At 38.1% G+C, this 1,153,433-nt stretch overlaps 1 protein-coding gene and 1 long non-coding RNA gene across 2 annotated transcripts; one reads left to right on the forward strand and one right to left on the reverse strand.

Moving 5' to 3' along the window:
• Positions 1 to 956: 956 nt before the first annotated feature.
• Positions 957 to 972,799, reverse strand: LOC104565350 (contactin-associated protein-like 2). The gene is made up of 24 exons (XM_088520855.1): positions 972,455 to 972,799; positions 672,343 to 672,453; positions 648,838 to 649,031; positions 555,352 to 555,499; positions 519,194 to 519,397; positions 516,463 to 516,647; positions 513,504 to 513,647; positions 507,324 to 507,588; positions 440,463 to 440,612; positions 389,590 to 389,761; positions 336,211 to 336,317; positions 310,588 to 310,707; positions 288,666 to 288,866; positions 177,609 to 177,765; positions 152,486 to 152,613; positions 103,025 to 103,195; positions 83,612 to 83,830; positions 81,171 to 81,407; positions 69,137 to 69,382; positions 67,697 to 67,830; positions 53,794 to 53,887; positions 14,918 to 15,148; positions 3,039 to 3,110; positions 957 to 1,609 (listed from the first exon to the last, which is right to left on the reverse strand). Exons 1-24 carry the CDS (start codon positions 972,549 to 972,551, stop codon positions 1,410 to 1,412), a joined length of 3,987 nt encoding a protein of 1,328 aa, XP_088376981.1. The 5' UTR covers positions 972,552 to 972,799; the 3' UTR covers positions 957 to 1,409.
• LOC148595409 (uncharacterized) lies at positions 574,449 to 726,761 on the forward strand. The gene is made up of 2 exons (XR_015913163.1): positions 574,449 to 574,510; positions 726,662 to 726,761. It is a non-coding gene; the product is annotated as an uncharacterized LOC148595409 (long non-coding RNA).
• Positions 972,800 to 1,153,433: the final 180,634 nt, after the last annotated feature.

A 1,153,433-nucleotide genomic window follows, 5' to 3' on the forward strand; every position in this document is an offset into this window, starting at 1 on the left:
TTCTTGCAAGCAAAAATGGACTAAATCTGTGCATACTAAATCCCTCAATATTAAAGAGTAAGTAAACCTAAAACTCTCACAAGCATAAGTACTTTTAAAGAGAAACTCTTGGAGTTGTGCTTCTAGTGCACTGGAGATGATGTCTTGTAATACATTCTGTTCTTTATTCGGTTCTGCTGCACAAACTACGTATAAGGACCAACCCTGATATCTGCTGCACTTGGTACTGTCTGTCCTTTACTTCTAAGAGACTATGTTGATTCAGGCAATTTGGTGCATTGAAAATTAACTCTTTTCCAGCACTATATGTTTCTCATATTCTCTTTGTGTTTTCAAACTCCGTTTGTTGGAGCACTGTTAACAGTGGCTTTCCAAAAGGGCTTGAAATGAAACACTTAAGAACAAACTGTTATGCCAAAGCTGGGAAAAAACATATTATGTGAAGCCTGCTGGCTCGAATGCACCCAATAGAGCTGTACCAGCATTTCTGCAATGGCCTATAAGAAAGAAACAGAAGCAAACGAGGTCTGGCCCTAACTCCCTACTGCAGTTGTGCCTCAGTACAGGGCCGAGGCACAGCCAAGTTAGGATGTGGAAAAGGACTACGTCTACAGACTTGCACAGCATTGTTGTCCTCAAGAGCCCAACCAAGGAACAGAAAACTCAAGTGTCCTGTGCTTTTTCCTCCTCCTCCTCTCTGGTGGTGGTGGTGGTGATGGTGGTAAGAACGTCGGTTTTACATTGCCGATAAGTCACGTACACAAAGTGCCTGGGTCACGAGGCTGGCGCCCACCCATGGCAAACAGGGTTTGCATTAAGCACCGACCTGCTTCTCCTGCTCCCCACTCCCCAAAGCCCACCCTTAGTCCCCATGGTTCAAACCACACCAAAATGAAACGCAGAACGACGAAGACTGGGGATGATGACAACCTGCCCGGAAGGGAGGACAAGACGCCGAGAGCAACGCGCCGTCCCTTGCTCTCCAGACAGGACTATCCACATCTTAAGCAGCTTTTAAAAAATGGTAAAAAAGGGGCCCTGCTCCTCAGCACAGGCATCCAGACCCCCTCGAACCATACACAGAAACAGACAGGTATTACTCGAAACTTTCACCAGCGCCAAAGCCGTAAAGCCGCTCTTTGTTGTAGGTGTTGGGATACAGAAGAGGCAATTTGCTGCAAATAAATATTAAAAAGTATTTCTCTTAAATGCTTGTGATATTCTTGATTTTTTTTTCCTTTTTCTCCAGTCTCAATGTTTTTTTTTTGTTTCCATGTTGCTTTCTCCTCCTGTTGTGCTGATCTTTTTCCCATACATGTGCTCTAGAGTCCGAAGCCGTGTCCTCTCCTCAGCCCAGTGTCCCCCCACACGCCCCCGGCCGAGCTGGTGCCCACCGCGCGCCACTGGGCTCAGATGAGCCATTCCTTTTTGCTCTCGTCGATGGTCTCCGTGAAGTTGGGGTCGTTGTTCATGATGGCTGCATCGGCGCTCTCGGCTGACTCTGCGCCCTTGGCCTCGTTGGTGTGATAGGTGCCCTTGTGGCGGAACATGTAGCGGATGAGGAAGACCAGGGTGCACAGGATGGTGAAGATCACCACGGCGATGATGCCTGGGCCGGGGAAAGGGGAAAGAGACAAGAGTAGGACAGAGAAATGCCACGCGTGCCAGAGATGGAGGCATCTTTGCACACTTTCCAAGCGGGGGTCGCATGCATCTAGCGAGGCCCCATAGCAGCCCCCATGACATGCGTTCCATAGAGGCACGTTTGGGTCTCCGTGCAACACTCAGCTTGGCGCTCAACTCTCTTTTGTAGGGGCATCATGAATTTTACCCTCTTACGCGTAGGTAAGGATGTGCTAGAACAGCACTTCTCCCTTGTTCTAAGCCCTTCTCTCCAAATGCACATCTCCCAGGTGAAGATCTTACCAAGTTCTCAGCCAATAAATAAATAAATAAAATCTCACAATCAGCCAGAAATATTTAATACTGCTCTTATTAGCTGAAGCATTTAGGTATGGCCTGAATTTTGTAAGGAGTGCAATTCTATTCTTGTGGTACTGTAAGGTGTCAAGGTAATAGGGAAAAGTTGTAAGTAGTAACAAAAAGACTATAAAAAAAAGCACACCCCTGAAACTAGAGTTAAAAACCTGGGTATGGTATAAATCTAGGTATGGAAACATAGACCTTTGAGAGGGCCAAGGGGAAGAAAAAGGAATTTCAAATAGACTGCACATACAACTGTACTCGGTGTTATTTTGCACAACAACAGTAAAAAAACAAAAACAAACACCAGCGTGTCATTTTATCTGCATATAGAGCTGATCAAAAAATACTAGGCTGACTTTGAAAAACAATTTCTGCATCTTTTCAGAATATGATGCAGTGATATATAATTCTGTTCTGAGAGTTATCGTGCAACTCTGATACTGCGGAAGAGGGCACTGAACACTGCATGTGTGCATAAATTTAATCAGGGCCTTTATTTCCGAAGATTGTTGGCCAGCAAGTCTTCATTTAAATGCTAATTCAAGGACAATTTTAGAATTACTTAACCTGGAGAGCTATTTCACTGAATGGGATTACAAGGTGTACAAATTACAGAAGTTGGCCCCTAGAAAACAAGGTGGGATCACAAATGATTTTTGTCAAGAGTGCAACCGAGTGTGTCTGAAATAGTCACATTGAAATGCTATAGTTGGGAAAGCATCCCACCTTCTCATATAAATTAGCTATTCTGTAACTTACATAATTATACCAGAGTAGCTCTCTGCATGGATGCGTAAAATGTGGACTATCAACAAATCTAATATTTAGATTTGGTTAAAGCTACATCGGAGGGGACAAACTAAATGTGAACAAACCATTTTTTTTTTCAGAACAATGTGCCTGAATGGAATGACATAAACTTCTATTTAACTTTGTTCTGGTGCCATTTTCCCACAGAGTTCTTAGCATATATCCTGAACATATTAGGAGCTACAATTCAACCTTCACAATCATATTGAAAAGTATCTTGCAAAAGTAGACATATTTCCTACCTCCAATAATGGCAGAGTTTCTGTTAACCCCATCTCCTATAGCTTGACCGTTGTACGGGAAATCAGCACTGGCTGTAAAGAGGAAATTAAAGATTCACATTGTGAGAGCAGTGAAACTTTATACAGTAGCTCAGAAGTATATCCAACATCCTCAGATAAAACTTAAAGAAAATTGTGATATGTATTTATCTAAAGAAATAAGAAAAAAAATCTTCCACAGCTGAGCTGCATGAAGGAAGCAGGACAGGGCTAGAGCAGTGCCTGGACGGAAGTTTTGCTTTTAACCTCCAGAACCATCACAGACAATTTCCAAAGGAAATCTCCCCTACTAAACCTCTCACCTACGTTTTCTTTGTAGTGAGCCATAGCAACAAGACACTGCACAGACTAAGCAAACCCAAGGAGCTACACGAGTGATTGTAATCACCCTCTTTTGGCACGTGAAACATGACATTGATCTTGAAATAGAAAAAGTGCTAAAGACATTTGAATGGAGATCATTAAAAATAATCAACAAAATAAATAGCGACCTAAGAATAATTCAAGACAGCTATATTTTCATTTTTCATGCATTTGGTGACATTGTAATACTTCTCCTTGACAGGCCGTCGATACGTTCACTTCATCCCAAAACCGGCTACCAATTCAACCGGCTTTGTTAGAATGTAGGAAAAACCTTAATAGAGTTTCTCTGCATCTCAAAACAGCTGTACAGAAGAATGAATGGTCCAACAGGAATTTGTGAGCTAGAGTAACCTCCTATGTGTATACTCTGGAAAGAGTAAGGAAAAAAAAAAAAAAGATAAATAAATACCTGGTTCAGTATCAGTGTTTTTTTCTCCCAAAGAACCTTACTGTTCAGGATTATTAATGTTTCCTATAGAGAGATTTTGGCAAAGGGTCCTTAGTATTATCCTGACAACACTGAGGGGGAAAGGCTGGCAGCAGGAGATTAAACACTGCTTTTAAACCTAGCCCGCCTGTTCCTTCGGCAAAAATCATAAAGCCAAATGACTCCTTTAAGAAAAGCCTCAGGTGTGCAAAATTGTAAGGAAATTGCTCTCTCCAATTGTAGCCCCAAACAGGGTCCCTTACCACAGAAGCATGACCACATGAAGTACCAAATCCTATTCCTTGCTTGTATGGTTTTGAGTTGCCCGTGTTTCTCTGCAGAGAAAAATCTTCGGCTCCACAACAATTACAGTTCTGCCTTCCGTTATGATGGTATAGGGAACCCTCTCTTGTTTTTTAAAGATTGTTTTGAGGACAACAGCATGAATGGAGTGTGAAGAAATACCTGCATTGTGCATATAAGTTGTGTAATTCAGACACACTGATTTCTTTCTGACCATACTACAGTTCATTCCTGTGCAATATGAGGTAACTTTGTCTAGAAGACAAACAACAAGATTGTTTTCTTCCTTTGCTGTTAAAATTATGTAATAAAATGAGAAGAGAATGGGTTAAGACAAGCTCACAAAGGGGCACCAGTAAGCCTGATGCTCTAGTAAAAGCACAGAAAAATCTAGAGTGCCCGCCACAGGTTTAAAAAATGAACACCCTAAGATATTTCAAAGTGACTGATCAGATAAAAAGAATATCATTATACTGACTCTCACTTTTCATAGGAGTCTGAATTGCAGTGAGTGGTATAATAACTAGCTCACATGGCTATGATATGCGCTGGAAGTACTTGAGGAGTTGCTAATGGGCAAGTGTGTTCCCTCATTTCTCTATCATCACAGCTGGTAACACCTTTTTCCTGTTCAAATCCTTTCATTAACACGTTGACATTAATTTTAACTACACGTCTCAGCAAGACCTTTCTCACTGCTTTATACCTCAGTAACTTAAAATGATGGCTTGCCCAGAGCAAATAGGTGTTATGGAGCTGCAGTTATTTTATGTAGCTACTCTGCAAAGCCAAAGCAAATTTATTGCTCACAGGGACAGCAAGTGAATTGTGGATGTAATATAGGTGGGAGTTGGAAAGGTATTGGAAGGGTTGGAAGCTGTTTTTTTATATCCTTTCTTCCCACAGTAGTCCCTTGAACTTACTTGATCATACTGTGATCATCCTGAACTTGACCATGTTAAAGGACACATCATGCTTTGCTGTCTCTTCTTTTCACGGACTGCTGTTGATAAGGTGATAGCTTCAATAATTGCTACAGAGTAAAACTATAGAGACTATAAACTAAAGTTTTGCACTCTTTTACTTGCTATTATTAGCTAAATAGAATTAAAGGGACTTTGCATGACCTATAAGGGTGATAAAGGATCAACTACAGAAAAAAAAAACTGTATTGACCATCATTTTAATGATATTTGAAATTTCAGACTACTACAAAGGTACAGTAGGAGATCTAATATCATCCTGCACATTAAACTCAGTCACTGCTGCAGCCATTGGCGATAATGCAGGACTCACTGGATGGAAAGGGGAGGTAGGACTGGACAAACACACCTGAGTAAGACGAGAAAATTCATGGTGACAGGTATGCTTTATTTACCTGACTGAATGATAGTTTTTGTTCTTTAGAGTAGATAAAATTTTGCAGCATCATTTTTAGAGGGAGAATTTTTACTACAGGTCTCACATAAGTCTTTCACAAATTCACAAAAGGTTTCTGTTAAAGTAGAAATGTAGTCCACAAAGTTGGTGTGGGGAGAGAAACCAACACAACACTATACAGTAAAGGTACTTTGCAGGGAAAGAACAAACTGGGATCTTTCCAGCTAGCAAGCAGTACTGATATCCTGACTATGAACCACCAATGCTGAAGGAAATACACTGAGCACTCGTGAGACAATTCAATTTACCTAATTTTGAATGCATGAATTAGAAACCTTTGACACATCATTTTTAGACTTCTTCTAAGGACAGAAGTCTGTTTCTTTCCACAAATTATATAGAAAAAAAGCTTCCTAAATTAGACAATACATGAATATTAGTTAAGACTAATTATGATTTCACATAAATGTGAACTAGAGAATATAGACCTGGTAATCACAAGGTATGTGAAGCCCCCAGGTATCAAGACATTGATTAAAAATAGAACGACAAGAGAATAAAATAGAAACAAGCATTAGGTATCATTCATTCTTCCTAATTCTCTTTTTAAGCCATACATCCAAGAGGAAAAGCTCTGTGATTCATCCATACGGAGCCTATAAAGACAGCAAGCATTCACAGACACATTAGGATTTTGAGAAAAACCTTGAAACTAATCAGTTCATTAATCTATTTCTCCATGGACTGTAACACAGAGGAAAACAACGACCAGCTCTCTGTCAAGTTATATCAACTCCACCTGCCACATGGGGCTGTACCACTATGGCTACAAAGTACAGACTGCTCCTTATTAACTGCTGTGAATACAGAAACATCATTAACAGCTTGACTCTTGCTAATGAAAACAAATGGGTAGTCACTGGCACATTCCCTATCCTTCAGAGGCCAGATAAGAAAAGAAATTCAAAGCATACAAATGACTAAGTGGGAGCAAACAACTCCACTACACGCTGGTCTGCATCAAAGGTGACCATTGCAACCCGTAAACCCCAGGCCCTTTCTCTAGCTTGTCACCCTGCCTATCTCTACCTCTTCCACTCAACTTTTGCTCCCAACTTGGCCTTGCTCCCTCTCAGCAGAGAAACACAGGACAGCCCATGGCCTTGCTCCGGCCATGCATGTCCTCACTGTGCCAAAGACCCTTCTCAAAACACCCATCCTCTATCACCCAAAAATAAATAAATAAATAAAATAAAATAAAATAAAATAAAATCTATTTACATTCCTAATTCTCCAAGCTGAAAATAAGAAAGAAGGAAATCTGCCCCCTGCTTTTTGAGGGATTTAAGAGCAAATCTTATTGGAGGAATGTACTTAGAACCTATCTGAAGTTCCTCTGATATCAGCCTTTCACTTTAAGAACACCATTTCCTATTCTGTCTCCAACAATGCAACATATGGGGGACATGAAATTCACACCATTGGATCAAAATCCACTAATTTCTTCCACCTTTTGCAACCTTCTCAGGGAGAGATTGGGAGAGGGATAGGGGACCAGAAAAATCTTCATAAACCACAAAAAAAGTCTTCTAAAACATTAGTGCTACTTGGGCCAATTACTTAAACTAAGTAGTCAGATATGTTCGATTAGGTCATAACCACTTTGAGCAGTGGTATTTTTGTCTAAGTATTTTTCATTGAACCTCAGGTGTTTTTACTCCCAATTATACTGGTCAGTTTTGATGAGAGAAAGCAGAAACACACAGAGATTATGAAAAATATTAGTTTTTTTTTACTCAGAACAAGTGTTCTTACATATTTATTTTCTGAAATCTTTCCAATTGTATCTTTTTTTTTCCTAATTTGAAATATGTATAAGTTAGTAAAGCCACTGGAATTATGGCTTAATAGAGCTATTGTCCTCTGAACAGCCCTTCTGCACCCAAACATCTGGAATACTGTGGGAAACTAATCAGGGACTACAGAAGAAACAGCAGCTGGATATTTCTGTTAAAGAAGAAAAAAACCACGGGATGAACAATGAAAATGCAAGTAACGAACCAACAAGGACAAGGCTGAGAGGAAATCCAATGTATATTCTATGTGCAATGCACAAGGATGGTGCAAATTTTCACCATTAGACTCCAAAGGGAACAAGCTATGCAGTCAAGATAGTTGTTTCTGAATAGCAGCTCCATTAGCCCTTTCATTTCCTACTGTAGGCAAACTTTTCTGTATGTACTCTTAGATGGAGGAGAAAATGGAATTTTATGAAATTTATGGCTGAGAAGAAAGCAAAATTTTCTTTCTTTTGGCCTTAACACATAATTTTCCTAGGAAACAGGCAAAACCTGTATTTTATTAGGAGACTCATCCTTGCATCTTAAGCTCCCCCAAATTTATACTGAGTGAAATACGAATCAGGGAACACACCCCTGCAGTGACAGCTTGGCCTAGATGATTTTCTCTTGATTTCCCCTTTGTACAGTAACTTCCCATTAGCTTTTACACTTGCTTTGCACAACAAGCAATTGTGCAAGGCATGCAGGCAAGACCAAAGCACCTTTTATATTTATTTACTAATGCAGGTACACTGCATAATTTTCTTCAATATTTCAAAATAAGGGAGCAGATATTTAGACTCAACTTGGGTTCTTGCTTATCAGCAGCTTTAAATTCATCACTTTCTAACTGAGAGCTAGTATTTTGAACATTTGCTCAAGTGACAAAACTCCAATTAATTTGCAGCACATTAGAATGCCTACATCCATGAAAAATTAAACTCATCTGTTTTATAATTCCTTGCTGTAATGTCTGAATGACACTGTCTCCCCTTATGATTCCAGACAAAAACTGATAGTATTAGTCATGCTGGCCTAAGCCATCACTTTCATGAAAGTTTTATGAGCAGTGCTTATATTTCACCTGTTAAGGAAGACAAACACTTCCTTTTATAATTAATGTAGAAGATGAAACGCTTTGGTGCTCTCAAAGGAACAGTAGAGTTAAGTGCTGATCAAAGCCTAGCTGCATACAGCTAAACACTGATAATGGACCCACAGGGAATACATGAAAGAAGCAAAACCACAAAAAAATCCAGCCCAATGAACAAGAGACCAACCAACCTTAAGTAACAAATTAGTCTTCATAATGAAATTACTATGTAATGAAGAAGTTCTTCTCCAGTTCTCCATTCCTGGAAGTTTTTGACAGCTACAACCTATAAGAAAAACCACTGAACTCTACTCAGGTTATTGGAAGAAAGGATTCAGAAAGCAAGACCAGGTTCTGCACTTCTAGTATTTATTTTCTTCCTGAACAGGAAAGACTTGAGTTGGAGATGAAGATGGAGTTAGACTAGAGAACTTAATTAAAAGAACTTAATTAAAAAAAAACTATAATGACCCAACTGTAACCCAGAATAACCACTTACATCTGGAATCTAAGAAGTTTTTGGTCTAAGAAGAGGAAAAAGATAGTAGTCACATGAAACCTTCTGACATCCAAATGCTTCCTTCTCTATTTAAAATTATTTTTCTAATTTACACTATCCTGATGATCCCAGGTAAAGTAAGTTATATAGGGAAAAAATACAGTCTTCACAGATAATGACAATTATTCAGATACAAGTTAATATTTCCCGCTTCTTGTCTTTGTGTTAGGTAGCAGCATTAATATTCAAATCACTGCTTATGAAGCAGCTATAAGGCAGGTCTCTCAATCAATACCAGAGGAATTTATGAGTTTGGCAGCTTGTCAGCTGCCTAATATAATGCATACAGTTTCAGAAGCTTCACAGTGAAATTATATATTTTTAAAAGACAAGAGAAAGCTGTGCTTGATTGTGTGAAGGAACTAGATAGGACCAAGGGAGTCATTTTATTCCCCATCAAAGCGAACTTACAGTAATTCAAGTACCATCACTAAGTCATTGAAGGAAGAAGCACTGATTATGCCAAATTTCAGACAGATGCTCTTCCTAGTTAGCTGCTTGACTGAAGCAGAAGAACAGAAACTTAAATTTTTATCACTTACACTTTTGCCTGCAAAAAACACTCAGGGCTTAGAAATCAAGCTGTGGGGTTTTGCTAGACTTAAACCCTGTCTGTCTGATAAAAATGCCGCTTTGAGAAGAAAGCAGATCCTAAGGCATCCTATGGCTCCTAAGGCATTATTTATTTTTAATTTTGCTAGTCCCTAGAAGATGACATTTAGAAACAGAAGCCCACATCATGAACAGAACTTCTTGTGTTCCTTTCCCCTCTGAAATCATTTGCTGCTCAAGGAAGCCTGAAGCAGAGGAGCTTGCTGTTCCTGGGATGAGAGAACCAGCACCAATTCATACAGTAGCACTGATTTTAATCCTTCTTTTGTCAGATTCACCAATGCAAACAGGATATTAAGCTCAATGCGTGCTAATACACACTACTCCAAGTGTCTGTGGTCCAAGTGTCTGGTACTTAAGGAAGGCCTTTTGTTCTTGCATGCGTAACCTGAGATGGTTTTGAGGTCTAAATCTCCCTGGCATAGCCAGTAATGCCTTGGATCCTTCCTGGCCACTGCTCCTTTCTTAAACTCCATGGCATGGAGAATGTTTATTTTTGTGCCCAAATGGACATATCTATAGAAGTGAACCCCCAAAACAGCTTATCTCAAATATCATCACTCTGCCTTCTAATGCACAGGTACCCAAGGGTTAGACCGAAGCATGTGCACCTAACTTTTAGTGTCTAAAAAGCAGCATGATCTCCAACAGTGTATTGCGTATACACTAGTGATACCATCTCCTAGCTGAGATATTGACTTCTCTTTTGGTTTCCAAAGATAACGGTTGAGCAATTAGGGGAGCATGAACCTTATGGCCCATATTCAGCCCTCCCATGCTCTTCTCCTGTCAACACTTGTTAAAGGAAGAATGATGAATTTGTAAGAAAAAAAATCCTTTAGGCAGCTGTCTTGATCTTGAAGACAACATTGCATGCCTTTATACAGTGTTTTTTGCCAGACATGTTCAATGTATTATTCACAGTAAGTTACTGATTCTTAAAAAGCAAGACCTACAAAAATAGAGAAGAGCTTTTAGGGCTTATATTTGTTAAGCCAGACAAAACTCGCATGACCAGAACAAACACTGCAGAACTATAGCATTTAATCCTGCTCTATTTAATTCTTAACACAACATTGGAGATACTAGTGCCTTAATTAAATCCTGTGTTAAACACTAGATTCTGTTTAAACTTAGAATAAATGTGTTTTACATCTACATAGTGACATGGCAGGTTAGAAGGATTTGCTAAAGCAGTGTTTGCAGGTTTGTATGTACCTTGCTTTTAGTGGCATCTCTTGTGATTTTATCAAATTCAGGATCTGGTAGTTTTGAAAGTTGGAATATATTTTACCTGAAATGGAGAGATACACACATGTAGAAGGTTTCTTTTATTTCTTTATTTAATTGAGAAACTTTTGGAAGTGAAACTGCAATAATAAGCTGAAGAACCTTTACCTTGGAAGAAAAAAAACACATAAAGACTGAACACTCTCTTCAGTAATTAGTATGGCCTATTTTGAGTACAAGGTTTTTTAGGTTTGAAGGTTTAACTACTACAAAAACTATTCATCTTTTTTATTACTTTATCTTTTGTTTCCTTCCCTAAATCAAGCACAATGTCAGTTATCCATGACATACATCCCCGCTAATCTAAATTTAGAGATATATTAAAAAACCTTTAATGGTTAAGACATGTAATTGTAATTTATTTTGAAGTATATGCCAGACAGGTAATCCACTGCGTTTAAGCAACATGTAAAGGCAGGACAAGTCATTTTTATGTAACAATGTCACCGAACATACTCTTTTTTGCCTGGTTGCTGCATTTCTTTTGATATAACCAAGGCAAATTGGATGGTTTCACGTGAGCTGAGATAATGGATTTGGGAGAAAAACACAGGAAGGGCTGGGAACTATGTTGTTGATCTGCTTGTTTTCAGGTATTGTTTTTTTTTTTTTTTCCTCCCCCAAACCATCAAAAAGTCACCTTCTGGAAAAGAATGACTTGTTGAATTCTCGTGCTTCACCACTACCAAGAAAGCATAACCATGGCAACAGGAAAAGACTACACATTATCAAAATACTTTCAAGCAGAACAAGGGACTGGTTTAAGGTAAAGTGCAGCAACACAGCAGAATGCCAGCCGTGGAGGAGGAAAGCAGGCAGCTTTCTAACAATGAGAGAAACAATTTAGAGAACTGAGAAATCCCAATACTGTAAATTTGAAATATATGCTATTTCCAAGCAAAAAAGTAGAAGGAGCGGAACAATGAACTGAGAGTTCATTCATGCTGGGAATTCATCAGCAAGCTTCTCCTCACTGAAATTCTGAGCTTGTGTGTAAGGGTCACTGGCAAATGACTGACTGATGTATATCTTTATGGTTTATCTCTTAGTCTCTCTATAGGCATCCAAAATTTTTTGCAGCTACCAAGAAGTGTCCGTATGGTAACCACAGAAGAGCATTTAAGGCAAATATTTCATGTAGGTTACCTGTCAGGCAGAACCTGCTTAGCATCTCCTGGTAATTACTCATAAGATCTGATCCAGTGTTGCAGTTTAGAGGTGAAAGGGTTATTATATTTGTCTTCTAGTGTAATTGTCCTAGTTAGCCACTGATCTTTGATCCTCTCCTACAACATTTTTCAATCCTCAAAGTTCAGTGTGACAGGATTTGAGAAACAAAGCTATAAATCTACACTTAAACCCAAACATGAATCAGGAGAAGGTCAGAGTATGTGACAGAATGAAACTTAAACCATATGATACTTGCCAGACAAAGTTCACAGAGGATTCATAGAGGATATTTTTTCTCTTCATTTTCCCCCTCAATTCTTATGTTTTGTTAAAACCTATTTAAAATTAAACCAGTGTTATGCTAATAAATATGCTAATAAAAATTACAGAAAAGTGCATATATGAAGTGACGAACACTTAGTAACTGCTATTTTCATAGCCATGTTCTTTGTAAACATTTCTTTGTGAAAGAATGAGTGTGAATGTTTTGTGGGTTTTGCTTTAGCAGAACCACAAGCATTTCTGCGAGTTACAACAGAGCTCACTGTCTTTGCTCCTCTGGCCAGCTCAGTAGAGGAGGAAAATCACAGTAAGAGCACTGTGAATACGCCAGTTCTAGAGCCACTGGGACTTCTATTTATTAGTCCAGTTTTTCATTTTCTCTTTTCACACACTTTATGTTAGAAAGCCTCTTAATAAGGTTTGGGAAACATATAAAAAGAACGTTGAGTGCAAAATACCAACTTGCTGGTGTGAAATGACACTAAAATAAACACTGTCATTCACCAGTCATCAAGATCGTCTGTGTGCGAGTCCAAGGTTATGCCATCTACGGTATATACTTTTTCTGAGACTGAAACAGAGCCAGCTGTGTCTGATCGCCAGATATACTTGTACGAAGACTGAGTTGTTCTTAGTTGGTAGATGGAAGGAGTTGCTGTGACCACCTTGTTCTTTATATTGTGGAAATATAACTGCAGACTTGTGAATTAAAGTTTTGACCTGGCCTGAAAGTCTTGAAGTCCCTTAGTAGAAAATCATGAAGCAGTATGAGCTACTTGACTCAGCACAGCTTCCAGAAGGAGACTGAGCAACCTAAGGACAAGAGTAGCACCACGAGGCTGGGGCAAACAGGAGCTCCCTTCTCAACACCTGGAGCTATCAGGAACAGCTTGACTGTCTCATGTAAATCCAGCTGTAGTCTGTAGTCAGAAGCATGAGATATAACCTCCAGGTACAAACTGATTTGAAAATTCCAGATAGGAAAAAAACAAAAGGATAGAAAGATTTGTGATGAAAAATTCAAGTGGGAGATTGCATGTTACAAACGAGGAGGAGATGCACTGAAATCTTACAAAGAGATAGCTGCAAGGAGGTAATGGAAGCTTTTACAACATGGTATTGCTTGTACATCATCAGTACAGAGTTTGGGACTCTCAGCCCTCCAACATCTCCACTCTCATTATAAAACTCTGACCCAATTAAAGAGCTGGAAGGAAACTCTATAAGGAATTGCTTGGTATTGCTTGACTTTGGGAAGAAAAAAATGTATGACTTCAGCACATGTTTTAAAGACACACATAGATCTGTGTCCTGCTGTCTTACCAAGATTGATGGATAGATACATCCCCAAATACCCTGAGCAAAAAATAATTGGAAGCAAGCCATCACAGACCCAGTTTTCCTTTTAATTTACACCAGCAAAAATGAAATCAGAATCTGGCCACAACATGATACACTTCACTATATAAGCCTGAAGGGAAGAGAGATTTTTTTTTTTGATCTATCGGAAGCAGCAAGATTAAAAAAGAAAAAAAAAACCACATTCTAAAGTAAGGAGTAATGTATACTATCAAAGACTGTCAGCCACAAAGTCGGATCAGATTGCTAGGATCAGCACATCATTTTTGCTTTTCATTTTCAGAATGAGTTGAATGTGCTTGTTCTTAATGGCATTTCTCATTAAACATGGCCTAAGGAAAGCAGGCATTTCAAGCATGGAAAAACAAATCAGCAGTTTATAAATACTACATATTATAATATACGTATAAATACTACTATAAATACGCCTAAAATTAGAATGCATATATATTTTTGGATGAGGCTGACTAGAATATTTTCACTTATTAGCAATCCAAAATAAGAAATGCTACCATAAGCAACATTTTCATCCATACCAGTAGCCCCTCACTTGCACTGCTACAGTAGCTAGCTAGCTATCACAATAGCTAGGTCCAAAATGAAGATTCAGTTATCACAAAGCTAAAACAAATTATAAACAAATGAGAATGTTGAAACTCCCTCATACTGAATTAAACTCTGCTAAGATTTAACGCCTTCTTAATGCCTCAAGCCTGGAAGCTTGTTCTGATAGGTAAGAATGTGCCAGAGAAGCAGGATACAAGGCACTATGAACCTGAAAGTTTGCTGTCCGTCCTATTCTATAATGTGGAGGCAGCAAACAAACTTGCACATATTTTTTTGAAAAGAATACGTGTAAAATGCAGATACATCATGAACGCGGGACATAAATGAACTAAACTCTAATGTGAAGGTGCTGGGGAGAGCTAAACAAGTCAGTGCTGCCTCTTGCTACCACAAGGTAACATTGCTCCACAAACTTAATTGTGATTAAAAAAGTGCACTTAGAACTAGCAGAAATTCTCCTGTATTCCAGCTTTGTATTTCATGCTGCAATAATTGCCCTACAATAGTCAATAAACTGCTTCACTGAAATCATTTTTCCTTTGAGGGGAGGGTGGATATATTCCTTCCCTGCATTCTGGTCAAGTGACTCACCCGAATCTAAATGCCACGGGTCTGTAGCGGCCGACATGGGTGGGATTGTCAACGGAGATGCGCCGCAGTTGGACTCTACTAGTTCTCCTTGGATGTGGACGTGAGAGGAGATGTTGGTAGGTCTCAGAGCTGCTTTGAGTGGAGCGATCTGGTTGAACTGTACTCTTGAGAGGCAGCCAGTGAACCCCGGTGTGTTGTATTTATAGATATCTTGATCGATCTTCCCAATTTCTGTTGAAGAATTAGAAAGAAAAGATTAACCAATAAAATTCACTGTGCACAGCACATAATTCCCTGAGCTGAATTCCAAAATCTCTTTCAAGGGTCTGAACCCATTTCAGAGCTTGCCAGATTTCTTCACATTTCATTTCAGATTAAAGCTGGAAACCTTCAGGCCTTGATGGGACCTGGTTTCACTGCTATACTGTCATTACAAAGCAAGGCTTGGGAGGAAGAAGAAGCAGAGTGTGAAAGATCGGAAAAATCTCTTCTGCAAGAAGTGACAAAGGAGAAATTATAGGGGTAATCCTTGTCAATTTACCTATTTCCCACATGAAACAACTGCTACTCCTTCATTCCTTCATTCAGTCCCTTCTCCCTGCAGCTCCCTTCTCTTCTTCCCTATCTCCTCACTAAAACATGAAGCCCATGATGGAAAAATAGCCTCTCTCTCTCTCCCTCCAGTTTGCTTCCACGGGGAATCCAGCAGAGTGGCACAAAAACATACGCCAGGAGATGTCAAAGGCTCTTCATGAGCATTTTGGATGCGGGGCATATCACAAGTTCTTGTTGCCAGTTAATACGCAAACTGGTAGTTAGAATATTAATAGAACATAGGACTGACCAGACCTTTGTTTTCACCATAAGCAAGCAAACAAACAAACAAATAAATAAGACTCTCCACCAAACCCAAGGAGCTTGCTTTTCTTTAAAAAAAAAAAAAAAAAATAGTTAAAGCAATCTCCAGAAGAATAACCAGAAAAGTGCAGCACACAGCCTCACTACAAAGGAATTTGCAGATCATTCACAGCTGTTTTACTCCTCCAGGGACATGAGATAGCATTAAATACTCTTCCCGGCATACACCGGCATACACCGATGCAGAGGCAAAATCTTTGTTCATTCAGCACCAGCTGCCTGCAGCAGGGAGTAGCATTTCAAAGCAGCACTACAGTCAAACTGAATATTCACATTGCAGTGAGGAATTCAAGTTCATTTCCTCTGTGACAGTAAATGCAAATGAATCACAGCAGCATCACATTCATGCTGGACTGCAGCATCTGACTCCGGAGCCTCGGAGAGCACTGCGTGCTTCTGCTCAGTTTTCCTTTCCCTGGATTCTCCCAAGAGAGGTGGGAGGAGGAAGTGGAGAAGAGATTTATTTTAAGAGTTGGGCAAGTGCTGGCAGCCAAAGCACACTTGGGTTTTAGTTTTACTATGCAAAATTCAAATAGGAGTTATTAGCAAGTGTGTTAGTGTGCATTAGCAAAGCACACTAAATCATTTGGACAAGCCTGTGGTCAGTTCTAACTGACCTGGGATCAGTTATTTACAGGCAATGCGGTTTGGCCTTCTGAGAGAGCTTCCTAAAATCTGCCATGGTTCCCAATACCCTAAGGGTAATAATCCCTAAGAACAATAATGGTTCTACCTCAGACATATGTACATGGAGTTTCAAGGCTCTAAACTAGGCAGAGCATTTCAAATGAGGTTTGTATTTGGGGTTTACATAGTAAACACGAGCATGTGTGGGCATGACAGGAGGAATTAACACGATGAGAGCTGGAAAAAAGGAAGGTGCATAATCTGAAAGTTTATGAAATCCTAATGAAATCCTTATGTGAGCTGCTCTATGAGATTTGTTCCATCCTCCCCAGTGTCCCTTCTCCTGGCAATGTACTCTTCCTCTGCTCATGTTGCCTTTATCAGCATGGCAGCCCCATTTCACAGGCTGTCAGTGAGCAGTGACTGTCACCTGCGACAAAGTGCAAACATGCTCTGGAATTGTCTGGAGATAGATTAAATTCATTTAAACCATGGCATTAGTCACACGGTCTTTCATTCAGCCCGTTCCCTCTCAGAAAAGTTGCCTGACTGAACAATCCCCTTCCTAAATTCAATACTGAAATAAGTATACTCATCTATATACACACATTTTCCTTATTTAGTGTACAGAAGCTGTAAAGAAGCTTTTGTGTATTTGAATGCTGCTTGTAAACCATAAGACTCAGGGATGGACAAGATTCATACCTGACTGCAATACTCACTGTCCCCTACTCCAATACAATATTCATGGTACATACAAATGAACCCATGCAACATTTAGAAATGTTCATCAACTAACTAATAAAAAAAAAAAAAAGAACTAATCACTTTAATTAACAGTTTAGGGATAGCCTTTTATTCATCTTTACTTAGATTTGGTGGAACTTCACCCAGTAATGCTAATAGCTTTCCACCAATTCCTCAGTGACAATAACAAATATCCTGAGTACAACTGTGCTACTTCGGCACTACTCGTCTGTAACTCAGTGAACAGTAAGAGATGGATATTAGCTCCTGTAAGAAAGGAAGGAAATAACAAAAATAATGAGCTTTATTCAAGGTGTCTTACTTTTTTTAAAAAACACTCCACAAATGATAGCTATGAAATGTCACCTCAAGTAATTTTGTGATTGGCTCACAATGCATCAACAGTATCACAAGATGGATCAAGTGAATGTTTCGTGTTGCAGCTGTGAACAAGCCCCTTTCCCTGCAAGTCCCGTGGGTCTCTGCACACTACTATTCTCTCATGTTAGTCCATTACACTTTGTCTCCCTGTGTACTTGAGCCTGCTATAAACTCGTCCTTGGGGATCACAATGATTGCATAATGAAATATGCCTTTGGTGCCAGGGCTAAAATTCGATTTTCCCTCTATAGCAATGGGGAAAAAGATGAATGTCATATTATGTAAAATACAGGGAAATGTACACTGCAGCTGTTTTCCTTTGTTTTAATTTTTAGCACATAAGCTAGTGCAAAGCCATGTAAATTAATATTACTAGTGTTATTACAGCATCAGAAGCGATCAGTTCGGATGCAGCAGTGTTTTTTTTGGCATTCTACCTACCCACAAGCATCTCTGCATCCAATGAAAAGACTTCTTAAAAAAACCCACCATACTCAAAGGCTAAGTTTCACTTCTGTTTTTAACTGTTTACTCCCTTGACCGCATAATCAACCAACTTGAGAGGAAGACCATGAATATAAACCAAAGGCCATTCTATTAAATCCATTTTAGCACAGACTGTCTTTAATATACAAACATTTAACACTGAACATTTTCAGAATAGCTACACAACTGCCTACTCAGATTAAGATTTTAAAAATGGATATAACTAACACATATAACACTAAGAACTTCAGTGCTGTTGCCACATTTTTTGTGTGCTATAATTCACTGAAATTAGATTTAACACCAATTATTTGTTATTTATGCTTTTTTAGGCCAAAAAAAGCTATTGGAATTGAATTCTCAGTTTTTATTTCAGTGCTTATTTTCCACAGCTATGACAGAAATATGCCACATATTGATGAACAGCATTACTTCTCAATTGAAAATTATGCCCTATTAGTTTTTTTTCAACCTGGGTAAAAAGATGCAAAGAACAGTTTTTCCTGAGCATGCTAATGACATGGGTGTTGCAGATAGTTAGGGAACGGCGGCCGGAAGATATCGTGCTGTACGGAAAGATAGGGCCCCTAGTAGCCAATAGTGTTTAGTCTATGGTGTAAGCAGACGGATGTGACGTTGTAAACCTAGATATATAACACCTTGTTTCCCATCAATAAAGGCCATTTGCCGTCCACCACATTGCTGTCAACTAGCTGATAGCCCGAGTGGTTTGGGGGTGGTCGCCGTGCCGTCCCTGAACCAGGTCGCTGCAGCCATTTGAACTGCAACACATGGGGCACCATTAACTAATGAGTGTACAACAAGTTGAAATTCATTATCCTAGGGATCCGGAAAAAAAAATTAAAAAAGCAAAAATACATTGCATATTAGAAAAGAAATAACTGGATGTAAGTATCACAGAATGGTTGAGGTTAGAAGGGATCTCTAAAGATCATCTAGTCCAACCCCCCTGCTCCAACAGGGGGGCACACCTAGAGCATGTGGCACAGGGTGGCATCCAGGCAGGTCTGGAAGATCTCAAGAGAAGGAGACCCCACAACCTCTCTGGGCAGCCTGTTCCAGTAATAATCATAATAATCATATAAGTAAAAGCAATAATCGTATAAGCAGCATACAGAAATCCTGGTGAGTCTATACTCATCACTTAGGTTAGCTGTTTTTTAGGAGCTTTTAACTTTGCTATGATACCTGAAGATGCAGAATTGTGACTCATGCCCAGGTACTACTGCAAGACAAACAATTTGGTTCAGATTATCACCAAAACCGACCCAGTCAGTGCTCAGTTGACGTGTACAAGCAGACGTGTGTCAAAAAGAGGAACCATTTCAGGCCATTTCTTCCCTCTCCTCTCTACTTTACATGTTTACCTCTGACACATCTATCTACAGGGTAGCTGAAAGGGCTGCAGGACCTCTGTGGACAAAAAAGTAGTGTGTTTTTCATAGCACTGCTCTGCTCAATTCTAGCACTTGCATTTGGGATGGGTTTCTAGCATCACTGAAAAAGACTAGAGAAAAATGGCAGCCTGATTTAACAGAAACAAGTAACACATGCTTGATCCACTGCACTGAACAGGTTTTTCATAGACAAAACAGCAATGCTTTCTATTTATGTAAAATTCCCTGCATGAAGATCATAGAAGGAATCACATATACAGTGAGCTGCAGCAAACAAATAAAATCCAGGAGAATATTGTGCCAGACCACTATAACCTTTCCACGTGTCGAAAGACAGCCGTGGCTGTCCCTAAATTCAGAAAGAGAGAGAGGAGAAAGATTCGGGTGTTATGAAGGAGGGAAATACCCTCTCTGCAGGAAAATACTCTTTGTAAACTACTATGTTTTATGAAGCATATACACTGAACATCTATCCAAGTTGCTCTGTCATTGCATTTTTTTTTTCTTTCAAAGGACTCTGAAATGTAGATCAATACAGGAAGTTATAACAAATTCTGAACCTTGCATAGTATTCAATACATTCAGAGGGGGATCAAGTCACCCATTCATCATGACTTACATTCCATTAGGAACTAGAACTTGAAGTAGTTTTTGCATATGTGCAACCATTTTATGTAATAAATATTCTGTTAAAAATTTCCTTAGAGTTTGTTGTGATGCCCTTCACAGCCAAAAGCAGCCCTATCTAAGGCGTATCTAAGTAAGTATAGCAAGATTCTCTGTAAATTTTACAGACATCTAGTATTCTTTCTTTTTCGTGGTTGTAAAAGCTCTGTCCAAAGTAGCACATAGTGAGAAAAGGACAAGAAAAGCAATGTATACTGGACTGATTTTGGTTGCGATAGAGGATGCCTTTTAAGCAGAAGTCCCAGCAGCATAATCACAGCTCTTTCAGTTCAATTTCACTAAATGCTCCATCTTATACATTTAAAACAAGACAGTATTTGAATTTTCCTTTCAAAAATAGTGAAAAATCCTGTTGTTAGGTTTGAATTCAATAATCAATCTAAATGTGCCCAGTTACAAGAAGAAACTTGAGTGCTTAACAATCCTGGAAATACAGTAGCCATATCAATAATATCATTCTGTGGCAAAACCATATATCTCCTATTCCTGGCTAGAAATTTCCAGGATGCTCTTCTATTTCATTTAAGAAAGCCTCCACTCAGTAGGTAGAAAGAGGTAATCCATTATAAATCTTTATAACCTTCAGCTAGCTGTACTAAATTGAGCCTAAATCATCTCTCTGGAACACTATAATAGACTGCATAGGTGAATTCATTGATTCAATTAAATGAACCACTAATTGCTTTCAGGTCAGCCCTAGCAATAGATTTTCCTCTGCAAAATAAAGCATCCTGTGTTCCCTTGTCCCAGGTACTCTGAGAGATATCTCATTACATTGCCCCCTGCTCAAAGATCAGCCCAACAGGCATCTTAAGTGGTTCCACGTTACTGTATCAGGCTTGGCATAATAGAAAGCAGCTTAAAGGCCCCTGGGAGGAAGCTATTGATTTCCAGAAGTCCCAGTCCCCCAAGACAGCTAAAGTGTCTTCTCGCACGCACAGTATCTGACGCCTTGCTGGAGCGGTCCAGCACAGCAGCAAACCCTGGCACATGCACTCGAGGACTGTCAGGGTGTAAAAAAAAGAGAGGAAAGAAAAAAAAAAAAAAAAAAAAAAGGCTTTGATCACCTACAGCATGCGGTCAGAGGGAGAACATACCTGGGGAGGCGGATGTCTGCTGGAGCAAAGCCGCAGGGCTCAAAAGCGCATATTGAATCATAGAATCATAGAATCGTTAAGGTTGGAAGGGACCTCTAGAGATCATCTAGTCCAACCCCCTGCACACGCAGGGTCACCCAGAGCACGTGGCACAGGACTGCATCCAAGCAGGGTTGTTAAGCACCCAGCTGGGGGTAAGCAGAGGGTAAACTAAATCCTGATGCTTCACCTAGTTCTTCCAACAAGTGTCCTGAAGTACCTGTACCTCAAGTACCTGTTCAAATACCTGTTTTATACACTGGTGATTCTTCTCACTGCATCAGAGCAGTGCTTCTAGAAAACATATCCAAAAATTACATAATACTAAACTGTGCAAATAATTTGTGCTATATGAGCTATTCTGAATACCCACAATGTGAAACAGACAAGCTAAAATCCCAGGAGGGTGTTTAATGAAGTTGCAGCAGTGAAAAGGCAGGAATCTTTGGGCAGGTATGAGCCCTGAGCTAAATTACAGTGAAGACCTGCCACACCATCCTCAAAATTCCCTTGGCTGTTATTTCAACTTCTGATTAAACTTCAACCAGCAGTACAGACCAAATATAAAACAAAAGGAACTTATTTGGGCCATTCCTGAAAGCAGAGCTAGCGCATCCTGCTCTTGAAACACACACAGGACAAGATGCTTCTCTGGGAGGACAGGGCTATGGGAAGGTGGCTGCAAGCAAGCACCATGGCGAGAATCTCTTCCTTTTTACAAAGAGGGACAGCTTGGACAGAAGAATTTTGCTTCGACAGTGTCTGTACAGCCAGACAAACTCACTGACTGTGGGTGAAATACTGAGAGGACCTACTTGTGGTGCATTGAAATCCTGTCCCAGAAACCCAAGTAAATGATATTAGCAGGGCAGTCCCAACCAAACTGGTTGGGCAGCAGCAGTATATAGTGCAACGTACTAGGAGTATTAACTGATGATACAAAGTTTTTAATAACTGGAAGCCTGAGAAATGAAGCCTGGCAATAACAGTGAACACGACTTCTTCAAATGAACAAATATTTTATTCACATTTTGCTACTGTCTCACTGCAGAACTTCTAGCCAGTCACACCAGCTATTCAAATACTTGCAACAAACTCATCCCTCTCTATTGGCAGCACATGGAGAATTCCCCCAGCATCTACCTGGGATGGCATTACGCCTAATTCACTTTAAGTGTTTTGAGATATACATAAAAAAAAAAAAAAACAACAACAATGGTGGGCATAACTTTTAAACAATTAAAAAAATCCAATGGATACCTTGGGCTTTGGAAAGGTCACTGAGCATCACCAAGTGATGTGGGGAGTCTTCTACAGCCGACCATGGATGGTACTACCATCTCTTCATAAATTTGCGATGCATTTTAATTCTCTTGTCTAACCATTCTCCTCTGGCACCAGAGACAAAGAAAACCTCAGCCTGCAGTTTAAAGCAGGAAACCTAGGTATATGGAAAACTAAAAAGAAACGCGAACCACCTAGATGGTGGTCTGAAGTGACAGCAAGGGGCACTCATATCATTCAGCCAGGTTCTAGCCCTTACCTTAAGCACAATCCCTCTGAAAGGATATTGAAAATCCTTTGACTGATAAAAGTAATGCTCAGTATCTTGTGATTTACCCCAAGATGCAAAAATCAGCACTTTTAAGGTTAAAAAAAAAAAGTCTAAGCATCTGACAAAAGAATCTTTTTTTTCCTACCCTATACTTTCTTCACTTAATAAAAGAGCAAACCTGGAGGGCAAAAGGAGAGCAACCCCCACCACAAAGAGCTAAACATTTCAGCTACTTTCCCTTTGTAGGTAGATCCCCGATTGGAGGGAGGGGAGGGGGATGATGAAGAAAGGGAATTAGCAGATTTTCTGTTCAAACCGAAAACAACTGACAAAGCACCCGAGTCTTTAGCACCACAGCTATTGCTGTCAAAAAATAAGAGTTGTTGCTATAGACAAAGGAGCCTCAGAACTGGGAGGGATAGTGCGTTTCAGCAGGATTTATAAGTTCCCCGTAAAATAAAGCTCATGATAGATAATCTACACAGGGTTTCATAAGCCTCAGGGCAGAACATAAACACAACATATAGGAAGAGCGTTACTGTGCAAAACGAATATGCAGCCTCATTCATACGGTTTGTCTAAAATAAAGCACAAGAGCATAATGCTTTTATGCTTTATGGAGGCTGGCTGTAATGGAACTCAGAAAATGCTTTTCAGGCCAGGAAATAAATAAATAAATCAAACAAGATTCTTGCAATGTGTCTTGGACAAGTTCCAATCCATTTAGTTAATAATATTTGTTAAAAACTGACTATATTAACTAATTATATTAAAATAATACAATTTTAGGCTGAATACCACTTCTGTCATTTAACTCGTGCCCCTGTATGGCCATTTGCAAATGCCTCTCATATTATGCTGTATGTTGTACACCACCAGCCTCTAACACCTTAATAAAAGTTGCCGTCTCATCATAAAAGTAGATAGGTTGAAATTGCTTTTCTTTCCTCCTTCTTCCTTTGCTTATTTTATTGACTCACTTGAAAACAGGGACAAAGTTAGAGTAGCCATTTGAATCAGGTATTTGATACAAATCAAAACCGAAAAAAAAAATCATCTTTTTTTTTTTTTAGTTATATATTATGTATGCCTTTTATTTCCCTTCTGTATTCTTAAATAGGTTTTAAAGATAAAATATCTGAAAACTGTTCACCAAGACACCACTTTTAGGAGTGTTTGTACCATCAAGATACAACTTTCCCATCAGTCCCACAGGGCTTATCTTTAAATTAAAAAGAAATCCACAGCTCTCACACCTACCACGTCTGATTTCTACTCAACTTGATTCGCAAACAAAATTTCTTTTGGAACTGACATTTTTTCCAAGGAGACAGACACTGGCAAGGTGTGCAAAACCTAATTCCCAAGCACTGGAAACTGAAGTCAGTCATCAAAAGCCTGAAGCAGCAAGAAAATGAGAAGCCAAATCCCAGCAAAGATGAGAACACTGAGACTTGGCTGATGCAGAAAAAAAACGCAAGACTTTTGATTTTTTTTTTCTTTGTCACATATATGCAAAGTTTAACAGATAAACTGGGGATCAAAGGAAAGCAAAGTGGGCTTGATGTGCTGCGGGGAGAGGGGAAAAATGTAGGAGTGGACCTGAGACTTAACCTTTGCACCCTGTTGGACGGGGCGTGCCAGCCTGAAGCCTTCTCCTGGCCTCAAGCAAAACGCCTCCTATGAAAAGGGGCAAAACAGCCCGTTTTAACCACCCTGACCTCCGAGCGCCGGTCACGGGCGGCGAGGGCACCTCGCTCCTCACGGCACTCCGGCTCCTCAAGGCTTCGTGAGCAGCAAGGACCCCCCACACCGGGCTGCCTCATGAAAAACCGCACGGGGTTGTTTTGAGGAGAGGGGGACCAGGCTGCAACAATAACTCTACGTGCATGAGGCATCTATACAATAAATGAATAAAAGATCGGCATTATAGGATATCATGCCACCTATAGGATAGAGATATATTGAAATAGTACGTTAAGCCAGTTCAAGACTGCTAGAGACAAGAAATACTGCAATTTTTTCCTTTTTTTTTTTTTTTTGTCCTTACGTTTTTCTTTAGATAAGACTTCAAACGTTCAGTTTCACACCAACTGGATCAGAAAACGGGCATGCCCAGCAATAAATAAATAAATAAATAAAATATAGAGATATTTAAAACAAACAAACAGAAAACCCAACAGCCTTACAGGTGGGTCGAAGCACCGGCGCGGGAGGACGATGGGGACCGGCTCGTGCCTTCCTCCCGCTGCAGCCGCCCTGCCGCACCAGCCAGGCGCCCGAGCCGCCCGCACGCAGCCCGCTCCGTGACCGCTTTGTGCGGGGTGGCGGGGTCCCCTGCCCGGCCCCCTCTCCTCGGCCCCGTGTCTGTGCCTGTCCCTGTCCCTGTCCCCCGACCCCGTGCCCGTGCCCGTGCCCGTGCCCATGCCCACGCCGCGGGGAGAGTTCACCTCTGCGCAGAGAACGGGCGCCGGCTCGTCACAGCAGTGGGATCTACGCCAACTCCGAGCGACTCTCCCTCCTCCCGCCTGCCTCACCTGCCCTTTTTTATCGTGTCTTTTTTTCTTTCCTTCTCCCCTTTCCTTCCTCCCCTTCCGGCCCTCCCCTGCGAGCCGGGGGCGTCGCTGCCGCGCAGCTCCCTCCTGCAGCGAGGGAGGGGGCGGAGAAGCAAATCCTCGGCGCGGACTTGGGGGGGGTCTGGCTGCTTTCTGGAGATTTGGAAGGAGAGCAGCGTCACTTTTTACATCCTCACCTGCCGCCTCGGCTCTGTGTGAGCAGGCGCCGGGAACGGCTGCCAGAGGCAGGAAAGGAGAAGAGCTGAAGGGACAGACACAAGCCGGGCGTTGGAATAGAGACGTAGTGATCCATAATAGGGGATTGCAGAACAGTTGAGGGATGCTTGCTCAAGCAGGGTCATGTTGCCCAGGTGGCTATTGAATATGTCCTAGTATGGTAACCCCTCCCCCCCAGGTCACCCCTCCAGGCTGGGCAGGTCCAGCTCCTCGAGCCTTTCCTTGTAGGAGAGAAGCTCCAGTCTCCTGGTCATCTCTGTAGCTCTGCACTGGACTCTCTCCACGTGCCTCTTGGACGAGGGAGCCCAGCACTGGACGCAGATCCCCAGATGTGGCCTCTCCAGGGCTGATTAGAGGGGCAGGATCATCTCCCTTGACCTGCCACCCATGGGTCCCCAAGGGATGCATCCCAGGATGGCTAGACCTTGTCACTGTCATCTCCTATTGCCTTGTCCCACTCCTACTTCCACATTGTGGTGGAGCCCATGTGGATACAGGCACTGCCTGGCTTCAAAAGAGGGAGGCTGCCAACTCTGACTCACACAAAAACCATCACTAGAGTCAGCAAAATGTGCTGGCCAGGGCACAAATTATTTGGGCCTGCTTGGCTTTCTCTCCAGTGAGAAGGCACCAGAAGTGCATGAGGGAGGCTAGCAAATTTAGCACTTTACCAGAGACGTGCTCGGGTCTAATTGCCATAATGGAAGGAATTGATCTTGGATGGGCCGGGATGGAGAAACACGGAACCAGATTCATAGCTTCCTTAGAGGCTCTATAGCATACAGCACTACCAAAATCAAGCAGGAGACGCTGATACTACTGAGCTGAGCTAAAGTTCCATTTATCTTTCAGGACACCATGTTTTTGGAAGGTCAATTTGCCTCACAATTTCGGTCTTCCATGCCCATCCTGGAGCACAGCAGATCTCACTGTAGGTTTTTATGTTGTACAGAATAGTAAAACTTTCAAATAAGCACTACTGACAGCTTCAGGTATTACTGACACAGTCATGGTTACCATTTCTGCAATAGTATATAGACAATAATATTTTTAGATATATTCAGGAAGAAAAGTGCTTTCTCCTCTCTGTATTTTTAGAAAAATAATACTAGTTTTCTTACACTTCACATATCCTTAGATTACTTTTCATTCAATCTTTTGTGTGTTCAAAAGAGACAACCTATTGGAAACAGTTGAAAGTATGAATTATAAGTTTTTTTTTTAATTGCATATTTTATTTTCATTCTTTTTGTGTGTGTGTGTATGCTATGTCAGTAAGGAAATGCCTTGAAGAGTATTTACTATAGCTTTTAAACTACACCACCACATGTTATTGGCTGTTTAGGCATATTTAAGGCTACTGTATACTTTCTTCACCAAATCACTACAAAATGGTCACATGATTAAAATTCTGTGATGCTTGCCTTTTCACTAAAAACTCAGCAAGGCTGTTTTTTTTTTTTTTTTCTGAGACAGAATAAAAGCAACCAAAAATATTTGACTGAAGGGCCTTTCACATTTGGATTTCTTTTAATACATATGTAAAATGGAGGACTTCACGGAACAAAACTGTCATTCACAGAGTGCTTAGATCTGAACAAAATATCTCTATTTCTGAATAGGCTGTAATTTGTCTAAATCAGCTGCCATCATAATTTTACTGAGGTCTGATATCTCTGGTTGTTCTGAAAGAAACTGGCTTTGATTTAATAAAAGTGAGTACCTCTCTGTGCAGGCACATGCATGTCCTGGGCTGTGTGGTTTTTTGGCATGGCAAACTCACGCATCCTTAGAGAGCTGCCTCAGTCCTGTAAGTGAGGCATGAACCTGCTCATTTAAATAATAATAATAATAATAAAAAACCAGTAAAACAAAAATCTTGAACTGGTGAATGGGAACCTATAATAATTCTAACAGAGATAAAAGATTTTTTGCAAGCAGTGGTTCAGCAGTAGGTATTGCAAGACACTCAGAATTTCACAGGAGGCTGAAAGGTCTCTCAGCATTGCAGTGTGCAATTTAGAGACACTCAAACTAAATTTAAATGAGTTGGCCCAAGTTCCGGAAGCAGTTTAGCTGCAGAAGAGCTCTGTGCAGCATTTTTATTCCACCTCTTGGAAGTCTAAAATAATAATTTAGTAGGAAAAGACATCAAATTTTAATTGCCTGTATTCATAAGCTCTGAGCCTGAGATATAAACAGAGGGAACAGAAAATTCTCACTTATAATTACATTCTTGAAAGGCAGTTTACTTGACAGGAATGTTAATTTCTGGCTACAGTGTGTTTAGAGTAGCTTGGGATATATGGTAAGGAACACTATTTGAAAAAATATCATTAGTGGATTTTTGTTTATACATAACTCAAAACAGCATGATCTTTATATGTCTCAACATGCAAGCTAATAAACACCAGGAAAAGATGATGAGTTACTTCTTATGTGTGTTGTGTATGGAAAAAAACCCTCATTCTTGTTTCCTAGAGACTTCCATTTGGTTTGCATATGCTAGGATCCCACAAAGCCAGTATTAAAACGTCATACTATTTTTTAGTCCTAAAATGTTACTGGCTATGACATTAGATAATTAGTTTGAACTTCATTATGATGGATAAATATGAATTAATCACTGGACTGGAAGATGGCGGTTGCCTAGGGACCAGCAATCATAACCTGATTACATTCAATATGTGATGTACATGCTGTAAAAAGGCTAGCTGTCCAAAGCCCGGGCAAATAATGAACAGAGCTGAATGGGAGGCAAGAAAGAAAACCACCGCTTGAAGTGGCTATTTAAGAATAGCTTATATTTTAAATTGCAAGGTTCCACTGTTTTGTGACATGATGCTTGTATCATATAAGAACGTGAATTTCTGTTTGTTTCTATTCAGAAGAGGAAAAAAAAAGAACCAAACAAAATCTGAGATAAATGTTTTTATTGGGATCTATTCATGAGTGTGCTCTGAGAACTCTGGGAAGTAAATTGAAGAGATTACTGCCCCTACAGTGTTACACATACCTTTGAGAACTGGAGATATTACAGAAGACAAGAAGGGTCCTTCTGTTGTGTTTTTTTTTTTTTTTTTTAAAAAGAAAGAAAACTGTTAAAAATTAGTTGGATGAGATGGTTAGCTGCTAAATAACTAGCCCAATATCCATTTTCATACAAGCAGTAGAGATTATATAGAATTTTATTACTAACAATTTAGCTAATGCCGACAGTTTTCTTTCTTAGAAAAAAGCTTCTTAAAAGCCTTTCAGATTTGACCTTGAGTGAAGGTTTGGTCAAGCTCAGTAACTGTGTAGATGCTCTATATTTCTGAAAGGGCTGTTTGCCTGAATATCATGATTGTTTAATGAAATTAGAATTATGCAAGATCAATATAGCACAGGCTCAGTGAAAACAAATCATGGATTATAAGCTTTTGTGAGGTTCTGCAGAGATTAGTATCATGTTATTCAGCATATTCATGGATGACCCCAAGTGTAAAAACTGCGTGTGGTTGCACTAGTTGGCCACACAGGAGGTCAGACCTCACATACCCTACAGAACACTTTGGGTTGCTTAGTAAGCTGGGGCTAGTCCAAAAAAAAAAAAAAAAAAAAAGGAGGGCATTTTCAGCATAGTCAAATACAGAGTTGCACTGAAGCTCAAAGAAGACTGGACAAGTGTGCAGTGGGGTGGAGGGGCTGTTCCTTCCAATGTGATTTCTCACCCATTTGACATGAGACCTTGGTCTGATGCTCTAGCAAAAGAGAGGTCACACAGTCCTTCGATGTGTATGTGGGAAAAAGGAAGATATCAAGTCACTTTATCTAGTTTGTGAAGAAAAGAGTGTTTTAATTCCGAGAATGCACAAGAAGCTAAAGAGCTCTTTAATGTAGCCAAGAAAGGCATAACAAAAGTGTGTCAGTCAGCAAAAGCCAGACACATAAGGGAAATAAAGTAGGCAGTTTTTGAAAGTGAGGCAGATTAGCTGTTGCAACAAGCTACCTAAGAGGGGATGTTTGTGAATGAAAGATGTGTGCCTTTTCTGCAAGATGCGTTCTTACACAAACAGCGAGGCTTCATGAGCTGAAAATTCACCTGGATATACAGGTTAGACTGAACAAGCAGTCCTTTAAGGCCCTGAGTTACAAGCAATGGACATTTTCTACTCAGTTTGTCCTACTGAAGAGACATGACATTTCGCTATAATGCTCCAGAAGGGTGAGAAGCTGGATAACGCAGACAAAATTAAGGTGGCTTCTTCTGCTCATAATTGCAATTATTTCTTAATTAAGTATCTTCTTTTTTACCATCCTATTGGGACTGTTCTCTAATATCAGTAAGCAAACAAAGCTTATCCCATTGGAGTCACAGTCTCAGATTGGGACCTTACACACTAATCATGCACTACAGCAGTCGTTCTCCATCACTGTCTAGGTTAGTGCAAGGCCCTGCATATCACCCTTTCCTCATCTGAAAGATCCTATGAATACTAACTACAAAAAAAAGAGAAATATATGCAATCTACAGAGAGAACATTGATCTTATAATGAAAAAGAAACCAAACTTGCTGTCTCAGTAAATCATTCTTTTAAGAAATCTGTGCTGCCAAATCCAGTTTTTGAGGACATCGGCTTTAAGCAGTCTCTCTTTTGTCTTAATCACACAGGGACTTAATGCTGGTTCTACTTAAGTGACTGGACATATTATTTTAAAAAGTTGAGGTTCAAGATTACACAGCATCCTTTTATTTCTCACTCTAATTCTGAATAATTCTGCTAAGCAATGCCTTAGCATGAGTATTAGTTTTCATAATATTTAGTTAGGTTCCCTCTCACTGCCTCTGGATGGCCACCGTAATTGAAGGGAGTGTAATTATTTCCAGGACAGACAGCAAGTGCTTGCTCCTTTTCTGTCATTACAAGCTGATGAGCACCTAGCCATCACCTCATGTTTTGTTTTGCTTCTAGATGCATGTTTGGCTTTTCCATTAAATATTTGAATGTGAGCAATACTGCCTCACTTTCAATATTATTTTAGCAACTCCTTCATGCTACAAGAATGTCAAGTCTTGTCTCTGACTGACCCCTTATACCAGCCTCTTTATTACTACTTGGCTGCAGTTCAAGAAAATGTATGCAAGTTTTATACTGTCATGCATGAGGTGAAATGAGGATACCTATCAAAGGGGGGATGCCTATCAAAGACATGGTCAGAAGATACCTGCAGAGAAACATTTCAAATAGTAGAGCTCCCTTCCAAAAAACCTCTGCACACACACCTGAAGAGCTTGGACATAAAGATCCTGGATGCAAATTCCACGGAAAGCAAAGGACAAAGTGCCGACTGGCTTCAGTTTTAAAGGTGAAATCCTGACCCAGAATTGAAGACACCTCCAGATTGCTCCCTCTGGTACTCTACAGAGTCACTGCCATCTGTTTACTAGAGTTGGAACTGTCATTTTCAACTTTCTTCTAGGCAATTAGTTTGTAGCAAGACGCATCACTTGAACTAGTCATCCGTAAATGGACATAATAATATTTACTTGGCAAATTTGCTCTTATTTAATGAGATATAATCATGGGATGAAATTCTAGAGCATTGCCACTACCTTTGCTGTTACGAGTACAGAAAGCTGGAAAAATTAAGAACATCTGTTTAAAACTGGCAACAGAAAATCTGCAAGATGAGTCCAATTGATTGCCCAAATTTGAGACCTAAGTTTGGTCATTATCTGTTGTGAGAAGAAGAAAGGGGAAGATGAAAAATGTCATCTTTGTTTCACAGAATGAAAACAATGATATTTTACTCTAGTTCATTAAGTTGTATGGGAATCACGGAATAGTTAGAAGTTAATAGCGAATAATTAAAAGTTAAAGCATAAGGTTATAATACAGGATGCTGAGTTGAAAGTCTTGTCCAGTTCTTGCCTGAGATACCAGGAGCAGCCTGAGATACCAGGAGCAATCTCAGCATATTTAACAAACATTCATCTTTAATAAAGCTTGCAACTCAGCTTCCTGGTTGCAAGCAAGTTAAATAAGCCCTTTCTCAGCAGTGTAACTTCACAAGGCTTAATGAGAGCCTGTAACAGCCCAGCTAAGGCTCTCCTCAAAGGGCTGTCCCTGAAAGTAGGATGTTCTTGGGCTTCTGGGCTTTAAGCTTTCCTAAGAATCAAAACTCCTGTTGGTTCTGCAATAAATTATCTTAGCAAATGCAACCTAAGTATGGAGTTTGAGACAATATTAAGACAGCTAACCCTAAACAATAAGCTCACATTCAGAAAGATGGCTCTTGGAAGTCATGTGGAAAACGCTTACACTCACTGGTATTTTCAGCATTTTTTTTTTCTTTCTGCATATGCTTTTTTTCAAAAGTCATAAGAGCAAAAAGCTTGTTTTGTGAAAGAGTTGTGACAATACACATGGCAAGATGATGTTGCTTTTGACATGCTGAGGACAGGTTTGGCACTAAATTAGACCTGCTTAACAGAAGAGAAAATATTATAAAAAAACTCTGATTTACAACATCTAGAAAATCTAAATTGTATATAACTGGACAGTGATATAGCCAAAACATTTTGACTGACAGATTCATATCATTTTCATTAGAGAACTTCAGAATTTCAAAGCACTTCATCAACAAGACTTAACAGCAAATTAGAAGAAAGCAGAAGTTCATCATCTCTTCAAGCTTGCTAGCTCTAACTTTTAGGTATTAAGTTAAACAGCAGCATTTAAAATAGTGTAGAATACAACTCATATATTCACTTAAATCTGTATGCCAGTCTGTGAAGGAGCTGTTAAAACTTAAATTTCAGCCAACAAGGGAAAAGGTAACACTCTCTTCCTGTTTAACGCGTATACCTCGAAAACAAGGTTGGCACAATAGCTAAGATACTGTGTCTTTTGTCTGGGAAAGCTATGTACAAGCCTGCTCTTGGCTCAACTTGCTTTTTTTTTTTTGCCAGCTTTCCGGGGGTATAGTGGGGTGAATGACATTTCCTTATTTTCTGGTTCATTATGAAGATAAATACATTGACTGGTCCTTTGTAGGATGGAAAGGTGCAGAAGGGGCACATCATTCTGATGACAGCCGCCAGCAGAAGGTCTGAACAAAACACCCAGAGGCTGTGAGGTGTCACTGCTAAGAAGCAAGAGGCAATTTGCCTCCATTCCATCATGTCAACTAAAACCACAAGACTGTTCTCATTAAGTACAAATAGTTGTGAAACACATGGCAGAAGAGTTGGTATAGATCGTGCTGATATACTCTTTCTCTGTGTTAGAAGACAAGGCTATACAGAAGCTAACACTAAGATTGTCCTTGAGTAACACAACCGCTTTTACAATTTTAGTCTCCCAAATAACATGCCTTAATTCTTGACTCCAAAGACTATGAATCGCAGTCCTGAAATCAGGTCATAGACTTCCACAAACTTAAATGACACATTCAACCAGTGCCCTTTCAAATACATTGTCCACGGTTGTCCACAGTGAGTCCTGCACTCACACTGCTCTTCCAGAGGTTGCATTTCAGTTTAGGTAATAAATGGATATGATTTTCCTGCTAGCAAAATTTCCTGGCACCATTCAAAAGTCAAGAATAACTTGATCCTTCATAGACAAAATAAGCCCATTACAGGTTATTTTAGTTTTATTTTAGGCCTTTTGAATTTTCTGACTCATTCCTAGGCCAGTAGCCTTTACCATGCTGATTCAGCTTTCTTTCAGTCATATCCAAATATGAGAGCTTCGTTTGAGCTGTTCATGCACTTATTAGAACTCTAAAATTGAATTATTGTCTTGGCTGAAATTCACTGTATTATTTATGATCTAATCATAACCAGCTATAATTGAAAACAACAGTTATCAATGTAAACAAATACCATAAAGACATCATGTTTTGGATACATTTTGCCCCACTACAATATTGTTGACAGTCATTGACAGCAACAGAACAAATGTCAAAGACATAGATCAAATTAAGAAGAAAATTCACTTCTTAATTACTGAGACATGATGATCCAAACAGCAATGATTAGTTACCAAAAATGAATTTCCAGAAGACTGCTCTAAGAATAGAAAGTCACTTGTTCATTGCCTGAGAGAATCCCACCTGCTCTTTCTCTGCAATACCCACTTGATTCACTGTTCTGCAACTCACTGAATCTAAGACAATCAGTTAACAATCAGGCTATTATTTATCATCTATTATTTATCAATTCTTATTTATCCATCTTACTCATCTGATTACTGATTCATTTTCTCTTCATAAACAGTATTTCCTTTATATGGGTTACAATTATGCCAGAGAACAGATTTTTCAAGAGATATAAGCATCCATTTTCTATAAAAGAGACTAACAGAACATGTCTAATAAACATTCACTGCTCAGTTTTATCTGTGTGAAAATAACTTTCAGGAGCTAAAATAAATCAGTGTAACTCTTCAACACTAATATTTTTTTTGCTCTTCCTTGCCACTGTGCTGTAGCATTGTACAGAGGCAAATCTCTTGTTATCTGGGGCTTCCAATAGCAGAGTAGCAGAGCAGTGAATCTTGCTGAGTTCATAACTACTAGCAGAAAGAAATGCATAATTATCTATTCAGGAAGTGGAGCCTGTGTGCAAAGGTTAACACTGACCAAATAACTTGCACGACAGCTATGCTTCTTAGTTTAAAAATGATTTTAATTTTAAACACTGTCCAAAGCTGTAACCTGAAGGTGCTTCTGTGCCTTCTCTTGTTTTAGAAAGACACTATCACCAAAATCTATCAGCCATTAGTTCGACTTATTTCCAAACTCTACTGTTCCTCACTGAATTTGTTTTTATTGTTTAAATATGCCAATATTCCCTTCCTTTTTTTTTAGTTTTTTTTTAGTACATCATCATTTACTACTGCCTACATGAATGTAAATTCCCTATAAATGAGTTCAGATGAGCTTCAAGGACATGCTGTGATCATTAAAACACACCACACTCCTGTTGGAATAATAGTCACATTTCTCTGAAGTAACATATGAAGTTAGTTCTTTAAAGTGGCTACCATCAGAACTTGACAGTCAAGAGCAAAGCAAGAACTATCCTTCTATGTAGAAACTATTTGATAACATTTGAACAGTCAGATATTTCCATTATTATATCCCTCAACTTGAACTTTGAATGACTGTAAGATTCAAGTAAAATTGCAACATAGTTTGGCTCTATTTAGATTGCATTATGGTCAAACATTAGAAGAGAAGAAAGAAGGAAATGATAAAATTGAAGTTACTACAGTTTTGATTTGAAGTCAACTCTATTTTGACAAAGCATCAACTTGACATTTAAGGAAGGTCCAAATTATAGAGAAAAAGAAAGAACAATCCTGGGACTGCTTGGCGCAAAAACTACTATTTGCAACATGGGTAGGCTCCGATCATCATAAGACCATTTTGAACTGCGATGAAATTATTAAGCATTATCTCAACATGAAAAACAGATTAGAAATAACAGCTTAGAAATAAGAGATACTTTTATATTCACTTAAAGAATGAAATCAGATAATTTTATTAAGTGGATTTACAAATCTGTGTCTTTATTGTACAGAGCACTAGTCTGGATCACTAATCTCTCCAGTGTGTGTAATATGATGCTCCTGTAAACCAAGAGCTGTTTCAAGCCTGATGTTCCCCAGAGTACTACACAAAGCAGGTCCTCTCTATAAAAAAGAAGAGAGCCAAGAGAAATCTGCAATGCGTATTATAGCTCCTAATGAGACAGACATTTGGCAGTCAGAGAAAAGTTTGCTTTACGTCTTTGCTGTCTTGAATGAGAAAAACTCAAATTCCAGGAATCTCTGGCTATGTTGAAAAGAACATAATTAAAATGTTTTTTCAGATTAGAAGCTTAAAAAATGATGGAGTTTATTTTGTGATATTGAGGAACTCAATTTTATATCCTGCTTAGGTAAAATTTATCTCCAAGACACTGACAATAAAAATTTAATCTGAACTGTACGAGGTTTACAAACCTGCTCCTGGGCTTCCCAGCTCAGACCACTTTTCTTTGGTCATCCAGAGGGCTACCCCTGCCATCGTTTTTTTGTTACTACAGGTTTTGCATCTTACAAAGACCGATGGCATGCTGCCATTTGAAGCCATTTCTGATATTCTGGACCTCAACTACAAGGCTGGCAAAATAGCCTGCTTTTCTGCTACATCGTTCCAGCAAATGCTAAAAATGTACTTCAAAACTGGGCTCGAATTCTGCCGGAACAGTCTCGAGCACTGTCTCTCTCCATACTATTTAACACATACCCCTCTATAACATGCAGTAGAGGATATGCTCCAGTATCACAATAGGAAATTAGGAAAGGGAAGAAGTGTAAAGGATTATTGTTCTTGTAGGATATAAAACTGAGATACAATCACTATTTTTATGTCAAATGCTTATGTTCAGGCTGTGAACTGCTACCAAATAGCAATGATAGGATGCCTCAGAACATAATAGAAGAGCTAAATTTTGACAGATCTCAAATTCAGGCCTGTTCTATAGCAACGCATAATTTAGTGCAAGCACAAGCAACTTTTACTAGGACATGTCACAAAATATTGTGTAGTTGATGAAGAAAAAATATATCTGTTTTCCAACCTCAGAAACAATTGGAAAGGTAATAAAACATCAACCCTAGAAGTACAAGCATTTTTTTCAACCATTTCCTCACTCCATAGAAAAAATCCATAGAGCAGAAATGCCTCTTGTTGGTATATCACAGCATGAAGATTGAATTTAATCTAATAATAATTGGGTATTGCAGTTCATTTGGAGAGTCTGAAGTCTCTTGACAAAAACGTGAATGCTGCATCTCCATGTGATGAAGAGATTTATTTCCTGCTGATTTGAGGCTTTTCTTGCCCTTGAATGAGTGCCCTTTCAATATCTACAGCAATGCAGCAAGGATAAAAAAGGATAAAGCATTAATTAGGACAAGACACCAAAGATAGGGAAATTGGATAATTAAAATATAATTTTCTTGTGAAAAACGAACATTTAAGACATTACTCTCTTAATTAAGGAATGAATATAATCATTCCAGCCAAAAGGATAATCTTCAAGAAGATGGCAAAACACTAGATCCAAGGCAGAGATCCAACTAGAACATTAGATATTTAATTAATACACACAGACAAGCAAGAGATGTAAAAGCTCCAGAATGGAAGAATATTCAGATAAGATTTCACTATAATATTCAAAATGCTGCTTGAACTGATGAAGAAACCACAGTCTTTAATACATCTCTAGCATGTACACATTCTAGGAGGAAATCAGCTTTCTTCTACCTGTGCATTTGCTAATGCATCCACCACAATTTTCAATTTATGGTTTGAGGAGAGCAGAGTTTAACTTCATAGGCACTGGGTTATCCAAGATTTTTGAATGGTAAGCAACCTACTTAGCAATTGCTGGGTTGCATGATGCTTGTGAGTGAGCAGAAAAACTTTAAAATAGTGGACAAAAGGATGGACTGGAAAAAAAGTCAACACCAAACTATTTAAAAGGAACTGAATGCTGGCACAAGAAATGTACAATACGTGCCTTATTTTGATTTTTTTTTTCATTTTAATACCTGGGATTTTTAAGAATGACGTCTTTTGAGAGCTCCCAGATTTTAAATTATTATTGTCTTGATTCTTTCCTTCCCACTTTCATTTCATTATTAACTGAAGAAGTTTGATTCAGGCAGCAATCTACAGAATAACAGTGAACATTACCTTGAGCTTTCAGGCGTTTTTTTTTTTTTATATTTTTTTGTAGAGGACTTGCTCATTTGCCTGAATAGCAAGGAAATGGACAGCTGGTTAATAAGTCTGACAGGTCCTTAAAAGGCTGGTGGATGTGCTTGTTAACTAGCTAAATATCAAAGCAGCAAGGTTAGTGGTTAGAGCAGAGGACTTGCAGGCAGATGGTCAAATTCTATATCTGACTGTAAATGTAACATGGAAAAAATCACTCAGTCCTGGGCACCAGCTTTTCCTTGTGTAAAAGAGTGGATAAAAATGCACCACTATCTTTGTTCATTATACTGAAGTCCTGAGATGGGAGGTGCAACAGGATGGAAAAGCGCCAGCACGAAACTTCACGCCTTCAGCTTAACATGTGTGAAACCAGCACAAAGAAAAGCCAAAATGTCACACGATCCACTGGGACTGTTGCCACACATTTTCAAGGGAAATCTGAGTTTATTTGTGAACAGACGCATCCCAGTGTCTGATATTTTTTGCTCTTCATGCTGTGGGCAGTTTATATTACATTATGCTTAGATGCCAACCCACAATAATTAAGAAGGAACAGATGGGAGGGGTAAAGACATATTGTCTCTCAGCCAGCAAACAAGAACTGATAGTTTCCAAGGACTACCCTCCAAGGACTAATACGTCTGGTATCAGTAGACAAAAATATAGATAATCCTAGAATATTTCCAAATTTTCTCTAAAAGCCAAACTTGAACCTCCATCAAGTCCTCTCCTACTTCTGCAGAAGGCTGCAGTAGTTTCCCAAACTGTACATTGGCCCAAACTGGAAACACAAAAGCAGAGTTAATCGACAGACGCATATTTGATCTACAAGTCTGTCTATCTGTCACTACCCAACTTTCTAGCTTATCAGTTCTGCTGCTTTGTCACCAGAGTTCTGTGCCTCATATTTGTGTTTTTCATGGCTTCCGCCACCCCTTGCCTCAGCGCCTTCTGCTCTTTCCCTTCTTCCCCTGCACCGGCCATACTCACCCTTGTCTGGACCCATCAGTCTTTGAGAAATTTGAATGCTCCTGAATCATTACAGCTTCATGGCACTTGGGCAAGCATTTGTCACTGGATGTCTTGGTGCGATAAGAAGCAGATCTTGCTGGTAAACATGCTGATGAATATTTACAGCTGTATCGAATAGCAGATATCACAGTCCAGATACATATTGGTGTTCCATTGCTCAACACCCATTGGATGCTACTTTAATTCACTTAAATTTCCTTATTTCCTTACTTAGGGCACAAATTGCCACTTCAAAAGCTTTGTAACAGTGTTGCTGGGGTACTTGTCTTTTCCTTTGCTATGTTGCTTTCAGTACTGCCTACCTTCTGTCTGACACACCTCATTGGTTGCTTAGAAATAACTGCTTGCAATCTACTTGCATATGTGCCTCAGACTGATCAGTGTGAAGACAATTTGGGGAAAAATAATAATAAAATGTGATTTGAAGGAGAGAAATTTGTGGGCTCTGGCAAGCTTGCAGGGACTTCTTGGAGAATGGCAGAATCTACAAGGCAGAATTTATCTATCAATTAATAAAAGCAAAGAAAGGCTCAGAATATAAGTTGTCATAAAAATATCATTTACACTGTGTTTATCAGCTCTTAAACCACCACCAAAAATTTATTGAGAAAGAATGACTATACCAGAGAAAAAATTGCATCTAGTGCTAGAGAATAACTGATTAGCATCATTTTCTGGCTGCAAGGGCCCCAGCTTGCCTGTAGATGAATGGGTATAGGTAGTAATTTCAAGGAGGGAGAAAATTATCTGGAAGATAATTAAAAAAGCATTAGCTGTTAAGAGTCATATTAAATTCTTTTTATGATAGCAATATTTGGAAAAAATCACTCCTTGTATTTTTTGGACACCAATTTTGCCAAACAAAACAGGAACAATGATGACCCCAAAAATAAACCATGTATGAGGTAGTTACAATGCATGAAATCTGCCCTGTACTGATCCAGGAATGTTGCTTATTTTATATAATTGTATATTGCTGCTGAATGCATCAGCTAGGACAGTAGTGCAACTGTGAGAAGCATACCATTTTTTTTTTTCTCCCCAGCTGTGTCCCAGGTGGTATAATGGCCATTTCCAGGTTTCCTTCAAGATGGAATTTGGGTTCAGGAAGACAGGGAGCGACAGTGACTCGGCAGCCACACCTGGAAGATGCCATGGGACAGGGAGCTCTCTGTACCTGTTTTGCTCACCACCAGCGTGGAGCTGCTTCCACATCTCGCCTCCTGCTGTCTTCTTCCATCACTGTTCCTGGTTGTAGTCTCTTCTGCTAATATCCTCCTTCTTACATCATCATATTTTCTTCCTCGAAGCATTTTACATTGTGTGCATGAAGGCAGAAATCCTCGGGAATTATTTAGTGCAATTTAAAACCTAGAATTTTTGCTGGCATATGGCACCTGCTCCTTTTCTGTGCACCCCTGGAACACATGGCATGCCTTCTAGTAATCTAGACAATTTTCCTTGCTTTGTAGACCCCCCCAAAAGCAAGCAGCCAGCCAAAGCAAAACTGCCCAGCAGTGAGAACAGTCAGTTTGATCCTGATGAATGTTCAAGTGGAGAATATACTAAAATTTGTGGTAGGAAAAAGAAAATTAAAACTGTCTCCATTTATCATCCTTGTAACTTGATGTGGGATATATGTTTTTCAAGTAGAATGATTAACCTGATATAAGTTAATCTTCTAGATTCTCTCATGAATAAAACTAAGAATCTTGCTTCATATGTTTGAAAATCCTTTCCTTTTACATAGTTTAGTCTTTATTATATGAATCGCTTACTAAAATATAGAATGCATTCAAGTCAAGTCCTTAAAATGGGAAGAGGCAGGTATTTACAGAATCTTGGCAAACTCAATTGATATACACAAACATTTCCTATTTTCCTTTCTCAATGTGTACAATACGTTTCTTACTGAACTCTCACTTAAATTAACACACTAGAGCCTCAATAAAAACTTTAAAATGAAAACAACTTGAAAACTAATTTTAAGCTAAAATTAATATAGATTCAGTAACAAAAAGCTGACAAGCATAAGACACCTCTGAGAAATGATATATCCACTTTAGGAGTGAAACAGCTGAAGCAGAATAAAATAATCTACCTATAATCTATAAAAGCCATTTGAGAAATAAACCTGAGATTTGTTTAAGAATGCTTTGTAATTCTTTAATTACATGCCAGAAGTGTAAGACTGTTATTTGGAATAAGAGGCAGGGACCAGTGCACACAGTTCCTTTCCTCTCATCCTCTTCTGTGACACAAAGAAAACCTTATTAAAAATGTTTTGTCCAAAAACCAGAGGTGTTCTCTAAAATACATCTCTGGTTTTTGGACAAAACATTTTTAATAAGGTTTTCTTTGTGTCACAGAAGAGGATGAGAGGAAAAGGCAATGTGTTCACTGGTCCCTAGCTCTTATTCAAATAACAGTTTAATTCTGGCATGTAATTAAAGAATTACAAAGCATTCTTAAAACACAGACTCTCAGGTTTATTGGTGTTTTTATTTGTTCATATCTAAAGCAAGAGAGTAAAAAAAGAAAAATGCTTCTGACTTGAATAATACTAGAGATAGCTCAGAGTCTTTGAGCAAAATATAATATTCCAGTCTACTAGTTGGTCTTTTTGCATTTCACACAGATGAATCACATCTCCAAATCCCAGCACTTAATTAATGCTCATACTTGTACTACTATAGCATGTAGAATATGAGAGAAATACATCCTATTTGCTATAGGTGTGTTTTGGTGACAAAATGCTGACATTGTCCCATCCTGCTGATCCAACAATTTTGTGGCTTATTTTAATATTTTTAGCTATTTTTCTTCATTCGTATTTCATTGCCGAATAGAAAAGTGTTCAACTGGTGCAGTAATCTTACTAAGAGGTAAAAAAATATTAGAGTTTGGGTGTGCGTAAGACTAATTAAAATCATTTGAGAAGCTGCATTTGACATTCATACCTTTCCATTTCTCCCACAGCCTTTGCAATGCCTCACTCTATGTGAGACTTGGGTCAGCTCTGGACAACTGACACACTTTTGGGGCTTCTGTTCGGCACCACATTCCTTCCCGCAAGCTCTATTTACTCTTCTCATAACTAAGAGCTCAGTCATCAGAGAGTTAATTAGTCTTTGTACATCCTTTATAATCTCTGATCCTCATGTTGTAATGCCAAGAAGCTTAATTGGGCTTCTATCTCATTAAATGTATCGTTTAGTCCATCTTTAAATTACAGGGAAACATAAGATGTTACTTATGCAAAATGTAAAAGAAGTCTCTAATTCCTGGTACAATCAAGGCATGCATATTGAAGTAGCCTCATCTTAATTTTGTCACATTGTTGAGTGTTTTGCAAAAAATCCCTTGAGAATATAGAACTAAAAGAACAACTAAAGGTTGCCATTTGCCAAAGGATCTTGCGAATTATGCTAATTTTATGCTAAATGAGTACTGAGTGAAGAAGGTATTTATTTGCAAGGTGGTGAACTGAAATCACCTTATATTTGGCTGAAGGAGAAAGATCTAAGTAGTTCAACGGTTTCTATGAATTGTAATCGTGGTTGTCTCAAGATGTCTTAGAATATGAGTATTTCTATGGTGTTTCATCATCAACAGTTTAAGACTTCCTTTGTATGGAATTTTGGAAGACAAGTTTTTTTTCTGACCATTCTAGCTGAATTATTTTGTATTATGCTATTTTTCTGACACGTGACAGTGAATCTGTTTCCACTGTTAAAAATTTTTGAAAATCCATATATCTTACAGTGAAAATTTCATACAGTTTGGATCCTCCAGTTGGGAAGAAGGATCAAAAGACCATTGTGTTGAGGAATACACTTTTTCATGAAACCATGAGGCAGCTGGCAATCTCTCCAGCTCAGCAAAGAGGACTAGAAAAATACCGAACAATCCCCGAGGAAAGCAAAAAGTAGGAAGGCCCAATGAAATAGTAACAGTATGTTGTCTTGTTATCAATCAGACTGATGAAGCTAAAAATGTTCCCTTATAATGGAAGGTTGGCTGTAACTTTACTCAACCGCTTCATCTGCCAGCAGAGAACCACCCTGATATTTCAGTAGCTGAAAAAGCACTGACATGATAGATTCATAAGCTTATGTAGTCAAAAAGGAGATATTTCTGGTGGTGAACATTTATAGGAAAGGAATAGACATCTAAAAATAAAGATATTATTTCAATAACATTCTGTATTTTCAGATTAAAAATTGAAGTGTATCACTTTGACAGAACCTGAAGCTTCCAACTAGTAATGCACCCAACACAGAAGTTTTCCACCAGAGAGCCCTTTCAGCATCTCTCACTGTACATGCATTTGCAGATGAGTTAGATCATATCTGGATCCTAGTCAAAAAAAAAAAAAACCCTCTTCCCCACACTGAAGACTTGCAGGGGTGCAAGCCACTGTCATCTTTCATTCCAAAAGTCATTCTATTATTCTCTTATCCTCAAGACAATCTAAATTATTGAATCCAAATATGTTTGCACTTCCTTATATATGTAAAGGTGTACTTGTTAGAACAGACCTCCAGTGTTTTACTGTCTAGAAAGCAAATTCTCGCTTCAACAGTGGAGCCGCCTTCCCCATCTTGTTGAATTATTACCATGGGTAAACTTGAAATTGTGCCCATCTGAAATTTATGTATAATATGTTTTATCATGTATGAAGATGCATATTTAAAACATATGTGACATATAAATCTAAATAAAGAATATATATCTAGCTCATTATTGTTGACTGACTGAAACATGACAAGCAGGAACAGTGGTTTGGGGATGACTGATTCCCTGGGTTTTCCTCCTAAGAATACTTTAAGCCAGGCAGAGAAACAGAGACAACAAATCAATATGGAGTGGCATCACAGCTGTATTATTTCTGAGAAGTTTTAAGCCATTTCACTTATGTCTGTGATATACTACTATGCATGTTGTTGATGTATGACCATAGCTGAAGCCATTTAAAATGAAATAGGCAACTTTTTGAATGAGTTCATCTTCAGTGGCAACAAAAAGTATTTTAACTGCTTCCTGAAATAAGTGGATGGGTAATAACTTGCTGTACCCATCAGAAAGAGATAATGAGTGTTTATAGAGCTTGAAAAGTTGCTGGGCCGAAGCACTTAAAAATAGGACATCGGTCAAGTATTTTAAATAATGAGGACATTTCTTTTACAGAAATGCAAAATAATCTACCTTCAAAGGACTAGCTTAAAAGTAAAATGTGAAATCTTCCCATAATTTGTTTACTTCCCTTTTGTTTCTGATAATGGGAACTGAGCAAATAATTTACAACAAATCATTTAATCCATGAACTTATAGTTCTGCATGAAGTACCTGTAAAAAGATTATCTTCTCTTCACATTTATACATTTCTTAACATTGTTTGAGGAATATGCTCAACGTTATTTTCCGTGACATCATGTTATGTTACATTACGTTATTTTACTCTGTCTTGATTATCATACACAGCAGAGAGAATTTGTCTTGTGCAGAGAACAGCAATGAACTGTAGACTTGTGTGTTAAATGTTCCCTTTCTCAGGCCTGGTCATGAGGAACAACCCAAAGCCTGGGCTTGGCTGGAATAATCTCAGCTGTTGATCATGCATCTAGACTGCTTGACATCTTAGTGGAAGTAACATGACCTTTAACAATTGTCATTGCTTTGACAGCTGGCTCCCTACCAAAAAGTAGTCAAATTCTTACTTTTTCCCAGCTTCCCAGGCATTGAGTTTAGGGTTAGGCATTGAGGTAGGACAGTAAAAGGGATCCATAAAATCATAGGAAATTTTGTTCTTGTTCACACCCTAGAGATTCTCACATCTGTTGCCTTTCTCAGATCCTCCAACAATCTGAACAACCTTCTCCTGAGCTCTAGGAATCCTCCAGAGCTTCTAGTATAAGGGGTCATTGCAGATTAGAAGTGGGCAAAAGCATTTTCAAATTATTACCAATAGGAGTGAAAATTTAGACACCTGCTGAGGGAGAGGGTTAACTTGATTCTAGTGTTCTAAATGAGGAGGCACACGGGATTTTGCTTTTTTATCTGAAAGCCTCTCAGAAGAGCCAGCAGGGTGCCAGCAGGTGGCCAAGAAGGCCAACAGCCTCCCGGCTTGTATCCCAGCTTGAACAGGGTAGCCAGCAGGATCAGGGAAATGATCATCCCCCTGCATTTGGCACTGGTGAGGCTGCACCTTGAATACTGTGTTCACTTTTGGGCCCCTCACTACAAGAAGGACATTGAGGTGCTGGAGCATGTACAGAGAAGGGCAACGAAGTTGGTGAAAGGGCTGAAGGTCAGACCTTATCAGGAGCAGCTGGGGGAGCTGGGGCTGGAGCAGTCTGGAGGAGGCTCAGGGGAGACGTTATCACTTTCTACAGCTCCCTGAAAGGAGGTTGTAGTGAGGCAAGGGATGATCTCTTCTCTAGAATAACTACAGACAAGAGGAAATGGCCTCAAGCTGAACCAGTGGAGGTTCAGGTTAGACATTAAGAAGAATGAGAGTGGTGAAGCATTGGAACAGGCTGTCCAGGGCAGTGGTGGAGTCACCATCCCTGGCAGTGTTCAAGAAACTTGTAGATGAGGCACTTACGGATATGGATTAGCAGGCAGGGTGTTGCAGGGTTTACGGTTGGATTCGATGATCTTAAAGGTCTTTTCCAACCATAATGATTCCATGATTCTATGATCTTAGCAAGGCTGAGGAGAATTTAGTTCTTTTTTAACTTAATATTTTTTAGGCTATGTGATGTCCTGTTCTGATTTTTCCGCACTGCCTTTCCTAAGTGAAACATGCATCGATGATTTAGGTGTTTTTAAACTGTCAATCAATGATATGCTGAATGAGTTTTAAATTGGACATAATTTGTTGATGTATCCTTACAAGGAATGGCGTGTAGATAAGATGAACCATCAGTAAAAACAATCTGGCCAGAATGATTATTTAAACATCTGTTTCTGGTCAAAATATAGCTGTGTATCCATGTTACTTTTTAATGTTTTTATTTGGTGTCAAGGTCAGAGTTTGACCTTCTTTGACAAGTCAAGTAAAGACCTTTTTTTTTGTCAGTTCTGTCTTCCTATTGCTTTGAGGAAGATATATTTTCATTTTCTTTTTGTCCTCCAAACATATTTGTTTCAAAATTAAAACATGCCCTCACTTTCCAGTTTAGACCTTTGTATACCTTTGGCTCTTTATATAGTACTACATTTTATGATTTACAAGCCATGAAGGTGCTCCTGGTTCCCTCCCTTCTTACTGTCTCCCATTATAGTTTAATAGAGCCAGCAGTGCATTTTACTGATGCTCCTGGTGATCTTGTCACCTCTGACTCTTTGAAGCAGCTGCACTTGAAATAAAATAGCACTAGATAGGACATGGTATGGGTGAAACGGATCCTCTCTTCCTGTGGTAAGGACAACTTGTACATTTAATATATGTCAACTTATGAAAATACAGAAGTTAGGAAAAAGTTAGTTGTTGCAGTTTAAGGTGGCTTTTATTCTGTTACTTTTAAATGGTGTTATCATGTGCTTTTTAGTATCAGGTAAGACTGGTGAAAATAATCTGTTCAAAATGGCACAAACTGAATCAAAGGTCTCTATAACCTCATAATTTACTTTTTCAGACCTGGATGATTAGTTTAGAAAGAAGAGTAGAACAACGGGATTATTCTCTGCAAAATTTTGTAGAGCAACTTATCCAAAATGATTTTTGTAGAAAGAGTATAAACGAACAGAATGATGTAATTTAGCACCTGTGAGACTGCTCTTGCATGTTACTGCAGCCAGGGAGAGTGCTAGAAGAATATGGGTGAAAAAAAAGGTAGTGTCCTTTTCAAGCATAGATACCTTTTCAAAGATACCAGGCCACCAAAATAACAAGCAATTCTTTGGAGCTGCTCAATGCCCAGAAGGGTGGCACTGGAAATCAGTGAGGTTGTTTTAAACAGAAGACATAATAAGCAAGAAAAAGGGCAGTCACCAAGTACAGGGTAGGGGCTAAGAGCTGAACAATGACCTGAAGAGCATCACTGAAAAGTTAGTAGAAAACGACAACTCCAGGTGTTGCACTAGTGAGTTTTTATTTTCTGAAGAGCATGGTTGGCCATGCACATAACTACCATGATTACCAGAGTATCCAATTTAGTCCAGCTTGCCTGGAGTCTACCTACTGCCTCTATGGAGCTTCCAACTGGCCAGTGCAGCAAAAGCTGAATTGCCCAGTATCTGGGAAAATGGTCAGAAGGTGCAGCACAAATGTGCTGAATGGTACCAATGAATATTGTTGGCTTCTCTTCTTTGGTCCAGTTCTCAAACAAGATAAAAGACATTTAGGCTACTCTGATTTCTGCCCAAAAAAGTTTTTTTATGGTGGAACTGGCAGCTGAGAATTCTTTTGCTCTCCCCTCTGATGGGGGGACTGTAGCAGGGAAGTGTTCATTTCTGAATAGGGTACACAGGCAGGGTCTCCCAGAGAAACATACACGTCAAAAGCTTAGATGTCTGACCAAACTTGAAAAAAGTTTTCTACTTTTGCTTTTTTTTTTTTGCTGGTTTGTTTGTTTTAATGAGAAGGGCTGAAGAGCATTTCCACCTTTACTGGTACTGCTAACAGTGAGAGATGAAAAGACAGACAGATCTGAGATCAGAAAGATGAGTGATATGAAACCCTTGATACAGGGGTGTTGTGGAAGGACTTTCTGGAGGAAAAGAAAAACTATCCAGATATTATATTTTTGTACAATAATTCTTGTTTGAATCATGCAGGGAAAGCCCATCTCCACTATTCTGCTGCTCCTGTAGCAGAAGGGCATACTATGCGATATGACAATATACATAGCCATTCTTCCTGCTTTTACAGTACTGAATGTCAGCACAGACACTGAGAAGGTAGAAAACAGAGGTACTTAAAAGTAAGCTAGTGGATGAATTTACTGTATCCTACCTATTTTCTGTGAAAGTAGGATAAGCTCTCCTGCACTCAGATAATACACCTACACTGCAAAGTAAAGGACAGCCAGAGAGCAAATTCGAGCAGTGGATCTTTCACTGTCCATGCTACTCCTCTATGACAGGAGGTAACTGCCAAACTATTAGAAGTAAATGAGTAACAAGGAATTCCAGTTCATCTGCTTCTTAGAAGAACTACCATTGCACATGGTGCTTGTGAATTTTGAAATGTTGTCTCATATTATTCATAGAATCATAGAATTATAGAATCACAGAATGCTTAAGGTTGGAAGAGACCTCTAGAGGATATCTAGTCCAAACCCCCTGCACATGCAGGGTCACTTAGAGCACGTGGCACAGGACTGCATCCAAGCGGGTGTTGAAGATCTCCAGAGAAGGAGACTCCACAACCTCTCTGGGCAGCCTGTTCCAGAGGTCTGTCACCCTCACTGTTTTTTTTCCTTAAGTTCCTGTGGAACTTTTGGTGCTTCAGTTTCTGGCCATTACCTCTAGTTCTGTCGGTGGCCACCAGTGAAAAGAGGCCAGCACCATCCTCTGCACTCCCTTCCTTGAGGTACTTGTAGACACTGATTAGATCCCTTCTCAGCCTTCTCTTCTCCAGGCTGAACAGGCCCAGTTCCCTCAGCCTCTTCTCAGAGGGCAGATGTTCCAGGCCCCTGATCATCCTTGTAGCCCTGTGCTGGACTCTCTCCAGCAGCTCCACATCCCTCTTGTACTGTGGAGCCCAGAACTGGACACAATACTCCAGATGCGGCCTCATCAGGGCTGAGTAGAGGGGCAGGATCACCTCCCTCGACCTGCTGGAGACGCTCTTCTTAATATACCCCAGGATCCCATTGGCCTTCTTGGCCACAAGAGCACACTGCTGTCTCATGGTCAACTTATCATCCACCATGACACCCAGGTCCCTCTCTGCAGATCTGCTCTCCAGAAGGTCAGTCCCCAGCCTGTCCTGGTGTCTAGGGTTATTCCTCCCCAGGTGCAGAACCCTGCACTTGGCCTTGTTGAATTGCACGAGGTTTTTCACCGCCCAGTTGTCCAGTCTGTCCAGGTCCCTCTGGATGGCAGCGCAGCCCTCTGGGGTATCAGCTACTCCTCCCCGTTTGGCATCATCAGCAAACTTGCTGAGGGAGCACTCTGTGCCTTCATCCAGGTCATTGATGAATAAATTGAACAGGACTGGACCGAGGACTGACCCCTGGGGGACACCACTAGCGACAGGCCTCCAACTAGACTCGGCACCGCTGATCACCACCCTCTGAGCTCTGCCATCCACCTCACTGTGCACTCATCTATCCCACACTTCCGGAGCTTGCCCAGGAGGATGTTGTGAGGGACGATGTCAGTATTCAATATCTATTTAGGGAAATATGGTATGCAGCTCCCATTTCTACCACTTACCTAAGCCAGATGCAAACAATGATGTCATTTATCTCCTACTTTGTACCTCTCTCCTATCAATCCTACTATCAATCTCTTCTTTTTGAGGAATTTCTCTTTTGAAAAGAATCCCTGCCCCTAGGCTGTTTTCCAGGATCTCTGGATAGTTGCAAAGCAATGATGGCTGCTTCCGTAGGAAGGAAGGTAGATATTTAAAGTCCTTTCTTTTTGCTCCTTTTGTATTAGAAATACTAATGCTGATTAGAAAATAGAAATACTAAAACTAATTTCTAATACTTTTGTATTAGAAATACACTGGGGTAAGGTAGAGACATAAACAGTCTATACAGCATGTCATTTAAAAACACCATATCTGTATAGCTATTTCTTTAGTGATGCACATAAAACACCAAAGAAATACCTCACTTTTATGTGAGGAATGAAATGCAGACTATGACATCCATTCTATAGAGTCTGGATAACTGAAATTGCTGGAGCCCTCCAGAAGGATGTGAAGACAACCACAAGCATTTCATCCCAAACCACTTGGAGGGAAGACAGAAATGAACTTCTCTGCTCAACTCTGCTTCACTAATGGGTCTCAAACTGCAGCCTAAATGCAAATTTGGATTCAGATTTTAACTGTGCCATATAACACTTACTGTCATATATTGCAGTTTTGGCTTCTTCTCTTTATAGCTGGCCATCCTGATAGCCAGCTTTTAGCTATTTACCTTGTTTGTGTTAACTGCCAAAGCATAAGAATGCTTGAATATCATCATACAGATCTTCCTTGCAACATTTCCAGTGACCTTCTAAGCTGTTTATGAACTTCGTATATTCCTCTATTATTTTTACTATTATTTTTATTATTGCACACCCATATAAAATGACATTTGCTGCCTTCTTTGCTTTTGTTCCTCGTCTCAAATCATAATTAATTTTGTTTGCATAAGAACTATATACTGAAAGCCTTTATTTACAGTTTCCCAGAACACTACGCATATTTTCTATTGCTGGTTTTGAAACCAATGCACAACAGCACTTCCTGAAAATCACTTCAAGAAAGCAGAAAACACCTCAACTTAAAGTACAAGAAATGCTCCCTGATTACAATGGCAGTTCAATCATTGCTTTTTGTTTCTGATTTGACCTTCCTGATTTATAGAAAATATTATGAACAATTCTGAGGCATGGAGACAACTCCCCACCATTTTATTAATCAGGCATATTGTTGTCACACCTACAGAAGGAATTGGTGTCACATTGTGGTAGGTGTTGCGCAAGTGATGATGTCCGATTGACAGCAGATTAGCTATTACAGCAAGCACAGCTGCAGCAGAATCTGCTCTTCCTATGCAAATAACTCTAATAAAAATGAAAATAAGAACAGTTCTGAAGAAGAATTGTTTCAAAGTGCTCTTCAAAAACCCATCTGTCTTCAAAAATAAGGCCTTGCATACATTTTTTGATGAAAATAAGACTTGTATAGTATGGGAATAATAGAAACTGAATATAACTGATGAGAGACTAACAGCAAAATATGAGGCTACTCCCATATTGCCTATTTAAAGAATGTAATTGTAGGCGGGGGAAAATTGTAACTTGATATATGTATCCAGATTTTCAGCTTGTGCAAATCCCTCTGGTCCACTGAAATATGTCTAGCCAATATGATGTGACAATTAGGAGCTTTAAAAATACTGAATTCTGCATCTACTTTGCCCTTCAAACTGCTGAACCCATGTAAGAAGATTAACCTTGTTTTTCTCTCAGTCAGCATTCCCCTGTGAGTTACACAGTAAAGCTGATTGATGTGATGGACATTCATGAAACAATTTTACACCAATAAATCAGTGTGTCTGTGTCTCTATAAATAGGTGTTTTGTTTGTTTCTTTAGAGCCAATTAAGCTTTTACGTAAGAAAATATAATATTTTGTAAAGACAAAAATAAAGGAGAGGAAGCAAAAGCAGCCTATTTCCCACTATTCTAAACTAATCAGATGCAGTTAAAAAAAGGAAATAATAGGATGTACAGTATATAATAAATGCACAGTGCAGTTTATAATGATGGGTGCCAGATGGCATCTTAAGAAAAAAGAAAGTGGTTGTCTGAGGCTTAAAATCATGAAGTAGCAGAGGTAAACAGAAGCAAAATCTATCCACAAATCATTCCCTTGGGATATTCTAAGAATTTGGCCCAGTTTGGGTAAGCTAGCAAAAGAAATGAAAATGGGAACCAGTTTGCTGTGACTTCTTTATGCCTTCTGGTGATGATCTTTAACTATACCATATGTACTTGTGGGATAGATAATATTTTTCATCTATTTTTCATTCAGATTCAAATTCTGGCTTAAGAATTTGCTTTCAATCCATATTTTCAGCTTGCCATTTTTATAAAGAGTGTGAGGAACTAGAAACTCCCAGGTGTTTAAAACTTTCCTTGTTACATAATAAAAATCAGCTTAGATTCAATGATCTCTGCTACTTTTTCCTTCTCGTTTTTATACTTCTTTATTCTGAAAAAGACCAGTGAATCCTCTAATCCTTTACTGGTGCTGGCAGAACAGTTAAACTTCATTTCTCATTTGGTAGGATCAATTGAGACAGCTGGAGCATACTTAAAAACTATTTTCAACCAGATCTGCAACTTTTGCAAATAAGTCAAATGTGAGGTATTGTGGGTTTAGATTTGCAAGAACTGAGTTTAACTCATTTCATTTGGATCAAAATGCTTGACAGATGGTTATCATGCCTTTCAATCACTGCCAAAATTTAAACAAGTAACATAGATATGAAAGGATGCATTGTGAACTCTCTGAGGTGCCCGGATCTTGCAGCCCATTTATTCTTCAAGAATGCCTAATAAAAACTTCAGAATGGATAAACACAGCCAAGAAACCCATACTTTGGCACGGAGTTGTAGTGGAGACAATTTGATGGACTTTGCCTATGTAGTGCTTCAAAATTCAGCTCAGAAATAATCAATCCAAAGACTAAATCTCCTGTCTATCTTCAGTCTGTGTTCATGGTTATCTAACTCTCTCCCTAGATTCACCTGTCACCTCAGCAATTTAAAGGAGTAAGAAATTGTTCTGCTTGAAGAATTCTATCCAATTTCTATTCAGTACAAGAGAATATATCATATTTATTATTTCTTGCTTTCTGTTTCATTTTTTCTTGCTTTTTAAATTTTATTTACACACAGCAGTGTGCAGTGCATGATTTTCTTTTATGTTTTAGGAGTTACCCTTTTCTTCTCTTCATCCTTTCAAATATCATTTCTGCCACCATATTTTCTCTATTCTCTTCCTATCTCTATATTATCCCTCTCACATGCCCTGCTCAGCCCAAAAGGCTGCCTAATTATAAAAGCAGGGAAACACTCCAGTTTCATAAGGGATCAAAAAAAAAAAAAAAAGTCAAAACAGTCGAGTTTATTTAGAAGACCAAAGTGAGGAGGCAATGCTGCCATACTCTGGTATTTCTTTGGAAAACACCTGAAACTTTACAGAGAACTGTCAGTTCAGAGATGACAGAAGTACTTTCGCAACAAGTGTGGTGCATGAGATGAGCACTGTAACTCCCTTCAGCAAGCAGTAGCTTTTTAGCTGCATATTTTTGCTAACATATATAGGACAGGAAAGAATCAAGCCTCATTCCTTGCTTGCAGAGATTCCAGCTACTTAATGCTCTGCCCCAAGTCCTTCATCTCCTTGCTTTGAATGTAATGATGAGTCTGGCCAGCAATTTGCCCAAGAATAAGAATCAGTACTAGTCTATAATTCAGGGCAGTGAGTTGAAAACACACCCAATTTCCAGAGCTGCCAAAATGAGATTTCACATTCTTTTGTACCATCTACTGAGCGGACTTTGAGAATACCAGAATTCAAGTCTCGCTTGCTAATCAACCATTTTAGAGGCTTTGGATTTCCTGTTTCACAGAGGTTTAACAAGTTAAATTTCAGAAACAAATGGAAAACTGTATCTTTGGAAAGCTACATTAGCAATTCTACTTCAAAAATGAGTGCTTGCAGTTCACAAGTTACTACCTTATCCACTGAACAAAGAGAAGCTTATAATTTTCTGAATTTAATGCTTCATTGTAGTTTAAACAGCCATGGCCTTGTAGAAAGCACCTCCCAAAGAGGGGGAAAAAACCCTCATTAGAAGGTGTAAATTTCCGGAGAATAATTGCTTCCTGAAATGAATAACCTTGAAAGTTTGTTCAGGATGCCAGGACTGGAGAAATTAAGCAATGGAAACTAGGATATCCTAAAAGCAAGCCCAAGACAATTTAAGACGTCTCTGCTTCCCCTTTTGATGTCAGCTGGGGAGGTGGCCAAGAAGTTGCTACACTGGAAAGTAAAATGGAGATGTCCTTAGAAGGGACAGAAAATGTATGGAGCATGAAGGTATCATCAGGTGCTACAGACCTCCAAAGGGTCTGGTGGGTGTCACGGTGAGAGTGACACTATTGCCAGAGTGACGAGGAATAGCCATGCCACAAGAGCACATAAGGGGATAAGAAGCCTGAAAGCATGGATAAAGGCATCTTACAAAGCATGCAATAACTTACACAGTGAATGATACTATTCAAAATAAATTCAGTAACTTCTCAGAGAAACAGTGGTCTCTCTGATCTCATATTCTCAACACCTGACACCTAAAAGATGATGAAACTGCACAACTAAGATGTCACCTATGTCCCTCTACCTCATATTTTCTCCATGGATTAGCCAGATTATCACCTATCTGTGTGTATCTCAGCCTATAGGTCCATATGAACATAGCTCTTTCTTAGAATTAGAGAGATAATTCCAGTATCACCACTTTCTAAACAAAAGTGAGATGTCCAGCAAGTACTGCAAACACTACACAAAACATAATCATCACAGTTGCTTATGGTTTTGTATTCTCTATAAATACCTAATAAAATAACCAAGTATAAAATGGAATCTTACCTATAACTTTTCCTAGGAAGAGTGCCTTTGGGGAATTGAACTGTGTGTCAGATGTTGCCGGCAGGCTGTAACTTGCTGGAGGATAGTGATCAAGCTGAAGAAAGAGAAAAATAAGTATAAAATAAGTATTTTGAACAGATATGCCCTCTTATAGTGTTGCTGAATCACATCTATAATTTAAGAAAAAACCCTATAATTACTGAAGAAGGGTGCTTCTGTCTTGATTAGACTACCCTATAACATTCCAACATGAGAAGTGCCTATACCTAATAGGAAAAATCGTCACTGCAGATGCCAAAAGAGCTCTAGCAGATAAATTCAGATCTTATTTTTAACTGATCGTAACTAATTGGCACACTGATGATCTAGAACTTAGCCATTTGTGTTTCTCTGAATGACAACTGTTAATATCCCAACTTGAAACTGTGGACTTGAGTAAAACATATGGAAAAACATAGTAAATTTTCTTACTTGGAAACAAATCTGAGTTTGTTCACAGTTTCTCGTATACTCAGAAATAACCAGTCAGGTTTCCTCAAATTTTTAATGAAGAGCAGAAATACATATTTGAAACGAAATTAAGGTTATATATTTTCAAATTGAAAGATTTTTTTTTTAAAGGTTGCAATCAATTGAATACAAGGAGTTAAAATACAAAAAGGCTACCAGTCTTAATCACTGCAGGTCCTACTGAGCACAAATTCTATTTAATTGCTCACTACTGGTTTCCCTAGCAAAAGGGAACCAGCACTTTAACATACAGCATCACATGCATCAGACCCACTGTTAATAAAAGCTGCAGGCATACAAAGTGACAAAAATATTCCCTTCTTTTTTCAGGCAGCAAATAGTAATGGCTCAGATCTCAGAACTACCATGTATGTTCATTAAACTAAGGTATAGATGTAGACGAGGTATATGGGAAAAAGAGTGGGGAAAAGCCTGATGCACAAAAACCTGATTCTCTTGTCTCTCATATCCCAATATTTTATCCTCACATAACTTCATTGGCGACAATGGAATTACTTCTCAGGCATTCTGATTGCATAGGATTCCTTTGCTAGGTTCTCCTTTGACATATAAGGATGCTGTATGCCAGGTTCTCCTTAACATATACATAAAATACGCCAAAGTAAAATAAATTATCTATCAATGTATTGTGGTGATGTTCTAGAGCCCTAGTCATAGTCCAGGTGTCCATTATGAGAGAGTATAGCAGATGCAATAAAAAGGTCATCCTTGCCTAATGCAAAGGATGTCCCCACAGAAAATTCTAATTGTGTCAGTAAGACATAACCAGAAATCAAAACTCACTTTAAACTGATGCATCTTAAATTTGTGGGCATTTGGATTCATGGTCTGGTCATTGAAAGTGGACAAACATTTCTGATTAGAGATGGAGCCAGCACCCCTGCCATCGGCAGCTTTGGAATCTCTTGGAGCAGTGGGGAAGCTTTGTTTGCTTTTCACATCCGAACTGTATGAGAAATACCCTTCTCTGATGCTGGGACTTGAAACAAAACAGTTCGCCATGAGATAAAAGTGAGCGAACAGTGAGATTTCTGCCCTCCTATTTTTATTGCTCCTCTTTGTTCTGAACCGACATTATCTAATAAAAGAAGCACATTTTTCAGAGGAGCTTAATCTAGGCTTTTTTTAGGTCAGTGAGGTGAAGGACCACACACTGAGTTATTCCCAACGTTGTATTTTACTGCCATCCAGTGGGTGCTCAAGTGTAAGCAGCTAGACCATAAACAGCCTGCAAGCTTCATATGAAATACTAGACCACATCAGACTTGTATAAGACACACAATAAAAATGGAATTGTGAGTATCAAATGACATTTGAAAAGAAGATATTGCATTATTTAACAAAAATAAAATGGAATCTTTGCATATGCACAGTTTGATGTCATGAGTTTGTGTTAAATTGCAGTTTTAAGATTATATTCTAGATTTTCATTACAGGTACTTTTTTCTAAAAATGCATTCATTTCATCTGAGCCGAAGAAAAAGCCCCAGTGCAGCTCTGAGCACCTCACAGATGGATGTCCCAGGGAATGTGTGGTTTCAGTTTGTCTGGTTCAGGGCACCAGACTGCCCTGAGCTGAAGTTGCTGAGATTTGAAACAGAGGTTCAGTAAAATGCAATTTCTATTGAATTACTGTTCATTTTGATGATACAACAAATCTTAACTGAGATCAACAGATATATCAGCATGAAGGCAGATACAATGTCCACATCACCTTTTTTTTTTCTAGGACAATAAACCAACACATAAGACAAATTATATGAACACTCCATTTCTTGGTAAAGTTAAGTTTATCCAGGGTTTTCTTATATGTATATGCATACATTTAAAGGATATCTATATATACATTGGGAAGTACTGAGTGTGTGTATATATATCTATATCTGTATCACTGTCAATCCAGTCTGTGTATTAAATATTTTTATGCTGAAGACATTTTATGCAGAAGATTTTCAAAATCTTATGCAACAATAATAATAATGCTGTACCTCATCAGAAGTCAATAGAGCTTTCTACTCACTTCAGTAATAGCAGAATCAAGAACTGAATGTGACATCATCATGACCAATGTAATATTCCTATTCTGCATTATTATAATGATTTATTACTTGTATTAAAAGTATTAAAACAAGAAACACATATTTTTAACACAATAGAAAAGGAGGTAAGGGGTAAGATTAGGGCATGGAGGCACCGATATGTAGACTGGACCCCTCATCCAGAGAGGTCTGCTGCTTGCCAGGGGCCAAAATAAAGGATGTTACAGAAAGGCTCCCAAGGATTGTTCAGGATTTGGACTATTATCCTCTAGTATTGTTTCATGTGGGCGCTAATGATGTCATGGGGAAAATGAGGGATATCAAGCAAGACTTCAGAGCCCTAGGGATGGCCATCAAAGGTACGGGAGCCCAGGTTGTGTTCTCCTCTATTCTGTCAATGAGGGGAATGGAATCAAGGAGGAGAAGGCGGATATGGCAGATTAACAACTGGCTGCGCCGCTGGGCTTGGCAACAGGGTTTTGGCTTCTATGACCATGGGACTCTGTTTGATGACCACCAGCTAGTGGGGAATGATGGGACCCATCTCAGCAAGAGGGGCACACGTCTCTTTGCCAAAAGGCTGGCCAACCTGGTTAGGAGGGCTTTAAACTAGGCAAGAAGAGGGAAGGGGAGGGTCACACAGACACGGCAAGCAGTACCGCACAGCCTAGGTCAGATGGCGTCCAGTGGGAGTATGCTAGTGGGGAAGTGAGGATAGGAAATGATCACGGAGGGTCCTCTTTCACCCCTCCTGGGAAACCTGTGGCCTCTGTTGCTTCCCTGAAATGCCTGTACACCAATGCGCGAAGCATGGGGAATAAGCAGGATGAACTGGAGATGTGTGTGCGGTCCCAGCGTCATGGTCTCATTGGAATCACAGAGACGTGGTGGGATAGCTCGCACGACTGGAGCGCTGCCATGGAAGGCTATGTGCTTTTTAGGAAGGACAGGCTGGGAAGGCGAGGTGGTGGAGTTGCTCTTTATGTGAGAGAGCAACTGGAATGTGTGGAGCTCAACCTGGGAGTGGAGGATGAGCGAGTTGAGAGCTTGTGGGTAAGGATTAGAGGACAGGCTAATGTGGGAGACACTGTGGTGGGTGTCTGCTACAGGCCACCTGACCAAGACGAGGAGGTTGATGAGGCCTTCTATAGGCAGCTGGATATTGCCTCATGGTCACAGGCCCTAGTTCTCATGGGGGACTTCAACTACCCCGACATCAACTGGAAGGACAACACAGCCAGGCACAAGCAGTCCTGGAGGTTCCTGCAGAGCGTCGACGATAACTTTTTGACACAGGTTGTGGAGGAGCCGACGAGGACAGGTGGGCTACTGGACCTCGTGCTATCAAATAGGGAGGGCCTAGTAGGGGATGTTAAGGTGGGGGGTAGCCTTGGCTGCAGTGACCATGAGTTGGTGGAGTTCAGGATTCAACGAGGAGGAGGCAGGGCTGTAAGTAGCCTTGCAACCATGGACTTCAGGAGGGCCAACTTTAGCCTCTTCAGAGACCTCCTCAGTAGAATCCCATGGGCTAGAGCTCTAGAAGGCAGGGGGGCCCAAGAGAGCTGGTTAGTTTTCAAGCGGCACTTCCTCCACGCCCAGCAGCAGTGCATCCCTGTGTGTAGGAAGGCAGGCAGAGGGGGCAGGAGACCTGCATGGATGAGCAGGGAGCTTGTGGCAATGCTCAAGCAGAAGGCGACGGTATACAGAATGTGGAAAAAAGGACAGGTGCCCTGGGAGAAATACAGGAACGTAGTCAGGGAATGCAGAGATGCGGCAAGGAAAGCTAAGGCACGGTTGGAACACAATCTGGCAAGGGACGTTAAAAATAACAAGAAAAATTTCTTTAAATACATTAACAGCAAAAGGAAAATCAGGGAAAACGTGGGTCCGCTGGCGGACAAGATGGGCACCCTGGTTACAAATAACACAGAAAAAGCAGAGTTGCTCAATGCCTTTTTGCTTCGGTGTTTACCAAGGGCAGCCCATTAGAGCCCCAGGCCCTAGGGACAAGAGAAGAAGCTGGCGGAGAGGAAGACCTGCCCTGGGTAGAGGAAGATTGGGTCAGAGAGAACCTAAGGAACCTCGATACCCACAGATCCATGGGCCCTGATGGGATGCACCCCAGAGTGCTGCGTGAGCTGGCAGATGCCATAGCTAAGCCGCTCTCCATCATCTTTGAAAGATCCTGGAGAACAGGGGAGATGCCGGAAGACTGGAAGAAGGCCAATGTCATGCCAGTCTTCAAAAAAGGCAAGAAGGAGGACCCAGGCAACTACAGGCCAGTGAGCCTCGCCTCAATCCCCGGAAAAGTGATGGAACGGCTCATACTGGCCATTATCTTCAGGCACATGGAGGACAAGAAGGTGCTCATGGAGGACAAGAAGGTGCTCAAGAGTAGTCAGCATGGATTCACCAAGGGAAAATCTTGTTTGACTAACCTGATAGCCTTCTATGATGAAATGACCGGCTGGATAGATGAAGGGAGAGTGGTGGATGTCATCTATCTCGACTTCACCAAGGCTTTTGACACCGTCCCTCACAACATCCTCCTGGGCAAGCTCCGGAAGTGTGGGATAGATGAGTGGACAGTGAGGTGGATTAGGAACTGGCTGGATGGCAGGGCCCAGAGAGTGGTGATCAGCGGTGCAGAGTCTAGTTGGAGGCCTGTAGCTAGCGGGGTCCCCCAGGGGTCAGTCCTTGGTCCAGTCCTGTTCAATTTATTCATCAATGACCTGGATGAAGGCACGGAGTGCTCCCTCAGCAAGTTTGCTGATGATACCAAACTGGGAGGAGTAGCCGATACCCCAGAGGGTTGCGCTGCCATCCAGAGGGACCGGGACAGACTGGACAACTGAGTGGTGAAAAACCTCATGCAATTCAACAAGGCCAAGTGCAGGGTTCTGCACCTGGGGAGGAATAACCCTAGACACCAGTACAGGCTGGGGACTGACCTTCTGGAGAGCAGCTCTGCGGAGAAAGACCTGGGTGTCATGGTGGATGATAAGTTGACCATGAGGCAGCAGTGTGCTCTTGTGGCCAAGAAGGCCAATGGGATCCTGGGGTGAATTAAGAAGAGCGTCTCCAGCAGATCGAGGGAGGTGATCCTGCCCCTCTACTCAGCCCTGGTGAGGCCACAACTGCAGTATTGTGTCCAGTTCTGGGCTCCACAGTACAAGAGGGATGTGGAGCTGCTGGAGAGAGTCCAGCACAGGGCTACAAGGATGATCAGGGGCCTGGAACATCTGCCCTCTGAGGAGAGGCTGAGGGAGCTGGGCCTGTTCAGCCTGGAGAAGAGAAGGCTGAGAGGGGATCTAATCAGTGTATATAAGTACCTCAAGGGAGGGAGTGCAGAGGATGGTGCTGGTCTCTTTTCAGTGGTGGCCACTGATAGGACTAGAGGAAATGGCCGGAAACTGAAGCACCAAAAGTTCCACAGGAATTTAAGGAAAAAATTCTTAACAGTGAGGGTGACAGAGCACTGGAACAGGCTGCCCAGAGAGGTTGTGGAGTCTCCTTCTCTGGAGATCTTCAAAACCTGCTTGGATGCAGTCCTGTGCCACGTGCTCTAGGTGACCCTGCGTATGCAGGGGGGTTGGACTAGATGATCTCTAGAGGTCCCTTCCAACCCTAAGCATTCTATGATTCCATGATTCTATGTAAGTCCCAAACCGCTTGGGGTGATCACAGCCCAAGTCACCCTGACTCACTTCCCTCCTTAGTGTGGCACTGGTGCTTCACTGAGCTTTTATAAAGTCAGTTTTCTGCCGGATTAAGGTCCTTGACCCAGCTTATCATGGAGCAGACTGGGAACAGGGCTGGGGCAAGACACAGCATGTAAATGAGGATAGAAATTTGGACTGACTTAGACTGCTGTGGACTTGCAGCCTCACTTTACCCATCTGGACCACATATATATCATGGGCATAGTGTAAAGCTAACTTTAGGTTGGCATTGAACTCTTCAAATGAAATTTCTGCAGTGGTATAGTTAATATAATTTAGGAAGAACTCCAATGCTGTTTTGCCAGATTAACACTGATTCATCTACTGCAGCTTTTATGAAAATCAACTGCAGTCTTTTGTAATATCTTTTGTTTTTTTTTCTCCCCACTCAGGGATTTAAATTAGAAACCTAAAGAGCACAGGTTACGTTGCAGAAAAAAAAAAAAAAAGTTGTTTTCTCATTAAAGCTTAAGCATATTTGCTATAAATCCTGCATTTTCTTAAAGCCACTGTTGCTCTAATAAAAAATATCACGGGATAATTTGGTCCAATATAAAAAAAATATGAAAACTTGGATAAAATTTAAATGGAAACTTGGATACACATCTCAAAATGTAACAGTGGCACTGATAAGGAAAAGGACACTATTTTGTATGGCTGCTTTCAATTTAAACAGTTCTCTGATATTTCTTTCTCATATCTGTGGACTTTGTATTGCTCTTTTTAATAGATGAATTACATCAAATGTTAACAGATGCAATAGCAGCTTATAAAATGCCAAGTTATTAAAATGAAAAATATCTACTCCATGTGCCTAAAGATGACTTTCACAGGACATTAATTTGCCCAATATGTTCTGCCATATAATGAAAAGCACCTATTTCATGCTAAGTTTTGACTTTTTCTTCAGGCTTAGTGTTAAACAGAAAATATTTAATGTTTCATTTGTTTTCTTTGTTTCTATGATTCCAGTAAACTGGACTGCAGGGTGCAGAAGGAATTTCACTTACTGGTCTCCTCATGCTACATTGCTTAGATATAGCCAAAGCTTGGGCCAAAAAGACAAAAAAATCCTCTCAATCCAGTAATACGGACTTTGCTGAAAAAAATGCAAGAAAAAGGGTGGATCTGCTGGAGAACTCTTCTCTTCTTGCATGTTTTTACTGACAGAAAGTGGACAAAAATATTCTTCCGAAAAGCTTCAAGCTTTGAAACTCTTTGAACTTTGAAGCTGATGCGCAGAGAGGGAAAAGCTCCTGCAATGACAGATACTTCAGCCTCTGCATCTGCCCCTAAGCAGCAGGTACAAGGAAATAAACAACTTCAGGTCTTGCAACCATGAAACCAGAAGGCGAGATGCACACGATGCACATGAGGAGCTCAACTGATTGCATTTTTCCCACTGGTTTCAGTGGGAGCTGCATATTTGCCAATTAGAGGAAAATATGTCTCCAGAGTCCTGATCTTTAGGGTAATGATGTTTTACTCTCTCATTTATTGATGAGTGAAAAAGATTCTTGTTTATGAGAAATCTTTCATCTGACTTTCAACAGGGAAATGTGCTCATTTATCATGGCAGATGCCACTTACCAACTCCAGCTCCAAGAACAAGATGTAGAAATGGTTCATTTACGAGCTTCCTGCCTACCTATATTGCTGTCTTTCTCTGAAAGATTGTAAGTTCTGCTGTAAAATAAAAAAAAGTTGAATAAGTTCAATGATGGATAAAATCAAGGAAACTGCTAGTAGCTCATGGATATTCTGTGAGCACAAAAGAACAGGTAAGGAAATTATTAAGTTGTGAATTATTCATTCACTTCTGATTCTGATTAATAGAATTTAAATTCTACTCTGCTGTTTCTTGCAGTTATTTAGAGAATCATTTAAGAACTGAGCATCCAATCCTCTAAAATTTTCATAACATCATTTCGCTTGGACGAAATTTTGAGTAAACAAAGATCAGGTTCTGTATTTCTTCATATCTAGGAACATATATGGTGTTTAGGGTTTTAGGAATGAAATCTCTATACAAGCGTTCTTATATTTTTAAAACTTCTATTATTAATAGCTTTTTATTATTCTATGTAGTCACTTATGAAAAAATGTACATTTGAAACTTGAGTAAAAGACATTTTCTTACGATTTCTCATTCACAACAAATGCTTAGTAGCTATGTCTAAACTGAGCACTAATGCATTAATCATGCAGATGTAATGTATGTTCAGCTCTAGAAAATGGTCTGAGTTTGCCTTTCTATTGCTTTCTGAGTAATACATTGTCATTGAAGAATGGCAATACACTGCAGAAATAAAGTATCTCCAGGGATTTAAAATAATTCATTTCAGTAGGAAGGCCTCTGCTATTAATGGAAAAAAAGATTTTTCTTTCTTTAAAGTAAAAACTCCCTGGATATTTATTAAATATCCTCTTAGTGTAATAGATGTAACTGACTAGGTTAAAAGTGGTTTGTTTGGATGGAAAAGCTTTCAGTTAAATAGCTTATGTGTTTTCACCCATGGTTAATGTCCTGAGCATTTAAACCAGGAAAGACAAAAAGATATTTTAATTACCATCTCTGAGAAAGCATGGAAGGCAATGACATCTGATACCAAACAATTCTTTCATCTACCTTGCATGCATATAAAGATGCTGGAGTTAGATGCTGAAGTCTGCAGAATTAAAACTGTAAATTAGGTGCACATTCTCAACAGGAACGATATTTACTTATTGGGAGAGATGGCCAAAGAATATGCTAAATTTTCTATCATTCGAAATCTTTAAAACCAGATAGAATGCCTTTCTACAGAATGTGTTATAGTGCTATCATTACTTTCTGGGTTAGCTGCAGAAAATCATTTGGTTGAATTTTATGGCCTTGGTTAAGCAGAAGATCAAACAGAGTGATCATACTCTGTTCAGGCTTAAAAATATATGAAACAGGAGAATAGGTATAATTCTATAGCAACACTAATCATAGTAGTTGAAGCTGTAGCCTCACTGAAGTCTATGAGAAAGCTGCCATTCCTTGTAATGAAACAAAGATTCAACCTATAATTACAAAATCTTTGATATATTCATCACATTTAAGCTTAGGGCTATACGCAGATTGCTTTGCTCTACTTCACCTATTTTATTTTATTGCTGTTGTGTTTAACATTTTATTTTGTATTTCGGCTTAGTTTTGAATTAACTTTGTATGACATATTATTTAAGCATCTAAACATTTGCAAATGTTACTTCTATAGCAGAGAGTTCAAAATGGCAATAAAAAATGCACTTGCGAAAAACTCTGTTTCTTCTAGATGTTAGTTGGATCAAGGGCAAATCTTTCAATGATTTCATTTTTAACAGGAGCTGATTATTTCCACTGCTTATCTTTGATGGTTCTGGAAAAAAAAGGCCCATGCAAATGATTTTTTCTGGACTTTACTTATGAGCAGGTGAAAATTTCCAGAAAGCCTCAAACTCATATTGATTGTGAATGGACTTGATATTGTGACTATGGTCTCCTGAGCATGGGCATGGGCTACTGCTAGTTGTCCTGAAACTATATGGGTGAGCTTGGGAAAGCAGAGTCCTGTGGAAATCACTATGCTCTTAAGTCTTTTCAGGGGGAGACGCCTAACAGTTCACCAAGTTAAACACCATGTAAAAACTTTGTAGAAAGACAGGTCTCAGGTGAGTCTGGAACTTGTCTATCTGTGTCCCCAAGATGAGAATACACTTTGTTTCCCTGTGAAGAGAGTAATTTCCCTGTGAACAAAATGGAGTTGGTAGAAGAACACTACCTTGTAAAGTGGGTTTCAGTCCAGAGATTGCTTGATTTCAGAAGCATTTTTTAATAAGGGAGCTATTTATAAAGGGATCTCTTCCTTACTCTATGTGTCTAGAAAATTTAAACTAAGAATCTGGGTTCAGGAGAAGAAAAATGCATTAGTATGAGCAACTGACTTCAAAAACATTCTGATGTTACAACTGTGAAATAGATTTGACTGGATTCATCCAATTCAGACATATTGCCATTGCTTTGAAATTGCTTTCATTTAAGCTTTATGAAGTGCTCTGGGTGGTACTTCTGCAGAAACGGTTGAGCTAAAGGACATTGGAAGCTGTGATTCACAATCCAATTCTAGAAAGGGCTTTAAAGGAAGTATGAAAAACTGGAGGCTTGCTGACCTTGTACAAGAACACCTAAGGAAGCTGAGAGGCCCACATCTAAGTGTGTTGACTTTGTTCTGTTGAAAATTAAAGCACATCACATTTTTATTTTTGTAAAATGCTGATATGGGTTTTGTGCAATGGTATAGAAACAGAAACAGAAATAGCAAAGGAAGGCAGAACAAGATAGCTTGTGATCCAGACTCCATCCTTATTTTACTATGGGGACTTGTACAGGAGCAGGAGGAGCAAATCTTGCACTAAGTATGTAACTGTCACCGTTCTTTAAGGCGTTAACTTGAATGGTAGTCCTTCCATTTGCTTCAGTGGATTTTAGATCAGAATCTCTTCTAGGGAGATTTTTATCCTTGGCTTTCTTAAAAGAATATTTTATTGATGTGGGAATAGTTTTAATCAGCCATGAAAACTTGGTAAAGCGTGCTGTTTTTTATGATATGGAAAATACCCTGCTGAAGCATGCAACCTTTTAATGAAGTCAAACCAAATAAAACTTGCCCTACATGACCTAAAGCTCAGCTCTTGAAATGTCATTTACTAGGATAATACATTCCCATCTGCCAGATTGTATTTTTTTTTTTTTATCCACAGGTGAACTAATACAGCCTTGGAGGTGTGCCACAGCTACTAGTATTTGGTATTTCAAAAGAGGTGAGAGAGAGGAAATCTAACTAGCAAATTTTTGCCCCTCTCACTGAAACATCAGAAGATAAGATACTTGTTTCTGAATTAACATCATTTTGTTTTCCTGGAGCCTAAAGCAACTGTATATCCTTAATCTTATCATTGAGAAACTACTGATCTCACACACGGGAGCTTGTTATTTAATGTAGAACTAATTACTGAGTTGCCTGCAGTCAGTGAACAAAAAAAATCTGAACTACAACACCTTTCAATGGTCCTTGCTTTCAACAGTCTTTGGTCTTGACTTAGCATGTTAGGAATAGGGATATATTTCTAAGGAAAATAATTCATACCAAATATTTGTTCTTGAGATTATGTTGCTGTATTGTGAATAAATTAGGAATTTTAATATATTTTTATATTTATTTTAAACCCTGACTCAAGTTCTGGTTGATTGGACAGACTTTATGCAGGCAGTCAATTGTCTCCTGTCCTACAACACTGGTGAGGTCTCACAGAGTCCCCATAATGAATCTTTTACTGCATTTCAGAAGTGAAACACCTGAGAATTGTGATAAACATCAGATTCACACAGTTCATATGGTAGCAATTTATTGCCTGACTGCAGATTTTTTAAATCTCTCTGGCCCTACAGGGTTATTACAGTAAGTTAGAGAGACAGGTATTCTAGGTATGAGCTAGCTCTTAACACCACAGAAATACTGAGTGCTCTTGAACAGAAGCTTTGATGAGAATTAAACCCTTCTTGTGACATTTTTATGCCACGTGGAGATGTGGAAGTGCAAGCAACAGCACCTGGCAAGCAAGCTGTCTTACTTAAAAGCAAGCAAACCAGATGCTCATCAGGTTGGAGAAAAAGTTAGTAGGAAATAAAAGTCTATACAAATGTTCATTACTCAGATGTTCAAGAGGAAACTCATACTTTTTGAGTTGTCCTCTGATACTGAGTAAAATTATATTTCTAACATATCAGCTGTTTCTTCAAACATCACAAAGTGTTTACTTTTGAAAGCAGGACTAAATTTCAAGCAAACAATCTACAGAACAGATCCATCCCTGTTCCTCTCAGCTCTCCTATTTACAAAATACAACCATGTAAGTTACAAAATCAACTTCCTCTTGGAGAATAGAAAGCATTTCATAGAAATCCTTTTTTTTTTTTTTTTTTTTCCCTTGGTACAGCAATAGTAGGACTTAAGGATTTTCCTCACCTATCTACTTTCCCTACCCTTGTATGTACATCAGAGACCCTCTAGTTTAATAAGCCTAAAATGCATGCTTTCTGTCTACCTAAACTAGTTGTGTTCTGAATGAAGCAATTTTTACCCTCTCTGAGAAACACTAACCCAAAAGCCTCTGGCTTTTCAATGCCTTAGATAGGCAGCTGACTCTGGTAGCTTCCCAACACGGGAGGAAAAAAAAAAGAGAAAAAAAAGGTCTGTCACTGAGTGTTGGTAAGTTGACACAAGACTGTTGGTATTTTCCAACTGGGTGAGATATCCGACCTAATCCCTTTGACAAATAATTTATGCAGTTAACAGCTGTCTAAATATGCCACATATGAGCCTATAGGACTCATATGAGAGAAGTATGTCCAAATGTTACATAGAAAATGCATATATCAAAATACAATACCCTTCCTGCCAGAAGGCATGAATCGCCTATCTATATATTTTTAAGAATTTTTGAAAACATTTTCAGACATTTTGAAAACTTAATTCTGAAATCTGAAATTCTCAGTTAGACACTGTAATCCATGGATAAAGTTTCCTTTTGGAAGGAAAAAACAACTGCCTGGCATCCATTTTAGTCTTGAAGTAGGTAATACTGTGACAGATACTATCCTTAACCTTTTGGCTTTTTTCCCAAGGACATTTCTGCTTTTTATACTTCGTTTGTTATTGGGTTTGGTTTGCTTCTTATGACCAGATCCAGATCAATCCATCCAAATCCACCTGTCTCTCTCACCAACAAAACTCACTCACATGCTGCCACAATCTCCATGTTTGCAGACGTGACAAACAGGGAACAGAAACAGAGCACTGAAGTGATCGCAGAGAGATGCTGTCTGGAAACACTGATTGCTTCTTGCAGAGACCCTCTTCATCACATAGATAGTATTATGTTATTTCAAAGGTTTGTAAACTGAGATAGAGAGATGGAGTTTCTGCCAGTGCTGTACCAAAAACGAAGTAGGACAGAACTGTCTTCCTTCAGAAGTACTCCTTCTCTTAAGCCTCCTGTCACACAAACACTTAAGCATCTGCTCAACTTAGCAGGCTTGAGCAGCAATTCTAATTTCTTCTAATTATGCTGGACTGCAGGGTAGATTCAAATTTGAAGATATGCTATTTGCAGACTCCAGACCTGCAGCATGGCAGTTAGTTGTCTATACACTGGGGTCTAGGGCCATTTAAGATGCTGTAGGGTATCCCAGCTGCTGCTCCAGTGACGGCGGCTGAGCCTAAGTAAGTCCCTTGTCACCTACCTCTACCAGCCCACATGTCTCTGATGCCCTGAGGCATCTACAACAGCACCTGTGTTAGTCCTGGCTTCCACCTCAGCTCTGGTCACACAAGACTGAAGTTTTCAGAACAAGGCAGCCTGAAAGCACAGGGAGAGACGACAGCCTGTACTAGGAATATGATCTGCAAGCAGCATCCCAGCTATCTTCTTGCTTCTAAAACTGCACTGATCCCTTCAGGGGAAGAAGGTCATCAAAATACAAGGCACTGCAAGCTGCTACTAATAACACAGGTGGCACCAGAAAAGCCCTGGGTATCCGCTTACCTGGAGCACTATGTCCCTTCCATTCCGCGTGATGTTAACAGTGTGAGGCTGCCCGTTCGCCATGTTTCTGTGGTCAACATCAATGTTATATGGGTCTTTGGTGCCTCCTAGGCTGTACCGAATTTGTAAAGTCCCTAGTGAAAGAAATGTGAAAAGTACCCTTAGGATAACTGCATCTTTTTTTTAACAGATATCTTCCCTCTTGATTTTCACATACGGCTGCTATTGTTCTATATTTAAATCAACCTTGGATGTGGCCTCTGCAATAGGAGAATTTAGTGAAGAAGAGATTTGTGTGAGAAGTTTCATCTAAGAAGTTACACATTTTAGTACATCCAGAAGCACTGAGTGGTTGAGATTATTACTCTTGCTTCAACAAAATTCTTCAAAATTAAAAGTGACACAAGACATGAGCTTTTTTAAACTATTGGTAAGTATACAATAAAGTTAGAATTACAACAAATTAGCAGTGACATTACAATCCACACATGAGATTTTCTTCCTGTCAAAACTAATTGTTTTTGATGGGTGATTGTCTGGATTTTTATAAAAATGTGATAATATACAATGAAAAGAAAATCACAGCTTATATTGTTAGAGAAGTTTAGTCAGAAGTGGCTAACCAATATTCATGACAGTCTTTCAGGCATTTGTTTTTATAAACAAAACTGTGTCTGTTTTCCCAAAGTGTCTGTTTTTCATAGCAAAATTCAATATTGCCTTTAAAGCACACTTTTTGAAATGAGAAATGCAAACCCAGTTATTGTTCAAAATCTGGAATACTCTGACCAAAAGACACTCCAAGACCTGTAAAATTGTAGTTTGGATGTCTGATGTAGAATTTCTTTCATATACCCCCTTTCTCCCCCATGAAGGGAGAACATTATGTGGCATGAGGAATACTCACACTAGCCTGTCCCATAGAACACAGTGGGAGTGGAAATTATCTAAACTTTGATTTTCATGAGACAGTAACTCACCATTTGGAATTTTGGGGTTTTGATGCTCAGAAAGCCAAAAACAACCTTCAGTCATCATGACCATTTGGGGATCTTAAACACAATGCCACCCCAATATTTTGAACATCTCATTAATTAGGCAGAGTTTTGGAAGAGCTAAACACTGAACACTTCCCACTGATTACTGTGATATTGCCACAAGACCTGTAATTTTGAACTATTTATTTCAGATGCCTCTCTATATATATACACCCACTTGTTCTCTCCATAGTACTAGTTCATTCTGTGGATCTGATTACTACACCAGAATTTCTGTTTTGTCAACTGCACTGAACTGAATGGTTCAAAAAATGCAGTAAAACAGAATGCATTTTTGCTTTCACATCTCCAGGGTGAAGAGATTTTCTCTTTAGCCCATAGCTTTGCTGAATGTTATTACCAGCAAAGCCTTTAACAGAAAAAGTCCAGAGCAGTAGCTTACCAGATGGCTTGACAAGCACTGCCATGTAGTCCTGGGTGTAGGAGCTGACGTACAGTAGGACACAAGGGGACTTGGTGGTGCTGAAGCTGAAGCTGAGCTCTTCCTTATTCAAGCTGAGATCTGGCACTGTGGTCTCATGGTCTGCAGAACTCAATAGTGTCCGGCTAACTAAGTCTTTCATGCTGGTCCCTGGGGAGTGGAAGTTGTAACGAAGCCATATTCCCTCTTCAAAAAATGCCCCAACATCTTCAAAATAAAGAGAGAAAAAAAATAGAAATTGAACTTGCTTGAATGTCTTCTGGATAAAACATATTACTACTGGACTTGAGCAGTACTAATCTGTATGTGTTTCTACTGCTACATTATTCAAGTATTTTGCTAATACTTAGGTCTGGAGCCTCACAATTTTTCCAGGGAGGATGAAAAGCAGTATCTCCATTTTATTGATGGGTAACTGAATCCATAGAGCAATGGAGAGAGCTCCCTTTGGGTCACACAGAAATCTCCCCTTTTGTCTTATACCAACATGGCAGACTATAAATCAGTGCTTCCTTTGTTGTCTTCTGTGAAAAATTTGAGATAGGACTGGATGCAACACTAAAAAATTATCCATTGCTAGTACAACACTTCAAGTGACTTGCATAAAAGTCGGATGGCTTTTCAGAGGTAAACAGGGAGGTTGACTCATGGTGGAAAATAAGGCAAGCAATAGCTCAACTATAACTCCCTAGAGCTGTTAAAGAGTCTAAATTTTTCAAGTCATTCTGAGATAAAATGTCATGTTTCAATACTCTCGATGGAAAATAAAACAACTTTTGACAGAATTAATACTTTCAATCAAAAAAGCATTGCTATTACTTCTAATAATGCAGTCCTTCCTACTTCTTAACATTGAACACATAATACGAAATTGATTTTCTTGCAGTGAAAGGTGACTGTTACATCTTCCTAAGGCCATCACAAACAAAGCTGCACACCATTAGTGGCATACGGCCTTCTAAGCGATCAGTGGCCTGCTTTTCCTAAGACAGTAATTATTTAGTAATACTGGAATGCTGTATAGGCTTTTCTTTCATTAAAGAAAATTTTAAATTACATGTGAGTGTAAATAAGAAGGCATGTTTAAAGAATATTTCATAATCCAGAACAATGAATAAATAGTACGAATATAGCAAGTCAGTAATATCTATAAAATGGTTATAACCAATGTTCCTAGAGTCGACAATCATTTTAAAAAAAATCCTTTGTCATTTAGTACCTCCTTATAAGTGATTTATAAATGCAAAGCCAACACAGACTACTACCAAATTATTCATCTAAACCTGAAAAGACATCACATGGTCTTTATTAGAACAGAAATCTCATTTTTGCTCCTTCTGCATTGTGGTTCTTCATGTGCCTTACACAATTCTGAGAAAGGGTTCCTCACAAATCATATGAAGCAAAATGTTGATTTTATGATCTGTATAGTAATACAGGCAAGTCAGAAACGAGTCTTCAGACTTTATTCAGAGTTGTCGGGCAGACAAAATATAAGAAGATCGGTAGTATTATCATAGACTTTACTGATGCTCCTTTTCAGAATTTTGCCAACTCTAGTGTTGGAAAATTTGTATGGTTTCCTGTTACAGAAAAGTTCTCCAAAACTCAAAATATAATAGTCATTGTCACTGCACAGCCACATAAAATAACTACTCGTGTTGTAGACCCAGGGTTCGATAAATAATTTGATCGTTCTGATAGATTTATCACTGTCATTTTATAGGAGGTATCTTAAATCACCTTGAAAGAGTTATGGGACAGGTAATTCAGTTTAACAGCTGTATTTTGCAGTAGACCCACTTCAGTATTCCTGGATTAAAAGTTAAGGGTTCTCTCCTGAAAATATTTCTTCAAAACTTTGATGCTTTCTGCTATTAGGAGCAGCGTTGAAGGTAAGCAGTAACACTAAAAAATGCAGCTCTAAATATTTGCAAGATTGGCTTAAAAATATTTATGACCATTAACAACTTCTTCTTCAACCTCTGCTTATAGCTTTATTTTGAAAAAAAAAAAAAAAAAACAGACACATAAAAGCAGATGCTCTGGCAGATATAGTATAGTATAGTGTTGCTGAACCAGTAGAGGAGGTCCAGGAAGTGCCTGACACTGCAGGCCACTTATGACCAAAGCCAAATTACATTTGAATCCTTCCCCCTCCAGCTTATTCTCTGTGCCTTGCATTTTAGGAAGCGATCTATGGGACTGATGGCTGTTACACTCGCTCATTGCCTCTCATGCTGAAACTACTGGAAATTTCAGCGCCTACCTGAGCTCTGCTCTGGGGCTGAGTGAGCAAGAGTGGGACACATTTCCCACAGCTATAGATGTTATTAATCACTACTTAAATGTTTATTACTACAAAGAAAGCTTTAAGTAAATAGCCCTGTCTGAAGTAGTGAGATTTGTTTTTTTTCCATAAAGATTTCACAGCAGAGCAAAGAATGTTCTGTAAGTTTAACTTGATTTATGTCAAGAAAGTAATTTCCGGAAGAGCTGTGCTATTACAAGTGTACAAGCTATTGCAATGAGCCTTAAAATCTTCCTCATGTGTGCTTCACTTCTTTTAAGAACAAGGACACAGTTCACTTTGGTTGGGTGAATATATGAGGCTTTCATCAGCAAGATACTGAATCCCCTCAAGTTTCAGCTCAGCAAAGTTGTTAAGTTCATGCTTAACTTCCTCCTGGAGCAGGACTATATGGTATTCAGCAGCACACAAAGAGTGGACTCTGGTAAATATTAGAAATATTAGAAAATTTTAGAAATAGCTAAAAGATAATCTTTTCTATTCTGAACTGAGGGGTGATCAGTGAAGAAATTACCCACTTGGAGGCCAAAAAATATCATCTTTGTGAAACTGCTAGATGGAATATCAAAATCCTTCATTCAGCAAACCATTCAAGCTGCTGAAAACATTTGTACAAAATGAATGCTAAAATGAAGCAGAAGTGCTGTTGCTGATATGAGGAGCAGGTTTCCACATACCACCCTCTGCTTTCTTTGGGAGTATTTCAAATAAGATATGTGAAGAGAAGAGATTAAGGAGATGAGGCATAGTAAAGGGTTCCTCTGCAAAGTGCGCTTTTGAGACAAAAGCCTTGAAGAAATGAATGTGAGGGTAGCAAATTTGTTTTCTTTGGATGGCAGCACATATTTCTAAACCAATATGCAGGGTGGTCATACTCTGTTGACAGCCTTTGCAAGTACAAAAAGGTTAGATTAGCTTTGTAGAGAAACCCAGAATAGGATTTGTGGATCATTAGAACAATTTTTGCAAGCAAGATATATCCCCAGTATGAACTGTACATATTTTACAAATCTATCTGGTTTCAATTTGATGAGTGATGAATCAAAAGCAGATCCAAAACTTAACATACACATAACAAAATGCACCTACAACTGAAAAAATCGATTTGGAGAGTTAGATTGCATCAGTCAGCTCTTCAATCTCCCTTTCCCACTCTGCTACTTTTATACACTCTCATTATGTCTTGGACTAGGAGTGTTGAATGGCTGGAGGAAAAAGTCAAATAGCAACAAAACCCACTTTTTCCAAAAACTCCACTGGAGGCAAAGTATAAGAAATTAAACAATACCATGACATTTCTGCAGGAGTGTTGTAGACTTAAGAAAATACAAGTAGGTGCCTGAATCTCCTTTGCTGCTGCTTGACATCAGCGAAATGTCAGTGTCTCTTCTCCTTGGGTAGCTATAATGACTCTGCTAGCCTGCACTCAGTCACATGCATAACTGATTTCTCCATTACTTTTTTTTTTTCACCTGTGAAAAACATTGCCAGGAGTGACAAGGCAGAGGTTTGGCTGAATGTGGTTTTGTAAAAATTTTCTGTCCGGAGACACACATAAAAGACGTAGAAGTCAGTGCTCTCTACTAGGACTGAATAGGCTCTGTGCTGTTAATGAGGAGAGGAAAAACTGCACCCTTCTGTTGTCGTGACACAGTACAGGATATGACTCCTAAAAAATAAAGAAGCAGTAGGTCTGTGGAGCTACAGGAAGAAGCCATTTCAACATAGCAACTTTTCAAGAACGGCACTTCAAAAGGTGGAATTTGTCTTCCGTGCTAGCATGGTCATCACTGTCTGACAATCATTCATTGTACATTTTTCCAAGCAAATTCAAGATCTGGCCTGTGTCTCCTTTCATCTGGGGAAGAAGGAAAACACAATGCTTGTTACTTCCAAGGTATTACTGTATTGGACAAATGAAGGCCTACAGGCTAGGCCTTCAAACCAGTCTCATTAATGGTAGATAACATTGTGCTGGGATAAAATCCCTCTCAGGAGTTGGTAACAAAATTCTGAAGACTGTGAGGCCTGGCCAGGACACAAATGAAAAGTGCAGCAGAGAAAGATTCTTTCTTCATTTCACAAATCTGACTGAAATGATTGCTTAGGGCCTTTCTGGAGGCTCTGACCTTAGACATAGTTCGATATAGTGAATTAAAAATCCTACTCTTTGATCCTATGTACCTGTGCTTAATGCTCTGTTTTGCCTGCACAGAGTTCTGAACATAAACAGCAACAGCCTTCAAATCCTAACCAAGGACATTCACTGGAGGTATTCACACAGTGGATGCCTGTCCAGAGACTACTAGGGCAATTTAGACAGCCCAGGCAACAAAACCTCTGCCCCCATTCATCATTGTTCTTTTCTTTTTTGATTTCTTATATGGCCATAAATATTGAATATAGACTGGCTTGTCTGGCCTGTGCCTAAGAAATTTGCTGGAAATTGCAGCTACTTCCAGGATGTGGTCACAAAGATTCAGACTATTTGCTGAGATACATCCTGACCATAGGACATCAGTCAAGTGACAGAATCCCACAGCTGCTGAGAATTTACTCAATTTATTTATTATTGAGTGATCTGAAGACAGTAATGTATATTGCTTAGATGATCAACTCACTGAACATTTATTCTGCTCTCAAACTTACAATATTTAGTTTCTGAAACTGAGGAGTTATGATTTAAAGGTCTTGTGCATCATCAAGTCTATTACTTGGGCTGTCATCACTATAATAGTTTTTGATGCATATTCCATTTTTGAGGTAGAGTAGAAGAGCAAAATGCAGTAACTGCTTGTTGAAACTAATAGCACCTGAACACGCTGAAGAACTGAACGCTTCAGAAGAACTGGATGAGTGCCATGGATAATGGGATTACACCATATGAATCACTGAACCTATGACCAACCTACTCAATGCCAAAATCATAGAATCATAGAATCATAGAATGCTTAGGGTTGGAAGGGACCTCTAGAGATCATCTAGTCCAACCCCCCTGCATACGCAGGGACACCTAGAGCACGTGGCACAGGACTGCATCCAAGCGGGTTTTGAAGATCTCCAGAGAAGGAGACTCCACAACCTCTCTGGGCAGCCTGTTCCAGTGCTCTGTCACCCTCACTGTCAAGAAATTTTTCCTTAAGTTCCTATGGAATTTTTGGTGTTTCAGTTTCCAGCCATTTCCTCTAGTCCTATCAGTGGCCGATCTGCCGAAAGGCAGATTTGTCCAGGAAGCAATTCATTGTACCTAGGTGAGGCTAAGCTTTGAGTCTCTTCTGCAGGAACCAGTATTTGTACCTCCATTGCCTATATAGGGAGCCTAGGGAGATAACCTCCTATAATAGCCTTTTATAAATATATATATGTTTACATGCATATAGAAGTGTCTTTTATCCTGCCTTGTTCTATCCATATACTAGTGAAAAGCCTAGCAATGTCTTTCAAATCTTAGTTGTGGCTCATTCTGCACTGATGTGAAGTCACTATGGATATATGTAATTTATAGCTACAGCAGTATGAACTGATGTATGAGCAGCAGGCTTAGAGAAAGGGCACAGCAGCCTGTTCTGTGTATTCTTTGCTGAATCTAAATGAAAATTCAGTTCCCTTTTAATGACAATATCCATAATGGTTAAAACACCCCATCACAGAAATTATATGGATGAAGAAAACTGTAATGTCAAAAATGCATCAGACCAGGTTTCATGGTTTCCAACAGGTCCTTGGAGGTGCTTTCCAGATAAACCCTGAGGAAAATTCACAGTTTTGCAAGACTCTTTTGAGAAATATTGGAGACTGGCATTCAGTGATTGCACAGTATTCTGAGTAACAATTTTGAGTGGGGAGACCTGTCTTCAACACCTTCCTGTACCACAGGCATCCACTCCAAAAGTGAGCAGTTCCCTCTATCTCGTTCGCTTTCTATATTACCATAATGGCAACATTTTATTGTACCACAGACTTATTGTGAGGAAAAATACCTTGCCAACTTGCAAGATTCCAACACTATTTCAATAGCGCACCAGAGTATAAATATTCCATGCAGGTATCCTTGTACAAACTTTGTATCTGGCATTTCCTTGTGCACTTCCCTTAGGCATTCAGCAGCCAGCAGTTTTGATGGGATTATCTGTTCATCTTTCAAAAAACATCTGTATTCAGTGCATATGACATGAGAGCAGGCCTATTATAGTTAGCTAACAAAGAAATTGAAAGCTTATCACATTTTCTGAGCCAAGTTTTTTTAAAGTTATTTTTTGCATTTCTGTATACAGAGTAAGAAAACTCTGCACTTTATTAGAACTGTATTATGGATTGATGATAGACCAGGAAGTTCAGTTTACAATATGGTTCTTTCTCTTTGAGATCTGTAAATAGTGTAGGGAAGGTGTTTTTTAGTATAAAAGCAAAATGAAAATTATTTTTCCAATAAAAAAAACCACTTGCAACTTAAGTGAAATGCCATTTTCAAAGTAGTGAAGCACAAGCAGTGCATATTTAATAAGGCAGTATTGACAGGACAGAAGAACGGGATAGTTCTGTAGAATATTTTTTTTTTCAGTGTGTAAATATCTATGCTTAGTAGATATCAAGTAGTTGTTTATTTTCAGCAGAGGCTGGGATCCCAGTCCTGAAGCCTGATCCACAGGTAGAAAAGCTTGACCCTCTGCAGGGTTCAGTCTAGGGAGTATTAGACTCCCTAACCTGGGATTCCAACTTTCCTAACCCAAATAAAATTTCTTATACAGCCTTTGATTATCAGACCATGATCATGTTGTGTACAGCATTTTTTCTTTCAGTCCAGAGGCAGAGGGAAGATGGTTCTTGGGGTGTGAGCAATGAAAAATGAGATTGATTACCTTAAATCACCTCCACTTACTTAGAGCAAAGAAATGAAATGTTTTTGCAATCAGTAAATTAAAGGGAATTGAATGGGGGTAACCAGAGCAGAATTTGAAGATGATCAAGTGGCAGGCTGTGAGATTCTGTGGAAGGGTTCAGAGAAGGCACACCTGGTCATCGTTTTAGTAGGCATTCAGCCAAATTAAAGGCTCATTTCCCTCTTTAAGGTTGTGATGGTAGGGAGAGAGAATGGAAATTTGTCTGTGACAAGGTTATTTGAAGTGCTTTCAGGGTTCAAGCAAATATAAATACAGACATTGAAGGCGTTCAGTTTGGGCATAGCATAAGGTTTGCATAAGGAGCTAGTGAAAAAAGTGTATATATGCTGTGCTCTTCCACTCCACGTCTGCTCACAAAAATCGAGCAACTGCTTAGAAACTGAGAAACTTCAAATGTACCCTTTCAGAACACCTAAAGGCATTTGAGTCAAACACCAACTACTTAATGTTTTCTTCTTTTTTTCTTTTTTTGCTAAGCTGTCTTGATGGTGGGCATTTCCCATTCCTAAAGCTGATCCTTAATGCCCAAAGGAGGAATTCTATCTCCCCAGGGAAGCCCCCACATTACAGTGCTGCCTCTTGCTTGGCATAACCCATGCCTCCATTTGAGCCTTACTATTTTTTGTGTAAAGTAAAGAGAAGGTTTGTTTTCTAAAAGAAAAGAAAATTAATTATTTTCTCCAAAATGCTTTTATGGTGATAGGAGGACAGATGTGGGGAAAAAAAGAGAGAGAATATATGATTAAGCAAAGGACAGGGAAAGGTCAGAAAGCAATCTGCAGGGCTGCAGAAAGATTGCTCCATTCCTCATAACAATTTCTCAGAACAGTGAAAGGAGAATTGAAGTCAATTGCATATGCCCCAAACACAAAACAAAAACAAAATAAAAATACATGCCAGGCTGCATTCTCTCACTTTGTCCTTGCAAAAAAATAGTGCAATTTTCTGGCTACCACATTAATCAAGTCTCTCCTGCTAATCAGGCTGGAGACAACACAGTTTCTTGTCAATTCAGGTTCTTGTCATTCATCAATTCATTCTAAGGATAGGTGTTATTAGAAAAAAAAATCCACATTATGCAAGTTCTGTTTTTATTCTGAGACGTGTTGATTATTTACAAAAGATTGTAGGCTGATTTCCTGATAGCAATGATAATTGCTTAGATTTTTCCTATCGCTTTTTCTGTTAGCACTTAACTCTATGTTACCTCTGTGGAATCAACCTCCAAACGTTGATCATGCCATGCACGGAACTAGTCATGTGACAACTATTCTCAGAAAATTTTTGGCTATAAAAAGCTTTCTATGGCAAATTAAATGCAACAGGAGGACAAGACTGTGGTACAATCAGAGGCGATATTTTATACCACCCTTCCTTCCTGCTGAATATTGTATTTGTCTTGAAACATCTCATTGATTGCAGTGTGATAATTTACAAAGTCTGGTTCTATTGACCATCAAACAAACACACCCACTCAGGATAGAAATTTACTCAGAAGAATAAAAGTAACAAACCCAAATCCTAGTGCAAAGCATTAATCATGTTATTCCGTGACAGCTGAAGTGAATTTCGAGCACAGGCAACAAAGCAAAATAGTCCTGTTTATTGTGAATTAGACTCCACCTGCATTCCCTCAAGAGGTCCCTGAGAGCCCCATGATCTGTGAGGTCTGCCCTAAGGAGGCCTGGCCACCCAGGAGGCATCTCCCTGCAACACCCTGCTGCTTTGCAGTCACTGCTGGAGCCTGCCTCTTTATTTTCACAAATACAAAAAAAAACTGCACTGGACATGAGTGGTGCCCTGTAATGCCAACTGGGGATTCTGGGACCTGATATGGATATCACAAAACATCACTAGCTATGGAAAACATATTTGCAATCACCATTCCACTCAGTAAACATCACAGTATCCAAAGGCATATGTGATATGAGTAAAAAACAAATGACACAGTAATATTCATCTATGCTCCTTCTTTAAGGAATAGAATTGCTTGAAAATAGAGAACATATTCTTCAAAAATACTTTATCTCAATACTTTTTGAATGGGGAAAAATATCAAAGCATTAATAAAAAAATAAAAATAACAAATTTGGGATACTTTCATGCACATGTGAAAAAATATCATTTAGGAAAATTTGATATACAGCTACACCTATATTTGAAGTGGTATGTGATGTGAAAGATATAACAAATTTCTTTGCCAACAAATTTTGTAAAATAAATTCTTCAGTTTTGTCAGTATTTATTGTGACTGTCAATTACTAATCCATATTTTCTCTTGGTGTCTAATAAAGATATTCAGTCTTGCCTTATGGACTAGGGGCTTATGCTGTAAGATTCCAGGAACTATTATGCAAAATAAAAGGTAAGATCCTCTTCATCAACAATTTCAGAAGTTCAGCAACATTTGCAAGATGTTTCAGTGGTTTACTGAATTTAAAAGGCTAAATGCGAGTTAAATTTAAAATATAAAATTTAATGGGCTTGAAAAGGAATTGTTTTAAAGATCTAATTATCAGCACCATTTATTTCAGAGGTTCTTACAATTACTTTGATCATGGAATGCTCCAAACACTGCCTTTTTTGTGTTTAATTTATCCTTTTACTTTTATTCTGTTGCCACCTGGTTATTTTTCCAGAGATGCCCCATGAAGTCACCCACAGAAAACTGACATGGGGGTTCTTGGGCATTCACCTCATGGTGCTTTTAATCCTGTCATATTCACAACCTGAAAAAATAAAACATTTAGCTTACAGCTATTTTTGTTTAGGGGATTAGTTTGGGGTTTTCCTATTCTTATGAAAATCAGAAAAACATAAGAAAAAAACATATGGTCAATTTCAATAACACAGACTAAAATATAAAAAATAAAGCCACTGAGTATTGTAGCATTTTTTTTTCTTTTGAGCCAATACACATCATATGTAAGAGACTGACACAGTTTCTGCCCAAATGGATTTCCCCTAGATGTAACTGCACTGGAGAACAGTAACACTAAACGTGTACTACCACTCTTCCCCAGCTCGTAACAAAGTCTTTAGAGCATTTGCTAAATTAACCAAGATTACTATATTCAAATTCCCAAGAGTTACAGTTACGGAGGCGATGGACACGTTCTACGTTTGTCTTCGAATCAACATAGCATATTGAAACTTGATGAAATTCTCACATGCAAGCACAGTGGAAGTCACTAAGCAGAGCAGGAGTCACACCCTTCAGCTACACTCAAAACATATCACATTTATTGGCATTTATAAAATATAATTCATCAGAATATCTAGGGATGTGAAAAAAAAGACTTTTTAGCTTTCAGAAGAAGCTGTTCCTATGTAAGAAAAGAGGCATTTCTGATGTATGAGCTATTTACACCATGGGCAAAGCTGATGATAGAATGAAATGAAGGTGGATATAGGCTGAAGCACAGGAGGAGACATGACTGGTTCTTAGTTTCTTCTAAGTATGGCTGGAAGGGAGCAGTGTGTGGGTATTTTCAAACTAACCCTCCAAACATGTCTTTGAAAAGACGAGAAGTTGTAAAGTTGCTGGGAAGCAGAATGCCAAAGGAGAGGAGCTTTTCCCTACTGGCATGATGAATTGATTAAGAGTATTTGGTCACTGATGACTCAAGTTGCCAGCAGGAGACCTGGTATGGTGGGTAGCTTAAAAACAGAAGAAGAGCAGTTCATGAAACTAGAAGTTCCTTTAATGTCACAAGTATTTATGACAGAAATATTCACTTTTTTTTTTTTTTTTTTTTCCTGAAACTGTAGGATTATAACCCTGCAAGACAGCTTTTGGAAATGCCTAGGAAAAGCAAGAGACTGGATGATTTTATATGTCAATAAGAACACAGTGAAAGAAAGCTAGGGAGAAATACTAGCACCTCAGAAAAATAGGATGAATTCCTTTGAAGTGCTGAAAAGAAAATTAGGAGAATATAATGGGAATATCCCATGAAATGCAAAGGAAACAAATGGCTGCAAAATCTTCAAACTGTGCAAGCATTTGGGAAATTGTATTTCCCATTATTACTTATTCTGTTACAATCTTTTCAGTCAAAATAAACAAAACCACACAGAAATAAAAAAGCATCTTAATCCATACTTTTTTCTAGCATGTAAGAGCTCTCTGTCCTTCCTGTCTCTCTCCCTCACATAGGCATATGTGTCAATAATAAAACAGCTTCTTAACAATCATTGCTTTTGACAATTCAGTGCACGATTTTGTCATTTCCCAAGGACTAAGCATGGATGTGAGAGCTCTATACCTACTCTTAACCTGCCAAGTTCAGTCTCTAGCCCAGTCTGAACCACTGAAGGACATTGTCTGGCTACGAATAGAAAAAAATCTGAATCCAAATGCTGCGTCCCCACCCATTTATGAAGTATTCAACCCAAATTTCATACTTATTTATCTCTGAGTACATTTCTAAATCACATTAGATAGCTTTTGTTTAAATTCATATTTGACTAAAGGAATAAACATCATGTTATGCTAGTAGGAATTTATTATTCCATAGCTCAGAACTGTGGGATACAACACTTATGAGTACAGGCATTCCTGATTAATTTTGTTGTGTTCTTTGATTTAAATAGGTAACACACATTATCACTAATGAGACGTGGTTTTAAATCATCACATATAAATCCCTGGGAGTATAATTTGATTTGCCTGTAAGAAGTATTAAACAGGATTTACTCGTTTAATTAATAAGCTCTGAAGCACTGATTCTACTGTGCTTTTTCTCCTCTCATACTATGTCCCCTGCACAGAGGCATTTACCTTTGATGCAAAACGGCCCATCGTAGGCCGTTCCAGAGCAGTCACAAGAGTAGCCGTTGTACTTCTCGACGCACTTGCCGCCATTTGCACAGTACATCCCATAGCTTGTGCAATGGCCAGAACATCCAGGCTTCACCCCCAGCGTGATTTTTGCTCTCTCTTCCAGGTCCAGCGTCACCCCATTCATCCTCAGTGAACGGATGCACCCCAGAAAGCCTCGCTGGCCCCCGGCAGCACCTGAAAGGTAATGCAAAGCACTGGGACAACGCTGCACAGATTTTATTGTTCTTGCTCTATGGGGACGATCCTGCCAAGCTTCTGATGACAGCTGGAAAGAAGTGGCTTCTCTGAAAAGCCAAGGAATTGCCATGTCTTAATGAAACTGCAAGCAAGCAAACAAGCAAGCAAACAAAAATGTAAGCTTTCGGACCATACCAAAACAAGTATATGTGGTAGGTGCCTTGGTGATTACATCAGAAGACTCCAGTCCTTTGCTGGAAGACTTAATTTCTTTTCAATTGCAAGATTTTCAAAAGAAACAACGAAAGCAAAAGACTCGCATACATAGCTAAGATATAGTCTTATGTTCCATATGGTTACAGTAGTGATAATGGATGCTAATAATAGTGTCATGATACCTTAGGTAATGCTAAATATCTCAAGTTAAGATGGAGAAATGGGTAAAAGATTTCAATCCTCACTCTCAAGATGCAATAGGAAATATGTATGCTCATTTCCAAACAGCATCAGGTATAGTGTTCAGTGGGACAAAGGAAATAACACTGAAGAACTGTATTTGAAAATTTGGGTTGAGGTGGCATTTCTTAGCACTCACTAATAACTGCCTTTTTTATTTTTTTTTAATTTATTCCCTGGTTAATACCTGCTGAAAATGTAGTTTCGGATAGCAAATAACTGTTTGGGGCTCGATTAAAAACCAAAAAACTAAAAAAATACGAGCAAATGACAGTGAGTCATTCTTCTCCTCCTCCTCCTCCTCTCATCCCTATGGTTACTGCACTACTGCAGATGCTGCAGAGTTGACCCCCCTTTTCCTGAGGAGATCTGAAAAATCACCTCAGCATAACTGGTATTTAACTGGTGGGGAATTGGACTATAGACACACAGAGCAGGATGCTCCAAAGCAAATGGTGGTAAATGCACAATCTAGGCTTAAATGGACAATCTGGGGTAAGGGGATGCTATACTCAGCAGAGGGCTTTCTGGAACATTTCTACTCTACATAGACTAATGTACACAGTGGAGAGGAACTAAATCCTAGACGATCAAAACCTCTTCTTTCCCTTCCTGATGAGTGTCCTAGTCCATCAGACGTGAAGTTATCATCCCTCATGAACTCTCTTTGGCCCAAGGAATAGATAACTGTCCTACCAAGAGTAGAACAGGAGGCACCAAAATAACTCTCCTTCAGTCTGATACTCAGCATGTTCATCTGGGGCACTCTAACTCAAATCAATTCTCTGTCTGACTCAGGGCAAGAATTTAAATCAGTCCCTGTTTTTTGAGATGTGTGCCCAATCAGCAAGTTATATGAAAAGGATATGATTCAGAAAGAATATCTGGTGCGAATTCAGACATTCAGGTTTTGGCAAGGCAAACATTAAGTATTTCTGAACATTGTTGGAGTACCGGTTAATTCAAAGCTACCTGTAACAATTAACAATTATAAGCAATTCCCCAAGAACTGTGCAGCTCCTTCTGTTTACATCAAAACCCTTTGTTTCCTTTAAAAGGTTAAGACTTTCTGAAAAGGTTTTCTAAACAAACATCTTATTTCAGCTGTTTGGAAACTGCCTTTCACAGAGATCATGGTCAGCAGTAAAGGTTAATCTGAGCTTGTTAATAATGACGGCACATCTGGTGACAATACACAGTTTGCAGTGACAGTTTGCTATTTACCAGAGAAATGATTTTATCTGTTGAACCCTGGCTAACAAGGAAAAAAATGAGATAACGTTCTTTCCTGTTCCCTGCTCACCTCTTCACCTCTGGACAGATATCTAGAGAAGTAAAAAAAGTGCTTCTTTGTTTATAATTTAATACAAATATGGTTCCAGCTAATGATACGCAGCATGTCTGCACTTCACAGCACCAGCGCTAACAGAGGGGGAAACACAAGTGCTGCTGGAATAATATATCCAAAATGCAGTGGAGAGTAGCAGCTCCGAAAGCAGCTGGACTAAATTGATCCATTTGTGTGTTATGATTGTATGTCAAGTTAGCAGCATCGATTTTTTTTTCCTTTGAGTTGATCTTATTTCTATAATCATGGAGATGCTTTCCTTCTTTGTGAGTGTGCTGTCAAGCAAGTGCTTCAGGAGGGAAACTTCACGTGCTGCACTCACAGCTGCTGACACGACACAAGGCAATGAGAATTCAGTACCTGAGAGTGAAACCTGTTTCCCACCCCTGCATCTTACCAACGTAGAGCTGGCTGTACAGTTCCAGGCGCGTATGTCCTTCTGTGGGTGCTTTCCGCACCTCCACGGGCAACTGGTCTACCTGCAAGCTGGCCTGCTTGACGTTCCTCTCAGCATTGACCCGATGCCACTGGTCATCGTTGAGCTGGCTGGGAGACCGGACAACAATTTCCACAGGTCCATTTCCAACATCAAATGAGAAGGAAACCTCTGTAGCAGCTGAAACACCGAGCAAAACAAAATACATCTTATATTGCTGCCATACTCATTTATTCTTCCTAAATAGAAATGAATTAGTTTGTGCTAAAAATACACATTGCTCAGCTTTCTAAATTTATATGCACATTCAGTTCCATCTGGAACAGAATTTATAGTTTTAAGTATTTAAGTTTCAAAATATAACCAAGCAAACAATATCTTTGAATAAGATTTTTTTTTTCACAGATCCCTTCATCTCTATTGGAAAAACACATTTACTACCATTTAGAAGAAAACATCAACAGTGAGTGAAACAATGAATTTCATTTCTGATTTTTCCATTTTCAAATTTACATAGCTTTTTTTTTTTTTTTAAGACACATGTATTTTGATAAAAAAATGTGATGCAGAAAAAGTCTACTTTTTGGGAGGGAGTAAATTTTTTACAATGAACACATATATGAAACAGCAGCAATCACTGAAAAAGAATGAAAATCTTAGGCAGCGCTAGAGTGCTCAATTGATGACTTACAGTAATTCAGAAATGCTCAGAAACTTTATAAACGTCTGCTATACTCTTAACAGATATCCCTACACGTCCTACTTTTCAAATTATATAATTGGTAATATTGGTAACAATGGAGCATGATTAATAACACATGATTTATAACATGTAATTTTGGGCTAAATACATAGTTTTTATAATTTCCTATTGAAATCTAGGCTATGTAATTTGGGCTACTGCAATTATTTTATGATAAAAGGGTTGCCAGTGGTGGCATTCACTATTCACTGACATACCAGCCGGAAGTAAAGACAACTGACAGCTCCATTCAGTTTGTTTTTCTTACATATAAGAAAGAGAAACCATAGCTCCCTTTTTATTCATCTGTAAAAATCTCATTCCCAACTGTGTTTTCTGTACAGGTGTGGCTTTTCATTTGACTGACTGAATTAATAAACCAATCTTGCAAAATCTTACTCTATCAGGCTGGTAGTTTGTGGTGGAATGGACACTCCATAATCATTATTGCTAACAATACTGATAAGTAGTGGGATATACTTTCTGTGCATGGCCTAGTAGATTTTCACACTGCTTTTGTCAGACTGTATAAACTGTCAACATTTTTATTAAATCTGCAAGGATAAGAATCTCTTTTCACAGAGAATCTTCTTTCAAACAGAATATATGATACAAATGACATTTATTCTTTTGTATTCTGCAGAAGTAGTTACTGCTAAAAGGAAAATAAAAAGCCAGTTTAATTACTGAATTACTCTGTTCTCCGCTGACGGAGATAGTTTCACTTCTTGAATGAACTGCATTTCATAAACTGTGACTTTAGTCTGTCTGGCTTTTTGCACTTTACTAGATGGAAAATCTGTAGGACCCAGGGCTGACATTAAAGAATAAAGAGGTTTTGTTTCAATGTTATCATGTCTTATAAATTGAGGGGTTCTGACAATGAACTTGGGCAAATTAGAAATTAGAGTAAAGGCCTCTCTCTTATTTAAGTTATAACTTACGTCAAAGTCTATTTTCAAGAGTGTGCGAGTATTACTCCATTGCTTTTGCTTTGAAGAAAGCCTTTGAATCTCTTCACTTTTGGACTTGAATTGTTTCTCAAAAGTTGTCTCTCTATTAGGCTGTAAGAATGAGAACTCCTCAGCAGAGTTTTCCTCTTAGGCTAAGGCAACTGATAGCACTGCTGACATCCCCAGTGGGTGCCTTGAGTGTAAAGGTATTTGCCATCCAGCATTTTGAAAATTTCTGCAAAAGTAATTCTGGATTTGCAAGCTCTTGGTCTTCTGGGCAGATAATATCTTCTGCATGAATTCCTATTAGATTTTTATATTTAATCCTACAATTTGGGGAGGACTTGTTCTCAGTGTATGTACCTAGTGACCTCCTGGAAGTTGGAGAAATACAAGGGAAGCACAAAAACTATAGGCTGTCTTGACATATCCCCAAGCAATCTAAAAACATGACTCACATAAAACAACTTTTTTTTTTTTTTTTTTTAATTAAACACTTGTTTACTGGGCTGCTGGTCTCAAAAAAACATGAAGTAGTATGTCTATATAAAAAGCTTTAGCAGATGAGTGAAGGCTGCATGTTGGTATGTCCTACAGGTGACATATCACATACCACTTTTGACCTTAATTCTCAATTTCTACTTGGATGAATTTTTTGAGTCTACATCTTACATGCCTTCCCCAGACAGGGCAGTTAGTACTGGTACCGTAATAGAACAAGAACATTAAATTTATTCAGAAGTTCAATATCACTCATTATATAGACAAATAGCAACTTTTTTTCTAAGTACTTCGTAGAATGTGGCATCTTTGCCTCAAATGCCTTCTTGGTCATGGTGTTATTAGATTAGAATACATTTATCTTATATGCTCACAAGTTAGCATTTATTTACAGTGACCAACTGGGCCAGAGTAGGACTTTTCAAAAGCAAATCAGCAGTACAGGTAGCAGGAATTTATACTGGGTAGTCACTTGGTAGCTCATGATGTGAGCTAACCTAATGACCACTTTATTCCCTGTTCAACCAAGTACCATAAAACTCAAGCCAAATACCTGAACAAACATCTGTTGCTTAGTTAAGAAATGGACAGAGAAAATAAATGTGTTTGTTAGTGTGGCTAGTCTGTACAAACTTTTTTCGTGACAGAAATTCCATAAAACTGAACAAGGTGAATATTTTTATGCGCTCCTGCAACACACATTCACTTAATAAAGTGAGACTTGCGGATACACCTAGTTTTACCCTTTCTGCACCTTGAACAATTGCATGTAATTAACTCGGAACATGATCCTTTTACCAATTCAATTTCCTAAAGTCTTAGGTCATTTGCAGCCATCTGCTCAGAAGGCAAAACTGTAGAAAAGTGCAGCTTTTGCAAATAAAACGCCCTTCTCACTGTTCTTACTAGGTAGCAGTAATTTGTTTTCAGTTCTGTTCAGGTCCCACAATTTTGCTATCTGAGATCTAAAAGTTTCCATTTGACTCTCCTAATATGTTTATATACCTTTCTATGGGACTCACCAATGTTTTGGTTGATTTATATCAAAGGCCAAAGCGTCTAACTTCTTTAGGATCCTTTTGAATCTCCCCTCTTATGACACAAATTCCTTGTTAATGTATATGGCTAGATTCTCAATTCACCTACTTGGCTGTAAACCAAGGGTACAACAAAAAGATATAAACCATAGACTACTGCCAGACAGATTTTTCCTTTCCTTTCCATTTTGCTTGCTTGTTCCATAAAATCAACATCTTGAAAATATTCTGTATCTGGAAGAGTAACATCTGCCAAACTTTTTGGGCAGCATGTTTTTAAATATAACCTCTGACTAACAGCTCAGTGACTAAACTAGGTGATAGAATTCAGTGACATGATTGAAAATGAATGAAAACCCGATCAACTGTTCGCTGCTAAATGCTACTGAAGTCTGTGGTTTATGTATGTATACATGGAATCTGTCACCATCTTGAAGCCCAGGTCTCATATCTGTAGGAACTGGAATTCATACCACAGACTTCAGTAGACTTTAGATAAAAGAAAAAAAAAAAAAACAAACAAAAAGCTTTCTAGGTTATTAAGGTTGTGTAAGTAGATGTATAGCTTGCCCATCATTTCCACAAGCACTCTGACAGCTGACTTTTAGGGCAGTCTTACAAAATCACCTCTGAAGTACCTGCCCTGCTGCCCTCATCCACACAAGTATGAGATGACCATGCCAACATGCAAAGTGTTGAGAGCTCACTCCTGGCTGCTCAAAATATGCAAAAGGAAATTCAGATGCTTTCCTGAAGTGCTGACTTGGAACCCAAGAGCTGCTTTGAGAAGTCAGCTTCACTGTGAAAAAAAACAATAGAAAAAAGAACAATATTTTATAGGGAAATTGTTGATTTGAGTTCCTTGACTGCAACACAGGAATTACTCTGCAGCTTAACTGACTGTTAATAATCAGGTAGCTGTCAAAACTCATGACCACATTTTCAGTAATTGCATGAAGCATCTGGAAGTTTTCATCCTTTATCAAATTCCCAAATGAAACGGTCATTTGAACTAATGAACTATGAGCTTTGCTCGTTTGACCAGATGACTTAGTGTACATCCCCACCACAGACTGCAGCTCTCCAAGCTGCATGGCTGCATCAGCATGATGCTGTGCCAAGAATAATTAGTTTAATGAGACTATACAGCGCCCAGCATCAAACCCAGCATAGCTTGGAGCTGAGCTATGCAGACGTACTATCTTTTCCAGAATTAGCTCAGGTGTCTAACGTGGGGTTTAATTGTGCAGACTGGACACAGTCTACATTTGTCTGTAGGTTAAAAAGACAAACAAAAAGGGAGGCGCAGCTTTACACTCCCTTGGGTCTTCTGCAGTCATTTATAAAAGTAACAAGAAAGAAAAATAGGATGGCTAAAGCTATCATTTTGATTTAACATCATTTAACACTACTCGCTTTTCACGGTATAAATCAGTCACCACGTGTAATAAAATAGTAATGGGTCAGGGACAGTAAAACAAACTAAGATTAGAATCAACCTAAGAATAAGCAAACCATAAGACTAAATTTATTGATAAAGCATTGCTTCTTTGTGAAAAAGGAAGTACAGTACTTCATAACTGACATTTTTAGTGATTTTGCTGTAAACTTAGTTTTTAAATATCAGTGATTTATTTTTAAATACCAGTGATTCCAGACATTCTGTAACAATATTACTGATTTCTTCTCACTGAAATTACTGTTGCCCGAAGAAAAGATTTTTAAAAGCCATTTTGTCTGCAGTAGTAAGAATGCTAGGAACATTTATTGAAGAAGAAAATAAATTAGCTTCCTGATGAAAGGTAAACATATGAAAACATGTATAAATGGATGGTTTTAACCATTAAGGGTTTGGAATAAATTATATCATAATATTTAGAGAAGGTACTGATATAAATGCAAAGGCATTTTTTGCCAAGATTAAAAAAAACCCACATTTCTGATAAATAGGATTTATTAAACTCTCCTAAAAAAATTCTTTGTGGATTCAGAAGTCTTTAGAATATCTGAAACTTCTGATGATATTGTCAGTGTGTTTTGCTTCATTTTCTACTTTGTATTTTCATATATCTGGTTACCTAATGAATAGCTGACCACTTGTTTGTTCCATCTTCATTGCCTATATTGGATGACTCCGTCTACTTCAGCAATCTTTGCCTGCTGTGCTGTTTCCATGCTGAGCCTTTGAAATTTAGTAACCTCTCCTATGCTTTTAATCTTCAATATTCAGTATATACCATATCCCTCAGAAGTGCTCTAATACATTACAGTAGAGTACTAGGAAGTTCATGGGAGAGCAGATGGCAGAAAAGATTTTACAGAAAAGGCATGAGAAGGGAAAAAAGAAGCTGAAGGTTGGAAAGGTTTGGTATTGAGGCATATTTGTTTCCTGACATGAAAGTCAAAGGAAAGCATCGTATTTTCTCTATAGGGTGATAGTTTAAGCCCACTATAATATTTTTTTTTCAACAACTTCAGTGGAAAAAAAGGCTGATGGACTGTAGCACTAGCGGTTTGCTGATTATAAGCAATTTGTTATCTCTGTTTCCCTTGATTAGCTATAAAGTTGAACACTTGCCTCTGTGTTGTCTAATTCCTCTGTGTGGAATTAGACATAACTGTGAGATTGCTGAAGCTCATGCTAGGTAAAGCAAAATAATGCTTGGAGGTAAAAGAAAGAAACTAAAACAATCCAGCAATTACCAATGCTACATCATTTATAGTAAAGGGGTGATTCTGCACTGTGGCACCTGGAGGGGTTTCCACTGCTTTCAGGTGTCTAGCAATTTCTCACTGTTCTTATCAAATACAGACTTTGCTAGTGATCCACATTTCTGCCATCTACAGTGTGCATTATTGCTGTGTCCTGCTTGATTCAGTTTCAGAAAGTAAATCACAGAGTCCTGCATTTTACATTTTTCTCCACTGCATGACTACTCATCTTGGGTCCCATTAGGAAAGGCAGAGAAATTACAGTATGTTATTTAGAAATAAATAAACAGGCATCAAACTTTATTTTGTTGCACACATGCTGCCTATACCAATATCCATCCCTGCCCATATATATTCCAAAGTATTTGCAGGCATATTTCAGCGATTCCTGATTGCCATTTTATACAGAGTTCAGTTAGGAGCAGTTTTTTTCCCCTCTGTTTTTTAGCATTTAAGGGAATAATAGAATGGGATACTATGTACAGTCATTTCCTCAAGTGCCCATTTCCAGCTGCGCTGTTTCAGCAGCTATTCATGACTGTTGCCTGCCCTCAGAAGGGTAAGAAGTTACATTTAGAAAATGGCATATCCATTAGATGCAGCACTTTTTTTTTCTCTGTTACAGCTTGTTTCTGGTTGGAAGCCATTAGGTCAGCAAGCTGAAGCTCAGTATGAAGGAGAGAAAGAATTGAATACAACATCTCCATCATTGCAAGTGACCATTTCTGACCAAATAAGGAGAGATTTGATTTGGATAATGACTAAGAATTAATTATTTCCATTTAATTTTAAAATACACTCAACAATCAATTAAAAAGCTGAACAAAAATGTCAGCCTTCCTAGCCTTCCTACACAGTGGATTAGCTTCATATTCAAGTTGGGATTTATCATTGCTTCAGGAGATACAAAATATTTAAATACATTTAAATGAAAGTACCAAATTTTTCCACAATCTTACTTTGTAAAGGCTAAGCATGCCCTCAGAAGATAATTATTTATTGTCAGTTATTTACTAATTACTTCATTTATGCTAAGTGCATTCTAGCTGTTTTGTAGGTAAGCATTTAGAAATAACTCATCCTTTCATAATTGCATTTTAGTTTATGTAGCAATTTTTAGCCAGTGACGTAAAAAATCCACTGTTATCATCCCTATATAACACAGAAGCAAAGCAAAGGCAAGTGAAATGACTTATTTAAGGCCAAACATTAGATAGTCAACACAGAGTTTGAAAAAACACCTACTTGCTTTATTTCTAAGCCAATACAACTGCAAGCAGACAATGTTACCTCCCATTCAGCCCTCTTCCAGCAAGTACTTAGCTGCTTGGAAGAAAGAAATGTGATTCAGTTGAAGCTCCTGTTGTTTCATTTCTTGAAAGGTACTAAGCCTTAAAAATATAGGAGCAATATCTTTTAGTCTTTTAGTATGAGACGATTCACACAAAGGGAATGGCAGTCAGTGTACTGAGTGGAAAGGGAGAGGAGGAGCATGCTTTCTAATCTGTAGTGGCTTCTCATACACTTCATTATATCCTCTTAACTGAAAGACTCTACCGTGGAACTGAGCAGGTCCCATGCAACAGAAGATACCACCATAACTGAGATGCTGCAAGGCAGTGAGCAGGCACGGCAGTTTCGGCAGCAGTCTCTGATCTCTGCTCAGAACTCCTGAGGACCCTACTGGAAGCTGAGGGGGTTTTCTGGGGACTCTCCAAGACCTGCAGTGCATCCCAACAAGCAACATCTGGAGCAAAAGGGTCAGGAGACCTTCAAGGATGAACAAAGTGCTCCTGGAAAAACTCAAACAGAAGGAAGTGCATAAAAGATGAAAGGAGGGACAGGCCACTTGAGAGGAATATAAAAATGTTGCCCAAGTATGTAGGGATGTGGCTAGGAATTTGGAATTCTGCCAAGATTCGGAAATCTGACAAGTTATACCAAGAACAGCCAAGAAGGGCTTCTTTGAATTCATCAGCAACAAAAGGAAGACTAGGGAAAATGAGGGCCTGCTACTCAATGGGACAAAGGGCTCTGGTCTGAATGGTACAAGGACTCTGGTTTGAAAAACTTCCATGAGGGTGATAGAGCATTGGAACAGGTTGTCTAGAGCAGTTGTGCAGTGTTCTTCCTTGGTAATGTTCAAAACACAATCCTTGGCCATGTGCTCTAGGTGACACTGCTTGAGGGGGACGTTGGGGTAGGTCATCTCCAAAGGTCCCTACCCACCTCAGCCCTTCTGTGAACTCTCTCATGCATTCTACTAATGGTTTGCTGTAATTTGGTAGCTACTCTTTGGTGGATGAAAGGCAAACTTTGAGAGGAGAAAGAGATCCCTTTTTAAAAAAAAAATATGATGCAAAGTTGGCACAGAGCTAAAAAAAAAATATACCCACAATAGAACTGGATACTTACAAGTAAATGCAGAGGATATGCAATAATTCCTTGAATGTTTAGCATTTGAATGTCATAACAATCAGCCAGTATTGTAAAGAATGCATTTTACTATGCATATGCTGTGATTTTGAGAGACAGTACATCGCCCATGTGCTTTTCTTCCCCTTTTCTACCATTTTTTTTCCTATTCTGGGGCTTGTGAATTTAATGTAGCATCTGCTGTAAATTGCAGGTAAGATTTCTAAAGGTATCTAGATGCCTGGGAAGCAGTCACCAAAATACTTTCAAAATTTGGGAAGATGTGTATGCTGACATGAATGTTTCTCTCTCCTTCTTCCTTGTCATGTAAGTCTTCTGTAGTGACTGTTTTATAAGCAATTTGTCATTGTTTATTTCTCTACGACTGTCCAGAAGTCACTGTCAAGGTAAGGACCCTATTGTGCTGCACTTAGCATGGTCCTGACACAGCACGTACATCTAAAAACCTAAATCTCTTACTTTCAGTTTAATGAGTCTGTATATGAAAAGTGCATTACAGGGTGGATAGATTACGCTAACTCTGGCTTTCCTTTTTTTGGAAACCTTTAAAGAGAGTTTTCTGTGAAAACCATACTTTTGGTTTACTATTGCAAACAGATAGGACAAAATGCCCTAAAGAAAATGAATGTTGATGTATTTGATATCGTTTACCTTTTTTTACTCTGCAGCAGGGCAGAAAAATATCCACAAAAATACAAAAAGTACCACAGAGCAGTATACAAGAACAGGAGAAAGAACTGACATATTGGAGGTAAAAAAAATGCACTTTGACTTCATAGCAATTAGAGGTAGAAAACACTTGTAATGCTGACAGAGGACAAAAGGTAAAGTCTTATATGTCAGTGAGGGACCTCCTTAGATCAGAGAATTTCCCCTAACTAGTTTTCTGCATTGTACGTATGATTCTCATAAAAGATAAAGCCAACAGGAGACCCATTCCTACATGCTGCTATAGCAACTGAAAACATAAAAGGATGAGTGAAAAGATTTATGATTGTATAAAATATTTTTTGTTAAGTATCCATTTAAATATAAAGCTATCATCTGCAGTGCACTGAGAAAAGTCCAAAACACACTACAGTGAGCCAGGCTCTATTTTAGAAAGATGTTCAGATCTAAGTGATGTAAAAAAGACTAAATTATAGAAGCTAGTGCAATGGCAGTCTTATGGTAGTAACTGCTCTCATGCCACTCTTCAGAAATATTGTGTCATGGTTTTATCAATCTTTTAAATTTTTACATGACATTTCTTTCTTTTTTAAATATATATAAAAAAAAATGTGTGAAAGGTTCCTGACTGAGAACTCTGGAGAAGGAACATTAGTTACCTTGTCCTTGAAACAACCTGTAGCAAGGCAAGGTAGAGAGAGGGTAAATCAAGGATGATTTAAAAATTAATTGATTTTCAGCATGATTTAAATCACCTTTTTTAAAGGTAGTATTTAAACCATGATGAAATCCTGTAAAAGTGATAGGAAAATTTATGGCAGAAACTTTATATTAATATTTTTAGCTTTAACCACACCATAATGTTCTTGCAAATACTTAATCAGAAAATAATTAATTCACATGAATAAACCTATTGAAATAATTTGAATTAATCATGTGCATAAATATTTGTGGCATCAACGCTACAATTTTATTATTAAAAACACTACTGCTTTCATTAAATCTTTTTTTAGCAGCATAAAATCTTTCCTACTTCAAAACAGAATTGCATTGGTGAAAGCAATGAAAAATAATTAAGGCTTTTAATAAGCTAAGTGATTACCAACACTTCATATACAAAAGCTAACTTAGAAATGTTTACAAAGTACTAAGACTCTGGCTAATCACTCAGGACAGACTCTCAGAAGTATCTAAAGCAATTAGAAACAGACATCCCATTGCATTCAGGCTGTATAAGCTGAGGTAGCAATGCAGCTTCACTGGGCCATTTCAAATTTCCTCACCTGTACTGCTTCAGTGTATGGGGTTAGGATTGCAGTCTGCATGGGCTCTATACTTAATGAACTAGCACTTGAGATTTACGCTGTTTCCAAAGCAGGTTGTTAAAAAATCACTTATTTGCTGAGATGAGTGTTCTTAGATATTAAAATTTGGCAGAAGAAACACAACTAGTGCACTGTCTCTTCTCAGGGAGCGGGGTCTTGCTAGGCTTATTCTTTCCTACAGTGAGAATACCATCACTTTGGCAAAGGGCAAAGAAAAGCTTAGGATATTCCAAAATGTTGTTTCTTACTAATCCGGCAGCCACAGCATGCACAGATGCAGTGAGAGCAAGAGCCTGCAACTCCTGAGGGAGAGGAGAGAGCATCCACCAGGCCTAGCCAGGTGAGAGAGGCAGCGCAGCGTCTCCTCTGCATTAACCAGAGCCCTTCAGGTGCTTCTGCATGTTACACAGACACAGGCACATCTAGGCATGCCAGAAGCTGCATCTTTAGGAAATTCTCTTGGAAAATTTAGGCTGGTAGAGGCTTGAAATGTTTCCTGCTGGGTGGCAGCTAAGCAGATGTTTTGAGTATCATTTTGTACTATACTTAAGTCTTCTGGTGGATCTAACCTCTGCAACCTTGGTTTGTAGGAGACACATCCTGTCATGAAGTAAACCAAAAGAAGGGAAGAAAAGCTTGGCCTTACAATTTGTTTTGGAATATGTTACTGTTACTTCTGTTAAAGAAGAAAATTCAGTGACTAGGTTGGGCTGGAGAAGTTAACCAAGTGTCCTTGAAGTGGTATCCTGATCATTACTATATAAAGTGATGCAAGAAGTCACTTGCAGGAGAAACATGCTTTCACCTTTTAAGTTGTTAAGTTTATGTAAACTTGAGTTTGCATAAACTCCAAGTTTATGTAAAACCTCTCTTCCAATTACAGGAAACTACAAACATAATCTAAAATAATGGATTTAATGTAATGTAGTAAGTTACTGTCCATATTTAGGCCAATGGGATCCTGGGCTGCATTAAGAAGAGCGTCTCCAGCAGGTCGAGGGAGGTGATCCTGCCCCTCTACTCAGCCCTGGTGAGGCCGCATCTGGAGTACTGTGTCCAGTTCTGGGCTCCACAGTACAAGAGGGATGTGGAGCTGCTGGAGAGAGTCCAGCGCAGGGCCACAAGGATGATCAGGGGCCTGGAACATCTGCCCTATGAGGAGAGGCTGAGGGAGCTGGGCCTGTTCAGCCTGGAGAAGAGAAGGCTGAGAGGGGATCTAATTAGTGTATATAAATACCTCAAGGGAGGGAGTGCAGAGGACGGTCATGGTCTCTTTTCAGTGGTGGCCACTGATAGGACTAGAGGAAATGGCCGGAAACTGAAACATCAAAAGTTCCATAGGAACTTAAGGAAAAATTTCTTAACAGTGAGGGTGACAGAGCACTGGAACAGGCTACCCAGAGAGGTTGTGGAGTCTCCTTCTCTGGAGATCTTCAAAACCCGCTTGGACGCAGTCCTGCGCCACGTGCTTTAGGTGTCCCTGCGTATGCAGGGGGGTTGGACTAGATGATCTCTAGAGGTCCCTTCCAACCCTAAGCATTCTATGATTCTATGATTCTATGATATTTTGTCTTGCAATTGAGCAAGGCAGAAGCACACACAAAGCCACAAAGTAAAGCCAACATCACTTTTGAATGGGTAGCCAAGAAAAGAAGGCTGAGAGGAGAATATATCAACATATGCAAGTCACCTGAGGGGTGATTGTAGGGAAGATGGGGCCAGGCTCTTCTCTGTGGTGACCGATGACAGGACAAGGGGTAACAGGTTTAAGTTGAAACAGAACTGTTTCTGTTGAAACAGAAATTCCACCTTCAGGAAGAACTTCTTTACTGTGAGGGTGACAGAGCCCTGGAACAGGCTGCCCAGAGAGGCTGTGGAGTCTCCTTCTCTGGAGATCTTCAAACCCCTCCTGGATGCCACCCTGTGCCACGTGCTCTAGGTGTCCCTGCTGGAGCAGGGGGGTTGGACTAGATGATCTCTAGAGGTCCCTTCCAACCTTAAGCATTCTGTGATTCTGTGAATATGAAAGTGTATGAAGGATTTAACAAGATCAGTGTAATGGATGTCCTTCTTTGAGTTAAAAACCTCAGATTTTTGGAGCAAAAGAATTGTTACAGACCTAGCATGTCTGATTTTCTCCTAAAAGCGGGGCAGAGAATAGAACTGTATAGATAGTCAAGAAAACAGATGAAATAGGAGTCTTGAGGAAATCTTCTAACTTCTAATTTGTTTTGGGACAGATCTTATTGTTATAAAGCACGCCTTTGCATAAGACGTGAAATTAAGGAGAAGCAAACTGCTAATAACATGAAATTGAAAGCTGTGAAAATACTGCATAACACAGTTACTAACTCGTGATTAGCCAGAAATTCCTAGGGCACACTGGGCAGGGTATGTATTAACGCCAAGGTACTGGTAAGCCATTATCAGAATTAATGTGGATAGCTTTGTTGAGGATGATGAATTTGAAGTGAAATGAGAGAAGTCTATTACCGTAACAAGAGATACTATCTTATGAGACAAGATGATGCGAGCTTGTCTTGCTTAACATAGCAATTAAAAATTGAGAGAAAGTATGACTGCTCCATATATACACGAGAGGGGCAGTAAAATAAATGCTAGGTAGGGAAAGCAATTAGCCCAGCTAAAGAACAATACTGAAACAAGAATGAATGGCTATAACCATATAATGCAAATATTCAGAAATTATGAGTTTCCTAAAAAACAGAGGGAGTGAAATATTGGTTCCTCAGGCCAAAAAAACCCAAACCAAACCAAACCAAAAAAACCCAAGCTATTTTTAGCTAGGGATCTCCACATGGATTAAGCATTGTGGCTTTCTGTGGTAGTAAGGAACTAAATTCAAGGACCCAAAAGTGCCTTTTGTTACCTGCCTAAGATATATCATAATTCTGCACAGTATAGCAAATATTTACTTATTGTAGGGGAAAAGATCAGCATACTTGAAGAAGGTAACAAAGTGTATGAAGTTTCAGCAGCTAAGACAAATAAGACTGGAAATGAGGGAGAATAGCTGTGATGAGTTAGTGGGCGATGGGGCTAGAAATTGTATGCCATGTGTTGAATATACTCAGTGCAGTATAAAATGCTGTTAGGCAGAGATGTGCTTTTTATTGCCAGTCAGCTCCCCCTTTGTACTTCCTTTTGCGAATTGCAACTGATTTGTAAGACATTGTGGCATAAACTGATTATTGAAGAGACTTTTAAGGCAAGGAGAAAAATCAAGCCAGCAGCACCTATGAAAGGCAAGAGGCAGTGCTGAGGAGATGCTGTATGGTGCAGCACAGGTCCAGGAATGCCATACTGAAACTGAAGCAGATCAGCTTGTACCCAACAATATGTACCTCTCCAACCTCACTAAAGAGGCGCCTACTGACCAAATTTTTATGGTCTAGAGTTCTCCACTGTCACGTGTCTAGGATTTTCTATTGGTCTGTTTCAGCCATTTGCTCATTTGGGACTTTTAATTCTTGCCTTTGTCTTGCTCCCCACATGAACTGAATGCTGCTAATTAGGAACAAGGAAGCAGGTGAAACTGGGCTTCTAAGATGGGCCATAAGCTACACCTCCTTGAAAACTACTTTTCTGTATCACCTACCTCATCCTATCTTTAAAAGCATGGTGCCCACAGTTCTTCAGATATTTACTTGTTTTGTTTCTCTCGTTGTCCTCGAATAGGACAAGAGTTGGTAAGTGATGCTGTTAGAACATTTGGCTTAAGAAAATTCCCCAAAGAAATTTTTACATCTAATTTGATGGTTTCCTATTGGCTCCGTGGACCAAGAATTTCCTCAGTGTCCTATGCACCATCTGGTGTGTGGCTAATGCAACATGTTCTCCTAGGGGGTTGGTTTTCAACATAGTGGCCTTCTGCTAGGAAGGCAAAATAGCAACTCAATTAAGAAATACAATGAAGGTCACCCCAGTTTTCCTATCCTGCTACAGAGATAAAGCAGCAGAAAATGCAAGCTGCATTTGCATTAACATATGGGAAATTAAAGAACATCACAAGGAAAACTCATTGATAGGGTAGAGTTCCAATTTAGGATGCCTCTGGAGAAAGAAGTGATGAAGTTAATAAACATTAGTAAGAAAAGATATTAATCAGTCATGTGCTAAAGCATTGAGTGTAGGATAATGAATGCTGCCTAGGCAGAAGGAAACAGCAATGGGGATAACTGTCCCAGGTCAGTCACTGAGTGTTGTCTGATTTTGGAGGAGTTATGTTTCACCTAAGTAGCCTAGAAGCAGACAAGCACAAGAAGCAGTAAAGGACTGCTCCAAGTGCCCCCTTCAAGCACAAACTTTAAGTATTAGTGATCTTTCAACATCCCTCACCCATGGAGGGAGCAGATCAATCTGGAGTCATATTGCTGCTCTCATTAGAGGGATGCTCCATGCAATTCCGCTCGCAGCAGCTAACTTCATCACTCACTCCTTGGGGAGATTCCTAGGGTGGCTCACATTGCAGGGGTGATCAGCTGCGTGATGCATCTCTGACAGCTGAGGTTGTAAGTGTTCCTAGCTTTCCAACTAGAAATTAATAAGAAGCTTCTGCCTCTCTTAAATGTTCATGCCAGGACCAAACACAAGCTGACCTTTATCTCCCTAAGCCTCCAATTTTTTGTTCCCTTGTAAATTTGACTTACTGTTTACTTAATGCAGAAAAATAACAGTGAGGCACAATTGATGAGCGTTTGTAAATTGCTTGGAAATTCTGGCATGAAAGGAACTCCAGAAGCATGCAGAAAACCTTCTTTGTTAGAATAACATGCCTGTGCCAGTAGGTTTAATTCACAATAAGCTTTCTAGAGCAATGGTATTGGGAAACTGACTATAAAATACCGAGAGCAGATACTTCTTCAAAAATTTACATTTTTTTTTTCAGGAGTATGTCTCTTCCAAAGTTTTGTATTTTTTTAAATCAGAAAATTTAAGTTTGGCATACTTGACAGACACCTCCTAGGCACAGGCAGTTTTACTTTCATACTCATGACTTCTTACTGTCTTCAATCCAAGTTTCATGAATTTTTGAAAGTGCACTCTTGCTAACTTGACTAGTCAAATATATTGATATCAAGTTGATATTCAGACAGACTTTAGATAGCATCCTGCCTGCAGTATAGTTTAGTGCTGGATCCTAAAAAACAAACAAGCAAAAAACCGCACAACAGTAGAAGCAGTAAATGACTTCTCCAAGTGCACCCTTCAAGCAGAAACTTTAGGTATTAGTGATCTTTCAATATCCCTCACCCATGGAGGGAGCAGACCAACCTGAAGTCATACTGCTGCTCTCATTAACGGGATGCTCCATGCAATTCCTACGTGCAGGAGCTGTACTGCTGCCGGGTGATATGCAGATTGCTACTTCATCTGTTTTACAAGTGATAGCTCTGCTCCTTACTACCAAGGAAGAACTAAAGGCAAAAAATGAATTAGGGCAATGACCAATTGAATCTGGTTAGTAGTGAGATTGAACTGAATCTGTAGCAGTAAGATCCGTAATGACAGATCCATTTAGCTGATGGCACGCAGCGTCAGTTCACAGAGGTACCAAGCACTGCAGCTGACTCCCTCTCACACAACAGAGCAAGGGACAACCTTGTTGCACGTAACTGTAAAGTTATATGAGGAATGCACAGTAAATTTTTGTGCTTTTGTGCCTACATAGTGGCAAAGCAAATGAGGGGCTCTGACAGAGCTGGGTTGCTGCCCAAGCAATTTCTCAACTCAGTTCAACCTTTTTGCACCAGGGGATTGCTTTTACGAAAGACACCGAAAAGAAATCGTCTGAGATCATTACCCAAGCAGGCTTTGCAGACTGCAGGTTACATATCTCTGCAACCTAAATGGCGGAGCAAAGTTAAAGGAGGAGAAAAGGACCTTGGTAGCTGAGCATAAGTGAAAAAAATGAAAAAATAAAAATGAAAAAAGTGTTTTCACAGGAGGACTGGGTTTTAAATTAAACTTGCCTAAAAAATGTGTAAGAATGTTCCAAAAAAAAAAAAAATCTCTCATTTTCTCCTCAACATTTTTAAATTCGAGAAGTTCTAGAAATTTTGATCTGCATGTATGACTACTGGAAGCACTGCATTACAGAAAAAGTTACACTTTACTGAATTACCTCCTTTCTAAGCCTAGTTTTTGCTACCTGACCAGCCAGCTCTAAAAATCATGTGGTTCTGTAGATTTCTAATCTCTGCCAGCTGTTTCATGAACCATGGCAAGCAAGAGCCTGCAAGAGCAATAGCATGATAAATAGGCTAACCAAAAACTTCAGTCAAATTCATTGCAATGTTTTATCACTGCATTCTTCACGACAGTCCTTGTCAATAGCTATTTTTTAAAATCAGAGGCATGTTTTTTTCCCTTCCTTCTTGTTTTTCCCCTCTCCTCAAAGATGGCAGTCCGGGGCTTTCTTCAAGGACCATGAAGGCACTGGTTGAATGTATCCATATGGCTGGGCATAGCCCAGGCACTAGGGCAAGATTCCTCCTCATTTTCTTAAAAATCTACAGCTTAGAAAATAATCTGTGGAGCTTCTGGACTGTAAGAAGCTCCAGGACAGCACACCAATAAAGTATTTTAATGCACATTCCCAGTAACAACTCCTGTGCTTCAAATAAACAACGCATTAGCAAACTGCTTTCCAAAGAAAAATCCTTGGGAGAAAAGATTTTTGAATTTAAGAATCTTCATAGGAACAGAGGAACAATGATTTGTTCTCTGATTTATTCACCAAGTACAGCAAGCCAACTAAAATACTGAATATTTTAAAATCTCTCAATTTCTGGTCTGTCGTGCTAGACTCCTGCTTCACTAACCATGCATTACAGGCACGTACAGGTATTTCACAGGCAAAGAAAACAGAAAAAAAAAGAATTTGAACTGTCTCTAGGACAAATTTCATCATTTTCCCTTTGTAATTGTAAAAATTAAACAAATCAAGTAAAGCTTTTGTAAGAAATCACTCTTCAATAGGAATTCTACACATACAACGTGGCAATGAACACACACCACCACCATACCCACTGCTGAAAACAAGTCTGAGACATCTTGCAGTAAGGATAATAACTGTCATTGTGCAAATACCTTTAATACAAAATTGGCATAGTGGTCCTGCTATAGAATTTGATGGGTTAGCAGGAAAGCATTTGCCAAAGGAAACCTTTGTCAGGTTTTAAGGGTAATTCTGCAATTACCATACTGACTTTATTTATGTTTTCATTAAGAAACAAAATCGCATATTAGTTTTATGGCACTTTTGCAAAGGGAAGCAGGTGTTTTTAGTAAGCAGAAGAGTCTAAAGTAAGCAATTTAAGTAACTTCTGATATCCAGAAATTTGGCTTTTCATTCAAGTGAGTTCCAACAAAACATAAATGCAGATTAGGGGAGGAAAAAAAAAGTGCAGCTATTTAGTGACTCACCTGAGCATGAGTATTATTTAAAGTTCAAAAGATAGTCACCTTTGAGTCACCTTTATTCACTCCTATTATGACCTTTATCACCTCTTAAGTTAAACACACGGCTGGGCTGATATCTGAAGTGATTAAGAACATTTTCCATTCAGGAGAAGAATAAGGAGCTCTGGAGATGTCTCCTTCAATCGAGTTAAGCACTGCTTAAATTTACGTTGACATTAAAAAAAAGTATAATAGCCACTTTAATAATGAGGACCCTGCCCATTTATAAGTGGGCAAACATATTACCAAACATACTACCTCTAATACAATATTAAGTATTTGGATTTGGATCCACCTATGGATTACAGGAAACTGGGATTAAGCAACATCATCTTTTGGAAGGATTAAAAGAAGCTGCTACTCACTTAAACTTTGTACTTAATTTTACCTGGAGGGCAAATTTCTTTGTTTCAAAGGAGCTTGTTAATGTTTTTTAAATTCCAACACTCTACATAAAGTGTTCAGATTCCAGAAAGCATTGAAAAGACATTTTGTTTTAAATGGGCATATAAACTGCACTGCATCTACCTGAACAAAAAATAGATTATTTGGGATATGCAAAGAATGTCTTCTCTTTCAGTGTTGGTGACATTGGACGCCTGCTCTTGTGCATAAATATATTGAGGTACGTCCTTGTGCTCCATGCAGCCAACAGAGCCCCCGCTTCCGTCAATGGCGCTGGCGCGTGGGGCGGGAGCACGCAGTGTGCGTGCGGTCGGGGGGTGTAACGGGTTGCTGGAGTGCTGTAAGGACATCTGGACAGATTACAGCCGCCTCGTCACCACCGTCATTTATGTCATGGCAAATTGGATGGAGGGAGAGCAGAGGAGAGGTAAAATATTTCCCCTGCTTAGTGTAACTGCTTTGACTTTGCTCAGCAGAATTCTGCTGCTGCCGAGGATTTTGCCACCTTTTTACCAACGTTTGCCCTTGGGCTACTCAAAATAGTTTAAATAATAAAACAATCTTGCCTCCTGATAGCATTATAACTTCTTTTTTTTTTTTTTTTTTTGGATCAGCAATTTCATTAACAGATAAAACTTTATTTGCATTTCTATGACATTTCAGGCAATTTAAGCATCATGTACATGTTTTGAACTCTCTGGCTCCTTTCAGAACCATTAGGATGGCCTCCCTTCCTTCCTGACCCCCCTCCCACATTGAGGGAACAACTGTGGAATAAGACACAAAAGGCAAACAGCTGCAGACACACACATCAAAGAAATAAATTTGGCATACAATTTTGACAAATATTTTGATATTTGTGTTGCTTTGCACCCAATGTTTCTTCTTGTTTCTTCCCTTCTGTGCCCTTGTACCATAATACACTTCAAGTGCTCTCCCACACAAAGGAGCTTGAAAACAGTTCAAATGACTTTACTGGGAGGCTTTTTTATCCCCCAGAATTTACCAAGCTTTTGCACTTTGCTCAATGATCCACATTCTTTCAAATCTATTATCTGACAAGAACCTGCTCCAGGTGGCAAGAGAAGTACTGGAAAACACAGACTTACATTTCAGCTCCAGTTTGATGAAGTCCGTGTTGCCCAGGTTCTCAAGAAACACTCCGTCCGAGGCCGACGTCTTGAAATAGAAGGAGATGTCAGCGCTGGTCTCCCCTTGAAAGGTGGAGAAGTGCAGGTAGGAGGAGGAAGTAAAGAACGAAGCAGCATTCCAATAGTTCCCTATGGAGATGGGATAGACAGAAAATATACATATTTCCGTGCTCCCTAGAGGCTATCAGAAAATTTGAAGCTTTTAATGTCAAGGCATGTTCCAGTGTGGTGTACAGTGAAAAAACAAACAAAGAAATGCCTTTGATTCTGCTATCCATTCTTTGTTTCACTGGAGATGGCATGTCAGTTTTGGAACACTTTAGATAGTTAAGGTTTATATATTTTCAAGTTCTTAATTTATGATATTAAGTCACACACAAAAATGTTGAGAAAAGGCTTCTAGCCAGTAACGTTACTCCCTAACTCTAAGCATGCGGGAGTGACACTGAAGACATGGGAGCTCAACCATGCGGGCAAAACACTAACTTGGTGGCTATGCCACCTCAGGCACAGGTTTCACATTCATACATTGCCTCATGTATAATTTATCTGCCTTCAAATTTACTTTGTACAACTGCTTCTGTTTCTTCTGAAAACTCAGCTAAGTTTGTTGCATGTCTATTAACGTGTATCACCAAAAAAAAAGATAAATGAAGTTAGCCAATATAGACAGAATGAATATATATCACGCAGCCCCCTAGTACATTTCCAGTGGAGAAACTCAATTATTAATAATATTCAAGCATTATAGCAATGCTTTTGCAGTCAACATTCTGTGCAAGGCAGCATCCTGTGACAAATAAAAAAAAAAAAGTATTGATGATATAGTATTGATGATATAGTAAGTCCAATGGGAGAGTGAAACAGCTTATTGTACTTTCACCAGGACACATATATAACCAGAAATATATTAAAGTATCACTCCTTAACTCACCATAGCTGAGTACTTAGTATTCCAGCTAACACACACAGTCAGACACTACTTCCCATTCCAGCCCAAACTCCATAAGACCAGATTTCTGTTATTTGATTACCAAACTAGACGATAACAATTATTTCTTCAGTCTGTACTGGCTGAATACAAATGAACACAATGAAGCTTAGTAGTGATTATATAACAACACTGGCCCACACCCCAGCAGTCAGAAGTGCTAGTATTTGTATAATCTATTAAAGTCTATTCAAATTGAAATTGAATATCTGAAGTAATAAAAGAAAGCTTTAGGTTGCAACACATAAATATTATCTCCTTCCGTATTTCTCTTCCCTCTTCTTTGCTTAATTTTGCCTCTCTCAAGAATGCAGATTGAGTGGGTTTGAAAAAAAAGAAACTGCTTTCCATTTTATTTTAATGAATCCCAGGAGGAAAGCTGTAACTGAGAGTGTCTGTGTGGTTGCACACACATGGGTGGTGAGGAGGGGCCCCACAAAGGTTTGGTGCAATAGAAATGCATGTAACACACTGAGATATAAAACTTTGAATTTATAAGGCTCTGTCAAATGGTTTCCAATTAAAATATCATCTGGCATGTATTACTATTAACAGTATTTAGACGAACTGGCAATATCTGGATTGAATATTAGTAATGATTTCTAAAAAATGGCAAATAATCTTAGTATCACAAAAGTGCTGGGGCAACAAAGTCTTTCTCTGAAAACACACTCAGTGGTTTGGCAACAAAGGTGGATATACCTAGAATTCTCACATATTAGGGTGCTTACGGTGTCAATGCATGTGCGATTTGGCTGTTATCTCCTTTGGAGCATGGGATCCAGATCGAATCTGGCTTAACATGCCTCATACTAATAGAAATCCTGTATATACTGAAGTAGGTAATACTACAGCACTATACTATGCTAAAATCTGCTGTTGATATTAATGCAATACAATAAATGAGAGAGGTAGCTGCTGTATGAAGCACTCTGTTTATTTTATAATATTTTATTCATAACTTATTACTTTGCAAACACGCCAGCATTATATGTAGCTTAACACACGGTCTCAGTCTGCAGTGCTGGCAGTCTCTGTGTTAAATCCTTAACTACAAAGCAGAACGGCCAAAGCATGGGTTTTTCTTTCATATTAAATGCATCGCCTTGAGATCTGCAGTTGTACCTGACCCCTCTTAATATAAGTATAGGAAAAAAGTCACTTTCATAGCTTTTCTAAGGTAAAACATAGTTTGCAAGAGCCTTGAGAACCAGTATTGCTTGTAGGTTTATCCAGCAGGGTCCTGGTATAGGGCTAAGCCTTCTACATTTGCAAGGAGGACTAACTGCTGTTACCACTTACAACTACAGCACCGCAGAGGCTGATGGGATTCGTATTAACATTCATGTCTCTATTTTGTTGAAACAAAGCCAATCAATTTTTATTTAGTGCCATGTCTAGCCTACTGAAGAGGTTCGTCATTAAGGAAAGATTTAATATTTCTTTCAAAACACTGTGATTTGACTCTCTGCAGAAAGACTTGGCTGCAGATGCTACTTGTGAGAGGATAAATACAAACAGTGCACATTGAATGGGAAAACTTGCAGCTTGAGAGGAACATTTTCGAAAGCTATGCAGAACAAACTCCTACAAAAATAAAAATCTCTTGCCCCCCACCCCCTCTTCTCTTCTCTCTTCTCTTCTCTTCTCTTCTCTTCTCTTCTCTTCTCTTCTCTTCTCTTCTCTTCTCTTCTCTTCTCTTCTCTTCTCTTCTCTTCTCTTCTCTTCTCTTCTCTTCTCTCCTCTCCTCTCCTCTCCTCTCCTCTCCTCTCCTCTCCTCTCCTCTCCTCTCCTCTCCTCTCCTCTCCTCTCCTCTCCTCTCCTCTCCTTCCCTCCCCTCCCCTCCCCTCTCCTCTCTTTTTCTTTCTCCGCTTTTAAATACCATACACATCCCAAATCATTTTGACAGAAGAAAAAATACATTATTTTAAGACTACCATGGGAATGTTCTGCTAAACACATATAATGATTTTTAGCATAAAATGGTATCGCCTTATAAGAAAGGGACTGCCTAAGGAGAATGCTGTTTATATGCAAGACTGCTGTTGTTGCTTGCCAGGAATCTCAGTTGTATGGGAATGCCTCAAAGTGTATGTCAATAATGTAAGAATAAGGAGGGTTTTATATTGCAAGCACATGTTTCCTTGGCACATTGTCACATTTCTTTCCTCAAATGGTTTCAACACATGGATCATATAGGCATTTTTCTCTTGGCTTAGGCTGAACAAGGACTAGATGGGATAAACTGGAAAGAGGATTTGAAATACAGGGTAGCTGCTATGACAGAAGGTCTACAAACTAATAAGACATATGGAGTTCACTTAGAAGGAAGATGCTAAATGCTAAGTTATTAATCCATCCTATTAGTAATTATCATGTAAGAATTAATGTCTACAAATTGTTGGACATTACAAAGCTATGTTTATGGGACATGATTAAGAAAGTCTTGCAAGAGTCTGGGAAAATATTCTGGTTTGCAATAAGGATGCTCAGCCTAGCAGGGGTAGGCTTATTAACAGATGCCACAGGCTTGGAGACATTAAGTTAGGGAAGGAAGAAAGCTTCTATTTTGAAGGCATGAGAGGAAAGGAAGTGCTCAGACATACACCATCCTCTCCTTTCCCCTTTCCCTCTCCAGCTACCCCAGAAGCTAAAGGAGACTTTAATTGTGCAGTGTAGTCTGAAAAACAACCTTCTAATTTTATTTTCTTCTTTGTAACCTCATTTATAATTTTCTGATTAGAGATCACAAGTCTGTTGTACCAAGTCTATCTTTGTTTTAAGCCTGCTTAGTGCTTAAATTTGACTTAAACAGACTGAACAGGTACAGGGCATGCTGCTGTCATAGAAGCACAAATCTAAATAAATCATGATTCCAGGCAAGCCTTTTCAGTTGTTGGCAACCCAAGACAGATGTGCAGATCCTCCAAATTGGACTGTGCTTCTCACTAAGTTGCAAGGGTGGCAATTGATGACAGAAAGGCTTAGGATACATGGTGTGCAAACAGAGGCAACAAAAACTGCCCATGACTCCAAGGGAAATTCCCTCATGGATGTCTGTCTGCATCCAGACAGGGGTCAGAGCAGTAGTTGTGTTGGAGCTGCTTCAAGGGACCACCTAACTCTTTTGTGATTCTATTTTCCACTTGTGTCAAGGATGCTTACACCCCTGGTGAAGTGCTGTGAAAATCAAAATCTAACTCTAATCCCCTGCAAAACAGCCTCCCCTCTCTCTCGTTAGCTTTTCTAACCCTGAGTTACTCTGTTCTTTCCAATTTTTATGGTACAAAGCATCTCTTCTGCTGCTCCATAAAGTCTCCATTGCAGACAGAATGCTGCAATGTAATTACAAAGGTATGATTTTTACAAGCAAGATATTCCATAGCCACAAGAAATCACTGAGACTATGAACAGAGACTAATGAGAAGGAATAACTTAAATTCCCTGTAAAAAGCTGAATAAAGATTTCAAGATATTTCCCATGAAGTCCACCTCAGGGAGGAAGAAGGAGATGGTTACCATAGTGCTGAAAGGGAAAAAATGCACCTCTTGCTGAGTTACGCAACATCAAGAGACATGTTTTTACGTCAGGCAGCTCCATAACCTGATAACACAGAGTCACGGGGCTTATAGCAATCAGCCTTTCAGCCTCTCCCTTGCAGTATTTTTGACCAGAATTCCCTTGCTAGCTTCCATCAATATCTTCTTTCTTAGTATGATTGAAATTCATATTTTTAACACCATAAATCTCCCTTTTACATTTAAACCCCATTGAAATGGATAATGACAATAGCAGAACTGTAAAAGACATCAGTCCTTTTAGCCCTGCTAGGCAATAGCACTAGAGAAGGAATGCTGCAGTATCAGACAGCTCTTATGTATTACGATAGACCAAAAACCTCCAGGGCCCTCATCTGCAGCAAAACAGATTTTCTACCAAAACCATTATGTGAATAAAATGTAAGAATAGTCTCCTATTTCAGAGAAGATAGATGTGTGAATGGAATACTGCTCTGTGCCACAAAGTAATGGATTGAGATTATCCATACAATTACACTCAACAAATCAAGTTTCTTCTGCATCCCCCATCCCTTTCTGTCTTCTTTTTTCATGCTAGGAAAGAGAAATCTACACAGGTACCATTCAGAGCAGCTTGTGTGTCTGTGCAGCAACAACCATGGCTTTGAGACCAGGCTTTAGATCTGCATCTGCAGTGGAACTTGCCCCCCATGAAACTTAAATTCTCTGTTGGGTTTCTAAACCCTAGTGTCTTAGAAACCGTGAAACTAAATCTGTCAAAGAAACAAGAGGAGAAAAGAAGGAAAGATATTCCAATCCAAAAATAACACCACAAGTCAACTAGAATAGAAAACAAACAGTGATTCCCACAGAGTTGTAAGCTTATTTTCAAAGGTCTAACCAGAACCTCAAAGGCAGCAGGTCCTGTCCTGTTACACTGAAATGCCTCTTATAAGCAAAATGGAAATACACCCGAAATGTAAACCAAGAACTTATTGTTAGTATCAACACAATCTTAACAGACTAATCACAGAATTATTATTAGGAGAAAAAATGATGAATCTAACTATTACTCTATAATATTAACAGCACAGTTGGAATTGTTCTTCACGCTTGCTTTCAATTACCCTGTGCTCACCCTGGGTCCCAAGGTCAAAGGCACCAACCTGCATGGGATTAGGAGCAACCCAATTCCAACAGCTTCCAACCGAGCCAGTTCAAGCGGCTGGGGAGTCCTCAGCATCCCAAGTACTTTGCCAGGAGAAATATGATGTTGATGGAAGAAGACTTCATCATACTTGACATCATTTTTAGGCTTTCTAACATGCATTTACATCTCTACTCTGTCTGCATTGGTCTGTAACTCCACATCTCATCCAGATTTACCATATATGGTGATCTTTACGTTTGTTAGTTGTTCTTTTTGGTACTCCTGAAGATAGTTTTGCCCAGCCCCAGGTTCACATTTCTTCTTTAACTAACCCCTGGGAGCTGTTTATAACCACAGAGTTCCCAGTGACAGCATGTGTCCCAGCTCTTCTCATCCTCTAGCTATACTCCTCTACATGTCCCCCCACATTTCAAAGCACCTCCTTATCATACCAGACCTATATACCTCCACACCGTGTTCTTAAGTTACAGTTACCAATATCTGATACAGCACAGACTAACTGCTTGTTACTATTACTTCTACAAAAATTATGGCTATACCATATGAAGATAAGCTAAAGCAAAGGTAAAACAAAACAGGCTGTCAGCTCATTAGAGTTACAGTTAAACTAAATAAAAACAAAGCTTGAGCCACATCAAGATAAACTGTAACAGAGCAAGCCTGAGGTGCCTCAGTCCTGTGGCCTTGCAAACGCAGTACAACATCGGTGGCCTGATACTAGCAATGACAATGTTATTTGCTAAGCTACAGGGTACCAATTTGTCATCATAACATGGCATATTTCCTTTTGAAAGGAAACATGTAAATTACTGCTTAATTTAAAATTACGATGGTAGCATCTTGATTTACTTAGTCGAGGCATGAATCAAGAAAAATAAAGTGAATTGCTACAGAAGATGTGGGTTTAATACCAGAAAAACCTTTTGACAACACACAAGAAAAATAATCCCCAAGTCAACAGATGAAGAGTGCATTAACACTGGATAACAGCAAAGCTGAATTACACACTTCCAGGCAGAGTAAAAGTATAGGTTAGATTTCAAATTGAAAGATAAAACTCGCTCTAAATCTTCCAACAAAGTAACAAATGGCTGCAAGTACAGAATAAAACCAGCTGAGAATATCAACATAGCTGAAGATGGGTTCAGATTAAACAAACAGAAAAATTATCTCTGCTCTGGTGACTGTGATATTAAAGACAATTCACATTTTACAAGATAAACACTAGGCAAAACCTAGGTTTTAGAGAAAAGCAATCCTTAAAATAGGCTGGTTCGGATCTATAATGTTGTAAAATAATGCATTTTGGTCTCTTCTAACTCTAACTAGAACAAAAGCATTAAAAATTTAGAGAGATGGGTGGAAAATGCTAGAACTGATAAGAGCCCACCTTTGTTGTTGGAATTTTTAGGAAAACTCACAGATATCCAGTTTCAAAACCAGGAAGATATTCAGTTTCAAAACCAGGAAGATATTAGTATGTCCAAATGTAGGCAAACATGAAATTCCACTGAACTGAAAAGCCATGCTTACAATTCCTGACCTCTTCAAGTCTGGTCCTACACCTTAGCCTCGAAGGAATCCCTTCCGGCTTCTCTCCTGGAACTTCATTTAATGCATTTTTGGTGAAAGTCAAATGTTAGAACTCTCCATGCATGTCTGCATAGTGATCTTCCCTTGATATCCTTGTCTACTACAGTTGTGGGAAGTTTCCACTCCAAGTTAACACTTTACAACTCTTCTGCTACTGCGTGTGCCAACAAGAATTACACACCTACCACAGCTGTCACAAGGATTTCTCTGATTACAGAATTTCTCACCCTGTGACACGGCTTCAAGCGCAAAGCCTCTTATACAAAACACCACTTGGAGGAGATTGTAAGAGTGTTTCAGGAATTACAAATACAGCCTACTCTTAAATTTCTTATTTAGAAATGAAAGATACTCTATCCTATTATCCTGGATCATCTGCTATCTTGAGCATTATGGTCAGTAATGAAGGGCATATAAACTCTTACATTAAGATGCCAGTAAGATGGATAGCAGTTTAACACATTGTCTTTATAAATTACCTATTTTCATATAGGTTCTCAAGTGACATAATACTTAGAAGACATAGATCAATCGCTCTAAACTCAGATGCTAAAGTTTGCTTTACTCTGCCAGTCACCATATTTGCTGAGTGAGGAAAAAGTGCAGCCACTTGAGGAAAAGTGCAATCACATTTATCAGTGCAGCATTGGAGTCAATGAAACAGACTTGGTCATGTGGAAAAGTTTTCAGCACCTGCTGTGTTACTGGCAATCATCTTTGGAAGATCATTTTTCGAAAGTCTTACCTCCTGGTCACAATGCCTAATCACAATGTGTGCCCTGACACTGTTAGCATCATTACATTCATCCATCTAAAGAGTGAGAGGTCCTGATCTGGCAGGGTTTACAACCTGGAGCTGTGTAATGTGCTGATAGAGCTTTAATGATGCATGTAAACTGGTGTTCTTCCAAGGGATTTTATTTTCCTAAACAATAACTGACCTACAAACATCAGCTTGATCACCTCAGTGCCACAGTCAACACTGTGCAGGAACCCTGCCATGAAGCCAGGATGGTAAACATTAAATGCGGAAATACAGAAACATTAAATACAGAAACCACTCAGGATATTACAGAACTAGGAGCATCTGATTATTCATTGTCTTATTAATAATAAGCGGGTGTTTATGGCTTGGCAAAGTGGGTGTAAGCGTCTAGTATTCTCACCGGATAATAGTACATAACCACTCACCGCATTACTGTGCAAGACATAAGGCAAAGACACAAGGACGAAAAGCGAAAAGACATTGACCTTTCCCAGCTGCTCAGTTCCCAGGAGGTACTAAATCTGCACCCTGCGCTGTGGAGATGAACTGCAGGAAAGAGTAGCGCTCAGGCCCCTCTCTGCACTCCGTGTTTGGGGCTCGATCTGCAGACAATGACACAGCTTTAGAGCTCAGCAAAGGCACAGAGCCATGTGCCCTGTCCCACTGTCCCAGTGCCATTTGCACAATATTATCCATCAACCATTTGCACTTCTGCCATTCCCATTTGCTCTTCCTGGTATGATTGTTTTATAAGGAGGATGTGTTGAGTAACCTCTTTGCAGAAATATGTCCCTACGATTTCTTTTTTTTTTTTTTTTTTCTGTAGGAAATGTTTCTTCAGGGCAGCATTTGTGGTCCTGCAGGTGGCGTCAAAGCTGTGTCCAGTGTTTGGACATGCATCTGGCCTCAACATTACACCAGGGGTCCTGGCTTTTTGACTTGCTGTCTTGTGCTCCCTTTGAACACCTGCATTTTCGCAATGGCCAAATGTTTTCCAAAGTTCAAAATATAAAATATGATCTAGTCTTGCAGAAGCACATATATTATTCTTCATATCATTGATTCCACAATTACTATTATCCTGAGATCATCAAATTATTTTGCTTAATCTTCTATTACTAGACGGATCTCAAACAATTCTGAAGTATAAGTGAGAAAATTAAAGTCATGAGATCTGATGGGGTCCTTTCATGAGCCATAGTCCTCTGAGCTTTGATGAACCTTATTACTAAAACTTCGCTAGAAATTGCTTGAAAAATTAATTTTGTTCATCAGGTACAATAGCACTAAACTGTAGTGTTTTACTGCTTACTCACAGAAATCTACTTTTAATGTCTCCTTTGATACACAGATATCATTTCTTGTTGACTGCTGCTGCCGGAAAAGCTCTCACTGTTGGACTTGAATTGTATACATGGACAATTTCTTGAGACATTTCAGCACTTGTGCAACTTTGGCTTTTGCTGAATTGCTGCTTAAGGAGCAGGTACAATAGTTATGTAGCCCCTGGATCGCAGAGTAAAGTTACATGGCAAAATTGACAGTCAAGCTCTTTGTAGACCTGGAGTTGCCACTTCAAGCATTCTCATCCACACGTTGCAAGCAAATCTATGTAGTGTGACAGAGAACCTAATATAGAATCATAACTATCTAATGCAGAATCATAACTTTAGGCTAAATAGATTATCATATTGAGTGCAGGGAAGGGATTTATTGTAGTCCTCGTGCAGCTAGTAGTGGAATTTTTAGAGACTTCAATGATACTTCAGGATGTAGATGCAGAATCTTAAATAGATACATGCATAGAAAAGGTTGTTAAGAATTTAATGATTATTAAGCTAGAGTTTACAAATACATATATAAAAAAAGACACCTATATAGCACTTACAGATAGGAAATTACAGCTTTGGCATTTCACAAAATCAAAAAAACCACAAAGCTAGTACAGATAAACCTGTGTTAAAGATTTATCTTCTTTGGAAGCCCTTTTCAGCCTCAACTGTTCTGTGATTCTGTGGAAGTATGTAAAATGATTGAGAAAAAAAATCTATACAAATTGATAAGTTCTGATTTGTATAAAAATGGTAAGGGAGTCAATCTCATCCCAAAACGGCAAAGACATTAGTATTTCAGAGGCATGAAACGAGTAGTGAAAGCAAAATACTTTTCTGATTCTGACTGCTTTCATACCGTTCCAGCATATTGGACCTGTGCTACTCATGGCATTCCACTGAATTGGCACAAATCTGAGAAAACATTTACTCACTGCTTACTTCCTAAATCTTTTTCCATCTCACCAAAATAATATGCAATAAAGGAGAAAATAAATGTGAACAAGGTCTCCCAAAAGAGACACAGAAATCTTCCTCCCTCCTTCCCTCCCTCCCTCCCTCCCTCCCTCCCTCCCTCCCTCCCTCCCTTCCTTCCTTCCTTCCTTCCTTCCTTCCTTCCTTCCTTCCTTCCTTCCTTCCTTCCTTCCTTCCTTCCTTCCTTCCTTCCTTCCTTCCTTCCTTCCTTCCTTCCTTCCTTCCTTCCTTCCTTCCTTCCTTCCTTCCTTCCTTCCTTCCTTGTAACCTTGTAAAGGAATGTTTCAGTTGGTATTTAACAACAGAAGAGTGAGGAGTAAACCTGCCTTAAAGATTTATTACAAAACATGCCCCGAAGCAAGAGAAGCATCCATATCTAAAGCCAAATTTCCAGAACAGAAGTCCCTTGCAAGGAAGATTTTTATCTGAAATGGAAGAATAACCTGGGGTAAAGGCGCTGCACCATAATTCAGTCATTCTAAATTCAATTTCTTGGCTCTGCCATTCTTATCAAACATGACTCTGGGGAAGCCGCGTATGGCTTAGGGCTCAAGAGTCCAAGGTCTCTGAAATGAAAACATCTCTTCTCTCCTTTCTTTTACAGTATTGTCTTTTTGAATCTCGATCTTGTAGGACAGTCAACATATATAGTAAACTTCAGATTTTTATAGTCTTAGTCTGCAGGAAATATTGTTTCCTCCACCCCAAGTTTTACTGAAAGCACAGTAAAACTCTGAACTTGGCTGAGATTTGAATACATGATACAAGTGTCCATAATAAAACTTCATAAATACACTCCCTAGCTTTGACATTAGCCAAATGCATTCTTGTGAGTTCATGTGAACTCACTAAATATGTCAAAATATACTGAAAAATGAGAACCTAGTTATTAACAATTAATTATGATCTGGCTGGTCAAATAGAAAACATATGAATTCAGCAACATTTTTTATGGATTAAAATAGATATATATATTAATAAAGATCTTATTATCAACACTTAAGCAACAGGATGACAAATATTTAGTTATGTGGGAAGAACTAAATATTTCTTCACAATGTTTTGTAAACCTGCAGAAGCGTAATTATCTCATGATGACGAAGGTTACATCACATTAATTCTCATGACATTTCTTTCCACTCTAGATAGAAATTCAATAAATTACTTTGATCATTGAAGATTGCTAGCTAATTTCACACTTTTGAGTCCTAAACCCCATTCTATCCTTTGTAATCTCATACAGCCCAAAGCAGAAGGCTCTTCAGGACTCCATTTATCAGAGAAAGAAAGATACACCACAGCTGTTCTGAACTTTTGGAAAGGGAACACCACAGTCATACTTGCTAGCATGGGCACCAGATCAGAAATTCTGTATTGAGAAAGAATTCAGGCTATACAGAAAAATAGGAGCTTCGCTCTCTATTTAGTCTAAATAAGAACTCACAAACAGCAAGATGGCTGAACTGCTTGAGACCACAGGAGGACTTGGCTTTGAACTGTAGAGTCTTTTTTCTTGTGCCGGAGGGAAGAACTGTGCTGTGATACTGGATTTTACAGTTTTCCTCACCAGGAAAAGATAAACTTTGTGAGTGGAATTCTTTGTTCTTGTTTTGGGAGAAACAGGCAAAGATTTGCTCACAGTGGATTGAAGGACACTTAAATTACACCATTAAAGACAGTCATGGAGCAAGTGTCTGCCTGTACAGAAACTGACGGGAATCAAGATCTGACTGAAAGAAACCACCTTATTTCACAAACGCAAATAAATACAGCATAAAATAGAAAAATTGATGAAGAACAAAATGGAACTGTTTTGGGCAATGAAGGAAAAATTGCCATTCCTGTAATATTGTCTCAGTGTAAGTAAACAATTTAAACATATGTTGTTATTTATGTACATCAATATTCGTCGGCAAAGCAGGGTCTTCTTGTTTTCCTCTTGAGACAGTACTTATTTTTGTATCTCTTCAGGGACAGCCCTGTCAAAGGTCAGTCATGTAATATCACATAAATATAACCATCTTCTCCTCACATTCCCTCTTCCTCTGCTCTCCTGCCTTGAAAAGCAGGACAGAGAAGAATAAAGCATCAGTTAATGACAGACTTAAATTTGCTTCTTCTGGGAATCTGAATGACAGGAAAGGGTTTGCCAAAAATCAGATCAGAGGTTGGTCTCTGCTGAGCTCACCCTGTCATTTCTGATTGCGTTGCCGATTTTCCAGCAGAACAGTTGAACCTGCAAAATGTCCTTCCTCTCCCCTTTGCTAAGTGGAGAGAGCAGCTGTTGTGGGCTCCAAGGAATCAGGGAGCAGCAAAGAGTATCCCTCCAGCTGCATCTAAAAACATGCATGCTCTGTAGCAAGGGAGCAACCCGTCCTGCCTCAGAATGGGGCTGTTATAAAAGGGGGGTCATGACTCAGTGGTAAACTCAAGCACTCATAGGAAGGAAAGAAACACATCCATAGCCTTCATGTAAGTAGACCAAGAGTATCTGTCCCTAACTATCACCAGAAGTATATGAATTGCAGAGACAGAAAGCATATTTTGCAGACGAAACTCTTCCTATCAGGGTTTTTTTTTTCCCCCCCCAGAATGATGAATAACTAGGCGATTTCTTCAGCTTTCATTTAGATTTATTATTTGGGTTATATTTTTATTGAGCAAAAGTAGCCTCTTCTACTATGTGTGGAATCTGTGTTATTTCTTTAAAGTCAAACCATGGTGCTGAGGCATATTCTCTAGCCTCAGTGGCAGTTGGTGCTGGTTGACCTGTTTGTCCCCTTGGCACAGAGGAACTTAGAAAGATCATGCCAACATTGAGTGCTATCTACTTTTTCACTGACTATGCAATGATACTAGCAGCCTTTCCCTGCAGGGAGAGAAAAACTGCCTGTTACCAAATTGGTAGTTTGTCTATTCTATTCTATTCTATTCTATTCTATTCTATTCTATTCTATTCTATTCTATTCTATTCTATTCTATTCTATTCCCCTTTACCAGTTCCATCCAGTCCAGCCCATTCCTCTTCTTTTCTCTTTATTCTCATTCTCCTCCCAGTGACATCTAAATCAATTGCTCAAAGGAGCAATCTACTGAACCAACAGATGACTTTATGTTTAAAAGATCATCGTTTTCCAGGTCATTTGTTTTTTGCCCTGCCTAAAGCAAGATGACGAACCCAAATCTAGCCTCCACCCTTGTAAATTTTTAACTCCACATTTTCCACTTTTCTTAGCACTTTTTTAGATTATAAAAAGAATGCCAGTTGGAATTTTTGTCTCTCCTCCCCTTTCCTTCCAGTATCCATGCATCTATAAACTTGCGTTTAAAACAAAATGAGACTTTTGCTTCATCTAATCTGATTATGTGATAACACCAGAGGAAGATGAGTCTAACTACCAGATTGCACTAGTCTATGGATAAATAATCAGTTGATTAGATTAAGCAAAAGTCTCATTTTGCTTTAATCACATAAATAGGATACACATAAAAATAAACATTACAGGAGAATTGCAGAACACTGCAAAAGGTTACTCTTTAAAATGGATAGGACCATATTCTGGATAGGACAATATTAATGATAGATGTAAATCAGGAATTGACATACCTACATTTACAGCAGTTAATCCTGCTACCATTTGAATACATCACTGCTATAACATCTCCTCAGGTCATCCAAACTTCTTTGACTTTATCAACAATTTTTCTCTGACATTACCCCAGATGAAGAGATGGATGATTAGAATTAAAGGTTTGGAAAAAAGAATCTGTACAAACACAAAGCTTTGAAGGAACTTGTATGCAGATTGCCCTGTTTAGGCTTTATCATAATAAGGACAGCCTTTCCTCCTGGTCACAACAAATTTTCTTTTTGCATTCAGACCTACAAGTATTGCTGCTAAGCAGCTTTAAGAGACCAGCCTCTCAAAGAAAAGGATTAAACCCTTCCTCCTGTCCTCATGGGTTTTAATCTTGTGTGAAAGGCAAATCAAAATGATTGAAAAGGCAACACAAAGAGTCATGTCAAGTCATAGAAAGAGTCACATTAAGTCACAAAGGGTAATAAGAAAGCATAAAAAGTTTTAAATATTTACATGATCTGATGCTACTTCTCTTGGAAGGTAGCTGAACCTCAGGCTTCGGCGCAAAAAAAAGAAGCCGGACTTTGCATTAAGTTTTCTGGGTTGCTGCCAGCAATCTCACACCTGAGTGCTGCTACCAGCCTGTCAAGAAAGGTAAAAGCAGGCAAAATGCAAAAAAAGAAAGTTCTTCCCTGTCCTTCTTAAAATTTAGTATGTGGAAATGCTTGTGTGTGAGAGAGATCCACTCCAAATCCTGAATTTTATCTTAATGAATATAAATACCTTGGCCTTGGTTCAGGGCGGTGCTTAAATGCAGCCCTGTCTGCCTAAAGGTTAAGCACTACTAGCTAAATAGGACAGTATTTTGATAGATTGTGTTTTCTAGGAAAAAAAAAATACAAACTTGAGGAAGAAAATGTGGCGCCTGCATTAATGACCAGTTTGACCCTCCAGTCATGCCTGCCAGTTACCAAAAAGAGGGGCAGGATGGGAGACAAACTCGGGAGGAATTAGTCTAGAGCAGGAAAAACAAAGGGCCACATAAATATTAAAACACAAAACAAAACCACCACCAACAAAAACCAAAACAAACAAACAGGCAGAGAACATTAACTCTTGCAGGGAGAATTCTGGTCAGCAAATGCCAACTCTAAAGCAAAGCTGATGACCCACTCTTGACACCTCTTTTTCTCCCTTTCTTGCTCCCAGTTTTCTCTTGCTGTGAAGCTATCTGCTGTCAACAGAATTAAAAAACCGGAACTCATTTCTTTTCATTCTATTCATAAGTAATGATTGCTGTGCCCCCTTTTCTTCAGCCTCAGTGATAACTACCTCCTGCTTTAAAAGTTGTCAAATGACACTTAATCACATAAAAACTCTATTTTTTTTTACAGATATAGAAGTGCAGTCTTCAAGAGTAGCAGAAAATGAACACATTTTCATGTGGCTAAACAAAATTCAATCCATCGCTTTATTCGCTGCTCAGAAAGGCTGCTGAAAGTTAACTGGCTGTTGCTATCTTCCCAGCAATGTTCTGCTCACTGTGAGCTGCTACTGGTTTCTCCAACCTGCCACAGGATACTAAAATCCTAGGTAAATGAAGAACAGCAAATTGCTGGAAACCAATGCTTTGCAACAGCATTTATGTGGAACTTAGGTTATCTGCAATGCTTTTGTTATAGGCCTGTAATTTTCAGTTCATATGTGACCAATCCAGCTTCTTATGCAACTGAAGAGGAAAGTGCTTCTCTCTGCACCATCTCCATTGCTGACTCTATACCTATTCCTCTGATCTCTATCATGCAAGAAGTGTGAACATTTGGCTCTGGACAGACAAACTGACTGTATCTGCTATGAGCATCATTGCTAGTTTGCTTTGCTTGTTGGCTCTTTTTTTATAGACTTGCTTCTTCTTACTTCTCATGCTTCTGCTAGATGGCTGCATATCTGCAGAAGTGTCATCTTATCTTCTTGCTCTGCAGAACTGCTATTAGGTAGTTGTACAGGGAGTTAGGGAACTATGTTACTTTTCTGAACAGCATGACCCAACTTGCTCGCTCTGTGAGCAGGAGCTCATACTGGGCTGTGATCAGTATACTTGGCAACAGTATTCCTGTGTAGATTAATTCAGTATAAGGTAGCCTGAAGAGCATAAGAGAGCCCTAATAATGTGCTGTTTCAAATAGGTGAAGCAGTTTTTCATGTCCTGAGTACGAAAGCATAGGCTAATAGTGACCTCTGTGTATTACAGTAATGAAAGGAAAATGGTATGAGAGAAGAGTCCGTGAGGACATTAGCCCATCTGCACGACACCCAAAGCAATCACGCAAAGGTAACTTAGGCCTTGGCCCTGTGCTGTGTCAGACACTCTCAGCGCCATCGTTGTGTGACCTCGCAAGTCTGCTCAGTTACTAGGAGCGTCACCTCATCAAGCATCTCCTTCTCATGCCGCAGATATCACAGTTTCGCCACCAAAAGGATAAGCACATACAAACATTACCTCAGTGTCCACAGTGCAGCGAAGGATTGACTGAAACACCATCCTGATTTTGTTCACGAGAGATGCAAAGAGATACTACTCAACACTTTGAGGCCAAATTCATATGTTCAGCCACACCTCTCCATCTAGTTCTCCATAAGTGTTTGCAATAAATAATCCCATCTTAATTAGCATAGGATATGATACCTCTTACTAAATCCAAATTGAATGCATGTTAGGGAGCTTAAATTTCTAGTATTGCCCAATACAAAATGCCAGAAGCAGCAGCTTCCATCCCATTACTCAAAGTTTTATCACCACACTCAAACTGATCTGCTAAATGACTGTCTTGGGTAACATATGATGCCATAAAATTAAATACTGATTTATTACTTAAATAAAAGACATGAGAGATCATCAGGGTGTTAAACATTAGGGATGACTTGTTTTGCAAACCATATTTAATAGCAGACCCAGCTGGTATGCCTTAAGTGGATCTCAAACAAACAACCAACCTGCTTTATTTTCTTTTCCTAAATAAAGGCAGACAAAGGCTAAGGGGAATACAGGCTGTTTAGAGGATTTTCAATTTTTTTTTCCACGACATGGATGGCATGATAATAGAGTGAATATATCCACTGCTGTCATTGGTGACTGAAAACATCATATCTGCAGTAAACAAAACCATTAGTTATACAGATCACCTCCTGAGACCGGTCGTTTAAGAAGATGTCCTGTCTGTTGTCTTCCTACTTTCAGTTCACTGTCTGCTGTTCTTTATCACTTTTGATTTGTGCCAGCTTTCCTAGCAGACTCAAGACTGATAATACCCTTTCTAAAGCCAAGTGCAATGCTCCTGCTGACACCGGGCAGCATCCAAGTAGGATCTAACACCGCTTTCCGTTTCGCTGCTGCTTTGCTTTTCTTCCCTCCTCCTCATCTTCATGGAGAACTGTGGCAGACCCAAGCATCAATCCTCCATTTGCTCCATGCTTGAACAGCAAGACAGATACACGCAGTCATGGGGTTGTTGCCAGGTAATCCATTTTTCTCTGAGCACTGGAAGTTAATGATACTCTTAACCCGTCAGGCTGGGCTGCAAGGGCCAGGTAAGTGGCCCTGGAACTGTCTCCCTGCTGAACTGCTATTTTGTTGCATGACTGCAAACTTCAGCGTCTTGCAGCCTTCGTGTTCCTTTGCTCTGACATCATCTATAAACCTGATGTGGTCCAGCAATTCTTTCTTTTAGAAAAAACGCCAGATGGCAGCAAAGTACAAGTTTTAGTAAAGAGAGTAAAAGGCAGGATAGCAGTTTTGGCTTTGCATCTAAGGCAACATATAGTTTATCTTTTTGAATCAATTATTTCTTATCTGTTGGCTTAGCAGAAAAATGGCCAATATACATATAGCTGCTATACGAGGTTTACCAACTATGTGTGCCATTCCTGGTGAACCTTCTCCAAGTGTCCCATGGGTGAACTGCTCTGTGATGACGGCGAGGACACAGACAACCAGCGGGGTCCGCAGCAACCATGTCCACCTTGTGTAATACGGAGACCTAAGGGAATAGCCAGGCAGCTTCCCGAGAAGGCCCAGCCTCGGCCTCCTGGGGGGTTGTCCCTTGGCTGCTTGTCCCTCTCCTCAGGCTGTGGGCGGTAGCTCTGCAGCATGTCTGTATGCCCCAAGCGCTGCGGCCCTCCGAGGAGCCACTCATCAGTTTCTCTTTTTTGTGCTTTGGCAAGGAAAGTACTAACAAGGAAAATCTTTCCACCTCAGAGACAGAAGTGTGAAAACATCTCAAAGATCCACAAACCAGAAGTGCATATAAATAAACTTCCAAAATACTTAAAATCTGATAACCTTGGAGGTGTTAGATGTGTGCTTTAGAGCATGCCGTTGATTAACTTCCTTTAAGCTCCAGTTCAACCAAGAGCCTTGGCCACTGAATTTGTCCTTATGCTGTGCTTTTCTTTGGAAAAAATATTCTGTTCCCAATCTGCAGTGGGGCTTGCAATGGCAGCACGAGTTTGTCTTTATTGCCAGCTTTTCTCATACACAATAGTTTCAGTGGACAGAAATATATTTCTTCAGTTCTTAAGAAAACTTTCTGCATTTACACAACACCGAGACAAGGATTAGCCATTTCCCAAAAGAAGCACAGTTCTGTTAATTTTAACCAAATACCCATAGTGATCAAAAGTGGGAAAGAGAGCACTTTGGATTAGTAAACAAAATCCATTATTAATACCTACAACCAGTAGTTTGCACCTCCTGACCATCCCTAATGTGAGAAGAGCAGCTCCTCTGAGCATTGCTTATTATGAGCAAAATCAGCACACACTGTTTTCTAAGTACCATGGAAAGCATTTTTATCTTTCAAATAATACTTAAATTAGGGAATTAGCAAGCCAAGTCATTTCATTAAAGTGAAAGGGCAGAAGGAAAAAAAAATCTAGATAGATGTTTCGAGAGCTTTCAGGGTGAAAGGAATCCATAGCCTGCAGAAATAAATATTCATGTGAATCTACAAGACAAAAAAAAAAAAAACCCAAAAAACAACCCTCAACATTGTAAATGGGAGAGGAGATTCCATGCTGCCCCTATTTTCCCTATAGGGTTAGAAAAAATCTTTTTCATCCATTTTTTATTCTTTAGCTCCCACAAACCTTCTTGATGTCACCCATGGTGGGGCTGCTGACATTTGAATATTGGAGACAAAACTGATGAAAAAAAGGATGTGTACAGAAAATATGCATATGACAGCAGTAGAAACATGCAGCATATCTAACTCAAAGGCATTAAATTGCATGGGTACCCTAATTTTGCTGATAGCTCTATCTTTTTGCAACGTCAGAGTGGCCAGAGTGCCAGTTACAGGATTCCGTACACTTAATTTTGAAATAGCTGTAATATTCCTCCTCTCCGATTTTCAAAGAAATAAACCTCAGTCATCACTATTTTACCTCTCATTTGAACATCTACAGTCTTTGGACTGAGCAAGCAGTAATCTAGGTGGTACAGAAGGTGGAATTCTCTCTTGGACTGGAGAGTAACCCAGTAATACTGAGAGATATTTAGGCACCTAATTCCTATGTAAGCACTTCAGCTCCTTTTCACTTCAGTGAAATGCTCTAAATCAGAACTCTCCCCACTGCCCTAGCTAGATAACAGCCCATGAATTGCTACTCTTTTGGATGCCTAAGTGCTTAAACAGGAATAAATTATCTAAGGACCTTTGTGAATGTGAGCATTGGAGCAGTTTGAAGATGCTGAGTGCTCACAGGAAAGCAGGACGATCCTAGTGAACATGGGTATCGATATGGAGTAGTTTTGCTCTTCATCTGCTCTCATATCTGGTTCATTCCCCATCAGAAGTCAGCTCCCAGCCTCAGGCCGTGTTCTCTTTTCTCCAAAATCTCTCTTGACCTGCCTGGCCCGGCATTTCTGTACCATGTCCTCCTTTGATTGATTTCCTATCATTTACACATCGCTTTCAAGCTCCCATTTCCAGCACCCGATCTTTGCTTTTAAAAGCAAGAAACCATTCGCTCACTGGCCATATGCTTCCCATGCTCATTAAGCAGTTCTGGGAGCGTGGCCAGGAAGGGGAGTGTGGGACATGCTGAGAGGAGGGAATGTCCCCACCACCTGCCCCAGAGGCGTTCACAGCCACATGTGGGGCTTGAACGAGGATGGAGAGCTTCAGGGAGGACTTAAAAGCTGCAAGGAGATGACCTGATTTTATATCAGCCTTCTGGGGAGCTGACCATGATTTTAATAGCTGGCTTTACCGCGTTGGACTGAATTATTTCCAGCTTGCGTTGTTGATTTTTCCCCCACCACCTATTCTCCTAATGTTATTTTCCAGACTGTAGTGCATTCTTAGCCTATTTTCATTTATTCATTTCATTCTCTTCTCAGTATTACACTTCTCGCAGTGTGGCTACCGTCTTTGCAAAGTCAGGGAGTATATAACAGCCCCACATTTGAACTCAGACTGTCCCTAGCCAGTCTATTACAGAAGAAGAGAGCACTGACTCCAAACATTTACAAGATTGATACATACACAAAAAGGGTAAAAATGAATGATAGGGGAAAAGCAATCTGAGTGAGAGATAGTTAAAAGGAAGGCAGTTAAAGACATTTAATTACTTCTTTATTGTCTGAATTAACATGATGGCAATGGTTCCAACCTATTTTTCTTTAGCTGGGAGAGAGTTTGTTATGTGCTATGCCTCCATGAATCTCTCCAGCGTGTAAATAGAAAGCCTTGCAATCGCAAAGGGTAATTACTCCTGTAACATACGCACAACAAATTTTGACTGCATTATTGTTCCATCCTTAATAAGACCAGTTTACATTTTTTGCAATTTGTGATGCACCTTTTTTTTCTCCCTTTAAGAAGATATTGATTTGCATGGTGCTATTTTTTTTAGAAAAGGAGAGGGAAACAAAAGGAAGAATGGTGCAGGTCAATCAGTCAAAAATATACTCAGGATCAAACTACCGCATTACTAATTACCTGAGGACAAAAAGGAAGAAAGCATGCATATGACGACATGGCTGCCTCTCTAAGTCATCAAGGAGACCCCCTCAATAAGTGGCCATTATGTCTCTGGAGAATGGGATGACATCAGATGGCGCTGAAGGAACTCCAAGCTCTTTCACATGTTATTGGGACTGCATGTCAGAAAAGGTCTATGCCTGATAACCTCCCTGCACTACACTCGTGCCCTGAGAGATATGATAGTGTATGGCATGTAGAAATATATACAAAAGTTTTTAAGAACACAGACATATGTCTGAGCCTGTGATGATTACATTTCTTCCACTGCACTAGACTGTAATTTTGTTGAGTTTCTTTTGCTGAACAGGATGAGCAAATATGCTTGAGACACCGGGCCTGCTTCAGTGGCTCCGGTGTCTCTGAAGCAGCATGGGCTCATGCCCATGCTTTTCAGCAAGTTGAGTGGGAGAAATGGATATTCTGACAGGATTGTAGATGGACTGAAAGTGAGTAATTCCTGAATATCTCCAGACAGAAGTGAGCACATTAGTTAAAATAGCGCACTTCTGTTTGATCACAAAGAATTACAATTATGCAGAAAAATACATTTAATGTAGGTAATTAGCAAACTGTCTTTACAGACTTAGTTTTAAACAGATTGCTAGGTGATGGTTTAACAAAAGCTTCAGTCCCAACAGCTAATTCTCATTGTTGCACTGAGGCACATTGAGCTCTTGTTTCAGTGTGTCAGAATGATGGAACATAGAGTCCATCAAGCTGTCAAAAATGTGAAGTGTGGAATACAAAGGGGTGTTTTTAGTATCACAGGTGCTGCTGAATTGTCTGGAGACATATTATTCAAATTTGCAGATAATACTCCATCCAAACTATCCAGAGATCACATTTTCCATTTTTTCTGACATGCACTGTCCTGGAAATTGTTAATATTACTGGGCTCACATGGGAGAAGGAAAAATTGAGCAATTTGAGACTGGTCTCTTTCAAAGTTGTTACCCACCTGTAACCAAACATAAGATATCTTGTGCTATAAAATCAAGCTTTTCACATTGCAGGTTTTATTTCTCCCACTGTTGGGTCCTTTCAAAGATAAAACAGATTCTTTCTTCTGCGTTATGCTCATATTTACACCACGGTGGTATGTGGTCCTTTTTCAGGTGTGATTGAAAATATGGGTTGGGATAGACACTAGCTTGTGCCTATGAGATTGGAAAATATTTCTGCTAAGAGATCATTCTACTCTACAATTCTCTACATGTCAAGCACCAAAGTAACCCCTAAAAATCATTCTGGCAATGTGAAAAGGTTCCTCCATTCCCAGATTTAAGTCTTCTTCACTACACTCCCAAAGAATTTTGGCACAGAAACCTAAAACAGATCTGAAGTCCCCATTTAGGCCAATTAAACATTATCATCTCCATTCCATATTGAACATGGGAGGCACATGGCACAGAAAGCACAGTCTAACTCTGCAGCAAAGCTGGGAGCAGGATTCCCTGAGACCTTGTCCCCCCAATACCTTCTTTCCACCAGCCATAGCGAATAGACAATAATCAGTAAAAAATGAGGCTTAGTCTATAAAATTTTATAATCCTTCCCATACCCACCATATGAAGTCCAGAAATCCCAAGTCAAAGACATGCTGACATACTAGCCCTGAGTTTTAAACTTTTAGCTTTCATTCTAGCAGCTCTTCAATTAACATGTTAGTAAATCAAATAAAAGGAGCAACTGACATCCTCAAAAGTCTTAATGAGAGAGCCCGTGTGAAATGCGAACAGACCAAACAGGGATTAAGCAACAACAACAACAAAAAACCCCCCAAAACTCCAACATGGTTATTATTCTCATTATATTGCAATTATTAAAATTATACTGCTTTTAAAACATCTGTTTGTTTTAAGTCTGAAAAATCAATGCTATAGTAACATCTGAAATCAGAAAGTAGAACTGCCTGAGAGAGTCTGTTCTGTATTGCTATTATTTATAAAGAATGAAATCAAAGAATAAATAAATGGTGAATGGTGGAAAACACATTGCTTTCTTAAAGCTGACATCGTAATAATGAGTGCTATCAATAACAAAAGGAAAAAAAAAAAACAAAAACAAAATAAAAAACAAATCACATCCCTTGTTCAAAATGCAGCCAGCCCAGGCAGTGGTTTGCACCCGCAAGGACCCTGCCGAAGCCTGGATTGCTACAGCACCAAGGAGAGGACACAGTTCAAGTTGTGACCATTTTCCATCCTGCTCACATATTTCCTCCACGTTTTGTTAGTGCCTTTGGACTCCAGCACTTCCACATCACTCTTCCAGTGCATGTGGTGGCAGTCCCTATTGAAATCTTTGAGAACGGCTGTAATATCAACGATTGCTGCTACTAAATAACTTTGAATGATGTTTATGTTGCAACAATGACTTGTGCCTGTGTATCTAAGTACCATTACATGAGTCATTTTCAGGGCCTAATATTACATAAACTTCCTTTGCAATAACTCTAGCCCACGGTTATACAACCCAAAAGCCCCAAATGCTAAGCAAATAAATAAGGCTTTTACAACATTTTTTAAAGATAGTTCCTTCTAAAGTTGCCTCAGTGTTTTAGATTTTAAACCCTTTTTTTCAAGGGTCTAACTTAAACTTTCTTCTCACAAATTTTGAATGTAACTTGAGTGACATTGTGGAGATACACAGTACTCCTACAAGTTGTCCAGATTAGGTATGATTCAGGTAGCCACAGTCTGACCTTTACCAAGCTACAATGTTTTAACCTCAAATGAAAACATATTTTACGATTCCTCTGGGAGGTCAACTGCTGTGTACCCTGCACATGCTCTCACTTAAATGCTAATAAAGACTCTAGATTACACGAGCATTCAAGGGTTCAAGGCCTTCAGCTTCTCAGGGCATTTGATTAAAAGAAAGAGGAGGAGATAAAATAACATGTAAGTCCCAGACATTGGTCTGGTATCTGTATGTCATCCATCTTTCAATTAAAAAAATAAAGAAATCATACTTTAGATCCAGAATGTTGCTCAATGATTTATTTTGTCTTATAAATATTAATGACTGTTCATTTATTTTTCCCATAGGTTTCTTTGAAGTGCATTTCCATTCTTAAAATGGACTTACAAAAATACGTATTTTAACACAAACAAACAAAAAAAACCACCAACAAAAAACCTTTTTTCCCCCTCTCTTTTACCAGTTCTACATACCCAACCAAAGCCAAATATATTCTAACCACCTCCAGCTCCGTAACCCTCCCTGGCATGTGTGGCTGTCTAAGTGCTTATCGCGCTTACATCTGTGCGGCCTTGCCTGTGTTCGTGGAGTTGCCGAGGTGTAATTAAGGACCCGTCCGTAATTACAGAGCAGCTCCTTGCCCATGCAGAATAGGGTGCACAGATGGATGCTGTAATGGAAATTCGTTAGCGACCTGTCAATGATGGATGAGGTAGTGAGGGGACCAGCTCTTTCCCTCACTGGAGTATAGGTGCTGTTGGATCAATGCCACAGAAAAGAGGACAGGCAGCAGTTAAAAGCTCATGTTAGCAGGTGCATCTGATCAAGTAAACCTCCCGAGTGGGAGATGACTTTCCTACAATAATCAGTTTTCAGACTAGCGTGGCATTTAAGTGGAAATTCTTTCTGTTTCAGAGACAGAAAGACGCAGCAAGAAGCACTGACTATTGCTTTCAGCCTCAGCAAGCCATATGCGCTTGAGAAAAATGCACGTCCCGATGCTCAAAGGCAGCAGTCCTGTATTTACTTGCCTCTCATTAATAAACATAATGTGAAGGCAGGGTCTTCCCATGTTCATGAGTAGTGGTCAGACTCAGCACAGGGTGCTGAGACTCCCACTAACTCTGCACAAAAACAAGATCCATCCTGATCAGAGGTCTGGTGAGATGCTCTCCAGGCTCTCTGAGGAAGTGCTAAGCAAGCCTCACGGTTTCCTAAAAGCTTATTTCTGAACTGTGACCCGGCACAAGGAGTGCATACTAAGCATCCGTGCCAGGGGACATGGGGACGCTGGTATTAATGACCCTATGCAGGGATCCATTTTATTTAAACAGGGAAGAGAAAGGAAGGTGTGAAAACGAGTGCTGGAAAGGAGAGGCAAAGAGAAAAATATGCTTACCTCAGCCCCAGCAAGAACAAGAAGTAAGAAAAGCAATGTTTGTTTAGCCTAAGGGAGAATCCAAAGGCATTTTGCCTTTGCCTTTCTGTACATATAAAACAGTAATGTTGAGTGTAATCAGTATGAGCTGCAGTTCATTAATGTCTAAAGCAACGTATATGAAGTGCACTTGAGTTCTGCTGCACATGAGCTTGGGAATGAAGCTTCTGACAAATGCAGGATTATTTCTGCTGTGTTTGAGGAAGACTTTCACTACCTGTAACCATCGGTTTTCATTTCCTCAGGGAGAAAGAATAAACTTGCACACTTTCCAGCTCTCAGGACTTTCTGAGATTTTTGTGTAAATGATTCAGCTTTTGGTGATACAAATACATGTAGGAATTTTAGCTTCCTTGAAAAAGAGCAAAAAAATAAGATAATAGAAAATGGTCCCACCTTTAATTGCATAGGAATATTTTTGAAAACATGACATTCATACTCAGAAACCAGGAGGCAATTAAAGGAATGTATCTTAAAAAAAAAACCTCATGATACATATGGCACTCATGATTTATTTTACATAACTGGAGTTACAATATTGCAATATACTAATCTCAATGGAAGTCAAAAGAGTTTATAGAATATGTGCACAGAAGCAAGTGTAGCCAGCAGACCCTTATTATGCAACTGTGTATCACATACTGTAATACAATATCAACTGTTTGCTCTATGTGAACTTTTCACAGCTTTTCCTAAAGCTCATGCCTTTCCCAAATGCAATTTAAATCTTCCTATATATTGGAACTGTAATAAGGCATATTTATACTTACTGTTGTGAAACTGCCACCAGCAAATGAAAGACAAAAGAAAACAAAAAAACAAAAGAAAAACAAAAGAAAAACAAAAAACAAATCTATAACTAATATGCTGTTTAATGCAATAAAGAGTAAATTAGAATGTCTTTACTAGGGCTGTTACTCAAGCTACTTAGGATGAATTTATAACTGATATTAAATATAAAATGGCGCAAATTTGGAAACTGCCCACAGGGCTGCTTTGCTCAGAGTTCACTGTTACCAGCCTAGAATAATTGAAAAAGAAAACTCACAAAGGCTGCAGAATCCACTGAATTAACATTTCCTATCTGCTACTGAAAAGGATGTTCAAATCCCTTTGTACTGCCCAAATTCTTTCAAATGAGCGTGTGATAAAAAGCTGAAACTTTTTAATGAATCCAAATGTAACACATCAAGTGAAGAACTATGCCCAGTCATTGCATTAGCTGACTCAATCCATAAAAAACAGATGTCCTAGATTGCTTGGTCAATATTACTTACTCATACTTGCAATCACATTGCAAATTTCAAGGAAGAGGTATTATTTATTTGCATTATTTCAGCAAAGACCAGGCAAATCTGTTCTTATTCTGAGAGGTGCCCTGTGATGAGCAAAAGAGAGAAGGCCAACAGGTCTGTATATCTGCCTGTCTCCTGAATATTGCAGTGCTGGAGAGGCTTGTGTGCTCAGTATCATAAATTAAAGTCGTTCCAGGGCCTGCTGTTCATATCTCCCTATGAAGCTATTCCGAAGCCCCAGTTAAATCCCCTACAAGTTCTCCTCTGCCAGGCTCATTTGCAGGCTTCAGAGAGAGCAGCAAGGAAGCAATACCAACCTCCTGAGATTGTCCTCCTAATATCGCTGTCCTATAGGCTTTCCCTCAAAGCACTGCCCAAAACTAAAGATGCTCTTCCTAGGAGAAAGCTCTAGTTCCTCATATCAAGAAAGTTAACAAAATAATACTTCTGGGTAGAAGACAACTTCCAGCAAGCACTGCAGGGAATATGACCTACAAGTTACATTAGGACTTGATCCATATGATCCATATGATTAATGGGGATTCAAAGTATTTGCCCCCCAAATAGGACTTTATAAAATGGCAGTATGGAGATTATTGTCTCCAAAATTTCCATATCAAATGTATTATGCTATATAAGAGCAAAATAAAAATACATATTACTTTTCCAAACAATGAAATCAATCCAAAATACGACTGTCTACCCTTCTTTCCATCAATAGGAGTAAGAAAGAACTAGAAATTCAGCACATATTTACACCTCTACGTTCCTACTGTTTTCCACTTACACTTTAATTGCCACTGCCATAAAAACAGTTTTTCACTAATTTAGTGTACACTCTACCTCACTTGTTTGCAATTGTGCCCATTCTTAGTGCTTTGCTGGGACACACATGCGTTAATTCCTATATGAGCATGCATTCCTCTCGCTACTGGGATTTAGAAATGAAAACTGCTATGTTCAGCAACAGAAAGGAAAGGAAGGAAACAAGGAAAGAAAAAGGGTGGATCTCTGAAATGCAAAAGACATGGAGTGACCATGGTGGAAAAGGAGAATGCATTGCCTGTACTGCAGCATTCTAGCAGTCTATTGGTGTTCAATTACATCAGGCGCAAACAAAGCTGACATCTAAGGCAAACCTGCTGAGCTCTTCCCATGGAAGACAGAGCCATAAAATGCTCTGAAACAAGGCGGTCAACAAGGTGGGGCACAGTGAGGAAAGCATGCCAGCAGTGTAGCTCTACCCACAAATACACCCATGTTTCTACCCAACAACGTTTCAGAGGCAGACCTGATGGCAGCAGCTTTGAAGATGCAGCATCACTGATCACTTTTACCACTGCTCAATGTATGCTGGCTTTGCCAATATGTTGCTTCACAAGAAAGAAGAACAGTCTGTCTTCCCTTGTCACCCTCCTTCTCAGCCCAATTCCCTTCAGTTTTGCCAGAGGGCAAGGGGGAAGAAAAAGCCTATAAAATCAAAGGTACTGGATTCCGAATGACTGTCAGTTTTTGGGCCTATGTAATATTTATTTATTCCAAATCAGTTAACTGTAAAACTTAACTAGAAATTGAATTTATAGTATTAATACTTGAGCAATTTTAAATGTCTTCTGGAATAAGCAGAAAAGCTCTAGTTGTTAGAATATATCACTCTCTAATGCCTTGCCAAAGGAGCTTGAGTTGCATATAGAACTAAATGATACACTCTATCTTGTAAATCAAAGCCACATTAAAACAGTCAAATGCTTCTGAAGTGTTGTGGTCTGATGTGATATTGCCAGAACTGAGCAAAGGAAAAGCTGGCTCAGGATTCGGGAGAGGGAACTTTCCATAGAAATGTCTCCTGCTTTGGGTGTTTGGTGTGTGGCACTGTGATAGTCACAGCAGCAGTGAACAAATCCTTGAGGGCAATATTAGAAGGCAATGCTGGAGTTGCTGCCTTTAAAATATGTTTTAAAACAAAGGCTTTTGACCATTGTAATTATCAAGGCTTGAGAAAAAAATGATCATCGTGTAACCCTGTAATTAAGCCTAATTAATTCTAGATAAGGATGGGCCAAAGCACACAGTTTACTGCTTTGATGAACTAGCCTCTAAAAGTTTTACAGCATGTTTGTCTAAGGAAGGACGTTAGTTCTCCCATCTAAATGAGACACTTGAATGAGGAACCTCTATTCTTTCTCTTTAGTTCCTCCTTCAATTCGTAACTTAATTACTGTGTGCCACTGTTACAACTGAGTGTTAGAAGGCTGAGGATTTTCAGACCAAACTTGAATTAAAAATAATGTCTTTCTTCCTCTTCTATTACCTACCTTTCTCTCATGTAAATTAAGTCAGGAATTCTTAAGCTTTTCACAGGGAAGACTTCACTTTCTCTAGACAGCATGAATCATAATCTACTTCTCCTTTTCACTGTTTGAAGCTGAAGGAAGTAAAACACACACTTCCTGTGAAGTTGTTTGCAATACAGTAGATGGGTTCCCAATTATATTTGATTTCATAAACTCACATAGACATCTTGCTATAATTTCCCAAACTGTGTTTTCCCAAGAGCCCTTGATGATGAGTACTACTCTTTTCACTCATTATGGGGAATGATAAATCTTTCTAAATTGGTGTGTGTGGCCATTCTTTGCAATGCATGCATTTAAATTACGATGACAACAATATCAAATTGTCTACTGCTGAGGATGGCGATTATGCATATGCACAAAAGCAATAACATTTAAGCATGTTAACAACTTTAATAATAGCAGCTTCATAACCTGTGTTCTGATCTATTAAGATTCAAATTGTATTCCAATTTTAAATTTAATTCTCTGATTACGCCTAGTTTGTTATTAACAGAAGCAAAATGAGGTGCTCAGTATTTGGGAGGTTTTGATTCAACCCATTCACGTGTTAATGTCAATGCTTAACCCCAAAGGCCTTGCTGAGAATGAATTACAGGATTAATTCATTCTTATTATTCTTACACTGCTCCCATTATCCACCTGTAATTCTTGTAACCAAGATATGTGTTCTGTGTTGTTGGTGGCCACTTCATTTTCCTCTACTGTGCAACTATCTCCTAATTATTTAGGGAAAAAGCTCTTAAAACAGAAAGAAAAAGAGAGAAAACTCCTCAACATCATCATACTACAAAAGAGATGAATTCTTCACTGTTAGCACCAGAGACACATAAACTTTAATCACTGACTGGGTAAGCAGATAACACCATATAGGTTAGTTGGCTAAAATCTCCCAAGGTATATCTCGTTTCACTCACATGAAGTAATAAGCTTTTCTTAAAAGGACAGTTGATTCCATGACACTTTTGAAAGGATGGTGGCATGTCACAGAGGCTCTACAGTGCTTCAGGCAGTAAACATTTGGGTTCTCACCTTGAAATGGCTGATTCCTGGCCGAATGTGCAAACTTTTGTTCTCCAGAATATCACAGGAAGCCAAGGGTATGCAGCCCTTGGCAGCCAGTCTGCTGCATTTCAGTTGCAAATCTAATCTATACCCAGGTTATGACATGATCATAGAATCACAGAATCATTACATTTGGAAATTACCTTTGAGATCATCAAGTCCAACCACAAGCCCCCCTACACCCTGCCTGCCTGCTAAACCACATCCCTTAATGCGTCACCTACACATTTCTTGAATGCTGACAGGGATGGTGACTCCACCACTGCCCTGGATAGCGTGCTAGTGTTCCAATGCTTCACCACTCTGTGTGGAAATTCTTCCTAATATCTAACCTGAACCTCCACGGGGGCAACTTGAGGCCATTTCCTCTGTAGTCTGTAGTTATTCTGGAGAAGAGACCATCCCCTGCCTGAAAGGGAAGACCTCCTTTCAGGTAGTTGTAGAGAGTAATAAGGTCTCTCCTGAGCCTCCTCCAGACTAAATAGCCCCAGCTCCCCCAGCTGTTCCTGATAAGCTCTGGGTTTCAGCCCCTTCACCAGCTTCGTTGTCCTTCTCTGGACATGCTCCAGCACCTCAATGTCCTTCTTGAAGTGAGGGGCCCAAAAGTGAGCACGGTATTCCAGTCCTCACCAGCACGAGTATTTGGAAGATTCAGCACAATTCACTGAATGTGAAAGTCTACATTAAGTCTTCAACTGAAACAGACATTAAATATCTTCCTAGATCTGGCCTTCCTTGCACACCGGAGATGCCAGGAGGAGAGAGTGAGGAGAGTAAAAGCTATACAATCCCATATTCAGTTACATTTTTTTTTTGTGCAATATATTCATAATAAATGAGATACATATATATTACGCACCATAATGTGATGCTGCTCATTTTGCTTAGAGTAAAATGAGCTGGGACGCAAACACTGTGTTCTCCTAGGGGACACTAATGTGCAGCAACTTTCTAAAGAAAACCTGCAGGGAACACTACTTGTCACAAACCTGAATTCCAATTATTATTCTTAGAATTAGAAATGCTGTCATAGTACCACAGGTTTTTGACTCCTTATCAGACTCAATTAACAAATTTCACTGGCTATTTAGTAATGATCCTTGCCTCATTCTTAAATAAAAGACAAAACAACTGTTGTGGCCTGGGGAGGAATAAAGATCTCTCTTTGATATGCCTGCTCCTTAAAGGTGGGGTGAACAGAAATAATATATATACTTTAAATATATTAATTTTCTTAAATATTATTCATTACTACTCATAGAAAGTGAATTGTTAAATGTTGTTATAATAATAATAGTTAAATGTTGTTATGTACTATCAGATTATCTTTACAGATATGGTGCATGATTTAAAATGATAAATCTTTCAAATTAAATTAAGAAAAAGGGTGCTTTTCCTTGTTTAGGAGTAGTACAGTTAGCTGTCACTGTCTTTGAATTAAACAAAGAAAAATAGCATTGTCAGCAGCAGCAGCAGAGAAAGGTAGCCTGGTGCTTGATTTGGATCAAATATTCACAGTAAGATTACTAATTAAATTGCTCATTTAAAGCCATTGCACAAGGAAGAAACATATTTCTGATAGTCACTAGAAACTGAAATATAGGTCGAGTTGTTTTCTTCTTCCAAACTAAAACAGCAGTGAGCTCCAAGACCTAGCTCATATGACAGATTTAATAAGAACTGAATTCATCATTTCCTTTGGAATTAAATAAAAAGATATTGCTGGTTTGCAAAGATTCTACTTCTAAGTTCATTAAAACTAGTTGAACCTAGGAAAAGTTACAGGCACACGGGCCAAGAACTCTATTTTTATTATTAAAACAGTACTAGTACTTCACAAAGAAATAATTATAATAATATGAATCCTATCAGTTTGCTAAATCATTATATTCTAATTTAGATAATACCATTTAAGCTTGCTTAATGTTAAAAATGGCCATTAAATATCCTGCTGTAGTAGTTACAATATCGTTACTTCTCTGGTACTCAATTTAAGATGACCTCTCCTGTTAGAGTTTGGATATAAAAACTGGTAAGAATGGCTGCAGGAGGCCAAGAGAGAAGGTCCAGGTAGCTTCACTTCCTGCTTCTGCCAGGGCCTAGGAAAGAGCACAAGGCCAGGACAAGAGGATACTAATACTCACTATGAGTATTTTAATAACCCTGGGTATGGTTTTCTTCTGTGAATTAGTTGATCTCTGCATGAACAGTGAAAGCTCTCAGCGTCCCTAGTGTCCTGTGGGAAGAAGCTCCGGTGCTGACTGAGTGCTGCCTGAGGAAATATTTTTATTGCAGTTATCTCTGCCAGGGGTCATTCTAAATCAAAAGATACTTTCAGGAAGCCTAGGGTTCTTCTGTAATAAAATTCTAGCTCACGGTTATAATCTGTCTCCCAAAGATTACCTCCATGCAGCTCATCTGACTTAAAGTCCTCTGTATGCTGATGAATTCTGTAAAACACAGCATTGTATGTCAGCAGCAATTAAAACTTGTTTGTATTTAAAAAATAGCTTCTGAGTGCTTTGGAATGAAAGCTGCAGCTTAAAAGTACAAAACTATGGCTATTATTTTACTAATAGTCTAAAAATCTCATGTACCATTATGGAGAGCATGACTTATGTTTCCATTTTATAATTCATATTGAATTTTGTAATTCTGGCAGCTTTTGTTATGTTTCAGGGAGCTTTTGTGAGCAAGAAAATAAAAAAAAAACATTAATCTATACTTGGACAAAATGTGATTAAGTTAATATACTACTCTGGAAGCTCCTTCACAGCAGAAATGGTATTTTTAAAAAAATTTAAATTATTTCCACATTGAAATAAAAATTGTCAATTTACACTCTTATAATTCAAAAGACTGCCAATGATTTTTTTTCACGCATTCACCAGTCCTAAACAAAAAGAAAAACAGCAGCTTGGAACTGAGTGATTTTCATTTCCTCTTGACATTTGAATCCTAACCAGCTTCAGTTTGAAGTTGTATTTGAAATGTATTAAAAACATCAGCAACTGAACAAATTATTCCAAAAGTTCTGCTCAAAGCGGAGCTGTCTCGATGATGTGCCTCTGAAGCCTTATGAACTGAAAGTAGATTTGATGAGAAAACAGGATGGCTATACTTTGCCTCTCTATCTGAATTTGTTAAAAATATAGATATTTTTACTACTGGAAAGTCAACAATATGAACTCTAAATTTACATGGTAGACCTATCTGTCGAGGGGAGTCTGAAAGAATTTCCATTAATTGCTAATCTGCATCAGTTTACTGCTGAACACCATAGCTATTTACACCTATCTTTCATTAATACAGAGGTGCAAGGAGTAAGATGGTGCTTTTTAGCAGGCAGCATGGAAGCAATGGGCTCTGCTATCACATGTTGTACAAGATTACTAAATGAAACGACAGGCTTAGAGACACGTGGTACCTGTAAGCCATGCTGATAGTTAGCAGTGCTATCAGCCCTACCGACTGGAGTTTCTACCTGCCCAACTCTTGAAGCTTGCACAGGTGACTTAACAGCAAAAGTAAAATTCTAAATCCTTCAGAGTACAGAAATAGAGTCAGGTAGACTAGAAAATATAACTCACTGACTTGCTCCCTGACCTCTCCATAAAAATCAGGAGTATGTAAGCTGAATTTTTCCTATACAAGCCATCCCCATGTCATGGAATATGGCTGTATATAATGGAAATATTTAGCAGTGGCTAGGATGGTACGAATCATTATTGCACCGAATAGCATCCCATGCCATTAATAATTGCAGTGAAGTAAGGCACAATTCCCTAGATTTGATTCTCAGAATGATTTCACTGGCACGCAGAGCATTAGTGAGCTGGCATCACTGTGAGTACAGACAGCAATATTAAGAGTTTCTTGCAGAAAAGTGAAGTGACTTATTCTTTCTACAAAAGAACCGTGACCCTTTCTGCCTGCTATGGGGGCAGAACAACACAGCTCAACTCCTCCTTTAGGATACATCGTAAAATTATGTCCAAAGACATAATTCTAATCACTAGTCTAACCAGGGATGTATTTAAACTGGGAAACCTTCATGGTGCCTATTAGAGGCAACCTTGTGACGCCGGATGCAGGGAAGGCTCTAACTGTGAAAAAGAACTCTTTTGTGAACTAAATCTTCCTCATCTGATTTTCAATCAGTCACTTAGGTTCTCTTTACAGCATCCCCATAAAATTCATCAGGCTTCCTAACACCTGCGATTTTTAAAAGTGTGAATTCAACTTTTAGCTTGGTGGTATTAGCAATCTTAACTTGTGCTTAATGGTGTTTTTCCTCTAGTAATGGCTATTTGAGGTTCCCTGGGAACTCTATCTGTATTTTCAAAGCTCCAATCTCTTCCGGCTGCCTTCATGCCATGAACAGTGTTTTCTCTGTTCATTTACAGCCTGCTGTGCAAAAAGTAGCCTCCGGAAAGAGGGGCAGTTGGCTGGTGTGTTGCATATAGTAGTCTACAAATCTGATACAAAAAGATACCACTAAACCTTTGAAAAGCTGCAAGAGACCTGCTATTTGCATCTGTTGCTGGCAAAAGCAATCTGATGTTCTTCAAGCTGAGAAGTTAAATTTCCCTGGTGTTACTAGATGTTCATGGGCATATATTTCTGATCAGCAGCGTAAAATAATATTTCTAACCGAGCACTAACTGGCAGGCCTATTGCTCCTGTATGTTTTATTAGTTATCAGTTGTAGAACTGCTACTGTAGAACTGGTGACTCTGCCCACAAAAATATTAGCAGGGAGGAGGTACAGCAAGGTGGCAGGTAAAGGAAAGGGGTGCAGAAAGAAAACTTGTAAAATCTCTCATCTACAGGAATGAGCTGTGGCAGGTCTCTGTTCTTGTTCAGAAACGAAGGGAGGACTCAGATGGTTTTGGCCCTATTGCACAGCAAGAGTGACTCACGGCTTTGCGAGAGCTGGATGCCCAATGACGGAGTCAGGGCACAGCCCGAAGGCTGAAAAGCCTCAAGGAAAGGCTGAACCTGAAAGCTGCATGAGAGCTTGTATTGGTCACTTTATTTCAGTACACGTGATAATTCAATTTCCTGCCCTTGACTGCAGGGCGTTTGTCCTCCCTATTCTGTCCACAATGTGTGTTTACTCATTACCCACTCAGCTATCTGTCTTTAATTAGCTCCTCAACTGAGTACCTCAAGCTGTGCTGTGCACGTCTGGAATGATTTTTGTTCTACTAATGAATTTAATTTTGGGAAATTCCTTGATCATAGCTCAGTCACTATGAACTATTGACTCTCCATGCGTAAATAAAAGGGAGGGATGTGGAGGGCCCCAGGCTTGCTTTCTGTGATAAGTGATGGTGTTTACTTGCCCAACTCTTTTCAAGAGAGAGAGTACAACCAGGAGACAGGAGACGAGGAACAAAGCAGAGAGGTAAATCTACAGCATAAGCCACCATTCCTCTAAAGATCTCGAGGGAAGGATATAGTTTAATCATTCTTCCTACACTGCATATTTAATAAAGTCAGCAGAGTTCAGAATTCCTGGAGCCCAGAAAATAAATTTTTCAGGTGGACTCCAAAAAAGCCTGATGTTATGTATTACTAATTTTGCTTTTTTGCATGTTGAACCCAGAGAAAAACATTACTATGTGGTAAATAATGGAGTATTTTTTCTCTTTTTATGCATAATATTGCATAGAATAAGTCCAATACAAATTGAGCCTTACATGTTATATTCAGCATCAAAAAAGATTTGTAGGATGTAGGAGTTTCTTTTGATACATTCTGATAAATTAGTGATCACACATGCATTTTTTTAAAAATTTTTCTGGGTTTGGCGCTTTGTTTATTTTGGATATGAGTGGAGATTACTAGCCTGGTTCTCTAGATCTCCAGCAGTAGCTTGGTTCTTAATTAAAAAGTAATAGAAATGCTTGAGATGATGCTCTAGGTCAATTCTAACCTTGTTCATGTAGAAGCACAATGATTATCTTCGTACAGTATGTGAATGACCTGAATACTGGATAGCTCTGGATAACTCTGGTCAGATTTCTATGTAAGAGTGGCATTGGTAAAGTTTAGCAGGAGAGTCAGAGAAAGGAACATGTCTTTTGTGAAAATTAGTTAAAGGATTTTGTCTAGTTAGCCTAGAGAGAGGAAACAATGAGAAGAGACATGACACTTCACGAATACATTCTGGAGGCAGTGATTAGGAAGGAAGGAATGGTTCGCATGAACACATGTTGATTGCAAATTAGAAATTCTTTGTTAATCACCTGAGGAGTGAAGTTCTGAAATAATTCTACAGAGTGGAAGCTTTTGTCATAGCAATAACCTTGGTAACAGTAATGCCCTAGGCACTTTCTTCTGCATTCATCATATCACACTTCTTAGGATTTGGATTTTTATATTTAGATGGTTCCTAACTTTGTTATAGGTGAAGAGGGAATGTTTCACGGCCCATAGTACTTGGGGACAGTTTGCACTCAAGTTCTATGGATTCTTTGGAATATCTATTACCTACGTCTCTTCCAGTCAAGGATCAGAACTGTGTCCACCACATAAGCAGTTCCAGATCTAGCAAAGAAAAGTTGTAGAAATAAATAATAATAATAATAATAACAATAAAAAGAGCCTTCCTTATCTGACTTCTTTTCAGCAAGGAAGTACATTTCCTTGGGCATACTGAGTCAAGAAGAGACAGTGTGAAAGCCACACTCCCCTGACTCTTAAGAATTTTTTGATCTTTGATTTGAACTCATATGAAATAGATTTATTATTCAAAGAAATTATATACAAATGTGGTAGCTATACTGGAAAGAAAGTGGACTGCCGCAAGACAAATTAAGGAGTGGCAGGCAGTAAAAAACAGAGCCTGAATTGCTATTTCAAAACAGAAGAAATCTTTCAGGAAATTCTCATTTCCTCTATATTGTTAATTTAATAGAACTATTCTGCTCAGGTTCTCATATTGTATTCATGAATGCATTAGTAACTTCACTACCATATGTTAGGTAGTCCTATTTTTTTTCTCAGCCATTTCCATGTGGGAGAGACAAGTGAATGCTTTCATTTTCTTAGTGGTATATATTCAGACTGAGGAACAAAGGACCAAAAAGCACTCCTTGTAGAAAAGAGATTAGTGAAGTTTTTAGAGATGCTTCACTCCTTGGGTTGCTCAGCCCAATCAGCCCCAGTCTGGTCTCATTTTGTTAAAATCTATATCTCTGTCTTAGAGACAAACTTTCCTGCATGGATTTGGAGTAATCTGGGGGATGTGGTCAGATTCCTTCAATCCTGCCCATTTGGCTATCTTGAAAACAAGGATTAAGACCAGGAACTTGCCTCTGAGGGAAGTGAGTTCACAGTGGAAGGCACATCCCTTTTGTCCCACTCCAAGTTGTACTCCTTTGAAAAATGACTGCAAGCTTTTTATACCAGCTTCAATTGCCTAAGCTGTAGGATTCGGGCTCAAGAATTCTACATTGTTGCAATACAACAAGAAATGGAGAAAGCATAAATATTTAAGATATACACACCTTCTAAGTGATGCTGGACAGAATCATTTACATTTAACACCAATGTAACAAAAAAAAATCTGAAATAGTCATACAATACAGATATAATTTCCTAATTAAAGGGTGAAACTTTAAGTCCAGTACTGGGACTGGAAGCTCTTGACAATATTTATCTTCAGCTAACAGTCCTCTGGCTATAAGCAGCTGTGCAAAACAGTGGCCACTCAGCTATGCTGATTTTTGATTTGCAGGGAAGAACACAATATTAATACATGTAAGTATCATTCGCCTTTTGCTAGAATTTGCATCTTTGCCACTTGGCCTCTGGCTACAATACAGGAGGTAAAAAAGATGAGATTCTTTTATACTCTACAATGGGGTAAAGGAAATGCTTCCCTTCACTACTCAGAGGCTGTATTCACCCAAGAATGAATCCAACTGTTAAAAAGCATCTTCTGGGATCTTGACAACATTTGCCAATAAAATAGCAGTACCGCAGTCAATTGCATTGACTGCTGATGAGGAGTCTGTTCTCCCTAGTGAGAGCATGAAATGTGTCAAGGCTAGGTAGGATATTAGCTCGGTTGAACTTGCAGCTGACCTCTTTGCTAACTCCTCTCTTGTCTTGCATAGAAACAGAAAACTTGATGGTTGGCAGTAGCTAGAGAGAACTGCCATACGTGAAAAGGATTCTTTAGTGTTGGCTGGACTGCTGCACACTGGAAAGAGGAAAAGGTTTATTCTCGGACTAGTACCAGCCATTGGCAATTGTCTTCCACAAACCAGGAAAAGCAAGGGCTTGACTTGCAAAGCCTAACAACAAACAGCGTGTGATCTCTTCACAGTGCTTGCTCCTGAGTCACGAGGTATTAAATATTTAACAAGCATTAGGGGACTTACACATGTAAAATACGAACGCAGTTTGAGGAAACTTGGTCATACTGAGAAAGGCTCGGGGGAATATAACTGCTGCCTTCTCTGGCTTGTGCATAGTTCTCAAGAAGATCTATCCAGATCCTCATCAGATTTGCACAGCAGAAGACTGAGAGATAACATTCAGAAATGTTCCTTTTTTTTTCTCTATCATTGTCCTATAGATTTTCCATCAAAGAGGTGGCATATTCTCTGCTTTTGAAATATTGCTTTACTGTTGTGCTTGAAACTGTTGGCTTCTATATACCTTCTTTGGACCACTGGCAAGGTTTAATTTTCTCTTCTTTGTATTTTCCCCTTCAGAAAATATATTCAGTAAAATCAAAAAGAATTTGCTAAAGAATTTTATCAACTACGAGCCAGAAAGAGGAAGAACACAACATGAATAACAAAAAGGCTAACATAATGATTACTTAAAAGGTTCAAATAGTTCATGGATTAAAGCAAAACCTCATTGAAACACAATTTCATTCTAGCTGCCATGAAAAAGCTTTTATTGTTACTAACGATGATGCTCATATCTGTTGAACTTATGGTTTCAGATGTTGATTTCCATTTTTTTTTCTCAAATCCTTTCTATTACTTTAAACTTCCTGATTTTATTTGCTTGTATCTTGGACTATGATGGATTCTTTGAGACTGGGACAGATGCAATTCACTGGATGATAATAATGTCTTTATTTAATAGCTGGCTGTCCTGAAGGGATCCCAAAGTTACCTTACGATATGGAGAACAGTCAGATTAGTCACCTGAAATACAGTGTGTGTACAGAGAACAGAACTAGACCTCAGTATCTTGCCAAATATGGGTTGGGTCTTCCTCTGCTTGTATATGAAATATGAAGATAGAATAACAGTCTATAATGATAGTTTGTTTTATATTTTACCTTATCATAGCAAATCTAAAATAAATGGTAGATTAGGGAACTGGGCATAGACACATAAATAGTGTTCTATGGCTTAAAAACTGACTTTTAGTTCCCTGTTTTTCAAAAGCTAAAGGCTGAAAACTAAAATTATAGGGCAAAATGTTTCTGTCTCCAGGAGTTCATAAAGCTAAGGTTAAGTGATAAAAAGAAATATGACGTGCATTTTTGAAAACTGAGTAGTAAAAGAAAATGCTGAAAAGAGGATTTTGAAAAAATCAGTCGCCTCTCTTTCCATAGCTATTCCCTTGAAAACTACTCTAATGAAAAAATTTGTTCCTCTGAATTAGTCCAGATCAACTGTACAAATGATCCTTTAGAAATCTAAGTTTAAGCTCATAAAAACGCTAGAATTTGCTGCTTAATATTGTAAAGCTGAGAGCTTTGTGACTCTGCAAGTTTAGTTAAGATCTTCCACTGTAGATTACTGTAAGCTCCTAAGAGTAAATGGCTAGAACTAGCTTGAATTGTTTTAATGAGGAAAAAAGTGCGTAAAGCAAAGGATTTTCCACTCATGTCCTTTCAGTTCTATCTAAACTAACTAAAAATTCAAAACTTTGACTAAAACTATCAGAATTTTCCAATATCTTCCTTTTTTGGCCTATAGGAACCTAGTAGGCATCCTACAAAATACAATTTTCAACTTTTTAGTACAGAAAAGTAGAAGAAGGAAGAAACCGCAAACTCTCCTCTGAAACTTGCTAAGTATCGAATATATGGCACTTTACCATTTGCAGCTTGAATCTGGAAGCCAGCATAGTCATAAACATAAATTTTATAATAGAGGTTCTCTAAGATATGATCAGTGGGAAAGGGACTAAGTAGTGCATGCTTCTTCATATTTCTCTTGCAGCTTTCTAACTACTTTTTAAATGTTTTGAAGTTTTCCAATACAAGACAAAGGTAGAAGAAAACATTATAAAATGAAACAGAGCAAAGAAGTGTGGGGTTAATTTTTACATTACATACAGCTCCATCTACTTTTCTCAAATTACCGTCATACTCATTTTCCCCAATTCAGGCTGCCCTCTATTCAGCTGCTCAAATTCACTGTTTTGTGCTAGCACTAGTGCTCTGCTAGCACTAAATATTTTGGGCACTGTCTCATAAAGCTATGTAAAAAACCTAAAATGACCTGTCCTTTGGGTTAGAAGGGTCACTCAGAAATTTCTGCCAAACTGTAATGGATAGCCCAAATACTGTGCATATATGCACAGTATGACTTGATGATGCTGTGATTTCAACAAAAGCTGTCTGAATTCACCTCTAAAATTCAATTATGGGCAGAAAAGCCTGTGAGATGGAGAAACTTTAAAAAGTGCAGCTGAGGTTATGGAATACACCGTGGAGTTTCTGTTTTATCCAACCATTGGATAGAAAAAGTTTATCTATTTTAAAGTCTCTTGCATTAAGACATAATTAAAGCTAACTTGGTTCCCTTAGTACAGAGATCATACGTGCAAGTTTAATGAACAGCATGGGCCCTTAACCTCTTTTCTTCTACTTTATTAGTGACTCCATTTTGGTGGCTGGGCATTTCAGAGGGTGAGTGAGTTCCTGTGTGGTGAGCCAGGTGTGGGGCGCAGCAAGCCCATGTGAGCTCCTTGAGAGCGGGATTTCCTCAGCACTGCTGCCACTCACTTAGCTATGTCTAAATAAGACTGAATTTGCATAACTCATACATAGTTATGAGTTAAGAAAGAGCCTGCCCTCCCTCTACTTCACCTTCAATCATTTTTTTTCTTTTTTCTGCTCTTTCTGCTCTCTAAATATCAGTCAGTGCTGCAGGAATACACTGGACAAAAGTATTAAAATGAGAAGAGTTATACCAGAGAAATGAATACAAATGACTTCTATTTTAGACCTAATTTCTGGGATTACTCAGATTTATGGCGTGAAATATAAAGGTGACTTGCCATTCAGTGGACAAGATCACAGCCACTTCTCAGTCACTGGTTTGGTGGAAGTTTCCCTTAGTCTCTTATCCTCCTCCTCATCACATCTCTACGTCGTTTCATCTTCACATTTTTAGATTTTGTACCCTGTACAATTTCTTTTCTTGGCTATTGGGAAGTGGTAAGATATTAATAGACGTTATAATCACATAGATGGTAAAATGTTTGAAATTATAATTAAAGCATAACTTTAACAGGATCTGAGTTTAATATGAACAGTTAGTTCATGTCATCTATCAGACTAACGAGTCTTTACTTAAATTCCCTAGGAATTCAGAAGCAATACGTCATGTAAAATGCTTCAGATGCTTCTTTTTTTGCATTAAAAAAGGCAGAAATTACCTGTAATATAATCACAATGAAGAGAGGAATTTGAATAAAATCAAAATTTGAATTCTATACCTTTGAAACATAAAGCTCATAATTTCTCTATGAAGTTTCACGTTTCTTATTTTACTATTGGTGGGAGGATTGATAGCGGGCATTTATTGCCAAATGTTCTTATTTCTTTGGCAAATATACAAAGAGGGTATGCATTAAAATTATTAGAACTTTGAAGTTCAAACCACCTTCTTCCTGTACACATATATGCATACGTAAGTATACCAGCACATATATTTAGCTGGAGCTGAAGGCATGTGAGAACCACTGCCTGATTTAAATTCCGTGAAGAATCTGTATGAGTAATAAGAGATGTAAACGGTCAAACTTCCTCCCACCGGTATTCAATACACATGCAAAACACATGTGGCTTACATCCTTACAGCCAGTGAAGGGTGTACATAAAAAGAAATTGGGAGGAAAGCATATGGTAAAGATGTCAAAAATTAAATTCTCCCTCTTATGATAAATACTCCAAGCTTAAATCCTTCTGTCCTTATAACAGGTCTGCAGCAGTGTAAATTGAATTAATAATGAAAATACACAATAAGTGCCATCTTAATTGATAATGCTTTCATACACCACTAGGTACCACCAAATGTGTTAGAAGAGCCTAAGTTGTACACTTCTGAATCAACCACCTAGGCTCTACCAGATTCTGGCACAGCTTGACCAGGATAGAAGAAAACACTGTTGTTTCAACTACAACACGATACAAGGCTGACAGTTTATAATGTGTGCATGAGCACAGAAATTTTAGCGGTTCCTTGTTGAGTTTTCAAGATCATACAAAAAGGACCTTACAGTCATGGTGATATGTAGAAATTCTCAATGTTCTCAATGAACCTCACAGTGCTCTAAAAACTATTTCCTCCCAATCTTCCAGGCCAAAATACCTACAGTTAAACTAACATAAAGTAATACAAGCAAAGGTCTAGAATGATTAAGTCAGATTAAGAAGAACTGAATCACAAAGGTAGAAATTTTGAGGGGGAACATAAACAGTTCCATCCGTGTAAGTTCAAATGATTTCCTAAAAAAACCCAACAAGCAAACAAACCAAACCTCAGTAGAATTACAAGCTTATCTGGACAGAGGCATATAAGTCTCATCTTTTTTTTCTATTACTGTCCTCCATGGATCATATACGGTACAGTTTATCTTATTGAAAACTTATATAATGGTAAATTATAAGTGAAACTCAAAGGTTTCAGATTTATGACAGCAGAGAATCCCATTTGAATGTCATTATAGAACTTCCCAGCATCTGTTGCAAATGAAAAAGGACAACTGAACTACCAGCCAAAATTCCAGGATTTGGAGCACGTTGCTGCCTAGGAAGGATATAATAACACCTGTAAGAGAAGCCGAGTCCTTGGTCTTGTTTTATTATTTTTCTATGTTTATCATGCATATTGATTTTCACTTGATAATGTGTTTTCACTGTAAGGCAAACCACAATACTGCTGGAACACTGTCTGAGATACAATAGGAGTAATTCCCTGCTACCGTAATTCAGCTGGGATACTCACCGGTATACCTTTCTGATATATTTAATAACAGCATCACTGCCAGTCTGATTAGTCAACACATTGCATAGCCTTCTTCATAAATCTAAACACATAGCTGAAAATTGCAAGCTCATGATAGGGTAGAGTTATTTTTTTCTGAACTTCAGGTAGTGTCATGGAAAAACAAGTTCAAGGTATTGAAAGAACACAAATGTGATGATGAAAAGAAAACTTTTTCAGCAAATCATTAGGTCATCCATGCTAAATAGACTCCTTTTGATATAATGGATGCTTCTGGGCAGCATCTGCCTCATGGGTTTTCTGTGACAAAGACTTACAGTACTTGCTGCCAAATAAAACAAGCGGTGATAGAGAATGACAGTGAAAAGGAGGTTATCAAATTTATTATGAGAGTTTTTTTAATCAATCTAAAGCCCAGCTGAAACTAACATGAATGGATTCCCTGTTCCCAGAACAATCTGAGTTTTGTTCTGCAGTGCTCTGCTAGAAAACACCTCCTCAGCTGGAATGTAATGAAAATGGACAAAGCAGGCATACGAAACACTGCGTTTCCTCACAGCTGCTAATCCTCAGTTTCCAACCTGTACATGCGAAGTGTACCTGTACATGGGAAGTTCTTCATTTACAGAGCGCAAGAACAAATTTCAGCAAGGATACGGGCTTGTGAGCACTGCCCCCTGCAGAGGCTGCTTTTCTTAGATATATCTCTAAAGAGCACTTCTGAAACAGACCCATGGTCAACAAAATGCTCATGTTCAAACCATGGTCTGAGTTATACAGCCAGCACGGTAAGAATGTTTCAAGAGGAAAGAGAAGAGTAACACAAAAAGAGTGATATTTAGAAGTGAAAAAAAACACAAAGTATTAAGTCATGAAAAGAGTAAGGATGGGCCACAGCCAAAAATCAATGACTGAAAGAGCTCAAGGTATATTTCCCTAGAGAACACACACATGTGCACGTGCACACAAAGACAAAATCAATGGACTGATGGAAGAACAAAGTTTTGATTAGTTTTTGAAATTCTGTCATCGGTTAAAGAGATTTTTTTTCTCTGTCACTACGGATTCTCCATGAACAGTGCTGATATTGGACTACATGAAACCCTAGCTTAGAAAGAATCACAGTAAATGCAGCTCCTCCTTCCTCCCTTTTTTGAAGATGAAAGATAATAGCAGTAAAACACAAGAAGTGATTCATGGCTCAGAAATCAAAGTCTCACTGAGAAAGTAAAAACTGTACACCAAAGCAAATGGAAAAAATATAAATCTGAGATGTGTAAAAAAAATACACCTCTCCTTTAAATTCTGCCTTTCCTCCAGTAGAACTAGGACAAAAGGAAAGTAGACTCAAGGAGAAAGGCAAATCCAGAGCAGCATAGTTGGTCTGTTCCCCTTGGGGATTAGAAAGAACACACATCAAATCCTTGAGGGAAAAAAATTGCCTTGGATATTCTTAGCTGGTTACAAACAGATAAACTTGGGAACACCAAGGATTTTCCTAAAGGGACTGAAAAGAAACTTTTGAAAAGGTGTCAAATGTCACAAAAGGAATTTTGATTCAATATGATTAATGATAAAGCCTCTGTGGCAATATCCCAAAGTTTTGTAATTGAAGCTCTCTTGGTTTCACAGAGGTGAGACAGCAGATCCATTTTAGCAGCCTTCGGCTATCATCTCGGGTGGGTCTTAGACTCCAAAACATTTTTTTTTGTCCTTATCAGAGCCTCTTCTAAATGGAAATTTTTTAACAATAAGTGCTTTGCACCTTGATAAGCTAGGACCATACTACAATTCTGAGAACACCGAGTCTAACATATTCCTATAAACTTTTGAAGACTAATTAAAAAGTACAATGCAACTCTAATGAAACTTCCATTGTAAGAAACATCCTTGAATTGGTGTTTTTGAGGACACCAAATTGTACATGAAAACAAAAATCTAACTTCCCCTATTAGGTAAGGCTATTAACAGAATCAAATTCATAAAAGCAAAAATATAGACTCTGTCCAAATAAAAATGTCTGATGATATTGCTCAATAACTGCTTTTAGACTTTGGTGAACTTCCTCTGCTCTCACAGCTATTAGTCCTGGGGCTGCTGATGTAATGAAATTGTAGTGCTGACACTGAACAGCATCTTGTTCTCTACCTTGTTTTTAGTGTATATTTGCTTGAGAGAGTATTTACTAATGCAGAAACTCTGTGCAGAAACTTGTGTAGTGGCTGTCACATTCTCTGCCTCTGAAAAGACCTGCCCAGATTAGTCATGGACAAACTGATCTGTGATTTTCTTTATTTAAAGGTCCTAGGAAAAATAATCAGATATGATGTCAGATTTTTTCCTCATTAACAAATTCATCTCTTTAACAAAGAGATCATCTAGTCCCAAATGGGCTGTGTGTGCCATCTGATCACGCTGAATCTATTATGACATAGAGCAATTAGGCTGAGGAGTTGTAGTAGAAATGGTGTGGGCCAAAGAAAAAAAGAGATGGGCAAAGTCTTTCTGTTACTGGCTTGGACAATGCCAAATGCAGTGGAGTTGAGGACTCTGTGCACTATTGTATTAATACAACTGCAATATGCATGTAAAGTGGCTGTAATCAGTGATGCAAAGACGTTTGAAGAGTAAAGATGATATATAGTAGCTTTTCATTAGCCAGTTTCACATCTTGCACAGAACACCCTCTCTTGAGCCAAACTTAGCAGTCTCCATTTCCAATACAACTACGCAGTCAAAGAACTGGGAAATGCCAAAGTTACATAGACACTTTGTCTTCCCTGTTTCTATTTTTGATTACAGCTCAGCTTAGATGAACTCGAGAATCTCTGTTAATGATCTGTCTTTGCTATTTTCTAAGTACAAGACTCATAGAGCACTGACAGGAAGGAAACTTTTTAGGTCTGGATAGTTTTGACATTTGCTGAAAACCCTTGCTTGATCCTTAGATGCAATACACTGCCAAAATAACACTTTGCAGAATATTGTGGTTATGTACCTGCTCTCCATAATATTGGATAAATCTATCTGGCTGTTAGGACTCCACTTAGAAAAACTCAAGGGATATTTAGGAAGTGCTTCTCAACACTGAGTTAACAAATGGAAAGCGGAGACCCTGGATATTTTATCCAAAGTACAAGACAGGCCCCAGGCAAGAGTCACAGGCTTTTTGCCACAATGACCAGATGGATATATTAGAGCCATCATTCTGGTGGAACAGTGTACCTGAAGCAGATCTTCAGAGGGGTACAGAAGGCTCTTTTTGTTGACTGTTTTTTATAATGTAGATACTGGTTTGTGACTCACAGTCAAAAGCAAAAAACACTTTTGCAACACAAAGATGACTAATCATGCATGGCTAGGTTTTCTGATTTTAGTTCCAACAATTGCCACAGTCCAAGCTTGTTCAAAGCAGCCGTAATCAGGTCATAAATCAGGAGAATAGAGTAATGAAATTGTCATTTGTGGGACCACAATAAAATCTATATCTCTGAGGGAAGAATCTCAATCTAGTTGTTTCTGCAATAGCAGAACAATTATAATTCAGCAGTAAGTGCACTACATTCCTAATGCTTCATGGTCTGTGTCAGGAAAATGGCACTGGGATGAATGATTTTCAGATTTATTTTAGTAAATCAATAATGTACAGATGGTTAATTAGTGTGGCCCAAATTGATAAATTGATTCTTTAAGAATTTGTGTTTTTCAAAGCTCTTATACTGCTGCTGAAAAGTCAGTTAGTCTGAGCATAGGTGGAAGCAAACCACCATGAAGCAACACACAACATTTTTGCTTTGTTTAATTCTTCTTGCCCTCCATGCTTTCAGCTTCCAGTGTTTAGAGACTGCAAAGGACAGCAGCTCTGTAGCTGGTACTCTTAGAGCTCTCAGGTACAGTTGCGCCTGAGCCTAGATCAGTGTCTCCAGATGTGACACAGAAGTAGTGGTGAACTAGATGGCAAATGACGCCGTCATTCTGAAGTGAGAATGGGGCCCCTCATAGGCTGCGAACTATTTCTGGACTTGATACATCCACATGCCACAGACAAACCTCAGGAAATGTCTTCACAGGACTGCCAGGCTTCACTACCTTACCGAGAAATTCTCCTAAATAGAGGAGTTTTTTTTTTTTTTTTTCCTGGTAAGACGTTCTTACCTTTTCCACTGTCTTTCCAACCAGACTAAAAATCTCTACTTCCCTGTCTTCACATCTCTAACTGAATTTCATTTATCACTCTCTATAAATGATACAATGATAGCTACATACAAAACACGTGTGATTGAGCTTTAGCTTCTTTTGCAAGAGTCAAAATCTTTAGTGTTAATAATGCCATGTTTGATGCATGCAATACATGAAGAAATGGATTATTTCTGTTTTCTGAAATTCCTTTATAAATTCAACATTTTTGCTCTTCATTCCCTTTGAAACAAAATACATTTTGAATTTTTTGGAATTTCCTTCAGGAAATTCTTCCAGAAAGCTCTAATCTGTAGTGAGATAGTACTGGCCTGAGGTAGAGCAGATGTCAAGAAAGCACCAAGGAGAATGTGTAGGGATTGATATGGGATTACAGAGTTGGGCAATGACAAAGAATTCAGGCTGAGCAGCCAACACTCATAACTGTTATTAAACTGTAGTCAATTGGGGAGTTATCTTTCCTCCGAGAAAACTTAAACAGGTTCTTGACAATAACATATTGTCATGGAAGTAAATACAAATATTCATTGGCAAAGCTTTTTTTAGACTATAAGTCATATCTATGAAGTTCAAATGGAAAATTCAATTAGTTGGGGTGTTAAGAACACACTCGTTCAGGTTCCCAAATGGCTCTTTACTCAGTACATTCTAAAAAAGACTTCTGTTAGCTCTAATGAGGTTTTGTTCCAACTGATACTTAGAAATGGCTCACATGCTGGAGATTTGTATATATAGTAGCACTCATGTTCTGCATATGGGGAATACAGGTGCAAGAAAGATGCCATTTGTCATTTCTTAGTCACTGGTTGTAACAGTCTATTATGAAAACAAGTAAGAAACAAGCAAGCAAAAAAGTGAACTGTGATTAGTCAAACACCAGAAACAACAAGCATCAAATAGGAGATGTAAAAGTTTGCAAATATCCCATGGAATTTGTGCCTGCTCATTATGTATCAGATTCATTAAGAAAAGCTAGAGGGAATATTTGTGCTACCCACAATGGCCTACTGTTCCAAGCATTGGATTGGGACCCAGAAAATTCTCCTTTATACAGCCAGGATGACTTTGAGTACACTATTTCCTCTCAGTTCAGATTAATTACTTTAGCTTAAAGCAGGGATAATGATGCTGGCCTCCTTTATAAAGCACCTAGAAACATGCAAATGGAAAGCATGCAGCTGTAACCAGGCACAGAAAGGAGGACAGGCCAAGCCATGTTGGATGCAGTTTAGATCCATGTTGTTCAACTAAAATATATTACGCTCATCCATCCAATATTTTTACATCACTGCAATCTTCTCACAGGCAAGCTTATAATACTCTTTACCTATATCTTAGCACAGACTATGTAAATAGTATTACTCTAAATGAAATCAGGCAACCTTTCCTCATTGCACCTCTTACAACAGTATCTCATTCAAAACCACAAAATGAGTATGAGCGCACCAATGGCATATAGTCTAAGTTTCTCAAGTATGGCAGAAAAAGCCCTTAAACATTGCTCTGAGCTCAGCAGTGAATTTCACCCTGTGATATATAAAATAGATCAAAGGAAGAACACAATTCTCTTAACTGCATCCCTACATTTTTTGCCTCTTGAAGTGGAAATTTCATCCATTATACTGATTTACTCTATCATCTGTTGCTCAAACTGGAGGATGCAAACTTCCAGTTCAGCACTCAACCTGGAAACAAGAGATTGCTGCAGAAAATATCCCGTTTTGCATGGAGACGTCTAGCCCTGATATGGATAGCACTCGATAACAATTTTGTCAAACTTTATACAGCTGTAATCAAAGTTTACTATGATATGCTTTGCCATCCTGCTACTATTTATGTATCTATAAACATTGTTTACAGTGATATACAATGTTAATGGCCCTGACAACACCACTCAACAGAAGCACAGATGTTGAGAGCTGTGCTTATGCAATCTGTATTACCGTTTTATATCTACAGAAACTTAGTTGAATAACTAAAGTTGCCATATTTACCACAGAACAAATATCCGCATGTTAAATGCATGCCACTTTATATAAAAATTTCTCAAATCACGTGTCTGAGCAGACAGCTACTTCTCCAAATCTACTTGTGGAGTCTACACAGTCAGCAATTCACCACTGCATTTGCTTTCCAAGCAGAAAGAAGGGGAAGAAAAACAGCCAACTTACGATCTCCTTGACAACGCACAGGACCCACAGATATCTTGGCTTCGGAGCCAGGTCGGTCAATGTCTCCCACCACTACTTGGCTCACTGGGAGGTGCTCCTTGTATGACAACATCCCAGTGTCTTTTCTCCTGAATGACAGAGAAAGAGAGAGAAAAAAACAAAAAAGGAAATTACTTGTGAAATATATAAGAATACATTAAAATGTTTTCCTCCATTATGATAATAGTCCAGTGGCTGAATCACTGGAAGAATATAAACACAACCACAATACAATTTTATCCTCTAAAAATGGGTCTCAAATGGCATCTGCTTATCTACTATACCAATAATGGTGTTTACTGAAAAGCAGTTGGACACCAGCTATTGTCACGTAGGAACAAAAGATGATTAACAGCTTTCATTACGGCCAGTCCTGAGCTGAGCTTGAATTCCGTGTGTCTTATGGCTTTCTGGACTGACCTGCTCCATATTAGCTGGGCAACAGGTTGCTGTTATTTCTTTGCTGGTGTGTTGTGAGAGCAAAACAAGAACTGCTAACACTTTCTAGAGGTCTGTCTAGTTTCTTCAATCTGTAGCCAGTTACTGTCCTAAAGACACAGCCTCACATACCAAGAAAATAGCACTTCCATTGCATGCAGTTTTTAGTATTATACTAATAAAATAGAGAAAATGAGGAATAATTACATGGTAAGACTTATCATCTTAGTCCTTGCATTTCCACCATTAAATATCTAGATCTAAAAATCTGAATTCATGAATCTAACATGAGTATGTGCCTGCGGCTCAATCCTTGAGTCCAACATTTTAATTAGCAAGATTCCTAAAATTCCATTTACAGTCATGTCTAGAAGCAACTCAACTGCACCGAGCAACCTGATACCTTTTTCATGCGTAGACCAAATCGCTACGCACAGATATGTAATTTTTTCTTTATCATTTCAGAGGCTGATTCCAGCTGGCATATTGAAGGCTGTTCCTTCCAAACAGAAAATAAAACAAAACAAATTTAATTAGCTACCTCTCAGTCAGGTGCCTTGTTTGTTTGTTTTACACACATTTACATGGGAAGTCAGAAACAGCCAAACAGGAAAAGGCACCCTAAGTACGAAGACGATCCTTGTTGAAGTAGAAGAAAGTAAGAGGAAGCAAATGAGTCCTATTCTTTTCTCTTTTTATTTCTTTTTTTTTTTTTTCAGTTGTGCCTAGCCATATTATTTAGTGTATAAAGTAGTCAACTTTTGAATCTAGAAATTAATTCCCTTGTTCAACAATAATAGAAGAAGAGGGATGAATTCGGGTTTCATAAAAGATACTAAAATGCATAAGATGAATATAACCAGGCTTTGGAAAGGATTTCAGGAACCCGGAAGTCTTCACTGTCTCTGAAATGGACGACTCAATGATCTGTATCATTAGCTTACCATTAACTGGGAAGCACAGCGGGTATTTGCATGATCTGCAATAGTGCCCAGAGATTTCCACTAGTCTAGAGATGCTGTCTTCAATCACTAGCCCCACTGAGCCCTTCTAAAGAGATGCAAGATAAATCACTCTTTTTAAAGGAAAAACAACAGAGCTAATTAAGAAAATAATGTCATTTTTAGAATGACATCTCACTGAACTGGTGTCTGTTCTCCGGGATGGAGAGAGTAAACAGAGATTTAATTAGTACAGTTTTGAAAAAGTCAAGGAGAAAACAGGAGAGGACTATTTTCTTAAATCTGTATATTTTTCCCCTTCAGAGCACTTGCCTAGCTTCCTGGACCCTTGGTATTGCTAATATCACTGACTGTCTATGACCACAGACAGCAGCTATGCTAGATGCCACAAACGGAGGCTGTCACAACTGCTAAAAAAGAAGGAAAAAGAAGAGCAGTAGACAGGTTTCTGCTAGGTTGTAGTCTTATCACTTTTTATCTATAGTTTGCAATGCTCTTTGCAAAGGTATCATTATCTTCATCTTGCAGACAGGGGATTTAAGAACAGGGAGATTAAAGTCTTTCTCTTTAAGAAAAAAAAAAAGGAAAAAAAAAAATCAGAATGAATAACCCGGCCAGGTTGTATCCCATTCCTGCTGAACATATGTATCCATGGGACCCACTCCCTTCTAATAGAGGATAGATGTAGGTCATCACTTCACTCTTCCTGAGATTTCCTCTGAGATCGGCTTTCTCTGCTGATTGCTATTCTTTCAAAGAAAGCTTTAAGGATGGAGACATCTATTTAAAATAATGAATCCGCCAAAGAATGTTAAAAAGAAAACTACTAGTATTCTACTTCTTTCCTTCCCTTCTCACAAAATGAGCCAATATTTCAGCTATATATAAGAATGCCGAAGGGCAATCCTCTTCCTGTCATCAGTAACTTTCACTGCTTTGAAGGAAATAAAAAGGAGTAGTTCCCCTCCCTCCTTCCTTTAATGAGCATTTTTATACTCGTATTAATGGCTTATTTATGTATTTAATGATATGATTACTGCAAAGCTATTGTCACAGCAATAAAACTAAGCATTATGGTTATTTCCAAGAATAGCCTTATTTTCTTATAATTGGTTACTTGTCTCATGCTTGTAGGAAAGACTTCCTCCTCTGCAGAGGCGCCACTGAATGGTGAGAGTACTAAACTGTGAGCTGGGGGAATGGAGCTGGCTTTTCTCTTACAGGATCCAAACAGTTCCATTACTCTCAACAGAAAAGGTTAATGACAGCTTGTGCCCCACATGTGCACTAACAAGACGAATACACTTGAGAAACTGAGCGGCTATATCAAGCTTTTCTCAAGTACTTGTAGTTCCTCTGGACATACTGATCAGTGCTGACAAAGCCAAAAAAAGTTATAAGCCAAAGACTGATTAAAATGTTTGACTTCTTTGTACTACAAACTCAGACATAATCCCAGCTGGAACACTCAGTTCTTAGAAATGATAATGCTTCTGTTGGTATTTAAAGACTTTGCACATTAAGAGGGTGGAGAAAGTCTCTGAAGTTTTTCCTCACCAAAAAAAAATCCCCTTAAGAGAATAAAGATTGAATTCAGAGTGTATCATATTCCTATTAATAGCCAAATGGGAGATGAATGAATCTGATCAAATCCTGTAATTATTACCACAGGATATTGATGAAATCTCAGGGTAATTTTCTATTTCTAATTTCTGTTCCTATATATAAAAGTCTGCAAAGTGCTTCAGGGTCCCTTTGAACGAAAGCAGCAGATATTAGTGTAAGATTTATCATTGTTTTCATTAAGACCAACTACTTACTCTTTATAAGCATTCTGTGGTATTTAAAAAAATGCATTATGCATATGTCAGCAAATGACTTATTCAAAGTAAAGATAATATTTTGCACTGCTATTAATTTGTTTGCATAATGATTTTATATAAATAGACTTCTGATGCAGGAGTCATTAATCTTCTCCTTTTTTACTAGACATCAGTAAAGGCACTACACTTAATTATCAGTTCTGCCCTACACAGAAGAACACATAAAGAATGTGTAATTAGGAATAGATTTACTTTTAAAGATATGCTTATATGACCTGAGGAACTAGAGCTGTTTTGAAAATACAAACTGGACACCTATTTTATCGAACCTGCAGTATTAAGCAGATATTATTTAATTATTAATCGTGATTTGAAGAATGTAAACTCCTGAGTATTTCCATTCTAAGGGTACATCACAAGACCCAACCTTTTAATATGGAAACACCTTTGCTGTAATCCCTGAATTTCCACAATCTGAGAGAGGTATAAAGCGGTTTAGTCCAGCTAATGCCTGCAAATGATCAACCATTAAATAAAATTGTTTTGTGGAGGGTACAGATGCACTAAGTATTAGTGGTTTTTTCTTCCAAAAATATTTGGCAAGAATTTTATTTAAATTAGTACTGCTAAGAAGAGCTAATATTACAGAGACTTTAATGAACTATGCAATTGGCAGCAGTCTCGATAATCTGGAAGCTAGTTACTTGCAAATAGGTAGACTGTAATCAACAGGATTAAAAACAAGACAAACAAAAGCCAAGATTAAAGCAGAGCTAGCTAACTTTTGAAAGGTTCTGATAAAAGGTAGTTCATTTTTTTTTTAATGTACATACTATGCAGCAGCCAAAACGTACTTTTGGATTCTGCCTGTTCCTAGGGCTCTGCCCTTACAGATTGAGAAGTGCCAATCATAAACAGCCAGCGGAGAAATTTCCTTCTTGCTTGAGTTGCTCTTCGCAGGGATTCAGACACATCTACTGCATGTCCCGCATGTCTCGTCACCTCACATCCTCTCACACAGTAAGTTGGAGCTAATGGCTCACCCTTGATCTGGCTGCCAAGGGGTGTTATGGAAAATTTCTCCTTACTACAGAGGATCATAAAAACGACAGGGAATCATAACTCATTTCTAGGTTTTTACCACACTGGCATTAGAAGGGCTGAGGCTGTGTTAAATATGTTCTTCTTATATACCTAGCAAAAAAAAAGAAGGGAAGTTTGAACTCTTACCGGGAAAATTGTTCTTATTTCCTACATTGTTCTATTGTCAAAGAGGAACAATCAGACAGTTCACCCTTTCTTCCACCATAATATAAATCTATTTTATGGTTTTATTGGGTGGTGAGCTTCTTTCCAGTATTGTTTATGATTTAATCTTACAAGACACTAAGGTCCTGGGTCTCAAAATGGAAGCCTAACGAGCCACATACTCAAGAACTTTTCTGCCTTGGGTGCTCAGTGAAACCCAGCGAGTGGATTCAGTTTACAAGCATTGCTCTTCTTTAGTGCAGTAGCCTCCAGCACCCAAATTACCAATTTAAACAAGTCCATCCTTTGACGTGTTTTAGTAAAGAGAAATTATATCAAAGACCTGATGCCAACTGTGTAGCAGACATAAGTAATCCTTGTTAGAAAATTAAAAAGATTGTGGAGATTAAAAGATCTTGACACATAAGCATCATGTTCACCAGTAGTCCCACTACAAGTACAAAGAACAAAGTTAAGATTCCATTAATGACAATGAGCTATGTGAAAAATTATTGAGATTTGCATTTAGTACAAGTTACTCTTATACTTCCATGTGAATGTCAATGTTTCGTCTTTCCAAATTGGCCTGTTTAAGTTGCACGCAGAGACAGGTTTAATTCACGTTTTATCTCTGGGCTAAAGACTTAGATCTCCTTCTTCCACTTGAAGAAGTAGTGGAAGTGAAGATGAAGTAGTGATCAGAAAATGAATACTTGATGAGGTGCAAAGTATATAATTCACAAACTTGGTAATAAAATTCATAATAATACTTTCTAAAGATAACAAAGTCTAGATTTTGTTTTTAAGAATCTTGGACATCATGAGCTTTTTAAAAACAGTGCAGCCCAACAACACTTTCCAGAATGATCAGGCATGGGGGACTGAACAGAACAGTTTCCAATACCTGGTGATAAAACTCTGTATCACTGTGGAGTTTCTGAAAGATTCTGTGAAAGTTTTGCAGTAAAGAAGTTGTCAGGTCCCTTCCAATCCTAAGCATTCTACGATTCTATGATTCTACGAAGCCTGCTCTGTTTTTTTCCTTTTCTCTGCTTGTCAAGAGATGGGACACAGAATCCACGGGAATCCAGAAGGAACCTCAAAGTCCAGAAAATAGTCCAGTGATCTCACATATCAGAAAGGAGATTAAGGTCATTTAGATTGCTCCTAAAGGACTCTTGCTTGAAAGAACTGCTTGGACTTTCCTCTCAAATGAGAATCTCTGAGCAACTGAATAACCATTGCAGAATGTAAACTGGAGATGCCTAACTGAGACATCTTTGGAAGAATAGAGCTAAACTACAGGGAAAATTGGCCTTTCCAAAGGATTTAGTCACATTTTCCTTCCAATGAAATGGTGGAGATGGGGGTTTCTCCCTAAAATGGAGCAGTTGATCTCAAAGATTTCAATTCTTTGGAGTTCCTACTGAAAAAAAAAACAAAAACAACAATAGAATTTGGCCTCTTCTTCATTTAAAGTCCAACTACTCTTCTGACTTCACTTATTTCCATACCTAGACATTTTAAGAATGAAATCTAAGAAGCCTATCATAGAGTAATTGATTTCCAGCACCTTTAGATCATTGCAAATGTCAATGTTTTAATTTTATTTTTGTCTGTTTCAGAGTCTGTCACGTAGGACAGGAAAATATATCTTATCAAAGTGATATCTCCTTTGGGAGAAATGCTAAAGCCTGTACTGTGCTTCCACGCTGGGTGATCATGAAAGCAAGATCATTTGAAATTCATTTGAAGCCAAGAAAATTACATCTTTTCTCTGGAAGTAGGGCCAAATGGACATTTACTAGAATTTTACAAACAAACTTAAGTTGGACCTAGCAAACAGCTTGCCCAGAAACCTCTATTTTAAAAATTAACTAAAATTTTCCTCTGATATTTTCAAAACAGTTTATTCTTACATCTAAAAGTATTTTAAAATTAAAAAGATCTCTTGAAAAATAAAGCAATCTCTCTCCCCAAATCCACAATGTTAGAAAAAATCCAGTCCATCTTTAAGAAATTTTAAATGCTTTATTTTATGATGGAAACTTACATCCTTTAAATGTTTTAAAAATACATGTTTTAAATGGGTGTGATCAGATAAAAGATACAAATTAAATGCCTCATTCCATTATTCAGATGTCTTAACCTGTTCTTAGAAAGTAAAATACCTACTTCCTTATCAATGTGATAGAGCAACCTGCACACATTCCATTGCCCATTCACAAATCCTGAAACTTCTGATAAAACAGCAAATCACTCCGCTCAGAGGGAAAACAAACAAACAAACAAAAACAAAAAGCAAAACAGGAAGAATCCTACTAAGCATTACCAGCTGTTTCAAATATTCTCTAATTTTATATCCCCAAGCATTTTTAGTTCTATTTTTTGTACATCTGCATGACTGCCACTAACAGAAAGTTATTATCTTACTGTGCGCATACCAAAAGTGGTTATCTAATGAAATGTATATTTTTAACATCTGCATTATCATATGTATTCCTGCAAGATTGATGCAGATATAAATGATGAATTCCTATGAATTCCAAGTCATCCAAATTACTAATTATCCCAAACATTTGGATCATGTATCAAGCCATCACACAAAATGTGCTTCTGGCAGGATTTTTTAAGGCACAGGCATCTGTACTGGAAGAAATATTAAAAATCTGAGAGCAGCAGCTCAGAGGTTTCATTTCTTGGAGCTTTTGACAACTTTGACAGTTTTATTTCGTATGACTGAAAGAACTAAACAAAAATAATTGAGCATGGCACAGCAAAATAACAGATGGTTATATTTAAGTCTGACTTAAACCCATCTACACCTATTATTTCAATATAATAATTTCAATAGTAATTTCAATAATAGGGTACTAACGTGCACAAGCTAGTTTAGCATATGGGCCACAACATTTAATGAAGTATGTGACTTCCTGCACTTACGAAATTTCAGAAAAAAAAAAAAGATTCTTTAGATATTGACTATTCCTCCAACCCTTTCACTGGAAAATCAACAACTTACCTGGATTGCTTCTGCACTAGGGAACAAGAGTTACCTAAGTCTCTCTTGTAGCTACTGCAAGAGAATGCTGTCTACATCGCACAGCATGTTCTATCTTTTGTACTCATTTGCCTCAAAATCTCTCAGAAAGCTCATTTCAGCCCTTCTCCCTCCACTTTTTTTCCTTCTAACTCTCCCAAGCATTTCATTGGAGAGTTCATCCTTATGCATCACATCCATGGATATTCCTCCAACAAGACTGAAATCTACAATGCAGTTCAACTGTTTCCTTCCTTCTCGCACTCTACTCTTGCCTCCTTAATCTTCATCTCTTGATTGCCCCATCTGCCATGTGCGTGGTTGCTAACTTTATGTAGAATCTGATTTACCTAATGTCTATAGACCAATTTAACATGTAATTGGTCTTCTCGTGGGGAAATCTAGTGCACATGACAATTAAATGAAGTCCATGAGGAAATGCTGCTAATGACAACAGGGCTACGGATCCTTTTCTTATAGCCAGAATTACTTCACCCCAAAACACCAAGATGAACGTGACTGCTGTAATACAGTCCACTTCTTCAGCAGATTCTATACCAGCCTATACTGTAGGGAAAATGTAGGTTGCAACTTGGGGCAGGATATCTGAGTAGATAACCTCACAAAATCTCCTTCATCCATATGATAAGTAGGTCTTCCAAATTTATATCTCTTGGCATGCATTTTTCATGCATACTTTCTCCTTTGTCTTTATGTTTAAACTATTGTTTCAGCTGTACTTGTTTAGTCTTAATATAGAGGATATTGGAGCCCTTTTAGCCTTTCTTTTGGGCTTCTTTCAAGATAGAGCTTGTTAGTAAGCACAGGGCTGTCTCACATGAGAATGTTCAACTCTGGTGTGCTGGGTTCTATTTTCTGTAAAAAAATTGCACTTTCTTACTTCTGTATCATGGATGACATTATGAGAAACAGAAAAATGACATTACTTGCTAACCATCACATGGGACAAAACTATACAAAATGTCAGTATCCCTGCTCTAAACAATAAACTAAGGAATTCATAAAAAGACAAAAGGTGGGAAAAAGTGATGTTATATACTATTATATGTAAAAATCAAAGAGAATTCAGCTATTCCTTTCCTTTCTGTAAAGGCCCCAGCCCATCCTGGACTGAACTTTAAGAAAAATGTAGGTATTTGATTCCATTTTTCAGTAGGCTCTTTCTGTTCTGCCTGAACTCAAGCTTTAAATATAAAAACACAACATCTTATTTTCTGTAACTACAAAATGCTCCCGTTCTCATTCTTGAAATATTCTGTTTTTACAGTATTACATACTACCTAATTGTCTCCCCTCAGAAGAGCCAAGCCACCCATTAGTTCTTATTCAGAGATAACTATCACATTGTACTTCAATTTTCTCTCCTGTCCCATCCTTTAGTCACAGGACAGTGTTTCCTATTTTCCTCCTGTGGGTGAGGGGAAGGACGGAAAACTCACAAGAGCGACAACTCTCTCAAATGGTCGCTTATGACAGCAGGATGGGGAGTCAGCTTTACCAACTCCCTATTACGTGTTACTCAGCTAGCACGTATGTTTGGGGCTTCTCACTCAGCATGAAGACTTCTTAATCTACTGTTGCCCAGAGTTGGAAATGGTCAAATCCTTACTTTTTCTCTTCAAACCTACCTAATAATTAGATTATTTTTAACTATAAAATAAATGCTGCCTTTTCCTAACTGCTTAAAAACATTTATTCATAATATAAATATAAGCTAAGTTAATTCTGCCTTTTTTTTGAACCTTTTAAGCTAACCTATAACTTTCAAGAAGATGGGGGAACTGATTTTTTAAACATCAAGCTATGCCAAAGTCTAATGGAAGAAAAAAATTATAACAGCCATGGCTAAAAAGCACAAACCTCAAAAGAAAATTCAACAAAAGACCTTGGGGGATTATCTACAAATTGTTCTATATACATAATGTGTAACGCTGTTACATCTACTGAGGAAGGAAAGTGGCACCAATTATCATGAAAGCTCTTTAGTTAGAAGAAGAATTAAATATCCATCTATACAACATTTTAAACACATCCTCATTCATCACAAATAATTATTTGGAACTGTCTGCTCCAAGATGTACAAGTACATTTAAAGCAATGGTGCAGCATAGAGGTAATTAACAGATGTCATTTTTCTTGTTTCGTTATGTGCTATAACACACAAGCAAAAGATGGGTATTGTTTTGCCTCTGCTTGCATATTCAGGCTTATGTCAGTGAGAATTAATTTCACTTCAATCAGTCTGTTTTTAGTGCTTTTGCACATGATCCTGTTCTGGAATTAACTGCTACCTGATCCATGGGTTAAACTTTTTATGGCCTTTTCATGTTTTTAAGATACCCTTACTTCTCGTTTGTGTGTGTATAAACCCACATATAGATTGTGTTCGTAACAGGGGAAATCAGACAGGGTACTAAAGCACAGGCCTTGGTGAAGTTTTAAAAAATTGCATTCTTGCAAGACATGTGACTGGGTCAGATCTGGAGGTTGACAGCTTCTGCGGTGTTTTATTTAGGGAGTCTTCTTTCCAGGCCTTGAATTTACCAGCACTTTGAGACAAGGAAGTCCTTGAGATCAGGACTTGGGCTATAGGGAAAGTATGACCGTTTACACTAACTTGGCATTACATATTAGGTCAACTTCAGAAGCCCTTGTCTAGAAAAGTCTTAGAGTGTTTTGCTGCAAAACAACTGACTGTAGAATAGCAATTATTTCTCTGGCATTTTTTGGCTATCCTTAGACAACATTAATGTCCTATCCATGAGCCACAATATTTTATTGCTTTAATGGATTTCCGCTATTCATTTTAGCCTTTAAACTCTTTTCTTCTTGTATTACACATAACCACTCTTTTAGCCACTGAAATAAAGTTAGCAGAATTCACCATTCATTTCCTAACTCAATACCCCCTGAGCTGAGCCCTCCTTTCCTTAGCACAATCCTGAAGATGGATGAAGACTCCTCAAATAAAGAAATCTCCCTGTAAAACTTCTTGCATTTGCTGCATGCTGCCATGTTAGTGCAGGTGCCTCACATGGCCCTGAGCACTTGGGCTGCAAAGTTAATGTATTTTTTCTTTCGTGATGGCTTAAATGTTGTTAATGCCAATGCTTCTTACCATAAAATTAAATAGAAAAATGAAATAGAATTATGAAATAAAAGTTACCGCATGGACATAGTTATTTATATGCAGAAATCTGTTGCTTCTACCAGTGAGTGAAGACTGCACAGACAACATTTGGAGAGGCTGCAGTAACTGAGGTCAGCTCTGTAGTACTGCAGATTGCCACACTGCCTGATCTTCAGAAACTCATCACATTTAGATTTGGAAAGCCTTTGTCTGCGCTGCCCCAATACTCACCTGAAATCTGTTGCGGAACTGCTACACTGGCTAGACATCCTGATTTCTAGGTTTAATACATTCATAAATAATTGACTCACAGGCTATTTCTTTTAGTGCTTGCCAATGTCAGTCAGCATAAACAGTTTTTTGCTCATGTTTACAGAACACATTTTCAGAGAAAATGATATCATCACCTTTTAGCATGGGAGGATGGAATACGGCACAGCTGCAACTAGCCTATCTACCCAGCGCTGTGCAAACAGCGGCCCTGAGAAGCAGCCTGGCTGTGCTGGCAAGGATCGTGAGTGAGCAGAGACGCGTTGCTAAAAGCCTTCTGGAAAATGCAAGAATCAAAGGGATGTCCCATGGAATCACATCAATGTTCCATCCACCATCAAGGGCTGATGCTGAAGATAGAAGCAGTTATTCAGGCCACCTTCTGTCATCCATTCACCTTTCATTCCCCAACAGGCACCAGTGCTGTGGTAAAAATGATAAAGGGCTCATTCCTGCCCAGTAGAAGGTTCTATAGAAAGCTTTAAGGAAAGCTAGGTATGAATGACCATCTGATTTACTGAACTCCATAAGAATTGAACCACTTAGTCTAACCTTCACTAATCATTAGAGACATGTAGTAACTCCTAAAGAACTAATGTTAACAGAAAGCAATGTTATCAGAAAGCATAACACACTAATGTTTCTTGAATTACTGGGTAACATTCATATTTCTTAAAAAAAAATATATCCCAGACATGTAAAATATCATCTTAGGGAGTTGGTTTAGTTTCCTACAAAGAAAGAAAACATGTTTGATGCAACCTTAAAATACTCTGCTGTTCTGCTTACACAGGCAATGTGCTATTTCCATCACTCAATTTATGCCGTGACAAAACTCTGGCAATTGACTGCATCTCCCCATTTCTCTTTCTTGCTCCCTTCCTTGATTGCAGGTGAAGAAAACTAGCTTCAGCAGAGTAGAAGATTAGATGCTAAGAAACAGAAACTTTTAATGCTTCCATAAGACTTGCATTTTCTTGAGGTGAAATCTTTTCTAGTGAGTTGCAATTATAAGCAGTATGTATGCTTTGTTAGGCATTATTTGAAAAAACAAAAAAAAGGGTAGGGGGAGAGGATGAAGGAGAAAGGGACAGGGGGGCCATCTCAGTTTCCAGCAAATCCTGAATAGCAGCAATAAAGGGCTTCCAATTGTTTTTCATTCAATTGCCCTCACAAATACACAATAGAGATAAAATAAGTGCTGGCCCACAACTGATTGCTTACAAAAAATAAACTACCATTTATGACAGGCCTTAATGTCAAAGCAGATCTTTTTGGCAAGGAAAAGTTGAGGGTATTTATGTGTACAGATTACAAGAACACCTGCCCCAGCAGCTAAAAATCACATTGTGAGTCTAGTTGACAGAAAAGATAAATCTGACATCACAAATAAAAAGCTGATATAGCTCTCCAGCAAAGATGGAAATACAATGACGAGTCCATTCGCATTTTTCACAGTTTTAGTGGCCATGTCTTTTTCTACACAAATAATAGCATGCCACAGTGGTCATAAAATGTCGCACAGAAAATCCAGCCCCAAATGCTCTCTCTCCAAAAGGTCCCCAACTGTGGGAAATGCACTCGTCAGAACTTCAACTGCAGCAAAGCCTCAGTCTCACGCTACTCTGTTAAGGGATTAACCAGAAAACACCTTTCCTCAGAGGAAAATCTGAAACAACAGTAACAGGAACATTGCCCCTTACTAGCTTGCATTTCCTTTTGAACATCCAATGACTTGGGTATTTCCAAGTACAGGTGATTTGCACAAGTATTTCTGTCAACAGCTATCAATCAAGGGTGTTTTACGGACTGCCTAACAAATGTTTTTATCTAGTGCAGAACATTTGCATTACATGCTTCCCAGTGAATACAGTAATCCCTCTATTTGAATCAATCTCTGACTTTAAAATATTTGGAGCTACAGTTGGGAACTTTGTACTTTTAGGTCTAAAAACCCCCAAAGCTATTGACATGCTATTGACATCTCTTTGACTGAAGCCACAAACACATTTGGTTTAAAAATAAATAAATAAAAATAATTGTAGCAGACTTTTTAGAAAAATAACAGGAATGGCAAATATCCAACAATGCAACTACAGAGCATTTCTTTGCAAGATATTGTTTGCATTCTTCTGAAACAGAGTTGATGAATTGTGAAAGATACTTGCCCCTCCCTCAGGACACTTCTGCAAACAATATATATTTGTCCTGAGACTTCTCCATGAAACATTACTTTTGCATAACAAAAAATTGCTAGAAATAAATTACTTTTATAACCAAGATTTATTTTATGATGTATTGTCATTATAACTGTTGCTCTTCTGAGGCAAAGAAAGTGTGAGTATATTCACTATTATTAATTATTTTCATTTAATGAAATACAGCCCAGGCACCCAGCAAGGATCAATGCTCTATTATATTTGGTGATTCATGAACAGAAGTCAGTACTTTCTCTAAAAGATTATGAAACTAAATTGCCTGCTTCCGCTTGTCTGCTTTTCCAGGGTTTGTCTATATAATACGATGCAATGACATACAGAAACCATCAAACTAATGCTGAATGTGGCAGTTAAGTATCAGTAACAGTCATTTTAGGATGAGTTTCTGCCAAGAGCTGATCTTCCTGTGAATGAATTCCCACATATCATCCCGAGCTTCTTGCTCCAGCTCTCCTACTTTCTCCTGAGCCCCATTTTCTTTTCCCTCTTCAGCTCTTCCACTTTTTATCAATCCCCTAACTAAATCACGCCACATTTTCTTTATTTATCTCATTTCATTTTGTTGTTCTCCATTATAAAAAGGAAATTAAAACAAACTGTTTCTCAGTTCTTTTCATAAGGAGAGTTTAAAAAGATACCTCGGATCAGCTGTTGTGGTCTTTAAGAGGAGTCTCAGATCCTTTTTCACAGATTTTAGGGCTTTGTTGCCTCCTTGCTGGGTCCTGCCTGACTGCAACAGATCAGCCGTTCACCTTGGCTGCAGATGCAAAATGACAGTGGATGACAAGGCCAGTTTTAAGAACATGAGCTGATAAGGTTGTTGTGCCAATTAGGAGTTTGGATTTGCTTCCTAAATCTTTTAAAAACCCTCTTAGCATTTCTGATACCATTTTCACTGAGGAACATTCGATACACAGCCTGTATTTGGCATGAGATACTTGATCACTGCGGACCGTTACCACATTTTATGCCATACCCACTAAGTACTGGATAGGAGATTACATTTAGTGACAGCATTTTTAACAGTCCTATTTCATGGGAACAGCAGCTAAAAATAAATACATGCTTTTTCAATGTACTTGAACATTTTTAATCATAGACCTATTTTTTTATATTTATTTTTTTCCCCTCATCACATCCTCTACAATGGCCTGCAGATTTTGTCTTATAATTTTCTTTATAATATTTATCTAATTGCTGGGAATTCAGCTTTTTCTTTGCTTCTTCTAAATTTTCATTTGGTTCTACTTTAATGACATAAATAAATAGGTACCTCAGACACTTAGGGTATTTCCATATAGGCAACCATATAATTTATGCACCAACCTCAGCTCATAGCTCAAGACAGATTTTTTTTTCTTCAGTCTACATTTAATATAATCTTACAAACATTTTCAACTACATAATTCCTTGTTTCAGTCGACCAAAAGCAGAGCAAAATATAGCATTTGCGATAAAGCAAATGAATACACAATATTAGCTCTTTTAAGATAGTGGTTTAGGTAGAATGATTTCTTCTCAGTAATACATTTCAGTAAAATATGAGAAAAACAACATCTGAATTCCATTAGTAAGCTTTCTCATTTCTGTTGTGTAATGATATGTCTAAAAGTTGCATGCAAAATGATTTTCAGGGTAAATGCAGAGGATTAATTTATATGTGTATATCCACATAGCTATCCTTAAAGCATACAGGACCCATATAGGATTCTAATGCTATTTTAAAGACTAGCTTGAAAAGAGATGACAAATATAAGTAATGAATGATTTATAGGACCTGATTTATAAAGTTTTCATTGCACTCTCAGACAATTCTTAAAAATTTCAAGGGAGCTCCATGGATCATATTTTTTCAGATTTACTAATTTTCGCCACCATAGTAGGCTGGGAGCAAACAAAAAGAAAAAGCAAGAGTATTCCTTTTCTGGCGGGAGGTGAGATAAAATTGTCAAGCCATGACTACTGACAACATGACTAGAAATCTAGAGGCAGTCACAGACTATGCAGCACAAACACAAAACAAAATGGGGGAATGGAGGTGTGGTATGAACTGGTCAAACAAGCGCCTAGTTCCTGAAATTAATGCACGTTGCATATTTTAAACTATTTTTATAAGTCTGGATAAAACGAAAAGCAGTTTTGGTTTCTTCTCTTGGTGTTAGAGCCATTGCCTTTATTACCAAATTTGCAGAGTTTATGAGAGGTTTGCTTTGGATTGCTCTGACTGCTTACCCTAGAAGTCATCCTGTATTCCACCCTATTCCACAAGCAACCTTCCTCTTTAAAATAAAGTAATGCATTAGACATATAATAATAGTTCCCAAGGAAACAGGAATATTGGAGAAGACTTGTTTTTTTTTTTTTTAATCAGATCTTCTGCAGTGCTAATCATCAGCTGAGAAAAATAAGAAAAGAACAAAGAATGATTCTTTTTCTAAAAAAATGGAAGTTTTGCAGCTGTCTGAGTAATGAACCAATAAAACAGTTTTTGCACATGGCTCTGAAGAAAACATCCCCATCAACTATGGAACCTGATGCAAAAACATATGTAAAACCTTCCTGAGATTTTTTTAAGAGAGGATATATGATTATTTACTCTTCTCCCCCACGTCATATCTTATATAGAGAACATACATATTATACGTATATAAAATATCCTAACACACTAAAAAATGAACAATGAAAGCAGATATATCTTTTGTTTACCCTGTAGGCTTAACCCCTTCAGCTTGATGGACTCATCTGTGATTTTGTTGCAGCTAAAAATATGGCAGCTAATAGCAACAACAGCCAAGCAAGCACTGCGGGTCTTCGGCTACCTGTCACCAAGGGATGTCAAATATTTCACCTTTTCTACACGGGATCACACTGGCTCTGAAGAAGTCATTGCACCCCTACAATTCAAGAAGAAAAGAAAACCAGTGTATTTTCTTTAAGTGCTAAGCAGTGTCAAGCACCGAGTGAAATACACTTTGCTGATCTCATCTTCATTGCACTTTGGTGAGGACAGAGTCATTACTCCTTCAGTTAGCACACAAATAAAAGGAGGGGGAGGAGAAGGGGAAAATAATTGGGAGCTGAAAAGTTCAGTAGCGAACAATGCTCAGCACACTCTGCCCTTACCTGACAAGCTTGGACAGTAAGGTCATTTTCTTTAAAGTTGAGACCATAAGCTCTTCCTTTGGACTAAAATTCAGTGTCTTCTAGGCAAGTCATAGCATGTGGTTCTATTCTTGGTCATTTGATATTTCATTCAAGCAATAACCATTAAATTTAATAATAAAATGAACACAAATGCCCTAGGAAGGACATTTTAAATCATCTAAATGGTGGAAAAACTTAGTGTAACTGTGTTTTTGCCTGCTAATTCATAAGCCTATCACAAACTACTTAGAATACTCCAAAAACCACCAGGCATTCCTTATAATTTTAATAATATCCCCAAAAGTAATAACTACAGATAAATAATTATGAAAGAATCATTCAGTGCCACATTTCTAGCTTAAAAGCCATTCTGCAACTTAAAGAGATCTGGATGAGAGCAGCTGCCTGTGACTGCATGGAAATCAGGTCAGCTGAGCACAGCAAAACTGAACAGTAAGTCTGAGAAGGGAGGTTGGCAGCAGGACAAACACACGCTTTTTGTCTCTCAGTGATTTACTGAGCAAATTAATAAACATGGATAACATCTTGCCATCACTCTCTCCTCCTCCCTAATGCTAGTGTTAAATGATGGATGAATGTGAAGCCAAACAGGAATGTTTTCCATCCTTAGCACGTGGCTGGACCTCAACTATTTTTATCTATGGAGCAAGGGAAAAGCTTCTGCTCACAATGCATGACGCAGTGCAGCCTCCTGCACCCTCATCCTGAATTTTGTAGTGCTAGTGGGACAAATATCATCATGCAAAACAAATACATAGGACTGAATATATAACAGCAAAAAAAAGTGCTTTTTTATCAAAGATAAGGCAGACAGCTGAGTAGTCGCTTCATGTCATGTCAATGCCCATGTTTTCTTATGTTTTAGGTTTGGACAAGCTAAAGTTTGGTTCCTCAGCCACTTGCCTGTTGCCGTGGGCCACAAGCATGCAGGGAAATGCTCCCTTTAACATCAATAGGTGGGATGAGAGCTAAAAGTCAAATGGTTTCATCTTGTATAAGGCCACAAGCCTAGTCCTAAAGGTGAATAACACAGAAGGGAGAACAGTGACAACAGCAGGAATATTTGCAAGTCCACATGATTAATTTAATTTTCAAACTCCCAGTGCTCTGAAACTGTATTATTTCAGGCTTTCCATCTGACAGGCTGCATGATCTAAATATATATGGTTGCTGTCAGTATTTAAACGGAACACTTCTAAAGGAGAGGGAATAACGTGGGTGATCCAGGGTTAACCACTGGATTAGGGCTGCCTGTTGTGCTTTATGATTTAGCAGTAAAATAAAAATTTTAGGGATAATTCTGGGCAGCAGATATTGTCCTTAAAAACCTATGTAAAACAAGTGGCCTGAACACTTACTGTGAAGTATTGGCTAAAGTTGATCTCTCCACTTCACAGCATCCATGTCCCAAACTCTTAACCTGTGATTATCAAAAATGAATTCAACCTCCTCTTCTGGAGTAGCAGAAAAGGGAAACACAGAATGACCATATGCAAGATATCAAGTAAAAGAAAACAGGGAATGGTTTATAAGGAAAGAGGGTGGAATACAGGATGACTTCTTCACTTTTGTCAGACAAATTCTGTCTCTGTAGTGCACACCAGTTACTGCTGATGAGCCCCGTGCAGCCGGTTCAATACCCAGTCACTTGACCCTTCTTCTTACTGGAGCAGTTTTAATGGTGAAATTATAACTGGCTGGACTGTACTTCCTGGCTCTTGGCTATTTGCTTTTCTGTTGCTGAAAGTTCTTCTGTTTTCTTCTTTCCAGTTTCATTTAATGTTAAACAGGAAGTGTTCCTGTCAAATCCCTCCCTATTTTATTAAAAATGACTGTTTTTAAAGATATTGCTTAAATGTATGGCTGTGTCATATAAATACTTGATTTTGTATACAGCCAGTCTGCCTGGATAAATTGAAAGTTTGCTCATATATATTGGATGTTTGAAGTCACGCATAGTCTGTATGGCAACTTTCACCATCCTTCAGGTTCTTTTAGGTGTATATATGCTCGATCCCTTTTAATTCATTAAGCTTCTCTATCTACTGTTATAAATAACAACAAAATAGCATGCAAATTTAATTAATTACAGACAATGTTAAGTTCTCAGTCTTTTTTTCACCTTGTACAATGTTTAGTCTAGTCTCTTCTGATCACCCCTCCAGTTTTTGCCTACACAGAAAAGTATAAGAAATAAATGAATTATCTTATATTATTAACATCTTTGAATGAAGGACAGGAGAGGCCAGTGTAATGTAACTACCCAGTTCTCTCTGTCACTGGGATCTCATGTTAACATACAGATGGATTTTCAAAATTGCCTAAGGGAGACAGAAATACCATTTTCAATGGGAATTAGCATATTCTATAGTATAGTATTAAGTCTGGGTGCCTTTCCACGTCCCCAAGATTCTTCAATATCTTGTTTTATCTGGTTACAAATGACCTGTCCAGCATCAGGTACACTGTATTGTCAAATCTATGGGCCAACATTTAAATACCCTCCACTATTCCAGCCACTAAAACATCTCAGGTCAGACCCTGTTTAATTATCTTTTTCACCACCTGAAACTTCCTTCTGAAACCTTCATGACAGGAGAAGAGTTTGAAGTGAAGGAGTGATGCATCCCGTGGAGCGTTCTGTCAAATAGTTCACAAAAATAAAAGGGAATTTTGCAGATTCTAGAGGAAGAAACTTTAATTTCTAAACTGCGACAGAGGATAAACAAGAAAATTAGGCTGCCTGCAGCCATTTGATTTACTCCTGAAGTCAAGACCCCTGATGATAAAGTGGTTCTGAATTGCTTCATCAACAATTTAGTTTTGCCTTAGTGACATTTAGTGTTATTTTCTTTGCCTTACTCTCCATTCATCTGACAACTGTCTGATTCATGGTTGGCTTTGAAACCACTGTTATTCACACAGATGTTATCTGCACCTCTGGAATTTTTGACCTTGCTTTTCCTTCACTTCTCCCTGCTTTTGTTTCCACTGCTCATTTCTTCCCTTTGTCCAAATCCACAGGACCTCTAAACTTTCCTTCAATTCCTCTTGATCATCTTCAGGGCCATCAAATATTTCTTGAAAGTTTAACAAGCACATCAGTAGTCATAAGCACTGAGTAAGTAACCGTCAGGAAAGCAGGACACCCAGCACTTCTTGTATTTTCTAGGCCGTAATTTAAACGGCAAGAGACAGAGCTGCAATACACACTGAGCGTTGCACAGCAATGACGTCCCTGCTCTGTTCTCCAATCTAATGTGCACCCTCTCTGTAGGTGCTAAAGGAAAAATCTCCTTACATCACCTTTTCCCAGAAAATCCACTCGCAGAATCATTTCATGTATCCTCACATATTATGGATGCTACATGAGAAAAGACTGCAGAGTAGAATCTTTAACCGAGATTCCCAAAGGAATCTAGGCACTCAACTCACTGTAGGATCAAAGGAGATTGGGAACATAAATTTCTTTCAGATCATCATATTTGTTACTTAATTGGAATAGCTTATCTTTTTCTCCAATGCTATCGATTTTTTAATAAAGCTAAGAACAGCCTAAATGGTAATAATGTGTAATTTTAAAAAATTTATTTAAAAAGTCTTACCTAAATTTGTTAGGTCTTTTACCTAAATGATTCATCTGAAGAAAATTTTGTTTAACAGCTTCCTGGGGAACTCCCTGTTGCTCACACCAATCTCAGTTTATTCTCTCAAGGTTGAGGCAATCTGATTTTGAGAACTGACAACATCCTCTCCAAAAATCTTTGCTTGCTTAGCAAGTAAAATTAACCTTTTTATATAATTTGGTTTGTTTCTGCTATGATTTCATATTGGCTATGAATAATGGATAATTTCAGCACTAGGTTTTGCCCTGGTGGGAATGCTCTAGGTGAAGATCTTCCACCTGTGCTTTTTTTTTTCCCCCCATAAAACTTTATCATGGCAATTACTAATACTTAATATTTACATTGCAGCAACATCAAGGACCTCTTCTAAGAATCAAGTTTCAGTCTGCAAGCAATGTGCAAATGCGCACACATTTGAATTTCATACTTTGTAGGGACTGCATGTCAATATGTACCCTTTGGCTCAGGTACCATCAAGGTGATCTAAACATTAGACATATAGTAAATACCCACTAAACTTCCAGAATGCTCTCCTTCCCATTTTATTCAGAGAGAGAGAGAACATAAAGGTGCTCAGTGAAGGAGAAAACAAATGTTGTAGAAGGGATGAGCTGGACTGTAATTTGGGGAAAAGAACTGCAAACCACTCTCACTTCACCTGAAGCTCCTGCAAACTAGAGTCAGCTGTCATGAAGGGCTCACTTAATCTTTTCTCCTTATCCTCCCAGCAGGCCTTTTGAAGACATTTTACTCAATCACCTCAACTTTTAAATAAGAAACAACTATTAAACTATAGTTTACAACTGGAATTTACAAAAAGCTCTCTTTGGTTAAGTGAATCATGCAGTTATCCAGATTAGTAAAGCTAGTCACTACAACTTCACTGCGGCTCCAAAAGGCTATTTATATATGTCAGTGACTTCTTACATGACTTGTAGTAAGGTGATATGTAATTTTTTGCCAGCTTTTCTTCCCTTTGTGGATATTTTGAGGTCCTTATTTTACATATACAGTTTAAACTGCTTAATTCCATTCCACTTAAGTATTTTGTTAAAATTAGCATTTGGGCTTTTGGGCTTTTAAGAAGCATCAAAGATCAATCTAACCCAGACTTGGGCTACAATCAGTCTATGGCTTAAGGTAGGTCCTGAGAAAAGTTGCATTACGATTGACTCTTTGCATCTACAAAAAGAATATAGTCACACAACTGAAACAAAGAAATCAAATCAAACACAAAATTTAGAACAAAACAAATATTTTGCAGCTGTGCATAGCACTACAACCTGTGCCTTGTACCAAAGCACCACGGCACAGAGTTTGATTGGTCACTATTATTTTTTGTCAAAGGACTCCTGTATCATTCAGGGAAGGCAGACAACATTCACTGAATAAAACATAACTCTCTATTCTGATTTACTTCTATGGTTCAATATGTGGACCCCAGCTTACATTTAATGTGTATTTCAAGTCTTTCTATAATGACAACATTTTCTCATTGGCTTTGTTATAGGGCTTATTACCGTAGGAAATGATTGTTCCACAAATCTATCTATCTTTGCAGTATCCCCACGAGATGAACGACTGACATCATTCTCATTCTACAGATTGGATGTTAAGAACAGGATATATAAGTTTAAAGGCACGCATTCCCTTTTAGTGCGTGGTGTGAGCTGCTTACAGTCTGTTTTTTTTTTTTTTTTTGCTCTTCTTTCAGAGTACATAGCATTAGGTAAGTTCAGACAAAACACAGCTAATCTCACCGGTGCCAGTTGCAGCTGTGAATGTTCAGTACTTCCACAAATTGTACCTCTGGGTCTCCAGTTAGGTACACAGAAAATTAGGATCAAACAACCAGTGTGATCCACCTCTGAAAAAAAAGCCTTGCAAAACTTGGTCAGCATCACGTGGGCGTTTTGTTTGAGAAGCAGTGATTGAACCTGGTTCTCAAGGGGAACATTCTCCTGCCTTCACTATGAGATCCTTTATCACACTGCAATTCCGTCCTTCATTTCTAATACAATTTCCAACTTTGGCAATAAAAATTTGCAGACAATATTCTACTGCATCATCATGACTCACTCAGTCTGACCCATTCTGCAATGGATCCCCAACCTCCTCTTTTAAACAGAGTGCTCTGCAATTCCAAATCTGAAGCTCTTGGCTGAATCTCTTCCTTCTTCACCTTTCACTCCCCCAGTTTGCACCCAGCAGATTTCTTTTCCCATTTTACTTCTCTGCTTCTGGAAATACAACCTCCAAAAGTCCCACCTGGCCTCTTAAACCAGTTTGGCATACACTCAGTCCTTCTGTTCTAGGGGATAATAAGTTCTTCTAAAATAAGTTATGATGATGATTTACAGAGAGATTATGTGGCAAACTGCTTGTTTATTTTATGCCTCAAGACTTGTCTGCTCAGTGTATGCTGCAAATCCCTGTACTAGAGGGAATTTCCCCACTCTGCAGGGATACCCACATATCTTTACTACAAGGCTTTACTAGCTTGTGCATCTTTTTTGGGGGCGGGTTTTGAAATTATCTTGGCTAGTCCCTTCTTGAAGATCCTTGCATCATGTTTGCGTCTCTACTGTAGTAATACCATTACTATTCTTAGTTTTTATTTATTTATTTCCCTCTAAGAATGAGAAGACACACAACAGTTTATGAAACATTCGGAATATACAAGGAAAAGCAAGATTCAAACTGATGTGAAACGTGCTTTCACACCAACCCAGCGCCTCTCTGAGCTTCTTGATAGTCTGCTCTATCCCACCTAGACTCCGAACACTGTAACTAGTTCTGTCCACTGATACCAATACCCCAAAAGTGCTGTTACAGATGCAGAGGTGCAAACCAGGAGCTGTTTTGCTGTCACCAGACCTGTGTCCTGCAGTGCTGCTGGGGCCCTGTTAAATGTTCTGCCCCTGCTAAGGAAAGTCTGCAAGATCTCTGCAACTCTGGAGCCCACTTGCTTTCTAGGCGTCACTCAATCATCTTTGCCAGAGAAAATTCATAACTAGATGTCCTCCAAATAATATTCAAGAACAATAGGTGAGACTTTGGAATGGGCTAGATTCTGGCAAAACTAAGCTAAAAAAAGAATCTTCATTAAAGTGTCTTTTCAATTACAATAAAGCTTTCATTTCTACTGCTGATTGTACACATTGCAAATTAAAATGTAATGTTCAGTCCTATAACCTTTTTCATGAAATGCCTTATAATATCCAGTATAGTTTTTATGAAAAGAAACTGAAACGTATCCATAAAAAAGTACAGCTTTATAAATGTCTTTCTTAAATGAAAATGCCTTCTTGCTTAAAGTTTTGAGTAAACAGTTATGTTTAAGAAGGAAGCACTAATAGATGCCATAAAATCTCCAGGTATACCAGGGTCAGAGAGGCTATAAGAAAAGATTATCGAGAGAAGGCTGCTTATTAAAATATCATCTGTGACACTCAGAGAAGCCACAAGAAGAGGTCAAAAGTCAATGTTTTCTCCCCCATGAATTTCCTTCAGCATAAAAAGAGAACAGTCAAAATATGGTACACAGAGACTATTATTCATGGCTACACATCCAGTGCCTCAAGCAACAAAAAACATAAGTGCTCCTGATTACTATTGCAATATCTTCTTTTTATCATAATCATTTGGGCACAAAATCAAACCTACCTCCTGCCACCCCGCTCTATTGCCTGATATTTGAATCAGATTCCTGTGACTTAATATTTTTTACCCTCTGCCTAATTCTAGCTTGAAGCTTCGCACCATGTCCAGGTCCCCTGCCTCTAATACTGACTTGCTCTCCGCGGTGCTCTGGAGTGGATCCTTTTATCATAGCTCATAGTGTTTTATTCTAGCAGCGACAAAGCTTACTATGGCAAAATACTTCCCTGCTTGATTTTTATGCATCCTCATCTATTATTTTGAAGGTCTGGGAAAATTTCCTTTATTACTCTTATTTGACTTTTTATACCTCATTTTTCCTACTTTTTTTTTTTTTTTTTAATCTTTGACATATCATGCAATTGCTGTAGCTCTACAGGAATTCATACAACTATTAATGACTAAATTAGTTCAAGACGGTTTACGGGCCAGTATTGATTCAAATGTCCACAAGATGCTGTAAACGGAAAAAGTGCTCATATGAATATCAATCCAAGTGGTCACTGAGCACTGTATACCATGTATAAGCTGATACCGCCTATCAGGATAAAAGGGACGCAAGAGGTTAAAACCCATAAACCCAACATTTGCAGAGCACAGACAGGGGCTCATACAAAATGATGATGTGCCTCACACAGTAAGGTCATTCTTAGAGCATTTATGAGCGACATCAGAGATGCAGGTTTAATTCTCTTTTCTGTCTGAAGGGATTTAAGCCCATATCAGTTGCCTCACAGTAGGATGCCCCTGTTGCCAGGCTGTAAAGTATTTTTGGGTAGGACTAGTCCCTCTGTTAAAACTGTTCCACCTGGGATGAATCAATAATTATTTATTACACTAGAATCACTGTCTCTCACTGTCCCAAATGGGCTAGAGGTTTGTAGTTGCAACCAAGAGGGCAATGAATTTTCAATTATCTCAGGCCAAGTGTAATAGCGTTATCTGAACTAAGGGAGAGATCCTCACTCCATAATACTCTCTAAACCTTGTCCTTAACACTTTTTTCTCATGTGAGATGGATAATGAGGGCAGAAGTCACTAGGTAAGATCTTGAACTCCTATCTCTCCTAGCCTACAGTCAGTCAAAACATAAAGCAGAAAATCTGGGAAAAATCTAAGATGCGGGGATAAAATTGAATGCCATACCATAATAAATCTGCACTGGGGAGACAAAGTAGCATCTGCAGCCAAAATCCTGGTCACTCCTATTAGTATTTGTTTTTGCAGCTTAAAGCTGCAAATTCTTCTCTACAGTTCATTTGAATTCAAAATATACATACGTTTCTGGAATCTGAAAATAACTGATACTATGGATAAAATGGTAATGAACATACAGGCAGATGTTTTGCAGTAGGAGGGATCACAGAAATAACACTTTTGTCTTCATTCTTTGGCAAAAAAATGGCTTTCAAGATAGAGGCAGCAGATATCCAAGTTAACGGTTCTGGTAACTCTCATGCTGCCTGCTTACAAACTACTCACCACTGCTTGTAGTCAGCATCACAGTTGCAGTAGTACTTGGGATCGGTACAGTTGCGCTCGATGCCGCAGGCACATTTCTGAATGCCAGGTCCTGATCCGCCCCAGTAGTAGTGCTTCTCATTGGCTTTTCCAACCCACCAGGTATACGGATTCCCTTCTGCCAGGAAGAAGAATGCAAGGTTACCACGCATCAAAGAGGCAGAGCTTTGAAAGACATTAACTGGGCTCAGGTGTTCAATATGCAAACAGCATTAACAACATATAACTGGACAGCCATCCTACCTAGCTGGCAAACAAATGGAGCCTTATACTGAGCAATTCAAAGGGCATCTTTCAAAAGGTGAGCGAAACAGATTTCACTTTTCTGTGTATAGCTATTGAATTAATCAACTCTGTTTTTTTTTTATCTTGTATGCTCCTTGTTTTACTTTAAATTGATCTCTCTTTATGTAATGAAAATATGTGACCAGGTTCCATAACTATTCCAAATTAATTTTGAGTTCACATAGTTATCAGATGGATTATGCAACATTTGACTACAAATGCTGCACAGAGACAGGCATTTATTTTCATTCTGGAATTTCATTGGGAATTAATCTGTTTTCACTGAAAAGTAAACAAGTTCATCATGCTCTCCAGCTGGTCCAAAGCAGTCTTAAACAGATAATAATAGGCTCCAAAAGAAATGTAGCATTTTTTTACAATTAAAAAAGTGATGGTTTTAGTGCTTGAGGAAAGGTTAACTTATCTTTGTTGTAATCATATTCCTTGGTGCTAGGTTTGTAACTTGGTATTTTAATATGCTGCTATAAATTTCTATACATGTATTTCTAATGTTTTGGGATTAACTAAGCCTTTTATACTACACATAAAAAATATAAGACTAGTATAATTTCAATTTTATAAATAACCTTATTATAAAAGCTTATTTTCATATGCCCAGTTCAGTAAGGCACTTAAATAAGAGCTTAATTTGAAGCCCATGTGAAAAACTCAGTCAATTCCAATATAGTTATCTTAAGTGGGGGGCTCACAATTAAAAAACACAATGGAACTCAGTTTATAAACATTTCTTTACGTGTATAGCTGTAAAGAAATGAAAAAAACCTGTACACAGCATTCTGTCAGCAAAGCAAATGCAGTCATTTGCTTATTAACACATTTTACATGCAAAATCCTCCATTACAGACAATGCATTTTTCTCTCTTTGTAGTAAGACTGAAATATTTTGATAATTTCCATCTGTGCACCCCACTCACACATGTCAAAAAACGTGCATCCACAATCATCTCCCAAAGTAACCACCTCCCAATTAAATTTCGTCATCCTGGTCATAAATCCACTTCCTCTAGATGATAAATCTACTTCTATCGCAGAGATATGTTGCAAGTAATCCACACAAATCTTCAAAGAAAATTAAATCCTAGAGAGATGGAGAGGGCAGACAAATACCTAAAACCATACGAAAAAAAAAAAAAAGAACCACTCTGAAAACACTTATTTTGTTTTACGCTTTTGAATTGTAAAACCTAGTATAAAAATATGGCTATTGAAAACACAGTGATGTGAGTAATATGTGGTCGTTGGGGGGTTTTATTAGTTCTATTAGTTGTTACTGCTGCTGTGCGGAAGGGCTGTTCAAGCCCAATGCTAATGCCCTGGACATGGTGATAGGATGACTCGAGTCAAGTCGTGGTTCCTAATTAGACATTTTGGCCCCTGTGCCTTGATTATAAAGGTAGGGAGGGCTGTGAGTTAGGAGAGCTGCAGCAGTATTTCCAAGCAGTAATAAAACATATCAGATATGGCACTCCAGGCTTACCAAAGACTACTCAATGAGAGCCATGTAAAGGGAAGTGCTGTCACTGCTACGCTTAATGACTGAATATTTTAATCCACAGAGGATCCAGGTATAGTATTAGTGATATTTGGAGCTGCTATCAGATTTCTTTTTGTCATCTTTTAGCTTAGTTTATGTGTGAGAGTGGAAAAACTATGGTTTCAGTCAAAATTCTGTTTGTTTATCCATTTCCTATCAAGCAAAGAATCGCAGGGTTCAGTCAGCAAGTACTTTGTTAAGAAGCAAAATTGTTGACTGGAGTGCTAGAGAGAAGTAAAATTACTTAGACTTGTCAGAAAGAGGATTAGGAATTCAGAAACAGGTAGAAATGATTAAAGTAGGTGAAAGCAAAAGCATAATTACACACCACGGTGACGAGTGCCGCAAAGCACCACGACAGACACCCAGTGTGTTTTCATTCACTGAAATGATGACTGACATACAGGTTTAAACCCAGCATGCTTTAAACCCATGCAGCTATTTTTCACATCTGTTGTTTTCAGTGTGGATATTTCGTTTACCCCAGCTACGGATCTGGACCCACTAAGACACCTCTGTTATTAAGGAAAACCTCGCGATCGGACTGAGGAACACAAAAGGCTTTAGGGAGACACTAACACACAGGATTAATTTCCAGAAAGTCAAGGAGGTAAGCTCTGGTTTTAGGGGTTTTGCCTTCAGCATTTATTCTGGGAGCCAGCCCCACCATCAAGAAGGCCCACACGGATACACAGACACCTAGACGCCCTTGTGGACACTGCGCCGGGAATGTTCTGATAGGCAGATCCACACACCAAGCACAGCAGCATTATGGGGCAGGCCAAAGAAAAGCAGAAAAAAGGTTGAAATAAAGATCAGTCAGGAAGGCAACAAATCATGTAGAAATATGGATCACACTCTCCCTTCTCCTGTTTTGCCCCATTTTTCACAGCTATCATCTCCTTTTGAAAGTGTGAATGCTCCTGTTTCACAGCAATTTGTTCATTACAAATGAAGTAATGCACTCCAGAGTAAAGACTGATCGCTAACATATGTATACACACATGCATATATATTTAAGTGTATTGCAATGACAAGTTAACACAAGAAGCCATTTTTTGTTTGTTCGCTTTTGAAGCGATCTTGGCATGGAAGAAAATTTTGAGTCACTGGAGTACATTTTTTTTTTTTAAGGATTTGTGGAGAAACAGCATCAAGACACAAAGGAGCAGGAGATGAACTTTCTGCCTGCCCTGGGGTTTTGATTAAAATCCAGTCTTGATGCAGAACTACTCTCTGGGAAGGAAACAACTCTCCTTTGAGTACGGCTGTAGGAAGCTTTTTCAAAAGTACATGTTTACTAAGTGGATAATCAGGAGACATCATCATTTTCCTTCTTGAATAGAAGACCCTTACAAGGCTTCAGGTGCTTTTTATTCAGTCACTTGGAAGAAAAGTAATCATGCTATTGGAGCATAGAGTAATCCATGCATGGATACCAAAAAAATGGACAAACACATCCAGCCCTTGAGGAGGCCTATTAACCTTGCAGACAAAGTTAATGTCTGAGATGTGAAAGCAATCTCAGTGAATGCTGCTGTGAGGGCAAAGCAGATCATCTTATTTACATGGGGTATGATATGGACATAGAAATTTGCCAGAACATCAGCTTCAAACCATATGGTTAGTGATTCAAATCTCACTCTGTCTAGAAAAAGCCTTTAACATTTACCTGTAATAGAGGCAATAGTCGCTGCAGTGGCTTTGCACTGATGCACTTTAGTGAAAATTAATGAAAAATATTAGTTCTTATTTAAATCTATGTGCCAGGTTATCTCAAGTTTGTAAAAATTGCAATAATTTGTGATCCCTTTTTTTAACAAATCTGGTCATCAGTGTTTTCTATTAAGAAATGCTCCCTCTCCACAGCAAATTCAGAAAATAGAAAAAGAAGAAAAAGACTAGGGGCCCTCTTTGTATTCTCACAGATCTCAAGTGTCATAAAAAAACCATTCCATTTTCATTTCATAAATATATCTTCTTGTGAATCATTCCATTTAATATAAAAACGTACCCAGACAAAGTTAATGTAGTATGAACAGAACTCTTAACAGTCAATAATATATTTATTTCTAACATCATCGAACCGTCTCAGAATACATAACTTTTGCAAGAACATTTTATATTCTATTAAGAAGTTAATAAAACACATTATTTTCAAATGCATCTGATGATTAATAAAAAATGGGATAACTTCAACATTGTGGGGCTCTTGTTTCAAAGCTGCTCAGTACCTATAACCGAAGCAGTAGTATTTAGATAACTCAGATTAAGCAGTTGAATAAAGTGGACAGATACTGCAGTATTCAGATATTTCCACAATACAGCCCTTGCATTTGTTATTTGTAAACTACCTGAAGGAAAATGTTGATCTTTCATTCATTTTCTCTTCCCAATAAAAAGGTTTCTCCAGTCTCCCCTTCATTCTTCCCTCAACAGAAAATACTACCTTTTGCAACAATAACCTCTACATGCCAGGAACTTTTCTTCACCTCTTTCTAGCTTTAAAATCAAAGAGAATGGTTTAAAAAGAAAGTCTAGGCATATTTTCAAATCAAAGTGAAAGGCTCATAATCTCTGAAAAAGAAAAGGTTATTAAAAACTGCTCACTGGAGCAGTTTGCTTTAACAAATGCGTGCAGTTGATCCCCTACACACAATTAAGAGTTAATCTATTGGACTAGATGACTTTGAATTAAAGTACACAGAAAGATGGAAAAAGGTATTTGGATGATTGTCTTTTATTTTTCTTTTTGTAACAGGATCATTCCAGTTATCAATTAACATCAAAGATTCTAAGGCCTGTCAACTATTATGTGCAAAATCGTTAACATTTTTCTGTAAACCTTCTTTTGTTCACTTTTTGCTAACTAAACACATCAAAACAGCAGGAGCTGAATTGATTGCCCAGTCCTTCCTCTTTGGAAGGACAGGCCCAAAGATATCTTTACAAATGGTTAACTACAGCTTTGGAATGCTAAATTAATGATAGCAAGAAATGAAAGTATGATATTACGGATAATATACAACTATGGCATTAAAAAGAGAAAACTTAAAAAAAAAATGCTAATCTGCCCATGTGGAAGGCAGTTAGAGTTTTTCTATGCTTGAATGAAATGTATTCTTTACATTTGCATTTTGAATTAAGTCACACTAAAACATAAAGTAATTTTAGACTCACATAAGGGCAACTTGGCTTTAAGTCACACTTCAGTGCAGTGTCAGGAACTCACACTGACACTGCACTGAAGAAAGGGGCATGGAAGAACAATTTTATGACGTTCAGCATGCTAACAGGGCTCTGTGTTGCATAGTTCACTCTCACCTTGTATCCTCTTGTCATCTTTTTCCCTTGCACCACCACTAGCATCTGTTCCACACAGGTCAAACCATCCTCATGAAGGAGTGTGACTCGCTCAGCTTCTTAAAGGCAGGAAAGCCAAAGCTGGGCAGGCTCAGTTGATTTTGTGTTTATTTTATTTTGCTCATCACTTTTCCTCTCTGTCACTGATGGGTGTAAGTACTGGTCTCAAGCTGATTAGACGCTTTGCAGATTTGCTGCCTCTGCCTCGTGCCAAAGTGCTTGCCAGCACTGACCCAAACTGAATGTTTTTTCTTTTACTATGTCTATTCTGAAGCACTTCCTTTCTTTGTAAGTTCGCTGAGGAACTTGGGACTATTTGACAGAACTATCAATTTTAAAAAACTGTATAAATTATGTGAAAATTTAGGATTTAAAGTCTGTTTAGAAACAGAACCATGAAATAAGTAATCTCCCAATAAGCTTGTTAATACAAAAATTGATATGATTCAATGCATTAACCCATTGTCTGGGCAAAAATGTTCATATTATAGTAAAAAACAAAGATTAATATTGGAAGTTAGTTGGGAAGAGCATACAAAGCACCCTGGATGATTTTATTTTAAAATATTCATAAGAACATTTTTAGTTATGCCATTTTTGCTAGAGAACCATTGAGGAGCCATGTTTATAACATACGATGGGGACCAATACCACTTAGGAACTAATTTTTGCCCTTTTCCTCCAGTGCCCATCTCTGACCTCCAGGATCACAACTTGGAGAGAGTGCATTGTATACACGCCCAGGAACCTGGGTTCAGGTGTTACCATGCCCCATAAGCCTCTGTCACGTTTTGGTGCATCAAGATTGAAGGAACTAAGAAGAGTTTAAATTTTATATCTGTATCTGCTAAAGGCAAGCAGAAGGGAACCAATGGAAGCATCTGAGCAACTAACATTAGAGCTTCCTTGCTGGCACACATGCCTCAAGTTGATGATCACGCATTGCAACACATGAAAGTGTTTCCATAAAATGCCCCATTATATTTGCCTGCTAATCCTTCAAAGAATATTTAACAGGTATTTATATATTGGTTTCAAAACATAAAGCAGTAGATAGAAAATCTTATTCTGGCCATTGCGCATTTGGTTAAATGCAGAACCATATCTTTTCTTTAAAATTCCCTTCCCTGACCAACTAAAGTGTAGGTAAAAAAAAACTAAACAAACTTTTTTTTTCCCCAAAAATTATCAGGCTACAAGAGGAGGATTAGGAGGCAGAATTACAGTGTTGGTCCAATGGCATCTTATGGCAAAGCTTTTTGACAGCTTTATTTTGTCATTGGAGAGGTTTGCTCTTTGACCCAGCTCATGAAAAGCTAGTACAGTACAAATGATTTTTCCCTTGTCAGGACTCATATTCCAAGCTGAAGCACTACTAACCAAGCCTGCATTTTTATTTTTCTTGGAATCAAGTCTCAGTGGTGAGATTTAGCTGGGGAAAGCAGCTGTTAGGTGCCCTTGTATGGTCCTATTTGATGCTTTTTAAAGCGAATTCACTACAAAATCACCACAGCCTCTATCACACCCAGCAATGTAAGGAGCTACACTTGCAGGTGTTATCATAAATAACTGTGTCCTGTAAACTTACTGAAGCATTTGAGGCCAGAGGACAGTGTCTCTGCTCAAGCTCATACTAAGCAGAAAAGGAACAGTAAGCACTTTTAGCTAGCAAAATGCCATTTAGAAAGAATGTACACATACATAAGTATTTTTCAAGAAGGCTTCATTAAATTTTTGCACACGTGATTCTGAAGCAATGGGGATAACCGAACTTGTTCTGGGAGGACCTGCAGGATGTCAGGTGCCAGCAATGGCAAAGCCAGAAAAGTCTTGGTAGCCAAAACACAGGCTACAACTCACACTTAATTTTACTCAGCAAGTTCATGAAGACACACTCTTACAAGTATGATTATTATGTCAGACAGTGTAAAGGATCATTTAAGGGCAAGTGCAAATGCAGAAAAAAAGTTCTGTAAAAAGTTCAGTAAATTATATTTGTATCAGCAGTCACATGCTGCGATCATATTTTCAGATCAACTCCCTTGCTGTTTCTAGATAATGACAACAGTCAAAACGTTCCTTAAAATAAATTTAAAATAGTCAAATAATTTTTGTGATCTTGCTTGGCACACCTACACAGAGGTGCTTTTAACCTATACAAAAAAGAAAACAGATAGCACTGTAACCTGTTACAGTGTTATCAGATTAACACTCTTATCTTAGATACACATACATGATTCACTCTTCTGGTCTCAATGTTCTTCCTGTTGCTCCTTGTGATCTGATTTGCAGTAATAGCAGTGTACCTGCAACTAAATATTGCAACGCCTTAAGAGCTGATGCCATTATTTTGCTAACAAACCACACACAGAATCACAGAGTGCTTGAGGCTGGAAGGGACCTCTAGAGATAATCTTGTCCAACCCCCCTGTTCAAGCAGGGACACCTAGAGCACAACATGCTGTGCTGAAAGCTGTAAATTCTTGCTAGTTACAATGATATTCCTATGTCACATCTCGTCATCTCCTCTTTTTCCTCTTTTTTTTTTTTGCTTGTAATTACACCATGTGCATGCATAATTTTGAAAACACAGTTGGCACAAACATATGACAACAGACATTAGCCTCTTTGCATGGTAGCCCCGCTGCTTCCCAACTGCCTGCCATTTCCAAGCTGGAAAGTATCCGATCCTTCCGAAACGGAAATGAAACAAAACCTGTATTACTATGACTTGTGTGCTCTGTTCCATACAATAAAAATGTACCCAAAATGGATTGCAAATGAGGAAGAAACGACGAGATGATCCTCAGCACTGAGGCTTACAGCAGCCTGACTACTGAGCACATTCGGCTGCAAATAAAGGAATCCACACTACACAAAAAATAGGATGTTGGGACCAATAAAAATTAAAGCCAGAGGTCCAAAACCAAACCATCTGTTAAGCAATGGCTATTTGACACACAAATGGAACATGTTAAAGAATAACACTCCCAAGCAGACTCTCACAGCAGAATGAATTTGCATCCCTCTCAAGTTTCTATAGCCCCAAACCTTTCATTTTACAGGATCCTTGCTGCCTTTGAGATTGATCTGTAAAGTGTTACGGATTATTATATCCATTTATTAAAAAACAGACAAATGTATGAATAATCTTTTAAAGGATATTCTTAGTACATGCTATTTTAGAAGCTGCATGAGATTATTAATAATGCTGATGCTGCTACAGAGAAATCTCATCAAATGTGAATTTCACTGGGAATGGAGAGAAGCGGGGAAATGAGGTAACTAATTTCAGATGTGTTACTTCCAAACAGTGTAATATAGGCCAAATTGTCCTTGAATCCAATGTTGGGACATGATCTAAAATGATAGGAACCCTTTTCCAGGGATCATTTATCAAGCTTGATGATGGCCTTGTGCTTTTGCTATTTAGATGATATCTCTTGTAGGCCGACTCATGTCTCATGGCTACTGCAAGACCCACTTCTCTATTGATTTTGGGGAAACAGACATATGTATTGATCGAGACTAACAACCTGAAAGGTTAGGTGACGTGTTTTACCTTGTCAAACCACCACCTCCAGCAGTCTGAGTTCAAGGCACTCTTTTTCCTCATTGAAGCACACAGCTTGTTTCGCTGGTGCAGCCATACACATTAATTCTTACATGGGGGTTTCAGATTTCTCCATGGGAAAATAGAAATTGGCTAATGACACACTTTATTGAGGACCTAATAAGATATTATAATAATCTCTTGCTCTACAGAGTTGAAATGTCATTTCTTAACTATCGTTATATACTCAGAGGGCACAGGAGGGCCCTGATAGAGTGTATGAAGTACTCATTGCTATATTAACAGTAGAAAAAGATCTCCAATTTCATCAGCTGCTGTAATACCTGATTTTAAAATCTTACACCACAGCACTGACATAAAGAGCAATTTCCCCTGCTTGGTGTGATAGAACTTGCTGTAGCCCCACACTCTAGAGAGAGAATAACTGACACATTAGTGAAGGTACCAAAATCAAAAGTATTTCCTTCAGTCAATTCTTTGCTCTGGCTACGCTTATCTCTTGTCAGGGCCCAAGGCACCCTAGAAACCACCACGGAGCGGGGTGCCCTCCCTGCACTCAAGGCTAGTAAGAGAGAGCTGTGTGAGAAACCTCAGCTGCCTTTGGAGCCCCTCTAAAAGAGCTGGGAAAAGCTTTAGCAGAGGCTCCCCCCAAAACAGACCTGCTAGGCAACACTTTCTTCAAATAGTGATATTAATGAGAATAAACAGGATGACCATAAGGTTGGAGAGTTTTTACACTGTTCTCTGCATCAAATGAATCTTTTTTCTACCTGCTTCTATGATAACACTGCTCGGGCATCTATATAACTACTGTTATCTTCTAAACAGTGACTTACGAACATGAGTTTAAGGAAACCAGATCACAACAAACCCAACATTTCAATGCAACTCTGAATTTAGTTGAGAAACATAATACTTGATACAAAGTGAGGTCCTAATTAACAGACTCATACAACACAAAACTGACACAGTTACTCACTAAATTGATCTAAAAAACAATAGATACATCTCAAAATAAATCTGCAAACAGAAAATTGTCATTGCTCAAGCTTAAAACAACCCAAAGTAAGGGATAATGGCAAACTACTGATACAGAGAGACCAAGATCAACCACTTCCTAAGCCCAGTATTAAACAAACAATGGGCCCAAACACAAAGACAAAAGTTAGGAAACAAAGAATTCAAACCATATTTTTAAAGTGGGGACAGCAGATCTCTTCCAGAAAGCAGAAAGTAATGACTGATCCTCATTAGGATTTTTACACAGACTTACACCATGGTACTGAAAAAGTTTTGTATTTTTTTTTAACTTCCACAGATAATCCATTCTTTATTCAAGAAAGAAACATAAAAATCCACACATCCAAACAGACTAGGATCAACTAGAGACAGAAACAGTGTATTGCACTATTCTTATGTTTGGCATATGATGTGACTGTTAATGAAACAGCAGGTCCACCATTTATGGCCAAGAAGAAAGATGAGAAATGGAGGGAGATTCAGAATAATGGATTTTTAAAAACTGCTATAAAATGAGCATAATGAAGAGCCTACAATCTTCAGTTTACTCTACAGAGTTTTCAACTCACAAGCCAAAACCACTTTGCAAGTAACGCTGTCATGCTAAATCCCAGGTAACATATTCTGCAGGTTCACCTCCAGTGACCAGAGTCTACAGGGCACCAAACTGCTAATTTTGGCAGTGAGATGTGGTTTGAAAGTTCAAAAGCCCTGGAATAAAATGTTCAAGAGCAACTCAGTTACACTCTATACACACCTACAGGGAAAGCAGAAATTTCAGAGGTCATTATGAAATTTTTCACTGCAGCAGACAAAACATAATAGCAACTCAACAGTGGAAGAGGTAGCCAGGCAATTTACAACTAGAAATAAAGTTCAGGGAAGTTCACAAAGCTTTGGCACAATTCAAAGAACTAAGATAGATTTTTCACCACTAAAAATCTGTATAGTGAAAAATGAGATCTTTTCTAAGACATATCCTCCAGTTCTACATAAAAAGAAAATGCTATGTGTGTTTTATATAAGAGATCAGATTAAATGATTTTTAAAATCTCTTCTGGTTTTATAATCTACATTGTGAATAAAACAAAAGATACTGGCTACAGTTGAAAAGTAGGGAGCTTTGGTGATGCAGGATCTGACTGATTTTTCACTTTTACTTCCTATGTAGTCTACAAAATGTCTCTTCATTGCAAAAGTCTCTTCACTGCTTTGTTGCAAACAGGGCTGGATTGTTGTTTGCTTTTGAAAACGAATCCATCCAGCTGATTGGATGTTAGTTTTCCAGCTGGAAAGTTGGAAGTTGATTTTTGTGTAGTGCCAGATTGCTACAGTTCTGCCTCTGAAAAGTCACCCTTCTTGTTATGGCTCCTTATCATAATTTTACCTCTGGTCAGTGGACACACATGCTCCAACATGACATGGCCAACCGTACGGTTGCACCAAGTCTTATCCTCAGCCTGCTTAGGTTGCATCTACCCATCAACTCATGGTCAAAACTTGCTTCTCTTCTTAGTCCCAAAGAATCATTGAATAATTCAGAGTGGTGGTGGTGGTTGGTAATGAGGGTGGTGGCACGAGAACATTTGGAGGTCATCTCGTCCAACCGTCTGCTTAGGATGATCTTTGAACTGGATGCTCTTGCAATTGCATCCACTGAGTTGTGGTCTATCCTCAAATTAAGCCAAAGCATATCATATTATCAAGGATACATTTTTAGAGAAATTTAGTATCTCAGACTGACTACCAATGATTCACTGGTGGTTTGTAGACTGACTGACCATGAGACAGAACCTGGCAGGAAAAAAAAATGCGGGGACAGGGAAGGGGTGATGGCTACAGTATATATATTTCCAGAGGGAAACACTAAAAATCAGCTCTATTCTGTGAACTTGCTGCGTAAAGTCCAAGAAGAACTGCAAGCTGTGAACCTGCTAATGACTAACTTATGAATTTGATTCTGTATCTTCTATATCACATGTACCTTTTGTTTAGGACTTACCCTGGTAAGATAAAGAGGCAAATGATTTTGCCTCTAGCTCCTGCCTCTTTTCCACATCTTTAATTCTGCCTGCAGAGGTATTGCACTATTTGACCTAAAGCTGCCTGAAATGGCAGCTGAGTGTCTAATTTATTGATGGTTGATATGGACAAAGTACTACATGTCTCTCATCAGCTTCATAGACATTCAGAAGTGAACAGCTTTCACTGCTTTGATGAACTACATATACAAAAGACATCTTTTGGTATAGGTATCCCTCTGTCAGCTTCTAGGATGTCTAAAAGTAGGGACAGACATTGAAAAACAAATCCTGCTGAAGTATTACAGTACTTCCGAAACTGTGTCATTCATAAAGGAAGTTGTTTTACAGTATATTTAATTTCCTGGCCTGCTGCAGACTTTCTGCATGACTTAGACAAAATGTTAAATCTCTCCATGTCTTACTTCACCCTTTAAAGTGGTTTTGTAGCCATAGTCATAAAATACTGCATCGTTGCCCAGATAAAGTCAGTAAAGCCTGGGTGGTCCTTGATGTAGTAAGTCCTCCATCCCAGTCAAATAAACAGCAAGGAAGGCCCAGTTGCTGGCAAAGACCTTTAAAAAGAACCACTGGTACAAATAACCCTCATTCCTAAGATCATCTGACTCGATGAGAAGCCTACATTAAAAGAATATGTTAAAAACACCCACAGAAATACTAGGATTTTTTTTTTATCAAATTGATCAACCACTTCTCTGCTTACTAACTGTCCCCTCATCCTTACCAAAAGATTAAAAATAGTGTGACCATACTTTTTAAGAGCAAGATTAACCACTAATTAACCAGTTTATGTTCATAGTAAGCTGGCAACCCAACTCTGAAATGAAACACAATTAATATCTTAGTCTGCTTTACTAAACATGTAAGAACCTTATCCGACCTGAACATCATGATATGAACTTCCTTTAGAATACCTGGTACCTCATGGAACCCTAAAAACTACCTTTTGTCCCCTCAGTATAAAAAAGAACTCCTAGACAAGAGGTCCTCTTGGCTACAATCTAACTGTCCCTGCAAAACAAAGAGAAAAGTCTTCCTTGTGAGGAGCAAAATATCTCTTCTCTGAATGCATGCCACTGAGATTCATCACAGCTTCATGTACCTAGAATGAATTACTAGTTAATTATTAATTATTCTGTCTTAGCCTTCAAAATAATTGTAGGGGAGAAAAAGGGTAAATCTGTAAAAATAAATTTCACAGCAAATTCCCCATTCTTCTCCCCATTCTGGTAATTTATATCTTTCACTTCACATTTGTACATGCACAAGGTAAAATGGAACAGACATCTGTTAAATAGAGAGAAAAAGGCAGGAATTGCTTGCCACTTTTAGAAAAAGTTACAACTATCTGAAATGAAACCTCCTTGATGAGATGAAGGTTACCTAAACCTACGGCTTCCCATTTACTTCACTTTAACTTGGGGAAGATGCTGATTGCTCTACCCATATCCATCGGTTTTGCTGGTGCTGGAGGAAGCTGCCCCATGGAGCATCCAAGGACTCAAGGGAGGTGGTGAGATGAGGAGCTCCCTTCACGCCTCCCTTGCCCTCTGCACAGAGATGGGCCTCCCTGGAGCACACAGCAGAAGGGATTCAAAGACACAATACAAATAGCAATGGACATGCCTGGGAGAGTTTATTTCAAAAGAAGAAACATTTCAGAAGGAGAAACAGACTTGGCAATGTACAAGACTGAGCAAAGTAAAAAAGTAGTTTGCATCATAATGCAGAATTTTTTAAGTATTCCCAAGAAATAACTGATTGCTCTAGCAGTCCACTGCAGTGCCTCTTGAGCTGCAAATCAAGCACTCTTCTGGAGATATTTGGCACTGTACATGAAGCAGAATGCACTCTGATCTACGAGCTATCCTGTGATGAGTTATGAAGAGGCAGTAATCAACTGTGAGCGAGCTGTGAGTCAAATTCATCCAGAGGAATTTTCTTTGCCATTTTGTACATACTACAGAACAAACTCTACCATACGGTAAGTCTAGCTGTAGCAGACCTAGTACCAGATCAGAAACACTGCAAACACATGATTCAAAAGATGCTGATTTGGTATGAACTCAAGCTACCAGTGCAAATTTGTTCCAAAGACCATTACAGATTAACTTTGTACTCATTTTGGATTAACTTTGTGCTGCCAGGCTTTGTGCTATATCAAGTATCGTCTGCCTATGCCACTCCAACCCTGTGCCAGCTCACGTATCATCTGACATCTGCTCTCCTGCAGGTGACAACAAACCAGCATAAGCCCATGAAGCTCTTGTCGACTTCATTATTACGGTCTCCAAAAAATTAAATGCAGGTTCAAACATCTTCAAATATGCATTGCTGGATAATCCAGTATGACATTAATGACAGGGGACCATCCACAGAGCTACTCTTGGCCAAGTTTCCAAAACTGCATTTCTTGATTAGGAACAGTCAGCAGCATCAAAGAAGGCAGACTAGCAGGTTTGATAAATGATCAAAGACACAAAACGTACTTAAAGCTCATGTCTACACTTCCAGAAACATGCCAGATGTTCCTTGAAACTTTTGACTGAAAGCACAATAAAAAGAGTGAGAAGCCTTTTTAAGGCAATGCTTTTCTAGGAAGATGCTATGGCACATTACCTTCATCATGCAAGCTGGCAGCCAGTAATTATTCACCATAATATCACATCCTTCTGTTTTGCTTTTGTGAGCTAACAGCCTTGGAAGAAATATTCAGGTTTTTGGAATGCAGCATATTCTTAGGCTCCTGTAACAAGCAGCGAAGAAATTTGCTCTTTGCCTTAATCTTTCAATACAATATTCATCTTGGCCCCCAATGAACATTGTCATTTCAATTAATGAGAAATAGGACCAATACCTGGGGAGGAAATTCCACAGAGTAAAAATCAAGATTTTCTGTCTGGGAAAGGGTTAGGAGGAGAATACACATGAGCAAACTCAGGTGTCTTTTCTGCAGGGGGACCAGCATTATTATTACCTGTGATCCCTACAGCCAGCCATTTATAATGTGTCTTTTCCAAATGGAGCTGCAAGACTTTTCAGGTGAGGCACTAGGTCTCTCTGTGCATTGAGGGAGATGACACAAACATCTGCACAAAGAATTATGGTGTTTCTGATGTCTGATGAGTTCCATCAGCCTGAGCAAACCTCTGCATCACTGAAGCATTTGAGGTAGGCAATAGCAAAAGATCAAATTCTTTGGATGAGATAATATTTTCTTCTCTGTGCTACTGTGTAGAATGAAAATAGAATATATTTTTCTGCACAATTCAAGTGCAGTGTATTGCCAAAATCATAACATTTAAGCTTTACATCATTATTTATAAAAAGAGCAGGAAATAAAATTTCTAATTAATAGACACATTAGTGAAACATGCCAACAAGCATTTAAGTCTATAACTATAAAAATACAGTGGCTTGAATGATAACTGTAATTAATATATGGATAATTGCTGAGTTAATGCCTGCTGAACATTTATTACTGTAGCAGCTTAGTGCTATGGTCATTGAAATTTAGGATTTACTATCATTTATGGCAATGGAAGATCTAAATAAACAAAAGCTGTTACTACTATTGTCACCAATTTCTGTAATTCAAGGTAAGGAGCACTGTAACATGTTCAGACCAAAGAATCAAATGAAAACATTTGGCTGAAATAAAATGAAGATCCCTATGCTGAAGAAAATGAACTCTAGGCCTCTAGGAATGTTGGGGAATAAACTAAGGATGCCTTGTGTATGTGTACAACTGTCAGTGAATATTCCATTACATTTTTAGTATGCTGTTTAGATAAAACTTTTTCCTTCCAGAAAAGGTACAATAAACACACCCCTATTTATATATGCGTTTTTACAGTTGCCATAGGGTTTAGCATTTACAGTGCTGAGTCACTTTAACTGCCTCTGAAATTATGGCAATCCTCAAGCCTGCAACTACGCTGGGCGCTTTTATTCAGCAAGGCCTTGGGCAGACCCACTGCAGACTGAGGGGCTCCCGCTGGCTTTGATGAGCTTTGAATCACACCCCAGTGCTGGCAGCCTCACAAAGAGGGAATGTGGCTGGCAGCAGTGACTGTGGGGATCTCACCTGCATTCCCAGCTCTGCGATGAGCTGCTCTGGGGGCTCCTTTAGTGACCCCCCTCACCTCACTTTCTGGTTCACCCTTCTATTAAGAACAGGGCCCAAGCTATCTACTAAGAAGACAAGGCATTCAGATCTGAAGTATTCTTAACAGGGCATCTTTACAGCACTGGCAGGCCATGTATATGCAAAACAAGCTATAATTCCTAACTGGGTGGCAGATTGGATCTCCTGAGGTCCCTTCCAACCTGAACCATCCTACAATCTTACAATAGCAAAACTGACCTTTACACATTTTGTTGGAATATTGTAACACTATTCACTGCAAATTTCTGTAGTATATTCCTCACTGTTCATCAGTAAGGTTTATAATTACTAACATGATTAGCATAGACTAATGCCACATGCTCTTTGTTTCATTTCTGTATTATTAGAGAGTCGTGCCTAAAACATCATATATTATTTCACTAAAGACAACCCATTAAGGATCTATTCTTTATCAATAAATTCCTAGGCTACTTTCTTCTCGTATTAATTACCACATTTAATTATTACATTTCTGAACTCAGCACAGGATTTCACGCTCCTGAAGTCTTGTCAATATCTTTTTAAATTAATGATTTAAATGATAGGCCAGCAGAATATTTAACTCTTAACAGGGCAAAATCTACCAGAGTTTTAGTTTTTATAATCTGTATTTAAAATAAATGATCAGGATGGTCAGGATGACAGGACTATGCAGTTAGCTGTGTCCTCAGGAGAGAAAATTCCACTGCAAAAAATCAGTGAGCATGATATGAACAAACTAGATATTGCAAAGGGACCACAAAGAACAATAAAATACAACTGCCATGCCCTCCACAAAATGTTGTTATGAAATTTCATACGAATGAAATTAATACAGTTAGTTGTAATAAAGGATTTAAATAAAACAACTAGTCAAAGCCCAAGATAAAATCAAAGGCAGAGAAACAAGCAAGGTTTACATGGCAGGCATTGACAGGGCTACAGGTTGAAATATGAGGAGCTGCACACAAAAATCCAACTGAGCAATGATAGAAGTGCCATTATAAAATCTGACCTGTAAAGATGTTCAACATCAACCTTGAGCTAACTCCAGTGTTCTTGATTCTGCATCTCTCCTTCATGGAGGAATAGATTATATCACCTGGTTAATGGTGGTCAGAGTCTGGAATGGTTTTGAGAAAGCATCTTTCTACACTGACAGACACTGAGAGTACGCGACTTGTTCCAGTCCTTACGCCCAATTTAGAGGAGAGTTTTAGTTGATAACCTTGAACACTCTTTGTCCTTAATGCACTGTGGATTAGATTCCCTTTTTTTGTATTTTTGTTGTTGTTGTTTTGGAATAGGACCACCACAAGTGTACTACATTTTAAAAAAAGCTCCATTCAAATCCTTTTCTAGGTAAGATGATTCACAGTTGTTCCTAAAGGATGAATTTCACCATGATACCTGAAATGTTCCTTATGAGTTTCTGCCTTGGCAGAGAAAGCCTGGAAAACTAAATGAAACACTGGTCCATAATGAGACAACAGTCCTTGTGCAAATAATATTTTTCTTTGTGTCTCCAGTTCCCCAGGCAGGAACTGTATAAAGTTACTATGCAGGATTACAGAATAAACAACAACTACAAAGTGTGTAGAGTTCTTTGAGCAAAAGGTAACTAATATAGAATATTCAAAGTATTGTTAATTGAATATGCAAATGTTTTTTGATGAAAAACAGTGTATATTGTTCTCACAATATTCAACTTTTTTTGTTTGAAATGTCTACAGAATTTCTACGAGCATGAAGATAATTTTTCTCTATGTCATTTTGAAAAAATATAAAAGATTTGCTACATTTATAAATATTTCATTTCTTTTACTGTCTTTATTGTCATGCTTCTTAAAATACGGACAGACTCTATTACGCTCTTTTCCCCCTTTTCAGTTCAGTAACTACATCTGGCATTTTTAGTGATCAGTCTAGCATGTCCAATCAACAATGGACACTTGCAATGTTTTGATCTATGGATCTTTGAATATATCAACATATATTGCACATAACTAAATTGTTTTCTGGTATTTTTTGTTTCAGTGGCTGGAGATTTTATTGCTCAGCTTAGATGAATGCTGAGATGTAGGTAAAATGACACAGATTCTGCTATACACTTACACCAGTATTAATATGGAATAACTCTTCAGAATATCTGAAGTAGCTGAACTGCAGACTATTCTCAGGTAACTGATAACTTATGACAGACCTGCTCTATGGACCTGGTCTATGGAGCAGGTGCTCCTGAAAGAGCAATAAATCTCATAATCCTGAAGAATCAATAGTAAAATCTCTAAATAGGTCACATGCCATTAGCTTTGTACTTCTCATTTGTCACATTTGGTTCCAAAATATTATCGTGACTATTACTGAAATTACTTATCAGACACAATATATCATCGTAGTGCTTACATTTTATAAGTATAGTTGAACCACTGATTAATTCATTTTTTCTTCCTCTGGGGCTAGTCTTCCCCAACACTATGAAACACCTTCAGTTCTTTTAGTGGTTACATTTACAATCTCTTTGCCTCTCTTTCTCTTGGTTGCAATTACTTTAACAAGTATCATGCTGTTCTTCTCACTCAAAGGTTTTGTATTTCATGACACTCAGTTAGAAGTTTCACTTTGCTCCATACAATTGCTATTAGCAGTACTACAGGGATACAATCTAATTCTTGGTCTGATCTTTGCAAAAAAGTTTGCTTCATAAATATGAACTACTTTTAAAGGAACTTTATTTAGAAATAATGTCATGCCTAGCACAATCTTTTTCTTTTCTGTCATCTGACTCCTTTCTAGATCTAGTTATCAACCCAAATACTTTGCAACTCATCAGCAAACAAAGTTTTAAAAGGCTGTTAGTGAAAACTTAGCAAGTGAATGGAGATACAAATTAATGTCTTTATTGGCAATATTCTGTTACATTTTCTACTGGATAACAACCAACCTACCCACCAGTAGAAGCTCAGGAGCATACTAACAGCACCATGCTTGCTTCTAGACTACTGGCTTTGTCACAGGAAAGCAGTGAGGAGGAAGGCTTATACAAGTGAGAAGCATATAACACAATGCTGTTCATTAATGCCATTGCTTGCAGAATTATGTGTTAGTTACTATTAGTCTTCTATGGATTCATTCATTTTTTTCACTTTCTGGAATCCAGACCAATACTGACTCCAGCCTAGCTATCTAGTTACCCCAGCTTGATTGTAGACAAGTTTTTCAGCTAGGATGTCACACAAGATGAATGGATTGGGATGCAATTTGGAAGTATTATAGCCTACATAATGGATCCATGCTTTCTTATAATATGGAGTGTAATAAAGTGTACAACACTTTAAAACAATTATTTAGCATAGCAATTATCTGGACAGTAATATTAGAAAGATATTAGGGAAAAATATTAGAAAGAAAGCTCCTGAAATAGAATACTACAGCATGTAAAAACAATACTTTAGGTCTTTGAACGACAATCTGCATAGTAACCTTTAGTAAGCATCTTATAGGTATTAAAACACAAATGTTGACTGCCACTATTGGAAAGAACTATTTCACCTTGGCTTCTAAAACTATGTCTTACATTATTACTCATGGAACACACTTATTCAGAGGAAGATACTTTTGCTTGAAATACTCCATGATATGCTCCGAAGAATAATTTCTCCCATCTGCTTCTCTTTATGAAGCCCAGAAATGTGAATTCTTTGTTGGGGGAGCTGTTGGGCAACTTTCAACCTTTAGCTGAGATGTGAGGAGAAAGAAGAGCTGGGAAGACAGGAGAAAACAAATGGGCTGATGTTTTGGGAGCCCTAAACATCATGCTCCCAAGAAGGACTTGGACACTGATGGCTCACCAGGGTCCCTTCTCCCTCCACTCCTGCTCCCAACTTTGGGAGCATTGAAATGGTGAAAGGAAGAAAAGACAACAGAAGTTTTCTTACAGAATAATTCTAACTATATTGTCAATGAGGATTAGTTAATTTGTACTAGTAGTTAGTTTGTATTGTAGTCAGTATTGTAGTTGTATTGTAGTTAAACATGCATTAGTTAATTTGAGTTACTAGATTGCTACGACTGCTAATTGTGCCAACAACAGATCCTGGCGTCCATGTATAATATAGATTTCCCTCTGTACAAAGCCAGATTTTGAGCGTTAACACGCAGGTCTTGCAGCAGAGCAGTTCACTTCTGTCACCAGGGCACCAGCTCACCTACTCTAGACTGCAATTGGGTTGGGTGCACATGCATTTTATTTCCCTCACTGTGGCTTAACTTCAAAATGGGATTTTACATAGGCAGGCAGGGTGAGGCTGCTTCTTCCCTCGAACAGCATGTAGCCTTAGCTAGCATAGACTTCTTATAGACTTGTCCATTCTCCCTACAATAAGGGAACCGCAGACATGCAGCTGAAACCAAAGTCATTATTCAGGTAAGCTTTCTTCCATTCCCTGGATCAAATGTCAAGCTTTTTCAAATTCTCTTTTATTTTTCATTTTTATTCTTTAATTACAGCTGTTGCTATTTCCTTGCTCGATAAAATTATCAGCTTTATTGTAGCAGTTGACTTCCTACTCTGTGATCTGCTGATGAGATACTTTTTTCCACTTTATTCTTCATTTTCTTCTTCCTGCCTGTACAAGGACTAGCCCTTTTACAATCTCAGTTTTAAAGACTAATTTAGATCTAACATGTTCTCTTTTGATTTAACCTTTCCCTTTCTGTTCACCTCTGTCTTTTCTCCCCACGTAACCTTTTCCCCTTTCCGTCTTACTTTTCAAGGAAGATTATGTGATCAAACTATAACTTTTCATCTCCCTTTATTTCTGATATGCTATTTAATAGTCTTGTTTCCCCTTTGAAACCTACGTGCTGACACAGAACTTATCTTCCAATATAGCGTATAAATATTAAATTTTCATGAGATTACTTTTGTAGAAATAATTGTTAAAAGCTTTGCTTATTTTCACTGCCATCTAGCTGTTCATCTGGACATATGATGGGACCCACTAGAGCAACAAGATTAGTGAATAGTGGAAGATTTGAAGGGTTTGAAAGCACCCCTTCAAATTAAACATAAAGCATTTAGAGAGAAGGTTTTCTTCATTGCTCATAGCTAGAAACATCATGAATCTACCAGTTTTCATTCTCATATCACCATGATATGTATTTGAGATCCATTAGTGATTAGAGCCTGAGTAACAGTTTATTTTGAAGAAGGATGTTCAGTATTGCTGTATTCACTGCTGGTGACAAGTTCACAAAGGGAAGAATCCCTCAATCCGCTGCATAGGCCCAGGGACTACAATTGCCTACAAATTTGTTAACAGTCAGCTGAATAGTGGGATTTCATATGGGAATAGGCACATTTCCTAGGGTGAGGAGGCACAGTCCAATCAAGAGAAGAAATAATTCAGAGATAGCCTTCTGCTTCCATTTTTCCATTTCTTCAGATATAACTGCCAAAGAAAGCTAGCACCTAGTGTCCCCCAGGAAGGAGGTCCTGTTTGGGGAAACCTCCTTTTTGCAGGGTTCAGAGTTCCTCTTCCCACAGCACACAGCAATACTGCGTTACCTTGCTTTACAGTGGTCCGGGATGGCAAACTTGCTTCACGCTACAGGCAGTTGTTGGGAGGGAGCTGTTTCATGGGCAGTTAACATTTCTTATTAATGGTAGATGTTTCATAGCTCCTTGGAAGGTAGGAAAGGTTTAAGTTGTCCCAGGAGACGAGTACAAGAGCAATAGCAAGGGCAGGGTCACCACCCCATACTAGAGGGCATATTTCGAAGGCTTAATTAAACTATATAAACATGGGCTTTTAATGCTGAAATTAGGTGATACACAAATCTGACTTCCCCAACTCTCAGCTTTTTAACAGCTTCTTCTCATGCTCTCGTATGCTTTCCTCCCACATAGCAGGGGGGCATGTTCTGAGAGCAAAACCAAGAGCATTTCAGCCTTCTCCCAGAGTCTGAAGTATTTCCTGATAGGCCTTTCTCTTGCAATCTAACAGATTCTAGAGCCATTTCATTTTAACAGAAGAGGGTTTTTTGGAGAGGAAAGCAAAAGGGAAAGGGCTGGTTATGTTGTTGTTCTTCTTCATATGTACTATCTAGCCAGGTGGGCTCTTAAAAGCTATTTAGAATCAAATCTTGATGCTTAAAGCAACGTGCCAGGAAAACACGTGCAAAGCCTTACTAGGTCTGAACTCATACGGTTGCAGGCTCAAGCATGGCTTGGGAGGACGACACAGACACCTACTTCTGCAACCTTGGCTTGCAGTCATGCAGCGATTCAAGGAGGGAAGGAAGCTGGGCCAGAGTTTTACACTCTGGTTTCTACACCAGCCACCTTGTAACGTTAAAAAGCATGTCTCCATGCTGCTATGAAAAATAAAAAGGCCCAAACTCCTTCCAAGTTTTACAACATACTTGCTGGGTTGGATAAAGGGTCAGTGGATAAAGGAGATGCTGTGCAGTTGTCCTTCACCAGATGTCCTTATCAAGCAGAAGCTACTGCCAACTTAGTACTTAGCCCCGGTAGCCCCAGACACAGGAAATTTTTGCTCTTTCCAAACTCTGCCCCCTTCTTCTTATGTCTTTAGTCTACTTCTTTTTTTGGTCTACACCTGCTCATGGATCTTCCCAAAGCAGTACTAATAAGATGTTAAGCTAAATGGCTAGGTGAAGTTCAGTGTGCAATTTCAACGCAGTTTTCTCTCTTCTTGCTCTCATGAGACCACAAATTACCGTGTAAAATAACTGACGACTAAGACTTGGCAGGTACAATATTCTAATACTTTCCGAACTTCCACAGAGATGCTATCAGTTCGTAACAGCATTATAAGCAGATGGTTAATTGTTACAAAGCTGCATACTGTTAATTTTGAAACTTGCATATGTTACCTTTTTTCAGGGTAACATATGGCTGAGAGAAATCATACTTATAATAATGCAAGGGCAGGAGCAGCAAACACAAATTCACAAACTGTGGAGAGCTACGGTGAGTGGCATTTCTGCTTTTTGTGGCACGGTTTTTCAAAGATGATAAAAGAGAAACAATCTTTCCAGTGAATGGATGCACTCCTGCTGGCCAGTACGAGGTGCTTTGGAATATTTAAAGAGCTGGTATTAGCTCTCTCTTGCTAGGAACGTGTCATATTCTGTTCTGAAGAACCGAGCAACTGATATGTAACTTACCATTTCTTCCTTTAAGGTCCTTCCTTTAAAAACAAAACAATAGCCAAAAAAAAAAGTGTATACCCCCAAATTCAGGTTATCTAGTACCATCATTTAACATCCTAAGAGAGATCATCAAAAGAGTATGACAGGTTACTCACGGCATATTGAAAACATGTACTTGCAAGTCCTCCCAAATCTCTGATGATATTTCTGGAGGAATTGAATATTGTTTTCCATATTTCCACTGATGTTTTTACTAATTAAATACTAAACATGAATGGCTTGATAAACCAAAGGAATAAGGAATTGGCCCAATATTTACAATACTACAATTCATAGATTTTATTTAGCTCTCAGCTTGGTGATTCAATCTACCAGTTTCATTCTAATATCTCACACTACAACAAATTACATCAATAAAATCATTACTGAAGTATTTCAGGAATAGTGAAAGCTCTCCACTTTGGTTTGCAAGGAATAATTTGGTGCTGTAATTTTAAATTCAAAATTCAAGCAGCACACAAACATACGCATTCATGACACAAACATACACATTCACGTATTTGTTTTACAGCTGAAGTTATGAGTGCTTCCCAGGATGAAATCAAGTTGATGGCAAACAAATTACACTAGAGAATTATGGCATTAAGATAAAATAAATAAATAAATCAAGACACAGTCCTATACAAATGTGTACTATATATTACTCTGATAAAATGCTCTAGAAGTATCAGAGAAGCAGCACAGAAACAGACTTTTGAAGCATTTTTGTCTTCTACTTGATGTTATGTTTAGCCTCCTGGCAAGACATGCTGAAGACTGCTTGAATACCATGTGAGTTATAGCAAGTGGTTTTCTTTTCACGTAATTATAATCTCCCATGCTGAGCTGACACCACATACCACTCATCATTATTTTCTTTGCAAGATCCTGTAACTATATCAGTATGTGTTAGAGACTGGTTATATAGAAAACAACAGTATTTACCTATAATAAGATTATTTATTGTAGGACTTTGGCTTTCAAATGGGCTATTTCTCCTCAAGGAATGTAAACAAACCAAGCCTCATAAACGGTGTACTTCCCGATTTTGAGTTCTCCCAGACTGTATGGAACTTTGGCTTGTATTGCTTTGATATGGTAGTATAAAATAATCCCACAGAGCTTGTTTTATTTCATTTTTTTTCTCTTTGCCCCTTGACTGGCCACAGGTATAAAGAGATACATATCTTAGAGAAAGGAAAGCACCAACAATGCAGCTTAATTTCTAAACAGAAATATCTACTGTATAAAATAAGTACACAAAAAGATGACTCATCTGATCTCATTGAGCCTGGAAAAGGACATGGGAGATGGTGAAAAAAAAAGGCTCCTTTTAAACAAAACACTTTTTTTAAAGAAAAAAAAAAATTGCAACTAGCAAAATAGCCAAAGAACAGAAAATATCAGATGATAAAGTGGGTTTGTTTGGGAAAGGCTCCATTGGAGGGGTGGAAGAACTAGCCTGTACTGAAAAAGGAAAAATGAATGTGTCTCTCCAATAAGAAATTGAATGAAAGCAAAGTTATTTATGTAAAAGAAGAAATTATTCTCAAAGGTACCTGCAACTGAATAGAAAAGAGTGAATAATGTTCCAACTTCACTCAGACAACTATGTTACTGAAACATTTGCTCAATATAGATACAGCTTGCAATACTTAGAAAAGACACTGCAAGATGACTAAGGGGCTTGCTTGTGTTTTTCTTCTATGTATGTGCCTACCGTCCTTCTGTCCTTGCTGGATTTGTATTTCCATCTCTTTAGAATAACTGCTTGGACTTTTTACATATAGAATCGAAGCCATATGATGGTATCTATTCCCAGGTCCTTGGATTCCAGAGTATTCATTAGGAATGTGATGGAAATCTTCCTTGAATGATGAACTTAAGAGATCTGCTTCTGAAGCATCATTAATCTTTCCAGGCATAGAAATCAGTGTACTATCACCATCCATTCACTATGACAAGTAAAATGAGTTTTTCCCCCAGACTTCTGGAAAACAAAAATGGTTTTAGAAAATGTACTCTGGTCATGATTCTGATCAAGGGAGGGATCATGATTCATAGGCTGTCGAAAGAAGGGCTCAGCAAACTCTATCTTGTTCAGACTTTATTCTGCGTTCATCATCATGAGCATCTGCCCTGTTCTCAGGACACATAAAAGAGCTAAATTCTTGGGTGAAAAAGCCACTGGTGTGTGCTTCCCAGCAATACAATCTCAAATAATGACCAGTGGGATTTGGAGACTGTTGACAGGACTATGAAGATAAGAATAAGTGAAGAGAGTTCCTCAAAAATTTAAATCAAGATTGATGTTAGGCAGAATATTTCAGAAACGATTTTCCTCCCTCCTCATTACAATGACTGTCAGAAAAACCTACTGATATACTGATATTGACCCAAGATAGGAAAAAAAGTTTCAAAGAAAGTGCCCTTTTGATTAGCTACAGCTACCATTAATCTAAATTTACCTGGTTTTAGTCGATTTATCTGCTTTTCTTTAAAAGAAAACAGAAAAGATGCATATGTGTCATAAAGGTAAACGGTAAAGCGAGAGGGTCGAGTCAAGGATCATTCTCTTTGTGCTTCTAGCAGCATTTTTACCAATCCAGGCAGTTTACCTATTGTTAAGCGAACTAGGAAGAAAAAAAAAAAAAAAAAAGGAAAACAAATATGGAAAAATGATAATAAAAAATAATGAAAAGGATATATAACTATTTTATTCACTGTAGCAAAAAAAAAAAAAAAAAAAAAAAAAAAAAAAAAAAAAGCCTGAGCAGATTGACCTAAGGCAACAGCCATAACCTCATCTGCTATCTAATCCTGCATGGTTGACTTGCATGGTGCAGTCCTAGAGCAACTATCCTTAGTTAAGAGGTCCAGGCCATGGAAAATGACCTTAATTACAGAAAATCTCAAGCACGCTTTTTGCTTGTAGAATACAGTTGCTGTGAGGGATGCCAATGAGACACAACAAAGCTAGTTACCGAGTAACTGATTCGAAAAATGCATATACGATGTGAAAATACATCCTAAAATCTTATCTAACTCTTTGCGTTTGTCCACACTGGTGGGCCCCATACTAATGACTACTTCAAATAAAATGAGCTAATCTCCTAATGAGTTTCCATCACTTGAAAATAGAACAATTTGCACCAAAATGTATAGCTGAATGAGGAAAATAGGCATGCTCAACATATTTAGCATATATAAAAACATATGTCAGCTGTTAGAGCTATTTCTTCCCACTTTCTTACTCTGAAAATGCTCTTTGAAACAAGCAAATTAAATATCTCGAGTTAGCACTACCCCAAAATAGTCCTAACAGTGCAAGGAAGAGACAGTCATACATGCCAGCTGGTGGACACGCAGTGCGAAAGACCTTTTCGGACTACCTTCATTTTAATGTGTGATGCAGGGACAGATTTGTGCAAAATAAATGGCCCAGAAAAGAGGCCAGAACATACACCAGTTCGACTGGGAAGTAGGAAGCAGAGTTACAGACTATATCCTCCACAATAAGAGAGGCGTTGCAGATAGCGTTCGTTGATAAATGAGAAGGAGAGAACATCACAATTGAATGCCACAACTACTTTTCTTTTCATCAATAAATGTGTGTTTTTTTATTTTATTTTTATTTGCAAAACTAACTTCTCTAATCCAGGAATTTAAAAATGCAAAATATTAAAGGCTCTCCTGATAGGACATTTAATTAAAACAAACAAACAAACAACATTTTGCAAACACTCATACTTCCATATCTCCCCAGAATCCTACACTACTCGAGTAGTGACATTTTTAATACTTTACAAATGAAAACCAATCATACAAAACTTTGTAATGACTTGTAAAAACAAGCTAAGAATGCAATTTTCATCATGTTCTTAACTATTTCTAGCTGTATGCAGAATAAATGAACGTAGATACTACTAAAGGAGCTATATCTACTACTCTCAAGTCTAGTGCAAAGCAACATTTTAAAATAAGCTGACATCCATTTTAAGGATGTATTAGATTCAAAGTTAAGCACATAACATTCAATAATATTCAATAATAATGAATATAAAGTCAAATATTTTAATGGATGACAGACTCTTGCTAAGAAAAAATTACGCCATATAATAACATCTGCCATTAGTATATGTATGTATGTGTGTATATATGTATATATACAAAAAACATAAAATTTCCAGCACTCAGAGCTTCTCATTACGTTTTTATAAAAAAAGTGCACAAGATAAGCTAGGTACATTTATTACCACAGAAATCCAGATAGCTAGGGTTAAACTGAAATAAAATAAAAATGTTAAAAAAAGTAAACTTTATGCCAGACAGGAGCATAGATTCAGAGAATATGAAAGAATTCACTACTCCGTAGATGCACTGTTAGTCTATGTCTATATAAGAGAAAGAAATAAATGATGTAGTTAAATCCCAGTCTTGTTTAAACTTCATGAGACTATCTCGTATGGATCCCAAAAAGTGATAAAATGAATAAAAATGTAAATGCTAAGTTAGAAAATGACTTGAGAAAGAATATATAGATATTGCTCAGGATAAAGACAGGAAATAATGCGCAGTGTAGCAGAGCAAAAATGAACCCATAGAACAACAGCACTATCAGCTGTAGTTATAATATCAGACTTAAAAAGAATATGCAATAGTTCAGAATATCCTCAAATCATATGGCACTGCGGCATTTCATTTAGCTATACCTCAGACAACCGCTTCAGTGGTTTTAAGGTCTTGCTTTTTGAACTATATTAGCTGTGTGTAAAGATTTTAAGGTGCTAAAATATAACTTTAACATTACTGAAAAATGACTTTATGATGCTAAACCTGATGCACGGAATCAATGCAACTAAATGCAACTAAACACTTGAACAAAAAATAAATGATGCATTCAGTACTTCTTGTACAAAGACCATTTTTTTATTAGGCAAAATTATTTATGAAGAGTTAAAAAAGATTTTAGTTTTGATCAAAGACATTGGAAAAAATTTTGATATAGACAGCTTTCATTATGTTTAAACCAGAAGCATTATTTTTTCATATAACTGAACAGCAAAATTGTTGCACGTTTAGCAGCTGAAGTGAAACCTTATACAAGTTTCAAGCTTAGAGTGACATGGTTCACAAAAAATATTACTTTGATGTTTTGGGAGATATTTTTGCCTCTGACGTTATCAGATTTTTCTGTAAAGAAACCTCAAGAAAGAATGACAGAACCCAAGAATCTCTAAGAATGAAGAAAGTTTTTTATTCATTATTAACAATAATTTTTAATTAAGACATGATTTAGGGAAAAATAAACTTACAAGAGCAGCTGCATCACAACAGATTACAAAAAGATTACAAAAAGCAACATGCTGAAATTGATGATGAACTAGTATAGTCTGATTTTGTCCTCATCATCACTCAATATTTAACCGTCATCAGCTTCAAAACAGAACTATGTGGATTTGAGGCAATTAGATTTGACTATCTTTTAGGGAAAAAAATTAAATGCAATATTCATATTTGCTTCACATTCAAAGATGGAGAAATGTTTTAACATTTTTTTTTTCTCCACAGAGAGACTCATTATGAATTTGGGAAAGGAACAGTGATTAAACATATAAAACACTCTGGTTTCTTCCAAATGCATGACTGAAGCTTTAAATCTTCTTTTCTTTAAACTTCTTTTATTTTCTCCAAAGAAAATAAATAGAATTAAAGTTCCAAAAGACCTGTTTGTGGATTTTTTGTTTGTAATCTGCCTTTAAAATTTATTTATGAGGACTAGCTTTCATTGACTTCTTGTGCACACGTAGAAATGATCTTTCTGTGCACAGAATACTTAACTACAAAGGAAGCAGAGAGCTGTCTGCAGCCACCACAACTGCTTTAAATCACACTATTTTATGCCACTAGGATCCACTTAAGGTCCACAGACATAACATACAGCATCTTCTTCTCAAAGAGTTATGACAAAGCACCATAAATAAACTTAATTTGGGTGTTCATTTTGAGCGTTCAGTTTGGGGCTCTGTACTTCAAGAGGACACTACAACAAGGGCAGAGTAAACCACAGACAGTGACCAGAAATCCAGAAAATATTAGATATAAAACAGATTGAAAGAACTGGGACCATTCATCCTTAAACAAACAAATAAATAAATAAAAAGTTTTGATGGAGGGGACAGAGCCATCAAACGCTTACAAAGCTGTTCAAAAGAAGAGAGCAATGCTGACCAGAACAACTGGCAATGTACCTAAACTTCAAAAAGGAAGCTTTGGGCTGGATAAAGCCTGGCAGTACAGATGGTGCAACGCTAGAATATATGGCCTGGAAAGGCCATGGAGGGCTATGGAAATCTTCCTTTAAATAAAAAAGAAGTGCAAAAGGTACATTTTTTTTCAGGCATGACACAGGCCTAGTCAGTCTGCTGTATTTCACAGAAGTAGGCATTGACTGAATTCTTAACCTCCCTTCTAAGCCTCTGCAATGTCATATACCCAGATGACAGCTACAAACACCTGAACCGTAGAAAAAATGCCTCAAAAGGAACAAACGAGAGAAAACTGTGGATGGATATATAGATATAGCAATATGGCTTCGTACTTGACATAAGCTGACTTGGCCAAACTTAGGCTTAGGGCCTGGCGCTCAGAAGATCTTGCGATGTCTTACTCTGAAGAATCAGTACATAGCCATATAAGGTAACATTGTTGCTAACTGGTGGCAGAGCAAGCTTCTGCATTCGAAAGGAGTATAACTGTGGTGAGCAGCAAGCAATAAGCGGCACTCCACTTCAACCATATTGGTGTTACGTGGTTTGTCCCCTAGGTAGGATGGGGTAGGATGGCCCCGGAGAACCCGACCTCCGGGTGAACATGTTACGTTGCCAAGAGCTTAGACCGGAGACCGCGCGGCTGGAGACAGAGAACGGCAACAGGTGGTGACCCCGACGTGATACTGGAGGTGGAGGAGAACGCTGCAGGCAGCATGGAGACCGCGGTGAAGGTGATAAAGACCCTAGGCAAAGAATATAAGACTTGTATCAAGTCGGCAGCCATAAAAGGGTGCCTGGATACTTTAATAAGATGGGGAGTGCTTGGCTCCACTCACAGATGTTTAGGGAGGAGAATTGGGATAAAATCAAAACAGAACTAACGCAGCGGGCTATGGCTGGAAAGGCGAAAGAGCTAGTCGTATTTGGAAATACACGCTATTTGGAAATTTGGAAACACGCTATATTGGAAATTTGGAAAACATGCTATTTTAGCTGGATATTCATTATCACAAGTAACCTTGCTGCTGCAGAGAGCAACACTACTGCAATGGGAGCCAGCAACAGGCTTTTGATCCAAGCCCCCCCACAAACATGCCCCCATGACAATGGTGGAGCATCGGTGCAACCCGTGGCGAGGCTGGAGAGGACGTACAGCTGCTCCCCGGGCCCTGCTCCTCCGCAGGAGCTGCTCATCCGACTGGTCCCTTTCTCCCAGGGTTCTCTCCAGGGGAAAGGTGCCAACCCAAGGGGGCCTGTGCCAAGCCAGCAGGTGCCTCAGAGCAGGAGGCACCACCAGAGCCGCGTGCTGTGTGGGATTGAACCTCTGCCTCCTGCCACTGTATTGGGGCCTAAGCCATAAACCACACATCAAGAGAGAAGAAAGAAAGGTTGTCTCCCTTGCCTAATGCAAGGACATGAATTGTAACATGAACCACCTGCCTGTGTAAGTGGAGACATTTGAGATGACGTTGCACCTTAAAATGGATGCATCTTTGCAAGCAGTGAAAGCTCCCCAGCTAACACTGAGGGTGGAGAGGAGGAGGTAAATTTCTTCCAGCTGGGGCACTGAGGTGCTAAAAGCAAAATACTGTCATGAAGGAGGAGAGCAGGCAGGGAGCAGAAGGGTCTGCTGTTTTATGTAGATAAGACTATCTGTAAAGCAACCAAATTCCTGCTTGTTTACCAGAGAGACAAAGACAAACATTATTCACCCAAGGGAGCTGGATTTTTGAGAGCTATACCCGTTATTCAAGCAGTTACATCCATTTTCCTTTTGTTTTCAGTCAACATTATCTTTTGTTGCAGGGTGTCACAAATTACTAGTAAAATTTTTAAAAGATCACAAAAAAAGGATGTTTTCTTGAAAGAGGCAGAAGCTATTTTGGGAGCTTTCCAATAGTTTTAAATTGCAAGTGAATTCCTATATTTAAACCTCCCCTCTGCCTACCTTCTGCTTTTGCCAGTGCCAGGCTATGCTCTCCTCTCACCCCAAGGCTTGCCAGGTCCCATCTCCCACATGTTTGTGGCACATTTCTCATTTCACGCTCATGTATCTGCAGATGGCAGTGAACCCACATAAGCAGGATTGGGACTTCAGGAGATAGACCTGAAGTCTCTTCAGCTCAAACAGAGAGAAACCACTGGTACCTCCACCAAATGGTCAGCCCCAGCAGTTAGGTCTCATGGGAAGAACGGTCAAGAAGACAGTTCTCACATCATTGCTTTAGTCAAAACACTAAGCTATAGTCCTATACTACTACATTATTCAGAAATAATGGAAGAAATTCAGAGTTTTTTAAATATATATCGAAGGAAGCCGCCAGCATTTTGCAGATACAACCCTCAGGAGAAGCTGAGAGCAGTCTTCCTCCACTAAATCAGCACATCCAACCAGATCAGTAATTAGCAATATTGTCATTAATAACCTTCCGCAGCCTGGTGACCTGCTGATACCAGTCGGGATCCTCACAATCATTATTGCAGAAGGAAGGAAGGAGCACTGGAATTTGCACAGATGGAGGAAATGGAGGAAATGAGGGGAAATAAGTGTTTTTGAGAGAGAAAAATAAAGTTTATGGGCTATAAAAAGTGGCAGGTTTTGAACTAGAGTAGCTGAAGTTTTAAGCTACGGTTCCAAACGTACTGCTTGTCAAGCATGTCACTATTTAAAAAGGGAAAGCAAAATGTGGTTTGATTCAGTAGCTGGGAAATAACTGACCATTTTAAAGCAGAAGGAAATTATTGCATATAATCAGCAAGCATTTTTAAATCTAAAAAGCAGCTGGGGCATAGATGAAGTAGGTCCTGGGATATTCAGATTATTCATTTGCAATTAACCCAAATGGCTACTTTCTGTATTGAGTATAATAATCCTTCTGGTTGCTCATAAGAGAAAAATGATTATGTATTAAGTGTGAAGTGTCTGTGGCTGAGAAAATGTGTTATATACAAGAGCCCATTCCACCTCCAACAGAAGACTCCGGGAAGACTGGATGGTTGGTGATTGACTGCCGTAAAACTTTGTATACAACTTCCCAGTGACATTTTTTGGAGAGCTAACCCAAGGGCTTTTCCATAGCACCTTCTCTTAAGCACTGCTGAAACAGTGCTTATTACACCAGAAACACCACCCAACAGAATGTATTAGAAATAGGCTTTTGTAGATGCCTTGAGACTAGGGAAGAGATCTCACAGATGAAATTACAGTTTAATTAAGTTGTGATTACAGCTCGATTCCTGCTATTCAGTATTGTTCAGGACAGGCAAAGTCTACCTGCTCTTTAAAATTGTCACTGTAGAGCTATAGGAGAGCTGACATAATTCCCAGCTGTACTGTCACAAGAGACATTAATTCAGGGTACAACAGTTATTTCAGCACTTTCTTCTATTTTTTCAGACTTGCAGAACAGCGATCCATTAGCCCAATTCACATAGATTGCTGATTTGTTGAACTAAATTTTACTCAAAGGCACTTTTAAAGGATGTTTCTGCCAATTTGTAGACATTTTTCAGACATGTGCTATCGGCATCCTCACCTCTGAGCAAGGTGAAACTTTTGTGCTACTGCTAAGTTATATGAGTTAGTAGAAATTAATGCTGATTCAGAAGCACTGCAAAGGCATCTTATGAAGCTGAACAGCTGGGAAATAAAATGAAATCAAATATTGATAAATACAAAGCTATGCTCATGGAGATAAAAATCTTCATTTTACATGCACAATAATAGCCTTTGAACAAACTTAAACCACCCAGAAAAGTGATAATTGGTGTTTGAAGAGGGAGGTCCATGAAAAATTTCATGTGTTGAGTACTAAGAACTGTTCAGAAAAATGCAGAGAGCAAAACTTAAGATGTCTTTTACATACAGCACATACTTACTGGGAAGCTCGTTATATGACGACATTATTGATACTCAGAGTTTAGCTGAGCTAAAAAGAAAATGGCATGGCCTTAGACCCATAAGAAATGACCCACTAAAAGATTACCAGTACAAAGATATGGTCTGTGGTTCAGCAAGCATTTCAGACACGTTTCAGAGGAATGTATGAAATCATCTGAAGAGTTTCTTATTCCTGGTCCCTACCTGCATTCAGCCTTTCAAGCTTTGCACATAAATAATTAGCACAGACTAGTCTACCCATTTCCACTACAAGATTCAGAATAGTATTTAAAATAAAATGCAGCCCTTGAATGACAATTTACAGATAGAAATATAGAGTATCTTTTCTTATTAAGATCAAGTTAAAAATAGAAATTGTCACCAAGAGGAAATAAAGATATACTAAGAGAAATAAGATTTTCAGTTACTTTTGCAAGTCCTTTGTTAATTGCTCTCCCCTGCAAGGTCATACTTCTTTATTTTGACCTTGTGAGGTAAATCTCTTTATAATGAATATATAAATTCACCTAATATGGCTATGGCAATAGGGATACTTTGTGCTCATCTGAAAGCATCTTAACCCTTATAGGTGGGATTTTCAGTAGCCTCTCAAAGTCAATAGGAATTGGTCAAATAACTCTTTGGGTCTCCCTCTAAGCCTTTAGGTACAAATTATTTCTGTTTAGTTAGATGACATAAGGAAATCACCACAGCAATCAAACTATAAATTTTGATAATCTGAGCAGTTTCTCCCATTTCATGATAATCAGTTATTCCACAGAAGCTCTCATTATGATCCAAGTATACTCAAAGGACTGGAAAGTTAAAGGTCATCTCACATACAACTAGTTACCAATATAATAAATAAGTATTATTTTGAGAGTGCTTAAAGATTCATGGAGTACTTTAAATTCTTACTCTGCAGTTTGAAAGCATATTGACATATTTACACAAAACCATACCAACATGTTTACAGATGGGCAATGAAATTAATTATTTATGGATGCATTCAAAATACATGCACAGTGAATATTTACCCTACTTTCCAACAAATGCAATGGGCATGCAATCAAGAAATTATTATTATTAGGTAATTATTTTAATAACCCACAACATTTTTCAAATTGAACACTGAGCCTTAAAACTGTTGCACTTTTGATTCTAAAAAAAAGAAAAAAAAAAGTATGACTTGTATCATGATGAATAAATCTAAAGTATTTGCAGTATTGGGTTGTTTAAACTGGGTGCCTTAAACTTCATCAAAAGGAGGGTCACTTAGGAAATGCCCCTGCCTTGCCATGGGATATGCTTTTGAATCCAATAAGCAACCAAGGCCCACACTAACTGACCTCCCAGGAAGGCTGGCAAAAGCCAAACAAAGTTGTGTGCGACTAGAGGGGCTGCACGCAGGCAGGACTGCTGCGCTGCTTGCCGGTGCAGTGAGCACAGCATCATACCCAGACTTGCCGAGCATCACACTAGGAAAAAGAAAAATTGAATGCTAACGCCAATAAGCAGGTGCTTTGGGCTTGTTTCTGATCTCATGTACCTGGTTTCTCAGTGGTGTTTTTCACTTACTTTCATAATTTACTCTTTAATTACAGAAGCATATGCAGAAGCAAATTAGGAGGACAAATTATTCTCGCAGAGTATGTCCCTGAATACTTCACCACAGCAAAGGAGATCTGGTAACTAAAATATTGAAAATGGTTCACATTAAGAAGCAGTAAACTATATTTTAGGGCTTATCCTCTAGCACAAACTCAAAATTTCTCATGATAAGTAGTGGGTCATTCTGTCCACACCAAGACAGCTAAGCAAGGCTTAAATTATCACAGAAATAAGAATCAATTCTATAGGGAGCAAAAAAACCCACACCAAAACAGACCAATAGTCTATCTGCAGAAAATGAATATTAAAGATGCAGTTTAACACTCATTATTCATCACATTTTAAATGTTAAAAAAAATATTTTAGGTATGAATACAAAAACATAATTACAAAAAATCAGCATTTAAGAAAATGAGACCCTGGAACACATTCATGGTTGTGATTAAAAGTTTGAGAATTACACATTCTGATTCATAGTAATCGCCTCTCTTTCTCTTCAAAGGTTGCTGATAAAGTGTTCAAGAATTGCCTTTTTTTTTTTTTAAGGCAGAACCGTACAATTAATAGCACGTACGTTATTCAAGCACTGTTCCTGCCCAGTGGGGACCAGATAACTGAATTTTGCTCGACAGTTTGTATGCATATGTGACAACATGTTTTTGAGCTAACAAATAAAGAAAGAGGAACAGCAAATAGAAAAGACAAGGAGGTGAAAGCAGGCTATTGAAAAAGAAATAAATATGATTTTGGTAGCCAACTATCAAAAATGTTTATCATATTCGAGTTCCAAAGATATTCAACGTTAGCAATTTTTTCTCAAAGTCATGGAAAAGCATTTATTTACTGCTCTATCATTCCATAAAGTTTAATATTTCTGTTAGCTATATCCTTATATTTCACTTATGTTCTTTTCTAAGAAATGGGGAACCCTTAGGTATAAGAAAAATAGGAATAAAAAGAATGGATGGCAATTATATTAAAATAAATGTTCCTGCATTTTAACATGGTGATGCTACTACACACTTTATATCTAAAACCTGCCCTATTTTTATATAGATATTAAATTCAGTTATCAGTCATTCTATCAGCATTCAGAGTAATCCCCTACTGTGTGCTTACCAGCAAATTTTGCAGCCCCAGGATAGATGAATATCTTCTCTTGAGGTGTGTAAAGTAATCCCAAAAGTGTGCATCAGAAAAGACTGATAGCCAAGAAATAGCCACAGCAATCAGAGAAGCCCTGGACATTCTTAGCTCCTGTCCTTCTCACAAACTATTGCCTTAAGTACCTGCTCCTGTCCCTGTGAAGGGCAGCTGTGGAGAAACAGCCTGCAGAGGAAGAGCTCACCAGGTCTAACCCCTGATGAGCAAAATCACCTCTGCTCACCTGCATGAGCAAGGGAAATTTCCATTGCTTCCCAGTTCCTCAAACTCCACTAAATCAGCAGTGGAAGAGAGGAGGAAGCTGCATTCAGTTTTAGTGCATTACAGAACCCTGTTTATTATCCCCATTTACCAGCATCAAGGACACACAAGCATCCTGGGAGCCAGAATCTGGAGTGGACTGAGCTGGACAAGTGTCGAACCTGGTGTGAGTTGGTCAACAGAGCTTTCCTAGGAGTGATGGGCTTGAAAAGGAAAAACACTCCAATTTCGTACTTCGTGTTTAACTGGCAAGATTTTTAGCTACCAGAGCAGAATCAACCTTCAACACCTTCTTCCCTGTGAAACAAGCCCTCAACAACTTGCTCTTTGGAAACAAGACCACATACCCTCATATTCCATAGCACAGCATGCTCTGGGTGTCCCTGCTTGAGCACAGGGGTTGGACTAGATGATCTCTCGAGGTCCTTTCCAACCTCAACCATTCTGTGATATCAGGTACAGCTGCTCATGACCCACACTCTTCTTTTTGAGCATGTTCTCCTATTGTATCAGCTCATAAGTAACCTTTGTCAAAGCCTGCTTTGGAGTGGAGTCATCTAGCCATTTTTTAACATTTCAGATCTATTTAATGAAGTAGTCCCCATTTAAATTTATGGGTTTTGTTTTTAACATTCAAAAATTGCCACAATGCAATAGCACTAATTCAGCTGGTACTGTTGTGCAGCACACAACCATATAGATTCAGTAGCTGCTCGTGCTTGGAATAGACTAGCTGCAGTATCAGATTTTATGAGTATAAAGAAAGGAAAATGAATAAACATGACCATCTTGCTGAATTTTGCCAATCTCAGTTGAATGACCAATGCTTGCTGAGCAAAATTTTTAATACTGCTTTCAAGTACAACTGAAGAAAAAGATGTTTTCATACCTGCATGAATAGAAGTATTTTAATTTAATCAGATGGGCAAATCACTTTTATGGAATTTTCATTTGCACTTAAATGATGAATTTTGCAGTTTGCCATATTTTATAAAGAGCATTTATATGGTATTACGAAGTACATGAGCAACATGCATTTTTCATTCAGGGACTCTACTGCTACAAGGATTTCCTTAAAGAAAGAAAGTGCAAACTTGGGATTGTGAAAGGCTGTAATGTTATCAGAGCCAAAATTTAGGAGTTTCAAATCTGCATGTTCAAGCTTTATTAAGAAATAGCAAGGTTATATTCTGTCTCTTCTTGACTCTGTAAACTTCAGCAAAAAAAAAAAAAAAAAAAAGCACTTTGTTTTAGTATTATAGCAGAAACAGAATGCAGAAAAGGATAAGCAATAAACACTACTTGGATCACTGGGGGCCTTTATAATCACAGACAGCACAGAGATTTTCCTAACTAACCGTAAAGCTCCTCCATCTTCTGCTCAACACAGATAATGTCAGCTGAACTGGACCAATGCTGTTAAAATCACAGCAAAAGCAGAGATTGGGAGAAGGAATTTACATCTCTGATTTTGTAGCAATATCTCTAAAAAACGTACATTGAAGATATTTTACCATTCAGGGCTGTTCAGTCACCAAAGTAGGAAAGATGATTTAGAAGATTTACTTTTAGAATGGATTAGACAATCTATTCTGGTAATTTCAGATTCTGCATTCATTAAATGTATTGTAATAATCTTTGAGAAGAATCTTAGCGGCATTCAGAACTGCAGAGGTAAGTGAATTACTAGTATTCTTTAAACTTGTAAAGGCTTAATTTAAATCATTCCTGAGACATCATGTCAAATGAGTGAAGGGAAATGAGTCGAGGCTTAGATCTACTGAAGCCAATGCTCAAGCTGTACTGCAGAATACTCAAAACACCTCTCTGAAAACCTTTGCAACCCTTCACATCTCTGGCCACGATTTGACCTAACTAGCTCTGCCCTTTGCTTGGTGAGAGCTCTAATGATGTCATTGAGGTGCTATTCTGCTTGTTTGTAAGTTAACACGAATTCCAGTGCTTCTAAGACTAACCACAGGTTGCCTAGAATAATTTTTACGCCTGTGGAAGAGTAGGGTACCAGGGAATAACTGACAGTCGCTGCTTAAAAATGCTAATATTTTTCTTTTATGGTATGTTAGTTAATGGGGGGAAAAGGACTAAAGTGGGTGAGTGTGCCTGGAAGAACCACCAGAAAGAAAGGAGTTCAAAGTAAGGCACTCTTCAATGTTACTAAAGGACAGCAGCTGATCTATTTATCGCAGGACCAGCCTTCAGCTCCAGCTAGCCTTCCCTCCAGCTAGAAACGTGGTTGTCACTAGAGCTGATGATGGAAGGGAAGAGAAGAAACTCCATAATGGAGCTTTAAAATGATCTTCCCAACAAGAGCCTCGAGTAGAAGTCAGGGAAAAACAGACAGTCCTCAGTTAGACCTGGTTGAGGAATGGGGGGAATTAAGTGGTTTGCCCTAGAAAACACAGATATTTGGATTTTTTTTTTACTTTTTTTTTGTGCTTTTATTTCAAAAGCTTTTCCCTTATTTCTTTTAAGAAAGCTATTACTGTACCATTATCTTGATTGAAGGGCTGGAGAAGCCTTTTGGTTGCCTCCAGACTAGCTAAAGGCCTGAGTGCTGCTATCCTGAATAACGATCACAACTGAAAAAGCTCTGCCATTAGACCCAACTTCAATATAGGTTCAAGGTAGCTGAAGCAGGATAATACAGAGGTTTGGGTCCCACTTTTTGCAAGAGGTAATGTGCTGTATATGCTGCATGTGTGTAGTTTGAAAAAGCATTTACTGGAATTATTGTTTTGGGCCAAACAAAAATATGCTTGATAACTTCTGCCACAGACACACCAGCACTACTCTGTATTTAATGGTTAAACCCCAGCTGTGCTCACAGATTCTTTTCTGGAGAGCCACAGTTTCTCTAGGTGTCAACATGGGCTGTCCTAACCAGCCTGGGGACTTAGGCTTTTGAAGAAGTGCAGTAGCTACAACTGCAATTCCCTCTGGGAAATTCTGGGGCCACAGTTTTGAGTTGCTAAATGCCTCCAAAATTCCTTTCCATTGGAGGCTCAAGCAATTCTCTAGTCTGAATTTATAAAGAATCAGGGATCCTGTGAGATGAAAGGTGGTCAAGTAACATCTCAGCTGCATGTATTTTCCCTTTCCTGCTCTAAATGCTTTGCCTGCCATCATTTCCAAACAGTGAGCTCATTCACCTACACAGGTTCTGGGGAGGAGCTGATCATCACAGTGCCACTGCCATCAGTTTCCATCGTGCTTCATCATCATTTTCAAGACACTGAATTATTCCAATGAAACTAACTGCTTAAGTTATTTCTAGGCACCCTGATGCTAAAACATCCATAGTGCCTCGTACACAACATGGCATTTAGTTCTAGACAGAAAAAGGAGGTTGCAACTTTGCCCTTACGCTTTAGTGACTTTGTGTGTGTGTGTGTGTGTGATTTCCTTTCTGTGATTTTTTTGTTTATTAGTGTTCTTCATTCTGGCTTCTCAGAGACAATGCATTAAAAATGTAGATCAAAGCTCTAGTGCTTTATCAAAACCAATCAGTATTTTATTTCATTATTCCACCTACCAAATGGAGTCCTTTGGGGAGGCCCACAGTGTACTGATACAAGATATGAGCACAAGGGAAGAAGTAGGGAAAGAAATGCTCTATGCAAGTTCATGCATAACTGCCAAGATACAGTAATTATCTTTGGTTTGCAGAGTACATTTATTTTTGTGCAGAAGGAACTTTTACCTTCTACATATTCATTAAGCTATTGGCATTAAATGCTATTTAAAAATGAGTCCAGTTTAATTTCACTGACAAAAAATGATTACTGGCTCCCATTCTTGTCTAATGTGGTTAGCTAATTATTTAGACTAAAACTGCTACCACTAATATTCTGATAATAGCCAGCACTCTGGGCTGAGTTTTTGGAAATAAATCTATGTTTATGTACCTATGTTATGTATGTGTCTCTGTGCAAGATCTGCCTTCTGAGGATTCTGGAAGAATTTTTGTTATGGTAAGCCTGGCCTTCCTTGTTAAATATTTTCAAAAAAGGAAAATCTATACTTACACTGTGCACTTCATGGTAAGCCTCAGAGTTGTCCGTGAACCCACCTGTGCTGCATAGGGACCAGCAAATATTTAGAAGAGCTGACTGTACAGGGTATATATTCACTTCATACACGGTTTAGAGCAGGGAGTTACCACATTAGATGTTCTGAAAGAGCAAGAATTTGGTCATCTTCCAGAGAGAGTCGATTTTAAAAAGCATCTCCATTTTTGTGAAAATACCGAGGTGTACACAGTAGGTGAAAGCATTGTGCCTTCACCACAGAGACCTTACATAAATGATAGTTTTTCTTATTAATTATTTTCTTATTAATCTCTAATATAAATATTAGCAGTGTAGGTTATTCATAAAAACATGCTTGGAAAAGGAACTCCATATCCTAATCACTCTCTAATTTTTTAACAGGCTTTAAGACCAGAAACCATTGGATAGCACAGAAGTGATCCATATGCTAAGAAGAATTTGTTTTACATAATGCAATACACAACTTGTAATAGATAATTTTGTTTTACATAATGCAATACTAAATTTTTAATAGATAATAGAACTTTTTAATAGAACTTTTAATAGTGATCTGGCCAGCACAGTTACTCTCAGTTTTAACCAACGCTGAGACACTTAATACAAACTTCAGGAGAGTGGAAATTCAGACTCATGATTTAACAATAAATAAATAATGATAAAAAAAGAACTACTCATATATACTATTACATTTAGTCTTGCTTTCTTAAAGGTGTAAGTATGCATGATAAATGAACCCGATGTCTGAAATACAAAATTCTATAGTTGGCTATACCTTTCCTAGAAAGAATAAGTTACCAAAGAAATGCAAACACATTTTCATGGGGTGGGAAGGACCCCAGGGGACTTCTCTCTCAAGTAGACAACATAATACAATAAAACATCTGCTGTTGGACATTTTGGTTTCGTTTATTAATGCTCATGTGAACTTACATATCAGGTATCGAAATTCATTATTTTCCCTTCAAAACAAGAGCCTGATGCTAAGCTCCTCAGTCAAGATATAGAAATAGGAATGAAATTACAAGATTATCTAATTTGCACTTCCTTGGGGCTCAGTACTTTTGACTGTTAGGCTAGTGTGTTGCTTTAGAACATGAAGAACCTGAAAATCTTAGCTGTGTGCAGACTGCTGCCATTTCCCTGCAAGTGTATTTTTTTCACTGTGCTAAGGGAGCACTTCAGTACTCTAAAGAAAAACACAAGCACTTGGAAACCTCACCATAAATTACATGTATGTCTCAGATGGATGTCAAGTAGTCAACCTATCAGTGTAATTGAAACACAAACAGAAAGCTACTCAGTGTAATTTTAGAAGCTCCTGGTTAATATAAAACTAACTGATGTTAATAAGAATAAATGTTAGTTGCACGGCAACTGAGGCTAATTTTCCTCAACATCTCTCGCTACTGACAGTTCTCTTCGGTTTTGGATAGCAACTCTAGGCTTCAAGAGCAGGAAGAAATATTTCTAAAAAGGGTATTTTGCTCCTTAGCAAACTTTAGTTTCACTTAGTGATTTGCCATGTTGTTTTGCTTTTTGTGAACTCTCCACATTGTTCTTTTCCCTTGGTCTGTCTTTAAAAATATGTTACTATAAATGAGTACATGTTTCTAGCCATCAGTGAATTGCAGTAAACTATGTCCAGGATAAAGCCATAAAACACGATTTGACCAAAAAGTCACTCCAGACATAATTTTTCATTTTCTTTCTTTCTTTTTTTTTAAGATACAGGGCGAAAGAAATTTCTTCATCAGCATAAAATTTATCTCTTAAATTCAGATAGAATATTATTTTACAGTAGCATGAAAAACAGATTTCAGGGTTTATGTTGCTAGCAAAACAGTCTGTAATTTAGATGCAATGTTAAACAGCCATATAAATTCACTAAAGCTGCATGACACGGGTGTGCTGTGGGTATCTATCACTTAGCGCAAAGGTCATATAGTGAATCCTCGCTACCACTACCCACCACTTGGACAGAGGAAAAATGTACTTTTAAAAATCTATTTTTAGAGGAAAAGCAGTAATACGTATTTTTTTCGATTCACAAAATAAATAAGTGAAGTTGAGAAATTGCTCATAGAAAAATATTTGCAGTGCTGTACCAATAACAAATGTTAGCTAAATGTGAATTAACTCACGGCGTGCGGCTGGAAGACCTCTATAGAGAAACGGTGCCTGCCCCTCTAACAACAAAATGAACAGTATCACTGAATACACCCAGGTGCATTGCTAAATCTACACAGCTAAACAATGTGAATAGTCTGTGGCATCTCTTTAGCTTGGGCTAACTACTGTTCTTCCAAACAATTTGGGAGCATGACTGAGGAGGGAGGCAGGCAGGCTTAGTAGTATGGGTATTACTTGGCATCGGTACCAAAGAACACAGCTATATTTAATTTGCTATTTATTTGCTTCCATACAGCAAAATTCAAATCTAATTACTTTCAGAGCAGTGGAGTTAAACAGGTATAAATGCAAAGTCAAGAGTGGGTGAGAATCTCCTGTTCTCCAAAATAGCCTACTATGACATCAAGAAGATGTTGTGACAGTCTCTCTTAATTCATCATGCAAATGGATCTTGTCACGCTGCCTCAAAAAGAAAATGAAAATAACCAGATGGGCAAAGTTGCGGTCCCAACTTATTGCTGGTGGAATAGAGTTTATTAGAAGTAACAAAAGGACATGTTACACAAGAGACTAATCTAATGCCCTGGAAAAAAGCTAGGTTAAAAAACAAACTGAAAAAAAAGTGGTAGTTTTACTAGTAGTTTTTCAAAGCCCAAGTATATGTATATATATATATATATATATATATATATATATAAAAGCTATAATTGACTATAGGTTCAGGGCAAGTACACATATGATTGTGCAGTAGCATTCATAGGTTAATTTGCACCGCTAAACTCAATAAATTATTTCTTCAGAGACCATTTAGAGAGTGTTATTCTTATCCTGCACTTTACTGGTCTAATTACAGCTAGTAAAGTCTTTTTAATTATAGTTTGGCTATTGCCGAGCTGTTCGATACATTAGAAAGTTACCTGTCCAGTGTTCCTAAAGAACTGTATTATTGACTATAGAAAACACAAAAGATCCATCATTTGGTGACAGACTGACTCCTCAAACATCATGTATAAAGGCTGGAGACTGAAAAAAACACTGGGAAGATAAAAGGTGGGTTGTATATTTTCTCCTTATCAAGGGCTGGCCATTCATTATTTGAGTGTGTGATCTGCATGTACTTTTGGAAATTTGTCTGTTGTTAGCTGATCACATAACAGCTGTTTGTAGAAACATTTGTTTTCTCAATTTTCTCTCCATCTGGCCTGGAAAATGTGTCTTTTGAGGTGGGGGATGTGGACCTTGTTCATGTAATTTACGCTGCTGTCAACTCAGGATTAGATCACTGCAATACAATCTACATGAATAAAATCTTAAATTAGCTTGTAAGCACTGCTGTTCAGAGCAACACCCTTCTGCTAATTAGCATCTCATAATGTGCAGTGCCTCAAGATTTACAGTTGGTTTTGCTGATGGTAGTTAAAATGCAGGCAGGGCAGCAAGAGTAAACCCGTGGCTTATGTGGCTACCCGGAACATTGCGATTCCTTCTTATAGAGAATTGGAGATATCCTGTGTTTTCCATACAGTACTGCCAGCTCATCGGTGGTCCTGTGCTCCTAGGATACCTTAGAGTTGCTCTCCAAGTGTGTCTTTCAGCTTATTTTCATACAGAAGGAAATTAAACGTGTCCTCGTGTGCTCTGGGACTGTTCCATGATGTTAACCAGACTGCAAGAAAGGGATGACTGGAGGATTCACTTCGGAAGTGCACTGTCCTGATCTAAACTGTAGCACTAACCTAGATGCATCCATTGTCTCAGATATCCTTTTGACTGAAAGGAAAATAATTACACATCACCTTTGAGGCACCTCCAGGTCCACTACTGTGGAAGACACCATGGTAAATGCAGGATGCTTTTATTTAGAGCATATCTTCATTGGTACAAATTCGTGAGTTGAACACAGTTTGGAGAGGATGTCCATGGGACAACCTTAGAACAGTATTTCATCCCATGCAAGTGACTGAGGGGCCAGATACGCCAGCAATGCACCCCAGCTGCTTTGCAATATTCCAGTGGCCCAAAGAGGCCCTAAACCCAATGGAACTGGTCAGTTAAGTCAGGTTCATGGCTGCTGTGTCGTACCAGACTGGCTCAGAGCTGCTAAAATACACTGGTAAATCTGTCTCATTTTCAGTCTACGAAAGAGTAGATAAACTTTAAGAGACACATCCAAAGCGGTATATTCTTGTATATGCCAAAATAACAAGCTAACTGGAAAATTTGTTACAAAGTAGAAACACAAATAAAAGTTACTCATTCACTTAAAGGAAGGAAAATACTGCAAAGGGAGGGGCTCGTTCTCTACTTGCATTTCACTCCACTGTTGGCGAACAAGAAACAACATTTCCACTTGTCACAAAGGCATCTGCAGGCAGCGGCATCTAAGCCAGAGGTATTTCAGTCAGCCAGGAAGCCCTTACTGAAGCTATTACATATCAAAAACGCTCTGAGGGGCAGCGAGCCATCTTAGGCCACTCCAGTTATGTACATAAATTTGGTTATTTATATACATAAAGAGAAGAGATAAAAATGACTTTTATCTTTAAAATATTGTGACTGGAGAAATATGCTGGTAGATTTAAGTAGAACGATATTGTTCAGTCTGTGACTAGGACAATACAAAACTTCTCCTCAACAATTAGGGAATATTCCAAAGGCCACCTATTCAAAGCACGTGGCTTCCCACTGTATTTCACAGCAGCTGATGACTGATATGTATGGATAAATGTGACACGATCCACAAACCATAGCCCTGTGGATTTGTAATGTAAAATGAAACTACCTTCGTATCTTATTCTTCTAATATTTTTCTGCCTAATGGAAAATCATTAAGCAAGCACACAACTTATTATGTGCAAGCCTTCCATAGCCAATAATGATTTTTTTCTATTGCTGAAAACTATCTTCTGATAAAGAAAGAGGCTCAAAGCTCAAAGATTTTATTTAATTTGGTTCCCAAGCACACTGTACTGTATCGAGGCAGGAGTTCCTAAGTAAAACTGTTACATGACAGCTTAAGTTTCAGAAAGGTGAATAATGGAGAGTGTTTAAAGCAGAAAGTAGGACGGTTGCAGACAAAAGGTTATATACAATCTTTAGATGAAATCCCCAAACTCAGAGTTGTGGGAACAGCTGCCTAAGCCATGTCTCATTTTCAATTAGAAGTGATGAATACATAAAATTACCATGTGTGCTCTAAACAGAAAAAAGTATGTTTATGTTGTTATAATGAAAAAAAAAAAGATACCTGTCCTTTCTATATTAGCCAATAGGTAACCTGCTTATTTGAGATGACTGTAGACAAAAGTATTTATTGGACTTAGGACACAGAAAGGCTGCAAAAGATGTAATAACTTAACATGAGAGACTTGGAAAAAATCTCCTGTGATCCTTTAGGCCTGAATATTTAGCTCATCAGTCCAATGGATCTCTGAATGAAGTCATATGTCCTTAGCTGTAGTGAAGTCATTATGTAACTATGCTAAAAAGAAGAAGCCTCAAAATCAACCCTCTCCGAAACTGCACAGACACAATCAACTCTCCCCTAAGAGTGAAATGATTAAAACTGTCCTCCATTATCTGATCTCAAAATACAGAAAATGAGAGCGGCAGAAACTGAGGCATAAGGTTGTTTATGTATTAAAGTGATTGTAGACTTCGCTACTAAATGAAAGAATATGTTATCCGCCCCTTTCTCTAATTTTCCGATTCCTTTGTGCCATCCTGGTTCCTACCTTTCTATATGCATTCAATTTACTTTCACCGTCTTAGATTTGGTATTAATAGAACTAAACCAGTTTGGGAGCAGCACAAATTTGGTTACTCCTCCAGTTAACACATAACTACTTCCTTACTGCTTCCTCTCCAGCTTTAAATCTTGATTTCCCATTTCTCTACTTCCTTCATAACCAAGGGGCTGTTCTTCAAATTTGTTTGATCCATGCATTTATAATTCCATCTCAATATATTGCCATGAATATTTTATTTGAGAGATGGGAACACACTTTTTTTAAGATGTGATGCTTAGATAAGGGTTGTTTTGGAAATGAAGATAACATTTTCGTGTGGAAACAAAATAATAGGTTTGTATATCTCAAGACACTAGAATAATCACATCCAAGTTAGCTCTATTTTTTAAGTAGAATTACTAATGATCTTGACAAAATAAGAACTGATAGTCTTCAGATGAAGAACTTGTTGTCAAGCCATGAAGAATTAAGTTAAAATTCCTCCATATTTAAAATGGATACATCATCATAATAGAATGATGGAAGAAAATAATGGAACTATTTAAGCCAGCCACTAAATCTGAAGGCATCCAGGCTTTTATTTTATAGCTTGGGACATCTTTCTGAGTTTTTTTTTTTTTTTTTGTAATATTTTGAATAGTTAATCTTCCAAAACAATGTGATACAATAACTAATAATATGGCTATGTAGACTTCAGGATAAATTTGAAGAATACCAGCTATAGCTTCAATCCCTCAATAGTGACAGGTCTAACAAGAAATGTAAAGAAATTCTGTGGGGAGCATGACCTGAACTAATCTGAATTAAAATAGAAAATGTTATTTTTTTTACATTATTCTTCAGGCCTCTCAAAAACAAAATAAAAAGGAAAAGTTTTTATGTTTGACTGAAGGATAACATCTGTAATGCAAACTTAGCTAGTAGTAAATTGTTAAGATTTCAGTGGTCAAAAAGATTCTAGAGCCAAAGCTTAATATGTTGCTGCACCACAGGCTTCCTACACGCTCCTGATTAAATTGTTTGTCCTAGGTCTTTACAGATGATATCTCATACCCCTTCCATCATTTATGGATATTGCAAGCAATAAGAATGAGGTCACTAACTAGTCTTGACAATCTGAACCTTCTTTTTTTCCTGTTTCTGTTCTTGTATCTGTATGAAGGTGCAGTCACCACGGTAGAGTACTCAGATACAGCAATAACTGGTTGCCAAATAAACACATACAATGCAGACAGAAAAATTTTGAAAACCTATCCAAAAGTAATTGGAAAGACATCTCTTTTGTGGTAGTTATTATTTTTAGACTTATGTGACGGATATGCTCCTTCCCCAGCTCATCCTGACTTCTCACACATAGCCCTGCTCAGGTGTTAACTACCACATTATCTAATCCTGGTAGTTGCCTCCCTGATTTCTTCCCCCACCCAGATATAAACTATCAATTACAGTCCTGATGGCCCTATCCTGATGGGGTGATAAGGCTACCTGGGAGTACACCAGCCAACAGTCATTTCTGAAATTGAAAGAATGACTATCAGTCAATCATCTTAGCCTATAAATACGGGGACAGCCCAAGAGCCCATTTTCCTCTCCTTGCATGGCAGCGGGCTGGGAATCTCTCCTTGAGCAGGGACGCCTCTCAAGGACATTCCTCGAGGTTAAGAGATCCTTCCCACTACAGATTCGTGGTAAGTGACTATAGCACGCCTTTCTCTTTTTGAATTTGTAAACCTTACTTTGTAATTGTGCACAAATCCCTTAGTCATAAACCATTGACCAGGTCTGGGACTAGGACTGGATCCAGCCACACCCAGACTCCTCTCAGAAGGAGTTCGGAAAGCAAAGGGGTCCAATCTGAACCTCGTGACCCAACAGGAGGGTGTCCTTGACAATTCTGTGTGTATCTTGAACCTCCATGCAGTAACTAATAAGTGACCTTGCCATAGAATCTCATGAAACCATTGTCATTACCAGTAAAACCTATTCCTTTTTCTTTCCCACGAGTGAAGTGCATTGTGTCATTCACCCCCACCACCACTCCTTCCGTGACAACTTATTAGACAGATGTGGAAATCAACACTGAGAAATCATACGGCCTGCCTGATAAAAGAGAAAACACCCTGGGCAGTGTCTGCAGTTTTACTGTATGCCACCACTCATGAAGGACCAAGTCATGATGAAGCCAACCACAAGCACATAGCTGACGCACAAAAACATGTTTTACACTGAGTAAGATGACTTATGACAAGACCCTGTCTCAGTTCAGGTTAACTTTGACCAACAAAGCCTGTCTATACTCATCACAAAATCCTGCTCAGCGTCACCTTAGCTAACTTGGCTTTTTAGAGGCCTGTCCTAGCATGATAACACTTTGCACTGGAGATAAGGTCAAAAGATTCTGGAAGAGAGAGTTAATTAATCCACCGATTAGGCTGTCATCCACAAGGAAATGCTTCCTTGAAATCCTCTCCTGATAAAACGAGTGCAAACAGGATCAGAGACAGAGCAAGTTAACACAGCAACTTCTTAGAGATCCTGAGAGGCAGTCAGGTTTTCTGTGTAGCTCTGAGTTCATAATAAGTTTTGTGTGCTTTCAGCCTAACCCTTGAGGACTGTAATAAAGTGCTACTAGAGGTTAGCATGAAGGTGAAAATGGAATTTAAGTCCCCAGGCTTATAAAACCTGTGCTATTAGGCTCCTTTTTTACTTTTTTCTTTTTTTTTTTTTTTTCATATTCTCAAATAAAATTGCCGAAGTCTGTTAAATCAAGGCTAAACAAGGATTAGAAATGGACTGTATTCATCTGTAGCCATCAGTATAGGGAAATAAAAACAAAATTGATCTATGAAGAGAAAAAGTGAGTCAGGTATTTAGTTGGCTCTGTTAACAACAGTTATCTATGTAGTGCAACACAGTATGACCTGGCATCATGATTGGTGGAAATTTCCTTGGTAAATACACAGAAATTACTGTGTTTCCAGTTTAGTTGCCTCATAATACAAATATCAAGAAATGCCTGCTACAAATCACTAAATATAGTTTCCAACAGTGATAATCCCTTCAAAAAATCTTTCATTACTGCATTTAATGACTAACATATTATGGGCTTTCCACATCAGACAGGTTCATTAGCTGTCAAATCAGCCGTCGGTGCTGGCACTGACCAGCCCTAAAATGATCATTAGTTATCTTTTTTACATTACCCTCAAAGAAGCCATTATTATAAAGAATTAGGTTAACATAAGCTGGACATATACATTTAAAGTATATACTTGAAGCTTAATCAAATCTCTATTGCACTCCAACAAGAGAAATTTGCAGTTGCGTAAAGATGACGAAGTTTTTTTGTCAATTTAAAATGTTTTTGATTAATGAATGAAGCATATATACCTCAGTTATTAGGTATCAAGGAAAAGAGTGGGATTGTAGTCTTTTACATAGTATAGTGATTTTTCTTCACGGCAACTTTCAGCAAAACAAAAAAAACCCTTTTAATTCATACAGTTATTCAAGATAAAATAAGCCTATTACATAAAATAAATATTGCAAAGCTTTGTGTTGAGAAATCAACTATTAACAAAGAAGGCTGGAGAAGCTAGTGTGCTAAGCCATGGATCCATAGATTTGCACCTATTTCTCTAGGAAATTTCTGCATGTCTCATGCTAAAGATATGAGAATTTCATAGAATCATAGAATGCTTAGGGTTGGAAGGGACCTCTAGAGATCATCTAGTCCAACCCCCCTGCACATGCAGGGTCACCTAGAGCACGTGGCACAGGACTGCATCCAAGCGGGTTTTGAAGATCTCCAGAGGAGACTCCACAACCTCTCTGGGCAGCCTGTTCCAGTGCTCTGTCACCCTCACTGTCAAGAAATTTTTCCTTAAGTTCCTGTGGAACTTTTGGTGCTTCAGTTTCCGGCCATTTCCTCTAGTCCTATCAGTGGCCACCACTGAAAAGATACCAGCACCATCCTCTGCACTCCCTCCCTTGAGGTACTTATATACACCGATTAGATCCCCTCTCAGCCTTCTCTTCTCCAGGCTGAACAGGCCCAGCTCCCTCAGCCTCTCCTCATAGGGCAGATGTTCCAGGGCCCTGATCATCCTTGTGGCCCTGCGCTGGACTCTCTCCAGCAGCTCCACATCCCTCTTGTACTGTGGAGCCCAGAACTGGACACAATACTCCAGATGTGGCCTCACCAGGGCTGAGTAAAGGGGCAGGATCACCTCCCTCGACCTGCTGGAGACGCTCTTCTTAATGCACCCCAGGATCCCATTGGCCTTCTTTGCCACAAGAGCACACTGCTGCCTCATGGTCAACTTATCATCCACCACGACACCCAGGTCTTTCTCTGCAGAGCTGCTCTCCAGAAGGTCAGTCCCCAGCCTGTACTGGTGTCTAGGGTTATTCCTCCCCAGGTGCAGAACCCTGCACTTGGCCTTGTTGAATTGCATGAGGTTTTTCACCGCCCAGTTGTCCAGTCTGTCCAGGTCCCTCTGGATGGCAGCGCAGCCCTCTGGGGGCTGCACCACTGATCACCACTCTCTGGGCCCTGCCATCCAGCCAATTCCTAACCCACCTCACTGTCCACTCATCTATCCCACACTTCCGGAGCTTGCCCAGGAGGATGTTGTGAGGGACGGTGTCAAAAGCCTTGGTGAAGTCGAGATAGACGACATCCACCGCTCTCCCCTCGTCTATCCAGCTGGTCATTTCATCATAGAAGGCTATCAGGTTAGTCAAGCAGGATTTCCCCTTGGTGAATCCATGCTGACTACTCTTGAGCACCTTCTTGTCCTCCATATGCCTGGAGACAATGGCCAGTATGAGCCATTCCATCACTTTTCCAGGGACAGAAATGAGGCTCACTGGCCTGTAGTTGCCTGGGTCCTCCCTCTTGCCTTTTTTGATGACTGGCATGATATTGGCCTTCTTCCAGTCTTCCGGCACCTCCCCCGTTCTCCAGGATCTTTCAAAGATGATGGAGAGCAGCTTAGCTATGACCTCTGCCAGCTCACGCAGCACTCTGGGGTGCATCCCATCAGGGCCCATGGATCTGTGGGTATCGAGGTTCCTTGGGTGCTCTCTGACCCAATCTTCCTCTACCCAGGGCAGGTCTTCCTCTCCACCAGCTTCTTCTCTTGTCCCTAGGGCCTGGGGCTCTAATGGGCTGCCCTTGGTAAACACTGAAGCAAAGAAGGCATTCAGCAACTCTGCTTTTTCTGTGTTATTCGTAACCAGGGTGCCCATCCCGTCCGCCAGCGGACCCACGTTTTCCCTGATTTTCCTTTTGCTGTTAATGTGTTTGAAGAAATTTTTCTTGTTATTTTTAACATCCCTTACCAGATTGTGTTCCAACCGTGCCTTAGCTTTCCTTGTTGCATCTCTGCATTCCCTGACTACGTTCCTGTATTTCTCCCAGGGCACCTGTCCTTTTTTCCACATTCTGTATACCGCTGCCTTCTGCTTGAGCATTGCCACAAGCTCCCGGCTCATCCATGCAGGTCTCCTGCCCCCTCTGCCTGCCTTCCTACACACAGGGATGCACTGTTGCTGGGCGTGGAGGAAGTGCCACTTGAAAACTAACCAGCTCTCTTGGGCCCCCCTTCCTTCTAGAGCTCTAGCCCATGGCTTTCTACTGAGGAGGTCTCTGAAGAGGCTAAAGTTGGCCCTCCTGAAGTCCATGGTTGCAAGGCTACTTACAGCCCTGCCTCCTCCTCGTTGAATCCTGAACTCCACCAACTCATGGTCACTGCAGCCAAGGCTACCCCCCCACCTTCACATCTCCTACTAGGCCCTCCGTATTTGATAGCACAAGGTCCAGTAGCCCACCTCTCCTCGTCGGCTCCTCCACAACCTGCGTCAAAAAGTTATCGTCGACGCTCTGCAGGAACCTCCAGGACTGCTTGTGCCTGGCTGTGTTGTCCTTCCAGTTGATGTCAGGGTAGTTGAAGTCCCCCATGAGAACAAGGGCCTGTGACCATGAGGCAATATCCAGCTGCCTATAGAAGGCCTCATCAACCTCCTCGTCTTGGTCAGGTGGCCTGTAGCAGACACCCACCACAGTGTCTCCCACATTAGCCTGCCCTCTAATCCTTACCCACAAACTCTCAACTCACTCATCCTCCACTCCCAGGTTGAGCTCCATGCATTCCAGTTGCTCTCTCACATAAAGAGCAACTCCACCACCTCGCCTTCCCAGCCTGTCCTTCCTAAAGAGCACATAGCCTTCCATGGCAGCGCTCCAGTCGTGCGAGCTATCCCACCATGTCTCTGTGATACCAATTAGATCATGACGCTGGGACCGCACACACATCTCCAGTTCATCCTGCTTATTCCCCATGCTTCGCGCATTGGTTCGCTCTCCATCTGTTCCAGCCCATCACATATTCACTGGAAAGATGCAAAACGAAACTGTTTGCTACTACTCACTCATTTTTCTGAATCCAGTAGGACTTACTAAAATAGCAGCCTACCTAGTAACTCATGTAGTATACCTTGTAACCCTAATTACTCAGAGCTGTCAAAGCTTTCTACAATTTTTCAACGATTTTTGCAATTTTTAAGTAAAGTTAACTGTTAAGGTGAAGGTCTACTGGGAACTCTGTCTCCACCACTTGGTTCTTGAGAGTAGAGAAAGGTTTTCCCAATCAGAGTAGCATGTTATTGGATACTGTATTTTTCTTCAGGCATCAGACATGAGCAAAAGTTAACAAGATTTTTCTTTAAATAAATTCAGACCAGGCATTAGGCTGAATTCCTTTGTAAAAAGTTTTTATAGGGCCATAAATCAGGATTTATAGAAACACATAGGGCAGAATTTCTCCTCTACCGAAAAAATCTTGATGATCTCAACATTGGTGAACTTGATAGAAAGAAAATACTTGACCTAAAGACAAAGGGTATTTGATTCATTCATTCCTAGGAAAAAAATAGGAAAAGCACACTTGCTACATGCCGCTAAAACGACTTCCTTGTAGCCTCTTTAATATAGTATCACTTAAAAATGGAGAGTTTGATAAGAGTATAAATATAATTCTGGCAGAAGATAGTTACTATAATTGTATCCCTAAGGACAGGGGATGGGACGTAGAAAAATTGTTTTTTTAAAAAAAAGCAGGAGAGAGAATGATAGGTGACTGTCTCATTAAATCCATAACCTCTATTATTTAATTATTCTTATCACTTCAGAAGCAGGACCTCAAGAAATTACACATATTATAATAATTCTATAGTAATTATCTCAAAATCGCCTCAGAGCTGCCAGTAGTTGAACACAATCATCTTATCTCAAAGTGTTAAGCAAGAATCTCCCATCTACAAATTAAAGAGAAAACAGTAATTTACTTGACACTTGTTGTCATTAGTTTGGGAAATAAACATTAGCAATACATACAAGAAAAATTTAATTTTAACATTTATATTACTTGCATTCCTATGGCAATTCCCACTTTGCTAACAAAGGATTTTATACCTTTGTCAAGGTGTTAAAAACAAGACTGCAGTGATTACTCTGTGTAACAGAATAATTCAGAACAGGAAAATTTAAACAAATGTTTCTTCTAAAGTCACCTGCTGTTTCTAATGTGTCTTTGGGGATCCTGATTTTCGAGACAGCCAATCTTAAGGGTTCTGCATGGCCTCAAGTTGGCCAGCTGAGAACTGGATAATCAAACATATCTCTGAAAACACAAGCCAAGTAGAACAAGGGAAGGTCATGCAAGAAGCTTGTTAGGGACAGGGAAGGAAAACTCAGGGCCAGGTCACCTTTAGGTGTCTCAGGTATCTCACTAATTTATGAATGCAAATTGTTCTTAGGCATCTGAAAACCTTAAGAGGACTTCCAGATTTGGCAAATAACTAAAATTCCTGTTTGCTTTAATAAAATAAATAGCCAGTAAATTGTATGGAAAATGAGCGCACTTCAGTTACTTCCTTAAAGGCTGGCTAGGAGCCTAACTCTACATAAGGAAGCTTTTTTTTTTTTTTTTTTTTTTGAAATACTTCAGCCCAGGGATCCCACCTTCCTTGGTTCTTTTCAGCCACTTTCCATAATGGATTGCAACGAAATATGTTTTGACACATTTTGTTTGCTGTCCCCCATGACAGTTCACATAGCTAAAGCTGTTGGTTATCTTCGATCCTCAGCTGCAGCTCACAGTGACCCCAGACCTATCTCTGACACTTACACCAGGCTGTGGGTCCCCAACAGGTTCTTGACTAGTCTCCAGCCTGGTGACATTTGTCTGTTGTCAGTTTGGCCAGGCACAACCTACAGCAGGGAAGATTCACCTGAGTGGCTTCACCCAAGAGACAGCTGCAAAACTCCGAGGGCTTTTTGTAGCTCAGGAAATATCAGAGCACACTGGGTTGTCTCAGGTGGCAGGAGCAGCGAACTACAGGAAAGGTCAGGCGACAGCCATGTGGGATGGAATGCCAATAACGTTAAAGTAAGGAAGCTTTTAAAAGTTCATCCTTACTTTTTGGTATGTTAGAAAAACAGACTTTTTTTTTTTTTAAGCTTATTCTTCAATATAAACCAATTTTATTTTCATAACCCAGAGCCCACCGCAGCCCATTTCAGTTTTCAGAATTAATTTCTCACTGATCTTTTCCAGAACATTTGTAAATTAAAAAAAAAAAAAAAACTGTGATCTAAGGGACTGGAGCATCTATTGTATGAGGAAACACTAAGCGAGCTGGGCCTGCTTAGCCTGCAGAAGAGAAGACTGAGAGGGGACTTATTAACCTGTACAAATACCTGAGGGGAAAATGTAAAGATGGGGCCAAACTCTTCTTCGTGGTGGCCAGTGACAGGACAAGGGGTAATGGGCACAAGTTGAAACACATGAAGTTCCATCTGCATGTGAGGAAGAACTTCTTTACTGGGAGGGTGACAGAGCCCTGGAACAGACTGCCCAGAGAGGGTGGGGAGTCTCCTTCTCTGGAGATCTTCAAACCGTGCCTCAATGCGACCCCATGCCATGTGTCTGGGTGACTCTGCCTGAACAGGAGGGTGAGACTAGATGATCTCTAGAGGTCTCTTCCAACCTCAGCCATTCTGTGATTCTGTGAAGCGTAAATAGAGCAAATAGAGGGTGTAAGACACTATCTGAACATGAAATCATAGGGCAAAAGGAGACTCTATACCGTCTCAGGCCCAGATACAGAAGTTAGGTCAGGCAATGTGCCCAATCATAACATTGAGTCTGGCACAGCCTAGCATCTAGGTGACTAAAACACGTAAACAGGTGACCCTCCTTAAAACATTACGCACCATGACAACGTACGATTTAAGAAGAAAAATTATACCGGTTGAGTAAGGCTAAAAGACACTTAAAATACAATAAGTATGATTAATGGCTCAGGGCTTCCGTGGCTACAGCCTGCACTCTCAATCTGGTAGAACAAGCTGCTTTCTTACAGCAAGGAAGGGAAGAAAAACTCTGTAGCTAACTGAAAGAGAAAGAGGAATACAAGTCATCAGAAAATAACATTTACCCAATGGTAATTTCAAGATAGTTTTGATCAAGGAGATGTAGCTACCCTGGATCAAAATTAATTGACTGCAAACAATGCAAAATGCACAAGAACTGCATTTTGGGGCAGTTTTTACCAGTCCTGACATAAAACATATGAGAGAGTTATAATCCAAGTTTAAAGTAACACACTGTACTTGCACGCACACTGTTTTTTATTATACTAGTATGCATTTTGAACATTTATTTTTCATTACACTGTGAAGGAAGCAAAAGAATTGTGATCTTTCAGATATCTGCTGGGTATTTTTGTATGCACTTAAAAGAATTACTTTGAAATTCAAGTATTAGTTAAAAAAAAAACTCTCTTAGTGGAATTATTCTGCTGAAACACATTAATTACTACTAATTACATATGCCAATGTCTGTCTTTTTCCCTTCAGAAGTGTACCTGATTTTGATCGTGTTATGAAGTAAGAAATATTATCATAGAATCATAGAATGCTTAAGGTTGGAAGGGACCTCTAGAGATCATCTAGTCCAACCCCCCTGCACACGCAGGGTCACCTAGAGCATGTGGCACAGGACTGCATCCAGGCGGGTTTTGAAGATCTCCAGAGAAGGAGACTCCACAACCTCTCTGGGCAGCCTGTTCCAGAGGTCTGTCACCCTCACTGTTAAAAAAAATTTCCTTAAGTTCATGCAGAACTTTTGGTGCTTCAGTTTGTGGCCATTACCTCTAGTTCTGTCGGTGGCCACCAGTGAAAAGAGGCCAGCACCATCCTCCTCACTGCCTCCCTTGAGGTACTTAGAGACACTGATCAGATCCCCTCTCAGCCTTCTCTTCTTCTCCAGGCTGAACAGGCCCAGCTCCCTCAGCCCTTCCTCATAGGGCAGATGTTCCAGGCCCCTGATCATCCTTGTAGCCCTGCGCTGGACTCTCTCCAGCAGCTCCACATCCCTCTTGTACTGTGGAGCCCAGAACTGGACACAATACTCCAGATGTGGCCTCACTAGGGCTGAGTAGAGGGGCAGGATCACCTCCCTCGATCTGCTGGAGACGCTCTTCTTAATGTACCCCTGGATCCCATTGCCCTTCTTGGCCACGAGGGCACACTGCTGCCTCATGGTCAACTTGTCGTCCACCATGACAAATATTTAGGAAAAATTCTCATTTATTTAAAGAAAATACATTAAAATCAGTATAACTTCGGGAAAAAAAACATGATTTATGCCACGACAAAGAGGGCAATATGGCCCTAGTGAACTTGAACTTATTTATTTTCCAATTTCCTGGTTATTTCTCACATATCTCCTAAATTTAAGTCACCACAAACATACAACCTCTACAAGGACAGTATTTTGCTAACTTTCTTACAGAAAGCTTTCTTACATCAGTATTCTGCAAAAGGGCAACTCTATAATCCTGCTCTATACTGGTCTGCTTTTATCTATACCACATTATCAGGCACGGGTACATGGCATCTGTTTTCATATCAGGTGTTTGATTGTACAGTTATTTTGAAGTGCTTACCTCTGGGACTTTAAGTTAGGTAGATGCTTAAATCTTTATGGAAACAAAACCTTATTTTTATCCACTCATTAAAATTTTATTTTAGAAGAGGGTCTTCTAAGAAATATTCCTGCTGGACATAGAGGGAAGCCTCTCATGAATTTCTCTATAACCCATCCTGCCACCCAACTAAAGAAATAACAAAAAGATAGAAACTTTTTTTTTCTTTTTTAATTACTTCCCCCAGCTTAAAACTGTTTCCAAAAGCAATACATGAAATGCTTTCCAAGCACACACACTAGGGTTCAGAATAACTATTTTTGGCTACTTATGGAAGCTCTCTTTGTAGTGTAGAAGCCATGCTTCCAGCACCACTGCAGCCCTGAAGTAGTAAATGATAGAAAATCAGGCCTGAACAGGCTTAATAATAAATATCCTTTCCTAATATGCTCTATTGGCAAATAGCCCTTGCCGCCTTCTTAAATCTTGGACACATCTTATTTCTTTGTCTTTTCCTCTCCTTCTCAGGAGAAGGGGTGACAACCTCATGCAAACTTTTAAAATCTGCAGAGACTGAAAAGGACATTTACTGTCCCCTAAGTTCATATGACATGCCTTTTGAGTCAAACTTGGAAACCTAAACTCTCCAAATCAAAGATTTTAGCTTTCTCTACAAAGACCCCCTCCTTTTCTGCTCTGTTTTTGTGCTCTAAAATTCTTGCAGCAAATGCTCAATGCTCTGCCACTTCGGAAAGTTGGGTGTTTTCCTGACTGTTTGGTGTTTTCATTGACCCACAAACTGAATCATAACACTTAACTGAGGAAAGGAGACCTTTCCTATAGCTGTTTTGTCTGCTTTATGTCCTTCAACTTTCACAAAGTTTTGACTGATAGTCTTTGCCCAGGTAGACAGGAACGTGGACTCCATAAAGAGTGAAAAATTCAACAGCAGTTCAAGTGAACCCTGCAGCTTGTTTGCTCCTTCGAACTCCAGTGACCTGCTTTTAGTGGCAGGCAGAGCTTAGGAGCAAGCACACTGTGAATCACACATGACACGTTTCACCCTGGATGGTCCCATCTACATTGCTGCTTACCAGTGAAAAAAAGTAGACTGGGAGTGTCTACTACATCCTCTTGACTAAAAATTGTCTGTGAAAAAATTACGGGAAAAAAAAATATATCCCTAAACTCTGCTGGCCCTTGGGAAATCACATTCAAGCCACAAATAAGACATTGCTTAAGACAGTTCCTATTTAATATTTGAGGGTTTATAAATTATTTGAAACATCTATTTTTTTCCCCAAGACATGCCCTTCAAGTTTCTTTTTTAAATCTATTTTTAATGGAGATTAATTCCTTTATTCCTTGTCTTTTTTTTTTTTTTTAAATTATGTCCTTGAAATTCTGATTTCAGCTGGCATGGTATTAAGAACTTGATCATCAAAATCTTCACTAAGGAAGAGTCAATGGCTGGCTGCATAGCAATAAGTGTATTTTTAAGTAGCATTATTCTGAATTTTTGGAGAACTGAATCACTGAACGACTTAGGCCATAACAGAGTGATCTCAGGACTTCTCCAGTCTGTACTCCAATCAGAGATAACTGCAGCTAGGTTTGATCAATATCATCCAGAACTCAGCAGACAATATAGTATTCTATGCAGACCGTATTCTTTCAACACCTGAATATTACTTTTAGTGAAAACAGGCTGCATTTCTCCTACAGAGCACTGCATTAACACAATCATACATGTCTTTCCTGGGAACCGGATTCGTGAGGCTGGTGGAGCAGAAGGTCTACAGTGACTTCAGGTTGACTTTGCTTCATACTGTGCAAGGTGACACTGGCTGCCAGGAGAAGAGGCTTGACTGCCTAGTCTCGTGTTCACTTAACATTTACATGAGCATTCAACAGTTACATGAACATTTACATATATTTATGAATGAAAAAATGTTAAAAATATTGAGTACTTCAAAACAAATTTAAACCATCTTTGCTGTATATGTCTTTGCCAAAACTTTTTTAGTATTTCCTAAATTACTACTATATTATTAAAGATCCTCACTGAATTAGTGGTGGGGGGGGGGGCGAAAGAAAAAAAAAAAACATAAATGAATATGCAGTTCCTATTTCAAGAATTAGTGAAGTACAAGAGTTTTTCAAAGCAAGTACTGTGAAAAACAAGCCTCTCTTCCTAAGGTCCAGAATTATTTGCTGTAATTACAAAAAACTACCTACAACAAGCAAATCATTCCTTTAAATAAACATAGTTACCAGCAACACCCCTCTAAACATCTCAAAAAGGCAGGTCTAAATTGCCTCAATTTTAAGAAACATGAATAAAGTCTCATAAAACAGTTTAGGTCATTCCAGTTCATCTCTCTCTCTTCCAATATAAGACACTGAAGCTACATCAAAATATCATTAAAAGATCAAAAGCCAAATTCATGATTTTTGCTATGCATAAAAGACTATTACTTGCAAGAACATCAGAAGTTCCAAGACATCCACTTTCTCTATTACAAAATTTTCTTGTTAATATTAATTTACTTAAACAAGCAGTTATCCAATTACCTTCACATTTAAATTACCTAAACATCCAGGTTATAGTTGCATTCATTAGTTACTAAAATTGCACCTGCAAATGCTGTATCACAAATATAGCTATGAAACATTTATGTTGTTTTTCAGTAATGGATATTTAATAATTTAACTTCATTATTAATATTTCCTAACATGTCGTAAGCAGCCCTGTAAAAATACTCATTGCTAGAGGGAGTAATTTTATTTGGGAAGGAAAGCAATGAAGGAAAATATCATTAGTTTTATTTTTCCCCTTTTAATTTCAATGGCAAAGGTGATTATTTGGCAAGCTGATATTGCCAGGAGGCTGCTCCTGTTCTGTGATTAATTTGAGCAACTGGCAGTAACTAACTTAAATAGAAATTATGAGGTGAGTTTTAATGCTCTCAGCATAGAATGTGAATTTATTCTGACTTGCTGGCTACTCCAGTTTGAAGACAGTTTTTTGAATCCGCTGTTTGAAATTTTCACATTACTACTACTCTCACACTGAGAAAAAATTTAGGTTAGGAAAGAAACTGGATACATAAAAGAAAAATCTGTTATTTTAAAGAAATGCTAGCAGAGATACCTAGAGATACCTTTGTTGCTTGTATAAAACTCTCTTGAAAGTCAAAAGTTCTCACTGACTTGTTGTTGTTGTTTTTGCTTTTGTGCCTAAAACTCACCAAATTATTTCTAAGAGTAAACTACCAAAATATCTGTATCTAATTATGAAGATGTATTACATGGGAATTAAATTATATTGTAGATGTATGTTCCAAAGCTCCCCATGCAGAATTTTTTAGAAGACGACTGCTATTAAAAAATAAAACACAAAGAAAAAAAATGCATCCTCTTCCCCAAAGCAAACACTGTTTTTTTGAGTCCAGTTTAGAAATAAGTGAAGTCCAAGGCACAGGTTTGCACACCGGGGCTAGTTATTGAGACACTGCTTTCCTAATGACTTGCCTAATGACTTGCCTCCTCTGCCTTTTGGGTGGCCACTTTGCAGAACCACCACCAACGGGCTAACACAAAATGAAAACATGAGACACCTCCTGAAAAAGTGTTGACAAGCTCCCCCTGTTGGAGATTCACGACATTTTGCAGAAGCTTTTCATCACACCGTAGTGAACGCATCTGGAATTGAACTGCTAAGAGGACTGACACTGACAACCTATTTAATGACACAGTGGGCTGCAGCATCTTGAAACATCTACTTTTCAAAACCCAGATGGACATTTAGAGCCTATTTTCACTCTTATTCTCGATATTGCAAGATAATTGGCTGCCTGCTACAATTATCTGCAGGTCTGTACCGTGTGAGCACTGTACACATCACACCATGCAGAAGGCCCTGATTGAAGCTGGCTTCTGGTGACGGAGCGACTCCTTCATTTCTATAGAGAAAATGGGAATGAGAATGTACATTTGCTGGTGCAATTAAATGGGCTCCACTGTCATAAAAACTTGCAGCAGGAGCACTTCATCAGTCATTCCAGTCATTCTGCAGTTTTTGGAGCTTACAGAGGGCCAACGGCTCAAGGAAAACAGGCCCTAAGTTCAGGGCTTAAAAACATGACTGTTTTCCTTCTCCACCATGCTCACTGCTACCTCATTTCACACCTTTTGGCTTGTTTTAGTTCTGCAGCCACCACCAGTATAAAACTTAATTTTATTTCCACACGTTTAAGATTTCATTCCAAGATTTCATTTCCAGCTTTGTGCTTCCAAATTAAGAGGATGGCTAGTCAAAGATGCAGAACTGGAGAAACATGTTTCAAGAAGATGAGGATATTTATCAGACTTGAGATTCTAGAACTTAACTCACTCTTCTCAGTGGGATGGAGATAGTCCCAATTTATTTCCAGATGGCAGCTGTGCCAGACAAGGTCTCTGAGTGTTTAGTAAAACTTACCCTTCGAGGGGTTCATTCTGTGGGTACATTTTGGAAGAGTAGCGAAATAGGCATCATTTTTCCCCCCCACCGTGCTTCTTCTCAATACCCCAAAGTAAAGAATTTCCACAAACCAGAAGTTTAACATATTTCTATTGGCTATTTAAGGAATTCAGGGGGAATTCAGGATTAGTCAGGTCAAACTTTTAACCATTGTGTTTCTAACAAAGTAACTGACACATCTGTAGACATGCCGACCCTACGTGTAGCTAAGCACTTACTGCTTGGGTCATGAGAAGAGGTATCACCAAGGAGGCTGGTAAGTTGATATTGCCCAGAGCAGGTCCTACTTCCTCATGCTAGCACAACAGAAAAAGCAGGTCCCGCAGCACTTCAGATTTGGCATTTAAGCACCTCCGAGGCCTGGAAATGGGATAACGTCAAATACAGACTGTCCCTAGACTTCCAGTAAAGTCTGTACTGGATGAGCCTGCGTGGTTCATGTTTATGGAGCTGGCTTTTTTTTCTCCACTAAAATCCTTTTCTCACTATAGGGTAGCCATGCTCTTAGCCTCCTTGTTGCTCTACTAAGTTTAGCCAGAAATCGATAAATTAATCAATAAATCCCCCAAATGAGGGAGGATAAGAGCATTTAGGAAAGTGATACTTAGCTCCATCCAACCTGGAATTGTTTATTTTTCTCAGATGCAAGCCTAGTATTCAGAGCAATCAAACACTTTGTGGGGTGTCTGAACAAATTTCAGGAGACTAATGTGGCCAATTCCCAAGCCGCACATACAAGTTAAAGAAACAAAGGAATTGCAGCAAGGTGACCAGCTTTGCCTGTTAGGACTGGGTTGTAAAAACACCGACTCTCAATCCAGCAAGGATATTCACACATTTTGTTGCAATAAAACCACAGGTTCATGCTTAAGAAAGTCCAGATTAGTCATAGAGACTCCTAGGAAACACAATGACAAACAGGAAAAAATCTCAGTTTGCATCCCTGTGAGTCTGGCAGCGGCTCTGTGCCCTGCTGGCATGTTGTTTTCTATCAGCACAACAGGCCTCCAAGTGTCAAAAGAAGGTAACACGTTTCTGGCTATAAGCCTAATTTCATATCCAAGTGTGATATCAGAACCTCAAAATGGAAAGGTTCCTTGCTGGGAATGAAAGAGGTGTGGTCCTTAAGAAGCCTCAGCAGGAGTAATAAAACCAAGCAAGAAAAAAGCAATTCTCCTGTTTTCAAAAAAACCACAATTTCTGCCCAGAGTAGAGCCACATGAGATGCTCACTCAAACAGGAGAGAGAAAAGGTGGCTGTTTTGTGCTCACAGCTTTTGGGCACCTGCTCGCAGCTCACCTCAGGGAGCCAGGTGTCTGCTCCTTCTTCCTCGCCATCCCACAGCAGCCACAGCCTTTCTTAAATATAGATTTAAAGATGAACTTTAAGAAAAAGTCAAGTTCAGTGAGACTATTTTGAGAGCTGAAAGAATTCTTATTTAATAGCTGATATGTCACCTGGCACATGAAGGCTTAGACGGAGGGAAAGATCACAGTTCCCATTAAAATGTGGTGAAGCTAAAAGTACATCTAAGAAAAAAGATTGAGTACTGAACACAGCTCAAAATCAAAACGTTCCTGACGTGGAGAATTTTTTTTGTAAGAACAAAGATGACTAGAATTCAGCTGTATATGCATCGAAAATATAGCTATTTCTGTCCTAAAGATGTCAGATCTTAGCCTTTGAAAGTACTATAGTGGCAATATCCCTAGGTGAGAATTGAAAGAGGGCTATCGCCCCCATTGTGTGAAGAAAATCTGGGGACTATATGATTTCCAGTCTGAGACAGAAAGCAGAGGTAGAGGTGGTTCATATTCCCATATCACCCCATATCTTCATGCAAAAAACCCAACAAGATACTGAGACAACAACTCTGATGCTGCACAGTTTCTGCAAAGTGAAATCATCAGTACTTTCACAATGAAACTAGTAGGCAGTGAGGCATTTATTATTATTATTACTATGAATATAGCACATTATTACTATAATTATACATTACTATATTATTATTATGATGCTATTACTATAATTAAAATAGACTAAGACTCACACAGACATATATAATTTATTTGCAACTTCTCTAATAGCATACCAGATTTTCTCAAGAGGGAAAAAAAATCTAAGCAAAAAAAATCTAAGCAAGTCTTAGAGCAGGTGACAAAACGACAGGCCAAATTGACTACTGATGCCTTTAAAATGATACATATACAGAAACCCTGCATGGTTTTACGCTAAGAGCAAAGCGATGTCACAGCAAAACAGCAGCAAAAACAAACAAAAAAACCCCTTGAAGCTCTAATTGAAAATTTTTGAAAATATCGGCTTATTAGTGGACACAAAAAGCTACCTGATTCATAGCAATTATAGTGAAATAAGCACCTAAGACAAAAAAAGTGTTTTGTCAGTATATAAACAGTTAGGGCACCCATATCTGAAATACCATATGCAGTTCTGCCCCAAAGCTCAACATGTCAAAAAAAAATGGTAAAACTGCAAAGGCACTGGACAATGACAGGATGATTAAAAATAGAGGATGATTTTCTCCAAGGTAAATGCCTTCTAGTCTCCTATTCTTTAGCCTAGAAATTAGATTACTGAGAGCAGATAAAATGAAAGTATATAAAAAATGAGTATTATTAGGTGTTAATTAAGTAAATTAACTGATAGAAAAAACTTCCAGTTTTGCATAATACAAGAGCTAACTGGTTCATCAATGAAATTATTAGGTGGCAGGTTCAGTACAAAGAAAAAGATGTACTTTCATACACAGCAAGTCACTGCCCAGCATTGCTGTGGACTGCAGAAGTTGATACCTTCAAAAAGCATTTTTTTACAGAGGAAAGACCTACCAAGGGCCTGGATACACCTGAATACATCACTTCTGCCTCAGCAAGTCTATGTACTCCAAACTGCAGAAAAAAATTATTATGACAAAATCCCTCCGCAGGATCCTAATTCATGATATTATCAAACTATTCAAAGCCTTCGATAACTTCTGAATCCTGAAAATCTTCTAAGTCGTTTCTTCTCCATCTATGTTGGCTAAAACCTATGTTCATCTCATTGATACTGTCTACAATGCTTCATGCAGAAAAAGACAAATGGGGAAGACTTTATTTTTCCCTCCATTTTATAAAGAGCACAGGATGCTTCCTGACTGGCAAACGAGTACAAAACTAACTGAGCCTTCGTGTAAAATGAGTTTGACAACATCAGTCCTGTCTCTCAGGTAAACTAGTCTTTGCTATAATGCCATGACTTGGCAGAGGATGACTCCATTTAGCAATGACTGAGGATAAGCCATGTCAGGAAAATGAATGATCTTGCTCTCATAAATTGTGTGGATGTTTAAAGATGGATTCAATCACTTGGCAATACAATATGGCAGAGGTTATAGCATGGCTGCTGCTGCAGTCTGTTACATCTGATCTGAAACTCCAAAATTCCAGCAAGTCCCAGGCAGAAAGAAATTCAGGATGAAATTCAGACCCAAATCAAATCTGTGGCAGTATTTCCATCGACATCTTCAGTGCTGGGATTCTGTTCCACAAGTCAGCATCACCTGGCTGGGCTCTGCTGACACCCAAGGTCTTGTCTCTCTAGAGCCTTCACAGAAGTCTCTCCAATATCCTACAATACATCATTATGATCAGTAGCTTCCTTTGCAACAAAAATCAGATTACAAGGACTGAGAATGGTCATAAAATGGCAAATACCTTCTCATTTCAAGGAGAGCAAGTCTATAGATAGCCAACAGGAGGGAACGCTGCTTTACCAGTAGTTGTTTATGTGTAAAAACGTTCTTTTTTAAAAAAAATAAAATTCTGCAATACCAGTGAACAATTTTCCCCAGGTAAATGATAGAATGAGAGACTGGTAGAGAGATGGTAAACTAGTATTTTTTGTTTTGTTTTTGTTGAATACCAGAATGAGAAAAAAATTGCTATATAATGCTAAGCCCCACAACCAACAAATGGCACCAGTTCGAGCAAGAATTACGCTAACCAGGTACTTACCAAGCAGAAAATTAATGAGATAGGGCAAACAGCACTTGCCACGTAAGTATACATTGATATAATGTTATAACAGGAAGAAGCAGAGGCTTCCATCAATGACTGTTTCAGCTTGGGGCCACGCTGCCCAAGACTCACAGCTGCAGCACTCACATAGACACCCTAACTTTTTACCGTAGCTAATGATTTTAAGCTAGCAATTTGTATAAAGCCCCCCTAGAAACATCGAGCTTCCATGAAATTAGCACATAACAGTGAACACCAAGCCTACTTCAGACAAAAAGTAGTAAGTCACATATATAAAGACTCTTTATCTACAAAAATCTCCACCCAGAAAGATAACTGAGCAACAAGGCTCCACATTTTGCATCAAAAAAACAGTATCTGGCCAGTGACATGTTCTGACCCAGGTGAGTGAGCAGATGATGCCATCAACAATGCTTCTACCACAACACACACAGTATCTAAAAGTTATTTCAACTACATGAGGTCTAAATTACCAGGTGCATTTATCAACTTCCCAAAGCAGATCAATAACTAAGTAGGACTGAGCTACAAGCCTGTGACATTTCATGAATGAGTTCCCAGAGTTGCAAATTTCAGTTGTATTTCCCTTTTCTAGATGAGTTTGCCTCAAAAGTCAATGTCTCTTGATAGTAAGAACAAGTGGTCATCCAGAGGACCAAGGTCCAAATGCTCTATGCCTAAAAATACCAAAAGGCTCTACCTTCCGTTAAATTAATATCTTCACTTATGTTACAAGCCTTCACTTTATGACTCTTCTGTCTATCGCTATTCCTTAACTGTCAGTAACCCAAATAGATCATTGTTATCAGGAGCACTGCTATGAACAAATGGGTTGCTAAAGTATCTCTGTTAAAATATTTAGAAAGAAATATTTACTATTTTTATTTCAAGTATTTAAATAAGTTATTTTCTATATTGATTAAAAATACCTAATTAAACATGAAAATCGAACAGTGGGTGCAATATGTTTAAAATATCTCTTTAGAAGAAGTGGCTACTATATAAAATCTAATTTCTTGTTGCTTGCAAATATCTTCATCAAGTTTGCAGTTCTTATGATACAAGCAGCTGGACTAAAAACACAAGACAAAATTTATCAACAAAAATTTTACAGTGTTAGAGAAACTTGTGTTAGAGAAAATATTATTTTAACCTGTACACAGATACCTGGATCTTCAGTACTTAAAAAATAACAATAAGAAATTAATTGAAAAAGGTCACAAAACACCACTATGCCACTGATTAAATCTACTATCAACCACATGTTGAATAGTGTGCATAGTTCTGGTCATTTCGGCCCCCACGATATGGTTGAATGAGACTAAAAATGGCACATATAAGGTCGAAAAGAATGGCCAAAGGCATGGTATAAAAGCATGCACGTGTTTATGACTCTTCCACTTCAAAGAGCGGTACCTGCAAAGATGACGTGATCGATTTTCACATGTAGATGGTGAATCATACGAATGAGAAAATAGGAAACAAAAAAGTCACTTTCTTCACAGTGCAAGGGCTGAATGAATGAAATCATACAGCAGAAGTTTAAAGCTAATAAAATGAAATAATTTCTTATCAAATGAACAATTTGGTTGTGGACTTTCTTGTTGCAGGCTAGCACTTCCCTCTTGGGCTAGTGTCCCTATATAAAGTAATCTAGGGTTCATCGACAGCTTTATTCTTTCACCCTAAAATTCTCTAACCTCTCCTTAAATAGAAGACAGCCTGAGAACGTTTTTAATTATTAGAAAGGCTGTTTCTCTTCCTCAGGTCAAAACGCCTTTTCGTTGTACTGTGTGTCACCAGCTATGTGGAGGCCAGTAGCGGGTATCTGGTACTCTTCAGAAAGACAGCAGCCTTCCTACTTACTTATCACCTACTTACTAAAACAGACACAAAATTTTAATACAGATATAAATGCTATTTGTATGTAGCTCATCTCTTGACTGAGATCAGAAAAAATATATTAATTAACTATTCAGGAAGGCTGGGTTAACTGCTAACTCGTTGCTTCTAGTTATAGCACAACACAAAGACCAGATCTTCTTACATTCTTATTTTAACTTTTGCAAGATCAATCTCTTTAGGATTTTGCTAGAAAATCTTGAAATCTTCCTAAGCAGAGTGATAACACACTGGCTAGCTCTAAGGAAATCAGCATTATCCTACTGTAAACCCACTGTAAGGAGTGAAAAAAAAACAGATATACACCATATAAATGCATGCCTCACTGTAAAAAGCTGCTGCTTAAATAATTTTTTTTTAATTAATTGAAATAATTATGGCCTTTGATTCATTCATTTCTTTCTTCTTTGATCAATCTCCTCATATTATTACTTCTGTATTCTTATACTACTAGTAAGATTATATAATTCACAACTTATAGTAGGGTGACTACACATGACCACTCATAATAAAATGGCTAAAAATATTTACATATTGCCAGTAGATTTCCTTCTTAACTACAGCTAGTGCTCTACAACCATATTCAACAAAACTCACAATATTCCATCTTTCCATGGTTTTCCATAGTTAAAAGAGCCCGCAAAATGAAAAAAGAAGAAGAAGAAAAAAAGAGGTAATAAAATGGGTCTGATAGTCTGTTTGATAATGAAGACAGCTATACTGCCCTCCAGAGCCTAGCTGGCTATTAAATACTTTCCAATCTCTTGCTAAATAATGTGATTTATGAATTGAATGTATAGAGATTACACACTATAAATATTTTATCAGGATTTCATTTGCATCTAGTGCTCTAAATCATCAGGGCCTGCAACTGGCATCAACTGGTACCAACTGGCATCATTTAAACTGGGCCCTGATAAAGCTGCCACCAAACACTGCTCTGCAGGTGGCTGCTGCCACCCAAGGGGAAGCCTGGTTGAACATGAAGCATGAGACTGAGCCGGGGTTGAAAAGAGCCCAGCAGTCCCCAAAGCATGAGGAGCTCAAGGTGACTTAACGTCGCTTTGCATTTTCAAGAGAAAAAAAAAATATGGAAGAAGAGAATATATAGACTGAGTAGGTGTTGGCTATTCTGCTAATAGGGTTGATATACAATACAAGCTGCAGGACCAGGGAGTTTCACAAAATCATAGAATCATTATGGTTGGAAAAGACCTTTAAGATCATCAAGTCTTAAACCCTTAAACCATAAACCCTTCACCACCCTGCCTGTCAAATCATGTCCCTAAGCACCTAACCCCATCTACAAGTTTCTTGAACACTGCCAGGGATGGTGACTCCACCACTTCCCTGGACAGCCTGGCAGTGCTTCACCACTCTTTCCATGTAGAAGTTCTTCCTAATGTCTAACCTGAACCTCCCCTGGCACAACCAGAGGCCATTTCGTCTGGTCCTATCAGTAGTTATTCAGGAGAAGAGACCGACCCCTGACAGACTACAGCCTCCTTTCAGGTAGTTGTAGAGAGTGATGAGGTCTCCCCTGAGCTTCCTCTTCTCCACGCAAAATAGTCCCATAGCTGCTCCTCATAAGGTCTGTGCTCCAGCCCCTTCACCAGCTTCACTGCCCTTCTCTGGACACACTCCAGCACCTCAGTGTCTCTCTTGTAGTGAGAGGCCCAAAACTGCACACACCATTCGAGGTGCAGTCTCACCAGTGCCGAGTACAGGGAGTGATCACTCCCCTGCTCCTGCTGGCTACACTGTTCTTGGTACCAGCCAGGAGGTTGTTGGCCTTCTTGGCCACCTGGGCACACTGCTGGCTCATGTTCAGCCAGCTGTCAACCGGCACCGCCAGATCCTTCTCTGCTGCGCAGCTCTCCAGCCGCTCTGCCGCAAGCCTGTAGCCCTGCATGGAGTGGTTGTGACCGAAGTGCAGGACCTGGCACTTGGCCTTGTAGAACCTCATACGGTTGGTCTCAGTCCATCGATCCAGCCTGTCCAGTCTCAAGCAGATCAACTCTTCCTCCCAGCTTGGTGTCATCTGCAAATTTGCTGAGGGTGCCCTCAATCCCCTCATCCAGTCCATTGATAAAGATATTAAAGAGGACTGATTCCAACACTGACCCCTGGGGAACACCACTCGCGACCAGTCATCAGCTGGATTTAATTCCATTCACCACCACTCCCTGGGCCCGGCCATCCAGCCAGTTTTTCACTCAATGAAGAGTCTACCTGTCTAGGCCATGAGCTGCCAGCTTCTCCAGGAAAAGGCAGTGGGAGACTGCACCAACGGCCTTACTGAAGTCTAAGCAAACCACATCCACAGCCTTACCCTCATCCACTAGGTGGGTCACCTAGTCATGGAAGGAGATCAGGTTAATCAGGCAGCCTTTCATGTACCCCTATTGTCTGGGCCTGATCCCCTGGTTGTCCCAGACCTTCTGGCATCTGTCTCCTGATCAAGAATAAAAAGGAACTTAAGCAGTTTTTAAACTTGGGCAATATTCCCAACACTTTAAAGAATGAAGCCTGAAAATTGTATACTCGTATATACAGTTCTTAAATTTCCAGTAGTGATATATGAATTTAATATTGAATAATATTAATAATTAAAGGTTTTAAGAGTTGCTTGCCTTTTTAAAAAATAAGCAAAGAGTTGAGGATGAATTGCCTTAGGAAACCCATTCGGCTCTTCATAACTTAAAAAGAAGTAATCTGTTTTTAAGTCCACATATTTTCTTTAAGGAAATCGCTCAAAATTTATACACGCCGAAGACCCAAAAGATGAGTCTACATCTGTTTTTAATAAGAAATACTGAACATTGAGGACATGCTTGAATGACTGTAAATGAGGAGAAGGCTATGAAAACATACTGAAAATGGAAATAAGATCATCAAGGTTCCATGTTAGACTGATTGTGTATGATTCAGATGAATAAGGTGAGAGAGTGTATTTGGAGAGGGAAAAATACGGTGTCATTAGTGGCTTGCAGCATAATACTCTAAATAAAAATGGACATATGCAAATGAACAATTAAAGTCTATGCAGCAAACACAGAAGCTGAAGAATCCCAATTTGTACACAGACAATGGGAGCATAAAGGATGGGGATGTCTCAAGTAAACCATGGGAAACAGAAATAGGGAAGATGAAGGGTCTTAGCTAGAGCATCTGTGATGAGATTAATGCATCCTTCAGAATTTGTGGCTTTCCCTCTGGCCCCAGTGGCCCTCAGCTGCCCTGTTAATGCAGGGCGAGAGGAATTATCTCACAGCCTGTTTTTAATTGATATTTCACACAGAAGCAGCTACCTGCTCCTGGAGATGCTTTGCACAGCATTCCTGAGCAAATGCACAGAACTGTGAACACTCCCACTCAACAGTACAAGAGTGCGTTTTTTCTCAATTGAATTAAATACCAGAAATTGTATAGAAAGATGGAAGTGTAAAGAAAAAGCTAAGTGCAAATATTCCTGCACAGCTAACAAGGAAGACGCCTGAAGAATGGTGCTTAGTATAGTTATTTCAGTGCAGAAATGTCACAGTAACAGATAGCTTTAAATTGATTTTCTGATCTCTGAGGTAACATTAGGAAAAGACCTGGGGACAGGTTCTCTTGGTGTACATGCATATGGGGCTACACTTTAGCAGTGGACGTTTTTGTTTTTAAAATTTTGTCTCTTTCAGGGTGGATATTAGTGTATGTTACATGGCATCACATGCAGCTTCCTGTTTCCTCCCTGGTTGTCATTTAAAATACCTAAGCATTTGATTTTTCATTTCAAGACTTAGGAGCCCTCCAGCCTCTTCCTTGACAAAAGGTCCTTGTTTGACAGTCACTTAGTTTCTTAGTTTACAGGAAAAAAAAAAAAAAAAAAGGGACTTGGAAGAAACCAAATAAATAACTTACAGGAATTTTGCCTCCGGGATAACTACTTGTGAGGTTCTTTTCAAGCACAGATGTACCTTAATATTTCTCTATCAATAGCTCAGATTTGTGTTTAATTGGGCCGCATCAACATTAAGAGCAATGTTGTATTGCAACATCTCTGCCTTCAGCATGTTCCTGCAACCCAATCTTACGCAGCTGACGTTGTCATTATTTATTCATGTAATAAGCCCTGTAGGTCCACTGTGAGATGAGTGTTAATGTATATTGACTGTAGGTCTTCATACATAGATAAAGTGAAAAAAAGAGTTCCTGAACTCAGAACTCAAACTTCAAGCAGCACAGGTAAAAGGTGGTATTTCCGCAAATAATTTCTACATACCAGCAGGTCTCCAAAAAAAGAACTACAATTCATTTAAGTCACTGCCTGCTTCAAACAAACAGAAATGCTTTTAGACACACTTCACTAGATCTGGGGGCAGTATGAATGCTGTTTGTAATGTATTTCAAGGCAATATATAAGTTAACTATTGAAAAGCCCAGACAATAAATACATCTGCTTACTCCCATATCACTTTTTCTGTGTCTCCAGACTTCTTTACAGCTACCCCACTGAATTCTGCTCTAAGTAAGTAAGTACTGAGGTAAGTAAGTAAGTAAGACTGAAGAAAGGGAATAAAAGGAAAGGAGCTGGCATGAGCTGGTGGATGTTTCTGTGTGAGCTGGTGGATGTCACAGCTAAGACACTCTCCATCATCTTTGAAAGATTCTGGAGAACAGGGGAGGTGCAAGAGGACTGGAAGAAAGCCAATGCCATGCCAGTCTTCAAAAAAGGCAAGAAGGAGGACCCAGGCAACTACAGGCCAGTCAGCCTCACCTCCGTCCCCGGAAAAGTGATGGAACAGCTCATACTGGCCGTTGTCTCCAGGCACATGGAGGACAAGGTGCTCAAGAGTAGTCAGCATGGATTCACCAAGGGGAAATCATGCTTGACTAACCTGATAGCCTTCTATGATGGAATGACCTGCTGGGTAGATGAGGGGAGAGCAGTGGATGTCATCTATCTCGACTTCACCAAGGCTTTTGACACCGTCCCTCACAACATCCTCCTGGGAAAGCTCTGGAAGTGTGGGATAGATGAGTGCACAGTGAGGTGGATTAGGAACTGGCTGGATGGCAGAGCTCAGAGGGTGGTCATCAGCGGTGCCGAGTCTAGTTGGAGGCCTGTAGCTAGCGGGGTCCCCCAGGGGTCAGTCCTTGGTCCAGTCCTGTTCAATTTATTCATCAATGACCTGGATGAAGGCACGGAGTGCTCCCTCAGCAAGTTTGCTGATGACACGAAACTGGGAGGAGTAGCCGATACCCCAGAGGGCTGCGCTGCCATCCAGAGGGACCTGGACAGACTGGACAACTGGGCGGTGAAAAACCTCATGCAATTCAACAAGGCCAAGTGCAAGGTTCTGCACCTGGGGAGGAATAACCCTAGACACCAGGACAGGCTGGGGACTGACCTTCTGGAGAGCAGCTCTGCAGAGAAAGACCTGGGTGTTGTGGTGGACAAGTTGACCATGAGAGAGCAGCGTGCCCTCGTGGCCGAGAAGGCCAATGGGATCCCTGGGTACATTAAGAAAAGCATCTCCAGCAGGTCAAGGGAGGTGATCCCGCCCCTCTACTCAGCCCTGGTGAGGTCGCATCTGGAGTATTGTGTCCAGTTCTGGGCTCCACAGTACAAGAGGGATGTGGAGCTGCTGGAGAGAGTCCAGTGCAGGGCTACAAGGATGATCAGGGCCCTGGAACATCTGTCCTATGAGGAGAGGCTGAGGTAGCTGGGCCTGTTCAGCCTGGAGAAGAGAAGGCTGGGAGAGGATCTAATCAGTGTCTCTAAGTACCTCAAGGGAGGGAGTGAGGAGTATGGGGCTGGCCTCTTTTCACTGGTGGCCACCAAAAGAACTAGAGGAAATGGCTGGAAACTGAAGCATCAAAAGTTCCACAGGAACTTAAGGAAAAAATTTTAACAGTGAGGGTGACAGAGCACTGGAACAGGCTGCCCAGAGAGGTTGTGGAGTCTCCTTCTCTGGAGATCTTCAAAACCTGCTTGGATGCAGTCCTGTGCCACGTGCTCTAGGTGACCCTGTGTGTGCAGAGGGGTTGGACTAGATGATCTCTAGAGGTCCCTTCCAACCTTAACCATTCTATGATTCTATGAATAAAAGGAATAAAAACTGGAATAAAAACTAACCTGTATCATATCAGCTCAAACTAGTTTTGTAAAAGAACAGTGAAAGAGCATTAAAGTAACAAGCAATATTATACAATAATATCTACAAAAGCAAGGCTATTATCATGGTAGGCTAATGAGATTTGCCTGAAGCATGAGACCCCAGACCCATTTAATTTCCTACTTAAATCTAAGCTATTTTTGTCAGGGATCTCTTCTTGCTTTCAGAATTTGAGGGAAGCTACTACATTTTGAGATTAATTTTGTCCCTGTTCAGCATGTTGTTTCCTGAAGCACTCTCTGGGAAGAAGCTATGTTATATAACCAGCAGCACATGTCCCACTCCTAAACACTCCTCCTGCCTTGCTACACCTCTAATGACACCAAACTTACCAGGAGCGCCAGGGTCCTGCAGAGTTTACAACCATCATACCTTTAAAAACAAGCCAGCCTAATTGATGAAAGTTTTGAGTGGAGGTGACTGCTGCGTGAAACCTTAACTTGGACATGCATAACTCAGGGTCTATTTTATTGCACCGCTACCAGTATTTCACTATGAAATATCTGCGTTGCACACAAAAGACCAAACCATGCCTTCAATAGCAAAAATGCAATGGGACCTGCCCTGGGAACATGCAAGGCAGAACCGAGCTCATGATGCTACAGACCACACCAGTGCAATTGCTGCTCTCACATGACATGCTTCTGTTCAATAGGAAGAGCGCCCTACATTGCAACCTGATGCAGCAATTTACCATGAAGGCAAGAATCTATTTATAACCTGTTTTCCTGAATCCCAAAATTCTTTTAAACTATGCAGACTTCTTCAACAGCAGGTATATACATCTTTGCTAATACAAATGCACACAGTGCCTCCCTGATATTGGCAACAGTCCTCCTGAGACCAAAGTAAGACAAATAAGCTCATTTTGTCTGTGACAGCAACGTTGGACTTATAAGGGAACACTCCATTGAGGCAAAGTCAGTATATGTTAATCATATACAACAACTCGTTTCCCCTTCCTTCTAAAATCAATTCATGAGTTCTTAATGTTTCACTCTATACAAAGAGAACAAAAAGTAATTTTTATTTTAACGATGGATTCTTTTTTTCTCCAACTTAAGTAAGTCCTGTACTTAAGGCCAGGCTCTCCTGTAATCTGTTGCTGAGGAATAAAATTGATTGTCACTCCTGGTTTATTCATATATCATCATGGCATGACATCATAAATAGGATTTGTCACTCCTGAGCTTGCTTCTCCCAGTAGTTGCCCTTAATGCTCAAGCAGCTCAAGGTCTTCATGAATAATGAATGCCCAGAAACCCACTAAAGAGCTGCAAGATAACCACTTTTTGGCCTTTGATTGGAAATAAGTCTTAACACTTTTGTTCAATGAAGAAACTACAAGGAACTTTATGCCCCTAAAATCGTGCAAGCGTATCCAGTATATATATAGCACAGGAGAGACTTAAGATGACACAAAAGGACCAGGACTACCTGGACAACTTCTTAGCTTGTCCTGAATAAAAATGAAGGAAGCAAAAGACGTTTTTTCTAAACAGCCTGAGAAAATAAAATTTATCTAAATCAACAGAAAAAACATCTGTAAAAGATGTTAGACAATTACAAAATATTAATATTTACTTGAAAAGAGCTGCGTATTTATTTAGGTCACAGTGGAATCCATTGGAGCGAAGTTTAAGGCAGACTTATTAGAATACATTCTGCTCCAAAGGTATTTCGTTGGAGGGATCTGCTCTTTGGAATATACCATTAGTTATCATCTGCACTACGCGGAACTCAGAATCGCTGGTGAAGGATCCCCATTGTGCTAGGTAATTACTGAAACCCTGACACAGCCGATAAAATCCTGCAGAGCGCTAATTAGAAAAGAAACAGCTCAAAAAGAAATGTGAGCAGAACAGGAGATGTGCAATTAGGAAATAACAGAGACTTCAGACAAAAAAACACTTTTCAAATTTGCGGCTGGGACCTCACAAGTTTCAAAAAACAACCTCTTTGTAGATTGGCATCAGCAATCCAGAGTGGAGCAGCCCAGGCACTAGCACTGCATGGAATGGGTCTCACTGATATCCTCGAGGGAAACATGCAGTAAGAATGAATTAACTAAACCAAACCAAAACAAAAAAGAAATAAAGTTGCAACAGGAAAAAAAGTATTTCAGTTCTGATGTGCAAAGCTCCAAAGAGCACATTTAATTATTCATAAAGGCTGGCACGCCTGTGATTTTACATACTGAGTTAACGTGGGGTTCAAAACATACCTGTTTTGAATCCCGGATCACCGGAGAGCAGCCCAGAGCGGCATGGGAGTGGAGAGCACCCCTGCTTCACTAACTAGACAACATGTGTTTGGAGCTTTTCATTTTGGACGTGGTTCTGAAGTAGCATCTCTTTCTAATAAATTAACAAATGACTTTGAATACATGATCACTTATTGCCCTCATGAGGGAGGTGCCTTTTCATGCTCCATATGCCAAGCTGATCAAAATTTCTTCTTTAAATATTACTCTGTCAATTTGGCTCTTCAAGAGGTGCTGGTATACTTACTTAAAAAAAAGTAAAATAATTACAAAAAATAATAATTTGCAGGCCTATAATATTAATCTCCTGTCCAAGACGGTGATCTTGGGTGAAATCCACTGCCTTGGCAACATAAACCAAAGGTAACTGACACCAAGTGAAGCTCTGCCCTTATTGATAAGTCTATAGACACATTGCAGGCCATGCAGAGAGAACCTTAAAGACTCAAAGTATATACAATACATAGCAATATATAGCTATCTTTTTGACAGAAAATATTCTTAGGCTGAGCTTGGAGCTAATGCCTTGCTTGTACATACCCCCAAAAAACAAAGCTAATACAACAACAACCCCACAGCATATTCAATTATTGTTGTACAGAGCCATAAAATCTGACCTGGACATAAGTCTTGACACTTTTGTTCGGTGAAGAAACTACAAGCAAATTTACACCCTTAAAACTGTACAAACACCTCCAGTATGAATATGGCAGAAGAGATGCTTAAGATCTCAGGTACAATTTCCTTGCAAGTACAGACAATTTTCTTAGGAACTGGCTGTTATTTTCTTCTCTCTAGTATATGCAAATACTTGAGAACTGTCAGAGCTGTGATATGAAAGACTGTTTCAGTTAAAGTGATAATATTTGTTCCAGAATTTGACAGATAATGAGGAACATTCTTAATTTGTAATATTATAGAAATTTTTCATGATGGAGTCAGTGTTTTCATACCTCATTACACACTGTACAATAAATCAGAGTGAAGCGAATGGCCAAAAAGAAATGAAAAGCTTAAGGAGATAAGTAAAAGTGCGTACGTGCTTTCTTGATTTATTTTTGTTCCACCATTCTACTCAAGGTTAAAAAGCTCCCTTTGTTTCAGCTTGGATTGTGGTCCCGATTTTAAGCTTCATAAAGCCATGAATTTAAGCTGTAGGTTCGTAGTCCAGTAAATGCAGTTTTGCCATGGCCACAGCCATGGTACTGAGTTGAGGTGACCTCAGACTGTCAGACTTGACCTGATGTTGCCTTGACCTAAGGCACCAGTAACGGCAGTTTTTCTAATGCCAAGGTGGCTATGCCTAAATTAGTTTACTTCTGTTATAAACGTGATTTTATATAGACAACAAAAACGTTTGATAGCATCTAGTATGAGTGAAATACATTTCATGAGGACATTAAGAAAAAGAAAAAGATCTGATGAAGATTCAAAATGTGCATACAGGGTAAGAAAGAGTGGAGATCCGGACTGGCTGGATAAAAAGGTCACAGAGCTAAAATAATTAGTCCAGCAGGGAGACTGGTACTGACAGAAAGTTGAAGCAGAGAACTAAAAACCCAACGAAACTGTTGATGAATGTAAACTACACATAAGGGCAAGAGGGGATAGAAATGAATCGGTTAGGCAAGAAATCAAGGGACAAATCAGAGGAGTTAATGGGGAAATGTCACAAAGGTCAAAGAAAAAGGGAGAGGGCATAGAAACTGAAAGCAAACCCCAAAAGAAGACAAAGAAACTTGAGGAATCAATAAAATTAGAGTGGAAAACACGAGGAGTTGAAACTAGCTGTGTGAGAATAAACACCATGCTACTTGAGAATCAGTGTGTGATGCAGCTTTTGGTGAGCATGTTGGCCAGCGCTCAGCAATTCCCTCCTTCATCGTTCCTCCCCTGTTCACCAATACTGAGGTTGGTGCTCATACATTATGCTATAAAATAATTACCACTTTCTGTAGCTTTGGTAGTCATGTTGCAATGTTATCTTTTTTGATGCCTTATTTTCCAACTTTTGGATTAAGCCAATTTCCATTAAACCCATTTCCTACAAAAGAATGATATATACATCAAATGAGCAATCTTTATGATGTGTGAGAATGCTTATGTTTTTTCTAAAATCAAACATTTTTTTGGAAGGGCTTTTGGAAGGGCTGTGCTTTGAGTGCACAAAGCTAGCACTCAAATAAGTGAGCAAATCCAACAAATACCAGCATATTTTAAACACTGTGTTGTTATCACAGAATGGTTGAGGTTGGAAGGGACCTCTAGAGATCATCTAGTTCAACCGCTAAGCAGAGATTACGTAGTAACTTATGATCTTTTTAACCCAACTACTGACATTAAAAGTGGCAAAAACATTTTTTTTTAAATTATTGTTTAGTGTCTCTGCAACTCTCCAACATTTAATCTCCTTTTAGGAATATGCTGGACACAGTTTCTTCCATTTTCTATAGCTAATACTTGCATGGTAGTCGTGTGCCAACACAGAGTACCCAGCACATTGCAATCAATATGATATAGGGAGCTGTGTGGCACAAGAGGCACAAGACGGTCACCACAGCAGATGTGCTATACTGCCAAAGAATGATATTCAAAGATATCAGGAGTTCTGGGAGTTTTTAACTACATTAAAGAAAAACCAGGTATTACATACCAGGTAATTTTCTTCTTTGCTGTTTGATATATCATAATTACTACTTTGGCTTCCAAGTCCATGCAATGCTATGGCAGCACTGGAATGTTTAAGAGTTTCCAGTTCCTCTCATTTATCTATCTGGTCTCTAACTTCTGAACTGTAAGGCAATAATATTTTCTGATGTCTTTTGCTTAGGAGCAAAATTAACCAGTATAGAGAGCAACAAACGCCTGTCATAATATCCTATATACCATAAAGACTTGAAACATGACTAAAAATGTTGCTTTCCTTTCTCCTATAACTCCCAAATGTTGTCAGTGGCGTGAGATGGTGAGATGATGATGGAATACTTTTTTCTCAGTTACTAAGACTAATCATTGATGGGTCAGTTTCTGATGTATTCTGAGCACTGAACTTCTGCCTTTTCTAATAACACCTCCCAAAACATCACACAATGCAAAGAGTTTCTCCAGACGTTTCTCTACCTTACCTGAACAGAGCCAGTGGTACAACTTGGAAATCAGAGTACAACAGAGCCAGCACAGGACAGTATTTATCATCTCATTGCTGCTTAGAAGGGCCTGTTTGTATCTTCAAAGAGTGTCAACAGTACTCAGCTTTGAATGATTTGAAGCTGCCCTAACCCTAGCTGCAATATTTCCTTACATAGCCTGCAGGAACAGAAACTCTAGCTCCAGGTTGGAACTACCTTGTTTAAAACTGCCATCCTTATTCTGGTGCGAAATAGAGAAAACTTAAGGATTCTGATTGTCCAAATGCAGACTTTCTTATTGAATAGGATAAACAGACTCAGGGTCTTCATTGTTAGGTCTGTTTTGACAGAATAGTTCCAAAGAAGTTGCAAACACAGATAGGGTTTCATGCCTCAAATGGCAAAGGCTGACGTATCTCAGGTGGTCTATTCCAGCCACCAGCGTTCTTGCCCTCCCATGTCAGTTCTGCGAACCAAATTACACATTTGGTGCTTTGCTTTGAAAACACAAAACAAAGAAAAACATCTATCAGACTTACTTCTGGAAGAGGGGTAAACTCCCAAATAAACATGTACATCTATGTTACATACTAATAGAAAAGAATGCTAATGAGTTCTTAAAATACAAATATGCTAACTTGTTGATGTATATTTATCAATTGAATGAAGAGGTATGCTGGTCCCATTTTACTTAGACTTCGAGGGTTCAAAAGTGCTGGTAGTGAAGCTGTTGAATGTTCTGCCAAAGAGAAGAAGTCTCTTTAGAGAAACTTCTTAACTTCTCTAAGAGATGAGGATGAGTAGCATTTACTAGAAGGAGAAAAGTTCTAGATGATGCCCGGTAATAATTAGGATTAGAGAGGATAATCATACCAAAAATGTGCAAAATGTTCAAAAGGGGATTCTTTTTTATTTTTTTTATTTTCTTAAGCAAAACTAATACTTAATACCTATATTTTGTAGCAAACCTCTTTCCCTTCTTCTTTCATACAGTCACATAGATGAGTTTCTACATAAAGCCTCTTAATAGATGAGAGATAAGCTCTCTGAGGACAAGAACAATAGGTATTACACATCTCCACGCCACATTCACTGCTGTGTATGTAACCAGGGGTTAACAGCAGCACCAATTCCATTTCAAGTAGAAGATGGCCACCGTGCTTAGTCTTTCAGAAAGGAGCTAATTTGTTGATAAATTGCTCCTGTCACATTCTTTAGAGAGGTTGGTAATCTGAAGTAATAGAATGATCTTATTATTCTTCCAGTGATTTTACACTTAGGGTCCAAAGGGCAATACATCTTAGATATATAAAAGAAATAGTCAGGTATGTGCCCAAGTAACTCAGCCTAGCAACTACCAAAAGGTTTTATGATTTTTTGAAAATACTGAAGCATAAATGCTCTGCCTGCTAAATTTAAGATATATTTAAAACTTACAAGAGATACTTTTAATGAGTTAGGAGAGTTTGATTTAACCTGATAAATATAAATTGTGCTAAAATATATCCAAAATTTCCAAATGGTTTTGAAAATATTAGCCAGTTAACTAGTATTCATCTTCCTCCTGTGTCTTTCTAGCCTCTCATTTCAGAAAGGACACGGCTTTGTTAGTGCCTGGATAACCTCTCCTTGCCACAGTGTGGTCTTCCACTAGTTTCTAACATTAGCGTGATCCTCCATTAGTTGTGGAGCAGGAATGGCTGGTACCAGCAAAAACGACACTGTTGATCCTTGCAGACAGGAGGAATTGAGCTGAGCCCTGGCTTCCTTCTTCATGAAGATTTAAGACAGAAGGCTGTAACTTTGCAATTCTATAGTCATGTTGCTTCTAAGTAGCCTAATATAAAGACGTTCCAGAGGAGGAGATAACAAAGCCATGGGGATTTGCTAAATGAAGTTACTGTTACCCTCAACAAAAGAGCGAAAACTGTGAGTTTCAGTTGAAATACGTAGGAAAAAAATTGCACGGAATCCTTCATTTCCTCTCTTCATGTGCAATTGGCAGCAAGAGCGTGCGTGCTCTCAGTTGGTGTTTGTTGTGAACTTTTGGACAGGAGGTGACTGAAAATGATTTTATCATTTGTAACCACCATCAATCTGACTTACAGTTCAACCTTTTTACAGAATACTAAATTGAAGATAATTAATGTTTAATTCTCTCAATTCATGGGTTAAAAAATACAGGTCAAACTGTGTGCAAAGGCAGCTCCCAAACGCTGTTTTCTCTCATAAAGTGAAATATGTAATGTGCCAAATCAGATATATCATCATTGTCCATACACAAATACTCCGATACGCAAGGCAGAATACCGCAGCCTTGAAAGGGGAGCTTCTCATTCAAAGGAGTTACAGCAATGCAATAAATGCCACGTTTTCAAAATCTGTCTGCATAGTTTGGGTGAATATAAACTAACCTGTTCATGAAAAGAGAGAAGGAGAATTTACCCAACGGCTAAGTGCCTTACAGAATGAGACTACCCACAACCACAGATAAAGTTTGCACTTCTCCTACTCACACAGTGCTTTGGTCCTAGTAACTTCCTAACCACTTAAGCTTTCTGCTTCCCCACTAGACCCTATTCAAGGGTTACTTGGCCAAAAAAGATGTGAAAACTTTTCAAAATGGTAAAACTTGCAATAAAGACCTGCTGGTGTTTCCAGGAAGCAAAGAGGCACCAGGATTGTTGGCAGAACCTCACTCCTCTCTCCCCTTTCCATGGTCACATAACTGCTGGCCATGGGAGGCCGCTGAACATTACATTTCATTTTGTTTGTACTTTTTTTTTTTTTTTATCTTGCTATCCTCTGTGTAAGACTAGCTATCCTTCTAGAATAGTTCATTACTGGTGGGCTTAGCCCCTGGAATTCAGAAATCTGAAAAATGCAATATTTTAAGAGTTTTAGGAGATTATTTCATGAGAATATGTTGGAATTTCTACATTATTCTCAAATTACTCAAATTATCTCAAACCCATAACAGTTTCCTTAAGATTGGCTTCAGTTTTCTTTCATCTTACTAAAGCAAATACATGGTATAATTAGTTTCCTCTTACTTGCATATTAGGTTCATAATGCTATATTACAAAATTCCGCATACATGTAAATTAGAGTTAATTGGACTGGCTCATCAATCTGTTCGCCAATTACATAAAAAAATACATTAACTGAATGTGATTTATGGATAAGGTACTCAAGAATGTTTGTGATGGAATTCATAAAGTCCTCATTTGCATATCCTAATTAGCAGTTTATTAATCTTAAATGCATACAGAAATTAACAACATTTTAATCTCCTAAAATGCAGCTCTTTTTATCCTTTCATTAACAACCTTCAGTGTTAATGTGAGACAATTTTTAATAGCTTATAGATTGTGTGTGCATCTATAAAAATGAACATGCATAAATGTGAGCAATTTTGCCTTCTCTTTACTCTGGAGAATTGCCATGGAGGACAGCATGGCTTTGTGGAGTACTAAATTCAGGGAAAATAAGTGATGGAGCCTTTCCAAATACATATATATATATAGGCTTTCTAAAGTGCTATCCTGTTTTAGAGTATCACAGGTTAATTCTTTCAGAACTTAATTTTAAAACTTTTTTTTAAAAAAATTTGCATCTTTTATTTATATTGTGAATGCTTTATAAGCATCAAATATTTAACTTACCAGAGATGGTCAGATCATTAACATTCCTAAAAGCGAAATTTCAAATGCAATATATATTTCATAACAGTGAAATTTTAAACAACATCAAGAAATAATTTTATCCCCTTTACTCCGAATTCCAGGTGAACAGTGACTGATAAGAGCTCTGCACAGCAAAAATGTGCTTTCTAACTTTATCTTCAGCAACAGGTCACTGCTGATCATTAGGCAATCCTGATTCACAACTTTACAAAGGTGCAAAAGTTGCAATTTGTTTCTGTAAACACACTATTTGGAACTCGATATTTTATATCAAGAGGATTTAATGCTTGCACCCCCATTTCTTCTTTCCTCTTCTTTAAACTCAAGTGCAGACCAATAAACTATTTAATTTACTTCCACACTGAGCAGTACCCACTTGCAAATTACCAACAACATATATTGAGAAAGATATATACATACGTATGTGTATATATAAACGCACACACACACATATATATTTTGGCTTTGACAAGAGGCTGTGTAATGGGCATTCATTGATTGATGGATAAGAAAACAATAGTGAGATTTTCAAACCTTAGGTAGGATTTTGAACAGCTGCTGCCTTGGGTAGTGCACGTGCATGGTCATAGGACAGTGGGAAGGAAACTGAATTTTCAGAAGCTGCTCACCTTTTACTCTGCAAATCAGTTTCTTTTAAAGGAATCTCAAAACTAGAGGCGCTTAAAAATAATCACGAGGCATTTTACCTATTTATCATGGAACTCTAAGTGGTCTGAAGTTGCGAACCTTGGACTTGCGACTTCCAGGCCAGCAGAGCTAAGCTGAGAGAATATAATGCAGTACAACACAGGACGAACCAGGAGAAAACAGAAAACGGTGTGCTGTCCTTGACGCAAGAATATCTCTCTTTTGCCAGTGTTTCAGAAAGGGATGCTCCACAAAGTATATTTAAATGCAGTTATTAAGATAGTCTGCATAGTGTTATTCTTTCTCCTTTAAAATACACCGTGCTATCGTAAGGAATATTTATTTGCATGTATATGCATATGTTCAGCATTTACATTGGAAATGCCTCAAAACAAAGGAATCTAACTTAAAGTATGCATTAATTCGATATCTACAGTTGAAAATAGTGGTTCTGTTATTCGAAGGTAAATAAATACTGGTTAGGAGAGATACAAATAGAGAAAACTATTGAATTTTAGTCTGAAGAATATTTTAAAAAGGAAAAAAAGGAAGAAAAAAACCCAAGAAAATCAAACTGAGCTTGTAAATTAATTCCCATTTACCAAGTATGGCTGTCCTGACAAAGTAAAAATGTTACTCCGTGCAAAATATATCACACTGCCTACAATCTCCTACATTTCATGCAGATATGATTAACTGTATTTGCCCAGTGTATGTGCGCACTAACTTCTAATCCATTTTATCACTTTTCCTGCATTTGTCTTCTACTGTCTGGACAGCCGAGAATTAAATCAAAATTTCACTGTCTAATGCAATTTTAGTTTGACTAAGTGTTTTCCTTGTCTAATGTTTGGTACTGTAACATATAACAGAACAAAAGAATGTAATTCAGTAAATTAAGAAATTGCTAGAACTATACATGAAGTTCAGCATCATCTATTAGACTGAAATTAATTATTTCCAGCACATACTCACTTGGTGGTAGCAACCCAGAACTACATCACTTGACAGGTATCAATCAATGAAAAATTGGCAAGGTAAGATTGTTGCAGTGCAATCATACCTAATTTTTAATGTGTTTTAGCAACCACACAAGCATGTAGTGCTCATTAAATGGAATATACCACAGACAAGTGAAAAGACGTCACAGAGCCAGCCTGCGTCATCCATCTTCCTCAGATAATTTGTGAGCAATGCCATGAAAAGTGCCTTGCTTGATTTGTAAAAATCTATGTCAACCTTCTATTAAGCAGTTCCACATGAAGCATGTCTAGGCTGGCTTCAAAAGAGGCACATTATCTTTCTCTTAATTTTTGATCGGCACAGGTTTGCAGTCACATGACTTTTCCTTGAGACAGCTTGGGCTGAATGTATCCTCAAAAATCTTACCTGATTTTGTTTTCATTATTTTTCATTTCATGAACCTGAATCCATGAAAGGACACAAAACAAGCTCTATGTAGAACGCATTTTATAACGTAAAAAAGCAAAAACAAACAGACAAACAAATCATCTCTGTCAATAACCACGACAACTGAATTTTAGCCTTTAGGCTGGATCAGAACAGTTATTTTAAAAAAAGTTAGAAAAAAAAAAGCCCATTAAGCCCATTCCAAATTAAGATTTGTCCAAATTTGTATAAAACTGAAGCAGAGAAAAATGAAACGATAGAATTCAGATCCTCAAAGTAATGGTTTTCATAGGATACCACCTGTTTGGCTAAAGTATTTCTCCTTCCAATAAAAGGGGATCACTGCCTTTTGGAAGGTGAGCAGAAATGATGATGATGATGATTTGGGGTTTCTGAGTTAAATGTGTCTGAGTTAAACATTACTGCACCTATCTTTGCAGGATATCACAAAGCAAAGAGCTGAGTACAGATGGGATTCTTTTGACCCGAGTGCATTTGCTATGTGAATTGAAGATTTTTCATCTCCCGCATCATTCACCATCAGCCAAAGTGATTCCCAGAAGCTCATTCATTAATTACCCTTGAAAACACAACAAAACAACTAAAAGATGGAAAAAAAATATTTTGTTGATTTTTAATGCCTATAAAAAAGACCAAGATTTTCCCTTAACATTTTAAGATGTGTTGACAGGCATATTTACCTCCTCTCATCAATCAAGAATAGGAAAACACTTAATTTCTGTTTCTTTGGAAACATCAGGACCACAGTAAAATTCTACCAGTTCCTGATTTTCTTCCATATCTCTTAGGGCATTTCGAGCTGCACAAACCACAAAACATTTACTGCAGATTTAACCTCAAAGCCTCCTCCACCTCTCCCCCTTGACTCCAAATAAACAGCTCCCCTGTTTGCAAAGTGCAGAACGCTTGTATGCAAGACAGAGTAAGTGCAAAAAGGAGCATCTTTAAAACCCCATCACGTGTGTAGCCTACTGCCTCTGGGCTCCACAAGTACCAGAAGAGCATTTCAGCAGCAGCAAACGTGCAGCTGCTCTTACTCCACTGTCCATCAGAGCCCAGTAGAGCGAGATGGCTACAAGACTGGACATCCACTAGAGTGTCTTCTACAGCACTGAAGACCAGGGGCTGCAGGCCAGACTAAATGGCCTCCAAAGGTCCCTTCCTAACCTAAGGGACTTGTCTGATTCTAACTACAACTATTAAAGCAGAGAAAGTGTTGATATTAATTAGATACTGGAATAAAAAATGAAGTTGTTTCATGGTTTAAGTTTTCTTTGGAAACAAACACTAATAAGTCAAGAATCTTTCAGAACCTTCATTTCAATGTGAACTACACATATTACACTACTGTCATATTGGATTGGAAAGACCCAAACCCTTAGAGATTCAGGAAGAAAAAAAATCCTTCACATGAACATCCCTGAATTGTATGATTCTATATCTAATTCAGAAATAGATATAAATTTTCACAGAATGTTTGAGGTTGGAAGGGACCTCTGGAGATCACCTAGTCTGGTTTTGGTAGAGCGATGAAAATGTTAAGGTCATTACATGACAACTTGGGGTGACTCTTAACGTTAGTGAATCCCAGTTTCCTTTCTGAATGAACTGCCATATGCCAAAACATTGACCACTCCAACATATAGGCTGTTAGGGACATAGGTTCAAATGGGAATCCATCTGGTATGTAGGGATTGCTACCAAATGTGAGGCTCGACTGCTCACAGGGGTGAAAAGCTTTGCAGCAGTCCTCAGGTATTCCCATATAGAAATAGAAGTGGAAAATGATTGCCCCTTTCAGTTGTAAGCAAGAATAAAATCTGACTCAGGGTAGGCATTTGTGAGGTTTTCAGCACTGCAGCATTCATAAAAGGAAACACCAGACTATCTTGCAGGCAATTTCTCATTTCCTCTCTATTTTTCAAAACTAACTTAGGAATGGACATAGCTGAAGATAATAAAAATGCACATATATTACAGGTGGGTGTTTATTCCTTTTTCCTGCAAGTAATAAAATCTTTGTCATTCTAATCACCCTTTAAATTTAATAAAAATGGCAACATACAGCTGTTTACAAAGATCTAATTAGCACATTTCCCTAAATATGCATTCACACTTCAAAATATTAAAATTAACATGCAAATTATAACATGCATATGAGAATTTCAGATAAATTATTTTTTACCTAACTGCCTAAAGACAGCTGAATCCTCCTCCTGACTATCTTTCACCCTTCCCTTTGGCTTAACTGAAAGGTGCATTGACTAAAGATGACATGACTGTCAAACACCCTCTTTGTTTTCCTCTGAAATCTTCTCTGCGTACATACTCCATCATCAAAACAACAGCTACCTAGGACATTCCTAACAATGGAAGTGGGTGAAAATGAATTGCTGTGTGTACAGCCCAACAGTTCACCTGCTCGGGCTCTGGAAGGAACCCAGTCCCACACACGAAACGTTTTTCCTGCACATTTGCAACAATAAGGTTGCCAATGTTTAAATCCCTTATACGTGGCTCACCGCGCCCCACAGCGTATTATTTTCTATAGTATGTAAGTTGCTACGTCAGACTACACAGTGGTCTCCTATGGTTTTATAATGGCTTCATAATCGTTATGATAAGAAATAGTGGAAAGCGATAAAAATGACCATGCAATTCTATACCACAGTGGGACACTTAGGCATAACAGCAGATGATGTTTCCACTATGTTAAAACATATGTATTACCCTTTCATTTCTACTCCAGCTAGTAAAAATATTGACATAGTTTTTATTCACACAATTTAAATGACTGAATTATTGTGCAAGTGGGCTTCTCCTGCATGAACTTAAGGACCATTTCCCCACAGGGCTGTAATATATTTTCTGATAAATAACATAGTTGCAAATTATTATGATGCATACATTCTATAATGTGTGTGTGTGTATATATATATGTATATAAATAAAAAGCTCATATGAAGCAATTAAAAATTAACTGAGATGTCCACAATAATCGACTCAATCTTTAACCTATTAAAGCAAGTAGTCATATTTAGGACAACAAAAGCCTGGCAAGGTGGAGGAAGACAATATCCAAGCTGAATACATCCCATTTTAAACAAATATGTAATGAAATAATTGAAGGCATCAATTCACGCATATAGCCAAAGAAAGAATCCACTATGAATTGCTCACAGCCCCCACAAAAACCACTGCAATGTTAGCAGCTTCTCTCCTGCCTGAAGAGAAATAGCTGCTGTCACAGAGGGGTAACGAAGTCCCCAAGATTCACTGGTCTGGGAGATGTCAATACAGATATGGACAGTACCTCCAATCCATTCATTTAACTCACGTCCATCAGGAGACTCACAGGACTGTCAAGGTCTGACTTGTGCTGTTAATCTGGTTTATACGCAGATACCATGGATTTAATGATTAGATTTTTATTATACTTTCCAAAGGAGGTTAGGGCTCTTGCATTTTCATCCACAAGGTGAAGTCTCAGGACCTGTAATATAGACCCAGTGTGTTGCCAAAATGCTTTGCCCGAAAATTCCACTGCTAGGTGACAGATTGGAGGGAAGACAAATTACTCTTCCAAAGCTGTTTCTGCAAATCCTTGCACACTAGATCTTCATCACCACTCTACCATGGATGCATCTTTTGGCGTTTGAGCTGTACACAGCTTCCCACTATGCAACTGACTTCTGCACGCCGATGCTAGGTAGACAGGGTACCCAAAAGGCTAGCCCTCTTACTTCTAGATAACACCCAAAATCTCAAATGCAGAGGCATTACAAACTGTCCCAGTTTTTAATCACACTCCTTCCCTGTTCAAGAACCAAGATCTCAGAGAACACACACCTAAAATCCCTTTTAACTGCAAAGAAAAAAATAGAGAGCTCTGCAAGAAAGGACTCCTGTACCATGAAATAATATTTTTGCCTTGTGATAAGACAAGGGATGTAAGGTAGGATGTCTCTAGGTGCTGTATGGCACTTTCTGAGACACTAGCTTTGGGTCAGCAAGGCACAACCATCTACTAAAATACAAGCAAAGAAGGATTCCCTTTAAAGGCAATGATAGGGAATCCAGCCTTAGTGCACTGGAAATTTCTTGCTTGATAAACAAATACAAGTAACAGAAAATGCAGCAGGATCATGTTGGAGAGACCAAAGCTAATACGTGGGACTTGCATGGTCTTGTGCAGATACCCAAATGCCTTTCTAAGGGGTACCATTCCCAGCTTTGTAGCTGAGAACAAGCAGTATAGAAACATGATGAGTACCCAGTACCATACAGTGAATCAGAGGCAGGGTTGAGAGCAGAAGTCCCATTTGTTTAATTCCTGTTTCTGTTCTATAATCACTATATGCATCAAATTCCCTAGATAGGATGAGAAGCATCCTTTAAGTGACAGAAAAAAAAAAAAAAGGAAGATACATTTACAACAGAAACTTCAATATCCTATCTTTTCTTTAATGAAAGACTTACTTTCACAGACAAATTATGACAGCAGTTTGCAAATAAAACTGTGGTCTTTATTTAAACTGTAATTTCCTTTAAACAACCAAACAAAACACACTTTCAAAGGAGAAACTAAACAGCATAAAGATTCCCGATAAATATGGAAATACTGTTATCTTCAGCTACTAATAGATCCTCTAAGGAGGAGCTTCCACTTGAACATCAAGCATGTCTAATTTTAGTACTTGATTTATTTAGGATTAAGGTATGAAGGAGTTATTTTCTTGTTGGCCATGTAAAGCAAAAAACTTGCACCCATAGTTATCAGCGAACTTCACAAGCTTCATCAAACTAGGTATGGTGATGTTAGCAATACATTCAGATGTATTCTAAATACATCTATTACTAGATGTATTCTAGTAAAGTCTATTCTACTGACTTATATCTCCAGCACTGTCCTCCCAAAGAAGCACTGTCCTCTATAGATGGACGATCTAGTCTTAAAGAAGTTATACGGATAGCAATAAGCATAAGGAGTCTGAACATATTAAAGCAATTTGTATTATAACATAGAGGTTTGGCTACATACTTGGCTATGTACACATACTTGGGTATGTACAAACCTAATTATATGCAGCATTAAAGTTTTCAAAATGCATAAAGCAAAGTGACAGTTCATTTATCAAAGGAATTTAGACCACATGCAGGTTTTTACATTCATAAAAGAATACAGGAATTAAAAAGGAATCTATGCTATTGATGTCTCTGTATGATGCAGCTGTACCACTCCTATATTGTTATCTATCACTATTATAGGTTTTCAAGCTAAACGTCAAACACTTTTTATACGTCACGTCAAAACGTGACGTTAACACGTCAAAAACTTTTTATAATGTCAACTCTGTAATTATGCATGTTACATACCTGACAATTTGCTTGTGTTTTGACATGAAAATTATTAAATAACCCCCACTGTATCCCCTTTACAGTTCACAGAGTGATAGGTATTTTGTTTAAAAAAAATTAGCCAGCTGGAAGGTAAAGTATGGGCAGTGAACTACATGTGAAATAATTATTGATTTTGAAGCACTTTTTATAAAAACTACATCTATTGAATTTGCTTTTCTTCTATTTTTTTTTTAAAAAAGAACAGGGAAATAATACCATCATAACCTACTATCCGCACAGCAATGGCAAAGGACAGGATGCTAGATACAAAGAATCACCTTCGACATTTTATTGAGAGCTCTAAGATCAGATAAAGTAACAAAGCTAATATTTTCTCATTTTGCTGCAAGTATCACTATAAATTCCTAGTCTTTTTATAGATAACTGCTACTACATGTTGCGCATGTGGAACTGAAGGACTTCAGAGGTTGAGACCAAACCTTTCAGAGCCATCTATAGCTTCAGGGGCCCAGGTCTGTGCACTCAAGCTATAGCTGGTAACGAGCTTCTGAAAAACAAGTCCAAAGCACCTCAGTAGCACTCTGTATCACTCAATCATAAGTAGTACTGGACATCCCACTCAACAAATTTAAAGAGCAACTTATAAACAGTATTTTATACAAATAGGGAAATAAACTTCTCGCAGTACAGTTGTGTACAGATACAAGCGTTAACAGAAAGATACCACAGAAGCAAAGAATTTAAGAGAATTCATTAAAAGAGTAGATTTTTTTTATACCATTCCACTCTTCTATTTAGTTGGCATATGGTAACTTAAAGCTAATGAACTTGCAAAATGTACTTTCTTCCTTGGCAAGCTAATCCTTTGGGTCATTTCTTTTATTGTCTCAAAATAATTTGCTATTAATCAAGGTTAGAGAAGTGGTAGTGAATTTGATCTGGGTGAACCGTTTTCAAGGAACATATTTCTCACTGAAAAATATGGCAGTCATCTGAAATTACTCCATGCTTTGACTGAATGATCATGGGCAGCGAGAGCAAATGCTTCAACAAGTCAATAGAGGCTTTGTGCTTTGAAGCACTTGCCTTGATGCTCCAGTCCCCTCCTGCCCAAGTTTGCCACCAGCATGGGAAGTGCTCCTGCATCTTGGGTGCTACGTGCCTGCAAGGAAAGGGCCACACACAGGAAAAGTTGCCTGTGGGCTCTGGAAATGCAGCTGTGACAGGAGATCCATCACACTTCCTACAGAGGATGGGCAGGTCACTCGTTCTCCATTTCTGATGTTGCTCTTTAGAGCAGGGTCTGGATCCTGCCTGTTTCGCCTCCAGATGCCTGTACTAACTACCAGGCCACTCATTAAGGCCATTATCATCTCTGTGACTATTTGACACAAGATGTTATATACCCTGGAGAACCTCTAAGACAAAACTCTGACACAGGCTTAGCCAGTGTTGCCTTGAACTGGGGAATCTTGCAATACTTGGTTTTCTCTTTCCCAAGTCTTCTTAAACTTCGGGCAGTAGGATATTTAGTGAAAGCTTATCTTACTTATCTACCTTTATCTACCTTTTCTGTTTATCTTTTGGAATTGGCTCTAGGAGCTTAGTGAGGACTTGAGTGGGAGACAAAACCCAGTGGACGCTTAAACATTTAACATTAAATGGAATGTGAAACATTAAGAACATTTCCCTCTACAATGTATCTTTCAAGAGCTCCCTCTAGTCTTTAAAACACCTTTCAGCAACACATAAAAATCAGGTTCCCCAGACACCTGAAGGACCTTGTGCCTCTGGCTGGATGCCTCAATTTCTTCTATTAAATGAAACAAGGATGTTTCATTTAGATGAAACATCATTTAGATCATTTAGTTAGATGTCCTGTCTCCTTTTCTCATTTCTTCCATTGCTTTTAGGTTATGGCATTTCTTAATACACTAACCCAAACCCAAAATGTATCATTCCACATTCAAATATTTTGCAAGGAAAAATATGAACAGGGAAGCATTTCAGGTGAATCTAAATTGCTTTGTTCTTGATACTTAAATTTAGCTGTTAAGCTAAAAACAAATAATTTTTTAAATAAAAATCAATATGGAACTAGTTACCAACTTTCAGACCTGTAAGAAGGAAGGAAGCACTTGGATTATTTATCTGGTAGATGTATAATTTTTTATCTCAACTTTTATATTTTCTATTAATTCATACAGTATTCATAATCTCTGTTAATATTCCCACTGCCTGAAAAAATTGCATAGAAATCCCAGGAAGAAGATAAAGTTCCAGTCCTTTCAGAGTAACAAATAACCAATTATTTCTTAGAACAGAGTATATTTCTGTTTTATCTACTCCTTGAGTTCTGGTTGAGTCCTTGGTGGGAAATACCAGAATACTTAAAGGATATAGTAATTCTGGTGAAAAAAATGCTCTCCTTGTTATGAATCTTTGGCTCTAGGTCCTTCCCGTTTTTATTGGAGTTTCTCCCCTCTCTCTATCTTAATCCTTGAGATCAATAAAAACAAACCTTGCCTAAACAAGAAAGCATTTAGGATTCTCTCCTGTTCTCCTAGCATGGGGATTTTAAGCCCCTTGAAGAACATGCTTTAGCATTATTGCATTTACAGTTGTTTCAAGAATAGATTTATTAAACAAACTGTCCATATGGAAATGGCAAGGCAACCTCTAATCATCACTACAGAAACTGAAAAATTTAAGTGCATGGGCTTAATTAGAGTAGATAGTGTATCTGAAGAGTTTTTTTTTTCAAAATATATTGGCAAGTTATTAAAATATGGAAACAAGCTGAGAATATGAATTTTTGTTAGGTTACAGGGTTGGCTAACCATTGTTAATAATTTCTTGACTAGCATCCTGCTGCACTAAAGTAATAAAAGTGATAGATGAGGCTGCTGCACTGCTTCCTATTCTGCTTTGTAGTTGGTTTGGACCAAATGCCATCGCCAATAATTTGGTATCTGACTGAATACTGCGATTAGACATTTGGCACATCCCTAATAATTACACTCCTGCAGTTCATATTTGTGTGTGGGGGGAAAATCTGATTTTTACAACTAATGTCTTAATTTACAGCACAGGACCATGCTTAAACTATTTTCCAGGGCAATATTATTTGTCAAATCTTGCTATGCACAAAAAACTGGTGGAAAACATGCCTAAGAAAAATACATTTAAGACAGGAAAACATTCAGACTTGTCCACATGAAAAACATGCATGACAGCTTAGACTTATAGGAAACATAAATCACATCTGTCGAATGTGACTACAGAGAGAAGACAACTGACTGAGATCACACATTTATAGACCTGATGTCATTGTGAGATTAGCAAAGCCTTCTGCTGGTGGTCACCTTCTTGTCAAGTAAAGTTATGGATCTCTTCCTCTGTTATTTGCTGTTTTTAAAACATCACCACTTTCCTTGTACTGAGATATATGGAGATGTATTCCTTTGGTTTACACCTCCTAATATTAGTTATGAATTGATTTCAAATTGCCTAGATACAAAGACGAGTCCCTACCCTCTGCTGCACCCCTGTAACTGAACTGATGGCTGCATCTTGCATATACGTTTGGTAGCACGGTCGAGAAGCAAAGGTGGAATTAACAACACTCCTCTCTTGAAAAATAAGCAGAGTGTCTTTTCAGGTCTGTATATCCTTCCTAACTTCAATGACACCTGTTGGGACTATAACAAGAAACATTTTTTCCATCAAAGAAAATATTTTTCCCCACTGTGTGTTTTGTAATTGGTTTCATTCCTTGATTGACTTATTTTAATGAATACACCTTAAAGAAGGACTAAAAATACTGTATTTATGGAAAGGTATTCTATTACATGACTTGATATTGCACCATATTTCTAAGCTTGTCATCTTTTTTTTTTTTTTTTAATATGCTTTTTTTTTCCTGCTTAGCCATGAACACAGTTCTCAAAATATGCACTGATCTGAGGCAATGACATTGCCTGCTGATCACTGCCCCATTTAGTATTTCCTATCTTGTCATTTCCCTATAAATTACCTGCGGATGCACTCTGGGTTAAAGCACCCTTCAGCAGCAATCAACCATTTGCACGAACCCATATAAAGAACATCATTCCAACGCTTCTGGCACTATCATTAACATAAATTGCAACCTTTCTAATATCAGTTCATATTTACAGCTAACAGGATGGAGGAATTAGCCATATGTAGAGTCATTCCTGATGTAAATCTCCATACTTAATGTTATTTAAAAATCGTTTTCCAGCCATAGCATGCTGACCCATGGCTCTGGCCCAACAACAAATCCAAACAGCAATCTAGGACATTGCTATAAAATAAACTGGAAGGAAAGCCTCTATAATACAAATACTGAAATGCCAGAATGCATCAATGAATCATCTTGACTATCAAGCATTTAATATTTCACTGACAGATGGAAAAATATTAAATATGTAGACTAGATGATTCTAAGGGTAGCTGCTGTTGCAATGCTGTGGTTTTGTAGCTTCTAAAGCAGAGCGATGGTGGGAGGGGGGGAGGGGGAAATCACACCTGAATTCGCAGTCAGACAGCTGTTCTTTCACACATGGTATTACCGCTGGGATCTTTCCTCATGCCTTATAGCACTCTTTATACATTTTAGCAATCACAGGCCTTCCTAAATTGAAGCAATACCATTTTTGCTGTGTGAAGGCAGATGATCACAAAGACGACACAAAGGAAAAACAAGCAAACAAGCTCTGCAGAACTATTTCCCATGGATGCCTGTTCCCAGATTCAGTATAAGCGGGAACTGAGATTGAACAGTACACTGTGTCTAGGAACAAATAAAGGAAAATTTGTGTGATGTAAACTAAAATATAAATGCCGGCTTCTCAAGGCCAGCAGCCTCATTCTGGGATTTGGTTAACAGTCTTTCCAGACCTAAACTCATTTTCAACTGTGAAAACTCTTCAAGCACCTTAAATTCTTATGGGAGGGGTCAGAAAAATGTGTTTTTTTTTCTCTCCTCTTCATAGCAGTGATTTCAAAGCTCATATGACCCAAGTTTTCTTGCAATTATTACAAGAAAAAGGAGCTAATTATCACGGACGTCAGGCTACAACTCCTCAAAATGGGCTTACTGATAACCTTGCTAGCAAAGTGACCATGCTATGGACTCTCCGTCTTCAGATGAGCAGAGCCTCTTCGAGAAGGCCTTCACTCCACCAGAAACCTTCCAAGGATACAAAAGTTTACTTAAAAATGCCTTCTTGTTGCCAAATGCTGCAAAGCTTGAATATGAGCAGTCTCAGTGCTTCCTTCATCTTCTTTTCTTTCAGGCTCTTTGGCACTATATTTTCTGTAGTGAGGCCACCCTCTAGCCTCTCTTCAGGAAGAAGGGAAAAATAGGAGGATGACACCTGTACTGATGTTGGCAGTCCACTGATGTAGGAGGTTGTTTCACACTCCCACTGACAAGGGGATAAGAGAATTTTCACAATAAAGTGGCCCAGTTTGGTACTGGGAAAAGTGATTTGAAGATCAAAGCAACACCTTTTAAATGGACCACCCTAAATAGTGCAGCTACCTTTTCTGCACAACATCTAGCATTCACTGTGTGTGTGTATATATATTTATACTCACATATCTACACATATATGCACATAACTACACAAAGACACTTCACCATATCTCACACTCATCAGGGTGTGAATATTATTAGTTTCATGAAAGCTATTAACCTATTCCATTAGATCAGAGCGCCAATACAACACAGTCATTCTTCAAAGTGAACGTAAGAACCTTAATACTTTTGACCATTCATTTCAAAATGAGCAAATTCATTTACCCCTTTCCTGAGGGACCCCCTCACACACCATGTGCTGGGACCCTGGGAAGCGACGGTGGTAACCTCAGAGAAATCGTATTTGTGACTTAATATGCATGAGATAGGACACGCTTTCCAAAACTGCTGAAGAAAACAAATGCTTCATTAATAGGAAAAGCATTTTTATACAACTGCTAAACCCTGTAGTAATTTAAAGAACAAGCTTCCTCTCATCCCTGCTCTTATGTACATTAATATATGAAGACACTTCCTTCCCCAAACTTGAAAAATAAGCCCTAAGCTAAAAACAATAATAATAATAATAATAATAATAATAATAATAACCACCTCATCAATAAGACTTAAGTTTTGTCACAGCTCGCCATAGATGATTTCCTATATTAAAAAATATACCACTGCAATTCAATAATGAAAAATAACTCTGATAACACACACTGGAAAACAAATTACCTTACATTTTCCTTTTGAAGTTAGCACTCTAAATAAGGGTATCTTATTTCCAGTGATTTTTTGTAAGCATAAATGAAGACAGTTCCAGAAAATCTACTTCATCCAACTGTTTCTTGTATCCAAGTTCAATAATGCTCCAGCTAGAAAATGTTTTCCTCTTCATCATTGTTTCTCTTTCCCCTGCTGCATTATTGCTTGCTAAGTAGAGTCAAACAAATTACTGTCCTTCAGTCTTCAGTTCTAGACTTTCATGCAACTTACTTCACCGTTTGGGAATTTAAAATACACCTTAAAAGTTTTGGTCAGATTCTGCTCCTTTATGCATGCACAAGATAATCACTGCAGTTACTGTGGGGCACACAACATTTTAGTGGATGTATGATGTTTATAGTGATTTCAAAGCAGCTGCAAATCTGGCAGGAATTGCTCCAAAGATACTTTGGTCTCACTGAGAAGTAGAGTCTGTTCATGGTGTTTTTTCCCCCTGCATGACTACACTAAATTCATCTCCCAGACACAGTGTGAATATCACATCCTTTATTTCTGCTAGGGGCAAAATTTGTGTGTGGCTCAGCCATTGCACCTTGACTTTGATTTCTGCCCTGTCTGTCCTCTGCCCAAGCAAGATTACTTCATTTCTTGTCTTAGGTCCACGTGCCGCAGAGGGAAGCCACAGAATCGCTCTGGCCACAAGGGGCCTCACGGGGTCTCTCCTCCTCCTGCTCAAAGCAAGGTCACCACTGACTTTAGAGCAGGTTGCTCAGCACTGTGCCCAGTCAAGTCTTTAAAGGCTTCAAGGAGGGGGGTTCCACACATAGGTTCCAATGGCAGCATGCAGATCCCGTGCCTTGCATTCCTCCTCACGTTTATGAAGGTAGGTGCTACCACAGGGATGCCACATTTGGTGGGAGATAGAGTTTATACTCTGAACTCAACTGCAAAGGCTTCAGAGGGTAAGAAAGGGAACATGGAATAGCTTATTTTTCAAAACATTAAAATTGAAATGCAACTTGGTGCATAAACCAAGACCCTATGTCTCACAGGTATCCAAACATATAGGATTATTATTATTTATTTATTTATTTTTCAAAGGCATATTTGCTGCAAAGAGCAGGGAAAAATTTTCACGTCTGAACACTACTACTTCCCTTAGCACAAGACCCAGAGAAACCTATTCGTGTCCAAGCGAGAAAGTTAAGAGCAAATTTGGTGTGAAAATGCACCAAAGAGTTTAATGCAGTACCCATGCTAAAAGAGAATGGCAGTTCCTGTGAAGGAAGCCAAGAAAGACAGCCTTGACATCAGATTTATGGTATGCATTATTACCACGGATTCTCACACTTGTGCTCTTCCCCATCCAGGTTCACTTCCCTAACAGCCTCCTGATGTCCTGCAAGTATCAGAGAGCACAGTTTAGCCCCTGCACCTTAGAAGCCCACCAAGCTCACACTAGAGATGATGCAAAGATGGTTAATTCACCAGCAAACTAGGCCTGTGATTCGTTGCTTGGTACCGAAAGTCTAATGCTGTCCGACGCTGGCGGCACCTCCGTACGTGCCGGGCTCATGGGGGAGACGTTTCTGCAACATCCAATGCACCCTTCACACTGAAGCACGTCCTGTCCCAGGGTATAACGGCAACCATTTCACTTATTATTGGTATTTCTTCTTAATAACATCATTAAGAAGCGCTAGATTCATTAACAATTTTGGTAACTCGTGTCCAGCTTACTTGCAAATAAATACAAATCAAGAAGCAATGATGCAAATGCTTGAACTCAGCACAAATCTGACCACTGCCAACATTCTGCAACTTGGAACTAATCAGTACTTGTGTCAAAACATTTTCCCCTTGATAAAGCATGGACTTTGGTTGAAAAAAATACTCATTGTCAAATGCAGCACACTGTTTAAACCAAAAGCAACAGTGGTGGGGAAATCATAGCAAATGGAATCAATTGTTTCACAATCTGTAAACAAAACAATTGATTACTTATAACAATTAACAGTAAAAGGTAAAATGCATCATATAATTTGAACTGAAGTCCACTTTTTGAAAAAATAAACACATATATGTGTGAGTATATATATACACACATATTTTAAAGGATTGTTTTCCTTTTCCTGTCTTTTTTCCTTCCAACATTCAGCGTACCGAAAGCAAATGGTCCATGCAGCCATGTATCAGCTGTTGTTTTAGGAGGCTAGCAGGTTGGTCTGCTGGCAATCTCAGCTACGACAGCTGAGAAAGGTGCCAGAATTGATGATGATTGTATTACATGCAGCATTTGCCCAGTAGGAACTACACTGAGACTACCAATTCATCTTAGCTTGATAGCTGAACAGCCACACAGTAAAATAATTTTCAGACACTACTACTATTTTTTTTTTTTTCGGGGATCTGAAGTGGTTAGGTCTCGGTGAAGAACTCAGTATCACATTATTTTCAAAATTTCTTTCACATGCTACTTTTCAATTATTGAAAACAACTGCCCTACAAACCTCAAAAAAAAGATTGTTTTTTTTTTTCTTAAACCTCTTCAGTCCCAGACTGTGAATTAAATCTGTACATTCATTTAAATTAAAGTTAATACCTAAATTAATTAGCTGTCCTCAGCAGAACCCCCTAGGGAAGCTGCCAGGTGCATGTCTGAAACTATTTCACTTGGTAATTTCACATTAGGGAGTGAAGAAAAAGAATCCAATTCAAGAGCCTATAAAGAGATTTCATGTAGGGCACCCCAAAGCCAAACTCAAGGATCCATAGCCTTTTAAGGGAGCTAATCCAATTCCAAAGACCCTTTAGACAAGGATGTCTTATCCTGCCCCTTTAGATGTCTGCAGGAGTGAAACATGGCAGCGTGAAGAACTTTATCAAGTCCTTCATTGATCAAAAGATGTCGGGGTTTCAGGTACCCTAGAAGTTGTACGGCTTTTTCTATGAAATTTCTTCCTCTAAATTTCTCCCACGTGAAAGCAACTTCATATCTTTATTCCTTGAGTTGAGGGCATGCTCAGACACGCAATGCTATTTTGTCCCTTTTTCCAACCTATAATTTGTTTTGTATTTTCAAAACTTCAAACTTCAAAACTTCAAACTTCATTTTTAAAAACACAGAATGACATATTAAAGCTAATCAAAAACTGAAAGTTATTTAAGTGGCAAAGCAGCTTTTCATTATTCTACCGACTTCATTGAAGTTGCGCTAGTTGTAGTTTTAAACAAAGTTTAACGCTGAAGTACTGTGCAGTTTTCCCAACTGCCTAAAGCTATTCAGCTATTCAATATCTAAGACCTTACACATTTTTCTGCATGTCTGTACTTTCTAGAAAGCTTCCAGAGCACAGTGGTCTTTTTTTTAACTTCTGAATACCCAGCTAATATTATCACATTAGCTGCAATTAAACCAACTCCAGGTTGAGACCAAAGTGAATAAACTCAAAACAATCCCATCAGTACATTTTCATTGGCTGGCATGGGTCTTTCAGTTACTGTATAAACAGTGATCTGCATTCCCCACATTCCACATATTGCGCTGCTACCCCTTCCCCGGGCAGCTTTCAGATTCCACAGTCTCTCCACAGTACCACAGCTGCACCGCCTGATCTTCACCTGCTAAACGATGATCCTCTCTCATTGCCACTTATGTCCACTAAAACTTTGACCCTCTTCTAAAGGATTTGAAAGAGGTTTCAAAAATAGTGAACAAACAAACCCACACAGGTATAAGGAACCTCAGTATTATTGAGTGAATCTTGTGGGAAATAAAGCAAGTTCGTTAGGATGCAGCATGTACACATCTGGCAAGGCTTCCAGGGCAGTCTCAGATGAAATGTTTACTTTTGCATTGGGATTTAGATTTCACCAAGAACGGTACTTACAGGTCACACTGCAGTGCACTTGAGGAAACTTGTTTCACAGGGAAGTTTTTCAATAGAAATGATTTTCATTTTCTGATCAAAGTTCCACTCAAAACTATGGTCATAAAACTACGAAACCCAAAATGAAAACTGCCTCTCTCTAAGAATATATGACATTTCAAGAAACAAGTTTCACTGCCAATTTTATATATATATATATACACACATACACACACACATATAAAACTAAAAAAAAAAAATAGAAAAGATAGTCAGATCTGTTTGAAAACCCTAATAATAGGAAAACATGAAAGTATGAGGAGAAAAATATGAAATAAATTTGTTAGATGAATATTATTTATAGAAAGAACTCTGCATAATGAAGCAAGAGACAAGGCATTTCCGTTAAATGTTAAAATGACCGATTTGTGTAAATATTATATCCTCTGGGCAATGAAGCTGAGGTCTCCTGGGGTACTCCACAGCCCTGATCTTCAGAACCCTGACTGCAAGGAAAGGCTGCTCTCCGAGTCCTTTCTGGACCTTCTCCATTCCCATTAGGGAAACCTATCCCATTCACCACAGCTCCCTCCTGTCCACATCCACTCAAGACAGGCCCCGGCTGTAGTTGGAGATAAGGACTCTGAGAAGCAATGCCTGCCCTGCTCTGAAAACTCACTCTATCTGTCCCTGAATTTCCAACCATTGAGTATTGGTATGTGAGAAGTATTCATTTTGATTAAAATCAGATTTTATAAAGCGTATCTTAAAATGACAAAGAGTTCAGGGCGGCTGTATGCAGGGAAACTAGGATAGGGGAGGGAATTATGAAGCTGGAAAATGACAACTTTAAGATACACCAACCCCCCCCTTCTTTTTTTTTAACTGACAAAAGACAGTGTGTTATAAAAGAGCAGCTAAAAAACTGCTCACCCCTATTCTCTGTGAAGGATATTGACTATCAGCCTGATTACAGGGGATAGGAAGCAGTTCAGACCTCAGCCAGACCCAACTACCCATGCTGCAGTGCAGCTAACCTGGGGGAAGCCCCAGAGAATATCCTGCAGCAGGACAGGAGAAGTTGTTTTTAGATTTGTCCTGATCACCCTTGTCTACTGGAGATTTTGTCAGTCGGAAGCATTGCTATTTTCCAGCAGCTGGCAAAGAGGAGGATCTACTCTATCATCATTCCTCAGTCACAGCTCTGAGCCGAGGTTGCAAAGTGTGGCAGAAAGAAAGAGCAAGAAACCTTTAACAGCCTGAACTGACAGGCTTTGTTCTTGTTGTTGCTGTGAGAATCCAGAGGGGCAGTGAATTCTTAATGAAAAGGTATATAATAAAAGGATTACCGGACTTTTCATGACGTTCAAAAAAACCCAAACCCACAAACCTGTTTTCTTTCTCTAAGCATTCGTTCAAAAGCTAGTTGCACTACTTCGAATAAAAATGAAGTCTTGACAACAGTAGCATTATAAACATCATCGACTTTGGAACTGCTCATTATTGTACTTGTGTTAGACCCAGCTTACTTATGTATTTACAAAAGGCTAACAGCCAGCCCACAGATGGCACGCTGCTCTACACCAAATGTTCCGGCATGATGGGTGGCTGGATGATCTTCCTGCTATCCAAATGCCACTGTACAATAAGGAATCTGCATGTGAATCCAATAAACCTGGACATGGTGATGCTGAATGCAAACACAGCGCAATTACCTACACACTTCACAGTGAAGTATCTGGGAGCATTCACTTGTGCTGCTTGAATAAGGAACCAAGCAGATGGTGGAGGACAAGCCGCTATGAGAGTGAAACCTCAGCTTGATCACAGCACAGAAAAGATTTGGTTTTTGACGCAGACTTGCCCAGTTTCCACACATCACTTTGGGCTTCCTCTGTGCTCACAAAGTCTGGCTGCCATCACAGCTCTTTCCTACTTGCACGTTGTTTTGAACAACAGAGGCGGTTGTTGGGATGATGGCTGCAGATGAAGGTGCAGAGCTAATCAGAGCCCAGACTCCTCTGGGTCAGTGAGATTAAGCCAGCTCAGCAAAGGTGTTTTTGGTTTGGTGAGATCAAGCTTAGCACAAATAAGTTTGATCTGCATCGATCACTAGATTGCGGTCAGCAATTCTCTGAATTCCTCGAGACCGTTATGTTCAAACAGACTCTATGGAGAAATCCTTTAAAAAACAAACAAACAAAAGCCTCAACAAAAACAAGAAAATATCCAAAGAAAGCAAAAATCAAACAGCAAAACTCTCATTATGTCCCACTCCCTCGTATGTGGAGATTTTGTTAAGCTATTTTTGGCTCTGTGGGTGTAAAGCAGCACTGTGCTGCAGAGTATTACCACAGATGAATTATCTTATATATCTGTCAATTCTGGGGGGCTGCTTGCAATTTCAGATTTTCTGGGAAATAAATTGGTATCTCTTCCAAACAGTCCTGCTACTTGATGTAGTGCTTTCAAAAACTGATGAAAACAGAATCCATGCCACAGGGGAGAGAGCATTAAGGGGAGCTTTGATCTGTTACTTCTACATCATTCAAGAGTAACACCACTGTAAATATTATTTAGATTTTGTAAATATTATTTTAGATTTTACAAACACATACAGGAAGTCAGAATGACACAAATACAGACACAATTCAACAAAGAGAAATGACTAATGGGGAAAGACAAAAAATAGCTTGTGAGATAGACTGACACCAGCAGAAAGCTTCATGTGCTGGGAAAAAATATTCCATTTAGCAGCACATCATGTTCCAAAATTCAGACATTCTTCTTAAACTTGCAATAGCTTCATTACAGGTATTCATCAGCTACACCAATGCTTTGATAGATCCGACTTTCTAAAACTAGCTTGGCAGATACTAAACATGTCATGAAATGGGGAGGTGGTAAGAGACATCTTAAAAGTTACAAGCAGCTATTGCACACCTGCAGCTTAAAAAAAAAAAAATCATCGTTGTCGCCGTAGGCGCTGTTGCAATGCACAGCATCCTAAGCTGCCTCTAAAACCCCACTTTACTTATGGAGCACATGTTTTGTGGAGGCCCTGCTGACTACCAAAGCATGCCAGGGTAGGCTTGCATTAGAAAGCAGGATAAATCTTCTCTAGTGTAACTGAGATAGAAGCGTGTACTAACCAGCTGCCACTTTGTGAAATGCATTACACTTTAGCGGCTAAGCTGGTAGCTGATTTGAAATCTTTAGCTCCTGCTTGCAAAATGCTTGTCTGCATTTCAGCCTTCTGCAGCTCGCTAGAGGCTCTGTCTTTGTAGAATCATGGAAGCATAGAATGCTTAAGGTTGGAAGGGACCTCTAGAGGTCATCTAGTCCAATCCCCCTCATCACACCTGCCGACAAATGCCAAGATCTGAACGTTAATTTCCTCCAGTACATGCAGTAAGCATCTTACGGTGCTTTTTGGGTTTCATTTTTTATCTGCAAAACCACTTTTTTTTTTTTTTTCAGAAAACATATTTATCAATTTTTCTATTCCTACTAATCAAGAAAAAAAAAATTTCCCACTTGATATTGCAAAAATTAAAGATCCCATCATTCATTTCTTTCTGATAACATCAAATTCCATAAAATAGTAATTATTGTCCAAATACCTTTTCAGTAAATTATGCCCATCTTAAAAATGTTCACCTTTTCATACTAAGTAGGCAATACGATCTCATAAAACACAGCATTTCAAAAGATGCATCCAAAAATGATTTTGTTCAAGTAATTCTTTCTAAATAAGTGAGTGGAGGTCATCTCCTTTTACACAAATTCTCAAATTCTTGTATTTCTCACAACATATCTCTCGGACATATTTCCACAAGGAAATCTCAAGGTACCTACAGTTTATGCCATAAATACACAAGTACACAATAACAAACTCCTCTCTTCCAAACTGTAACAACAGCAAGATTAATCTGGATTTAAAACGTGCTGCATTTTTGTACATTCATTTTAGCCTTTAGTAAAATTCCCTTATCATACACATTCCTAGGAAGCATTGGCTGATCTAAGTTAGACACTCTTTTAACATTAATAAATGTATTCACCTACATATCTCATCTAATGATTCAGCTCTTAGGTTTGAAAAGCAAGCAGACAAAATGTGAAATTATAGAAGAGGATTCATGGAGAAAAGAATCTATATTACAAGGAAGAGGGAGAAAAAGCAGGCAAAAATGAATGTGAAATTATTCACAAGGTGAAAAGGGGAAAAGAGGTTAGTGTTTCAGGCTCTCAACTTGAGAGACAATGCAGAAGAAAAGAAACATTTAAATAGACTAATTTTACAAAAGGGATAGAACACAGACAATGAAGCATATTGAGAAAAAAAAACACATGTTCCTAGGAATAGAGATAATTTGCGTTGTTCATACCTCAAATTGCCACACTTCTGTGTCACCCATATCTGCTCTTGAGCCTGTATGCATTTGGCATCGTTCCCAAAGTTCACCTCATGGAACATGTATGACAGGGCGGGATCCGATGATGTTAATAGCAACAGAAAGCAGCGATTACAAAGTGGTTCCAGTATTTTCAAAGATCAAACCTTAACTGAAGGCTGGCTAAAACTTTACGAGAGGTAGGGGAGGCTTTTCAAAGGTAAAACGGTAAACAAGACAGCTCAGTGGCCCAGCCAGGTGGGCTGGGAAAGCTCAGGTTACAATTTAAGAGACCCTAACTTTGACCTTCTGGTAGTCTGTACAAGGTGCTGCCTCGAGAAATGAAGCAGTGCCATCTCATCCATAAGAGCAGGGCAAGCAGTCCTGTAGCTCACTGTTTTCCAGTTCAGTCTTATAAAGCAACACAGGGCAATAAAGGGGTATTAGAGCCCAATCTCTTGACTCTCATATTTGCTCCATTGGACAGCACTCCTTTCTCTTAATTATATACATTTATTCATATTGCTTATGCAATTGTGACATTTATTCATGACAGAGATCTATTTAAGGAAAAGGCAAAGAAAAAAAAGGTATTTTCACTATATATTTTTTAGAAAAGAAAAAAAAGAATGCAAGCACATTAGTATATGAGTGAAAAATTCTTGTTCATGAAATTCTTCATACACATGACAATATACTGTCTTGCTACATTGTTCTTTGAGAAATTAATATACTAAGCTGATTCTGTCCTTCACCAAGCAGGATGATTTTCCCCAGAAGGAACAGGGTTCATGAAGCAACAATGTCTGTGGACTCACCTCTGTGAAAGCAGCAAGTTTTGAATGACTTTGAAGATAGATTTTATACAGTAGGCTTCAGTATAAATAGTGTGGTAATGATTATTTCTTAAAAGAAAAGGGAGGACAGCAAATATAGTGAATCTCTTCGCATAACAAGCAGAGAACATTTATAGAGAGAATGAGTATGAGCAACAGCTCTTGGAACTGTCTGCTGTAACTGCGAAGTTACAACTTAAGCATCCCACTTTTTCTTAAAAAGAAATTAGCACTCACAGCAGCACAGTTAGGCTCTCCATAATGGGTTTCTAAAATTCACAGAACTGCTAGCAGCTACAATTATGTCTAACAAAAAAAGCAAAACACAAGGTAGGCTCTTTCACTCTATGCTAGTGGATCACATCTAATTCCTAGACAACAGTGAAGATTGACTTCAGAAATTAGCAAAATGAACTCGCTAGCTGAAAGCATTAAGCATGAAGGGCAAGTGAAGAAGGTGAAGGGTCTTAGTATTTAAAAACCTAAATGGAAGAACTAAGGGATGAGCAAAGGGGCAGAGTGAAATGAAGACAAGAGAGAAGGGCATATGAAAAACAGACTGTAAAGGAGGACCTCTTTATGAATGAGGAAAGTCCAGAAGCCCATTCATATTTCACCAGAAATGAGTCAGTCTGCTTTGGTTCTATAGCAGCTGTTTCATTTCTATAGCAATATGACAAGAATTACACAATTAAAGTCTCCAAAAGTCATTGATTTCCACTTACAGAGTAAGAGAATGTAGATCACAGTAGCTGATAAGGACATGGGTCCCAGCTTGTGCTTGAAAAAAAAATCACTGGAAAGTAAAATCCGTTTTACTAGAACAATGATAGAAGAGCTGGTCAAATGATAAGATTCTTAAGGGTGGAGAGGATGGGTGAAACATGGGGGCTTTATTTCTGAAAGCGTATAAATAGTTGAAGGCGGAGGTCTGAGCTAGTTTAGGAGCAGCTCCAATTTATCATCGCAGGACAGCAAAAATCCCACTCCTCTGTTGGACTCCTCCTGACAAGCTCTTGTTAAGCAGGAGTTATATCTGTAACTAGCATTCCAGTTCAGTTAGCTTCTAAAGGTGAGCAGATTTAGGTACAAAATTCTTATTTGGATGCCTTATATATATATATAGCATATATATATATATATATAGCATATATATATATATATATACACACATGCATATAGCAATACTTAACTTGTTTTTTGTCTCAGTCTACCATAAATCTTACTTAATACTTTATTACAATTCCCTTATTGTAACTGAAACAAATTAAATTTCTGTTCTATCTATTAGAAAAAGATACTCCTGAATTCTTGAAGCTACTGTCTCTTTTCCCTCAAATAAAACAGGTATGAAGCTGTAATTCATGTACTGCCATAACTCTGCTTTATGCTGTTCGTATGCTGCCTGCAGGCATCGCTTTTTTTTCCTGCATAGTGAACAGGAACAGCACTGGAACACAACACCAGCGGATTTTGCTCTGTTTGCTGCGCCTGTGCTTTCAGTTCCTACACTCTGGCTCTGAGGAATGACAGACTCGCAGATGACCTGATCACGGCAGCCCTCTTCCCTTTGTACTCTTTGCCCCAGGATGAAGGAAGGGGTTCTCCAACCATCACGCTCTTCCCTCTGCCTCAGTGGCCCATGGAAAACCTCACACCGAAGAAGCCACAGGCAGGTGGTTTTGGGAAGTCAAAAGGCAACAGTGGATGAAGATATCTAATTTTATTAAACTACATTCTGCATTATATTAGTATACTGCATTGCTGTTCTGCATATTACTATGCTTCTTATAGCAAAGGAACAAAGTTTCCCCTTACAGAGTACATCAGCGATTCCATACCCTGCTTTGCCTACTTCTCCAATGTGAACAAGAACATGCTTCCACCTCCAGGCTGCCGTTTGGAAGAGAGGGAATGTCCCGCACAACTGAGCAGTGCATGTGCATCAAGCACTTGAGAAACACTCGCTTTCTGTACATCCTCACAGACAAAGGTATCGTCATCTATTCAAAATCAAAATCTCTAAGGAAACGAGAAGATATGATATCAGAAATGTAAATTTAAAAGAGCAAAACAAACCAAAACAATCTGGTGTTTATTTTATTGCAAATTTACATATACATACACACTACTATTAAACTGGAATTATAGTCCATGAGCTTACGATTTCATTCACATATTTACAATAGTAGTTACTTGTAATGCCAAGATCAAGCCTCTATGATGCTAATAACTGTCTATTCACAAAGCGGTTTGCATTCTAAAAACCTTATCTAAATAGGCAACACAAAGAAAAATAAGTATCATCTCCACATTAACTGAACTGAAAAAAGAAGGAAAAACAAAAGAAAAAATGGAAAAAAAGTCCGTAAAGTCACAGAGAAATTTGTATCAGAGTTGGGAACTGAACACACTTGTCAATATTTAGTTACTTCATGGCATGCAGTGAATGCAGCATGAATTGTACCCACTGTGGGCTCTCTGAAAACAGCTCCTCCAGAAGTACATAGTGTACCTGTAGTTTTATTGCTTGCTATCTGTAATAAGAGCTTGGTTCATTTTCAGCACCAATGTTTGGTTTCATGCTCTCTTCAGGTAGAAAGCTACCTGGATATTTTACTGGGTTAAAAAAACAAAAACAAAGCAACCTGGACACGAAGGAATAGATAGCCGAGCCTAAAGCCACAAGTGCTCTGTTTGGGGAGGCTGCTGACTCTGTGCTGCTCTCAAAGCACTTGACAATGAGAAATCTTTGACCGCTCTGCTCACAGCCAAAAACGCTCCACAACAAAACATTTCAATAATATGAAGGCTTTTCTAAACTACAGCATTGTGCTGCAGTCTCCCCCTAAATGTAGCAAACCATCTAGTTATTATTAGCAGCAAAGCATACCTTATTCCAATTGCATATACCCTTACTAGCTTGTCAGGAAACGCAGGCTCAAAGCAGCACGGGTTCACTGATGGTCAGGTAATTACACGTCATTTATAAATCAACAAACTGTTTCAGTCTTGATTTGGTTTAAATTGTGTTAACTGAGCTTGTTTCTCCTAGAGAAGGAATCACGTTGTATGTGTCAAGCTCAAAGAGCAAAATGGTGAAAGCACTGGATTCTTGTACTGCCTTCTCAGCTTTCTTTATCTCTTTGAAGCAACTTAAAAGCACTGGAGAACCAACCTCTTCTCAGTGGTTATCTACTCTGAAAGCTGGAAAGAAAAAAGTTCTTTCCTAGAGAAGCATCTGTAGTCAAGGCCACAAATGCTGTCCTGCTTCCCTAAAGTCTATAGGGGTTTGCTACTGGCTTCAACAAATGCAGGATCCCACCACCTGAGCAATGCAAAACACCTGTTTTTGGGGGCTCTTCCCCCCCCCCCCCACCTTTTCTTCCTATAGGTCCCATACTGCAGGGATCTGCAGAGAAAGCTCTCTGTCAGGAGAAGCCACACAAGTGCTTGGACCTGTGCCCCAGGATGAGTATGATGTCAAAACCTATTTAGCAAATAAAGCAGTACACCGGTAGGAGACAGAGAGAGAGAAAAGATGAAGGAAAAGGTAGTTTCTTAGCTTAGAAATCACCAATTAAAGCCAAAAAGGGAAAACTGAGAAGATAAAACACACCAGCCTTTCTCCTACTTTAAAAATAAATCACTGCTGTATTGTAGGTAGAAACCACTGCTAGTGTTATTCAAACAATGCATCTATTTTATGAGGATAAAAAGACACACCGAAATGTACCTTTGGTCCTGAAATGACAATGTTACACGTTTAAAGAGGGAGAATCTAACCCTGTAATCCACATTTTTTTTTTCTGAATGAATATTATGTACATTATGCTCTGAAAGAACATGAATGAACATTATTTTCAGCTCATGTGCCCAGGTCCAAGTAAACTTCTGAAGCACGTGTGAACTTGTATCATCAGGAGAACATACTCACAACACTCCTGGTTATGAACATGGTTCAGGATCCTATATATTAAGGCCCAAGAAAGAAGAGATTACTTTCCTCTCTGCACAGTTTCTTTGCCTATGCTAAATTAAGCAAAATAATAACAACAGAGACAAACCATGCATTAGAAGTAGTTCAAAAACAGCAGGGAGGAGGGAGAGGAATAAAGAGCAATACAACATCTATTAACTAACGGAATACTTATGGAAATCAGGATAAGATGCACATGCATGCCAAATGAACTCTTATCTACTCCACCATAAGAAATATACCAAAATGAATTCATGAGGGCAAGCAGCTTCAAGTACAGGATACCACTCTTAAGTATCCAGCCACTAGGTTCCTCTAAAATGTGTTTTAATTGTGCCAATCAAAATGAATTCATTTTGCAATCACACTGTTAGAGACTTCCACTTATACTTCAGTCTTAGTCAAGTACTATTGAAGAGTTATTTAACACTGAATGTTATCACACAATTAGCATACATAAAATATTTTAACTGCATATTAAAAGGATCTCTAAAATGAATTCCTTTCTTATATGTGAGTGATTCTGTAGACAATCCTTAGCAACAACTGATACTTTTGTTCTTATTACTTATAAGTCAGACTTGTCAAGAAAGCACAGTCAGCATAGCTAGAACAGAGCTACACAACAACACAAGAAACGTGCAGTGAATCTGCCTGTAGCCCCTGGCATATCATCTTTCTGACGTAACCACGCTGTAGACCATGCCGACTTCTGCAGCACAGAAGGCATCAGATGACCCACAAATGCTCCATGTTGAAGCAACTGTTCCAGAAATACTGTAAGGACAAAGTTTTCAATCCTCCTCCAGGGCTCCAAATGATTATAACATCATGACACACAGACACACACGGGATCCAGGCCAAAGCAGCTTTTCATAATCTCTATCAATCAAACTTTCAAAGACATCCTGTTTACCAAAACCCTTCTGCTTTAAAGAGCATCACATCTGAGAGAAAAATCCATGGACCTGTCACATTACTCCATAACTTGCAAAATGGCAACATTTCCTAATAAGATATTTTCCTCTTTATTTTCATGTATTTACCTCTTCCTGAGCTTTAATGAAGCAGGATTAGAAAATGCATTCACTGAGTGGTCTAATGGCAATACCTGCCAACTAGTTTAGATCATTAGCTCATTAAAAACACATATTTAATTTATGTCCAATCTCTTCCTACCTGGTGTGTTCAGCAGCCGGGACATCTTGCAAGAGTAGGAGATAAACTGCTCACAGTACTCAGCGCTACTGGTGATGGCAGAAATCTGGTCCATAGTTGCGCTGTAGTTGAGCTGCAGCACAGATAATTTCTCTGGGCTGTTGCCTCCCACAGATGTCTGCATTTGCAGGTCATGATATACAGTTGTCCATACTTTATCCTCTAAAAGGAAGAGGGGAAAAAAGACAAGACAAAAATAACTAGACAACAGTGAAAGGAAATTAAAATAAAATTTGACCCTTGACAAATGGTGAAAAAGATCTGCAATGGAATTTGTGAGTGAGAGGTGGGGAAGAAGGGCTTGCATGCATACAGTCATCAGAGGACATTCTTGACCAAAAATATTCCAACAACTTGCCACAGACTGATAAAAAGATGAAACTTTAGTTGTCTTTGTGGTCTTGATAACCAAAATGCTGCTTGCTTTTTAAAGGATGCTATCCTTTGCTTCTGTAAGGAGACTTCCTTAAATGACCAATAATAACAATAACTTGTGGAACTAATAAGGATTAGCTTGGATCAGAAATCAATTAAGAAGACAACAAGGCAGATGCTATAAAGGCTTAAGGACTTCCTTTGAGGAAAATCCAGCATGTAGTATGACGCTGGGAGCTGGAGGGCAGCAGTGCTTTGTGATATTGCAATATTAGATACTCCAAATTCTAATGTGTTTATATCATTTACCGCTTAATACTAATGTATTTTATTAATATACACACCAGTAAAGGTTTTTCACATTTTTGATCATTGCACCAATCATTGCAACTTAATATTTTACAGTAGAAGGGCTAAACAACCCAAGTTGATGGCCAACTTCTGGTTAGAGTATGGATCTTAAGGCACAACTTAATAGGAGACAATGGAAATATAAAAGCTTCAGTACAGGTGTGAAAAAGAGATAAGGAGGGAGAAAGCTGTTCTAGTTTTTGGTATTGAGAAATAAAGCACGATAGGCTGAATCTCACAGCCTTTGCACAGCTTATTGCACATACAAAAGGAGCACAAACACCCACCATAAAACAGGGACTGTATTTGTTATTTTGCTTTAAACTACTAAGTAGCGTGTCCCTAGAAAAAGCCTTACTATGACCCCTTCGTTGGTATTTACCGGAAGAGATTTACAGTGAGAGACCATAATAACGAATCAATGCATCCCTCTGGCTGGAAGATTTGTGGAAGCTGAAATGCAGTTTAGAAAGGAAATAAAGAAAAGGAACACAGAAATTTTCCCGTGCTAGACCATTCATTATCTTTCCTCAGATGGATGTTTCACAGAACTAAAATATAAAAATAATTACTTAAAAGAGACATAGGCTTTTAGAATCAAACTATGCAGATTCAGTCATTGTTAACGATGTTGCCTTTCTCTGTGAACACTATTCTCTGGCTTGGGTATAATGAATGTGTCATTTAACTCAAGCTGATCAGTTAACAGTGTAAAAGCACTATCCCAGCTGATACTGGCTAGTTCATAGGGTGCATCTCAAATAGCCAAAGAGCTCAAACTTCCTCCATACTAGTTTTAGGGGCTGAGAGTAAATAAAAACTGAGAATATTCTCTTCTGTTGTACAGATTGTGTCCCTTAGCACATTAGCTTAGAGCTTCCTAGAAATGTATAACATATTGTCAGCAATATTTATTGTGTATAATCCTCCCACATTTTTAAAGGTATTTTTTAATTATTTAATTCTCTTTCTGCTGTTTTATATACCTTTCCTACTTAAAGTCAAACTTTTATTTGATCTGTACTTTAAGGCAAAACCTTAGAAATGTGTCAGAGTCTATTGCAGGGCCCTGCACTGGCTTGCACAGCACCTCACTTTATTGGCTCAGCCACCCTCACCTCCGCCCCGGGTACCTCACTGGCTTCTGGAAAGCAGCACTGCTGACCACAGTTGTCCTTTCAGAGGCACACAGAGGAAAACTTGTCATGCTGCTACCTTTGCCGCATCCATCACAGACACTGACTTTATTCTCCAGGGAGATCAGTTGGCACTTTCAAAGAATACTAATTCACCTAACAGATGTGCTTTACAGTAGTGAGAGACCTGTGAGGGGGTGCAGAGCAGTATGTTCTCAACTCATCTATGTAAATCTCACCCCTCTTAATGGGAGTCTCTGCCTAATCCCAAAATTTACAGCCAAATCCTGCACTTCAATATGCTAACTCTATGAAAACACTTTGACAAATCAGGCACACTCAAAAGTACTTCAGTATTTTTTCACCAAAATTCACAGAAATAATTTTACACGCATGAAAGCTTTCAGTATGTTTCACAGCCAAGTTATCTTTCCTTGTCATGATTACTCTTATAGTCAGGACTCTGCTCTCTTAATTTTTTTCCAGTCTTAATTTTCAGCACCTCGTGTCAGTCTATTTTCGATTACATGGAATCATGTGGACCCATGTGTTTGTAACTGATATGGTGCAAGCCTTGCTAATCAAACGCTCAGAGATAAGGTAAGCAGAGCAGGCGGATCCTCCACAGGGAGTGCACATCACTAGCCAAATAAGATGGAATTCAGCAGGTGGTGCAAGATGGTTATTATTTTAATATTCATAACTTTCATCCAAAGCTCTGTATGAAACAATGCTATTCTTCTACTTAAGAAAAATAAATAAAGGAAAAAGGAAAAAGGAAAAAGGAAAAAGGAAAAAGGAAAAAGGAAAAGAAAAAGAAAAAGAAAAGGGGCAGTGGCAGGGGAAGAAAAAGAATCTTTATTTCTCCACTGCTTTAATCCCACTCCAAAGCACTAAGATTTCAGCTCTCACCTACCAAGCTGCATACAGAATTCAACAGGGTTTTGTTGAAAGCCAGAGATGGATTCTTTTACAGCTTTATTCTGAGGAAAGTAGAGAACTAGGTTATACATTCGCTGACAAGAATGTCTCATTTTTGGCAGGAAGTACCTTGCATGTAAGAACTCTAAGTGTCCTAATACACGCCTTACAGACACAGGAGGCACCTCAATTTAGCTTTCTGAGCCTGCAGAGGCTCCTACAGGAGTGAGGAGAAAGCTGCAGCAGCAGCTGCGCAGGACACTACGTCCCCGAAGGGAGCTCCTTTCTCACACCCACTCCCAGATGACATTAGCACCACAAAGACAGAACGTGGTATGTGCATGTACGTATACACAAAGATCCTGATCCCCTAAAAAAAAAAGAAAAACTTTAAAATTAAGTCAGTTCAGCCAAATGCATCCTCTGAACCATCTGAGCACCTTTGTGCTGCAGTACAAGTATTACTGTGATACAAGTTTGGTGCCTCTTTTTAGGAATAATTATATGCTTATATTTATAGTAAAGCTATTGCATAGAAAAGCTATTCAATCTCTCCTTGCTCTCCAGAAAATGATAGAAGATCAATCAGAGTATTTCTCAGTAATGTAAGCCAACATTTGCTGCTTCCAAAACTCAGTACAACAACTTATTTAGGACTACAATAAAAGAGTTCATGAAGCCAAGTAAAGTTGTCAGCACAAAACCAACCAACCAAAGAAAGCTTCTTCTGACAAACGATTTGTTAGTAACAAACATTAGTGTTGTACAGCAACCTCAAGCACAGGATGGAGAAGAATTGCACCCAGCTTTCTCAGGGAGAACAACATATTTAACAGAATAATCCCTGACCTCATCCTATATTTGATAGTTGGCACTGGGCAACAATTCCTGTTTAAGAGAAGTCTAGATTTTATCTGCTTCACACATTTTTCTCATTTAGCTAGAAAGCTGTGCCTTGAGGCAAGGACTGAGCAGAGACTGGTGGATTGACAGGTCTTTCCTCAGCAGCTGAATGTTTCTTTCTTCCTCACATTGGCATGTACTGGGAGAGGTTGAGAACATCTTGGGTAAGATAATGCTAAGGATCCAGATGCAACATGTGATGACTCTTGCCCGGAGTTGCACAAAAATCTGTTGCACAAAAATCAAGAAGAGTTCAAGAAGGATGCGACCCTGTGCTACATGCTCTAGGTGTTCCTGCTTGAGCAGGAAATTGGACTACATGATCTGTAGAGCTCCCTTCCAACCTCAACCATTCTGTGAAGATTCTATGATGGACATAGACAAAAGTCCTTCTCCCTCCATTCCCAGCAGCCAACTCCTGCTTGCAGGGTAGTTGCGTTCTTGGTGCTGACCAAGCTGGGAAGGCTTAAGGGACAAAACTGCCTGGAAAGAACTCCGAACTTAGATATTTTACATAAAATACAGACATTCTCCCTATGCTTAGCAATTTCCAATTCTTTTTCCTTTCTAGTTTGGTCTATTTGTTCCTTGTATCCCTTGGTGTAATACTTTGAGGAAATGGGCTACATACTTGTAGTTTGACAATAATGCCAACTTTCTGTTTTACAATGCCAGTTTCTGCAAATCTGCTTACTTACTCAAGAACGGAGTCAGCTAAAGCCAAACACTAATCTGCTCCAGAATTGCTGCCAGTTTCCATTACTGAAACGATAATGCAAATAACTAGCACTACCTTAAATTCTCACACCATGGCCACTTACGGGGTTACTCCCATGCAACTGACAATACAGTATGGCAGCTGAAGTCATTATATGTAAATCTAAAAGAAAAGGTAGCCTGTGATTTCTGGCAATAGCACCCAAAAATGTCATTTGAGGTTGATCTAAGTTTAAAAAAAAAAAAAAAAACCTATCCTTGTTAACTGTAATTAGATATATATTCCTGGCAATTGCAGTTACAGTAATACCAGCACAAGAATTCCTCTGATACACCAGAAATTACTTTAAGAAAGTATAACGTGGTGATTTCTAACCACAAGCCTTTAGAGATACTTTGTTGGACAGTATAACAAGAAGTTGCAGAGCCAAATGTAACTTCTATATAGCTGAAAACCCCTTGAAAAGGCAGAGATCACTTAAGAAAATGATTCTAAGACTATTACATAGCACCATTTGCAAAATATTCTAGGAGCTTATGACCTTTGTTATTCAAATTTAAAAATTATCTTAAAATGAATTAATATTGAGCATAGTTATTAGTAATTCAATGATAATTATACTATTCCCATAATATATCATTATCTCAAATATTACAAACACAGGAAGCTAAAAGCTAACAGTTGTAAGAAATCCAAGCATATTTAAAAATATAAAAACCCAGTAACATTACAATAAAGGATCAAATAATAATTTAAGGCAAAAGACAGTAAGCTTTTTTGTGGTAACTGTCATGTAATTGCATGAGAGAGTTACTTTTTCCTGGGGGCCTTGACAATGAATTTCTGCACCATAACCCTTTTAGAAGCATTATTTTTCTTTTTCTTGAAATAAGTCAAAGAAAAGGCTGAGCAGTCAGTAGTAAGGGCTAGGCCTGGTCTTAATTTGGAAACTCATAAATAGCCAGAGAATTTTCCCAAAAGACAAGGCAGTTGAGTAAAAATCCTCTTGGTGTTTATGCACAATTCATATTTATGTACAATTCGAGTCGTTAGTTTATAAAAATCAAAAAACGTAGAGGTGTCACATAGTTTAAAGAGATAAGGTGGGTTATGACACGCTTTCCTTAGGTAACAGCGGTGTTTCACGTGGAAAATGGAACTCAGTATACACCTGCAACAGACTGCTTTTACAGGGAGATGAACAAAAACCTGAAATTGGCATGGAAAACAGTACCGGTTCCATCCAGTGCTCTCTGTGTCCCCCTCTAACTGTCCATATTTGCAGTCAAAATGATTTTTGCTTGCAGCAGAAGAGACTGGATGCTTCCCAAAGATGCTGACATGTAACAGTTGTAACTGCATTCACTGTGCTAGCAGGCCAGCTGAAGGAGAGTGCCAGCACATGCCAAACCAGAGAGAGAACCCTCTTCTAGGTGGCCACTTCTTCATTCAAAACATGTTCCTTCATACTTCTCATTTGGTGCCCAACAGAGGGTACCATTCAAAAAGAAAAGAGCTATGAAAAAAATGCTTTTGCCCTGGTTTTTAGCAGAGAAGAAAGAGGGAGAATGAGGGAGGAGTCTTATCTTCCTTGAACAGAATACAGAAAACATGCAGCCACAGGTTAATGATACCCAATTAGTAAATTTGTTATGCAGATCTGGAAATTATTAATAGACTTCCTGACAGTTTTCAATAGGAAAAAAAAATCTCATTAGGTAAAAACCACTTCAACTTTTGACACAATCATAGAGAAAACAAGCTCCCTGTAAGTTCGTACACTGCTCTGGGTTGAAGTAATTCCTCCCCCATTGATAGATATCTTGCAAAATTCAGTGAAGATTAACTTTAAGCTGTAAAACAAAACAAAACCACTCTCACCCAAACCAATCCTACTAACCCTCTGTTCCCTCCAAAGGAAGTCAAAGTGACACGACCTTGCTGAGGACGACAGGACAACTGAAGCTCAACTACAATGATTTATTGTCCATCCTGCCCTGTTAGATTCACTAATAAAAAATGAAAGGGATTTTAACATTTCCCTGATTCCAAGCTCTTCAATCAAATACTAATTTCTCCCACTTCATTCTTAACATATTTTTTTTTATGAGATTGATAGCATTTACCTCTGTTCTGGATTTTTTCCAAGAAGTCCATTTCTCCTATTATTGACTTTTCTGTCTTCATTTTCCCTGTGCTCATTCAAAGAAGGTAACTGGCTTCTGCCACTAGGCAAGCCTTGGCAATGATCATTCACTCGTCAAAACTTTAGAAAACAGACTTTGGAAAACATAATAAATACCCTCTATGGGGTATGTATTTTTGTTTGTTTAGTTTAATCTTCACAGTTACGGCTATTGGGTCTTACCCATTAGTGTGCTTCACTCCTGTTAAGGTATTGTTTTACTAAAATTTGTCTCAAGAAATCAGAAACCAAGTTTCCTTTCTCACAAATCATTTTTCTCTAGGGTTAAATGGATCACTGGCTTTTTTGATGGACACATTTTCAAGATCCAGAATTTGTCTGACAGTGTCAATAAATTCCATCCAGTGCAATGACATTTCTCATACTCAACTGCATCTCAATTCATGGTTGAAAACCTTAGAGAAGATGGTTTTGAAAAAAAAAACAAGATTATGAAATATTTCACATTCCTTTGGAAACTGTCATTAAGGTTATAAGGCTTTATTTCAACTCTTGATGCTTTCTTCCCACCAGGCATAGGTGAAATTTTAACCCTCAACTGACAGTGTTTCTTCCAAGTGGCTGTTTGCTTCTTTATTACTAGATGAACGGTGCTTAACTGCCTTTCACCCAAGATTTGCTGCTTGCCAAGAGTTTTATTCATCTCTTCTCTTTTTTTCTAGCACAGGTCCATTTGCAGGATGACTAATGAGGATATGTGGTTTATGTTGATGACCATTACTGTGCTGCTGATAATCCCCACCTGCATCTTGTTTAAAACAGCAATGCATATGCAGCACTGGGGTAAGAAGGAAGGATGGGATTTGCCAGCTGGAAGCTCAGTGAATATAAATGTAAAGCACCACCTACAACATAGACAGGGCAGGCCACTTCAAGATGCAATGAAAATTCTATCCATCTTCATCTGCCACAGGGTGCTTTCCATTTGTTGTTAAGAATTGATGCCTGCAAGTCCTATTAGATTCCTAACTACTATTAGACAACTTTTAGGAATCCCTTTCCATCCCACATGTCAGCCTGGGGATAGCTGCCTCTCTACTAGACAGTGATTTTTACACCATTGTCAGTGTATTTGTCACTTCAAATTAGATTACTACAATGTGCTTTACAATAAGCTACACTACAAATCATTCAGGAACCTATACAAGACAGAGCACTTAGAAAAGCATTGCCTTCTAGGGAGGATAACCATTACGATGGTAATCATCTGCTCTGAGGACAGAGCAATGTGGGATCTCTGATTTTGCAGTAAGAACATATTTGATATTCCAATTCCAGTCAAACGGTGTGGGATAATACCACAATAGCCATTTGCAATGTCATCAAAATAAGGCTTATTAAAAAAAAAAAAAAGTCAGTGTAGTATACATTAGACAAGTCTTTGTCATACACTGCTCTCTCCTCTCTCCCTCCTGCCTTTTTTCCATCTCTCTCTCTCATATATATCATAATATATGCTTAAAGCTATGCAAAGCAGTTTAAAACTAACTCAGCCACAGATTAGAAAGGAGCTACAGTTGGTTTATAAAAATTACACATGTAAACTTCAATCAAGTAGAGTGGTTTGACAATCTTGTCCAAGATGTGCAAACATCAATTCTGCAGTAAAATGTCTGTGACAATATGAATTAAACTGCTCTCATTTTCCTGATGTAGCAAATAGGTTTTAGATTCAGAAAACTCCACAATCCAGAAGCAAGAAGAGTAAATAATGCTCTTGTGGATCAAATTCTACTGGAATGAGTGGGTTTCTTAATATATTTAGATGGGAATGGAATCTATTCCAAAACATGCTTCAACCATTCCTGCAGTTATTTTCTCCTTCTATTGTTCCTTTCATGATTTCTTCATCAAAATAATAAATCTTGAAGTTTAATTAACAACTACCTACTGGATATTTTCCTTTTAATTTCTTATACTCAAGGGAAAATAAAGACTATGCACTTTCCTTTGCAATTATATAGACTCTTTTGTAAAAGTTTGGCAAGAGAAAAAGCCCTACTAATTTTGTTATGGTAATGTTGGATGATATTATGGCTATTATCTTTTAAATCCATATGCAGTAAATAAATCGCTTAATGAGATACTGTGGAAAGAAAGGATCAATACTTTAAGGGACATTATTGAAATGGTAGACAAGGGATATCTTATTTGGATCACTAAAGATGGTATTTCAAGCCATTTGAAACAGTTGCATATATAAAGATGATGTCAAGAATATCCCGAGGAAACAGAATAAAGATGGCTCATCACTTAGGGGAAGAGAGAGAGAGAGAAGAGAGACTGACATAAAATGAAACTTCAGTCTCCTGAAAAACAGTGCCTATAAGAGCAAAACTTAAATCATCTATGGGACACAATGCAGAAGATGACCTTATATGGGTGAAATAGAGACAATATTTCAAAAGTGATCATACATTGAAAAGAACAATAAATAATGATACATAGTACAGTCATATGAAGGAGGACTTCAATCATTTAAGTGCCTAGCCTAACAGATGGTAATTGCAGCTCAGTTTAGATTAAGGAACATTAAAGTCAAAAACAGACATGGAAGTATTAACAGTGGGATTGTTTTCAGCACAGTGAACAAAAATACAGGCAAGGGCAGGATTTTGTAAGTTCAAATCTCAGAGAGGTGACAGGTGCTTCTACCTTCTGGAGAGTGGTCTTAGAAATAACCTGATTAAAAAAAAAAAAAAAAAAAGCATCTCCCTGAAAGAGTCTTTTAGTTCATTTTGGTTCAGCTTAAAAAGATTATTCCTAAGGATATCTTGAAAATAAAGGGTCTAGATATTTTGTTTTATTAGCATGAACTCCAAGAAACCATATCCTGGACTTTGTGGACCAGCAGCCTGAGACCACAGGCTTCATTTCTACACAGTTGAAGAAGAAAAATAAATTCAGACTCCTGGGGCTCTTCATCTAAATGTTCTTCATCTTTCTCCCTCCTATCAACTTCTGAGTGCTTGAATTCTCAATATACTCTTCACAGATGCAACTTAATCCTCAAGAAGAGTGTCCTCCATATCCCCTCTCATATGCAGCCAAATCTTCGAACTCTCATTGGACTCTTCTCATTTCCTCAGAAAAGGCATATAATGCAGTGAAAGTGGCCTCTTCAACTGCAGTGTCAAAAGCTGGATGTTAAGCAACTTCCCAAAGTGATTACAGTGAGCAATTCAAAAAGAGACAATCTTACAAAAATACTGGGTTCCACTTTCAGGAACACAGTAGCCTCCTCTGGATAGCAGTTATCTTGTCTGTTTACAACTATACACCAGGAAAAAAAATCAGGCCTGTGAAAGCTGGGTTGTTGACCAATAGCCTTCCCTCTCTCATGTTGACAAAGGGTTTCAGAAACAGAAAAATTACAGTCCAAAGATTCAATGCACATTCATGTCAGTATGTGATTAATTTCCTTATTATTATGAAACACAGTTTAACTGAGTTAAACTTGACCAAAGAACCCAATTTGAAAAGGGATAAATTTGGCTGCTTAGAGTTAAGGGTGCATTTGCTTGAACAAGTGTCTAAATGCCTAACAAGTACTGCCATGGTACGTATTAGCATAGCAACATGATTCTTGGTTTGTGACATGTCAGCACTTGGGCATCAGAAAAATTCAAAACACACTGCCCTTAGTTGCCACAGGATCGAGAAGAGAATAAAGTTGAGTATCTGCTGTGACTGACAGAGCCTCAGAGGCTTCTACTCCTAATCTCTCAACTGAAACCTGACTTAAAACTCCCCAGTAAGTCCTAGCTATTTACTGATTTCATTTATCAAAAAGCAGCCACACATTGTTTAAAAAGACATGCTATGCAAAGCTTTTTCACACACCTGTGGTTTGAAATGTGGCACATAAGGGCACTAAGAGAAAAGGAAAAGCTCACTAGGCTGACTAATTAAAGTCAGCAACTTTAAGGAAAGTCTGTTGAAAATTCTTCCCTTTGAATGTCGTGATCTACTTCTAGCTCTACTCAGCTAAACCTAAGCCTAACGAAAGAAACCATCCTTTCCTATACTAAATTAAAGCTAAAGGTATGGCGTGGTCCAACAAAAGACAGTATCACATGTACACTTATTAAAAAAGAATAGTGAAGGTCACGAATTGGATCATTTTAATGAAAAAATTAAAAGTGCTTTAGAGTACTTCAGGGTGAGGGATAGAGATTATGCTAAAGCAGCAAGAAACTTTCAAGCCTAAGAAGTAGGAAATTCTTGAAGATGAAATTTTTAATTCCTTCCTAAGCCAAGGGCATGAGCTTATCCCTGCCTCTCATCCCGACCCTGCAGCCATCCCTTCGTTGCCCGGCTCAGAACAGGGCAGACCACCACCCCGAGGGGACGCACTCCTGGTACGGAAACACAGGATGGCATTTGCAGAGACTTCTATTGCCCTGGCGCTACACGAGCAGTGGAAATGGCAGTCTGAGTCACATATATCCCAATGATGGTGCTGTATAGAAACAACGCTTCTAAGAAACTCATGTTGTTTTAAACTGGCTACCTTACTGGCTTCCTGCAAGCAGATCTGCAGCGTTTCTTTGAATCTGTATTATGTGGAGTTCGGGGATTTCTCAACTAGTATATAAAAAGGTGATGTCAGGAATAAAGTAAACAAGAATAAAGTAAAAGTGCTGACTAATGAAAACCATTTGGCAATCAACAGCCTAAGGGACTGCAAGTGCCTGCTGTAATTATGAACAATTTCCTTATTTATTTTATTAGTTTTCTCCTTATTTAATGAATAGAATGATGATTTCCTTGAGCAATAAAGACAAATTATACCCTCATTTATATTCAAGCAGTCCTCTGATCTCTACAGGGTTCTGCATGATCAGAAATGCATTAGATTACCTAGGACTCCAACTAAAATAGTAGCTTCTATGAAGTTTTTCTTGCCTATCAGGCACAAATAGGTATTTACTTTTCACTTACCTATGCTTATCACTAATAGTATATTCACTTTGAAAAACTGAAAGGCTATATGGTAGATTTTCCTTATTTCATTACCTTTGGATGATATGTACTACAGAAGATTATAGGTGTGATCCATCAACCAAACACAAACTGTGTGAAGACTAGTGACTGTTGGACTCTGTCACATGCAGAAAACTGTGCATCAGGACATTGTCAAAGACAGGTTGGGATGTGTACAGTTCATTTCTTGCACGTCAACAGAACAATTCCCACACATGTCTGTTAGTGCAGAAAGAAATCAGAAATGGGACCACAAGTTTCCACCAATGACTTAAATGAGCAAAGCTTTCCTCCACTTCCCCAACAGGGAGACCATAGAGGATGAGGCCAGTAACCAGGGGAGAGGAGACAATATCAGGTATGAAAAAAGGCAAGAGAAAAAATAAAAGAAAAAAAGAAGACATGAAAGGGAGGACATGCTGACAATTTTATAAAAATCTTGGCAGTCTCAAAGCCATGCGTCATCCCAATTACAATGAAGCAGATGTTGAAATTCAAACATCCTTATAGAGCTTAAGTTCAACTATAATGCAATCCATTGAGTATCTATTTAACTAAAATTTCAGATCATTAAACATGCAATCTGGCTAGTTCAGGAAACTGATGTTAAGATAACAATCTCTCACTATTAACTGAAGAATTGAAATTAATCTGTGTTTCTAGGTACAAATCTAGCTGTCATGTACAGCAATTTTTCAGCCCATAAAAAAAAAGATCAGTCCACAGGAGAAAACCACCTACAAAAAGATCTTGACATTGGCATATGCATAGTCAGTCTATAAATTCTGTGAACACTAAATTCACCAAAAATAAAAGGTCAAATGCATTAAAAAAAAAGCGCTCCCTAATAATGGAAAAATCCTTGTGATAGGTAGAACAGAGATAAACCGTCCACAGGGACTATCCAGTCCTCTGAAGAATTGCATTGAAAATCAATTTTAATCCAGTCACTTGGTAGGTAGTTGCTGAAGCATAAGTTGTTCTCAAAACAAGTCAAAAAGAAAGGACCTTGAATTTCCTTCTTTACTCTTCCCAGAACAAAATTTAAAAAAAACTTTTTTAAAGATACAAAAGGACAAACAACTTATCAAGAAAAGAAATCCAGAGCAGGTTCAAAAATTTGAGTTTACCTTTTCTTTCTTTTATTTGCTCAGAGTAACATAGGTTATGCTGACTACCACGCCTCATCACATTTCATGATGTCATGAATTAAATTTGAAAAAATACCTTAGAGATCATATAAATTAGAAAAACAACAACACCAAAAAGAAAACAGAATGTGAGCAGACCTATACCAGCATCAGCATTATTGTTAGTCATGAACACATTTAAATCAGACTGTTAGCAATGAAGTTAAAGCAGAATTCTCTCAGGACTACATAGACTGGTGTTACTTAAGTAACCCTGTGCAGCCCGGTGCTCAATGAGACTACAGGGGTGCAGGATATCTACAAGGAGGATCAGATAGGAACTTTTTTTTTTTTTTTTTTTTTTTTTTTTTTTACTTCAAGAAGTAATATGTGATTTGGAGATATTAACATCCAATCCTGAAAAATAAATTCTCCAAGTTTGACACTCGGTGCAAAGATTGATGAGTAACCTAGCATGAAGGCTGAAATGGCAGTTACTTAAATTCGATTCTCCTGCCTTCGAGTCAGTGACTTGGAGCTGCTCGCTGGCCTGTGGCCTCTGTAGCACTTCTGCACTGCACATGCCACAGAGCCCTGCAGAGCATTTGACAGCATAGATTTGCAATACAGCTGAGCATTAGGTACAGTGCTTTTAATGCTAACATGAGAGGTGGCCCTTGTGGCAAAAGCAGGAAGGAAGAGAGAAGTAACCACTCATCATTGCAGCACACAGCGGGATTAGTAAAGATTGCTGAAACAAATGTGGGAACACCCCTCTGAATATTAATGTTAAGTAGGCTGTTCTTTTTTAATTTCCCCAGGCTTATCACTTCTAAATAATGTAGCTTGCACAGGCAGACAGATGGACAAGCAAACAGTGACTGTCTGCCAGTACACAAAGCAAGGTAATGAATAAGTGGCTGCTATTAGTGAGGGCTTTATGAGCACTACTCCTAAGTTTACCCCACTTGCAGTTACTCTTGTGTCAGTCACAGGAAGAGCCTCTGCACAGCTTTGGGTTAGCAGCTTCCTGGCTCAGCTATTTGTTTGTTAGATGGTCACTGAACAGTGGAGAAAAAAATAAATCTGCTTAGTTCTGTGCTAATTCCTAGATCAATAATAGCAATAAAGCATCTTCAGGCAGATGCCAATGCTTGTGACAGTGTATTTGATCCACACTCAGGAACAGCTGAAGTGCAAGGAAGAGAAGTCTCTATGCTGAGGCTTCAGAAACAAAGACAGTTTTGTCTTTTTAACCACCCCAGGCTTCCAGTTAAATAGTTTCTACGGAAAAGTCTACAGGTTATCAAACGAGTGCCACAAATTCTGATGAAAAGTGAATCCAATAGAGCAGTGATGCCTACAGACCTCCAACAGCTGCCATTTCTAAATTGTCTGCACTAACAGTACAAAATGCTGCTGTGAATAATCATCGTGTTTTCTTAATTTCTTTTGAAATGATTACTTAAAGGCTAGCTCCATTGCAGTCGGACAATGCTGGGCTAGAAAAAAAAAAGTAAAATGATTCTTACTTGGATGGGAAATATATCTCAGGTTTGGAGTACAGTGCTTCACAAACACTGAAAAACAGGTAATAATAGGTAAACTAATAACAACTAAAATCAGGGAACTGGTAGGTTCTTTCTTTCTTTTTTTTTTTTTAAAGAAAAAAAAGAAAAGTGTCATGATTTGGTTCTGCAGCTGTGCATAATTCACCTGCACAGGTTTTGTTAAATTGCTTATTATTGAATGCTTCAGTATGCATGAAGTTAGCCTCATAAATCCCATCCTGGGGTAATGGGAGATCATTAGCTGAATAGCTCCCACTCAAGGAAGCATGTCCCGACACAACAGAACAGACACATACTAGATAAAACCAATATTTTCAGGCTCCTTGCAAGGACTTGGGTTTAGTAAATGGGAAATCCCTAAAGTAGGAAGCATTTTTTTTTAAAAAAAAAGTTAATAATAGATCACGAATGGGAGCTCTAGCAACACCTAACATGATATTAAAATGCAAAACTGCACCCTAACATATATATATGTCATATCCAGCTGTAGTTGTTACTTACTCACAGCAAAACATCTCACAGACTGCTCTTTTGTCCCTGGTCTATGGTCATGCTGACTGTTATCAGCAGTTTGCTTTTAGCTTATACTAAAACTAACATGCCATCTTTCACTCATCTGCTGATGCTATGCAGTGATAACACAGGTTGCAGCCTACTTCAGGTCTTCCAGGAAAAGACTTTCCCGATTATCAAAGATATTAGAGGCACTGTTTCTTCATAGCATCTTCTCATTGACTGCCCTGTTTTCAGAAAAACGGATGCTTTCTGAGGCCTTAGACATAAAAATGGCCACTATTCTAGACAATCTGGGGTAAGTCCTCTTCATCCTTTTTCATATCACTATACAGGCTTTTTCTCCAGTTCTACCTATCTCTCTCACCTTCTACCAGATGGTCAAGAGATAGAGGTGGATCTGTAGATTACTGTAAATCCCATACTACACACCCATTCTGGCAAACAGTTAAAAAAGGGGGCGGGGGGTGAGGGGAGGGAGGGGGCTTAAGTTTTCAGTAAATGCACATCATCGGTATTGCACATTGGTTTCTCATATGGCATTAAATAAGACTGACTCATCTGACTCATGCTAAGCTCTAAATACACATATAGTCTTGGTGTTTACTAGGAGTGTCCAAACAGAGTCTCCACATACACTTTGCACTGCACTGTAAGCTCACTCATCCTTACTCTGTGCCAGCTTCCCTCATTATAGGTCATTAGAGGGAATTTATGGGAAAGTTACTCAGTATATCCAACTCCCTAGGGCACCTGCATGGGCAGTACTCTCCTCTGCACGCGTACGTGCCCATTGGGATGGACACCTACTAGAGCTCCTCCATGGGTCAGTCAGTCCTTTCTGAAAAAGCATCTGCACCAGAGCAAGCATCAGGAAGCAAGAAGTTCTGAATTTTTCATGGTAATAGCCACAGTACAGCTAACCTGCTTCTCCACATAAGTTAATTTAGAGAATTAAGCAGTGCGCAGTGCTGCAACACCGATTAGGGATTCTAAGTGGAATGTCTGTTCTCCTTTTTGTGTCTACTCTTTCCATCCTTTGATTATGTATATTGATAATACATAAACTTAATTCACCATTTGCCATTTTAACAGCATTTTGAACATATTTCCTTCAAATTAATCTGTCCTGTAGTTTTAGTTACATTGATTCCGATTTTAAAGAAAATGACAGCAGAAATCATTTGATCAGGTAGGTGGTTTGCTTCCTACTCCCACTGTCTGTCAACAAGACAGCGCAGTGCTAGTAATGAGAGGCAACCAACACCGCATATGGCTTGCTCAAGAGGCACTAACAAGTCTGTTAAGAAACAGTTGAGTACTGCAAAGAACATATCCTCAGAAGTGCTAAATCATCATAAATTAAAAGTAATAAAAAAGCAAAATGCAAAACAAAAAGATGCATTTAGAAAACTAGGACTGAGAGGGCATGTCTTGTAAAAAAAAAAAAAAAAAAAAAAAAAGGTTTTCTCTTCATTCCCCTAGAATCAATAAAGTGAAATAGAAGTAGAGGAAATCTGGCCTTTGTCTTCAGGCCAAGGCATGAACATGGTTCTGTCTACTGGGGCCTTGCAAGTCTGTAAAATCACTCTGAAGCTACAATGAGGAGTCTGTCTCTGTCTTCCTAGAGTTGTGCCATCAGAAGTGCTGTTTTCAACACGATCACCTTCTGCTTCCATAATTAACCCTCTCTTCCTCCCTTCACATCTTTTTTTATCTTGATCAGCCAACAGGCCAAACCTAAATGTCTTGAGCAGCTTAATGCTTGCATCCCCTCCACTTGCCTTTCTAGTCCCAGCATTTTCTTATCTTTCTCTGTTGTTTCTGGTCTTGTTTCATCTTCAAGCAATAAGCTTGGATACAACCAGAGTAATAACAGTTTCAGTCAGTCTTAATCACTTGTTCTTCTTTCCCTTAAAAGTCATTTTAATTTCCAAGAGAATCTGACAGACTAATAAAAAGTTTCCAAAACAAAGCTTTACAACTGAAATAAAAAAGACTAAAGAATCAAAACCTCAATTTCTATGGTATAGAAATACTTAAACTGTTCTTCCTTCTGTATATTAGCTAGAAGACTTCAAATACTTGTATTGGAAGTTTTTGCAATGAGATTGCACAGCTAAGGTCTCCGCACTTCTGTTACCATGCGACTACTTAACACAGTCCAATTAACACAGTCCAATGACAAAGTTATGCTTATTGCCAATTTCTTATTGATTGGGCTGTTACCCTTTTGTATTTAAGTTAACAATTAAGAAAATATTATTCCCCTCCTCTGTTTAACTTGAAAACCTCCCCAAGGTGGGGAAGGAGGGAGAGCTTTCCTTGCTAAATAAGAATTAAATTACCCAAAATTCTACATTTCCTACACCTATATAATGTATCTATGTATGCATAAAAAAGCTGTGATACCTTCGAAGTTCTGAAAAATCGGTTTTCAAGAAAAACCCCTCATTTTAGAAAGTCATTATACAGATAAGTGCTACAGAACTAAACTTTTACCACTGTTGGGGCACTTTTCATCAGTATGTCATGATGAATGGCACCTTTATATTCATGTCATATGTTTCTACATATGTCATCGTAAAAAGCACTCTAGTGACCCACTATTTACAACAAGGTGACAGAAAAATCACAGGATACAACAGTTATGGTTGTTTAATGACTGTTCACAAAGTCATTGAAGTAATTATTACATTTGCCACTTGTGTTAGAAAAAGCAAAGAGAGACGAGAGGGAAGGAGAGCATGGGCAGAGAGAAGATCCTCTATCATTGACCTAAATGAGGCATGCTCTGAATCCACATAATGATCTCTCAAAGCGCTTGAAGATGTGCAGCTTTAGGCAAAGAACTGCTCAAGGAAGTGGACAGGACAAGAACTTTTGAAACAGAGCTGCTATGCTTGCAGCTATTTGGATACTGAAATAAAAGCCAGATCGCAGAGGCAAAATGACTTTAGGATCAAGAGAAAGAATAAACTGGCATATCTCCTAATAAAACAGATCACACAACTTTTCAGTTCTGCTTTGCATCAGAAGTTTAAATAATGAAGCAAAAGGAGGAGCAGAAAGACTACAAATTCACAAGCCTCTGCCCAGAGCCCAGAGGAAGACAATGTCACAATGACAGCCAAGACAGAACAGGAATGGCCCTAAACTGGCTGTTGAGATGGGTACTTTCCATCTTGGTGAAAGCCTACCTTATACAGAGCCTAACATTGCACTTTGGATCTGTCAATAAAACAGGGTAATAAGGTAAGAACCCAGCCTAAAGATGACATTTTTGGAAGAGCTCCCTACAGAGCTAAGAGTGCAAGCTGGCCTCACCTAAAGAGCAGTCTAATTTTTTAGACAGAATAACCCATAAGAGTCTCAAAGAAAGATCTCCCACCAGTACTTCCTAAAATGTACAGTTTCTTTTGATAAGTAATTGGAAAACTGCTGAACAAGCATTACAATTTTAAAATACTTTGTTAATACAACAGAAACAAATGTATAAGTGTGAAATATCAAACTATGAGGACAAAGTTTGAGAAGTTTGAAACAGAGCTGTAAATGTGAGACTTGCTTGAGAGAAGACCTGGGCTAGAAAATGGTGGTGGGGGTGTTTCTTTGGCAGTACAAAATACAGAAGTTAGCAGGCACCACATATAGCTTCTGAAGTGTGCATTCACGTGCTTTTCCCTGCATTCTTGAATAGCCGAGGAGAGCTTAGAAACTAGAACATTTGCTCGTTTACCACAGGGACACTTGTGAAGGACAGGCTTCATCAACATGACATATGCCAGTCTACTAAATCAAGACACACTGAAGATACTGGCATGAATTATACCCACACATATGACCAGACAGCTGCCTGCTGAACTGCAATTTTCTCTCCAGCTTTCAAAAAGGAGACTATTAACACTCTGAGAATCACCAACACATGTAGGCTACAGAATCTGCAAATAAAAGGATGACATAACGGTCAATCCAGGAAATTTGTGACACTGTACTTAAGAGGCAGAGATTCAGTTTCCAAAAACAATTCCACTGCTTTTTAGGATATTAGCCCTCCTCCCAAAGATTTGTGGAAAAATAAGCATGCAGCTTATCCTCCGGGTCCAGGAGGTAACACTATGCTGGAATAAGTGTGCTACAAGGACATAACTGAAAAGCCATCTTGTCTTCAAAAAACCAGTACCTTCTTTGCTAATAAATCCCACCTTCTTGTGGACTTCCCTCCAGTAGCCAAACTAGTAAGTTGACTACTCTTTCAGCCACTAAAATGCTCTTCCTTGCCAGTGCTACCTGAATGAAGCAAGGAATCTTTAAAACAGCTATTAGCAGCTGAAGTGGTGCTTATTTAAGAGAGTAGTGCATCCAGGTGAACATTCAGATTGGATTCTCAAAAAATAAAGTGCAGTTGTCAATAGCTAAGGATACCTCCATTAAAAGAGAAGGATTATCCTGCCATATGCAGGGACCAAGAGCTTTTTGTCCTCTGCATTGTATTCACTGTAGCTAGGTCCGTAGGTTATTTTGCTACATTTCCATTAAAACATTAATTCAGTTAAATTCCTTCTCAATGAATTTAGGCCATATTTATGGCCTTTTATTAAGGCCATAAAACCGCACATTTTTGATACTACAACTATTTGATAATTCTGTTTCTATTTCAATGTGTTATAGTACCTTTTGTCATATTATGAGATATAGCAATGCTACAGAGTGCTTGGGAAACAAACTGTTCAAGAAATCGAGGTAAAACTCCATTCTCTCTTTCCTAGTTCCTACATTACTGATACTATTCTACATCAGTTCAGAGTAGGGTTTAAGATGTTGTGAATTTTCTACTGAAAAATATTCTTTTCTTTTCCCCCCAAAGTCTTCGGCGTCTAAGATGACTGGTAATTAGAAGATAAATGCTGTAATAATTGGAGTGTACAGATACTTACACTCCGATTATACTCACAGATATATAGGTGATGTGTTATAAATAATATTTTGCTAAACAATGGGAGAATAACAACTGTCAGAGTGGCATTCCACTTTTGGAAGTGGACATTAAAATTGCTTCTTGTCAATTTTCACACACTCTTGCAGTCATTTGCATTTCAATGAAGAAATAGTTCTAGCAGATTCTTAAGTAGAGAATTATATTCATATTAAGGTAAGATGTCTTTTTTTTTTTTTTTTTTTTTTGGTAATAGGAGGTTGACAACAACAGTGATACCATTAAAACTTTATTTGGAAATAATCTCCAGATCTACCTGCAATATCACATGAAATATGATCTACCACAGAAGAGAATGAGTAATAAGTCATCTGCCTTACCATTCATGATTTTCTTACACTGGCCAGCAAAGTTATGTACATACCTATTCAAGAAACTGTGTTGCAGAAAAATATTAGAAAGAGAAAAATCACTCCTTTTAGTTTTCTTAAGTGTTTATTTTCCAGTTTTGGACAAACTACTTAGACATTCTGCTGTGTATTTAGTTTTAGAATGAATGACTGATGCCCTGGTCCCGTAGAGGTGCACTTTTTCATGCCTAACACCATTACTGCAGTATATTTTTACTTTACAAGTTACCCTTGAAGACTGCCTAAAAGCTATAGCTAGTGCTGAACACAGCAGTTCTTTTGAATAGCAAAAACCACTGTAATATATCACAAATTCCTGGCATTGTTCCCTGAAGTGCCTGCCTGATTAGTTACTGATACAGTTCAAGGTGCTGGTTATGATTTAAAAAGCCCTAAATGGGTAAGGATCCACTTATGTGAAAGATTGCCTATAGACCTGTGCCTCAGTACAGATTGCTCGCCTGCCTTTCCGGTCCAGGAAAAATTGGGGTAGCTCCCAGAGCTCAGATCAGGCTCCATTTCCAGAGCTACATTCAGGCACAGAACTGTTCTCCCAGGAGCCATCAGCCTCGGAGCACTTGCTCTGGGGTCTGCTCCCTGGGCACCCTTCGGGCATTTTGGGGGTCTAAATTAATCCCAGCCAAGTCAGATAAAACACAAAGCCCACACCCAGCTGCAAAACAAACAAACAAAACACATAGGTCTCTGTGTCCAGGGAATGTTCTATAGGATTCAGGCACTGTGATCTCTACAGAAGCAGAATTGTTTCAGCCTGCCATAGCACCTTCTTGTCGCAGACCTTGATGTCAGATTAATCAGGCATGTGCCTGGTTTCTAATGCAACTCCTTAACGTATAATGCAGACATTTTAGGAAAGTCAAAAGACATCTCTTGAATCAGCTCCCTAATACATATGTATGAAGAAAAAATGAAGTGACTGGGTCATGTACTAACAGTCCAAAATACAGTCCAACTGAGGGATTCAGGAAACCTTAGTCTTTTTTATCATCTGCTTTATCATCTACTTTCTCTCAATCAACATTTTTCTACTTTAGGATGGCATCATTAATGATTAAGACAGGGCACGTTTCGTGAGAATGTCCAGATGGAAAATTACCCACGCAAAAATAGTGTTAAAAGCAGATTAAATTAAAAAGAAATCAAAATAATTTATTGCAGTTCTATATACTCTTTCAGAAGTTGAGCATGATAAATCGTTCCAACCCCAGTTAAAATAAAAATGAGAAAACAGATGAATAAAAATAAATAAATTTTGCTCATGAATCATTTTTATTATTTTTTGCCTACTGAGGTCAGTATGGAAAAGCTAGTAATGGACAGAAACAAAATTATGACATTCCTAGAAGACTGACTTCTGAAGTACTTCATGAACCAGATATCACTAAACTAGTTTTCTATAAATACATGTAAATAGAAGAGTTTTGGTGACTGGCCATATTTTTTGATGCCCCACTGTGGATTCAAAGGCCTTTTAATGTTAAAAATTTGTTAATGTTAATGGTTTTTTTTTTTAAAAAAATATGAAATAGATCAACACCTGCCTTTCCCAGGCTACACTCAGCAGGGACAGTATTAATTACTCATTAATAACATTTGGCAACTGTTTTTCTTTTGCCAAAAATACGGATTTTTAAACAGACCTGCCCCCCCTCCATCACAGCTACAATGAAGAAATTAAATCCAATTAGTGAATACCATGCAGTTACCTGTCATGTTGCAGTAAACTTTCAAAGGTCCCAGTGCCCCGCTTCCATCTGGATCTATCCAGTAGTTATTTGAAGTTTTGCCCAAGTGTTTGTACGCTTCACATGAGAGTTCATAAATAGCTGGAACAAAATAAGATAGAGCAATAAGGATCTTCAAATCCTGGAGAAGAGGATCCATAACGTCAATATATTGACATTGGATTCAATATTGTATCAAGAACTGTACCTTTGGCTCAACTTCAATGCTATTGATATTCACAGAAAACATTACTTTTCTAAAAGATGAAGAAGTTATTGAGAAATCTTGAGGCATATAGTTTCAATTACTTTCACATGTGAAAGTTGGAATGAGAAGCCAATTCCAACAACTTTGAAAACCAAGTAAACAACAACAAAAAAAAACACAGACATTTTCAAGAGTAACTTAAAACATTGTCCGAAATGGCTTTGGTTCACAGCAACTTTTAAAGGTTCAAAAAGCTTTGAATTGTCTCTCAGTATACTAACTCAAGATTTTTTCCAGTTTTACCACAGTTCAGAGTAAAATCCTATTTCAAAACAGTGACATGTCTCACTGTATGTAACACTCGCCCTCTGCACAGCTCTGCAGTTACTCCATTATGTAGTTACAAAACTAATACTCTGTTCCAGCAGGATAAAAAGGGTTTCCAATATTTACTAGAGGAAGTTTCTTAAGTATGATTGATGTAGCAAAAAATAAATACATAGATCACTCTCTACTGCTTTCCATTTGGAAGTGGTTATAAAACTGGTTATCATCTCAACATAATAAGCATTATTGAGACACTTTTTAACTTATGTAGATATTTAGATAAGTTTTTCGCAGAAGAGGTATAGCAATTTTTTAAAGAAAAAAATCTGGAGGTTGGACAAGGCTATCTCCGGAGGTCTCTTCCAACCTTAAATATTCTGCGATTTATAAAACTACTTTTCTCTGGAATTTGGAACAAAGAAACGAACACATTTTTAATAATGTCTAATGCTTCTCTGTTGTCCAAGGACCAGATGGTACAGCTCTTTTTTTTTGTTTGTTTGTTTGGAATCAATCAACCGCTAAAAAAAAAATTAAGTGTCTGTTTAACCAGACTTCATACCCACTCTACAAATTCAACTAATCTGTTGGCAATTTCTACAATGATCTCCTAGTTCAGACTGGCTTTGTTTCAAGAATCCATATGGAAGAGCTGTCCTGTGAGGCTCCGGATAAGGAAGCCTCCTCAAGGCTCCCACCAACCATCAAGACACAGGAAGGAAAGGGAAAGTGCGCACGGGAAGGATCCTCAATCCTAATATGGCAAGAATGCAGGATCAAAGATGATGCACAAAGATGCAAAGAGAAGCTGTTGGTCTGTGCTATTGAGAAGCAATTTTTTTCTGAGAAGTTTGACTTTGGACTTTTAGTGACCAAGTAAGTTTTATACAAGTTTAATTCAAATGTGAAATATTCCAAATCATTTCTGTGCCTTAACCCCCCAACTGAGATCAGTATACCCTTATCTCAGGAGTCTAAGGAGACTCTGTGCCTGTTTTAGGCACTTCATGCCAATTTTCATTTGCAAAGTATTGTTGCGAAGTCATGACCTGTTTTCTTCTGAAAGATTTCTCCACGTCCTATTCAAACCAAGCCATGAAATACCAACTGCATCAATATAATTGTTATGATACTGAGTAACAAATTTTAATAGGCCCATTCAAGAACAAGCAGAGAAGATTACAAATACTATTTCCAATCTCCCAGAAGTTTTGTATTTTTTTCTTGCTGAACAGCTGGAAAATTGAGAGCTTTGTAGTATCCAGATCCTTATGTAGGGCCATAAGGCTTCTTTTTCCAACACTACCTTTTTGAATAAGATGAGCTTATGCCATTCCACATTCTTTAATGATTTTTTTTTAATTGCAGTAGTAGCTACATTGAGAGTGTTTTATACAGAGGGCAAAAAAAATTAATAACTTGCATTATTTCATCAGATACTCCTAGATATTAAAAATACATAGCAGAAACTTAAAGGGTCCTACATACTGGGATCCATATTCTACCATACACCACCTTTCTTCTGTTCTTCAGGGATTGTGGAATATGGAATAGTAGGTAGTTATTTAACAGTGAAGACCAGGATGCTTTTTTTATTAGGTCAGTATTTGTTCAGCATGTCAAACCCTGCACATTTGAAATGAAGTTCTAGCTCTATAGATGAGGACAAGACACTGGGATTTTCCAAATAAATTCAAGATATAAAAAATAAGTTTTATGAGGGTGTGTAGGTTCTTGGCTGACATATGTATGTAGACGCATACTTGAAGACCTTAAAAATGCTTTGTCAGGAATAAACCAAAAAAGGGCAGACTGGCACCAGAAACTGTAGAATACCAGCATACATATAGGAACAAGGATAAGTGAAGTGTGCCAACTGGTAAAATAGCTGTTCATTAAGAAGCAATAGGAAACAGCAAACAACCATATTCTAATGCATGGAGAGCCTTGATGACAGAAAAACACTTTTGCATTGAATTCAGATAGCAAAGGGAAGTCACTAACAAACAACACAGCAGAAGTTATAAACACTAGGCACACAGGGCAACTTCGATGAAGGGGAAAAGCAAGACAAGATACCAAGATGGCAAGTGGCCAATATTTTGGGCTTTTCAGGACCATGGAATTACAATGCCAAAAATGTGCTTTTGTTTTCTAGGTACATCATTCAAATACATTGTACATATTTCTAATGTATTAATGTGTTCTTATTCAGAATAAGACTAAGCTCCAAAACCTTTCAGGATGAGGACAAAACCCACTGCCTTGCTGTCCAGCAAAGCAATTTCTAGTGTACAATATCCAGGTAAAAAACACATCAGAAGAACCACTTGTTTTGTGTCCAAGACAAAAGATTGTGGGGGTGGGGGCCAGGAACACAGAAGGGGCAAAGAATAGGGACCAAAAAAAAAAAAAAAAAAAAAAAATCAATCAGTCCTCCACACTCACAGTCTAATAATGTCACACTCATTCATACCATGTCAAGTACTGCCAGTGAGATATGAGATGAAAATCTAGATAGGACAGAACAGAATCCAAGTTCTGAGGGTTAGGTAAAAAGCACAGAAGAAAGGAATCAAAAATAGCAGAATAAGAGCATCAAAACGATGGTACAATCTTTTTAAAGTTCAGTTACTTGAATAATACAGATCAAACCAAGACCACTAAACCCATTTCATGCTAAAATTTGAAAGTCCCTGGTCACGTTCTAATGTGGAATGAAAAGAAATACCCTAAGAGAGTCTCATTTCAACTTCTGGAGTGAAACGCAAAGCTGCTTTAACTGTAGGAACCTAGGCAGAAAATCCAGGCATTTTAATCAGCTCACAAAAGCAGCTGCCAGAGGTTTCTAAAGCCCATCACCACACAGTAGGACTTGACCACAGCTTGATGGGAAAAGTTTCCCTTACAAGAAAAGGGAAGGAGACTAGCAAAGCAGGATAAGAAGGAAATGCAAAAACAAAAAAAGTTGCATCACCACAGAAGTCAAAATCATTTTCACTGCAGCGTTTCCCTATCAGTTTCCTCTTCATCCTTTCCTGAGGAGTCAGATCCCTGCACCATAGGGAGGCATTGGTGGATGGAGAAGACAATGTTGATTTCCTGGTTTCAAGTTTCTCATTTTTAAATAACTGGGAAGAACCAACTGGTTCAGAAAACCAGTTTACAAAAGAGCTTTTTCCAGCTCCCAGTTGTTGGATGGAAGTCAGAAACAGTCACCTTAGCTTACATTTCAATTGCTGCGTGCTCATTGAGGGCAGCAAATACTCTTAAGCTTGTTTGTACTTTGACTTGCGTAAAAAAATAAAGATCAAAAGAGAGTTAGCCAGTTAGCAGTGGCAGCTGGGAGAAAGAACATTAGAAAGCAGAATAACCAAATGACAAGAAGGATTTAGCAACTCTGTCAGTCTACATGAGGTCCTCCTAGAGCTTCAATAGCACCTTGGCAAATGACAGCTTTCCCAATGAATACGAAAGTACAGCTTTTATTTTAGAGCTGAAAAAAGCCTCTTTACGTAGCAAGTTCATTATAAATTTTCAGGCTGACACTATGAATATGTCTTTTTTTTTCATTGAAAGCAACAGCTTCAGGGGATAAACTTCCTTAAAGCACTACTAACATAAGAGTTAAGTCACAGTTTAAGTCACAGCAGCATAAGAAAGGTGTAGATCCATATAAATGGCCAATGATGTTTAAAGTTTGGATATGGAAATATGTAATTTGGAAGTCTATCCTTATAACCCTTAATAAGTGTCAAGTTAAATAAATTCTAAAATTCAGTTCCCAGTTATAGTTAAAAATACAGAAGTGTTGTAGAAGTTTATCAAAAACAAGCATCAGCATGTATTGGATACAATAATGAGAGGGAAGTATTGCTCCAAGAAATCCATATACCGTGTCGACACATACTCCCAAGGTGCTCCCAAAAAACACCTATCACAGCAGTTTTGTTGTATCCAAGCTGATAATGTTTGTCATGTTTGCAATTCAATTCCTTTTAATGACACTACTGCTGTTTTTAAACCGAGATTACTGCTCAGGGAAATATAAATTTGTTAAATATATGTATGACTATGTTTAACCAAGCCAGTGTATTTTTGGAATGTAAAGCCTTCCATAGCTTCCCCTGCACATGTAGGCATGAACAGTTCTTGCCAGATAAGTCTTTTCATCAAGAACAAAAACTTGAACTCTACTGAGACTTCATTCCTTGGCAGACTAGTAACTTAAACTGATAGTAATTACCTGCAGCTAAAAATTGTTTCAGAAGAAACTTTTGCCAAGCTACCAGATGAAAATGATGTCCTTTCTCATCAGTTGCTGGTGGCAAAGCAGATGCAGTTGAAAATTGCTGCTGAACATGGCCAGGTTCCTATGATTCCACCCTTCTGGCTGTCAGCTTTGAGTAGCACTAAACACATTCAACTATGAGAGCTGAAATTGGAACTAAACTTTGGAGTCAAAAACTAAAGAGAATAGGGATTGAAGGAAACCACCACCACAATTTGAGGTGCATGTGCAGTTCTACATGGTGCAGGCCAATTCAGTAGGTTTCAACTTATTTACACTAAGTGTAGGCACACTCACTTAAAAAGAACACCAAAACATTTAAAATCCAAGCTCCACCCCCACCCCCAAATAATCTGCATAGCAGTTTCTAAGGTAAAACACACTTCCAGATTTTCTTGAAATTTTGTTTATTAATCATTTTAATTCATAAACATCAAAAAAGTATGTTCATGGAGCTAAAAACCCTTCTCAAAAAAATCCTACTCAATTTAAAAATCGTTTTAAATTAGTTGCTCAAATATTCCCTCTCTGCAAACAAAACAGGGGAAAAATTAAAAAATAAATAAATAGTCAAAAACTGTCTTGCAGCACCACTATCAGCTCTTCAAACTAAACTTCAATGAACTTCCAATGAGACGACAGTTTCTGCATGACAAGAAGGAAGATCTTCAGCCAGGAACAACTCACTGCAAGCCACAGAGCCGCATTTCAGGTACTGACAGCTCAAAAGCCCGTGCAGAATGAAGCTGCCACGATGTCAAAGAACAAGGAGAAACACTTTACATAAGAGATAAGCCTCTAATATATATGCTATATAAGTCTTCAATGCTTATCACCTTATGCTCGGAATCAAGGAGGCAGCCTGTGGGACATGCTTGTTCTGCGCTCACCATGACACACGGGAGCAGGAAAGCACTGGCACTCTGCAGCGCCGGCGACACCGGCTGGTCGAGCCTCCGTGACAGGCGCTCAAATTGTCCCACAAATGTGTCAGGAACTGCAGCGAGGTCCACGCGCAGGAAGCAACACGACAGCTTCTTGAGGAGCAACAGGCAGAAGGCGACATTGCAGACCATCAGGTTTATGCATGGAAGACATGCATAAGAACAGTAAATATCGGAATGAATCTCTTATCGGGAAAGAATAGGTGGATTCTTTTTTGGAAAGTGCATCTACTGCAACTCAAAAGTTTCTAAAGAAATACAGCAATCTGATAGATTTCATTACAGCCAAATGATTTACATTCAGGGAAAGCCGGGAAATAAGGAAGGGTCCAAGTGACGTGCATTTGTCAATGAAACATCAACAGGAAACAGAAGACCTGCGTTCCCTGCCTTAACATGCAACTGAAAATCCAAGGAAACTAAAACCTGTCAAGGCCCTGTGAGCAATACTAACAATCTGGTTGCTCACAGCATACCCACAAGAATAATTCCTTCCTGATTTTAAAGAGAAACTACTAGATGTAAAAAGCCACTTCTAGGGAAAGAAAAAAAAAAAAAAAAACCACAATATTCACATATAAATGCAATTAAACATTGATTTTTTAAAAAGAATTTTACTTCACTTTTAAAGAATTTTAACTCACATTTAAGGGAATTTGAGAGCAAAATTCTGTAAACAAATCCCCCAGCGCACAGGACATGACTATTAGTATACACTGCATATGTGGTAGCTACCTAAGCTGATCATTATAGTTTTAATAAAACTAACACTGTAGACTCCCTGCCATGGTCATGTTGACCTCCCCAGTCAGAAGCTGAATCAAGGTATTTCAGTCGAAAAAGCACGAGCAAGCACATCTCCTGGCACCTCCCAGCCCTTTTCAGTTTGAAATTAGGCTGCAATTGCACACCCCGGGATACAGCCCTTGCTTAACTCTCACTGTCTCACTGGTGGCTGATTCAAATATACAAATTCTGAGAACAAAAAACTTCTCTGCACTGGGACCCCTGAGATTAATAAGCCCCTATACCACCAGCTCCATTGGAGAGATTTTTTGTTTGTTTTATTAACAGGAAAAAAAAAAAGGCTGCTTAAATCATCTTGCTGTTGAACTGCTGTTTCTTCAGGGCATAGTTCTGCCATTACATCAAACTAGGGCTACTCATTCTACAACATGTTCCAGTGTTCACGCAGGTCCAAAGTATTTTTAGAGCAATAAACACCAAGCAAAAAAGCAAAGCATAACCTTTTTCTCCTAATTGTAAATAATACAACAGCAGAATTGCATGACTGGGAGGAACCTCAAGGACCATCTAATCCACCTTTGTTCCCAACAAGCTCAGTAAAACCCAGATACAGTTTCTGACACATTCCAGTTCAGAATTTCCCCTGACACAAATCCTAAGGCCTCTGGAAGTGGCCTGCTTGAGAGCTTCCCCCAGCCCTTCCATACGGACCTTCCTCCCGCTCTTTCTGCCAGACCAAGTGCTCTGCAGGAATCTGACCTTGTTCAACATCATTTCTTTTTGTTCATGAGAACAGTGTTTTCCCTTTCCACATTAGTAGTGGCCTACAAGCTAAGTAAGTCAGCAACGATGATTTACAGTCCTCTCACAGTCCATTTTTGACGTTTTCCCTGTCTCTCCTCTCCTGGATGGGGAAGGTAAACTGAGAGGAGGAATTCCCACCATTATGTTTGGGCTCGTGAGCATTCCTAGCCAGGTGGCACCAACTGTCACATGGTGAAAAGCATCCATCAGCCAAGCTCCTTAGTGGCGGGCAACAGCTGCCCTCCCAGCAACACCTATCGGATCTGCCACACTCCATGTTACTGAGTTACGGACTGTCGCCCTCCCAGCTGCCACAGGGCCTGTGCACCCTCCCGCTGCAAGCTAATGAACTTATACAGGATTCTCATTAATAGCGCAATACTCAAACATGCCCCGGAGAAACAGAAAGGAAATTGAAATACAGAGAAAAAATAAAAATAAGATGGGTGGAAGCTTGCCAAATTTGTGTCAGGTTGACTCTAGGCTCAGTTCTGTCTGTGACAAGCAAGGCCATTGGCATTGCAGTAGCAAGTGGAAGAAAGAGGGAGGGTGTCATCAGAATGATAGAGGAAGTATGTGTTTCTTGCCATTGCTTCATGGGTGAAAACTGTAGTTGTTTTCCAGAGGAGCTGGAAAACATCCGCCTACAGAAAAGAACTTAAACATATCAGCAGGAACATCTTCCTGTGTTCCTTTCTGTTCATGTTTTCTCTTCATTATATTCAAATGGGAAAGACTGTACCCTGATAACTGTATCCTGGCAACTTACTAGGAATCATTTTCACATCTCATTCACATAATGGATGACTTGTAGAATCAGCATCATATTAGCTGGGTGCCTTGGAGGTTGTGTTGCCTGGCACGGTCTCCTTCACCAAGACCTCCAACAGCAGCACTGCATTTGTATAGAATGTCTGAGGGGAAAAAGACTGTAGGAAAAATATATAGTATGTGCACTTCAAATAGTATGATAGGTCAGCATGAGGAATTTACATCTTGTAATCATTTCCCATTTCATGTATTGCTCCCATTAAATTTCTCACCAAGCCCTGAATATGCAGGTTGCACTCAGCTACGCAGCTAAAAAAAAGTCTCCCTTCTCTGTGATTGGTTAACATCCTGTCTGGCAAGTAGCTCAGGCGATCAGGAAGTGATCCTTTCATGATTGTCACTTAAGCATCTGGAAGAAAGAAAATATACAGAGTGGGAGGAGGGAAAAAAAAAAAAAAAAAAAAGCCCATGATGGGGGGGCGGGGGACACACCTAAAACGGAGGAAAAACTGCTGAAGTTGACAGACACAAAGAAATTCATAATCTTGGAAATGTGAAGAACAAACTATTTTGAAAGCGAGAATCATATTTATTTTTGAATTTCTCAACTACTACACTAGAACAGAGAAGCCTGTTAAGCCCAGGTAGTCTGAGCATGAAGTACAAAGTGATTTCTGTAGTGTTTTAAAGTAGCTGTGGCAGATAACCAAAGTGTGAAATCGTACATTATGTTTTCTTGATATTTTACGACATATATCAGCACCTTCTCAACCTAAAAAATTATAGCCATATTGAAAACATGCCCATATGAAACAGAGTAACCACAGCTACAGAAAATACATAATCTAAAATTTCCTAAACAAATGATTAGGGAAATGAAGTGCTAAATGAGTTAATGTAAAAACAGCTACACAGGAGTACATATACTTAAAATTTTGCAGTAAGATTCAAAGAAAGAATTTGGTTCTGGTAAAATAAGTGAGTAGTATTAGACCAGCAGTACAGTTGACCCTTCTACTGAGAACTACAAACAAGCCAATAGTCTAAATCAACATATTAAAGTACTCCTAATATGAGCAGAAACTCTGTTTAGGAAATGCTCATGCCTTCCATGTTTCAGTCATGTTAGCCAAAAGCAAATATATCTAAAGGATCCCCCAGGCCTCACTAATATATTTGAGGAGTTTGACTGCTTTCCACCTGTCAGTCCACCATTGCTTCTGCCAAAAAGACTTCTCTAAACTGGAAATTTATAGATGTCTAAGTCAAGGTGAAATTATAAAGCAACTGTTACGAAGCATGACTGACACCAAACACCACCTACTCCTGCTAATGGATTTTGGTCCTGCTCGTGGTTTGCCTCTCACTTAAATTACAACATACAGGTAAGGAGTGTAAATAAATAAATAAAAATAATAATAATAAAAACACACAGATGTCCAAAAGCACCACAGCTCTTGCTCTGATTTAAAAGGGTGAAAAGGAATGCTTAATCACCAAGGAAGACTTGTAAAACTGCCATAAGCTTCCACTAAGAATAGGCTTGAGAATACTGGAAAATGAATACAATGAATGATTGAAAAGTCCCCATAAACAAAAAATAAGCTGTACCAAAAAGCCCAACACATTAAAAAATATATATTCTACACATAGACTAATTACTTTCTCTGGTTATTTGCTACTGGAGCCACACATCTACTATTATAAAAATCAGTCTTCTTCTCCAAGTTAAACATCACACATTCCCTTGCATCTCTAGTTTATCATGTCAGATGAGTTGTATGAGCATTGTGATTATCCATTTGATTTACCAAATTTTGCACAGAGTATACATAACAGACTGCTGAGCCTCTGCTTAACCTATTTTCTTTTTCTTCTTCCTGATGTTAGCACCAATTACAATTATATTGTTGCATTATTTTGAAAATAAAAAAAAATTTAAAAGGACCTGTTTTTCCCCATACCCTCTTGCTACTGTTTGTATCCCATTTTTATCTTTTTGCCTTCCTTCCAGTGATATTTGACATATTGTGAAAGTAGAGAGACTGAAGAGAAATACTTTAAGCAGTTAGGCACTTTTAGCAGTTAGGTCCAGAAGGACCTTTGCTCCTTGGTTTGTACCTCTATCTGCAACAGAAATATATTATGTATTCACATAGCTACACTACACAAAAACAATCCTAGTATAAGCAGTAACATGGTGGCAGCCAACTTGTCTTTTGAAAGATCACTTCCTTTCCAGTAAGCCAGGTGTTTTACTGGGGCTAGGCAGGGGTAGAACTGATTTCATTATTTTATGAAATAATTTGCATTTTCAAAATTCATTAGTTCATTAAAAACTAGCTCACCAACACTTAACATGTTACCAATTTGGTAAATGATAAATTAAGGTCTGATTTTAACACTAATCAACTGCTTTCATGAAGTTTTTAGTATGAATAGTGATTAATTTTGAAAGCTTTCTTCTCTCTTTTCTTCTTCCTCAAATAGCTCTTCTGTTTTTAATGTTTTTTGTAAGTCTAAAAGCACTTACAAAGAGCATCATTATTCCCACCGTAGAAATAAGAAAAAAAAAAAGACAGAGTGAGAAATTACTTGCCCAGAAATTACATGACTGGGAAATGCCAACATAAAGACTGCATCTCAATATGCTAATGCTCATTCCACAGTCCTATCAGATCGAACATACTGCCTCCCACATACAGCCATATTTATTAGAAATGAAGAATTTATCAAATCATTCTGCACTTACTTTGCAGGTATATAGGAACGGTACAAAAACTATATAATCATGCTGGACAGTATGTACCAACAGGCACTCATTTTAATGGCAACGATCTTTTTTCCTTTTTTTTTTTTTTTTTTTTTTTTTTGGAAAAGTGAAAACAACAAAAAACCTTTTCTTCCCCTAATTTGAATTTTAAGACCTATTTAAAAAAGAAAAATGCTACATGCAGAGAGGTAAAAACTCTGCAGATATATCTTTAGAAGAAGTTCTCATTATTTAAACCACTGAGGTATCTTTACAATTGATCTTTGCATTAACTTCATTCTCTCACATGACCGAGAAAGCCAGAATGACAGAGTGACTTCAAAATGTATTTTCTTTTTAATGTCTGACAGTGGGATTTTAATATCAGCACCTTAATGCTTCTTTCAATTAAAGTGTTTCAACGGTGAAGTAAGTAATAAGCTAGATTGTTTTAATGGAAAAGTTTAAGAAAAAGCTAATTAATTTTGAAGTCTGCACACGCAGAGTCCTTTTCAAGGCTAAGATTAATTCTGACTAGGATTTTACAGCATACATGAGTTGTTTTAAAGTTATCTATTCATAATTACAAATTCGCTTTTAAATGTTCCCTGGAAATAATATTTGTTTGTGCATCCTGCATAACAAGAGAACACAGGTTATAGCTGCACAAACCACACTCGTTAATACCTCCGCTTCCCCAGGCGCAGGCCACAACTCCAGCATGTTCTTTGCTTAGATTTAAGCATGTAAATTAGGCCAATAAGTTAAGAGACTGTGAAAGTACTACAAATTAAACACTGGCTTCAGACTCTTACTGAACTGGATCCCAAGTGTATTTTTCTCACCTAATAGGAATTTTGCTTAAAAAGTCATGACACACAATTCTATTTTAAAGCTACATATAAGCAGCCCAGCTGTACAGACTGCTGAAACCCAAAGCCCAGTTTTGGTCCTCACTCTCTCCCATCCTAGCCAGTACAGAGGCTCCATCAGTTCCAGCTGAGCTTTTAATTTCCACAAAAAAATGAGTAGGCTCATTGCTTACTCATATTCCATGTTGCATCCTCATGTTCATTTTCTCAGCTTAAACCTCATTAAGCAGTACTGCTCCTATCGCTCCTTCTGGAACTGCATCCTTCCCTGTCCCCAACACTCATTCCATGTACCCACAATAAAAATGCAAGTTGCTTCAAATTTATTATGCAGCCTGCATTTCATAACCACCCAGTGCCAAGCGGCTCTCTGCTCAGCTGACAAGCCCTTTACAGCAGCCCACTAGCTATCTCTGGTTTACAGCAGTGAAACGAAGAACACGCCGATTTTTAAAAACAAGTACTGAAATACCAAACAGCAAAAACACGACACTCTCTTTACCTCTACACTAAAATAAATAAGATTAATTAATGGAGCACAAAGTTTTGTTTTTCGTCTTGCAGATACTAGTAAACAATATGGCTGCATGAGGCCTAGGTGTGCCCTGCGGTAAACTCTGTGAAAACCTAGATTAAGCCAACCAAGCACCTCCACCAACCGCCCAAAACTAAGCAGTACATTTGACTAAACAAGATATTAGAAATAACCAGTAATAATGGTCTACATCCAGAGCACAACAAGAAATGCTTTATATTAAATCCATTAAGAACATGACAGCAAACATTAGGAAATAAAGGCACAGAAACTGCCGTAAACTAGTGTTACATTTCCTTGGAGAAAAGAGAAACTGGACTGCTCAGGAAGCAACTGTGTTGGTTGCATGATCCTTTTACACTTTGGTTTATAGGAGCTTATTTAATTTCTTTTATAAGAAGAGTTCCAAGAACCTGTTTTCAACCATAAGGAGATGAAAAAAATAAAAAGAAAAAAATAAACACAAAATTTCAGAGAGCACATGCTAAACTTCCACATAGCATGTGGTCAGTTCGGATACACGGCACAAGCAAGGTGGAAAAAATCTAGATGCCAACACTGCCATCTGAGTATGAGTCACCTGCTGGAGGTGCTTTCCCAGAAGAGGATAAAAGCAGAAAAGACAAAGCCTCTTCCTGGAAGACTGAGAAATTCCCTTAGTTTCCCTTCCCCTTATTCCTCCAGGACCAGCATGCTTAAACACTTACACACACTCTGCTAAGCTTCAGCACAGCATGATCTACCCCTGCCTGCCTTACGCCCTGGCAAGGGCACAGGGTCCACCACAGGAACAAAGGAGCTACCCACCCTTCACCAGTCACTCTCCCCACTCCCCATGCTAAGTGTATTAACATCTCCCACACTTGCAACCTCCTCCAAAGAAGCAACCACCACAAAGCTATTCTCCCTTCTCCAAACTCACCTTCCTCACACAATGGCCAGCTCAGAAGTGAAGGCAACCCCTAGGGAACTGCAGAGCCCCACACAGGTGCCACAGCCACACAGCTCCATCACCACAGCTGAGGCCAATCACCCCAGGCACCTGGGCCAAGTGATGCAGCTCCAATCTCACCCTTCCACAACTGCCTCCTTCCTCTTTTTAAGATCCAAATTCAGAGATTTCCAGCAGCTACCTTGGGTCTCTGGCTTATTTTCCTCATTCTTCCCCCTCCTGCTATGAAAAAGGTTAACAGGCCTTGTAAAGCAGCCTCTCCTGCCTTAAAAGTCTTTTTTTTTTTTTTTTTTTTTTTTTTTTGTTACAACAAGGGGTGCCCAGAGCTTTGCTCACTCTTTAGGTGCAGGCCACCAGGTCTTGGGTGGCAGACCTGTATAAATCATTTAAATAAAGAGCTGAACCTGTGTTGAATTTCACTAAAATCAGGTGCTTCCAGGTACATGAGTCTCTTGAAGGACTCTAGTAAAAAAGCAGAGATAATGCTTCTTGCAGAAGGCCCAATTTTGCCTCTCTGAGATTTGTTCATTCAACTTGAGGCTGACTGAAACATCAAGTTTCCCCGTCAAATGTTCAGAAATGTTACGATGATAGTTTGGTACTGCTCTGCGCTCAAATTTTCCCTGGAGAAATGCAGGCGAGTCAGTTGTGTGACAAGTCCTCTCAAAAGGCAGGACACGTGATTAGGTTGTATCTTCCATCTGAAATGAATGAACAGATGGAGCTCTTCCTGTCTTTTGACGAGAATATTATTTCACAGGAAAGTCTTCTGTAAGACAGTTTCTGAACACAGAAGTATTTATGGCCCCTCTACACCTCTTCAGTGGAGAAAGTCATACATGAAATATGCTGTAGCTCAGAAAGATGATGCAAAAATGATTCAGTTTACTCTCACAGCCAGGGCCAAGACTATATTTAAATGTTAAAAGTAGAGTTTATTTTGAACTGAGAGGTTGAATAAGCTGGGAACACAGTATTAAATCTACACTGATATGATGTGCACAATGCCCTGTCTCAAACTAGCGAAGTTGTAAATGTATTATTGTTGTAAATTTATTATTGCATTTATTAGCTATTTTTAAAATTAATATATCATGTTTTTGTCTATTTGTTTTTGTGTCTTTTGACTTGACTTAACAACTAGGAATTTAGAGAATTAAGTTTCAAGAACCAATAGTGTCCTTCATTATCAGGACTGGTTGCATAACCCTGACACACTGGGCTTTTTCTCCTTTAATTATATTAATTAATTATATTATATTAAGTCATCTCTATTAATTAATCATCTTATAAATTGCCATAATTTGTCTTTTATCCTGGTAATGCATAAACCACAAATCTTGCCTAAATATTTTACTTCATATTTTACATAATAAATGAAAACTTGGATGTAACATCATTTTTTTTTGTTAACGTATAATTACTGAGAAAAGGTAATTGCACTGAGTGATCTTTTAAAACTTCTAAGGAGCTGTGTGAACATACAAAGGCTGAAGAAAAACAATAGTAAAACTAATAACAGTTACCAACACGGATGTACAAGTCAGAGATATACATGCAACTTAATTAGAAAGCATTTCATCATATCTGTGACCCTCTACGTCATTTTCAAAGAGAAGCTTTTTTCTCTACTCCTCCAGCCACACAGACATATCTTCACTCAGCCTACAAATTTACCAGGCTCAATCATTATTATACCAGTATCCAAGTAAAAGGAACAGAGAACTACAGAAAGAACAAGGAAGCACAGCTTTAATTTACTCGTTCAAAACAGATTTTAATTGGTGTTTTAATAAAGAGCTCCTTTTCTTTATAAAACCAGGCTCAGTGCTGACAGGGCTAAATTTTATTAGCCTGGCTCTGATAAAACTACCACAGAAGTTAATAAGTTTTCCACAAATAATGAGAATAGGGCTGAATGCTAGGTTTCATGGCAGGTTACGGAGTCTTTCATTTCTGCTCCAGGTTATTGGTTCAAATGGAGTCTTGTCTGGTAGGGAAGAAAAGTCATTCCCCATCAATGGCTATTCAGTGAACTGTGCAAAACGCATTAAGAATTTCAATCACCTGCACTCTGGAAGGCTTACCTACTCTCATAGAGAAAAGCAATTGCTAATGTGATTGGTTTTAAGTAAATTGTCAAAAGACCAATGTCAGTAGAGAAGTCAAAAATCTCACTGATGTGGAGGCTGATCTATACTTCTCCTGCTGATTTCTCTATGCCAGGAATATGAGACAACTGCAGTGTTGCTCGCCCTAACCAATGACCATCTGAACCTTCTAGGACTTCGTGACAAGATCTTGTGTACCTGAAAATCTGCTCTGTAGTCTTGCACAGTCAATAAATCCAAGCCAGTAGTCTTGGATAAACCAATATATCTCATTATCTATGACACAGTTAGGTGATACAACAAGTGATCCAAGAATAAAAGATCCTTAAACAAATATTCTCTGAGTATTTTCTGCAAAGGAAATAGATTTGATGCAGATGAATCTCAGGACAATACTTACTTGATATTATGGAGCATTAGAAGTGGCAAGCAATGTGGAGATACACACCAGCCCTGTTTGGACGTGGCCTGGGCTGATGATGAGGAGCAATACCGGTCACTTGTGGCACCCTTCTGAGAGTAATATCCATTGGGTGCAACATAATTTACTGCAGCATCCAGGCACATTCTGTGCAGAGGAAGCAGCACTTCAAGGCTGCGCTGTGCAATGTCATTCTTAAGTGGCATCTGCAACATCTTGCTCCTTCCACTTCTCTGAAATCTCATCAGATTGCTAAGCTAAAATTAAAGAGAGAGCAAGAGCACACATACACTATTCTGAGGAAATCTCTTCTCTTCCTCCTGCTGGTGCACTCTTTGTAATCTTTGGCCATTCGAGTATGTGCTCTGCCTTTTCAGAGAGCATCAGGAGCTGGGCTGGGCTGCAAAGCAGGGATGAGCAGGGCCATCATCATTTCTGTCCCCAGTGTCACTAAATGAAAAATACTTGAATATGTTTAAGTTTTCTTCAAGAGAGGCTTTGTTATGTCTAACAAGGTGAATTCTGCTGCACTGGAAGTTACTGGTCAGTTCTTATTTTTCTAATAACCTGCACCACTTTGATCTAGCCAGATGGCAGCAACTTTAGATGATAGCGTTTTGTTTTGTTTTGTTTTGATATTTTGTCAGTAATAACAGTCCATATTCTGATTTCCTAGTGATGATTATTCTGCCTGGAGGCATCCAAGTTGCCTGTGAACACTATCCTGAGGATAATCAGGGTATGTCCGTAGCTATAAAACCTGATTCATGAGAATCTGAACAGTCTCACTATTAGTGAACAGTCTGGCCTGTTTCTCTCAAATTAGTCCAAGTAAGTAAAATAGCCCACAGCATTGCTTGTTACTAATCTCACTAGACAACCTCTTTAATAAAAGATCTCTTCTATTTTTTACTCATTTTTTCCTCTCTATTAAACAGTAAGAAAAAAAAGCTTTCATACAATTATTTTCTTATTTTTGTGACTTTTTGTTAAAAGAGATCTGTTTGCCGATCAAATAATACATAATATGCATTACAGAACCGTGAGACATTAACTGCATCTTTCTATAAAAACATGATTTTTTAAACAAGCTTGTTTGAGATCATAGAAAGTAGTCATGTTGTTCTCAGAACTCCTCCAGTTTTTACTGAAGAGGAAAAACATACTTTGCTTATTCACAATGACTATATATCTGTACAGTGTTTCTCTTTTCTATTATACATTTCAAAACGTACTTTTTACAAATTATGGATTTGGTCTTTTGCTATAAAAATATATATTGAATTGCTGACAAAGAAAAATCATTATCACAGCATTCTTTCTTATCTTATTTTAGATGTAAAAGGTCCAATGTTTCAGGTGTTTCCTCATTTATGGAATTACAAGAATCACTCTTGTTAACAGCTAATCAGTAAAGATCTTCCTGAAGGTTAAATTATCCAACTGTGCAGATTACATTTGCTTTTCTTATTACTTATTACTTCTGTATTTTAGCAATAATCATACTCAGGAGTTGAAATTAGTTCACTATCCGTACACAGCTCATATAACTATGTTAACATTTCTTATCCAGAGTTTGTCTCTAGATCCTACTAAACTCACTATTAAAGCAATATTACATTTCAGAAAGAAGTACATATTATTGGAAAAAGAAATATCAATGCTCATTAGACTTCCAGTGATATTTAATGGATTCTTCATGACAAGATCATCATGTCAGTGTTTAATTCTCCATTAATTTTGAATTATGTTCCAAAATATAAGGTCATGTTTGTTCACAACAAGCCACAAGGAGACAAAGCTAAAGAATTCAGAGGTCAGGTTCTGATACACTGGAATTATGACGGGAATCACTGCATTGTTACAAAGACTCATTTTGAAAAAAACTTACTGCATTTTCCACTTAAAAAGGTAAAAATGGTCTGTGTTCTTTCTCTCAGTTGTGTATTCTCTGTATATTCTGATTCTATCTACATTTTCCTTGTCTAGTGATAAAAGTACTGAACTTTTGCCATGGCTTTTATAGAGCTGGCGGGTAAAGAATTGGAAACTGGAGGTTAGTCCATCCTATGGATCAACTAAATATTTACAGTCAAGCCCTTTTCGGTAAAATATGCTTGAAGCAAAGGGGGTTTTACACCTCTAAAAATAAGGATGATGTTTGTTTAAAATGAAATGTAAGAAGAATAGAACTCGTGTTTCATGTGAATAAATACGAAAAGAATTAAGACTGACCTTTAAAATGTAAATTAGACTCTTCTGCTATTGGAAATCATAAAGAGAAGCCAAATATAGTCAAATTGTTTCTAGATTGCTCAAAATACTTCTAGATTTCATCTAAATCTATCAAAGGTTGTGCAGGAGGTAGCAGATGGATGGATCATAGTTTAATAAAGCTTGTCAGTAAGTCCCTTCCCATGTTTTTCTTACACGTAGATTATAGAGAAAGCATGCAGTGAGCTAAATATTAAACAACTCAGATGATAGAGAATCCTGAATTACTAGTATTTATCCTGATATATAAAATCGTAAATTATGTGAGCAGGAAGGATCTAGGAAGCTAAAGGCATGCAAGGCACAGCTGAGTGGTGTTAGCAGAAGAGCAGGACAGAGCTGGAGAGAAGGAAGGAGGAAAGTGAGCTCCTGTTCTCAGTGGATCCACCAGCTGTCTTGCAAGAGATACTGAAAAAATATAGCTCTAAGAACGCAGTATGGCAGGGCAGCCGTAGGTAGGCTATAAAGGTTAATTAGTCAGAGATTAAATGTAGCTGACATAACAAAGTTACTAAGGATTACATTTCCTGTTAATTATAACTTTAATCATTCATTTTTTAATTATTGTGAAACTTTGTTTCATCACTGTAAAACATGGTTTTTAAGTGAATATATTCTTTTATCTTTCAGTCTTGCCTGGTGTTAAAGCTTATCCTCTGGTCTCATACTTGCCAGACCACCCTGTTCCTTTCAGCACTGAACATTTGTTAGCCAAGAGGAAGCTGGCAGATTTCTAGGGCGTTCGGCATGCCCAGAGAAACAGGACTTTCCAGAAGCCATTGGTTAATTCACCACTGAACCGCAGAGGGCTGAGCTAAACAAATTGCTAAACAGTGGAGATGGCTCTTTCAGGAAAAGGCATCTTAGGTCTCTTTGGCAAATAGATAATGGACAAAGCGTCCTAAGAGTTTGGTGTATCCCTGAAATATAAAAAGCCTTCCTGCTGAAGTGTTATATTCTGAAAAGCACATTATTTTGTGATCTTAAAATGGTAAATGTGCTTAACTAATTTACATTTTACATTTTAAGTAATTAGATATATTCATGATTATAGCTGTTATATCAGATTTACTTATTTATTTGGAAGTTTTAATTCTCTGTTTTGGGGGGGTTGTTTTATAACTTTGACAATGCTTAAGCCCCAGAATACACATTTCCTCATCTCACTACACTAATTATTGTTTTTGCTACCATATGATAAAAATATTATGATTGGACCTTTGTGAAACAAATCCATTTTGATTCACAAGGGTTTCATGCAAACATTTTCTCCTTTTTACTTCAAGGAGGTCATCCCTTGAGTTTGTCTTTGAATTTCAGCTTCAAAGGAACCTAAAACCCAATCTGAAATTCAGCCAAGGCAGCAAAGCCTTGCCCTTGTGCCTTGGGCCAAAAGCTTAGGAAAGTGCTGAATTCACTGACCAAAGCAAAAATCAATTCACTGGCAAAAAACTTCACTAACACAGAATTACCTTGTTCCTCTAAGTTCAGCAAAGCTCAAAGCCATGAAAATTATAAGGTATAGAGTTATGATACCCACTAATGTATTTTTGACTCCAAGGTCTTTGAGAAGTGCCCCGTTATACCCATAGCACATACTCTGTAAACTCTGAGAAAGGAAACAATATTTTACTATATAATACCATTGTTTTCTAACATTATCTTATATTTAAGTAAAGTGGTACTGAACAAGTGCTCCCTGCACTTAAACACTTCCCTACTCCGTGGAATAACAAAGTCTGCTAAACTTTACAACCTTCTCATGCAACCCATTATACTCTTTAAAATTGCCTTCAGTTACTGCCTTCAGTACACTATGTGCCACAGTTATTATTCCAATCTCCCTCCTCTCCCCAAATATCTCTTTTGTACTGCTACTGTGACGAAGTCAAAGTTGCAAGACAGCACACCAAATATGTCTAAGGATGCACAGACACTGCACAAGTTAGCAAGGACAGATGGGGCCAGTATCACGACAGCAGAGCGAAGGCCCAAGATCTCCTGGCAGGATACAAACTCTGGCAAGCTTCAGCAAATCCCCTCATTATTGGCAGCTATCAATCACTAATACTGTGAACACAGTTGGGACGTACTCTAATAAATCCTGGTAGCTACCGTATGTTCAATAAGGGAGGAGTTAAGGCTGTTTCAATCTGCCTCAATGCTATAATTTTGAGGTTCTTCTGTTCTTTTGTCTGCCATTATATTCTAGAAAGGCACAAAATTCCAGGCATTCTGAGAGGACAGACACACTGGTGAGCGTATTAATTTCTTGCTGAGAAGTAAAGACTTTTAATACTATAGCAACACATAAGCTAAAAACAGTAATAAAGTCCTTTAATCAAAAATAAAAAATCTTTTTTTTTTTTTTTTTTTTTTTCCAAAGTAGTATAGGCAAAAAGGATTAGTTAGAAACTTTGGTTGAATTAGAACAGTAAAGGTTCTTGGACAGTGTGTTTCCAAACAACCTGGACAGCTGTAATCCCATATGCTTTATCCATCCAGGTCAGGCTGAGGATGGTTGGTGTCTTTGATGACCTGGGCTGATGCCGCATTCTCTGCTTGAGCAGAGATAGCACTGGTGCTGCAGCCACTGTCTCATCCCTCTTGCATGGGAGAAAATCTCCCATCAAAGGGCTCTGCCGTAGAAATGCCAGCAGGTTCCATCATGGATGTGACATTAACAAGATAGCCGTGCTGTGGTGGCACTGAGCTGTGGTATTTCACCTCTTGGAGGTTTCCTTTGCGTGCAGCACCTCAAAGCGCTTCTTCCTGCTAAGTTGTAACAGTCCCAGTCTCTTTTTGGCATCAATAGTAAGCAGGAAGTCAGTTATACAGACTCGGAAAAACTCCTTGTTTTTTGACAACTCCTTGTTTTTGTTTTCCTAATTCTTCATCTGAGAGGACCTCCCAATACCTTTTGCAGTTGCAGGGGATGTTCAAGAGGTCACTTCTTGTCAGAACAAGGTCCGGATGTCCCACCTCTGCTCTTGAGAGATTCCTGTGCTGCTCAAGCAGACATGGGTGCAGGATCTGAGTGCTCTTCTGGTGGAGGCACCTCCTCTAGGCCCTCTGGGCCGCCATCAGCCCTTTCAGGGGAGCTGCAGCTCGGCTGCTGCCCCTTGTCCCCAAGGGAGGGAGCTGCCGGTGTGGGCGCTGACTGTGGCTCTTGGGCCGAGGTGCCGCTGCGTGGGTGGCTGGCTGGCAGCTGGGGAACAGCAGAGCCCTCACGTGGCTCCTGCTTCTGCTCCTCAAGGTGCACATGCCCACTGTCACCTGCTGGGCCTGAGCCTGTCTGCTCCATGTGGCAGGCAACCCACTTGGCCTTTGGGAGGGTCTTAATAAGTAGAAATGTTAAGAAAAAACAGTAGTTATCCTTTAAAGAAGAGAGTGTGAAGTCAAGATGTTCGAGCTTCGGGAGTCAACAGTTTAGAAGCACTCGCCTCGTCCCAGTGCTGCCAGGATGCTGTATCTTCCAGAGCAAACACTCTGGTAGTGCTCTGGCTGCAGGGGCCCAGGAGGGCTTTGGCCCCTGGATGTCATAATCACAGAGGCACTGGTGCGGTGGCTTTGTGACATGCCATCCCTGAGGAGTAGCATGTCCAGTGGAATGGAGGTTGCTACCAGCCCCAGGAAGTGCTTTGGGCCTCTATCGATTTGCAACACCAGCTCTCTGCTCTGTTTTGTTTCCAAAGGTCAGTCCTCTTCTCTCTCCTCTAGCCCCACTGAAGGGCTAAAAGTCACAGCTGGCAATTTCTAAGGGACTGTGGGTAGTTTAACCATTATCTTCTAGGCAAGGCATTTCATTGACTGAAATAAATTCTATATCAAACCCATAGCTTCCAGTTAGAGAGAAAACATCCTGGGTATGAACTGGAAGGGAAAGAGGCACTGCCTCCTTCTTGGAAGCCACACAGACACCTCAGCGTGTGCAGTGGAAGGAGAATAGGATTGAAGCAGAGGAAAGCTCCTCCTCTTCACCTATGCTCTTGCTAAAATAGGACACAAGAGCTGGGAAAATGCAGTTGAATTCCACTTGGGTCTTGCCAGTAATGCTGGAGTTCCTGCTGTCATTACTCCATCAGTTACTTACTAGAGTTATGGCTGTGGTTACATATACGTCAAGAAAGATTAAAGTCAGTGCAGGTTTCTGAGCCTCATACATTCCCTTTGCTCTTTTTAGGCACTAATTACAGACAAAGGAGTAAAAGGAAGGCTGACTGAGGTCTTAGCATGTGCAAGTCTTTCAGTTCAGACCCAAATAAAATCCATCCCCCCAGTTTGGTGCAATAGTATCTGTGCAGTGTGTCAGTGTGTCCTTCTGGTTGTCCTCTGGGTAAGGGATACCGGCTCACTGTGCAACAGGATCATCCAGCCTTATTGAATGGCCGACAGCTGGGCAACAAAGTGCTTCTGAAATATTCCTGGAGGTCATTTTCAAACCAGTGCAACTTAGTTCTTTTGGTTTCTCCTTGCAGTCATGAAAAATTTGTCCTCCTTGGGTTAGTGTTGGGGAAGGAGTCTTGGAGATCTCCTTGTTCCTCTTAAAATAGCTGGAGGAAGGAGGCTTTATCACTTTGGAGTAGAGAGAGGACTAAAATTGCTCTTAGGAGCCTAGGGTGCAGGCCCAAGGGAGAGTGTTTTCTGTCACTATGAGGCAGCATGAGGTATGGAAGGAACAATGTTGATATTGTATATTAATGCATGAGAGCTAGAAACGAAAACAGACCAACACTGGCTGCTCCCAGCTCTCACCGAACAGGGCTGCTGTGCATCTGAGCACAGCATCATCTCTCTCATTAGAAAATGGAAGTGAAAGTGGGAAAGTACAAGCAAGATCATAGTTTCAAAGATGACTTGATCCAATTGCATGTATCTATATTTTAAGGGGTCTCTGCATGGGGGCAAGCTGCATCGCTGCTCATACCCCCAATCAAAGTGAATCTGTGTTGTCTTTGATGCAAGGGCACATGCAAACCTACATGATAAATCGCTAGCTGAGATGGGCCCCGAAACCAAGTCTCCAGCTACATGCTGCATGGTCCAGTTTGCTCTGGGGTCTGTAGGTGAAATCTGGATATGTCCCATCTTTGCTGGTAGTTGCCTTCCTTTCAGAAGATAGGGACAAAGTGCCAATATTTAAAAGCCAAAGAGATGTAGTGTTTAGTCTGTGCAGAGAGTTCAGGTTTGAGGTGCTGAGACAGACAGGCTTGAGACTGAAGGTGGAGGGAAAATATCTGAATATTTGGGAAAAAAAAAAAAACAGGAAGGGGAAAATCATCCTTAAATTGAGAAAATCCTAGGAAGGTTAAAACCATCAATGAATGTCGCAGTAACGTTGCATGGACAGAATCGCTTTCGGTCTCCCTCCTGCTGGGAATAACCTTGTCCTGCCTGCAAAATCTTTGTCTGAAGGGGAGGAGAAAAAAAGGAAAGCAAATGGAGAGGGCATTGTCTTCCTGCTGGCAATTGGACCGAGAGATTTAGGCAAAGTGAGAGCAGAATGGTGCCATCTCCATGCTGCACTGAAAGCTGCTTTCCTGCTGTCAGCAGAAAAATGGCTAGTGGCACGGGAACAAGGAAGAGGCCTTGCCCTGCCTGACCTGCCCAAGCTTGCTGCCTGAAATAAAGCTCTAAGACTGCAGCATAAAGAGGCTTCAAATTTAGTTCTTTTCACTATTTTAAGCTCTTTTTTGGATGGTATTTCCAGTGCCTTGATCAATATTGGCTGTAACAGCCATGTTCAGAACTGGAATGGATGTATCCTTCTCAGGCTCTAGTGCTGTCTCTGAGCCTGGCCTCTGCCTGGGTGACTTGTATCCTGCCCTCTTATCCAAACTGCTGCCAAGCAGCTGGTGCCCTTCCTGGCTGAAAAGTTCAGAGGTGTGAGGAGGAAGCCTGAATTACTGATGCCAGTTTCCTTCTGCACGCCTGGTCCAGCCCAGTCAGACACCGCAAGTGGGCAGGCTGGCCAGGAGGCTGGGACAGATTGTGACCACTTGGAAACAAGGCCCGGGAGAATTAATATGTTATTATATACCAATCATTACCAAATCTTTAATAACAAAGCCCACAAGAGTGTCTGTGCTATATGAGGAAGAACTTCTTTAGTGTACAGGTGATAGAGCTCTGTACAGCTCTGTCAGCTGTGTAGGAACAGCTGTCCACAGAGGCTGTGGAGTCTCCTTCTCTGCAGATCTTCAAAATCCACCTGGATGCTACCCTGTGCCACGTGCTCTAGGTGATCCTGCTTGAGCAGGGGGGTTAGACTAGATGATCTCTAGAGGTATTACAGAATCACAGAATCACAGAATCGTTAAGGCTGGAAGGGACCTCAAGAGATATCCAGTTCAAGCCCCCTGCACACACAGGGTCACCTAGAGCTCGTAGCACAGGACTGCGTCCAAGCGGGTTTGGATGATCTCCAGAGAAGGAGACTCCACAACCTCTCTGGGCAGCCTGTTCCAGTGCTCTGTCACCCCCTCACTGTTAAAAAAAATTTCCTTAAGTTCCTGTGGAACTTTTGGTGCTTCAGTTTGTGGCCATTTCCTCTAGTTCTGTTGGTGGCCACCACTGAAAAGAGGCCAGCCCCATCCTCCTCACTGCCTCCCTTGAGGTACTTATAGACACTGCTCAGGTCCCCTCATGTTTAGGAGAATAATTAAAGGGTGAACAAAGTTAAATATTTGCTGAGAGTTCTGTAGTAGTTTTGATAATTTTCTCGCCTGGAATGTGTTGTAGAAGAAGGGGTTTATAGGCCTTAGAACTCCTTTGCAATTTAAAAAGAATTCTGAAGTGAAAGAAAGAACCTCACTGCTGGTTCAGTGGGTTGATCTACCAAATTTCCAGAAAAAAAAATAGGTTAACGCTTGACAATGTAACTTTCTACACAAAAGCCTTTATGTGATTCTGTGATATATAGCTATTTATGTAGGTACACACATATATATGCATCTTTTCCTGAACACACGTGTGTACATACACACAAATATGCTCCAAATTTATGTTTTCACCTGTTTAGAAGTATCTTTGCTTTCTCTTTAATATTAAGATGCAGTTCCCCAAGTGAAAAAAATGGAGAAGGGAAGGACTGGATATATTTTCCGAATCTTCTAGATGTTTTAGATGTTTTACTTTGCAGATGAAAGTGTCACTTTAAATGTATGAACTGAAGACACATGTCACCATCACACATGGTTCCGAACTTGTAAAGAGGAGCAACTGCACCTTTTTCTCTTCTTTCTTTGCTTTAATACTCTAGGACAGGAGCTCATAGCAAATTCTTATTTGCAAGACTTACAACATAAGCAAATATTTTGATTTTAAAATGACCAAAACATGTTGCACGATTAGCAATCCAAACCAGTACTTCAAATTGTTCAGCAACTCTGCCCAGCAGTTTAGGACAGATTCACTGTAACTGTACGAAATGCCATGTGCAGTTGCTGAGATTGACTTTGGTCAGGCCACCCTGCTAAAACACCTGTGCAGGTCTGGTCCCTTTGCACAGTGCTGCACAGTGCTACATAAACACAACCCTGTGTAGACAAGATTCATTAGATGCAAGCATGATTTTGAAACTGATGCATTGCTTACAGTTGTGACAAGTGGCGCCACTGTATCCGGTTCCATCACAAGTGCACTTGAAGCTGTCCCACGTCTGAGTGCATTTGCCACCGTGTTCGCAGTGATTGGGCATGCACCTGTCAGGATGAGATGCAAAGACAGAGAGAAAAACGCAAATAAGCAACAAGATTTACACAGGGCCAAACTGTGAGCTGCCCAAGCGGTATATCATGTCCTTGCCTGGTAATTAATCTTTGCTATTTTAGGCAGGTTAGTAGAATTTATACCAGAATGCCCAACTGCACAAAAGATGATTCATCAAGGCTCTGCTGCAGCCCCTTTACAAATAATAAAACAGGACAAGAAGGGTGGAATACATCCACCTATCATAAATTAAGTTTTTAAGCTACGTATGACTTGTTCTTATCTGTCAAAACCAAAAGAACATCACAAGTCATCCCTCCTTTTGTTGTGTAGGTGGCCTCACGCCTCATGGGCTCCAATCCCACCTGTGACTCAAGAAGAAGGACTGAATGCCAGCCGGCTCCTATTTGTCCTTTTGCAGAGGCATGTTGCCTGGAGGTTAGCATGGCCATTACTAATACTGCATTATTAAAAATAGCAAGATGCTATAGGCTTCAGTATAAAAGCTCTAGTAGGTTTTTCTTCACAGAGATTTGCTTTCACCCCACACTGTTGCTGAAAAGTTAGAAAAAATGAACAGCAAAAAGCAAAGTTATAACCGAACAAACATTTATTGTTTGATATATCATCTAAATGTGATTTCAAGGATTTGAGTTTGACCAGTTTCTTTTCTATCTAAGATTGTCAAAAATAGGAATTACCATCTATTTTCACCTTTGAAACTATTATATTTCCTTTCTTGAAGAGCGGCTTTGAAATCTTATTTCAAAGAACCTGTTTTTCCTCTTTATTAAATTGGTTATAGTCAGACTCAGTAAAGGCTCTGCATTTTTGATCAAGAGCTAAAGGAATTTTCCTTTCATGTTGAGCTGGCCAAATGCAATTTATAAAATTATAATTTTTTATTATTACATTCAAAATAAAGATGAGGAGACCACCTATTAGAGAAACAAATTAAAATACTTTTGGAAATGCATTACAAATTAAGTATTTGTATCTCTTCATGTTCAAATTGATGATTGATAGACTCTCAACTATGATAAAGAAACTCTGGCATGATATGTGTTAAGATACTTGCATATTGTGTATTGAAAGACTGTTTTTTACACATGCCAGAAAAAACACCTCATATATATATACACACAACATAGATGGCTTGTATATCAGACTGCCATATTCAAGAGGGGGTAGCCATTCATTAACTTCTTTAAAAAAAAGTTCAGAAAATACTGGGATTGTTTAAAATAATGCTTAAGGAAATGCTCTTCTAAAAGAAGAAAGCATTTATTTTTTTTTTTTATTTTCACATTAAAAATAGAGCAACACTGAGGCAGTTATCACCAGTTCAACAACTTATGGTTTAAACGTGGTTCAAGTGAGTTCATTTAGCTTTGTTATTGTGGTGGCTTAAACGCACAGCTAGATTTGATTACTGCAGTTCAACGGATAGCCCATGAATTTCTGCTGTGTTCCGAGCTCCATAGAAGAATAAAACAGAAACATATAATGGAGTATTTCTAAACTTACGAATCACTAACAATTTCTATGAATCCATTGATGGTGGGTACAAAATTAAGGAAAGCAGACAGCAGTGACACTTCAGAAACAGTCTCATTAATTTTCATTCAAAGATATAAACATCTAGAAAAGTTCATAAATTCGAATATGGTTTCTTGTCTTTTCCAGCCTTTCAAAAACACAGTTTTCAATATATTTCCTTCTTTATTTACATTTGAATATGTATCACTTTAGAAGTATTTTTCCAGTGACCAAACAAAACATTTTTCTATATGTTTTGTCCAGATTTTTATAAGAAGTCTCAGTAGTAATGCCAGCAACTTGTTTCACATTTTAGTACTATATAACTTACTTTAATGCTAGTAAAAAGATAAACGGTAGTATAAAAGATATTGCTGTATTAACTGTCTAACTGGTGTAACTGACTTAATGTAGGGAAATATGAAAAACAAATATTTATCTGTAACATTTAGTGGAGCATATTAAGTCCAAAAGACAGAAATATTCAACAAACTCCTTGATGTTTATTTTATACTTCCAGTAAGATGGCCGAAATAACTTTTTTTTCTTAAATCATCAGTTTTTCCCAGTACTAAAGATGATGATGTTAAAGACAAAAAGTAAATAACCCTTAAATGACCCTTATTGGTCAAATCTTTGGACATCCCATCCTCGTTGCATTTGGGACTACTGGAAATTTTGTTAAGCAGGATTCAAAAAATACAGAAAAAAAAAACCCATAATCTTTGGCATTCAGTAGAGATGTCAAGAGGAATACAATTTCAAACTGTAAATCCCATTATCTTTCAAATACTTTTCTTGCCATAGATGGATGTTATTTCACTGCTAAGTGAAGATAAGCTAAAGTAAAGTAAGATAAGCTAAAAAGTACCTCGCCCATGTATTTTACTGTAAAACTTGCTGAGATATTTTTATTTTTGAAATTATTTGAACATATGCTATTAGGAATCTTATCCAACTTATCCATACTATTTATAAGATACTCAAAACCAATTCATGCTCATTCATTTCATTTCATTTACGCTGAAAGTATGTTTGTAGGCAATCCCATCCTTTAATCTCCTTTTAGGAATGAGAGTATATTTCAATTAAAAATAAACTTGACCAAGAAGGCCAACAGCTAAGGCCCTGTAAGCATGCGGAAGGTTCAACATTTCCTCTGAGACTTTATGCACACAGATCCAGCACCACTACCAAGTTTCTCCCCAGCCCTAAACTGCTAAAAAAGAAAACTGGGGATAGGATACTCATGCAGCTATAGCAAATACCTTTTTTTTTTTTTTTTTTATCCAAAGGCATCTTTGGAGCAAACACTGTGGACCTGACACATTATCATACTGGGTCTTACTGCTGTCACGTGCTATCTTTATTAAGGGACTTTTCCCCATTACATGAGTGGATAAACAAATGTATGGCAGATGACAGGAAATGGTCTGTCCTAAAGAAATAAAGCAACAAGAAGCAGAATGCTATATCTGGCTTTAGTGTTGTGCCAAAGGATGGAGAGCTACCTGTGCCAGAGGAACCGGGACTGATACGAGGTGTTCCTTTTGTGAGGGATATCCAATTGGGGGAGGGCATGCTCTTGAGCACTGGAGATTTATAAATAGAAAATATTATGAGAAATGAGACTGAAAAAAAAATAAAGTACAGCTGAGACATGTGGAAAGTCCTACACTGAAGCATGAAGAATTAACTAACTGAATGAATAAATAAACTTAAGAAAAGCTAGTTTGACTGTGATTCTGCATCTGGAGGCTTCCACATTCTAAGTCACCTCATCATCCTATTGCCAACAACAGCAAGAACAAAAGAAGCAATAGGAAGAAAATGAATGCCATAATGTAGGTATAAACGGGAGAGTCTTATGTAAGACCCATGAACAAATCTGAGGTTATATTCAGCACGAGTGAGCACTGGCTGCTTTTCAAACCAATGCTGGCAGGAAAGAGGAGCAATAAAACTGTTCTGAATGACCATGGGGATGGGCAAAGAGGTTTATTTGCAGTAAGAGGTATTGTAAGAATAAGGCAGAATTACACGTCAGGTAGCTTTGAAGTATTTGGTCCTGCCTCAAAGCAGGAGAGTGGCCTTAGAAATCTCTCCAGATTCCTTTCTGATACAAATATTTTCATATCCCATAGGAAACAAAAAAGCATTTCTTCCTAGCTCCTAATTTCTCATTATGTTGCTGTATTTAGTTTTCCAACTGTGCTATTTAACCTTTGCAAATCATCAAATTTTGGTCACTCTCTCAGTCTTTTCAGAGGAAACTCTCTCCCAGGGCAAGGATATTTAACACATTAACTAGCTCCCCCAGGCAAGCTGTGTTCAAGGTGTGCAGCAATTGACTCCAATTCTCAGCTTCGAGTTTACTTGAACAGGAAGAGAAAAAGTTATTCTGTGCAGGAAGCAAAATGTCCTGGTGGTTGCAAATACATTGTAGACAAAGTCCCTCAGGACTGAAGAACCAGCATGAATGTCACTATTCTTAAACACAGGACAGAGACCTTTCCCTCTTTTCCTATTTCTTTCCTTTCCTGCTTTCCTTCTCCAGAATAGCTGTACATAAGTATATATATGTAATTTAGTATATAAATAAACTAAACCAACAAACTAAAAAAAAGGCTACCAAAATATATATTCCAACTGCAAAGCTATTTCTGCACCTGAGAAGACAAAAGGAAGGAATGAACTACACATGAGAGAGGTCTGTCAAATAACACTTAATGAAGTACTGAAATGAACTCCAGTGTTGTAATGATGAGGTCAGTATAAGAACTTATGCAAAGCAGAACAAAATGTTAAAAGCTTTTTTTTTTTCTTTTTTTTTTCCTCCTGTGGAAGAGAGGAAAACAACCTGGGATGAATTGCTTTTAACAGGAAAATCTTTTTTTTTTTTTCCTTCTCATCATCAAATCCCTATCTGTCTAAACTTGCTTCTGCTGATACCTCATCTTATATTTTCTCTTGCTCTATCTCCTCCCAATTCTTTTTGTCCTGTCTTTTTTCCCCCATTCTCTGCCTCAGAACTAACAATCTCATGAGTACATTTTGAAAGACTTTACAGTATTTTTTTCCACTAGCTGCTCTTTTTACCTCCTCCAGATATCTTTTTAGAACCTATACTTTTTACTACAGTTTTTTGCATAGATCCTTCAAAATGCATAATGCTGTCCTTGTTGAGCATCATTTTTCTCTCTGCCACTTATGTAAACCTTCACACCCATGCAAAGACTGTGAAAATGAGTTCAAAATTTAATCCTTTTTTTCCCTGTATACAGGAAAAAAGGGTTACCAGAAAAAAAGAAGACAGTGAGCGATCAGATCTCTCTCTACATATATGTATATGATATATATACGTATAGATACATATATATATATAGAGAGAGAGAGAAAAGACAATTTGTAAGAGCATTCAGAAATCCTTTCAACTTATAAATCACCATTTATAAAAGGATTTGAGAATACCAGGCTAACACAAACTGGCAATCAGAAGTGCTAAATATGAGTATGCTATAAAGACCCAGGGAAAATTAGTAACAGAATCACAAAAGTATTCTTAACCCACACCTGTGTACAGCGAGTAACTCTTTAATGAAAACTGGAGTGCATAAAGCTAGAGATGATAAAGGTAGCAGGTAGAATAAGGGAATCCAATTAAGGCCAAACAGCTATTAGAGAGTGCTACTGCGGCAACGTTAGACTGAAATCACCTATCCCAGACATGCAGGCTACGGTTTCCAAACTGGCCTAAAAAAACGCAAAAGCAGATGATCTAAAAGGATTCTCAGCAGCAAATGTTTAGTGTGACTTTGAGCTTTTTCAGTAACAGATATCTCGTATGCGAGGCACCACAAAGGGCAGTTGGGACAGATTGTAAAATTCATTTTGTTTCACAATAATTCCCAGGCCAGTTCGATTTGCTGCTGACTTCTAACCTAATTGTGAATAGATGCATATAATTAATGAGGGCAGAACTAAATAGTCCTTCCTGAACCAAGAAGGGACTATCCTTTCCTTATCACTGACTGTAATATGTGGACTTCTTCGCCGGACATTGTCAAGCTTATTCTGTCAAGAGATTAAAACAAAATGGTTGGCACTTTGAAAGACTGTGATTTACAAAGAGCAAATCGATATTAAAATATGCAGTGACATTTGGCTAAGCAAGGTTCCTTTAGGGCATATTCCTAGAAAAGGCTGCCAAATAGTTTTTCACAGTGTTATCTCCAGACCAATAAGGTGCTGTTCTAAGCTGTTTGCATTAGAAGGATTAATGAAAGACTAATGCATCAAGAAAAATAGAGCAGTTAACTCATTTGGATTAAGTCATCCTCTTGGATTTATGCTTTTTTTTTTTTTTTTACTGTGAGGTGCTTATTATTCCTTTCTTTTCTACTGCTTTTAATTTTCAAAGCACTTCACAACTTAGTGCCTTAAAATGAATTCATGCTATTTCCACTTCAGCAGTCCCAGGAGCTGGATAACCACTTTTCTGTATTTGCTGCAGAATCTCTCCTGCATCTGGACCTGGAGCACAGCAGGAAAGACTATAGGAGCTGTTTCAAGAAGAGGCAATTTCCCAACTCTGGGATCCCTCCTGTCATTTCCCAGCAATTGTTTGCGTTAACAGGAGGAGACCAGTTTTTTTGGAGCTCTGTCAGGAGGAAAAGAAGGAACTGGTCTATTCATTGGTCATTGGTATATTGGCCCGATGCTCTTTTCCATCTCTCACGCTCCCTACCCCGCCAAGAAAAGATCAGCTGGGTGGAAATGGCCATAGACCCCAATCCCCAAGATGCAGGCTGGTGGATGACTCACCGTCTTGCAGAGGCAAAATCCTCAAACTTACAAATAAAACAGGTAAGATGCATTATACTATGTTTTCAACACTGATTTAAGTATAAATTGGTCAGAATAAAAGGAAACACAAACTTCTAGAAACGGACAGACAGATATGAAAAATGATCTGGTTTACATGAGCTACTCTGGGTAACTTCTTTTTTGGATTGCTGTATTTATTATTTACATCAGTATGTAGAAATAGTAGTATATCAACCAAAGTGACCCAATTTAGCCTTCCTTGTGATAGGAGATGTGCCAAGCACTGAGAATCCCTAGTAGAATCTTGTACATTTTACTCAGTAGTTTGCAAAGGAAATCTTTAACCTTCCTAAGTATTGCCTAGCTGAAAACCTAACCAGATTAATAATTCATGTAATCACCCTCTTTTGCCATTTCAGATCAGTAAAGAAGAATGCACTGGACTTGAGAACAAAGTATGAAGTTGGCTCTTTTATGGCTTGTCAATTTTTTATCGCTTCTACATTTTACTGCTTGAATCAAACAGATCTCCTTAGATTTTACAATGACAACTTCACTTTATAATCCACTTAGAAAAAGTTTCTCATATGCTTTGGAAGAAGATCAGAATTATCAGAGCACGTATATCAGTGAGCAGCCTATGTAACACAGAGCAGTGAATACTATATTCCCATTCCTGTCTCACAAACAAGAATGATCATGCACCAAATCACCAGGCAAATGCAGAATTTTATGGAGCCTCATTTCACATGATTTTATGCCTAAATTTATCTTGTGGGGAGTAAAGAAAATGATTATTAGAAATCATAAAACCATAGAATCATAGATTCCTTAAGGTTGGAAAGGACCTCTAGAGATCATCTAGTCCAACCCCCCTGCACACACAGGGTCACCTAGAGCACATGGCACAGGGCTGTGTCCAAGCGGCTTTTGAAGATCTCCAGAGAAGGAGACTCCACAACCTCTCTGGGCAGCCTGTTCCAGTGCTCTGTCACCCTCACTGTGAAGAAATTTTTCCTTAAGTTCCTGTGGAACTTGATGCTTCGGTTTGTGGCCATTGCTTCTAGACCTATCAGTGGCCACCAGTGAGAAGAGGCCAGCACCATCTTCTTCACTCCCTCCCTTGAGGTATTTATAGACACTGATTAGATCCCCTCTCAGCCTTCTCTTCTCCAAGCTGAACAGGCCCAGCTCTCTCAGCCTTTCCTCATAGGGCAGATGTTCCAGGCCCCTGAACATCCTCGTAGGCCTGCACTGGACTCTCTCCAGCAGCTCCACATCCCTCTTGTACTGTGGAGCCCAGAACTGGACACAATACTCCAGATGTGGCCTCATCAGGGCTGAGTAGAGGGGGCAGGAACACCTCCCTCAACCTGCTGGAGACACCAGCATCCCATTGGCCGTCTTGGCCACGAGGGCACACTGCTGCCTCATGGTCAACTTGCCTACCACGACTCCCAGGTCCTTCGCAGGGCTGCTCTCCAGCAGGTCAGTACCCAGCCTGTACTGGTGTCTTCATATGTTTCTTCCCATAATGTAAAGCATTAGTAATAAAGATAAATATATGTACTGGAAGGTGTTTTTGTGTTAAAAGCCACTCCTTCACCAATCAAAACTGGGTATGGGCTGTCACAGCCCTTGGCTATAGAGCCTCTGTGCAACTGTATCAAATCACACACTTAAGATTTTCCTTTACCTCTTTTAGTCCCCAATGTCTAAACCAGGGACAGCAGCTACATGAGCCACAGCAAGCTTGGATCTTCAAATGGGCGATGAAATGCTGATGCATCATATGCAAAGAGCACAATCTGTTAAGTATGTCTTGCTTTGCAAATTTATGGCATATTAATCAGCTTGACAGTCATGGAGCTATAAGATGTCATCAGCTACTATTGATTTAAGTATTTTCATGGCTCAGAATCCTATTTTACCAGTCTGGCTATGACATAATGAAAAGGAGCACTATTTCATAATCGGTGGCTTTTGAGCTGAACATGTTGAATGTCAATGCCCTCACTGTTGTTATGGCATTGTGCTTAAAAGGGAACTCGGGGTACTAAATGATTTAACATTCCCGAAGTGATGCTGGGCTTATGAGGTGTAGATTGCCTGAATAATTTTATTTAAAATTAGTACAAAATGGTGGTGCTCAGAATTACTGACAAGAGCAAGTGATCTGTAACTTGCCTGGCATGAATGACTTGTGATTGATCTAAATCACCATCTTTTTGAGTTTTATTCTTTTATCACATTTTTTGTCATAAATCTGCCCACTCATTTTACTTTGATAGACCCAATCTGGAAGTTTCCTGAGGAGATTAACCATTCTACAAGCACTGATTTGGAGACAAAGCTAGAAGTGCAGATTTCTTTACAAGCATGGATCCTGTCATAATGTTTAAATTGTAGGTTGTTAATTCCACTGGATAGTTCTGATTGATAGGAATATGACTCAAAGGCTTTGCCCTGTGAGTGTTGTACAAACCACTCCCTGCCTGAATACTGAAGGGTTTTCCTCTTTAAAATGAAAGTTAATGTTTCTGTGGCATTCATTAATCAAGACTGGTATAAATGCCAGTTTCCTTATTAATTCCCTAACTCACCATGTAAATTAAAGGGACTAAGTTCTCCTGCCTTTGAGAGAAACTCAGATCTACCTTATGTCTGGATAGAGCAGAAGGAAGTCTACCAAGATTATTACACATCCCACCGTTCCCCAGCGGAAGAGCTGAGGTCAGTGAGGAGGTTTGCTAAATGCAAGGATATACAGAGCAGGGCCTCTGAGCCACCAGTTGAAATTTGACTTAGATGAAACAGGAATGAATGCTTCATTAGACATGTAGATGGCATTTACACATGGCTTATTTTTTCGCATTGTACATGCTCTCTGAGCTGACCCATACACCTGCATGCCTAAATGATATGTATATACATCATTATTACAGGTAACGTAATGTGTATATTCACTTTTAGCTCTCTCCCCTTCTCTATGCACGTCTCATTTTTGTTCACAAGATCTTTCAATGTGGAAAAAAGTATATGAATTTATATTTGCACAGGGTCTATCATAGTAGATTTTCCTCCCTCTTACCATCTCGGTTGTCCTGAAAAACAACAATAAATTATAAATAGTAACAAAGAAATGAATTAACATTTTACACTGCACTATTTCTCCTCACATCATCATGGAACATATTTATATTATGTGCTAAAATCCTCACAGTCTAATCTTTCTCCTTCACTGTAACAACTCTGCCATCTACCATGAACAGCAACATGCTCAGCTAAAACAGCACATGTATTAGTCATACAGGTTTGCCTGACTTCATCTCCCTATCCTTTGTTTGAGTGGTTAGTGCACATCAATATTTATTCTTTTATAGTTGCAGTGTAACATTTTTACAAATTGCAACATAATGAGTGTCGTACTCTACTTTTAAGACATCAGACCCAAGGATGCCCCAGTGAATTAGCAGCTGTGCTGCAATGCAGCCGCAGCTCTGTGATAAATATACAAATGGATGTTCTACTCACAACCCATTATTCAGCCTATTTTCAATTTGCTGAAACCAGATATGTACAGTAAGCAATAAACAACTCATTTATTATCTACTACTTGGGCACTTAATTGTTTTGAAGCAAAGACTCACTCTGTTGAAGAAATAAGTAGGTATGAGTATATGCACATACATTCATGTGTGTTCACATATCTGTGTGTGATGTTCATAAAAATGCTTGTATACTTTTCTCCAGGAATGGCGACAGTTCCAGCCTTCTGAGAAGGAGCAACACTTTCAAGGAAACAATTTGTTCTAAGAAAAAAACTGTTCTTAAGAAAAATACAGCAATGAGATTAACTACTTTATTAACATCTACTTGATTTTTTAAAAAAATCTGATGACATGAACCTGATATACTTAATTTTTATTACAAACAGCCAATTTCTGGGAATCTATGATTCTACTTATATAGCCTTGTGATTGCCCTATAGAAAAATTGATAGGCCATAATTTGCTTGTAGTTTAGAGGCTCTTGATTCTATTTTTCCACTTTTCAAGCACTGCAATTTGTGCACCATAGTTCAGGCTCTGTCAGTGTTTCAGTTTATTACAAGCTTTGATTTCTCAAGGGTTTATATTTCAGTTATAAAAATTTACTTCAGAAATTCAGCACACAGAACATATGCCTGAAAGGAAATAAATAGTAGCATACTGCCAGCACTGGTGCCTGAAACAAGTCATGCAACTTGTTTACCACTTAGTATTCCAGGAGAGTAAGGACAGACTGCTAGTTTTATCGGTTTTATTTTAAACAGAAGAAGAAAAAAAGGAAAATTCCCTACACAATATTTTGCTTTAGCTCTCCAGACAGTTTGTCATGAAATTTTTGACACTTCCTTGAAACAAACTGTTCAGAGGAGAGTGCCAGATTTGATTAATACCTCAACTTGAGCAAATGTTGGAAAACATTTTGAAATTCTTGAAACATGCCACTTTGACATGTTCAAAATGAACAGTGTCTTTTTTTCAGTTTAAAATAATTTTTCATTTCAAAATGTCAGTTAAAATGAGCTATACGGTTTCCACTCTACCAGGCCAAGTAAGAACATCTTCCAAACCTCTTCTTCACGTTGAAAGTATAGCTCCAAATTTTTGCCCAAGGAAGTACTGGATTGGAGTGGTTGAATGGGGCAGTATGTGAGAAACAGTGGAAGGGATCAGTGCAGCCTATCTAGATGCAGAGGTAGCTCAACTGGAAAGACGAAGTTAGCCCTAAAGTCAAAAGACCTGGTTGCAGATCTTGCTTGTGCCAATGCTGACGAAGTGCAGTAGAAAAAAAATCCGATACAGAGAGAAACCTGATTTAGAAGACAAAACTGTGAGATAAAACAGTGAGGAGAAAATGAAGTACTCGCAAGTGTGAGCACTGTTGGGGAGATCAAACTGTTAGCAAAACAGTTGCTGCTCAAAGCTGCATAAGAAAGGAACAAAATCCAAGAAGAGATAGGAAAGAGACAAACTATTCCACCCTCAAGTGCAATTCCTCAGTGCCATTCTGTGCCTCTATCTTGGGTGAATATTAGAATAGATCCATCTTACTAGAATAAATAAGATGGATTCTCAGAATGTCCTTCAAGGGCTGCAGCTGAAGAACTGAAGCAATAAGTCTATCTGGCACCCACAGCAAGCAAGGCTTTAGCTTGGAGAGACTCCAGGAAGACAGTTCTGAGTAATAAGACAGAGCATTCACTCTGCAAAACTGAAAGGAGGATCTGGAAAGAAGACATCCTGTCAAGGGTTGCAGAACAGCAGTTGCTGTGCAAATATTGAACTGTATTAAGAGGACCAATGCTGGTCATTTAAGAGACCTATAGTCTGGACCTATTAAATCATTCTTGTCATGAGCATGTCACAACAAAACCAACTCATTCCAATATCAGCATACTTGCACTTGCATACACGCACACAGAAAAAGATCTGTCTCTCTTTTTATTGTATTTTTAACTCAAGGAGACCTGACTGCTTCAAAGAATATCTGCAAAGGCCTTCTGTTTACCTTATATACAATGATGCCAATGGTGCCAAATGGTGACCAAAAAGAAGGAAGAATCATTGTTGCTGCAAAAAGAAACGGAAATGTCTTTTCATTGTTTTAACCATTTACACAGTGCCAGCTCTATGATGATGAACGCAGTGTAGGTTTTACAAAAAACTCTGTTTAAGTAAGATTTTCTTTAAGAAAAATTAGCTATGAAAACAAAAAAACTGCAATAAGTTTATTCCATTCATTTACCAGAACAAATCTCTGGTTTATATTCAGTATTAGAGAGACAAAACACCCAATTGCAAAAGATCAGTCACTACCTGCACAGCTATTATAAAAATGCTATTTTAATTTCTCCAGAGTTTCTTTTCTTTTTCCTTTGCAATGTATGCTACAGGACAAGTACAACCTTCACTCTTATCATTTTAATACAATATTGACACAAATACCAAGTTTAATATAACAAAAGGTTGATGTAGCTACCAGTATGTATTATTAAGATAACAAGGCAAGATTAATAAGGAAATAAGATTATTATATTCACCATGTATACTTTGCAATAATGAGAGGCTTATTAAATCCTTGAGATGATAGCTGGTTATTTGCCTTCCAGAAGAAAAAGCTTTCTCAGTCATTTGTTCATCATAAAACATACATTAAGCAGAATGTACAACTAACTGTATAAGGGTAATAAAGTTATAGTAGATTATTATCCTTAAAGCATATAGGCTATTTTATTAATGCTTTAATTTACTACCACCTTTCTTTCACCGTAAAATTTCGCTCTAATTAGTGCTTGTTCCATAAGTTTTGCTCAATGCAGTATCTCAGCAATCCCTGCTGCTTCACCTGCTCGTTATACAAGAGATTAGAAAGGAATGCCAAAATGTCACTGCTCAAGTCTCAAGTCTTCATTTATTTATTTATTTATATTGGAATGCTACTTGTAGCTCTTTTCTTCTTCTTGAATGATCTGCTTAAACTTATGTGTGACAGGTAATGTAGGAGTGCTCAGAACAGGGAAGAGGCATAACGCATGTTCAGTCATACTTCGGGTGTGCTGTAGTTAGAAAGTAATAAATATTTTAAGTTGTAGCAGAGGGTCTCCATTGGAATAACCTCTGGTCAGGCATCACAGGCATACACGCATGCCTCTCTATTCCCTGCGCGCTTTCTGTATACTAACGTACACCAAGAGAAAGCTTAAGCCTACTTTACTCTTACTAGCAGAGATTGTTTGGACTCTCACTTTCAGTTTCTTTTCTAATTGACTCTTATTTTCTTTCAGTTTTTTTTCTCCTGTCTTGACTTGATTTCAACTCGTGATTTCCCAATACATTGCTGTCTTCCCACTCCCCGTTCATCTGAACACCTGCTTTTCCTATACAGTTTTCTCCCTTTCTCCTAGTTGGAGTTATGGTAAGTATTAACAATTCTAGCAGCATATCCAGCCAACTAAATATATTTCTCTAGGTCTGCTATTACCATCAGATATGCATCTTTTCTCTCTACATTTTATTACAATGAATATCCATGATCAGACAAAGGAATCTGTAATAATATCCTAAACATCTTTGTGGAACTCTAAGTTTTATTAGTGAGCGTGACACTGAATATCTGTACTTACAGGACATCCTCAAATGTGCATAATTTATTCACATCCTTGCAGTGAAGGAACAAGCACACAGGTAGATTAAGTCTTACAGGACTAATGCTCTGATGTAGCTCAGAAAAAGTGTTTCTGGATCAAGGACAAAGCAAACCACATGAATCAGCATTTACAAATGTGACCTGGTGAAATTAAACCAAGGTTTTGTCATTTATTTGGATTTGTCCAACAGATAAGTCAGTCAAGCTTTGAAAGCCTATTACAAAATCCACAGTCATTCTATAAAGCTGCTCTGAAACAGGATTTCCTCAGCTAGGTATCCCTAGTAAGTACCTGTGGTTTCTGTATACTATATCCAGTTCTATAAAATAAAGCTAAAAAGCAAATAATGAAAGGTTTACCTTCTGCTGAGACAATTCACAAGTTCCAAGTTTCAAAGGAAAATGTCTCAAGGCTGGAAAAATTATTTCTTACTCTCTTCAATGATCACCGTAACAACTGCAAATTTCCGTGTTTCATGGCAAGATAATTTTCACAGTGTAAATTAAAATCTTGCTCTCTGGTGGTCAGATTATGAGTTTGGCAACCAAGTCATACTAATTGCACACTGTGGCATGGTACAGAACACTTTTTTGGTATAAAATCATGCAACAAAACTATATTTAAAACAGCAATAGATTAATCAAGATCTGTTAAGTAGTCTGCACTTAACTTTTGGACATTCACAAACCTTAAGTTTGATTGCAAGCTTTCCACTTATGAAATAAGAGATTTGACCAAGTCAAACCCACTTAAGAATTTATCATATCTTAGTTGAGTCAGTCTATAATGCATGAGAAGTTTAAAGCTTCAAATTAGAAATATGGGAAACTACAATTTAAAAACTAGAGATTAGTATTTCTCTAACAATTCAAACCAAAAGATGAGCAATAAAAAGTGAAACAAATGTGAAAGCAGAAAACTGCATGGCATGGTTTACTACTCCAATCTATCAGATACTGCATTGAACTTACTAAACAATCCTTAAAATTTGGATCACATCTTCAAATTGCTATTAGCAGTACTCACAATTAATGTCTCCTGATAGCTTTTAAGAGGGTGCTCATCAATTGCTTTTTTTGCCTAAAAATAGAAAGTCTGCAAAGTATTAGACGTTTATTTGTGAATGATGGCTCTCAATTATTTAAATAGATGATACATTTCCTTCAGCTATATGATAGGTGAGCAGGTGCCATCTCTTATTTGCACAACAAGCTATAGTGAAGGACTGAAGTGTGACTTGTTTCTGTCACAGAGGCACCACTTCTGCAACTACACACACATTTAGACCTTTGAGATGGAGACATCTGAGCAGCTTGGCACAAAGGAATCAATGGGCTAAGCTGGGTTAAAGTAACAAACTTAATTACTCTACAGGTTGAAAGAGAGGTGACGAGCCGGGAACCCAAGTCCTTCGTGGAGGCAAGCCGAAGGGGTTCCTATTACACAAATAAAAGCATATTTTGAAAAGCTTAAATGGGAGAATATCAAAACAAAAATCAGTTCAGAGAGAGCTTTGCGGCAGTGTGTAATGGCAACAGGTCCAGGCTGAAACTGTTATCACCCATGTTGAGGATTTATTGGATTTATATTGTTTTAAAAATAAGAGTCTAGTTATCTTCCAAAAGACTGTTTACCCTAAATTTCGTTCTTCCTTCAGAAGAATTCTTCCTCCTTTCCATAAATTTCATTACATTTTGGTAGTGGTGATGGTGGTGGGGAACGGGTATTCTCATTTGAACCAGAAAACTATTGCTCCATATAGCATGTCGAAGCAGTACAGAATCACCATCCGAATTAGAGCTATCAAGTGGATCCTGAGGACATGATTACCTTCCATTTTGCCCTCTGTGTAGTACTGTGCATCTGTGAAAAACACCTGTTAGGCGACTGTAGAGAACTGAGGGGAATTAACTGATATTCTTTGGTTGCAAAGCCAGCTCAAGAAATGAGTGCCTTTTATTCTTTCCCCCCTGCTATGGCTTTCACCCTACTTCTTTTTTTCTTTTTTTTTTTAATAGATGGTTATTTTAAAGTCTATTGTGTTCAGTGTTCTTATTTAAAATTCAATCTTTTACAAACAGTCCTATCAGCATTGCTAAGGAAGCCCAGAACCACAGAAGTAGAAACGAGTTGTAGAAACCTTGTTAATCAGTCACCAAAGAAAAGATATCTTGTAACTATAGTATCGAGTTCCTGATTTTCGAATATGATAATCTGGCAAAGACCATGTTAGTCTGATTCTCTTGTGAGCCTCCTCTTTCATTATACTAAGAGCCTCTTAGCAGTTCTGGATCCTCCCAGCACTGTCAAACATACTAAAGCTGTAACTTCACAACATGTTACCAATCAGAGGAGATAAATCAGTTACCAAAACCTGCTTGAAGTTTGTAAGTCACTGAAAAGGATCTTTATAGTGAGTCACTAGAGTTGCAAAGATAGGTCACATTTAAATTATGAATGAATACATTATTTATATTGGAGCAGCTGTAACTCAGAAATCACAGCTACAAACAGGAGAAAGGTCTATGCAAGAGCACAGAAATTATACTGCAATTTTCTCGGCTACAAAGATAAATTATTTTGGAGCAATACATAGCATAAATAGTGGTGCTCCACAAATAAGCTATCCCTGAATTATAGGGGAACAGCAGAAAATGCTACAAATTACAGTGAAAAAGTGTGGTTTACAAGGTAATGACAGTTCTTACAGACAGAAGAATGCATGGTTCCCAGTAGGTTACAAACTACAATTTAAGCTTTTGGCTTCATTGACAAAACTTACTGCTAGAATTCTGAAGTAAAGAAAAGGCCATAAAAACACATAAAAGAAACACTAGGTATTACCAGGTTTAAATTGGAAATCTATGACTTAGGAAGAGTAAGGGTATCATGCACAAGATGGAAAAAGAATACTAGCATAGCAAACGTAATCTAGAAAAAGGCAGACAACAAAGTTAAATAAAGAATTTTGCTTTAAAATAATGTTCTTCTTTTCAGTGAAACTTATACTGAGATTCTGTTCACATTTCCCCATTAAGGGCATATGCAGTGTGTGTTTATCTGGTTTAAAATACATGAAACACAGTCCCGGTGCATAGTGGGATGCACAGGAGATTTTTCCAACCCTTCTTGCCCTAAAGAGATAACTGTCTTCTTCAATATGGACCCCAAGAATAGGCAAGCAAATAGACAAGAGGTATTTTTTCAGGTTCACTTTAAAAAAACGTAAGTATACAAGCATTTATATCGAATGATATTGCATCTCAGATCCAATAATATTCCCAAGTTTCAGTCATTAATACTTTTATTTGGAAAGGCAAGTTGCTGGGCAAATATTGCCCCACTGCTTCACTTGCTATGATTGCTTCCCATTGAATGTGAAATGTATCTGTACATGTTTTTTTTTTTGAATCGTGGTATTAAAAATGGCAAACTTCATAATAAGAGATCAGTTGTTCCTTTTCAGCAAATATGTTCCACTGCTTGTTTGCAGCACAAAAACTGTCAAAAAACTGTCTCAAACAGAGGGGCAAGCAAAACGGGGAAATAAAGTTAATCTAAGAATTTGAATCAGACTTTCAAAATCATTCCTACAAATGTCAAGATGGTCACAAGAGCTTACTGGGTTCACAGCGTAAGTGGAATTTGTCCCTTCTGCATATTTTTTCCTGAGTTTATTCACTGATGAATTTTAAGATGTGGTAAGACTTATAATTATTTTCCTCCCAGACTAGAAAAGAGGTTATTTCTCTCTGCAGGGAGGCACTCAAACAGAGGGTCTTCCAAGCTGACAGAATGTGTGAACCTGTTTGCAATGGATGGGTCTCTTGTGGTCCAAGATTCCTGTTAGATTAGAATTATTTTCTCTACAACCACCATTCACACAATCATTAAAAGGCTAACGTTTGGTAGTACTGGGGCAACCCAGTTGTCAGCCATGCGATCTGAGAGTTTGCACAAGGACTCTGATCTTAATCCTGTGATTAAATTCAATGAAAACAAGGCCAAATATTTTTAGTCAAACCCAAGATGCGCAATTAATTTTACCTTCACTGAAGTTGCAGATAGCAAAAATTTCAGAGACAGGAAGGGCTGTGGGCAAGTGAAAGGCACATGGGGAAATAAGTCTGGCAGATACTGGGGGTAGGACACACAGCTTAACTATGCTATCCTTACAACAAACACCGCAAGATCTTTAGCAGTCAGCAGAGATGACTACCTGAGTTGATTACTCAGATGATTACTCGCAAGAAGCATTAAAGATAAGTGAACATATGCTTTAAAATGTTAATGTCTCATTCTGACCTCTTCTTAGGCTGTTGTTCCTCTTAGATCCTAGTACATTTTAATTTCTTTCACATTCAGGAAGCTTCCTACAACCCTACACTTGCAACGGAGAGTTACAGAGCAGACAGAGTCAAAGGATCTTGGATTAGTTTTCAAATACACCATCCTACTAAAATCTGGGCCCAGAGCCTAATTAACGGACAGAGGCTTTATGTCTCTCTACAGCTCTCACCAGACTCTCTAGCCTGAGAATGTTTCCTGGCCACGCTGGTGCTCCTCCAGCGTGGTCCTGGTGTTCCAGTTCCAGGTGCTCCTCCTCCTGGTCCTGTGGGCAGGAGTCCCAAGAGGGGGGGGCTTCCACTCAAAGCTCTTGCAATGGCCCCACTCCCCATGGCAGTACCATGGACGGGGCCTCCTCTGTCACCTCACTTACACACGCCACCCTCAAACAGCCACAGGAAGGCTGCACCATGCGCACCGCTACTGTCTGCCACACAACCTGCGCAAAGGGCAGGCCACATCCATTCCACCTTTGGCACATTTTAAGCTCTATACTACCTGCTCATGCTCCTCCCTCCTCCCTTTTTTTGCCCTGAAAGACTTGCATTTTTATGCATAAATAAAAATATGGTTAGCTTTGATATATATAAATCTGAAGTATCTCTATTACATGTTTTATTTTTATTTTTTTTCATAACAACAGGAACACCTTGGAAGAAGAAAATCTACTTATATATCATTAAATATCATTCCACAAAGAAAGAAACAGTTCACCTGGCTGACGTCTGCATTGAAAAATATTGAGACCATTGCATTTGAGCACACCACATAGAATATAGAAAACAGAAATAAATGAGTATCCTAAGACCACATCCCTCTCTTTTTTTTTTATTTTGAGCATTCCCATTTATCACTACTCCTTTGCAACATTTTCTAGATCCAGGATAAGACAGTGCAATGCAGGATTTGACACTTATCCACAGAACTCGAAAAAGCAGAAACATATTAGAGTTTTCTGCATGAATTTCTGATCATATAACTACATTTAATTTTTATCTTTGCATTAATTTCTATCCTTTTAAAAGTAAGAAGCTGAAAATGCACTGTGCCTATATTACTTTAAGCCATTGAAATCAGACTAAATATGGTACTTAGTAGGGAAAATTAAAGTAGCTCCTTAAAAATTCTCCTGTCCATTACAAAAGAAATCATTCTGTGACAGCTTAGAAGTATATTACACACAAGACCTTGCAGCAAGGAGCAATCTCAGATAACTTCTCTCTAGGAGGATGATTAGTTCAGACACACTGAGGAAGTAATAGATGCCAGAATTGATGGGCCTTGGTACCATCTGCAGCTCTGGAGGAGGAAGAGGCAAAAAAGAAGCCACTTACCTACAGGTGCTTTTCTGTAGGGTGAAGCTAGGCCAGCAAGCTATCAGTACATATATCTACACAATCAATCATCCACCTAGCTCCCACCTTCTGTAGCAGGTTAGCCAGAGGACAACATACCATAGCTCTCATGGATGCTTGTTCCTCTCATCATGAGGGATTTTCTTCTCCTTTGATGGAAGGATACTGATTAGATCCAAACTGATTTGGATGGTGTTGTGAGAACAAATACAAGGACAACAGATGGTACCACCTCTAGTTAAATTTCATGCTCTTTCATTCAGATCTGAAGAGTGCTGGGAAGTTGCTTCTCAGTATATACCAGATAGACCTTGGCCTCTTTAGCTGAAAATCAGCAGGGAAATTTTGAGGCCAACATTAACGTTGATAAATGCCTTCAATTTTAGAGGACCGGAATATTCCTTGTGCCCAAAAAATATTTTCTGAGCAATCTCTCATGTCAACTTTTGGTTTACTGAACAAATGAAAATAAGGGTGAATGTGATTGATTAGCTGTATATCTTCCTTTAAAAATGCGCTCCCTGGCTGAATGGAAACTAGGAGATCAAACCAACGTAGGAACAAACAAAAGACACTGGTATGCTATAAAAAGGCAACTAGGAAATTAAGAAAACAATTAGGAGAATATAGTAAGGTCCTGGCAGTGCCTTCTATTGATACCATAGAAGACTTTGTCATACTTTGTACCCTCAGCGTAATTTTGGAATTACACCGTTCTGAATTTCCTAGTGATAGCATTCTTAGCAATAACGGATTTCTCCTACCTGTGGCTGGTTGCCACACTTTTCCTTTACTATAAGAATCTGCAGATTTTTGCTTTTTCTACAACGAATCTCCACAACCAAACTAATTATTTCAATATGCTGTCAAGAGGACATCCTGGAAAAGTATTTGTAAAAATTGCTTATTATAGAATGCAGAAGCTTATTTTGGAAGTGGGAGAAGTTATGAAGTGGTATAAAGCTCAGGAAAACAAATAGCTCCATTTCTGTACAACAGAGGGCAACAAATTAGTTATTCTCTCCCTAAAAAATGATCTTTGAAAGACTTTCTGAAACTAGACTTATTATAGAACGAGTTGAGAATTCTTGACTTTGAAAGCAACATTATGCCAGTGGAGATACCTATGGTGTCCTGCATTTTGAATACAGCAAGCATCTCTTGCTACCTCATCTCAAAGAATAATTAGAGGTTAAAAGGACTCTGAAGAAGAGAGCTAAGCAACAGCACAGCGCAAGCCTATAAAATGAATGGCATGGCAAACTGGAACTAGGAAAGAATACACATCAGACTTACCATACTACAAGTAAAGAGAAACCAGTACAACTGTTAGGCAGCAAGGTCAAGACAACAAAAAAGTCCTTATCACACTACTCAGTTGTAGAGATCACTAACATTGGATTTCAAGGGGGTAAAGAATAGAAGGTTCCAAATAGAGTAAAAAAGATCAGAGAAGATAAACTCAGATGCAGACTCTGGTTCATGAATTTTTTAAACTATTGATGACATGAAAGTAGGTCAGGGAAATACTATCCTGCTACTTGAATGTTTTTTCCTAATCATCTGTTGGATACCGGTGTTGTAGCCTCTCGTTATTACCTGCTCTGCTATTGGTGGGCACAGCCTCAGAAATACTCTTTGAGCAAACTGCCAGAATTCACCATAGCAAACTTCAGGTCATAGGATATGACTTTTTTAATTGGTCAAACACTTAATTAACCATTAGATAATTTAAAAAACAAGAACAACAACAAAAATAAACAGCAAGCACAAGTGGCTGGTTATTTTCCAAACCTTTCTGAGGGATGTAGTTTGTTTTAATTACATCCTAAATTGGTAGAAAGAGATCTGTTACTGAGATGATGGGTGCCTCTGTAAAGCTTTACATGTGCAATTACACTCATTTTTGCCTTCAGATCCAAAATACACGGCAACAGTCTCACACACACTCTGATTTCATTACTAACCTGCTTGTCTATTAGTAACTGCCCTCTACAAAGCCTAGATCTAGAGTTTGAAGAAGTATATGGTTCATTAAGTACTCATATTTCTTAAAATTTTCCTTGATTTTTTATGGCTCAGCAAGCACACTACCAGCTGCCAAAATGCTTTCAAATTCCCCTTAATAGAACTGTCGGCAGAGTTTTAACATGTGAAGATTGCTTGGTTCTTTAAATGTTCTATGTCACAATAATTCATTTGGCAGTTGGCACTGGCACATTTTTTCAAAAATACATTGAGCACTTCCCACTGAAAACAGAGTAAAAGCGCATTATTTGTACCTAACCTTCACCTCCCTTCACACCAAATTGTTTTTTTCCCATGAAAAGAGAGCCTCTAACAAGACCATGTACCTTCTCCTCATCACAGAAAGGTGAAACAAGAATAAGCGAGAGCCTCACATAACTCACTGATGGAGCAGACAGCATAGTCACAGAAAACAAGTACAAGGCTGAGAGAATAAAAGCACTATTTCATTGTACTGGAGATAGCTGCCAGGTCAAAGAGGGAGAGAATAAAGTAACTATCAGATTTGACTAAAAGAAGGAACTAAAGGCCTTGGAAAAGACTCAGTGTGATATAACTCCCTCCTCCTTTTTTTTTTTTTTTTTTTTTTAGTATTTATAATTGTCTTTTGGATGCTCTGGATTCCCTTTGACTTCAATGAAGCATGTAAAACAATGGGAACATAGAGCAGGATTTTATATACTGTTTATACTGACTGCAATGAAAATCTAGGGAAAACAAGTGTGTATGATTCTGTGGTGTGAAAATACTCCTCACCCTGCACGGATTGTCAAAAGCTTTAGCTGGACTGGAAGGAGACCATGATGAAACTGTGGAGGAGGAATTACAGGCAAGTTTTGTAAAACTTCCCTTATTACACACAGCCTGCCTGACAAATGCTGAAATGTAAGTTCATAAGAATTTAATATCTTCTTCTCTCATCTAAGACAGTCTTCAGAAATTTCAGGCACTGAAAATCAATACATATTAGCTAGTGCCAGTGTGCTCAATACTAACAGCGTTCAAAATGACTCAAGAGATTTCAAAAAGTTTTAAAACGTGAGAAAGTGCCTTGTATATGGACAGTATGCACTATCCCAAGGGTAGAACACAGAAGGCATTACACTGTTAATGACATTTAGAAATAAAATATAGGAAGTTGTGAAATTCAGAGCATCAGGTAGATTTAACCACCGAGCAAAACAGATTATGCATATTGTATATTTGTCATATGTAAATACAGAATAGGCTGGGTAGAATGAGAGAGATCATGCAGTGCAGATGTGATATATACAATTTTTAAATAATAACAAGAGAACTAGAAGATTATATATCTTTCAGTAGAACTGAATATGATGAAATCTGGATATTTTATCATCAACATTACAAATGTCATCCACAGCATATCAGCATTAATTTGAACATAAAGTTATGACGCACTTGGTGCCTAACGGCACCAAGATCATTATGAAGACAGATGCTGGGCCGAGGGCACATTTAATTAGATTAGCTTGCTACATTACTGAATGAGTTACTATTTCTACTTGCTCTGACTAACAAATAGCTTTAAAATGCTGTTAACCACCCATTTTTTTATGTTGCTTTTAGGAAATGCTGCACTCATTTTTCATCCCCTAGCACATACATCCCTTAACTTAGGTACTAGAATCTGCCCTTTAAATAGGCTGGCTTAGTGATAGCAAATGTGAAAAGGATAGGGAAAGATGTCTCAAAATCAGCCTGCATTTCCATTAGGATTAAAAATGAGGGACAGAATTGCTCTGTTCATGATAAATTTTGTCAGACAATATGCTTAGCAATTATCTTCAGGAAAGATGATGGTGAATTCTAGTTACAGAACACAGAAATTTCCATTTCCTTGCTGCTGCTTTCCATCTACTTATATACTTTCCTGCTTCCCTACCTTTAGACATTTGCAAATATAACTTGGAACATAATGTTTCCATGCTGGGTTAGACTAAAGGTCCACCTGGTGCATAATCCTGTCTCCTGCAGTGGCTGGTTGCACTGCTCTGCTGTGAGAAAGAGATACGACAGGAAGGGCGTGTAGTAGAGTTACCACTTCCAGTCAGTTACAACTGACAATTTCATCATTGAAGGCAGTCTCCAGCCACTGTAGATATTATAGCATTAACATGAAAAATTCAAGATGGACACACACACACACAAAACTCTCAAATATTCACTTTAACAATCAAATACATTACATTATGCATTTACTGGACAACATTTTCATTCTTTTTGACTTTAGAGGAAGTTTGTCCAATGTAAAAGAGTAGGTGCAGGAAAACACTGCTTGGTATAATGCACGTATGCTCACCAGCAGTTCTGCCAGCATTCCTTCGGTTTCAAGAAGCCTTTTTTCATTCTCATGTCAGAAAAACAGATAAGGCTAATAGGTGATGTATTTTCCTAAGCATGCTTTTGAGCCTGGTAATACTGCCTTTTGAAATATGGAGCAGATTCTCTGAAGTCATACAAATAATAGTTTACCAGAGACCTTCAAAAAGGTGGTGGATGCCCTTGCCTTTGGTTATATTTTCTTGTCTGTGTCGGATAGGAAATAAAAATAATTGCTCTGTAAAATAGGTGATCAAAACAAAATCAAAAACAAAAAGTCCTACTACCGCCACCATCATTGCTCTTTTTTGAAGAGCAATGAAACAGTCTGAATCTCATGGACCTAGATGATAAGTCAAGCAATGTTCTAGAAAGGGTAATGCACAAAAATTGCAGCCATTGCCATACATATTTTTGTAAATTTTCTAGACAAGATGTGCACTTTTGTGTCAGTTGCAGGCAGGTTTATTTTTTTCAGTTTTCCTCTTGATATCTGAAGAATTGATAACTACTACTAGAAAGTAATTATTGCTATTTAATCTTGTTTTGAACCTAGGTCAGGGTAGCAGAGCATTAATTTCTATCAGGAAATTTTATCCAAATGCTGCTAACCCTTACGCTCTTTTTGACCTTCATTTCTTACTCTGTATTGTTACAGATGCCAGCTTTATCAGTATCTTTAGCCAAGAGTTGTTTTTAAGCCGTTATTTCAGTGCTATGATTCAGCAACTTAGCTTTGTCAGGAAGCTTTTCTGGTCTGTGTATCAATAGATTTTGTCCAGATCCCTGAACAAGTAGAAATCAGTTAGAAAAAATCCTGAGTGCTGAAAACACAGCAAAGATTGAAGTTTATTCTAAAAAATGCATTCTGATTCTGATTCAGCTATAAAAAACCATCACCCTCCTTGCTCGTTTGTTTCCTTCCCTCCCAATTTCCTGACAAGTCTATGTAAGTCCACAGCAAAACTGCAGGATTACCTTTGAAGGTAATCACAGATCTTTCTAGTCAGAGCAGATTTTGTCCTCATTTTTGGTTGTATTATACTACTGACTTGAATGGAGTTATCCCATGATATTCCACATTATTTGAGAAGGGAATCCATTTCTCATGTTTATATCAATGTTTTTACACTAGACACTGGCAAGAATTTTATAATTGTCAAATTAAAAAAACAGCAAAATAGGATTTGTTTTTTCTCACATGCAACTGCTATGAAGCTTCTGAAAAGATTTTAAACAGCAATTTCATTCAAGATGAGGAATCATTTATAAATGAATTAATTGAAAAATCTTACTTGTGCCCAGAGATTAGTTATTTCACACTTCCAAAAGCTTAACTTGATCATATGACCTTTACATTACAAAAGAAGAGTAAAACAGAAAGATATGCAATTTTTACACCATAGTATCCTATTTTTAAAAGCAGATGTGGTGAGATGTGTGCTCTAGGTGACCCTGCGTGTGCAGGGGGGTTGGACTAGATGACCTCTAGAGGTCTCTTCCAAGCTTAAGCATTCTATGGTTCTATGATTCTATGAACTAGGCCTTGATTTTTATACATACTGAACATTTACAGTTCTTCTTGACTTCAGGTGGCATTATAACCGTTCGGTGCATTTGAACAAGGTGGCTCTCACCACTGTATTATTTAAAATACATATTTGAAAGAAACCTTATCTGTTACTAAGATGTTTAATATTAAAATTTAAGATGAATCCAATTTGCTTACGTCTAGTAGAGTAGGAAAACAGTTTTGAATGGATAGAAGAACTCATAAATGTAACAAAGCTGAAAACCGTGTAAAAACATTTTTAAAATTAAAGCTACTACCAGTTGCACTGCCAGTGCTGTTCTGTTTACTTGGATAACTATGAATCTGCCTCTGAGTATTTTGGATTATTACTGAACACTACCATAATCCTCACTATAAGGAATGGAGTAAATACATTCATCATACATATGACAAGAAGACAGCTTTGAACTCTGTGATTTGTGTGCATCATTTATATAATTATTGCCCGAATTCCTTGGGCCCTTGCAGGAAAAGAGATGGAAGACAGAAAGAGAGCATCCCTTCTGCCCCTTGACACCTTTTAAGGTGAGAATGTACTTATATATCATCTGTAACTGCGAATTACTTAGTGACTGGATGTGAGTCGTCAATCATGTTTCATATAGCATAGAACTTGAATAACACATGATAGAATGTGGCAGAATTTATGTAAATTAATGAAACACAGAAGTAACTGTAAACAGACCATATGGCGAATAGGATGTGGAGTGTGCGCTTCTATGAGAGGTCTGAGTAGATCAACAAAAATTTGGTCAGAAATTTATAACAAAGAATATCTGAAAAGAATAATCAACAATATAGAATTTAGATATGTATCAGACTAGTAACATAAAATTTGTATTTTCTTAAGTTAACAGCCTGAAGGTGAACAGTTACATGTTACACATACCTGAACACTGAACATGGTTAGGAGCCGTGGGTTTGTGGCTGGGTTTCCTGCTCTGTTTTGAAGTCTTGCAATCCATATTAATGAAGACTGCTTCTGTAAATTCTATCTGAATTCTATTTGAATATGGCAATTATATTGGAATCTTATGGGACAGCTGCACCAACAAAAGTGTCTAGTAACATCACTGAAGTAGTATGACTCTCCTCAACCCTCTGGGAGTAGTGTAAGGAAACGTGTCTCCCACCTCACTAACCTTTGCTCTCCAGGAGATCCAACACAGCTGAGGAGATCAAGAGCTTTCACTGTCTTTGCGGGATTTCTGAAGGCCCGTGGTCATGATGTGAGCAACACAGATCTAGGTGAAAGGGCAGAAGGACCGCTGACTAGGGGATAAGGAATTCCACCGACAGTCAGATAAGGAGTAAAAGAGTTGAGACAAACAAGTAGAGGGGGACGGTCGTTAAACGTAAGGACGCGTGGACACTGCTAGTTAGCCTATCACACTGTATAGTTAGACGCGTGGATGCGGGGTCTTAACCAATCATTGTAAAGAAGCACTCGCGTGTTCGGGGAAGCCTTGCATATAAGCGCGCTTGGAACCCTGAATAAACTGGCACTGCTTGATCACATTGATTGTGTCCGTGGTGTCTGAGACCCTTGCGTCAACATGTCTTCATTAGACAGAGAAGGCTGCAACCCCATGAAGAAGCGGCGATGGAGGGTTTTGCCTTTTCAGGGTCAGAGCTCTTCATCTCTCAGGCAAAGGCAGCCTAGTCCTGTCAGAAGCTCTGCTCAGCTGGCAGGTCAGACAGCAAGCCATCACTTAGTGGAGGCTGGGTGATGAGGAAGGGGAGTCCTGCCTGGGTACTAAGGCAGTAGTAGTAAGAGCTAGTGCTAACATGACCTTGGGCTGCACAGGGCTGTGACCAACTGAAAAGACCCTTCAAAGGACTTCAGCACTGATCCAGTCCCTGTGTACCTGCTCTGCTCTGGCTTTTGCTGGGAAGCAGCATGGGCAGGCAGAATGAAGTTGCTCTGTAGAAAGGGGACAAGACTGGAATACAAAAGAGGAGGTCGTGATGAGCAGGGCCCAGTGAGCAGGGCTGGATCGCAGGTCCTTGAAGGATCCCAAGATGGACCACGAACGCAAGGGCAGTTTTGCTGTTTAGTAAATTTTGGCATATGCAAGAGGGAAAGCTGCAGTGAGACCACTGGATATTATCTATAGTGAGACCGCTAGCTGCTAAAGAAACTGAATTCATTCCTCCAAACTCTTGTGTATAGGTAACATTTAGTCAGGCAACCGTCAGTTGTCGGTGAATACTTCCCTTTTTGAAACCTTGCTGTTGAAGATCACAGCAAAGAGATGAACAAAGGTTCATAAGCAGAGGGAAAACAACTTCCCAAGAAAACATACAGACAACTGTGGTTTTGTACCAACTAACCTCTGGGATCTGCTTTGCTTCAAATACAGTCAAAAAGAACATTTTCATGAGCTTCTCAAAATTATGCATAAAAATGCTTCTTTAGGTCCAGGATTCAGTTCACATGGGACTCAGAAAAAAATTACAAGTACTTACTAAAAGAAGAAATGGGCAAAACAATGAAATCCTGAGCTCAGTGAGGTTAGTAACACCAGAATTTGCTGAGCATTTCTCAGCTTCCCTATCTTTTCCCTTTTAGCCAACATAAACCTGTTAATTCACCATTATTTGTCCATGTTTGGTTTCTTACATAAAAGTCCTACTGTTTTTTTTTTAATAGGCTGCATTCTAAACTTTCATCCTCGTCTCTTAGATTTGAGGAATGTAATGTACAATGTCACTGATAAAATCAAAATTGTTACATGCAGTTGAATACCAAGGACCAAATAGAAAGTTCCTATTAGTTGGATAAGGTTGTTTTTTTTCCTTGGGGACTGTAAGTAGGGAAATACTTCATCACTTCATTTTAAAAACAAATGCAATAACCCACATTTTTAATAGTTGTCACAGCTCTCAGGTTATGTTAAATAACAATAATCAGTCAGTGATCTAACTCACCCTGATAAATCTTGTTCATTTTTTCCTTCTGTTTTAGCAGAGTTTTGTGGATATTAAAATTGTTACTAGCTACCCTTAGGCAGTTAATAATACCCAAAGGCATCTTCCTTAGCTGTAGTTTGAGGCTTTAGAAGAAAGTAAACAGAGCTGCAAAATCTATAACAGAGAAAAAAAAAATCTGTCATTGGGAGGTACTTCAATCCATGAGACATATGCTGGAGGTCTCATGCTGCCATCGGTAAAACAGCCTTAATGTTCCTAAGAATTCTGCACACACATTTCCTAGCAGAAACACATTGCTCAAGGCCGTGAGACAGTGTTTTGAAAGCTAAATGCATCTCTGGACTAAAGCTGATGCTTTTCGCTATGATTATAGCATAATTCCATGTGTTGCTACCAAAAGGATATAGCCCCAACTGTAATATAAGCAGACACTGAGACTTGATAAGATCTGTTTTCCACACATGTGAGTATGAGCACACCTAAATGAGAAGCACTGGTACTGCAAGATTTTCTAGGCTAGGTGGAAGGGGCTAGGCTGCCCCTTGCATCACAGATCATTCAGGGAGGATGGAGAGAGTACAAGCTATGCTTATCAAAGTTAGATAAGATATATTGAGGTAAACCATAACTATATTGAGCATATCACACTACAGCAGAAAGCTAAAACTAAAATATAAAGCAGAAAAAGCGTGAATTGAATCATCATTATTCTTTAGGATCTACGCAGAAGCATGATCATTTACATTACAATAATAACAATATATTTTCTATTGATTAATAGCTTCAGTGATGTGAAACAAAAATTATTACAGATATCATTATTTTTTTAGATAAACTGCATCCAGGAGCTTTAAAAGAATTGGCTGTGAGGTCATCAAACTGTTAATGCTAATTTTAAAGAAATATTAAAACTGCACTGGAGGTCTGAAAAAGAGCCAGTATTAGGTCAACATTTGAAAAGGGTAATTGAGATGACCTGAGAAACTAGAGGCAGCTGAGCTTGAAATAAATCCTATCGAAAGGACAGGAATAGCAATATGAGGTAAATTCAACCTGAAAAATGGTAATATTCTAATAAATATAGCTCATGAAAGTCCAAAATCCAACAAGGTTCATACACACAAATCTAGTTAAGAGAAGTGAATGTGTCATCATAATATAAGGCCAAAGTTTAGCTTAGTTATCTAGGATATCCTTTAAGAAAAAGACTCAAGTTACTACTCAAAGGATTCTATGAGAGATCTGAGTAGATCTGTTATCTATTTGGATGTTGATCATTAATAAATTCCCAAGCACTCTGTTAGAAAAGAGGTTCATATTATTTGGGGACTGTAACTCAAATAGGGCTTTAATAAAGCAACATATAAAACTAACATGTGATGACAGAGCTCATGGAGCAGAAAAGAGATCTGTGTTTCCCTTTATCAGCTTAGTATCAAGTGATGTAACAGTAGCAGTTGTAAACCAAAGCATATGAAGTTCCTGGAAATATTAATTATGCAGAAGTGTTGTTCATAATTTTTTATGACTCCATGAATATCTTTCAAATGATAAATAAGAACTGGGAAAGGATGCTATAAAAACTGACCTAGAATTCTTGGTAAAATGAGCACACCTGAACAAATCTTAATTTAAAAGGTACAGTACCGTGGAATTCAGTGATGGAAAAGCCCACAGGTAACTAACTAAAAATTGAGATCCAAGATTAATATTGTTTGCATGAGGGGGAATGGAGAACAATTATCTGAACATATAGAAGGCCATCTATGCCTTGAAATCATTGAGTTAAGATTGCTTTTTTTTTAAAAAAAAAAAAAAGAAAAAAAAAAGGAAAATGGGGAAAAAAGCATTGCTGTTGAAGAATTCATTTTGTAAGATATTTTATCTTCTGTAATGCAATGCCAGGCAGTTGGGCTGAATGACCTCAGTGGATCCTTCTATTCACAATCTATGACAATCTACCAGGATCATAATGAGTGACTTAAATTACTTGCAAATCCAAGGAGATCTGTGTTGGAAAATTTAGACAGAATATGTTAAATCTTGAAATAATATTGTCCCTAGTCAGGTTTTGAAGGCCAAGATGCAAAATCTTAGAAGCAAACACAGAAGGATCTATAGCATCAGCATATATATCTGAACAGATTGCTGGACATGAAAATACATTTTCTGGTAACCAGTCATTCACAGCTCTCAAAATCTGTGAGGTAAATGAAAGAATTATTTTCCTAAAGTACAGAAGAGCCATGTACTGAAAACTACAAATGGCAATTGCATTACTTTTCATCTTATTAAAAGCTATATTCTTGCTTTATTCAGAGATCCCATGAAGATATCATGGTATGTTTTTATCAGAGACTTCTATCATCATTTTTCTTCGATTGAAATAGTATCATTATTGCATTTTAGCAGACAGCATTTCATGTAACTGTATGAACTACATCAGCACAAAGGAATTAGACAGAGTGAAAGGCCTAAAAAAACACAACGTGAAAAGGGAACAGTGACCGAGAGGATGAGTGGCTTATGTGATCAGTACCTGTAAAAATATCGATTTTTTCATCTTCTAAGCATGAATCTAAAAGCGCACTATGAGAAAAGCATAAATCACTTTCATTTGGCCCTTATATTTAGAACTCCTCTTTTATAACATCGTAATAAAATAGCTGGGACCTTGCAAAATCACATGGCATAGCCTAATTCTCTCTTTATTCAATATTTGTTGAATGTCATTTCAAGAATCATGACAAATATGCATCATATAAAAGTAGTGAAATATCACTATTCTGTTATTTTCATTTCTGCCAATCATTTTTGGTGGCAAAAAACTTTTAAAAAGTTAATTCATTCCACACTGCTTCTGGCCTTTCCATCTGATCTCTGCTGAAAGGCTGTTCCTTCTAAAACCTAATCAGCCTAAATCTACTCTGCCATTTTCCTGTATTTTTATTTACCATAAAATTAAACTCAAGAGTTTTCTCTGTACTTACAGTTCATTCCTCCAGCGATCATGAATACTCTATGACCACTGTTCACATAATCAAACTAGCCATTAGAAGGATACTCAAACCACAGAGAAAACCATTTGTAGCCCCCTCCAACAAACATCTCCCCTGTAGCAGTGTCACCTTTCTCTTCTGCCACTGGAATACTCTTGAGAGTTAAAGTAGCCTCTTGCGCCCTATTCCAGTGACAGACTGTTTTTTTGAGATTATAGTAGGTGATCTAAAGGATCTAAAGGATCTCTGGATAAAGAGGTTTCTTATCCTCAAATGTCAGCACAGCAAGCTCCTAAGGGCTTGCTTTCTAGGTGCAGTATTCACAAGCTCTCCGTGCGCTCTGCCCAACTGCAGCTTTAATAGGAAGAACAGAGACATACAGAGTAGGCTGTTTTAGACAGACACAAAATTATAATATGCTGTACATAAAGCAACTTGCTCCCTGCTTTATGGCTTAAGTGTGGAGTGGAAGGGCCAAAATTTTGCTTCCTTTTGCCCTTGCTTGAACAAACAGCTATAGATTATATAACATTTCACTGAAGCAGAGGTCCCCCTTTCCCTGCTGTATACAACCCTCACTCCTCTGCCCCAAGGATTTACTATTTAACCATTTAAAGAGCTACGTGGCTCATGTGTCTGCCGAGTTTAAAATACAGTTTCCTATTTTCAAAGTCAATTTACTGTTCATGAATAAACGTGAATCAGCATTTTTATAGCTAAAATTCACTGCTACTCTCTATAACGAAAACAGTAAGCTCCATAACACAAGTAGCAGTATTGCCTAGCAAAGATGAAGAACTGCTTGCACAGTTTGACAAGCATTGCTTCCCCGAATCATCCAATACTGCTTTTTATGCCTTCAATCAGTTAACTTTTTACTTTTCCACCCATTTCTTGACTATTTCATTATTAACTTTTTTTTTTCTTTTTTTCATATTTAGGTAATACATTACTTATTTTAACAGATACTTATATTTTTTAAGTAAAAGTATTTCACATTAGAGTGATTAGTAGCTGCATTTTCCATTTCTGCTTGTAGTTTGGTGGAATAAAATAAATGAGCCCATCGGTACACATATGTTAGGATTAAATAATACATGATGAAAAAAAAAGGAGAGAGCATATTTTTCAAGGACAAAATTCTGCACGTTCAAACGAGTTTCTAACACCAAAGACTATCATTATACACTTATGTCAAATCAGGAACTTTCCTTCTTTCAAAACATAATTATATTGTTCAAAGACAACTGCTGTGTACTTTTGCAGGGCAATACAATGCGATTGTACTTTGCAGAGTACCTTTCATACAAATGGCATTATGAAATGTACCGCTGAGATAAATAATAGTTACACAGTCAAGTAACAAGCAATAGCAGAGAGAGAAAAATATTAAGCCATGAGAAATGGAGAAAAAAAAATACAGTCTACAAATTTTTAAAACACGCCAATAAAACAGAGATAAAGGCATTTCTGGGTGATAACTCCTATAGGGTAACAGGTTTCAGGACAGCTAAAGTAAGAACTAATAAATGAGAGAGATGAGATGGCTCCTATGTAAGCAGATGAAACAGAAGGAGTCACAGTCAAAGAAAAAAGACATCATTTATTTTCTGCCATTTTCTGAATAATTGTCATTTGGCCAGTGAAGCATGAATCGGTGAACATACTGACAACCACCAATGCAATACTAACTATGAAATACTAGGATGGTAAGTCCAAATAAATGCTCTCAATACTATACCACAAAACGAAAGTGTCAAAGGAGGTTATCTGACCAGACACAGGAACTCTCGATATTGTAACTGATCTTGAATGAAAACCAGAGGAAGCCACTGGAGGAAAGGGAATATGCTTGAAGACTTCTTACTATTTTCAGAGGTGTTGCAGGTCTCAGAATCAAACAATCAGATGCCAATGAAAGATCGGAAATGACAACTGCTAGTCTCTTGAGCAATGCTTCAGACGAGCAAATTTCATGCAGAAGGCGCAATACCATGTAGGAAAGATCTTGTCAGAGCATCAGTGCAAACTTATAATTTGGCATAAAAAAGTAAACAAACTGAAGAGAGGACAAAAAGAAACACCAGTAAATTCTAGAATATACTGTGCCAGTTCTGAGTCTGAGCAAAAAGTAATTTTATTTACTGATGTAATGATTATGGGAAGGTCAGTCTGTACAATGGCACTGAATTAATTTTTTGCTGGAGTTTTAGAGAAGCAACTGTACAGGAATAATAAGGCAAGACTAAGGTATATAGTACTGAAAAAATGCAGCAATTTTGGTATTGAAAAGACAGATCAATAGCTCTAGACATAGAAGAGAAAAGGCGCAGATATTGACTTTCAAATTGCCACAGAAAGAAACATTTTAGGAATTGGATTCTTTCTTTTCCCCAGAAGTCTATGCAGCTTGTGTGCGTGTTTTTTTTTAAAGGTAGGAAAGTGAAGAGGGAGATGAAAATATTAACTACCTTAACTAAAATTGCCAGTTAATTTGCAGAAAATGAAGTTAGCAGATAGAGTCTGTCCAAGGCTGTTCTGTGCATGTGTACACATTGACTGGCACTGTCAGCAGGAAGATGTCTAGACAACTCTTCAACCTCATAAGCTTTAGGAATTTGATCTGAAAAGGTATTTAGCATTTAGTAGAAATCCAGGAGGCTAGATCAGTAGTACTGCTGCAGAAGTAAGCATTTTAAGTGAAAACATAGAAGCTGTTAAAAACCGGGAGCCTGAGTAAAATTAGAATTTACAAAGACGGGAGAAGATGCAGTCAAAAGGATCAATGACACTAGAAGCTAGATAGCATTGCAGGTCTTCTCTTAATATTTTCTATCATATTTCATACTATTTGATTTGGTTCACATGTGAGTTTGCTTCTTTAGGACTACTTTAATCTGTGCATTAACCATCTGAAAATGCAAAAAAAAAAAAAAAAAAAAAAGGAAATACTGCATAGCATTTCAGTGTGGAGGCAAATTTTCCTTTTTGATGATGACATCAGTTATTTCAAAAATTAAACTCTGAAATCCAAATTAAGTGTTTCATAAAATTAAGTGTTTCATCAGGTCTATTCAAGGAAACATCTCCCATGGAATCCCTGGACAGTTAGCAGCAGTCCTTCTCTCACAGTCAAATCAACGTTGTTGAACAGTGTTTCACAGTGATTCCTTAGAAATGAGTGCTACGTAGACCCCTAACAGAATGAGGATGGATAGGTATAAAGCAAACGAATAAACTAACAAACTAACTTGTTTGAAGCAGTTTTTGAACAGTGATCTACAGTAGCTCCAAACATTGATTATATGGAATTTATACACTGTCATATAGATTAAGCACAACAATTGCAATGTTGTGACAAGAAAAATGCTAAGATGGACCAAAGAAAACTGTGGCGTTCTTTCCTCTACACTTAATCAATTCTGAAATAGACCCATGATGAGGTGCCAAAATAAAAAGTTGAAGTCAAATTAACTGCTGCCATCTAACAAACCTGACTTTAACAATGAACCATCTCAGAATAGCAGAAAAACAGAGATGTTATCAGCTGAATGCATGGCAACTGACACACACAACAAATAGACGAGCAACAATTATCTTCTCAGGAAATAAGAATCGAATGCTCTTTTCAATGTACAAGAAATATCTCCATAGGCCTAAAGTCTGTAATACCTCAGAGAAAATGTCTTCTTTTGTTATAGCATGTCAGTTCAGTTTAAATTCTTGATCTAAAAGCCCTTGCAGGCAGTTTCCTGCAAAGACTGTCAGATCCTAGGAACAATTAAATACACACAACATTTTTCATATCTAGACACCGACTTAAATTACGGGTTGGAAATGCTGCCTTCTTTTATTCCCCCTAAGGAACTGCTAAACTTTCCTGGCACTGGAGCACAGATTTTCTTATTAATCAATATTCTTTCTAGAATGTGAGGATGTAAGTTGGTTTTTTTTTTTTTTTTTTTTTTTTTTACATTAAAACAAGTACCAAACTGACTCCTCTGACTGTCAGAGTGAAATGCAATGGCCATTGTATGGTTTTACTTAGTAATTGGTAAGCCAGTATGATTAGTGTGTCTCATACTATAAACCTAACAACAGACAAGCTGCATAGGTCTATTTGTTTTTCTTCCTGTTCTGGGTGTTTCACACACTACTGTTTTCTGAATTTTGCCAAATATGGTAAAACAGCAATTCATGCAAGGTACTCAGGCTCAGCATGAGTCAGCTTATGGTCTGTGGCAGAAGCTGCCTGCAAAACACTCCATAGGGCTGCTACATTTTCCTGTGAGGAGACTGGTGATGAATAGGGTTTGATCTAAAGCCTGAATAGAGTAGACATTTCCATCCGGACACATGGGTAGTCTGAGATAGAGATGGAAATGGTTGTTCCCACAGCTGTCGATTGAAAGGAAGAGTTGGAGCTGAGGGGCCTGGCTTACAACCATTAGCTACACCGCTTTCACTGCTGCCAGACTGAAAAGAGATCCCACAACTGCTTCCCACAGCAAGGGTGGTCGCAGACCACACTTGGACAAGTAAGCAAATCCTTTGAATTGCAGAGGGGCTAAACAATCACACATCTACTGGCATTGGCTTCCCACAGCATCTTTTAATAAATACATGATTTGTCCACATCTCTTAACTACTTATGCTGCTTAAGATGACTTTATTTATGATAACATTTTAAAACTATTTGAATGCCCTTTCCAATAATATAACACATTATCCGTCCTAATAATATAACAGGCCATTTTGCTGGTGTTTCAGGTTGTTACCCTAAATGGCTTAATTTTAGAGGTCTATTCCAACAATAGAGACCATAATGCTGATAGGCATGTTTTCACCATTTTTTCGTTCTTGTGACCTTTTAATAGTTGTTTCCACAGAACTTAATATCAGAACGATGAGTTTCCTATAACAAATATTACAAGACAAAAAAAATGTTTCTAGATAGAAATGTTGGTATAGCCATGTTTTTTTTTTTTTTTGTGATGCATACAATTCATGGTGTAAAGGTTGTTCTTAAAAATAGCAAACACTAAATAGATGTATCCGACATCTATCACTGAAGGATAATTCTTCTTAATTATTAGGTCTTCTAAAAAATCATACCCAAAATACTTTTTTTCTGGAATCACTTAGATAAGACACTCTCCTACGTTTAACCATTATCATATTATACGAGGAAAATATGGAACATATTAAAACAGAGATTAAGTATTTTCCTCTAGTAAAATTCAATCCTATTCATATCTCTGGTAATCTAAATCTCTATTCAATATCCATTTCCTTTCTGTACTCCCTTCTTTAAAAACAGCTACTATAATCTAATCCATTGGTGACATTTACAGGGAATGAATGAAGATCTGTTTATTCAAACCTACAAGATTATATTAGTTAGTTCATTTAAACCATCCTTCCAGGAAGGCATCAAGGATAAGCAAGTAACATCTGACATATATATTCCTCCAAGGAGTTTTTTTCTTTCTAATTTCTCAAAATAAACCTGGTTAGGTTTTAACTCAATTTCTCATCAAAAATTGCCACCTGTCTTTAATTTGATGCACAACATAAATCTGTAGACTCACAAACACTAAAATGCATAATTAAAATCTTAGGCCTTTGGTGCTGTAGCTTTGTGTTCACTCATTGTGCAGTAAAAAGGAAGGCTGAGAAAACTATTTTGATCTGCCACCTGAGATGCAGAGTTCAAATCATTCTTCGACCTCCTGGTTTGTGTGTGATCTGGGCAACCACCATGTGATCCCAAAAGTATTTATGTGCCTGCTGTTAAAATTATATAGAAAGACACCATCTGGTTGCTTCAGCACCTTAAGTTCATTTACATCAGAAGCAATGCTCTTTTTGCATTTTGTATTTTGCATTGATCAGGTATTGGATAAAATGCAGAAATACTGTTGGAAGCGGTGACAGGATGTCAGATTTTTCCTTCATTACTGCAAACTTGCACACCTTACCTGAGATGTCTCTAGGCTGTTTCTACGGTCATCTTCTCAATGCCTTGCTCAGCATTTTTGCTGTAGTTAGTCCTACTCTCTGTGCCCATATTTGCCTATTATTTACTTCGCAGAGCATCCAACTACCTCATTTGTGACTCCCTCCTGTGCATCCCTGTAGGGGGACATTGTACAGGGGGGTGCCTCTGACCGTCCTTAACCTGGACTGAAAAGGCTGACATGCAGAATCACTGAATTTCGGTAAACAACTTTTAAGGAAGTGTCTCCTGTACTTGAGGAAGTTCCTAGGACTGAGATGCTGTTTTTAAATCTTGCGGTTAGACGCTTGGATACGGCTTAGCAACCTATGATATGTTAGCACATTAATGCTTGTAACCAATTACTGATGCTCTGCCGAGATGTTGCTATGCTAATTGCTATATATTGTGATACGTAACGCGAAATAAATGAAGTCAGTTCCAGCTTCTATGAAGTTGCTGTCTGGCATTCCTGACCCGCTCCAAGCTGCAACAAGTGGCGCCCGAACAGGGACCAGAACAGGGTCCAGTACAGGAACTTGGCACAACGGTGCGGGATTCCGGAGGACGACGTATGGGTGCAGCCGAGTGATCCGACCAAGAAGGTGGACCGGAGCGGGTAAGCCGGCCGTGAATGCGCACACGGGAAGACGGCGTGGGGTAACGGCTAGAAGCAGAATTCCCAGTGCACGTGTACATGGAGCGAGAAGCTGCTGAACAACTGCTGCTGGAGTTATTAGCAAAAAGGGAGGCAGCAGTGAGCACGAAGAAGCTGTATGAGTTGATTAAGTGGGCAAGGGGGAAAGGACATTTAAAGGAGCCACAACTTGTTTTTAGTATAACAGAGTGGCGTGAGATAGGGGACTCATTATGGGAAGCCACTCTGGAGGGCAACAAAACTGCCAAAGAACTGGGTCAAACTTGGCGCGAGGTGGCGAATCAGCTCAAGTGTATGCAGGCTGAAAAGAAAATGGTAGCAGCTGCGACGCAGATGCTGCAAGGGGAGGAATCGTCTCCCGAGGGATTGGCAGTGCAGAAGGGCCCCCTTGGACGAGGCGCTACTGCAGTCCCAAAGAGCACCGCCAAGGAGTTGATTGACAGCGTTCTCGGAGGCGGGTCGTCGCAATCTCAGCGTCCCTCGGAGCCACCACCTTTACCACCGGAACCTGTGCCAGCCGGATCGACCGCGACTCCCGAATCGCCAGACCAGCCAACCGCGACTCCCGAATCGCCAGACCAGCCGTCGGCGCCACCACCCCCAGCAGGGGCAGCTGGGAATAGACCACAGGAGCAACCGCCGGAGCGAAGCCGGGACCGACCCTCTGATAAACTATTCCGAGAAGCCTCTAGAGCACTGGTTCAAGCTCAGGCAGATGGGCGAGCAACAGATGGGGGGTGGTCTGGGGCTTCCGAGGGACGTTCGGGTCCGCGGGTTTCCTCTTCGCGTTGGTCTGGGGTTATCAGGGATGCGATTCTGGAGGGTCAATGGGAGCCGGCTATGAGGGTAGCGTGCCCGGTAACCTTTGAGCCGGATGGTCAAGGGGGGGCAGCGGGTAAATGGGATCCGTTTGATTGGAAAATTTTGAGCCAATTAAGGGATACGGTCGTGCGTTGGGGGATCAAAGGCGAGCCCTCCAGACAAATGCTATCCTACATTTTTAACAGCGATATGCTTCTTCCTAGTGATTGTCAACAAATCGCAAAATTAATTTTGACACCGGGTCAGTTACTGTTATGGGAAAGACAGTGGGCAGCTCACGCGGCACGTGAATGCGCCGTGCCGCGGGGGCAGGGTGACCCATTGTTTAATTTACGGCCCGAAACGGTCATAGGACAGGGAAACTTCGCGGATGTGGGGGTGCAGATGCAGTATCCTCCTATTCTTTTGAGGCTCGTGACACAGACCACCTTATCAGCGTTTATGTCTTTATCAGAGGAAAAGAAGGGGCCGTCTTTTGTAAATGTTAAACAGGGTGTGAACGAGCCCTTTGGTGAGTTTGTGGATCGTTTGCTTAAAGCTTTAGAGGAGATGGATGCGCTAGATGAAAGAACTAGGAGGCTTATGGCGCAGTCCTTAGCAGTTGAGAATGCTAATAAACGAACTAGGGATGTGCTGGTGACATTGCCTCAGGGAGTGTCCCTTGAGGAGATGCTTGAAGAGATCGTTCGTCGGGGTGTGGGAAACCCAGGAGCATTTTTAGGGACTCGGGTAGAGCAGGCATTGCTTGATTCAGCCGCTCAGCAGGCGCAAGCGACCCGAGTGTTAGCGGCGGCACTGCAACCCCTTGTGGGAAAGGGACAGAGGAAACGGCCGAGTGATGATGGCCCTAAGTGCTTCCGGTGTGGTCGTCGAGGACATATTCGGAAGAATTGTGATGAAGGGCGTGTTTGGTGCCCCCGATGTCAGACAGACACTCATTCCCAAAAGGCGTGCAGATCAGCCCCTGGTACTGTCTTTTCGGGAAACGGGAATGTGAGCGCGAACCCTGCCCGCGCGAGGAGAACAATGGTGCAGGGGGGGAGCTCTGGCTGCCTGCCACAAGGGGAAGCCTGGGCATTGACCTGGCAGCCGCAGTAAGCATCTGTCTACAAGATGCCTCCCCCGTGCGAATTCCTTCCCAGTTTAAAGGCTTACCTTGGTCAGGGAAAAGAATTGGGGGGTTGATATTGGGTCGATCTTCGGCGGGAATGTCTGGTATTTTTGTAATACCTGGGATTATTGATTCGGATTCGGAAGGGGTAATCGAAATGGTGGTATACACATTGACCCCACCGGTAACTATTGCTAAAGGTAGTAAATTGGCTCAATTAGTTCCTTTGCAGAATTTGTTAGGGGCTATTAATCCCCAAGCAGCTTCATTGCCGCCACGGAAGCAAAAAGGTTTTGGGTCCACAGGAGGACAAGCCCTCTTAACTCTAAACATGAAACATAGGCCATTAGTGAAGGTGCAAGTGAGTTTCCGGGGCCAAAGCGTGTGCTGTCAAGGGTTGATGGACACTGGTGCAGATTGCACCATCGTCTCAAGCGAGTGTTGGCCACGGCATTGGCCAAAAAGGATAGCCGCAGCGTGCATTGGAGGTGTAGGCGGGGTTCAACAAACAGAGGAAAGTGTTTACCCTGTACAGCTTACAATAGATGATCAAGTGGCCAGCACTCACGTGTCTATCCTGCCGTTGCCTGCTCCTATTCAAATGTTGATTGGCAGGGAGTGCATGGCTCAGCTAGGAGTGGTTCTCTCAACTGCGTCAAGACAGGGTTTTCCTTAGCGGCTACTGTTGAGCAGCCTGTTGCTATCACCTGGATAACAGAAGACCCTGTCTGGGTGGAGCAGTGGCCACTAACGAAGGAGAGGCTGCAAATAGCGGAAGAGTTAGTAGAGGAACAGTTAAAGGTGGGTCATTTGGTGCCCTCCACTAGCCCATGGAATACACCGATCTTTGTTATTCCTAAGAAGTCAGGGAAGTGGAGGTTACTTCATGATCTTCGTGCAGTTAATCAACAGATGCAGGCAATGGGGGCTTTACAGCCCGGCCTGCCTTCTCCTTCTATGATCCCGGAAAGTTGGTACTTGTTGATAATTGACTTAAAAGATTGTTTCTATACCATTCCGCTGCAGGCCCAGGACTCCGTCCGCTTTGCATTTACGCTACCATCCATAAATAGGGCAGCACCTGCTAGGCGTTATCAGTGGGTAGTGTTACCCCAAGGAATGAAGAACAGTCCGACAATGTGTCAATTGTTTGTGGCCGCGGCCCTGCAGCCATTGCGTACACAGTGGCCACATACATTGATCTATCATTATATGGATGATATCCTTTTTGCACGAGCAGAACCTATTACGGTAAAAGAGGAGGAAGTAATTTCAAAGGCCCTTCGGGAGCAAGGGTTGCAAATTGCACCTGAAAAGGTACAACGTACTCAGCCTTGGAAGTACTTGGGTTGGCTTATATCAGAGGCTACCATTAGGCCACAGAAAGTAGAATTGAAAGTGAGCCTGCGCACGTTGTCTGATGTGCAAACCTTTATGGGGGATTTGCAATGGGTACGGTCTGTCCTAGGTATTAGCAATGATGAGATTGCACCATTAGTGCCTTTACTAAAAGGTACTGACCCAGCGACGCCAATCAGCCTGACAGAGCAGCAACAACAGTGCCTTCGGAATCTCTCCCAGGTCTTGTCTCAGCGGTTAGCCTACCGCCGGAGGTTGGACCTCGGTATAACCTTACTACTGTTAAAGGGGCCGACTAGTTACGCTGCTGTAATTAGTCAGCTCATTAAAGAAAAAGGGGGAGAGACACAGGTATCGGTGCTAGAATGGGTATTCCCTGCAGTGCGTCCAAAAACAGCTATTGCGACACCCTTTGAGATTCTGGGATCTCTAATTCGGAAAGGTAGGGATCGGGTCGTAGCGATTGCAGGGGAAGAACCGAACATGATAGGTCTACCGATACAAAAGGGAGATTTAGAGTGGGCAATTAGGCACTCGACAGCTCTGCAGTTGGCGTTGTTGGATTTTTCAGGGGACATAATATCGCGCCCAGTGTCGGGGAAAATCGGTCACTTGTTAAACAGTTATGATTGGGTCGAACGCCCTAAGCGATCCAAGCGACCATTGCCAGATGCGGTAACGGCTTTCACAGATGCAGGTAAAAAATCGCGCTTGGCTGCAATTACCTGGCAGGATGGAGATCGATGGGAGTCTCAGACTTTATCCGCGGAGGAGAAGGATTCCCTTCAAACCTTGGAATTGAAAGCAGTAGTTTGGGCCTTCACCAAGTGGGTGTCGGTACCCTTGAATGTGGTCACTGACTCCTTATACGTAGCAGGAGTGGTAGACCGAATAGAAGGTGCCTTGATTAAGGCCATGGAGGATCAGCGATTGGGAAAGTTGTTCCTTCAATTAAGGAAGGCGATTATGATGAGGACTGAGTCTTACTGCGTGATACATATCCGTAGTCACACATGGGAACTAGGCCTAGGGGAAGGGAATGCCCGAGCAGATAGGTTGGTGAGTGTAGCCCCTCGGATGGGACCATTCAATCGGTTTGAAGCGGCAAGAGTGGGTCATGGAATGTTGCATACTAACGCTAAGGGTTTGGCAAGGCAGTTTGGGGTATCATTGGAAGATGCACGGGGAATTGTGCAGGCGTGCCCACAGTGTAGCCACCATGGTCCAGGATTGGGTATCGGGGTCAATCCGAGAGGACTGAGGGCCTTAGAGCTGTGGCAAATGGACGTCACTCATGTGTCGAGCTTTGGAAGATTGAAATATGTCCATGTTTGTGTGGATACCTTTTCTAAGGTCATATGGGCAACGGCACAGCCTGGAGAGAAGGCCATACACGTAAAAAAGCATTTGTTAACATACTTTGCAGCCTATGGGAGGACCTTGCACAATCGGTCGCCTTAGTATGATATGGCCACACGGGCCTCCTGGGAGCCGGAAAATAGCAGTTAGGCGACGAAGGAGTACAAAGGTTACTGTAGGTAGTGATTGCAATGATGATGTTAGTTTATGGAATGATTGGGAAATAATTTTTGCCTCCTTTTTTGTGCCGGGAGTGTCAGCTGCCCGAGCTCACAGGAATATTGAACGTCTTGCATGCTGGGCAGTTAAGCAGGCAAACGCAACCAGTACTGTGCTTAGTGAATTGTCAGATGGTTTAACCCAGGTACAACACGCTGTACTGCAAAACCGTGCCGCTATTGATTTCCTGCTTCTTGCTCACGGGCATGGGTGTCAGGACTTTGACAGAATGTGCTGCATGGACCTGCAAGATTACTCAGCAGCTATACATCGACAACTCCACGACTTGATCAAACATACGGAGAAAGTAACAAAAGATGTTGGGTTTTTCGGACTCGATGGGTTAACTGACTTGTTTGGAATCGGGGGAGGGATGAAATCGTTGGTGAAATCGCTACTAATGTTGTTACTATGGGGACTGTTGCTTGTAGTTGGTTTAATGATCGCTTGGACCTGTTTACGCGCTTTAATATCACGTTTGTTAAATGCCTTGTCACGTAATCCGAATCTGACACCTCAAGGTTGGCTTGCTTCTCGGGGACATTTGATCTAAAGAAAAAGGGGGAAATGTAGGGGGACATTGTACAGGGGGGTGCCTCTGACCGTCCTTAACCTGGACTGAAAAGGCTGACATGCAGAATCACTGAATTTCGGTAAACAACTTTTAAGGAAGTGTCTCCTGTACTTGAGGAAGTTCCTAGGACTGAGATGCTGTTTTTAAATCTTGCGGTTAGACGCTTGGATACGGCTTAGCAACCTATGATATGTTAGCACATTAATGCTTGTAACCAATTACTGATGCTCTGCCGAGATGTTGCTATGCTAATTGCTATATATTGTGATACGTAACGCGAAATAAATGAAGTCAGTTCCAGCTTCTATGAAGTTGCTGTCTGGCATTCCTGACCCGCTCCAAGCTGCAACACATCCCATTCCCACAGGCACAGAGATTAGCGAGTATCAGTCATCATATATAAATCCTGTAGTGGATCTAGGCTTCTGTCTTCCTCTGGCTGCATTTTCCTCAAAGGAAAACATGATAAACAAGTTACAAATGTTGAGAATCTCAGAAATATTAACATTGCTGGCCACAAAAAGCCTAACACAGATGGTATGAATTGGTTGCCTTCAGTGTGCTAGCGTCAAAAATGGATTTGACTGCCCTAGTTGTTGGGTGGTACTCTATTACCCTGTAAACATCTACAAATACAGTGTCTTGGAGAACTACAAGATGTAACAAATGGCAATATTTTCCTTGGTGGATATATGCTCATACTGTGAAGGAGTCTAAACACTAGCCAAGAACCACAACCAACATTTCACAAACAACCGCCTCAGTACTTCTTCTGGAGAAAAGGGAGAGGCACAGAGACAGTATAAGGCACATATCCAGGAAGAATTATTATTATCTCTTTCCAGGGATTTGGTAGTTAAGACATGTCTTCGAAGCTTTAAAGAACTCTCTGTAATTATTAAAAGGCTACCGCTAGCCTTGGTTTTAAAAAATCATTTTTTTTATACACAAGTATTATGAAAATTCTGCATGAAAGAGAGATTTCCATAAGGTAGATTTAAGATGTTAATGGTTTCTGAGAAAAATTCTAATTCCAGGAGGAACTCTAAAGCCAGCTAATTTGTGTTAAAATCTAACCTCATTCAGAAATAACTTAAAGCCCTTATTTACAACAATGTTTTAGGAAAGAAAAATGACTTATTTTGGACATTTTATTGCACGTTTGTTTTAAACATGAGATGTACCAAACAGAGTGGCATCTGGTCAAAATTATTACTACTGAGAGCTATTGCCCATTTATGGGAAGGATTTTAAAGTATGCAGTCTTAACAATGACCCTTGTAACAGGCACAGTGGAAATTTCAGTAATCCATTGGAATCGGTGGTCCACTAGTTTTACATGCATATACTCCAGTGAACAGATTGCATTTATTCACAGATTGGTATCTGCAAAATATGACTTGAAAATCTTAAAATAGTCATAAGCAGTACAGTACTGCACTGTAGACAACCAATGTCTTCAACTGTTTCAGTTCTAGTCACTGAAAAATATTTAAAGCGTATACCGTAACGATCCAGGATTGGCATGATATCATAACTACCCAGTATTAGCATGCCTATTATATTAATCAGTAAGTATAGATACAGTCTATTTGGTTGGATTGCGATTATCCATTTTCTTTTAAGAGGAAAAAAGAAAATGAGATAAGACTTCAGATAAAACTAAAATTACCCTCTCACTTGCATTTATGTTTGCAAAACTTGGATTTCTCAGATAGGAATATCAATCATTTTCAAGTGAGAGGATGATGTAATTCTAGTCTTGTCTAAAGAGTAAGAGCAATAGTAACACGAACGGTTCTTCAAAAAATATCCCATTTTTCACATTGGTTAGGATTTTACTCTTAATTTTTCAAGATGGGAGAACAAGCAATTTTTGTTCATTTTTGAAAATGATCATATGATGATGGCTAATCATTATAAAGAATGGCCCTGTTCATCGAACAGCAGGACTGCATTAATAACACAAACATAAGAATAAGCAGTCAGCATCATGTATATTTTTTTTCAGTTACAAATTGATGAAATGAGCTAAATGATGAACAAGTTCAGAGGGTCATCAAAGAGGTTTGGTTTCAAAACTCAGCTGAATAGCCAGGTAGCTACTGTTTCAAAGGGATTGATAGGGGATCGGGTCAGTATTTACCATCTATTCTTCAGAGAGTATAAATTGCATGTCAGAGAGAGAGTTTTGTGGATGTTTGCTCAGTGCTCATCTCTTCCCCACAGGAGGATGAAAATAAAATAATAACTGAGCATGAATGTAATACAAGCTGCACAAACAAGCAAGTCCCCTGAGTAAAGACAAGTATTTAAGAGAAACCAAGAAACGAATCCCCACACAAAGCTTTTAGTCTCGATAACCTATAGATTACTCCACTTGATTAAACTATATGTATATCATTGATGGGTTAGCAGATGACAAAAAAAAAGCAGATGTTCTGACAAAAGAGCTTTTAATAATATTTAAATAAGATTTTAAAATTTTGTCTCTGCTGACTAACTCCTTTCCAAGTCTTATCCTATTGATCTTACCCAGATTAATAAACATAGGCAGCTTGTGCCTTTGTATATTGAGCATAAAAACCATACAGCTTTGGTCACATCTCAGACATCTGCAGCATAGTAAATGCCTGCTTCTTGGCTCTGTGTCCCAATCCCAATAAAGACAACCAGGGGAGCCTCTAATCTGCTGTAGTGAATTGCTGGTCACACAGCAGGGCGTAAGACGCAGTAGCGTGGTGCTTTCAAAGAGCAGTGATGTGATAAACTGCATGAGGAAGAGCACACCCGTGCTCTATGACTTACTGGGCTACCATAGGACCTCATGAAGGTGTTAAGCAGGAGAACTTTGAAACATGCTGCAAAATGTGTCTTCCAAATACATGAAGAAAAGCAGTAACAATCACTATATTCAATCAAAAACATATGCACGCATGTAGAGATGAGGTTATGGAGGACAAACTGTTTCTCTTAGCATCTACTTAAAAGCTTTACCTGTTTTATCACAGGTAACTGCCTCAGTTATTGTTTTGCCAGGAATAAGTATTTCATATGGACAAACAATCCACTTCCTCAATAAAACAAATTAAGTAGCATATACTTTTTCACAGCATAAAGACGTGTTAATGTTTCTTAAAATGAAAGAAAGCTTTTCTTTTTTTCTCTCTCTGCAGAGTTTATCTAGGAGTAAATACAAACCAAAAAACCATGGAAATTCTGGAAATTTCCTGATGTTTAGATATGAGGGTAGAAGATAATATATAATCCACACAGTAACCTGTAAGGTTCTAACGAAAATACTATGAAATATTGCAAACCTGTGCAATATAAGTTACAGTGAATAAAGGAAGTAATACATGACAAAGGCATAGGCTGATTGTTTAGGCCTTAGCATAGGCCTTAGCTGAACTTTATAGAAAACTAAGTATCTTCTTTCTCTTTCTCTTTTCTCTACTTATCCTGTGGAAGAGCACTTAACTCCCACTTTGCCTCTTGGTTCCCTGCACCTACTTTATTCCTTGCTTTTCTGCTCATCTCCAAACAAACTCTGAAAAACTCTCCTTTTATCCTTTATTTATCCTCTATAAGTATGTGCTGTTGAACTCAATTCAGGCTTTCTTTTCAGTTCCCACACTGCCCATGTTCTGCACCTTCTTTATCTGCATCATTTCCAAGGTGTCCTCACCTGTTCTAGAAGGTGCTGATCCACCAGGTTTGTTTCTCACTGCTCTTTTCATTAATACTAATAAATCAACTTCACACTGTAATCATATATATGTATATACATACACACACACACACAGACTTTTTATCTCAGGAAGTTTTATGAAAGAGCAAATTGCTCTTCACATGGCACTAGTGACTACCCTACCTGACATGGAATGTTTTTTGCCTTCAGTTCTCTTTCGAGCACTGATAAATGCCAGCTTTATCACTATATTCTCCACAATTAAAATTCAGACTGGAGGTGGCTGTGCTTGTTCAAAGACCACCTTACAGTGCTTGGTTTTCCGGCTAAGGAGAGAACAACCGAAGTAGGGAAACATTTAAAACTCGCTGCTCTTATTTCTCAATGTTAACTAACACTTTCCATGCTCAGTCAAAGAGGCAGTGCACTATATCCACCTGCTCACGTTGTTTTAGAGCTAGCAACTGCAGGTTAAGGGAATGCTTTAATGTATCCCACTGACCTATCTTCAGACTGACCGCAATGCTGACAAATCCTAAACTTCCGAAAAAAGTTCTTTTTTTTTTCCACTTCAAAGCCTTTGCTAGCTCTACAAAGCAACAAAATTAACGCAATGAGCACTCAGTAAAATGACCCACTCACTTACCAGTGATGATATTTGCACAACAGCTGCCGTGTCCTTTCTTTTTGTCCGTTTCAGACTTTACTTAATTAATTAGCTATTTCCAGAAGATTATGGCTACTCGAATCACAATGAATGTCAAGTATTATTTCCACATGAGGGTTACATTAATCATTTTAGAAGGACCTACCTTTTTATATATATTTTTAAAAATCTTCTCTTTGCACTACCAGAAAGCAATAGGATGATTTTAGAGAAGAAAAAAAAAAAAAAAAAAAAAAAAACAGAAAAAAAAGAAGGAAGTTCTTTATAAAGCCTATGCTACTATAGTCAGTGGAATGCATAGGAAAACTTATGTATGACTGAAGTACTAAAAAAAGCTTATAATAATTCACTCATTACCCTGTACGACCAACAGGTTATTTAAAAAAAATGGCACAGGTGCTGTTTTGAGCACATCCTTCTAATTAATAGTAGCTGAAGTCCCACCAACTTCTTGAGGATACCAATGTGCTGTATAGACTTTTTTAATCAAACTATTATATTATATGAGCATCTTATCTCCGTAACAGCATATATTCTAATTCTCACTGGCCTGACCTTTTGTTAAGTTTTGTAAGTAAAAACATTGGGATGAATACTAGCTATCAGCTCTTAACCTTTTTTTTTCCCCAACTGCATGCAGGAGAGAAAATCCTCACACACAAGGGAAAACCAAATTCACCACACTTTGTTGGTGTATCTCACCCAAATCCCTTTTCCCTCATATTTTCAATGTTTCCCACTTATTTATTAAATGACTGCAGATTTTCTTGTATTAAAAAAATCCTAGTGAAAAATAAGATATTCTAGCAGGAAAAATGCAATTAAAATAATCCTATTTTGTTGTCAGCTGTATAAAGGTTGCAAGCTGTGTGAAATAATTTGGCAGTTGTCATACTCTGGTACATAGCGGGCAAGCACCACAACATTAAAAGCACAAGCACTGTGAACCTGAACCATCACCTCCACCTATAAACTCATGTTTTGGAATGAGATGCATCATGAAGTAAAGACACTTGAAACCTGAGCAACTCTCTTGCTGAAAGACAGCTTTAATCTCCATTTAAACACCAATATTTTGTATAGCTTCAAAGAGAAGATGTGAGGAGAGGTGGCCGTAGGAAGTGAATTCCAACCACACAGCGAGGCATGTCTCCTCTTGGAAATGCAGGCTGAAGTCACAGGATGTCATCTCCACAATCCTGTTTTACTTCCCCTTCATGTACTCATCTTGGGAAGAGATCAACTGCCAAGCAGATTTTGCTTTTAAGTCTATGGATTTGTGTATCATCTGGTTCTTACACTGATTTCTGTAGGAAGATATTTGTCTTATTTCTCACCTAATGCCTCACTACTGAACTAGCAGAGGCAAAAGAAGAGATGAAGCCCACAAGTCTATGTAAAGAACTCTAAACTAAGAATATCAGGAGTATTTACACTGATCATTTTTAATTCCAAAGAAACTCTCTCTTCCTATAGGTCATATTGAAGCCATACACATGCACTAGTACGCTTGTGTTTTGTTATTTAAGAGAAATAAATCAACTTGTCATTGGCAATCATGTAGTCTGGAAAACATGACTGAACAGGATGAATGGAGAGTGTCAGCATTCTGTCTTACACACTGTATCACTACAGCAGGTGAGCAACCACCACAATCATCACCCATAAAGGTACTGCTGGACCTATCATCTAATTACTTATATTAAATCCTTCATGTGAAATTAATACAGAAAAGCATCAAATTCATTTCTCTGTTAGAGAAAATCACACATTCATAAAGCACAGGAGGTATCTACATGAAGATTCTTGGCGCTACATTTTGTTCTCCATTACTGTCACTTCATATCTTATGGTACTCTGGAAGGTTTTTTTTAAAGTCACCATACATACGCATAATCAACAATAACATATTGATCTCTATATTTTGAAATCAATTTAGCATCTCCTAATTGTGATCCAGTGAAGAAAATCCATAATTTTTGCCACAGAAAAGGAGAACTTAAGAATTCTCTGAGCTGCTGGGATAAATTAGTTGTGAATAATAATTCCTGCACAGTGTCTTGTGCTAAAATCCTAAAGTACAGCTGTAACAACAGTTTCGTTTGCTAATGATAAGTAAGGGATGTGTATAGGGACCTGTGCTGTCACTACCAGAACAGCATATTGATCGCTGACAACAATGCAACTTCCATTGCTAACACAATTCAAGAGAATTAAGACACAGAAGTGGGGCCATTTATTTTTCTCAGTAGTTTTTTTCCTGCTTATAATTATTCTGGTATATATATACTTGCATGCAACGAAATTATGCGCACTTACACAGTTCAGCCACTAGCAGAAAGCTTTGATGTTTCCCTGTAAACAAGATCTCAATTTATAGGTCAAGATGTAGCTGCTTGCAGGACAAGTGGAATATGAGAACTCACCATATTCTGGACCTTTTATCTTAGTATTTAGAAAATTGACCCCTCCTTACCATCCATACTGGCTAGCAAAGAAACAAAAACAAAATCAAACGAACAAAGAAACAAGGCCACTATTTATCACATAAAGTTTTTTTTTTCCTTTGGTTGTTGTTGGTTGTTGGGTTTTTTTTTAAATCAAAAGGCCAAAATCTGCAGTAAGAATAATTCAATTTGATGGCTTATCTTTTTGGGGGGTCTTCACTGAAGTGTGGTCATAAAAGCAATTTCCATGCTGATGAAGACAAAAGTTTTTATGAAAACAAAACAAAACAAACAAACAAAAAACTCAGGAGGATCTTACTACCACAAGCACATAAGTATCTTTCCTTTTTAAAGAAAATGAAATTAAACTAACACACAGCATACAGGGTATTCTTTTTTTAAACAATCCCAGAAATAGAAATGTTATATATAGTGACATTCCCTAACAGAACTACTTGTGAACCCTTATTTGCAGATGTTAATAAGACACTGTGTCTTTTTAGAATCCAGTCAGATCTAAAGCTTGACACTGTAACTTCTTAGTTAATGGGTCTCTTTTGAAGCGTAAACTACAAAAAAGTAAACTTGATCATTAAAAAATGTCAAACTAGATGACATCTCAATCCTTAAAAAGAAACGAAAGGAAGAAAATGCAGGGTTCCAGGTTTCAAAAGGGAGATAGAGTGAGAACATATTTTTCTTTTACTTACAAAAGTATTAAAATGATTTAGACTTCTAAAATTCTATTCTACATTCTATTAAAATGATTTAGACTTGTGATCATATTAAAGATAGAGAAGCCTTCAGAAATAAACTTCTTGACACATAGGAAGCTTTAAGTTGTATTTTGCAAAAAGACATCACAAAGGTCTCATTCTGATTAACTTAATTGGATTATATAATTATTTCTAATAGACAAGTAGGCATAAGTAGGATCAATACAAAATGTCACATAAGCCTAGATTTATTCACTATGCAGAAACAGAGACTAGATATATATCCACATCCTGTCTTCCAAATTAGTCTACATTTCCTAAACCAAATATTACTAAAAAAAAAAAAAAAATTCAATCTACCAAATGATAACCACAGGAGCACTTCTAATTTCAGTAGTATAGGAGGAGAAAGGGCCTCCACCAAAGCAAGCACACTGACATTGCTAAAATGGTTTTGTGTAAACTTCAGTCTACATTTCAGGAAGAAAAGGCATTTTGGAGACCAAAGTGTTAGGCCTTCTTTCATTTTTACAAAACAGCTTTTATCTCTTTGAGCTTCTCTGAGCTTACGACAGGCAACGAAAAGCACATACATATATCCACTACTACTATGCAGACGTTATACAGAGCCATGCAACTTGCAGAATCTCCATCCTTGAGGGTATTCAAGACTTGACTGGACAAGGCTCTGTTCAGACATATTTATGTTGAAGTTAGTACTGCTTTGAGTGAGGGTTGAGCCAAATGATCTCCAAAGGTTGCTTCTAAGATAGATTATGATCTATGATTCTGTGATCTTATAATCATTTTTATTTTTTTCTCTCAAAGCAGAATGATGAAAAGCCATTTTCAACTTCCCATTGAACTGGCAATGGGTTTAAAGTGTGATTTTCATGAGAAGCCAAGGTGCCTGCATTCAGGAACTGTGCCACTTGCTCCTTCCTGACCTTTCCTAGTGTTTTCCTAGTATTTTCGGTTTGATTGTTTGACAAAAAACATACTGTTAAGCAGAAACAAGAAAAACGAACAAAGGTAAGTGGCTGGAGAGTTAAGACACAAAACCATAAAGGTCTGCCATAATTCTGAATTTCTCTCCTAGGTTTAGAAAAAAAATTCTCTTCTAGGTTTAGGAAAAAAAAACAACATAGTTTGTGCATTTATATATACGTTGTTGTGCAGGCATACACCTCTGTTCATGCTCTTTGAGGAATTCTGTGCTGTCAGGAAGCCTGAAATTACAGTGCAGATGCAGGAGACTGCTTTTCCACGGTTTGGTGGATCTCAAGGTTCAGTTTAACCTCCTTGGAGGTGACACTGCTTTCTTCTCTAGGGAGACAACATACTAAACAACCAATATTGGTTTCGTTTCTCTAAATCAGGTAACATGTATTTTTTCTCTTGTGGCCTGACTTTTTTGGGGAGTGTTTAGGAAATAGGGATAAACCTCTCTCAATGATACCCATTTATGCTTTTCTAGTGTGTTGAACCGTAGGGGCTCTTGAAGTTGTGTTCACACTAGAAGCTAAATTCCTAGTGTCTATTTTTTTATTACTGTTATTTTATAGAAAAGGAATGTTACATATAAAAAGAAATTTTAAAATAATTTAAATACTTTATGACTAATGCCCAAATTAAATCACTTAAGATTCTATTTTCACTCTCTTCCTCACCTCAAACTATCAAGGTGAGAATAGCAGAAAAGTTGTGTCTTTCCTTATGAAAAGATGCCCTTTCCTTATAAAAATATTATAAAAATAAACTAAATAAGAGAATTATTAAGATTAATACAAGAGTAGTGCAGAGAGAAGATGAAAAAGAAAACTGTAAAAGAAAGATAATACCAGCTTCTAAATTTAGCCTCCAAATATCACTAACGGCCTCATACTAAGCCTAGGATATACTCTTACAAAATAGATCTTTTAAGCCTCACAAATAATTCCACTTCTACAAACAAAATAGCAGCAGCATTCTAAGAGTGTTTATATTTTGTAAACATGAGAACAGCCCTTGGACACAACAAACAAAATAAGATAGTTTGCCAATTGCACTGTTATATTCCTTACATATACATATCTTTTAGGACCAAAATTCTAAGAAGTGGCTGACATTACCACTCTCTACCTAAATCTCTAGTTGCAAGAACATCTCCAGAACAGCCCTTTAAGAAAGGGACAAAACATGTTTTTTTCCAGGAGCTTGATCTTTTCAAGGTAACCATGTTACTGACCTGTGGAGAGAATTTAGCTTTACGGTATCTTTTCATCTCTACCTCTACATGAGGGTGGAACAGTTCCTAGCCTTCATGCTTTACAATGTGCCCTGCACAACCAGAACTTAAAGCCATCATCTCCATCCTGTAAGCATGGTCCCCATCACTAAAAAGTTGTGACTACCCTGACTGTATCATTGGTAGGTCAGAACGAACCACATTTCTCTACCATCATATGTGTATTTTCAGAATTTGAAGGATGTTCAGCTATGAAAAACATCAGTGATGTCTAACGTACCTGTCAATAATAGCACACATGTCAATGGTGACATTAGCAAAGCTTCCAAGCTTGCCTTGCTCCACTGCTTGTAAGTCCACCAGCTGATCGTCCACGTGAATAAACTGCATGCATCCTTGAAACGAAGGCTGAAATAGCGAGTGATCGGAGTCATTCATCTGCCCAGGAAACCCTGTAGAGCAGGAGAAAAAAGAACATTATTAACATCCCATTCTATTACTCAAGCTAGCATTTCTTCACAGTAGAAGATGTGTTTCCTAGACAGGAGAAGAAAAGACTAGGTGAGAAGGACATATTTAATAATTATTAGGTTACACTGCATTATGTGTTACTGACTTAAGCCACCAGCAACTATGAGAAAAAAAATATTTAGTACAGGTCATGATTCTTCCATTAATTTTTGTCTACTGGACAGATGCTTTCGGTGAGCCATCTTCTCCTCCTGCAGCCTGTCGCTGTTCCTCATTACTTTTCTCTTTATACAGATATTAGTTGAATAGGTGAAAGATTTGTCTTCTTGCTATATTGTAAGAGTCACTTTCCCATTTCTCAGATATTTTTTACAGTGTGCATTCCATGTAATCCAGTTCAGCTTTATCTGAAGCTACACCCCCTGTACAATAAAAACTGGTACTGGAAACTTTCTGTAAACTTAAAATGAGGCCTGAAATCTAATGTCCTGGCTTACTTGTAGGAAATCTGAGGACATTCTGCAGCATTTTTGTTTCTGCAGTGAATGTCTTCATTTAGCCATCCTTCTGAAAGCCCTTTACAAGAGAGGAGAAGGAATTCCAGTCTTGACTCAGGCTAAAAGACAGGGGGAGAGAGGATATTTGTATGTAACTCTTTAACTGAACGCCCTTCAGAAGTGAATGTGTCAACTTAGCTGTGAAAAATGCCTTGCATAAGACATCAGTGAGCCTCCTCCACAACTTATAAATCGTTAACAATGAACTCCCTGAAAAAAGCTTCAAGAAAATCATTGAAACAGAATCTGCTAAAGAAGAGGGACAAGATAACAACAGTTTATTGGTAGAGGCTGAAAAAATGCATAACGGCTTTATGCACTTCAGTTAGGAAGATGACCAGTCATGCGGTTCTTCTCTGACACGAGGAGAAATTGTGCACACATTTATTTTGGCAGCAAAGCCAAGTGATGCAGCCTCCATTCCATCTCTCACTTTGCACTGAAAAAGCAGTTTGTGGAGGCATGGTGCAAAAAGATAGCAGAATTAAGGCAAGTTAAAAATAACCTAATAAAGGGCGTATTTTTTAAAATTCAGTTCCCAAAGGCAGTTTACCACACGCCTTAAAAATAGCTGGATTGACACAACTGCGAGGGCAGTGATGGAGGGCAGCAACCAGCAAGTGGGGTTTGATGACCGATGCTGCTCAAAGTGGCAAATGCCGACACACACATACGCCTACCCTAAAATCTATTTAGGATAGCATTTTGACTTCAGAAGTTTGCCAGCATATACATATGACCAATAAAGGCTAGTTAAATTTCTAACTTTAACTAAGATGCTTCTAAAACACTCTTGCTCACCAGCTAAAATTACTGCTGGCAGCCCAAATTCCCTGCATGTGAGTCTTCAGAGCTCTCCAGTGTAGATGCCAAATTCATCAGGGATATTACAGAAATGAAGGAGTAACTATGCTAAAAGTGAACTCTCATAGGTATTTCAGGACACCCACTTGATGTCAAAAGCCCCCGTGGGACAGATCTATGACACTACCACAAGGTGCCTTGAAATGCAGCGAAAAATTTATACTGCTCCCTCTAATGCCAATCACAAGGAGAAGGAAAAACTCCTTGGGATTCACAGCCTCCACAACTGCTGTTTCATCACAAAATCCTTCACCTCTGTAGACTGCAGAGGTCGCCAGAAAACGCTAATCCTTATTGCTCCTTTGAGGTTGTTAGTATGCGTTTCAGTGACCAGCAGGCAGTTCAATCAAGGCAAAATTGAATGCAAAGAGTCATCAGTTACTAAACACTCAGCAAGAGCTTAATTAAACACTGCCAGACACAATATGTGGCAGAAAGCTCTTGTTGGGGTTCTGCCCAGCTGAGGAACCCTTGATGTACATGCGTATTTTAGCATTTCCAAACCCAAGGCAGTATCTGGAGCAATTGAGAGATATCAGAGATAGCTATGGCCTTATCTCATAGAAGCATTTTATGCTCCCTATCGGACTGAACAGAAGTTAGTCACATAAATTAGTCGTTCATCTCTTATCCAAGAGAATGGTCTATACCAAACATTAGCCATCTAAATTCTGAATTTTTATATTTGAATGGATGAGCTCTCTGCTGTTCCTAGCCATGTAAAGAACTGGAGGAGAGAATTTTCATGCACTTCTACGATACTTCACATAATGGGTGTCAAGGCATTTCAGTCTTATTATTATTATGATAATTATGCAAAAACATAATTTCAGAAAACAATGCCCTATCCACAGGAAATTGAAGACTTATGTGGGTTTTTTTTTTCAACCACATGTTTCTTCCAAAACTAGACTTCTTTCACATTTTTTCTGCTTTAAAATTGCTGCCACAGATTAGATGATAAACTTTTCTGGAGATAGTTAATAAATAAGCTGTTATATAAAGAGCATAGTATATGGGAGAGCAGCTAGATAAGCCTTCTGTATAATATAAATACTGTTTTCAAACTATTAAATATTCAGGCAATGATCATTAATTTTGTTAAGACTTCGACAGCCTTGGCCATACAATCCCAGAGAGAGTTATCTGGGGCAAAGCTTGTGCCTTAATGTAAACCTGGAAATGACCCAGTATATTGTGGTTATTTTCTCCAATACAGATACAGCGACAGTTTTTCCCTTATAGGTTTCCAGCACTGGGTCATGATTCACTTCCTGGTCCTGTCTCCACTGAAGGAAATCATAATTAAATGAAGTTCTATAACCAAGGCTGACACTAATGCTGTCACTGGAAAGGCCAAGTAATGGATGCCCACATTGTTTAGACAACACTGTATTGATTTTCTTGCTGACAAGAAAAATATGTACATTTCTAACCACACATAAAGAGCTATTTCAGGATACACAGTGTAAAAGAATGTTGATGCTTATGATTACAAATGCACATTAAAGCCTGATAGACTCCCTTATGCTAAAGTTTCTTTCTCTTCCTGATTTTCTTTTGCAAAAAGTCAGACTCTAACTATTTTTTTTCACATTTTAAGCCCACAGAGTTGGATTATACTGCAAAAGTCAGATATTGATTGAACCTGAATTTTTCCTAGACCTCAGTGAAACTTTTTTCCAAGATTTCACCCTGACCTATCAAACTTGGAGCAGCCAAAATTCTGAATCAGCTACTGAGATTAATTCAAACTTGAAAAAAACAAATAATAATAAATATAGCTTTACCTCATAATATTTTCTATGTTTCTACAATATATTAAAAATAAATATTTTAATGAAATATAATTTGAAATATAATGCAAATTCTGGGTGTTTTGTTGTTGTTGTTGTTGTTGTTGTTTTTGTCAGAGATAGTTTTCTCCCTAGCTTTTGAGACTTCTCCTGCACCGTAATTTTATATTTGCAACAACAGGTGGATGACTTTATGCAGGCAGCACTTGGTATTTTGCTTCTTTGAATGAAAAACTCCCATTTTCAAAAAAAAAAAAGTTAAAAAGCTAACTAATAACCCATAACATCTTGAACTAGTAGCAGAATCCACCAACCAACTGAAGAAGTGACTGATTTGAACCTGATAATGATTTTTGCCTGCAGGGTATTCCCAGATGCCCATCTAGCTCAATGCGAGAGAACAACAACAACAATATATATATGAAGTATATGTCCTGGCTATCAGAATGATGAGATGGAAACTGAATTTGTGATTTGTCATGATATGTAGCAACAGAGTATTGTTCGGAGGTCAAGTGATTTTTAAATTTTCTATGATGTGCTTTATACAGAATTAACACGTTTAGTCTGTATCCTATTTTACTCACAGAACAAAGTACAAATTCTGTAGGTATATATGTATTTATATAGAAAATATTACATGAGTTTCCTAAGCAAATGAACAGAAAAGAGACTAAAAAATAAGCTCCAATAGACCTCCCTAAAATTCACTATAATATTTTTATACTTGTTTCAATCAAACCAGACTGTGGCCTTCAGCGTGTGAAGAGCCAAATAGGCCACAGCTTTAGAAAACTAAAGCCTTCTGCACCAAAAGCATGAAATAAATTTATGTAAACAAACTGCACAGGGGATGAACTGAATAACTTAATAAAGAATCATCTTCATTTCATTGCATCTTTGTAAAAAAAATGTAGAAATGAGCAAACAAGCAGACACAGAAAAGTACTTGAATATAAGAGCAGTACCAGAGGTTTCAGCTGTTACACATCTTTAACTCAAATGACAGTTCTATAACAAGAAATAGAAAGCCTAAGGGCAGAGTTTTCCAAGACATTGGATCCTATATCTAGCAACAATCCTGAAAACAAAACTTCAGAGCCTCCTAGCTCTGTGAAACACAGGAAGGAAAACCAGAGTGGAAATGACAATTTTTCTACATTTATCTCCAAATGACATCTCAAATGCTGCATTTTCTAACAAATTCCTCCTTATTTTTGCCATCATTCCTTCATTTCTAAAAACAGAGATGAATGCAAGGTGGTGCATTCCACCCCACTGTAAACTGCTACCCTAAAATAACAAATATGTTTATATTCCAAGAGAAAAAATACGCTTTACTAATTCTAAAGCTTAGGACAAGGGGATGCTCTCTGGCATTCCTGAGGCACACTGGAGCCCTTCAGGTAAAACAGGCTGCCATTAATGAAGTCTCCAGAGGACTTCACAGAAGCTGCTTTCTACATGTCACTCATATTATGATGGAAAAGTTTAATCAAATCTCGTAAGAGTTGGCACCATTTTCTACTACTCATCTGATGCCTGATATGTTTTGTCTCCTCTGGAAATCTGGTCCTCAGCCAGATACTCCTCTCTCAAAATATTTTATTTCCATCTGTCTGCTTATCAACTTGAACCAGTTCTGGAAAAGCACTGAGATTTTCCAGACTCCCCGTACGGTTCCTCATCCCTCAGTTAGATTTTCTTTTGATTCACTGACACTTGCTCAGTGTCCACTGGTTCTTGATGGGACTGAAGCCTTTGGAAAGCAGATCTCTCAGTGCCTCTCTAGCTACTGTATGGAGGATACTCAGGCATATTACAGTTCTCTACTGTGTGCCAAAGAAATGTTTCTTGGAGCACACATGAGATTTAGCAGTAGCAATTCTGTAGTTATGTGACCTAGCTGTAGAAATATGTCAAATACGGTACAATAGGTTATCTGAATATATAATTATGCTGGTATTGTTTAAAAGTTGGTTATTGAGGAAACGAAGAGGCAGATAATGCAGTAACCTAGATAAGAAAAAGCCCCCAAGATACTCAGATGACAACAGCTGAGCAATTAGCTGTGAAGCAACTATCTTCAGGCTACAATGCAACTTGCACAAAGATAATTTTACAAAGACAAGATATCACAAAGATACTAAATAGCTGAGATGACAACCTCAGAGGTGAAAAAAACACAGAGGGAGAAGAACTACAACTATGGAAGCAGGGACAAAAAAAGAAACAAGAACAAAGTAAGGCTATCTTTAATAGCACTAAGGTAGAGTTTCCTACAGTAAGAAGAGAAGAAGGATAACACCAAAGTAGGATCATCTGCTGAGAAGCTTTGTTGATTCAGTGCTTCTCTCTCTCATTGCTGAGGACTTCAGCATAGATAGTAGTGTACTTTTTAAAAACTATTTTAAGTCAACTTCCACAGCTGCGGGCCAAGGAATTCACACATAGGATTCAAATGCATTTGGGCCTTCCAGCTACAACTGGAAATCTGCCAAGGCAATGGTACTGATTCCATCATTTCAAATGACTGTAATGGAGGCCGAGTTTTACCTTACTCTTCACTATGGCATCTTTCTCCTGTTATCCTTCCCTTTCAGTGTCCTGGGAACATGACATTGGTTTCCATCAAGGTAAACACAAGCATGGTATCTCTTCTATTGCCACAGTCATCTCCTACCAGACTCACACAGACCACAAACCGGTTGCAAACACCACATGGAAAGAGTCTGGCTGACTGTTGCCAAGATGAACTGGGAAGGAATAGGCATAGGGCTCACCTCAGTTATCAGATCACACGCCACCTGGAAAACAGATTTCTAAAAATCCCTATCCTGGGAGCATATTCACCAGTTAAACAGAGCACAAGCATGTTATTTCATTTACAGATACTAGCATTTGGCAAGAGGAACAATGTCTTGTTGGTGAAGGAGAGCAAATACAATCAGACTCTTTTAGCAGAGTCTGTCCTTACACGGAGGGAAAATTAGATTCATGCCTCGTCCAGCTCCATGACTGCATAAATATAATGATGACATCTCACCCCGTGGGGCTCTCTCTGAAGCTCTTCTGCTGATATTGCATTGGATAAATATCACTGGATAAATGCATAGCCAGGTATGGGAGAGCTATTAAAAACTGAAGTAAAATTGTCTTTAAAAAATACATACAGGCTAAAATTCATACTTGCCAAACCATAACAGAAATAATAAATAAAAATGTTGCCTACTCATAGCATAGATTTTTTTCCATTGCTTAGTTGACTCACTGTTTTACTTTCCTTGCAAACTTTGGTGCTTCAGCTGCAGACAGTGGTGCTTTTACAATCTCACTACTTGGGTGGGCTCATTACAAAATCTTACAACAAACTGTATATAATATTTTCATATTGTTTGTATTCCAAGGGCATCAGAGATATAACAATACAGGAAAAGTATCTTACTTTTCACAAAGTAGCAGCAAAAATAGATCCTCTTGCTCTCTTGATGCATAAAAACACTCTGTTTATTTTCTTGTAAAAATAAATGTACACCACAAGACCTTATTTTATCAAGAACAGACCTAAGTAGCTGGCAATTCATATTATAAAAGCAGCTTATTTTTGGCTGGAACAGAAGCAGTAGCTGCTCTTCATGGGAAGTGTGCTTCATATAAACATGAGCTCCATTGAGGAAAGTCTACTTTTTAAAATCATGGTTAGAGGTTACATTTTCTGCTTTTTCTTCAGAAACAAATTGATTTTACCAATTGATAAACACTTCCAATTCCTGCCTACTTCAGTGGAGTTTGAGAGTAATCAGACTGTTAATCAAGACATAACTAAAGAGTCCTCATGAAAATTATTGAAAGAAGACATACTGTAAAATAATGAGATGATTTTTGATACATTCTAATCCTTTACTTAGAGGCTGACAAAGTCCAAAACAAATCAGGACACTGGGACTGTTAGAAAGTGAGTGCGAACCATGTAAAGAAATGGGACATTGTTCAAAAAATAGACCCCTTGTAATGGTGCATTGAAAGCATTTATGTTTTATGCTCTAATGTTTCTTACTAAAAAGACAATTCTGTTTCCTGCAAAAGGATTAGTTAAACAAAATTAATAAATATTATATATAGTATATATAAAATAAATAATATTATAAGGCAAATTAAATGCAATGATTTTTTTAATTTATTATTTCAAGTGAGTTCCCTTTGCAAAAATGTCATGTATTCATGGCTGAAACATCTATAACATCACATAAGAACTCTCTTTGAAATAAATGCTAAAGCTGCCCTGATCCTCTTGTTTAGAAGCCTTCCAAATGATTGGGAAATATGAGCAAGAGTACATTTCAATCATCAGTTTTCTAACACGGACAGAAGCAGTAAGAATGATTATTATTACCAGTCTTGGCTAATTTATGTCAATCTAACACTTTACTGCAATTTCTACCTTACTTTATTGGATATTATGGAAGGCAGAGAAAGCCACATAATGATCAAATTGCAGCAGATCTGTACTCTGCACTACTCATCTAATACAGTCTATTTCCTGCCTTTCTAAAGAGTGAACCCAGGGTAAATGGAGGCTGCTTTTCAGAGTCACTTCTGCTCCGCATCTGCCAAAATTCTCTCCTGAACATAAAACAGGTCTAGTGACTGCTGGACATAATTTTGCCCAGCAGAATATAAACAGCATAAAATAATCATCATTTACTGTCTTTAAGAGATATAAACTGAGGAGATCACATTGTTGACATCAATTATGTAATCCTAATTGCTGCTCCGATGACTTTTTTTTAATATATATTTGTATGGACTACAAAGTCCTGACTGTAAGATCCCTAAAGGTGAATTTACTTCAAAAATAGTACTATAGACCTTATAAATTTATCTGCAGATTCCCGTGATTTACTTCCACTGACTTACACCTAAGATTTTTTACATTTTAATCAACAATCTGTTTTTGGTCTCCTTAACCAATGTACCAAAATGAAAGCATTTAATGCTGAGTGGCTAAATCCCCAAGCAGCCTTTTTAAAATAGCCAAGTGAGTTCATCAAGAACTGCAATTGATGTGACCACAGTACATCACTAAGATGCCAAAGCTAAGATTTTATTTGATAATTGCATTGTTGGTTTTGTGCTAACACAAAATTATATCATCTGAGTAACCAAATTAACTGCATAAGGTCTTGTAGAGCCTAATGCAATCCCTGTAAACTAAATTTACAGTCAAGACCACCCTTATCTTTATTACAATCTTATATAAACAAGACATTGTAATAAATGAATTATCTTTTTTTACATATACTTTCGTTTTCAGTTTAGGCTGCAACAACATGTGACTCTTACTAGTTGTTTTATGCACATTGTCACACATACATACATACATATATAAGACATGCACAAAATGAAAAGAAAACAGGACAAAGATGGAAAAACACACGGTTACTCTGATATGGTTGGTCTGATATTTTAAAAATAAACTTAGCAATATGAGCAGTAATCCCTCTAGTTTTTGTAAAGTAGCCATCTCATTTGATTGTATTACAAGCTACTTATATACAGTCCCAAATGCCAGGACAGCAGAACTTCATTAAGTGCTGTGCATTTCTAATCAATCCGTGGGACAGGACTTGGTAATTGTTTTCTTAGGTAGTTGTGTTCTATACAATATCTAGCTTTCTTGTCTCTATATACAGATTTAAGAACCAATAACAAGAATAGCTACAATGCAAAAAAAAAAAAAATCTTCCTTTCAGAATCTAACCTTATCTGTAGCATATATTTTGCACATGAAGTTCAAGTGACAAGTTAGCAACCAATAACAATGTTACAAGCAGAACGAAATTAGGAAATATGAAACCTGTATTACTATTACTTTTAGAATCTTAGGGTAATAAATCCAAAAACCAAGATGAACTGTGGTCAACAAAAATAACAATTAAATGCATTTCCTTTTATCTCCATAATTAGTTAGAACCGTTAGGAGTGCAAATATTTTAATAAACAGAAAAAGACGATCTGAAAGTGCTAAGTCTGTTGTTCATTCACTTCTAACACTTTAATGTTGGAAAAAGATCAGCTGTATGTCTGTGTTTCATCATTATCTCTTTCAAATCTTGATTTTCTCTCCAAAAAATGATGCCATTATTTGGGAAAATGGTTTTATCATTATAGAAACTTATACTTAACATCCTATAATTAATAAGACTCATTAAGAAAATAAAAGAATTCCAGCTTTTGGAATTTCTACCCCTTTTTCTTCAGCTCGCACAGTCTTCATTGTGGTACAAGTCTGCTCACACAAAACAATGTATGAAAACATTAGAAAATTCAGAGAAAGGGACATATTGAAAAAAAGCAACTCTGATCAGAAGATCAGAAGATCTTTTGTTACTAGAAATAAAAAAAATAGGTTTTTTTTTTTTAAGAAATCAAATGAAATTAAACCCAAATCACAACAAAATCATGTAATAAGTATAACCTATAACCTCCTTCTTCCCAGTAGTAATATCCAGTCCTATGAAGGCAAACAAACTTCTTGAACATCAAGGCTCTCTTTTCAAAAGCACATCAGACACAGCAGCAAAGGCCTCGTATAACACAGACCCAACATAAAGCAAATGGCAATTTTCTTGAATAAAAAGTTTCAGGACCGAACCAGGTCATTCTTGGCTCATTAAAAGTTCTCTGAAAAGTGCTTTGAAATGCACTGCAGTATTGATCTATCGGTTCATATCAGAAGCAATATTAATATACGTTATTTGCTAACAAAATCTAGCATATTTTCTTGAATTTTTTTTCTTGGAAGTATACTTTGAGAAACACACAGTTAAAACAATGTTATTGATATGCCACATCCAAGATTGATTTTCTCATACTGTAGAAAGGAGTCATTACTACAAAATGACTGAAGTAATTCTGTGGAGACTATGAAAGGAATAATACGACCTCTCCCGTACAAGAGAAATGTAAGCTTTTCAAAATGTATTTTGTTGCTCAGTGTAATCTTGACACTTTTCAAGGTTCAAAGCAATTATAATATTGACACTTTTCAAGGTTCAAAATAATTATAAAAATTATGATGGATGAATTTGAAAAGGAGTGAACTAAAATTTTTAAAAGGTGTGCATGTGTGAGGGTTACCTTCCATATCCATAAAGAGTGGCTTCTTTAGTGACACCCCGCAGAATGGGAAAATAAATACCAAAATTACCGTTACTTACCACAAAATAAATAAATAAGTTATAGAATCAAACATTAATTTAACTTGGAAAGGACCTCCCGAAGGTCATCTGGTTGAAACTTCTTCTCAGAGTAGGTCAAATTAGAGCAGACTGCTTGAGGACACGTTAAGCCTATTTCAAGGACAGAAATATCAGAACAGCTCCAAATGACAAATTCTAGTTTTGATCACCCTTACGGTTAAGAAATATTTCCTTCTATCTAAAAAGAATTTCTCACACTGGAACTTCTGTCTGCTGCCTTTTATCTTTTTTGCCATACCTCGGAAGAGTCTGCCCCATCTTCCCCACATCCTGTCAGTATGTGGCCATAGACAGCAATAAGATCCAGCCTGCTTCTCTGAAGGCTGAACAAATCCAATTCCCTCAAACAGCCTCTCCTCACGCTTTCTAGCTGCAGGCACAAGAGCTGATGCCTTTGACAGGTCTTTGTAAAAACTGAAAAAGTGGGCGATGCAAGACCTGTGAACAGTACTTTCTTCTTGCCCATCAAACACAGTGTTCTGAAGAAGTCCTGAATAAATGTTTCTCAGCAGTGGAGGAATTCAATTTTGGTTGAACTCTGCTGAAAGGCAGGATATGTAGGAGACTTAGGTTATATAAGATCTGGGTGACTGGGCTAAAATTTAGAACATCAAGATTTTTTGTAGGAGAAATAAAGGAAAGAAAAGACTGCACAGATGACTGCAGCACAGATTCTGGAATATGAAAGCTTCAGATAACCCAGATAAGTGCCTATGGAAGAGAAGAGGGACCTAAAGATTTCAGAAAATAATTCAATTGAAATAAACTAAACAATTTTAGAACAAGGAGCCTTATACCCATATGAAGGATCGCTAACTTGTTCATTGCTAACTGCACACACTCAACTGATTCATAGTTTTGTATCTTAATGAGAGAGGATTGAAAGATTTGCTTGATTTTGACAAGAAACTAAACACAATGAATTTCTCTGGGTGTGACACTGAGCTTCTGAGTTTATTTAAATCAAAAGTCCAGCTTTCTGTATCTTATATCTAAGGTGATCGAAATAGCAAAGGAAAAAAAAAACATCATACTTAGCCACCTCTCAGGAAATTATTGCAGAGAATTTGAGCTACACCACTCAGTCAATGTGGAGTTTCATGTGGTTAAAATCATATAAATCACTGTAGAAAAGGAGGAACTCTCTACATTTACAACTTAAGTCTGCAAGTCTCCATTCACCGAAACACACAAGCACACAAGTAAGTCTATGTATGGAAAAGTTTAATATAAAAGGCGTATTCTCTCAAATTGCTCACCTTTCTACCATGGCTAATACTTTCTTGAAAATGTGGCTACACAGCACAGCTCAGGAGACTGGCTGTTACATCCAAACTAACTTTATTATCAGGAAGTTATGTCCAACTTTGGAGGTGAATAAGCAATGGAGTACTCATTGCACATGTGATTGAAAGCCTACCCTAAACATGGCTAGCACAAAATACCCAGACAGGACAGAAATGACAGTATATATAATTGTTCCACTCTGTCAGATCCTTTCCTCTGCCTTTTTTTTCTTTCTCTTTCTTTTAGATATTTTGTAAAGTACACTAGAAGGAAAATCTGAAATACAAGAAAATAAATAAATAAATAAATAAATATAAAGAAATCAGTGTTCCTCAAAAATAATCAGAAGACGCTTCCCTCTCTAGGAAGATCAGTGTGATTGGCCCCTTTATAGTCCAGGTATATATATACAGAAACATATATTTGCATTTCACACTTCATTTTCAGATATGCTCCCAAGTCATGTGAAGTCAATGAAACAAATAGTCAGTTTCTATTTCTATGTGCTTATAATATGGTGTGTACATGGGTCCCATGGTGGTAAGCTGAGTTCACATTCAGCTATGATTTGTGGGTAAGAATGCACGGCACATTTGTAAGCTGTGAGAGGTATGGAAACATGGTGTGGTATTTTGATGTTCATTGTAATGCTCCTAAAGCAAAACAATGAAGTCAGGTCTAATCTGGGAGACAGGCATGGGAATATTAGTTCTCAAACGGCCTTTTGACACACTCATGATGGAAAATCAAAAAGAGAGAAAGGAAGAAAGCAGCACTTTGCTAGTAAGAAGCAACTGTATATAAAACTCTTATTGGCTGGGCAGTGTATCTGAGGAAAAACCACCTTGGCAAGAAGCCTGAATTGCCAATCCTTAATTTTAATAGTGAATTTCTAGTATAATTAAGCACAAAGAGGACACGTCAACAGAACCATTTAAATAAGCAGGAGAATATTCATGGCCCATTTAAGAAGAGGGAAACAGTCAGAGGGAAGTGATCTGGATTTTGTCTTCTATAATCCAGATAACCAACACAGATAACCAAAAGCTAGCTTAGCTTCTCATAAAACAACAACTAATTTATTTTTAAAGATTAGATTTATATGTGGAATTGATGCAAGTATCTCTAAGCCATGAAGACAGTGAAGGTTTCTGTGATTCATAGGCTACTCATGAGAGTCTGTCTAACAAAGCAGATTAATGCAAAGTTCCTCTCAAGAACTGGCTGAATGGGAGGACTAAGAGACTATCTAAATCTTGAAATCTTGCATGGAAGTCTCACACACATGCATATATACACACATACACATACGCGTATATCTGTACTCAAAAAGCTTAGTTATTGTCGTGAATTGTTCAAATACTAATTGTTACAGTCATGGATGGAGGGGCGTTCACCACTGCAAAGTGTAGAAAAATACATGTGCAAAATACGTTAGGAGGAGAGGGCTTTGGCAACATACATTTTCATAAACACATGCTATCTCAACCACATACAGCAATTAGATTTGACCAGTGAGAATAATAATAAGCTACTTTTAGAGAGTCTTGAAAGAAATTGTGCTACCTGTTCATTTCTAAAAACGCATCACAGCTATCAAAGCTCACACTAACTGCTTGTAAGCAGAATCTGTTATTTGACTTCCTTAACTGCATCCTGCAAAAAGTTCACTTTCTGACAGGGTAACAGTCACATTATTCAGTTCTGTCACTTAATTTGTAAGCAAAAGACAAGCAGATATTCTGATAGACACAAACTCAGGCAAATCAATGGAGCATTCAGTCGGAGAGTTAGTTTCTTTACAAACAGAAATCGTGTTATAACAATTGTGTTGCTGCTGTCTAAGAGAACAAAATCCTTTGGAAAACAAGACTATTATTTGAAAACCAGAGACTTGCAATTAGTTGCCCTGATTTATGAATGGTGTTTTATTTATAAATCCTGACAAACTTAGGTTACTGTAGCAATAGACATGAAAGTTAACTAATTTATATGACTACAATATTGTCTTGTCAGACGAAGGTGAAATAAGCATTACACTCACAGTCTATGAGCATTACTTTGTAGAGACAAGTGGAATGAGATGTCGTCCTTAACTTTTTCCAAGGAATAAATTCTTCACAAATATTACTAGGCAGTAAATTTATAAGCAAAACTTCAACTGAATTCTTGAATACAGTTTCCTATGCCAAAACTGTCTGTCTCTCCAAAACATTATCTTTATATCACCTTTTCTAAGTTCAGTGCAGTACATTTGCACCTACTGTATACTTACATATGCCTATTTTAGTTCACCTCTTTTGCTCTCTGTTTTCATGAATAAAAGTAGATAAGAAATGGCAGAATATTCTTTAACCATTCAGGGAAGGACTCAGAAATGGCCTGGCAAACTGGACAATAGATGTAAGGGATTTAGATTGTTTTGAAACAGAACTTCATAAATTTATGGAGGAAATCACATGGCAGTCTAGGATGACCTTTGAGTTATAAATACAAGGATTGCAATAGGAGACCCTTGTAGTGTAATTTATTGATATTCCTTAGGCAAGGCTACCTGACCAGGATGTTCAGGGAATATTTCAGATACAAGAGTAGCTCCTGAAAGACTAGCTCATTGGTGCTGCCTTGTAAGCTCTCATAGTCTTCTCCTGAGGTCCACCATACTTAAGACTTTTGACTTTTCACTGTCAAAATCAAGAATGGGAATTGTCTAGTGGCAAATAGGTGTATGCAGAAAAAATAGTCTATGGACTGCTGGATTAAACATCTACTCTATGGAACTAAGAGAAACAGAACTCAATGACACCAGCTCTGTGTGTCTAAGCTACATCTGAGTTAGTGCTTCTTAGAGCACAGAGAATTCTAAGAGAGAATACATCTTTGAATTGGTTAGATATTATTCTCTGTTCAAAAGGCAAATATCTAGACCCCACAAGTTCAAGTTTAAAACTTAAGCACAAGTAGCAAAAGACGGGCTTAGAGTGCAACTGCTTTGACATTGTAAAATAGAAAAACTGTGTCATGTTTATGTAATGTTTTTACTGATGCTGGCTTACATAAAAATTAATAGGTAGTTCTTTTTTTCTCTGCCATGCTATTGCTAGTCCTTTGATACAATAAAACTTGACAAAATATGCTAAAAGTCTTAGTTTAAATAGATTTCCCCACTTAAATTTCATTATTTCTATTACCAAATAGTCACAGACACTTTTCTAATTAGCACTGGGAACTTTTATCCTAGCACTGATGCTGTTGTCTTTTACTGAAAGAAACTCTGCACTCTGCCCCTTAGTTTGAGTTAGTGCAGAATGTCAACAGGATAACATGCACAACAAATGGTAGACACACACCTAGATTTTATTGAGGATATTCCCATAGGAGTTTACACTGTTAGCACTGTAAAATTATACTGAAAATTCCATAGAGCATGCAGACTTCTGACTTGACACCAGTATTAAATTTCAGCACCATATACTTAATATGTCATTTAAAATACTGTTTAATGATTAGGTCCAGGGGAGGGAAAACTGTCTCAGCATGAACAGTTAATTAAAATTATTACTCTGACAAAACTCATAATATTACTCTTAGGAGAAATAATATACCCTGCTGTACCTTGGATGTATTCAAGTATACTTGACACACTGAGCAGTATTATAAATTATTTCAATTTATTTTAGAGGGTAGTGTTAGCAGACACCATGGTGGCATGTCTGCTGAAGAGCGTCTGCAAAAACACTAACATGCTCCATAGGGATAGCTGTAAAAATGCTGGAGCTTTTTCTTTGCTTTGTCCAGTAATCTTAATATTTTTGATATTTGGGATACCTAGCAGCAAGCATAGATATTTTTCTGGATTTCAAGGAACAAATATGACCTTTTGGATGTTATGCTCTGAACTTACTATCCCCATGGTCTGATTAGAAAGGCAAAGTGATGTTTGAGTATTTGCTGCAAACCAGCTGGCAAACTTTATTGCCACTGCATTGAGCAGTGCCATTGCATATGAGCAATTAAGGGCACTTGCACATACATGCAGAGTTGGAAATGCATCTCTACCACACTTGGTATCTAATTACTTGCCCAGTTTTGCCCCAGTTTCTGGAATTCTGTTTACTTGGAACCAATTTGCACAGCCCTTATCTGCTTTAGACATTCTGCAGAAGATTTACCTTTTAAGTTCTGTTTTAATAATTCATAGTGATTAATCATGTTTACATATTTGTGTAAAGGGTATGAAATCAAAGCAAGTAACTGATGTGTGTGAGGAAAGGAAAACATACCGAGAATGTACCTTCAGCTACTGTTAATTGGCTTAGTCCATTGACTTTATTAGAGAAATGTCAATTTTTACCAGGAGAGAATCTGCTTCTTTCTTCCACAAGCTCAAAAAAATCTTATTAGGGCTCATTTTTCCCAGTAGCTTATGTGGAATAGTGAAAATCTTCATACAGTAATAAGGCTCCCTTATGTTCTTTACTAATGTGAATATAAGTAGTGTAAGAATTAAACTTAATAATGATTTTGGCACAGGCTTGCTTCTCAGACTTGAAGTGTAAGGCTTTATTACGGACAATCTGGTAGGGACTTACCCTAAGCAAAGCAGTACGTGTCATTTTTGTACTCAGTTGAGCAACTCTGTCCTAAGAATTGTAGTAAATTTGTGAACAACAAAATTAAAAATGGGCAGCTTTGAGCAGATGCATTTGAAATTGTCATATTGGCATGAATTTTAGATTTGACTTCAGACAGCTCCAGAGCCAGAGTTTTTCTGCTAACGCTGTTCTACAAGGGAAGTTCTCCTGTGTATAAAGTGTCAGCACAGACTTCAGCGTGACACAGAAGCTGGAGTTTAGGCCCTGAGCACGAGAAACTCATCTCCTGTACTGTACTCAAGGCAGCCACATGTAACGTTGCTGTATCCAGGTGACTTGTAAAGACATTACATATAATTAAAAAGTGTTTTTCCTACCACTGTGAATTTCCCCTGTGCAGATGATACACTAAATTTTGTCCTATTTCTACTGTCACTCCCATTCAGCCTTCTTTATAGTCTCTACTATATCCTTTCTGAGATGTGGTAACTACACCAAAATGTACACATTACTTAATAGGTGAAGGGGTATCATTGACTACATAATGGTATTGCCTTCATTCTTATTCCATATCAGCTTAGTTTCTTTAAAATAAAGAGTTTTGTCAAAAGCTTCTTTGAAATTCAGGTTTATCAAATGGATTGCTACTTGTCTATATGCTAGTGACTCTTACAAAGAGCTGTAAGCTCAACTGCAAAAACATGTGGAGTTTTCTCCATATATGAATTATTTCTGTACTTTATATCCTTTCTAAAAAAATAATATTTTGCCTTAAATTCAGAAAATGAGTTTATTTTCAGACTCTGCCTGGAATCATTCATAAATTGTTGTCACTTTTCCCATCTTCCATTTTTCTAGAACCTGAGCTTATATAAGAGACAACAGGGCAATTAATAGTTTCTTATGTCCCTTATTCACTTCCTTGAGGCCTCTGGCAAACAATATCCGGTCTTGGCCACATTTCCTCATTTAGGTATTGAGAAGTGTCCTGTCCCTGCAGTAACCAGGTATTCCTAGATCTTTCAGTTCCTCCTTCCTTCAACACCTTTCTGGTTGAAAGCCAGACTTCCCAGCCACACTTCCATCTTCTGGTGTAACATCTGACAAAGTTCAATGCAGATTCTGCTGCTCTCTGAATCCCTTGAGTCCTAGGTTACCTCCAGGACAGAGACGCATGAGAATGCATCAATGTTCCTTCTGTTTCCAATATTCACTTATTCCCTTTGATTATAAAAAAGATGAGCTCTCATTCCTTACGCATAAAAATACCTAAGAAAATAGCTATTTATCAATTTTTAAATCTATAGTTCAAACAAATTCTGTAAGATCACTTTTGTTGGATTTTTTTTTGAAATATTATTAGACATGTAAATATTGCAGTAGTTAACCTTTCAGTAAGCAAAACAGGTGATAGAAAATTAAGTAAATTACAATGTCACACTTCATCAAGGTTACTTACTTAAAATGAGCATATACATACAGCATAAAGGGGGGAGGTGGGTATGAAAACCACGGCTTTTCAAAAAGAAAGATAAATGAAAGCTTAATACTAATAAAACGACCAGGCTTAAGCATATTTTAATACCCTAATGTAGTTGCATGTATTTAATTTTCACAAGAATCTCAAAACTGACTCAAAAGTTAGAGTCTAGTTTCTTTTATTATTATTATTATTTTGTGCTATGAAAGCACTGATTTATACTAATTATTGAGAAAAGATCCAGACTATAATTCATTTCATTTTAATCTCTCTCAAACTTGCCTCCAATAAAAACCTCTTCTCTATTGTTTTTCTGTTAGATGAAATCAAATGTCAAGCTTCACTTAAGCTTTCTACAGTGAAGATGACAGATCTAAACCTCTCTACAGCAGAGGAAGAATATGGATTTCTTTTATTCTTTTAGTGTTTAGCAGATGCTTATGATAAAATCATTCTAACAGAATAAAGAAACAAATAGTGGGATCCTGGTAGATGATAATTAAAAAAGGATATGTTATCTGGAGAATTTTTTTTGAGGGAAAAATGCTAATGACTGAATCGCCATTTAAGTGTTAAGATGACACTTATTTCTTTCCTCCAAAAGCTAATGGTCAAATTATGAAACAAAAAGATAAATGAAAGCAGGAGATTCGTAGAGTTTATATATTTCAGAGTTACTCTACAAACTGGGCTGCAAACTAAGAAAAGCCAAGTGTCTAAAGATTCACAGTTATATTATAGGCACTGGGAAAAGGAGAATAATATCAGTGCAAGATTTCTTGCAGAGCCAGCTTCTTGTGACCCTACCAGCCAGAGCTACTGTAGTCTGTGCTGTAAGAAATGTTATCTTTTGACCTGTAGAAAGACAGTGTGCTTTGGATGGAGGATGAAGAGAAAAACAACATAACCAATCTGTGTAGATTTCAAGAAAGAGTATTAAAAAAATGTCTCTATTAAATATGAAAAGAGAAAGGTGCAGTCACCACCGGGTAAGACCATTTTCAGGAACAGGGCAGGAACGTGTGCTCTGCGCCACACTGCAGGCATGCAACAGTGCTGAACATCCCAACTACCATTTTTAACTGAAACTAGCAGAGAGACCCTGCAACTGCAAATTTGAATTTAACCCAAACTGACATGATCATCAACTCGGAATTCGACTTAATTATTTTTAAAAAGTCAGGTCACTTTAAACTGAAATTAAACATGAATAACTGACACCTGCTTTTCAAACCAAATTTATTGCTCTTTTTCCCATTCATATAGTTGCCATTAATACCCCTTGCCAGTAAAGGAAGGGTCTTTAATGAAATGCCATCATGGAAATATCTTCAAATCTGCTTCCCCAGTTACACAGCCACATGCTGAGTTTACTGCAAATCCATAGCAATTTATTTCACAGCCATCTGAGAATGGATTCATAGTTCAATTATCATAACATTATCGGAAAACTTTCAGTTTTCTCCTTCTGTTTAATTAAGGTACACCGGTCTTTCAAATTTCCATATTTTATACAATGTATGCATTTGTATTTTACATAGTATGTGTTCTACTTTACTCTCAGTGAACACCAGAAAGAGGCTTTGACTGTTATGCATCATTTATTAATTTTTTTTTCTGGAATCATAGCAGCAGGAACTTGAAGGCAGAAGTCTTTTGCTAGGGCCATCGTCTCAAATACCAAGCTGCTTACACTGTGTTCACTTGCTTCAAGGGCTTATGAGAAAGTTCTAAAATGAGTAACAGGGAAAGGGTGAGTTGAGCTCACCATTCCCAGGGACTCAATCCCAAAGCGGGACGCACGCAGATTTGGGCATTTATCTTCAGTGTGCTGCTTCCCACGCTCTGATGTTGAAGGGCAGGTTACCAGCCCAGGCACGTGAGGCTGCCATGGGAATGGGAATGCCTTTCAGGCAGCTCCTGGGGAGCTCCAGGCCACTAAACTTTAAGGCTTGACTCAGAGCGGTTCTATTTGACACCTTGAAATGTAGGCAAATTCTCCTGATTTTCTCCAAAGGAGAACAAATCCAGAGTCCTACTGGCAAGTCTGACCTTGATGGCAGGGAGAGAAATCTAAGCAGCTGCCCAATGGCACTGTCCCTAGCAGCACACCAGAATCAGCTTGAACACTAACTTCTTATATAACAGTCAGACCTACCACCTTATCTTCTACAAACATATGCTTCCCTGCCATTATTACTGAATAGAATAAAAAACCAAGAGCTGGGAGGTTTTTCTCAATACGATTTAATTGAGTCTATAATGTTTCCTTCACAAGTTCCATGCCTTTGAAAATTGAATATCTACAGGGGAATGTACCTTGCTTTAGAAACAGAGGAGGGAATTGCAGTGACAGTACTGAGCTACTCATAAAGGAGGATTATTTTGTTTTCAAGCAAGTTGAATGTAAAAATCTAGGAATGTTAGTCTGCATATGCAGTTTTGACTGAAGTCTTCCAATTGTCTTACCAACAAAGATCTTCATGGAAGGCTAACAACTGAAGTCCTTTACTATGCAAAGATTTCCTGACTCTCAGGATTTTTAGATGTAATTTTCTAGCAATTTGATATCGAAAATAAATTTGTGGAAGAGCAAGACTGGTTGATTTCAGACCATTCTAAAAAAAGCACAAACATAGTTGTAATTGTCCTGCTTAATTATATTTAACTGTAAATGCAGTAAGAAAGAAGCAATGCAGAAAGGACCACACTATAAGATTAAGAGATGTACAAAGAAAAACAGTAGCGGTGTTCCGTATGTTTAAAGCTATGGCTTACACTCGACTTTAGGTCATCATACTATGCAAATAAACTAGTAATTTCACAAGCAATCTAAACTGGAATTCAACTTGCTTTGGGCAAGGTAGATTGGACGCAATGACCTCTTCAGAGGCCCCTTCCAATCAAATTATTCTATGATTTTTGAATCACAACCTAAACAGTACAAGGCAGGCTTTGGATTCAGAGAGTCTAACAAGATACATATTAGGTGATCAGAGCTAGTGGAGTCAAGTGATGAAACAGATCAGTCAGCAATGACAGAAGCTAAGTAAAACCTGAAGCCTGTATTAATGGGAGAAATAATATCAGAAGTTACTCCATATTATTAACAAGTTAGTTATAAATACAATTATTTTTGCCTTTATGAGAAATTCTGTTTACTCAAATGGACAACAAGCACTAAAAGGATTCCAGTTTCTCATTCTAAAAGCCAACATATATGATCTTATCCTTTTTTATTGTATATCTACAAAGAATGCTTGACATCCTGCCTTGTTCTGTTGGAAACCTGTCCAATTTTTGCCACTCTTAATCCTATTGAGGAGGTCTGTACTACACATCTAATCCAATTTCACTAGTTAACGGCACATAACTAGGTGCTACTTCTATGAGCAACTATCTTGGAATACATTATTTATACAATTCGTAGGTCTATTTTAAATCCAACCTGTAGCAATGACAGCAATGCTAGTAGAGGGATAGAAAAAATTAGCTCTTCCAATTAGCTCTTCCAAAATTAGCTCTTCTTGCAGAAGAAAAAGGCTATTGAAAGTCAAGCTTTAAAATTAATAATAAATGAATTAAGAATCAATTAAAAACATGAAAAATTAAATATTTGGATCACTTATCACTTAACAGTCATCACTGTCTGATCACATTCTCCCAATTACGTGTTCACTTTTTCTCAATGCTTCTGGACACCTGATCACATAAATACCCACTAAAAATAATACAGTTGTTAGGATTAAAATTGAATTTACTACGTTGAAAGTAAAACCCACTCTTGAAACTCAAACTCAGTTGGTCAAGAAATACATAATACAACTAACAGTTACTGTTTACATTATTGTGTTACTGAAAACTTCATAACCATATCCTATTACCAAGGATTATCCTATTATCCTCTTGCCCTCCAAGTAGGAGGGCAAATTACTGCTAACTCCTTGGGGGCAGGGATCAGGATACTCCCATCTCCTGAAAAACAATTAAAAGTTCATTTGGTCAGGGTTTTATGCCTCTTTTGTCTCTCATATACCGTAAGTATTAAGTGGAATCTGCAAACCATGTTTGTTCTTTTTTAACTTTTTTTTTAACTCATTTTTTTAAAACTCCTTTTTTTAAATATTTTTAAAAAATGTTTCTGTACAGAACTTTAGATCCTGATACTCTCACACTCCTTCCTTCTGTCCCTTGGGAAGATCCATTATACTGGGCAATAGAATCTAATTCAAAATATTACTCTTCCAACTATCTGGGTGAACACAGGATTCCATGCATTTTCCATTGTTTTTATCTGCTTCAAAGAAGGAGGAATTTGTAATACTGGATGAAAGTTCTCTCAATTATGAGGAAAGACTGAGAGAGCTGGGCCTATTCAGCCTGCAGAAGAGAAGGCTGGGAGGGGACCTGATCAGTGTCTATAAGTAACTCAAGGGAGGCAGTGAGGAGGATAGGACCGGCCTCTTTTTACTAGTGGCCACCGACAGAACTAGAGGAAACAGCTGGAAACTGAAGCATCAAAAGTTCCACAGGAACCTAAGGAAAAATTTCTTAACAGTGAGGATGACAGTGCACTGGAAAAGGTTGCCAAGAGAGGTTGTGGAGTCTCCTTCTCTGGAGATCTTCAAAACCTGCTTGGACACAGTCCTGTGCCACGTGTGCAGGGGGGTTGGACTAGATGATCTGTAGAGGTCCCTTCCAACCTTAAGCATTCTGTGATTCTATGAACAAACTCTTTCGGGAATTGCAGTCATTTGATCAAACTGATGCAAGTGCAGGCTTAGATACTAACACCCAGAAGCACTAAGTGAGAAAAGCTTCCTATTTAATAATGTAGGGTCATTATTCTCCTCAGATATGTTTTCCTAGGGTAAATACAACATGCCAAAGGATACCAGCCATTAATAAGCAGTTCAAAGCTGCTATATAGTTAAGGAAAAGATTTTTACTATCCTTGGTCTTAGCACTGCAGTTCATACTCAAAGAACAGCAACAAAAGCAACAATCTGGTCTGATAACAAGGATTCTAACTAAAGCCGTGCTCACATTTGCAGCAAAACTCAAAACCACAAGATGTTCTCTGTGTTTTGGATTTCATTACGAACTCAGCTCATGCTCAGTGAAAGACTGGTCAGACCTTTCAAGTAAGTACAAGATCAATATTACGCTAACAGAAATATATTTAATGGTTTTACTTCAAAAAGCGCATAAAAACCTTCCCATACTGGTTTGAAGCAGACAGAGGTCATTTCATTTCAGGCATCCTGAGAAACCTGGCATGAAGCCCTTTTCTGAGTCATATTTCAGCTAGATTTGAAAAACAAATAGCTGAATGAATTCAGATTAGCTTCAGGATTTTCAAACAACCATTTTAATTTTTCAGGATCTTTCCATGAAGTACTTGAATGATAATGACCATTTTTAATACAGATATTGAATGACCTTACAGCTGACAGCCTGGGAAGAAGGATGAAATACTCAGGATTCTGTGCCTAAACACACGGAACAACAGTTTCATGTCTTCATGTGAAGCTCACAATCTTCCTGCAAAATCAGCAGGACTGGGTGCTCATCTAAAGTGCCTCGATTAGGCATCACGCATGTAGTGCGGGACACAAACAGGAGAAAACAAATTATCAGGAAAATTAGGGACTGAGCCAAGTAATTTAGAACTGGCATGGGAGAGTGGAATTTAAAAGAGAAATTTCTTCTTTAGCAAAAGAATAATTTAAATCTGACCTACAAATCATCATTTCTGATTAGTTATAGACAAGATAGGGATAGAGCTACACAAAAATACAAAAGTTGGACTGAATTCTAAAACCAAGGTGTCCCATTATGAACTCTCGTTACTTCAAGTGAGCATTCCATATGCCAATTTTTTAAAACATTGTAGATGCTTTAAAGTAAACATTAAAAAAATCTGGAATATTCAGAAATAATTTTAAAGAAATCACCAAGGCAAGGAAATCTTCACATTACTGTCTCTCTTAAGTTTTGCTCACATTGTATCAGAAAAATGAGAAAAATGCAACTACTTTTCTGATGCAACACATGCATATGTTGTTTCTATTATACCAATGGCACTTTGGGGTTTATTATTTTACTTAATACAACAATTCAAGTCAAACTGAAAAGAGTCCATAATCCCTAAACAACCAATCAGCTATACGGTCCCTTTCAGGATTTCATCAATAGAAATAAAGTGTAATTCTTACTTTCAGCATCTCATGTATATCAAGATTTCCAGTTGTATTTAACATTCTACTAGAATGTTAAATAACTACTTTGAAGACGGTCTCCTTTGTTTCTATTTTCAGTTAGTTTGTTATTAATATAAGGGGGAAACAAGCAAAAGAATTAGGGTATGCTTATCATAGAGCATTGGCAAAAACAGTACAAGTAATAGTAATAAAACAGCTTTAAAGCCCAAATCTCTAGAAATCACACCAAGTCAGCCCTTCACATGGAAACTACTAAAAATAGCTAAGTTTAAATGAGACCTATGTCTCCATATCAACTCATTGACCCAGTCTCCCTACTCCTCAAAGACACAGACCTGTGCTCATGCTCTATCCAGCTAGAATAACTGATTTCTAGAGTTAAACACATTTATTTAAATCCTCTCATCATGCATGCCCTAGGCTTTTCTGTATGTGTTTTCTGTAAAACATTAATCAAACATTCCTGTTCATTCTTGTACTTTTTCCTCCTATACAAGAAGATTTTTGAATCCCTTTTCTGCAATTTGGCAACTACAATACAAGGGCAAGGCTTAAACAGGAACTGCAAGGATGTTGGAAAGCAGATGCCATAAATCAAATAAGAAGGGTTCAGACAACACTGGCATTGAGAGCTACAGTCTATAATAAACCTGTTTTTGCACAGTGGTGCTTCTCTTAGAGCAATCTGAAATCTTGTTCCAGTTAATTTCCCTGTAGAATTAAATTTAACAATCCTATTTAACAATCCTTCTTAAATCTAATAAAAATTATGGCAGTGAAGTATCTCACTTGCAACAAGATGTTTTAGCCTTAAAAGGGAAACTACAGTAGTTTATAATGCAGAATTATACTGAAAATTATCTTTCATACTTACGTTTCTATTTTGCAGCATACTTGCTATTAAAAGCATAAGAAAGTCTATCTTTCTTTTCTCTTCCTTTCCTTTCCTTTTTTTTTTTTTTTTAAAGATTCAGAGGGGATGGGTTTTTAATGCAGTTCAGTTCACAACCAAATACATTTTTTTTTCAGTTTGATTTATTGTTATTGGATAAGTGGTCCCTGATTTTTACCATATTCAGTATTTGGTTTCTTGATGAATTATGGAAGAGCACAACTGCTCTGATGGCATCTTTTCCAATTATGGTCTCTATAGAGATGCCAGTGCAACAAATGTATTCAATAACATTTAGAGTCTTAGGAATACCGACTCGTATTTCAACATAAAGTACAATGTATACTTTGTCCTTGAACATTAAATGTCATCACATTCACTTATACGAATGTTCTACAAGGCTAATAAACAAGTGAAAGACCAAGCTCGCTGTGCATTCAAAGAAACTATTAACTTCCACCAAACTCTACTGCTGCATGAGAGCTAACCAGGAAATGCAGTGATGTTAACTTTACAACCAAAACATATAGCTGTGCTTTTGAGTTTTATAGGAAGTGCTTCTTACCTAGCAATCAGCTATCAAATCTTCTTCTTCATATAAAATGAATTTATGTAAAAAGCCAAAATAAAGACCACTCTGGTAACAGAGCAAATAGTTTTCAAAAAAATAGAAGGAAAATGAAAATGAAAGGACAAGAAGCAAAGTACTTTGTTGAGAAAAACAGAAAAGAACATAGACTTCCTAGCCCTGATTTTGCTGAAGGTTTCACAGATTTCTCAATGGCCTATGACAGAGTATTTATCATGAAACATCAACATTTGGGCTTCAAGAACAGCCAGATTGCACTTAGACACTCATTCCCAAACACCCTCTTGAATATGAGTCATTCACAAGCCCTTACTACCAAACCAAGACCGTCCCTGGCCTTTTTTCCAGAGGCACATGGCAGCAGTGCACGGTGGCCTGAACTCTGCTAGTGGGCTGGCTCTTGGTGTCAAGGCTTGGTTAGCATATGCACAAGTATGATTTTCACAACTAGCAGAATGGAAAGACCAAAATCCAGTAACCAGCCACTTATAGGGAATTAAGAGACACAGCTACCTAGGGACTCGCATAATCAGCTGTTAATTGACTCATTCCTGTTACCATTAATTGAGATTTTTCCTTTTATACCTAAACTGTTTATTGAGCTATTTACTCTTTGTAATTTGTGTGGTGATGTCTGAATGTTTTATAACGTAGCATTTAACCATATTTTATTTATTATGCGTATTTTGGTAATGCCTATCGCATCTCCAGTAGGCATTAATGCAGCAAATTTGCTCAAGTCATTATTTTGCATGCCTGGGGATAGTAAGTCTGCATAGGGTGATCTAAGGAACGGCCTTAACTTTGACCCTCATTACCCTGAAGGTAAATACAAATACTTGCACATCTGAAACATACTCAATTTCCAGGAAAAAAAAAGAAAGACTACTTCACATGAATAAATCATTCTTTTTTCACACTTGACATTTAAATATGAAGGAGTAAAGTCTCTGATTTCTCCAAAATAAAATACAAGTCATACTCAACTTGGCAAGGTGATGAAATTGATTCCCACCTGTGCAAACTATTACAGCAATTTGTTAACTCCTCATTACTAAGCTCTCTTTTGTGCAGAGCACATACATGTGCCTTATTTTACCTTAAAAAGATTCACGGAAAGAAGTGCTTTACACTTCAAAGCACCTCCATCCAGCGTGCTCACTGCCTTTCTTACAGGAGCACAACTGGGCTCCTGACAGGACAAGAGCCATGACATTTGCTTATTTATGACACGTGAGCAGAGGGGACATGAGTCAGAGCATAGCAGTACCATGGTAATTTTCTTTACAGAAGACTGTTTTGTATACTGGTATCTAAAGCCAATAGCCACCTGGGGTAGTGTGACAGATGTGAGACTTTAAAACATAGACACTTCAAAGAATGGAAGGGATATCTGCTATATGCTATAGATGTTCCCAAAGAAGGGTTGTACGCATTTTATTAGTGTTAAATTTATTTAAGTCCAAGTCAGGTAGGCCAGGTAAACAAGCCCAATAGACTTTCTTCCTCCAAGTAAATTAGAAAGTGCTTTTTTGTTCTGGCTCAAGAAATCCCACCAAAATGAGACTGAGGAGGTTGAAAGGACCCTTCCTTTCCTCCCCCATCTGGAGTTACCTAGGCTAAGGGTAATCTACACTACAATTATTGCTTTAAATAATTTAACAGCTCTAACAGTAGCAACCAAACCACCAACACATGAAACTCAGCTGCTGTTGGCAGCAAGTTCCCTCTTTGCCTCTTTATCTCACCAAAATAAGCAAACACTTGGACCACACCGAGTTCTTTGCAGACTAGATTAGACTACTGGATCAACGGGACTATTTCCAGGGCAGCTCATATTCTGCAGTGCTAAAACTGAGTCATGGCAGCAACCTCCTGCAGGACTGAAGCCCGACAAGCTTGTGTGTGGATCTAGATTTCATGCACCTGATACCTGGCTAGATAGCATCTTACTGCTTGATTTTGTTTCCTCATTAATGCTTTTGTGCTAAAATAAGGGATGTGGCGCTGACATTCAGGTGTTAAGATCATCACTGAGTTGAAGAAAAGAAATGGTAGGATCTAAATAAAACAGCCACGCTGTAACATCCTCGGTGAAGGATGCTGTGTGGGTGCAAAAAGTGACTAGATAAATATCAAAAGCATGGCATGGTTCAGTCTCAGATTGCTATCCGTAATCCTAGCGATGAAGACCACTCCCTCAGAAGCATGCAGCCTACATGAGAGACTACAAGATACTAGAAAAATACCGGAAACTGCAAAACTCCTGGGCTGTCCATACACAATTAAAGATTGTTTTTATCCATGGGGGTCATAATCCTCACAGACAAACAGAAATGCCTGAGCAGGTGACAGACTTCAAAGCAGTGCATTACCAAGGGGCAACACCATACTGACACATGCAGCCCAAAGGAGGCAACAGAACTGAGGTTCAGCAGAGCCACTCATTGGTGAAGCAGAAAAGAAAAACTATGAAGCTCGGGGTTCACATATTACTGTTTATGTGACTTTGCCTGGAGAAAAGCTCTAGGAGTGTAGTCCCTATCTCTACGCAGTGTTCCTTTTGTAACATCTTTTCTGTCAGGACGGTGCACTCTTTCTCCTTCTGCCTTTCCATAAGGATACAAAATTCATAGTGCTTGATATGCTGGGTATTTTTTTAATATGTATTTTTAGTACTTTGAGCCATTTGGCCTTGTTCTGTATTTATTTCCAACTTGCGCACACTTGGATATATGCCATGTGCCAGATGGCACATGATCAGGCCCTTGCAATTTCATTCACAAGTTTTAAGTAGAGGCTATCGCATGCAATCCAGGTTATGAAATATTTGGCATCTTTAACAATAGTGGTAATACAAAGTATACACATAACCCCCAAACCATAAAGATTGGTTTATCTTTCTTTTATCAGATTTTCTGTTCAATCATAAAACACTTTTGAAAATAGCATTTGCCATGTGCCAGCAATGAGCCATGACAGAGCTCATATATTAGAACCGTCCCTTAGGAGGAAGCAATAACTGCCCTCTGGAACTTTACCAAACACTATTGAGAGCACTTCTAAAACCTTAACAGCACCAACTTACTCTGTATATTGGTCGCAAACACAAGCTTCCTTTTGAAACAATACAAGAAGTTGCATTTTCGCTTGGCTAATGTTCCAGGCCTACTGAAAACCAACTGAATATATTTAACATATTGCATAGTCTAGACTGAGATTGCCTATGAGGAGGACATACTAGCCCCTTCTTGACAGCATAAAACCAATCCTCACATCATTTCCAGTTAGCTCGGGGAAGAGAAAGGGTTTGCTTTTGTCCACACCAATTTTTACATAGGTAGGAAATGCCTATGTACAGATCTATCTATCTATACAGATCTATCGAGCCAAATAACCTCTCTTGGTAGCGCCCGGGTGAGCAATGATACTTCTCCAGAACATTCTTCTGACCTTCAGAAAGTTGCTGATCAGAGATTTCCCGCATCAGCGCTGCTGGCTTTGTTTTTTAACAGCTCTCGGTGGGAACAGAGGGAAAAAATACAATTGCTTTTTGGAATCTGTCAAATTTTATCACCCACAGCATCTCCTGATGTGGAGCCACAGACCGTGTCATTAACCACTTCCTTTTCTGTGCTGAAGCAACAAGACGCTAATTTCATTTGATGTCTCCTACTTGCTGTATTGGAAGGAACCACAAGCGAGCAATTCCTCCTCCCCCTGCAGTGACGCTTCTGACTTTAGGGAAGTCTGTCCTATCAAGCTCATGTTCCAGCCCTCGTCACTTTTATTGCTCCTCGTACAGAAGGTACCCATGACTCTGGTCGCCTTTGTCACCCTCTCTTGAGCATTGTAACTGCCCGCTGTTTTCAAGATAGAGCAACACTTTGGCTTTCTCCGGTGCATAATGTTGTTCTCTGATGTGTTCTCTCTGCCTTTCCTAATTAATCACAAGAGTCAACTACTTTTCCAACCACTACAGAGTACCGATCTGACATTTTATACTATAACCTCAAGACCTCATTTCTAAATGGCAACTCAGCTTGGAGCCCATCATTTTATATGTAAAGTTCAACATTGCTTTTTCTGATGTGCCAGGTTCAACTCTCCCCTACGTCAAATTTTATCCAAGTTATTCAAATATTTAGTCAATCTCTTAAGATCCTCTTGCAATTCTGTACTGTCAGTTCCTGAATGACTTTACCACCCAGTGCTGGCAGCAAATTTGCTGATCTCACAACTCACACAACTCTTCAATTATTTTTTTAGCATATGTGTAAAAGAGTCAGTACAAAATTCTGCTGGGGCTCCACAAGAGATCTTCCACACTGGTCAGTGACCACATACACCTGTAGTTTCTTTTCAACTTGTTAGTTGTGCAAGGTTATTGTATTAGTGCTTATCGCTTACATGGCAACAACACTGGCAGCATCTGTGAGGCCCAGTCATGATATGCTTTGTGCCCGGTGCCATCTCCATCCAAACACACCAAAGATGTCCAGTCTCTCCAGAGAGACTTTCTTTTTAATATTAAAAATAGCATTCTTATTCGTAAATATCTACACATACAAACAAATCAGATGTTCTCATTCTGAAATATGAGACTATTCAAAAGATGGTGTCATTACTCTGTCTTGACTGTAGACAGTATTCCCATATGGAGCAAACTTAGAATTAAAAAAAAAAAAAGTGCGTGTGGGGTGAATAAGATCTAAGAACACTTTTTTTTTTTTTTTTTTAACCATGGAACCAATACATGGAACCACCCACATGTCTGCTTATCCTGCACAATCCATTTTTCAAATGAATTTCAAATTAGTATTTATGAATTTCAGTTGGATAAATGCTTCGATGAACTAGAGGGTAACCATGTTATTCTCAGTTTTAAGGTTGTTTCTATTCATATAATACAGCCTAAGTCTGCTTAGGCATGTACTGTGTTCTCACCACCAATAAATCAAGTGAAACCATCGCTTAGAGGAATAAAAGAAGATCTTTCAATTGGTACTTCATGACTAACATGTGACTTAATATTGCAAAGAAAAGTAGTACGAAAAAATGGAATTGGTGCTAAAATTATGTATAAAGATCTGTCTTGGGGAAACAAATTCTACTCCCCCAGATTTCAGATAATAGAAAGAAAAATACCTTGTGCAAAAATTTAAAAAAGCTCCCAAGACCCATTTCAAAAGTTTTAAAATCTCTTGGGACATGGCTCATAGATTAACTTGCAACAGCTGAACAGTAAACTGTTGAACATTTTATCAGAGTAGGGCTTTTATGGAATGCACAATTATATTCCAAATATAGATATGGAAAACTACACATACTTAAAAAAAAAAGTTATAAAATGAAAAATGATGAAGCCCCATAAATAAAAAAAAAGTATTTTATAGAAAGCTAATAGCTTAAGAGCAAATTCACACTAGAATAATAATACATTAAGGAACATTTAGGGAATTCAGAATAACACTAGTACTTTTCACTAAAAATCACTTTGTCCCAAAACAGCTTTCAAAAGACATTAATTTTAATCAACATTGCTGGGAAACTCAGAGGAAGAGGCACAAAGTGGCTTCAGGATGATTTTAGAGCATAGCTAGCAATTGAAGAGCATCTATTCAGGGCCATCTACCCTTCAAAGCACCAGTCTTTTAGCACCTGCATAGCAGAGATCCTCCCGGCGTCCCCTGGATCATGCCCAGCCAACTGCCCCTATGTAAGTTCTGTGGGAATTCACCAAATCTCCTTAGGTATGCTGAGTAAGTAAGAAACTGTGTTAGCTTTCTTTTCCTGCATTTTTTAAAGTGACAATTGTAACTTTCTGCTCAACGGTAAGGAAAGAGGGAGAGGAAAGGAATCCAAGGAGAACAGAGCACGGTCGATTTGTTCTCCTCATCATTCAGCAGCCCGCGCGGGACAAGCAGAGATGAAGAGTGCCAGCTGTGGGTATTTTGTTCACTGCCTTATTCCAAGCTAAATGGTGTAATTTCGCACCACAGCTTTCCACAGGCAGTGAATGCTCTGCTAAATGTTTTGTGCTTTTCTATCCCTAGATATATATATACTGTCACTCCCAGGTACGAGCCACATCACTTAACACCTTGCGCTGTGAGCTAAGATGATACACATGGCAATAGAGGTGACAGACTGAAACAGAAGGAGGACGGTGCAATCTACCAAACTTCAGGGAGTGCTGCATCTGGTGTCATGAAAAACTAGTAAATACACTAATAGATTTTCCTCTTCAAAATGGAAGTACAGTTCCCATTCACCTTCTCCTTATTTTCAGTTCCTAAAAATGATATCATTCCACCTTTAACATAAGTACATGATCATAAATGTTCAGTTAACATCCCCTCCAACCTGCCCTACATTTTAAGTCTGTCCAGGTACTTAAGGGACAAGATGTTTATATATAAAATTCAACAGGTTTAATTAACACTGGATTGCGTGAAAATCTCCCTTTAAACTTCATTTTGCATATGTCCACACAAGGGACTTCTCTGTAAAAAGCTACTGGCTCTAAGTAAAACTCAGAGAAATTGTTGAGTTTCATCTCATTTCCCTACCAAAACCCTGAAAAATCCTTATACTGCCCAGCGGAAATTAGTTTTGTTGACAAGAGATTTGTAAGCCTCAGTCTTGTGCTTTTAATCAAATGTCTAAATGAAACCTAGCTAGTTCAACGTGCTTTGGAGTTTAGCAGTATTTCACATGCCTCTATATGTGGAAGATCTTTGCTGTTTAACCCTGTAAAAGCATTATTACCATGACGCACCCAAGGCAACACAGCTCCCAAAACAAGAGTTACTAGTTTCCCGTTTTCCACCTGCTCTGACTTGCCATGGTACACTGCATTTAAAAGCACGTCTCTTCGGTCACTAAATGAATAACTTGATGCTATTGCATAATATGTTATTTTAGGCACTATACTTTTAGTATTGCTATTCTTTTTCTTTTAAAAATCAGTGTATTTTATTGTGTTTGAGAGACACCTGTTCTGAGATCAGTGAGAATGTTTTTTTCTTTTACAAATTGTGTTTCAATTTTGTCTCTTGTATTTAAGAACTGAAACTGGGCAAAACAGACCTTTTTCACAATCTCCTGATAATTGTTGCAGAAAACAAGGCAAAGTATTTTCACAGAGGAATGTGGAGAGTTGTCATGACTACTGAAAATACTCTATGTAGCTCCACTCAGGGAATAAGATTATTTAAATATTTTTAGTTTATAAAAATGTAGAGAATTGAAGTGAAACTTGCCGGGTGCACAAACATGCATAGCTAATTTATTAATTTCATGTTAAACTCCAGACACCTTCCAGATGATATCTGAAGCTATTCCTGATATAAGGCCTTTCCCTTCAGTGAAGATGCACATTCATTTGGCATCTCACTTGGAGTAGTCTGGGCTGGACTATCCACTTTAAGACTTTTCCTTAAACATGTACATACAGGAATGACATTAAACTGCTTAAAATCATCTCTTGTAGTCTCATGTGCAGTCCCATACTGTTTACTCTACTTTTAACACAGGGATTCCCATTAATATACTGATCAAATTATATTGAAACCAGGACTTCACAGAAGTTAAATCCTGAAGCTGGCAAAAAGATAGGTTGGGCAGTTCTGAGCAGAAGCACACACATGTCCGTGAGGGCAAGAACTCTTTTCCCCTGTGACTTTTCAAAAGGAGTAAGGCATAGAGACGTTTCCAGCTGCTCTTTCACATACCTCTTAGATATTTATGAAGGGCAGCGTGGTGACAGACACAGCAACAGTCTTCTTAAACACTGGGAATATTCATTACATTCTCGCAGGCTGTGTTTTAAAAAGCTTCCATCACACAGGGAGCCTTCAGGTCTCTAAGGGACCTCCAAACATTCCAGTTTTTTAGCGTGTGGCAAATGCTGAGCAGGGAGACAAGAATGCCCAACTGCCTAGGTCAAAGCACGCAGCTGACAGTGATGCCAAATGCACGGGCTGCTCTGCAGAAGTTTAGCTGGGATTGAAGAAACATTTCGCAGGTGTCTGGTAGCCGAATACATCTAGCTCAGGCTGTGAAAGCAGCCTGCATTTTAGCCGTGTACGATGGAGGCATTTTTAGAAAAAAAACATTGCCATGCTCATAAACATTTTTCAATGCAGAACGTGACCCACATTGAAAGGCTTTAGATGCTGCAGTTTGACATTTACACTTTTCCCCACAAGAGTTGAGCAATTGAGATGATTTTCTATATGCCTATTCAAAGGAAAGGCTAATATTCATGAGCTGAGGAAACATTAGCCCAAGGTCCCACTTAAGGTCTAACCAGAAGGCTGACACGCACTAACCCCTTCATAAAACCTTTTAATAACTGTGGCTCAAAATGATTTTTTTGCATGACTAACCTTTGATAAGACAGCAGAGATATGACAAGCACCTTTACCAACAATACAGGCCCAAGGATTTCAAGTGAAGTAAATATTCTGGTACAGACTGATAAGGGTCCAACGTTGGGCTTATGTTGTTGTTACTCACCCACTGGCAGAACGTTTTACACGTGATCATGGCTCAGGCAATATGATTGTTTCCTAGAGTTTAATATAAAATCCTCTGATTTCTCAAAGTAGGACAATTCTAACATATTAACCACAAATTGCTGTTCAAACACATCAATGATTTGTGAGGAAGCAAGAAGATAAGAACAATTAAATATGAGTGTAAAGAAAGATTTAATTTAATTTAATCAAAACTAACCTAATTAAGCAGGTAGAAGTCCTAAGAATAACAGTTTTTATTAATCAAAGATGTTTTCAGTTTCTTGGGCCATCCTCTATCATATTTGGAATTAATTTAGGTGATTAATGTTTCACATCTTCTTTTATAGCTCCAGTTTCAGAAAGCTGGAAGAGATATGGGAAAGGAGAATTTTGAAGCCACCATTATTGAAAGTTTTATCATATGAGGCTACACCAGTGGCATAACCTCATCCCACGTTAAGCGCAGACTACTCAGTAAAGAGAAATGATTGATTTAGTGTTTCATGGACCTGCACCACCACATGCAGAACAGCAGAAAGAATAACGGGCAACAACTTTGTGAATTCCGAAGGTCTGATCTCCATTTAAAAGTTGATATGATCCATTTTCAAGAAAATTAACTGCAAAATGGAAAAGTCTAGGAGCTGATGTTCCCAGCAGAACACACAGAAAGGGAAAAGAATTAAGCTCACAAAGAAATTACGTACAGACAGAAAAATACAAGCTTGAAAAATATAGCAGAAGATGAGCACTTTAATTTAGTAACTGCAGGACCTAGGCTTTCGCCTATTCTCATTTTTAATTTGTTGCAAGGTGCTCCAGAGTGTTTTTTTTTTTTTTCTTATTTTGTTTAAAAGTTCAGCTCTCATTAATCTTCCTGGTGGTTTTTAAAGTTTCTTGTCATCACTGTTATCACATCTTTTCTTTAATCATCTATACCAGGGCCAGAGGCTCTCCCAAAGATTTGGTTTACTCAAGGCCACAGACTAGTTTTGCCCTATACTGATTCAGCAGGTAACCAATAGTTTAATGCATTTGCAACTCAATGAATCACCTAATTAGTAACCTCCTAAAATGAAATGAGTTAATTACATTTAGCTTCTTCAGAAAGATTAAATGATAGCCAATTCGCTTTCCCAAGGCCCTTCTTTAATTATTATTTCAACCACAAATGATGGCTTTCTACTCCAAATGTACTTCCCATTGTGTAGCTATTCCTTATCTATTGGAGACATGAATGTCAGGTCCCGTCACCATTTTTGTTCACTCCAGGCCTAATTAAATATCAGCATAAGCAGGCAGGTCCAGGGAGGACAATGGACCTACATTTATGTGTCTCAGGGGTAGTACAGGAGGATGATGGATTTAGAGTAGCCCTGCAGTAAGTTCTAAACCCAATGTTACTTCTTGATTATTGAGACCTGTATGAACGGTGTAAGCATATGGGTTAATGCAAAAGACAGTTGTCTGGAAAAGAGATAGGGAAGATGAGAATGGAGTAAGCCTCTGCTCACCAAACATTTCAGAGTTTGTTAAGGAATACTGCCAGAATTACCAGATTTGATGATTTTGCCTTCTCTCCAGTCAACCCATAAAATAACTTTTGCTTTTTGATAGGAAAAGCTCATGAACACAGACAAACAAAACCACTAACAGGATGAAATGGGATACATCAATGCTGAAAAGGGAGATAGCAAGCGCTTGGGGGAAGGCAAGCTCTCTGTAGGGGTATCTGCCTAGGTAAACATTAGAGCAGTCTGATATTAGGCGGGAGACATCCATTATCTTGTTTGTTGTTATAAGAGTTATTCTTTTTCTTTAGAATCTTTCATATTACTGCAGAAACAAACAATGTCATTTTATGACCCACTAGTCCTACACTCCAAAGAAAAAGCTGAAGGTACCCAAATTCAATCAGATTTGCTACAGAGGACCAGAGCCAAGCTAGGAGTTGGAGTCACACAATTCCTCTGCAGTGTATATAAAAATATGAAAATGGATACCTAAAAGGATCTGCTCAGAAAGACATGTTACACTGCCATTTTCACAATAACCTGAGGTCTTAACCTTTAATATGAATTTTTCAGCAATTCATTTACAAAATGTTTACAAAAGCAGGAACAATCCCCTTCAGTGTAAGAGTCATCTATAGGTTAGCCTAACAAGCTATAGAATACGTGATCTGGGGAATACATGTGTCTAAGGTATTAAAAACAACGTAACAGAAGTTTAATAGTGGTACAACAGGACTGCTAAGGCACAAGCAAAGCACAGCCTGCTTAGTTCTTCCTTCTGCTGCCCCCCTGACCATTCAAAAATGTCAATCATCTAGTGTATTTTTTTAGCCTCACCTCTGGGAAGTGTCATCTTTGTATTCAACCTTTTCTTGACATTTGGCCAGATCACTGTGTGATCCTGGGAGGGAAAAACAGAACTGAAAAACTGCCCATATTCTGTATCAAGAAAAACAGGAAATAGGAAATGAAAAATATATTAAGATTATCCTCAAGAAAAGACTACAGAGAAAGCATTCTTCCTATGTGCAACATTTCTAGTTCTTCTTTTCTAGCTGTTCATGGTACACCTACCTTAATGCGAGAGGACTTCCATGGACTTCATGTGATGCTGCCATTATTTATGAGTTATCCAGAGCTCTGCCTAGGATTTACTAGTGATATAGCCCCTACTGTGGATATCATTAAATGGTGTAACTGGCCATTGGGGGAATCATCAGTGTTGTCTTGTTTGCTTCTGAACTCCATTAAAAACAGGCATCGAGAGGAACAACTCCTTTAGGTTTCTTAACAACATCTACATTTTCCAATATGGTTTTCCACAAAGCTTGCCATGACAGTGAAGCCAATTAAATAAAGGTTTGCCAATAAAGTGAAGCTGCTAGTACTAGAGTGGTCAGCTGCTGGTAAATGTTTTCCACAAGCTAAACTAGAGCACACTTTTCTCAAGAGGAATAAAAAATCGGAGTGGATTGAAAAATATTTCTACCTAAGAGTCGAGGGAGGGAGAAACAGAGTCAGACTGCAACAAAGAATGACATGTTAAAGGAAACTCTGAAAAAAGAAAAAAAAACAAGAAGAGGGATGAGAGAAGTTAATTTAGGAGGTTTGGTGATAAGACTTGCACTGACTTCTTATGCTTCCTCACCTCATCTTTTGTTTGCCTCTCGGTCCAATTCTCCTCACGTCTGCTCTAATTGTCACAAACAATGGGCGAAATTTTAATTCTGGACCATCGTTTGCATTCGTCTTTCCAAACCATACATCAAAACATAGAAGTGGTGCGTGCACAGTGTATGCTTACCCATAAGAGAATCTTTTAAGCCTTTATCCAAAAAGAAGAAAAAAAAAGTGCTCAGGTAATATATTTTAAATTTGAAACTTAATTTGTCTTGACACATGACACCTTCCTTGAAATCCCTGTCTTAGTGATTATAAGTACAAACATCCTGTCCCTTTTAAGAGAAAAAGATGCTGACAGTTCAGTGCAGATGGGAATTTTAGTGCCAGCAGTAATGTGCTATCAGTATGTTCTCAACCAATGCCCGGGAACTTTATGTTTTCATTTAGCTTTCATAGAGATGAGAACACATGATAAACCTATCAGGGCTACCATTCCTCAACCTCGCCTGGCAGCCTGGGTGATAGAGCCTGCTTTACATGCAGACAGAAGACAAATTAAACTGCACTGTGCTCTGGCTTTACGCTCTCTTCTTCCAAGAGAAGCCATTCATCTCTTCACCTTGATTGAGAGATACTGGGCAGTGCTCTGGAAAACAGGCAGGGAGGATGGAGTGAAAAATCAGGGCGATGGAAGGAAAATAGGTGGGAGGGCAGTAGGAAGAACATTGCCAGAGGAATTCAGGGCCATCTAACCTAACCCAAGTAGCTCAGTAATGTGTAGACACATACAAGGTAAAGACTCACTCACAAAAGCATGCTATAGCTACTGTGTGTTTTTAGAGCCTGATTTGCTCAGAGAAACAATGGGGAGAAATGAGAAGATGCAGTATATGGCCCACACTATGCAAAAGACTTGGATTAACTGGGAACAAGATGCCTGAATTGCTTGAAAAAGGAGCTCTGTCAAATGAACCAGTGCATAATGCCATAATCGACGTCCTAACTTATAGTCTGAAGAATATTGAGTTAATTCAAAAATATATCTCCAAGAGAACCGAAGGTTAATAATATTTGCACTCTTAAAGTGCAAAATGTTTTTGGTCTAGTGATATTTTGAGTTTGCCTGCTTTTCTTCCCCTAAATATTACTTCCATTTTCTATCTCCAGCACCCACATTTTGGCCATCACAAACCCAAGGTGTAAAAGAACGGCACATCCTTTTGTCACCTCTAGAGTTAAAGCTATTTCATTACAAGCTGATACACAGAATACATACATACTAGGCAAACAAGATTTTGAGTTATGTAAATATAGGATTCCATATCTCAAAACAGCCTAGAAGAAATATATTTTTTGTTTTTCTTAAAGTCTACCTGTCTTTGTAGACTTGTGAAATAACAAGCTTGAAATATTGAAGCATATTCCTTTTCCTCCTGTCCTAAACAATTGTTATTTACTAGACAGAAGAAGCACTCAGGAAATTTTACATTAGAAAAATTATTTTTCCCTTGGTAAGAAAATAAAGTTCTTCCTGTCTATTAGCAAAACAAAAACTGTTCTATTTTCTTATTTATCTAAAGTGGTTTCATCCTTGAACACTACCATTATTAGATATTTTATTAATACACATCTCTATCTATAATCTCTCTAAAATTAACTGCTTGTCAAAAGAATATTAATAAGCAGGGAGATTCTGTCATGTAATACTTACAACAACTTTCATTTCAATTAGTCTTCAAAGGACATTCCAGGACATGATATCTTTATCCCTAGTGCATAACATGATGACTCTTTTGTAATAACACTAGCATTAATAACAGCAACTAAAACTTTGATTTGCATCATGTCCTTCTCTCATAAATCTAAAATGATTCCCAAATACCCTTTAAAGAAGTCTTGCAATAAGTCTCTGAGATTGTAATTTATTAAAGTTGAACAAGTAATTTATTGAAAGACATGTAATCAAAGAATGTTTTCCTTAGGGAAAAAAATGTCAGCAAATTGTTCATAAATGAGATCATAAAATTCTATTCTGAATGTATTTGTTATTGGAAATTATTTCTAAATTTCATCAGTGTGTAAATGATTCTTTTGTAATCTGTTAGCAAATTACAAGCTGAAATTACATTATCAGTTGAAAGTTAATTTTGTCTTGCTTTTGTCTATAATAGAATTCCTTATAGAATTGCTTTGGTTCTCTGACTAGGTAATCAATTAACAAGTGGAAAATATAACATGGTATTTTTATATCATGTATATAAAATTTGGAATTTCTGATGTCTAGGAAGTATGCAAGCCTTTCAAAGATGGGACATTTATAAACACCTTTGCATCTAACTAATACGGCCCAGATTTCAAACAGCCCTTGTGCCCATAGAAGCTTCCTTCTTTCATGCCACACTGCTTATAGAGCAGTTCAAATTTAAAATTTAGGAATCAACATAAAACACTTCCAGTAAATATGCAGGCACTGGGGCTTAAAATGAGCTTTCTACAATTATTCCTAGTAATAAAATATGGCATTTGAATGTTCAAGGAAAACTAATACAAAGGTAATGCAAATCGAGCCAAATTGTAAAGTTGTTCATAGCTGCATTTTTTTTCCACTTTTTTCATTTAATACTTTTCACTCAATGTCACAGATAGCCGAACTGACAAACAGAGATGACTTGCTAAAAGTCTCATAAAGACATTTGGGAATGCACTGAACCCTCTAATCGCTAGCTTAATTTTCCTCATGTTACTGTTTTCAGAAGATAAAAGGGAAATCCACTTTTATCTTGCACTTTTTAATTTAGGCTGGAAAACAAGTTATCCAAAAGGTAAAATACACAATACATTATCAACCAGCGTATAAACGACAATTAGCCACTAGAGACAATAAATACGAAATGACTCCTCTATGCTATATAAAAAATATTAGGAAAACTTGAACTTCAGTGATGAAACATAATCAGTAAATTACGATAAATACCACTTGATTGTAACATAGTATATTAGAGAATAGTAGTCTGCGTTAAGAGAATCACAAAAGCTTTGACTTAAGCAGAAAGCCAAAATGTCATCGCAACACATGCCTGCAGATTAAAGCTTCCAACTAAGCTTGTTAAATCATGCTCATGACAGTATTTGGGGGGGGGGGGGGGAAGAATGGGATATCCTCATGTATTCTGCAAAAAAGAATATTTTTTTCATTTTAACTAATTAATTTTGTTCAATGTATATTTTTATTGTAGATCTTATATCTATAATACTCAAGTTTTAGTTTCTTTTAAAGCACAGCTATGTGCTCTCTAGAAACTATTTTTTAATTTTCCCTTTGATTCTCATTACAAATAAAGGTTTTTTTTTAAGTCTTAGGTTTATGCTAAAGGCATATATACATATATTTACACATATAGATTTACATATGCATTTATATATACTCTTTCACAAAGTAGGGACATCTTACATGTGTCTGCATGTTTCTTGAGATTTTGTTAAGTTAATGTAACTGCAAATCAATAGACTTAGTAATTTACCTGAATAAACTGTTGTAAACCAAGAAACAGCCACTGTGACCTCCTGAAGAGTAGAACTCCAGGGCAATCCCTGAAATTGTTAATAACTGGATTCTTCCTGCACTTGCATTTCAAAAAGCAGCAAAGTAGAAAATAGAGTGAGCTGTGTAAACCATTCTAACTTCAGAGTATTTTCATAAAAATGATGGTAAAGGAAGAGAGTAATGCTAGTCACAGCGCCTAACCTCCCTTGGATCTACAGGAGAAGATCATTTGGTATGTAAGAAACTGCATGCAGGTCTCAAGCCAGAAGCAGAAAACCTGTAAAATCACTTCTTAGGATCAGTAAAGTTAAATGATCACTTGGTGTCATGGACTTGAACTCAAAAACACTTACAATAATTTTTTATTACCATGGCAACACACCTAGCTTCACTTTTTTTTTCCAGCATACACTATAACCTTGGCAGTATTCTATTACCTGTCAAAAGTGTCCTATTTCTTCTCTTTATTCATAAACACATGGTATTTTTAAAGCTATACAGTTAGTATTTATACTACTTCACTACTCTTAGATAGATTGTTCTTAAAAAAAAGAAACAACTAGAATTAATAACCCATGATGTTCTCAGTGGTCTTATTCTTTACTGTTAAATACCAATCCCCTCCTAAAGAGATCCTCTGTATTATATATTATTTATTATATATTATATATAGATAATATATGAGGAATTTATTCAAGATCTTCAATACTATATATATTGCACTACCAAAACATTGTCCATCCCAAATTAAACTCAGAGGAGTTGGAGTATTTTGGCAGACAAGGTGTTGCAGTCAGCCCGGGGCCGGTGCCGGGCAGCGTCTCCTTGGCAGACGGGGGGCTGAGCACAAGGGGCAGGAGCTGCAGCCATGCGGGCAGCGCGTGACCAGGCAGCTCATTGGGTGGCCTCGCAGTGGTCGGTGCGTGGTCACCTGCCTGATTGGCTGGGTGGGTTGCTGGGCTCTGCGTGGTGCCGGGCAGGGCAGGGGCTGCTCCGGGATCGGAAACTATATAAGTTGTGTTTAACCCTAAATAAAGGTCTTTGGCTCACTCTCACAGAGGTCCCGCTCCTCAATATTCCCGCAACAAGGTAATCTAATGCCCTTGAACTGACAGTATATAGTATTCGCCAGTAAACCAGTGGCCATCCACAGCCCATTTTGGAGACTTGTGCATCTTTGGCTTGGTCCTTCACCCTCCAGCATATGCCTCAGGTCAGTTCAGTGCTTTGCTGATGAGAAACACAAGGCTTTAAACATTTAGTTTCAACTATTTAGTCCAATTTTGTCAATTTATGCAGAGGCAAATCAGCTTTAAAACACTGACTGTGAGATGCAATAAGGTTCTTTCTTTGGAAAGATATAAGCCCTTAATACCTCCTCCTTGATTTACAGAAGCATCAGGAATAAGCTTTTTCATCAGAGCCCTAGCTGAACCCTTTTAGATGATGGCATTTGTTGTCCGCAGTGCAAGGTGGCAGTGACGGCCTGGGACTGCAGGCACATGAGGATTTGACTGACAGGCTGCCCTAGGCATTGTGGGCTACACACAGTTTGTCTGTGCAGCGGAAATAACGGCAGCAGTTACTGATTTAATTGGGGCTCCAGTCAGGTTACATACGGAAACCCTTATTTATATTCAGCACTGAGAACTATCCTCTGCTCAAACCACACCAGGGAGGCCCCCTATAAAAATAAGATACTTTGTCTCCAATTACCACACATATCATATTGCTGTAAGCTCTAGAATGTACACTCGTTTTTTTTTTGTTTCGTTTTGTTTTGTTCTTTTTTCCCCCTTTAGCTTGCGTTTTCAGCTCATTAAGCCAGACTTCCAAAGTTAGTTATGTTTAGAGTCATACAGATGCGTAGATCTTTAGAAATGTGAGGCTAACTACAATCAGCGATAGTTAGGCAACTTCTTACTTCCTGCTTTTCTGAAACACTAATAGTTGATTATTTTAAAATATTGTGTATCAAAATACTTAAAACATTATTTTAAAAAAATGGCTCACTTTTTTTTTGGGAGAAGATGAAAACAAAAGGGGAGGCAGATTTATTTTCTAGCATTTTAAAATGGAAAATCATAAGATACTTTTATATATGAGGAAAAAGCCCCGAAAAACATCAATGACTAGATTCACTCCCCAAAACAATAAAAAAGAACTTGAAAACAAGGTAGCCTATTGGATGGTACTAGGAATGGTTTGATTTCAGAGGGGGAGAAGAGGGTAGGTGGGCTGAGCTATGGCTGTGGACAACAAGCACATTCATACACCTACAAGGTGGGCCAGGGTTCCCTGAGAACTTGGGATAGCTGGAAAAAGTGTTATTCTAGGAGTATTGGTATAATTTAGGAAGGTGTTTATTTTCAAACAGTGAGAAAATATGTATATTGCTATGCTAAATGTCTGCAACTAAGTTCAACACATACTCACAAAACCATATTTGCAGTTCCTAACACCATCAATGCGCTTTGACATCTTCTAAACCCATAGAGTTAGTCAGTATTGTCTCATGACACTGGTACATCCCTCTTCCCAGTGTTCACTGCAGCTTGAAATCCCTTCCCTTTTCTTCCTGTAAGCAGTTTCTCCCAGCTACTCCTGTCAGATCCCTGGAGCTTGACCTGGCATAGAGACCCAGCAGCTGGAAGGATTTGGGCACAATTGCCCCTTCTGAGCATCTCTCCAATAGCCCCGATCCGGGTGTTTGCCTGATATTTCCCTCTCCAAAAGTTTCTGTTTCAGAGAAGAGTTACTTTTAACCAGTCATTTCCTTCCCCTTCAGATTTATATCATGTATAGTATTCCTTCTCTTTCTAACTCCATTTTCTGTAATATTCAGAGAGCTGATACAGTTTGCTTCTGACTGAGAATCTGGCTAAACTATGACTACTGTACTTATCAAAAAAAGAAAACCAATCATATACACACAGAATTAGAGACAATAACGTTCCACTAGGTCAATTTACTCCTTCCCATGTCCATGTAGGTTTACTCTTTATGGTGCATACTTTCCTCATTCTCTGTTCTGTCTTGGTTTTAAATGTCAGTAAGAAAGAAGAAAATGGATTGAAAAATCTCTCATTTCCTTACGTACTACATACAGAGATTTGCTTTAGTACTTACAAGAAGAGAGAGACTAGACTAAGAGATTGAGTTCTCTTTATATTCCTGAGAAACCTACACATATATTCACTGTGGCTAAAATCTTCAGTTTAGCATGGAGATTTATGCTGGGTAACAAGCAGAGCACATCTCAAAACTTCATTCATTCATTTTTCAGTGGGCAGACATTTCTCATCTTTAATAGGCGTTTGCATGAAAAGCTGAAGTTATTCCAGAAAGACTCATGCTCCTATATATCCATTTCTAAGCTCACATTATCATACATTTGATCTCCTATTTGGTTTCACAAAGTATCAGATTTCTGCTAGCACCTGTTTTTCTACAGGATACCAATCCATCTCCAGCACTTCTGCTTGTCTTGCTGTATACAGTGTGTTGGTTCTTGGGCATACTGCTGCATCACTAACAATACTATCTGCACTGCTGGAAATTAAGCACAGAATGTCTGCATTATTTTGTCGAATGCCTATATTATTTTACCTCGTTCTGGTTTCACTGGTTAAGCATTCAGATTATCTGAACAAAAGAAATAAAACTCCAGATGTGATGAAAAGGGATAAAATTCAAAGAGTTAATGGCCAATGTTGATCAGGTTCAGTTTTGTCAAGTGATTAATAGGAGTGTGAATTCAGCTGTGTTCCAGTGTTTGGTGGAAGAGGGCAGATGAGATAATAAAGAATTTGTATCATATATTAAATAACAGAGTGAAGTTTAGGTGCCCATAATTGCTTGCCTTTAAAAAAAGAAAAGAAAAAGAAAACAGTGAATATAAATGATGATCCAGAGAGGGAAAAAAAAGCAGGGGGGAGAGCATACACAAACCATTTCCTTGCTTTGCTCATGTTTATACATTCTGCACATCTGCATTCTTGGTTTATGTAGTGATTTATAAACATCCAAGGCTTAACAACCCAATTTGTGAGCATAGCTAAAAAATACAGCCCATTTCAATTCTTTTACTTCCATTTCTTGTGCTTATAATTATTCTGTAGGACTGACCTTGGAGGTTATCCTAAGAAAAATGATGGAGATACTCAAAACCACGTTATATGCTGCTGTATTTTGAATTTGCATTGTGTTCGCATTGTAGATTGTGAGTTTACAGTGGAGCTGTGTTCACTAAGATAAAGATTACAAATCATGCCAAAAGCACTCTGTCCCTAAGAAGCGAGGCTTTGACCATCCAGACTCATGGCCATGCATATAAAAACAAATGAGCACCAAAAGTGGAGCCCTAACATATTTCATATCTGACAGAATGCAAATATACAGAAATGCAAACATATCCCACCATCACTCTTGATTACTGAGTTGTGAGAAGCTGCAGGCTTGAGGAAATCATGTCATTTACTAGGTAACAAATGTCTTGACTTGTCATTGTGTGTGTACTTTTCTTTTTTCATAAAGCATAACTCAGCTTTGGCTTGCTTCAACATATAGAGATTTGAGGTAGAAGATAGTCTCCTTGCTATCTAATACATACTTGAGATTCAGACAGTATTTTGCTTTGAAAATTCCAGTAACTCCTAGGAAATCTCATCATATCCATAATGACTGGTTCACACAGCGCTAACAAAGGATAACTTGATAAAATTGTAGGTACCCCAACCAAAGACTTTTCCTGTAGATGGTAGGTTTTAAGGAGGAACGATTCATACCCACAGTAGCCCAGCATGCATAAACTAGAGAAAGGTGTTTTGTCTCTTTGCTTGACTCCCCTCTCTTCCCTTCCCTTCACAAATTCTCTAATCCTAGGAGATTTTAGACCAATCCAACTTTCAGAAACAAATGAATTTGATTCCAGGAACAAGATTCCATGCAGAGTATGTTTTGTGCTGTTGTCCAGAAGCGAAGGTATTATTGTATGCCACAGACTGGTGTCCCATAGGAAACTTCCTACAGACTCCATTCATCTTTGCTTGTCAGAAAATAAAGGCAGCACAGCAGATTGACAGATGCTCACTGCACACTTTTGGTCTTGCCCAAGATTTGCCGCCATACTACAAACTCTCCCATGCTTAAGCCAGTGTGGAGAGGAAGGAAAGGAGAGTCAATTAAAAAGAAATCCTATTTAAAAGACATAAGTCAAAGTTATATCTCCAGTCAAATAATTCTTCTGGGCATGAGATAGATAGCTTTTAGGTGGGTTGGTGCAAACTTAAGGTGCTTCACAAAAGCCCCTTATTGCAAATAGCGCAAATGAGGTTAATGAGGTTTCACTGTGTGCTTTACTTTCTCTCCTCTGCCCTTTTGTTTTAGGCGTATTAGTGGAAACAACAAAGAAACATCCTTCTCCAGAGCTTAGTAGGGAAAGGAAGTTCATTTGTTTCCAAAAACCAAAATCCATGAAAAGAGAAGTGAACAAAAAAGAAAAGGGACAGAAGAAGAGCTACCCTTCTGCAGAGGATAAAAGGCACCTAGCACCTACCCTCCTAAATGCAGCAGTGCACAAACACACAGAAGTACCTAATCTTTAATATAATTTCCCCTAACTCATAGATTTGAATAAAAGATCATTGCCGTCTTTCTCTTGAGGGGAACTTAGCAGTGCCAGGAGACAGCACCAGAAAGGCACAGAGGAAGCAAAAAAGAAAAGCTCTATGTACAATGAGAACAATTTTTTTCTGCCACAGAGAAATAAAGAATCTTCTTGTGATTTCCTGCTATGTTTCACAACCAGAAAAGTTAGCTCTAGGGACACAACTCACAAGAGATTCTGATTTCCAAATCTCCTTTATTCAAATGCTACCTGCTGCATCCATTGCAAGCATTCAGGCTTGGTGGACAAGGGCAAACATTTCTATCCTAGTAAAAGGACAAAAAGGAGGATAAACCAGAAAACATTTAGAAACAAGTTTAGAGCATGTCACTCGGGTACAATTTCATGAAAAGGCCAACTTTGATCAAAATAATACCTAAAGACTGGTGCTAGGCAGGAAGGCTGAGTAAGAATGCCTGGTACGCTACTGCACGCCCAAACTACTTGGTACCTGTTCTACTCGCCACCCACTGCAACATCTACACAGTGCCATCTTGTCATTCCTTTACCCAGTTGTGTGCACAGAGGGAGCGTCTGCCCCACAGGGCTTGTCCCGGCCAAAATTTCTAATTCCAAGAAGACATACATGACCATCTTGCATCTCCGCATTCCCAATATTTAGGTAGTTATATTGGATTGACTCAAAATCAATTCTAATTAAAACATCGTGAGTAAAATTAACGACTCTTTCAGATACCGCTGAGAAGCTATCTGTGTGAAAGTCAGTGTAATCTTCCTGATTTGTTTGGAATATCTTATCATTATGTTTGGCATTGTAATGTTCTTCTTTCCCACTCAACCTTCAATCCATTCCCAATTTTAAAAAAGTGCCCATTTTATTATAAAACTAATATGGGATACTGCCAGGGCAAAATTATAACAACAAAACATAAAAAGGCTAATTTTTATGGAAAGTACACATTGTCTCCAAAAATCACATTAAAATGTGGCACTTCTTTTCCAGTAAATGCTCTAACAATTTTCACAGAAATGGTCTATACAGTGTCTGCCTTACTGGGTAAGAAAAAAAAATCTATCCTACTTTGGAAGCAGTATCCATTTTATTCTAATTACTTTCCTGTTTAAATTCTCCAATATATATTTGAAAAAAATAGTTCTACTATACTGCTGAAATACAGCCTCTAAACCTACCATTGCCTGTGTTATATATTGGCTATATTGTCACCAAGAGACCACAATATAAAGAAAGATACTTATTTTGAAATGCCACCAGGAAAAGCTTGGAGTCCAAACCCTATGCATATTGTAGCATCTCTTTCAACAATACCATAAAAAAAGTGAAAATAGAAGGGCAAATGCATTCGTTCAGAGACTTCTGGAAAAGCTGTACAGACCTTCCTATTATAAATTGAACAGACTGGGCCTTTTTTCAGGATTTTGCAGGTGAACAATCAAAAAATTCAACAGCAGGATGGGGAGAATATAACCCTACTATCTTTAAAGCTCATCATTTAACTTCTGCATGTGTGATATATATGTTTGGATTTAGAAGTGTTTAAGTCATACTATTAAACGTACTCATCACTCAATCAAAGAAAATCACTTCATTTCTTTTCACATGGGAAATTTATGGCCAAAGAATTGATAATTATTTTTGTTAGCCATCCATCATTTTGCAAAACACAAATGTTCCATCCCCTGAATTCAAAAAGTGGTTGTCCCTTTCCTAACCAATTGTCCATATTTTAAGTAAAATAGTTTTGACATGTTATCTGAAACAGATTTCATCAAATCGAAACATTTCATCTGTAGACAATTACGAAGCGGTGCAAAAGTCTGAAGTTTTCAACTCTTCTCAACACTACATCCTCCATCTGCAAACAATCTTTACTAACAAACAGCCGCAAATTCAAAAGCTTATACAGGAAAACAGAGAGAAACACATACATATACAAGGAAAAGCATAAAAATACCTTTGTCTCATGTAGCTTGTGTATCAAAAATCAAGTTTCTAACATGCACCCAACAGAATTGCTTTTTGTTTCAAGCAATTTCTCACATATATGCATGCATATAATATATATAATATGCATACATGTATGTACACACTTATACAGACATGTAACACACAAATATATATACATTTTATGTATATAATATATATTACATTTAGTATACATACAAATTATATATATATAAATCAAAATTCATCTCAGTAGCATATTAGAATAATTATAAAATATTGCATTTTACATTAAATAGTACCTTAGCTCCAAAGCTTCCTCAGATCCACAATTAGGGAGAGTTAAAATGCAGAAGCACGATGTTGCAAATAAAAACTGCTTATTTGGAAACAAAATGGGATGTGAAACTTACAATGGGGCTAATTTTTGATACATGTGTAGAAAAGCTTCAGAGTAGAAAAAAAGAGTAAGGAAAAACATAAACCCATAGAGCTTACACAAAGGGACCATATTTTTTGGTAATCAGATGTGATGTGTACACACTTCAGAGTATTCATGACTGACTTTCCTATTCCCCTAGAACAGTGTCTACACAAACACTTCTATAAAAGGATGGTGGGATTATAAGGTGCAAGTCAATAAATAAAATAGATTTTAGAATCTAACCAAAATGACACTAAGTAAAAATGCATTTTGACTGAGAAAGCAAAGAAAAAACACCTTGAGAATCTCAAAAATCTATTTTTAACAAGCCAAAAATCAGCAGTAAAAGTTATTTGAGAAGAACCCAAACAATGTCTCTCCAGAAATGCAGAAAGTGTGTATTTTACCAATGAAGAGATAAAAAGTTTAACACTAGTTGTATGCTGTACAACATTTTGTTTTTGTTTTCTTTTATGCATGTTAATAACTTTAGCAAAAAGACTCAGCTTGTTCCAACAAATCAAAAGCAGTACATTTTGATGAGAAAATAATTTTCAGCTGGTAACTGCCTATGCTAGAGCTCCTTTTTAAGGCACTATGCTCAAGGAGGGCTAAATTCAGTAAGGATACTGGAGAAGATGAACATTGAAGCAATAGGGAAGTTCACCTTATGTGACAGGTTGACTTCAAACTGGTAATATTTGTATTAGACTGCTTTATCATCATTGCCACAAGCGTACAAGTTTCCTAGAAGTGTGTGGCATCACTATCTGAAGGATTAGAATCTATTCTTAATTAACTATATATTAGCTTTGTAACACTATTTAAACACTAATTTCCATATGTATTTTTCTGATTCCACTGATAGGAGGTAATGAAATGAGAGTAACCTTGAAGTATTTTTTTCACTTTCTATTTGGGGCACTTCTAATCATAAAGCAGTAACATTTTTGTCACTTCAGTAATACTATGACTATTTATAGTTCTGCACTTACATTTTGATTAGCTATGCAGCTTGTAAGTTTAAAATAATCATTTTTCAACAGTGATGAATTCTATTCAAAAATCATCTCAGAATTTTCATTCTCTGTCCTGAAGCTTTATGAACAACTCAAAGCTATAGTTTAAAAATATTTCTGATCTCGGCATTTGACCTCGCTTAAAATCCTGCCTGAACAATCAGATGTTTTATAAACCATGGCTAGCAAGAGAATAAATAAATAAGTAAATAACTCTATACTTCAGCTTAAAAATCTTTAAAAACTTGCCCCTATAAAGTAGTGCCTTAGAAATATTTTCTGGCATGCTAAATAGGCTTTTAAAATAATTTTAAAAGATCAAGATTTTTGTTGGCCTTTCATAAAAGCTAACATAGCAGAGAAAGAACAATAAATGCTCAAGGCATAATTTGCATGAACCCTTTTTGGTAGATGGACTACCAGTGGCCTGCAATACTGAGAAGACTAAAGCTTTAATTCACAGAAGCTGTCAATAACAAACAATCATGACAGCTCTTAAAAATCAGTATAAGGCTGTAAAAGTAGTATTTTTTTTTGTCTTTATGATTCCAAACTTGAAAAGAGAAGCTTATCTCTCTCTGTAGTGCCATTCAGGGAAACTATTAATATCAGGACGGTATTTCCTGTTTAGGAAATGATCTCTGAATTGTCCAAAGAAGATTTGGGAAATCTTTCCAGGTTAGATGCTTATTGTAAAATATTTCTGAGGTTTTTCTTTGTCTGTTTGTTTTTTCTAAGGATGACAAGGGGGTAAAAAGATTTTGACAAGCAGCACACAGGCATTTTGAAGCTCCAAGTATTAAGATCCATATGCACCAAATAAATTATATCCTGAGCTCTATATCATCTATTACATAGATTAAAAGGGAAATACACTGTGAACTGATATTTTTACCTCCAAAGAAATATTTCTCTCCCGTCTTAACTTGCAGAGGGCTGTTTGTTCGAACAGCTGAAGCTTCATCTCCATCAATGGTGAGGACTGCAAAATTTTCCTTGGCTAGGAATCGGACTTCATGCCACTGTCCATCATTGAGACTAGAGCCTACAAAGAAGAGAAAACACGGGAACATTTTATTTAGTCTAATATTTATTATCTTTAAGTGTTTATTGCATCTCTCCCAGCTCATTAGGTAAGGCCTAATGAAGTCTAATGAACATGCAGAAATGACAATTTCAATGTGATAACAAGACGTTATTATTAAGGTAATTGCTACATAAAAGTTAACATTATCATCATAAATACAAGCTGTGGAACTACCAAACTGGCCAGTAGTCAGGTATAATTATTTCTGAAAATGCATCTTATGCACCTTACCCATCAAAAGGCCATATTGTACATTTAACTAATAAGGAACGTCCCTTAATTGTTTCTACAACCAAGTTCAAAAGGAAAAGATATTGATTCATCTATTTAATTATAATGAGTAACAAGCCTACAGGGCATATTATGCTTGCGATTGCTGCTTGTATCCAAAGGTGATGCTTCCAAAAGAGGGGAAAGGAAAAAGAGAAGGCAGAAGAGCTTACATGGAAGCTTAATTCACAGCTAATCCTGCCTTTGGCATAAGGGGCTAGTCATGGCCGATGAAGACATTATTGTAGAGCCACTGCAAAACCAGCAAATGTCTGCCAAAAACTCGAAGCTTAGGGGAGCACCTTCCTTCCTACACTGGCAGCAATGAAGTATCTGGATCTGTTCATTCATTCAGATCTTTTTTAAGGAAAAAGAACTTACTTCATGTCTGCAGCAGCAGCTGGAGCCAGCCTCACGTGTCAGGCTTGCATTTAAGACCAGCAAAGAGAACTGATTTGTTCTTAACTTATGATCATGACTGTGCAGGTAGGTTACTTTGGATCAGCAAACACGCAGCAAACTCTCCAGTAAAACCTAATTCCACATTATAGCAGCTCTCACAAGTAACATTTGTCTCCGTCTGCATTTTGGCGCTAAGCCACTTTAGCAAAAGGAAATTTGCCAAAATAAAGTGCAATCCCGTGCATTAAGCGGTTTCTGGAAAAAAAAAAAAAAAAAAAAAAAAAAGGATCCTACCAATATCCAAAGTAAAATGGAAGATGAAATTTCAAAACCCTCAAAGCAATGTTATCTTCTATGATTGATGAATAATATTCATGACAATCAGTATCACCAGCTACACCTACACATTTAATGAAAATTCTTTTCCCACTGCTTCCACACATTCGGCTAAACAAGATCAAGTCCCAAGAAAACACAGAGCATGTTAGAGCTTGATTTTTTTTGTATGAATAAGAATGTATAAGTAAGAAATGTTTTTGCCAAAATGTGTTAAATATAATAAAAGAAAGATCTAATATTTAAAATATTAGGGAAGTTTTCCTTCTGTTCGTGACCTTGTTTTTCACTCTCACTAAATTTAACAAACAAATAAGAAACAGAAAAACACAAAATTTCAATCCAGATAAGATCAGTTATTTTATAGTTAAAATAATTCAAGAAGAAAAAGGAGGAGGAAGAACCTTTTTTAATAGTGTTCCAAACCAAAATTGCTGTAGTAAGCGTTACTACAACTAAAGTTCATCAGAACATAATTAAAAAACAAATTTCAAGCTTGAGATGACCTATCATTAAATAAATCTATTTCAGTTTGCATCAAGGCATTCATTACTGCCATGAACTGAATAACAATAATTAGAGACTTCTGGATGAAATTAAAACTCTGCGATTAAAACAAAAGGCATGAAAAGGGCAGCACAGGCTGCTCATCTCTGAGTCCACAGAGGGGAATGTCTGTCATTTTCTGGAAAGGGGGAATATTCAGTGAAGAAACAACAGAGTATTGGGCAAGAAAAGCATTAGCGAATGTGGTGGATGCTGTGCCACTTTGCACCCTGGCAATTTGCAACCAGAGAGATTACACGATGCCTCTAGAGTATTCTTCTAAAAATCTCTGCATCCCCCAAGCACCCGAAATTGCATCATTGTCTGCTTGATTTTGGTGAAGTAAGCATTACTATGTATCTCATGTATTCCCACGGCAAATTTCTCTCCTCTAAAATGTCCACAGTAGAAAACTTTCAGGCCACTGCTGTGTGGTCTTTGATATATTGTTTTTGATGGAAAACATTACCTAATGATTTAGGACCAAAACTTGCTGGCCAAAATCTTCCCTATGTTTGATTCAGGGTCTTCTGAACATATTTAGACAAGTGATGAAAATACAGATGAATATGCCTTTAAATTGAGCTGTATTTCTCATAATAAGCCCTAGTTTGCCATCATTGTCCTTCCTAAGGCAATGAATTGATGGTAAGAGGAGTAAAGTGCTTTAAGTGGAAAATCTCAGAGGATGTTAAACACTTTAGCTTGCCTTTTCTGACTACATACTTTGGCCTGTTTTATAAACACTACGAGTGTTAGTCTTACAGGACCCATGTTCGTTCTATATGACATATTTCAAATATAACTAAAATGGAAACTTGAAACATGCATGCAAATGAAAGAGCCATAGAACTGGCTCCTTCTCCTAATAGATAACTGTTTACTGCTGCATACTTCATTCTCTTTCGCAGGAAGCTGAGTTTCCTCTTTTAGCAACAGTGAGTTATAAAAATAGGAGAGAACTTAACTCAGTTCTATTTTTCTCTGAGTGAATAATGTAAAATGAATATTGTGGAAAAAGGAGCCATCATTTCCATTACAACCAATCTGTGAGTTGGAATCCTTCAATGCTTTTCTTTCTATCTGAAACTGTTTGTCCAACTGGACCTGGATTTGTGCACAACTTTGAAAGTCCCCAAACATTTCATTATAGCACAAAATTTGGTATTGCTAGCTGCTGCATTAGCAGGTGAGGGTGGTGCGCAATGTGCTGGTATAAGGAAAGTTATCTCTAGCTAATCTCCTCAGTACAGTCTCTGAGCACGTAGCAAGAGGAGCGAAGCCAGCTTGCCCACAGCCCTCTGAGGAAGTGGGCAGTGCAACGAATGAAGGAAACACCCGGACACAGGGAAGGGGGTGGTGGAAGTGATGCCGGCCACCCTGGACAGAAATCAGAGCATGAGGAGAGCTACAGGCTACCAGCAAAGCCTAATTTCATGCCCTCTCCTCATATACAAGCACCTAGCAAAATATATTAATGGGAGACATAGTTGTCCATAAGCTGCTTGCTAGGGGCATGATTGGAAAAGCGATGGTATTTTGCCAGTACTAAAAATATTAGACCCTGCAAACCTTCATCACTCCTGCCATTTCCTGAGCAACCACACTCTGTTTTAGTAGTCTTCACTCTACGGATTACAGAACGTTCCCCAGCTAAGGCCATCTGCTGACTAGCTTGCTGTATTCAGCACCCGGATGAATTTTTCTAGGATCACAGTGGCAGTCTGAACTGCTATGACTCTAGTTGCCACAAATACTCTGTTGTAATTTTATGCTTACAGTATTGTTGCTGATATGTTTTTCCAGCGGTTCTGTAGCCCTTTAGCTATGGATGCTAATGAGGGCAGTTCATTTGCACCTAGTGAGTCCTGTCCTCAGTGTTTATCGAAGGGTGCTCCCCAGCTGTGTAGCTGAGAACATCCTTTTCTCTGCTGCAGTTTTTAATCTACTTTTTATTTGTATATTTTCTAGGGGCAGTAGAGTCAACACTGCCATTTTGATACTGCTCTGTTTCCACCAACTTCTTAACATTGCTACTATGATACACAGTATATCCTTCCATAGGGAATAAGTTTGTATAGTTTCATGGCCTATGGTAGTGGAATATTTTACTACATGCCTCATGAATATTGAGAAATGACTTCTGCTTAGACTTGATCAAGCTTAACCAAGATCATTCTGTAAATCCAACTTGAATAGTAAGGATAGAATTTAATACTTCCTATTAGAAGAGTTTTCAGTTTGAAGCCTTAGAGTTCAGAACCTCCCAAATTCACAGAGATACTTTCTCATTTAAGTTTAATCTTTTTTACCGGAGATGGGATGTGTATTTGTTTACCTTCCTTTTTCATTACTGTATCTTTCTGGCATCCAACTTGAAGAGAAACTATATTGCTACTACCAATTCTTTGCTGACTTTCAGAAAAGCTGGTTTCATATGCAAATTAAATATGCTAATGAAATGCATTTCCCTATCTAGGATTTCTTTTTTTAAATTGCATTATTTTAAAAATAGTACTCTTGAGGTAGGCACTTTGATTGAACAAGAAGAAACAGATGTTTTTCTTATTACAGATGTAGAGGAAGGACTGGATTAATGAATACCAAAAAAGTACAAGAGCTTACTACATAATGGGCAGCTTAGATAACATCTGGCAGACTTATGCCTCAAAGAAAACTACAGTAGCAAAAATCTCAAGTTCCTCTACAATTGATTTTGGGAGATCAAATCTGACTGTAGAATGTACTGACCCATTCAGTGGCTATTAATAAGTGCTAGGCTATACAGGCAGCTAATGTAAATGGACCAAACTCTTCTGAAGTCAACAGCATAGCATCTGCTACAGATTGCTTTAATTTTCATACAAGATTCTATTAAGAGCCTGTTTAAAAATTAAGGAGGGAAAATTTGTATCATTTGCGCACTAGGAAGCACTGAAGCAATGTTGCAGCACACAGCTCTTAAATGCTTATTGTTGCAGTAGATCATTTACTTCATAATTTCTTGTAAATTCATTTCATAAGAGGAAAGCCACAACACTCAAGACAAGGAGAGTCATGACAAGAAGAGGGAGGAGACACATAATGAAACCTCAGAGGTGCTGGAAGCAAGGCGGCTTTCGTAGGTGTGCAGTAAGGACAGCGCGAACTCCCTGCAAGCCAGAAGGCCAGCATAAGTTGCTGTGCCACGGGCAAGACCTATCCCATACAAAAGATAACGGAGAGATTTGTGCTCAACTGCTTTCACTTGAACCAATCTCATAAGATCCAAGAATTGTCTATTTAAAGAGCGACCTTCTTCTAGTTTCCACTTTTGTGATTCAAATCCCATTTGTTGGTTTTGATAAGCTCACTTTTAAGAAAAGCAGTAGCCAGGTCTGCTTTAAAGGTCTGGTTTACTCATACCTCAACATTATATATGTGGAGTTAGGGCATTTCATTGTATTTAGCATGGAATTATAATGAGTGAAATGAGTGCTGAATAGAGTAGTTGTTTTGTATTCCAGCATCATCTTCATAGAATGCAAACAGGACATAAGATACTGTATAAAGATGGGCCAAACACATGGAAAAAGATGGCTAAACAACTTCAATCATGTATTCTTGGAAGAGACATGTCGAAAATCAGGATTTAACTGATTGATAGAAAATTTTAGAAAACTAAGGAGACAAGCCTAAAAAAGAGGATCTCTCTGTCTTCACTGGAGTTTTGTTTACTGCTTCTGAGAGTCCTCTGAGGAAGTAAAGTCCCTTCACACAAGCAGAGTTGGGTGGTTTGGCTGCTTTGCTGTGGAAGAGGTAGAGATGATGTAGGGTATAAACTAACTACATCATCTCAAGAATTCTACTCTAGGGTTGATGGTTAAGAAAAATCCTTTTAATTTCTAATTACATTCATTTTTCAGCTATCCAAAGACCAGGAAGCTAAAATGGTGGCAAACCCTGCAGACTTTGAAGGGATTTTAATGACAGCAAACCCTATCCACCAGCAAAAATAAAACAGTCATCACAAATTTTGTCTTCAGATTTAAGCTTGGGATTCCTTTTTAAGGTCAGTGGTTGCACTCATGCCTAAATTTTACCCATGGCTGCTATTTTATTTATACTGAGGCTTTCACCAGAAGTGAATGCCAGAAGCAAAAGGTGAACATTTACATTTAAATAAATCTCCATCCTTTGTCTATATGTGGTATATAAATAGGTTATTTCCGTGTTTTCATATTTGGTACTGTTGTGCAGTACACTGAAAATACAGCCAATGCATAAAACTGCAATGTTGCGGACTTTTCATAGCATTCAAAGATTTTTTTTATAATAGGCTTGACAACTGGTGCTTTCAATATAATGGACCATAAACTTGGCAAATAATGGTCAAACTTGTAATGATTTTTTGTTCTCTTTAACTAGAAACTAATAAAAACAGATGAAAGACTATTTGCACTTGAATAACACAAAAATACGTTTGCAAATTTAAGCTTAGACACTAGCAGAGACATTTGTTTAGATTTCTTGCAATCTTACGCAACTGCTGAAAAATTTTAGTCTTTCAAACACAGCCTATTTTCCTTCTTCTCACATTTCTTATTTTAAAGCTGATTTTTCTCTGTGCTATTGTACCTTAGATTTGAAACTAGGCAAACCTGCAATGTTTGTTCCAGCTTGCAGAAATATATATCTTTTTACACTGTCCTCTTCCTCTATTCAAGTCAAAGCCAACCCAGAAAACACTGGCTCCAGCAATGCAGCCTGGTGCCTTGGAACTGCCCAGGCTTCTGCCCATGCAATCTTTTTCAAAAATGCCTGAAGGATTATTCGCTACTAACAACTAACCTATGGCTACAAATCAATTATTTAGCATCAAAAAAACTAAATTCCTCATAAGTCTTTCTAGATCAACATCTGGCTTTATCAATTTTGTCGTTGTTGCATTTTAATGTACAGTACTATAATTAATACATTGTGAGCCATATCCAGATCACTTATCATGACCTCATAGGTTTGAAAACAGTTATCCGTATATTTAAGGGTACATAAAACATAACAAAAAATCCACTTTCTCTTTTTACTTAAAATCATAAATGTGCTAATATAAACTCTAATTTATTCTTAACTTCCAAATCCAATAATCATTACTGAATCCTGCAATTTCACTACATTTCATCTTACATATTATCTAATATATGGGAAACCTCCAGAAGAGTTTTTTTTTTTAAATCTTCCTTTTAAGATTCATAAGAAATATAGATGAATATAAATCTCAAAGACAGCATTACATTCATAAAGCTTGATCTTCATTTTACAGTTTATACAGTCACCTGCCAGATATGACTGTGCACTGAACTTTTACTATTTCTATATGCTTAGCATCTTAATATTCTGATTTAGCCCAGTTAAGCACAGCTTTGCTGTTCATCATATTAAACTTAAAGGTACCTATTTTATGGCTTGTCTTCTGTCACATTTATCCATATTAAATACAGCTCTCTATCTTTACGAGCAAGTCTTTCTGAATTTATGGTCCTTTTGTATCGCTACAAATATTCATTATATATATTGCATATAACTATATATTTATTATTCAGACTCCTAAATCCTGAAATAACACAGCAGGTAGCCTAATTTATTTTGTCCTATTTCTGGACTAACAAATTCAGATACCTATCATGCCACGATAAAGATGCCTACGCACTGCAAGTTCATACCAGATAAGTAAAGAAAAAATAAGGTAATTAGCTATGCCAGGCAGAAGGGGAAAGTGAATCTGTGTCTTCTCATTTCATAGCCCTGAACTATTCAGGGGAAAATTTCATAGACTAATTCTTTCCTAGATTTTCTCACAGGTGTCCCTTTTCTACACTTTCATTTTAAATTAATCAGAATATTTAATTAAAAACAAAACAGAACATCGGGCAGGAATGTTAGGCTGGTAAGCAAAAGCAGACATAAAGAGCATTAAAAAAAAAAAAAAAGATTGTGGCTAAATGGCACAAAAATCAACGGCAAAAAAAACAAACCAAACTTTGTTACCATATTAATATCACTGAGATTACTCAAGAGTTTAAAAGATGCGAATGTGTTTAAGTGCTCTGTGAAATTAGGGCTAAGCTATGTAAGAGGCATTTTAATACATATTTTCTAGAAATAGTCTTTAATATATGATTAAAAGTTTGCACCATATGATGGGGAAAGATGTGATGCAGCTTTATCACCTTGCCTGTATATTTTACAGTACCTTTTTCTGTTTGCTTAGAAATACTTCTAAATCTCCACCTGTAACATGTGCCTTATGGTCCTGTTTAGGAAATGCACAAAGCTCTGGGTACAAGATACTGTGAAGGGAATTTGGGCGAGGAGAGTGTCACTGCTAGCCTCACACAGCAGTCCTTTCCATGTCTTCAGTGCAAGACCTTTATATAATCTTCACTGTACTTGTGATAAAAAAGTGCCTTGTGCCTTGTGTGATAAACAGTAGAAATATCCCACTTTTCTTCTAAACCCACATACTGCTTTTTACCAGGATTCAGATCCTGGTCCACCCCTTTCCTAAGAGCTTAATGGAAGGAGAAATAGGAACTGGAGAAAAACAAATGCTACTGTCCCCTGAAGTGTGAACATGATAATATCTAGTAAATGCTAATAACTATATCAGTTACTCTTTCTTCACAACCTATTTCTCATTAAACTCAAAACAGTTTTGCTCATTTACTCCTTAAACTCACAATACTCTAAATTTAATTCATGACTGCCAAAAACGAACAGGAACCTCTGCAACCGGAGAGAGACCTTCTTTGAGGTGGATGTAAATCCATTTATTTTTTGCTTGTTCTTTATAAAGCAAACCTTCCAAATGTCTCAGTGTGCTCTGTTTTATAATAGGATCAGTCTCAGAGCCTCAGAACTGTATTTCTTTTGGATAAAACTAAATCCAAACTAACATGATCTAATCTGTATTGGGCAAATAATATTGTAGAGACATTCAGGCCTCCGCATCAGCACGACCTCTTTCGCACTGTGGATCCACTGCTATATTGCCGCGCTGCCTGCTAATGCAGACATTATCAGAGTCTAAAATGCTGAAAGCATTGGTTGAGGGTCTTGATTTGAAAAGAAATCAGTCTGTTTTCTTCTACCAAAAGCCTTAAAGAAAAAAGTGATAAAAACACCTACCTTGCCATAGCATTAACCCACTCAGTGGGGTATTAGATGCAGGGAGAAATTGAATTTGCATCACCCTCCCTCAAGAAAAGTATATTCAGCCCAGCTTTTGCATGAATTTGCTGACACTAGTTAATTTTTTATTCATGTAAATAAACTCAAGACGTTTATATAGCTTATATCCTTAAAAAACAGAAAGCCAACAGAATAAAGAATAACACCTCCCCAAAAAGAAAATGAAGTTGTTAAAAGAAACCAGATAATGGATTAATATAGTGATTGCTTCAAATGATCCGTTTTATTAACTACTTTATTTTATACGTAGTTTGCTTTGTTCAGGAAAGCTGGCACAGAAACAGATACATATAAAAGAAAGGATATGCTGTGTCACAGAGAATCACAATAAAAATATTCAGACCCTAGGCAGTTGTTTTCTAAGAAAAACATAAAAACAAAATTAACCTGCCACCATTTCAGGATTGCATTTTACTGAATATTGCCTTTACAGACTGCTTGTGGACAGTGTAAGATCTACCTCAAAGTCAAGAAGAAATGCAGCAGAAAGCACGTCCTCTGAAAGCATGTCCACTAAAGATGAGTTAAAATGCCTTTCAAGATTTTTTTAAAGGATATTTCACCTTTGCAACTTTTTACAAAGTTATTGAAGAGGGTTGTGTGGCTTAATGACAAAATCCTTGGCCTTTGAAACATTCTTTGACAATGAACGCACCGAACAATCATTGCCTTGTTCTGCTGCTCCTTAGCACAGCGTTATGTTGACAAACCTGTATTTCAGAAAAGTATCCCCAGGCTTTTAGAAAATGAGGAACGACTCTAATCCAAAGATGATCAGAGAGGAGAAGTGGTTCTGCCAGCTATAGCCTAACAGCAGGAGGTCATTCCACATGCACTGAATGCACAGGGTCTATACTTGCAACTTCCAGGTGATAACAGGGTCTACAAATGTGAAATTATCAGCATTATTTTAATTCCAGACTATCTGCCTCAACAACTGAAAGTATTTATGAAGAATCTAACTAATTACGACTTTATTCTTAAGCTACGGGAGAAATTCTCTTTCAAGTTTTATCGCGGTTGAAAAAAAGAATGAAAAAGTCTAGGAGAGAGAAATAATTGACCCTTCCTCCAGCCACTGGCACAAGTCTTTCCTTATGCCAACCTGAAGAGCTTGGGGAGTTACAACCTGAACTGCTAAAGGGAATGCACGCGAGGGGTCATTGCAACAGTGACCTACATTAATACACCTCTACCTAAGTGCTCCACCTGTGGGCATCTGCACCAGCTGAGCATTTAGGTCAGCAGACGCAAGAACCCTAAATTTTGGGGAAGCTGGATTAGATGAGCTGCAAAATCTTTCAAAGCCAAATTCTGTGACAATCACACTCACCATAATGGCAAGGCAGTAGCTTTTGCACAGTTACACTGCTACCAGATCCCATTAGAAAATAAATCTCTCCCAACACAAAATTTACACGGAAGCACAGTATCCACTCATAATTACCAAATGTATTCTCACAGCAAGAGAATCAACTTCCATTAAATTAATTTCTCAAGGCTTGAAGGAAATGTAACTGAATTGTCTATTCACTTATTGGGTAACTTTGACCTTTGTTCAGTATTTGTCTCCTTCTGTGTTTGGGTAGAAAAAACAGATAACCACTCTGAATCGCTTTTTGTCACCTATGAAGTTCCCATTTCAAGACTTAGCAAACACTGCAATTTGGACTAAAGGTATCCTTAATTCCCTAATTCCAAAAGATCACTTTAACAAAGCAACCTGCTAACAGCAGCTCCACCCCAATGTTTCAAAAAAAGTATATATGGGAACTATTTTGAAGATGTTTTCCTGTGTGTATCCTTAATACACAGATACTTACAGCAACACCAACCACATTTCCTGCTCTGGCTTTAAACATATCCCTACAAAGATAAATTTTCCAGAGACATGAACCTTTGGAAAGGCAATCTGAGATAATTAGCACTATTACATGTCTAACATTAAGGGATAAGGGGTGTGATGGGGCCCTGAGTTAGGACAGCAGATATGGGTAGATATGCCAAAACACCCCAAACACACTCAGAGAAGCGACGGCGTTGAATGCGTCTGGCTATGAGCTCTCTGTAGGTCCGCTAAAACAGACGATCCCTGTCGAGCAGAGAGGCTGCCATTTGCTGGTAAGAAATAGCAGCATCTGTAAAGAAATTTGACTCCTAATATCAATGTAGTGACCTTCTGATAAAAAGGAAAACACTGTGAATCAGAATTACATTACCAGATCAAACATTTAGGCCAATTAATTCATCCCTGTGGCTAGAATTAACTAGGGAGGATCAATATTTTTAGTTGCATTAGCATTTCTTGAAAAGCTAGAGAAAAAGAATGTATATATATATATATAAATTTCTAGTTTCCTTCAGAAATTAAACCATTTCTAAAACTAAACTAAATGTTTTTTCAGAACACTTCCTTATACCCTAAACCTTCATTATTTTTGACATTTTGGCTTAAGAAAAGTAAATTAAAATGTTTGAAAAATATTGGTTTTATTGAAGTCTTCCCATTTTACCTTTTCTTTCCTCTTTTCTCCACTATTATTAAAAATGGGCATTTCACTAGATAGAAGCTGAAAGAGCTGATGATTCTGTTAGTGTGTACAATTGAATATACCCCAGTCAGTAGATCCAGAAAAACATTTCCCTTTCTATGCCTCAGAGGGTTTTAAAATATTACAAGAATTACCTCTTGCTGAGGGATAAATTCTCCATTCCTTTTGTTATTCTGCAGAGAATAACACTAACACAGCACAAACAATATTCATAATGTGCAGGTACTAGATACACAATGAAGTCCATAAAGAGCTTTAACTACATGTACTTCAAGCACTGGTCACCGATTTATTTATATTCCAATAATCGGAAAGAAACCAAAGGAAAGCACCACGGAATAAAAATGCAAAAAAAAGTAGATTTAATTCTAAGCTGTTCCAAGTACAGTTCCTAGAAACAGTTACCACCACACCATAGGACAACACAACTTTTTTTGAACTTTTAAGGTTAGTTAAGTTCCTAGCCTGTATGACCTTGGTATAACCTACATATTTTAGACAGAAGTAAGAAATAAAATGCTAAGTCAAGTCACTCACTGCTGTGTAAGCAAAATGGCTTTGACACAAAGCATCATATTTGCCATAAATGAATTGGAAGCAATGGAAATTAAAATGAAACAATATTAAAAATGTAAATAAAAGCTTTCGTTGTTTTACTCCACAAAAGTCAAATACAAATATGTACAATTCCCTTTTATTCTGTACACAGACTTGGATAAGAAACAAACTGAACACATGACTCAAGATATTGCTCTCTGCTGCAAAATGGAATCTGGAAGTCAGGAAGGACTGAAATCAGGTCTTATCACTTTTAAAATGAAACCTAAATTGTTTCTCTCCGCAAATGCTCCCTATAGCCTGGCAGAATCTAAGAAATATGTATTACTAAATCTTATCTCTTTGCCAAAATCATACTTACTAGTTTGCCAAGATCAAATTACTAGTTTGCAGTGTGCACATGGAATGTAATTAAGAAAATAAATTAAAAATTATTTGCACTATTTAAAGTAAAAACACAGTACTTAATAAATAGCATCTAATAAACAAAACCACTCCCTAGTCATTATTACGCCTGTTAAAGTAGGGTCTGATTCCTAATAATTGCACTATATAGATGCCATACACTAGCAAGAGAAGAAACACCTCAGAAATTTACATACTTAATTGTGGCTATGATTAAAGAAAAATGAAGATGTCCACAAAGAGAAGAATGCAGACAACCTTTGCAAGGTCTCCAGAGAAAATGCACTCCTGGAAGTAGTAAGTGAATGGGATTGAATAAGAAACAAATAACCAGCACTGTAGGTAAGGACCAAATTTCTGCCTTGCAAGGCAGCCCCTGTAACATCACTAGACCTTTGGGGCAGCAGCAGGACGAGCTCACCTAACAGCTGAGGCCTTGTATTACTGTCAGTCTTTCCCATTGTCTCTCAGACAAGAGAAGGCTAGTACAAATCAACCTTTCCTTTACCAATTGCAATCACTTATAAATTGCATGCATGTAGAAATCTGTTTATTTTAACAAATATTCAGACGGAAGTGTGCAAAGTTTTTAGAGCTGTGCAGTTAATTTTGTGCTCTTTTTGCTCTTATTATTTTGTTAGGGGGAATAATTACAGTTTTTAATAGTTCAAGTTCTACTACATTAAAATGAAGCAATAATTTCCATTTCAAAACTGTTTTAAAGCTCTCTACCAGTTACAAAGTTGCAAGAGCCACTAGAAGATTGTTTTTTACTTTATAAATATCTTTGAATTTTATGTAATTTATTCTTTGTTCTATTAGATGAGAAAAGAAATTAATCATTCCACCTCAGAAAATAAAACAAAGGAAGATGAAAGCTTTGTTTACTACTGCAAAGATTAGCAAATTCGCAGCTTAGTCTAAAAGCTTGTCAGTAACAATCACATGATAGTTAAGAATAAACTGAATTTTAATGCAAGAAGCACTTATCAGTAGTTGAGGCACCTTTCCCAATTTTTTTCATGTGCACTCATGTTTAACAGATCTTGTTGCTTTATATATCACATGTGAGAAATTTCCCACAACTGAAAACTGAGAGTTTAAAATCTTGCAGGTTTTTATAAAAAAAAATTATTTGCTTTTTTTGCAACCTTTACTAAAAATTATTAATGCAAATACAGCTTTTCAAGATCAGAAAATTTCATCCCTCTCTTCGCTCTGAAATTTCTTTTTGATAGGAATTTGAACTGCACTGCTATCATCATTTTTCATGGGAGGTTTCCTGTTGCATTTTATGCATTAGTTGGTCTGTCAAATGCATAATTACTAATTATAACACCCACAGTCTATAAATCATGAAAACAAATTATCTTTGTATCATACTTTACTCGGGGTAACAACATTCTGTTGCATAGTAGAGGCTGTCACTAGCATTTTATGAAGATAAATCCTTGAACTACCAACTCATAAGATGAATTGCAATAAATCATGCCCTTCTCTGACACCAAAGGCCTTGTGACAACGTCAGTTGAACACAGCTGAGCACAATTTTGCTTTCATTGCTCCATGTTGCTGCTGACAGCTCTGCCCACATGTGTGGGCTGCAGATCTGTGCAGCACTGGTGGGACCTAATCATATTAGGAAGCCTGCTGCCATCTAGAGCACCAGTAAGCTCATGTAGCCTCCTGGGATGTGGGGAGAAATCACACCTTTCCCTGGAAGAAACAACCCAGAGAGCAAACACCTACATCTTTGTAAGCCTAGGCCCTTACAGAGAAGATACTCAGTCTACAGAACAGGTCCTACAACTATTAGCTATGTTACCACCAAATGCCAGCATGGCGAGAAGTGCCTCTCTGCCAAAATGATGCAACTGCTGACATTATTTAAAATTTTTCTCTAAAATATCCTTTTAAAACAGAGAAGGCTGTGCATGCATGTTTTTTTTTTATTTCTGAAGTACTGAAAACCCCAACATGATTTTGTTGCATAAATTGATGTTTATGAAAGGAATGTTACATAACAACATACTTATTTATTTTTATGCAAATTTATCAGTTGCTTTTTGTCATGGAAACAATGCAACTTTGACAATGAAATATGTTAAAAAACAGCAGCAGCTTTACAATTGTCCTAAAAATACACAGAAAATAAATAAATTCCAAGGTAAGTAAACATATTTACCATACTTAATCTCTTCTTTCGTGCATGACTTGCCATTGCATCACAGAGACCATCTGGAAATGGGGTTTTAAACACAACTTAGCTGAAATTTTGGTAGTTTAACTAATGTGAGTTTACTGTTAGCTTGATTAAAAGCATAATAAAGCTGCATCCAAAATGCCAAAGCATGTTAAATGCAAATGAGATTTCATTACCGACTGTTCTGTTGTTCCTCACTGGCAGGAATACTTAGAATAGAAATCAAAAACTTCAAGTGAGATTTTTATTACAAGCATTTTTCTATACATTTCTTATTCAATGCAGAATAATTTACCCAACTGTCTGTAATACAACTTTCTGTCGCACTTTGTTTAGAACTGGGTTAAAGAGTATACAAAACAAAGTCAGCTTGATGAACCTTCCTGTTCAGCATTTGCCAACTTCTATTTAAACTTCTATGGCTGGTCAAAATGGCAATTAAATGTTGATTTATTAGACAAGGCTAGTAATTATTGCTCCTCATTTGCAATGGGCTGGTGATTTTCTTGGCATTACAGAAAATGAGAGAACACACAAAGTCCTCAGCATTAACTTTCTCTAAAGGCATGGCAATAGGAAAGACACTTCAGCTTCATATAACAATGCTAGGCTTAGAAACTGGACCTGGCTCTTCATGTACTTACGTCCTCATAATTTTATACTTGTTCCTACAGCTAGTATGCTGTAGGCTTCTTCACAGCTCATTCAAATAAAGAGCAGCTCTAAGGCAAAGGGGGAACTTTCTTAGGGTTTCCATAGAAATGTCATGCTTAGGAGGAAATTACTCCTGCTGCATTAATGAGGCTGGCTCTGATGAAGCCGTTCAAGTCCAATGGTGAGAAAGAGCAACGAAGCTTGCATTCTGATGGAAAACCTGCACGTTGGCTCAAAAGACATGCAAAGTAAATTTAATCTAGTTAACAGTTTGAATTCTGCTGCTTTTCTTTGTGCGATTGCAGCCATATGGATGATCACATTCACTCTGTTAGGCCTGCTGATTGCAATTAAACATCCTGAGCCTTTACACTTATAAGTCAAAAGAATCTGCAAGTTCTTGTTGTTCTCCTATTAAGTATTTATTAATTTAATAACAATGATCTATTATCATCTCCTGTTGGAGATGATTGTCTCCTGACAGGGAAACTGCAGGGAAACTGCAGGTCTGAATTCAAGTTCAGTCCCTTCCTCCCTTGTGAGTTTTCAAATATAAAACGAGAGGATGCCAGTGAGCAAAGCACAAAAGCCCATGTTAACAGCATGGGTGGTAACTTAACTATGTGGCAGATCCAGATGTGTCCTCACCTACTAATTTTTAACAGGGTCAGTATCAGAGAGCAATGTTTTTAGAACACTGGACTATATTTCTTAGATCTGTTCTGGTTTTGCACTTGCACATCTGGTGTCTAAAGGTGAACATTTTATCAGAGAACAGGTATCTTGAAAGTACGTTAAAAAAAACAAGAGGAAGCAGGCCAATTAGTAACAGTGTGTTACAGTCTTTTCTCCTGAACATTTTGAGCAGTTGTGAACACAAAACAAATACTGGATAACTGTACAGGAGAAATATTTAGATATATAAACACATTCTGTAAATGTATTACAAGAAAAGCTAGGGGAATATGAAGTACATAATATATACAATCATATAGGTAACTTCTAAAACTATAAGGCATAAAAGGCAAAAGACGGAGGGAAGTCAGTCTGGAAATGCTTCATCAGAGGTCAAATGACAGGAGTAATACTGAGTCAAAACAAACACACCTTAAACAGTAACAAACTTTTTTGTCTGCTAAAAATATGGCGCTCAGTATTACACATGAATATATGAAAGCAAGTGGGAGTAAGAAGAGCTGGCTGTGGCAAAGTAGTTTGCATCTTGTAAATATACTGCCCATTATACTGCTAAGTGTCATCAGAAACATGTCACTAGTCTGGGCTTGCCTCTGGCCAAAGCCAAGTCTACAAGAAGACAAGGGACCATCTGGCCTCATCTGTAAGCAAAGTGTGCTACACACACACAGGAGGGCTCCCCAAGGACTTTCCAGCTGGCTTATGCCCCTGAGCTAGCATTTGTGCCCTTGATATTTGTTTGATTTAAGCCATTTTATTATTATAAATCTAGAGGAATTGTACAAGGGTATTCACTGGACAACAGGGCAAATTTCATCAAGAAACTTTCGGTTAAAGTGTGAGACACTTTGAGGATGCCAACATACCAAACACATGGAACATATAGCACAGTAGTTTCAAATGGTTATTTAGAAGCATATATTTGATCCAATTAAACTTTAAAATCTGTCGCAGTAAAATTTGGATCAAAAGTGCTGTCGATGTCAGAATAGCCACATGTTCTGCAAAATGAGCAATTTCTTGGAGTACCTTCTCACACAGTATGAAAGGACATGGGGTGGCACTTTTGGATACCACTTCTCTGCGGATCAGACCACAGGCCAAGAGGCTGCAGAGCAGCTCCCTGCCCCAGATACTTGGAGCCGTCACTTTGTCGACAGGGACAGCGAAAGGAAGAAGAGGAGATCAGGGCTGGGGAGGTCTGGAGAAGGGAGGCACAGGCCAGAGAAGCTCTACACAGGGGAGAAGAGCAGGAAGAAATGAGCAAGTGTGCATAACATTCATTAAGACTTTGCAAAGTTTGGGATGTACACTTCTCCTCCCTTCTCTTCTATAGGCACATACTATGCTCTGTACCTGTAGCTCACATGGTAATTTATTTAAATATGAGTTCCTCCTGAGTTGTTGTATGAGTTTAAACATGAGTTCTTCATTAAAGAGTGAAAACTCATTAAATGAGTCATTAAAGCACTTTTTTTTTTTTTTAGGAAATAAATTATGCAACACATGGACACACAGACAGATATCCACTAACAGAGGTGTCTCAGTCGTAGCACAGAATACAACTCTATCCTGTTCCACACCAAGTACCTTACGTAGGCTACAGAGAATCCTTAGTTTAGCACATTTCCTATTGTAGTTGCCCACAGCATCTCCTACTTGCCACAGGTGTGCCACCTTCTTGTAGGTAGTGTCTGTGGAGAAGTATATGTTTAATCTAAGGAAGAGCGAGATCTTGGTACGCGCAGAAGACCTTCTTTGATCCTGCGTACAGTTAAGTCAAAGGGAATTTTGCCTACCCCAAAATTTGACTTACAGACAGTTAGCAGCAAAGCATTTATAGAAACTAAGCAAAGTCGCTTCAATAGATATCATCCTGCTCTGCTTGCACTAGCTTCTGTGCTCTCTGTTGAATTATGACAGAAATGATCATACTTTTAAATTACTGACAGTTTGTGTTTTCTCCTCTGCTCTGATCAAGAAAATGAGATGCCTCAAGAATTTATATTGCCATGATCTTTACATTGGCAGTCTCCACCCTATTTCCCCAAAAGTTGGTTTACAGCACAGAGCATAAATATTAATTAGCTCCAGGAAGAGTTATGGTGTTTTATTCTGGTTAAAATTAGTCTGGGAGGGGCTTAAATGTTAAATGCTGATTACACTCTTCCTTATTTCAAGTAACTACTCCTTGACAAATAAGACCTAGCTGCTGTAGAGACTTACCTATTTCCTAACGTTACAGGGCTGTTGCACTGCTCACCGAGGGAAATTCCCACTTTTTATGTCACAGCCACCATAAAGGTCCCTCTCTTCATTAGGCTTCAACTGAATATATTGGCTTTACAGCATGTTACAAAACCATATGATCTACCATTTCAGTAGTAAGTCTTGGTAAATACTACAAAATTCACTCAGTTAAATAGACAATTAAAAAAAAAGAGCTAACAGAAGAAATGCTTGTGTGCAAAGAGCTATCACTAAACTGAATGGAAAGGCATAGCTCTTACACAAAATCATAGTCATCTGTTTCTGCTTTATTCTCATCTTCATTTTTTTTTGCAGTCCTGTCTGGGCATCATTTAAGATCAATATTTTCTCTTCTACTAAAACATTTGATTCATTTGAAAAAAAATGCAGTTGGACTTTGGTATCTGCGTGGTATCTTATGGCAAAAAATAACAGCTCCTGCAAAGTCACGCACACATATTTAGATAAGGAACGATGCAACCTTATCACTGCTTCCTTTAAAACACAATGTGAAATATCACCTACAAATCCTATACTATTGCAGTCAACTCGTACAATTAGTTTCCTAACCACGACAGTATTTTTGATAATACTGGTGCACAAAAGTAGATGTTTGAATATGATGTGTCGTATAAATGAAAATGCTCTTAATTAAGGAAAAGTAGAATCATGTATCTCAAAGGTACACAAAACTCTGCAAAAAAACAAAAATAGTAATCCCTATGAAATATACTATTATGTTACAAAGACACCATTTCAAATAGAAAATTAAGAAACAAGAATGACAGCTTCTTTATAAAAATTCCTTTCAAAAAGTATAGGCAGTATTTCTTTCCCTTGCACATCCAATATACAAAGTCTATCCTTTATTTAACATTTACCATTGCTATTCAATATGAAAGTAATACCCACCAACCAAGGCAAAATTAGGTTTGTTGTTTTCTTTTTAATTTGCTGTTGCACCTACATACAGCAAAAGATTTATATGGCTACTTATTGTTTGTATTTATATTGCTATTTGGAGTCTCTAAGAATGTATAATATGAATACAGAAGACAAAATAAAGAAGAATGAAATGGTTACCCCTGTGTTATAAAGAATGTCTATGGCACAAGATGAAATGATTTTCTGACAGTTGCACATAAAGCCAGGAACCAAAATGAAGTCAAGTTATTGCCTTCATTACAATTCATCTTCCTATTTCTCTTCTTCTCCTTCCTCAATGCTCCAAAGTCTTGTAGAAGAAATCTATTTTAAACATTTAAATAAAATGTTAAAAAAATGTTAAATGAAGTTACTAAAAAAACCCTATTAAGTTCCTTTTAATTTCTGAGCCATCTTTCTAAGCAAAAATAAGCAAAAATCAACAATATGAGGGATTCTTTTATCATTCTGCAATTTTTCTCTTATATAGAACACGGAGGCAGGCAGAAGAAAGATGACGGCTATACGTGGCTGTCTTTATTTGTATTTATCAAAATTCCCTTCACATGTAGAGTGATCAAAGAGTTACTGACATTTCATAACAACAGAAGCTTTTAAACCCCTGAATCACCTCCTTGTAACCTTGCTGGAAATTTGTTTCTCCAGGCCCTGGCAAAAGAACACGAACAGTAATGAAGTTTGGGGCATCATGTTCTGATCAGGACTTCTCCGGTGATACCAGCAAATGCCGAAAGCCCACGTATTCCTGTTTCCCAGCAGTTACACAGCTCTCAGCACAGCTCAGCGAGGTGGTTTTCATCTTTGGCCTCCACACACCCTGCCTTGGCAGCCCTGCAGCTGCCGTTCTGGCAGCCCCCCTTCCAGCCCGCAACTTTCACTGCCCAGGCATGGCAGTTGTGCCATCTTCTCCAAGCTAAACGAGAGCGGACTATTCACTTTATGGCTTACTGCATCTTCTGACTAGCACAACTTACTTAAAAACAGAGGGGCCTTTGCATTATAAAGGCTTCGTAGTTGGGACCATACACAAATTTTACAATATATTCAACTGGAAACTCAAAGAAAATAGCTTTATTTTGCTGCTTTCTTCAAGCAGTGGCCATGCATAGGGTCTGGTATGATTATGCTGGTAGGGTTTTACCAAACGTATAGAACATGTAATAAAAAAGGTTACCGTGTCTGCAAAAAAGCAAATAGATATTCAAAGTGTAATGCAAAAGTAGAGCAAGTTCTTTCCTTCTTTTTCACCCGCTATATGTTTTAGCACTATGTTAGGTATGCAAAATTAAGTTGTAATTATGTCAGTCATTTTTAAATAGTACCCAAATCAGGAGATTTTGATGCTCAATGTAGACCAAATGGCTTAATATTTCTGCCTGGTTTGAATATCCATTACCTGCTGATCACAATGGGATTGAGAATACAACTGCTAATGACCAGTAGAGTTAAATAAAAAACCCAGAAACTCGTGTGAAATGATCTTATGTTACAATGTCCCTACACCTTCCAGGCTGTTACTTAACAGCAACTGAGCAATGCAGGAACATTACCATGACTATTAGAAGAAATGTTTCCAGAACAACCATGAAACAATAGCTAAACGTAAAACATATATATATATATATACACACATATATATACATATTCTCTGAAACAGCAAGTAAAAAAAATAAAGTAGCCCTGGGAACACAGAAAGTGACTGCTAACAGGTTGTATTGATCATAGGTAATTCCATGGATTAGGAATCCTGGTTAAAGTACTTAGAAGAGAAAAAATCCTTGACTACCTAAATCAGAACAGGAACTGAAGCAATTTTAGGTTTTAGGAAGCTATGTAATTCTTTAGAGATCTAATGAAAATCTTTTTCTCTTCAGACTCTACAGCCAAGTTTGAAGTTCCTTTCTGAGAATATAAAGATCAAAGGCTGGTTCTTCTCTCAAGGATATTTCACACCTGGACTTGATTTTGAGTCTGTGCATGCCAAAAAAAATCATGTATTTTCATGGAATCGTGAAATTGTAGGTTTTTTGGCTCTTTTGTGTGAACTGGAGGCGTCTCACTCCCACTCTGATCAGAATTATTTATCCAAGATCCCCCAGAAAGCTATGAAGTGAAAACCCAGTATCTGAACCTCATTCTTCTTCTATTCCTAGTATCAATTCAAAGTTTTATGTCACTGTGTATGAAAATACTCTATTACAGATACTGTCTCTATGATCTTTGAAACCTGAGGCTTTCAAAGTACTTTAAAAAGATTAAGAAATTTACGATCAGTTCAATGAAGGTCTTTCTCTTCCCCTTCATTTGTTACTTTGATGAAATTGAGCTTCCTTTTGGAGATCAGGCATGGTGCTTGAAAAGCTTTTGACTTAGTCCTGTTGACTTTACACAATTAGATAAACAAGGATAGTTCAAAAGCAATGTTGCAGCCACAATAATTACCCATCTTCACCACTCAGGCTAGAACTGGGCAATTGAGGAAAAGGGAAAAAAAGTAACTTACTAAAAAAAGATACTAGAAATCTGTGTGATTTAAATCTATTATCTTTAGTTACTGAGAGCTGCCCTTATTACTAAGTCAGTCCTTTTCTACTTCGATTTTCAGCAAACTGAATTATAAATTCACCTTTGCAAAAAAAAAGCATCAGGTTAGTATTGTGACAGTGGCAATTGTATTACAATGATATTTTTTAAAACAGAGAGAAAATGATATTACGAAAAATTAAAAAGAATCCAAATTCCAGTGAACCTCTTGACTCTGTGCCCTTCTCTTGCAACAGTCTCAAGTGCATCCAGAACATCTGCCTACTTCACTTCTTAAGCTGCCTACTTCACTTCTTCATCAACAACCAAGCAATTAAACTTAAAGAATGTACTGGATATGTTATTAGCTCCATTAATATTGTTATATATAAATAAATACCATGCTCTGAAATATTCCATCCTATGATTTTGGAAATCTCCCTGGGGAAATGGTGAAAGACCAGTTGCAAGGGTCAATTAAACTGGAGAGTAAAAGACCACAAAACAAGTAAACAAAAGCTACAGAGGCTACTATAAGAAATTCAGCTAAATTTAATAAACAGAGTTTACAATTTTTCTTTTTTTATCATTTTATATCTTTGGATGTCTGCTATACTCTATTACCTTTTATTATCTAGTATCTTTTGTAGTATAATTCATCTTCTTTCAAGTAACACAAATACAAAACCTTGTACTTAAAATAACCATGTTAAAATGACATTTTGCAATAACAGTCAAATAATTTTAAAATAGAAAGGAATCAAGAGTTTTGTTTCAAGATGACATTAGTTATCCCAGTGGTCAATCAAGCTTTGGTCTTCGGCTTGATTTATCTTCTAAAATTATCCAAGAAAGTCATGAAAACCAGGAACAACTCAACAAGTCCATTTTTTTCCCCCTGGAGTGCCTTTTTTGTAATTACTGCTAAGGCTTCACATCAAATATTTGTTCTTCTTATATAACTTTCTACGGCTGATTCCCTAAACTGACAGATCAAAACACCAGCAGCTCTAAACTAGCTATTCTAGTTAACTCCTACCCTATGTCTCTTCTCTTTTATTTATTCAGGCTGCGAGTTAGCTCTGCCCTTAGGTTTTTTTCCTAGCTTATTCTTGAAGAGATTATATACTGTCACCATAATCTTGAAGCATGTCTAGACAGCAGTGCAGGTAGAACATGGGCAGAATTTATTTTCGTTAGTCTTTGCTGCAGCTTGTCTTTGCACAAAGTCAAATTTTCCTGACTCTTCAGTGTCACCCTTAGATAAAACAGATTGCTGCAGCGGGGCCATGAACAACAGAATCCAAGGCAGGGCTGAAATCAGAAGCCCATCCAAAACTGCTTCATTGCACTAAATGCTAATGCTGCCAGCCAACTAAGTGTTGGCAAAGGAGAGCTCAGCACCTACTCACTTCACTCTGATTTACCAAGTTTCCTAAATCTGTTTTCATGATGATTTTTATCTCTGTATTTTTTTCCATGCTGGAGCTAGTTAATACAATGTTATTAAAAAATCTCAGCAAAATCTGCAGTTACTGCATGGAATTACATAAGAATGCCTCAAAGATAGTGAAACAGTTGTAATAAATAGGTCCTGGTTAACTAAATATGTCTTGGTTAACTACAAGATAATTGAAACAACTTCAGTGGCCCATGTGTTATTTAGACTTGACAAATACTGCATATTGTACACTCCAAAAAGTACTGTTTCAGTTGGAGGGGTTTTAAATCCTACAGCATTAGCCAAAACTATCTAGTTTTCATTTCTGACCTCTCTACAATTCATACTCATTAATTTGATGCACTGTATGTGATGACATGGAGGTTTTTCTTTGGGTAACACTCGAGCAAATTTCCATTTGTCCCATTGTCACAAGCATTCAGAGAGAGGACTGGCTCTGCTCCCTTGTTATAACAGCTTTTCTGCGCCTGTTTGCAGGCTATCAACCTCTTAATGGCTTGACAACCTTGTTTCAGGCATCTACCCACCAGCAATTGGATGGCTGGTTAGAGATAGGCTGTATTTGCATATAGACATACACTGTGAGAAGCCAAATTAGATTCACGATTAGTCTTCTTTGTATTGCAGGATACATTTTTGGACAATTTGAATAGTTTATTCTGCTAGGCCATTTGGTTTAGGTGCCTTGGATGTTTGGTTATATAATGAAAACACCCTTAATTTGCAAGACTGAATTTCAGAGAGTCCTTTTTTTTTTTTTTTTTTTTTTTACGAAGTGTCTCATGAGAAATCCTACTTATAATAAATACTTATAATAATAATAATAAAATACTTATAATAATCCTACATATAAGGAAGGGTTTCATATAAGTAAACAGTCTTTCACTGAGCATACCTTAAATTCAAGTCAGCTAGCACTGAAATCTTTGCTTTATAAAGAAGGCAATTATTCCATTTTGCCTAGATTTGATGAGTACGCAATGGCTCTTCAAACAATTTTGACGAGTCTTTTGAAATTTTTAAAAGTATATCAGAATTGTGCTCCAATTTAGCAAAAGATGCCTTGTCCAAGATGCAATGATGTATGAGTACAACATTTATACAAATTGCTAGTTATTAAGAATAACTCAAATGAGTTCAAACTATTACAAAAGAATCATGAATTAATGTAACACATCCCTTTTGTCTCCAAGCATCCCATAGCAACTAAGATAATCTTTTATCAAGGTAATTTTTATCAGGACAACACAACATGCTTTCATGCTTGTTTTATAAGCACATTCCCTGTTCTTTGCAGCTTTCAAGGAATGACTCCTGAACGACGCCTCTCCCACTGGTAAGGCCATACAGATTCTGATACTTGCATTGTTTAGCTTATTCACAGTCTTCATAGCACATACTACTAATCCTAATAGAATCTGAGTTTTGCTCTATTTCCTGAAACAATTCCTTGCATATACAGAATGACTGTTTTATAATGGCTTCTTATTAGCTAATTGCATGAAGAGGTACAGTACAAATGTAACAAGCAATCCACATGCTTTTTCTATGGGGATTTGGAAGGGGCTACAATTTATAGTAGGTAATCTGGAAATTACTTTAGGTTCTGTTTTTTGTCATGTTGAATGTTAACCTTGGTGAAGGAGAAAAATATGAAACCTCCAATCTCACAATACTACAAGAAAACAGAAAACCCACCCCTCTCTTACATTAATGCTACAGAATCTTCTGAAATTCTTTTTGTTTCATGAGTGATTCTTTTTGTTTCATGAGTATTTTTAGAAGTCTCCTTAAATAACAGCTGCAAAATCATTACTAATTCAAAAAAAAGAAAAAAAGCCTAAAGCTTCCATTAAGATCAAAGCTCTTAAGTATTAGCACTTCCTGCATAAATAGAAAGTAAATTGCAATCTATGCCCTGTAAGTTTGATTAATTTTTAATAGGAAAATTCAAAGCATCAATTTTTAGGTTTTTTTTTTTTGAATGGGTCAGGAGCACATGACAACTTTAGTTTCCATTCAGAATGGATTAGATCTTTTGGAAAGATGCCTCCTTCTTGGACTGTGGGATGGGACAACGCTTCATGTTGATGCTGTCTGGCTGTGGCTGCAGATGTCTGCAGCAAGAGGTTGGAAAGCATAAGCTTCCCTCACGTTCTTCCTCCAAAATACTCGGTGAACTAATGAAAGCCTCTGCTCTCACTGATGAATAGCTTGTACAGGGATATAACTATCATTTTCTTTGATGACTTTTCTGGTCTTCTGTTTTTTGCAAAGCGGTAACTTTTTAAAAACTAGTATACTTTGGTGCAAACTGAACATGAACAACCAATGAGAATTTGTTTCCCTTTCAGCTTTCCTTTTCCCCTCTCTGCTTGATATTTCTTACTTGAAAAGAAGGCAACCATTAGATATAGTGTATGTTCTCTGCCATGGCAAATCTTGCATATATTAAATTGTCTTTATCCAGAATTATTTGCTAGAATCCATCCAAATATACAGAAGCAGTCAGGTTCTAGTCCATTATTTATTTCTTAGATACCGTAGCAATATTCTTTCCTTGCAGCTATTTTAAATGTCTTTGTATCTAAAAATACTCACTAAAGTCTCTGTCTGCTACCATTAAGTGGCGACTTAATTACACCATTAAATTGTAAGCCAACTTAAAAATTCTAGCTAAAATTTGTAAACGTAATTAATAGAGAAGTTTCTTCTCACTTCCTCACTTACAACTTCACTGCCTATAAAGATCTACATTTCTAACACTGCCTCTGATTAAATTATACAGATCCACTGCAGGATATGGTGTTTTCCATAAATATATCTTCTGCAACAGATAAGATATAACTAATGCAATTGTGTTGAAAGGCTGTTTTTAATAACATGATTTCGCTCATAAAATGACTAGTGATGATAAATAACAAAGAATTACTCAATTGAGTAATCATCACATAAGCAAGGCAATATGGAAAGATGGGGCCAAAGATAGCCAAAAAAAATCTTTTCACTTCTGTATAAATGCTATTAAAATGACTTCATGTGATTTTAATCACAACTTCAAAAATATATAATGTTTACCCAAAGTCAGAATGAATTTTAAATTTTTTGGACTCATGATGTTCCACATGTTCTAAGTGACTATAACCTCAGAAGCAGCCTCTTTCTTTGTGCTATAGTACAGAAGTTTCCATCTTGCAGTTACTGCAAGAAACCAAACCCAAACTAAAAGAAGAAAAAGAGAGACTGATTTTCCAACATACTTTCCACTCCGAGCCAACAGTATTTCTAAATATTGACTTCGCAGTCTAGCTTCAGTTGGTTCTGTATCTCAAGGTTTTTCCAAATATGCTTTTTGTTTTTTCCACCCCACAAGAAATGTTGATTGAGCACTATGGAGGTTTTACCCTGAAAGCACAGGTGAAGTTTGGGTCTTATGCCACTAACAGCACTCGGATTTCTCCACTGCAGTTTACAGTATTCTACTACACATAAAATCCTTTTCAAAGCATTCAGGGACATCTTGAAAACAAACAGAAAACACTTTTAGTAAAGCCAGTAAATACAGAGTTCTCCTCCTCAATACTAACTTGACTATGAAGAAGTTTCTTGAAATGGAAGGTTCTCACTGATGTTGTCTATTAAACTTGTCTATTAAATGAAACACAAGAAAGAGATAAATATCATTTTGTGCAAAGGTTGTTTTATGCATTTGGTATATGAACAAATGAATGAAATCATTTATCCAAAGCTCACCAGTGTTTGAAAAATCCTTTTTTCTTCTGTTCAAAACACTTTTCAGGAGCCATACATAAACATGAAAGCTTTGCAACTGCGTTGCGGAAGTCAGAGTTATGAATTGCCTTGATCATTTGTGAAAAAATTATGTTAAGTATCCACCGTCATGTTTTTGAACTACATGATGAAACAAATTTAAAAAAAAACAACCTTGAGTCAAATATTAGAATGTGCATGAATTTATCTTTTATGTTTAAGCATCATATATCTTAATCTCTTTTTCAAGCTGCATATTCAAATGGAACTAGGCAATACACCTTTCGATGAGATTATATACTGATATGAACTTTCCAGAGAGTAGGAAGATCCAGTAAAGAGGCTACTCATTTTAAAAGCTCAAAGCCTGCTACCATACAAAAGTCAGTTTTACCAAAAAGCACTCGGCAAAGGAAGCAGGTATTCCTGCACAATATGCAGACATTTCAGAATCACATACTCTCCTTGATTACCAAGATTCCTGTTTCATTAGTGCGCATACAGATGCACACAGCCTTGGAAATGTGTTTGGGTATTTATAACATACACCTTAGACTTCACCAGTTTCACAGCTTTTACACCTAAAAGTAGAGAAAAATGGAACTCACCTTTGCAAACTGAATATGTCCAGCAGCTTTAAGCATCATGAGAGCTGATACTGTTAAAACGCTAATTGCTTTGGGAGTTATTCATTAAAAATAGATTTTACTATCTACAAAAATCAGTAGCTAGTTCTTTATGTATTACCTTCCTTTGCACAGTGCCACCTACGCACTGAAAATTCCGTCCAACTCAGGGAACAAAGTTAGTGAGACACTCAAATTTAAAATCTATCTTGCTCAATAGAAGCTATGCATATGGAATAGGGAAGGAAAAGTGTCTCTAGGTCAGAGATTTTTATCCTGCATAAACATCATGCTTGTTATGTTAATTGTGTATCCAGTAGAAGTAGAAATGTAGTGCATGGTTCATATTTACAAATTAAAGCTCTAGTTCTCGGTGTAGTGTGTTCCTCGTCCTACATTATAGGCAGCTTTGTTATATGCCCTGCTCTGTATTCCCTTTAGGCAATAGAGAACAGACGTGTTTCTGCACAGAGCAAGGTTTAGCTCTAGCTTTAATAACTGGAAGGCAATGATCACTATTTCAGCAATTAATACCCAACAGCAGCTATACAAAAGGCTTCATGGAGAGTGACAACTCTTTTAAGATTTGTTTCTGACCATGTAGGCAGAGGAAGATCTTTTCCATGGCTATGATACTTCTATAGCAACAAGAATATTATGACAGTTATGCAAATTACACTACCAGACTTGACATCTCTAGAGCCTGTCCCATAAGACAGATATCCATTTGCAGCTCCTGCTGTAAAATGTGATTTCTTCTGGCAAAAACCCATGCATTTTATGGCATACATCCACAGATATGGCACTGCATTAAACATGGGTCACCACTATGAAAAAGCGATCTTTCCATAAGGGCAAGGAGAACTGATAGCAAATGCCATTAATTTGATAATGCAGGCAAAAACAAAACAAAAGACACTTGTCTAAATGTATTTTAGTATTTATTAACCAAGCTCCTGACTAGTTTTATCTTATGCCTAGGCACAGATGTTTGTAGTTCAGGACAGACCTAAAACTATTCCTATTAATGGGAGTAGAAGTTGTGAACACTAATATTTTATCACAATCATGGCTAAGGCTGGAAGAAAAAGATTTAAATCTTCACAGACATACACTGAATTTTAAAAAGGAAAAAGGCATAATGAACTTGTTATGAATTTAGAAACAAAAGACTGTGGGCCTTCAACTTTACAGTTGAATCTTACTATAAATAATTCAGGGAAAAAATACAACAAAATGAGCAAGTTTAAGAAGAGAGAAGCAGTGAAGTCTGTAACAGAAGCAAGGTGTGAAAAGCAGTTTGAAGAACTTGTATATTTATTTGAAGGTGCTGAGGAGAAGGAATTTCAAACTAGCAGAGGAAAATAAATATATTTCTAAACCACAATGAATCTATTAGATGATTCTTAAACTTTTAAAAGGCAAATTCCTACTCCGTAGTATAATTGAGAACTAAATCCAGAACACCAATATGCTTCAGGAAAGTCGGCTGGTGCAGCCAAATTCACCTGCATAGTTAGGTTAATTTTTCGTAATTAAAAAATATTCATGGCCTTAGCTTCATGGAAATACATAGTATTTTTATTATGAAAATTAAAAAAAAAAAATCTGATCAAGGAAGTAGGACAAACCACCAGCAATTTTCACGATAAGCAGTGCCAATTGCAAGAGTGAGGGATGTAATGAAGACCTGCTCAAAGTTGAATTTCCTATCACAGTACATATAAAGATAGGACCTTTCCAAGTCAAAACAGAAGGCATCAGTGAAGGAAAACAGACACTTCTGAATTTTTTTCATAATGGTGACAAGAAGGTTCACTTTGAGTTGTCACTGAAGATTGAATTGCACGATGAATCCAATCCATGACAATCCATCTGTGCAGTGGGGATGTGGAGCAAGAGAAAAAGTTTACTGGAAGAAAAGAAAATATTCTAGTTTCATACCATAGTAAATACAAAAGAATTTCTCAATTCAAAATAAAACTGCAACAATAAAACAGCACATAAGAAATAAGCTCGCTGTAATATACACTTTGGACTATCAAATAGGACAAGGTACAGAAGAAAACAACTCAATTTCAGTATAGTGTTTTCAAAATTAGAACCGTTTTTTTTTTTTAAATCTGATAATCCTCAATTTAAAAATATAATTACCAACCGAAAAAGAACATCCTCAAAGCAAGAACAAGAAGAGTGGAAAATATATGCTGCTTATCAAATAGACTGCTTGCTGCCAGCACTAAGCTGCTATCACAAATACCTTGATAAAAGAAGCACTGATAAGACACTGTGCTCCTTGAAGGATAACCTCTAATTAAGGTACCATAATCTAAGGACACTATAACCTTATTTTTGATTTATTACAGAAACTAAGAGATAACTTACTCTTAGCCTAATATTGTTCTTGGTCAATGACTTGTCCATGTAAGTCATCATATTCCAGTCTTTCAAGACTTTAAAGCCCTGCTATGGGAAAGGCTTATCCTTTCAGAGAGAGGTTCTGCTCATTTTAAAAGGCAATTGCAATAAAAAGATAAGATATTATCATCAGCTAGCAGGTGGCTTCACCAAGTTTGATTTCTGTGACCTACACCAAGACATGCATTCATCAAAGCCTCATATAATATGTTTCTCTCAAATCTGATAATCATTTTGGGTGTTTTATGTACTGGGCATGTAAATCCTTAAACAGTTCCAGTTTGGCACCTGCCCTTAGTAATCTACCACCTAATACTACATTAAGACTGGGTTTTTAATTAGGTACATAGGAGCTACCTTCTGTTCCAAAGCTGATGGGAACATGTAGAAAAGCTCAAACCAATTCTTTTGAATTACAGTTATATGTACCTATTTTTTAAGGAACCAGGATACCAGCGTACAGGGGTAGTCCAGATGAGAGCAAGCCACAGCCTCAGTACTGACAAAAAGCTTTGGTTATTAGCAGACTGTAGCTACACCTTACAATTATTCTACAGATGAGAACAGGGTAGAGGCCTACAGTTCATGGGGTATGATTTGAAGTAATTTGCTCTCTGCTGTGATTTAGAAAAGAAATCATTACCTTGTAGATGTAGACGATGGAAGCATATGAGTTCATAAGGAAGACAAAAAATAGACACTGAAAGAGGCCAGCCACAAGATTTTGAAAGATTAGTAGCCAGGGGCCAAAACCTGCTGATGATTAACTGATTTAATTTTGAACAACTAAAGCCAAAAGTCCACAGAAAACAAACTGGCCAATCATGCACATGGATTTTTAGGAACACACCATCAAGTTGCTAATGTGACTTCAGATGTATCATCCTCTGACTTCATGTATCTAATCACCTCTTTCCAGAATTATAAACAATTGTATGTAATATAAATACAGTCTAAAGTTCACACTTGCAGGATTAGGTCCTGAGTCTCAACAAGGATTCATTGAATTGAGTCTTCCACTTCTCTGGCCTATAGATACCAAATTACTTATAATTGCTCTAATTATAGAGGAACACATTAGAGCATAATAATCCATCTAGAAACCCGCAGAATATATATATGTGTGTGTGTGTGTGTGTGTGTGTGTGTGTGTATGTGTGTGTATGTGTGTATCTATATATATAAAAATTATAAAACAAACAACAACAAACAAACAAACAAAAAAAACAGGCACTTCCTACCACAACCTGCAGGAAGACTAAGATAAAAGCAGATTGTTTTAGTATCTAAAAAGTAAACCTTAGACATTCCATTCTGTTTCAGAGACAAAGTAATGGAAAATCTACTTTACCAGTGCTGCCCAGCAGTCTGGCAGAAGAGCTGATCCTCTTCAGGCTGTTCTAAACTCCTTGAGATCCTAAGAGCAACTAAAGTTTTGTTCTGCCCTGTTTGAAAGACTGAAGAACCCCTTGTTATTAGAACCCAAGAAAATATTTACAGTCAGGGCTCAGCTTGTATCTTGATTTTGACCGTAAAAGAGGATCTTCATAGCAGCCCTTTGGCACACACACAAACACTACCAACTTGCATCGGCCTCCCACCCAACCCTCCAAATATAGCACCTCTCATGACCCACACGAACGTACTTAGACAGACATGGCACACAGTTCATCCCCAAAAACGTGCCTGCTATCTGCCACAACAGGCCCCTCCTGAGTGCTCAACTCATCCAGACCAGATGATGGTGGCACTGGGCTGGCTGTACTTACCCTGAAAAACCAGGAGATAAAGGGGAGATCAGGGTACAACACAAAGAAAAAGAAAACTGGTAAATGCTTTGTACAAATAAGCTTATTCTACCTTGTAGCTTCTGTAGAAAAATACCTTAGATGCCTCTTTCATCTACATCATCATATTGAAGTCTGCTACGTAAAATACACAGGCAAATACACTAGATCAATTAAATAAAAATAACAGACATCTAAACTTGGAAGATTAATCTGGCCGTTTAGAGTTACAGTGGCTTCCTACTGCCTTTCTTGTTTTCCCTTTTTGTTTTGGTATCAAGATGCTCAATTGCTGTCCTGATCTAAAAGGTAGTGTATAAGGCATGACTCCACATAAAATGGGGGCATCTCTGAAAATGGGCTGCTTAGATGCTAGTGAGACTCCTCTTCCTCACCTACAGAAACCTGATGCCATGAAGAAATATGTCTTTCTGAAACTTAAAAGTTTAATTGAACATAAAAGTTCTACCTATTAAGAAAATCCATATGCTCAGTATCAGAGAATATCTGTGGATTAAATCAAAATTCTCTTTATGATAATATATTAAATGACACTGAATTTGTCCAGGGAATTTTATAGTCTAATACTACCTCAAGCTCTTTTTGATCTTTTGAATTTAGTCTTTTAGCTACTGTAATGGATTTAGGTTAGCTAAGTGGAAATATTCAGCATGGACACACTACCATATTCACTGTACTGATCCTTTGAGATTGGTATAGTTAACATTTTTCATATCTCATTCACAAAGAGCTTTATGTGAGCATAATGTTACTGTACATTAAATGCAGCTAAAAGTGACATAGTTTAATGCTTCATAAATTCTCCGCTTTGCCAGTCAACTGCATGTAGCAAGCTCAGCTGACAAGGTGATCTGCACATCATTGCTCATGGTGATTTATGCTGAAGGATTATAATTAAATGTGTTTCTTTTAGCATGCTCCATGATCAGCAGGCACAGCAACATTCAACAGCCCTCAAGCTGTAGAGCTTATACTAATTTTATCTTTCCACTGGCACAATAACAGGTTACATAGTGTGTTGATAACCCAAAGAAGCAGAAGTAAACACTAAACTCTGCTTTACTGGGAGTTATATAAAGCACTGTGGCTCAAAATCCATACACTCAGTGTTGCTCTATTAAGTATCTGAGATCTGAAACTCTTAGGTAGGTGACAAAGACGTAGGAAAGACAGGATGTACAGATTCTTAAGTTAGCAGAGATAACGGATATTATTGTGAATTCTTGAAGTATGAAATTTTCAGAGATTCATGAGTGCTCTGTTTCATGCACATACACAAATTGCTTCAGATAAATCAGCAGAGCAGAAAGAAGCCCAAAGCAACAAATATTCCCCATATCTCATGGACAAAAACATGACATGGAAAATGCATCTCATCTGCTTGCTACCACAGGTTACTAGTAACTTGTTGCCTCAGGACACTTGTTTCTCAAAGAGCATTCTACAGTAAAAAAGCATGCAGCCCATGATGCCAGTCTGATCTTCTGTCTCTGTGAACAGCCCTATCTCAGATGTCGTCTGCTCGGAAACAGTGGAAGGATTTTTGCTCCAGTGGAAAAAAAAAAAAAAAAAAAAAAAAGGAAAAAAAGGAAGATTTGGTAAAGAAAGGAAGATTCATGTCTGAAGAGACATGTACAGTTGCTGGAATGAGACAAACGAAAATGCATTGCCAAAAAACAAACAAACAAACAAACAAAATTCTCTACTTTGAAGTGAAGTCCATTTCCTTAATACACTTTTTCTTTTTGGTGATAGTTTTTCTGAATACACCAGTGTTCTATGTTTTATTTGAGCATGCCCTCAACATTTAATTCCCAATTATAAATTTAGCCCTATTGCTTTCAGCTTTTACTTATAAGGATCTTGACAGACTAATACTATGAAAATTAAGTCTTTTTTTTTTTTTTTTTAAGATAGCATCTTCTAACCAATGCCTGTCCTGCAAATGATTCCTGAAGATGTATTCTGGATATTTTGGTTATACATTTCATCAAGAATTAGAGAGACTTTTCATCCAGACACTAGAAATTGAAAGATCGGTAATTAAACTGATTTAATGTTATTAAAAGTATTTTGGATACAGTGTAAAGACTGACTTATAGTTAACAGATGGTTAAGAGAGGTATTAAGATATGCTTATTAAGTGTTACAGGTAATCAGGCATTGAAATAAATTTTGAGGTGCTTATTATAATCATAGCACTTCTACTGACATATTTACACTCCCTCCTGATCAGACATGTAATATACTCTCAGCATTCATACATCTTTTATAAATGCTTTATGAGGGGACACTTAAATGCATAGCCTACCCAGCACTACTTGTCTGCTTCTTGTGTCCAAGGAAGAAGATTCAGAATTTATAGAAATTAAACTTGAGGTTCAATTCTGTTTAGAGTTAAGCAGTTGTCACTATTGCTCAATGTTGCAGGTAAGTATTTTGAGGCAGAAGTTGACTCAGATATTAATGCTGTTCAGGATAGCTTCTTTAATAGTTTATATCAGTACATCATGATATTTCTCCTCTTTTTTCATTTCAAAAATTTTAAAATATTTTTAACATAAGGGAGTTTGGTATTAAGTGCCTTCTCATCCACTGACCTTTGAATGGTACATTAGAAGACACAGTCTAAGTGAATACCAAACCTTAGCAGAGGTAAAGTGAGGCAAAGGGTTATTTTCAAATCATGGCTTGCATTCCTTTTGTTAGATTAGACTGAGACAGCAATTTTCCATCTTATTGATAAGTTTGACTCACTTTGATAGAAAGCTGCTTGTTGCTGTAACTAACTCAGCTGAAATTTGAAGTACTATATACAGACACTATACTATTCTCTCCACCAAAATATTCTTGTTGCTCTAAATGAGGCTTGTTATATCTCGGTTCAGACATAAGATCTAGAAAAATGAAACTGTCTTCAGCATTTTTAATTCAACTGCTAACAGCATCGCCTGGCTTACAATCCTGCTGTCCAATGGAAGAAGTCTTCTTATTCACACTATTTGGGAGCTGATTTATGCAAGAAAACAAAAAAAGCACACTTTCTACCTGATCCTTTGTTGAGCAGTAACCATAAGAATTATAAGATCAAAAGACTGTCACCTAAATTCTAGTTCTCTATAATCACAGTCACAGAATATTAAGTAAGAATTGACCTCTGCAGTTTATTTAGTGCAACCCTTGGCTCAAAGCCAAGACACAGTTGCAAACTCAAACCAGGTTGCGCAGGGCCTTGCCCGGTCAGGTGCTTAAAATCAGCAAGGATGGATATTCCACAACCTCCTGGCAACCTGCTCCAGGAATTAATCCACTCTGTGATTTTTTATTATTATTATTTATATTGAATCAGAATTTCCTTTGTAGCAAGTAATTTGTAATTGCTGCCTCTTCTCCTATCCTACTCTTTCAGAGAGAAACTAGTACCAGAACCAAGATTAACATTTAATATTGTACAAATATTTCTTTATAATGCTATTCAATAACCTTTTTTTTGTTGTTGTTTTCTTCTGCTCTGGAAGTACTCTATAGATTAAACAGATTGGGGAATAAGCACATTAACATTTGTGAGTTTGTGTTTATCCATGAGTTAATTTTATTTTCCTGGCAAATCTCCAAGAAGCCTTTCATATCCAATGTTTGCAGTCATTAGTGCAGGAAATCAAAGAAGATGCTATGTAATGTATATGGAGACAAACAAATACATAAGTGAAATGAATATTTTAGTTATAAAATCTGAGAACATTGAAAACTCAGTCACTTCTAGTAGACTTCAACAAGAATGGTATTTTGAATGCGACAGAAGTGTTGTGGCACTGCATTTTCATGTGCAAAGCAGAAACAGCATTGTTTGGCAGTGTCAATTTGTATTTCCGCCTATATCTGTTTCTGCATATGCTGACACAATTGCAGGTACTGCTCATACCAAATCTGAAAGATACAGAAGTTGTTTTCTTTTTGCTTAGAAGAAGATATGAAACATTCATTTTATTGTCAAAACTCTGCCCAACTGTAGACCAAATGAAATTTGTTGACAAGCGTTTCCTGTTCCCACTTATTGCAAAAAGCAGGGCAAAATACTTGCAGCTTTTCAGGATGACATTCTGTAGGGTTTTTAAGAATGGCAGGAAAAAGGCTTTCTTTGAGCTCTTTATTTCTCCTTTGTTGGCTTATGTGGTTTGCAACTAATAATAAGTTGAGTTTTATTTAGTTCAGCACATGTAAAACAAATGCAAAAATCCCACAACTTACTATGCACAGAACCCAAATGCCTATTTCCACAACAGAAATGGATGATTGCTCATGGATTTTTAAAATTAGATTTCTGTTACAGAAACAAAACAAATCAACAAATAAGTTCCCACAGAGCAGCTGGGCCAGGTGAATTTAGTTGGCATCTCGGTGAAAAGAGAAATACAAAATGAGTTCTGTTCCCCTTCCTCGCACTCAGACTTCTTATTCTCCATTTGAAAAAGGTCATTATTTCACCTTCAGAACAAAACTCTCACACTCCACTGCAAGTTTTTGCTTTTTTCTTTTCACAAAGCATACACTTTGGCTTCCATTTCAGACTGTCAAACAGCTGAGTTTGCTGAATATCAAATAAAACATAGTGACAACAAAATCTCAGCACTCACTAAGACAGCTGTGCATCCCAAGCATCTCTTAAGTGATTCAAGCCGCTTATGTTGTAGCCCAAGACCTGGAATGTTCTGTTACACAAAGTGCTAGTGTGACTGAAAAAAAAAGCACTTAAAAGAATATGAAAAGTTTATTTCAAATCATGTCAGTATAGCTTAAATGAGAATAGAACCCCCTCATTTACATAGACAGGCATCGTGAACAGGCTTTCTTTACCTAAATTCATTAGGTAATATGAATAAACATATACAATAAACATATTCTAAATATGTAGAATAGGTAGAATAAACAAGTTCCTCCAAAGGGAGGTTGTGGAGGAAGGACACGAAACACACAGAACCAGGGAGTTTGTATGTTCTACATTTCCAGCAGTGAATGGTGAAATTAAGCAAACTTTAACTGAGGCATGTATGCAACTATGCAAAGGAAGCCTAGGAGTAAGAGCATATGCAAGCAGTGGAAAAGCTCCCGTAAGCATCACTGAGGTTAGGAAATTAGAAGAGCTAATAGAGAAAAGAAAAAGTTTTGAAAATATTTTATTGATATAAACATACAGAGAGGAAAAGGCCTGTTTGAGTACATGCCAGTGTGTTTTCTTTCAAGCTATAGGTATTTAATTTCAGTATAAATTAATTAAGCGAATCATACACATTTTTTGTCAAGTTAGGGCATATTCTCTGTTGAAGGATTTTTTTTCTCAATTTCATCAATTCGTTCTCAGTAAAAGCTCACAGTATTGTTGTAAGAAATCATAAAACGAATGAAAAAGAATTAGTAAGGCTGGGAAGGGAAAGAAGTTAAATAAGGACCATTCATCATTTCAGTCATGGGCAGGCATTTCTTATCCAAAGAAATCACGACTCTTAAGTCCTGGATCACTTGGGAGAGAGTGGAGGGGCACAAAGTACCGCTCCTTAATCTGATGCTTCTAATAATTTTGCAGCCCATCTTCAAGTCAACAGCAGAACATCTAAGAACAGTGACTTCTGCATTTACGAGAATGACTAAAATAAAGCTCCTCCAAGATCTGTTTTGGACTTCCTTGTTGGAGTGCAAAACCAGTAGTTGCTTTATTTACTCAGCCAAACGGGTAAACTAAGCAAGAATCAGTAATTTCTGCCAAGTTAGAGCCTTTACTGGAACACATGTGAGTGTATACCATTTTCATATGCCCTATTCCCCAAGATTTAAAAATGAGGTATAAAGTCTGATATACTCTTTGAATATGGTAGGACTTAGAAGTTCCATGCAATGACTCTACTCAGTGGAGCAGTAAGCTGACTGATTGCAACAATCACAATACACTGCCTGAAATTGTTTGGAAATGCACTCTGGTGCCCATCACCAAGTACACACGAGCCAAGCATTTATAAAGGCAATTGCCTAAAAAAATGAAAGTCCAGGATTTCCACTCTCAGCACTGAAACTCCATCTTTGTCAAAACAAAAACGAGCAAATCCAGTCCTTATTCCTGTCACTGCTACAAACCAGAAATAATTCCAGGGACTGACCATGCTGCAAAGACTTCAGAATGATCTCTGGTGCTGCTTACTTATCTATACATGAAATCAGACACCACTAGCCACGCTGCCCCACAAATTCTGCCATGGAAGAATTTGTGCTATTTGCCTTCCTTGTATGTACCCTCTGCTGATGACTACAAGATTTGTGTGCTCATATGGAGGAGAGAAACTTCTCTGCCTTAACAAATGCATCCTGGCTTCTTGCATGACAAACTACTAGTATAGATTTTATTTTTAAAGTCTTCAAGTATTTTATAAATACTGCAAGCAAAAGAAAAAAATATTGACAGGAAAAAAAGTGATAAAGCTATAAATATATAATAAAAGATTTGACATTCTTTACTTGGAGGTTTTAATTCTAGCTGCATTTACAGGTCATGTCACAGGAGCATGGAGTTTCTTGGGCTCAGAGGTGAAAAATACCCTCAAGAAAATTCATCTTCATTATATAAAATAAATAAATGACATTAAGTGACAGAAAGGCTATGGAACATCCCTTTCCAGGCAACAGTGACTAAAAGGAACATTGGGATCAAAAACCTGCAATATTCCATATTTCCAGAAGGGGACAAAGTTCCTCCTGCCACCTCAGCCCACAGTGCATATCTATTTCAGAGAATTAGCATAAGTGCATTTGTTGGGAACATGCAGAGACACTTCCCGTCTCTTGCTCACCTCATTGCTCTGCTCTCTGTTGCCTGGAATTGCAGGTCTCCTTGAAGACTTGTACCTCCCATTACTCTAGCAGAGATCTCAGCCTATCTCTTTGGTTCATTCCCCTTCTGGCAATCCCGTGGTTTGGATCAGGTAATGCCTGACAACTATGATCACCTTAGAATTGCATAATGTCCCTCCTAGTAGGCTGGCAATCAAATTTTGATTTCAGGTAGTGGAATCTCTAAGTGTAACTGGGATTAGCTGCAGATGTCATGGACATGTTCTATCATTTCCACTGGCTTTTGATTGTTTCTCATTTCCAAGTCCTGCCCTTAACTATTAAAACTGTTAACAGCTGATTATTTGATAGTAATCCTTGTTCCAGATTATCTGGAATTGAAAAAAAAAATCTTAACTAAAAATCTTAACTAAATGTTGGTAAAAAATGAATATTTCAGAAGCAGACTGTAGGTCCTAATTTGTGCAATAGCGTCTTGGGGAAGATCAGCCCATATTAAATAATTTTAAAAGCACAGCTGTTTGCAGAAACCTACTATGTGTTAAAAAAAAAATATAAGAAACCAATGCAAGCATCACATCTTAGCAATAGACTAAAAAGTTATTTTTCCCTTATCGTTTTCTGCTGCATGAACCTTACACATTTGATATGTGCAGCCTTCAGCCTTCTGAATTAGACAAAACAGAGAGAAGTCATGCCTGAATTACACAGCCTGAGCAACTATATTTTTGATCAGGGCTTCTACATGGTGGTTATATAAGCAATCAAACAAAAAGAGTCACTTCTTTAAAAAGGTTCATTATGGTGACTTTTTTTTTTAATTCTATGTTGTGTTTAATAAAGGTGAATAATAAACGCACATGGCACAAGTTGGACACTACTCAGATACATCCATAGTAATTAAAAAATCTTCCTTGAAGAACATTAAAGTGTTTTGAAGATTTATAGAAAGATTTAACCTGCGACCCACATTTCAGATGCAGGTTTTCAGTAATTAATTAGTCAGGATAATCAAAGATTCCCACATTTTCAAAAGCACTGTCAAACATGCCAGTTTGCTCTTCAAGTTCATATTTCCATTCCAGTGCCTTTGGTTGCTACAGATCACTTGTGCTGCTTTACTAACTCATAAAATGCAGATAATTTGATCTGCAATTCCAGCATTAAAAGTTGTTTCAAATATCACTACACCTAAATAACCTAGATTTCCTCTTTTGGAATAGGCACTTGAAAGATTTTTAAAATTAAAAAAAAAAAGAAAAGAAAGAGATAATTATCTTGGTATCTGAGTAGACCAGCTCGTTATCTTCGAATATTTATGAGTTTCTTTCACACAAAAAAAATTATGGAAAAAAGAAATTAGAATTAGAAACTATAAGCACTTATTTTTTACCATTTATTTTATCTTTAAATATTATTAATCTTTATTTTGAATGCAGTGCTTTATTTAGACAGGACTGCTGATAATTGATACAAACATGTAAGAAGAATTCATTTTCATCCTTCCAGAAACTTCGTTTTTTGCAAAGGAGAATGAAGGAATAAAAATCATTTATGTAAGTAAAAGTGCTGGTGTAGGATTCAATAGTCACAGAACTTTTACACTAACTGCTAATGATGCACCCAAGGGTATAAAATCCATTACACAGATCTGGAATAAGGGAAGCCTAATTTTTATTTTTGAAAAATGCATGCTGTTGCATTCTTCTTTCCTATTTTATTAATGAATAAAAATGTGGGCCATTATTATTTCTACATAAAGCCCTACATAAATTCCAGATCGAGACTATGAAACTGCTATGCCACATGTGATTAAATGACTATCATAAATTTGTATTTTCTTGCTTCCATAAACCTACATGTTGATTTTATTCTTTCCATATTGATGGCAAAGCTTTTTTTTCTTGTAAATATTGAATGCAGCTCTCAAACTACCACACACACAAAAGGAATCGATGAAAACCAGAACCTTAAATGACCCTCTAATCTTATCTTGGATGGTGAGCTTGAAATGTCTCTTTTGATTCTGACTTATCATTACGAAGGCATAAAGACACAACAGGAAGAGCTGTTTTCATTATTTATCAGTCTTCCACAATATTGTTTTTCATAACTATAAAAACTTTAGCATGTATTGAGCCTTTTTATCTACCCTAGACAACTGGAAAACACACAACCAATTAGAAATCTAAGCTTTTATATGAATTAACCATAATCTACTGGTAGCATTCTACTACAGAAAGTTTCTTTTATAAACTGTGCTTCATCTCAGGATCTGTCTGCTGTTTCCCAAAAATGAATATGATTCACCATATGGACAACATATGGATTTACAGTATAAAGTATGATAAAGAACAGAAATTGCCTAGACATGACTGAAAGAAAGCTTGGTATTGAGGCTAGTTCCCCAGTACTGGAAAAAGCACAATGTCCGCTGGCTACCTTAAACCAAATCACTGTGAACATCAAATCCACATACATATATATATATGTACACACCAACCCAGCCTGGGGGACTTCTTGCAGCATCTGAGAAAGTGAACATCTCTAGAAGCTGCTTCCTGAACAGCCTCCTCTGTCTCTACCCTCCATGGCATTACTGCTTTTCTGTTTTTCCAAAATTTCCTACTTTTCCAAAATTTTCCTGCTTTTCCAAAATTTCAGAGGCCTGCAGTCCTGTGCATTCTTTGTCCCAGCCTGGACCAACACACTGGCTTTTCTAAATCCCCCTCCTTTAACTGTTCCTTTCCTGTTTTATTACTCCACACACTTTCTCTTACCCAGTTCCTGCAAAAGCGCTGATATCAAAGAAGGACAAAGAAATTTTTAGCTTGATGCCACCAGCTGAAAACCAAGTTAACCGCCTCTAAGAGAACAGACATCCCACCTTCAGCCTTAGCTTTAGAATTGACCTTTTTCTGACTTTTTATTTGTGTAGAGCTGGTAGACTCTATTTCCAAGAATAGAAATACAAATCTGGATCTACATGACCTATCTCCCCATTTTTTTACTCATTGCTGGCTTGAATGCTTATGTATATTGCATCCTCTCTCAGCTGATGTCTCACATGAGATTATCACTAGGAAATATTAGCAACTGGAAGCTATCCTTCATCCATTTGCTACTTACATATACATTTGAGAAGTACCAGGAAAGCAAGTTAAGAAAGTGTTCTCTATTCATATATAGCTTTTATATAGATTAATATATGATCACTTATCACATCACAGTTAACCAAAATAATCCATTATTATTGTATATTGTATAGCTGTTCTAAATGAATGTCGTGATTTCTTATGTATGCGATATAAAGTACTGACAATAATGATGGGTAATTTTTGTGCATTGAAGCTATTAGGAGCGTTGACTCACAGAAACAAAAGACAAACTGTCACAGAGCAAGAACCAGCAATGACCATGATCACTTTATAAAAGCATATGCATTTAAACGAAGCGGTCTATCATTTAAGATGACAGTAAAATGAACCAAAAAAAAAAAAAAAAAAGGGAGGTTCTTAGCTACACTTACTTTGGTAACATACAACATACAACTTGGGATATCTACTATATACATAATGTCAATTCATGAAATTGAAATTCAAATAAAACAATATGTTGAGAGTGTTAGTCCTGCAGTCATCCCCTGCAGTCATTACAAAATCCCACTACAGTTTTCACAAGACTACAGGCCTGTATCAATCCTCTTGGAGCTTTCCTCAGCTATCTTGCTTCCTCTGGATACAACATATATTCTGCACTACTATATGAAAGTGCATATAGTCTTGGTGCTCATTTGTGGCACCCATCCACTTCCCACTGAAGTCAATGAAGGTTCAGAATGCCGAATCAAGACTGAGTACATTCATCAAGATACTTGACCATTGTTCTCAATTCACTGCTCAGTATTTACAGGCAGTTTAAAGATATCCCTACCGGATGAAATGCATATAATTCTTGCATTAAATTTTAACTGAACACTGCAAACATACAGACAATTGAGTGCTAGCACTTAAGAGAAGCTCTAGCTTTACTGCTGTGCCTCCTTTTGCAGTTTGCTTTCTACTTAGGGCAAGTAGAGCCTCTGATTAGATCTTGATCTGAGACCAAGCTAGCTGAATAGGATATTGAAAAATACTGAACATGACATGAGAAACTGTCAGATATGTCAGCACCACCAAGGACGGCTGGATTTCATGAGTGGCTGAGGAAAGTTAATGGAAGAAACAGTCAAATTTAACAGGGGAGCATCCTTCTGGGGAGTCTTGCAAATTTTGCGAAGTACCTAGGTAACTGCACCAGTGATACCGTATAAACTGAAATTGCCTAGGTAGCACTATCAGAAATACCAAATGTTGATACACATGCAGCAAAACTGAAAACAATATGGAGAAAATAGTTATGAGTTGTTTATTAGGGAAGAGACTGTGACAGAGAAAGGGAGGTGCAAAGGTGACAAAAAAGGAAGGACAGGCAGAGGAAAAAAATGGTATTCAAATGCTATAATCACTGCTTTTGAGGGGGAACCTGCTGAGCAGTCCTGTGCTGGACCAGCACAGCCTCAGTTAGCATAACAAGCCTAACCTCGATGCGCATCACACAAGTCAGACCTGCTTCCATGGCCACAAGGACTTGTTTGGGCCATCCAAACCACCTCCTTATCATAGCATGTTTTAGAAGAGTGCAGGCAAATTTGACTCTTTCTCAGTCAGGAAGAAGACAAATGCAATAACCTTACCCAGTCAAGTCATGTACAATCAAGGGAGATTTCTCCTGAAAATGATTGAAATAGTCAACTAATTATAACTCGAACTTCTTCTTCTTCACTATCTGCTCCTTAACTTGCCTCCACAGGCTGCCTCCAGCACATGCACAGGCTGCCTCCAGCAAAGTCTGTAACAGTCATTGCTCCAAATGCTTTGTAAGACCACTGAAGAAACAGAGGAAGATGGAGTGGAGGAACAAAATAAAGAAAAGCTATTAGGAGAAAGAAATAAAAAGAGATTAAGGATCTAACAATGAACACAAGTAGGATGCTACTTTAACTAGATTACATTTATATTAGGCTTCCAACTGAGCTGAATTGCTTAATGACTTATAACTAGACACACAGTGACTTTCAAAAAACAGTCTTTGTATATATATACACACATAAATAGCTTCTAAGACAAAACACATACATCCTAACTGGCTCAAATGTTACCCCAGTAGCAGAAAAAAACAAACTAAACAAGCAAAAATTCTGATTTTGGAGCAGCACAGCCTAGTAAAAAAGAAAAGAAGAACCAGTACTTTAAGCAAGGAAATGTTCTTTGAAAAGTCTGTTGGATAGACCTGTGTTTATGTCATGATCAAGTATATCAGTTGTAGTTGTCTTTGAGACCATTATACGACCAAGAGTAACAGAAGCCAAAGGTGTGATTCTAATATCACATATCATATAGATAAGCTTCTGGTAAAACAGAGAAGGCAAGGAGAGATCACTTTGTAACGTTTAAAATTACTTCATGCCTTTATGAAATGTAAGTGCATTGTGGACAGGATTGAGAACCATGTAATTAAAAATTAATTTTGGTATGGAGTGTCATAAAGACAGAACTGACTTTGGCATGACTGATAATGAAACCAAAACGCAAACCAGCATACAGAAAGGTGACCAAACCAGACGTGCTTTTCATTTTTACCACTAATTCTAAAGTGCAAGTGTATAACTAATTTAACTCCAAATTGGTCATGCACAATCTATTATTCCTTCTTTATCAAAAGCTCAATAATTTCATGCAGTTTTACAGAGCGTTCTTCCACAAAACAGATTCTATCTTAATAGAGATATCTTTCTTTGCACAGATATGCAAGTCAAACAGGAAAACCTATTTTCCAATTTACTGGGTTTCTCATGCACTACCAGGGGTAATTCATACTGCCTTTGAGAGATAAATACAATCTGTACGCTGACTGTATTTAAAAAGAGGTTGAAAGTTTATGAAAGCATTTTTTTTAGTCTTTCCTCAGGAAGAAAAACTGCTCTTGATTAAAACTTCCATTGTTGCTTGTTTGCACTTTAGAAAGACACTGTGTCCTAAGGATTGTGTTTCTGGAAATGTTTGGTCTTCTGCAGAAGGGCTACTATCTGGAATACATACTGGGTGTTTCACTTTAAGTTACCGTTTACTTTTCAGTTGCTTACAACTGTGCCAGTTCTGCACTAAGGCTGAAAATTAGGGACAAAAACACAAGACAAATCAGAAAACAGAGTATGAAGCTAGCTGAAAAAAAAAAAAAGAGAGAGAGAGAGTACATGGAGTAGAAACAAGTTGAGAAGAATGGATTGAGAGTGGATAAGGACATCAGGTGAAGGAAGGAACTGCAATGTGCAGGAAAGGAAAACGTGGCAACTGGATAAAACACACAGGAAGAGACAAAGAAAGAAAATGGAGATAGCTGGAGAAGAAGGTGGGAGACAGTAGACCAGGACTCAGCCTTACTAGGAAAGGAAGGTAGGGACAAATGGGGAACCAGGAGGTGAACCTGAGGACTGGTTAGGAAATGGGGCAGCAACTGACTAACTTGGGGAGGAACAGAAAGGAAAACAAAAGAATTAGACAAGCTGAGGAGGGGAACAAGCAAAATTAAAGCAAAACCAGCAAATTCTTAACTGAAAGAAAAAAGGGGGGGGGGGGATTTTTACCCCCCTTTACTTTTCCCCATAGAAAGTCAAGTAATAAAAGTAAATCTCATGTCCTTTTGTAGTCATTTTATGTAAGCGACATTGCAAAGTAAAGAAGTTTAACTGTATTGCAAAATACAAGGCACTTAGTAGTACCCAAAAGACTATTACTGTGAATCAAAAAGTACTTGATATTACAGAGCAGGAGCAATTCAAACTGCTCTTTGGTGAATACTCTGAAAAATGAAGACCACATGGCAGGAAGCCAAATAACAACAACAATTATGTGGTCTATAAAACAAATTTTATTTCTATTGTGATGTTGGTAGACGAGACAAAAATGACCCTTTCATTAGTAGCTTGCAGGAAGTTTTTTTTTTTTTTTTTAAGTTTCATTGCTTTAGCAAATGCTATTCTTCCTATGAATGGTATTCCTCCAAAATCACATGATCTAAAAGATGATAAGGAAGATTTTTTCTTTGAACACTAAGAATCACCAATTACGCTAAGGATAGCCAGAATTCTCAGAGCAGTTTAGAAACCCAAAGGCCTTGTTACGATATTCACTATAGAGTGAACTAAGGTTCACTTCGATTTTTGTTTTAGACACATGTAAACACTTACAGGAAATCACTTTCTTTTTTTTTCCTTTTTTTTTTTTAAATTCATTATAATAATGACCTTCTAAACTCTGATTCCATGATGGAAATATTTGAAATCAGCATCAGTTCAGACTATTCCTGTCTTTTCTCTTGCTCCTCATTTCAACCCTTGTGCTGCAATGCACTGACATGCCAGTTTTGCTGACAAACCTCTTTCTGGAATCACAGCTCTGAACCTGTTCAAGAAGATGCAGATTAAAAGGACATTTTCATATGCTCCTTCCCAAGCTGTATCTTGAATATCTTAAGCCCTACTGCTACAGAACTCACTACAGTGTAAAATCACGGTCTGAATTCTCTAGCCACAACATCACAATAATGATCACAAAAAAATGTATATTATTCTTTAACTAACAGGCCAGAAAATTGCCCAATCTCATGGAGATCACTGGGCGCAACCACCTCCTTCCCCTCAGGACATGATCATAAAGTCTTCATCTATCAAAGTGCTAGTTTATAAGCTAGAGTTCTCCTCGCTCTTCATTTTTTTTTGTTACTGCCACAGTTCACAGCTTTTCTGGCCAGGTCTGTTTATAGAGCAGTGGGGTAAGCCTGATCAGTAAAATATCCTGGTTAAAACACTCTAAGTGTCAGTTGTGTCAGAGAGCTAGACTGGGCCCCAGACAGCTCTGCTGGCAAAACAACAGGAATACAACTACAGCAGAGCCCAAGATATCTGCTTTTGCCATGATAAATATTTTAAGTTGGAAATACATCCTCAAATAACATGAGGCTAACTATAGTTATTCATTTGTTTCGAAGTTTAATCACAATGGGAAACCAGAAGGTGCTGAGCTTTGGGCAATGTGTGAGCTCTGCCATCCAAAGAGCTTCCTCCACTCCTGATAAAACACCTGAGAGGTGGGCATAGGTCTGAATGAACTAATATGTTTTTATGTGCCTAGGAGAAGTGGTAGAAATACACCAAAAAGGCAGAAAGGAATGGACAGAGGCAGACAGTGAACATTTTTAGGTGGACAGGGATAAAAAGCTAAGGGAAGGTGAGCTTCTATTAGAATCCTGTTTCAAGGAAACTCGAAAATGTAAGAAAAGAAAACACCTTTCTTGTGCGGTTCCCCCTGGGCCCTGGGAAACGGGACTGCGGCTGTTCAGTAGGAGCGGTGAGGGCTGCACCGAAGGAAGAGCAGGCAGAAACCCTGGACTCCATCAGCCATGTCTGCCTCGAATGCAAACAGACTGCAACACACTCAGGCAAGCATGCAGGACAAATCTCACAAATTTCATATTTCTAACAATAGCATTAACCCAGCTGTGTTAGCCACTATTTTTATGCAAGGGAACAGAATATTTAAGAGAAATGATTAGAAAGAGAATGTGAAGCAAAGGCCTACCATTAATTTCTATTGCATTGCACATTTTATCTCTTAATTTAATGTTTCAGTGAGAGAGTTTTCTTTGGTTTTGTTGTTCTATCATTTTATTGATACTCTTTTTTTAAAAAAGTTAAAACTGAAAAAGAAGGCACTGCAGTTTTCCATAAGCTATTTAAACAATCCAAATTAGCATTTGAAGTTCACACATGACTGAGAGAGTGAGGTGACTTTGTCTCTGCTATCTCTGCTTTGATTTAGGTGACTATTAGAAACAGTTAGCTTTTCATGTATGCAGTGTATCTCCTTTTGTCCTCCAAACACACACACATACACAGCAGAACCCTACTTTGTGTTAGGAAGAGAGGAAAAAAAAATCAGGAAAGTAGAACCTTCGCCACAGACCATGAGGTCCTTCTTAACTCCAGTCTGTTCATGTTAGGCACGGTGCAATAGCTGCTTGAACACATAGTCTGTGGAAACATTAAGATGACAAAATTTCACATCTACATGACATGAAGGACAACTTGTGAGGAGAACTTCAAAGCCACATGCCTCTGTTTCACTAAACTCAAGGAGTTTTAGATCTCAACAGTAGTGTCTAAGAGCACAGCACAGAATGTAGAATAGTTAGATCACACAAAAGCAGAGCCAATTCACCTTGTCCCTTATCAGGACTTCCCACCCCCTGCACAGCAGCCATGGGCAGGAACAAAACATACTCTACCCTCCTCTCCAACAGCACCATGTTGGCACCTGCCTCCCCACACAAGGTGGGCACATATTTTATAGGACCTTCTCTACTTCGCAAACCTTTGCCTTCCCATGTGGAGATTCCTTTCTAGAATCATGGTAAAATCAAGTGGCGTGGGGATACAAATCTATGACTAACATACCTGGTACAGATGCTTGAGTAAGTCATCTTGAAAAATATTTATGCTGAATCTACAGCTGCAGCTTTCTTTTACTTTTGGCCAATATTAGGAGCAATTCAATTCCAGCTTGCAGTGACTCTTTGTCAAACTTCATTCTTAATCAGCAACATCTCCGAGTCTCTTCTTTTACAGCTGTACAACTTACAACTCATCAAATTAACTTTAGGATTTTTCTTAAACAGAAAAGCTTCATCTTTTTAGGTTAGGAATTTGTTTTCTAAGCTTATCCCAATGGGAATCTCCACAGCTTTATAACAGAGCTGCTGACATGCCCCTAAACCTACCAGTACACCCAGGCAAAAGTGGGACACGATTATACTTGGCAATGCACTTCCCTCTTGGAGGCAGAGTTGCTTAACCACTCTAGACACCATAATTCTATGGTAGTCACTGTAGAGTTTGACTGTCATCCTAAACTGCAAATAGAAACACAGAAGTGCAGACAAACTCTAACAAATAAATAACTAGAAGACAGCCTTAGTAAACGTTTAAACTTTCAGTCATACAAACTCTGAAAAATGAGTCCATTTCTGTAAAACGGGTTGCAATAGGCAATTTGCTTCTCCTAAAGAAGCTACCAGAAAGCATGGCAAGACTGCAGCACATGAGTGATAAAGTTGGGCAACTGAACTTTCAGAGCTGGATGAAGGGACTCATCTTGGGCTTTTGTTTTCTGTTTCTTGATTCCCAAATGAACCAACCTGTGTCACTGAAATAAATGCAAATTAACAAGTAACACAGCCTCCTTCTAGTGTTTGTAACAAAAATCACTGGTAATAACCCCTAAGTTCCTATTTTTCATGAGCATCCTAAAGAAAATATCATCCAAGCAATGCCAATACCAAGCATGCGATCAGATGTGCTGGTTTCGCAGCTCTGCCACCAGCTAAGCTGGGTTCCTCTTCTCTTGCATCTTCTCTCTAAGCCAGAGATACCAAAAAGATGTGATGGGACAACTGCCTGAACATGTGAACACTTGTTTAACTGGTATGGTGAGGCTTCTACCCAGCAATATTACCCAGGGAGAGATTTTTTCAAATCTGTGGTAGAGTTTCATCCAAAATCCATTCAAAACTCAATATTTTCCAACAAATCATGTAAAAGTGCTGTTTTGTTGACAGAAAGTTAATATAGGCACTACTACTTTTTAATAAACATTTTTTAAGATAACTTTATGAATGTACTGAACAGAAATGATGCAGTGTATCCAATGTCACAATTCATTTTTTCAGTTAATTTTTTTTTTCCCCTCCAAACTTTGATGAAAAAGTGTTGGCTTGTTAACTGAAGGTTTTCAGTTTCGCTTTATGAGACACCACTAATTAGACTTCAGTAGAGAAAAAATTTAAATGCTGTATGGACAAAAATTTCTTCTACATGTTAAAGTGCTGGAAAAATATAGGAGGTTTTTCAAAATATAAAGTTGTATTTCCACATGAAAAAACACCTAAAATGTATTTTTAACTCTAAATAATCATAGTAACAGCAAATGTTCATTTATACTCATCCAAAAAATATAAAGCCCAGATTTTATCCAGCACTGGATTTAAATTCATTTCTGTTTAAACATTCTTTTAGTATCTATAAATAATTTATATCATAAAGCTGCATTTAAAAATACATTAACAGATTTTTATTTAATGAGCTGTTGAAAACTAGTTCATTTATCTTTGAGATGCTTATCATTGGGAGCATGCTGAATGACACAGTAATCTCCAGCACACATTTGATATAGTTAAAAAGAAAGTCTGACAATTTCAGAGCAATGGAAGCCAGAGGTAATGGAAATTTTTCAATTTGATTTTCCTATAGTTCTTAGGACTTTGTGCGAGCACATACTTATTCACACCTCTTCTTTTCAGATAGGGTATATGAGATGATATGTCAGACTGTACCTGGAAAGCGAAGCCAAATTTAATGAGTCAGCCTGTCGTGCAGGCAGGATATGTTTTTCCAGAAATATTAAGGAGAGATATCTACAGGGGATTTCTGAAGGCAAACACCTTGTTAAATAATAATAATAAAAAAGACCATTTATAGGTTTTAAAATCCTGGTTTTGCCCAATAGACTTCCATGTATTGGAAAATGTAGAAAAAATCTATCCATCCCCAAAGCAGTTTGTTGTTTGTTCTGTGGAAAGATCAGCTATTCTCAGGGGAAAAGCTGCCCCTACCTTCAGTTACAATAACTTGACTTTAAAAGTAATTATGCATGTTTTATAAAAGAAACAGAGACCATGATTTATGAAAAGAATTAGTATCAATTACTGATATCTGCAAAGTAGCAAAGGTTCTGTTCTTAAACTACGTAGCTGTTTTTCTGCCTCTTGGGGATTCTATCTTCACTCATCACTGAATTTTAGACAAGAAATACACAGACAAGTAGAGCAAACTTAGGGAAAAAATCCACTGTTCCATTACTTTGCTCAAAGCCAGATTCATTGAAAGCACTGAAGTACAAAAAAAGAGATCCTGCTGTTTTTCACACAATGGGCCCACTATCAAGAGCTCTATAGCAGAAGGTAAACTTGTGCTTCATTTTTTTTTTATATCCTTTTATATCAAAAGGAGCAGAGAAGCAAGAACAGGCTAAATATTACAGACCCAGAATTACCACTTCTGCAGGGCAGATTTTTTTTTTTAATTAAAAATGAATACAAGGAACAGACAACAGTATGTATCTAATGATCCAAACACCCACAAAGATATATAGTATGCGACAAAAGATCGATAGATATTCATATTTCAGGAGTTTGCATCAGGTAGTGGAGATACAAGAATGAATGCAAGGGTTGGAAAATCTGGCTTAAATAGAGTCTGGCAAGAAAACTGAGGATACTGAAAAGGTCTTTTGGAAGCATATAGAGGCATTCTGATTACTGACCTGGGAGGAACACCGGAGGAGGTGTGCTTAAACAACTGTAGTAGGCTCTGGTTCTTCTCACAGCAACAAGGGAATGTTGCTGTGATTTCGTCAATGATAAGGGAATGAAAAATAAAGGACTGACCAGAAGCATTTTTTTTTAAAGTCAGAATATTAAAATTATTATTAAAATTATTAAAATAAGCTTAACTAGCAAAGCAGTAGAGGTAAAAAGAAAAGGTAATTTACAGAGGGAGGATAAGTTTTTGATGCCTGGATGGACTCTGTTTCTTAACTACGGGTTGGATTTTTTGTCAATGCCAAAATACACATCCCTGCTAGTGTAAACATCACCTCAGCATTTCAGAAAGAAAGAAAAGATAAACGGCTGAAGTACCTTCTCATCATGGTAGACATAGAATAGCAGTAAAAGACACATCGTTATGGTATAGGCATTTCTATTGAGATGTAAAGTGAAGATACTAGTGGCCAGTAATGGTTCTGGCATTTATGGTTTAGGCATTTACATGCTATCTACTGCTGTATCTTTAGGTCCATCCAACCCCTTGCTAAATGGCATGTTCAAAAATCATGGGCTTCATCAAAATCTTGTCTGCATTTGTTGGCATATGAAGAAATTCAATTTACAAAATTATCCAGGAATTGTTCTGTAGTTTGTAGAATAATTAAAATTCAGGATAAAAACTGCTATATTGTAGCTCACAAATGGTTTATTTTAATGACTATGTGCATCTTTTTTTATTATTAATAAAAATTAATAATTAGAACATAAACATAGGGATAATCTTCCTCTTTATACATCAATCCCATAACAATAAATCTGAAATAATCTTTTCCATAGCCAAAGGAAATGAATGGGTATTTCTTTAACTTAACTAACTTATTTAAATTTGCGTTCTGAACTGTAAAAAAAAAAATCCAGACAAAACACTGTAGGATGATCTTCCCACAAGACGAGAAAGGAGGCTACAAAGTAGCCCCAGTGCCTTTGCCTTGCAGTTAGGAAGCTGTCCTGCAGGAGTGCAGGTTTTTAACTCTGCTGACTACATGCAACCTCCTCCTGCTGTAACAATCTGGATGCACCAGAATGCCACTGGTCTATTTGTTAAATACTTGCTCATAATTTATAGTCCAAAACAAAAATCCCAGAAGGTGGGACTGCCCACAGAGTCTATGCTGAACCAGGGATGCACCAGCCACTCACTCTAGCATCAGAATTTGCAGGAAGCATAAAATGCAAAGGTACAGTGGAGAGAGGAGTATAGCAAGATCATATGGCCACAGAGCGTCACCTGCAACTTAATGCATTTAGTAAAAGAAGCAGACTTTTTACTCTGACTGAGAATTGTGAGCTTATTCTCTCCTTGCAGTTTTTTAGAGAATTTACTGTTCTGTAATACACTTGAACCAAACCTACAATAGCACTTGCTCTTTTGGTCAAGCACATCTGCTGGTAGTGTTGACTTTAGTCACTACCGGCATATCTACACTTCAGTCAAAGATACCCTGCACAAAATGCAGTCATACTCAAATTAAGTGAACAGGTGTGGGTACTGCCTATCACTGTAATGCTCATTATGGAGCTCACTCTGGACTACAAAAAATATACCCCAAACCTAGCAAATAATGCTGTTATCTAACTTGCCTATTTTTCATCTAGCATAACTATACTGCTAACAACATACAAGCTCACTGATAGCTAGTCTAAGAAAAGCTGCCACTACTGAACCAAAACAATACATTTCTTACAAACTTATTTGGGACAACACTCGTCTTCAGCACCTCTCATAAAAACATCTCCTCATTTCTTTATTCCATCTTCCTCCACCACCCTCCATAGACATACACCTTTTCATCCTGCTCCATGCTGCTCAAAAAAACAACTTTCCTTTCAGCTTTATAATCTGAAGAGCAACTCCCATCGAATCCTCCAAGTCTACAACATAAGAGCTCTCTCTGAATACTGAAAAGGCCTGTGCACCCGGCCTCTGTGGCCCACAGCCAGTTGCCTCAAAGGACTCCGCTCTCTTCATGTTTTCTGAGATGAACTTTTCTTGCTTATTTTGCCTTTTGATGAACCAGGAACCAGTGACGGAAAAGGTGAGTTTCTCAGGGAACTTAACTAAGGAGACAGTCTCCTCGTAGCTGGATCAATGCATATTCCTTCCAGCCATCACAGAAGACAGAAATACTTGTGCCCGTAACCCTTTGTCAATTTATCCAATCTGAACATATCTTAAACTTCAAGGAATGATGGTTCCTACAGAAAATTTGTTACAAGAAAGCCTCAGTTGCCACAAAAATACACTGTTGAAAAATGATCGCACTGTGTTGTTGAGCTCTCGGATACCTGAAGTAAAAGGGAATGAAAAGACTTAAAACCAAACAATTTTAACTTTAAAGACTCAGCTCATGATGCTTTGAGACTTGACTTTTGTACCACTCCTGATAATTTTCTTTTATAGGACACTCAGTTACACACGAAGACTTGTAGTGTTGAGTAACATATTCCTTTCAAGTCAGATTCATGATCTTGGCAGCCAAAAACCCTGTGAGTTTCCCTTGCTGCCAGCTGCATAATCCTTATGACACACATGCACTAGGAACACTGTGCCAAGTTGCCAAGTGGAGGATAAACTTCTCTGGTGCTTTCACACCACAAGCAAGAGAGACCTGAAGGTTCAAATACAACTGATGAGATTTTACTTTGGCTCCTTTCACATTCCCCCACCTTCTATGCACCCTTTGCTTGAGTAATGACTTGGGTTTTCCTGGCTCGTGGCCAGAACGATTACGAAGAGCAGCACTATGTCAGTGCTATGTCCAGTGACAGATGAAGTACAAATGCAGAAAGGGATACTAAACAGTAAATACTCTGTTAAAGCCCATGGAAATCTCAATGGTTTCTTATGTATCCACACTCACAAGACAAGTTTTCAATTGATGTACTTCCCATCTGTCTGAAAGCTGGTACGCTACAAGAGCTTGCACATCTAATTAAGAAGCACTTGATTTTGATAAACTGGCTAATTATAACACAATCCAATATAGCAATTATAAGTTTATGAAAAAGAAATTAAGAACTCGCTCAGGATTATTTTTCAAAGCGCAACATGTTTCTCATGATAAATAATCATGATCAACCTGTGGGATTTATTTTAATGTATTAATTTATACCAAGCATTTTATTCTGGAAAGACAACATTTAGCAAAATCATGAAGAACTGTTGGCTGCCTGAGCAGGTATATTTAGGAAATATATGAAATTTGGTCACACCGTGCATGTTGTATGTGGATTTTTCTGTTGTAGTTATGACTCTGAAAACCATTTGAGGACCGATTAAGGTGGAGCACAATATGAAATGTAGCTCAGTGTATTTTCCACAAGAAGACCTAATTTCTCAGTGCGCAATTTTGCAGCATTAAAATTGCATTCAGGTCCTGCTGAATTAAAAATAAGTAAGGGACATGCTCCGCACATCTTTTTAATATCCTTTACAGCCCGGTTATAGGACATTGTGCATTCTGCCACGGGCAATGTTATTAGAGCAGTAGAGTTTTAAGCAACCCGGTACCTTACCAGTAAGAGACTAAAAAATCCATCTTTCTCTTCTTTCCTTAGAGCTATAACTATTTCATACCTTTTGTGCATGAATTGGTTTACACCAGTCGTAAAAGACCAGCAGACTGCCTATCTTAATCAAATTTTGTACTGTCAACCAGTTCTTCGTAAGGCAAAAATTTCAAATCTAGGAGTTCCCTCTGTGAAACAAAATTTTAAGTTGTTAGGATAAGTCCCAAAGGATCAAATGACATTGGAGGAGGGTTTTCTAATTTGCTTTTCCCTCATTTTACATTAAGTGAATATTGAATAAACCAAAAATAGCATTTCCAGAGGGAGGCAGTGAGGCCTGCCTATACTGACAGGTGTGAGCTGTGGCAAAGGCGCAGGGGGAAGGACATTGGCCTCTTCCACTGTACTTAGATAATCTGCCAAGTAACTTTGAAATAACTGGGGTGAAAAAAAGAAAAAGATATGGCAGCACCTTTCTCGCAAGCAGTCAGATTTGAATACTCACTGGACTTATTTTTTTTCCTGAGATTTTGACTTTGGGTCTGGAAGTAACAGCATCAAATTCCTTCCGGGCTTCCACCTTGCAGTGCCCAGGCTAACCTGCCATTTTCACTATTTTCAGTGGGACTGAGGGTGCATGGGAGCACCTGGGCACTCAACACTTCAAAGTAAAGTAAGACCAAGTCTCCCCTGAGATTAGGTTGTTTTTGAGTGAAGACTGAACCAAGTTGCTACTTCAGACTTCTGCATGCCTAGCTGTATTAATAACTAAACATGATACATCCGATCTAATGCAATGCTGCATATGACTTTTGCAGTTCAGCATGAAAGCTTATTTTGGAACTTTAGGTCAAAAGGATGTCAGCTTAAGGATACTGGGTATCTGCATGTCTGCTCAAATTTACAAATGAAAAAAGAAGAAAAAAAAGATTTCAGGATTAAGTTTTAAACTTAAGTTTTGATCAAAACTGAATTTAAGCTATTGAACATGATGATTTGATTTTATTCAGCTCTGTTTTAAAGCTATGAATAATACCCAGAGACTTTGGAACACTGATTCAGAATACAATTTCACTTAAATTTAGAATAATGCAAGAGTTCATTTCTTATATGTTTGTTGTAGTTTGCTCATAAGTCTTATGACAACACAACCCATATTGCTTCTAAAAAAGGTCTACAATTACTGCCACAGAGGAATACTAACAGTATCACATCATAATGCTTTTTAGCAATATTTGGGTGATACAACTCAATGGAAAAATATATTTTCCATAGATAACCAAAGTGACAAAAATACTTCCTGTTGAGCACACAGAGTATGAAGAGCTAACAAGAAAGAGCTAACTATGGTGCTGTTAACATAAAAGTAACATTAGTACTGATTGCACTTAAATGCTTATCTGTTTATCATTTAAAACAAATTTCCAAAACTTTTTTTTCCTTAAAAAGTTGATGTGTTTACTATTATATATTTCCTCATGGCAAAATTTCTGAGAAAGTTGAATTTACAAAAACAAACAAACAAAAACCACACAAGGCTACACGTTTAACTATAGTTTGAAAAGAAAGAAAAAAATGAAAAGCTCTAGTGAATCTTTAGATGATCCTGTGTAATTTCCCTTTTCCCTGAGGTAGTTTTGTATTCAGTGTTGGTAATGAAATTGCTCTGAGGAAATAATCTAGGACACTCCATATTGGGCAACAGACCATTTCCTTAAGAATAACACACACTTAAAAAGATAAAAAACAAGAAAAAAGCTAAGTTATTTACCTCTGTTGTCTGTACATGGCAAATGCCTGTAGGTAGATGAAGCTGATTTTCTCTGCTTTTCTCAACTAAATTCTGTCAACTAGAATGTGACACCATATGTAAGAAAACTTCTAAAGATGAAGTAACTAAGAAATAAATGAGTACGTCTCAGGTGAAAAACAGAGTAGATAAAAACACTCATTAAGAAATGAGGAAGAGAAAGTTGATTTGGGAAGTAATGAACTAGCACATTATTTTCAAAATTCCTTTTGAGCTTGCAGTATTTATATATATATTATATATATATCTCCAACCTAACAAGAATTTTCCATAACCTTGAATCATTATTGATCTAAATCTAGCTCCTTTTCCATCCTCAATCTTGCTTAGTATACAGCTTACATCTATCAGTCCTTTCCTTTGTATCACCTTTTCCTGCCCTATCTCACACAGGAAACTTCAGCAGCACAAAGCAAACCTCACTTGGAAAAAAAGACAAACCATTCTGTGCACTGTGGCATCCCCCTGTAAGACTGCCCTATAGCTTACGACTTATTAACAAAAATATTAGCTGAAATTTATCTAACTAGTTGTCTTGGGAATGGCCAGGCAGATGGTTCAATAGGTTGGGACAGAGGCTAGAAACAGCTCAAGAGGCTTAAAACCACTAAAGAAGCCTTCTTCAGAGAATAAAAAGAACATTCATTCTTTCTACAGAGAAATACAAATTAAGTCATTTTATTCAGTTCCAGAACTTCTACAACATTGTCTGAGCAGGATGGCATAGAGTGCATCTTTCTTGAGGAATGATCAACACTTCAGCACTTGCTGTTTTTTTGACATTTTTTTCTGAAGCCAATTTATCTCCAAAATAATGAAATAATCTGTCTTATAGAAACTGATATCCTAACACTAAGCCCAGAATCCTGGCAGAAGGAAGCAACAGCACTCACAATTCAAACACAACCGACTGGTACAGGAGTACTAGTTGTAGCAATTTAATTATTATTTCTATTACTATAAATATGACCTCTAGTCAAAAATAGAATTGTAAAATTCCACACTTAAGCAGCTAAATATTCAAGCTAAATATTCAGGACTCAAAGGGCTATGTTAGGGTCCAGAAATAAAAGAGAGACAAGTGAGCATGTCTAAAGTGCATGCTTTCAAGTATATTATTATATATTATGTAATATATTATATATTATATACTATCCAGCTCTGCAGAGAAGGACCTGGGTGTCATGGTGGACAACAAGTTGATAGAAACACAACTTAAGGTAGGAATGAAACAGTATCTCCACTGAAACTAAAGTCCTTTTAAATATGCTGAACAACATGTGACAAAACTGGGCTGGAAATGTTAAGAGGAGGTGTGATTTCAGGCCTTCCAAACACATAGTTACACATTTTTGCTTCAGGAAGCAGTAATGGAATAGAAGGAAAGTCTGTATTGGACCTACTTCTGTACTTTTGGAGGATGCTTCAGTACATGAAGTTCTTTCTCTTGCAACTGTTTATTCTCATATAGCATACAGCAAAGGTTTATTGCCCAGCAAATATGATCAAACATATCTCTTGTTGCGGGCGCTGTAGAAATAAGGGTAATTCTCTTGTATACACCTCAATACCACGTTACTCTCAGCCATTTCAATTCTATCAGCTCCATGAGTATCATATTGCAAATTCTAGATCAATAGAGACACAGGTTTGCTCTGTTTTCATGGGTAATTGTTGAAGTACCAGCTTCAGAATGTTAAAAGCATCATTTTGTTCTGCTGGAAAAACATGTGTTAGTTCTATGGCAAAGAATTCAACTTGGCATTTGGGTTTTACTTTATGCCAAGATTTCAAATGTTATAAATACATACATTCCATGGTAATATGGGAAATCAGCCCTCTAAACACACCTCACTTTGGTAAGAAAGAGATTCTACCAAGGAGCGTTATGGAATTTGCAGCGTTTGTTCTCAGTGAAACCTTTCCATAAAAATCTGCTCGGTATTAGAATAAACTAACTAACTAAGTAAATAATTTTATAGTGGATGCTTCACAGCAAGGCCATAGAGATTTATTTTCTCTACTAAATGCATAAACTTAATGAAAAAGTCTTGCAAAGAGAGGAAGAGAGGATATTCTGCCATTCAGCGTGCAGAATCCAAAGGAGCTTGGTTGCTCTGTTTCACCTCAGTGCCCACATGCTGCTGCTTCAGCAGCATTCAGAAATGAAATGTAGCAATGTGCAAGGATGCCTCAAGGAAGGGACTCATCATCTTTTTCAAGACCAAAGCAAAGGCAGAATAAAGGCAATATACAGCTAGAAATATTTTTGTTTGTTTGTTTGGTTGGTTTTTTGCTTGAGTCTTTGCAACAAAGAGGAACCAATTCTGTGACCTAAAGAAAAAAGTAGAGGCAATGCAGACTATGGATGCATTTCCATTTCAGGAAAGCACTGTGATACAAGTTTAACTTTACCAATGATGGTGCAAAATGCCAAAATGCACATCACAGTTGCACATCACCAAGAAAACAACCAAGGCCAAGCTGGCTTAAAGAGCAGCACTGCTTATGTGAAAAACAAAATTTCTCCTCTGGGCTAGACTCCCATTCTCTGTCATTGATGCAAACCTGGAGGTCAGTAGAAATACCATGCATCTACAACAGCATGACCGGAAACAGAATCTTTTCTCTTGTACTTAAGTTTTATGCAGCATAAAATATGTATAGATGCTTGACAACTTTTCCTTTCATTATATACAAAAGTGACTCTATTTTCTCTAGAATAACACTGTCAAACCAAGAGGGACTGCCAGAAACCTGTCACAGATAATAATCTATTTGCCCAGGTTCCCAAAAAACAATGAAAAAAAGATATTGAGTGTCAGTTCCCAGCACATAAATTAAAGCTCCATGCCTGTAATTAGATCTTCTGAATTTAAGAAAACAAAAACAAGAAAAAAAACAAAAACAAAAAACCACCACATTTTCAGGTTTGATATTACATTGATTTTTAATTATTTTTCTACAAGTACTTAGTCAGTATTGGTGGTATTGTGGGACACTTACACAAATATTAGTGATAAAGAAGCTGAAAAGTTCAAAACAGCAAAATTCCACACAAATTCAAAAAAGTTACAAGGGTATCCAAACTGGAAAGAGAAATCCTGGGTTTATTCCAAATACAAATCTGCACTTTGAAAGGTTTACAAGGTAAAGAAGGTCTCCTTTTTTTTCTTCCTTTTGGAGAAAGCTGAAAAGTTAGCCTGGGCAGTTTTATTTAAAATATATACTGGCTTCATCCTGCAATGGTTCTGTATAGTGGTATGTGGCCCACTCTCTTAACTTTCTCTGCTGGGTTCTGAAATTTTATGACGAAGTGTGCATGTGTGTGTGTACCCACACTGCATTATAGCAGAAATTATGTACTTACGTTCAAGACCTTTGATGTTGTATTCCACCCCAAAACAGATTGTCAAACCACAGAGACCATAACAATCTTAGTCCCTAAGCAAGACATGAGAAGATATCAGGTATCCAGAATTTCCTTTTTTTTTTTTTTTTTTTTAAATCACTAACGAACACAGATCTTTTGCTGCTTCAGCAAGGTTTTATGTCCACTGAAGTTCCTTTCTAAAATGATGAACATTGAGTAAAAGCGTAGATCACTTTTCTAAAAACGAGGACATTCTTTTCTTACATTGAAGCTTTCTAGTCTGCAAATATTATCTCTATCCTCTCAGCTCCGGTTCCTTCTTTCCAAATTACTATGAGCTGTTTCTATACTGTCTCTGTGACCAGGAGTGGTGAAGAATCTCTATTCTCCCAGCCCACTGGTTCAACACAACTCACCTGTGCAGTGCTCAGGGCTGATGCAAGCAGCCACCCCTTTGTGCCCACACTAGATAGCACATGGAGGGCTATCTTGCTCAGCACACACATTCCCCAAAACTTCTTCTTGTAGGCTCATGTGCACCTCTGAGAATGCTGTGCAAGTCACAGTGTACCTCACTGACTTGATCCTTGTCTGTCATATGCTTATGGTTATACGAGCATGGTCACAGCAACCCAGTCACAACAGCCTGGATCTTCACCTGACCCCATGTGGCCTTCTTTGGGCCTGAGAAACATCAGCAATTTTATGTTAAGAATGGATATTTCTTCATTTATTGGTGGATACCCTGAGATATTTGCACTTTTTTAATGCAAGCTCTAACTTACACCATCAAATAAAAAAGCACATTCAGTTTACACTCAACCACCCCCTACTCACTCCTAATGACGTACAAAATATCAGAAATGCCAGAGTAATAGTCAGTAAAAAGATATATTCAAGTTATTGAAAATTATTGATCAAATGCTGGGTTAACTCAAGCTGTGTTTAGTCAATTCCTGAATGAAGGTAGAGTAAAAAATAAATTTCAAAATAGGATTCCAACATATACTCACTAGTTTTCAATAAAATGAAATCTGCTACAGTAAGGTGAACTGAAGTGGTAGCCTAACAAAATACAAACATGTTTTTTAGGTAATGCTAACATTTAAGGAAAAGTGTACAGCAATCATCTCATCTTGTCATTAACAAGAAAACAAATAGGCTTTTATGAAATCAGTAACTACTGACATTAGAGATATGCTCAAGTCACATGTGTTTTATCTACAAGAACACAAATAGATCATCTGAGAAAAAGGAGATACAGAGGCAACACCAGGAGAGCAACTGAAACTGAATGTATTTAAATGAGTTGCGCCAGATGAGATTCTTACTGGGTGCTAAAAGTGTCCGCTGAGGATATTGTGAGATACTGCCCATCATCTATGAAAAATGGTGTTCAGGGTAGGTCCCTGAGTGTTAGAAAAGGACTTTCTTGAAGAAAAGAAGGATGGTTATCAAATTAACAAGTTAAGGAAAAGAAAACAACATTTCTAATTGCTAATATTTCCCAATATATAATAAAAACATACCCTTCACCTTTTTTATACTATACAAATACTCATTATGCCTATGGGAAAGTGTTGTCAGGACATGCATAAACATAGTGAATATAATTGCAGCTCTTGGCACTATTATATCCTTTTCTTCTTTTCTTTATTACCGCTCTAATAGTGCTGATCAAAAAACATGGTGATTTAGTGATCACAGCGACATATGCAAGTCCTGAAAGACCTGAAAACACAAAAATAAATATTTTGCCATATCCTTTCTAACACTACTAGTCTCTTACTGTTCCAAAAGGCAACGATAGTTTTAAAGTAACATTCTTGACTTGCAAAAATGAAACTTTAGAGAGTGGTCCATTTATGATATCTTTTACTCAACATGAAAAATTAGGCAGAAGAATCAAGTAAAAGCCTATGTGCTTCAGATTACTATACCATTCAAAGCTTGCCTTATACATAAGAGATTTGTCTTGTATCCATCCAAGTCAAAAGCAAAATTCTCAATGATTTGACTAGACCTACATCAGTGATAACTGATGTTGACAAATGCAAGAAAGGAGCTGTAAATGATTCTGCTTCCTGTCAACCTTATTTAAATTAAAATACAGCTGTAATAATAATTTCCAAATACTCTGCTCAGCTCTACTTTACTCAAATGATTTACACTCTTTCTAGTAGACATATGAGAATTTAAAATTCTCATGTAACTATCGACTAGTCTGCTTTTTTTTTCCACCCCCAAACAAAAATCATTGTAGCACAGTGATTGCCAAAATAGCTATTAAAAAATATCTTATTTCTTCTTTTACAGTTAAAATGCAAGGTGACCTGCAAAGATGGTTACTTCTACCCCTTTCCTAAAACACAGGGGAAAATGAGGACAAAAATGTAAACTGAACTGTCCAGACTCCAAAATAAATTTAGGAAGACAAAGAGGACAGATGCTAGATGGCTTCTCAGGTTCCCCTATACTTGCAAGGTACAGCACAGCCAAGAACGAGTTGCATTACTCAGAAACACCCCCATATGGTACTATCTGTAATTTTTGAATGTGTAGCCTTTGCGCAGTCGAGCTCTTCAGTGAAGAACTGGTCACTGATGGAACAGAATTCATAAAAACCTGAACCAAATTCATGAGTTTTCTCAAAAGAAAAAGTCTGCAGCCAAGAACACTATTTCTTGCTCTGACTACTTTGCGAGTCTCCTGTACTGTACCAAGATTTAAAACCAATCTACAAAAACATTTTTTTTTGTTTAAAAAAAAAAAAAAAAAACCTAAGGATCTGGTTTCTGTTCTCTGCAACTAAAAAATACAAACACCAATCAGTACCTACATGTCGTGCATACAATCATTTTATATATATATATATAGATATACACACACACACGTGTATATATAAATATATATATATAGGGAAACAGGGAGACAAAACTGATTATCTGGAAAAAACAAATCATGCTCTAATATTTAGACTGTTCTGATTCAGTTTGTGCCTTCTTCTTCCTCTAAGTCATTACGCTGCCTTTTGGGGACAGAATTTCTCTCTCTCATCTTGATCAAACTGTGTGCCTGACTCCACTTACAAACGTTCATATGAGGTTTCAAATTTAGTATATAGCCAATTGTAAGTAATATGGAAAGAATCTGATGGGAAACATGATCACCCCACCAGAAACACACTTTTGCTCTATGTATACCCACTCCTCATTTAAACCTTTGTTTAGCAACAGAGGCAAAAATAATTCTTGATTTCGACATAAAATGCCCCTGGGAATGGTCACTAGAAAAGCACCATTTTAGATCTGTCAGATAGCAACATTTTATTACCTCAAGGACATCATCTTAACCCGAGGTCTAAAATATAGATGAACTGCAATTCAGATGACTTGAGATCTGGCAGAAAGACAGAAAGGTGGAAAGCTTCCCAAGAAGGATTCCACGGGGAGAAGGCTGATTTATTTCATGTGGGTAAATGTGACAAAAAGATATTCTTATCCCAAGTTTTAATAAGTTTATGGCTGGCAGGATGAACCAAAGACAGCCTTGAACAGCAGCTAGCATATAGAACGATATAGTAACTAGAAGAGTTGGAAGATGAAAAAAAAAGAAGCTCCAAGAAGATGAAGTCATCTTAATGGCAGAAGATTCTGGATGCAACTAGAAACTTCTCCATTAAGACCTGGGCCAAGAGATAACATTCCCTTTCATTGGCTTGTGTTTTGTACTGTGAGTTGAAATCCAAGAGATTTTCATAGAGCCTGCTGTGCCTAAGTTGAGCAGAAAACATTTAGAGGCAAAAGGTCAGAGCCATCCATGAGAAGCCAACACGTGCATCAGTAAATGTGTGATAAATCAAGGGATTATTTTTAAATCTGCCATTGTGAAAAGCTTCCCTTTTCTCTAGAGGCAGATAACTTATTTTCTATACTGACATTCAGGGATTTGGGGCTTGTAGTCAAAAAAAGTAAAGATACTATTAGAATGATCTATTAGATAATTCTTCAGGTGTACAATTTTAAATGTTACTTTTAGTTTCTTTTTAAGAACAATTTATCGCTTTAACATTTGTTTGGTGTGTTACCTTTTTTTTTTCCCTTATTGAAAGCTTCAGAAAACTTTGGCTTGGTTAGAAAAGACTTTCAGTTCTTGGAAGTAGTACATATAATTGATTAAGCAGAAGCAATGGAGGCAACTGTGACAAAAGGTGGTTTCACCATTTACTGAACAGGATTTGCATGTGGCTTTGGAAAAGTTTTTGCAGAGTTTTCTGGCTGAGATGTACAAGCCTGATGTTCTCCAGTTGTTGATTTTTTCTGTGCTCTAGAGAAAGGAAATTAGCTAGTACTGGCATAAAAATTAAACAGAACTTCATTGACAATTTATAGGAATTGTCAATGAATAATATGTGGAATATGCTCAAGACAACAAATTTTGAGTGGGTTCTTAGCTCCCTCATGACTCTCTCAAACTGTAAACTATTTATCCAAACTTTTCTTCACTAAGTAGATTTCTCATAGTCACTGTATTTATACAGCAGTTACATATTTTTTTTTGTCCATTCTGTCTACTTCATCATGTTAGAAGTATTCTGGTTAAATATATCTGTTGCAGTTCTCTGTTGCAAGCCTGTCGTAGTTTCTCAGATTAAGAGTTAGAGCTCTAACTCTTCATATTACAATCAACCAATTCTGCTTGCTGACCATTTCATATTCTTGCCTCTAAACTTTATAGTTGTCTCTAATGCTTTTCACAATGACCTGAAAACTCTCCATCTTACTGAATCTATAGATAGTAATATACACAGATCTGTGTAGTATATGGGACTAGAAGCGCAGCTCATTTAGTTTCACCTTCTATATTTCTTTTATTTTATTGTTCTAAAATGTCATCAAAATATTTGTCTTAACAATAATAAAGTCCCTAACAAAAACTTGTCCTTAAACAATATATTCAACTGAATTGGGTAGGAAAACTGGATTTCAGGGTGTAACTATGCAAATATAAAAGGTCCTTATGACCAAAATTAAACAATGAATACATTTTTATTATGATGATACAAAAGAAAGTACTAAATCTTCAAGATCTCCAAACCACAGTATTTAGATATCAGGCTACATAGTGACTAAAGCCAGCATTATAGCTATCAAAATGAATGTTTGTGTATGATTGCTGAACTGTTATGTGAACTGACCATATAAATGGAAAAGACTCACTTTGAAGAAACATTAGGAATAATCTAATTTTATGTTGCAACAATGAAAATAGCTGAGAATTTTTTACTGTTAGGGGAGTCTGCAGAAACTAGAACTAGCAACACAATCCTCACACATGTTTATTTCCTTAAACTTTTAAAATTGATTTTTTAAAGAAATTTAAACAGAATTTAAAATGCATTTTCATAGCAACATATTCACTGGCCAAAATCAGTGACAATTGATGAAGTTTAAAATTCCTGTGTTTTTTCTAATCAACACTGAAATTCTCACTTGTTCCAAAAAGGTAGAAGGAACCTGCGATGAAGTTCCATGGTAGCCATTTCTCTGCTTAAACTTGAATTTGGAGTAGCCAGAGCTAAGAAGAGCTAGGAGCTAAGAAAGCATTAGGCTGATAATCACATATGCCTATTTACAGTGAGGCACTAGCAGCCTAACAAAATATTCTTGTTTAGAATGCTACAGTATAACCAAAACAATGCTTAACTCTGTAAGATTATATTAAATGACAAAGACAATCAAACACTAGCCTGTATCTGTCAGCATTGACTTATCTTTGGTTGGAAAATTGTCATAGAGGAGGTTAATGCACTTTTCTTAAAAGTATTTTCGTTGTTCATTTTCATTTCTTTTTTCTTTTACATTTCCTCAAGAAAGTCCATGTTTAAACTACAGATTGAGGTAGAGACTATATCTTTGCATACCAAACCAAATAAAAACATAGGCAAGAAAAAAAAACCCATGATTTTCTTTTCATTCATTCTAGACTCTACTGGTATATAAACCATTAATTATAAATATAAACTATAAAATTATATGATTATATTATATTATATTATATTATTAATATTATATTATATTATATTAAATTATATAAAATATAAACTAAATTATAAATATAAACTATTAATTATATGGCTGAAATACTTCAGATTTGATAAGCTCCTTGGAAAAAAAATACTAACTTCAGGCAAAAAGGCTGGCATTTTTTGGCATCAACAAGTTTGATGCATCAGCTACTTCAAGTAATTACAGTAATCTGTGCAACTAGGCCCATTTGCAAGCAACCTTGGATTTTCCCACTCATGAAGGTACTCAGTAGGCCATGACTTCACTGAGAAAATGCATCAGTAGGCCATGACTTCACTGAGAAAATGCATCATTGACATGACTAAGGTAACACCATATTGCCCACAGCTGATCCAGAAATGTCCATATGTAGACTGAAAGTACAATTAGAGAAAGCATCAAATGAGTTCAAAAGACTCATCACCTGAAAGAAACACACACCTTCCCTTTCAGAAACAAACACCTTCCCTTGCAGAAACAAACGTAACTCCATATCATTCTTTTAGCCAGGTTTTCCTAAAATCTCTTTAGATAGATATTGAAAGCTCTGCTACTTCAGCTTACTTAGAAAACGCCAGGGTATTTTTCTTAGCAGCACTGTGGTTAAAACAACTCACATCTTTTAATGAGAGTTTCTTAACTATTAAGCTACTCTCAACAAGTGTACCTATTGCCCTCTTCTGTCAAAACTGAACAGCTATTTTAATACTCTTTTACCAAAGCATACAATAAAGGATTTAGCTTAGAATAAATAAATGTACTAATACAATTTAAATTTCCAATTCGGCCTAGAAGTTCTTCCAATTATGAAGTCCATGGTGCCTTTAGACAACACCAACAAGAGCAAATTCATTTTTTTAAAAAATGAACACTTACCTGATGAGATGTCTATTCGGTTCTTCTTGACTTGGGTGACATTGATATGGACGCTGACTTTGCCCTCATTTATGTCAACCTCGACATTCCCCAGTCCATCTGCAAAGTTGCTGAAGACAAGAAGCCCATTCGGGTTCCAGGTTCGGAATAGGAAACTGACTGAGAACAGGTCTTGGCTTGGACGACCAGGAACCTCAAGGTAACTGGTGGCATTGAAAAAGACGGGGACTGTATGTGGCTCCACACAAGAAAAACTTAAATTTCCCTAAGTAGAACATAAAAAAAGCAAAAACATAAGCAAAATGATAGGACTTCTTTAAATTCATACCTACATCCAGAAAGCATTCTAGGTTTCATTCCATTTAAGGACTACTGAATTCAATGCAAGTTACCTGTAAAAATGTGTGAGTAACATTGTCATTATTATTATGATTATATTGTTGTTATTGTAGTTGCCTTGCCTAAAGGCTTGTGCTAAAGCCTTGGCCTCATCATATTAGGCACTGTGCACACTCATAGTAAGAGGCAGCCTTCGCCCTGAAGAGCTGAGTCTAACCACAACTAAGAAAAAACTTAACAAGAAAGCATTTTCACTTTGGTTCTCGTAACATTTCTCCTGAGACACCACAGTGGCAGGCTGCATTACCAGACATCTTTTTCTCTTAGAAACAGTAAACAGAGTATAGCTCTTACTATGCTATTTTATAACCTATTGTATTCCTCTAAGCTGATTTCTGTCCAGAACTGACTTATTTTAATTCATCAATAGAATACATCTGGAAGACTGCTTTGACTGAAGATCTCCTGTATCATGCAGCAAAGGTAACCTTTTTCTAAAGGTTACCTTATCTGATGAACTCTTATCTTACTAAGATATCTACTTATCTGAAGTAGATGGTAATTCCATGACTATTTCTTTTTAAAGTAGAATTTTATCTGATGAACTATAGAAATTATTCCAGTATGCATCTGGAAATTTTATTTTGAGAAAAGTCAGAGAATCTGGAAGCAAGACAGGAACTCTGTATCTGAAATCATGTTGGGGAGAAGCCCCCAGTAAATTCTTTTTAGAAATAATAATTTTCAATAGGAGATGAGCCAGGTGATATCATCAGAATTTAGTATTTACCACCCATTTAAACCATCTCCTAAATCATTATGGGCCATAGAATGATACTGCCTCTGCATCAGATTCAGGTTATTATACAGTAGTTCAACGTCAAAAGCAAATGAAAAAAAAATATAGAACAGAGTCTCTCTAGCACTTTGTTTTTCAGACATGTTCTTAGATACATTCTACATAAGCACCTCCGTTTCATGCAGAGCGCCACAAGTTTTACTGCCAGACATTCTGCCTTTAGTGGCCAGTAAAATGAGTAGCAGCTAGACTATCAGGGAGACAGTTTCTGTCTTTAGTCAAGTTTCCAGGAATCTGGAACTAAAGAAAAGTTTTTTTTATGCTGATCTTGTAAAAGATTTGTTCCCATCTTTATTAAAGATTACAAGACATGCTCTTTCTATACACACACGGAATGTTCCCTGTGTTTCACAAAATATATTCAAGGATTTAGGAATATCTTTCTTTAAAACAGATATAGCAAGCTTTTATATTACAGTATCAATGTTAACTACTTTTTGCATAAAGGACCTTCACATAGCTCCTCTGCTACTAGAAGGTGTGTCTGGCCTCAGTCTAGATGTTGTCCTGAGTTCTTAATTTTGAGATTTTATGCAATTAATTATTGAATCAAAATAGTCAACATACTTGTTTGAATAGTTTTAATCTGAGGTTTTCCAGATTTGCTGCAGAATACTTCTGGTAAACTACAAATCATACATTAAAAATAAAAGTCTGGAGTGTCTGAAATATCCTTTGTAAACCTTTGCTAACCTTCTCAGTGTAAGAGCCATCCTATGGAGTAGAAATAGCTCCTGGTCCATAGACAAGGCAGCCCTATGTAAATACAAGGAAGAGAGTGACAGAATTTCCTAAGACCTGACATGTTAACAGTTCTGTCACAGAGAGGACAAGGAACAAAGGAACTGCAAGGAACAAATGATTTTCTCATAACAAGAAGGCTTTCACATCTGACACTCTCCTGTCTCCCCAATACATTGGATACTTGCATGTATAACACCTACTAATGTTAATGCCAACAAATGCATTCAAATCCGCTTTCACATCCATGGAATCATTTATCATGAACACTCTAACTGCATAGAAAAATTTTTGAGGAATGTAATAATCCTTGTTTCTCTGCTAGCTACCCAAACAACATTTTCCCTACTGAGAGATTCAATTTAATCTGGACTGGATTACGACTTCCCTCTATGATTCTACTTCAGAAGAAGGCTCCTCTTTTAAGTAAAGCACATTGGATACAGATTACTCTACTCATGAGTTAGAATTTATCTGCAGCTTGTCTCTATAAAGCACTCCTCAAAGAGAAAGGGATCCTTCTCTGTGGAGTGGGTTCAGAATGAATTGCTGAATAATTCACTAGGCAATGACATTTCAAAGTGAAACATATACTGCACATTTATATTGAAACTGTTGGTCTTATTAAAGAATTATTAATGATACAGTGGAAGGGAAATAGTGAAAATAACTTAGTTTGGGCAGCTTGAGCTTTACATCATGATCTTCAGTCTTGCAAATTAGCTTGATATTTACCTTGTATAAATCAGTTGTGTCTATCTACTTCAGATGTTATCCCTTGTGGAAATGCAACCGGGTTTTAAAATCTTTCCCAACTCATAAAACCACTAACGGAATTCACAGCTCCCAAAAGACAGGTAATGAGTTTATTAAAACTACAAATACCTGTTAACTCAGGATGGATTGTACAGTAAAGGCAATATTCCCTGGCTAATGTTTATCATGTTATTTCACTATCTTTCTCAAAATAGCTTATTACTCATCTATGCAGGTTAAAATATTGCTTGTCTAATATAAATAATTTAAAGAAAACACGCTTCTTCAGTTTGTGATGAGTGCACGGAATAATATATGGCAGAGCAGCTGCAGAAGCAGGTGAAACGTAGTGGATTTAAGGAGGGAGGGAAGCAAATATTAGCCTTCTGAACACTTTGATGTTACAGGCATTAAAAAATGAGCGAGTCCATTCTTTGGAAACTAACCACGATTAGCATCCAAGCTGCTTTCCCTAAATATATCTCTAGGAAGGAAATTTTGATGAGGAAATTAAATTTCTAAACTAGAATTTCTCTGGACTTGTCGGCTGCCAGTTCTATTCCCCTCTTCTCAATAGTAGAGGAGTTGATACTCTTAACTTATGCAGGTTAACAAAAGTCTTACCTGATTTGTTACATTTTATGCTTCTAAATGTCAAAAAATAAACAAACAAATTGGGGAAAAAAAAGAAAAAAAGAAAAAAAAACCACACATACACACACAAACCCCTTAGCTTATTCTTTGAGAGAACATAGAAGATGGGCGAGGAGAGTTGCTTGCAAGCTTGTTACTTGTTTCTGTCTTAGTCTTGGGTCAAGCTGCAAATGAGATAGCACCTATTGAGCTACTTAGTCACTGCCAACTCTTGTTTGTAACTTGGTTTAAGACAAAAACAGACACTTTTATTCTATGTGCTGACTGTCCTTTCTTCCTGACATTCCCTTTTCAGTATGTTTAACAGTTGTCTCATTTATCTTTTATGAAAATAAATCAGGCTCCACTAATAAGGGCAACAACAACTGCTCAATAACATCCATCTTATTCCCTTTTCCCAAAGATGCATTGCCATCATTTATATCACAGATTGACAGATTTTTTTTTCCTTATGGTTACTCTCTAAAACTGAAGAGAATACATTATTAAAGAAAATGCTGTACTTTATTATTTACATTCCAAATGTAAATACATGAAATTTACATTTCAAATGGAAATTTGAGAATTGCTTTTTCATATTTATTTCCATATTGTGAATAAATTAAAGAAATCCTTTTTGAGACCTAAACATTTTTTTAATTTTTGCTCAGGGACAAATTAAGATCATCATCTTTGGTTCTCTAGGTCTCTTCATTCTATAAACTTAACTTCTCAATTCCCTTTTGATTTCTGAAATTCAACCATGTATATGCCCGTAACAACATTTTTCCTTCCCTCCTGCACCTCTTTTATCTCTTTCTTTCCTCTCTTCTTCACTTTTTCACCTACAATAAATCTCATCATCATATTGAATACTTTGCTTGTAATGTACATTTCATGACATTTTGTCTGTCCTGTAATAATAAACTGTAATAATAAACTCCTTAAGGCCGGGGGTGCCTCTTATTATGTGTCTGTACAGTATTTGCTAAAATGGAGCTTTGATCCTGGTTGGATTGCTTAAGCACTATCATCATAAACATGATTAACAGCAGTCTCAACAGAGTCTATTTTTCATGCTAAATCAGGTTCAAAACTAGGAGAAAAGAAGCTTTTGTAAGAAACATAAAAATCCATGTTGATTCGAGTAAAATTGATTTTGCTTTTGAAGAGTTGAGGCAATGTAACTAATTCCACTGAAAACAAAAGTCATTTCTATTTTTATAAGCATTCTCAGAACCAGAAATCAAAAGAACCATCATATTAAACTGGCATGGCATAATTCTCTTGATGAAGCACCAACATTTCCAAGGGTAAATATGTGAATTTTATTCTCATGTTAGAGATAACAGAATTTAATAAAATAAATAAATAAAATTAAAAAAAATCAAAGGTTTTGTAGGTTTTCTAGTTATCACTTATTTTTGAAATAATGGTATTTAGCTATGGAAACTATGAGTCTGTTCAAGCAAGAGCTTTATAAATAATTTTTACTAATTTGCAGTGGACTGGTAAAAGTTTCCTCCTGTGCAAGATGCATTTCCAAATCAGGCATGAGGAGCTAATGGCTATGATATATATATAACATATATTGTATTGTGCTGTAGTTTCAAAGTTTCAAAAAAACTTTTTTTTTTTTTCCTGCCCTGCAATAACTCTTTCTTTTGCAAGAGTCACAGGTAATTCAGAACCAATTTCAAAGATCCAGTGTTCTGTGTGACAAGGCTGAAAAAGCTCGAGAAGCTAAGTCTTCTCTCTGGAGCATGCATAATTGCCTTCAATAATGCTACAGAAACTCATATATAGAAAAAGTTGTAAATATTAGGTTGCATTATAGAACATAATTGAGCTTTTATAGGCTTGGGATTTACACCAAAAAAAGGGAAATTATCGTATTACCTTCATCATTTAGCGATATTGCTCACATAATCATATTTAGGTTTTATACTATTAACCAAAGAGTAAACAAATGGCAATCAACACCGTGCAGTGTGATCACTGCATCTGTGATCTGTAATCTTTACTCTATAATATATAAGGAAGAAAGCAAATGCAGACTTATATATATTGCTAGCGCGACTTTGTGATGCCTATAAACAGAAGAAAGCCCTGAACGATTTACTCAAGTCATCCTAAACTCATGGCAGCAAGACATTTGCTTCCTATCCACACTGCTTGTGTATGCCACCAAATAATTTTGGGAGTGTTTGAAGACAAAAATAATAATAATAATAATAAAAATACTTTCATGACCTGGCTGCCCATAAAGCCACACGCTTAAGCATGAGAGCAAACCTGTATGCCTAAACAAGAGGAAAAAAATAGAAAGAATAAAATGTACATCAGCTATCAGAATTACTAAATCTAATTAGATATTAAAAAGTAATGATGTCATAGTCTGATATTTTGAAGTTTTCCAGAGCTACTAGCAAAAGCTCTAGAATCATCCCTTTTCCATCACTTTCCACTTACTAATTAGCCTTGCAGGAGTGGAAGAAATTAGGCTGCAAAACCAAGACACAGCTGCAATTGGTTTAAGACTATGGTTTGACTCACTGCAATTTAGGAGGAAAAGAAAGAAATATTTATTGTTCCAGCTGCTTGTTTTAAAAAGTGGCTGTCTGATACCAAAGGGCAGTAGATGAAACAGAAGTCCCAGCAGGAAAATGCTCTGAGACATTAAAAAAATAAAGCCATAAAGGCACATAAAATAAGATCTTCAGGTATGTGAAAAAATATGCTTTGTATATTAAATCACTCCAGTCTATCCCAAGGATATTCATTATACTAGCAAATCTTGTCGTCTCCTTTACCATGCAGAAGTATAGCTGACCATTAAATTATGCTCTTACCACATTAGAAGGTTCCAATTTCTTCCTCTTGGCAAGATCAGTGATATTATTACCATTGTAGTTGATGCTCTCCATACAGCCTTTGAAATTCTTCCTACTGTTAGAACTTGGCTTCCCAGAAAAAGGCATACCTCCAAAGGTTATCTTTGAATGAAAATAGAAACTGTAAATAGTTACTGGAGGGCGAACTTGTTGTAATTTTTAAACAAATTTGCTGTAGATGTATTTGCTTTCTTTGAACACTCAAACAGAGACTGCTGGCATAACGACTTTCCAGAAAAACAAAATATCAAATACACACTGCAAAAAAAATCAGAAAAAAAAAAGATACGATGAACTAGTGAATGCAAATATTTATGCTAGTAAACCCCAAGTGTTATTAACTCATCCAAACAGAGAGCAGACAGACATCATAGAGCTGTTCATATATGGATGGCTCTTAAAATTGGTTCTGAAGAATATGTATTTCAAATAAAGAACCAGGAATAAATCATGTCCATCCCACTACCTCTCTAAACAAGAGGAGACATACAATTAGCCAGATGATCCAATGTGAATCATTCACTTGGCTTTGTCTCTCAGAGACACAGCAGCTGAGGGCTCCAGTCAGACTTCCTTTAGTGCTTATATATCTGCTTAGCCAAGAAGAGCTTATATAATCATGCAGTCATATATATGACACAGTGCTAGGAAGATCACCTTCCACTACCAATAACATACAGATAATAACTATATACCACTATATACCACTATATAGCAACTATATAACTATATACCACTATACCACTTTCTATGTAAATGTGAGGACCCTTTGACTTATCATTTAGGAAGAACTAATGTTGTACAGCCGAAAAATAAAACTTTAAAAAATAGCACATAGAGGCTATTTTAAAGTGCTTTGTGGACATATCCTCGAGTATTACAAATTGACATTACCTGACTTTAGACAAGCTATATCACTTTCCACCAACTGGACAATGTGACCCTAACGTTTTAACTGCTGTAAACAGTCTTTGGCTTGTGCATTGTTTTTTCATGTGCCTGAAGAGGCTAAAATATAAAGGTTAAGAATGTGGATAGGAGAAAAAATGCAAAAAATCATACACCGTGACAGTGAGGCAAAAGGAACTGCTAAGTTTTTTGCTTTGCTTTGTTGTTTTTCTCCTTGAAAATGCAATCAGAACTAATGTTTAGCTCTCTTTTGTGCTTACTTATCTTTTTTCCGAAAGAGATTAACCTTTGAACTCTCTTTTTTTTATGTAAAGGTTCAGATTTTCTGAGGTTTATCTATCTACTATGATTAACTTATCATAAGGACCACACATTTAAATGTCTGTGATGACTGACCTCCAAAAACAGTTAATTGTGAGGAAAATAAGCAGAACAGCTCAAGGCTTGTCTTTTCATGAACCACAAAAACACACAGCCACACATATTCAGAGAGCTTCCACTAAGCATGAAGAGCTGTGTACATGGAAACTGAAACCTTTGAGAACTACCAGTGATGTGTCTAATGTCACAGAAGAGAGGGAAGGTGGATCCTCAATCGCACACTCGCTTCTGAGTAAATTTATTATACACAACACATTCACTATGTAATATGTTGCCCAACTCTTGCTTATGGCATTCAAGCCTAACTTTTTCTATTGTTCAGTCACTTGAGAATCTTTCATAAAACACATTTATCTGAGTTTTGATTGCTCAGTTCACATATTCAGGTGCCCCATGAGTAGTACCAATTCAATTATCTTATTACTACTACCAAAGAAGGCCTTAATAGATATTTATTGTAATGTAAATACATTCTTGATTCACTAATTTCACTAATGCACAGTTTATATTTACAATTGTATTGCCATTTTCCCCAAACATTCATATTATATTCTTGATCAAAACAATGTTTGTAAAAAAAAAATCGATATAAAAGTTCAATTCAAACGTCACTGCATTACATCATTTTGATCTCCTGTCACTGTTTACTAAGCTGTAAGGATGAAAATACATATTTGGCTCAACCAGCAACATTAAAGTAACAGTCAAGAGTGGAAGAAAATCACTGTACAAAGGTGATACTGGTCCTTATGCTGAAGTTTCTGTTAATACAACAACTTAAAACAATTGAAGAAGTTCAGTTCTAGCAAAAAGTTCACAGCAGCAGAACCCAGACTGCAGTTAAACAAATAATCCTGATTTGACTAAAAACAAGTTTTGCATATTAACTGACTGATGAAACAGAATGCTTCCTATTTTTTTCCAACTCTTTACTGTTCCTCTAGAAAAGGGATGTTATTGATGGCTTATTTATCAAAGTGTAGGGATTTACCTCCTTACCCAAATAAAGCAAGCTCAAGATTCATATTAGTGGAAAGCTTCTACTTTACTTCCTTTTCTAGAAATGAATATTAACTATCACTTCAGAACAACTCAAGTGCATAATGATCACCTGAGCAGGATAACAGATGTTATGATTTGTTTTTATTTACTTATCACTTACAGCAGCTGGCATAAAAGATTTTAAAAGTAGCATATGCTTAACTTGCTAAATAATATAAATCTCCAGAGAGGTTGTGGAGTCTCTTTCTTTGGTGATTTTCAAAATCCAGCTGGATGCCACCCTGTGCCACGTCCTCTAGCTGTCCCTGCTTGAGCAGGAAGGTTGGGCTAGATGATCTCTAGAGGTCCCTTCCAACCTCAATCCTTCTGTCATTCCGTAATTTTAAAGCAAAACATTGATATGATGCTTACAACAAAGGCTCTGGTCAAACTTAGAATCTGGTAGATTAATAGACAAAAAACATGTTTATGGTAAAGGGAGAATTGTTTGAAAGATAAAAATGAGGAAGTCTAAGGAAAAAAAATAATCAAAGCAAACGTATAAAAGGTACCAAAACATCTTAAATGGTACCAGTTTTTTTCTTCCTAACTCAAATCTCTTTAGAAAGTCAGTTTGAATGCTCACCTCATAATCAAGGTCTAGGTAATCAAATTCTCCATTGGTTCTGAAATGCTGCATGTGCCTGTCCAAGGTGAGGTTGATATTTCTGCCATGGCGCTCTATGATGATGGAGTGCCAGTGGTGATCATCTAAGAGGCTGCCCGTCATCACAGATGTGTGGCCATAAATAGAGCCAAGCTGGTTGCTACCTAAAATGAAAATAGAAGAAAGTGAATTTAATCCTTGCTCATACTTGCTAGGCAAACATATTCCTTCTGCTCTATCAATATGTCACCTGAATTGCATCAGACACCTAACATGCTGGAGGACATCAGTCCATTATAAAGCTAAGACCTGGAGGGTTGTTGCTAAAAATATCCAGATCGAATCCAGACAGTCAGATCAAATAACCAAGAAGCCACTCAGTGAGCTGCATAAATGGTGATAACAGCTATTTGGAGGCTAACTAGAGAAGCAGCATCTACTTTCAGATGTAAAGTTGTTTTCAACCAGAGATTTTCTTTGTTCTGATCACTACACTATAGAAGTGAAAAGTTGTTACCTTCCCTGGAATAGCCTTTGTGCCACATTCTCAGCTTCCCTGGAACTCTACTGATTTACTACAGTTGAGGACTTGGTGCCTGACAATAGAATCCAATAATACAAAGCCTTTCCAGTCTAGTAACAGCAAACACTCAAATGAGTTCTACACTTGGGAGATTCCGCCAGTATAACTATATGAGCTACTATACAGGAAAGGGCTCGGTGCAGTCTGAGCAAATAGCTGGAAAAAAAAAAAAAAAAAAAAAAAAGTTCCTCTAACATAGCTTATTTCAGTCTTTCCTCCTATTTTGGAAGCCAAATAAGCTATTAACAAAACTACAGTTTTGCAATTTATTCCTATGTTTCAAAGAGGCTTTTGCCAGTATAGCTGCGCTACTCAGTGAGATCACATCTCACTGCAATCTAATTGACATAGCTTAGCCAGTAGAAGTGGGAAGTATATATCTCAACTGAAGCAGCAAATGGTAATTCAGCAGGAAGTCTAAAAAACTGTTGCACTGCCCAATAACTCAGTGCAGTCTTCCGGGTTTTGAATACATAAGCATCTAAGAGTATTTCTGGAGCTGAGAAATTCTTAGTATCATGTCTGGAACTCAGACATTAAGGCTGTACATGACACAAACATGTTTTGGGAAATCACACTGCCATGGCCTAAGACATTACACCCTTAATAACATCACCTTTCTGCTGGAGGTCACTGTTCACTGATCTTTCAATAGCTGCTGTAAAAAACAAACAAACAAAACAAACAAACAAAAAACCCACACAAAATCACACGTGTATCACACATGTATATGTGCTTCGGTTTTCTTCCATGCAAAGTCAAAACTATGCAAAGCAGAAGCTGAATTCACCTCCTTAGATGTTTGAAACTAGGTCACTGGTTTCCTACAACCTCTATGAAGTCCCTTCCCCTAAGTCTGCCGCAAAGACAATCTTCAGGGGAAGGATGACATCCTAGACCATCACCTATGTCTACTAAACAAGTGTGCGTGACAGTGTCTGTCCATCTAATGATTTAAACACCTCCTTAAGCACGTGTAAGGAAGCTACAATAGAGCAGAGAGACAAACTATAATGAGGAATATGAAGAAACTGGAAATCAGTGGATTAGCATTTCAATTAAAATTGTTAAAAAAATAGACTACTGCTATAGGAAGATTTTTTTTCCTTCATCATCTTCCCACATTGTGGATCTTTAGAAAAAGAGCAGAAGAAAATGCTAGTGGAAATAATTGCTATTCATAGTAAATAATACATGAATAGAATAATTTACTGTTCACTTGATTGCAAGAGAAGAAGTTACATGAAGCTTTGTTCAAAAATTATTCTGTCTGAAAGAAAAGATGACCTGAAACAAGATAAATATGTTTTTGTTTCATTAAAAAAAAAAGTACTTTATAAACCAGCTTGCTCATAAGTCCCTATTCTTCCAGTGGGATTTTTGAGGCAGGATTTAGAATAGTGTATCTGGGTTCATAACCTTCTTAAGGTTGCCTGATAGGCAAATGAGTTATCTTCCTTTGCTAGCCCGTTTTCACATCTACAAATACCGTGATTTCCATTCTTCATCTCCTTCAGTTTCAGTCCTGCTTGTACAAAGCCTGACAGCTTTTTCCCCTTTATGATAAATGTGAAAAATCTATCTATTCACAACAAAGTCTTATCTATATAAAAGGCAGTAGTTTTACCAGCTTCAGTGGGTTTCATACTAGGAGCTTAAAAGGTGAGAATCCTCCTTCTGCCCACCCTGCAGCTAAGATTCTCTCTAGGAAGGTCACTAAACCTCAACTTCATACGGTCTGCAGCTTCTCAAAGCTGTATCTTTCTTCCTGTAGCTTCCTGAGGATGATTTTGATTACTCTAACACTGCTGGTAGAGTTGTGCTCTCACAAAACCACTTTCTTTCTCAGAATAACCAATCCCTGAAGCCAAATATAATTCTACCAAGGCTTTTTCATTTGAGGCAAGTTACTAATGCTAAAATACTTTGACCTTTCTTTTACATATGACTTTATTTTTGTACTATTTCATATGGAGTAAAAGGAAAGGAATGGAAAAGAAAGGAACAGTAAGAAAATAGAATGATTCAATTACATGAAGTGGCTTGCACACAATAGGAGCAAAAGTATATCCTATTTGACTGCAAATTCTTTTGAGAGTTAAAAAATTCAAAACAAACAAAACATACCTAAATTTAAATTAAGAACAAGTTTGGCTTTTTTAAGTTCCAAGGTGATATAGTCTCCTTGCTGTCCTTCTCCGTGGAAGATTACACCTTCACTTTCAGAGGTTTTAAATTTCAGAGAGATGACATCTTTCAGTGTTTTCATTTTCTTGTTCCTGAATCTGTACGGTAACACTACATGGCCATCAAAATTGATAACATCAGCCCCTAAAGGAAGAAGCAAATAACATTGTTTTATTATATATTGCTGTGTCCACTGGAAAACCAGGCTTGGCATATGCGGATTGTATTTGAACAGAACAAATGGGCAAGAGGTATACATATTGCAAAGACATTTTCTCACAATCTTATTCAACTTCTTTAGGTTCTCTTAAATATAGTTGCTTTCATGAATACTTCCTTAATTATAGTTCAAAATGAGACACAAACTTCTGAGTCATCATTAATAATTCACTTGATACCTCTTAAAAATCCAATAGAGGTATCTTTGAGGACTGTAATCAGTAAAACATGAGCCCAATTAAATTGCCTGGAAGTAATAAGAGATTCCTTTAATTGTATATAAATCTTAGGCATAAACCTTGTGTAGTTCTTAGTGTTGTACAGAAATTTGGAGCAAGATTTGTCCTTAACTATTTTTTGGGGGAAAATAAATGTTCTGCTACTGCAGATAGTTTTTGTTCTAGATTCCTTTTTATTCAAAATTTGAGGAGAAAATTGGGGGACACAATCATAATTAAATCAACTTAGTATTCAGATATGTGTTGTACAATGATACTGCAAAATTTCATTGACCATCCTACAGCCTTCAAGGAAAAATTCCTCTAACTAAGAATATTGAAGGCTAAATTGAGGATGATTTGATTTTATTGATTTCAAAAGATGCACTTCTGTCAGTATTGTCTCATCAGAGCTTGATAAAAATTATAAATAAATACACATTTTAGAACTTTGTACATATTTAAGAAATCTACTTTGTAAACCATTTATACTATAGTCCATCTCCATGGATGATGATGACTGTCACCTTACATGCTTGCAGTACTCAAAGAAGTCAAAGGGTAGAATTTCAAGCTTCTGAATTTTCAGTTGCAAATACTTCTTCAAATTATACAAAACACCATTGTCTATGGCATTCTCTCAACATGACTTTTTCTTTCTATTTCTACTAACACTTCCTTTGTTAGCACCAACTAACTGAAGGCACCAGTTCCAGAAGTAGAGATATAATTAAAACAATAATTATGCAAGCGAGAAAGCCTGCTCATCTCTGCTTCTGATGAGGTAGCAGCATAACACTGTCAGACCATAAGGTCTAACACATCTTACCCCTAAACTTCCCTAATCCTACAAAGACTTTTGATAAAATAATAAAATGACCCCTTCATTGTTTGTGCTAACAGAATGGTTAAGAAATATTAGTAAATATGTGCATTATAGTTTCATTGCAACTCATGTATGGGATAGGATATACTGATGTATATCTGACATGTATATCACAATTTAGCAAAATTACTAGAATGGCTTCTTTTTATAAAATACACTTTGCAATACACACTCCAACAATAAATACTAAGCTCTAAGTGCAGCTAACAATACAGCCTGATCTGTTCTTCTGAATGACAAATTCCAGGAATGTCAATCAGATCAACATTAAATATCAAAATTGGACGTTCTGTATGCCATGCAAGGAATCCCTTAATATTTGATCAGACTTCAACGAGGACGTGTTTGCTCATACACAGATGAAGATGCAGCTCTCAGCAATGAGGGCCTGGGGACTATATTCAGTTTGTGGTTCCCTTCAAAGAAACAGTTCAGCGCAGGAGATATTTTGTATATTCTTGCTATTCAAGTAGATACAGTACACTTCAAGTTTGTTTTGAAGAAAGAGGAAATGGTCAGAAAAAAACATTGTAGGAGAGATTACATTAAACCCCCGATATTTTTGTTTTCTTTTTAGATGCCTGTGGGAGGAGATTCGAGGAATGTCTTCCTGAGATTTTCATATTCGGTTTGAAATTCATAAAGGAAGCAGCATGGAATCTACTTATACAAAAATATGTACATGGAAGTAATTTTTGAACACCCTGTAATTGCACAATTGATATTGCTATGCACAGCAAATTTGACTATATTTTGCTGAATCTATCTACAGCCTCGAAGATCAAATGAAATAAAACAAATGAAATAAAATCCATAGACATTACAGGTTAAGTAACAATCAAAATGAATATATATCATAAAGAATATGGTTCTGAATACAATGCCATAGATTCATAAGTTAGCTACCCATGAAAAGGCAAGTGTCCCTATATAGTTCTTGCAACCGTGTACATATGTTCTTGACATTATCCAACAAAACGAACTCACTTTAACAAGGCTGAGAACATGCACCACATTTCTTCAAAAGCTGGCCCTGCACTATCATGTTTTGAAAATCACTCTAGTTAGTTAAAAAAGGAAAAATATATAACAGTAATTTCTGATTGAATAGTATTCTTTTATGTATAACTATGCTGGCAGCATGCACATAGATCTGCATAATTAAGGGAACCAAACTCAAACAGACAAAAAGATATTTTATCTGCTATTTCAAAACAATCTATGCAAAGCTGAGCAAAAAAAAAAAAAAAAAAAAAAAAAGGTCTTTTTTTAAGGCCTTTGACTCAGGCTTCAGAGTCCTCTATTTCCCTGCTTCGTGGCAAGACCTGTACTGCCAACATGCTTGTTTCCAAAGACCCAACAGTGAGTCTGCACCCACCACACAGCTGCTTTGCTATTTTGATCAAGGGACTAGAATTATCAAAGACACCAGACACAGGGCAACAAACACTAATCAAAATAAAGCAGAACAGAAAAGGAAAGCATTCTGCAGAGAGGTGCTTAGCACGAGTCTAACAAAATTAGCATTATTTTTAATATATGCATAATGTTTTTAAATGGCTAGTGATCTTTGAATGATTATCTCTACACAGCTTGTACTGAATACTGGGATTCAAGAAAGAAATTATTTGGGATTATAGATCCACTGTGATCTAACATGAATTTATCCTCTCTTTGCACCTCCATTATTTCTTTATCTTTTAGTTTTCTGTTTAGATTAAGAGAGTTTTAGGAGAAAAAGCATCATTTGTAGCATTCTTTTTACAATGTCTTGTCCCGTAATGTACAGTTCATGCCTCCTAGTACTATGTGTCTATACTAATATTGCAGTAATGCACAGTATTAGCCAGACCGTGATAATCTATCCTCCAAAAACAAGGCATCAAAGCATTTCTGGCTGGGCCACAGTATTCCACATGGAAGTGTTATTTGTTGTTTCTGTTGGCCAGGGATACTAAAATATCATTATGATCAAAAAACCCCACATAAACAGTGTATTATTTACATATTTGAACAGCAAAAATGAGCTTTCTCCTAACAAAACCAGGAATATAGCTCAAAATCATAGACAAAATACCCCTCTTATTTTAGTATAATTATTCACAATAAATTACATACGTGGAAATTACATCAGAAGACCCTCTATTTTTTCAGTAGCTCCAAACACTTCCCATGTCCAGCTTGCTCCTAGAGTCTATGCAGTTTGAATCTCAGTGGCACTGAGTGGATCTCATGTCTACTTAGAGATACATCACTACATGTCCCTGCACCTAGAAAAATGAGGAAGTCTTATCAAATCATAGCTGTCAAAAGAGCGCTTTTTCTTTTTTATGAGATCCAGTGGGAAAGGTATTTGAACATGGCCTCCAGGCAGTAGAGTCCAGCCATAAGGACACAGGCAACACCTTGGCTGGAAGTCTGCTGCGGTAAAATCGACACTATTACTACGTTTTCTAAAAGTGATGCATACGCTACACAAAAGGAAAAACAACCCATACTACAGATACAGATGCACCCCCCCACACACACACCTGCTCAGACATGCAATAATATATACTTCATATTCTACAAGCATAAGGTCAAGGAAAATCAATTACAAATTCCTGTTGCCTGCTTAGCTCCCACTATACTGAATCTGCACCCTGTCATACCTGTCAATGAATTCAACCCTAAGTGACTTAAATGTCTGAAAATAAATACATTTGCTTAGAAGTTTGCATTTTTTTTTTTGATCTCAGATATAATTTATACACGACAAAGAAGCATCAAAATAGCAAAGAGTATTTTACCAACCTTTATTTTTAACTCAAGTCTTGGGTAAAAGGAACAAATTATATTCTTCTATTATATATACGTGTCAGAAACTCTCAAAACAAACCTGTGAGAAAGCATTTCCCAAAGTAACAAAAAGTCATGCCACGTTTTGAGTGCAATACCCACAGAAGACAGGGCAACAGCATTTTTCAAAGTTTCTCTCCATCTCCAAGGACAGATGTTTGTTTTCTGCTTGTTATTATAGTGCTAGTAGAGTACTAAGACCCTCATTTTGTTAGCCGTTGTGCAAACATGTCTGTAAACATGCGGTTCTTTTCTGTGATAATGAATGTCTAGGATAAAGCAACTGCAACAGGTGAAATTAGTAAGCAAAAATAGAAAAAGAAAATGGGAGAAAAAGGAAACACGAAGAATTGCAATCCACTGACTATTGCTAAAAGTTTTTCATCCGCATGCTTGACCCACATTGCTACACAATCTAATGGTTGCTTAAGACAATTATTTTAGGATGAGTATGTACAAGAAGAGTGTCCTGCAGAGTTGCACTTAACCGCTGCTTTCCTCCATGCAGGGTAAGAACCTGCTTCTCAGGTAAAAGGCCTTATTTTCAGAAGCAACTTACGGAAGAAAATCATGGACATATGAAAAACAGTAAGATTTATGAAGACAAAGTAAATTTGTAAATATGCTGCTAATTATTGTCTTTATGCTGTAAGTAGCGTGATTTTTTCAAGCCCTTAGAACTTTTTTTTTTTCCTGTCAAATGTAATGTAAGACTACATTTTCACTATTTTTTTTTTTCATTAAGTTTTTGGCTTTTCTGAGGACAGTTTTATTTAAAAACTCCAATGGCAATGTTTTTACAGTCAGGCATAAGCAAAACAATTTTAAGTAGGATAAATGAGGCAATGATCACGCATGCACTATACATTTGCAATTCAGCACAGAGCTCTCTCATCTCTAAGCTACCTAGTTTATGCACTCTTACCACATCAGTATACAAATCAGACAATACTCAATTCTGTGCTCCTACAGCTGACTACTAGCAGTAGCAGAGATTAACTCTGGTAAAATGGCAATTCAATATAATCTGCACCCCAGATAAAAATGATTCTTTATGTAATCCACTTTGACTTCTGACTCCAGAAAGGCAATTTATGATGCAGGATATGAGATGCAGTCTAACTAAAGAACCCTATTCATAAGGGAGACAGGAGAGTGAGCCACTGAAAATAAAACATCCATGACAATGCGATGTCTCTTTCAAATTCTATTTAATTGCCTGAATAACTAGATTTTATTTTTCCCCACCACCAAATCTCTGAGACTCCCTTTATATTATAGTGGTATTTTATGAACAAGTGTTTCTAACATAACTAATTTTTTTCTAAGAATGCAATTGACAATATTTTTGCTGCATAATTATTTCTCTTTAAAATTGGTTTATTTAAATAGTCAAAATTCTAAGCAGGAAAATACAGAAGACTGTGCTGAAGGTCTGCTGAATCCTCAGAGTAAGGAGCAGGGCATTTTTAAGTATTTTTGAACTACAGAGTGCAAGTTAAACTGCATAATTTTCATCTTCTCTGAGTTATACTACCATGAACATAATTTATATTCATCACTGATATAAGTGAGACATAGTAGGTCATAAAGTCATTTAATTTAATTCCTCCATTGTTTCTGGCTGTAATGGTCATGGGTTTAGTTTGCAATTTTCCAGTCCATAGTACAACAGTATTTTGCAAAAAGACAAAACATAAGCAGTAAATATTACATGAGTCTCTAAACCTTGTATGCACCAAATTACCAGGACTATCTGTGACTATAAAAGCTTATATTTCAGTCATTTTGCAACCATGCCAAAGAAATAGCAAAATATTCTCTACCATTTATTATTTGCTTTGATCTAGATGATCTCTATACTCGCAGTGATATCTAGCAACTCCCAAATAAATTTAATAAAAATATAAGCAATTGAAATGTAGTGTGTAAGTACAATCTGAAGCCAGGTACAGTAAAGAACTTAATTTACATGAAAACAGCTAGCCTCTACTAATGTTCTCCATTTATTAAAAAAGTAAATTAAGAGCTCTAGGTCAACAACATAGAACAATACTGACTTTCACATATCAAATGGCCAAAATAGACCTCAATCCTTATTAAACAGCTGAGCTTTCTATTTATTTAATGAAAATACAGTGAGGAAAGGATCAACAATTACATTCAATTTACCTAGTATATAAGTGAGATACAAAATGGATAAGACAATCTATTAAAACATTAAAGGAACACATGACTAGATGGAAATTTCATTTCATTGTTTATAGCTGCATGGAAACAAAAAGGTGCAAGGCTGACCTACAAAATACTGATTCAGAGTCTGCCTCCCTTACTTCTACTTGAGCTGATGCCACTAAATTCAGCCATCTAATGTAACACTATCTCTCCATGCAGTCATTTAAGGTCTTGACTTTCTGAGAATACCCATTACGCAAGACTAAACTCTCCTATATAACCCACATGCCACATCTTTTAGTCACACAGTTCTCAAGCACATACCTGATCCTTCTTCCAACTAGGGAGCTCAAACTGAAACTGAGTGCTCAAAGGGAACTGCACACACACTGGTCAAGGAATGTGCGCCACGCACAATTTAATTCTCCTGTACTGAAATTGCATGCAGCCAAATAACTTACTGCCCTCATTCTAGTTTTTGCTCCAAGAAGGCAGAAGAGCAAGGCTGACTTTGACTTCTGGTCAACAGTCTCAAAAGTAGCCTGCCTAAGATAATACTGGTAAGTATGTCACTGAAGATCACCTTTCTCAGATGTATAATATTCCCTTCTTTCTCTAATGAAGTTCTTTCAACCAACATTCTAACACTCCTACTAATTCCATCTTACTGCACCACTTTATTTTAGTAAAAGAGTCTCTCAGATGAAGCACATCAGTATTTTCAGATACCACATTTCAGTAAAAAATAATACAAAGTCGTTAGCAAAAATGAGAGTGGAATAACTTTGTAGGTCTATAAGACTACTCAGTTTCATTGTCCTATTCCCAAATTACCTAAAGACATATAGCTCATTTTCACCACAGCATCAGAAAAGCAGATCAGTGGAACTTGACATTAGGTGAATAAATCAAATTCAATAGTTTAGAAAATTCTTTTTCCCCTTCTTCCCCAACACCCAGGTTATTTGGAAGCAAACATTAATTTATACTTTATTTATACATCCTATTAAAACTATTCATATTTTAAGAATTTTTCCTAACATTTTAACTTCAAAATCTTTCTTGCATGGATCAAGCAGCTAAACTGAGGGTAGCTGAACCCAGTGCTTTTCTATTCCTTTGCATATATTTCAGTACATATAATTAAATATATATATATATATATATTCAAGAAGGTTAATTGAGTCATAGTTCTATTTTCAAATGATTTCAGTTGATTTAGTTCTGTCTGATTTCAGCAAATGTATGGTCATTTACTCTAATACAGGTATGGCTCCAAACAAAGAGCTTACTATTTTAATAGTGCATATAGTACTTCAACAACTCCCAGTTAGTAAGTACTTTATTTGAATAAAACCAAGCAAAAATTTAAAGATCTGATACTCCACTGGATTCACTTGCAAGTCTCTTTGGCCTCAAAAGAAGGAAAATCCCAAACTGATTCAAGATACAGCAAAATGAAATGCTTAGCTTTTATTTTGCTAAGCATTTAAATAGTCCTGTGAGAAGATAAAAAAAAAAAAATGTCTTCAGAGGTGCTCTCCACAACACACAGTACAACTGATAAGAGCAAGTAATCACAGACTCACTGAGGTGAAAGGGATGTCTAGGGACCATCTGGTCCTACCCAGCTGCACAGAGCACAGCTGAAGTTGGCTTCATGTCAATTTATTTGCACACCATAATCTACCAGAAGCAATACTTTCATGAATTCAAGTTAATAGTATAGTCATCTGTTTCTTCATCTGTAACAGGGAAATGGGATATTCACTTCTACTTGCCATTCCCTTCTTTGTGCATCTCAGGTTGTACTTTCCAAGGTCAGTGATATATTTCGTGTCCCCATTCCCCAGAGACATGGCTCATCCTTATCCCTATCCTATGATCTTCTATTAAGCTTTACTCTTTCAGACTTACTGGTGTTGCAGAGCTTAAGGTCTTTAAACATCCCAAACGCCAGCACAGTTCTCTCTTTAGTGTGACTTTGCCCATGGCATCGCAACCTGTGCCAAAGAGTGGGTTATTCCTTCCAGATGAATTGCATCATGCCTTTCATGTTTCCCTCGTGAGCACTGCCATCCCTTCTGTCTGGGGTTCTTTCCCTTCATCCAAGCATGCAACCAATGCAGCAGTTAAAATCACAGATAGTGAAATTCATTATTTGGAGGACTCAGTCCTTCAAGCACTAATGTTGTTTTACTTTCTCCAGCCCATTATTTAATTTTATTTTGGCACAAGATTCAGACAGTAGAATCTAAAACTACCACCATGTTTCCATAAACATTTTTCTAGTCCCTGTCTCAAAAGTCACAGAACGCTGAAGAAGCCTGCAAGAAGCATGAGACAGCCTAACTGCAACCTTAAGACCAATCAGTTTGGCAATTCTAAACATGGAGAGTTAGTTTAGGAGATAGTGCTCCTCCTTGCATGCAAAGATCATAAAAACTAAGCAGCACCCTCAGAAAAGGCTCAGACCCCAGGAGCTGATCAAGTGAATCCTTTCTGTATCGAAGCAGAATATACGGTGCTCAGAGACCTCATGGTATCTATTCCTCTGATTTGAGAGACAGAAAAGAGGAGACCAAAAAAAAAAAAAAAAAAACAAGGCCGTTAAGTGACTGTCCTTTAGGAGGCCGTTAAGGGTCTGTGCCACACACCCTTCCCACTCCACTTCGCCTCTGGGCTGAAGTGGCCAAGGATTGGGGTAACGAACCTTACAGATTATTTTTACGTAAAACAAACAAAAGTAATAATTACAACAGTTTAGAAGAAAAGAAAGAGGTCATTTCCAACTCGTCCCCCACCCCAAATGACATATTTTTCCTGGATCACACAAAGGCAGGTGGCTGCCTCACGCTGTACGCTGCCTGACATAGATCGCTCAAGGCTGCTTCAGTCGCTGTGTTCAATTAATTCTGAACGCCCGGGCAGTAAAGCCCTGTATCACTGCACAACATAATGTGAGTGATAGTGATAAGATTCAGCACAGTTCAAGATAAAAAATGTTTCAGCTGCTGCATCAAAATGCATGCTGAGGGGTTGAAGAAATACCAGTTACATCTTTGGCTAAATAAGGGAGCCGCATTAAGTTAGGGAAGGAAATGGCAGTTTCGGTTATTCAGTTTGAAATGTTGAGAAGGCTTGACATATTGTAAAAATGTATCTCCAAGAAGGAGGAGGAAAAAAAAAAGTCTTCAAAATCTATTAGTTTTTATTTCTATACATGCCTATAGGCTGCATGTGTCTATGTATAGTGCTTCTTGTAGATAAGAGCATTTTACTTTTGTTAATCAGTTAACAAAAACTGCCAAATAATATAAGTGATTTGAAAGAATTCTTTCTTGTTCTTAAGTCTTCAAATTACACCAGATTTTCTTTTTCTCCACACAAAGGAAATACCGAAGTATCAATAGTAATTACCCCTAACTTCCTGAGTGATGCATTTGCTTCTTCACAATTCCACTAACTCTATTCATTTGATGTTTTCACTACGCACAATAATCATATTCACACAAAGGATGAAATTCAGTAACCTTTATTTAGGGTCTGCCCTGTCCTGTTTAATAAGCAAAAGGACAATAATATTCACAAGTGCTTCAATTGGGTTCACTTGGAGATGTGTATTTATGAGTACGCAACTCACTCCAGCTCCTGAGATGTGGCTATTAAAACACAACACAACAAATGCTACCCATGAATAGAAGAGAGGCTATAGGCTAGACCTGTTCAAAACCAGAAACTTCTACTGCAAAGAATTTCCAAGTTCTTTACTGTAAAAATACTGTCCCCTTCTGCTGGCATAAGGCCACTGGACAAAAAGAAAATAACTTGGCTTAAGGAGCCATGCAATGGACCTCATGGTAGAAGAATCTTTTTTTACCCTTCATCTAGTTGCTGTTCTTTAGAGTAAATCAAATAAGTAGAGCATGTAGCAGACAAGTTTCTCTTGGTTTACTGCACTGAAATACATGCTGATTCAGTATGCAACAGGGCAGCCGTGTATATAGCATGCTCAAAAACTTTGAATTTGGTTTATGAAGGAAAATACTTCCTTTGGTGTTTAACAAGTGATATTCATGCCTATATACACTATAAAGAGAACAGACTTTACTTTCTTAAGTGGAAAACGTTGTTATAATGATATTTCCGCCCATTCTCTCTTACTACTCTTACTACTACTCTCTTAATGCCACATCCCACATTAAGGTAACCAGCACAGCAGCATGTGCTCTTTCTGCCTGGGTATAAGCACTCTAAAATATCTTTTAATAAGAAATATAAATCTTTAATAAGAAATATAAAGATTGGTAAACTACATTTAAAATGATATTGTCAGAATATTTTAAAATATGAGACTCAAGTAGTTGAAAACCACAGAAGGCGTTATTATACCTGACAATTCATGTTATACATACTGTTCAGCACATACATACAAGAGCTGGCATTGTTCCTCCTGTCCACCAAGGAATTTTTCTCTATTGAAAGCATCACTGAAGCAGCAGAAAAACATTTAATTGTTTTGAAGAAGTTTCAGACATTGTTTCTTGACATTTAGCTTTCTTAAGATATTCTATCAGAAACTACTTTTATATCAATTTTAGCAATTTTATACCAATGAGAGATTTCCATGTGTTTGATAAAGACAAATACTACAAATACTACCTTATTATAAGCATAATAAATTCTGAAATAGTTATTAAGGAGTCAATATTTAGCTACTTACATAAATGTGTCTTTGATATTTGGAAACACTAAGCACAGTCTACTCTGTCAGGAGTCAATGGGATGAAAAATAAGCCATTTTTATGCAAAATACTTCAAATTGTAATCCATTTACAATCCAAATCCATTTTGCATAATGAATATATAACAATTCTTGACAAAAAAGGCATCTTCTGGAGTGAAGGGACATCTTGCATATTCAAAAAAAAAAAAAAAAAAAAAAAAAACACGCACACCCCTCCCACTAGCTCCAGTAGCTCCAGTGCTTTTTTCCACAGGACTTGCAATATCTTGGTCTTGAATAATATTGCCCATCAGTTTGATGTCTTGAATAATATTGCCCATTTGACTGAAGTATATGATAGCTTAATAAAATGTTACAAATTCTCTGTATAATCCATTAAGTCTGAGGCTTTGTCCAAAAGAGAGCACTCTTTTTAACTTCTGCAGAGACATAGGAATTATTTTTGCTCGTTTATTTCTACTTATATTTTATGAACCTGATTTTGGGGGGAGGGAGATTTTTGTAAAAAAAACGCTAACTGAAAAATTAAAACCGACAAGGCAATATTGTACAAGACAGAAATGCAGGAAATACTTAATTGGATAGTAAATGAAGATAAGATTCCACTTATACATAATTACGAGTAAGCTGAAACATCTCTTTACTGAAAGAAAAAGTACTGAAAGTAGAGGAAAAAATATTGTTTTCCTTAAAGAGAAGGCTACTTGATCCCACGGCTAATCTTTACAGGAACACAGACCACATCTTCCATTTAACTTTTGTTTTCAAGTCAAAAAGTAAATGAACAACAGGAAGTGGTATACACTGCTTTCGTGTCCATGGTGTCGATGCTCGTTTGTGCAATGCTGCCTTACATATCAGTGCATCTTTGCATAAGTGTCTTTATATCTAGGTAAACCTCTCATTATTCAGCTCTGCAACTATTTCTTTATGGAAGAAGCTCAAAATAAGTGGGATTATGAAAATAAGTGTAATTGTGCATGCTGCCACTCAACGTATTTTGATACAAGAATTTTTCTTCCAGATCAGTTTTATTCTATGGGCCGTTTTGTCTCACTTTGTATTAGATTTTGATAATTTACTACTGGTCTAATTCATGGGGGGAAGAAACTAAACATTGCCTAAGTATTTTAATAAGAAAACAATTTACATGTGTTAGAAATCATGAGTGGTACCACCAACCTCATCCAGTCTTCCTCATCTGTTGGAAAACTAATGACATTTATCTCAACATCTTCTCTAGGAAGGAAAAACTGTGATTTATATTTCAGAAAGTCATTTTTGTCTGTCCAGGAAAGCTGAATGCCTGCATTTGGTTACTAATAATGTTTCACTTTTGAGGAAAAACCAACAACAACAGCAACAACAAAAACACTATTTATTTAGTAGAACAAACTAGGATTCACAGTATTTCTAGCTGAATTATCAACAGCCCAAAATCCAGTTCTGTGGTTGACAGCTATAACTAGGATGAAGCAATATTTATTTACAGAAAGACAGAAGGAGAAAGAAGGATGGAGACAAAGATACAGACAAGGACACACTCCACTAAATAACAGCATGGCAGCAAAGGTATTTTGGGAGTAAAGTTCTGTAACAATGACTAACTAGTAATCGTTCCATGATGCCAAAATCTAGGTATTTTATATGCATCATAAAGCCTGCTTATTATTTAAAATGACAGATAAAAGTTGACATTTGTTTCATGTTCAGGATTTAATATAACATAATCTCTGAATTACAATCACTACTTATACTTTTACTAATGGAAGTGTTGGTGGAACATTTAGAACTTGTTCCCTTTTTCAGGGTGAATAATGCAAAATTTAAAATGAATTCATAGATTCTAATAATATGATGATAATATAATTATGTGATATACACGTGATATACACGCGATAGAATAATATGAGATACTCAGTCTTGGTAATGGTTCATGACTAGTCTAAAACAGAGTTTAAATATGCCTAAATCCATGCAAAAAGCTATGCTTGTTAGTCTGTAGGATGCTATCTGAATTTTACAAGATGCTTCGGACAGTGAGGAAAGCAAAAATCTGCATAGATACAAACTCAACGCTGCTCACACAGCATGCACTACTAATACCAATTACTTCAGGAATTTACAATTGACTGTGTTTGCAGCTGAACTTTAGGTGTCACATCAGAGGGAACTGAATCCTAGTTCTTTCTGCTCAACCTGACAGATACCAGTGTATTGCTGGGGCAGCTGCGAGGAGCAAACTTGCTTCAAAAATACATTCACAGTTTCTAGCTATCTGTCAACTTTTCCTTCTCTGAAGAAAGTAGGAAAAAGCCACAATAATGCAATACACAGATCTGTAAAAGCTCTTCTGTAGCTTGTGAACTTTATGTTACAACAGAATACTTTGTCCACTAACTGATGGGCTAAGCGGAAAAACATTTGTTACTTATGAAGCAGAATTACACGACCTGAAATTCCCAGTTTCTATCGGCTTTCAACCCTTAATCTGTTCTACAGAAAACTGCTTTGTCTTCCTCATTGAATTTTCTAATTATGCTGTTTAAATGTATTGTTTAAGTGTTCTTTTTAAAAGATTTATTTTCATTAGTGTGGGTCCTTCTGGTTCCTCCAGGACTACCTTATTTGAAGTCCTCAGGACTGTGTGTTTTCTTGCAGAATACCTTGATCCCTTGGGTCACTGCCATGCAGGCAGAAGAGTAATTAAAGCCAAGGCAAGATCAAATGGACTGTGAACTCTTTTCATTCAAAGGTGTTTAAACTGTTTCAGATGGCCCTGCCAACACTAAAGAATTATTACTAGAAAATCCCATCACTATCAAAGTCATTTCAGCTGTAGAAGTGTATCAGCATTGCTTTGAATTTTAGGGTAGATTGCTCTGTAATAACAGTATTTTCAAGAATACGTGCTCATACGCTATATTAGCATCAATGTTTGCAATGGAAGATTTTATTTGTTTATTGCAAAATGTCCTTCAGCTTAAATGACAATTCTTTGTTTCCTCAGATCCTTTGGGCTAACGTTTATTCAGTCTTCTGTGCTTTTACAGAGCAGCTCTGCACTTTTAAACAGGTGAAATAAACTGTTCAACAACAATGATATTAAAAAGTGACCTTTAGAGAGAGATGATAAATACAGCACCTCATTGACAAAGGGGAGCACTGTCAAGCTTATTTATCCTTTCTTCTACATGTTCTGTATGCAACTGACTCAGCAACAGATTAATACTTGACTCATACTGTAAGAGCTGTAAGATAAACTACATTTTAAATTAAAGTTTGCATTTTCCCAGTTTCTCATTAACCTCAAAGTAGGAAAATAGATACCCCTCTTGCTTCCTCTAGATGTGCCACTTGTCTTCAGTGCATGATGTACAGGACAGTTTGTTAGTCTGTTTTTTTGCTCAAGGCATGTGTCAAAATGTGGTGTCTAGCTTTTCAGTTAATATTTTAATACTAATTTTGCATTGCCTAAGGTAGTAATGCCACAAATATTGTTCACATACATGAACACTGAGCCTGAGCACTGAATCTCACTGAGCCTCCATGGGTACTCCTCACATCCTTCATGTGCACAAAGGATAACAGGCTCAAGCCTATTTATTTATTTATTTTTCAACTTGAAGCAGTAAAACATACAAAGCAACAAAAAGTAAACTCCCAACTTAAGAGACACCTACTATTTGCCTTGAAATACATAGAAACTTACTGGTCTACAAAGCCCAGATCATCTCTGAAAAGTGAATGCCAAAAAACATTTTGGCTAATTGCCTAATTAATCACACAGCTCTCACTCCAGTGAATTTAAGACAGCAGTTTGATCCCTGCTACAGGGCTCTCATTCCTCTGGGATGTTTTCTCAAGAAAACTGGATGTAATAATATTAAAACTGGTCAAATATGCTGCAAATAAATCTTCTATAATCTTTAGTGCAATTCATGGAGCAGTTACAGATCACTGAGGCTAAGTGGGATTTTGTTTGTTTGCTTTTTCCTCTTTTTTTCTTCTCTGTCTATCAGTATAATAGGCCCTCTTGCCCTTTACATTATATTGTTATTTGTATTTTGTACTTCACACAGAAAGAACTATGTAATTAGGAAGACTGGAAGTGGGCTGTGGAGTATAGCTGTTTAATACCATTAGGTTACCTTTTAATTAATGTGGTATTCTTTCCCATCTAATTAATTTTTTTTTTTTTTTTTTTTTTTTTTACCGCACAGATAAGTCAGATAAGTCAGAGAAATCATTACAAAGAAATAAGGAAGAAGTTTGGAGGGTGGCTTAAAAATATTTATCATTAGAAGTTGTGTGAGATGCACATAGATGTTTTACTCTCTCATCATCTCCTACCCCTACTCAATCTTGTCAGGCTTTTGTCTGTGTCAGTAGGATGCAGTTTACTTTCAGTAAATGAACTGTATTGCTGCTGGTGAGCTGTTTCGATTCATCTCTTCATTGCTATCCTGCCCCACCTTCTCTCTCTTCTCCTGCTTCTTTTTCATTTTCAAACCAAGACTATCTGTTTCCACAGGGTTAGGTTTCTCAGCTAAGTGCTTTGAAGTTCATAATGTGTCTTAAAGTTCATACATGACTCTTGTGAAGTCATACAAAAAGATCACTTCAAAAGGACCAGAGGATTATATGTGTGTGTTCACAACCAACCATGATGAAGTCAGTCCTTTACCATACGCAGAAGACTGTACAAATACGTACCAAAAAAACATCGCAGTTGCCAAACCAAGCTCTTCTACCTCAAATATTGCCAGGCTGGTGGTGGTGGAAAGTAAGTAAAGAATCCCACTCGTCAGCCCTGCTCACAACTTCAAGGACTAATCTGGCAGGAAGCTTCTCCAGAAACATGTGACATTACCCAAGCATAAATTACTACTGGAAATGATGCAAAGAAGCAGAATTAGTCTTGTGCTTACTAAAAAATTTGAAAAACATATCTGATCAGATAATCTCCTTTGCATTTTTAAATATTAAAATATCCTATTAAATTGAAATAAACCTACTCTTACTATTTTTGAACACCGAAAGCAAATATTTAGCTAGCCTTTGATTCTTCTTGGAAGCTGTTCTGTATTTTACCATTGCCAATCCTGGACTTTTAGCAATACTCAGGAGGTCCTATGTGAACTGAATTATGTCCACGAAATCTTTAAAACCAAGAACAGATTTCAAAATTGCTAATAATGCTGCTACGTTTAAAATAGCTTTTCTGTGCTTCAGTCCTATTCCCCACTAATCAAGTCTAGTCTTGTCATTTTTCTATTCAAAAATCTGGTCCTATTTTTGTCTTTAAAACCCAGACTAGACTTAAATAGCGCAAAAATAAAAATGAATAAAACACAATGAACAAAATCTGCAAGAGCTGTTTATACAATTTAGAATAATTCTTTGGAATCACTAAAGCATTTCACATAACAAATTATATACTGCACTGATGATGGGACATGGTGCATCAGTACATCCTGACTTATTGCAAACTTAATTCCTTTACAATGTTTAATGATGTTCCTTTTATTCTCAGCCTGTCACTCAAAGGTGGTTTTCTCTCCATCTTAATCAGATTCTATTTCATGCACAAAGAAGATTCTTATCTCTGCACTGGCATGTTTAATTTTTAGGATATCATAATACTAAAAGGCTTAGAATATGTCCTAAAGTGTAATTCTGTGATTGCAATGAGCCTTTTTAGCTTAGATGGAAAGTACAAACTCTGAACAGGACTAATTATATGTTATTTTACTAATTGTTACAGAATTTATGTTATTAAATGTCTAATTTGTCAGTGGACAAAATAAAGCAGACAGCCACTGGTACCACAGTCTTGTTACATTTTGCATGATTTCTCCTGATAAGTCTGATTGTAGGAAAAAAAAAAAAAAAAAAAAAAAAAAAAGGAACTAAGATAACCTTAACAGGGTTTTCTTTTAGGGAAAAAAAAAAAAAAACAAAAAAAAACACTATTTTTGTTCACTCCTGTCTGATAGGAGAGCCACGGCTTCAAAAAGCTAAATGACAATTAAAATTGTTTTAAATAACAATTTTGCAGTATAATAATGTAGCATAAATTCCTTTCACAGTTTTAAGTCAAAACGAGTGAAGATAGAAAATAAGCAGAGCAAGAAGCAGCCTCCATCCCTCAGCCAAACTTAAAATATTAGCCAAAATGCAGTAGTTAGTTGGTACTTCAGGTACCATGCAAACAAGGGAAAAAAGATCATTAAACACCCAACTTTGCTATCACATTTTAAGGAAAAAAAATTACATGTAGGGGTCTTTTCTTTTGAAAATTTACTATGTTAATATGTGAGTTTTGTAAAATCAAATCTAGCTCATCTTCTACCTTATGATCTCATTATAGAAACAGAAGTGAAAATTATGAGCTTCATTGAAACAGCACATTTGCTATCCTCACAGGTAGCATGTAGCTTATTATGGAAAAATATTTTAAATGTAATACCAGTACAAATAGTAGAAAAAAAAATGCATTCATCTAAACTGTTCTAATTAGCAACGGTATGGGAAAGACTTATTGCTTATTCAGGTCTGAAGGGCAGATTTTTTTGTAGTACTGCAGCTCCTGGCGACTTCAAAATGGCCGTTAGAAGGGTTTTCAAAATTATGAAGGCATAGAGATGCCTTCATAATAAGCTTACCTATAAGTTTGACAAATTACTCATCTCTACAACTCTATGTACTTTTGTAGGTACAGTATTCAGTACTCTGATATAAATAATTACTTCCCAAACTGTAAAGAGTTTCTTTGTATAAAATTATTACTGCTAGCCAAGAACAATGCAAACAACAAGTCCTATAAGCAATGAAACTTCTGCACCCTCAGATAACTACACCCTGCCTCAAATTCCAAGGGAAAACCATCTGTTTCATCATCTGATGTGCATATCATAGGCAGGGGCTCACCATGCATATAAAGAGGCTTAGAAAAAACACGGAACTTAGAGAAATTATCCTATGCATGTATTATCCTTTTTTTTTTTTTCTTAATCCTTAGAAAGTTAAAGAGCTATGACTGGTACAGGTCCATAAATTTTGCTGTCTACATGAGAGGGGCAGCTGGCTGTCACCAAGTTACTGAGTATTTCTTTATTTTATTTCTGCAAGACCCACTGTGTAATATACAGTGAGAAGGTGATTTGACAAACTCCCCTAATTCAGTGCTTATGAAAGTCAAAAAACTGCATTTAAGGATTTCTTCCATAAAAGTCCAGATAATTAGGTCTCCATGAGGACTTTTTGGAAACAAATATACAAAGACCAGAGGCTCTGCAACGATTTTTCGGAACTCCTGTAGCCTGCAACAGCAATGAGATTTTGCTGAACAATTTTAACAAGAATATTGAATTATGCACATCTATTCAATTTTATTATTTCTCCTTAAAAATACATCTTAATGGCATTACATCTTGGATCTGGTTTGTGGCCTAGCCTGATATGTGACAGATTAATATAGATTAACAAAATATAACATATTTTGCAATGTTTATACATAAAATAAGCAACCTTTCTCGAAAATAATTCTGACCCACCATGCCATGACTGAAAACCACAACGTTCATTATTAGGAGAGGCTACCTGGGTGGATTTTAGCCAGCAGGAAGTGAAAGCTTCCTTCTTTTACAACATGACCAGCTTCAGTGTCATGCTGCACCTAATCCTTCTGCAAAAACTTCGTGAACCATCAGCTCTAGCAAGATTATTTCCTTTCTGATGGCTGAAGAAAACACAATTCTGAAGAGAAATTAGACAGAGGGAAACAACCCTTGTTGGAATTAGACTTGGCCCGAGTAATAACAGCCACAACCGCAGAATAAGCACAAGAAAATGAACACCTACATTAGGGCCCATTCTAATATTTTTCTCCCAGCAACAGAGCAGAATTCTTCTTACCAAGAGCGGAACACCATCTGAACAGCCATCATGATTTTTATTAGTATTTACTTTACTTGGTTGCTTTACAGCATGGTTATTGACAGTCTACTTAGGGCTCTGATCTATCACACATCATACTCCATTATGAACCATGGTAAAAATTTTAAGTAGTTCATACCACATTATCTCAAGGACTGATTACATATTCTTACTTGAGTGTCAAACTGTTATACCCTAGGGGGATAATTTACATCCAAAAAAGAGGAACTGGAAAAGAGGAATAACATGTATTGGCATAAATGCTTGAACAGGGTAGTATCCATTCTCAGTTTTCTCTGCAGCAATATATACATATATAAATGAATGCTATATCTGTTTACCTTGGTATAGCAGGAAACAGTATCTCTAACGACTGCAAGGAATCAAAAAAATGTGTGCACTTAAGTCTACTCTGCCTTAGGAAGATACATGCACCCAGACCTAAGCTGGTAGTCAAGAAAGCAGGCTGTAGAAGAGAGGTCTTCATCTCTCAAATACCTTTTTATGTAGATACATGGTAAAATCATAATCAGCTTCTGCATGCTGTTCTCTCCTGGGGTGCATCATGTGCCCAGAAGGGAAAACATGTCTGGAAATTCAATACTGCTATTGACAATTTCTTTTCTTTAATTCCTCCTTTTTTGGGGGATGTGGAGAGGGAAGGTCAGGGTGACAAGTATGAGACCTCAGCAAAGATCTGTGACAGCTATAGGACTTCTCACTTATACACATAAGCAATGAAAATTCTCACTGCAAATAGATTTCAAGATTACAATCTAAGTATGGAAAGAAATGCATCCCGTAACATGCTTGCATGAAAAAGCACTTTACATTGCTCTGTTTCTAAGTTTAATCTGTTTATCTACGTAATTTGGGCCACACTCAAACACAAACAAAACCCATATGCCCAGAAAAATAACTACCACCAGCACTAGGCTGCTAGACTTAAATCATGTAATTTATGTATTTTTGTTTGAATATATTCATCCGGAACAACACCTGCTGGGTGAATCTGTAGCTTATAAATTATGTCTATACCATTATTGTTCAAAATCTTATTATTTTCTTGCTCTTGAGCCACCAGAGAGCATACTGATAGTCACTCAGACTCCAATTGATATTACCTAGGGTCTGAGAATATGAATCATTTTTATAGCTTCATGATTTATTATATATGCAACTTTTCGTTGGCAAAGCTAGTACCTGAGTTCTATCGCTAATATTTTGTATCAGAAACATTTGACTCTATGTTTACAAATTGAGCATCAGAATAGTTTTCCCTGCCTCTTTTCCAAATTTTTATGGCCACACATCCTTTGATAGTCCATAATATAAACACCTTTGGAATTGTAAACAAAAGCAAGGTGCAGGATACTAAAATGCATCAAAAGCTGTACTGCCTAAATATGAGAGGCAGAATGAGACTTGCTCTCTTGTATGGCCTTTCCTTGGGAAATGCTTTCATCACATGCAGTCTCTCACTCTTTGACAATAGATTTAAGCTGTTCAGCCGCTCTCCCATCAGCTTAGCCACAAACCTCAAAATGACCACAGTGTCTTCCGACATTAGCTGTCACCTTCATTTTTTTTCTGGGTATCAGTTCTGCTTATATGTTTTCCTACATTCAATGTTTCATTTTCTTGGTTCTGCCCATAACATCTGTGGGCAGCTTCCACATGACTACAATGATGTTTCAGTAAGAAAGTACTTTGAGAGAGTGGATTTTGCTATTATCAATAGATATACAATAAATCTCAAATAAGAATCTGATATGACTAGTACTTAGCTGCTGGAAAAGGAAAAAAAGCTTTTGTATAAATAGTCATTTTGATTTCTGATTACATATTGGACACAGTCCAAGGATAATGTTAGTCTAACAACAAAGGTAAACACTAAGGTATCTCATGCCTCTTGAACTGCAAAATACTTTTTGGGGGATTATTTTTATTTATCAGTTCTTCTGGTGGATCACGACAAATGGTAATTCAGTGATTTTTGATTAGGTAATGTACTGGAATTACATTAGCAGAGATTTTAGAAAGCAAATCTCTGGTTATTGTGAGAATTCTCTTGGGCTTTGGCATTTCATCCATTGCAACCAAAAGGAATATTTCTAAATGCTTCATTTTCACTATGTGCTGTACAAAAAGATACCAGAGCTTACTGAAAGCTTTTTCAACCTTGTAAAAAATTTAAAATGTTTTGATTTTTTTTTTAATTCAACTTTTTGTGCATGGTGAATCACAAAGTATGATGAAGATGGTATTCTCCTACTATTCTTCTATGATACAAGGAGACTAGAAACTTAACTTCAATAGGATCTACCCTTTACAATCCTCTCAGTAATGAGCAGATGTGCATGGAGCCTGGGAGGTGTGGCATTTTCACTACAGATGCTTGAAAGTTGTCAGAATTTCATAGAAAATAATTTTGGGACAAGGCAATTCTAATGCAAATGCGTGCTCTAATTATAGAATCATTATGGTTGGGAAAGACCTTCAAAATCATCAAGTCCAACAGTAAACCTGTCACCACCCTACCTGCTAAACCATGTCCCTAAGCGTCTCATCTACACAGGGATGGCAACTCCACCACTTCCCTGGGCAGCCCATCCCAGTGTTTCACCACTCTTTCTGTGTAGACATTCTTCCTATTATCTAACCCGAACCTCCCAGCGCAATTTCAGGCCATTTCTTCTTGTCCTATCAGCAGTTATTTTGACAAGAAATGCAACAACATTGTGCAAGAGCTTTTTTTTTTTTTGCAATGTAATACGAATCTATGGGTAAGTCCTGTTTTAAACACACATGTTATCACATATGCATTTCTATTTCAAACAAGAATACTGCTTATTTTGCACTAACAAAATACGCCCAGAAATTATTAACTCTTGAATTATCTAACCAAAAACCATGTGATATGGTCTTCAAATGAATATTTTTTCATAACTGTTTCAGGCAAATAACGTTGAGGGCTAGTGCTGCTGATTGATCTGACCAGAGAGTTACATCCACTATAATTAGCACCTTGCTGCCTCATTAGAAAATGACTCATAGCTTTCCAAAATTCAAATATTTTGAAAAAATCTTAGAAAGAGTAGAAAACAAGCTTCATAAAACAAAAAGGACATTTTCTTATAGTCCTTATACTAAAAAAGAAATTCTGCAGAACAAAAACATTTTTGTAAAATGAAGTCTCAGAGACTTAAGAGAATCGGGATGCTTCTGTGCATAATTATTCCAGTAGAGAGATGAATTAATTTATATACATGTTTACATAGCACGGGAACAGTAAAAAAGTACTAGAGAGTAACCATGGATGTGATTTAATAAGCTATTTTGTTAATGAAACATGCAAGATACTACTTAGGATTTTCCAGACAATCTAGTTCTTAAATGTCTAAATGGTGCTGTTCTGAACATACTTAGGTATTTTAACACTCTTTCTAGTTACCTACCTATATCTTCAATACTTAAGTATCTTTCAAAAAGGTGGTCTGTTTTAACCAAAAAAAAATGCACTAAAAAGTGGAAAAGATAAAAAGGTAGCACAGTAAAACACACAGGGCAATTCTATCTCGGGTTGACAGGAATGTATTACAGATAAAGTGCTGAAGGGAGTGGTGGAGAAATAAATGTTTAATTATCAATACAGGCAAACTGCAGTGTAAAAGGACCCAAGACTCTCTACTTATCCAATACATGACTGACTTTGTGCCAAGAATGCCTCTTGTGAAAGAAAAATTCATTATGAATTCTGGTCTCTGCCTTTATGTAAGGTAAATTAATGAGAATTTTGTCTTACTAAGAAATGCAGAACAAGTCTCCTCATTAACATCTAATTCATAGCTCTTGAATAGAAAAATAAAAGAACATGAAGAATATGATTAGATACACAAAGAAGGAAAACAGAGGAGAGTGCAAGTTCCTTCAAATTTAACCCACTGTGTCATAAATTGCAGATCAACCAAAAAGAAAATCAACTGATCTGATTACCTGATAAACAGTAGGAGACAGAGAGAAAAACAGAACCTCAAATACAAGATATGTCTTGACATTTTTGAAATATTTTATTTTAGGATTTCTGTGATGCTGTATGAATCGCACCTTCTTAGTGACACAATACTTAAACTTGATCTGCTTCTTATTCCTGTTTTCATAAAGGAAAGTCTTTGGAGTCCAAGACTTTTATCCCTTAGTCTTTGCAAAAGGCAAACAAGAACTGTATATATATACACATATATATGCAAAAGCTCAAATACTTAAGCTCTATTTCCACCTATAAAGTGGGAATTATTTGAATGTTTTGTACTTTGTTCATGTGGAATGGTAACCTTGCAGGATCTAACCTGGTCCCTTGGTCCTCTATAGAACAAACTGATCATACTGAAGAACACCTACACCTGGTAGGTACTGTTGATGAATAATCATTTTTGCTCCCCTGAGGGAGAGACAAGCACAATAATTAATAGATGCTACTCTAACATCTGTGTGGCTACCACCTTTAATGAAGCGAATCTCAAGATTGGCTCATCTCCCTGGCACACAGGCAAAGGATCAAAACTCACATGATCCCTACCTTCAAAAATACTCTGCAGAAAGTTGGAAAGTAGGCAGCAGGAAAGCAGGCAAATGCAGACCTCTCCAGATACAAGAGTCTCGCCATGTCCAAGTCAAGTGCAGGAAGGCACCAGCCTGGAGTTCCTGTTCCTGACCCTCTTACTTTTTTGTCTTCCATATCCTCTCCTCTGCTTAGCTGGAAACAAGATTCAAAGTGGGTGCTAGAAATGAGGGGCTCTGCCCAAGTGGCAATGTGCCCATTCTATGCAGTTTAAACCTGGGGCTGCCAGACATATTGAGCAGAAAAGTGCAATTGCTTCCAACTGAAGGTGAGCAAATCTCATGATGACCCGTTAATGCTCTTCTGAAAAACAAGCATTTTGTTTCATATAGCCTGAGATACAAACACTTGCTCTAAAACTCTTACAAATTTTTAACTTATGTACAATAAGACTAAAAAACTATTAGCTATCTCATTCTTCTGTTTATTTTACAAATTACAGCTCCCAACATTTGCACAGATTGCATATGCCATGCACTAATTTGGAATATGTTTTAAATTATGGCAATATTATTGTAAGTTTTAAGCTTTCAGGCACTAAACAGAAAATATATATATACATATATTTCTCCAAATACGCCCCTATGGACTAACTTTTATTAGCAAAATATCAGCTTGATGTGAAACTACTACTGCAATGACTCTGAATAAAGCATCAATTTCTTTACTTTTATTTTAGGATCATAGGATTTTGGGCTAAGTTTTTTTTTAGATGTTGTTGATGTGTCGCAAAGACAAAAGAAGTTACAAAAATGAATCACTCCTTTTAAAGGAAGCAATATATAATCCTATAAAGTCCTGCATGTCCTAAACATTCTCCAAACCACTGAGCTTGTTCACCTGAGTGGCTACAACTTTTTTTTATTGTGAAGCTCAATGTGGCAAAGAAGTAGAGTTGTCACAAAGATGTTTTTCTCCACCCACCCTTTACTCATCATTGTCCAAAAATGAAAGATTTGCAATGTTTCTGAACATATAAAAATGCATAATTTTATTGAATTTTTGCATATTACATTGCATCTGAACATATAAAAAGGCATAATTCAGATCAATAATTCAAAACCCTTCAATTTTAATGATTTTTTTCTTATAAAATTTAATTTATTGCAGCAGTAAGGTGGTTATATATAGCTTATGAAGCAAAATGTGAACAAAGCTGATTTACCCTAAAAATACTGAAAATGCTGGAAAATGCCTATACTTTAAATTTTCTAAAGCAACAGAAGTCCAGATCAGTTTGTTCCCCAAAAATTATTCATAAAAGTATGAAAAATCTTAATGACAAAAAGACTGAAATACAACTAAGCAGAAAACTAGCAAAGGCTAACGAACCAGAGACTGAATTAATATCACATCTGACAAAGAAGAGGTGTTGGAGACTGAAAATCAATTAATTCCAAGTGTTACATTTGAAACTAGGCCTTTCCTAGCAACGGACAAGACACAGAGTCTGTCTGCCATGACAAGACAATGATATCACTCTTAGGACCTAAGATTTAGTTGATGTCAAAGGAAAAAGGAATATAAAGGAGCAAACTTTCTTGCAAATTGCATTTTCATTTCCCCTGCCTCCAGCTTCTTCAGTATCCCTAGAACATCCTTCAACACCGCTGCTGTCATCACCCTCCTCCACCAAGAGGTATTGGGTGTATGGCTATAGAGAGGCAGAAAAAAAGTTTGGGCAGCACCAAGAATGGGAGTCTCCCATTAGCTGTGGAGCACTCTCCCCTCTCAAATCATTTACTTCCTTCTCCAGCTTGTTTCTCTTCTCACCAGCTCCTTTATTTGTTTTACCCTTCACTACAGGGGATCCGTCATCTGGAAGTGACCATATAATTTGAAAGAAATATGAAGCTCACCTAGGAGCATCAAGAAGCATCTCCAACAAGACAGTGCTGGTGTAGACATGCTGGCTCAACAAAGCAGCGATGGGATGAACCGTACGCACATGCAGTTCACCTGCTTACCTCAGAAAGTCACTTAGGTGGCAACCATTTTTACTTTACTTGGATATTCTGCTTCAAACATGTCCTCTGCTTTATTTTGATACTTCATTGTAATATTATATTACTTTACTATTCTATTATTATTATTCTCTAGAAGTTCTCTAGAAAAAGAAATAGCAGTCTTCTGATACAGAACTGCTCCTTAGTGGTTGGCTTTTCATATAGGGTGTGAATAGAAATTCCAATGCCTTTTGCCTGAAAGTCAATGAAATTAACAACCAGATAATGCTGACTACACATTTGGAGTAGCACTGGAGTTCAGAGAACTGAGTGAAGAAAAGGTGCAATGCATGGAAGCTGGCAGCAATAGACTGGTACAGTTCGAAACAGCCAAGATAGAAGAAACTGAATGAAAAAAATATGTTCCATACCAACATTTTTAAACAGCTGAAAAATGTGAGATCCACTGTTGAGGAAAACAGCTTAAAAAAAAAAAACTACATAAAAGTATCCTCAAAATCAAAATTTTGCTGCAACACGTTTTTAAATCAGAATTTGCTAATTCTATTGATAGCTTTAAGTCAGAGAAGAATAAAGAAAGGACAAAGAAGAGCTGTATTAAATTATGGTTTATAAACTGTGTGACAACTAGTTAAAGAAGTGATTAGTTTGGACAAATAAAAGATGAAATTTTTCAGATATATTGTTTCTGTTCATTTTAAAACTACTATCAGCCTAAATATAATCAACTTTTAAAAGCGCAGATGTAAAATGACAGGAAGGAAAAAAAAGGAAGGAATTATTAGACATTAGGAAATGTCCAATGATCGGCTTTTCTCACTTAGCTGGGAAAGAAACTTTTTTGAAATATCAAAAATTGTCAGGGAAGGAAAAAAAAAAAATGCTTTTCAACCTATTGTAATATTCTTCCAGAGAGATAGTCTGCCAAGGTTCAATATGACTTGAATCAGTCACAATGTTTTCCTTTCAGCTCACATTGGGTGTTCTATTAAAAACATAGAGACTTGTACCCCCAAATGCAAGAATAATACACACTTTATCCATCTACTAACATAAATAAAATTTAAAAGTACATGGAAGAGGTAGTTCAAAATCTCTCTTGGGTAAGACAACCTGGAGGTATGCGCTAATCTAGCTTGATCAAGTTTCTCTCTATAGCTAGATGTAATAAAAGAATTAGGTTTATTCACAACCAGTATTTAATATCTGCATTATGACAGAAGATCAATTGCTCAAATCCCCATACTGTATCTGTGAGAAATATAGTGCTATAGAGAGGTATTTCATTGTGTCTGAAGCTGTCCTAAGACACAGCTATCACCCTTAGTTCAAACTTTAAGCAGAATAGCACAAAATTAAAGGTTTTCATGAGAATTTTCAAATAACTCGGAGAAGCATTCAATTTGAACCCTCACACCACATCACTTGCAGCACTACATATTTGATTTTTCTGCTGGGAATAAAACAGCCTTGTAATATACTTATGCATGTGGAAAAATTAGTCTGGTCAATACCACATGAAAGACCCTCTCAGAGGAGAAAATACAAAGATGCATTGCATAAAAACAGGTTAACAGAATATAACAGATAGCAGAAAATCTGTGGTGGAAAGACCACAGGAGATTTTATTGCAAGCTTGCAATAAGCTTCTTTCCCCCCCTCCCCCCCCCCTTTTTTTTTCCAGTGGTACCTCCCAATCTGAGAATAAATTAGTGAGAAACAAGCACTGTTTCTACTCCGCTTTACATATTGGGTGACTTCTGCCCAGCTGAAGTTATAGAGATGTACCCATTGCCTGGGCAATTATTCTAAAAATCCACACTCAATAGTTAACTACCGCTCGTGAAGCGTTACATTGCCACTAACAACCTCCTCTACCCCCTCCAAAGCCATTGCAAGTAAACCTACCCATTATGGGCATCCTGGGCTAGGCACTGACCATGGTGAAAGACAGGCTTGCAAGGCTGACCCTCCTTCCCTAACATTTCAAAAAATTATATCTCAGATATTTTAGATGTCTTTACTATCAAGTATCTGTATTTGAACAAGTCCAAGAAGGTCAATGAGGACTTCTGGGTATTTCCAGATCCCAGCAAAAGGGCTGAGTATGTGAGCAGCTCAGCTGAAACCAATAGAACATTCTTCCCCAGGTGAACACACTTTGGCTTTTCTCTCAAATGGCCAGGTGTTTCTTATCTGGCACATAAAGAAGACTGCGTGTTGTCACTGTCAGCTAAGTTTCAGAGAATAAACTTGAATGTTGTCCTTGTTTTTGCTACTCTGCTCACTAACAACCAGAGAGAGGTGGAGCAGAATCAGGAAATGTCTCACATTTAAAAAAAGAGGAGAGAAGTCATAAGAGAGACTCACATGGAAAAGAACTGTAGATGAAAGGCAGAGAAAAAATAGGTTGGCAACAGCAATGTTTCAATAAGAAGCTGCTGAAAGACACTGTTTCAGAGCTTACTTCTGACTCTCCTAATGTAGTAGTCAATAAAAGGGCAGTAGTGAAGATGTTTGCTAAAACTCTTGCTTCTGTTTAACAGCCTCCTAATGTGAAACGTCGATAAACCAAATGAATTTAAGTCACAACTCATGAGCAAAGCAAGAGCATTTGGCTGAATTTATGACTGTAAATCCCTGGCACCTGTTTCCTCTTCACGGTATTACAGCCCTTCTCTTACCCATACGTGTTTATTGAAAGTTTGCTTCTCTGGTGTTTTATTGCCACTTAACAAATATATATATATATATATATTTCTAATCCAAAGTTTCAAGAAATCAAAAGAAATTTACCTCATGACTTTGGTAGACCTAGTTACAGAAGTGTATTTGGGGGTGTACAAATTACTACATGGTTGCCTTCAAACAGCATCACTAAGATGACATATAGACCTGCTATATCAAACTTTAGCTGCTGCTAACCAAATCATTATTTATGTAAGGTGATTATTGTCCCTGTAAGGATTTTTCAATGGCTGTGGCTTTTGAAAACTCATTTCTCTGGTGATTCAATTTACTTAAAGCCAAGAGGATGATTAAATATATATGGTCTACAGGAATGAAGATATTTTTCACATGTCTATTTCCATTTTTACTAAAATCACACATACCATAAACAATAGAGGGTAGCCTATGGGTTCTAGTCATCTGCCATGTATAAAAAAAATCTTAAGAATGTCAGACTGCTGTTTTAGAAGTCATTTACTTTTGCATGTACCTCAGTCTGCACCAAGGACAAAGCAGTATTCATTTATCAGTGGATCTATGCAAGGAGCAATCTGTGAAGTTATGTAAAGATCCAGGTAGAGTTGTACTCAGAAGTAATTATAATAAAATAACCACTTGAACTATATTCAAGAGAAGAAAATGTTCACTATTCCACTGCTCTGCTATGCAGTTCAGGGCAAGAGAAGAGGAAATGCAGCAGCAGCAGGAAGCCTAAAAGTGTTTCTCAGTCTTGTCCGACTAGAGTATTGCAGCTTCATCAAACACAGATTTTTACCAAATTTTGAAAATTTGGCCCTACTTCCCCTATCACTTGCAAATTAACAACTTCTGGTGACAGTGGGCGCTATGAGAACTGCCAGCCTAGGTAAACACCGGCAAGACCCTCCGGGTGCTGCATCTCCTTGACTTTTTGTTGCCCTCAGGACAAGCTCAGTAGATGGGACCCAGCAGCTGTCCCCGCAAGCCTGCAGCCAGCTCCCACATCACCCTGACCAAATGGGAAAACCTGAGTGCTCTCCACTTCCTTGAGAATTTTGAGAAAAATTGCTGACATCCCAACCTAAACTTTCACAGCTACTTTCATAAAGATGAGACTCCAGCTTTAAAATACAAGCCGGTGCCAGTGCTCACTTCATTACTGGGATACATTGTATACAACTCGTCAGGCAGTTTTTTTTTTTTTTTTACAAAAGCATTATTATGAGGAGTTAACTATGTTTTTTTCCCTTCAGCTATGTCGAGTCCTTAACATATGCAGCTTCATATCATGGAAGACTAACATTACCTTTGGCAGAGCGGAAACAAGAGTTTACTCGTGACAAGACACCATATGCCATTTTGCTTAAAAGGAAAACACAAAATGCATCGTCTTCAGCTAAACTTTAGGGAAAAGCAAATAAAAAAAGAGAACAGAATAAAATGAACCGAGTCTGGAAATAACTGAATCCTTAATGCATATTTTATTCCAGACATGCAGGAAAACAAATATCGGTAAGGCCCTCCAGGCTCAAAAGCAATTGCACAGAACCAAAACCCACAGTTTGAAATCTGCCAAAGTTTTTTGCTTCATGAAACCAAAAATCCACCTGATTTCTCAACTGAGCAAGTCACCATGGGCAAATGGATCAATCACCACTTAAAGAAATGCAAGAAAGAAATGCTGGGCAAAGCCATCAGGAGCGTTCGTTCGAGCTTAAAGGCTGAGCTGTCATGATTAGGCAGGGGCTCTTCACTTGTGTTTACCTGAAACCTGCACTTCTTACTGTGTGAAGAAATATACTCTGACTTCATTTCACTTGTACAATTCCCCAGATGTTTAACAATCTAAGAATACTTTTTAAGCCTCCATCTTCACATTAACTGTAGAGCACAGACCACCACTGAATGTTCTTTCTTTGGTGCACATGTGCTCCACAACAGAACAGCCAAACCTGCCTAAAATAAATATTACACAAAGCACAGTAGATTTGGGGGTAACATGGTGTTTATTTAGCTGGGACAAGGTTTTTTTCATTCAAAAAAAAAAATCATAAAAGAGCTTTTTCAAACAAGCCACCTACATACATCCTTCTAAAGGACATATTGAATGTTTAAAAAAATGTTCAAGTGTAATTGGAAAGTGAGTGTACAATTGAACAGGGCTGTTGGCACGTATTTATAGAAAATATACTTGTTTTCCTCTAACTTTGATTATACATTCACTGCCATCTAACAAATGGGCCTGTAAAGAATGCACATTGCTGTCACAGTTCTCAAGCTTGTGATGCCTGAAAGTATCTACCACTAACCTCTTTGTAAGCGGAAAATAATGGACTTCTCCATTCACTGCTGGTTTCAAAATGCTGGTGTGTATGGTGGGGGAAATTTGTATTGAATTAGACTAAGTAAAAGATTAAAAAATTAAAAACCTTTTGTTGGGTTGTAAGCTCTAACTTAAAAAAATGGAATATTTTCTTTCCACTTATTACACTACGTAAATAAAGAAGATATTTTTAACACACACTCATTTTATGCCAATATTTTCTGAAAAAAATCCATCTTGAAAAAAAAGAATATAAAATTAGTAAGACATTTTGAAGTATTTTCCTGTAACAAAGAAGTTTTTGTCTGAGAATGCATGGAGAGAAAAAAAAAAAGCATCAATCTTCATGATCTTTGAGGAAAAAAGTCCATACCAAAAAGCAAAAATGTATATTAACAGTGCATAAGCTTTTGTAGAGAGAGTGCCTATTCAAACACATCACTAAAAGTCTGCAAACAAAAAGTTCAACAGTTCATTTCCCTCGCTCTCCACACGCTAGATGCGAGTATTCAGCCATGCACCTTTAATGTCAGAGAGAGAGAGAGAATATCAAGCTATGCTTGCAGCTGCTGAGTTGTGAAGGTGATGACTAAAATCACAGACCTAAATAGGTATAGATCTGCCAAGTATAAAAATGCCGAAATTTCAGGGAAAAGAAAAAAGAAAGAAACAAACAAGGGGCATGGGTAAGCGAACTCCCAGCTGTCCCATCCACTCTCCCAAGAAAAGCTATGGAGTTCAGAGGGGCCTATTGTTTCTGTTTCATCATATTATTTTTTCCTCAAACTAAAATCCCTGAATATTCACAGGAGCATTACTTAAAATTCTAACCAAATTGCTAGAAATGTGTGAAAATTAATTCTCAAAATATATGCTTCAAAACAGTTCTTCCTTTCTGCCCTGAATGTTTTTATCAGAGTTCCACCATTGGATGGTTAGAAAAATCTAATCATTGGATGGTTAGAAAAATCAGTGACACATTCATTAGGAGCAAAAAATATCATGGGAGGGGGCCGGGAACCAATTAGATGGATTTTGGACCATATCAGTACCCTTGCCACTTAGATAAACTTTTACACAGGGAGCAACACCAGAAATATATAGGCATACATGAATACATAGACAACTTGTAGGTTCTCTATGAGCTCTAGGAACAACAGATGATTCTGGGCAGGACCGAGACATAAAATCCCCTGGTTGCCTCTTGGCAGAGCGAGAGTGAGACAGATAGGCTGTTGGCATCAATGGCATGAAACGGAGCCAAGGAGAATTCAAAGAAGGACCACAGCAAAATTCCTAGAGGTGAGCAGAGCTGCGTGTGCAGTTGGCTCAAGCCATGGTTGCCCTTGGGAACTGAAGTCTCTGCAGTCAGGCAAAATTAACCAAGTTGACAACTACCCAGAAGATCTGTTCAGCCCACAGTTTTTAACACCTCAGCACGTCATAAACAGTTCTAGCAAAAATTCATTTCAAATCCTAATGGCTAACACCTTAACAGCATCTCCGGGCCTTATTTTTGTTCTTGTAAATGATTACATGAACAAAGTTTTGTTCGGTCTAATAACTGGAGATTAAGTGCTCACTGTGCAAACATTCTTGATTTCACATAACCCTAAGGACTGTGGCTGCTATTTTCCTTTTCCTTCTCTGGCTAAAAAAAGGTATTAGTCATCAATCAGAAAACTGACACAGTTTGACATAGGTAGCAAGATACAAATACTATAGCTAATAACTGAAATGAATACTTTTGCAAACACTGCTCCGATGACATTTGTTCAGTTCTGCTGTTTTATACATATTAGAAAATGGTCAAAGAACAGAGGAAAAAAAACATCAGATTGCAACTACTAGTGGAGCATTAATCATTTTTTTTTTCTGCAAGATGTGTTGCTAGGTATTTCCCTTATGTATACTGAGCATATGGACAACTTTTGAAGCATTTCCAGGTGTTTTTTTATTTTTTTCAAATATATCTTACAATTAAGAAAAGAATCATCTGGAATTTGAAAATTCTTACCATAAGATGTACAAAAGGAAAGATGGATCAGAAAGATCCACACATCCAATTTAGACACGGAAAATCTATAGTGTGACCATATCAAAAAAGCTAACAAATAAAGATTGTATTTCCATCCATAATGTGGGACTTCAGCACCCAGAAATCCTTCTACTATTATCTTGGTGAGAACAACCAAAGATCATGCAATAGTAAGGCAATTGCCATTTTGTAGACATTCATCTGCCACAGGATGGAGATTAAGGGAACTATTCATATGGCAATGATCCTACAGAAGCTTATTACAATCTTCATGAATCCGTAGCGAACTGCACTATATTATAGTTGTCGTAGCTTCCAGATGCCATGACATTACTGCCTGTCTCAGAAATTCATAAATGTGGACATGATGGAAGATATATGTCACATGCCTTTGCTCTCTGTCTCTTAAAGAGTATGAATAAAAATCTACCATCACTTTTGCCTTAACTGACTCAGTGGATATCTTGCCTTTAGTTATATTGCTTTCTCCTCCATGACTTGTTTTTTGATAAATTATGTCACTTCTAAGTGTAAAGACCCTTTTCTCATTACAGAGGACTAAATAGCTCTTTTTAAAGTGAATGTTAAAACTTCCATTGACTATGAAATAAATGGTTTGTATTACATAATAACCTATTTGCTACTGCTTTCCAAGCTTATATCTTTTGGCATGCAACTCCTCCATTAATATAGCCATTACACAAGTAATTTATTTTTCCTTTTCTCCCTCAAATAAGACATATTCAGTTTTGCCCTACGGAGAATGAAAGTCTTTTCTGAAAGTAATGTCACTGTTATTCACAGCTAACAATACAAAGCTAATTCTGAATCTAGTTCCACAATGAGCCCCTATTCTTTCCAAGTGCTTTCTAAGAGCTTTTCTTATAGAGGTTGACCTTACATGTTTCATCTACACAACAGACAAAGAAGCCATCTCATCCCACTTCTCAAACTTAAAGGAAAGCAAAAAAAAAATGGAAGGAGAAGATTTGATAATGTTGTTAACTTCTTCAGGGGGCACATGCCAGATTCAACCTCTTGCTGGAAATCACACCTGTTTTTGATTTGGTTGGCTGGGGAGGGAAAATGTGGTTTTTGTGTCTGGGGCAAAAATATGTCTATCTCACAAGCATATCCCAAAAACACAGGAACTGGAGACTATGGCAATCACAGCATTTTTGACTAAGAAGTCGTCTGACATAAGGAACCATTTTTCTCAGTACTGTAAGACTGATTAATGTACAAGGAAAAATGAGTTTTCATAGCCTCGAAATATACGTTTTTACAGTTATTCCTGTTTGCACTGTAAGATGTCAAGTTTCTGTATCCTGAAAATGCTTTTTCAAAAATAAAAGTATAAATTCAATATGCATCTACAAACCTTCAAAAAGGTACAACTGCAATATATTGAGCAGCCTTGTTATCTGGGTAATGTTGCGAGTTCAGGGCAAATTTGACTAGAAGGCTATTTTTTCAAATCAGCCTTTCAAAATCACTCATTATCCCAGCGGTCACTTCCTTCAGTGACAGAAGGTTTTATCTGCAAATTACATTGCTTAACTTTCGGGCAGTGCTTGTATTTATATGCTAATGTATACATTTGTGTTCAGGCTAAAAGGTTTGCCTGTGCCAGAGGACACAGGTAGATGGAACAAAGCAGTGCCCTACACCTCACTTCAAATGATGGAGCCTGGCTCCAGACACCAGGGCATTTCAAGACAAGGTGGAATATTAATAATAATATTATTATTACTTTAATAAAATAAAATAGTTGAAATTACCTCTACCACAAGCAGCCCATCCTTTCTCTTTCACCAATACTAAAATTTGGCTGCCTCAGATCCTTTGTTGAAGACATGTTTCATCAGTATTTTTAAAGGACTGTTTCCTTGAGAGATGCTTTTTCTTCACCACAAGTATGCAGTCTGTCAACCAAGCAACTTTTCATCAAATGACCAAAATCATTTTGTCAAACTGGTTTACTTTTTCTCATTTTCACTTTAAGCCTTTAAAACCATCTTGTCATGTACCTACAATATTTTGTCTACCTATTTCATAAAAAAAAAATACTGCCTTCAGCTATAAATATTTCAGAAAAGATGATGATTTTTATTGTTAGATTCTGCTATTTAAAGGCATTTTTCTGTAAAAGAGTCATATTTCACAAAAAAATAGATGTTGGTTTCTTTTATCAAACTGTACAAAGCAAGTAGGTATACTTAAAAGTAAATGTTTTTCATGCTGCTGCAAAATTAACTGTGCTGCAGTGCTTAGATAGTTAAAACAGCACAATAAAACATTTTAGCATTCCAATGGTAAATGTATATTGATTAAGATACTGTGCACTGAATAGTCATAGTGATTTAAAAAACTTCATAAGCTCAGTTTCTTTTTCACTGTTAGAATAGCCAAGTGTTCTTAAGATAATAAATATCCTGTAAATAGTAGAAACGATCTTGAAATGCTAAAGAATAACATGCCAAAGTATGTAGGCTTTGTGGTATCTATCAAAATTAAAACCGCAACTGGCATTTTTCTTTTGGCTAGTTCTGAGGGCAAAGGGCATCCACATTCCTTGAGTCATTCAGCAGAGTTAACAGATGAGATCTGCAGGACATTTGGTCCTACTTTTATTGCAGCTCCTGCCCTGCTCAGAATAAAAACAGAGAAATGTCAAATATGGCCTTCTAGCATAGATACCTCTAAATGATGATATTGCATAAAAATATATTCAGAAATAGGTTGGCAGATATCTATTTTTCTGCAGGTTTGTAGACTTTATTTAAGTACTGGCAGGATCAAATTGAAGGAAGGACACTTGCTACTCTTGCTTTTCTTAAAACATTATCAATTCTGCCCTACCTTGAGTTGCATTTGTACCACTGCTTATCTGGATTTCAAAAGAAACTCTAAATTCATATTCATATTGTAAAGGCAAACCTCTGAAAAACGTGTTTACATACTTAGACAATCTGAGCTGCCTTGATAGCATTCTTATTTATTTGCTTTAATTTTATCTTTAATTCCAGGCAATGAATTATATCTTGTTTCCCAGTTGTTCCCCTCAAGACCCAACATGACACTTCCCTAAACACTATCTTTCCCTGAACTAGCCTCTTCAGGCAAACATGATAATAGTCAAAGTCTTCTACAAAAGCAACCACGAAGATCAAAAAGAATAACTTCAAAGCAGCAGCGTTGTGGATTCCAGTGTTGCCTCTCCCACAGAAGAGCTAACGAGCAACTTGGAGCTAGGGCTACAATAAATATTTCATGAAGCCCTGGGCAATATAATTAGCAAGCATGGAACATTTTAATCTATTTAAGCAAAAAGCACTTGAATTTTAGCTTAATCTGAGATGTAAAAATAGCTTTATTTAGAAATAAAAAAGAGGGATTATCATGGAAAAACTTACAGTAAGCACAGCCGTAGACCTCAATTCTCAGCCCAATTTGGCCCTCTCCATTCCAGTCCAAAGGAACTATGCGCACATAGCGAGCAATAACTGGGTGTTGCAAATCATGCCGGACCACACTATCAGAATTCGTATTTCCAGGAAATGCCTAAGAGAGAGAAAAATAAAATGGCTATATTACATCTATCTCATATGTTATAAAGCATTCCTGCTATGAAGGAGAGCATCAGGTACTGAAGTCCTCTGAGCACCTAGTCATGCTAAAGTTTGTTTCAGATCCCGCTTTTCCAGTGACCAAATGAACAGTCAACTTAAGAAGAGTTTCACTGGGACCTCATATCCTCTTTCTCCACAAGAGATATGTTAAATTCACGGAAAAGCTGATGAGAGATAAGAAAGCAATCCGTTCTGCATCGCTAACCTGTGATGCATCATTAAAACATTAATAAAAGAGTCCCAGTCAGAGCAGCAGCTCTGTGTAAGAAGAAACCCACTGACAAAAAATTGTTTACTCCAGCCATTTCCCCACACGTGCACCCACTGCAATAATCTGCTACCTGCAAGAGACTGAAACGCTCGCAACGCCTGCAGTTTCCAATAACCCAGAAATCTTCCTTTATTTCATAGGTATTACCCACTGGGAAGTGGGTATCTGATTTCTGTCAAACTGTAGCTGTCACCCACAGCAAAGCCTATTTGTGGTTAATATAGCTTTGGAATTAAGGAAAGGACACGACAATTCTCAAGTGAGTTTTGAAAATCAATGGCATAAATACTTAGTGCAAATTTTGTGTGGGGTTTTTTTTTTTTTCCCCACTTTCTCACTTCTTGGCAAAATATTTCATAGCATCAACTCAAAAGTAAACAATACCTCCCAGTTAACATAATGTGTATATATATATATTTTTCTCATGTCAGCTTGTAGACAATCCATTCATTCACTGAAGGCAGATGTTAAACAAAAGACCGTTATGTGTCCAGATACTAATTATTCCACAAGAATATCCGTAATGTGCACCTGCCTTGCTCAGGGCCCCGTACATCTGGTTGGCGATCTTTCTTGCTTTCTCCTTTCTCCCTATATTTTTCTGTGGTGCACTTATTCACCTGCTAGATGATGACGCCCCTCATTGTACCACTGTTAAGAATACATTAATTAATGTCTACAAAACACTTCAATATTAGAGTAGTGTTTATGAAGAAATTTATAGCTCTGTCTTCTGAACCGAGATGACTAGTGAACAAATAGAACAATGAGAACAAATCCTTTTGAACCACTGTCTGTACTTTAAGTCTCCTCTAGAAACTCCATGAGAACAATTTGTGCTTCAGCACATCTTAAATTTTGTAGAATAATGCAGAAGATTTGGGCTAGCCCAGAAAATGTTTAGTATTGTAAGGGCTTCTGTTGATATATGATCCAGTATCATTTGCTAGATGAGATGCACCAAACCAGGTAGCAGAGAATAGGGCAGCCAGAGGGTGTCACCAGTTTCTCAGGTAATTAAAATGCATTTTATTTAGTTTCCAGCAGGACAATATCCTTTTAAATGCAGACCTCATTTAGATAAATGTGGTACAGTAATACACGCTCTGTGGATAATGCAAACATCAGAACAAAATCCATCATTGCGGGGCTGAAAAATCAATCTACAGGAGCTTGTGAATTATGTACTATTGCTGTTAAATCTCCTTTTCTGACAAAGATTTGTACATGGGCTCAGCAAGGCAGGTTTTCATTAAAAATTGAGTTTATACAATTTGCAAAGCCACACATTTGCCAAGGTTAACAAACAATTTAATAAGATTTAGAAGTATAATTTAGACCCACATTATAGCAGAGATTTTTTTAACACAGGAATGACTCCCTGACTGCAAAATACAGAAACGTACAATAACAACCCCCCTCGAGAAAACTGTTTTTCAGGAAAGGGTGGAAACACCTCTATAAACTAAACAAGTTATCTGGGTTATTAATCTCATAATCTCACTGGACTCATGTTGCCAGAAATGTGCTCTTCATGGGTAATGCAGTTTTTCTTCAACCCAAAGAGGGAGACTAATGACTAAGATCACTTGGCCGCGAGATAAGTAGCACCGTCTCATCAGTCTGACTCCTGAACCTTCTATTCTACAAGCTATTTCTCTTCACATATCAGATGCAAACTTCTTTGCTTCACATTTTAGCTCACATTGCAGTAAAGAGACTGGGAATGTTGTGAGCTGTAAGCGCTTTTCCCACAGACGGTCCTCTGTGGATGGCAAAGTGGTAAGAGGGCAGAAAGTCAAAAAAAAAATGCCTCTAGTTCCCACTCTTCTACACCTCTCGGGTTTTGAGTGAGGCTTTTTTGACCTGGTCTTGCATGGTGTTCTCAGAAGGTCTTGCTGAGAGATTTCTCTCTGCTTCCTTGTGAGTAAAATTTGATCAGTTCCAAGTATTTTTTTCTAAAATTGTTAGGATTAAAAAATTACAGGGAGAGAAAATAGCTTGTAATAGGCCGACTATTTAAGCTCAAAAAAAAAAAAAAAAAAAATCAGACAAGAAGCCTTTCCAAGAAGCAGGACAAAATGCCATACAGTCTTTGCAATTCACTTAGACTTTATTGTATGCTTCTGTCAAACTCCTCTACAAACAGGCATAGTAGAGACATTTAATAAAATTTCTTGACATGAACATAACAAGGTAAGGGCTAAAACTAAGTTCTAATGAAGTATGGAAGCAAAGTTAGGCAAAGTTAAGGCTGAAACTGGGTTTTATTTGCTATACTTACAACACAATTATTCTAATTAATAATTATAAATGCAAAAGCTACATTATATATTTGTAGATAGCACGCAACTCAAGAATGTTACTTAAGTCTCACAAAAAAGTGTTTAGTTTCCTGCAAAAGAATGAATTTTCAATACTATTGAGTATCCTACTTTACATATACAACAAGTCCATTAACAAACCTGATTTTGAGAAAATGTTTTTACTATAAAGGATTTACAAGAAATTCACAGCATTGCAAATTATCTCCAAAAGACAGAGGCTCAAGACTTAATGAGTAGTAATACTGGAAGCGAACAAAAGCACTTTAACCACTGGGGTAAAAATAGAAGAACATGGTCAGAAAAGAACCAAAGCAACAAGAAGATGCTTGCAATTCTAAATTTTTAGGGAAGCAGAAAGAAAACCCCACACATCACTTCAAAAACCCACCACTTCATATGCTGCCCCACATATGATACAAAGCCTAATTTGCCTCAGGTGCAAATAAATTTTTCATCTGACAATTAATTCAGGTGAAGAATTCTATATCCAAATTAATGACTTATTCAGAGACATTCAACATATGCTCCTTCTATAGTGATACAGAAGTAGGGTAGTGCATGGATGACATTTCCATTAAAACAAAAAGAAGGACAGTTTCTTTCAAGCTATTTTTTTTTCATTAGTTTAATTAGATACTTATTATTGCATATCTTGACAGTTATGCTTTGTCATTGGCATTTTAAACACAGAAGGGAATAATTTATGGTTCTGAACTAATGAGAAAAATCTAACTATCTATCTGCATTTTGATACAGCAACAGTGAAAACACTATAAAGACTCTATGTTCAATGATATTATAGCTCCATAAATGACACTTGTACTCAGGAACAGGTCTTATATGTGGAACTAGCACTAAAAAGGTATAGTGTTATGAAATATAAAAATGTCCACAGGCAGGCACAACTGTGTTTTCTTTGCTAACCTCAAGGCGAATTAAGTTGTTTAAACTGGTTAAACCCTAAAATTTTTATTTTCTAGAAAATCCCCAGTATTCCAAAACATTTCCTCACAATTCCAATTTGCAAAAACAAACGCTGTTCCACAAAACAGACTGGTTAGAAGTTTGACAAGTTGATTGGTTTGAAGATGGCTGTCAGCCTTCTGCCTGCAGAGAAGAACAATCCCTGGACTCCTACACCAGGTGACTGAAATCTCCATTATGCTTCAGTAAAACAAGATGTTTCAGAAAAGCATTTGTGTTTCACCACATTGGTATTTTCTAAAATAAAATAAAATAAAATAAAATAAAATAAAATAAAATAAAATAAAATAAAATAAAATAAAATAAAATAAAATAAAATAAAAGGAATCAGGCACCCTGCTAAGCACTTGGAGACTGCCAAAGCACTTCTCTAATGGATACTTGTGAAAATCATGTCCAAATGTGCAAGGTAAACTTAAACAGCAAGACCAGAAGGACTAGATTATGGAAAATGTTATGAGATTAATTTCAGGAGAAAGCAAAAAAAAAAAAAAATAGAAGAAAGCAATACTTGTTAAGAAAAGTGGAAAAATAGCAAATAAACAGGGGAAAAAAAAAAGGAATGTCAGAAAGTTGCTGATTAAAACTTGGTAAGTTCATCTTAGTTTTGAGACATTCTAAAAATTTCATATTCTAAAAATGTCTTAAAGACAAAGAATGGGTGATGGGAAGTTTTTTCCTCACAGAACAAATTCCTCTTCCTTCCTATTGAACAGCACAATCAATAACACTACAGCTTGCACATTCTTTCCAGAAAATAATGACCATATCCTTAGTGAGACTGCTTTTCTATAGCATCCTTCATACTCATCTCACAGAGCAATGTGTTGAGAGAAACATAACAGCCTAACACAGTTAAAAGCCATAGCAAGTATTTTCCTTATCCTGAAATAAGAAACCCATAAGAAATACCAACAACAGGTGCCAGAACTCATCTTTTAGACTCATGGTTATAAAGTGACCAGAGCTCCTAAAAACTCAGCATTAATATGTGGCTTAAGTAAACTCTCTACTGATGTTGATTTCTCTGCTAATACGAAATTGAAAATGGGTCTTCTTTTCACAGTAAAATGTAAAAAAGAGAAATCAGAAAAGTCTCAGACTCTTCTGCTCTCATCATACCAGTCCAAGAGCCTACAAACAATGACCACTGAATTTATCAATCTTCTAATTTAATTTCCACCAATAAATAGGTACTTGCTACGTGTCTTGTAACTGGGTTATTAATAATGCAACTGCAACTCCTACATAGTCTTGCGCTGAGCATATGAATGGACACACACACATCTTTTGGGTCTGTCAGTGATTCCTCGTAACTTCGGAGCTCAATGGCCAATTCCAGACATGTTTTATGAAGAGATGGAGATTTAAACATATACTGCTTTTGTAAGGATTAGGGGGGGAAAGAGCAGTCAATTAGAGGAGATATGCATCCAGCAAATAGCGTCTAAAATATCTGAATACAAATACTCAATGCTCAAAACACTTTCTAGATTTTTTGAAATAGGCCTATAAGTTCAACCAATCTGTTAAATTCTATATTAAATCTTAGGAGGTTTATTTTCAAGCCCTAATTCTGCCTTTGCATGCTAGAAACATACTAGAATCATAAATGCGGCGTATTTTATGTACAATGTTATGTAATTTTTACTACATCTGAATGGTGGTCATAATGAAGTCAACAACCTGAATTCGCTGCACTTCACTCTTTTACATCTCCAAGCCAAATCAAGTGAATCATCAACATAAAATTTCTGATTATATAGCATAATATGTATGTTGTAACCACTACTTAACTATTTCTCAATTTGAAAATAATTCGATCTTGTTTAGAGGCATGATTAGTTTTCATTACTTATTTATTAACAGGAGCTTCAAGAAACCTTTAAGTGTTAATCCTGTCCTCTGCTCAGACATGGCTCCTACAGATTTCAGTTTTATGTAAAATTCTTAGCAAAAGTTTGAAAACTGAGGACAGAGAATTGGAAGAAATCATAATAGCAAAAGCAAGATATGATACTTTAGATACTGCTTCAGGTACCGGAAATAAAAGTTATAAATCTGAGTTTCATATTCAAATCTCTGTGTTTCAGCCTTGTGCAATGTTATTTGTCATTTTTCTAAAAAACAAATAAAAACATTAAAAATATGTTTCCAAAACATGATTAATATTAATTAACTGGATGCAAGTGAACCACTTTTCCTTTTCTCATCAGGAACTACTGTAGGATATTATCATTGTTTAATTTATTTGGAGTAATGAAGCATAAAGCTGAAAAACAGATCCAACAAATAACTACATCTCCACCCTCCATATTCACCCCAAACCTCAGACTGAATTGCTCTTCTCATCCTTCTACATCTTAAATTGCTCACACCTTTTAAGCTCAGAAACAGTTATCAGTGCATTTTACTGGGCAAACAGGCTGCTCTGCAGCCCAGAGCTGGCCTCCTTGGTGAAGTCTGGAATACGGCAGTATTTGAGATAGGACACCTTAGGATGAGTGCACTCTGCACCCTAACAGCAGATGGGATTTTGTTTGTTTCCCAAATCCATTATATCCTCCTGTCCCCATTGACTTTTGACTAAAGACAGAGGGGACATAGAAATACAAGGAAGTTGTTCAGCTTTACTTTAGGGGACGTTATGGATGGCAGCAGAGCAAAAGTAGTAGTAGGCTCTGGCTTCTTCAGATCCATAAATTGAACATATCATGCTGGTGATGGGCAAAACAGCTGATTAGAAAATATCTGATTCCCTTCTTTCATGTTTTGCCCAACATAAGAGATGACAAACTTCCAGTACTTCTCACAGCATAGGCTGCTATTTGAAAGATCTGCCTAACAGATTTCAACCCCTCCTGTGAACGTCACAGGGTTTGAAAGGATGACATCAAATGATGAAATTTTCCAGTCTGCTTTTTGACCTAGAATATATACCAAATATATTCAAATAACATTAAGGTTGAGAAGTCAATCCCTGAAGGGTTAGGAGTGATATCTCCTGGAATAGTATTAAGGTGTTCCTGAACTACATCATGAAGGCTTTACTGCCTTCATCAGAGACTTTTTTTCCCTAGAGATCTGGACTATTACAAAATCAGAAGAGATCATTGTAATTATACATCTCAATACCCTATTGCAGTGGCTTCTGGAGGCTTTTTTGTTTGTTTGTTTTGTTTTTGTTTGTTTGTTTTTCATTTTGAACCATTCAGCAACAAATGAGCTGGATTTGGAAATGTTTCTTTATCAAAATCTGTTATCACTGTCTTTGGTAATTTTCTCCCAGGATTAAAAATCTGTGATTTACACCTCGACCAGATTTGTTCAAATACAAGCTTCCAGGCAGAGAATCATGTTAAAACTTTGCTCTCTAGAATCACCATCATCAAAATTCTCCTACCACATAAGGAAACAGTGATGAACTTGCTTTTGGTCTGATATAAACTAGGGAGATTCTAGCTCTCAGACAAAAGTTTTTTTCAGGATACTGGTCCTTCAGGGAGAACTCAGGGCCACATGACAAGTAAGACTGATATCTTTAAGATCTCCTGAGAAATAGCAACATCACTAGTGTGCAAGTCAGTAGGCTGTCTAAAATGAAAATATGGGCCCTGTAGCACAGGGTCTGGTTTCTGCTTGTGGCTGGCCCAGTGCTCCAGGTGACATTAGATAAATAAGTTGCAACAAAGTTTTTCAGTGGCACTTAGGACACTTTTCCAAGCACCCAAAATGAATAGGTACTTTTGACTTAATCTTCCAGTGTCTCAGTTCCTCATGTAGAAGAAGGAATAAAAATCCATTCATTATTATGGGGTTGTAAAAATAAAATAATACTTATTAAGCAGTTAGTCAAATATGCACATAGATGCCTAAATTAGGAGACAACTTTTTGTGGGCAGCAAGGTAAAGTGGGAGACAGGAATGAAATTAAAAGCTTCACTGGCTCTTCACTGGCTACACAGTAAAGCATATATTTTCCTGGGTGTAATATAAATGTACTCTACAAAATGGAGAACATAATCAACAACGTAGTCCCAAAAGTTGCCAGTGACTGATTCTTTTTGAAACAAAAAGAATACAAGAACAACTGTGAAATGATTACAGATGCAGAATAAACCTTGCATTTCTCACTGGGAGTTACGAGGTTTTGTTCATTAAAAGACAAAAATTACTTTTGCTACGCCTACTTCTCCAGAGAGACAGAGAGAGAGAGAAAGAGAGAGAGATGTGGAAAGAATGCGTTTGCAAATGAACTGAATGAAATTGCAATTATTATTGAAATCACAAGAGGCCTCAGACCACTGGCTGTTCGGCTACCAAGCTTAACGGACCTTTCTTTGAGAAGAAGGGCAAACATGGAGGTACTCAGAGTGGTACTTGCTTTGCTTTGTACAGTTCTCTCTGTCCTTGATACCCTGCTCTCTATCTTTTTTTTTTTTTTTTTTTTTTTAATCTCTATTCTCCCTTTGGAATTGTAAGCAAATCAGGGTTGTCAATTTTTAAGATCAACAGTTCTCAGCGATGAGCTAACTTTCTTAAGTAAAACCACAGAAATGACCAAATGAATACTTACCAGATTGGTTTAATTCTGCCTAGACTATTACAGCGTAAAGAAGCAGCCCTTTACTGGAACATGTGTCATATATGAAGGAGTTTGTCACGGGCATACACTCATAAATCAAGCTGAAGAAGAGAACAGGGAATAAAGTCTCACTGTTCATTACTGGAAGTCTGCTGTTAGTGTTGTACACTGAGATAACAATGAATGGACTTTTAAGGCAAAAATGAAACAATAAGGTATTTTTCCAGTATATTTTCAGTATCTGTTTAATGCTCAGATTCCAGTAAGTTGCTAATAGCATTAGAGTAATCCATAACTCAAATGGGCTTCCCAGTAGTATGAAGCAAGACTGAGTAACAACAAAATAAGCTGTTTCTGAAACATGTTCAGCTATACTTAGAACACATTAAAACATTCATAATATATTAAAAAGTATTAGAATCTTGAAAAACATGCATCTGAAATCATCCTGAGCTTATTTGTTTTTTTGTTTTGTATGCTTTCCAGTTATGACTTTTATGAAAAGAAATCAACAAACATGTAATACTACAGGAGAAATTATCAGGCAATGCCCAGAGAAAATAGAGAGAGAAAAAAAAAAAGGAAAATTATTATTACTAGGAACCATCTAACATTCTCACAAATGCCTTGGTTTGGAAGAGAATGGAAGAAGATGAAAGAGAATAAAAATAGCATATACTTACAGTGCTGTGCATGTACTAAGAGCAACAGTTCCAAAGGTTGATGTAGTTCCAAAGATTATTAGGATACAGAAAAGCTCTGGTCATTTTTCCCCTGCTATATGCCATAGGAAAAGTCCATGCTCTAACAATCACTACCTTAAATCAAAATCCTAATCAGTACCATCTTCATGATGGAAAACATCCCAACGAAAGTTTATAAATCTAATGTAAATATGGAAAAGATCAATTAAAAGAATGCTGATCTCTTCTAAAACTCAGAAGAAGGCCAAGTGGGTCTGAAGCCAAAGGCTCATAAGAAAAACCTGCAGGCAAATACATTGCCTGTATCTGGAAGAATATCTGGTGCAGGACACTGCAAAATAATCCTTTTAAACTTATCAAACCAATATCACTAAGAAATCCTCAGAGGTAGAATTATGTTTTTTGGCAATTCTAAAGCATGCCTGTCTGTCCTTCAACTTGTACTTAAAAATGGCTCAGCTTCCTAGGGAAATAAGGATAGTTCTAACTGCTTTTTGCAAAATTACCAAAACAACTATAAGGGTATCTTATAACAGAATGTATTAAAGCAATATGAGAGTTGATACAAGTTTCCTAATGGATTTCTTTCAGTTAACTTCTCACTAAGGTTCATCTAAATTTTGTTCTGCTAAGATGTAAACTATAGAAGGATGTAGCGGGGGGACGACTGCAGAATATTTTCATCTCTGCTTTAACCCAGTGGACAGGGTAGGGTAGTTCAGCCTGTGCACAGAAAGTGCCTGATACCCACATCTGAAATTAAGAGTATAAAGTAATCTACAATTGGAGACATTGGAAATTTAAATGGATTTAAAAAGCAGACAACAGAAGAAAAGATATTGAAGGAGCTATTTTTGTTCAAAGATATATAACTTTATTTCATCTGATTATTACCTAGTCAACTTTATTCTTTCAGGAGTTATTTTTTCCCTTTGACAGAGATAATGTGTCTCTGCAATTTCCCTGTAATGTTGTTTCATTCTTGTTTATGTCAAGCTCACTACTTGGGGGATTCAGAAGTTATGAGCTGATTGAATAACCATCTTTTAGGTCCAATGCCATCAAGTAAGCATTAGCATCTGAAATATGCTACTTTTGCATGTTAGAAACCTTGGTGAATAACAAGAAATGCTGAAATGATTTGAAAAAAAATACAAAAGAAAGAAAGAGAGGAGGGTTTTTTTCTTTTTATCACTTGATTCCATTGTTTGTTTTCTTTACAGACCAAAGGGCTTACGCTGTTGCTGTTGTATCATCAGACAGAATTTCAGATATCTAAAAAACCCTAAGAGGTTCTGGGGCTAATCTGGCTTTGCTCATAGGGGTTGGGTTAACTTTTGAGAGAATAATTTTATTTCCTCTCTTCCAGTTTCCTCTCTTCCACCATCATCACTGGTGATGGTGTTAGCAGGACAACTCTTCAATGTAATATCTGTGCAAAAGCTTCAATTTACAGCTAAGGCCCTTAAAGAAGATGATTTAACAACAAACCAAGTTTCCAGTTATTAACCGTATATAAAAAAAAAAAAACTATGGGAGTGGAGAAATGGAGGGGAAAAAAAGGCAGACTGAATAACAGTCTCTTAATTTATGATGCATCTCTCTCAAAGTTTTATGTCAAATTCATTACTTTATTTTTTTTAATCTTTGTCAACCATTCATTGACTTTTTCTTACGCCAAGGCATCCATCCAGGCATAGCAAAGCTGCCATTTTGCATAAAGCCATAACAGAGCCATTCTCACATCTTTGTTCAACTTCCACAGGCCCCTTGGGAAAACTAATCCCCAGTCTCTACAAAGCGTAGGTGTTTTAATGGTGAGAGAAGTGAGGAGGAGGGAACAGCTATACAATAAATTTTGTTTTTGCAGCAGATGACTCATCATTTCAGGTTCTTTTCACATTTACTAATGAATGCACTATAAAAAATAGACCTAATGAAAAAAAAAAAAAAAAGAAGGCTGTAATGGACTGATGTAAAAATTGATAAATTAATTATTGTTATCATGTCTAATTTTCGTAAGCCCCTCAGCACTGTCACAAAATTGCTCTTAAATAATGGCAAAGTACCAGGAAAGAAAGAACAAAACTGATCCAGAAAACCTAGGTTTTGCCTTGTGACAATAATGCACTGATTTTGCAACCCTCCAAACCCTGAACATGAGAGGATTTACCTAAGCAGTGAAGCAAAGTTCATGAAAAATAAGGAAGATTGCACAGCCAAAGACTTGAGGATTAGAGTTCACATCTGAGGGTGTGAAAACCTGGGTACAGGGTGCCCTCAGGTAGATTATTTCCTCATTCTTGTTATTTTACAACATGAAAGTGTATTTAAGTGATGCAAGTCTGCACATACAAAAGCCTCATATTTGAAGAACATCTGATCTAATTTTTAGCTAGGAAAAAAAAAAGGAATGGAACAACCAGGCTTGGAGTCTAGACATCATGATTTATAACTTTCTAAATCACAGAATCTCTATTTTTCCTTAAACTTTACATTTTCTTTTCCCATTTTAAATGTCACTTTTCCCATTTTAAATATCAATACCATAAACTTTAAAAATGTTTAGGATATCTAATCAATACAGATATAATACATATAACCAATAAAATCCAAGAAGGACTTTATTTTATATTTTGCAAGTACAAAGCTCACTTCGTACCAAAGTCCTGTGATCTAGATGCATGAGAACAGAAAGGAAAACAAAACACTGAAAACAAAAAGTAACATAAGTCACTTTAACAACAACAACAAAAAAAAAAAACTAGCTACTTACTACTTATATTGAGATTTGTAGAATCTTTAGAACATAAATACTTAGTTTAGCTACAGCTATGAAGGAAATATTCTCTCATCCCACTGCAGGTCACTGCAGTTTCTTATGCGCCTGCTTATCGTAATCTACTCCAAGATATATCTGTTCTCTGCTATTATCCCCTCACCTAAATTCCAAGAGACATAACTGTGTCTTATTATTGTTAGCTCCTCCTCAACCCCATGCTGTTTTTTACCAATAGATGGAAGACAATTCATAAAGTGAACTGTAAAATGATTTAATGGCCTAATTGGCATGCAACAGAAACTGCCTACATTTAATTTTAAGCTGTTTTATTCATCTTAGGAGAATGAACATTTAGAGACAATTGATCACCAGTTGTTTGCAAGTCACTTTTTTTTTCCACAGCACATGGGGAATTTTATCTGAATCAGTTATTTATTTATTTCTGGCTTGGAAGCATGCTTTCCTGAAAAAGGAAGCAGTGAAATTTTTAATTTATTGCAGGCTCTTGATTGCATCAATGAGAAGAGCTGAGAGCCTTTATTCTTATTCAGAATAAAGAGCAAAAAAAAAGTTAGATATCAATGGAGCTCACCCATGCCATTAATAGCTTTGTGTGTTACACTTACCTTGCTATACATCATCAACTTGCCACTCTATAGCATCTGCAACAGTGCAGAAGAGACAGAAGCACAGAGTCACAGAATGGTTGAGGTTGGAAGGGACCTCTAGAGCATGTGGCACAGGGTGGCATCCAGGCAGGTTTGGAAGATCTCTAGAGAAGGAGACTTCACTGCCTCTCTGGGCAGCCTGTTCCAGGGCCCTGTCACCCTCACAGTAAAGAAATTCTTCCTCACATGGAGGTGGAACTTCCTGTGTTTCAACTTGTACCCATTACTCCTTGTCCTGCCACTGGCCACCACTGACAAGAGTTTGGTCCCATCTTTACATTCTCTCTTCAGGTATTTATACGTATTGATCAGATCCCCTCTCAATCTTCTCTTCTCCAGGCTAAACAGTCTTTCCTCATACGATAGATGCTGCAGTCCCTCAATCATCTTCGTTGCTCTATACTGGACCCTCTCCAGTAGTTCCACATCCCTCTTGTACTGGAAAGCCCAGAACTGCTCCCAGTACTCCTGGTGCGGCCTCACCAGAGCTGAGCAGAGGGGCAGGATCCCCTCCCTCGACCTGCTGGCAACACTCCTTCTGATGCAGCCAGGATCCTATTGGCCTTCTTGGTCACAAGGGCACATTGCTACCTCATGGTTAACTTGTTGTCAACCAGGACTCCCAAATCCCTCTCTGTGGAACTGCCTTCCAGCAGGTCAACACCTAGTCTGTACTGGTACCTGAGGTTATTCCTCCCCAGGTGCAGGACCCTGCATTTGTCCTTGCTGAACCTCATGAGGTTCCTCTCTGCCCAAGTCCAACCAGATGATGCGTGTTTTTCTACCTGCGCAAAGGCCAACAAACTTCAGAAAAAATAACTGGTAGATATTCAGTGAATCCTCCTGCCATACTCATCTAACAACACAAACAAACAAACAAAAAGCCTGCACACCTTTTTTTTTATATCCCTCCTCATTTACCAAATCAAATGACAGTGACTCATTGACTTTATGGCCAACAGGGAGCATTATGATAATCCAGTCTGGTCTTCAGTACACACAGAGCAGACTCCCAGGCAGTTCAAGTAATGAGCTCTCAGGTTGGGCTATAGTGCAACTTTTGCAAGGTCATGCAGCCTTGATTTTTAAGGCTGAAAATGATGAAGAATCTATCAGAGCCCTGGGGAGGCAGTTCCAGTGGCTAATTGTATTCAGTGTTAAAAATATTCTGCATTTCTACTCAGACTGTCTGGTTTGAGCCTCCACTGGATCTCATTATGTCTTTTGCTCTTTATTAAAGGAGGGTTGATTATCTAGAGTAACTTCTACAAAGTAGTAGTTTGCTTCAGTACCTGGCAAACTAGGCAAAGTATTAGTTCCAGTACCTGGCAAAGTAGACTTAGTTAACAATGGTTATACTTCTATAACACCAGATGAGATAGTTAATCAGATAATTAAGCAAAAGGGATAATTTGTGATACCAAGCAATCATACACTGGATTTTTGCGATACAGAACTGTATCTTCAGCCAGCACTGAAGCAGCTTGCTGAATACCAAAGCAATGCTGCCTGGCAAAAGCTGTACAGCTGTGCTTTTAAGGACCCTTACTTTTATTTTGCTATCTTTTTCCTCTATCACTGCTGCATATGGAAATTAGGCCACAGCAATAGCATGGATTTCCACTTATCTTCTCTTGAATGCCTCTTCTTACTGCATCACCAGCTAAGCATCAAGGTTCAAACCCTTCTTACACAAGATCACGGAAATGTTTCCAATTACCATTCACATTATGTATTACCATCTAGCTGGGATTGCTATATTGTACCATAACAGAAAACTTTCAGGCAGTTGCCACTATGCTTCATATAAATTCAGCTGTGACTTAACTCACAATGACACAGGCAGTGAGATAACAGAATAACTAATATTTCCATTTAAAAATTGTCTTGCCTCTTTTGGTAAAATACTATCAGTTCAAATAATCTGCGTGCAATCCAAAGGGCTCAGAATAACTCTGGTACAAATGTTAAATAGCTGTCATATTAATAGATGAGAAGACATGGTAAATATCCAGCTTTTTGGAAGAATGTCACACAAGTTCAATGCATCCTTAGATAAGGATGCTTTCTTTTAAAGAACCCATTTCATGCTTATATATATGCAACACTATTGGTTAACCTTGTTAGTCTAAGCTTGCCTGGGAAGAATAATACATTTTAGAGAGAGTGGAGAGAAAAGCAAGTTGGAAAGAAAGCAGCATCCTTGTTTTCAGCAGCTTTTCATAAATTCTCCTGGGAAGCCAACTGAGTTTCATTGAAGGAAATGAATCAGTGGTCCTTCACAAAGAGAAAATCAATTAGAAAGTCATTACCTGAAAATTAGCACTCAAAAAACAAAATTCCATTTTAAAGCCAATTAGACTATATGTCAGCACTAAGTTGAATTGCACTTGCATTGATGTATGCAAAATGACAAACATCCTCCTTGTGTAAGAAACGTAGAGAGTGAAAAATTAAAGAACATGCTTGTAGACATTATTAAATTTGTTTTTGCAAGCTATCCAGAGCAGTAGATTACTATACTGGTCTTTATAACCGCTTTACATTGTATTTCTTAAGTGTTATTACTGGAATTACAGCACTTCAAGAAACCTCTGTTTTGTTCATCGCTGTACCAATGCATAGGAAGACAACTGCTACTGTGCAAAGTGGAGAGGGTACTGAAGATGGATCAAGTACCCCACTAGCTGGAGATAGTCCCCTAATTTCAAGAACTGAAATTGCACCCTAGATGCCCCGTGCACTTCTGGATGGCCATGATTAATCATGCCCAACTGTTATCCACTTATCTTCTAGCACCATAAGCACAGTTCAGAGACTTAGAGGTACTGATAATACTTATCTATACATTAGAAACCAGGTATTGTGAGCCATAGGAAGATAGAGAGTAAAAGGGTCATATACAAATTCACAGAAAATTTTTCAGGAATACTAATTGGCATTTTTGCCTTTGGATTCAGTGATGAGGGGAGAGCTTAGAAATAAGAAGCAAAAATTCCTCCAAACATTTACCACAGAACTTTTCCTCTGGATCCATAAATCAATCACCATATTTAGTTTCATTGAGTCAAATAACATAGCTCAAAGCACTTTGAAGTCCCACCCTTAATTCCAAAATGCAGCTCAAGACTATCATTTTAAAATGTTGATCCAGATCTATGAGGTGTTACGAAAAAGAGAAAAATAGAAAAATACAGGAAAGAATGCAATGGAAAAATACATGTCATAAATGAATGAAAATAATACACAATTAAAGCTTTCAATAAATTTACGACTCTTACCAGATTACTGGTAAGAAACCAAGCAGAACTGATAGAAACCAAGAAAATCAGAATCATTGCACACAATTTTCTTATTATCCATAATTTAATTCACATCTAACAAAACCTATTTTTAATCTAAAAATGCTAACACAGTATATTTTTATACCATCTTTTCGCAAGTGATAAAAGACAGTGATTAAATAAAAGCAGACCTTTTGAAGTTAGGTATTAATGTAAGACAGCTACACAAATGACAGGTATTAAAGAACATATGTGAAAAGTTTTTGAATATGCATTTATATTGGATACCTCTAGCTCTAGTACTTTGGGTAGAGATCCAAATAGCTGCGGCATATCTCAGCAGAATACCTAAGCATTTAGGAAGAGTTAACCAACTCTTCTCATTTATGAGTGGTGCTCCTCCGACGAGGGATTCTAGGCTTTTCCCAAGCACACAGAACAAGTAGCCGATCTTTACTCCATCAGGTCAATCAGCAATTCAGCCCTGCTCTCCATGCTTGATGGCTATAAACAAGAAAACTGAGGGCTGACTTCTTGCATATTTGTTGTGCTGAGGAGAAAAGAACTGCGGCAGTAAAGGATAAGCATATATAAGCAGCTGTGCAACACTGTATTCCTGAAAGAAGAATTAAAGTCTTAGGGCTACACTGGAAAATTGCTATGTGAAGTTCTAAGCATGCAGTTCCCTTTGACAGCTACATCTTGACATAATGCTTGAAAATATTGCCGTGTGCGACCTGACCTCTCCTAGGCCCAAGAGAGACACTGCATTTCTAGTCAGAGAAAATTTCATGAATTCAAACATCTACAACATATATCCTGATCGCATTCCCAGCAAAAATCTGAATTTAAAGTAAACGACTGCAGGTATATTTTATCATTAGTTATATGCATTGATATATTTTAAAATACAGTCTTAAATGAGCAATGTTGTGCAGGAGAAGTTGAACACTACACATCACTACACATCACCAAAATTTGAGATAGGCAAAATAGTGGTCCAGAATATTATTGAATCACTGAGCCTAAAATCACTCAACACTAAATGTGGTTTGAAGTAAATGAATAGAATAATATGCAACTAACTAAGGCTGACCTAAGCTGATTTATATCTTTCTCAATTTTTTTTCCTTTTTTTAATCAAAGATAGGATATATGAATATATATAAAATAAACAGATTCACTGTATCCTTTAGTAGTCATTTAAGGGACATTATTAATTTAGATGAAGAAGATGGGAAGTAGAATAAAATTTGCATGAACGATATGAAATACCAAAGGCTGTCAAGTTACTATGGTGCATGGATTCATTTTATCATACTCATCTGTGAAAAATTAAAAAGTAGAAACTATCATAAACTCTAGCATATTGAACACAAAATCTCAACAAGGCAAGCCAAAATGTCGTTTGAAGTTTTCAGCTGTGAAAAGGGAAGCAAAATGAATAATAAATCTTTCTTCAAACACATCAAAAGCAAACAGCCCAGCAGACACTTTGTAAGCCCAGCAGAAAACCAGGATACAAGGGAATACAAAAGGAAAGCCCCGGCAGAGAAGCTAAATGAGTTCTTTGTATCACTGCTTTCTGGGGAAAGGACTGGGGTACTCTCCCTGTTGTCTCTCTCCTTGCTGAGAGACTAAGTCCAACCAGCTCTGTTTGAAGGGGAAGCAACTGCAAAGCAGGTGATGGAACCAATGGGCAGAATGAAAAGAAAGAAATCACCCAACGCCAGGCAGCCTTACCCGTAGGTCCTAAAGCAACTCAGGGATGAGACAGCTGAATTACCAGCAATGGTGAGTACCTCCTCATGCAACACTGCTTTGGTGGCTAAGCACTGCATCATGGCAAACATGCTGATTTTTTGAAATTCTCTTCAGGAGAGTTAGGGAATCACTGAGCACTAAGGTGGCTGCCTCGAACAGGCAAAGCAGAGCTCGAGTTACCACGGGCACCTGATGAATTATGACCCGTGTGAGAAGATCTGTTTGGTTTTTGCAAAACGTCCTTCATTGCAAACTCACTGATGTCCACTAAAAGAGCAAGTATGCAGATGAATAAAGGTGATCTGGTTATGATCATCAACTAAAATTTCCCAAAGGCTTTTGATAACATCCTCTGCCAGGGGTTTATAAAGTGACAGAGTGCTAGTGGCATAAGACGGAAGGTTGTTTTGTCTTAAATGGCAGAAGAATTGGTCAAAAAAGTAGTAAAAAAACATTGATTTCTAATAGTGGAAGTCATCACTGGAGTTCTGCCAGGCTCGGTGCTGAGACCTGCTAGTGTTTAGCATACTCATGAACTACGCAGAAAGAGGGTAAGCAGAGTGATAAGAAAGTTTGAGGATAACACTAAATTATGCAGAGTGGGATACTGAAGAATTGCATCAGCGTACATCTTTTGAGTCTGGATGAGGGAAATTAAATGTAGATAAATGTAAAGTGACACACGGGGAAAAGACTATCCTAATTTCACATAAAAATCATAAGCACTGAGCCAACCATTACTATTCAGAAGAGAGACCTTCAGGTTATAAGGTATTTCCATGAAACAGTCAGCTAAGTTCTCAGCAGCCATTAGAAAGTAAGTTAAATGTTAGGAGTGTGGACTGAAACAGGAAATAAAGTTATGATGCTCTAAATCCAAAATTCACCTATATAACTTAACATCCTGAACATAACGTGAAGTTCAGTTTCCCTCAGCACCAGAAGAATATACTGGAGGCATGGAATGAGGCTTCTGAATGAGGAAAAACCTCTGAGACTACCTGAAAAAGAAAATTCCTTTGGAGAACCACACTATCATGAGTGACATCGAAAGTGTGTAGAGGGATTAATTTTTCACACACTCATCCCGGGAAAAGAAATACTAAATACCAAAGCTAGGTTCATTAAAAAGGTGGTTAAATTCAGCAAAGGGGCAGCAGACCTGTAAAATTTATTTAGAAAAGAGAAGAAAAAAAAAAAAAGAAAAAAAAGCTGTGGACATGGGAAGCTTGCATAGGACTAAAGTGGCAAGTGGACAAGTACACAAGAACGAACCCATCCAGTGTTACTAAATGTACAAAACCACCCATAACTCAAGAAATCTTGAGCTCAAAATAATTAGAAGGCAGAAGATATTACATGGATACATCACGCATCATCCTTCTAGAATAACAAAATATTAATGACAGTGTATAAGTTCTAGAAAACATCCTCCTGCATAGTATATGCATTTCCTCTTAATAGACATGAAACGTTTAATTGGTATTTAGAAAAACTACTCAATGAAGCAGGGAAACCAAATCTGCAGGGAAAGAGAGTTTGATGCAGAAACGAAAGGAGTGTGTAAGTGCTTGGTACATGTAAAAAAAGAGTTTCTGACCATCAGCAGGGGTGAAGTTCTGACACACACAATTTCTTAGCACTGCTAAGTTAAAAAAAGTTACTCAGAGAGAAAAGAAAGAGAAACTTACTAAAAGTTACTCAGAGAGAGAGCCTAAGTTTGTAGATAAGGAATTATACAATGTAATTGTTATTTATATCCCAGAACTGGATATGATTACCTAAAGTAGTCTCTGGCAGTCCCATTTCTTCTGTTCACATGGTTCGTATGGATTTTTTTTTTAATTCAAGCTTAAAAATAATTTAAAAGATATTCTATAATGTCACTTTAGAGAGATTCAATAAAGTTTATGATGGGATTGTGTCAGAATGCTTCAACAAACTAGGAAATGTATTTCTGACAGACTGCTAGCTGCTCCTTCGATCACAGTTATGGAAAATTAAACAGGACAGTTGTCAAATACCAGGTTGCTTGATGTTTAATTCATGTGCAAACACCTACTCCAGCAGTTTTCAACTTTTGCTACAGTACAAATTCTTTCTCAGAAGTTGTCTCAATGTGCAAAGTGAGACCATCCTAGACAACCTAGAAAACAAAAAATATATATTTTTCTCGTGATCAATGCGAAATAATTTAAATGAAAATTTACAATTCTACTTCTCTGAATCCAAAGGAAACACACACTCTTCCAAGCAGCTAACACCACCACAGTTCTCTTGAGTGAGGGACACAGCTATGGTCCAGAATCCGGTCCCAGCACATTGAAACAAAATAGGTTTCCCACTCTCCTTCCCACGAGCTCCTGTACCATCCACTTAAGATTTCTCTCTAGTGAGTAAGCATGGAGGTGCATCTGCTGATGAAAAGGGAAAGGTCACAGTGCCCAGGTAACTCCATAAGATATTACTCTTAGGCATTAACAACCTGATTCCTATTGGGAATCTGCACTCTTCTAGTGATCAATATACATATTTCAAAATACCCATGCAAATGTGAACTTAAGAACATTTCTGAGCCCTTGCCTTTCTGAGATTTGCCTAAGGACAGGCTTCTGTTCACACAAAGTCTGTGTGTCCACTTGGGCTGCTCCTGCCCTGCAGAAACAAGGGAAATGGAGAGAGGCAGCCCCTGAAGACAAGAGAGCTGTTTCGGAGTGCAGTTAGCAACCAGGTCGGGGTCCCTGGGGTGATACCCACAAATTTCCAAGCAGAAAAATAAGTCACCAAAAGCATCCAGGAAAACCGTCAAGCAATCACAACCATCAAGCAATAAGAGAACTGCAGTGAATACCAGGAGGGCAGAAGTGAATGTGCAAATCCACCTTAGAAGAAAAACCACACTAACATAGATGAAAATAAACTTTTTGAATAAAAGGAAATAGCAGTAGGAAAGATATGCATATTGCTTAGCTGGAACCCTATCCTGAATTTGAGATTAGGAAGTCTTTCATCCACACAGATTATTTAGATATATATATATTTTTAATATGTCTTAGACTATAAGACAGGAATGTCAAAGCAAAATGTTACATTCCTAGAGTTTTAATTTTTGTATTATTTTTCAATTCAGAATTTTGCTTCCCGTCATGGATCTGCTTTTTTTAAAAGTGAAAATGATCATTAAATTAATTAATAAATTAATTTGTGCTCTACACAGTTGACTTTTCCTTGACACCGAGTTTTTTTTTTTCCCTATACAAATCTAGACTAGCATGTGGCACTTGTTTTTCTTCAATTCTCCAGTGTAATTCCACTTCCCAGGTGTTTTTCCAGTTCCAGACTACACTGTGCATTACAAGCTACTTCAATATGTTAATGGACAATAGTCAGTACTTTTACAAGGGGAAAGAATACCCTTCTCAGTCATGTAAGCTTTTGCAAGGAGAGTGTTAACACTTGAATAAATTTCCAAACCGCTCCGGGCACTATGATATGAAGTAATTTTAACATGTTTCAGTACATTAGGCTTAAGGAATAATACTTACTTCCTGCCTCCAACATGACTTAGTACAAGTCACTGTACTAAAATAAACCACTGGGTTTAAGGAAGATTTGATATTTCTGTAATAGTAAGTCATATTTCATACTTACATCAATATCCTTCTGTACTGTATGCAGTCACATTGGTTGCTTATCCATATTCATGTAACAAATACCAGAAAAGTCTGGTATTCAGCAGAAAATGCATTGAAATAATGGCGAACTTCTAAAGGCTTTGTCATTTTGAAGAAAAGACTACCTATTTGGTTGCCCAAGTAGAGAATGGTAAACTTTTACTTGTTTAAATTTCTTAAATTCTATTCTATTTCTTTAAATTTCTATTAGCATAAACTTTACAAGTGCACTTATATTTCTCCATTTCTACTAAACCACATCAAAGCTAGAAGCAAGCAGTATCTATAACCTAATGCTATTAAGCAGTCTACTCACGACAAGTCAGTTTGGCAGCATGTTCCATGCGTTTCCATCCTAGTGCTCCTGATATAATGCAACACATATTCTCAACTTAAATTTGTATAACTAGTGTCTTGGAGAGGCCCTATTTGTATCACGAATAACTTGTTCATGCTACAGTTTCTGTTATGTGCTCCTCTTACTTCATATGTACAAGATATAAATGAGTGGACACAGAGAGCAAATGAGTGGTAACCTCCAAGTCATATCAGTCCATTTCTATCTTAATATGAGGGAAAATTCAGACAAAGACAAAAAGCATCCTGACATGGACTGTAAAATTTGCCTGAGCATTGATTGGCAAGAGCTAATTCAAAGAACATAACACTTCTTCAAGTCAGTTAGTCTGGACTTTGATCTTCTCAGTCGAGACTTCCAGAATAGTTATCACTGCAGAGGATGGATTTGTGAAGAGAAACCTGGGCTGTGAAAAACTGTTCTATCAAACAAAATTTAGCCTGTTATCAGTGAAAACTGGAACTAGGCAAACAGCTTTATGTATGGCAATTATATCCCATTATTATTCTATTTAATAGACCTTTCCGACTGCAGCAATTTTGAGAAAGATGGATTTATGCTTTCCTCTGTTCCCCTTCTTTTATATATCAAACATATTTTCTGAAAGGCATCAATCTACTGAACTACAAACATATGCTCAATAATTCCTCTTCAATCATGATATCTTCTTTACTGGTATACTAATAACTTCAACTGATAAAAAAAAAGGACAAAGTATTCTTCTATGAAAATTTTTAAAACTTATTCTTGCATATACCATATTTCAGATCTTAGACTGACTTTACTGGATATTAAAATTTCAATTTCCATTTTCATTAATTGTTTACTACAATTACCAAACAAACAACAACAACAACAACAAAAGGACAATATTAATGCTTTGCATTGAGGATTTATAACATCAAAATGGTTCTAATTGATTCTCATTAGGTTATCATCTTTGTATCTTTCCTGGATTTGAGACATAGTTTTTGGTAGCAGGCCCCATGTCCTCAAAAAATCACACCTGAAAGTACTGTTCTCAACTTAGAGAAAATTAATTTTAAAGACAAAAAAAAAAAAAAAAAAAAGAAAAAACAACTAATCAATTTCTTCAGAGCACTCTGTGTGCCATAACAAATTATGGCATTTTATTTTAAGTGTTCAAGGCATGACAAGCAAAAGATATTAAAAGGTCACAGGCTGTCTAATTTTGCAAACTACTGCTCAGTCCATTTCAAACTGACTGACCTTTTCCAAGCTCATGTCTGCTAGTTTGTTTTCTACTCTTTCCCATTTTCCCAGTTGTGTTTTATAGATTGAGGCTGTATCTCCTATACTAACTTATTAATGAAAAGTGTACAGTTTACCCAGAAGTATTTGGTTTCACTCCAATCCAAACAGTTCTTGGGCAGAGAGGAGAAAAAAAAAAAAAGAAAAAAAGAAGGAAAGCAATCTAAGCATTTCGGGCAGCCACTGAAAGATGAGCCATATTCTCTGCCCCCAGGTACAAGCTTAACATGGGCACTAAAAGGCATGCACACGAAGCCTATTTTATATGTGCATGCACTATGCACTGGTTCAGCTTGCAGGACTCAAAACTCTGCACTGATACCCCTCCTCTTAGGAAAGCGACAAGTGGATTTTAGATGCTGATCGTGCAAGCTGCACTTGTGACCAATGCCTTAAAATTCACTGTATTTTGGAGGGGAAGCAGCTGCTTAGATATGTGGTACAAGGAACAAGGCCCACATAGTTCTGACTGGTGAAGAACAGCATCCAACAGTTGCTTCCCTACCAGCAAGGTATCACCAAACATCCCACTGTTTCATTAGACAGTCCCAAATTGAAAAATACTTAGCCTAATGAACCACAACACCCGTTTTCCTTGTTCTGATTTTTCACAGGCACAAAGCAAGCCAGAGGCTGCCTCTCTTACAAATGTCCAGTCCCCAGGTGGCAGATCTAGAGCAGTTCCCCATGTGGGGACTGGCTCGCCTGCAGCAGGCGTGCTCTGTCCTCGCTCGCCACGGGAGCTGATGCGGCACTGGGCTCCCTGCGGGGCAGCCCAGCACAGTGGCAAAGAATCCACAGCTGTTAATAAACATTTCTTCAATAACCAAGCACGAGGATTGAGATTTAGAGATGCTGCCTTAACTTCCAGAAATGATCAATTACCATGCTTGATGAGATTCCTCCCAATAGAAATGTTTGTGGTCTGTCATCAAACTCATTAAGAGCTACCTCTTACTAACTGCAAACATGAAAGTATAGTACAAGATATAGTCCTAAATGATTCCTCAAGCAATTCAGGTCTTTTCCTGCCATGCTCAGGTTTTTCTCAAATTTGGGTTTTATAGTGAGAAAAAAAGAGAATTCTTGGAGAGTCGCAGCAGTGAGCAGCCCATTTCAAGATCCGGCCATCACATTCATTCTCCATTAGCCGAACACTTCTCTCTAAAGAATGCTAAAGGAAGGTCCATTACCTTCTGCTATATTAACAATTCCAGTTCTGCTACTTTCCCCTCATTTGCCAACTTTTCTTCAGTCAGCGCTTTGACTTGGCATCTGTAGTATTTCATGAGTTCATATTTCAGGACTCATAGTTTCCACTGAACGTGGTAACTTTTAGACAGAGAAGCACTTTTTTGTTTTTTTTTTTGACAAGACATCTAAAATCATGGACTTGGCTGCATTGGATATATCTCCCCTTCTGACTCTTTGGCAATTTATACTTGATGTGCATTAATGGTTTCTAGTAGCACTGCAGTGTCCAATGAGATTGTCTGTGGTTTAGAGCTTTGCAAGCTGATACCCAGAGCAACAACCTATTTGTTGCATTGATTTAGTCAAGAGCTGGATTTGAGTCCTGGAATTAGCCTACTCTACATCGCAGAAAATTTATTCCACCCATCTAGGGAAGGGAAGCTCACATATTCGTCCAGCAAAACACAGCGAATGCTGCACGGTACATCAGCCATGTAATGGCTAATGTTAATAATGTACAAGCATACTCAGGTTTCAAAACATCACAGGTTTTTGAATATTAATTCTCAGCTTTTTCCATAGTTTAAATATTTATATTTTTACTTTGCAGGAAAAAATAAAGCCCACATTTCTAAGTCATTTGGATGTGGTTCAAAATTTATTTCCAAAAAAGAAAACCTGCAGAGAAAATGGTGCAGTTATAGAACTAGATGGGTTGATTCTCTTGACATTCAAATAGTTTAATACTTTACAGAAAGACAGCTAAAATAGAGTTCTTCTTTTTCTTTTTTTTTAAAAAGAGGATATGCATATTTGTACTCCAGTAGTTTTAACTGTTTTTCTGCCAGTGCAGTTAGTTCATGAAATGCCTGTGGATTAGCCTCATTCAAAGAGACTACCTGCCTTTAAAGGAAAGACTTTGCCTGGAGCTGTAGTATGAATCTCAATAACTTTGCCTATAATTTCTTATTAGCTGTGATTCTGCTTGTGCTACTATATGGTATCTGTCCCAATACCATGCCACAAAGGGATTCTCTAGGGTTTGGCAGTGAATAGAACAAAAATGATAGTTAATTTTGTATGACTCCCAGACTAAGAATAACCTAGTCATTGCAAATTCAAACAGGAAAGTTGCATATTTTTCCCCAATCTATAGCATTCAATGAAAAACTATTTTTTAAAGGTACATTTGCTTTGTTTCAAAGAAATGGGTTTTGTTTGTTTCTGGGGAACTGTCCTTGTCATTTTCATTCTTTTCCTTTTTTCCCATAAATAAAAGTACATTATGAAACTATTGAAATATTGAGTGTAGTATAATAGTTCATCATCTACGTGAGGCATGAGCTGGAAGCTAAATTAATCATTCTAACAATTATGATAACAATAACAACATGGCACTAACAATAATAAATACAATAGTAACTTTCCAAGCCATAAGGAATAATATATTAAAAAAAAAAATCAAAGCCTGTTCCACCCTGATTACTTGATATCACCTATAATAAGACATTTTAGCATTAGAAAGCAGCACAACCATATTTTAATGAATTTGATGGGCTACATAAAGTGACATTAGCATTTTTAAAAAGAAGATTGTAACAATATGATAGTACACTGTGATCTTATGAGAAAACTTATCTGGACACTAAGAGCAGCTAAAATTAACTTCATAACGTAGCTGTAAAAAGCATAACCATTTTTGTGCTATTTCTTTCTTGTTGTATTCTCTATTTGAATTTTTTAGCTTCATGTAACAGCAATTTTGACCACCTGAACTATCTTTGTAGCATGCAGGATACAGATGCTCATATTTTTAAGCATTCTGACATTGCAATGTATTTGTAGCTCTTCTGATTTGATGTCACTTGAGATCTTTGTAAGCAGGTGGCTATGCCAAACAGAGTAAATATGTGGCTCATGTCTGTAAGAAACCACTAAGAGCTAATTGCTACCTTTGTTAAAATGTGTGGTTATCCTTTGAATGATGATAGAAGTTGCATACAGCTCTAAATCAAGGAAAAGAGAGCACCAATAAACGCATTCAACTCTGATTTGTGTTACCTTGCACAGCCTTCTGTGTATAGATAAGGCACAGGCACGTGCTAAGCTTTTATAACCATGAAGCACATTATTTGTAAGTGATTAAGTCTTAAGCTAGTTAATTGAGACAACTGACATGGATGAGCTTGGTAGTATCACAAGATAGTCCTCCTCCCATGATACTTAAGACAGAAGACTGATTATAAAATACAGTTTCAGAGTTTTAAAAGTATAATCTTTAGCTCACTTTTCTAAAAAGATCGTTTAGTTAAGACGCAAGATTTTCCCGGGGTGAACTATTTCTTTACATTTGTACGTTCCTGGGTGAACCTGTATTTCAAGCTTCCTAAAATACCGGGACTAAGTATGAGCAATTATGTATTCAGACCGCTGGAACACCTTTAACTGTGCTCTGTATACAAATGCACCCTGGAAAAAGGCCATTGTTTAGTATCAAACAGTTGCTTCCCATCTGGACCCAATTAGGAGGTGGGACAGTATCCGATGCCAATTATAAAGATAAACAACAAGAAGAAGCTACAGCAGAGAGGTCCCTGCAGAGAAGGTTAATGGAGCAGCTCAGGAGATTGCTGGGATGGATACAGTCTTGATGTGGTCGTGGACTCTGTGGGCACTGTGGCTGCCCGACTCCTCCGCAGAAAGGATTAACTTGGATTGCAGACTTCTACCAATAGCAAAACCCATCACAAATGAACCCAGCGTCTTGTTACAAGTATGGCACATCTTTTATGTTATGCCTGAGGTTAACACTTGGCTGAAGACCTGTGGTTATGCCCTAGGTTTAACTCTCAACCTGCTTCATGTTTAAAAAATTCACGTCCGAAACTCAGACCCTAGTTCTCTTGACCCCATAATTCAAACGTCATTTCCTTAGGAGGGTTGACATGTTTCATCCTAGCAGTCAAGGTGTATACTTGATTCTTTCTAAATTCAGAATACATCAACCTATAGATAGTTATTTTCTGTATTTTTACTTTTGGCTTGTTAGAAGCTTTTGCTATGAAAATTTCCTGCTTTCACTTATGAAGCAATGCTTTATATTCACCTTTGGACAGCACCTAGCTGCTCACCCTCTCAGGACTCATCTACCACTTTAGAAGTTTTCGAAGTGAAAACTGAGGCACTGAGCAACCCCAAAGTTTTTGCAAAGTTTGAAACAATGAGTTTCCCCTGACCCATATAGAAAACAACAGGAATTAAGACTTTGCTGATTAATAAAACTAGTTAAAATTGCCTGCCAGGCCTCCTTTCTAGCTCTGGCAGCTGTGATTTTTGCATAGCTGGTGACACATACTTTTTCTTTTGACCTATCCTAAGAGTTTCTGCTGTCATTCTGCTGCCTGATTCTTCTTCTTGGCTGCCCTTTGATTTTATGTGGCACAACTGTTTATGTTACCAAACAGTGAACTCTCAGTATGATGTTCCCTATATACTTTGACAGTAACTAGTATTTCTTGCTAGTTCTTAATCTGTGTAAATTTAGTTTGAATAAGCACACTTAGGTACATATACATATTCACACACTCAAGCATACATATGTACATAGGAATCATGCATGTATTTGCCAAAAGTATCTCAGAACATCATGGAGGTTTTCGTATCTGCGTTGTAACAATCACCTATAGTTTTTAAGTCCTATAAATATAACAAATGGGTTTGCCTTCAATTCAACTATATCATCTTATCAGTGCTGATTTTGCCTGTTTTAGAAATGGGTGAACAGGCAAAAAAGCCACACATATTAATTTTAGACCACAGAGCAGCTCCATCTTTCATGCTAGATATATTTGCTATAACTCAGAAGTAAAGCGTGCATACGTGTCTCAAATAAATACTATCAAAATAAATAATTCATAAAGCATTCCTCAGTCTTAAAGTCAATAAGGTTTAGTTTCAATAAGCAAGTGATTGCTATAGTGATTTAGATCTTTCCATAAACTGGAAAAGCTAATGATGAAAGAAAAAAAAAAAAGAAAGAAAAATATATTTTCTCCTAGGCTTTCATAGATACCAATATTTTTTTTCACATCTTGAACCCTGATCTTTCCTGGTCCCTTCTAAGCACTGATAAATATTGTTTAATTCACCTTTGGTTGGGAATGAATACAATTGAGCTTTATCCTCTTACAGTGAAAAAATAATATTCGCCCTGTCCTTCATAAATGCAAAACAGAAATATATATTTGATTTCATATTAGCATTGGTGAAAAATTAACCTTCTTCCCCTAAAATAGGATAACACCTAGCATTTATTTCTCTTTTTTCTTCTTCTGTCCTTAGCAACACTTTTAAGGATCATCCGATGGTCTTTGTTCCTGCCCGCCAAGGCATCCCACCTTCTGTTTCAGTCTCCTTTAACAAAGCTCTACACTGGATAAGCTGTATTTTATGTTAAGTTCCATCTGCTTGTCTTTAATTCCACTTGCATTATGTATCCATTTTCATTTCTCATTGTCATCTCTGTTTTACCACTGAGCCAACATGAGTTGTAAGCTTCAGTTACGTTCTTTCTTAATTATGCAATTTTAGACATAAAGCTTTTAAAGTGGTCTCATTTCTCACGCAAAACTCACTTCCAAATTTATCTAGTCCTCTTTTTTTTTTATCATAATCTTATGGAATGATAAAATAATTTGATTTTTTCAAAGAGACTTGGGAGGATCATTTACACTCTTCAGCTCAAGGGAGGTTCAATTAGACCAAGTTGCTCAGGCTAATGTCCAATCAGCACCTCCCATGACAGACTCCACAACTTCTCTGGGCAACCTCCTACAGTGTTTGACCATCCTCATGGTGGCAAAGCTTTTTCTTGTACCTAATGAGAATTTCTTCCTATTTTCCTGCCATGGTACACCTTAAAAAATCTGCCTCTAATCCTCTGTGCACCTCTTCATGAGGTAGTTGCAGACAGCAATAATGTTTTCCTGGAATCTTGCCTTCTTAAGGATGGAGCAAAGCCACTTGTCTGAGACCTTCCTCATGCATCTTGGTGGCTCTACACTGTCTTTCTAGTACTGGAGAGCTCAGAGCTGGACACAGCACATCAGATGCTGGGCTAACCTGAGCTTCCCTGGGCTAACACCCTTCTAACTCATGCACACCTTGTCAGCACCTTTTCTGTAAAGTTATTCCATATCCAATCAACCCCCAACTTCTGCACTGTTGCATGGAGTTAATCCATCCCAGGCACAGGACTCAGCATTTGCATTCGCTGAATTTCATGAGGTTGCTTAACCCTGTGTCATTCACAGGAATATTATTTTTGCACAGTTTTCCTAAGGTTGTGTGGGTTTTTTGTTTTAGTTTTTGTTTTTCTCCCCCCCAAATGCTGCACAGCATTGAAGTTTATGATTGGGCTGCATAGCTACTATGCAGATTGTTTGTAACTTGTGTTCTCTGCAGCAAAAATCTACTCATCGAGGCAACACTGAGGTGAATGTTGGAGCAAAGAAAAATATTCTAAGAACATTTAGCTGGAAACTTTTCCTTGACATAGCACCATGCCTCTGGCATGCCATTATCATTACTCACACTATAGCAATACGTTCATGCTAAAGCAATAATTTCTTACCAGTGAACTTTTTATAAGAGGTGTTCATGCAATATGTGATCATTCACACACCATGTCATTTACACTATAAGTCTAAATGTGCAAATCACTAAAACTGCCTGGAAAATGAGGAGATATCATTGTGTTGGTTATTTGTCATTTTACCGCGAACATCATCACACTTCTATTGTAAAATTAATTCTTGGGTTCATTTTCTAAATGCATTTTAACTATCTGTCCTGCAGTGGATGCTTTACTTTCACATAGTAATTTTTTTTTCAAAATTATATGGTTTGTTCAGCTGGGATTCATTAGAATATATGGGGGTTTGGGCTGGTTTTTTTTTTTTTTTTTTGGTGATTATTTGACATAATCGAAATTCAAGTTTCTCTTGGAGATATGTTCTAGAGCTCACGCTCCCTGAACCTCCTTGCTCAATTTTTTTATTCATATGGAGGAAAAAAATGGGGGAGGAGGGCAAAGTAAAAACTGAGCACTGCCTCATCATGAAGGATGCCGAATAACCCTTCTGAGCATCCGTGAATCCTTGTGATGGCAGGTGCAACATTATTCCGGACTAGCTCAACCACCTCTATCCACTTACAGGTTTCAGCAACTCAGGCATAATAAACACAGCTGAAAAGCAGCTTGCAGAGAGTCTCCTGCCTGCCTTTAACTAGTCTGAATCAGGTAGTGAGAAACCTTGTAGCGCTTCTGTCTTCTGTAAACCACGAAAGTTTTCAAACTTGCATGTCAGAAGCAGCCTCTAAATAAGATGTCAGGAATTAAAATTGCATGACCTGATGGTGAAGGATGCAGAACAATTGCTGCTACTGTCTCACGGCTTTAGCTGGGACTGGGGTAAGAATGCACCTCTAAAATCTGGGTCATGCATTATTAATGTCACCTCTTCAGGTGAGTATTATTTATAGCTGCTGCAGGGATTATTTTTCAGTCACCAGTGAGAAGGAATATACTCTTGTTGAAGTTAGTTAATGGGAACATCTCAGTTGGGCCAACACTTCACCTAAGATCTCTGATTTCTTTCTCAGACTTTCTTTTTTTTTCTGCACTTTGTTGTCTTTCCCCTTTAATAACCTTGATTTCAAAAAGCTTGCATCTAAGTGCAAGCACAAAATAAAATGACTAGGAATAAATGCAGATGGTATGCGCTGTGCTACCAATGCAATGCCACTGCTGCCCAGCGAAGGGCAAGATTTAATGAGCTGAGGACATGCAGTAAAGCAAAGGAGTAATGGAATACAGATAACATTCAAAAGAAAGGGTAAAAGTATTATTAATGCATTAAATAGCAGGGAAAAGGAAATTTATCCAATTAGCATGAAAATTAAAAAAAAATCGTTGTTGTTGTTTTTACAACAGCTGCACTGCCATTACCATCCAAGCCCATGCTCAAAGCTATATTCAAGTTGAACTGGAGGTCTTGATCATGACATTGGTGTAATGGGGTGGAAATAAACATTTACTTCACTGTGGAACAACTGATAGGTCTTAGAAATTATGAAAATGCCAAGTGTAAAGACATCAAGCTAATTTAAACCCTGCAGTGCCAATCTCCCTTTTGGTGGTACTTGATACTTCAGGGTTTTTTCAAGCATAGCCTGAAGTATCCATCACTACATAACTGACATAAATGTAGCTGACTTGCCAAATACATAGGTCATTTTTATGGGGTCAAAAAGGATTTTAATATTAGAGTAACTAAAAAGAAATTGAGAAAGAGAAGAAGTGAAGAAACAGGGAACAAAAGGAACATGGCTGAGAAACTGTGTTTTGATTTTGACTCCCATCACAATCATGGATTTGTTGTGGTGCCCCTGAGCAAGGTGCTTAAGCCAAGATTTTAAAAAGCAATTATCTAAACAAAATACTTCAGAAAATCCAATCTTTAATCTGTCTATTTTACTAACCTGGCCTATAAATTGCAGATAAAAGCCTTGTCTTCATGTCCTGCTTAGTGTAAGCTGTTTAACCAAAACTGGTATTTCACTAAGTTTATTTGTAACACTTAGGAGCTCTATGACTTAAAGATGAGCCTTTCCAGCTCTCCTGAGGAAGAAAAACTAACTTTAAATGAATATTTATTTCAAAAATGCAGAAGAATACTAACATCATCCCAAACCAGGCCACCACTGGCAACGATGAGGCACAGCTTTAGCATAGTGCAAAGACGGGGCAATTTTCAGCTGCAGCCTCGCGGCTGCAGAGCACACAGATCATGAGGCCCCACACACACCTTGTCCCTTGTCCTGGTATGAAAATACCACTTATGTACCTGCCGTTAGTCTGCTTTCCTCTATCTTTGTCTCTCGCGTGGCAGCTGCCTTGGAGGCTACACCAGCATGCCCCGTCTCCGAAGAGTCGGCATTTCTCTTTAACGAAAGGCACAAGCCAAGCGCAAATTAGGCTTAAACGTCTCCTGTTTCCTTAGTACCCAAACATGTTTGGTGAACATAGACAGTGGTAAATTAGAGTTGTCATAAACGGATCTTTCTGCTTTCAAGCTCAAGAGCCTTCATGGGAAAGAGCAACACCAGTGACAGGCAGATAGATCTCACAGGAGGGACTGACCATCCTAGGGAAAAACAGCTCTACCGACACTCCTGTGCTCCCAGATGCTTGGAGATGTGGTCACTGCCACATGCCTAAGATATAGGCTGTCACAGACACCCTAAAGCTATTTTATTTAATAGCCTCCCAGTCTTCAAAGCAATTAAATACATGGTAGGTGGCTGCATGGCAAAGCCCTTTGAAAGTCCTACCGCCCTCCAAGCAAAAAATAAAAACATCATCTGCTTGGAAATGCACCATTGACATGGGGCCCAAAATTGTCACAACTGATTTCATCTGCCTTACAATTTCAGAATTAATGATTGTGAGTACACATCCATGACAAAATGGGGATTAACTGTCGCCTGAACTCAAAATATTTGTGACAAACGAAGCATGAGACACACAGCATTGTGAATCTCACAAAAAGAGCTGTCGTTTTTACTCGATTCCCTCTCATTTGAGCAGACAGCACTTCTGAAGATCTTTAGGACTTGTGCTTCACCCACGATACAGTAGAAAAGCAAGCAGGCCAATTTGGCCTGGTTTTCAAGTGTTGGCACAGGTGAGGCTCAAATCACCACCATGGTAGCACTGAATTGCTTCTAGGCATTCACTGACTTATTTCTAGATGCAATAAATACAAGCAGAGATGTTATTAATTTGTAAGGAACAACAAAAATATATAAATAGGTTAGAAGGAGAATTTTTTTGGGGGAAAACGGGTGTTTTGTTTCTTTTTCTTAAAACAAAAAGCTTTAGTTTTTCAAACTGCAATTACAAGTTGCACTTAAAAAAAAAGGTTTCCTCAAATATTCGGAAAATCATAGGAACATTGTTTTGCCTGCTTAAAATAAATAAGCAGAACCATAACACAGGTTTTAGATTAGAAAAGCCAATTTCAGATTTTTTTTCCCATTTTAAATTAACTTTTTTTTTCAGATATTTTGTCCTCTTTATTCCTGTCAACCTCATTTTTGAATGCAAGATTACCTTGAGACTGACCTAGACCAGCAGCTTCAGCCTTAGTGTTCAAGTAGGGACGGTGACCAAAATAAGAAGTTCACATGCAGCATAGTGCGGAGTATGCACCATAGCAAATGATATTAATAAGAGGTTATGTTTCTTCCTCTCCTCTTATAAATCCATATTTGAGAATGACTGCAATAATCATAATGATTTCAGTAGTTACTAGTCCTGGCTCTTGATGTCTCTACATTTGCTCCAGCTGAAAATGTCAAACCAGTGAATTAAATCATTACGGTGTGAAGAAACAGAGCAGGCCTCTGATACGAATCCTGCTCCGTTCCTGTAGTCTAATTATCTACCTGCAGAAAATATGTGGCCAGCACAAAATAAAAGTTTCCCAAGTACAGCCTGTGCAAGGCGGACCCCAAATTGAGGAGCCTGAATACTATGGCACAAACGTATGAGCTAAGAATAGAAATTTCCACAGCCTATTAAAACAAAACATTAAGTAAGTCCCTTCTATGCACTACAAACATCAGACAAGTGTCCTAATATCATTAGCAACAGCATCTCTGCACGCTAGGTGCTTCCTGAAATCAATAATGTAGTCCTAAATAAATTGTCTGGAATAAAGAGCCATCAAAAGATGGCTGCAGAAACACTGTAAGAAGCAACCAAAACTGTCAACTGCGGAAGCTTTAATGGGCAATGAGCAGACAAATATATTTTTGTCTCTCAGAACAGAGAGACAGAAAAATATATCTTCTGCTCTCCTCACTGCACTTCCTTCTTTTACTACTTCCTTGACAATCTCCAGTGGTCCAGCTCCGAGATTTAACTCCACACTATATTCCACAATCTCCCACAAACTCTTCTCGGCTGGGCCACCTCCATAGCCCCAGTCCTATTTGCAGCCAGGATAATGGGAAATCTGGCTATGCAGAATAACTTGCCTCCAGCTATGTTACCTGTAAACCACAGTAACATACACTGCCACTGATAAAACCCAATTGTTAATAGACAAAAATCTTAATTTGTCTTCATTATTTTAGACATCGGGCTAAATAAAGTCCAAGGTAGCTGATAATATCCCTTTATGGTAATCTTCAAAGTCACTATAAAAATCCTAATTTAATTCCCACTTTCTTTCAGAGAACTTTTATCCCAGCACACATGCCTGGGAAAAGGCTTAGCCTGAGCTTCATTTTACATTGTGCCTGGAAGGAACATTTTTACATTTTCCCTCTCCTCTTTTTTTTGTAAAAAACATTAGATTATCTTTGGCCTGGCACTAAACAAACCGCAAATATGATTTAGTTTACAACTTGTGCCAGATTTGCATCTGTACTAAAAACTTACCTTACCTTGAGCAGGGACAGGACAAATCAACTTTGCACATCCTGTATGGTTTAGAAAACAGGCTGATGACCTCTTTGTGACATTTTTTTTTCTTGTTGAGGAAGAATCTGAAGAACTCACCAAGAGGAACCATTTTAGTGTATCCTAAATACCCTTTTAATACAACCTAACAAGAGATCACAGTGCTTACTAGGAAGTTGTGAACTCTTCTGCAATGCCCATAGAACCAAGTGCCAAGAGCCAAATGTGGCCCAGCACATTGCATCCCAAAAGAGAGATGTGCTAACATGAATTCCCCTTCTTTAAAGCACACCTGGTGCAAGAGAGCAAACAGAGCTGACCGAGCCATGCCAAATCCCTCAGTGTTCAAATGCAGATGCCCACACTGGGAATCAACAACACTTTTCACCTTCAGCAAGCAGCTCCAAAGCTCTCCAAGCCGTGTGGGAAGGATCGTCCAGCTCATTTGTGATCATTCAGCCATCTGTGATGCAAATTCCCTGTAAATGTGTGGATTCACACACAGGTCTGAGCATACTGCACGTCTACTCAGCGCTCAGTATTTGCAAAGAGAATGGTAATAAAAATTCACCCACTTCAAGACTGCAGTAATGGAGGTATGTGGAAGCAGTTCTAACTCTGCATCCTGCCCCAGTAGAATTGCTCAGGAAAGGCTGAGAAGTTGCATCAAGTCAGATGCTGTCACAATACTTGAGGCATGTGCACAAGCTAATTAAATGATACAGTATTCAGAAACTGTTTGTTGTGTTCTCCTGTTTTCCCCATAAGGATAAAAATAGAAGTAACGTCTATATAAAAATGAGAATGGAACACATCTCAAAGAAAAACACAGCTCTTGTAATATATCTGTTACAGGTACATGTTATTAAAACTTCCTATTTTCTCAAGCTAAACAACAGCTTCCTATGCTAGGGAAACATTGCCATCCATTGCTATGGCCACAAGCAGTTAGAAGAACTTGCCTTTGCTTTAACAACACACCACCCAACCACTGCAGACCGATGTAACAAGAAGAGAACAATAATGCTGGAGAGAAAGATTTACTTTGCTTTCAAAAGACTTCCTACTTTGCTTTCAAAAGACTTCCAAACAAAAGAAAGTTGAAAAGCCATTCCAGTTGCCTCCATATAGCAAGCCTTAACATCAATCACCAGATTTGCAATTTCTGGTATTATTCTCTCTAGAACTCATAGAAATTGCCGCTGTTCAATTCCTATTAGTGACTTCCAGGCAAGAGGAGGGTGTTTCTGGTTATTTTCAAACTCCTCTTGTGTTCACGAGACTAGCCGAACTGTCTCACTCAAAACGCTAATCTCAGTAAGGCATCTCCTCTTGCCTCACCACCAACATCAGGTTTGCCAACACGACCTCCATTACTTCATTTCCATCTCACTAAATGATTCACCATCTCAATTCCCCACTTTCTCTTATGCTCTGATGAAAAGAGCTACTACCAAACACATAGGATCATACTGACTGAACACAAGTATTTTATTTTTGACTATGATAACTGAAACATCTTTCTATAGATCAAAATACACATCTTTCAAATCCAGAAAGGCTCCTATTCTTGACATATCCAGCAACCAAAGCAGCAGTCCAGCTCACCATAAAGACTCAACGCAAGAAAGAACATTTAAGATTCATTTATTTACTTCTACCATAATCCTGCCATAAGTCTGATGATACAATGGTTGCAGAAGGCTGAAGAAAAAGTTGTTAGAAATTAAAATTGGCTGAAAACAGGGGAAAAGAAAAAGGAAGTATTGGTTTCTTATTTTAAGCAAGTAACCTGAACAAGATCATAGTGAAGATTTTAAGGCATTAACACCAGTATCTCCATGTTGCTCTCCATCATGCTGCACTACTTTCAAAAATAGTGTTACCTGTAGAAAAATGATAGCCCAAAGCTAGATCTTTACCCATTGAAATCCAACCAACCAAGAAAAACAAACCCAAATAAAAATAAAGCTGGTTTTAACCCAAACTACAAAACTACAGGACAAGCAGTCGGGAAAATATGTCAATGTTGTAAAAGCATGCACACAATATTCACAAGTCACACACTCCCAAAAATGAAATACCATTTAAAAATAATGATATTTAAGAAAAAGTGACTACTGTTTTTGAGACTTCAAGATTAACTGAAAAGATAAAAGATTTCAGAAAATAGAAAAACTTCATTTTTAACAAAGTAGGCCAAGAGACCAAGAAGACTTGAAAGATGTTGATCCTACGTATGTTCCTGCTTAAGTTACTTATGTTATGTTAAGTTACTTCAGATCTGCTGAATCTTTTGAACACAAAAATAAAAGTGTTTTCTTTTAAGTGAATTGTTGGTCATCAGAAACCAGAGATAACCTTTATTTTTCCGAAGATTCCTAAAACTGCCAGAAACCCATAAGCATGGATTAAAAAAAAGCGAAAAAAAAAAAAAAAAGAGGGAGTAGGAGAATAAAAATTGCTACGTAAATACGAGGAAAAAATGCAGAAAAGCTCTGAGGGAAATTGAGGGAAATATTTTTATATTCTTCTATATCAAAGAAGTTACTAAAAAATAAATATAGCAGATACAACATTAAAGTCATTAAAGCTTTTTATACATACTATTTTTTTTTTTTGATTGTTCAGGAAACTAAAAGACGAACGATCCCATATCTATCCTTCTTTCTCTCCATGACCTTTTTGACTTCTTCAGAAATGCATTCTGCATTTTATTCTGTCATCTGTGATACTGGAAGTGCTGCAGCTGATCAAGAGAATCAAGCAGCCAGGCAGGCAGAAGAGGCAGCAGCAAACATGATCTATTGCCCACACTGATGAGCTGGGGAAAGTTAAGAGAGTTGGAGCCTGGTTTTATATACAACGCAAACACGTACAAACACTGAAAAATGTGTCAAACAACAAGAGCTATTTCCAGTCAAGGGAACATCCTAGGAGTGCTTTTCACTTGATTTTTGATTTTTTTTTTTGTTATATGTTAAGACAGTAAAAATAAATGCATAAATAAATAATTTCCCCAAACCAGCACAAGATTTTGGAATTATAAAATAACTCTGCTCAACCTTGGAGGAAAACCATCAACAACAGAGAAGAAGAATTAAGAAAAGCGTAGGACAGTTCCCTGCAGCAGGCTGCCTCTACATCCTTCTGAAATAATGGAAAGACTACCTCCAGTTTGGCTTTCATTGCACCTCATAATAGTTTAAAATATGTACTTCAATTTAAAAGAAATAGGAGATAATCACATATACAAAACACATGATTTTTTACCAAATTATTGCTATAGATTATGAAAACAATTAGACGATTATTTTCAATAATGGAACAATTTATAGATTTTTTTTTTAAGTTTATAAATGGAGTTAAAGGGAACTGAAGGCAACACTTGGTGATTCTTGGGCATGAATACAAATACAAAGGCCATGAATACAAATTGCTCGTAACCAGCCCATCCCCATGGCTCTTGCAGAGCCGCCCACAGCTCTGCTACAGTTGATTTGGGAGTGACTCTCCTAAATACAGACACCTTCATCCTCCACCTCCTGCTCAACTGCCTGGTGCATGGAGCAGAGCAAGAGGCTGCAACTGCCAGGTGCAAGAAACCATCCCAGTTTGCACCTCCTCTCTTATCCGGAGCCATCTCCCTGCAAGGGAAGCTCCTCCACACGTACGTGGCGGCCCGCTCTTGTCTCCGGACCTGCCAGTACGGAGGAAAACCAACCGCTCCAGGTGTCTTCCGTGGACTTTGATGAACCCAGTATTATTTATTTGCCTCAAAATAATAATGTGGCAGGTGTCTGAACTCTCTGCATCAAAATAATAACGCGGCAGGTGTCTGAACTCTGCACACACATCTTTTCATGAAAAATCCAAACAATTTTTTTTAATCCTCACTGAGACTATTCCAAGACCTTTCTAGTTGTAAAACTGAACTCTACTGGTAGCTGCAAGCCTAATTATGTAGAAGAAAATGATTTAATTAGTACATCTGGAAAGTCTTTAAAAAAGATAAAAAAGCACACAAAATGCTTTTCCAGAGTAAAATAAAAATGCAAAATCCTGATGGATTACCAAATACTGAATGATAGGTAGTTTTCCATTTGGGAGCAATGAAAGCTATGATAACTCTCTCTGAGTAATTTGAGGATGAAAGATGCTACACCAGCAGGAAAATAAAGAAATATTATTGAGGCAGATTGCCAAAAGTAAGATATTTCCACGGAATCGACTTAGGGGCTTAAAATGTCAGAAAATGTGAAGCTGGTTCACTACTGCCTTTGAAGAAACTGAGTGCAAAACTTATGAGAACCTCACAATATTACACATGTATTGCATATATATGGTACTGGAAAATCACTGCATCGCTCAAAAAAAAAATGAGTGACCAGAGTACAGGTGAGGTACACAGACACTATAAATACCTTCTAAAATTTATTATCAGGTAGATAAATAAGCAATTTGTCTATTAAATGTTATATCTCCAAAATTGCAGGTATGAATACAGCAAACAAACAAACAAATGAAAAAAAAAAAACACCAACAAAAAAAAACTATAGAGACTTTACATACTCAAGTACCACTAAGTGATGGTCATGCAGAATGCTTGCACAAATATGTAAAGATGGCTTCAACTTTTTGACTATTCACAGTTCACAACAAACAGCTCTTTGTAACTGCTCGCTGAAATCTTAAAATTCTTGTCCCCTAAATACACTTACATCCTAGCATGATAAAGAACTATATGTTTAGAGCTTATATGAACTTGGCACCGACTGTTGGCAGCATAGGAAATGAATTTATGAAGGCTCAAGTGATGTAGCCTTCAGTGATGGTTTTGAAGTGAAGTGGGAGGGCTGGCCCCAGAAGCCACAACAGCTCACCCTGGGTGCCCAGGAGACAGGGCAATGTAGCTCGCACTGAGACGCCGCTCACCACTTCTGCAGGCAAAATTTTGACATTGTCCTTCGCCGTTGTTTTGTTCTTCTGAGCACTGGCAATGTGGCTAAAGAGCCCTTCTCTGCAGTTGTACTCCTTAGGAAACTCTCAAGGAAGAATTTAATGCTATTTTTGTATAGATAAGTGTGGATTTTAACTCCGCTATAGTTCGTTCTCCATAAATGCTATACTTATTATCAGCGCTATGAAAAGTAGCATGTGCAACTCTTCTTACTCTTAGCAATCGTGTACCAACCAATTGCAATTAGCAGAGAAAGGACCCTGCAGGGGGTTGTGTACACGAAACACAGCACAAAAATAGCCTCACCCTGGGGAAGGATGAGCATGCACCTACAGTGGGAAATACTTCACAGCACGGAAGCTCTTTGGAAGCCACTTTGTTGGCGTGTCTGTACTGGGTCCCTGTGCGTGAGCCGGTAGCACGTAACAGCTTCCAGACTGTGGCCTTGACACCACGCAGACAGACCACTTAAAAGACTTTCTTTTTCTTTCAAATTTCTATGGCTGGTTAAAATAACAACAGTGGAGGTGAGCGTGAGGTGGATGTAAGGACATCCTTCAGCGCAGTACTGCATTTCCCATCCTGGAAAGCCTCTTCAAATGCTCCTCCCTGAACTACTAATCAAGCAAACCATCTACTTATCAGAAGCAAAAAAGGCAGTGTTATCTGGAGGAGCAAGTACAGGATGAGGAGCTAAGAACACAAATTCAAGTTCTACCTCTCTCCAACTTTTCTAAGGGCAAAACAGTTGCCCCTTTTGGTTTTGCCTTTATTTAGAATTTAAGCAATGATAATTAATCTACTTAATTCCAGGGCACCAGAACTTGATCATCTCCAATGTTAAATCAAACGAAGAGGTTTTTTTTTTTAGAACTGTTCCTGTCCTATGCTGCAGGATTGCACAAGGTCTGGGTATATTCTCAATAAGTATTTCGCACAGGCCTGGGGTATTTAGCTGAGCGACTAAGTTTAGCTGTATTAAATGCTGTCCTGTGTCCTGTATACCTAGTTGTAAAATTAGAGCATTAAAGCCCTGGAGCTGACAAAGGAGTAGGATTCTTTGGAGATTGGAAGCAGCTTAGAAAGTGGGGAGATTGGACAAATGGAAAGAATAAGATCAAAGAGAAGAAAGTTGGAGAACTGTCCCTTGTATCTATACCAAATGTTATCTGAGAGATCCTGCACTTTCATGATGATAGCAGAATACAACTGCAAAAAAGATAAATTGAGAAAGAATGACTTACTTGATGTGTAAATTAAGACACTCTTTTTTTTTTTTTTTCTTGTCTGCTTGATGTGGCACCTTATAATGTTTTATTTCACATATACAGTAACATCTACCAAGTTAAAAAGGCTGTAGGTCTAAAATGGAGAGATACATGGCCATAAAACTGCAATCATAGAGAATAGAAATGTTCATTTGATACCCCCTATGATAAGAAATTTAATCTTATTTCTCTCTTTAACATACTAGTTGAGAGGGCCAAAAAAAACCCCTTGAGTACAAAATCGCATTATTATTACAGTTAATGTACACTAAAGTACAGTGCTGTGGGAGCCTGATACAAGCAGACTGAACTTAAATGTAGGTAAACTGAAAGCTAACATGTTTACATGGTATGAAAATAAATGCATAGGAAGTGTATATATTAAAATACCTGTGTTGGACAGTGGCTTAAATTTTATCTCCAAATTAGAAAACTATTTGGTGGGCAATGGAAGCATTTTTATGTTAGGGGAAAAAATATATATATAATGACATCATTGCTTTAGCTTGTTTTTTTGGAGACCACAAGTCTTCTGGCTTTGTCTACACAACGAAGTGGTACTCCTTCCCCTGTATGCACTGAACTGCATCAACAGGTAGTCTTGTAAAGGAAGCTTCTTTTCCATAGAGGGATTTTGAGACTCCCTCAGCACACCAAGAATATTTCCACTCTTCTCTTACCCATTGCTAATCTCCAAGATTGGTGCAGCTGAGCATTAACAGCAGAGCTTGGGCGTGCATGGCACTCAGCACGCAAGCTGCAAGGCTTTCATTCCCTGGAGCTTTACTTTGCTGGGGCAGGGCCAAATTATGAAACGGCTGCATCGCCCCATAATCTGCCCAAGGAATTTGTGCTTCCAGAAGTTACATCGCAATGCTTCACGTTCAATCGTGGCCCTTAATGAAGCAAACATTAATTGTGTTACATTTGCCAAAGTGCACAAGGGAAAAAAGGCAGACAGTTTGAATGCTAATTAAAAAAGAACAACAGACCAATGAGACATTTAATTTTGCAAGACAGGAGGTTACTATTATGAGAAAAAAACCTGATACTGGAAAGTCATCATTTTCCATTCCAAAGCCTTACTGCAAGGGGCATTATTATTAGCTTTAGACTAAACAAGTACCTCATCACAGTGTTTCAGAATAACACACACAGATATTGGCTGTGAGAATCCCATTGAACTGGTTAAAAAAACAATACAAATGGGACTCGATAACTTTAAATTTGACAAGAGTTGTGTGTTGGTCTTAATTATCTAGTTGTAAATAGGACTGGTGGAAACTCTCTTTCATTTCTAGGAGAAATGCCAACAATTAAATTTAATGTTCAAACCATACAACAAAAAAGCCATTTTGGATTTTTTTTTAAATCCTTTTAATATCTTAGGCAGAATATTCAGATTTGACAACATTTAAATGTTTACTTCTCAATTCAACATTTTTCCCTTTTACCCTGCTATTCACAATATACCACAAAGGCATTTTTCTATTATGAAACTGCTTTTAGATTAGAAGTATAAATGCTTAATCTCATTAAAGCAAACTTTGAGGTTTTTAAATTTTATTTAAATAATTTTCATCAAAACTACTGGACACTGGAAGATCCCCATTTTCAAAAAAAAAAAAGGCAAAGTACCGATAGAGCCAGAAATGAAACAATTCTTGCATATTTATAGGAGCTGCACCAAATATGGCCATTATATTATGCCAGTGCTACACTATTAAATAACTCCATTCAGACAGGCAGGTATAAAGAAAAAGTCTATGGATAAGCACTCTCTCCACTTGTCACATCAAGTGACATGTGTGTTCATGCCACACTTAGGAAAATCCTTTTTTTTTTTTTTTTTCTTATAAGCAGAATTAAGACTGGAGTCAGAGTCACTGAAGCAGTACAAGACAGGAGAAAATTGAATTCTGTGCACTGGAATAATGCTTGTGATTTTAATTGTGACAGTCAAAGCTGTGTATGCTGAAAGGCATGAATCAAAGTCTTGATTAGGAGGAAAAAAAATTAAAAGAAGAATCTTGACTAAAAAGAAAAAACAAAAGAAGTGATAAGCCTTCATAATTCAGATTTTCTGTTCGAAAGATTAAAGAACAGAAAAAAACAGCACCTACTCAAGGCTGAAGTGAGAATATATGCATAAGTATAAGCATATGCATAAGCAATCCTTTTGAGCTAAACTGAACGAATACTGTGAGTAAAAGAAGCCAGATACAAGCCACGGCCACTGTAACTGCCTTTCAAACAATAGCAGAGACTGCTCTACAATGTCACAGAGAAATGTTAACGTTCCTATGGAAAACGGATCATGAGATGCCTGCATTGTACTCTCTAACATCACAGAGAAATGTTATTGCTCCTATAGAGAAAGCCTTTTTCTGTCTTTGAGCATATTTATTAATACTCTGATTGGAGTCATGATACTATGCCTGCAAATTTATTTTGTGTTAGCCTTTTGTACCACCACTGCTCCTTACCTTACCCAGCTGATGCAATACAGAAGCCTATAAGCCTTTACCAATCAGACCTTAAGTTTTTAATCATTTTATAGGAAGTTTTTAACAGTTTTATAGGAAGAAATGGACAGGCATAGGGCTAAATACTAATCTAATGATTTAAAAAATTCCCAAACTTCCCTTAAATGTGCAGGAGATGACTGTATTCAGGAGAAACTGACCCGTGGAAGTCCTTCAGGAAATAAATGAAATTGTATGTACCCATGCTGGAAATAACTTTGCTGTAAGATTCAATGTAAAGACTAAGAAACACGATTGCAGCATCAGCAAATATATTTTATGCAAAATCTGTATGTTAATCCCCTGCATGGAGGGCCCAAATTCTACTGCATTTGGTTCATCTGCAGGCCGCACAGTGATTAGTTTTAGAGCACTAAATACCTGCCAGGGACTAGTCAGAACTACTGCTGCCGCCACTCCAATTCTTATGATGCTTTGTTTTCTTCTCCTCATGGGCTAACTGAAAGAAATACATCTAACAGCTTAGGCTGAGAGTGATAAGGTTCAGGGTCTTTTAGAAACAGACATTTTCTTGGTAGCTGCTTCTTTTCCAAGACGCATAATGTTCTCTCAGATGGAAAAAAAAAAAAAAAAAAAAAACCTGCTTTGCAGCAGACCACTTCTGAATGTGCAACTCTTGCAGACCAGCGGCACCAGTGCAGAAACTAACTCCTTGGGAATGAGAGCGAGGAGCAATCGCTGCTCATCCCACATCAAGCAGAAACTTTTACTCACTCTATTCACAACCTCGTTCTGTTAAAATAAATGGAATTTTCAGTTTGCTGAACAAGGACTAAGAAGGAAGACAAGGCGCAAGATGAGCAGTATCAGAGGACCTGAACAAGTAAGCACGTCCTTTTAAAACCCTTTAGCAGAGCCTAACAGGGGAACTACTGTTGGAACCTTGGTGATCAAAGGGCAGAAGCAATATCAGGTCTGCAGGTAGAGACGGGGTCTTTTATTAGGCTGTCATGCCTAAAGCCAAACTGACTGCATGGTTGTGCAAGAAAACGTCAAAAAAACTGGGAACGAGCTGCTTCATCAAACCTACTTCAAGCCATTTGCTCTGACACACTGTAGCAATCCTGTGGCCTTCTTAAGCGCTTTTCAAGGGACCCCACACTATTACCAGAATGACACTCATGCAAGCATAAATCTGGTACTTTCATTTCAGACCTGAAGAGACAAGCTCGTAGGCCCCAAAACTTTTCTATTTTCGAAGGCACGTTAGCTCATCTAATAAAGTGCAATCTATTTATAAACCTTTTATTGGATCCCAAAAGCACATGCAAAGGAGACACGATTCCCCTGCCTTTGGAGCAAGCACCCAAAATAAATCCAAGAATTGCTTCCTAATCACAGCCTGTCTCCGAGCTGCGCGTTCCTGCAGAATCAGACAACAGATACTTTGCAAGATCACAAAACCTCTCTAATTATCTTTTAGCCAAGATGAGGATTAATTAAAAGCTAAAGATAACACCCTCTTTCTTCAATAATAATAATATTTTTAAACTCAAATATGTACATTCGCTGCAGATACCTTCCTTTTCAGAGCCTCGGTGTGCAAAAACATTTGTTCCAGGTGTGGTTGGTAGTTTCTGAGACATTCGAATTTATGAGAATTAGTTTTTTCTGTTTGCTTTAACTCTTCCATTCCTGGGTATACAATAGCTGCAAAGGAGCTAACATTTCATTATGAGGATCTAGCCAGAGGAGACACCTTGTTATAATGAAGACTGGAGCCCAACTTAGGTCCCACAGGAATGCTCACAGTTAAATGCACTGCATTTCAGGATTTGGTCATGGCCATTGCTGTCACATGCTATGTTTCATTGCCTTATTAGAGACAGATGTGCAAAGAAGGTGAGTTATTAATACTTTGGTCCAGTTGCAGCGTTTTCCAAGCTGGTCTTTCCAAGCTTTGAAGTAAAAAATAATAATAGTAATTTGAATAATTCTACCACTTTCCACAGAATTACACAGAATACCACAGAATACCACAGAATTGTTTCATAGTAACCATACAAGAACGTTTCATGAGACTCTGCTGCTCTGTCTCGGCATCAGTCACCTGCTAATATCCATTTGCTTTTCTCAAAGAAGTTCAACTGACAGAGTAATTAAAAATGGAAAGCTGCCTTTGGCTTGGTTTTTAAGGCTCATAAGATGTATTAGTCAGATCTGAGCACAGAAGAAAAATCTCCATATGGCCAGGATAAAAAGTGAACTCTTCCTGACATTTACTATCATGATGGGTCAGCCAAGATGCAACTGGCTTTAATCAACACATCTGCAGGCAGCAACACAGATTGCCCTGCAGCTGAGCAGCACTGAGACTCCCCCACTGAGCACTGGGTGGGAGAGAGAGATACCTACACAGTCTGGGAAAAAGTAAAATATGAATTATGCTGTTAAGAAATCCATTCATGCCTCTCTGAAAACAAGCATTTCCAAAACATTCTTCTGTCCTTGTTTCCGACGGAGACCTTGGTGAAGTTAATGCCACTCATGCTTTTCCCACTTTACCTGACTCTCCCCTGGGATGCTCATTTCCATAGACAAGAACAAGATACTCCTTCTCCATACCCTAATCCTCACCTGCTGGCAGAGCTGGCAACACTCGCAGTTGCTTTAAAAAGACTGTGCAGAGCTGCAAAGTACCGGCTCTTGAGCTTCCCAAAATGTCACCAAAACAGAAAGATCAAAATCTTCTCACCAAAAAAAACAATCCCCAGAGCCCTCTCATCCCAGTCCAACTCAGCTGTGTTGGGACTTGCGTAAGAGTCTTCTACCAGGTGCTGTTACTGAGGAAGCCAGCAGTTGGTATCTGTCTCTACAGAGATTTTCATCAGGGACTTACACTAGTAGAAAAATCATCCAGTTATGATCAACTGCTTCACAGATGCCTTGGACAGAATCTCTTCAACATACGATGACTCATAAAGCTATTTTTCTATTAAATCAAGGAGGGCCTTGTGTTTTTAAAAGGTATTGTGATGCTGCTATGGATTTTCTCCCGGTGCTGCCCAAAGATGTATTGAATCAAACATGATGTACCCAAATTTGCATTGTAACTGTGATACTTTTGCTCCAAAACAAGAGTCATAGGCATAAAAGGAGAGTGAAATCTTCTTACAAAGTGTGTTCATATCATTCATGCCAAAATTTTCCCTCTCCAGTTTAAATAATACACTATAATGTTCTAATGTGAAATGCTATGACTTAACTCTTTTTTTTTAGCCAAATAACAATATGTAAAGTAACTCAGACACTTCATACTAAAGTTTAAGGGCTTTGAAATGACCTGTTACAACTTAAAAATGGACTAGAAAATGTTTTAATCATTTAATCAGAATATCTTTGTTGTCTCAGGCCAGTGACTGCACCTGCATGAATGACCAACCATACACATGTGCAATAGCCTACACAGCAAAAACGTTGTTGCTCCAAAGCTGTGTAAACCATGCTTGGAAAAACTGGATCATACTTGATGTGTGGGAAAGGTGGGAAAATATTTTCATGAAATTTCAGTATCATTTTCTCTCAGTAGACATTCCTGGTTGGGATTTTCCTGTTGCCTCTCAAGCTCACTAAGGTGGAGATTTAATGATACCATTTTCTTCACATACGGCCTATGAGTAGAAAGAGACTTTGTGCTTCTCTGCTAGACAGAATGTGGCGAAATAAATGGTAGGCTATTTAAGATGGGCAGTACCCAAGAAGGAGAGGAGAAAGTATTTCTCATGGTAATTCTTCATTCTTTTCTTCTTTCTCCTAACAACAACAAAATTCGCAAGCCCTAAAGGACAGGCTGATTCTCTGCATATGCAGAATAAAACACACAGCAACCTGCTTTTAAATAAGCCAAACAATTCAAATTTGGTTTTGAAGACAATAGATCATACTGTTGACAAATAGCCTATAAAGTATAATTAGAAAACACAAAAAGAACCTGGAAAGGAAAAGGCAAATATTTAACAGCTTTTAGCTTCCTATTAAATACATGCAATTTTTCATTCTGTGCTAAATTCAAATTTATCAGCAGCAGGAGGCTGCAGCACAGACAGTGTTCACAGATACTTTAATGGAAGGCTCTGATAATTGGCTTCTTTTTTAAGTTCTGTCCCAGGCTGACGGCAATGGCAAACTCGCTTTGTATTAAACATATCAGAAACTTGCAATGACCTTATACTGCAGACATTTGCATTGCACATCATCCTTCTGCCTTTGCAACACTTTGCATTCACCGAAAGCAAACAACAGATTTGAATTAGTTTGCACAAGTGATACTGACAGTCATGTCTGTGACAGTCATGTCTGCTTCGCATCCCAAATCTTTGGTGTTTTCAACAATCAAAGTAAATCCCAAAGAAATAACAAAGCTTCCTTTACGTATGTTTTCTAATAGCTGAGATTTATCTCAGAGCTTTTCAAAAACCTAAAATAATTGTTAAAAAAAAACTGTTTAGTACTTAGTGGAAAAATAATCTGGTTACAGTACACTGCTTCACAGGATGCTTTGGATACTTTTATGAGGCACTGCCATGTTTTACAGATCCTGCTTTCCTATTAAATCAATCAATGAAGCCCTACTGTACAATTTGCTATACGTTTATGTTTAACTACATAAGACCCAGACTCTAAAGCATCTGTTGTAAATGCAAATGGAAGAGCTTTACATATCTGACCTCCAAATTCGAATTACTGAACTTTTTATAAGGATATATTGTTTTTGAGTTTCAAATTACACTGGTTGGTTTGGTGAGATTTTGGGTTGTTTTGACAGTAAACAAACAAGGAGCCTTTTAGGGTCTCACATACCCAGTTCTTCACCTAATGTTGTCAGACTGCGAGTCTAAAGTATCAATATCAGCTTTTACTTTATACTAGTGATCCGATAGCTACGCACATTTTCCTTTATTAAGAACAGCTTATAAAGCACTCTGAGTGTTAAGATGTTTCAAATGCAAATTATTCTTTGCACTTAAAACGTAAAGATCAAGAGGTTCAAAGAGTGCCTATAGAGGAAATGCCCATCTACACTCACACAGTAACAGGAACGCATTCAAAAACAGTGCATTTGCAAGAAATCTCAGTGCTGTCTCAAATACACGTGCTTCTTGAACCCATTAACTTATGGATAGCCCATTTTAAAACCACTTCAAATAACCCAGAAATTACTCACTTGAGTCTATCAGCTCAAAAAAGCAACCCTAACCAGAGGAGGTTGAGCTGTTAACATGCAAGGCTGCTATTTGAACAACATGATCCTGTTTTGGTTGGGGTGATCCTTGCCAAATGCTCGTGAGCCTACAACGAGATTCAGCAATCTGTTCCTTCCCTGCGACGCTGCCTAGAGAAAGCTGCATTTCTGCAGGTCAGTCCAAACGGAGCAGGAAAAACAGAAACAAGTACTTTAGGCAACTGAAGTGCTTCCACCAGCCGTCTTCATTTTACCCAAGCATATGGCAGCAGGCAGGGTCAGCCTTGGCGTATACGCTCACGAGCGGCTTCAGAGTGCCGCAGGGCTCAGGAGCTCATGGGCAGGCTGTAAATGTGTCGCAGGGCAGGAGCTCACGGGCAGGCTTTTCCCCCCAGAAAAACATGTGCTGTGTTTTCCTTTCGCATTAACAACATGAATTTTTATGATACAGAATCAAAGAGTTTCTGTTCCCCAGCAATGATATCAAAGATGAAAAATGGGAGAAAAATGTTCCCATTTTCCTGTCTCTCCCCATGCAATTCCCTACCTCCTAAGAAACTCACTGGAAAACCTGCTTATCAAGCCACCTTTTCTTCTCTTTCTTTTTCCTTCCCCAAGTATCTCTTAGGATACCTGAGCCACAGAAACAACCCTGAGGAACAAGCTACCACCAAACTCTTCGGCCCTGACAACAGCAGGATGTTTACAGCTGCTCCAGAGGCCACTGTTGTATCTTCTTCTGTGCTACCTGTGCTTTGGAGTAGCTGGGAAACATAGAAGGATTCAGTGGGGCTTGATGCTTCCTCCTCCTTTTTTTTTTTTTTTTTTAAATCAAACTTGGAATGATGAATAAGCTAGGAACAAATAGGGGAAAAAAAAGCTTTTTTTCTAATGCCTATATAAGAGGGCAGGGAGTATTTTAAAAACACTTATGACCCTCAATGAAACAAAAGGAAACTGTGATTCTCGAGCAGTATTTTAGTGCATGAAATCCCAAAGTTCATTCAATTTCTCTAGCTTTTTCAGTTCTCTAGCTTAGGAATCTTTGTCCGTTTGGCAACATCATATGGTTTAGGTTTGTATATACTATGTGAACTAGTAGGAACCATCACAAAAATGTATTTAAAGAATATCCCTTTTTCAATCTTGTATATCTGTAACACAGATATTCAGAAATAGTATAACATTGATTCATAAGGCAGTAAAATATTTAAGGCTTTCCCTGGTAGCTGCTGCAAATATTGCGTGACAAAATGCACCGTTAAAACCTTGCAAGGCATCAGAGTCTGCCAGCTTTACTCAGGCTGAATAAAAGCAAACTTCCATAAATAAGCGTATTCATATCTAAGGGTTATCTGCACATGGAGTCCTATTACAAGGAAAGAAAACTCATAAACAAGCAAAAAACAACAACAACAAAAAAATTTGCTGCCTATATGCTAGTCCAGGACTAGTATATTCACTTGGAGTGTCCTAGGGTACCCCACTAAACTGGTATAGACCTCTGCAAGTGGGCTATACTGATTTATACCAGATAAGTTCACTGAAAATTTACTACTTCATCCCTACCCACACACAGGTGTATACAAGCAAGACTGCAAATACTACCAGCTGCCCACGGCCAGCTGAAGACAAAATATAAGACATAAAAACCCTCACATCCAAATAATCTTGATGTAATAAAGCACCAAATAAAGCCACTACAACAGCTCCATTTGTCCCATCCTTTTTGCCCAAGGAAGGTGTTAGAGATAATGCTTCAAATCATAGTCTAATTTTCTTCAGAGCCTAAGTAAAAGATGCTGGGCAGAGCTGACTGCTTCTCAGGTTTACATCCGTTTTCCATCTCTTAGCACTTTTATATTTCCTCAATTTCAACATATTTATTCTCCACCTTACAGTTGTGTGAGAGGAGCCTCATTAGCTTTAGGTGCTTCTACAAGTGGGCAGGCTCACGTTCCTCATTAACTTTAGGTGCTTCTCCGAGTGGGCAGGCTCTCCACCCAGCACCTGGTGGAGAGAGTTGGCCACTGCAGATGGGTCTTCCCCACTCACACATCTGCCTGCAAGGTGAGAAAGGCATTGAAGGGAAAAGGGGCAGCGAAGATGACATGGATTTAATATTTGGAAGAGAGCTGCCAAGGTTAATCCAGAGGAGGAGTGTCCTTTAGGAGGTTTGAGGATAGACCTGTTTCAGGTTACTGCTCTCAACAAGACGTGTGGTCACCCAAAGACAGAGCGGAGCTGTTGTCCCAGTTGTGTTGCCACCAAAGTTGTAGCTCTCCTGAGCTCTTCCTGATTTCCTTACTCTCTGGCCACACATGTACAAATCCCCATTTTACAATAGATAATGCCAGTGTATATGCTAAATGATTTTTCTACATCTAGTCACGCACTTGTGCATACAGAGGAACATTTTCTTATTAAAAAAGAAAAAGTTTAGTCACTGAAAGTGAATGTAAATGACTCTATATAGCTGGCTAGATGGTACATACACAAATTCATATATTTTAACTGAATAACAGAGAAGTGATGGTATCTATCACAATTGTTTCCTGCATGAAACCATGACTGCATAGTGACATGCAAAGCCTTGCACCTAACATCTTAAATATAGCTAGAGAGAGCCTGGAGATTAAAGTAAACAAAAAGGAATGAGCAGAGGCAGACTGCTGGTGATAGCACATCTTCTGAAACCCTAAGAATTGCATTCTGTGTTCATACTACTCTGAAACCTTCAGGCTCAGAGAAGGACTTTGAGGCTTAACTTGGGGTCACTTGAGAGAAAGGGATGAGCAATACTGTTTATTCACCCACTTGTTCTATTGCAACTTCTGTTTGTGCTTCACTCTTCATCATATTTATTTAGTTTAAGACCTGACACAGTTCCTCTCAGATGAAAACAACTCCAAAACCCCCAGTCATTAGAGAGCAGTTTATGAGCTATTTTCAGGAGTCCAGGGCAGATGAGGGGTTTGGAATCCTTATTCAATAGCATTTTAAAAAGCTTGGAGATAATTGTTAATTAGATCTAAAGTCTTCCTTTTAAAAGGTCAGATAAACTTGTGGTAGGCCAACGTAAATCCCAGGATGCTTTAGTTAAACCTCCTTTTTTTCCTGTTCCGTTCAGTATATGACCTGTTTTTTTTTTTCTTTTTTTTTTTTCCCTGGCACTGGTGCTTTCATCATCAGAGAATATCAGGGAAGGAAACACAGAGAATAATATGTCTCTTTTTTTTCTTATTATTATTTATACAGATATCATAAAAGGATTCGAGGTACTTTGGACTTCAAGGGTGGCAAACCTGACTTCATTGCAAAACACTTCTTTTGGCGAATACAGATGAATTGACATCAGATTTCCCAGGCTAAAGAAAAAAACAACAACATACTGCAAAATTACTTTGCATTGCTTGCCTCTAAACTGTAAGCTAAATTAAGAACCAACACTTTAAATTGGCCATCTATTATGGGAATTAAAAACAATTCCTTTTATTTTTTTTATTTTTATTTTTTTTTGACGCAGCTGGCATTTCTGGAGACATCCCTGTGTATGTTGTTCCTTAATAATTCATATTGCTTACCCATGCAATAAAAACATTGGCTTATCAGTGGTTAACTTGCAGTCTGAGGCTCTTGCCATGCGACAGCAACGTGGGAACATCCATGCTGTGAGTGATAAAATAGCAAATTTGTAGCTCTGCAACACCAAGAGAAGAGCAGAAAACAACCCAGTGGCTCAGACTAGTGTCATGCTGCAACTTATTTCTATGAATCATTTAACTACCATAAACCTAACCTCCCCAGAGAATAAGAAGAGATAGGCGAATGTGTTGTTTTTCTTTACATCAAAACGCTAGGTGAGAAAAAAAACAAAGGTGAAGCAGAAGTTAGAAAGGGAAATAAAGAGCCTGGGGAGTAAGGGGAACAGAGAGGAAGCTCTATGGAGACTTGCAGAGTTACTCCTGGAGTGCTTGGCCTTAATACCAATAAATTCAGCCGCATGTTAAGCTCATACCTGAGTGCTTCTGTCAGTGAAGTAGCTTAAGAAAAAAGCTGACATTTTGCTCAGCTTAGGTGCAATGCATCTTATCTAACATGCAGCTTATGAACTTGAGGCAAGAGAAATCTCTGAGCTATGTGTTTGCACAGTGCCTAGTGCTGGGAAGCCTCAGAAACCCAGGGGCTTTCACAAAACAGTCACTCCTCCCCCTCACAATCCTCTCCCTACCTTATCAGTGTCCATGAAAGTCGGGAAAAGTTGCTACAGAAATATCCCTATGCCTCTGAAAAGTGATATGAGAAGTACACTGGGCGACTGTTTATGACCATCAGGATACAGAGAACTTCAAGCCATGCAAGTAGTTGCCTCCGGTCTATTTTTCAGAGTGAAGAGTGACATTTAAGGTCTATTTAACACTACATGCATAAAAGGGTGTTCCTCTAACCTCAGAACACTACCCTTGAACTAGCAGGAATGGCCACAGGAGCGTGGCCTTTAGCTGCCCACCAGTGCTCTCCACAACATTACACTTTACATTGTATTGCAGTAAAAACACGGTCGCCAAAGCTCCAGAGTCATGTTACTTGCTGAACCAGGAAATTGAGATAACCACCTGCGGGGTTCATTTGGACTGCGCTCATCACTTCTGGAATGCCCAGAGACATGGAGCCATTCCGACTATTTGAGAAGTCTCTCCCCCATCTGGCACTAGCCTGAGAAACGCTGCTGTATACACGTATTTAACAACGATGCTTTATTGGCAAGCTGATCAAAGATGACATTGGCGTAATCTCTCTGGCTCAGAAAAGGTGCATCCAAAGCACTCCATCTGGGAACGCTAAACTACTGAAAATAACATTATTTGTAAATATCTTCATGTATGTGAAACATTGGCATGAAATTCCAGATGGAGGCATTTGATTTTGAAGTTTCAGTCAACCAACAAGCTCCACAAAACACACAAAGGTGGAAGGATAGGCAAAGACAGAGACAAAGCTCCTGCTCAGTTCATACTCATGAAATATTTTCCAAGACTCTCATGTGGCTGCACAGGAACAAGCATTAGCAACTTTTCACTTCAGCTGTTGCAGCTTCTTTGCCCTACAAACAAGATCCATTTCCCTAGAGCAGCTATAAGGAGGCCAGGCAACTCATGTGCTCTCATGAGCACTCTTTTAAGAAGACTGTAGATTTTCATGCAACACAAATGTTCAAAAAATGCATCCAAATGCCCCCAAAAAGATGCAAACTGCAACATTCAAGGAAGTAGAGACTTTGCATAATCTTCCTCGAATAAGGAAGGCAGTCTGGGAAAATAAAACACCAAGAACATGCAAAATACACACAGGGCATCCCATTTTCATGGCAAATCACATATGCCAGGCATCATAGGATAAGCAACCTGTCACAGAGAAAGCTTCATTTTTGAGGGATGCTGAAGCCAAAGTGGGATTTATAACAAGGTTAGAGTACTAGCCCGTTAGATTTGGGACTGTGAGAGAAGGGAGGGAGAGGGGAAGTGCCTTGGGGCACTGCATGGTGCAGCGACATGAAACATGAGGCTCTACCTCTTCAGCCAACTCTAGCGAGCCAACAGGTCAGCCTAGCTTAACTCCTGCTTTCAGTGTCCCAGATGGCTCATTTAGCAATACCAGAGCTGCATTTACTGCATTACATATCACAGCACAAGTGACTTCCACAATCCCCAGTTTCCACCAGAAACGAGAACTGTGCTTGTCACTGAGTCAAAGGGCAGCAGTAACTTGGTCCCCTGATGTCTGCGTTTAATAGCATCTTCCTGAGCCTCCTGCCAATGCAAACAGAGGAAAGGGCTGTAGTTTTCAGAGGATGTGCCATTTGCTTCCTTTAATCACATTTGAATATCTGCTTTTCCTCCTTCTTTGCAACAATAAATTGAGGTGTAACAATTGCTAGTTATGACAAATCTGTGGGTTTGCTGCTTAGACAGAAGCTGAGACTTTTATCAGTCCAAGTTCAATGAAGATTTGTGAGAAAACTGGAAGAAACCGAACAATGCCAGAAAAAAAAGTGAGAACAGCCTTCAAAATACGTTAGTAACCCACCACTCATTTTTCCAAACTGAACATCTGCATTTATGTTTAAAAAACCCCATAACTTTACAAAAAGACAGAGGAGCAGAAACTACAAGTCCCTTTAAGATTTCACATTACAACTGTCATATGATTAGTTAATTTTGAATGGTTTGAGCATATGACATCAGCTGATGCTGAAGGCAAGACAGGAAAAACTGGCCAGATTTGCCAGTCTGGAAACTCTGTTAAGGCACCAAGATATTGTATATGCACAACTCTTGTGCTCCACAACTAAGGTGCTTTATGCAGGCAATATTTCTATTCAGCACTTATAAAGCTAAATGTATAAGAAGAGTAGAATACTGCAGTCACATTCTCAAACTCTTTTTCTCCTTTCCCTTCCCTTCCCTTCCCTTCCCATCCCTTCCCTTCCCTTTCCTTTCCTTTTTTTGAGCCATAACATTTCTAATGAGAGAGCAATTTAAAAAGCTTGGAAAAAAAAACGGCAACAACAAAGAAATGAAAATTAATACTATTTATGATTAAGAATGCAGCTTGTTTCTCATTAACTTCTCAGTACCGGACTTGTGATGAGTTACATTCACTACAACTTCACATCAAGTTGCAGATGTTCCCAGCAACAGCTGCTACCTGAAAAATGGAGACACTTTAGGATTAAAATATATGAGATTTTAAAGATGAGGTGCACACAGTACTTTTGAAAATAATGAGTTCAAGCTCAGAAGAGCTTTTAGGGACTATTTTACGTAGTTGCTCTTGGTAAAGCTTTAACAGGAAGTCTGAATTAGCACTTTGGTTAAGATTAACCTTGGATATATCTACTTCTTGCTATTTACCAAGCTCCTTTTCAAAATATCATCCCTTTATACTAAATGCAAAAAGACGACAACTTGGAGGTAACCTAACTTTACGTTTGGCTCAGACTCTTTATTAGCTTTCTTCATGCTAAAGATGAATTTTCTGTGCACAGAGCCTGATGGACACATCTAAAACACACCCGTTCATGACTGTTAGTAGCTCTTGCCGGTGAAGGGTTTCTGTGTCTCCAGCCCCACTTGCAGCGACCCAGAAGGCTTCCTGTGCCGCTGGTGACCTACCAGGGCCAGCACCGGAACAGTGTAAATCATTACCCAGCCCACCTCTTCCTTTAATTTCTACAAATACTACTATGAGAAACTAAATAATCTGGTAAAAGCTAAAATGAAGCCAGTATTAGATATACCATCTGTCACCAGTTGCTTCCACTCAAAAAATCAGAATATGAAATAGCAATTCGCATCTGGCCTGTGCTATAGCAGTGAACGTGGACTCAAGCACATGAATGGGACTCAACAGGAAGCGGGGCTTTTGGGACACATAGGTTTTTGTGAAATATCCAATAAAAGTATAGGACAGTTTCTTAAAGCTTGTGTTCTTCCAAACCATCCTTTTGCATTACACACTACAGCACAGAAATTAATACCAAATCTGACCCTCTGCAGCACAAATCTAACACAAACCCATGAGACACAGACAAAACCAGAACAATGTAAAGAAAATCTCCCCTGATGTTGTATAAATAATAAATAAATGCAGGTGATTCTTCTATTGACAGAGGGCACACTTCAATGTGAGAGCGCTCAATTGTTCTCAGGGATGGTTGATTTTTCCTCATATCTTAGATCCAGAATAAAAGACCATATTTGAAGGTCTTGTCAATATACATTTATAGAAATAGCAAAGAGAAAGCTGAAATACTTTATAAATCCTCAGCTCACTGTTCGTAGAGACTGGTTTAACATTTTTGTAATAGTAGGAAGACTAATAAAATGCACCTTTTTGCTATCAGTCATTCAGCAATTCATTAAACCAATTCCACTATTTACAATGACAATTTTTAAAGAAGATACCTCCTTCCTATAATGCATACTCTGCTGATGTAAATAGGAAGAAGAGGAAGGATTTTTCACGTTCATTTTTGGTGGCAAAACTGTTTCTAAATTGTCAGTATTTAGGAAATAATGGTGATGAACTGTACTGCAGATATTTTCAGGCTCAATCTGAGGTCTCTGCTCAAGACTGGACAAGATATAGTCCTCAAACCTGAAATCACCGTAGACCTCAAGAGGATTTTCCCCTGCTTGAGCAGGGGGGGTTGGATAGACAATGTCTGGAGGTCCCTTCCAACCTCAGCTCTTCTGTGATTCTGTGACTTTGGCCACTACACTCAGGATCCGCAGGCTGCCATACCTGTCGGTTATGCTTCATGTCAAACAAGCAAGCAAACATCAAATACTCAGCGCTTGTAGAAGGCTAACAGTTAAAAAAAAATAACCTGTAGCCGTCACATTTCTTATTCTGTGTACCGAAATCCCTGAGCTGTTGGTCTACTGCCCTCTCTCCCTCCTCCGATGGGGAAAATCCTTCGTCGCTTTGACTCAAGATCGCACCATGCAGCATCTCTCTCCCACTCAGTTAGGATACAGGGGACCGTAATTAAATTTGAAAGTATTATTGTCAACGCAAGGTAATTTCTTTCCCCTCAGTAATGAACTTCAGATGGAGGCACCCGCATTATCAGCACAGCAGCACAGAGCAATTAGCGCGGTGCACGTCTCGCATTCAGCAAGCGAGATAAAGTACTCTCATTCCAATATAATTTGCAAAGCCAGTTTGGAAGCAACAGTTAAAACTACTAATCAAATGAGCAGTCGTCTATCACTGCTTCTTTAGATTTTATCTCATTTCCTCCAAATATTCTCACAGAGGCCTGGCATTAAAATTAATAATGTCAATGTTTATTCCTTTGGCTTCTCCCTGTTACCCTTTACACCTCCTGCTCAAGTCAGGTATCTCAAGTATCTTTGGACAGGGACAGCATTGATGAAGTTAGATGAAAGCAAAATAAAGCCCTCAATGACTTATTGTGTACTTTGTAATTCTGATAAGAGTTTAGTTTAACTCTACAGAAAATCTGCCAGATGTACCTGGGAAAAGTGCTTCATAGATGCAAAGAACTGTACAGGTCAGCAAATTATCTCCTGCAGACCTTCAGGTCTTTTCTTTCCCTAAACAAAATTGCATTTGTCATCTTTGTAGCAAGGTTCAAAGCAGCCATTCCGCATCTCCATTCGCAGCATATCAAAAATGAGCGTAAACAAACAGAAGAAAAAAAACCCAACAACCTAGGAATAGATTGTCCAAAATCACAGAAGAGTAATGATGGGGTAGGGAGATTTTACAACTTTTTACTTGCACTTGGCAGTGTATTGTTAGGATGTCCCCTGACAAAGTAGTGGCTTCCTAAAACATACTGAAATTAAAATAAACAGATGCCAATTTATTGAAAGTTGAATAACCAAACTTCTGAATAACCAAACTTCTCCTTTGCCCTTCCTTTCTAGTTCCAATCTGGTAATATTTCTTGGAGAGGGACCTACAGACATGCAAATATATGGGCAAGTTTCTGTTCTTATCCCTCTGCACTACCTGTTACCAAGAGAAGAACATTACAGGGGCAAAATAAAATAGATTGAAAAAATTGCACAGGAAAGAATGCAGACAAATATACTTTAATATTTTTACCAGCCAATTTCTCCTTGTAGCCACCTCTCTGCTTTGTGACCAAAAAAAAAAAAAAAAAAAAAAAAAAAAAAAAAAAAAAAAAGGATGATCACCGGAGTGAAAGAAAAACATTTTCAAAGTACCTATCAATAAATGAATGTGTTCAGGGGATTATACATTGTTTACTCTTATGTTTCAGGCAAGATAAGATTTTCCAAAAATCAGCATGGTTTCAGATAGAATGTCTATCACCGGCTGATTGACTTTGTCTATCACCAGGACTTTGATTTTGAAGACTTTCAGTGTAATAGGTTTCTTGAATGTCAGGGAGTTTTGTCAACGCTGTTTTATAAGCAGGAAAGCTTGAGCACTGGAAACGTAAATGCCTGCACTTCAGAGGCTATAGCTACATGCTAGCCGAGATGGAAATACAAGCTAAGGTCACTCCAGTGACCATTAAAGTAAACATTAAGCCTGCACTTTTCTAGCAGCCTGTACCGTACAGTTACGGTGCTCTGCATTCAATAGGACTTTCTGAGGGAGTAGATAACACAAGTATTAGCCATCACAGGGGAAAACATACACCTTTAAACACTGTCAAAGTAGAGCACAAGATGAAAAAGGAGCTATTGCTCCTTTACCTTTTTGTTCCCCCTTGTTGGGGACTACAAGGCCATTTCCCTATGGATCTGTCCTTTGCTACAGGATCTGTCTTTGCATAGGGGCAGATGTCAAAGCCCACTATTAAAGTAAAAGAGTTTAGCAGACAAAAGAAAGAGAAAGCAAGATGACTTCCCCAAAAGAATCATTCAAAATCCTGATTATACCCTAAAAAACAAAGGAAATGCATTCTACTTCTTTTTAGATGTAAGTAACTCAAGTAATGGTGGCAAAATGAAGTGATTTAATAACAATTTAAGGACATACAAAATGTGACTGAGTTGTGATTACTTGGAAATCTTTTTTAAAAATTGTCAAATTCACTCAATCTCCAAGTAGCTCACATAATGGCAGAAAAATGAATGTAAATTAGCAACAATTTAGGTAAATGCCAGGAGATTGACTTGCAAGTACTTTGAAATCTTTTTTTAAATTGTAAAATTCAGTAGAAAAGGGGCTGGAAGTAAGGCTAAACCATTTCCATGGCTCTGCTCCCTGCTGGGAACAATCATTTAATAAAAGTATAAAAGCTATGATACCTTTTAAAATCAATGTGTACACTCTATGATGTAGAAACCTACATATCTCATTTACATGCATCTATTTACATGTTTATGGAAATAAGCTACAAGAAAGTAGAAACATATACAAGGTGCGACTGGCAGAGTTAGGACTTTTGCCTTTGTCTCTCATTTGAAATGTTACAACAAAACATACCACAGCCAAGCGAGTTCTGTCCAAAATGTGGTTTCAGGAACAGGTTTAAAAAGTACGGATGTGAGAGAATGGGAAAAAACATAGGATACTATGCTTTTCTTTCATGTCATATTACAGTACTCAGTAACATCAGTTTCCCAAATTTCTGAGAAGTACTAAAATTCAATAGTTTCCTGAAGCAACCTCAAGGCACTGCTTCAGCTATCAGCCAAAAGAGATTCTAGAAATCAGCAAGCTTTGCCAAGAAAGGATTTAGAAAAGAAGAAAAATACCCAGCACAGGTTCCCCCCTCTTCTACATTTTAAACATTTTTAATACACTTTTGCTATTTCAGAGTAACTCTCAGAAACATCCTTTTCAAAACAAGTATCTCTGCCACAAGAAGGAGCCTGCTGAGCAGTGACAGCTCCTGCTCTGATGACTGCACTGAGTGCTGCTGTGGATACACACAGACTGCATCCACAAATGTTCTCTTCAGGTCTCACAGTCACAGAGCAGCATCTTCTCACCATAGGAGCAGCAGAGGCAGCTAACTGAGCTACTAAACAAATTCCTCCCTCTCTTTTGAACTCCTTTTAGGAGCATTCCACAGGAAAAGGTTGAAAGAGGGCACAAAGCTCCACCACCTAGAACAGGAGAACTGCGTAAGTAAGAAATTATTTATTTGCAGGATAGAACAAATGTTTGGTCCTTTCTGAGTTCTGGAACAAAACCCTGTAGAAACAGGCACAGAAAATGGCACAGCTGATACCTCATCAACCCACTTTCCTGCAGCCACTGGGCATCAACCCCATCACTGCCATTCCTGACAGCCTTACCTCTTTTATTCTCAAGGCCATACGATTACGGACAGTGAGGCAGTACATTCCGATGACTATCTCTGTAAGTTAGAAAGTACTTCTCTGTCTAACTTACATTTCCCTTGCTGCCATTTGTGATTAAAAGTTCTAGTTAACACACACACTCCAAAAAAATATATTTTTTTTTATTATTTCCAGATCTCTAGAAGGTCTTCCTATCAGCCCCTACTCTTCCAGCTGAGCAAACTCAATTCTTTCTGTTTTCCTAGAGTTTTTCTATTCCAGACTTTGGTTCAAATCTGGTCTTGTGCAAGTTTGGAGTGGCTGGGATAGAAATAGCAGTGTGAAAGCACAGAAAGGCTCGTTCCTCATGCTAGCTTGGGCTGCAATGCCAGTACAAGAGGCTGTGGATCTACTGGAGAGAGTCCAGCGCAGGGCTACAAGGATGATCAGGGGCCTGGAACATCTGCCCTATGAGGAGAGACTGAGAGAGATGGGCCTGTTGAGCCTGGAGAAGAGAAGGCTGAGGGGATCTAATTAGTGTATATAAATATCTCAAGGGAGGCAGTGAAGAGGATGGGGCCAGCCTCTTTTCAGCAGTGGCCACCGACAGAACTAGAGGTAATGGTCACAAACTGAAACACCAAAATTTCCACAGGAACTTAAGGAAAAAATTTTTAACAGTGAGGGTGAGAGCGCACTGGAACAGGTTGCCAAGAGAGGTTGTGGAGTCTCCTTCTCTGGAGATCTTCAAAATCCGCCTGGATGCCACTCTGTGCTCTAGGTGACCCTGCGTGTGCAGGGGGGTTGGACTAGATGAGCTCTAGAGGTCCCTTCCAACCTTAAGCATCCTATGATTCTGTGATCCTCCAGGAGGAAAACAGCTGCAAGTCTTGACAGTCTGCAGGTAGCAGTGTCAGCTCCATTTTCATCAAAAGCTAAATTACACTCCTCAAGCAGAAATAGCATCTTTTTTTTTTTTCCCCCCCCCTTTCTCCAGTGTGAAAGAAAAAAGCCCAAAAAGGAACAATAAGGTTCTTCACATTTGGAAACATGTAGGATAATGGAGAGGGGAACCAAACCACCCTCTTCCTACACCCCAAGGATTTTCAGTATTTTTCCACATCTTTCTAACTATATGCATTTGTGCATCTATTTTCAATCATGAAACATATTTTTTAGAGTAATCATCAAAAATTAATATCTACTACATTAAGTTTTCAAATACATGATCAAAACACAGAAACTGAGGATAAAAGGTGATGAAACTATATTACTGGATTATGCAAAGTTTGCTTTTACAAATGCTTTTCTACAGGTGCACATTCAAATTGGAAATACAAATAAAAATAAAATTAGCTCTTTTAAGGGATTTGATAACCCATACTGCATTTGCAGAAGATCTCCTTTTGAGACACACTGTAGCATTCCTATAGATTGGTGATCTGCCCATTCCAAAACACAGTTGCCCATGCTATAGGGATGGTGGTGCTCCGACCTGGCCGGCAAGGCAAACAGTTTATGTACAGTTTGCAAATTCTGATCTGCCAAAGGGACTGTGGAGAACACCTACAGATACATACATATCTGGATAAATATAGCTGATGTCTTTTAAAAATGTTTCTCTTTCTCTGTCCTGAATCTGGCCGAGGCTTCTGAGAAAGAGCAGGAAGGGAGGTATTGCATTGCAAAGGCGGGAACCAGGAACTTCAGATCTTCTGCTGCAGCTTTAGCTCCTAACAGCGCGGTCTGCGCAAGGGCCTGTGCAGGATTATAGAGCACACCAGGCAAGGGGAAACATAACTGCAGATAAACATCACTGTATGTGCTGGTTTTTCATTTGAGAAATCACAACCCTGCAATTTTAGCATCAGGAAGACTAAGGAAGTGTTTATGAAAATAAGCGAGAGTTGTAAGCACAATAACACTGAAATAACTTCTAGCTCATTTTCTACTACCCAAACTAAATTACAGCGCAGAACCACAAACCCTCTTAATTTGTGCAAAAGTAAAGGCTTGTAGAGCTGCTGGTTTGATGAAGGGAAATATTTATGATTTGATACATTCCTATAACAGCTCCTCTTTCTATTTCCAGGGTTTCCCTCTCCCTCTCTCCTCTCTTAATTCTATATTTATGTAGGTCAGACTGCATGGTACAGCCTTTTCGCTCACTCCCCCTCAAACACGCATCATGTCTCTCCAAACCAAAACCTTCAAACTTTCGCTGTACAAACTTGCCTCAAATATATCTTTGTTTTCAGTAATGTTTTGTACCCAAATATGTTGGCAAAACTGCTCTCACATCAGAGAACTTGCTGCATATAGAAAGCTAATGACCTCCAAGAACTGTATTAATTCAAAAAATAGTGATTACATTATTTACTCATAAAGATATTAACAGTTCTCAAAATAATGAGAAATTTCTCTCAAAAAATTGAAGTTAATTTCTTGTTTTCTTGGTGTACTCATATATGATCTATTAACTTTAAAACACGGGCTATTTATTTATTTATTTATTTAACCTCAGTTTCTAGCTCTGCTATTGGTAAGCACTGTAAATGTTACTGTTAAACAAAAGGGAGATTGGCAAAATCCAAAATAGGGAGCTTTAATCCATTAAATCATGCAAAAACAGCAGGTCACACTTTCAACTTTAAAAGTTTAAGAGGACTTGACTCAAATCAGAAACTAGCACCAGAAACATCTACTAACATCAGGGGAAAAAAAAAAGTCCACTCAATCTGGGTCATCAACTGAAACACAGATGGCAACTAAAAAGCTTTTTAGTTTTTATTTTTATTCTTTCTCTAGCTTGGGTTGTAGCATTGCATTTTTCATTTTTCACACGCAGTCCTATTTTGTTTCTAATCACTTTTCAAATGTAATCTAATTATCTGTCTTAAACCTTGCATAAAATCTTTTGGACTTAGAATAAATAATACAGGTACTAAGAGTTTTGAACATAATTTGGACTTTTGCAAGTAAAAGATGGTCAAAAGCCATCAAGTAGCACTACAGAGTTACCCTGCCTGCCTCTCTTTAGGCAGAAAAAGAACCAATGTAATCCTCTGTCCTGCCCCGTGACAGCTGTTGACAGTTATAAAAGGTGCATATTGATACCTTGCTAACCCCACGTTTTTATTCTCATTTCACATGTTACTGTGGGAATATTTTTTCAATTTAAAATAGTAGCTTAGGATGCATTCCAAAGAGCAGCTGGCTATGCGTCAAAAAACGAAGGAAAAAAGGAGGATGCTTGCTCTTATCTTGCTTTTGTTAAAAAAGATTGATCACCTCCCCAATTGTGAAGGTGATGATATCTCTTAGTGCAACCAGAGCAATTTCTTATCAGTCACATTCAGTTTGAAGATAGTCATTAGGCAGAATTTATTCCTCAATTAACTGGCAGCTCATTCACCACCACAGAACTTGAGACTTTTACAAGTTTTTTTTTTCTATCTTTTTCTTCCCAAACTACTACTCCTCACTCAGCATTTTACACTTCCAAGAGCCGTGATAAGTGTATTTCAGAAAACTAAATACTGTTCCTTGATGATATGCAAAGTATGTACTACTGCAGTACACACTGGCTCAGCGACTTTAGATGAATGTTCCTAAGACTGGAAAAGTATATTAAGTACAGTTTCTCACTGACCCTCTCTGTAAGCCTCAACTCAGAGACTCTTTTGGATGACAGATAACATGGTTTGCAAAATACCACATTACCACTTATAATATTACCACTTATGCTGCTCTCTCCAAGCGACTTGTTCATATGGGATTCATACAAACAAGATGATGTTAGGAGGAAAAATTGAAGTATAATAGCTGAATGGATTATGTATTTGGCTTTGAAAAATATATAAATGTATTTTTTTACAAGACACTCCTTTATTGGGGAGACTATTTCCATAACTCTGACACTGTCACTTTGGACTACAGCTAGGTAACAACACAGAACAGTTTTACAAACTTTTGTTTCAACATTGAAATTGGACCACTTTGGCTGCATCCCTGGCCTTTTCCAATACTTTTTTTTTTTTTTTTTAATATTTGACACTAGGAAATACAGTGAAAATATATACTTGAACACCGAAAACACTCAGTCAAACATTATTTTGAGAAACTTGGCAATCAAAGTGACATATTTTACGCTGGACCTACAATCTGAGGATTCGGCACTTAGGTGAACTGAAAACATTCAAGTAGTGAAGAATGCGACATGCGACTTATGAAAAGAAATATGCATCACATTTTTAATTCTATCAACCGTTTGTGAATAGTCTATTTGCTTTTAGTATTGAATTCCAGCAAATTCTTCGTGCTGGTTTAATCATTCTGGTTTTACCAGGAACAAAAGGTTGCAAATTTTACTGTCATTGTACTGGACCTGTCAGGAAAAGAGGCAGAGACCTTTCCGTGCAGGGTTTTAAATGAAAACTGTGATTTGCTTTTGAATTTCATATTAGAATTTCCTGAATCAAAATCAATACACTAGACTCAAAGCACAAAAAAATATCTTTCTACTTATCTGTCTCTTTCATCGTTTAATTCCATGTCCAATAACCTATTTTTCTCCATGCAACTTTCTTTCTTGGGTAATTTTTATCTTCATTTGCTAAAAAAATAAAAGGGAAGTAGAGAGAGGGAATGAAAAAACCTAACCCCAGTCAGGACAGTGGCTTTCTTAGTTGTGCTCCGAGGCAACATCTTCATGTCAGACATCTCCTCTCTGTATGCCCAGGTCTGCAAACCTGTCGCTGTTTGAGAAGCCCTCTGAAGCTTTAACACTTTCCCACCTGCTCTCACAATGCTGAAGTATTAATAATGTGTAGTAAGAGAAGCCACAATCCCAATATACTAAAAAATACAAGCTGCCCAAAGTCTTTATAATCCTCCAAGCACACCTTTAGCAGATAACTCCTCTGCAGCTGCAAGTGTCTACTCTTCACCGCAAGAAAATCAAAATGACTGCATGATCCAATTTTCCAAGGCATCCTCAAGGCTAAAATTATAGATGTTTTTAAGGCCCTAGTGGCAAGACACTGTGGTCTCTCGCTGCGTATTGATCCAGAAATAAATGGGATTGTTACCTTGTGAGTAAAATACCATAGGAAGCAGTGGTCTTGTGGAATTTCCCAAAGTCAATTCCATGTGAAAACTAATTTTGTTTCTCCCCATTTTACAGAGAGTAAGATGTCAAGGTCTACATCAAGCAGTCTGAGGACATGATGGAGTCACCAACTCTGAGCTTAAATTCCAGGCTGCTGTGGAGGCAGCCTACGGCCACACCAGGAACATCAACCCATCGGCAAACTGGAAGAGCAACCGGCAACAGCGCCCTCCGGCCACGCTGCCTCCCTGCAGAGCTGGTTCACGTTCTAATGCTGGCTGAAACAGGAGCAGAAAGAAAAGCCATAAATGGCAGAACACTTGGGATGCAAAAGGTGCAAATTATTGTTATGAATTAATAATGTAGTGCTATGGGTTGCTACATTTCCTCTTTTATAAAGACAGTGTGTGTGAACATTTATATATATATATATACATTTATAATATATAATAAACCTAGTCACTGTCTTCTGAGTCTGCTTTTTGTTTTGTTTTGTTTTTTTCTTTTTTCTCCATACTGCTCCATTCAGGTAATGGGAATAAGAGGGAGCTAAAGAGTTACTTGCTATCAAGTGGAGCATATCCTGGTCTATCAGAGCTGGCCTCTGTCTGCCAAACTCCTGCCCTATCATCTTCCAAGGCCTGGGACTATGCCAGCAAGAGACATTTTCTGGGAGGTTTAGCCAGCTTTAGCTAAATTCTAGTTTTGATAAGTATAGAAAAGTAATTTTAGTGTATTATTTCTATTTAAAAGAAATGGTCACTTGTCATATTTTAGTCCTTTCTCCTTGTAACATATAAGTAATTCAGACTTATTTGTAAAAAGAATCCTCCAGTATTCTTTAAAGTAGAAACTAGGGCAATAACTGTACTGGGAGTTATTAAAAATAAAGACATTTAGTGATATCATTATCCAACCAAAAACTGAGGACACAAATCAGTCTCTGCTTATCACTCCAATAAAAGACACAATATATTCTGGTGGATTTTAGACTGAGTCTAAAAAGAAGAAAGATTTAAAACCATTTGTGGAGTAATCGGAACCCTATCGAATAAAAATTCTAAGCATTGTGAAACTATAATTCCCCCCTGTAGGAAAAAAAAAAGTCATTAAAAAGTAAATGCTTTCTATAATCTCCTTTAAAATCACTCAGCCCTTCCTCTGCTTATACTAATAAACCCTGACTTCTTTCACAAAAGAAATGAAACAGCCTGGGGTTTGTGACTGCCAAAGGCTTGCCACGGGTGCCATCACAAGTAGGTTTTCAGTAAAACCTGTAAGAGTGAGAACTAGTGAGCCTTTGGACTTGAACATGCCAGACTGAACATTTCATATTGGACAGCACTGACTACTTGTGCGAGCTAAGTATGTATGGCTACTTCTGTTCAATGAGCACGGGGATTCTGCTGAGATGTACACTAACATTAAGCTCATTAAGCTAAGTGTCTTCAGGTTGGGCAGGCAGATCTAACACATGAATGCTGCCTAGGACAGCACAGAAGGTGGCTTTAAAACATCGCTGTGGGAGCCAGTGCCCTAGCTGCCCTAGGCCCCCTGCCCAGGCAATGTGCCCAAACTCCAACTTATAGGAACCAACCTGACGGCAAGAGGGACCCAAGCCAGAGCTCAGACCCAGAGCAGGATGGCCCTGCAACCAAACATATTGTGGAGACTTCATAATCTGTCTTTTAATCTACTTCAGTGCAGCACTATCCTTCCTCCTCCTTTTCTTTTTTTTTTCCTCCTAATGTTTCAACCAAGTCTTCCTATGAATTTAGGCTATTGTTTCTAAATGTTATACTGTTATATAGGATACTATTATATCTTGTTCTAACCGAGGACCCAAATGCCAATGACTTCTTTGCAGAAGAATGATTTTCTTTGCACAGGGACTGCTGTCAGACTGGAGTCTTCTCCAGACTGAAAGTATTATCTGAAACTGTTCACGGGCATTTTAGGAAAGCGAAGTATAATTGCTTAGACTAAAATGCTGGTCTTCATATTTTATCCATACCAAAGCTAGACTTTACATGTAGACAGGCCAGAAGTGTGAGCTTAGATCAACTGAGAGCTTAGCAACTACATTTTACAGAAAAAAAAGAGAAAGGCCAAACTAATTTCACTTGGAAACTGTTAAGGTAAGAACCTGACACCCACCTGAGCAGAAAATTTGACATTATTTTACATAACACTAAAACGAGAGAGAGAGAAGAAAAAAAGAACAATGTAATTCAGATGGACATAAGAATATTCTCACTGCAATCTGAGCAGTAATATTGCCTTGACATCTGGCACTCTGGTATTTCCAGAAATAGCAACTAGATAAAACGAGCACAGGCAGGAGCAGTTGAAGAATAGTGGGAATTCTCTGTTTTGATTATTTCCCTGCACTTATTACTCTTTCCAGCTGACCTTCCACCTTTGCTAAACTTCCAGTATCTCTGGTATACACAGGTTTATTAGCTCAGATGTGGACTGTGTACTTCTAATGGACAGGTTCCTGACTTTGGGCTATCTTCACAAGTCCCCCATTGTACAATAACTGATCAAAAGTAGAAGTGCAGAGAGCGGGAAATAAATAAATAAATAAAACTGCTGTTAAAACCCAAAATTCTCTGGACTGACTTTGCATTGGTACTGCCTTGGGAGACTCTGTGTTGGTCTGCAGACAGGCCCGTGCAGAACTGCTGTATGTTTGCAAGCAGCTTGCACACAACTTTAAGTGCTCTGTCTCTCACAGTTTGGGATTCCTTATTTTACAGTATTTGAAATGCTCTTAAGCTGAAAGATTTTGCGACTGAGGAGATCCATTTCAAAAGAGGAAAAGGGTACACTTGTGTGTCTGTTATGTGCAGGACGAACATCACAGGGGAAGACCCGCAAAGTAAATCTTCTGGTACCTGAGAATAGCTAATATATTGTACACAGAAAATAAAACAGGCAACTTTGTTTTTGAGAGAGAATGTTTTGACATTGTGCAGCTCCAGGCTTAGAGAAGCAGAGTAAGCCAGTAATTACCATATTCCTAGAAGCCTGCTCAAAACTCTGCTCACCACTGAGAACATTTTATTCTGCTGTGAATGGCTGATGTCTGAAAGAAAACACTGCCATTAGGTGCTGTGAGCGTTGAGAAGACCATTTTTGAAAACAATGCAATGAATCTTTCTGAACTTGGTAATTTGTTTGAAGAAAAAAAAAGTCATAAAAATGGTCACAAGCAAAACAGCTGCATATGCCTTAGCCGCAAGCAGGAAGAATACATTTGACAGAATAGTGTGAAAGGAGATCCTAAATTGCTGTACCTTTAAGAGATTTGTGTCTTTTCAAACCTTCAAAACTTTCAGAAAACCCAGATGTATCTGAAAAGGCTTTCTGCTTATCTTCCACAAAACAAATTTAACAAGGCGCAGAAAACTGATCTCTAGACTATTACACCGCCAAGATAATTCACTTTTACCACACACAGGACTTCCCCCCTGAAGGCAGCTCCCCGGCGCCTGCTCCCTTGCTACCAGGCTGCCTCTCTACCCGCACAGCAGTCACCAGGGCACGTCTTGACCGCCAGGCAAGGAAACACAGAACCACCAAGCTGTGCAAAGTAACGGAGTAAGTACTGAGTTCTACTCCACACCTATGGTGCCTACTCTCATCCCTTCCCGTTAACAATGCTTTACACTTTTATTAGACAATACCATAATCCTATAATAACTGTCTTACAATAGACCAGGCAAGTTTCATATTAGGAGGAACACTAAGGAAATTACTTTCTCATCCAGGCATTATTGTTGTCTCTTAAGTCTCTCCCAAAGAACCTTACTCATACTTCTAAGCTGTTAATAGCTGCCATTATAGTTGGTGAAAAAGACAAGGCAAAACAATAATATGCTAAAACAGACAACAATTCAGGTCTTCTGCTATATTTCATGTTTTCTTTTTTTCTTCCCAGTCCGTCATAAAAAATAAGAAGAAAACAAGGTAAAAAATGCTTTGTTTTGCAATTAAGTGCAAAGAAATTACCTAACTCTCTTTTGAGTATTTTCCGGACCATTTGTAAGCACATACGGAACACGAGCATTTGACAAGACACTGTAGCAGCTTGCTGTCAACACGCGTATGCTGCAAGATAACTTTTAATATTATGACAGAAATGTGTTTGTCTTCTCTTTGCACTCTGTATAATTTAAGGACCTTAAATAAACTCACTGAAATGGTATAAAAACTTCATTATTAGTTTTTTACAGCAGCATCATGTAATTCTGACACAAAAATCCAAGCTTTGACAAGGCTTCCTCTTGGGTCATTCTTCCTAACTCCTATCACTCGACACTTAATAATTAAAAAGCTCAGAAAATGAGAAAAATTTTTTGGAAAAACAAAACCATGAACAAACACACAGATCACTTCTTTCATGAGTCAATGGTGGAAAAACTCATCATGCACAAAGTTCAGTGGGAAAACAAGTTTAAGGAGAAATAAACACATCTTCAATTCTCCCTTTTCTGCCTGGATGTAAGAAATTGTACAAAAGGAGGGTATAATTTATCAATTATATGAACAGCATAGTCTTCCTGAGGGAAATGCTTGCGCAGGGAGGTGAACTCAACCTCTCCCTAGCAAAGAGCTGAACATCCTAGAAGAAGGCAACCCAAAGTAGTGATTATCACTGTTTTTCCAGACTCTGTTTCACAGATAAAGCAAACACTGCAGCCAGTTTTTGTCCTAATACAAAATCCCTCAGATGAGACTGACAGATGTCCATCCACTCCCTTTAGAAAACTCTGCGCTCCAAAAGTTGACGCGATTCCCAGAACTCACCCGTCTGCAGTTCCAGTCATCCCGTGGCTCTGCTTCCTGAGCGGACAGGAGATTTTCCTCAATGGACACACTCAATCAAAAAATTTAGTCTCCCAGAACTAGCAAAATATGTGGGCTCTCTGGATAAATTCTTACTTGGATTTTGCTGTGCCTCACAGCAGTGGAGACCATTAGCTGAGGAGAACGTCACCTTGTGTGCACCCTTTGGTGCTGCTCATACGGAAGAGTTTCAAAACCCACTGGAATCATGAATCGAGATGGATTCCAGTACAAACCTCAGAAGGGAAGAGAGGCCATTTTCTAAAAAAAAAAGATATATAACCTGCCATGCTGCCGCTATTAATTTTTAATGTCATCATTTATTTTCAACAATGCTTAATAGCGGCAGCATGGCAGGTTGGTAAAAGAAATCACTTTGCAGTTTTGGGCTGCTCTCGGAAGCACTTTTTGTCCCAGATATAGTATTAATTACCCAGTCACAGTAATAATTACTGTGCACAAGGTTATAATAGGACTTCTTGGTAGGCTGTTCTAAAAATGGAGTTTTCATTGCCAAAATTATATTGACTTAGTGGTGGTAGTAGCTAAACGAAGGAAAGACTAAATGAAAAGAAGGCTATAGAGAACAATTTCCAGATTGATTTATCTATTTTACTGTTTGCAACAAGCTAATAGTCACAGGTATTTTATAGATTATAGATATGTTAATACAAAACTAAAATGCATTTGTTTCTTGTGAGGCATGAGACGTAAAGGGCTGATTAGGAGACACATGAAAAGCTTGCTTTAGTCTTTTCATTCATAGAATGAAATGATATATCTTGAAACAGCAAGATGAAATTAAAGAAAAAAATGAATAACCAGAAGAAGTAGGTTTAAGGACAGACAAATAACTATGGGGAACTATCTTGTGGAAGTACTAGCACCTTACATACAAAAAAGTTGAGTTAGATTTGACATAGTGCAGACAGAAGTGCAGTATGAGCTAACTCCTGAAATGCCAGGAAGCAAGGTAACTAATTTTCTTTCATTTTATGCTTCATAATTAATAAATTTATGAGTAGGTTCTTCTAGGGAGATCCCTTTGTGGAAGACTGCAGTTTGGGTGTTTCACTAATCTAGTCCTAATTTCCTGTGCAATATAAAAGTAACAGTTAATGCATCCAGTAAAAGTAACCAAGTCCCTGCGGGCCATAAACTTGTAGAAGTTATGTTAATTGTTGTCATTATTTCTGATGTCATAATTTTAGTGATTTTACATGAGTAAAATTTGTCAAATGTGGTAGGAGAAGGAAAAAAACCCTTTGCTTCCAACTCCGGCCTACTCCTCTGAGACTGAAGTCTGGCTGGCAGAATGACCTGGCAGCAACAAGGAATAAAATTCACTATCCTAATATTCAGTCCAGTCATGTGATTCATACAGCTTAGAATATTCTCACTTGAAGCTATTCAAATCTTAAAAAGTAAAGTTTATCTTAATTTAAACCACATGTTCAGTTATGTAGAGATTAATATGTATCTATAACCTATGTTACATGTTGATAGTGTAATAGTTAGCCTTGCTATACTTTTTAATTAAGTTCCGTTCAATTAGACTTTAATGCTAAATAATATTTACTCTTGTTACCAGTGGTAGATGACAAAATATGACTTTGTGACCTTTACTGGGTCTGAAGAACTTTTTTCATTTAATATTGTGAACTTTGTGATTGCTGCAGGTGACACTAAAATGCTAAGGCAAAGTTATCTATTATAAAACGGGCAACAGCTTCATAAAATTCTAATCAAGCCTAAAAATGGACACATAAAATATAAAGTTTCAGTGAACCAGCACGAACATGAGTACCAAAGATAGATTAAATCTGGCATTTTCAGAGTCAGTTTAACAGTATCAAGAGTTTACGGAAGATCCATGAAGGATTTGGAGACAAGGAGATTATTTGATGACTTAATTTATTGGGTTTCTTTAGATAAAGAGAGGATCAGTCAAACACATTATCTAATAAGCTGTTTAACTGATAGAAAAGAGGGGAGATTTAGGGGTTATTATCAGCACATGTACTCAGCATAGGTTGGAGTCTAGCTTCCCAATATGCTCAAAATAGCGAACCTTGTTTCTTGTGCTCAGGCTTTCAGCTATTACCAGATTTTTCTACTAAAGACGAAGTCAGCATGGCCTGTCCCAGTTTGTGTCTCTCAGGAGAAATGGATGTGAAATTCCCTGAAGATGGAATGATAGTTTCCAGCTGTTTGGAGGAACAGACAGGATCTGCATCCACTAATCCACATTACTGAAACCAAACAGCAATTCTTGACAAAGATTAATAAAGGCAATCCAGTTACAGGTAACACACTTCAGTGAAAACAATTAAAAGGTAAAGAAATATTTAGAAGAAATGGCTACAAAGTGTTAAGACTTTGTAAAGTCTTAATGTCACAGCTTCTCAGCGAAGCTGCAATCTAGCTGCAGACACAAAACAGGCTGGCAAACCAAAAAACAAGGATATAGACATGGATTTCTGTTTGCTTATCTGCCCATTTGTGTTAGAGGATCATTTATTTCCATGAACAGGAGCACTGTTTTGCTCTGTATTTATACAGCAGCTAGCCCCACGACTGCTGCTTCCAGATCCCATTATAATACCATTTGTATTAGCAGATTAAGTTTATTGTATTCATGTCCCAAATGAGCAACCACAACAGCAAGCTATACTCTCACCATTAGGCAGGTCAGATGCCCCATTTTGATTAAGCATAAATGTACTTAGCTGTAGCTGCAAACACGATGCCCTGCATTTGAAACCAATCTACCTGCGTTGCAGCAACAGGACAAAAACAAAACACATGGCTGGCTTCCAATGCTGAAGTGATGCAGAAAACAAACAAAAACAAAAACAAATCAAAAGAAATGAGAGAAGGAACCATGTAATCGTAACCAGTCAAAAGCTTAATGCAGTCACTTTTAAGGACAGTCCCCTCCTGTAACCAGCAATCTTCAAAACAGACTCTTCATCTTGTGCTTTGTGAGGTGTGTGGACTGGGTTTAGCTGAGGTCAAGAAGCTGGTACCTGGCCCACTAAATAGTTCTTATTTTTATGTCTCAGTGGCAGCTCCATCGATTCTGGGCTAGTGGGGATCCCCACTGGGGCTGCTGTGCAAGTATAGTATAAATCCTATGGTACTAATGTACACACTATATGCAAGAAGAAAGTACCTAAAAAGATTTTACTAAGAACTTCAAAATTTTTCTATGGGGATGGATCCCACTCTCCCCAAAGGAAAAAGTGACCCCCTGCTTTTACCTCCCTCCTTAGTTTTTAGAAAATATTGAGGGCCAGTCTCCATGAGTCTGCTGATTATCCCAGCCACTTTAGACTCTTCCACTACTTCCTAAGCCTCCCAGGCATGCAGACCAAGGGAAGGCAAATACTTGAAAACTGCCTCTAGAAGATCCATATTCAATGTCAGGTGATCAGACTTTTATAGCTCCTTTAGTGGCCCTAATGAGGTGTTCTGCCAAAGGGGCAGCAGGACACACAGTCCTTTGGAGGAGGAGTAGAGACCTTGCTTGCCATCCAGTAACTGGGTTGTTTAAACTAACGTAGCTTGGAAAATGCTTTCACTACCCATTGAAATAAGTGGGATATAAGTTTCGTAGTAGAGTAACTTCTTCAGCTGAAGCAGAGAGAACATCACTCTCTTAAGGGAGAGGGAGTGCTGGCTCCACTGTGTGCTTCCTTTTCACGTAACCTCATGGTTATCATTATATATCCCATAATTATTTGTGACCCTTCTCTCTCTGCCCTTTTACTGCTCGAATATGACAAAAAGCAATCTGTAGATGCTAAAAGCACATTTCTCTAATGTCCGTTCTAATGTTCTCTAATGTCTCAACTCACTTGGAAGACAAGGCAGGCTCAGGAAAAATTGACTAAATTGATAACATGACTCATCTGAAACAGAGTAACTCACTTGAGTAAAAATTTCATATGTGGGCATAAAACTGTCTTGTTGTTATGGAAAAATGTAAATGGAGAATTCGCCATTAACACCGCTTCCTAAAATGAGAGCAATTATGAAATCTGTTTTGATAGAGAAAGGAAACATAAAGTTGTCCTGTAAGTATACAGAGATATCCCTCCACAAATTAAGATGGCAGTAGATTGACTTTATTACTGAAATAAGCATCAGGTGGATCCTCAAATGACAGCTAAATGATTAATTGTTTCCCTACTGTTAGCCACAACATGAAATAGTGGTATTTTACACAAATGAACACACAAAGAATATGGAAAAAGTTATGCTTTGCTATTTCTAAAACATAGGTTAATTTAAACCTGCCTGGTATATCTTCTGTTCAGTTTGACCAGGTCTCCCTATAATAAAAACAGTTATTTACCCAATCATGTTTAAAGCATCTCAAATCAAATAGTCCATATTTTTAAATCCAAAGACAATCTCACTGCAACATTCAATGTCCCAGGGCCACCCCAGGGAACTGAGAAGGTCGGGGGCAAGATCAACTTCTACTTCATGCTGAGTCAGGAAGTCAAAATTGGTGAAAGTAACAAAAACATCCTGCCGGCCTCTGGCAATAAGTCTGGGAACTACTGACATCAGCTTAATTATTACCCGCTGAATGAGTGGAAGCGGTGGCCACTCAAAGACAACTTTGATTCTTCTTTATCAGAAGGGCATCACAAAATTGACAGTTTTTTCCTATCTCCACTGATATAACATTCATGATATTTTGTGTTTTATTTGGAAGCAAGTCTATCCACATAAATCATCATCTTCTTTAAGACTGATATTTTCCACAGATATTTATGTATTTACGATGCAGTCTTGCTTACTGTTTGGTTCTCTATTAGGTGACCCAGAAGGCCTTTGCTTCTTTTCTTAGATCTTACTAAGGCCAAATTACTAATTGGCAACAGACTTTTTTTTTTTTTTTTTTTTTTTTTTTGGGGGGTGGAAGCATCTATCTATTGGTTCAAGTTCTCCCCAATAAATAGTTCTATCATATATTTTTTTTTTTCTCGTGGAGTCCATTATCCTCAAATTGTGTAGTAATTGATGACTTTTAATCTCCACTATATTAATCCATTAAAACCGTGAGTAATGATACAGGAAAAGACTTTTTTTGTGTTGATGCTTAACTGTTTTTATGGAAACAGCTATTCAGGTACTGGCATAAGCTTTTTGGAATATTTGTTTTGGTACCAATATCATCCATATTGGTTATGAAGTTTTTAAACAGTGCAGAAGTGAATGGAAAGAGGATAACAGATGTTCAGGCTATAATCCCCATTAGGCTGCACTAGTTACAGAAAGCAGTCTTCCTGTTCTTTGATGGAAAGATATATTCCTCTTTAGAAATTTAACAGCAGATTTTCTCCACAGCCTGTCCTGTATTGAACAGTTTATCCTGTTTTCAAAGTACAAAATGTCTCCCCTAATCAAATTCGCTCAATGACTGTTAGCAATAATATTTCCAAGTGTAGTATGTCCCTTTATTTACTCATTTGCAACACGTACATCGATACCTCAGAAAAAGCATTAGCAATTAGCAAGCCTATCAATTAAAGAAGAAAATATCTCTCCCTTGTAAGCAGCTATTACCAAAATACAGCATCTAAGCAATAACCCCTGCTGGCTGCTGGGTATCCAAACCAGTGCATCCCTGGGCAAGCAGGGACATCAAAACAGCTATTTTAACACTTGTCTTGCAATTACAAGATATTGGTTAGCCAGGATTAAAATTCTGAGTTAGGGTCTGTTGTCTCGGTGCAATCTTAGGCTGAGGAGTCGCTTGTGTGTCCATCAGGACTCTCTCTTGTTTACACTCGTGCAATACTACAGAGTATCAAATTTTCTTATTAGTGCTGATCTTTGAGCCTAACATCACTTTATGTTGTTAAGCTTCTGATTCCTTCAGGTCAAGAACGCTCTTTCCCAATTAGCACTGGTGGATCAAGTAGTCTTTGCTCACATCTAAGGGTTATTCTGAAAACTTGATGAGGTTGCTGTGAATAGAGCATACAAATTTTCTCCTTAATGCTTCCCAGTTTCTACCCAAAGGCTACCCAGCTTCTGCTGCTGTTTGAACAAACATCGTGTATTGAAAAAGGGTTGTTAGTGTTTTAATCACCTTATCTCAGAATTTTTTCTTTGAATTGCTGGTTTAGAAAATTCCCTTCAGAACAGAACTTGAAAAAATTTGCTATTCTGAAATAATACTTGTAATTTATGTGAGACAAGTGAGACTAAGATTATTACATACAGGTCACACAGGGCTTAGTAAAATAAGAGATAAAAGGGAAATTTTCATTTAATGCAATAAAACACAACACTCAACTACAGAATGCAATCCAAATCTGGATCAAACTAATTATTGTTTAGCCATTGTTTTACCCCAAAACACAGGGTAAACACACAGTACGAAAAGCAGCAGATTTTTCACTCAACAGCAAATCAGGTTAGACAGCTATCATTAGCCATCTTCTTTATAACGCCTCTTTACTGAATTGGAAATTCAACCACAGCTGAGTCCTGCTCCAACGCGACACCTTCACCACTCCTCACGTTTTTAACACAAAAGTTTATCAAGTGGAACTTTCTAAATGGGCTTTTTAGTCTCTAGATTTCTTCCTATATTCCCTCCCATCTGCTAGCATAACACCATAAGCATCCCACAAGAATTATAAAGCCGCCTCAGGTTTATTTTTACAGACCTGATCTACTGAAAAATTTGACTTAACACCAAAAATGGTCCTATACACAGCATTATAGGAGTCTACATACTGCAGACTTCACTGCCCTCCTTGCTGCATCCCTATAACTCCATTTAAGGCTCATTTTGTGAAGCATTAGATTTTAAACCTCTGGAAGGTGCTTTCCAGATCAGCTACTCTGGTGAAATGGGATTTGTCAGCAGGACTGTTTGACACATTCTGGCACTGATCTGTTAGTTTATCTATCATTAAAAAAAAAGACCCATCCAAAGGACATCAAGATAACCCTGCCAAACTGGTCCACACACTACAGATTTCTCAAATGAAGACAGCTTAGGAAGCAGCATTTCCCAAGATAATGCAGCAAGCACTGTACGAGGGTGCTTCTGCAGTGGTGGAGAGTAGATACAGGCCTGTGCCAGGGGCAGGAGAGGAAGCACGCCATGGATATGGAGTGTTTTCGCCAGCACTTCGCCCTTGGGCTCCCTCTTAATCATTCAGCAGAGATTAACTTAGTTTAGCAGTGCAGCCGGAAACACTTGATAGGGATAATGGCAAGAGGGGCATCCAATAGCACAAGGATTAATTTCAAATGGTGACTCCAGAGAGCAGATGACTTTAGAGAGACTAGAGTAAAATGAGAGGATGCGTCATCCTCAATAACAATTTCTTGGTGATAAAACATGACATCTGCCTCTTACTGCAAGGATTTTATCATCACTGGAATTGTTCTGTATTTTCTTAAGAATCAACATAGTTGTTTCATTTTTAGCTAAATTACTGCGTAGTCAAATACTTTGTTTTGTGGACTGGTTGCTTGATCACCTTTCTGCAGTTACTGGAGCTGCTCAAGGCTGGTGTCTGCTTTTATCATGAGATGAGTGTTCAGTCCCACCGTTCTCAGCAAAAGAACACTTTTACCTTCTCTCTACTACTTACAGGACCCTTACAGGGTCCAAAGACCCTGCTTAACATGACTACATGAGACAAAATGGCATTTGCTTGCAGGCTCCTGTACTTTGAAGGTGTGGAAGGGAGGGATGGTATTTGCCACTAGAGAGAGGAGAAAAAAAAAAAAAATCTAAGGCAGGTTTACATGCTTAATCACCAAGCCTTTTAAGACTCAATTTCAGGTTGCTCGTGACACCCACAAATCTTTAGCACATCGAGTCTACAAAAATTGATCGAGTCTTCCTTTTCCTTCTCCCCTTTAAAGTTTCAAGTGAAATGATTATTAAACCATGAGATTGGGAAGTATGTCTGCGGCCCTGAGCAAACCTGCCAGTGTTGCTGTGATTTGATCCCAGGTTTGCTGGCAAGAGGATAGGACAGGGGAAAAGATCGGAGGTGTCCTGACACGGGGAAAGAGGCAGCTGCTATCCCAAGGCTTGGCAACTGCAGTAACGTCGAAGCCAAGGGACAAGTAAAAGCTGTGCACGGTTGCGAGAGGAAGCCGAGAAGCTAAAGAAGGAGGCAGTGCCACGGAGAAGAGCAAGAGCAGCAGATTGAGACTGGGACAAAGAGCGGAGAGGGCAGGAGAAATGGGAGCAATACCATCCTCTGCTTCATTCCTCTTGAGCCTTCGTTCAAGTACTTGTGCTTACAGCCAGGCTAAAAAAATGTGAGGATTGCTAAGTCAAGCGCTAAAACATGCTGAAAGCTGCACTGCTGGGGTAACTTACTTTCTGCATTAGGCATTTATGTTCAGCCTGTAATTAACATCATTTTATACACATTTTATTTTTTACACAACATATCACAAACCAGTCACCTGATGCCTTGCTGACTGTTACCCCCCACCCCAAACTCATTACTTCAATAAGCTAGATGTGTAGTAAGCAACACGAAATTGCAATTGCAAGAAAGAAAGAATTTCACCATTAAGGATGATGAACATCACACTGGAGAACTACAGGCGACTTCTTCCTGTGAAGGTGATCTCTCCTATAACACCTATGTCAGACAGTATTAATGCTTGCACTCATCTCAAACCTCAGGTCTTACACCTCAAGACTAAATCCTTGCATACCTTGGAAATAAAGCTGAATAAGGAAATGCTCCTCATTTTCCAAAATGAGGCACAAAACTAACCGCCATTTTTTGTAAAACAAATATTAGAAGTACTACTTTTTTAGATATACCAAAACTTTGCAGGATTGGTGTAATAAGGATCCAAATATCCATCTTTAGAAGTAAAGTAGTAAGAAGTAAAGAAGTAAAGAAGTAAAGAAGTAAAAAATATACCTCAAAAATATATTTCCATGATATTTTTTAAAACATCTAAAAATGTAGCATCTGGGGTTTATTTCAAAAATCTGAAGAAAGTTACATAGCTCTTTGCATGACAGCATTCAACAGCAAATGACAATAAACAACAATAAGAACATCAGTAAAAATTCTTTATTACCCGCAACATGCCACACTGTTTACCCACATATAACATCAGCATAGTAAGAAAGGTTTTGGTCTCTGTACAGCTCCTTGACCCTGGCACTGATCCTGCACATATATTTCCTGTAAGACTGAGCAATCTCTGTCCATGACATTTACTTTTGCTCTGCCCTTCAATCCACACACAGAGGTTTCTAAACTGAGAACAAGTTTTTGAGGCTAAATATACTCCCTAGTGAATCAGGTTTCAGCATTTAAATGTCATTATTTGCTAAAAATATAGTATTTTACATTAAAATGCATAGAAAAAGACCCCATTCAAGTATAACTGTAGGCCACTTATGCATTAGAGTAATAGAGGACATTATTCCTTCTTGACCATTATGTGCCCAAAGCCTAAGACTCATTTTAATTTTGTGTTACTTACCCTCATCTGTACAACTGCACTTTAGAACAATTACAAGCTAGAGTTTTTTTTTTTTTTTTTTTGGTGAAACATGAAATCTTCATTAAACGTCCCCAAAGGAACAGAACATACAATTTAGAATTATTCTTTTACTGCTTAAAGATGGGGGAAATAAGGCAGGAATGAAGGCAAGATGAAATGCTCCTCTCTCCTGTTTATGCTGGGGATGCCAAAGCTCTTGAACTGCCTAAAATAAACCTAGTTTTGGTACGGGGACAGGAGCATGTGATGGAGAGATCTATAAAGTTATCTATAAAGACTTCTGAAGCATCAATCTGTATCCGTGAGAGCGCAGGTTAGATACAAGTTCATAACACCTGCAGGGTAGACAAAATACCAAAAGCCACTAAAGAAGGCAAGAGAAAATTGTCATTAGAAAATAATGTTAGCAGTGAACTGAATCCATTGTACTGAAATGGGGAAACAAAAGGAGAGATCAAGGACAGACATCACTGATGGAAACCTGGCTCTGCAGTGTGTGAGAAGACCACTGAGGTTCAAGGGGAGATGGTTTCTACCCCAGTCATGAAGAGTATCCTGTGCGAAGAAGGCAAGTGGTTGTGCCTAGGAGACACCACTACTTATTGGTGGATGAAGAAATCGGAGAAGCTAAAACAGAGCCAGGTGAAGGAAGAGAGATCGTAGTTCAGCTGCCTCATTCAGAAAGAAGCAGGGAGGTTGGTTTGCCTCTGATAGCCCTACCTTGCTTTTACGGGGGACGCATGGAGTCAGGCAGCATTTGGGAGAGCCATGCTCTTCATGTGCACCTGCCCGCTGGCTCCGACACTTGCAGTGGATCTATGGTGAGACATCTAATGTTCCCAGAGGGATGAAATTCTTCAAAAGAGTTGCGGAAATGTATAGCAAGCACAAGTTGGCATTGCCTTTATCAGGAAGCAACTTGCACTGCTTGCTTTCAAATGACACTTCCAATATCACGGGGCATTTTTAAAAATTGCTAACAGGATGAAAATTTGATGTTCCTGTAGCTTATACATCTCTGCAAATTTGGCAAAGCATTTGTGCAATGCATGTATATAATATATGTCTAGGGCACGCAATTTCTATTTATCCAAAAACTGCAAGTTGGTACAAAATGGCTTTCCTGAACAGTTGCTATATTAATGGTTACATCCATTATTCAGAAATTATGAAGGTAAATTTTTAATCTGATTTCCAAGAGAAAAAAAGAAAGTCTTCGAAACAGACTGTGACAATAGAATAACTTGTATAAATATTTTTATCACTCTAACTTTTTAGAAAAATCTGAAAAAGCTGTAAAACTTAAACTCTAATGAATTTGTGGGGGAAAAGAGCGCTCTGCTCTTTTGCAGTAACTTCTTCCTCTATCTTTTTCTATCTACAGCATATCACAGCATGGCAACAGATATGAATTCACCACTTTTAACACATTAGGCATCTACTAAGAACCGGCAGGTTATATATTCATTTCCTCTTTCACTCCCAAGGCATTCCTCCCACATAATGTCTTCCTCTCTAGAGCATTTCACATGTGTATGAGAGATAAGAAGCCCCAAATTACTTTTTATGTCTTCCATATCTCCTAAGACACAAACATCAAAAAAAGATATTCTCTATTTTGCAAATGGAGCTACAAAAGAAACAGAACTCTAGCATTGCTGGTGGTAATCTGTTTAGGGATAAGTCATGATACAGAAGACCTGAGGAGTGGCAGCCTGGGATTGGGTGTTTTATCACCTTGTAACGTCTAAGGAGATTGTTTATTATGGAGCTCTTGGGATTGGTCACAGTTTAAAGGAAGCCTGTCCTGAAGTGACAGAGTATCTCTAGGCTGGAGCTACTGCCAGCTAGAAGAGTTTATTCTGATCCATTCCTCTGGGAGAAATAATAAATAACCTTTGGGTCTGCCTAGGGCAGAGGTTGCAGCAGTTAATAGCTTTCTATCAGCATAACCTTGAAAATAATGGTAGAATAATGAAACTGAAAACAGTTCCAACTAATGTATCTCTCAGCAGCTTCATGCTAAACATCCAAAGCCACAATAAAAGCACTCAGCAGAGACACACTTAACTGAAATATGGGAAAAAGATATAATCAATGGGTTGCCTACTGAGATGGTGAAAACTGAACTCTTATCACTGTTCTACTTTATGATTATCAGCTATTTTTTTTTTTTTAATCTTGACAAGGACAGGCCGGGCAAGCCAAAAAGCCCTTACACTGTGACTGTCATGAGCATCTGCTCTCATGCGCCAGGAATTCTCTTTCTTGGCTTATTTCCACTGATAAAATACTTTAGTTTGACAGTTCCTCCTCAGCTCCCTTAAGCTAAAAATTATCTTTCAGATTTTGGTATATTAGACATGGTAAACGTTTAGATATTTAATAGCTGCAGAATTCTTACTTTAAAAAAAAAAAAAAAAAAAAGCTAACACAATACAACATTGACACACTATTTCTCTTTCTCCCCCTAAACGAAGAAGTTGGACCTTTGGCTTTTAGCATCCATATAGCCTTTTATTGTTAACTAAACAGCATTTTAGCCCTTAATCCCCGGCTGCTGCACCTCTGTCTCATCCTTTTTGCAGCTTTGAAAGTCTGAGTGCAATACAATCATCTTCATGTCTCAGAAGCATTAGGTCCATGTTACAGTCACTCCCAATTGCATTTGAGCTCATTTTAGCTAAGAGAACTTAGCAACAGTGCTGTGTCAGCAGCTTTGCCTTATTTCTGGAAGCACTGGGAGTTATTTGACTTATGAATATAAACTCTTTATGGCTTTGAAAATGCTGCTTTAAAGCAGCATATCTTGGGTGTGTTTGTCCAACACTGCTCTTCCTTGCCTCTGTCTCTCCAGCTTCCTTTTTTTTTTTTTTTTTTTTTTTTTTTAAATCCATCATGAATTAAGGAGGCTGGCTTGACAGAAACAGGAAAAGTAAGCGTACAACAACCTGTGCTCAGTTTCCAGTAAATCTAAGATACTGGCCAATAAAGCAGAAAAAGACCAAAGAAAAGACTGAACCTATCCTCGGTTGGCTTCAACTACTTCTATAACTCGCTCTCCCCTGGCTAAATATTGCACTACATAGTATGTGCCCCTGCAAGTCACACATCACAATCTAATCTCATTCTCCTAAATTTTTACGAAGGAAAAACTGAGGTCAAATAATTGATGTGTTAAAGACAGACTTTCTCCTCCTCTTCCTTTCCCCAGTGGATTTTTTTTTTTTTTTTTTTTTTTTTTTTGAACTTAAAGGCCTTTGTCCTGCAAATCATTCAGTCATGGAAACTCCATACAGGTGACTGTCTGGATTTGGTGAGAAGCCCTGATGTTCTTGGTTTATGAAAAATATTCCCTCCTAAAATTAGATCCCTACACAACACTTTCCCCTCCTATAATCCCTTTGAAGGTAACAGCCAAAGTGCTACATTATGACCTAAGCACAACAATAAGCAGATAGGGGCATTCAGGATCACAGTAGTTTATTGAATAAACTTCCTTTTGGCATTTTTAGAGAATACACATTATATAATAAGAAATCTATTAAAGCCTCTCACCTCCTTTAATTGTGCTTTTTTTTTTTAAATTATTGTCAATTTTGTAAGAGCCTAAACTCTACCTCAACCAAATTCCACTAAATCTAACCCAGAAGTTTGGGTACCATATAGAGAGTTTAATGCTACAGTGGCCAAGACCAATTCCTCTCTCATGGTATTTGTACTACAAACCGCTAGCAGGACTGTTCTGCATCAGGTTTTCAAGATCAGCATGAACTGTTCAAAAACAAGGCTTGCTATAATTTTGTAAGCTTACATTCCATCATTTTGGTCAAACTTATGTACAAGGAGTACAGCAGTGTGATAAACACTTTATGATCTCTAGAGGTCCCTTCCAACCTTAACAATTCTATGATTCTATGATATAGAAGGAAACATGAACTAGAAGCAATTTTTCCTTTATTTGTCTACAAGGAGTTAAGTCACACTGCTGTTAATCCACAGTAAATCCTCCCATAAACAGTTTTACATTATGCTTACACCAGTGTATCACTACTCAAGCTTCTGTATAATTTTCTACTTTTATTCACATGACTAGAAAGGTGTTTAGTAAGGATATTTTATTAAAAACATGTATTATTTAACAAAATAGATTATCATACATAAAACAGCAGCTCTTTAAAGCAAATTATGCTGTGCAAATACAGCTTTAGGAAGCACCACAGTGGGTACAGGATATATGATGATTAGCATAACTGTAATCTCACCTCATGAAAACAACCCTGATGAGGACAGCACGTTAAGCACATAGTTAGTTTAAGCATGTTTTCTACTGAAACCAAGAATTAAGTTCTGGCTTAAGCATCAATAAAAACCAATAAATCAAATCAAATCTATAAAAAACATACTCCCTGTTCTCTAAATCCATGTATTATGTTCTCTGTGTACTCTGTGTTCTCCAACTACCTTAAGGCATCTGAAAAAAAATGTATTTTAATTCCAAGACGAAACAGTGTACAGGAATTTTGTAGGAATAAGGAATAGGAGGAAAGGTTGGCCAGGGATGAAAATAATAATGCTGATTGCTTGATGGGTAAAAAGATTTTCTGAGGCCAATCATCAGAGGTTAACAAGGAACACCTGGTGAGATATAAGTAGCAGCTGGGAAGGTGGTGTTAAACGTAGAGAGGTGAGGATATAAGGATCACCTGGGAAGACTGCAAGGAAGGAGAAAGGGAGAGAAATGCTGGATAGAGAAGAGGCAGTGGGGACTCTCAGTTGTTGTTGCCGCCTGCTCCTTTCTCTGTTTTCCCACAGAGTTTTCTTGGCTGGAGTCTAACTTTTTCATATGTTTTAATGTGAAATCACTGCTCATGAAAGGTGTTAGATTAAGAAGCCGCAGGCTGAAGTTATTTGGATGACCACAGACACCTAGTGCAACAGCACTGTCAAACTTCCGCTTGAAATGCACTTCTGCTCTGAAGCTTAAAACAACTTATACACAGCTAGAATGATGAATTCTCTTTTTATTATTATTTTTTTTCTTCTTCATTCCATGAAAAAGAACAGAAAGTGATTTTTTACCTGGTATATACAGAATCCAATTTCTAGTGTCAGAGGGCTCCACACCTCATGTGTGCTTGCGCAATATCTCTGCATAAGCTCAGCCCTATGCACCTGAGCGGCTGGGTTGAGCCTGAAGCCAGCCACTTGCACAGGATTTGCAGGATACGGTCTTCAATATCCCATTTCCTAGGACAGGCGCATTACCACATGTGGTCTCTGTGCGGAGCTCAGTCTCCTCTGTTATCAAGCTCCAGTCTCCAGGGAGGACCAACGACCAAAAGGTCCAACACCACAGACGCACAAGCCCAGAGACGTACCTGGAAGCTGGAGCCTGTGGATCCAACCTGTACTCGCTCCCATGGCATTAGGCTCCGCCTTGCCAGACAGCGGACACCTACGGAGGCAAGAGGCAAAGCCGAGACCACGAGGGCAGCCTTCTGTGCACCAGACCTCAGAGGCAGCACACGTTAAGTGGAAACATGCCTTAGATGCACATCTGAGAAGTATAAAATGCTGTCTGCGATCCCCTCCAGGGTACAAGATCTTAAAATTTGTAATCCATAACTGTGACACCTTAAGAGCTCTGCTGATATAAATGTCTTCCTGTTTGCTAGCAAAGACAACCAAATAACCAATAGTTTCCAAAAGCCACCAGAACTGATTCACCACAGCTTCATGGACAGGCTTTTATTTTCATCAGGGAAAAGCAAATGAAAACCGAGACCACAACATTTCTTGCTTTACCCTTCCTAAAGGGTATGCATGCAGCAGAAACAAGAGCATGCGGCAAAGCAGTGCAGTATTATCACCCACAGCACTGGAAGGTTTTGACTACGAGCGCTGCTCCTCGTGCCAGGTATCGCGCAAATGCACACATGGTCTCTGACCCCATCTTGTCATGTTTAAACACTTACATATTCTTATTGCTTCCATTTAGACAGTTCAAGTTAGCCCTGGGTGTAGATGTTTACTGGATCAGAACCCAAATCATTTAAGTGAAGGATTAAGAACAAAATAATTTTCAACATTTACATAGATATAGATTGTTTTTGCCTTAAGGTTAGAACTACTATCTGAACTTTCCCATCATTTAGGAATACGTGTAATTCATCTCATTACAGAAGCCAAAACGAGCTGCAAATTGCAGCCACATATGAAAGCCAGCTGCATCACGGAAGGTAGGAGCTCAGAATACATTAAGGTTGATTCATCATTTCATTTCAATAGGTTGGGCAAACCTCAGACACCAGGCAAGATCACAGAATAATTCAGGCTGGAAGAAAACTCTGCAGGCCCAGCCCTCTGCAGGTCAAACCAGAGTACACGGTCCAGGACCTGAAGAGCTGCATCCAGAGCATTTGTGGCAGTGGAGATGTCACAGCTCCTCTGGGCAACCTGTTCCAGAGTGTCACCACTTTCACTGTGAAAAAACCCGAATAAGGTCCTTGGCTGTTCAGTATTCAGAAGGTGCTACCAACAGCTATAGACTGAAAATTCAGTGTGCCCAATGCACTGCACAAGTATTCTAACATTATGCAACGTGACACCTAGAGTGAATAGGTAAGGCCCATGATCTGCAATTCCACATTTTCTATTTAACAAGAAAGAGAATATTTTTCCTTAAGGCATGTCAAATATCTCGATCATGATTAATTTAACAGTAGAGACCACTGGAACTTCTATTTCTAACCATGCCTTTACAGTTTCAATTACTTTCTTCTTATCAAACGAAAGAACAACTAAACTATTATTATTACACTAAACTATTTTTTGACTTGGTACATTCTGGAAGTTAAATATCAATATCTACCCACAATAAAAGCACAGGAGTGTCAAGTAGCAGATTTTTGGTTATATGCTGACCTTTTGCTGTAGAAGAGTTCTGCAAATTTAATCACTCAATGCATTTCTATGCAGTAGCCTAAGAGGAGGGTTGACTTCTGCACAAATCTAGACCTAGAAGTACCAAGGTACCAAGAGTTTTAGGAGACTTTTGGCTGACTCCGGCCAGCTCCATACACATCCCCATATACAAGGTACTTCTTCAACATTGCTTAAGGGCCCACACGTTGTGCTCATTGCAGCATTTGAAACCCAAGCCAAGTAAGAGCTGTAAGATGAATTTAGGTGCCTGGCTTTAGATATCACCAATTAGAATTTGACAGTTTAGCGTACACAAACACATACTCCTCAGGCTAAAATAACAGACTGGAAAATAATCATTCAGAATGGAAACGCTCTAGCAGACTATTGTGCAAGTTGCTATAAAAGGTGTTACTCCAATGCACTTGCTATTTACGGGGCTCTAGGGAATCTGGGGGTGGTCAGTCTGCCACCACATCAAGAGAAATTTTACCTTATTCTTTGTGACATACTCTGCAACAGATAAAGCAGTTACATTTGCACTACTGGAGATAACGTAATGCAATTATTTATCATTCTCTCATAAAGAGGATGAGTAACATAGGCGAAAAATTATAACATTCTGATCTAATCCTTTCACAAAATATGAGCATATCATCCTTTTATAAAAACATTACTGAGTCTTTAAAATTCATGAACCTGTGTTTCTGTTAAAAATGAGATAAAACATTTCATTTCTGCACAAAATGTTCAATTTTCATAATAACAAACTAAAAGTATGACTACTGTGTCTTACAATCAGTGCATTATTTCATATGCAAAATGCCCAGAGTCCTTTAAGTGTCCATTTATTTGTCTTCAGGAAAGCCAAGATATTAAACTAGCATGACCATCTCTCCTGATTGGTGTCTGTCAATCTTGATATTCCAATATTTAAAATGCATTCAGCTCCTCTGCTGATTTAATACAAACATGAAAAATTGCTGTGAAAGATATATTTCACCTTGGTATTTAGAAAACCCCAAAAGAACTTCTCTGTATTAAGAATTTGCACAATTGCTGTTAACTAGATGGATGCAGAGAAGGAAAGGCTAACAACTGTGCTTTTTAGATAACAAATATGCTTTAGTTTAGGACAGCACTAATATTTATTTGTAAAGTTCCTTTTGTCAGGATTTCTAAAAATTCACTGACAGAAACTGCCCGAATTTCTAAAACACTTTATTTTTTTTAGACACAACAGCAGTGACAGTTACACTGGATCTATAAGACAGTTTAGCTTCACTACAGCAAAAGAAATATTATTTTCCTGTATCCACACACTTTCAGTCAGGTGGTGTCAATCTTTAGGTTAGCAACATGCACTAGGTGCTGAGCTGTATTGACTTCAGGGGGAGTTACAACTCTTCATCCACTCAATAAAGCCATAAAGGTGATATTGGCTGTTGCAAGTGAATGGAGCAATCTTTATAAAATAAAGGCATGGGAGACAGGGACTTGGAGATATAGCAAGCGAGTAAGCTGAGGCCTAATGAAATTAAGAAAGGACATACAAGAGATTCCACGAGAAAAATGAGATTTTTCATGTGAAAGGAAAGTTGAAATTTAAAAGAGGTATTTCTAATAATAAAGTACCCTGAGAATTAGGAGGAATACCAAACCAATCCCGTAAAAGTGACACTGATCACCCTGCAGGCATTGCTATGGAGACAGCAAGATAGCAGGCATAAAAAGCCTCCTAGACAGGATAGGTGTGGGCATCCTTACGAAGAAAACAACAATAAATTCTCATCGTTCCCAAAAGACTTCAGGGCCTTGCCATAAACACTAGTCCAAGCTTTGGCACTGACTAACATATCAAATCATTTTTGCCACTTGTTTAAGTGGGTTTGTGGGGTATCTGGTATTCTATTAGCAGCCCAGGGACAAGAAATAGCAAAGCACAGACCATTCTAGTCTTTTTCACAAAATGGGCCCCTAATTGCAACAGCCATTATAATGTCATATAATCACCTAAATGACTTTAATAATGCAATTTAACTACATAGGCAAAAAGAAAAAAGCCTAGGGATCTTGTCCTATGACACCAGTTTCCACTCAAGATGTTATGGAGCACACGCAGAAAAGGAGAGCGGCAGCAGGTACCAAGCTCAAGAAGTGTCACACGATGTCTCGCGATAGTGTTGCTTGCATTCAGCGCCACGGAAGGAAGTCGGACTTCAGGGGAAGAACAGCGACAGCTTTTGCAAAGCAAATAATTGCTGTGTAGCCTAATAACAGAGTGGGCTGGGCGGCTGCTAGAATTTATTCCCTTTCAAATTTAGCTACTCCACACAAATAATTCATATTCTGTGACACATGAAGAAAGCCCTTGGTTAGCTCTGCAGAGCAGGTGAAGGGAAGCAGGACTGCAATAAGGCTTGCAGATTTGTCCTCTGAATATTCTGAGCAGAAATAGCATTTCAGGCTGAAGGGAAGCCAGGAGCCGTTGGCTCCCACACAGCGTCGTATAGGTAGAGCTGCAGAGCGTTTGCCAGGTGTCCAGCTAGACCCTAAATGCTACTCCGAGTCTGTCTGATGGACGATACTTCCAGAGGCACCCAAGAGCATCAAACGTCTGAATCCTCAGGCATCTTGGAGAAATGAATCATCCCACTCGTGCTTCCTTTCAAAATGAATTTCAGCATGATACTAGGGCAAAGCTAAAGCGCAGAGAGCTGCTTTTCCTGTGAAAGCTAAATCTACTACTGCCCCAGCCAAGGGGGTCCTTTCGTACCAAGGGGAAGCACATGAATGAAGAGACTGCATTTGTAAAACAGTAAAAGTGCCTTCTCAGCCCCCAGAGAAATGCAAAGTGCGTTTTACACTTAACTTACTGGGTTCTGATTTTTTCCACCTCAAAATAAGCAAAAGGAACAGCATAAGAAAAAACGCGTGTCTTCAAAGACAACAGTAAATAGACCGTTTAGATTTTTTTCCAAAAAATCACTTGCTAGTGCAAGCTCCGTAATCACCTAATATTTTTTCAGTCATAAAAACACTACAAAAGCAGATATTATGCATACATGTTATGTTTCATTAACATTGGACCTATCTTTGATGGAAAAGTCTTTAAAAACACTAAAACTGTCAGTGAATGACCAGATTGTCCTGAAACCAGACCAGTGATGATCATCTGAGAAACCTGATATTCAGTCCTGGCACAAAGAGAAAACAGATAAAAAAACAACAAAAACAAAACCACAAAAACTCCATACCACTTCTACAATTACTTTCAATTGAGGAGCTATGTCCAAAGCTAAATCTTTGTTAATTAAATCAAATTGCTTTCACTTGCACCTTCATTTACTCCACTGATGTTTGGTGATGCTCAACATGCAATTGATGACAGAACATGGCTCAGAGGTTGCATGCAGGGTGTATGCACTCCACCTTTCCCATCAGTATTTCAAATCTCAATTACAGCAGCCATCACCTCCCTGACTTTGACATCCTGCAGGAGTAAGAAAATGAGGCAGGTGAGAGGTGATCGAGACTTGTACTAGCACAATCAAATTTCAAAAGAGGATACATCACAAGACCTCTTCAACTGCATTAAGTCTCCTCTTAGTTCCTGCAGGAAGGGCTTAAATCTTGGAGATGTTCAGCTCTGGCACTTGTGCTTGTAGTTCAAGCCTCCCCGTTCTCATAATACCTGAGCGTTTTCTCATTATACCTATAGAGCATATTGGCACTGTATGAAGCATTTACCACATCTATACGTCTTTTAGGAGAGACATATAGAGACATAACAGTATTACGTGTAGAATCACAGCAGATAGGCATTATGTAGGCTAGATGGTGTTGGTAGAGACACTAAAAAATGATCCATTGATACACAGATACATTAAGGGCATGAAACACCCCAGTGGATTGACATGTGTAGGGAAACCTCCTGACCTACCAAAATTAAATCTCAGACTACAGGAGTGAAGCTAGGAGAGATGATTGAAATTCTCTGGTTGCTAGGCATTTTATGGAAAGAGGGCACATTCACTCTTCTTATTAAAATTCATAGAAATTGAAAATATCCAAAAGCCCAGAGGGGGTGGGGTCAGAAAATCTATTTCACAGAAACGGGAAGCTTCCTCTAAATTCACCTTCAAAGCACTTTCCCCATCTCAGCCTACCTGAGAGCCTTTTGATTTCTCTCCTACTTAGGAGATAATTATAGAACTTGTTCTCCTTCCTGACTCATGCATACAAAAGGGGGTCACTCAAAATTTTATGCACATTATCATGCTTTGTTCCTACCCAGATACTGGTTGGAAATTATTTCTGCTTTGCTAACACTAACTTATCTAGCAAGCTTTGTTTGTATTTCCTTCATTTTCCCCTGTTTTGTCCTCTGGCCCTGTCATTTGATATCACAACTGCTTTGGCATTAAATATTGCTGAACTCTGCTGAACTTAAATTTTCCTCTTTGTCTTTGCTTTCTCCTTTAATTTGAAATTTATTGTTGTCAGGAAACAACGACACTCAGGCATGGGGAGGCACGTTAATCAGAGTCCATACATTGCCTTTTCCTCAGGAATTACAATTCTAATAGATACAAACCCAAAGGGAAACTCCAAACACTTCTTGCAAATACTGCCAGGGTCATCCCAATAGCCCCAGCAATGAAGAATTTCATAGTATGAGTTTAAATTTCCAGTGCTAGAGACTCAATTCCTGTACTGTGACCTGGCCTTGACAATTTCAAAAATGTTTTATTCCCTGCACAAAGGGACAGCATAAAGAAAAGACAGATGATGGGAAAACTCTGCATGGTCCCATTTCACTATCTAGAAACTGACCCTCTTCCCAATACTCCTACAGTTGAACAACAATATTGGTGCATTAGCTCCCCTCCCCTGCCCCCAGAGGCTCAAGAGGACCAATTACACCATGGGGTTAAAGGCACTGCAAAAGTGGCATATTGAAGTATAACCCAACGGTTGCCATCACAATCACAAGCAGAGAAGCAGGTAAATTAGCTTTTGAACATTGGCAGACTGAGGCTTGTTTATATTTTCTACTAGTTTTATATATGATTAATTTGACATTTATTAATAAGCACAATGCTGTTAAGATTAAACACAGTTTAAAACATCATTTGACAACTGAAACAAAGCTGTTTTATGGAAGTTAGTAGCAGTATCAAGCCCCTATCTGGTAACTAGCTACACATTTTTGCAAATGATATCAAAGGCCAGTAAGAACACTTTCTCCCCCTCAATGCACCAAATAATTAGTTTCTCTCTTTATTAAGAATATTCTTCCAGAAAGGTTTTGTATTTTGGTAATAACAGACAATGTGGGAATGAAGACTCCCCACAAAACCCTCAGAAATGTGAGCCGCTTTGGAAACCATCACAACTGTGAGTACATCAAGCAAACCATATTTTGCTTCAAGATCTTCCTGTCAAGGTATTAAGAACAAGTATTCTTCCTCTGCCAGACTGTACTTTATACAGCATTCACTCGATCAGCTGCAGAGCCTTCTTTCCTATTCCACTGAGATATATTCTGCAGGATATCAACTGTAGTTTTTGAAAAAGCCTTTCTACATCTAAGATGATGCAAACACTAAGGGCTATAAATATTTTTATACACATTAAGTGATGCAGAAAGTGAAACTTTTTATATTCTCCCAGTTCAAGCTTTAGTTTAGATTTTTCTCCTCATTCCTTTTTCCTTCTTTATTTCCTTCCTCTTTCAGAAACCTATTAAGCACCTGGATGAGGCCTTCCCAATAAATCAACAATCTAATACAAAATGATTGCCGTAGTACTCCACATATTGAGTTTCTGTTATACAGATAAAATCATTCACCTTATGCTCTATATTTGAAGTTCATTTTAATAGTTTTTAAAACACATCAATAAAATGAGTGCCTGACAAAAATGTGAATCTAGAGACATGATGCTGAGTCTTCTTGTCTGTTTTTTTCTGTACTTTTCCAATAAGGCATAATAGCCATCAATATACTGTGTTCGTGGAAACAAATTTTTTTTTTTCCAGAACTATAATGAGGATAAGGAGGTTAAGTAATACCTACCATCCTGCTGATGAAAAAAAAAAATCGTGACTGTTTACCATAATCAACAAGAAATTGTTGATGAATTCTATGAAATAAGCAGCTTGCTCATGAAAAACATGAAAGAAAAAGATGACAATATTTTCTCTAAAATTCTTATATCAAAAATCCCTATGGCATCAATATATAAAGCAACACATGAATTGTAAGACTTTTTCCCAGCAGCCACGCTGAAAAAATATCTTTTGCAAATATTATGTTTAAAGAAAAATCTTTCAAAACTTTCTACCTATCTCAGATTTACTCCATGCAATCAGCAAAGAGAAAAGGTGGATTAAGGAAAAGCAAAGAATAGAACTCTTTGTATGATAGCAGCAGCCAAGAAATAATGCCATCGTGCAAGTTTTGACAACAGCCATCTGCCCAAACGTGCTTGGTTGACCTGAGGACAGGCTTCCTGACAGCAGTTGTAACTCCAGCTGTTGCACGATGAGCTGTGCTCTGGTCTTTCATCACAAACACAATACTGAGGAGCTCTAAGAGATTTGTGCTTTCTGGAAACACCGTCCATTGACTGAAAGAAATATCTCATTACAACACCCGCTTCTTCCATCCTGTACCAGTGACTCACCCAAATGTTCCCATCCTGGTGGTAGGGCTTCCAGTTCCTCCCTGTATCACTGTAGAGCATCCGATACTGGCTCACCCAGTCCGAGCTGCTGTATCTGCCCTGCGTTGCGACGGCACTCAGCTGCTTCCTGCTCCCGAAGTCCACCTGGAGCCACTGGTAGTGGTCGCTGTCAGAGGGAGACCAGCCTCCTGCGCCTGCCGAGGGGGAACAGAGAAAAGATTTTAACCCCCAGGCCCTCGTTTTCAAGTGAACATGGTGCAAAAGGTGCTCACTGCTGGAAGGCAGCCCAACGGAGAGGAATATAGCACCAAAAATATTAATAATGAAAACCACTGCATACAAGAGAAATAGGTTTACACATTTTTTTTTTTTCAAAAAGGCTCTTTAGGACAGGCTTCAAATACATTAACATTGTTGCCTTAATCATTTCATAATATAATTGTAGTGATTTAATAGGTTACCCTGCTAACGAATCAATGCCTTTATAATGCCTTAATTAGCGTTTATTACTTCATGCCAAATTAAAATTGTTCAAGGGTTGACCAGCTTGCCATAAAATCCTTTGTCAGAGTCAGTTGGCACAAATCAATAACAATCTTTGGATGTTGTGTGCCTTTTCAGTAGCATTTCAAATTAAAGAGATAACAGATTAAAAGGGAGGAAATAACAGCAAGTCCTCTGCTCTCCTGTGTTCCAGGAGAGTGCACAGCCAGAAAAGACTTTTCCCAGAAGGACTGAAGACAAGAGCAGGTGTGCAAGTTGCCCCAGAGTACATTGTCAGGTGCTTCACAGAAGTGTCCTTGCTCTTTATGGGACTAGAAATTAACTCTATACCAATACTGTTATCAACAGTCTCAATCATTACACTGTATTGAACAGCCCTTAATAAACATGATAATGCTTAGATAAATGTACTGCTAAAGCATTAATGCAATTTCTTATTTTACTGACATAAAAATACTTAGAGGAAAATTGCAGCTAGGTACTACACAGGATTATAACAATTCTAAGAGGGTTATTATAATGATGATTTCGTAATGATGAAATATATCACTACAATGTATTTACCATGATTTACCTTTGGAAAGAAAGAAAGTTTCAAAGAAATCCCTCACTGCTGAAGAGGCGCTGATGTGGGTTCAGCAAAACTAAGGGCTAGTAATGGCAACATTCAAAAATTAGTATGAATTACAAAACTGGCTACATCAATCAATGACATGATCTTCAGCAATGCTCAAAAAGGATATCCACTAAAACTGTAATAGAGCTAAAATACCTCTCATGTTTCATAGACTTTTTACACATGTGGTAAACAGCAGATTTTGTTATGCACATTTATAATGACTAGCAGAGCTGCAATTAGACTGCAATCACATATGTTTCTTCTTTTAGTGCATTCATGCTACTGACGCCAGAAATTGGCCTTCAGCATACTCATGCTTTGAGAATTGCAAATGGGTTTTTGGAAAGCATTCCCAAACCATTGAAGAATTTGGAAAAATAAATAATAAAATAATAAAAAAGCACAAAGGAAGTAAACTTTTTTTTTTTTTTTTTCATCTGATAAGAGATGGATGACAATCAGCACAAGATAGCAAATGCAAGCATGGGTGCAAGGCAGGTAGCAACACATACACAGAGTCTTCTTTCTCATTTATTAGAAATTAATGTAATCAATTATAAGGCAAAGAGGAGCAAAATGTATTATCCCATTGGTTTCTGGACCTAATTCTCTACCTCGGTTTCACATTTGCTTTCCTACTTTGTGAAATTATAAGTAGATACATCAAAGTTGTCTCAGCTGGTAGACAGTCAGAACAATGAAGAATGAACATATTTGCTTATCACTAAATGCGTTCAGTAGATCATCATGTGAAGGGAATGGTGATGAGCCTGAAGAGGAGGGCAAATGCCAGACCTTGGCCAGAAGCACACTGTGAGCATCGATGGAAAGCTTCCCCTTAAATTAAGTCATCAAGCTGCTTAATTTGGGGAAGCTGATTACTTTGGGAAATGGGTAACCTTTATTGATTCAAGGATTAAAAAAGATACTTCTTCTTTTATCAGGTACGCACTCCGGAATAAGTCATAAGAGAGTTGGATTATATAAAAATATTGCTGATGTGAGATCTTTGCACAAGTCCTGAATTCCAATGATGTTTTGTACCCATTCAGCAGACCAGCAAAGCACTAGATGCACAGTAAACAGGCACCCAAATTCCCACATCCTTAGAAGCGTGCACATACACACAGCTCAGCCTACCATTGAATATTTTGCTGGATGAAGATGGTTTCTTCACTGGAACGACCACATTAGAAATGCAATGAAGGAATTGCTGACAAACCAAGATACCTAACATATTCTCCCTTACTAAAGAGGTGGCAAACTTGGAAATCAAAATAGACTTTCTCTATAATGCTATATGCTGGAAATACACTTACTTTTAGAACCTTTATGTTATGGCAAAATAATGAATTGCCAAAATAACCAACATTTTAGTACTCTGCAATGAGCACTGCTTTCTATGGAAGTTGCTAAGGTAAAAAAAATTGTTGAAAATATGGTATTCACAGCATCATTCTTCACACCTTGGTGGAAATTATTTTTATTGGTTACTAATTATATTGTCATTCTTTGCTTTTTTACTACAGCAGAAAAAACCTAAATGCATGATTTAAGATACACTGTTCAGTTATACTTCATGTACCTCCTTTAATGCAAAAGGCCACCTAATATATTGCATGCATTATATGAAATCAATCCGAGTTGCAAACGATTAGGAAGACATTAGAACTACAAAGAGATTAAGACATTAGACATAGGTACTTAGTAGTTTACTTTCATTGAAGAGGTAATGAGCATATATGGGTTTTTTTAGTAGGAAAACTGCCATAAGTAAAATTGCAGACAGTATATCCTTCCTAATTTACTTTTATTCTATTCTAGAATTGGATGTGATTAAATGCATTTACTCATTCAGTGGCTAAAATAATCAAGAGAGTTACTGAGTAGTTTTATTTAGACTGTACTCTATTACACAAACAGGGTAACTGATATCAAGTTAACAAAAAATGACTATAGGTGGCCCTTTAACTATATATATGATGGAACTGTAAGAATTAAGTGATAGCAAATTTGACATCAAACATAGTTATCTTTATATATTTGTGCATCTAAGAATCTTTGCTATACAGAAAAAAACGAAGTGTCTGAAGCAGTAAGATTCTGGTTTGGAATCTGAACCAGAGCGTGCCAGTGCTGAAAGGAAGCAGCTCTGGAAGACTGGTTAGGTCTTTCTTTCAAAACAAACTGCACGGAATCATTTAATCTGCTCCTACTGCAAGCTGACCATGAAGAGTGCAACAAGAGGAGTCTAATATTGGAGAGAAATATGGAAGTTGCACAGAAGATGCATAAAACTATATCTGGAATCCTAACAATTTTTAAAACTTTAACCTTTTCATGATTTCCCCTCCCCCCACAAGTAAAGAAAATTGCTTAAAACAGCTGACAGATTTTTAACATCATTACAACAAGAACTTAGGTTCCCAGATTTGGATTTTTTAATTAGGGAAACCTAAATGACTCTCATGTTTTCACTGCATTTTCTTCTACAGGTTCCCTATGTGAAACTGAAAGTAATATGAAAAACTGCTTCTCTCTAGATATATAGTTCTAAGAACAAAGAATTCAAGATAACGTGGGTTCATTTTTGCAAGATGTCATGACCACCACAGTTTCTAATGTTCTTACTTAATTAAGCATGCATTTTAACTTCCTATTTGAAGCTGTACAAGTTGCACATTTACTGCATACTAGGGCAGTTGACATGATGACCTGGCTTTACCTTCTCATAACTCCCCATGATAAAATTTCAATAATATCAAAATTGAGGTACTCTTAAAGATTATTATTATTATTATCATTTAAACTATCAGGTACTACTGATCCTCCAGATCTGAGAGACACAGCAATGCTTTTGGAAACTCTCAGTCTGTTCTATTTTGATTAGAAATCCTTCTTGTAAAGTTTTGGCACTTTCACCATAATTTCACGGATGAAACAAGAAAGATTAATTTTCACTATAATAATCGATTCTTATTTTAGTCACTTGTTCTTCACACCTTACTTCAAAACACAAAATAAAACACCAGTATGGCCAGAGAAGTCTTGAAAAATATTGAGAAAACCAGAGTTTTCTCCGCTTTTTGAAATTAGCAAAAAAAAGTCTCAGTGTGATGAATGAAAGAAGGAACAGACCCTTACTTACAAATTACATCAGAAAAACAAGCAATGAAGAACTATACATAGAAGATTTAAGATTTGTGGTACTCCTAAATGAAGGGTTTACTTATCTCAGAAAACTCCCATAGCCTTTCATTAAGGAAGCCAAGAATGCGCCTTTTTAAAAGTTACATACAAATAACTAGGAACAGTCTTAGAGTGGAATTCTGCTTATTTGTATGGGAAAAACAAATCAATTTTTCAATGAGAAATAGCACTTTCTAGGTCACTGCAACTGCATAAAATCAATATTGTTTGATACTTTTCTATTTTCTAAGACATTGCTTGTCATGCCTCTACATAAAAGAGAATCCAAGGCAAAGAGGAAAACTTTGAAATCCTGCGATGATGCATTGACTGCACTTCAGAGACAATGCAGGCACTCATTTGCTTATAGTACTCTAGAAAGCTTAATATCAAAGACCCAAACTTCTGAGCTGCATTACTTATATTTACCTGCATTGCTTATGTATACCTGCATTGCTTATATTTAAGTAGGACTTTTGGAAGCATCAATGTCAGTGGTATTTTCCAATTTTGGTTTGTCTTTTCTTGTTTATCCATTTTATCTTTATAGATACTGCTGTATATAAAGGTAAAAAACCACATTTTTTTACACATTTAACTTAATACACAGCAAATAATATCTCAGCAGTGAGCGGCCCTGGTCACACTGAGAAAAGTAATATACATATCGAAGACTTGGATGATTAAACATCTAATATTTCATGCTGCTTGCAGCAAGATTTTTCTACCTCATGTTAGGCAGAGTATTCTTAACAAAGAGGCCAATCCTTACGTAAGACTACAGTGCTAATAGAAACAACCATTGCTCCATATTGGCACAGATAAATATCTAAGATTTCCTTACCATAAATAACATGCACTTCTATGTTCCTTGTATCCATCCACTCTCCTAAGTAAAATTGAATTTTTACTCCAATCCCTACCAGAAGGGTAGGCAACTTGTTCTGTATATTTGGAAAGCTCTTCTTTCCAGCAGGCGACAAGAGTGATGCCATTACAGACTGAGCCATGGACACAACTGACGGCCATCAAATTATGAACATCTTGCTCCAGAGAAACAAAGGTTGACACTGAGACAGGAGCAAATACTGAGAAAACAGTGGCATGATTTTAGTTACGCTCCATTTTTAAATTATTTATGTTTACAATGTAGAAGTTAAATATCAAGAAAAAGAAAGGACAGAAATGACAACTAGATTTCTTCCTCTCCAGAAGGAATCAGTGGATTCCTGTACTTATGGAATTTCCAGAATCTTCACAGAGATCCTGAAATCTCCAAAGAGATTTCAAAGATCATTATTGGAAGCACACCCAAAATTAGGCAACACTTTTTGGAACTTTCAAATTAGATCCAAATTTTGGCTTAACTCATCACAAGCTGCAACAATAACTTTCTGGATGATCAGGAGGAGCTGGGCTCAGGTATTTTATTGGAAACTTGGAGCTTTAAGGCTTACATCTCATGCGTTTTGTTTTGCAGTGGTAACAGAGAATGAGACAGATTCAATATTTATTCCCCAAATTAGTCTTCCATCAAAGCAACCGAATAGTGCAAGTCTAGAGAGAGGCCAGTAGCAGCATCAGCCTTGACTGAAGCAGCACACCAGCCTACCCTGGGTCCATTGATAGGCAAGTTTCTACTCATTTCTAGTGACACATATCTGTGATAAGATATACTTCCCATTTTCCTAAACTATACTTTTCATCTTCCATAGCTTGGGCTTCAGGGCAAGATTTGAGGAGAGAAAAAAAAAATAAGGATAAGCTCTTTGTTACTCTAGTAAATATTTTAGACATTGGTGAACTAATTTAAAAGACTTCCCATTCACCAAGAAAAGTAGGTAAAGTGGGAAAAAAGATTAAATTATATTCTTAAAATTGATTCATTTTAATTTAAAAAACTAAAAGTTAAGAGTGGAAATAACCCAAGGGATAACATTGGTTATTTGGATACAGTCCACATAGAACTTTTTTTAAAAGAACATTAAATCACTATATTATTTTTTGAAATCCCAACAGATCTTTCTTACAGTAAATGCAATTAAAATAAATCCCTTGGTACAGTGTCTGCTTCTTAATACCCTCTGTGTCCCAATATATCATAACTGGGCACAAGACCTGTGGAAGGAGTGATCACACCACCCTAAGGAACAGAAGGTCATATCTAACAATAAAAACATTGCAAAAGAGATCTCATAGTTGTCACTCACAGTTGTTGTACTCTAAACAGGGGAAAAAACGCTAAGCCTGAGGAGTCTCATACCCTGAATCTGCTGTTGGGGAACAAGCACTTAGCAGCTTTGGTTATTTTAATGAACACATCACTTTTAACTGTGCCTTTGCCATCTGTTCTGCTTTCTAATTACATATGCAAAGAGCAGCTCATTCACAACTACATCCTGATGGAATCCTAGGCAAAACTTAGAAGAGACTTAAATCCTCTGCACACCTCATCTGTATTCCAGGCATCAAGCAACTTCTTCTCCATGATGTGTTTGCTTGTTTTCCAGAGAGAAAGTTGAGGCAAGGCAATGGATCACTGCACCTTAGTGTGTAAACCGCTTGCATACAAAATAACCACAGTGGCGTATGAGGAGGAGAGTAGAGCCATGGCCCTTCCCTTACATCCCCTTTTCAAGCAGCAGAGCACAAATCTTTCATTGTGTGCGCAGGCACTGCAGCACTGGGGGCTAACACCTCCTGTCATACTCCTTGCAAGAACCAGCACGTCTACGCGGAATGGATAGCAGGCACTGCTATCCTGTGTCAGGCAGAGCAGCCACACGGAGCAATCCAGCTCCAATTAGTAGATTCTTTTCCAAGATTTTACTGAGGGTCAGATCATCAGTTTCATCCACTTTGATGGAACCGCATTTACAGCACCTTGGAACCACGATACAAAGCTCAGTATCATCTGCTCATTTTAGCCCACGTTGGGCTAAAACATATTTCTTGGGAAAATATATTTCTTTAGCTACAAATTCCTGATGGAGCCAAATGTCTTTTCAGTCACCTAAGCAGTCCTATGCCACTTAACATTGTCTACAAAGGGATTGAAAGCAAAAGCAAATTTCTGCAAGTTAAATCATGATATTCTGACCCATCTTGATTTTGTCCCCCACAAATGACTGTACATCTACCATGATTAAATGCCATAATTTGGTCTTAGACATCTTTGTGACAAGCAACAAAAGCAACACAAATCTGAGGCTCAAAGAATGGCATTTCTCCTGCTGAATTTTTGATATATATCGGTATTCCAGTAATGTACAGACAAAACTGCCCTTAAATGCTCACTGTTAACAATAACCGAGAACAACAACTACATTACTGCTTCATTACACTTGTTACCTATTCTATTACTCCAAGTGCCTGGGTCCCCAGTTCACCCAAACAACTTTTCTCATAGATATAACTTCTCACTTGCAATTCTCTGCTCATGTTCAACGCTCTAAAAGACTCTGAGCCCTGCAAACACAGAAGAAAACACTTTGGCCCAGCTCCTGATGCAGCAGTTTTCAAGTGCGGTTTCCTTAATGATTACCAATGAGGAATCAGCTTGGCCTGCACTATTAGAAACTGTAACTATATTCGGGGCCAGCCCCTGGATCCAAGTGATGTTCACTTTTCTTCTCTTTTTCACTTTATACTTTTCCATCAGTTTTGCTTTTTTCCTTCTTCTTTTCAAGTCTGCAAGACACAACTACTAAGAGCACATTCAGGCTGAAGATCTCTCCTCAACTTTCCTATTCAATTTAAACCAACTCGAAGTGTGTTGTCCATCTGCTCAGAATTTCAGACTTCAATCCCAGTCTTGTAAGTATTTCACAGAGCCTAGTTTCGACCCACATGATGATTTTTCCAAAATTCAGAACTGTTAACAAAGCGTCCTGAAACATTTTTCATGGCTACCTTAGTCCCTCTTTCTCAAGTGCTGAAGAATGCTAAAATAACAAGCACAAGTTTTTCCCAATTTCCCAGAGAAATTGTAACTGAAGCCAATATTCAGTGTTTTTGCTTTCTGAAACAAAACTGATAAGAGATATATGTAAGGGGAAGAGTCATCTTTTCTGAAAGTTTCAGAATGCTTTAAAAAAATAAATAATCAAATACTCTGCATCTTTTCTGTATACAAAATGGCTAGAAAATTAACAGCTAGAGGGAGCTCTGCTATTTCCTTATCTGTGCCATCATTGCACTACCACTGACACAGCCATGTAGATATGGTGCTGCAGAACTGAGTTGAGTTTTTATCCTACTTGCATAATTGATATTAATAGTTCCCTCGTATTTTTGACATCTGTAACTTGCTAGGAATATTATAAATAGTCTGGTATTTTCAGTATCAAATAAGTTATTGGTAGTGTTTAATTTGCTTTAGTATGTGTTCTTCCTACATCTGTTTTTCCTCCAACAAGCAGGAGCACAGTATTGTGAACTGTAAGAAATATTTGACTGAAATCAAATACTCAGCTGAGCTTCAGTGAATTTTCTACCTTTAGCAAAGCTCATAGAATAACCCTTTTGCCTATCTATCCTTTTTCCATTTGGAAAATGCAATATACTCTTTAATTATTCCCCGCTGTATCCATTTTGATGATTAGCATTCATATAATGGCTTGTACGTTGGTAGTAGCAAAATGTTTATTGATACTATATGTAAAGTCGCAACAAAATGGGTGGGACAATTTTGTTCTTTTTCTAAATTTACAAAATAACATGTTCAATTCAAGATAGACTACGCCATACCAGAATGTGACCTTTTAAGGCCTAAAGTCTAAGGGAAGCTTCTAAATAAACACTCACTCTTCCATTAGGAATTTACACTCCTTAGGGCCAAAACGTTGTACCTAGTACAAAATCATTATGGTAACATGGAAATGCACATGGGGAAAAAGCTCACCAAAAAAGTTAGGAGGCATAACATCATGAAAAGTAACAGCACATTTAAAGCATTACTTGGACAAAGACCTAAGTGAAAATTAAAGAGTTTTATATGCTTTAGTTTGCCTATCTATGACATACTCTAGCATATCTTTCTCCTCATATGGAGGACTGTGAAAATAAAAGGTATTTTGAGAATTAATGAATAAATGTTACTATAATACTTTCTCCTAATCAGCGACACACAGTTACCCAAAGCAACATGTCCTTACAGAAACTACATTCTTCTCTCCTGATTTTTGCTCTATACTGCAGTAAGCAAGTCTTCATAACAAACTTCTAGGCAACTTCTACCTGCTGTGCACACATGGATGCTATTACAGCTCAAGAGAGAAAATGCCTGGGGACATCTGTGCAACTGTATGACACTTTTTCTGTAACAGTCAGGCTCCCTCAATTCACTTCTACCAATCTATCACAAAAAGCTGGTCTTTATTCTCTACTTTCAGCTACAGTGATACCATCCATGTTGAAGACTGCAGCTGCAACAGCAGGAACATTCCTTATGGTATCAACTTCTAAAGCACAAACCTCTTGTGCAAAAATCCTTACAATATAAACTTCTAAAGCATAAACCTCTTGTGCAAAGAAAAACACTATTCCAGTAAAAAAAAAATAATCCTATAAATCCTATCATTGTTACACCATATAAAATGATCTTCAACAGGCAAAAAACACATGGCTTAAGATTGGAAAGTGTGACATACTAACTCAGTGTGCTAAGGTCAGGATATTGCTTTCAACTTACGTTTGCAGAAAAAAATGAGGAAGGAAAAAGATGTCAGGTCAACCTCAGATCCAAAGGAATTTTATGTCATATTTTTAGTCCTTGATTTGGCAATGCTAAGTCAGCTTCATAAAAGCTTCAAGAGGACGTGAGCAGGCCCTGAGTGACCAAGGAGGACATGAGGGATATGTTGGCCAAGCCACAGCAATGATGCCACAAAGCCGACAGCTCGAAGCCTTACGTTGCAAGAACAGAAAGACAGCTAAAGACTGCTCAAGGAGCAGTAGATTTCCTTTACCAAAGTTTGGGTATGAGACCAAAAATTTTGAGTATTGTGCTTGCAGCCCAAAATACTGAGTGGTGTCACCGATTTCAACAAGGCTATGCATGATGACATGAAAACATGCCAGCATATTGTGCTAGACTGGGACACAAGCTCTATGGTGTACAAAATCAAGTGCAGAATTTACAAGCTTGCTTACAAATCTTAAAGACAAGATGCTTTTATTATTCTTCTTCAAACTGTCAGAAAAATGCAGACAGAAAAAGATTTTGTATGCAATTCCTCAAGACTAATGGGATATGGAAAATAATTTGGACGTGATTCTTTGGGGAATGAGGTAACTACCCATCTTTATTTACAGACGACAAGTCCCCTGCTACACCTCTTGCAGCACAATGTGCGCTTGGGTCGCAGTCAACATCTTAGCAGCAGCACAATCCTCCTAACTCTGAATATCAAAACCCTCCAATGCAGGGTAACTGCAATCAGCTGCCATGGGTTTGCCTCAACCTTCAGAGTTTTTTGCCAAACAAACGAATGCATGTTCTAAGACATTGTCACACAGCATGGGAAGTGATCTAAAACACAGGGGCTTGCGCCATATTAACATCCCTGCGGCTATAGTCATAAGCTGAAGGATTACATCTAAGAACATGTTTTGTTGCACTCCATCATGCCAGCTCTGCAGTGACAAGTTTCTTCAACACTGAAGCTGTGCTTGTTTAAGTGGCAAGCCTCAGGAACCAAGCAACTGCATAACCTCCACATTCATTCAAGTATTCCAGAAACACAGCAGTGTTTATTATGCATTTTTAAGAAGATAATGAATTTCAATATAAATTTGCCGAACTCCTGACTGAGATTAAGTAGTAGATAATGGTGCCAATAAAAATGCTTGAATCTAAAGTTATCAGAGTCAAGACTTCTTTCCGTTTAGCAGAGTTTGGATCAAGTGGTGAAACAGGCACCATTTCTAACTACTACCTAAAACATTGCATAACCCAACTTGAACACCCCCACCCCCACCACAGCCACCAGGTTGTCAATGGCATAAATATTTTTTAAAAAAAACTTGTTGATATCTTCTTATTATGTGATCTCTCTTCCCTTTAGCTATGAGTATCTGCCTGGGGAATATGAGGAACAGTTGTGACATGGAGGGTCTAACTGCTGGTATTTTGGCAAACATACAGATTTACAGATGACAATAAATGCAAATAGCCCCTAGCAGATCTGTCTTCTCCTCCAGGGGAAGGACTCCTACCTTGGGAGCAAACTTTCCAGGAAACCCTGCTCCTGAGAGAAGGGGAGATGAGCTGGAGCTCTGTACCTGCAGCGCAAGGTGACACATCTTCGCACAGTCTTTTGGGATATTTGGACATTATTCTACTGTTAAACATCTTCTGGAAAGGTCCGGGGATTCTCAGAGACTGTGCTAAGCCACTAATGAACAGATTGTAAAGTGGCACAACAAAAATGTCATTTTCCCGGATAGCAGATAATTATTATAAAGTGCTAACGCGATCTTTGGGGGTTTCCCTTCAAATAAACAAAACAAACAGTGGTTTTCTTCCAAAGAAATGTTTAGATAGGAAACCAAACCTCATTGCACAGGTTCATCCTTCTGTTGAGTAAAGGAAAACAGAATGATCTAGTCTATGTTCTAGAAGCATATCCTATTCTTTCAAACAGGAATAGTTTAAAGCAGCAATATAATTCCTCTGAGAATAAAAAGCAGAAATACAATGTGGACATGGTACATTAGCTTAATAAAACACAAGGACTGCATTTATGAACTCTATGGCCTGCAGGTCCCTTTAGGAATAAAAACAAATAGACTGCTATTCTGTTTCTTTACATATTTTTCCTTCACTAGTAGCATCTTGACAACATTATCCAGAGGAGGGAACGTGCATCTTATTTCTTCAGTTTAAAGGAGACAAGGGTACCAGATGACAGCTAATTTATAAAGCTCTTCCTGATTTGTTAAAAGCAGTTTTCCAAATCATACCTACAGCCACTGTATGTCAGTACAACTCCATTAAAACAGATCTGCATTCATGGTCAGGGAGGAAACTACCTTATATTTTTCATGTACATTGTAAGGAAGAGGTTCTCCTTTAAATACTAAATCAAAAGCAGAATGGATCCATTGGTTGAGCTCTCCTACAAAATAAATGGAATTTAGGGTCCCAATTTGTTTCTACATGTTTGCAGATAACCTGTTGCCTCCTTTTCCTAACTTTTATACTACTTCTTTCATAATTTAAATTGTTTCTATCGTTAACTTTGCCACAATAGCTCAAGGTTTTTTGTTTTGCTTGTTTGTTTGTTTTTTCTTAACATCTTTACATTTTTGTAGGGCATAGGAAAGGGAAGCATGCTTCAGATACTGCTTGCCCAAATGCTGTTAATGCTCATTATTTGAATTCTGTAAATACATACGAAGATATTTTGATCAATATCAAAACTAACTCTGGGCATATTTTTTTTCAAATTAAGGTTTCCTAGACCCTACATGCTCACAGGAATTCAAGAATTGTCACTTAGACCATTACTGCTGAAAGTTATTACACTGCAGTTTCAATTATCACCTGTAATAGCAGTTCATGTTGAATTTCTAATATTAGTATCATCTTTTAAATAATGGTCTCAGCTCCTGGTGTTGGGACACTATTACACCACTTAAGCCCTTTCTCAATATGCCATACCACTAAATACCATCTTTGAAACAAACTATTGTTTAAAACACAAGAAAAGAGTTATTGGCCAGCAAAGTTGGCAAGCAGCAAAATACTAACAATGACCTTCGAGTAATATGAATAAATAATGCCTATATTTAATTGCAAGATTTTAAACTAAAACAGTCAATTTGTATTTATTAGAGATAATCTAATACATGATTAAATACATTTCTGTAATAGCACCTTGACAGAGAGCTGAAATCCCACAGTGCTGCTCATTATTCTGATCAGCAGCATCCTCCTCTTTATGCTGTAATCTCCAGACGTTTTTTAAAGTGCTCAGGGCAAATTTACAAGATAAAAGCTATGATTACAGCCTTTGAATCCCTTGCTTGCAAAGTACAGTAAGTTTTTGAAATCAGGAGTATTTCTATAGCTAAGGTTTTGTGTGAGTTGTATGAGTCACATCAGACTACACAGAAAATATATTCCTATAGTTACACAGCCAGCTAAAACGTATGTGCAACAATCTAAACACAAAGCAAGAAGAGCCATCAGTGAGTAACACACTAAAATGAGAATATGCTTTTTGATGGCCCATAGCACATATTTGTGACAAAGTACCTGGGCCTCAGAGCAGGCAGCTGTGGAGAAAACATTCCCAGGCTGAGGCTCATCTTAACTCCTTTAGTCAGTCTAGCAGAAACCTAAAAGCTGGAGCATTCACAGTGTTTTATTACCAATTCCAACAGAGTTCCTCATGTGTCTGCTTTGATCTCCAGCTATCATACTCCTTTGCAATGCTGTCTTCTTGAATCTGGCTCAAACACTGACCATAGGTCAACCTGTTGCCTGTCACCACCTTAGCTGAATTTCCCATTTTAAAGGTTTTCAACAGAAGACAAAGACCTAAATCATCATCACCATCTATTTAAGATCATCTAGAATTTTGCACATGAAGTGCAGAGCTTGCTTTTACCTTGAAATCAGAAGCTCATTAAAGTAACTTTTAGAGAATCCTCACCCTAATTAGGCTCGTAATTAATAGCTGTGATTGCTTCTCTTATCTCTCAATAGCTACTATTTTTAAAGTTCGGCATGCAATATTTTCTTCCCAATAACCAAACACTACTTTGGCATAACTTTGAAACTGGTTAATTGTAATAGCAATAAATAATAACAAAACTAGAAATCAACACATGCAAGCAACAGTTGTGTCTATACAACCAAAGCATGTTATGGGAATGCTGCATCCCAGCTGTTACAGCCAGTAGATTAAGTACTCCCAGACTAGGCTTTGCTGAAGATGCTTTCCTTGCCATAAGGTAATATACAACTTGTTAGTATTGAAGAAAATAAAACTGCACTACGAACACCAGATCATATCTGATGACTTTCTTAACTAAGGCAGAATTACTTAACTGCTAATAATGTGGGCAAAACCCAACAGGAATACTCAGTTTTACATTAGTAAGCACTAAAATGCAGTCATCTAAAATACAACTTTTGACTGTTTGAACAAATGTTGTCACCACAATCAGGAAATATATTCCCACCCTAACGGTGGTCAGAAAGTTTTGCGGTTCCAAAGAGACAAAAGCCCATTAGTGATATTCAGTTGTTCTTTGGTTAGGCCCGTTAACAAAGATGTCTAGTTCTGAAGAGTACAACCCAACCTGGACTATGCTAAGCAGAGAAAGAGAAGTAGGATGGGCCGTGAGAGAACAGGACTAACTGCCATTCGCATTTCTTCTGAAGACTGCTTGATCCTCAACTATTCTACAGCACAAGTCTCCATATACCAAAGAGCAAATTAAAAATAGCAGCTTTTTATGTACATATATAGATATATCTCTATCTGGGTGAGCATAACTTCACTATTGCTTCTTTGTTACACCAGCAGCTTCCCACTTTGAAGTGAGATAGTCATCTGTCATTCTGGACAAACCTGACTCAAGTCTTAGTGACACTGTAATAATCTACAGTGATAATGTAATAAAATCATTCTTTTTCTTACTTCATGGAAGCATTTTCCCTTCCTCAAAAAGCTCTGAATATGATCTGTACAATACTCCATTTTTCTCCTTCCTCCCATCCACTTATAACTGGATATATACAGGGCTGGCATGATGTTGAAGTTTTAAAGAGCAAGAGATCTCACTCAGTAAGAGTTGGTGCACTCTTTTTTTTCAGATATACATACAGAGACTTAGCTCTACTAAAGTGAGTCTTGCATACATGCGGAGAGAAGAAAAACAGTTTCATCCAGAAAAGTGAAGCAAAGCAAAGTGAAATCAACAGTAAGTGATTTCACCAAGTCAAACTTCTAGATCCAGAGAGATTTTGTGGTTTTTGTAAAAACTTGCATAAAAAATAATGAGTATTAATGTTCCCTTTCTTACTGTGTAGCTCAGATTCACTTGTGAATAATCTTAGTCTAATTGTGAAGACTGAAACATGAATAATAGCTGCACTCTCCCATTCTGCAGGGAATAGCCTCATTTTATCACATTATTTCTTTTCTCTCTTTCAGCATATTGCAGTACAGAGGTTATAATGGCAGCCAAATAGCTCCCATTTCTACCAGTATTTCTGCTTGTTTATGACTTATTTGGAAAACACAGTGCTCCAGCTGCACTACATGAGGCCATCTACGAGTTGTACTTCACCTCGCCTACATAAAGGAAGAGTCAATACCATGCGAGAGAGAGCAGGGAATATTCAGTCTCCACCTTGAGACATCTACCTAAAAGTAGTGGAGAGCATACTCACTTTCCCTCACTCACTACATCTTTGCTTCAAAGCCAGATGCAAGTCTCAAATCTGTCCTGGCCTGAAGTATCCACAGATCTAACCTTGTTTGGAATCTGTCTCCCTGTCCCTGCACATGCTGGACCTATCTCAACAGGTTGGGCAGTTTTCATACCTTCAGTTGTTCTTTATCAGGCATACACCCATTGATCCATGCAAGCAGAGTAATGCTGAGGCAACATGATGTTTTCCAATCTGTTTTAATTGTGGCCGGCATCTCCAGTGTGTAGACTAGCCTTCTTTGAAGTGTTGAGTTGAGGAGACAGCTAATAGAATCTGAAATGTGTCATGCATTTTAAAAAACACAGCTTGACCCCTTATATCACCTCTAAATTTTAATTATGCAACATATGCCAGCTGCCCCTTTATAAAGAGGGGCAAACTACACTGCCCGTTTTAATAACTGAAATCAGACACCAGAGAAAATACCTTCAGTCTTGACAAAGAATGACTATATTTTAGTGCCCAGTTTTAAAGAGCTGTTCTTGTTTTGTGAGAAAAACTGCCTTTATACAGGCCAAAAAATCCTTACCATTAAGAATATCCTACTACCACTAACACCTATTCATTATCTAATACTAACACCTTCATGAGCAAGTGATACCTCTATGAATGTTGACATGATGAAGGCTTCTAAAACACACACCCAATAAAAGCAACACAAGTTCAATAGCATTTAGAAAGAGCTGAGAACTTTTACACTTCTTATGTATATGACTCACACACATGTGAAATTTGAAGCATCTGACTGGAAACAGTAAGAGAGAAAGAGACTAGACATACCATATTGTTTCTAAAGTTCAAATATAAATGGTTCAGTTACCCAGTGTTGACATCTATTAGCTCCTGCTCCAGTGTTAATCAAAATGTGTCCTCGGAGTCCAGTGAGAGAGCTAATCAGCTTTAGCCTGCTCCCTGGTCTGCCTTTTCAAGACAGAGATTAAGCTAGTAAGAACACTGAAGTACGAATGCTTCAAAAGCCAACTCCGTTGGAGAATATGGGAAAGGCCACTCAGACGAACAGCTCTGGTGAACCCGCCTCACTGTCCCTGGCAGTCTGAGCCCCTGGGGCTTGACCTGTGCCTGTAGCTGTCCTAGAAAATGCTGCCTTTGCAGATGATTTCTCTGCAAGGGCTTCCTGCAAAACACAGACAGCCATCAACATGTTGCTTCCTCCCCACCTTCTAGATATACAATAAATAAGCCAGCTATGCAATCTGAACGCTTTAGTTGACAATTAATTATGACCTGAAAAAAAAAAAGGGTCATCATCTGATCATCTCCATCCGTTGGGTTATGGAACATGAACAACCCAAAAGTATTTTATTTTTGAGTCAGATAATCGAGCTTTGCCTTCTACAGGCTTCATTCATTTCTAGCCTCTTCCCCCCCTCATCCTCCCACCTTTGAAAATTCTTGCTTCTGCTATCTGCTGGCAGTCAGTCCTTCTTACTGCCCTACATCACATTGGAGAATAAAACAACCTGCAGGTTCAGAGGCACAAGCTGGCACAACCGTTTTTAATTTGTGTTTTTCAGGAGTTCCTTCTACCCAATATGCATATTTATGAAAAACTTTTCATTAGAGGCGGATTGCTGAAGCACAAAAAGCACATGCTAAGGTCAACAAAGTGACAATCATCACAGCTATTTTCAAATTAAAGAGATACAAGCTTTCATGGTGTATGGATGGCATAAAAACATGAAAAATAATAATAATAAACCCACACACCACATAAATGCGCCCCGTCACCTATTTTGAGGATGAGATAGGCAGAAGCTGTTACACAGTAGGATGTGAGGTAGGTGAAGTGTGCAAGAGAAATGAGCCCTACAATAACTGATGGCCATAAGGGGACAAACATCTTTCCTCCAGAACACCTCTTTCTAGTTTAGAAAAAAAGAAAGAACTCAAAAATGATGAGCTGAGTTGGAATTATTTAAAGAGAGGAAGAAAAATAAAACAAAACAAATAAACACACCAGAAAAACAACAGAACAAAAGTCAGTGTTATATGGAGATTTTAACAGGAATAATATCAGAAAATCATGCTGCTTAGGTGAAAGAGCTTTCATTTGCTCTCAGCAAAAGTTATCTTGCAACAAAATGAAACAAAACTTAAAGTACTTAAAGTTTCTCTTAAAGGTTCCTAAGGCACTTGAGTTTGTATGCGTGCAACACAACCACACGCCCAGTGCAAATATGTTTAAGGATTCATTAGTAAGGCAAGCACTAGAGCCTTTTTAACTCATGAACTTCTCACACTTACCACACTTAAATGGTAAAAATAAATAAATAAATAAATAAACAAACTATTTAAAAGATAACAGGGCTTAACCTGGTTTGGCTTCCAATCACCTAATTTCATCTGCTGTACATTATACAGCAACAACACAGTTTCAGCTAATAAATGTTGGCAGAGTTGTACAACATGTTTACCTAAGGCAAATGTAGAGAAAGGCAAATCAGTCTTGAAAAAGGAATCACATTTTAATTATTTACAAATTCTTAGCCATCAAGAGCTCTACTACAGACAAAGTCAAGGTGAACAGTACTGAGGGTTCTCATTGCTGTCATTGTTCTTACTCCACGTTATGCTTAAGTGCTTATTTCCTGAGAAAAGACAGTGCTCAGTAAGCTCGACAATGAGTTACAAAGCACTAACAACTCTACCCAAAATTTCCTCCAAGATGGCTGTTGTAGACATATCATTCCTTCCACATTCACTTTTCATTTTCCATTTTGGCAATATAATAAAGAATTGGAAAAATAATAAGATAGCTTATGGTCCTGTAAAAATTCAGTAGCCAGACTAAAAAGAGACAAGGCACTATGCCCTCAAATTCTTTCTAAGGTCATATTTTCACAATTTTTCTTTTAAATTGTTAGAGCAGTTAGTACAGAGCTGTTGCAGAAAGGATCTGACTTCCAAAATAAAAGAATCATATCCCATTACAACCTCTTGAGCCTTCCACACATAAGCTATAATTTCAAGTTCCACCGAGAAGAATCAACTGTTGCAAGCACCATCCATGCCAACACTTAAGATTGATATGTCTTTAAAAGAAGCATCAGGAATAATGCCAACAACAGGTCAAGGAGACACAGCCCTGAAATAGCGAAGTGAAAGCCTAGGGAACAGTTTTATAGTGGTGCTAAAAGGACAATTTTTTGCACATCAGCCATCCTACAGAACACCACCAACACTATATCCTCTCATCAGTTTGGTCAACAGCTTCAGATTCTTGCTAATACTGGAGTTGCCCAAGAGCCCTGAATGCCTGGGTGGAAGTATCATCATCTTTACTCTGCTGCTAAAAGATCGTCCACACATCCAAACATTCATCTTGACCTTCACACTCCCACTCTCTACCAGGATTATTTCTGAGGTTCCAAGACTCTGATCAGCCTCAAACAGCTTTCAGTTACATTACACAATTTTAGACTACTTCAAAATAATGAAGAATTCCTCCGCTAAATTGAAATGCTCTCAGATACATGATGGACAACATTAATTCTTGTACTAGTGAGAAGTGTAAGGTCTGACAGTTTGGGGGCCATTAAAAGGAAGACTGAAATGCATTATATCAAAGGTATGCTAAGAATCCTCCTCATGAAGCCATGCAGCCCATTGATCCCTCTGATGGCAGGTCATGAGACAGCAAGCCTTACAAACTTGACATTATGCAAAAGCATATGTTTGATATGTAGCATATGATAGATTTTTAGAAAGCTCTGGAAACAGCTAACCAAACGTTCTCTTTTCTTTTAATGACACTAGTTAGTAAGGCGGTAACAGTATGGACTAGTTTAACAGGAGACAAAATGGAAGGAACTCTGAAACCTCTTGCAAGTTAGACTGCCAAAAAGATTTGAATTGAAACATGTTGTGGTGGAACATTTTAAGTGACATAAATTTAGTACGAGTGACTTATAAGACAATAAACTTCTTAGTTAAAATATACTTATATTTGATTGAATGTCCTTCATATAACACCAAGCACATAATTAAAACAGTTTATCTCTGCACAAAGCTAGTGAAGTTGCACTTAAAAACTCCCAAGCAGTACATAGTGCTTAACATATTACAAAGGAAAAATAGTTCCGGTATTCAAATCAAATATTTTATGGCAGATGTAAAGTTGCTAGTTTTACAGGTAAAAATCTAGTGAAAAATACAAACTTCATGTAGAGGCACAATCATAATTTTAAAAAGCGGATTTTTTTTATTACGGTAAGTTCTTAGTTTAACGCAGAAAAAGTATTTTTATGGTATTTGAAAAGCCCTGCTTCAAAATAGAAACCAGGAGGTCACCTGTAAGAATTTCCTTTTGCTATTTAATTATCATCACTGCAAAATAATTGCAAAATGAATTCTAGCATAGTCTGGCAAGACCTGCAAGTAACCACTGAGTTATTTATTTCTCTAATTCTTTCCTCTAATCCATTCAAAAAAGCTCAAGTTATGTCTCCATGCTTCCTCTAAAGAGAAATCAAGTCTCAGAACAGAAAGGGAAACACAGGGGAAACATAAAAACGAAGTAAGAGGATCATGGGTAGAACATTTTCCTAAGCAAGTTAGCCATGGTCAATCTAATCTGCTTTTCTTTTAAGAAAGTGTATGTCCTAAACCATAAAGTGTGAAACATTACACAACTCTATCATTTATGTAAGAAATCATCCTGGTGGCTCCAGTGTGGATCATATGATACTGTGGCACTAGAGTAAGTAAAATTAGGTAAGGCACACGGAGAAAACTTTTGAAAAATGTGTCAGATTTCATAGGCATTGAGATAAGGATGACAACAATCTAAGTAGCTGCTATTTAAGCAGAGAGATGCATGAATGCTACATTTCAAATGACCTTTTAATAGACGAAATTAGGCAACAGCTTGATTAATGACAGCACTGTAGACCCATACTGCTCAGGAACATAACTGAAAGATAACTGCACTGAAGAGATTAGAAGGGTAAGAAAGGGGAGGGCAAATATAATTGTAGGGAAAAATTAAATCCCAGATGTCTGATTTGCCTTTTATTTACAACAGCACAACAAATCTAGTCAACTATAATGGAGAAATGCTCATGGCGAAGTCATTACCAGGTTGGTGAGCAGAATCCTGGTATGAAGTTGTATTGTAGTCCAATTGCAGCTTTTGTATGTTACAAGAGGGTATAGAAAGTAAATGAACATGAAGACAAATTCAACCTTAAATGATGCATAGTGTCTTAGGAATGGAATGTTGCTTTATAAATAGTATAAATAGCTTATTTTACTTGGACTATAAATACTTCGAAAAATGTAAATTAAGGAGCCAAAAGGCCCATCAAAATCCATGTGCAGATATGTTGCAACTTGACCAAAATGCATATAGCAAAATAAGGACAAACACAGAAGAGTTTCCATTAAGCTGCAGCCTTACCTCCCAGGAGACAAGCTATTGCCAATGCTAGGGACAGGCCATGGCCATTATGAAGCCACAAGACTGAGCCTTGGTGGTCACATTTTTTTCTGATTTTTCTCTGAACCAGGTAACTCAGCCTAATTTCTGAGCTTTATCTTGGCTTTAAATGATTGCATGGTCTAATTCCTAATGATATTCCAAATTTCGAGTAGCTCAACTAAAGACAGTAAAACCAAGTAGCTACATAAGTAGAACATAGTGGTACAGGAAAACTGATATACAGAGTTGCAGAACAGGAGACAAAGATCAATGACAGGGCTGGAGGGCATGAAGGCTTTTGTGGCCCAACTAGCCTCCTACAGATCCATACCCTTCCCATGGGTGCACAGCACCATTTCAGCTCCCAAAGACAGCCCCAGATGCTACTGGAGTCCTGCCATGGGCCTTCCTGCACAAAGTCCTGTCCCCCTGTTCTTCCTGAGTGGTTGGCTGGGCTTCCTTATGTGACCTCAGCCCTGAGTGGTCCCCTCACATTTGGTGACCTGCAGATAACTGACCAAATGTCGGTGCCACCAGTATTGCCCATGCAGCCTGGTCACAGCAAGTCACCATGACCAACCTTCCTGGAAAAAGCAAGGCGGGTGTTGAAAAAAGGCATAAAAAAGACACCATGCAACCCCCCAAAACTGAAAACCCCACACAACTCCAACCAAGTCACCCCATCAGAGGGAAAGACTGCCTTCACCATCAAGATGGTCTACATCCTCCTCCCAGTAAGCAGCCTGGTGCACCGGCAATCCACCATAGCCCCCCGCAAACCCAAATGTAGCCATGGGCTCAGTTGCTGCAAAGCGGGGCATAACACCCAGGGAAAGGCATAGACTTAAGGGAGCGTGTGTAAAAGCATGGTTGTACTATTGAGACTTCACAAAAATAGTATTTTTGTAATGATTGGTTCTAGGTGAATAACCATTCTGTAATTATACTGTTAAAATTTCCACTAGGCTAACAGTAAAGTCGCTGCTTGCTTATAAGGTGACTTTCTTCATCTCAAATTCCACATGCTGTATATATATATAAAAAAAAAAAAAAAGGAGAACCTGGGCAACCCAGGCTACAATTTGGATGAAACAAATTCCACTTTTAACTTTAAGAGCATTTCACTAGCTGAAGGTATTTCAGATTTTGTATGCAAACCCCCGAAGAAAAGAGATTGCCTACTTTGTTTCAATAGTTTTTATTTTCTGCAGAGACAGAAAATGGCATCTAGGTAGAAACAACATAATTCGTGCAAGAGCTGGCAAACTAGAGTCGCTACTCTAGCAGTGCAACTGAGCCAACCATCTACAATACTGGTGTTTTGGCACTATTATAGATCTTCGGGACTTGTAAGACTTGGTCTCACTTTCTCTCTGAACTCAGAAGAATCCTTAATTCTAGCTGCAGTGTCAGCTCATTATATTTATGATGCGCATTCTGGGGAAACAATGATTCACAAGCTAGTTATCCAAGAAACTTAGTTAAATCTTAGTAAGATTTTTAGACTGCAATTACATAGAGGAAAGTAAACAGTATTCTGAATACTAATTTTCTGTTCCTCTAAACCTTCATGTGTAAATGTGTCATATTCCTATGAAATTAGAGTTCTATACCATTTTGGTATATACACAGGCACCTAGAAATAGCAAGGCAAGCTATGAATATTCCTATGGGTGAAGTTTTAGACTTGCATTCAAGACCTTGGAATAAATTTGCATAGCTCTAAGGATATAATTAGACCAGATGGAGCATCATACTTATGCACCTACACCTCTAGTTACCATGTGTCAAGTTAGCTTGGTTATTTCTGTACAATATGGCATTGCTTTACAGAAAAAAAATAAATGCAAAGGGTAAGTTTCCTATGGTGCTAGAAATGCTGGATGATAGCAGTTATTAATAAGGTGGGGAACAAGTTATATCAACAAAGCACATGAAGGCTGTTTCATTTTGCTCCAACGAGCATGACTTCGCGAGTGTTCCTTTGCCCTAGGAAAACAGGTATGCCATTTTAACTGAAGTAGTCAGTCAAGCAATCATCTGGTAGGACTCCATTAATAGCAGAAACTTGGCCTGTGCTACTACATGTTTAGCAGTGTGATTCTTAGTAGCGCAACAGCACACAATTACTGCCATATTCTGAAGAAATGCATTTTATTTTAAAAATGATCTGTCAGAAACTTCCTTAAAAACAAACATTAGCACTGGAATTTTACATCAAAAGCACTTTCATCTTAAAAATATTGCCCAACATATGCTCTTATATTCAAAGCAAAAACAGAAGAGAGAGCTAGCCCTTACCTCCCCTTTTGTTTAACTTGGCATATCCTGGCACGTAGCTACTCGTCTTGGACGATGAACTGCTGAAGGAAGAGTGGGGCAGCGCTGAGACCAGAGGCTCGTCGCATTTTTCTGAAACAGAAGAAAACAGATTTGCTCTATGTTGTCATTCTGCCGGATGCTCTAAGGAGCAATGCAGCCTTTCTTTTTATTTTGGGCAATACTACAGGCTTCTTTCTGTACATGTGGGAGGCATTTGGATACAAACAAGCAGTAGGAAAACACTACAGCTCACTACATGTTACACAGGGAAAAACAAAGCACAGGGAAACTAAGGATTTTTTCCAAAGAGTTCAGTAAAGTTCACTAATAGTAATGCATAACCATGGACCACCACTCATTATGGATAGCACAGAAAAGTTATTGTTACTGTGAGAGCTTCAAAAAGGGCACACAAGATAAAACTTTCATTTCTGTGATGAAACTGCTGATAATCTGATATTTTGGCAGAAAAAAAAAGAGGAATTAACATACATGAATTGGTGACTATGAATTATCACATATTACAGATTAACTGAGAAAATAAGTTAAGGAAATAATCTTTTAATCTTTTTCTAGTATAATCTCTATAATCCATTTTGAGCACTTCACTTCCATTTTACTTGGTATAAAAAAGATTAACTCAGTATTAACATTCAAGATGAATATGAGGGGATAGAGGAAGGGTGTCAGAATCTTTGCCTTGCACATAAAGAAAAGTTTGAAAGAAATTTCTTTAATTATGCAAGTTCAAATGAAAGAGCTGGAAATTTTCAGACACTCAGAGCAGTTAGTGCGTTGCCCTTGGCTCCACTTTGTTCCTCATTTACCCCAATGGAAGTGGGAGACACATAAGTTAAAAAATCAGCCATTTACATCTTCTGGACAGCCTCACCACAAATGAAAGAAGCAACCTATGCCAATTAGATTGACATATATGTTATAAAAAATAATAATAAAGTAAAATCCATGCCGCTAACTCTGCTTTAAGTGGAAACACCCTCAGTGTAGGCACCTGGAAAGCAGCAGGCCTAAAGCTGCGCCACAGGAGCTGACTTGGATACAACCCGCGTCCAACCACAACAGAGTCCAGGCCTGGATCGTGTGTGAGGAAGCCATGAATCTTATCCTCAGAAGAGGAATTTTGTCAAGATTTTGACTCAGGAAGATATCATCAAGCATTAGTGCCCACACCACAAGAGAGGAGCCTCGATAACCACCTCCCCACCATACCGTGCAGCTGCCCATCCTCAGTGGCACCTGTCCTTGGAGGGACACCACTGCCCGTGGCCCCTTGTCCCACCAAACGCCTCCCACAGTGACAGCCCTGCTTTCTTAGGTACTGGCCAGCAGACCAAGTTACCCAAGCATAGCCCAGACATGTGCTTTTGGTACTCCATAGAAACTGAAGGTTGGGTTTGGTTTGTTTGCATGTATTTGTTTTGAGTATTGTTGGCTACCTGGCTGACTTAGCCAGCTAACACTAAAAATGAAGTCATTTGTCCTTAATTCTCCTGACTAGGTTAAAAACAGATGAAAACATTTTTAAAACAGGGGAACACTTAGAAGCACTCTAAGTACTCAGAGCAAAGCTTCTTGATAGAATTTGCCTATGCTTGTCTAACACAATAGTCACTTCCAAGAAAAAACATGTCCTCAGTAATACTGAAAAGCTTAAGCTGAAAAATCTTTTTCGTTTGCTGTTTTACTTTTTCCTCCAAACACTTCCACATGAACTCTGGTAAAATAGGTTTTTAAGAAAAAAGAAATTAAGGAGCTAGTTTCATTAGAAAATATAGCCATATGAAAGAAAAAAAAAATACATATATACATATGTACATGTACATAATACATATTATACTTGTATAATAACACAGCAACATATTTAATGCATGCTCATATTTGCATGTATACATCTATATGCATACACACAAACCTTAAAATACACATGCACATAGAGGGTAAGTGTGAAGAAAGAGTTGTCAGGATCCTACATTCCCCCTTAGGAGTCAGTAAGTCTGCTTTACCCAACACAGGGCCTATTCCTCTTCACACAGGGGTAGCGATGCTCTAGTAACCCATCTGAACACACTTCCAAAAGCTTTTTGTTATATATCATCTGAGCCTGCTTTCCTTGCATTTCCAAATATGTTAGAATAAAATTATATTCAAGATAGATTTCCAGTTTTTAAACCAAATCCTTAAGTTTATGATTGTTTTCTCCTACACAATCCCACATTTTCTGGATGACCACAGTACTTCTTTCACTCCCTTCCCCCTACCTTTTTTTTTTTTTTTTTTTTTTTTTAAGATTGGAAAAAGAAAATCTTGCATCTTTGCAGAAAAATATCAGGAATAGGCAGGTCTAAGTGGCACAAGTTCACTACTGTTGCAATTTGATAGATCATTGAGCATAATGGGATGTTGCTGGGATATTTTAACAATGCTTGTAAAGCAAAAAAACTATCCTAATAAAACAGAAAAGCTCAAAAAAGGGATCAAGTACCAGTCTAATTTCATACTGTGATCTGTAGGAGAAAAAATAATGGTGGATTTTAGACAATGTGTTTGGAAATAACCCACAACTGAAAAAGAGCATCTCCAAATAGTAAAAATTCATAACTTCTTTCACAGACTGCAGTAGCTATTGAGGAAGTCTTTATCTTCTCCTCCTACTTTGACATAGTATTTATTGCTACTTGTGATGAATCCAAATGAAAACAAGTATGTAAAAACTTGTTTAGAAACAGAACTAGTTTCTAAAACATCATTGCTTCTACTCCATGGCCTATCACTTGCTTCCAGTCATCCATCCTCTTGGTTGCAAAGGAATATGCCGGGCAAATTCAATACAGTCAAAACTAAAATAAATAACTGCCTGTAGGGATTATCATTCTAACTGCTGGTGTGTTCACAATTTTAGAACCCTTTACAAACATGTTAAATCTGATGTGTAGGTGTTTTATGAGAACTGTAATTGGGCCTTCACTTTTCCAGCTTTCTTGAAAGGGCCAATAACTGGGAAAAAGGAAAGTATCCATTTTAAGTTTTCCCTCATTGTTATTCAGGGTCACACTCATTTTTTATGCCTGCCACAGGAGGCCAACTAGTATTTCACTTTCTTGCATTTATGCCAACTTTCATACATGTTTAAGCCTAAATGTGAGAGCAGATTTTTATTTTACTAAAAACCCCACAATAATAGAATTAAGAAAAGATTATATTTAAAATAAATAGACATATTTTAAAAAGTATTAAATGTCATCAGTAACTCATGGCTGCAGGCTAAACAGAAAAAAAAATAATAAAGGGCCGCTAGTACTTCTAACCCCACGTAGAAGTTCTGCTAAATGTATTGAACTACTTAAACTTTTTTCATAACATGAAATGCTCTTATAGTACAGATATAAAAGAAAATAAAAATAATAATAAAAAAGAGTCCTTGGGAACCTTTGGTTCTTTCAGCGGATTTAGCTATTTCCTGCAGAATTCATTTTTTTACTTACTAAAGCCAGAATCATATATACCTTCTTGTTACTGAAATATAATGGCTTTCCCTATATAAGTCAGTGTACAGTGCGCTGTTAATCAATTACAGGGCACACTTTCCCACCAACATCGCGGCACTGAAGAAATAAACTCTCCTCCGTATCATTTATCTCAGTGATGCATTAACACCCAAGCCAACTTACGTCCATTTAAATGCAAACTTTCCAATTCAAAGCCACACTTCTACACCACTCACTTTTGTTCAGATAGAAAAAGCCGATAACAACATAGTAGGTATGACGACATTTGCTACTCTGGCTTCCCTAGCAAGACGGTAATTGTAATTCATTTTCATCAGCAGCAAGCAGGTATTAAAAGTTTGCTTGAGATCTAAATGACTGGACAGATTAAACAGAAGAAAGTCTACTAAATACAAGTGCAAAACCTCTAAAAGTCATTAGCCTCAAATTTCCTAGAACTAGATATCAGGGAAGAATCCCCTTATCTTATTCATATTCTTTCTTAGGCATCTACTCTTGGAAACAGGACACCAGCTTTGATGGACCTTCAGTCCTGAGCATAGCCTTTGGCGCATTCTGATGTTCACACTCCACAAAAAACAGGCTCTAACCACAGCACAAAGCAGAATATGTAGACACTGCTCAAAAACTAAAGCTTAAACACAACTAAAACTTAATCCTCACTATACCATGTCAGTGACACGATGTCAGTGACCTTTTGGAAAAAAGCAGAGTAAAAATTCAGAGCCTCACTTTACAAAAGTCTATTCAAATGCTGAGCAATCTGGTCAATAAATGGGCCACCTGTGAAGCTTATCAAAGTAGTCTGTTTGAATAAATGAAAGAAGTTCTAGTTTATCCATACCTCATTGACACTTATATGGTAGCCACAGGTTAGAAGATAAGAAAAGCTGCACACGTGCAAGTTTTAACAAACAGGAACAATGCATATTTACAGTGACAGGTGTTTGCCGTGAACAAGGTGATATGTGAAGAACTCTCAGAAGTGTTTTGCAAAGATCCTGCCAACAAAGCAACAAACAAACAAGCAACTTATAGGAGTGCCTCTGGAGAACAAAAGCACTACTACTGCTATGGCCCACCACATAATGAGGAATGGTTCTTTGGAGAAAGAAAAATTGGATTCACCCCTCCCTTCAGGTAAGGTTCCCTTTCAACTTATAATTCATTATCATGCTGTTGCTCTGGAATGCCAGTTTAAAGACTTAAAGATAATGCCAATAATGACTCAGGGGCAGGAAGGAGAGACAATAAACAACAATAAACACCCACACATCACCTCTGTATCCTAGGGATGAAGTTAATCCGGAATGCTAGTCAAATTACATGCAAAAAGGACAAGTGAATAATATAACAAGGTGTTTGGGTCAGAAAGAGCCACAGTTCATTTCCTGTAGACTACAAAAGAGATGAGGTTAAAATGGGTTCATTTCTAGTAGACTATGAAAGAGATGTAGTGTTAAAATATACTGTTGACTGTTTTACATGACAAAGTTTTCACTTAGCAAGCACAACATACCACTAGCACCACCAATTTATTAATTATACAAAAACCCTGCTTAATGCAAGAAATGTTTAAAGTAACTTTTAATAACCTTACTTGTAATGCAAGAAGACATTTTAAAAAAGATAAATCATAATGCAAATATTGGGGAGCAAGGGAGAAAAGCAGGTCATGCAGCTTTAACTTATACTGTGTGCTAAATGATAGTTCCCCTAAACATCTTTTTCTTACATTTTGAGCATGTAGAGTAATTTCTCTGCAGTGTGCTCAGAGAACAGAATAGGCCACCAAGCATTTGCGAAAAGCAGTCATTAGACTGCAAAGTCACTCTGAAATATGGATAAATGCATATGGGTATCCACATATCACCAGTGAGAACCAGTAGGAATATTAATATGGATGATTTGGATTGCTGTGTATCAGTATACTGAGACAATCTTACATCTCATATTGCATAGATTTTATAATCTAGAATTAATCCACCATGTTTAATTCCCATACTGAGTTGGGGTATGTCCACCCGAAAAGAGTGGTTTCCTAGCATTTTTTATGGGCTGTTCCAAGTGCACTTTTAAAGCAATGTAACCATGATGCTACAAAACAGATCAGGGTCAATGACCATTGCTGCTCTGCACACGTGTGCACAATTTACCAGTTACCATTCCTCGCTGTGTGTTAGGAAGTCAACATACGTCTTTCATAAGCCTCATTTGGCTTTTTAGTTGCTATTTCTACAGACATCCATTGTTTGTATCAATTATTTCTCACCACGCTCTTGTGAATATAGTGCACCTCCCTATGGCAGAAATCTTGAGCTTTCCTGACGTGATTGACGTTTCCCAGGACACTTCTTGACACATCACTAGTGAGCCAAGTTCATGTTCAGCCTCATGAGTGAGAGTCCAAGTATAATTGAATCTTTTCTCTAAACATCTCCAGAGTTGAGCTGTAATCTAAAACATTAGAGCAGCTCATATTGATCTCCTGAAATGTTTCATATTCCACTTTAAGTTGCCTACTGTCAATAGAGGTAACACACTGCTGCTCCAAAGTAGGGCTGCTGCTGAAGAAAAGGAAATGTAGCAACTGTTTTACCCCTTCAATGAGTTCAGAGGTCTCCACACAACTTTATCAGGTCGAGGTTATGCCTTCTAAGGTAGAGTAGGTGTTACTTATTTATTAATAGATAACAACTCCCCCTCTATGTCTTTCTACACCTTTCTGTAAGGCAAGGAGAAAGTCTACAATCATGCAGTTCATGGAGCTTACTTTAGGAAACAGGTAACAAGGTTCACTTTACTCTCACTCCTACTTCTGAATTTTCCATTGTGCAACACTGCATGAGCCACTAGGGTCAAATATCTGGATGGTACTCAGATGCCAAAAGACACAGGCAGTGCCTTGTGAGATTTTTCCGAAGCACCCTTACAACTCTGCTTTATTTCTGACACGTTTAGACTCATTTTCAGAATAGCCAAAGCCTTCTCTATTTCAGAAGGCAGTGGATATAGCTACATTCTAGGACCCTATTCCATCCAAGGACCAGGCTATACACCTAAGTGTGTAAAATGTTAAAATGTTCTAGAACTACAGTTCGATGCTATGTGACATTTGATGAATGACAACACAGCCAGAAACATGCTGCATGGTCCTCTCCACACTTTAAGTATCTTTAATGGTATTTAAGTCTTTTCTAATTTTCAGTAGTTAATTACAGTGACCTACAACATTATCAACCCACCCGCTAGGTATCCCTGGCTGAACACCCCCACAAGTATATAATGGTGCATAGCCTCTAGAAATCCAGACTTAAGAATGTTTCAACTTTTACTTTCACAAAAGCAAACTAAAAAGTGCATACTAAAATTAGGGCACTTTCATTTTGCAGAAAAACTTTCATAATGGTTTTAAATTCTGAAATGAAAATATTTTTTCCACTATTCCATTTCAAAATGGTTGCCCTTAAAATAAAAGTAGCATTAAATGGAGTATTTACTGCCTCTAGACTATCTCTCCAGCAAGACTTTCATAGGGAAAGATTGTAGAAATCTTACCCTTAAGGTGAGATAAAGTGAGTTTTATCTCCTTAAAACAAACCAAGATGAAAAACAATCCAGATCTTTATGCTTTTTTTAGAGCCCGCAGAGCTACCTTAATATTGAGAATCATTGCAAAGCATCCTACAGTACACTGAGAATTTGGCAAGTGTTCATAAGTTACACCAGCAGGGTGGTATGAACAAGTTCACGAGCTGCTTTGTATACTGCGTTACTAAAAAATTGTATGAGCAACACCTTCCCATCTACTCTCCTAGTTTCTAAAATAATTGGGTCAGCAGTAGCTGAAATAGCCCAAAGCACATCCCCTTGGCTGTACATGGGAGATTTGATTAAAGTGTCCTGAGCACATCAAGAACAGCCGCCTCTTTACCCCATGCAAAGCAATTCACACATATTTTCCTAGCACATCCAGTCCTCAGGCGGTGCATCAGTTCTTAACCTTCTAACACTACTTAGATATATTGCACTTTTTTTCTTCAGCAAACACTTCTAGTAGTTTTAGGGTAATGACAGGGTACTCATAACATGCAGGTGCTTTCTATAGCTGACCTCCATTTGGTGGGAGAGAATGTTAGTGAAAAAAAAAAAACAACGGTGTCCTTATATCACAAAAAAATGTTTTGTGTTACTTCTTTAATTTTCAAAATTTATTCTTAGTTTTAAAATACCTTAGGTGGTCATGAGATCAGTAACAAAACTAGTACACCAACTGAATTGCCATAACATGAACTTGTCTACTGCCTTCCGGAGAGGTGCTAGAGAAGAACCGGAGGTCCACTCAGGCTGCTTCATAAACACAGTATGAGTTCATGTCATGATGTAAAGGACAAGCCATCCTCCATGTGTGATACGGACATCCCTGTGAATAAACTTCTCCTTTTGACAAAACGATTCTGTGTATTCTCTGTAGCCTCACCCAAACTTCCAACTGAAGCTGCATACATCCAGCACATTTGGAAAGGCAGATATTAAAGATATCACTGAAGCAGATATTAAAGATATCACTTAATTTTCATCATTGACATAACCCATTTTGGATTCATTTTTCTCAAAATCTATGTCATTTCAGAAAATCTAAGGTTTGGCATTAAACCACTGCACTGACATTTTAAGGCAAGATGATGAATATTATGGAGGATGTTACTGCTAACCAGGCCACTTCTTCAATATCTTTGTAGCTATATATGATTTTTCACAGACGAAGGTATCTATCAGCATTAAGCCTGAAGTCAGGTTGCATTAAAAGATTTAGAGCAAAGCACTGTGCATACAAAGGCTTCAGCCCGGTGGTTGTGTGGAACAGATGAGGGCTCTGAAAAATCTTCTCAATTTATCTTGTCAAGTCTGATTTAACTTAAAATACATTAGCCAATTAACGAGTTTGTGTTCTTCCTCACTCTGCTCTGTATCAATATGCAGTAGTAGCCCTTTTTTAAAAAGGTTTTTTGTCATTGTTGTTTACTTTGTCACTCATGGATTAAACAATAATACATAACCATTTTCCTGAATAACTTCTTTTTTTTTTTTTCCCTTAAACCAACAATCAGTTTAGCATTACTTTAGCAGGTTTCTTTCTCCAAGATAAAAGCTTAATTTAAAAAAGACAGCAAGGTATATAAAGATCACATACTTATTTTAATGATTCCCTTACTTATGTCAGTTTTTTATCAACATAAATCTACTGATTTTAAAGCTCTTATGCTAGGTTCAACCACCTCTAAACAAGACAAAAATAGCCAGTATGGGACTTCAAAACCGCTAGATACTCGCATAGGAAAACAAGGCCAGAGAGTAGCAAGTATTAACCTTCAAATCGTGTAGCACAAGCACAGGAATCTATGCACAAAATTGAGAATATAACAGAAATAGCAAATCACTTCACAAAAACAAAATAAACTCCATAGCAGATAATAAAACAGTCTGATTTATCCATTTGCAGATTAATATGTTTGACAGAAGTCTCACAGTAAAGCTAATTTAGAGCCAAGGAGGCCAATTCCCAACTAAAAGCCTTTTACACAGGAAAACTACACTTCTCCTCCAGCAGCAGGGGAGGAAATTGAGATTCTACTAGATAGGGAAAATATTACCTAGATGCAGCAGAGAAGAGTCTCTCAGTGTACAGCATGATGAAAATACAACTGAAAGCCGGTCTCACTTCCTTCCAAGATGCTTTAGTTCCATGCACAGTTGGTTATTTCCATCGCCCCTTGCAAAAAACAGGTATGTCATCTGCACGCCAGAAAGTACCTAATACTTGGCTACTTATTGACTGCCTACTGCCAGAAGGGACGATAAAAGCAAAAACCGAGAGGCCTGTGAGCTATGAAATTAAACCATGTTATAGTAGGAGTTTTTTTTTTGTTTGTTTGTTTGTTTTTTTTTTTTTTTTTTTCTTTCCCCTCACAGGAAAAGCCAAGAGAGGCCTAACCTTGATTTCCTTCCTCCTCACTCTGAGCTCTTCCCTGCCATCAAACACCCTATGAAAGACATGACTCTTGAACGCCTACCACAAGGGAGGATTCGCTGGGATTGCATTCTCTATCATACGAGCTCATTCCATCGCAATTCAAAAGTCGTATCAAGTAACCGTATAAATTCCATTGGGATGATACACTCATTTCACTGAAAATATCAACAAAATAATTCCCGAAAAGATACTTCAATGCAATCAGTTGTTAACCTCAGTACTGTATCTACCTAGGGGTGTGTGGCACGTATTTAACGTCCTGCTGTTCCTGATTTAAGTTCTCTGAAAGAAAAGATCCAATTATTTTCAACTACAGCATCCAAAAGCAGAAGCTGCTGCATGTCTTGTTCTTTCAGGGCCATTTTCTTAAAAGAAGTTTAAGAAACAGAACTGGAACTCTGGAAACAGAACTGGAACTGGAAGGGGTTTTGAACCCCTTCCTATACTTGAGATTTACAGATTTTTGATGCAGAGAAGATATTTGTGGTGAAGAATACAGGTTCTACAATTCCTAGAAACTTAAGTAATTAGAAAAACTGAAGTAAAAAGATGAAATTAAATTTCAAGATTCCTGCTTAACAGATGATGCTTTAGGCTTAGTTACAATAGTTCAATTTGGTCAGGCTAGAAAGAAAGCAACAAAAACTGTCATTAAGATCTTTTTGTTGTTTTTTATTTTAATACTTGGGCATATCCAGCCTATAACCTTTTCTGTTTCATTCAGGAGATAAACAGGCAAAATCCATAAATATCGTATTTAAGCTTTCTGCCAGCCTTCAGGGAGGAAAAAAAAAAAAAAAAAAAAAAAAAACCCACATACAAAGCACAAAACCTCCAAAGAAATCCAGGAACACTGGATTGTAGGTAAACATGAATGCCCTAATCTAGATTTCTAAATTCTTCACCATATTGCAGGTTGAAAACAGCAGGCTACGTTACAGGAAGTCTGTAAGATAAAATATTCACAGATAATTGTTGTACGCGCTCCAAAGCTTAAAACACTTATGTAACACAGCTGCGATTTTTGACCCTAGAGGCCCAAATTCCTTACACTAGCAACTGGAAAGAACTATGTAAATCACAGCAAGCAAGCAAGCATTTTGATACGGAAGTATAAAATGTACAAGTTGATGCCAGCAAGCAGTCAGCATCCCTGGGCACACTGAAACAACAGAACTATCAGCAAAGTACCTCAGAGCAGCAGCTTTATAGAAAACATTTTACAAGTATGTTTTCTCTTATTCCTCAAGTTTTGACAGCATCTAGCATTCGTTAGTTAATCTGAGCTATAACATTCACCTTCTTAACATTTGTTTCCCTTTCCGCTAAAGAAAATGCCTCATCTATATAAGAACAGATGAAGACTTGCATGTGTTTGTATAACAGAAGATGAACAGAAAATCTTTCTTTATAAGAGGCTGATAAATTGGGAACAGTAACATATTTGACTCATCCGTAAAAGAGCAGCCAGCACCACAAGCAAACAGCTACTCAGTCTGCCTGGATGTTTCTCCTCCCGGAGCCCTTACCCCATCATTACTCTTACAGTGAAATCAGGAGTAAAATGTCTTCTTACATGCTCTTAATTCAAATTACTTATCATCATCAAAAGAGCAAAAATATTTTAATATCTGCAATTAAATATTAATTATAGTTTTTTCTCTTTTCAAACTGAGGCAGCCCAAGTTAGAAGCATCAGTGAAAAAGAGGCCTTCTTCAGTTTCTGATCCAAACCTACTTCAAATGTCATAAAACTCCGTGTATAAAAATCATCTGCTCTACATGCACACCAACCTGGCTTTACTTTTGCCTTCACTGGTGACAATAAAATCTTAGTAGTGGAGAATAAAAAGACATTCCTGACATTGTGTTTCTTATTCATGAGAGGAGAGACCGATTCAATTGTGCGGCTATTCTTTCTTAAGGAGAATGAACTTCTAGTGAAGGAAGAGCCAACGAGAGCCTTAATTAGTCCTTGGCATGGACGTGAGCAGCACTGGACAGCTACACCACCAGGCAGCGAAATGCTTAACTTCTGCAATCACCTCCTCAGAAGCAAAGGGTAGCTCAATTTTTCATTTTATGGGTAGCAAGGTCCCCAGTATCTGCTAAAGTCATGATTTACTGCATTCCTATTACTGAACAGTACAATTAGTATTCATTGCTACTTCATTGCTACTTTATGTATTTTCACATGCTTTCATTACTGAGAATTACTCATAGTATTACTCACTATGAACTCTTCTGAGCTACCTCAAGCTATATACGCAGGAAGTCACAACACAGAACTCTATTGAAGCACATTTTGTCCTGAGAATGCAGCACATGGCCAATACTTCTATAAGTCCCCTCTAAAGAAAACTTTTTTGTAAACTTTTATTTTCCTTAACTTTAACCTTCTCATAGCATTTTTACAATACTGTGAAGGCAAGTAACTAAGTATGCATGAGTAAAATATGTCAATATGAACATCTCTGTTATATGATCACATAACTATAATAAATTTAGGTGAAAAAATATTATGAGTACATTATGGTTAGCCCATACTACACAACTGCAGAGATTTAAACAATTAAAAGTGATTAATTCCCATGGGTACTGTGACAGACTAAAGCCATTTAAAATCTACAGTAGCTCACTTTTTATTCCAAAGGAAAAGTTACATTAATCTCCTGTTAATTATTTCATATCTGTCCAATAAACAACTGATATTTAGGATTCAGCTAGAGACAGAATTTTACAAAGCAAGTTCTTATGTGTTCTGTTTCTTATTTGATTTTTTTTCTATTATTTGGAAGGAAGAAAAAAAAAAGCTCCATATTTTGATTTGAAGACTGCTGCACATTTACTTCTGGTTAGGCTTTCTGGTTATCACAGGCCATCATAGGCCAAGTTATCATGGTGACATTTCTCTTTCTCCTCCTCCCCCTCCCCCCCCTTTTTAACATTTCTCAGATACTTGGAATTAAGGGAAGGAAAAAAAAAACACACACACTCTAATGTTTCTATAGTTCTTCCTTTGGAAGAATTTACCAAATCTTCTACTTTAGTGAATTATGGAAATCCAAGTCCACGTGCTATGCAGCAGTCAGTTGTCCAGCATATCCTGCTATTAATCTATCATTTTCTGAATACGAATAGTTTTTTCTGCCTTACATAATTATCAAATGCAAATGGTGTTGACAATAGCATTGTCTATTATTGTACCCTCATTATCATGCACATTTACAACTGAAGCATTTTTAAGGTCAAGAGTGCTGTGTAATTATGCTTGGTAAAACCTTATTATTACTACATGTTTAACATGTCAGCCGAGGAAAATAGCACAGTCAAATTAGCATATCTGAAAAAAATGAAGGTGACTTGAAATTATAGCCCATTCCCTCACATTTTAAGCAGATATTTGAATACTGAGTTTCAAATCTATACTCTGCTACTTTTCCTGACTAAAAAAACACTCTACATTTGACATGAAAGATGCACGTTGTAAATACACATACATATGTATGTATACATATCTATGCATATATATACACACATACACACAGAGATAAGATTAGATACTTTGGAAGGAAGAGTAAACTGTCAGAGGGCTGACTTGTTATCGACTGTTGGATGCAGCACAAAGCTCCGGGTTAATAATGCTCACTAAATTCAGAGTGCTGCCTTTACAAATGTGTTTAAGAGCATCTGCAGGATACCAGGTTCATTCAGTGAAATGAAGTTTCAGGTAGTGAACCTGTTTTTTCAGCTCTTAACTCACTATCTTCAATGCTCCATTTGCCCCAGGAACAGAACTTCTGCTTCAAAGAGTATCAAGTCATTGATTCCGCTGTACTTGATTTTCAACAATGCAAGCTGCATTCTTCCCCAAGTGAAAATATACATATATACATAGATAATAGATACACATATATATATTGAAAAAGATAATAGCAAAGGATCTCAAAGATGATGTCTTTTCACTAAAGACCACTGAAAATAACTCAGCCTCCACCAGCATGCATAGAAAAGGCAACTGTATCTGCACATGTCAAAACAAGAAGGGTACAGTTGAAGGAAGCAAGAGGAGGAGACTTTTACCTACTCTACACAATCACATCTGCGGTTTGGCCATGGACTGCAAATCCAGCACCACTTGCCCAAACCAAGAGCTGATTCTGAAAACTCAACATTCATCTGCACAGCAGAGCTACTTTTAAGATAAACCTCTAATAGCAAGTATGACAAACTAGCTTGACTTCATGCATTATTCTACATTTCAAACAGTCATTTCAAACTGCTTTTCCTGAAATATGTGCATCAGCAGCAACAATATACCTTCATCAAAGCATTATGACTGTAGCTTCATATCACAGCGTGCTGTGACCTTTAAACGGGCTACAACGTCCGTGACTAAGTACAAAAATAATGCCACTTTGCAGTAAGACTGCCGCATATCTAGCCTTTACCAGCCTCCAATGCAGAGGCACTATAGACACTACAGCCTTGTCCTTTTACAGACGAACAAGCTGCTTTACTCTTCCTTATCCAAAATTAATCTTTGTGCAATGGTAACCGGAAAGCTTAAAGCAGGAGGTAAAACTATTCAGCCCTCTCACTCAGCTATGACTGAGACCCCAGTTTAAGGCACCCAGGCACGCAGTTTGAATAGGAAAATCTCCCAGTTTAAGGAATAGGAATAGGAAACCAGGCACCCAGTTTGAATAAGAAAATCCCCCAGCTTAAGGCACCCAGTTTGAATAGGAAAATCTAAGAAAGTCCTATTTATCAAAATCACACTCCAAATAAGATGACACACCTTTCAAGTTTTCCCATCCCACTTCTGAGTCCATGATCCAGGGAGTTTTCTAATGTAAGAATATTTTGGATTTTCAGTCCAGTCAGAAGGCATTGAAATAAATAGAGAGTAATCAGTATACATGAAATCAAAGGGACAATGGCAAAAGAAAAAGTGAGATCAGTTTATGTCACAAATCTCTGATTTTGCTCTAGAAGTTTCCTTTGCATTTAACAAATTAAATTCCTATTTACTATTGACTTCCTGAATTGAAAGAGAAGCTTCACTCACTTCTGTTCATTTTATTCTCAACATGGATTTCATGAGCCACCCTTAATTTCTTTTATAAAGTTAACTTTTATGACCAATTCAGTTTGCCAGAATAGGAGCCTGAATGTGTAAAGAATTAATTTTGTCTTACAAATGAATGAACAAGATTGGAGGAAGATGAAATGAATGACTAAATTATTGCAGTTAACCAAAAAGTTCCATTTTGCTCCCTTATGGAGAATGATGGAATATCATTTTATTGAACTCCATCATGCTAATGAGAAGATATTCCACACTTGATCTTAGCCAAAAGGCCAGAGAAGATATTTTAATGACTTTCTGCTCCTGCTTAATGAGGAGATCTCATAATTACTGAAACTACATCTGTTTGATTAATGAGCCTTTTCCAGGATTCACGCACACTCCTTCACTTCAGTTGATGATATATACTGGGAATACATGTGCACACATACACACACACACACACACTCACTCTTAGGAGTTAGTGCTTTTCATCCTGTGCTTGTATACTTGAATACATCGTTACTGAGAAGAAAAATATACAAGACAACAAGTAGGACAGCAAAATCTTGCTTTTCTTAGCTATAAGCAAAAGCGGCTGGCATCTTTCCCTCCATCTCTGTGCTTAATACCGGAAGTCAGTTAAGTTTGGACCAACCACATGAATAAACCACTGAAATGTTATGGCTCCAAATATTATATCCTCTGACCCAAGACCAGCACGCTGTGGTATATTAATATTATGAATATGGTAATATCCACTTAAGGACTGCATTTCTTAACAATATGTTTTGCATTTCCTCAAAGTGGAAGCGCAAGATGTCTCAGACAATTCTCATCATGAGTTTGGGTTCTTACCAAAAAAGAAATGGTAGAAGAGAAACCTTGGAATGAAGACAGTAAGACCATATCTGAACACCTGATGTAAGGAGATTTTGCATTAACTACAGAATAAAAAGTGTTAACATCCAATTACATTATTACATTAACACCTAATTAAATCATTAGGGCTCATGGAGATTTTCTGCTTCAAATGCCCAGGCCTTTCTTGAAACCTACTGAGTCTACTGAGTTTTACTGTGAAATCTGATAATTCTTTATTAAAAAACAGAAAAAAGGCAAAAAATCCCACTTTTGACTTCAAAAAAAAAGTTGTTTTAAAGAGCACTGACATCATCTTTTTGCATTACTTTTAAATCAGAGAATCATGAGTTGCACATCTTTCATGCCATGATAGCAGGAGAATTTGCTATGTGGTACCTGCTCTGCAACATCCTAGTTGAGCAGCACAAGGAGTTAAGAGCACAGCAGCCCGTTCACCTCAGTGTGGGAGCCGGCTCTTCCCAAAACACGTGCGTGGAATTAATCATTTCTCAGCTAAGCAACAAAGCCAATACTCAGTGCTTTCAAGACCATAATTATAAGCACAAACAATTGATTTGAACAAGAAACCTACTGTACAGGCAACAAGAGAGGCCTCCCTCAAAAGCCAGGTACCACTTCTGAGAAGCGATTCATCACAGGGCGTCTTTAAGCATTCAATTAATGCTCAGAAGCACTGAGTGATACAACAAGCCCCTGGTTTGTAGTCCCTAGATCAAACACCTTGGCCTCTTATTAACCCACAAGGATGACATAAGGAGGTAAAAGTTGCACTGTGTTCAGATCTTATGTCCAAAATTTGTTACAAACTCAGCAGTTGGAAGAGTCTCAGAGCTTGGCTATCTCCCTGCAAAACATGAAAGTTCTTTTGTGGAAATCCTCTAACTGTGGCACAATATAGGAAACTTACCAAATTTCCTAGGAATATGCATGCTTAGAGAGAAGGGTCAGCCAGGGACTAGTGTTCATAAAATCATTTCAAAATATATTCTTGCATAAACAGATTATCTGTGGTCCTTTTAATGATTAGATCAGTTACATGCTGTTTTATGTTAAAGTTGTGCAAAAGTTAGGACCAGGCATTAGCATTTCCATCAAGATAAATCAGTCTCCATGACCTCATTCCCTCTGGATCAGAGCAGGGAAATTCATTGACTGCGACACAGATTTCATACATCACAGCAACATTTCAAGCTGAACCATAAAAAGTTCATAAGGGAGCTTAACTTCTATAAAAGCTGACAGAAATAAAATGCATATCCTCAACAGGTCCCTCGCATGATACATATGATACTCGGCAACTATGTAAAGGGTATACTTGGAGATATCTCCTAATTGCAGGTAAGTCAGCTTGATCATTACCGGCTCCCAGACCAAGCTTGTGGATGGATACGCTGCACATAGATAGCAGGGATCTCTTACAGAAATAAAGGGAGACCAACCACGTTTTGGCATCATGATGGACTTGGAGGGGAAGATTTCAGTTGTTCTGAAATGTAATGGGAACAGATTTTAGTCCAGTGACAGGATTAGCTTTCAGCTCTGAGTATTTAGCAGCTAGCTCCCTATCATTCCCTTGCTTTTCAGTTCTGCTAAGCCTTTTCAAATAATTAATGACTTCTTTTAAATACAGGAAAAAAATGAAAGACATTGAAGAAGCATAAAGAGAACACAAAGCAACAGTTATTGAGCAAATATGCTCAGAAAAATACTTTTAAGAGGACTGAACATATTATGGATGTAGCCTCCAAATTGAGAGATACTAATTTATAATCTACATTTATTAAGTTTACTAAATCACTACGCCCTTTCAACACCGCTGAGACCTGGGCTCTTCACAACTAGTCACACCTTTCAAAAAGCACCACGGAGACGAGCACTGTACAGATGAGAAATCAGTTGTCTAAAGAGTGGAGCAAGCTCCTATGAATAAGGGTTGTATTTATCAAAACATTTAAGAAATCTTCCAAAACAACTATCCCAGCCATGCAGTACACCAAGCACCTTGGGAGATAAAAAGCATCAGCTAGTATCACATGCACTAGAAAACCTAAAAAACTAGATATAAAAACATCTATCCCTTTAGACAGGGCACAGAGAGCCTACTTGGTGGTGAGCTACATTTAAAAAGCATAGTGGATACCTTATTCAGAAACTCCGAGGGGATATTTATTTTCACAGTTATGACAGGGTTAAGCCCCAAGGTTGCTCTATCAGCCTAAGACAACCTAAAGAACTCTGGAGGCCTATGAGACAGCTCTTTCAGCTCCTATGTAATGATATTGTACAAAAGCAAGAAGCAAACACATCACAAGAAGCTCAAGACATTGCAAATTGCCAGACAGGCAAGGAGATAAAGACAGACAAAATGTGATTTACTGGAAGTCTGACAGCAAGAATTAGTAAATAGTATAATGGGTAGAAGGCAGAAGGATGATTGCAAACACGAGAAAAATATCTCTCCCAAAAGTAATTCAATAATAGACCTTCTTGTACTGTTTGAAAACCAGAGCCAGGATTTTCCCCAGCTCATTAGCTTCCATTTAAAAAAAAATCAGAGACATTATCCACTGTTATGTGGATATCCACTGTTATGTTATGCTTTGTGATTCATGACGTAAGTCTTTTTTTTGTCCCTTTTGCCCTCAACTGCACATATGTGCATGGATAAAAGCTCCCTCTGCTGGCACTGCTTGTTCAAGCCAAGGAAATACATTAACTCAGTCCACCTCTCATAGCTGCTTAGTGGTAAGCATTCAATATTTATTAGCCATTAATTCAGACTATAATCTTTAATGTATAGTTTGTGCATTGGTTTTAACAGTTTACACATTTTTTTCTATTTTCATACATGATTACATAATACTACTGAACACATGTGTATAGATCTCTGACATTAAAAGTGAATAGCATGTGATTTTTTCTTATTTGCACTTCATTTGTCAAGTGCAAAAAAAATGCTGTCCAAACACAGGTTGCTAAAAATAAGCAACTAATAATGAAAAGTGAAACAGAAGGTGCAAAGTGTTAAGAGGGAACATGAGCAAGATGAGTACATGATTGCTTTTCCATGATCTCTTTACTGACCTATCGTTAATACGACCATCTGTGTCACATCCCATGCAGAAAACATGATAAGTGATTTTAAAGGGAATTAAACTGGCACATGCACAGCGTACACTCATGATAAATATAGAATGAAAGACCAATGCAAACACCATAAGCACAAAACTCAAGAGGGAATGGTGCTTGCTGTACCCACAATACTGGGAAATCAGACAGGAAAGTTTAGAATTTAACTGGATATATTAGGAGAGAATTGGTCAAATAATTATAGAAAAAGGAGTGGAAATATTCAGGGAGAAGACAAAAAATGTGTGAAATACAAAACCAAGCTATCGTACAAAGTGAAAAGAGAAACCGTGACTAGAGAGTTAAAAGAAATGTTAGTGAAAGCAACAGATAGGCTATAAATCAACAAAATGGAATACCTCAGTAAAAATAAGTTAAAATTATAAGAGAATATAATTTAACAAATATAGTTCGATACGTCCATAAATCTGTGAGTTCCATGAGAGTCAGTTCATTTTATTTTAGAAAAGCTAGTGTTTATTTGATTGGATGGAATAGGAGCTTTCAAAATGTGTGGCACCAATGGGACCATTAAGAGCAAGAGCTAATAATCAGAAATCAGAGAACATGCTCAGAGGAGCACAGTTCCAACCTGCAACCATCTGAGTAACTGGTGTCATCACCAAGTTGCAACGAGGGAGGCAGAAGCTTGAAGACTGAGCTCCTTATAACGAAAGGCGGAACCCCCTGATGGTGGCACCCCAAAGAGCCAGCACTAAAGCAACTGCAGCGAATGGAAGCACAGAGAAGTGTACTTGGCATATTTTAGTTGGCATTTACATTTTCTATCAAATGCATTCTCTTTAAACAAACGCCGTGTATTAAAGGCCCAATTGCCTGACTACACTTAGACAATAGCAAAAGGTATTCTTTTTTTCCTGATTTCTCTTGAAAATGAGGATACAGCATCCTAAAAAGAGAAAATCTTCTGTTTTTAAATAGCAGTGGAAAATCTTGGCTCTTTCTGACTCTTTCCATCCTAATGGATTTACTAATTATCTGTTTTGTTGTTCACCTGCTGATTCATCTGGGCTAATTTACCTCTATTTTAAGAGCAAAGGAAAACTAATTTTTAATTGGTTAAAACTCCTTAAATATCTACTTAACAGAATAGCAGGAAGAAATAAAGCATTTTTATAATGATGGATAGCATAAGTTATATTTTTTTCACTTGAATATTTTTTTTTAAGTTTTCATTGTTTCTACATCAGTAATACTTCATCTCAGCAAGCAGAACTTAAGGGTCGTTCACCTGCCATTTGATAGGATGGCATACGACACTCTATACCTACACAACAAGCAAGTTAGACTCCTTTCCTCATGGCAGAAAGGTTTCACAGCATTACAGGAGACGATAACAGAGCTGAGCATTTGAATTATTGCTATCAATGCTCAATTCTGGCAGAACAAGAAAAGCTCTGCTTAATTTCCTAATTACAGACAAATATCCGTATTGCAGACACACGACATGTATTGAGTCATGCTTTGGCCTCATTGGATTGATTTCTGTTGGCACACGACTGCTTCTTTTCAGCAATATTAGCTGGCATACACATAAATACTGAACTTATCTGAATCAAGTTATTTGCCAGAATTTCCAATGGGAGCTCCTCTTCTCAAAAGGAATTTCATCCTTGCACTGTCAATGGCATTCCTGGGTTGAGTTCAGATCAAGTGGACGAAGCAGGGGACAAACTGCATTTGTCAGGTTTTGGGGAGAAGCCAAACACCATATTTTCTGGGAGCTATTTAAGGAAGACTGTTCAAAGCTTCACTGTTCTTTTTTTCAGAAATGCCACCTTTACAAGTGGTTTTGTGCTAGCAAAAAGAGGTATTTTCATGAGGCCTGAAGAGATTTTGTGTGTGAATAGTTGCCAAATGTTGATGTCCCAGCTCTGCATCTACACTTAGCATAACCAAAGCGCAGAGCCTCCCACTTGCGACTAAGCGGCTCAGACTCCCTAATTAAACATCAGGAAATCCCTGTGCGCAGAGGCCAATTCCTGTGCATTGGCCTCAAGAGCCACGGATGTGGAGCAGAGGTGGCAGCACCCGATGTGCCGCATCCACAGTGTAAAGAGCCAGTTTAGAGCCAATTCAGACTGTTGACGACTCTTCAGAGAAGGGAGAGGCCAAACTGTCACATGCCACAGCTGTTCCAAAGCAAGAGATACACAGCCAACTGCCTGTAGCAGAGCCTTACCTCTAAGTATAAACAGGCCAAACACCTCTAAGAATTTTACCTTCTACATAGCACAGGTTAGGAACATGATCAGGATTACCATGAATTTATGCAGCCTCTAGTAGAGACAGTAACCAGAGTCCAGATTTAACAAGATCCTTACAAACAAGGATCCTCAGTTTAAGCACTTTTATATTCTCAGAAAAGTCAGCTAAGGCAATACAGCCAAAAAAGCTTCACAATTTTACCAAATAAGCACTTTCTTCCAATTTTGAAACCTTTTATTCCTAGGTGGATACAGGAGCCCAAATCATCCAGCTTGATTTTTCAAGTCTCTGGCAATCAAAACTGCCTTTTCAAGTTTCACACAATTATGTGAAATTTCACACAGAAAAACACACAATTAACTTGAATTCCATTGGGCCATTTCTGCAATCAATTTTCAGAGTATAACTGCATTTAGTGGAGCTAAGCAGAAAGGAGGAAAGTCAAGCACTTAAACCGTAGCATGACCTGTTTCAGTCATACTCCAAAATAACATCACTAGAAACAGTGGATTTGCTCATTACAAATAGTTGCACGAGCAACACAGCTTCATTTTCAACTCAACATTAATGCATCAAGAACTCTTTAGCAGAGATGATTTCAATCAAAGCCATGTTCTGATTTGGCACACCATTACTGTTTAGAATATGCTGCCCGCTGATAACAAAGCTGCATTTCTAAGCCTCTCCCATTCAAAATGCCAGTCCCCACCAAAATGATTGTGCGTGTTATTGACACCCTGGCAGCGTCACAGCTCCACAGGGAAGGGGTGCTCTGGGCTTAGTGGCTACCCAGTGGAGCACAGCGCAACTATGGACTATGAATGCAAGGAAGGAGGAATATTAAGATCACTTGCAATTATAAATAACTAAAAGGGGAAAAACTAAAGGCCCAGAGACAGTAGTGTCTACACAAACATTAAGATTAGTTAACAGCAGCAGCATCCACTGCCATATCAAGCAACACCACTAACATTTGCCCTGTGCATCTCTCTCTTCATTCAGTTAAAAAACACAAAACAAAAACCACCATCACATCACAGGGTGAGTGCAACAGTGTTTTGAGATCTTTGGAGAAGATTTTGATTTTGATGGAGAAATGAACCTAAAAGAAGCTGGTTTAAAAAAATAATAAAGGGTCTGAGAATAGAATGGAGCACTTTGATTTTAATGCCACAGTTCACTGATTAGCAGTGTATAATCGATGACAGGATAGATGCCACTGTGGAATAGTCCCTGTCATGGTGTGCCACCTCTAATGAAAGACCTGTTTCTTTCAGTAACACTGTATTATTGACTCAGACTATAGTTTAAGGAAGATCAAACCAGCTCAATTAGTATGCTCATTTGTATTCTAGCCACACCATCCAGGGTTCAGTTACTAACACTTTGTTCCTGGAGATAACAAAATGTTTGTGCATAATGTATCGTTTCATCCTTTAAATTGTAAAGGTCATTGTATGCAAAGGCATTGCTTTTCTGACTGCTGCACTTCTACAGCCATTTCATTTTAATTTCAGTACATCTATCATAAGCTATTGACATAGAAGAGCGAGGCAAGAGCAGTTCCTACTTTTTAAATTCCTCTACTGTAAATGCTGCTACTTGTTTTATTTGAAGACTTAACAGATGTATCCTTTCCTATGTAAAATAGAGATGGATTCATTTAGAGACTTGGTAGAACTTTTGCTACCCATAAAATCATTTCAATCAAGTTCATTTCAATCAAATCATTTCAAGAAGTTAATTGGCCTAATTAACTGGAATATTTGTGTTCCGTTTTGTCTGATAATAAAGGACAATGGGTATCTATAGTTTTTTGTGTATAGGCATATTCCTTGATATCTATACAGTAAGCCACAGTAGCCAGACTATCTAGAAGGATCAAAATGCGAGGATATCACCAGCTGGACAAACACATACACACTCTACTTACATTTTTCAGAAGACTATTCACATTCAAGCCGTGCAAGTAACTGGGAGAGGACTGTTTTGCAGACTAAGCTAAAATGAATAGCATCTTACTTTAAGTCACTAACACATTTTTCAGAGCACTTCTCCTCTTTGTCCTTGTCTCATATAACTAATCCATTGCACCCAGCATAGAACAAGCTGTTGGGCTCTTTGGGGCAGCAGACATGATGCCCAAGAGCTCACACTACTCTGAGCTGAGCACCCTCAGCCTCCGGCATTGCAGTGCTCCTTTGAGGGGCTGCAAGCATGAACTCAATTAGACTTCCTGCCAGGATTCATGCTTCAGGGAAGTGTATTAACCCAGCTGCATTGGCCTTTCAATCAGGATAAGCCACTCAGCCCCTCACAGTGGTCACAGTTGTGCTTACATTCCCATGGCTATCCAAGGGATGCTCTCAATCTACTGCCACGACCAAGCTCATCCCAAACAGACGATCAGATTGAGGTACTTCTTGTCATGCAATGCAGTTACTCATGTACCGACCAAACCAGACATCTCCTTGAGATGCAAGCCGGTGTGTAGACACCCAGTCTACATATACAAATGCTACTCAGTGGGCCCAATAACATAACACAATAGTTTCTGTTTGGTCACACGAAACATGTTGATACAAAGCACATGAAAAAGGCAGTCCAACCCATGACCTGCTACCCAATAATGGCCTTGTACCTCTTGGGAAAGAAGGCAGCTGAGAGCAGGCAAACGAAGCTTTTTGGTAAGGTTAATCTGGCCACAGTAGCATTATTTTAATCAGTCCTCAACTAACATGATTAGTCATGGAAGCAAAGCCACAATCATCTAGAAAATTCATGCCTATCAATTGGTTCTCAAAGTAATGCCCTACACTCATACAAGGGATCTGCTGATATATAATCTATTGCCGAATGCACCAAATTGTAACGTGAGTACTTCTGCAGTATTCTCTTTCAGAAGAATTCCTCCTCATCCTTGGTATGTACAAGTATTTTTCAAGCAAAAAAATTGACATAGCATTTTGGTGTTTATTGCCAAATGTCTTGTTTTCATTAAAGAATAAATTACTCATCATATATAAAGGTTCCTTTGCAGGAAGAACTCTTTATCTTTCTATGGCTGCCTCAATATCACAGTCTGCAATACCAGGAAACATTTGGACTTATTTCTTAATAAACATTCCAAATCATTTTTTTTTGCACAAAATGATTCCCAAATGCTCAAATAATATTGTAGAGATGGAAATGGGCACAATGTTTCCTTTTATTAGGGGCACTAAATGAAAGGACATATCGATATGCTCATCTTCGAGAAAGAGTCATTCTTTTAAATATGAGATTATCACGGCCTTTTAAAATTAAGCAGATTCACTGACACTTAGAAATGATTTATATTTATTCTGAGTAGTCTGCTTAGACAATTCTTGTAAAATCGTGATCTGTTATCTTGAAGCGTTTGCATCGTGCACGCTATTGGCACGTAACATGACAACACAATGAGAAAAATGAAAGTTGAGTAATGTATTTAATAAAGCAAGAAATGGCCATTCTATTTCATGTATATTTTCTGGATTCACTTGAAGAACAGAGCAAAACACAGCAAACACCAGATAAGACAAAAATATGTGAAGCACCTGATTGATGGAAGAACCTGGAAACTCTAGAACTAAGTGTTCATATCCCCTGGAGTTTATTCAGTACTTCATTATCTAGTAGACAGTAGAGATAGTTGGAGTCGGAAGACCCTTTATATAAACTCGACTCTAAAGTCAAGTTTGTTTGTTCTGCCTAGAAAACATTAGCAATAGAACATAACTTCTTATGAGGACTGTTGCCTTTATGAGGTATCACCTACCATTGCCATGTGGGAGCTGCAGAAGGGTTAGCCTGTCACTTTACATTCAAATGCAATCCACTCTCACAACCATTTATAGTCCCTGGACTTTTCAGGATAAAAGTGTATTCCACTTTTATTGTATTTTTTAATATAAATTAGAAAACACTCCCAGGATATACCGAGATTTCTCTATTTCTTTCTGACCTTTTAAAAAAATTTTGGTCCCAACTGGCAGAAAGCTTCGAAAAAAGCTCACAAAATTGCATCAGCTGTTTTACTGCTAGCTATTTCAGCAAGCCAATGAAGTACTTAATTCATAAAATTTCAGGCCATGAAGATTATCTGATCCAATATCCACATTTCAAATGTAATTTGACTTATAACCCAAGAATTTGCTTTTGACTTCAGGACATCTTTGAAAAGTCAATCAATTTTTGATGTTTAAGCTAGTTGATTTTTTCAGGAGTTGGTTTTGGTGGCAAATCACTACCGCTTACAGAAACATGCATCTTGTTCCTCTCATAGTTACTTTCACTCATAGTTATCTTTCTTCCAATTTCAGCCACTAGTTACATCTTTTATCTCAAGGCAAAATATGCCTATACATCTGCCCACTAAGACTGCAAAGTCAAGAGACTTCAGGAGCTTTAGTCCTTTGGAAGTTCAAGTTGACTTTGTGTCAGTAGTAGCTGCTCGGAAGTCACCACTGGAGCCAGAGAGATTTGGGTGAGATCTAGATGAGAGGTTCCAGGTAAGCAGTGATTTATGCCACAAACAATGGTAAACAGAGATAGACTGAGACAACTGCACCATTCTACTTAATCTTCATTTCTATTCCTAAACAAAATGGCTGAAGCAGCAAACCATCTCACAGCATGTTCTCAGTGAATGCAGCAGAACAGCTTCTACAGCATGCAGAACATCATGGCCAAGAGGAACTGAAAACCTTGAGAGACCAAGGTGTTTATATGAAACAACTAGCTGGTTTTAGTTACTTCTCTAGGATAGTCCTGTCACAGAGACTACTAGTTTTGCCTTCTATTGACAGCTCTTATTGCAAAGGTTAGACTGCAATGGGGACATGCTGATATGAAGAAATCAGCCCTGACAGACTCAGATGAAAATTGTGTTTTGTCATTTCCCAGTCCACTCACATTTTCAAGGAAAGAGAGGCTTCAGGAGTTTTTAATCCCTACGACCTCCAATAAAAGAGCCATATCTGGGAAATTACCAGCAATTTCAGTATGTGCATGTGTTGGAAAGCGCGCCTGGCAGGGGGGATTAAGCCAAGGAGGAGATGAGAATTGTTATTAAACTGCCTTTGGTGGGCAAAATAAACAAAATGATAACTGAACTTTGCATGGGAAGGGAAGAAAAAAGATGAAAATCAGAAATAGAAAAAATAAAGGGCAAAAAAAAATCCAAGAAACAAAAATGAGGCAGACAAGTAACACTGCTGGTGCTGTTCTCCCATAATCTTACCTCCCCAATTTCCCTTTGAAAACCTACATCCAGAGCTGGACATAAATAACATGTAGCGAAAGTTGCATTTTCTCTGATCAGCACCCACAAGCTGTACCAGAAGATCCAGCTCAGCTCTTCCCTTTTATGTTAAATCATCAGGGGAAAAAAAAAAAAAAACACCACAGTAATAGAGTTACTTTCCTTCCTTGAATCAGCATCTTTGCTTCAGTGTGGATTAAAGTACCCAGATGAAGCCAGATGCCAAGAAATAACATGGAAAAACAAAAGAGAAGCAAAGCACAAGTGCTTTGATCCAAGTTCTGTAACAGATATGAAACTTGTCTGTAAGATACAACACTCAAGTTTACCATATACCTCCAAAACTTTCTTCTGGAGGGAAAAAATAAATTAAGAAAAAAAAAACAAAAAAAACTAGGGAAGCAAGACACTTCCACTTGCAAGACATTTCCATTTGCAACCAGAACAACCTGTCACTAACAGACTAATGAATAAGCCTTCCCTTTGCCACACAAGAAGCTGATTCTCTTTTGAATATTATTAATACTATGGAGAAAGAAAAATAAATGAAGAGCAACTTTTTTTCTTATCATGGAGTAAGACAAAGTGAAACACATTTAAATAGAACATAAAGCAGACAGCTTCTCCCTTCAACACTGAGCACACTGCAAGAAAAAAAGCGAAGAGCTGCCAAGGAATAAAACAAAAGGAAAATGGATTTCTTTGCAGAAAGCTTTTGTTATTTATTCACTCTTATTCAGGTTTTATGATCCCTATGGGGACAAATGTTAGCAGGTAATTAACTATCAAACAATAAATTAAGCACAGAGAGGAAAAAATATTTGTGAGTACTCTTGTTCCCAGCGCAGTAGTGGCAATTCAGCAGGTGGATGATAATAGCTAAAGGACTGATATTCTTTCACTGGTGTTAAAGCGTCCACTAGAGTCAATTTTGGTGGGGACAGATGACTCTCAGCATAAGTCTAGAAAAAGCCAAGTACTTTCTGCTAGAATGTTGATAGGATCAGTGATTTTTTTTTGCTGTTCCACAAAAACGTCAGCATTTCCAGCAGTGACCTTTTATAACCACACAGCGCTGAGGACTGAATGGATGAATGCCTTGGAACAGTATTTTCCTCTAACAATTTGACAGAAAAAACACTCTCAAAACTGGTAACAGTTATTTTGGTCAACACCAACTGGAATATTCTTTGCATAAAGATATTTAAAACACAAAGCATCTCAAGATTATAAATTTTCAAGGACACACAGAATGCGTGCACCGGAACATATGAGGTTACAACAAGATGTTTCTAGAAGACCTGATAAATTAGAAGATTTACCTAATGAAGTCATGGGATACAGAACAAAAAATAACCAAAAACACAGCCTTCTCCAAATTTCTATTTTGACCCTACAAAATTACATTAATAACAAAACAAACAAGCACAAAATATAGAAAGTCCTCTCACAAACAAACAGGCTACAAACTGATTTTCTTCATAAAATGCTTTTGAAAATTCAAGTCTATGAAGCTAAAGTGCTACTAGCTGCTCTTCAAACAAACAGGGGATTTATTAGAGCACTTCGAGCAGCCATAAAACCTGGGTGCAGAGAGCAAGGGATATGTAGAAGGAAGAGGGACGAAGGGAAAAGCACATAGCAAGCCAAAATGCAGTGCTGAGGAATAGAGAGAGTCACCAAGTAATTTGCCATTCCTATTTATCTTACTCAAGTTGTCCTATCTAATGTTCCAGCCCCAGAAACCTGTTCCAAAAGACTATCAGATTCACTATCAGCAAAAATGCCAAGCTGGTTGGCCTCATTTGATTTGGCTGAGTAAACTAAGACTAGAGGAAGTTTCTAGTAGTGGACTGACATTGAAGGCATTTCTTTGCACACATACTAATTTGATTTTCCTTCCAAATATATGCATCAATTAAAAATAAACTCTACATGGAAGAAAAAGCTCAGGATTTAATAACTATGCAAAAACAGTGACTTGTTCCTCATTGGGCTGAGACTTAATCACAGAATCATTACGGCTGTAAAAGACCTTTAAGATGACGTCCAACCGTAAGCCCCTCAACACACTGCCTGCTAAACCACGTCCCTACATGCCTTATCTACACATTTGGTGAATACTGTCAGGGACGGTGACTGCACCACTTCCTTGGCAGCCTGTTCCTGTGCTTCACCACTCTTTCCATGTAGAATTCTTCCTAACGTCTAACCTTAACCTCTTCTGGGACAACTTGGGCCATTTCCTCTTCTCCTATCGGTAGTTATTCTGGAGACCGACCCCTGACTACAACCTCCTTTCAGGTCTTTGCAGAGAGCGATAACATCTCCCCTGAGCCTGCTCTTCTCCAGGCTAAACAACCCCAGCTCCCTCAGCCACTCCTTGTAAGGCCTATGCTCCAGCCCCTTCACCGGCTTCACTGCCCCTTCTCTGAACGTGCTACTTTAAACTTTTCACTCTCCCATGTTGGGTGTTCACAGAAATTACACTTAACTCCCCCTTTTCTTCCATGATCTTTTTTTTTTTTTTTTTTTTTGGAAGAGTCTGCTCTGCTCATCAAAGAGAAAGAAATGGATGTTGAGAAAAGTCTTAAAATCTGAGATCTTTGGAGGGAAAAATTATAGGGAGAGAGAAATCTGGGGGTTCAAGTAACAATGTTTTCAAATCACCTTTAGACCAAGTACAGTCTAGCCTGTAATCAGGCTATTTTAAAGTAAAGAGGGTAATTCCATCCATTCTAATTCTAATTCTTGTACAAAGCACAGCCGTGTTATGGAAAGAAACCTGATAACTCAGAGGAACCAAAGGGAAGAGCCTTAGCATCTGTCAAAGTGTTTGACTGGGAAGAGGTAATCTCCATGGCCAGTCTAATCCCATTCATTATGGAAGCTGTTTTCTCCCATGTGCACTTTTGGTCCAAGTTCTCAACCTGATTCACCGGGACACCTGGAGAAGATGCAACCATTTTCTCCAATCTACAGTCCATGTGCACAAGAGGGTGTTTAAAGAAGCGCCGAGAACAACTTGAAGCACCTTTCACTGTTTAAGTCTACTGTTATTTTCCTAACATGACTTCCTGAAGTAGAAAGATGACAACACGCAGTATTCTACAGCATTGCCCTAAATCCCAGCGCAAGCCCCCAGACTCCCACTGCATGATATTATTCTGCTGACCTCCCATTTGCCATGGTTCATGTTTACTTTTGAAAGCTTCAGATAGCTTTAATTAAATACAGAAAAATATTAATACCACAATGCTTTCATATTAAACAATTAACTCTGCTCCCGTACTGTGTGGTATGAACTTGTTTTGCTACCACAAATGCTGCTCCATATTTAATATTCTCTGTTTAACTCGCTACTGCTGACACTATGGGAATTACTAAAAAAAACCTGAGGATTCTCTGCACATTTTATCCTGTTAAACAGTGGAGTAATGGCACACCTTGCAGCACGCACTCCATGGGTAGTCTGATGCACAAAAGGAAAGCCCAAATAAACTGCATTTCATTAATATGAAAGTTGCAAAGTAAATGAAATGTCAAAGAGGTAAAGCTAACGATCCAACTTTTAAAGCAAATGATGGAATACTAATTAATAACTGCAGCTGCCAGTAAACAGCCAACACTGGCATTCCATATAAGCTTACTCTTTTCTTTTTCATTTGCTTTCAGTTTTATGCTATTTTCAATGCAAATTTAGTTGCTTCTCTGCTTCTCCTCCCTATTCTGGTCAGGGAAGGCTGCTTTACTGCACTAGGGAATGGCAGGCCTGAACCAGATACTCCCTCTCCCTGGGTTTTGTGAGCTTTATCTACCTCCAAAAATTGAAACCTGTGTATTTGTGCTGGCAAAACCCAGTTCAAAATGAGAAAACAACAATTTAAATGAAAGAATGTGTGCTCATAGCCAAAAGCTGCTGCATTTTGTTCTTAATAGAATGCACACACACACACAAAAAAAAGCAAATGCAAAAAAAAAGCAAAAAACCACTTAAAAAGACAAAAATATTCCTACTATTAAAAGGAAATGCTCAAAGTAATTAATGGCATTAGATTTAATTCCTTAAGACACACAGACACATTGTTACATCTATTACTAGACCTACATACTATGTTGCCAGAATTTCTTTCCCATAAACTTAAAATTAGACAGCTACTACGCACTGCCACTCCTTCCAGCATCCCTATTCTCCCTACAGGTAGGCCACTACAGTTATGCCAACTTTCACAGAAGGACAAAACACAGCAACAAAATCTTGACAGACCTTCTTGCAAAAGGCCTAAGAAGAAGGAAAAGACACAGACACCGTAAAGGCACTTCCAAACCCGCCACGATGCAGTCAGGGCCCAGACTTCAGAGCAAGATCCCCAAAGCAGCCCCAAAGCACCCAGGCTGTGATGTGCTGCCCTGCAAGGAGCGAGAGGGGCTGCCGTGACACTGAGTGGTGCCACCACACGAAGGAGACAACCTTCTGCCCACAAGCCAGAAACCATGTCACAAAACTACACCCTGTCATACGTTTGCTGGCACTGCATTGACATCAGCAGCAGCTGTAAACCCTAAGTGATAAATCTGCTGAAGAATAGGTGATGGAGTTACCCCCATTTTTAACTGCCTCAAAAAAAAAGATTATTTCCAAGACAATGTAATAAATGAGACTCAAACCAAGTCTAAAGCAACGTCAACCTGTTTGAGCCCTAGGACTCTTGAAGGAAACAACAAGGAAAGCTGCAAAGTTTAACTTTACAAGAACAAGAGGATGAAATTCTTCCTCAAGCTCTTTCTCCTGCCACTTGCTGCAACATCAGCATTACTGCTTCTTGTGAGGCACAATGTGGACATGAGGAGCTGTATCTTTCAAAGAGTTTTTTAGCTGAATAATTTAACCCAAAATGTACTAACCACTAAAGTTGGGTCATTTTCTATCATCTACTTTGGCAGAAACACTGATGCTTTTTAAAATCTCCCTTTTAATTAGGTAGTTAGACATAGCTTAATTTTTAATGGACGTGATAAGTCTCTGTTCTTCTACAACCGCATCACTTTAAAGGATAACATAACCGGCAGGCCTCAGGCATGAAGACTGCAGCTTTATTTTTGTCTCATAATCCTCCTCAGTCATCAAGCAGAGGTAAACAGGTGCCATGAATCAAAGCTACCAATGCCCGCAAAATCCACATGCCTCTTAGCATTAGCCCCTCTCAGCAGTGGGCAACTACTGCACCTGCATTAGTGCGTCTCCTTGCTTTAAGGTGGCTTCATTCAAACTTAAGGATACAACAGCTTTCCTAAGAGTTAATTTTTAGCTTACTTTCCTCTTGCTGTCATTCTTTTCCAGTAATTTAACTCAGAATTCTAAGGTTGCTCTTATTCTTACTATAAAAGATTACTACTAGAGGTAAAGATTCCTTTATTGATGACCATCTGTACTTCCAGTACCACTTGGTTATTTTTACCCAGAGAGAGTTCGTTTGATTAATGCAGACTTGTCACAAACACTTTTTATGAAGTCCTACCTTTTCCAAATTGTTATATTAGAAAACAAACCCACACACCAAACAGAAAAGCCTTATAAGCTATGATGTTCAAGGATGAAGGCCCTCGTAGAGTGAGCAAAGCAACAACTTTAGTAAATGATGTCTTACAGCAGTGTATTTGTTAGAAAACAACTCCTAAAAAGAACTTCCCACCTGCTAGGACCAGGTTGGAAAGAAACATGAATCTCTCATAGCCTCGGAAACCTTCATGCAAGACAACGGAAGATAGTATGCATTTAGGAGAAGTTTTATGTGTTAAGCAAGTAAAATGATACCTCTCTATTCCCATGTTCCAGGTTAATGTTCCTGGCATATTTCTGATTGTTGTCTGCAAGACGACAACATCTTCTTTCCTAAGAGGGAGACACACACAGACCCTAGCCACACATGCTACCCATGGAAGAAAGTACATGGTAGTGGAAAAAAATGAATTTTTAAACACTTGCTAGTATTGCATCCAGATTTTACAGCCAATCCCTAAGAGCTGCTAACCAACCAGTTCACAGTTTACAAGATCTTCTATTAGAGTCAGCTTTAATGGCAATAAGAATGATTGCACACATGGAAGCACAGGAGAACAGCATGCCCCTTTCTAAGAAGTTATGTGCCAGCACAATTGCTTTTGTTGTGCTCTTCATTGCCCTTAGCCAGGTCTATACTAGCATTTGCTCATTTGTGAGCATAGACCCTGAAACCATCCTGTTGTTCTTTTAGGCCTCTGCTATCCTGGACTCTTAAGGGCCTTCACTACAATCATCTGACAGTTTACTGCTATGAAAATTCTGAAGTACTGATGGTTCTTGCAGCGCAATAGCAGCGTTTAAAATATAGCCATGTATATAGTAATTTCTTAACTACTTATTAATATCCATACAATATATATTAGAACTTATTTTTCCAGGCAGTAACGGCAGTATGGCACTTTTCTAGATTAACACTTACCTGTAGAGCTAAATTCAAAGCACACCAATTTATCACAGTAGACTAGCTTGGACTTCTAACATTCAAGTCTTCTACAGGAACTTCTTACCATTTAGTCAGTTGTTACGGCCTTGTCGTAGGAGTGAGGCAATAACAAGAACAAAACAAGCAGTCAGTTGTTTCCTCCCTTCTGTCCTCAGTGAAATTTGTATCATCTTTAAATATCAAATAAGTTATAGACAGGAAAAAGGATGTAGCTGGCATTAGGCTTTCTTCCTTCTTTACTGTATGGGACAAAAAAAGCTAATCTGCTGGTCCACTACAGAAATAAATAAATAAATAACATTTTTGCACCTACACACAGGAGGCTGCAAAGTAAGTGAAGGGACTCAAAGATCTATGACCCAATATTCCCAACATTCAGTTCCTATAATTAAGTTGACAGTTTGTTTCCTGACAGATATCCAATGTGTGACTAGTGAAGCCAGTAGTGATCTTGTGTAGGGGTAAACTACTACAACCGAAGTAAAAGCACAGTTAATCAATACCTGCATCATCCAATAGCTCAAACAAAATTTTTGGTAGAACAAACAGGAATGTTTAAAAAAAATCTGTTCTGGGGAAAACAGAACACTTAGAGACCCTAGCGAGAATCTTCTGTTAGTCCAGTTCATGATTTAACTGTATAAGAAATTGAATGATCTAATACAAAAAAAAAAAAAAAAGTTAATAAAAACAGACAACTTGAAACAGCAACAACCACCATACATACGCATAACAGTATTCCCTGTGAGGGACCAAAAACTCAAAACCAATATAAGGAAGTCTGGCCTGTTTGCTTCATTTCTTTATGACAACAACTTATAAAATGTTTCAGTAGAAATTTTGACTTTTGTAGAAAGCTTTGTCAGCCTGAATTTTGAAGTGAATGTTATCTTTGCTCCAACAACCAGGAACATTAGCGGATTTGAAAAAGAGGTTCCTTTATATAATTTCATATTCCCTTGAGTTGAGGTCTTGAAGGGAAAAGAAACATATAGAAGCATAGAAGCCTGGAGCTACCCAAGCTTTGTCACATAATCCTTATAACTTTAGACAAATAAATCCTTATAACTTTAGACAAACAATCAAGCATGCCTGGTCTTTCTTCCACATTTGCAAACTGTGAAGTTATTTCCTTTAATCGGATCTTTCTCAGAGAGGCACTAGCCAACTTGTTGATCAAGTCATAAGACAAGAACAGGAGGATATGGCCCCAGGCCTACCTCTGCTCACAGAAGTGCATTCACCAACCTTCTTGCACCCAAGATAGGCCTTGCTCCATTTTACACTTCAGACTCCTAGGTCTGACCCAGCACACACTTGTCCCCTCCTCTTGGGTAGGCCACAAACTGCAATTTCAGAGGGCTGGTCAAGAACCACTTGGCATCAACAGATCTCCCTCCAGCTCTGCCTCTTGCTCACTCAATTTTATTACATTTGCTACACTTGCTTTTTCACTGGCCTGCTACAGTTTCTTATTACATCTTCTCTACCACATAACATTTCCTCCACCTCCTCTGAGGGGAAATCTGTGGAATCTATACATAGATAGAAAGAAATACAATTATTTATTTTTAAAATCTAAGAGATTCTCAGCCTAATACTACGTAAAGCACTTATGTAAATATGACAAGAGATGCATTTATCTAAAGCGAATAAAGATTATAACAATTTTAGATGGCAATTAAATTATTTAACTTTTTTCAAACTTTTCAGCCATCAAAATTAATACATAATTTGGCTTTAATAGTTTAGTGTACTATCAATACCCAGGGTTTTACCACACCTGAGCAGTACCTCCTCCGTCTCTCCAGAAGATAGCTCTTCCACAAAAAGCTCAACCAGCTAGGGAAAAGCTGTTCACTTTATCTATATCATTATGAAGGTGCTCACCAGCATATTTCTTCTATCTTTATATGTTGCTTTTCCTTCTTCCCCCCCGCTTTTAAATTAATCAATTTCCACATTTACCTATATCATTTTTTCTTGCATTTCACATACTTTCATGTATACACTGGTATTGCAACAAAAAACACTACGGTACTTACACAGCTCTTCCACCGTCTTTTACGTTAAATTATGATTCTTTCTGGCATTATCTTATCTATCTCTTGACTCTTCTTTGCCCTTTTTGTGTTACTTAACATACGACATTTCTTGATGCATGTGATCTCCGGATTATTTTCCTGCAGTTTTCATCCCAGCTGTCTCCCATTCTTTCTACTTATTTTCAAGTGTTTTTCTACAGTTCTCTATTCTCTTCTTAGAAATTTCCCTTTCAATAAACTCACCTTATAACCTCTGAGCAATCAATGGACATTGGTCTACTATCAATCTAATTGACAAAAATCTTACCTTGGTATGTATTCCCATAAATGCTTTTGAGTGGTCTTAAGAGGAAGACACAATGTTCTTTTTACATTCCTTGTACCTAAAGGCATGATTAAACCAACAGTATTCCTTTGTCTTTGTCAGTACCACATCTTTGAGCTCATCTTGGCAGATCTCCCTTTCCGAGGTCAGCCCTGCAGCCAGGGCCATGCTTGTAGCAGCACTTCTGAAGAGCTCTTCCGATCATTTCAGAGCACATCTGTCGCTTCATTTCCCAAGCCTGCTATGGTCAAGGACACACTCATGACCTGTGTTCATAAGTAACAGATGTCTCTAACTACTATCAATAGCAGCTTTGGGCACTATAAAAGTTTGCTTTTAACTATTGCAGTGTTTCTTTTTTTTTTTTTTTTTTTAAAAAAAAATCTTTAGCCTGAATAACCAAGATAAATAAATAAATAAATAAAATTAGTCTGCCAGAGCTCAATAAAATAAAATAAAGCTTCCTTGCTGTGCTTCCTTTGGTGTACCCTCTTGGGCCAGCTGCAGGTTTACAAGCTCAAGTGTCCGAAATTCCTCCTTTTCTAGAGAAAAGATTACTCATACCTATTATCATCATGTCCATTTTATGAAAAACAAAGGTTTTTAAAAGAGAAGAAAGTAACCTACACCAAATAGGTTATTCTAATGTATGCTCAAGAAGGTTTAGTGAAACACTTACAGTAAATAAAAATTTCTTCCTTTGCTAGTATTTTTTCCACTGTTGAAAAAAAATATACCTATCTCTGCTACCATTAAGGTAACTTCCACTCTTATTCTAGACAGACAACCATAGTTTGTTTTCCACATAAATTAATATTCCACAAAAGAGTTAATTATCTCTTTCCAATTTGTATGAAAATATCACATAAGAAATCATTACTAAAAATAATTAATATTAAAAAGGCACTAGAATTATAGATGGAACATTACAATATTCTTCCAAAGGGCACAGCTTTGTAATGTAAATATGCACTACAAGGGTATCATAATTACTCAATGATGGTATCTTAATTCATCATCAATAACATTTATCATTTAAAAGAAGTTGCAGGCACAATAACCATTATTATCACATCTGTAAATAAGAAGAATTTGACTGAGATGAATTAATTCTTTTAGACTGCATTTTAAGTCTATAGTATGTGTTCAATAATGTATGGATATATCTGGTGGCTAGGATTGTGCTATTTTTAATATTTCCCTGGTTGCTCAGGGAAGAAATGCTGTGGAAGAGAAGGCTCAAGCAAATAAACAAGCAAGAGGAGCTATAGAGGATTGAGAATATCTTACTCAGAAGAATGAAGTGTGCGTTACTGCCTGATGAATTTATCCAAATAAATAGTGAGACATTGAAGAATACTAACCATATTCACCAAGAGCAGTGCTCAATAACATCCTTGTAATCAAGGGACCACCAAACTTTCCCGTAACAGGCTCTTCCACCTTGTGTCCTGCTAATGTTTGGTGGCTAGAAAGGGAGAATAAGACAACTCCAACATGCAAATTCTTGCTATTTTATATAAATGTCTCTCTCTTTTCTCTCTCTCTCTTTTTTTTTTTTTTTAATGATTATAAGCAACTGGTTTCTAATTAGACACCACCAGCAGTAGAGAAGCTGGCCCCCAGCAAGACCTACCAGAAGTAAACACCAGTGACCACTGTGGAGTCCACCAGCCCAAAGTCAGAAGAACGCATCTGGCAATGACTTTGGCAAGCATATTCTGGTAGCTGTGGAAACCCACTCTGGGGGCCAGAGCACCACAAGCAGGGAAACACTGTGCTGGAATACATCATTCTTTATGATTCAACGTCATTCATGCCTATGGCTGCTTCAGGAGCCTTGCTTCAAGTTTGCACGTTTATTCCCCAGAACTCAGAAACACTTTCTCAACTCTCGAGAGATCAAATTAATTTTAATGTCAAGCTTTCCGATGTAGTAAGTAAAGGTATATTTCATCCCACCCACAGAGAAATAACATATGACAGATAACGGGCTACACCAGTCCCACTGAAGATCTATTTCACATTTTAAATGGCAGGTAAGTGATACAGAAGCCTTATGATGGTACTCTGCAAATGTAACCTTTAGTGGTAATGATTTAAGTCCATATTCACATATGGTTTCATTTTTAAGAATAATTAGGTAGTCTATATCTCCATCTGGCTTGAAGTGATTGCTGACAAGTTTAAAACCAAATATTGTCAGCCTTCAAGCAAGATGAGATAAACAAATAAATAAAAAGGACAACCAAACAAAACTCTCACAGTCACTTATCAGATGTCAGATGATGTTTTAGACGCAGGATGACATTTTATGCAGAAGATGTGACCACTGCCAGGAGCAAACCTTTCTGTGGCTCTGATGCTTTAGCTTCCAACGCAAGTCCAAGAGCGAGTTCAACAGCCCTGTGTTCCCCATCACCAGCCCTAGCAAACCCCCATGCGGATGCAAGAGCTACGATGGAGTCTTCTTCCACCTGCAAAGAGACCTTCCTCCTCTCTGGCTTATAACCCTTGTCAGCATCTTTGGGCTTTCATGTGATACACGCTACACAGCCCCTGGTGGGGCTTATTCAAGGACAACAACAAAGAAATAACAAAGAGTATGAAGAACAGCTAAACATCTTGAACTCATTTCAGAATGTAATAGTTCATTTACCAACCACAGTGGCAAAAGAAATGGAGAGGCGTAGAGTCAAGTAGCAACATTCACAGAAGAAAATCAGGTGAAAATTAACTAAAATAGTCCTCATTCCCTATTTCTTCTCCAGCAGAAGATAGCTTGATAGCTCCTCTATACAGTAAACCACACATCTAGGTGGATGAGAGACCATTTCAAGGTGCAATAATTTATTACTTGAGCTGCATGACAGAGTAAAAGAGTGAAAATGTCATTCTGTTATGAGGCAGCCTGCACAGCATTTTTCCTTCAGAATGTCAGGTTGGGGTCTTAAGACTTCCCTTCATCCCATTATTTCCCCATTTGAAACAGTCCCTCTTTGACTTGATTTAGTGGGAAAATGAAGAACTGGTATGAAATTTAAAACACGTGTCATTTTTGTGGAAACACCCCTGTAGGTGAGTTAAAGATAGAAAGTGGTTGGCACAGAGGCCAAAACCAAACATATGACACTTCTCATTATCAACACAGACAGTTGCAGCAGCATGATAGTAAGAATAAGAAAGCATTAGAGGTTTGGTCTTGCACAAAAAGTGAAGCAGTTGGTTCCTTATACTCAAACACCAAGTTAACAATTTAAGAGTTGTAAAAACTATTGATGCAGAAAAAAGATTTATTCTATTTTTGCAACACAATAATTTATTAATCTCCATGTCAATAACACAATTTTAATCCCATTAAAGGCTGCTTTTTTGTACGTAAAGTACGCTTACAAATTCACAGAGAAGATTAATCTATTTCATTTGACAGTAGAGATTTCCCAGCTTTAGCTAAATCCACTTTGGAAGAAGACAGGGAAAAGGGTCTATGGAGGATAAACATTTGTTCCATTTTTATTTGGTTGTCTGGTTGGGTTAAGATTTCTGCACATTAATAGCTTGAGTATTAGTGCTCCAACTCTAATTAACATGTCCCAATTCTATAAACCCCGTTAAAGGATTTTTCCTGAAGTCACGAGTGAACTTTGGAGATGAAACAGGCAATCCTCACAAAAGGTCCAGGTAGCTTGGCCTACCACTTTCCTATTTCGCTATACTTCCTCTCCATTAGTCCAAACTACACAAGTGCTTATTAAGTCTGAGACATTAATAATAGCCAGTGTATATACATTTATATAGTTTCAGTGGAGTGAAAAAAGTTTCAAAAATAATGAGGAAGGGAAGGAATAATAAAAGGTAAAGACAAAACTTGGAAAGAGTTTTCTCCTACCACCTCTAGATAAAGATATCTCACCTTCCCTTCAGCATTGCATGCAGTGATTTTTCAACTGAAATTACACATTGCTTCATTGATAGGGCTTTCCACACAAATGAAAAAGGAAATGGTGTTTTACCTTCCTGAAATCAAGTTCAGTGGAGCTTTGGAACAACAACAACAAAAAAAGATTTTCTTTTCTTCGTCTAAACTAAATACAATTTCCTTCAAAGATCTTCTGAAATTGGATTTTTAGTAAGTGAAAACAAAACTTTGTGAGCCAAATCTAAGTACAGGAAGACACATCAGGCTGTGAGCAATGCTGAGTTTAGACTGTTAATGTAATAAAAAATAGCAGTGTAAAAAAAAAAAAAGACATTATCTTGAAGATTTGGCATCTTCAAGACTCCGAGAAATTTAAAACTTGCTCCTCTTTGCTCAAAACAAAGTTTAGCTAGTAAAAAGTTCTACAAAAGTAAAAATTTGGGAAAAGTATTTGCGGAGATGAAGGAAAAGGAGATAAGGATTTTATGCAAAGTGCATGGAAATATTTTGAAGCATTTTGTGTTTTTAAATGAAGAGTTCTTACATATGACTAAAGAATATAGGTCAAAACTACTAGTGAACAATGTGTATCCAACAAAATGTACAGCTCAGAAAAAAACCTGTATATGGAAGGGACATTTGAGTCATACTGGAAAATATCTGAATTTAGACTCCAGTAAAACAAGGTGAATAGCAGAACTATGAAATCAGTCGGTTCTTAAACAGGGGCATGTCAACATTAAGCAAGCAGATATTACCTCATCATTCGTGTTTTAATAAGAGCTGTGGGAATAGTGTGTCCAGTTCCATTACTGCTCCTGAGAAACTTCTAAACACGTTTAACACACTCAGGGAAGGTTATATTGGCCATATGGACTGGAAGCAATGGGAGGAGACCCAAACGACAGACAACAACAGGCCACCTAGACTACCTTACAGAGAAAGCACATTAAATGAACTGAGGGGGCTTCATCAAAGCGATAGTTAAAGGGATTTGATCAGGAACTTGAAGTTACTACATGCAGAAAGACATTATGGTGATGGGCAGCTCTTTAACTGAGTATGGACAGAGGGAACAGCCCTAGCACAGATAAACGGGAACTGACCAGAGGGCAGAAAGGTTTCTAAGAGAAAAACAAAACCGTGCTAGGTACCTTCTCTCTGGTAAGAAGTATTTGGTCCAGCCCTCCCAGCACATGGAGAGCAAGTGAGATACTTCAGAGCTACTCCTTGCTGAGTTTTCCTGAATGAGGGCAGCCCATCTGCCCTTCAGGGAAAACACCCCCATGACAGAGGTTATAGAGCAGGAGCCAGCCACCACATAGCATGTTTTCCACCACTGCTTTTCACCATCGAGCAGAAGGAAGCATTACCTTTAGGCAGTAGCTCAGTCCCTCACGGCTTTCCTCAGAGTTTATCATGTGTGCCACATAGAAAACATTATTTCCAGGTGTAGAGTTAAAGTGAACTTGCCCTTCCTTCAGTAACACACTGCTCTGGGTGAGCTGATATCTCCTCTGCAGATGCAGACTTTGGGCTCTCCGGTTCTCTAGGGAACTGCAGGCTCTATTAGTACTCTGCTGCTGCATTAAGGTTCTTCCCTGCATATGGGTCAGCACTTTGGCTCCTAGTATTAGAGTGCACCACGCACTAGGATGGGCTCATTGATTTCCCTTTTATTCCAGGAAAGAAAACTTCGGTCTTAATCAAGCAAGTAGTCCCATCCTTTCAGGTGGATGAATGAGAATCTCAGATCAAAAGAGTGCCTAGATTGGCTTTCTAAAGTCCATGTCCAAATCAATAATTTTTCAATTTTCCACTACAAAGGCTAGAGCACTTATTTTGGCAGCCATCACAGGGAATGCTTTTGACTGTGGCTTTTATCGTTTTGAAAAACATTCCTTGACAGAGATCACCATCCTTCAGCCCCAAACACGTCAGTGGTGGCCACAGCTAAATACATGGCCTGCTGGTCAACCAAGACGCTATACGAGTTGCTTAATCCGTCTTTGCCAATTTTTACTACACATTAAGATATGTTTCTGATCACATTTTACCTTGCAACACTCCTACTAGCATCTAAACCCCCAAACTGTTGAGCAGTTAATCCAATTACAGTTTCTTTTTCAAGTGTCTCACACTCCTTGTATTCTGACGCCTTTTAATTAATACTGAGCAAGTGCTTTGTTTACCCTTCTGGATTACAGCCTCCAGCAAGTCTCTCAAGTGCTTTTGTCACTGGCAATAAGCAAAATCCTCATGCCCCGTATTCTGGCATGATGCCTTGCCTTTTCTCAGGAATTCAGATCCTTTATAGTCAGCGTGCATTCATTTTGAGAAGTATTACAAGTTAACACGAGGTGTGAATGTTATCTATATAAGTTCATTACCATTCATCCCTATGAAATTTAGAGTCATGCAATTTTTTCTTTTCTTGTCTCCTACTCCTCAGGGCAGGGGAAGGATTTTTCTCTGCTCCTACTAACCTGCTTCATTCTATAATCCTTTCCTATTTAAAAACTGAGAAGGATTGAAGGGAGTCTGGTTTTCAGATTTCCCAGCTCTTGTTCTTAGCTTCTTTTTATGGTCTTCACAAACTTGAGTGCTACCTACAGTTCCTGCTCCAAAGAAACAACCTCTGGGTGCCACTGTGACAAGCTTCTATGTGCTTTAACAGCTGGTGGGGAGTGCATAGAATCAATCATTAAACGTTTTCATACCACACCAAAAGCAGTGTGCCTTCTCTTTAGCTTATTTTTCCCTGCTGTAGGGAAATTTTACTGTCACTTTCAAGTACCTGAGGAGTGACTGTAGGGAGGATGGGGCCAGGCTCTTCTCCATGGTGGCTGGTGACAGGACAAGGGGTAATGGGTACAAGTTGAAACACAGGAAGTTCCACCTCCATGAGAGGAAGAACTTCTTTACTGTGAGGGTGACAGAGCCCTGGAACAGGCTGCCCAGAGAGGCTGTGGTGTCTCCTTCTCTGGAGATGTTCAAAACCCGCCTGGATGCCACCCTTTGCCCCATGCTCTAGGGGTGTCTGCTGGAACAGGTGGGTTGGACTAGATAATCTCTAGAGGTCTCTACTAACCTCAACCATTCTGTGATTCTGTTATTTTAAAATTCTTTGCTCTCCCAGAAGAATTAGTAAAACTAGCTAGGAACCTTTTTCAAGTATTGATTCCAAAACTTTATGCCTGCAAGAGACAGTAGGTCAAGACTTGAGTTGAATCATAACTCACGATACTTGTTTAAAAACTAAGTCTCAATAATATAGATGATAAGTCCTCAAGAGCAAGGATGAACAACTACCATATGCTGAAAATACTTTGTGCAGTATATCCTCTTTCAGAGCCCTTGCATTATATATTATCAACTGTTATATTATCAATTAAAAACAACTCAAAATATGAAGTCTTCCATGAAGTCTTTTATCTTCAGTGAGATGGCTTTTAGCCTTCTAGTTTTGCTTGCCTTTGGCTTTTAACCGCTGAATTCAATTTTATTTAGACAACTAATTAAACAAAACAACACAAACACACATGCCAAAGCACATGCATGGTCAGTTCATAGGAAACAGTCTTAACTACAATTCCTTCTAAGATGATAATATGGAGAGACAAACACCTGAAAAACAAACAAACAAAAAAAAACCCTCTAGATATTAAATGTATTGAAATAAGTAGACTTTAAAGCAGTTACTCAATGGCTATACTACAAGAGCCTTGAAAAACAATATTTAAAATTAGTTATATTTCATTAAAAAAACCCTTTGTTATGAACTCTATCCTTCTCATTCATTTGGCAAATTGCTATGAGATCAATCATTTGATGTTTCTATTAGTCCTTCCCCTTGTACCTCCTTCCCCTTAAAGTTTGCTGGTGGGACTTCCTAAACTTGTTGAGAATGGTCCTTTGTTAATAAAAGTGTCCTCCCCTTCTAATTGTATGGGCTAGATGTAATTTTCATTAGCAAACACGATGTAGGAGAGGATGATAAAAATCATCCTTTTAAGTTAACATTTGCTCTCACAGATAACATATTTTTAGATTATCTTGCCATACAAACATCATGCCCACAGGATCTGTTCTAAGAAGAAGTGACAGAAGCCTTCTATCTTTATCACTACTCCTTTCTGTGAAATGGATGTTACATTTCACCATTACACACAGTGTATGAAAGAGGTTTTTTACAGGGCAAATCTGTGAAGGGGTTCACAAAACTCTGTACTATGTACTACATATATCAAGTAGTTTAATGATATATTCCCTCAGTTCTTAAGGCCTCTATGCAAAATAGTGGTTGAAACAATCACTAAAATCATAGTCGATTATACAGATACTTCCATGAGCCCCAAAACCAACATAGCTACAAACTCCCCGTGAGAAACCTGCCCTCTAAGAGTTTAGAAACAGTATCAGCCATAGACCAGAGTTCTGTTGTCAGTCACCATAAGAAGCTAGAAGTCATCACCACCCTCCTGTCTTGAACCCTGCACCGTATGTGTTAAACAATACAGGCCAGCCCCTGTCTTCCAGAAAAGGGTTTTACCCGATCCTAGGCTGAGCCTCAGGAGACAAAATGCACCAAGAAAAATGAAGGAATGACTCATATGCATTATTTTGAAGAGCAGCAGCACTCTAAAATACAGCACTCCAGCAAGACTGTTATAACTCATTTCACAAAAAAACAAGATATTTCACTATCTACTTCAAAAAACTCAAGTCTCCTTCTGGTAATTCCTGTTTAACATAAGCTTATAAAGTGTTATGATTAAGTTCTTTTCAAAATATTCTATTTTCTTTAAAGCTGAGAGAACAGTGCCGCTACACCTTTTTCCACACTCATTCTTCTTACCTTAAAAAAACCCCACACACTCCTCACGCAAGAATGAGTACACCCATTTTTTTCCTAATATTTCTCTTACTCTATTCCAGTTGAACTGCCAGTTCTGAACTGCATCTCATATACAAATCTTTCTTTGCAAGAGGAATGTGCCCTGCATGAATCCAAACCTATCCAAGGTCTTAAGTGAGCTAGAAGCTGCTCCAGAGTAATCAGCCTCACTATCAGCTTCACCTAGCTCCCGCTACAATTTAAGTGTCACAAAAGCAAGTGACACTTGCAAATGGAGATAAAAAAGCCAGTGGCCAAGAGTTACCTATTTCACATCGAGATCAAAATAGCACTTCTGAGCACCAGTACCTCAGAAGATGCACCAAATGCATGACATGTTGGGAGGGAATTGCATGCAGACCTCCCCAACATCCTGGTGTCTATGGTTAAGGACATTTAGTTCCACGTGCCAGAAGGAAGTGAAAGATGCTGTGTTCTGACAGCTGGAGGGCACAAAGCTCAGGACTTTTCTGTTCTTAGACACAGATTTAAGAGTCTGAAATTCAATAGAGTATGTTGATCTTGGGAGCTGACAATCCCTTTGGATGAACTCAGAGTATCAGCTTGACGCAACACCACAAGGTCAGAGCAAGAACTAGTGAACAGATTAGTCTGAACCTTCTGTAGGGAGCTATACAGAAACTACAGAATGTGGGAATTGATAGCAGAAGGCATGATATAACTCCACAATGTCAGACTTCATTAACCTCAAACTGCAAGGCGGAAAAGAAAGTTTTCTTCTTTAGAGGAGGGGGAAAGAAAAAAAAAAAAAGGCAGAAAAACAAGAGGCCACTATGATGGCTTAAAAGGGGAATTTTAGTATGGAAAAAATCATCTGACTTCATAAAACAAGCCCTCTCTCTTCCTATCCCCACCCCAGTTATGCCTCCTACTCATGTGCCTCCTACAGCCAGGCAGGAAGAGCTCATGCACATTGCACATACATAAACACATAAACTATTAGTAAAGCATTCCAAGTAAGTCAGAAATGACCTTGCTGTCACTTAAAAATACCAGCAAATACAATGCACATTTACATTTCTGGCCTCGACTATCAAGATTATCATTATAATTCATTCTTCCTCCAGCAGGAACCATCTCCTGATATCTTATGTTAAAGATAGCCTTTCTAACACAAGTTCCTCTTTCAAGTCAAATCGATGGCTGTGCATTTAGACTTTGTTTAGCATACTCCTAAATTCACGAATAAATTTTATGCTATCTGTAGAAATCTATTATTTATTAGCACAAAGCAGACTGAGTAGACAGTTGAAGGTTAAAGATGATCAGTACAAACAAGAAAAGGGAAACAGTTAAATCAGAACAGCAGATGGTATTAATATTTATGAGAAATGCACCCTGCCAAAAGGCGATTATTTTCTTTGATAAAAATTAAAGGAATGGGGGAAAAAAATAACCCAGTGGACAGAAATCATGAAGCTTCCAGAAAGTTTGAAGTGCCCTTTCTCATAAGAACTCATTAAAATGAGGTGTTTTGTTTGAAAAGGAATATAGTGACCCGGGATAAAAAATGGCTTAGATCAGACAAAATAACATTAAGATTCCTACACAGTCAGATGAAGGAAAAATACCATACCTTGGTAAGGAAGAGAATGACAGCTAGTGTGCTCTGCCCTAAAATAGTGTAAAAAAAAATGAAAAGCACGATGAAGAAATTCACAGGTGAAAAAAATCTATTTTGGAGGAATTATGATAGTGCAGAAAAAAAAAAAAAAACCACTACTCTCAAAACCACCACACACACAGTCTAGGATCATTAAAGAACTGGGAAAATACTTTTCTTGGTGAAATCTCTAAAATAAATATGTTTTAAAAAATCCTACCTTAAAATTAATGTTTTCCTTGGCCAGGAATGCAGAAATAAGATAAGCTAATGGTAAGATAATACCATCTTATAAGATAAAAGTATAAAACTGTCATAAAAAAAGCCTCATTTTGACAGATCAAAAATTAAGTTTTAGTCTCCAATTGCTATTAAGGTTTTGATTTACTGGAGGGGATACACATTTCAGTAACTACCAAAAACCTCAATCTATCACCTGACTGAACCCTTCTTCTCCGTATTTAAAATGGTTTTGGTTGTAATAGAGGCATGATGGTAATTTCTCCCTTTTCTTAGGGGTTGGAAAACACTGGAGTACAAATCACTGCCAGTGCAGCGTGGACAAAGATATTTTTCCTACCCTCAAAAATAAGTGTCTCCTCCCCCCCCAGGACTAAAATTGGGACTTAATACACTGGACTCTGAAGAGATACTCTAGCTCCCTTGCCTGCCCATTGCTTTTCAGGAGGGTCCTACACCAAGCACCCCATAGCAAGAGCTCTTCTGACATGAAGACACAAGTGGACATTTGCCATCATTTTGCCTTTTAACAAATTGAAAAGGGAATCTGGTTAATAGAGAAGGCATAATTCCTTTAGCCAGTCTTTGAGCTGAACAGTGCACATTCAGATACAGCCATATTTAGTTTAATAACACATGCAAATTAATATTAATTTAAAATCACAAGGGATGTTACTGCAGAATAATTTATTAAGCAAAGCACTCTAAACCAAGTCAAATATCCAAGAAATTTAGAAAAAAATTCCTACTCCTACTTCAGGCTGTAAAAGTAGGTTTGAATCACCAATTGTGCCTAACCACCTATTTGCCTATTATGAAAGGCATTTTTAAAATGCCTGCAAGGGCCTCAAACAGGGAAGTTAAGTGTTCGAATTTGTGTGTTCATGGATATACATGCCTAATTTGATTACATGTTAAATAATTACATTCAGCAGGATTTCTTGAGACATGCTAATAGTGTAAAATAGCACCCTAAAACAATATAAAAGAACGAATATGCAGAATATACTTCAATAACAGAAAAAAACATCACCATAAAACTCAGAGAAGTCTCTCTGGAATAGGGAGCAAAGAGAAATGAGGCTTAAATGTGGGATTCCTGAAGGCCAGTGGTCATGCTATGAGCAAGCCAGGTAGGCGCCAAACCTAGATAAAAGGGCAGATAGGTGTTAGACCTAGATAAAAGGGCAGATGGGTGCCAGGTGGGCACCAGGGCGCCGGACCAAGTCTGTTGCATAAAAGATAAGGAATTCCGCTGACAATCAGATAAGGAGTCAAAGAGTTGAGACAAACAGGTAGAGGGGGACGGTCATTAAATGTGAGGACACGTGGGCACTGTTAGTTAGCCTCTGTTAGTTAGCCTATCACACTGTATAGTTAGGCGCATGGACGTGGAGTCTTGACCAATCATTGTAAAGAAGCGCTCACATATACGGGGAAGTCTTGCATATAAGCGCGATTGGAACCCTGAATAAACTGGCACTGCTTGATCACATTGATCGTGTGTGTGGTGTCCGAGACCCCTGCGTCGACACTTACACATGTTTCCCTTTAGTGGAAAGGAGAAGGGGGGAAAGTTTAAAACAAAATAAAATAAAAGCAGATTTCTGCTAAGATACTTTTAAGGATTAGTGCAAAATATATAGATACAGATATATGTAAAATTAAGACTCATTTGATCAAACAGTGGTACCGGGACAACTTGCATGCAATCCACTAGACCAGATTTTCTTGATGAAAGGCAAGTAATGAGACCAAACTAAATAGGAGTTCTTTGGAGATATAAACAGACCTTTGAGCAAACAAATATATATATAATTCCTTACATATACACACACATAAAGACAAAGAATATTAAAACACAGTGCCTTAAAAGCTCTCTAAACTTTACAGAGGACTTGAAAGAAAAGCAACACTGAAGTGCTACTTGAGTTCTTTATTTCTGAGAGTTCACCAGTTAAACAAGCTCAGCTCTTGGGTTATTACACTTGGCAAAAATAAATAAATAAAAAAAAATAGAGAAATTGCTTTTTTTACAGACCCGTGTTAAGGTTCCAGGCAGCAGTGCTGAGAACAGCAAGGCATATTATTACTACTCACATGAGCCTCTATCAAAAGGACAAGTCCCCATCACAGTTACCTCCTCTAATGCAGGACCATCCTGCAGAAGGGCAGCCTCATCTTGCACTTACACACACAAGACACTGATCTCATTTCAAGGGCCTCCCTTTTCTTCATCACTTTACAAAACCAGTAACAGCAGTGTACTCCAGAATGAAAGCCATGAAAGCTTCTTACAGAGAAGACCTTGCACAAAGGACTTTAAAAATTTCATAAAGTATTTAAAAGGGACATTTTAAAAAGTTAAAGACAATTGTCAAACTCATCATTGTTATGCTAAACAAGTAAAAATTGCAAGACATCCAGTCACCCTACACAAATAAACATTGGCCAAGTATTTCTCATTCAAATTTAAGAGGGATGAGTTTTACAACTCTGAACAGAAACCACTTTAGCGGGAATGTCTGACGGGCATGTAAAGAGCTAACAACAGAAACCATCAAACTGCACCAACTCTGCTGGCATGTCAGAAAAGTGACAGAAAAACTTTGGGTACTCTCCCCAACAACAAGGTAGGGAATTGGGAAGTCTTGGTGAGGCCAGGCAGTCTCTCTGTGCCACAGTTTGCAAGCAAATACTGAACTACTCGCTAAAGAGCTGATGCACTTGCAAAACACTCAATAAGGGTCTGAAACTCCCCTCACTGACGGTGTAAAGAGCAGATACTATTACAGAACTCACCTGAAGGTTTAGGATGGATCACCTCACAAGCATGACCACAACACTACAGTTACCCAATGCTCTTGTAAGGGTACAAAGGACAGAGTCCAGCACTGACGAGTTGAACAGGGATCGGGAACGACACCCGATCAGCTCCTCTGCCTGGGGTGCAGGTTTCCCTCCTTCCTCTTAGCTGGGACCCTGAGCTAAGGTCACTCCTTTCAGGCTTCAGAGTCCCCTGCACATTCAGGGAGAAGAAATGAACTGGCAGTTGTCAACTCCTTGCAAGGCTGGAAGTATTTTCACTAAATATATAAATATATATATTTTCTTCTCATTCTCCAGAGTCACTCAGGATCTATAACTTTAAACAGCAAAACATTAAAATTTAAAGAGAAAGTTAAAACTAATCTTACTGCTTAATAATGACAGTTAGAAGTGTCCCCAGCACCACCCTATAGCACTGCTTTCAAGGTTACATTCCAGCAGCCAAGTGACTTTGTCTTTATATCACTCTTGCTCTATAGGAAGAAGGCTATGAAGAGAGAAGCAAGTTCACAATGTGCAATTCTGTAGCCAGAACAAAGTGACACCTCCTCAAGTTACGCAGGCCACATTTAATTCTGGAGATTGTTTCACAATATAAACCCAATTTTTATTCTTCTTTCAAAAGCTGGAAAAGAAGATACACTGTCTTCATTGATAATTTTAAAGATCCTAACAAATGTTTTGCAAATCAACCATCCTATGAGAAATGGCTACTAGAGAGAAAATATGTTTAAATATATAACAATTTTCCTAACTAATTTATTTTTCAACTGCAGGGGTGAGGGGAGTATCAGCTACTTGATTGTCAAGATCAAATGATTCTTTAGCACCACAACGGCAAATTCCTTTTTTAAAGCTAGAGTTATTTATGCTTTTTATTCCCCAGATCTGTGGGTGGAAGCTATCAAGTCTCATGCTCATCTTCCAAGTACACATATTCAGTCAGAAGATTTTTTTCCTCCAGTCTGTTGGCCCATAAAGGAAAGCAGAAACTAAAAGGCCTCCATCTTCTGATGTCATTTTGCAGCTGCAAACCTACTAGCAGTTCAAGAGGGATATATTTCCATTACGGTTACTTGATCCCTGGTCCCCAAAGCTCCATTATGCTAGAGCTCTAAATAGAAAAGTTCTTCCTATTTATACAGTATTCTGCATCCACTGCAAAGCTGAGAAAATTCTTTTTTTTCCCCGCCTCTCCCTCTCATTTCAAGGGATCCAAAAATAAATACAAGAAAACAGAATCAGAAACTTTGCTCCCTGCTACTGCAAAAACAAAACACCCTTTATTTGAACCAGTTTAGTTACAGTAACTTTGTTAGCAAGTGCAGATCTGGCAAAGTCAAAGAGTTAGATATTGAATTTGATACAGGACACCGTGAATTGTGTTGGATCTTGGTCCCAAATCTTCCTATTTATTTATTTTACAAAGCACACTCTTCCCTGGATCCGGTGGGAGCTGCACAGAGGGCAACAATTATCTGCAGCTGTAGTTTCCACTGTTGTTTCTCTTTTACTGCTGTTAAAATAAAAGGTAAAGCTAGAAACTGAAAGGATTTGATTTCTATTGCATTTTTCCTCCCAATATATCACTTTGTGCATTTTCTGTGCTTTCTTGCAGGAGCATGTAGGCAAAGAAATGCAGAAAAGTCTAAAAGCAGTTATTTAGCTGAACCACATCACATATCTTGCCCTTTGGGGATTTCACATGAGCCGCTGGTGTTTCCATTGCCTTCTGGATCTTGGGAGGAAGACAAGCAGGAGACCTTGACTCAGCAGCCTAGTAGCTAGGCTGCACAGCCCCAAAAGCCAAGCCTTGGATCTTCCTCACTCACTCCTTTCCCCAGCTGTGTTGTGAAAAGTGCATAGAGGAAAACAGGTGAGAGTTGTGGGCTTAAAAGAACTCATATGAAGGTGTCAGGTCCCATATCCTAACTTTTGCAAGCAAGATTTTGACTGCTTGAGATGCAAGCTCCAAACGCAGAGCACACCTTTCAGAACATCCCCAATTTTAAAAGCTTATATAACATATATTCCCAGCTGCATAGTGTTCCAGGCCAAGAAGTATAGAAAAAAGAATGTTCTTTTTCCACTTACTATCAGCTGTGTGTGTGCACACATCTAAGAGAAAGGAGATCCCTGTCTTGGATATTGCCATTCCGCTCTAACTCTCAGTACTCTCTATAAATACCAGTTCTGCTCTGTCCTTTCCCACCCTTCACCTGAAAGCCTCTGATTAGGCAACATTATTATTTCATACTATCAAGAAGTTTTCAAATCCACCATTTCACAAGACACATAGGCCAACAACAGTTCCCACTCCTTAAATATACTGAGCTGCCAACAACATCAGCTACTTAATGAGCCTCTGGCAGCTTCAGGTCTGGGCAGGTCTTCAGTCTGGGCAGCCACGACTGCGCTAGGCCATAACCTCCCTATGGGCCCAGAGAAATATACACACAATCCAGCCCCAAATCACAGAAAAACAAGTAACCTAGAGCCACCCTAACCTTGAGCTCCTAATATCTGGAATCTTCTTGCTCTCCATTCCTCCCACCACAGCACAGACCACCACAGACCCATTTCACAGAATCACAGAACAGTTGAGGTTGGAAGGGATCTTGAAAGATCACCTAGCCCAAACACCCTGCTCAGGCACGGACACCTAGAGCACGTGGTACAGAGTCGCATCCACGTGGGTTTTGAAGATCTCCAAACAACCTCTCTGGGTAGCCTGTTCCAGTGCTCTGGTACCCTCACAGTAAAGAAGTTCTTCCTCAGATGGAGATGAAACTCAGTCTTCCTCCAGGCAAAGACCTGCTCCTTTTCCCTTCTCCTCTGTCCCCCCTCCATTTTGACCACCCTGCTCAGTACTACATCCCCTGCGGGTGTGCTCCTTGCCACAGGAGTCATGATGAGAGCCAGCTGCACACTTCAGTGCTATTAACTCCCCCTCAGCAAGGCTCATCCCTCCATTCCTTGGATGCTCTTAGCCTAAAACAGTTTAAAAGAGTGAATTGCATAGATTTTTTTTTAGAAGACTACCTGAAATGGGAGACACATACACATCCAGAAATCAGGAATCTCTGTGCACAGTCATAAAGCAGCCAGGAAAAAACTGCTTCCCTCTTCCAGCTCCACACCTGGGGAGAGGCCAACGAGCTGCGAGCGGCAGCTGGGCTCGCAGGGATTGCGCTCCCCTCAGCTCTGGGAAGTTGCAAGCAGTGCTCAGAAACTAAGCATGAAATGGATTTGCATTTTTTTACTGGGTTTGCAAGTCTTTTCTCTAACTAATTCTAGGATTAAGCTACTCACTTCCTGCCACTCCAGATCCTTACGATACGCAAACGTGAGTTTTCATTTTCAATGCCAACACTCTGCACTGCCAATATTTCATTTTGTCTCCAAGGGCATGTCAACAGTGGGAACACACAAACCTATCTTTTAAAGCAATTGAGATATAGAAGCATTCGAAGCATACATATGCCAAAGTATAACCATGCTTTCACCCAGACGAGATAAAGCACATGTTATGTTTAGAACATGAAAAATCTCACTTATTCATGTGTAAAATCAAAGTTATTTTTAAATGACTAAATTGATCTATGTCTGAATCTTATGTGTTGTGTTTCTATTTATAATAGATGCAATGAAAGTCCAGAAAATATGAAGCCCTAAGACTGGGTATGCAAAATCCAGACCTTAGTCCAAAGTTTGAAGAGTACTTCCAGTTTAAGATAAGATTTGGTTCAGAAATGCACATATGCCTAAAATGTGGGAATCCATTAATTTGGGATGCACATTTTTTTCTGTGTGCACCTTTTGCCCAGGAGCAACCAGTGAAGTGGAATTCATTTCTAAAATAGTGACAGATCTAGGTCAGAAATGCATAATTAACTAAGAGACATAGGAACTCGCTTAAGCAAGTATGAATAGGTGAAACAGTATAGAAAACTGTTAAAACTAGTCCTTGGCAAGTCGCATTGCTTTAGGGCTTTTAAAAAACTCTGGCACTGCTTGGGACAGCACGGAGGCACTTTACACCTCAGGACAGTAAAGCAACTGCCCAGAGAGATCCTGCCAAGGGCAGCTGCACCATCAGCATATGCCAAAGGGAATAGGAATGAAGGTAAATTTATTAGCTTCTGCTTACAGACTTTTCCAAGTGTGGTGGAGAACCAGTCCCAGATACTCTGAATTGCAGAACAGTGGTTACTGTTCCATCAAAAAGACTTGCTTATTTTCGGGTAATGGAGAAGTTTATGTCTCTAGTGTCAAACTCTCCAAATTCAGAAGAGTTTGGGGACAAAATTCAGAAAAGCCTGAGGCTTCCATGTCATTGACTATGGCCTGCATGAGCACATTTTCTTTTCATCAGTGTTGAAAGTATGGGGAAGTATTTTCACTTCTTCAAAATGGGCGGTTAGGGTTGGCAAAGAAAAAGCTTCCATGTTCTTGGGGTTACTCAGGTTTTTTAAAAAAGAAGATACACACACAAAACAACTTTGTGGAAAGAATTTATCTTTTTATGTACATAAAACTGTGTGAACTTGCAGCTCTCAATTCCCATGTTCTGTCTCCAGCCTGCAACCTCTGTTAGCACTTTAAAATAGCCAAATGTTAAGTATGGGGCAAATGGATATTACGATGGCAACCGCTTCTTCCTAACCACCAGGAGGGCAACTGTTAAAGCCCAAATCCTCAAAGTTTTAAAGTATTAACTAAAAGCACTGCCAAAAAAAATCATTTATTTTTAAAGAAAAGTAAATGAATACCTACACAAGCCCCAAACTCATGACATAAGTTTGACATAATAAAGATCAATATGACAGCACTCTAACTGTAGATAAAACACTTGATTTAATGCACTCTTCCTCCTGCAATCATCACAAGAAACTTTTCAGGTAGTTACAGGGTATGCTGCAAGAAACTTGAGAAAATGCAAAACCAGTAACACTAATGTCTCTTCTGTCAAATCACTTGTTAGTAATTTTCTCTATTAATGCTGAAAAACACTTTTTCCAGGGCTAGAGGGTGCTGCAGAAGCCTCTCAATTCTGTGTGATGATGCAGACCAGGGATACCACACACCTCCATCAAAGTAGACAGAGGTGATCCGAGTATGAAAGTCCATTTGGCTGCAGCGAGTCTCCACCCTGAGGTGGCCAAGACGGCCTCCTGACAGGAAATCCTCCTGACAGGAAATCCTTAGCCTGTTACTTACTGCTGGTACTGATGCTGCCCGCTGAGGGGAGCGAAACACCTGTGCGTGCAGACACGCTGCCTCTCACCCGACTGCAGGGTCCCGTGCGTGCGCCAAGCAGGACGTGGCAGCTCGAGCGACGCAGGAGACGCGGCTCGCTCTTGGGGAGCTTCCCAAGGAGAAACATGCTCACCACAAAGAGGGAAATGGTTTTGCTCTCAAAGAAATTACCATGGGAGATGAGGATGCTTTCCACCAGCTTGTGAAGGTGAGTCAAGTGGACACACTGGGCCAGCTCTGGGCAAAATTTCTGTTGAGGTTTCTTCATGAGCCCACCACATGTTGAAGGCAGTTACTTCCTTGGCTCACACTATGAAAAGCTGATGATTCTGACCAGCCTTTATGGATCTCTGAGTGTAATTTTTAATTAAGGTTTTGGACATTGTTAGCAGTAAACTAGAATCACAGGAGGCATGGAGAGGAGAAACTGTATCATCTTTTTTCCCAGACTGAATGGCCTCTATCATGCTCAGGGTGACTCCAGGAAGTTTGCAGATACTTTTACAAAAAAAAAAAAAAAAAAAATCTGAAAATCCATTAAGTCAATACAATATTTTTTTCATCCTTGTGGGTCAAGTCCTTAAAAAAGCAAAAACTCCTGAATAAGAGAAGGTGTGAATTCAACAAAATCTTTTGAAAATGAGCAAGAGCAAAGTCATAATGGAGAATATCATGCAGTTAGGAGATAAAGGTTTGAAAGAGAGGAGACCTGAAATAGATTTCTTTAGAAATAATTTGGTGGCCTCCTTCTTTATAATTTGTACTTTGGATCGTAGTTCTATTCAAAGCAAATTTAATTTCTGTGTACTATTATCTGAAATTGCATGGGGTAGCTTTTCAATATTGTTTGTACACTGAGACGTAAGTAGCACTGCTGACTCTACTACTGTGCCGAACGCAAAGCAAGCAGCTCTCTTAATCGCGTAAATTCAATAAAGTTTGCATTTACTCTCCATACTACCAACTTACAGCAAGGATCAGATTCTTGTCACTCTGTAGGTCCCGACAGAAATGGTTAGATTATAATGGATTTTCTGCCCCAGAAAGCAAATAGTGTGCTCATCCTCAGCTTTTCAATGTCAGTGGCTGCCTCCCAATTAAACTTAATAGAAAAGGATCAAGCTTCTAACCTCAGCCCCACAGCGAGAAGATTGCTCTACCGCCAGTGAGACTCCATTGCGCTACCCTGTGCTGCAGTTGCATCACAAGCCGTCTTTCTCCTTCTAGTTTACTTATTTCTGTAGTGACATACAGAACCAGCAATGCTGTTATTTATTCTTCATATCCTCAATATTCTTCTTATCCTCAATAACAAGGATTAATTACCAAAGACGAACTGCACTGAAATACAGATGTATATAGAGTATACATGTATAGTTTAGAAATGGCCCAGAAAAAAATACTGCTCAGAGAAAATGGATTTAATTATATTAGAGCAGGCATGGGGTATTGGATGGTACTTCGAACAAGCAGCCTGTCAGTAATAATGAATGACAGTATTAATAGCAGTTCTGGTGCGTGTATACCTACTGAGCTGCTACATTTTCCTTCTATTCCCTCATTTTTCAATTTTAATTCAGGTCCACCACATGGACAGCACCCTGAGGCACATCACATGCAGAGGCTGATTCCAGACATGACGCATATAAATTTTCCAGCTTGAATTAAAAGCACCGGGGTCCCAGTGGCCCTTAAGTCCACAGCTAGTACTGTCCTCCACACACAAGTCTCCCTGCTGCCCAGCCAACGTGGTTTGCGTGCTATGTGCAAGATCTGACAGTCATCTGAAATGGCAAAGCTCTGTCGGTGCAAACCCAGGGAATATCAATGCTTTCACATTTATTCTATGTAACTTTACCACTACTGATGTGCTCCCGTCTATGTATTGCTCTTGAGTTCAAAGGAGGTAGCAACTGGTGAAATGAACAGAGCTACCACACAATTCCCTGCTGTGGCCACGTGGGGTGGCAGTGATGACAAAAGTCCTGATGATTCAGAAATGAGATTAAAGGCCTGTTTCCAGTCAAGCCACACTTAAGGCATACTGGGAACCTAAGCATATTTTATAGTGCTGGCCCAGTACTTCCCAGATGAAGCCCAGATTTGACACTTTTTGTCAACTGAAATTTTGTTTAAGGAAGTACTGAGTAATGGTTGTATTAAGGAATGGCATGATCAGTGTTGTGCGAGAGCCAAAAAATCTCAAAAAGAGGAAGACGTTTCATAATACCACCCACAATTAGGCAATTTGGAAGAGGGACCCCTGCTTCTGCTGAAAACATTACCTTCCTTGTTTTTTCCTGTCTTCCCACTCCATAGCAAGGTCAGGCTGGTCATCTGCAGTATGTTTTACCCATAATAAAGGGCATCTGCAACACCAGTCTCATATTCTTCTTCCTTCCTGTGTCACCATTTGGAGAAGGGGAGAAGTGTCCCCAGGGAGAAACGGTGGCGAAGAGAGATGCACCAGTCTTGCCATACTGCTGGAAATCAGCTACCTTCCGAATCACAGTAGTACCATCGGATCGAAAGGCTGCCTGTCAGCGAGCTGCAGGATGCCATCCTAATGAATCATTATTTATTAATTTTACAGCACCATACAAAAAGCCCCAAGCTTCCTTCCCTCACAAATCAATACCATGAATATGCAGCCTTTACTGGTAGGAGCTGATCCTTCTTGAATTCATGAGCAGCGTGAGGAAAAGTAACAAGCAGTATTTTTGCATCATACCGAAAAGGTCCTCAGCAGGAAGGATAAGGAGGGCAAGGATATCAGATTCTGAAAAGAATGCAGATGACATTAAAGCTTCATCAAATATAACTTTAGGTAATGACATGCCGTATGATCTCTTTTCACAATAAAATATGTATATATTGGTTTGCTATTTGAGGACGATGATATGCAAACAAGATAGCACAAAAAGGTAGGGATGAGGGCCCATTACATAGAAATGTTGCACGAGAATCCTCCACTCTGAATCATTACAGTACTGTTTTGACATTTAAATTTCAAAGATACCTTATTTTTGTTTCATTGTTAATCTACAGACTGTTCAACGATTCCCAAAGCAGCAGTGGGATTGCCTTAGTCATTTTTATGAGCAGAAAACAACAAGGCATAAGATATTTCTCAAAAGGACTAAGTGAAATATTTCGGTGTAAGAAGAAAACAAAATAGCACATACACACTAAGGAAGTCATCAACAACTTGACACCAAACAGTTTCCCCTATTAGAAACATTTCTTATTTTTGTTAAAAGCTCTCCCATCTCCAAAAAAATCACATATCACCTATGCTAGAAACTTAAAATACTGAATCATGGAATCATTATGGTTGGGAAGGACCTTTAAGATCATTGAGTCCAATCACAAACACATTGCCACCCGACCTGCTAAACCCTGTCCCTAAGTACCTCATCCACAGTTCCTGAACACTGCCAGGGACAGTGACTCCACCACTTCCCTGGGCAGCTAATTTGTCATGACAAACCTAATTTGTCATAAATCAGAATCTGTGATCCTGGATCTTTGCTTGACAATGGCAATTTTATCTGGGAAAGAGATCCTGGGAAGGACTAACTTATAAGAATCAGACATATGTCTAAGTGATTTCCTAACCGACTTAATGATCCCATAAATCCCATTGATTAGAATGGGACATTGCTCACACCTCACAGAGGTCAGCACTTATGTCCATCTTTGCAGCTTTGGCATTTGCTGGTTCCCAATCCCTGCTGAGAAAATGTTCGATGCCAACTAGTTTTTGATTCAGTCATTAAACCTTGTGCAAACTGAGGCTTTTTTCTCCAAATTCATGAGTTTATATTCAGAAATATTGGATCACCTTAGCTGACTGATTGATTAGCTGAACAGAAACATTTATCTTCAGTGATTTCACCTTCAGATTGTGTTTGGTGTTTGTGATTGGGCTCATCTCCAAAGGGAGGGCTGCTTTGAGATCAGGATTACTCTTTCCAGAAATAGAGTTTCGTGCCCCAGACAGACATTCAAGACATTGTTTCTGCTGAAGATGAACATGCAAATAATGCTGTTTAGAGTCTGACTGCACCTACCTTTTCCTCAGAGGTGCAGAACAAGGACTCAAAAATATCAGTACTTTCCATGAAAGAATAACCAAAGTTCTCAAAAAAGAAAAAGAAAGAAAAAAAAAAAAAAGGAGGAAAGGAAGGGAGGGGACTGCTTGCTTCATTATATTTATGATACTTACATTCAACTACTAATTCTTTGAATAAGTTTGACTTGTGGGATCTTCCTTTAGACTGAATGATCCCCCCATTTCCATATATTTCATTTCTCTAAACTAAAGTTCTCCTCTAAAGAAGGAATAGCTGTCATGCCACCAGTCTAGTAATAATTATGATTAATGTAATTAAAATGGGAATTATCTCACAAACTGCAGATGTCAATCCCTTTACTCTTCTCCATTGATACATTTCATTCATTTACTTTTACCACCACTTTCATAATTATTTTATTATTTCATATTAATTTGCTCTTGATAAATTAAGTTCAACACACCAAGGGACATCAAAGCAAATTAGCTCTTAGCTGCATCAGGTCTAAAAGATTCAAAAGGATGATTTTTCCCTCTATAGGTTCCATAAATATGCATTAGACATATTAAAAGGCTGAAATTGCCAGAAGCTCTGAAGCTAGTTTTCCATAGCCAGAAGTCTTGTACCACAAATATTTGGGCTCTTTCTACTTCCGCCCCCTTTTTCTCCTCGAGACATTTAGAAGATTTTGCCCTAAAATATTCTGAGAATGAGGAATTTTAAAACCAATTTACAGTTATGTACCATATAAATTCTGTTACTATGTTCGTTATGTTTTGAGACTGTAAAGATAACTATTACAAAATCTTTTTTCCTAATTTTTTTGTTTGTTTTTGACTTAAGTATAGACTCCATTAAATATTTCAAGGTGAAGCAGGTTAGATTTTATACATCTATGGAACTGATATGTTGGTAATATAGTATCCTAGGTACTAGGAGACACAGGAAAAAAGGAGTTTGCACCAGAAAGTTCATCATCTGAACAGGAAGAAGCTGTTAGGAAAAAAATTTTCCCATAGCTGCCTTTCTCTTTTCTTCAAGTTACTCTTGCTATATACATCACACACAAATATTATGTAGAACAAGGCCAAAACAATAGCCTTTCCTTCAGAAAGCATTGTCCTAAGCACCAAGGTTAACCAAATCCTTTAGGGTTTTGCTTGCCTGCTTTCTCTGGCACCATCAGTCTCACATTCGTGGTTGCTAATGCCACAGTTTTGACCAAGTCATGACCATCCCAATCTTGGCTTTGCTTATGAAATGGGATAGGTATTTAAACCCTTTTCTTAGAGCTGGGAGTCATATTTTTAAACAGCCTACAGATAGGATAGGATAGGATAGGATAGGACAGGACAGGACAGGACAGGACGGGACAGTTTAACCATTTCTTAGGCAGCATGTCATATAAACAACAGTTGTCTACTTCTGTCCTTCCAATACTGGAAGAAAAAGAGAAGATTTAAACCAACCTTAAAGAGAAGATTTAAAGGGACATGAAGGTAGCTGACACACACCAGCAAAAATCATAACAGAGAGAAACAAAACTCTTCTCAGACCTCTCCCTGACATTTACGGTACGTTTACATGTGCAGTTCAGTTCAGACAAGACTGAACATTTCCACTGAATGTGAAGACTGCCCACACTTACACTGCTCCATGGTCTTGGACCACACAAATACAATCCCTTTCAGACAGTGAAAGATATGTCCCCAACATTCCCCAGTACTATCATACTGTGCTCAAAGCCTAAGGTGAAATATCACCACATCTTTAGATTCTTTTATTATTCCTTTGTCACTTTGAAGTTATACTTGTTAGCTATGATTGGCGTGATCAGGATCATTTTCAAATTACCAGTGACATGCTGAACACACTGAATTAATATAAGAGAACTCTTTCCTTTGACTGTGGAGCCATTTTATAGATGTTTGCATACATAACAGGATCTGTGGTATGATGTTTTGCAACATTAGAAGCAGTCTGCTGCACACCTATGCAGCTTTACACTGGAATGCTGGCAGACTAAATTAATGTAAAACTGTTGTAAATTAGAGGTGATTTTAGAAAAATTCTTATTAGAAATTCTGTTATCATGTTGAAATTTTATTGTCATATCACTTGAGCTTTCTTAACCACATATAATTTAACTACCCCTTTTGCACTAGTGTGCAAATTAATGTTTCTAAGGTGCTTTAAAATTTCAAGTAAAGATGCCATTAAGCTAACAGTACTATTTGATGTTGCACTACATAAGCCCACCTGCTTGAAATGTTTTTAGTTCACCTCCTTTTCTCCCAACCCTTGTGGCTCCTCATGTCACAGCAAAAGAAGGAACCACAGCCCTGTGCTCCACAGAGGAAAGCAAGCGACGCTGGTGCTCGCAAGTCATGCTCTCAAAGTTAGAGACTGGAAACCTCCCGTTCGCTCCTGGTCTCCTGAGAGGAACGATGCTGAAGTAGTAACCCTGGCCCATTCATCCCAAGCAATTGGGATGAAAATACAGGTCTCCAAATAAAGGTCCTCCCAAGCGAATGGCACAATCACCAGTTGAAAAGAGGCTACGGGCCACTTTTTTTTTTTTAGGTAACCTGCTTCCTACAAATCCCTGGGTATACGTATTTAGATAGATACATTAACAGTATTGCAAAGCTAAATCACTGCGAGTCCTCCCATCACAAGATAATCCCTTTCCTCACTTACTTTGAGGGATGAACTATTAAGGGTTGGAAGAAAAATGTACTGCTTGGCATCTCTGCAAAGAAGTACCTGACAAATATGCGAAAGATGACCTTCTGGCTCCAAAGTGCTCTCAAGATAATTGATCTACAAACACACACATTATCAGACAGCAAAGCAAATTATAACCAGCCACTAAAGGCACCAGTGGCTCAATAAATGATTTCCTGACATTTCAGTATATTACAGAGGCGGCATATCTTTCCTTTGGGGGTTCCCATCACAGCAGGTCTACTTTCTTTGTAAATTCTAGATAAAATGCACGCATGCACATGCACGCATGCACACACACACTCCAAATAAAGCCATAAATATAATGGCAGGTTTGACTTTTGAAAACAGAAATGTCTTGCTAGGCTATTTGCTGAAACTCTAGACTACGGCAACAGTTTTCTGTAGGCTTTCCTGTCTAGTACTTACATGATTGTATGGTATAGTACTGTATATATTTTCCCAAGATAATAGGAAATAAAAAAGCCCTACATTTAAACTGACAGGATATGATTATCGTAGCTTTTTCCAACATTCTTATCTATACACACAACAGCAGTGGAGGAAACCTCTGACTGCTCAGATTGCTGTTCGTCCCTCTCCAAACAAGCAGAAACCCCCTCAAACTCCAGTTCCAGGCAACTGAATGACTCTGAGTGTCGACAAGTCTGTGTGTGCGCTTTGGCCCCTGGTCATCCCTTCACATATACCCCAACCTGCTGGTAGACTACCCAGCAGCTGGTCAGCAGATATATATAGCAAACTGGTTGTTTCAGGGCAGACTCTAGTAGACAATCACCTGTATTATCACAGTTGTTACCTTTTCTGGCAATCTCCAAACAGCTCAAACAGCTAAGGATGAACGGGACATGGAAAGGGACCCATTTCCTTAATCTGAGAGATACCTCCAGGAGCTGGCACACAGATGCCACTCCCCACCCTCATTTTTAATAAAAAGAGATCTTTAAGACATTAAGATTTTGTTTTCTTATTCTATTTTCCCTATACCACTCATTGTGTCACCTAGGGCTTCTTATGGGTAATAGCTACCGCTAAGCAGAAAAAAAAAAAAAAAAAAAAAACTAGAATATTAACTGTAGATAATGATGCATGGGGAAAAACATATTTTTTACAAAACAGTGCTCAGGAAAGTTTCAAAGATAAAACTATCAAGTTTTCAAGTTGTGTTCAAGCAAAAGCATGTCCCTTTACTATGTCAAGTTGCCCAAACTGTGCCCATGACAGCAAAAAAATATTGCAGCAAAGACACAGTGCAGCTGGACAAAGTTATGTGTAAAGTTAGGGCTACTGGGCCAACTTCCCAAACCTTTTACATAGATGATACAGCTATAGCTACATGCAGACACACACATATAATTTCTTTGCATTAACTTTTTGCTGAACCAGGCAAACAGAATAACTCAGCATGATAGAGAATGTCTCGAGTAGGACACCTCAAAAGAGAAAGCCCCACAGGAGCATGATGGTGTTAATGAAGATGGTCACTAACTATTTCAGCTATCTGCCAAAGCCTGAACGCGTTTTGCATAAAAGATTGAAATTTAATTGATTCATTTTGAAGTATTTCTCTGCTTCTCTACTGCCTAAAACACTTGTAAAATACTTGTCATGGTCTGACACTGCCGCGCTAAGCAAGGTTAGAAGAAACTGCTACCACCTGCCGCTGTGCAGGCAACAGTGGTTGCTTATGGAAAGGGTGGATGGTCATGAGGAAAAATTCTGCCAATGGATGAGGATAACACCTTTAAACTTACACTTTTTGAGAATTTAACTATAATGATACAAGTCCTCTTGTTGTTTTAGATTTTGAGACCTAATGTTCATGCTTATGAACAACTTACTGCAGGAAAACATTGTAACCTAAGTCATTAAGATACTTAGCAGTAGATCTTTGGATCTACTTTCTTCTGGGAACGCTTGAGCTGCGAGGTTGATCTCTTTGCTTCTGAGAGTGGGGACACAGGAAGGCAAAAGAGAAAGGAGGAAGGAGCAGGAAAATGGGGAGGAGGGAAGTTTTTCCCTAAGAGACAAAACATTGAAGAACAGTGGGTTATAAGGCTGCAGAATTTCATTTCTTAAATGGCTTTTTAGTTTGCTTTTGTTTTTACTTGCCACGACTTTTAGTCCCAGAGAAATACATGGTTAGGAGGAATTGGTTTGCAGAGAGCAGTTTGCAAGAATCCCAGCATACTTATGTTCAGAGTTTGATGATGCTTAATTTCTTGGAGTCTGATATATAAAAATGTTAGATGCCACTGAGTAGCAAAACTCTATTTTCTAACCTGTGGAATTTCAAGTCTCAATCTAAAAACAAATTTTTGAACTATTTTGAAAGTATCTGTAAAAAGCACTTTGCGTATCTTAAGCAGAGCTACGTCAGACCTCACACAACTTTCCAAACATCTCCAAAAACAAGAGCGGAGTCTCCAAAAATATCCACTAAAATTTGCTCATGCCAAAGGAAATGAAGGATCATATCTCCAGACTAAAAGCAATTTTCCTTCTGGACTGAAAAGTTGTTTTAATTTCTCTTTTCTATCAATCAACTACTTTCCCACCTAAAAAGACACGGTGCATACATAATGTGATCCTAATTAAGAGACAGTGTGATAACAAACATTCATGGAGCTCACTATTATATGTTAAATTGCTGTTAAAAGGAAAAAAAAAAAAAAAACAGAAAAATAGTAGAATCGATCTCAGTGTTTTGACACTATGATCTGGCAATCATTCATTGCCTTGCCTTTTTTTTTTTTTCACATAGCATTCCTTGGAAATGAATTTTTCAAGCCGAGATGCATCACTGACACTTAACTCAAATTTGGTTCTGAATAAAAGCAGGAAGAAAATAGCTTGTGATATAAGAAAACACTTACACAAAAACAGAGACAGGAAGTCTCTAACTGAGCTAGCTTTGAGTCACAAGCTTAGATTTCCAACACAGCAGCATATTGCTTTCTTTTCATGTCTGTGGCTATGGTATAAGAGAAACAGGGTGACTACTGCTAGAACAGGAACAACAAAAAAGCAGAATGAGAATCAATGGAAATACCATTTCAAGTGTTTTCCCTTTGTAATGAAAACTATATACACCAAAGAAAATAGCTTACTAGTGTTGGGCATTTCCTCACCTCCTTCTGTTTATTTATTTATTTTTACTATATTTATTTATTTCCTTACTACTCAGCATGCTACAACAGAGGAAACTTCTGTAAGTAGAAAAAGGAGAAATGAATGATACTGTGCTCTGTAGGTTTACCTGTCCGGGTGGGCTCCATCTTTGCACAGGCAGTCTTCTATATTCCATAAACACTGCCTGATTATAAATTTTACTATTACAAATTTAACTGGTTATAAATTTAACTAACCAGAAATGTCTCCATAAACACATAACAGACAACTGGTACCTGGAATAAAACTTGTGACTCACGAGTGCCAGAAAACGCAAGGCCTCTTTTGAAAGTAGGGAATTAATTCCCTGAGTTCCTGGGCAGAGAACTCGTCTGGGCAACAGCCCTCATTCTGGATGAGTTCCTATGGATTATTTTTGCAGAAAGCTGACCAAGTGGGGTAGGGAAGAAGAGCAAGATGAAAATGGGCAAGTTGGGTTTTGGCTTGAAGCAGTGTTGAAGAACTCCAAGTTCACTAGCAAAAGCCCTACTTTTCTTCAAATATGCTTACAGACAGTGTTTTACCATTTTAAGTATAATAAAACCCATGTATCTTTTGGAAATTGAGATGGATTCTCTTCTGGTTTATGCATTATTAACAGAGCGATTAAGTAAGGTCTGAATCACAGTCTTGAAGAATACGAAGGTGTTTGCAAAAGTTGTGTTTGGAGTACATTTCTGAGAATACTTTGGATCTAGATTAATCCTTGTGCATTAATCTCTGTGTTTGTAGCTATTTCTGTTTCATAAATGCGTATGTAAATAGCAGAAATCACTTGAACTGATAAACAGACATGCTGCAGCAACGAGCATTTAGGACTAATACGTGGGCCCAGAACCTACTCACTCCAAAAACGGTAGAATCGTGTACAGAAGTGTTGGAAATTCAATGAGACTGCAATCTTCCTTTATAATAGGAAATAAGAAATAGGAATAATGAAATAGGAAATAATTAAAGAAACCAGAGTGTCTCCCCTCCACTGCAGCACTGAATTAGATGTAGGTACTGAAATAAAATTCACATATTTTCGCTCTCACCGACTCGCCTTCAGTGCCATTAATCAGCATTAGGTTGATCCTAGCTAACAGGGAGCAGCTTCCACGCTGCCCTCGCGGCAGCAACGCTCCTTACCCTAAACAAAATGTGACACTTTAATCAAGTACATTAAGTGAGATGGAAACCTCGTGCAGCGTTCTGAAACAAATGCTTTGCCAGGACTGAATGAAACCTTGATCAGCCCGCTTACAGGCAGTGAACCCTGATCGCTGCTGCCTGAGGAGCAAACATTAGGGCAATTTGTCAGCTGGAACAAGCAGGGAGCGGGAGGCGGCAGGAAAGTCACGGGCCATGGTGCAGATGCTCTTGCTCTGCACACCTGCAGAGAGCTCTGCAGTTCATTTATTCGGAATGCAAGTTCCTCTGCACGCTGACCAAAAATAAAGCTGAGTTTTAAATCCACTGCTAGATAGCTGCCTAAGAAATATTGCCTGCAGAAATCCACCTAGAGAAGTGCTGGGTGTTTAATATGCACATCAGTTTCTTGAAATGAAGGATCTGATCACTATTGCTTTTCTTCCAGCTAAAATTTAATTAAATACTCCATGTTTAAAGGTAATCAGCTTCTGTTTATCTTCTTGCAACCTGTCAGTTTTTAGCAGTAAGGCAAATAAAGCTATAAGCTGAAAATAAGGCTATAAGACATTGAATCCATTTCTCCTACCAAAGAGCAGAAGATACCATTATTTTCCTCAAGAGGAGACAGTTAATGCAGGAGAATGCTCATATTCAAAGCATCACAAGGCAAAAAGACACTTTGGATGCTCCATCACGACAACATTTCCATAGGAAGTAGCAGGGAAAGTTAAAAATAACCATTTAGCTTCTTTTCTTTGTCATTTCTCAGACATCATTCCAGCTTGAAGTTAATTTCTCTGTGTTTCACAGCCCAGTATATTTAGGACTGCAATATATGGGGCCGAGTCTAGTTGGAGGCCTGTGGCCAGTGGTGTCCCACAAGGGTCAGTACTGGGCCTGGTGCTCTTCAACTTGTTCATCAGTGGCTTGGATGAGGGCACAGAGTGCACCCTCAGCAAGTTTGCAGATGATACCAAAATGAGTGGAGTGGCCGACACTCCCGAGGGCTGCGCTGCCATTCAGAGAGACTTAGGTTGGAGAGTTGGGCAGAAAGGAACCTCATGAGGTTCAACAAGGACAAGTGCAGGGTCCTGCACCTGGGGAGGAATAACCCCAGGCACCAGGACAGATTAGGAGTTGACCTGCTGGAAGGCAGCTCCGCAGAGAGGGATTTGGGAGTCCCGGTTGACAACAAGTTAACCATGAGGCAGCAACGTGTGCTCGTGGCCAAGAAGGCCAATGGGATCCTGACCTGCCTCAGGAGGAGCTTTGTCAGCAGGTCCAGGGAGGGGATCCTGCCCTTCTCCTCAGCTCTGGTGAGGCCACACCTGGAGTATTGGGTGCAGTTCTGGGCTCCCCAGTACAAGAGGCACATGGAGCTTCTAGAGAGGGTCCAGCATAGGGCCATGAAGATGATTGAGGGACTGGAGTATCTGTCTTATCAGGAAAGACTGAGCGAGCTGGGCCCGTTTAGCCTGGAGAAGACTGAGAGGGGACCTCATCACTATGTTCAAGTACCGGAGGGATGATTGTAGGGAGGATGGGGCCAAACGCTTCTCCGTGGTGGCCAGTGACAGGACAAGGGGTAACGGGCACAAGTTGAAACACAGGAAGCTCCATCTCCATGTGAGGAAGAACTTCTTTACTGTGAGGGTGACAGAGCCCTGGAACAGGCTGCCCAGAGAGGTTGTGGAGTCTCCGTCTCTGGAGATCTTCAAAACCCACCTGGATGTCACCTTGTGCCATGTGCTCTAGGTGTCCCTGCTTGAGCTCCCTTGAGGTCCCTTCCAACCTCAACGGTTCTGTAACTCTTATAGCTATATATATATGTAGAAAACCTTATATATATATATATATATATATTATTTTATATATATAAATATGCATGTACGTATGTATAAATATAAAATGCATGACAGAAGAGCAGCTTACTTGTCCCAAAACAAACTTGGTCTTCCAACCTAATTACATACATTTCAGATACAAAGTTCTATGTATTTTAATTTGTTCATCATGTGTTTTTTTTTTTCCAAGGATGAACAGCTTCCATGAAGAACAAGTAATATAGCTGTCGAGTATTTAGTGGGATTGTCCTAAGGAGGTACTGGAAAATCCTCAGTCTTTCTGTAGCTGCTGTTTGTCCTTGAGCAAACTATTCCATGACCTTGAACCTCCTTTTCATAAAATGTTTGCACAACAAGCCCAACTAAAGTTAGTAAGAGTAGTTAGTACCTAGCCAGAAGATCTGAAAAACTAGACTCTGTTCAATGTACTTTTAGCTTATTTATACATATATGCTAGTAGTTATAGTTATTCCATATGGGACTAAATTCCATGCAAGTTATTCCATATGTTAAGATCTTAAGATCGTTTTTAGCTAATATTTGTAAAAAGTCTGAAAACAGTCAAGCAAATTATGTTATAAATTATAAAAAAAAAATCCTACAACTATTCTTAAATTCCTAAGAATTGTTCCAAAGCTGTAGTTTTTGATCTAATCTTAAGAAATTATGGCTGAAACAAGCCCAGCTGCGAGTTGTAATTCAACCAACAGCCTGAATATATGCAAACCCAAAATGCAAATTTCCATAGTAATTATATTCCTGTTAGAACAGTCAGGAGAGACATAGAGGAAAAAAGCATATAGTGAGTACAGCTCTAAATCTTAAACAAAACAGCTTCCCAATCCCCTCACAAAAATCTTTGATAGCCTTCAAAATACATATTTTAAATTAATTTTGTTTGTTTAATCCAATTATAAGCCTTCCGCCATTTGACTGACAAGCTCCTTGATTCACCATGTAGAGCTACCTGGATACCTTGAAACCCTTTTTATTTTTATTTGTTTTTCCTCTCAGGAGCCTCAGATATGCATACCGTGCCACCCATTCTTCATTAATCACATTTTTATCTGACCTTTCAGTTAGTACACTTTAAGTAAAATAGAAGGGTTTGTTGATGAACAAATCTAGCTATATGATGATCTTTATTCAAGTCACAAGCAGAACTAGAGTAGCTGTGTGATGGAATTGCACTCGGGTCTGTATGAGGGAAAGCAGAATCACACACTACAGGGAGTTCATTTCCCTTTTCAAGAGTTTGCATGGAAGAAGGAGATGACGAACCTCACCTTCAAGATACATTTTAAATATATTTCAATATATTTCAATATTCAAATGTTGAGGGAGAAGAATGGGACAAAAGAACTGAATAACTTTGCTGAAGAATTGCTATCAGAGCTACAGCCCAGCAGATAGAAATTAAAGTTCCTTAAGTCTATTTGGAGACATGTTTAAACACAGTTAACGACTTCTTAAGAAGGAGAGCACACTCCTTTGAATATTCCAAGATTTAATATTACAAGCAAGAAAGAGAAAAGAACAGAGAAGAAAAGGAAGGAAAAAGAGGAATCAAATTAATAATCCTCAGAAATACAGATCATTACCTTTTTTTGTACTGCTGTACAATTTTTCCACAATTAAACTCTCAGGTGTTCTAGGCTTCCTATAAAAATCTATTCTCAGCATTTCTCATAGTGTCCAGTAGAAGGAAACATTTATTAATACAGAATAATACTATCAGTAATTACTATATACCTATGTTTCTTAGAATCACTGACTTGCCATTTTTATATTAACGCCTAGTTAAATTTAACTGCATAAGCAGCTATAAGAAGGTGCAGTGGAACAGCTCGGAGGACACAGTTTTCACATTTAAGTCAGTTTGACATTTCTCTGGTATATAACCAAAAAAAGAAACTTCCATATTTTATTTCTTGGACATGGGCTAAGTTCTTACAGTAACATTTCCTAACTTCATTCTTTCCTCCGTATTTGCCATTTCCAGGTTTCCACAAGAGCTACTTGAAACACCCGAAAAAGCTGCAAATCAGAGGACTGATACTAGTGCTACTTGCAGTAGGCAGACAGAGCACTCACATGGCAAATAAAGTGGCCAACTTGCATATGTTGAAAAGTTGAAATTATATGTATAGATACATATACACACATACATAAACACATAATCTCATCTGTTCATTTCCACAGTCTGAAGAGTGAACATGGGGAAGCACTTCACTGACTAAACTGAAAAAGGGCAAACTCCAGTTAATGCATTTATACTAGAGAAGGTGTCTGGAAGAAGAGTGTTGAATGGTTTAAGACAGAAGACTCGAGCTGGACATGCAGGACTGGTAAAAGTAGTGTAAATGCACCCCCATGGACACGTATTTTTCAAACTTCATATGAACGTATCACGGAGCACCAATTTTTAACTCTTTTCTCTTTGACATCCATAACGTGGGTGAAAATACCCATGAGCAGCACTTCAAAGGTATCTGCAGGATTTTGGCATGTTAGATATAACCCGGGCAATGATATAAAAGAGACAAGACAGATGAAGTCTGAAAATAGGGTTTGTTGCAGTGAATGCAGTTTGTCAGAGTTACCGCTAATAATGCATAGTTATCCTTGCAAGGAAACTGGGTGTTTAACTGAAGGAAAGTGTCAGATCTCAAGATTTACATAAAGAGAAAATACAAATGAGTCTGTAATGGTTTGAATCAGCTTTAGTTTTAAATTTCCATCAATATTAACTTGGTATAAATTAAATGTTGATAGTTTTTTTTTTTTTCAAACTAAAGTAGAATATTGGCTTTGATATATTGGCTTTTAATGATTTTTTAATAAAATTATTTTTAATTGACTTTTCCCTGCCACTCTTCCTCAGGTCCATGCAAAAGGTTACAGTCTGGCTTTTCACGAGGTGGTTTGCTAGATGCGATGGCTTTGCTGTTGCGGCGGCTGCTTTGATGAGGCAGCCCTTGCTTGCCGGCTGCTGACCCAGTTTGGGGATAAAAGTGGCAGGATAAGTACTCCAACTCCTGCAATGCCGTGTATGGGGAAAAAAAAAACATCTTTCAAAGAAAATGAAAAATAATCTTGCCATTTTCTACTCATTGTGTGACTGATAAAAAGCTGCTCATTATTCACAATGCAACTCATAAGATGCAAGTGCAGCACTGCGGCTACCAAGATAAGATTGTTTTGCTGCTTTTAGCCTCCAGTGGTGCCTCAGCGTGTTCAGTGCTGAGGATAAAAACACTTCTGCAGGGAGAATTCACTGTTCGGATTTGCTAGCACGCATCTGAATTACCTATGTGATTCACACCAATTACAATTTGAAACATTTATTCTTTTTTAAATCTCGTTTGGAGATAGACATGTTTCCTCCTCTCTATTAATTATTTCAGTTACTTTTCTTATGCCCTTGCAATCAAAAACAAAGGAAATGCTGCTTTCATGCAGCAGGTACACTGCTCCTTTGTTTGGTTAGGGGAAAAAGTGCGTATTTATTTCTGTTTTGCATAACCAACATGGAACATTAAACATAGTGCTGCTCTGCTGATACTACCAGTTAGGCAATTCATATGTGCACATATGTATATATATTTGTATATACATATATATCTCTCTTCAAATCCATATCTCTGGATATTTCCCGCTACACACAGTGCACCTAACTAGACCGCATATGTTTTAACCATATATGTCTTAATTGAAACACCTTACTGCTTGTTCAACAGATCCCCTACAGAATGAACAAATGTGCCTCAACACATCCTGTGCAGCCTCAGGATAAAAGGGAAGGCAAACCATTTAAGAGAATATATTCTTAAGGGAATATTTCATTTGGTATTTTGATGACCTGATAAAGCACGAAACAATGACTCGATTTCAGACTCCCCTCCCCGCCCCTGCTTCCTTCAGAAAATTTAATGTTCGATACAGAAAATAAGAATTAATGTGAATAAGTCCCACTCTACCCATCATATTCCTCCATCAGTGGCATCTCTCTCAATTTATGTTCAAAACTACGTAAAAGAAAGGTCTCAAAGCTGGATTTGGCAATAAGCAGACTCAGTCAGGGAAGGAGAAGCAAATTCCAAAGTCAGGTATCTTTTCCTGACTTGTCCTGTTTTATGATGCTTGTTTCAACATGTAGCACCAATAGAAAAGAGAATTTAAAATAAAAGTTAATATAAAACTTTAGTTCTAAATGTGGCCCTTCTCATACATAGATCAAAATACTTTTCCAAAGAAGATCTGAGCAGTCATTGTTTTTTTTATAGTGAAGGAATCTGCTGTCGCGTGTTTGGTGAAGATCAGTAGGGAACCTAGAAGGAGCCTGAAAAACAGAGCCTGAGTCTCCCATTTCAGTCTAGTTTTCTTTCCTCTTGTCTCAATGTCTTAGCATCCTTTGAAGTTAATTTATAGTCTGTCAACACTATTCTAATGCAGCATAATATCAAGTCAAAATTTTTGGATGTTTGAAACTTTTTTTTTTGGTCACTCTTACTGAAGCTTGATATAACTAAGTACAAAGGCAGCAGATTATATTACTTTAGATACAAGTGACTACAAATACCCTTTTCCCCAATGCACAAAAATATTTATTCCAGCAAATTATATAACCATGATCCAAGAGTTTTCATTTTTAAGTAACCTATCTTCTGTTATAGAAACTACAAGGCTTTGTTGATTTTGCAGATGCAAATCTTTGATTTAGTTAACTTAAGTGGTTAGAATTGGAAAAGATGGCCTTCCTTTCCCCCAGGAAAGATATTACACTGTTAAAAATTATACTGCTAATTATTATACAAATGCGAGACAAATTAAATACAAAGTTTGATGTCATGTAATGATGCAGCATAATGAATAACACTCTGAAGTACATAGCCTCATGCCTCATAACTATTAACTTTGAGAATTTAATATATTAGGAATTGAAGTTAAAATATTTATTTTTTGAAAATATTCATTACAATTACTTTTGATTAAAGTCTAAACTAATAGAACAAGAAAAATTCAGATTAGAGAATCTCAGCCACAGATGATTTTTCTCATAGTTCTTCACATCTTGATCCAATGTGCTTTGGATTTGTTTGGTTTCAGACCACACTGCACAGATTTGCTTGCTTTTACCCGAGTGCCTAAGGTTTACAATAAGGCATTTGTTGACTTTATTTTTGTTCATGTAACATCCTCTTAGGTTAAATGGATAAACTCTTTAGATTTTACAGAGAAAACAAAGATAATTGTTTTTACATAGTCTGCAGATCTAATTTTGGGCTATTTATAGCCTTTTGATATCTCCCAGCCCTGAGTTAGTATAAGCACTTCAGGTATGGTCATAAAGGTTTTTAACTGAAAAGCAAAAATACAGGATTATATAAATCTCAGTCTTGAAAAAAAAAAGAAAGAAAAGAAAAGAAAGTGATTCTATCATCTCACGTAACAGTTGAACTGTTGTATTTAGCAGAAGCCCATGACCTACTCATTCATAATGTACATAATGTGTGTACTATATAAACATGCCTTATAGCAATCAGTAGTGCTCCAGGGAGCCCATGCAGGAATGTACGTGCCCATAGGACTGGCAATATGGGATTGTGTCAGCTTTAATGCTCCACTGATCCCTGGACTTCTTTTATTAGTAAGTGATTTTGACTCACACGCAAAATTTCCCCTTCTGTGAAGAATCAGCCTAACAGTTCCTATCAGCTCACATAAATTTCATTAGAATTGTCAAAATTCTTAGCCTTCTCCCTAATTCTAGTGGCCTGGAGAAACCATACACATTTGCACATTCATAAAAATGTTTCCTGGGGTGAAAAAAAAGGAGTACTTCAAATACTGATTAAAATGTAATTGCCTCAGGCCTTGAATACAACAGTAATGCTGAAGTCAGCATTCATTTTAAAGTTTTTGTAAGATGTGAAGAGAAATAAATCCACAATCTCTTACATCCGCACTGCTAAATCACATGCCTGCACATTATTCTTTCTACCCACTACAATACAACCATAGAGACCTATAGAGCTGCCATAAATTAAAAAGAGTAAGAGCAGATGCTTCTCTTAAATAAATCTGTGCAAATCTTTGTACATCAACATTTTGCACCTCACCTTTATGTCTGCTGACCATGGTAGAGTGGAATGATCTAAAAACCTGGAACTTGAACCCGAAACACGGAACTTGAACATCCCTGCTTTTATGCAGGCCCTGTGACACACATGTACAGCTAAAGGGAAAGGCAATGACTATATGTCAGCTCTCACAGTAGAAAGTCACCCAGTGCAAGCCACTTTTAACTGGAAAAATCTACTACATGAAGCCACTATCATGAATGGCCTTAATAAGTGCTAGTAAGACCATGTCCTCTCTCACTCTTTGACCCAACAAGGCTTTATCATTTGTCCTGACCTCTTCCTTCAGAAGAGGAATATTATCGATGAGATGTATGATAAGAGAAGATAGAGGTGAAAGAGAGAAGAAAAGCGTTTGCCACACACAGGGCTCTATTCCTACACGTAATCAAGTTGCCAGATTATTTTGACACACTTTAAAATAGACTCCTTCCAAATCACTAAAAGCACCAGAATTTCCCAATCATAATAATGGAAATTTGTTTTGTGTAAATCCTCAACTGCCTGCACTACTCAAATGTCAAGATTTTAACAAACAAACGAATCTATAGCTCATCTTGACAATTGGGTGGAGAAAAATTATTTTCAGCGCCCAAAGGACACTGCTGGCTGACTTGCTTCTAGGTATTCTCAAAAGTACTAAGTAGAAAGAGACTGGGTGCAGAAAAAAATGAATGAATGAATGAATGAATGAATGAAAGAAAGAAAGAAAGAAAGAAAGAAAGAAAGAAAGAAAGAAAGAAAGAAAGAAAGAAAGAAAGAAAGAAAGAAAGAAAGAAAGAAAGAAAAAGAAAGAGAGGAAGGAAGGAAGAAAGAAAGAGAGGAAGGAAGGAAGAAAGAAAGAGAGGAAGGAAGGAAGAAAGAAAGAAAGAAAGAAAGAGAGGAAGGAAGGAAGGAAGGAAGGAAGGAAGGAAGGAAGGAAGGAAGGAAGGAAGGAAGGAAGGAAGGAAGGAAGGAAGAAAGAGAGGAAGGAAGGAAGGAAGGAAGGAAAGGAACAAGGAAAGGAAGAAGGAAAGGAAGAAGGAAAGGAAGAAAGGAAGAAAGAAAGGAAGAAAGAAGGAAAGAAAGAAAGGAAGAAAGAAAGGAAGAAAGAAAGGAAGAAAGAAAGGAAGAAAGAAGGAAAGAAGGAAAGAAGGAAGGAAAGAAGGAAAGAAGGAAAGAAGGAAAGAAAGAAGGAAAGAAGGAAAGAAGGAAAGAAGGAAAGAAGGAAGGAAAGAAGGAAGGAAAGAAGGAAGGAAAGAAGGAAGGAAAGAAGGAAGGAAAGAAGGAAGGAAAGAAGGAAGGAAAGAAGGAAAGAAGGAAAGAAGGAAAGAAGGAAAGAAGGAAAGAAGGAAAGAAGGAAAGAAGGAAAGAAGGAAAGAAAGAAAGAAAGAAAGAAAGAAAGAAAGAAAGAAAGAAAGAAAGAAAGAAAGAAAGAAAGAAAGAAAGAAAGAAAGAAAGAAAGAAAGAAAGAAAGAAAGAAAGAAAGAAAGAAAGAAAGAAAGAAAGAAATCATCTGCCTAAATTAGGAGACTAGGCTCCTCCTGAACTCTCTGGAGATGTAGAGAGGAGCTTATTTGGGGTGTTCTCAGGCAGCATGTGGAAGACTCTCTTCCCTATGGCTATAAAAGGATCTACAGGCACCCATCCCAGCATGGACTCCTGCAATGCCTCCTCCACCGGCGCTGCTGTCCCCCAGGTCTTCACAGCCCTGCTATGATGTGAACAGCACCAGGCCAGCAGCTAGGGAAGGCAGCGTGGCCACGGACTCAGGAGTTGCAGCACCCCATCCCAGCTTTCGTCCTCCACTCTGTGCTACTGCTAACATGCTGCAACTCCGGGCACGTGTTTTGGTCTCACTGCCAAGGCCATGCTTTTCCTGTAGACTCCTCCTCACTAACGTGGGCTTCCCGCCGCAGAACAGAGAAAGCTCTTGGGCCTTCCTAGCAATGCCATGTTGGGAGCAGCCCTTCTTGCCCTATTTGCAAGCACCTCACTCTGCGTGAACATTTTAAATTACCTCATAAGTCATAAGGAGGGAAATTGTGCCCATGGGGGAAGCCATGTAGAACATTCAATTAGTGAATCTCCATATGAGCCAGTGCCTCCAGGATGTGCTCTGCTGCCGGGGAATCCCAGGTGGAGAGCTGTCGCCGGCTCCGCTCGGTGACACGCAGCGCAGCTCGGAGGCATGCGCTGCCAGGCCCACTGCAGCGCCCTGCGGAGCGGTGAGCGCTTGGCCAGAGGGAGCGATAACCAAGAGCCAAAAGGGTGATGAAATAAAGCGCACGCGTGTCGGGGGAGAGAAAGACAACCAATTTCTCTGTAATAGTTTCCTGTAACTGTTTTCAGACACCTACTTCAGCACAGCCCTATCATTATTTAAATGCTCTTGTAACTCCAAAACTTTTTCTTTAAACTCCTTAAATAGCGGTATTTCACTGTGACTGTCAAAAATGACAAAGAAATGTTGTCTTCACAAAGAGCAATAACTACCCCAAACCAAAGTAATAAAAAAATGATACCAAGCAAAACACGCAGGTAATTACCAAATGTATTTAACTATGAGTTTTATCTATTCACTGGTATATTTATTGTGAAATACATATCCAGAAAGAATTCTCTTTTTATTTAACAATAAAATGATAAAAATGAGAAATTATTATTTCTGGAGAAAAAATTTAAATCCCTGTATTTGAAAAAATGGAATTTTATTTAGTTGAAGCCTCTGGATTTTGTTGTTGTTGTTGTTTTTTGTAGGTGTGTGTGTGTATATGATGAACGAGAGAAGAACAGGGAAGCTAGTAGAAAGTCTTGTTTTTCTTTTGAGTTCTTTTTTATCTGGGTAACCCAAAGGGCCATGATTTATATAGATTCAGAAAAGGGCACTGGCTTCCGTGCTAAAACCTAAAAATGATTAAATGTCTCTCTGCAAGGTTACCTCCAGTGTTTTCATATTCACTAAAGTCAACACTATTTATGGATGACAGTGTCAGCAAAAAAAAAAGGATACAACATTTTTCCCCTTTTAACTGAACCTCATAGCTTATTTTACACTTAAGCAAGATAAAAATATGGCTTTGTTTATGACTTCACTGGTTACAATTTAATCCTCTGCAAGATCATTAAAACTTTTATTTGCAAGTCTGCAACCATTTTTACTGCTCTTTTAACTGATTCCAACTTCCAAATAATAATCCCTTCAGTTCTGAGTTTTATATTTGCATTAAATAGACTTGCTTCCTTCTTAAGCATACAGGGCACTCCTTAAATTAATGTATAAACACCATAGGAGTGCTCAAGGCTCATGAAAGACACAGTTGGTCTTGGGATACTGCATTTGCAGCAAGTATTCTAACTCAAATGCACTGGAAGGAATTTGAATGCTCAAAATTATGCAAAAAAGATGAATAGTAATACTACTAAATCTATGCTGAATACTAGAGGATAGCAAGTTTTACACTAAACTAACCACGGATGTGGTTTATAATACACAGAAACTAAAAAATTATACAAACTAGAGAGATTCTTAACATATGTTCACTTTAGGACTGTTTTATCTCCTTAAATAATGACAGCAGCATCTTATAAAATTATTAAATTAGGGGATGTTTTTCATCCAGAGAACTCCCAAAGCAACATATTAATGCAATAAGCCCAAAAACTAGTTACAGAAAGTGGTCTTTTTGTCCACCACTGTGTACAGCCTCTTCTGAATTAAATAGCAGTTTAAGTAAGTAATTGAACGCAGTGTGCAGCTAATAATAATAACTGCAGCTACAGCTACGTGGGATTTTCTTTTTAAGCCACTTACTTTACCCACTTCTGAATTCGGGCTGTGACTCTGAAGTTACCTGTACAGAGGAGGTTGCAGAGCCTTTACCCTTTGCAGACCATTTTCACCACATCATACAAGGGGAGCTTGAAGGGTCAGCACATCCCTCCCACCTGGGTGGAGATGCGCGACACAGCAGAATTAGAGCAAATCTATTAGCAACAAAGGGCTGCTCTGACTAGGAATATTAAAATTAACCCTGTTACATACACACAGGAATGGAAGCAGAACTGGTTCTAACATCACAAACTCATAAATGTGGCTAGCAACGCTAGATTTGCAAAGCTTTTGAAAATATATTTGTGGCTTGCCCGAAGTTTAGTACAACTATAAGTTATTGCAGTCTCCTAGTCTGTATATCTGACCCATCAATCTATTAAAGACATCAGTTTGTTGAACTCCCAAGAAAATACACTGAAATCAAGGCATAAATAAATAAATGAACACTTAATTTAAGACTGCGGTTTATTTAAATCAAATATAATCCTCAGGGAATAAAATTATTATGATACTACAAGATATTTAGTTAGAGCAGAAATGGTGCAAAATGTGACAGAGTAAGAGAAAACAATATAACAACGAAACTTTCAGTTTTATGTCTTACATGAAAGCAACACCCAGCTTGCCTTTACCTCACAACTGCCTGACTTCTTTTGGGAAGCACAAATTTAACACCATTTTTTTTTGTTGGAGATCTTTATCCAATTAGTGAAAGAGACCATGGATTGGCTTTTTCTTAAAGTATGGCTAGCAAGAAACGCAAATACTTGATACTGTCATGTGTGAAACCACAAAATAAAAAAAAAAGCAACATTTGAAACTCCACATTGCTTCTAGTGGCCTTTCTTCTAGAAATAAACTTCTGGGAATGGCTTGAAGCACGCAGTTATATCCATTAGCAAGGATTATTTCTCCTACTGCATCATAGATTGCAAAATCTCAAGAAAGGTGGTTTCTCTAGAGACATGAAAAGTTTGTGCTAAGGTATTAGTTCTGTAAATAGTTCTGAGTAGGCAAATTCATCAGCAATGAAGGAAAAAAAAGGGAGGAGGGTGGCAAGAGAAAATTATAGGCATCCATGATAAATTACTCTATGCAATTGCTTCAAAGGATATTTTGTTGCAAATGACTGAAATTATTTGGTTTAAAAAATTGATAGGCAATGTTGAAAGTCATAAATATCTTATTAATATTATAGATGACTTTACTATGCAAAATCATCTGCATTAGGATATGTTGCCTTTTTTATTATTAATATTCTATAGATTTTTGCTAGAATGCAAACTCCTGGTTATTGTTGTCCTCTGTGTAATATCCTGTTCACCGTGACTGTGTATTTCCTTATACACACATGCCATAACAAAACCCATACCACGGATTTTCAAGATTATTGATCTTCATTCTAATTCTTGTTCAGCCCATGTAACCCAAAATGCAAATTTTTATTTCTTTCCAGTATCTTGATATTATTATGAAATAGGAGAATTTTCTGTGTGTGTTTTAAGCATGAAACCAGCTCTCAGATATCTTCTGCAACAGAAAAGCAGATTTTTTTCTTACTTCTATGGTGTTGTACAAGAAGTACAAGAAGTGTTGTACCATGTAACTCACTTTGTGATTAAGGAAAAGGAATCACAAGAAATCAGTCTTAATTTGACTCTGAGTTACTGTCTGCAGTAGACATTGTGTCATTTCCCAAATGGACCTCTAATGAAATTGCTCCCACTGGCTTCCCACTTCCTAAATAAGTCAGTCAGTCAGACAGAATTTCATTCTGCTACATCTCCCAAGACAATGAGTAAAAATAGACTTTTTGTAGACTTAAGTGCTAGTGTTCCAATTGTTCTTACTCAGCCATTCCTGATAGAATTGTCAATTATTTTAAAAAACTTTTAACACATGTTAAAGCCTACTACCTTAATCTAATGTTACACAATTTATAAATATTTCTACCAAATTGCAATGCAATGTATTCTACACAAATACTGGCAGTTAATTCAAGTAGTAGTAGTATAATGTGGTGTAATAATCCGCATCATGCAAAGAGAACATTCCAATGTGGTTTTGTTAATATTGCACTGATGCTGATGTTTTCTCAAATCACTCAAAAAAACAGAAGCTGTTAAATATCTGGCATGATAAGGAAAAAGGATCCATTTGCTCACAGAAAGAATGACAGCAGCTCCTGTTAGCGGTACCTACAGCTGCTGCAGTCTCTTTCAAACTTACTTTGAGCGAGTAGCTCTCTAGGGGAGCAATTCAACACAAATCATTTAATCTAATATCTAATAATCTGTAGCCTCTTTAGAGAGAACATGAGGGGGCATTTCGTAACATGGTAACACTTAAGATAACGTAAGAATAGAAACTGTTCACATCATTTACGGAACAGGTGTCAAACACTGTCATTTTTGATCAACCTGAGTACTGTAATAATTGTATCAGTGACAGTTTATGGAAAACACTATAGCATATGAGTAAATCCTTTATAAAAATATCTTTAATATTTGGTTTGAAGTAATATCAAGAAGTGCTAGACTATGCATTTTTATCAATATATGTCCCATTCACTTTGAATGATCACCTTTTCCTTACAAACTGCCAAGCTTAAGAATGTTCATATTTCCAAATTATATAATAATAATAACAATAAAGGGTTAGACTTAAATTCTGAGGACAAAACAAATCAGTGACTATTCTATGAGAGAATTTACCCAACACCCTTTTTACAATGCCAATCTCTGTTTAATCAGCCAATAAATATATGCTTCCGCGATACTGGCCTTGCAATAGATGCCTGTGTGTTTGGTAGTTTAGAGCCAGCACAAATATAGAGCTGAAAGCACGGAACCTTGCTCGGAGCTACAGATGCTACCCAAGTTTGCCACCATCAGAACTGTTTTCCACAGGAGGGACAGGCTGCTTGATGCATGTCGGTTTGTGGTAAGATCCCTATCTCTGGCAATTATTAGTTATTATATGCAAATAACTGTAGCCAGCAGCAGGATATCAAATAACCTGCATTTTCCAGATCATCAATATCTTAACATGACGATGCATGACTTTTAACAATAACTGTTAAATTAAGAATATAGGAAGTTTGGAAAACAAACAACTACGTAACAACAGTGTTCGTAACAACAGGTCTTAAATGGTATCACATTGCTCATTTTTTACATTTTATATCTGGATAAAAGTTTAATTGTCTTCTTGACTTCAACAATTGGTTGACCAGTCAGTGGAACGGGACAGCAATAAGTACAAAAGTAAAAAAATGCAAAAACATGCACAAACAAAATGGTATATATAATAGCAAAAATCAATTTGCTCTCATTGAGCTTTAAATAAATCACTGAATCAGCATCATTAAAGACAACAACTATTGCAGTGTGTGTGTGTGGCTGTGTGCTTGCGTGTAAGAGAGGGACAGGCAATGGCCTTGGACACACACACACACACATACACACAAATTGGTTATAATTTTTGTGTCAGGAGAATACAGCTAGTCGCATCTGTTTATTTAAAATGCACAGGTAGCACAGGCAGGCACGTTATCATTAAAAGTATGTACCTGGAAATTCTAAATTACAGCACTGAGATATAAAACAGAGTACCTAAAGAGAGACAAGCCCTTCTTAGACAAACTTCAGAATCTCGATGTAAACATGATGTAAACTTTAGCGAGCTTTGTAAGATAAAGGAGTGGAGTTTGGAGCATTATGTTTGCAAACCTAGCATAATACACTTCATAAACCTTTTCTAATTCATGCACAATTCAAAACGTGCTGGCAGTTATAGTTTCACCTAGAGCGACCACTCTGGAAACACAGGACCCTGAAGTAAACTCAGAGAAAACAGGACAGTAGTTCAGCTAAGAACAAACTCAAGCAAAAGAGTTGAGAGTGACTTCTGCTCGGGCCATTAGTCTGTCACTGTAATTGGTGACTGATCCTTCCAATCTAATCACTAGGGCCTTTCACAGCTGAAAACAGTAACTTTCAGATATAAAAGTAGACAAGTTTCTCCTCCTTCCTCTGGAAAGCTTGGATTAAAAAAAAAAAAAGGAGGATTCAAGCCAAACCTCAATGATGTGTAGTGAAATATGTATCTTTTCATCAGAAAACAAAACGTACAAGCAGCAACATTAGTCAACTCAAGCATCAGTTACATTTATCTGCATTTTTCCTTATATCAGCTCTAAGAACACAGACTTAATTGCTCAATATCCTGCTGTCACCAATTTGTCCTAGGTTAAGTATTTGCTAGTAGTACATATATTTCCTTTGTTAATAGATGCAAATGTCCTCAGAGAAACCGTTCCTTAACTTTAATAAGCAGAGTTGAAAGCAAAATAATCAGTTTCAATAAAAGAATTCTGAAATATTTTAACACTAAATGCACTGGTTCTTGTGAAGATACTATCAAATGCAGTTGCATATATTAAACCAAACCCAGGCATAAATTACCCTATATTGCTCCCTATTCCATATTCTTAAGTGTACTACATGTTTTAAACCCTTTTGCCTCCATGCCCTGCAGCACTTTTGCACAAATTCTTGCATTTCCCACAACCTGTGGTTTGAAGGGGTGACACCCATCAGCTGCCACGAGGCCTAACAAGCTCTGGGCCCACTCACTTTAATGCCCTCGGCTGCGGCCTCATAAGAGCTTTTACGCTGCTGCATACAGATCTATTTACTTATATCTTGAAACCAAATATTGATTTATTTCTGTGTGTTTGGAATGTTGAAAAGATAAAGCAAAAAGAACATATGACTTGTTTACAATTTTTTTTTTAATAATAAGAAGGGAACATTAGCCTAGTCAAAACTTCTGTGTGACCTCAGCCTTAGAAATACATTCAGTTATCTGGTAATAAGCTAAACGTTGTTGTTGACTTAATTAAACCTTCAGGAAAGAGAGAAGCTCAGTTTTGAGGTTCAATCTACAGAAAAAGGTCCAAACCTAGCATTTAAAACCATGAAATTACCTACAGAATTCAGTGAAAAATGAACCTGGCAAAAATAATGCAAAGGCAAAACGTAGAGCAAGAAATATTTACCAATGACCAATAAATAAAGTTCATCTTGCACCAGAAAGATATCTTTCTCTTAGTCAAATATTCAATCACAACATTAATGATGCAGTTGGTATAAAAATGCCTCACACTTTAAAATCTTAATTTATTACTTTTTATATGTGATCATTTATGTGACTTTACTGACTATAATTATATTATTTCAGTGGAACACTCTCAGGATTAAAGTTTTTACAGATTTTAAGACCTTCTTGTATTGCACTATATTAATAATCTCCTGCCATGGAGATAATATTAAAATTATATTATTAGTGTATTATTTTGATTAACAGAAAGATAATGGGTAATAGATTTAACTTTGGAATAGTCAAATTTGGTTTATTTTTGAATTTTGAAAGATTTTGTTATTATGAAATACATTTAATAAGCAGATAAGATAGAGCAAAGAAAATTGAATGAATCCTATTACCATCTTTCTTTCTGCCTCTCTCATTTATAGTCAAAATGAGCAAATTTGGGCCTAACACCCTTTATTTCAGTCTGTGAATGCAGTTTCTCTGTCTGCTGTCTCTTGTGCTTTGGAAGCAGGCAAGATTTTGCCACACACTTAAAGCAATGATAATGGGAGCCCACCAAAACATCGCAGCATGATATGAGCCTGAATTGAGTTCCAGTTTCACCCTTCGTTTGACAACTTAATGAACTTAAAGTGAGGGTCTGGCAGTGTTTAAACCAAAAGAAAAAGAAAAAGATCAGAATGCCTCAAAACCTTTCTGCTATTCTTTTGCAAGTAATCCTGAAAGGGCCATTTGTTTTCAAGTGTAAGCACACAGCAAGGATCCTTTGGCATATTTTCAACCATCTCCAAGTTTGGGGTTATTTTCAGGTATTGTAATGCCTTCTTGAACTGCCAAAAATACCAGTGGAGACAAACCTACATAATGAAAGAACTTGGACTTACTAGATCAGTATCTATTCTATAAAGCCAGGGATCAGCAACCAATATCACTGCACAAATGCAATTCCACTGCTATAAAAAGGAAGGATCAATGCACTTCATAAAGACAGGACAAAATCATTTGAGCCCACAACAGGATGGGGATCTGTCTCCCACAACATCTTCTGCAGAGTGGTGGCTGAGCATCTCAAAATACTTAGGCTTCTCAGAGGACATTTTCAATTCCTTCAAGCCATTTTAATTATAATTTTGTATTAATAAGGACTTGCATGGATGACACATTAAATAATTTGACAGACTAGGCACTTCAGGTATCTGGTGCTTCCTAAAGTGCTTGTTTATTTATAACAACTTAAAATATGGAAAGAGTTTTTCAAATCCAACTGCTGCTCCATCGAATGCTCACGTTTAGGTGAGATAAAGCAAGTATGTTTTTTTTTTTTTTTCCAAAATATGAAACATTTAGGAGAACCTTGATAAAGAGGATCATAGGTGTGCAGAGAGGCATGAAATTTGCAGTTGTGCTGGTACTTATCGGAATGGCCTTCCCGTGTCCTTTCCCTCACACGGCACAGTTTATGACAGCCCAGGAGCTGCCTGGAACAGAAGGTTTCCAGTCTTTAATTAAAAGCAAACAAAAAAATATTGTTTACCTCAGCTTACCAAAGGCCATTTTTTTCCTTCATGCTACAGATTTAGAAACACAAAGGTTTTCTTTAATATAAATATACGAGATCCAAACAAGATAAGAGATATTGCAGATATTAAACCCTCCTCTAAACAGAAAGATAGCTGCTGTATGAAGTTTTAAGCAAAGAAATGCAGGAGCACAGTTTAAGGTTGATAGCTTTTTACCTGTCCAAACTGTGACATTATACTATTTAAGGCCTGACACCATGTTCCCGAGAAGACAGAGGACTTTGGGATGGAAATCCTGAAAAGGTGCCGTTCATGCTGTGTGCGCACGCTCCTTTCGCTACACCTCCTGAAGGTGACCTCAAAACATAAGAGATCACATGCTAGACCAAAAGTTTTGACCTCCTGCCTTGAGATACCACCAACACTATGATGTTGGTGCTTACCAAGCTGAAGGACCTGGCTCTGCACTTCCTCTCTCCAGCAAACTGTAGCTTTCAGGTAAGCTTTAATTTTTTAGAGGTAGGTGGAATCAGTTGTGAAAGATGGTCTGGCTCAGGGCATTTGGTTTTTACAAAGGAGGATATATGCAAGTTAAACACTACCTGGGAGGATCTTCCCCCAAACCGTACGTCCAGCTCTTTACAAAACCCTCACTGGAAACTTTTCTCTTGGTTGATTGACTGACCCATAGATGTATTTCTCCCACAATATTTCCCAATGCAAAGGGAATAAGGGAGAAGGAAGAAAAGAATAAAAAATAGCCAGTTGCCCAAGACTTAGTTGCAAGAGTTTTGAAGCCAGAGGGAATCTAAGAGTTTTGTCACTTGAAGGGCACCCTGAAGACACAACCTGCAAACCCCTTTGGCCTATGCTGAAACGCTTCTCCAGGAGTACTCGAACACTTGTGCGAGCAGCTGCTTCTGTGAAAGTTGAGTAGAAACGTATGCTACTATTTCATGGTGTTTTGCAATCTTGAAAAGCTTTACAGACATTAATATATGCATCCTAAAAGCGGTGTTACAAACACAATATTCGCTATTTCGCAGGCAAGGGAGCAAACACAGAGAGAAAGCTGCTGACTGGGTTTACTTCCCTGCCTTAGAAGTTGGGAGAGGAAACTGCAGCACTGCAGAAGAAACACAGAGATAAAAAGAAATGTCTCTGGTACTGCAGTCTTTTCTTCTTACTGTTCCTTTGGATTTTTACCTTCATATCTATTTATATGCATCACTCACTATTTCAGGGCTGCATTTACTGTACCTTATCTAAGTCTTGTATTTTCAGGAAAGCACTAACCTTGTCAGTGTTCAAGCATACCAAGTAAAGCAAAGAAAACCCCAGCTGCAAAAAGCAGAGTTTACAGGAACGAGTTCACTCTCATCCTAGCACTATTCTTACATGAGGGAAAAAAATGCTAAGCCCAGACACTTATTTTTTGGACCCAAAAAATCAGCACTGATTTGTACTTTCCTATTCTGCATTCACCTGCAAAAGGAACAAGGGCTGAAAGAGCTTCAGAGAATCTCAAGGGGAATCCAGGAATACCCTCATGAGAAGAGTTGCACAATTAATCTGACATAAGACTTCCTTCATATATACTAGTAAAACAAGCGAACAAATAAAACCAAAACATATCTATCCATCCGTACTTTTTATGTTGGAGCTATTCTCGCTCTATGTATCAGGCATCTTTAATTCTTGCAGGGTAGTGATCCCTTATTGACAAACAACGCAGGACTTCACCAGTTTTAGGAATTAAATTAGGTCATGTTTTATTTTGACTAATTTTGACTATGCTATAGGTTAAGTTCTGAGTAGTTTAAGGTTGATCTTTGCTTAAACTAAAGAGATGGAATATCTACATAAGCATAATTTAGGCACTGCAGCATTATTTCAGAGTTAAAGTTGAGGATGGAGATGTGTCAAAGTAGAAGACTTAAAGTTGTAGCTCACACAACAACACAAGTCTTTTTCCCTCTGACACACCACATTCAGCTACTGTTACACGGCACCAAGTTTCACGTTTGAAGATACATTTGCAATGAGGGTAAGATATTGTTCCATTGGAAAAATTAAATCTGAATATTCTAACTTTGAGGAACATAATTTCAGCATGTATACTTTTATTTTTAATCTCCCCTTTATAACATTTGAAAACCTCATTGTACATTCAAATAAGTGCATTTTGGGACAACTGTAGCTATTCTAGGATTCAACAAAGGTCTTTCTAGAGGCTTTAGTTGTATTATTCAGAAAAAAAAAATCAAGTGAAGCAGTCAGTGAATTCTAGCCTTGGTAAAAATTATGATATCAGTCCCTGTGTAAACTGAGATAATAGACTAAAAGACTGCATTACTAAATCAAATTTTCCAAAGAAAGATAAAACTGTAAATACTTACATTGTTAGAATAGATTTGGAAATTAAAATGAAAAAAAAAAAATCATGAGACAGGCATGTCTACATCTTCTATGTCAAACAAAATAAAATAAAACATAAAATGAAATAAACTGTGCCTCATCAATATTTTTCAATTATGTAAAAGGTATTTGACCTCAAAGAAGACTGAATTCCAAAGAAACCTTATTTTTTATTTAATAACAGTGTTCTGATCTCCTACATAAAAGTGACTACGGATTTTTTAAAATATGAAAATAACATTTTGCATGCTAGAATAACTCAAAAAATGAAGAAAGAAAATCCACACTAAATCATAATGGATGGTCCTGAGATCCCCCATTATATTTTCAATTCTTTGAATAAAAACAGTTTTTCCGTTACTTTTAGTTTATTTTGTTAACATTCTATGACAGAACATTCCCCAGAACAACATTCCTCACAGAAAAGATTTCTTCATCAAAACCTGTGTGTAAGAAATTAAACAGAAAGACATAATTCCTTCAATTATCCTATTAAATACAGGAATATTCTGGATAGAGAAGATTTTTTAAAAAATCTTTCCAGCTTCTCTATGTATGCCTTTAAGACTTCATTTGTAGTTATTGCCACAACACAAACCCATGGCCCACCTTATCTCCGTGGGTGCTTCCAAGGGTTTCAGTGTGTTGACCAGTCATCTCAGACCAACTTCTGGGCCCGCTCCATCTCCTTCCTGGGCGAGGGAGGACCAGAGGGCAGCCACCCTCTGCTCCTTCTCCCGGCACTTGCAGGCCACAGACAAGATGTCAGCACAGGATGGTTATTTTCTTATTTCCCCAGTTACCACCCCAAGCACAACCCTGATCTCCATACGCACGAGGCTCTTCGCCCTTGAAATCAGCGGAGCTGACGGCTAAATCAAAGCAAACCTCTTACGCTCACACCTCTCCCCGTGTGTCCAGGCTTGATTTTCCTCAAAAGCTGTTTATCCAGGCCTACCTGTGCTTGAAACACCACTTTATACCAAAAATTGATTGATTTGTTTATAAGCATATCTAAATCAATCTTAAAATTTGTTCCTGAGCCTGCTTTATATGAAGTTTCTCTAAAAGGAGCTTCCATGCCTTCAGAAGCTGAACAAATAAATCCTCAAGCTGTATTTTAATGTGATATACTTACCGTAATAATTATACTGAATTCTTTTAATTATGGAGAAGTCCTACTTATGTTAAATGGGATTTTTTTAGTTGCATTTTAATATAAAAGCTTAGGGGATGAACAGACCTTCAAACTCTGTGTTTCCTTTACAAATGTCTTCTTATTTCTTGAGTGCTATTCTTAAATGCAATAAGTGCAGACTGGTGGCATTGTACGCAGTGCTCTATATTAATTTCTCACTTGTAGAAAGGAAAAATATTGATCTTTGCTAGAAAAACCCATTACCAAAGGAGATATGTAACATGAGACCACAAATTGGACTAGGCCCCTTCTCTCACTATAACTAAATGCCTTACAGTCTGACTCTGATTATATTACCCACTCTTACGCTCATTTTTCCTTGCAAAAAGTTCAGAAAAGCCGTGATTGGCACCTACAGCGCATTGGTTCAGTTAATTCACACTGTGAAAATGAAGAGAGAAAGTAGCAGGAGCCCTAACACTGCACATGTTTCATGTAATGGAGAAGCCAAAAAACTACCAGAGAACAACTACACAAAATGATACATAAGCAACGACAAGCCAAAAATCTTAAGTTTTCTTCTTTTTTCCAATGTAAACAGCAAACAGGGATGTAAAGAAGGATCATTGACATACTTTTCCTCTAATACTTAAGACAAAAAGTCATCGGTATCATAAAAGATCCGTGAGGACTTCTAATTCCGCAGACTTCTAATTACTGTCAAAACCATATGAAATGGAGAAGACTCACTTGACCGAACACCCGGACATGCCTGCGACGCTGCCTCCTTAGCAGTGCAATGCTAAGAAATGCCATGACTGGAATTTAAATTAGGCTGAATTCGTCTCACTAACAGACAGAAGGGTTCTCTCTTCACCTTTATTGGTATTCTATCAGTTCCAGTGTTTTCTTTTAAATAGATTTTCACTACCAAAAAAAAAAAATTCCTCTTGCTTTTTGCTAACAATTCTAGGAAGGAGGCAGCAATCTTCCCCGCGTACCCCATCTCCCACAGCTTCCACTCTCTGCAAGTCTACTCACCAGCTCCAGGAACAATGTCCAAGGGCATCAGTGGTGCCAGAAGTTTTCTGACTGTTCAGCAAATCTGCACAGCCCAAACCATGGTCTGGCTGTGATGGGGGCAATGGAGGGCTCAACTCCACATTGATGATCCACACCCACAATAGTTATTCTCCTCTCTCATTTCTGACAGCTACTAACTTGAATACTGCTCATTTCACTTGCAGAAAGCTATAGGCTTTTATGAATATAGTACTTTGTACTGTTCCCTACCTATTTTCCTCTGAACAAGAGTGTTTTTTATTGAGCAGAAATTTTCTTCTCTAGCAGAAATCCTTCAATATAACATATTTTCTTAAACTTCATTTTTTTTGAAGGATAGACAGTGTTTGGCAGACATCTAACTGGACTAGATTAATTGGAAAAAAAGAAATCTAAATACCCCATGAGCAGAAAAAGAACAATAATCACTATGGATTACCAACCTGCAAGAAGTTCACAAAAACCTCCTGCTGGAATTTGTAGATCCTATCAGTTGAGTTCACAGAATGCAGAAGACTTCCATATAGATTTCCAATTTAGTTTCCAAAATAGTTTAATAGCTGGAGAGTGACAGTGTCAACAGAACTTTTAAAATTCTAGTTTTGCTAAAATATTTCAGAATAAATGCTAATTGGATAGAATGGGGAGAAACTGCCGCACCTGGAGCTCTGGTCTTGTCCTTGGACAAGAGCTCTGGTCTTGTCCTGGTCTTTTCCTACGCATCACCAATATCAAATTTATTAGAATAAATGTAACCAGATGCTTTGCATTCTTAACAAGTTACATAACAGACAATTTTCTTTGCTTGTGCTATGAAATGCATCACTTACTCAAATCTTAGTAAGCAAAAATGACAATTTGACCTCAAGACGTAGAGTTTATGCTACTGGTTGTGCAGTTCAGCAGACAGTCCTGGTGCTAATAAATTGCAGTTAAAACATTACTTTACTACTACTACTACGAATAAAACCTAACAAACAAGAATGTTTGTACCTCACTCTGTTGAGTAACTGGGTACAATTTCCACCTCTTTGATAGCTAGACAGCATGTCCTATGGATGTGAGGGAGAAAAATTAGGTAATTAGGCCAAATGTGCGTACCATCTCTCCAAGTTTGGCAACAAGAGAGCTGTTGGCATCCTCACTAATGCCTCCATTGATGTTATCACCAATGAAACTCAAAATAAAAAATGAATAATGTGAATTTCAAAGTGTTAACACAACATTCCCATCTCGAAGAGACCGTAACCCCCCGTTCTCCTAATTCATGTTTTTTTCCTGTCAATAAATCAGTTTCTCCTGAGAAAAAAGGTTGTTTCCCTACCTACTTTTCATAAATACAGGCTTAGTTTATATATAAGACTCATTGTCTTTAAAAATATAGAAAATACTACTCTGGGAGGGAAAACTGGCAATTTAAAGTGAAAAAGTCATACCTTTATAATGAAAAAATGTTCACAAAAGAGGTATACATGAACTTGTTTATTCATTTTAAACTATTCTTAGTATTTCTACAGAAGCCTTACAGGCATATATCTTGATTTCAAAGCACAACATCCATTAAAAAAATCAATTCATAGTACACTTCAACGAGATTACAACACATTACCTACATCAAGCAGCTGAGATTTTTAAAACCTTTTTAAACAAAAAAAGCAGCCCACGAGTTGAGCATCAATCAGTGTCACTCCAGAATGTGTCAACAGCTGCTCTGTAGCGGCAAATTGCAGGGAGGTAATTTATTTTTGCATACATCCTCTCCTAAGTCAACCCTCACACTAAGTCACCAGCTATTTCCCCTTGCTCTGGCTCTCCACTGACAGGGGGAAGAGCAGCTCCCCAGGTTGTGCACGGGATGGCGAGAAGCTCTTGCCTAGCTTTGGACATGACACCCCAGCACACGCAGTGGCCTCTGTGTCACTTCCACTGGCCGCAGAGAAGCGAGAGGACAGCCCAGGCGTGGGCCCCACAGGACAATGTGCTGCTGGGTGCGCATCCGCACGAGTCCACCTCACGTGCACCGTCCTGCCAGGGTTCTGCAATGCAAATGTGCGTCACGCAGAAACCAAGAGCAGCTGGGATTGCTTTGGCTTGTTCCAAAAAAAAAAAAAAAAAAAAAAAAAAAAAATTGATCTGAGCAGGCCCTGAACAGACCCTGAATAACTCAGAGTAAATGACAGACCCCATTTTCAAGTATGCTGAATTCACTGACCTCTTTAGAAATAATAGTGGCTTCCAACATTTCTAAGCTATTACAGTATGATCCAGAGCTATCTCATAGAAACACACTGCATATCGCCCTTTACCTCCTGGGAGAAACTCAGACCATTGTAGCTACTGAGGTGGTCCAACCCACATTTATTAAAATTCATCTTCTACGAAGAATCCCATTCATATTCAAAGACAAAAATACAAAGCAAAACAAACCAACAAAAGAAAACAACAAAAAAACCCACAGGTCAATAATATCAGTATTTTTTATTCCAGATAAAATTCACTATGTGAAGTAACATGCAACTAAACAGGAGCTTGCACTAAAATGCAGCTTGTAGCTTCATGTTCCTCAGGGTCGGGAAGTGGGAAGAAAGAAAAGCAGAAAACTCTTTGCACCAAGTTACTGTATGTGTATGTGGTATGTGTCATTTAGTGTGGTACAAAATTAGACCCAACTAGGGACATTTCTGCAGAACAGTAGGCAGGAGGCATCGTATTGCAGGCGCAGAGCTAAACTTAGCAGCTGAGTTGCTGTTCTCAGGTGCAGATCCTGTTTGCATTAACAATACATTCACTTAAACCTGTGTCTTTTCCAAACATACTCCAATTTCCGAAAGTGACTCAGCCTGAAACAAGGAGTAAAATATCTACAAAAAAGAAGAGATATTGCTCCAAAATATATTTTGGGAATGAAGGGTAACCTTGCAATACGCTGTATAGATAGAAAGTCCTATTTTATTTTAATAAGATACTTAAAAAATATCTTATTAAAGATAAAAAAGATATTTTAAAAAAGATAAGATTTTAAATATTTTTTTCTGTTAAGAGTATAACAAAAGCAGAAGAACAAAGAACAGAAAAAGCACTAAATAAAATTCTTCCATTTAATTTTGTCCATAATATTTTAAAATACATACCCTTTTTCTCTGAGAGAAAAATGCATTTCCCATAGCAATTATATCTTTCAACAATTTTCTTCATGACGTCCTAACGATAGAAAAAAAGGCAAAAAAGAGGCAGTGTTTCTTTAAACAGCATCGTTAGAATCACTTATTTTTCCCCCAGATTCTCAGGTGCCAGTTGTTAAATGTAAACATTGATTCAAAACACTCTCTGGAAAAACACCTTGCCCAAGATGTTTTTTGCTTCTATCTGCTGTGAAGTAGATGCTCCGTTTTAGCAATTAGGCCTTAAAAATGTTGCCAAAATATCAAGGAATTTCATTAATTTATTGAAGAGAAAGATTAAAAATAAAAATATGCAGCACATGGCTACACAGAGAGGAATGACTAAAACTTAAAAGAGGGATAAAGGACACCTTGAGAAAAGGAAGACCTGAAAAAGTGGCCCAAAGTACAAGAAGTAGATACTAATTAAACTTAGAAGACTAAAAGGGGGGAGCAGTAGGAGGATGACTGCATAAGGACACAGCATGGAGTAGTTTATCACTCAAAAATGTAATTTAAAGGAACAATCCAGAGCTGCAGGGGAAAGGGGAAGGTACGGAGGATTAATTATAGGTCTTTTAGGAATAATTGTTTTCCAATTCTCAGACCTTGTCTTTAGAATAAAAATTGCAATAGTTCTAATTAGATGTTTTAAGCCAATCTGCCTCACTAACAGATTAATTTAGATCACTTTTAACTTAGATGAAATACCAATGACCCAATGCCTAGCCTTACTAAAGCAGCGGACCTTCTTAGTTGCCTTTATGCAGGAAACAAGTTGATTTAAAAATCAGAGGCAGCTTTGCAAACTTAAATTGCATCATTCTCCAATAATGATCACTCACAAGGATACATTTAAAGTGTGCTCGTAGTCGGAAAATTGCCTTGTAGAAATGACAAGGTCTCACCACACCAAGCTGCTGCGTCTGTGTATATGAGTCATATTCTTTTTTCTTTATGGGGAAGTAAGAGTCCACCGCTTCACAAAATAGAGGTAACAGGATCCTGCTGGATACTGTTAGTCAAAAACAACTGAGCTTTGAATTCAGGATTAACACGTTGAATTTGGCCTAGTAAAACACTCACGCTTCAAATCAGCTCAACTCAGCCACCCTGGAGCTACCCATAGTCATTACTTTAGCCGTGTTTCGGAGTACACACTTTCCTAGATATACACTTTGAAGTAAACCAATCAGCGAGCAAAAGCTTTGTGGCCTTTCTTTCAGGAAACACTCTTGAAAAGCTTCGCATCAGAGCTCCGCTACGATAGCGGTCGACTCAAGCACACTTGATCTCTGAATAGATGCAGACTCAGGTGAGGATAACACAATTACCCTGCTGGGCTGGGGGATTGGTAATAAGAGAGGAGAACAGGAGACAAATCCCTCCTGCAGCAAACCAGAGACTCCTGACATCTTACCTTGCCACTCCGATCGCTGGGCAGGAACAAGTTTGATTTAACAGTCTGCTTTGTCACTTGCAGAAACACAACATCACCACAGGCCTGCGCCCAAGACTCTGCATAAAGCTTCATATTATTTCATGGTAAAGGCATCTACCATGCAGCTGTAATTCCAGTCCTTCTCTCTAGATGTCTTGCATATGGAGCACATAGGTCAGCTTTAAAATAAACTGCCCACTGGCAATTTGGGACTACAGAATAATTGGAAGTAATGCAAACAGGCACTGCATGGGAAGCCCAGTTCTGTACCAACTTGTTCAATTGTGAGAAAGATCCTTTGCCCCACTCAGACCTGGGCCTCATGTCCCAAGCAGTGCAGCTTCCCTTGGTAAGAATAATTGTATCAGCAATGTGACTTCAGGTTTCTTTCCTCCTTTTATTTTTTTTTTTCCCCACATTCTCTTAAAATTACTAATCACATTTTAATAAGCAGTTTTAATGTCAAAATTATTGATTGGCTGCTGAATTTCCTGAGAGCAACTTAGCTGATGATTATTAAAATAGTCATGATAAAAGCGTTACGTTTTTTTTAGAATGTGCCATTCACGTTTTGTTCTTCTGTCCAGGAAAACAGTTCCAGTTCTCATTATCTGTGTGCTCTGAATCTTTAGTTTAGAATACCAGCTCTGAAAGATGTAGATTTTGCCTTTTAATGCACACCTTGGAGCTCCAAATTTTAACTCTGATGCTATCTAAATAATACAGCACACTGAATCAGACTGAAAAAATTAATTTGCGCACCATGACCTATCTCACAGTACTCCCGGATGGCTTTAAAGAATAGCAATACATAACACAAAATGCTGTTAATATAACCAGTACAACCTACAGCAGTTAAAACCATTTTCTATTAGTGTTTCTTAAGACCTGCAATCTCTCTGCTGAGATTTTGTATTGATATTTGACCACACTTACATCAAAAAGGCATCTGCTACAATGCTGCTGTAAAGTGCTTGCTGATTATTAGTGTGTTACTTTCCCTGGAAATCCCACTTGCTTCTCATCTGATCCGCTTACCTCTTTGATCAGACACTAATCAACAGATATTAAAAAAAAAAAAAAAAAAAAAAGTTTTCTTCTGGTTACCCTAATTTACTTAGGGATTGCTGCTTTGGCAACCTGGAGGAGGACAACAAGTGTCTGATTATGAATGGCAGTTTAATTATATTTTGGCATTACTTTTCCTTAGTAAAATTAATAACCAATAAGGCATTATCTTCAATGCTAACACAAATGCAGTCTCTTCTGCTTTACTCCTTTCTCAAACTATGTGTCAAGCTTCTTTCAAATGGTACGTCACATTTTTTTCCACAGTTGTTCTATTTTATATAATCAATTCAATTACTTGCTTTAGCAGTCTAGAGTTTGGAAATCTTGAAAAGAGGACCCTGTCACTCCTATTAGTCTGAACTAACAGGAAGTGGTCATCTCAGAAGTGCTGATCTCCTCTGTCCTGCGCTGTTCTTGGAGCAGAAAGGTGCATGCTGACAGACAGTTGGGCCAAGTCAGCACTTCTAAAAATATAGAATACTCTTAGAGAATGCCTAAGTATTCCTTAAACTGCTGTCCCTGCCATGAGCAACCTTTTGACAAACCGGGAAGTTATTTTACTGGCAACAAACAAGAAAATTGAAGGTTTTGACAAACTTGAGTCTAGGACTGACATATTAATTTAAAGAAGACTCTCAGTGCCAGTTTTCATCTAAGCAAGTGTCTTAACGGGGTGGAATGATATTAAAATCACTGCGGTAAATAACTAATTTAATAAAACATCAATCTTCCTGCTCAGACGAGTCTCTGGTTATATAATCATCAAGCAGCAGTCAAGCCTGATTGCTGGAAACAGCGAGTGGTGGCCATGGGGGAAGCACCAAACTTTTCTGGCTGGGTAACACAGCCCATGTAACGCTTGCTCTTTAATTAAGAGATAATAGAAGATTGTCACAAGGTAATGGTCTCCTGCTGCCGCAAAAGTACTGAGGGAACGCACACATTAAAGTTGCATTACACCCACTTGCTCTGTTCTATACCAAGTGCTATCAGAATTACTCGTCTTGTGGATGCCCAGGCAGCAGAGGGATGCATGGGAACAGACAGGATGGAGAGATGCCAAGAAGGGAGAAGCAGTTTGCTCCCCACAATTGCGTGCTAATTAATTCATGTAAGTAAAGAGGCCATAAATATGTAGCAGCTACATGAAACAGCTGATCTCCTTAAACGATGCTTCATTTTTCTAAATGCTTATTACAGACTAATAGCAATCTGGCGAGTGAACGGCTCACACTGATGTCACCGTGTCACCCTTACAGCACAGGCATTTCATGGGAGGCGAAGGTCACATCTGCAGCAAAGTCCTTCATGTGCAGTATCCGTTGCGATTCTCTGCACAGATTTTAACCTTAAGGGGCTTCCTGTTCCACAGAACAATGTTGATCATTAAATAAAATAAAGGTGACCACTCTTATTTAACATTGCTAAGGCAGAGCAAGAAGGCTGCTCCACATGAACACAAAATCCGTGGAAGAGCTGGGAAAAACCAGCTTTCCTGAATCACAGACCCCTACTTCATCCAAAGCATCCTCTTCCTCCAGTGATAGCAGTTCTTCACCATTTTTTTAAGTCATATTGCTTTATGTTTATAATTCTAAAATATTTCTCATCGTTCTACTAATTACTTGTCTTGAAGTGTATTTTGTAAAATGGAATCTGGCATTTTTGTTCAATACACTAAAACAAATTAGACTTATAATGGTCCCACGTATGCTTTCTTTCTGACCTTCTCTGTCATGAGGAATTAACTGTTCTGGAAACTAATCTATATGGCTGGGGCATTCACACTTAGAAATTTGTCCTGCCTGCCAAAGGTCAGCTCTGATCATCTCTCTTCATTCTAATGCTACCCTCTTTCTGTGTAAATGTTATGCTTTATTCCCTGAATAAATCTTGCAGGCCGTGTTTATTGCTGATGTTTGTTTCAAGCAAACATCAGTGTGGCAGCTACCATGAGACTTTTTCTTTTCTTTTTTTTTTTTTTTAAGAAGGGCTAAAATTGGACTTCTTGAAACCCAATAGATATATAAGAACCAGTTTCTGCCCAGTACTCCACTGTACTGCACTGCATTTGCTTCAGAAATAGAAGGGCTGTTGGCATCCATACACACAGGCAACCTCCAGGTATGTAAATAACTGACTCTAGGGGGCCAGGGCATTTCCCACGAGATGCACTCAGGCACACAAACTGCCTGCAGTGGGCAGCTTCTGCTCAGTGCTTCATGCTGGACTTCTCTAAAGCAAAGCAGTCACGCTCCCATCACAGGCAGCTGTGGCTCTGAGCTAGAGGTCCCATGCAAGCAAGCATGCCCATCCTACTCCTTAAGTGCAGGCAGAAATCAAGCCCTAAACTATATTTTAAGCTCTTAATTACAGGTTTGTTGCAACATCTCCTAGCTGATCCTTGTATTCCAAGGTGATGTTTAACGCTGTGTTGCCCACAGGTGAGATTCTGTCTTAGTTAAACTCCAGATTGAGTTCACAGAGGGCTGAACGTTGACTCAGGTTCAACCACGACTGAACACATGGAAGAAGAACGTTGGTGTTAAGAAAGGAGGTGTGCCCACCATTCCTCATTCCCACACCTGCACATGCGGGTTGTGATGTTTTTAAATGCACATTTAAAATAAGCAAGAGCCACAAGAAGGAAACACAAAGAGGATACCATACATTACTGCCTGTAATTTGTGACACATTCTTGATAAAAAAGGCTATTTCTGGGTACAAATCTGGGAATTTCTATCAAAATACCTTACACGTCTGTGAAGTGAACCACAAAAATAGAAGCCCATTCCCTGTCTAAAATTTGGACAGTACACTTTACTACCACTAGTTTATGAGTTATTGTGGGTGGATTTGCTCTTCCATTTCTCCAGATGTACTTGCTCCCCTTCCTGCCATAGTGAGTTGAATATTCGTTGAGATAGAAACCCCACAGAGATGGGTAGTAAGGGAATTCAGCTAGGCTGTGGGTGCTCTAAAGAGCATCCTGTTTGCATGCAGAAATAGAGCAATTTAAGATGCTAGGGAGCTAGGGAGGTTCTTGTTACTCCAGAGTTTTGCCATGATTATGCTGTGCGTAGGTATGAGCACGCAGGCTGCAAGGAAAAAAACAAATGTAGTGCAGAACATATTCATCACAGTTCCCATACACGAAAGGTGGTGGCTTGACAGGCCATTAGACTTTGGCACATGTCAAGAATCCAGTGTCTGCGAGTATGCATACATACACATTCCTATAACCCATGATTTTGAGGATAATATACGCATGAAGGTAATTACACACATTACCCTTGTGCATATCCGTAGAGTACATTATGCAGTGGATGAACTAGACAGTATATTTTCTTACATTGATACAAACCTTATTTGTGTCTTCATTTGAATACTACCAGCACAGCTCCTACAGTGCCATATTAGCATCTGTGGGTATATTTCTGTAACCTAGAAAAGTCCTTCGCTGTATGAGGAATCTCAGAGGAACCAAATATTCCATATTCATGTCTATGTGTCATCTTAATGAAGCCAAATATATTCTGAAGGGGAAACATTTATCCAAGCACAGCAAATTTATTGTTTTCTTGAATATAGCCTTAATATACCTTCAAAGAAACCCTGTACTGAACTTATTTATGCCTTAAAACTTGGAAAGGCGAACGCAGTGTTCAAAAACAAGGATACTAGAAAACACAGCAAATTTAAAGTTTAGTTTGTTATAAAGTCAGTAATAAAATTCCCTGTTTGAGAGTGTAAGACAGAAATGGTCACTTCCTGCCATGGAGAGACACTAGAGCCGCATTATTCTGCTTGAATGTCATCACCATCAGTCTCAGTTGTAAGAATAATCATTTTAATAAGATTTTAGCCTAGGAAAACAGACTTATGCTTTATTCTTTTATAGGCCTGACCTTGCTTCCAGGCAGCGCTTTTTTTTTCAGTTTAACCTTGTTGTTGTGGATAGCTGTAAAACAAATGCGGAGCTATTAATGGAAAGAGTGAATTACTAATGTTAACACTATTTTCCTGTCAATGAAGAAACATTATTAACATTAATCTTGTCTCCTCGCAAAATCTTATTAAACAGTGGTCCAACATATACTGAAATAGATTGGTCCCTTTACTGTCAGAACTATGAAATATTAATGAAGAGCATAATACACATGTAATTTTTTACAGTCTGTGATCTGGCACATGCGCTAGCTTATCTTCTTGCCAAACAAATGAGCATCACTCACTATTAATTTTTTTGACCTATAATCCAGTGAAAAACAGTGAATTCAGACATTCAAGAAGTAAAAATCCAAAGCTAAATGAGTAATTTGCTATTTTTTCCCAAGACAAGAAGCATACCATAAAGCCATTTTCTCAAGCTCCCAGATCATGTGCTATCAAAAGCAACCAGATACAATAGCAAGACACATAATTAGTAAAGACATGTTTCATCGGCTTCTGCGCTCGCTTCCCATTTACATATAGATCAGTTTCCATCTCTTTGGCAACATAAGGCAGCCTTAAATTGAGTCAAAATTATATCTACATATATATTTGTAATTACAGTTATATAATTTGTGCAATATAAAGGTGGCAAAATTCAAAGCTTCCTTAAATCACCCAAGTGTTTAATGAGAGCAACCTCAATATGCAGACAAGTCACGAGCAGGGGGACAGAGACTGGGATCATCGCAACTTCCACCTCTTCCTCACTTGGGAAGGCAGCTTTTGTGCAAGTATCAGTGCTCACGAAGCCTTCCTCTATGAGGCAGCAGCCACCACCGAGCAAAGCAGAGCCTAAGCGCATGAAAAGTGGACATGCACCCGGAGTGTCATTAGCCAATGAGGGCATTAAGGAAAACAACCTGGTCCCACTGCCTTGCTGGAGAGGACAGAAGGCAGAAGGGCAGCCCAAGTCTTCAGGAGCCCTATTCTCCCTGCTGGGGAGGACCATCCCCAAGCACCCTTCTTGAGAGCAGCCATGGGATGGGAACTGCATCAGGGAGCCAGAATGAGACACACAGCGAAGGGCCGGAGCAAGCAGCACAGGACACACAACCAGGGAGCTCGTTTCAGAAGCAAGCTTGCTCCCAGGGACATCCGTGGCTCTGCGAAGATGCTTGGGCTTGCATCTAGATGCTAACGGTGAACTAGGGACACGGTATCACAGAATTACAGAATACTGGGGGTTGGCAGGGAGCTCTGCACATCATCTGGTCCAAGCCCCCTGCTCAAGCAGTGGCAGCTGGAGTGGGTCATCCAGCACCATGTCCTGCCAGGTTTTGAGTATTTCCAAGGATTGAGACTCCACAGCCTCTCTGGGCAGCCTGTTCCACACTGTGACCACCCTTACGCTGACATGCCTCTCCAGGCTGCCAAACATCTGCTTCTCCAGCAGAGCCTGCACGTCTAGATATTTTTCCATGCACAAGGATGCGGCACCTGCTCAGGCCCAATGATGATGTGGCCAAGGAATGTACCTGGGTCCAAGAACAGGGGAAGACTTCTATGCCCAGAAAGGTACATGTAGTCCGGGACCCTCATAGTACTGTTTCTGCAGAAAATGCTGCTATGAGTCTCAACCACAGCCCTAGCCACCAATCAATCAACATTGTCCCTACTCCTTGGACTCAGAAAATTGTTACAGACATGCACACACATATGCATGCACACACACACACATATGTACACATTCATGCCTGCAAAATCAGGCATCTGCACCACTGTATGAATGGCACTGAGCAATATTATCAACCCTGATTCATGTGTTTGAACAGATATACAGTCATTTCTACAGTGAAACTAAAACTAATGGGAATAGTTCTGCCATAGGGTATTTCTTATGGCAAATGGAAATTCTCTGCTCTCAGTAATGCTTCATCTAGTATCTTTAACCACTGTGTTTAATTCTCTAGCATAAAGAAACTATATGATGTTATGCAATACTCTCACTGTTATGTTACATTCTTAAGTTGCACCTGATTAGCAGTTTCCTCGCTTTAATTAAAAACGTATTTCACTGCCTTAGTTTGGTTCATTTTTTATGAGTTTTCCTTAAGGTGAACATGTAAATTAGATTTTAGCTACTAAAATTGTATAGGAAGACAGATTTCTAATTTAAAAACCCTCTAATTACAAACTATTAAATTCTAATATTTGAGCACTTAATTATAAAACACATTTACTGATTCCCCTAAGAACCACACTGAAACAAATTCATAAGTAGAACTTAATTGGAAATGTAACATGATTAATAGAAAAACTGGAGATGAAATGTGAAGTGGGAATGTGGTTCCTGCCTGTCAGACTCATGAAAGAAAGCTAATGTCCTAAACAGGAGAACCTTAATCTTTTTTAATTCCAACATGATCTAACTGTGGGTAGAGACAAAGCCACCTCTTGACCACACAGTTCAGCCCTGCTGCATATCATACTGCTTTGGGGAAGAGAAATGTGCGCCTGGCAGCAGGTGATGAGCATGGTGCCCCAAGGTGAAGTCTCGGAATTCAGGCACAAAACAACCTCCTTCAAGATAATCAGAATAGTCAATGGCACCTAATAAAAAGTATTAATTTTGAAGCATTCTTTCCCAGATATTCTACCCATCTTTACTCACAAGCACTGCCAACAGACAACAGTCCATATTTTTCCTAAGACTCACAATGAAAATATCTTTCTAGAGCTGGGAATAAATTGGACACCTGTGGCCATCAGAAAAAAATAGCAAAGAAATCTATAAAGAATTAAAGAGTAAAATTAGCCTTCTACTTTTGGCAACAGGAATGTTAGAAGTTATATTAGTTTAATGATGTTCATCTATCTCCCAGGATACCTAATTCACAAAAATTACCATACAAATTATTCTCCACGGGTTTGTAAGGGAAGGAGGAGTGAGGAGCAGGCTCAGAACAAAGCAGTGGAAAAGCACGTGCCACTTTGAAGGTCCTCACAGACTTTCCCTACATGGGGACTTACTCAAGAGCTGACTCTATGCTCGGGTAGGTCATCCGTGGCTCATACACTGCTACTTTATAGTCGCAGGAGTTATGCTATGTCGCTTTTTTTCTTGACTGCTCTATCAAACCTCTTTGACACAAGCTGCCTGTAGGCCCTAAGTTACCCACTCAGGATCAGCATAAGCAAGGAGAGGAACAAATCTAGCAGAGAGATCCTGAAAAGTTATCTGTCTGTATTATAGCTGGTATCACAAACGTGAAGACAAAAATGTTAAGTCTGTTCTCTGCTTCATCCCACGTACTCTTTTAAATCTGAACACAGATTCTTCATACGCTCTTTCTTCCCCTTCACCACCCTTCACTTGTGTTTTTCACTGAATGTAAGACACGTTTCTTTCCCCTTCCCTTTCAGAATTTGTTGCCAACAGAGTTTAATGAAAGTCTTAGAGGTCATATCCAACCAGTGCTATGGTATATCCCATTCCAGACCTTTCAGCCAGAGCTTTGCAAGTTCCACCACTCGCCTCTGTGGCTCCAAGGCTTCGGACAGACAAGGGGCTGTTGCAGGAGGCTTTGGCCCTTGCAGAAGATATCTTGCCACAGAAGATATCACAGAGGATCTCACAGGAGAAGTGCAGCTCCTTTCCTGAGACGAGCAGCAAGCTGCCCACTGCATGTGTCCTCTGCTCCGTGCCTTTCAGTGCACATCCAGCCTAACAGCTCTATCATAGAATCATAGAATGCTTAAGGTTGGAAGGGACCTCTAGAGGTCATCTAGTCCAACCCCCGTGCACACGCAGGGTCATCTATCACCTCACATTGTGAGCCAAGACTCAAAAATGTACTCAAACCCTTGGCCCATGTTAGGAATTTGGCTCAGAATCATCATGTTTTATACTCTACCAGATACCCATATACTACAGTCATTACTACTGCAGCTTTCATAGGCACATCCTATACCTCCGCGACAACAACTAGCAGCATGTGGACTTTAACGGGAAGCACTACTGCAGGCTTGGCTGCACTGTGTATTTTTTTTTTCTTTGACTTTAGCCCTGCTGTATCATTTTCCAATAATTTGATTATAAGTAATGCGTTTACTGCTTTTTCAGTCTGGAAAAGGTTAAACTGAGTTCAACTGAAGGACTACTTCCAGTTTTAACTTTGCGCATGGGCAGTTTTTCTTACTATTTCCCCAAATATTTCACAATTGTTTGGTGAGAGAGTAGAATGAAGAAAAGTTTTGCAACTCTTTGCCAGAAATAGATTAATTTTTCTTCAGAAGCTCACACACCAGCAGGCCCAGACGATGTTTGGAACAAATTGCTCGTGTGTACGAGCTACCTCATATATTTTTCACAGTACTGGTTCCTTTGCAAGGAATAATAAAACAAAGGAAAAGAATTTGAGTAATAAGCAATCCATTGGTTTGATGTTAGTTCCCATCAGATATTAGTTAAGCATGATCTCTGTAGAGCCCAGAATTGAAAAGTTCCTGTTATTGAGAGTCCTTACCAGTGACAGAAGCTCTCGGGAATGCCATACAGGGACAGCCTTTACTCAGACAAAGCTGCTGTCACAATTAAACCTTAAGCGTACAAGAAAATAATGCTATCTCACAGCAATCTAATATAGGGCATTAATTATATTAAATACAACTGTAATTATTACATAGGAGCAATCTGTCTTCTCATAAACATTCAATTAATTTGTGCAGACAAAAATTTCTATAACATTAATTTTTAAAGATGATTACACCGTGCCATCTTCAGTTAAATATGCATGTACGCATGTGGAGACTACAACAAAAGTACTGCTGTCATCTAAAACTCAATTTCATAATATAACAAAAAAAAAAGCTATTAAGTTAAAAGACTGGAAGACCCGAGCTAGATTGCACTGTCCATTTTTAAACCTCTGTCACAGAAATGCACCCTGCATTATTCAAATGGCTCTAAAGCTAAACAAACCCAAACACAACACTGAATTCACAGCATCGCTCTAGCAAACAGGCTAGACGACTGGAGCAAGAAGTGAATTAAACGGCACAATTAAGAGAAATGCTCCGGATGGTGAAGCGCGCTCAGTGCAACCACAAAAGCTGCCTAAGGAAGAGCAACCCAGCCTTGCTATGGCTATGTTGTCCATCCCCTCATCTGCCTCACATCCAGCTTGGAATAAAGTGGTCATGAGATAGGAACCACTTCCAAATTAAAAAATAGAACTTGGAATGAAAAAGAATTACTGATAAGCAGGAAGTCATGGTCACAGAGAGGTTCATGTAGGTTCATCTAGGCTTGTCTTGCTCAATTTTTAGAGTCTTATAAATTACTTGGTATTCACCACAAACTAGCGCTGTCCGTATGGGCAATTACTGCAGAAATGCAAAACAAGATGTGAGTGTCACTGTAATTTAATGTCACGGGAATTTTCCCAAGGAAACAAAAAATTGGTTATACTTCAGAATAAAGGACAAATTATTATTCAATACTGCTTTCCTTTTGTTAATATCTTGAATTTAACAATAGCAATATTGCACTGACAAACAGAATGCTTCAGTAGTGCTGAAGTGTTATTTAAATAGATATTAGTTCAAGCAAGACTGGATTCATTGTAGAAGAAACTATTTCAATAGAAGCATTTTTCTGAAGAAAGAAGAAAAAATGAAGAATTAAGAAAGCTTAAAATAAAATTCAACTTCTGAAAAAAATGAAAAACATTATAATGTTTTATAATAAATATAAATATATAAGTAAATATAAGACTTTCAATCAGTAGAACCTACACATCAGTAGGCCTGCTAGGACTGTGCAGTGCCATCAGCTTCTAATCAATTTACAAAAAAATCTAGGTAAATTATACAAAAAATATGACATTAATTTTGTTCAGTAATTTGTCTGTAAATTGGAAGAATTCTTTTCTGTAAAATACAACATGATTTTGCGCAGTTCAAAAACTAGAAAAGCTTTTCTTCTGTTTGCTGCCTTTTACATGTGCTGTATCTGACCGCAATCTGCTAGTGATCTATGCAATAGTATTCATCAGTTAAGCTGACAGGAGCAGGAAGCTCTAAACACAAGTTCACGTTATTTCATAGTCCTTGGTTTAGTTGCCTAGCATTATATGTTTCTGCAGATATGAAGCAAAACAGGCAAAAGAAAACAAACCAAAAAAAAAGGATTTTGTTTACCTTCTTGCTATTATCCCAAAGAAATTCTCTAGGATCCCAACCCAAGATATCACAAAAATTCAGAGATGCTACCCTATATAAAAGGTAAATATCTTTAATGGCATATAACATTTTTATAATGTTACATTGCTTAACTTTTACCATCCTGCTCCTGAATGCTATATAATATCACGTTTGGCGATAAAATGTAGAGCTGCTGCTGTCATTTTTGTAGCTAACTCTTTCTCTTTGGGAAAAACAATCATGAAATTCCAAAACAAAATCAACCCCTCAAACTTTTCATCACATTCAGTGCACACTTTGCATCCAAATAAAACGTTTTACTGCCATATTTTTGCCTCCAAGAACCTGTATGATCTTAAATATCCTGCAGCAGTTCTACTCAAAATATTTCCATGATTACTTTGCCACAGAAAATCTGATGCTCAACAGAATAACTATTCAAGAAATAGAATGCCTAAAGAGTGTCTAAAATATGTTTTTCATCATTGAAAAAAAAAAGTAAATTGAATTAAAGACATACCGAAATATAATTAGAGAAAGGCTCACTACTGAAATTTCTTTCAGCTTAACGAGTCCTATTTTTCTGATAGGTTGGTTCTTAATTTTCCAGATAACCTGCCTGGATTACAACTTGCATACGAACTACAGAAAAGAGTTCTGCAATTTGGAAATACAGCTAAATGGCTTTGTGTGCTTGTTATGCTTAATTGGCTTAATCCTTCACTTAACCTACTGCTAACATCAGGATTTCAAGAAAATGTTGCTACTCGTTTATGCTACTGCTATTGAAGGGTAAGGTATAGAACTACTCTAGCATCTTTCACCTCCTATAAATCTGTTCCTTAGTGCCACTTGGTTATTCAAGGATATAAAATGCTAAAAACAATCCACCACAGAAAAACTTGTTTAATTTTTAAAATCCCTTATCTTGATAGAAAGAGTGGTAACTTCGCCATTGCCCTGATGACTGTCAGCCAACATAGGTCTAAATTTATTAAAGGATATCTCTTTGACTTCAACCCTTATGATACAATAATATGCATTCAAAAATTTAAGAAGACTCTAGATAGCTTTTAAACACTGAAGAGCAGGGATGGCATAGTAGTAGGTTTTTTCTTTTTATAGTTTGCATTTACCTTCTTATCTCTTTTGCCCTTAGGCATACAAAAATGAGGAATGGTAGGTGAGATAGAAAAGGAAGGCAAGAGTAGGAGAGTCTTTTGGTTTTGAGATCCCTACCATTCCATTTAAAAATATCTCAAACTTCAAGACTTTAATGAAATAAACCCAAATATTTTTCCAAGGAAGAAATCACCTGCACTCACAGGCAAAATTCAGTGCTATAGTCCAGCACATCCCAACTATACTGGAACTTATGCTGCATGTAAACACAGGATCCCATCAAGGGCTGCATTCCCATAGTTCATTTTTGGTACCAAGGACTAGCTCTTCACCATAGAGGCAGAAACAGCAAGGAGCCAAAAACATAACTCTATGTTATGTATGCAGACAGTTTTCCAAGAGCCGAATTCAGATTTAGCTGCCAGGCCAAATCAAAATGATCTGTGTACATACATTCAGAGTCAAAATAAATAAATAAAGATCAGTACAAAACCACATCAATGAAAAAAAAAAAAAAAAAAAACAGTTTAGAAAATGAAAGGTAAATTCCACCTGTGTTGCTACTCAAAGAAGTAAATCCTAGATCTTGGAGAGTATGTGAGGAGAAAAACAAAAACCTCTCATCTCTCTTACATTTCCCCACACTCCATGAAATATTCTGATTCTTATTTTCTATTGTGCATGCAATGGCAAACTGCAATACACTGGCTTCCCTAAAAGACACAGCATTTTTCAGGGTAAAAGAGGAAAATTATTGAGAACAGCAGGTAATACCAGATGCTTGGGGAGGAATAAGCTGTGTTTAAGGTCACTATTTGGATGTTCTCAGCCTATTTGCAATGTTATTTCTTTTTACTCTGTCAGGAAGAAAATATTGGAATTTTTCTTTTTTTCTGTCACCCAGAAAAAGACTTATTTGATGCATCACCTACTTCTTCTCTTCGGATTTTATATGCAATTTTCTCTCCTCTGGAAGTGTCATTTGACAAAATCACCACGGAAACTATAATAAATTTTATAGAATGTGATCAAAAGGACTAACTAACTGATGCAGAAAAACAGAGATAAAAGTCTCTAATTGTAAAATTCCACTAGAAATATATGAATTAATTTGGAGGAGCATAAAATCAGATATTCAACACAAAGTTCCTGCCATCCCATTACTGTTTTCATTTTCACTGAAAACCAAAACAGTTTCTCTGTTTTTTTGGTAATAAAATAATACTTGTGATCTTTCACTTGAGCCCTGGATGACCACAGCTCCAGATATTCCTCAAACCTAACTCTGAAGTTATGTGCAAAACTGCGGCTTACATTTGCTCACCTATCATGCCCATTTCTTAAACATATGTTCTTCTTGTGTGTTCTTGTAATGCAGAAGCTGTTCCACTTGCTATTTTCTGTCAACAATATCCCAATTAAGGGTATGCAGTAATTTAATTACGAAGAATGAAGGGTATGATTAGAAAAATTATAACTGAAGAGAATTACAGCCTAACACAAAAAAGTAACAGATTTCCCCACAATATGGGAAATATATTTCTCCAATATATCCAGCAAATATTCACAAATAACGTCTTCCTTTATAAAGCACAATCCTCCATCCAAATAACTCTCGAGTAGATAACCTCTCCCCAGGGCATCACTGAGCTCAGGTTGGGCCGTAGCAGTACCACTGAAATGAAGATTAAGGCACGTGGGAAGGCCAACTGGGTGCTCTCTGTGAATGCTCCATGAAGATGAAAGAAGGGCTGAACTTACTTAGCAAATGAACCGCTCCACTGCTGGTATCGGGAAGCTTGGGGGTGGCTCAGCAATCCTGATGTCATTTTGGGGATACATTCATCTTGCAGTGTGATGTATCTCTGCAGACCTGATGCATGGCCAAACACCACAGGCCTCCTGAAGGCCTCCTGGGGACTGTGTTGCCCACAGTGGGCACGCTGGTGGCCGAGGGCACGGCAGTCACACAACACGTTACCTCCAATGAGCGGTGGCCTGCAACGGGTTCAAAGGGAGTGCCTCAAGAGTTTTAAGAAGCTCAAATGGAAAAGGGGATTGATTTCAATACAGGGTGAAAAACATAGAAAGAATAAAGAGTTTCAAAATACATATTTTCATACTTTTTAATACAGGATATAGGAATTTTAATCAAAAAGACTGAAACGTGACTGAAACGAGCTTGAGCATTACTACAAGAACACAACAGGTGTTGTGGCTTTTAGCACTTTCTTTGTCATGATCAACTCCTGAAGTCTGCCATTTCTCATCCCTGTCGTGCTGCATTTATTCTTTCATTCCCTTTCCTGCTGGTTTTAGTTGAACAACTTCTTGATTTTTTTCTTAAGTTGGTAAAACAAAAACAAATGTCGTAGAGCAAGAGGGAAAACTGAACAACAAAAAACAGATGAGTCTACCATGTGTCTACCTGATTAGTCACACTTATTTAAAAATGCATGAAGCTCTTGTATTTATCCTGATCTTACAACATTGACTTGAGGAAAATCTGTTCTGATTTCTGTCTTTGTAAGTAAGAAGAAATTCATACAACATATTGATTAAAAAGAAATTAATTCAAGCACTTTTCAACAGCTTGCTATCATAGCTCTTACTCATGATGGCGTGAGAAATGATATGTAACAAATAGAATGCCAGAGAAAAGAAAAAGATATTTAAGTAGTCATGAAAGAAACATTCATCATAATTTTATCATTTACAGATTAGGAGCCAACTTGCAAGGCAGTATAGATGGTTGCTCTATCAGCATACCCATTGCTGCCATTTCTAAGCATGCACTCCTAGTAAAACATAGATATTTTATATATATATATACATATATATATATATATATATATAGCTTTAAAAATTCCTGTTTTGGGGGATGCAAACTAATGTATTTTCAGCAGCCACCTACATGTCTCTCTTCAACTCAAGGAAATGCAGAAGTAGTATGACACACCCATCCAGTGTGAAAAAAGTCTGAAAGTCTGATGATTTCCCCGTAAATCTTGCCCCCAACTTGAAAAAGAACAGGAAAAAATATATATATCTGCAGACAAGGAGTATCTTCTTAAGGAAAAAAAAAATCTTTAAATGCCAGTTCTTCAAACACATAAAAAAAATCTGGAAAAGGACAAAAGTTCCACTGAGGGCTGAATCCAACGCTTCCCATGGAAGCACCATGTGAAAGGTCCAGGCCCTGGCCCGTCGCAGCACAAAGGGACGGTGCTCCCAGGCCTCCGGTCTCCAGGCAGCTCATCATACACCCACGGGAAGAGCAGCTACCGCCCTCATCTGTGGTGGCCTTCTGGAAAATGAGACTGCACTAAAATGCTTCATACTCCTATACAGGGTTTTGAAGACTGATGAGAGAAAATATTATCTGCAAAGAAGGAATATCTGTTTTAACCAACTCTGATGTAAGTGGCTCAGAGTATGTTGCCAAAGGTGCTGTAGCAGATGCCTAATTCACATTAAAGACAGGCTTAAATGCCCAAAAAGGATGGGATGTGAGTAGCAAGGGGCTTTGCTTCATCCTTTTTTTCCCAGCAAAAAAAGGCAAAATTGCTCCATCTCTCAACTAAAGTTACAGAAATGGGCAGGCACAGAAATGCAGAGCTTGAGTTTTTCAGAAGCCAAGATCGATGCCTGCTGTTCCCAGCGCAGTTACCTTAACTTACGGCACAGACCCACCGAACGGTGTTTCCAGCAAGCAGCGTTCATTAAAAGCAGAAACGCAGAAAGAAAAAGGGACACATGGCACTTGCGAGCTGCTGCACAGCTTTATTTGGCAGATGCAGGGCACCCCGAGGCTCGACAAGGAATGAACGCCGCAGGGTTCCTACTGCGAGCAGCAGGGCTGCCCGTGGGCGCCGCGCTTCCGCAGTAGCTTCCCCTATATCCTCCTTAGGCCGCAGCCAAAGTTGGTGCTTCCACTCAGGCTGATTCCCAGGGCCAGCATCCCAGAATGACCCAGAATCACAGAGTGGTTGAGGTTGGAAAGGACCTCTAAAGATCACCTAGTCCAACCCCCTGCTCCAGCAGGGACACCTAGAGTACGTGGCACAGGGCCGCATCGAGGCAGGGTTTGAAGATCTCCAGAGAAGGAGACTCCACAGTCTCTCTGGGCAGCCTGTTCCAGGGCTCTGTCACCCCCGCAGTAAAGAAGTTCTTCCATCACTCCAGAGGAACTCTGAGCCGGCTAGCAGAGCTCGCAGAACGTGTTTTTCCTGCATCCATGCGGGCTGCGCTGTAATGTAAATTAATGAAAAATAGGTCTGTTCCAGAGATGAAAAAAAATAGATAAGATGGCTCAGAGAAGTATTTCTTAAGAAGTCAGTCCTTTAAGTAACAAAATAAGCCTCTGGACACCCCCCAGAAACTAAAAAAGTAAAAAGATCAAGCACTGAAGCTAATGGCATAAATACAGAAGATGGACTCTGTCGTCTTTCAGCCTCCTAATTTTCAGGAGTAACTGGAAATCGCATCCAAAAGCGCTGTGAAAAGCTCTTGTCATTTCATCTTAAATAGCCCTGTTCCGGGAACAAGCAGCAGCTCAGAACAAACAAAATTATAGGGATGTCAATCAAGAAGCTCATCAACATTCAAAGAATTGCCTGTCTTGATGACAGCTCCTTCCTAGACCTGTTCTGAAAACACTGTGCTTTTCTCAAATCTGCAGCCATGGAAAAGAGGAGCCAAAATTTCTGACCTCATTAACACAAAAATGTGAAAACTGAAACAATATTAATATCTCCAACGGAAATATGGCAGATTTGCATCAGTGTTTCTGACAGCCCAATCTCACTTGATGGGCACCATGCAGTTAATGAACAGGCAGCTGAAGGCTCAAATATTGCCTTTTTTTTTTTTTCTTTTTTTCTCTCTCTCCAAATCTTTACACACAACAAATATTTTTGCACTCCAAATCAAAGGAAGAGTGACATTCTTGGGCTTTTTTTCACTCTCTCTAAATACTTGTTTAATCCCACATACATAGTGAATATAATTTTGCTTTTGCTAATTTCTGAATGAGTATTAAGCCACACTTCTAGTATAACTTTTTCCCACCACTGACATTACAGTTATATATACCTTAGTGTTCTGGGACATTTATATGCCTGTGTGGTTTGTACATCAAATAGCCAAAATTGCTTCTTTGTTGGGCTTCAAAGAGTGAAATCAAGGCATTTGTTCAAACTGTGGGGTGGAAATAAATGGGTAAAAGAAGCCTGTGCGGAGAGGTTAAGACCTCACTGATGTCCACTTCTTTTTTAACCATCCCAGTGGACAGCAAAGAGTGAGCACATGCAAAAAGTGAGAACTTCCCCAACTCCAGAGTTTATTTAATGGTACAGAGCCTCCACTAGGTGTAAACCCCCATCTAGTTCCCGTTAGACAAGGCAGCCTGGAGTGTGAGCTGCAAGCTGACATCTCAATCCATGTTAAATCTCCACAAATCATAAGGTGTTATCAGGGCCCGTTGGAACCTAACACTGAGCCAAGAGCCAGCTTCAGATTAGCATCTTTCCTTGGAAAGATTAAAAATTATTTTATGCTCCCAAATCTTGTTTAAGCTGCAAGAGGGAAGGAAGCTGAGAATTATGAACCTGTTCTGCCACCCACTAAATCAGTTCTAATAAGATTTTACCACCTGTGCAACCGAGGAAAGGAAAGGGGTTTGAATCAGAGTATCCATCACCCAGCAGCAGTGACACACGGTTATCTCTGCTTTCCAGCTTGGCGCTCCGTGTCAGCAGCAGCCCTCGCAGAAGAATTCTGGTCAAAAACATCAACTCCAGCATGTGGAAACAAGAAGGCAAAACGGAGCCCTGGCGACTCCTGCTCTTCTCTGATTGTGCGAGTTGGGAATGGCAGAGAGTTGCCCCTGCCATAAGAATATGTGTCTCCTGTGTAGCCCAATAGTACTCAAATAAACAGACTGAGGGTTGGATAGTTATTAGCCGCAAAATAACACACAACATTTTAAATTAAATATTGCTGATTTTAACAGCTGAGGACTGGGCTCCTTTGAGGTCTCAAGAGCCTTAGAAGAAAAGATTAAGGAACTAACACAATAATATCCTTTTTCCACCTCTTGGCAAGAAACACTGCTTGAGCCCTGCAATGCTGTATCACAGCGTTAACGAAAAAATTTGTCTGAACTTACCCATCTCAACAAGGGGGAAAGTTTAAAAGGATTGCAACACTCGCACTACTACATCTGCTGGGCTATCTTGAATGTTTTCAAGCACCCCACTGCTTTTATCCTTTGCCTTCAATACACCAGAGAAATGAGCTCTACTATCTCTCAAACTGAGCTTTAGCTCCCAAACTGTCAGTAAAGTTTAAGGTTTATTGCACAAATAATTTAGAAACAATCCGTGGTATGGATTAGAGACACTGTATATATCATTGGAGTGCTTTCTGTTTTAAGGATGGGTAGTTAAAAAAGGATAACAGAATCTTTACACTAATGAATGCATTTTGTTTTCTTATGGAATTATGCACATGCCGACGTTTTCAAAGGGGTTGAAATTCAGCATCTGAAATCATTTTTAGGTATGTGAATGAATTACCCTTTTCAGAGATAAAGTACGAGAAAGGTGCAGAAAAGCTTTCCCTGCAGAGCTGGCTGCCTGGGTTAAACAGCACCAACGCCTCAGCCCCGGGCTCACGCTGCGCCTCTCCACGAGGCGGGCCAGGGCAAGCTCCTGACAGCACCAGACCAACTCCAGCCGCTCAGCAAGAAGGCCAATCCACCTTGGAGTTTCAAACAAAAGTCAGCATCATCATCAGCGGATCTTTACTACTGCTTAACCCAAAATCAGTCTCCATTTAGTTACTTTTCTCGGGACAGTTCAGCAGGACTCACTCTCAAAAATCTTACAGCGAGTAACTCACAAACCAGAGCACCTGACCCTTCCCTACAACTTTAGGGGGCTAAAGCAACTTGCCAATCACGATCATAATTTTATCACAAGATGCTCTTCATGGGTTTCTCAGAGCATTTCCTTCAGTTTTACCCCTTACAAAACTCCCCAGGTTCTTCAATGACTGTCTACAAACTGATTTTAATCTCTGGTAGTTGGGCAACATCAGACTTGTTGGGAAGTCTAGTCTGTTAGAGAAAGCTGAGATTTTAGGCAGAAGAAGAAATGTACTCGGTAACTAAGAAAACTATGAAAGTATGACCTCATTAATATTATCTCATACTCTCAAAGCAAAAATCCTGTTTTCCCTGCAAGTCAGGTGAAACACAAAAAACATCCAGAGCTTCTTGGAGAGAAGAGAAAAAAGAGCAAACAAAAATTGCACCTTGTCACACTTGTAACACCTCATAAACTGGACAGTATTCCCTAAGGAACTGAAAATGATATCATATGTATTTCATAGAAGAACCAGCTGTTAGGTATGTGCTCAATAGTCAAGTCCAGAAAAAAAGATGTATAACATTTCAAACGTTTACATTTTAAAGTCTTGTTTTTGAAGATCCATATCTTCCCTCCCCATACCATTTACACTGTTGATATTAATTGGCTTGCTAATGACTTATGGAAATTTTCTGATTAAAAATTATGCATTAACATTTCCATGTATACATTTGTAGGTGTATGTGTATACACCATGTGTAGGTGCATATGCATTACCAAAGAATCTGCTGTAAAGCACAAGCAAATTCTATCCAAAAAAGAAAAATCATTTTTGAATTTTAAATTCCTTTCCCTCCAAATTTTACATTTAGCTGGGATGTTAGAACAGTCTACTACTAAAGCACTAGCTGAGAAAGTCTAACTATGAACTTGTTTTTATAATTTTGAAAGTTTATAAGCTCCTGGATTTTTGCCAGTAACCCACTTTAGTTTAGTTTAAAGTTGATAAGAACATGGAAGAATTATATCCTCGGTTGTTCCTCTAAATTATTGTATCTGTTATGTTCTAGGCTTAAAAAAAAAACAAATCTTATATTAACTACCAGTGTAAATTGTTTTAGCACCTGTATTTATTCCAAGTAACAATGGCATAAAGCACCTAATTATATTAATAAACAGATGTTATTCCCTGAACAAAAGCTAGATGCTATTTCCTAAAATCTGGCCCAGGATTTCAAGACTGGCTTGAAGACTTCCCAGAAATGAGTTTCCGAAAATAGGAAACATAATATCCAGATCCTCACAATTTGTAACCTGAAATGTCAGCCATGAGGTTGCACTAGAAACTGAAACAATTGCTGCTTTGGTCTTGAGTATTATGGCAGCACAAGCCAAACTGCAAGTCTGGTCCCGCTACTTAAACCTACTACTACTTTTCCTGTGTTTTTTCATCCATTATCTAAATCTGAACTCAGGACCCAACTGAAACTACAGAATGACATTTCCATCTTTCTCCCCTTTATCCACTCATTCTAGAAAATAACTTGGCTACTTTTGCAAAATTATGTTTCTAATATTTACATTAAGTCTAAAATACTTCTGTTTTTTTTTTTTTTTTTTTTTTTTTTTTTTTTTTCAGTTCTGTATTTCTTCCTCTGCAATCCTTCAGTCAGATAAAAAACAATCACACCAAAAAACTGAAAACCTGATCCCACAGGGTGCCAGAACACACCAAACCACTGCCAGAATTCTTTAGGGACTAAGAAATGATGCTTTTACTTATTAACATTTCAGATTATTACTCAGTACAGTAATTTTCATTTGTCATATGTTCATGAGTAAAGCTCACTGTTCTTTTATTTAAACACATGAAGCCCTATTGGATTTCGTTCAATGCCACTGAGCTGGAAAGGGAAGGCAAAGCCTTACAGCAAGAACGTCTTTGCAGGGTGCTGTGTTGCCTTCCCCAAAGCGCACATTAGCCTTTTCGCCTACTGTTGTTGTAACGACCTTTACTTGCACCTGAGCGTTTTAAATCATTAACGCTGGAGTCCTATTTAAAATTCAAAATATGTTAATGAAATATAGGATGGCCTCTGGAGAAAAGCAAAAAACAATTCTTCTTGCAATTGCCATTGCTTAATACTCCACTGTGCCTTTCCCATCCTCACTGCCCACAGAAGGAAGCGCAATGAGATGTCCTCTACCTCACAGCTAATACTTTTACACAGAGACAAGAAGCAAGAGCTACTTCTCAAAGTGTTCTAGTTAGGGCATGACTAAAAAGAGTCACAAAAGACTCATGCTAAAAAACAGCACTACCACCTAGAGCAGAGGTCCTGCAGTGGCTGTTAATGGGCTGTCACTGGAAAGTCTTTAATAGGTAACTAAAGAAAGCAAGTCAGCTTCCATAGACTCAACTGTTTGTAAGGGCCACCTTTCCATGGAAAAATGCCAAGGGATGCACAGAAGACACATTGCCACAAACCCAGAGCCAAACTCCCTATGCTCAATATTCATTGCGTTTCTCATGTTCCCACCTGGAGGGAGCCAAGAGCCGGGCATGTTCCAGCTTCAGCTGCGTAGTATATCCAGTATCATTATACACAACATATATAGTAATTTATTACACCAATTTGAGCCTTACTAATGCCCTGACATAAGAAAATAACTTGAGGGTATTAGGTGTCACATTTACTAAACTGTTGAATCTCTCATGTTTGACAACTCACATGTAAGGGTTTAATAAACATAAATAAGAAGTATAATTTAAATGAAACCCTTCTATTCATCTAATATTCATAGAAAGTGCAAGATGAAGATCAAAACGGAGGAAGCTGAAAAAGCAAGAGAGGTTTACTAGGACATTATTCTTCTCTATTATCAATTAATTGATAATGATCCTTTAAGAATTTAGAAGGTAAAGATTCAATTTATTTTCATTTAGGATATAATGTGCAATTTTGCTACACATTTGGCTGATCTTTTTCATTAGATAAAAACTCAAAAGGCAAAAAACCTCTGAATACTGTTCTGTTCTTCCACCAGTTTGCAGGTTTTCAATCTTTCAATCCCCTTGCAGTCCTACTGCAAGTACTGTATGAAAGCGGAGATGCTGTTTTAAAACAACATTTCAAGTTGGAATTAAATTGCATTACTGCAGAAAGGCAAAGGGATTTTTTGGCTCTTTGGCAAATGAGTTTTAGAGGAGAGGGGAAAGGCCTTGAGTGGCTGCAGACTCCCTGTCTCACTAGAAATTAGATCCATAGCCAGTGAGTGAAGGCTTCACTCTACATACATAATCACAGTGAGTAAATCATGCTTTTATCTGATAGTTTCTCATGATAAATCGTTAAATGATGGAGAGAGAAAAAAAAAGGCAGAGTGATCAGATTTTAAGCTGTGCAGAAATTTGAGGTGCATCTGTCTGTGTAAGCATCCCGAGAATGTCAAAGGGCTTTGACCTTAAAGGTATCATTTAAAGCACAAACTAGAAGAATGAACTTCTAAAACCAGAGATAACTTCAGAAGAAGAACAGAAATGGGTTTGCAAAGGAACCTTCTCCCTCCCTGCAGGCTGGGGTTTGATCTCAGTCTAGCAACATTACGGTAGCCTTTGAGGTTGCAACTAACTCCATATTCCTAAGGAAAAAATTTTCTTATTTCTATCATCTTTCAGGATGGTTACATTTGCCCCCTGGTCTTCTTGGCACTTTCCTAGTCTCTGCATCTCCTGCAGGCCACTTGCTTATTTGTTTCCCTCTCTGGCTGCTTAACCACGGATGCTAAACAAACAGAACTACCTATACAATAAGCTACAAACAAACAAATGAAGCAGATACCCTATCTCCAGAGGCTTATACAGGAAACTAGACAGTGGAATAATGTGCGAGAAAAGCAAGCATGGGGTACAGGAAAGTTGAACTTTGCATGGGTAAGTCTTGTATCTAAAAGTTCCATAAAAATGGCTTTAGCAGAAAAACTACACTTGCCCTGATGAAAATGGATGATGGCAAGAAGTTGGGAGATGTCAGTATGAAGGAGGAACAGAATATCATTCAGGAAAAATTAGGTGGCTCTGAGGTTCATAATTGAAAGGGAATGAAGTGTAATGGAACAAGGGCAAAGAACTATTAACGTGAATTCTTGATAGGGAACAAGAGTACATCAGCTAAAAATGACAGAAAGGCCTGGCTGTACTTATTGATCACAGGTTGACTATAAATCACCAGCATGACGCAGCTGCAAAAGAGGCAAATGAAACCTTAAGATGCATCAGGAGAAGTGTTGTTTTGATAGACGTGGAGAGCTACTAAAGCCTTTTTTTTTTTTTAACAAAACCTTTTGTGTGGGTGAGGCTCCATCTGAAACATGTCATCTCTTTCTGATTATTTACATTTTTTAAAAAATGAACTCACATCAGAATAAATGTAGCCACAAGCTTCAAGGGTGACCTGGGAAACAAACTGCCCATTTCACAGAAGAAGACACGCAGCCCAGCAAAATAGGTTTGGAAATCCAGCGTGGTCATTCTTTAAAAGTACTTTGGCAGATGCTTTTTTCCAAAGCACAAAAAAAAGAAGCTAGAAGACAAACATTGATACAAGAACAGAGGCCTTTAGAATAGGCATGAGTAAACTGAAGTGGAAACACACCCCTAATCCTTTTTAGATGAACTGGTTCATATTTTTATCTGTTTTTCTTTATAAAATCTTATTGTAGCTGTTGCAAAAATACAATATAAAATAAAAGGCAATATTTAAATAAGTCAACAATAAATCATACGTATGGCAGAAGTAAACTTAGCAGCACACCCTTCTGAAGAGGGCAGAGGAAGGGAAATCAGTTGAGGACTTCAGCCTAAGGTGAGCCTTAGGTGAACCGTTTAGGTGAAAAATACTTATGTTCTTTTTCATTTTCAGATAATCCAAATAACAAAGTAATGTATTCCCCATTTACAGAAATCAGAATAATTCATTCAGTAGATTCTGTTATTCTAAAAAAAAAAAAAAAAAAAAAAAACCTATCTGAATATTTTTCATGTTATGTGTTGTAACCTTGAGCATTTGATTATTTGATTTGATTATTTGATGGCATCACTTGTAAAAATGGTACAATAAAACTTCCTTGAGCCAGATGATAAATGTCTCCATTTTACAAACTACCATTTCTTAACACTTTTTCTTTTACCTGCAGTTCTCTAATATTCTTCTTTTGGCAAGGGTGTCATTCATAGAATATCTTACCTTGGATCACCAATATTCTTCATTAATTGCTTTTGAACTGTGCTGAAAATGGCAATGACCTTGGAGATAAATTTTCTGCCACTTAATTTTCTGAGAGGACTCTCAGGCTTACAGTTCTGAATCTTTTCTCTGTCATGTCTGCAAATGTGAAGAGCTCCTACGGTTCTGCGATGAACTAAAAAGTCTGGTATGTACTTTTGCAATTAATGTACCTGTTTAGAATCCATACAAATCCTCAGTCATACTTTCCCAACAACTGACAGCATTACATTTGGAAATGTCTATAAACAGAGATGAAGTTGTGGTATTTAAATAATGATCCTTACAACCTCGACAATCACTCCACACATCTTACATGATGCTAATTTATTCATTTAATTTCTGTTTGACTAAAAAAAAAAAAAAAAAAAAAAAAAAAAAAACAAGGAAAAGCAGAAAAGCATTTGTGGCGCTAATGACTTCACAGAGAAAGAAGCCGAGAAGCTAACTAGAACGAAACAATTATATTATCATTCAACATGCACACTATGACATGGTAAGACAGCACTTTTATATCAGGAGATAACAAAGGGTTTCTTCAGCTTCTGATGATTCTTCAGGGATCCTTTATATGCACAATGTGCAAAAAGAGGGGCCTACAGAAACACAAAATCATTTGGTGTTTCATGTTCTTAGATAAGACCTCATCTAACAGCCACCATAATAGTCAAATTAATCACCCTACTTCAGAGGAAAGATCAGAAGGAAATTATCTTCTCAATATCTGAGCCAGTGGCCTTAAGGCCTTCTTAATTGCCTCCCAAAATGATCATGCTGCTCCTCCTTCCAGGATTACCATCATTTGGAAACTAGTATCAGATTCAACTCTTATAGGTATAATAAATCCTTGAAGATTAGGACAGGTATGTGGTTAAGATTCACTAAATTAAAATTAAGGTAAGCACATGCATGTTATCTGCATCCCACGTGTGTGAAAGTCTAAGGTACAACCTTTAGCTGTTCCTAGATGTTCAAAAAGAACTCCTATCATTGTAGGACTTCCTTTTTAGAGTTGCATTTCTGATTATTCTGCAGAAAGGAGGCCAGGTTCTAGGCATGCACTACTCAATAAAACCCAGTATAAAAATTTTAAATCAAAAATCAAGGCATATATATACACAAAATTATTTGTACTACCCAAACCCTTAGTCAAACAAACAAGCAGGATAAACCCCTCCAAAGCAACCCCTGCATAAGTGACTCCTGATTTAAGAATATAGTCTGGTGTTACTGTGACTTTCAGGTCTTATAAAGGAGTTCCTGTTCCCAGCATCTTCTACAATATTCCCCCTTTTTTCTTCTAATTGGTTTCCTTCTCATGGACTTTTTCTTCTTGTTCCACAATATCATTAGTCTTCTCATAAAAATTTTCATGTGATACATTCTCCTTGAGATGACTGGGCTACCCCCAGGATGAGACCATGAGAGGTTTTCATGCTTACAACAACCTATCATGATAGGGCTGCAGTTTTGTGTGCACCTTGTAATCTATTACAACAAATAAATAAATAATAACTATTTACCAAAGAATGTCAATTAATATTCCAAGTTGAAGAGCTGAGACCTTTCTCAGCATTTAACAGAGAAGCCCACTGTCTTGGACTGGACATGAGCCTAGAGTCCCTAGTGTCTGTCACTTGGTCTGTTGTTCTGCTGCGCTTTATTGAGCTCAATTTCAAGTCACTCTCAGTCAACAACTGGTACTTATCATCTCCCGGAATTAGATATTTACAGATTGCATGGATTAAGGAAAAGCAGTCTCTTTCTGAAACATAAATCAAGACAACATGGGTTATTCAGAGAAATAAACAAGTGGTCATAAAGAGAAGGCTGCTGCAGCACCCATGCAGGGAGCTGGAAATGGAAAATGGGCGCAAGATGCTGCTCTCAGTGAAGAGCTGGCAAAACACAATAGTTTGGATGAAATCCCAATGTATCATAACAAAAAGAGTAAAACTAAATTATTCATTTACTCTTCAGAAGAAGGTATCAATTAAAACTTTAATACAGCACAGTGAAAATCTGAGAATCAGAAAGAGCACGTCTGTGGCATAAACACAACGTGGGTGTTAATTTAGGCATGGAAGATTTAGAAATTGGGTATAGGCATGTAAAAAGTTACTTACTTGCAAAATGAAACCATTATTAACTGAAAGAAACCATAAACTATTGGTTACCATTTTGGTGAGAGAGACCTGGCAAACACATCCCACACTTGCAAAAAATACGGGGATCATCTATCTAGCTATAGCCGCATGATAGTTAAGGTGCACGTGAGTTTTCTAATACATTCAAACAAGATTCAGTAGAACAAACTCCTCAGCTTGAGTTTCTACTTGTTGATCTGATTAAACATTTGTATCTCTGACAAAATGTAGACTGCCTTTGACAGAACTGCTGTAAAGGATGAGAGCCTGAAGCATATTTCCAACTCCTGCTATCAGACAGCTGTTAGCACTCAGTAAATTTTTATTTAAAGGTACCAGAAGAGTAAAGCTAGATGAAAAGTCATACATGTTTTTTTACCAGATTCAGATAATATATATGTACACAAAGATGGTGTTACGGCATTTGTGTACTTCCAAAAACAGGAACAAAACCAAAACAGCAACCACCACACAAAGAAGAGGTCCATGATGGCAGCAATGCAGTAATGCACCTGCTGGAACAGTGCAGTTTGGGGTTTGCATTAACCCGGAAATGCATGGTACATTTGTTCTAGACTATTATTATTTTCCTCAGACAACTTCAGTCTAGCCTTCCAAAACTATTAAATTTATAATCATTAGATCTAACATAGCTGATACAGTAAAATCTTACAGTGGGTCAGAAATTAATTGAGCAGTAATTGAAGCAGCTTGCTACATGAATGCATTAGATGTATTCTCAATTCTCATTAATTCCAATTCAATGGACTGGTGGTAAAACTGACATAAAAATAATAATGCACATAAAACACAAAGTCAAACTCCAATCCTTAATGCGGCTAAATTGCAAAGGAACATCATAATAACATGTTGAGAATTCAGCACAGGATTGCCTACATTGTTAAACACTTCTCTAAGAATCATTGGAGCTTTTAAGTTATGTACAAATTAAAAGATGAAAAATAACATAAATTACAATCCTGATGGACACCATCACTTCATGAGAAGAAAAATATTTCAGGCAGTAGTTTTGTTAGAGAAGGGGTCACCATAAGAGAAGCACAAGCTGCAGAACCCTTTTCCAAGAGCAACATTTAACTTTGTCTTTTCCTCAGAGAGTCTCACATAACCAGTAGCTTATGATGTGGCACAAGGAGAACTAAAAGGCCCCTTCAGTCATTACCTGACCTAAGCAATCATTTTACTCAAGGATTCATGGTAGGGCAGGTTGATCACATGGAATAATCAGGCTCCCAGTGCTCTCTGAACATGCCAATCTCATGACATCAACATAGCCCTTCATTTTGAGATATAACACAGCAGTATTTCGTTCTTGTTAAAACAGAAAGCAAGCTCAGGGTCCAGCATCTTGTGAGAAATTACTCTTGATAATTTCATGATTTCCCATTTTTATTAGCAACTTTTTTTTCATACTTTTTTTTTCAAACCTTTGTAAGACACTAGGGAAATCTAGACAAATGAATCTGACTCATTTTTCTCCCCTCCTGTTGTAAACACTCTGATAAATTCACATCAAAAATCTTTCCAGCAGAAAGTAATTTTTTACCAGACAAATTAGAAGAAATACAAAAGAATGAAGCCAAATAAGAGAACTGCACTAAGCTTTCAGCAGCTTTTACTTGCTTGCCACAAACTAGGATGTGTGCACGTACCTCAAGCTGCTTCCATAACTTGGAGCTGGAGCAAAATAAACAAACAATAAATAGAGAAACATGCAGTGCATCTGCATTGTAAGGGTTTTTATAACTTTATCTTACAATTTGACACTTTTGAGCATATTTATGTTCAAGATTGATCTTCTTGAAAGGAGGTCTGAAAATACTGAAAAGCTCTAAAGCCTGAATTACATTTTTTTATTGCAAACTGTTCCAAAAGCTTGCTTGTGATAAAGAAAAATAGCAATTAATATTTTCTCTGAATCAAAAAACAGGGAAGATTTTGCTTAGGATTTGACACCTCAGCTTTCACTTTAGAAAAAAAGAAGCTTAAACACCTTTCAAATATTCAATACTTCAGTAAGCAGAACAAGTGAGCGTGAGTACGCAACACAAGCTCTATCGCCAATTGAGAAATGACAGCGACCTGGACTGCACGAGCCCATTTCCTGAAAGGAGAAAAGGGGAGAATTTAACTGGTTTTCCAAGGAAAAACAGACAAACAAAAACTCTTCAACAATAGTGAAAATAATGTGAAATCTCTGTAGAACAGACAGAATTTGGTAGATTTATTGCCTTTTATTTCCTCCATTATCTCATCACTTCACAACCAGACAACCGACCAAATAAGTTTTGTACTCTATTTTGTGCTTAGAAGATGGATTTATTATGCAAGATTCTACTTGCAGTGATGAAGGACAAGTGCCTGCCATTTGGACAGTGGGCGAGCCATGATTTGCCAGAAAACAGGCTCTTAGGATAGATGATGTGATACATTTTAATAGAACCTGTCATTCTCCTCTCTTATCTCATCTATACTTCGCAATCAAAGCTCAAAAATTTGAGCATTCTCCTCAAACATGTGTCATATTCAGCTAGTATTCTTTCAGAGATAGAAGATGGCCAAAGCTGATCTCTTTTTAACCTCTGTTCATTCCTTAGTCAAACAAACTCTGCAGAAGGCAATGCAAAAGCAGATAGAAAAAAATTCTACCTCTGTTTAAGAAGCTGTTCTGAACAGATATTTTATTCCATATGCAATTTCAATAACCATTGAAGGGGTAAAAGAATTGTACAGGAGTACAGAGTCTGAAATTCAGTATGAAAATGCACTGTCTTATCTGACCTAAGATGTTGCACAACTTCTCATTCTTCCTGCCCTGCAATCCTGAGCATCGCAATTCTCACAGGAAAAAAAGAAGTGACAAAATAAATAAATAAATAAAATTAAGGTATAAGAGCACACTTGAGTTTGTTGTACACAGACAACAACTTGAATGACTACTATGTAGCTTTTTCAGAGTGCACCAGATGTCTGTCTGTCACTCAAACTACAACTAATTTATAGGCATTGACTGCTACGCAGTTGCAAAAGCAATCGTCTTTAACTTCCCTCTCCCTCCTGTCGTCCTTACTTCATATTTTCTGTCATCTACTTGAGTTGCATCGATCTGTAGTGCACAGTAGAACCACATCCCAATGCAAAAATATGCTAAACCACGTAGCTAAAACTTTGATTTCTTTTTTCCATTAAAATACAAAAACTGAGAGAAAACACACACATAAGGCTAGCTGTCTATACAAATCAAAGACCTTAGTATACAAACACATCCTCAGGCAAAGAATAGCTCTCACAATTCAAAGACAGAGTTCACCCAGAGAGGAAACTAAAAAAGGAAGACTCTGAATTTAAAACTCCTGGCTGAGTTGTTTACTCTGTTCAAAATAGTTTGGTCACTTTGCATTCTGCGGCGCTCCAAGTTAAGCATGCATTGCAAACGGCCTCGCAGACGTTTTTATAGTATCTCGCTAAAGGAACAGATGTAAATCTGACAAAAAAAAATAAAGCGAGGGAAGAATGGGCCTAGAGAGGGGTAGAATAACCTGCTAAGCAAAGTTACAGAAAACATCCAGTCTATCAAGCTATCAGCAGGGAGACTGCCAGTATGCTGAAAAATGAAAAGAACAGAATTTCAATGCCTAAGATTCCTGAATAGCTTTTCAATGCTGCTCCTGTATTTTTAGGCTTAAATATAATGGGAGCAGATAAAACACCTCACGTGTCATACTGGTGCCCGCATGTGGCCCATGAAAGCCTGACCCAAGGCCAGGACTTGCCGTCTTCTTCCTTCCTCCACAGTGCCTTTTCCAGGTGCTCTTTAGCACCTTTTGTTCAACTCCCACTGAGTTTAATTAGCACTGCCGCAGGGACAGAGCACTGCTCTCAAGTCCGTCTGATATTTCCGAGGACAAAAAAGGCCAAATTAAGGCCCGGAGATGGTGGCGTCTAGATCCCTGCTCTCCTGGAGGTGTTTGCTTACCTGTCGGTTGTTTCCTTTCACTTGTCCAAATAACAATGATTCAGGCACGCACGGCGCAGTCACAGCCAGTTTTTGATACATCAGCCCAACCAAACCTGTCCTGCACAAGTGGTCTGCACAGCTCACGAGGCCTCCCACGCAGCCCAGGTGTCCTCAATCACCGGGCAGTTATCTGACACAGGCAGCGGCTGGGCACTTACTTGACACTGGTTATTTGGCTCCCATTTGCTTGTAGCCAGCTGGAGCTGCTCTCCTCACCAGGGAAACCCTGGAGAAATGGTCAAAGTGATCTATTCTGCCTAAATACAATTTCTGAGTGGAAAAGAGAACATGGTTGGTAGCCTCCAGTTTTTGTTAGCACACACATTCATGTACTTATGAAAATCAGCTTTCGGCTGGATACCAGAATTCTTGGAAGTCCAGAGAAAGCAGAGACTCCTCAGCAGAGTCCATCCCGTGGGGCAGCCTGGAGCTGGAGGGACCCTCTGCTAACACGAGTTTATGGCTCCACATCTCCTCAGTCTAGAGTGGTCAGTGAGCTTAAATTTGGCATAAGGCAACATACAATTAAAGCAACTAGAGCCTCCAAAGACAACATAAATAGCTTGTGTCTAGAAAATTGTGAGTACCTTGGTTCCGGGGTGCAGCATAGGGCTGGCTCTGAGAACATGACTGACGGAAGCTCATTTTCTGAGAAAACACTTCATATTTTAAGTCAATGCACAAATCTGAATCAACAGAAAGCCATGAAAAGGGAAGATATATAACAATATTAAAAGGGGCAAGCTCCCCTGAAGAGAAAGAGGTTGAAGGACCAAGCAGACATCACTTGCTCCTGTTCCTCTGACAGGGGACACCTCTGCAGACCCTCAGCCAGCAGCGAGTGTCATAGCAAGAGTCAATGATCAATCTCTGAACTAACAAAAAAGACTTTATTTCAATATTTTGCTTATGAAAAGTGCCAAGTCCTGCGCTTACCTGTTTGAACATAAAATGATAATAACGCTATTGATTAAAGTAGAATTATTATGGATTTGAAACAATCTAAGAGTATAATTTGTATCAATTGCCTTGATGGGTACCTATTTTTGCCTGGAACGCATGCTCTGTGCTTCTGTGCAATTACCTGCCGAATCGCAGTTAACAACTTCTTGGGCTTTCAGCAGCTTTCTATGAAAAATCTGGTTATGAGGTACGGTTTCAAAACTGCAGCAGTGGTATCTGCACATCACGCTATGATTTACCGCTTGCACAAAAAAAAGCAGTCTTACTGCTGCTGTTTTTGTACAATTAATATTGAATGTGTTGGCAATCAGGAGGTGCTGCTGAACGTTGAACGGCAGAACAAAAACACAGGCTGAAATCAGTACAGGCTCCGAATAAAGTTACATCAGGTAAACTACACCATCTCATTTTCTGCCTTGAAATTCAAGGCACTATTAAGCAATCAGTTAACAGAAAATGCATTTTTATAACCCATTTAAATTTTACCAGTTAAAGTTATTATTTCAGAAGCTCATGGTACCACCAGCAGTGATATTACAGCTGAAGAGATGCAAGTAAAAAAAACCTATTTTAGCGCAGATAGAAATCTGAACAGGTAACAACTAAATACTGTTCCACACCAGTGGACAATGTTTTCATCCTATTTTATTTGTTTTCATCATCAGTTTCTATAATCTACATGATACAAAAGCATGATATTTTATTACAAGTTATTTAGCATTGTAACAGATTCTCTCCTAATTTTTCTATTTTATGTTTACTAAATATTACATAGAAGGAAAAGTATTCATAAGAAAATGATGTGCTCACCTAATTTGGAAATAGTATATATAATTCTCCTGACAGTCTGGCTTACAACCAGGCTCTTAGGATAGAGAGTAGAAAATAGAAAAGCAGAATAGTAGAAATTATTGACAGAGTAACAGAAAAAAAAGGTAAAAAACAAAACAAAACAAAAAACTAAGAAGCCCTATTTGATCACTACTGAATTTAAGATATCAGACATTAATGGAGAAAGTGAGATGTAGAATTTGAAAGAAATTACAGTCAAAGGAGAGAAGTAGGCTGAAGATGACAGAAGTAAACAAATATCATATATGCTTAATATAGTGAACCTGGGATTGTTTTCCCCTGAAGTAAGTCTTCAGAAGGACATACAAGGGAAGAGAGTAAGAATGTTTAAGGCGAAACACTTACTAACTTTCAGCAATCTTTACTGACAGCATTATTGTTTGTCCAGAAAGACAGTAGCATGGAGTAACTGGCTTTAGTAGCCTTGGAGTGCTTTAGATTTATCCTCTGACGCGTACCTGACCACCAGATGACCTCTGAGGCACATGAGAAACTATATATCCCATGTGCGTAGAGAGACCAACCAACTGGAGATGAATGCCCATTAAAATGGTAATTTCACAATTTATTTTAATTTCTTTTGAATCACCCATGATTATATTCATTTTACTCTTCATTACAAATTAAAAATAAGGAAGATTCTAAGCTAACTTTCAAGCTAGTCATGTGTATGGTCACACAGTTTCATTCATCACAGATGAGTAAAAAGTTAGAAGAAATGATAACTGATCAAAAACTTTCTATCAGCTTCAATAATTTGTGAATTTGTGCACATTGTGAATTTGTGATTACTATATGGTACGTCATACATCCAAAACAGCATTCCTGTTGGCTTCAGTTGTTAAATGTAAAGCATTTCTGCAAGATATTTAAAGAAAGTTTAGAGCTAGTACTCAGAAAAACGAGGAATGCATTTATTAACCATTTGTGAGAAGTGTGACTTGATTACCTGGTGCTACAAAGCAAATCTGTTATAGAGGCAAAACCAGAGCCTCCCCAGCAGCAATAAGCTCCAGTACCAATTCAGTACCAATTCACTACTTACTTAATGACTTTAAAAAAGGGACTCATCAGCCCTGAGAGGTAAATATTCACAGCAGGACTCACTATCACCTGCCTTCACTAATCCATCCTCTTTCTTTGTTCTAGGCCTTGCTTTAAGGTATTTTAGACCAAAAGAAATGTCTTCCACCTCAGGTTATCCTAGTGGCCTGCCACTGTACTTGCTGTTCAGTGAAGATGCCATCTGTTACTCTTGGATTTCAAAGCCCTATTGGATGAATTAACGCTAGCTATTTAGAAGAATGCCCTTAAAAAGGACAATCTAATGAGGTTTTGAGGCTTGCTGATCATGACTGTATGTTTGTGGCAAATGTTTTAGTGCTTCCTTTACTCAAACATTAAAAGTTACTACTAACGCTTTCTCTAAGAGCTCTCTCGGATAGAGGCTGCTACCTAATGGAGTTAAAGAAGTAAATAAGAGATAGAAGAGCGACTCCTTTAAAAGCTGAACAAAACACCTCCCTTTGAAAAAGCGTGCGTCACTACTGATTTATGTTAGTTCTGCCCATCTGTAATAACACCATTTGTAAGGAGTGTGCATTAAAGGATTACTGGAGCTCATACCTGGCGAATGAGTTAATTAGGTTGTGGAGTTTTAAATAAAATATGCTGTTCAAAGACTCTAATATTTACCTGCTTAAACACCGTTAGACAAAAGAAAAACTGTCAAAAGAAAAGGCAATAAAAATGGGAAGGAGAATACAAAAGTAATGGAAAATTACTGAGCATCTAAGACAGCTCCACATAGAGAAGACTGTTTTTTCCTTTTTTACTCTAATGCCAAAGTATGAGACCAAAAGGACTCTAAACTTTATGAGTTCACCCAAATCAGCATAAATACATGCAAAAAAAAAAAAAAAAAAAAAGGAGGGCAACAACTGGAATTTTGGGGACCCTAGTGTCACAGTTATGCTGCAGAAAGCCCAGTACAGCAAACGCATTAATGAGTAAGTGACATCTTGGTGGGCTTCCAAAAACAAGATAAATATTAATTGGCTACTTTATTTCCCAAAGAAACCCAAAATAGGAAACATAGGAGAGGAAAATGCCTGCAGTCTCAATATCAGGGAGCAGCAATCTCAGGAGAGAATGAAAACCCAATCTCAGACCCAAGTAAATCATTTTTAACTGGGGAAACATTTTTCTTTAAATTATCCCAATGATTTCTACATACAATTTATTGAGCAGGCAGATCAAGTAGATGGATAGATTTTCAAGAAAAGATGCATAGTGATCAATTGAAATGACAACCACATTTAACATTATCAAGAATTACCTGAAAAACCATTTACCACAGTCATCTTTGCATCTGGCTGTCTAATGGTGCTTTTAATGAAAGAGACAAGCATAACTTAACTAATTACTTAGAGATTTTGAAATCCATCATGTCAGTGACTTTTTAGCTCACATTTTCTTGGACCTTCGGCTTTTTTCCTTTAAAGTGAAAAAATTAGAATTAGGCGGCTTTCAAAGTAATGAAATATGAGGTCATATTGTGATAAATTATACCACTCAAAACTGAAAGTGGTTATAATTAAAAATCCATCTCATTTGGAAGAGTAGCTTTCTAGCATGAAAAAAATAGGAGATTCCTGTGAGCATTGCTTTGGTTAGTTGAGTTATAAAGCGTTAGTCAACACACTGGATAGTTTTAAATGTAAAATGAATGCTGCTGTTGCTGCACAATCATTGCTATCATAGAATCATAGAATCATAGAATGCTTAGGGTTGGAAGGGACCTCTAGAGATCATCTAGTCCAACCCCCCTGCACATGCAGGGACACCTAGAGCACGTGGCACAGGACTGCATCCAAGCGGGTTTTGAAGATCTCCAGAGAAGGAGACTCCACAACCTCTCTGGGCAGTCTGTTCCAGTGCTCTGTCACCCTCACTGTTAAGAAATTTTTCCTTAAGTTCCTATGGAATTTTTGATGTTTCAGTTTCCGGCCATTTCCTCTAGTCCTATCAGTGGCCACCACTGAAAAGAGACCATCACCGTCCTCTGCACTCCCTCCCTTGAGGTATTTATATACACTGATTAGATCCCCTCTCAGCCTTCTCTTCTCCAGGCTGAACAGGCCCAGCTCCCTCAGCCTCTCCTCATAGGGCAGATGTTCCAGGCCCCTGATCATCCTTGTGGCCCTGCGCTGGACTCTCTCCAGCAGCTCCACATCCCTCTTGTACTGTGGAGCCCAGAACTGGACACAATACTCCAGATGCGGCCTCACCAGGGCTGAGTAGAGGGGCAGGATCACCTCCCTCAACCTGCTGGAGATGCTCTTCTTAATGCAGCCCAGGATTCCATTGGCCTTCTTGGCCACGAGGGCACACTGCTGCCTCATGGTCAACTTATCATCCACCATGACACCCAGGTTTTTCTCCGCAGAGCTGCTCTCCAGAAGGTTGGTTCCCAGCCTGTACTGGTGTCTGGGGTTATTCCTCCCCAGGTGCAGAACCTTGCACTTGGCCTTGTTGAATTGCATGAGGTTTTTCACCGCCCAGTTGTCCAGTCTGTCCAGGTCCCTCTGGATGGCAGCGCAGCCCTCTGGGGTATCGGCTACTCCTCCCAGTTTCGTGTCATCAGCAAACTTGCTGAGGGAGCACTCCGTGCCTTCATCCAGGTCATTGATGAATAAATTGAACAGGACTGGACCAAGGACTGACCCCTGGGGGACCCCGCTAGCTACAGGCCTCCAACTAGATTCGGCACCGCTGATCATCACTCTCTGGGCCCTGCCATCCAGCCAGTTCCTAATCCACCTCACTGTTCCCTCATCTATCCCACACTTCCGGAGCTTGCCCAGGAGGATGTTGTGAGGGACGGTGTCAAAAGCCTTGGTGAAGTCGAGATAGACGACATCCACCGCTCTCCCCTCGTCTATCCAGCCAGTCATTTCATCATAGAAGGCTATCAGGTTAGTCAGGCAAGATTTTCCCTTGGTGAATCCATGCTGACTACTCCTGAGCACCTTCTTGTCCTCCATGTGCTTGGAGACAACGGCCAGTATGAGCCGTTCCATCACTTTTCCAGGGACGGAGGTGAGGCTGACTGGCCTGTAGTTGGCTGGGTCCTCCTTCTTGCCTTTTTTGAAGACTGGCGTGACATTGGCCTTCTTCCAGTCTTCCGGCACCTCCCCCGTTCTCCAGGATCTTTCAAAGATGATGGAGAGCGGCTTAGCTATGGCATCTGCCAGCTCACGCAGCACTCTGGGGTGCATCCCATCAGGGCCCATGGATTTGTGGGTATCGAGGTTCCTTAGGTGCTCTCTGACCCAATCTTCCTCTACCCAGGGCAAGTCTTCCTCTCCACCAGCTTCTTCTCTTGTCTCTAGGGCCTGGGGCTCTAAAGGGCTGCCCTTGGTAAACACCGAAGCAAAGAAGGCATTGAGCAACTCTGCTTTTTCTGTGTTATTTGTAACCAGGGTGCCCATCCCATCCGCCAGCGGACCCACGTTTTCCCTGATCTTCCTTTTGCTGTTAATGTATTTGAAGAAATTTTTTTTGTTATTTTTAACGTCCCTTGCCAGCTTGCCTTCCAGACGTGCCTTAGCTTTCCTTGTCGCATCTCTGCATTCCCTGACTACGTTCCTGTATTTCTCCCATGGGACCTGTCCTTTTTTCCACATTCTGTATACCGCTGCCTTCTGCTTGAGCATTGCCACAAGCTCCCGGCTCATCCACGCAGGTCGCCTGCCCCCTCTGCCTGCCTTCCTACACACAGGGATGCACTGCTGCTGGGCGTGGAGGAAGTGCCGCTTGAGAATCATTGAGAATCATTGGAATGAGAGAGTGTAGGACAGGATAACTTCTTTAACCACAGAATTCATCCTCCTCCTCTAAAATATCCTTTCATGTCAGTCCAAGATTTTGGTATGGCTCATTCTCCATTCTCCACTAGAGGAAAAAGCTAATATCCTATTTGCTTCAAATAGCTTTTCCTCAAGCTTATCTGCACTTTGCTCTTGCATGCAAGCTCATATCTGCTCCTTGTATCACAGAAAAACAAGATAGCTGGGGTTGGACAGGAGCTCTAGAGACTGTCTGGACTGCCTCCCTCACAGCACGGTGAGCTTCAGTAGTTTGGAAGAACCACACAAGTCTGTTCTGAATATAGCCAGAAAAAAAGACGCCACCACTTTCCTTGGCAACTCGCTCCAGCGCTGGATAACCCTCAGGGTAAAGGATTTTTTTCTGTATGCTTAAATGATATTTCTGTCCAATCCCTCCAACAGCCATCCAGCACAGCCCTGTGGGATATCAACCACACTTCCTGGTTTTGATCATCTGAAAACTGGCAGAGGGTGCACTCTGATGCATCATCTAGGCCATTAACAAAGATGTTGGAGTACTGGACCCAGAACCGACCCTTGGAGAATAGCTATGAATACTCAAGGCATGTCACAGACTTTTGAATGCATAACCACTCTGGATAATTTACCCACAGTTTTGGCCACACAAGAACCAAAAGGGGCTAGAAAACATGCACAGAAATAATATAAAACAAGAATATTGGCAGAAATATCAAGGAGAAAGATTCTACCCCTTTCTCAAGAAGACTAGAACTTGGTTATCGCCATTAATACAACAGTATTAACAGTAGCAAAGACCTCTGTTCCTCTGTTTTAAAGAACAATTGTTCAGCTATAAGTTTACCAATTCCAGGTATCTTATTCCCAAACTGTAGAGAACCTAGGGTCTTTCTTCAAGAAAGAGCTGTGCTAGCAAGCACATCACTTTCTCATTTCCATCCCCAACTTCTCAATACCTACTGAAGTCTTATGTATTCTTTAGTGGACCTAGTCTTAGGAAGGAACCTACCTTCCTCTACTTCAGTCAAGTGGTATTCATTGCACCCTGGCATGCTCTAAAGGCACTCCAGAGATGTTGTATTTGTCCTTGGAGTGTCTTTGTGACAGTCGATCCAGAGCCTTGATCCCCAAAAGAGGCTTATATTTGCTCACAAGGGTACTCTGTAGCTAGTTCCATTCAAAGGAGCCAAGTATGGTGCATAAATGTAAACATGTAAGTTTTGTCAGATCAATACCTTGTCTTACAGAAGTATGAATTAAAACTTTTCTCCCATTTTGAGGACTTGGTGCAAGTTTGTAGTCATTTGTTAATGACTCCATAATTTTTCTATCCTTAAGGACTGGACATTTGTCCTTAATTGTTTTGAAAAATCCTAGCTTGGCCCTTCACGTTTCACGAATATTCAGAAACTGTGTTACATTATCAAAGACATGTTCTTTTGAAATGCTGAAGCTGGCAATGATGAGAGCAATTATACATTTTATTTTACAACTTTATACTTCAGTCTCTTTTTTTAGGAAAAAAATGGATTTGATTGTTTGAAAAGATCTTGAAATACTTTATGGTTGATGCTGTTTCTGAATACTAATGCAGCTGAGAGCAGCAAACAAAAATTACAGGAGGAAACAGCTTTCACTCTCAAAAGTAGCAAGCTTTTATAGCAAGCTTTTATTATGCCAGCAGATAAAAAGATCTGAGAAATTAACATTAAAGGCTTAGCTTTCCAGCTGCCCAGATTTAAGAAAAACTGCCATCAATCTGCATCAGGTATATCCATGCTATGTAGTTTACTAGATTACATTACACTATACCCAAAGCTGGGAAAAAAAGAAAACAAATAGATGAGATTCCATATTTATCAAAATAGTCTGTAATATTAGTTCAAATCATTTAACTTTAATTACACATATTCTAAAATGTTATTTCATAAATAATCCTAATGGCAACAAAAATTCAAGATAACAATAATAAAATACCTTTCCAAAAATAACAAGAAACGAATCCAGTCTTTGTTGGTATTTGCTCTGCAAAGCCAGCACTGGAAAGGCAACAGACTGCAGGATGGAATGTAACAACATGGGCATTCTTCTCTCTAGTCTAATATTACTAAAAGACAAGAAGAGCAGAACAGAGTAGAAAAGAGAGACAGAGGAGGTCAACATTGCTTTCCAGAATTAAGGGAATAAATGGCTAATGGAGAAGTATAGATTTATGCAGGTAACTAGAATTGACAGGAGAGATTCAGTGGTGGACCAGTGTGTTTTGGCAGACTTTCACAGCATTAGCTAAGGTAAACCATGCCTAATCTAACACACAAATGTAACTTTTTACAGTTCATGTCAATTAAATTTTATAATTGAGGCCCACTGCTGGATTGAAAGACCAGAGAGCAAACACTAAAAGTGATCTAGTCATTCCTGCAGACTTTTCAGTGAGAAGTAACATATAGTGAAAACCAATTAAGTGAGGGTTTGCATATGACACACAGAGCAGGTTCCCAAGGTACTTGCCAAAACAGACCCAAACCCACAAGTACCACTAATGTAAAATCTAAGCCCTAACTCTGCATGTAGTTTCCGTGTTGCTTGGATTCAGTGAAGTGACCTGTAACAATGGGATGTCACTGAAGTCAAGGACTTACTTAAATATTCAAAAAGGGGAAAGTTGAGGAAAATAAACAATTTGATTTTTTTTACAGATGGGGAACCGAAGTCAAGCAAAATTAAAGGGCTTCTGTTAGGTCATGGAGTGAAGCACAGTAAATCCCAAAGGTACAGGCTTGTGAACAACACTGTAACTAGTCTCTGAGATTGCAAATATGTTAAAAATAGGAAATGCCAAAATATCACAGATAATAAAAAGATGCCAAATTGAAGCTATTGTAAAAGGTTACATGAAAATAAGGAATGGTGTTGGTGATGCAACCAGTAGGTTAAACTGACTGGATCTCAAAAGAAAAGGAACAGATTTAAACAGAATTAGATGGTATCTATCTCACTTGAAAGGTAGACAAAGAAGACATGTGGCATCCTATGTAACAGGATGAAGACCTACCCCGATCTATTATTTAGAAAGTGAATTAATCAAAAAGCACCCGCTAAGCACTGCTGTACAGCAGAAAAACAACACAAGTAAAATCAATATAGCTGTGGCCAAAATGTGAGGGAGGTAAGTGTGCACCATCCACTCAGCCTGACTATGCAGCTGCAGAAAGTAACCTGAAATTTCATTGCCATTTTACTGGTGGCTCAGGCTGGAGTTAGCATACATTTTCAACAACACCTGCACATTTGACATAATGGCAGGTGAGCTGCCTGTATTTTTCCTTTTTTAATGGAGTACTCAGTCTCACACTACATCAGTGTCTTCACACTTGGAGAACAGCAGAAACACAGGTTTCAATCAAAGCTGCTGAACTCTGCTGCTCTCTTTTCCTGTATATATTTCCCCTCACAGACAAAGGATGTGAGCACTACCCTTTATCCCCTTCATACACCAGGAAGGCTGAATATATTAGTGTGAAGTAAGCCAGAAGGCTTCCTTGCCTCCTTTCTACATGTCTTGAGTCATTAGAGCAAATAGCTACATGGTGCAGAGGAAATGCCGGGTGACACTGTCTGCCCCCCACATGTGTCCTCCGTGGGCCCTGCAGCAGCAGCAGCGGCTTCTACAACAGGCAGAAGCCTCGGCTTTGGGGATGAACAAGCAGACGCTCGGAGCACGCACGCCGCTCCCCTGTTCATTGCTGCAAATTGGAATAGAGGTCAGTAAATGGCTAGCACTGACGGTGCCGACTATCAGTCGTAATTACTCTGGCTTGGATCAAGCAGGCTGAAATTTTAAATACCCCAAGCTACATCTACTGCTAATATTTTTGTACTTTTATTCATGCTCAGTACATTTTTGTAACTTTTGCAACAATTGTGACTGTAAGAAAAAGAAAGAAAAACAAAACACTAAAAAAAAACCCAAGCTATATTGCTGAATGAATTAATTCCAAACATTTTCATTTAAAAAAAAAAAGTGTAAAAAATAAATGACCTTATTTTAATTTACTCTGAACATTGAAAGGAACAGGTATTAGCGTAAATCTTTAGATATAAAAAAGATTCTATATTGATGATTTTTTCAAGCTACTAGTTTTATTCATCCTTTAACTCCCTTGCTGTAATTATACTTTACATCACCTTCAAAGGAATGATATTAGCTTTCTTATTCCATTAATACATTCATTACTTTCATCAGTGAGCACAACAGCGGCTTAATAGATAAAACCTTTCTTGAACATTATTTAAACATATTCAGATCGACAGCTGTCTTTAACATACTTTGCTACCGTAATGTCTCATCATTACCTTTGTTAAATGATAAATGACAGCTTTGCATAGCACGGAGCTGAAAAACACTTTTGGGGCCTATATTTGAATTTTGAGCAAAGACTCACCATTTTAAATGCAGTGAAAATGGAAGATTTAACAGTTAGGTCACACTTCCTTTTCCGTTTCAAATTAACTCCAGAGTAGTGGAGGGAAAAGAAATAAACAAACGGGCACGTAAAAACAATAATGCAGAGGTACCATAGTAGGAACAGGCACATATACCTTAAAAGTTGACAGCAGCTTTTAAGGACCATAACTGCAAACTAGCTCTGAGAAAGAGGGGTGTTGTTAGGCCAGCTGAGAGTCGCACACGGGCAGCCTTGCCAAGCTGAGCTGAGCCGAGCCACGCTGCTCTGCAAAGTAGCTTCTTCACTGCATGCACTTTACTTCCCTGCTATGTAGCATATTACCAAACAGAAGCGCATGCCGCTTCACAGAAATCTGGATTAATTTCCTTTTTTGCTCACTAGATTTCTTTTCCTCAGCTTGCTGACCCAGTCACATAAGCATCATCATGTAAGATTAAGGATGCAGGTTGTATTTCAGGAACCTGGTAGGGGTACACATGTGACACAAGGTTTCGCTGAACTTGGTGAAACTATACACATACTTTATCTTAGTGGGGAAAGGAAAAGAAAAGTTAAAGCTAGAAAGGTAATTTCTCCTTTTCTCTAACTGCGTTCCTTTACTTACGGTTCTTTGGCCAAGCACCATTTATTTGCAAATGCCAAAAGTATGCTCTTTAAATAAAAAGTAGTCGTGCCATATTAAATCATTTCAGGTAGGTATGATCAGAAAGGTTCTCAAGGGTTACTGCTCTAAAGGTTCACATAGTACATCCAATTTTACCTTCCACATTTGTTTTCTTCTTAAATGGCCCCTAATGACTTCTTATTGTTAACTTACTTCGTAAAAACAGTTGAATGAACCTCGTACATCCGAATTATTAATCCTTCATTCCATATCGAATTAAACCTTACTCTGAAAGTGAACTTTTTGACATGAATGGGCCAGTCTCAGTTCCTACTAAAATGGAAAGTATTATATAGTTGGCACAACAAACGAATGACATAATTCAGTCTTCAGACAGGCTATCACAAGTTGCACACTCCTGTAAAATATAATCAAAAGCAAATGTACATATCAGAAGATTGGCCTTTTTAATCTAGTCCAAGACTAGCAAGTTTTAGAAGTAACCACAGCTCCTGAATACGACAGCTTCAAAGCCATTTGCTAGTTCTGTTGCCTGCGGCGGCCTTGCACATGAGCCCCAGTCACTCCGTGACGGAGCACACGGCCCTGTGGCGATTCCCGCCGCGGCGTCTAGCACCCGCTGACACCACCTGCAGCGCAGCCGAGCACTCCGGACGGTGCCAGGCCCAGCTCGACGAGGCGGCACGCACGTCACCGTGCACATCGCTGCCCGAGCGCTGCCGGCGGCCGGGCGCCCCGCCATGGCAAGCGCCACGCCAAGCGCCCAGGAAAAACCAACATCTGTGCTGAGCGCGGCAACACGTATTCACGCTTCTTACTCATGTTACGGGAAAGAGACGGAAAGTTAAAAGAGCTCCCTGGGCCATCACATCCTTATTTCTGGACCGCCAGCCTGGACACAACTGAATCAAAATTGCCTTTTTTTTCCCCTTTGAGGCTTATAGACACCAACATCTGAAGAAGCTTAAATCCTCCAGCACTTCTCCACGCAAACACATAGTAATGGAACTCTGTACTAGTCTAAAACTTTTTATCCCCCAAAATTGATTGTAAAACATCTTCATAAAAACTGGTTCATTTTCTCATGCTACTGACATTATGGAAAAAAAAAATCCTAGAGCTAAACTTCCCCTAATATGATATGGTTTTGTATGAAGAACCATGTGTTTAACTGCATAAAGTTGCTCTAATCTCATGTGTACCTCATGTCTGCTGTCCAAATTCACTTTCAGATTCACTGAATGCAAATCTAGTTCTTTATATTTGCTGTTAAATCTGTTATGTTCTCTCTCATTCAAAGTTTTCTCAGTTCAACTTAAGTGCCTGAAGCAATAGTAATCTAGGTATCCTGCTGCAGAAACCCAGATCCTCTTGCTCGTCACTTGCATCTAACACACTAAACTCTCTCCTGCACTACGTGGCCATATTCTGCTAATGTAACAGTAAACAACATCTAAAGCATGAATGGAAACTCCTACTTGATGGGCAACAACTTGCCGTCTTAAACAGGTTGTCATAAAAATTCTCATCTAGTAAAGTGACCTGTCATCTCACTTAACACAGCATCACTTTCGAGCAAATCAGATTTAACATTTTCACTATTATACACCTGCCGTGTTTTTTTTAATGCTGAAAAATAGTTACATTGTGGCAACATTTCCATTCTTGCTCTGACTAAAATAATTTGACTGCGCAATGTCACAGCTTTCATCAAATGGGAGGAAACCTCATATTCTGGCTTTTAAAATGTAATGTCTGATGATATATCTTTTTAAGCTTGCCTCTCCACTTTATGAAAGTATAATCCCAGCACCATTTTTGGGTGTATTTCACACGTACAAACTACATCAGCTGCCACATTGGTAGCGTGACAACTCATTCAAGTGCCCCTTTTAGGAGAGAGCTTTGACCTTCTAGGACAAGAACAGGACAACTAAAACTCATCATCTCTGGACTGAGAACAACAAAACCATCAAGGTGGTATATACCAGAGAATAAATCTTCAAATTTAGGATATTTGTTCTTTACTGCATTGCCCTGTATGGAAAGATCTCCTTTCACTTAGAATCCCTTTCATGAGGTTTTGTCCCATATTCTTGTCCCTCATGAAGCCCAGGCAAGTTCTGCCACTGTTCCAGCTCAACATCCTCTATGTACAACCTCTCCATTGGGATAGATAGGACTGCTCCTCATAAGAAAAAGGCCAATTTAGAGCCTCATGAAGCCAGGTCATACCTGCAATGCTGCAGCTATTCAAAACTGCTTGCTCAGGCCTATGGCTCTTCATCCATAGCTCCTCTTCAGCTCACTTCTAAGATCTTACACCTATATCCATTTGCCCAGCAAAAGAGGAACGACACGAATGGATTGCACACTCTGGGACAGCCTGCAGGGACACTGGCCACAGCACCAGCGCTAGCATGATGCTCAGAAGAAAGCTCTGTGACCCCCCTTCCACAGCCACATTTAAAATCAAAGAAGGCCTGTGAAATCTTCACTGTAATAGATATTTCTCTTTCTTAGTACACTTTGAATAGTAAGCAAGCAAATGAATTATTTAAACATGACTGCAAAGAGAGCATGAATTGCTCTTTCATCTTTGAAACTTTCAAACATAAGGTAGAAGCACCATCAGATTTAAGCAATCTCATTACTTCAAATTGTATTCCTAGGAACAAATCTGTCTTTAGAAAGAGATTACATTTACATGTAAAATCAATTAATTCCGCAACTAAGATCTATTACATCTTCTCTCCTTAAGGCACAGAATATTATTGTATTAATTTTGTTATTCAGTATTATCTGCAGCACATCAGATGACTGTAGTTCTAAATTGCTATCTTCAAATTCAGGACAGCTACTGTTTTCCATAGGCAAATCCGAGGCATTTGTATAAAAGCATTTACAGTTATATCAAAGAGCTTAAAAATCTTAACAGACAATAAAAAATTAATTCCAGCCTTCTGCCTGAAAGCAAAGATCTCACAGTACCGCTTTCAAAAACAAGACTAGAGTCTAGCCTTCAAACAGAGAAGCTTGACGCTTCTCTTTCATTCTATAAATGATCCAGAAAAGAAATAACTGAAAGAAAAGAAGCAGTAGTTCCCTATTCACAGCAGATTCTGTGCATGAACTTCAGAGCATGAAGAAATTCACACAAAGGGATCAGAACCAAAGATTCACTGCATTTTCTACTGGTAATATAGTTACTACGCCTGTATAACTACAAGATAGTTAGGTAGGAACCTACAAGGATCTTAAAGGTGAAGTTACCATTTAAAATAAAAGCTCTGGAGTTCACTTCTTAGGTGCAGTTCCCAGGGCTTAAACAGGACCTAGAGTTATGTGAGGTCTTAGAAGGAAATGGGACACCAGGAAAAGGAATATAAAACTCATCTATAGGGCGTACATAAAAGCTCAGTGCAGCACAGCCCTTACAAGGGAAAATTTCCTTTTGAGATGAATTCATCCTGAAGCTCAAGTGTCCCTCCACATCAGGCCACGTGTTGCACGTGGTCCTGCACGCTGGCAGCAGCTCTGCTCCTCCGCCAGGGCCCACCCCACCAACGACCTGCAGTTGCTGCTGCAGTTCCTGGGCTATGTCCCGCACAGCATGAAACTTATGTGTAGGTGAATGGGTTGGTTATTTTTTTAAGAGGCATTGAAAAAGCATCCTGCACTTCTTGCATCTACAGATTCTCATAAACAGTATGCAAGATACAATGTATTTCAAAGTGTATAAATCAAGGTTTCTTCCTAAAATTTAGATATCATAAATACCCTATTCCGTTCATTTTGTGCAGTCTAAATAATCTGAGGTGCAACACAGACATAATCATTAACTTCTGTCCTGAATAATGTTTCTCATCAGCAATTACTTACACATACTGTCCCCCAACATCTATTAGGAATATTTTAAATTGAATTTCACAATATTTTGACCAGTTTCCTTCAAAACAGAAGCTGAAAGAGTCCATTTATACCACAAAAACAGAAGAAAATAAAATCAAAAAATCACCACCACCGCCCAAAAAAAACCCAAGAAGACCACAGCTATAAAATTTACCATGAAACATGTTCACATGACCAGATCCTATTTCCAGCACTACTGCTTGTAATGAAAATCCTTAAAACATGATTTACAATGAAGTCATGCATTAATTTTCAAAGATGAGCATCTGACCCATCAACAGTAAACCCAGGAATGAACAAGGAAAAATCATTAACTATGCTGATATATTGTCAAAAGGATGCTGAAAGTGTAAGGTAATCAATGACCACCCATGTTTCCCCAATACAGAAAGGTCCAGGAAAACTTCTCTACTAAAGATGTTCCAGGTTCGTCCAAAGGGTGTCTGGTTAGCATTCACAATCTGAACTGAGCAACTATACTGCAAGGAGAAAAACAACAACAGATACCAGATTATCAAATGAGTACTGATCCTTTTTGTAATTACATTCATGTTAAGCATCCCATTTACAGGATTAAATAAAGCTGACAGACTCTGCACTCCGCTGCTTCACATTATGACAACATCCAAAACCACGACACAAAATCTTGTGGTTATATTTCCTGCATTATTCGGCAGTATCAGGAATTGCCATCAGAACATATCCCAAAATAAATGTAAATTAGAATTGCAACTACTCCATACTATATGCATTTATTAACAACAGTGGTACTAAAGAGTGTGATTTGTTTGGGTATTCTTGAAATTGCAGGCAATAGCTGTAACCATGTTCAGAAAGCTCTGATCTAAGTTTGGTAATGAAATAGCATGGACAGGATTTTGCCGAGCGCTTATCAGTCATGGAACAAACAAGATCAGCTCTTCTTAAATATTTATGAAGCAGGGAGAAGAAGGAGCTGTGCTCGCAGAGCACGTATCACTTCTTTTCAGAAACTTAACGTTCCATGATTTCAGCAAGAGAGATTTGACAAGGATGACAAGGGAAGAAAGCAGGTGGGCAAGAAATCTTGATTCACGGCTCTGTCAATTCATCCTCAACAATCTTGTTATGTGGCTGAATAAGTGGCAGTTCGGGATATTTTAAATAAACACCCCCACTGATTGCTGAAAACTATTTTTCCCCTGTGCTGCAAAGTCATTAAAGCTGCTGTGAGGAAGTTGTCAGATTTTCCCACCTGCTATCAGAAAGAGTACAAAGTCAAGCTCTGGCAAGCCTTGAAGCAGGTGTAAATTTTTTTTCTTGCAGCCCTTACACAGGTTGCAGAGTTACGAGATGACCCTGCCACAGATTCATGGTTATCCACCTCTTCACGCTGGCACTGCCCTGCATGCTGATGCTCAAGACAAGAGAACAGAGCAGAATTTTCTACTTCCTTTGGTTAAATGACTGTCTCTGTTGACTGCTACTACTTTTTGTTTGTTTGTTTGCAGATTGGCATTAACATGAAAATGAAGAATTAAAGTAGGAAAAAGAAAAAAGCAGTCTACTAGTGCAAAGCCAAATGACCTAATAGAGAAGGTAACTAACTGCAGTAGTCTCCACATAAGCAAAAATAACTTAATGCAAAGCAGTTGCCTTAGATCAACAAGAAAAACCCCCATGCAGTAAACTTTTTTTTTGAGGGGGAAAAAAAAGACACTCAGGTGAAGTCTGTCATCACAGAAGCTTCTCACAACTGTTTTCAGTATTGTCCAAGACACCAAATATTAGTCACTCTGCAAAACATTACAGCCTATCGAGTCTGATCATAAAAGACCTAAAAACCTAAAGTTTTAACACGCAGAGGGAAATTAAAGAGAGTTGGCTTATTTGGAGAGAATAATGAAAGCAAGTGTGTTGCTTTCTTCAAAGCTGCCTCATGTTCATATATCAGATATCCCATACGCATGTGCACTGCAGCTGGGAAGGCCTCTGAAGCTAGAGAAACCAGCTGAATGGCTTTTTTTAGACTACTGTGCTCACTACAGCTGCCTTGTATAAATGTAGAGAGGGGGCAGCTCTCAGGATGAAATTCTCAGGATGAAATTCTGCTGTGAGCTTCACAGGCTTATAGGCCTCATGCCTACAAACTTTTGCTTTCATCCTTGCTGTTTAATATAGTTGAAGAGTCATTTTTTTCAAAATGATTTTAAGTTTTCTGAATGTCTATTGCTTTATCCTGTGCTTCTTTCCTAAACTTCCCTGCAGCCTCCCTTACTCCTTACAGAGTTTGAAAAACTGATTGGATCAAGCTCAGTAATAAAACCAAAGGCAGGCAGTGCTTATTTTCTTGGATTCAGATGTATATCAGAGCATATTTCTATTATCTGTGCTAAGCAAAGCAGCTTCACATCCGCTCTGAGAACCACACCAGCAATGTACCCTTGGCACAAAACATCGGAATGATGAAGAGAAGTGGAGTGAAACAGAAGAATCTTCATTTTCCTTAAACACGAACCAAGGTTTTATCATAAGAAATGTATTTGGCACCTTTATATAGCAACATTATTAGATCATCCCGTGCTTCCACTTGTCTCCATCTTCTACCCCATTTTTCTTTTTCTTTATCAGGAGCAGTAGGATAATACTTTGCACCAGGACTTTTCAGCCTTGACAAGTTAGATGCACTTGAGCGGGAGGTGCAGGAAGCCACCCAATGGTCCCAGGTGGGAGTGATGCCCTCTGTGCAAGGCGTGCCCTGCAGGGTAAGCAGAGACACTGGTCTTCAACTTGTCCCAGGTTAAATAGTGCTGATATGACACTGGGTTTGATCATTCTGGGCCGCTTTAAACATCACGTGGCAAAATCTAGTCATCCGCTTCCTCCCACTCAAGTTTTTAGCTAATTTGGATCTCAGGATGGAGAACTACTACTTTTCCCCATTCTCCGGCTTGCAAGAAAACTTAATTAACCACTCAAAGTAGAACTTGCTGTCTGAACTTCAGCTCAGCATCCGAGAAACGGTCAAATCAATCGTGCTGCTGATGTTTTCACAGATAAGCAAAGAAGCACAGGCACAGAAATTTTCCAAGTGGTAGTATGGCAAGTTAGTTTCTTTACATTCCTATCATTTCTCAAGCAGGCAGAAACAATCACAAGGAATATGGAAGGTACGTGCAAGCACAACACCACTTACAGAGTTCTGATGCTCTTACAATTAATAACACTGTTACACCTCATGAACAAAGAGATAAAGCAGCAAAGAACCACAAAAAGTGTTTTTATAAAAGCATCCATTCTGTTGAACGTTGGGTCTCCTCTTTTGCGAGTACCACCATAGTAAGGAATTTATTGTCCATTTTAGATTTAAACTGAGTATCATAAAATTTCAAAAAAAAATAAAAGAGTAAGACCTTCTACAGAGAAAACTCAACAGCTTAATTGTGTGCAGAAGCTTACACAGCCTTCCTGGTCCAGCCTTCCTGGCTAACTCTCCATCTCTTTATCAATCATTCTGAAATCTCGCTTCAAACCAGTGTGCGGCTTTGGAAGCAGTCACAGGGCTACCCATGCTGGCCAAATATTACTCAGTTCAATAAAAGCACTTGTGAGAAAAAGAAGTAAAATAAATGTATAAATCTAGCTCCAAGTTTTGAACAATATTTAAAATGGGGATTCCAATCAATGCAAACTCTGTACTGATACCACCTCACTTCTGGCTTACGCTGCTCCCTCAACTAGCTCATCAGATCATTTTCCCAGCCTGCAAAAACTTCTGTGTCTTTAAGATTCATTTCTAATTCCTCGTTTAGTCAGAAATAGGCTTTTTGGATGCTGAATGAAGGATACTGAACCCAAAACTGCTGTTTCCCCACAGTTTCCACCCTTGCAACTTCTCTGTTACTTCCCGCACACACTAAGACGGATAAGGATACACACTAAGGATAGAAGAATTGATGGATACTTCAAATAATTCTTTAGATTAATTTCTTTCTTTTTTAAGAACATGGGATATATCTCATGCCATATTTATGCTTTTCCCAATGCCTCTCTGCATCAGCTGACAAATACCGATGGCAAACATGGCCATTCGCGAAGGGCATTCTTGGCACATGCTTCTCATTGGGGTTGCATTCCTTAATTCCGTGCAATCAACTGTAGATTTTAAGCACCCAAAAGAGATTACAGTGAAAGCAACAGTTCTCACCTACATTAAATTCTGTGAAACTTTCTTCACACAAGAACACATGGGGGAAAAAAAGGAAGCAATTAAAACGGCACGGTGAAGAAAGAGCTCTTACAAAAAACTCACAGTAATGATCATGAAACACCCACAGCAAATTTCATCTGGAGAGCTCTGAGAACATTGAAAATGTTAATACAACATTCATCAAGGCACTTCTCAGATGAGGTCTATGTTAGGCCCTTATATAAATCAAAAGGACAAGGAAAGACAATTATCCCAAGAATGCTCAATGTCAGAGCTACATCAGTGACAGGAGAAAGTATCTGCAGAGAAAGTGCAACAGCAAATGAGAAATTATAACGATGGGCCTTGGAAACTGGAGTATGAATGAATGTGCAGGCTAACAGTGCTTCAGGACACGGAATAATTTCCCCGACACTGTATTTCATACACCTCTTTTGAAGTCAAATACATAAAAGGATCACATAAACTAAAAACTAGAAAAAAAAGGAAAATCCACAAAGTAAGGAACTGTGTAAAATCTCAGCAGAGCTCCGGTGCATGCGGCAATACTGATAGCTCTTTTTTGATCTGCTGCTAGACAAATTACTGCCTGACAAGCACAAAAAATCAGGATATGTATAAAAGGCATATCATATTTTGAACTGCACATATTTAAGGAAGTAAAAACACACAACCTCCCTACAAAATCCTTCTTCTGTTTGGATAACACTGTACAAAGTTTTTTCACTTATGAAATACAGTATAATAAAGCCTATCCATAGTAAGTAGTAAAACTACCCATAAAACAGGGAACTATTGAGTCTAAACAGCATAACATAATAGATTTGATGAGAGTTTACTTATCTGTCCACAAGGAAAAATTACAATGGTAGAGAATATTTTAATCTAGTAGGTAAAGGTTCAGCATGAGCCAGCAGCTGAAAGGGAAAGAAAAATTCAGAGCAATAATGGGGAGAGTAGGGTAACAATAACTTTTACACAATAACTTTTAAACAAAAATATTAAGTATTTATGGTTAGAAAACAGGCTCTATTTTTGCCTGATTACAGATTTAATGAAGCAATTGTCAGAGTAAATTTCTATGCCATATGTTAGGTCAAACTACATTAAAATTATTTTCTTGCTTTTTACACTTACGAAACATTTTCAAAGAATGGGTACTTAACTTGTAAGGTTTTAATTTGTGTTCTAGAAAGAATCTAAAATCTGAGCTATATGCTGTAATTATCAATAACATCCTCAGAAAAAAAGAATATTAAAAAGTAAAAAAGTAAGAGAATAGGGAAATGAAAATAGAAACCCTCTCAATTTAATTTGTTTTACTTTATATTCTAGAAGCACAAACACTACTACTCAGAGCGATGAAAAAACATTTTCCTGAACTGCTAATCTGAAAAAACTTATGAATTGCAAGTTTCATAAAATGAATTAAACAGCACATTATGTTTGCAATTTAATATCATTTATAATTACTTAATATCTTGTAAGTGTGATGAGGCAGGATTATCCAAATAAATATACACCTGAGCCAAGAAACGTTTTGTTAGAGAAGATGAGATTAAGGGCGCACACTTGGACCACTTCCTAGAAGGCCCATCCAAAAGCCCATTATAACCACCCATAGCAGTTACCCTATCGTGGGGACCTGCACATCAGGTAGACCTCCTGCTTCCTCTCCCCATCTGCTGCACCAGCTGGAGAGGGAGCACAGAAATTGTCCAAATTCTTATAGATCATCAACAACTGGCCTTTAACTTTAAAAAAATTACTTTTGCTTGATATTTTGGGATTTAGACACGTGCACACAAAATGTGGCTTGTATTGATTTGTTCATGTTTAACTGCCTGTTTACAAATAATTCTCCAGAACGATATATAAATGCTTTCAGAAATGTTTAGACTACAGTTAGAAAAGCTTAGACATTTTGAATTTGCAAGATCAAAAAGATCTGATGATCTCTTAGGCAGCTGGAATACATTTCTGGAGTGTGTCCTAAAGACTGCTACAAAGGTAGAAGTATTTAAAATAACAGTTTTCAAAAAGAAGCTGGGGGATATTAAGTTAGCTTAAATTTTGAATTTTGAGTTCTAAAATTTTAGGGATCTGTGCACATATAATAAGTACACAACTAATTAGGATCATTTCAGACAAACCAGTCCTTAAAATATACAACACAAGTAGGATTATCTTTTCCTGCTGCAAGCTCATCTCTCCTCTTGTTCCACACCAAGAACCTAGGAAAGACGTGGGACATTGCACTTTGATGTGAAACACCTCAAACAGTTTTAGAAGTGCGAACACATAAATTAAGATATTTCTTGTTGTTGAATAAGAAATACGTAGAAAATTATAGAGCATTATGAATGTCATGAGGGAAACCCAGTGGTTATCTGTTGAAGCAGGGGACCACTAAGCAAGAAGCCCAGCTCCCAGATGAGGTCAGGATAGTTTCAAGTCTCAGTTTTCCCACAGGAAGGGCATAAAACTTTCATCAAATATTTTGAACACCTTGGATGAAAGGAAAAGAAGTTCAGAATATCACTAAAGACACCTATTCTTGATTTGATGCCTACAGATTGTTCTACTATTTTTATTATAGTCGTCTTTATATAACACACATAATTGCATTGCTCCGTGTGATTCAATTATGTGTAGGAGTAGCTCCTAGAATAGACTGGATGCCTGTTTTTAATATACTTATTCTGTAGTCAGGTCTTTATTGCAGGTATAAATGGATGAATATAACATTCATGGGATGTATCCATATGTAGGGAGAACTCCTGCAGAAGCCCTGGCGAGGAGTCAGTGCCTGGCTGAGTACGTGGTGGCAGTCCCAGCTACTCAAAGTCAGTGCAACTGAGATAAGAAACAGTAGATTTAAGGGGTCACATCATGTAAGGGGTGAGTTTTATATCTAAGGTGATAGTTTTATATCTAATAACCACAAGCTCCTTCCACAGACCAGATGTTTTGTTGGTTTTGCTATTCTTTTAAGACAATAGGAGGACAGCAGATTCCCTACCAAGGGCTCAACTACAATAAACAATTTGCTTGTGAACAAGAGCAGTAACTGAAGTTTGTTTCCAAAGAATTTGTAGCCTTAGTCTCCTCACTTCCTACTGGAGAGACCAAACAAATGTATAAAGCTTGCATCCTTGGCAAATCAGACTGCAGCTTGGAAAGTATGGCGGCAGTCGCCTGGCTTACTTTTCCATGGGAAAAGCACTGGTCGCTTTGGTCAACCAAAGGCATCTGGTTACTTCTTCAGATGCAGTAACGACACAATTGCCACGCGCATGGCCTTACGTAGCTCATAGTCTCTATGCATCACGCCAGGGTGTCCTGGGACTAACACTGCTATTTCTGGTGGGGTTTTGGCTCCATCCCCTTTTGGCCAAAAAGAGCAATAGTGTGATGCTAACCACAGAAGAACAGAGCATACCAATATACTGATTTACAGTATTTTCATAAGTAATGACGTTCAGCAGCTGTAGGAGCACTCTTTAAGACAAGTAGTCATCAGGTTAAGCTAAATCCAATATAAGTTATGGTTTACTAGGCTGACTAACAGCTGCAGCGTCAGCTACTGGTATTCTACAACATCGACGTTCATGCAAAGTTTGACATACCCCATTACGCACCTAGAAAGAAACAAATTTGGGTATGTTACATTTTAGATGATCACACTTAACATGGGATTGAGTCAGCATCTTTGTCAAATGGACACATTATGACAAGCTTGCAGGAATGTATGCACCTTAATGGGCTTTTTATTAGGTAATTCAATAAAATTTATTTTTATATAGGTCCTTCATACAAGTATATTAAAAAAAAAAATCCTTCCAGCCAACAGTAAGTTGACGCAAAGGCAGTAGCATGCAACTGAACTACGAAAAGCAGCTGCCTTTAAGGGGAAAAATGATTGTGTCCTGCATAGACAGCAACAAGCAGAGATGGGAAAAGCCAAGGCTGAGTTTAATGAGACATCCCATCAGAGATGAGTAATGAAGAGCAAGAAGCTCGAGCTCATTGGGAGTTCTGAAAATCCTTTCTTATGCTAATTCAAGATAATCAGGGAATCAATAAGGAAGTCAAAAATGTCAATATACAATGATAAAAAGGGGGAACTGAGAAGAGCAAAAGGTCATTTGTCCTCCCCTTACACTTGTGTCTCGCAGTAGACCCTAGAGATAAGCTAGCAGCTGAGCTGAGAGTCTTTTCGGTCTAGCAGCTTCCTAAATGAAAGGAGGGATAATGAAACAGCTGAGCTCTGTCTCTCCCTCCAAAAAACAAATGTACGCTGTCAAGCTACACAGGCAAATTATTAAACAATATAATATCATTCGTTCTCAAAGCATCATCAGGAGGAATGATAGATGACTGCTACAAAACTGAGTTTTCCAGATATGAGCTGTGACCCCCAAAATGATATAAACTACCCTTTGAGGTAGGAGACAACTAGCCCTTTAACTCATTTGCTTCATGACTACAGAGAAGACCGAATCAATCAAGCAATATAATTGCTGATTCAACCCACTATCAATGTTCAGTTCTGAAAAGAAAATCAAAATCAAAACCCCAACATTTCTAACAATAACTAATGACATAAGTTTTAGAAAGTTTTCTTTTTAGTTGCACTCTTTGAACACTTACCTGCAGTAAAAGTCATGGCTGTGATTTCACGTTTGAGACCTTGACTATAAATGTATTTGTCTGCTTTTCTGATACTGATGTACAGAAGCTTCTCCAAAGTTCATTAACAATAGTATGCACAAAAAATGCTGTTTTGGTACAAAAACCGAGTTACATGACATACATGACAGTGCTATGAATAACATCAGCAAATGACTTGCAATGCTCTGCAAGTTTCTGAGCAAGCATTTTTATCAGGGCTCTTCTGGACTTGTCATCCAGGCTAGCAGCCCACAGGCAGAGAAGAGATACAACTGCCAGCACAGCTCCTGTGCCAAGTAGCCCTGTCACTCATTTGGATCCCATGAAAAAACAAATTCTTGAAATCTGAAAAACACAGACAAATGTAAAGCAGCAACCAGGAGTGGCTGAAGGAAATGCAGCAAGGACAAAAGCGCCTGTTGAGGAATCAGTGTAACTGCATCTGAGCTATCCTTGCTAAAGTTCATTTCCTCAAACACCTGGATGTGGAAGAAGACGCTTGCTAACAAAGGGTCCAGAAAAATGCGTGCTTATAATATACTGAAATTATCACAATAATTATAATTTCCACAATATTCAGAAATGAGACATCACTGAGACAAAAATCTGCAAATTATTCTAGCAAGATGACCTAAGTGCCCTCCATGTTACAGGGTTGGCTTGCATATGCAGGGTTTGCCGCTTGTGGAATAACTTGGGCAGCTACTCACATCAGTATCAGCCAAGTCCTCAAATGGCAAACACACAGGCAGGTGGCAAATTCTGAATTCACAGGGCTTCACCCAAGGCAGCAGCTCAAATCACAAGGGCAAGGAGGAGCAATTGGGCAGATCAAGGTTGTAAACTTCTAACACTGCCTTCTCCCGATCTGTGCTTGCACTTGCTCACGGGAAATCACAGAATCACAGAACAGCTGAGGTTGGGAGGGACCTCTAGAGCTCATGGAGTCCAACCCTCCTGCTCAAGCAGGGACACCTTCAGCATGTGGCACAGGGTCACCTGTGAGTCTCTCCAGTTCACCTGCCACCCAGCTTTAATCACGCGTTTCTTCCAAGTAAGGAAGCTGATGCGTGCACTGAGTGGCAATGCTCTGCCCAGTTTAAGGTGCGAGCTTCTGTGATGAGCCCATAAAACCCTGGGCCAGTTTCTCCTTGATTTATAGCTATTTCTGAAACAAGTCATCTCTTTCACATTCTTTCTGGCTACAGAGGATATGTAACAGCAATCTTTGTGGAATGCCATTTGTAAGCAAAATTTATGTCCCAAATTTGCATGTTAAGTGCCTTACTGGTAAAAGCAGCTCTCAAAGACAGCATGTTTATGTGCCTATTTGTGTTTAAATTTGAATACTAAAGCAAAGCCAAGTGAAAAAGCAGATGATTTCAGATCTTTTTAAGTCAAGTATGGTTATTTTAATTATTGACTGAGTGTCCTTTTTTTTTAAGGAAAAGGCAACTATTTACATATGCAAGCTGCCAGGATATTGTCTTATTTTTCACTTGTGCTGACTACATTATGGCCTACAAACTAAACTGTGTACATTTTTGAAGATCATAGAATCATCATGTTTAATGTACCTCCTGCTGCCTCTACAACACCCCAAGTCCACATCATAGTTTTGAATATTATATTTTATATTTGAATTATTTTATTTGAATGATTTTTGTCTTCTGACTAATTTTTCTGTTTGTAAAAGAGTAGGACATTATTACTACATATACTGATCATCACTACTACTAATAGAACATTTCTACCAGAGGACATATTTATCATCTCGTAAGAGAACTTGTTAGTTTAATTTCTAGACATATTATGACATATACTGGTTACATAGGTTACATACATAAGTTATTTTAATGCAAGAAGTTTCTCAAGAGATTTTAATATTGAATCATAACTATTTTATATATGCATACAACAAACCAGATTTTGCTCCATGTTACACTATTACTTTTAGATCAGAAGTCTCTATTATGCACTTACTCCAAAACTTCAAGAGATTAAGAGATTTTAGAGCATTATTTCAGGAAAAATGTTACATCTTCCCTAGAGATACCTATTGTCCCTGTGTGTAGGCCATAATCCTACTGACATAATAAAGAAAAAAATATATTTTCTTTTTCCACAAGCTGGTGGCTTGTGGAAAAAATTCACACACTGGATACTCAAGAGGCATTCAGGCTACCTAATGATTATATGAAAAGTTTTTGCAGGTATAGCAACTGTAACATAAATGGTAGTCACAATGGCATAAAGCTTCCTGAAGCCTGTAGGTTAGAGAAATTGTAGAGAAAGAAAAAAAAGAAGAAAAACAATAAAAGAAAATATCTGAGCTATAAAGAAAATGAGAGGAAGGAGGCAAAAGTCCAGCTACAGAAAGGGACTGAACAGAACAAGAAATGGACTCTCTTCTCTACATAATCCCAGCTGACCTACTTCAGTCCTCAAGCTCACTTCCCCTCCAAAATGAACAGCTACTTATACTTTTGTCTCATCAACTGAACATCCACCCATTTCCTATAAAACATGGTGTTGAAAAAAAAAATTGTAAAAACTTGATGCAATGCTTTGTGCCATTCGCCAAAATCTCAGTATGGTTATAATAACAGAAGCAAATTTTCATTAATTTGTGCTAATAAAATGGAATCCCTGGACTAGAAATAGTCCTAGCCTTTTCCCTCTTTTAGCAGGGATTGCCTACCTTTATGTCAGCTACATACAAGTAATTAATCCAGATAGAGTTCAAGTACAGTGGGTTGGATATCAAAAGAAAATGATTTTCCAAGCTTAACCACCTCATTTAAAGAAGCCAGTTACCAGAAGCAGCCAACACAGAGCAACCCTGTAATGCTACTTTCTTGCAGTCCTCTCTCAAAGGCCTCTTGCCCAAACAATGCACATTTCTCCCAATATGACAGATTTTTCCTGTAACCCATACCTCTACAAAAGTAAGAGAAGACTACAGACTTTAAGCTCAACAACTTGCAGTTACTGCTGCTTTTCTTCTCAGTCTTTCTTCCCTTTTATTCTTTCCTGTTCCCCTTCTGTACAGGCTTTCTGTTGCCTGATGCACATGCCAGGTAAAAAACTATGCACAAGGCAGGTGAAGAACAATTCAAGCTATTACCTCTCAAAAAATCACTTTGCTGAAAGGTCTTACTATGTATCTTTTAAGCTGAAGATGCGGTTGTTTCTCCACATCCATAACAACCACTTCAACAAAGAAAAAAAAAGGAAAAAAAAAGAATCAAAAGGTTCTTGTAAAGTGTCATTTCTATGAATATCTTGCACCCTGAAACTACATTAAACTACATTGAAGTCTTGGATAAAGACTTCTTAAATAAAGCATCAGATGTTCTTTTTTATCAGAGAAAGATTGGCCACCAGATTATAACAACTACTGCAGAATAAGGTTCAGATCTTTCCTTCATACCTCTTTGGTACAAATTAGCGGTACTACTTTCCCCAGTGGGAAAATGGTTTCCAGCTTTCTCCTTATTAGTTTGCTTTCTGATTACAGTAAATTACCAAAAAGCTTCAAAAGAAGATATGCTCAGTTCTTCTCAGCTGGAAGATCAGAGAGCGCAAAGATGAAGAAAATAGTAATAACAACATTAAAAAAAAAAGTTGACAAATTGGCATGCAGGATATTTTTCTTTTACATTAAGAAAGAACATCTCTGTCCTCAATGGAAGGAAATTACACTCCATTTTTCTCAGTAAGTGTTTTCAAGCAATCACATTTTCAAAGAAGAATCAAAGTTGTTCCAATATTTTCATTTAAAGGTTTTTTTAAAATATTTTTATTCCTGGTTTTCATTAAGTGTTGTGAATTTTGACTAAAACTCTATTGAGAAAATGTTCAAAACAAAAAAGTGTTTCTGACAGTTTTCAAAGCTCCATTTCAAAAAAATAAATGTTTTTTTACTTCATACTTCATTTTATACTTTGTTAGTTCTTATCTTTTCCCGACACGTCTGTACGTCTTGTGTGCATACCTAGAAACTCATTTGATCTGGAAAGGTGTGAGCAACTCAAACAGCTCAAAATAATAAGTCAAAATAAGTCAAGTTAAAATAAATAAAATAAAAACAGAATATGCCTACCTTGCCATCTGCATTTGGTTACCCACCATATTCCCTAGTTTGAAAAATTAAATGAAAATCTCTTTCAAAAAGTTTAATAGTACTATAGCAAATCAAAGGAAGTTGTGAAACAGGACAGTTTTTTCCTTAACAACTACAGTTTTGGTGTTTTTTAAAGCATTCATTCTACCCCCAAAAAAGAGTTTTGGAAGATAATGTTCCAGTGTGAAGAAAGAAGAAAAAGGATTTTTTGCTAACAAATTTTGAATTTTAATTTTTTGGCATTCGTGAGGAAGAAGTTCTTTTCTTCCTCCAATCCCATCAGAAAGCCTTGTTTAATATGATTTTTTAGCGAGCCTGAAAGTTGAGAGGGTGCATTACACCTGCCAAGAATTAGTGCCGACTGGGAATGAAGGATAAATCCCTGCTGGACAGGAAAACTGTCTCAGCCAGACCGCTGCTGCCTGCTCCAGATGGCTCTTGCTGATGAAGAACTTATCTTGCACCTTGGGAAGCACAGGGAATTACTTATAAGGAAACGAAATCACATCAAGAGCCAGAAACAAATGAATAAATAATTCCATTAGTTTTCACGACAGCAGGACCAATTGCACTGTGGAATTCCTAGGTTTGGATGACTTCCCCCCTCCCAGGAAGCTGACACTTTCCCTGGAGCAGGGGGAAGACCTTCTCCTGACTTCAGGTGTCCGTTCCGCTGCACAAACAGCCGGTAAAGTCAGTTCTGGACTGTCCTCAGGATTTCTCGGGGTGCTAGCACCTCTGGCTAGTGGTGTGAGGAGTCCACGACACCCCCTTAGTTATCCTCAAGCACTGCTATAAAGTAAAATCTCCCCACTCTTGGAAACACATCTAAAACCCACAGAAAGCTTGAGCATTGGCATGGCCATATTTAGTGCTAAACGGAGCCCAGGTGTAAATCCCCAAATTCCCAAATCTGCTGTGCCTCTTCCTGCCAGAAACGCGAAGCCCACTCAGCCTCGGCCAAAGCTCCTCCAGCCCCGAGCCGAGCTGGAAGGCAGGCACTGACTACATGCCGGTCATGCCTTTCTCCTCCTTTTCTTCTCCCCGATCCCTGCCCAGCAGCAAGCAGCAGCTTGGGCCCAGGGCTCAGCAGGAGCCTCACTCCGAGCCCCGACACCTCACAGAGCAGCAGGCCTTGGCAGGGTTCCTCAACAGCCCGTCCCAGGAAGCAGTGGCTGCTCTTCCTGATTCTTCTTGCACATGTAAATAAAAAACCATAGACATATTTGCATGGACAAAAACAGTTTAGCATGTCTAGGAAGCAGGTGTCCTTCCTCATTCCCAAGCAAACAATTTCCAGGAGAACTGCTTAGCACAGGTTGCCTTAGGAGCCTCTTTTTATAGATTTTCAGCTCTTCATCTTAAAGCAGTGAATAGAACAGAGCATTTTCTCTCATTTTACCTATCATTCCATTTCATGTCATCTCTTTCAGATTTTGTCAGCAATTAAGGACACCTTCTGCTAATCTAGGTGTTGGTCCCACTAAAGAGCAGGCCCTGTGCTTTACCTGCATTACCAGAGGTCTTGATTCACAGATCTGGTCTTAAACATGTAGAAAGGGCACAAGGCTGTGACTGATATGCCTCGCTGTTATTAGATTTGATTAAATATGCGCATTTCAGTCCTAGGGCTTGATGTGCCGCACACTAAAAATCCTGCATCATTTGCCACTTTCTGTGACTGCAAGAAGAATGAGCTGTTAGACATCCCAGTCCAAGGCAGGACTCTTCTGCTAGTAGGGCTGCTCTTTCAGTGTAAAGGATTAATTGCCTTGACTTAAATCATTTGATTTAAATCCTTAAAAATTACCCTATAATGTGCCGGTAGCATGAAGCACTTCTAGGGTCCTCCCCTCTCCTCCTCCTCCCCTAAAACTTGTCTCTGCAAAAAGCAAAGGATCACTCCTGAAAAGCACAAGTTTGTCTTTTTTAAAACACTTCTTAAGGACCTCCCATGGAGGTCCCTCCTCCCTTACTGAGTAACTTTAAGTTGCTCTATCACTGGCATGGAGATAGAATATGGGTGAGTCTAAATACTCACTATTTTCATTGTAACATAAGGAAAGATTATGAGGGTAAAATGGCTATTCTAAGCCTCATTTAACCAATATCATTTACACTGATGCTGTTTTTCTGGCTCTGTGTCTGAGGTCAAATATTTTGAGTACTATTAAAAATTACACATAAGTATTTGATGTAATTAATCATGGCCAGGAGGAATTCTGAGTCACGTCTTTGAGGAGTGACCCCAGTTACTCTACTCAGACAACCAAGGCTCAAAGCAGAAACCTATGTCGAATTTATTGAGCAATTAGTTCATCATTCACTCCAGAGTAAAAATCTCAATGTTTGTGCTGTCATAGCTTTGTTGCCAAGAAAAGCAGACATTTGCCTTTCTCAGTGGAATACAATGACAAATGGACTTTTCTTCTAACACCGCCTCTCAACCAACCAACTGTAACATATTAAAGGCAAAATTTTAAGGGAAAACCTAGCTTTATAACATTCTCAAAACAGGGAAGCTAAGATACCCCTGATAAAACACTATGGGGTGTTTCACCATCACCCAACATAAAGCAACAGCATTTTGTATAAATGCTAGGATGAAGAATCTCCCAGTCACAGAAATGACTCAATCGTACCATAGAGGCAGATGAACTTGCTTTAAATCAGCAAGGATTAATAGCAGCAGCAGCAATCTTCTTGTGATGGCACACAGTTCAACAATAATTTACCAGTGATTTCTGTTTCAAAACAAAAAACAAACAAACAACTACCCAAAATTACCATTTACCTACCAATACAGTATTTGTGTATTTTTCTACACTTTCATTTTGCCATGCAAATACTGTAAATATGAGGGGTTGGGGCATGGTATATCCAGACTTACTTGTAACATCTGCCAGGTATATTGAAACCTAACTCAAGGAATCTCTCTGGAGACCCATAAAATGTGCTTGTTTCAAGCAAGTGAAATTCTAATAAAGATGTACTGAAATCCATATTGCCAGATTTTTGAGGGCTTGCCAGTACACACTCCAAGTAAAATCAGAGGGAGATAAAAGACTGAAAGTTGCTTTAAACCCCCCTGTACTGATATTCTGAGAAAATGAATGATTCTCATTATTATTCCCTCCCTGCATTTATGCAAGGAAAGTATCAAAATAACCTCACCTTTTGCCTGCTGTAGAACCTGGTTACATGTGTGCACTGGTGCAGTTCTCTGATGTTAGCAAGACATTTCTGTCACCTACAAAATACCACTGCCATGACACATGTGCAGTAGTACACTACAAAACTTATTTCAGGGACATAAGGGATAGGTAACACTGTATATATATATACTTGGTGATTTCTGAAACTGGACTATTGTGATGTTACAATTGCTGCTATTAAAAAAAGAAAAAAAAAAGCAATACTTTAACTATTTGAATAAAATTGAGTGCTTAGATTGTCTTATACCAAAATTGTGGTGGTGCACCAGTGTTGCAAGCAGATGTGGTGGACATGCTGCAGTCTCCTGCAGTCGTAGGCAGGCTAGGCTATGTAGCCATGGGCAAGTTTTTCTTCAGAGAGGCCACGAAAGACTCTTGTCACACAAACTCTTCTCGCTTTTCTCCAAACTGCAGAATAGACCATAGGTAGGTCAATCAGCTAGGAGAGGAGGAGGAGGAGTGTGCCCAAGAAAAACAATTAATCATCCTCACTGAAACCGAGGCTAAACTCATTTGTATTTACAGATGGATTTACTTATCCAGATTTACGTATCCAGATGGATTTACGTATCCAGAAAGATCTCTCTCAAATCAACAAATGATTAGAATGTGCAAGAAAGAGCTAATAATGAACTTAAAAGAAGACTTATGTTCCCACCATTCTGATGTTATGATATCAGTAGGCCTATGCTGATTTATATTAGTTGACGATTCAGTTTTCACTGTAGAGATTTGCAGACCTGGCCATGCTTGCTACAAATATTAATTTATATAAACATTGATTGATTCTGTGGATACCCTTCTGCTTCTAAAAGATGAAAATTTGGAAAGGCTTCTCAATCTAAAATTTATAGCACCCATTAAGAGTGTGTTTTCTATAATTACAGTTGTGGGGAAAGAAGGGGATGTCATACATCATGATGCCAGTATATCATAAAGTGAAACTAGTAAAACAAGCTGTTGCAGATTAATCATGGAGGACCTTTCCTTTTCTTTTCTCTTTCCTTTCCCATCTAATTGAGCATGGATCACTGTTTCTTTGGTTGTTCTCAATTTTGGTGAAGATGAGCCAACACTAAAGAAATACATCATAGATGCCAGCGAAGCCGAGTTTCAACAATTCACAAGAGGTGCTGTGTGAAACTCAGCACAAGTATGTAGCATGCACTTGTACTAGTGATTTAGTGTGCTGCAGGCTTTCCTTTGAGGCAGATGTGTTTTGTGTTACACACCCCTGAGCACACATCAGTGTGCTCAGAATGGTTGAATCTTTCTTTTGGTGGAGCTGAGGCTGAAGTCACCATGGAGGCACTGCTGCAAGCACCCCCCTGCAACGTGGGCATAGGGTCCTCCTGCACTTTCCTTGCTTTGTCTGCCTGGTGGGTGCCTAAGGCCAGCACCTGCTGTGAGAGTTTCACTGCACCAGCAGAGGCAGATCCAGCACCTCTACTTCCTCCGGGGGAAATGTCCAGTCTGGAGTGACTCGTGGCTGATCCCAGCACACTCCTAACTGAGACACTGGGACATGGACCAGAAGCACCAGAGAATGGTGGAATTACATTTAGAAACTGTTGGCCTTCCCTGTGGCAAGAGACACCACAGCAATCACATCCAGTAACAGCTACAGGTCACCTTAAAGGATAATATCTGCATCCCTGTGTCTCTGCAGTCAGAGAACTTCCACCCCCAAAGTTTCCATTTTTCCTACTGTCATCAGACCTTTTCTCACACACAGGTTCTAGATACATGTGACTACTGGAGATGCTCAGAAGAGCTGTCGGGTGTCTCTTTTAGGTGTCTCCTGAACCAGTTGCAAATTGAAGCCATTTCACATAATTATTAACTGCTGGAAGAAAGTCAAAATGACTTGTTCTGTATTTCTCATCCAATACAGGAAACAAAACTTCTATGTAAACTCTGTTCATGGTATATTATCACATTGTGTATATATATATATATATATATATATATACATATATAAAAAAAATGCAGCATACTATAGTTTATAGCAGTATATTGTTCATATTTTAACCTTTTCCATATCTGCCCAATTAAAAAGGGATATGACACACATACACGATCACGGAAAGGAGCATTATTCACTTAATTATGTGTCATGCTTAATTTTGACTTTTTATTCCATCTTAGAGATTTGGAACCACCAGATTTGCTGCAAAGTGGTACTGAATTCTAGGGGGCAGATATCTCAGGAGACAGAGAACATAAAAAATAGCTTTCAGTAAAGAAGGATGGGAAGAGTCCTGACCAGGAGCAGCTCTGATAATGCTGCTTTAACAAGTAACCTGGAGCCAGAGAGTGCCTGCCAGGGCAGCCTGTCTCTGCTGCATTTCCGTGATGCCCCTTCACAGAAACACAACAGGGTGAAGGAACAAGGGTGCCAGCCCAAAGTATCTAATGTGATTTAAAACTAGCAATGTACGAGCAGCAGCACACAGGTCAGTGCACACAAATCTTCCCTGCTGAGGTGGTCAGAGACTCACGAGCTCATGCATCCATATTAGAGCCCAAGTGATTGCAAACATCCCAAGTGCCTTATACCGACTCTATCCCTTCATCCACCATGAAGGGACTCGAATAACTTTTGCAGTTGGTAGGTGACAGCAATTAGGCAGAGAATAAAATAAATCAAGTAGGAAGCAGTAAAATAGGTATGGATCAATTAATATTACTAAAATAAATAACAGCGTAAGGCGTATTAGTTATTAACCGCACGCTGCTGAAGTTGTTAAAAAAAATTTTGCCCTTTCTTTTGCCCTGTCCTTGTGTTATCTTTATCTCAGTCCATGGCTGATCCAGTGCAACGCTGTCCTGCGCCAGCAACTGCAGAAATTATAACTTAATTTTGGAATATTCCTTCTCAATAGTGACAGCAGAGCCTGGCATTATCTAGGACCACACCTCCTAGCAGGACAGCTCATCTTTTCATGCAGTCCTAAGGCAGGGTCCAGTTCTGCACAAGCTGCTCATGAACACTGCAAGACATATTTGTTCTCTAAATATCTGCCCCATATTTCCAGTGGGTAGTATAGGAGCATCATAAGGACAGATCTGGCTCTTGCTTGGACACATTGGTTTTTAAAAATACAAGGACTATCATCAATAATAGAAAACAGAAACAGATTTCACTACTAGGTACATAAGTAAATAATCCAGTATTCTAAATATGAACTAAAGTAGGTCCCTGGGTACATGCACTTATGTATATGTGTGACTGAAGTGATATTTTTAGACTACCCTCTCTTTCCACAGACAGTTATTCCACTGCTCATATAACACATCATGACGACATCGTCATATTTCCTTTTTATACCATTTGAAACATGATCTTTTTTCCCTAAGTGCCCTTTGTTAGCCTCTGTCAAAACAATTCTATTACAAGCAGCTGTTAATTTACAAAATACATAAAGCATTGCAGGAACAGGAGATTCGCCGGCACCGATAATGTGTGAGATTTGTTTACTTTGGAGGGTAAGTGAACAAAGCGCATTACCTTGCCAGGACGACTTACTGCTAGCCATATCTTCCCAAAGAAAGGACTTATCATATGGAATCGGGAAAAAAAAAAAAAAGTCTTTTTAAACATCTTGCATTCATTTATCCAGCATAACCTAACACCTTGGCAGCCAGGACCAGGCAGCACAGGCAGATGGCAGGGTGTGTGTGTCTGTGTGGGAGAAGCTGGGTGAGCACCAGGACTTGGAAAACAGAAAAATAGCTCAGAGGCCCATGCGATACATAGAAAAGAGCAACTACTGCCCACAGCTACTGTTAGGAAGGCAGATTAGAGATCAGCCCACCAATGAAGCCTGAACACCTCCTACTACCTATTGCTACTTCAGGAGAAGGCGCTGCCTAACCTTCAGTAATAAATGAACAACAGTACTCAAGATGCTTTTAAGAAGCCATAAAGACACAAATTGCATTTTTAAATGACCATTAAGAAACATTTCAGATTGCACGATCACTTCTGTGGCTGAAAAGAGGAATGAAACCCTACCACTAGACCCATCCGCAGCTATGAAATGGGCTGGAAAATATACTGCTGAACACCTTGCCAAGAGAGAGGGCAAATTAAATGAAATAATATCTAAGTAATTACATCTTTATAACCTGGAGAGAGAAAAGGAGGATGATTTTTCATAAACAACTTTGAGCATGAGCAACACATCCTTTTTTTTTTTCTTTTATGAAAATTAAAAGCAAAATGGCAGTGCTCCGGCCTGGATCCTTAGCTTTACAGTTTTCACTCATCTCTAAGATATGACCTATCACTTTGCTACCTGTATGAGATGAACTTGTAGCTCTGGTACAGAAAGACTACTCAGAAGTTTTGTGAATGAATGTTTTCTCTATGGAAAAATATTACATCTTCAAAAGGTAATACATGTCCAGACAATGTGGCTATAGATGTAATCTGGAATAAATGAAAAAAAAAATCCTAAGGTGAAACATTTCTTAGTATTTTTGGAACAAGGCATTTCTAGTTTCCTTTTTTTTTTTTTTTACTTTTATAAGCATGCTCTCAAATTTCAAAAGTTTTCAAGTTTTATCATAATACCTCAATGTTGGCAAAAAGGAAATATTTAGATGACTTTCAACCCTCCCCCCCAAAACATTCTCAGGAAGTATTTTTCATCCTGCCTTTTAAGGAGGGACAAAATGTAAAAACGAGATATGCTGTATGAAACAGCAAGAGCACCTCTTTTCCATAGACATATGTACACACATATGATAGGCCAAGTCTATGCAAGCTGCCTTCAGTTTTAAACAAACTGGCAAAGACAGGAAAAGCAAAAACGCACACAGCAACTAACCCCTGGATAAGTAACAGAACAACTGAGTCCTCATTTGCTATGCACTGTAATACTCTGCATTTTCCTCCCATATGCTGCACTGAGCCCAGCTCTGCCCTTCCCACGGGCACAGGACAGGGCCTGCAGCAGATGGAATATTCTGCTGCCAGGCTGCGCAGATCCCGCCTGGCATGACAGACCGTGCAAATTCCCCAGCTCTCGTGCGCAAGGGAATCCCAGTATACGTGGTTTCTCTTGCCACAGAGTGTAGCAAAACTTGCAAAAATGTCCCAATAGTTGAGAAAAAAAATCAAATTTGGAATATATTGGTCGATAGATTCAAATGTCATTAGCAGCTGGCAGACAGGTAGCTGGCCCACTTGGGCTTCACTTCCTTAACAAAGCGGGCTGAAAGCAAAATCTTTGTTTAGTCAGGGTAAATTTCTTGTTAGAGTCAAAATGAGTGGAAATCAAAGCAGTTAGAAAGCCCATGAATAATTGCTGATACTGTTAAAATGAAGCTCAGTGATGAAAGAAACTTCCCGATCAACTGCAAGAAGATCTGACCCCTGTTTTAGACAGCAGGGTCTGTTACAATTAGGCCCCATTCTAGAAGAAAAAAGGCCTTTGACTGAAGTTTGGCAAAATGCTTAAATATATGCTGCATTTAAGTGACCCTGTTGTCTTCATTTTTCCTACAGCGCATGGGGAATAATTTTACAGATGTCATAAGAGCTGCATGAACCATGAGAGGCTATAAGCCAGTAATTTAGAATCACATGTCTGGCATAAGATTCATTAGCAAAAACCCTTTGCAGAATATCTCCTGCCTGCCAAATACAGCTGCGAGCTAACATTGCTCCTTGTGAAAACGCCTCGTCACTGATGCTCCTTCCTGGGTGCAGTTATTAACATTCAGTGGCTAGACCCTCTTCAAATAAGGCACATTTTATAAAATTTCATAGAGAGGAAAGCGTGTATTCACTTCTCTAAGGTGGTATGTTCTATACTCACCTCAGTCCCTGTTAGAAACGGTAGTGCCAGTAGTAGAACGGAGATTATTTGCTAGTGTGTTCTTTAAAGTTAAAAAAGCAATGTTTAAGTATTAAAAGCTTTGAGAGACTTAAGGAACCTGTAAAACTGCTCCAAATTAGAATATTATCATCCATCAGTAATCTCTTGAACAAATAAAATGTTCAAATGTTCAACAATTAATTGTTTCATATTCATAAATGCCATTAGTTTAATTAAATTGTTTGAAAAGTACAAAGCACAGATTTTTTTCCACAACTAAGCTTGAATTAAACATGAAAACGTCTCTTAGCCATGACTTATATTGAATAATTGACTTAAAGAGAAAAAAAAATGGCCTGTAGTTTACAGCTTATCTGCTTTTCCATATCAAAAAAATCAATAGAAGCCAGACTCAGAATGGAATGTTAAAAAGTTCCAAATTCTGAGGATTTTGTAAGTTTGCATAATAAATATGATGGCATTTCTGCAGCACCCCTTTTATCACATTAGTTCCACAAACCAGTTTATCTGAATGCATTGTTCACATAGAAAAAAGCTCATTTATTTATAATTGCCTAATCAACTGAAACTTAACTGCATTATACTGTAAGAAATTTTGATGAAGCTTTAGAAATCTGCATAAATATTAATAGTATGAAGCCCTAATTAATAAGAACAAAAAATAAACTTCAAAAGGAAAGAAAAAAAATATGTTTTTGCTTTGCTTTGTAGAGTATTTGTATTGTACCAGCTATACAGCATACTTCCATCAACTCTTCAAGTTCTGCGTTCTGCGAAAAGAGCAGCAATGGAGATTTTATGAGGTGAAAGCACTTAATGGCATCCAAAATGCATAAATAAATGTTTAACAGCTAAAAAACTAATTGTAAAGGTAATGTTTCAAATAAAGCACTTTTCAACTGAAAAAGACTAAGACTCTTCTAAGAGTCCTTGATAAAATCAAACCATTTCATCACTAAAGAATGCTTTAAAAATGTCATATTTTTCCATGCAGAGATTCTGCTAATATGGATTGAATAATAACGAAAAAAAAAGATCTTTTGAGGTCAACAGAGTCATGAGAACATAAAGCTGAACAAATGATTTAGGGAATCCCATGCAAGAGGATGAAAAGACTTAAGAACAGCCTCCCTATGCTTACTCCCTCTTTTAAGACATGAAAAGAATCAAAATAAAAATGTGTGACATTTTGCTTTCTGGTTTTCTGTAGAGCTACACCAGAAGTGCTACACAGAGGAAAGTTGAATGTTATTTCCAAAAAGTAAGAGTATATTTATACTAATTTCTATTTTATTAACTTCCCTTTCTCATTTTCCTTTCTCCCAAAACCTGGGGGAAATTCAGACATCAAGCTCTGAAGATTTTCTACAGTACTGACTTTTATATGGGATATTTATTGATTTGGATAATTCTGTATTACTGTACTTCTTTATTTTTATGTAATTCCCTGCACATACTCTTTTAAGGATGGGAAGAAAAACAAGGATATTTTAATGGCTACTTCATGAGAATTCCTAAAGCAATTAAAAACAGAAAACTCAATAAATAAATAAATAAATAAGGAACTCCTGCAAGTTTTCCTACATGATATCTTGGCAAAATAGATTTTGTCTTATGCTTGCTAATTGCAAACTGTGAACTGACAGCCTCGAGCAAATCCAGTAGAATGTGGTTTACATCCCATGCGTGACTTGAGAACCAAGAGCTTAGGTAAGCTATTTGTTCCAGAGACACAAAACAGACATATGTCCATCTTTGCCACTTTGAGACCTTACACACAGTGTCAAGAAACAAACCATACCTTGACCAGGATGAATTACTCTAGTTTTACTGGAGGCAGTAGAATTAAAAAAAAGAGTAAGATATGATCACCTGTCTAGAAGCCATTTCTAGTACTGTAGCATGTTTTAAGGTATATTTAGTCTCTTAAAAATCCCACCAAATAAATTCTGAAAGCAATGCTCTTAAGATAAATATCCAAAATATGGCATATATACATCTATTTATATATGTACACACACATACATATATATATATATACATGCATTCATGCAAGGCCAAGATTATTGTCAAAGTTGACAATACCACTTTAAATTAGAGTGCTATGGCAACTTAATAAAGCATTGCAAATGTCAATAATAATTTGAAGGGATCACTACTGCATAAATTCCTCTAAATCAATTCATGCCTATCAAGTACCAGGTCTGCATGATAGAAGAAAACATAAAGCACTTCAATAGTAAACAATGGGGAAGAAAATATAAAAGAAGACAGTATGATTTAAAAGATATTGACTAAAATGGAAGGCAGATATTAGCCTGTCTCATTGTTGTTCACTTCCATCACATTTTACAGCTAAGTTTTAATCAATCAAACACACATTTCTGACTGGTAACCAGAAATAAAGACAGACAGAAATAGGACTCCTGGTCTTTAGGACTGATACTTGAGTTTCCAAATTTATAGACTGCTTGAATCAGGATTTTAGCTCGAGTATATTTATAAAGCGAAGCCACAATATCGATTATACAGCACTTGGAAATGTAGCCCAACACTTAATTCACAGCTTTAACCTTCTCCTTTGTTTTAAGCTCCGGTACCAAGCTCCTCACAAATCTTTTGCACAGCACTTAACATTTACAGGCGGGATCTTTCAGATCAATTTTACCCCTGGACCATATTTCTCCACATTCTTCTCTTTAAGTGCACTTACCACATCATCTGCCGACTCAGTGGCTCTTATATCTTCATCCTCAAGAACCGCTGAAGCCAATACACACTCATGAATGCAAAATCTCCTATCATGATCTAAAAGCTAGTCTGTCCCACAGTGCAACCTGCAAGAGGGGGCCCCTTTCTCAAGGTATCGTTAATAACATTGCCTAGCTCAGTACAACATAATTTTTCTAACATGCTTCAGAGACATATGAAACACAAAATAGGTAGAATTTTCAATGAAGAAAGACTTAGTGCAAAGATTTTGTACTGAACATGATGTGTTTTAACAGGGATGCTGTTATTATGATTAAATGAAAATTTAACCCAAAATGAGTGAAGTACGCAAAGTGGTAGCACAACTTGCTGCTGCATTTCCTTGACCCTCCTAGTTTTAAAAGACCAAATCAAGATTAGTTCCTCCTTGCATAAAATCACCTATCCTCCATCAGTAACTCTAGTCTCTAGGTTACAAATACACCACAGCTCAGGCAATAAAACAGTGTTTTTCTGTAAGATCCAAGCTAAGCTGTACAGTGATGTATCTTCTGTATTTCATAAACAAACAAAAAACTTTACTCCCTTTTATTTAGAAGTATACTTAATCTAGGAAAAGGAGGCCGAAGAAGCTCACTTCACCCCCAAATGGTTCATTACTGCTATAATCAAAAGCCTCTAATAAGCCCCAATCATACTTGGAGTTTGTTTCTAGAAACTGTTAATATATTAAATGATAGGCACTATATCACCCAGCGTAAGACATATTTACCCCTGCGACATTTTGATGAATCATTAGAGAAAAGATTTTTTTCTTCGCTCATACGGGAAGTTTTTAGTTAATCTTTCAAGGACAAGGAGTGATACCCAGGCCAGCAAAGAGCCCTTTGCACCCCCAGGCAGAACGACACTTGTACTAATTAGAAGTTACGGTCAACCTGCCTGTTAGAGAAGGAATATGTGCACTACATTTTGGAGAAAAAGGGATCAAAATTGTCAAGTGACTGTGAGACTTCTGGGAAAAAACAGCTATAAGACTTAAAATGTTTTACAAAGAAAAGTGCACTCTGATGAACGATGCTCAAAAGAGGTTCATTTAATAGCATGACACTGAATATTCAATGGCATGCATCTGAAGGCCTGACAGTTGCACAAAGACTGTTTCTCTGCTTGCCATCATATTAGAAGGAAGACCACAGTCAGCTGAGGGAGAATGAGTTTTTTTTTCCGATTTATAAGTAATTTGGCTGCCTTTTGTCAAATTCTAATACACTGTGTTGTCTGTTCGCACTGTTATTAATTCTTCTATTTGTGCATTATCCTAATCTGACTGATTTTAAAACACCTAACGCAACTGAATAGCTGCAAGGTATTCCTCACCAAAGGGTCTGGCAAATGTGGGATAAGGAAACACTGAGCAAAGTGAAAATCATTAAAAAAAATGCATACAGTTTGGAGCCTAAATGAAAACAGGATTTAATGCTGAATGAGCTACAGGAGACATAATAGACGCTTTAGGCAAAATAATTTAGAAACATATCTGCTTAAAAGAGGAAGCTACAATAAAACATTTCCACACCATTAATTGTAGGTTGTGCACATATTATATAAAGAATGCATGATAAAGAGAAATACTTGCTGCTATAAAACTGTGTGGTCCAGATTGCAGTCAGGTAGCACCGACAGGCTGTAGGACTTGGAAACTGAAACACGCTTCAGAGCTATGTTTCAAATTGCTAAAGGTGAATTTAAGAGATTTTTCAAAGCAGCGGAAATCACTTTGCAGTAAAAGTAACCGTGTGTGCCCATTCTGCACACAAGGGAGGGAAGGAGATGGCGGAGCGGGACTTGAATGACTCATAGCACAAGCAACCAAGGCGGTAGGTGATATAGCTGGTTAATGAGCCTCTCTTGAGAGGATGGAGAGCGACCACAAGAGAGGTTGCACAGGCTTCTTCTCCAGAAGAGGAATAACTTCTATTGACCTGAATCATGTTTTGAAATTTGCATGAGTTCAGAATTATATAAGTGTACGAATAACTGTCAACTGCTCTGAAATGATCATAGAGTTTTTCAAAGAAGTGCTGTGTTCACATAAATAAAGAGTCTCTAATAGCTCTGAAATGGCCATCTAGCATTTTAACGATGTCAGTAGATCAGTGCTTGTCAAACTGAATTCAGGCAATTCAAAGAATAAAACCTACTGAAATAGCCCATCCAGCTGAGAGAAGTGATACTTTGGGCTTATTATAGTCTAGTACAATACACTTCTAAACTTCCCTGAGAAATCTTTGACCCTTTAAACTGAAAAAAAAAAAAAAAAAAAAAAAAAAAACGGGATATAAACCTTACGTGCATCCTATCTATCTGAGGGATCATCCTTCTCGAGTGACTGAGCAGTTTTGCCAGTAATCTAGAAACACACTTAGGAAACGATACGAGGAGCCCTCATGCCAAAGGGAACCAGAGAAGAATAAGCCAGGGATCTTCAATTCATTTCCTGTAGATTATACTGTCTTCCACCCTAAATTTGTGTTTTAGGATTACTTTTTTCTACACATTCTTCATGGTAATTGAATTAACAAGGGAAAGAGGGCAATAGGGAGTTGGAATGAAGTTGCACAGGTAGTTCAGGATGTAGTTTCCTGTTAGGATGTTTTGAGGACTATAATTTTAGATGACATTGCCTTAACTGCTTAGCTTGTTATATCACACATCCTTCATTTTAGGAGCTGAAGGCTATGAATGAAGCTGCATCCTCCTGGCCCATAAATATGTCAGCTGTGACCAGAAAGGAAATGGAGAGTGTCCTCAAAAACCCTCCTCACTCCAACACCCACCGCTGCTGCTGCTGCTGATCTTTCTGTGTATTTTACAAAATCCATACAGTATAAATTTGCTACGCTGAAGCCAAGAAATTTACAGAAATCAATAACAACTTTATCCTCTACACAATTATCATTGATTTTCTTACGCAAAGGGACAGCTCATATCAGAATTCATTGACCAAGATAAAAATTGAGCAGCTGAATCCTTTGACCTCAAAACATAATGGCTGGTAACACCCACTACTCTTTACACGTTCTTTACTGGAAACCATTCCACTATACTGTATAGACTAACACTCCTACTGCATCTCCTACTACCATCATTTTGGCCAAAAAAGCCATTTTTAATGAATTTTAAGGAGTGTAAGTAGATAGGAATGTTTTATAACCACTTTGCACATATGTAAATGTCAGAGATGCAACGGCAGTGAGTAATCATGTTTAATAGGATTATATACACTGTAAAAATGTAGGCAAAGGGGTTTGACAGACTTTAGGTCTTCTAATAAATATATCTAAAGAAGAAGGAAAGAGTTTTAGCTCACAAAATTATCCAATGATGTTCTGCTTTTTCATTTATGATAGCAGGAAGACATAATCCTTGAGAATTAGATAGATCAAAAATGCTGCTTCGAGTCCCCTTTAAAATGAAGCAAAAAACAAAAACCTCAGAAGACCAAAATTTTTACTGAAGGAGAATCACCAAGTCCTACTGCAGTGCAGAGGCTGGGTATGGAGCACAGTCTGCCTATTTCTCAAAAGATAGCGCTGAAGGGGAAAGAGTAAACAATAGAACGAACGATAAGAATAAACAAGAACCCAAACTTTTTTGAAGAGCGGGAATTCATTAAAAAAAAAAAAAAAAAGCAGCAAATGTAAAACAGCAAATCTGCCCAGATCTCCTGGTCAGGTGCAGAATTACACAGTAGATTTTCCTACATACTTCTTGTTTCCAAGGGCTGAAGAAAGAGAGAGGTAGTAGCAATATTTTATTCCTTTCCAGTGAATCACTGCTACCTTTCAGCTGTTAAGTGTAGACAGATGCAAGACCTTCCAGGTACTTACACATGGGCCAGGGGAACAGCAGCACTTTGGCTCCAATCCTGTGGCACTTCAGCAGCTGTTGCTCTGCCTTGCGTGGATACACAGGGTTCACCCAATGGCCTACTGAAGCCCATGCACTTCAGCACACTTTTCAGCTAAGAATGATTCATTACCTACGGCTTATTCCAGATTCACATCATCATTTTCTACAGTTCTGTCATTTATTTCATGCCACATAATAGGAAGGTTGCATAGAAGATCTTTTCCTAGAGTTTAGTTTATTGTTCAGTCATGAATTGTACAAATTTTATCCTTTTATGAAAGAAATTTAAAGACACTATCAGAGCTACCATTACATCTTGAGAAACTTACTTCTTCTATTGATGTAGATAAACTCATAAATTCCTATTGTCCTCTTCATTCTGTCTACAAAGACAGTGACTTAATCCAAATGATGGAAGACTTTTACCCATCAGTCACAAAACTTACATGATTTTTGAGACACAAAAGCCAAACTGAGACTCGTGTTACTTACTCTGACTGGCTGCACTGATGTGCACTTTATCCTTTTCTTAGGTCTCACTTTTATGGTAAGAGTTGCTAGTAGTTCATCATTCACATTCACCATGTTAACTATTTTTGCTACTATGATTTTAATAGTGTATCAAAAATGCTCATTCTTCTTCCCCTTGATTCTTTTTTTGAGCAGCTGGTACTAGATTATTTGTCAGTCTCACTCATGAAACAGTAAATTTACCAGTAAATTCTCTGCATTGTTTAAAACCCTGAGACAACAGAAATATTAATAGCAGTGCATATTCAGTGCTTAAAAATGTTCCTTCTTAGTATAAGGCTTTATTGCTAAAAATCAGATTAATTCCGTCCTACCTACATTTTGTCAGCATTCTCATTGAAAACACCCAGGGCCAGAGCTTCACAGACAGGAATGAAGAAAGTACTGGCCAGCATTTCATTTCTATCATCCTGGAGATATTTTGCTCTAGACATCATCCTCTGGATGTTAACTTGTGAGCTGCTCAGACACACATGCATTTTTGCTTTTTCCCTGCTGCTTTTCAAATGTTTATGAAGTTTAAAAGCAGCTAATTAAACAAAAATTTTACTCAAAGAGAGTACAGTCATTCATCTCTGGTCAATGATGTGGAACATATGCACATACATTTTTCCTGAAGAAGTATTCTGATTCAAGATTTTTCTGCTACATAGGTGTGATTTTCTTTGGGAGATGGAAATCTTCGAAAAGAGAATTCTGCTTTCCTGGGACACACATTCCTCCTATTCCCTGCTTATATGAACAACATTTATTTATTTATTTATTTAAAAAAAAACTCAGATTGAGTTCAAATTTCACTGTAGGCTAGTGGCAGGATGGAAGGAAATATAGGTCCCTTTAAGATTTGGGATCCTTAATTTATCTTCTCTGTGATGAAAATCAATTGTAGGAACTGCAGTGTCTTCCAGAAATATATTTTCTTTTTCTTAAATTCCAGTAAAGGCCTTACGGTACAGTTGGGAGCTAACAGCAGTATATTACATGAGACTGTTTCATGAGTGAGACTGACAAATAATCTAGTACCAGCTGCTCAAAAAAAGAATCAAAGGGAAAAGGAATGAGCATTTTTGATATACCACTAAGCAGGGAGCTTCTGTTTTTGTCTGCCACAAGTCTGGTTTTTGCTGTTCAGAGTTTTATTAGCTTATATATCACTTTGGCTTCCCGTTCTCTGCTGTGTGGCCTTGTTTTCTCCATTTTCTTTATGGAGAGAACATAAAGAGGTATAACATATGCACATATTTTAATCATCATCTGTCTCTGTCCTGCACATGAAATTGGACTGTACATTTCAATATAAATCAGAGCTAAATAGTAACATGCTTAGGTCCTGATTCTGTATATTGATGGGTGCATATCTAAAGATCAGATTCAGCTGAATAACTTAAATACTCCCAATCAGCAGCTAGAGGTGGTAGAGAGATGACAAGGTCAGGACAAGGATCTGAGAAACAGATCCAGGTATATATGGATATAGACCAGGTATAGATGTTTGGGGATTAAAAACAGCATATGAAGCACTTAGATCTTTGATCTCAGGATTTGTAGCAGCATCTTTCTTCCCTTTCTCTTGATTGACTCCACAACATCTCAGGAAAGGAGAGTCAGCTCCATTATTAACAGCTACCCCACTGAGTTACACCTGCAGGCCTGTGTATGCTTCTGGCTACCCCAGTTCAAGGGAAAAACGGGGCTGAAGCAGGTGAGCACTAGAGCCCTGAGCTGGGCCGCGCTCTCTGCGCCACACGCCTCCCGAGGCCCAGCAGCCCCTGCCCAGCGCGCTGACGGCGCCTCACAGGGCACCTCACGGGGCTCTGCCTGAGCCACCTGGTTCTGCCAGAGATTGGGCTCTCCTGACACTGCCATTGCACCCTTTGCGTATCCTGCTCTTACGCCCAGCAAATTATGGGGGGGCGCGGATCTTAATGGAAGCAAATCTCTGCTATCATCTTGCAAGGTCAAAAAGCAGCGCCCGCAGTGAAAGCAGGGAAAATAATACATGAAAATCAGGGAAAGAAGTTTTCAACATGAAATCTCTGTATTTTTTTCAGGCTAAAAATGAAAATGGTGGAATAGTTTACTAGAAAGGACTGCATCCTACCCAAAGAAAAAAGCTATCATCTCACCCGGGGATGAGACTTGGTAGAGGAGTAGCAAGCGTGAAAAGAAAATGTGTGTAATGTTCAGGCTGATGCTGTTTGCAGAGAGACTGGAAATGATCACATCTCCGTAACAGTATGCGCTGCAGCAGTACCCAACACACAGAGCACATTAAGTGCAGGCTGATGCATAAGTTAAACCTATCTGGAGAAAACCACTGGATGGAAATTTTCATAGAGGAGTTAGTCTAGCATTGACAGTTCTGCTGAGAGATCTAATGTTTAACAAATAAAGCTAAAAAATGAAATAAATTTGGTTCAAGCTGCTTTGAAGCCTTAGGTGATAAATAAAGTCATAAATGCCATTCTCATCTACCTCCAAAAGTAAATGCTCACTCAAAATCCCTTAAAATATTAAGCTTATATAACATGTAAAAACTTAGAGACAATATTCTCCTGTTCTTCTGTATCATGTGCAGTGCTTTCCATCTCTGTAACACTGACTACATCTTTGCAGAATACATTAAAAATTTGCTTATGATAAAGCTTCATAAACAGTCTTCTGTTTGGAAATTAGTTTGCACATTAGTAACGAAACCATCTAATAACCATTGCTTTGCTGCAGCCCACAGCCCCCAGTGAATTGAAGGAGTTTGGTTTCTACATTATAAACAGATTCCACTGCCAAGAAACTCAGGAGACTATGAATAATCAAGACAAGACTTTCTAAATTTTATTCTATTCTGTTGCAACTCCATGGACTGTGTAAGATATTAAATTTAAAAGCAGATTATTTCAGTATGTTATGATGACAAAAGAAATAATATGAGGAACTTTGCTTATAGGAATTTATGCTGCTTGTCCATATTGTGTAAATTTACTGTACCTTGAATCAACAACTCATGACTGGCTATAAAAATATGGCTTATTGAAAACATCTCTCTCCTTTTTTTTTCTTTTCCACTCAAAAGCTGCTTAAATCCCGAAACAGCATCTGATTGCCTATTTAAGGGTTTGCTTTGTTATTCCTCCTCACTGCCAACAGCAAGTGTCATGAGCGTGTCCCAGCAGATTACCTGCAGCACCTGCAGGCAAGCAGGAGGAGAGAGGCAGCCCCTGAGTCCGGCAAGGGAGCCCATTGTTTGGAAGGACGGAGAACTTGAGGAGGTGACTCACAAGCACAAAACTCCTTGGGGAGGATTTTAGCCTGTTAGCCGCTTATGTGGGAAACAAGCAAAAAGATATGATAAAATTATAAAGGGGACTGAAATAAGTAAGGGTCCCTTGAAGAATGGGTAAACAGATCATTAAAAACCTTAGAGGGTAAAACTTTGAAGTGAACAGGAGTTTTCCCACCTTTCAACATCTGGATGTGGCAAATAGTAGGAGGCTAATACAAGGAGGATGTGGCTAATACAAAGATAGATGCGATGAAAAATAAACACGTTACAGAACAGGTGGGATAGCCAAAGCAATAGTGCATTGAACCCACACACCAGGCCAGCACAGAGTGACCTCTCTGCAATGCTCATGGGTGACAGACTCACTGACTCCACATGTTCCCAAGCACAATTTTAAAATAATAACACAACTGAATAGATTCTGTCCTTAATTGTGATTCATTCTGTAACAAAAAGAGAGAGAGGGGCATGTTCACGGCATTTCCAAAACGGCAGGCAACTTTCTGCTCCATTAAACTATCTGACATATTTTCCACTAGCGCAAGCGCTTCTTGGGTAGCACATTAACAGCAACACCCAACAACAGAGCTTCGCGAAGGACGAGAAGGAGCAAGTTACCTCAGGATGGTGGGGTAGGGAAAGCAGTTCTCAGCTGTGAAGAGTCTCACAGCATTGTACAGGATTTTGGAACAAACAAACAAACAAACAAAACCCCTCTATTTCATTCAAGTATGGCGTAGGCTTCTGACTTCTCTTTCATGTGGAATACTTGAAAGGCTCCTGGTTGCAACTCTTTTCCAAGAGGGCTAAATACTTTCTTTCATCATGTTCTTGTAGGGCCTTGACTTTCTAATCCCTTCTTTGTTTTCCTAGGCCCCTTCTAGGGTACTTCTTGATATTTTTGTCTTTAATATCAGCATCAATTAAAAAGATACAGGGTGCTATAATTACAACTTCATTCAGTCCTCTCATTAAGAAGCATCAAAGAGTTTGCTAAGGAAGAGAAATACTTTTTTTTTTTTTTTTAATGTTCTTTTTCACACTGCAATTGCCTGTGCAGTTACAGACCCCCTTTTTTTTCTCTCAGACTAATGCTCCATCTAGAGATACAGATGACTGAGCAAATACCCAGGGATAATTTTTAACTAGCAGACTACTACTTTATTACATTAATATACTCAATAGCTTTTAACATGTCTCAAAGAAAAGAGTTCTGGGGCAACCTCAACAATGTGGCGCATGCTACTCAGACAAATTGGGGACTTGGCTATATTTTTTGTATATTTATTTACTGGCTATATTTATGTATATTTATTTATTTATGTTGTTCCTGCTACTCAAGTCTTAAACCCCTGCAACCAGTGCCAAGACCTTCATGCACAAATGCCCTTAAAATGACAGGCTTGGTGCACGGTGGATGGGACTCAGGGTTGGACAAGGGCATTTACTGTATTCAGCCATGACCTGGATGCTGGGGAGGTTGAACCCTAAGCAAATTTGTGGAAGTCACCAAAGTGAGGGGAGCATTTCATATGCTAGCAGGGTTGTGGCTCCCGAGGGCTCCCAACAAACCAGGGAAAGGAGCTAACAGAAACCCCAGGAAGTTTGACGTACATCAATGCCACTTCTGCCCCTGGAATGGGATAACTTCACACATCAGTATGGACGGGAGCCTCGCTGGGCAGCAGCTCTGCAGAAAAGAACCTAGCAGTCCTCAGCTGAACATGAGCCAGCTATATGTCCCTGCGAGTGACTAAAGACTCAGCACATGGGGGGACAGCACTAGCAAAAACAAAGCAGATGATAGATGGAGTTTATTGTTCCCCTTCATTTCCCACCTGGTGCTTATGAGGATGCATCTGCAACATTTCAGCCAGTGTCAGGTCTCCCAGAACATCAGCAAACTGGAGAGAGGCCAATAAATGGGCATGAAAATGGTTAGGGGCTGGAGCGTATGATGGATTAAAGGAGACTAAAGGAATTAACTGGTTTTGTTTATCTCTGAGAAGGCTGAGGGAAGAGCTCCAGTTGCAGGCTTTACTCCATAATGAGTGGTTACAGAGAAGACATGTAGACTTCTCACAAAGCTAGACCACCGCACTGCTGCAAGTCATGGGCACAAGTTCAAGCAGGGGAAAATCTGGTTGGAAATAAGGAAATCTTTGGAAAAGGAAGAGCCTTCTCCTCACAGTCCCCTCCATCCCCTCTTCTGCCTTCTCCACTTCAATCTTCAGCAATAGTCCAACAGGTCTCTCAGCCCAGAAGACAGATGGAAGAAATGCTGAAGAAAAAACTTAAGGTACAATGGGAAAGATTCACAGATTCATCACTAATTTCAATCTCCGTGCAGGTCAGATAATAAAAGAAAAAGAAATTAACTCTAATGAAGCCTCCACTTTTTTCCCCCTTCTCAGAGCCAGGGTGTTCAGACATCTCAGCGCACGGCTACAAGGTCCCAGGTTTCCAGGCTCATTTTCTTCTTTCCAAGGGCCATTACATCCATCTGAATGCTTCATTTGTTTTCCTTGTCGCTTAATAGAGAGATTATCACTATAAAAGGGGGTCACTCATGTCCTAATTTATGTTCTGATCATTTCATCTGATGTCAACCGAATGCTTGCAAAAATTACTAAGCCTTAAAAAAAAAAAAAAAATTCTCTTTCCATAAATGTTGTTATCTAGACAAGAAAGTTAATTGTCCAGGAAGGTACTTAGATTGACCTAAATACACTCTTTTTTCAAGTGTGAAAATGAGCTGGTCTCTAGGGAATATGTTTAAACCACACCATTTCAGTGCCTGTAATAGCTATGCTTTGCAGAGGTACTGTATTTGTCCAGTGGCCCTTTAGAAAGAAAAGCAATATGATAAATAAACCTGTTTTTTTTGGAAAGTGCTTGACATATTTAAAGCACTGGTGTTATTGACTTTTTCAGTTAAAGTACTTCTAGATAATAATAGTAATACATTAACAAAGGCACAACATCAAAAAAGATCTGGCAGAGGTTATATTTCCGAGATCAGGTTGTTTTCCAAGCTCTGCTTATCTATAGTCTTTGACTTTCCTCTTACTGTAAGGAAGATTTTGTTCCATATTTGAAAAGAAGAATACGTTTTTAAAGTTCAAGCTGGACCTTTCATTTCAGACATTTTGCTTCTGGCTTAACAGACAACATTTTTCTAGTAGTCTGTACACAGAAATTGGTTGAAATTGGTTTCTATTAGGAAGTTTGGATGTGCACAAGAAAAGAAAGCAAAGAGATAGCAGTACAGCTAGAAATTTCATTAAATAGATTTTCACAGTCATGATGACATTTTTAGCAGAAAATTGGTAAACAATTATCACAGCTGCAATCCGGCCGAGAGAAGAGCAATTAGAGTTGCAAAGACAAGTTAAGAAACCTTTACAACAAAACCCACATTTCAAAAATCTCAGAAAATGCATTTTTAACAGATGTTTAAAACAATAAGATGACTAAATAGTCATCATTTTAAAGTACTTCTGCTTATGAAACAATCTCTATCAAGACTTTAATTGGGGAAGTCCAAGAACTGTGTCTTGTGGCATTTCCAATGGCTTTGGCTACTGCTGTCTCTCTCAAAGCATGTGGGTCTAGTGGAAATCCTATGCCCTATTTGTCAGCCTCATCTACATGGTCCGCAAAACCCGCTCCACTTGAAATGGTGCTATGGGCAAATCAGTCCCCAGGCTCAAAGTAAACTTTGGAAAAGGTAAAGTGTTTTGTTTGTTCAGCTTGAAGAGAAGAATAAAACCAGCCCTTGGAATCACAAGGTCCCACAGCAGTAGGCTTTGGCAGTGGTTGCATGACTTGGGCTATCTACAATCTCTAGAAATTATTCAAAATCCACACAATCCATCTTGCATTAAGGATTTGCTCTTCTTCTCTGTCACTTTTGTATTTGTTAAACTAATTTGAAAGAGCACGTTTTTAAGTAATTCCAGACTCAATGAAAAATCCTATTATGTACAATGTTTTTCTTCCTCTTCTCTGCAAGGTTTATCTTGCACAAATACCCAAGGAAGACCAAGATGTTGATATCTTACTCCATCGTAATCCCTTTTCACTCAAGGAATTCTGTCCAAACTTAGCAGGGATATTATTGCCCAGTGGAATAGTTATCAAAGTCTCGATGGCAACTGTTCAAAACCAGCTGCAATGGGAATTTTGCTTGCTCAAATAAAATGTAATCTGAAGGCAGGGGAGCTCTGCCCTGGGTTTTGCAACTGGTAATGGTTTGGCCCAGATATGTGCTACAGCTTTATGTGTGTTTTTAATTCTATTTAATAATTGCCATTCTGAAATCTTGTTAGCTCAGCAAAGTGCTACAGCACATTTCCTTTCTGGAGCAGGAGATAAGGCCCTCCCTCTCCCCCTCTTTGGGGTGCTTGAATACTTCACCGGATACTTAAGCATTTATGAGAAAGAAGTGTGTGTGCAAACAAAATCTTTACAAACCAACTATGTTTTCCTTATTAGCTTATGGCAGAGGAGATTAATTGAAGCCTCTAGCTATGTGACTCATCCCTCTCTGAGCTGGTAAGTCCCTGCTGTCTGAACCTCCCTCACAGCCACTGCACTTTCCCCACTCTTCCACCAGGATTTTCCCTAGAAGTAGCAGATCATCCTCATCACGATGACAAGGGAGGTCTCCAGGCGAGGCCCGCAGGCTGCCTGGGAGGCAGATCTGCCCAAGACACTCAAAGGGAAGATGGGGTGCACAGCCTGGCGAGCTGTCCCTGCTGCGCCAGGGCTCCCCAGGCCCCCCATAAGAGCGTAACGCACTGTTTCTCCCAGCTCTTCCCAATTCACGTGCAACAAGAACGAATCAGCTTCCTATTTTCCAGCTTTTGTTTGTTTGTTTTTTAGCCATAATCCTTAAACATCACATGTTGGAATTTAACGGAGCACGCTCTCGGTGCTCTCTCAGTGCTAACAAATCTCTTTAACATAACGTTGCGTGATTAGGTTAATAGACTGCTTCCTCGGCAGCCCTCGAGCCGGCCTGATGGGAGCCCAAGGGGCTTTTGCACGTGCCGTGCAGCTGACTGCGCGGCTCGGCTTCGCTCCGGAGACAGCGCGGCAGGCGCCGGGGACACAGCGCAGCGCACCCGCCCTGCACAACGAGGCCGAAGCCCTGGCCTGTCCACACGTGCTGCCAGGGATCACACCGTAGCACAGGCCCCGATGGGTCTCGCTGGGATAAAAAAAAGATGTAAATAAAAAAGTATCCATCTAATAGAGGAATTTATCCGCTAAGGAGAAGTGGAGGAACTGCAGCTTTTCAGGAAGTGCCTCTGCTCAAGCTAGGGAAGTAACTTGCAAGGCGTTTCTCTGCTGCACGTGCAAATTGTTTGGCTCTTCCCTAGCCTTCAAACCTATCCAAAGGTTTCTCTTCTCTATCCTTCAATTTTTGATGCTGCTTTGAAATGAAGAGAAGCCTCTGTGTTAATACACAGATTTTAAAAATACCACTTTCAAACAAAATACAAAATACATTTTATGTAATACCTTGTATTTTCAAGGTTAGTTCTAATATTTTAGTTAATAGCAGCTGTATTATATTTAAATACACATCCATACGAAAAAGTAGCATTTTTAACTATCCCTCTTTAACCCTTCTGTAGCCAAAAATAAAAAGCAAATTTTGAAAAGGGACAACTGAATAAAAAAATAACTTAAAACTTATTCTAACCTTCAGCTCCTGTAAGCTTGCTTCTACTCTGAGGACTAATTTCTAATGCTTTATTCTAGTTCTCATACACTAATTTATGGCATCCTAGGAAGGTGTTTAAGCAATTCTTTCCTATGTTTAATGTATTTTTCATATTTTACACATATGGAATCAAGATTGTCCAGCAGCTCTTTTTCCTCTTATCCCAGTAATACATTTACTAAATCAAACAGCTCTGGTTGTTTATAATGCTAGTTTGCACAAATTAAATTTCTGATGCCTACAAACAGATTTGAAAGTTTATGTATATCTGGAACTTAAAAAAAAAAAAAAAAAGGCTACATATTTGGGATCAATGCTAACCTTCAACAACACGCAACAGTCTTAGATTTCCTTGGTTAGGAAAGTAAGCCTGACATTTGTGCTTTCCAAACACATGCAAATAACATTTTTCTTTTAAGAGCACTACCTGAACTTACTCCACTTCTTCCTCAACTTGTACAACAGGATCACTTCACACAGAAATTCACTATGAGAAAGAAACACAGGTGATTCAAAGTCCCAGAGCCCATGAGATAGGGCCTCCCTCGTTTTGGGCTGCTGCTTTTCTGAAGTCTGTCGTGGCACAGCTGGGCTGTGAGCCCACAACTGTAGGTCCTGCTTAGAAGTGCAGAGAGGCACTGAGGAGCCTCCGCGTTTGTTGGGATTCACACTTTTCATGCCACCACAAACCTGATCTGAAACACTGCGTAAATATAAATATAAAATGGAAATATAAAAATGAAATTCCTCTCCCCATCGCTGCCACTCTTCTAGAGCACAGAAAGACCTAGTAAGCATAGGAGCTGCAAGTGCTGAGGAGCGGTCTGCCACATGGTGATGTGCTCTCCACAGGCTGTCACAGCCAGCCTTAGAAGCAAGGGATTTAGCTACACTCTTCACGCTGAAGTACAGCCTGAGTTTTATCAAGACCAAGTGCTCTATATTTAGAGCCAGAAGTTATTTTGATGATCACATGGTTCTCTTGTTCAATGGAGATGGTAAATTTAAAAAAAAATAATATATTCAACCATTCTAACCACAAACTATGACCTTATGACAATGTATTCTATAACTATATTTGGGCATATGCATATGCAACCACAAATTTAACTTGTGATTTATCCATCCATTTATTTTAATGTATGGTTTTAATTACTGGAAATTCTGCTACTTAGCAGAAGCTATTTTGCACAAACACTAACCTTCAAACAATGAAAGCATTTCTGAGCAATTATTTTTCCTACAATTTCTGAAGTGCATCCAAGTATCTCCAAAGCCGTCATAGGTACTCCAAATCTCTAAGTCTCAGATCATTCTTTAAGCAGTTTATTTGCTACTGCAGATGGATACAGTGGTACTTACACATCTACTGTGATGTGGCAATTAGTGCATTTGCAAAATTTCCGGTTTCCTCAAAAAAAACAAGACAGTACAGTTATCACATTGACACTAGAGTTACTCTACTTACACATTAAACCTTGTAGTATGTGCTCCAGCCTCTATTTAGACTTAAATTGACAACATCATTGCCTGCCTATGTTTCACTCAGATGCTTTATGGACCTTTTCATAGGCCTGAATCTGTACCATTTATTTCACTGTGTAGTAATTTTAAGTATGTACAGGGAATATGCATAGTATATATAATATGGTGCCAAATCAATTATACTCCTTTTTAATATCCATTTTTGACTGTAGTGTGCACACACTGAAAAGAAAAGCAATCTCCAGGAAGTATGGAAGTCTCCAGTGAGTTGTTACAGACCCTCCAAGGTGCTTCCAGCTTTACCTATACTAAAAAGTTTCTTAAGTTAACAAATTCGAATGAACATGCTTTAGCCAAATGTCCTTAGAGAAATATATATCTCATTGCCTTGCACACTGTTAAGAAATCTCCTTGCTTCTGAGCCTTTTTCCTAGTCATTCAAAGAACACTACTTTTTTCACTTCAGTTCCACCCTCTGAAAGAGAGCTCATGAAGTCTCTGATCTCCAATTGTGCAACGTTCAGGACAAAAAAAAAATCTTCTACACATAGAAAGATTTTTACAATGACCTCTGTGACTGTAATTTAATAGGATCCTCTTTCCAGGTAGTAATTTGTGGTGGATGTGATGGAAGAAAATAGAGAGAATCTCTGTTACTTATAAGAAAAAATATGTGCAGGAGAATTCCCCACAATTGGTTTCAAAACAGAAGCATGAAAAGCAAATTATGAGGCAGCAGGGACTTTGTTTGCAAATAAATAAGCACATGGCTCATCGGAAAGGCAAACTGAAAACAGACGAAGAAACACTGTGGAAGAAGAACAGATAAGACCTCTGCCCCTTCCCTTCAATTCAGCCTTTTAAATATCCTAGTGATTTTAGAAAAGGTTGACAAGCCCAAAGTCTAATAAATTAACTCTGCTGTGACTTAAGTGATGTTTTAACAGAAACAGACAATACAGAAAACAAGAGATTTATACTAGACTACCTCAACCGGGTGACCTTGAACAGCTTTTGTTAGTCATTTCCTCCTCAGTATGAGGTGAGCAATTTCAAGGTATTAGTACTGTAATAAGGTGTTTCTCCCACACAGCAATTATTATTAAAAAGAATAGATTCTGTGGGAGAAAACATGGCCAAATAAGTCAAAATGTGCTTATATTTACTCTTACAGATGCTTTGACAATTCATGGATACCTACCTAAGAGGCTGGTATCTACATAACTAACAATATGAGGCTTCTGAAAAAAAAAAGGAGATTAGAGAACATTTAAGATCCTTATTATCATTTGAAACATTCATATTATTAGTCCTCGAAAATCCTTGTAGACATAAGTAATCAATGGCTTCATTCTCCAGATACCAATACGTAGTCCCACAGTAGGACATTGGCAGAAAAAAAAAAAAAAAAACAGACTGTGTGTGGCATAGTCTGTAAATGTATCTCAAAATCACCCAGAACTTCAGTCTGTCATCATCTTAACCACTGCACCTATGTTTTTTTCTCTTAAGCAATTCAGAATATCAACAACATCATACAGACAGGCTGAGAAGTTCTGACGAGGCCTACACCAAGAAATAAGAGAGGCCAAAAGCTTTTCTGCAGCCTTCAGGCCAAGCATGGCCCAGCTGGAGCCTACACACCCGAAATACCTCACACACCAAAGCACTTTGGGGGCGTTCAGACTGTTTTTGGGGTGTGCTAGGTGGCCTTCACCCAAACCGGGCCCAGACAGTGCTGGCAGTTAGACCGTGCGGACAACCTCAGGCCAGCGCTCGCACCCTGACCGGGCCCTCTGTGGCTCGTGGGTGTCGATGCTCCTGTGACACACACCTGGCCAGGCTTGTGCAGTGGTACCTGCCGAGCACTTGCCGTTGACAGTGTGAAGGATAGAGTGCTTGACGGAGAATTAATCCCGCTTAGGCCCACAAGGTCACACAATTACTTCAGCAGATCAAATTAAGTTACACTGGCAGTTGACTAACAGCACCATTGTGAAAAACAAAATAAAAAGCAACAAAATAAATATAAGATGCTTTGAAATACTTATTAATATCATGGCTCTGCAGATTGAAATTTAAGAGAACTACTACCTGTCCTTGTGGTGCAGATGAGCTATTTTTTTGTGCATGTATTTGTGTGTATATACACGTGCATTTATATATATATATATATTTACACATACACCTCAATCACTATAAGGAGCAAATTCACTTGATAATGTCAGACCAACCTTGCCCTCAAATATCTATCCTATATAATTTACCTGCAACCACACAGCACACACTGATGATGATTTTTCTTCCGAATCACATTCAGAATTGATACACCAATAATTTATTCAGTCTGTTAGGAGACATTTGGCTGTTTCCTATGAGCAGCCCAGAATATCAGTGACTTTCCCTACGCAAGACACCTCTAGACACTGGTCAAGAATAAGACTCTCCAGATTTCTCGAAGCTAGAGGGACAGAGCTCTGTCTTTTAATTGACACACGTATGTCTTCTGCAGATGTCTTCTGCTAAGAAATACTTAAATGGAGTTTATGAGTAGTACCTGTGTGTTCATTCAGATCAACTAGATGAATTTCAGATGAATTTAGGGGTTGTCATACTGATGATACAAAAAGCACTCAATATCAAATGATGGCTAATATCAAATGATTGTGAATAACATAGGAGCATCTTGTTGAAAAGCAATTGAAAAGTTCTTCCAAACTTCCAAGCATTTATCAAGCCTGCTGGGTTCTTGGCTTCCATGATATGTTGGGACAGGGAGCTTAACCTGTTTCGCAGTTTGAATGATTAGTTTCTTTGCTTAGTTTTAAAATGTATTGCCTTGCGTTTTGGGTGATTATTTCATTGTTCTTGTGTGATAAGTAGCAAATAGGAGCCACAGTTTATCTTGTCAGCATTTTTTTTAATATATATTTCATATGCCTCCTACTTGTCTTCTCTCTGAAAATACAGTAACAGTTTATTCAGTGTCTTTTCACATAAAGTGTTATCTGTGTTGTTTACCATTATGGCAAGTTCCATGGAAGCCTTTCTACTCCTGTAAGGTCCTTTTTTGAATTCGTCTCTTCTCATCTTTAGTTCATATGACAATGTAAGAAATAATTCAGATGAAAAGCTTGCAACCTTTGTTAACACTTCAAGGAAAGGCCAGAATTATCCAAATCTAGCATTCTGCAAATACAATCATATAATTCTTTCCTAATTGCATTATCTTGCACATTCAACTTACATGGGGCTGCATTAATATTGACAGCTGTAACAAGTTCACAGTACTGTATTAAATCAGTGCCCGTCAGCAACTAATCTCCCATGAAGTATCAATCCCTCACTGGCAAATTTACAGCAAATTTGACAGCTCCAGCCCTGGACAATTGTCTTTTCCCAGCCACATTTACTCCAGGGCCCTCCAATGTAATAACTACAGTTGCATTATTTTACCAAAACACTACTATGCTTTCAGTATGGAGCATAAATGAACATGTCCAAAGACATGAGATCTAAACCAGCCTGATGTGCCTGTATATGCAGAACCTGGGCTCACATTGAGTTTTTGCATTGCGGCCTCCCTCAGAGGGAGACGGCTCCATGTTTTGTACGCAAGTCATGGGATAGGGTTAATAAAGCCCTTTTAAGGCCTATGAGTGTTCACAATTGTTACCTCTTCTTCCAAAAATCACACAGCTATAGTCATTTATTGTGCAGGTGCCTTTTTATGCAGGCCAGATGCTGAATTGTTTTTTTTGTCCCCCTCAGCGGAAGAATCCAGGTGGCAGATAAACGTAAGACCCATTTGGCAGCTTCTTCCAATAATCCACATCAGGTCAGCCTGAATTTAACCTCAGGTATGCTCAGATTTGCTGTTTTGGAACAACTACATGCAAAAACACTGGACATTTTGTTGGAAAGAATATTGAGTAAAACTGCTGAGAACTAATTTGGCACATTTTATTGCTGTGCTACTCATACCTGCAGGAATTCTTACTTTGTGAGCACATTTTTGATTATAGGATTAGCCAACTTTAGTCAAATCAAAGAACTTTCCATTGTAAAGTGTCATTTCAGGTAACAATGTGGGAAGGGAATAATGCATCAGTTTCAGCAAAACATTTCAGATGATAAACAGAATAAAGCATTTCAATGACATTTTCAAAGTCAACTTTCTTTTTTAAGAACTTCTGTAGAAGTTCTTTTCATAGTTTACAGCACAAAGAATATGAAAAGCAAAACTGAAACAAATTTTTAAACTGACAAGGTGTTTTTTCAAAGTTCCTTGCCAGGGACATTTCTAAAACTATTTACAAATGCACACACATGCAAACATGTGAATAAATATTTCCTTCTAATTCACTGTGATAACACCTTTTTTAATAGGGAATTTGCAATTAAACACATTTGGAGTACTCATTTTTATTGAAGTATTGTACTCAGGTTTCACTTCCTTATACTATGCAAATCAGCACAATCTTTCTTTTATGGGAGATTCTTACAGTAACACAGCTGGTACGCTTAGATACTGCTTAAGAATCACTGTAATGGCCAAAGAAAACGTGCAAAGGTTATACAAATTTACAATGACTGTTGTGAACAAGCATTTTAAGTATTTTAGATAACCTTCTTAATAAGCATCTGCAAATATAGTTAGAGCTGTTGTTTATTATTAAGCTTCCGCTTTGACAGTGCAGAAGACTTAAGAGTTGAGCTATCTCTTTCCATGTGGACAACTTGAAAGGCGAGCAGCTATTACTTAGGAGCCAAGAGAAACGATGCAAGTAGCAGCCCTTGAATGGCTTGCACCTACACAGAGACTGTTTTCATTTTCAGCTTCCTCGGCAGATCCCATGCAGGAACAGAGGTTTTACTTTCCCAGGTATTTCGTGTTCTCAGTCACAGAACCTAAGCTGGTCTGAGCTATTTTGGGAGGAGGAAGGGAAACCTCCTTCATCACAGAGCTAAGGGCCAGCTGCCAGAACAGCACCGTTTCCTGCAGTCTGGCTGCTCCAAGCACCTATCTGAAAAAGGTCATTCGAAGAGCTCTATCACATGGCAAAAACTCAAGAAATGCATGCTCAGTGATTAGTCAGAATACTGCAATTGCCTTGGCTTCTTTGTCAACATTTCTTAATAACTGCCTTCCAAATATGCTGTTAAACTTAGGCTACTATATTAGCTCTCCTCAGAACAGCTCCTAACAAGTTACCTGTTCCCAGGCCCGCACTACATACCACAGTGCCAAGCAGGAGGGCAGTCTTACTTGGCAGGCAAGACTCAAGTGGCTTGTAGGTAACAACACATTATGTGCAAGCCCTTCAGTAGGGAGCAACAATTCCCAGCTCTTCATGGAAAGGAATAAACCCAAAAGAGGCCACAGGTATAACCTGTATAGAAAGTCTTTCAGGAATTGAGATTCCTATCAGACAAATATTACATATTTGTTCATTTCAGTAAATCCATTTTTGATTTGGGGCCCCCTAAATTCTCCAACTTTTTCAGAGGCAACCAGGCAAAAACTTTCAGAAGGGAAATATCTTTAGTGCAGTTATACCTATCATTAAACTTTCTCATTTACAGATTATAGTTTCTGACTCTGAAATAGCTCCCACAAATTAGCATTTACATTGTGGACTTGTGTTATTGCAGTTTTAGATCTATATAAGTATATATTTCCATTACCTCCTTTCTCCTATCCCTTGTATATATATATTTGTATATATACATGTACATGTGTGCGTGTGTTTCGGGACTGGAATTTGATATTTACCTGACTGACTACCACAGGCAGTCCTTGGAAAGCAAATTAGCAATTATGTAACTTAAATCTTTTTGAGGATCCTAGGCATCAGTTAAATGTTTAAGGGCAAGCAGAGTGTGCTACTGTGCACTCCTGAGCACATCTCAAATGGGCTGGGATTTTGACTGGGGCCTGCACATGCTAATGCTCAATAATCACAGGCTCTGTCTCAGAAACCAGGGTTTAGACGCACAGGCAGTAATTATCACAGGTGTGCTCAGGACCGCACGCTTCAAGGCATCTAGGAACGCAAGTACAGGAAGAGCATAAAAGAAGAAAAGGGAAGATGAATGACAGATAGGCAAGAGAGCCAAGTATAAATTTAGAACAAGCCAAAATTTTTGGCACATCTATTTTAAGAACTCTTAGATAAAATCCTAATTCCAAAATTCAATTAATACTCTCAAGCTTACTTCTAATGCCCAAATAACTAGCAAGGTCTGCAAAAGGCCTTTCCAGTGCCGTGAAGTTTTCAGAAATCTCTCCATCTTTAATTAGTTCAGAAAATAGCATATTAAAAACTAATTTACACAATGTTAAGATGACAACCTGCCAGCAAAACACCCTTTGTATCTGCCAGCCAGAGTAAGGCTGCACGAGAGCCAACAGTGCAGGCTCTCTCATCTCCTTTAGGAGCTTCTCTTCCCTTGGAAAACCATTTAACTCTGCTAACTGCCCCCTGCCAGGCCAGGGAACAAGCTCAGTGAAAGGCTGACCCCATAAAAGGGGAGGAAATTCGGCAGGGATTTCACATCTCTTGTCCATAAAACTGTCATGATTACACAGATGAGACTACAGCTACTGCTAAGTTGGCAGGAAGCACTCAGGGCTACCTGCTATAATAAACACAATTTCTATTTATTTTTTTAAGCACTCACTGTGTGTTTGCCGTTAGTAGGAGAGGTTGTCACTGTCAAGCCCCATTTCAAACAGATGGGAGAATACTTCCTGAAAGAGGTGTGTGAAAACTGCATAAATCCTACACAAACAGCTATGGAAAGGAGCTTCCTGGGGGTGTATTTCCTGTTTGTAACACTTGGCATCAGCTGCATTGCTCTTACATAATGTGTAGGCATTGATCATCGTCATCATTCACAGACAGTTTAGCCCATCTCCTGAGATGTTTCTGAAAAATACCCAAATCCCAAGGCGAGAAGGATCAAAATACTGCATCCCAATACCTTTCCTAGATCTAAAATGAAGCTGTAGGTACAAATCTGACACTCTGATACACGAGCACCATGCTGCTGAACAACACTCTGCTTCTGCCGGGCTATATTATAAAGCTTTCTCTTGCTCTACTAATTAGACACACATCTATTAAAACAAATCTATTTGCTTACATAGTTACTCACATTGAAAGGAAAAGGATCACTTTTTTAAAAAGACTAATATGCATTTTTAACTTAAATCCTAGCAGTTATATCAGCTAATATAATTTTTTATTGTACTGGGGTTTGCAGCTGTACTCCAAAGGGAGATATAGTCTGGAAAACTTCTGTTTAATTTCTTAAGTGGCAAGTTGATAGACATGAAGACTGAGATCCTTATTCTCAGTGGAATCTTTTAAGTTATCCCTATTTAGCTGCAGTGGATATCCTGACTCTCTGCTTTTGTCTTATAATAAGGGTGGCATAAAAAATGAAGGATGAAAAAAAAAAAATGTTACTCTATAACCTACAGCAGAAATGACAAAAAAGGCAGATGACTCCTCTCCCTTTTGTTCCAATACATACAACCGCAATCCCACTTACTCTCCGGGGTTCCCAGTGTTGACCTGATTACAGGAAGGTATATGATTTCCTCATTTTCATGTGTTTATCTCATTTTTGCCTTTATCACATATTTTCTGTGATACTACCACCTGTCTGAATACTTTGGTGAATATTCGGGTGATCTCAGACCTCTTTCCTACTAGAAACAAGATGAACTCCGCTGTCCTTCACAGGCCTGTTTGCACTAAGCACTAGAGGTCTGTTTGCACATGTGGCTACGTCATGGGCAGCATGCACCAAAATCCCTTTTTCTGCTCGTTCCCCAGTGGTAGTCGAGGCAGTCTGAGTCGCAAAACTTGTGGGATTCTTTTTTTGTGGGGAGGGAAGGTTAAGTATCAAAGTGGCATACACAGCGACGCACAGGACACAAAGTTTCAGTCCCATAGTAAGGAATATGCAGATTCTCATGGGACAGAAATTCATTGGTTATGAACGGCCTGGAGTAGTGCCAAGAAAATACATGATTTTCAAGATCCGAATTTTCCTGTACAAAATAAATGGGGACATTGCATGACACTGCCCAGCAAGTCTAAGGGATTCCAATGGCACATACTTTACTTTCATATATGTTGTCATTAGAGTAGCAGAGCAGGAGGAGGCACTATAATAAATCCAGATGGAAGTAGTGAATGCTGCTTAGCAGCATGGTGCCTAGGCATCAGAGTCTCTTCAGCTGAGTCTGCTTAAATCCATTTAGAAATATAACTATTATGTTCAGTTCAAAGATGAAAAACTGAGATACTAGGAACAAAAAAGTTAGTCTTACACTGCTCAAGGTCATAAAGAATTTGATCCTCCCCCACCCTGCATTACGCTGAGAACAAGACATATTTCCTAACAAATTATCTCACCTAAGAGTAATTGTATTTTGCAGTTAATGGGAAGAAGTTACCAAAACCAGGTGAGAAAGCATAAAGCACAAATGCTCCTTTCCCCACTAGTAGTAGGCAAAGCCTGTGATAGTTACTGGTTAATTGGCTATAATTTACCATTGAATCAAATCTGCAATAGCCCTGCTGTCCAGAACATCCTGCCAGCTCAGGTGGGTAAAGCAGCACAGGTCCCAGCAGCAGGTGTCCACTAAGAGCTGAGACAGTCCCGCTTCTGCCAGGCTCTGCCAGGTCACGCTCCTCAACCTCTGGCCCCAAAGGGGTCAGCTGCAACACTTTTAATTACTGATAATTTACCCGAGCTCAACAGAAACACGGCCACTTCGACTGCTAGCTCGATAAAATAAAGGGCAACATCATTTAACAAGACCCAAGTAAGGGGAGACTTCTTGTTAGGAGAAATTGCACCCCTGGGGCACAGACTCCTGCCTTCCATCTGAGGGAATTCATATAAAAATTCATTTTCCTACCACAAACACCAGACAAGGCATTACAGTTACCAGAAATTTCAGGCTACCTTTCCGTGTTGGGGATTATCACGTTCATTTTTAGTCATTAATCTTTCAAGCATTTTCTTTAGAAGGATTTGTTGCCTGTGGAATAACCTTGTAATTTACTGGGCTAATTCAAAAACTCCACATAGGTCATTTAAAGAACAGGCCCCCAGCTCAAGTATTTGTAAAATTTGGGACAGGCAAAATCATAAGTGATTTCAGTTGTAAAAATAGTTGCGTCACCATAAATGAAAAACAACAAAAAAATCCATAATACTTCAGTTATGGCCCAGGTCAGCATTTACAAAGCATTATTCTGCAGCAATTTGTGAAGATGACATATGCCACTGATGTAAGTAGGTAAGGAAATTATGCTGGCAATTTAGGAGGGGAAAAGAGAGCAGGAAATAAAAGGGTGATTTTTATAGTCTTGCAATTTAAACCACACAATTGCAAATAAAATAAGAAAACCTTATTCTGCCTTCACGAAGTAGTAACTGTGTTAACAAATGCAACAACATCAGCAGGAGCGTCTAGGAGAAACGCACCGCGGAGGACTCGGTGGGTGCCCTGAGCTGTCCGCTGACACACACCACAGCGGGGCCTCAGAATGCTTCCCGACACAGACAAGGATGGGTTTTCAGCTCCCATTCCCTACACACCACTTGGATATTCAAATCCCCGAGCAAAGGACAAACAGGTGGCACAATCTGCTCCTTTCCTATTTTGTTAGGGCATTCATTCTCAAGCACATAATTCAGCTGAACTAAAAATAAGGGAAATCAATCTGTTATTTAGCAGCACAGGCTCCTTCGCAGGGATGATACGCCTGATTTTGATTTTCACACAAGTTTTGGGTTCCCGGATAAAACTGTGTTTCAATTTTCCTATTCAATTACTGCATCTTAACACACATCAATCCTTGAATCCCTAATTCTTTTCTTAAAGAAGAAAGCAGCGTTGATGCTAAGCAAGGAGAAAAATCACAACAGAGTGATACATACATGAATTGTGTATTTATACGTTAGTAATGGATAGTACTATCAGGCAAAACAAAATTAGTGTACACAGAAAACCATTTAGAGTTCCTTCATTATTTATATTGGTTTTATGGCCTTAAGCATCCAGAGATTTCAGCCTGCTCTGCGCAGAAAGGTAAATATCAGCATGGAGCAATCTTAGTGTGTTGTGGCTTTCTGAGCTCAAACTTTTTTCTCCCTAGTGCAGATAACCTCAAAAAACAGATAATGATGAACATGAACAGGATAAGTGGTAGATAAGATGTTGGTGATATTTCATTTTCCACCACATGGAATCAGACCATGTCTATGTGGAAACTATGGCAGTTATATGAATCTACAATTTATATAAGGATGGATTTAATTAGATTTCAGCATGTTTTAATGATGGCCAGCAACTAGAAGCACAAAGTCAAAGCCATAATAGCATAGCCTCCAGCTAGGGCTCTGCAAAGCACAGAGTTTTAGGAGCTCACTCCAGTTCCTGCACCCACTTCAATAAGTTCCTACCAGGACTCCCCTCCTGGGAATTATTTTACCATTGGTAAAAGCTACAGGAAAGAAAAAGCTACACAGTATAAAGAGGGAATACAAATCAATTTTGGCAAACTTTTCCATTTCATGTATTAATAGAATAGTCTAATCAATCACACTGCAGTTTGTATCTTACGAGTGACACGATCCAGACCAAATAAAATATTTTTTTCTTGTATCAGGCCCTAGCTACAGAAATTTCAAACATATAAGCTTAATAATTTATTAATTAAAATCTGAAACTGCCACTTTTTCTGTGGGTATAATTGCACGTTATTATGTTATTAAGGATATTAAAAATCATTTTTAGAGGACTTATTTTATAAAAAGCCAAATTCAGAAGGAATTTATTCTTTGAAGAAGCAGATAAAGCTATTCTTTACATCATTCATTGAACATCTTTGGTTGTTATTTGTCCTGTTCAAGCAAAAAATTTCCAAAACCCACAGTATCAGTAAACATCAATTATAGACAAGGACAGATTTAGAAGGGAAACATTCCTCTTGTCTAAAATACTATTAATCTCATTCCTATTAGCAGGTCTTAATTGTTACCACCAGAAAAAGGAAAAAAAAAATTAGAAAAACACTGTACTCTGACTTCTACTGTGGTGTTTGCCCAGGAAGTAAAGAAGTTGACTGATCATATGAAACTTCAGAGAAAAAACAATATCACAGTGTTTATAACACAGCACTATGGTATGCACTCATCTTCAAGGAGGAAAAAAAGAACAAAAACCCCTAAATATTTCATATTTGATAAAGAAATTGCCATCAAAGAGGATTTTTCAAACCTAGGAAGACTGAACAAAACGGGAACATGTAAGAGAAAAGTGTAACAAATCTTTTGTGTTTGAGGAAGACTTCAAGCAGGCACACACTGCCTGCACCTTATCTCAACTGCTGCACTTACCAAGTTAAGCGGAATCAACCTAGCTAGGATGTTAACTGCTGTTTTTAGGGTCATTAACAGTGTTTAGCCATTTTAAAAATACTTTAATGCTACTTACAGTTAAGTAAGCATGACACTCTAGTATCAAATTTAGCATACCTTATCTAAATATATTAGCACAGACATTGAGTTAACAAAGTGATACTGCAATTTTTGCTATGTTTCCTATCAAAATCTTTAGAACACTACATCTTCCTAAACGTTCCCCAGGTAATATGGTAATGATGACAAAGTTCTGCCTTGTGTAACTTGAAAATAAACACACAAAAACAACAACAACAAAAAAAATAGAACAGAGCCTGCATTACTTGGTTGTGCAATCCTTACCTCAATTGCACCAGTGCAGAGATAAGAATTACTTACAGCCAATACACACCTAGCTGTAGGAGCCTCTTCTGAACCATTACTTTCCTTTTTCTCCATGCCACCACACAGACTTAAGGAACCCACATGCCAACTGTCTCGTTAATATCCCTATACTGCAATATAAACAGATGCTTTTTTAGGTACTCCCGAGCTAACTGAAATAAAAATGAAGCAGCACTCTCCATTTTATCTAGAAAATGGAAAGGAAAACGGAGTTTGTTTCCCATTAAGAACATTACCTCCTTGAGCATGCCTAATGTTTATCTCCCTCACAAGTGTGGCTTTTTTTTATATAAGTTTATATACTGCCAGAAGTTCCTTGATATCCTTCTATGTGCCATAATCACAGCCTGTATTTGCACTTAGAGAGCTAGCAAGTGGTTAATCTTCTCATTATCCCTGACATGAGAAGTGCATCTCATTTGGAATTATGTCGCCATAAAAAGCAACCTAAAAAACAAACACAAGGTATCAGCAGCCTTTCTAATTCTTGATTAAACACTTCTGCAAGATGACAAAGTGAATGCAGATGCAGAAGTTTCAACTTAATGAGTCAGATATGTCAAGGTCTTGTTCACATTTCCTGATTATAGCTAAAGTTGGATGTATTCATGATTTCATGGTAAGGAGAAAAAGAAGGCTATAAAAGACATGTTACAATCCATCTGGTAAAGAGATTTACTCAGAAGAGGAAGTAGTTTGTTATACTTTACATATGTAAGAGTTCAAGCTACCAAAACCACCTAAGCACTTGCCCTACCAGTTTGTAATTTAGCCTTCTTAGGTTTAGAGAGAATTTAATGACTTTTTTGTGTCATTCCAAGCTGTAATAATCTCAACTTTTCATTCCTGTTGCCTGATATGAATAACTGGATAAACTTAGTGAATTATCACAATGGAGCCAGACTCAGCATTATCATTTTAAATATTAGGGGAGGCAAATGTTTCTTAGGCCATTCATCAGTCAGATTTAACATGAAAAGAAGAAAATAACACAATTTCTCTTCAAAACAGTCTGGACCTGTACTTATCTTTCGCAGAAACCACAGTGACATTGTTACACCAGGCCATCTCGAATAGGTGGTCATGGAATTTCTAAGATAAATAACCCTTTTAATAAAAAAAAAAAAAGCTTTTTTTTTTTTAATTTTTCTAAAAGGGAAAGGCTATTGTGCAAAACTGACGCTTCCTTCTGCCAAATTATTTTCCTTCCCCACAGGCTCGAGAACTTGGACGTAGCAAAATGCACCCATAGATGTTAGAGCTCCTGTGTTCAACCCCCTTGCTGCTCAAGTCACCTGAGCTCTGAGGGCACCTGCTTGGCTGAGCTCTCCCACACAAGAGCTCCCATCAACAACTCACACACCCACCTCACCTCAGGGTTGCTCAGCTGCTAGGCTTAATGGTCATCCCCAAATTTAGCTACCCAACAGACAACCACTCCTCACCCACCTAAGATTTAAAAAAAAAAAAAAAAAAAAAAAAAAAAAAAAAAACGTATCAAGCTATCAGATGAACGGGGTCCTCATATGTGCAGAAAAACAGCTAGTTTAAGTAGTAATAACAAAGCCTTATTCCTTGTCTATTTGATGATAAAAAGCCCTATTAAAAAGTGGCTGGTTGGATCAGCCTGTTCCTTAGGAAAGGGAAACAAAAAGCAAAAAAGAGGAGAGATAGGAGACACCAAAAAAGGCCTTAAATATTCAGAGAACTTTTACATTCCTAAGATTTGTAAGATTTCTCCTAAGATTTCTCACAGGGTCACCAATTAAAAATCTAATTTCTTAGCATGGTGGTCGCTGGACTCCCACTGTAGCAGAGGATTCGCACTATGCAAGAATAATATAGAGCTAAGCAGTAAGTTCAGGACATCCCTTGAGGAAAAAGCACAAAATGGCTCATAATTCAAGAGCCATCGCTATTTAACAGTCTGTATGTAGTCTCTCTTGTAGTTTAATACACAAAGAGACAGTGATTAGTGAGGAGTAAACCTTTCCCAGTTTTTTTCAGTTTCAGCCCCAAACAGGTTTTTATGTTTACCTTTGCCTTTTGAATAGCATTGACATTGCCAGACTAGCTTTTCAGGGCAGACAGGTGAGGAAGAGTGGACATTATTCAACTTGCATATTTTTTTTTCTTTTTAAATCATGAATGCTTTATATATATAAATGTATATTATTACAGCTTTTCTCTTTAGTTTCTGTTCGAAAATTAGTACTATTATAAAGCCTGTATTTAGTAATAGTTCCTTTCTGGCTCCGTGTTTTATGCTGCCAAAGTTTGTAATGACAGTTTTTTTTTCCTGGCTTTTGAGGAGGAAGTTGGATTTTTATTTGTTTTGTAGACTTGTTTTCCCAACAGAATACAGGCCTACAGTATCATCTTCACTGTCTTAGATGAGCAGCCCTCAGCAGAGATTTTTAAGTTTTTTAGTGAAAATTTCTAGTGGAACCTTTTTGCTTTTTCTGGCTTGGTAATATGATTGCTGGTCTAGGAATCAGTCTTTTAACAATAAGATTCTCTGGTTCTTCGAGTGTGGTAAGAATCACTGTATTTATAGGAGCCATGCGGTAAATATTCCAGGGACAAAATAATCAGGCAGTGAGAGGGCCCAGCTCAGAGAAAACAGCATTTGTTGTCCACATTTTATATTCAGTCACAGGGAATAACAGGTTTGTAATCTGCCTTTCTCGTATGCTACTATAAACTTCAAAGGGAGACACTCCATCACTTCATCCACGATGAAGAACACATACATTTCCAAAATTTCTCTAGATTTTTTTCCCATAACACAAAGCTTTGCTTGGTAGGATATGTAATGGGAATCCTCATTAACCCATAATCCTGTTCTGAAACAAGCAACTCCTTTTGGTTATGCCGGCAGCAAGCACGCTCCATCTGCAGCTGGGCCAGGTGAGCTGGGTTTCAGAGGCAGAGGACATGGTGACACTTGCCAGGAGGCGGTGACCGGCACGGCTGCGGCTGTGCTGCCGCACTGCCCACCATGCTGAGCAGCTGCCCCAGGGCCCACCGTGCTGAGCGCCCCGGCCCAGTGCCCACCATGCTGAGCGGCCCCTTGTCCCCTGCTGAGGGGCCCCGGCCAGCTCAGCCCTCTCACTGCAACAGCCACGAGGAATGCGGCTTGGCGCCATCGACACAGGCTCCAAAACTGCCCTTCTGAAAGCACGGCCTATTTGCAGCCTCGTTGACAGCTGGTAAGCAAAGGCCACGCAAATAGACTCCACATTACATGTACAAGGACCAACTTACAGAAGAGATTTTTAGATGCGTTTTAGTTTAAGCTTTGGCTTACCTCTCAGGCACCATCATAACAAGATTATTACAGTAAGAATGCCCCAATGCCTGACTGGGGCACAGACCATTCTCCAAGTTTCTGTAGATACATCCACATGAGTGCCGCTCTGGAAAAATGCAGGCTACTGTTCATGCTCTCAATTTCCCTGCCCAGGATTATTCTAATTATGTTGCCTACAAGGTAAATGTATGTAAAAAAATACATCTGTGATCTGGTCACACCTCATAACATAAAACATTTCCACTGTGACTACAAACCAGTTGTACTGTAAAAGAAAACAGATGGCTCCGGAGATTTGTAAAAGGGTATGTAGCTCTATACTAGCAGCCTACCCGTCAAAGTCGTCCTAAAATGCAGATGGTAAATCATTATTTGACAACTGTTAGTTGGTCCAACATTGGACCATCTCATTCCTTTTTCTATTGGGCAGATGTTGCCAGCACAAAGATCATCATCGCATTGGCACTAGACAACATCCCCTGGCAGTCTTAGTGCAGAAATCAAGGGCTACGCAGGAATGGATAGTTAATCCCTTCTTTCCCACTGTTGTCAAACACAGAATGGGAGCGAAGCACACTGCTGAAGCAAAATGCAGAAATTCTTACGTGTGCAGAACTTCAGACACATATTATGTGCAAAAATCATTTCAGTCATCAGGACTAATAAATAGCTTCTGTCATATGCAATTAGATCACATGAAATGCTTAAAATTGGCATACGCTATTCCATTTTATTGTTTGCATGCTTATATTGTATAAAGCATCTGCTGTTTAAATTTCCCTCAGGATCTTACCTCATTCCCCAAAATAGACCACATGTCAGCAATATTCCCCACAGAATAAAAGAATAAATTTTGCAGCTGGCAAATTGAAAATTCATTTGATTGTATTCTAGACTCGGGCTGTTGCAGTCAGAAGGTGGGTGGTCAAGTAACATCTCTCTATTGCTACTAGCAGAGCTGTCTATTCTCCATCATCACCCCTCAATTTATGCAGCTTCAGCTCCTGTGACAAAGATGTGATTTGTACACGATGCTGCCCATGTTCGCAGCTCCAGTATCAGATGTGCTGTGTCAGGGACACATGCAAGACATTATAAATGGCTTATTAAATATTGAATGTTCTCCATTAAAAATAGAAACTAGAGCACCAAGAAGCACATGGCATTTCTGCTCCATATGGCTATTCCTACACAACTGCAGAGCTGCTGGAATGAATTTGCTATCACTGCATTTCACCCAAGTGTGAGCAGTGGATTCATCACAAACCTGATTTTCTGGAGGACCTGAATGGAGAGAGAACACAACAGAGAAGACAAACAACCCAAAGCTGGTGGTTTCCATGCAGTAATAGCAGCCATATTTTAAGACAGTGGGAGGGAAAATAAAAATCTTCAGCACTGCAGTAATTCACTGTGTGTGAAACCTGATGCTTGTGGCTCATAATTCCTTTCAGGAAGGGTAGCACAAATATAATTGACTGAATAAGAAGTTCATTTTTGCATAAGTCACTGAATTACAGAATGACCACAGGCAAGTTGCTGACTCCACACTGTTTCCGAGATTAGCAGAACTTGTGAAAACCACCTGATGGTTGTTAGATTTGTAAAGATTTGTAATTAGTTAGCCTAGTTGGCTCTGTACCCATCTAGGTAATGTCATGTTTTGATTAACACTTCTGGAACAACGATACGTAAATTAATGCATAAGAAGGCTGAAGTTAAACACTTCTCTGCTCACCCAGGGAGATTTTACTGGGTATGACTAGAACTACAAAAAAGGCTCCAGACAAGAATGGAAAGATATCTTCTCCAGAATATCTTCATCTTACTCATTTCAGCCGAACTATATATAACCCACCCTGTGAAGTTTTCCTTTGCTTCCTTTCTCCTCTATATTAGCGTGTTTGTTTGTTTGTTTAAATCCAGAACCAATCCAGCATTTACACATGTGCATATCTTTAAAGCATACATAGGTACCACAGAAGTTATACTTAAAAATGCCATGTATAGGCATCAATAGTCCCTTTCTGTCCCACTTTGTTTTTGTTAAAAAGCAATAAAAACTGTGCACATTAAAGTATGCTTGCACAAGAAATGGTGCTAGGAGAAGAAACAAACCTAGCACTGCCAAGAGCAACTCAATTTATGCCTTCATACTTCAATGAGCTTTCTTCCATAATTAAAACAATTTCCACTTCTTTATTATATTCTGGGAAAAAAAATCAATCAGATGACTAAAATGAAATCACTTTTGGATGGCATATGGTTTTTAGTCTAAAATGGATTTAGGTATTGGCTTTTTTTCTGCCTATAGTTTTATCCCAATTATTTTTCACTATTAGCTGGTGCTTCCAGGGGAATCAGCAAGCACAGACTGAAAAACACGTCCATTGCCAAGGTTATCAAGGCAAACAAAAGCCCGAGCCAACTGTCAGCAGGCTTTTCATCGCCTTCCCCCAGTTCTTGCTATAAATACTGCCACTATGTCCCAGCGTTTCTATTGATTTTGCCCAAGAACAGGGTTTTTATCAATGCACTGCTTCTCCCTGCAGCAGGACTCATGCCAGCTCTGCACCTCAGTGAAGCTGAACAGGCACAAACAAGTTTACCCCAATAATTGGCCTTCCATTAGCCCTGCACTAACCACCCAGCCCTGGGTTTTGCTTCCTCCTCTGAGCTCCCGCAGCCTTCACCGTGCACAGCATAGCCTCGGGGTTATCAGCTGCTGCTGACACTTTCCACAGAGTATCCCATTTACTGGGCCTCCTTTGTACCCTCCTCGCATCCCCAAGCTCCCTGCAGCAGCCTCCCCAAGGCTGCAGTCCCCTTGCCCTGGCAGCTGCCCCGCGAGGGACCCCGGCCAGAAGCAGGGGGACAACAGCCCCCCGGGACATACAGGGGTCCCCGGAGAGCACTGGCCACACAGCCCGGGCCTTGCCTGAAACCCACCCGAACCATTCTTTCAATTTAAAGGTCCATTTTTGGAGTGTCCAATTTGGACCCTGTGAGTCAGGTTTATTCTATGTGAAACTGGGCATCTGAGATGCATTACTGGTATCCCCTTGAAAAGCCAACTCTGGGCTAGGAGAATCTGCAATAAAGCTTGAATCCTTAAATCTGTTCTCAAAGACTCCACAAAACATTCTGTATTTTATACATATATATATGTACATACACACACACACACATATGTATATTTATGTAATATACATACATGTATATTTATAAAATAAACTCCAGAGATTTTGTGTCTTGACTAGAGATAAGGCTTACATGCTCGTGTACAGTGCCATACACAGTACTAAATCAGATATTTTTAGCTCTCTCCCCATTTGCCTAAATTCATCTGAAATTTGCATGCTTAGTGTTTCCTACCAGGTAGCTCTGCACTAACTGCCTGCCTTACAACACCCAATGGCTCCTCAGAGGGCATAAGTGACAGCATTCCCACTGATACACAAGTGGCAGAATCTGGGCCACCTACAGCTCCCTGTGGCAAGTACCCAGTTAATTAGCAAATAAGCCCTGCAGTAGGAGCCATGGAAGTCAGAGCCAGCAGCGCCCAGGATACACCCTGCTGCACAGCTGTGCCTGGAAGTGCACAGATCCTGTAACTGGAAATAGAAAGAGGTGCTGTGGGATGGTCAAGCCACATGACAGCAAGGATCCGGTACGGGCAGGCTGGGACTCCTCAGGAAAGCGCTTCCCTGCAAGGGCTGCCGCGGAGGCAGCGTTGCTGGCTAAGCCTTACCAAGGCTTTGAACTTACACGTAAATAGGTACTTCAAAGCTCTCAGAAACACTTCCATACTCCCAATAGGTTTTTGAAGAAATACATTTTTAGTCCTGAAAAGGAAGATACATTGAGGGGCTTTCAACTGAAGTATAATTTGCTTGGGAAAGATGCATCATAGATTAATGATTCCAGGCTCATACCTTGAAGAGTTGAACTGTTAAGAGGGCAAATATGGGTTATGGGGCCCCTCACCTCCTGTAAGCCCTGTTGGGCACTGAGGGCCCCCGCAGGGCTGCTGGCAGGTTGCTGCCCTGCAGAGGCGAAGCCTCCCCTTGGCATCATGGCCACGCATCTTGCCCTTACACCCCGCTCTGCCCTTCAAACCCTCCGGGAGTCGCAGGCCCTTGGCCAAGTCAAAATAAAACACGTTGTGACAAGGTTAAGAGCACCACAGGACAACTCCCAGGAAGTTCTGATTATTTTTTCCCCACACAAAAAAAACTACCAGGCTTCTCATTTACAGACAAGCCAAGGATAGCTCTAGGACAGAGTCTTTTCCACCCAGGTCTACATCTCAAGCAAATTCATATTCTTTCTCAACCACCACTTTCTCCTCTGTCTTTCCTCTCTCATTTAACTTGCACTTAGGCAGCAATGCCAATACCTCTTTTGAGGAACATCAGTCCTATTTTCAGGATCAAAAGACTCCCAACAAAACACTTCAGAGAGGGCAATACATCAGCCCATATGCTGTGGGCTTCCATGCATGTTAAACAGACCAGACGATTGACACGGGAACAGTAAAAGCTGGACAACTACAGGGCAGAGAGATATATATTCAGTCTCAGGATAACTTTTTGATAACTCTTAATTTTATTCTGCGAGGCAGCTATTGAAATACACAGTTTACTGCAAACAGCATTTTTCATTACAGAGATTTTTCAGGACTCAGCGGAATAAATATTTGAAACTGAACATGATTTTGCCTAAATTTTTTTCATAACATCTTTAGGCTGCAACAATAAACTAAACTTCACATACTACTGAAGTGAGTAGGTTTCTTTCTCAAGGGTCAAGAATAACAAAGCCCAAAGCCCTGTCCAGGTCACATTGGAAAAAGATACAGGGATGACAGAAAAATACCTTGCTTTATTACTGTAACCCCAGTGAAGCTTTCCTCTCTGATTACTGTCCTTAACTCCCTACTCTTCTGGACACTGAAGTAATCCATGATGTAAGCTCATCCCAGGCTTCACCAGATGCTTGGCAATGAAGACTAGCAGCTGGAGAGCTGGCCGAGTCAAGCAGCACCTCCACTCCTGTTCAACCTAATCCCTACGTGGCATGAGCACATTAGACGATATCTTTGCTAGTCAATTATTTGACTCTAAGATGGACCCTAAGATGGACTGTAAAGTATAATATGAGGGTTATATACTCTTCAAAACATAAAACACATCCACGGCACACAGTGTATTTTGCAGCAAGCACTGCAAAAGCGTCATGGAAACCACTGCACTCAACTGATCTCAGGCACCATTTACAGCTTTAGCCAAGGGGAGGCCCCTGAAGCTCTACCTGCTGTACATCCAAGCTGCCATCTATCTGTACAGCCTTCACGTGTATCCTTACATTAAATATTGAGAACATCTGCTTGACATTTGCACCAGAAATAAAATGCATGTTAAAAGGTTGACTCTCCCAAAGTTGCAAATAAGAGGCCAGTAAAATCTCTCCAATATTCAGCCATTCCATGCATCACTGCCAGCTAAGCAAATAGCTCTCTGCTCCAAGAGAAGCTTTCAGGTTGTCTTCAAGGATCCCCAATTCAGAGAGGATAGCATTAAAACAACTGAGATAAAGACAACACCAAGTGTCACAACATTCAGAGTCCTATAATTAAAGAGTATTAGAATAGAAACAAGCTTGCCAAAGGAAGGAATATATAATTGAAATAGTTTTGAACCAAACATTTTGAAAAAGCAGTGCATTAACAATACAGCTTGTCTTCCTGAGGGAAAACACCTTACTACTACTTCAAAGTTATGTTAAATATTCATAATGTTGCCTTGAAAAAAAAAACCCTAGTATTTACATGAACAGCTGTAGAATATAAATCCTACATTACTGAATCAAGGTAGTGCTACCTAGTTTGCAAATACTGTGGTTTCAAACTTAAGAAAAACAAAGCTAAACGTAAGTATACTACCAAAATGCTAAAAAGCGAGGCTATGGAAGAAAACTTTATATGAATAAAAAAGGTCTTTCCTATTAAGAAGCTTTTAAATCATATTTTGGCTCTACTTTTTTGCTTTTCACAAATACCACTTACTAAATGGCTGTTCCGTTTTGAGTAAGTATTTAGGTAACAGGCAATTTCAGCTTCAGCTTCCTGCAGTTTATCTTAATGTATTATTATCAAGAATACGCAGCTTAAATGTTTACCTTGTCTTTTCCTGCACTTAAAGCATATAATCACCAATCAATCACTAACTGTGCTTTTGCTTGATATTTAAAGCAAAGACAGCTCAGCAGCAACTTCTATAGAGTTGTAAAGTTGACCTATACACCTTCTGCCTTTTGTTTCATATATTATAGAACACTAACTTGCCCTCCATAGCCCTGAACTACACCTCCTTCAGCCTATAGATGAACTTTCCTGCCTCTAGTCCATCCAGTTTATCATTCATTCTTGCTTTTTGTTGAGGTGCTGAACAGAGAAAAACATTGCAGGAGCCAAGCTGAGCTTGGTTTCCTGAAGGCACGTGCCTGGAATTTCATACCCATGCCAACCTAGTACTCCAACATTTTCTCTTTCAAAGCAGACCTCAAGGATTCTTGGCTTGTATGATTCCAGTCCTATTTAATCTTTCAATTGGGTATTACAGGACTAAAATAGTACTTTCATCTTGTTACTGCAGTAACTGAAAATGCAGTAGAAATAACTGTTTTTCATTAATTAGTCTCTTTCCCTACAGAAAGCTCTCTTGCTTCTGATGCAGTCTACCCAAGCAGTTTGATGGCTCATCTACATCCATGTTACTACAAATTAAAGTCAAAATACATGAGTATACCAATGATTTAAGTGGACTGATGCTGTCATTAAGCCATATGGCATTTGACTGCCGTATTTTGCTGGAATCACATAGATTGGTCTCGCACAACACTGACACAAGAAAGCTGTGTCATTATTCCGTCCTCCGAACATCCCTTGTTATCACCAGGGGTCTTCACGTCATCTGTAGCTGTGGGAAAATTGTTGCTTGTTTTTGTCAGTCTTCTACTGAAAAAGAACTGGGAGTTTTCTATCTACCTTGATCTGCTAGTGCAGAAGAGCCATTTTATAGCTCTGAGCTGTAACTCATTTTGTAACATCTTATAACTCTGAGCATTATCATTTCTTGTGCAGGAGAAGGGCTCCTCTGTGGCCTGGAGCTCCTACCCCTCAAGGCCAGAGGGCCAAGCACATGCCATTTCTCCCACTCACTCCTTCCATTCTCTGCCCAGCTGCCTGCCCCTGAAATTAGTATACTTTCATCATAGGCTAATCAGCGGTCACACCGTCTGCAACATGCATACTTACCCAGAAAGGAGGAAAATAAATGAATAAAGAAATCTGTCTTGTTTTGACTCCTTGGCTTGATTGCAGTCCTTACTCAAACATTATGGACTTATCTGTCCACCTGGGCTCTTGGCTGAACTTGGTTGCCATTACCCACTCCATGAGCCCATCTTCTGCAGGTGAGGTCATTGCCCCTTGCTGTTACGCTTGGCTCCCAGCTTGCCCTTTCCTTATGGAACAGGGCCCATGCAATAATCATACCCTAATGCCCAGGTGGCCAAAGTTTTTTCCCTCAAACGTGGAGATGCAAGGAAACCTAGAAGATGGTCTGAGCAGGATGTTTCTGTTAGCACAAACCCCACTGCATTCCCTCTCCTTGGAAAAATAAGGTTGTCCAGATCACCATGATGCACTAAAAGCCTTCCTGGCGTTCTCAGTGAGGAGACTGGACTGGGCACAGTGGTAGGTTCCCTCTCTTCAGTGGGAGCCAGGCAGGAAGTGGCAGGACACGGTGGAGCTGCTTTGGCAGCGGTACAGCTGACAACCCACTCTGAGTTACACCAACCACCAACCCTAGTCCAACACCTGCTCTAAGTTACACAATAAGGAACCAGAAAGCTCATCAGATTATTCCCTTCTTTGAAAAACTCAAGACAATTGTATTCAAAACTTCTTCACTACCTCCCTACCTCCACTACCTTCAGCTATTCACGTTGTTTTAAAGGAAAGAGCTCTGTGTATTTAATAAATGCTGTTTCCCAAATGATCTTACAGTATAGTATTATATTTTAATAGTTTATAGAGAAACTATTAATATAGAGAAGTCTTGCTACATTAAAAGATTATCTTTTCCTCTGATGCACAGGGTATTAATCTTACTAGCTTGCATGATAAAAACTCTACTGATGATTCCTGCAACCATCCTACTGCCTTCTGTGATGAGCAGCTCTATCAGTGGAAACATTAATGAGGAAGAGAGCAAAAAGGAGAAAGCTCTCTCTGAACATTGTCCCTGCCTTTTCCGAGAGTGAAATATCTTTTCATGTAAGTATTTAACAGTGCAGCTTGCACTTGGCTCTAGTTAAGGAGCCCAGAAATAATTCAAGTCATGCTAACACACTGATGCAAATGCAAACCTAGTCTAATAAGGTATTAGAATAGTATCAACATAAATAATAGCTTCTGTGTAGCCCATAACAATGATAGGTAATTTCATTTTAATTAAATGTCACTGTGAAAATTCTCTCTGAATTTATCATATTAACTCTTCAGACAATAAGAGGAAAAAGGAAGAAAGTGACTGAACAGCTGTTTTAATATTCTATCGTCATGCAGGCTATTGAACTTGCTGCCTTTCTGATTAGCATTGACTTCTTTTAGCATCAAAAACACCAAGGACATTTCTTCTCGCACTGGGTAGAGCTATCAGCACTGTGCAATACAAACGTATAAAATATGGCAAGTCAGTGGCTCTGACTTTTCACTAAGCTTTCCATAAACCTTATTTATACTTCTCTGAGATGAGTGATAGAGAAGAACCCACCCATATTCCGGACAAGGAAGTCCAGGAAGCAGGAAAATCCCATCCTCGCCCATATAAGTGGCTGAGGAAAACAACCCCAAATCAATGGCCCAAGCCACCTCACAGAGTGCACCTGCAGCCTGGCCACTCGTCTCCACAGCTGCATTTCCACAGACCTGGTTCTCTGCACTCCACAAGGACGCAGAAGTGGGACTCCCCTGCAGCCTTGCTAGCCTTTCCTTTGGTCCTCGTCTCACATTCACATACTGTAGACGTCGCTTACCCATGAGAACAGCAAAAATGAGAACGGGAGGTTGTGGAAGACTCCACTAAAAATGATAGAAAGGTATAACAATAAGAAAATTCTACCTTGCCTTCAAAACCCTCTAAAAAACCTTGTAGGGCAGCCAGGATACATCTCAGACTGTCACAGAAATAAATATCTCCTGGCTCTACAAGCGTAATGCATCATCAAAGAACAAGCAACAATGACAAGGCTATAAAACACGTATAACACTAAGTAATCTAACCTCAGCAGCAGGGTTTTAAAAGTTTTTCTCAATGCCCTGAACCTTTTCAAAGACGGTCTGAATTATGGTCTAAGTCTCTTTTTGTTTTGGAGGGATGTTTCCTACGATTATTTAACTTGCTTTCATTAAAACAAAGTAAGAGAAATAGAAATGAAGTGTTGATTTGATAGTGTAGTTCCAATTGAGCATTTTATTTTAACTTTCTTATATACTAAGTCATAATAAATCATGTATTTTTTATTAAAACCTCATTTCTCAAATAATAAAGCTGAGTTAGTTTGTTGTTCAGTGGACTGTCTGCTCACACAGTTTTTTAATATATATAGACATTGGTAATGCTCAAGGTAATGGGCAATACTCACTAAAGTAAAAGAAATATTTAAATCATTGCTAGATTGCAAAGTCATAAACAATTGTAATCTTAATATCTGGTCAGCTCCTAGCTTTTCTGAAGAATATCGTTCTGACAGGTTAAAAGGCCTTTTATCTGAGAAGAAAGGGATCATTAACATTTAAAACCTACTAGTTTCAGAAAGAGGACACTTTCAAAAAGAAGAACAAGAAAAAAGTTTGATTAAAAGGGTGTTTTGGAAGAATTCAGTCAAAATTGACATATGAAATTTGCCTTTAGCAAAAATTCAAACTAAAACCTATATGGATTACTCTAGAGATTAAAGTAATTCAATCAAGATATTAGGAGGGAAGTTAGGAATGTGTGTTCCAAACTGATTTGATTTTAAAAAATGTTTCTTCTATACAGGAACCCGCACAATGAAGTCAGACAAGAGACTCAGCAAAACTTGCTATCCCTGCCAACAACGGAAAATACCAGATTAGTAGGGATAGAGTGTGAGAGAAAGGTGAAGAATAAAATGATTTTTTCCCCCTCTAACTGCCACAGTTTGATTTCTAAAACCCTCACAAGGATGCTCCCATGTCTCTAAAAGACTCTCAGTGGATCACATGGACACAATTAAAACCAATTATGAAAGCTTGTTTCCCTTCCAAGGAACAGGTTGGCCTAGACTGCTTAAGATGCAGGACAATGTCCTCTATTTTTCAGTAACAAGTTGTATCATCTGAAGACAAAGAAGCTGTTTCTGGAAATGAACACATACACAGTAAGATGCCTGCTGAACATGTTCAAAACAAAGATTTCCAATATCCAAAATATGAGGTCAGAGCAGAAAGGATTTATGAATTAGATGGAAAAAAAAAAGAAAAAGAAAAAAGAAAAAAGCTGTCTGGTCTGGTGAGATTGCCTACCTCAATTCCCTGTAAGAGCTTGTTTCACATGTTACACGGTTATCTCCTCAGGTGAACTTGGGAAGAAAGAAACACTGAAGCTGGAACTTATCAACATATGCCGAACCTCTAACTTTAATGCTAACAGATATATAGAGCTTTATGAAATCTTTATTTTGTAATTAGTGGGGACTGTAAGTGTGGAGCAAGAATTACTTTGTTTTAATGGGTGCCTTGAAATGATTTATGAAGAAAATGCAAAATAAGTACAACAACCTAACATCATTTCAATCTGGAGAACAGCCAGTCATTAACATCAGCTAAAGTTGATATCACAACAGCTCAACTTTCAGTTGTAACACGAGGTATCACTCAGCTCCTAGGACTCTTTGGGCATCTCCCTCTGTTCAGCTTCGTGCTCATGAGAGATGCAACTTTCATGAATGAAATAGGCCCTTCTGAACATTGCAACTGTGGCAAAATGACCTGCACCTGGACAGAAGGGGGTACACAATGGCCCAATAATCCAAACAGGCCTTTCTGAGTCCAGGCTTACATGCATTTTTAGGCAAACTGCCCTATCCCATGGGCCATCTACCTGAGAGCTCATCAAGGAAAGCGAGGCCTGGTCACTGCACTGAGCCACACCGATAACTAGCTTGGAAGCAGAAGAGACATCGTGCTCGCCATCCTACCTCCCAGCAGCACGAGCTCTGTGAGCCAGTGACAGGGCTGCTAAATTGGATTTACTACTGCGTTATTTCATTTGGCAATGAAACAAAGTCAGGAGCAAATGGAGTCTCTGAAAGACGCTGTAACGACTTCTTTTGCTGGTTTCATATTTATTTAATTGCACCTCCTGAAGCAAATAGCCCACTATAATTTGGCTTGCCTTAAGTGTAAGTTACACCCCTGTTTTTCATATAAATATATATGAGTTTGCATGGCAGCAGCTGTAGATTCCATTTGCTTCTACCTCTTATATTTTCCGACAACTGGTATTAGGCTCTCTAGATATTTATTTAGTTGGACAGATGGACACAAAGAAGAGTTGGTTCTCCTCTGCGCTGTATTTGATATAATTACTTAGATTAATACTACGCACAAATCCTCACCAAGAGCAGGGAGACACTTCCTCTTCCAACCACTGGAGGAAACAGTTACCAAAAGGTGCATTAAGAGCCAGGCTGCCTCCAAGTCTGAGAAAGGACAAAATGCCGTAAAATCTAATTGACATCTGCCCCTTTGAAGGACACTGTTGTCCAACCACTATCCTTTATGATACTGCTTAAAAGAGAAGTATTAGGGATCCTGGGGACTTTCACGGCAAATATCTTTCCATGTGATGAATTCTCATCAAAAAGTTCACATCTTTACAGGGAAAATATTATTTGAGTGTCTCGACCAGCAGGCACAACCACAGGCCTAAAGAGGCAACCACAGATTAAACTTCATCTTCCGGGAACACAAAGGAGAGCACGATTTGTGCTCACTGCAGAGTATTGCAATATTGTGCTATGTCTATAAGAGCAAATATCATCTGCATAGATCAAAAATATATATTCATCACATAGGCTATTTATTATCCAAACCTCCAAATTCATCATAACCCCCCACTGCCTCAGAAGGGCATTGCAAGGTGTCAGTTATTTGCAAAAACTTCCCCGGGCAGTTTCTGAAAGCAGAGGCAAAGGTTGCTCAACTTGCCTTTCTTATTTATAAACCTACCTGCCAAACATTAAAGAAAACCAAGATGCCCATTTCTAATCCACCTAAAAGTGGTACAACACAGTCCCCTTGAAAACCTGCTGACTTCAAGCATAAATCTACTGTCAGTGAACATTTCAATTTACAGAAAATGCCTCCACAGAGAATCAGCCTGGTAGATTGTTTCATTCTGCGAAAAGTTTCTCATTTCCACTACTTTGGCATTTTCACAACTAAGCAATTACTGTGGTATAAAATGTGCTGCCTGGGTATCTAGATCCATGTTTTAATGGGCGAAGACAAAATAAATATTCTGAAATACATTTATTTCCCAGCGGTGGCACCACACTTCAAGTAAATAATTTCTTAGCTGGGCTCCAGTTGTCTACTAATAGTCTCCCTTTCTATTATCTGTATTTCATTTTCAATTGTGTTTGCCAGGTTTTGGTAGAAGGGAGATATTCCTACCTATATATGGGCATTTTTTTATGCATGTGTGTATTTACATCTATCTATATACAGATATATAGTATGTATGCATATTTAGTTTTGACCATTTATCTTTTTTTGGGAAATGGTTTAACTTACCACCTAAACAAAAAGCAGCAAAATTGAAGTAGGCATCAAAATATGATCCAATATAACTAAGGAGGTGCATGTGAATTCTGAAATCACAAAGCTCTCAAGTTGCAACCCTGTTCAGCTGTGCAAGCAGGGAGATTTAATTAGATTTCACTCTTACACAGTTGCATTTAACATAGTGCCAGTTAAAAAAATTAGTTAACATAATTATATCTTCAACGTGTTACTGATTCAAAGGTAAGCTTTTTTAAGCGAGACAGTCTTCAATGACAGATGACTAGCAGTAAAGTTGGCAGCATTAGTAATTCCACCTCCTATTCCTGACTTTCATGAAAAAGAAAAAAAAAGAAAACAAACACAAGTCATTAAAAATTTCTATCCTTCCCTAGCAAAAACAAATTTTAAATGCCAAAGCTATGTTTTATAAAGAGAAAAATGTGTTCTATTTTGTTTTAGTTTTTGCAATAAACTCCCTCCCAAGTTCAAAAGTACATTGCATCTGCAAGATTTTTGTTGAGTTAGAATAATAGAAAATTCCTCACCTCAAGCTTTCTTAAAATGGAAAATAAGCCTAGAGCTTCCAACAAAGGGAACAAAGCCCAGACATGCTTTCCTGCAATCTCAGGCTGCTCCTGCCCCTAATCTGGTCAGCACAAGCAACGCTGCCATGATGGCTCTCCCTATTATTTCTGCCCGGCTCTGAAACTGGGGATGAAGCGACAGGTAAGGCCAACAAGCAAGACCATGCCTATCTGATGGGTGAAAGCCCTCAAAGAGTACAGCAATCAGCCAGAAGTGCCTAAAAAAACACCCGCAAAATATAGAAATGTGTGCAAGAAGCACAATTCCCTTTATGAATTGAGCTTCTCTGCTCTCACCCTGGATAGTTTATCCAAGTTTTGCATTGAATGCTTGAGGCCTGCCTTAAAATGCATGTGGCAGTAGAGGCATTGAATATGGCTTCTTATGGAGGCACCGTATAGGGCAAGGCAGTCTACGAGGTGAATGTTAAAATCAGCTGGAGAGTTGCTGCACCTATTCTTCTGTTACTCTTTTCCTGTCAAATTAGAGAAGGATTAACAAGCTTTTAATATCTGCATGAGGATGACAGCACTGAATTGTTTTTCCAAGCTACTCTCGACGAAGGATGCAAAGCAATTATGCAAATTCCAGGAGAAAATTACCCATGTTTCAGTTGATTTTATAAGCTCCAGCCTTGGAAGAGGCAGTAACTATCTCAGAGACAAGTGTATTCTCTATCTTCCCATGAAAGGGGAAGGTGCAACCCACACTTCACAGGGTCAGCATTGGCGTCTGAAGAATTATCGGAGATGAACAATACTTGAAGTTCCTGCAAGGATCCAATTGAAATAATCCCATTAATTAGATGTAAATGCACTTCATAAGGTAGAAAGAGTGGCATTACACTGACTAATAGGTGCTTTCTAGATACCCATTATGAAAAACAATTACTGGGCTCAGTGTGAACGATAACTAGGAAATGTATTGTAACATAGGGTTATTAAAAGGAAAAACACATTTCAGAGGGTACATCCTGCTTTGAAGTTATTGATTCTGAAAAAGAAGGAAGCCAGGAAAAGTTTAAACTGTATGTTCACAGAAAAAAATATTCAAATTCAATCCAGTGCACTTTTTTAAAAGGGAAGTTTTTGGTGATTTTTAAGATTCTTACTTTTTGCAACAGTGCAACAGTGAAAAGCAATTGAAGGGAAATAACAGAGACAGGAGCATAAATATCATTATCCAAGTCCTTTTGCAAGAGTGTGTCTAGGGAACAAAAATGCTTATTTCTAGAAATAGATTTCATTTTCATACCTTGTGTAGCATCCAGCATATGCTTTCCTATAAATAAAAATGAAATTTCTATCTAAATGTACCTTGATGAAAGCAAAGTACTTGATCACTACCGCAGCTCTGCGCTAGCTCAAACATGCCTTCATGTGTTCCCTTCACTTTCTAAACAAGAATTTGCAAAATGTTTATTTCACCAGTCACAAAAATTAAGGTAAAATTCAGCTGATCATGAAAAAGTGCATTTTATATGTTTATATTAAACCTATTTTTTGAGCATTTTGATAATCACTGGCTAATTTGGTGTGTAATGAAACCATGAAAGTTTCATTTTGTCTCATTTAAAATCACAATTTAAGTTGTTCTTAAAGGGTATCTCTCTCAAATGTAATTCCCTTTCAGAAGAGCAAGATGAGAGAGCAATCTTTTGAAGTGTACACTAACTAAAACTTAAAAAAAAACACCGCATATTGAGAATCAGTTTTTAATTAAATATTGCTGCGAATGATATTGTTACCAATAAACATATCTGCATGCACAGAGGCGAATTTCAATAAAAGCACTCCCAAACAGAAAACGTCAAGCGATTGCTAATATATCTCCACAGCAGACCATAAAATTGCCCCAGGTAGCTTTGGACAGTATTTCAATCGATGGATAAAGAAGGGTTATTTGGAAAGAGGGAATAAACATCAGTCAGTCTAGGTGACACACCAAAACTTGCCACCGTTTTCTGGACAATCAGAGTGTGCATTTCAGGTGATAAAAGTTAACTCTTTGCTGACAGCTTTCATTGCTATGGCAGCTTTAGTAAACAGCTCCTGAGAAATTCATAATGTCACTACCACATCCATTGGCTGCCAAGTAAATTGATTCAAAATAATCTGAAATTAAGTTGCCAGAAAAGCAACAAATTGAGAAAAGTGGCCTGATTCTAAATATGTTGGCAGCTGTTTCTCCCATTGCAGATGAACTGAAATTGTTCATGATTTATATTGAGTGTAGTGGAAATAAAAATCATAAAAACAAAAAATGTTTTGTTTTGTTTATAATTCTTTAACATCTTCCAGAAGTATCTATTTTATATCACAGAAAATGTATGAGATTTTCCTCTAAATAAATTCTACTTCAAAATTCTCCATAATTCTGCAGCATAGTGATAAAATGCTGGTTTGACACAGGAGTCCCTGATATTACTATTATTATTATTATTATAAATAAGCTTTGCTTATATAACCTTTTCCTATTCTTAAGACCAAACAGGAGTTCTTGGAATAAGCAGACCACTGCAATATTCTCAGTTCTCAAGAGCTCTTTCCTTTTCAAAAACTTCTGGTCCAAGGCTAATCCAATATATCAGAAAAGTAATAAAGACAAATGCTAGTGTAGAGTCATGACTGGAAATAATAATGAAAAAAATTGCAAAATGCTGAATCGGTCCTGACCATGTTAATCATGTTATTCTGTACATTATACTTTAAATGATGCCAGCAGGGGTGAAATTATACATTCCTGTGAATAACTGAGGAAAAAATAAACTCAAAAATCAATTATTTTTTGTTTTCCTTTTCTATTTTGCATAAAGAAGGAAAACATACGTAAATCAAATGTACTTACCTGTTCTCCTAAGGTTTCGGGGACTCAGCATGTTTATAAGATAATTCAAGTTCAGGAAAAATAAATCAAGAAGTGCACTGGGAGATACCTTTCAAATAGCCACCAATATTGCTCTGCTTGCCTTGTGGCATTGCTGAGCCTGCTGGATCAAGCACCTGGAGTTACAGGAGGCAAGGGAAGCGCAGTGGCAGGAGACCTATCCAAAGAGACTGCAGCTTTAACTAGTGTCATGGCGTGCGTCCTGCCTGCGCTTCGGCAGGACATTTCACAGCACTACTTGTCCATCTGCCCTTCCCACTCTCGGCACCGAGTTCTCCTCAGGGCAGGGGTTACCTCTAACCTTGCACGCGTCTACGCCAACGCACCGGAGTGGGACTGCACTGGTTACTGCATTGCAGGGAGCTGGTGTGAGGACAGCTGTCACCCCACAAGAAAAGTCTTGCTAGAAAAATAACCTATAACTATGAGCACTTAAGAGAGGAAGACAAACTCTGCGCTGCAAGGGTTTTCTCAGCAGACAGCCTTAGACAGCTACTGGCTTGGACACGAGTCTCTTCCAATCCCCAGTGTGCAATGACTGCCTCCTAGGGTAGATCCACTGGTGGCATCCAGGCTTCCCATATCCCTGGGCCTTAAATCTCTTCCCTGCGAAAAGGGAAGTCTGAATCAAACCCCACTATTTCCCATTTCCATGAACAGTGCCTATGCATTGTCTCAGAAATTGCTAGTTGATGGGGACAAAGGCCATGGTGGGAAACACGCTGACAATTAAACACAGTGGATGACCACAGGCCAGTGCTTTAACCTCTGTCACAGCTCTATTTTAATTACTAAAATCATCATGGAAGCTTATTTTCGGAGCTCTATATCAGGCTGTGTTGCAAGTTAGCAACTTCAAACATGGGCATTTCAGTTCTGGAATAACCCAAGATGAGGAGCTAACTGATGAGCAGATAAGAGAGATGCCAAACCCTATTCAAAAGAAAAGCTAACACAGAAAAACATTGCTGAATGCACATTGGTTTGATAACTGTGCCAAAATGTCTTTTACTCATATTTTTCCTTTGAAAGTGAATGTGTCAAGTTTGTACAACCCCTACTTGCACTCTCCTAATACTCAAAGACTTTGAGGCTGCTGCACACTCAGCAAGACGCAAAGGCAGTCTGCTACAGACTGAGCACTGCTGACAGAGTGTTGCATTTGCAAGCCTCTACAGTTCATAACAGACAATTAAAAAATTGTATTCAGCATGCAGAGGGAAGCAATGGAAAAACTTGATAGGAATCCTGTTTGCTGACCTGCATGAAAAGGAAGCATATTTTTAAAATAATGTGGATAATTTTAACATTACAGTAATTGCAGAAGAATTGCCAAGAAGAATTGTCCTTGTCAAAAACAGAAAATTAATTTTCTTTTAATCCTTAACAGAAACTGCAATGCAAATATTTGGGCTCTCTTTATACAGATAGGAAATAAATATACATAGAAAGAAATGCAAAACATTTGCCATGTACTTTTCATTTCATAGAATTTTGCATGATCTTAGATAAAAGAGACTTGATGCCTCATAGACCTCTTTTTATTTACTGAATTGGAGATAGTTATTAAACTATTAGCTTTGGCCCTCATGTGATAATTACATTTACTAAACTAATACAGAGTATAGGAAGTCTTATTACAAATTACGAATACAGAATATTGCAAAGTCTGATCTGTGGTTTGATCTAATATTGTCACTGACTAAACATAGACTTTTCTCTGTGATTAGACAGAAAACTTTTCATTTGGTGGAGGACAAGAGAACATGCAAACAGCCTCCCTTCCTAAAATACCTACTTGCATTTAGTTTTCATCAAGAGAAATCTAACTATTCAAATAGTAAAGGTGTTGTCCGAGTAGTAGGTTCTCTTTTCCTCCTGCTTCTCACTTTTCTTCAAAATGTAACAAACAAGCAAACAACATGTTCCTCCCTCAAATCCACTGATGTTTATTACACAACTCAAATAAAATGTCTATATCAGAAGTACTAGTATTTGAAAATATCATTTTCATGTGTGGGGCTACAGTAAGATGCAAGATTAGACACAGGAGACCTGGGATGCAGAAAGTGCTGTCCCTAGGGGCTTCCCAAGCCCAGCAGGACACTTCAAGGCTGTGGAGCACATAGGATTAGCATCAGCCTAGGTACAACAGGCAAAAGGTAGAGGTGGACTGGGTTTCCTTGCTCTGCTGCCTCAGAGAGAATTTGGAGGAGAACTCACAGACATCTGAACGGGCAAATGGTGAACTTCATTCATTTTTTTTTTTTTTTCCTATGTAAAAGACACCCTGGAGACCATCATTATGTTCTCATCACAAAATTTTCTTGCCACAATCCTCAAGAAAAAAAAGGAAGTTGCCCTCATCACCCTTTTCCCCCTTACCCTAGAAATCTAACAGTACCGCAAAGCTGCCTGGACAGGGTATATTTCTCAAAATAGAGAGCTTTACTGCGAATGAGATTTGCTTTCTTTAAGGGCTCCTTTAAACATAACAATCGTACAGGACTTTTAACTCTTTTTTCTTCTTCCTTTCCTTTCCTTTCCTTTCTTTTCCTTTCCTTTCCTTTCCTTTCCTTTCCTTTCCTTTCCTTTCCTTTCCTTTCCTTTCCTTTCCTTTCCTTTCCTTTCCTTTCCTTTCCTTTCCTTTCCTTTCCTTTCCTTTCCTTTCCTTTCCTTTCCTTTCCTTTCCTTTCCTTTCCTTTCCTTTCCTTTCCTTTCCTTTCCTTTCCTTTCCTTTCCTTTCCTTTCCTTTCCTTTCTTTAATTCATTACCATCAGTTTTGAAGACCTTACATTTTGGTCGCAACAGATGGACATAAAATATTTAAGCTCAGCATTTCTCACAACACCGATTTTATCACTTTGAATACTTCCAGAAGTGCAACAGAGGCGCAAATACTCCTTTCCTGGCATAGATGAGAAAAGGAAGGGGGGAAAATGGGAGGTGGGGAGGGGAGGAGAAGGGAAGAGAAATTTTACTTAGTAAGGTCTGACTTTTTAATCTTTATGCAAGCGCTGAAATAGTTTATTAACATCATAGAGATATGTGAATCTCTCCCCTGTGGCAAGTTAACAGCAGCTATTAAGGTGAGTTTGATGTTGAGCTTGGAAACTTCCCAGTTTGGTTCTCTCCACTAGTAAAAATATCATAAGCTATCATAAATAATATAAAATTATTAATAATATAAATATAAAATTATTATAAGTACATAAAGTATACACTACATTATAATAAGACTAATACATCTACCACAATGCAAATAATTAATAATTTCATAAATCTTTTTTCAAAAACTGAAATGAGGAAAAAAAACCCTTTTTTGTTTCTATTCCAGTAATTTGAGTAATTCATTTAAGAAGTCAGTCTTGGGATCCTGTCTTGCTGAAGCTGGGAGGCTACATTGTGTAATTGTATGTATATACGCAAAGAAGTGAAAAAGGAAGGGACCAGGTATGAAAGTGGGTGACACACAATGTATGTAGCCTTCAGAAAGATAAGTAAATTGTACCTTAATCTTTACCGGATAAGCAGATCTTCTTAAAAGTCTATTATATATTAATATAATATTGATATCCAATTTTTTAATTATTACCATTCTGATATAGATTAACATGAATTAATGTATATATGACTCCTTAACTCAGTTCTGCAACTCTCAGTGCCTCGGCTTCCTTTCGCACTGATCCGCAGAGGAACAAGGCTTGTCCCTGCATGGTATGGTAAGCGTAGGTGACAGTTTCTCCAAAGGGAATATTTTCCAATATTTTTCTCAATATATTACTCTAAAGAATAAATGTTTATTACTTTAAAGAAAAAATGTTTATTCATTATAGTGTCATAAAAGCGTGGGTATCTAGCGACAAGATTCATTCCATTTACTTGAAATAATTAAATTATTTTTAATTGGTTCCTTTTAAATGCAACTTTCTCCAGGTAGCAGCGCCGAGAAGCCGGGCTACCAGCTGCACGCGGGCAGCCTGAGTGAGGAGTGGGGATACGGAACGAGGCAGGGAAGGAGCCGCCTCACGGGATGCAGCGCTGCTCCGCCGGCCTTGCCTTGCTGGGTGACCAGCCCAGCTCCAGCAAGCGGCTTTTGCTATAACAGAGGGTGATTTGCTGCATCCAGTAAAGTAGATGTATCTGTGTTTAAAGCATTAGCTGAAATGAACCAAGCAAATAACACAATGTAGGCCTTTGTAGATGCCTGAGAAGCTTACATACGGTGTAACTATTTCCCTCCCGTCCATAACACCCCACTCTTTTGAGAAGGCTGTGGGTGCCTTGCTCATTTTGCAAAGCATTAATCAAGAAGATTTTACTTACTGAAGTTTGGCCGTAACACTATAAATTTTCATGTGATTTCTACAAATGCTGAGTCTCACAAAAGCACTGATAAAACTAATAGCTATTAATAACCCCTTCAGTCAGCAAGAAGCTGACAGTTTCAGAGGGTTACCAAAAAAATAATACCTGAATGCCGTTTTTCCACATGCAATTTGTTGTAAATGGAACTAAAATCAAAGAAACAAAAATCAAGAATACAATTTGCACCCTTTCTCTTTTAAACTGGATGACATTATGCTTGATTTACACTTGCACATAAATGAAAACAGACTTTGTGTCAAAAGTACTGCCAAATTCTTCACATGTATTGACTTAATTTAGAATGTTTTAAGGTGGTAAATAATACAAGCTGTATGTTAACAGTGAACTATTCTTGTTTACAAAGAACAGGCTATATAATACTTTCAACTAGATTAAGAAAAATAAACTAGCAATAATGTTATTTTTTCTTTCTCCTTAAATACAGCAATGGAAAAATATAAAAGTCAAACTATATACCGTGCAAGAAAAAAGCATCAATAGCCTTTGGAAGTGTTTTTGTTTGTTTGTTTTGCTTTATTTAATTATCTTTTGTAATTATAATTCACTTGCTATGGCTAACTCTTTCAAATACAGAAAGCAAGTCTGACAGTGAGTGAATCTGTGATCTGCAATCATAAAAAAAAAGTTCTGATTTTTCTCCCTAAAAGTAATTTTATTTTAAAAAATAATTTCTTCCATAAAGAAAAAGATTGCAAAATATGGAAGAAAGGCCAAGTAAGGCCATCATAAAATGTTCCCCCTCCTTGTATAACTTTTCATTTTTCAAAAGGAATAAAAAAATACATGGAAAATATCAGCCTTCTAGTAGTGCTGTTTATTATTTTTTTCTCTATAAAATATATTTCTATTGTTGAAAGAAGACAGCACATAATTATCAAACCTGTATTTAATATGAAAAAAAAAAAACGGTTGTTTGTTCCTCTTGAAAATTGATGATGTTCTCTACATGAGATAAACTCCTTCAAGTTTGCTGATGTTTTGGCACTAGCTAGCTGCACCCAGCCATACCTCGCTTTAGACTACAGCTCCAAGAATAAATACAGGGAAACCCTCAGCAGGGAGATAAATATATCTTTTTCTAATCTGGGAAAAGAGCACCTTGATGTAAAATTCACTGATCAAATCCTGATAAATAGATTTGTAGGCCTCAACTGACTTTCTTTTCACCCCTCACTTTTCTCCCACTTACCATAAGCAACCTAAAAAGGAAATCACTGCAAGTTTTAAACTGTTCCCCCAGAGACAGGTGCAGGAAATCCAGTAAAAACAACCCATGTCCTTTAAGGAGAAGGTCAGTATTTTATATCAGTGCTTCCCTGTACTTAGCAACCCATAATAATTAAATGAGCCTAATTTCAAGATGCTGGTTTAATGAGAACATGCAAATTAACTGTGAGTTCGAACGACAGTCTAGCAGTGCTTTTACTACATTGCCTGTCTTTACTGCCTCATATTTCTATTGTAAATTAATGATGTTTTTGGGGTGGCGGTTGTTGAGGTTGTTTTATTTTTAACATAATCAACACAGCTTTATCCTCACTTTCTAAATGTCAGGATGAATATATTTTGATGTAATATATCTAAATGTTATTAGTCTCTGATGTTTCATTTCATATGCGGAAAAGCATGAAGCACTTTTATCCTCATGATAGTCCATTGTCATGGTTGATCCCTAACTATGTAAGCCCGCTTTAGGGCTGCCTGGACCTGCCTTCCCTACGTTGCCAGCTCTCCACCTGGCCTCAGCAAGGCCACTATCCTTACCTGAAAGTCTTCAGGAGAGACATCAACAAGGAATCTGGTGAGCTTAGGAGGATCCAAGGAGTCCCCCTGTACCTTTGGTGAGGCTAAGCCACACAAATCTTCCTAAAACACATCCTCTACATACCCCTTTCCCTGTCTCAGAAAATCTGCTCAAGGCAAAACTCAGCTTCTTTCAGAAAATTGGAGACAGTGCATTAAAAATAACAGTATTTTGGTAAATCTCAGTGGTAGTGAGTGGCATTGCTCCCATTTGCTTTAATCAGGCCCAAAATGTCATCCTTTAAAATTGCATGGTGCTCTTTGCATACACACAGAACAGACTGCCACTTTCTTGTAATGATGTTGTTCACAGCAGCTATAGAATATCTAATGCGTATAGAACTGAAAGACAAAAAATACTTAATAAACAGGAGATGATAAAGGAGACAGAATATCACTTTAAGCTGGATAAAACTGAAATTTTGGACAGAATTAATAACCTTGTTAAAGAGGAAAAAAAGGTATTGTGAAGTAAACACACAATAATATGCACTGCTGCAGCAAATCAGTGGATTGCTTGAAAATATTTTGAAATTGTAAATCATGAGATGAGGATGTACTTACACTCCAAGTTCTCATGATTCTTTTTTTTTTTTTAAGTTAATAGGAAGAGCCTTCCTCAAACACGATGCTTCTCAGCTCCTGCTTGTATGCTTTTATTCGCAATACTTTCCTAAATGGAAGCATTAAGGAACAGCCTCTCGATGTGTACTGAGTGTAGTACGAGTAAAAGAAAGAAGAAACCATGAGTTAAAAACATAGGTGTACAATATTTAATAACCTGGTGATAAATACTACATTAAATTGTTATTCGGAGCAAAAGGAAACGGAATTTTCCAAGGATGACTACAAAGAAATGACTACACTATAGCTACTACATCGAATAGAAAGTGTTTTCTTCCTCCCCTGTGATTTTATGTTTTGCACTGCAATTATATCTTAAAAAATATAATTAAAGGGTCCATATTTGCAAACAATAAATATATAGATTTTTCTTCTCAAATGTCTCAGACTCAAAGCCCTTCAATCACCGTAACATTCCAAATCAATCTCTCTCATTCTTTCATTGTCTTCTCTTTGGTAAAGCAAAGTGCATCACGCCTTTTAATAAAAATAAATGGATTCTAAATCTTTCATGGCATTTCTAATCTAATGAAGGGGCAAGGAAATAAATTGTCATGTTTCTTGTCATTTTCTAGCAAAGCCTTTGAAATAAACTTGTTCAGTGCGACAGAGTAATGATGAAAAGTGTATAATGAAAAGCTCAGCACTTTGACAGGTTTTCAAATACTTCCATAGAAGCAAGAAAGGCAACTTTTACTGTGACACTATTGGCAAGATCAAAAAGACACATTAACAGTGAACCGAGTAGTAGTACAAAAAAAAAAGCAGAGACAGTAGTTAGAAAATAATCCAGGAGGCTCTTGCCCTGATTTGTGTCACACATGCAGAGATAGATTGCCAAACCTGTAATTGAAGCCGTAGCATAGCTTGAATAAAAAAAATTAATGACTACAGAAATATGTTTCATCTAATATTCAGGTGGGCAAAGAGTATTTACTACAGATAGCACTTTGATTTACAGTGGAAACATAAAGCAGATTCCTTTTTATCCCTGTAGTTCCGAGGCACTTTGGCCTCCTCTTCATAAAGGGCACCCGCTGAAGCCCAGGTTCCTCACTACATACATATATCAGGGCTATAAAATTTATAACCTGTAGGCCTCAGTGGTGTTTTGCAAAAATAAGATTTAAAAAATAAATAAAAATAATAATTTGAATAAAAAATGAACCTCTCCTCCACCCCCAAAACATGAATGTGCAGGAGAAGATTATTAAAGCCCAACAGAATATAAACACAGGTAGAACATAAAAATCATAACTGGAAAAAATAAGGGAAATCAGCTGGGATGCTCTGGAGGAAGAAAGGGCAGACTGCAGGGCAGACCAAATGTTTGCTCCTTGCTTCTATGTGCACATTCATATAAAAGCATGAAGATAACAGTAAATTAAAACAAAGCCAATCACTTCAGTGGGTTTCTCCCTGCAGTTTGTCTGATTTTGACAGTTATCTTTCAAGATACAACAGGATCCAAACTAGCCAGGAGTTCTTCAGGACATGTCTCAGCCTCAAAGCCTTCTTCTGAACTCTTTCCATCTGTCCAAGCTTGAGTCTGTCAAGAAGACAGAACTACCCCATGTCTTGTGCGCACAGCCTTGGCCAGACAAGTCCTCTAGTACTCACGTTCCCCAAGCCTTTGACAGGGGCTACTTTTTTGGTAGGCAGATTATCAGAAACCAAGTTTATGCATTTGTACCTGCCTGATGTAGACATGATACTGTTTATTCAAACAATCTAAAGTCACCTAGTGATGCCCTAGCAATGTTGTCACCAGTTCAGTTTTCCTGTTGCCTGGGTCTGATTGCTCTGTTCAAGTCTCAGATGCAGGGTTTTAGCCAAGACGGAGCCAGCTGCACCAGCACGTAATAAGGGACAAGCTGCCCATCAGGTAAATGCTGAATGGACACAAGGGAAAACGCTTCACAGCGCGAGTGGGTAAGCACTGAAACAGCTCTCCTAGTAAAGCTTTGGGATCCATCCTTGGAAATAATCAAAATGCAACTGAACAAGACCCTGTGCAACCTGCTGTTGGACTAGGCACCCTCCCTGAGGTTCCCTTTGGAAGTGAAACAACTTTGGGTTTTTCAAGGCTTATTAATCCATCAGCTGACTGCTTAGCACTACTGTTTCTCTGTTCATTTTAACTACTGTTTTTTTTTTATTTTTTTTTTTTTGCATAAACGATTAGCTCTTCACCACTCATGCTGTTTTTCACTGGTGCATCTAAAGCTGTAATTTCTTCAAGATTGTTTTGACACTTTCGCATCGTATGGTCAAGTTTCTTTGATAGTATTTTTTATATACTTCTCCATGCGAATGTATAACCGTTCTCCTGGGTCTATGTTTTTTGTAACATGTACTAATTGAGAGCATTAGGATTTTCTGCAGAGAAGCCTTTCATTTTCATTCATTCAGGTTTTGAAATCACAGAAATGCTTACAAAAATGGCAAATATGCTTTGAACATGAGTTAATGCTAGAGGAAATGCATTTTGACCAATACCCCCAACCCACAGAGAGATTTTCCATAGGATTGCTGTCCAGCCAGCATTTCATTCTTGCATTGAGGTTGTCATAACTAAGAGAGAGGTAAAGTGGTTGTATTTTATCTTTGGCTCACATTATTCAAAGTGACATGAAGACCAAACCGTTTCCTATAAAATCTATCTCCACAGAAAGGTTTTTCAGTGTATCAGTCTTGTATTGAGGCATGTAACATCTCTCCTAGATCTTATCTTGATTTTCTAGAGACAATGTTCTTCACAGGGCTCTTAAAAAAAAAAAAAAAAAGAGTTTGATCGATGGGAGCTAGTTTTCCAGGGCCTTTTGAATGGAATAATTTATCTCCTTTGATGATCTGAGAAACATTACAGCACGAAGAGCATGAATAAAAGTGCAATTTGGACTTTCAGCTTTGCATGACTTAAACCTGCTTCTTCAGTCATTTAACCATTTCCGTCATTGCTGAACAAGTGTTCCATGTCTTATAGTCCTTAGAGTCACTAAATTCTGGGAATGTGTCAGTTCTGGAAGTGCCATGCTGCTTTCTGTTTCCTTATAAGACTTTTCCTAGCTATGGTTTTATTTTGATTTGTCTCAGACTTTTATTCAATAACATATGAAGGGCTGCATTCTCTTAACAGTTTTAGATATGAGTAAGCATTAAGCTACACCTTTTCTAATATATTGAAACCCAGCATTTGTTGTCTATTCATATACTGAAAAAAGCCCTGAGAAGCAATTAGTGTTGGTGGAAGTAGGAGTACCAATTCCAGAAAAAATCAGAAATTCAGTTCAACGATAGTACAGCCTCACTGAAACATTTAGAAACTGAAATCTGCTCGCATTTCTGTTGTCTATTTAAAGTCCTTCCTCCTAGTCCTTAAAATATAATGTATTTTACTTTGGCTCTTGAAACTATCGAAAGAACAAGAAATCAGCTTTTCGCAAAATTAGAATTCAATATTGCTTTAAAAAAATGGCATGAATTTCAAATTTTCTGTGTAGTTTTGAGTAACTGTGAGCAACAATGGTTTCCCCTCCATTGGTAACACATACAACATGTTGTTGACCACCAAAATAATTTTGTTCGATTACATTTTAAATCCATAATGAGCAGATAGATAGGACAGAGAGTAACTTCAACCCAAGCTATTCTTAGAGGGGCAAGAATACCCTTGGTCATCACTGATGGCAGAGATCTGTGTACTTGCCTCCTATTTAATATTTCGGTAGCAATTTTTGTGCTTCAGTACCAAGCTGCACATGACTGGATGTCATTCATAATTTAGGGACACAAGCACAATCGTGCAAAGATCCCTGGAGCAGAAGCCATTCCAAAAAGGCACAGGGATGACACTCTGCACTGACCAAGCTAGAAGAGGTAGGCTATATTCCCAGGCCCTACATTTTCTATTTGTTTTAATTTCCTTACACACTGCAGTTATATCTGAAAGCTTAACTTAATGAGCAGATGAAATAACCTGTTCTGGTTCCCACCTGAGTAAACAGCGGTTGTCTTTCCAGTAACCTGAAGAGACATTTGACGTGGGCCTTTGTAAGTGGCTTCTAAATAAGGTATCTATCTGAAGGGCAGATGTGAACAGATGCATCTGTTTTAATAGTTATCTTAGGTTTGAGGCTCAAAACAGGAAGCTTTGATCCTTAAGGAACAACAAGATTTCTGTGACCTTAAAAGCAACTTGGTGAAGCGAATTCTCCCACTTGCTGCATGCTGGGGTTTCTTCACGGCAACCCTCTGTTCTGTTTGCTGAACAGAACCACTAGCACTGCTTGTCACCACGAGGAGCCTTGTGGTATTTTGAGCACTTGTGTGCACTAAACACAATTCCAGAAAATGGATTAAGAAATAATATTGATGATTTATTTCTAGTGCTATTTGCATAATGGCATGGAATTGGAAGGCAGCTTGAAGCAAGAGGCTATATGCTGCCAACTGAAAGGAGAACACTTAAAAAAAAATACTTAAAACGAGTTGTTTTCTTTTTTTCCAGTTGATTATTTTGGAAGGAGAATTCTCTGCATGTAAAAAACAGCAAACTTGCTTCTTTATGTCAAGCATGGATTAACATTACAAGTACACAGTGTTCCCTAAGAGGCTTTCCTTCTCTTCCGGGATTCCTGTGCCAAAATAAAGAATATTCCATACCACCATATATTGCACGCTACGTCCATAATATTCTTGCAGCTTTTACGGTCCTGCCTCTGAATCAAATTACATTTTACTGATGGAGAGGTTTGGATTACCTCATATAAAGCTAGCTAATAGTGAATTTTTATGTTTTAGCTAGGCTTGCTTGCAAGAAAACAGGAATATCTTATTCTCAGCTTCAGGAAGGGAAGAGTTTATTTCCTAAAGCAATGCCTAAAGGACCTCCTTCCCAGGACCAAATACCCAGAAATAGAGGACGATGTGTGCTGAGCTATATTGTAACAGAAGCCTCAACTAGGCTGAGCAATCTAGCTCCAGGAGTTTGGAGATTCATATAGGGTAACTGACATGTCCAGAAGTTTAAAGAAATCCACAGAAAAATCCTTAATGCTGAAAGGGGCTTCCAGAGGCAAAATTAACTCCTTAAACACTTCTGTATCACTGTGACACACTAGAGTCCGCAAGCATGGTGTGACTCTGACCCTGTGCTGCAGCAACCCCCAGCCAACCTCACCCTTCCCACTATAAGATGGGTATATGGTATTCTCTTATCAATTGCACCTTCTGAAATATCATCCACACTTTCTAGGTCAGCTTTATGGTCAACCATCATGACTGCATTAAACAAAACACCTCTTTCTGATGAGCACTGAACATTGAAGAACAAAGGTTCCATACTACTTTTTCAAAATAATAATAATAAAAAATACTAAGATGAAAGCTAGAAAAGCAAAATCTTTTTTTTTTTTTTTTTTTTTTTCGTGGTCACAGATAAAATACCCTTTGGATCTTGACTGCTACAGATTTCCAGTTGGTTTGAAATTAGGTCAACACCACGCTCTTACAATGACTCATTGAATTGCACAGAAGGAAAACAAAACAGCCCACTGGAAATCGAGCTGAATTTAAATTCTCATCAACTGTGAATGTTCCTGTTTCAAAACAGGGAAGAAACATTTAAATTCAGTCCTTAAACTGAGAAAGCTGTTATCTTCTAAGTGCCTAACTTATTTTGGCTGCATTTTTGTTGCTGTTTCTTTCAGAATATTTTTTTCTTTTCTTTGAGTAAGTTTCTGTAGGAAGGATAAGCTCAAGAAAATTTCAAATAGCTCGTGAAATAACAAAAGCAGAGGTCTACTTAAGACCGTCATTGATTCTGCCAGGAACCATTACGAACACCAACAATTTTAAAATCAAAAATAAACTACATACATCCACTCCCTATGTTTTATTATTTTCTGATTGCTATGATCTCTCTCCTTTTTTTTTTTCTTCTCCATTCTTTATCTCTACAAGTAGAAAAAAGGTTTTAGCAAGCACAAAGATTACAAATGTGGTCCTGAAAATAAAACAGAACCCATACACAGCATACATAAAGTCACTTCAGGTCTGAACCAAGGTAAAGTACATTTCTGTTTATCATCTCACAGAATGAAGAGTTTCCTTTTTTTAATTCTAGTTGAATGAAATGTTTCATCTAATGGATCTTCTTCTAATGATGATTTAGAGATGGTCATTTTAACTTTTTCTCCTACTTTCATATTGTCATTTAACCTTCTGAAGAAGGACTTCAAATTCCTTCAGAGATCTTATTTAGGAAATTCCAAAAACCTGGATATTTAAAGTAATTTTGCTAGATCAGTTTACAAATGTTCACCAGAAATCATTCTCATCAAGAAGTCCACAAGCCTGATATTATAAATAATGATCCAAAAGCAAACTTCTCCTTCTTTTGTTCCTTAAAAAATACTCTTTTTTTTCCCTCATTATTTATAGGTTCAAGAAGAATTTCTTAAGTTTTTATGGAAATTACCCACAGAAAACTTCTGAAGTCTTATCTGAAAACCTTCCGACACATGTTAATCAGGAAGCACACAGATCTTTTACGCTGAGGTCCTCAAAGTCTGCATGAAGGCCAGAGGATACTCATGAACATAGACAGGAATGGGCCTCAATACCCAAACAGAGTTGCACATGAGATGCAATTTGATAATGAAAATCATCAGACACTGAGCTCAAAGCAAATGGGTGATCTTCCAGTGTTTAAATGTTACATGCAAATATACAGCCTACAGGGCTATAGTCCTCAAGTTACTATTAACAAAAATAAAGTCTCAGGGAAGTGTACCAATGTAGAGTATTATCATGTCTGCATCCTTAACTAAACATATGTTGACATACATTTATTTTCTGCTTTTCCTCTCTCCTCTTCTAATTTTTGAAATACTACCATGTAGACATATGCAAGACCCTCCCACCCCAAATAAAGCCAAGAGGCTATGGCAGCTCTCTTGGTAGGCTGTTCTTTGAGCTGATATGAGACAATGGTATTTTTGTTTTTTAGGACTTCAGGCACTGCTAGCAACTTTCAAGTAAATCCTCATGGGAAAAGTAGAGTGTGGCAGACACTGGAGTATTCTTGGAATGTCAGTGAGAATTCACTTAGAGCCACTTCGTTCCGCTGCACTCATCTGTGCAATAAGGCTACTGATTGTAATGAAAGAAACATTTCTTTTTAATGCTTAACAGATGTTTTGTGATTTTATCATCATCCTTACCTCCAGGCTATCTTAAATTATACAGATCTATCTTGTAAATTTAAGGTGTAAACAGACTTAACAAACTTTACAACCGCAAAAAGTCGTTCAGCAAAAGGTTAAATTTTGAACTCTAGATTTCTATGCTTAGTAATCATTAAAACTATAAAGTGTGAAGATTTTGGTTTTATTATTGATTGTTTTTAATTTATTTCCATCTAGATCTTGGTTTGTTTTGTTTAATAGATATCTATCTGTCTCTCTCTATTTCTAAATCCATCTATGTATGTATGTATGTAGCAATCTAATGGATTTTTGTTTCTTTTATATAAGAACAGATGCAGAAAGAGAAATAATTCACGCTTGTTCCTCAGTGGCACTGCATGGCAAAACTCCCTCTATCTCCTCACAGCTACAGTGTTGTAATAATCCATTATTGTGACATAATATTTGAAAAATAAATTCAAGAGCAAAACTTATAAAAAAAAATTGAAAAACTTCAGCCTATAAAGCTCATTCCAAATCTAAGGTCCAAATCTATGAGAAAATGAAGGATGAGTAGAAAAGTTTTGTTTCACTTTATCTGCAGTAACAAAAGTAGCTATTTGTTGCTACTAAATTTATCTAAAAAGAATAAAACTAAAACAATATGATTCACTGTATGTGCCATCACTCTCAAAGATGATCAGTGACAAAAGAACACAAGCACACCTTGAAATGAAAGGAAAATTTAAACAGGTATTCCACAAGCTACAGCAGCAAAATCCCTTTAGCATTCAATTATTGCCGGTTACTTTTTCTACAAAATTCTGCTGGCATTTCAGAAAAGAAAAGCGATAACAAGAAAAAAGTATTTTTGAAGAAAAAAGTTAAAATAGTAGAATCAGTATTTCATCAGGTCTATCTTGCAGTTAATATTTAAAAAGAATAACGATCCTAATAACATTTCTGGTTCTCCAAAAACACTATCATATGCAAGTTTCTTAGTCATGAATTATAAGCAAGGAAGAAAAAAAAAATATACCAGACAATTCCTCAATATTCCCTCTAGCGAATTAGGTGTCTTGTGGAGAATACAGAACCATCAACTAACTGAGCTGTGAGGAATAAAGAGGAACAAACTTCAGACTTTGGGCAATTTAAGATAATGTAGGGAAGGCTTCATTTAATTTATAAACAGTCATACTGCAATAAACAAATAAAAAATCTACTAAGTCTTATAGGCAAAAGAAAGAATGTAAAATTCATATTTATTTATTTATTTAAACATAGACGCAAGAATGAAACATAAATTAAATTAGTATCAGTACACGGGGCTGAGCTTTAAGTGAACACTGTGCAGGTATTTAGCAGGCAGCACCAAGGACTGTCTGCCTCCTCTTTACGCATCGCTGTCTGTGGAAAGAGAAATGGCTTGATTCACAATTTAGGATAAATGCATGGTTCAGAGCAGGAACGAGCTCAAAGAGCGAATCCAGGAAATTGCATTTCTTGTAATTGTAAATCTAATATCTAGAAAGCAGAAGGTTTCTGAGAAAGCTTGGGAGGTTTTCTGGCACGGTTATGTAACCAAGGCAGGCTTTTGAGTGGAGCTCATTGAAAGACCTGGGGTTTCTTCTTGGCCTTGGGTGCTAATTGGAAAAATTCCCATTGATTTTGAGGGAGCCAGAATGGAAATACTGGATTTTCTTCTGTCTTTCATTTTGCACACTAGCTCCTCAAATTAGAAACAAGTCTTCTTTTTGCAATCAATGTATGCATGCCTTTTATTCTTTTTCCCTTGTCTGTGGTTTATCAAGCAGGCCATCATCTAAAATATGACCCAAATTCTTGGTATTTGGTATACCTGTTGTATTAGGGTACTCCTTAATCTATACTAACTCATCCTCTGTTTGTAGACAGAGCAGGAGCAACACTTCAGCCTTCACTGCTGTAGTCTAGCTTTATAGAAGAGTATAAAAACTGTTCTCCAGTCTTTGTGGAAAATATGCCAGAAGATATAAAAAGCCATTAAATAGTGAAGAGAAATCGATCAAACAAACAAGGTGATTTGGAAGCCGCAGCGAAGGCGCCCTTGCGTATGGAAAGCTTTAATTGCCCCACGCAAAGCCTGGCAAAGCCACTTCCAGAACGGGCAGCACTAGCAAGTTGCACCTGCCAACATTTATTAGATTTGCATACTCACAAGGAAATAGAAACAAATTGGATAAGCAGCGTTTGCCACAGTGCATCTGCAAATCCAGACATAGCAACCCATAGACAGATTTCTTCTTTTTTTTTTTTTTTGGTATATAATCTTTTTTTGTGGTAAAATAATGCATATTCAAGGAGGCTTTTAAGGTGTTGAGGTTGTCTTTCTTTCACTCCCTAATTTAGTAGTTTAAATTGGTGGAAAACAAAACCCTTTCTCGAGCTTCACCCCACAAAAGTAAAAAAATCTGATTTGGAAAGGCTGTTCTAAACAGACTCTAGGTCAAATGGGGCAGGCAGGAAATCTATGACACTATTAAATTATGGCTATGCTAATCAGTTGGCTATTTAATATCTGATTGAACACTAATTTTAGAAATCAATATCAGAACCAGTATTCATTTTATTTGTTGTAATTCTGGACAAAGAGTAGCTCTTTCAGCTTGAATATTATATTGTTACTTGCTGATATCAGTAGACAGAGGATCCAATTTTCAACACACTTAGGTTGACTACGAAGACAGGTGTGGTGCGATTGCAAGTGTAGCTGTACTGACTTCACAGGAGCTTTTCTTAAGAACATGCATGTCTCTTCTCAAAATGTTTGCTCTCGGTGCGAAATCTGGGCTCTCCTCAGGCAGCCTGAGGGACACAGCTGTAGTGGGATCCATACAGACTTCCCCCTCCAAGGGGGAGGCCAGCTCAGTGCTCGTGGTGCCCCTAAAAGAAGAGCTGCAGCAGCATGGGATCCCTGCTTGCTTTAGGAATAGCAGCAAGATGCCCCATTATTTTCTTCCAGTTATCATCAAAATGACACAAGGCCAGTAGAATTTCAGCATTGTTTACTTGAGCCAGTGGACTAGTCTTGGAAGCAGCATTATATCTGGACGCAGGGGGAGGCTCAGACTTTCCAGAGCTTCTGTCTCAGGGTATATGTGCACTTATAAGGACCTCACTGCAGTCACACAAATTCTTACTAACTCACACTCAGTCCACATTTTTAAAGTGTTCTGCATAATCAGGAGGAAAAGAAGTTTCTTTAGATTTTTAGCATACTCATAAACTTAAATAGTTATATTTGAATCACACTTTTTTTCACCTCTCCCCTGATTCTATGCCTTTGTTATTTTTCTCCTTCTGACCCTTTCCAGAATAAAAAGGCAGCTCTAACTCAGACCCTTGCCCACCATTATTAAAGGTTTACCTGTAAATACTGCCAACCACTAAGAGGACAACAAGTTACCTTAAAAGACTTTGAATTCCTTTGTGAAAAGCTTTTATTTGAACTATTGACACGAAGTACCCCAAATAACAGCCCACATTTTGTGTTCCGCATTTCCTCTCTGCCCAAGTACCCAGCCACGCTGCACAGGTGCTTCCGATACGCTTCCACGACACGCTAAAGCACCCAAGAGTAAGGCACAAAAGGTGCCAGCACAAGACCACAGCCTCGTCATTTGCGAGGTGTGGGGCTGTGGTCGGCCCTCTCCGCAGCCAGCCGAGCCAGCCTCTGAACCTGGGTCAGTTCAACAAGATGCAACCTGCTGTGAAGTAGTGAAGAAGTAAAACATACTTCACTCACAAGGTAGGTTTAAATACGTCAACTTTTAAATGCTTATTATGAATCTTTTTTTTTCTTTCCGTGTTTAAACTGCAGAGAAAGGCAATCTATCTTATTTTACCCTACAACTCCTGCTTATTTCCATTTGGGCTCTTCTTTGGTGCATGTTTAATATTTATGTAACTGTGCCATGCATCATTTGAGTCAGTGCCTGCTGAACTGTTATATGGCTCATTGACATTATCAAACTGAGCAGATTTTCTGTTATCCTAAAATGTGAGGGTAAAAAAGTGAATGTGTGTTTGTAAATGCCAAAACTGGCTGTGGGAATCATGTGAGGGCAACAAGATATTCCCAGACATTATAAAATAAAATTATTCTAAAAGAGGATTATTTTAAAAAATGCTTTACTGGACAATAAAAAGGCATTGAAGGAAAAATATATTTTATCAGCCTGAATATTAACTGTGAAAGATATCAGTTACTGTATTAATTTCTCCTCAGAGAATTGATAACTATAATCTCCTTTAGTAGATTTTTAAACCAGAGCAAGTCATTTAGATTTCTTTCCCGAGAATTACCCTATTCTGGAGGCTATATTTGGGTGAAAGACCCTGTGCTTAATAACGCTCAGGTGTTATTGATTTCTGACACGCTGGTTTTTCCCAACATGTTTGTGAATTACTGTGAAATCTCCGTGCTGGGCTCCGCTGCCCTTCTCGAGCTCTGGCGGTACCTCTGATAGGAGAGAAGGTTTTCAAAGGTGCCTGGCGACCCTGGCCCCTTGGTTTCAGTCACTGCGGATTTCTCGTGGCACGCTCACATCTTGCTTCAAGTGTGCATCTTCAGCGCGTCTCACGGAGGACACAGAGCCCGAGCACCTCCTGCTCAGGGGCACGCACAGCCTTGCTGGGGCCGAGGCAGCCAAAGCGCCGCCGGCGCCACTGCTCCCCGTCCCCCTGCCCCGCGCCAGGGGGCTGTGCTGGGCCCACCAGCTCTGCTGCCCTCAGAATAGAAAAACGCTACAGAGCAAAGATGCTCCTGCCCCCGAGAGCTTCCCCTGTGCACGGCCAGCAATTCGGCTCCCGCTTCAAAGGCCTGGCATCACATGGTTGGAGGCAATAATATATAATTTATTTCCCCCCCCAGTAACTTCACTAACAGCAAGATTGGGCTGTCATAGAGGTCACTTTGTGGCAATGTCATACAGCTTAAGAAAACCATTGAAGTTAATCTGATTGCCAATAGATTTCTGGTGGCCCAGTGTAGCTAAGGGGAAAGCAGGGTGCCCGAGCTAGGGAAGCCTCTTTATCAGACGCACCTTCCCTTAGAAGTCTTTTTTTAAGGAGTAGACCCATCTTGTTTAATTCAGTTAAAGAGAGCAAAGAAGCTGAATCAATGCCCAAGGCATAAGACCAGAAAGGTGCAGAGAGATTTATTTGTGCTATGAGGAGTAATTTAAAATGCTTTTAAAGAAAGTTTCTTTACAGTTTTAAGACTTCATGAGAGAGTGGGGAAATGTATCAAAATTTCAAAGACAGTGTTTTTAAAATGATCCTTTTATGGGCACATAAGCAACCCTTCTAAATGAAAAAGTGGGTGGCAGCTTAGGTCTCTACTGGTGCTGCTGTATGAAAAATGGTAATTTTTCACTCTCTTGATTTCAGGAACAATGGAGTTCACGTCATTTCCTGAAAAATCTTCCAACAGTTCACCTGAAACACATCCAGGATTAAGACTTGATCCAATACACCATACAGGATATTTGGGTAGCACCAAAGAAAGTGAGTGGCTGAATAAAGCTGACAGGGATCTGGATAAATCTTTTACTGGATTAGAGCTGTAAAACATGCAGAATAAACCGCAAAATAGCAGGTTCGCTGTTGTCAGCACAAACAAACCTTGGTGCTCACAAGTATAAAAGGGCTAGGATGTCAAAGGGGAAAGCTGTTAGCAAAGGCCAGGAGATGTTTTATTTCCTGCTTCATGAGTGAAGAAATCCAAATGCACTTGGTTGCACCTATTACAGGTGAACTGCAGGATAAAAGTACTAAGGATTTAAGGAACTAGTGCTTAAATATCAAGGCAAGCTGTGAGTTTCTTTTTGGTGGTTGATATTGTGGGCAACCTCTTCCCCTTGACTTTATCAATCACGACCATGATCATGACCAAGAGCACACTGTGAAGACTGATTCCATCTACTGCTTTTTGGCACAAGGCCACTAGCTCACCGGGGTTGCTAGCACTCGTTTCACTCACCACAAGAAAGACCACAGCCCCGCGCCACCCCAGCCACTGTGCACTTCAGGGGGAACAGCTAGGAAAACTGTAAGCCCATTCATACGAGCTGAGCATGGAAAATTTTGTTTAAAATATTTTAGGATCATATGGACTTGCAAAACTTGAGAGGAGATGAGCAGAGGTTTCTAAAGGTATTTTGGCAGGTTGCTTTACTTTTTTTCTTCCTGCCAGGGCTAAGTATTGGTGACAACAGTAGATGAGAAACTGCATTTCTTTTCAGAAAAAAGAATTCTTTTGAACCCAGGTTCACACTTTCAGGCCAGGCACCAGCAATTAATTTGATTCTGTCAGAGTCACCCCCAGCAAGCAACCTTTACCAACTGGCTTTTGTTCCACACTCCCAGCACTTACACCATTAATATTAACTGAGTAACAGAGGAATCGGAATATTCTGCCTCGTCCTCTCTCCCCTTTCATGAAGCAAACCCCTGGAAAACCCTTGGTGAAGCCTCCGGGCATTTATTTTTCTCTCTTTTACAGGACACAGTTACTTTCCTGTGGTCTTGAGGCAGCACGTGGGATACCGTGGTATTGGATGGGCTGCTTTACATTGCCTCTATCTGCAAGGATGCTGCTGTCTAACAAATCCAACCTCCTGCCTCTAGCCTGCGCCCAGAAAATTTTTAAAAGATGAATTCATTTGCTCAGAATTAAGAACATTTACAATTCCTGCAGTTTTCTGCCTATTTCAGGCAAATTTTGGTAGTTTTGTTACCCTTTTTTCTTTTCTTTTCTTTTTCTTTTTTCTTTTCTTTTCTCCTTAATAAATACAGTGTAATTCCAATAAGCAAACACATTTATTTTAACATACTTCTAATATGTCTGACCTTTTTCCCATTTCTAAATGTATGTAGCATTTTGAAAGATTGAGTTACTTTCTTCCCTTACGACTTGTGTATTTCGTTTACCTACAAAAGAGGCAGGAATGACATAGGCTTCACCTCCACTGTTCTCCTGATTGGATTCTGCACTGATTTATTGATAAAAATTAAGTTCATGATTCATTTTCTCATGTTAAATATATTCAGTGTACTTTTTTTTTTAATGCCAAGATGTTTAATGGAAATTCCAAGTTAGCACTGTGCAGATGTTCCTAGGGAAGCCTGATCCTATATATGCATCTGAGACCCCTAAAGAATCAGTAGATATAGCATTAAATCTTCACAGAAGTTGTGTTGTCAGTTTTCTATTACTTATTGATTTGCTAGCCACATGTAAATCCAAGACTGAAAGAATTCCACTTTCTGATTAATCCTAAAAAAAAATCAAACTCTGTCTAACTTTTCTGTTTTGTGTGGTGCTTGACAGTGCAGTGCAGAAATACAGAATAACTTCCTAACTTATCACACTCACACAATGTGAAAAGAAATAATCACAGTAATAAAGCACTGCTTCATAATTTCTCTTTTAGAGTAACATTCTTCTGTCAATATTTGAGCCTCTTTGGAGAAGAGAGAAAGGAAGGAAGGAAAAGGAAAGAAGGAAGGACTGAAACAAAATACTTCAGATTTCCTTCCCAGGTAAGAGGCATTTGTTAATGATTTTTTAATTTCAAATTTTGGTTGCACTTTTGTGTGAGCTTACAGTTTGCTTAAAATTTATTGCCCAGCTCTGCTAGCCAACAAACACCCAATTAACATTGACATAATAATATCCAGAGTTCAGCTCATTAACAAGAACATAATCTGCTGATATCAGCATTCAGCATAGATGCCTAAAGCTGCAATTCAGAGAAAAGTAACCAGAAGAAGAAAAAAAATCACACAGGAGCTGTCATGAAGAGAAGGAGTCCCTCTTGGCTGTGTATTGAAAGCATTTGCTAACAAGCTCCCTAAATAAACTGTGTTTTATCAGCAGTAAGGCAGAAGAAAACAAGATTGACCCCCCAAAGAACACCCACAACAACATAAGGACCAAACCAGCAACTTCACAGATCAGCAGACAGAACAAATTAAGATAAATTGCCAAAAACAAGACTGGCAAATGACAACAGAGCTGCCTCATACCAGACTGGCGACAGGAGGTGTGGTTTGGATTAATCACCACAAGGTTATACAGCACTCCCTTTTGTAAATGTCGGGAGTGGGAGTATGTGTACACACACACACACACACACACACATTTATAAAACACACTGTTATATGACATGCAAAGTTTATAATCTCTTACTGGCTCTAAGAGAGATACTCAGCCAGCATCTTCTTGATGCTATTAGCACTGAACACTTGCAATCCCCCAGCTGACCCTGAAAGCAGCTCTGTAATGTCACCTCATCCTTGCAGCACAGCACGTTTCTTAGGGAAGACAGCTGCAAATGATGATTTTTTGATAATAATTCTAGTTTTAGACTAATGAATCTCCAAAGTCTACTGAAGATACGCCTGAAGCTTGAGGCTGCTTATTCCCACTGGGCTTTGTTGAGCACGCTTGCATGCTGCTTCTAATATATTATTTAAATTTTAATGCCTAGGAACCCCCCAAGGCTGAGTGCCAGCACATTTCCTCTAGCTCTAGCCTACTCAGTAGGAAATCACTAGCCACAGCTGAAGGCTTTCTGATACACTGCTGCTCCTTCACGTAGAGCAACAACCCGGTGATACATATCACCAGTCTCCTACATGATAGGAATAAGTCAAGAATAAACATCTAAACATGTTTTCCAAGTTTATTTTTCAGGTAGCTTGCCGAACACAACTACAAATTAAAACGATATATTTTCCAGCATTTTTATGCTGCTACTGAATGACAACAGAGGCTTCCTCCATCTAAATACTGTGCTTCTTCATTGCCTGCTATTGGAATGCAGTTTGAGCAGGGTAATAAGCAGCCGACTTCCACCCATTCCCTGAGTTTCATACTAGCTTTCATGCTAACCTTTGTTAAAGTTAAGTAATTTTACCTTTTTGGGATGGTTATTTCTGTTTTCCTGCCCTTCATTACCGCAACTGAAAAAAAAGACATTTCCTCTAGGTTTCGGGTGGTAGATACCTGGCAGAAGTTACTTCAAAGGAACTGCATCATAAACGAAAGCCAAAGCAGCCAACTGAGTCTAACAATGTAAATACTAGTGGAGCATATGTATAGATCACAAAACAAGAGCAAAACCAGAATCCCAGGCCCTCTGAATAGCCATTACACCAATATACTTGATTAAAGCTGGACAAGCATTAGCATTTCATCACTAATACTGTCAGCAAGCTTTATGGGAAAGCAGCCAGAACAATTCCTGGGCAACAACCATATCGATAGAGTTGCTGAAATAATTATTGGAAGCTGCTGATCTTGAAGCGGTTGGCCAGGGAACAGGAAGAAGCAGAATGATTGATTTGCTTTATTAATAGTGTCAGAGATATTGTTTTAATGTATCTTTTCTTTATCATAACCTTGGTAGTGCAGGAGTTGCAAGGCACATTCCGAGTAAGCATATCATAAAAGTTGTATTATATTGGTGACATGTAAGGTCAAGTACTAAAGATGCATAGTATAATAACGTGGCCAGTATTTCAGAAGACAAGTTAATATATGTCCTTTATGTTGGTCTACACTATTTCATAAAACCAATTTTCATTTTCATGCACATGATAAATTGTACATCTTAAAAACATTCTGACAACATTTAAGGGACATCTCATTATTTTGGGGGAATTAGGAAAAAATAGATTGCTTTTTTATTTAAAAATGTAACTGATCACTGTAAGTGCTGCCATTTATAAGTCATGTTAAATTATTAGTTATTTAAAGTGTGTCCTGCATAAAAAGGCATTATGTTTGTTTTCCTAAAGGAATGGGCTTTTCTTACAAATGATTTCTCCAAAGCTAATAATAATGTATTACAGTTTATTACCAATTTACTCAGTGGATATCTTTCTTGGCAGAAAAGATTGCCTTGCTCATTAATACCTCTTAGCTTTGTGCACATTGCTCTGGAAATAACAAACACATGCGTATTCACGCGATTTGCCTGATCAGACATGTCCAAAAACAAGCCGTTATTTGCGTGTGACCTGCACCGTGTCATGGCGGGATCAGGTCAAGGTGAGTGTTAGGAAAACCTAGATGCAGTCTAGACGGTGAGAATGAGACAAGAAGTCTTAATTAGCCCTGTGCAAGGAATTCAGGAGCCCCTCCATCATCTTCCCATCCACATCTATATTGATTTGCACAGAGCACAAGATAACCACCTTCTTTCTTCTACCAAGTCTACTGAGTAGGTTTTATGGTGAGTATTTTTGTAATAATTTCTTATTTTTATAAATAAACCATATATCAAATTTCAACAGATCTTTGCTATTCGCACATTTCAAAGTGCCTCCTTACTACCGAAGACTTCTATGAGCAGTCTTCAGGGGATGCACAGTTATGACCTACAGGATAAAATAATTTAAAAGGTATAAAATAAAAGAATAGCATAGGCCAAAAAAATCTGGGGCTGAGTTTTGTTTCACAAACAAAACACACATTAATATAATGCATGAAATGATACAGTTCTGCTCAGAAATTTAATACTTTCTGTCATCCACAGGGAGAGTCATTAATTATGTAACGACTAATGGGGCTTTGTTCACTTGATTTCTTCCTGAACTACTTGATTCCGGACTCTGTTTAATTAAAGAGTAATAAATACAGTGGCAAGAAGATGCTCACACTGTCACCGAGCAATGCCAAAGCTGCTCCTGGATTAGAGGTGCAGCTCTCGGAGCGCTAGGAACAAATACACACATATGTTACACCACCCTGCCCTCCTTTCAAATTAATGCACATACTACTCGTATTGATCCAAGTAGCATCCTAATGCAAACCCTCAGTTATGAGAAAAGCTAGGAGATGTTCCCACTACGTCCTACTTTAGCAGTTCAAATATAACAAAGTATATTTGCCAGCTCCAGAGATGATGGAGAGCCAGGACTGCCAGGTCCTTGCAGGTTCACCCTGCCCACCGCACAGCTGCTAGTGGGTCCGTTTGCTGCCTGCAGTGGCCTTGACTTTTAAGGCTTCTCTTCAACCCAAAGTTTCAATCCATTTTGCTTTAATGTCTAGATGAATCGTAAAGTGAAGAGACAGCTTGCTATGCCAGCTCATTTAACCCAGCGCTGGAAAACAAACAGCCATAACTTCTTACATTTAGTAATGCTATGACCACAGACAGCATAAGGACTCACCACCTATATATTTCTACCATGAACCCGGTTTCTAAGACCTTAGACATGTTGACTATCTGCTTTTTACTTCAGATAAATAAAAGGGGGATCAATAATTTCAAAGGGGGATTTACTTCCCCCTTTAAAATGGAGCTTGAATCACTTCCCAGAGCCTTTCCAAAGACCATAGTTAGAGACCTGTGTGTCAGGAGGAATTACACGTCTGGGATATTACAGATAGGTCAGAGCATCCTCAAGAGAGCTGCCATTCTCTGTTGGATGGTGCCACAGAAATCGCAATCCTGACTTTTAGGCCTTTACAGTAAATTTTCTGGCAACAGCTTCCTAGTATATTTGTAATTCTTTCCTATTCTTACCATGGAATTTAATTACACTACGATTAGAATGGTGTTCCCCCTCTCCTTGGATTTTTTTGCACGTACTTATTGCAGCAGTAGGGGTTACTATAGGCACAGAATATGTGTAGCCACTGCTGGGCAGAGTCCATTTGTTGACATTATTCTTCCAATGACATCACTGTTAGTGATTTTTGTAAACATATAGGATGAAAAAAAAACATATTTTCTGTTAGTTTTTTTTTTCTTTTATTCTGTAGGAATAGGAACAATTTCTAGTATAAGATTTTTAACTTAAATACTCTCAGGCACCCAATACTACTGTCCTTCTATTTCTTGTCAGAGAAACAGTAACATTTTATTCAGTTTCTAAAATATACTGAAGACCCAGGCAGCTAGTATTGTTGGCCAGCACTTATTTTTATAAGTTTTATACAGTGAATTTCTTTCTCCTTTTTTTTCTCTTCATACCTCTTCTCTTCTTCTTCTGCAATATCACTTGTAAGAACTCTTACACAGAACATTAAATTGGACTGTAAACTTGAAAGGGGATGGTGGGTTTGATTTATATCCATTCAGTTAAGGAATTGTTAAATTAAGTAGCTGCAATCGTACCAGTCTAACCACTGTCTGCAGATCAGATTCAGCTCTTGGTCTTGTTCCAGCTACATTTAGTGCAAATATGGGATTATCCAGACTGGGGAGCACGACACACCTTGCTCAAGTTCTGTGCTCATTCAAATGGTTATTAAATAACCTATTTTACTCTTAAGTTTTAACTCTTAAGATTAAAAACTACTCAAACTATAAAATTATTGCCCTGCAGACTACCTCCACCTTTGGAAAAGCCAGAGGGGAACTACAACCCTGCACAGCAATCAGGAGCAGATGTTCCTTTTGTAAGCAAAGGCCGAGCAAGCTGAGGTTGTAGAATTGGGTATTGATGTATTTTTCATTATGAATCTGTTCTGCCAGGCATGTGGTGTTTATGGTGTCTACGTACGTGGTGGCACTTTCTGTGAAATGCCTTCAGACCAAGAGCTAGCAAATGCTGGATCCAAGCAGGGAAGGAACAGAAGTGCTAAAAAGATGAGTGTTTTTCTAAAAAAAAAAAAAAAACTGGCACATCGAGAGCCATGGATTATTTTGTTTCACACGTGCACATATTTGCAAATGTGTGAGTCTTTACAGCAAAAGAAAAGGGAGCCATGTTACTCTTGGCAGCAAATTTTTCAAGATGAGGAATATTCCTTACTCACTAGGTACAGTGCCTAGGTGAGAGTACTCTAAGCAGGGACTCTAAACACTAGTTTGTTTGATATAATTATAATAACTGTAATATTTATCCTCAAAAATAGTTGCCACTTAACATCTTTTGATAGACTTGGTTGCACAGCACCCATACATAGTGCTATTCATCAGTTATTGGAAGCCAGGATAGCAACTCCAAAAGGTCACAACTGCAAGAATGGCCTTTCTATATTGAGTGACCTGAAAAATCTACTCAGGTGTTTTCTTTGATCTTATTTGTCATCAGCTACGCAGGAAGGAAATTATATTAAAATAAACCAGGGATTAGGGAAATTAGGGAAATTTCTGTATCTATGATCTGCAGTTTAATATGGATACAAGGATGTTAAAGGAAAGGGAAACAACATACAGACTATATAAAGGCATGTATCTCTTCACAAGCTGATCACAAAAGCTTTTACTTCACTTTTCTCTAACTGCAGCTCTGCCTTAGATTTTTTTCCTTTTATCTAAACAAAATTCTCTTCCTCAGTATATGAAGCTGTCAGCATTCTCTTTCAAATATTTGTCATCCTTTTAAAAGGAAAAAAAAACCCTCAAACTTCTGTAATTCAGTTTCTAAATAAATAAATAAATAAATACAAATTGAAAAAAAAAAAAAAAAACACCTTATTCTTCCAGCAAAGCCTTTTGTTAACATATAATTTTGCAGTTAGGACTTGAACTTATAATAAAACTCATGATTTCTTCGTTGCCCGACAAACCTCCACACATTCATGTTTTTCCTACATACAGGCTAAAATCTCAGTAGCAGGTGAATTTATAGGCCATTGATTAAAGGTAAAGGTCTCCGAGCCCAGCCTTGAGAATGAAGATTTGTGTTTCATCTTTTATCTACAACTGACAAATCTATACATCTGTCTTCATATAAATTATATCTCATTGAGGTACTATTATACAGTAGGCTGTAATCAATAAGTTACATTTCGGTATGCAGGCTGCTACTTCTTGAACAGAACATTCTTACATCTAGGCACTGGCTCAGACCCACTTACAAGCTAACAAAATGAAATTTCATCTTCTTCCAGAAAGAGAAAAAACGAAATAAAAGTGCTGCACTGCGGCCACTCACTTTCCTCTTTTTAAATAAAACTTGAGCTCAGCTGTTAAGTGAATTCCCAGTAAGAAATGTGCACAGTTCATTATTACTCCTATTGACCATTATCTGACTTAATCAGAAATAAAGATACGTGATAAATATAGCATTCCAACACCAGGGATCACCATGTCCTCATAGACTAATAAGGAAAGACATATTCATTTGAAAGACATCATTGGGTTCTATCTAAACTGTTTAGATACTAAATTGTATCTAAACTACAGCATCAAAAATGTGACCAAATTCTGGTTTAGGTGAGTTGATCTTCGTACAATTATTTTTGGTGTGAATATAAAAACTCATTTGAAGACACAGTATTTTAGCTTAGAAAAGAGTAGAGCTAGATCAAGACACCGGCTGAGTCAGTCTAGATTGTAGATCCTAAAACTATGTGTCTCTTGGTCTTTTTTATTAACCGGATTTTTAATTAAAAATAAATTTTATTTTAAAAAACCCACTATTTTTAAAAAGTTTGAAAGTCTACTGCAAGTCCTAACAACCCCATGAAAGAGATGGAGTCTGCAATCATTCCGAAACAAGGGGAGGAAGAAAAGACTTGGAAAAAAAAAAAACAAAACAGCAAAACAAACATACAGAACAAATTTCTCCATAAAAGATACTGGACTCTTAATTCAAATATCAAACTCTGTTGCAGTGATGGAGCAGGGCAGTGGAAAGAGAAGAAAGAGGACAAGAGCTCCCCAACACACATGTATGTATCTCAATTTGAAAATGCAGAGGACTTTGTCACTGGCTGAGGCCACAAAGATTCAGGAAGGAATTTGGCATCACCTTCACTATCTCTCCTTGAGGGCAGAGAGAAGGTGCCAACCCGGAAGTTCTCCCCTGCAATGCCTGAGTTGTGGCTGGTGGGACTTTGAGCAATGCCTAAATCACAGCAAGATTCCTAGATCTTATGGAGCTTTAATACAGCACACAAACCTCAGTGGGATTTGCTTCAGGTCTAGTTTACACCAGAAACTGGATGCATGAGGCAAATAATATGAACTAAGTCCCAGCTTGAGTTGAAACCTCAAGTGAAGCTATTTGATAATTTTAAATTACTCCTCTTAGAAGAATTTAAGTCTAACACATTTTATTTTATTGAACTACCAGCTCTAAATCTATTTAGGCAGAAGACCTGAATGTAAAAAAGTAACAGAGCAGAAGTTATCAAACCTATGCACCTGGGTAGCACTAAAATAGTCTTGCAAAACTCTTGAGTTTGCAAAGGAGAGAGAGAGAAGGAAAGGGGAAAAGACAGGAGAATCAGTCTAGCTCTTGCCTTAGTACTATTTGCTCATTCACACTTCTTAATAAGTTTCAAATACAAATGTATTTGAAAAAAGGCAAATCGATAGCGCAAGCACAAAGCGATGTTAACATAATACTTGCATTGTAAGCCAACACCTCTGGATACAATCAATCAATCAGCCTTGAAGCAATTAAACTCTCAAATGCTGAGTACATTTTAACACAGGACCATAAAGCAAAAAAAAAAATTCAGTGGCATTTTTAACATTAAATTTTCAACTCAAAAAATCTTAAGTCTATCTGAATTTAAATTACAAAAGAACTTTTTCTTTTTTAATGAGTAATTACATGCTTTATTTCTTAAGGTCATCATTTAACTATTAAATTGGCAGCAGAAATACATTGTTTGAACAAAACTTTTGGCACTTACAAAATATTAGCATCATCAGTGAGAAGTCCTTCCACACTGCCCTATCCAGGCCTCGATCCAGTTTTCATTCACGCATTTGATCATAATTAATTACTTAGATTGTTATCTCTAGGGGAGTCGGGGTGGGGGGAACAGTTTTTCATTACATACTGAGTTGAGTCTAAAATATTTACTGATATTTCAAGTAACAAGCATGCAAACAACCAAAAATGATATTAAATGCATGATTGTGTGTTTGCTTATGTGTTTGTATTTTTAAGCACTAGGGATATGCAAGCAGAGTGAATATATTTCTTCATTCTAATGCTTTTAGCATCAAACAAATAACGCATCCACTGTGCTCTATATAGTAGCTGATCTCCTGAGACCAGATCCAAGACTATCACATCCAAAAACAGCATGGAAAGAACAACTATACAAAATAAGAGATTTAAGTACCATGAGAGAAAGTATAGAATGAATAGAAATAAAGCCAACTTTAATCTAAATAGCCTATATTAAAATTAAACTATAAATCCTTCTTCAGGTCTTAAATGTTTTCGTGCAGGGAAAAAATTAACAAATCCATTTTAAACAAGATTTGTTTTATATCTCAATGCCCCGTACAGAAATTCACAAGACTCAAAACTTTTTTATTAAAAGAAGCCTGCCTTTCTGTTGTTTATCATTAGTCTACTCACTGCATTTTTTTAAGTAGAGTAATATCTGCTAAAAACAGAGGTATGCTACTCCTATAGATTTTACCACGGTTGTGGGTGGACTTATCCTATACCAGGAAAACAACATTTTCTTTGTCTTAATTCTGCTTTTCCAAAATGAAAAGATTATATTCATTTTTATAAATCATTATACAGTAATGATCTTTTTATTATCCTTTTTTTTTTAATCTTCCATTGCCTTGAATATCATGAGTCAAGGTAAGCAAGTTTCCTTATCAAGGAAAGAAAGGAAGTTTTGTAACAGTGATCCATGAAAAAAGGGTCATATTTTTGCTTCCTTTTGCACAAAATACTTCTGCAAGAAGAGATTCATCATACCTCTATCATAGGCAAAGTGAAAATCTTTTCTCAAGTTTACATTTCTGTTGTAAATTATGTCTCATAGTCATATACTACAAATGCCCCAGACTTACAAAAGTCTCCTCCGTCAAAATTCAGTATTTTAGTGTACTTTTCTAATCAAACAGCTGCAAATCAAGAACTGTCAAGTCAACTCTCACAAAACAACTGAATAAAACTATTTTGAACACTATTTTTCTTGTGTGCCACTGATTTTGGCACATTAATACAGTAATACAGTAAATGTGAGCCTGTCACATGTTGTAGAAGGGCTCTTGGGACTGGGAATTTCGGTTTGATTTCAGCTTACTGAAGCCTTGCAATATATCTAGAGGACTACACATTTTTTGTAACTCACTTGTGATATTTTCAGGTCACGCCATCAACATGTCACTGTCATTCTGTGAAGACATGTTCAAATTTGCCAGATTTGGTCTACTATAAAAAATAAATGGAGGGGGAGGGAAGAGATCACAAGAATCAGACAGAGACTCTAGAGAACAGAAATGTTCAAAGAAAAGGCTTGATTACAGAAAACTCTGCATATGTTATTGATAAAATGCCAAGAGTTGAACATCTCAATTTGCCCCAAGTAGAGGGACCAGAGATCCCATCTGTTTTTTTTCAAAACGACACAAATCAATTATAAACTTTTTCCGCACTGGATTTCTGCTACCTCAGATGCCTGCATTGAGGAATGAAAAAACTACAAGGAATGGTTGTAAGCAAGGATGACTTGACGATTTCAAGAGCATTATATTTTGTGAGATTGAATTATGGATAACAACTAAAGCAGCAGAACAGAAAGTTACATTATTCTTCTAGAGGTACAAAGTCTCTTTAGAACTAGAGAGCATTTCAGAAAAATGATTAAGAATGATAAACATCTTTGCTAAAAAATATACTTTCTAAGTAGTCATTCTTTCTATTGATATCAATGCCAGAAGTTTTTTTGAGGAAAAAAAAAAGGCTTCATTAATTCATATATTCCCTTAAATACTCTTCATAAATTTTTCAAAGGAAAAGAAGATTTTTTCTTTCAGTAGCTGAGGCATCCTAAAGAAATACTTTATCTTTTATTTCGTGCTTGTAATCTCAGCTACTAAAAATGGCTTTCTTTTCCTGGTAAAATTCTTACAGTGAAAGAAATAGCATTATATAATTTAGAATTATTTCTTTTTCTTTCATTACTTGGTGAATCCTAAAAATCCTATCCTGTGGCAATTGAGTTTTCAATAAGTCTTTTCAGCACTGGTACATTTCAAAAGTATCCTCTTTTTACCATCAAATAACTCAGTTAAATAGTGTATCAATAAATAAACAGTATTGTATGCAATATATATTGTGTGCCTGTGTGTATGTGTACCACCCGTTTTGAACATTGAGCGTTTTACTAAAACTCAAGCTTCTTGTCATGCACGGCACTTCCACCAGCGTTGCAGCACAGCGTGGAAGAGCTTTCACCATAGATGACACGATTCTGCCCCCGACTGGGTACTTTCACTACAGAATCTAACAAATACTTTATAGAAAGGAAGGTTATACCAGGACTGCTTTTCCCACCATGGATTACTCTTTAGGGTGACTACTGCTCGCAAGCTGATTTGGGACTGATTTGGGTGAGAGTGGGGGAATTCAGTGGGGGATTTTGTACCAGCTGCACCAGCAGCTGTTTATTTCTACAAGCTCTGCGCTGCATATTTTGCTCTCCCATGGTCTCTGCAGGAACCGTACCCTTTCCGAACAGGATATTTATTAAAAGTTGTACCTGCCATCCTGTATACGTGGCCAGTTTAAAAACAATGACCAACCACCACAATCAGCATCCAATAAACTTTCCTGCTCTTCTCCTCCACTCTGTTCTGAGTATGCCAGCGCTGTCGCAATGAGATCCAAGCTAATCCTACACTCTTCATATTGGGGAAAGCCTGCCTGAGTGTGCCCTAGTGGGGTGACAAGTCCTGTGAGAACTATGTATTTGCCTCCTACCAGCCAGGGCAAAGAGGAAAGGGCACCAAAGCCATTCCATAAAGGTGTCTTAGCTGCCAGAGGAGCTAAGGGAGTGAGTGTGGGAAGCTCACTCACACCAGTGCTATCTGAAGTAAATGGCAGAGGGAGACTTCTGCCTCCAGAAGCTACCTGTTAACTTTAATTTCCCTTCTCTCGCCTAGGCATTACTGCCACGATGTAAACAACTACTATGACTATAAAGTCCCAGCTGCTCTTCTGACCAGGCTTGGAAAGGAAGGGGCAGGAACTCTGATACTCAGGACAGGACTCAGACACAGATACTGTGATTTAATTGTGATTGTGTGTAATTGTGATTTAATACTTCGGTATTTATTTATTCCAGATCCACGGGCATGCTGGTACTTCAAAAAATAAACAGTGATATGACAGAAATCTAGCTGTTGATCAGACCTTTCTCTGAAACTGCTTAAGAGAAAGAGGAAGGAGGAGAGAAGAAGGGGGAAAAATAGGAGAAAAAAAAACCCCTTTTGCAAGTGTTTGATGTTTTTGTACAGTAGTATCTGCCCTGTTTGATCTGTCACCTGTGTGGGCTGAACATGATAAATTGCTTGCTTGCTAAAACTCAAGACTCCTGACAAGGAATCTGGCCTCGGGACATTGTTTATTCCCGATGGGAGCTGTGGAAGGGCTTTGTGTGCTCTTTGTCAATCAAATATGCACCACCAGGGCACGGTGCTGAATGCTAATGAAGAGACTAGTGCTTTGCAAGCACCGTGTAGGGCATTCCGCAATCACACCATCCACCCACGGCATGGCAGGGAAACTGGGGCTCCCGAACAGCACGTACAGCTCCAATACCTGGGGCCAAATCCCTGCCTTCCTCAGCAAAATCCTCTAGGACGGCAATGGGAGTTTGGTCTGCAAAACATTGCAAGCTGAAACCTCTGGGCCTCATCTTAGATGAACTTCATCATCTAAGATCTTCAAATTACAACAATCTACTGTTGTCACAGTAGCTGCTAGCTAATATTAGAAGTGAGATACAAATTTTGCAACAGTTTTGATCAAAACAAGTCTGACTACAGATGTGCAGCATTACTGTCCCACAATATTCTCACTGTGAAAAATGTAGTCCCACACATCTTGAATAAATACTATAAATCCTATAAAGGCAGCATAATACAGAAACAAACAAGCAAGAATCAGTAGGAGGAGAGAAGGCAAAAAGTACTTCACATGTGGCCTTCAAAGCCCCGAGAGCCAAAGATGTCATATTGAACATATGGGGAAAAGAAGGCCAAAGAGAATCTTTATAAATAAAATGCCCGGTTTAACCCATACATACATTTGGCTACTCAAATGAGTTTGGTGGAAAAAAATGATTAAATTTACCCAGAAGGCCAAGCCTGCAATACTGGAAGCAAATGAGTTACAGCTTCGTAAGTCATTCCCCTGATGTGAAACTGATTTGCATCAAGCCCTTCCGTCTCCCTCTAGCTCAAAGACAGCGTTATTATGCATAATTGTATGCCTTAAAGCTCATCCAGAGATGATTGTTTGAATATAAAAGCAAACCAATTAAGAAATTTTATGAATTATTTCTAATAAAGGTACTTAAGCACACTTAGGCTTCGTGGGCCAAGCTATGAAGGGGCTTTATATGGAACTTGGCTTATCTTACAGATCAGAAAAGAGGTCAATTGCCAAGAAAGCACTGGCGGGCGGCATCCTGTACAGCTCTGTTCTGCTCCAGGAGCAGCACCCTTGCTGCAGGCTCTGTTGGGAAATAAGATTAAATCCTGAGGTGGAACTTAGGAAATATTTATTGACAGTAAGCATGGCAGAGCCCTGGAACAGGCTGCCCAGACAGGTTGTGGAATCTCCCTTTCTGGAGATCTTCAAAATCTGTCTGGATGCCACCCTGTGCCACGTGTCTAGGTGACCCTGTCTGAGCAGGGAGGTTGGACTAGATGATCTCTAGAGGCCCCTTTCACCCTTCATGATTCTGTGCTTGACTTTGCAGAGAAATTTGCACCCTGAGCAACCACATTTTGTACTGTGGAGTAGGTGCATGTTTGCTTAAAGGACCAAAATGGAACAGTATTTTCAGTGCAAATATGAAGAATGTTGATCAAAGTATTTCAAAAGAAAGAGCAAGAGGGAGAAATTATCCAACACAAAATGCTATGCAGTATGAGACTTGATGCCATATGGAATTGATGCTATATGTAAAGAATACTATGCTATATGTATATATGTAAAGAATACTCTCATTCTTCCTCTTGTTTAAACACACAAGAAATATAAAGAGAGATTATAGTACTATAACTGCCTTCAGATTAAAAAATTATTCCATTTTAGGAATTTGGAGGTTGATGCAGCCTTAATTAAGGCAGGTCTATTTTTTTTTTCCAAAAGTTTATCCAAATTTAAGTCTCAAATGTTACGCAGAATTAAAAGATGGACAAACAGATTAATCATGTTTTATTCTAAGTAAACTATGCAGATAAATAATCTAAGGTATAGCCAAATGTGTGCATGCCTTTACATTTAAGAAAGAAGCATTCAGTATGACTGGTTGAAACACAATTGGCGTGTGGTTAGGAAAGCAAATTTACCATCTGCTTTTTAAAAGTCCATGAGGAACATGAAATAGGAGGGAAAAAAAATAAAGGGCAAAATGAAGTGCTAGAGGTAGAGGCAAGGTCTACTGAAAGAAACTCTGGCACAGAAAGAAAAGACAAGATCTCACTATTCGCATAAAACGAAAAAAGAAAAAAGAGAGAAAAAAAAAAGAAAAAAGAAAGAAAGAGAAAACCACATAGGAAGTTTTAGATAAGGCCTGAGCATGTGGATAAACAGAAAGAATGGAGCTGTTAACTAAAAAGTAGGTCACTCAGTTCAAGACAGCAACAGAAAAGGGCAAACATAAGAAGCTACATTGTGATCTTGATAAGGAGGCAAACACTCTGCAGACAAAGTAAGTCAGACCAAAATCTTTATTATGATCAACGTCTGAAGAAGGTACTCATATTAAAAGAAGTCAATGGACGGGGTGATGTGCCTTAGTTGAGATAGCTCTTTAATACACTATAGTAGAGCCTGATATTATGAATCTCATACCTCAGGAACACTTATATTAATAGTGTGAAATGTCAAATAGCTATCTGCCAGGTGTGAACCATTAGGTCTCTGTGATTTGGTGCACTCCGAAACATCCATTTGACGCAGGGTGCAAATGTAATCAACTTTGATTATGATGTGCTACTGTGGGCACTTTGGAAAAGGCTGATTTATTTTTAGATGACAGCATCTCTTGAACCATTAGAGTCCGCTTGCTGAAAATCACTTTGTGGAACTAGTATTGGAGGGCCATTGATACATAACTAATCATGCGCTACTTCGGCATAGGAAGGCCAAAACAGGCCGTACTGATGTGCTTTAATTTCTCTTTGGGCTGCACTTGAATAGCTTTTATAATCCTACAGGGTGCTTAATTTATTAATGTACATAATGCATCCGACTATTTTATTTATTAAAAAAATGAAATTAATGTAAAATGCTATAGACAAATTCCTGCATAGATGCGCAGATAACAGTAAAGTTTAACTAGCAATTTATTTGGCTTTATTTTGAAAGGATCTTGCAGCATTTTTAATAAGTTTTTAATATCTTCTTGGTAGATGACACAAGCAATCTTGCTGTCCAGCCCCAGCGCTAGTCACCACCTCATTAAAACTCTCCCTCTCACGCTCCATACTAAGTCATGAAGAGAAGATGAGCAGAGGGGCACAGGGCAGCACTGGAACTGTTCTGTGCCCACTACTGCAGCCTGCAGCTGGACAAAGAGGTAATATGTGGCTTGGAAATCAGGACACCAGCTTGCTGGACTTACCTGCTCGAAAACCAGCAGTGCTGGAGACTCTTTGGTACCTGCTCTCTGGGCACCAGTACTTGGCCTCCCTCCCACTTGGCAGACTCACATTAGGCAAAAGTGCCATCAGGCAGGGAAACCATATTTGTTCTGTGAGTGGAAAGTCACTGCAAAATATTTACAAACCTGCAAGAAAGAGTTCATGGAGACAATCTGAGACTTCCTTTCCAACTCTCTGAGCTTGTCTGTAGCTAGCATTTCAGATAAAGAAATAGTGTTGTATTACATTAGATAAAAGTTCATGTGATCTATAATTTCTGAGCCAATAAAGAAACCCATGGTTTCTGCAAAAGCAGAGATGATAATAGAGCATGCCCACTTTATCTAAAGAGCTTAAAAATAAAGGCTTACTCAGTGTGAGACACCTCCAACCATTCTTTTCCTGCAAAAAAACAGTAACACTAACAGGACTGATTCCACTATCATACAGTAAAATATTCATCACCTCCCATTAGCTCTTGCAGACCACAAAGATACACGTGGGAAATGACACTACAAACTCTTATCAGGTGCAAGAAAACAATCTTCCTCTTCCTCACGCCTTTCCTCAGCTGGGAGGACACATTTTTAAGAAAATTTGATGTCACTGTAAACCAACTCAAACACCACACAAAATGAAAAAAGGCAAAACCAAACCTCACAAGCACACACACATTAGTACTCAGAAAACTCAAGGTGTTCCTTGGTTTAATTCTCTTTTGATGATTTTTCTTCTTTTGTGATTTACTTTTAGGTCTCTACCATTCTCATCACAATACTAGCCTTTTCTGGCTTCTTTCAAAGGCTATAACGAAACAGCAAAATAAATGCATATTCTCCACAACCTTGCGGGAGAACACAGTTCCCATACTTTGATCTGCACAAGGGAAAATGGCAAGGTCAATGCCCAGAGCCAAAACATCATCCAAGAGATTTGGATACATCCGCTGTGATATAAATTCTTCTTGGAGAAAGAGAGTGACAGAGGTAGTTTGATCTTCTCTAAGAAAAAACCTGTAGGGTTCTGGGCTGTGAACAGCTCTTTCCCCATTTCTATGCTTTCCTGAGGCTGCATCTCTCAGAGGATTTCCCCAAATTTCAGAGGGAGAAGCAATAATAACTTTTGACCAGGTTTCAACTGTTTCATCTACTTGTGCTACTTAAAACACTTTGTTAAGTGTTAAATTGCCAGCCTGGAGTATTCCAACCTTACTTGAGTTATTAATACTTTCCAGTTCAATTCTGTGGGTAGAGTCTTTGGGATTTATTACAAATGGTCTACTTTTTCAGGCCTTTCTCATACTCATTTTGAAGTAAACCATTCAGTTGTTTCAAAGAAGTAGTTTAGTCTTATGTGTCGAGGGTCACTCTCGCGCCAAGTGCCAGGGCCCTCCCCACAAGCTGGAGCAAACAACACCTCCACACAAAGTGAGGTCAACTCCACTCTGCTGTTGTCTGTAGCAGGGCTTTATACCGGTGCAGGTGGGTGCAGGTGCAGGTGCTGAGGAGCAGCACTCATTGGCTACAGGCTCCCAGCTGATTGGTTCTCCTACAGGTGCTTGGTTGCTAGGCGTCGGTCCAGTTCTCCACAAACTCCAGTTTCTTATATATTCTTACTAAGGCCCCAACACTTATGCAAAATAAAAAACAGCTAAAAAGACTGTGCTGCTGTGACTCAGTGATCTGTACATCTCCAAGGATTTATCTTCAGCCTTTGTAAAGGGGAACTGGTGCCCCAGTCAGCATCAGTATAGCTGCAGAAAGAACCCAGTTGGACAGCTGGCCCTCCTTAAATAAAATGATACCTAGCTGACAGCCACATTTTACCACTTCTCTCCATTCAGAGCTGTTATTTACTTTAATAGTTAAAAAATAAAGAAGAGGCAGAACTTCCTCAATTGATTCACCATTTATTTTGCCTAGCCAAGGCTTATGCTTTCCCTAGAAAGCTGCAAAAATCCTGGCTTTATTTACTGTGATACTCAACAGCCCATGCTGCTCAGACATCTGAAAAGCACTTGTGCAGCCTGGCATTAACAGCTATGCTCCGCTACATGATACTGCGCTTTTGTGCTGCAGAAGTTCTATAGAGCATCTTCAACGCCGAATTTTCATCTGAGATGTAGATTCTGCATGCTGTTTAACAAGGAGAATAACTCACAGCAACCCAAGGCTAAGTTTAAATCAGAGACCGTATGAATGGTTTGTTGGCTGTATAATACTAGGGTAGTTTTGCTCTTAGGTCAAGGACGTGGAAGAGAAAAAACATGGCAAGGATTGGAAAGAGGACAAGGCAGTTCCTCAACAGTGTAAAGGGGCCTGAAGACAATTTGGAGGTGCAGAAGCAGGAGAAAGGATAAATGCAATTTTATGCTCTCATAAAACTTTTCTATTTTTCATTCCTGCAAAATTCGAAATGCTTATTTGCTTTTAGGTTTTATAACCTCTTTAAGAATAGAGAGAGACACCAAAGGAAAAAAGTTGTAAAGTTCCCACTTTGTACCACTTGGTGCATTCCCTTATAGTTCACCATGTTAACGTGTAAACTCAGAGAAATGAAATCAGTAACCCAAACAACCTCTTCCTAGAGAAAGAGCAATAATGTTGTTGTTAAAGTGGCACAACATCAGTTACCAGAGAATCATTTTAAGTTGTGAATAAATTTTACCTGTAGTTGGGAAATAAGAACATGTAAATCAAATAAGCCTCATTGCTAAAGTTCTGCTCTGATTCTTAAAAGCAGCACAAATTTTCCAGCTGTGCAACATTAAAAGTGGGCAAATCATTAAGATACAGCAGATAAATCACAATTCCCAATGAGTAGCCCTGGTGTTCCTTGCTCACCTCAACTGGATTAAATGGAGAAACAGCTGCAAAGCAGTTAAGAGTTCTTAAAGCTTTTCCTCAGACCAAGCTACACCCAACTAGAACCCTCCTTGAACCCCTGCTTCATAACGCAGATGGACAGTCACTAGCAAACAAACTACTCAGTCTTTAAGGCCAGTATTTAAAATAAACAAACAAACCAGCAACAACAGCTTCTTTCATCCTTAAGTACAGACCCAAAACTTCGCACATTCTACAATCTGCAAGCTCATTTTATGTCATTATGTTTATGCCTGAATCCTTACTGACCCGCGACATATGGTTAGACCACAAGTAATGGCAAAAAGGCATTTTTTTCAGGTGAAAACAAGCAGTTCCAAATCCCCTTAGATATCAAGATGTTCACGCTTTTTAAGACTGAGAAATAGAGCATTCTTTGAAAAGGACTATTGTTATTCACAGGAACACCTGCACACCACAGGTGAGAGCAGCCCGTTTGCAGGCAGCCTGCAAGCAGGCTTCAAGAAGAACAATCCTCACTTGGAGATGATACTTCATATATATACATATATATGTATATATGTGTATATATATACACTTTATATGCCAGCTAGACAAGAGAGAAAGTGAGAAGAAAAGGTAGCACGTGATCCTTGTTTCACACAGCTATGGAGACGAGGGGACTGAGAAAGCATGCAGTTTACACTGAAAATTCAGTGGGAAAAAAAATGGCATTTGTGCAACTGGTTTAGTTAGAAAAATATCTGAAAGGATAAAGTCACAAAATGGGGAAAGGAAAATATCCCAGGAAACGTGACCTAAGCCCAAAGTTTTGAAACTTCTTCAGGATTGTGCCATATCTTTCGGCAGGCAGAACATGAGCCTGCACTTGAATTTCTGGCCTCACAGATGAATCATGGTCCTTAGTGCAGTACCACAGTATCAAAAAACAAGTGGAATAGTATTGCTGTCTTTCCATTATGTAGGAATATATCAAAATATTTATTGATGCGAAAAAACAAGAGACAAATGTGTTTATGACTAATGGTCATTAGTGCAGGAAGTGAGATGCTTGAGCTCAACTAATTTAACAAAACAAAGGGGCCACAGCTAGACGGATTTTCAGTACTAAGGGCATCCTATACCTTGGTGGTTAATTTTATTATTGGCTGTTTTCTTCATTTTTATTGCTATATTAAAAGAACAGTGTTTACTGTATTTTAAAAGGCCTTCATTTAAGACTGAAATTAATGGATTGTCAATCCAAGAAGGAAAAAGAATAATAAGCCAAAACAACCACAATACCGGATTTGGCTCTTAAATTTTGTATTCCTCCTCTCCCACTACAGCGGCACACAAATGAAGGGGAAATTAAATAAACTGAAGGAAGATATGGCAAGGAGAGGTATAGCTTGTAATATTATTACTACTTTTTTTTTCAAAAAGTTAACAGCAAATGCCTGAAGGCCCTGGTTTGTCTGTGTTTTATCACCAGGAGCCGTCTTTAACAAGGCATTTTCTTTCTTTCTCTAAGTGCAGTTAAATAAGGCCTCCCTGTGAGGCAGACATCTAGCTCTTCCCTGTAATGTACATAATGCACAGCTCAGAGAAATACTGTGGATGCAACAGTTACTTCAAGTAGAAAGACAGGAATGATGCACAGAAACACTCTGTGATAAAACGTGATAAAAAAAGATTAAGTAGAAGCCAAGTTCCCAACAACAGCAGTATAGTATACATTGCTGATCACAAGCAGAAAATAGTAGGAATTATTCTTACAATAGAGGGGCGTTACCAATGGGTTACCCTCATGGGTCTGTTCAACACACACAGTCTGGCAAAGTTGGCATATAACATAGTACTCATTTGGATAGCCGAGTTTGAAACTGCTCACAAAATGTCGCAGAGGGTTTTTTTATTGTTATTTTTATTCTGAACATTCCTGCAGTTCCTAATGTTGCAGTTACAGCATGGGTGTCAAACCCAGACTCATACAGGTTTTGTAACCCTCTGTGATATCTAAGGTCACCTAACCCAACCCGCAAGATCCATAATCTTCCCATTAGATGGAACCTTTTCTATGACATACCACCATCACTTGGAGGCATGCAGGGATATAGTTTGTAGAATAGCTTGTCTATAAAGAGAAATGGAACACAAAGTACCCAGACTGCTCTTCAGTAGCAGTCCCATCTCCATTCAATACTATATTTTTTTGGTATAGTAATTTAAGATTACTTAAGAAAAACTAATTTCCACCAAGTTCTAATCGGTACTGTAGGCACATACCCCTGCGACTGCCATTCTCAATTTTTTTCTAGAGCACAAAATGAGAGCACTTACACATTCTATGATTCACTTGTGCTTCACCCAAGCAAAAGAAAGCCACGTTCTGAAAACCAAGATATGTGGCACCCCATTGTAACTAATCAAGTACAAAGCACCACATTCCTGTTCCTGTGTTTCTAGAACTAATTTCTCCAAGTAATACATTTTTTTTTCAAAAAAGCATATGGTATATCTGCCTAAGCATCAGGTGGATACACTTTGTACACTCTCTTTTTCTGTTATTCTTTCTTATCTTTTCTCATCATCTCCCATACTGCCACTGAAAAAGGAGGGTGTATAAAAAGAATACGCATGAGGCCTTTGTGGGAATTGCCTCAAAAGAAAGCAGTGGTGGGAAGGGAAAGAAAAATGAGTGCCCCCACTAGGCCTCAGGCATGCCCAGCTCCTAATAAAACAAGCAGAAGATGCTGGTATAAAAGGACAGTGAAGTAAAGGCTGTCCCATTGCATTGTTCGGAAACACTGCAGTAGCTCATGCAGGTTGAATTTAAAGATATTGTGGCCTCTTGAGCTTCAGCCTAGGTAAAAAGGAGCCGGGATCCACGAAGAGCTCCATGGCACAGTTCTGAAGAAATATTCTGTTTATACGAGATTCATACTTCCGAGAAGAGATCTTCCCACCACCATCTCCCACACTGAATTGGTTCAACAGCAAAATCCATCCATCTCTGGGACTAGCTGCTTAAAACTATTTCTGGGGCAGCTGAGAATGCATTGGCCCTATACTAGCCAAATTCACAAATGCATATATACATATGTGTACGTCCACTGAGCAGTAAGTCCCGAGAGGGTCATTAGGGCTATTTACCTGTTGAAACTAGATTTAGATGCTTTACTAGAGCAAAGTGAGATTGCAGAGCCCTTCACAAATTTACATTGCAAAGTAAGGTTAGACTACCGAGCATTTTACAACATTAATTCAATGCACAAGCAACATAAAACCTTGAGGAATTACCTGAACATCACATCAACCCATCTAAATATTTGTCTCTGAGTTGGTAAGTTCCTGAGGATGGCTATGCTCCCTGTATACTGCTATACATTAAGAAGGACCATTAACAGTTACGGTGCTATATAAACGATAAATGGCAACAGCATAGGACTCAAACTGCCCATATTTAGTCTACCAACATATTTAGTTAGGACAAACAAGACAGATGTCTTTGCAAATCACTAAAAATGTGCAATTATCATGAGCAATTCACAATCCAATATGTGTCCTTATGAAAAAATCTGTCTTCCAAAGCCGTATCTATTTTCTCCCTCTTCATAAAGTATTTACAGTGCTTGCCAGCTAATTCCTCATTTATAGACCATATATGACCACTACAAAAGCTATAGTTAAATATGTGCAGTATAACTTTGCACAGGAATACTTGGCAATGCTAGTGAAAACACTAGTAAAAGGTGGTAAGAAAGCAAGATTGCTTTTCCCTTTTTATCCCTTACAGCTTGGACTTCAGAAGAAGCATGTTAAAAATGAGAGCATGGTTTAAGACCAAGGCAGATCCAGGACATTTTTCCTCCCAATCAAGACCTGCCAAGTAAGTGTAAATCATTTAACCAGAATTTTGGTTTCTCATCCTGAAGGCAGAAATAACACCATGCCCCTATTTCCTCTGTTTAATTTCCTGATTAATATGTGTGTGTGCGTGTGTGTGTGTGTGTGTGTGAAGCACCCAGTCACTATCATAATGAATACCACAGAGATACCAAAGCATAAGTTTTACACCAGGGATTCATTCAGCCATGGCAAATTTCCACTATTTCTTAATTCCTTAAATCCTTTCTCTCTCTTTTTTTTTTTTTCTTTTTTTTTTTCGAAGGAGCATGACTGCCACAGGTCTGGCAATGAAAAGTGAAAAGGGACAAATTTGAGCAGAAAGGGAAGTCATGACAAAGCACAGAGACTGCAGTGGTTGAATACTGTGATCTGGCTGGTGAGGGTGACATTATTAATTTACTTGGAGAGCAGGATTTAAAGTGGGAATAAGCACTCATCTATCATCCTTGCATCATCCAGCAGCAGCAGCATGTTGCCCCTAGCAGTTGGCATGCTGCTGCTAATTTTAGCCTGTTTTTGCAAAGCACCAGCCCAGAAGGGTTTCTGTGAGGTCCTGCTTTTTGATCAGTTTTGCCAGCTAGTTTAACCGAGGCACAGGGAGGTCAAGTGAAGTGAAGTGACCGAGGGCAGCTGGCTGTAGTCAGCCCAACCTCCCTGGCTCCCCAGAGCTTCCACAGTGGCACAGGGAGCTCACAGATTCCTTTCCCCTGTGATTGCATTAAAATCTTGTTAACCAACTGCTCTGTGTGCTCACCAGGCCACTGGGCTGCTCGTAGCACGAGCACGAGCAAGGAACAAAACATCTGTGAAAATGTGTGTTGCTCCCTGCTCCCTAGGCCTCCTTCTCCCCAAGAACGAGGCACATTGAAGCCTTTCCAAAACCTCCTCTGTTCCCATCAGGAAAATTATTAGGACTTTTTTTTTTTTTTTTTTCCCCCCGAGGCAGTATTTCTCAAACCAAAACCTGTAGTTTTTACCATACTGCCAATCCTAGAGCAGGTCTCCAGCCCAGGCCTCTCTCCTGACGCGACCGGCGCCTTCGCTCTTTTCCCTGTCTGGGCAGAAAACGGAGTTTCCCACAGCCAGGAGCGCCCTGGCCCTGCCCCCATTCCCATCCTGCTCCCGCTAAGGGCTAACGAACCCCACGAGCTCTCCCACCACAGGCCCTGAGAGAGGCGCCCTGTTTGCCTCCTAAAAATCCTCATTCCTAAAAGACATTAAAAAAATGATTGCGGTGATTATTTTTACCTTTATGTCCTTGTGATAAGAATGAATTCCTTGCTGCTGTTAATTATTCATTTTGTACCAATAATACTTTGTGGAAATGTATATCTCATCTGTAGGGAACCCAGCATTAATTTTACATGAACCTTAATTACAGCGTGAAGATAAACATTACTTATTTTTGTTTTTCAAATATGCTTTAGCAGCACCTCAGCATATTTAAAGTCTTACTCTTAATAGAATTGATCTAAAATTACATAGGAAGAAGGATATTTATATTTTATTAATATGAGGAAAATGTGTATTTATAGTAACATGCATTATAAAGCGCAGCTCAACGGCATCCAAGCAATACCTGGAGCCAGGTCCTCTCACCATGTTTTGCTTTCATAGGGAGAGCTGCAAATACTCCGTCGCTCCGGCACAGTGACTGACTGCTCATGTTTAAATACTTTGTCATGTATGACAGCATATTTCGAGTACTTCAAACCTGCAAGACAAGCCTCTGACAGCCCTTCGAGCTCTCCCGCTTAATATTCACCCCGACTGCAAACTAACCCACCGGCAAGTTACAGATCGCTGGTGTCTGATGGCTTTTGAGTGGCAATCGAAACCCATCCTCCTTCTTTCCCCTCTCTTGGGGTAAGTGCACCAGCTACTGCACTAAAAATGGCAAGTGTGAAATGGCCTCGGGTTCGTCATCGAACGAGACCCCTGCAAACTACAGCTGCCTTGTGAGAAAATAAAAAGTAATGCCAGAAAGCTGTGGGGAAACACAAATAAGTAAGCTTGCACCTACTGGTATCATCAAGCAAGTAACTAAATCTTCACATAAATCATCTTCATTCATCTCACATATGAGCTCTTTTTAAAGGCTTAGCTAGTTCCAAAACTAATTCATTTGTTTTATTTAATGCTTTTTACATACTTGAAGAGTAAAGAGACTTTGATAACTGAAAATAGGCAGCTAGGCATATTTAGACATATTTGAGAAATGTACACGGGAGATCAAGACTTTCTGTGCCAGGGCATGATAAAAGTCCACATTTTTTTTTTCCCTCGTTAGGACTCGGAGAACCGGTTTGCTGAAAGCACCCCCTGCTGGTCCAAATCTGCACCTTTGCTGCACGTTAGGCAAAGAGCTGATTTTCGCCTGATCTATGTGCCCCGAATGTGATCGTGGTGGTGCTCTCGGGAAGGCGCCGCTGCCACTCGACTCTGAAGGCTGCTGGGAAATGTAGAAGTGTTCATATGTGTCTACATGGTTATGGACGACTTGCAGGAATACAAACCTTGTGAAAAATTGCAAAGCACTATAGCATGCAAATGATACTTTTGCAAGAACTGTAACTGCTAATACTTCAATAAATTTGCTGTATTTCTTTCCAAAATCTAGTTCACTAAAAAACCTCTTATGATTATGTCTATATTCCTACCATCAAATTTAATGTCACCTGAAAACAACCTTTCCTTCATTTTGACCCTACAGTTTTCACAGTTAATTTTAAACAATTACCAAATACCTTTATTTTTTTCCCTTTGGAAGCCTATTCTTATGCTTTACCAAAAGCAGTATTTATAATGCAGGAGCCATTTTCATTCAACATAATGAATTCAATGTATGGAGCTAGCATGGGGTCTGTTGCATTCAAAATGCAAAAGAGAAATGAGAGAGCAGAAGATCCTAATTCAGCTCCTAGCGAATGCAAAAGGTGTAAGGAAGTGCCCGACGAGAATTGTTTTCTGGCTTTCTAGACATCAGTCAAGACAAGAGATCCATGCAAAAAGCTACGCTTTCCTATGTATGTGGGCAATCATCAAAAGAGAAGAGAAACTGGGTTGAGAGACAGTGCCTATCCCTCTTGATCCAGTCAAGTGAGCTCAGAAAGTATCAAAAATCTCTCTTTCTCAAAGAATTGTGTGTGACCATGCCAGCATTACCCTCCTGGTTTGAACTATGCAATGACAAGTCTCTCACACCTCTCCCACCAGCAGCGTGTCTCATGCCAGATGTTAAGGTGACGACTGACACGGAAGAGACCTGTGTGTTCCTGCGTTGAAACCCAGCAGGGTAATACCAAGTTGGAGGAGGACCAAACACTCAGCATGGCCCGAAGAAAACGGCTCCCTGGTGACTTCATGCCATAAAACAGTTCTGGCAGTACTCTGGAGGCCACCCACATAGGGGCAGAGCAGCAGAGCTCCTGGCGCCCAGTGACACCTCCACTCAAACCAGGTGACAAAAGGACTGACATTAGCGTTAGCAGTACATATCAGGTCCCAGTTAAAGCACCACTGGCAGCATCCATTAACAATGCCAATATTTACTTTTATTTCTATTATCTGCTTTCTTTCTCTTTGGTAAATTGTAATCCTTTGCTGCCGGTAGAGCAATCACTTACAGCTTGTGTTACTCCATAGAAATGACTACAAATTTTCTCAAAAACTAACTTTAATGCTCTTTATCTGCTATAGATAATGCTCTTATTTCAGTCATAAAGCTATGCACTAATTAAAAAGAACAACAACAACAACAACAAATGCTCTCTGGATATTTGGAAAAGTATCCGCAACAAACTGTCTTCATGAATAAGGTATTTGAAATTATCTTGTCAGTGTTTTTCCAAAATACTATCCCTGTAGGGATCTCAGGCAGGCAGAAATTTAAAATAGACATATTTTATCTTTTATAATTCCAAAAATATACTGAAACGAAATTCATCTCTAAACAGCACGAGATAAAGTGGATTTAATGACCAAGCCGGTGACTGTTGCGCATTAGCAAAGTGGCAGTAACCCACGTGTGGTGTCGCAGCCGTCCTGTGCGCACGCAGGAGCTCAGCGGTGCTGCGGCTGCGGGAAGCCCCGCTTCCCTGCTGGGGAACGCGGCTCGGCGCAATGCAGAAGCTCCACCTGCTTGCGGGGCACTAGCAAAGGGACCTGTGAAGCCATGCTCGGTAGAGGACAGCAGTAATAGCAAAGCATCTGCAAAGAAGAACACCTCCAGGTTGTCAAGAAGTGTACTTCCTACAGGAAATCTGTCTTGGCAACCCTGGATTTCAGTATGTGTCTGGAATTTTATTTCCCAAACTTGGCCTGCCCTAAATTCTACAATGTGGTACCAAAAGACCCATGCAAGAAGCATGGGAAGGTAGCAGCAAACAAACTCTAGAGCAGGGTATACAGTAGAAAAGAGTCACATTAATATGCTTTGGAGCTGGGGAAATTATCATGAACTTTATGGATTATTTCTGAAGTTATGTTAAGGATATACATACAGAATCTGTAATGGAATGTGCTGAATTTAAGTGATCTTCACTGATTTCAGCAAGTTTCAGATGATGTTGTCAGTGACCCTACTCTGCAGTTATTCCCCAAATACCAATGTTCTTATAGGTGTCCCTGGACTGACAGACACAGGCAAACACCCTGTAGTGTTATCATGACGTTAATGGGAATGCTGCTGTAGAGCTAAGGCTGGGCCAAACAGAATGGAATTAAACTGCAAGAAACTGCTACTGCAGAGGCACAGATATATTTTCTGTTAGTTAGTATATGAAAGCTTACGTGTGCGTGCGCGCACACACACACACACAGAGAAAAATGTTCACATATACCAAAAAACATATTATCTTCAGAAATATTACAAATTCAGAAGTATCTCAAACACCCTTCTGATGAATTTGCTCTAAAAACAAGTCACCTTGAGGGTCTCCAAACGAAATGTAATTAGGTAAATGTGAAAATATGCACTGAAATCTGCTTACAAGGAGATATTAAATACAAAGTTGTTGGTTTCAGAGAGAAAATGATGTCTGCTACAGACTGTATTCAGTACAGCATCAATGAACATATCTGACGATGCAATTTGCATTAGACATTCTTCTATATGTTAATGTAATCAAGCTGCATTGTATATGGCAAAAATATTGTTAATTAGCATTTGTTGAACATTAATACATCACCTCATGTAAAGTTTAAAGCTTACAAAACCATTTGACGTTTTTTAGCTCACTAAACTAAGCCAAAGAATAACTTCGCTTGTAGTAAATACATAAATTATCTCCAAGTAATAATTAGCAATGAGATATCTCAAGAATCTTAGGCTTCCATAAGGTAGCTTAAGGTAGCTTATCGTAGTATACATGCTTAGCAAACAAAGATGCTGAACCCAAATGTTATTGCTAAATGAACAGAAGTTTCCATATTTTCAAGCAAAAATAAATACTTTGGACAGGTCAATATTTAAGCATTCTGCTCTTATAACCATTGCTAATGAGCATTTTCAGAAGCAACTTTTTTCATTAAAATACAATGGCTTAACTTCCATATAAGAAAACTCATTTTGAAACATATGCTAGCATCTATGGCAACAATCCTGGAAGAGCTTCCTGTAGTGTAGCACATATGGGGAACAAACAGTTATTAAGGAACAGGGGGTTCTGGTTACACAGTAAGTTCCACAGTAAAGCACATATAAATGTGATAGCCATAATGACAACAATAATAAATACGCATGTCTAAGCTAAGATCTCCATTCAATACAGCATGAAAGTCTATAGAAACTTAAAGCAACCCCGTAGTCCCACTTAAGAAATACACTTGATCAACTATCATGTTGAACTGGCAGCATAATTAGCTCATAAATTTAGGAGAGAATTTTTTGCTGAAACAATGAACTTCAAGTGAGCATTACTTATTCATGGGAAGGGAATTTTAAATTCAGATTTATAAATCTGAGTATAGAGAAGGCACTGAGAAAATAAATCTTTAAAGAGGAGAACAGAAAGATATGATGTAACTTATCCAGCTTCAAATATGCACTAATTATGAAAAACTGCCTATGAATGGCTGCCAATAGAGAAGTGTTCCTTGATGGTGTTCAGCAAATATTTTTTCTTCAATAATTTAGACTATACTATACTCTGCTCTCATTCCTTCCAGACACCTTCACACAGAGATGAACAGACAAATGTGTTGAATAAATTATTAGAATTCAATTAGTATACGAGACCTAGTAGTTAGCAATGTAACCAATTTGTTTAGTGCCTACAAATAACTGTTACTGAATTTTCCATTTTCCCTTGCTTCTAAATATTTCATCCTTTTTTTTTCAATTGCCCACTCTCTTTGAATTTCATAATCCCAAGAACTTTAACATCTTCCTTGTATTAGTTTGCTGCTCCTTGCCCCTTCCTCCGAGAAGTCTCAGTGCACAGTCTTTATAGTCCTGGACTATTTCTGTTAACACTGGCAGGCATTAAAATCATCCCACCTTCGTCAGCGGTGCCATGCAGAACAGCTCGCCCTGCTTCCCCTGCTCCAGGAGCTGCACGAGGTTGTGATGTGGGCTGTTGTGCAGGCCAGGATCTCCCCGGCCCTCGCGTGGGAGAGCTGCAGTGTTGCTCACTGCAAGCCCCCATGATCAAATGAGAGGCAGCGCAGAGGCCGGACGAGGAAGACCGCGCTGCCCTTCGTAGCGCCCACGGCCGCCTGCGTAGGGAAGGGCTGTGCCCAGGGGCAATACAGGGGCAAGCAACGGCGGTGGGGGCGAACACGATTCACACAGGAATACGCAACTCAGTGGAATTTCACTGGAAATGCTTGTTTGCTGAGTGTGAAGCCATGTTCTGGAACTGGTTATGCTAGGAGGTACATGCTGTACTCGCCTTCTGCAGTCATCTTCTTTCAGCCTCGGCAATAAGAGAAGCATGGTAAACACAAAGGTAGTTAAGCTTTGCAGGAGATTGCCTAGAAACACCACTGAATCTCCATATTGAAAGTTTTCAGAAAAAAGAGGCGAGACTAACACTCGGCAGGAGTGATGCAGACTTGGTGCAGGTGGGTCTAACAGAGGTTTTTTATGAGGATTTTTTCACTCTGATGTTTAAAATATTTTCTTTAAGCAAAAGCTGATGCTACACAAACATTACATGCTTGTCATACTTCTATTACTACTTCTGTGGCCCAATGCTTGCAGCACAGGATTTCAAGGACTGAAATCTTCCCTCGTGCACATTGTTCCACCTATTTGCTTCCATAAAGTCATCCTTAATTAGACTTAAACTTTCTTTCCCCACATCAATGCTACCTCAATGTCTTTTATCACATTTTAATCTCGTTTCTCCCTTCTCTATAAAATTAACCATTATCACCACGTGAACTTTAGCAGACTTGTCTTTGCCTTGTAAAATCTTTTACATCTTATTTTCTGACCCTAGGCTCACATTCCTCGCTTTTTATAAGCATATATTGCATTCGATTCTAGTTCTTTTGTATCTGTCCATCCATCTAGAAATGGCTCTTTATTTCTTCCTCACTGAAACCAGCAGTAGTTTGCTTCAGCATTTCGCAACACAGCTGAGCACATATTTAATTTTCAATAGCTGCTTACATATCCTTGAGTTCAGTTTGATATAAGCAAACATTCTAGCCAGCGAACTGAATAGAAATGGTCTCAAGCAGCAGTTTAAGAGAGAAGTACAAGGCTTCGCAAGTGTTGTCAATAATCTGGATCACAGAATTTAACTTTTTTGTTCCTTTTTGTTCCTCCTCATAAAGGTTTGGGTGAACTGAAATGCAGTGATGCACTGTTTTGTGCTGCGCCAGTCCCGCCCCTAACCACAGCTATCTAATGCCCCTGCTCAGATGCGTCCACCTATGACCGACTGGTAGACACGAGAGCTAACAGAGACCTGCTCCGCTGGAGCAACAGCTGGGCGCCTCCACGCAGGACGAGTAGCAGTAGCCACTTGGTTTATTCCACAGTTTCACCTATAGCATCTTTAGATGTTCCTGTTTTCAAAGTGTATTTTGACACTCCTTTCTGGCTGTTCCACGTTTTGTAGCACAGGGCAAAGCCAAGAAGCACAGCCCTCCAGCAAGTTACAAACATATGAAAAACTGAGAAGAGTTTCATTTGTAGCACTGGTTTGGGCCAATATCTACACCAGGAGCACTGTCTCTTATTCATTTATTAAGTTTAAATGCATCCTTTAACTGTCTTCTAAGGAAAATAACTATGCCAAAGTAATACAAAAGTCACTGTAATCCCTATAACCTTGCCTAAATTAAACAGCAGAGACTACCATAGAAATACACAGTTAATACCAGTTAATAAGCCAATTTCTTCCCCTAAATAATATTTACTGTGCCAGTGTGGCCCGTTACATGGACACTGCCATCACTCTTATTTTCCCCCCTGCCTCTTATACAGGACTAAGTGGCCCACATTTGACTATTCTGAAGGAATGACAGGTAAGAAGATCTCAAGCCATCCCCCCAGCTATGAACATGTCTCAAACAGCCTTGAACCTGTTCAAATAGAGGGAAATTGAAGGTCACTTTACTTTTCTGGACTAAAGTCTTCTCTACTGCACAATATAACTAAATCACTACTCCACAGCCACTACAGGTAAAGATGTTACATGCACAGCCCAAGTGCAGAATAAAAGCACTTTTTTCTGATTTTGCTTAGGCAAGTATAACCCTAGTGCATGCCGTGGGTGATACAGGCTCCTCTGGAACAGAACATGTTTGTGAAATATACACTGAATTAAGAAGTCAGAATTTTTCTGGAATAACTATTGCTGTTCTTTTCTAGGAGTAGCCAAAACATCACAGTTTTACATTTCTAAAATATATTTTTAAAGTACTCACATTCCTAGGAAAACGGAATCAGAAGATGAGAAATTGTTGGATATTAAAAAATAAAACTGAAATATCTCGGATGTGGTATCTTTACAGCTTTTAAGCAGAAACACTCTTTAAAAGGGACTTACTTTTGGGCACTGTTATGGAAATATTTCTTTTTATTTTTGAAGAATGCAATGTTATTTTAGATCTCAATATCTTTTCACTGTTTTCTTTTTTTTAAGGCCAATTTAGAAGAAGCTAATAAAACAGCCTTTTAGTCCATATTGGAGAAACAACAGACTTAATGAGCTTACGTAGGCTTAAAATGTATCCAGTTACAGAAGCAAGTGTTAAGGGAAATGCTTATAGGCACAAAAACTCAGCATTGAGATTCTACTCGCAAATTCTGCATTTATTTGGACAATCTGCTTTTATGGGGGCATTCTTCTTATATTCCTGCTCCTAGTTACACCCTCTTGGTGTGAAAAATTCCATTTCACTGCTGTCTAAAGGTAATAGCATCTGTTACTGCCTCAGGGCTCTACTCCCTTCTCCCTGTGCTCACATGGCTCCCGTGCACAGTAATGGGAATTAAGCACACATGGGGAGCAAAAAATAGAACTTTTTTGGGGCATTCCACGGCAGAACGTGCCAGGATGGGGCACAGGGCTTTTCCTCCTCCTTAGCTCCTCACACGCTAAAGGGAATTTGCAGGCATGATCCTTTCACTTGCAGACCCAGGGGCCCTTCACAAGCATAAAGTGAGACGTTACTTTTTATTATTTTTTACGCACTCGATATGAAATGAAGGTTAATGCACAGCTGCTGAGATGCTCTTAACACCACTCCTTTTGTTCCTGGCACGACAACCTAAGATAAAATGTGCTAGTGGGTTTAACCACTTCATTCCATCCAGGCTGCAGGGAAGGCAGTAAAGCGTACATCTCTGTCCAAAAGACACAAGAGCTGAAAAACTGAAAGTCTCTTCACATTAATCTGAGCCTGATTTGCAGAGAAACTGTGTAGATGGATAAGGGACAACAAATGTTGGAAAAGAAGCACATGCCTGCTCATTATTTAATTCCATATGTGCTCAACAAAGCTAGACTTACACAGCATTGCAAAGAAATAGCTTGTCCAAAAGACAACCTGAGGTCTCATCCATCGCTCCTAGCTGGAGCAAGCAACCATAATTCAGCCTAGGAGCAACAGGGAACAATAATTACAATCATATATAGAGCCCAGGCATATTAACTGTCGTTGGATCTGATCCAAGAAAGTGAACGGTAATTTGCAGATTATCTCTGAAAAGAGATTCTTGTGCCTAAGCACAAACTAAGTAAACTGAGCAAAACTAAGAAAACTGGATTAAAGCAGAAAATGATAGACTACAAAAATCACAGGAAGCTACAACCCATAAGAGTGTCTAGTGATCTTTGTTGTGAGAATAAGAATTGTAGTGTATTAGTTTATCCTTTGTTGTTTTTTGACTGAGCAAACTAAAATGCATTCAGTAAAAAGCCTAGAAAATATTTTTTTGTAAATAATATTTTTATAAGGTTAAAAATGGAATGAATTCTCCAAGTCCAGATATCGTGAAAAGTTAAAACATGAATCTTGGTAAGAGGAACTGTAGAAAAAAAGTGGAACAAATAAATTAACTCATATTTTCTGAAACACACCAGATGATTACTGCAGTCTTAACTATTAGTCTCATCAACAATTCAGAGTAAGGTTTCAGAACCTTAATGCCTCCGCTTTCAAACAAAATGTGCTAAATTGCCATCTTTCTTGCTTCTCTTTTTAATGTAAATTTCTATGATTTCAAGCCTTTAATGCTTTATTTCTCTCTGTGGCAGGAAGTTATTTCTCTTGAAACCATGAAACTTTGATCACAAAATTCAAGCCAAAGTTATCAGAAAATCCTCTATACATTACCTTGTACAGTCAAGCAAAGGGATTATTGCCAGCCTAGTAAGTGAGTTCTCAGACTGAAGCCTGGGAGGAAGCTCGCAAAGGAAGGTTTTGGTAGATACTGGGGACTTTGTCTAGAGCAGCCATTGATTTTGGATGACCAACTTCAAGGTAGCTCAAATGAAGAGATTAATATTTTCTTACTTTTCATCATCAGATATCTCACTCGGATCACTCGCATCACTCGGATATCTCAGGCTGGACAGTCATACATTGGAACTCCCAAATTAACAAACTGATTCCCCCTCTTGCTTTCTGAGATAAAAGTCTTAGCTCAGTTTATTAACAAAAAGGTAAATTATGTCTCTATTGAGGCCATCCGATGCCTAAGCCATCTCATTTAAAGCTAGCTCGCGGGTCCCTTTGCGGTGCTGAAATTTGCACTGCTGGCAGAACCTTTACATTTATATCACTACAGTGTCTTGGACTTGCAAAAATATATAAGAATATGGAAGGTGTCTCAAGATACAGCCAGTGTCTAAAAACTGATGCTCAGATACAGTACAGCATGCTAATTCTGAAACAGTGGTTATACCCAAACTGGTTCATAAGGAAAAAAGGTCTTGCTTCTCCTTCCAGCCATGAATGTACGATCTAATAGGGCATCTCACGTTAAGATGTTCGGAGGAAAATGATGAAGAACTGGAAATTATGCTCAGCCTCACAGTCTCAGTCTCTAAACACAGAATTCCCCGAGAAAAGACAGACCACTGAAACCAGTAAATTTTTCTCCTACTTCTTTCACGTAAGATTTTCACCTTCTTCAATCCCTCACTTTCTGAAAGCTTTGAAATCACACATTTCATATGTTAAAGAGCTGTTTATAGTATGAGAATATTATACTATCAACTGGCCAGAAAAGTGATGCATACTCTCTCTTTCAAAAATAAATATATCACTCAGCATTTGATTAATGAGAAGACCAGAGAAAAACAAGCATAATTAATACATATCAAGCATCCAGCTTGTTTTACAATTGCTTCTTTTCTTTCCGCCCTACCAGTGAATTCCTCTACATAAAGACAAACAAACTAATCAAAAAAATTAAGAAACAGCAGTGTAAGAAGGTTTTCTAGCTAATAAGAGCCCTGACAAAAGATTTTTATAAACAGTAATAAACTGAGAGAAAAAAAAATCAAATGAGTGAGAAAAAACAAATATACTTCATATACATAACACTTTAAAAATGTTTAGAAGCTTTCTAATGAGTTCAGCTGTGGGAGGCAGTGGGAGGCAGATAAAAAGGTGTTAGTTGATGTCTTAGCAAAATTCTACTGACATGTCACGGAACAGTCAATACAGTGTGAGACTGTGAACTTTCAAAGACGGAAGGTACCTGCTTCATGGAGCGACTTCAGGAGAAGGAGTCAGCGGGCGGGCAGTTACAAAAAACACGGTGTTTGGCAGCCAGTTCCCCAAGACTCATCCTGGAGGTAGTGTAGAGAAATGAGATCTCCAGTGTATCACTGAGCCCTAAAAAATGCTGCCCTTTGGCTGTGACATAAAAATATTCTTCAGAAAGTATTTTCTTAAGGGAAGTTTTTACATAAAAATAAATATTGTGAATATGCGCAAGAGTGCACATGAAAAGATTAAATCTAGAAAACAAAATTTCAGTGCAATTCCTGCCAGTCTTAATCATACTTCTTGAAGAGCCCACTTTAGGGTTTAATAAAAAATCCACACCGCACAAGTAAGACCTTGACATTTGGTATTATTGGAAACTATGGATTTTAAATGCAATTTGTACCTTAGGGTGTTAAAATTACTTTAGCTAGTTAGTTGTGGGCCCTGAATTAGTTCAACATTAATCAGACTAGTATTATTCATCAGTAACAGCCACTTAGGTTGCAATTGATTCGACGTTTTCCTCCTATGGTGAAGTCTTCAAAAGGTATTTCATAAAGAGCTCAATAAACTATATAGTGAAGAAAAAGCAGACCTTTCTGACCGAGAATTAATCAGCACACAGCAAGTTACTGACTGGGTGAGAGGATTATCTTTAACCACATAGTACAAAACCTGATTAAAATTGGAATGGTTTTTCATCCGAAAATGCTGATTTGAAAAAAAAAGGCAGAATATTTTGCATATTTTCACCATCAAAATACTTAATGAAAACTTATCAGAAAGTTTCTGCTTAACTTCATGCTCTTGACCTTTTTATTGCCATCTGTAATGTAATAAAAACAAAGTAGTAAATGCATTTTATTCAGTACTCAACATAGGTCTTAAGGAAGGTCACTGGAAACATTTAGGAGTACTTCAATAGTATGGGAAAGGAGAAGTAAGGTACAAAGGAGAAACCCTGTAAGTCATTCGTATTTCACGTCCATGTTAAAGGTTGTTTTGACATGTTAGTAGATACTGGCCTATTGTGAATTTTATTTATTATATTTATCATATATATATTATATTTATCTATTATATTTATTGTATTTATTATCTTGACTATTAGTAACAGTCAAGAAAGTGAAAGTGTTCTGCCAGCTTTCTATGAAACGGGAACTCTGAGCACTTAGTCTTAGATCAGACCCTTTTGTAGGAACTCACTGCAATATAAGATTTCAGGCAACCATGATATCATCCATCCATGATACATGTTATGAAAATTGATTTCTATTCTGTGTATTTTAAATTGCTGGGGAGAAGAGCAGCTCTTAAAGATGCGACACAACAGACAGACAAACAGCTTTATTTTTCTTAAGTAAAATGTATGCTAATATGGTTTGTATTTTCTGCATTAAGATTTGACAGAGATGGATGACGGATACTGGGTTTAATGAACTGAGCCGACTCAACCTTTATGCTATTTGTTGTTACTGAACTGCAAGGACATACGCCTTCCCTCTTTTCTTTGAGATCCTAGCACGTTAACATGCTTGAAGAAACATCTAGGACTATGAAAACAAGCAGCTACTTTCTGGGTCTTTTTTGTTCTTTTGTTCTTTTGCTGTTTTTTTAAGTCAGATTTGCCTGAGGTGTGCACAGGGTTTGTAAAAGAAAATATGTAAAGCAGAGGAATGCGAGAGGAATAGCATGTACATGATGCTCATGACAAAAATAAATGTAGAAAAACATAAAATGCTGACCCGTCAAAATGGAGGTTTCTTTCCTCTCCCAAAGAGCCGTTGTGGAGGCACAGGACAGCCCACTAGCATTTCATCAAATGATGACTGAAGTCTTTTTTTTTTTTTTTAATGAAACACAGAGTGTTAATATCACAAGTGGTCATATTACTAACACAGTTATTAATCTATAGTTAATTTTACAGGAACCCATTAATTATATTATGCTATTGCTTCTTCATATGTAATAAAAATATGCAAAACTGATGGGCAGGACTTTGCTGGAGCAATCACAAAACAACAATATTGAACTTGTAAAGCAGTTTTACAAGAACAGTTTCTCTGAAGAGCGGCAATAAGCTTTGTTAGGAAAACACTTGCTCCCCTAGTGCTATTCTGAGCACAAGAGACCACTCCCCTAACTCCATATCCAGTAGACAGTTTAACCAGCATTTTAACAAGACCCATCAAGATCTAATAAGGCACCTTCATTAACATGATTATCATCTTATTAATAATTCAGAGGTTGGTAGAAGTATAATACTTATGGGATTACAATGCATCATCTTAAACATGAAACGAATATTATTGTAATGCTCATTAAGGTGATCTCTGCTGAAGTAAAATTTGCAGCACATATATTTGTATTTTCTTAATACAGCTAAATAGCCTACACCCTCTAACGGGTGTAGAAGCAGTGCATAATATAAAGTCTTGCTGTTATTGCTCTGTGATTAGGTTTTCAGGGCATTTGGGATTAGATCCAAAAATAGGCTTAAGCACTGAAAGTATCACTTCAGCAAAATAAGATGTTTACATCTAAGTAGGCGATTCACTAAAAAAAAAAAAAAAAAAAAAAAAAAAAAAAAAGTTTGCATTTCTCATTAAAGTATAATCAAATAAAATGTGCTAACAGTTTTAGAAAAGAGACTGAAACCCAGGATTTGCATCCTATAGGACCTTTGTTGCTTCAGCACCTAGTGAGAAGCTTTCTGGCTCACCCACCTCCTGGTCTTGCACTTCTTCCTACTCCGCCTCCAGCAACTGCAGCAACTGAGGGTGCAGTGCAGACGGGCAGCGAGTGGGGGTCTAAACCCTACCTTCTGGGAGGAAAAATGGCCATGCCTATTCTCATGAAAGATTAATCTCATTTGATTTCAAATAGTCTTATGTTCAAATGCTACATCATGAAAGTGGCAAGCAGTGATGCTACAGACTGGAATTTGTGGCTCTCTATAGTGACCTAGTGATGGCTGATGCAAAGGCTGTTGGAGTTCATGATGACAATCTCGTAGATTCCAACCCACCTTGGAGCAGGACTATATACTTCTATTTGGGGAATCTTTAGTAGCAGCAGGTGAGCTAGTAATGACATTGCTCAAAAGAAAAATGGTAAAACTATAGAGTTTACTTTGAAAATAAGACAAATAGTTTAAATCTTTTATCACAGGATAGCAAAAATAAAGTCATGGGGGTTTCTTTCAGATCTGTAACTATTTTGACCAACTGGGAGGAACTACTGCAACCAATTATAGGCAACAGGTTTACAGCCTCTCTTAGATATCACTTTGAATGGGTTGTTAGCCTGTGCATTCATTATGTATTGGGCCAGTAAGGCTTCAAAGTGGAACTCTAGTCCCTCTAGTGTTTCATTTCCTAGGTCAGGTTTGTTGAAGAATTGTGGCAATAATAAATTCACCATCTGAGAACTATTTAGGACTAGGTCTGTTCTGCCCTTACACGTGAGCTGTATGTCATCTGTTCTGAGTTTAATGAGAAATCTCCATAGAGAGAAAAAGAAAAGCCAAAAATGACTGTGTTTTTAGCCAGTTATTACAGTAAAATGATTTGGCCTGAAGAAAAAAATTAGCCCCATGGTCATTTTAGGAAATAGATATGGCAACACTAGCTTCAAGATAGCATAAATTACTGTCACTGTTTTTTTTCCAAATGACAATCTTTTAAACATCTACTGTGTGTCACATATCAGTTCACTAGATATGGGTCTTCGTTGCATACACCAGGCACTTAACATCCCTGAATAAAGTTCTAATCCCAATGGTATGGAACCAAGCGAAAATAAAAATCAGTCCAGCAATGAAGTTGTACGCAACAGTTGTTAAATACAACAGCAGAAGATTAGGTTTGATGACCCCAAAACTTTTGGCTTCTGAGTGGCAAAGTTCCCATTGGCTTTAAATGTGCACAAGACTATCAAAGATATAAAAAGTGTTATTTCATTTGCAGCAGAGAGACAGAAACAGAGAAAGACAATCTTCCAACACGCGGTAGTCTTGCAGTGAGACATGGAAAATAAAATGCTATGTCTACAGGCTGAAATATTTGTGGTACAGGCTGTTTTGTTTACAGTCTTCTCCTTTAACATTTACTGGATTTGGTCATTGCTGTGAATATAAAACTTGATACTTTTCATTTCATGCAAATAAATCAAGTATGATAAAGATAATAGGATAGGAAAATAATTTACCTGAAACTTTAATACTGAACTTGAACCAGAAAGAAAAAGCATTTTAGGCCTCCAAAAATAGTTAACTTTTTTCTTACTTTTCTTTGTCAGTCAGGAATGTTAAACCTGGATTAATATTACAGCTTTAGACACTTAACTAAGAAGCCTAAACCAGTGGCCTACCTACCCTACATTCTGCATATAGTCAGTGGAAAAAAGGAAAAGCCACATGAATTGTATCATACTACCTGAAAAAGAAACTCACAGCCCGAAGGATTATTTGAGTAATGTTTGTTCAACATTTTAAATATACCACATATATCCGCAATAATTCTCCAACTGGAATGATGTAAGAAATGCTCCAAACTTAAATATCACACAAAACAATATATCCAAGTCAGGAGGTATGTGGAACAGCATTTTCATTCTGCAAAAGTAGATGTTAGGTAAGATTTGATCAGAAAGATTTCTGCTAGAGAACAGGATGATTCGGTTTAAAAAAAAAAGAAAAATGTTCCACAGATATCTGCAAAGGACCATGATGCTTTCATCACTGGGCTCCACAGTTCCATTAATATTTCTAAACAGAAATATCGTATATGTACTAACATAAAAAGTTGCCAGCATTCTGAGGTAGTAGTATTTCTTGTTATGACAGTCATAAAAAGAGACTGACATTGGCAGAAGGAGATATAAATTGCTGCCTATTACTTTGAGTGGTTAAAAATGAAGTTAGAAAACAATGAACAGCAGGTGGAGGAGAGAGTCTTGTCATTACTGAAAGAGCATAAAGTTACCATCACATCTCCCACATCCCATCAAAATCAGCACACAGCCGTACTTCAAGATGAAAATTCAGTATTTTTATTTGATCCCACCACACAAAACACTGTAACATGTGGCATTTGGTGTTTGTTCAGTTTGCTGCTGCCCAAGTAACATGGAAGCAGGAAGCCTGATGTTATATTCTGTATGTTACGCTCTATATGTTCTACGTATGTAATCATTCTATATGTTATTCTGTATATTAGGCTACGTTGTAAATAGCTGTCTCAGAAATCGGGGCTCTCTCCATCACTCTTTCAGAAAGTGATGAAGACAACCAGCACTCCAGTTACTTTTTCATGCAAGCACTAGATGTCAAACTAAACTAGAGTCAATGCACTTGTGGAAAACACACTGCATGAAATACACAGCATTACTCTCTTAGTCCATGCAGTCGGAGAAGGAACAGAATTTGACATAACACTTGAGAAGAACACCTGTATTTAGACTAACTTACCCTGCAGAGGAAAATCTATATGTTGCTTCACTATATGTTGATAAAAGTATTTATTGTTCCTATTTCACTGGCTATAGTTGTGAAGTGGCAGATTTTGAAAAAGTGCAGGAAACGAGAAAATGAGAAACAAGAAAAACATGGAATTTGAGGCAATCCTGTGAGTTCCATGCGACACCCTGAGCCAGGTCACTCTAAGAGCCACTTAAACCAGATTTTGATGGCAAGTTACCTCTTCAGATAAGGAGCAACTCTGTTGAAGGCATACAGATAGATGAGTATTCTGAGTATTACAACTTGTGAAAAGCATTTTTGTGTGGTATCCAATTAAATGCATTTATTTAGATATTATCTGTTGCAAGTATATTTTTGTTTTCTCATCTAAGTCAACCACTCTCACCTTCATTTTATAATATGCAAACTGGAAGTCGCAAGATGCTATTAACCAGACGCCTGTTGGATGTCTTTTAAAAAAGGAGATTGCTTTGCCCGTGAATGATCAAAGAGAGAATAGTATACCAGCCTAGACATGGATCAAAGTTATTAATCTCTCCTTGTATGCCACTCAGGGAGAGGTGGTAATTTCTAACAAGGATACTAAAAATTCCCGAATAATAAAGTGACATATTAGATGTGTCAAACATTTTAATCAAATTGTTCATGTATCTAATATAAACAGCAATAATTTACTCTCTGATCTCATCTAAAATATTTTAATTTTAATAGAAACATCAATGCTGCTTTATAAATTCACAGTTCCCTAAATATTAGGATGAAACTGTTCTATTTAGCTACATAGCTGCTGGATACAGTCTTTCAAAGAACTAAATTAATCCAGCAGCAATTTCCCTAAGGGAGCACCTGAGGTAAAATAAATCAGCTTCCCCAAACTACCTTCAGAGTCCTAATAGTCAGAAATAGGGCAGAATCAACTCATATCACTTCATCCATTATGCTCTTGTCATCAGGAACCAGGTATGTGTCAATAACATTGGCAACACTGGCATAAAGTGAGATGATAAACTTGAAGGAATAAGCACATACGCCGTATTATTTAGTAATGATGTAGCTGGCAGTACATATACAGGAGAGATATGGTTCTATATCAGCTGGAAATGAAGTACTGTTTTCCAGGGAGACACAAATCTGAGGATTGCCGAGGAAAAGTGAACACTGTTAATGCTGTTTTGTCTCGATTTAGCATTCCTGTAGAAACAAAATCCCCCTGTAGACAGGGCCATGTAATCTGTCTGTAATCTCCATTAGACAGATACAGGCCTTGCTCAGGTACTTGACCTGACTCAAATATGGAGTATCTCCAGGAAGGGAGATTACTTAGCCTCTTTGGGCAAACTCTCCAGTATTTTCCTGCTCTCCCTATGAAAATGTTTGCTTGTAGTCAGAATAGATACTGCTGCAGCTTGTCTTTGTTGGCTCACTTCCTCCTGCTGAGCACCTCTGTGAAGAGTCTGGCTCCACCTTCTCTGCACTCTCCCTTTTGGCAGGGGAAGAGAACAGTGATGTCTCCCTTTACCTTGCTCTTCTTCAGGCTGCACAAATTTATTCTTGGTCACTCTTCCTACACCACAGGTACCCACGCACCAGACATCCTGAAGATACGCTGATGGACTAGTTCCACTATGTTAATATCTTTCTTATAATGGGAAGCTAAAAAACTAAACTCAATGCCTTTCCGATACTTCTAATTATCCTTTTTCCATGATTAACACTCATATCTTCTAAGCCTAGGCACATTATATGCCCAAACTGAGACACAAGAAATAGTATTAAGAGTGCAAGTTCTCCATAAAAGTCACCACTCGGTCATTTCACTGTGGAGAAATAGAACAATTTGAAGGAGAGAGGAGAAAGGATTAAGATTGAAAATAACTAATTAGATGTTATTGGAGGACTGGGGGTCATTAGAAAGTACAGTAGTGAATGCCTAATGAAGGTGTGAACCAAGTCTGACTTTTACAACCTTCTTTTTGGGTGACATAAATGGCAGGTATACATCATTAGGATATGAAACTTATCTCCAACACAGAATCATAGAATCATAATGGTTGGAAAAGACCTTTGAGTCCATCAAGTCATCGAGTCCAACCATAAGTCCCTCAACATTATACCTGCTAAACCATGTCCCTAAGCACCTCATCTGAACACTACCAGTGACGGTGACTCCACCACTTCCATGGGCAGCCTGTTTCAATGTTTCACCACTTCTTATGTGTAGAAATTCTTCCCAATATCTAAACTGAACCTCCCCTGATGCAGCCTGAGGCCATTTCCTCTTGTCCTATAGGTAGTTATTCTGGAGAAGGAATTGACCCCCCCTCACTACAACCTCCTTTCAGGTAGTTGTAGAGAGCAATAAGGTATTCTCACTTCTTTCTTTAGGTAAGTTGGAAAAAGAATATCAAAGGAGGGAAAAAAAAAAAAGAAGTACAGAGGAAAGATGTCCTCTGAAATATTTGCTAAATACAGACTGCTGTATAGTTTTAAAAGCTGAATAGTTTTAAATTGAATAATTTTAAAACAATTTGTTTTCCTCTCTCAGTTTTGTTAACATCAAAATAAGCATCAAATGCCAGGTGTGAAAATAAAACACTTTCATTGATCAGCCTCCTGAAAACCAAGACCTAATTTACTTGCTAATCCACCAAATGCTGTGCCAATGTCTTCAACATATTTGTTTTCCTATATCTTAAAAGGAGAGATAAGAATAGATAAGAATACAGCTCCTTGCCCTGTCAGGGTTTTATGAGGGAAACGCATGTGAATCACAACCTAAGCAACTGCCAGACAGATGAAGTAGGAGGAATCCAGCTCAGTGCTAATCGTTTTACCCAATTCTCAGCTTCTGTGGCCATTTTCCTCTCAGTTCCCAGATTTGTGTTTCACCAGCGAAAAAAAAAGCTCTCCTCCTTCTCAAAGCTATTGAATGTTTTGCTCTATTTTCATATAGAAGAAGGTGGAGATTCTTCCTCCAATGGAGGAGAGCTCGCGGTGGCCCTTGAGGGAGGCAGCTGCAAGGCACAGCTTGTTCCTGGGCCAGCTCCCACTAGCACTCGGCAAGGTACCTTAAACAGTTCTGCTTGTGTAAACACATCTAAACTGCTACAGATCATTTCATTTCTTGTCCTTAAACAAAACTATTTAACTTTATTTACCAACTCAGCCTTACCTACTGCATACTCTTGGCAGGCTGTGGCACACAGCAGGCGGGAGAGGCAGTTGCACTACAGTTTCATGGCTTTCTGAAGTACTCTGCAAAAGCTTCCAGCACTTCAGTGCCAGCATTCCTGCATAGCTTAGACCACACCTCAGTATGAAATTTTCCAGATGTTCTGTACTAAACATAACACATGAGTGGCTGAAAATATGGAAGGGTGAGAATTCAGGAAGCGAATTCAGGATTTTGAGACATCTAAGACACACTCTCACATTCACATATAGAACGGTGAACTGCACAGGACAAAAAGCTTTGAGTGATGCATAAGAGAAGATTACTAAAGACAAAAGTGTGCAACCCCTTCTTTCTCTTCACTTTTGGGATTACCCGTGATAAAAACTAACTATACATATTATATATAAATTTATAATGTATTCTAAATGTAATATAAAAAGTCTCTAAAAGTAAAACTAAAAATGTGCATGAGCAAAAAGAGGGTGAGTTCCCTTCCAGTGTAAGGATAGGAGTTACACATTTAAACAGCAACAAAACACAGCAGACTTTTCCAACCTAGCTGGCTAAAGCTCCTTTTCCAGGTTCTTGGCTTGAATTCTAGGGTGTTATTCCCAAAAGTGCCAAAGGTTTCAAAGTCTTTCAAAGAAACATATGGGTGATAAGTGTCCTGTTTACATCAGAAATCCTGTTTCCATTGGATTTACAAACGTAATACCACTACTTCTCATTTAATATTCTGGATAATGAGGAGCACAAGTTCCACTGTAAGTAAACAGAACATTTACTTTTTTTTTGTGCTGCCTCAGAATTTTAGTATCTATTTGACTACATTTTCTCCATAACAGAAACTCCCACAAGAAATGCTAATGCTGGTAAGGACCACTGAACTTCTTAATAATCATCAATAACCCTTGAATTAAACAGAATCCATTTTGTTCATCAATAAAATTTGAAAAGGGAGAGATAATATGACCTGAGTATAATAAAATTCCAGTAACATCTAAATATGGAATTGATAGCTGTCCTGTCCCTGATCTGTGCTACCTTTCTTACTATATATCAACCTTCTTTTTTCCATCGATGTGCTAGGAAAGAAAATTACTTTATTCCTTATAGAACTACAGCAGCTATCGTATCATTCATTTGTACAGATCAACAAGCAAATCATAAACCAATCAAGAAAGCTATGAAAACAGGCTGAGGAATATAAGAAAAATGTGCAGAGAATAGTTAATACAAATTACAGTTGTTGAACATTGCTTCTTCGAGACATCTAAGTCATTTTCACTCCTAGCATAGAGAAATGAAATCATTTTCCAAAGAATAGGAGAACTGGATGAAACAGATGTGGATGTGCTTATAATGCTGTCCTTTCCCTATACAATGGCAGTTACCAGAGAGGATCTTCAGGGCTGACAAAGTCTTAACCCGCTATATGGCAAACACATTATCAGAGAATCATTAAGGTTGGAAAGGACCTCCAGAGGTCATCTAGTCCAACCCCCCTGCACACACAGGGTCACCTAGAGCATGTGGCACAGGACTGCATCCAAGCGGGTTTTGAAGATCTCCAGAGAAGGAGACTCCACAACCTCTCTGGGCAACCCGTTCCAAGCCTCTGTCACCCTCACTGTGAAGAATTTTTTCCTTAAGTTCCTTTTGATGCTTCACTAGGTGGCCATTACGTCTAGTTCCACCACTGAAAAGAGGTCGGTCCCATCCTCTTCACTCCCTCCTTTGAGGTATTTATAGACAGATCCCCTCTCAGCCTTCTCCTCTCCAGGCTGAACAGGCCCAGCTCCCTCAGCCTCTCCTAATAGGACAGATGTTCCAGGCCCCTGATCATCCTCGTATCCCTGCGCTGGACGCTCTCCAGCAGCTCCATATCCCTCTTGCACTGTGGAGCCCAGAACTGGACACAATACTCCAGATGTGGCCTCACCAGGGCTGAGTAGAGGGGCAGGATCACCTCCCTTGACCTGCTGGAGACGCTCTTCTTAATGCACCCCAGGATCCCACTGGACTTTTTGGCCACGAGGGCACACTGCTGCCTCATGGTACATAGATCATAATCTATGCTCATTGCCATACATTTCCTTGGAAAGTTCCTTTCTGTGTCTGCATTTGCCATTCCACTTTAGGTGTCACATGAATTCACTACCGAGCAAATGGAGGTAATTGTGAGTAATAACATTAATAGGGAACAAGGCAAGAAGGATTCTGCCTTAGCGCAGAAGGATCATATTTTTTATTACACTATATGCTACAGATTTGTGGGGAAAAAAAAAAAAAAAAAAAAACAGATGGGTTTTTGGCCACATGCTCAATTTTTCTGAAGTCTGAAAGAGAAGCAACAGTCATAAGATCAATAGTTCAATTTTAAACCATTCATTAAAGTTGCTCTTTTGTTTTTACAACTCCAGCTTCAGCATTTGAAGTGGCTGCCTTCCCAAGAAAAACGCGCTTTCTTTCTTTCTTTTAAGCACTTTAGAAAGCAGAAACAAAGGTACATGACAGTAAGATAAGAGTTTTACAGCAGAAAGGTATTGTCTAGTAATCTGATATTAAAAGCCCAGTAGGAGCTGAGTCACTTGACTGCTAATGCCTTGTTTGGCTCTAGAACCTTTTTAATCTCCATTTATTCCTTTGAAGCACTGGCATAAAAAGCCTTAAATAGTGCAAGAAGAATAGTGCACGGTAAAGTAATCATGGATTTGATCCTTCATTCCTTAGAAATATAGCTGATTTCTTATTTACCCAAGTATGGATGTCTTTACAGGATACAGGGTTATTGTTTTGAGTACAACGTCTAAACATTATTTTAAGATTACTAATCAAAGAATGATATTGCTCAGCTATAAATTATGACTATAACTGAAACTACATACATACTAGTCATGCTTTAGTTCAGTTTTCTTAGAAGATTGATGTCACAGATTTTTTTAAGTAGTATTTTCTGTTAAACCTTGAAAGTGTTAAAGTAAGTCAAGTTTCATGCCCAAAAATATATTGGAAACTGCTTTTATCATACCTGAAGTTTGAAAAAAAAAGTTACTGAAGATAGATTTTTCACCAAAATATAGATTCTCTCTCTGTAACTTCCTCACATGTTTTTAATAGAAGCAATATCTTTTAAATGTTAATTAATGCAACAGTCTTGTTTTTAAACACATAAAGAACTGCTTTATTAAGTACAGCTCTTCTTGATTTTAAGAGGTTATTACGACAGGTACTTTGGAAAAACAAGCGATGTTGTTGTTATTCCCCCACCTTCTCAGTCCATTTTTTTCCTCATTTCTCTGCCTCACTGGAAATGAAAGATGGGAATTTTCTTTAATGAAATCTAGATCAAAGACTAATCATGGGAAAAGGGAGAAAACTGACTTAGAAGGCCTTTGGATCCTATCTAAAGATGAGGGTGTAACATCTTCGGAATCCAATGGGCAGGTGTTTTGGCTCTCACGGCGCTTGCACAGGCGCTGCCCTTCTCCCCTCTCTCCTCCTGCCGGGTCTGTGCTCGTCACGCGGGAAAGGCGCCTGCACGGTGCTTGCTGGAGAGGCAAAACACATGGCCGCCACCTCTCCTGGCTGCCAGCACAGCCCTTAGGCACATCTGGCTCCTTTCCAGGCCACCTCGTTGACAAGGGACAGTAGGAGTGAAGTGACAAGCGGATGCTCCTTTGGCCTTCTCCTTAGCTCTGCTTGTCTCTTTCATTTAACTAGACTTGGAAATTTCTTTTGGAAGACATATTCTTACTCAGGTTAACAGCAGGCACCCAACTAAGGCACCTGAGCCAGAATTACAGCCACTGAGAAGAGACAAGTGGGCTGACTCATCCTTGAGGGACATGAGAGATCTCCTTGTTGCTGATGAACGTCTCCTTTCCTAAGTGCAGGCAGAAGCCTGGTCTCTTGAATTCCCCAAACCCATGCCAACAATCTCAGATTTGCTCAACCACACGTGCCTTGCAGACTGCCACGCTCAAAAGTGAATTAAATCTCCATGGAAGTTCCTTTGGAGTCAATGGACCTAATCTCAAGAAGAAGTGCAGCTGGACCTGTTTTTCCAAGATTTCTACATTTAAATGTGCTGTATGAAATTCTGTCCATTTTAAGTTGTCAAGTTCTGCTTTTCATTAGGATTGTAAGCCACTATTCTTCAAGTCAGGTGTTGCTTATTTACACTGTAAAACCTCCTTTGTGTCATCTACACAACAATTGATATCCCATGTGGAAAAAAAACAACCCCTCAAAGCAGAATATTGTTTGGAAAATCATCTTAGGTGAACTGCTTGCTCATTCTGACAAGATATTGGTAATATGACCAGAATAATTTCCCTACTTGGCAAAACTATTCTAAGCCAAATAGAATTGAGATATTGCAAGGAGCTGATGATAATTACATAAGGTCTAATGTATCTAAATGAGCCAAGGATATCTTTCATCAAGTCATTTATTGACCAGAACCAACTAATCTTACTGCATGATGGAACATACACTTTTGTTAGATACCAAAATGATTTAGGCAATATATCAACAATCACGTTTCTGAGAAGAAATCCTAGCAGAATACAGAGTGCATATGTTTCTTAAATCAGCAATGAAAGAGAAGCTGTGCTAATCACATCGAGTAGTGGGCACGTCGAGATCAACCAGGCCTTTGCTATAATGCGCAGTGCTCGTCCACCAGCCTCTCACACCTACTCTGTTCTAAAATACTTGGACCCAACTCTGAATTTCTTTTAAACCAAATGTCTTATTGAGGTCATCTCTCTGCAATAAACCACTGAGGAGATTCAATTTTGATGACATATTATATATGACTGATACTGGCAAAATGCGTTTTATTCGGAGGGACTATTTCACTTCATTCCTCTAAAAACTTTGTGAACAGAGTTTAAAACGTCTAATTTGGATTTCGACAAACTATCTGAGGAGCTAGTTTATGTAAGAAGGGGCTGGGGAAGGGAAAATATTAATGAAAAAATGAATGACAGGTAAGATAAACTTTATTTTCGGATCACATAAATTTTAAATGAAATAATTAAATTTTAAGCTTGTTAACATGGTATTGAAAGCTGGTGTTCTGGAAAGTAATATTTTCATTTATGTACTGTTATCAACAGGGCTTTGATTTTCTAGACTTTGAGTTTGTATGATCAGGTCTAATTTAGCAGATACTTGACAAAAAGAACAAAATTCTATGATGCTCTACAATTTAGAAGGGTGGGCATGTAAAAGTGAGGTTGGCTTAGTATTCTACTCCCATTTTTGATTAAAATTTTGTGATCCAGAAAGTAGTATAGTAGTAGCTAGGCATTACCATATCAATATGGTTCTAATTTTCTATGCTTGTTTACAGAATGATCTGTTGCATGCGAAACAGTGGTTTGATTCATATCCTGACTTATTTTGTGTATAAAAACTGATCTGAAGCACAAAGTCCCTCTTATTAAAGAGAACAGATGCTTTCTTTCACATATTTGTTATAAAAAATAAGTATCCAGATGAAACTTAACTACTATTTTTCTGAGGAAAAATGCTGTTTAAATTAGTGCTGTGAATTGCTAGAAAGTCACTCACTGAAGGGAACATTTCATTTTAGATTAAAAGAAAGATCTATGACATACTTGCCACCGAGGATGGCTTGGGGATTTAATAGTCCTCCTGTGTAGGAAAAAAAATTAAAAAAGGGGTTTAATTTTGTCACACCTTCCTTAGTGCATGTAGCAAGAGCCCAGATGGTGCAAGTCACAGTATAAACTCTGAGCTCCTGTCCAGCTGACCCTCAGTCCATTAAAAAGCCCTCTGAGTGCTAAAGAGATGGGAATAAGCTTATTCATTCACTGTGCATAACCACAGAAACTCCACACATCCAAGCTCAGTTCCACTTCCAGTTTATCTAACTCCATTTATTAGGACATCCTTTGGAAAGAACCCTTCAACGGATGCTTGCCAAAAGCAGGAGATTGAGACGAGCTGCCCTGCTTCCCCAAGCCCTAAGTCGAGTTCCCTGACAGTTAACAGCCCCCACTCAGCCCCTGATGAAACGAGCATATCCTAAGGGTTCTGATTCGCTCTGACTCTGCTCTTCATGAAAGGAAGGGGAAAATTCCCTTCTACATACACAGACAGCTTCGTTCTCAGTTTGTCTAGACTGGCCATCTTCTTGCTGTAGTTTTCACTGAGACATTTCAGACTGCTTTATAATCACTTCTAGAAAACTGTCCTATCTCTGCCCTAAAGCTCTTATCAATTGACTTAGAAATTCCCCAGTCCTTTGCAGGAAGGTGTTCAGGGCACCAGCCCTTGCCTGTGCACAGCACGAGCCTTGCACTTCTAATGCAGCTTAGCCACCCCGCTGAAATCCAGCAAGGAACTGTGAGGCAACACGTGCGTGCTCTGGTGGGCTGACTGAAAAACATCAATGCTGAAGATTCAAACCGCACTTCCCATAAACTCTTCCCTCGCGCCTAAACACTGAATTCAGAGCGAAATTAATACAGTCATCCAGAGCACCCTGATCTGAAACGGAGGAATGAAAGTTTCATGTATACTCTACATACACTTGAATATCAGCAATCAATTTGCTGTATCTCTTAAATCCTTACTAATTTTAAGATGAGCAGCATACAACTTCTTAGTTTGAGTTACTCATCTGGTGACTGTCTCCCTGTGAAGCCCTTGTGTTCTCTTCAAAGTGAAACTGGCCCTAGTGTTTTTATCCTACCTTGAACTTACTGTCATAAAAGGAAACATGGACACTCACTGGCCAGGGGACATTTTAAGTGGACATTTCATGTAACTACAGAATATTTCCATACATCCACAGTACGAAAAACATTTTTAGATGCATGCTATCCTGCACTGATTTTATGAACTGGGAGTGTAGATGCTTTAATGAATACTAGAGGATAATTTATAAATAGCTTGTCTAGTGAAAGATGTGAATGAGTAGTTCACATTATCTAAATGAAGTTAGCTTTCAAACACTGGAACTCATTCTAATACCAAATTATCATATCAGTTATGCCTTCTTTACAGTTTGAACTTCAAGTCAATCAGTGTCATTGGAGACCATTCTAGTCTTGTCAGCACCAGAATTTTTTTTTATCATCTGATGCCAGCCAAAAAGTCAAACTTAGCAAAGTCAGTTTAAAAACCAATTGGCAGCACTACCTTCTATGTGTCATTTAGATCACATGCACTTTATGGCTTAATTTGATGCAATACATTTTTTTTTCTTTTTATTCTCAGGTGATGAAGATCAATAGATCTTGTTTTTGATGTTGAGTGATGATTAGATAAATGCGTATCTGTATCTATGATTTGAACGAAATGCAAACTTGGGAATGAAAAATCCTTGAGAACTTTTGAATGGTCCATTCTATTTAGAAACAAACTTGATGAATAAAAAAATATATAGTTTATGATAGGTCTGAAATAATTAAGAAGTACACAGAACACAAACAAAATCAAAGGATTCAAATTCCTACATTGCTTTGTCCCATGTTCTGGCAGCAAAGCACAAGGTATCATTCTAGTTCTATCTCTAGATTGGGGCTGTTCCCTGAAATCATCGATAAAAATATGTGCAACAATCCAAACTTGGATAAAGTTGTTGAGGTTTGTTTATTTGTCCATCCCTAGGAGTCAGTACATATTTTTTTTTTATGTTACCTTTTTTCCCCGCTTCCTCGTGAGTGAGATCTATTATTATTTCAAGCATGGAATTACCCTAGTCACAGAAATTATGCTAGCTGACAATTTATCCCCAAAAATTCAGGCTGTAGGTATAAAGTCCATTTTGCACCTGATTGATTATATGTGTTAAATTCAATTAAAAAAAAAAAGCTCAAGAAATACAAAGCTCATATTTGAAGAGTGATTCTGTGTCTAGATCAGATTCCTTACCTGAAAGTATTTGTAGTATCTTTGTACACTGAGTCAGACTTCATAAAACTCCTTAACAGTCTAAGAGGCATTCAACTGCATACCAAGCGGCTAGACTGTTTTAATAAAGTGTGTGAAAACATTACTTTTCCTAAAAAGAAATTAGAGATCCATCATTTAAAATTCCATTGCCATCAGTTGTATTATAAAATCTGTTTTATGCACACCACCCTGTTCTTATTAAAGACATATATAATAACATATGTCCAGTTTTTAAATTTAAAACTCATTAACAAAAATGATCCATTTTTATTTTTAAAAAAAATTAAAAGGTGGTCAAAATATGCAACATGCATTAAGGACTGCAGGGAACCAAACATCTCTTGGTTCTCTAGTCTCATCCACAGCTTCTGGAGAGCTCCTCTCTGTACAAGATTTTTACTCATCTTGCGTAAAAACAGAAACTTGCATGTATGTTGCAAATGCTATTCCATTAAATTTCCCTCTGAAAAACATCAAGAACATTAAATGGAGGGAAGATCTCATCCTTGCCCTCAAGGCTTCCATACCTCTTCTTTCATAAAACATCAGGAAGATTTTACTCACATCTTTTCAACTCTTTAATGTCCCATTTCAAATATTAGTATGGATTTGCCCTCCAGAATACGTGGGAGGAGTGTTTATTTTTCCCCTCTTGCTCATCTACCAGAACCAAATGGATGAAGAACCTCAGAATTATTAGAGAAAAACATGGTGTATACTAGTATTGTAAGTACAAATTTGTACTATAAGTACAAATAACAGCCTATAGTTGTAAGTTATATTTTTCTTCTTGGGAAGCAGATTACTTTCTTAAATGTATGAGAGAGAAAATGTCAAACATGCCACTAAATTTATGCTGAAAATTCTCAGAGACATTCTCTGCACTATGTTTGACTTTGGGTCTTTGCTTAAACGAGACATTCGTCAATAGATTCTTTTCACTCCTACAGCCAGACTGGAAACAATTGTTTCTATTTCTTATAATTATGATAAGTTCTTATTTATAATTCAGTTGACAGTTCAGTGTTATTTTCTTTGTTTTTTACATTTCTGACCTTTCATTCAGTTGCTTGTATAAATCTTTCATGTAGCTGCTGCTAACAGTGCATTCTTAAAACATATCTGGGGCTTAACCTCCTACATCACCACCATCCACCCATGTATATGCAAGATACAGTGAACTTATGAGCAGTTCAGAGTGACACTGCATTCGCACCCACGTTAGGAAAATAAATAAGTAAATAAACCTGCGAAACTGATCCTGATGCAGTGTTTTGGGGAATATGTGCAGGGACGTGGCTGTATGAAAAAGATTGGCCTTTCCCCACTAGATTTTGACTCTGAGTCACGTCCCAGACTTTACACCTTTACTACGTCCCCCTCATAGAGCTTACTGTGTTGGTTTGATCTCCTTTTTCTAAATTTCCTCAGAGCAGCTTAAGGGTATTTTTATATCATAACTTTGTCGGATAAAATAATTAGACTTGTTTACTGATGTGACTGCATCTTCAGCAACCAAGCAGTTGAATTGAGAGTAGAAATATTTTCTGTGACAAAAATAACTCTGAAATAAATATTCTCTGTAAAAATAATGGAGGGAAGTAAGTGGAGAAAGGGAGGGTCATTTCTATAGGACTTGACTTAATGATGCTGTATAGTAAAGAGACTATATATGGCAATATATTCAGGAACTGGATAGTATGGAGACCAGTCTTAGCATCCAAAACGACATTCTATTCTGGCTTGAAACAGTACTGGAGACCATGATGGAACTGGAAGGAAAAGATGGTATCACTTCGTTGTGCTTGAAACCAGCAACCACCTTCCTCTTGCTTCTGCGAAGGCAACATTTTCTGCTCCTGTCTAACCTTCCTTCTGAAGCAGAATAGTAGGTTGAAAAAGGGATTTACAGAGAATAGAACAAAAAGGGAGAAATGTTCCACAGTTCAAGAACACCAACGAGGGGCAAGGACCAAATAAAGGAAGAGAAGGATCAGATCTCATGGCTCTTCAGTCTCTCTTTGTCCACATGAAAGAGAAAATTATCGACAGTGCTTCATAATCTGGTTGGGACAGATGGCACTTGTGCAGACAAAGGGAAAGGAGAAAACAATAGAGAAGACAGAAAATAAGTGAATGTAACTACCATCCTTTAATTCACAGTCCAGTGCACTAATGGTTCGAGGAATTTACAAGCACAATACAAAATAACTTCAAAGAAAAGGAAAAATAACAGGCTTCATTTGCTGTGTTCAGAGAAACATCAATCAGATTTCAAATAATTATCAGAGGAGGATAATTATTATCCATCTTTAACACAGCCTACCATCTGAATTGCTTCATTTTTTTATCAACTTCTCCTTTCTCTATTTCTTTGTACTATTATCCTTCTTATTATCTTAAGATTATCAATTAGAATTTGATGACAAGGAAAAGTCTTACTACTTCGATGAAATAGAATGGTATAAAATATTACTTCAGTTGGTTACAAAACTACTCACAAACTGACTTTGAAAGAACAAAACAAAACAAACAAACAAAAAAACACATACATTTATCTTGATATTATGTCCACTTTACCCAGCAGCGTCACTTTACCCAGGCTTACTCAAAAGGAAAGATCAGCATTACTCTATGTATGTCATCAATTCTGGCTAGCCCAGAGCATAAGCTCAACACAAATGTGGGTGAGACATAAGCAAATAATGCAAACACTCTGCAAACATAAAAATTGCTTTTCCCATCATGCCTACATCTTTTTTGGAAATGTTCCCCCCAGGAAGAGAAATATTTGTCAGGTGTTAAAAGTAGTAAGTCACAGAAGAGAAATGGCTGAAAGCCTTTCAAAATCATTAGGAACAAATAAAAGTGGGGACTCAAAGAAATTACTGTTTTATAACACAAGGATTTGATGCAAGTACCTTCTGTCATATACTGTCTAGCTACAATATTTGGAGAAGGCCAGAACACTTCAGAGTGTCCATGATATTGTTCTATCACTGATACTGATACTGATCTTCCTACACAGCAAGGAAGCAGAGCCGCTTCTGCAGCTCAGAAAGAAGTTTTCTGTCAGCGTACGGACTTTCTTTTACTTTTTTTTCTTCACTTGCTATCCACCTCACCCACTACCATTTAGAGATCGACATCTGTTTTGACAGAAGTCAGTAATGGCTTTATTACCAACCAACAGAAAAAGGATCAAGCTCTCACTGGCTAGTCATTCAGTGCCACGCTGTATTAAGCACATTTGGTAGGCCAACAGGAGCCTTCTCCATTGGTTCATCTGAAGTGATTTACAGTGGTTGAGAAATGGTGGGAATCTGAGAGATGACTATGCACTGAAAATGCATAGAAATTTTGCATAGTAATTAATGCATAATATGCACTGTAATTTTATTTAAGATATAGGAAGAGACATCACCTTGCTTCTACGTTGAGGAGAACAGGACCCTCAGTTGCAGCCAAATGATTGCTCTGTCTGGTCTTATAGCCTACCAGCTCCCTGCAGCATCTACAGCAGCCCAGCGCTCTTCTCCTGCAAGGGCCTGAGTAGCGAAGAGCACCTGAGTCCATTATACAAACTCCCCATAAGCAATGCTTGCACCTCCAAAGGAAGGATCTTGGGCTTTCTGACCATGTTCCTCCTTTTTTTTTTTTTTCCCCTCCATATTCTTAAAACAAAGCAAATTGCAATATCCTGGGGATCATCGTTTGAGCGGTAATGACTGCTACCAAATTCTCTCCATGTAAAAATAACAAAATGATTAGGTGAAGGAATTACAGACCTGAAGGAAAGCTAAAACCCAAGTATTACTTTACTTGTACAAGTTGATCCTCTGTGCCTCTTATGTCAAATTTTCTTTCTTCCTCCCACTGGTGTAGTCCACCCCCATGTCATTTATCATTTAGAAATAAAATAGGGCTATTTGGAGTGCAATAAATAAAGACTTCTAAAGGATGTACCTAATCAGTATAGCCCTTTATTTCCACATACTCCTCAGCTTCATGGAGTATATCTTTATTGTAGAGTTAATTGACACTTTCTTCAGAACAGCTTTGATTTTTTCATGTTGTTTCACCTTCCATTTGGCCAGTGACCCACTGACAAACAGGAAAAAAAATAAAAAAAGTAAAGAAAAAGCTCTTCAGAATTCATGCTGGACAAAAGCAAATACATATTGTCTTCTGCCAAGCACAGGACAATATGCAGAGAGCATGTCCACTTCACCTCCATGACCATGAAGGTTATAATGACTTGAAATGAGGAATGTAGAGAGGAAAAAAGTTATTTATAGGCAGCATAGTACAGGAACTGAGAGCATGGAATCATTTGATTAATTTGGAAAGAAAAGGCAAAGTTTCATTATAAAAACAACAGTCTTAAGCTCAACTCTTTACAAACACACATACAAAAAGACAAATTATGTTAGAATTTTTCAAAAAATTTCAATTATTAATTTGAAAAATCCTCCAAAACTGGGTTTACATCCAAAGATTTTCTTGGGCAAAAAACAAAGTGATTCGTTCTGAAAATATAAATAAAAGATATTTCTATTTTCCATTTATATTCAAACATTAAGTAGATCTGTATAATATTTGTTTGTGTAATGATCACAACAAGGACATCCATATTTACATTCTGTAACTAATCTATTTTATATAATCTGGTTTTTATTAATGATGGATCTAGGCTGCTCAGCAAATAGCACTTCATTCCTTTCATTCTAATCATGTGACTTGAAAATGAAGTATTGGAACATACATATAACATGTCCTGGTGTGCTGTATTAATACTAAGAGTATTACCTAAAGCATATCCTCTATTTTACTGTAAGGATTTCTTCAGGGATTGGTAATCCAGGAGTCTGGGAGGTTCAACCTCCTCGGAATCTTTGTTAGCTTGGAAAACTGTTCAGCTTGCAGCAGGTTAGCACAAAGCACGGCACCTGGTAGAGCACTGCCCGCCACCTCTCTATGCACTTCCCTGCTTTGATAACAAATCACCTAATGCAAACAGGATTTCCTGTTTCCCAAGCATATCAACCTTCATTCAGCAAAATTTAACATAAGATTTCACTTTTGAAAGGTTTTTTTTTTTTTTCCTTTTTAATAATGAAATCATGAACAGCAATCAGTGTTTGCTGATTTGGTACTAAGGATTATGATAAGAAATTATTTGGAGATTTTGCCGTGATGATTCATGCTGACTAGTACACGATTCCATGAGAGCAGTGGAATTAATTCCACAGCAGATAACACTAACATGAATAAGGTGGCAAAACCTGGCTCCTTTGTTTGTTGCTGTTGTTTTTGTTACAGTGCATAATGTGTTATTTGGTGGAGCATTTCTGAGCTGCAGTCGTGGCCCAGGGCTTCATTCTAATAGGCACTGGCAGAAAAAGATGCTTTGATTACGGAGTAAAAATATATATCAAATGATTGTTTGAGTCATTCCATGCTAAACAATAGAGTTCTTCTCTGTACTCCAGGTGTCGGGTACTAATCAGAAGCCTAAACACCCTGCAGAAGGAAGGGAGGAAACCTGTGAAGATTTCGCATGACTGATGTACAGCTACTCTTCTGAAATGTGCTACTTTCTGTTTGAAAAACAAAACTGTAGGAGCAGTGAGTTGAATCTCTTTATTGAATCTTGCTTAATAACGTCACATTGAAAAAGAAAGATGGGTTTCATAATGTCGTCCCTTTCTTCCACACTCTGCAATTTGATCAGGTGAGGGTAATCATATTCTCAAATGAAAAGTGGCACAGCACAAGAAGGCAAATGTAGGACATAATATCTGCTCTGTACCTTAGAGATGCACAGATCTGGTCAGCTGTTGTAGCATCAATGTCATTTTCCTCTGGCAGCTTTTTAAGAGGGTAGGATGTAGGATTGTTATATCATCTAGGACACTGTTTTCTTCAGATACTTTTCTTAGCTGAAAAGGATAGACTTAGTGCTTATACTCCTCTGGGCAATAACAGCAAATGTGCATATTTTGCTAAAAACACAGGTTTTGTATTGCACTGTTTTTGAAATGTTTGCTGTTGTTCTTTGTCATGGGGCCTTGCACATGTGTCATACATGACAGAGTTGGCGGCAATGCCAATACCTTGCCATAATTTCCTTATTACTATGATCTACTTCCTTTATTCATATAAAATATAAAGAAAATGAAAGTCTGCTTTATAAGGTGTCTCTTCATGAAGGCTTCACTGTCCAGCATTACCTTAATGCTCTTCTAATCAGTTCGTATGAGGTATATGTATGAGTTTCAGTTAAGCAGGACAAATACAGGGAGATTCTCAGAGTTGAATCAAGATTTGAACGAATAAAAACAAAGTGCATAAACCTTATGCATTGTCCACAAAATTATGTTAAGGTTGCCCAGCAAGTTTAGAGCTATTTTCATTCAGAAAGAAGAAAAATTGAAATCTTTTTCATTGTACGTTACATCTACTGCTGATGACAATAGCTATTACTCTGCATGAAGTGCAGAGATGCAAAATAACTTCATGATCAATGCTAATCCTGAAAAAGAAGACTGATATACATGAGGTACTAAAAGTTTTCACAGTACAATATTTCCTAGTGTAAAGGCATGAAATACTCAAGCACTGGCATTCCTGTAAGTTCCATGTCATTCCTGGCATGGTTAAGTACTAATGATTTAAGTTGTCCTCACTTGATCTTTGAGGTAGAAAGAACTTAAGCACCTTAAAGCCTTTCAACTTCTATGACTTTTTTTCATCACAAAAAAAAAAATAAATAAATGTAAAGACAGAAGCATACATTTCAAAGAAATGGAAATAAATAGCTAGTATAAGAAAGGTAATTGAAAAATCTGTATTTAGACGGCTTTAAATGCTAATCACTGATATTCTAGTATAACTCTAATGCAAATTGGTCAGATTTCAGTCTTATGGGTGATATGCATCAGTATGAGAGAAGGAAAGCTCTATAAAAGTTTTGATAGGAACATTTATGCAAACGTTTGATTATACCAAAAGGGAAAAAAAAAAGACCGTAACATCTCTGTGGCATAATAATAATAATGATTTGATACACTGTCCCATCCAATTAAGTCTTTAGCCTGTGACAACCATATGTCATGTTTTGTTCTACGCAGATTGGACTCTTCTCCTGCAGTGCTTAGGCACTTCCACACGACCTTTCCTCGGCTTGCCCCGAGCAGCGATCCCCTGGCGCTGAGCTTTTCCATTGCAAAGAGGACTGGCCCTTCACGCCCACCTTCCACAAGTCAATGAAGAGCTCTCATACAATCACTGGCCCCGAAACTGATGCCAGGGCACTGTCTCCCTGCACAACCCACCTGCAACTCAAAACTCACAGCACATTTTTACCCTAGAGAAAAGATGCAATAAGGTTCTCCTGTGCATCCTATACTCTGTCCCAGGCACCCAAGAACTCATTTCCTATATTCCTGATCAGCTCTAAATAGTTTGAACGTTAACACTTAATTTAACATTAACTTATTAAAATATGTCAAGTGCATACACTTGTCTGTAGCCTCACCTTTGATCTGAAGATCTGCCATGGCAGAGTTATGAACCAGCAGACCAGGTTCGGAAAAGGTGCTTGGAAAATACCTATCAGACTACAAGGCATCTCTTCCTCCTATGAACATTGCACATGCATGGCTGGGAAGAAACGAACACCCTAGATTCATTTAATGCAGGATCTTTAAAATTCTTTTAAAAATGGATCATCATGAACACATTACAAATCCTGAACTATGTTCCTAACCATTACTTGATCAGAAATGTATACCACAGGATTTTTTTTTTTTTTCAGATTTTCGGTTATTGCCTGTTTCCACTTTCAAATTCACCCTAAAGGACTCATGAAGTAATTTGTCCCTGCCTGAGAAATATTCCCTATCCCAGATGAAATCACAAGGGTAGTCTCAAAATTTAGCAATGATGAGATGCAACTCCCAGTGAGATTCTGTCATCTACAGGCAGGCAAACAAGGGAACTTCATTACCTGTTGATAACAACACATCTGCACAAGTGAGTTCACATATACAGCCCTCTAGTCTATAGGGGTGTATATGCGAAAGAGTATTTGCATACTCCATCTCTCAAAGGCTTTAACTTATTTTTAAATTAGATGTTAATATTTTCATGCTAGCAAAAATATTTTAAAATAATATTTAGAGTAATATTTTAAAATGTTTTTGTCAGCATGTAATTATGTCATTTAATTTACAAGTCAGAATTGAAATATTAAATAATGGTAACTTTATACCTGAACTTTGCAGTCATTAAAATCAAGAATATAGGAAACACACGTCTTTCTACTGCCATCCTACCATTCCATTATCAGAATCCTAGCTGCATAATTTTGAATCTAATATGTGCCTATGACTATGGTTGTCTCATTTCAACTAAGAGTTTAATCAGACATTTAGCATTACCAAAGATTTAGTCAGAAATGTCTAGACTATGATTCCTTTTATTTTAAAGTACATGTTTTAATGCTTATTTGCATATGGATGTCCTAATGAGTTGTTGCTAGTCTCTACATCATTTTGAAAATAATTATTTTCTACACATTTTCAATATTAATGGTGTATTTTCATTTACTCCTTAATGGACATTTAAATTCAGGATTAAGTACTTAGTACTAAAGTACTGAACTTACTTAGTACTAAGTACTGAACTAAGTACTAAATAGTAGCCATAGTAGCTGTACTTTTTAGAATGTAAGAGTTCCATCAGAAAAACGCGAGTGCTCATGGAAATTTTTAAAGAACATTTTACCAAACATTAAAATATGTATATGAGAATCCCCAAAATATAGGAAATTTATATATAAATATATATACAAATATAAGAAAAAGGATGCAAGGTTTAATTTATGTATGGAAAAGATAAGGACAATTAAAGTGAAATAAACAACTGGAACAACAAATCAAATCAAAGTTTTTGGAAAGAAATGGGGGCAGAAAGGAGGTGAGGAATAAAAGGAGCCAACCGAAGGATTGCAAGGGGTACAACTGCCAATCATGTAGACAAGACAAAAGCATACAGTCTTAGGCAAAAAGCAAGACTGCATACTTGGGTCTGAAGGAGGCAACAAAACAATTCAAATTCCAAGAGTAAGGGAGAAAGATGTTAAAAGGCAGCTAACAGGGCCAGGCAGTTTTAAACCAGCAAGGTAGGCTGTGTCTGAGAGCTTGCAGAAGGCAGAGCAAGGGTCTCTACGCAAGCGTATGGCTGCTTTTCATCACTAACTCTCGCAACACTGAGGAAACAGTAAATGAACCCTATTAATAAGAAACTTGAAGAGGTAAATGTATTTATAACGAGACATCCTCATGCTATGGAGGTCTCACTGTTTTTTTTTTTTTTTTTGCTTTTTTTTTCTTCTGAGCTGACAAACTTGGATGACATATGCTGGCATATGCTGGCATTTATATCTGCAATGGCACATGTTGTAAAAGCACACATTTTCAGTGCTGAGAGCAGTTGACTGACAGTGTACACTATTTTACATGTGATTTTGAATTATTGTAAGTATGATCTACTAAATATTTCAAAGTATAACTGTAATAAAAAAAAAGTCGTGTTCAGTGACACCCATTGGAAATTTAATTTTCAGCCTGTCATTATTTAACATTTTTATTACAGACCTGTGGAAAAACACAGAGTATTTGAAGTTGAAGCTCACCTGAAAAGAAGTTTACATAAGACAAGCTTGGGACACCTACACCAGCTGGTGGTAGGAAACATCACGTATTTTAATACGGCCATACGCAAAGCCATAAATCTCGGATAAAAGTCAGAGCTCCAGCCTGAGGCTTCAACGCTGGGAAGAGGTGGGCCAAAAGCTCAATGTGTAAAGCAGTTGAAAGTTGTAACGTGGCTGTCTGAAAACCAGATCACAGAAGATGAGATCAGTGATCCTTCTTGGCCTTATAACCTATGAATAAGTAGGTTTGGGATCATGACTCACTCACAGCATTCTTTTGACACATTTTTTTTTCCAGATGTACAGTATATAAGTGCAATAATTGTTTCTGTAGAAAAATGAATCCTAGCATCATCCATAATATCTGATTACCTGATTTAGCAGGCCGTGATTATGGCACAGCAATTAAGTGATGAAGGAATTTCAGTTGAGTTATTACCTATGTACCTAGCCTTCACATACGGATGAATTAATCAGGAATCGATGAAGACAATCTCCCTTAGTTTCAAGCTCAGCAAATTGCTGGATATGGTGATGAATCAGTGAAAATCTGAGAGAAGTCAATGGAAGGTTTACAGCTGCAGGGAAGGGTGGGAAGAGGGCAGAGAGTGCAAGGAGAAAGATTATTAATGAAATGAGAAAGAGGGTTTGTGAGAAACTGCAAAGAAATTACAGAGCAGAGGGAAAGAGGGGATGTGGAGGCTTGGGTTTTTGGAAGAAGGCTACGAGTGTGATGCATACGGCCTCGTATCTATAGGGAACTCAGCTATCATGTCTAGTAGCCTGGCCACACTGGGAGAAGGCAGATAGGACATCTATCAGCTACCTGCCAGTGCCCTGTAGCTTAATTCCTTTGGATGCAAAACTGAGGGGAAGTGCATTAGAGAGGACGACTCAGAACGGAGCCCGTCCTGGGCCGGGGCAGCCGCTGCTGACTCCTTTTCTCAGAGCTGCCCCCTCTTCCCCTGGCAGTGGGCGGGCCAGGCCCTGCCTCTTCCCCCACATGAAGTGAACATGTTGCAGTCATTTCTCATACCTTCCAAAATTGTGGGAGGCCATCAGTGGCAATCCTTAATTTTTAATTTAGGGAGTTGTTTTGATTTGTTTGATAATTGTGGGAGGCCATCAGTGGCAATCCTTAATTTTTAATTTAGAGAGTTGTTTTGATTTGTTTGATTTTTGTTTCTGGTTTTGTTTGTTTTGATTTTCCCTCCTCTACATGAAGACATGCATATTGTATCTGGGTGCAGGGGCAAAAATAACCTAGACAGACCCTCTTTATGTCTCGAAGACAGCCCAGGTAGAATCTAGAGACCTCAGCAAGGCACTTGCATTTGAAAACTGGCTCAATGGAGAATAAGTTTAAAGCTTTTTGGAGAGATAGATAGGATTTTTTTCCCAATTCAATCATACTCCTGCAACCATTTCCCTCAGTGTAAAGGAGTGAAATCACATCCTGATTGAACTGCATTACGAGCTATGTATCAGGAACATTATCCCAGTGACATTTAAAGCCAGTACATATTCCAGGAAAATGTAAAATACACTGGAATTCCTTTGGGGGCTGTGTTGCCTCCCACTGCATTAGGCCAATATACTTTCCATTAGGTCCTGAGGAACCCTAGTAACTCTTCTCTGCCCTAGCTGGCAACCTTTGCGTCAGAGACTTGCTCTAAGCTCTTAAGAAACAGATCCTTGCAACCTACCTGTCTCAGATCCATGTGCTCAGGGCTCACCTCTCATTCTTTCCCACTAAATTCCAGCTTTCCCAAGCATTTAAAATAAATATATATGCTATGTGAGCAATCTGAGACATAGCCATGGCTTTATTACCACTTAGGTGACAAAAAAAAAATGGACAGTGGCACACTTCTGGATTTAAAATAGGCAAAAAATACATATAGGAAAGTAAGTTCCTACATATAAAAAAATAGAGAAAGCAGAGAGAAATATAGCAGGTACATGACTGCTTGCCCTGAGTATGAGAAGGTTATGAGATGTTCAATGATACACCAGTGTTACAAAATCAAACAGAATTTATATCTTATATTTAGACAGATATCTAAACTGGTCATTTCTATAATTAGGAGTCGCTTTCTCCTCTTTGAGAAATCTCTCTGAGTTTCTCTCAGAACTTGGAATATTCCTCAAAAGCAAATGATAAATGTTCAGCTTAAAATGTTACATTTCTTTCTGGAATAAAAAAGAATCCTTTGGCTAAAACAGTTCAGAGAGGAGTTCAAATATTCTTGGGCTAATGGCAATGAGCAATTTATTTTATTTACACATGTAAAGTTGTAACCCAATGTTAGCTTTTACTGATACAAATGCAAAACTCGTAATGGAGTTCCTAGCTAAATAGATGGATCTTATATTATTCACTAATTTATTTAAATCACCTTTTTGGAAGTGTTCATACAATTAGAAATAAAACAATTGACAAATGTGTGAAATGGTGGTATATTAACATCAAATTACGAACCAGGAGCTTAAATGAATCTTCCAGTCCTTCAGTGGTTTTAGCACGAGCACAAAAAATAAATGTCTGCATGAACTGTCTCTTCAGGAGTCTGTAAGTCAAAAAAACCTACACTTCGCTGAGCAGAGGAAAAAAGCAAATGCCAGAGACAATGTCCAGTCTACTCTGAACTATCAAGCAATCAGGCTTATGGACCAAATAGGAAACAGTCGGCTACTGCAGCGTGTGAGATTACTGAGACCATTTCCCAGGCAGCAGAGGTCTTTGCAAAGCTTCTGATTCTTTTTCATCACTTCACTCGCAAAACAGACTTTCAAAAAATCCTTCTTAATTTTGTTTTGGTTGGATAAAGATTCCAGATATTCAGGCTTCTTGCCTTTTCAGAGCTACCAAAACCTAGATGTGCGTAGAGTTCTTTCCAAATGCCAATGTCAGCCTGGAGAATGTTCTCAGATCTCCGACAGCTTCAAAGCTAGGATTCAGAATGGCCCAAGACAACTGACTAGTGGTTACTGCAGTACGCTGCATGCCACAGCTACATGTATAACACTTTCAGTAGTTAGCTGGTGGTCTCAACATTAGATATCTACACAGTGCCAGTAAGTAACTAAATAAATGAAGTGCAATACAGATAAAATCAATATTAGTTCAAAGGCTGATATTTAAAGACCCTTTAAATCATTTCCAGTATCTTATACGAATAGACTGTATACCAATAGACTGAATCATGAGCTTCTAAATGACAACAAACTTAACTATATTACTCTTAAAATCAATACCACAACTCTTACTTGCTTCAGTGGGAGAACATTCAAGCTACCAGGCTGCGCTCACCCGCAGAGAAAGGGCCCATGTCCATGTGGGCAGAAAAGAAGTGTGATGATTTAAACATAGACTTCTAAATTAAAAAATATTAAAAAAAAAAAAAAAAAGCTAACCAACTCACACAGAGTTTCATCTGGTAAAGAACTAGACTAATATGGCTTCCCTAATGTTATCTATTTAAGTTACTGAAATCATGAGCATGTTTGCAAGTCCCTGCACCGTTGTAAGGCCTAGAGTGAATGGCATTTATGAAATTCAAGCATAGGCGGTGGCACACCTCCAGATTTAACTAGTTATCGGTGTTATCACCTAGTTATCACCTGTAAGTCAAACTATTCAGCGATAGATCAGTACTTTTTTTTTTCCTGCGTTATTCCATATTATCGCTCCTGAATTTGAAAATAACTGAACCAAAACCACGAGCAATGCAAAAATAAGAACCCGAGCAAAGGGCCAGTTCTTAATGCATTAACTCAACGACATCAGTGACTGATTCACAGCGCATGACCTTAGCAAACGCAGAACCAGACTTTCTGTATAGAGAAATGTACGCAACCAGGCTGGGTGCAATGTTGCATTCATGTAAGCTAAAGACTCTGAAATTCTGGCTTTTTAAAAACAGTTACCCAGAACATTATAATTGGTTCAATGCTGTTAAATAAATGAGTTAACAAAATGTTTCTCTTTAAAATGTTCATTTTATTATATAGTGGCACATATAACTGGTCTACCTTTGGTCTCCTTTTTAGCCCCAAAGTTATAAATTTAAGTAAAAACAACGCAAGAAAGAATGTGCTTAATGTTCTGACATCACACGCTCTTTAAGGGAATTTAGGCACTCACTCAAAGCATATGCTTTGATACCCAAGTTACAAGATAATTAGATATTAAACCTCAAATAAATTTTTTCTGATATACTTGAAACTCAGTTCTGAGGGATCTCTGATTTTAGATCCAAGCAATGGGACCTAAACAAGGGAATGTAAACAGAGGCAACACGAACACAACTGAGACTCTTTTTTCTGACTTGTAATTCACTATATTTCACAAAATAATATTTGTCTAAAAACTTATCTGAAAGACAGCTACTCCCAAATGAAAGTGCATGAAAGTGCACAAAGGAGATCCCCTATCCTCACTTGCACCTCATCCAAACACCAGAATTTGGAAGTGCATATTCTCTAATTCTGTTTTTCACAAGATCCCTGCAATCAAGTTTCTTGTACAGTGCCTTGCTCTTTCAAGAGGGACATTACACTTCTAAAATATTTACCCCACTATTAATAAAGAAGGAAAGTGTAGGTGTGCAGCTGATGCAACAACATACATATTTTTGTATATAGGCAAAACTTGATTGTAGCTGCTCCTGTAAATTTCTTCATCGATTGCTGTGAAATGAGATTACATTCCAAATACAGCATTGGTGAGGGACCTACTGTAAAGGCATTAAAAGTATCAGAACTTTAACAAAGTCTTAGCTGTTCAATATTGATCATTGTTTGCCTTAGATATAAACAAACACTACTGAAAATAGAGCATAGCTGTGAAACATAACTATTCCTGAAAAGGGATGGTGACCCACTAAATGAATCCCTTAAGCATTCTCATTAAGAAGACAAAGTGCTACTTGGTTTTCTTAATTTTTTTCTTAATGAGAACACGAGCTAAATTTTCTCTATCCAGAGCCATATTGTTATTATTCTATCTTTAAGCCACGTTGAGGTCTATAAAGTATTAAATTTCTATTTTCCATGTTACTTTTTATCTTGTGATGACCTCTCCTGGTTGAGCTGTTCATTAGCCTTGATTCCATAAGTTAGGAGTGTTTTGGTCCCTTTGTGCTTATTGCCAAAAAAAAAAAAAAAAGAGAGAAAAAAAAAGAAAAAAAGAAATATGAAGAATTTATTTCTGAGGTATAAAAGATATAACTGTCAATAAAAAAATAAAAATGATAAAAATGTGTAAGCTATTGTATCACTGTGCATATTTATTGCATTTCAAAATGGACTTGCAGCACCCAGTTCACCTTGAGAAAAAAAAATGAATGAGATTCAAAGATTTCTGTATGATGGGTTCTGAATCAGTATTACTGACAAACATCATTTTAGTGACAGAGACATATTCAGTGACACTGCAAAGAAAACAAATATTTGAGACAGAATATATTCACATAATCAGGCCTAATACTTTTATTTCTGAAAGCTATCTTTCCTATTTGAGTATGCTCAATATGAGCATGCTGTAAGAAAATAATGAGTAAGTCTGAGCTCATATGTAAAGATTAGTAGGATACCGTACTCCATGAATCCTGTATGCGTTTTAAATGACTGTACAAAAAAAAATTGCTGTTGTTACTCATTTCAGGCTCAAAACATTAAGTAGGGATGGAAGACAAAATCAAAATCTGAGGGAAATTAGTTGTACATCAACATTACATTTCACACTTCTTTTTTTTAAACTTCAAAAGTATTCCCACTATGGTCTCCAAAATCAATTGATCACACACAAAGATATGCTAAAAAGACCCAACTTTCTTCTCAAAGAAAAAGTAAAAAAATCTTCAAAGGGATTTATTTACAAGCAGTTGGACGACAAGCAATGCAAGAAAGCAGAGCACAGGCATTGCTTGGTAGCGATGCCAAAGTGTGCCACAGGATAACCAGGTAAGCAGTGTACCAAAACTCCCTGACATAACACATGAGTTCCATTTCACATGGGACCAGTTCACTAGCATAGGTGGGTCTTTGAAAAAAAATAAGTATTTTGCAAATCCGGTAGCATGTGCTGTTTTTGTAATTATAAGATCAATGTGAACTTGTAGCTATGTGTCTGTTTCCAGTAAATATATCAATCTCCTTTTCACTTTCAGGAGTGAATCAGAAATGAAAAGACATAAGGAGCATAGTGTATATGCTGTGGGAAGGTAAAATTATGTGAAGAAATATTTGAATGGCTGAAAAAAAGTCTAGAAATGGAAATGCATATCAGTAAGTTTGAACTGAGATTATATATGTCCATATGTCCTCCTCTTCATAGAATGGCTACTATTACCGCTAACTTCTCAACTAACTTCTTTGAAAAGTTAAACACTTTTGTACTAGGTAACCAAATGGTGGGTCATTTTCAACTTCAACTACAGCCACTAGTTACTGAATGACAAAAAAAAGCACTCCAAATTCTGTTACAGAAAAGGAATGCAGTGAACAATATATTCCAAGAACAGGTTTTTGATAACCTAGGGCGTAAATCTTTTTCTTGTCTGCAACTGTTATGCACAGTGCTCTAGAAATGATAATGGAGATATAATATTCAGAAGAAAAATTACCTGACCAGTCAAGACCAAGTAGTAAGAGCAAGTCCTAGGTCTATACCTAGAACTGATAGTGTTCCTAAATTAATAGCGAAGAAGAAGAAAACAACCTAAATCTATATCCTATAACCTCTGAGGCGGTAACACAATCTGCCATCATACAAATAAATACCTAAGTGTGGACAAATCCTGAAGCAGTAACACTGCCTTATTTTCTGAAGGTATCAGATGATAACAGATAAAAACCCAGGGAGAAAAGTATAGAAACTCTCCAGTTTCCTAATATTGCACTGTCCATTCTCCCTGCTCTCCCCCACCAAATAAATAAAAGCAACGAACCATACCCACCTCCATGCAGTATACACATTCCATTCTAAGACAATCCCCAGCTTGGCAAGTACAACAAGCCACTTACATGACATACACACAGCCCATACACACATTTATTCCTCTGTGAGCAACAGAAGAAGTCAGCAGGAGTGTCTGTTTTTGATAAATCTATAAAATGCTCTGCTTCATTTCAATACACAATTCCAAAATAGTTTGGAAATGGCAAACACTTTCCTGGGGCTGCTAAGAAACCACTAAATACTTAACACTGACATCTACCTGCAAATGTTTTGCTGGAAACTACAGCTCCTTGCAACATTAAAGATTTGACCAAAAACACATTGATATCCACGGATTTGCTGGCATCTCTGCTCTGACAGAACTGGTCCCTGGATAGGTGCTCTGCACTCTTCCAGACTAAAGTTCAGCATTTCCTCAAATGCTTCATCATTTCTCTGCTACTTCTCCCTCCCTAGGAGGGAAATGACTGGTCGGTTCCAAAATAACCTTTGCCCATTTATTATGGGTAGCAGAACTTCACTCTGAAGAAAAGCTGTCCTGCTTCAGCTCCTTTTCATCAACTCACTGTCACTCCTTCCTCTCCATGGAAGAGGAAATTTTCTCTTGCTGAAATACCCTAGTTTCCAATTCTCCTTGATAAAACACTAGTTATGGAAACTGCTAGGTCTCTTCTTTTCCTTCAGACAAAAGTAGAAGTGAAGTACTTGCAAATACAAATTGCACACTTTATAAGCAGAGTAAAAAACAAACAAACAAACAAACAAAATAACAAACACCCCCCCCACACACAAAAAACTTTAAACATCTTTTATCCAATTCCCTTCCCCTTCTGACTCCATTGCAGAACCAGTTCTGTATTATGGAGCAGTTCTTTCAACTTTCAGCATCAGCTGCCACCAGCCTCCCTGAACACATCAGCAGTAGGGAAGGGAGGCTCTGATGAGAGAGCGCCCTGGGCACAGCAGCAAAGCTCAGCGCACACCTACCCAAGCAAACACACACAAAATCAACTGCAAGATTCACCTCCGGAGGAAAAACAAACACCCTCCTGGAGTTGCAGGAAGACCCTGCTGTCTCATGGCAGAGCTTGGAAACATGCACGGTTCTTTGCGAAAGCTACTTACGAGATGCAGGGAGAGCAGTCCTGGCTCTGCAGCTGATGCTGCTGAAAATCCAGAGGAAGAGAGCTGCCCTGCAGCCAGCACGGGTAACCACGACCATCCTTCACTCCCCCGCTCCTGATACTCCAAATGCGAGACTCGCTTCTCTCCACTTTGCCCCCTTCTCGCTCGCTCTCCTTCTCCTTCTCGGAGGAGGAGGCAGGGAGGTAAAAGGGGCAGGGCTTTACCTTGGGGTAGAAGCCAACCCTACTCTTCGCCTGCTTTCTCTGCGTTTGCAGCAGCAGGGTAAGTCCCAGGACTTTCCTTTCCCTTATCGCTCTATGCGTGTGTGTATGTGAGTGCCCCCTCCTTCTCGGAGGAAAAAAAAAAAAAAAGAAAAAGAAAAAAGAAGAAAAAAACAACAATAACAACAAAAAAAATGAAGTATCAAATAACAAGGTTTGTAGGAGGAGAGAAAAATCAAAATCAAAGCAAGAACCCTCAAAAAGAAAGGGAAGGGTGGGGGTAAGGAGGGAAAGGGAGATGGGGACGAAGGCAAGGGAGAGCGGAAGAACAAGCTGTTGGTGCTGCTAGGCTGCCGTTACTGCTAGCACTGCAGCTGAGCCCTCCTTCCTGCCCAGCGCAGCGCTGCCGAGAGGAGCTCGCACCACCCTCCCCGCTCACATATATATACACAGGGTGCCTGGGAGCCAAGCACACGCACAGCGCCCGGGAGAGGGAGGGAGAGACACTCCCGCAGCAGCGGCCAGCCTCGCAGCCTCTCTCCTCACGCATTCATCATCTTCCAGCAGCAGGAAACGCTGCCAGCAGCGGCGGAGGTAGCAGCAGCGGCAACAGCCTCCCCGCAGCGCGAAGCGAGGAGAGAAATAGAAAAGCAGAAACGAAAATCCTCTCCCTAGCGCTCCCCTCCCCTTCCTCCAGCTCCTCCCTCTTCCTCTGCGCCTGCCGGGCCTGCTCCCGAGCCGAGGCCGGGGCTCCGAGCCGGGGCCGCCTGGGGGCCGCTGTCCGCGGTGCTGAAGCTGCTCCCGCTGCGCCGGGCTCCGCGCTGTGAGGCCGCTGTCCGCGGTGCTGCAGCCGCTTTGCCCAGAGGCAGGCCCTGAAGTAATCGGGGTGGTTGTGCACCGTATGGTTTGGGCCTACTAAGGTTCTCCTTCTCCTTCTCTCCTCCAAACAGAACTAGAATTTAGCGCTCGCCACATAGGGTAGAAAAACAAGGGTAGGGAGCTACTCCTGGATTATTTATTTTGCCATCAATGAGGCAAAGAAAAATGAAAACAATTATTTCTCAGATGCTATATGGAGAAGGCTGAGGAACAGAGAGAGATAATTTCTTCTGAGGTGCCCAAAACTGGTGGCAAATTATTTTCAACAACCAATACACACGCTGTTAACAAGGATCTGTCGCTGCTTAGTGAGAATGATGAAGTGGTTAAGACTGACTGCAAGCTGAGGCTTTCAGAAAGGCCTTGGGATATGAGGATCCTCAGTCCTGCTGCTTTTCAGAGAAACTATAGAGCCTACCTTTCAGGTCACTTGAAAATTCATACATAATATGTGACATTCTAGGAGATCTGTGGCCTAGAGGTTTGAGCACAGCACAGCACAAAACTTAAATGCCAGGCCTGGGAAAGCCTGTTTCTGTAATCCTAGACAACTGCCATAATATTCCTTTCTCTGTCTTTCCCCTCCCTTGCTTTATCCCCATCAATAAAGAATATTAATACATCCATATTTTAAATGTTTTCTTAGAAATAATGCAAATATGGGATAAAAGAAAGTGCATTATGATTGCTAAATGTTATTACACTTAACTCTTTTTGAGATAATGTAAGCTTCCCCAGAGCATATCCTGTCTACTTCCTGCATTATCCTGAGCTCTCTGCCCTGCCCTCTCCAATCTGCAAGACCATAGACACTTTTTAATGTTAAGTATTCACTAGCCTAAGTAAGTTTTGGGGGAATGTGCTAAGAATCAAATACTAACCAATGCCATTTAAATAACTCCATCACAGTCCTTTCTGTGACTTCGTTCTTGTTGGCATTTCCCCTTCTACTGCTCCATATTCTATCACTCTTTACAACGGTACACCTGCATTTTCTATTTTTTTAACTACTACAGCACAAGGAACAGTCCTAATGCACTGAATATATTCATGGAAAGGAGAAAAAAAAAACATTTGTATATGTGCAAAAAGACAAACAAGCAAAAAAAAAAAAACCCAACAAATCAGACAAGAACAAACAAAGCCTGTTGAGATTTTGTGATCCTTTCAATACCGAGCAATTGTTCTTTTCACCTGAGCATGTAATAAACAACTTCTGAGTAAGTTTGTAGAACCACAGCTGACCATTTTGCAAACTAAGTGTCCCCTCCTTAAGGTGCTTCCAATAAGCACAACAAAACCAAGATTCTTCTAACTGCACACTATTCTCTTCATGAATTCCTCCACTGGACCAAAATCTGACTTCTTCAAAATCTGACACTTGTTTAATTGGTGATTTCAAAAATGTATTCAAGTGGCTCACAAGTAGACACATGCATTTTAAAGAGTAGCTTTAAAGGATAAGACAAGAAATACCAAACAGAAGATTCTGTAGGTTGATTGATGAGTATCTCAATAGTGTTGATAGTAGAAAGTTTCCTTGTGATTCAAGGTGGAAGAAACGGCACTGCTTATTGCATTTTTCCCCATCTCAGAATACGATCTATCCCTAAAAAATTCATAAAATATTTAATGTAAGGAACAACAAGTTGCACAAAGGTAATGCAATTATTTTTAATATAACCACTACAGGGGCCTACAAGATCATTAACTTTGACCAATTCTGCCATACAGAAATCACTGCAAAGATCCTTTGGCATTTTTAGTCCTATAAAATAAGCTAACTACTATATGTTTCTTTCTTTTTTTCTTTTTTCTTTTTTTTTTTTTCCCTGAAGGTTGTTTTGAAATCCTACACTGAATGGTTCAACAAATCCAAGTGGAATATATTAATCCTTGAAAGGAAAATGCTTCTAAGCAAGCACTAAGATGCTCCTGCTAGCTGACCTAGACGTCAGAAAGACTGAATGCCCCGTCCTGCAACTAGCAAGTGCCCACAAGGTGTGTAAGTAAGGCCCCGTACAGATCCTCCACACAATGCAGGTTAGCAAAGATTCGCTGAAGGATTAACTCCCTGCTGAGCTACTCCCATAAGAAAAGCAAACCTTCCTTATCTTTCACCCCTCCAGAGCTTTAGAAGCTAAGGGGTACATCTCAGTCTGCAGATGAAAACTTCCTGGGAACTAGTAAGATTCTAAAGTGTTAAAAGAATCTAGTTATTACAGCTGTACACAAATTTTATTGAGCTTAATGGAAATTATGCAAACATATTGATGAATGAATAGATCCTACTGAATTTACTAGGGCTGTCAAGCATTGTCTGCTAAATGGAATTCATCGTGGACAGAGCTATATTTACAGTATGTGAATGTCAAGAAGAAAAACACAATGTCAGAAAGCGAGAAAATGTAATTAAGAATCTCAAACCTTGGTAGAACCAAATGACACCCAATAAAGTCATCAGCTGAGGACCACAGAAGAAAATGAATCAAAGTGAAAAGGAAAGCGAAGCTGAAACTTCCAAAATACTTTCGAAAAGTAAAAGCCTTGCCCATGTATCTACCATCCTCACACCACTTCTAACAAGTTACCATTTCATCTTTTTAACTTTTACCTTTTACATTTGTGGTTGCCAAGGGCCCCTGGAATGTCAGAGCTCTAAAAATTATCCTTAGTGGAATTCCCATCCGAACCTCTACAACGGCAAATTGAAGCACTTCACACAGGAAAGATGATTTCAACTCATGCCCAAACAATTACATGCCTTATAATGAGGATCTCTACTACTAGGGAGCTCTTAGATTTATTAGTAACAATGTGGGGTTCTTTACTGGGGCTATCTAAATGCATGGATTTTTCTCTGAGGAAAGAACGTCACATGAAAAGTGTGATCACCTGTGAGAAGCTTTAAAACTCCTATAGAAATTTTTTTTTGAGATTTAAAGAAAGAAGGACTTTTCTAGCCTTCCTAGTGCAGCTAAAAAGGAAGATGAGGGTACATTAGCAGAAAAGATCCATTATCTTCTCTTAGTTTCATGCAGCTAAAAAGACAGCATTATAGTTTGAATTGAATGCATTTTTCCATTGCAATCATTGTTTTGCTATTCTAGTTTTATAAAAACAAACAAACAAGAGAAAACAGAAATGAGTGTATGAGTAATTGTAGCAAAAGATGCTTCTAGTCCTTTGTATGTTTCATAACAAAGATTTCAAAAAGGAAAAAAAAAAAAAAAGCATGTAGCCATATGCCCCATGTTTATAATGCTGATCCCTGGTTCCCATTCTCATAGAACTAAAGAAATTTGAAGATATTTAGGATTTTTCTGCTTCATGCCATCTTCTGGAGTATAAACACACTCTCAAAGCAGCATCTACCTTTGGGTATTTAATTTGCGAAGTCTTCATCTATATTAATCCCTACTGCACACATGATCATCAACACAAATTAAAAAAAAAAAAAGTGCCATGTATATATATCAGATATATACTAGACTTGATCCTGCATTTCATGAAAGTGCAAAGTAGAAAGTTGACATTGCTAAATTCCTTTCTTACTCTCTATCATGACTAAAACCATCAACCAACAAGGTAGGTCACCACCCCTCAGAAACAAAACAGTTCTACACTAATCTCCAGTCTTATTCTGAGCTCATTTCCAGTTTACTACTTTTGGAAATGGAAGAATGTGTTTGATGGTTGCTGATCATCCAGTTGAACAGTACAAAATAACTCCTCCAAGACACAGTACTCTTTTACACATTCACATATTTCATTTTTCATTCTGAGTTTGCCTTCAAACCATAGCTCAAGGGTGTTTCTTTCTCATTTAAGCGCTCCTTGATAATTTGCTGGGGAGCGAGGGGCAGATTTTTTAATGCTGAAAAAAAGTTTTGCATCCCTATTATCCCTGACATCTATCAATGGAAAAAGGAAATAACAACTGAGAATGCTTTTCTGAGAGAACACACAAGGAAGTGCGTTTCTCAAGGAAGTGACCATTTCAGGGAGCTATATGCAGTAACCTGCAGCTACTACTCAAACAAGCAACCCAATTGAAAGCTCAGCTGGAGCTTTTATGTGTTATGCATAAAAAAATGTAGGATGGGATTTTCTTCACACAGGCAGTGTAAGATTGGGTCAGTAGCATCCAAAAGTAACATTTAAATGTAACGGATATTAAAAGTTTAAACAAATTGGCAACCTTAGAAGAGTCACTGAAAAAATACTTAGGCAATTTTTAAAAGACAATTTAGTCCTTGAAAGATTGACTGCTGGACAAATACATTTCTATTTTATCCTGATGGAATGAAAAACAGAGTTTTTGACTCACTAATCTTAGAAGTTTTTTTCTCTCTCTTATTCTAGTATTTTGCATAGGCACCTTCTCTTTTAGCAGTGCTACTGATGTTACTGTTATCTATAACTGATGTTATTGCTATTGTTAGTATTATGAGCAATAAAATATTTATATTTCTACATATTATTTAGGTTTTTACTAAGTGGCAAATTCATCAGATGATATTTTCTAGATCCTAGTCTTGCCTTGGGTGCTTTGGGCAACTAGGGTGGAATCTTACTAATACTGAAACCACAGTGAATTTTGATATTGAGTCACATGGGAATAGGATTTCCATCCCTAGATCTTTCTATGGTACTTGAGGAAGTCCTGGCTGTACAAAGATGCAGGTACCAGGCCTTTCTAAGTATATGAAATAACACTGGAACAATTAATTATTTTCCAAGCATTTATACTTGCATATAAACCCTTGGTATAGATCTTCTTGAAAAATGTCTTTTAAAAATTACAGGATGGTGTTGAAATAATCTTTTCTTAATTCAGTTCAGAATATGTTTCACAGAAAATTCAGGGATGCATGGGAAAAGATCTTGTGAAAAAAATGCAAACAAAATAAATTTTAGTAGTATTATCAGAAACTATTGAAAGTGTGTGTTAAATATTTCTAATCAACTTTAAAAGAGAGACAGAATTTAATCTGGATCTATGTGGAAAAATGTATCTTTGCTCTAACATGTAGCCTGTGAGGTAAGTGCTAAAGAAAAGACTATCCTCTTCTTCTCACACCATCATTTATGTCTCAGCAGGGAGCTTCCATGGCACTGGAAGGCTCTTGCAAGATGAGCACATAGTAATCCTTTGCTGAAGCCGGGGAAGGCTTCCAGAGCAAAATAATGCTGGGGAAGTACTGAGGTATTTTTAGCTGCATTTTGATGCAAAGTAGCAGCTGGCAACAAGGAAAAGAGCCGGCATAATTTGGCCAGCTTGCTTTCTGTAAACTGACAGTGTTCTACAGTTCACATCTTGGGAACTTCTTTGCTAAGGGTTTTCAGGAATAATTCACAACTTGTAGCTTTAAACCATTGTTTTCCTTTAGATAATTTGTGGTACCAAGTATATAGCCTCATTATCTACTCAATACATATTTAACAGATTGGAAGAGGTTAGCAGAGTAATGCACTAGAGTTACTGAAGCATTTAAGCATCTGAGTAAATATATATTTGCTTCCCCGTTATATTGTCCACATCATTCCATCTCAATTACCACACTAATAAACCCTAGTTATCTCCATCTCCTTTTACAGATAGCATATGGATACCTGAACAATAAAAGTACTTCAAAATAATATCATTTACTTCACATTATACTATTAGGAGCATCCAGAGTCCTCCTGAGCCATGTTATAAATCCTTTCATACAATTGATCGAGGTAAGGCACTCTGTGTTGCAGTTAAACGTGAAGCCTTACTAATTCTCCGTTATGTCTACAGGGCACAGTGTCTTTCTTGACTGAAGCTTCTGCGTGTCACTTGGATGTGATTACACTTAAAAGATAAATAAATACTGGTTTGCCTATCTGCACAGCTCCCAGTGGCATAATTTCATCTGCACCTCCTGCATTGCAGGGGGTTTTCTTCACCTGTTAGGCTTCTAATTTCTAACAAATACAATCTGGCAGTAAGAATGCCAACTACATGAAGACTGGCAACTTTTTTTAAAACTGAAGGGTTACATGCGTTTTAGGCTAACTTTCCAAAGTCACTTGTCACAGCTGGGCAGGTATAACAACTGCCTGGGCTTCAGGGGAGTTACTGGGCTGTGTGAGAGCTCCAGCTGAGCCCCATGATCCCAATGATCAGGCCAGCCTGAGGCTCCCAGTCAAACTCCTGTATCACATGACTTGAAGAATGTCCCCATTTAATCAGCTGGAGGCTTCATTAGAGCCACCAACATTCCTAAGTTAAACTGAAAAACTGACAGTATCAATTTTTAGTGAACTCACGAGATTGGATGTTTAATGGTATGGTGACCTGAATATTCACAATTTATTTTATCGTCATATTGATATAAATTCTGCACTGTAATAGTTATATCCTGCAAAAGATGTGAATTATTCATTCCTTGTCCATAGTATTAGCCCCACTAAAGTCAGTCTGATGAGCTCCCAAAGGAAGCACCTGAGCAGACTGTAGTAGCATATAATAAAATCATGCATGTACTTACATCATACATGCACACAGACATATTGTTCAAGCAAAAAAGATGTTCTTGGCACCTGAATAGACATTTCAAAAGCAAAGATGAAACTGAGAATTAAATTCCTTCTCTTCACAGAATTAGGAAAAAAAGTTGAATAGTGGTGACAAGGGAATGAAATCAAGCTCAAAATGGAGGGCTGCATCTTTTTTGCTATTCTTGCCTCTGCACCAAAAGCGACTGGGAAGCCTCGCTAGGAAACACGCAGCGTGAAGAGCTCTCTGATCTGTGAGTGTTGCACCTGCATTGCTGCCACCCTTACAAACAAGCAACTGCTCATCAGGTTTGGTAGTGTAGGCACTTTGTAAAGACCATTTCAGCTTAATTTACAAGCAGCCCTATTCTGTTTTAGCCACTTCAGACTAATTTGTACATTGCAAAACAGCCAGGGTTAGGGAGCATCTAAGCAAAGATACATTTTTTAACTCTTTTCTGCAATCCAGATGTAATGAACTACAAAGGAAAGGTGCAGCAGCCAGACTTCTGGGATACATGGGAAACTAAGAGGTATTAAAAATTCTCTATGCCAAAACCTTTGCAACAATCACCACAAGGTACTCTCAGTTTGCCTTCTAGTCCAATTTCCCATGAAAAACGTTGTCCCCATTTCCTACAGCAGGGACAACAGAAAGTTCCCTAAACAAGGCAGCCTGATTGTAACAAACTCTGCAGAGCAATCCCAAAGGAGAGAAGACTGGGGGTCTGTGGGCAGGCCTCATGCCAGGGACCTCAGTGCTGTCTCTTACCACATAACATGACAATTGCTTGGAGAGCAGAATGCGTATGTATCACAAAGACAAATAATGCTATATAGATAATTAATAAATTACATGCATACACATTAAAATACAAATACCTGGAGGATCAAATGGCAAGCTTACTTATTATTTGAGCATATTATGTAATCCTCACCCATAAGAAAACAAGATTGGAGGAGTCCACCCAAGTCAGATCAGCTACCTAGATTTATTTTTCAAGGTAAGTTCCTCTTCCTCTCAAGTATTATTTCTTCTCACAGTAAAAGCAAGCTGAAGCCACTTTCTGAAAGGTAAAGCCACATAAAAACACTTAGTTTTCAAATTCTTTAGGCTTTCTGGAAAATATCAGGTACAAAAAAATACACATATTTGATAACTGACATGTATTTTGGTAACAGTACTACTACTGTAGTAGTATGGGTTTTTTTGCTATAAATGTATTGCAATAAAAGGTGCTCAGACTACCATCTGCTACTTACTACAATGTGACATGTAAAGAATGAACAATGACTTATTCTCCACGACATCCAAGGATTCCAAAGCATCATACAAATATTTAATTAAGCTCCCAATGAGGCTGGCAAATATTATATCCATTTAGAGAACAAGCAAAGAAACCTCTGCACAGGGCTCAAGGTCACCAATACTCCAACTGCTGTAAATACGTCCATCAACTCTGAGACCAAAACTGAGTTTTTAAAGCCGGGTGGCCAAATTAGTGAAAGATGTGGTGCTTGTCCTACCACAGACAAGTGAACATGAAGTGCTACATTAGTATTTTGATGGAGATGGCAGAGGGCACCAGGGAATAATTATGATTTACTTATTGGAAAAGCAATCTGAAAGGGAAAAGCAGGAGAACCTAAGTGAAAAGTACTTGAAAAGGAATCAAAGAAACATGATGACTGTTGCTAAGAAGCTAATGTCTTTTATTACCCATTCAGAAAATATAATAGAGACGAACTGGATAAAAACTAATATTAGAAATGTTCATAATCTACACAGCACAGCCACATTGCTGTCCTGCACTATTCAGAAGTGATACACACTGCTGTCCTTCACAACTTTCTGGATTTCCTGGAAAGGATTTGAGTGCAGAAAGGTAAATACCTTTAATAGCACCACCTGCTACTTCTGAACAGTGAAAGATCTTAAGTATCCCAGTCAAAAACCTTGAAATGTGTTGAAATCTATCCATCTGTACTAATTTGTATCCATGCAAAAGACAGAGGAAGAACAAGCTATTTCATTTCCACTTTAAAAAGATCTCAAACTTCTTCAGCAAACTTTGAAAAATAAATAAATAAATAAAGCAATTTAATTATAAGTGCTGCTGTGATAACAGCACCGAGTCCTACTGTGCTTGCAGCCTCATGATGAAGCAAGGCCTCGTTGTTCTACCCACGGACATGCCTGTGAACGTGGGCGAGTTTTAGATGCAAATGAAAGACCAAAGGATGTTAACTGTTCTCTGATCATTCATCTATTCAGCTAGTGATTTAGTTGTTTGCCACTGCTCCACCTGGTGAAGATCATTCTACGCAAGTGTTGTAGGCTCTGTCAATGCTATTCCAAAAAGCAGCCTCTGGAGAGGCTGTAAACATAGCAGGATCTGCTCTCCAGGCGCACACCTGCTGAGCAGTTGCCTCACAAAATATGACCCTGCTAGGCCTGTGCATGGTATTATAAATGATACCATCAGCTGCAGGCGACGTCACAGCCTTCCCTCAAACCTTCTTTCCAAGCAACGCCCTGCAAAGCAGGCAGAGCCCAGGTTGCCGCTGCCTTCAGGAGCGCGAGTGCCCACAGCTGGGACATACCCATAGTGATGTTTTCATATCTCACATTGAAAAATCTCTTCTTCCAGGAAAAACGGATCTTTTGATCATTAGTTTTATGAACATCTGACCTTGGTTTCCTTTCAAATCCTGCTTTCAGTAACATCATCTCTGCTGCTCAGGAGTCTATGGGTTTATAGCACGTAAATGCCTGGAAAAAAAGAATAGTCTTTCTCCCACACAAGTCAAGGGAGAATTCAACTGAATATAGACATCTGACTTTGATTTTGTCATTGTAGCCTCCCTTTAAAGAAAATAGGGAGCTAATCAATGTTGTTAGTGTCATCAGAGATAATACTCACTTTACACTAAAGTAGATACTTGCGGATGGTCAGATGAGTCAAGCACCTCAAAAGTACCCATTTCCCTTCATTATCTGGAGCAAAGGGCAAGCACCTTGTACAGATGTAGAAAGCTAAACCCAGGCAAGATGAATCCCACCTTACAGAAGCAACTGTGCAGTCCCTCCACAGATTCTGCTTCAACTCCAACATCTATTCACACAGGCTGTGCTGGCTCACTCACAGTGAAGACACAACCACCACCACATCTGTAATTGCAGAACTGCCCTACAAGATGCTCCAAGTGTCTTCTCCTGCCTTGCATGGTGTGAATTTGGAATTTACCAGTTAACAGCAAGTCTAAACTTTTGTAGACAGGCAGAAACAGCAATAATAGAAAAAGCCTTTCACTAAGCAGTAATGGACATCAAGAGAGAATATGACCATTTTAAATTAGAGAAAAGAAGGCATTTTTGCAGTAAAAATAACTAGCAATCTACAGTTTTGCAACCCCTACAAGAAAGAAGGAGAGGGGCAGCTGTGTTTAAATTAATACCAATACTGCATAGACTAAAGTGTTCGTACTGTCATGATGATGCAGTGATATTTGCTAGGACCATCACACTACCAGATTTTTCACTGGACTAGTGACGACATGAAATTAATGAACAAAAGGAGACTAAATATTTTTCTGAAGAGGATTCTGGCTTCTGCACTATAAATTAGTGGGGAGAAAAGAAAAAAAAGAAATATTTTTAGCCTTTATTTTGTTTACCAAATTGAAACAAAATGTAAACTCCCTTGTGTTTGAGTTTCCTTTCAGAAACCCAAATGTTGCAGATGTTGCAGTATATCCGTCCACATCTCAAATAATTCATATATTTCCCCTCAAGGGATTTTCCAGACATTCAGTTTACTTTGGAGATTAATTCTCACAGGGAAACACAAAAAGAATTGGAGATAGTGGGTCTTTGGCTCTGAATGATTGCTGAACAACAAGAAATATAGTATTTTGCTTTCCTATTGAGATCCTAAACTCAACCCACCTCTGCTTTACTGACAGTTATGGATCAGATCAATTATCTTCTTCCCCTCCACGGATGCCCAGTAATCCCTTCCTTCCTGTTCTGGTGACAGGACACATACCCTCAATCACTCCTTCCCCTCCAGCCTGCGCATGAGGAGAATAACAATTAAGACCTCACATATGTGGGCTAGCACTGCTCATGGTATTTCCCAATTCATGTGAATGCTGGGAAACGTGCAGGATTCACATTTTATGCTATAGCAAAATAAAACCACATTTCCTCAGTTATCCTGAATCAGTGTTGGCTGCTTAGAGAGCATCTAGGTTTGTTTGCCTTTCATATGGAGCTCACACAGGCTTTCCATGCTCAATGACAAAACCTCTCTCTGGCTTCATGCTGAGCTGGATTGGATCTATGATCCTACAGAGTTTACACATTAGCTTGCTTATATCTAACTAATCTGCTTTACAGTAACATTGGAGAAAACTCTCAATGGTGATAACTGCTCACCCAACCCAAAGACAGCATTCTGAGCAGGGCCAGGAGCTCTTTGATGAAAAGCTTTCTCAGAACAGGAAAAATACCTGAATTAACAGATTTCTGCTACAGCAGAAATACCAGGAAAGCACACAGATTTCTTCAATGGTTAGCTGTGTCTGAATATGAAGGTTGATTACTGAATAAGAAATGTGCACAGGAATAAAATCTGCCTTCTGAATGGGCTTCTGCATGCTCCAGTCCCAGGCAAGATCAGTGAGCTTAGTTCTCAACATAACCTTTACTTTCACGTGATGCGTTTTGTTAATCACAGGTGACAGCTGCAGGAAAACACAATTCTTTCCCCCATATGAAGACAAAATTAATAACATTTCCCACTTGCATCCATGTAGCCAAATGCTTCCTGAACAGTAAAAACAAAACAAACAAAGCTCCTAGGAACTGGCTGTTGGAAAGTGGTGCTTAATATAAATACATATCTGATTATAGTGCTTATTGTCTTACAGATGTGCACAGACTGATTGCTCACACAGTACCAAAAGGGAGGAGGTTGGCTCTGGAGAAGTGGCAATAGAGCTCCACCGCTCTTCAGTCTGTGTTCCTGAAAATTGCCCTTTCTAGAGAATGGTTGACCCCTTTCAAAATTTAAACAAAACATAACACTTGTTTAACTAAGCAAATAACAGCTCTCACAAAGCCCAAGTCCCTAGTTTTACCTCCAATTCCTGGATAAAGATTGTTCCCAATAAAATATTTACCTTCATTCAAAAAATATGAAATTTCCCTTTAGTACTTTCAGCTAGGAAAAGAAAAGGATGCAGCTTCAGAACGAAATAAAGAATAAATAGGGTAAAACCATTTGGAATAAATTGTAAAGCGAGGGTAAGGATGAATCAGTTCAGGCTTAGTGAAGCTGAGGTTTTTGTGCCACTGACTCTGATGGAAGCGGTTCAGGTTTAAGAGCAGATTCTGGCTGTCGTTTTTACAGGAACACAGGGGAAACTTCCCCCTTGTCTTGCATAGCTTTCATGTACATCTGCCACACTTCTGTGCTAGGACAGTTGCTTCTCCAGGCAAGAAAACGGCCTCTTCACATTGACTGAAGGTTGGTAGGGCAGGAGAGGACAAGTCATTGGCCCCAGCTTCCACCCCAGGTAGTCTGGTCATGGCAGAGGGATCAAATGCATCCTAACCTTGTCAGACACTGTCCTTCCCCCAGCCAGGGGACTTGGCACCTGCTCGACTCAGAGGCCTACCACCACCAAAAGTCAGTCTGTTTTCCCAGGCTCCCAGCCAGTTGAGTGGCACCCTCTGAGCCCCAAATCTCTTGGCATCCTTAATTGCATAACATGCCTCAAAAACACATAGGAGCCAACAAGATCAGTCTTACAAAAGTCTTTCTTGGGACTGTCTCCTACCTTCACTGAGAAAACCTTACATGCTTCCAGACTGTAATACCATTAGTTACCTAGAAAGTAACCCAGTGCGTTGATTATGTAAAAATCATATTAAAAATATCCTTTTCAGGGTGTTCAATCTTGCCTGTGAACCTCCGAAAAAGCCTTTCATCACTGAAGACATAATGCTTCATACCACATCTCTGCCCTAGGGATTTTGCACCTCTTCATGACAGACAGAGAAATAATCACACACTTAATCATGCCTTTGCTCTCCAGTATGGGAAGATGGGGATCCCTCACTAGAAAAACAGCAATATTAAAAAGGGATGTACTGTCCATATTACTGAGATATTTTGTATGTCTATTAGATGCTCCAATAAATTCACTGGCTTCCTGTTTTTCATCACCATTCACAGTATAAACTCTTCACAGTACAAACTATGGACAGCAAAGCATCTATCTAATCATAGAGCTGGATGCCCTATTAGCCATAAGAGTTCAGGTCTGGCTGCAGCAGAGCCCACTTCTCCAAGCTATCCCAAAGCTGTTGGAAATCATGTCGAGCAGTTCTCTGCCTCCAAAAAGGTATTTCTTTGGCTCAGTGAAAGAAAAAAGAAAAAAGAAAAGAAAAAAGGACCCCAAACCAAACTAAAACCAGAGAAAAAGCCCTATCCAATTTAATTGGTGAAGTTTTCTTAAAGCAGCTTTCCATGACACAATATTTCACTTAACAGAATGAGAAAAGAAAGGCCATATGCATATACGCATGAGATGGTGGACTGTGGTCCTGCCAATAGCTCTATTTGCTCTACATGTGGAAATAGAAGAATATTGACAATTTTGCTTCTGTTCAATGTCAAATAGATACTTCTTTTTTCTCTCAATTTACTCACTACCAAAACCTACGCAGCAGTAAATAAAGGGGAAAAAAAAAGCCAGAAAGACACTGTCTGTCCTTAGACACCAGTGAACTTTTCCAAATCTGTTCTCATAGACCAAAATTCTCATCAGACAGCAGACATGCTGCATATGAGCATGATCTCTCTCTCTCTAGAAAATGACTGCAAAAATTAAATAACTGTAACTGTCTACTTTGGCCTGAGGTACAGTATAAAACTAATTATGGCATGCTTGCATGAAAAAATGTATTTTTTTTACATGACAAAGGCAAAATTAAGTTTAGTCAACCATCAAAGCTTTTAAAATTACAGTTTCCACAATTCACCTATTTTTGCCTACTTATTGCCTCCTTGCTTGTGCATTTCTTCACAAAAATAACAAACTTATGAATGAAATAATTCTAGAAAAAAAATGTAAATTCTTGTGAGATGTTGATTCTCCCCAATTCCTAATGCCACTCCATTGCTCTGAGATTGTCCAAGTGAGAGAAGACTCAAACGTAACTGCTATTTTTACTGAGTATAATTTTAAAACACATGCATACTTTCTGCCTGTTTGCTTTCTTATGGACAGATACGTTGTTAAACTCTTTTACTACGACAATCATAATATTTTATGTAAGTCCTGTAAGATTACAGTTTAAGAACAGTTTTGAATTTATTCTAAAGGCATCACACAGATGTGAGCCAGTGGACCAGGCATAACAGGCTAATGTAACAACCATAGGAAGTACATTTGGTTTTGAAATTATTGTAGTGAATTTTCCTTCCACCCACTTCTTCCCACTCAAACTCTTTTTTTGCATTCCAAACATTGTCACACATAATGTAACCTTATTTATTCTTTCCTGTTTAAAAAGAAAGCTTATTGAGATGGCAAGTTGTCCAGAAAGGCAGTCAAAACACATGGTGTAAGATCAGTGAAGCGACAACAGTAAAGAATAAATCTGAAAAGTCTACTCCTTAATGGTTCACATTAATGTGGATGCACGAGTGCTACCAGGCATCTTCTTCTTCCCATATTACCAGTATTCAGGCAGTAACAGATTTTGCCACCCAGTTCTCTTAGGCAGTAGTCCCGCTGGCTTCAGATAGTCCATGGAAAAGATAGTCCTAACTGTGATGGGAATATTGGCACCTCACCTCAGCAAGCAGAGAATGTAGCTCTCCATAGATCCACTTTTCTTCTTACCAAAATAATTCCCCAGCAATTGTTTTTAGTAGAGGAAGTGGTAATGATAACAAAGTTTCCGGGGGAAAAAAAAAGAAACTTGAGATCTTCAAACTAAACGTTCCCTCTCTTCAGCTCTACTTAAACACACAACAGCAGTGAGGGTTGTTCTGTGAGGATATTGGCACTTACTAACAATGCATAGACAGGCTGTTCAGTTATGTACAGAAACTCTTTGCTACATCAAAGAAGATGCTTAACATTGTGCCACTACAGAATCAAAATGTTCAACAAGCTCTCTACCCATTGTAGCATCTTTTCCTCTCAGGCTATTCAAGAGCCAAAGAACTCATGCATATAATCCAAAAAAGAGAACATCAGAGAAATTTCTCCCAGGACATAGCAAGCATATGAATTACTTACTGGAAAGGCAGGATTAAGAAATACTAAAATTGCAAGTATTGTCCACCAGGTGGCAGGTGAGCCATATAGTGTAAGGGGAGCAATACTGGAAAGGCACATAATTTTGTCTTGCGCAAGGCAATGAACCTATCTATCTGATTGGTCTGGGGCCAAATAAGCATCTATACTTACTCAGTTTAATCCACAAGTAGTATTTATTTTCTGGTAAGAACCACTCTCATTAGTTAAGTTCCCTAAAAGAGTTAAACAACAAGCAAACCTCCTTCCCAAAGCAGGGGCTATTATGGTCCTGAGCAATACATTTCACTTGCACATTTTTCCTTTCCCTTTGTGATAATCCGCCTTCTTGGCAGTATCACATCCATCAGAGCTTTTACAGTTGAAAGAGCAGAGTTATAAGGACGGAGAGGTTGGCAAGTACAGAGACAGAAGGTTTAAAAATAGAGAGTCAAGGCACAGAAAAGAAAGGTGCTTGAATATCCACAGCTTGGACCGTAAGAAGATCTCTTGGGCTCCACCTACTCCTGCAAAGACTTCTCACAGCCATGACTACACTGACTGCTACGTAGTTGCACTGTTGTCTAGAAAAGTGTATGAATTAAAAACAGTATAGGAAAGTCCAAGTCCAATTTTTAACTGGCTGCAAGAGAGTGTGGCTATGGGAAGGAAGGAGCCAGAACTACATCCCCAGACAGTTTGCTATAGGCTACCAGGGCATTTCAAAGATCTTCAAGTTCGGGGTCAGGACAGCCATCTTTAGACTTCCCTGGCACTGTAAGGAATTTTCCTGTGTATTTTGCACCTTCTAATAGAGAATTTAGTGTATTATTGGCTTTCGCTCTGAGGCAAAGGCAAACTCTTTCACCCTATTACATGTGAGCTTTTTCATCAATAAAACTTGCTTGGATTCTTATTACCCTCTGTAGTGAAACTCTGAACTCTGTGCTGAGCAGCTCTGCAAAAGTAGTATTACAATCAGTCCACACAGAACAATCTTTTCTGTGAGCTAAATACTGACGATTACCTGTGAGAAAGTTCTCTGTCCTTAGGATTTACACAGGTCCTGTTTCCATCACATGGGGAACCCATCAGTCCAAGAACAGCAACGATGCTAATTCCAGATTTGGAACGGATGAAAACTAAACAATATCATCACCATGTATTTTTTATTATTTTACTGTGTTCTAGGTATACCTAGCAAACCCAAGAACTGCCTCATACTAGATAGTGTTATAAACGATAATATTATCATGATGATTAATAAGTCTGTGGGATCATATCGGATACATATTTTGCCTTTTCAATAGCCAGCTGCAGAAGGTCTTGTCCCTAGGTATTACTGACACATTTTTTTCCCCTGTCATTCCATATCTCTTACTATCTTTTCCATGACTTCTGCTGGTTTTGTTTTTTTCCATTCCCAAGTTATTTCTGTAAACTTTCATCTCAGAAATATGCATTCCTATTGAATTCTCTATTGTGTATATGAAACAATCTCTGCCAAAGGCAACTTTTCATTGATACTAATGTTCATCCACTTGAGGCAATCTCATCGTTTTTCATCACTTCTCTACATATCAGTCTCAAAATGTAAGTAAGTGCTAAGCAAAAATTAACAAAGATAGTAAGCCTATATACACTGACACACACAGATCATGCAAAACTTTTATTTCTTTTCCAGGCAAAACTAATATACTTCTGAACTGGGTGATTTTCTGAAACTATGGAATGAAATAAAAATAAAATTAAAAATTTTAAAAAGGCCAGTCAAATGGCAGAAGAAGAGATTTCATGAAATCATGGTTTCACACTGCCAACATTGCAATGTTTGCTTAGATGGCCATGAAGATCCACTCTGTTGCGAGAAAAAATGCAGAAATGACACTAATGTCCCCCTACAAAGGTATATTAAAAACACATTTGCAATTTTAGAGACTATTTGAAAAACAGTTTTGCCTTCTCTCTTTCCCTTAACTCAAATAATATAAACCAAACTCAGTCTTCAGTTACAAGCAAATGAAGTCAAAATAAAGATCTGCAAGTTATTGCAGTGACTGCACACTACACACATAGTGTTGCTACCAAGTCTGGTGCTTATTTTGGTCTCTTTAAAGTTAAACAAAATTATTTAATGTTTACGAAAAACCCAGCTGAGTACCTTCCTCATTTCTTGGTGAGTATCGACATCTTTTGCACATCCATCGCCTTCCACTTTAGCATACAGTGTAAACAACATTCAGTAAGAAAATAAACTTTCTCAAATTTTCTCATTTACTTCAAGGTGATTTTTAAGTGTTACAAATAGGCGATATGATACCCTGGACACTCCAAAGCTGACAACCATCAGCTGACAATATTAGTTTTTCATAAGGGAAAATCATTCAGATTCTTTTTTCCTAATGCACATTAAAAATACATAGCCAAAATAAAAGTTCCAGTTATCAAGAATGACTAGACATGTTCCTTTCCCATTCTTCTGAGTTAAAATAAACTCTTAGAAAACACTGACTCCATACTTTGTTTGGTTTCCATCATTTGCAAAATGGCCCTATTACCTCCCTCTCCAACCACCTCCCAATGCCACCCCTGGCAGTACGGATGCTGGGTTGCTGCAGAGTCCAAGAACAAAGATTTTCTATAAAAAAGTTATCCTGATGTAATCAGTTACTGTCTCTAAAGAAATTATCTGCCCAAGATCACTCTCCATCCCAGCAGCTGAGATGCTGAAGGTGCCACAATTTGCCTGAACCACGCAGCAGTTCTTTCCATGCAAACACCAGAGCCCAAAGTCAGAAGAAGCTCAGAAAACAGCTATTCTTAGCACCACAAAACACAATGTTCTGAATTCCTACATAACAGGTAAAACAAAAACTCTTGAGCTTACACTGTACTAGCAATACTTGAAGGAAACAGATCTCTATTGCTTAAGCTAGAAGTTTACAAAAGCACGGAGGGCAACCAAGTGTCCCGGCATGAGCATCCTTATCAAAAGAATGAGCACTTCTTCATTATTTTTAAAAAGATGAACATAAATCTTGCATTTTATACAACTACAAGGAATGAAATAATGAGAGAGGAGGGGGACATGAAGCAAGAGGCACCGCTGATACATTTCTGAGAGAGCTACCCAACATTCATTTACCTTCTCAGCACAGCTCTGTGATTCCCAGTTGTATGCCTCGTGCCTAGGGTGGGCCAGAGGGCTTTTCTAATGACCTGCATATGCAGTAAAACAGGATAAAAATAATAGCTATGTGCTGCAGTGATGCTGAAGCCAAAGCACACAATCTGACATTGGATGCAATCACAAAACATTCTAAGAATCAGTATCAGGGAAAAGGAATAGATTAGTTTGATCCCAAATGGAACAAATACAAAGCTGCTAAACAAACAAACAAAAAAAAAAAAAGAAAGAAAGAAAAAAACAGCACTTTTATGTCAGGATGAGACCAATTTACATAACAGAATGAAAATACCCTAACAGAATGAAAATACCCATGACAGCCTAGTACAAAACACCAGATTCCAAAAAACGAGCATGAGATTCCTAGGTTCCTGTAGGAATCTCTTTTAAGATTTTGCACCTGTGTTTCTTCACGAAAGTATTTGGGCTTATCTCTAGCTTCTAATAGCTATACAGTTGCAATTTTGGGATGATTTCATTCAGGGGCTGGTATACATAGGAAATCCCAGATGGATAACTGTATTCAGTATTTCACTCTCCATTTGGAAAAGGAGCAGTCAAGTCTTTTTTGTTGCTTTTTTACTGGATGAACAATTAGTTTCCATGTGTATGTGGCATATTCCATGAGTGATACACATGAATTCTTCCAAATCTCCATAGGAAACTACTGGCCTGGTGCCTGGGCAGGCTAAACTATAACACATCCCAGCTGTGGGCAAACAAATAGCTTTGGCACTTTACAAAAGAGTTCCTTTTATTGGAAAAATTTATTGGCTTTTCTGTTAAGCACAATAAAAAGTTATAATGAGGAGCAATGAACAAAATATTAATTAGAAAATGCGGCATTGACACAACATATTCAAATGAAATGTTATTGAACGGTAGTAATCTCCTCATTTTGTTATTAAAAGAAGTATAGTAGCCATTAATATGAAACACAGAAGGAAAATAATGGCATTAATAAAAAATACAAGCAGATGGCACATTGGTCAAACTCTGGCAAGTGAATGGAAACTGATTGTAATTCCTCCCCATATGTCACCATGTCACCAGAAATAAGTGATAAAATTCTGTCCTATCTGTGGCATTGGAGCTGCTACAGAGATGAATTCTTGCATAACATAAAGCCGAGCAGTCCCCTCTGCTGCAAGTTTTGTGTCCCTCCGAAGGCAAAAGGTGTCACGCCTGGGGCACACTGCATAATCCTTGAGCAGCTTTCCCGGCAGCCACTGAAAGCTGCTCTTTGCCTGCAGGAGCGGAGCAGAAAGCTGGCAAGGCTTGTCCCTTTGCCTTTTCTATGGGTGTAACACAAGCACTTGGAGGAAGGCCGGCCTTTCTCTGGAGGAGAGTATCCATGCAGTAAACAGCTCCTGCAAAGCCTTCATACCTTTCAGGCCAAATGCCAAAGCTACTTTTGGAAATCTGGAATGGAACAACCAAACACGGATAGTGGTTTGTCTCAGCCAGCTACCAGGTTTTTTGAAATAGCACCTCACAGGATCAGCTGAAGCCTGATAAGAAAAGATCCCCTCATTCCTCATTTACTGTACATATATACAGCATGCAAATTTTACATATGTACATATGCAAAAAATGAACATGCACTAAATTTAATGCATGGATTCAATGGAATTTAGAGCATTAAGCTCAGCACACAAGCTTAGTTTTTGCAGAATCAGGACTACAACTTTCTTAATCTCAACACGGCAGATAACAAACTTTATTAGGACATGCTGGAATTAGATAGCCATTTACACTAATATAACTAAAAAAGAAATCCCAAAAAAGATTCATATGCAGAATTTTCAAATGCACCGTTTAAATAAGTAGAAAAAAATGGAATTTGGCAATCATAATGAAAATGTAAATGAATTATCATGTATTCTGGAAACGTAAAGAGTTTTACTTTGATACTTAGCAAAAAATAGAAGAAAGTTAACACCTATAAAGTACATGGTTAAAGTGATAACTTATGAAAGTAAAGAGTTTCTTAAAACAAAGCCTTGCAGAAAACATTGCAGGGAGAGCTGGAGGGGAAAATGGCACATTTCTAGTGTCACACTTACAATAGCTAAATCAGCTTAATTAGTGATGCACAGTAATTGGTGTTTTAAGAGTGACATTACACTGACTGCCAGACACAATAGTAAATTGCTGGGTAGATTCAGCTACAGTAATTTTATCTTAAATACAATATATATTTAGGAGTACTCTATTTCTAGGTGGTATAACACAGATCATTCATATTTAGCAGCATGTTTTAAAATGTTTTATAATAATTATAACCAGCCTGCTTTTACATGTTGTATAATGATATGCATTACTATTTTCAAAACTTACCAGGTGACACATTATGAGGCGGTTCTGCTGCTTCTCTCCCAATTTGCTTTTTAAATATACAAAAAGATTTTTTTTTTCCCCAAACATACTCTGTCCTCAGGCTCAGCAGTATTTATTTGATCTTGATTTCAATTCTACCACTATATGCAATTTTTTTCCCCTGAATCTTCCCTACACCAGCTGTCCTTATGGAGTATTCTAAATGAAGGAACTTCAAAATTTGTAAAGGTCTCAGGCTACGTGGCCTGCTTCACCCTCCTCTCTCCTCTCCATCTGCCTCTGCAGAAGCTGGCTCTTCACTGTTCTTGTTGGGCTTGTATGCTTTCTACTTCTAAATCCTCAGGACAGGATCATTCCCAAGATTAAGGAGTCCTTCCAAAATAAGTCTCTTGATCATCAGAACAGGCCTGGGAATTTCCCTTGAGCTTTGGCTGACCTATGCAGTACAGTCCTCCAGAGGCTACATAGGCAGGTTGATGTTTGAGCAGATTTTCAGCTCAGCAGCAGCATATTCCAGCACTTTCCTTATGGATCCTTCCTCTCAAGCCACAGGAAAACTGGTATGAGAGATAAAGTCTTATTTCCCTCCAAAGTCAATCAGAGGATAGGAGTCGGGTTTTTCCACATGCAGCCGAGGATTTTTTCTTGATAAGTATTAGTTTTCCCTGGGAGATAGGATGTCCATCAAGAAGTTGAGGACAGGATCATTCCCAAACTCATCAGTAAATTCAGGGAGAACTTACTAAGTTCCACAGGGATTTTTCTGAGTCTACATTAAGAATACCTGGAGAAGGATATTGATGGTGTTTCATTTTGCAGAAAGAGTCACTGGATTCTTTCCTGGTGAATGAACCAGGATGAATCAGGCCGCCCTGATGAACAGCCAATATTTGCAATTCAATTTTGTGTCCCAGTATTTTCTTCACTGCTACAGCCCTTCCTCATTTATGTAGAGAGGGCATATTCCTCCAAACGCTCTTCCTTGCACAAGGAACAATGGGAGAAGAGGTTGGGAGGGACAGAGGGATGCAAGGGCATCTTGATCCTGTTATATGCCATAGGTAATAGTAGCTCCTTTTTATTCTGGTAAGTACCACCCAGGGTGTGTTACCAGTGCACAAGCTCACACATTTATTCTCGTTAGTTAGTTCTTAGGCTTAATGAACATTAGATATGTCATACATATCTAATGCTAGTCCAGGAGAAGATACCAAGGAACACCTCTTTACAGTCTTCTTATAAAAGTTACTTTGACTTTTTTTTTTAATCTGCCCAGCTTTAAAATCTTTTCCAGCTGAGAAGTAAACTGTAGAGCAAGAAGTCTACCAGCATTAGGCTTGTTTTCTCAGGTAGCTTCCAAGAGTTGCCACGACTAAATTACAGAGATCTAATATTCCTGAAACCAAATGCTGAGAAGTACTTCCCTGTAAACCTCCTCAGTAAAAAGCCATCTCCCTTTGGCACATGCAGAATAAGGTTGATTTCCTGCTCCAGTTCAGAGTAGGAATTTGGAATTATATTTCTTGCTTCCAGAATGAGTTCTCAGGAACAGATGATACCTGTTCTCTCTCGCTGAGTGAATATTTATGTGTTCTCTACAGAATGGAACAGCATAAATGGGAGAGAGAGGAAAAAAAAATACTTAAGAATATTGTATAGCCCTAGAGATGATTAAAACATTCTGGAAGGAAAGAAACATTTGTTAAAATTCTCTTTCTGAATCAGTGAGGGAGTGGAGATGTACTTGGAAAGAGTTTGGTTTGGCCACTGAACTGCAAAATCAATTACTGATGCAGGCTCGGTTCTAATTTTGAATGCATTCCCTACTAACTATTATTACCTTCTGCTTGCCCTTCAAGTAATGTTGGCTGGTGAAATATGTTTCTCTCTAATAATCAATCTTATAAGGCTCTCATTCTGAGCAGGTAACTGTCCAGTCCTTTTGCAACCTGAAGCGAAGGTGCTTCCCAAACCAGGTTCCTGCCATAAAGCCAGGCTCACCGTGGGACCTGAGACAGCAGTTCCAGAGCTAGCGGTCTGGAGATCCTGTCCCTGCGAAGGGCTCATCTTTTCTACTGTGGTTTAAAATGCACTGTATTTGGAGGTGGGCATTAACCAGAGGATTTCCATCTGGAGAAGGAGGAAGAGAGCAGATCCCTAACTGCATCCTGTTCTTACAGAAGAAAACACTGAAATTAGCACATACAGGCCAAACCTACAAGCAACCAATTTCACAGACACTCACTCTGTTAGCTAGCTGCCCTTGCAATAACTCCATGGAAAAAGGAAGCAGCAGAGAAGTAGTGAGCCCTTTGAGTAAGCAATCATTAGCCAAAAGCCACATTCACCATGAGAAGGCCAAGCACCCTGACTCCATCTCAAGGGAACTAGCTTGGCTGTTTCCATTTGTTGTTTCTGGCTCGGGTGGATGTGTCATGATTGACCTGTGCAAGCCCAGAACACCTGTAATTGTCAAGCCTGCAGAGGCCAGGGAGTGTAAACTGCTTGGGGGTGGTCAGAGGCTTTAGAGGTCAGCTTAGAGTGCTGATATCTTGTCCAATTTGGGGACATCAGCTTTGTCACCATTAGTATGTCCCAGTTTCTTTATAAGAACTGTTAGGCTACTAGGTAGCTGTGAAACAAGAAACAAGCTCTGCAGCCCCTTGTAGCGACGTGCATCAGCACTAACAAGTCAGTTCTGTGTTGCCACTGCACTGGGCAACACTGACTTTCTAAGTTTAGCCCTGAGTAGAAGATGAGCCTAAGATGTGTGGCTAATGGCTAAGAATTATTTACACGTGTGTTTCCAATAGGGGAAAAAATGATTATTGATGTGTGTTGTAGATTTTTCTAAATAATTAATGGCAGAAGAGAGGCTTTTTAAACATATGAAAATACAATGAATTTAAATTTGCTTTGAACTGGGGACCTGGTTGTGTTGTATCCAGTGTCCCCTCTCCGAAGCACAGCCACCTATTTGAGCTTTAAATTAAGCTTGGCTGCTGCCACCGGTTGAGTCGGGCATACTAGTGAATAATACAGCTCCTGAAAATCAGATGTTTGTGATCACCACTATTATCCAGCTCTCAAATAGAAAGGCCTCATCACTACATTGGGATCATGGCAATAAATCTGCAAAATTTTTGTAATGTTTCTCCTCTGTCAAATTTTTTTGAATTGAGCCCCAGGGCTCAGAAAGAGAGACAGGTAGCAAGATGGATAGCCAGTGCCACTGTATTTTCTTCTTATTATTACTTATTTTTTCTTTTTTTTTTAATTTTATTTAGAAATCAGAGCTGTTTTCAATTAAATGACTATCCAGCTGTTTGTATGTGCTTATCCTGTTTATTCATTCACCTGTTCCATACAACTTCCTTCAATTTTGCAATATTTTTGACTACATTTCATCTTAAACTTAACTCTATACTCTCTCCTTAAAAAGCACTGTTGTTAAAAATGGTTTAGTTCTCCTTTTTAATCCTACAAGGCCTTTGAGGCTTAGGTCCTGATTCAAGAATTCAAGCGCAGTGTAATCACCGAGAGCTGAAAAAAATACTTATTTTCAGCTCCTAAAACATTAAGACCTCAGGCCACCGGATGGGATGAAGGGCTGTCATTTAGGGAGGAACCCTGAATAAACTTTACCATACAGGAAGCATAAAAGTTAATGAAAGATCATATTCACATGGCTTCATAGCAAGTATGTTTCTGTCTTTAAGTGATACAGAGCCTAGAGCCCACAGAGCAGCATGTCAAGTTCTCACATAAACAGGACACTTGGAGAAGCAGGAAAAGGCAGCTGCAAAATGCATTATTTGCTATTAAAGTTTATATAGCCAGCAAGATGGCCTGTTTTGTATTCCCCTCCTAACATGTTCCTTTTTACGTTTAGCAACTAAGGGGGGAAAAAGGAAAACTTTCTTCAATATTTTGCCATTTTAATATTCTTACCCCACAGAGCTATATTTGACTCTTTCCCTGTCTGTGCTATGCTGTACATTTATGCATAATGTAACATGAAGTCTTTATTTGACTTTTTACTCCTCTGACCACTTCTTTAATGTTAAAAAGAGTTTTCTTTTCCCCTTGGCAAGGTCAGCAAAGCAATACAACTAGGAGATCCTAAACCAGATCACTAGAAATTAAAGAAAAATTGGATGTAAGAAGGAGAACATGGGAGAGAGGTGATTTTTGATTAGGTAAGGACAGTTACCTTTCAGCTCTCTGATTTTAAGAGCCAAGGAATAACAAGGAGTGCAAATACAGGTAATAAAGCAGATTTAGAACTGGGAATAGATTTCATTGGTGGCTACGAATCGGTTAACACTGAGCCGTGACACTGCACTATGCTGGTCCACTTTACTTCTGCTAGTGGTAGCACGTAAGGGACATAAATATAGTTAGAATTATTCACAGAATAAAGACTGGGCCCTAAATAAGCAACTGCAACATTTTAGCAAGGAAAGGATTACTGTAGATATAATTCTGAGACTAATCGTGCATACTTGATACAAAAACACAGTGCCATAGGCAGATTCATGTTATTTAACTCAACTCATCCATTACCTAGGAAAGAGTTTGATCTCAAGGTTTGCAAATGGAGTTTACAACATTTATATTACTCTGTAACTCAACAGCAAACTTTTTATCATGCACCTAATTCCAGACTTTGTGTCTGGTCAATAAAAATATGCTTTAGTTCATTTATCAAAGGCTCAGAAGAACACAAGAATAAGGAAACTCCAGACACTCAAGAAATTATTAGTATTTGCCCAAGAAAAAATTAAAAACTAGTGCAATTATTTTTGGATCTTCCGAAACCAGCTCACTAAGGTGATTCAGGCAAAATCTATTAAATACTATTTTGCAAAGAAAATAGATATAAAGCGATATTGTATAGTACAAGATCACAAATAACAGTAACTAATTTTGCAATGATGACACTGAGCTCAGCATGTTAGAGATACCCAGCATAAAACTGCATTTTTTTTTTTTTGCATTTAATTTTGCACACCCATGAGCAAATGTTTTACTCAAATTACTCTAAAGAGCCAGTCTCAGCACTTAGGTGCTTCAGCGTATTTTGAAAAAACAGGTCACAATTTTCAAACACAATTTACCGAAGATGTATATTGGGATTTATATCTGTACTTGGGCTCACAGTTAAGTGGTACTTTTAAGGATGACATGTCCTTTCATTTTCCAGACTCATTAACAAGCTGGCAAATACTTTCCCTCTCTAAAAATCAAGGTTTTCATGTATATATTTTAAAAGTGAAAAGAGATGATCTGATCTTTACAGCCACCAGTAAGTTGCAGATTCTGAGGTATTTTAATTCAGACCTACGTGATCTTAATGAAAATGAAGGTACCTCAGGATCCTAATTCCCTGCCTGCTCTGCTACCAGCAATCTGTGATAGCTTCACAGCACTCCCCAGAGCAGTGTGTGCACTCGAATTCACCTCGCAGCTTCTGCACAGCCCAAGGGCTCGCTGTCCTCAGGCCCTTTCACAGGACCAAAGACAACAGGACTCAACAGAAGTTCTCTCATTCACTTCAGTGGACATTAATTCAGAAAATTGTTCCTTTTTGTCCTTTCTATTATTATGCCTCTATGCCTACTATCATTCTTTTAAGCGGCAACAATTTACAACACCAATAAATTTTGTAAATAGTGTACGATCTACATAGCATGCTGTGAGATGTAGTTTGTATGATGAATATATTATTGAAGCAAACAATTTTGTAAGTCAGAAAGATCAGTTTTTATGAAATTATGAGCCACGCTGCTGTTCTGGATAATGGTAATTTTTCCACAAAAGGGACAAAATCATATTCTACTAGTAGTTCTTTCAAGGCAATCAAATATTAAATTTAACCATCTGTTTTGTTTGTATCTGACGAAATTGCTAATGATAAAAAAGAACGTGAGAAAAGTTGAATTGACAAAACAAATATATCTGGCCAATAAGAATTAAATAAAAAGACTCTAGTGGTGTAGATTTACCTTGAATTTGTCAAATAGCATGCATACATCTCCAAGGAGTATTGTGAACCACTGACTCTATCCATAAGTCATCTGTTACAGATGTATTACATACTCCAATAAAACATTATAAAAATAATATACAAAACACATAGCTGTGCAAATGACTTTTCATTACTTTAGATTTTAAGAGAGTCACTCAATTTTAATGCTAAGAGAGAAAGTCGTAATTCAAATGTTGCTAAGCCCTGCTGAGCACACCCCACGCAGGTGGCTGCTCCCACTAGTTTGTCACCATTTGGTGAAAATGCAAGGCCCTACGAAAAGATGAGAATCAACAAAGCCTTTGCCTCTCTTAAGAAGTACCCTTGCCTTGTAAATTTGAGAGAATCACTTTTACTTGGTTTGCTTTCTGGGAGTAGGGGAGAATTCCCAGTGGCCAATAACACTCCTGGTGTGAAAACTGGTTTAAAAGTTGACAAAACTGTGTGGTGGTCTTCATAGCTAAATAAGTGGAGGCCTTTATGGAAACCCCACCTGAAGTAACTGCAAGTCGCACTGAAATTTGAGATCCATCAGAAGCTGCGGACAAGGGAGTAATTTCTGTAACCGAACAGAGACTGAAGAACGATTTTCTCTCCTTGCCTCACCAAGGCGCACAGATTCCATTTCATGTAACGCTGGCCACACTCATACAGGTAGTAGCACCAGTTTCATACTTTGACTATGATGTCTATTCACGAGCAAAGCATATTGCCATGTGCTCACTATAAAAAGCAGCTGCAAAAGTGATGCTGCAGATAAGAAATATTAAGAATGACTCCACAACATAATTACAGCTTCTCGTGTGTAATGTTTCTTCAAAAAGACCAAAGAAATCAGCATTTCTCATGCTAAGAGAAATTTATTGTCTTTTTTCCCCCTTTTATTTTAAGCTGTCTCAGAAAACTGTAAAATATTCATGCTTCTATGATAAAATTACAGTTATGGGCCAGATTATGATCTCAGCTGTATTTTCCAAGGACTGCCACTCCTGGGAAGGTGATAAAGCCCTTGGGTTCTTAGCTACCTTGGCATTTCATTTGGCACAGGGCATGGGAACCAGACATCTGCTTGAGCAGGGCGGGCTAAGTGAGGGAACAGGAGACAAGTTCCTATGATAACACTTGCACCTGGGTGCAAGAATAAAACACATTTATCAATGTGTATTGCATTCCTTCCTTGTATCTTGGCATTTGTGACCTTGCTTTGAAATAGAACTTTCTCTTTTACAGAGTTGTAGGGGTAACACCTAGCTACATATAAGAGAAAAAGAAACAGCCTAAGGCTAACAGAGAGCATACTTATACACTATCAGAGCTTACCACATTTTTTTTTTTTTACCAAATATGTCTTTGGGGATTGGACAATGAAAAACATTTGTCTAGATGTAAAACTTTTCCCAGAAATATACTTATTTTGTATGCAATACACTTTACCTAAAGTAAACTCCCCATCAGATTTCAACCCTACTTGTGTATCTCTGAGTGTGGGCACTGAACTTTATGGTGTTTTGTTTTGTTTCTAAAGGGAGTCAGAGGGAGCTTCTTACACATCTAAAAGAAAATTTTAAAGAAAATGGGATGCTAAAATTTCTTAGAAGCTTTGAAATCCCAAGCGACATTTTGCATAGGAGCTTCACACTTCTGTGCTCTCTGTATGGCATTAAACTACTACACTTCTGCAATTCACAGCAAAATCCACGTTGATTTTGATGGTTCAGCCTAAACTAGATTACCTGACAGAGGTTTTGGAAAGAAAAATGAAGGCTCATCCATCATTGCTGTTTTCTCTTGTTGTGGAATGCTTCAAAACAATCATTTCTGCATGGATGTTCATGAATTATGTTCCAATAAAGTGCAGCCACCACAAGGTTTGATGCTGCTGCACTTACTGAAACAAGTAATTCCATTAAAGAATCCAATCCATAATTTATACTCAAAGAAAACACTGTATCATTTGCATTTACAGCCCAAACCTGTCAGATGCTTCCTTCCTAGTAATATGATCCCAACACAGCAAGGATAGGAATCCCTGGCAAACAGTTAACCCAAATATTTTAAAAATGCCCTTCTAAGAAAGAAAACATTTTAGGGATCAGGATCTAAGGGAGAGAGAGATTAAATAATATACACTCTCACCGGAAGCTTAGGACAACACTGAGAGAAGCACATAAATCTCCCAGGTGCTCATCCAGCGCCTTAACTTCACGACTGTAATCCTTCAAATGCCACTGCTGGCCTAACCAAGAAGTTGCTTAGCAGAATATTTTTTAAAAGAAAGCCAAGGGATTGGTCACTTATCTCTGCTTCATGATTCTGAGATCTAAACTTTAAAGATAATAATCAAAATATATATATAATTTTATAAATAATAAATAATAATAACTGCTGCAATATTTACAGCAACTCCTGAACTATAATCAGACATTAAGGAAAGCTGAAAAATTCACTACTGCTTTTAATGAAACAAGCTCACAAAAAAGAACTATGCAAAACTTTGGCTATGGAAAGCACATATTCCACTTGTAGCATTACAGCTTGAACTGCTGGTCTACGCAAGGCCTATAGAGTACATATATGGGAAAGTGGAAGCATAAATAGGATTGCTACCAAAAACGAGTACAACAGTGAAATATTCCTTTTTCTTTTTTTTTTTAGCAAGACTACAGAGACTAGCATCTGTGAAATATTCCTCTAAACTCATCAAACCAAGTGTTATTCTCTATTTACTACCAGCTAGAAATACAATAATAGCAGGTTTTCCAAGGGAATACATCAAAGAAAATTCTCATTAAAAAAAAATCAATTATATCAGAAATAACACAGCAATGAAGATATTTATGTAGGGATACCTTAATTAGAGATTTCAGTCCTCACAAAAGAGAGAATGAGCAATTCAAAGCAATATATTTTCAGCTAATTGTTACTATCATAAAACAAAGAATAAATGTAAAAAAATAAATTTACAATGTGAGGTGAATTTTTGGGGCTTACCCTTCAAATGAAGTACTTTTTTGATCAAAAACATCTCATAACTGCTGTTTGTAGCTTTTATCTCACAGCTGCTGCATCACTTCATCTGCTGCTAAAGCTTCCACATTTTGTAAAATGTTAGAGAACTGAAATACAAAACATAAAAATTCACAGCACTATTGCACCACTAACACTCTGTATATGAAACACCACCACCACCACTAATAAAACTTCTATGCTACCACGATGGCATTAGTGGGCCACTTTTTAAATAAGTAAAATCCTAACACATATTATTCTAGTTTACTTTCCCAGGGCATAGTGTTTTGAGAGGAAAAAATAACACATTTCCAGGGGTAATGCTGACTTTATCATTAATGGAATATAAAATAATTTCAGCACAGACAAAATACATTTTATTAAAAAAAAAAAAAAAAAAAGATGTCTTAAAAGATTTCTCAAATTTCCTTACACAAAATGAAATTTTATTTTGCAGTGACCCATCCCCATCACATTTCTGTTGTACTCTGTTGACTAGCTTTGATGTGAGAGATGAAACAGGACCATCTCTTTAGCAAAGAGGCCGTGTACTTTTTACTGCCTCTGGCTTAAAAAAACACTAATAAAAAGAAAAAGCAAAAATGTGGTATTTTCTCATAGAGCTTTCAATCATTTTAAAAAAGAGAATTCGAAGGCCAATGTTTTGTTTTATTCATTCCTTTTGCTGTTATCGTGCCCTGCTAGCAAATCAATAGTTCATTGTTTCTTTTCTATCCTTAAATCACTTCAAACTGTGAACTGTGTCCTTGTCCAACATAACACAGCGACCAGGAAAGACTGGTGCTGAGCACATCCATACAAGGGCAGGAGAAGCAAGACAGAGCACAAGAACGGGTACCTTTTCTGAAGCCCGGAGGGGCGCGGAAACCTAGCAGGGGTGCAGTCGCTGTGCTGCTGCCATCAAGGAAACTCTGGGACTCATGGTCTTTACATGTTAGCCTTAATTTGTATTTTGAGCTACAGTACTTTAACCTTTGGTCTGTGGATAACTCCTCCACAAATGATTTAGCCTGCTGACCATTTCATATGACGAACCATATATCCTTGTTTGAAAACCTTAGTTTCCATTAAATTTAATTACCTTCCCCTGCGGCTCACATGGTAAAGGTTCATGGTAAAGGTGCAGCCATTAAATAAGTACAGCTACTAAACAAGGTCAGCTGCTATTAAAATCTACACAGTAAAGGTGCAGCTACTAAATGAGGGTGATTACTATTTAGGGGGCTTCTAAATGAAGATATATGAGCAAGCTTTTTGCATATGTACTGCATTTTCCTCTATACGATGTTTTAAAAATTATATGAGGGGCTCAGCAAGGTGTTTCCACACTTTAACTTTTACAGCACTGTCATATTAAAGCAATTTCAATAAATATGAAATGTGCTCTCCCAAAAGTTTTACTCCATCAGGAACTCACATGACTGTTTGACTCTTCCCTGTTAGAAGTTCAGAGGTTTATAGTGAATTTCCAAACTTCTACTATATTTCAAAGTAAAGAAATCTCTTGTTATAAAAAAATGTATAAGGAGAGGCCTATACTGTGTGCCAAACAGCACCTGGCAAAGAGCCCGAGTCCCCAGTGAATTGCTGGGGACTGCTTTACGCCCAGGCTGGTGGGGCTGCAACCTCCTCCTCCTCCTCCACAACCCTTGGGCCCTTAGGGGTTTGACACGATCCCTGCTGGATCTATTGGGAAGAGGCCCTGAAGCTCCCTCTCCAGGCCCCTGTGATCAGGTATTCTCTTTGCTGAGGTGCTTTAAAAGGAATTCCAGGAGTGTGGGATACACCTAGACAGAGCTGCGTAGGGCTCGGGAATGGAGCAAAGGGCACGCCAGACTGACAGGGAGGTGCCTTCTAAAACCTGTGAAAGTAACTATCCCTTCATAAGTCATAAACTTAAACTCTCTCGCTGAAAAAGCCCCTTCTGGAGGAACTCAAGTTATTTTTAGCTGTTAGCGTCCCTCAGAATTTCCATTATTTTCTAGAAAATTTATGGTAAGGACAGTGATGTAAGAACAGTATAGTTCCCTAGAGCTGTTCCTGCAGACCCATGATAGACCCATCTAGACAATATAACAGCAGTAATCACACACTATTAATGAATTATAGTAGTAAGCCTATACAATGTATCTGATCTGAAATTCATGTGTTTGGAAGAGCATGAGATCTGTAAGGCAATTATTTTCATTTTTTTTCTAAATCCCACTTCCAAGCACTGATGACCCCTGCTGAGGTCTAAATATTTAGGTGGTTAGGTGGCCCCTTTAACCTGTACTGGATATATTTCACACTCATAAAAAAAAAATCCTTAACACAATGATGAAGCATGCTTATTTTATTAATATTTCATCCTTCCTTGACCTTATGCAACTTTTTATTTTTTAATATATCTTTGTGGCAGGACCTTGAATCAGAGAACAGTTATCTAAAACATTTATACATCCTGAAGCATTAAAAGTCTTCTAAACTAAAAATCTATAAGCTAGAACACCTAATTTTTGAAATAGAGATGGCAATTAAATGAAACAGGCACAAGACTCACTTGCTGCTCACAGCCTCCCTGTTCCCAGGCTTGGACGGAGGCACTACGGAGCCTTTCCAAGATGCAGCAAGCTCTGCTTCCAGATCTAGCAGATCTAGAGATCTGTTCCAACCTCTAGATCTGCCAGTGCTGAGGTCTGGCTCTCTGTTCCTGGCTCATCTCAGTAATCCCTGAATAGCTGCAGCCTGCCACTACGTTGTACAGCTTCTCACTATCTTTGCCGACCACATGCTATGACCTATCCAGCCTCCCCTCCTCAGCTGACCCTAGGCACAAGTCATCTCCACGCTCCTCCCGGAAGGGTCTACCTCACCTAGTCACTCTTCTTTAAAAAAAAAAAAAAACATAATATATAAAATTTTAATGTATTTGAAAGTATTTTTAATTTTTTTTGTTTTATTTTAATTTTTAAAAGACACATTTCAAACATCACAATCTTAATGGCTCTCTCTTTTTCAGAGAAAAGTGAATTTCTATGCAGGACAGTATTTTCCAAAGAATCAATATGGCAAATACTTTCAAAAATAGATGATGATAGGTTTTCTAGAGGCTGATGATTAAAAAATTGATTAAATTTAGAAATCAGCTTGTTTCTCAGGACTTTTTATTGAGTCAGATAATTATATTTGAATATTCCCCAAAAGCTATCTTCCGTCTTTAGGTTTCTTAGCAGTTTAAAAGAGAACACGAGGAAGGATGAAGCTAGCATAACTCATTCATTATCCAAGACTTCCATTTCTCCTAAACGGCAGGAGCCCAGAGAGCCCAGAGAGGCTGCCGGGATCGCCCGGCGATACCGCTGGGAGCTGGGGCGCTCTGCCCGGCACCTGGAGAGACCTGCTCCTTGCAACACAATCCTGGCACTTCAAAAGCCCTGCAAAGGATGGAAGCAACGCTCCTGGAGGGTCCGAGACCCTGTTCAATTCTTGCACAGATCATACCAAATATACAGCAGGTTTTCCTAATGGTTGTACACTACAGAAAGGGTGTGCTGTAGCCTGTTGACATTGTACAAGTGCTACAGGAACACAGAAGTTCCCTGCTCAAGCAGGGACACCCAGAGCACGTGGCACAAGGTGGCATCCAGGCAGATTTGGAAGATCTCCAGAGAAGCCAACCCCACAACTTCTCTGGGCAACCTGTTGCAGGGCTCTGTTACCCTCACAGTAAAGGAAGTTCTTCATCACATGCAGGTGGAACTTCCTGTGTTTCAACTTACACCCGTTACCCCTCGTCCTGTCACCAGCCACCACAGAGAAGAGCCTGGCCCCATTTTCCTACAATCACCCCTCAGGTACTTGAACATATTGATCAAATCTCCTCTCAGCCTTCTTTTCTCCAGGCTAAACAGGCCCAGCTCGCTCAGTCTTTCCTCATATGGCAAATACTGCAGTCCCTTAACCATCCTCATGCCTCTCTGCTGGACCCTCCCTTGAAGCTTAATGTCCTTCTTGTACTGCTAAGAGATCATAAGGCTGATGATCTCTTTAAGCAAAGAGATCATAAGGCTGAAAAAATAGCACGCATATTTCCAGTGACCTTACACCACAGATGAGATAGTAGAAATAAGTGAATAAGCCACTACTGAGCAGAAATTAAAACATCCTACCTTTTTCTATACTATTAACTTATGTCCATGCTGTACTAGATTAGTTTAGCACATCAGAAATATAACACAAAAATAGGACTCCATTCATAAATTAGACTGATATTAAATGTCAAAACTCTAACATTGAATTCCGTAATTTCAAAATGAAACTTAACCTTTTTTTTTTGCATTTTATATTTTAGGAAGTTAGCAAATATTCACATTCAGAATGAAAAGAAATGTCAAAATACTACAATTTTCAGAGAAAAATAAATCCAGAGATTAAAGGATTAAAGCAGTTTGATTCTTCAGGACCTTTCAACTGATCTGCTCTTCAAATATGTAAAGGAAAAGCATTTGGCTGAAATGTATACCTCCTCTAGCACTTTCTATGTTCCTTCAGATTTCAACAAAAATCAGACATGGATAATGGTTAACACTAATGTCATGTCAAAGTTTTTTAGCTATTATTAAAATAATTGATGAAAAAGTAAGAAATCTCTAAAGTTTTAAATATGAAGTGGCTGCTGACAGAGCAAATTTAGCAGATGAGATACATCTCAGGGCAAAAGCTCCAAGTATTTTGCAAAGCGATTAACATTCTTACAACAGCGGGAATAATATAATTTACAAATACAATTTATGATGTTATTAATAAGTTTTGTGGATCAAGACCAAGTTCATCCTCTAGGGTGAGCAAAAGCAAAGATCCAATATCTGACATATTTATTTCTAATATTTTTTTTCTTTATTCAGCTGCTTTTTCAAACTTACCAGAGTGTACTGAGTTGTGCCAGCTACGCATGTTTAGTAACAAGATGACCTTCTAGCAACTCATAATGGATTTAAGGACACTTGTAATAGGAATATCAAAGAGGTTTTAAAAGTTGTGTTTATAATCTTTTGGTAAGGCCACGGACTTCATTATCATAATGCTACAACTCAGATGCAAATCAATTTTAGCTATGCTTCTAATGTAATCTCAGACTCGCAACCAACCGCTTCAATTACTTCTTCCACAGTAATCTCGTCATCTAACATTTCCTTTTGTGCCCCTGCTAACCCCTTTCTTTCCAACCAGAACCGCCACTTCTGCAAGGGGACCGTGACCACAGAGGCTGCTAAGGAGCAACCAGCTTTTTTTTTTGGAGTACATCTGCTCTAGAGGTGACACTAAGTTGATGTACAAACTCCAGGAAAATGTAATATATTTTGCTTTATTGTTTCTTTTTTAATGGATGGCTGTTAAACCTGTATAAAAAAATCCATGTTCATATACTTCATTTCTGTAATACTTTATTTTGAGCAAACTATAAATCCTGGGGTCCAAAAGACAACTTCCTTAACCCTAGCTTGACTCCTCATACTGTACATTGAACCAGCTGATAAAAGGGGAACCTCACCCGCCGCCTACCCCTGGCTCTCTTATGATGGGATGACACAGGCTGTTTCTTTTAAAAGCATTCAGAAGGCTAGTACTCTTTAATTCAAGTTTGAGGTTTTAGAGAAAGCAGGTTGCATTAACTCTTGATAGAGCTAAAGCAAATCAGGGTGCTGAGAAACATGCAGGCTGCAGCACTTTCTACAAGATAATTCAGCTTCGAGTTAACAGTCGCTGTTTCCAATAAACACAGCCACGCAACGATTTCTTACTGCCTTCTGAACCTGCTGAAAAGCAGCAGTTTGAAAGAAACAGGCACAAGGCAACTCCCTTGCTAATGACAGAGCAGCAGCCAAATGTGCAGCACGGTCAGAGTTGAGATGCCCGCAACACGGGCGGCCTCGTGCCCACCTAGCGTTCGTGTTTCAGGGCCAGTAGCCCATGCGTGGTGCCTGCAGGCAAACACACGCAAACCTGCTCCACACCTGAGGCCTCACATCGCTTCCCCCAGCACGGCAGCACAGATTGATTACAGTCCTCTTCTTGGAAATGGTTTCAGGCCCTCCTCAGGGGTGCCCCCTTCAAAGACTTCCCTAAATGTAACACAACAACCGTGCTATTTGCCACCAGGCTGGGGGGAGAAAAAACATTTATCAGCAAAAACTGTCTCTCGTCAGGTCTCTCTTCATCTCAGGAGAGGGCAGACAGGTTTGTGGGCACTGCCCATGTTCAAGAATCACCCCCTTCCTCCTCCTGGGGAAGAGGTAGCTGGAACCCATCCATCTGAACCAGCCTCAGACAGAGCTGGGAACTTTGTACTCCTAATAACTTTCTAAGCCAAAACAGCAAAAGTTTCCCAAGCCACAAACCTGTTTTTTCCTTCTTCTCTGGCTCCACAAGGGCTGCCTTGTGGTTTTGCTGAAAGAAGCAAAGACTAAAACAAACCCTGGGCCCACCTAGTACCACTAGCTGAGACCTGTTGCACTCTCATGAAGAGATTTTTCATGAAAATAATTGTCGATGAAGAATTTGATCTTAATGAGCCATGTAAAGCACTTTTCCCAGTATTTTAAATTACACTGAGTAAATTAAAAGGTGTTTGTCCCTAGTTCCTTCAAGCTGTTACCCACCTCGTGACACATTAATATATGTACACCAAATAATAAAGAGCTCCGAGTATATTCTTTGTCATGAGATCATGTGTTACATTCTTCCTTCATTGCAATAAGATCCGATTGAAACTCGTGCAAAAACTCAAGCCCTCAGGAAAAAAAAAAAAAAAGTCAACCTGGTACTCCTTTCATCCTTTCAGCTACAGAAAACATTATTGTTATTAATGCAAATATTTGGGAGTTTCTGTCTTAGGGATTTCCCTTGTAAAGATCTTTGCTGATAAAATGCTGTTTGAGTAATTCAAATGATTCTAAAACTTTGATGCATAAATTTCACTAGAAAAAGTTTCTTAAGACAAATTTGTTCATGTGGCAAAGTCTAATCGAGTCTTAAAATCTATTAGTTCCCATTATGATGTTTGACTTGTAAGATATTAATTCAGGTCTTCTTTCAAGACTAAAAAAAATACATGTCTTCATGACTTTTGTTTTCTTCCTAAAGATTTACTTTATAAATACTGAATATTTTTTCTCTCCATTATTTCAGCTTACTGTGAATTTTTTTAGGAAAAAATTACCCGTCACCCCTTTTACATGAGACAGTTAACTCAAACGGTATGAAACAAAATGTTGAAAATATTCATGCCATGGGAAACCAGGCAAAATTAAAGATCTCAACTTGATAAGACCATGTCATTTGGGCAGCTTATGGACATTAAAAGCTGTTTGAAGAAGAATGTAATTTTAGATGGTAGAGAATCATGAAAAATTAAAAAACATGTTATGAATTAAAGATAGAGGACTAAGCACATATACCAGAGAAGAACAGTAACTGTTATCAATAAAATTAAGATAGAAAAAAGGGTCATCAGATGGGGTAATTACTCGACTAAGTTAATACTTTTCGCACTATGCTTAAGTGCATCTGGCCTGTTTGAAACTTTATAGGATTTCAGACATGAATTCATTTGCATACCAGAGGACACCCATTTTCGTTTTCAGCCCTAAAAAGTACCAAGCAGTAGGGTCTAAGAGGGATTTCACACTCTCACGGGCAGCACTGTCGTGGCACTCAGCACCACGATATTAACCTACATAGCAGTCCTGCTCCTTCTGGGCTAGTAGAGACTCTGAGCATTGCATGTTATTGCAAGTGTGTGCAGAGGTGCCTTAAGTCTTTCGCCAAATCCAAGACAGCCTTAGTTTGAAAGGCATTTGCCCTTGAATATTTGCTTGCCCTGAAAGAGGAATTTATACTAGGTGTATCAAGAGACAAAAGGGAAGCTCTTTCTTATGTAGATCCCTGTATAAATAAATTTCCAGGACTTTTTGAATAGTAGTCAACCTAGGTCATGATTTTTCTGCAATGCATTCTGGATTGCTTTAAATTTTGATTGTTTCATATTTTGTCTCCCTCCATAACATATCATTTTCTCTTTTCATAATGTTTACCTACCCCTCTTTTCAAGGATGTGGGGTGCCACTGCTGATCATGCTTTAATTAGAGCATGCAGTGTTGAAAATACTTCAGCAACATAATTACTCCTAATTACAGCTGCTTCTGTCATTTGTCTTAGTCTGAAGTATTTTGTTAGAAGAGGACCATGTTGTGGTTTTTTTTCTGTGCCTCTCCAGCACTACCTTTGTGCTGGCCTTAAGCAGTAGTAACGGAGCTCTTGACTAGCTTTGCTTGCTTTGTTGCTGTGATGGGGTGTATAGTTTGCTCAGAATATCACGTAATTCAAAGACTGTCATAAAATCCTATTCCTGAAAGTTCATGTAGTCACGAGGAAGTGACAAGAGCCTCCTGTTCAGACGAAAGAGCTGGAAAAACCACAGAAACCATGGGAGGACCAGTGGCGCAAGGATTGCCAAAACCAAAGTAGAAAGTGGCTGCACTTGTGGCCTTAGCAGGCAACAAGAAACCCTCAGCTAATGCAAACCCAAGTTTGGTACAAATAAAAAAGGCTGGACTAGTGTGAATTAGCCAAGGATTTAAGCAAGAGTCACTGATGAGCTACCACTTCATACCACTGCTTTTTGATTTGATTTCTACTTGACAGGCATGAAAAGGAGTATACTTTTTTGAAGTCATCTGCTCAAAACACTAGGTTAGCAGGTAAAGAGCACAGTACAATGATTTAAAGTTTCACTAGGATTGAAAATTACCTTCCATGTTTTATTATATGTTTAAAAACCTAATTATAAAACCCAATTGACACCAAAGGAGGGCTAGGAATGTTTATAGGCTACTGTAAATGAACTATCAACAAAATAATGGTGCAGTGAGAGGAGAAAAATTGTTAAGTAATATCAGTTTGATCATCAGTTGAATGAGTGAAATCAACATCTTTTAGGATCTCAAAGCTTCATATTTTGGCAACCTAGAATTTCACCTTTCAGCATTAAGCACTGTGTTGCTGAGTGATGAAGAATGTAATAGATGTTGAGATGTTCTGCAATATGGTCTCCAGAATCCTGTACTAAGGCTACGTCCAAGCATTTGGAATATGTTTGCTAACCCTCTCCCACATCTTAGCAGAACTTACTTAATAGCCTGGAGCTTAAAAAAGTCCCAGTGGTGTATTCCCACATTAAAACTTAAATTTCTTTGACAAAACATTGCTGATTACAGCACTTTACAGCACTGAGAATATCAGTGATACAGCTTATAAAGTTGTACCGAATATCTTAGAAAAAAAGTCCCCGAACTTGCCCATTGGTAACTTTTTCCTCTAACATTTTTCCCTCTTCAAATTCCTTCAGTATTAACTACCTCCTTTTTAAATTTTATTTTATTTCTATTATTTTATTTTTACTAGATTTTAATTTTTGTGCTCAAGTCTCATAAATTTCAGTTACCATTCCTCCCTACAGTACATTTTTATTGGGTACATACATTATTCCCACACATGCTTTCAATATCACTTCAACTCTGAACTCTACTGCTTTCTAATGCTGCTTTACTTTAGAAAACATTCCAGACTCTCCTCCCTTTGCTCACATACATTTCTTACACTTTGGTAAAATATTTGCCAAAGTATTACCAAAAATATTTGGTAAAATATTTTCAGTAATTTATTTTATTTTCATTTTCTCAGAAATTCCTTATGGCTTCACTGCATATCACCTTAGCAACACAAAATAGTTTTAAAAAAATAATACAGTACTAGGCATTTGACTCTGCAGAGATGGTAAATCTAAGACCATTTCTAGCATTGGCAAGATCTGGACTTTGTTCTGCATCTAATTCCATTAGTCTCACGCATAACATCAGTTACAGAAGGTTGAGCATTTACTGTGTTCAAACCAAAAAGGACCTCGCTTTGTGAACGATCAGGAAGGTCATTTCTGGAGTAAAATTATACTGCAACTAAGGGAAAATAAAAAATAGCTCAATGAAAGTGAAGGCAATTGTCTTTTATGTTTCTCTCTTCCCTGAAATTGGAGACAAAGTACACATTCACTAATAAAGATTTGCTGATTTTTTTCTGAAACATACACAGTGTAACAAAATGTTTTTTTCTTCTTAAAATCCTTTAAATTCTCTACAATTTTCCCCATACTAATTAATGATAAATAGATGGACCCGCTATTATAACACTGACTGCAAAGGAGTAACCCTTGTGCAGATCCACAATATCGAGCCTTACACGTGGTTACAGACAAGGAAACAGTGTGCTTTGAGAAAGCAGTTCAAATAAATGGAAGCTACAGAAGAACCCAGCCAGCTAGAGAAAGGGACACCACAACCAGCTTAAGGGTAAGGTCACCACTGGCCCTTCTTCATGGCTCAGAGCAAGAAATCTGATTCTTCTCTGCTAGTTTTCCCCAGAACCACTCTGTCTGCGTCTGGCTTTGTCTTGCTGGCTCCTGTTTGGCCAGGCTTTGCATAACACAGCTTCAGTTCACAACTCACTTCCCTATTTCAGACTTTCCTATTTTGACAGTGAAAAAAAATCCAGCATCATTTATAGTTTCTCTAGTTACACCAAAGACCTTATGTTGGAGTACAGCCCTTTAAAACCCTGTTCCATTGTGTCAGATCAAACAAAAACATGACTGGTTTACAATGCTGTGAAGTTGAATTTCACCTGAAACCTCACCAGGACTACTTCATAACTTTGAATATGCAAATTTCTCATATGCAAAATGGGGTGATTCTTTCAAAATTTGTCTTCCTCCATTTGGTAAATTTATTAGAGTCTTCTATATTTCTTTTTCATGACTCTATCTATTGAACAGCTTAAGCTATTTCAGTTCTCCTGTGTTTCCTATAGATTTTTCTTTTAAATTGCCGGTTGTCCTGCAATATGAAATTGCCTAAATTCATTTTAGTATGGTGTCAGGATCACTTTCCCCTTCCTCTCCCCAGTTTCTGCAGATATTGTAAATAGGAAGAAAATGTACCTTTTTACTGCAGGCTGCGTATAAAGTCAGTCTCTTTACATTGTGAATGTTAACTCACTATGAAATATCTGACTAAACTAAGGAAAGGTGAACACAGCCCAGTTCTCTAGTTATCACCTGGCCCTTTATGGTGAACAGATGGACAGTGTATCTAGTCACTGAAGAATGAATGGCTCTCAATTCCATGCATCTTTCAGCCTAGTCAGCTTAATTGCTCCCTTTTTTTTGTACATAAGTTTTAAGCACGGTGTTGGCCCCCTTTCTTCCAAAGGTTCACAACCAAAGGAAAGTCTTTCCTGGGAAAGACCAAGGTTTTCCAGGTTCCTCGGTGTCTCTCAGACTCTGCTGCCACTGAGCATGTTATGACTTGTTAACCTGCTCCATTGGGGGCACAAAAAGTAGCTTCTTACAGACCCAGCTGCTGATGCTGCCCTCAGATCCCCTGAGTACAGACAAACTGCTCCAGTGCGCACCAAGGCAGGTTCCTGGAGGAGTTGAGTTTTGTACAATGACAGAGTGCCTAAAATAGATCGCAGCATCATACATCATTTCCACAAAACCTTATTATGGAGAAGGAAGAATAGGGTTTATACGTGTAACAAGAAAAACACTGCAAACTAACAAACAGTCCTGCAACACAAAAAGAACCCAAGTGAGGGAGATGGGTAACGTCACGCAGCCTTGCAGGCTGAGCCACTGAGCCCACATGCACCAAGCTGCAAGTGCTTGGCTTAACGTTACTGACATGGCACCTGACTAATATTTTTGCATGATAAAGACCATAGCAAAAAATTCATGTGTCTGCAAAGGGTGTGTGTGTACATTGATATACACTGTTACACATTGATGTATATATATGTATATACATAGTAGAATTTAGGAATCATAGAGTAATTCAGGTTGGAAAGGACCTTTGGGATCCTGAAGCCTTTGAGCACTGCTCAAAGCACAGTTCACCTCAAAGTCAGATTCAAAGTCAGATTAGGGTGCTTAAAGCCGTGTCAAGTTGCGACATATATAACAAAGTTACTTTGCAAAAGCCAACCATTCTTTAAAGCTGTGTTTTTTGCTCCCAGTGGCTGATTTTTCAGCTGGATATTAAAGGGAAATAAAATGTATCTGATCTGAATCAATAAGACAGCGATGACTTGTGCAAAGGGTAAAAGAATGGATTTTGCATCAGAAACTTCATGCAGGGAGTTTACCCTCTAGATCTTTAAAATGAGAAGCAGAAACTTTAACTGAGGCTAGAGTGTTTTTTTGTCTCTTGTTGCTCCTGATTCAATGGGTGTTGATAAACCCCAGTGCATGATGAGAAAAGACTGCAATGAAAATGAAGGGAAATATGTAGATACTAGAAAAAAAAAGAGAGAGAGAGAGAGATGAAGAGAAATGGAAAAGAAATCTTGGAAGGGAGCCCATGTCCTCAGACCTCAAAACTTAAAAAGAATTTTTAAGACAAATCTGTCAGCTTAAACAAGGCATGATTTTCTTTCACTTTCTTTCCAGGCATATTGATCCTCTATTTTCCTTGATCCTTTTGTCACAGACCATGTTCTCTTTATAGGGAAAAAAGGGGGAGAAATCCTCTAAGACTGAACAGTTTACTTAGCTAAAAAAATGTGAATTATCCTAAAGAGCTTACAAATCAGAGAGTTCGTTCATTTAAAACCATAGTTTCCTACTTCCATAGTTTCCTAGTTTCTCACTCCTGCCCTGGGCTAGTGCATGCATTTTGACAACAGGTCAGGCGAGTTCTTAGACCAACCAGCTCCAGTCTCTGAAGGCCTGCAGGCGCTTTCCCTAGGACGAACACCGATACCTTTTCTACTAAGCATATACTAAAAGCCAGCAAATACTAAACACATACTAAATGCCAACAAACTTACTAGTTCAAGAAGCCCTTCCTATAGGGACATTTTTAAAGATTCTACAGCCTATTCATAAGTAATAATTCACTTTTTATGCCACCACAGATCTCCTATGTTCACCTGATACTTCTGGCATCAGAACTGCAAAAAAAAATCCAGAGTTGACCATCCACGCGCGGTACCTTTGGAAGCTTGAGGCCTATCTGGGGCATGGGGTTTATGGCCAGATTTACCACTGACAGCAAATTCCTGATTATAGTCACCAGGTAAAGATGTTAGATCAAGAATTTTCATTGCACTCCTTCAGCACTCACATTTTCATTCAAAATAAAAGTAGATATAGCTCCTGAAAACACAGCTATTAAAAAAAAAAAGTTAATCCAACTCCAGACCCCTTTCACATTTTATGAGAGTTCCTGTGGAAACTTGCTTCTAAATTAACTTGCCCATTTCAAATGCCAAGAGAAGTATAAATTATACAGAAGCCTTTTATAATATTTACATTCAGCCTTCATAAAATGAAGTCAAAGGAAGAGAACATCTTGATCTAATCATAGATACAATCATCACTGGTCTGTACAAATATTGGAAACATCATGTTTTAGTCCCCTACACTGAGGAAAATCCAAATAAACAAACATTTATATTACCCATCAGGGCACGTTATTAAATAGCAATGCATGATCTGAAACAAATCAGAAGCCATTATTCATTTTTAAAGGGTAGCTTCCTCACCGACTGCCATAGAAGAGCAAGAGAGAAGTCGTCACACACATTAAATAGAGACAAAGACTAACAGAAAGAGGGCAGAAAGAGGACAATTTTACCCAGGGCAATTACTGTCATGCTGATCAAGACTGTTTTAATTCAATTTTTTGATAGATTTTTAGCTGATCTTGTATTTTAGGAGTGACTGATGTCAGCTGGAACACAAGAAAAAGACACTGCATTAATTTAACATTTGAATCTAATGGTTCAATGGTCCTATGTCCCTGAACTCACTCAAAGAAAAATTCAATTTCTCTTTTGTTGCTGGGAAATGTATTTGCTTTGAAAGAAGTTCTAGTGTAATGGTGTAATAATCGACATTATGCAGAAACAGTGCTGCACATACACTATTCCTATAAACAGTATGAAATGCTGTGCTTGCTTTAAAATGCATTAGTAATAACAAATATTTGTTTTACTGGCACAAAATGAACTTTACATTTTTTAATTAAAATTGAATGAAGGATTGTGATTTTAAATAAATCACCATCAAAGAAGAACAAAGAGGAACTCCATAAGAAAAGCAAAGTATCTATCTTAACACAGAAAAAATTAAAAGTAATCCAAGCAGAAGCATTGCAAATTTCATTTTCCATTAGTGCTAAAGCTACGAAACACCTTGATATGCTCTAGGCACCTTTCAGAAGCAAAGCACTTTCTTGGCTTTTAAGTGCTTCTCTCTCATTTATACAGAACAGGCTTAGAAAATTTCCCTCAAAAAGTAACAGCCCTCATGTTGTCTGACTTTCTGACAAAGGCACTCAGTACGGGTGGAAAACTTTGACTCTTGAGCAGCGTAATAAATGTATTCTCTGCTTCAAAATGACAACTGCTGTAAAGTTTCAAAAATACTCAAAGAAATACATTTGCCACAATCTGGAAATGAGCCAGCCCTTCATGGGGAAACCTCTGACTGTAAATGTGAGCATGCAATGCAAAAGTTTCAACAACAAGCAGAATCTTTGAAAACCCCTCTACGCATCAGTCAATGTAACAGAGACAAAAAAATACTGGCTATAGATGTGCCAAACTCTCCTATAGAATAAAACAGACTTGGCTTCCTTACCAAAGCTGTAAATAGAGTGCTTTAAAGAAAATCATAATTACTTCTTATATAACTCTTCCATAATAATAATAATAAAGGATACTTTTCCCTGCTTATTAATTGGCAATCTATTTTCCTCCTCCAGGTTGCTCCAGATCTTCCTACATTTAATCCACTTACTCAGATTTGGGGGAAAGAACACAAAAATGAATTTAATTCACCATGAGCCAGTAAGCTGATGCTGCTAACAGTGCAACCACAAAGCTCTGAAGTTTAAGGTACCTTGTATAACCTAACAGTATTTCTGTTTTGAAACAAGGCCAAAGCTGTTGTTGTGTTTCAAAATGGACAATAGAAGATCCTGATCTTTTTCTCTGCAAACGACAGATCACCCAAAAATGAAGAAAAATTGAAAGGTACTTAATACCCATACATTTTATTGAAAAGCTATAAATCTCTCTTGGATCCTTCAACTAATACAAGGATAAAAATTACTGAGAACATTAGCAAAGGAATATTTTGGTTTAAGTTGGGCTGTATGTATATAGAAAAGACCAGTTCCCATGTCAAGTATGCAAAGCAGAGAAGATGCCGAAAGACCTGTGTCCGGCACTGCTTCTCTGTGTTATGCTTCCTGACAAACCTTCATTACATGATGATAGCCTGTTGTTTTATCAGCACGCAGAATAAATGATGGCCTGAACATAAAGTACTTAGAGATTTCTCCTAACAACACTCTGTAAAATAGGGAAATATTATCATTCCTATAGTTCTACCTGAAAAATAGAGGCCTAGAAAACAAGACAACTTGCCTGGGATAAGGAACAAATTCAAGGACAGAGGAATTCAGCTTCCCTAGGATTATGTAGCTGGCAGAAGAAGTGAGAAAGATCTTTAAAATGTCATATTACAATTGCTGCACTTCTTGTTCTTCTGTACAACTCACCATTCCAGGAACAAAATATTTTAAAACATATTAACAAATACCATGAGTTTGGAAAAATTATTAAAGAGTATTTCCTTTTTCTGTAGGAAATAAATTTGTGTCAAAAATAAATATATCATTTAATATAAATTTTGCAGTCACTTAGATGTTTTGTGATACTTTGTTTTAGAAACAACCAAGTTCCTCCAAAAACAACAATAACAAAAAAAAACTCATTAGCTTATCAGATTTTGCAAGTGTCTGATAAAAAAGTACAAAATCAGGCTTTGCTGCCTCTTGGTATTTCTTGTATTTAATTTTTTACTTAATTCACTCCTTGAAAATATCAATATAATTCCATATGTAATAACACCACAATGGCGAGTGCCTCTGTGACTAGTTACATTCCTAACACCACCAAGTAGTGTTTACACTCTAAGAAAGAAATACCAGTGAGCGAGCTGTTTGCTTGGTACTGTACTTAACTTATTGGTATCAAACACTCACTATTTGGTGTTTGTTGAAACTGCAGAAGATGTCTGAGTGGTTTAGGCTGCATTTTGTCTCCCAAGCACATGCTTGGAAACTAAGCAGGCTCATTAATGAAATACAAGTGGCATCTAGTCATCCTCTAAGTAGCCATTTTAGTCTGTGCTGGAATATCAAGAGTGAAGCAGATTTATGTAGGCCTGTAAAAGTTGCCAAATCTACTCATTATTTAGGTTTTATTTTCCTACCCTTGCATTCAAATGATTTTCAAAAAAGCTCTCTGAAATGATAATGGCTGCCTATGGGGAGAAAAAAACAGCAGTAGGTACAATGTAAAGAAGCGTCTGTATATCTAATTGCAGTTTTTAGAATAGGTATCAGTGTATAGCAAAAATCAGCTCCACTAGGATCAAGCCTATCTTATTAGTGGGAGATGAAGGACACTTCTGACACACAACCCTGTAAGTCACTCCTTTGAGAGGACATTAGAAAGAAAGAAAGAAAAGAAAAAAGAGTGAGTCCTATAAGAACACAGCAAAGAAAGGACTATTGTGCTAAGCCAGAGAGAGAACCAATGAGTTTTAATTCAGTGGTTATGGATTTCTTTTTCCATCTAGGCAATAGCTGCTGACAAGTATTAAAAGGCAAGGACATGAGGGAGTGAAGTCAGGATGTTTGGGGAAGTGAAGGGGCTGGGGAGTTTCATCTTCTCCAAGCAGCCAAGGCAGCAAGTTGAGCCCTGAGGAACTGAGGGGGGTTGATAGGGTTATTCTGCCAGCTGCAGAGCTGTGCAGCAGGCTCTGGGATCCACAAGGTTCAGGTCCAGGTGCTTACACATCTGAAATCTAATGCCTTGTTAAGACAGGCACAGATGACATTTGCTTACCCTGTAACAAGAGAGATCAAAGTCCTCTTTAAACACCTAGAGAGGAGTCAAGGCCAAGTCCTGTGCTACAGTGAGTATTTTCTGTGCCAGGCATCAGGATATAAAATACACCTGGAATGAGTACAAAGATGAATTGGCCATTGCCATCACTCTATCACACACAGCAGTTGGGATGCATTTAATACTGCAATGCAACACTCGCTGTTTCCTCACAGTGCAGCAGTGGAGGAAGAGGAGGAGGAGTGGGAATCATGTGTACCATCCATTCTGCCTTCTCTGCAAGGGAGCGCGAGGAACTTGAAGTTTTTGCCGTGACCCCAGCTGAGAACAAAAGCAGGGAGCAATACAGAAAATAAAACTATCAATATGCTATGCAGTTTTCTGTGTAACATGCCATGCCACTATGAAATGTGACACAGAATAGAAGGCTGAAGGGTAGGGAAAACGCTCTTCTTCCTTCATGGTATCTTTGAGGAGTCCTTAATTAGGTAATATGTTAATACCAAATAACTAGCTCAAGATGCTTAGTTTGTATAGATTTTGTGTATATTTAGATAGATAGATAGATAGATTTAATTAGGTGCTATTGATCTATATTTACAGGATAAGCAAGAGCTTCTAAAGACTTATTATTGACACCATATGGCAGTTTTTCAAAGCAATGCTCAAATTAGGTATAATGAGTCGCATAAAGAAAAGTGCCTGCCATAAAAAGGGCTCCCAAAACATACTAATGTTTTTGCTGAAAGATTTTAGCTCTAATATGAGACTTTAGAACATTTTCAGAGAAGAGGTTCCCCATAGCTAATATAAAGTATTTGCGGTACCTTTCCTATTAGATGATGTGGCTACAAAAAGCAAATTCATCTGATGGACTAAAAACTAATGGTAGGAATATCTGGAGAAAGAGAAGTCAGTGAGATACGAGAATCCAAAAGAGAATGGGAAGTCAGCAAAATCTGCTGCTCAAGTTTTCACTGCAGTAAATGAATCTCTTGCTTTAAACGAACCTGGTCACATGTCACACTGCAATTACCTCTTTTGATATATGATACCTGACTAAAAGGCTTATGAAATACACTCAAATGTCCAGTGATTCCTACATCAAACCGAGGCAGTCGTCTTTTGTGAAACTAGTTTCACTCTCACTGAATTTTGCTTATCTTTTACCCTCAAAATATTGGTAGCTCAGAATAGCTACAGGAAGAATTTCATCAAAAATATTTATTATATAAAGAGTTTCCAGATTCAAGTGCTCAAGAACAGAAAAACTAAAATTATGTCTTCAGTCTGAGGTCCCTGTGCTGATGGTGATATCTCACTGCATGACATTTTATTCTTCCTTAGCCATTCCGAGAAGACCAGGGGAAATATTTTTTCTCAGCTAATTTTTCCACAGAACCTGTACCATTTTAAGTAGCTCATTCTTCACCTGTCTACCTCCAACACAAGCAATTTCCTCTTTGTTGCCCGGACGCCATCTGGAAAGGCGCTGACAGTCTACGCCACAGACTCCCGAATCTGAGTGCCTAAATTTCATGAAGCAGCAGAGCTTGTTACAGAAGTGCTGTCCCCACATCTCTGGCGGGATAGCATAAGGCAACACAGTTTTGCTAACAACAATCATGGCAGCTTTGGGATTGCACTGCAAACAAGATAACCAAATGCATCTTTTTTTCCAGAATAAAGACGGGACAACTTTTTAGACTCTCACTGGCACGATACAGAGGCAGCATGTCGCAGCCGAGGAGTGAGAACCCAGAGCAAGGGCTGGAGGAGGGTAAACTGCTGCCGCCGCTGCAGACATGCAACGAAACTGTGCATTAACTCCAGCAGCAAGTGAGGACAGCAATTAGTGGCAAATAACATCAACTCCAGGGAAAGGCCTGCTCAGTCTTGGCCTGAAGAGATTCACTCCTCTGGGGAGAGGGGTGAATACGTATGGCCTGTTTTATATGTACAAACCAGCATGGGCTGGAGCAAGGGGACACTGATAATTTTAGCAGCTGATGTCTCTACTGGAGATGTAGGCACAGCTTAGCGAAATCTTCATCCAAAAAGCAGACATATCCCTGACACAAGGACCTTTCTTTTCTGTTCTCCTCCTCCAAAGCAGAATGTACTGCAGCTCTTCAGGAAAAAAAACAGGGATACATACACTTCACACAGCTCTCCTCCTTTTTCCCAGGCTTTTAAACAACGGAACTAGCTTGACTAAAAATACCGAGAACAATTCTTGGGGCATTGGCATTTTCAATCTAAACAGTTCACATGCAGAAGAATTCTAAGAAACTAGAAAAAAACTTTTTGATAGAAAATGTCAGGCAAATCTAGTTACAGCCAATATTATTTATGTCTTTTTTAATGTGGATGTGCTGAATACCGTAAAATGAAACAAAATCCTTAAAATCAGAAGTGAGCTTGAGATTGCAAAAAGATGAGCGAATTAAGAAGCAAAGAGTGAATTAAGGTGACCTGGCCTGCATTCAGGCTAGGGGGTAAAGGCGCACTCCATGTGCTGGGTTCTGTATCGTAAAACACCTTACAGAACTTGCTGAGTCAAAATCTCTGTATTTGGATCTCCTTGCAATATAGATCTAGGAAGAGCTGCCAAATGGGAGACACACTAAAAAATGCTGTGAAAGGCAGAGCTGGTAGCACCCCAGCCATCCAATTCACCTGACACTTCCCACATTTGTGAAAAGCTGGAAAGCTCCAGTTCTTACAGGAGCAAAGAAGAAATTTGGTGAGAAAATGGCGGGTACACGAAGTATGTGCCCTTAGCTGATTCCATGAAAATGTCCACAAATTGGGCTACCTTTAGGTCTTCTAGGGGAAAAGAATAAAGACGCAGTTTGTCTATGCTCTGAGCTTATTTTGTTTGGGCTTTAGTAGATCAAGTTAAGATAATTTTCTCATTATTGAGGATGCTTAAATCTATCAAGATTCTCCATTCTAGCCAGGACACAATAAATAGACACAGATCCTCTTAGAGAAATTACATTTTTCCAAGCCAGTTTACAAGAGGAGGTGGCTCTGCACTGTACTTAAGTCTGTCATTTAACTGAGCCTAGGGCTGAGTTGCAAAGCAGAGTTGAGGACATGCGCTCAGCTTTTAATTAAAATTCAGAAAAGAAAATCAGATTGCAACAAGAGAGACAAAAATGCATGGGGCAGGGAGGCTAAAACTAGGAATCAATGAGTAGAGAGGGGAACCTTGGGGTTAGCTAGCAGTGGGCAAAACACGGACAGCAGAACGAGCTGCTGGGGGTGCTGAGCCTACAGGAGGAGGAGGTAGACACAAAACTGAGTCTTGAGACCACTGTGAAAGAGGACCAGGTAAATATTTCCAAAAATGAAGGCAGGCTGAAGGAAGTATTTGAGCAGAAAGACGTGGAAAGGAAGATAGACAGAACAGAGGGTCTAAGAGTTCAGGGAGAGGCTCACAGGAAAACCAGAGGCTGGAAAGCCAAAGTGGAAAGAAGGTGAAGAGCAGGGAGATAAATGAAGATCTGGATGAAGAGATGAGGGAAAAATGGAGTATTTGACCATATCTGAAAAGCCCATTTCATAAGTAGCCTAAATCAGAAGCAAGAATTAAGGTATATGGGAAACCTTAATTATGGCATTTCCTGACTTAAAAATGTTTAAAAATAGTTTTAAAAGTTATCTTTTAGCACAGTTTGCATGTGTGCTTGCGAGTATAAGGGAATTAAATAGGTAATAACAATAAAAAAGTTTAACCAGTTCACGTGTCTCAGCTCCTTCCTCTCCTCTTTTCCCCACATAGGAAAAAGACGAAAACTCTGGCTTTGCAATCATACTGCACTTGTGTTTTAGCCTTATGCTATTCCTTGTTGTTTGCCATATTTACTCATAATTGTTTACTCCAATAGATATACTTCTGTCATGTCACATTTCTCTGCATAGTAAATCAAATGACTGAATGTTTTTTTTTCTGCTACAAATTGAAACCCAAATATGCTTTCCCTTGCCCTAGTCCATCACAGACATAAAAACATCTTACATGAAAAACAGATTCTTTTCATGAACACACATAGCACTATGGTTTGCCAACACAATAAATCTTTTCTCTTTATCTGCCTCGCATATTTGTCAAAAATATTTTTTTCTCTATTTTTCAGCTGTCAGTGGATTTGTAAGAAGTCTCACTTAGAATCTTTTGGATTGCACCCAATAGTTTGGGATCCCTTAGGGTATCTGGCACAGATTGATTTATTAGAATAAATATTATGCAGTATATGCCTCTGAATAGCTCATGCTGGAGCAGTGTCTTGGCTTCAGCAAATGATTAATAACCAAAGTGGCTCTATAGTACACTTATTGCCTACATACAAGCAGCTATTGGAATGATATAGCATTAGGAGCTCTTATGACTAACCAGGGGCAAAAAGCATTCTTCTTTTCTATGTTTCTTGCTGCCCCATCACATCACACAGCTTGCTGAGAGCAAACTGAAACAAACTGCTCAATGCTAAGCAGGAACCCAAAAGGGAGGATGGGACACCAAGTACACCAACTTTTTTACTTTCAGATTACTCACAATTCTTAACCCACTATTCCATGTTCTGCCATTCATTTCCTGAAAATGATTTTTACCCGAAGCATTTCAAATTGCTCCTTGAGATACTTCTTTCAATGTTATAAAACATAGTGAGATTTTTCCTGCCACTGAAATTTTCCCTTTAAGAAGAGATGTTGTTAAAGAGACTGTGCAACTTCTAATAAATGTCTTTTCCTGCCTTGGGCAGATAATAGAAAGAGGCAAATGAACTAGCCATAGTGTCCATGTGTTGTATAAATATGTAGCTTAAAACAGGCATGTCTTTAGGCATGTATATTTGCCCTAGTTTCAAGTTATTTCGGTTTAGGTTATTTTGCAAAGTTCCAAAATTATTTAGGTTCTGTTTATTGGCCAAACTGAGGAAGCAGTTTTGGTCTTTTTAAAGTAGTCTGCCTCTTGGTATTCCATTTTGTCTTTAGGTCCAATATGCTTCAGAAATGGGATAAAGTTATTAAGGTATATTTAATCATCAACCAATTCTATGGACTAAGAACGTGCTTCATGAGCCCTGTGTCAACTGCAGTAATCACAGCAGCCATTAAAATCTACAGTCCAAACTGATGAACAGAAAAAGAAAGTGGACAGCTATATAGGAAAATGAAGCAACCTGACCTGGGCTGGAAGACTAGTTAGTAGCAAAGTTAAGAAGTGTGTCTAACATAAGTGGATGAAATTTTATCACATAATTCTTCCAAAGATTGATGCTTCTTGTCTGCAAAATATGGCTATTGCAAAATTAAAAGGCATAGACAGTTTAGACCTAGCTTTTTGCACAGACTACTAAGCATCTTAATTTGTTAGCACAGATATTCAGAAAGTCAAAGCCTAGATACGATGCCATCCACACTACTTTTCCATGGATGCATGGCACAGGACCTCTTCTGTAAGAAACTAGTTTCACTTATGTATTTGGGATTGCTTGCACAGGACAAAACAACATTATGGAGCTCCTTGGGTAGGCTGTGCTGTAAATACCAGCTACAAGGTTTGTTGGTGGGACATACTGATGTGTCAAAGCTTAGCTTGGATTCCCAGGATCCAAGCTGAATCACCCCTCGCAGTGATTCCATCTGTCTCTACTAACTGTGGAGAGAAAAGCTCTGCACATCAGACATTTACACAAGATGCCTTAAGTTGAACAGCAGAAATATGCCCTCTACCTGCAGCCTTATTTACAAACAGGCATGTATCCACAACCTTATTTTAAACCACTCCTGGTACCATGATGACAAATCTTCCTTCCAGAAATTTAATCCAAGGACCGACTTCCTGATTTCTAGAAAATCAATGATGGCATGAAGTAATACAGAGGTCAAATTGCCTACTTACTTGCACAGACTTTCCTGCAGAAAACCTTAAAAAAAAATCCTAAAGAGGATACTTTAACAACTGCCAGCCTCCTGCTGCCCAGGGAAGTGCAGCTCTTCGTTCTTTCAGGAAACACATGGAAGGCTCAGGAAGATGTGCCAGGGAAAACGTGCAAGTTTCAGCACTCTTTGCAGGCTACAAGAGCCATTTACTAGCCAGTTTCTAGTCTGTTGTGTATATATGCACACACAGCGTATACATACCTGCATATACACAGAATACACAGTAGCTTTGTATGTGTGTATGTATATATATATATGCACACACATACATTAGCACCATTTTTTGTATAAAATATCACTTTTTAGCATTAAAAATCCCTGTTCTGTGAGCTAAAATTTGCCATCCATAGTTTTAAGCATAGAAACGTTCCTTTCTCCCCCTTGAAAAACACAGATGAATCAATCTACTTAAAAGATAGACGTTTGTCTATTTAGATCTATCTATTTAAAAGATGTACGCTGGGTATATTTGAAGTCTCCTTCAACGTGTTCAGATGTGTCAGGCACCAGAACAGCCCTGAGCAGTTGGCCCCTACAGTGAGCCCTAGCAGCTCTTACTCAAATGAAATGGAAGATGCTAAAGCACCACAGAGGTTAAACTCTGCTAACAATCCCAAGTTCGTACTTCAAGTTACTTGACACTAAGCAAGCAAGTAAAGAAAATACTCTTTGTTCTACTTGAGTGTAACAGGTCTCATAAGGAAGTAGAATGTAACCAACTTCCTTCGCTTCTGTCCTCCTGCCATAATATATGTTCCAAAAAGCCATGAGTTTTAGAAGGTTCAGGTTTTTCAAGAGAAAAAACAAATACTAAAATTAGAATTTTAAGCTCAAATAACCTCCATTTCCATGTGAGCTTCTTAAGTCCATCCACTTAGGTTTTAAGCTGAAACTGTGTGGAACCTAATGTTATATTATGTATAAAAATTGGCGCTGAGAACTCTGCCAGAAACCATACAAATGCTCCACCAGCACTTCTTTGAAGCCACTATTTTCCTCCTCAAAATATCAGTGTCATTAATTTTCAGTAATTTCATCTATTATGACTGCAGCAAAAACTTGTCAAACAGCATGAATGAAGCTGCAAAGAGTTGGGAAGAAGAGATGAGGTGCAGGAACTGCCCCAACAGCCTGGCCAGATACCAGCCTAATGTTTTGAAAGGAAGTCTCTGGCAAATCCCTATGGCCAAAGCTCTGGTCTCTGCCACTGCCCACCCACCTCCCCAGCCACAGGTGACGCTCCCACTACACAGGTTGCCTCTAACCCGCCACTCGGTTACAGGGATTTGTGCGAGCAATGAGGAGGGATAAGTAGCAGTTACATAAAACAATGTGTTGAAGCAAATCCAGTGCTCTGTATCCATAGCACAAAGTGGATTCTGTACTTAGTATTTTTGCCAACAGACACCCTAAGCAAATTTAGCAAACTCTAAACAATAACATGCAAAACACATCTAAATCAGTGCAAATTTACTGTCAGAATTCCAGATTCAAGGGAGCCCAAGACCTCATTTTCATTCTTCATGCCATTAAATAACCAAAGATTAGCTACCCCAGAATACTATGAATCACAGAGAAGTTTCCCTAAAGCAAAGACTATCATGTCTTTTATTGTAGTGCATGTCTGAGTCCTATTACTTTATGTAACGGAGGAAAAGTAAAGTCTATCTATCAAGTCACTACTAAAAAAAGCACAGTAGATACATTTTCTATCTGTTAATTTTAAAGTGTAAAGGAGATTTTTGTTTGTTTAAGGTGTAGCATCAAATTCTTGCAAGATAGGGAACCAAGGTGAAGAAAAACATAATACCTAAATTCCACACACAGTACGTAGGTGCACTTGCCTGCCCAGGAGGACTTTGAATAGCACTTGAAGTGATAACTCCTGTGAACCATCCTCCTGCAGGAGAAACCAGAATAACCAGCAAGAGAAACATATTCCATAAGTTCCTCTCGATATAACCTGCTGGAGTAAGCAAATATTCTCAAAAAACAGTGCTCTGGGGCAGGCATTAAGAGAAAAAGTATTGGGGCATGGGGAGGAGGATGCATGCCTTCACTCCTCATACATCTGAAAAACTTTTCTAGATTACACTTCTTTACCTTTTAACCCAACCTTCAATATATTCTGCAGACTGTTGGAGAAGTGCACTGTTGGGAAAGGAGGGGAGGGCAGGTGCTACTTAATTTCAAGAGACAGAGTAGGGGATGCAAAATGAAGTAATAGCTCTTGCTACTATCTCTGGTCTAGTTTTTATTCTTCTCTGACTCAATTTAGGAATAAAGGTTTGAGCTTCTCCAAGCTCAGTAAACGACTTCACCATGTTACTCCCTTTAGTCTTGAACAAACTGTATGTCTGCAGATGACATGTCACCTTTGAAAAGTTGCACGTGCAGTAATTTCAGTTAGGACATTAATTTTACTCCGGATACATACACATTAAAATGAAATCATATCATCAAATTCTAATTTAGAGAATATTATAACCAGACTGAAATTTTTCTGCAATAAGCAGATTATATATTTATTTACTTATATATTTATTTATTTCATGGTTTTATGATTTGGAAGTTTATTCCATGAGGTTGCAGGCAAAACAATTAATCTGCACCCACTAAATGACAAATTCAAATCTCTCTCAGTAGCTTTTTTTTTTTTCTTTAGGAAATTTTCTAAGTGCCTGTTTGATTTATTTGTTCCTTACAGTTAAGTGCAGTCAGAACAAATTGTTGATCATTTTGTAGCATTCTTACTGCGCATAAAAAATATTTGAATATGTTCTCTTCATGGGAAGAAGAGAGTCTGCTACCTATTTCAATCAAATCATGTTCAGCAGTCAGACTTAATACTGAAAATGTGCAGGGACATTTCAGACTCACCATCATTTCATACTACTAAGTGCTACTGCTAATCATGATTTGTGTGTCTGAACAAGCCTTCAAGCCAGGCTCCAGCAATAAGAATAAAACTGCATGCTATCAAGACTAGTCCTAAGTAACTTCCTCCAAAACTCCTGTAACCCTGATTTTGGGTACCTTGTATTAGTGATCTCTACACTGGGCAGAGCTCTAATACCAATTTACAAGCACCTTGTCCATAGAGGAAGTATGCTAAAAACATCAAAATGGCTATATATCTTGAAAATTAGGCCTTTGCCTTATTATTATTATTATTATTATTATTATTATTATTATTATTATTATTATTTATATATAAGAAAAAAACTCTAAGTGAGATAAAACAGGAAAGAGTGTCTAACGGTCTCTATCCTGCCCCCTGCATTACTGCAGGGTTTGACACTCCTTATCCTTGTTTGCAGTTGCCAAGGAGGTTTCAGTGGCTTCTTGGCTACAGCAAACCCCACAGCCTGGAAAATGCATAGTTTCTCCACTTCCTGTGAAATTTGACTCACTTAGTGGATTTTCTCAGATCTCCCCTAATTTCAACATGGGTTGTGTGCTTGCAATATCTCAGGGAGGACTCAAGTGCTGCACTCCTGACTAACCATGATTAACCAGTCTCCTTTTGGCCACCCCAACTAACCCTCTCAAAAACAACACCAAGTGCAGTGTGGGAGATACTTATCCTAGAAATCACTACAAACCAGTATTATGTGCAAACACACTCACCAGGTGCGGCTCCTTTCACAGTCCCACAACCCTCTCACAGAAGGTTTTGCCTCTTAGACACCCATCTCACAGCTTAGGCCATGCAAGAAACACCCTCAATTTCATGGTAAAAAACACCACTCTGAGAGGGTGCAACACAAATCTAAAATAATTTTACATACTTTAAACTGAAAACACACACAGATAAGACTTAGGGTTATGGTGGTACTAGGCAGGGCCTGGAGTGGATAAACTTTTCTCCTCTGGAGGAAGGTAGACCTTAAGAGTGCGAAAGCAAGTCAGTCTGAGCACATCATCTATATAGTAGATATTTATTCATAACAAAATAAAACAATATGTTTTGAAATCTTTTTTTGTGTGTGTGTGTGCAGTGTGGAGGACTGTTTTACTAAAACTATTTTCAAAGGAGTACAAAAAACCCACACATATAAAAAGAAAGTGAGAGACAGAGTCTTAACATTCTTCTTATGATATTCTAATAAGTAGTTTACTATTTGGATCCTGTAGTATAAAGATCATGTTGGCCATTCCAACACTGCACAGTATGGAGGCAGTGCGTAACTTTAAATAGGTGAGTATTTTAATCAAGGTGAGTTTAGTAAAGTGCCCTAAAATGCTGTGCAAGTTTAAGATCAGAAGACTGGTATTTTTCACGATTCACCTTATTGCTTGGTTGCGTTTATTATAGTGACACAGTAAAATATTATCACTGTGCTGTAACACCAAGTTTGCAGATATGGAGGAAAGGGGGTTTTATGGAGAATTGCCAGCACTTGTGATTAACAGGTGTAATATTTGGGGAGCCTTAACAAGGAGAATACAGTCACACCCTGAAAGAGCTGCAGCTTTAAATAAATTGTATTATATTCCTGCCCTCTATTCCAATGTTTATCTTCTTTAAAAGTCTACTCTTCCACTATATAAGATTTACTATTACATATCACCTATTGGGAACTCGTTGAAACAGGGTGCTTTTATTATAGACAAAGGGGCGATTTCTTTATTCCGCGCATAAACAAGCACTGTGATCAGCACAGCACAGCATTCTGTGCTGTCTCAGACCCTAAGAGGGTTTCTACAGAACCTTTAATTTTACACTGCGACCAAAGCTTCCAAAGTCAAGCAGGCATCTGACTGACCAAAGTGAAAGCTTTCCACGTAGAAACAACAAACAAATTTTATCACTGCTTCGAAGACTGATGGAAAAATAACTCATGTGACACTGTTACATAAAGGGGAGTTGGCAACATGCTAAAACATACCCTTTGCTCAGTCCCGAGCTGTCCTCCAAGGAACACTCAGAAAAAAGAACTAGTGACCACCGGATCCACAGCCCAATCCACATCACACCGCTGTGGTGAAGGAATAAGGCAGCAGCAGAACTGCAACTCTGAGGCAGAAATAACACTGCAGTTCGTGTTTTCAGTGCCACATATTTGCCTCTAACTGTTGTAAAAGATTCATAGAAGTAATATGACCTGAAGCATAAGATCATAAACCAACGTTTGACAGCCAGTATGTAATTTGCCTTTTTTTTCAAGCCTTCTGGAAAAAAAATAGGATAGGAATTTTCAGTCATTAATGAGGCAGTCTTACACTTAATAGACATTTGGACTTTCTGCTCCATAATTGCCATTCTAGCCAGCAAGGTAGGCCATACTTCATCAATTTTATATTGTCACCAGGAGGAAATCACCTGCTGATGCATAAAGAGGTGAAAGAAGAAACAAACTGGAGGGTAATGAAGACACTCAAGTTTAAAAGGTGGCAGGGGGAACAGCTGGAGAGAACAATTCCACCCACTGCTGCAGCTTTATGGGTCAGCCAAGGAGCTGTCCTTCTGGAAAGAAGTTCTCGTCTCAGCCTTGTTAGAAGAAATCCAATATTGAAAGCAATTACCCTCTTCTGGGTTTTTACTGATAAATCTGAGAAGTTAGTCCCGAGAATGCATTTAAAGCAGTTAAAACTCATTAATGATCCTCCTTTATATCTTTGTATTTTCCAAATCCTAAATCCAGACATATCTACTTTGAAATATACAAAGACTTCCAGATTGAGAGATTCCTTGACTAAACTTTGTATGACTTCATTCCTACTGAGAATTGATGTACATGTTATTTAGAAATTAATCAAACAAAAGTTGACTGAACTTCAATTCCTGATGACCAGAAATCTTCAGCATGAGTCTCTGCAAACACTAGCAACCAGGCCAAACTTGTGCAAAGCCAGACATGCCTATAACTTCCCAATATGGTTCTTCCTAAGCCAAACTCAAGGTCGGTGTCAAACAGTGCTGATCTCCATACAGCATGTAAAATTCTTGTACCCAATCTAGCAAAGAATCTATTTGATCATGCTTATTATATATCTTTCTCTGATGCAGTAGGAATAATCATTCTAGTTCCTTAAGCAAATTCCCAACCTCTATTGAGATTTCATCTTTAAAACAACATTTGATAACAAGTACTTGCTGCTCTATCCATCTGTTGCCGAAAGCCTTTTCATTTTGTGAAGGGTCTTGTCCTTAGAGTACTTCTAGCAATTGTGGTTCACATTATGTCAAGACCAAGATGTGTGTTGTTTTCTCTTGTTTCTTAAACTCGGGTTGCTTTGCACAAGCAGGTTGTTAAGTTGGCATCACTGAGCTTTTGTCAAGTGCTCTAGAGAATGCATGAGGAAGTAACAGACTTAGCCCAGGGTTATATTCACTTTGCAAATTATACATCTCTTGCTAGAGAAAAAAAGTCTCTGTAGTATAAAGAGAACACTTACTGGGTTTCTTGATGCAGTATCAAAGCCCTGTAGGAACTGCCATTCAAAACGATCGCCCCTAAATAAACTTTAGCTTTTAATGCTTGCAAGCTAAGCCTGTTGCTCTATGTAGATAGGGGTAATGTTTTTCAAAAAGATTGTAAAACAATGCCAGAATCCTGTTGAGGCAGCAAGGAAAACAAACAAATAAAAAATGCACCAAACCAAAACAAGCACTGGCTCTATTTCCCAGTGTGTTTCACTTTGTAGGTAGTTGGGTTAATATCTTTGCTGTATATTTATTTAGCTTTTTAAAGTCTATACATAATGTAGAGCCATTTAGCTATACAGTGACCAGCAAATGTACCAATGCTGCTCTTTTTTTTCTTTTTTTTTTGTCTCCTACCTCCTCCCTGATTCCCAGAGAATAAACCCTGTCAGATTATCCTTGGAGCCTCTGACTTAGGGCAAGATGACTTATCCTTCAAATATGAATGGAAGGAATAAGAAGTCTACTACAAGTATATGAGTACTCTGTTAAGAATCTCTCCTCAGTATCTTAAAAAATCTTCCTCTATTGTCAACACTTGCTCTTTCAATGACAGAATAAGACCAACAGCCTGACAAGTTTTTTTAAGCCAATGTTAGTTACCTATTATAACACCAAGGTTCCTATTTTCACATTTGTTGTTTACTAGAACAGGATTAAATTTGCTCTTCTGTCTCAGAATGTCAGGTAAAATTATTTAGGAAGAGATTTTCGTAAGTATGCAGATCTCAGCAAGAACCTTTGAAAATTTTGTCATTCAGCTCTGTTTTGCAGCCCTAGTAACTCTTAAATCTTTAATCCCTACTTCTTATTGCCCCTTTACGAAACAGGGATTATATTTGGAATATATCTTTCTCTATAAAACATGCTACTGTGAAAAAAGCCTGGGAGTTGACCACTACTCAGATATTGGACATCTAGAAGATTCATAGAACACAGCCAAGTAAGGCGTGAAACAAGTAGCACATTTATTCCACCCGTTCTAACTGCTTCTTAAACAAGCTATCCAAAACCTGATTCAGTCCTCCCTGAGGGACTGGTATTTCTGACGCTATTCTTCAGCGTCAGAAATAAACTAACAAAAAACTATTAGAAAAGAGGGGACATTTTTAAAATGTGCACTTTCCATAGGCAGAAGTTTAAGCCTTACAGTCCAAGCTCAGCCAATTCATTTGTACTTAAAAGGCAAACCTAACCTTTTTCCTGTTGAGCCCAGGACGCCTACACCACTAACTTGCTCTTCTGAGAGGAGCAGGGAAACGGAGGGAGGGAAGAAGTTTTTTATGCTATAAAGACTTGCAGCACAGCATTCCTAGTCAGTAGTGCATATAGCACATGAATTTTCATTGCTGCACATGTTTTATTTACAGCTATGATTTCTTTTACTCTCTCTTCCCCTTTTCAGTTCAAAGCACTTTCATTTTCTTCTGTGCTCTATTCTTAGCCAAGAAAGAGATTTTTCTAACAGCAAAGCGAAGGTACTATATGAATGGAGTCACCCAATTCTGACAGCACATGCAGGATCGCTTAAGCATCTGTAGCTAAAGGAGGAGTGTCTGGCGGCCTTCATGTCTTTTTCTTCCACTGAATTAAAAGATCTTTGGTGCCTTCTGGAATATGGCAACCTGAAAACAAAAGGCTTTGATGGTGTGATTTTAAAGTTGTGTACTATGTGCTAGAGTGAATTTTCCATAATTCCCTGAACATTAGGAGATCTCATTTACTTCTTTCTGGAATCTCTTTCTTTCCTCTTGATTTTTCCCTGTATAACCAGCTTTCAGTCCTCCCTTTTCCTGTTATGCTTTGTCACTGCATAAATAACACTTCATTTGGAAAAAGTCTTTTTTTATTTGAAAGAAGGGGAGGGTTTTCTGCAAAGACAGAGCGATATGCTAGGTCCTTTTTTTCCATCTTTTTTTCCATTTACTCAGCAAAATGAAATGGCCTATTCTCCCACAAAACAAGAACCTAAAAAATATTTCCAAGAAAAACTAAATACTCCATTAGATTTGTAGAGCCTTTTCCTGCTTTCTAAATAGAATTGAGTCAGATTTAGCCCTAAAAGTAACTAGAAAGACCACAAATAAAAAAAAAGCACAGAATTAATATGCTTTATAATATCCTGGATTCTGAGGAAGATTAATGAGTAATTTTGGTCACTAAAAATGTGTTCTCAAAAAGATTCCCTCCTGCTACAGTCCAGTTCCTGATGCTGCTGGATCATCCTTTGCAGTCTATAAGATGCTTCCATTTAAAAGTTTTCACATATACTGCCAAAATACATTTGAACTGTGAATATGAGCGAATACTAACTTGACTGCATACCCTCTGCCTACACACAGAGTTAGCAGAAGTCACTTAAAAACATACAGCGAACTGTAATTGCAGTCTGTGAAAAAGCACACATGTAAGAGGACAAAGTCAGGGTGGAAAAAGTGTCACAGTTCCAGAAGGTTCTAACTTTTGCTTGTCTAGCCACTCTACCTTTACGACGTTGGACTGTCATTTTAATAGAGCATGGCTACTATGTTTAAATAACTATATTTCTTTGTAAATTCAGAAAGGAATATACTAAAAAAGTAACCATGGAGAGAGGTGCTTGCTATAATCAAAATTACTCCATGTAATTGCACTTCTGTAAGAAGAAGCTTTGCTCATTGTAATAATAATACATAATTTTAGTTTCACTTGCCTATTTTAGGAGTGTTTGTTCTGATAAAAGCAGTTTTTCAATACTTAAACCATACAGAAATATTGTTTCAGTGTGTTTGCTCATGACTTTTTTGATGAATTAAGCATACATTAAACTAAGAGCTCTTCTGGAAGCCAGATACTGAAGTACACAGATTAAATATAGTGTCCCTCCTTTATTTGAACTTAAAACACTGGCATATGTTACTTTTAAGTACTGATCTTCAAGCTTTCTGCTTTTGGGGCAAACTACAATGTACTTAGGCCATTTGGCTACAGGTAATGCAGTTAATCCAGAATTTGGGTCTCTTGGCAGGAAAGAGAACTGGTTTTAATAGTGTTTAGAGGTTGTATGGTAGTTTTTTTGTGAAACAGTGTTACTTTTTTTTTTTTTTAATTAACATGTTAAATACAGTGCTTCAGATCTACAACAATGTGGGGAACAGAAATGAACTGTGAAATATATTTTTCAAGACTGGGCTAAACCCACCTGGGACTGGGATAAAACCCATTGGGCTAAATACTTTTAAAATACTGATTCAAATGCTTCTGCAAAGAGCATAAACTGGCTGGACAGAAGAGGAAGAGCCAAAGGTAGAACTCATCTCTCCTGCCTGTAATCTGTTGGTTCCTGTCTTCAATCACACAGCTTCCAATTCACAACACTTAAAAGCAACAACCTGCTGAGTGAGTGGCTTGTGTAAAATCTCCACATAAATATTTAAAAACATGTTTTAAATATTTTTTGAAAGGGGAAATGCAATTGTAGCCATTTGTACATAGAGAACTTCAGAGCATTACCCACTTGCTTGCAGGACTACCCTTTCGAAAATATAATAATGCTATTTATATATATGCACATGGGTACATAGAGATACATATATCTGTGTGTGTGTGTATGCATGTACATATAGGTATTAGTTATTTCCAGTTTGGAAAGAAATCTTGTGTTTCTTAGCAGACTTACTGAAGCTGAACTATCAAATTCATTAAAATCTGATGTAAAAATTGTGTTTTATGTCATTAGAAATTCTCACTTTGAAACAATACATATTTCTTACCAGTTCAATGAAAAAGAACTATTAGCCCACATGAAGCCGCAAGAGAAGATGAACTCTCATTTGGTTTGACTGAAGTTTTGCTACCACATAGGTAGACCTACCAATATTCAAAGGTCTGCATTTTTTATATACTGGAAATTATTAGATCTGACACATTGCTCCAAAACATACCACTTTAAAACTGTTCTTCCTAGGCTGTGACACATAATTTCACTAATATTTTTGAGATTCTTCCCAATTCTTTACTTAGAAGGCCCTACGACCTAATGCAGTTTCCTGATATTTCTAAAATACTGTCCATCAGTACTTGCCCAATAGAAAAAGTCTATCAAAAAAGTGAGTTCTGAGGTTGACTCTAGCTGAGCAAGAAATACATCTCCTATGTACATGGTGCACTTCTTTAAAAGGCAGTAAGACCGCATATCTCTCTCGCTCCAGTATTCTCTTCAGCATCTAGACTGCTGAAAAAAAGAAAACAAAAAGTTGCAAAAAAGGAACGTGCCTTGAAGACTAAGATAACTATCCTATGAATGTAATTGAAATATATATGTAATAGATATTGGCAATCCAAAGAAGCTGCTCAGTGGGTTCCTATGGTTAGGGATGTGGGGAACTAGCGATTTACACAGTGAACAAACTTCTGTGACTCAACCATGGATGCTTTTGTTTTTAACATAATGCAAATGTAGTGTTATCACAAGCTTCCACTCTGGAGAAGAGCAAACTTCTGATGTCAAAAAGAAAAATGTCCTATGTAATGAAGAGCTGCTGCATTTAGCTTATTTGACTGATTGCCCCTTCCTGTTAGGTGCCAGGGCAGCATTAAAACCAGAGCAACTGCCACATATGACTTTCAAATCAAGGACATTTCCATTTTGGGCACAATCAGTTATTTCATATTCACCTCATAACAGTGTACCTTCCGTCTGGAAATAGCAGGCAACACATTGACAAAAGGTAATTTAAAATAGAAAATAACAGTCAGGCTTCTTAAGGCTTTTTTTTTTTTTTTTTTTTTTTTGAAAGACTGACTTGGTTTATATTTTACCATAAATGGGAATTAGAGGAAATAACTTGCAATGTAAAGCACCCCATCTTTCAGAGTAGAGGCTCAGCAATTGGTGAAGATAAGCTTTACTTACCTTCCAGGATTACTAGGCATTTTTTGTAAAGTAATTTTTTTTAGTCATAGTAGTCACCCTATGATGTCTTTTTATTTTTATTTTTTATTTTTTGCATAAGCTTTTGTGAAGATTTGCCCACGGTTCCATATAAAAAAACAAAAAGACATAATTACTAATTCAATATGCTATTTCTGAATGCAAATTATATTTTTTATGCAAATTATATTTCCTTTTTATTGTCACATTCAAATCCTTTTTTTAATGCAATATCCATATCAGTATTAAACAACACATTTTCTGTTGCATGCCCAGAAATTCTTCATACAATGTATCTGGTTCTAGCTGAAATGCAAAAATACCTAATGTAAGACTTAACTTTGTACAGAAAGGCTTTCATAAATGCATTATTTAAAACATTTCATTATATTCTGGTGCATGGAGTGGTCAGAGGGCAAAATAAATCTGTACCACTGGGGAAACTGCCTTAGCAAAAATACTTTAAAGACGTGTAAAGTACTTGTGCTGGAAGGCAGTTACCACCACCAATGGCACATGCCAGCCTAGATAAAACAAATTATCTCTGCAGAGGATGTGTTACCAGAGTCTGACTCAAACAGATACCACCTGCAGTCAGTAGAACAAGAACGCACAGACCCTACACTTTAGGTACAGATACACTGAGAGCTATTCTTTCAGGGCTCCTCCTCTCCACAGGTGCTAAGAATAAATCTCTAGTTTTATAGCTCTGTTTAATGGTCAAATGTACAAAGGGACAAAGAAATACTCCTTTGCTAGATGAAACTTAGAAATACTACCCCTCTAAACACGCAGTATCTGTCAGCCCCACAACTGACTCAGTCAACCAGAGTGATGCCATAAAATGCAACCCAAGGGGTGGCATTTTGTATCCAGCTTCTAAAATCATGATACTCTTCCTCTGCACTTTAAAATACAGGATTGCCAGTATGACTAGCAATAAGATATGCAGAGAAAGTTCTATATATACAGAGGTATTAAATCTACTGTATCTTCTCATGTAAGCAGAAGTATTTCCAGCTAGGACAATAATAAAAAGTCGTGTGAATGCATCTGTATGTCAGGCAAGTCCTAGTCTACGGCACTGATTCACTGAAGTTCAGAAATAGGGTGTTAACCAATAGGTCTTTTTCTATTCAGACTTCTCAGCTATTAATTTTAATCCCAATCTCCAAAGGGCCAGAAAACCACAATGCAAAAGGAGGAGCAATCTTGCATTTAGAGAGTTTTATTTCTGCTTGATGCTGTCTATCTGTGCACACACATACAGGTGTCTGTATTTACAGATATATACTGTCTTTATGTGTCCCTGTTTTTCTGAGAAGACTTTAAATGCAAGTTCAATCTATCTTTAGCATTCACCCAACACTGGACAGATGAAATTACGGTATAGTAAACAAAAGTACATCAACATATGGATGAAATTTAACACAACTTTGAGAATTCAAGGGTTTTTTGTCTATGTTTTGGGTTTTTTGGTGTTTGATTTTTTTTTTTGTGGGTTTTTTTTTTTTTTTAAACACACAGCTTGCTATTCTCTAAATTGTTACTCCGAATATGACTTTAGAAGTTTGGCCTAGATGGTGCCATTTGCTACTGAAAAATACTCATCCTTTACAACTCTCAATGATATGTGCAGGAAAAACATAACACAGAATATTCCATACAAATAAGCTCTACAACTGAAAATGTGTTATTTGTTCTGGATTTTTTTTTCAAAAAAAAAAAAAAAAAAAGAAAAAGTGAAAAAGGATGCCACAGGATATCAAAGGTACAAATGAAAACAATGTAACTACCATGACTCATATCTGATTTGGGCAAGCTGAGCATCTATGCTGAGGGTCTCTGGTATATAATCCAACATTCTCCAATAAATACAGCAACAGGGTAGCAGAAATAGAGGCGGATCAGCCCTTTGATAAGCCTATTAAAAGGAGAATTGTGATCAAGGAGTTTGAACATTCTTTGCAGAACACAGTTGACAGTGTAACCAAATAGGGGTTAATGAAGCATCAATAGTTAATTTTCACATAAAAATGTTAATTTTCACATAAAAAATACTTTTATTAGGGTTTTCTAAAGACGTATCTATATATGGGGGAGAGGAGAAAAAAGTTCCCAAACCAAAGAACTACTACACACAAAAAAACAATTTCCTGAATATCCTGATGTTGCTGCAAATGGCAAAATGAAATTAGCTGTGTGTATGTATAAGCTGACCCATGCATATTTAAAATGAGAGGAATCAGTGGCCTGAAGACAGTTTTAAGATGGTAATCATAGGAAAACAGGTAAAACAAAATTAATCTTAGAAAGTGTATATGATTTTGAAGGATCTTCAAACAGTAGCTTTTTACCTTGAGTTGATTAGGAAGAACCTGACAGAGAATTAAAGTACTGGGATCAAGACAGATAACAAATACTGTGCTATAATTTAAGTCAGTGTAAAAGGCTGTAATATACTGTCTGTCAATGTCTTTATTCAAATTGTTCCTGCCTTTTAAATTTCCACTGTTTAGAAAATGCCAAGTTTATATAGTCCCAAAAAAAAGTTTTATGGCTTTTTGTGGAGTTTTTAGCCTCCCCTATTAGTCAGGCCAAGACTCTAGTTACTAAATCAGGGCCCAAACTGAGGAAGCCTCTCAACCTAATCCTGCAATGGCAAGACTTGGATTCTGCTGCAGAAGTATTATATTGTTGTGCAAAAGCCACACATTGCTCAGGAAGCTGAACATTAAAATTACCCTTTGCACTTGAGAACAAATCCTCTCCTCAGCCATAGAGGCAGCTGGAGTTAACTGGCTGTGAAATGGGAAGCTGTATGAGGAAGAGGGGAGCTGAAATTGCTGAACTGCATTCTGCAAACCCGAACGTGGAGTCCATGTCACCATGTGTTCAGCGGCACGGCACCAGTGCACGCTGGCACTGCTGCCCTCAGGCCCCAGGGCCACCAGCATTCTCAGAAGTGCAAACACCACCCTGCAGGTTCTAAAATTGGAATGGGTTTTAAGTCAGGAAATGGCATATTTGTTTAATAAATAGAAACGGTGAACCCCTTTTAACCTTTATGCATTGAGAACAGGGCAGTCTAGGTAAAGAATACCCAAAATGTGGCCAATGGTAATTACATTCTGGCTGCTTCTGTGATAGGGGGAGTGCAGGAAAGCAAAATTTGTGTCTGACAAAAAGATTTCTTGGGGTTTGAAGACAGTGACAGCCTGCAGTCCCAAAAGGCTCCACAGAATCCAAGCTCCAAGACAGGCTGCAGCAGATGTGCACAGTAAAGATACCAGTGCAGATCAGGCTTCAGGTGTATAATCACCTATGAACAGAATTACACAGCCCATGATCCTTTTTTATTGCATGTGCGCAAACCAAACCTGTGATTTCAGCCTATGTAACCCGTGGGAGGATGGTATCCATCTACTAACCCAGCTTGAATGCAATTTCACAAGAGAGGGTTGTGCTTTTAAAATATGAGTGCACAAACCAATTCTAACCATGATCCGCTTCCTACTTGATATTCACATTTCGAAGACTAACGACCAATTTAGGCTACAGAGCTACCGCAGAAGGGCTTACTTATACAAGTAGTGATGGAAGTTGCTGGTGGATGGAGGACCACCACTTGAGGTGAAGCTTTAATTCATAGGAGGAAAGAGCAAAACAAACTCCCCTCTCTAATTCTGAGTAAAAATGCTTAATTAAGAGGGCATTTTTGATTCAGAATGCCTTGATTAAGCAGTTTTATCATTTAAACAGAACGTGTCCAACCATTATTAAGCATTATTTATAACTGCTTGTCTTAGTAACTCAATTCATTCTATAGAAGCATTTGTTGTGACCTTTAGCCACTATCTTAACACCTCTGATTGTAACTGGCAGAGCAAATTCTTGGTTACTGCTGTATGAGAGACACAGCACTAGCTTGGAGCAATTGCTGACCTTTAGCTGCCATATTAATATCTATAATTGGAACTGAAGGGCCATTTAGGCTGGATATCACCCCAGCAAAGCAATCTGAGCAATTATGAGCATCCCGTTAAAGGCGCAGAACATTTATGTCCCTTGAGAAGGGTGAAGGGGAAAGGCCTCTGGAGATTAGTCCCCATTAAGTTGTTTTTTTCCAATTTCAATTTGACAGTTTAACAAATAATCCTATTTTCTGTTGTTTGAAAATTAAATCAAAGGCCTTATGAACTACATGCCTGATTCAAGCGATTTCTAACTTCCTCCTTCAGAACGTGAAGGGTCAACATCTGTGATAAATTACATTATTCAGAATCATGAACCACTAAACCCAACTGCCAAACCTGTTACAGTAGGATTTATCTTGCACTGACATTTTGTTTTAAGAAGTTTGGTCTGGGATATGTAGCAAACCTGCCACCTCCTCAATCAGAACATGAAGGAACACAGGAAAAAGAAGGGAAAAAATACTGAGCTTTCTGAGCAGCCAGTATTTTTCTGAGTCTTTGCCAGCCCTTGGCACATTCTATATGTAGATCATAGAATCATAGAATCATAGAACGCTTAGGATTGGAAGGGACCTCTAGAGATCATCTAGTCCAACCCCCCTGCATACGCAGGGACACCTAGAGCACGTGGCACAGGACTGCGTCCAAGCGGGTTTTGAAGATCTCCAGAGAAGGAGACTCCACAACCTCTCTGGGCAGCCTGTTCCAGTGCTCTGTCACCCTCACTGTCAAGAAATTTTTCCTTAAGTTCCTATGGAATTTTTGATGTTTCAGTTTCCGGCCATTTCCTCTAGTCCTATCAGTGGCCACCACTGAAAAGAGACCATCACCGTCCTCTGCACTCCCTCCCTTGAGGTACTTATAGACACTGATTAGATCCCCTCTCAGCCTTCTCTTCTCCAGGCTGAACAGGCCCAGCTCCCTCAGCCTCTCCTCATAGGGCAGATGTTCCAGGCCCCTGATCATCCTTGTGGCCCTGCGCTGGACTCTCCCCAGCAGCTCCACATCCCTCTTGTACTGTGGAGCCCAGAACTGGACACAGTACTCCAGATGCGGCCTCACCAGGGCTGAGTAGAGGGGCAGGATCACCTCCCTCGACCTGCTGGAGACGCTCTTCTTAATGCAGCCCAGGATTCCATTGGCCTTCTTGGCCACGAGGGCACACTGCTGCCTCATGGTCAACTTGTCATCCACCATGACACCCAGGTCCTTCTCCGCAGAGCTGCTCTCCAGAAGGTCGGTCCCCAGCCTGTACTGGTGTCTGGGGTTATTCCTCCCCAGGTGCAGGACCTTGCACTTGGCCTTGTTGAATTGCATGAGGTTTTTCACCGCCCAGTTGTCCAGTCTGTCCAGGTCCCTCTGGATGGCAGCGCAGCCCTCTGGGGTATCAGCTACTCCTCCCCGTTTGGCATCATCAGCAAACTTGCTGAGGGAGCACTCCATGCCTTCATCCAGGTCATTGATGAATAAATTGAACAGGACTGGACCAAGGACTGACCCCTGGGGGACCCCGCTAGCTACAGGCCTCCAACTAGACTCTGCACCGCTGATCACCACTCTCTGGGCCCTGCCATCCAGCCAGTTCCTAATCCACCTCACTGTGCACTCATCTATCCCACACTTCCGGAGCTTGCCCAGGAGGATGTTGTGAGGGACGGTGTCAAAAGCCTTGGTGAAGTCGAGATAGACGACATCTACTGCTCTCCCCTCGTCTATCCAGCCGGTCATTTCATCATAGAAGGCTATCAGATTAGTCAGGCAAGATTTCCCCTTGGTGAATCCATGCTGAGTACTCTTGAGCACCTTCTTGTCCTCCATGTGCTTGGAGACAACGGCCAGCATGAGCCGTTCCATCACTTTTCCGGGGACGGAGGTGAGGCTGACTGGCCTGTAGTTGGCTGGGTCCTCCTTCTTGCCTTTTTTGAAGACTGGCGCGACATTGGCCTTCTTCCAGTCTTCCGGCACCTCCCCCGTTCTCCAGGATCTTTCAAAGATGATGGAGAGCGGCTTAGCTATGGCATCTGCCAGCTCACGCAGCACTCTGGGGTGCATCCCATCAGGGCCCATGGATTTTTGGGTATCGAGTTTCCTTAGGTGCTCTCTGACCCAATCTTCCTCTACCCAGGGCAAGTCTTGCTCTCCACCCGCTTCTTCTCTTGTCTCTAGGGCCTGGGGCTCTAAAGGGCTGCCCTTGGTAAACACCGAAGCAAAGAAGGCATTGAGCAACTCTGCTTTTTCTGTGTTATTTGTAACCAGGGTGCCCATCCCGTCCGCCAGCAGACCCACGTTTTCCCTGATCTTCCTTTTGCTGTTAATGTATTTGAAGAATTTTTTTTTTTTGTTATTTTTAACGTCCCTTGCCAGCTTGCCTTCCAGACATGCCTTAGCTTTCCTTGTTGCATCTCTGCATTCCCTGACTACGTTCCTGTATTTCTCCCAGGGGACCTGTCCTTTTTTCCACCTTTTGTATACCGCTGCCTTCTGCTTGAGCATTGCCACAAGCTCCCGATGCAGCAGCTTTATCTATAACACACCACCATACTATCACTGGCAGCAATGCTTTTACTACCTCACAAGCATCAGTTAGAGCACCTGTGCCAAATGAAAATACCTGCTCTCTCAGGAGGAATAAAGATGGTCAGCTGTTCATCAGCAACCACGGACTATGTTTGCCCCATCAAATCATGGTGTTACTTAAACTTAAGAATTCTCCTTATATGTATATGTGGATTAGATATGAGGGAAGGAGGGAGGGAAGGAGGGAGGGAAGGAGGAAGGGAAGCAGGGAGGGAGGAATATCATTCCTCCTGTTACAGCACTTTTTTGTTTTTGTTATCTAGATGCTCTCACTTGGACTCCCTGCACTTTCCAGCTAGATGAAATGGATTTTGGATGAGCATTCCCATACTGTAATGACTCCTTTAGGAAATCCTTTGAGAGAAGTTGATGAAGCTCACGTTTCCATCCCCAGTTTTGGCTTTGTGAGTGCTCACACGCTGCTGGAGCAGGGGAACATGTGGGCAGCCTTGCAGCTCCTGAGGCAAAGGCTTTGCCTATCCAGTTTTTCCATATCCTTCTGGAAATTGTCCAGCAGGCAGCATATTTTGTGGCCAGGGAAGTCTGACAGTCTGTGCAACTTTGGGCATTTGTTCTGACAAAGTTTTCCTACTCTAAGGAAGTTTGCAACACTGCTGCCTTCAAGCCCACTTGCACAAGTGCACTTTCCTCTCGCCTGCTCAGATCCTACCACAGGCAATGGCATGAGCTGAGCCAGCCATGGAAAGCTGCATTATTGTATCTTTGTGTTTAACACATTCATTCTCCCCGAAGGGACTATTAAGACATGGAAGGGTGTTTTGGTCTGCGTGCTTCATCCGGCATGCTGTCATTCTTGAAACTGGACAGAAATATCAGGAAGAGATTAATATGCAGGAACAGAGCTGCCTCCATTTACAACTACAGCTGTCTCAGATCATGTTATATGATCTTCCCTCCAGCAGTGCTGACATTTTAAAGCTTTTTAGAATGGTTCAAATAAAACAGGTCACCAGGGACATCACATAGTATCATCTAACATATCCACTAGTTCCTATCCTGGCAAGCTGTCAAAGAGATACCAATATGTGCTTGTTCTACCAAGAGTTATTTTTTTGGTGTTCAAGCTTGGGCAAAACAACTCTGCTATCTACAGATTCAAGCCAGAAGGATGGGAAGAGAAACCAAGAAAACAATGGAACTGGAAAGGATGGAGGACAAGAACCAAGGTGAGCCCAAGACTCAGCATTGAAAGGCAGAGTAGACATTAACATTAGAGTGGAAGCATGAACCAAATCAAGTGTAGGAACTAATTTAAGCAGTGGGTCCAGGAACCAGGCTAGGAGCAGAGAAGGTTTGCATGGGACAGAAGCTTGAGAGACAGGTACAAAAGAAAGAAACCAGCACAAGCCACAGCCGTGTTTGTAAGAGCTACAGCCCAGAGTCTGGTTAAATACCCCGAGGAGGCTCCACCACACATTCCCCTGTCAGCACCTGTGCGGTGCTAAGGGTTCAGCTGCAGTACACAGCACTCTACGAGAGTTAGCGTCAGAAAAATCAGGAGAGAGAAGGAAGCCTATCTTTTGCAAGGAGGTTGTACCAAGAGCTAGGCAAGTCTCAAAGTTTTTGTTAGTCAATTTGTGCTTCCTCACAGACCCACCTAGCAGCACTGAATTTATGAGAAGCTCAGAGGAAGTATGTAGGTTGCATGAGAGAAGAGAAGGTGCTAAAAAATGCTGCTTTATTTCCAAGCATACATCAACAAGTTGCAAGCATGGTGAATGCTAATGATATCCTGCATGGCTAGAGTCCAAGGTTATGGCAGGTTTAAGGCTGAAAGGGCAATGGGATTCCATGGGATTCAAGGTGGGCCTGCTGCGAGCTTTGCAACAGGCACTCCTCTTGGCGCAGCTCTGCACATCTGCGCTACGTGAGTTTGGGCTGTAGTCTGTGAGAAAGATCATAGCGAAAAAGGGATACTACTGAAGCAAGTAACAGCAAGGCAGGCAGGAATTACTTTAATCAGATCTTTCCATAAGTTATTTGCATCGCTTCCTCTTCTGAAGGGAGATGCAAAACTGCACGCACACTAACTTATCAAGAGAGGAAATCCTTATGTCTATCATAGCTGGACAGCTCTCACTAGCTTTGCACCAATGGTGGTGATGTACACCAGATGAAGGGGCATTTTGAACAACCTTATGTTTTGCATGGTGATCAGTGAGTGCCAATTCAGCTCCTAACACTATGATGACTCCTGAAGAGGAAAAATAAAAAAACAAAACCAACAGGTTGAGATCAGGCTCAAGGCTGAGACAGGCTAATGAAGAGCCTTAGTCTTGAGATGATAACACACCAACTTGACCATCACTTTTCCATGTGACTTTAGATTTCAGTCCTTTAGAAGCTTACATCAGAGGAGATCATCCAAATGATCACAGTCTATGTTAAGTTAGCTGGGATAGCTGAGGCAGAAAAAATAGATGCTCACTTCAGACTTGAGATAAGTAATTCTCTAATTCCCTTTCCATTGACTAAGGAAAGAACACAGGAACAGAAGCCTAAAGCATGATGAATTCCCCCAGTGAGAAAGAAGTATGTTGTTTTGTTGAAAATAATGTCGTGGCTTTGAAATTCAGCTGGTATGATGAAATGAGAAGGCGCTCTCAGGTTTCTGGCATTATAGGTAATCCAGTTATATGGTATTATGATAAAGTGGAAGAACTAGAATAGGGTACAAAATACCATTCATCTCTTCCCCCAGGAAGAAAGATGACGAACCATGAATGTGGCTTTAGATTAAAGCTTTCAAATTTTAGGAAAGAAAGGGACACAAACCTGCTGAAGGAAAAAAACATATGAAAGTAAAAGTCTTGCCTAATTTTTATCTTTGCATGTATGACTGTGAGGTTTATGTTGTTATGTTTTACTGAAAAACAGAGATGTTCATCTACTTTCATACCATCCTTCACCCTTGTCTTCTTACAGTTGAAACACAAGAGGAACAAGAATTAGCAACTCAGCACACCAGAAAGCTACCATTGCATAAATAAATACTAGAACAAAGAAAATTTGGTGGGTTTTAACTGGAGAGAGAGATGAAGTATACAGACGATCATGAATGCAAATGATACTCAGAAAGCCACTGCATTGAGTTCATTATGCTAAAGAACATTTCCTCTCAAAAGAGTTTCACTGATACCAGCTGAGCTGCTTCCAAGGTGAAGCACACACCAGGCACGCGCGAGGATGTGCACGAGATGAACCAGCACCACCACACATCCTTGCAAGTAGCCTCTGGCTTCTCTTCATCATGATGACCCACACTCTTCACAGGGTCATTCAAATTTTATATATATATATATATATATATATATATATATATATACACACACACACACACAAGAAAATGAATTTCAAAACTGAATATAGTTCTAATAGAAAACATGCACAAGTACAAACACACAAGGAGTTTTCATGATTGAAAGGCTTTCTCCCTCACACAGCTTAAAGACCTGACCATGCTGTCCCTAGACTGAAGTCCCTGATGATCAGTTTACATAATAACTGTAGCTGTGTTGTAGATGGCAATCAGAACAGTTTGCATCCAGGCAAGCAATTTCTTTCTCTTTGCAGATTTATTAATACCAACTCAAAATGAGTCAACAATAAGATCAAATATGAAATTTTAAAAAAGCCAACTTAATTTACCACTGATATAACCCCTTCTCTTTTCCAAAGGCAACAGATTTATACCAGAGATAAATTTGGGTTATTCATATTTAAGAAAGCAGCTTATTAAAAGACGTGAATGTGTTTAATTCCTTTCTTTCCCCCTTTCCTGCTTCAGAACTCTTAGAGTTTTCCTCTCAACACAAACATAGGTATTTTTGTATGGCTAATTAAATTATTTTTTCATGAGACAAAAATTTATCCCTAAAGCAAAATATACTTAATTTTGACAGCACTGAGCTTGTTTTTTGTTTTGTTTTGTTGTTTGCTTTGCTCGTTTGTTTGGTTTGGCTTTAGCCTCTTCGTACTAAAAACTCCTGAATGTATCTTTAAAAACAAAACAAAATGCACAGAACTCAAACTCGAGAGCATACTAAATCTTATTTTCATGATATTTAATAATGGTGGGCTGGTATTACTTTAACCACCATTAAGTAATAGATCAGAGAGAATAAAAACATTTTCCATCCCCCTCAAGCTTTTAACCTTTAGGGCTTCCTTGAGGGGAAAATGATTCAAATGCCAAAGAATTACGCATTCACTACAAGGAAAGACAGGCAGGCATTTACATAGAGAAACTAGGAGATACATTAAAGCTACATTAAGGTCCTTCATTTTTCTGTTCATTAATTTTCCTGCTCGTAACTCTCTTGGATAGACTGGGAGCCTTTCCCAGGCTCGGCAATCGCTCTTTCCCAAGGGCGCCTTCATCACCTGACTAGGCTTCCAAGCCATCGGGAATGTGGCTGCAGTTCAGAGTCAGCTCAAAACATTAGAAGACTGAGAAGGAAGCAACAAATACGGGACAAAACAGGATTTAGCAGGCAGCTCCCCACTAAACGAGAAGTTAGGTTAATAAGCTGCATTATGCCATAAAGAGGATTTAAAAATAATAATTAAAAATGCATACATACACATCTTGAGAGTTAAATGCATGTGTAAAAGACAGAAATGGAATAAAACGGCACTAACCTAGACAGATTATTTTACCAATCTTTATTGAGGCACTGTACAGGAAATGAGCATCACCCAAGCTTTCATATCAAAAATTCCCATTACAGGATAGAAAAGTAGTCAGTACTGTTGTGTCTCTTGGGAAGTATCATTTTGAGCTAACACAGTAAAGGTGGAATTTCCTTCAGTACTGCTAATGTCAGTACTGACAGTACTCCCATCCCTTCTTGTAACTACTAATTTCCATTTCTTCTCTAACAGTTACTAGAATAAAGAATCCTTGCATCAGTGCAGGCCCTTATTACCCTAGGCAAATACTTACCAATGAGACTGTACTGTCAGGCAGAAAGAACATGGAAATATTCAAATTGTAGGTACTGCTGTACCTTCATAAAGACAGTATGTGCTTCAGTACTGTATACCACTGTACTTGCATTGATACATATGCACTCTTTAAAAGCAGCAGTTAAATCAAGATTTCTAAGCTCATTAGCCCTACATCATCTTTTTTTTCTAAAGCAATCCCATCTTCCTCCCCCATTCCATTTGCTCCACTTTTTTTCCCTAAAATCTTTGTATCATCTTGCCCAAAACATAACTTTTTTTTTTCCCAAAGGGAAAGTTGCCTTCTAAAACAAAAACAATCTCTACAGCCTCAGAAGCTCTTAGTATCACTCATTCTAGAAGTACTGATAATATGGGTCCCAAAAGAAATAATATAAATCCTATTGCCTCCAAGCATGTTCTGACTTCAGACAGAAAATTCCTAGGCACACTCACGCTTCATAGCACAGGGACTTTGAAACCTTTCAGGTAATTATGTAATTTCACAAGTAAAAGTAAAACTTAATCTGTGAAATGTTTAACATTTTCTGCTTCCACCAACAAAAAGGGAAAATTTGTTTTGTTTAATAAGTGACAAAAGATCCCGATGCAATCATTCCGTAAATAACATTTCTCCTTTCTCCCAGAAGTGATCTTTTTGTGGTACGTTTTACTCTGGCAGGACACACCAGTCACAGCATCTAGAGTAGATGCATCCAAACTAAAACAAAAGCTGAGTCCTGGAAATCATAAGGTAAGTACCTACACAGAGCAGACCCTCCCCCATATTCTATGATATTAAAAAGTAGGAAGGTTAAAATAAACATCTATATGTTACAAAGTAATATTTTAAGATTAGTTTATTACTGGGAGTGGGAAACTTTACATATTAATCTTTACCCAGAAAACCTGATCAACTGTAAAACAAGTATAAAACATCTCTACATCAAGGTCATACTATAAGAGGTTTCCTGTGCATCTGAATTACTAGTGCATCATTTAGCACCTCTCTAGTGCCTAGACCATATGGCTTCAACTGACAGCTGATGAATCCAGTAATTGTCCCTTTGCATTAGTCATTGGTTATATTGTTGCTCAGCTTGTTGGTAGCAGGAGAAACACCCTCCCTATAATAGCCTTGATAATGCATGTTAAAAATACACAGAAGCCAAAAACCTCCTCTTAGTTATTGTTATAGCTGCCCTCGAGGTGAGGAAGAATCCATCATCAAAACCTGAATTGCAATTCAGAACTATCATTCTTTTTTTTATGAAAAAGGGAACGACTTTTTTTTTGTGCAAATGCCTGGAAAAATCCTGTGTGTGCGTATGTATGTTTTAGGGGAACTTATATCAGAAATTCTCACCGTCTGTCAGCAGAAAAGATACCTGTGCTAATCAACTAATGGCATATAGTGACCACTGAATAATTAACTGACACAATGGATAACAGAGCTCAGAGGCAGCCAGAACTAGGAATTCATAACATCAGGGACTGTATAGTTGCTTGAGAACTTTTTTCCAAACAAAGAGCTTCCCACCCCTTTTTTTTTCGAACAGCAAGTTGAAGTACAGAAACACTGCTAATGTAAGACCTAAACTTAGGGAAATAGCTCATTGAAAAATAAGGGTCTGAACCTATGATATGTAAAGCTGAGGACCTCACTACCAAGATAATCCTCCTGTCAGTCTAAAAACCTATTTCATGGATTTGCTGTGAAATTTCCTGAACAGGGAAGTAGGCTCCTCTCAAACCATTCCAAATTCTATTCCTAAATTGCCAATGAATATCAAAGATTAGATGCTATATGATAAACATTCCAACAACATTTTTATTTATTAAAAAAAAGAAAAAGAAAAAAGCATTCAAGTTAATAAGCATCGCTCAAACTGCTTCTCTCCATATTTATTTCCTTGAAGGGGCTACAGGACAGAAGCTTAAATCTCCCATTTTTCCCTTAAAGTAAGTTGCTGATTACACTGCATCTGCAATATGCAAACCATGCTTTATGGTGAGAGAGGTGGCCAGCTGCTGTATGAGAAATGTAGCCTCATAAGGAGGCTATAAGATAAAAAGGCACTTTAATACTCAGCACAGTACAAACTACTACACTGCTTAACTGAGTCAGCCCAGACCTAACCTACCTCCTGCAGGGTGTGGAAGTGGACATACAAGGAATAGGAGGATGGCGCAAGTTTCACGGGTCATTCTTTTGGGCCTCTCTCAGTTCAGTTTCCTGCACTGAGCAGGAATTGGCAGCACCACGATTAACGTTCCTTAGTTATAATAAAATCTATGCTAGTTCATATAAATATGGATTTGTACAAGTACATTTCCTAGTCAATAAAATTCTCAGTATAGTTTCACATGGCCGTGAGTTTTGCATTGCACTGAATGAAAAATCCTTCACTTTTTTCCTGTCAACAACCAGTTAATTCAGTTTCCTTGTTCTTATAAGGAAAGGTTCCAATATTCCAGTAAACCCATCTTTAATTTTTAGCAGAATACTTTTTTTTCCATTTCATAGAACAGTTCTCACAAAATAGAAACTGAATCCCTCCAACTTTCAAGTGTGAGGTTATCACCTTAATGTGATTAGACATGTATAATGTGAAATCATCATCGTTCCTTGCTTCTTCCTAATGCTATGCTGTTTTGTAAAGGAAAGATCAGCATTAGACATCATTTCTCAGCTCTACAAGGCTAGATATGCTTTATCTGAAGATGCTAAGCACACCAGGGTTTTATTTGACAGATATATCTAGTATTCTAGTATTTGCTCATTATTTGTTTTCCAGTCCTAACTGATTAACATTTAAACCTAATTTTACTGACCACAATGTATATGACTGTAGGAATATTAGTCTTTTCACTTTTTGTATAATTAGCTTTTTACTTCCTATTTCTTTTAGTCGTTCCCATTCTTTAGAGCCACCCACACACTGCTGTGGCATTCAGCATCTCTACAAGTCCCTCCAATGAAATAAACTTTCAGTGTAATCTCTTTTAGCATAAATAATCCTAAATCTCCTAGTGACAATTTGTTTTGTTTAGAGTTTTTCATGAGGGTCTAATTTATTCTTGTTTCACCAAAGAGGACATCTGCTTCTGAGCATAGGAATTACAGACTCCTCATAATATATAGAAGAGATCCACTTTGTTACTTTTCTAGTTTTTCCTTAGAGGTACGGCACATATCCAAGGATAGTTACATTCTCTTGTCTTTAATCAGCTACCTCCTACAGAGAACACAGCAAGCAGTGATTTCTCAGCAATTCCTTGAGATTTCTCCTTTCTTCCAGGTGATCCCAAGAAGCATCTCCTCTTTATGCTTACAGACATTCTTTTATTATAGCAAAATATTCACAAGCTAACTCGAATAGAACTTTTCTTACTGCTAGACCACATTTTGGATGTTACTGTTATACTATCACTACCATCTGAAGCGATATCAATCTAACCCACAGCCAGAGTAGCAAACTCAGCAGACACTACACAGACTCTGATAAATCTGATGATCAATTTGGCTTCCATCTGGAGTTGGCATCTTATATCACATCACCCTTCCTGTCTGTTCATCTGTGGTGAGTAATGGCTCTAGCACATGGGAACAGAACGTTACCTTCTGTCAAGGAGCAGAAGGCAAAATGCTGCTGCTGCCGCATCAGGTTAACCTCAGCTTTGCTTGATAGAGGGTCTCTACTTTAAGGCCCAGGGTCACGCTGCTTGGGCTATGTATATGAACACACATTCATTTTTCACTACCTGGTGACCTTAATTTAAAGGTACTACAGAGACACGCTGAAGACAAAAATCATTCCCTTCCATCTGGAAATCATTTGTGGGTTTAGCTAAAAAAGGATGATACTATGAACTCAGTGGCTGGATGCACAACTCATAGGAGACAAATCAAATGTTTCCATTGAACAGCCTTTGGTTCCAAACCCTAATCCAAATTCAGCTGTGTTTCAGGAAGCCATTGATTTCACTATTTAAGATTTCAAGTTTTCCTAATTTCTCAGTTCTTGTTATTGCAAGTTGAAAATAATTCAAAAGTAAATGAACAAAAAGTGAAGCAACAATGTTTTGAAGTGATGAGAATATGAGGTAGCATAAATTTAGCAGTCTTCATTAGCACTAGAATATTCACTAACCTACCTTCTATATTAGAAGAAATATTTTCCTCAATACAATTAAATCCATCCTGACAGTATCCAATGAATAACCAGTTTCTATAGTCCCTTTGCTATTCGGTTAGGCCTCTTGGTGGTGCCGAGCTGTCGTTCATTAATTTTACTGATTGCATAATGAGCAAAAGTCATGCAACTCTGAATATTAAAAACAGTAGGTCAAATAATCACCATTTTGAAAATAAAGAGATGTAAAAAATACAGAGCAACATAAGAACCAACAAGAAATTTGTACCTAGTGGGGAAGAGAAAGAATTTCACTTATGGATTCATACAGCATCATGTACTTGGTTCAGTAAGTAGAAATGATACAGGATAATATTCTATTTTTCAAATGTAACACTTCTAAGTGTAGATTTGCATTAATTTTGGAGGCAATAATGAGGTGTAACATACAGTATGACCCATACATAAGTAGATGTAAGCAGATAGAAACCCAGACACTGAATGTCCAGCGTTCATGAAAACTGTATAGTCTATTAGCACACAGTCTTTGCCTAACTTTATTTATTATTGTAGCTGATATTGGTACATCTATACTAAATGGTATTTGAACAGGGAAATTCTATGCATGTTGATTATCTACTCTGATTTCTCTAAACTGTTCTATGTTTACATCCCACGTGACTTCCTGAATTAAAAAACAGTATGAGCTTAAGAAAGAATGAGTCCCACTAATAACGCTAATGCTGGTCCTCACATTGTCGCCTATTTCTGATAAATCATTCTTTGGCACTGGTACTTTGAGTCTACAGAAAGTAGAAATGAAGGTTCACAGACTGCCAGAAAGACATCTTAATGGATTATGGTTTTTTGAACAAGTGCCCTTAGTCTGTGATTATGGCAGCATATATGAGTTTTAACTTCAATTCCTACACTAAATTTACAGAACTACTTTTCCATTATCGATACCTTTAAATCCATGAAAAATACCCCTGTGCTGCAGTCACCCAGGAGCCACCAGGAACAGGACATACCACAGCATCCCTACTAAGACATTGGTCCCTCCTTTGGCACCAAGGCACAAAAATAATCGACTTCATTGGCTGCATTAGAGCTCACTGTTCGTGCAGTGTAATGGCTGAGCCACCACCGCACAGTGCAGAAGGCAATCGTATACCACTGTAAACACAAAGACTGAAGAGACAGTCCTTATTTCTGCTGTTTATCAATTCCATTTGCTTCTTTCTCCCTCTTCACACTTATGGGAAATTTTCTCTTAATCTAATTCAAGTAGGATTTAAATATCATTGGCGATAAGTTTACAGCAACATATGTTTATATTTCTATCCAACTCATTTATTTTTACTCTGCTCAAAAACACTGCCAAAATTTTCTTTTTCAAATAATGAATTAATTCAGAGAATGACTGTTGTTTACCGTGAGATCTTCTGTTAATTCTGACATTTCAAATCAATATGCCAAAAGGTCACACATAACGACTAAAAATGTATCAATCCCAAAGCTTTAATTAGGTCTATTCTATTGCATTACCACTAAAGACAAACAGGACTTAAAATTAAATAGGAAAGCCAGTGGGTGAAAGCAATCCAAAGAGGGCAATCCATAGGGTATCATGCCAGCCCTTTGGGGTTTTGATAGGTGTATTTTCAGCTGCATCCTCAGCTGAGGTACAGTGAAGTGAATTGAGTCCTTTCAGGTTTGGAGGTTCTGAAGGGAACTGCAACCCAAGTTTATCTGAAGCTGAGCCCAGGTTGCTAAGGAAGTGCACGGACCTTCATCAAATTTCAGCCAAGTTCCTCTGTTGCAGAAAACCAGACGAGCTTCATTATGGATAACACTTCTGTTTAGATTAACTTCTACTTGCACTGATTTCCTGTGCTGGATCCTTTAAGTCCCTAGGGATATGTACAGCTTTCTGAAACTCACCTCTTGCTTTCAAGACTTTGTAACTAATTAGGTCAACATAAAATGGCCCATCAAAGTTGCCAAGTATGCTAAAGTAAACAAATGCTTTGGAAACAAAGCTCGAAAGGGCCTAATCTATAACAAAAGGGAAGCAATCCATTATGTCTGTGGCCACTCTGTCCTGAATTTACCTTATCCTGCTTAAGCACTATTCCTTCTAAGGGGAAATTATCCACAATCACCTTGAATTTTCAGGAAATCATGTTTGTCTGACTCGGAAGAGAAGAGAGACAAGAGATAAATATATTTGAAAACATTTAAAACATGTAAAAAGAAGCACATTTGAAAACTGGAATAAAAGGGAACGGTGTTACCTTGCTCCAGTTGATTTAATTAATGTACTAACACTAGAGCTTCCATATTTAGGAACAGCACTTTTGGTTAGTCCATAGAAGAAAATTGCACTGTTTTTAACCAAGTTGGTTCAGATAAATTATTTAGGTGAGCTCAAAATGCCTAAGTCATTCCCTTACAATTTGTTTCTATGGGGTCAGAAAGCCAGCACTGCTACAATCTGGTCCAATCCTCTGTTTGACATAGTCTCTTTAGTCATCTCACCTTTGGTTGGGGAGGGAAAAAAAAAATCTATTTTGTATGAGTAGAAAACCACTAATACTCTGAAATTCAAACAGTGATTCTGAAGCACAGTTATTAGGCTATCAGTTAGAAATTTGGGTAATTGATAAATCCTAGCAATATATTATAAGGTCTGGCTATTGACCCTTGTAAGTCTTACCTGAATTCACTAGACACTGGCTGTTGAACGTAACATACAAAGAGATACGTCTTACTTCTGAAAACCAGGTTTGGGAATCAGGGGTTAAAGGAAGGTATTTATTCTCCCTGCTACAACTGCTACTGTCTCAGCCTTTAGGACTGCTGTACCATGCATTGCCACTTGGTTTTCAATGACAGCATTGAGCATCCCAGGCATCTAAGAGAGTTTCACTTGGTTGCCATAGTACTGGGCTAATCTCTTCTCCTGCTGAATGACTGATTTGAGTGGATGTATAGACATATATGTTGATTTGATTGTCCAAACAACTTTTTAGCAAAAAACAGCTTATTTTAGTAATAAATGCAACAGTAGGACTAGGAATAAGACCTCAGGGGGCTATGTAATTTCCCTCTCTAATAAAGATGTTAAATGTTACCCGTTTTGATGTAATACTTGAAAATGTAATTCCTCTTCTCTCAAACAACTGTCAATATTAAATGAGCAAACCCAACCCATGTGGGGTGAACCCACACCCAACAGGAACTGAGGTGATTGCAATAAGCTTTAAAAAAACTGCACTTTCTTGCAAAACATGAGTAACATAGTGAACTTGGTCAATTAGATTTACATTCAAAGTGTGATCTGCACTGCTAACAGACCGCAATACTTATGCCAAAAGCTTTAATTATTGTGCTTTTTAAAATAATTGCCTGCAGTGACTGCTTCTTGTTTAGCTTCTTTGGGGAGACAAACAGGAATGCGTGAAAGAATACAAGCATCAATTTCTCTGTATCACTATGCTTCCTAAGGGAGGGCTCTCTGTTAGGACTTACAGAGTCTTGGAAGACTCTTCTCTGCAGCCAGAGTTGCTTCTGTTTCTATACTTTTCAGTGCCCTTTCTTCAGCTGATGACAATATCTGCACATTGCTCGAAAAAGTCACTTTACTTTTTTGTGATCCTCCACTTCCCCATTTCACTTTCTATTTATCCGTCGTTCAAAGAAAAACATTTGAGGAGAGGAAAAAAAAAACAACACCTCAGTCTATTCTAACCATGGCCCTTTAACAACATGAGCTTATTCTTCATTACTAAATGAAGTGCAAAAGAACAAGTAGAACGATAACAAGGATATGAAGATGCAGAATATAGTTCAAATTCTACCACGTTTCCTAAACTTCTGCTAACTAGTCAAGTTGCTTGAATTCTCGGGATGTGAGCCTGCCTCACAATGAGAAATACTCTTCTTTTTCTTGAAAGACAATGCTCCCCTCTGTACAATGCCTAGCATAGCAAAGACTATTTTTTCCCCCCTGGAACTCAAAAACTATTTTTTTTTTCTGAATTTAGATCTAACTAACTTGTTTGTTTGTTTTTCTCATGTTATCAAATTGTGAATTATAAATGAAATGATATGTTCACAGACTGTTCACAGACATTAGGATGCTAAAATTCTCTCTCATCCTCTCTAGGTTGCTCATAGGAATATTTTATTAGCTGTCTGTCCAAAATTGAATATCCAAATAAAATAATACTGTGTCATGTCCTGTAAACTGATTTTCCAATTAAAATTCAAGAGCACAAACCCATTCAAAATGATTCTAATATCATTTGAAGTATATTCATTTGACTTGGTTACCTGTTTTGCTAATTAAGCTGATGAGGCAATTTATTTGCTCATTCCAGCCCTGACATTAAATGACATTTCATGTGACATCCGATATTTTTATGTTAATTGAATAACTTTTGATTTGTATATACCATGTTGATTTGTGTAGTACTTAAGTGCCCGAAAAAGTCCCTCATATCTGCAAATAATAAGTAATCTAAGTGATTTACAAGTAGAGTTACTAACATTTTGAACACAGGTGGCTTTTTATTTTTAGATTTACTAAGGGCTGTAGATGAACTGTCACTCTGAACTATTTTAATAGCATTTTGGAAATTAGAAACGCAGATTGCAGAGCTGGGTGTTTCTATGCTAATGAATCACTTCCAAAAATAGTGGTTTGTTTTTCCACCCCGCCCCGCTACCATTATTTGTTCTTACAGAACTAGGCCAGTAGAACCAGCCTTGAGATTAAGTCATAAATCTAAAGTCGTTGTGTCCTCTTTTTGGGTCCTAAGCACAGACACAGGGCAAAAAGAAATTACCATAACACAATATTTGATTTACCAGATTTCTGAAACCATGATGTCAACAAATGTTTAAGGCCAAAATTGCAACACCAAATAAACACTTACTACGAGGTTATGCTTACCTGAGCAATTTCTGGATTTCCTTATTTTGGACAATGTAAAACTAGAGTCCACATTTGTGCAAAGACACACTGGGACTTCTGACAAAGTGTGAGAGTTGAACTGTCCTGGGTCACAGTGGTGATGCTGCAAGGCTGGCAAGCAGAACCAGGAGCAAAGATGGCACAGGATAAAAACAGCTGACCAAGATTTTCCTTTTTTTCTGGCAGAGTATATTGTATCCCTAGCCACCTAAGAATCTCTCCAAAAATTCTGCCTGTACTTCCTTTATTTATCAATACTTCAGTACTGCAGCTTTCAAGCCTATCCAGTTAACAATTTTCCTTTCCATAAAAAATATATTAGACAAGCCTGACAAATCTCAGTACAGTATAGACCCAATCTTGCAAAATTTAAGAGTATTTTTTTCTTCTCCAGAGAAATATATATATATATACACACATATAAAAGTGTTAGGGTTATGCAATATTGATTTTGAAAGCTAAGTTAAAAAAAAAATCAAATGACATGGCAGAGCATTTGTTTCTGACAAATGGGGGCATTTCTTTTTGGGGCATTTGTGCAGTGGAAATACTCCTAACCAAAGCAACCAGAAATCAGCAAACTCAACCACACGAATGGGATCCTATTGTGTTTCCTGGGCAGCTGCTGCTACTCCGATGATATGACTTCTCTGCACAAGTAGCACATTGTGCATATGGTAAGTAAACATATGCATATTAAAATATACTATTAAAATGGTATTCATCCCATGCAACACTTTTGTACCTTTTTCTCTGTATATACATTACAGTGTCCATCTACTCTTCCTTTCTTTCTAGTGATACAGCTCTAGCTTCTCTCCATTCTCCACTCATTTTCCATATTTGTCTTTTAACTTCTTTTCTCCCACTGCTTTTTTACTACATTATCTGCTTCTATTTTTGCTCTTCCATTACATTTCCTGGGAAAATCCTGAAATTCAACTTAGTTTTGTCCATTGCAATTTGCTATGTCATACAGATTTTTCTATTTCCCCAGCCATAAGCACTACTTCTAACTGGAACCTTATTTCTAATAAGGAAATAACTCTTGACCTTTTTCTGCCACTCTGCTTTCCTATACAGAATCATGCGTATTCACTGCAAGACAAGTGCCAAGAAAATAAGAGCTCTTTGATTTTCAGTTGCCCTTCTTTCCCCTCCCTCAAACTTTTCCCACTTCATTACAGAAGTTCTCCACTATCACCTCACATTCTGTCCTCACCTTTCTAATCTCCATCATAGCTATTTTTACTTTTGTTCTTCCCCTTCTTCTTAACCTCTCTTCTTGCTCCTTCAGGTCTTTTTCAACCATAATGATTCTATGATTCTCTACACAGCAGGCATGCACACTATTCTCAACACATCTAAACCCTTCCTTGGAATTTTTGCCTTAGCTTATATAGAGTACTGGGCTATGCTATGGATGCTATTCTTATAGACAAGTAAATTGGTCAGAAATCTTAAGTTTTCTCTGTTTCTTTTTAACTTCACAAATTTATCTCCAACTCAGGAGAGTCTTAAACTACCATCATTTCTCTGAAACACTACATTACTACTAATAAATACTATAGTTTTTCAATCCCCAGACACGTCAAACTGTGTCTCCCACTACCACACTCAAAAATAGTCCTTTTTGACAGCTAAGGACAGGATAAAGGTTATTCAAGTAAGGTTTGAAACAACAAACAAATAAACAAAAAACTGAGTTAGTTTTGCAAATCATTACTGATTGCTGGAATTCAAAGAGAAGGGGAAAAACGGTTTTCCAGGAGAAACCATAACATACAAATCTGATAGTGTCAGATTTTGTCTCTACATACAAATTGGCATTCCTCCCAGCCCATACTTATTATTTCCTTTTCCTTCCTTATTCACAGATTTTATGCTGTTTTTAAGATCTTGCCTAGAAGCAATATGAACAAATCAGAAGGACTCAAGTATTGAGAGTTTTGGAATACTTGGGATTTAAGCATTCAGTTGGGCCTGCTCATCCTGACAAGTTTTTCTGCACTACATAGACGACAGATTGATTCCAGCACAGTGTCCCATTTACAAACACTAACTTTATGTCCAATATCATAGTTTTAAACTTCTCACGAGCAACTATAGGATTTAAGCGCACAAGACTCATTGAAAAACAGCAGGATGCATTGTGCTTAAATCATGAAGTACTACAGAAAACTATTACCCTTTATATATTGAAAAGTGAACAACTGCAATTGCAGTGACTAACGACTCACTTAGCATGTTCTGTGAAACGCCAGAAGATGCAACACTCTGCTTCTTCAGAGAAAATAAGAGGATGTCTCTACCAATAACATCAACCAGGACCAATCATACAGCGATCAGAGATTTCCTCCCCACGCACACACAGATTTGCCAGCGGAATCATGGTTTATCGTAGTCCCTAGTTCCTGAGCCTCTCATCTTCTCGTGAACATCACCCACAATTTCGAGTGTCACTGGGAACAGAGAGAAGAGGCCACTAGAGACTAGGCTGAGCAAACCCAACACATCTCTTTAGCTCATCAGTGCAAAATAGAAGGTTAACAAAACTGGTTTAGCTGAACGCGGGCTGAATTTTTGAAAAATCGAGAGATCAGTATTTCCCTTCAGTTTTCAAATAAGAACAGTGTTTTCTCTTTCCATGAGCTTCTTTTACCTCACTTTCATTAGTCACAATCAGAAGCTTATCTTGCTGGAACTTCCTACAGTTAGGGAAGAAGAAACATTTCCAGCATGCTGGAAAAGATATAACTAGGTAGTAAAGATGCAACTTGCAGACTGCTTTACAAAGTGCATGTTCTACGACCATCATCTACTTGAAAGTCAGAGTGCTGTGCTCAAACCATTATAAACAACACCCTCCTTGCAAATTTGATATTATTCTCTTTACTCTTCAGTCTTAAGATGAGATTTATGTATAGGAGGGAACATAAATGACTCAAGCCTATGAAAAATTAAAGATTATCCTTTATTGACATATGCATACAGTAATACTCTTCCCTGATTGACTTCTTTAATTTGTATGTGTGCTAAGAAGGTAGAATTACTAGAGTTCTTGGAGATATTCACTGACGTCTTTAGCAGAGGAGTTTGAAGTTTTCCAATACTCAAACAAGACCCTGATCAAACTAATACTGAAACAAGCACTGCTTTAGTCATGAAACTGGACAGATCACCACTAAGGATAGCTCACGATGAAAAAAAAAAATCTTGTTTTATACCATATTACATATGCATCACATGAGAAAACCTGAGTATGAAAATGAACAGGCAGAGAGCAAGAGGAATGACATAGTCCACCTACCTAGGGAAAAAAAAAATCCCAACAATACATCTGTGTTCTCTTTATCACTAATATTCTATCAAAATTCATATTTTGCCATCATAACGCAATGGTTGCCTATCATCAACATGCAGGTTCTTATTACATTACCTGTTAAACAAGAAATAGATCTTTCACATGCGGAGGTAATATTTATTTCTCTACTGAAGTCTATGCAACTTTAGTACTTGAGAGAAGTTCACACCTCGTACGTGCATGATACAGGCTCATAAGTCCTCTCATGACCAGTGTTTGTATCATGTAGCCAATCTGCACATTGGAGCATCTTCACCAAGAGAAGATGCTGATAGGGCATTCTCCCTAGGGATCCTTTCTTTTAAAGTTTGCTCTGCTGTACTGGTCAATATAAATACACCACAAACATCCATCTGTGTGTTACATTCTGAGGCCTACTGTGAGAATAATTTCAACTGGATACAATAAGATTAAAAAATATGATTTCAAAACTGATGACAAATTATAATTGATTAATAACCTATTTATCCATTTCATGAAACTAGAAGAAACTAGTTACATTCAAAAAAAATTATTCTAGATAGTTGCTCTTGGCTCATACAAAAGTAGTTTCTCTCGAACCTCTGTACAGTTGTTTTACTTTCTGCAGTGCACAAAAGCAGTTTTCAGATTTTCATTGAAGATAATATTCTGATCCAGACATTTCTCACTCACAGCATACTAAAATAATCCTCATCCCCATGTATCTTATCCGAATCCAACTGATTGATAAGTTGTTGATAAGTGTAAGATAGTTGTTTTTGCATGAAGCAAGCCCCTACCACTTGATTGTGTCCTTTCATTTTTAGGTTAGATCAAACTACTGCAGACTTTTATTACTTCTTTTATTTTATTTTTTTTTTGGTAGAAAGACAAGAAAGCCATCTTAGGTTTTAATGAGAAAGTGTATTCCGTAATATTTCTGGAGCTCTAAATCCCTGAACAGATTTTCACTTAAATACTAACTCTAAATTTCAACTTTTTTAATACATTCTAAAATATAAAGAATTCTGACGGAATGAAGACAGTAGTGAACATAATTTAAATTCAGTAGCAACCTATTATACGTATGGAAACAAAAATACCACAGGGGTATTCCTTTACAGAGACAAATATTTCAGTAACTTACTGGGCTTTAGCACTCAAGGCCATATTATTCCACACTCATTAGAAGTCCTCTTGGTGCAAAGTTATCAATTACCTATTTCTCCATGCTCTCCAAAAGGGATAGCATACACTTATGAAGTAACATAAGTGACAAATAGCACGCTGTCCTCATTCACTCTTTTTGTTGTCATTTTTTAAAGTGGCTTAATTGCTCAGGAAGGGCAGCAGACTGACAGCCTTGCAGGATGAAGCATCTGTTTTCCATGGTAAAGCCTGAGAAGGGCTGGGGCAATGCAAATTCAGCTGCTGTGGCTTTTGAGAGCATATTCTGTCTTCTTTTGCATCAACTTGAAATTATTCTGCAACTAAGCACAGTGTATATAATCATGACGTAGCGAACAACAGAATAAGGTTCAAGAAATGGAAGAACAGGTTACAGATATGCCCAGTCCTCTTGTCAACGCTAAACATTTCACAGAGCCACCAGTGTAAGCCATCATGTGCATTCTCCATCCTTATTTGGTTCTGAAATGGATATCTTGGATATTTGCTTTGTTTATCTAAACACTTCTATGTCACTGAGAAGACTGCAGATATGACTGATCCCATTGAGCAGGAAAGAGTTTAGATTTTGTTCCCACTGTTAGTTATGTTTACAAAGGTAAGTTTCCCCATGCTGTCTAACTTGCATGTTCCTTGTCCTCAAAGCATTTTGTTATTTCCTACCATTTTGAGGCAAACCAGGCATGCCTCAAGTGTGATGAATCCCAGTGAGATACCTTTATGCAGTGTCTCTGTAGGACTAAGCCAACTTTGATCTGTCCCTTGGAACACTCTTTCATCCCTTATATCTTGACAATGCGGCTGCCATCAAATTACTAAGTAGCACATTGCTGACTGAGTGCACAGAAACATCTCACAAAGGAGAAAGGTTTGTGGTGTTCTTTCAATCCATGTCTACAAGAAAAATGAAAGTTCATTTCCCTGCCTGCTGCCTGACCCTTCCTCCACAGTAAGTGGTGTAAGCCTACACAGGGCCATTTAAGTCACACAATTTCCACATAAATGTTTGACCTACTTTTCTGAGGGAAAGAAAAGAAAAAAATATACAAGCAGGTGCGGAAAATCCATACATACAGAAAAAACACGACCCTCTCTATTATGAAGTTATTCCTACATAGACTTTAATTAAGCTTATCTCACAGTCCTCAACAACCTAATCACGACATATTTGCTGCTCCATAGAGAATACAATGTAAATATTCCATATACCCCAAGTATTTGTATGCTGCATCATCATATTAAACTAAATGAGCGTTTTCAAGAAACAAGGGGCAACGATGACTCAAGATAGAATTCTTCACAGCAAATTCTTTGAGGTTTGTCAAGGGGCCACAGATAACGTGCCTCGCGTGAGACTAAATTACTCCTTCATCCAGCTTGACCTTCCTCAGGTTTTATCTGGGCACGTGATCTGGGAGGGTAACTTTGCTTAAACCAAACTTCAGAACCCTACAGGTGAACAACTTCCGCACTTTGAGTTAGCACTGATCTCTCTCAGGAACGGACAATAACAGTTAACTGAGCGATTTCTTTGCTCCTTTCTGGAGAAACTGATTATGAATCATCCTAATGAAAAGAAGGAAAATTGGGAAAATATAAATAAAGATACAGACCTTTCCAACATATTTCTCCACGTTTTCTAAGTCATTGAATCAATTTACAGCAGTGTATAAATTTACTATAACAATCAATAACGTTTTTTAAAAAAGTCAGCACTTTTTATTACTTAAGTAACTCAAAAATAAATTTATGAAAAGAGTGAACTTTGAAATTACAGCCATGTTATGTAAAGATTCTCCTTTTGTTAATTTTAAAGCATAAAAATGTAATTAAAGTTAATTGAAAAAAATTGATACTGTATGGTATTTCATTATGTTTAATGTGTAAGCAAAGCTTTCACTGAGTAGGGCATTTTGGATAGGCACACAGCAAGCTTATATACAGCACATCAGGAAGTCCACACCACAATGTTCCTTTTACTAGGACCCTGGGTAAATGCAAGTGGTACTTTCATTGCAACATCCAATGCACAGGCCTTAGAAAGTCCAGAATACTTCAGCATAAAGGCATGCTAGGCCAGGCTTAATGACCAAAGAATGCACAGGAACTCTCCAGCATAATCAGATGTCAAGGGCTACTTTTCTTCTTCAGTTTAGGTGTTCTCTTGAATTTTGAGCACAATTGAACCATAAAGTACCTCCTTCAGCCTGCTAACTAAGCGCTGCTAATTAACTACTGTACCGCAGAATGATCTCGTCTTCCTTTTAAACAAACAGCATGTCCAAAATAGCACCAAAACAAATCTCCCATTCTAAAGCTTCAAGACATACACGCAACTTCTCAGCTTCAACTACATCTGAGGTACATTTACTTTTTGACAGTACATAAGCAAGTGGCCTTTACCATTCCTTTATAGGCAACAGGAAGACGTTTGGTCTTGAGCACCATAGAGTCCTGGATATGGCAAGAGCTGTACTTCTGCATTTGGTATGAATTGCCAAGGTTCGGTTAAAACATTTCAGGAATAAAAACTTCAGAGTCAATAGCCTGAACTTCGTCTTGTACAAATAAAATTTTGTCTGTTAACTTCAGTCTTAAATCCATGGACAGGTGCATCTTCTAGTAAATTCCTTAAAAATGACTTATCTCCACACACTCCTTAGGTGACCAAATAACATATGCAATTTAAAACATTTGCATCAGAGATCTTGGCACATATTCTTAACAATAAAGTTAGAACAACAGAAGGCTGTGTGGAAAGAAAACAAAGTACATTGAAGTGAAATGGCCAAAAGCAGGTTCCACAACTCAAGAGAGGAAAGGTAGAGAAGTCTGTTTCATATAAGAATTGATGAAGACAGCCCTGGTCTATGTACTTTCTCTTCCAGGCACCATTGAATATTATTCTGATGTATGTAGGAGACTGATTATTTTAGTGAAGTAATTAATCAAGTAATGACTACACTTGTGTGTTCAATTATAGTTTTTATGGTTGATTAATCTTTATAATAAATGTCATTACTGGTTCTATTTTTTCCACCCAGGGCAAAGGAGGCCAATGCACAAAATGAGAAAATAGCGATAACAAACTTGTACACGTAGAAGGCATCATAAGATACAGTGTTTAGGATATTATTTTTCAGTGTCAGAAATATCAGTTTGTTTACTGAAGCTGAAAAATATAGTGAACAATCGCTAAACATAAAATTCCTTTGCAGCTGCAGCCCCTTGTCAGTTCTACGCTTTTTAATCATTAGAAAGCAGGCTCTTTAACAGTCAAAAATACCCCTAAGCTTTCCTGAAACAGGAGGAAAGAAAGGAAAAGAGCAAAGCTTTATGTTTGCAGTCCAGTTTTACATTATCCATCTCCTTCTCAAAGACTCTGATTAAAGTAAGCAAGGCAATCTTAAGTCATTCACCTGCAGCAGCAGATATTCCCGGTTCTCATTAGCTAAACAGCACCGGTTGAATCCATACTGCCCAAAACATTTACAGGCTACAAAAAAAAAAAAAAAAAAAAAAATGCTGGTGAGTCAACAGGAAAGTTACATGAATCTTTTGTCTGAACTGAAAAAAAACATGGCCTTTTATGAAGGAACAAGGTGCTTCATGCCATGGGAATAACATTTCTTTTCAGAAGGTTTGCTAAATGTCCATTCTTTCTACTCTGCTGGGAATAACAACAGACCAACTTTGACAGTTAAGTTTGAAAAGCAACAACCACTTTTCAAAGAGACTAATCCAACTTGACAGTCAAGTAAAACAATCCACAATAAAATCTCTCCCCTAAGAGTCCACATCAAGTGGCTGCACAAAATGCTCCAAGGAAGCAGAAAAGACCACCGGAGGTGGCTGTATGTCACCAACTTTATACTCTAGATAATCTCCAGTGTGAAGGTGCAATGGACAATTTCAATTTTTGCGGAATTTTTATTATCCAAACTAGTTGTAGGTCATAATCTTACAGTCCATATCGAATGCCACCAAAAATTTCATTTGGAGATCATTTTGTATACATATATATATATATATTTGTATTTATGTATAATCTTATATATTAATTGGATAATGTTTAGTTTCTCCCAATTACACATTTTATAATTACTGTATTTAAAAAGTAGCTAGATAAAGACAGACATACGCACAAATTTAAAGAAGTCAGTTGAAAAAATTACACTGATGCTTTTAAAACGAAAAGTCTGGATTAATGTTTTAGCGCAGATAAAGCGCTTTAAGCCTATTTTACATTGTCATTTGCTTTTCAGTATGTATTTGCTTTTCATACAGTTCACTGATGAAAAGCTGAGCATGATGCGTGTTCACAGCGCTTACACTAAAATGACTCATTAATCTGCTGGTTCCTGGAACGTAAGCCCTAGAAAACACCTTCACAAAGAAATGCAGTGAAACTTGTCTTCTGAGACAGTTGGAGCAACCGAGTGCTACACAGCGGCAAACCTGGGATGAATGTTTTTACTTAGAATGCCAGCGAGACTGCTTAGGGGGCAATAAGGTCATCTAAGACACCAGAGTGCTGAAAATACAATGAAATTTGGATATTGCAGCAACATTTCCAATGGCTCAGTGTTTTTAATAGCAGACTACTAATGCATGCAAAGATTGGCTTTGACTAAGCATCTATTTGCACAGACTTGGTGGAGATTCTCTTTATTAAAATAAGAACTCTTAAGACTCAAAAGCTACCCTAAGAATTAATTTGGGCTAAATCCATTAGAAGCACACTAAGTAAACAAGGCTACATCTAAAAGACAGACAAAATGAACATAACCCGAGTGTGAAACAATAGCAACTGTATCTCCAGGGGTAGGCTGTATGCAAACCTTTGCTAGGATTCAATGGTTTGGGAGTGTGCAGTTTGGTTACACTGGGCCTGGTTTCTTCAATCCTGTAAATATTTACATAGGCACTCAGCATTATGCACATGTTCAGTTCCATTTCATTTAAAGTTTCTATGGATGTTCAACCACAAGCTTATGAAATATTTACAAAACAGGCACCTAATGAAAATTCACTTCCAGAAACAAAACCACAATTTTGCATTTAATTTTAGATCCAGTAAGTCACTTACTGAATCTCAGATGTAATCTCAAAATCAGCTCTTGCAATTTCAGGTCAGTAGCATGCAACATTAGGACATTTTACAGCTACAGAAATTATGTGAACCTGCAACAGCCTACAGTGAAAGATTTCTGAATCAGTTTCAGTGATTTCAAATATATCAACCCCAGACGAACTCCCTCTGACTGGCTACTGCTCAAGTTGCTCACCTTGTATGAAAGAGTGGCTGCTGCAGGAGTTAAACTGCTCCAACTTTTCTTTATTAAGCAGCAGATTCTGGGGAGAGGAGGAAAAATAGCATGCATTCCCACTATTTTCATGGGCAGAGGAATAGAAAAAGTGAAAGAGAAAAGCCTTCTACCCATACAGCCAAAAAAGGACAGTAAACTCAAGAAATCCTGATGCTACTGTCTTCTGACACTCTCTTCTGCTATCCGCCATCAGCAAGAAAAGGCATCCGTTGATACAAACTTGGTACTAGTTTGGCTACCCCTACTGTCCACTCATATGTACTTTTCCCAGCTGATGTGGAGTCAAATTTCAGCAAGATAATTCAAGTTAAATTTATTCAAGTTATTTTAAACTTATTTAATACACATCCACAATAACACATGATAACTCAAGCTGGCTAGCTTCTTAGAGGACATGAGATTAAGTCTGAGTCACCATTAATTCACCATCCATTCAAATTGTGGACATATGTCTCTCTGCCTTCTCAATTCTGGCCTTTCCTTCCTTTTAACCCCCCAGGTCAGTAATATGCCTATATTAAGGTTTTAGCTCCAACAGTTATTTTAGCAGGTGGCTGTTAACTGCAAAGCTTAAGATCTTCCAACAGCAATAAAGCAAAAAATAATTAGACATTAAGGGAAAAGCTTTTGTTTTGTTTTCCTAACCCCTTCCTGCCACAAAACTTAAGTAAGGTTAGCAAGTCCTGCCTTCTCACTATAGGTGAGAAATTACTCACACAATATTAAAAGCACCATTAAGAACTGATATTTGCAAACGACTCACCAGTTCCCATTATTCACAGGAATTCACAATTTCCTGATGATTTTAGGAAGACAATTACGATACCTAAAAATTTCACAGATAATGTATCAAAAATTTCAAATAATCATTGATACTCACTTCTTCAACACATTTGTTATCTGGTAAACTAAAATCTCTGGTATATTTCATAGGCACTATTCAATGAGACAATTGATTAGAGTGTATAAGTATGGTAAGTTAGTTGGAATATCCAAATATCTACCTAGACATCTTGACCAATAAGAGCTGTTTTGATATTCTATAACGCTACAAGTATGGCTTGACTCGTTATTCTAAATAGAGCTGATATGGGTGGAAAACTAAGAAAAAAAAATCCTCTCCAACAAATGAAACAGCTCTGTGCACTCCTCCCTCCACTCCCTCTTTGGAATAATTTTGCAGAAGAGACTACTAATGGCTTTGTGATCAAAATCAGCATTTGTCCATGGATAAAGATTAACAAAGTGAATCATTTTCATTTAGGATTATCCAGTTCTATCTGGAAAAGTTTATTTACTGAAAAATGAAATTTTTGGTGTACTGTGTTTGTGAATTATGCTGAAAATGATATAGGGCTTCAGAAAGGAAACAATAACTGAGAGTTTGCTTTGATATTTTCTGAGGAAAATAGTTTAAACTTTTATGTCAAAACCAAGTTCCAAGAAAAAAAAAAGCCAAGTTTAATTAAATCAAAAATGGTAAAGAACCTTACAAAATGAATTCATTCAAAATCTAATGAAAGAATCAGTTACTTTAGAATTTTTTTTTTCAGTTCTACTCCAAATTAAATACAAAAATATACAGATCTATTCTTACAACCTTTTTAGGGCATTTAGACCTTGAATTTTACTAGTCAAAATGCAAGTACTGATGAGAATTAACTTGATTCATACCAATTTGTTTTTCTCTGCATCATTAGCAATTGCAGCAAGTTACCTATAACCCTATTGAAGACGCATTCCTTTTATCAACTCCAGCTGACTCATGATAGTTTTTGTGGATTTTTTTTTTCACCCTTCTTCCAATAAGAACAGGCTTCTTTAGCTCTCCGCTTTCAAAGCAATACTCAAGTTATCCACAAGCAGGAACATATTATGGAAAAGCAAGTAGAAAATCTAATGGTTCCATGAACTTCTTGAGACCATCTACCAGAAATAAAAGAAGTTATTGAAAGATTGGAACTTGCATAAAGCATCGTGCGAAAGGTTGATCTACAGACATCTTTTCATCTTTTGGAGATCTTGCTTCTGCAGAGAAGTTTTTATTACCAGCATCAATATTTAAGGGGGGAAAAAAAAAAAAAAAAAAAAAAAGCACTTCGCTAGGTCTGGCTAGTCAAAGTAGAAACCATTCTTCCTGTAATAGAATGTAAAAGAAAATGCTCTCCAGAAGCCAAAAAAGTATAATAGCTTTCCGTTACCCTTAAAGAAAAGTTCAGTTTCTGAACAACTCTTTTAACTTCTTGTGTATTTGATAGTCCAAGCATTAAAAGACTGGAGGAGTGGGAAAGAAGAAGGGCAAAGGAAGAGTCATTCACAGCTCTTTGCAAAGCATGAGCAATATTTCAGAGCTCCTCCCCACTACAGGAACGGGTCCTCCGCAGATACGCAGAGCACTTGGCAGACCTCTGTGTGGGCCCAAGTCTAATGTTTCACTGGTGCACAGGCACAGATCAAGTGTAGTAGACAACACACAACAGGCCCAGCGGCTCCCGAAGCCACAGATGTAGTGTCAGCAGGGGGAACTGTCACTGTAGTTGCATCCACCTTTTCCCATTTTTCCTCTGTCACTTTCCACTTTCCTTCCCCAGGGTAAGGAGCCTATGCCAGCACACTTACAGAAAGGTGTGACAGGAATAGTCACCTGAACACTAAGAAGAGACATTCGAGCATGTTGGTTATTAGTAAGGGATTAAGGAATACTCTAAGAGATGCGAGGACCTTCAGTCTTTTGGCTCAAGACTTGCAACCTGCTCCCAAGTTACAGAATCGCAGTCAAAGATAATGAACGAGCATTTTACAGCTACCTGCAACACCCTAAAATTCCTCTCCTAGAAGCTTTGGCACCTGCTGGTTTGGAGACAAGGGGATTCTGGCTTTCCCAAACTTGATCTCCTGTGGAAACAAGTTGCTGCTCTGTCTGCTAAGTCAGTACAATGCCTGACAATAAACATTCCAGGTGATGATTCTTTTTGGCTCAGGAAGTTGCTGCTAATCCAAACAATGGGCTTACAAGATGAAAATACATCATAAGAAATGAGCAAGCAATCACCAAGGCAGAATTATAGGCCCAAAATACAGGCATGCTCCTATCATAACCTGTAAATGCTAATGGCTGAATCCACCCTGAGATTTACAGTCTTTCTTATTTACTATTTGGAAAAACAAAAAATAACACCTACAAAACTCAACACTTCAAAGTATTAGCTCCACAAAGTTACTTAAGTGACACCCTAGCGTAGATATGTGTTCTCCATCTACGACTGCAAAATGGATTTTATTCAGCTGCAAGTCAGAATCAGTACAGGATTAGTGAAGCTTATGGAGGGGAGGCAGGAGGGAGGGGAGAAAAAAACAAAACACACACAGCAACCTCAAACAGCATCCTGTCTGTTTCAAAAATTATAAACAACAGCCTGATAACCACAAAGCGTATGATTCTGGAATGCTTCTGGGTGGCTATTTCAGAAAGATAATAGATAGGGCCAAAAAGACAGTAGAATGATTTTCATAAATTAGCCTGACTCTCTAGGGCAAAGAAGAGTCCTGTCCTCACCCAGTCCCTAAAAAGGACAAAAAAACTACAAATGAAAAAATGTTCGTAGTTTTGCTGATGGTAAACTAAGCAAGACAAGGAAGTAGCATGTGACAAACAATGCAATGTTAAAATGCTACATCTACCTATGCATCCATTTGAATGCATCATTTTCTCTCATAAAAATACAGTCACTGTCTGGCAGGCTAGATATCAAAATGCTCCAGTTTGGTATAATGTCTTCCTCTGACTCACAATTTTCAGTGGAATATAATAGATTGGTTTTAATTACAGATTATGCCATTTTACAGACAGACAGTACTAACAATTTGCCAATATTTAAATTGCTGTGGCTTCCTTTCAGCATTAACAATTCAATGTTCTTTCACATGATCGGGATTAACTTTGCCAAAGGAAATCAAAGTTGTTTCATTTTTCAAATACTAACATATGGTGAAAAAGAAAACTAAGATAAAAAAAAAAAAGCAATGGACAACGTATGACAATTCCACAATATAAACCAGAAATAAAGTTGCATTCTCCAATGAGAGGAGGCTGATTTCTTTGTAGTGAAGATGCCATAAAATATGAGCTCAATTACTCTTACAGTGCACAAATTAAGATTATGTCTATATTGCTACTTCAGGTCAAATGCAAGGTCATCCTCAATCAGCCCTCTTAGCCTTTTCCCCATCTGAGAAGTACTTGAGAGCCTATACCAACATCTTTCACATAATCCTTTCTTATTTCCCCAGTGTGTCACTAAGATATGCCTCAGCTTCCTTGCATACCACAAGCAACAAGCAGCCCTTCATAATAAAAAAGCTATTTCTCCCTTTGCATTTGCCTGCAACTACTGACAGCAAGGAGAAGAAAGGGGGTGCAGCAGAAAGGAAAGCAGAAGCTGAGGGTTTGGAGCACTGGTGGCAGATGTTTGATGCTCTAGATTACAGAATAAGAATGCATTTTAAATACTATAAATTGTTTAAGAGAGTTGAATGCAAGAAATGGGATTGAACACAGAAGACCACACAAACTTGCAGGCTCCAAAAGACAGCTGGCACCATTTTGCTCACTCTGGGGGTGAGGGGAATAGGCATATAAGGTTAAAGCACAGACGTGTTGCTGGCTATAGTCTTGAGGATGATTTTGTGGCCCTGTTTGAAGTCAGCAATAAAACTACTAATGACTTCATCGATATGAATAAGAAAATGAGAAGCACTTGGCAGGGAGCCATAGCTTACTTCTCATATTTCTAATTTCTGTTAACTTCTGTTATTTTTGTAGCCGAGGTTACTCAAGTAATCAGCACTGGCATCAAGCCACTATCTGAATTTGACTTTTTCTGTTATGTTTAAATATTTCTAAGTATTTTGACTACAGAGAAAACTCTGAAAGTGTCATTCCAGCACTGCCTAAATATCCTAGCATTTAAAAAAAGAACCTCACTTTTACAAGCTAAATTGTTTTTCTTTCCCTCCCTCCACCCAGCTGCTTTTTAAACAACACTGAACAACTTGATATGCTAATGAAACATACGCAGGGACCTAGATGGATGTTGAATCTGTAGAGCATTGCTGTTGCACATACACCCTGAATTAACCACACACTGATGTTTGATGTGAAAACTTTAAAACTGAAAAAAAATACACACTCCACCCAAAGATTCGAGAATGCGTGAATATCTTCATTAGCTAGTGAACAAGCATCCCAAGCCCGTCCCCAGTTACTCCTCCTCTTTCCCAATTTCATTGCTCCTTTCTCTCTCGTGCTGCTGAACAAACCTGAGCTTCTCCCTCTACTTTTCTGCAATAATGTCCTCCTCCACCACCTCCTAACAGCAAGCCTCGGCACTGCACCTAAACTGTGTTACTGAGTAGTTCCTCCATTTATTCACCAAAATGTCTGCACATGCACATACACAGATATTTTCCTCCCACTAGCTATATGAATCTCTAGAATGCGTTTTTACAAATTTGCCTATTTTTGTATCTTTGCAACAAAGAAGAAAATAAAATCATTATATTCAAAGTTCCAGAATCCACTCAGACTAGAATGGGTAGTTGCATCATGCTGTGGGATCCTCGCTCAAACACTTCTCAGTTTTATATGAGATATAAGTATCTCACTGTCAGCAGCACTCCCTGATACTCCTTTATATTTACCATCAAAAATACTATAAGTAATGCAAATAAAGAATTAATTTCTCTGAAAGTATACGGTTCTTTAAGGTCTGCCACTGTAATCCTCTTCACCCAGAAAGAGAATTTTTTCATAAATAGGGTCAACCATAGGTCACTTGAATCTAAGACTTCATCAATGTCAATTAAACTCTAGGACCTTCAGCAAAACAGTACGATCAAAATTAACTCACATGCTAACAAATGTAATTCATTCATCATTTAAACACTAATTGTATCTAAAATTAAACACTAATTGTGTCTGTTCTTTTCAGATAATAGAAATAATGGTCAATCTCATCAGAAAATTTCCTGATACATTAAAATTGTAATTTTTAGAATTGTAATTATTGTAATTCTCCAAAATAACAAAGATCAACTGCCAATATCTATTCAATTTAGGCACATTAGAGTAAAATATGTTAAAACCATAATTCTTTATTGCAATAATTAAATGTATTTTCAGAGCGTACTAAAAATAGTTAACAGCGTGTGATATTTGGTGTCAAAAAAAACTTATAAACATGAAAATTAAAGACTTGGAGTTTCTTACCCTTGGTACTTCACTGTAGGTCATATTTGCAGCACCAGTTATATTTATCTAAATGAGCTACTAGCTATGGAATTTTAATTTAGCGCAGTATAGGAGCTACAGGTTAATGTCAAAGACTTCTGCTGCTGCATTCAATGACATGGGATTAAACATTTATTGACATTTTAATAGACAAGTAATTTAATTTCTGTCATAATATTCTGCTGCTCTTAATAACTGTTTTGGCTTTCCAATTTGCAGAGTGCCAACAATGTCATAGAACCAACATTTTGAAATGTAAGTGCCTAGAGGAAACACTGAAACTCCCTAAATAGCTAAAACAGTACATAAGGCTTAGCTGAAGCAATAAACACTTATTTTAAATTCATTTTCCACCTTTAAAATAGCCTACTTATTTCCCAAAACTTACCAAACAATTTTTGTCTATATTACCCTGCAGTTCTAAGTGCTAGCACTTAATTATGAAAAATTATTTCCTTTAGCTCATTTAAAATACAGTTTTTAAAGAGTTATATCTCTTATTTGGGCTCAAAGCCTCTCCTCTCTTTGTTTTCACATCATTTTTTTTCTCCTAATTCAGCTTCTTACAATTCTGCTTTGCATAATACATGTGTAGAGAAGATCCCAGGTGTTGCTTTTTAGAAGCAGGGTTAAAAGTGGATTACAGACACCTCCACTTAGCCTGGATCTCAACAGGGTCTGAAGCATGGTTCAGAGCAGAGGAAAGACTTCTGCTGCCTCTCTGCCATGCAGTGCTTCCCAATTTCTGCAGAGATCTGGACTCAGTGGGAGCTTTTATCTGTAAGCAATGAGGTGAAAAGATACAACCAGCTCAGCAGCAGCATCCTGCTAGTGCTAGAAATGCTTGTTTCTACTGCTCACATGCACTCTGTGACAGTACTCTGAAGGGAATGCGACTGTGTGGCACGTAAGCAAGAGATCTTGTTTAGAAAAAAAGCTGGGCTGAGATAGAGAAACCTTCTTTCCTATTTCTCCGCTTCAAAAGCGGAGATATGTGAGAATAAACAAACTTATTAGTGGTTCTTTCTTGAGCTGCAAGTGTCATAATGACAAAATAATAGTTAAAATATGTATTATACTTTGTCAAATGCACAACTCTTAAAGTTTCACAGACTTTCAAGTTACAATGACTTTGTTGTACAGTTACAATTGTAATATTTAAGTTACAATTAGACTATCTAGTCTGGTCTGCAATCTAATTAATGCCACCAAATTCATCTGGTGACTTAGCCTGAGAGGCCATGTCTGACAATCACATATCTTCTAGAAGAGCATCCAGTTTTGAAATACAGATTTCAGAAGATAAAAACACAGCTCTATATCTGTAAGGCAGTTCTCTTTAATTTTAAAGTGCCTGCTAAGGCTTTTTTTTTTTTTTTTTTTTTTTTTTTCTCCAGGCTCCAGAGTGACTTTTGTACTCTTTTTGGAACTGTCTTCAGAAAAGACAGTTTTTCTTAGACCCTTCTAACTAACTGGTTAAGATCTATCTGTTTCACATAAAATTCTTCCATCTGGCATGTAAGCCACAGCCAAGGTTTAGCTACCCCTCGGAGGAGCAGAAAGATGATCTTATTCTTGAAATGCCTAAGACAGGACAAAACACATGATCTGAGAAAGAAGTTTTTTCCAGTTATACCGACATCTAAAATGTTGTTTCCTACAAATCAAACAAAAAAAAAAGGAAAAAAAAAAAAGGAAAAAAAAATCCTCCCTATTATTTTTGTTAAGTTCTTGGTACTTTTCCACAAGATGAGATGTGGATGTTATTTTCAACACGAAATAATTATTCACTGCAATTACTCCAGTGTGTTTCTTCCTCATATACTCACATGTTCTCTTCACATCTCTCCATTTCTGTTTCTAAATAGAACTTTACATGACAGTTAAAGACGTATCATGGATAACGGCTGCAGCAACAATTTACACTGTCAAAGCAATAGAGCTCAATGTACCACAGAAAAGGCACAGACTCTTCATGGAAAAATCTGCAGTGCAAATCTAATGATCCTAAGTCAGAAAAAATATGTCATCTTAACCTCAAAAAAGGGCAAAAAACCCTATCAAGAAAAAAAAAAAAAAAAAAAAAAAAAAAACCTGCTGAAGTCTTCGCCAACCTCAGGATAAGTCATTAAGACAGGAATCTATCCAGAAGCAGACGTCTAAAATAAAGCAGGTAAATCACTCCCTAAAAATTCCTATTTATCCCTTGATCACAAAGGAACTTGAAGGCAGCTAAGAGACACATGTTTCTATAGCGTAACAATCTAAACTAGGCAAGATGAATGCTCACCATGAACCCTGTCTGCCTGACCAAGTAAGAACTGTCCTTTGATTGTGACTCACACAATTGTCTCTGCAGAGTTGGAACTGACAAATAATGACCAGATTGATGAAGAGCATACACAAGGAGAAGGATTTTGAGTTTAAATGATACCCTCTTCCAAAGCCTGATCTGGACTGTAAAGAACATGTGGAATCTCCTGCATTTAGGAACTCTTCTACTGATACAGTCTTAAGGCATAAGGGTTGGGTAAGAGCCATGATCCTCAGCTAGGAATCCTGTGAAGCACCTGCCAGCTTGTTGTTGGCCTAATCATACAGAAATGTGTTAGTACAATCATCACGACAGAAACATTTAAAGATAACCTATGTGCTAGAAAGAGAGCAGCAGGCTTTTATTTTTTCTTTAGTGTTCACCTTTTCCTTGCATTTTTGTGGCCTCTTTTGGATTTTGAAAATACATATTTTTATTTGCAGTTAATTTTGCTTTCACTAAGAGATATTTTGCATACTTGGCTGAATCCTAAGGTTATCTATTTCTTTGAACTGCCAGTCACTTGCTTGCAAAGTCCTCCAAAGCCCTCCATTTTAATTTCAAAGCCCTCCAATGATTGTTTCCCAAGCTACCCAAGTAGTTGTAAGAATGTCTTCAACTATTTGTACATGCTAACTTTGGAGATGATCTGCTGTTTTCTGTAGCAAACTCTTGGAGAAATAACAGGTCGCTAAAGTGACATGAAAACAGAATTACATTTGTCTGGTCATCATGGAGCATAGTGAGATATCAGGCAGATGGTAGCCAGCTACTGCCGTTTCCCATGCTACAACAATGTCACATACATCTGACATGCTTCTGCCAGATGGATCTTACAGTTTTGACTGAAGTATTTTGGCAGTAGTAGTTTCAGCCAAAACATTGATTCTAAAGTAGCTTTGAAAGGCAGAAGAGAGCTAGGCAGCGCATAAATTCGGAAAGAGGAGTCTTTGACTTGGAAAGGTTTTATGCTATGTGACACCATTTCTCAGTTTGAGAAACACATGAAGAAAACAGAGACCTGAAAAGAAACATTCCGCCCTTGTAGAGTCATAAGCAATGACTGCAGAATTACAAGTGAGCAAAGTTATTCATTCCAGAGCTAAGATTAAACCATATGCAAAGCTGGAAGCAGAAAGCCTTAAAGATATGTGGCTAGACTCTTTTTTTCTTAGAAACTGACTTGGAACTTCAATGGCTGGAGAAGTGGCACCAATTTGAACACAAGCAGCAAGGTATTTTCAGCTCAAACTATGCATTTCTATTTACACTGTAAGAGTATAACAAATGTACTCTTCATTGTAGAGTAAGAAAAATGAAAAACAAAATATCTCTGAAAATAAGTTTCAGTACTTCTTTACATAACAAATATTATGTAGTTGGTAGTCTTGCCAGAAAGATTTTATTTATTTTTTTACTCCTAAGGTTCAGTAAAGAACAAAGACAAAACAGTTTTACAAAACACAAAAATCTTCTACGTAAACCCTTCAAGCACAGCAGCTGAGCTAAGTTGGGGGCCACGTTTTCTCTTCCCCCCTTATTTTATTAATCTTCTTTTCCCTCCTACATTTTCATCTTCCTAATTATCCTTTTATTTGCCTTCACTATAGAATGTTTGAGAGATATGCAAGAAACTAAAAATGCATCAAAAGAACACTGGAAGGGTTCTTTGAAAGAGAAGGGTCATAGTGTAACAGTCATAGGTCATTTTATTTGTAATAGAGACATATCTTGAAGTTCAGTAGTCCTTAACTTACTTGTATTCATTTTGCAGTCCTAGTTTTAATTTTCTAAATGTTCTTTTGCAATGAGATTACTGCTTATTTACTGCTTATTTTTCTAGGCAGATTTTTCTCTGTTACCTAGTGAAATGTTACCATTATACTTCTTGCTTTTCATCCAAGACATATTACCATCTTATTGCTTTTTGCAAGAAAACAACAATTCAGATTCTGAAATTGATAGCTGTGCACCCAGGTAATATTGCAGGCCTTGCCCTCTGTTCCCTGTCATAGTGAGTTTGCTTTTTGTAGGAGATGGGAAGGAAATGACTGTAAACATGGTTTTCTGCCTCGTGTTTAAACATCAAGGTTAGGCTTCTCAAATAAATGTTAGATTGGAGTATGTTAAAAGTGGTTAAAAAAATAGCACTGCATTTTTTACAATGCTCTTTGAGAATGGCTTTGAAAAACATTCGCATAATTCTGAGATCATAGAATTTTTATGTTCAATTAAGCTGCTTTTTTTTGGCCAAAGGAGAGTGTCCCTTCAAAGCTATGGTCACACACTCATTCATGATGAGCCACTGGAACATTTAGAAACACTCATCTCACCTAGCACAGACATGGGCATATAATTGCATTTCTGTTGAAGTAGTCACCATACACGATAAATACTTCATTCTGTCAGCTTTTATGCTGGTTTCATGCTAACTGTGAGAGTAAAAGACGCATATTCTACTATCAAGTTGGAACAAAAGCGCCAGACAATATCTGACCCTGCATAAAGTCAGTAGGTTCAACTAAATAGAATCATCACTTTTTTTTCCTCTTTCAAACACAGTTGGAACAACAAGGTTAGTTTATAATGGATCAACTTGTAGCACATGTGATAATATAATTAGATATATGTGTATAATCTATTACAGCATATATATAATGATATAGATATGACAGACATGATGCACATCATTTGTGTGAATGCCCTAGCCTATACATGGTTTCCACAAATATTACAAAAATTAAGATTTATAACTGAGCAAGTTCCTGCTTTTTATTCCTACCAGCTGTAAGTTAACATACAGGACTGTGTTTATATACTTACTTCTATTTTTGGAGGGGAAATGAAATTGAATATTTGAGTAAGTATTGCTCACTGTTTTCTAGATAAGAAAAATATGATCAAATAGACTAAATGATTTGGTTTCAGCTTGTATTCTTTAGTCTTGAAAGACTCAACGGGATAAGCCCAGCATATCTAAAAGATGACCTGAAGGTCTAAGATGAAGACTGCATCATAAACTTTCTCCTCCACGGCAGCAGAACCATCCACTGTGAAGATAAAGATCACCCATACAAGACAAGGCATTTCCCAGGGAGATGGTTCAAGACTGTGAAACAGCTTTCTCATAAGAAACATGAACTCCACCATAATAAATGTAAGGAGCCCTTTTCTTTGGCCTTGTACATATTTTAAACAGCATTTTCACTGGAAAAAAAATATCCTCAATCAAAACATCTCTTAAAATACTAAACACACACTTCTCAAAGAATTAGCATAAGACAGAAAAATAATCGACTCCATACGACAGCCACAAATCCAGTGGCTAAAAGGCTTAGGGTAAAACAGAATTTGCCCAAAAACAAAGAGCAAGTGAGACAAAGCCAGGCACAAATGCCATTTTTTTATTTCTCATTTCACAAAAAGCATCTCAGCATGCTTCCATACTGCTAGGCTGCCCAGAGGAATTGAGCAGGAATTGAGTGGAGGGACAGCCTCCAGAACTACCACCTTCTCCAGGAACAAAATGCCACAAATGAGCACACTGTGGCCCTCTAGCATCAGTGAAACCGGGGCTCTCTATTCCCATCAAAGGGACTATTCAAAACTACAGTTATGACAGTAGTTTCCCATCCCTCTTTTCTTTCTTTCCTTTTTTTTTTTTTTTTTTTTTTTTTTTAGAATGATAAGCAGAGCGTGCTCTTTCAGTCATCTGGATTTCTAACGCAATACTTTGTCTGCCCTGCCAAGAGCAATCCCTTGAGTGCAATGGTGTCAAACAGCAGCTATGGTTTTTAATATAACACCAAAGTTGTGATTTACTCTGCTGGCAGATGTTTATTACTAAATAAACAGAAACACAGAAAGCAAATGTCACCGTTGCTAACATTTTTTTTCTATTTTCAAAAAACAATGTGACAACATATCACAGTCTCTAATATTATCCAGAGAATAAATGGTAAAATAATTATAATATCCTTGTACCTCTGCAACACAGCAGAAGGAACACAAGGTAAACTGAACAGTAAACTGAGAGGAGTATAACCTAATTCACACTCTCACACTCAGAGGTAACTCTGACTCCTAATTTACTTAGGCACATTTTTAAATTGGACTTGTGGTTACTGAGTGACAAAAATTAAATTGACTGCTTCTTGCTAAACTGCAAGAGTCTTTGATTCTGAGAAAATGAAAACATAAATTCTATCAAATATTTAACCTTCTAGTGCCCATCTATGTTTCTATCCCAGTGACATGGAAAGTTACAAGTCAAGTACTAGTCTGTTTCTCATCCTTAGTCACAGCCAGTGAAAGCTACTATATTTCAGTAGTTCGTTACTATGCCTTAACTGATAAATGGCAAGTACACACAGTCCTGCTCCCCTTCAGTAGAAATACCAATTGATTTACCTGCTGCTGAAATTAACTTCTGATTTCATTCTTATATGCATGCTTTACACACTGAAGAGTCCCACTGACCTGAATCAGCTCTTCTGAGACAGGAAATGGCTTAAGAAACAAAACTGCCCTCAGATATATCACCTTTTTCTCCTTTCAGTGAATACTTTCAAGTTTTTCTTGAATAATTCAAGTGGCACAGCTTCTCAGATTAGGCACAATTACACTAACATACAAGCACCCTATCACAGCTACTTCCCAATGGGAAGAGGAACAACAACATAGGGCAGGCAGGACACAGTCTCAGGATGTCAACACATGCAGTCACCACAGTACATACGGCCCCACTCAAAATTGATATTGTTACCTTAAACTGTACAAAACAGGGTAAACACTGCAAAATATACTGTATGAGGAGTTAGAATACTAACTGCTTCCCAAAAATTCATTAAATATTTTTATCTGTCTTAAGCATTGCTTGTTTCAATGCTAAGCTCTCCAAATAAGTTAGCTCTGTATGCCAGCATCGCTGTCATCTTGAATATTCTTTCTGCATAGATAAATAGATCCAATGACAAAACACATTCCTTGCTCTACAGGGAAAATAAAACTATATAATCATGAATCCCACTTTTGGTTATACTTGCAGCAGGCTTGGCGACCATAACGCACAGTTCTTTGTGCCCCTATCAAAAGAAACCATCTGTCTATTAAAAGAAAGGGTAGAAGATTAACAACTCAGTTTATCTTTCCATTTCTGGGTTTATCTGATACTTGTCAATAAACCAGCTAATTGCTGCTACCTCTCAGTGTACATCACTTGCAACCTCTGAAGCCGTTTTTATTATTTAACAGGTAATTACTTGTTACATGAGCCCAACTACAAGCCTGTTTATCAGGGCAAAGGTACTTAGATTATTTACTTGAAGGAATGCTGTAAGATTCTGATAGATACTATTCACCTGGAAATTCAGCCTGTATGCTTATTCATTTTGTTGTGCTCACCCATGTACACCTCTGAATTGCATCTCCTGATGCAATGATTCTACTCCAGACTCTGTAAATTTGGACCACAAGATACCTTTTATTTCTGCTAATACAGACAAATTATACTAGGCTATCAATATATAGCTTAGATTTTTTTTCTTCTTTCAAACGAGACACCTATGAAGATTTGTTGAATTTGCAATTTTTAAGTCTCTCTGCTGTGAACAATGGAAAACTAATTTAAATTAAGGATTTAACTGAAACAAGTGCCAAGTGACCACAGTTGTGCCTGCTCTAGTGCATGTTTGGAACATTAACTGTTGCAACTGGCTGGGTTTTATGGTTTTTTGTTTGGTTTGCTTGTTTGGGTTATTTTTGTTTGTTTGTTTTTTTGTACTGGTCCCTATCTCTGCCTGCGTGTTTCATGGTTTTGTTAGGTACCTGTCCCGGTATTACATAAAAATAAAAACATAATTTTAAAGTTCTTATATAAACCGGGACGGGGGAGGAAAAAAAGTAGTAAAAACCATTATGTTTAGTACTACTATTTTTAGGTGACTCACTTTAGGGAGGGAAGGAGGAAGAAGGGGAAGTAACTTCACAGCTTCTGACTGACTCGGCCTTTTCAGTTAAAAATCATAACCACCTTGAAGGCACAGCTGCCTTATTGGCTTGCTGCAGCACAACCCTTAGGCCATCTTCCCCAGTTTTGTTTTCACTGTGCCTGCTGTTGTTTCTGATAATCCCAGTTCCTGGCTCTGTTCAATTCTCATCTCCATCTAACTCACAAATGCTTAAGTTTTATCTTACTGAATTCAAATTCACTTTCAGTCTTCAGCCATGTTCCCACCTTTTAGAAGTTTTTCCAATCATCTAGGATCTTGGAAGGAAATGTCCTCATTTGCCTCTGTGTGATACAGCATGACAGAACATGTATGTATCTTGATGTACTGTTATATATGTAATATATACTGTTATATATGTAATAGCAAAGTTAAAGATTGCTGTTCCCTCCTTGAGGGAGGAACAGTATCTTGACTGCTCATTTTACTTTTTTGAACAATAATGTCAGCTAATTTCACCTATCTTTATTAGTTTTGATGTAAACCTCTACTTTCAATACAGAAGGAAACAATAAAACAAAAAGTCTAGTACAGTTCTGAGTGGCTCTTCTGATTAACTTCTGAAAGTGAAAATGTATTTCAGTAGAACCTTTTATTTATAACATCCTTATTAGATTCATACTAGGCTCAGACAAGTTTTTCTGCAGTTAAAACTCATTTTTCATTATCATAAAGCTAAAATGTACATTTACATGAAGATAAAATTTCATACTCCAATTTCCCACTAAGAAATATTTAGATTCTTATTTAACATCCTAATCTAAATTCAGATTCTGATTTTCTTTTTTCTTAATGAAAAGCAAGCTCATAACTATTTTTGTGTGTCATTGCTATGTAGCACTTCTTAAACTGAAATAAGCTTTTGCTTTAAATTTCCATGAAGAAAAAATACCCCTCAAAGACCTAGACCTGCAAACATCATCAGACTTGGAAGGATTAAATTCCTATCTTGGCAGATTGCTTGACCTCAAATTTTAATGGAAACTTTCAGAATTTAAAAATGTGCTCCATGCATTCATATTCACTAAAGCATATAAGGTCTATGATTAACAGGCAGAAAGTTGTGAATAGCAGGATCCAGAGTTATGTCACTGGCTTAATTTGGCATTTTTTAAGTGACAGCTTAAGGTCACAGGTGCTGACTTAGCTACTGTGCCTTCGGGTTACCCGAGATCAGCTGAGCATTCTTAAGTGACTTAGGCACTTTTCACTTTTGCTTCACAAAAGCAAGGCAAGGCTTGGGATGGCTGACCAACTTGCCACTTCCAGACTTCTCTCCTCCACAGCTGCAAAGAAGTCCCTTTTGCTTATGGTTCAGCTTCTGACTTGCCCAAATATATATCAGAGGGAATCAAGCTTCAGAATGAGTATTTCATACTTAAAGGCAAACAAAAAATATATCTGTTTTACAATGCAGGGAAAAAAAAAAAAAACACACCATGTTCTTAAATCGTTCTAATATCTTATCAGTCTTTGGCAGGGTTTGGCTACAGCACAAAGACAGACAAGCAGACAAGTAAAGAAATATCACTTCTGTCCTAACTCCTAAGGTGAAGTGATTCTATGCACAGCTCTGCTTTCCCTTCAGAAATGTTCGCTGTTTTGACGAGTATAGAGAAAAGCTTGAAAGTATAAGCACAGCATATGCTAACAGCTCAGAATTATGACACGAAGAAATTCACAAAGACAAAAGAAGGAAGGCCAGACCAATGGAGCCAGAAATTCACAATGGCACATGGCTGCATAACACAGAATTAGTACCGGAAATACTGCAATCATCTCTGAACCTCGTTTACCTTGGCAAACTGCCTAGTAACTCGTACCTGCAGATCTGTGGCATTACTATGAGTACTCAGGTCAACATCACGTTTTAACAGGGGACTATTATTTTCTCCCCAAAATCAACCCATGAAGTTGATATCCTCATTCCACTTGCCAGTTTTCTTCCCCTACTCTTTTCCTGTTATCGTATTTTCCTTGCTCCATATTTTATCCACCTAGAGTTTTCTTCTTGTTTTCTTTTTAAAGTGGACAAAAGTAACATTTATCGGCAATGCACTGTTCATTCAGCTTATTTTAGTTTCTTCAATTGTTTGGAATGTTTTATTGTTCAGGAATATGCCATTTAGGAGAGGGACAGGTAAGGAATATTTTCAAAGCAATGCATTGAACTGGACCAATTTATGTGTGATTTCTCCTTGTTTAACTAAAAAAACCAGAATAAAATATTTATAAAATGTTTACAATATTTGCAGAGTTTGAAATTCCTCTAAGTAAAGAGGGATTTTTAGTGCTGTAAAGAAAAAAAAAAGACTTTTTTTAAGCCTTTAACTTATATTTGAATTCTCTTTCAACCTTTCAGAAAATCCATCATATCATTTTTATAGTCACTTCTCTACTGAGAACTACAGCCTAGGTCAAACTCATTATATTATATAAAGCATAATGTCTAGTAGCTGAGTTTCCTTTGAGAAGACTTTGTTATATTTGAAAAAGGTACAGAAAACAGAGTTTATGGAACTATAAAGAACGAACATGTTGGACATGTTCAACACAAAACTTAAAAATACCTATTCAAAATACAAAGATACAAAATATCCGACAGACAAATTCTTTAGGACAAGAAAACCAGGGAGCTTTTATAACTTAGATATACTTTTATTATGTCTTAATCAGAGCAATTTGCTTTCTTAGGTTATGGAGTAAAGCTCTGGAAAACTGCAACTGCTACTTAATTATTGCGCCCTCTCCCTTTCTCTAAAAATTTCTCCATTTTTATCAACATTTTGAGATGGGTCATATAAAAATCTATTGCTAAAATTGATATTTTCATCATTTTCATTTAGAGGTATGCTGAAGACATCCATATACTCATTTCCAGCCTCTCAGTTCTTCTTTTATCTTTTAGATTGGTCTAAAGTCAATTATGTATCTATATATTTGATTTGAGTCAAGTTTTCTATTGCTTGTGCAAGAGAGCAAAGGGTTTTCCGGGGTGCTACTTCCACCCAATGCAGCTTTAGATATCAATAACTTCTTTTTTTCAGAAGAAAATTACAGAATGACAGAAGAGTTCCTAAATGGCAAAATAAGGCATGGTGAATTTTGAAGGTGAACACCTCAGTGGTACAGAAAAAATGGACACATCTCTCTAAATAGTCTACAGCAAACAACCAGCAATGCTTCACTTGCTAAAAATTACAAATTTCACTTTGGCATGAATTATTACAATTTACCTATAAATCCTTCAAAAAGTTATGTTTATTATTGACTATTCATAGCTCTAGAATGCCTACAATGCCAAATCATAAACAGAGCCCCCCTGCACATGTTACAAGAAAACTGAGTTGCAGCAAAAAAGACAGCCTGTGCCACAAGGAACTCGCTATTTTAATAGAAATGCTGAGCTTGCTGACAGCCGTTGAGCCAGAACATCACAAATACTCTGCTTTAAGACAATACAAACAATTATTTGCCCCAGATACATATGAAATATTTTTCCAAATCTTGATATTAGTCAGAAGCTGCAGAAACCCTGGTGCCTAATTTGTCATCCATAAGCGAGTGGTTTATGACAACCAAAGGCAGTTTTTGAAAATAAGGAAGAGAAAAAAAAAATCCTTATAGAATCCATGCACGTCATAGGCTTTTGGAAATGAAGTGCATTACGGCAGATATAAAAGAGCATGCTGTAGTAAGACAAGCTTTAATGAGTTCAGCATGTTAGTATGCAAGTTATGAAAGATTTCTCTTCTTTAATACAACATTTTTCATTATCATTAGTCCTTGAGGTGCATGCGAACCTTTTGCTGGTGAATGTAAATGATGGAAAGCCTCTAGGATAGAGGGAAGCACAGCTTTTTCCCGCTTGTCTTGAATTGTTGTGCTACAGCTTTGCATGGGGAGAAGGCATTTGTATAACATTGACATCAAAGGCAGCGCTATATCCCTTCTTATACCACATACTACAGACTCTGCCAGTTTTTGATTGAAAATGAAAATTATGCAAAAATCAGCTTTCCTCTTATGACAGCCATGCTGACATCTCATAAATAATTGAAATTAAAAACAAGAAAGATTTAATATAATTAAAGATTATTATTTTGGATCTGATGCAATGGAAATTAATCTTTTGGGACTTGAGTAAAAAAGTATATCAGATGGCAGCTCGTATTTTTCTCAAGAGCTGGCATTTCAATTAATGCATTATTCTAAGGCTAATATTTGCATTAGTATAGAAGAAATGTGACAGAGGATTTCTAAATCACCCCTGGCTCTAGAATGTTTGTCAATGTAATTACATTTTTTCAAATATCAGTTACTTAAGACAAAAATACCACCCAGTAGCCAAACATCCAATTCCACTTGAAAATACATATCTGCTGTGGGAACACGCTTTTTTGCCAACTAGAACTTTCACTTGTGTAATTTCTGAAGACATCCTCAAGTAAGAAGTTTGTATTCAAGCTTCTTTAAATTCAGTATTTTCCTTAAATGTGTGAGAACACAACATTTGTGTTCAACACAAATTTCACCAGAATTTAGAAGGAAAAAAATGGTTCTAATATGGAAGCAGTGTTACCCTTTAGGGAAAGCCTAATTTAGGAAATCATGTTTGAATTAGCAAGAATCTGCTCCGAGTCAAAACCAGCGTTAGATAAAAAAAACCACTGTGAGAAACACGAGCCATTAATTTTAGTAATGAATTCTCATGCCAAACTCCATACAATTTTCCTTAAGAATTGCAAACTATTAAATTTTATCTACCCTAGAAATATTTTCTTCTAATCTTACCACTGCTTCACTAATTTATACCTATGCATGGGAACATTAGTGAACTTTTTTATTTCTTCTTTTCTGTAAACCCACAGAATTTGCAATTTATGCAGCTTCAAAAGCCTTTTTTAAAAAAAACAGAAGAACAGATTTTTATAAAACTTCATTGCGTAGATACAGTTTCATTCAAGATAAGAGGTTTAGTTAAAATAACTGTGGACAAGACTGGATTTATGACACAATCAGTTCTGAAGTAAAGCATACTCCTTTAATCTATTTCTAAGGAAATAATGAGATACAACTTAACCACAAATATTTTCTTGATTTCTGTCATTATTTATCACTGCTATAAAACATCACCTGGTATTTTTACTGAGATGCTAAAACAAGATATTTGGCCAAACTTAACTTTTTATTAAAGTCAACATTCCCAGAAGAGTGAATGCTATCAAATCCATTCTAAATCTTGGAGACCAGACTGTAACAAAATTGCAGCAGCAGGGGCAGACTAAGGAAGCATAAGTAAGATGTGAGGGGCAGTTGGTACTAACTTAGACCCTTTATGCAGGGAGAGACTAATAGAGATTACATTTTGATTACAGAGAAAAGACTTTTTGCAATCATAAAACCAATCAACTTTCCTTTTTTAAATGACAGTTGTGATTCCAATCTCATGACATTAGCTAGCATGTACCAGAAAAGGGGGAGGGAACACTGAAGTAGCAACAGGAAATTTTGAAATAGAAATTTTAAACTGAGTACTTTTCATGCTGATCTGACACAGTGAAAATTAAACAACAGAAATGATATGGATGCATACTTCAGAGAGAACTGCTTTTTTGACAACCAGCAGACTAGGTGAGTTGACAGACCTTTAATATCTTTTGATTATTCTATTTTAATCAGATTCCATGATTAAAATATTTAAAACATGCGACAATATTTTCATTTTGTGAAGCAGAGTAAAATCTCTACACATATAGTATATTTACACAGAAAATTATTTTGTCCTTTTAGAAAAAGGCAGGTTATACTCAAAAAAAAAAATTACTAGAGCTAGTCAAACAGCAACTTATTCACTAATCATCTTCCTTAATGTATATACACTTAACAGCATATTATTTACACAGAGTAATTTCTGTGTAAATTAATTTCTGCAGAAAATCTGTGAGGCTGATAATAAAAGCTATTCTTTTTTTGCAAGGGGTCCAGATGAATTCAGAGTCAGACTGAAATGCAGCTTGCCAATTTTCAAGTACTTCTAAAATGTACTCAGCACATTTGCCACTAAGTGTACTAGAGTGAATCCCTAAGAGAACTTACTATGAATATACCCCACAACAAAGATACAGAAAGAATAAAAAAAAAATGTTTAATTTTCATTTGCTAACTACACCTATACCAGAATCACAGTTCATTAACAACTATTTAGCAAGAGACTTGCTATTATCAAATATGGTGATGTTATATCGGAAAACTGTTAGTGACTAGAATGAAACAAGCCTCACTCATGATCACTGAGGTCTTGAAACAGATGTGTCTGTTCAGCACAACTTTTTCATGCTAATGCTCTTACTAAAACTCCTTTATTTGCTGGCTACTGGCCAATGCAATAGTCAGCACAGCTAAAACAGAGCCGAGAAAGCTGACCCAGAGGAAGAACTCAAGTTTCCTGGCATTACCTGAAGTATTAGGTGTGTTACAGAGCAGCTATTTGAGAGGAGGGGAAAAAAAAAAAAAAACAAAAGGGGGGAGGAGGCAAGGAACTTCCATTTGCAAGGAAGTTCTCTACCATGGGTAGACAATGAGCTTTTTGGGCCCAGATAACATCAGATTGTCAGAGTTGGGTATTTCTGAAGAGAAATATCACGAGCTGTTTGTTTTCTGAATGCAGGAGACAGGATTGTATCTGTGTGTATTGGGTCAAAGATGAGAATTGCACTAAACACTATATCTTATTTGTATCATCAGTTCTTCCTCCTAAGAAACAATGTGTACAAGAACTCAGATACAAGGTCAAGGTCCAATATTTGGGCTTTGAAAGAAACAATAATACAGAAGGACAAAAAAAGAATATAGTTGGAAAATAAAGAAACAGTGAAATTAAATCAAAGTGAATGTTATGGGAGAAGTACTACATTTTGGACAGTCAAGCATTTAGTAGAGTATTGAAAGGTTATGGAAAGAGAATAAAATAAGTGTGTGATAAAAGAAAAGCTAAAAATAAGGCTACCCTAGAAAGTGACAAGTTGCTACTTGATCACTTCATCATCTACAGCATATATTTGGAACCCAACATTACTTGGACGAAAGAAAGTAAAAATGAAATTAAAGTCCTGTATTTTACCATGTGTTAGAACCACCTGTTTTAGTAAAAGACAGCACCAAATCTGACCTTTAGAATTTACAAAGCTCAAGTATTTGAATCTTTACTCCTTTTTAGAATTTTAGAAACTACCACCTTGACTAACACTGTATGGAAATAACAGCAGAGAAAATGATACGCGCTTGGGATATAATCTTTCCTCTGTAACTGGTACTAGTTAGCGTCCCCTAAAAAAAGCACCAAAGAAAAAAATCCATTTCAAGTTATCTGTCTTAGCAGGATGATGAAGGTATCAAAAGAAATCTTTCTGACATGGCTATAGGCCTCATTACCAAACTTTCTATATTGTTATAGCCAGAAACAAACCATACAGCAAGATTATTCTGCTCTCTTCATCAATTTAGTTTCCTTCTACCTTCCCGTGTCTCAATGGTGCATGCAATTTCCTTTCTTGTTATTGGTATGCAAATTCACCTGCTCCCAAAATAGTTCTCCTAAAAGACTGTTATTATGTTTGAAATGCAAGGTATGTATACCCACTTGTCAGCTGCATGAGCTGGCTGAAACAATTATAATTTTTTTTGGAAGGGCAACAAACATTGGCCATAATGGAGACTAAATTAATTCAGGCATTTGCGAGACACGGACTGTGGTTAACCTACCAAAGAAATCAATCTGACAGCTACCCCAAGTTTGCCATCCCCTTTCAAATACACTTCAAAGACCCTTCAGATACGAACTCTTCAGGCACATGTGATCTACCATGCTCTTCTACAAGGATACTAATATTACCTTCCTTGTTGCATGTCCATTATCTCTCATTTCAACCATCACATGATCAAAACGAGGGTTTGGACCTCCCATCAGGAGACAAAAATATGCCAGCACATCAAGCAATGTCACATCTGCAACACCATCTGCCCTACGCATTCTTCAGATAAGGGGAAAGGAGGTTACAGCATGAATTTCAGTCACAGACTGCACATCCTGCTGCTTACCTAAAGAGGAAGGGGGACATCAGTGCTCATATGGCCCAACATAAATGATCCAAGTACACCATGACATTAGTCTTCAGGTGCTTGGACATTGTAGCTGAGGGTACACATGGCTTCAGAAAAATTAAAGGTGAAAGAAAAAAGTTCTCACTAGAGAATTGTTGTACAAGGAAAAGAAAGCAAATTCAGCTTCAATCGATATATATAAAAAAGGTCTATTTATGCAAGGTACTGAGCTCATGCTAAGTACATTCCAGTCATTTCAGAAAGACCTGATGATTCTGACATCTTGGGCAAAGTATCCCACGGAAGAGCTAACACAGAGGAAATACTGAATTCACAATAAGGTATGTGTTGACTTTGTCAAGGAAAAATACCATACCTAATTTTTAATACATCCTACTGTATTGGCTACCTTGGCTACTGCCTCTGTTGTCACCATGATATAAGAAGTCAGGTCTTAAGACAAGACTGGTCTAAGAACACTCACAGTATAAACTGTGACAGCCTCCTTTTCGGGAGAGGTCATTTCTGGTTTCCCCACTAGGCACAGCCAACGACCAGGCTGAATAAAATATAAACAAAATATATTCAAACTGGACAGTTTGCAGGAATCATCTGAGGTAGTTAAAACAAGAGTGATAACAGAAAGGATCAGAGATTGAAAAAAAAAAAAAAAAAAAAAAAAGGCAAGATTGTAGAGTATCTATAATTATCTTTCCTATGTGGCAATACAGATGCCAGAGAAAACAGAGCCTTTTTTCAAAGACAGCAAGTAGCATAAATTTCAGCAGAGCTGAGAACTTATAACACTGCCCTCTTTTAATATTTCCTTATATAGCTCATCTCATATTCTAGCCAGTATTTCACTACAGATTGGATATACCCACTAACACCTTTCCCTTACGCCAGTCATAAAAAGTCACCATTTGTGATACACAAAAATAACCCCTCCTTCTTCCAACCTGTAGCAGTTTGAGAGAAACCACCAAGCCTATAGCAAAAACAGTCAGACAATAACCTCGAATATTACTACTACTTTTTTTTTTTTCTAAGGGTATACCCAACTTGTATGATTAACTTGTGTGATTAACAGCAGTGCAATTACCTAACCTGGCAGGCACCGGCTCCCAAAGTGCTATTACATTCCTTACAATCGTCATCTGCACTTCTGGATGTGAATGGCAACAACCAAATGCTGACTCCTGAAAAGAATTGGGGGGGGGGCGGGGAAAAGTACATGAAAAATTAATTAGGCGCACAGCCCTTGTTCAGACTAACACACACAAAGGCATGAACTGCCCATCTGCTTAGTGTTGTAGCCTAGGCTATGCCTCTGGAAACTCAAATAAACCTGAAGAGCAAGCGAATACACAGGCTGATTAAAAATAAGATTATGGTCAGTAAGTTCAAAAAGTTAAAACTGTTAAACATCATAGTACTGTGGTATAAACCAGCAATCTTGCCACCCGCTTAAACACCTAGCAAGAGGAACATTTACTACAGATGAAAAGGTCGTTGATTTCTTAAACCACACAGATAACATCTCTTTCAGATAGATTGATATGTGACATTTTCTCAAATTAAGCAATTGTACTAAACAAAATTTCCTTTAATTTATTATAGAATCAAAGAATAACTGCTATCCTCCTGGTTTGAGCTCAACAAATGGAATTTCATCTAAATGATTTGGATTTTGAGTAGGATTCAAAGTTTTTCTTACTGTATTCCTTGAATACATCCACTTTATACTCCAGTTTCTGCATTTCTGTGCTCACTCTAGAACCTGGTTCCTTTTATTTTTCCCTTCTATGGTATTTAGTCCTCTGCATATTATTCACTGCAACATCTCATATCCACCGGTAATTGGGCAGACCAACCCAGGAGACATTCGTGTGTATTACAGACATAATTTGAGCACAATCCTGCACTCCATAAAAATTCACCAGTGATTCTTTTACATCAGTGATACACGTAATATAAACACCAGAGGGTGTGTCTATAGTAATATACAGGCTTTTCCAAGGAGGCTGATCTGATATTACAAAATGTCAAAAGACTACCGGGGAAGGTACTACCCCTTTTTTGGGCAGGGGGGCGGGAAGACACAGAGAGACAGAGACCACTGAAAGCAGTCCATATTCCTCTTGGAATGAAAACATCAAACTATATTTTAAAAACTGATCACAAATCTAACCTGAATGTTTTATTTTAAACACTGGTAGAAATGAAAAAGACAGAAAGAGATTATTGTTCTTTCTCTACCTGAACTGGAATCAGGTGCACTGGCAATATATGCTCTTTTCAAAATCAAGAGATGTAAGCTTATCCTGATATTCTGCTTTACAAAGATCAGATTTACTTCAAACAATAATACAGACAAACTATACAACTCTGTGAATGTATCTTATTAACTTAATATATAACTACATTCCATATAGTGCATATAGTGGATTTATATATACATAATGAAAATATCAAGCAAATGTAAAAAAAATATTTTGGCGTTTTTTATTTTTTAAATTAAATTATTGGATACATTTGCACTATCAGCAGGGTGACATTATTCTTTTCTAAAAAGTGATTTTAAAAGGAACATTTAGCAAAATCTAAACGATTTACAATAATTTTTAATTTGGTAATTTTTTAATATTCATTTTTGCAATTAAAAAAGGCACAAATTTGACCTTTTCACCTCTAATTTGTTAAGATTTTTTATCTTTATACATTTTCCTTCATACAGTATGCTTCCTTTAAGCACTTACTAACAAAGTTTAAATACATTTTCAGGATTTTGGTCAAGTGTACATGCTTCTTACTTGAGTGTAACACAGATTTCCTGGCTAATAACATTTGCTGAAATTCTTTCTTCCATAGTGGAATCATATTTGTGCTTTGCTAGACATAGACACTATCCACCAGCCAACACAGCTCATCCAAGGTGTAGTTGTCACCTTTTGGATGCCTGAACCAAATCAGTAAGGTGTTGGGCACATGTTTAAAGTCTGCATGACTTGACATTAACCAGGTTCCTGTGAATTCTCTCTAGTTGGGGAAAGTTCTAGTAGAATGCTATGATTACAGGCTTGCTGAAAGGAACAAAGATGCCTACCAAACATAGATGTACAAAATGAAATATATAAAAGTAAAAAAAGTCATATCTTTACCTAGCATTTGCATTAACCGTGAAAAAGGTCTCTCACCTTTTACATCATGAGGCAACATTTTTTTTTCTGGCTGAGGACAAAGGTTTTTAAGTTACATTTATGGAAAAAAGGATGACACTGGGTGAACTATTTTGCAGAATAAAAAGAAAACATCCTGCTTGAAATCAGTCATTCTCCTCCCTACCACACATCCTCCTCACATCCTCCTGTCTTCCTTTTTTTTTTTTTTTTTTTTTTTTTTTTTTTCTCTTTAGGAATTGCTTAGCATCTACCTGAGGCACAAAGCATTTCAGGGTGTTCTTCATCATGACATGATCTGCCTCTTCTAAGTATACATAACATGCCTTAAAAAAAGAATTGGTGCAGCTTTGCACATTCCCGACAGTAAAGAGTCAGTAAACCCTCAGTTGAACAAGCAACATTCAAACTTCAAGTTAGGGGATAGAAAGCCATAAATACCTTTTCTTTTCAGACAAATCAATTATTTGGGGTGTTTCCATCCCACCTGCCTTTGGCTACTTATCCTGGTCTCCACGTTATTACCTCAGTCATTTAACAGCTGTACCAAAAAGATAAACAAAATAATTGGCATCAAAGAGAGGCTAGTTCTGACTATAGACATTGACAGCTAAAAAGAGAAGAGGATGGGAGACTTAACAACCCTAACTAAGAAAGACGGCTAATAAAATTGTTCCTTCCTATAAAACATCTTTTGGTTCAGACTAGAACTAGCTGGGTTTGAATCCCCCAACCCCTTAACTCAGTTCAGGAGTAAAAACATGGTAGTTAGGAAGAATTCGCTCTGATTTCTAAATAATAAGAGTTGACTGCATCCAAGATTGTACATTCTTATTTACCTCTGTAAAACAGCAAAGGCTTTTTCAGCCTTGACTGCATCCAAGATTGTACATTCTTATTTACCTCTGTAAAACAGCAAAGGCTTTTTCAGAATGATAGCTTTACGGTAGGAGGAAGAGGGATACTTGATTTTGATAGTATCAGTATTTTCACAGTATAGAACCAGGTTTGGAAGACACCTTTGTTTCCCCTCTGTGCATTACATTTTAGCTAGCACTATTAAAAAAAAAAAAAAAATGGAGGGGTGAGAGAGAGAGAGGCAGAAAACTCATGTTTTATGTTTCCTGATGTTCCTTTTGTGGACATTTAAAATACCTCTGCTTGGGTTAGAAACTTTTGTTTTCCCTTAAAAAAAAAAAAAAAAAAAAAAAAAAGACTTTCCGTAGAAACTTTCCTTTAGGCATCACTGTAAGAATCTAAATTATCATTATTAACAATAAGACTACTTCAGAGATCTATTTATAAAAAGCAGTATGAAAGAATAGGGAAAAAATATGAATCAGAAGTGAATGGAAGAAAAAAAAATAGAAAATTTTAAAAAAACCCTTCAGTTGTACATCATGTAGAAATCCTAGAAAGTCATCATAATAGTATATCCATTACCCTAGTATCATATACAGAAATATAGGGGGTTTTATCATTTTAATATTCTGTTAAGAATTTCTTACAATTAACAGTAGGCTTTACCCTTACCAAATGTAAAGCAGAAGAGTGTTGCTTTGTTATCTGAATAGCGGGAAGAAACTTTACAGCAGCTACAAACTCACTTTTGTTTTATAGTTCAGCAGTAGCAGCTGCAATTGATGCAGTCCTCCTATGAATTGCAAGAGATAAATTAGCAATATATTTTTTCATCCTATCTAATCATTTCTTAATTGATGTAAATATGACCCTGGGGGTGGATTTAGGGAGTGTCCTACAAATATTTGAACACCTTCCTCACTAATGTAAGCAACCTCATCACAGATTTTTGTGAAAGCTTTGCATACAGAATGAACATAAGTTTTTCATCGTTTTCATGAAGAATGGTCCCGTCATAGCACAGGCTAAATGTTCTTCATTTAGAATGCTGGCAAGCTCAGAAAACCTTCATCATTCAAATAATTTTTATTTTAATTCATGATTTACACAAGAAAAAAAGGACCATCATTTTATTTAATGCCTCCTCAAAGAAAGGCTTTTTTACCCTTTTGGTAATAGACTTCTAATATGATAAAAAATAATATGATACATAGTGCATGTGTGATCTTCTTTTTCACAGTACTAATTGCTACAATCTGTCACAAACCTGACTGCAGATGATAGTTGCGTTTTCAAATGAAAAGATGTGATTAGCAACACAAGCAGCTACCGAAGTAAGTCATGCAATGGACTGAAGGGTTTCCCTATAATTAATTGCAAAGACAAGGGGCTAAAACAACAGGTAAAAGTAGCTGTGTGCATGTATACTTAAGTAAGTGTGTAAAGGAGTGTGCATAAACTGAGAATCAGAATGGAAATGAAAAGCCAAGAGGAAGTGAACAAGATAATAAGCTGAGAAGGCAATCCTGGAAACTAATCTACGTTTGTTCTGGCTGCGTTGGTGGGAATGATCAAACAAACAGGAGTGCACCAAATGTTGCATGATAAACCTCGCAATATCAACCCTGGCACAGCTGCAAATATCATTTAGCATATCTGTTAAGTAAATTGCATTATTGCCCTAGACTCACAACTCCCACCTTACAGATAAAAGATATTTTATGCATCTGTGACCCGCTGGAGAAGCCTCCCTTTCTGCATGTATCTAGGAGCTAGAGGCTGGTAACCCTCTTCTGGGATTGGTGGGGGTGGAAGGGCCACAGTGCTTCAGCTCTACTGCCTAGAAAGCCTCCAAGATCAAGAATGCCCAACTACCATGCATATTTCCAAGCTGCAGTTTAATGTAACAGACTATTTCTTTCCATCTCATTTCTTGTGTAAACCACACACTGCCTTCACCTGTGCTGACACTGGGATTCTCACCTGCCTGGGAGTGCAGCACATAGAACTGGTAGCTATAAGGGTCAGAAAGGCAACAATTGAATATAAAATAATTTCACAAAAAAACACAGAAAGAGTTAAATGTAATTCAGTCAAAACTGCTACTGCAACTCTAGGTTTAAAATTTCTCTACATCTGTAATATATCAGCTTTGCCTGTGATACGCCAGACAAAAAGTTGCATAAAATAAAAAATAAATAAATAAAACATTTTTAATTGATGTACAGTTTTTAAAAATAAGAAAACATAAACATTTGGTCATTAAGCCCACCTGCAAGCAAGGTAGGGTTGGTATGGCAGCTGAGGACTGAAATAGAATACTACCAGTCCACAAAATAATAACCATACCCCTAGAATCAAGCAAATAATACTTTTTTTTTCTCTCTCTAATAAGTATGGTTGCTTTTCATCCATGTAAGCCTCTTTATTGGGCACTAACTTTCAGTAACCTATAACTGGGTTTGGATGGGGTCTAGGTTCAGTTGCTATGGCTCCCTGCTTTAAACTCTCCTTCCACCTTCACATCTCTCTTCCATAATCTTCTATGGAGTGCTTACTGTTAAAGAAACAAAACCTTGTGTTTTCTAGAAGCTAAAAAACTCCTCTTATCTACTAAAGCTCAAGCGAGCAGAACTTCATATGAAAAGACCATTAAAAAAAAAAAAAAGAAAGAAAGAGAAAGAAAAGAAAAAAAAAAAGCAGGCTGTAGGACCATTTAGGAGAAAGAGAGAGAAAGAAAGGAAAAAAAGGGGGGGGGGCAACCCTCCACAACCCCCCACACTCTGTAGAGAATCCCCAAGGTACAATAGATCAGCCCTAGGTTACCTTACTCACACTTCACCCTCAACCGCCGACCTTAAGAGTCTTTTCAACAGATAGAAACAGCACCTCACACCAGAGCAGAAACTACAGGGCCACCTCAGGCTCCCGCTTTTTCCACGTGCACCGTAGCCCCTCCTCTCTCACCTTGAGGTACTTTTAAGAGCTGCGCAGTTCCCCTGACTGTTACTACAAGTAATGGGGCGGGCGGCCGCTGAAACGTGGCCAACACACGACTGAGCCCACAGTGCCCTGGTCCCTCCGTGCGCGCCATTTCGGCTTCGACTCAGGGAAAAATGGAGGCCGAGCCACTCGTGCAGGTGGCCTCGCGCTGAGGGCGGTGGTATCGCCAACGCCTTTGTTATTCCAGAGGTAACGCGGACTTCGTAATCCGATTCTATGACACTTAATATTTCCCAGTGCTTTTAAACAAGATACGAATGCTATTATTTCAAAAAATTGGATGGGGAAAAATAGAACTCAATTTTTTATATATGTGCATATATATGTACACTCAGTTGCCCATTTTATTTCTTTTAGACATAAGCAAAGGTATGCATGGGTATGCTTTTCTTTATATTGGAGTTCCCCAAGCCATTGAAGCACAGCACCATCTGTGCATGTGGCTGCCTGTGAGATATAAACAGTTTTGCCTTTTTGTTTTATTTTGTAACAGTGTGCGGAGGTGACCTAGCACACAGTAGGATTCGTATGGTTTTGCTGTTTTTGTAGCATTGATAAGAAATGGGAAGCTGGTAGTTTGTTTTGTTTTGTTTTTTGGTTATGTTTTGTTTTTTTTTTTTTTCTCTCTTGTGTGCATTGAGCTATTTATGCTTCACGTGAGGCTGACTGGAACTGCACTGGAATTTATTCTTTGCTGTAGCACACATTATGCAACTTAGTTTTCTTTCTGCTTGTGACTGCTAGTTCTGTAAAGGTCATTAAACTACTGATTAAATGACATCTCAGCATGGGCCCCATTTATTTTTCAAGCCAAATATAAATGTTCATATTTGGGGCAGAGGCAGGCAAAATGGTGCTTTCAGCAGAAAGCTCTCAGTATGTCTCAAAATCCTGTCTAGTAGCACCTAAGTTCTATAAGGTTTCAGAGTGATTCATTTGGATATTTTTCTTGATTCTCCATAATCAAACTTTTTCATAATTATTTATTTGTATTTCTGCGCACAGTAGTGGTGTAATGTGTTATGGAAGCAAAAGAAACCTCTGGTTGTGATTTGGAATGAACCTGCATCTTTTCTGCATGACTCAATTTATTGCAACTCTTTTTCAGTTTTGGTTTATGTTCCTAAAACTTCTTTCATCATCCCAGGGTGAAGGTAAAGAATTCAAAGAACTTCAATGTGTATGAACTTCTGGTATCACTCAAGCTTGTGTGAGTTTAACCATTATCTTTAGAGAGCAGAAAAACATATGTAATGGTGTCTACTTTCTATGGGGGTTCTTGCAGAGCTTTGATAAGTAGTGAGATCGGCATGTGTTCAAACAAATACTGACACAACTATTTGCCTGGGGCTTCCATAGTGGCTTATGCTTATTGGACTTATTAATTATGAAAGATGAGCAGAGAATTGCATCCTTTGCACAAAATAACAAATGTTATTCACCAGAGAAAAATACTGTCATCACTGCTATGGAAATCTATTTGTTGTTGTTATAAAATCTATTAAAGAAATAGTAAGAGATAATATAAGTGCACTTTTTTTAAACACATTGTCCACTTCCTTACTATAGAAATCAAAAGATAGTATAACATAATAGTAACAGGTTAACATAAAAGCAAAAATATAATGGTAGAGTCATGTTGCAGTTTGTGCTTAATATAATTTAGGATACACCCTACACATCCTTGGGAAGACTTATGGCAGAATAGTGCTTTTTTTAATCTTACTGATTATGTTGCAGCAAACGGTAAATTTATTCTGACTTTCTTTTTATTTTCAGGCATAGCAATGAAGTGTATTTATGGCTATTTCCATATTAACCTGAATTTTGTAAGTCTGGGAAGCACTTCGTGAATGTTGCTTTCTAAACTTCTTTAACAAAGTCATCATTACATCTACACTCCTGTTTTTTCTGGGCCAGCATTAATATACATGTAGATAGGTGTATCTATCTACCACAAGTGTATTTTGTGGGAGGAAGGATATTGCAGCTGCCACTTGTTTTCAGCTAAGAGAATGAAGGAAGCAGGAGAAAAAGAAATTAAATTGACCATGAATGTGCATGCTTATCTACCTATCTTCCTTAATAAAACTTTATTCCTAAGTGCAATTTCTTCTCAAACAACTTATCACCAGGTGAATACTACAGACATATTAGCCCATACTATCTACAGAGATTTCTCACAACATTGCATCGTAGCAATCCAGTATTCTTTAATGGCATTCAATAAAAATAATTTATTTTCTTTTATTGAGTTATAGTTTTTTTTTATAGAGAGATTTTTAAAGCAACTTTTACCTGTAAAAGACCAAGTTCCATATCTGGTCATTCTCAACGCTGAATTAATACTCTTTGTTAATGCTATGGTTTCAGGTTGTGCTGAAGAGTAAAACTTTCACCCTAAAGTGGCTATTTGCAAAGAAACAGTATTTTCCTCATGAATTTCCAAAGTAATCTGGCCAATAGAGAAATGTTGTATGTAAAGTAGTTAGCTGTATTTAATTATGTATGTACTCTAAGCTTCAAGAAGGTATGTAGATAGTTAGCATGTAGAATAAGGTTAATATTGCTAGATATCATTTTAAAAACAGTGTCTACACAAAGGAATTTAAACAAATAGAGCTAATGGGATATTGGGGCTGAAAGTGCAGTACTCATTTTTCTCTTTGAAATGAAAATAATCAAATTAATCTTACTCTGAATAAATAGTGTATGTTCTGTAATAGCTCGATGTAAATAATCTACTTTGAAGAGAATTTAGAAATCCTTTCAGAATCCAACTTCTACTTCCAATAACAATCAGTGCCCTTTTAATAGCCATTTGTGGCTTAGTGATCACTTTTTTTATTATACAAATGAAGGTGAAGAGTTCTTAGGTGGTCCTTATTGAGTTTTAAAGTTAATATTGAGAATTAAAATGTCCATAAAGTAACGTGCTTTTGCTTAAAATGCATGTGGTCTTGTGAGAGAAAGGAGAAATTAAAAAATTTTTTATTATTTCAATCATGTTTTTTATTTGAATCATGTTCTTCCAGATGTTTTTCTTCACCTCTTTATCAGATGGGAGTTAAACTGTGCTACTTCTGTTCTTACAAGAATGATGTCCTAGGCTAAAATATTGCACAAATGTGAACACTTGAAGTGTGCAGTTAAAATGTTTTTTACTGATAATTTGTCTGCTTGATTAGAATCCAGTTCAAACATTTGTAATATTATTCAGCAAACAGAGCAAATAGGAGTTAAGGAATCTCTCACCTCAATAAAGATGTGATTCTGAACAGAGATGAAAGGAGTTCCCCATTATAATATTATGATACAGTTATCCTTTCTTGACCAAAATAATAATTTTAAAAGTGGAATTGCAAATCTCACTCATTTAAAAGCATGCTAAATATTTTCAGTGATCGTGGTTTATTAAATGGCAATTAAAATAAATTGAGCCTACAAAACCCAGAAAATAATGCTTAAAATGAAAAAAAATAGGAATCTTAGTGAGTCATTTAGACCAGCTGAATCGATCAGTATTAGTTTGGAAAGCTGAGCTAAATTCATCTTTCTAATGGAATGGAAATGGGAGTTGAAAAATAGAAACTAACCTTATGATTATTTAGTCTGTCCTTTCTAGCATAATAACTAGGAGTAGTACAAACTCTTAATCTCCTTAAAGGAAGGCTGAAGGCCCTACATTTCCCTCCGCCCTCCAGTTTCCTCAAAAGAAACTGTGTTTCAATCTGTTTCTAGGAATAGCCTAACGCAGAGAGAGTACCTAGTCATCTTCTATTATTTAACAGCCATTGCTGAGCTTTTCAGCTTTTGATATAACATTTCCTTTGTCAAATTACAGTTTTTAATCTTCCAACCAGAATACACTAGAGATTATCAGTAATGGAAACTTTCACCTTGCCGAAGACTTTCCAGAGAAGACATTTTCTTTAAAAAGAAGACTTTTTGAATTGCTAAATCAGAGAACCTGCCTAAAGCCTGCCTATTTTTGATTTACAGAATTAGGACTGCTAGCCTCCAAAAGGCAAACCAAAACTGTAACGTCTTGTATTCTGAGGACACCGAAACAAATTAATTTTCATGTACTTCATATTTTTCCTGAATACATTATGATTGCAATCAGAGTCACTTAAACTGTCATTGATTATTGAATTAGATTGAGTAATGTTCGTAGTAATCATTTTAATGTTTGTGTACAAGGAAAGTGTATTTCCTTGTGAACAGTTTCCTGTAAGAGAAAACATGCTGCTTAAAATAATATTTTATACTGCAGTCTGATATATGTCAATTTTATGTTTTTTGTTCGTAGTGATTTCAAATACAGTTGTTTAACAAACAGATAATTTCTTGGGCAAAGTGATAGTTGTTTAAAATATTACTCTTCCTTGACAGATCCACAAAATAACGCCATTTGACTTTGAAGTGAAATGGATGAGAAACACAGAGATAAGTTCAGCTTTGCATACAGCAACTTTCAGAAAAGAAGAGGTAACTGAAACCAGGAGAAGCTGCTACTTAATTCATTAGAGCTGCCTCCAGAATCTGTTTACACTCCGAGTAATACGCTAGAGAGAAATCCCCCCGCCCAAAAAAACAATGTCCATTGCCTATTTTATTCAAAAATTTTATTACCTCATTGTCTTTGCTCAAATATTGGCTTTTCATATCTCTTAGGTCAGATTTTTTTCTATTCATGGAAGTAAAACAGAACACAAGGGAACTGCCATGCTGTTTAATTCCTTATAATATCCCTTATCATGAATTTAAGATGAAATGATATATAAAGAATTGCAATATGCATATCAACAAAGAACGCAAGTCAGTCTTTTCCTAGAATTTATAGAAGAGGGAAGAGAAAGCAAGAGGAAAAAGGGAAATACAAAGAGGGAAGCTTTCCAGAATGGGTGTTCGCTTGTTTCACATTTTTTTTCTTTTTTGGAGCAGATGCCTGATCTTAAGTGAGCCGAATGTACCAGGCCTCTCAGGGCATCATGATATTGTCTTTAACCTAGAATGGAATTTAAAAAGATTATGCATGCTTAATGGTGTACCCATTGCTGCTTAAAATGTTGCATCTCAAGCTACCTTATAAAATTTTATTAAGCATACAGGGTGACAAAGTTGAATGGCCCCTGTGGGAGGAACAGTTTATGTTTCAGCCATGTCCTGGAACTGTTTGGTTTGCTTTGGAGGTGGCATCTCAGGATTTCATGTTATATTGGTGAGCATTTCCAAACAGAATTATTCCAAAGTGTTCCAAAAAGAGAAAGTGTGGTAGTAATGTGTGTGTGTAAAATATATAGATGTGAATGCATTTGTTGAAAATGCACATTTGTTGGAAATACATTTAGTTCAATATTTAATTACTATTCAGGAAACAGAGACTCTCAAATATCTGATTATTGTGAATTCAGAGTTTCTTTTAACAGCTTAAGTCTTCAAAGTACTCACTGTATTTTACATGGGTTTATTCAACCAGTCTCATATGCAGAAAAGCCATTTTATTCATGATATGGGGTAACACCTGACCTTTTTCTCCAAAGATTTTAATGAAAAGTTGACCTCAGTGAGAACTCAAAAGATTTTTCAGGTTTCTAAAATTTAAGAATTTCTTTCCTCTCAGACAATGGTCTGCCATTGGATACCTGCCTAGATTGGAGTGCGGAAGTATCATTATATAAACTCAGTCCTTGGTGTCATTAAGGGGACACAGACTCTTGTTTCTTTAACTTTCTTGGCCACAACTTCTTATGCAGTTTACCTTCTCTACCTAGTTTGGTCACACAGCAATTGGGACTTTGGGACTTCTGGTAGCATTTTATCTAATAATTATGTAGCCTTTAAGTAAAGTCAGTGATCTGCAGGAATTACTTGTTACCCAGTGATGATTCATATCAACATCAGCGAGAAAGAATGATCTTGTACAAAATGCCGTGCATTTCATAACATCAGCAAAACTTACTCATATCTGATACTGTAGCCCAAACTATTTTACAAAAACACTAAAATGTGTGTAAAATAGTTTAGAACACATTAAGCATACTGAATTAACTGGAGCTTGATTTGTCTCGAGAGATCAAATGACATTGAACTTAAACCTGCCTCTAAGGTAAATGCAAAAGAATATTTGTGACTTTTGTTCTGAGCATTCAGAATTATTTCATCCTGCTGGGAATTGTGTACAAGTCTTGCATAGTCACAAACGTACTGAAATGAGGATTTAGTGTTCTATGCAATGCATGGTACTGGTCTGTAATCCCTCAATATAAATATATAGAAATCTGTGTGAGTGATTCAGTGTTTGGGAAGAGAGGCAGTATGTTTTATTAGACCAGTTGAGAGAGCCGAACTAAAACAAAAGAAAGAAAGAAAGAAACAAGAACAAAAAAAAAACTGTAATTGATTTGCTTCAACCAAAATCAAATAATTGAATTCATATGAGAAAATAATAAATCCTTTTTTATATACAGTGGGTGGAAGAACAGAACTTATCTGCACTGCATTGAGCTAAGCAGAGGCATTAGAGGTCATAAAAATGTTCTCTGTCTTCATGCTTGATTCTGCTCTGTATAGGCTGAAGACATGACAAAAGTAAAGCTGCTTATACATTATTTTGAATTATTTTTCAGGACAACAAATTAATGACATAAGAATATACTAACTGACACTCTTTCCTCCCCATATGACATGTTAATAGAAAATAATTCAAGTTGTACATGGGAAAAATGACATAGCAGATGTATTTTACCCTCTGGAACCTTAATTCTGCTGTCTTGTGTATCTGCCCTGTCCGCGGAATGAAGCAGAAGTTCATTGGATGATACAAAGTAAAAATGTAACCAAGGTCTGTTGCAACAAGGTGGTTGTCATATACCTAAAGGAATCCCGCCTAAGAACAACATACGGTTATTATATGTACCCTAGGCTTTGCTTTAAGAATCCTCCTATGAACAGGGCCTTTTGTATATTTGTATGTTTGTACAACCTACTTAGGTTAGGGCAGTACAAATACTGTCACTCAAATGCACATTTCAGTTGTGTAGGTCACTTAATAACTATGTCACATTTTCTTACAATTGGACCAAGCAACTCTTCTGCTTTCTGTAACTGAATCTTACTATTGCCAATGCACAGATAGAATTAATGTTTGAAACTGAAGGAGGTTCTTGTTATTTTTCATGCTTTGAGATGTAATGGGGAAACAGAAACATGCTGCTCAGTGACCTAGGACAGTCAGTCAGGGCAGCTGGGTGAGGTGCCTCTGTCCTGGCTGTCAGACTTGCCTTAATGCAGCAGCTCTACCTTCACCCTGGCCTTTTGAGTATGCTTTGCCCGGCGTGCGTATGGTCTCTGCCATTAAAAACAAAAGGTGGCTTTGCTCCCAGGTCACCAAAACCTCTGAGTGCAGACTGGTTGAGAGAGAGCTAAAATACACTCAAGGAAAGTTTTAATAATCCAGATATGCTTGGATATGCTTAGGTCTTTGGATTTGTGGCCAACATGAGGTTTAATCAAACTGACAATGGAAGAATGAAGATTATGCAATCATCGTTGTAGTCTGCTCACAAAGAGTTTTCTGAAACTGACATCAATTCTGGTCCTGAATAGCAGGAACTCTCAGCAGGAACAACAGAACTGGAACAATCCCTTGAAGCAGGGACAACAATTGTATCTTACTACCCTTCCCCTTCATCCCCCCCTTCAAAGAAAGTTTTTTTTTTTTTTTTTTTTTTTTTTTAGCAAATAAACAAGTTTATGCAATAAGAGAAGGGGAAAAAAAAAGTGGGGGAGGGGGCAAGGAATAATGCTCTGGAACTGCCCTGTCTCAGAGTTTAAAAAAATACCATTATATGTTTTAAAGGTGATTTAAATGATGATTGCTGATCTGCTTGAAGCCTGCTGGATTCTGCAGACTTAGTTACCAAGTTTTTCTCTCTTTGAATTATAAACATTATAATTGTATATTCTGAACCCTGAAGAGCAAATTTAGATGGAACTAAGTCATTAACCTGAAGGATATGACTGATTTTTCTAAACATCTATTAAAAAACATTATGAGCACTTGTTTATCTGCACTTCTATAAGCTCACAGTATTGATTCTGTTTACTTTTCTGCATCTAATTACTTTGCATAATGATATGTTTATACTACTGGCAATCTCTTTTAGAGTGGAATTATGCATACAATATCCATATAGATATGATCAAAACAGAGGAAGATAATATGCTTATAACTATAACTAAAACTATTTAAAGGAAAAAAAAAAGAAAATTTCATCAAGCATTTACAAACTCACCAGCACTTAGAGTAATGGCTACATCTTTTACAGGTTAGAAGTTCTTTCTCAATAATTTTAAAAATAGCGATAAGATCCTAACTGGCTTGTGGAAATGTTGCAGTTTGTTTCTCTAATGCCTCTTCAGCTGAATTAATATTGTCCTCTTGGTTCCAGAGACAGCACGGAAAATCCTGGCAGACAAGGTTCAGGTGAACTTTTTGGTATTTTCTAGTTCCATTCATATGGTAAGGACAACCTTCTCTTATATTATTTTTCAATTGTAGTATTATTAAATACTACAAACTAAAAGTTATAGAGGAAGTGAAAATACCAGGAAGAATTAATTAATAGGGGAATTAGTTACACTCCTCAGATACACTCTGTATCCTCATGATACAGAACAGTTAAAGGTATCTCAGTGAGTTCTAATGTCCTTAGTTTCAATTTCATTAGTTATCTGAAACACTTTATTTTGTGGTTAAAAAAATCATTCTGCTGATGTTCATGTTCTGTGACAAAAGCTAATGGGCCCATTCATTTCTTCTATATTTTGTTCTGCTTTACGTCAGGGTTTGGCTACAACACACTTCAGATTCTGTTTGCTTACAGTCACTTTTTTCTCTATTCCTTATTCCTTCTTCTCACTAAAAAATGTGCTCTTAAAGGCGGGAAAATATCTTTCCTTTCATAACTGAGGATGCTTTTCTGCTTTGAAATTGATTCCAGAAGCATATGCTAAGGTCAACCTGAGTAAATTCTTCAAAGCTTGATCTAGTCTAGTAGTTTGGCAGAGATTTACCATCTCTGGGGTGAACCTTGCAACTTTCTATTATATAGGAATACAGGAGGAAATAATAGTTTCTTCAGGTATGTAAAAACTCCTTTCTTTGGAATACCTCTGTTCCCTTTGCCAGCGCCTCAAAAAGTATCCAGGATCATAGCTGTTCTGTAGATGTTCTGTATTGTGAATGTTGCTCAGTACTGCAAAAGAGACACCTGTGGCCTTGCTCTGTTTCTGTGAGGCACCATATATGTGTTGTGAAGAAAAAAGACTGTTCTGCAAACAAAAATACTAAGCAGAAGACCTGTCCCTGCACACAGGAAGCAAGATGCTGTAAAAAAAAAAAAAAAAAAAAAAAAAAAAAAAAAGAGGACTGGGAGAAGACTTGTAGTTGATTTTAATTCATTTTAATGAAACTTTACAGGAACCTCATATGGAGAAGTTGGTTCTGGGGATTTTTCATAATTGAAAAATAAAGAAAAATCAAAGGAATTCTCATATATGGTTATATTTTGTTGATAAATTTAAAGCAAAAAGACATCAGCACAAATCCAAACATCTATGTTTCTGATTTTTGATTTTATTTTAACCAGATTTTTATCACGTTAATGGGAAGATTCCTGTCTAACAGCATTGTACTGCTCTTACGTTACATTGCTTTGTCAGAGCTTACATTTTCATCTTAGAGTGATACTTAGTTTTATATTCTGTGTATTTGTCAGAATTTTTTTTTGTTATTCCACATGAAACCGAGTCTCAACTGGATTTATCTAGTGAAAATCAATTTGACCTGTGCAAGGTGTGGTAAATGTGTATGTATAAATGTTCTTACAGTTAATTTTTACTGAGAATTTTTGTATCAATTACAGATACTGAATGGATTTAGCTTGGTTTCACAAGTATTTTTTATGTTAAAGTGTTAAGGAGTTTGCTCTCATACATGTGTCGTTCAGTCTAATAACTATAGATGTGTAACTAGTTACCTGAATGAGAAGAAGTTGTAGGATTTCAACATTCAAATGGTGTTCAGCCAGCTTTAGGGAAGAATTGAGGCCACTAGTGGCTGCACGTGATAAAGTAAACAGAATTATCTAGCTGTGATGAGATAAAAGGAGGCAGTTGTTTTTGTTTCTGAGAGTCTCTTCATTTTCCTACCTACTACCTCTCGTTTATGTCTTTTAATGTCTCTTTGTACAATTTAGAAGTGAGTTGGCCTCATGTTCTATGGAAAATAAATAGAAGTTACAGTGGAAGTTTTCATATCAAGGTATTAAATTTCTGTTGAATTGAACATTAACCATATCTTCCTTCTGGCATATTTTAGAATGTTAGAATTAAAAAAGATAACTGTGATACTCCAGTACTGGGCATCAAAATGATTTCATAACTTTAATTTAGTTGTTTTAAATGCCTTAATATTTTAAATTCCATACATTTTTTCAGGACATATGACTCGTTCTGCCAAGGTCACTCTCTCCTATACAACATTCGGCCTACATGAAGTCAAAACAGTTATTTCAGCAGGTACAGAGATATATGCAACACCAAAGCTCAAAACCACTACATAATCTACTTAGTAACATTTTAATTGGTGAAAAAATATAGATTGGTGTTCATGCAAAGTCTGATGTTTACTGTAGTGCTTCGATATTTGACAACAGATAAATACACCTGCACATCTGTTGCATCTTTCTTTTATTCTGTGCATGTCTGGCCCTCAGTACCATTACTGTAATTGAATAGCATTGTCTTGCATATAAGTTCTTGTATGTGTGCTAGTCGTAGTATGGGAAATAGTATAGTTTTAGATGTCAAGTTAAAAACTGTAAATACACACTATGACCGTAATAAAACATAAAAGGATACGTCTGTAGAAATCTGATGCCTGCAAACAGTTGCAAAAACATACTGAGCGGGTATTTAAAAGTCATATAGGTGACCTGACAATATGGTTTGTCAGTGCCTGAGTGTCCTATGTGTAAGGGCCACCTGGTTTTGTTGGTGTGATCTTGCCTTGTCTCTGCCAAGTGCTAGAAAGAAGCTCCATTCTCCATGTTGGCTAATAAGGTGAGCAGACCTGCAATGGGGTGTCATAGAAAGTTATTCAATTAAAACTAATGCAGACTCAAAACTATAAAGTTCTCTAGTCTCCCACATGCCAAGAAAAGGCAAAAGAGCACTGTGTGTGTCAAGACGTTTGTTCACAGACAGACCAACTGAATCTCTCTAGGCCTGCTCAATGAAACATGTATCTTGCAGACACCTTTACCTAACAGTGGTGGAAACTATTAGCAAGGAGCCCTGTTACCTCATTAGATCATTAGGACAGCTGTGAGTTCCAGAAAATCCTTAAGGCTGCCTTTAATAGCAGGGGCAACTTCAGTAAGAAGGAAATCTGCACTCCAAGCCACATTTTTGCTTCAAGGAAAGCTGTGATTAACAATGATATTTTTTAAGATGTTGAACTTCTGCTCCAAAAGTGTATATTTTGAGAGTCAAGTTGGCCTCAGAACCTCCTGGGTGAAAGAATGCTGAAAACACAGCAGCTTAGCCTTTTAATATAAGTGGATACTTTGGCTTTAGGAGGCAGGTGCCACAAGTCCAGTCCTGATGCTATCCTATAAATATTAATAAGAGGTAAATTGTCTTGTGCGTGTGTGTGAATTAATGAAGGAATAACAATACTGAGCTCAGTGGAATGATATATATCACGACTAAAGAAAGCTAAATACATGGTCTGCTTCAGGTGCTACAGGTTGAAAGAAGTATAGTCTTAATTTATTCATGATTTGAATGATAAAAATATTTTTTAAATTATTATTAAAGAAAAAAAAAAAGAGCTCATCCCAAATCTTTGTTGTACGGATATAGTGCTGACCACAGAAATATTTCTTTCATCTATGGTCAGATGTCAGTCATATGTACTGCAAAAACAATATTTTAAGTTAGTTTAACCGTCTGTAATACTGTGAAATCATGGAGTATGTTTTGGACAGTTTCTAACCATAAATAAGTTAGCTTGACTGGAAAAACAAAAGAACCAGCAAAAATTGTCCCACGTAGACTTGAAGGAAGTGCAGGAATGTGAGAGATTTGAGATTTAGGTAGGATTTTTTTTAAGTAGTTACCTGGTTTCTGTTTTTTATTTTTAGTTTCTTGCTACCAGTTAAAAATCTCCGTAACCATTTACTTGAATATTATCTGCTTCCATACTTTTTGCAGTATGAATTACCTTTGCATATGAAATTATATCTAGCAGAGTAATGTTATAAACCTGACAGGGACATTACGATTTATTTTACTGAAATGCTTATGATGATTAGCGATAATTTTTATAGGCATCAGTTGCTACTACTCATGTGCTTTGTACAGAAGAAGGTGATTTATAGGTCTGAACCCCCAAGGACCATTATAGATATTAGTTCAGCTCCTGGATGACAAGAATGTAGGTGAGCACAAGTGAATTTTTATAGCAATATCCACTGTGCATATCCAAAGACACTGTAATTAACTACAGCACATATTGCAGACACTATTTCTTTAAGTTGTGGCAGTGTGTTATGAGTAATTCCTAGTGATTATGTTTGGCACCATCAGAGATATGATCAAATACAGGGTGTATCCTTTGCACCGCACTGCTCATTAACCTTAATTCTGTGGAACAATCTGTCTTTAGCACAAGGGGTCCTGACAATCTTGATGGAAGCTATAGATTTATGCAAGGCCTCTAAGATGCAAATGGCTGACAGATCTCAAGCCTGATGATAAAGTGTATGAAAAATGTATTCACATGACAACAGTAAAACCAGATGCTCTAAAAAAGTGTTTTTATGTAGAGATGTCATTAAAGGAGTTCCCTATTTTTTTTTCAAATTGAAAGTATGAATGAAACTAGTCCTTTGCATAAGATACTATTTGTAGTTATTGCCCTAAACTGTAAAATATTCTTAACAAACATATTTCCTACAGTTTCAGTGATTTTTTTCCCTGTTTATAAACTAGGCAAGTGAGGAGTAAGGAAAAGAAATAATGTTAAGCTTGTCTCTAAAAAAGAAGACACTAAAAGTCAGATATATATGTGATGTATGTCTGAGGAGCAAAAGTACAGAAATAGGTGATTACAATAGAAAAACTTTGAAAACCTTTGTCAAACAAATATTGCACTGGACTAATTGAACTTTGAACAGAAAGTGTGTCAAAAATAACAAAGATTTCAAGATTTAAATTATTATTACTACCCATGAAAATATGGATAGTAACTTCACTTTATCCAACCTTTATCCTCAAGTGCTAATGGAATGGCTCACTATGAAGGGAGGAAAATCTGACTGAGATATCAGGATTTGTCATGTTGACAGAAAATAGTGTTTGCCTCATAGACTGCAAAAAGAAATACAAATACCTAGGCAGTTTTTCCCTGCCCAGAGTGTAGAATTGTATACATACAGTGTTGGAAGACAAGAACATTCCGCCTCTAAAACAGGCAATTTTGTAGATTTCCAAATGAGCTATTTATGTTTGAAAGCAGTATGTAAATTATCTTTACCTTGCTGTACAAACTTCCATTTATTTTTAAATCAAAACGTTCCTGGGGAAACTGTTTTCAAAATGCAAAGAATATCAGTTACCTTTCAGCTGCATTCTCAAGAGCATATTACTGAACAACATACACTATGTTGCAAAAATGTGGTGAGGCAAGAGCATTAACTTACTACCCAAAGATCAGAAGCAGGCAAGTATACTTGTTCAAAGAGAAATCTTTCTTTCTAACATGACCTGAGGGCAGAATGTAAAGAAGATGGGGCCAAACTCTTCTTAGTGGTGGCCAGTGACAGGACAAGGGGTAATGGGTATAAGTTGAAACACAGGAAGTTCCACCGGCATGTGAGGAAGAACTTCCTTGCTCTGAGGGTGACAGAGCCCTGGAACAGGCTGCCCAGAGAGTTTGTGGAGGCTCTTTCTCTGGAGATCTTCCAAATCTGCCTGGATGCCACCCTGTGCCACATGCTCTAGGCATCCGTGCTTGAGCAGGGGGGTTGAACTAGATGAGCTCTAGAGGTCCCTTCCAACCTTAAGCATTCTGTGGTTCTGTGACTTCAAAAGCATTTAAACTGCAATTTAATAGCGGTAATTCAGGTATTCCAGACTTTGGAATACACAATATAAGGTGGTTGAACAAATTAAAACATAAAGGCTCAGTTCATTCCGAATTCATATAACAGCCCCAGAGTCATTGAAATTGAATTTAATGCCTACAGGGGAACAAAAGAAATAGTGCAAGGGTTTTAAAGTTCTTCAGTAGAATATCATGACTGTCATAGAGTCCAGGATATGGATTTAAAAAGAGTACTCAAGCAGTGGACATCTCAACTTGTCAACAGCTGAAAGGTTCTCCTCTCATCCCTTGCTAAAGACACTCTTCTCTCTGCTATAACCAAATATGTCTTCCCCCCCAAAAAATTGTCCTGAATAATTTCAAATAGAAATTTTCAAATGTATTTCAACACTACTCCCTCTGCTGTATGGAAAAAAAAAAAAAAAACACACACACAAGGCAGAAGCTGCTTACCATCTGTTTGTAGTAACTTCCCCTGAATTTTAAAAACTGAGGGCAAATATTTACTTTTCACTGAAGTTACCTAGTTACCTTTGGGAAGTTTTGTAGGTAATGATGTGTGAATGCGACAAAATAACTCTATATTCTAAAACTGTTTGATCTTTTCCATTCCAATATGGTCAGTGAGGAAAGGCATTGTAGATATAACTTTCTTCCCAACTTCAGCAAAGCTAAAAGCATGACCATTTTAGGTAAGAACTAAAAGAATCAAAGATATAGCAACTCAAAACCTGGATTTGGAGGTAAATAACTACAAGATTTACCTATTGCTTTTCTCCAAGATGTTTTGGGGCTTCTAGTGATTTTCATGTTGTCTAAGTTATACCAGCTATATCAATTCCTAAGATACCTGGTTCAAAGTCTGCTCATTTAAAACAGACTATCATCACAAGCTTAAAACGCCACTGAAGGCACGTTTTTTTTTAGGTAGTTGTGTCAGTTTCATGTGATGCTCTCTGTATTCTGGCTAGAAGTACTTTAGAGTCCTCACATCAGGGACTGCAGCTTGGGTCTGCCCCTAACTGTAAGCAGATATGTAACAGAAATATTCAGACTCATGCTGTAATGCCCACAGACACCGTTGATCAGGGAGGTGAGCTCGACATGATTCTGCTTCTGCAATACAAGTAATTGAGTTTTAGGGCCAAATCCAAGTGCTGTTAAAGTCAGTGGGAAAATTCCTACTGGCTGCAGTGGTCACAAAATCTATAGTGAAGTGCTGTAATTCTTTAAGTGGTTTGTTCTGGTGGTGGTAATTAAACTTAATTTCCATTTGCTCTCAATTTATCTTTATTTAAGCTTTTTCCGCCTATAAAAATGTCCAAACATATAAAATGGAAGCAGATGTGTTTTTATTAGGACTATAAAGCATGATGTTAACCAATTAGTAGGAGTGGAAAAACAGAACAATATTATAAATCTTATTTTGGCAAAGGGAAGTGTTTTCTTCCCAAAGGCAGAAAAGGTGGGAAAGGAGGATACAACTTGAGTCAGAACTGTTTTCCAGGGAGTAGAACAATGGCAGAAATCGCTTGGGATCACAGGGTCTGTTATCCAAAAATTAGGCATGTTTCTGCTATGCAACCTTAGAGAGATAAAGTCCTCAATGTTTCTTAACAAGTTGAAATGATGAATATATACCAAGATATTAGAAAAAAACAAGACCAGAAAAGGTTAGCTTGGTTGTCTAAGACAAGCATTCTTTGAGTTCACAAGTAACAGGTAAAAAAGGAAACAGTGGTTAGGCTTAATGAGGAAAAAAAGGCTGAAAAACACTTATTCTCAGGTATAGTAAACTGGTAATGAAATCAGTGAAACTATGACAGTTTAGAGGCTTCTGTAGGTCTGGCCAAGGAGTCAAATTCTTCTTTCATTTTACCCTACCATAAATCATGAAAAACTGTTAAGAAAAAATGATTTCGCACAGACACACAGACACAAAATGGGCGTAGAGAGAGAAGCATTCCCGCAGACCTGTACCTTTCCTACCGTCTGCGTTCTCAAGTAGTCACTTGAGTTGTTAGTGACTTCATTCGGATTACACAGTGAGTCAAGCCGTGCATGTTCTAAACTGTTTAAAAGATGAGAACCTAAAAAAGTGTTCCAAAATTTCCTGAGGCAATTTTTAAAACAAATTGCTACAGATGAAGACCGTATAAATGGCGGACAGTAAGTGTTCAATGCCATTACCGTTATCATTAGTAAAGTATAGAGAGAATGGAAGGCATTTCTGGAGGAAAAAAAAAAAAAAAGTATTGTTGCAGTCATATGAAAAGAGAGAAATGTCCATAACAGAAGACCTTGTGCTGAGAAGTCCGCACACAGAGATATTCATAACTCTGCAAAGAAACAAGTAAAGTAGGATGTTATTGTTCAGATCTGAAATCTATTCACCTCGTTCTTGTGGTTCCACAGACTACAGTGTTGTTTACAGACATGTTTTCACTATGGTATGCGGTCATACTGGTGATGTGTGGATATGGGTTGTGAGAAATAAAATATAAGCAATAGGATAGAATATAAAAAAAAAAACACAGATGTCAAGAGACTGATGCTTTAAATGAGGATCAGAGTTTTTGAAAGGGATAAGTGACAATATACAAGTAATGTAGAGTAATGCACCATTGCAAACGTTTGTATTTGTATCACAATCAGAGAATACCGTGTGTTAATCACATGGCATTCTAAATAATGAGCAGTATGATGCTCCATAGCATCTGGTATGAGATGTTGGTAGATCTGGTAGATCTGGTGACTGTTTTTGGAGGCAACAGTTTTTAATCAACTATGCTGAATCAACAGAATTAGAACATTTCTCAGCCATATATCCATTTTGTCAAAAGTGTAATTGTAAAATTTTGAATATGAATTCTAAACCAGAATTTTACTGAAATGAAAAATTTTAGTAAGACATTTCCTAAGACTATGTTTTTTTATAAAAATGTTTTTGAGAGTTTTCAAGCTTTCATTTTTATTCAGGACTGCTAACATCTAACTTAATTACATGGATTAAATTTAAGAAATTATTGTGAGACAGAGATTCTTAGCTTTAGCAGGATTCTGTATGGTCCATACTGAATCTTCTTGGGGAGGAAAGTGAAAAACATTTCTAGATTTCAGAAGTTTGTTGACCAAAAGAGCCTGTGCTTCTCAAAGCAATCCTTCATCTTTGACCTGTTAGTTCAAAGACTCAAAAGGCATCTGCCAAAACAAAACAAAAAAGGGAAACAAAAAACCCACCCGCAAAGTAAGTCTAAAATCTGCAAATTTTAGCTCAGCATTGGAAACTAACTAAAAATCCAGAAGGCCTATGGAATTATTTTTTGTATATAAGAGCTTCCATAAAAAGCTCTTCCATAAGAGCTTGTCTTCAAATATGTCAACTTATATTGTAAAAGATAGCACTTTTCCATGGCTTCCAGTATCTTTCTAAATAATATAGGACACAGTCATAAAAGTCAAATGAGATTTTGAATAAAAATTGTGTTTTCACCTTACTGACAATTTAAAATTATTACATCCAACACCATGATCTTGGAACTTTTTCTTAATCATATAAAAAGACTTTAGTCAGTGATTTCTTATGACTTTTTCATAAGGAAATACCAATGCATCTGTTCTTTTTAGACTTCTGTATAAAAAAAAAGTTTTTGTTATAAACACCAGATCAAAAGCTTTAATTGTGCCAAGCTACAGTTTATAAATACTCAAGTGAGATCAATATTGATAATTAAAACTCCAAAGTATTATTGCTGGTCATGAGATGTTCTTCAACCCACTTGTGGCTACATGTTTCTCAATACTACTAGAAGAAAAAGTCCTGAGGCTTCCCTTGAACTAAATGAGTTTGTAGCCTATTCTGAATAGACTGAGAAGCATTACACCAACCGTGCAACTGTACTTGTTAATACCAGCTAAGAAAAATCTTGAAGTGGAATATTGGAAATATGGGAAAAAAGAAACTCCATGATGCAATTTGGATATTATTCAAGTTAAATGAACCTTCGATGAAGGTTATTTCTCCCAGCTGATTAAATAAGGAAACTATTCTGAACTTGAGATCTTCAGGCAGTGGTACAAAGCTACATCATATAAATTCTCACTCTTATTTCCATTTCTTATTATCAGTTTTAGATTTTACCTGTCTGAAAGTACAGGAATGTCACCATTTCTCTGTGGACAGCTTTTATTAATCATTCATCAAATTCATCTCAAACTTATTCTAGGCAAGAAAAAAAAGCAAGGTTTACCTTAATGGTAACTGTGGAGGTGGTCAATCACACTGATTGACTTATCTTCTGAGAAACAAATTTTTGCTATGCAAAATCTAATGCTGCTGCAAAAGGACTACTTAAATTGGCAAAAGAATGGAGAAGTTCAGGAAACATATTCTGATTGCAAGAGGTCACTAACATGAATGTAATCAACTCGAGCAATCAATACTGCAGGTAGGTAATTCCAACAGCCCACATAAATACATGAGTTTTCTGAGCTTGTAGGTGGGAAGCTCTTCTGGAGGAAGAACGATTTGGTCCTCACAATATATGGCTATCTGAGTATGGCCTTTAGCCATTATGGAGAGCTCTAGTCTGCTCTCGTTTGCTTTATGTGGCAAATTCATACAGGATTTATAAATTATGTTACTCTTATATGTATTATTGAGGATCAAAAGTCTCATGGTAGATTTACCATGAGTATCCGCAGGGGTAAGTTTAGCCTAACAAAAAAGGTTAAAGGTGACCTGATCCTAAGCAATTAGTTTCTTCATTAGAATAGGAATGTGATAGGAGTTGAGCCTTGCAAAGACTCATTGTAATGAGATCTGAGGACTGGATGGGATGATGGACAAATCCAAATTGGATGAACGAGTCTCTCCTTTTCTAGAGAGGGCAGTTCATTAGTGGAACAATTGGCCTAACATTTGTTATGGGTTCTCCATTCCCGGACAGATTAGACTTTTATTTTTCCTTAAAGATGAATTCCAGTTGAACACAAATGAATGCAGGGATATTTTTTGGCTTATACTGAAAAGAGGTCACCTATCTGAGTAGAGGTACTTTCTAGTTTTAAAATCCTTTCTAGATTTAAAATCTATGAATCTCTGACTTTCACAAATATCTGTGCAATGTTTGTTCTGTATGTAAATAATCATTCATGGGCAAATTCTGACCCGTGTGAGCCAATAGTTTTCACCATTCATCATCTGTCCTTTGCTATTTTGCAGTCACCAGGCCCAGTTTTAAGTTTATTTCTTCTAGTTAAGGAACAGAGATAGCACAAAATGACCCTGATTATTTTCTAAACGAAATCTAAACATGAAGAGTGAAATGGACATTTGCAGAAAGAAGGATTTGATAATATTCAAGCAACTATAAATTAATTGCCTGCTCAATTTCATATTCTGGAATGTAAAATGCTCATTATTTGCTCATCTAAAAACTTGGTTTACACCCTGAACTTAATAATCAGAGAAGGAAAAAATCAGATTTGTAGCTGAGCTCATGTTTAAGTTTTTACAGGTTAAAAAATTAAGAATTGTTTTGTACATATAAATCTCATTTGGCCATTAACTCTGTAGTCTGTGCAATTACTAATTCATTTTCACAATTGTTTCTTATGTCAAAAAACACACAATATCATTAGATGGAGAAGAAAATTTCCCAAAGTTTACACTTGCATCTTCAATTAATATTCCAGTTAGGCTTCATTTTGGTGGTTTGTGGCAAACACCTGAAGAATCTAATAACTACCTGTTTAATTCTTAACATTTAAAAAGCTCATTTCAAGTTATAGTACTACTCATTTTTAACTCAGACTATCAACTAATTGATAAATATTTTATAAGAACTGTGACTGTTACCATAAGAATTGTCAGGAGAGTGTCTTTCAGTGAGAAAAAGTCTGTGCTTTTTATCCTATCAAACATTATATAAAACAATAAGCAATTATATCTGCAGAATTACCAATATATGGTCTTTATATTTGCATCGATCAAAACACATGGGTTACATTCCTACTCTCTAAAGAACAAAAGTAAAGTATTAGGTAACCAGTGAATGGATTTCCTGAGTGTAAAATTAGTACTTATCAAACAAATCTTTTGGCAGTACTTTTTTATGCTGTTACTAAGAAGAAAATGAATGTTTGTGCTTTCTCTTGTGAAAATGCATAAAGATTTTTCTCTTTATGCATTTTCACAAGAGAAAGCACAAACATTCATTTTGATGTGAAGGAAGGCTTTGATTGTGAAGGAAGTCCCTAAGAAGAGACAGCACAGAATCACAGTGCACTAGACAAAGGTGTCAGATTGCCTATTAGACCATAACAGGCTCATAAAGAAACGAAACATTATAATTTTAGCATGACATTAGTATCTGGTGTCAAGGTGTATATTTTGAATTAAGTGGTATAGATTTTTTCTCTTTAAAATGTGATTGTACGAAAACAAGAAGACTTTTATATCATCCTGTGAAATAAGTTTTTAAATGATGATTAGTTTTCTGTATACATCCAAATTAGCTATTTTATCTTATGCTCGTTTTGCCACACCAATTATCTTTTATATTTTTTTAAATAGTTAAAACATTCTAATATGTCAAAAATGTAATATTAGATAGTCCATCTTGAGTTGTCCTCCATGAGTAACTTTCCTCATACCACTGGATGATACCTGTAGAAGATTTGGGCCCAAATGCTATAACTATACTTCAGTAGATAGCCATGGTCACTCTGAAGACTAATGCACTGCCTTTATTACACATGGGAGCAGGCTGTTGTATTTTTGGTCTTTGATATAAGTAGAAAAATATTTGCAGCAATATCCTATAGTTCATATAAACAGAAACTGAATCAGTTATCTACCATTACAAATATCGTGCTGTCAGTCCCCTACTCAGGATTTTAGGTATGTTAAAATGGATTCATTCTGGTTTTGTATTTATTCTTCCTATTTTTTCAAAACTGTTCTCTTTCAGGAGATATATATGACTACACATACTATTGTATGTATGTGAAAGTATGTATTTGCTTTCAGAGCAGAATGAGAACTGAAGGCACATCAGTATCTGCTTTCTATTATTCATAGGAGAATGTCTGGTGTTGTTTGCTCAGTATAACCTTTCTGTCTGTAGACTAGCAAACATAACCCTTATTTTCTATTTCCCTATACAGCATATTAAATAACAACCAAATAGGCTGGCACAGTAGAGATAGTGTACATAGTAAAAAGCACATCAGTGAGAAACAGATTTTATACAAGTAATGACTAAGTAATCGTCATTGGGACAACTAAACCGCTGCCTTCTGTGCCTTTAAGAATTTAAATGCTTCTTAGCAAGCTTATCTGCATCCCTGGCCAAAGTGAAGGTTGAATGGTTAGACATGCATTTGTGTAGCGTATGTCTCTCCAGATGGGCAGAAGTTTTAACAAGGAGTTTGAAACTAAGTTTAGCCATTTTCTAATCAGACTCAAATGATATTCTGATCAGATCCAGCTGTTTAACAACTGATACACACATACACGAGAGACCTTTCCTTTTGCTCATACTTTTAGTTGCAGTCTTGTAAGGAAAAAGGAATGATGCAGTAACTGGAAATCCATTTTTAATATTATTTTATTATTAGTCTGTTTTAATGACATCACCAGCCTTGAGATACTTCTCCACACCTCACCTGGTCATATTCTGAACAGGGAATGAATTGGCCGTTTACCTCAGCCAGTGCTACAGTGTGTTTGGAAAATCAGAAAAGTGGTATAAAATAGGAAGCACAAGAATGACCTCATTTATTAGCCAGATTTTAATTGCTGAAATTTGATATTAAGACAGTTTTTTACAATTAATTCAAAAGAAGTTGAATAAGGAGATTGCAGAATTGCAAAATACTCAATTGTATTTTGTCTTCATAAACTTTGCGACAGGCACTATAGGTCAGAGAAAACAGTGACATTCAATCATGGTGGACATGTTAGGTCATGTGTCCTGTTAGAACAGGACAATGCATTGTCCTGGATGCATTTCTGTACTTGATGCAGGCCATCATGGTGTAGCAGTTTTTTTCACCAACATGAGGTTCATTCCAATGGGGGCAGGCATTAGAATCAATTTCTGTACTTGCAGTATACTTAACACGAGCATGTGACTGTGGCCACACTGGGGTTCTTTGATCACAGGTCAGTACTATTGCCAGCGTTTGGAATAGCAACATGAATACAGCATTTCCATCTGTCGTCCTGCGTGCTGCTGCAAGAGAAAATAGAAACTTGTTTCGGTGGGGTGAGGCCGAACAGGTTACCCCGTTTTAAAAAAGAAGGAAAAATCCATCGTGCGCTAATTCTATGTTTTGCACCACTGTTATCAGTAGCTTCCCAGGCAAGTGGGCCATGAGGTTTAGTTAGAGTCATAGGCACAGTACCAATGGATGGTAAATTGACCATCACAGGCTGTCCTGGCTGTAATGTTGTTGGACATTCCCTTTTACCTCTAGGTTGAGCACTAAGCTCAGTTTTCACAAAGAATGCTTTGCTTACAGGGCTTCCAGTAGGCCCATAACGATTATTTAATTGTTGGAGCACTTTGGGAAGTCGGATATCCCATTGGGCCCTGTGTGGGTTGAGGCTCCTTTTCAACAAACCATTAGCTATTTCTATCATCCCATTTGATTGGGGATAGTAGGGGGTGTGAAATACCCACTGAATTCCTTCTTCCTTTGCCCAATCTTGCACTTCTTTACATGAGAAATGTGAGCCATTATCACTTTGGATAAAATCAGGAGTAGGTAGGTGTGAGAACCAAGACAATAGTCCTTGCCCAGTACTCCGCCCATTGGCTTTTCTACACTTAGTTGCCAGAAGCAACCCAGAGACCACTTCCACTCCTGTGAGGATATATTGATATCCTGCAGAGGATTTGAATGGTCCGATATAATCAATTTGCCATGTAGACCACAAAGGCTTTCCCTCATTGATATGTAGAGGTGGAGCTTTAGCAGGATGATCTGCTTGCAACCTTAATCTGCACTGAGGACATTCTGTGAGAATAGTTTCACAAGTTTTCCTGTTTATGGACCAGCCTCTACTCTGTGCAGCAAAGTAAAGTGCTTCCTTACCCGTGTGACCTAGGTTTTGATGTAACCATTCTCCCAACCAATACCACTCAGGATCTAAGGTGATTTTCCTAATTTTAGTCAACTCATCTACTTTCTGGTTCCACTTTGTGGCTGGTTGATTATCCTTAGCATGAGCTTTCACCCATCCCATTTTAAATGGTGTTTTTCTCGCTATACCCAGCAATAGCTGCCAGTCCTGTTTTCTCCAGACTGGGGTTCTAGAGATAATCTGTCGCTTCTCCAAGTCAGCTACGACTTCAGAGATGCCATTCTGTGCCGCAGCAGAGATTGGGTATTGCGGTACATTAGTAATTTTTGAATCAGGGAGTGCAGGGGCTGTGCGAAGTACACACACTGTAGCCTCCCAATTTCTACCCAGGTTGGGGTAGATGTTTGATCCAAATGACCATACACTGCCATCTGGCAAATGCCAGGTTCGTCCACTTAAAACATCGAAGCGTAAAATATTTTCATAATGATCTTTAACTGCAAAGCGAGTAGCCAACACACGCCTCTCACCCGGGAGCCATAGATTAACCTTGGCAGTTTGACACACAACACTTGCTCCATTCACACCAGTAATGGTAACTTTTTGCCGTCCAGGTTGCACACCCAGGTTTTTGGCATTCTGTGTTGTTAGTATTGAGATCTGTGCTCCTGTATCTATTAAAAACTTCACTAATTGTCGCTGAGGACCAACAGGAATTAGGATATATGGGCCATTATCACTTATCCACTGATAAGCCTCCACTCGCCGGACAGGCAGACCCAATTGTCTCCCCGGCATTACTTGTTTTTTGAACTCATTTCTTGTAGTTCTTCTCTAAGGTGAGAGAAGGGATTGTTTCTTTTTCCAGGGTCTGGCACTGGAGGAGTCGATGTACGCTCCTTCCTTTCGCTGTTACCTCGTTTCTGGAAGGCTTCAACAAGACTGAGAATTATGCCCGTGGGTTTACCTTGTATAGCAGCTCTTGGAATGCCTAAAGCCAGAGCTTTTCTCCATACCTCATTCCTACATTTCTTAAATTCAGTCTGTGAGAGCTGCTGCTCTTTCCCTTTGAGCTTGTTTTCAGTGCCCTGCTTTACTGGTCTCACTCTGTGATGTTCACTTTGGGGTTTAGAGTTTGCATTGTTGTTAGGATCACACCAACCCATCTCACGGCCATAATTAGCTATGCCGTGCATTAGCTCAGCCCAAGTGGGGAGCTGTCGATGGGGGTCATTAATACCTAATTGCTCATTGTGTTCAGTGTCCCGCCTTATCTCATCCCGTTTGGCCACCAGATAGTGCTTAAGGATGGCTGGGGCACCTCTTACCAGTGGTTTTAGCATTGCAGGATTTACTATAGCAGATATGGGGGCATTGTCAGGCCCTCGTTCATGCATGGCCTGGATACAGGCAGCTTTTGTGACAGCAATGTGACAGTCACTTAGTGATTTGATAGGAATTATGGAGGGTTCTCCCCGGTCCATTGCATCTATTCCTCCAGGCCAGTAGGCCACTCGGCTGGTGATTGAGTGGGGAGTAGCTGGTGGGTCAGGTCCTAGGTTTAGGAAAACACCAGGGCCCCAATAGCCGTTTGCTTCATCTCCACTCAGCATTATCCGATCTCCACCACTCAAGCAGACTCGCCACAGATATTCAGTTTCTGTTTCACCTGGTTTCCTGCTATACTTCTCTTGTAGGTTGGTTAGTTGTAAAGGGTCCCAGGGAATAGTCCTGGTAGTGTATCGCGGAGCGCCACCTCGGGGTCCGTCAGTTCTTTCTGTTTTCACTATAGGTCGAGCCTCATATACAGGAGGTTCGGGGGGATATGAGGGGTCATTGTCATTGTCTGAGCTACTATCCTCAGAACTGAGGGAATTTCCCCAAATGTCCCCATCCCAATCCTCAGGGCATACTATCAGTTTCTTTATTTGTACCACATCAGGAGGGCGAGGAGCCCGTAAAAGCATCATTTCTACCTTTTCCTCCAATTTTTGCCTCTTTTCCTGTTCTTCTTGTAATTGCTTTTGTAATTGCTGGATCTTTAAGGATAACAGCAATTCAGTGTTTTTCCTTCCTTCTATTTCTACTCTAAGATCCTGTTCTGTTTTAGTCCTCTCTTTACGTTCTTGTTTTGCAACTTCCAGACAAGTTCCCAGCATCTTACAAATAATACCCTTTCCTTTACCATCCTTTAAGGAACCTCTAGCCGACTTTAAATGTTCTTCCACAGCTTCCCAATCATGCCAGTTATCACGAGCCCACTCCTCTGAGAAGTTGGGACTCGGGTTCACTCCATGCCTCCGTAAATAATTAGTGATACAACTTGCCATCCTGCCGACTACGCCAATTTTGTCACGGAACGAGCTGTGGTGGGGGGTGAGTGACACAATGCACTTCACTCACGGGAAAGAAATAGGAATAGGTTTTATTGGTAATGACAATGGTTTCACGAGATTCTATGGCAAGGTCACTTATTACTGCATGGAGGTTCAAGATATACACAGAATTATCAAGGACACCCTCCCGTTGGGTCACGAGGTTCAGACTGGACCCCCTTGCTTTCCAAACTCCTTCTGAGAGGAGTCTGGGTGAGGCTGAATCCAGTCCTAGTCCCAGACCTGGTCAAACAGAAAATAACAAATTATAATTTTAATGCCAGCGTCTGTGTTTGTTATGTGTAAATTATGGTTAGTTAGCATTAGTAAACATATTTTTCCCCTTATGATATTATTTGTATTTTTCAATAAATACTTGTAAAATTATCTTTTGGATACCACAAATATAGTGGGCAGAATCGCCTGCAGAAATTTCTGTTATAAATTAAAATAGTGCTAATTTCAAATATTTGTACGGAAACTTGTTTTGTCTCCAGCATATGTCATACTAATTTCTGTTAACGTTAGTGACTGATAATTGTCACTTTGTAACAAAAATAAAGGTTGATCCGGAGCTAATAAAGACCTTTATCAATGTTCATTTTTCATTTAAAGTAATGTTTCAAAGGCAGTTAAGCCTTGACCTAAGTGCTTTGTTGCATGAAAGCCAAAACAAGCCAAGTTAACAGGTACAGTTCTCTCTGTGTCACACAGGCATTGGTATATACCATGGCCATAGGCATTGGTATTGACCCTCAGCCTGGCACAGGATAAGACTGAGTGGAGATGCAAGGAATTCCCAAGATGGCAAAGTTCACAGAAAGTAAGAGCAAACCTTAGTTTAGAGATTAGGAAATTTCTCCTCATGAAAGTATGTGTGGTGATTGCCATCAAATGCTCAATACCTCATGTTATGTGATTTCAATATGTACCATATAAAGAAGTCAGTAGAATAAACTATTTCTAAGGTAACATTATATAAAGCAAAAGCAGTAAACTCTAACTTACAAAGGGGCCTTTTAAGAGAAAAATTAAAAAGTTTTCTAAAGAGTAGTGAATTAGGAGTAAGCAAACTTGGGTCTACTCTGTAAGACCAGACCTGTCACCTGTTTACCTTGAGACATCCTGTTCCCTGAAATGCTAAGTGAGCGTGGTCCATCTATCAACAAAGTGTCACTAAGAAGGCTTTAGCAAGTGTGTGCTTTCAATGAATGACTGTTACAGTGCAGTGAAGGTACAGAAATGGACAGCGTAAATCAGGAAAATACACTGAGAAAAATAAAGCTGCTGTTGTCTGCTGCTTGAGGGAAAGAGGGAAAATTTGCTAACAGAAATGGTGAGTGGGGGAGGAAACAGGAGGTAAAACAATGAGCGCCTTGTTAGTATTACCCTACTTGCAGAGAAACTACTGCTTTTAATGAGCAATCAGAGTGTTCATTTAGTCTAGTGCCAGATCTTGTTCTCAAGGAGACATTTGTGCGCTTAGATTGTTAATTAGCCACAGCATCCATAACCGTCCTCTGCATGTCGGATAAGAGGAACAACATAATTGAGGAACATCTAGAATTGTAAAATCCAAAATGAGATTGAAGAGGAGGGAAAGAACCTATAAAATTAAGAATTCATAGATCTATGTGAACAGAACCTTTAATAAGAAGGGAGACAAGGTATCAAAATAGATAACCAGCCTTTGCCAAGACATAGTGAAAATGAGATCATATTGTGCTTCTGTTTTTTCTTTAAGTCAGATAATGGGATGAACTCCCATTGATAAATTATTTTTTTAAATAGATATTAAATCATAGTTACTGTAGCAAAGGACAGTAAAGGAATGGCTGCCTAGTCAGAACTGCATTTACTGTAGAGTTGAATATGTATCACTTGTGAGGATACAGTTACATCCTAAGTAAGTCATATAGGCAGCAAAATATTAAGGTTTAAATAAAGGGTTTTTATTTGAAGACAGGACATGCATACACCTATGCAAGAGGGTATAGGTGCAGTGGTCGGATTTTTCCATTTTTTCATAAGGAAGTCATTGTGTATTTTTAAAGGAGTCAACGAAAGCGCCCATGCTTGAAGGTAGAGTATGCACCTCTGTCTCACTGATCAAGTTGCAGTATGTTAGGTGTCTACCTGAACTTTAATAGAGGAAATGAATGAGAAGTCTTGTCAGTTTTTCTCTTAAAAACATGCTTTATACATTGATTACTTAATTTTTTATATAACAAGAAAATAAAACAGATTTTGTAGAATGAATTGTGACAGCTCATGGGGCAAAACAATACAGAGGCATAATCAAGAAAGAAAAGCACCTTCCTGTCCAGTCAAAACAACACTTGTAAAACTTCGTGTCCCTTCTTTCTCAGCTTCCTCTCCAAAAAGATGTTCCTCTCATTCATATTTGGGGATTTTGTGTGCGAGTCTGCAGGAACAAGCATGCCCTTCCACACCAATTTTCAGTAGCTAGGCTTGGTTCCTGAGGCACTCCTGCGAGCATCCCACTGCAGAAGGAGTGAGGCTGGTCAAGAAGTATGGCCTGAAAGGGCACGTTAGGCATTGGGGAGGCACCACAGCAGCATGGTGTAGCTGAGGACTAGCAGAGTTGACCTATTTAACGACAGGAAATAGATATGGTTGGTTGGGTTAACATAACTACTTTCGGAGCCTGAAAATCGGCAGAGTCCTAATCTACCAAGCAGCAACATTAACCTGTCTTTCCAGAAGAAGACACTTAAAACTTTATGAGACCAAATAAAATGTACAAAACCTGTCATACCAGCAGAGTGAAGAATAGCTTTGACTGGAAGATCTGAAAGATAGCAGGGATACGAGGAATCTGAGTTGCAGAAATATCTGTCCTACTGTGGTTATCTTCAGTTATCTTTTTGTTGCTGGTAATTTACTGTGCATTTGTGGGCTTAATGCATCTCATAATTTTGGAGCCTTTTCTGATTACTTGTTTAGAACAAAACTGGTGGGGTTTCCAATGTAATTCTTCAGATCTGGCATCATCATGTGGAAGCAACATCACAGTCTAGCAGTGTTTTATATTTTGTCATGCTGGAACCAATGCCATGTACCTTTATTCTGCATGAGGGCTAACAACCAACAGTAAGTTAAAAATGTCAAAAGAAATGAAAAGAGAGAAATGAGAAGCATTAACCTGGATTAGTAATATGTAGAACCACTGTGGAACTATTACCCTTTGACTCATTTCTCTAACCATTGAAGAGGGTGAGAAACATATGAAAATGGCAAATGGATGATTAACTGCTGTAGCAGACTTATCAGTTTGCACTGATGGGGTAGCTAGTTTCAGCAAAAACTTTCAGACCTGCTCCAGAGGCAAAAATAAAGACTTAAGGATGAAAGAATAATAAAAAATGCTTGCTGCTTTGTTTGAGTACATGATTTAGTCTTCATCACCAAAGTCATCTTAGTAAAAGTGTAAATACCCTCACACAAATAAACACAGGTCCATCATCTAGGTCACAGTATTTTTTCTTTTTCTGAGAACAGTGTTAGTTTTACCTGCCACAGTTCTTAACTTGCCTGTACAGAGATTAAAATTTAAATCTCTAATGCATGCCTAAGTGCCAGTGGGCATTAATGTAGGATATAATTTGAGGTTAAGGAAATATAATAAAGTAATAATTTTATTATGGTTTTTTTATGGGGAAAGAGAAACAATAGAATAAGTCACCTTTTGTATTTCTATTGTGTGATAATTTAGGACAATTTGAGTTAAAATTCAGTGGTTCATGAATAGGAAGTGAACAATAGCAGAGCCATTACTTATCCTTAGGGCAGTAATGCATCTAGGAAATTACATCTAACACAAGAGTCAAAGGGCCTTATTGGTCACTCTCTAGTCTCTGGTGGCCAGGCAGTAGTGTCTAGATATAAACTGAAAAAAGAGCAAGGAAGTGAGAGAAACAGAAGGGAAATGTCTGCTCTTGGGACTTCCTTTTTAGTTCTTAGAACTCTGTACAGCTCCACAGAGAGCAGAGAAGAAAAAAAAAAAAAAAGAGTGAAAAAGGAAACAACAAAACTTCAGATCTAAATACTATTTTCAAGCTGTATAAGAAAAGCTACAACTCCAATGTCTAATCCTGGAAATGACTGCATACCCCCAATGAATTCAAGCTGAAAGACATTTGTCATGGTCATTTAGTGCAAAATTATGCCTCATAAAAAGCATGAATATAATAAAGTAAAAGTTTCAACATTCCTTAAACAATGTTTTCAAAGGCCTGCACCCTGTAATTCAGCTCGGCACAGAGAGCCAAGCCAGTTAATATGTCCTTGTAGTAACGTATTCAGAGAGCGGCCAGCTCAGGTCTGAAGGTTAGAGAGCAGTTGGTGACATGCCACACGGAGCTGTGTCGTGTAGGGTTGTGTGTGGTGTTGGTCCTTACGGTTCTACTGCTCAGTGACACTTAACTTACATTCCTCAGCCTGTTTGGTGCCCTGTCGTAATTCACAGACCTCCAGCCAGCTTCTGATTCACAGTGAATAGTTTCCCACATTGCACGGTTTTATACTGGTTTTCTGGGATTGTAGCAACTGTAGATGAATTTCACTGGAGGATGCTATTAAAGAAAGAGAAAATAAAAGAAAAAAAAATAGGGTTAGAATTAGCAGAATAGCAGAGAAACAAAAAGTGAAGTTTGTAAATTTCATATAACTTGCAGGCCTTTTGCTTACAGGTCACATTATGCCAGTGAACTCTACAAAACATAATTATCCAAAGGTGGAACATAATATTATCACTGCCTTGCCTTTGCTTTTGGGCATCATGATATAACTTTGGCAGCATTAATTGCCTGCAACACATTTCTTGAGCTAGGGAGCTCCACTAAGTCTGGTATTGTAGGTCACCTGGTCGTAGAATGTATTTGTGCAGCAAAAGCTTTGAAAATGATTTGTTCTATTCTGATTTCAGCTGTATTTTGTGAACCAGGGCAGCATTGGTGTTACTGTAACTCATTCCACTTTGTTTAACCAGAGACAGTGTGATTCTGTTCAGGGAAGATTTCTGAATTCTGGCATCATGGTCACTCACACAGGCACAAGGCAAAAGGCATTCGGAAACCTGTGGTGGTTTAATTTGGTTGTGTGCTGAAATAGGTGGTGACCTAGAAGCTACATGCATCTTTTAATCATGTGAAACCCAACAGGGTCCTGCAGATGGCTATTATTTTAAAACTTCATGTCCTAGTGACACAGATTTTTTTACTCTCTGTCATATGGTACAGGAAAATATAAACAATACAAAATTGCTTCTGAACTTGAGGTATCATCTAAAACTTAAACTGAATTCTGCAATATGAGCAAATTAATTCCGTTTCTCTGTAAAAAAAAAGAAATAACATTGCTACATGGATTTGAAATACTGTAGACCCTTTTGCAATATCAGTGTCACAAACTATTGTGCCAAATGCCCTCCCAGCTATACCCAAATTGTTTTCAGAGGAACTGCCCGTGTGGAAATGAGAAAGTAATTTGCCTTAGTATGTTGGCTCCAGCTAGAGCATACGGCAAAAAGAGCTCACTTTTCTTTTGCCTTTTGAAACTTAATATTGATACTTGGATAATTATTTTCAATAATGATTCAATAACAAAGCTACCTGCAGAAAAATAAATTATAAAAGCTGATTCTAGTTGCCTCAAATCCTGAAAAGAAAGACAGTGGTCAGTAATCTGCTTGGTAGACAAGTGGTAGAGAACAGAGACAAATGGTGGGACTCTGGTCAACATTAATCTATAGATGTTGGACATACTGTATACATTCTGTTTTGCTCTCAGTAAATTTGACAGCTCCAGTGGGGTAAAATTCTAGTTATTATTCATTATTTGTATTCACACAGCATAAAAAATACACTACCGAGTAGACATGCAGGTTTTGAAAATTCCTCTTTCCATGATAGGGGATTGTTTTGGAAGACATAAAGATCACATCCAGTGTTTCTTAGAATACCTCTTATTTGTTAAGTTGTTATTAGAAACTGTTATTAATATTAATATCAGATAAGAGTTTACACGATTCATTCACTTATTCAGAGCAACAGTTGGGAGGGCAACCTAGTCCAACCACCCTACTCAGGCAGGGTCACCTGGAGTGAGTTGCCTTGGGCCAGCTGGGTTTTGAGTGTGTCCAAAGATGGAGGCTCCACAACCTCTCACAACCTCACAGTGATAAAGGTGGGGTTTTTTATGTTTGAGTGGAATTTCCTGTGTTTCAGTTAGTGACCTCTACACAAGTCACCTCTTGTACCGTCCCTAGGCACTCTTGAGAAGAGTCTGTCTGTGTTTTCTTTATAACTTCCCCCCAGATATTCATACATACAAACATAAAACATCAAGGCTGAAAGACACATTCATCTAACTTTGACTGAAATGGGTATATTGTTTTTCCTTAGCTGCCTTTTGGCCAAAGTCTTATCCCTAAACTCAGACTGGCAACATTAGTGTTGACTTTTTTCTGGAAACTCTGGAGGTTCACTGTGTAAGAATTTGTTTTACAGGCAGGCACTTTTCCTCATTAAGTTATCCTATAACATGAAATTACTTCTACCAGAGATGCCTGGCCTGAGTACCTCTTCTTGTAAATGAAAGTGGAGTACAGGGGAATTGGGACAGGGCTTCTACAGGTTTGTTCCCAAAGGAGAGCACCCACAGTTACCAAGTCCAGGCAGTCAGGCTTCCTGCCTGGCACATGCATAGCTAATTTTTATCATTCGCAATGTTTTCTTCCTCAACAACTCCTGAAATTATTCATGCTCTAACTTAGAAAACATAGAGCATTTTTCCGAAGTAAAGATTTTTTTTTTTCTGAAATGGAGCTACCAAACATTAAGTACACAGTTAAGCGCTTTTTTAAGGAACCTGGCTGAACTCAAAGTTAGAGCAGAACTGCAAAACTCATTCAGATTTGTATTCATAATGGTGGCACAAATTGTCAAAGACCAGCTAGATTAAGAAATTTTTCTGGTCTATATAGGCATTCCTGCAAGATGGCCAGGAGGGAGTGAAAGAACTGGAAAACAAATCTGGAAGTGCTTTCTTTGCTGTATAAAAGCTGCTTGTGATAGAAAAACACTTAACTTGTGAGTCTGAGGAAATATGATGCGAGGAAAATAAGATCTTTTCATTTCCTGAATTCAGTGACTCAGAACAGCAGGAAGGAACTGATGGAGATAAGGAAATCTTTTGCTAAAGGAAATATGGAAGTGTTTTTTTTTTTTTCTTTTCCCCACAAACTTGAGAGTTCACTATCAAAAATATATATATGTGTGTGTGTGTATTTTCTGAGACAAGAACTCTGCTAGGAAAAAAGCAAAAAAGATACAAGTGAGGACAGTTTCTCTCACACAAGAAAGGAGAATGTGTATAACCAAGAAAACCAATGAATTTTCATTCACACAAAAACTTCTAAACTACTTTTGTTTGTAATAAACTATATAAAGCATTACAGTGACAGATCCCAGAACAAAACTAGAACTTTTTGATGACAGTAATGTTGTAAAACAGCAGGAAGGAGAAGATACTGCCACACAGATGCAAGACTTCCAGTTTCCCCTAGAGGAAAACTCTCCATTTACCAACATACATAACAATTTTGTGATCTGATCTTTCACTTAACATAATAAAGATATCCTTGTGTATGGTGGGTGTATTTCCTATCCTGTTAACAGTGCAACTCAGAAGTAATCCTTGTCAATTGAATTCCACTATCATAAATTCACCTTGAGAGCAGAATCCATTTAATTTCTTTAGACAAATATTATAATACTTCTTAATATTTTAAGGACTCTGTTAGAAACACAATGTGGAAAAGAGGCATACAAAATGTTTCCTACATTTTAAAGATCTATTTTAATCCCAGCATTAATTTTCAAGACTCTCATGAGAATCCATTTTTCAATACTTGAACTGTACAACACACTGAAAATAGATCTACTCTCGCAATACTTCTTAAACCTTTTGTTTTAAACTTATCCAGTAAAAGTGGATAATTATTAAATCTCCAAAAAGCATAGAAAACTGATGATTCAATTGTCATGTATTTGAACTTACTTTGTACAGGACTGCAGGATTAGAGGCACAGGAATTTTTACCACTGACACTAATAATCAGTGTCTTGCTATGAATTTACTTAGAGCAACGACAATTATCTGTTTGGTTTCTGTTTGTTTAGAGTCATGTTTTGAATGGAAAAGGTCTCTACCTTTAACCTGAAGTAACACTTAAATCTACCTGCTGGTGTGTATGGTACTTTTTTCATACACAAAGACGGAAAAAAGGCCCAGCTCACTCTGAAGCTTTATCTTCACAGGCTCTTGCTGTCTAGCAGACTTTGCTTCAAAGGACCAACCAAACTGTAGGTCATAGGTACTGCATTTGCAAAGATGTAAGTGATATTCAAACCTGAGATGACCAAAACTTTTCAAAAGATGGAAAAGAAACTCTTCTTCAAAGGATGCTATTAACTTTCTCCTGAAACTTCACATGCTGTTCCAGAAATCCCTATCTCCATATGTTGTAGAGCTACTTCTGTTGTGTTTTGTCTTCTTCTTTGGTACTCTAGACACTAGACAGAAGATCTTTATGACTCAGGAAGCAGGCACACCTACCCGAATTGGCTTCTGATCTGCGATAGTGCTGGAGGCCTTTATTCCCAGCCATAAAGGCCTAGGGCTCCTGTAACACCTCACGCAGTTCCTATGGGACCTAGAGTCAGGAGACAATTTTCAACACAGAGCTTGTATGAAAGGGGAGACACTTGCATCTACAAATCCTTTTTCATTTTTAATATTGAGTAAAGAGCATATAACTGTGATATTACATGTATCAGTGTGAATTTAATGGAGGAAAAAGAATGGACTCCAAATTCAGTGGCATAAAGGCATAGATTTTGCCAACATTTCTGCCATACATGGTACTTGACAAAAGAAGCTATTAAAATACATTTTCCCCACCTGGATAATAATATTTTTATGCAGGTATTGTTAGTAAAAGAAAGCAAATTTCATTTTTGCCTTTTACAGTGTATTGTATTCTGCTTTCCAGATACCGTGGGGTCTATTTTGTGAATTTAAGTTCTGTGAACAACATGACAGTTCAAATAAGCTTCAGTACAAAATATCCTGCATGAAGTAGCAGTCTAGTGAAAATGCAATTTTGCTTTTCCTCTTCCCTCCTCACCTTAAGTATCTTAATTCCCTTTAGGATACTTCAGGGCAAACATCAAAATTTGCAAATCAGAGGAAAGTACCAAGCAAATAATGGACTTAAATGAATTTCACATTTTTTAACTCATTATCCATTTGTTGTATATCATCCACTCTGATGCATGTAGTGGGAAATGGAATTTTTGCTGTAGTAAATAAACCTATTTATAACAGTGTATTAATGATATCATTTACTTTTAAAAAAAAAAAAAGGGAGAGGATCTTTACATTTTGTTTAGGAAAAAAAAAAAAAAGTAGTATCTTGAATGCCTAAATCTGTAGCCATTCCCCTTCAAAAAGGGGAACAGATTTTCAGAATTGTGCACCACCTGCAAATTTCAGCTCTACAAGCTCACCTTGAATCAAGGGAGAAGCATTAGACAGCTCTCAGCTATGGGCTCCTGCCTGGTGTTGTCACACAGAAATCTGCTACTGATTTGCTCAAAGTTGATTTCTCACACATTGAGTAAGAAAAGAGTTTTGAGGTGTGGTATCCCTATTAGCTGTATTTGCTTGTCACATTTGCCAATATAAATAGATGTCTACCTTTAAACAACATTCATGTGAATGTCTGCGTCACTATCATCTGGGAAAGCCAGAAAAAAAAAATGAAAAAAAAGGAAGGATTTCTGAGAGTTTTCATAAATCTGATCCTTTTGTAATACTAAAAATAGAGACCTAAAGGAGTAGAAACTTTCTGTCTGCACTAAAAATAAGGAACTACAAAAAAAAAAAAAGAGAGATAAGTCTTATTAATGAATTATGCAATAATTTAACAAATTGAATGACAAACCAGCTATCCATATGTTGAAAGGAGTGAATTTGGTAGGACAAAAAAAGCAAATAATACATATTTATAATAATTAAATATCCCTACCCCCTTCTGTATGCCCTTCGTAGTGATAATTGTCCTTATGTAAGATGCGGTTCAAGATGTCTTCTGTAACACATTCACTTAGACTTCTGCAGTGCATTTTGTTCCCAATATTTTTTTTCTCAAATTCTTGATAACACTGTGTTATCAGACTGTGTCAGTATTATTGTAAATAATAAGTCACTGCAATTGGCATGACCAACTTTCTGATGAAAAAACACTGTACTACTTATTCTGAAGGAAGGGAAGAAAAACCCAGTAAATTCCATCTTTTTTTATCAAGCTGCTATTAGACTGGCTATTAAAATGAAGTTGTTGAGTTGGAGGGGCATTTCCTGCTGTATTAATACATAGAGACCTTCTGCTGCAAGGTATTCTGTATAAATTCCACAGAACAGTTCGCAAGAACTGCAATACTGTCGTACTGAAACTGAACTGAACTGAAACAGGTTCCTCTGCATCCTCCATGCTTTGTAATGCAGTCACTTGCATGAAGAAGATAGTTCCTGTGAAAATATAGTCCATATGTTGCTACACAGTTAGTGTAGCACAGTTAGTTAGTAGATATTAATAGTCAACTTCTTTTCTGTAGTAAACTGATAATAGCCATGTTGATTTCTTCATGTTGATAACGCACAAGAGATGTATTTCCTTACATTTTTCTTCTTCATAAAGTTCATTTCCAAGTCTTCACCTCAGATACTGAAGCTGAAGACTTAAAACAACTTGTCCTCCTGATTCTTTTTTCTGACTCCCTTCCATCCGAGCTGGCTGTTCAAAAATCACTAAAGATACGAAGATGAGAGTGAAGCTATATAGCAGTGGTTCTTCTCTTTGTCCCACAAGATTCCCCTTTCTTATCCTGCAGACTAGGAACTTGGCAAAGAGTTTGTGAAACAAAATATGAATCAGGAAAGGAAAACTCAGAGTGGGTGGGAAGAAACTGAGGTTGAGTAAAGGTACTTTCTGGAAAAGGAGAAAATGAAAGACATGAGAATGAGTCCTGGGAGAAATGAGGTAATTCAAATACAAGAGAATATGGATTTTTAAAAATATCCATGAGGGACAGATGTTCAGATCACATTTTTCAGGCACTTAGGAGCAGACAGTTGTTCAAAATTTCTTCCATGTTATACTTCAGAGAGACAGTAATTCCCTTATGGATAAAATGAGGTGTCTCAAAGGTAGCAGTACCAGCACAATTATTTATAATTATTTATACAACAGTTCCATAGACATCAAGGAAGACATGAAGCTTTCAGAAAACTTGAGAAGCGGGAGTTCACCTCACACTGAAGTTCAGAGAACTACCCCAGCTGCATTTTGCACTCCTTAGCCAGACCTTCAAGTAAAATTCCCAAGATGATTAAAACACCACCAAAAACATCACAGAAACTTTCTGCATTTTATTTTTCATCCTTCAGGACTTCTATACTCATTTTTCAATATTCTCTTTTTTTTTTTTTTTTGGCTCTGTCTTCAGCAGTGACTTTGACTTATCTTCAAAGGTGTGGACTCTTTTCAGGATATGCCAAGATAGGATCTCATTGAAGCTGGGGAAATTTGTAAGTGTTTTAAGCGGAAAAAAAAAAAAAAAAGAGTTATAGAGAGGACAATAAACATTTCTTGTGGTAGTAATCTTTGCTGACATCTTCTCACCTTTCCCAGGTCCACAGAAATCCAGATACCTTGCAAGTTGAGGGCTATCCTAAGAAGGGAATGAGGGATACCTAAAAATGACTAATTAATCAGCAAGGGAATGTTTTTTTCAAAAGTCCTTAATTGATAATTGAATTTTCAGTGTTATGTCTGTCTGTTTCTCCTATGGGCCTGGAATCCCAAGGAATCTTTCCCTACATTCCCTGTAGGGAGGTACTTGGGAGCTCTCTTGATCTGGAACCAGGAACTGGCTTCTGATACAAAACTGAGGAGGAGAAGAAATATGCCCGAATTCACAATCTTGGAAAATTAGCAGTATAATATCATAGTTCATAATTCATCAGCATAGTCTGCAGTAATTTCTTAATCTCAACTCCATGGGAATCTTTTCTTTTCTTGTTACCATTCTCTGCCTCTCAAATTCCCAGACATACCCAGTACGCCAATGGAAATGCTTCCAGGTTGAGCATCTGAGAAACTCCTCTCTTTTCTCCTTTTAAAACAGAGTAGTACAAATAGCTGCCTACCTTACAAAACCTTCTTAGCCTAGCATCCTGGCCTCACTTAGAAAAATATCTCAAAACCAATGCCAGCGAAATTAAAATTATATTTGAAATTGAAATGGAATTGAATTGAAATTAATTGAAATTATTATTGAATTCCAAACATATTTGGGAATTCTGAGGCTATCCCTCCAACCCTTGACAAACCGATATCACCAGAACTCTTTGGATTCAAGGTTTTTCCTGAGCTTATTCTTACTGACAGGCCTATCATCTGTATTTGAACACCAAGTAGCACAAAGAGGAACATCCGCTTGCTCTCTGTAAAGAACATGCCTGTTTGCCCCTCACTTCTAATGGAGGCTCAGCCATGTTAGTTTCTTGTATTTTATATTTTCACTCTTCTTTCTCTCTGACTTGCCAGCAGGTAGCTCTTTACAGGTAGCTGTGCTCAGGACTTCTCTGCTTGCAGCTCAGTCCATCTGCAAAGGCAGACTGAGCTTCAACACTTCTCAAATCCTGGTCTGACTTCAGTGCTGACAAGCTGACATCATGTCACAGTGGTCACCTCCTATCTTAGCTCTCTCTTTCTCCCTAAATATTTAACTCTCTCACTCTTAGTAAGATACTTTTTCTAAAGTTCTCAACCATGAGACAACTTTTCATCTCATCACAGATTTCACATTTAAGATATCAGATATCAGACACAGCTTTTTTTTTTTTTTTTTTTTTTTTTTTTTTTTTTTTTTTTTTTTTGCTCCTTTCTATTCTCTAGCCAATAGCTTAGTTAAGACTTCAATATTCTCAGAGAATGTGTTCCCTAACTTCCTTTCTTATATGGTCAATGAACTTAGCGTCTCCTGCTCATGAAATAGCACCATCTCTGTAGTTAGCCAGCTAGTGATTGATATATTAGGCTAAGTGTAAAAAAAAAAAAATACATTTAAGCTCCTGTTTGTAGACACTGCCACAGACCAGTCTAGATTTGAAACTTCCTTTTATTAAAATAGAGTATAATATAAATTACTCTGCATAACTTTGTGAGAATATACTGGCATAAAATAAATGAGTTCATAATGCATCTAAAGCCATTTAAATAATAAATAAAATACAGTAGGAGAGGGCTTTTGTCCTCTTGCATGCAATGTAGCAAACTCAAAATCTCTCATAAAAGTGCTAATTGGATTGAAGCCACAGAATGATAAACTCCAGTTTTAGCAGTTGTGATAGAGTGAAATCCCCCTTTCTGAATGTGGAAATGTGTTACTGCCTTCCTAAATAATGAAGGAGACATAATTTTTCAGCAGCTGTAGTAATGTGCAGTATAACGTGCAGTTAACACTTGCCCTCCCCTTGGACACTGCGCACTACCCTTTGAGTCTGCTAAGTGGTTTGTGCGTTTGAGCCATTGGTCCTTGAGGGAATGCAGAGGAGCCTCATTAACTGCAGGAGACCAAACTCGGGGCTGGGTGGGTAAGTGTTGCCGAAACATTAAGAACAGAGTTGTTTATTGTTGTTAATTAGGTGAGGAGTCCCAGCAAATCACTCTTAATGGATTAGCTTTAAAGAGGATTGATGTGAACCTGTTCTATGTCCTTTGCTTTGTATTAGTAAGAGGATCCTCCAGAGTTAATGCCTCCTGTTTTACTACAAAAATACTACTGAAGAACTTTATAAATTATAGTGAGGCATTTGCAGTCTTTTGTGTGTGTAACTGTACTCCAACCTACAAGTTTCTTAGTTAGAATACGGACAGATGGACTGCATATAGGAACATGTAGGTTAGGTTATCACTGAAGAACAACGATGTCTTCCTTTTAAATAGTATGACTTATAAATCATACAAAAAACTTCCCTGTTTTGATGACCCCTGTTTCAAAGTTCTGGTGATGTTTTCTTCATAAAGTTCTAGTGTTTCTATGTCCTAGAAACAAATGGTCTCTCTGCCACCATTACTGACAATGCAGTAATGTAAAAGAGGGACTACCTGAACTCTAAGCAGATGAGAGTAAGAAGAATGGAGAAAAACAAGTAATTGAACAGAAGTGCTGAATAGTGGGAACCAGAGAGTACTGCTGACTGGATTTGGAAAGAGATGGAACAGAGCAAATGGTTGAGTGGATTAGAGGACTTTGTGACCTGAAAGAAGAACTGAAGAAAAGGTTGGGAAAGAAGAGTGGCAGTCAAAGCTGATGAGGGACAAGGAATGCAAAAAAGTAAGACTTGTTGAGCAAATGGAGTAGGAAAGTTTGTTTAACATTTGTGACACTAAAAATGTTGATATGGATTTCATTTTATTTTAAAGCACTATATAGGGGTCACCCTATAAATCTCACCTATCTATTGCTCTATCATAAACCGAGGCTAAAATCAGGCTAAAGAGGGACAGATAGTAAACTGCTAATCCCTGGAGACACAAGCAACTGAGGACTATTCCCTTGGCCTTTCAGACACTCTGATCACCAGTGTAAGTGTCAAAGGAGAGCTTCTTGTTTTCCAGTTTGCTATTTTTCTAAAAAAATATGTTAAGAAGAGTGGAATTAAGATGTCATCTGCAAATTTAATTAGTGTCCTACTGTGTAATGTTATGTTATTTTCTACATTTTTGTCATCAGATGTTATTTTTTTTCCACAAAACAGCAGCTAAATTCATTATACAGGACAATCATACATTTGAGAATTTGTCAGGGTTGTGTAAAAAAGACAGTTTTTTGTAAGACACTTTCATTTATTATAGAGCTAGAAAGGGGCAGCATTAAGGGAAGAGAAGATCTTTGGGTTTTACTTTTTGTAGGAAACAGAAACCTATCCCTGCCTCCAGCACAGAGATCCTGTGTTAGTCTGATCTAGTAATTTTTCTCAGGTAGTCATTAAATGGGTTTTTCATTTTCTGGGCACTTGGCCGGAGATTCTTGCATCCAGCTTGCAGTAAACTGAACAAACACAGCAATAAAGTTATGGTTTGAATGTGTAAAATGCAATGCAATCCTAAACAAATAGAAAAACATATAGACTTAGCTGTTTTAAATTGTACTATAATTAATTATAATAGATAATAATGATAATACATAAAAGTTGTTGGTTTTGATCTCAGTCTCTCCATGTCTCAATTTCTCTTTTGGAAAGTGGAGGTGATAATTCCTTCACTGCAAAGGTGTGTCATGCAAATAAGTTTATGAGAGTTAGTGCAGCATTTACACGTTATAGTGATGAGCACTATGGAAAAGTCCAGGGAGAAATTAAGTATTCTCTCTTCAGAGCACCGTTTGAATAGCGTGCAGTAAATAAGGTATGGGACCATGCATAGAACAAACAGAATAAAACAAAATATTGAATAGCTGCTGATTAAGTGACTTGCATTCTGTACATAAAATGAAGATGTCCTGCGGAAAAATAGAATGTGACCATATAATTGAAGGCTGTGCCATGATAGATCCTCACTGCAACATGAGTTACATTAGACTGGGAACATGAAATCTAGCATCTTCAAACATTTGACTGGCTGTCTCAGGAATTTAATATCATTATTTTAATGTGGGAGTTTTATTATAAAATGTCTAGGATCCAGTTATAGTCTGTGACTGGCGGTTATGCAGAATTTCCCCTTGTGAAGAAATATGGCAAATACATATTTTTTCTAGAAATATATTCTAGAAAATAGCGTATGTTTAAATACAGTGTTTCCATCTTGTGAACAAAAATCCAGTGGAGTGATGATAGATGGAAAGTGACACACAGGTGGAAATATAAAGTAAACTTGTCTTTCGTAAAATAGAAAATATTAAATATATGGGTAGAAAGTCTCTGCCTTTAGTGTTTTCTGAACTTTGCTGTTTTTGAAACACCATTTGTGGACTCCAAGAAACTGGTAAATATAAGAAGATATGAGTTAAATGCACCCTTGAAAATGAAATGTAGTGTCCTAAGTCACTTCAGCATTTTTGATATCTTCACAAGTTCCTTCGTCACGCTATGTATTACTGATGGTATTCATTTTATGCAGGACTAGAGTATATATGGGAAAGTCACAGCATCTGAGCTGGAAAAAAGTGTCAGTAGGGTTCACTGTTAAAATTCATCCCTGCTATGACTATTTTCTCTCTCAAAATAGGCTTTTGCAAGGCATAAACTTGATCTATTGTGTTTGAAATCCCAGAGCAGAAGTATTCCAGTGACATACTTTAGTCTCAGGTACACGTTTCTTAGCATTTTGCTTTTCTGTTTCAAAAGTAAGAGATCAATTCCAGTGATTTAATTTCAATAAAGGAATAATTTATATAGATCAACAATTGCAATCTGCAAAAAAAACATGCAAGAAAAATGGAACGGCAACTTAAATGTTGCAACCAGTGACTAGCAAACATTCAACCCTGTGGAGAAATGCGAACAGGTGGTAGCCCTGGAGGCATGAGTTGCAGATGTGGCTCAGCTTCCATAATCATTTATGCACAGGTATATGCAGTGTAGAAGGAGGTATTCCTTTATTCTCTAGCTGTGGGAATGGTGCAGACATCTTCTTCGCGGCTCTGGGATGGGTTCTGGGAAATGGGTTGTACACTGATTTTTCAAAGTTCTTCAACGTGACTTGCTGAATTACTTTAAAAAAAATGTCTGAGCAAATGAAGGAAGGCAGTATATTTATTAAACCTTCTTTTGCATTTCCAGAAAATGAACATTATCTGACTCGTGATCATTTACAGCATGCTGACATCCAGTTGTACCCACCCAGAAGTGGCTATCTCTCTTCTTACAGATTTCCTTTGCCTATTTATTTCTTCTTTGATCACAGTCAATTTTCCTCTCTCTTAGTATAATGTTTTCAGGCTTTGTGGCCACTGGTGCTTGTCACTGGTTGTCCCTCATCTGCTCACTGCTGAGTTGCTGCTCCCAAGGGCAGAACTGCCACAAACAAATGACAAGAGACAGTGGCTTTGAACTGTAGGAACAGTTCCCATATTGAAATCAAATACAAAAAGCTTTGTCCTGTTTCTATTCACGTCAGTGGCAAAACTCCTAGTGTCTTCATTTTTTAACTGCTTCAGACTTCAGTTTGAGTTCCAGAATACATGGGATTCTAAATTAAAGTTAGGAGTTGCTTTATGTCTCTTCCCATGTAGCATTTTTCTGTACAAAAGCTATTGCACTGATGGAAAGAGGAAAACCAAAAATAATTGAAATTTGAAGCAGTGTCCCTCCTTATTTATTTTTCCTCATTCAGAATTTTAATTCTAAAAATATAAAGACTGAATAAATATGATAGGGACATTCCTAATCACTGAGACAAAAAACAGCCTCTCATGGAAAAGGATCTGCTCAGAAAGGAGGAAGAAAGCAATTTAAACTAGACAGGAGGCAAAGCAAAGAGATTGGCAGCACATTTAGGATACAGGGCAGTGACATGTCATTTTTTCATGTCATTTTCATACGGCAAAGGACCGTGTGTTGGAAAAAAAAAGAAAGAAAAGAAAAAGAAATTGATCATTTGAAAAATAATCTCTGAGAAATGTAAATAAGTTACAAGCACTTATTGCACTATTTGATACTTAAATAACCTGAAAATAAAATAAAACAAAAGATAAAACAAAAGATAAAACAAAACAAACAGTTAATACTGCCAAACTGGCAGATAAATACAGTTAAAGGATAATTAATGATTCATACTAAATAATTTATTACAATAATGGTCCATTTAAAAAGTGGTGGCAGCTGATGGACAACGAGTTACACTGACAGAATCAGTCATCTTGGAAGCTAATGTTTTGTTTTCTGCTAATCAAAATGGAAGATATTTTGCTTGTAAAGCTGTGAGAGTATGATGTCCATGGTTTTAGTCTGTGTTAAGATTTCCATTTTCATTTATTTTTCTAATAGAATATAAATTAAAATACCTGTTTTTTTTAAAAAAAAAAACCTAGACAAACAAAGACTGAAGAGTTTGACAACTAACCCCAGAATGTCTTTGTAACTTGAGGATGATGGATCTGAGTCGTACTTGGCTTTTCTCGAATGAAAGCGCTAGTAATCTATGGAATGTGGTAATGGTGATAAAGTTGAACAGCCCAGAAATCTGCAAAAGTGAGGCGATACTACATGTCTCAAAGCCTGTAATTATGTGAGTGAAACAAGAGGGATTCAGAGGGATAAAAAACAGCATCCCAGGAGTGGAGGGACTAAGCATACCGGGAAGGCACCAGCATGGATCAGGCACTGGGAAAAGGGAAGGGAGAACAACTTGTCGTTTTGAATTATCTCCTGTTCTGAGTCACTGAAGACTTTTAATAATACGTTTTTTGAAAACGTATTATTATTAATATGTTTGTATTTGTTTTAAGGGTAACATTTCATGGGGCAATGAAAGAGTAGAATGTATTAGTGACTCTTTACTTTGCCCAGTCCCATTTCCTCTTAAACAATCTCATTTTATTCCTGTTGCAGACTCCAGGCACCTTTTTTCATTATATAATTCTTTTACCATCTCCAGAGGAATAATTTTTTTGACAAGATACAGAAATTATATGTCTTGTTGTTGGAACTAGACAAATAAACATCAACGTGAACTCTTCACCAAATAACCACCTGAATCATCCTCCCAAGATGCGGTCAAGTGCTTTTGATGATAATGAACAGAAGGATCTATAAAGTCCACAAAAGATTAATCCAGACTCACAGAAAGGAACATAAAGTTACCATTCATGAAGCACAAATATGAACATTCACCTTGTTATTTATAAAAGCCAACTTCATAAATACAACACTATAACAGTGATCAAAATAATGATGTTCCTCACCTTGTGGAACTGTTACAGCCATGGCACATGAAATAGGAGGAATATAAGAACCTGTAGGCAGGATAGGGTATGCATTCTGTGCCAGAAATAAGTATACGCAGAAATAGGTACACATATACCAGTATACATGCTAAAAGAGGAAAGGATAGAGCCTTCCACATCTTTTGTATAGGGGAAGGAAGGTCCAGAGGACTGTGTAGTCTTATTTCAGGTAAATAAAAACCTATGTATTTGCTAGGTTGTTATGGAACCCTGAATAAACTTTTTAGCAAGAGACGTACCCTGTGATGTTTGCCAAACTGTGCTAATAGTCACAACTTGAATATTTGAAGGCTAACCCAGAAATATCTGTATGCTGCTACAGCATCAGATAGTGACAATGACTTTGATCAGCCAGCTGAAATCAAATCTTCTCCGGCCCCTTTTTGTTACACTGAGATTAGTCTTCAACCCACCTTCTGGTCTCTACAGACAGGTAGTTAAATTTGTGCAGACTAGCACATCCACATGGCTTTCTGCAGAGCTTTTGGTGTGGACCACATGAACATTGTCAGCCTTGCAGAAAGTCAGTTTGGATCAGAGATCTTTTCAGGGTTCAGAATTTCCCTGGTTTATGAAAGGTAGTGTTCTTCGCTAGAAATAACCCAACTTACCCCTGTACACTGTAGAAACATAAATAGTGGGTATCATCAAGTGAATGTTAAAAGAATTGGAGCTAGTTTTAGTTCTGAATACTAAATTCTCATCCTTTTTTACCTTCTGCTTTCAGAAAATAACTGAGCTATTGAGGTTGTATCATTATTACTATGGCTATTGATGTGACCAAACATTCACCAGAAGGATAATGATTGGGCATTTAATATAAATGAAACAGCCTTATATTCAGTGGCTGATCTGGCTCAGAGAGCACCTTTATCTCATGCTGCTTTGCAGATGTAAGCTCCATTAATATATCCCAGGTGGCTCCTTAAAATGAAATGGGGAGGAAAACAAACTGAAATGGTACAATGTCAATGTTATAAAATTAGAAGAAACGGTAGAATTAAGCCCCATGACCTTTTTGACGGTGTTGGATTATATTTATTATCACATACGCTTTGTTACAGTTATTATTTAAACAAAACCATTAGCTAGCAAGCAACAGAATTATAGAATTGCAACAACAGCTTACAGAAATGGAAAATGTTGTTTTTCTGCTTTGATTAGAACAGTTTGTTCTTTTCTCTGGAATTTCATGTACTGTTTACTAAGCTTACAATTTAACATATACCTGCCAAACACACATAGCATAAAAAACACAACATAAAACATTGTACATTACAAATGTTAGCAAAAAATTGTTTCGTGCCTTCCAGCAAAGTTCACTTGACCTAGCCTTTTAGTTACAGCGCTCAGGAAATAGCCTAAGAAATAGATGGACTTCAGGTTAGTTCTCGACAGTAAATGGTCACGGGTTCTGTCAGCCCAAAGGGAGAAGTGAATTATGTTGTACTGTGCTTTCTATCAACAGCACTCAGTTTTAAGACATACAAATGCAGGAGCTGTATTTAAAAGCCCTCTCTTTGAAGTTAGACATTACAACCTCTCCTTGGAACGGAATGCTTGCTCTGTCCAAATTAAAAGAGAGATTGTAAATCCAAAACAGTGTGGTGATCACACTGTGAAGAGAATTTGAGGTTGGTAAATAATGTTAGTTACGCAGAAAGTCCAAAAAAAAAAAAAAAAGAATGATTAGATGAAGATGTGCAAACCATATTTCACAGTAAATAAGCTTCATCACTTTTTTGGTCTATAATTCCAGACACAACCAGAGGTACCATTAATTGAGTTGTCATTTCTTATTCCCATCTCTTATATCTTGTCTTAACAGTAAATTATTCCTTTCACTTTTGAAGCTTCCACCAAAAGAGAAATTTCTTTTAATCATTTTATTAAAAATTTCAAAGTTTTCCATTAGGTCCTATCAAATAGATAATAGATAAAAATTCAGATATAAAATAACTAATCCTTTACGATTCCTCAAACAAACATAAACAGTGGCAAGTATCAGACTTCTGTCTGAATATCTTAAATTATTCTGCAGAAAGAGGAGAAAGAGGAGAAAATTGCATTAAAATTCTTCAGCAATAATGTCAACTGTCCACTCTAGTTGTTGATTCTATTGAGCAAGACCAATTTTGTCAATTTTAATTATAATAATGTGTCATATCCCTCTCATAAATACAATGACAGCAAGAAATGGGTAACATTTTAATGGAAAGCTGATGGTCTGGGTGATTTCATATTGTTAGTATGTGATAGTTCTCACTGCAGAGGTCAGTTTGCTGGTGGATTTAACGAATCGCTAGAATATAACATTCCTGTTTGTATGCACGCTTGTGACCCATGGCTTTGCATAGTGGCAGTTTTCAGTCCCAGTCCCTAGCTGCAGCCCTGAAAAATCATTTGTGGCAAGGGTAATCCTGTCTTGTTTCTGCTTCAGCATAAGAAAAAAAAAGTAAAAGTTGAGGAAAGCATGTGGTATCCATCATGGAAAGCTGTGGGAATGACGGTTTGTCGCAGTTGACAGAAACGTCACTCCTGAGTGTATAGTACTCTCACCTGAATCATATCACATGATGTATTCCTGTGAATGTGAGAGCCTGGCACTAACAGACCATAAGCGTCTCTTGCCGTCGTCCCTGCTTAGACGGAATTCCCTGGCTGTTAGCCCTTGGTTAGATCATGTAGCATCAGCCTGCCCTCCTGCAGCAACGACCCGCTCCATGCGGGTGAAGGGAGAGTAATACTGACCAACACATAGGAGCTTTGAATGTCTTCTTCAGAGATCCCTTGTGACAATTTCTTCTTCCTCTTCTTCTTCTTTTTCTTCTTCTTCTTCTCCTTCTTCTTTTTCTTCTTCTTTTTCTTCTTTTTTCCCAAAGAGTGGAATAAACTGACTAGGTAAATTTTTTTCCTTGCTCAGCACAGTCTTGCTGTGATTGCTGACACTTTTCCACAGCTATGTGTGAGAGTAGGAAAACAATTCTTTTTTTTTTTTTGTCTTTCAGATAATATTTGATACACTTCCCAGAAGATGGGGCCTTGACATGTGTATGTGCCTTGTGTTTTGACCTCAGAACAGTATCTAAAAAGCTTTGTCTCATTTGCCACTTTTGAAACCTTTCTTTGGCCACATGAATGTCTCCCGTACATCTGCCTAGCACTAAACTTTGTCCACACAATTGTCTCAACTAATACCCTTTTCTGGGGTCAAAATCATCAAAAACTTAGGTACCAACTCTGCATTGTTAACCCATCATATGGCTCATCATAAGCTTTTAATAATGCTCTTGCGTTATTCTTATGTCTCACAGGTCTAGTTAGGGTCAGTTATGTAAATCATGGTTGTTTTTTTTTTCACTCAGCATGTGTTCTGCCAAATAATTTTCTGTTTTACGGGTGCAAATTCCTGAATTAGTCTTAAATCTGAGCAAGTGGGATATTTCATGGACCATGTGTTCCATTATCAATAGTTGAGCCCTTTTTAATCTTCAAGTTCCTAGGGAGCTGTCTTTATACATAAAATATTTTTTTATTCTATTTATTTGATCATAAATCTTAGGAGATACTGCAAGAATTACAACAAGAATGATTACAAATTACTTTGCCAGCTAGTTACAAAAACAAGAGCAAGACAAAGCACTGTTATTGTTTTGTTCACAGTTATCCATCATATTTTTTGCATTCTCACTGTATATATATCTGTATACATACATACATACATACATACATACATATATATATATATATACATATCTCCTGCTCTGTGGAAAAGAGATAATTCACTTCCTGTTAAAAGGAAAGCATGTGCGGTCCATTTAAATTCTTATATAAATTATTTTATAAACTGGTGTGACATTTAAACTTAACCTGGTGACATTTCTTCTCCTTGCTGCTTTCTGTAACACCTGTTACTGATCCTGCTGTCATGTGGAGACTGCTTCCATGGAAACACCTGCCATACGGGATGGTGACGGCTTTGGAATTAGCACATTTTTCATAAAAGAATTTCTTTCTTCACTTTTATGATGAATCTGCCACATTTCTGGATATTCCTGTGGAATGTATATTCACCCACCGCTTGTCACAAATGTGGGATTTCTTACACATTTACATGTCTATTTGCTTGATTCCCTCGGGGTTATAGATGTGACTTGCTATCAGTTCAGGTCACAGATACTGATTCTCTGCTTGATTTTCCTCAGTGCACACTCTGTGGCTGATCCAGATTGCTTCAAGTACCCACAGAACAGCAATTGTGTGGATCGCCAGCACATTACTCACATTCGGGCTTCACTTAAATGCATTTCAGAGACAGGAAAGGAAGCAGGCTGTAGATAAATAGACTTCAGGTTAAAGATCGACTTCAGGTGGCTCTTCCAGTACCAAATTTTTGAGGGACCCAGTGGTTTTCGGGGGGACTCTGGAATTCACTGCCACCTCTGATCTTGTTGATGTACACTTGGAGCAAAATAAACATAGGTCACATAAAGGAGCATTTAAGCGCCAGGGTCAGTTGGGAACTCACCAGCATTCCTCCAAGGTGCTGCACACTTGCTCCCCTCCCAGTGCTCACGTAGTGTCTGAGCAGTGAGGACAGTAGCTTTTGCTACTGTGTTGCTTCAACACCTGGCAGGGTGGAGGAGGATAAGAAGCACTCACACACTATTGCAGGGGTTCACCACTCCTCTCAGTACAACTTCGTAGGCTCTTGTCAAAATTCCTTTCACATTTAAAGGGAATATCTCAACTGCTCATCATCTGATTTAGCCACTGCTGCTTACAGATCTGAAAATCACCAACCTCATGCTTAGCTCATCTTGCTTTTGTTAGCTTCCTAGAATGGCTCAAGGTGTTTGTAGATCATTGTTTTTACTCTGGGTCCATGCTTTTCTTGCTGAAGTCAGAGAGAAGCAGCATGAGAATCCATGGAGTCACAATGTGATGCAGGCCACTCTACAAGGGTGCCAGTGTACCTTCTGTTCATAGCTGAGTAGAGAGGACTAGAAATTGAGAAGCTTTTTTGTGCTCATACCTTGTAGGTCTGCATTTGTCATATTTACTAAGAGATCTGGAGCCTTCCCTGTTGAAGAAAGAAATGTTTCCAACAAACAGGAAAAGCCTTGTATATTATGTGCCCATGACTATGATAAATCAAGGTCTAGCAATTGATCACTTTGTAGATTTCTGTTGCAGGGTAACAGGAGTCATTGGGGTGTTGTGACAGTTTTTATTAAATTAATTTCTGCAATTAGTGAGTTATATTACTATTAACAGGATGTGGCATTTTAGGGATGGCAAACTAGGCTATTGCAACAGCAATCCTTTTAGAAGCGATTAGCTTTTGGAAGACAGCACCTGATGTCAAAAAAAGTCCTTTTTTGAAAAAGTGGTCATGAGGTTCATAAGCTAAAGAGATAGTAATTCCAATTCTGAGGTCCCTAATTTTTCAAGTGCAGCATATATATTTGCTATATACACATACAAGCCAGGAAGGAATATGCATCAAAATTGTCATTCACATTGTGAAGTAAAATATTCAGAAGTCGGAAATGTCAGAATGAAGTTTGCTTGTGCAACCAGCTGTGCGTATGAGAGAGAAGAAAGGTGGCACTTGCTAATTAGCATTTAGCTAGAAGCTGAGCATTCCCTTTTAGCTAATTTAGCAACACTGAAGACTGAATTCCGTTTTCAAACCAAGTGATCAGCACAGGCAGAATGCTCATAAAGGCAGAAGGACTTCTATTGCACGCAGGATGGACTTTGTGGGGACTTAATTAAGTATACATTAAATGCCTGAAATATCTTTACTGCCATCAGTAGCACTTCTTGGTCTGACCCCATCCCCACTGGAGACTTCATAGCAAGTATAGCAGCTTCTCCTGTCAGGTTCTGTCTCTTTCTCTGGTATTTAAGTAGCAGCATCTTTCCCACTCTGAATCCTTCCTTTTGGAGTTATAGTCAGTCATCTGTGTGTGAAGGCAATGCATTAAGAGTGCTAAAAGAACTCTTTAAACCCTGAAAACACAAAAGAGTATAGAACATGGGGCTGTAAGGGAGAATGTACTGATTACAGGCTGGATTTTTATGCTTGTGCTTCTGCTTTTGGTCTAGCACTGCTTGACTTCTACGGCTGCATGCTCTGCAGTGGTTATTCTGCACTTATCCACAGCAATTTTGCCAAGAGGCTGCTTGTGCTTTTTACTTTCTTTCCTGGATATACACACAAAGGAAATAAATAGGTTCATTTGCATCCTTCCCACTATCCCAGCTTTATGCTGTTTATGAAAGGGAGAGCTACTAGCAGTAAAAAGGTAGTCTACCATTTATGAGAGAGATCCAGGCACCCTGAAGCATGGAGGACACAGATTCAGACACAAGCATTGCAGATGCTTCTTATCGCCAAAATGGACCAGCGTTTAAATTTCAGATGTCAGCATTTCTGAACTATATGAGTTTTGCTTTGAGTCGAGACTCATACAGAATTCTGGATGGTCCACCTGGCTTTAAACAAATGATCTCTCTTAAGTAACAACATAACAACACACCAAGTCTGAAGTAAATTCTCCGACCTGACCTGAATCGATGGAGCAGCATGAGGGCAGTGAGTAGCAGGGAGAGGGAGTCCTTGGCTACTAGCAAGCCAGCAAGAGAAGCTCTGCCACCAGTGTCACAGTGGCCCTGCGTGGAGGAGGCTCTCAGGAGTACCAGGCTGTGTCTTCTCACAGATCACAAACAGTCTTTGGAAAGCTGTTGCCATTCAAGTTCTGGCCACGTCCAAGAAAGTCCTCATCTGCTTCAAGCCTAATGCATGAACAGAACTGTTTTTTAAAGGTAGGAAGTCCAAGCAGGCTTCTTGACAGCTCCTGTGTCTGGCTTCAGTACAAAGTCTCTTGACTCTTGACTTTAAAAGAAAGTGACAGGAAATTATGTGCTTTAAGTGCCACTCATTTCTACCCTCAGTGGTGGTCTGTGCCTCATCAAGTGCTTTTCTTCTGGCTACTTTTTATATGTGAAAATCTGCAGGGGGAGTAATTAGAAAAAAAATTGTCAACACGAATGATGTTTAAAGCCCATGCTAATAGCTTGCTCGTCCCATCTGCTTAAGAAAACCATCCCTCCAGTAAATTCCTTTTTAATTTGAAGAAGTTGCCTGGTTTAGTCACACCACAGTCATTTTTAATTATGTTACTGAGACTGTGTTGGATGCTGGATTTTTCTTGCCCTTCTGGGCTGGTGCTCCATTTCCTCACCAGTGCTGGCTTGCCCAGACTCTTCATTAGGAAGACAGGGCCTCAAAGCACAATGCACAAAGCAAGCCTGATACCATTTTCATGCCTTTTTTTTTTTTTTTCTAAAAATAAACTCATACACTTCCTTCATTTCCCGAATGTCCTACAGAGACACTTTTAGCATCTGTCAGTATTAGAAAGCTATAAATAGGGATACCTGGAGAGCAAAATAGGGAGAGAGTTCTTCTCCTTCCACATCCCCTCACGTCTGCGTGCGTTTTCTTCTAAATAATGATAGTGAGTAATCAGTTAGAGACACATTGCTGCTATTAAAAAAAAAGCGATTTCTACCATTCCCCAGCAGTCTCAACAGAGATTTGACTCCTGCCAAGCATTTTGCATGGGTATTTATGGAAAACAAACATGCACATACTTTGGAGCCACAAGCGCCCTCCTGCCTGCCTTCGGCCCTGCTATTCGGTGTGGATTAATGTGCGCTACGCAGTGAGGGTGTTCGCGCAAGGCAGCTGCTGATGGGATGATCTGCAGTGGCGTTCACGCCGCCAGCTCCCTCTTGTCACCCCTATTCTGTAATAACCTCCACCTCACAGGAAGGTCTCTCATTAGGTTTAGGCTCACACCGAATCCCTATGTGTGGTATTTCCATTGGAGTGCTATGGGAAATACATAGAGGAAAATCAAAAAGCTGGGATTTAAGGGGTGTAGCTGAGAGGAGGAGAGAATCAGGATCTCAGATTTCAGTGATTCCTTCCATCTTATCCCAAGATCTGCTGTTTCTCAGCTGGCTGGTGTTATTTCCCAAACAAGAACTGCAGAAATTCTTGGAGCTTTATTTATTTCACATCTTCTCAACAGAGGCAGCACCAACTCTGTGAATTGGCCACTGCTCTGCCAAGGAGGTTCTCACTGCTGTGAGCAGGAGCATCTGCCCCGCAGGTGGCTGCAGCGGTGAAAGGAGAAGGGCACCGAGTAGCCCTTTGCTGCTTGCTTGGTTCCCTCAGTGCAGCACTTCCTCTGCGCTTGGGAAACAAACATAAATTAGTGGGAAGAGTTATGGGCTGGGGATGTCACATAACCTTGAAAGCTGCGAGCTCCTCCCTCCCTTTTCCTTACCATTATCTTTCTCTCCACTGTCTGAATTAAAAGACAAAATTTTCCCTTTTCTTAGTTTTCTGAAATTTTGTTTATAGAACCTATTCTGAAGAAAGACCCCACAGATTGTTGTTGAAGAGGAGGAAAAGCTATTTGCAGACCAGTGTGCATGTAATCATGGATATGTGGTCAGAGCTGCTTCAAGCTCCTCTTTATAAGAACTGACTTTATTATTTTAAATCTGTTCTTGATTAATGCTTGGGTGTGATATTTTATTTATATTTTGAATTGTGTTTCAAGAAAAATCTTGTGACTATGGTTATGCATATGGAATTAATATTTCATCATATATTATGGAATAGTATGATCTTAATGAAACTTGAAGGTTGTTTGTGCACGGGGGTATGCTTTCATATTGTGGGATGTGTGTTCTGCTCAAAGTTTTTAATAAAATGTTACCACAAACATGGACCACATGTGGACCACATTTCAAGAAAGACAATATATAAAAGTGTAAATAAGACTTCATTACTGTAGACAGTTTTGCAAACTACCTGTTTGAAGTGCAAACAGGTGAGTGCAAACAAGATAAGTGCACTAACAAGATTTAAAATATATAATTATTACTTAGAAGCATAAATGCTCACCCTTTTGCCCATGTAGATTGACATCATATACAACAGTGCACTTACTGTCTGTCTGCTTTTCTGGTGTCTTGTGGGTTGGATTCCAGATTGGTTTTGTGGTTTTAAAGTTGCTGTTCTATTTACTTGACACTGTTGTTTGTGGAGGAAAGGAGCTGTAAACTGCTGGGATGAGCAGGCAGAGTTGAGATTTTCATGCAGGAGCAGCTACAGAGGAATTGTATAGCAGACTCTCTTCCACTAAAGACCTCAGTCATTTCCAAAACTCAAAAAGATGTTTGTGCCTCATCTCATTATTTTCCATAATCTCCAGATTGCAACAAGTTTCTGTGTGATCAGCTCTTGTGTGAGGATGAGGCTCTGCTTATTTTGCTTCTTAGTTCAGAGCAGGGCTAGTCCTGGCCTTCTTGGCCTGGCAGAAGGTCTCCAAATGAGGTGGTCCTCACAGTCTATGTTTGGTTCAAAGCCCATCGTGTAACTGAAAAGGAACAGACAACTAAACTTTTTCTTTTTTTTTTCTTACTTTCAGTGATACCAAACACAAAATATTCTCCCTACAGTTTTGAGATAATAATGTCCATAAACTTTTCCCAGTATTAGAAGATCACAGAGGATTGCTTACATATATAGTTGCTTTTGATCTTAATCGTAGGTCTGATGCGTTATACTGTTGGTTACCTTTATGGTAGGTGACTTGTTTTTGAGGTTGATTAAGAGGGCTCAACAGTTTGCAAGTTGCAGGGCTAGACAGTGGCTAGGTTTTCTGGAAAGAGACAGAGCAGCAAAATGGAAGGATGAGAATTACCAAAGCAGAATATGATGTAGGATATTATTAAGATTATTGGAATGTGACAGTAGAGCAACTGTGGTGATAAAGCTTGCACTAAAGATGTTTTGCTGCTTTGGAAATAGAGATACGGAAGTTAATGCACTAAAAGTTAACACATGCGGGTGTGGATGGATTATTAAGACTTAAGCAGGAATAGCATGATTAAACAGGGGAGACTAAAAAAAAATCAAAATTGCTGTTCGGGAGGGCCAGTAAAAACCTTTTCTAGGATAATTTGGGGAGAATAATGCAAACTCTTTTGTCAAATTTGGAAATGGATAGATACTTCTCTCTGATGCTGTAGAGAAATAAATACTACCCAGGTGTTTATCTGTGAGAAACAGACTGGAGAAAAGGTTCTGCTGTTAGCAGTTGGGCCAAATATTCCTCAGTGTTACAGGTCCTAGGGCTTTGAATTTCCTTTTCTTTAATCAAGTATTTGCTGAACTGAAAAAGGCTGATATTGTTTAATACACACTGGTATGAGGAACAGGGATATGGGAGAAGAGGTAGTCATAGAAAATAGTTATGGCTTGTTTCAATTTAAAATAAAAGTAATTTAATTTGATTGAGAACAAACTAAACAATGTAAGGACAAACATGACTAAATCTGGGAGTGAAGTTTTATGTTTCAAAAGTGCGAACTTGGATATACTTAAGGAAATAGCTAATAAAGTTGGTTGTACTGGGGAGTTGGATATGGAGAAGTTTGAATTTCTTTAACTCAGAAAAGCTAAAACTTTCAGGAAGCTGTGTGCAATCAGTATGAAAGAGCTCTAGACTCAACTAGATAAATGAATGGCATAAAAAATCATATTAACTAGTACCCAAGACAGGAGGAAAGAATTAGCCCTGCTTGATACAATCTGCCTGAGCTACAGGCTGAACTCAAATGAAAGTCTTAGTCAAAATAGGATTCCCTGCAACATACAACAAGAGTCTATCTTGTGTCATTTTTAGAGACACTTCAAAACTCCTGTAAATATGAAATGCTACACAATTACAGAAGGCCTCAGTGATAATAATCTCATGCTAATAACCTTACTAGATAATCGAGCTTTGCAACAGTTTAGAGAACTGTCCTCCACCTCGTAACTAATTATTAATAAACTCAAAGGTTACCATCCAGCCTTTGCCATGCAAAAATCATAAATACAAACAGTCATGAAGTGTTATAAGAAAAATGTTAAGTCAGTAAAAAAAACAATAATTGACAGAAATCTTTGTTTTACTATAGTGAGCAATATGGTATCAGAACGATCATACCATTCTGCACATAGGATGGTGGAAACCTCAATAAAAAATAACAGCATTTTGATATAA

The sequence above is a fragment of the Tinamus guttatus genome, unplaced genomic scaffold (genome assembly GCF_059628265.1).
Source record: "Tinamus guttatus ecotype Peru unplaced genomic scaffold, ASM5962826v1 Tinamus_guttatus_pri_ptg000104l, whole genome shotgun sequence".
NCBI classification, from domain to species: Eukaryota; Metazoa; Chordata; class Aves; order Tinamiformes; family Tinamidae; genus Tinamus; species Tinamus guttatus.

Coding starts and splice junctions, on each gene's coding strand:
- LOC104565350 (XM_088520855.1), bottom strand. CDS start 972,551: ATGGTCGTGGTTACCCGTGCTGGCTGCAGGGCAGCTCTCTTCCTCTGG. Junction 672,454..972,454: donor GACTGCTCTCCCTGCATCTC/GTAAGTAGCTTT, acceptor CTTCTGTTTCAG/AAAAATGCGACGAGCCTCTG. Junction 83,831..103,024: donor CATCAAACTGGAGCTGAAAT/GTAAGTCTGTGT, acceptor TCGGTGTTTCAG/CTGCTACAGAGGTTTCCTTC.